The sequence below is a fragment of the Chiloscyllium plagiosum genome, unplaced genomic scaffold (assembly GCF_037043375.1).
Source record: "Chiloscyllium plagiosum isolate Xiang-an unplaced genomic scaffold, Cpla_swu_hap1 HiC_scaffold_29, whole genome shotgun sequence".
Taxonomy (NCBI): domain Eukaryota; kingdom Metazoa; phylum Chordata; class Chondrichthyes; order Orectolobiformes; family Hemiscylliidae; genus Chiloscyllium; species Chiloscyllium plagiosum.
In genome coordinates, this window is record NW_028270167.1 from 22,153,017 (window position 1) to 23,306,449 (window position 1,153,433).

Genomic DNA, 1,153,433 nt, shown 5'->3' on the forward strand with positions numbered 1-1,153,433 from the left:
GTTCTTCTACATTATCATCCATGCATGTTAACCAATTATTGCATGTTCATTAAATAAGTTCTGTTTGGATCCTAAATCAATAATCGTGCTTATTCAGGAGATTGGTAGATACATATTTTTCATTTAAAACCAGTGATGAGGGATTTTATTGCCCAATTTAGTAACCGCAAAAGTATTTTTATTTAATTGACTGAGCAGTGGAATAGTGTGACTGGAGGAACAATGCAGTACATGGAGGCTTTGGAGAGGACGGAAAAGAGATATACCAGGATGTTGCCTGGATTGGAGAGCATTAGCGAAAAGGAGAAGTCATGCAAACTTAGATTGTTTTTGCTACAGCGTCAGAGGCTGAGAGGGTGACCTGATATTTAAATGATAAACAATTAATGAGAAATGAGAAATAAATAATACAGAAACAATGATATATATTATGTTTAGATTTTTAAAAAAAGTCTGTTGAAACACTGAGTGCATGTCTATCCACAACATTTAATGAGTTTTTCCATGTGACAGTTGAAAGCAGCAACTATTCAGCAGGCATCTTCAGTATGAATCTAATACTTCAAATGTGACAGGTGCTAATAGTAGTCTAAATCTCATCACCTTGACTGAGTATCAAAAGAATCAGTACAGACAGTTGACCTTCCTTCATTTTCCAAAGCAAAATTCATTTATTTCAAAGATGGATTAACAAACTTTTTGACATTTACCGTAGTTAAGTAGCTTGCTGGCTTCTGTTGAAGCATTCAAAAATCGTTATCATGAATGCATTCTGCTTCATTTCCATTTTGTCATTCACAACATTACATTCTTAGAAATCTCATGTTTCACTTTTGGCTATGATTGAAATTATATTAGCTAATTAATTCCAAAGATATAATAACTGGGCAGTGAATGGGATGGGAAGAATGTATTATGAAATATCTGACAAAGGGCTGACATCTAATTTCAGTTACAACCTATGTAACTTTTGATAAGTGAAAATGTTCATTCTTGACATGTTTCTTCCATATCTGGGTAATACACAAAAATGCATGAGACAAATGTGTTTAGGATAACTGCTCCTTTAAGAGATTTTACTCTTTTTGATAAGTGACTTTGGCCTTGTACTGCTCCACATCTAGCCTGGGCTCTTCCTCAGCTCAGACTTAACAATGTGAACAAATATTTAACTTTACTCTGAACCATGACAAGACTTCAGCTGTCTCCCTGAAAATGGCAACACATGTGAATCAAGTGGTAAAGAAGGCCTTCATCAGTTAGGGCATTGAGTATAAAAGTTGGCAAGTCATGTTGCAGCAGTATAAGACTTTATTTAGGTCACATTTGGAAGGTTGCCTGCAGAACTGGTTGCCATGCTATAGAATTGATGTGGAGGCTTTGGAGAGAGTGCAAAAGAGATTTACCAGGATGTTGCTGGATTGGAGTGCATTAGCTATTCGGAGAGGTTGGACAAACTTAGAGTGTTTTCATTGGACCATCAGAGACTGAAGGATGAGCTGATAGAAGGGAGAAAAAAATGATGAGAAGCATGGGTAGGATGGACACTTGGGGTATTTTTCTCTGGGTTAAATGGTTAAATACTCGGTTGGACATAGTTTTAAGATGAGAGAGGAAATGCTTAAGGGAGATGTGTGATGAAGGTTTTTTATACAGAGAGTGGTAGATACATGGCAAGTGGTGCCAGGGGAGGTGTTAAAAGCAGATATGTTAACAAAATTTAAGGAGCATTTAGATAGACACATGAACAGACAGAGAATAGTGGGATGTAGGCCATGTGCAGGCAGATGGAATTGTTAAAGAATGGCATCATGATCGGCACAAACATGGTGGGCCAAAAGACCTGTACCTATACTGTACTATTCTGTATTCTTTGTCCAAATTTTTGGGTTTTGATCGGACACAAATATCTTTGATTACAGGCATTTGTGCATTGAGAATTGAGAGATTCCACACACGGGGATCAAATGTTTGAAGGAGGTAAGCTCCTTGCTGGTCACCTCATTCAATGTTTCCAACTTTCTCACAATGCCCATTTCATTCAGGGACTAGGAAGATTCCACCACTGTGTCTTCAATGAAGAGGTTATGGTAATTTTAAAAAAAATCTTGTAAGGACCCAGCTGAAGTAATATGTCCAGTTCTAGACAAAGCAACTCAGGAAGGATATCAGTACCTTTTAAGGCCTTGCAAAGCATTTATTAGAACTGTATCAAGGATGAGGGAGCTAGTGTGCTTCCAATTAAACCTGTTGAACTATAATCTGGTGTTGTGTGATTTTTAAGGATGAGGGAGATCATTTTCAACAGTTGCTAGGATTGTCCTCCTTTGAGCAAAGCAGGCTAAAGTGGACTGTGAGATTGATACAATTCGTTTGAAATTATGAAGGATTTGATTGAAGAAAAATGGTAGGAAGTTAGTCATTAGAGGAAAAGAAATTTAAAGTAATTGTCCAAAAAACTAGAGGGGAGATGAAATGACATTTTATTTTTTTGCTGGAAATGATCGAGAATTCACTGCCTGAAAAGGCAATTGAAGCAGATTCAGTAACTTTCTAAAAGTAATGGGTGGAAGAACCTCTTTCTGTATTGCTTCATTGTATAATTCTATGACAAGTATTCAGTAATAATTCATGAGTCAAAGATTAAATTACAATTGATTTCAATACATAAATCTACTTTATAGCCTTAAAAGCCCTTCAAAAATGGGAATCCATTCATATGCTGAGTATCCAGGTGAACCATGAGAGTGGCTACTGTAAATTCAGCATTTATAAATATTTGGAAACTGATGCAAAATTTTGGCATGTCTTAAATATTTTTGCATCAAGGCAATACAGCTTATATCACTCACTTAATCCCTTGCACCCAGTTGTAAGGTGCATGCAACTAAAATATGCAAATGTGAGTAAAAAGTTGAGGCTCATTGTTCATGTGAGTACACAATGTCATGGCTACAGTGAGGTTTAACTTAAATCCTGAACATATGCAAAATATGATTATTGGAGCCTGAGAAATGGGCCTACGTAAGCCGGTTGTGCTTGAAATGGCATAAATTTATATGCCACGATTTATGGTTACACAAATTCAGATCATCAGGAAATGGATGGCATAGGATACACACTTTTGTGAAATAAAAGTCCGCTGTACCTTATTTAAGGAATGCCATGCAGCCTTTAGCGCATCTCATTCAATTACTTGAATTCTCCTGTTGTTGTGAAAGAGCTTCATTAATTCATGCTCCTTGATCTCACAAGTTGTACCCTCTCTCACTTGTAATGCAAACTAGAAATTGTTTAAAAGTGATCTGCACTTTAATAACTGCTGTCTCAAAACATTTTATGCTTCCCGATCAAGAGTGCATGAAGGAAAACTTTTTGTGCAAGCTTTTCCTGCTCCATTAACTAATGCAAAGTTGTGTGAAAATTCCTCATCACTCTGTTCCACTAGTTCATTTGGTCTTCATCAGTTTCTAACTCAACTTAAGACCATAAGCCATAAGAGCAGAATTAGGGCATTCAGCTCATCAAATGCTCTGCCATTCAATCATGGTTGATATGTTTTTCAACACCATTCTCTGATTTCTCCCCATAATCCTTGTTCCAATAAAAACACCTATGTCTTAGATGTACTCAATGACTTGACCTCCACAGCCCTCTGTGGTAATGAGTTCCACAGATTCACCATCTTTTGGCTGAAGAAATTCCTCCTCATCTCAGTTCTAAAGGGTTGCCCCTTCACTTTGAGGCTGAATGGTCTGTTCCACCTAACATCAGCTTTCTTAGTCAGCAGTTGCATTATAGCTGCTATAGCTAGTAAAGGTCTGTGTTAGGCAATATATGAATCCACAAAAGGCAGCCTGAGAAATGTCATTATGTTGGACTAAACTGCAGATTATTAATATGTTGTCAATCAACTTGGACCAAATTGACGATGTTCTATCAGCAATTATTGTTTGTTTTAAAATGACCTGAGATTGTACTTTTATGGAGATGTCAGGGCCACATCAATACACTTTTCAATACACAATACACAAAGCAACTGACAGCATCCATCACATAATATGTACATTTCGCTGCCTGCAGTGGGTTGCAAGCAAACCTTGTTCAACCAATCTATCCTTGCAAAACTCAGAGCACAGTGTCCAATATGAGATGTAATTCTGCTATTGGACAACATGTATTAAATAATCCTACATGCATGAAGAAGTAATGAAACCAATATATGATTATATGTTAATTTCACAACGTAATTGATTTGATCATGCTAGAAGCCCCATTTATTCATAAAGGTTCTGCTCTTTAAAGGCAAAAATGAATTTTCATTGAGCTTTTGAGACAGTTAATTCCTTCTACGTTTTCATGGCATTGTTTTGACCAATTACAATTGTCCTGTCTGACTTGAATTTAATCAGTTGACGAAGAGAGTTAACAGTTCCTGCTGTATCTCCCATATCGAACAAAGTTTGGCAGAATACAACAAATTCTCATTGGTGCTTCCTTTCTTAAGTGGGCTTTGTTTTATCTTTTGGAACTGATGAGTGAAAGACAAAACCTTTGACTTCACAGATCTTTTCAGTAATTGATATGTTCAATATATTAGACAGAACAGACTTTATTTTAGTTCATTACCTTGTGATTTCCAAAATGCTGCTCATGTCTGTGCTGATGTTTGGAAAAGTAAGAGAAACATTGCATCTTTTGAAAAGCTCACATTCTTCATCTGTATTGTACAGTTTCAAAACTCAACTCACTTGAGAGCCTAGAACCTGAGCACAAAAACCAATAAAAGCTGACACTCCACTGTAGTACTGTGGACATTGACACTGTTGGTGGTACCACCTTTCTGATGAAATGTTGAACAAAGGTCTTGCTGCTCTCTAAGGTGAATATCAAAGACGACATGATGTCAGGTTCAAGAAGAGTGGGGACTTATCCCCCTTGTCATTGGCAAAATATATTCTTCACTCAAAACCATTAAAAAGTCTAGTTACCTGTCATATTGCTGATATGTCTGGTATGTAGGGAGTCTCACTTTTTGCAAGCAATCTCCCAATCAAGGGTGATTTCTTGTTCTTCCCATTCTACTTTGAGGTGGCTTTTGATTTTTAAGCAGCTTTCCTTGTCTCAACCAAATCTGTAACAGTTCCAACCAGTTGAAATAAAAAAAAAACAAAAACAAACGGATATAAAATCAAGACAGCTTTGGGCAGGTGGGGTAAATGTTTGACTGATGTATTATGTGTACCATTTCCAGGAGTTTGTAGAATAGAATGCCTCTTTTGTGAATATATCTTTGGGAGCAAACACAAAGAACACTGTTGGATTACAGAGTAGAGACAGCATTCCACAATAACCTATCTTTTGCCTTTTTTTTCATTTTTCTTCAATTACCAGTAAATCAAACATAGAGAGCACATAATGGATAGCTACAGTGTGTCACTGAATGCCTTCTTCTTGACACTTTCTGACACTTGCTCCTGCATCATTATAACAACACAATCAGAGAGACACACCTCCTAAAGAGCAGAAAGAAAAATAGTATAAAATACAAACCATCTCACATTTACTGCATTACTGCAGCTTATAGGAATGTTTGATCAGAAAGTATGGGACTTTGCTACTCCCGATATGATATATGGAATTACATAGGAGCTACTTAAGGAAGACAATCAAATAAATTACTGTAGTCCCTTTAACATCCTGAAGTGTTCCATCTGAGGTAAAGTATGAAATAGTTGGTGGCCATGCTTGAAGATAGTGCAGAGGCACATAGTAGATGGTGTTACAGGGTGCAGAAATAATCCAACAGATGGGGACAGCATGGTGGCTCAGTGGTTAGCACTGCTGCCTCACAGTACCAGGGTCCTAGGTTCAATTCCCACCTTGGGTGATTGTATGTGTGGGTTTCCTCCCACAGTCCAAAGATGTGCAGGCCAGGTGAATTGGCCCATGCTAAATTGTCCAGAGTGTTAGCTGCATTAGCTAGAGGAAATGGGTCTGGGTGGGTTGCTCTTCAGAGGGTTGGTTTGGACTTGTTGGGCCAAAGGGCCTGTTTCTACACTGTAGGGAATCTAATCTAATCAAGGTGAATCTCCCAGCAGTAGCACCCAATCAAAGTTTTTCTCCATGAATTCTAAGCCTCATAAGTATATCTATAGTTTAAGGTAATGTGTGTTGATCATTGTTGCGTTTTCTTCCTTATCCTTTCTGTGTCAATTTCTTTCTTATAATAAACCTGAATGGTAATTCAGCCTGTTGACAGTCTGATATTTTTCTGCCTATAGGAATGTGTGATCGGCATCAATTGTGATTGCTACTGAGAAATATTTCCATGAAAAGGAATTCCTGATTTTGAATTACACAAAACACAATCAATCATTGCAATGGTTTACACATGTTATATAGAAAACTCAAGTCATCCAACAGAAACTATCCATTATGAATACAAATAGATCATGTTGGAAAAATGAATTTAAATACGTGTCATTTTGTAATACTATCCTCAGTGTTAATCATCACCTTTAACTGTTTCATCTGCAGAACCTATTTTAACAACATATATTGTGTGACGTGATCAAATGCTTACTAAAAATCAAAGTTAAAAATTAGGTCAACACAACAGATGTCCATCGGCAACTGGAAAGTAGAAGTCAATTAACATTTTTGGCACAGATCCTTCATCAAAACTCATTTATTAAACTGATGTTTTTTTCTCCAGTAACTTCATTTCCTGAAATATTAATGGCTAATTGTGTGATGAAATGATGGCAGAATTTATATTAATTCCTTCATTATTTATAAAAGTGTTTCTGGACTGTTATTAAATCATACATTTTTATGATCCCCAATATTGAAGCTAGTTAAAATAGACACATTAGACAAAGTGTTTCAAATAAACATAGCACATTCACCTTCAGGTAGATTGTCCGCATCATTATTTCCTCCTACTATGATCTAAATGGGCAAAATGGTGTCAGAACATCAATTTATTTTTGCAAGCTAAAAGGGGGATAAATTAAATCTAAGTACAGAAATGCAAACCAGAGGTTTCACTTCCAATCACTATCCAGTAATAATTCGACTGAAACGTATGTTGACATGAATGTTCCACTGACCTCAACTATACTATTCCCCTTTGGACAAGTTGCAAACTGACATTGAATACCAACAAAAAAAGGACTGCTATTGTAAGGTACCAAATGGCCATAGGGAGAGCTCTGAAGAGGGCTCATTTTATTTATTGCAACCCCCTCACCAAGGGGACCAAGGTGAGCCGCAAATTTATCCCTGTTCATCCCCAAAAGACAAACAAAACTTTCTGGCATCCATGCATCACTCAGGTACAGGAAGGACTTTGCCTAATTCTGTAAACTTTAGTAGGGTCAGTGTTTGTGGTTCAGTGCACATCCATCCTATCAGTTATGAGAACATGCAATGCACTCTCGACTCCATTGAATTTTGCTCTTTAAGAACAGACTGCCTTGGGTGAATTTCATTGTTATCCTTACAGATTGTTTAAGCTCATCAGTCACATTTTTGGTATCAATTTTTTAAGTGCCTTGATTAGAAAGACTTCGAGATGGATTTTGTGTAAAAACAGTATCTTCATCCATATATTGCATGTAACTTATCCTTTAGGAACTATGATTGCATATAGTTAAGGGAAATATTGCAAATATTTGAAGCCTTAGAGATAGATTTGTGTTGATAAATCTGTAAGTTTATTGCAATTTCTGTTTAGAAACAAAATGACAAAATGTATTATTCACCTAAACAACAATTTTACCACCAAGCTAGTTAAAATTTGATTGTGAATAAGTATTGTGAATTTGAATTTCAGGTTCTCCACACAGCTAGATTCTCACTCCAATTTAAAAATAATAACATGAAATTATTTTTTAAATTCACAACCACACCATTTATTAAATTGTTTTTTATGCAGTGATTTGCAGAACTGTTATAAGAGTCTATCAACAAAGTGTCCAGTACGCACGGTGGCTCTGTGGTTAGCACTGCAATCTCACAGTGCTAGGGACCTGGGTTTGATTCCAGCCTCGGGCAACTGTTTGTGTGGAGTTTGCACATTCTCCCTCTGTCTGCGTGGGTTTGCTCTGGTTTCCTCCCACAGTCCAAAGATATGCAGGTCTGGTGGATTGGCCATGCTAAATCACCCATAGCGTTAGGTGTATTAGTCAGAGGGAAGTGGGTTACTCTTTGGAGGGTTGGTGTGGACTTGTTTGGCCAAAGGACCTGTTTCCACACTGTAGGGAATCTAATCTAATCATACTTTGATTTAATAACAAGTTTGTTTTGTCTTTGATATGCAGTATATAAATACACAAAGAATTCAGCTATGATTGGTCAGGAATTGTTCAATTAACAACTCAGAAAGCAATTTTGACCCTACATTTGAAAGGTCCTCAACCACTTGCTCAGAAATCACTATGGTCAGAACTCAACAGATTTGTCATTAGATATCTTTTTTCATCCACAGTTTCTTACATTTTCAGGAAATTGTTGAGTTTGCCTAGCAATTCTATTTGCCACCTAGTTATCAATATGGACACTTCTTGGGGATGGTACTTCTGAAGTGTGTGTGAAATTTTGTCCAACTTTCAGAGTTATGTCATTGCTAGTTATAGTAGGTGGGGTTTAGTCAGAATATGGTTGAGGTTGGTGGAATAACTGTGTGCCTTAAAATTTGAAAGGTTCTTAACAACAAACATTTGACATTTGTTCTCATTATCACTTTGATCTAACTGCAGCTTCAGGATTTAAATGAACCTAGATTAATGAGAAAAACTGAAGATGTGATTTTGTCACTCATTGCTCGAGCACAGGCTGTGTAGTATATCCTCAAATGCTGTGGTTCTGTTCGCCGAGCTGGAAGTTTTTGTTGAGGTAAAAACAATGACTGCAGATGCTGGAAACAAGATTCTGGATTAGTGGCGCTGGAAGAGCACAGCAATTCAGGCAGCATCCGAGGACAGGCAAAATCGACGTTTCGGGCAAAAGCCCTTCATCAGGAATAAAGGCAGAGAGCCTGAAGCATGGAGAGATAAGCTAGAGGAGGGTGGGGGTGGGGAGAGAGTAGCATAGAGTACAATAGGTAGGTGGGGAAGGAGATGAAGGTGATAGGTCAGGGAAGAGAGGGTGGAGTGGATAGGTGGAAAAGGAGCTGGGCAGGTCGGACAAGTCCGGACAGGTCGAGTTACTGGAGGTTAGAAACTAGGATGAGGTGGGGGAAGGGGAAATGAGGAAACTGTTGAAATCCACATTGATGCCCTGGGGTTGAAGTGTTCCGAGGCGGAAGAGGAGGCGTTCTTCCTCCAGGCGTCTGGTGGTGAGGGAGCGGCGGTGGAGGAGGCCCAGCACCTCCATATCCTCGGCAGAGTGGGAGGGGGAGTTTTTGTTGCAAACGTTTCGTCCCCTGTCTAGGTGACATCCTCAGTGTTTGAGAGCCTCCTGTGAAGCGCTTCTGTGGTGTTTCCTCCGGCATTTATAGTGGCCTGTCCCTGCCGCTTCCGGTTGTCAGTTTCAGCTGTCCACTATAGTGGCCGGTATATTGGGTCCAGGTCTATGTGTTTGTTGATGGAGTTTGTGGATGAGTGCCAAGCTTCTAGGAATTCCCTGGCTGTTCTTTGTTTCGCTTGCCCTATAATGGTAGTGTTGTCCCAGTCAAATTCATGTTGCTTGTCGTCTGCGTGTGTGGCTACTAGGGATAGCTGGTCGTGTCATTTCGTGGCTAGTTGATGTTCGTGGATGCGGATCATTAGCTGTCTTCCTGTTTGTCCTATATAGTGTTTTGTGCAGTCCTTGCATGGAATTTTGTACACTACGTTAGTTTTGCTCATGCTGGGTATCGGGTCCTTAGTTTTGGTGAGTTGTTGTCTGAGAGTGGCTGTTGGTTTGTGTGCTGTTATAAGTCCTAGTGGTCGCAGTAGTCTGGCTGTCATTTCAGAGATGTTCTTGACGTATGGTGGTGTGGCTAGTCCTTTGGGTTGTGGCATTTCCTCGTTCTGTTGTGTTGACTATATAGGACAAACAGGAAGACAGCTAACGATCCGCATCCACAAACATCAACTAGCTACGAAACAACACGACCAGCTATCCCTAGTAGCCACACACGCAGACGACAAGCAACATGAATTTGACTGGGACAACACTACCATTATAGGGCAAGCGAAACAAAGAACAGCCAGGGAATTCCTAGAAGCTTGGCACTCATCCACAAACTCCATCAACAAACACATTGACCTGGACCCAATATACCGGCCACTACAGCGGACAGCTGAAACTGACAACCGGAAGCGGCAGGGACAGGCCACTATAAATGCCGGAGGAAACACCACAGAAGCGCTTCACAGGAGGCTCCCAAGCACTGAGGATGTCACCTAGACAGGGGACAAAACGTTTGCAACAAAAACTTCCAGCTCAGTGAACAGAACCACAGCAACGAGCACCCGAGCTACAAATCTTCTCACAAACTTTGTATATCCTCAAATCCTAAGCCCTCAGCCAGCAATACATAAAATCAATTGATCTAATGAATACTTCCTTTCTCTATACTCACATCACAGGTAAACACCATATAGAATACTGTCCCTTACTTAATCAGATGTAACAGGGGTTTTAATCATGATAGTAGTAGAAGAAGAAGAAAAAGAAGAAGAAAAAGAAGAAGATCCTTTATTGTTGTGTGTACACAAGTACAGGATACAATGAGAAGTTTTACAATGTCGCCTCTTATGGTGAAATCTTAGGTACAAGTACCTAGGTACAAATCTTAGATACAAAAGAGGAATAAAGGTCCAAAGTAATTGCACTACTTTACAGTGTCTAAAGAATAAATTAGAAATAAGACATTGTTAAAGGATTGACATTACAGTCAGATTAAAAAATAAACTTCAAATAAACATTACATTGCAGTATATGCACACAAGGGTTCCCATCTTATCTGAGTCATACCCACCTCTGAACGACCAACCTGACTGAAAACATTAGCCCTGCTTTCACTTCCTGATTTGCTGTCCGTTAAGGTTCTTTGTTGTCATTGGCTGCTTGGACAGTTTGATGACATCATTGCAGTGCAACAACAGGAATCCCTCATTAAAGAATTCTGCAATCAGTTTCAGAGCAAGGCAGTTTTATCTTTTTGCGACAGAGATTGACAGATCTTCCTATTTCACTTGCTGACTGTCCATCCCTAATTATCCTTGAGGAAGTGGTGGTGTGCTGCCTTCTTGAACCACTGTAGTCCATTTGATGTAGGTGTGTCTGGAGTGCTGTTACAGAGAGTTCCAGTGAGAATGAAGGAGCAGCAATGTAACTCCAAATATGAATGGTGAGTGACTTGTTGGTGAACTTGCAGTTGGTGGTGTTCCTCTGTATCTACTGTCCTTGTCCTTTGAGAAGGTGGCATTTATGGATTTAGAAGCTGCTGACAAAGGAACCTTTGGTGAATACTACAGCTACTGAACATGTATAATGGAGGGATTGAATGTTTGTGGGTGTAGTGTCAATCAAACAGGTTGTTTTGCCCTGCATGGTCTCAAGCTTCTTGAATGTTATTGGAAGAATATTATCCAGGCAAGTAGGAGTATTGTGCCCTTGAGAATGTTGAAGGCTTTGAGGAGGTAGGTGGTGAGTTAAGCATTACAGGATTCCAAGCTTTTATTCTGGTCTTGTAGACAACAAGTTTCTATGGTCAGTAGGGTTCAATTTCTGGTCAATGGTAACCCTCAGCATTTGATAGAAGGGGATGCAGTAATGATAATGCCATTCAATATCAAGGGGTTGATGACTTGTTTTTTCCTTACTGCAGACAGTAATTGCCTGACACTTGTGTAATACTGAAGGTACTTGCCAATGTCAGCCCAAGCCTGAATGTTGTCTCGGCCTTCCTGTATTTGACATGGAGTACTTTAGCATCTGAGGAGTTGCAAAAGGTGCTGAACATACCCACTTCTGACCTTATGGTGGAGGGGGGGGTCATTGATGAAGCAGCTGAAGATGGTTGGGTCTAGGATACGACTATAAGATCCAATGGCTGAGATGACTGATCTGAGCATCTTCCTTTGTACTATGTATGACTCCAAGCTATGGAGAGTTTTCCATCTCATTCTCATTGTCTCATTTGTCAGGTTTCTTCGATGCCACACTGCATTGACAGAGAAAATTAATCATCATCCGTTGGCATTCAATGACATAATCCTAGCTGAATCGCCCACTATGAACATCTTTGCTGTGTTATGAAGTTGAAGGCAAGTACTGTACCTTTGAGAGAGAGAATGCTGTTTTGAACTGAGAGCTTAGAAACAACTGTGTATATGACTAGGTGCAGACTCACAGTATACTGGAAAATTGAAAATATGTAACATTTGGCTGTGAAATGGATAACTGAGTTTTAGTTGCTGTCTTGACAACAATTCAAATATCAACCAATCAGTTTAAATTATGCTCCAGGAAACTAAAACCCAATTGAATTTAAATTTATTGTTTTACCATCAATAAGGTAATACAATACTGGGGGAATAATAATGTAGACATTTTGAAAATTGGCCAGGGGGCAACTGCCATAGAGAGAGAAACTCCTAGAGAGCTAATCACCCATCTAACGTCTTCTCTCAAAGAAATTCGAAAACACCTATCAAAGGTATCTTTTCATGTGAAACATACTTGCAGTAAAAAGAAAAACAATGACCCAGGGAGATCAGCAACTAGAATAGTGAAGACACAGAAGAAGACAGCAGCTGTGTGGTTTTTAAATTAAATTGATGTAGTTTTAGTAAGTGTCTTATTGGAACAGCATATTGTTATCGAGTTGGAGGCAGATAGTAAGCAGTTAAGAGAAAGGGGGGCTGAGATTTGTGAATAGTTTTTGTTTACTTTTCAATTTTAGAGTTAGAAAATAAATTGATGTTATTTTCTTTAAATAGTGGAATTTGAGAGTTTTCTATCACTCACATTTTAACAGGTTATGAGGTGAGGTGAGCTTTTCTGGCTGTTTGGTTTAATTAACAGAAAAGGTTTGCCTCTGTGTCACAACAGCTGGGTCTGCCAGTTGGACAGGACATGTCTAGGGATGGTGTTGGTGGTAGTGGTGCTGGTGGCTTTGGTACTAGGATATTGTTTGTCAGGTATGATTCCATGAATACAACTATATCAGATTGTTACTTGATTAGTCTGTTAGACAGTTCTGCTAATTTTGACTCGAGCCTCCAGTAAGGATCCAGGAAGAAGAAATTTGCAGGGTAAATTGGGCTGAGTTTGTGTTTTCAGGTACCTGGCTCAACACTGGCTGGTTGGTCAGGTTTCATTCCTTTGCTTATATTTGGTAAAATTGAGTGGCAAAATAGATAATTTCAAATGGCATTAAGAGACCACTACAATGCTGTGGGTCTGGAGTCACTTGTAGGACATCAGATAAGGATGACATATTTTCTTCCCTGAAATGCATTAGTGAACAAACGTGTTTTTACAACAATGGTTTCATGTTCATCATTAAATTCCTAATTCCAGATATAAAATTAAAGAAATTCCATCATCACCCAGGTCCCTCGAGCTTGGTTCTGGATTACATATGTGTTACCAAAGCTTTTTCCTCGCAATTATAAACTTTTAAGGCCTAGGCAATTGAAGACAGATGAAGCTTTGGAAGAATATCAAGAATGTAGGACCAGTCTGAAACAAGGAATTAAGCAGGTTAAAAGGGGTCATGAAATACCTATAGCAAACAGGGTTAAGGGAAATCCTAACACCTTTTATTCATATATAAGGAGAAAGAGGGCAGCTAGAGAAAGTGTTGGCCCACTCAAGGAAAAAGGAAGAAAGTTATGCATGGAGTCAGAGAAAATGGGTGAGATTCTTAATGAGTACTTTGCCTCAGTATCCACCGAGGAGAGGGACATGATGGATGTTGAGGTTAGGGATAGATGTTTGATTACTCTAGGTCAAGTCAGCATAAGGAGGGAGGAAGTGTTGAGTACTCTAAAAGGTATTAAGGCGGGCAAATCCTCAGGTCTGATGGGATCTATCCCAGGTTACTGAGAGAAGTGAGAGGGGAAACAGACATCTTTGCAGCATCCTTGATCACAGGTGAGATCCCAGAGGACTGGAAAATTGCTAATGTTGTCTCCTTGTTTAAGAATGTAACAGGGCTCGTCCAGGTGATTATAGACTGGTGAGCCTGATATCATTGGTAGGGAAGCTGCTGGCAAAGATACTGAGGGATAGGAATGATTTACATTTGGAATAAAATGGGTGTATCAGAGATAGGCAACGTGGTTTTGTGAAGGGAACATCATGTCTTACCAACTTAATAGAATTATTTGAAGAAGCGACAAATTGATTAATAAGGGAAGGACTATAAATGTCATATACATGGACTTTAGGAAAGTGTTCAATAAGGTTCCCCATGGCAGGCTGATGGAGAAAGTAGCGTCGCATGGGGTCCAGGGTGTACTAGCTAGATGGATAAAGAACTGGTTGGGCAATAGGAGACAGAGAGTAGTAGTGGAAGGGAGTTTCTCAAATGGAGAACTGTGACCAGTGGTGTCCCACAGGAACCTGTGCTGGGTTCACTGTTGTTTGTGATATACATAAATGATGTGAAGGAAGGGATAGGTGGTCTGATAAGCAAGTTTGCAGATGACACCAATATTGGTGGAGTAGCAGATAGTGAAAGGGACTGGCAGAGGATGTAGCAGAATATAGATAGATTGGAGAGTTGGGCAGAGAATTGGCAGATAGAGTTCAATTCAGGAAAATGCAAGGTAATGCATTTTGGAAGATCCAATTCAAGAGCGAAATATACAGCAAATGGAAATATCCTGGGGAAAATTTATGTACAGAGAAATTAAGGTGTTCAGGTCCATTGTACCCTGAAGGTAGCAATGCAGATCAATAGAGTGGTCAAGAAGGCATACAGCATGCTTTCCTTCATTGGACAGGGTATTGAGTACAAGAGTTGGCAGGTCATGTTACAGTAATATAAAACTTTGGTTCGACCGCATTTGGAATACTGCATACAGTTCTGGTCACCACACTACCAAAAGAATGTCAATGCTTTGGAGGGGGTGCAGAGGAGGGTGCTGCCTGGTATTGAGGGTGCTAGCTATGAAGAGTGGTTGAGTAGATTAAGATTATTTTCATTAGAAAGACAGAGGTTGAAGGGGGACCTGAATGAGATCGACAAAATCATAATGGTATGGACAGGGTGGATTCTATTAGATTTAAACTAGTGATGGAAAAGGATAGACCAGATCTAAAAGTTGAAGTTCGAAATTGGAGAAAGGCCAATTTTGACGGTATTAGGCAAGAATTTTCGAAAGCTGATTGGGGGCAGATGTACGCAGGTAAAGGTACAGCTGGAAAATGGGAAGCCTTCAGAAATGAGATAACGAGAATCCAGAGTAAGTATATTTGTTTGGGTGAAAGGAAAGGCTGGTAGGTAGAGGGAATGCTGGATAACTAAAGAAATTGAGGGTTTGGTTAAGAAAAAGAAGGAAGCATATGTAAGGTATGGACAGGATTGATTGAGTGAATCCTCAGAAGAGAATAAACGCAGTAGGAGTAAACATATGAAGGAAATCAGGAGGCATGAGATAGCTTTGGCAAATCGGATTAAGGAGAATCCAAAGGGTTTTTACAAATACATTAAGGACAAAAGGGTAAATAGGGAGAAAATAGGATCCCTCCAAGGTCAGCAAGGAGGCGGCCTTTGTGTGGAGCCACAGAAAATGGGGGAGATACTAAATGAGTATTTTGCATCAGTATTAACTGTGAAAAAGGATATGGAAGATATAGACTGTAGGGAAATAGATGGTGACACCTTTCAAAATGTCCAAATTACAGAGGAGGAAGTGTTGGATGTCTTGAAACGCATAAAGGTGGATAAATCCCCAGGACCTGATCAGGTGTACCCTAGAACTCTATGAGAAGCTAGAGAAGTGATTGCTGGGCCTCTTGTTAAGATATTTGTATCATCGATAGTCACAGGTGAGGTGCTGGAAGACTGGAGGTTGGCTAACGTGGTGTCACTGTTTAAGAAGGGTGGTAAGGACAAACCAGGGAACTGTAGACCAGTGAGCCTGACGTCAGTGGTGGGCAAGTTGTTGGAGGGTATCCTGAGGGACAGAATGTACAAGTATTTGGAAAGGCAAGGACTGATTAGGGAAAGTCAACATGGCTTTGTGTGTGGGAAATCATGTCTCACAAATTTGATTGAGATTTTTGAGGAAGTAATAAAGAGGATTGATGAGGGCAGAGCGGTAGATGTGATCTATATGGATTTCAGTAAGGCATTTGACAAGGTTCCCCATGGGAGATTGATTAGCAAGGTTAGATCTCATGGAATACAGGGAGAACTAGCCATTTGGATACAGAACTGGCTCAAAGGTAGAAGACAGAGGGTGGTGGTGGAGGGTTGTTTTTCAGATTGGAGGCCTGTGACCAATGGAGTGCCACAAGGATCGGTGCTAGGTCTTCCACTTTTTGTCATTTACATAAATGATTTGGATGCGATCAAAAGAGGTAGAGTTAGTAAGTTTGCAGATAATACCAAAATTGGAGGTGTAGTGAACAGCGAAGAGGGTTACCTCAGATTACAACAGGATCTTGACCAGATGGGCCAATGGGCTGAGAACTGGCAGATGGAGTGAATTCAGATAAATGCGAGGTGCTGCATTTTGGGAAAGCAAATCTTAGCAGGACTTATACACTTAATAGTAAGGTCCGAGGGAGTATTGCTGAACAAAGAGACCTTGGGGTGCAGGTTCATAGCTCCTTGAAAGTGGAGTTGCAGGTAGATAGAATAGTGAAGAAGGTGTTTGGTATGCTTTCCTTTATTGGTCAGAGTATGGAGTACAGAAGTTGGGAGGTCATGTTGCGGCTGACCAGGACATTGGTTAAGCCACTGTTGGAATATTGTGTGCAATTCTGGTCTCCTTCCTATCACAAAGATGTTTTGAAACTTGAAAGGATTCAGAAAAGATTTACAAGAATGTTGCCAGGGTTGGAGGATCTGAGCTACAGGGAGAGGCTGAACAGGCTGCGGCTGTTTTCCTTGGAGCGTCAGAAGCTGAGGGGTGACCTTATAGAGGTTTACAAAATTATGAGGGGCATGGATAGGATAAATAGACAAAGTATTTTCCCTGGAGTTGGGGAGTCCTGAACTAGAGGGCATAGGTTTAGGGTGAGAGGGGAAAGATATAAAAGAGACTTACGGGACAACTTTTTCACACGGAGGGTGGTACATGTATGGAATGAGCTGCCAGAGGAAGTGGTGGAGGCTGTTACAATTGCAATGTTTAAGAGGCATTTGGATGGGTATATGAATAGGAAGGGTTTGGAGGGATATGGGCCGGGTGCTGGCAGGTGGGACTAGATTGGGTTGGGATATCTGGTCGGCATGGACAGGTTGGACCGAAGGGTCTGTTTCCATGCTGTACATCTCTATGACTCTATGACTCTAAGCTTTTTTCCCCAGAGTGGAGGACTCAATTACCAGGGGTCATGAGTCCAAAGTGAGAGGGGTTTAAGGGAGATATGCGTGTAAAGTTGTTTATGCAGAGGGTGGTGGGTGCCTGGAACGTGTTGCCAGTAGCGGTTGGCACGATAGTATCAGTTAAGATGTATCTAGACAGATACATGAATAGGCAGGGAGCAGAGAGATACAGATCCTTAGAAAATAGGCGACAGGTTTAGACAGAGGATTGGCACAGGCTTGGAGGGCCAAAGGACCTGTTCGTGTGCTGTAATTTTCTTTGTTCTTTTGAACGGAACTGTTAAATGTTAATTCTTATCTCTCACTCTGCACCTTCTCTGCAGCTGTTAACATTGTATCCTGCACTCTGTTCTGCTACCCCGATGCACTTTGTATGGTACAATCTGCCTCTATAGCATGCTAAACAGCACTTTTCACTGTATTTCAGTACTTGTACCAACAATAAATCAATCAATCAAAAACACCATTATTTTCCCTTCTCAACAAGGCTTTCTGTGAGGACAACAGCAAATAACCTTTCTTGGTTACTAAGTTAAAAATCATACAACACCAGGTTATAGTCCAACAAGTTTAATTGGAAGCACACTAGCTTTCGGAGCGACGCTCCTTCATCAGGTGATAGTGGAGGGCTCAATCGTAACACAGAATTTATAGCAAAAATTTACAGTGTGATGTAGCTGAAATTATACATTGAAAAATTGATTGTCTGTCAGTTACATCACACTGTAAATTTTTGCTATAAATTCTGTGTTACGATCGAGCCCGTCGCTCCGAAAGCTAGTGTGCTTCCAATTAAACCTGTTGGACTATAACCTGGTGTTGTGTGATTTTTAACTTTGTACACCCCAGTCCAACACCGGCATCTCCAAATCATTTCTTGGTTACTGACTGCAGAATCCAGCTTCTTATGATTTGAGATCTGTCGAAGCATTACGTTAGAACTTCTTGAGTTCTCTATGAATAAATTGTCCACGTCTTCCCATAAAGATGGTGAAGCCCATTCAATCTACTAAAATATAACAGCATAGGAATTAATACAGCCAACAGTCAATTTCTGTGGATGGCAATCTCTTCACGTAAGTAGATTGTCAACTTTCCAAGTATAATAATTTTACTCATTGTAAATACAGACTCACAGAAATGAAATACCCCGGAATATACACTCTCTCCAAAATTATATAAAGTAACAGTTAAGCGAATGGAAAGGTCACATTGAAGGTAATCTCAGAGTGACATGCCATAATCAATTTTAGTCTGCAATGACAGGATATAAAGAATGAGGAAATGGTTCTACTAACCCCAGCTCTGTCGTAGCCCATACAGCACATAAAATAGCATTAAATTCCAGGTCCCTGTTGTGGTGACAATGTGCTTCAGTGCTGATTCATTTTAAACTGTTCAGCAAGTCTGTTTGTTTTGGGAGAGGAAAAGGGTTGAAAACAGCATTGTCACTTTCAGTCACAATGGCCTAAGTATAAATTACTCAGTGAATGGTTTACATTAATGTCTTGTAAATGTTCAGTGTGTAGCAAACTTCAAGATACAACCTCCTTTAATCCTGAGTGGAATACAAGTCTTTATTGTATTCTTTGCACATCATTAAAGTCAGAATGTAGCATACCTCACCATAGTAGTTGTCATGATAGATATTTGAGGGAGAAATATTTAATTGACTGTGGACAGAATAAAAACAACTAGGGAGAGATGCAGAAAACCTCACAAACTTGGGGGCTTACAACACACAGAGTCATAGAGTCAGACAGCACAGAAACAAACCTTTCGGTCCAACCAGTCCATGCCGAACATAATCCCAAATTAAACTACTTCCACCTGCCTGCTCCTGGCCCATATCTCTCCAAACCTTTCTTATTCATGTACTAGTCCAAATGTTAAACATTGAAATTGTGCCCATATCTACCAATTCCTCCAGAAGTCCATTCCACATGTGAACTAACTTCTGTAGAAAAGATTTGCCTCTCATGTCTTTTTTAAAATCTCTCTCCTCACATCTTTAAAATGTGCCCCCTAGTCTTGAAATCCCCCATCCTAGGGAAAAGACAACTTCCATTCACTCTAGCTATACGCCTCATGATTTTATAAACCTCTATAAGGTTACCTCTCAATGTCATATCTCTGCAGTTTTATTTGCCACCTTACTGTCAATATCGACACTTCTGGGGACGGTGCTTCTGAAATGTGTGAAATTATCTTTCCAGGTGATGACATTGCTAGTTATATTAGGTGGGGTTTAGTCACAATATGGTTCAGATTGGCCGTGTATCTGTGGTCCCTAAGATGGCCTATAATCATCAGCTGCTTTTGAAAACCATTCATGATTCTTTGAAGGTAATGTTCACAGTGTGACATAAGGACACAGATATCAGGAAACTGCAATTCATCTCTGATATCTTAGTTGAGAATTTCAGTAGTGTCAGGTTGAAAAGATGAAAATCTAATTGAATTGGTTTTACACTCCATCAACACATCAGTTAAATGCCCCATAAAACACAGCAGCTGAACAATATACCAGCAAGCAGAAGAATCCATTATGTAATGCTGCTTCGCAACTGTTTACAGTCAAAGGGAGTCAGTTTGTTCATCACAGTTAATGACTTTGACCCTCATTCCATCATTAAACTGCTGTATCAGATTTACAGCTTTAGCAGGACAATATGTTTAGCAAATAATTCCTCCCAGGCTACTCCATTAACTTGTATCAAAGGCCACAACCATCATAACAAACAATATCGTAGCTCACAGACAAGGAAACTGAAAGACTTTACGGGTCTTCACTTCCATTTCAAAGCAGATTCCTGTCGACTAATGAATTGGAGCAGGTAGTGAGATTATTTTTTGTTAACTTTAAACAGCAAGGCAAAGGGCCTTGTTGTGGAACATTAGTAGTGTCCAGATACCTGGACCAGGAGATCTAGGTTCAAGTAGCACCTGCTCCAGAGGTGTGCAATAAAATCTCTGGTGAGGTTGAATAGGAAAAATTGGTCAAATAAAAAGAAGGAACAGCAAGACAATTATTTCAAAGTTAAAGATCTCCTGACTTTAAATTGTAGTTGGAAACATGACAGGCGTTTTCTCAGAACATTGTTTTCTACAATTTTGAATACATTTCTCCAATGGAAAAGTATACTGATACGACCAAACATTTAAAGAATGCTGATTGATGTTATGCTCACTGTAGTTAAAATATATTTATATTTCAGGATGTTGTCTAATAGTGAAATTTGACACAGCAAACTGAAAAATTAGTTTATCTGCCAGAATGTTCCTGACTCTTAAGCAGGCTTATAGAGTCATAGAGTTAAACAACATGGAAAAACAACAGTTCAGTCCAACTCATTTGTGCTGATCAGTCATCCCAATCTCACCTAGTCCCATTTGCCAGCATTTGGCCCATATCCCTCTGAACCCTTCCTATTCAGATACCCATCCAGATGCCTCTTTAATGTTGCAATTGTACCTGCCTCCACCACTTCCTCTGATGGTTCATTTAATACATGCGCCACTCTCTGCATGAAAGAAGTTACCTCTCAGATCCTTTTCAAATCTTTGGCCTCTCACCTTAAAACTATGTCCTCTAGATGTAGGTTTGCTCACTGATCTGGAATGTTCATTTCCAGACGTTTCATCACCCTACTAGGTAACATCTTCAGTTTGCCTCTGGGCAAAGAACTGTTGATGATTCCTACTTTCTATTGGGTTGGTTATGTCATTTCCTGTGGTGATGTCATTTCCTGTTCTTTTTCTCAGGGGGTGCTAGATAGGGTCTAACTTGATGTATTTGTTGATAGAGTTCTGGTTGGAATGCCATGCTTCTAGGAATTCTCGTGCATGTCTTTGTTTCGCTTGTCCTAGGGTGGATGTGTTGTCCCAATTGAAGTGGTGTCTTTCCTTATCTGTATGTGAGGATACTAGTGAGAGAGGGTCAAGTCGTTTTGTGGCTAGTTGATGTTCATGTATCCTGGTGGCAAGTTTTCTGCCTGTTTGTCCAATGCAGTGTTTGTTACAGTTCTTGCATGGTATTTTGAAAATGACATTAGTTTTGCTAGTTGTCCATATAGTTTCTGGTTCATTAGCTGCTGTTTTAGTGTGTTGGTGGGTTTGTGGGCTACAGTAGTAGGGACGGCATTTCACTGTAAGATATTCCAGGTCCCGGGAGCAATGGCCTGCCAGCATCATCACATCTGAGCACCAGGAGGTGTTTAGATTCCCTCCAGTAGGGAAACAGGCCATTTGGCCCAACAAGTCTACACCGACTCTCCGAAGAGTAACCGACCAAGACCCATTCCCCCACCCTTTATATATCCCTAACACTATGGGCAATTTAACGGGGCCAATTTGCCTGACCGGCACATCTTTGGACTTTGGGAGGAAACCGAAGCACCCAGAGGAAACCCACGCAAACACGGAGAGAATGTGCAAACTCCACACATCGAACTTGGGTCTCTAGTGCTGTGAGGCAGCAATGCTAACCACTGAGCCACTGTGCTGCCCTTCCTGCCCTATTGGTCAGGAAGAATACCCCATTGCCCTTACCTTATCCTAGGACCATGCAATGCATGGAGAACCCCCCGCCTTGCTGGGCACAGTCAGATATGGCAGGAGTGAGCTAAGTCTCCGTGAAACAGAGCGCACAGCAGTCTCTTAGTTCTCTCTGGAAGGAAAGTCTAGATTTGTTCATCTAGTTTGATTTGGACAACTTGGATATTTGTTGTTTCAGCCTCACCTGCAGGCCAGCATATCTTCCCATTTCCTTGCAGGTTTCTTTCATCTGGACAGTCCTGGGAGTGTGTAGTGTGCGTGTGCTGCTCTAGCAGGTACATGAGACCAGTTCAGACAAGCTGGGCCTCCCCACGGAGTGGGACATTGTGAGGTCAGAGTTCAGGCTGAAGCTGCTCAGGCCTCCCCAGGGTTGCATTGCTGCGGGTCTGGGGTTAGGTCCTGGGCTGGTCAGACTGTCCAGGGGTTGTGTTGCTGCAGGTATGGGTTAGGTCTTGGAGGTCAGGCCTCCCTGTGGTTGCGTGGCTGAGGGTCTGGATTTAGGCTTTGGGTTGGTCAGGCCTCCTGGGGTTGCATTGCTGCAGGTCTGGGGATGATTCCTGAGTTAATCGGGCATCCCTGGGGTTGTGTTGCTGCAGATCTGAGGTTAAGTGTTGGGTTGGTCAGGACTTCTCAGGGTTGAGGTACTGTTGGGGCTGATTCTATTCCGTGTTGGGTCAGGGGTTGGTTCATGGCTCTGGGTGTCCTTCTGGGTCCTATAATAAACTGGCAGCTTTGCCCTGAGCCTGTGAATCCAGCTCCAATAGTACTCAGGTCTGGATATCCATAGAATGCTCAAACCAAGCGCTCTTGTCAGTGAGGAGAAAGTGAGGATTGCAGATGCTGGAGATCAGAGTTGAGAGTGTGTTGCTGGGAAAACACAGCAGGTCAGGCCGCATATGAGGAGCAGGAGAATCAACTTTTCGGACATAAGCCCTTTATCATTACACTCTCGGATCTTGTCAGTGAGGTGGACAATGGGACATTTGCAGTTTGCAGTTCAACTCGATTAGCAAAATATTTCTAATTAAAACCATCATGTCAGCATTTCGTAACTCCCCACAATATTTACTTTCTATCTAGTTCTATCCATCTAAGAATGGATGTTACCCACTATCATCCACATGTTTGAGCTAAGTTAAAAATCACACAACACCAGGTTATAGTCCAACAGGCTTATTTGGAAGTACAAGCTTTCAGAGTGCCGCTCCTTCATCAGGTAGCTGGTGGAATAGGATCATAAGACACAGAATTTATAGTAAAACATCATAGTGGCATACATTGATGCGATATATTGAACAAACTGAGATTGCTGTTAAGTCTTTCATCTTTTACAATGGGTTGCAGGTTTTAATTGATTAATATGAAAATACCAGAACTTCTTTCATGTCACAGTCCTGTGAAAACCTAAGGTTTTATAAGGATGTTCTTAAACTTGAAAAGTTCAGAAAAGATTTCCAAGGATGTTGCCAGGGTTGGAGGATTTGAGCTATAAGGAGAGGTTAAATAGGCTGATATTGTTTTCCCTGGAGAGTCGGAGGCTGAGGGGTGACTTTATAGAGATTTACAAAGTTATGAGCGGCATGGATAGGGTAAATAGGCAAATTCTTTACCCTGGGGTTGAGAGTCCAGAACCAGAGGGCAAAGTTTTAGGGTGAGGGAGGAAAAGATATAAAAGAGACCTAAGGGGCAACTTTATCATGCAGAGGGTGGTACATGTATGGAATATAAAGCCAGAGGATGTGGTGGGGGCTGGTACAATTGCAACATTTAAAAGCCATTTGGATGGGTATATGAATAGGAAGGCTTTGGAGGGATTTGGGCTGGGTGCTGGCAGATGGGACTAGATTGGGTTGGGATATCTGGTCGGCATGGACGAGTTGGACAGAAGGGTCTGTTTCCATGCTATACATCTCTATGACTCTATGACTCTACCTCAGCTCGGACAATGCCTTAAAAATGTGAGGTTAGGTGTGAGGCCCAATCTTGAGTCAGACTGTTTGGATTTGCAAAGTAGGAGTTTATAAAATGTCACATGGATTATGACAAATATTGCCTGTCTGCAAATTGTGTGCTTTTTGACCAAAATAGAATGTATCTGCAAATGCAAATTCACCCCATAGACTTATATGCATGTGTACATGCATGTGAAGGAGTGAGAGAGTGAAAGTGTGTGTGTATGGGAGAGAGGGCGAGTGTGTGTGTGTGTGTGTGTGTGAGAGTGAGATGGAGTATGTGCCTGTGAGAGGGTGTGTGCATGGGTGTAAACATGGGAGGTGTATATGTGTGTGCTTGAGAGAGGAGAGAGTTTGTATGAGAGAGGGTCTGCGTGAGTGTGTGCATATGTAAGAGTGTGTGTGTGCGAAAGTGTATAGTGTAGTGGTGTCACCTGTAGTGTGACACGAACTCAAGGTCCCGGTTGAGGCCATCCTCATGGGTACCAAACTTGGTTATCAGCCTCTGCTCGGCCACTCTGTTGTTGCGTATCCAGAAGTCTGCCTTGGAGGATGGTCACCCAAAGATCTGAGGGCATACTACAACAATCAAACCTTGTCACAGGCATATACTCCATCACACTCATGCACGCACTCTATCAAGCATACACACACAATCACACTCTCTCCCTCTCTCTCTCCCACTCACCCACATACACATGTACACACACACTTAACCTCTCTCTCTCTCTGTCTCTCTCTCTCTCTTTTTCTCTATCTCTCTCTCCCACTCACCTGCATGCACACACCCTTCACTGTTGCTATGTTGAGGAGGTGTAAAATGCATGCCCTCAGGAATTGGCTGGAGTCAAGGTGCCAGGATGTCAGATTGATACTTCTCCAATACACACCTCCAGGCTGGTTATAACTGGTTTCCCCTGAACCGCTCTGACCTCTTTGACCTTGGTCTCTGTAGCCGATAGCTACTGTTTCAATTCGTTTGGCCAATTTTCTGTCAAGCCTGATTTCTCTGGCTGTGGGTCAATTTAAAATGTCCAATGGTGCTTTGAGAAAATGCACATAACTATATTTATCTTTTCTTATATCAAGCTTAATCAATTGTCTCACCGCACTATTAAAAGATGTCCTGCACAATGGACTGCAAGGAAATAGCAAAAGAATATTTAAAAGAAGCTCCTTTTGGTTGAGTCAGGTCATTTTTATACTTTGCAAAGCTGACTGAGTTTAGGGAAATATTCAATCTCATAAAACTCCACCCAATATTTGACTTTATTTCCTGGTCTATTTCTGCGCACTGGGTGGACTCCATTGTAATGCACGTGATTGTAACGTGCACTATAATTAAGCCTGATTCAAATATAAGTTGTCGTAAAATAATTATTTTTCTTATAGTTTTTTGATAATTATACAGATTGTCTACATAGTCTGTGTTTCTGCAGACAGTATTAATGGAATAACGTTGATAATATTACTAATGGTTTAACCACATCACAGATATAAAGCAAACTGTAGAAATTCCTCTGGCCTCCTTGAAGGTTCTGAAGGGGAATATGCCAAAAATAAGACTGCAGATTCTTTAAATTGTCTTTGAATGTTGATGCAACTCTACGTTCTGCTAACTGGAGGTCTACTTACATCAGATGATCATTGTCTACAATTGCATTATAGCCAGTCTTCTTGTGTTGGTTACAGTGCTGAATGTAAAGAGGCACTTGGATTTGCACTCAACCACAAGAATGAGGAATAAATGTTTTCACAGTCCCATAGCTGTATTGATTTAATTTCTCACTCAATGAATTCTAATATAGCAATTAATACAGTAGAGTCAGGATTGGTTGAATTGTGATGTGATTTCCAGGTTTGTTACACAGAACTGACCTGTCTTAGCTCGTGCATGCAGATATGATGAGCTCCACATTCATTATATCTATAATGTCTTGACTTGCAGATGAAATCATTGGAAGATTTGTATCAATCATCCAACATCTGAAGATAATGGAGCATGAAGTAAAATCTATCACATTGTCTCTTCTCAAAACATGCATCTCCAAATTTGGTACTATTTTGCTTCATCACCTTTAGCCAATTGCAAGGTCAAATGATAGGTGCTTCACTCTGAAATGTATTTAGTGTGAATGGTTTCACAGAACTTATCATTCAGTACAAAACTGCAAAAACTGCGGATACTGGAAATCAAAAACAAAAACAGGAGCTGCTGGAAAATCTCAGCAGATCTGTGGAGAGAAAGCAGAGTTAACATTCTGGGTCCAGTAATAATTCTAAAGAATGGTCACTGAACCTGAACCATTATCTCTGATTTCTCTCCACAGATGCTGCCAGATCTGCCGAGATTTTCCAGTAATTCCTGTTTTTGGTTCATAGAATTTACACCTAACTGTTTGCTGCTTCTCAAAAGATACTCATTGTAAATCTGAACTTGTGTACTTATACAAATGGGTTCTTGGAGACTAAGCCTCAACTCCTAACAATCCTATTGAAAGTTCAGGCTGCAACTACAGTATCGCTACCATTCCAATTTTAACTACTGCTGTAGTCTTTAAATGAGGCAATATCAGGTAATAATGAGATTTTAAGGTATTTATTTGAATGAAAATAGACCTCTTGCTACTTAGTCGAGGAGTGTGTTGCTGGAAAAGCACAGCTGGTCAGGCAGCATCTGAGAAGCAGGAGAATTGACATTTCGGGCAGACACCCTGATGAAACATCAATTCTCCTGCTTTTTTTTTAGATTAGATTAGATTACTTACATTGTGGAAACAGGCCCTTCGGCCCAACAAATCCACACCGACCCGCCGAAGCGCAACCCATCCAGACCCATTCCCCTACATTTATCCCTGCACCTAACACTACTGGCAATTTAGCATGGCCAATTCACCTGACCTGCACTTTTTTGGACTGTGGGAGGAAACCTGAGCACCCGGAGGAAACCCACGCAGACACGGGGAGAATGTGCAAACTCCACACAGTCAGTCGCCTGAGGCAGGAATTGAACCCGGGTCTCTGGCGCTGTGAGGCAGCAGTGCTAACCACTGTGCCACCGTCCCGCTACTCGGATGCTGCCTGACAGGCTGTGCTTTTCCAGCACCACACTATTCAACTATGATCTCCAGCATCTGTAGTCCATCCTTTCTCCTTCTTGCTCCTTAACACTTGGTTGGGAAATGAAACTTTTAAATATCAATCAATGTTGAGAACCCCTTTGTGTAATGTGATTGTCATAAAATTTTTTGCCAATATCACGTTATTCAGTGGCTGGAAAGAATCTGTACGGTTACCAGTTGGGCTCGCTTTTAATTCCAGATTTTATCAATTAAAATTTCATCAACTGCAATGGTAGGATTTGAACCTGTGTCCCCAGGACATTCATGTATGGTTCTGAATTGTCATTACACTGATGATATTACCAAAACTACATGGCTTCCCCTCTAGAATAGGGCACTATTATTTTCTGTGGATGAACAAAGAATAATGCTGCATATTGTAAAGCAAAGTTTGATGACAGGAGCATTATGAAAACGCAGGTTTGTGTAAATTGTTTTACTTTGCATCTAAAGAGCAAATAAATGTAAAGGATCAAACTGTGACATGTAGGCAGCCACAACAAATCACATAGGTGACAATATCAACATATAAATTCCTGAGCCTCAACATCAGCTTGACTGTAGTGAAAGAAGTTCCACACGATTGACACATTTTACTGGCGTAATACAACTGTCGATGTGCTTAATTAGCAGCTAACAAGTGAATCTTTGGTTTAAGAACTAAGTGAGTGGAATCATTCATTGGTTTCATTGGAGATTTAGCTCACAGATAAAGTAGCTGTGACATGCAGGGTATAATAACTGGTCAGGGTGATGAATGGTGACACCTTGAACAGCTGTTGAACCTTTGTGAAGTTGTCATTTTGGTGGTAACCTTGTCATATGTTCGATGTACGCCTGGACACCTTAAGAAATGACAGGGACAGATGCAAATGCCTTTGCTGCATTGCTTTAGGCAACAAAATGAGGTAGGGAAAACGTTTATGATGTCAAATGCAATTTGTAAGCAGTAAAGAGCATAAATAATCTATTGAACATTAGCTTTGCCATAAATTGAATCATTCTTGCTGTTATCTATTATTTTAGAATTTACTTTTATTAAATGTAAAATTATAAAACACAGAAACAAGCTGTTTAGTTGAACTGTCCAATGCTTTTCCAGAGCTTCTCTCTCTCTCTCTCTCTTTCTCAAGGTGAATAGCTCAAATCAGAGGATTTCTTGAGTCAACAGACCCACCTTGGTTTAATGGGCCGTATTAGATTCAAATTTTAATTCAAGGAGGTAGGAGTAGGATAAATTCAGGCTTGCCAGACCCAGACATAGAACCGGACTGGAGGCAGCCAGAAGCTTGGATAAGCTGGTTAGAAGGCCTACTTCTGTACTTTGAGACTTCACCCAAATTGCTTTACAATTATTTAAGACCTGTAGTCCTCATCAGTTATGCCCCTCATGATCCCTCAAATCATGATGTCTCATATCTTGCATGCCAGTTCCATAGCCACTCATCCAGTCATCATCAAGAGTAGACTCCAGGGGCGATGTAGAGATAGAAAAAATAAACTTGTAACAATATGTCAGTCATTTCTACATGACAGTGAAAAGCATTCATGAGACTAATTCAATGCTTTCAAATCCCCTCAAATGGCTAATCTCCTATAAAAACAAACAAGCTTTGTTTTAGCATCCACATCCAAAACAACTAATCCTTTCATTGCATCTTTAAACTGTCAGTAAAACTGAGAGCAGAGTCTACTCACTGAGATGAATCTAGCCTTTGAAACTTGGCCAGCCATTCACAATATAATCATCATTAGCATTATCATAATCATAGGGATACATGGATAAATGTTAGCAAATAATTCTATTGAAACTATATGGCCAAATTGGGTTTTTTTTGCATCACCAAATGACCTGTGTAGAAGGCTGAGGGGTGTCACACTGATTCAGCAATTTTTTTTTTAAATCACACTGACAGCTTTTGCATTTTTTTTGTTATGTTTGAGCAGTGGTTGATTTAAAAAGAAAACTCCAAACGTGACACTTAAAACTTAATCCATCCTTTGACAGTATTAAAGTCAACTCTTTAAATGTGTAAATCCTCGACTAGGAGATAGGCCTTTACATTAGGCAAAAAGTGGGTGTGTTTGACCTCAGCAGTAACATCAATGGCCCTGCTCTATTCTGGTTTCTCACCAATGTATATCATGGCTGATCACTTCCCTTGCCAGAAAAATTAGAATTAATGGAAACGAAGTTGGGATACTATGTCTGAGTCCTGCCCATCAATCCTGAAGATCCATAAAGTCATCTTAAGTCTGTGAAAATCAGGGTAAAAGTTTAAAGGATTTCCGATGACAACATGGCCATTTATGGTAAGATTAAGATGATGTCAGAAGCAGAAAGCTTCAAGAATAATGCTTGTTTAATGTAGGGAAGATGGTGGTGTAGTGGTATTATAATTGGACTCATGATCCAGATAACCAGGTGAATGAACTCAAACTCCAACGAAAACAGTGGACAAAATATAGAATGGTGACCATGAAACCATCATAGAGTCATAGAGATGTACAGCACGGAACCAGACCCTTTGGTCCAACTCGTCCATACCGACCAGATATCCCAATCCAATTTAGTCATACCTGCCAGCACCTGACCCGTATCCGTCCAAACCCTTCCTATTCATATACCCAACCAAATGCCTTTTAATTGGTGCAATTGCACGAGCCACCACCATTTCTTCTGTCTGCTCATTCCATACACATACTACCCTTTGCATGAAAAAGTTGCCCCTTAGATCTCTTTTATATCTTTCCCCTCTCACCATAAACCTATGCCCTCTAGTTCTGGACTCCCCCACCCAAATGAAAAGACTTTGTCTATTTATCCTATTCATGCTCCTCATGATTTTATAAACCTCTATAAGGTCACCCCTCAGCCTTCTACACTCCAGGGAAAACAGCCCCAACTTATTCAAACTCTCCCTATAGCTCAAATCCTCCAACCCTGGCAACATCCTTGTAAATCGTTTCTGAACCCTTTCAAGTTTCACAACATCCTTCCGATATAAAGGAGACCAGAACTGCACACAATATTCCAAAAGTGACCTAACCAATGTTCTGTACAATTGTAACATCATTGATTATCATGATTATCCATCTGGTTCACTCGTGCTTTTTAGGGAAGAAAATCTGATATCTTTGCCAACAAAATTTTAATGGCTTGGATGAGAAAAATGAATGTACTGAAGCCAAGTTTCTGGGTGACAAAAGTAATTGGGAAGCCGAGTGGGGAAGTTGACACAAAGAGTCTGCAGAGAGATACAGACAGGCTCAGCAAATGGGCAAAAATTTGGCAGATGAATCATAATGCAGGAAAATGCGAGGTTATGCACTTTATCATGAAAAAATAGAGGAACTGAATATTATTTAAATGGACAAAAGCTGCAGAATGCTAAGCACAAGTGAATTTGAGAGTCCTCATGCATAAAGCTCAAAAAGCTAGTTAAGTTCAGCAGATTCAAGTGAAGGCAAATGGAATATTGGCATTTACTTCAAAAGGAATGGTGTATAAAAATAAGAAAATCTTATCGAAACCATACAAGGCACTAGCTGAAAAATGTGTTGCTGGAAAAACACAGCAGGTCAGGCAGCATCCAAGAAGCAGGAGAATCGACGTTTCGGGCATAAGCCCTTCTTCAGGAAGAAGGGCTTATGCCTGAAACGTCGATTCTCCTGCTCCTTGGATGCTGCCTGACCTCCTGCGCTTTTCCAGCAACACATTTTTCAGCTCTGATCTCCAGCATCTGCAGTCCTCACTTTCTCCTATACAAGGCACTAGTCAGACCACAGCTGGAATACCGTGAACAATTTTGGGCCCTTTATTTAAACCAAGGTATATCGGCATTGGAGGCAGTTCAGAGTACATTCATAGATTCTTATTCTTAGAATCCTTACAGTGTGGAAACAGGCCATTCAGCCTATTGAGTCCTCCGAAGAGTATCCCACCCAAGTCCAGCTCCCTACCCTATCCTTGTAAACCTGCATTTCCTATGGCTAACCCACCCAGCCTATACATCCCTGGACACTATGGGCAATTTAGCATGGCCAATCCACCTAACCCAGACATCTTTGGACTGTGGGAGGACACTGGAGCACTTGGAGGAAACCCATGCAGGTACAGGGGGAACATGCAAACTCCACACAGACAGTTGCCTGAGGCTGGAATTGAACCTGGGTCTCTGGCGCTGTGAGACAGTAGTGCTTTCCTCTGTGGGAGAGCCTCAGACCATAAGGCATGATCTCTGAATAAAGGATGACCATTTGAAGACAGTTGAAAACAAATTTCTTCTTGCAGATGGTAGTGGACTTGTTGAATTCTTCACAACGGGAGCCCATTAGGGCTGCATATTTAAGTCTATTCAAGCTGAGATAGACAGATTTTAATCAGTAAGGAAAATAAGGATTATGGGAAAAAGCAGGAAAGTGCAGTTGAGGATGATCAGATCTGCTATGATTTCATTATGTGATGGAGCACACTTGAAAGGCTGAATGGCCTACTTCTGTTCATTATATCTTATGGTCTTACACAGTCTGGTCCCCACATGTAACTTGAGACCCAAAGCAATGTTTTGGAGTTGTCAGTGTTGGACTGGGGTGGACAAAGTTAAAGATAACACACCAGGTTATAGTCCAACAGGTTTATTTGGAAGCACTAGCTTCCAGGTTTGTTCAATATATCCGTGGGCGGCACGGTGGCACTGCTGCCTCACAGCGCCAGAGACCCGGGTTCAATTCCCCCCACAGGTAACTGTCTGTGTGGAGTTTGCACATTCTCCCCGTGTCTGCGTGGGTTTGCTCCGGTTTCCTCCCACAGTCCAAAAATGTGCAGGTTAGGTGAATTGGCTACAAGCTAAATTGCCTGTAGTGTTAGGCGAAGGGGTAAATGTAGGGGAATGGGTGCGGGTGGGTTGCGCTTCGACGGGTCGGTGTGGACTTGTTGGGCCAAAGGGCTTGTTTCCACACTGTTCGTAATCTAATCTAAAGGTTTGTTCAATACATTATTTCAATTGCATGAATCTTTCACTATAAATTCTGTGTCTTGTGGTCTTGTGCTCCACAACCACCTGATGAAAGAGTAGTGCTCTGAAAGTTAGTGCTTCCAAATAAACCTGTTGGATTATAACGTGGTGTTATGTGATTTTTAACATTGTCAAAGCAACATGGTTGACTCTTCATGTCCTCTGAAATGGTCTACTAAAGCAAAACAATGAGTTCATTGAAATTGCGGATAGGCATCAAAATATCAGTGTTGCCAGTGATGGCTACATGACATGAAAAAAATAGAGAAAAGCACAGAAATAGAGAACCTCAGTGGATCCCCCTAATTTGTCCTGCACTATTTCTAACAGAGGCATTGGCATTATTGGATACTTCCTCCACTGTATTTCTGTGGCATTAACTGTTGGATAAGGATTTCTCTTCTCAGAGAATAAAGCTAACGCATGATTCAGTTGCTGGCTGGTCTGCCCTCTTAGAGAAAACTGTTATTGCCCCCAACTCAGACCCCATTAAATTTGCATATTGAAGCCAGTGATGTGAGTTACGGTCACCCCTCAGCCTCCAACGCTCCAGGGAAAACAGTGCCAGCCTATTCAGCCTCTCCTATAGCTCAAATCCTCCAACACTGGCAACATCCTTGTAAATTTTTTCTGAGTCCTTTAAAATTTCACAACATCCTTCCGATACAGACTGTAAGATAATGTATTATGCATGGGTGCCAACTACAGTGCTGCACAATGAATGTAACTATTCTGATGATTGTGCAAATTTCCTCCTTACCAATTCATATATTTTAAAGGAATGATTTATTAAAGCATTACAAGGAGGAATAACTCTTAAAGGAAGGTAATCAATCAGAGGAGAGATTACCTATGGCATGACTCTAACATCTGTATATTGCTGAAAACAAAGCAAACTGATGATTATCAGCAAAAGCACTCACAAAGTGCTTAAGAAATTCAAACATATTCTGGTTGAATACTGTATGAACTGAAAATTCATTAATGATCAGAATTCTATCTTTGGATGAATAATTACTGCAGTGGAAGGCTCAGGTTGCACTCACTACAATTATTGTAGTGTGTACATTATTCAGCTCAGGCACCTCTGTGTACCTATGGTAAATTACACCAATGTTTCCTCTTCCCGATACAGTACCATTCATTTTCCCTTTAGTCTTACATTCTGTAATGAGCTCAGCATGCTTCCAACATAGTTTCATTCACTGTCAGTTAAAATTATACATACATACTTCCAATATCTTACTGACCTCAGAGGATTCATTCATAAAGCAGCAAAAAAATTATGATTTTGAAGTGCTTCAAGAGGTTGGTCATAGCTCCCATCAACTCCAGCCCACAAAATTGCCTTGACCCTTTGCAATTCACCAACTGGTGCAACAGGCCCACAGCAGACACCATCATCCTGACCCTACATTCATCACTGGAATATCTGATAACAAGGGCACCGACAGTAAGTTCCTGTTTATTGACTACAGTTCCACTTTCAATGTATTAATTCCAAACAAACTCATCTCTAAAGTCCGAGGACTAGATCTAGGCTGTCCTCTCTGTAACTAGATCCTCAGCTTTCTGACCCATAGATCACAATCAGTAATAAAAACTCCATCAACATAATGCTCAACACTGGCAGCCTACAAGGCCACATACTCAGCCCCCTACTATACTCCTTCTACACTCATGAGAGTGTGGCCAAGCTCTGCCCCAAGTCCATTTACAAGTTTGTTGACTACACCACCGTAGGATATATCACAAACAACGATGAGACAAAATACAGGAAAGAGAAGGAATGATAAGCAGCACAGTATAAAATCGATCAATGTCAATGAAATAAAGGACTGGTCATTGACTTCAGGAAGCAGAGTGGAGAGCACACCCATGTCTGCTTCAACAGTGGAGATGGTCAAGAGCGTCAAGTTCCTGATAATGATGATCACCGACAATCTGTCCTGGTCCATGCATGTAGAAGCAATGGTCAAAAAAGCACAACAACATCTCTACTTCCTCAGGACGTTAAGGAAATTCAGCATGTCCACAGGACTCTTACCAATTTTTATAGATGCACCATAGAAAGCATTTCATCTGTGGTTTGTTGACTGCTCTTCCCAAGATTGCAAGAAACTATAGAGAACTGTGAGCATAGCCCAGTCCATCACACAAACCATTGACTCCATCTTCACTTCCTGCTGCCTCAGGAAAGCAAACAACATAAATTAAAGACTCCTCGCACCCTGGTTATACTCTATTCCACCCTCTTCTGTCAGACAGAAGTTATAAAGGTTTGTATACATGTACAAATAGATTCAAGAACAGCCTTTTCCCCGCTGTTATTAGACTTCTAAATGGACCTCTCAAGTTTTAAATTTAATGTTGATCTCGCTCTCTGTGCACCTTTTCTGCAGACGTAACATTTTATTCCTCGCTCTGTTCCATTACTCTGATGCATTTTGTATGGCATTATCTGCCTGCATTGCACGCAAACCAAAACATTTCACTGCACTTAGGTACGTGTGACAATAATAAATAATAAATCAAATCAAAAAAGAAGTTGACTATCACCCTGAAAGTCATTCCAACGTGCATGACTGGAGTTAGGAGGAGGAGACCTTCCTGGCACTACAGGCAAACCCACCTGCTTGGGTTCTGAATAGCTACAGGATTTCTTTTTGAGGGCTACTTTACCTCCTCCACTTCTCCACAAAACACCCACCAACCAAAGTCCCACAATACAAAGTGGTAATCTGGCTGCAAAATGCATTTTTAGCTCATGTTCAAAATGTTGTAGCGCCTTCTCTGTTACCACCAATGGCAAGCTGCTGCTCATTTCAAATTGAAAAATCTCTGGGTGACCTCCCAGTTTGAAAGCCTACCTGCTGAGCTTACTTAGTTTGTGATCCGACCCATTATCCATTAATCAGCGAAAATGGAATGATATTTTGCAGTCCATGTTTCTGACCCACATTTAAACCAGATGGGGGAAACACAATCTGACTACTCCAGTCTGGGCAACAGAATTCACCGAGATTCCTTCACTTTCTTTCAGCTTTACTTGTTAGCATTTCTGCTACCAGGTCCTCTCTCCCTTTCCCCCACCCCAGTGGGACTGCCTTCTCTTTCAAGTCTGCAGTTAGACACACCGTTATTCTGTTGTTCCTACATTCTCATCACTTAATCTGAAGTATTGCATCTTTTCTCCACCAGCACCCAGCACCCTACCACCGCCACACTCCTCACCACCCCCCCGCACCCCCCCCCCCCCCCCCCCCCCAGAAACTGCTTAAATGCTGCCCCTTCCACACCTCACATCAGCTCTGATGAAGACTCATCTAGACTTGAATCATTAGCTTGTTCTCTCTCCATGGATGCTGCCTAACTTGCTGTGATCTCCAGCACTGAGTGTTTTCATTTACTCAGATTGTTTATTTCTTTTCATTTCAATTCCTCTTTAATTCTTTGCTATTGACACAAGTTGTTTGCACATCAATGCTCTCTTTCATTCACTGATTGAGAAGTCATCTTTCCTTCACCTTGAAAGAGTTTTAATCATCTTTAATAGGTAGTTTGCAGTGAAAACAAAAGTAAGTGGCAGACAACTGGCTTTTACTGGTGGCATTCCAATAGCACCACACAGGCGAGAGGCACAGATTTTTCTTGATGTTTTCTCCTTGCAGGCTGTGCAGTTCTTTGCTATACTGCCCCACATAAGTTATGATCACCAGGTTAGGAGTCAAATCAGAAAGTTATGGTCAAGCAGTTTTCCCTCAGTAGGTAAAAACAATGACTTCAGATGCTGGAAACCAGATTCTGGAGTAGAGTGGTGCTGGAAAAGCACAGCAGTTCAGGCAGCATCCGAGGAGCAGGAGAATCAATGTTTCGGGCAAAGTGCCTGAAGGGTGGAGAGATAAATGAGAGGAGGGTGGGGTGGGGAGAAAGTAGCATGGTTGAAGAGCTTCAGGGCAGTGGAAATGACCTGGGAGTTTTTTTTTAGATTACATTACAGCGTGGAAACAGGCCCTTCGGCCCAACAAGTCCACACCGACCCGCCGAAGCGCAACCCACCCATGCCTCTACATTTACCCCTTACCTAACACTACGGGCAATTTAGCATGACCAATTCACCTGACCTGCACATCTTTGGACTGTGGGAGGAAACCAGAGCACCCGGAGGAAACCCACGCAGACACGGGGAGAATGTGCAAACTCCACACAGTCAGTCGCCTGAGGCGGGAATTGAACCCAGGTCTCAGGCGCTGTGAGGCAGCAGTGCTAACCACTGTGCCACCGTGCCGCCCCAGTTGCAGTGGGAGAGGGACTCCCTGAGATTCCTGTAGAGAGAGGAGGAAAACTATTTCAAGGCAGGCATCCTTGCAAGAGGATTCGCAGTAGGGTTAAAATCAACCAGGTAAAAACAATGACTGCAGATGCAGGAAACCAGATTCTGGAGTAGAGTGGTGCTGGAAAAGCACAGCAGTTCAGGCAGCATCCGAGGAATCAATTTTCCCTCAGTTCAGGGCCCATTGGCTCTGCGGTATTTGTTCAAATTGTTCTATGAAAATACTTCATTGAACACAATTCATAATGTATTCCAGCTAACATTAAGATTAAAACTGCAACCATCTCTTTGCACCGTTTAACAAAATAATGAGCTGCAGATGCTGAAAGTTTGAAACAAAAACAGAAATTGCTGAAGAAGCTCAGCAGGTCTGGCATCACCTGCGGAGAAAAGAACAGAGTCAAATATCAAGTCCAGTGAACCTTCTTCAGAACTGCAGTGGTCACTGGTCTCAAAACATTAACTCTGCTTTATGTCCCCAAATGGTAAGTTTCTCCAGCAATTTCTGTTCTTATGTAGATTCCTTTGTTTAAAGCAGTATTTTATTTTTGTAGTCCACAGCCCCCAGAAACAAAAAAGGATGTGGTCTTTCTAAATTTGGTCGTGTAATAAGAGACTAATTCCACTGGTCATCACTTGCATTGTTTAGAGTTGTCTTCAAAATACTGAACACAAGCATTGTCAGTATTGCAACATATAGTGACCTGAGAAATTTTCACTCTGTTGTCCTTTCTGATGAAGTTAGCTGTTGAGGAATTAGCAAAACAAAGAAATATAATACAACATTTGGGGCAACTGAAATGAGCAGTAGTGAATTCCTGATGAAGGGCTTATGCCCGAAATGTTGATTCTCCTGCGCTTTTCCAGTACCACACTCTCGACAGTCGTAAATCAGCGACCACTTGACTTTTCTTTCGGGAAGATTTACTACTCAGTCAATTCACTGCCTTACCTGAATTTCACCCCCAAAGTATCCGTTCCTATGAATTAATTCTAGATGTATTAAATGACATTGCCTTTTTTCTTTGTGGGAAATTTCATCCAGTGCTAATTACCTAAGGGTGTAGCTTATCTAAACAAGAACTGAGTCTGAAAGTAATTTTGTAAAGTTTTAGACATTCTGAATGACCGTTGTGCAGGAGCAACCAGTTCAAAATATGATTTAGCGGTGAAATGTTTCCCCTTAAATGAGGTGCATTATTTATTTATTCATCAAGCTGATACGCTCTTAAGTGTTCACTGGAACACCTACACATCATCTATTAAAACCAACACATCATACCTGCACATATGTAACTGTAAAAAAGTACCAACTGAAGGCAAGAGATTAGATTCATTGTTCACTAGTCTCTTCAGTTTTTATTTCGGAAAAAATCTCTTAAAAGTGAGTCAGTACAAGCATGTGGGGAAACAGAAGGCACAATTACTCAGAAAATAATTATCACCTGAAGAGAACACTTTGGATGATTTGTTTTGGATGAGAAGAATTTGAGTCACTGTGCAATATTCGCAAGAACATTATCCAGAAAAAAAAGTCCCATTGGAACTTAAGTACAAAACACCAGCCTTCTTAAATATCAAATTAGCAACTTTACTGTTCATGAGTTGAACTGCTGATAAACTTGATTTTCCTGGATTGCAAATCATTTTTAGTTAAAAGTACTTCGTGCTGTTTCTAAGAATGATGATTACTGAAGCATTACCACTTTAATTAAACAATCTTGATTATAATCACTCTTTCAGTAATCACAACATTGTCATGATACCACCATTGGAATGGTGCCGGTTGAGCTCAGTACCTAATTATTATGATGAGTGTATGTTCAAATGAGAGACAAGGGGCAACCTCTACTGCTCTCTCTCATAAAGCAATTACAGTTCCCTGCCAAACTGATTGAAGAGTTAAGGATTATAGCAATTCTGTCTTTTGTGAAGTGGAAAACATTGGGCACATCTATTCATAGTTTTTGACAAAGAAACTCGACCTACACACAGCAATGGTAGCTTGTTCATGTGGGACAGTCACATTTGACCAATCTAGCCTGTGCATTCTCCATTTGCAATCAGTGTTGCAAAGTAATTCTGTGTGTAAGCCTTGCAGAGAGTAACAAGTTCATCCTTCAAGTCCACTCTAGTGCTTTGGGCCTGTGATCTAGGTGCAGTCCTTTGACATAGATGTAAGCCATGGACCTGTCTGCTCTCAAAATAACGCAGCACACGTCTGCTTCTGTACAATCCCCTGACTTCCCAAGCACTAATCCAGCGACCTCACCATCCTGGATTCTTCCTCATTGTAAGATTGGGGAAAGGGCTGAAGGGTTATTTGAAAATCAGTCTCTTTAGGCTCTTTCCCTTGCCCGTGGGTGCAATTTGGTCACAGACCTGAAATATTAACATCAAAATTGGAGGTGTAGTGGACAGAAAGAAGGTTACCTCGGATTACCCTCAGATCAGATGGGTCAATGGGCTGAGGAGTGGCAGTTGGAGTTTAATCTAGATAAATGTGAGGTGCTGCACTTTGGGAAAGCGAATCTTAACAGGACTTATACGCTTTATGGTAAGGTCCTAGGGAGTGTTGCTGAACAAAGGGACTTTGGAGTGCAGATTCATAGCTCCTTGAAATTTGAATCACAGCTAGATAGGATAGTGAAGAAGGCATTTGGTATGCTTCCCTCTATTATTCAGAGCACTGAGTATAAGAGTTCAGAAGGTCATGTTGCGGCTGTACAGGACGTTGGTTAGGCAACTTTTGGAAGAGTGCGTGCAATTCTGGTCTCCTTCCTATCGGAAGGATGTTGTGAAACTTGAAAGATTTCAGAAAAGATTTACAAGGATGTTGCCAGGGTTTGAGGGTTTGAACTATAGGGAGAGGCTGAACAGGCTTGGGCTGTTTTCTCTGGAGCACTAAAGCTGAGGGATGACCTCATAGAGATTTATAAAATCATGAGGAGCATGGGTAGGATAAATAGACAAAATGTTTTCCCTGGAGTGGGGGGAGTCCAGAGCTAGGAGGCATAGGTTTAGGGTGAGGGGGAAAGATATAAAAGAGACCAAAGGGGCAACTTTTTCACGGAGAGTATTATGCGTGTATGGAATGAGCTGCTAGAGTAAGTGGTGCAGGCAGGTACAATTGCAACATTTAAAAGGCATCTAGATGGGTATATGAATAGGAATGGTTTGGAGGGATATGGGCCAAGTGCTGGCAAATGGGACTAGATTGGGTTGGGACATCTGGTCGGCATGGACATGTTGGACTGGAGGGTCTGTTTCCATTCTGTACGTCTCTATGACTCTATGACTGCTTCTCTCCACAAATGCTACCCACGCACTGAGTATTTCAGCATTTTCTATATTTATTTTGCTTCTTAAATCTGCAACTGTTGCTTTTTGTTTTAGCAAACACACGGTGTTATTTCTGCAATATGACAAAGTCTAACAATCTTTGGCTTTATCATACAGGGAACATTATAATGGACCATGTATATGTACATTTTGTAAATATTGCAATGAAATCAAAGTCAAGGATAAGAAGTGGGGCAAGAGAGGAGGGGGAGTGGCGTTTTTGAAAAGGGATAGCATCACTGCTATGCTGAGGGAGGATATTCCTGGGAATACATCCAGGGACATTATTCAGGTGGAACTGAGAAATAAGAAAGAGGTGATCACCTTATTGGAATTATATTATAGATCCCTTAATAGTCAGCAGGAAATTGAGAAAGACATTTGTGAGGAGATCTCAGTTATCTGTAACAATGATAGTGTGGTTATGGTAGCCGATTTTAACTTTCTGAACATTGACTGGAACTGTCATAGTGTTAAGGGTTTAGATGGAGGGGAATTTGTTAAGTGTGTACAAGAAAAATTTCTGATTCAGTATTTGAATGTACCGACTAGAGAAGGTGCAAAACTTGACCTACTTTTGGGAAATAAGGCAGGGCAGGTGACTGAGGTGTCAGTGGGGGTGCACTTGGGGGCCAGCGATGATAATTTTATTCGTTTTAAAACAGTGATGGAAAAGGATAGTCTAGAGCTAAAAGTTGAAGTTCTAAATTAGAGAAAGGCTAATTTTGATGGTATTAGGCAAGAACTTTCAAAAACTGATTGGAGCAGATATTCACGGCTGGAACATGGGAAGCCTTTAAAAATGAAATAACGAGAATCCAGAGAAAATATAATCCTGTTAGGGTGAAAGGAAAGGCTGGTAGGTGTAGGGCAAGTTGGAGGACGAGAGAAATTTGAGGTTTTGGTTAAGAAAAAGAAGGAAGCATAGACAGGAGATATCAACTGAATCCTTAGAAGAGTATAAAGGCAGTAGAAGTATACTAAAGAGGGAAATCAGGAGGGCAGAAAAGGACAGGAGATAGCTTTGGCAAATAGAATTAAGGAAAATCTAAAGGGATTTTATGAATACATTTAGGACAAGAGGGTAACTAAGGAGAGAATAGAGCCCCTCAAAGATCAGCAAGGCCGCCTATATGTGGAGCCGCAGGAGATGGTAAAGAATATTTTGCATTAGTGTTTACTGTAGAAAAGTACATGGAAGATATAGATGTGCAGAAATAGATGGTGACATCTTGAAAAATGTCCATATTACAGAGGAAGCAGTGCTGGATGTCTTGAAATGCATAAACGTGGATAAATCCCCAGGACCTTATCGGTTGTACCCTAGAATACTCTGGGAAGCTAGGGAAGTGATTGCTGGGCCTCTTGCTGAAATATTTGTTTCATCGATAGTCACAAGTGAGATGCCGGAAGACTGGAGGTTGGCTAACGTGGTGCCATTGTTTCAGGAAGGTGGTAAGGAAAATCCAGGGAACTATAGACTGGTGAGCCTGACATCGGTTGTGAGTTGTCGGACGGAATCCTGAGGGACAGGATTTACATGTATTTGGAAAGGCAAGGACTGATTATGGATAGTCAACATGGCTTTATGAGTTTTTTGAAGAAGTAAGGACCTGGGTTCCATTCCCCGCTTGGGCGACTGTCTGTGTGGAGTTTGCACATTCTTCCTGTGTCTGCGTGGGTTTCCTCCGGGTGCTCTGGTTTCCTCCCACAGTCCAAAGATGGGCAGGTCAGGTGAATTGGCCACGCTAAATTGCCCTTAGCATTAGGTGCATTAGTCAAAGGTAAATATAGAGTAGGGGATTGGCTCTGGGTGTGGGTTAGTCTTCAGTGGATCAAAGTGGACTTGTTGGGCTGAAAGGCCTGTTTCCATAGTGTAGGGAATCTAATCTAAAAAAGTAGCAAAGAGGATTGAGGAGGGCAGAGCAGTAGACATAATCTATATGGACTTCGGTAACACATTCAGCAAGGTTCCTCATGGGATACTGGTTAACAAGGTTAGATCTCATGGAACACAGGGAGAACTAGACCTTTATACACAGAAATGGCTCAAAGATAGAAAACAGAGGATAATGCTGGATGGTTGCTTTTCAGACGGAGGTCTGTGACCAGTGTGTGTTCCACAAGGATCAGTGCTGGGTCCATTGCTTTTTGTCATTTATATAAATGATTTGGATATAGATATAGGAGGCATAGTTAGTAAGATTGCAGATGAAAACAAAATTGGAGGTGTAGTGGACAGTGAAGAAGGTTACTTCAGAATCCAATGGGATCTTGATCAAATGGGCCAATGGGCTGAAGAGTGGCAGATGGAGTTTAATTTAGATAAATGCGAGGTGCTGCATTTTGGGAAAGCAAATCAGAACAGGACCTTTATACTTAATGGTAAGGTCCTAGGTAGTGTTGCTGAACAAAGAGACCATGGAGTGCAGATTCATAGTTCCTTGAAAGTAGAATCACAGGTAAATAGGATAGTGAAGAAGGTGTTTGGTATGCTTTCCTTTATTGGTCAGAGTATTGAGTACAGGTGTTGGGAGGTCACGTTGCAAATGTACAGGGCATTGGTTATGCCACTTTTGAAATATTGTGTGCAGTTCTGGTCTCCCTCCTATCGGAAGGATGTTGTGAAACTTGAAAGGGTTCAGAAAAGATTTGCAAGAATGTTGCCAGGGTTGGAGGATTTGAGCTATGGAGAAAAGGTTGAATAGGGTGGAGCTGTTTTTCCTGGAGCGTCGGACGGTGAGGGATGACCTTATAGGGATTTATAAAATAATGAAGGGCATGGATTGGATAAACAGACAAGGTGTTTTCCTTGGGGTGGGGGAGTCCAGAACTAGACGACATAGGTTTAGTGCGAGGGAAAGGATATAAAAGGGGCCTAAGGGGCAACTTTTTCACACAGAGGGTGGTGCATATATGGAATGGGCTGCCAGAGGAAGTGATGGAAGCCCGTACAATTACAAGACTTAAAAGGCATCTGAATGAATAGGAAGGGTTTGGAGGGGTGTGGGCCAAGTGCTGGCAGATGGGACTAGATTAGATTAGGATGTCTGGTCGGCATGGGTGACTTGGACCCAAGGGTCTGTTTTTGTGCTTTATATCTCTATGACGCTATGGCTATGAAACAGCCCTTTCTAGGAGAAATGGTATCAAAATCTGCATAGATGCCATGAGACCGAATTCTACTTATTTTTACCGATCAATTTCTCCTTATTTCTTCTAGCTTTTCCTTAGCAAAGTTGCTAATGCTTCTTTCTTTATCTCTTCTGTCTGGTCAGTTTTACCATTTGAGCTGCTGTTAATCATTTGCTTACATTTTGTTTAAATTGCATGTGCAGCCATCAATTCTCATCTGCACTTCTCATCAATGTCTGTCACATCTCCCATGGGAGTCTCTCTTAAATAATGTACATGTTATCTAACCCCACAAAATGTGTCAGGAGCACACATTTTTATCAGGTAGATAGATCTGTTCACTTAATAAAGAACAGAGGTAAGTAGGAGTAAGAATATTTGACTCCTTTAACCTGCTCTGTCCCTTTATTAAAACTGTTGCTGATAAGAGTTAACTGCACCTTACAGTCTGCAGCCACCAATCTCAACCCCCCGCCACTCTACAACCCCACATTACAAATCACATTGATGAGGTAAACATGTCAACTAAGACCAAGGATAATAAAGAGACACATTTTCTCATTGGGCTCTTGAGATAGAATTCCCTTTGCCAAATCCAATTAGGTAGAATTTAATGCAGTCTTGACATTAAACATTTCACAACCACCATCTTCAATTAAAGATTTCTCATGCTTTTTGATATAGTTAAAATATGAACATTCAAATATATAACTGTATCTCCATTTCCCATTAACCATTAATTTGCTCCTCCTCCCCTTCAAGACTATGACTCTTTAAATTCAAAGGAGGTTTCACAATCTTTCCAGTATGTGTTCTTTTCATATTTGGTAGGTCTTTGATTGAAGGAATGTTCACCTTGATTCTGTTCCTGACATTCAATGGTCTTTAGTTAATTTCTCCATTGGATGATCTGGATGTCCTTTGCACATGATGTTATTCCTTCCAAACCCAATAGCTGGTCCACATCTTATCTGGAAGATCTTTATTGCATTGAATTTTCTTCACCAAAGATTTCTACCCTGGTAATTTAGGTAGTCATCTGGGGTGTCTTTAATCTCATAAATGCCCATTGTAGAAGTTGTCAGCTCTGTGAAAACAAGTGCTGGCTTTTTTATTCCAGTATCCTGGATTTCTGAATGAGATATTTTCTTCTTAAATGTGCCCTGAATCCACAGACACTGATTTGGCTTCCATAGAACTATATGCAGCCATTCTTCATTTGGTGCAAGAAAAGTTTCATTCTTAACCTGCTAATACCTGTGTGTTGACGTTTGCAAGCACTGTATTTAAATTTGCTGAGTAGGTTGGACATCTTCATTCACCCTCTGTGAATATCTTCCTGGTGAACCAAAAATTTTCACATTCTTCGTCATATTGCTGGAAGTTTTCTGCTTACTTTATCAGCAATTCTGTTAAATGATACCCATCTGTTTTTGTTTTGGAAGTTCAGGGGTTGAAATGTTGCTTTTGAATTTTTGACATCTCATTACCATACATCAAAGTCAAATATGCTGGAATACATTTGTTCATCATATCGTTTTACTCTAAGAAAAACCTCAGAGTAAAATGTGAATATGCTCCAGTAAGTTGTACTGCCCATTCCTTTTTCTCCTCATCTGAATTTTCTTGTTAACTTTGCTGATTCTGTTATAACACAAATATATGCATTTTAATTCTCTTCTGCTCTTTGGTATACAGTGCCATTTATAACATACTTTTAATGCTGAGAATTATTTCACTTGTTGAACCATTTAGTTTCATCTCTGTAGGCTATAACCTATTTCTTCAGGCATATAGTATATGATCTAATGGAGCAGTGACATGTTCTCCTATGTCAAGCTTACATTCAGATATATATCCAATGATACAAGCAGGCTCTGTTAAAACTTGAAGCAGTCAGTAGTATCAGAAGTTTTTTTTTTCCCAGCAATGCCTTGGGTATCTTTTTTGATGATGGTACTTCTTACTGTTCTAAAGAAAAGTGATATCCGACTCAAGACCCTGTTTTTCTCTCCACAGATGCCACCAAGCCTGCAGAGTATCTCCAGGATTTTGTGTGAGTTTTTGCAGATTTTCAGCATCTGCAGTGTCTTGCTTTTATTTCATCCAAGAGTGTAATAAATGGCAGAACAGGTTTGATAGACTATTTGTGCTTCTATCAATGTGAGTTGATCCTTTACAAGTCTGTGAGACAGTTCTCCCAGTTTTGGCACCAATCTCCAGGAGCTCGTAAGGAGGGTTTTGCAGGGTTAGCAGAGCTGTTCCTGTCATTGTCCTTTGTAATGCCTTAATTAATGACATGTGGTCCATCTGGTTTCATTTCTTTGAGACTTGGCTATTTCAGAGGACAGTTGAGAGTCAACTACACTCTGGACTCACATGAAGGCCAGACCAGGTGAGGATGGAAAATTTCCTTCCTTGAAGGATGTTAGTGAGCCACATGCATTTTTTCTAACAATCGACAATGGCTTACTGGTCATCAGTGGATTCTTAATTCCAGATGGCCTTTTATTGAATTCACATTCCACTATCTTCTATAGTGGAATTCAAATCCAGGTCCCCACAGATTAATTGTCTTGTAACAATACCACTTATTCTATAGGAGGTCATTGCCTCCCTCTTGTAATAGTGAAGGAGCTAAATGTGATTGATGAGATTACAGTAAATCTAACATTATGATTTGTGGGACAATATAAGTAACTTTGTACATGCATGTAAATGCAAATACCATGGAAAAACATTGTACAAATGCATTTGATGGATGTAATGATGCCAATCACATTTCGGTAAGGAAAATATAAAATATACTGTGGTGGATTATGGTGGATTAACTAAAACAACATGTTTAATCTCAAACATAAATAAAAAGAACACTGTGGATGCAGAGAATCTGAAATAAAAAAAATCAGCAGGTCTGGCAGTAATTGTGAGTTAATGTAATGAGTACAATATGTCAGTTTCTCAGAAATGAAGAGGTGATTGAGCTTAATCTATTGTGTTTGAGTTAACAGAAATTGTAATGAGGAATTATAAAAGTCTCAAATTTAATGCAGATTTCTGCAAACTAAATTAAATGGCCATAACTTAATATCTCTGCATCACAGAGTGTTGGAAATAAAGACTTCAATTGAGTTCACAGCAGGTATAAAATACAAGTAAGAATCTGCAAGATAATATAATAAATTTCATTGAGTATATGTTACAAAATAATAAATGTAGGAGGAAGCTTGTCAAGGAGGTGGGGGTGCCGATTTTCCAAATGTAGACCATGTAAGGAAACATTGACAATGTCTGCTTCATCAGAATGTCAAATATATCATGTAAAACAGATGGTAGTTAAAAATGCCTCCCTTGAACTTGTCAATATTGGCTTAATATGAAGAGCAATTAGCTTTTAGGTATACTAGCTTCATGTTATGATGTCAAGCATAAAGTAAAGTCAACAAAATAAAATGGTTAAGGGCAGATTTAAAGTAGTGGAGGCATGGAATGGATAGCCCAAAAACAGGAGAAACAGCAAGACTGTTTTAGGTCATAGTATTTAAGCAAAAATGCTGACTGCTGATAACTACATTGTGTGTACTATGGAACAAACCACCACTAGTAATGGTTGTGTAGAGTGTTGTCACTGATCCTTCTTTCTATACCAGAAATAAGCAACTATTTGGCCAGTAGTGGCAGAGGATGAATTACTGATGAGTCTTAATAAGAAGGGATACTTGTTGAACAAGATGCAATTTGTTGCAATGTCAGCTATGGCTACAAGTTACCTAATTGGTTAAAATATCAGTCTGAAGATTTACAGAATACACTGATGACATATTACCTCCATCACTATCCTGAGCTACACTCCTCTTCATCTCACTTAACTCTGTATGACAATATTAGATTAAGTGGAGCTTAATGCAGACCCATCAATAATCCTTTCAGAACCATTATCTTATGCAGCATTCCTTCCAGAGAGTGTCACTCCCCTTCAATCTGGATTCAAGTCCTTCCTGATTCGGGCTTCAGGGTACATTTACATTATAACTGCAGCCTTAATTACTGCCAATGATCTGCAAGGTGATAGTTTAGAATGTGATGGAGAACTCTCCACTTACCTGGGTAGGTGCAGCCCCAAATACATGCAAAAAGCTTCACACCATCTGAGATGAAACAGCATGGTTGATTGCCACCTCATTCACCATCTTCAACATTCAATTCTGTCGATACTAATGCACTGTAGCAAAGTGTATGACATCTACAAGATGCACTACAGCAACCTATTCAGACTCCTCAGGCTCTTAATCTTTGAATTCTACTGTCTAGAAAGACAGGGGCAGCAGATACATAGGAACGCTACTCCCTGCAAGTTCCTTTTCAAGTCACATACCATCCTGACTTGCAACTATATCACTGGTTTTTCACTGTTGCTTGTTCAGAATCCTGGAGGTGGACCTATGATTCAAGGACATATGCCGCTCAAGAAATCAGCTCACTGGCATCTTCAGAAGGGTGGGCAACGCTGCTGAGCCAGTGACTCCCATGTCTGTGAGCAATTTAAAAAAAATGTAAAGCAAGACTATTTTGTTTTAACAATAGTTGTAGAGTGTGAAGACTGGCAACATTTATTCTATGAACTTCGTAATAACTAAGTGAGAAGAGTTGAATCAGATCCACTCTGTCCAACCTTCTAGTTGGTCATAACAAAAGTTTAAGTTCTTTTTGCATGAGATTCTATCTCTCAACCAATTAAGATTGTAATGAAGTGATTTTGCTTTAATCAAAAAAGTTATCTTGAGTTAAATAAAGAACAAATGTATTAACTTCTTAGACCAAAGAATTTTAAAAAATATATGCCACTGAACATATAACCTTCATGATATTAATGGGTTCACATAAGCACTCATATACAAAATTATCAGGGCATATTCCCATTCAAAGACAAAAAAAAGATGCAGTTTGGAGTCCATTAATTGTCTTTGAGACATAAAATTTTAACCGGAGGTCAATTTTGATAAGCTGTTTTCTTGGAGGGAGTCAGTTATAATTAACATTGCAGTTATTGAGCATTCTCAGTTTTCCTTAATTTTTCTACAAAGATATTTCTGTAGGAACTAGGAGACAACTTCTTCAGGAAGAAGAAATGAAACAATAAATAGGCTTCGCTTCAAATATTTGCCAATTATCTTCAATCATGCTCTCCAAAACTCCACTGAAATACTGCTTCCAGGGTGTAATCCCAAGAGATTCTGTCAGTGGGTCTGTCTGAGACAGTCATTGTACCAATGTGCAGTACTTTGAATTTGTTAGTATCTTCCTGAGAACTCGCTAAACTTCATTGGGTAAAATCTAGCTGTTGGCCCACAGTGCAGAAAATTCATTTTCACAAAGTGTTTTGATGATCCATTGTCAGAGTTTCCCCTTTTTTCCTTTGATAGAGATAAATATAGGGTGTTTAGTTATCCTCTTCGTGTAACAAGTTTTACTTCAAAGTAATACAATTTAATAGGAAGAACATGCAGGGCTCGGTTAACCAACATGTTGAGACTGGTAGTATGAAGTACATTTATTTTAATGCAAGGAGTATAAACAGTTAAGAGGCAGAGCAGATAAGTTTAGAGCCTGAACTAGTATGATATTGTTGCCGTGACATAAACTTGGTTGTGAGAAGGGCAAGTCCAGCAGCTCAGCATTCCAGGATTTAGATGTTTCAGGTGTGATAGAGAACGAAGTAAAAGGGGTGGGGGAATTGCATTATTGATCAAGTAGTATGTAACGACCATCCATTGAGATACATCTCGGTGGACTCATCCAGCAAGGCCACATGGGTAGAACTCGGGAATAAGAAAGGTGCAATGATGGGGTTATACCATAGGCTTCGCAATAGCCTTCAGAAGATAGAGATACGGGTCATGGAAAGATGTAAAAATAACAGGATTGTTGTAGTGGTGATTTCAACTTTCCCAATATTGACTGGGACTCCCTTAGTGCCAGGTGCTTAGACAGGGCAGAATTTGTTAGGTGCATCCGGGAGAGTTTCTTGAAACAAAATATAGGTAGGCAAATTAGTGAAGGTTGTACTAGACCTTGTATTGGGCAATGTGTCTGGCCAATTGAGAAAAGTTAGAATGGGGGATCATTTTGGGAAGAATGACCATAATTCTGTAAGAATTAAGATAGCTATGGATAGGGATAAGACTGGTCCTTGGGTGGAATTGCTAAACTGGCAAAAGGACAATTGTAGCCGGTCAGGCAGCATCTGAGGAGCAGGAGAGTCAATGTTTCTAGCATAAGCTTTTCATGAGGAATGGGGGGTGGGGGTGGCCCAAGAGGGCTGAGAGATAAATGGGAGTGGGATGGGGTTGGGGGGAAGGTAGATTGGAATGCGATAGGTAGATGAAGGTTGGGGTGATGGTGATAGGTCAGAGAGGAGGGTGGAGCAGATAGGAGGGAAGGAAGTTGGACTGGTAGGACAGTTCAGGAGGGCAGTGCCAAGTTGGAAGGTTGGATCTGGGATAAAGTGGGGGGAAGGAGAAATGAGGAAACTGTTGAAATCTACTTTGATCCCGGGTGTTTGGAGGGTCCCAAGATAGAAGATGAGGCATTCTTTCTCCAGCCATCGGGTGACTAAAGTTTGGCAGTGAAGGAGCTTGTCTGTTCTTAGTGGAGTGGGAGGGAGAATTAAAGTGTTTGGCCACAGGGTGGTTCTCTGAAATGTTCCACAAGTTGGCATCCTGCCTCCCCAGTGTAGAGGAGACCACATCAAGAGTAACAGACACAGTAGATGACGTGTGTGGAACTACAGGTGAATCTCTGTTGGATATGCAAGGATCCTTTGGGGCCTTGAACAAAGGTGAGGGGGGATGTGTGGGTGCAGGTTTTGTACTTTTTGTGGGGGTAGGCAGTTAATTTATATAAGATTTTATAAATTTCTATTTTGGAAATAGAACCAATCTGACTCAAGATTAGGATACAGACAGACTCTAACCTCACACCTTTAAAGCATTATCTGAGCTGAGATGTCACTTCTTTAAAAATTAAACCTTAAGTTATCTCGAGAGTGTAACTTGAAAGAAGTTCTAGGATTTACATATTAATGAAGTGAACCTGCAACCCATTCTAAAAGATGAAAGACTTAACAGTTATCTAGGTTTGATCAACATATCATATCAGTTGCATGACTCTGTGATCTTTGCTATAAATTCTGTGTCTTATGATCCTGCTCCACAGCTACCTGATGAAGGAGCAGCGCTCCGCAAACTAGTACTTCCAAATAAACCTGTTGGACTATAACCTCGTGTTGTGTGATTTTTAATTTTGTCCACTCCAGTCCAACATTAGCACCTCCATATCAATGTTTAAGAGACACTGAGACAGACACTTGAACAAGAAAGCAATAGAGGGATATGAACTATAGGTACGTAGATGGGCCTGTTCCTGTGCTGTACTGTTCTAATTTTTATGCTTTATGTAGTCGAGAATTTTCATCCTTTTGCAAATATTTAAAGGTAACAATGTGTGCTCTAATTTCAGATGAGGAATTTTAATTACTAGTAATTTCTGCTTAGATAGCCTTTCCAGGTATGGCAGTCAGTCATAACCATTAGACATTCCTTTGAATATTCCTATGAATTTAGTTACTTTCAGGACTGGTGACTTTGATGGCTATTTTTAACTATTTTTCTCTCAACCCCAAGCTCCAAGTCTTTTTTATCTAGTCACTGAGATTTTAAAGATTAATAATCCCAATTTTGTATCACCATGACAAGCTTCAGCCATCAAAATATAATTTAACGAGTATGACAAGTGCCAGCCTAAGTGTGCTTGAATTCTGTTGACCATACCGATTTGGAATATTAAGCTTGTCATTCTTCTTGTCGGAGTTTGAGGTTAATGACTAATCAACTCTCTAGTTTCGATAGACGGCTTTCATATTTTTAGAATAGATCAATTTGAGACTTGCAACATAAGAATGACAGAGCAGTGATAATTTAATATCAGCATGAAACATTAGTAAGAACATTAAGAACTAAATGATAAACGATTTGGCAGAACATGTTTCAATGAAAGAGTAGTTGCTATGAGAGTAACAATTACAGGTAGACAAACTTTGCCAACATAAATTTGTTTAACGTTCTAAGAAAATGTGTCCTTTGCGGTATTTAAATATACACTGAATTGCAATCAAGGAGCATCTGCAAAATAAAAGTCTGTAAATTAATCAAGTTGCTTGTACTGACTACAGCATGAACACCTTCTGAATCAACGTAAAAGATTCAAAACTTGATTTTGAATGCATGACTCCCACTGCAGACTTAAAAGGTTACTAGGAAACTCAGGCTTAGTCATTTCTCCCTGCTGAGTAAGTGGATAAATTCTATCTTTGGATTACATTGGTTAAATTCTTAAGTCCAAATTTACATGCTAAGTCAGCAAATAAAGGAACAGTTTTCTCTTCATCAGGGTTTTATTCAGAAAATGTTTTAGCCTCCGATAGGTAGCCTAGATGCCATCAATGTTAAAAACCCATTCAACAACCTGATCTACCTCTGTTGCTATAATTACTGCCATGGATGTTTACCATTTGGTACATGATTAAAAAAAGCTTTTAGGTAGTTTTTAGTATGGAATTAACAATATCAATGTCATAGGGAAAAAGGATGTTTTGTCTTTCTACAGATGGAGAGCACATGTCTTTTCCTAAAGAGATCAGGGCGCACAATTCTAAAATTGTCCAAATTGTTACATCCAGAAGTGAATCGGAATATATCTGATTCAGGCTTTTTTCTCTTTCTGGCATTTTATTTATGCTTTTTCCCTAATATTGAACATTAATATGAATCCATATGAAAATATTCTTCAAGTGGTTAAGACCAAAATGTTGTATTAAACATTAAATTACATACTTTATATTTAATCTTTTATCCCTCTTTGCTATTCAGAAGGACAATTAGCTGTCCCATTCCTATCTTTGTCACTCCACGTCAGGCACTAATACAAACAAAACATTAATATGTAGCCATATGAAGATATTCTTCAAGTTATTTAGACAAAAACATCATATTAAACATTCAATTACATTTTTTACATTTAATCTTATACTCCTTATTTGCTATTGTGAAGGACAGTCAGCTCTCCCATTCATGTCATTGTCACTGCACATCAGACACTAATCCAAACAGAGAAAGAGAACAGATTTAGGTTTTTGTATAAAAAATGCTGCAGGGAGATGAGGAAGAACATAGTTTGACTGTGAGTGGTAATGACCTGAAACTCTTTACCCATGAGGGTAAAGAAAATGGAAATGACTAATAGCATCAAAACAGTATTGAACATGTACTTGAGGGAATATAAGCTTTCAGAACTACAGAGCAGGGAAGTATGTCTGATTAGATTGCGCAACAGAGAGCCTGCAAGACCTCAGTGGGCTGAAAGGCCTCTTTCTATGGCATTATGACATTATGTTAAAAATCACACAACACCACATTATAATCCAACAGGTTTATTTGAAAGTACAAGCTTTCGGTGCACTGCTCCTTTATCAGGTAGCTAGTGAGGCAGGATCATAGGACACAGGATACTTGCACCTCCACATCATCATAACAGTATGACTCAACAAAAAATATATTGCTGCAAAAATGTACATAGTATAAAACATTATATAATATGGCCATCCATCAAAGTTTCAAGCTGCTTGTTTTGAATTCAATCAGGTTTACAGATACCTCCACGATATATAACGGTCCTCAGACAGCTGTTCTCACTGCATCCTAGAATCCACACAGGTTTATTTTATACAATGTGGAACTGCAGAAAACTCTAGACTAGCAGGGCGGTTAATTTATGGATACTGGAAGCTGAAACCTGCCTTGTTTAAAATTTAAACAGAGCTTGGCAGTTAATTGAATGTTATCCATTGTCTTGCAGCATAACGACATGGATTACTTCAGATTCTGAAAGATCAGAAATGGTACTGAATACTGCGGTCTCATCGAATATCCCCACTTCTGATCTTATGATGGGAAGTAAGTCATTGATGAAGCAGCTGAAGGTGTTTGAATCTGGGGCACGAGCCAGAGGAACTCATGATGAAATATACTAGTACTTTATCTCTAACAATCAGGCCTAGCTTCAATGAGAGTAAAGCTTTTCCTCTGATTTTCATTGCCTAATTTTACTAGAGTTCCTTCATGCCACTCTCAGTCACAGTGCTGCCATTATATCAGACATAGTTGCTAATCACTCACCTCTTCAGAGCAGCTACTTTCTTTTCCCCATTTGAACCAGGAGCTAAATTAAGTGTCAATGAACATGTTATTGCTGCACTAATGTCACTTGAAAGCTATGTCAATGACGCTTTCCATCACTTTGCTCATAATTAAGATAAGATGATGGGCTAGAGACAATAATTTGGCAGATTGTATTTGTCCTGCCTTTCATGGACAGGACAGACCCTGGTAATTTTTCACTTTGTGGGGTAAATGTCAGTGTTGTATTGATACTAGGAAAAGTTGGCTGGAAGTGCAGTTTGAGCACAAGCTTTGAGCACAACCATCATAGACTTTTCCTTTGCTGTTGCTCAATCATTTCTTGGTATTATGAAATGAATGAATTACTCACTAACTGGCATCTGTGATGGTGGAGAAGGTTGAGATAAATCATCCATTAGGGACTTATGACTGAAGATGGTACAGGATCTTTGGCCTTGACTTTTCCATTCTCATGCTCTACCTTCTATCATTGAGATGATGTGGAGGTGCTGGTGTTGGACCTGGATGGACAAAGTCAGAAGTCACACAATATCAGGTTATAGTCCAACATGTTTATTTGAAATCACAAACTTTCTGAGCGCTGCTCTTTTGTCAGGTGAAGTGAAGTCGTTTGGACTATAAACTGGTGTCATGTGATTTCTGACTAATTCTATCATTGAGGAAAGGGATGTTCATGGAAATTTCACCTCCTAAAGGTTGTTGAATTGTCCACCTCTATTCATGGCTAGATATTATAAGACTTTGATCGATCTGTTCATTGTGATCACTTTGTTAAGCCTATAGAATGTTGCTTCAGTCATTTATCATGATAAACATTGGCCAAGTTGGCCCCATATTTTTAAATACATCAGCTGTTGTTCTTGGCATATTCATTGAGGCAGGGTTAATCACTTGGTTTTGGGTTTTTGGTAGATTAAGGGATATGTCAGACTGTAACATTACAGATTGTGGTGGGACACAATTTTGATAAAACCAATAGACCAGAGCTCTTCATTGTTGCTCAGTTTTCAACTGCGACACCTGAACTGGATTTATCTCATTTAGCATGGTGTGGTGTCACATGACACAATGAAGGATGTCCTCAGTGAGAAGATGGGACTTTCTCGATAGGCACTGAAGAATAAGAAGTGATCCCATTGAAATATGAAATTCTGTTGGTTAAATTCTGGAAAGAACAAAAGCAGTGCTGGAAAAGCAAGTCTTGCAGCATCTTAGAGAAACAGAGTTAAAATTTTGAGGCAAGTATGATCTTTCTTCTTAATCTTTTTATTGGAGAGTGCAGAATGTGGGAATCAGTGGAGTCTTCAATTGCTTTTTGTTCTCACCCCCAGTTTAGTCATCTCTATTTTCCTTTACAATACAGAAATATCACACAGTTTGAATATGCTGTAACATTTGGTTCAGGGTTTAATAACAAAAGATGACAATGAATTTTAGTAATAATTGATCCACATAATTTTAGTCAGCGATATTTGACGTTTGCAATTGCCTTAACAAAGAAGAGCTGAATGAATTGTGGCTGGTATTATTCCAGCTCCCATGGCTATCAAATCTTCCAGCAGAGATTAAAGATGCCCTGAGTGGAGGCATTAATTGAGTCAAAATCTTTGATTTATTGAATGTTGTAACAAGCAATTATCTGAATTATTCTAAGTGTCGTGAAAAATCTGAAACAATAATTTGAAATGCACAGCTGAAATTTATTGCAAGTCAATGTGCTGTGATGCTGTAAGAGAATAAGCCTGATGTGGAAGATAACGTCAAATGTTAAATGCCAGAAAGGTAGGGTATTGCTCTGTAAAGCTGTCAGCAAGATCTAGGCTGACATAAATCATACAAATAGTCATGCAAGCCTAGGCATCAATAAGCTACTCTCCAGTTTTCCACCTCCAGCTACATTACATATTACAACTTGTGTTTGTGGTTCAGGTCATCACTGCATAGAAATAATGGCAGATAATTTCAAGTAGTCACCAATCTTTCTGCAGAATAACAGATATTCTGCTTGGACTTTAAGTGTTTTACGTTTGGAACAGCAAACCATGAAATTTCTTCCAACTTCTGTTTACCTCAAGGCCAGAGCATCCAAATGACAAAGTCACTGCCAAATTAATATTTCATAAGCCCTTCATTGGATAAATTCATCATTGACTCAATGTCCAATGTGTTTTTTTTTAAAATAAATATCCCAGAATTAAGTTCGAAGTTCTTGCCGGAAAAGTAGGATGACATTTCGTGAACGCACCAAGTCCCTAAAACAGCTAATGAGTAAAATGTAAAATACTATGGATGCTGGAAATCTGAAATAAAAATAAGTTAGGAACATTTTGCAGGTCATCTGAGAGAAACAGCAATTATATTTCAGGTGAATGATCCTTCTTCATAATTAGACACCGTTATTGATGTGACTGGTCTTAAGCATGTAGAAACAGAAAGCATCAGGAAGGGGAGAGCACAAAAGGTAAGGTTTGCGATAAGGTGGAATGAATAAGAGATCAAATAAAAATGGATGATAATCTAATGTTAAAGGACATGATAATGGGAGAAGTATAGAAGTATAATATGTAAAAGTGGACTTTTAATGTAACAATCTAAACGCAACATAAACTAAACATTACTTAACACACAGCTAAGAAAAGGTACATTCCCCAAGCTAACACAACCAAAATAATTTGACATATTTTTATTTTATACCATCTTTCCAGCAGTTTTTTAACCTTGAAAATTATATTTCAGAATTCTCCTGACTTGTCAGAAATCTCCCTTCTTCCTCACACTTCCTTTGACACTTGTTCCATTCAGTCCTTTGTGTATCCATGAGCATCTTCCAACAACAAGATCCACTCCAGCAAGCCTTGTTCTTGAAGTTGCCAAAAAGTTTATCTCTTTGAAAAGGCAACAACCTCATCATAATTTTTGCCAACCCCCCAAAAAAACCAACTTTCTTTGCTGCTTTTCATAGAAGCAGCAAATTCTATATCTTAGTCTGTGCATGCCTGTAGTACAATAGTTCCCTGTCTTTTGTAACAGTGTAGAAATCCTGAAACTTGATTTTGAACAAGTTTTGGCCTGAGCTTCTATCCCATGATAACTAGATCACACGGGTGTCTCACCAGTCTAAGGGTTTAGTGTGAGTCCACGATCCTGAGGGAATTTCGTTTTACTTTAAATTGAAAGTGACATATAACTGTCTTCTAAAGTCTTGCATTAGTAACTAATGCTCTATAAAATTTTAAAATAGCAATCTGCTTTTGATTGTATCACACTAGAAAGAAACCTAGTAATTTCTTTATTTTTCTCTGATGTTGCTACTTTTTAATGTTTGTGTATTGGTACATCGAGGGTCAAGAGTGTGGTGCTGGAAAAGCACAGCAATTCAGGCAGCATCTGAGGATCCCTGATGAAAGGCTTATACCCAAAACATCAATTCTCTTGCTCCTCAGATGCTGCCCGACCTGCTGTGCCTTTCGAACACCACACTCTCAACTCTGATCTCAACAGTGGGCGGCACGGTGGCACAGTGGTTAGCACTGCTGCCTCACAACGCCAGAGACCCGGGTTCATTTCCCGCCTCAGGCGACTGACTGTGTGGAGTTTGCACGTTCTCCCCGTGTCTGCGTGGGTTTCCTCCGGGTGCTCCGGTTTCCTCCCACAGTCCAAAGATGTGCAGGGCCAGGTGAATCGGCCATACTAAATTGCCCGTAGTGTTAGGTAAGGGGTAAATGTAGGAGTATGGGTGGGTTTCGCTTCGGCGGGTCGGTGTGGACTTGTTGGGCCGAAGGGCCTGTTTCCACACTGTAATATAATCTACAATCAACATCTGCAGTCCTCAGTTTCTCCTATTGGTACATAAAGATGTATAGCACGGAAACAGACCTTTCGGTCCAACCAGTCCATGCCGACCAGATTTCCCAACCTAATCTCATCCATTCACCAACATCAGGACCATATCCCTTCAAACCCTCCCTATTCATATACCGATCCAGATGCCTTTTAAGTTGTACCAGCCTCCACCACTTCCTTTGGCAGCTCATTCCATACATGTACCAACCTCTGTGTGAATAAATTGTCCCTTAGGTCCCTTCTATATCTTTCCCCTCTTACCCTAAACCTATGCACTCTAGTTCTGGACTCCCCCACCCCAGGGAAAAGACTTTGTCTATTTATCCTATCCATGCCCCTCATGGTTTTATATGTGATTATCAATAAAGAGAGACAGCAACAAAAAGGCACACTCACCTCTCCAAAGACAAACCTGAAGCTGGTAAGAAGAACTGGGGCTGAAGTTTGGAATGACAAAAGAATGGAAAAATGTACCCTTCTACCTCATTAGAACACTCATTTTTCAAGTAGCATGTAAGCTTCTATTTATTTGTGCCAAAACAACCTCACACCTAATCTATTTCAAAGTATAATGATATTTTTAAATGATGGTCAAGTAGTGGCAATGTGATTTTGACTTCAGTTTGAGAGAGCAAGAGCACACATCAGACTAGAAAAAGCATGCAATGAGAGAGATCTTATACACTACGCTAGAGCTTTATTTAGAAACCCATGGTATACCATGAATTCATCAGGAATGGATAAACCTTACAGCCTTAAGCATAATCTTTGCGTAGACACCCACAGCCCAGAGAAACTAATGGGAAACATCTAAATATTCTAGCAATAGGGCGGCACGGTGGCACAGTGGTTAGCACTGCTGCCTCACAACGCCAGAGACCCGGGTTCAATTCCCGGATTCAATTCCCGCCACACTGTCTGTGTGGAGTTTGCATATTCTCCCCGTGTCTGCGTGAGTTTCCTCCGGGTGCTCCGGTTTCCTCCCACAGTCCAAAAATGTGCAGGTTAGGTGAATTGGCCATGCTAAATTGCCCGTAGTGTTAGGTAAGGGGTAAATGTAGGGGAATGGGTGGGTTGCGCTTTGGCGGGTGTGGATTTGTTGGGCCGAATGGCCTGTTTCCACACTGTAAGTAATCTAATCTACTATTAATTTACAGCATTTAATAACGCATATTGGCAACTAGTGAAACCTCCAGAACACAACTTGAACTGTAATCAAAATCCATGGTACACAGTGAAAAATAAAAGCTGTAAATGGTCAGAAAAAGAACCGCAGAAGACATCAAACATTGAGCAAAAGAGCAGGCAGGCTTTGAAGAACAAATGGAAATTCAGAAGAATTCAAAGCCAAAACCTGAGTCGACATTACTCTGAACAGTGAATTAATTTATTCATTTGTCAGATGTGGGCATCACCTACTAGCCAGCCTTTATTCCCTGACCCTAGGTGCTCTTGAAAAGGACATGATGAGCTGCCTTCTTGAACTCCATTATGGTTGTCTCATAATGCTATTAGGGGCAGAAGTTCAGGATTTTGACCTAGCGGCAGTGAAGGAACACAATATATTTCCAAGTCAAGATGGTGATTGGCTTAGAGCGGAACTTACAGAGGATGGTGTTCCCATGTATCTGCAAACCTTTTCCTAGTGGTCATAGGTTTGGAAGGTACTATCTGATTAATTTCTGTACAGAGCACCTTGTAGATAATAACACACTGCTACTATTGAACATCAATGATGGAGAGATTGGAGGTTTGTTGATGTGGTGCCAGTCTAGCAGGTTGTATTGTTCTGGATGTTTTCAAGCTTATTGAATGTTGTTGAATCTCAGCTGAGTAGAGAGTATTCCATCACACTCCTGACTTGTGCCTTGTAGATGATGTACACGCTTTGAGGAGTCAGTAAGTGAGTTACTCCTCACATTATTCCTCACCTCTGACCTGCTGTTTTAGTTCTGTGTTTATATGGTGAGTCCAGTTGAGTTTCTAGTTAATGGTAACCTCAGGATATTGATAATGGGGTATTCAGTGATGGTAACACCATGTGGTTAGATCATTTCTTATTGGAGTTCGTCATTGCCACACACTTGTGTAGCGTGAACATTACTTGCAACTTGTCATCTCTAGAAGACAAGTCTGGATATTGTCCAGATTTTGTTGCATTTGAGCCTGGACAGCTTCAACATTTGTGTCATCATGAACAGTGCTGAACATTGTTCACTGATTCTCAATACTGACCTTATGATGGAGGGAAGATCATTGAAACAGATGTAGATGGTTCAGCCTAGGACATTACGCTGATGAACTCCTGGAGAGATGTCCTGGAGCTGAGATGACTGAATTCCAACAACTACAACTATCTTCCCCTGTGCCAGGTATGAATGACCAGCAGAGATGACCCCTGATATCCATTGATTCCAGTTTAGCCAGATCTCCTGGATGTCACACTTGGTTGAATATGGCCTTGATTTCAAGGACTGACACTCTCACCTGATCTCTGGAATTCAGTTCTTTTGTCCATGTTTGAACCAAGGCAGTAATGAGGCCAGGAGTTGAGTGGATCTGGCAGAACCCAAACTGGGCATCACTGAGCAGGTGCTGCTTGATAGCACATTTTACTGATGATCAAAAGTGATGAGATGGTAATTGGCCAGGTTGGATTTATAGATTAGATGATTAGATTAGATTACATTACAGCGTGGAAACAGGCCCTTCGGCCCAACAAGTCCACACCGACCCGCTGAAGCGCAACCCACCATGCCCCTACATTTACCCCTTACCTAACACTACGGGCAATTTAGCATGGCCAATTCACCTGACCTGCACATCTTTGGACTGTGGGAGGAAACCAGAGCACCCGGAGGAAACCCACGCAGACACGGGGAGAACGTGCAAACTCCACACAGTCAGTCGCCTGAGGCGGGAATTGAACCCGGATCTCAGGCGCTGTGAGGCAGCAGTGCTAACCACTGTGCCACCGTGCCACCCACAACTCATCCAGATCAATAAGGTGACTTCTGGACAGGAAAGGTATACATAACAGAAAGGTAGAAACTAGTGTTCGTGCTAAACCAAAGATTTGCAATGAAACCCTTGTAAATGCCTGAAAGTCATTTGCTGCCAAATTCAACTTATAAAATCATTGAATCCCTACACTGTGGAAGCAGGCCATTCAGCTCATCAAGTCCACACTGACCCTCTGAAGAACATCTCACCCACACCCAGCCATCTGCCCTATCCCTGTAACCCTGCATTTCCCATGGTTAATCTGCCTAGCCTGCACATCCTTGGACACTATGGGCAATTTAGCATGGTCAATCCACTTAGACTGCACATCTTTGGACTACAAACACACAAACCTCAGTGAAGTGTCACATCTCTCTCAAAGCTAAAGCTCCTTGTTTGACTGGAATAACTTTTCTTTTTGACAAAATTCTGCATTCAATCACTGCTATTTTCTTCAGTTAATCCTCTTCCTGAGTCTCCTAAAAGTACAGCCTATTTAATTTACTTATTATTTAACATAGGTTCCTGAACCTCATGCCTTTGACAGACTTCCTCTCTGGCATTTCCACAGACTTCTGTTTCTGACTATTTCCTAAGCAACTCAGGATTTTAATCCTCACCCTGACTGCTTGACCTGCTAATAAAAATAGCACTTCTGCTAAGAAGTCCTTTTCTGTCCAAATCAAATTGCTCTGTCTGAATAAATTTGCTTTCGTGCTCCCTTACCTTTTTCCCCCTCTGAGTCATAAAACTAAAGTCAGTAAACACCACAGCAATTACCTCCCTAGGTAGCTTAAGTTCATTTATATAAAGTCAAATGATTGCTTGGAAATGCTGTTTTTATAACTCAAAGTTCAAAATGTTTTGCTGACCTCTAACGAACTGAAATCTATTTTCCTCCACTTTAGAATCCAAGTTTCCAAATTCAATTAATTTATTAATATTATGAACCTTTATCTAAAAGTTGACTACCCAAGAACTCATCCAGATCAATAAGGTGACTTCTGGACAGGAAAGGTATACATAACAGAAAGGTAGAAACTAGTGTTCGTGCTAAACCAAAGATTTGCAATGAAACCCTTGTAAATGCCTGAAAGTCATTTGCTGCCAAATTCAACATATGGATATCAGTCTGTCAAACGTGATAGTGGAGGACTAACCTTAAACTCTTCAGACATGAAAATAAAGAAATCAGAAGGTAGTCCCTGTTTCCATCAGAGACAAAACTGGAGGATTTTAAAGGAAATGGCTGAGTCATACTGAAAGGTTGTGAATCATGAAGATCGGTCAACATTTTTGGAATTGGATCCATACAAGCAAAGGAAGTATGAGACACAGAAGTGGACTCAGATCACTTTAGCCAAGAAGATCAAGATATGTCTTTGGCTTTATCCTTACCAAGAAGGAGCAAAATAAGGAATAAAGGATTTTTGGAACAAGATATTACTAACTGGGATACTGAAGAGGGATTATAGATTCGAAGATAATATATGAAAAACATTTACTGTTGTTGAGGCATTGTCAATATTTGATAAATTTAAGAATTTATTGAATATTTATCACAGATGGTGGCGGAGTAGGGGAGCTTAGCTCCCATTGCCTGAGTCTATCTTTTTATCTCCTTTTTAGCTTTGGTTTCTTTTCTTTTTTCTTTGCTTTCTTTTCTTTAAAACCTGCAGAGTGGCCAGTGATTTAGGAGACAACAGTAGCAATGCCAAAATGAGCCAGACATGGCTCCACTCCAGCCCAGGGTGTCCCTTCAAATGAGGAGCAAATCCTGGACTAACTCCCCTGGCCCAGATGCACAGGCTGGGTTGAGGGCCTAGGTCCTCAGCTTGACCCCTGGGCATCTGAACGAGTGGAAGCAGCAGTAGAAGGGATAGGCGGCCGATCAGTGGCACATCTGATGGAGTGTTGGATGGGAAACAGAAGGCTTCTGCCAGCCCAGCAACAGGGTGGTTCCCGGTGTGCTGGTGTGGTAGTCTTAGCCTGGAATAGTGGTGTCATCCTGGATAAGTCTTCAGGGTATTCCATTCTTCCTGAAATCAGTTTTTCCCAAGCTCAGGAGCCGTTAACTGAACTGTGATGAACTTTGTCTTAACCTTCCTTTTAAAAATTATTATGTATGACTTCTGTCATTAATATAGGTGCCATGGTGTGGTGACTTATAAAATTTTTCACTGTTCTTTTCATGTAAAAGTACACATGACAATAAATTTCTATTCTATTCTAATTTTCTATTCTAAGATGGACAATTTAAGGGAGGTGAGGGCCAAGAGTTTTTGTCACTATCTTACTCTGCCGAGGCCCAGATAATGTTCTGGGGACCTGGATTGAATCCTGCCATGACAGATGGTGGAATTTGAAATTAATAAAGATCTGGAATTAAGAATCTAATGATGAACCACTCCAAAACCATTGGTGATTGTCAAGTGAAGACCCCACCTGGTCCTTTAGGGAAGGAAACTGCTGGTTTGCCCGACATATTACTCTAGACCCACAGCAATTTGATTGACTCTTAACTGCCCCCTGGGCAATTAGAGATAGGCAATAAATGCTGGCCTAGTCAGCAATACCTAAAATCCCATGAAGAAACAGAAAACAAAAACCAAACCATGAAATAATATATCATGGAGTTTAAGATGTTATATCAAAGATTAAAGAAATGAATTCCGGAAATTCTGGAATTTGTTGACATTTAAACTGTCAGAGTTTCTATCAATAGGCTTTTGGGTTTGATGGTGTTCAATTTAGTGGCAATGACTCTGTTCAAACAAAAGGCAGCTACTTTTAAAAGAAAGGACACAATCTTTTCCAGCTAACTTCACAGAACATGGGGATTCTGTAGTGTTACAAAGCATGAATGACTTTGATTATTGACTCTCAAAGCCAAAGGGTTCTAGTTGCAGGCATGTGTGTAGGGATGGAAGTGCTGATATGTACTGTGATGGTGGCCATACCTTTGTTAGATTTCAGAATGAAGGAAAAAACATGACTGGAGGGACAGCCAGCAATGACAAATCTTAGAACTCCATGATATATATTTAATAGGTGCTTCCAGCTTGACTTGAAATATCACTAAATCCAACATTGTGCAAGGATGAGGATTCAACTATTTGGAGCAACCTCCTGTGAAACTGTTGGTTTTGTAGGTGAATATGATGAGGGTGGCAAGAAGAAAATATTGCATTAGTGACTGACTTATATCTGACCATGGCTATGTTATTTGCTAATTCATTCAATTATGCCATACTATGTATTGGTCGTACTTCAACAATATGTGGTATTAATTGGTCGAATTTAGAAACACTGGACAAAGTAGTCATAACTAAGGCCAAATAATATAATACTCTACCTTCTTTCAATTTGGGATAATAGTTCATTATCATCTTTGAAGAGAATGATTGCCTTTTGTGAAATTGCAGGACTGAGTCACTTTATAAGCGATGATGTCCTCCAGAGTGACAGACCACTATTACTAAGTTAGCCTTCGGTTGAAAAAAATTGTCAATGTGTTTGGACATGGAGAATGAAAAAGCATTTGTATTCAGCAAAGTGGTAAATTTGCAGTCATCAGATCCAGGCATTACTGTAATCTGCTGAGGAAAGCAGGACCCTCTTGTTAAGAAGTGTTATTGAACTTTGCAGATAAGAGGCTGAATGATAAGAGATGGATTATATAAAAATGGCAAAATATTTGCTATTATCACCTTGCAACTGTTAAATCTGCTAATAAAGGATACCTTAATTACAGATAAGGTGTGCAAAACCATTATAGAACAGATCTCACTGCATTAACAATTGAAGGACATCCTAATGTCCAGTTGTAAGTGTTCCTTCAGTCTGGGAATTTGGTGACCGTGGATCTGAATGATGGGACAGAGATCTGAATGTCTATCTATTACATTTGTAGGTATAGTGACCAGGTTTAGTTTATCTATGGTGATAAACGGTGGAACAGATTCACTACAGTGAGCAAAGTTGGAGAAAAGTGGGTTAGCATGAGCCTTGGGCCACCAAGAAAATTCTTAATAAATAATGGAGGTTCATTTACAGATGCTAAATTTCAAGAATTTAAATATTATAGTATTGCATGCTGCTGTGCTAGTTAAGTCCAGCAACGACTTGTGCAAAAGAAATGACGCAATAATTAACAAGATTTGTATAATATCAGCTGGACTGGAAGTTACAAACTGCACTGACAAAAAAAAATCCTAACTGATGGTTGGAGTGTATTGCCAAGCCAATTAGTATATGGTCAGAAAACAAAGTCACCTTCAACAATCCTCAAGAACTAGAAGGAACAATGGTCAGCTCAAAGTTTGCACCAATCCAAAAGCATTGCATGCTGGTGGTAAGGTAATCATTAAAACTGAGACACAGAAAAAATTATCGTGTCAAAGGGTAGTTTATTAGACAGCAGAGTCAGATGACCCAAGAGTGTCCACAACAATGGTAATCATAAGCAAGTCTACAGAAGAGATTAAAAACTGGCTATATGTTCAAAACAAGAAGTGAGGGCCATGGATTGGCAACAGAGGGTTCACAAATTGCAAATGACAAAAATGTAGTTCAAGTATTGTTTCGAGGATCTATTTAGGAAGAAGTGGTCATATATCGTAGGCAGGATTTCTAATTGACCTACTGATAGAAGTAGGTCAGAGAGATCTCAACATGAGAGAATAGACCGTAAGCTGGACACAACAACCAGGAGCTTGGAGAGCCTTCACAGGCACTGGATGAAAGTAGATGGTCCCATGATCTGGAGATGTTTATGACTACTTGTAGAATAGAAGAAAGAAGGACAAAAGAGGCTAAACTAAACATTATAGAATTGGAAAGAAACCAGAATCTATCAGAAGTTGATGATTTAGGCCAACCATCTTTGTCACAGGTCCGACCAGATGGAACCTAAAAGGCCAAAGCTAGGTTGGTAGCTCAAGACTGTGATGAATGTGTGGCAGGTGGGGGGCTGCAGAGTTTAGGGTAGGCTGTCCTATGGCTGGGAAAATAACTTTGAAAATCACTTTTAACCATTTTAACAATCTTTACTTGGAAGTATAACCTTATAGACATTAAAGCAATGTTATTTCAGAGTTATTTGCTTGAAAGGGAAGTACACTCACAGCCCTCAAAATAAGCACCAGGAATAGAAAGTAAGTTCTAGAAATTGCATCAATCTGTTAATGGGTTAAATAATCTTCTCAGGTATGATATTTTTCAGTAAGTGTAGTGCTGTTAATATTGGATATTATTAAATAAAGGCAGACACAACAGTCTTAGTGTCATAGAATTGCAAATGTTTCAAGCATGGAAACAGGCCCTTTGGCCCAACTTGACCATACAGCCCAGTTTTCACAATTAGTCTAGTCCAATTTGTCTGCATTTGGTCCATGTACCTCCACACCTTGGCCATCCATGTACTGTCCCAATCTATTGGCATTATGACATCTTTATGATGTATGTCAGCAATATTTTGGGGGGAAGGTGGTAGGGGCAGCAATTACTTAGAAGAATATACTTTTGGTACTGGCAGGTACCAAAGAATATACTGGCAGTCAAGCTTCTACAAGTTATGAAATATGTGAGTTTGAAAATTAAGCCGGGTGAATCAAATGTAATTGTACTCCAAGAGTCTTACTCAGAAAATGTCAACTCTATTTCAATTAGTCATACTGGATCTAAATATGAGAATGAGGCGCTGCCAACGATGAGCTAGAGTAACTGACAAAGCTTGTCAGGCAACCCAACTAGTTAGGCACACAGTCTAGACCAGCTGCAAATTGATGTGTTGAAACTTTGTCTGACCATAAATATCCAAAGATGGAGGATGTTTTGAGAGCCAATAAAACATTGAAAATAAGGAAGTATATGCTGAAGTTCTCAGCTTTGGGTGGGATATAACATTAATCATTTTTCATGATGTCTCAAATACAAATCTTGGTGATGGATTTTCCAATGCAGGAGCTTTTGTGATATTCTGGGATAGGCATAGAACACAAAGCAAGTAAGAGTAGTGAAAAACATAATAGCCACTGAAACTTGGCTTGAGCTGATGTTGTTGATGTGTCATGTTATTGTCTCAAAACTTGGAGAAAATATTCGATAAAAAGTGACTGAAAGGACAATCTGAGAAGCATGTTATGAGGATAATTGCTGTCTGTGGGATAATGAACATTTTCCAAAAGGTGCTGGTGAGGAAAGGCTTGGGATAGATGCAGCCTATTAAGGCAAATATTGGAGAGGAAAACAATCTGTAAGCTTATGGGCAGATACTAATGATCAACTATTGGATAATTTCATGAAAAGAATGTCTCTACAGAAAAATTGCTGAAAGTTTGAAGCAAATGATATCTTGTTGTGTTGCAACGGAAACCTGAAATTGTATTTTTTTAAAATTCTATATACTCTTTATACGCGTGTGTTTTTTCTCTTAAAAGTGTCAGAAATGTAGATCCTTTCGAATAAAAGCAAAATACTGGAAATCTGAAATAAAAACAGAATATGCCAGAGAAACTCAGAAGATTTTGCAACAGGTGAGGAGAGAGAAAAAGAGTTAATATTTTGAGACCAATATGACTATTCTTCAGAAAGCAGAGCAGAAATACTTCCGTTCATCTGGGTCTCTTTCCATAGCCACCAAAGGTTTAAGCAAATTGAAGCTGGAGCATTGGCTTATCCTATGAGAAGATGCTAAACACTTTGGAAAAAAAATCCTTATCTCTTGATGGGAGAAGTAAATTCTCTGTTAGACACCAAGATTGAAAGCAGGGTTTTGTCACCAGTGACAGATCTACACAAATTGTAGTCAGGACTCGTAACCATTTCCAAGATAAATGGAGAGCTAAGCTAGTGCAAGGATCTCATTCAATTAAAAAAGTTACAATAGAAATCCATCTTATTCTGTCTGTTGATGATAGTTTGGCAAAATTGGCATCAGGCAAGTTTTTCATACAACCGTGACTTCTAGTAGATACCCTAAGTCCAAAGGTTGTGATTGCTGCTTTTTGGGTAGTGCTGCTTCAACTATCGACATTTGGAATCTCTTCAGCAGTTGAGATTTTCCAAACTGCAATGTCTAGAAGCCTGGAAGCAAAATGGGGAATTACTTGTCATATGAATAATGTCATAGTGCATGGTAAAACAAAGATGAAACACAATCAGAGAGACAGAGATGGTTTAAGGACACTAGAAAATGCACGACCTGCACAAACATAAAATGCCAATTCTCAAAAACAATTATGATTTTTCTCAGATGAATAATCTGAGAACAAGGCACCATAGTGGAACCAACCAACCAATCAAAGCCACCAATAAGTTCCTAGCACTGAAGAGTATAAATGATGTACAGTGTTCTCAGGCCTGGTATATTAAGTCAGAACTTTTAACCCTACCTTAGCCATTCTTACTTGAACCTTAAGAAAATGTTTGAAGATAGGAAAGCTATGGTATTGGAGTCAAGGACAACTTGTACCTTTTGAAAATGTAACATGTAAATTACTTTCCATTGATGGTTTCACACCTTCCTACCCTTATTCAATGTGGGAGCCATGGATGTATCATCCACAGGACTAGATGAAGTCATAATGTGGACAGTGGTACAGAGGAATGCAATAATAAAAAGATGAAGCATTGACAATTACATAGGGATGTGAAATGTCCACTGAAATTCATGATGGCAATACGTTTTGGGTAATGTTATTGGGATTGAAGTAAATCTCAAAAATACCTTTATGCGTACAAAAATTCAGGCTTAGACTGATCAGATATGAGCTTGTCATTGTCTATGTTTCAGGCAAGGCACAAATTGATGTACTCTGAAGGGCAGCAGTGGATCAGACAAGAAGATCTTATTCTTGTAGAAGCAGTTTTTCTATGGCAATAACCAACACTTTTCAAGCAACTGAGGAAAGCTCAGAAATTTATTGAGCTCAAAGATCAGATGAGGAGGGCAAAAATGTCAGATAACTCATTCTGTAAGGATGGTTGAAATATAATCGAGCAGACCAAGTGCTGAAAAGGTACCATGAGCAAAGTTAAAAATCACAACACCAGGTTATAGTCCAACAGGTTTAATTGGAAGCACACTAGTTTTCAGAGCACCGCTCCTTCATCAGGTGATTGTGGAGGACACAATTGTAAGACACAGAATTTTTAGCAAAAGTTTACAGTGTGATGTAACTGAAATTATGCATTGAAAAATACCTTGATTGTTTGTTGAGTCCTTCATCTGTTCAAATACCATGATAGTTTCACTTCTTTTATATGTAAATCACAGAACTTTTTTTTAAAAGTAACATTCTCAGGTTAACTGTAACAATTGGTGTTAGCCAGATAATATGTTGAAGGTGTTAGCCCCCTGTGTTCCCTGTCTGTGCCATAATGTTTTGACTGATTCTAATCTAAAAAGTGAGTTACATGAATTCATGCAGTTTTTGAGCAAAGCACAATGTAACTCTGCAGAGTTTTGTGACTTACTATGAAGGAAGTTAAACTATTTGAACAGATGAAAGACTCAACAAACAATCAAGGTATTTTTCAATGTATAATTTCAGTTACATCACACTGTAAACTTTTGCTATAAATTCTGTGTCTTACAATTGTGTGCTCCACAACCACCTGATGAAGGAGCGGCGCTCTGAAAGATAGTGCTTCCAATTAAACCTGTTGGACTATAATCTGGTGATGTGTGATTTTTAACTTTGTACACCCCAGTCCAACACTAGCATCTCCAAACCATGAGCAAAAAGTGGGATATTTATGGTGTATGACCATAGATAGCTTATGCCAAAGTTGTTAACCTGAGAGTTTCTAAAGTGACTCCATGCAAGACTTTGCAAAATGCAGGACAAGGGTTCAAAAATCAGTATGGTGGCTAGGTGATTCAGGTTACATTTTGTCATGCCGTGCAGGCACCACTAACAAACAAATGATGCTTAAGCTTCCTCAAGATTTTCACAAAGGCCATGGGAAAGGCTAGCAATGGATTGTGTTCCAGTCAACCGTTATTCAAGATAGATTAAAGTAGCAAGACTTCATTCAACCACAGCAGCTTCAGTGATTAGAGCAGTGAAAGGAATCTTTACACAGGTATTGGATGAAAGACATGAATTTGATGAATTCAGAATGTTCACTGTAGAAGCAAGCATCAATCAGATGACAAGCTCTCCATCTTGCTCTCAGTCAAATAGAGAAGCAGGGAATGTGGTCAAAAAAGTAATGTCACTGATGCATAGAAGTATAGCAACATCATTGAATAATAGGTACTCACCAGGGGAATTGTCAATGGGAAGAAAGTTAAAAACAGATCTACAGCTTTCAAGCCAAACAAACCTCTCAACCATGAGGAAGTGAAACAGAGAAACACCACAGCAAAAAGCAGCAGAGGTGGTATAACACCACATACACCAGATGAAAGCACAATTAGATTTAAAACCAGTGCAAAATGTCTGGTAAAGGGACAAAAGGTAAGACGCCAGTGAAGCAGGTAATTTCAAGATCTTATACCCTCAGAACACCTGAACTGGAAAAAGAAAGGCATTAATGTTACTTAAGCCAAGAAATGAAATCAAGTAAGCTTATTATAAAATGTTGGAGAAACATACCTATACTATATCAGATTGTATACAGAATAGTACAATAATTCCAGTCTTGGGGCAACACCATCATCCTATAATTGAAATAAAGTGAACCATATTGAGACTTCCAGTCAGAGTTCCACATCGTCTTGAACTGCGAGATTTGGACTTTGATGGGGGAAAAGGTATTGGGATGGTGGCAGGAAGGTGATGAAAATGGTGCTCATGGTCATAGTAGTGATAATGATTTTCATAATGAACATAAGTAACACAAAGTCGATGTAAGTAAGTCAAAGAAAGTTACTCAAGAAATGTAGACCAAGAAGGGAGAAACTCATAAGGGAGATGTATTATAACAACATCAGAAAATTATGATGATGTGACTGAAATCAGGAAGAGATGTCAAGAGATGACATCAGGCTAGAAAGAAGTATATAAATATAGAAGTTCAGACACCATTTGAGCTGTATTTAGCAACTAGCACTTTGCAGGTGTGAATAAAATAGAATTACAGTAAATCAATAACGGAAGAGTCTTACATCAGGATAAGGAACTTTAAGCTTCAAATATAATGATGTGCATGGACACCCACAGCCCAGAGTAAGGAGAATAAGGAGAATATCTAAATATGTAGGTTACAAGTGTTAGCTCAAAGCATAAAATACAGCAATTCTTCTTCTTTACTAACTATATCACGAATTTTAGCTTCATCTATACATTTTGAAATTGTATTTCTGCTTCCTGAACCCTAATGATTTTGACATTCAAAACATTATCGGCTTTAGATAAAGTAAATAAGGGGGACTGTCTCTAGAGGCAGTAAGATTGGTCATGGATTTGAGATAATTTCTTAAAGAACTGGAGGTGACCTGGGGAAAGCTTTGTGCAGTGAGATTTGGAGTGCAGTGCCTGAATGGATGCTGGAAACAGATTGAAAAATAACTTTCAGAAGGGAATTGGGTTAATTTTTTTAAGAGGAATTGCTCGCTAAGCTGAGAAGAAAGGAAAGGTATTGGGATTAATAATTTTTTTTTCTTCTCAAAGGGACAGCAGAGTGTAATAGGTGAAATGATATTCCTATTGCATGATAGGATAGTATGCGGCTGTTAGACACATTCAAATGTAATGCTTTGAACAATGTTTGGAACTTCCAATAATGCAAGAGGGACAAAATGGCAAGCAGACTGGAGGCCAGATGGATGATAATAATGTGACATTTTACATATGTACATCAGGTACTGACACCTTGTGTTAAAGAGTGCTGAGACCTGAGGCCAAGCTGATGTCTATGATCCACACCAATGTTGCTAGGAAGTTGATACATATCATGTGCTGGCCTCAGCAAGGCTGCAACAAATAATAATAATAGGCTATGCTCCCAAGAGTCTGGAAACACATATGCCACTTAAAATTACACTCAAAGTAACAGGTCCTTTCGACCATTTTATAATGTGACGATGCTCTCATTTAACAAGGTTATATTGCCTTTGGGGTTTTTTTGCAGTGAGGTTGTAAAAGACACAGATTCCAAAAAGTCACAGTTGAAGGGTTTTAGGGCCAGTTTGATTATTACTAACAGATACTGCCTCAGGCAATAGGCTATCAAGATTTTGAAAAAAACACTTGTACAATGAAAGGGGAATGGCCAGTTCTCCCAGCTCAGCTTTTCTCTGGTTTGGTTTGGTTTTAGCACAGTAGAGTTGTGAAGCTGCTGAATCCAAGAGAATCTGGTCTATTCTGACCCTCTCTCTCTGACCTCTCTCCTGCAAGACCCTCTGTTTGATTTTAACTTTGTGCCAGTGGGGATTGTGGCAAGTATTTGGAACAGCATCATTAATTTGGTATAGTATGTTGGGTTTTCAAATAGGTTAACCTATTCAGCATTCTGTTCTCTTTTATTTGTGTTTCATTTGGTACTCTTGTAAATAAATTCTGTTTTGTTTAAAACTAAGTGGTTTGATCAACTGCATCCCTCCAGGAATATCTATGTTACACATGCTGAAAACAGCTGGTGAAGTTAGCATCTGGGCTACTTTCTTGAAATAGTTTGAGGAGGTCTGGCCTTGTCCATAACAGATTGGGGCCTCTTTGTGGGATTTGTCTGTAGTTCCAAATTGGGATTAGCCTTGTTGGACTCAAAGGCAGCGAGTGGTAGGTGTGAGTGTCATTTGTTCTGGGTATTGAATTTGGTTGGTTTACCCAGTGCTTGGGATAGCAATGGCTCTTTCAGTCACTAAGAGTTTTCTGGGGGTGGAGATTTTGTAAAAGGTGAATTAAGGCCAAGCTGCTGGAATTAACAGACAAGCTGGAGCTGGACCAGCCTTCTTCCGTGAGGAAAGTAGAGATAATTGCAGCAATAGCTCAGCTTTTAAATTTGCTGGAAATACTGTCAGAATCTTTAAAGTTGGCTAAGACTCAATTGAAACTGAAGCAGCTTAAGTTAGAGGCAAAGAGCAAGGAAAGGGTAACAGAAATGAAACAGTTTGAATTGCAATTAAAAACAGAGGAAAGAGAAAAACAACAAACTGCTTTAGCGGAACAAAAGGAAAAAGAGAGAGAACGAGAGAGTGAAAGAGTTAGAGAAGAGGGAGAAAGAGAGAGGAAAGAGAGAGAGAAAAAGAGAGAGAAGGAAGGGAGAAAGAGAGAGAGTTTGAACTTCAGAAATTGGCACTTAGGTAGGAGTTCAAAAATTCACTTTATGGAGAGCATGTGGAAGAGCAGAGCATTAAAATGGCAAGATTAGCTGATGGTTATGAGTTGGTCCATAAATCAAAGTTTGGCTTCCAAAATCAATTTCAATCCATGAGGGATAGAAATTTGAGAAAAGAGAAATCCTTATGTGGAAAGGGAAAGGTAGATCACGGTGAAGATCAGAATGATAACTTACCATAGGGTAAAAAGGAAACTCTTGAAGGAGAAAGAGAAGTTAAAAAGATCCAACGTTTTCACTGAAATAATATAGGCAACATGAGATTACAAAGTTGGTGGGTTAGGAAAAGCACTGCGAAACCAGATATAGGAAAAAAAAAGGTAAGTCAGTGAATTTTGTTGGAGTGGTAACGGAAACCACAGTGGAGGCTGGAAAGCTGCACCAGGATGTACAAGCTGGTTGGAGGTTGATTAAGGAAGAAGTGCCAAATCTTCTTAAACCGTATACCTGTGAAGGTAAAGTTTACTCACATAGGCCAGGAACAGCAGGTAAAGAGGTTATAAAATTAAGAGATACAGGGATCCATTCAATCTGTGATACTGAAAACTCAGGAGATATGAACTTCTGAAATACTATTGCCAGAAAAGGTACTAGTAATGGGAACTCAAGGTGAGACAAGAAGTGCTCAAGTATGTAAAGTGAGGTTAGAGTGTCCAATGAAGGGTGGAGAATTTGTGATAGGTGTACTGGACAAATTCTCAGCTCCAGGAATACAATTTGTCCTTGCTGATGATATAGCTGGTTCACTGGTAGGAGTGCAGCCTACTGTGGTTGAAAAGCCAGTGGAAACTCAGGCAACTGAACTATTGCAGGACACATATCCTGGAACTTTTCCTGACTGTGTGGTAATGAGGTTACAATGTCCCTAGCTGAAACAAGAGAGGTCAAAGAGTACAGATAAGAAAGTTGATGTGGAATTAGCAGAGACCGTGTTTGATCAAATGGTTGACACAAATCAGGAGCAGATAGATGGCAAAGCAGACATCTTTAGCTCAGATAGTTAACTGAGTTACAGCAGAAAGATGAAAGCTTAAAGCAATTGTATTAAAAAAGCATACACAGAAAAAGAATCCAAAGTATAAATGAATGCTATTCTCTTAAAAATGATGCCTTAATGAGGAAATGGAGACCATCACATATTCAGGCAGATGAGAAGTGGGCAGAAGTTCAGCAAGTCATGTTGCCTGTGGGTTATAGAAAGGAGGGTGTTGAGAGTGGCGCACAAGCTACCTCTATGGGGTCATTTAGGAGCAAGAAAAACACAAGTTAAAACTGGTCTGGACTGCACAAGGATGTAGTTGAATTTTGTCAGGCTTGTCATACATGTCAGGTAATTAGAAAACCATTGGCAGTAATAAAACCTACACCTTTAATGCCTATTCCTGTACTTGAGGAACCTTTTACAAGAATCTTAATTGATTGCATAGGACCCTACCTAAAACAAAAAGTGGGAGTCAGTATTTGTTAACAATGATGGATGCATCCACCAGATTTCCAGAGGCCTTTCCATTACACAAAATCAGAGCTAAAAGGGTTGTAGAGGAGTTATTCAACTATTTCACAGATATGCACTAACCACAGAGATACAATCAGATCAAAGGTCAGACTTCACATCCAATTTATAGACAGTTTGGGAATACAGCAATTCAAATCTACTGCATACCATCCTGAGTCACATGGAGCACAAGAAAGATGACATCAGGCATTAACGACCATATTGAGGGCTTACAGTCAAGACTATCCAGATGATTGGGATAAGGGAATTCTGTTTGTGCTTTTTGCAAGCAGAGATGTACCAAATAAATCAACCAAATTCAGAATTAGATTTTGGGCATGAAGTGAGAGGACTACTGAAATTGATTAAGGAGAAATCGGTAAGTCAGAATTCAGAGATCACAGAGACACTGTGCATCAAATTCTCGGGAGTGACTAAATAGAGTGGTGGAGTTGGCGAGATAACATTTAAAAGTATCACAGCAAACAACGAAACAGGAAGCAGAAATCAAAAACTCACAATTTTGCTAGCAGGGATAAGGTGTTAGTGTTACTTCCAGTGATAAGATTCCCGATGAAGAACTTATGCTAAAAATAGCAACTCTCCTGCTCCTTGGATGCTGCCTGACCAGCTGTGCATTTCCAGCACCACACTCTTCAACCCTGATGTAGCATCTGCAGTCCTCACTTTCTCCTAGTTGATTATAACATTACTGTAAAGCCTCTTCCAAGGATGCCTACCTTGAAGAAGTTCTCCTCCTCCCTCAATATGGATCTCAGTGCGTCTCTCTCTCACTGTTGCTACAGCCATTCAATTTGAAAATTGTGTATGTGGCAGGATGAGAAAATGTGATTGCCAACACATTGTCGAGACTTGAATGAGAATCTGAAGCTTTTGGTGCCTGGCGTACAACAGACTGAAACAGAATGTTGTTGTGGTGTTTGCATGTTTATAGTCAATGTAATATGTATCTGTGTTGTAGAGTTTAAGATTAAGGAGTTTTAAAATTAGCCATCTTGGATATTGATGGTTCATTTTTATTTGGGTTGGGGGTGATGTTGTGATGAAGCTGCTTCTTTAACAATATTATGTTGTCCTTATTTTTTTTAGAAAGGTCACTAAGACACAGACTCCTAAAAATTTAAGTTGAAAGTTTTAGTGTTAATTAGATTGTAGCTAACAGATACTACCTCAGCCAACAGGTTTTCGAGGTCTTGAACAAAAAAAATGTACAATGTAATGGGAGTAGCCAGTTCTCCCAGCTCAGCTTTTCTCTGGTTTGGTTTGGTTTTAGCATAGTAGAGTTATGAAGTTGTTGGACCCAAGAGAATCTGATCTATTCTGACCCTCTCTCTCTGACCTCTCTCCTGTAAGACTCTGTGTTTGATTTTACCTTTTGTGCCAAGGGGTGTTTATGGGGATTGTGGCAAGTATTTGGAACATTAAGTTGGTATAGTCTGTTGGGTTTTCAGATAGGTTAGGTTATTCAGTATTCTGTTGTCTTTTGTTTGTGTTTCATTTGGTAATCTTGTAATTAAGTTCTGTTTTGTTAAAAATTAAATGGTTTGCCCAACTGCATCCCTCCAGGAATTTCAACAGTACACCTGCTCAAAACTTCTAGCAAAGTTAGAGTCTGGGTGATTCTCTTGAAATGTTTTGAGGGGGTCTGGCCTGGTCCATAACAATATGTTCCAAGTGGAGCAGACCCTACCTCCTAAACATTACTGCAATAAGGCATTTAGCAAAGCAGTATCTGAAACAATGATAGGCCAGTCACTTACAAATGTGATGGATCAATTATAAAAATTGTAACAATCATAACAGCTATATTAGGCAGTAGAGAATATATGGAAGGTTATCTAACCTAATATCAAGTTGACAGTCTTTGAGACTGCTTTTGGCTGTTAGACATTGGTGCCCAATATTGGTTCTTGCAGCACCCATTTTATCAATGCAAACTTTGAGCAATAGGTTCAATATTTATCTAAGATCACAAGCATAGAGTCATAGAGATGTAAAGCATGGAAACAGACCCTTTGGTCCAACCCGTCCATGCCGACCACATATCCCAACCCAATCTAGCCCCACCTGCCAGCACCTGGTCCATATCCCTCCAAACCCTTCCTATTCATATACCCATCCAAATGCCTCTTAAATGTTGCAATTGCACCAGCCTCCACCACTTCATCTGGCAGCTCATTTCATACTCACACCACCCTCTGTGTGAAAAAGATGCCCCTTAGGTCTCTTCTATATCTTTCCCCTCTCACCCTAAATACTTGCCCTCTAATTCTGGACTCCCCCACCCCAAGGAAAATACTTTGTCTATTTATCCTATCCATGCCCCTCATAATTTTGTAAACCTCTATAAGGTCACCCCTCAGCCTCCGACGCTCCAGAGAAAACAGACCCAGCTTGTTCAGCCTCTCCCTGTAGCTCAGATCCTCCAAGCCTGGCAACATCCTTGTAGATCTTTTCTGAACCCTTTCAAGTTTCACAACATCTTTCCAATAGGAAGGAGACCAGAATTGTATGCAATATTCCAACAGTGGCCTAATCAATGTCCTGTACAGCCGCAACATGACCTCCCAACTCCAGTACTCAGTACTCTGACAAATAAAGGAAAGCATACCAAACGCCTTCTTCACTATCCTATCTACCTGCGACTCCACTTTCATAGGAGCTATGAACCTGCACTCCAAGGTCTCTTTGTTCAGCAACACTCCCTAGGACCTTACCATTAAGTATATAAGTCCTGCTAAGATTTGCTTTCCCAAAATGCTGCACCTCGCATTTATCTGAATTAAACTCCATCTGCCACTTCTCAGCCCATTGGCCCATCTGGTCCAGATCCTGTTGTAATCTGAGGTAACCCTCTTCGCTGTCTACTACACCTCCAATTTTGGTGTCATCTGCAAACTTACTAACTGTACCTCTTATGCTCATATCCAAATCATTTATGTACATGACAAAAAGTAGAGGAGCCAGCACTGATCCTTGTGGCACTCCACTGGTCACAGGCCTCGAGTCTGAAAAACAACCCTCCACCACCACCCTCTGTCTTCTATCTTTGAGCCAGTTCTGTATCCAAATGGCTAGTTCTCGCTGTATTCCATGAGATCTAAGCTTGCTAATCAGTCTCCCATGGGAAACCTTGTCGAACGCCTTACTGAAGTCCATATAGATCACAGCTACCGCTCTGCCCTCATCAGTCCTCTTTGTTACTTCCTCAAAAAGCTCAATCAAGTTTGTGAGACATGATTTCCCATTCACAAAGCCATGTTGACTATCCCTAATCAGTCCTTGCCTTTCCAAATATATGTAAATCCTGTCCCACAGGATTCCCTCCAACAACTTGCCCACCACTGAGGTCAGGCTTACTGGTCTATAGTTCCCTGGCTTGTCTTTACCACCCTTCTTAATCAGTGGCACCACATTTGCCAACCTTCAGTCTTCTGGCACCTCACCTGTGGCTATTGATGATACAAATATCTCAGCAAGGGACCCAGCCAGCACTTCTGTAGCTTCCCACAGAGTTCTAGGGTACACCTGATCAGGTCCTGGGGACTTATCCACCTTTATGCATTTCAAGACATCCAGAACGTCCTCCTCTGTAATCTGGACATTTTGCAAGATGTCACTATCTATTTCCCTACAGTCTATATCTTCCGTATCCTTTTCCACACTAAATACTGATGCAAAATACTTGATTAATATCTCCCCCATTTTCTGTGGCTCCACACAAAGGCCGCCTTGCTGATCTTTGAGGGGCCCTATTTTCTCCCAAGTTACCCTTTTGTCCTTAACGTATTTGTATAAATCCTTTGGATTCTCCTTAATTCAATTCGCCAAAGCTATCTCATGTCCCCTTTTTGACCTCCTGATTTCCTTCATATGTTTACTCCTACTGCCTTTATACTCTTCTGAGGATTCGCTCAATCAACCTTACATATGCTTCCTTCTTTTTCTCAACCAATATGAGGAGAGAGTAATGGATTTTCAGTGATTATTCAAAATCCATCATTTCCACACTGCTGGAGACGTCAACGTGATATTCTCTGAAGACCTCGAGCACATTTTGAAAACTTATTGGTTTATCAAGAAAGAAATTGATAGACTTTCTCAGGCTGCAATAGAAAATACCTGAAGACTGAGTCATGAAGCAAGCAAGAAGGTAATTTTAGAATGCAGCTGCTCTATGGCAGTGAGGTGGTAATTGCACACTCAGATTGATTCTGTAAAGCAGCCAAGTTTGAATCTTTAAAGAAGGAACAACTTTGCATTTTTGTTTGGTTTTCTGTTAAGTCATAGAGCTAAAAACTGATTTGAGATGCATAGCTAAGATATGACTGGGGCATCCCTCCAAGTGTCAGACTTTGCAGATGGCTTAACACATCCTCTTCAGAAGGCGGAAGGGGAATGTTCAAGGATGCATTTATCTACCTTAGGCAAGTCAGTAGGACCTAGACTCACATTTCCACTCAGGTATTCTGGTCAAGGCAATTGTTTCTAGACTTGTCCACAGAAGCCTGCATATGGAAATTACTATTCTCTAGGCAGGTTGTGCTAAGGCATTGCAGTGGCCACCTGCCTGAACTAGGGAACGCTTCTCAGAAAACAACACCTAAGCATACATCCTTAGGTAACCTTCCTGAGATCTTTCTTCTCTGTCTGTTCCCAATGGCCAGGTGAGATAGCCCTTACTGTTTAATCCACTTGCATCCTTGCTGTCTTGACACTATTCTTTAACAGAAAGGAACCAGCTCCAAGTCAAAGCTTTTTTTTTGCAGGACACCCTTCATCAGCCCCTTAAAATTCCTTCACTACACAGATATTTTTGAAAGCAAGTGTTGCATAGCAGCTTTTTCTGATCTTCAGGAATTTAATAATTCTAACAAGTAGGCAGCAATCCTTTAAAAGCTGCTGGCAAATAAACAGCGCCATTGTATATCCAGTAATTTAATGATATTGTGCCAAGTACATAATAAGTGTATTAAGTTATGCTGCAGGTGCATGTGCGTAGCCATATGCAAACAATTTAAGAACAGAAGTAGACTATTCGACCTGTGGAAGCTTGTTCTGCAATTCATTACAGTCATGGCTAATCTAACACAAATCCAAACTTGAGCCTACCATATCATTCAAATTAATTGGATGAACATCCACCACATAGAACATAGAACATAGAACATAGAACAATACAGCACAGAACAGGCCCTTCGGCCCACGATGATGTGCCAAACATTTGTCCTAGCTTAAGCACCCATGATTCTGACTCTGCCACTCCCACACGCAGTGCATTCCATGCCTCCACCACTCTCTGGGTAAAGAACCTACCCCTGACATCCCCCCTATACCTTCCACCCTTCACCTTAAATTTATGTCCCCTTGTAACACTCTGTTGTAGCCGGGGAAAAGATTTCTGACTGTCTACTCTATCTATTCCTCTGATCATCTTATAAACCTCTATCAAGTCACCCCTCATCAATCACCTTCACAGGTAGCTCGCCCAGTGAAGCTATGAGCATTGACATGCTTCCAGCATTTATCTAAACATTGAGCACTGGGGAAGGACGTGACAATTCAAAGGTTGTATTGCTGATCAGGGAGTTTCTGCTCTGCCCAGCTCCGTAGCAATAGTTTAATGTTTTCATGAATGTGTTATCTTTTAGCAGCAGTCACCTAGCAACAACTTGAGAATCCCAAGATGTTACACTGTAGACTGTCCAGAAATGTAGACTTTAACAGTGATGTCTAAATCAGACCTCTCATTTATATATGTGAAGGACATGACATCCAATTTCAGTGGCCATCAAAGCAATCTTTCAGTTCCAGAACTTAGTACCAAATATTAATGTGCCTATATATTTGTAAAGTAGGCTCAATCAGGAGCAATTTCCAATCGTGCTGAGTAGAGCGAAACAATTATTGAAAATATATACAATTCTGCGCTTCTATACAGCCTAAGTCATCAAAACCAGGTTTACCCAGCATATTGAATATACTTCTTAGAGACAGAGAAAGAAATTGATAAATCTTCTTATTCTGTAAGAGAAAGCACCTTAGCACTGAGTCATGAAGTAAGAAGACAATTTTAGAACCCAGCTGCTCTGCAGCAGTAGTGAGCTAGTTGTAGCACAAATTGATTCTCTACAGTAGCCAAGTTTGAACATTTTTTAAAGAAGTACTTTTACATGTTCTTTGGCATTCTAATGAGTCACAGAACTAATGTGCATCTGTGATGCACAATTCCAATACATTCCATTTTGGAGCAGGTGTGTGTATTTTGTTTCCCCCACAACAATGTTGAAACTGTGGACAGCCTCAGATGCAAATCATTGACTGCACCAATATAGCAATAGATAACAGCTAGAGAATTCAGGAAATAAGTAATTCAAGCAGTTTTTAGATTGAGATTCTGATTGTATAAATTAAGCAAAGAAGAATAACATGTTTACCTTGCAAAATACTGATGAAACTGAAGCACGGTACATTTTTTAAACATGCAAATTGCAGGAACACACGTTAACTTACTGGCAATGGAATATATATTACTGAATTCTGAGGCACCTGCAGTTATGATCCTTTAGTTCAAGGAGCTAATGACCCAGTTAACCAGTACAAATGTTGAAAGGTTCACCATTCCAGCTGTGGAAAGTGTAATTGTCTGAGAACTAATAGAGAGAAAAAAAAGCAAATTTAGCCCCCCGCAAGACCAGCTAAAACACAGCAACGTAAAACCACAAACCCATTTTCGGCATGGAAGGAGAAACATTTTGCATTTGGGGAAGGCACAGAATTTGCAAATTTTTATGTGGAAGGTCAGTGCTGCCTTAAGCACTTGGAGGACCTGGCAGCAGGGCTAATGCAAGGAAGAACATAAGACAAGGACAGAACATTGCTGTGAAGTCAGATAACAGTTATTTTATAAATAGAATGCATACATATGCAAAAAGCAAATCAATGTGAGCAAAGAGGTAGCAGGTAAGCTATTAAATATAAATACGAAGATAGCATGGTTATAAAAATTACATTATACATGACAAGATAAAAGAAAGGTACTTCTGTTGGATGAATCTTGATTCTCACTATTCTTCCACTTAAAAGATAAAATTTACACATAAGGATACAACACTGAAAATTTCATCCTCCAGACATGAAGCATTTGATTCTATATTTAGCAGCTGTGTTATTTTAGTTTAGAGAGACAGTCTGGAAGCTATGGGACTGGGAGAAGTACTGCAGCATTGAGCTGCTGTTATGTACCTTGTTACAGATACATTTTGTGATTTGTAATCTAGAGCAAATTTCACATGCAGATATTTCAGATAGCAAATAGTTATGCAAGATACATTGGTTACCATATCTGAAATCCTGATACGTGCCTCAAAAGTGCATAATGCTACACTTAGGTGTTAATTGATTATTATTTGATCCAGTCCATGTTCCCATTGACATTGGTTATATGCAAGTCCATAATAATATGTAATATTGTGATGGGAAATGCAGGCCCTGAATAGGTAAGTGAGCTTACACATTCACAACAGACCACGTGTTGACCTATTGTTTTAAGAAAAGCATTTGGATCTACTGTCATGCTGTCAAGGGGATGTTATATAAAGCAATGATTGTTATTATTCAAATTGCACTACTTACAAAGGTGGAGAGCACAAATTTGGTTAAATTTTGAAATAACTCCCCATAAGCTGGTATCCCATCACCAAGTCACCTTTTATTTGTACGTGCACAGTACTTGAAACTGGTGTGCCTTACTCAGAGCCAGCTCTCAGAGTGGACAGATCCTCTGTTCATATCTGTCAGCCAGGGCTCCTGGATTGGATCAGATTGACAGCCCCAATCAGGCTGACCTTGTTACAGTTACTACATCCCTCCCCCTCTACATCCAGGGGGTTAGACATGCTCTTTTCCTTGTAGATTCAACTGGGGCCTCTCACACAGTCTTGGTTGTGGGTGGTACAAACCGGCGCATACTTGCACCCATAGTGTCTCGGAAAAAATTCATCCTATTCTTCAGGCAGTAAAAATGTTGAGACTGAGACACCCGCTGTGTCCATCTGGTAGCATGTGGTAGCAAGAGAGATCCTATAAAGTGGCCAAGAGCACTGGGAAATCAGAAGATTGGGAAGGCTACAAAAACAAACAGAGGATAACAAAGAGAGAAATAAGAAAGGAGAGGATAAAATATGAAGGTAGGCTAGCCAGTAATATTAGAAATGATAGTAAAAGTTTCTTTCAATACATAAGAAGCAAACAACAAGCAAAAGTAGACATTGGGCCACTTCAAATTGATGCTGGAAGGCTAGTGATGGGAGATAAGGAAATAGCTGCAGAACTTAATAAGTACTTTGCGTCAGTCTTCACAGTGGAAGACATGTGTAATATCCCAACAATTAAAGGGAGTCAGGGGGCTGAGTTGAGTATGGTTGCCATTACATAAGAGATAGTGCTAGAAAAGCTAAAAGGTCTTAAAATTGACAAATCTCCTGGCCCCTATGGGCTACATCCTAGAGTTCTGAGGGAGGTGGCTAAGGAAATAGCGGAGGCGTTGGTTGAGATCTTTCAAAAGTCACTGGAGTCAGGGAAAGTCCCGGATGATTGGAAGATTGTTGTTGTAACCCCCTTGTTCAAGAAAGGATCAAGACAAAAGATTAAAAATTATAGGCCAATTAGCCTAACCTCGGTTGTTGGTAAAATTCTAGAATCCATCATTAAGGATGAGGTTTCTAAATTCTTGGAAGAGCAGGGTCAGATTAGAACAAGTCAGCATGGATTTAGTAAGGGGAGGTCGTGCCTGACAAACCTGTTAGAACTCTTTGAAGAGGTGGCAAGTAGGTTAGACCTGGGAAACCCAGTGGATGTGGTCTATCTAGACTTCCAAAAGGCTTTTGATAAGGTGCCACACAGGAGGCTGCTGAGTAAGGTGAGGGCCCATGGTGTTCGAGGTGAGCTACTGGCATGGATTGAGGATTGGCTGTCTGACAGAAGGCAGAGAGTTGGGATAAAAGGTTCTTTTTCGGAGTGGCAGCCGGTGACAAGTGGTGTCCCACAGGGTTCAGTGTTGGGGCCACAGCTATTCACGTTGTATATTAATGATCTGGATGAAGGGTCGGGGGGCATTCTAGCGAAGTTTGCCAATGATACGAAGTTAGGTGGACAGGCAGGTAGTACTGAGGAAGTGGGGAGGCTGCAGAAGGATCTAGACAGTTTGGGAGAGTGGTCCAGGAAGTGGCTGATGAAATTCAACATGAGCAAATGTAAGGTCTTGCACTTTGGAAAAAAGAATACAAGCATGGACTACTTTCTAAATGGTGAGAAAATTCATAAAGCCAAAGTACAAAGGGATCTGGGAGTGCTAGTTGAGGATTCTCTAAAGATAAACATGCAGGTTGAATCCGTGATTAAGAAAGCAAATGCAATGTTGTCATTTATCTCAAGAGGGTTGGAATATAAAAGCAGCGATGTGCTACTGAGCCTTTATAAAGCTCTGGTTAGTCCCCATTTGGAGTACTGTGTCCAGTTTTGGGCCCCACAACTCAGGAGGGAAATACTGGCACTGGAGCGTGTCCAGCGGAGATTCACACGGATGAACCCTGAAATGGCAGGTCTAACATACGAAGAACGGCTGAGGATCCTGGGATTGTATTCATTGGAGATCTAATAGAAACTTACAGGATAATACATGGCTTGCAAAGGGTGGACGCTAAGAAATTGTTTCCGTTAGGCGAGGAGACTAGGACCCATGGGCACAGCTTTAGAGTTAGAAGGGGTAAATTCAGAACAGAAATATGGAGCCATTTCTTCAGCCAGAGAGTGGTGGGCCTGTGGAATTAATTGCCGTGGAGTGCAGTGGAGGCCGGGACGCTAAATGGCTTCAAGGCCGAGATTGATAAATTCTTGATGTCACAAGGAATTAAGGGCTACGGGAAGAATGCTGGAGGGTGGAGTTGAAATGCCCATCAGCCATGATTGAATGGCGGAGTGGACTCGATGGGCCGAATGGCCTTACTTCCACTCCTATGTCTTATGGTCTCTTATCTTCGAGATCTCACACTGTGAGGTTTCTTTAATGCTAGATGGAGGCGGAGGCCCACAGTTTACAACAGACTTTATGGTTGTTTTTGTCCTGCCCTGTTAGTGAGTTTGCAGCTTTCATGTGGTCCATGTATTTGTTCAAGACTGCATTACCTAACTTTGTATATCACGGGACCTGACCTTAAGTTGACCATGCCTCTTACCTATGCAGGGCCATTTCCATGGTTTTGGCACCAAACTTCGTCCCCCGAAATAAAATGTCTGTCTTTCTGAGAGACTGACGTGTCTTTGTTCTGACGTTTCACCCTCCATCCAGATCCAGGAAGATCAGATGTTACCTGATGTGAAATCTTGTCCCCAGAAGCACCTCTGTTGGAGCTATCCCTGTGGTAGCATGAGGGGTAATTAATCCAATAATCAAATAGGAACTGGGAGAGGTTGATATAGGCTGTTTCTTCAAGCCTGCCTCCAAAGTTTGGACTGGTCTTTCTATCAGACCATCAGACAATAGATGATATGGAGCTGTCCTTATATGCCAAGTGCTATTTGACTTTGGGAAATATTCAAATTCCCTGCTGGTGCACAATGGCCTGTTGTCAGTGACCAACACTCCCTGGGATCCATGTATTGCAACCAATGCTCACAGCTTTTCAATTGTCATTCCCGTGTTTGATGAGTGAACTTTATGTAGTGTGCATCCACAATGACTATGAACATTGAGCCCATGTAAGAGCTGGCATAGACGATGCCTAGCTGATCACAGGGTTTTCCCAACCAGTCCCACGAATGTGTGGGAGCTGCTGGTGGTCTTTTTTGTCCTTGTTGGCATTCTGGTCACTGTCCCACCAATGCAGCTACATCTGCATCCAATTCTGGCCACCGGACATAACTTCCTGCCAACATCTTCATTTTGGACAAGTGAATGTCTCTGAATAGAGTTCAGCCAATATCTGGCAGCGAGCTTGCTCGGGACAGTCACTCTTGCTCTCCTGTACTGTGACCTGGTCTGGCCGGGTCCAGAAAGGTTTCACCCCTGGTTCTGATGGCCAATTTCTTTCCCCCAATCACCACCGGCTCTTTTAGTTGTGCCAGGATCGGATCTTATTGTGTCCAAAGCCTGATGTTGTGTCAGCAGTGACTGGAAGAGTGTCCAGAAAATGTTGCATCTGTCAACAGGAGGCAGCTCAAAGCATCTACTTTTTCCACTTGGACGGTGTTCCATCCTGTAACTGTACGCACTTAGAATGAGAACCAGCCGCTGAATTTGACATGAAGCTATGAGCAACATGGGCCTGTCTTCTTTGACTAGCCCTAGCAGGGGTTTGTGGTCTGTTACTATTACAAATTTACATCTGTAAAGGTATTAGTGGAACTTTCTCACACCAAAGATGACTACCAAATTTTCCTTCCCTATCTGAGCATATTTGCACTCTGCATCAGCCCAAAACCGGGTAGTATACGCTGTTGGGTGATTTGTGAACCAATACTAACCCGATACCATATGGGAAGGCATTGCATGTCAGCACCAGATTAGATTAGATTAGATTACAGTGTGGAAACAGGCCCTTCGGCCCAACAAGTCCACACCGACCCGCCAAAGCGAAACCACCCATACCCCTACATTTACCCCTTACCTAACACTACGGGCAATTTAGTATGGCCAATTCACCTGACCCTGCACATCTTTGGACTGTGGGAGGAAACCGGAGCACCTGGAGGAAACCCACGCAGACACGGGGAGAACGTGCAAACTCCACACAGTCAGTCGCCTGAGGCGGGAATTGAACCCGGATCTCTGGCGCTGTGAGGCAGCAGTGCTAACTACTGTGCCACTGTGCCGCCCACTTGCTTGGGATCATAGTATGCCAATACCTTAGGCGATGATAGCTGCTTCTTCACTTCCCTTAAGGCTATGTCTTGGATACAAGACCATTTCCAAGGTTGACCATTTTTAAGAGTGGATGCAAAAATGCCAGAATGGGGGCTAGGTTACGTATGAACTTTCCATAATAATCCACTAATCCAAGGAAAGATCTAAGGTCTGGTACAGACAGGAAGCCGGGGCACCTTGATTGCCCTCATTTTATCATCCAATGGGTTTAACCTGGTCTTGTCGACTGTGTAGCCCAAGCAGGTCACTTGGAGTGTCTGGAATGTACATTTTCCCCTTCTAAGGCATACACCCACCTTGGAGAAACAATTAAGGGGTATGTCCAAGTTCTCTAAGTGCTCTCTATTCATATTTCCTGTTATTAATACATCCTCCAGATAAATCTTGTAAAATGTTCTCCATCAATTGTTGAAAGGGAACACAGGCTGATGATACCCAACTGGTAACCTTGTATATTGGGACAAACTATTATGGATGTTTATTGTAGCATACTTTTGGGAATCCTCATCTAATAGCAACTTGCAGGTATGCAAGACTTGTAGTCATGAAGGACATCCCCCACCAACCCTCCTACACCTCCCCCAGCCATTTTTGTTTATAAGACCTCTACACAAGGGATTGGGTAATTATCTAGCTGCAAAAAGCAATTTACCATTTGCTTAAAATTCCCACTAAGGCAAACCAACCCATCCGGCTTCACAATCAGTTCGATTGGTGCTATCCATTCTGCAAAATGTACTGCTTTGATGATTCCTTCTCTTTCCAGCCTCCTGATTTCTGCCTCTACTTTTGCCTGTAAGGCAAATGACACTGGGCAGGCCTTGCAGAATTGTAGAATTGCTTCCTGGTCAACATACAAGGTAGTCTTGCATGTAGTCACTAGACTGTTGTGAAAAACCTTTGGGTATTTAAGTAAGACTTTACTCAGATAGCGGTTTTCTAATCGAAAATGTTGACCCAATCAAGGTGAATCTTTCTCAACCAATTTCACCCTATCTGGCTTGGGCCTGAGTGGTAAATGAACGGAATCTAAGTTGTACCTTTCATGTGTGAATGTTCTCAAGTGAATGTTATCAACTGAGCCAAGGTCATACACAAACTCAATTAGAGTCCAGAGCAAATTTTACTGAAGACTAGTGTTGCAATCACTGATACAGCCATGCTGGTATCAACCTCCATTAGACCATTGGGCGGCCATTTAACCAGACATTTATTTTGATTGGTTCTGATTTGCTTGTTAAGCAATTTAACAGTCCCAAGCCAAATGTAGGCAGCGTTTCCAGGGTGTGCACTCTCCTGGATACCGGCCTATGAGTTCTCTTAATCAACTCCACATACTGACAGCTACTGCAATGACTTGCCGGCCTGGATCCTGGGGCAAATATTAACCTTTTGATCGGGGCTTAGCTTTGTTTTGGGATTTTGCTGTGGGCTGACCCAGAGTCCCTCTGTTCAGGATAGGTCCTGTGTAAAGCTGGACTATTGTCTTCACTCAAGTGGTGTCCCCTGAGCTGAGTCCACTTCCTTCAACATACCCTGTAACTCATATGCTCCACTTGCAGTATCTTCTAATGACAAAGCCGGTTGTAGTGCCCATTTGAAGACCAGTTGGGCTTTAACTGGTAGGTGCTTTTGCATGGTCACATCATTAATCCCACAGACCAAATGGTCTCTCGGCATCTTATTAGTCAAAAGTCACATACCTCTGCTCGTCAGCTTAACCTTGTGAAGAATCTTGGCATGGATTTCTCAAACTGCCAAATAAAATCTTAGTGCCTCAGAATCAGAGGTGGCTTAGGTCATAATATTCCCTAACTAAATCCATCAACTCTTGAAAGGCTTTAGTATCTGGTGCCTCAGGAAACATTAGGCTCCTTATAATGGAAAAAAGCTGTCAGGAAAATTACTTGTTGCCTTTCATATACCCCAATGTCATTTCCCTGGAAATTTTAATGCATTTTCCACATAGTGGGCCCAGGATCGAACAAGTCAAGCTTCCCGATCACTGGCATGATGCCAGAAATATTTATGCCAACTCTAAGAAGACTGGTATGAATAAAGCGCATTTCAAGAGCGCATTTGTTTTTTTTGTCGCCACTGAAACAACTCCACACAGGCTGGTTTCCAGATACCAAGTCACTCTTTATTTACGCATGTATAATGCTTGACACTGGTCCAACTTCCTCAGAGTCAACTCTTAAGAGTGAGCAGAACCTTTGGTGCTCATGTTTATATCTGTCAGCCAGAGCTCCCTGATTGGAGCTGTTAACCTGGTCCAATCAGGGAACTCATGTTCTGTGCGAGGTCCACTTGGCTGACCACATTATAATAATTACAGATTTTTCAGAAGGAGATAAGATATTTATTTGTAAAGGAAAAGTTGACAGAGCTATGCTAGAGAAGAGTGGGACTAATTTGAATATACTTTCAAAGAGTTGACATTTCATTTAACTGTTTTTACTTTAAAAAGGTAATGCACAGCTCAGGATCTGACATAAAACATAAGTGAGGAAAGAGCAAACCTACCTACATCTTCTATCTTGAACATGAAAATGCATCTTAAAACAATAAGTTGCAAGTTAAAATTCTATTATCCTACATTCTATATTACTGCATCACTAGTCTTTGATCTGATAAATTCCACATGTTATCAAGCTCCCCTTTGCAACATAGTATTGGAATAAATTTAGATATAAATATTCAAACTATAGTTGAAGGGTACTGACTTCATTAATGAAAATTGAGTAACACATCCATTTATAAGGCTTTCATTAATAATAATTGATAACTTTAAAATAATTGACATTTCCTCTTCATTTATTGTTAATCTACATCATGAATTTGTGTTATGACTGCATATGGAATGTGGAAGAAATGCTTATTACTGAAAGCCGAATTTTTAAGAAGAATTTTATTTTGTGAATTAAGGTTAGCGAGATAATTTGTGTTTGACATTCTGATTGTGAATAATATTTATGTTTAATGTAGTTTGAATTTTTGAATAAATTTTATTTGGATTATTATAAATGAACTTGAATAGTTAAAATCCAACACCATTTGAATTTCATAGCATTCAATTGTTACACAACATGGATTTTGATTTGCAGCTTTATTATGTTTGTGGTGCTGTCAGAAAAAGGATGCGACTATCAACAAAGGCAAGATTGCACAACTGAAGGTGGAAACCAAAATACATAAGCATCATAATTGGTTTGCTCTTGCCAACAGAGGTAGTCACATCTATTCAATGTTAGGGATCAAAGCAGCTTATGTAGTTTTTATGGGTGAAGCTGCTTGAAACACATACCCACAGAGGCAATGAGTCCAGCAATTTCCCTCTCCCTCATTTGAACAAAGTAACAGTCTAAGTACAATGCCCATAAATTTCAGTAACTTGTTTTAAATCTGTATCAACCAGAGTCCTTGAATAGCAAATAAGTGCCATAAAATGTAACTGGTGCAGGGTTTGAGTGCATTTACACTGATCTAAATAAAATTTATTCAAAAACAACCTGTTGATTGGTTTCTCATTCAGAACAATTGTGTGGATCAGGAATGGTCAACCTGGTGGCACCTGTTTGATTGGGCAGCTGGACAGCCCCTGCGTGTGAATATTACAGAAGCAGAAAGCCTTCAGTCTCAAAAGACTGCATCTTCTCCCTCTCTCTTTGCAGAAAGGTAACGACCAATTCGAAGATAGCAATCTATTCTCACCTACCATTCACCTGTAAGCTGTTGCTTCATGACAAGAGACTGAACAATCAGAGACTGATGTATTTATCTCTCAGCCCCCTTCCACTACCCCCACACCCCTCTCGCCCTATTCTTGATGAAGGCCTTAAGCCCAAAACTCTCCTCCTCCTCGGATGCTATCTGACCTGCTGTGTTTTTCCAGCACCACACCTTTCAACTCTGATCTCCACCATCTGCAGTCATCACTTTATCCTTGTTATAAGAATTAATTAATTAGTAATAAATACCAGATTTTGTTAGGTGCAGAAACCTAGTCAGTGTTTTCTGTTAACTGTGTTCATCAGATGGGGAAATTGGGGCCTTTGATTAATTTGATTTAATCTTTAACTTTTATAATAATATCAGGAGTAGTGGGCTTTGAGTATCAGTGTGCTACTTCAAGTAGGTTATGGCATTAGAATTATTCTTGGTGCGCTGGGTTAGAAAAGTGTAAATCAAACAGGGTTTCTGCTCCATCATGCTGTCGATTGATACTTGATGGAAATTCTTACATTAGGACACAGTCCATCACAGTACCAGATCTACCTGCAGTACCCTATGATTTCTTCATATTACCTTCTGATGCAGTTTAGAATGGCTACATTAATAGGGCACTGGCAGATGACCTTTGCCTATGAAATTGAGCCCAACATTACAAAAACACGGTCAGGAGGAAAGGGAACACCACAGAGGGATAGTGAATGAATATAATGAGAGCAAGTGAATCAAAGTAGATCTGGTTGCTTTAAAACTGCTCTTCAGTATGTATCGAATACATTGTACAGCCAGTATTTTGTACTGGGTATAAATGTCAATATTAAATATGTTCCAGTCAGTGTCATTTCATGGTCAGTCCAGCCAGCAATATTGACATCATTATAAATAGACTGAAAGGTGGGCTTTTGTGGCTTTGATATTAATTGTAATGTTGACTGAGCACATTACAATTTTTCATCTTTTCATCTTTTATGTTAAACCCAAACTCCTGTCAGGAAAAAAATGGCTAAATTTCAAAGTTAATATATTTTGAATCATTGTTATTTTATTCCAACACATGTCTATCAGTGCTATGCAATCTATGGTTAAATCAATCATAAGTACACAAATTAAAACACTCAGATGACTACTTTTGAGCAGAAATAAAAAGGCTCAAAGAAGATAGGAATCAAAAATGTAGTATTGGGAAATTTACATTCCAGAGGCTGCACATTGCAGTTAACTGTACATTAATGTCCATTGCCTACCTCAGGTAGTGCAGTAGCTTAAATTCAGAGCCTCAGAGCAATGCCATTACCTCTAGCAAGACAATAACCATTGCAGTTATCGTAGAAGCTGAACTTGCCCAGTCTTCATCAGATTGCAGTTTCCATCGCAGTAAGGCAACAAATGTAGCTCTTTAAGCTTCTCTGTTAGTTCAGTATCAATTACAGCAGTGCCCCACAGTTCTGAATCATGTCATCACGTAATGTCTCTGTTACAATCATGTTATAGCTTGAAGCCTACCATTATGTGTTCATCATATGAAGGTCACAGCTGTAGTTCCATAAGGCTTATCAAATCCGATGCTGCAATTGTTTGATCCAATGTGACGATCACTGGCAAATCCACCATTTGTTGCTCAGCTCTAAATGCCTTTGAATTGAATGGGTCACTCGATCTCTTCAGAGGGCATTAAAAGCCAACCACATTCTGAGAGTCTGTAGGAACATGTAGAACAGACCAAATAAGGATGGCAGAATTCCTCCCCGAAGGAAATGAGTGAATCAAAGGGTTTTTACGTTAATTAATGATAGTTTCACGGCTACCATTCGATTCCAGATTTATGAATTGAACTGAAGGACCACCAGCTGCTCTGGTGGTATTTCAATGCATGTTAAATAATTAGACTACATTACTAGCCCCAGTGACATCATTATTGTTTAGCCATCTCCCCCAATAATAGCATTAATATTGGATTAATCATTGTGATCACAGCCTAAAAGATTTATTGTGTACTGTGTAATCCCAACGCCAATATCTTTGGCAGCTAATAAGTGAATCTTCAGGTTAACTGCTATATTAGTTGTGTCATTCACTGGTTTCATTAGTTATTTCGCTCACAGACTAAGCAGCTATGACATGTAGCATAGAACAACTGTCCACGGTGACAAATGTGACATCTTGAACAGCTGTTGAACCTTTGTGAAGTTGTCATTCTGCTAGTAACCTTGTCAAATGTTTGGTGTACCCTTGGACCTCACAGAAGAAAGAAACAGGAAATAACAAGGGCCAGTTATTATGAGATTAGATTACCTACCGTGTGGAAACAGGCCCTTCGGCCCAACAAGTCCACACCAACTCTCCATAGAGTAACCCACCCAGACCAATTTCCTTCTGACTATTCCACCAAACAATTTAGCATGGTCAATTCTTTTGACCTACACATCTTTGGATTGTGGGAGGAAACCAGAGCACCTGAAGGAAACACATGCAGACATAGGGATAATGTGCAAACTCCACGCAGACAGTCGCCCGAGGCTGGAACTGAACCTGGGACCCTGGTGCTGTGAGGCAGCAGTGCTAACCACTGAGCCACCGTGCCACCAATACTTAATCAATCCAGGAAATCTGAGGATAGGGGCGGATGCTGAGGCAATCATCAGTGGGGTCACAGTCAAAACCAGGAGGACCAAAGGTAAGAGGGAAGAAGGTGAAGATCAACAGGGGCACAAATGATGGTTTATATGTAATAGATTGTATAAGCATTTAAATAAATTATATTCAGATAAATATTTTTAAATAACATAAATAGTTGGGAAAATGTGGTATTAAAGGCACTACGCACAAGATCATAATGTTTTCTTTATTATTTCATGGGATATGGGTATGGTGGACAAGACCTGTGTAACCTCATTTGTTGCCCATCTCTAATTGCCCTTGACTTTGTCCTTGACATTTCAGAGGATAGAAAAAACACAACCACACTGCTGTGGGTCTGCAGTCACATGGTAAGTATGACAGCACATTTCCTTCCCTAAAAGACCTTAGTGAATCAGTTGGATCTTTACAATAATCAATGATATTTGTCATGATAACTTTACTGAGACTAGTTTTATATTTCAGTTTTTTCATAGAGTCATACAGCTCAGAAACAGACCGGTCATTCCAACTCATCCACGCCGACCAGGCATCCTAATCCGACCTAGTACCATCTGCCAGCACTTGGCTCATATCTCTCTAAACCCTTCCTATTCATGTATCCCACCAGATGCCTTTTAAATGTTGCAGTTGAACCCGCCTCTATCATTTCCTCTGGCCGCTCGCTCCATACATGCACCACCTTCTGCCTGAAAAGTTGCCCCTCAGTTCCTTTTTAAATCTTAAGTCCCTTCTCACTTTAAACCTATGTCCTCCCCCACACCAGAAAAAAAACCTTGGCTCTTCCCCCTATCCATGTTCTTCATGATTTTATAAGGTCACCCCTCAGTCTCCAAAGCTCCAGGGACAAAAAGCACCAGCCTATTCAGCCTCTCCCTGTATCTCAAACTGTCCAGTCCTAGCAACATTCTTGTAAATCTTTTCTGCACCACCTCAAGTTTAACAACATTCTTCCAATAGAAAGGCAACCAGAATTAATTAAATTTGGGCTCTGTATCCACTTCCAAGATGGGATTCCCAGAGCATTAACCTGAGCCTCTGAATTGCCTGTCTGCCACCACTGCCTCTATCCCAGCATTGCTCGCAAATCGATCAATGATTGCAGGACCAAAGATGGGGACCAAAGTTTGGTCCAAAGTTACATCTAGCAGAAACTGTAGACATCAGTCTAAATGATCACTGTCACAGGGGCTATGTCAGGCCATCCAAGGAATGAAAGACAAAGTGAGTCCAATCTGAGAGGTGGGTATTTCAGAATGTTCTCAAGTAAAGGGATGGCAGAAAAATGGGAAGCCTTCAGAAATGAGCTAACAAGAGTCCAGAGACAGTATATTCCCGTTAGAATAAAAGGAAAGGCTGATAGGTATAGAGAATGCTGGATGACGAAAGAAATTGAGGGTTTGGTTAAGAAAAAGAAGGAAACATATGTCAGGTATTGACAGAACAGATCGAGTGAATCCTTAGAAGAGCATGAAGGCAGTAGGAGTATACCTAAGAGGGAAATCAAGAGGGCAAAAAGGGGATATGAGGGTTAAGGAGAATGCAAAGGGATTTTGCAAATATCTTTGTAAAAGGGCAACTAGGGAGAGAATAGGTCCCTTCAAAGATCAGCAAGGCAGCCTTTGTGTGTAGCCGCAGGAGATGGGGGAGATACTAAATAAGTATTTTTCATCAGTAGTTACTGTGAAAAAGGACAAGGAAGATATAGAATGTAAGGAAATTGATGGTGACATCTTGAAAAATGCCCACATTACAGAGGAGGAAGTGCTTGATGTCTTGAAACGCAAAGAAGTGGATAAATCTCCAGGACCTGATCAGGTGTAGCTTGAACTCTGCAGGAAACTAGGGAAGTGATTGCTGGGCCTCTTGCTGAGATACTTGTATCATCGATAGTCATGGGTGAGGTGCTGGAAGACTGGAGGTTGGCTGACAAGGTGCCACTGTTTAAGAAAGGAGAAGCCAGGGAACTATAGACCAGTAAGCCTGACATCGGTGGTGGGCAAGTTGTTGGAAGGAATCCTGATGGACAGAATGTATTTGGAAACGTAAGGACTGATTAGGGATAGTCAACATGGCTTTGTGCATGGGAAATCATGTCTTACAAACTTGATTGAGTTTTTTCAAAAACTAACAAAGAAGATTGATGAGGGCAGAGAGGTGGACATGATCTATATGGATTTCAGTAAGGCGTTCGACAAGTTTCCCCATGGGAGACTGGTTAGCAAGATTAGATCTCATGGAGATCTAGCCGTTTGGAAACAGCACTGGCTCAAAGATAGAAGACAGAGGGTGGTGGTGAAAGGTTGTTTTTCAGATTGGAAGCCTGTGGCCTGTGAAGTGCCACAAGGATTGGTGCTGGGTCCACTACTTTTAGTCATTTATATAAATGATTTGGATGTGAGCATAAGAGGTATAGTTAGTAAGTTTAGAGATGACACCAAAATTGGAGGTGTAGTGGACAGTGAAAAAGATTACCTTGGATTACAACGGGATCTTGATCAGATGAGCCAATGGGCTGAGGAGTGGCAGATGGAGTTTAATTTAGATAAAGGCGAAGTGCTGCATTTTGGGAAAGTAAATCATAGAAGGACTTATACACTTAATGGTACGATCTTAGGGAGTGTTGCTGAACAAAGAGACGGCACGGTGGCACAGTGTTTTGTGGGCGGCACGGTGGCACAGTGGTTAGCACTGCTGCCTCACAGCGCCAAAGACCCGGATTCAATTCCCGCCTCAGGCGACTAACTGTGTGGAGTTTGCACGTTCTCCCCGTGTCTGCGTGGGTTTCCTCCGGGTGCTCCGGTTTCCTCCCACAGTCCAAAAGATGTGCAGGTCAGGTGAATTGGCCATGCTAAATTGCCCGTAGTGTTAGATAAGGGGTAAATGTAGGGGTATGGGTGGGTTACGCTTCGGCGGGTCGGTGTGGACTTGTTGGGCCGAAGGGCCTGTTTCCACACTGTAAATAATCTAATCTAATCTAATCTAAAACCTTGGAGTGCAGGTTCATGGCTCCTTAAACGTAGAGTTGCAAGTAGATAAGATAGTAAAGATGGCGTTTGGAATGCTTTCCTTTATTGGTCAGAGTATTGAGGACAGGTGTTGGGAGGTCATATTGCAGCTGTACAGGACATTGGTTAGGCCACTTTTGGAATATTGCATGCAATTCTGGTCTCCTTCCTATTGGAAGAACGTTGGGATGTTGAAAGTGTTCAGAAAAGATTTACAAGGATGCTGCCAGGGTGGGAGGATTTGAGCTATAGGGAGACATTGAATAGGCTGGGCCTGTTTTCCCTGGAGCATTGGAGGCTGAAGGGTGACCTTATTGAGGTTTATAAAATTATGAGGGGCATGGTCAGGATAAATTGAGAAAGTCTCTTCCCTGGGTTGGGGGAGTCCAGAACTAGAGGGCATGGGTTTAGGATGAGAGGGGAAAGATACAGAAGAGACCTAAGGGGCAACTTTTTCATGCAGAGGGTGGTGCATGTGTGGAATGAGCTGCCAGAGGAATTGGTGGAGGCTAGTACAATTGCAACATTTAAAAGGCATCTGGATGGGTATATGAATAGGAAGGGTTTAGAGGGGTATGGGTTGGGTGCTAGCAGTTAGGACTAAATTGGATTGGGATATCTGATTGGCATGGACGGGTTGGACTGAAGGGTCTGTTTCTGTGCTGTACATCTCTCTATGATTCTCTAACTGGACCTAAATCAAATCACATATATCAGGACTTGACCAGAGCTGAGGGAGGAACAGGGTCAGTGGGCAAAGATTGGGTGGTGGGACACAAAAGTTGATTTAGTTAAATAACTGTAAATAGAGATTTAATTAACCAAAATTTTATTTTTGGATCCTTCCTGAAACTGCTCCTAAAGCTTAAGATATTAATGAACAGGATAGTTGGGCTAGAATCCATACAGCGCCACCTTGTGGTACAAATGGACCTCCTGGAGAGTTAGCTTTATCTTCAGATTAAAATAAAAAAGGCCCACTACTGTATGACAGAATAGTGACAGTAATGGAAGACATTTCAATGTTATCAGTGATGTTTACCTTATCAAACTTCAAAGGAACACCTGAAACATATTAAGATTTTAATATACTTCAAAACCAATGTGTTTAATTGCTGAAGCACTCATGAATGAGTCAGAAAGTTAATATCCTGAATCAGAGAATTCTTTCACTGAGGAGGACCTAGGGTGAGAGGGCAATGAGTAAAGAGCAGCAAGGCCACAAACGCTGATTTATGCATTTTGGATGTCAAGTGTTCACATTTTAACAATTTATTTTCTTTTCTGTAACTAGATGTGGTTTTGCTTTGTGTTAAACTAAGGAATAAGTACCAGATTGTTTCAGGTTTTTTTCTCACTCAAACAGAATCACAAGCCAGCGTGAATGCCCAATGCAAATAGAATATCTATTTGAGTCTTTGTGCTTAACACAGCTTGAGGCTATCAGACTCAGAAGTATATTGGGGAAGAGCCCTGCTGCTCAGACATGGCCATATTTTCTCTCTTCCTTTATAAACAATTTCACTTGAGTCATGAATACGTTGCAAAGCTAGAAAATAGGATTCTAGGACTATAGCTAAAATAAAGACAAGAAGCCAAGGGTTATATTTATTACCCTAAGTGAGACTGGATTAATCAATGGTTTTAACAAGATAAAGTTAAATGCAATTGCTCTTGAAGTGGTGCAACCAGAGCAGGTGACAAGAACTAAACAGAATGTATTAATCTCCTTTGATAAACTAGAAGTTGTAGAAGATTCTTCACTAATATGGAGGGGTGGTGGTGATTTATTTTCCAAGATATTACAGAGTAGTAAATACTGTGCCTAAATCATAGAAATGGACACCAGCCTGACAATAACTTCAGGTTAATTTAGAATATGACCCAAAGCCTTGTCCTATTGTCAGTATTTGCTACCTTACATCTCTTTCTTATCCAATGCAGTTAGTGGTCCACCAACATTATACTATAAACAGTGCGGGAGCAAAACTATATTATTGCAACCATTTTCATCGAACAATCATATGATACTTCGTGAGTTAGAATGGTACCATTGAATCATTTATGAACAACGCTCAGACATAGTTTGGATTGGAGGGTATATCATTTGTCTTTATATATTTTTGTCTGTACAATAATTCCAAGCATTGCAGCTTTAAGTTTATTAATAATGAGTGAACTTTTTGACATAAAGTAAGACAATCCATCAGCCAACTGAGTACTTGAACATTGATGTGTATTTAATATGCTTCATTTTATGTTATAAGATTGTAAAGGACATAAAGGAAATAATGTGTTTTGTTTGATTTCAATGGTCACCTTGAGAAACAACAAGGAATTTTAATAAATCTTAAATCTCATAATGAAATTTAAGAACATCTTGTCTCTTTGCAAATATTATGCTTCCACAGTCAGACAAGTTGGATGTTCTAGCACCTGAGTCATTGTGGACATCAGCAATTATTCTCCTGGGGTCAAGGTAACAAGACTGTGTACATGAGACATACATTATGATGACCCATGACAAGAAAGCAATACACTAAAGAAATTTGCGATTACTTTAAAATATCTGTGTGGAATCTATGGTTATATATAAGAATGTTTTGAATGTGATTTTAACAGTTTATATCAATTGCAAAAGGATCAATTGTAATTACTTTGAATAAGAAGAAATAGCATGTAAAAGCCATGTGGCCAGATACAATGAAGAGCTGCAGACAAAGGAAAGTCCAGTCGAGGGGAAAATAGAGAGCGCACAGTTACGAGGACTTGTGTATAAATAACTGAGTTAAACAGGTCAGAAAGCTAAATGTAGGATTGCATATAAGGTAATTTTCTCCTACTGCTTCAGTTTTGCACGAATTGACTAGACCACTTGAGGTTTGTTTACGGTTCAGATAGTTGACTCTAGGGAATCTGGGTCATTGGGATTGGCAGAGACCTGGCTGAGATACTGCAAGCAGATGCCATGGAGGTGATGAACATCTCCAAGGACATCAGATAGAATACTGTTGCTGGTGAATAAGACTCAAGAGTTGAATCAATTGAGTGTAAAAGTGAGAAATCCTCCATTCCAGAGGCCAAGTAAGAGAATTTTGGAAATGCATGTGGTGCCCCAAGTCTGCAAAGAGTGATAAGGCTGCTCAAGGTTGTATACAAGATATCTTTGTTCTATTGATAGTAAAACATTATTTGAAGGAGTATTGTCCTATCAATTCGTGTTTAATTTACATTGGATTTGATTCATGTTAATGTAAAAGTTACAAAAAGTAAAATCTTGGTAATTTCTTCAGTTGGGTTTTGGTTGATAAATTTGATTACTTTGTTTAACAGTCCTCATGCAGGGATTGTAATGAACACACACACGACACACTTTCGAAATCTAATCCTTCAGTGTAACTCAATAGTCTTGAATTTCCTGCTGGAAGTTTAATATTCCAATACTTACACCACCATGCACGCTGAAGTTTAATTTCCATTTGACCATGTTTACGGTAGTGCTGTGAACCGAATGTCATATAATTAAATCTGCTGAGCTATTCAGTAACAGAACGATTCACCCTTCTTCATTGGGACCCTAAACTGATTGTATTAATCTAACTACAGTTCATCCATTTCCAGGACTGAATTTACATAATAGGATGCAAGTCAATACCGAACACATTACAAATGTGACAAAATTATGACCAATATTTGAGTTTTGCAAGTTTGCTGCTTGTGGATAGATACTACAATATATATGTTTATGTACAAAGGTGAGATGGAGCAGTTATAGGTCTCAGTTACAGTTGCATACATTTCTGATTCTGCGGTTCTTCTATTGTGGCATCTTCCATGATGGGATTATTTGTTTATGTTAGAGAAACATATTTTCCAGCATCACTTACTGGCTCCCTAGATACTGGGAAAACAGCAATTGTTGTAAAGTGCGAGGTAGGCAGAGCCCAAAAAACCAATTCAGTGTTCAATAGAGAGATTAGATCTTCTCAGAGCTATGCAATACTTAATGTTCTGAGGCAGATCCAGGAGTACTCCCCTTGTCGTGACAAAATTCAGAAGGAATATAAAATAAGTTTGTTGAAAAACACAGAGAGAGGGTTATAAATAAGCACCACATTCTTTTGTACTGTGTTGGCCTCAAAACGAAACAGTTCACAAAATACAAATACAAATGGAGGTGAATTAAAGCAGAAAATGCTGATTATGCACAAGTGGTGCATGAGAATATGACAGCACAAAATAGTTTAACATTTATGGCCTGACACATTGCCAGAAAAAGGAAAAATAAAACATTCTGACTGTTTTTCCCTTTTCCCTGTAGTGATCTATTATGATATTCTGCCAACATCAGCAATAGATTATCCAGTGGCCATTACTGTAGTGTTCCAGCATACTATAACAGAAACCTTCGGCCGATTCTTTCCCAGGAGTTGTTAAACTCGTCTGTAGGTAAACTACGGAAAATCCTTACCATTTCTATTCCAGACATTTGGTCACACTTCTGATACATCCAATACAAACGTTTGGCTATATACTTCCCATTGATACTAGTTACTACTGCCCTGGCATTCCATGCTCTATCTGGTAGAAAACGTTATGCCTTCCCCATTTGGCTTTGGGTGGTTCTTTTATCCCTAAGTAGAATAATAGGTTTGACTGACTTTAATTTTGATAAACCATTTTAGTAATAATTGTAATTTATTGAAGGAAAAAGGGTCAAGTATGAAATGTTCAAGCTGTCTTTCATTTGACATTCATTCACATGTGGATGGTTTTCATTAAACACAGGCAGTTGTCACTGGGACCTTTGGAGATACAGATCACTCAGGAAATATAAAGAATTCAAAGGATTTCCAAAAGAACTGCTGAATTAGTTTCAGTTTTCACACTGTACCCTCAAAAGAGTCTTCTTTGATAGACCGAAGATAAGCTTCTTCTTCAGCAAGCTATATCCCAGTTGAAATTCAAGAAATTTTCTAATCAACGTATTCAGAGAAATTATTACATGCCTCTGAAGTAAGTGGGATTTGATCCTCACTTCTGGTTCTAACATAAGGGTGCTCTTATCATGGAATGTTAGCCCTGCCTTAGACATTCAAATGACATCAAAGCAAAATTTGACATCTATTATATTGCAGGTCTATGATTCCTAATAAACAAGTTCAAGCAATTAGCTTAAACCATGTGACTGCCAAGAAGTGTCTTTAAAAGAAGTCCCTGTGTCCTTTTAGTTTGCGCTTTTTAAAAAAAGACAAGTTATCTCTCCAGTTTTATTCAAATTATCCACTGTTCACAATCCTTCAAATAAGAATCCTTAAAAAAAGCATCTTCACAACAAGCTGGAAATTTGATCTATTATATTTTATTAACTCATTGTTATTTTTGCGAGTTCAAATCACTGGCTACATTTTACCACTTTGCAAAAATGAATCCGCCTCAAAACTACTTTATTCTTGGCAAAGCACTGTGGGTTATGAAAGCCACTATAAAAATGTAGTTATTTCTATCCAAAGGTTAGTTTTGTATTTCTTCTTCTTTAGCAGTCTTTCAGGGTTGAGGATGATTAGGTTCCACAGTGGGAGTGGAGTGGGGGCCAGAGGGTTCTGTAGCAGTTGATAGTCTAATCATGGAGACTCTGCCGGAGGTGGGGCAGGTGATATTAGCTGAGACAGGTGAGTATGAGGCTCTGGGTTCTGCATGCTCTTTCTGCTGTTTGCGTTTGACCTCCACATGCTCCACTCAGTGATACTCAAAGTGGTTGGTGCCTTTGCAAATACTTCTTTTTCAGTTTGTGTGTTCAAGAGCAGTAGTTCCCATCTGTCAGCGGGGTTGTTGAATTTATTTAGCAAGGTTTTCATGGTTTTCCTTATAGTATTTCCTCTGCCCTCCAAGTGTTGGCCTGCCATTGTGGAGCTTGGAGGAAAGCACTTGTTTAGGGAAAGTTGTGTCTGGCATATGGACAATGTGGTCTGGCTATTGCAGCTGGGTATACATTTCCAGAGTCTCAATACTGAGGATATTGGCCTGGGAGAGGATGCTCACATTGGTACTTTATCATGCCTGTGGATTTGCAGGATTTTCTAAAGGCAGTTCTTGTGATAACTCTCCAGGGATTTAATGTGTCTGCTATACATTGTCCATGTTCTGATGCACCACAGATGTTCTGTAGACTATAAGCTTGATGCTGGTTTTGTGGATTTTTGATGTAGAATGCCTTGTTCCTCAGTCATTTGAAGACTACTGTGGTGCATTGGAGTCAATATTGGATTTCTTTGTCAATATCTGTTCACACTGAAAGGAGGATTCCAAGCTATGGGAAATTATCCATGTTGTCCAGAGCCTTGCCATGGATTTTGATGGTCATGGGGCAGTAAGGTGTGGCAAGAATGGGCTGATGGGGAACCTTTGTTTTCTGGATGTTGAGTCTGAGTACCATTCTCTGACATGCCTCTGTGAATGTGTTGAGAATAACTTGTAGCTCAGCTGTTCAGTATGCACACACGGGCACACACACACTGGTGTTGTCTGTGCACTTCAGTTCTATAAGATAAGCTGGAGTGGTATTATTTGGGGTCTGGAAGCCAGAACAATATCCTGCTCATCCTGTAGATCAGTGCCACCCTAATTAGGAGATTCATGCTGTTATGGACCAGGCCAGACCCCCTCAAAACATTTTAAGAATGTAGCCCAGACCCTAACTTTTCTAGTTGTTTTACTCAAATGTAAGGTGAATATTTCAGGAGTGATGCTGCTGGTCAAACCATTTGGCTTCAAGTAAAACAGAATTTATTTACACCCCACTGAATGAAACCCAACAAAAGAAGACAGAATTTAGAATAACAACAGTTTGAAACCTCAACTGACATGATATCCCCCGCAACTAAACAAACAGCTGTGCGAATGTCTAGCAACATCCCCATAGACACTCCCCTTGGCAAAAAAGGTAAATTCAAACCCAGGTTCTTACAGGAGGAATGTTAGAGAGAAAGAATCAGCCAGGGATCATTTATTGAAGCATGGAACCTCTTCTCACTGGAGCTGCTTCTCTGTCCCCAGCAGTTCCTAACTGCTAAAGTTAAATCAAACTAGAAAAGTCCCTGAACTGCGAGACCTGGCCCTATGTCTTTCATTATGCATATGGTTAAAAAAAATCTGAAAAGCCTTTTGCACTGAGGCAATATCTGTTAGCCATAATCAAAGTGGCCTAAATGCAGACAAATCAAAACCTCTCCCTTTTACAACCCTTTTTGAAAAAAGCTAAGGATACCATAACCTTGTTAAAGGAGCACTATCGTCACATCTTCCCCCCCCCCTTAAAAAAATGAACCATCATATCCAAAAATGGCTTCATTTTAAAACCCCTTAATCTTACACTGTTAGTACTCTACAACACATATACTTTACAATGACAATAAACATGCAAACATGCACAACTACATCCTGTTTCAGACTGTTTGCCCCTGCCACTGAACGTCTCCATTTCTCATTCGAGTCTCGACCATGCGTCGACAATCACGTTTTCTCATCTTGCTAAGTGCATAATTTTCAATTTATGCTTTAACAACAAACATCTAAACAGTCTGGAATTTTGTCCTTAAATTTCTCCAAAAACTTCAATGGATTATGATCATTATATATTTTTGTCTCAGATACATTGCTGATAACATAAATGTTGAAACGTTGTAATGCCAACACAAGCTCAAAGTCTCCTTCTCAACTGTCAAATATTTCTGTTGATGAATGTTCAATTTCCTGGAGTAATACCTGATAAGTCTTTCTATCTTTTTGTTATCTTCCTGTAAGTGCACCCATATCACTCATATCGATAGCCACCTTGAATGACTTTGCATAATTAGGTGTGGCTAATACTGGGGCAGTGGTTAATACAGTTTTCAGACTGAAAATGCCTTTTGACAATCCACAATCCACTGAAGCTTCTTGCCTTTCTTTAGGAACTCAGTGAGTGGAGCAGCCACATTGTTACAATCTGGCATAATTTTCCAATAAAACCCACTCAATCCCAGGAATTGTAGTGTTTCTCTTTTCATCGATGGCATGGAAAACTCCCCAATTACCTTCGCTTTTGCTTTCCATGGGACCATTTGTCCACGTCCAATACCATGTCCCAGGAAGGTGACTTGGGCTTTGGGAAATTCACTCTTAGCCAGGTTTATCACACCTGCCTCTGAAGTCAATCGAACAATTCTGATAAATGTTCCTTCCATGTGTGACTAAAATTTACCAGATAATCAATATAAAGTACAGAATTGGGTAATCCGAAATCACCTTATTGGTTAGTCTTTGAAATGTGGTTGGTGCATTTTTCATACCAACTGGGTTAGATTAGATAGATTCCCTACAGTATAGAAACAGGCCCTTCAGCCCAACAAGTCCACACCAATCCCCGAAGAGTAACCCACCCAGACCCACTCTCCTACCCTTTTTTTTACCCCTAACACTATGGGCAAGTTAGCATGGCCAATTCACCTGACCTGCACATCCTTGGATTGTGGGAGGAAACCAGAGCATCCGGAGGAAATCCACGGCATGACTTTAAATTGATATAGTCCACTTGCTTTTCCCACTATTTCAACACATTCTTTCAAACGCAGAATCGAGTATGCATCAGTCTTTGTATCTGCATTGACTTTGTGATAGTCCACATATAACCATCTGGTTTTGGCACCATTACTATGGATGAGTTCCAGTCATTACAACTTTGATTATATTGTCTTAGAGCATGCATTCAATCTCCTTTTGAACCTATGCCAACTTTCGGGGGTTATGCCTATAAGGATGTTTCTTAATTGGAACAGCATCTCCTATATCAACAGCATGCACAATTAGGTTAGTACCTCCCAGCTTATTTCCACATATCTTCCCATGAGAAAGTAATAACTCTTCTAGGTCATTTCAATTTACTTTTGGAAGGTAACTCAATAATTTATCCCAATTTTTCACAGCTTCCTCATTGTCCAATTTAATTTGAGGAATGTCCAAATCAAAATCCTCTGAACTCGGTTTCTCCCTCTGCATCGTAACCAATATAACACATTCTCCTCTTGCTTTCCTTCCCTGTCAAAATAACTTTGGAGCAGATTCACATGACCCACTTTGTGAGATTTCTTTCTGTCTGGGGTCCTTATCAAACAATTCACCTCACTCAATCTACTTTTGACTTGATAAGGTCCACTAAACTTTGTAATTAAAGATTCACCTATCACTGGAAGTAACATTAACACCTTATCCCTGATAGCAAAATTGTGAGTTTTTGATTTCTTGTCTGCTTCCTATTTCATTGTATTCTGTGATATTTTTAATTGCTGTTTAGCCAACTCCCCTGCTCTATTTAATTGTTCTCTAAAATCTGATACATAGTCCAAATATATGGTCTCTGAGTTCTGACTCACCAATCTCTTTTTAATTAATTTTAGTGATCCTCTCACTTCATGCCCAAAAACAAATTAAAATGGACAGAATTTGGTTGATTCATTTGGTGCATCTCTGATGGCAAAAAATACAAATGGAATTCCTTTATCCCAACCATCTGAATAGTCTTGACTAAATCCCCATAACACTGTCTTTAACTAAGATTGGGTGAATGGCAGATATTGAGGAAAATTGTCAAAGAATACAGTAGGAAAGAGGTCAGCTAGAGACTTGGGCAGAGAAATAGCAGACAAATGGGAGGTCTAATGTAGGAGGGAATGCATACAGTAAATACAAGAATCCTTAGTAGCCTCAACATACAGAGGGATCTGGATGTATGGGTCCATAGTTCAATGAATGTGGTTGTACAGATGAATAAAGTGGTCAAGAAGGCATGTGGTATGCTTGCTTTCATTGGTATAAAAATTGGCAAGTCACGTTACAGCTGTATAGAACTTTAGTTCGGCCACATTTGGAATTTTGTGTACCATTTGGTCACCACACTACCAGAAGGATGCGGAGGCATTGGAGAGGATACAGAAACAGTTTACCAGAGGTTTTCTTGTTTGGAGGGCATTAGCTATGAGGAGAGACTGGACAAAGCTGATTTGTTTTCACTTGAATGTCAAAGGATAAGGGTAATATTACTTAACAGGGCATATAGTTTTAAGTTAAAAGGGCATAAGTTTAAAGGGAATGTGAGAGGCAGTTTTTTTATACAGAGGATGATAAGTGCCTGGAATGCACTGCTAAAGAGGGTTGTAGAGGCAGATACAATAGCAATGTTTAAAAGGTATCTTGACAGATCCTAAATAGGCAGACAATAGAGGGTTATGTACAGTGTAGACGGTAGATGTTTTTAGTTTAAAAAGATGGGTGGCACGGTGGTTAGCACTGCTGCCTCACAGCGCCAGAGACCCGAGTTCAATTCCCGCCTCAGGAGACTGACTGTGTGGAGTTTGCACATTCTCCCCGTGTCTGCATGGGTTTCCTCCGGGTGCTCCGGTTTCCTCCCACAGTCCAAAGATGTGCAGGTCAGGTGAATTGGCCATGCTAAATTGCCCGTAGTGTTAGGTGAAGGGATAAATGTAGGGGAAAGGGTGGATTGCGCTTTGGTGGGTCGGTGTGGACTTGTTGGGCCGAAGGGCCTGTTTCCACACTGTAAGTAATCGAATCGAATCATGTCATGTGTCAGTGCAGTCTTGGTGGGCCTGTTCCTGTTCTGTGCTTTCTTTTAAGGTCAATTAAAGGCTACTTGCTCTGGGGCAGATCTTTGGGTCAATTAGAAGTCAGAATACAACTAAAAGTAAACATTTTATATATTTGATAAACGTGAGTGCAGATATTGGCATATGACAAAATGTGAATGACATGTCTTAAAACCATATTACATATACACAGATTCAATCATACGGTAGGCAGTTTTAACTTTGAGACAGGTTTGTACAAAAAAGAACTTTGGCCTTCTCTTAAAGGAGAACTTCATTGCAATTGCACCATGTACAAACACTGCAGTTTCATTCCACCAGTCAATATAGGGAAATCAGCACGGTGGGGATAAAGTGTGAAATTCCATGCGAGTGAGATGGCCATACTTTGCACATTACAGAAGGATGCTTTCACAGCAAGAACATTCTTCCTCACTGCAGTCTTAAGGCAGCATTTCTGAACTTAAAATGAAAAAAAAATGAACTAAATAAATGACAGAAGAAATATCAACCACAATGAATAAGATCTTGACTACAAATGTCAGATCAGTTTTCAAATGTTTTTGCCAATACAGAGCAATCCTTTACATAGGTTCTGCTGTCATGCAGGATTGAGTTCAATTATGTCCAAGAGTACAAAGGGGCTGAATATCAGTCCCCTCTCATGATCAAACATCTCCATCATTTCAGTGAGATCCCAAGCCACTATTGCCACAGGCACAACACTTGACAATAATTCACATTACAAATGATGTATAAATATTGCAATAATAAATTACGCCAACCTTATGCTGAGACCAGCTTTGTGGAATGTGTAGGAATGAAGGAGAGAGAGCTGAATTGTAACACTTATTTGCTCAAGTACTGGATACAGGATCTTCTAATTTTTCTAGACAGCTTGTCAGTTGCATCACTTCACATTACTTTGGAGTTAAGCTGGAATTCATCCCTTCTTGGGAGGAGACAGTTGCTGGGAGGGTAGGAACTATTAGAAGATCTAGAAAATATCTGTGTGGGCTGGAGGAGCATCCAAGGATCAACGCACCCTTGCAAAATACCCCAGAAATTTTCCAGATTCTGCATTAATTAGCAATAGGTCCATAAACGCTGACTGAGATATCTAATTGCTGACAGGAAAGAAGAGAATTTATCTGCTGTACATTCTCCCATTGGCACCACCAAATTGCATTGGTGGTCACAAAGACCTTTATTCCCTAATTTACACATTGAAAATGCTCATGGGTATTAATATGCAATGACATTGATAACTAATGATCTTTAGAAATTCTGATATGGTACTTCTGCTAGCTCCCTTGACAAAAATATTAATGAGCTCAGGTAACAAAGTATTGAAGAATTCGATGAATTCGATGGAGACTGAAACCATTATGCCACTCGATCAGATGTCTTAACATGGTGATGATAGCATGAGAATGCCCCTTAAAGGTATATCTCATACATGCTCCCTCCCAGTTCTCTCTACATAACCATATAAGAACATAAGAACTAGGAGCAGGAGTAGGCTGACTGACCCTTTGAGCCTGCTCTGCCATTCAATAATATCATGGCTGATCTTTTCATGGACTCAGTTCTTCGTACCCGTGCTCTCACCATATCCCTTAATTCCTTTATTGTGCAAAATAAAATCTACCTTAGCTTAAAACGTTTTCCGAAGTAAGGCCAACTAATTCACTGGGAGAAAGTGAGGACTGCAGATGCTGGAGATCAGAACTGAAAATGTGTTGCTGGAAAAGCGCAGCAGGTCAGGCAGCATCCAAGGAGCAGGAGAATCGACGTTTCGGGCATGAGCCCTTCTTCAGGAATGAGGCCTCATTCCTGAAGAAGGGCTCATGCCCGAAACGTCGATTCTCCTGCTCCTTGGATGCTGCCTGACCTGCTGTGCTTTTCCAGCAACACATTTTCAGCAATTAATTCACTGGGCAAGGAATTCTATAGACTTACAACCCTCTGGGTGAAGAAGTTCCCTCTCAATTCAGTCCTAAATCTGCTCCCCCCAATTTTGAGGCTATGTCCTCTTGCCCGGGTTTCACCTATCAACAGAATAATCCTCTCTACTTTTTTCTTACCTATTCCCTTCATAATTGTATATATTTCTTTAAGATTCCCCTTCATTCTTCTGAATTCCAATGAATATTATCCCAATCTACTCAGTCTCTCCTCATATACCAGCCCCCTCAACACCAGAATTAACCTAGTGAGCCTTCTTTGCACTCCCTCTCGGGTCGGTATATCATTTCTCAAGTAAGGAGACCAAAAACTGTACACAGTACTCCAGGTGTGGCTTCACCAGCACCTTGTGCAGCTTCAACATTACCTCCCTGTTTTTAAACTCACTCCCTTTAGCAATGAATGACAAAATTCAATTTGCCTTCCTAATTACCTGTTGTACCGGCAGACCAACCCTCTGTGATTCATGCACAAGGACACCCAGGTCCCTCCGCAGAGCAGCATGTTACAACTTTTTTTACCATTCAAGTAATAATTCCTTTTACTGTTACTCCTACCAAAATGGATGAATTCACATTTATTAGCATTGTATTCCAACTGTCAGACCTTTGCCCACTTACTTAAAGTATCTATGTTCCTCTACAAATTTTCACAGTCCTCTGCACACTTTGCTCTGCCACTCATCTTAGTGTCTTCTGCAAACTAAATCTTCAGCATATCATTATACATCATCATTATACATATACTTGATAATAATGGCATTACTCTTCAGTGGGAAAAACAGAATTGCTGTTAAGTCTTTAATCACTTAGAATGCATCCATATTCTAAGTGATTAAATGCATTGCATCAATTGTATGACACTTTGATCTTTTACTATAGGTTCTGTGTCCTATGATCTTGCCTCCCCTAACTACTTGATGAAGGCGCAGCACTCTGAAAGCTTGTACTTCTAAATAAACTTGTTGGACTATAACATCATGTTGTGTGATTTTTAACTTTGTCCACCCCTTGCCTTTGAACTACGCAGATGTTTTGTGCTTGACCTGTCCTGAAAGCCCCAAGTCTGTTCAAAGGTTGCCATTCTGGTTTCGGGCCTAGCTGTTCAGCCTCTGGGTATCTGGTCACAACTGCCTTGCCCATTAATGAACAGAATCTGAACACATTGGACAAGGGGATGATGATGCTACGGTTCTCCAAAAGGGATCTGGAGATCCTTATCGAGGCAGTAATTTAAGGGAGGGGCATCTCCTTCCCAGAGGATTCGCAGGGGAGGCCACAGCACCACATCCTAGCAACACGATCTACCCTTGACTTACTGCGCTGGGACCTCCTGACTAATGGGTGCATTCTTGGACTTAGGTGAGGACTGCACCCCTGAGATTACAACACATGACTATTTGCTTACTGTGCATACAATTTGTCATGTCAGCTGCTGACAAATGGTACAGTTATGAGATTGACAATGCACCCTGCCATATATAACGATATACGACCCAATCTCCTGACTGAGCACTGCTGAAGGGAAGGCCAGCTGCCTGGCTATGACTGCACTAATAGGCATAGCAAGACAAAAGGCAAAAGTAAGTCACTACTGTGAGAGCAAGTGCGCAGCCCTGAGATGCAGCCTCGTCCAATCCATGAACTTAGGTACCTCTTTGTGCACACAGAGTGTCCTTGCACCAGCCTTTGAATGCTAAATGCTATTGTGCCTTGCAATGCAGCTCAGAGCTTCCTAAGTATCCTGCAACTGGTTAAGAGGGGTGTCACAAAAGTCATGAAAGGTTGGCAAATGTGTATGCTGATGTCTGTGGATGAGGGGTGAGTGTAACTGGTAGTCCATGGATCATGCCCTGAGATGCTGTTTGCCGCTGAATAACTTGGAGAATGATAGCGGTCAGTGGCGAGCTGAAGCCACCACATACACGCTCTGACTTCCAAGTTTAGAGATTTTGATGTTTAGTTTGTTCAGTGCATTTGGTAAGATAAGAATCGGAAAGTTGATCTGGCAAGTTACAGTTAATGTAACTTGGTAGTTAACAAGCTATAATCCCCCATTATTTGCAGCTGACTAGAGAGATATGCTTTGTCACTAACTTCATAAAAGATGCAGCTAGTTGCTCCCGACAGTGAGATGGAGATGTAGACATTGAAATCCTACTGGATTTCTCCTCTGATTCTTCCACAAATCTGTCAGAGTTCATGTTGCTCAGGCCCAATAAAATTCTGCCCTTAGAAATTGTAAACATTAAGAGATATGGGGTAAATACAGACAAAAGCCATTGAGACACACAGTTGGGCTATGATGGATGAGCATGCTTGAGGTGCTGAATGATCTACTTCTGCTCCTATGTTTACATGTTTTACTGAAACTATAGGACAGATTTTCTTTCTTTGTGTCCCTGGTAATGTACTTCATCTACTTTGCCCTGGCATAGGGCATGCTATTTTGCCATAGCAGCAGACTTGTAAAATCTGGTTTGGGAGAAGAACAAATATTTATGGTGAGAAGAAGGGGCAGTTCAAGCTGGGGTCAACCAGAAAGGAAGTAGCTTTGTGGGTCTAATGGTTTTTTCTGTTCCTCAGTTTTCCACTGTTTTCCACGTTATGAGTCAAAAAGAAAGTAGCACAGCTTTGTGTGGGAGGTTTGTTCAGACTGGTGTTTCTCATGAACATGTCTGGAATAGTGATAGACTTGTACTACTGCATCGAAAATAATAATCAGAGTTTACTCACATACCAATTTTTCCTCAGCTGATGAGTATTCTGGTCTCTGCTTTTAAATCCAATCAAAATTTAATTGGACGGAAGCTCCCTGTACAATGTAATTTGTACTACAGTAGTATAAAAACCTGTGGCCTGTGAAGGGAACTTTGAAGAATTATAACCACCTGAATTCTGTTTAAAAATAGTTATCATAAATGATTGACTTAAAATAATTTTGCATTGTTCTGTTATTGTCTTAATATTATGTTATGACCATAGCAACTGACTGGGAGAAATTTGACAGGATTGAAGGAGCTGAAATGACAAATGTCACTTCAGTGAGATAGCGTGTTACACTATAATTTTACCACCTATTTACCAGCAACCTTTACCAGATACTAAGACTTTTAGCCAAGTTGGTGCCATTAATAAAGACTACCCACTCAGTCACTGATGACATTGGTTTTGATAATCATACTATATAAACTGTTCATTTAACAATCTTATTACAATAGCTGAGATGATCATATCCTGCTTCTCAGTACTAAAACCTTCAGATGTCTGTGCTGCATGTTTCAATTTCACCAGATTTTATTGCCACTGGAGTGAAAGAGTTCAGTGTATAGTCTTTGCAAAATCTCCATTGTTTTATAGCAGCAGCTATTGCATTGTATTGATGTGAGAGATATGCAAACACAAAGGAACAGGAGTCCAAAGGGTCATATCTGTTTGAAGTGCTTTGCAAGTATGGACTTTCTGAGATAAAACAAAAATATTTTCCTGAGTGATTTGTGATCAGAAATCATAGATGGTCGAGAAAGTAACCTCTACTCGAAACATTACGGTAATAAATGAAATCAGAGTTAGCGTGTTGGGTCGAGTGACTCTTCCACAGAGCAGTTCTGACAAAAGGTCACTCAACCTGAAACATTAAATCTGATTTCTCTCCACAGATGCTGCCAGACCTGCTGAGTTTTTCCAGCAATTTATGTTTTTGATTCTGATTTACAGCATCCGCAAGTCTTTTGGGTTTTATACTGTAACAACTGACTATTGATCAGATGGTCTTTTTGGGCAACAGATATATAAACTTCAGTTGTGCCATGGACTATTCTGGAAAGTAGTTTTATTAACGTCTATTCATTTCACAAAATGTTTTCATGTTTTGAATGATGCTATATAACGTAATAGAGTGGTTACAACACAGAAGGAAGTCAATTGGTTTGCTGAATCCATGTCAGCTCTCCAAAAGAGCAAGTTACTCATCCCACTGTTGTCATTACAAACAAATCCCAATTCAGAGTCAACTGAATTTCTGTGTATAATTAACTGTCCTCATAAGGAAAATACAGGACAATTGGATAAAGCAGTTCTCACCAGATTAAAATTAGGTTCAATTATTACCTAAAAATTCAAGCTATTGACTTGATTGGATTCCCTAAGAGCTTGTTTCTCACAAATAAATATCTATGATTTATATTTGAAACAAAACAGGAAGTGCTGGAGAAACTCAGCAAGTCGAGCAGCATCTGTAGAGAGAGAAAAAAAAGATAAAGGTTTGAGTCCAGTTAAAATAACTCCACAGAGGCCGGTATCCTGTCACCAAGTCACTGATTCAGCTCCCTCAGAATTAACTCCAGAGTGAGAGGAGACCAGGTTATGAATGAACTTTACATAATACTTCACCAGCCCCAGGGAAGACCTAAGTTTTGGTACAGACATGGGAGCCAGTTCCAAACCAGATCAGATGGACTTTCCATGGCGCGCACTCTCCTGGATGTTGGCCTGTGAGTTCTTTTGCTCAATATAGGTCTAGTGTGACTCTTTTGCTGTCTCAAGTTTGCATACTGCCAGCAACTATAAAGGCTTGCTGGCTCATATTCGAAGAAACTTTTAACCATTTGGTTAAGGCTTGGCTTTGTTTTGGTGTTTTGCTCTCGGCTGACCTGTTCAGGATATGTTCTATGTGAGGCTGTGCGATTGTCTTCACTCCAGTGGTGTTTCCAAGCTCAGTCAGGCTGCCATCAGAATATCCTGCAACTCCTATGCTCCAGTTCCCTCATTTTCTAATGACAAAGATAGTTGCAGTGCCTGTTTGAAGTCCAATTGTGCATCAGCTAGTAAATGCTTTTGCATGGTTACATCATTAATCCCACAAACCAAATGATCTCTCAGCATCTCATAAAGGGTTAAACCAAAGTGACATGCCCCTGCCAGTTGACTTGTTAAAAATCCTGATACTGATAGCCCTTGTACTCAAATTGCTGAGTGAAAACAATAGCTTTTCAGAATCAGAGGAGGCCTGGGGTTATAACATTCCTTAACTAAATCAGTCAACTCTTGAAAGGTTTCAATATCTGATGCCATAAGGAATGTTAGGCTCTTAATAAGCGAAAACACTGCGAGTCCACAAGCTGTCAGAAGAATTACTCATTGCTTTTCATCTACCCCAATGCCACTTGCCTGGAAAGAAAAATTACACGTTCTGGTCCCAGTCTTCTACAGCAGGATCAAATGAATCAAGCTTCTCAAATAACAGCATGATACAAATAATGTTTACCCCAACTCAAAGACGATTGTCACAAGCAAGTTCTTTCAGGATGGCACGGTGGCTCAATGGTTAGCACTGCTGCCTCACAGCACCAGGGATCTGGGTTTGATCCTCGCTTCGGGTGACTGTCTGTGCGGAGTTTACACATTCTCTCCGTGTCTCCCTGGGCTTCCTTCGGGTACTCCAGCTTCCCCCCACAATCCAAAGATGTGCAGGTTAAGTGAATTGACCATGCTAAATTGCCCATAGTCAGAGGCAAATGTAGGATAGGGGAATGGGTCTGGGTGGATTACTCTTTGGAGGGTCGGTGTGAACTTGTTGGGCTAAAGGGCCTGTTTCCATACTGTAGGGAATTTAATCTAATCTAATCAGGACGTACTTTACTCTTGTCACCACTGAAATAACTCCATAATGCTGGTATCCTATCACCCTAGATTTATACATGGAAAGTCCTTAACACTGATCTAGCTCCCTCAGAGCCAACTCTTACAGTTAGAGAATGTCTGACAATTTTGTTTTTATCTGTCAGCCAGCGCTCCTGATTAGATCAGATTAACAGTCCCAATCAAGGAACTCAGATTCTATGAAACCCACCTGGCTGACCTTGTTACAATCAATATACCAATGACCTTTTGTCAGAATTGTTTACTCTGTTTCTCTCTCAACAGATGCTGAGATGACCTGCTGAGTTTCTCCAGCACATTCTGTTTTTGTTTCAGATTTCCAGCATCCGTAATTCTTTGTTTTATGCATTTTTGTTTGCTAAACTTGGAAGTATAGGTACTTTGATAAATGTTGATCTGATAAAACTAAAGGCTTAAATAAATGTGATGTTCAATTTAATTGCTTAAGATAATTGCTTCAGCCTGCACATCCTGAACACTATGGGCAATTTAGCATGTCCACCTAACCTGCACATCTTTGTGGGAGGAAACCGGAGCACCAGCAGACATGGGGAGAATGTGCAAACTCCACATAGACAGTCACCCGAGGGTGGAATCAAACCCAGGTTCCTGGTACTTTGAGGCAGCACTGCTAACCATTGAGCAAATGTGCCATTCTAAATGGAAACAGCTACAAATTTGAGAACTTCTCTTGAAGGAGTTTTCCCAATTGCTGCAGTGTATCTTTTAGATGAGATGCACTATAGCCACAGTGCTTGAGGCTGGATGGAGTGACTATTTAAGACTTTTGATGGGTTCCTAGTCAAATGGAATGCAATGTTTTGGATGGTATCCAGTTTCTTGATTGTTCTTAGAGAAGCAATCTGCTGCACTTTTTATTATGTATTCAGCTGGTGTATAGATAAGTATATTCTTCAATCATTTTGCATCAAGTCAAAAGGAATTTTGCTGCAGTGCAATGATATTTTCACAATTTGGCTTATCAGTGTTACAAGTGTACACCTTCCAACAGATCATCTGTATCTTTCTTCTATTTGTAATAAACAAGATAATACTAAAGAAAAAAATCATATCAGGAGTTTTTTTAAAAGCCTAGCATCAGCTTTCCTGATTCTGTTTTAGATATTTCTGTTTATTTTTTCAATTAGACATTCCCGCTGGATTCCGTTGACCGAGAAAACTACCCAACATGCTCTTAGTGAGTGGCACAATGTATGTCACATTGTTTTCTCTGATTTCTTCTTTTCAAAGGATTCAACATTAATATAAGACCAAATATAGGAGCGGAATTAGGCCATTCAGCCCATTGAGTCTGCTCCACCATTCAATCATGGCTGATAAATTTCTCAATGCCATTCTTCTGTCTTCTCCCTCTAACCCTTGATCCTATTACGAATGAAGAACCTATCTATCTCTATCTCAAATGACTTGACTTCCAAAGCCCTCTGTGATAATGAGTTTCACAGATTCACCATCCTCTAGCTGAAGAAATTCCTTCTTATCTTAGTTTTAAAGCATCATCCCTTCACCCTGAATCTGTGACCTGGGTCCTAGCCTCTCCTGCCAGTGGAAATGTTTTCTCTGCGTCCACTCTATCCAGTCCTCTTAATATCCTGTAAGTTTCAATCAGATTGCCCTCATCCTCTAAACTCCATCAAATATCAACCCAGAGTCCTCAAACATCCTTATATGATGTTCCACCCCAGGATCACTTCTGTGAAAATTCTCTGGACCCCCTCCAATGCTAGCACATCTTTCCTTAGATATGGGTTTGAAAACTGCTCACAATATTTGAAATGTGGTCTGATCAAAGGCTTTAACAGTCTCGGCAGTATATCTCTGCTATTGTTTCCTTACACTCTTGAAATGAATGTCAACATTACATTTACCTTCCTAACTGCCGGATGAGAAAGTGAAGACTGCAGATGCTGGAGAGTGAGAGTTAAAAAGTGTGGTGCTTGAAAAGTACAGCTGGTCAGGCAGCATCTGAGGGGCAGGATGCTGCCTGACCTGCTGTACTTTTCCAGCACTGCACCTTTTTACTCTGCCTTCCTGTTATCCATCTTTGTATTATCTACGAACTGAGCAGCAATGCCTTCAGTACCTTCTTCCAGATCATTAATGAATAACAGCACTGATCCATGTGGAACTCCACTAGACTCTGGCTGTAATCTTGCAAAATAATCCTTTATCCCCCATACCTTCTGCCAATCAGCCAATCCTCTAATTAAGCCTCTAACACCATGGGCTCTTATCTTATTTTGAAGCCTCCTCTGTGACACCTTATCAAAAGCCTTCTGGAATTCCAAATAGATCACATGCACTGTCTCTCCTTTGTCTAACTTGCTAGTTAACTCATCAAAAAATTCTCACGCATTTGTCAGGCACGAACTGCCCTTGATGAAGCCATGCTGACTCAGCCCTATTTTACCATGCACTTCCAAGTGCACTTCCAAGTGCTCCGCAATGTCATAATTAATAACGGACTCTAAAACCTTACCAATGGCCAAGGTCAGGCTAACCAGCCTATAGTTTCCTGTCTTCTACCTTCTTCCTTTCTGAAGCAAGGGTGTTACACTAGCCATTTTCCAACCCTCTGCACCCTCCCTGACTCCAGTGGTTTCTGAAAGATCATTACCAATCCCTCCGCAATCTCCTCAGCTATGTCTTTCAGAACTCTGAGTTGTAGTCCATTTGGTGCCAGAGAAGTAATCGTGCCTGTGGGTAGATTTTCTTTTTCATTTGAGCTGGAATAGAGAGTATAAAGCAGATTTGTGCATAAAGCAATTCAGCAGGGCACCAGTATTTGTGTTAAAAGACCACGTTCATGTTGAATTGATTCATTCTGTTAATTGCCCAACATTTCCTCTCAACTTGAAACATTTCAGAGCTGGGCAAAAAATATTTCTACAGACAATAACTGACATATGCACTTGTTGAGATTTTGACAGATGTTTGATTCTGTGGCATTGACTTCCCTCTTTTGATAGTTAGATAGGTTTGGTTCATAAATATTCAGCATGCTGAATCCTAATTTGTGATGGCATTTCTTTTCCATTAACAATGAATCAATAAATAGAACTGGTGAGAGCAATGTGCTCTACATGAATATAGTTATTGGACAAAGCATACATCCCACTGTAACTAACTCACATATAATAATCATGTATGTATTCAATTGCAGATAAACATTCCAAGTAGATTCTGAATCAAGTCTATAATGCCAATGAATCTCCTCTGTTGAACTGAATTACCAATCTGAGCTTTGGATTTCCATACAAAAGTCTTATCTAAGCACAAAACATCATCCGTTTATTTAATAGTCGGCATCAGCATGTAGTCAATCTCCTGTCAAATGTATCTTGGAAAAGCAACACGTTTTAGAAATCTAATCAGTTTTTTTTGTAAAATGATGCTTTCTGTTCAACAATTTTTTGTTGAATTTGTTTTGATTTAACTGCTCATGAACTGTTAATGGGCTAAAATATGATTTTGTAGAATCTACTTCTCTCCCCCTGATTTTCTTCTTCTGCCGATCTTCCCTCCCCTCCTCCCCAGCTGAAGATTTTCACTTTTGCACAGAGAACAAAATATGTCAATCACCTTTTGGTACTTTGTCCAATTTGTCACTGCTTCGAAGTGACAATTGACAATGATTAACAGGAGACTACTTAACTGTGAAGAGCAATACAACTGATGAGAATCTCTGTGCTTAAACATTGTAACAAAATCTTCCAATTCCCTAATGCAGGCAAGTTGTGAGCACTGTAGCCTCCTTACCATTGGCTGACACCATGATGAAGAGAAAGAAAGCAAAAGAAAGACTTGCATTTATTAAGTCTTTCATGATCTCAAGATGTTCCAATGTTCCAATTAGATTGTTTCTAATCAATACAGCACTTTAGAAGAGTAGTCACTGTAGGGAACCCAGTAGCAAGTTTGCACATGCAAACCCCTACAACATTGGTGAGCTAATGTTTAGATATTTATTTTTGTGATGCTTCTGAGTTTAACTCTACTGCCCTTCTTTTGAATTGTGCCATCATTTATGTTCACCAAAGAGGGAAGATGAAGCCATCATTTAACAGCTTGTTCAATGGATAAGACATCATTTTGCTAGACTCCATGACTATACATAGAGCTTCCTTTGCACAAGCTGCATTGAAATTTTAATCTATGCATGACGCTTTGGCAAATTAACAATCATTCAGATGTACTTTGGATTTAGTGTCTAAAATAGTGATTCATTTTATAGGGTTGAATCTTATGATATTTTGGCTAGATGTTGTCAAAATTTATGGAGGGCTTCTTTTCATGCAGCTTAACGTGTTTTCTCATGTTATCATCAGAAACTCACCTCATTTACTACCTCCCCCACTCATAGGGTGCCCTCTTGTTCAATGCTAACTGATTCTACTATCTGACAAAGCTGAAAGATCTTGCCACTCCCAGGATAACCCAGAATGAACCGTCATTCTTGGAGTTGGTGTTACATTTGAAAGGCTTTTGAGGACCCAGAGAAGTGGTGCCAGCTCAGAGCTGCCTTGCAATTCATGACATTTGACCTGGATTAGGCAGAGAAAGAGAAATTGGCACCCGGCTTTGCAAATGGACACCTGAAGGTGCTGCTGGATGGAGTTGTGGAAAAGAGGGCCAAGCTCTTCCCCCTAGACTGATGGAGGAGCTCACCACACCAGATCTTGCCAGCTTGGTCTGAGTTTGCCATCCAGGTCAGTGTGATCTCAACTATCTGGAAAAATGTCCAGCAGTGTAGGAAGAAGATTAATGACTTTCTCTGCTCTGTCAGGGCGAGTGTCACCAGCTTGAAACCAATATTAATGAAGGTAATAATGAGCAATAATTCATATTAAGTGGTATCTTGCCTACCCCTCATCATAATCTCATCTCAACACCTGGAAATCTGTTGGAAAATGTGACTTGTTGCTCCTTGATGTCGAGAAAGATGTCACTGGAATTTTCATGCGATGCTTCCACATTTCCTGCCAGAGTCCATGTCATTCAGAACCTTATAAAATTCCATCCATTATACATAGTAAAAATATAGCAGGAGAAGCTGTTGAGGTACAGCAGTTATGTCCTACCATTGAGCAAGGAGGTTTGGGTTCAAGACCCACTTGCTCAAGAGATAAGTAATAACATCTCTAAACAGATTGATTTGGAAAATATTTAGGAACCTGTTGCACTGACCTTGCACTGACCTTGACATAAAACAGGCAGCATAAGCTCTAACTTTTTTTTTCAGAAGTCATACGTCCAAAGTAAACAGGGTGAAACTGGAAAGTTTGATGATTTTAAAGTTTAGACACTACTCAAATAGTGTTACATCATCACCATTTGCAGTGAGAGGACAATCCTACATCTTCTTAAAATCAACAAAACATACATGCAGTTGAAATTTGGTTATTGATTCTCTATGCATGTATTGAAATACCCACTGCAGTGCTCCATTTTTTCCAAACTGAAAAATTTGCTTTTATAAGTTTTAAGCTTCTTTATTGCAATCATAATCTGGAAACAGCACAAAGTCACAGATAAAGAATTTGGGATTAGAGAAGCTGTTAAATATTTCCAGAACAATTGTTAAGTTGTGGGATCTCAGCTAATTATAGATCGTGAATCTTGTTAAATGCCAGCTGAATTAGTATCTGATTTCTCCATGGGATGCAAACATCATGCCACAATAAGTGGAGCTTCTATAACGTGATGCTTTAGTGAAGCAATGATGTGGAGATGCCAGTGTTGGACTGAAGGACAAGCTTAGATATAGTCGTATTAGAGTATGACTAGCAGACTCATGGTTCCCTGACTATGTATGGAGAGGGGGGATGTGCCCTTTGCAAATCAGAGACTGGACACTGAGGGCAGGCCCAGATATGACATCAGGGATCCCATTGAGACACCGTGACCTTGATATGGAAGATCAATTGGCTGAGGGTCATTGAACATTCTGGAAGGAAGCAGCAAGGAGAGATAAGAAGGGACACCAGCTATCATAATTTCAGTGAAGACTTAATCTGTCCCAGCAGCAGAGGACTGAAGACATGGAGAAGATGACCATGTGCAAGATCAACCTTCACAATGTTCATCAGAATTGACTACATAGACTGGCCAAGTTCAACTACACAGATTATGTATCTAATCCTAATCTGTTAGGCAGTATCAGTAGTGTATTTTGTGAATACAAATGCATTGCATTGCAAGTCGACTGTGACCCTTTTGTTCATCTTACAAATATAGTATCTGGAAAAACAAGTTTATGTGGAAACTGATCCAAATATCCAAAGCACGGTCAACATAGCTTTGGAATACCAGTGCTCCTCTTTGTGCTGAGCAGTCTTTTAGATGTGGCATGGGCACTAGAGATGCTGATCTTTCAGCAAAAATCTAATCAATAATAAGTTGCTCTGGAAATGGGTGTTTGCTAAAATGTGAATAGAATTAGACACGAGGAACACCACAGTGTCAGCAGAAGTGCTGATTGAAATCTTGTCCTCCATGGCCAGGTGCTTCCATGGTTGACTTCTTGGTCATCTGGGGAGCTCCGTATCCTCAAATATGGCTGCTGTCTACCTTTCCCACAGGCACCATCCAGGTGGGTCCTGCTACTAATTAAGCACTGAATTCAACTTCTGGTCAATTAAATCATTTTTATTTAGAAACAGAAACACAAGAGAGATGCAGCTTGGATCCATGATTAAGATGTAGCTTTCAGTCCGTGGCATTGATTTGATCATTCAGCCCTTGATATCTTCTCAGTTCTACACTGTCTCCAGGGTAAGAACATTTTTCCTGTAGTGATAAGTTCTTACTAATACCACAAAATCCCTCACCCCCATCCTCCACAATGACCCCACCCCCATATAAAGATTAACTTTGTTTCATTTTATAAAATTGATGGTAGAGCAATATTGTATTGGAGCAGAGTGATACTAGACAGTGAATAGTGAATACTGAGACATTGTAGATGTATATGCAATATCAATATTTAATCTGATCTATATATTTTTGTGGTGTTGCAAAACAGAACAAAATAGCCATAAATGAGTTGAAAAATGTAGAGAACATGTTAATAGGTTTAGATTAAGAAATAGTTTATATTCTATGTCACCTTCTGTTCCAACAAAGTAATTCAAAAATGTGTCATAGCATGAAGGTGGCTACTTCAGCTCATCATACAAAGGTAATTATGAGATGAATGATTTGCACTAAGTGCTAATAAATGCACAGTGGGTGTTTCTGACACATCAATTTCACCTTCTGCTTAAACCAATGATCATCTCTCTATCAGTGAGTCAGTGGGTTTTTTTTTAAGATTTTACCACCTCACACCGATGACAAGGCCTTTTCATAAGACCAATGCGAATTAATCATCTCCAAACTTCCAATAAGTCTAAAGTAAATTAATTGCTCCTGTATAGCATTCCAGACATAGTTCTAACTGGGGCATAAGACTTTATTGTATTTGCTTTTCAGTTTACTCTAATTATATAAAGGTCTGGTAAGTCATTTAAGATTTATGGTAATGCTTTTGTGGGCTCTTATTATAGGTTTACATCATATCTTCATTATAATTCATGTCATCTATGACTGGATTGAGTTGTCTTTATCAAAGTTGGTTTGCATTAATTGCTTCATTGCTGCAATCACCTATCCTCTGCCCTTACTAAGTTTAGATAAGAAAATGTGTTGCTGGAAAAGCGCAGCAGGTCAGGCAGCATCCAGGGAACAGGAGAATCGACGTTTCAGACATAAGCCCTTCTTCAGGAATGAGGAAAGTTTGTCCAGCAGGCTAAGATAAAAGGTAGGGAGGAGGGACTTGGGGGAGGGGCGTCGGAAATGTGATAGGTGGAAAGAGGTCAAGGTGAGGGTGATAGGTCAGACTGGGGTGGGGGCGGAGAGGTCGGGAAGAAGATTGCAGGTTAGGAAGGCGGTGCTGAATTCGATGGAATTCAGCACCGCCTTCCTAACCTGCAATCTTCTTCCCGACCTCTCCGCCCCCACCCTAGTCTGACCTATCACCCTCACCTTGACCTCTTTCCACCTATCACATTTCCGACGCCCCTCCCCCAAGTCCCTCCTCCCTACCTTTTATCTTAGCCTGCTGGACAAACTTTCCTCATTCCTGAAGAAGGGCTTATGTCTGAAACGTCGATTCTCCTGTTCCCTGGATGCTGCCTGACCTGCTGCGCTTTTCCAGCAACACATTTTCAGCTCTGATCTCCAGCATCTGCAGACCTCACTTTCTCCTCTAAGTTTAGATAAGACCTAAGACACACCTGTAATGGCAATATCAGCAGGTGATTGGCAACATGGAAAACAAGCAGGAGTATTCTATACAGTTCTAAGTGCTACTTTATAGTAAAACTGCAGATGCATTGGACACAGTGCAGAAGTGATTTATTGGAATGATTTCAGGTGTGAGAACCTTCACCTAGAAGGATAGATTGAATAAGGTGTGACTACTGTCCCTGAAGAGAAGAGGGCTGTGAGGAGATCTGAGTGAGGTTTTCAAATCATGAGTGGGCTGGACAGAGTAAATAGGGTAAAGCTGGTTCTGCTTGCAAACTAAACAAGAAAGAACGGGCATTCATTTACAGTGATGTGCAAACGAAGCCTTTTTAAAAAAAAAGGCTTTTACACACACGTGAGTTGGAATGGACTCACGTCCAGAGTGATCTGGGAGTGCTAGTTGAGGATTCTCTAAAGGTAAACATGCAAGTTGAGTCCGTGATTAAGAAAGCGAATGCAATGTTGTCAATTATCTCAAGGGGGTTGGAATATAAAAGCACTGAGACTTTATAAAGCTCTGGTTAGGCCCCATTTGGAGTACTGTGTCCAGTTTTGGTCCCCACACCTCAGGAAGGACATACTGGCACTGGAGTATGTCCAGCGGAGATTCACACGGATGATCCCTGGAATGGTAGGTCTAACATACGAGGAATGGCTGAGGATCCTGGGATTGTATTCATTGGAGTTTAGAAGATTAAGGGGAGATCTAATAGAAACTTACAAGGTAATACATGGCTTGGAAAGGGTGGACGCTAGGAAATTGTTTCCGTTAGGGAGGAGACTAGGACCCGTGGACACAGCCTTAGAATTAGAGGGGGTAAATTCAGAACAGAAATGTGGAGACATTTCTTCAGCCAGAGAGTGGTGGGCCTGTGGAATTCATTGCCACAGAGTGCAGTGGAGGCTGGGACGCTAAATGTCTTCAAGGCAGAAATTGATAAATTCTTGATGTCACAAGGAATTAAGGGCTACGGGGAGAATGCGGGTAAGTGGAGTTGAAATGCCCATCAGCCATGATTGAATGGCGGAGTGGACTCGATGGGCCGAATGGCCTTACTTCCGCTCCTATGTCTTATGGTCTTAAATGCCTTTACCCCCAATCAAAATCAATCAGCACTGTCTTCCCATACAGAGTAAATGTTGGTTTCTGCTTACCTCGGTATTTCTTGCGAATTGTCCTTTTGAATGCTAAAAGAAAAGATTTGACAGAATTATAGAATCCCAACAGTGTGGAAGCAGACCATTCAGTCCATCGAGTCCACACCGACCCTCCAAAGAGCATCCCACCCACTCCCCTACCTTTTCTCTGTAACTCTGCATTTCCCATTGCTAATTCACCTAATCTACACAACCCTGGACATTATGGGCAATTTATCATGGCCAATCCATCTAACCTGCACATCTTTGGATGGTGGGAGGAAACTGGAGCACCCAGAGGAAACCCATGCAGACATGGGGAGATTATGCAAACTCCATACAGCCCAAGGCTCTATTCTTTGCAGACAGGAAAAGAAACATGTACACACACTGCATACATTCCAACTCAACAAAACAGGAAACAGCCATTCTTTGATTCATTCCTCAGGACAATTTTTGACCAATCAGAGTCAATCTGCCAGGCTTAAAATTGAAACAAATATGAGCAATAAATTGTCAGTCATGATCTAAATGGTGCAGTCTCCATAGAAGCCAGAGAGTGGTGGGCCTGTGGAATTCATTGCCACAGAGTGCAGTGGAGGCTGGGACGCTAAATGTCTTCAAGGCAGAAATTGATAAATTCTTAATGTCACAAGGAATTAAGGGCTACGGGGAGAATGCGGGTAAGTGGAGTTGAAATGCCCATCAGCCATGATTGAATGGCGGAGTGGACTCGATGGGCCGAATGGCCTTACTTCCGCTCCTATGTCTTATGGTCTTATGGACTGCCTGGAAATATGGGGGAGGCAGGTTCAATTGAGACATTCAAGGGAGCACTTGATGGTTATTTGGATAGTAATGTGTGCAGGAATATGGGGTGCAGTGGTATGGGGAAAAGGTAGGAGGTTGCCTCTGGATAGTAGAGCTGGTGCAGGCTTATGGGCTGAACGGCCTCCTTCTTCACCATAATAATTATGACATCCTGAGAAAGATAGTCACACAATCAATTGAGCCAGCCTGTAGGATTCCTTTGACCAATTAAGAATGTACTCAGCAGCAGCAAGCTTTAAGCTTCCACAATGTCACAGATCGCTCATTTATATTTTCACAAACCTATACAGAACAGTTTGACCAAGTTAACAAAGGTCATGCTGCTTTAAGTTCAACAAAACCTTGCATTCCTTAGGCTTCTGGCTCTCCCACACACTACTATAAGTATTTTCCTTTGATCCTTGCTTGTTTCTCTGTAAATATCAGTGCTACAGCAGCAAGGAAAGTTTGCAGGTCTGAAGTTCAACCTTGGATTTGGTATAGGTGCATTTGCTAATACCTGTAAGCATTAAGAAATAATATTGGAGATGTTACATTGGAGATGAAGAATTACAAAGCTCACAGAAATCCAGGGTCTTATTTTTTATCAGAAAGTTCAGTATAAACCATTTACCCTCTGGTTAACTGCGCCAATAGTAATTGACAGCAAGGTTGTTTTCATTTATGCTATCATTGTAGTTACAAATCATAGCAAGAATTATTTCTTAAATGAGAGAAAGCAGTTCTAGTTCAATACAGTATCTGAGATGTATAGAAGCTACACTACAGTAGCCAAGGTAGACTAAAACAGACCTATCCACTTTGAGTCACAGAATCATGGAATGATCCAACACAGGAGAAGACCATTTGCCCCATTATGACTCTGCTGAGCCTTGAAAGGAAAAATCCAATTAGTTTACTGCCCACTCTTTCCCGATAACTCTGCAACAATTCCCAATTTCCTTTTGAATGGTATTATTGAATTTGTCTCCACTCCCCTTTCAAGCAACACATTCCAAAATTTAACATCTCACAGTGTAATTTATTCTGTTCATGTTGGCTCTGGTTCCACATGCTTATAACCTTATGTTTTTTTTTCATGAGATATTGATCTTTCTGCCACTGGAAACAACTTCTCTAATTTATGTTATCAAAACTCTCATGGCTTTATCAAATCACACCTTAACCTTCTCTGCACGATGGAAAACAAACCCAATCTCCCTTGCCTCTCTCTCTAACAGAAACTATCGCCCATGTACAATTCCTCATAACTTTATTCTATGTTGTTTCCAAGTGTGCAGTTTTCAGAACTGGTCTCAATGCTGTTGCTGAGGCCGAACCAAAGTATAGGTCTCACATAACTCTTCTGCATTTTTAATGTGTTCCCCGATATATAAACCCAAGGATCTATCATGTTTTTGTCTCGTACATTTTAGATTTGTGTGCATATAACCCCAGTCTTTCTGGATCTGCTTGTTTCACTTAGCTTATATTATCTCTCCTCAAGCTCACTTCACACTTCCCTCTGTTCACTTTTATCTTTAAATGCCTTCCCATTTCACCAGAGTGTCCATGTTTTTCTCACTATTGTGTATCTATCCTACTATTATAGTTCTCAGATTTGCATCATTAACTTCAAAAACATATCCTGTATACCTGTGGCCAGGTATTGATAAATATCAAAAAGGCAGTGGTCCCAACATTAACTGCATTGTTCATCCTCCAATGTGAAATTGTTGTCCACAATCACTGCTTTCTGTCCCTTAACCAATTATGCATCAAATGCAGACATTGGTTCTTAAATGTCATGGATTTTAATTGTGTTAACAGGTTTATTGCATGGTTCTTAATCAAAATCTTTTGGAAAATTCATAAAGATGGAAATTGTCATTAATGCATGGAACACCGTCACCTTCAGGTTCCCCTCCAAGCCTCATGAGACGTAAGCATCACTGGCTGGCCAGTATTTATTGCCCATCTCTAGCTGCCATTGTGAAAGTGATGGTGAGCTGTCACTTTGAACCTCTACAGTTCATGTGCTGTAGGTCGATCCATAATGCCGTTAGCCAGGGCATTCCAGGATTTTGATCCAACCTCAATGAAGGAACAATGATGTATTTCCAAATCAGGATATTAAGTGGCTTGGAGAGGAACTTGCAGATGGTGGTGTTCCCATATATCTGCTGTCCTTGTCCTTCTAGCTGGAAGTGGACATGGGTTTGGAAGTTGCTGTCTAAGGATCTTTGGTGAATATCTGCTGTGCATCTTGTAGATAGTACACACTACTGCTGCTGAGCATTGGTGGTGGAGGGAGTAGATGATTGTGGATATAGTGCCACTCAAGTGTGTTGCTTTGCCTTTGAGCCTTGATTGAACATTTCATTTAAAATATTTCACATCTGATAGCATAATATCCATTTGGCCCTGAGCTGGAGTTTCAGCCTTGATTTTTGAGCTTAGGTTCTTGAGAGGATCTTGAATCCAGAACATTGTATCTCAGAGCTTAGACTGTACTCAACAGAACCACTGCATAGGTCAGGTTTAAAAAAAATCTTAAGCATCTATTCCAGGTGTTCATTGATTATTGGATGCAAAATCACAAAATATTGAGGTATCATAATTTGAATATTTTAATCCCACTGGATTCTGCAGTCCAAAATGGTTTTTTTCAAAGAACTTTAATTATAATATAAAATGAATACAGATCACATTCTAAACTGATTATGCAGGCAGGGGAATTAATGGGTATAATTAATGGGTATAGTATATAGTGGAAGTAACAACCAAAAGGTTAAGACTACAAACTTCATTGCAAACAGCTGTGAAACAGAACTCAACAGAACCAGTCATTTGCAGGATAGCACAACAGGGAAAATGATTAACTAGGTCATCACTGCCCTTCAGAAAAGAGGTTTTGAAATCATTTCTTGCTTTGGCCAATATTTGAATCCCATCCCACACAAGGTGATTAATTCTTCCTGTTGTCCAAATTTCTAGAATGATTACTGTGAGGCATAATATTAATGATGCATCATCAGGAGAACAGAATTAATTCATGTGCCTCCAATGCCCCCCCCCATCAATGCCAATGCCAAATTTAAGGGTACAAAATAGGGGATGGCAGGCTAGTAGACTTGAAATTGCACTAGCCATCTAAAGGACAGAAAATCAAACCCATTAAGGCAGTTTGAGAAGTTAAATTCAAGTTTAATAAAAATGCTGCCATTAAAAGTGATAATGAAACTGTAAGGTTCTTGTAAAAACTCAAGTGGTTCACTGATGGTATTTAGGGTAGAAAGCCTGCTGTTCAGACTTGGTCTAGCCTGCATGTTACAATGCAGTTGGGCCTGAGCCCTAACAAGTGCATCATTCTATTAAATTAATATCAGCAGTTCAAGACGATGGCTCACCACTTTTATTGGGAAATTAGGAACAGCAGTAATACCCAGCCCTGTTAGCCAGGCCTATATCCTTAAGAATTATTAAAAAATGAAAAATACTTGAACAAGATTGATTGAGTATGCTCCTTTAGTAGAGAATGAAGAAAAGACAACCAGCACAGCAAGGCGAATATTGGAGAAGAGGACAAATCTTTTGAACTGATGTTAACACACAGGGCCATTAAAGGTTGTATGGACCCATTGTAAGAATGCTGCAGGACAGATTTGGGAGGACTCCCATGAGATGGTTGAGGTTTTGGTGGCAACTTTGCATTGGTCTTCATTAGGGTTGATGGTGTAATAGAAATCATCAGAGTACATACTGGGAAAAGGCCCTGCTTTGAATGCGAAATTTTAAGATAAGTGAGGTTGCTAGCCCTGAGGACATCCACCCAAAGACCCTGAAAGGGGTGGTTTCTGTACTCTGTGCTCCCCTTACTCATATTTAACTGTTCAGGGAATTAATGTTGTCTACTGCATTGGATATCATTCTGCAGTCCTCACTTTCTCCTATACTGATGTGAATTAACTGAGGAACAATATAAAGAAGCTTGAGTGGAGTATAAATTAGTTGGATAGAATGGCCTGTTTCTGTGTCATATATGCTAAACAATTCTGTGCACTGCATGTATGTGACTGATTAGCTGAAGAAACATCTATTTAAAACTATTCTGTACAGCTGTGAATGAGTGGAAACAATCCATAACTTGTGATAAATCAGGCCACATGTAAGTCATCATTTATATTTGTCAGAAACTCCATTTTCAATCTGTATTTCAGTGCCAAGGACTAAACAAACACTAAGTATCGCTTTGGTGTTCTAAAGAAGTCATATTGAATTCAAAATGTTATCTCTCTCCCTGCATAGATACTACCTGGTCTACTGAGTTTCTCCAGTGCTTTCTGTTTTTATAAGTGCCTTGGCTATGTGGCCCAATTGGGTATCCTTCCATTAGTATGTTCAGGCTTCTGTCACTTCACCAAACCTCCTGGTCCTTTAAGCAGTGCCCAAGCTGTGCCCATTTGCCAGCGACTACTTCTACTCCCAATCCTACTTTGTTCTAGATTAGAGTGGTGCTGGAAAAGCATAGCAGTTCAGGCAGTATCCGAGGAGCAGGAAAATCGACGTTTCGGGCAAAAGCCCTTCATCAGGAATAGAGGAATTGTTTTTCCCAATCCTACTTAGTCCTGTTCCCTGCTGTCCCATTACATAGTTTATTTTGGGCACCATTTTCTGCTGCCTTCCGGTTGGAAAGTTTATCTTTCTTTCTCAGCAACTCCACATACTTTCCCTCACTTGCTCTTCACTGCCCAGTCCTTCTTATTAGAATGCTCCCTCACCTTCCATCTTCACTGACTCCTGTTAGACTGATCCTGTGACCTGGGAAAGGAAGCACTCACTCACTGTCCCCTCAATCTGTCACATATTCAGATGGGCGGCAATCTAACAATAGCTGAATGTTTCCCACCATCCCCAGTCCATGGGCTCGGACCCCATGGACTGATGCAGACAGAGAGACATCCCTGTCGGCACCCGTATACACCTCCTGCCATCTCCCCCACCCCTCACCCCACTCGATATCCCCATCTGCCCCACTCGATATCCCCATCTGTCAGTGTCTGAGCTCCCTGTGGGCAGAAAAGGGACTAGAGAAGATGGTACTTAACCCATCACCCTAAGCCCAGGTATTGTATTTCTCAGTATCACCCCCTCAGCCATCTCTTCACTGTCACTGGGTCAAACGTCCTTCCTAAAGACACTGTGACTGTCCCAAGAACTGTAGAGGCTCAAGAAGGCAGCTCACTGCCACTTTCTCAAGGCAATTAAAAAAGGATAATAAAAATGTCCATAGCCCATAACTAAATAAAACAAAACAATGTCAACTATACCAATCTCATGATCTGCTCCATTATTTTACCAAATACCTCAGTCAAGACAGTTGATCATGACTTCATTCTGTCAAATCTATGCCGTTTATAATTTACTTATCCACACTTTTCTTACTACCAATGAATTTGTTGCTAATTATTATAAAATGGGTCTAATTCAACGCATGGATTTTGAGTAAGTTAAAATCTGACCATTTGGCTGGAATTTTATATGCATCTGAATAATGTGGCTGATGGTGGGAAATGGACAGAATTGATGCACCCTTTTAACTACTTTTGGGGCATTGAGGTGAGATTCTCTTTTGGCAGTAATGAGTTGCCTAATAAGGGAGACCTTTTTTTATTAGCTATCTTACAAATATCAATCATGCAGCTGCCAATCCTATCACCAGCGAGTAAACTGGATGCCAAGAAACCTCAACATGAAAATCAGAGCAGCTACCTGGCAACATCAGCTTGCCTTTCAATCTCAGCAAATTCCATGTTGGAAACTGGGCGCCATCATTTCTTGTCATGTTCTATGGGTACCAGTCACATGCACACTATGTTCATGGACATTGGCATCTGACATGTGTCAGCCTCTAAAAACCCTCTGAGCAACTCTCCAGCCTGGAAACTTCTCTACTTCAATGTTGCATTCCTGGCAACTGTCATTGTAATGTTGGAGCAAGGAGTCTTTGCACTTAGGGACATGCATCCAGCTGATGGTCCAGACCATATCTCATCGCTAGGTTATATGCCTTGCATTCTCTAAGCATTCAGTCATCATGAGCCTACCAAATGCTCACAGCATCCTTGCCATGCCTTGCTTTTTTAACACTTTGCCTGTTAAAACTCTCTTTTTGAATTATATATAAATTTCCAAATTGTGTAAGCAATTGGAATTTCCTTTCTCATAATGAGGGAGTGGCTGGAATTTTGTGAAGCCACAATATAGGTGGGAAGCCAAGTGATGGATCTTCATGCTAGAGAATTAGATCTGTGTTAGAACTGTGGCAAGAGTAGTTGCTTGCAGCAACATACAGTGCTTTGCCAAGGTCCATGTTCCCCAGTTCATGTCGAAAGGAGAAAGTGAAGAAAGTTTCATGCTTGGCTGTCATTGCCAATTCTGGCACCAATTGCTCCCAAAATTTTAAACACTTTGTAAAATATTTTGTCTGTTTAAATTTCCAGCCTATTTGCATGTTACTAAATGCCATAAACTCGTGCTGATCTGGCAACTTTTAAAATGTAAATTCTTAGAAGAAAACTCATCTAAAATTCCTTGATAAATTTAGGATTGATAACTTGTAAAGATTGAAAAAGGCAGCTAAAAATGAGTTTAATATTTAAAAAGAACATTTTAAATTCATGTCAATTCATCTAGGAGTAACCAATAATAAATTGCCAGAAAAAGGCTTTAAACAATGTATTAAACTGTTGAATAGTTTAATTGGAGTAAAGTAGGCAGTTTTTTTAATCAATCCCAAACCTTTTGATTTATACTTATTTGATCTTTGCATCCAGATGACCCCAATGGTCGTCATGTTGGCAATACAGCTAGCCAGTGCTGTGCCGATATTATCAAATCCAGTACAAAGGATAATGGAAACTCAGATTGAGCCTAATGCAATTTTACATTAAAATTCTACAATCTTTTGCAATGTTTACACCAATTACAGGGGATATGCAGCAAAAGAACCAGCCCAACCTAGCAGAGACTTTAGGCCAGTTCCCAATGTACCTACTTGAAAAATATCTTCAAACAGAAATTATTAAAAGGTGAGTTGTGTATCATGTAATCCATTACAAGCCCAAGAGGTAAAATTGAGACAGTAAATGCAGGAAACATCAAAGTTAGTTGAAGGATACTTATCCGGTATTGACACATGCTTGCTGTTGGGGTGGAATGGCTAAATGAATCACTCAACACACAAAGTCCACTTCCGGTATCAAAGAGTTTATTGACATTATACCAGGAGGAAGAAAGCCTCTGGAAGTTCAGAAGCTTCTCCTTTCTAAACAAAAGAAAGACTTAGAATTTTTATGCATTTATTTTCAGCCTATCTTTGACTATTACAAACCAACTGTATTATTATTTGGTTAAGTACATCCAGTTAGGGTAATCATGACATTGCATGGTTATGATAGATAACCCTAGGTCTTCCCATGATCTCACAATGTTGAGCAGACATCCTTTTCACCACCTCATCTTCAGTTTTTGCAAAACATCATGTTCCAATGCATCTGTTATTCAATCCTGCCTACTTAAGCTTACAATTATCTTTGGTCATTTTCATGTCAATTAAAAACCATAGGCTTCCATTTTATGTTAATCAAGAACCATAGGCAGCTCTAAAAGGAAGGTAAGGATAAGAATGTCAATAATGCGGGAAATGTTTATGTCTGGGGAGGGATTTTCAGAATGTCAGTAGTCTCCATATTTATTCCTCACAGTTTTTATTTTGTTTCTTTCCCCTAACAATCTCCCTTTTGGTAACAGCCAATAAGGGAAAAGGCCCTTTAAGTGAACCTACTGTAACTGTTATCAGCACTTTCTATTGCACTCTTACTGCTGTCTGTTTTTCTTTCCTCCAGGATATACAGGCCATTATTCCTCAGGTCAGGGCCAAAACTGGTTGTACTCTTATTACCATATGTGGTGCTATCTTGATCTAGAGGTGTCTTTTAACCATCAGCTTTTTGTTTTCAGTTCCTGAAATTCTTGTTCTACATCCTCTTCAAGAATGTCCAGTTTCTTTACAACTAGTGTTTGAACTTGACTGTCTGACCTACCTTTTGTCAAATTTACCCCAGTTGTTGATTTAGGTATAGGATGGGGGTGTTTCCACTTCCTCATAGTTTATGAGGTGATCATGGAGAGTGTCGAATACCTTGAGCATTTCCAGTTTCTGTTATTGGAAATGTATCATACAAACTCAACCTGTAGTAACCAGCAGGCGCTGGGTGAAGAAGAAATTGGCGAGAGTGTTTTTTATTCACCTTGGGACGTCAGCGTCGCAGGCTGGCCAGCATTTTCATTGCTCATCCTAACTTGCCCTTGAGAAGGTGATAGTGAGCTGTCATCTTGAATCGCTGCAGCCCGTGTGCTGTAGTTGACGCACAACACCCTCAGGAAGGGAATACCCGCACCAGTGACAGAAGAGTGAAATATTTCCAAGTCAGGGTGGTGAGTGGCTTGGAGAGTATTTTGCAATTGGTGATGTTCCCATAAATCTGCTGCCCTTGTCCTTCTAGATGGAAGTGGTTGTGAGTTTAGAAGGTGCTGCTGAAGGATCTTTGGTGAGTTTCTGCAGTTTTTTAGGTAGTACACATTGCTGTTACTGAGCATTGTTGGTGGGGGGAGTGGATGCTTGTGGATGTAGTGCCAATTAACTGTGCTGCTTTGTCTTGAATGGTGTCAAGCTTCTTGAGTGCTGTTGGAGCTGCATCCATCCACACAAGAGGGGAATATGTTCCACTACACACTTGACTTGTGGCTTGTAGATGGTGGACAGACTTTGGGGAGTAAGGAAGTGAGTTATTCATCACAGTATTCCTAGCCACTGACTTGCTCTTGTAGCTGCTGAGTTTATGTGATGAGTTTTTGGTCAAGGATTTTGATAGTGGGGGATTTAGTGTTGTTACCATCATTGAAGATCATGGGGTGATGAGTCGATTGTCTCTTACTGGAGATGGTAATTGCCTGGCATTTTAGTGGTGCAAATGTTACTTGCCACTTGTCAGCCCATGCCTAGTTATTGTCCAGTTCTTGCTGCATTTGAACATCGACTTCTTCAGTATCTATGGAGTTGTGAATGGGGCTGAACATTGTACAGTAATTGACAAACATCTCTTTCTCACCTCGTGATGGAGAGAAGGTCTTTGATGAGGTAGCTGAACATGATTGGATCAAGAACACTATCCTGAGGAACTCCTGCAGAGAAGTCCTGGAGTTGAGATAACTGATCTCCAACAATTACAATCATCTTCCTATGTGCCATGTATGATTCTAACCAGTGGAGAGTTTGCCCTCTGATACCCATTGATTCCAGTTTTCCTGGGGCTCCTTAATGCCACACTCAGTCAAATGCAGTCTTGATGCTGTTACTCTCATATCACCTCTGGATGAAGCAGTGCAAACTTCAATGTCTGTGTGATGTTTCAGTGGATGATGCATGGTACTGTCTCATCCCCCGCTTTATCCTGATTGAGTGAATTGTTGTGGGGGCGTCAGATGAATGATTTATAGATCTTTCAATGGGGTTGAATCTTAGACTTGGTTAGTGGTAGTCAAAAGATCTGTGAGCTTTTAATTATCTCTCCACATATGGTTCCAATGCCTCAGGAATCAAGTTCTGTTCACTAAAACGAAAGACAAGGACACAAATATAACCAAGAGAAAGCTATCAGTTTAGTGTTGCCATCCAAACTTCCCTTTCACTAAAATGCATGGTAATCTCAGTTGCTGTCAGAATTCATTATTCTAATTTCACTATTTCATTATTCTAATTTCACTTGCTAATTATTCTAATTTCACTTGCCGTCAAGCTTCTTCTGCCATCATTCTCTACCCACTTCCACTCATCCAATTTTACAATTCAACTAGTTACCATTCTATCTCATTCCCGAGCCCTGGAGAGATTTGCATATCGATAAAATATATTCTCATAATATGTTTAAGGCAGAAGTAAAGCATTCCTGTTTAATTCCAAGCAGTAACATATTTTATTCTTTCTTTCTCTAAGATGACCGTTTTTTTAAAAAAAGTTACTTGATAACTCACTCTGAATATCTTATATATTCATGTAATTTTGTCCAACTTTGGTATTTCATTTACTTCTTCAAAAGACACTGACAATTTTACTTCCATGCATTCCAAACCACTGAGACTGTGTGCATGCATTCATTATTTTTTAAATTTGAGGTAACTGTTCCTTTTTAATGTTTTATAATGCCAGACCATGTGAGTCTTAATATAGTTTCTTATTATGATATTTTTAAGTGTGCCCGGGCTTTGTGGTTTTGAAATGTCTGACACTCAATATATTTAATGTTTCACAGTAGTTCTCTGATCCTGAGCTCCATAGTTAACAAATGCTTGATGGGTTAAGGATGATTCATCCATCACTGTGTTGCGACACTGAAAGTCTATAGACAAACTCTGAAATTCAAAACTGTTGGAAAAACCTTCCGTACCTGCAGTTATCTGGAAAACAAAATAGTAGCCATTCATCTCAAGCAGAAGGTGTTAATTAGTCCAACTATATCTATTGATAAAAATTATAATAGTGGAACATAAAAATTCTTTTTAGTTTTTCAGATAGTTTAGTGCTGACCTAAAGGAGACAGAGGGAAGACCCTTCGAGATAATTACATCACAGCCTCTTCTCCACCTGTACAGAGATAAGAGTCATGCTGTTTCCATCTTTTCTGAACAAAAGGAGAGCCTGTGTCCTTTGTTAGATTTTACTTTTCTTTTAAACTAATTGATATCGATTTTCTCAGCTTTTAGAACACAGAGTCATATAATTTTGTTCAAACAGGATTACTTTTCAAAAATTACAATTTACCCTACTTCTTAGAGGTCCAATTCACAACAAAGAACATTCAAGATGAACAAATCTTATCATCATAACATCCATGTGTTAATACAATATTTGTGCATTCATTCAGGCCAGAAACTGAAATTCCAAATATGATAATTCAATGAAAAAGGTTCTGAAATTAAACAGTTACCCAGGATTCTTTCTTCAAACTAAGTACAACACAAATTGTACAGTATTTTGAGGAACGAGGAAATAAGTTATGTCATTTGACTTGATTTTTCTTTCTTCAAATGGTTTTATTCAATTGTAGCCAATTCTAAGAGGTGAATTCTTATCAAACCTTTAAGAAACAAATTCTAAATCAACATTTCATAGTCTTTTGCATGACTGATAATTCCTTAAATGGACATCATCATAACCATATATGTTCCAAACTGAGGCACACACATTGCCATACTTTCTCAAAATATAAACTTAACTAAATGAAGGGCTTGAATCCCACCACAACAGATGGTAGAATTAAAATTCAATAAGTATCTGGAATTAAGAGTCCAATAATGACCATGGACCCACTGTCAAATGTTGGAAAAACTCATCTAGTTCATTAATGTCCTTTATGAAAGGAAACTGCCATCCTTACTTGGTCTGGCCTACACGTGACTCCAGATCCACAGCAATGTGCTTCATTCTTAGCTGCCTTCTGGGCAACTGGGAATGGGCAATAAATGCTGGCCCAGTCAATGATGCCCTCATCCCATAAATACATTCTTAAAAACTCAAAGTGTCCCCATTAGATAGGAATGAAAACACATAAATTGTATAAGACAACACTTAACAACCAATGAATGAAGATGTATACAAGCCAAACCACAGTGAGTTCTTATTTAGTTCAGGGACTATGGACACTTGAATTCACATTTAAAAAAAAGTCTTATTACTTCAAACAAACACAGAAAAGCTGCTCTTTCTCTCTCTCTCTCTCCTATAACTTGTGAGCCTTTTTTTCTAATCTCCATATTTAACTTTATGCTTATCCTTTGCAACAGAGATGATACTCAGACCCAATAGGGAAGTTTACCTCCATACATCTTGTCTCTGATAAATATCTGCTGTCCACATAATTTCTCTTTAAATTGTTATGGTTTGGTTCAAGGATGCTAATACCGGCCCAGCCGACATGACTTTGGGCTTTTTTTTTGTTTCAGTTGTTTTCATGCACTTCGTTAGCTCTACATGAGCTTGAAATATGAATATTAAGGCCTTATCTTCTTTGTTTTTCTTTTTTTTAACCATTTCCTTTTGCATACTAGGTGGGTTTGTACGGTTCCAATTAGCCTTAACCATTTGGTTAACCAATTAGTTTCTTAAGTCTGTCTGGCAAGGGATTATGGATTAGATGGGTCCCCAGTTTAGTTCCATCATTCCTATCGTGGCCATCGTCATTCATAAGAATAACAGACCAGCAAATGGCCAGATGTCGGGGGATCCCCACCTCATTCTTGAGGCATGACTTGGACCCAGTCACTGCCCCAAATTCACATTGTGCACTATATCTCAGAGGGAACACCATGCTGCATCACACTAGCCCAGCCATTTTATTTAAGTCCTACTATGCGGGTGACCAAACTCAGAAATCCCTCAGTGACATGGAATGTTGCCCAGTTCACTGAAGTGTCACAGAGGTGTCTACAAGGAGAGGATCCTTGAGTCGCGACACTTGCTATCCCAATACCAAGCTTGCAGACTCTACAGCCTTCTGGACTCTATATTGAGTTCACCAATTTTAGGGCTTGAGGCACCTTCTCCTATGTCCTTGCCCCAAACCCCACACACCAGGCCTTATCACATTGTCAACTATTACACACAATCCATTGTTAGCCATGAATAACCTCGACATATAAGCAGTCATTTATTCTTCTAGGCTGAACATTATCCACTTTTTTGTCTGTCCAACTGTCCTTCTCTCTTTTAAGGCTTTATCTCCACCTATCATTTACTCCTTAGCCCGTCCCAAATTTGTGCAGAAAAACAGCATTTTCCTACCTACAATCAGTTCTGAAGGGTCCCTAGACTCAAAATGATTTCTCTCACAGATGCTCTCTCACAAGATAGAGAAGAAGGCATTTGGTATGCTTTCATTTATTGGTCAGAGTATTGAGTATAGGAGTTGGGAGGTCATATTGAGGCTGTACAGGATGTTGGTTAGGCCACTTTTAGAATATTGCATGCAATTCTGGTCTCCTTCCTACTTGAAGGATGTTGTGAAACTTGAAAAGGTTCAGAAAAGAGTTACAAGGATGTTGCCAGGGTTGGAAGATTTGAGCTATAGGGAAAGGCTGAATAGGCTGACTGTTTTCCCTGGAGCGTTGGAAGGTGAGGGGTGACTTTTTAGAGGTTTGTAAAATCATGAGGTGCATGGATAGGATAAATAGAGAAAGTTTTTTCCCTGGGGTGGATGAGTCCAGAACTAAAGGGCATAGGTTTACAGCAAGAGGGGAAGGATATAAATGGGACGTATGGGGCAACGTTTTTACACAGAGTGTTGTACGTGTTTGGAATGAGCTGCCAGAGGAAGTGGTGGAGGCTAGTACAATTGCAGTATTTAAAAGGCATCTGGGTGGGTATATGAATAGGGAGAGTTGAGAGGGATATGGGCCAAGAGCTGGCAAATGGGACTAGATTAATTTAGGATATCTGTTCTGCATGGAAGATTTAGATTGAAGTGTCTGTTTCCATGCTGTACATCGCTATGTCTCTATGACTCTGTGCTACCTGATGTGCTGACTTTTTTCCAGCAATTTCTATTTTTGTTTGAGTCATATTATTACTTGACTTCATACACATCCAATCATGCATGGTCAATGAAGAACAACTCCAAGTCTTCCCATGATTTCACATTGTTTACAAACATCCTTATCACTTATCCTTGGTCTTTTACAATCCATCATACTCCACCATATTCCATAACCATGTCCGCTGGCAGGTTGGGGGCTTATCCCTATTCTCTCAGGCTGTCTGTCCATCGGAATTCAGTTAAATGCCTTAATGCTAGTTTTTTGGTTCCTTTAGAACTTTGATATACCTATATAAGTGTATATAATATGTAGTGACAATTCCCTAAAGAGTCTTAACTACTGTTAGATCAGCCATTTTCTTCCGATCTTTACAAAATAATAAACTTTAAAGTAGCTACTTAAAGGGACCCCAATCAAGGTTTTGCAAGGGCATTCTTTAGTAAGACAATCTCTGTGTTGAAAGCTGATGCTGGAGGAATCCAATTAAATCCCTTGATGTTGAAGATGCTAAACTACTATTTTATACATTTTATATATATATTATACCCTCCCAAAGGTCTTAACTAATGTCAATCCAGCTTTTCCTCTTCTATCCCATATTAAATTAGAAAACTTTAAATTAGATTACAATAAGGCCTTCGATCAGTGCTTTCCTGATCAAAAGTTTCTGAGCATAAGCAGGGGTTACATTTTTGCTTCTTCTCAATAAGATCCTATTGTGTGAATTCTATGTGACACCTTAGTATCTAAACTGGTTGTTAATCTAATCTGAAGGCCGCAATTCTGACTGCTAAATTACTGCTTCAACCAACAGTCCACTTCAGCCATTTTTGTGCCAACTACAAACCACAGGTAGCCATTTTATGTTCATTAAGAACCATGGGCAACCCTAACACTTGTAAAATAAAGAGAAGAATAAGAGTGTCAGTAATGAGAGAAAGTTTATGTCTGTGGAGGAATGTAAAGTGGCTGTTATAAACTTTCAAATGTCTGCAGTCTCCTTATTTAAATTTATTCCTCAGAGTTTTAATTTCATTTTTGCCCTGACACTTGCTAATCTATTTCAGTTTTCCAGCTAGAGAAGGACAAGGACTAAAGTCTTATTAAGTGAGCTATTTTAATGTGGCTGATCCACTGATGTGAATTGTCTTGGACTATAAGGGCTGCCAATCAGGAAGCGGTTAGCAACTAACTGAGAATTCACGTTATATCACTGAGTAAGCAAGCTCTGTTTGCAAAAATATAGCCTGGTTACTTTTCTGATAGAACTTTGAGATGAACTTTGAAGTCCTTTGTGCAAATCATAATATATCTGATTACATTTGTTCCATGCCCCTTCTGTTGCATAAAGTATTGTGAGAAAAATTTAAATTCTTCTTGTGCTTTCTCTCAAAGAAAAATATTTTTGTTGCAGACATGGACAAAGGGAAATCATTCATCAGAGGGAATTTGCTTTCCCTGGCTCTTTCTGTGATACCAGCAAATATCTTTCTCATTTGGTCCAAGTTCCAATTCTTCTGAGGCTCTGAGTTTTCAGCATTTTGGCAGGCCCAGACCCCCACATGGCTTTGTCCCTATTGGCTGTAATGTCTGATGTTCAGATGTTTTGAAAAATTGACAGCAACTCCACAGTAACTGATGAGAATTTGAATTTTGACCCCAAATGTCATGGCACAGTGGCTCGGTGGTTAGCACTGTTGCCTTCACAGCCCTAGGGACCTGGGTTTGATTCCGACCCTTGGGCGACAGTCTGTACATTCTCCTTATGTCTGCATGGGTTTCCTCCAGGTGTTCTGGTTTCCTATCACAGTCCAAAGATGTACTGGTTAGGTGGATTGGCCATGCTGAAGTGTACAGAGATGTGCAAGCTAGTTTGATTAGCCACAGGAAAGGAAAGGTTTACAGGGGTGGATCTGGGTGGGATGCTCTTTGAATGATCAGTGTGGATTTGATGAGCTGAATGGCCTGTTCAACATTGCAGGGATTCTGTGAAATGTATTTTATTTACCCAATGTATTGAGTTGGAGTGGCCTTGCTCAGCTACATGGTCATTGCCTTTTGAGAGATAAAATATTGAACTTAGTGAACCGGAGCCTAAGAAAGGAAATGGCAGCAAGCAGCTTCTCAAATAATTAAAAGAAGCACTTTGTGAGGAAATCTATTTAACGGTCCACCAGTTAATGAAATATTTCTCTCATATATTTCACACTTAAGAGCGCTGTGACATAATTAAACTGCAAATCGCATTATCGCAAAATATTCATATCTATATCACTGCATGGGCTTCTTAAACATATCATATTTCAAGAGTGAATGCATGACAACATGGCATTTGATACTGCCGGGTGCTCAAGTTTCCTCCCATACTTCAAAGCTGTGTAAGCTAGGTGGATTGGGTCATGCTAAATTGCCATAGTATCCAGGACTGTGCAGGCGAGATGGATTAGCCATGGTAATGTGGGGTTCTGGGAATAGGGTCGGGTATGGGTCTGGGTGGGATGGTCTTTGGCTGGTTTGTGCAGATTTGATAGACCAAATGACCTCTATTTGCTCTGTAAGAATTTTATGAAAGAAGATTTGGAGGGAAATGAGAAACTCTTGACTAATTTGTCAAAGGAACCCAGACTTCATAACATAACAAGGCAAGAATATAAAAGCCAGAGGCCTCCCCAAGCTACAGTCTAGTAGCTTCCAATTTCGGAAACTTGGTCCTTCTCAATCAGTTGCTCTGGCAGATGGATAAACATAATACACATAGGGATTGATATTATCATCACCACAAAGGGCTGGAGAAAATTAGGGGATGTGGAGATTGATGGATCAGATGCTTAAGAAGTGAACATTTAAAATTATGCCCCCAATATTGTGCATGTATACCTCCTGCTACTTATGCAAAGGGGGTTTATAGATTGTGTCTGTGTCCCATCACAGAGAGGTACATCACCCTTGCTACAATGTTTAGATCAGGCTCCCACAGGGAGATATGAGGTTGATTATATTTTGATAGCTGCAAGCCATGCTTCCTCAGCCGCAGGAAATGTGGCTCTAAATGAAGCAATGAGTTCTCGCCTGCAGAAAGTGTTATTTTATAACCACTGCTAATAAAACAAGAAGTACTCCCCCACAAAGGCCCTGTAAATAAATTTCTCACTGTCCACAAATTCTAAGCTGTCCTTTCGGTTGCAATAAACTGACGTTCACCCACCACCCCCCCCCCACCCCAACCTCCATTGAATACCCAATCCCAAAGTGCCCTCATGATTATCTGACTTTACTTCCCTGTTATCCATTCACACTTGTCCCAGGTGATATCTGTCGATATCCCATATTCTCAATGCAAATCTGATTAATCCCCTCATGCTCTGTGATCTTTTCTTACTGTCCTTCCTCCAGTTGATGGTTTAAGCTCTCCACCTCACCTCCCACCACCAGCCCTCCTCACCCCCCCCCCGCCTCACACACACACTCACACACGCACACATATGCACGTGCACACATAAGCGTGTGCGCACACATACATTCTGCTGATCGTTGTCAGATAGCCCCAAGCTCTAGGACATATGGTATTATGGTGCCATCAGACAGTTTCCATTTCTACTTAGGAGTAATAACACAAGGATCATGCTGGGTAATACATCAGATGAAGCCTAATGTGGCCTGGAATATAGAGAAGAAAAAAACCTCATAATGCTGTTGAAGCTTCTCTGAGAAATCTTCACAGATGCTTTTTCTCTTTGTATGTACACCAGTCTCTCAATCAGAATGTGATGGCAAGTAAACATACTTTTGCTAAACTCATCTGCCTGGCATTCATCATTATGTATTTCTCTTCCTAAAGATAACACAAATAGAATAGATTCCCACAGAGAAACCCATTATCAAATTTTCTGGCATCCAATCAAAATACTTGGCAGTGTCAGAACCCATGATGTTAAACTTTTACAGTGTGCCAGGAGAAATACTTCCCAATGTCGTTCCTCAACCTTCAGCATATATTATGAGAATTGTTAACTAAGATCAAATAGAACTAAATTCCATTCAAGTCTCCAATGTTTTGCTTTAAACTTGATATCAACATCTTATTCAGTACAAGTCAGATGATGCGTTGCTATAAGAAAAGTCCTGGGTCTCTAGTCTGAGAAGGCAGAGGTGACACACAATTAATGGGAAGGGAATCAAAGGGTGAACCAAGCTATTCCTTTCCTCACTGTTTCCTAATGATTGTTTCAGGAGCCACCATAGGGTCAGAACAGCCATTCATTCATCCTCTTCGTACTGAGTGTTATATGTGCCAAGTTCTCAGAATAGAATAACTTTAAGAGAAAGTCACTTTGAGTTTTAAATTTTGATGAAAAATCCTGTCATAGTCTTCAAATTACCAAATAGCCAGTGTCCCACAAAATAACAATGCTCAGAAATGTCCATTCAGAAAAATAAAGTTTTTTTTAAATTTAGTTTCCTCTGATTTTTCATTAGGATGATTGAGGCAAAAAGATAATTTCATATTTTGTACGAAATCACAGGTGGAGCTGCAGTTGGCAGCAATGGCTTCATTAGTGAATCTGTGTCAGTGCCAATAATATGTCTTCTGGGTGTTGACCAAAATATGCATTGAACTATGTAGGGAATCGAACGACTTACCAGACCAGGCAAATTCGTGCTGCTATGGAAATAATGCGATTCAAATCATGACAATACGCAGCTCCAAAGTCCAATGTAGTGTGTTTGCAACTTCTTGCTTCAGCTAATTAACACTTTCCTTCCCGGGTGCTTCATCTTTTAGGGTTAGGGTTAGGGTTTAACGGCTGCAGAAAGGCAGTTCGAGGGGGATCTGCCTTTGGAGGTAGTATGGGCTGAAGTCAGAAATAGGAAAGGTGCAGTCACCTTGTTGGGTGTTTACTATAGGCCCCCCAATAGCAGCATAGATGGGGAGAAACAGATTGGGAAACAGATTTATGAAAGGTGCAGAAGCCACAGGGTAGTAGTCATGGGCGATTTCAACTTCCCAAATATTGATTGGAAGCTCTTTAGATCAAGTAGATTGGATGGGGCGGTGTTTGCGCAGTGTGTCCAGGAAGCTTTTCTAAATCAATATGTAGATTGTCCGACCAGAGGGGAGGTCCGATCAAGGACAGTAGTGGGAGACTGTGTATTGAGTTGGAAGAGATAGGAGAGGTCTTGAATGAGTACTTTTCTTCAGTATTTACGAACGAGAGGGACCGTATTGTTGAAGAGGAGAGTGTGAAACGGACTGGTAAGCTAGAGGAGATACTTGTTAGGAAGGAAGATGTGTTGGACATTTTGAACAACTTGAGGATAGACAAGTCCCCCGGGCCTGACGGGATATATCCTAGGATTATGTGGGAAGCAAGAGAGGAAATTGCAGTACCGTTGGCAATGATCTTTTCGTCTTCACTGTCAACGGGGGGGTGGTACCAGGGGACTGGAGAGTGGCGAATGTTGTGCCCCTGTTCAAAAAAGGGAATAGGGATAACCCCGGGAATTACAGGCCAGTTAGTCTTACTTTGGTGGTAGGCAAAGTAATGGAAAGGGTACTGAGGGATAGGATTTATGAGTATCTGGAAAGACACTGCTTGATTAGGGACAGCCAGCACGGATTTGTGAAGGGTAGGTCTTGCCTTACAAGTCTTATTGAATTCTTTGAGGAGGTGACCAAGCATGTGGATGAGGGTAGAGCAGTGGATGTAGTGTACATGGATTTTAGTAAGGCATTTGATAAGGTTCCCCATGGTAGGCTTATGCGGAAAGTCAGGAGGCATGGGATAGAGGGAAATTTGGCCAATTGGATAGAAAACTGGCTAACCGGTCGAAGTCAGAGAGTGGTGGTAGATGGCAAATATTCAGCCTGGAGCCCAGTTACAAGCGGAGTTCCGCAGGGATCAGTTCTGGGTCCTCTGCTGTTTGTAATTTTTATTAATGACTTGGATGAGGGAGTCGAAGGGTGGGTCAGTAAATTTGCAGATGATACGAAGATTGGTGGAGTTGTGGATAGTGAGGAGGGCTGTTGTCGGCTGCAAAGACACTTGGGTATGATGCAGAGTTGGGCTGAGGAGTGGCAGATGGAGTTCAACCCTGCCAAGTGTGAGGTTGTCCATTTTGGAAAGACAAATAAGAATGCGGAATACAGGGTTAACGTTAGGGTTCTTACTGAGGTGGAGGAGCAGAGGGATCTTGGGGTCTATGTTCATAGATCTTTGAAAGTTGCCACTCAGGTGGATAGAGCTTGTAAGAAGGCCTATGGTGTATTAGCGTTCATTAGCAGAGGGTTTGAATTCAAGAGTCGTGAAGTGATGTTGCAACTGTACTGGACTTTGGTTAGGCCACATTTGGAGTACTGTGTGCAGTTCTGGTCACCTCACTTTAGGAAAGATGTGGAAGCTTTGGAGAAGATGCAGAGAAGATTTACCAGGATGTTGCCTGGAATGGAGAACAGGTCGTACGAGGATAGGTTGAGAGTGCTAGGCCTTTTCTCGTTGGAATGGCGAAGGATGAGGGGTGACTTGATCGAGGTTTATAAGATGATCAGAGGAATAGATAGAGTAGACAGTCAGAAACTTTTTCCCCGGGTGCAACAGAGTGTTACAAGGGGACATAAATTTAAGGTGAAGGGTGGAAGGTATAGGGGAGATGTCAGGGGTGGGTTCTTTACCCAGAGAGTGGTGGGGGCATGGAATGCGCTGCCTGTGGGAGTGGTAGAGTCAGAATCTTTGGTGACCTTTAAGCGGCAATTGGATAGGTGCATGGATGGGTGCTTAAGCTAGGACAAATGTCCGGCACAACATCATGGGCCGAAGGGTCTGTTCTGTGCTGTATTGTTCTATGTTCTATGTTCTAATAGATGCATGCAAGATCAGCCAACTTAATGTCCATCGTTCTACATGGCAGGTCACTGATTCTTTCATTGTCAGAACATTTTCATTTATCATCCAAACACATTGCACCACACTCAATGACACACTTTCTTCTCCCTTGTGAGACACATTTGTGCATGTGATGGCAACAGGTTCAGCTGAGGCATTCAAGAGGGAATTGGAGTATTAACTGAAAAGAAAGAATATGCATGGTCACAGGGAAAAAAGTGAACAGCATTGACACGAGATAAATTACTCCTTCGGAGAACCACTACAGACATGAGTGGCCTTCTTCTGCACAGCAGCCAGTCTATGATTACATGAATTGGAGGCAGCAGCACCTCCTACATGGGGACAGTTATGACCTGAGCCCCAGAAGTAGTGGCAATCAATAATGTAGACCAGTAGCAGTGCTGAAACTATACAGGATGTCTCTTTCATATATAATCAACATTCTCACATCCCACTGTATTGCCTCCTGCGATCCATTATGGTTTATAAGCTGCAGATGGTGTGGTCATTTGCTTTCTTCCAGCCTCCCATTGCCTTCATCCCAACCTTTTCCATTGTGTATTTATGCTGTCAGATATCCAAGAACTGCCCCTTGGCCAGGCAGTGGTGTGGGAGGCTGATATTCAAGAGGAAGAAGAAACATCGTCACTCGTTCTGACACTCACAACTCGGTTACTGACACTGTACATAGTTTAGAGAATAGCTTGGGTATGGAATCTGCACATGGTGAATGACCAGGCAAGTCACACCTACACCAGGACAAGTTCAACTTTCCAGAGGGTAAGTGCAGCTGCAGGGGGCACCGGTGAGAACTTCAGTGAGATGATGGAATGAAGAAGGCTGATGTCCGAATATACATGCAGCACAATGGTAGGCCTTTCCCTTGTTACTGTCAAGAAGTATGGAGGAGTCCAAAATCAAGGTGGCACTTGAGTGCTGGAATGGCTTCTCAGAGTGAGTTTATGTAATCTCATCTTGTTGTCATGCAGGTTCAGACAGCTGCCACCATGGCCCCAGAGACCTGCACAAACAGGGATTAGCAGGACACAAGCTGCTGTCCTCTCTCTCAATTAAAGCTTTCATCCTTGCCCCCACTGGTCTTATTGATGACTGTTAACTAGGCAGCCAAACTGCTGCCACCCATACGAAATGCTGCAGACATGTAATGCTCAGAATTGTTGTGGATAACCCAAACAGGCATTGGCAGTCATCCTCACTATGATTCAGTAAACTTCTGCAAACTAAGCTTGGATGAAGAGATTAAATTTGCGGATGAAACCAAGGTAGGAAGGTCAAGGAAAGGTAAATAATCTGCAAAAAGACGAAGATAGGTTTTAAGTGAGCAGGTAAAAAATTGGCAGATGAAGTATAATATGGGAAAATGCAAAGTTGTCAACTTTAGCAGAAATGATAGAAAGGCAAGATATTATTTCCAGAAAGACAGAGACAGATTGCAGGAGTCTATGGTAGAAAGGAATCATGGTGTCCTGGTCCATGAATTGCAAAATATTAGTCTACAGATATAGCAAGTGATTAGCAAGGCAAATAGAAAGTTGGGATTTCTTGCACAAGGAATGAAATATAAAAGTATGAAAGTTTTACTGTAGTTGTAAAGGGCCTTGATGAGACCACATCTGAAACACTGTGCACAGTCTCTTTATTTGTAAAAGGATATAATTACATCAGATGTAGTTCCTGCGATGAAACAATTATCTTATGTAAAAAGGTTGAATGGGTTGGTTTTCTCACTGTTGATGTTTGAACAAAGGAGGCTACTTAGCTCAGTTGGCTGGATGGCTGGTTTGTGATACATTGTAACACCAACAGCAAGGTCCAATTGCTGTATCAGTTGAGGTTATCATCAAGAGCTTTCCTTCTCAACGGCCCCCCTCACTGTGGTATGGTACCCTTCATGTTAAAAAACCACCAGTTCTCTCTTTCTAATGAGAGTGCAGCCCTATGGTTTGGTAAGACTATGTTGACTTTAACTATTCGAAGAATGAGTACAGATCTTCCAGAATTATCTAAGATCATGAGGAAACTTTATTGGGTGGATATAAGTTTTATATATAGGAGAAAATGAGGACTGCAGATGCTGGAGATCAGAGTCGAGAGTGTGGTGCTGGAAAAACACAGCAGGTCAGGCAGTATCCGAGGAGCTGGAGAATTGACATTTCAGGCATAAACACTTCACCCTGAATATAGCAGTGGAAGGATGATGGCTCATTGAATTCTTGAATGGCTTATGCCCGAAACATCAATTCTCCTGCCCCTCAGATGCTGCCTAACTGCTGTGCTTTTCCAGCACCACACTCTCGACAATGTTTTATATATGTACTGTTACTGAAGATACTATTGAAAAGTTGTTTTGTTTTGTTGGGGAGACTACAGCTGTGGGACACTGTTTATAAATAAGATATCTCCCTTTTTTAGATGGGGACAAGGACAATATCTTCATAATCAACATTATTAGTCTGTGGAATTCTCTTCCTGAATAAGACAGTGGAAGGTTGGTGGGTCACTGTCTTTATATGTGTGTGTGTGTGTGTGTACGTGCGCAGCCTGGAAGGGGCTACAGTCTACTCCTACTCCTACACTCTATGTTCCAGCTAGAATAGCACTGTATCAAGTAATAAAAAACTGCAAACGTGATGAATTGAGCTTTGTGTAGATTTCTATTGTGTGTAACCTCAATCATCTACCATGGTCTGGAATGTTTGTTTTGAGTGCCCTTTGGTTCATGATTGTAACCAAGAGGCCATGGTCCTGGTCTGTAAGTGAGAGATGTTTAGGTGTCCTGGCTGCTGAACCACAGCAGTATGGGATCGTATTCATGGGAACTAGTTTGGAATGAGGTGTGCACCAATAGCCAGCTGAAACATGAGTGTGCTATTTGCCTCCGCCTGGCTCCAGCTCTTCTTCCACCTCCTTCTCGGAAGGTGCTCAGGCTGTGCCCTCGAGAGAGTGAAGTGCACAGATGATAACTACAATCAGGCACAGACTCTGGTGAGTGCAGGAGATCTCCTCCAGAGTAATCATGACAACAGAATAATTGCTTCAATGTATCAATCATCTGCTCGGTTATTTTCCTAGCAGAGATATGACTCTCATTACTCACAAGCTATCCAAGCGTGGTTGAGTTACAGAGGAGGGTATTGAGCCATGGACAGAGTGGATTAAACTTGTTACCCAGCAGAACACCCTCCTATTTAACATGGTAACTAAAATATTGAATGGACTGGCAGAGAATGAATGTATCATGACCATTGCCAGGGTATCGACATTCAACAACATGATGTGCTGACCATGGTTGCACACCAGCTGCACACTACATTCTATTCCACTGCTGAGGTATGGCATATGGATAGCTACATTTATGCAGTCAGTGGCAAGCTGCACCATTGGGTTGACTATTCCTCTGGTGAAACTATGCACTTGCTCCACCTATTTCTCTGTTCAGAGTGTACTGCACAATCCCATTACCTCTCCTGGCACCACCTTTCTGACAGAGCAATGTCCTGTGAACTGGAAGATATTTGAGGTGTAGCCTCTTCTAGCCTGGATGGTTCAAGGCATGTGATGGTCACAATAACCCTCGCAGCCACTGGCAGTGCAGTCCTTTGGCTCCAAGTCATGGCAGAATTTTATGACCATCTCTGTGCATCGCAAGTGATGTAGACACCCACTACTCCTGTCTTACAATGCAGCAAGAAAAACATTCCTGAAAAGCCCTAGATGGATAAAGCCTTCTGTTCAGTGCCATTCTCCTACACTTTTATAGAATTTTATTGTTTACAGAATCCCTACAATGTGGAAACACAGTATCCAACCCGGGTCCCTGACACTGTGAGGCAGCTAACCACTGAGCCACCGTGCTGTCTATCTGTGTCTGCTACTTTTCCTCTACGTCTGTCAGCATCTCGACATTTTATTTGTTGGCCCTGCACAATCTTCCTCTCTTGCTGCAGCTACCATTGCACCGATGGTAGGAAGAGCAATATGCCGACATCCTACCAGCCACAATCAATGAGCCACTCACTGACTGTAAACAATTCCTCAAAACACCCAACAAATGAGCAAATACAAACAGAACCAATAGAAATGCAACAAAAGCCAACTAACCTGCATATTGTTGATAATCCCTATAAATAGTGTAGGTGGTAGTGGTGGGAGTGTGGCCGAGATGGGGTCGTGGAAGTGAAGTTTAGCGGGGTCCTCCCTGTTGTAGAACTTAGCCAATGGCTTTAGCCCCTTTGCTGTATTGGCCTCAACCTCCCTCTAAATAGGGAAGTTGTCTTTTTTTATTCTGCACCATTCCCATATTTTCTATGACATGGTGTTGCCAGTGTTAGACTGGGGTGGACAAAATCACACCAGGTTATAGTCCTACCAGTTTATTTGGAGGTACAAACTTTCAGAGCATTGCGCCTTTGTCAGGTAGCTAGGCTATTTCAGCCTAATGCCATTGACAGGACTTGTGCCCTGTACTCTTGGGTTATGTCTTACAGCTAGTATGCAGTGTACATTTAAGAAACATGCTTGCCATCAATGGCAGTTCCCCAGGATAGAAGATGATGTCTGACAGACAAATGACTCTTCAGATGACTGAGAAGCCCAGTCTTAGTCGTGCTTGTGATGTTATCACTGTGTCACAGCATGTGATTTAGCAGGGAGGTGGCATCTTAATGTATTATTGCTATAGTATTAATCCAGGGACCCTGACAATATTCTGGGAACCTGGGTTCAAATCCTGCCATAGCAGATGATCGAGGTTCCACACAACAAAAATCTGGAATTAAGATTCTAATAATGACTGTTGCTGATTGTCGGGAAAAGACCCGTCTGGGTCATTAGTGTCCAATTAGGGAAGAAACTGCTGCCCTTACATGGTTGGCGTACGTGTGACTCCAGACTCACAATAATGTTGTTGACTTTTATGTGCCCTCTGGGCAATTGGGCAATAAATATTGGCCTGACCAGAGACACCTACATCCTGAGAATGATTTTAAAAAGTGCAAAAATCTCTAACTCCATCTTAACAGAGACCACTTGAAGGAGAACATGTTGATGGATTGTAACCAAATAGCTTATATCTACTGATATCACAGATACTGAATCATTTGTTAATGTAATGTATTAGATTTGAACATATATACACACCAAGAGATGCAAGAAAAGTCTATTAAAACTTTAAGTATTGTATTACCTGCATCTAATTCTTATGTTAAAGGAACTAATAGAAGCATTGCCTCATTAGGTACATATAACCTCGTGGAGGCAAAAGCCCACACCACTACAGTAGATCATTTACCACCAGAATTATTCAGAAGAATTAAGCCGGCAGCTCCTGATAGAGTTTGTCTATTCCAGTTTTGGCAAGTGTAAGTCCCACTTTTCTGCAGTTGCACTGACTGACTGGGGCTCTTAGAAATATTCTGGCCTTGACGACACACACTGACAGAAATTATACAATATCAAATCATTTATGATTCGGAGATGCCGGTGTTGGACTGGGATGTACAAAGTTAAAAATCATACAACAACAGGTTATAGTCCAACAGGTTTAATTGGAAGCACACTAACTTTCGGAGCGACGCTCCTTCATCAGGTGATTGTGGAGGGCTTGATCGTAACGATCGAGCCCTCCACAATCACCTGATGAAGGAGCGTCGCTCCGAAAGTTAGTGTGCTTCCAATTAAACCTTTTGGACTATAACCTGGTGTTGTGTGATTTTTAAAATCATTTATAATCAACCTGTTTGAACATGTTCTGACACACCTTCAGGAGAGCTAGATATTCTGGCCGAGAGGCGGGGTCCCAACCACTGCAGCACATATATCTGTTGCAGTTTATGTGTAGATATACATATATATTAATAAATATATTTCTATATATAAATGTATAGCATTTATATTTTTGTCTCAGACTCTTTTTGAAATATCACTTAGCTGCACTGTAATATTTCAGGGCTTTGTACCATTGGTCTGATTTATCACAGCAGAACTACAGCACCATCAGAAACACTCATTTTTATTCATAAGTACTTTATTGGAAAGGAGGGATTTGATTTGGTAGCAATGAATTATGCGTGTACGGCCAGCTGCCTGCAGAACAAACATGGCAGGTCAAAGCTGCAACATACAACATTTTAAACTATCACAACTGTCTGATGTCTGCTTTCCGTCATCTTCTCTGCATGATAACTGATGAGGCACACACCCTGCAATTCTAACCTCAAAATAAGACATGCTGACATATTCCACAAAGTGGATTTTGTCATCCAGTTATAAGAGACAGGAGATGTGTCACATGCCTCTGTATCATCCTAGCTGATAAGACTATTTGCCCAGTATATGACTCAGACGTGGTAGAAGAGCTGCAGCTGTTTATGAATAAGTTTCAAATGCCATCAAGTCCAGAAGCACTGTCATTTTTTTTCAGTGCTCCTACTGAACACCAGCTGACCTGCCATTACACCCAATGTGCACTGAAGCATCCAACTGCAATGTTCACTTCAGATTTATTAGCAAAGCATTCAAGGTCAGCTCTGTTGCAAAAATTAAAGGAGGCTTCAGAGAATATGCAGCAAAATAAACAAATGCATATTAGTACTTTTAGAAATATTCTAATAATTTGTTAATCATTTTGGTCTTATTTAAATGAAAATAACATGGTAATGTTTTGTTAATGTACCATTATATTGTAATATCCTGATGTGCATTCTTGTTTTCCTGCTCTTTTCAAATTCTCTTACCTTGAGACATAGAGATGCAACCATAAGATATAGGAACAAAATTAGACCATTCGGCCCATCGTATCTGTTCAGCCTTTCAATCGCAGCTGATATATTCTAACCCAATTCTCCTGCCTTCTCCACATAACCCTTGATCCCCTTACTAATAAAGAACCTATCTATCTCTGTCTTAAATACACTCAATGATTTGGCCTCCACAGCTTCTTGCAGCAATGTGTTCCATGGATTCTTGCACAAGAAATTCCTCTTCATCTTGTTCCTTTACTTTGATGCTATTCCCTCAGGTCCACATAATGGAAACATCTCGTCCATGTACACCCTATCCAGACCTTTCAATATTCTGTAAGTTTCGATGAGATCAGCACTCATCCTTCTAAACTCTGAGTACAGACCCAGACTCCTCAACTGTTCCTCATAGGATAAGGCCTTTATTCCTGGAATCATTCTTGTAAATCTCCTCTGGACCCCATCCAATGCCAGCACATTCTTCCGTAGGTACAGGTCCCAAACCTGCTCACAATATTCCAACTACAGACTGACCTGAGCCTTATACATCCCTGTTCTTGTATTCTATCCCTCCTTGAAATGAGTGCTAACATTGCATTTGTCTTCCTAACTGACAACTGATGCTGCATGTTAACTTTAAGAGAATCCTGAACTGGGATTCCCAAATCCTTTTGTGCTTCAGATTTCTGAAGCTCTTCCCTATTTAGAAAATAGTCTACACCTCTTTTCTTCCAACCAAAGTGCATAACCTCACACTTTCCCAAATTATATTCCATTGGCCATTTCTTTGCCTACTCTCCTAACCTGTTCAAGTCCTTCTGCAGCCTCACCACTTCCTCAACACTACTTGTCACTCGACTTACTTTTGTACCATTTCCAAACTTAGCAACAATGCCCTCAGTTCCTTCATCCAGGTTGTTAATGAGTAATATGAATAGTTGTGGTCCCAGCACTCACCCCTGTGAACACTATTAGTCACTAGCTGCCATTCTGAAGAATACCTCTTTATCCCCACCTTCTGCTGTCAGTCAATCTTCTATTTATGTTAGTACCTTGCCCCTAATACCATGGGTTTTTATCTTGTTTAGCAGCCTTCTCTGCAACACCTTGTCAAAGGCTGTGTCGATATCTAACTCACATGCACTGCCTCTCCTTTGTCTAATTTGCATACCTCCTCCTCAAATAATTCTATCAGATTTGTTAGACATGACTTCTTATTGGAAAAGCCATGCTGACGCAGCCCTATTTTACCATGGGCTTCCAAGTAATCTGCAATCTCATTTTCAATAATGGACTCAAGGACCTTACTAATGACTAAGGTCAGGCTAACCGCCCTATAGTTTCCTATCTTCTGCCTCCCTACCTTCTTAAACACAGATGTTATATTAGCCATTTTACAGTCCTTTGGCACCCTCCCTGACTCCAATGATTCCTGAAAAATCACCAGCTTTATCCTTCAAACCCTGGATACATCAGCCTATCCTTGGGATTTATCCATTTTCTGTCCTTTCAGCTTCCCCAGAATCTTCTTCTTTATGATGGCTATGATATTCACTTCTGTTTCCTGACTTCCTTGAAGTTCTGGTATGCTGCTGATGGCTTCACTGTGAAAATTGATGCTAAGTACCTGTTCGTTTCCTTGCCATTTCTTTGTTCCGCATTACTACTTCTCCAACCTTATTTTCCAAGGGTCTTATGTTTTATATATTTAAAATAATCCCTTGCAATCTTTTTTATATTACAAGCTAGCTCACCCTCATATTCCATCTTCTGACCCTCTATTGCTTTTGTCATTATCCTCTGTTCGTTTTTTAAATGTTTCCCAATCCTTTGGTCTCCCACTATCTTCACCACATTGTATGGTTTTTCTTTTGCTTTTGTGCTGTTCCTGACTTCCCTTGTCAGCTATGGTTGCCTCATCCTCCCCTTAGTATGTTTCTTCTATCTTTGGATAAATTTCTGCTGCACCTTCTGAATTACCCCCATAAACTCCTGTCATTGTTGCTTCACTGTCTTCCCTGCTAGGTTCCCCTTCCAATCAGTTCTGGCCACCTTCTCCCTCATGTATTTGCAGTAACCTTTACTGAATTGTAATATCCACTTCCAACCTTTCCCTCTCAGACTGCAAGGTGAATTCTATTATATAATGGCCATTGCTCCTGAAGTGTTCCTTCGCTTTAAGCTCCATAATCAAGTCTACCTCATTACACATAACTAAATTCAGAACAAAAACCAAAATTCCTGGGCAATCTCAGCAGGTCTGGCAGCATCTGTGGAGAGAAAGCAGGGTTAATGTCTTAGGTCCAGTGACTCTTCCTCAGAACTAATAGTAGCTCGATAAAGGATGCTTTTTATGTAGAATATAGGATAGGGGGAGGAGTAAGCAATAGGTGGAATTAGAACCCAAAAAAAGAGAAACACAGTGGGACAGACAAGGAGTGGATAAAGACCAATCCAGGAGAATGAATAGCTGCTAATGGGGACTATTGATAACTGACAAAGGGTAGTGTATGATAAAAGCCCATGTGATGACAAAGTCTGGTGTGTGGGAATACGGAAAGCATGGGGAAATGTGTTCAAGCCCTAAACTTCTTGATCTTGATATTAAGTTGAGAAGGCTTTAGAGTTTGCAAAGTGAATAATGAGGTGTTCTTCCAGCTTGTTCTGAGTTTCACTGGAGCACTGCAGCAAACCCGAGACAGAGATATTGGCCAGGGAACATGGTGGTGTATTCAAGTGGCAAGTAATTGGAAGCTCAGTTCTTTTTTGTGGCCAGAATGTAGGTGTTCTGCAAAGCAGTCACCAGTCTGCACTTCACTTCCCCAGTGGACAGGAGACTACATTTTAAGCAGTGAATACAGTAGACTACATTGAGTGAAGTGCAGGTAAAATGCTGTTTCACCTGGAAGGTGTGTTTGGAGCTTTGAATCCCGAATTGCCTGTTCTTCAGTGGACTGTACCACATGTTGCTCCAAAAATAACTTTCAGGATTCTGCAACTTCTTTGTCTTGAGTTCCATGACTAACCTGATTTTTCCAGTCCACCTGTATGCTGAAGTTGCCCATGATTGTCGTAACAGTGTCTTTCTTGCATGACTTTTCTATCTCCTGATTTATTTTTTCCCTCTACATCCTGATTACTGCGAGGAAATCTGGACAGAAATCCCATTCGAGTCTTTTCCTATTGTGGTTCCTTAACTCTTCCCACACAGATTCTATACCTCTGTCTCAATATCACTTCATGATTTAACTTCATTCGAAGGCTTGTGTTTCCAAATAAACCTGTTAGACTATAACCTGGTTGTGTGTGATTTTCAACTCTTTCATATACTGCATGCGTTAAAGTACAACATTCTCAGTTCTGCGTTGGCTGCCCCCTTTCTCATAGTTGTCTGCTTATCTGCTGTGCTTGAAGTTAGATTCTGGCCCCTTTCTTACTCACTGTCCTATTACTTGTTCTGGAAACTCTCAAAAATTACTGCTTAGCACTCCCCTTTTAAATTTGTCCATACAACTGAACCCACTATCTAGTTTAAAGTCCTATCCACAGCTTCAGTTATACAATTTGCCAGAACTCTGGTCCCAGCATGGATCAGGTGGAGCCCATCCCATCAGATGGTACAAATCTGTTGAAAGTGCAACAAAACTTCATTTAATTCTTGATTATTGCAACTTTAGAGAACCAACTCCATGAGCAGACAATTAAGAATTTTCAATTCCCGGGCACAGGAATTATTCTGAATCATCTATTCTCCTGATGCCCAACTCATGCTTTTAAAAATGCAGTGCTGCAGATGATAGGATTTATATGGAGCCAAAATTTCCTGTCAAAATAAGGAAATATTGAAAATTGTTCTCATTAGTTCCCATGCTTAGATGGTACAGCAACCTCACATGAGAGGCAGACATGGCAAAACACAAGCATATAACAAGTTCATGTGTGATTGTGGTCCAACTTGTACCACTCCGCCATTTGCTTTTTCAAAAGAGATTTTACTGTCAGTCTCACCATCAAAAATTGTCGAACAGCATAAAATGGCTGTATTGGAACATGTTTGCAAATTGAACCTCAGCATAGAAAATTGAGTGATTTGAGCATAGGATCATTACTCCCTTTTTGTCCACAGATCCTTGTCATGTCAAAAATAGTACATAGCTGGCAATTTGACCAATGTTAATTACTAAGATCCAATCACTCTGTCATTGAAGATGATCTTTTAAAGTACAGAGTTTCATTCCTCCGGAGGTTGACTGGTGGAGTTATTAGAAATTTAAAATTAAATGTTTTTCCTTCCTTTGTATCTCTTCGTTCTTTGTCCAATCTTTATTCTCTTTGCCATTCTTCCTGAACCTGACATAGTATTGAATTAAATCTCTCTAAATTACATTTCCTTCTTCAGCCCTTGACTGTTTGGATTCTATTTTATTCACCCTTGCCAGTGAGTTTGAAGCATTTGGAAGCTTGGCACCATCTACATATTTGCCCCTGCCCCCACCACAATTATACTATTAGTGTGGTTGACTTTTAACCGACCATTTGACAATTAAGCATAAGCAATAAATGTCAGTGTCATCCACATGCCATGAACAAATAAAATAAAATTGGTCTCAAATTAATTGCAGGATTGCAGCTACATCAAGGGTCTTTCTGAGTATTTTTTTTAAAAAGCTGTCCCTCCTTTCACTTTTGTTGGTCATTATACAATGACAGTCTAAAGTTTATTGATAATTAATAAACAGTTCTGTGAAACCAGTCATTCCAAAGTGAGCATCTGGTTCATCTATACACTGTTCAAAATGTATTGACAGCTACTTCTAGTTCAATCTCCATAATGTGGAGTCTGATGCTGGGAAGGAGACAAGTGGTTCTCCAGGTACTTGCTGGCAATGCAAGAAGGGAAATTAAGGGAAAAACATTTCATCCTTTAGACCTGCAACTCACACTGGTCCATCCAGAATTGGCATTGACAGAGCAAATTATCTGCTTGTTACTGTGACTGAATGCCATTCAGAGGACACCAGCTCCAAGGAAATGAGAGAAAGTCATCCATCTCTTCTGTAAAAAATGGTTAACCTCACTATACCTACTGTCATAAAGCTGGTCTTTTTTTTCTAAAAGCTGTTCTTTTTCTCAAGGATACTTTGTTCTTGGTCTTTTTCAGATGGGTCATAAACCACTCATGCTCTGAATCAACTGGTTTGGTACAGAGATGAAAGACTGTTTTTGTTTAGCTGAGCAGTTCAGTTCAGAACTTTAGTTAGGAGTTCAGCAGTGGAGCTGTGTGCAAACAGGCTGCTAAACTGTTTCCCCTTCTGCCCTTCTTGACCTGTAAGCCTTTGTTTCAATTTTACTGCATTTAGGGGGTTTGTTTATTGGGGCTATTGTGCAATATTTGGAACAGTATAATTAAGTCTAGTTTGGATAGACTGAGTTGTTAGGTGTTTTTTTATTCTCTTCTTTGCATTTCATTCTGTAATTTTGTGAGTAATATTTTGTCTGTTTTAAAACCTGGTAATCAACCCAGCTAACTTACTCCAGATAATTTTTACTGTACACTTACCAAAACAAATTGCAAAGTTATGATGAGATGAGATTGCCTACAGTATAGAAACAGGCCCTTTAACCCAAACAAGTCCACACTGTTCCTCTGCAGAGTAACCCACCTAGACCCATTTCCCTGCCCAATGTACCTAAAACTAAGGGCAATTTAGCATGGCCAGTTCACCTGACCTGCACATCTTTCGATTGTGGGTGGAAATTGGAACACCCAGAGGAAACCCACACAGACACAGAGGGAATGTGTAAACTCCACACAGACAGCTGCCTAAGGCAGAAATTGAATCTGGGTCCCTGGTGCTGTGGGGGATTAATCATTGAGCATGGTCTGGGCTGCCTGCTTAAGAATGTTCTGAGTGGTCTGGCCTAGTCCATAACACTACAACCACATTGCAATCATTAAAGTACTAAAATACTAAGATCTTCTTTTAAAAAAATTAGTAATACATTTCAACCCTACAGTATTTATTGATGGTTTTGTTTTACGAAATTTGAGCTGCCACAGCCTATCAAAGTTACATTACTCACATCATTATGCTTTTCTATAAAATATAATACACCAACATATCTAACTGTATTTATTATTTTTAATGCCCTTTGCTTGCTGCTCACAATATGGCCTCCTTTTCGTCAGGGAGATTAAGTGAAGATTAGATGTCTGCTTTGTGGATCACCTCCATTCAGTCTGCAAGCATAACTCAGAGCCTCTCCACTACACTCCAGCTCTGACATTTATTTCTCAGCCTCCTGTGCTATTCAATTGGAACTCGACATAAACCCAAAGAGCAGCAGCTTTCCAGCTCTTTACTATATGTTCTGGACTAAGCATTAAGGTCAACCATTTCAGATTGTAAACATGGTCACCATTTCTTTTTCAAAGTGTCTATGTTTTAAGAAAACAGCTGGATGAAAATCTTGCCTTTCAATTAATAGTTCCTCAAAACACATTTATTTCTCATTATTTGTCCATTCGCATATTTTCCGATGTATTATCGCTTTGTCGACATTTCATTATTCTTGTCTTTTCCCATCACAGACGTTTCATTTTGTTTTTTTTCCTCTCTCCCTTTCAATATTTTTTCTTAAAACTGCTTCATCCCTTAGTACCATTTTTAATGATGAGTCATTGACATCAAAGTTCTTTTCCATTCCACTTCTCCCATTTTACTTGGGATCACCACAATATTGGTTGATCACTAATCTCCATCTCCTCCTGTGAGTCACCATTCCTCCTTAAATCCTGAAAAGTTTATGTCTCTCAGCACTGCATCCTTCCATCTGGTCTTAGGCCATCAACTTTTCCTCCTTCTTGGCAGTCCCTTCTCATCTCACCACATACAGATTGTTGTACTATTTTGATCTTGTATTGACTGCTTACTATGAGGTGCTCACAGGTTTTGCTGACTCCTTGACATACTGGTTCCTGAAATTGTCTCAACCTTGAGCATTGGTCTGAGTATTCCAGCCTGGTGGGGTTAGGCTGGGAGGAATGAGGGTGCTTTATATGGAGCTGTAAGGTTTGGGAAGGGAGGGCTTGAGTCTTACCTCTATGATGACAGGTTACAGACAGCAGAAAACCTAGCACAGCTTCTCATTTAGCAGCCAATTTATCTAAGTATCCAATGAAGAACCACTCAACCGGCACCCCCCACTACACACACACACACATACACAAGCATGCGCGCGCACACACACACACACATACAAATATTCCCACATCAGTAGGCCTTGCCTTGAGCAGAGGTAGCCAGAAAAGCTTCAGCAAATTCACCAACAGGAGATGTCCTCCTTTAGAGCTTGATCTTGGCCCACCAAGGAGACACCCAGCAATATTGATTATCTCCATGACAATGGTCCTGCCTGCTGGTGTTGCACAACACCCCTTTCCCTCAATGTTTGAAGATTACTGGGAGTTTCTTGCATGCCCCAGTTTCTTCCCAAAATTCCATTTGCTCTTCCAGGATGCTTAAACATTGAGATGCAATCTTATTGAAATTGCAACCGCTGCAAAGGCTATTGCTTGCAGGTTGTGACAGGTCTACTGATTGGACTTACATCTAGGGAGAGGTTCACCATACAATTAGACAGGGGACTGTCAATGACTTGAAGAGTGCTGCTGAATGTAAGCCTCTCCATGTCAGATCACCAGTCAAAATGCTGTTGGACCCTGATTTTGGCCATAGAGGCAGGTCTTAAACCTCCACCCAAAAAGTGAGCCCATTAACTATGCTTCTCTCATCAGATGCAGCCAAGCCTGTGAATATTTCCAGCATTTCTGTTTTTCTTGCAGCTCACAGTCATGTGAGGTATGGTCTAGTATGAAATTCAATACCTTTCTGTGAACATCACAATTGACTGTTTCAAGTTCAGAGAGAAGAAGCAGCAATATAGCCAAATTCCATTATTCCTGTAGCATTTTGAAATTGGCTGATATTAAGGAAACAGTGGAACAGAAAGTAGGAAGAAGTCAATGTCTAAGAAGCCTTGTATTTTCTGTCAATAATTTTCTGTCATTTTTCTGTAAAGATTTCCATCGAGAAATAATTGTTAATCCAATGTGCTCTATTCTCACCATTCAAATGTCATCTGTAAGTCATATCAGCCACAATCCTATTGAATGGCAGAGCAAGCTGGAGGGGCCGAATGGCTCAATTCTGTTCCTATTTCTTATTCCGCTGTCTAAAGTGCTTCTACTGTAGAGTCCCTGATAGAATCGTGACTTGAGAACTGTCCGTGGTCCTGAACAGCTCAGCATTGAATTCAATGCAATAGTTGGAACTTCATGAACTTTGTGTCCTGCTTCATGTCAAAAGCCCTGTTAATGGTATTGCTAGAAAATCTGCCTGTTGTGTTAATCACTGAAGTGATTATGAATAAATAATGTGCCAAACAAACTATATTGTCTCCCCCTTCCACTGTTGCCCTGCCAAAACAGACACAGCTTATAATACTAGGAGAAAGTGAGGACGGCAGATGATGGTGATCAGAGTTGAAAGTGTGTTGCTGAAAAAGCATAGCCGGTCAGGCAGCATCCAAGGAGCAGGAGAATCGATATTTTGGGCATAAGTCTGATGAAGGGCTTATGCCCGAAACGTCAACTCTCCTGCTTATCAGATGCTGCCTGACCATCTGTGCTTTTCCAGCACAACACTCTTGACATAGCTTATAATATCACTTTGCAAGTATACACATGGATGTGATACAATGTAAAATGTGACATTTCTGTGTATCTGGTAACGCTTCAAGATTTAGATGCGTTGAGAGATAACATTCTCACTAACATAACCAAGGCAGAGGAAATTATATTGTCTGTAAGAATCGAAAAAATTATGCTAAGCAGAGCACTAACCTTCATACTACCAAAAATAGAAGCTATGCAGTTTCCATCAACTGTTATTTCATTGGCTTACAAAATAAATAAGTTCTATGCAACAAAAAGAATATAAACACAAGCAAAAAATGACAGAAATGAAATGTGTGCAGCCTCCTCACCTCACAGTTTCCTTAACTCAGAAAACATTGTCACATCACGTAGATTTGTCACCTTCATATGACTTCTCTTAAAAGCCAATGATCAAAAGTGTCAACTTATAACAAGGTTGAAGAGATAGAAGACAAAGCAATCCTTGAAAAAAAAACATGCGCTCAGTTTGAAAGGATTTGATTTCAACAGACCATTCATGAACATGAAGAATATTAATTTAATAGAATTTCCTCAGAGTTGATACTGCTATAACATTGTAAATATGCAGGAGGTGCAGTGGAACTATGTTTACACATATATGTAAGCATTCTGCAATGCCTCAGGTGAAAGGAGGGTTAGAACAAATGCAGAAATGAGGATGTTTCAAAGCTTTTCTTAATAGAAAGCATATGATTTCAAGTTTGTAATCTAATCTAATCTGATGTCTTAGATAATATCAAAATCAACCTGTTGCCCTTGGTGTTTTTGATCTCATTATCTGAACCCTTGCATTAAGTTATAATCCAACATGGGCACAGTGCTGCACATTAATCTATGGTGTATCCACCTTCGAAGCTCACTTTCTTCCAATCCAGATTTCAACAAGATATCTCCTGCGGAGAATAAACTTCAAACTAGGTTTACTCTTTTCTTTTGAACTATTTTTCAATCAAGAATACATCTCATTTAAGTGACATTCTGTAAAAGAGAGATTGCTCAATGTAATTGAAAACTGAGGCATATTTATTTATAAAAGAAATGTTCTTGTTTCCTGCAGCAGAATTGCATGCATCAAAATATTAACAAGTTCACACTGAGCTTTTGCTAAGTCCTCATCCCCAATATTAAATTAGGCCACCTCTTATGCCTGCAGGATAAGCTTGCCTATAATGATGGCACTTAATGCTTGGTTCTGAAATCTGAAATGTCACTGCACAGAAGCGGATAACTCTGATTCAGTAATGGTGCTTTGAGCTTTGTTTGCATCTGGTACACTCAGCTTGTGGGGTCTACTTCATCCAACCACACACACATGGAAGATAAGTTACCAAAATAATTATGCCAGTCTTGAAGGGTTTTGGAAATGCTAGGGAAGATTGAAGGCCTAATTTTGTTAAGAAACTTCACTGTCACCTATGCAAATTCAGGCATTCAAACTCTAATATTCCTTATTTGTCGTTATGACCACCTACAATGGATTTGAAGTGAAGGGTGTTCTTTGTAACCAATTTTCCTGATTTAAATTCTAATGTATGCCCAGGTTTATGTTCAGCTGCAAATACAGTTGAGACTAGTGACAAGAGAGGAAATTGTATGTAAATCAATTTTAAGTGTTGATGCAATTTCAGAGTAGTGTCCAAGAGAGCAGAAATTCTGAAGGCCTCAAAATGCCTGTTGGTTGAGAGGACACACTGGAAAGAAATGGTTTCCACATGTCTTCCCCATGCTGCAAAGTATCAGCTAACACCTTTTAAGGGATCTCATAACACTTTATTTGCTGATCCAGAACTTGTGGACAGAAATGCCAAAGCCTGCAAGAATGGGTCAAAACTTACAATGGTTAATGAGATTAGAATCACCCTGACACATCCTCTTCCTACTGTTTGAAGCAGGACACACTGGAATTGGAGTATGTTGAGGAAAAGTTGATCATTCATCTTTCCTATTAATGCTATTCCTTCATGATAGAAGCTTCCTCTACACAACATTTCTGTCCTCTGTCACTTTTGTCTACTGTGCAGGCTCTGCTATATAAAAAAGAAGGGCAGGAATGGAATATCTCCTCGTCTTCAAAGGTCTTTCACCTTGTACTTTGATATCAATAAAACAAAGCACAATGATCAATGCAATTTTCATTAAGTATGGTTAACCTTTATTAACACATGAACCAACAGCATAGGTTTTTATTCTTTCATGGGATATAGGCATCTTGGGCAAGACTGGCTATTTTTGCCCATCCTCAATTACTCTTGAACTGAGTCACCTGCAAGGTCAATCCAGTAGGGAATAAGGTGTCAACACCATTTTCATGATGATGCAAGTATGGCAGATTTTCTTCCCTAAAGGACATTAGTGAAACAAATAGGTTTTTACAGCAATAAATAATAGTTTAATGGTCACAGTTATTGAGACAAGCTTTCGTATTAATTTTAATTAATTCAGCTTAAAGTCACCAACTACCATGCTGAGATTCAAAATTGTACCTAGCCCAGCCTCTGGATTTCTGGACTAGAGATATAACCATTATACTTGACAGCGGTGCCTGCTTGCTGTATCAAAACGTTCGCTGTTTCATCCCTATTCCTGATGAAGGGCTTTTGCCTGAAAAATCAATTTTCCTGCTCCTTGAATGCTGCCTGACCTGCTGTGCTTTTCCAGCACCACTCTAATCTATATAACCATTATGCAACCATCTCCCCAATAAATTAGTGAAGGGTTCCTACATACAAGGGGGTCACTCCACTAATTAATTCATATGTGACTTCCCACGATTTTTTTTCTCCTCTTATCCTATTCTTTCCTGTTTACATCCACAATTCCTCTGACGTCCTATGCCAGTTTTGGAATTTCCCGTTTGCGGTTTCAGCCACCTCTTCTTCACCATGGACATGCAATCCCTTTACACATCCATCCCCCACTGGGATAGTCTCAGGGCTGTCTGCTTCTTCCTTGAGCAAAGGCCTGAACCGTCTCATCAACCACCACCCTCCTCCGCCTGGCCAAGCTCATCTGCACACTGAGCGACTTCTCTTTTAACTCCTCTCATTTTCTTCAGGATGAAGTGTTGGCCATGGATACTCACACATGGTCCCCAGTTATGCCTGTCTCTTCATGGGATATGTGGAACATTCCTTGTTCCAGTCCTATTCTGATCCCATCTAAAACTCTTTCCCAAATGTATCAATGATATCACTGGTGTTGCTTCCCTCTCTTGTCTGGAATTAGAAAAGTTAATCAATCTTGCTTCCAATGCCCACCCCACCGTCACTTTCACCTGGTCTACCTCTGACTCCTTTCCTTTCCTTGACATCTCTGGTTCCATTTCTGGAGATAGACTGGCCACTAATATCCACTAGAAACCCACCAACTTCCACGTCTAACTGGACTATATATCCCTGCTTCCTGTAAAGACTCCATTCCATTCTCCCAGTTCCTCCTTCCCCATCACATATGTTTCAATGAGGCCAGCTTCGACAAGGAAGCCTCTGACATGTCCACCTCCTTCCTCAACCGAAGATTCCTCAGCACCGTTGTTGACAGGGCCCTCAACCATGTCCAACCCATCTTCCTCACTTTGGCCCTGGCCGTCTCTACATGGGTTCCCCTTGTCCTTACCAACCATCCCACTAACATTCATATCCAGAAGATCATCAGCTGCCATTTCTGCCACCTCCAGCAATATGCCACCACCAGGCACATATTCCCCTCCCCCTCCCTTCTCCGCCTTCCACAGGGACCATTCCCTCTGGGACACCCTGGTCCACTCTTCCTTTATTCCCAACACCCACCCAGAGCCCTATGACGCCTTCCCCTGCAACCACCGAAGGTGTAACACTTGCCCATTTACCTCCTCCCTCCTCAATATTCCAAGGTGATGCAATACTTTACCTGCACTTCACACAATCTAGTCTCCTGCATTCGCTGCTCACAATATAGTCTCTTCTGCATTGGGGAAACAAAGCTTTGGAGAACATCTTCATTCTGTTATTAAAAAAGACCCTGATCTTCCAGTTGCCTGCCACTTTAACACACCACCTTGTTCCCTGGCCAACATCTCTGTCTCAGGCTTGCTGCAGTGTTCCATGATGCACAGTGTAAGTTGGAAGAACAGCATCTCATTCTCCACTTGGGGACCATCCAGCCCTCCAGACTCAATATTGACTTCAATCATTTTAAAGCCAGAACGTTCGCACATCCTAGCCCTCAAACCTATACATCAGGCCTTCTTATCACAAAGTCTGCCATTGTTAGCCACTAAACGTGTCCGTTAACAGTTATTCACTCTCCTAGCCAGGTCGCTATCCATTACTTCATCTGCCCAACTGTTCTTCACTTCCTTTGGGCTCTCTCCCCACCAATCATTTATTCGTTACCACATCTCCCATCCACCCCATCCCCATCCTCACATTCTGCATACAATCCGACAATTTCCTAGCTACCATCAGTTCTGAGGAAGGGTCACTGGACCTGATTTCTCTTCACAGATGCTGCCAGACCTGCTGAGCTTTTCCAGCAACTTCTGTTTTTTTTGTATAAGCTCTGGCTGCTGGTGCAACTCATTACTGTTTACAACTTAACATTAATACAAATACAAGACAAATTGGAGAGAGCTAAAACATAGAAGTGCTTTAAACCATAACATACAGAAATGCATAGAAAATAAAATGCCTTACACTGTCTTACATCATGGAAATAAGATCAGAATGACAAAATGTATTGCAGGTCGATAAGCCTGAACTTTTCCCATGTTTGAATGCTCTAGAATCTCACCATAATACTTCTTCCTCTTGCACATATATGAGATAAATGGAACCTCATTGGTGTCAGCAGGATACTGGGAGCACAATTAATGTCATTTGGTTCTACTACCAGAAACTGTACTGAAACACAGACTTCCAGAACGTCTCACACTCAGGTACCCAATTACCACCTAACAGCTGCCTGACATTGGATGGGAAATCCAGTCTTTTGTGACACAGGCCAAATCCACACTGTGATGTCAATTTTTTTTTGTAATTAACAAACACAATTTAAATGAAGGGTCCGGGTAGAATTTTTCAAGGACCTAACTGCTGCCAATACAACAGTATCATCTTAAAACATAAAAATTAAAACAGTGCAGTGCTGAAATGACATTGCCATCACTACTAATTTAGAATAAACTTGAGATGGTCACAAATTAAATGTAAATGAACTTTGAATTTTACAATGCACAGGTGTAAAAGTAAACAATTTATGTGTGAACATAAATAAGGATTTGTGTTTGATTTGTACTAATTATGCAATCATTATGCAAGAGTTTCTTGGTGTGTGGAGGAGCATACATAGGAGACTGGATTTCCACCTGCTTGCTATTCTTAGCTATTCTTCTGGGACATACTGACTCATTGCCCTCAAGCATTTTTTGTCTCGCAACTGGATTCCAATCATATGCCTGATTTAGTTATCTGTTTAACAATCTCTTGGTGTGCATTAGCACTCATGAGTTCTCAACTGTACTTTTCCATGGTGATACCTGGTTATATTATGATGGAATATGGAATACTCCTCTCAAATGAGTTTTTATCTAGGATCAATGTATATCATTGTCAAACATCTTGGCTTGTTACTGGAAGCATATTTGATTTCAACCTATAACCCTTTACTTTAGTTTCTTCTCTATCTTCCTGCAAGAAATGTTGTTTTGCTTTACGTGTTTTAATTTAGATAAATTTCAATAGAGAGTTTGTGTATTTCAGCAGGTGATTTACAGGAAACTTAATCCATTGTTGGTATCAGCATCTTTGCATTGTGACTTTGCTTTGTCTTTGAAAAGGTCCCACATGGGAGACTGATAAAGAAGATAAAAGGACATGAGAACTAGGGTAGCTTGGCAAAATTGACTAAGTTGTAGGAGACAGAGGGTGGTGATGGAAGGCTGTGTAACCAGAGGCTTGTCTAGTAGTGTGCCACAGGAATTGGTGATGGGTCCCTTATTATTCGTGGGCAGCATGGTGATTCAGTGGTTAGCACTACTGCCTCACAGCGCCAGGGACTCACATTTGATTCCCACCTTGGGTGACTGTCTGTGTGGAGTTTGCACATTCTCCCCGTGTCTGTGTGGGTTTCCTCCGGGTGTTCCGGTTTCCTCCCACAGTCCAAAGATGTGCAGGTTAGGTGAATTGGTCATGCTAAATTGCCCGTAGAGTTAGGTGCATTAGTCAGGGGTAAATATGGGGGATGGGTCTGTGTGGGTTACTCTTTGGAGTGTCGGTGTGGACTAGTTGGGCGGAAGGGCCTGTTTCCACACTGTAGGCAATCTAAATGGTGTAGGTGAGAATGATAAGTATGTTTGCAGATGGCACCAAGACTGGCTGTTAATAGCAAAGAAGTAGATCGTAGATTAGAGGAGTATAAAGAGAGGTTGGTCAGATGAGTGGTAGATGGAATTTAATCCTGAAAAGTGTGATGTGGTGCATTTTAGGAGAAGCAATAAGACAAGGGAATACTCAATGAATGACAAGATGCTAAGAAGCTCAGAGGAACAGAGAAAAATTGGGGTGCTTCTCCACAGATCCCTGAAGGCAGCAGAAAAATTTAATAAGATGACTAAGAATGTTTACGAGACACATGTTTTTATCAACTGTGGCATAGATTATAAGAGCAGGCTCCTTATCTTTGAATTGCACAAAACTTTGGTAGGCCTTGTAGCACACTGTAGGAAGGATGTTATTGCACTGGAAATGGTGCAGAGGAGATTCAGCAGAATGATATTGGAGCATTTTACCTATGAGGAGAAGCTAGATAGTCTCAGTTTGTTTTCTTCAGAGCAGTGAAGGCTGAGGGGTGACCTAATTGGGGTGTGTGAGGTTTGGAGAGACATGGGCAACGTAGATAGGTGTCAGTCGTTCTCCTTCATTGAAAGGTCAATAACAAAGGGGCATAATTTAAAGGGGAAAGGCAAGAAATTAAGACAGGATTTGAGGAGAAGAAAAATCACCTATAGGGTGATGGGAACCTGGAATGCATTGCCTAAGAGGGTAGTACAGGTAGGATAAGCTCTTGGAATTCAAGGCTATGGGTGAGTGCTAGAAAGTGGATTAATGTAGATAGATCAGTGCAGTTAAATTGAAAGGCCTCTCTTGTGCTATATGTCTCTGTGATCTATGGCATTGTCAATATCTGTAAATTTCCCATTTATTTCACTTTTTAGCTGGTGGTCGACATACAATAAGGTGAGACTCTTTATCAAATAAACGAAGGCAATTTCCCATGCAGAAGCATCTGACTGATAACTGCTGGATGCATTTTGCAGACATAGGAATGAAAGGGTGACATCCCATCCTTATATTACATCACTAAAATTGGAAGTTAGGAATACCTAGTATACTGTGGGTCTTCAGGAATTGAGGAGTCAGAGACAGAGAGAGAGAGAGAGGGACAGAGTGCATGGGTCAAAAATCCTCTTGCTGAAACACTTTGCCTCATCATTTCTCTCTTTTCCTTCATACCATCCTCTTCGACCAAGTTTTCAGTCACCTGTTCTAATATATTTGTATATAGCCATGTTGTATTTAATTTTGAAGTACCAATGACTGGCTCTTATGGTTAAGTAGTTAAATGCCACCAATTCAGTGAGAAAATGTTCTTACCTTAAACAAGATGTGGTTTATTGCAAGCTAGCTGTCATATACAAATAAAATTAATTTATCTTCAATCTAGGCAATAACAAGACACTCTGTCTTATCCCCAGGTGATGTAAACTGGGACTTTTTATATCACATCATGCATTACAAGTTTGGGCTCTGTTTTTTTTTTGAGATAATAACTTGTGTGTTTTCTGTGTCTGAAGTAAATAACTTGTAAGCATTTCTGTAGCCATGGTGATGTCTGTTAAAATAGTTTTTATAACCTGGATTTAAAGTGAACAGGTTTGTGTGACCATTAATGGATATTTTCTGTTTAACTTAGATTATCCTGCAACCCAGCAAGGTAAATAATGGGACCTCAAAATTTGTAAGAAATTTCTAATTTTTTTAAGCATAAGGGATACACCCATATCTCAGACCGGGAGACTTTTGATTTCGATTTTACTTGGAGTTTTGGAACAGTCCTATAAATTCCTTGGAAATAGGATGGCTGAATAAATCTGTGCTTCTGCGAAGGGAAAGTATAATTAACTAGATTGTCTAAGATTAAAGAGATAGTGTTGATCATACATCAAAAGCATTGAGATAAAACTCAGGAGTACGATAGTTCCAGCGAGAAGCTCTCTGCAATTTCAGACTAAAGGTTGAAGGCATGAGTGACCTAAACCTTCAAAGATGTTTGGACTCTGATGTGAGTATTGTATAGTTGGTGTTTTGGATGCTTTACCAGGGGTACTTTTTGAGGTACCGACAGATCTGTTTTAGGATTAATGGGATTATACTTTTCTTGTGTACTTGAGTATCTTTAAATTTGTGTTATAAGTAAATGGCTTGATCTGTTTCGATTTATTTTCATTTCTGTTGTTAATAAACTTCAGTTTTATTGTTAAAGCAAAATTTGTAGCATTGCGCATTTATGCTTGAGTCAGAGCCCACATTAATATAAGCAAAAGGAATAAAAATATGATTTATCAAGCCATGATTTAATCTGACTGTTGAAAAATAACATCATCAGGGATCATAACAACTGAATCACCTAATGAGACTGGGTGTTGCTAAATACAGTCTCCAACATTTCAGAACAACTACCTTTGTCAAAAACTTGGTGTCAATTTTGTTTGATAATGTTTCTGTGAAATACCTTGTTTTGTAACATCAAATTCTACATTTAAATATAAGTTGTTGTTGTAAATAGGCAGGCCAGATCATGGTAGAAAATCAAAATTGCCAGAGGAAGCACTTTATTGTGATGAAGGACCATCAATTGATATTTCCACATTATTTGTTCTATAGTTGACAAAATTTTCTTGTACTTGCATTGCTTAGACTTACATTGAGGTGAATCAGATAAGGCAGGAGATGTTTTCAACAGGATTGAGTTGGGTTGAAAATTGCCTATCACTGAATTGAAGCTGCCAAAGAGCCGAACATGGTTGGATATCAAGGGAACTGCCCCAAACAAGGGGACACCATTAATCAAAATGCTGGAAGAATTCCAGTTACAGTAAATGAGGTTAGCTCTGCATTAAAATAGATCACAAATTTATAAATTTTTTTGTAGTTGAGCTGTAGAGCTTCTAGCATCAGCAGAGTTCAGGCAAGTTCAATCATATCCATGCTCTCAATCAGGGGTTAATCCATCTCATCAAGCAGAGAGAAGTACAGAGTTAAAATGCCCTCAAAGGAGAAAACAGCCATGGTGATTTCTAGTCACATGAAGAAGAGGGTGGGAAGTTAAATTCCTGTTGATTCTTTTTGTCAAAGACAGGCAATGTGCCCAGAATGCTATTATGTGAAATGTGGATGGTTGAATTGGATGCGAAGTGTAAACACAGGGATATACTATTGATGAGAAATCTCCTTAAGATATCAGTGCAATTGGTCAAAGAACTCTGGATCTAAGCCAGAAAGGAACTAAAAAAACCTTCTGTCAGTCACAGCTAAAAGGCTGGAAAATACCAGAATAGATTACCAGTATACTTTGGAACAAGTTTATAATTTTATTAGGTTGGGTGATCTGTACATTTGATCAAAATGCAAGGGCTGTATGACGGTGCTTCTTGAAACCAGTAACATTTTTTAATGTACCCATCCTTTTAGATTAGCTGCACAAGACCAGCATTACTGCAGACAAACCAAGGACTCTCAATAACATTAGACATCACATTTGACAAGCAGTTGCACAGCTAAATGAAATCAGGAGAATATAGATGGTGAGTTTGAGGAATGAGTGCATAATGAGTTACAGTTCGTGACTGAAAAGGAATAAATAACACTGATAGCTAATTCCCAGAAACAACTGTTCTGGAGGCCCAAGCCAATGCATATCGCTATTTAAAAAAAGTAAGAAGATAAGAATAAGAAGCGGGATTAGGCAATTTAGCCCCAACAGCCTGCTCTGCCATTTAATACACTCATGGCTGATCTCATCTTGGCCTCAACCCCACTTTCCTGTCCACTCCATAACCCTTCAACCCATTACGAGTTAAAAATCCATCTCCTTGCTAAAAGTTACTCAATGTCCCAAAAGTTACTCAATGTCCCAGCACTCACCAAAGTTTGGGTAATGAATTCCACAGATTCAGGACTCTTTGAGAAAAGCAATTTATTCTCATCTCTATTTTGAATCTGTTACCTCTTATCCTATGCTTACCCCTCATTCCAGAGTGTTAGGCGTTAGAAAGTATCTTTTCTACATCTACTTTGTCAATCCTCTCTAAATCAATTTCTCACAAGGTTCAAACTATTGCCTGATTATCAGATGGCAACTCTTCACATATGGCAAGGTGAGCAGAGTACCAAAAGGTCATGAGTACATGGCACTCTGCCTCTATTAAACATGTTCATGTTGATTGGGTCATTGGCTGCAATCACATTGTGATCTTCTCTTTAAAATAGAGTCAAAAGCAATGCTCAACAATTGACATACATGGTACATATAATTCAAACAGTAGTCCCAACCATCAGAGGTTTGGATCTTCAGCAGGTAATTTCTCTTCTGGAGCTTAAATGTAGAAGACACTAAAATAAAGATATATAGTTATGTCACCTCAGTCACAACCTGGTGGAGCAGATCAACTGTAGAATGAGCAATCCACATGGTTTTCATCTTCTTGGAATCACTTTCATGGGCACAAGTGCTATCAAATAGCAGAGTTGAGAATTGGTTCAGATAGTGCCTTGATTGAACTTCATATGACTCTTTGACAGATTAATACCGTGAAAGAATCTTGTTGGGGTCTGAGCAAGATGAGCTATGTCAGGTTTTGTAGTAGAATCAAGTCAGGCAAGGTCTATCTTGACATTGGAAGCATCTCACAGTCAGTTTTACGTTATTGCCAAGTGCCAAGGCAGGTTTTTGTACTATACAGCCGCAAGTTGCTAATTAAGGGGACTGTGGTTTGTTAAACACTGTATTAGTATTACAACTCACATCATTACAATTCAGATTCCTATCTTACTAAACATGACATAGAACTTCAACATCAAAAAATCTTGACGCGAAATGCAGAGGATTTCGACAATATCTGTCAAATTCAGTTTATTGCTGACTGCAACCAGTCTCCATGTTGCTCAGCACCAAACCCTATTTCACAGCATGGTCCATGAGCTCAAGCCACATGCATTCCTCATCTGTGGATACTGACATCAAATATTTGTCATCTTCTCCTGACCATCATGGCACCCTTCCAATACATTGGTACTAACTTGTATTGTGGGGTGCCCCGGTAAGATACAGTGGGAGATCTTGTTGGGCCTCAGGGGAAGAATCCCTCCAAACAAAACTCAAGGCAACTGGCCCTTAGCCAATAAAAGTAAGATTCAGCCAAAACTTCCAAATTTTAAAGCTGGCTCATCAGATTTGTGCTAGACACTGGTGTTCAATCATTGGAAACATCCTACACAGAGCAATGTGCAATTTGCCCTCACATAGGAATCGCGTGTTTAAAACGTCAAATGCTGCAAGGCTCAATTGCAAACTTTGTTTCACTGCGTTTCCTATTTTAGTAAAATTATACATTAAATTAAAAGAAGAATTTCTTAATATTATGTGCCAGGATCTAATGACCATGGAAAAGTAATCAATGATAATAAAAAAATCAGTAGTCTCTCCAATTATGGTTTGTTGCAATTTTATACACATTACGCAGCCAAGAGTGAAGAAACACAGTAAAATGACTCCCCAAGATACTTGTTATGGCTACGTATTGATTGCTAAATTGTTTAATGCACTAATAGTGACTTGCTTCATAAGTTATTTCAAACAGTGACTTTGGTTTATCTTTATCCTGCTGGCTACATAATGATTCTCTTCTGATTATGATAAATTTGATGCCACATTATAAATTGTACTAAATCAACTCAAAAACAGTATTTAACACAAATCTAAAAAAAAATCCAGAATAATATGCAGCTTATTATGCTGTGCTCAAGCTAAATATTATTCTTTACTTTTGGAAGAGTCTGATGGTGAGGTGCTAAAAGTTAACTATCACTGCAATTTTGCTGTCATACCTGGATGAGAAAGTACTGTATAAGTGCAAGTATGTTACTGCTGTTAAGTAATAAAAATGTCCTTTCGTATTATTTTATATGACCGTTGCATCTCCTGAGAGTTCTTCCACAATCCTAGAAGAGAAAGTCAGAGAAATGATAGGCCTATAATTTGTAGATTTGAGGTATTTCACTAAATTCTCAATTTCAGTGCTTCATTCATCCATGGGTTTGAGAAAAAGATTGATGTAACTTTCAAACAGATAGTATGGCATCCAGGACCTTGGTGAATGTTGTGTCTAACTCTTTGTTTCCTTAACAAATTAGATGTAAGGATTCAGCAAAGAAGCAGAATTATGATGAAGAAAGAATTAGGGTGAATTAGACCTCACCTTGTGCCAAAATTTAAAGCCTTTACCTAACCTCATGGCCTTTTTGTAAACCCATGCCAGCTTTTGGCTAACTTATTCCAATTCATGACCCCGCATATCACTCTTAACTATTTGTGACAATGTTGTGGCTTTAAGAGATTGTTTTGTCCTGGTTTCTTTCAACAGAGGGATTGAATGAGAGATACAGAGCTGGGTGGTGAAGACCACTTGAGTAAATGGCTTGGAGTTTTTTTTTTACAGCCTGAATGGGTGTGGCTAGCTCTCACAGATTAGGATTTCTGGGTTTTGGTTCCTTGGTAACATCAGAAGCTATTGGGGTCTTCAAAAAATAACTCCTGGCTGCTACTCTCTCCAGATTTTCTTCTGATTTTCTTTTGCTTGTGGGTTGGAGAATGCAAGAATCTGTGTCTGAATTTTCCTTTTTTGCTAAGGAGTATGTTTATGGATGCTATTGTATTGGAACAGTTCATTAGTAATAGCTACTGTATCTATTATTCCTCTTAGTTTTCCAATAGAGATAAGTTATTCTAAATTCCTCCTTCTTTGGTTGTATTTTAATTATAGTTTTGAAATAAATTCTGTTTTGCTTAAAATCAACTAGTTTGACTAATTCAATTTCATCTGGAACACAACCCTTCACATTTGCCTTTAAAATAAGAAAATGTTCGGGTCTAGGCTAACTTTTTAAAATATTTGGAAGGGATTTGGTCTAGTCCATAACACCTCCATATCAACTGATCCAGTACATACCATAGGCACCTTAAGACTCATACAAAGATGAAATAAAATGAAGTTCTAAGTGTCAATACAAATTTCACAATACTGAAAAAAGACTCAATCAGATAAGCATTTACTGCATTTAAATTATTTCAATGGCATAATGCCTTATAGCAATGAGTGTTTAAGTCAATGGCATAATCCCTCATAACAACATACTTCGGAAATCATAGTCCCAGTTCTGAAAGTTATGTGGCTGGCGAGTTCAATGATTAAGCTCAAGAAGGAAAATGGAAGTCAAGGAAGGTATAAGCTAAAAGAGAAAGACATGTCAAGAAGCTAAAACTTCAATTTTGTTTTCCTCTTTCACAGATACTGTCAGATCTCCTTATTATTTTAAGTACTTAATGCTTTTATTTCTTTTCAAAGAATAATACTTAATTGTCTAGAGGTTAGCTCTTTCAGACAATTGAACATCAAAGTGTGAAGATGCAGCAAAATAACTGATCAATATTTGAAGGTAGTAAAAATGCTAAAAGCAACATGAAAGTCCACTGGGCCAAATATTTTAACCTTTCAAACCGAATCATGCCCAGAAGCATTAACATCTGTGTCCCAGAAAGAATGAAAATTTCACACATCCATTCATTCAAAAATCTATTACTTTTTGTTTGTTAATTTCATGCATAAATATATGATAGTGTACATAACTAAACTATGATTTCATGAATTTTCAAGCCATTGATGTAGGCTGATGGACTTACTTGCATATTAGGAAGAGGTAACTACATTTTATACTTGTAAATGTTGAAATATCAGGAGGATCATTTCCACTCCAGTAAAATTTCATAATATTATTGACTAAATTACTTACCTACAATCTCTCCTACATATTTTTCTAATCTATCAGAAGCTTATGCCTTTTTTTCAAAGATTTGAGAACAAAATCAAGACTCTTAAATCCAAGATCGAGGGAGTACTGCACAGTCAAAGGCATTGTCTTTTTAAATGTCATTAACCTGAGATCCTATCTGCCTGTATACAATGATGTAAATTATACCATATCAGTATTTTAGGATGAGAGCTTGGCATCTTGGTCAACAATGATCCCTCAAGCTACATCGCTAAAAAAGATTATCTGGCCATGATCACACTGCTGTTTGTGGGAGTCTGTTGAATGCAAATATCTGCCATATTTCTCCTTATTCACTCATGGGATGTGGGCATAGCTATCTGGGCTAGCATTCATTGCTCATCCCTATTTCTGTTGAAAAGGTGGTGGTGAGCTGCTTTCTTGAACTGCTGCAGTGTATGTACACCTTCAATGCCAGTAGAGAGTGAGTTTCTGTGTTATAATAATGACTACACTTCAAAAATACTTTATTGTCTTTAAAAAACTTTGAAATGGCCTGAGGTTATGGAAGCCACTATATAAATACACTTCTTTTAAAATGCTACAAACATTGTTTTTCTTTATTGGTTAGTCCATTGAGTAGAGGAGTTGGGAAGTCATGTTGTTGCTGTGTAGGGCATTGCTTAGGCAATTTTGGAATACTGTATGCAATTCTAGTCTCACTGCTCTAAGAAGGATGTAGTGAAACTTTAAAGGGTTCAGAAAAGATTTACAAGGATGTTGCCTAGGTTGGAGGGTTTGAACCATAGGGAGAAGCTGAATATGCTGGGGTTACTTTCCCAGGAGTATCGGAGACTGAGAGGTGACCTTATAGAAGTTTATAAAATCATGAGAGACATGGATAGGATAAATAGATTAAGTCTTTTCCCTGGGGTGGAGGAGTCCAAAACTGGAGGGCGTAGGTTTATGGTGAGAGGGGAAAGATTTAAAAGAGTCCTAAGGGGCAACGTTTTCATGCAGAGGGTGGTGCGTGTATGGAATAAGCTGCCAGAGGAAGTGGTGGAGTTCGGTATAATTACAACATTCAAAAGGCATCTGGATAGGTACGTGAATAGGAAGGGTTTAGACGGGTATGGGCCAAATGTTGACAACTGGGATTAGATTAATTAGGATATCTGGTTCACATGGATGAATTGGACTGAAGGGTCTGTTTCTGTGCTGTACATCTCTATGACTCAATGAGTTTATATATTACAAAGCAATGATGGACAGGACTCCTCATACAGCTGTAAGTCTTGGGCATCACAAAGTATTCTTTTGAGCTCTATCTGAAAGCCTTGTGATCTCCATTCTAAGGCACCATTCCAATTTTCTGTTTAAATTGAAAGTATTAAAAATGGTGTCATGTTCCATTTTCTTTGGTGTAGCTTTTTCTGTTTCTCAAATCTCTCATTCCCAAACCTGTTTGAATGCATTGATTGTCCTTTCTGTAACTGATTAACCTTAGCAATAACTCAAATTCTGGATCCAAATGGTTGGATTATACCTGCAGTCAATTCAGTGTGGAACACTAGAGGGCACATTTTTGGGAGCAGAGTCACACTGAAGAATGAGAACTACTGAATATATCTAGGTCAAAATTTGATAATTATCCTTATCATCTACAGAATTAATTTCAAATGGGGCACTTATTTTTAGCTTTCAGTGGTGTTAGTGCAAGATTTTCAATACTTAATGCCAACAAGACTAAAACTAGGCGAAATTGTGTCTATCTCTGTCCAGTTTTTGATTAATTATGTTGAAACAGTGAATGCAATGGTATTGGGAACATTCTCTGAGAGGCATGTGTGACTCTGATGGTGTGAGCAATAAATTAATCTCAGTCAATACTATTACTATCTCAAGATATTTCAGCAATTATGTCCTCTCAATTATGAGTCAATTAAAATAAACTGTCTTCACACTGCTGTTTGGAATTTTCGAAGAATTATATTTTAAACTTGTTAGCACTTCAAGTTCACACAAAATATTTAGAAGAATAAATTAGTAGAAAAGAGGAAATGGGACAACAAACTGAGAAATTGATTCTGTTCTTACTAAATGGGTGCATAACTGATGGGAAATCTCACATTTGCTGGGACTTTATTGAGTTTTTTATTGTTAGAAGGAAAGGAAAACCATCGATGAGATATGCAAGTGACTGGACTGCCCTGCCCAATCTGAAAGTTAATAGCTTCACAGAAACAACAATGGAGATGATGGAATTTGGAAAGTGTTGGGATAAAGCACACTGAGTTTGTATGAATCATAGAATCCTTAGAGTTGGAAGCTGTTAACCCATCAAGTCCACACCAATGCTCTGAAGGGCATTCCATCAGACCTACCCCTTAACCTATCCCTGCATTTCCCATGGCCAATCCACCTCACCTGCACATCTTTGGATTGTGGAAGGAAACCAGAGCAGTTGACGGAAACTCACACAGACAGACGGAGAATGTGCAAACTCTACGCAGGCAGTCGCATGAGGTCCCTGGTGCTGTGAGATAGCAATGCTAACCACTGAGCCACCGTGCTGCCCTAAAGGCAGGCAAGAGAATGAACTAAACTGATGAAGCTACTCAAAGTTTTTGATGGCAGCATTATTGTGGAGTATCATTATTTTCATTTGATATGATTAACCTGAAGTTGTGATACCTTCACTCTAAAAGGAAGCAGCCCTAAAGGATCACATCCTCAAATTTCAAAGAGAATTTTTTTTTGAAAGTTAGTGTGATTAATTTCAAGTGACAGCTTTTTTTATAATGTTTTCACTTTGGATTGGTTTTGTTGTACTTAGTCAGCTGCTCTATCACTCCATTAGGGGATTTTGCTTCAACTGACTGTCCAATATTCTACAAGGCGTACAAGATTTGCCACATGAATGATATATTGATACATGGGAAAATGGTCAAGGAGCGTGAACTGAGGGCACATGCAATATTAAAATGCCTACAGGCTGAAAGGCTTTCCCTTAGTGACGTGTGAATTTTCCAAGCAATTTATATACTTCCACTGTTGACAAAGATGGGATAACGTCAGATCCACAGTGAAAAATAGCTGTTCTGGAATTTCCCTTTCTGAAATTGGTTGATGATCAGCAAAGATTTCTAAATATGAGAAATTTGTTGGCACAACCTTCACCTAACTTGTCAACTCTGACTGACTTCATGAAAATGTAAGGTTGTTTTTCAGACTGGAGGCCTCTGACCAGTCGAGTGCCACAAGGATTGGTGCTGGCCCCTCTACTTTTTGTCATTTACATAAATGATTTGGATATGAGCATAAGAGGTACAGTTAGTAAGTTTGCAGATGACACCAAAATTGGAGGTGTAGTGGACAGCGAAGAGGGTTACCTCAGATTACAATAGGATCTGGACCAGATGAGCCAATGGGCAGAGAGGCGGCAGAAGGAGTTTAATTCAGATAAATGCGAGGTGCTGCATTTTGGGAAAGCAAAGCTTAGCAGGACTTATACACTTAATGGTAAGGTCCAGGGGAATGTTGCTGAACAAAGAAACCTTGGAGTGCAGGTTCATAGCTCCTTGAAAGTGGAGTCGCAGGTAGATAGGATAGTGAAGAAGGCGTTTTATATGCTTTCCTTTATTGGGCAGATTATTGAGTACAGGAGTTGAGAGGTCATGTTGTGGCTGTACAGGACATTGGTTAGGCCACTGTTGGAATACGCGTGCAATTCTGGTCTCCTTCCTATCAGAAATATATTGTGAAACTTGAAAGGGTTCAGAAAAGATTTACAAGGATATTGCCAGGGTTGGAGAATCTGAGCTACAGGGAGAGGCTGAACAGGCTGGGGCTGTTTTCCCTGGAGCGTCGGAGGCTGAGGGGTGACCTTATAGAGGTTTACAAAATTATGAGGGGCATGGATAGGATAAATAGACAAAGTCTTTTCCCTGGCGCCAGGGAGTCCAGAACTAGAAGGCATAGGTTTAGGGTGAGAGGGGAAAGATATAAAAGAGACCTAAGGGGCAACTTTTTCATGTAGAGGGTGGTACCTGTATGGAATGAGCTGCCAGAGGAAGTGGTGGAGGCTGGTACAATTGCAACATTTAAGAGGCATTTAGATGGGTATATGAATAGGAAGGGTTTGGAGAGATATGGGCCAGATTGGGTTGGGATATCTGGTTGGCATGGATTATCACTCTATGACTCTAAATACAAGAATGATGCTGTCAGTCACATCAGGAGGATGCTTTCCAAAAGATCAAGGGCACACTGACATCTGCAGATATCCAGGTCCACAACAATCCATCCTTTCCAATCATCATAACTGTGGGTGAACAAAGATGTAGGTGTTGGAAATTACATCTTCGTAACATTGTCAGACATAGAGACATGTCATGCAGTTATAGAAAGGAATGATCTCTCAGTTACAGAGATATAGAAGATGTTTTCAGACTGTACCATGAGACTGAAGTTTCTCATAGAAGCATACCATAAATCATTGGTCTTTCTATTTAATGAGGAGTAAGTAAGGTTAGGTGGTGAGGCATGAAGACCGATTTCGAACATTGACAACATTTCATACATAAAACATATAATATAGAACATTACAGTGCACTACAGGCCCTTCAGCCTTCGATGATGCACCGTCCTGTGAAACCAATCTGAAGCCCATCTAATCTACACTATTTCATTTTCATCCATATGTTTATCCAATGATGATTTAAATGCCCTTAAAGTTGGTGAGTCTACTACTGTTGCAGGCAGGTCATTCCATACCCTACAACTCTCTGAGTAAATAAATTACCTCATCTGTAAATAAATTACCTCATCTGTCCTATATCTATCACCCCTCAATTAGTGTTTGTTGAAAAGCTGGTCATTTCCAGATTCACTGTGGCAGTATCTTGATAAGGTACATCAGGAACACTGGACATTTGAAGGACATAGTGAGGTAAAGTTATCTGTGTAGTAACCAGGGATCTCAAAGGAAGTTGAGGATCTGATAACTGATTGTGAAACATGTTACTCACAGGCCTGAGGAGTGATGGCAACTGATTCCCACTACTTTCCCCAAAAGACCAAGGAAATGAATGTGAACTGATCTATTTATGCTTGAGGGTCAACCTTACCTGACTGTATTGATTATTTTTCTTGATGAATTGAGACAAATGAGTTACATACAACCACCATAGATGCAGCTGTCAGGACATGACATGTAATAGTCAGGACACGTGGGAATCTGATGTGGTTTTGTCAGCTCATGGACCAGTTTTCTAATGTGCCTTTTAATCAGTTTGCAACCAGTTCTGGATCTGAACCTGTAATAAGCTCACCGAGGTACATGCAGTCGAAGCGGAGTGTGTCGGACAGTCGGGGATGGACAAGCAGGTCCGATGCTGGACGACAACTTGAGTTTGATGGGGGGTTGGAGGCACTGGTGTTGGATCTAGGGCACAACAGAATGGTGTCATTTCCAGTGACTGGGGCAGATGTCGAGCCCAGAAAGTGTTGAGTCAGATTCAAGGGAATGCTAGGAGTCTGCAGGAGTTGGTGGTGGATGTGGTAAATTGTGGGGTTAGTTTAACAGTAACTCAGGGTTTAGAGTATATAATTAACAGTCTAACATTTTCTGAGTAACTGCCTCCTTATCTCTGAATTTTCCAATTAAATTGGATACTTTCAGACGGTTCAGATGTACGGGAATTATCCAATGAGATCTTTTTTGATGATGTTAAAAATCACACAACAGCAGGTTAGAGTCCAACAGATTTATTTAGAAGCAATAGTTTTCGGAGTGTTGCTCAGTTCCAAATAAGCATGTTGGACTATAACCTGGTGTTGCATGATTTTTAACTTTGTCCACCCCAGTCCAACACCAGTCCTCCACATCACTTTTTGATGATAATTTTCTTTAATTTGGAATGTCATTGTCAACTGTGACTTAGCTAGTAAGTGACTTCCCAATTCAGAGGTTGTGGGTTCAAGCCCCTGTCCAGAACCTGAGTACGAACACTTAGGCTGCCACTCTAGTGAGTAGTAAGGGACTATGGTACTGCTAGAGATGTCTTCTTTTAGATGAGTGTTAAACTGAGGCCCTGTCTGCTCTTTTTGTAGATAAAAGCATTATTTTGTAGGCGATCTGGAGCTTTCCCTCGTATCCTGGACAATGCTTCTTCAATCAACTTCTTCAAAAATTGATTAACTGGTCATTATCATGTTACTGATTGTGATAATGTGGGACAGAAATTGGCTACTGTCTTTGCAACATTACAATAGTGATTAAACTTCAAAAATATTTCATTTGGTGCAAAATACTTCAGAATGACCTGAAACCATTAAAGGCCATATGTGAATGCAAGTTTTTTTGTATTAAGGTTCCCTTTTTTTCTTTCAAAAATAAGAAACCATAAGAAACCATGATACTACTTGTTTATATCCTGGGAAAATTCCTGATAGTGTAAAGTTCCTGTGTTAATTAGCTCTATGATCTCCTCTTATGTAGCAGCTTTGCAGCAGTAAATTCTATGCCCACGCCCCTCACTATACAGTAATGAAAACCATCCTTTGTTCTGCTTCACCTGGAGCTCTTTTTATATGAATGAAGCAGACCTTCTGTATAATGAATTCCACTGTAAACTGCACGTCATAAATGAACTGCTGTGCTGTTGATATCCTACACTGATCTGCACTATACCTGATTTTGACAGCAATCTGTTTGAGCAAGCTTCTGCAATAGGGCCCAAACATATAGTTTCATATTTCTTTTAAATATTCCTGCATATTAAACACAGCTCTGACTCACCAACTTGATGAGGGTCATTCTCATCTTCAAAGCCTGGTGGGGATAGGGAGGGAGTAACCTGATGGAGTGAATTGCCCAATTGTTGGGTAACTCATCCAATTTACATCTGATTGGGTCGGTTTACTCTACCAGGTAATAACGCTGAAGAGATACCTGCACCACCTCTTAGCCAAGCTTAACATGTAATTCAATGAATGAGTAACTCTTGGTAGTGAAAACAATGTTGAATTTTATGATGTCCACCACATGGAGCTGTGCTTTAGATCATTGGTCAAGTGTAGCTAAGTAAACCTGTATTCTGATTGCAATGGCATTACACTTATACTGCTCTTTCAATATGGAAAACAGCGTAAGTCAGAGAGTTGAAAATAAATAGCAGTAAATGGAAGAAAAAAGTAGCTGTCAAGCCACAGAGCGACAGTTAGGAAAAGTTACCTGAAGGCTTGATTGAAAAGATAGATTTTGCTGAGAAAAGATATATTTTCTCAAAGCTTTTCATCTTACAGTCATCAGGACAATTCACAAGAAATACCAGAGTAAAGCAAAAACAACTGTTAAGTGCTGATTGGTTGGCAAGTGGTGATACATCGTCATGGAAATGCTCCAGTTAATGATAACTATAGCTAGTTGGTTGGCTTTCTTTAAATTTTAAATAAGCCAAGTTGACTGTGATTTTGTAAGGAATTGTTCTGACAAATGAACCAGGAAATGGTTATCACCTGTTTATGCTCCAATAGCTGTTCATCTTTTCTCATATGCATCAGAAAAATATTTGCCAAACAAATATTCCCTTAGCAAACATACAGTCACTATAGAATAGAAGACCTAAATTAATCAATTACACTATTTTGTACAGTACAGTCAGGGTACCGACACACCCACACTCATACTGTTTAGAGAAAATGTCCTATTTTGTGATGTTATGCTTTGCCACATAACCTAAATTTGCTGGAACTCTGCCCCACTTTTACTTGTAGTCGCTGACCTATTCTAAACCACAACTTTTAGTATAAAACCATGAGATGAAAGCTGCAAGGTTGTTGGTGAGTGTAAAAGAGGATTTTATTTTTTAATTTAAAAAATTCAAATAGCATTTACATTCATCCTTTAACTGGTGAATGTTGTTGACTTTCTCACAGGGCTCTTCTCCTTGATGGATTTCTTTCAAAAGTAACTCCACTTGAAAATCAGATTTTTGTTGGACTGTATGATACAGACTTTTCCCATCAGAGAGAACATTGAGAAGGAGCACTGTGCATGATGAAGGATGTCCCCCATTCAGCTGAGGTTGTCACCAGTTCTCACATTTATTGACCTGATTGTACTTGTTGATCTTGCACACTTGCTCACTGCATCAGCAAAAAAAAAAGACTCGGTCCTGATCCCTTTGGAAAAATTGCCTCCTGTCACTTTTCCTGAAAGTCCAACTCCCACCTTTTCTACTTATTGGGAATCTCCCCCATTTTGAGTCAGGCCTTGCTCAGTGATGTCAAATGTCTGTGTTGTGATTGATTGTTGCTGCCTTCACATCCAGTAATCTAATTTCTGAGAAGACTGACATTTCCTAGTCTCACCAGATCAGAAAGGGAGCTCAGGTAATAAGGAAAACCATCCTATTGCAGCACCGTGCGCCTATATTATTCACAGGAATGTAGTTCAAGTAGGCCAATCAGTCCTCAAGCTAATACCACCATTCACTCTGTGGGGTGGTGCTCTGCAGTAGCAACCTTACAATGCTAACTCGCACTCATAGTACATAAACATGGAGCAGACAATATTATAGTCCTTGACGGAGCACAGCCAATCATTCATCCTCCTATAACACTGGTTAACTTCTATCAAGGCTGCTTTTCTCAGTCAGGTTAACCTCCTGCTGCCAAGTCTTGGGAAAAGCCCTTTATCAGTTCGATCATGATTGATTTGTACCTCAAATCCATTTAACTGATTGTATTTTGTCGGTCAGTTGGTTAGATGGCTGGTTTGTGATGCAAAGTATCACAAACAGCATGAGTTCAGTTTCCACACCGGCTGCAGTTGCCATGAAGGACTCTCCTTTGCCATCTTTTCCCTGACCTGAGATGTGATGATCCTCTGATTAAATCACCACAGTCATCTCTCTCCATCCTTCTCTGTAATGAGAAAGCAGCCCTATGTTTCTGGTAAGACTATGGTGTCTTTATCTGACTTTGATCCCTATGCAAAATGAAAATCTGTTGATCACAGTCTGGAAAATATCAATTGATTGAGCATTCCTAACTTGCTCAAAAAAATGTTCCAAACTATGTGTGGAACAGATTCTTTCAAATTTCAGTCCGAACTTATTTCTTGAAAAGAACCTATTCTTGTTCTGTTTTCACTCACTAATCTTTATCTAACCTATTTATTTCTTTTATCATGTTAAGTAACTGCCACTACACCATCCTTCAACTCCCTAAATACATTTCTGCAATCTGGCCTCATAAACACAACCTCAAAGTGCTGATATGATTCTGGTTCATTACTGAACGCACTCCATCTTATTCCTGAGGAATGAAACCTGAAGCTGTGAGCAGCATTCTAAGGCTTTATTTCATACTAAAGATATGAAATAAAGCCTTAGAATTCTCCCATTGAATACCAGCCCCTTGTGGATATCTGAGATACCAGTGAGGTGTTCAAGCTCAAGCCATCTTTTGTGATTGTGCCCTCGTCCCATGCAATCCTTGGTGAAAACCAATCAGAAGTATACATTCTCCGAGTTGTGTAAAAAGGTCAATGAGCTGATGGTGTATGTGTTGCTGACTGTTGTTGATATTGAAAGCACAGGAGTCTTCTGATACAGCTACCTGTGTGTGATGGCATGCTCCAGTGGCAACCTTACAATGCTAACTCGCACTGATCGTGGCTAAACATTAAGTAAAACATTGATACAATCCTTGCTGGCGCACAGCCAATCATTCATCCTCCTGTGGCACCCTATGGTTCAGTTCTATCAAGGCTGGTTATGTCAGTCAGGTTAACCTCCTGCTGACATATCTCAGGAAAACGTGTTCCCTTCTCATCTGGGCAGCATTCAGGAAAATCTCTAGGGAGGCATTGCTCAAATGTGGCAATGCTTTTCTTCTGGCCTCTGGTATCTCCAGGGGTGAGACCGCTTGATAAATCCAGGTTGAGGGAAGTTCCTGCCTTGCAGAGTGAGAGAAGGCATCTTTTAAACTTAGTGCCAGGATGTTGAAAACTGGATGGCCCTGGGCTGGAGGATCAGCTGGTACTCTCTACCTGCCCATAAAACTTGGCATTTTAACTGTGCATGCTTTTGCAATGAGCTGAGAAGAACATAGTTGTGTAAGAAAACCCAACATACCCTCAAGTGGACATACCTTATTTTTGACAAGCTCCCATACTTGGTCTTAAAATGGCAGAACATTACCCACTGAATCTCAAAGACAACTCTGATTAAACTCTCACCATGGGAACAATATTTCCCAGGGTAGGAATATCACTCCAGAAAAGAGCAGATAACAGAAAAAACTGACCATAACGATATGCATATATGTTATTAATAACTTTAACTTTACACATAATGGATGTGCAGAGACTGATGAACATGGAACTGACTAGAATTGACATGCATTTTTGTTAATGGATGATATTTTTATTTTTGTTCTGGATCACTGTTGTAACTACCTATGATATCGAATGCACTTGTTACTTCTGTATAAAAAAAAAGAATGTGATCTCTACTTCTGGTATAAGTTGCTTTCACTTTTGTTGCAGTCTTTAAACATTTGGTTGAAACATTCTTCATGATATCTTGCAGCTAGCAATTATTCTGTCAATTGATGCTCTGGGGCCTCAATAGATTCTTTATTGTTTCTTACTTTGGTTGTTCCCTGTAGTTTGTCCCACTCCACCCTGATCCTCAAGTTTAAGAAGCTTAAATCTGAGTGGATCACCAACACAACTGGCTTGGTCCAGTATAATCGGGTTTAACTGGATTCTATCAAACATTCCTGAGTCTTACTTTCCTCTTCAGAAAACATTCAATCCTACAAGGTCACCTTAATGTGCAAAAATAACCCCCAACGACTTTTCTCCATTATATTCTCTTAAATCCCTTGCCTTCCATATTATTAATTACAAAAGCAAGGAACCCATGCACTTGCTTGGTATGAAGTTTGAGGTTATAAGATAAGCAGAACCAAACCAAATACATTCCTCGAGCCAAGCGTCTGCTCTGACCCTGATGCTGAACCCTGAACATTTCTCTACGTTCTCTCCTATCTCCTGCTAAGCCTTCCATATTACCACAAACTTACTAGCTGTCCTTCCTCTCGAGACAAACTAAAGATGGCAGCAGAGTAAGGTGCTCCAGCTGGAGCTTCTCTGCTCGCCAGTTCCTTTCCCTTTTTTGTTTCTTTTTTTCCCTTCTTTGCTGCAGTTTTTCTTCACTATCCACCCACCCCCCCCCTCCCCCCCCCTCCACATAAATAACCTTTTAACTATCCTTCCTGGAGGGAATGGAGAAAGGAGCCTATGACCAGCCCAGCAAGAGAGGCGCGTCAGGGACCAGGCCAGGCTGGGAAACAAGTCACAGCTCCAAGTGAGACCAGACCATGCACAGGCAGACCTGGAAGATGGTTCCTTAAAGTGAGTCACAGCCGGAGCCCAAAGTGGGAGCCAAGTGAGCGCAGGCCGAGTTGGAAGCTGAGTCGCAGGCCCGAGGCTGGAGCAGGAGCAGAGTGAGTGCAGGCCGAGTTGGAAGCTGAGTCACAGGCTGGAACCTGGAGCAGGATTAGAGTGAGTGCAGGCTGAGTTGGAAGCTGAGTCACAGGCTGGAGCCTGGAGCAGGAGTAGAGTGAGTGTAGGCTGATCTGGGAGTCACAGGCCAGAGCCCAGAGCAGGAGCAGGGTGAGCACAGACCAAGCTGGGAGCTGAGTCACAGGCCGGAGGCTGGAGCAGGAGCAGAGCGAGTGCAGGCCAAGCTGGGAGCTGAAGCGCAGGCTGAGGCCCAGAGTGGGAGCAGAGTGAGTGTAAGCTGAGTTTGGAACTGAGTCACAGCTGGAGCCCAGAGTAGGAGAAGAGTGAGCGGAGGCTGAGCTGGGAGCTGAGTCGCAGGCCAGAGCCCAGAGTAGCAGTTGAGTGAGTGCAGGCTGAGTTTGGAACTGAGTCACAGGCTGGAGCCCAGTGGGAGCAGAGCGAGTGCAGGCCAAGCTGGGAACTGAGTCACATCTGGAGCACAAAGTGGGAGCAGAGTGAGCGCAGTCTGAGCTGGGAGCTGAGTCGCAGGCTGGAGCCCAGAGTGGGAGCAGACTGAGCTGGGAGTCGAAAAGTCTGGTGCTGGAAAAGAACAGCATGTCAGGCAACATCTGAGGAGAAGAAGAATTGATGTTTCAGGCATAAGCCCTTCATCAGGAATGTTGGGGGTGGGAGAAGGAGCTGAGAGATAAATATGTGGGGTTGGGGCTGGGGTAAGATAGCTAAGAAGGCGATAGGTAGATGAAGGTGGGGGTGATGGTGATAGTTTGGAGTGGAGGGTGGAGCGGATAAGTGGGAAGGAAGATGGACAGTTAGTTCAAGAAGGCAGTGCTGAGTTGGAGGGTTGGATCTGGGATGAGGTGGGGGGAGGGGAGATGAGGAAACTGGAGAAATCGACATTGATGCCGTGTAGTTGAAGGGTCCCAAAGTGGAAGATGAGGTGTTCTTCCTCCAGTCGTTGGGTGGCTAAAATTTGGTGGTGGAGGAGGCCCAGGACTTGCATGTCCTTGGCGGAGTGGGAGGGGGAGTTGAAGTGGGTGGCCACTGAGCGGTGGGGATGTCTGGTGCAAATGTCCCAGAGATGTTCCCTGAAATGTTCTGCGAGTTGGCGTCCTGTCTCCCCAATGTATTGGAGACCACATCGAGAGCAACGGACACAATAGATGAGTTGTCTGGATGAGCAGGAAAATCTCTGTCAGATGTGGAAGGAGCCTTTGGAGCTTTGGATGGGGGTGAGGGGAGAGGTGTGGGCACAAGTTTTACACCTCTTGCGGTGACAAGGGAAGGTGCTGGGTGTTGAGGGTAGGTTGGTGGGGGGCATGAACCTAACAAAGGAGTCATGGAGGGAATGATCTCTGTGGAATGCTGATAGGGGTTGGGAGGGAAATATATCTCTGGTGAGCTATGAGCTAAGTCATGGGCCAAAGCCAGAAGCAGGAGCAGAGTGAGTGCAGGCCGAGCTGGGAGCTGAGTCGTGGGCCGGAGCCCAGAGTGGGAGCAGAGTGAGCACCGACCGGCCAGTGGGATGTCCTTGAGGTGAGTCTGGCACAGAGGGCAGCACGTGAATGCAGCAAAGGCCTCCTGTTCTGAAGCCTGGGGAGTATGGCGTCAGTGAAAAAGGACTATAAATTGAGTACTTTAAGATACTTTTTATTATCAATCTGGACTTTTAAACACCTGTTTCCCCATGGTCATCTTTTTTGTTTACTATTTCAATTCTGTAATAATATTTAAAGTATCTGTACCTGGAGACCCTGTATCTATAACAGCGCTGAGAGGCAACATTATAAATTTTTCACTGCATTCATTTGAGCACATATGATAATTAAGACTATTCTAAATCTACTCCCTTCCTCACCCACATGCTAGCTGATGGTTCTCTCTTCTTAAGTTTTGTCTTCTCACCTTTCAAAACCATCTTCATCAACCTCTGCTGAGAGATTCCCAGCCTGGATCCTTTGTCTTTGTAAACTATCGCTTCATCTCCAAACTGTCTTTCATCTTCTGTGTACTTGAATATGTGCTCCCCTTTCCAATGCATAACTGTCTTTGTCACAACTTCGTGTTTCAATCTCACTGACCAGATTTGCACTGTTTCTCCAACCCTGCCAAAAGGGTAAATTACATCCTCCATCATCAAAGAACATTTTCTCTTCTTAATATCTCTGCAACCTTTTATGGATTTAATTCTATTATCTTTCTCTGGTGAGCTATGAGTTCCTATCAGTTCCTCCTCATCTCAAACTCCAAACACTTTCTATCAACTCAATCTGCCTCCCTGACCAAATCTTCACTATCACAGTGTACTACTTCGCCTCAATCTCAATTCCTCTCCAGTGAAAAGACCACCTTCTTGATATCCCTACCATTTTTGTCCTTTCTCAGTATATTTAGTGCTGAAACCTTCACCTTTGCCAGTGCTATCTATTTGACCAAAATCTTGGTCACCTGACCTCCAAATTTAGGTCAGTGGCAGTTTCTGTCTAAGTAAACTCCCATGAAGTGTGTTTTTTCAAAGAATCCCTACATTGTGGAAATAGGCCCTTCAACCCAACAAGTCCACACTGGCCCTCTGAAGAGTAGTTCTCTTCCCCCACCTCACCCTAGTCCCAAACTTCCAGCTCAGCACTGTCCCCATGACTTGTCCTACTTGTCTATCTTCTTTTCCACCTATCCACTCCACTCTCCTCCCTGACCTATCACCTTCATCCCCTCCCCACTCACCTATTGTACTCTATGCTACTTTCTCCCCACCCCCACCCTCCTCTCATTTATCTCTCCACCCTTCAGGCACTCTGCTTGTATTCCTGATGAAGGGCTTTTGCCCGAAACATTGATTTTACCGCTCCTTGGATGCTGCCTGAACTGCTGTGCTTTTCCAGCACCACTAATCCAGAATCTGGTTTTCAGCATCTACGGTCATTGTTTTTACCTGGTAGCCCACCCAGACCCATTCTCTTACATTTAATACTTGACTAATGCACCCAACCTAAACATCCCTGAACACTGTTGACAATTCAGCACGGCCAATTCACCTAACCCACACATCTTTGGATTGTGGCAGGAAACCAGAGCACCTGAAGGAAACTCACACAGACACGGGGAGAATGTGCAAACTCCACATGGACAGTTGCCTGAGGTTGGAATCGAACCCAGGTCCCTGGTACTGTGAGGCAGCAGTGCTAACCACTGGGCCACCATGCCACCCCTAACTGGGCCACCATGGCGCCCATAACTGGGCCACCCTGCCACCCCTCAAGTGTTTTGTGGTATTTTACTGTGTTTGCATGTTATGTCATGAGTTGACTAGTTCTCACATAAATTTTTTAGAGCAATTTTACTTGCTTAGATTTTGTGGCAGAAATACTGGTGAAGCTGTCATAGTTATTGTTATTAAAAAGTAAATTAAACAGCAGATTGTATTACCAACCTATATGTAGTTTAAAATGACAATCAGGAAATCCCTGTTGTCCTGTTTCTTCAGAAGCTTCATAACAGCAATATCTCATTTCAGCATTTACATAAATTCTTGAAACTTGCGTGACAGACTAAATATACCAGAAAAAAACCAGCATATGTCCACCTGAGTGCAAGTAAATTTTTAATGGTGTGACAGCTTGAATTTCTACCAAACAACCTCACCAGCATGAAAAACTAAAGTGTCTAAGTACACAGTCTTGTTCCTTTGTGTTTCAATTATTGTTTGAGATTTGACTTTTATTTTCTTCTTCTGATTTAGTTGATCTCTTATTCCCATCTTTCCTTTTGTGCTTTGTTTTGCTGAAATTTATTTCTGTTGATGTCTTGACATTTAATTAACCATTCCAATACATGCCAGTTAGGACATGGTAAAAAATCTTCAATCTGCTTGATTGAAAAGATATGCAATTGCTACTGATACTCATTTAGAGGGTCCCCTGCTCTATCTCTTCTCACCCGGAGAAATTCAAATACAAAAATCTTACTATGAACAAATACAAGTCTAATAAGTGACTTGTGCTGACAGTCACTTCCTATAAACCCTGGGCATTGTGTATTTTTATGCATTTATTCTCACAATTAACACATCGTGATGTTAAACTTGGGCTTGGCTGGAAAGTTTGGATGGCTCACTATCATTAGGTGGAATTTAATACTTTACCCAAATTCTAGTGGGTTGGAAGGTGGGCTCCATAATGCAGTGGGAAGGCATAGGGCAGAGAGCACATCACCTATCCAACTCCTCTCATTTAAGTCCAAACAGGAAAAATTGAGGAGACTCACTTAAAGGCCTCTTAAGTACTTCAACCTGCTGTCCAACCAAAGGGAACCATGTGGTCAAGCTGACTTTAAATCCTTGTGGGCATACCTGGAAGTTTGATTGAGCTTTCTTGCACTCAGGCATCTTGTGTCCAGTGGAAAGAATAGCTGCAGTTAGGGCTGACCAAAGAGGAAAACAACATAATGCCTTTTAGAGCAAACTATATCGTCAGTGCCAGCCTTACTGGTCTTGAGCAACTCAGCCGACTTACCTGAGTTTCTCATTTCCTCTTCCGAGGTTCTACTGGCACTGTCGGTACTGGAATGGTATCAATCTCCCACATTGACTGAAAACTGTCAGAGGCAGAACCTTGAATAACTATTTTGTGTCAGTCTTCACAGATGAAGAATGATCTAAAGGATATGATGGGAGGTGAAAACCTCAATTCAATTGTTATCAATAAAGGGGTAGTGTTGTGCAAACTTGAGGGTCCAAAGGTAAATAAGTCCCCTCGTCCTGATGAAATGTATCCCAGGGTGCTAAAAGAAATGGCAGAAGTTATAGTAGATGTGTTATTGGTAATTTACCATAATCCTCGAAACTCCATACAGGTCCTGGTGGACTAGAAGACTGAGAATGTCATGCCACTGTTTAAACATGGGTGTAAGCAAAAGGCAGGTAACTATAGGCCAGTTGGCTTAACATCTATAGTCAGGAAAATGCTGGAGGCTATCGTTAATGAAGAAATAGTGAGACATCTGGATGGAAAGGGTTCCATCAGGTAGGCGCAGCATGGATTCAGGAAGGTAAGGTCATGTTTGACAAACTTATTGGAGTTCTTTGAGGATGTAAAAGCGCAATGGATGGAGGGGAAAAGGGGGATGTTGTATACTTGGATTTCCAGAAGGCATTCGATAAGGTGCCACACAAAAGATTCATCCACAAGATAAGAATGCATGGAGCTTCAGGGAATGTACTATCATGGATAGAGGACTGGTTAACCAATAGAAAGCAGAGAGTTGGGATAAATGGGTGTTTCTCTGGTTGGACATCAGTGGTGAGCAGGGTGTTGTAGAGGTCGGTGTTGGGCCCGCAACTGTTCATGATATGTATAAGAAGAGGAGACTGAGTGTAATTGAGGAATCATTAGTTTGCTGATGACACTAAATTGAGTGGAAAGGCAAACTGTGCAGAGAATGAGCAGGGTCTGCAGAGATTTAGATTGGTTAAGTGAGCGGGTAAGGGTCTGGTAGATGGAGTACAATGTTGGTAAATGTGAGGTTATCCACTGTGGAATTTAAAATATTAGGTCAGAGTATTACTTAAATGGTGAAAGATTGCAGCATGCTGTTGTGCAGAGGGACTTCTGAGTGCTCGTACATGAATCGCTAAAAGTTGATTTGCAGGTGGAACAGGTAATCAGGAAGGCAAATGGATTATTGGCTTTCATTGCTGGGGGGAGAAATTGAATTTAAGAGCAGGGAGGTTCTGCTGTAATTGTACAAGATGTTGGTGAGGCCGTACCTGGAGTATTGTGAGCAGTTATGGTCTCCTTCCTAGAGGAAAGATATAGTGGCTTTGGAGGCGGTGCAAAGGAGGCTCACCAGGTTGATTGCGGAGATGAGAGGGTTACCCTTTGAGGAGAGGTTGAGCCGCCTGGGACTGTACTCACTAGAATTTAGAAGAATGAGAGGGCATCTTATAGAAACATATAAAATTATGAAAGTGATAGGTAAGATAGAGGCAGGCAAGTTGTCTCCGCTGGTGGGTGAGACTAGGACTAGGAGACATAGCCTCAAGATTAGTGGGAGTAGATTGAGGACAGAGATGAGGAGGAACTGCTTTTCCCAGAGAGTAGTAAATCCATGGAATTCTCTACCCAAGGAAGCAGTAGAGACAGCTTTTTAAAAATATATTCAAGACACAGTTGGATGGGCTTTTGCATAATTGGGGAATTAAGGATTATGAGGATAATGCAGGTAGGAGGAGCTGAGAGAATGGATAGATCAGCCATGATCTTAATGAATGGCAGAGTGGGCTAGACAGACCAAATGGCCTATCTTATTATGAAACTATGAAACTATAAAGGAGCTCTGCCATGTAAGATCTGGCAATCTGGATAGTAGCTAAACTAACTGCACAAAGGCTGATATCCCATCACCAACTCACCCTTTATTTACATGTGCACAGTACACTGGCTGTAGCCAGCCAGCTCAGAGTCATTCCCTGAACTGAAGAGATTCTAAAGCCCCTGTTTATATTGGTCAACCAATAAAGTTGCTAATCCCAGACTTTTATCTGTTCTAGTTTGACAGATTATAAATCTCCCATTGCAAATTAAAAAGTGAAATGAGGGAAATAGAGATCAGTCACAATTCAAAATCAACGTTTATAGCTCTGAAATTTATTCATTCATGGAATCTAAGCATCTTTATTGTCAAACCTTAATTGAGGAGGTGATAGTGAGCTGCTTTCTTCAACCACTGCAAATCCGTGAAGCAGATCTATTGACAGTGTTTTTTGGGAGGGGCCGTTGAATTATGCCTTGAAAGAAAAGGCATATAAATGGATTTTGATTTAAATAGCTTCTAGGAAAGTGACACGAAAGCATCATTTTTGATCATACTTAGTTTTAACCTATGAAAAAATTAAAAGCAGAATAAAAGTTAAAAAAACAAATTCAAGATTCCTGAAAGGCGTGTATTGTGTGAGCTAGCAATATTTTCTTCCAAACTTTACAAAGAAATGTTGAATAATGTTATGTGAGAATATGTGTGAGAGAGATTAACTCATCCAAACCTTATCATTCAATGTCCAGACTGACTCTGTGAGTCAAGATAGCACTGGTTGTATTTCAGTCATTATTATAGAGTCAGTTTTACATTGCAGAAGGGATTGTCATGCTCCTGTTAATAAATAAGATTTCAGTCATTCCACAGTTGTTGCCTTGTGAAACTTTGCTTTGAAGATCATCAGTTATATTTATTTCATTGTAAAACTGATGATACACAGAATGTATGGATGTACTCTTGGCTACCTTATTCCACATTTACTTTAGTTACAAAAGGCAAATTATGTTTGTTGTTTGTTGATCACATTATGATTATAAACCTATAGAATCATTTATCATCCATGCTTGAGTCAGCTCAAGGATACAAAGTGGATCACATCTTTTAGAAATGTGGTTTAATTTTGGGAAGCCTTTGAGGAATCATTAATTTGAATAAAATTCAGAAATATATCACTCACACATCTGAAGAGTTATAACAGCGCCTTCCTTATCATTGAGAATTACAATGAATCTTGAAAGCAATTTATATTTACTTTAAAAGGACAGCAACAGATATGGTCAAAATATAGCTAGAAGGGAACATGGGTCAGGAATTGGCCCATGATGTTGTAGCCTGCAGTTTGTTCTTATTTGTGATGGGGATGCACCATAGCAGTTTTCATAATTTTTAGTCACTTACTGTTCATCAAGATACGATGAGAGCATTAGTGAAACACCAATGGGAGTCAGAGAGGGTATTTTGTGGAGTAACAGAGTAACAGAGTCATAGAATCTTGCAGCATGGAAACTTCAGTACAACTCATCCATGCTGACCAAGTTTCCCAAACTAAACTAGTCCCATTTACCTGCATTTGACCTATATCCCTCTAAACCTTTGCTATTCATCTACCTGTCCAATGTTTTTTAACTATTGTAACTGTATCTGCATCTAATACTTCCTCTGGCAGTTCATTCCACATACAAATACCCACTATGTGAAAAAGTTGCCCCTCAGGTCCCTTTGAAATCTTTTTCCTGTCACCTTAAAAGTATGCCTTTTAGTTATGAACTCTCCTACCACAGGGAAAATACCTGTGCTATTTACCTAATGGATACCCCTATAATTTGATAAATCTCTATAACGTCACCCCTCAACCTCCTATACTCCAGTGAAAAAAGTCCCAGCTTTTCCAAACCCTCCAGCCCCAGTACCATCTCCTAAATTTTTTCAGTACCGTTTCCAATTTAATAATATCCTTCCTATAACAGGGTAACCAGAACTGTACACAGTAATCCAAAAGTGGCCTCACCAATGAGCTGTACAACCTCAACATGGCAAGCTCCAACTCCTCCACCCAATGGCCTGAGCAATGAAGGCAAGTGTTCCAAGATCCTTCTTAACCAGCCTGTCTACCCTGTGATGCAAATTTCAAACAACTACGTTCCTGAATCCCTAGGTCTCTCTGTTTGGCAACACTACCCAGGATCCTACCATTAATTGTATAAGCCCTGTCCTTATTCATCTTACCAAAACACAACACTGCGCATTTATCCAAACTAAACTCAATTTGCCACTCCTCAGTCCATTGACCCAATTGATCATGATCCCTTTGTAATCTTAAATAGCCTTCCTCATTTTACACTTTGCCATCAATTTTGGTGTCATCCGCAAACCTAATAACCATGCTTCCTAAATTCTTATCCGAATTGTTTACATAAATGACAAACAACAGTGGACCCAGCACCAATCCCTATGAAATACTGCTGGTCACAGGCTCCAGTCCGAGAAGCAAATCTCCATCACCACCACCCTGTCTCCTACCATCATTCTGTAGCATCACTATTTGGCCTCATTGGCTTGTGTACAGTTGCTATGATAAGAAGTGTGTGTTCAATTGGTCAATTGTTTGTTGTTTGATTATGTGAATCTGTTGATATTTCTCTGCATTGTAAGTGCACACTCACCCCTTGATGTGGGAACTGAAAAAACAAAATTAAACACTAGGCTAGCAAATGTGAGCATGACAGCTAAAGCATAAATGTGTTAAGGTATTGAATAGAATTCTATGCAGGGATATATAACATGCTGTATCATATCTGCATATCTCTGAGGCATTAAAAACAAAGAAGCAGCATGGTATTTTTATTTAAAACACCATATTATGACAAATTATTTCAGCTAGTGTATGGACTCACTCTTGAATCTTGATGAAGTTCTTTTGGAGGCAATTTCTCAAGTTTTCCCTGTTGCATGAGTGGCCTTTGTGCAAGCCTATTATTTGCATGTTGTGGATTTAATTGGGGTGCATCCAGGGTCCTTATTGTTGCTTAATATTTTCATGATATTTGACATAATTTTACATTAACTTCTGTGTTTTTAATGATAGCTCTTCAATTGTAGTTAGTTCAATGTATCTCTTTAACTTGCTGTCTGTAAGCCTTTTTACAAATACCATGGGAGCTGTTGCTGTCTCATTGTCTTCCTAAATCCATTACAACACATTTATGGTGCACAGTTTGTATATGGAGAATAATAGACAAACATAAAGTGGAAATAGATTTTTTTGTATTGGAATAAAAATGACTGCAAAAATGGATTGTGTATTTAAATAAGCAATGATTATTTTTGTCTAATAACTTTTTGTTTTTTGAAAGCATGTGGAAAATAAACACTTTACTTAAAATGAATAAAACCAGGCATTTAACAGAAACATAATTATGGTGCTGCAAACTGCTTAATGATATGTTAACATGACAACTAAATAACATTGAGAGACTGAGGTCCAAATATATAAAGCAATAGGTAGTCATGAGTTGTTACAAAATAGTTACTGATTCCAAGTTTAATGGCACTAATATATGTCATGTTAGCCACAGATGGCAGGTTGCCTTCAACTCTGTCATTACCACATTTTTGACTGTACAGGTAATAGAAAGACTCATCTTTAAAATACTAAAGATAATGTTCCCCAAAATACTGTATTTTTAAACAGCTTTCATCACTGATGTCACATAATTTCACCAACAGATGTTTCATCTCCTTGAGCACAGTCATATGGTTTCTCACTTTTCACATTCAAATTCTAATTTTGGGCTCCTAATTTAGCAAATATAGAACTGAATACTTACTAATTCCATAGTCATATAAATGTGACACATCTTCACAAGTATAGAATTCAGCAGAGTGACTAAAATCATGGTTCCTACCAGTACAAACTGTCGATGTGGTGGGGGCCATTGGTGGTAGAAGGAGAGATATAGAGCAGGACGTTCCATTTTTTGATCCAAATGTGGTAGTGGGCATCAAAATAGGCAGGAAGACAGTCATGATGAGGAAAAAATGTCCACCAGATCTTGTGCCACTCCACCAAAGCAGAGAGTGGGAATCAGTGTGAGCTGCAGTGCCTTATCAGAGGCCATGACTTCTAGTTGCACAGCAAATCAGAAATGCAGGAACAATGAGTGCAGGAGGTAATTTCTCAGGGGCAATCACACAGTGGGTGTTGCATGAGTAGAGAGCAGGTAAGTTAGAAGCACAGGCATGACTTACAGTGGTCCCATTCTTACCCCTATTATCCCCAGACTGAGACCAATTGAGGGTCCTTCCAACCTTCCAAACCCTCTCTCTCCTACCAACAACTATAATGACAGTACACTTTGTTGTATCTGTTGGAAAGGTTACCACTGTTCTTGTCCACCTGGAACAGAGGTAATCACTTCAATGGGTATGAAGGGACACTTTGATTGGCATAATCACTTTAGGATCTCAATTTGTGATAACTTCATTCTTGTGGTGAGAAGACTAGAGGACCTACTCCACATCAACCTGCCCAATCTTTCTCCCAACCTTCCACTTATCCTGCTCTTTTTCAGAGGGAGAAAACTCCCCCATACAGTTCATCAAGTTAGAAAAGTACAGCAGGTCAGACAGCATCTGAGGAGCAGGAGAATTGACCACTCCCTCAGCTCATAGCCTCATTCCTGATGGAGGGATTTTGCTCAAAACATTGATTTTCCTGCTCCTCAGATGCTGCCTGACCAATTGTGTTTTTTCAGCACCACATTCTCGACTTTAATCTCCAGCATCTGGAGTCCTCATTTTCGCCTAGTTCATTAAGTTAGTTGTGTAGGTCAGATAATATAATAACATCTTTACACAAAAGCTAATTCATTTCTTCAAATTGCCAAGTCAATGTTCATTAATTTGCAGCTCTACTGTTTTGAAATTATGGATAAATTAACATTCTGAGATTGAGCCATTCTGTTTGCAACCATGATGTCACATCTGACTCTAAAGTGACCAAATAACTTCAATCCTCTCCACCTCTGTAACATAACCCAACTGCATTCTTGTCTCAGTTGATGTGCTGCTGAGACCCACATTTACCTTTAGCTTTGAATATATATCCTCCTGACTGGTCTCCCTACTCTGTGTTGTGGAAAACTGAGTCATCCAGAACTCTGCTGCTCATGTATTAACCTGCACCAAGTTCTGTTTCCCATCACCCTAACTTGCTGATATAATTAAATAACACCTTGATTTTAAAATTTATATTTTTATTTGCAAATCTCTCTCTCACAATTGCTCTCACCATAATCACCTTCAATCCTAAAATCCCCCAAAATATCTGTGTTCCTTTACTTCTGGACTATTATTGATCTTTGACTTTAATCGCACCTTCAGTTTCCTGGACCCCAAGCCTTGGAGTATGCTCTTTACAACTCTTCACTTCTGTATAACACTTCCTCTTTTAAGGTAGTCCTTAGAACTTACCACTTAAACCAAGCTATTGGTTATCTGACCTAACATATCTATGTGTTTAAATGTGATATTTTGTCTCATAATGCTCCTGTGAAGCAACATGGAATAAATATAGAGAATGATGGAGAAACTCATTTGTGGAGAAAGAAATAGAGTTAAAGTTTTGAGTTCAGTATGACTCTTATTTGGAATTGGTCTGAAGGGTTGGAGTTCTGAAGAAGAGTTATACCAGACTTGAAACTTTAACTCTGTTTTTTTCTTTGCAAATGTTGCCAGATCTCCTAATTTCCAACATTCCCTGTATTTTTACTTTAAGAATTATGGGATGTTTTATTCCTTAAAATATGAATGCATAGATGTAAGTTGTTTCTTAGTATTTGGGACAACTACTTATGCTGTTCAAAGTGAGGCTCCTTATTTCTAATACCTTCTGCTTCTTGTTCCAAGCAGCATAGTATACGATCCAAAGCCAAAATCAGACAAGGGTCGCACTGCTCTAGTTCAATGCTGTAAGACAACCTTACTGTTACATCCCTGTCTGCCAATCAACTCAAATTGCCCCTTGAGCCTCCAGGAATTAAAGATTAATCTCCAGGCATTGTTTTGAGCATCCTGGGTGAGAAAAACAAATCACAGAAGCATTACATCATGTGAATTTTTCAGTTTTGTTTATTAATTATGAAAATATTGAAAAATTAAAAGATGAATTATCTGTGTAGGGTATTTGCAGATCAGATGCCATTTGATGATAATGACCGAAATATGTTCAGCCAAAATTAGTGATCATACTCAATCCTCACCTGCACCAGTGTGAATTTTTGAACTTTGAATTCAAGCATTTTTTTTTGGACTACTGAGTCAGTCTGACAGCTGAACACTCGTTTGTGCCAAAAAAAATGAGTGGTGTATATGGGATTCTTCACCACCTACCAGCTGATTGAAATTTCACACTCATTTTTCAACTGAAGCCTTTACAAGGAGCAGGAAGAGGAGATTTTCATTTCATTATTGTGGGTTTGATTCAAACAAGACTTTAAAAGATATTGATGTAGTATACAAACTACACTCGTGATAGTAATTGAAGACATTCAAAACAAAATAATCTCTAAATGATGTGCTCAGTGATAATCATATTGTAAATTACACAGAAAACATAACTTTTACAAGTTTGGAGTTTCATTCCATCAGGTATTAACTGTTGGCTATTTTTGAAAAAGAATCAATTTTTCTAACCTTTCCTTTATGCCACATTTCCTTTTGCATTTCATAGAATCCCTACAGTGTGGAAGCAGGCTATTCGACCGATAGAGTCCACACTGGCCCTCTGAATACCATCCCTTCCTACCCTATCCCTGTAACCCTGCATTTCCCATGGCCAATCCACCTATCCTGCACATCTTTGGATTGCAAATCTTTGCATTTCTCCTTTATAATCCAGTCTTTCTTTTCTCATCTTAATTTTTCTTCCTCTTGCTGTTTAGACTCAGGACTCACCCACTCTGATTTCTACTTTCTTCTGATTCTGATCTTGCTTATTTCACTAAGCTGATTGATTAAGGAGCTACACAATTGCTTTGCCTATTTCCTCAGGTTGAAGCTTTATGGCTTCCCTCACTGTGTAATAATTAGCTTGCATAGCAAACAATTATTAGCTTATTAGTTTACAAGTTTAAAAAAATCATATAAAGTGATGTCTAACCCAATCGCAGACCTTGTCAGATGCCCTGCACAGACATTTTGTGGCCAGTGTTAAAATTGCAAAGATTAGAAGCCCATGCAAAGATGTTGTTTGCCCATTAAAATTTTTAATGTCACAAAATTACTTTGAATGCTTAGCCTCTTGTAAGTAATTGGAGTTATATTTAGCCTATTTGTTCTGCAATAGGCTAAAATGTGTTGTAACATAGCTGTACATTAATTATGATTAATTTAGTTAATCTAGTTGACTCATATAATTATGCTTTAGTAGCAGTGAAAATAAAATTGAAGGTGGAAAAGATTTGTTTGTTCATTTACTGACCTTTCGGAAGGCTGAATGATCCCGTGCACTTGGATTCAATTATCCAATATAATTTAGAAGTTGGGTTTCACTGCCAAAGAAGTTCAAGATTTGTTTTATTGTAATGGGCCTGACTTGCTAAAGGTCTGCCCCCTCACTCATTCCTTCTTTCCTGTAACTCCCTTAGCTCCTTTCAAAATTAATTATTGTTTCATTATCTTAGACCTTGCATAAGAGCATTTGAAAGTCAAATTTAAAACTGTTTTGAAGAATTCATATGGAGGAACATTGTATTGGCAGCCAGCTCTACTCCCTGCCTCATAGTCAGATCTATTGACTTCAACAGCAAATGGTAAGCAGTGCATATAGCAGGTAGCCAATTGATGTTGCCTGTTAACCCAAGGTTAATCTCTACCTAAATATATGTTTTTCCTCACTCTTTTCTTAAGGCTCCTCTTAACACTTCCCAATTCAAGAGAGCCAAACCTCTCATTTTCATGAAAATATTCTCACTTCTTGTGATGAACTATCAGTTCAAGTGAATCTCAGGATGACTGTGTGAATCAGCACAGCTGTAGGGAATAGATAGCTCTTTGATTGATTCCAGTGTTCCCAATCTTGACATTCTGACACCAATATATCCACTTGCTCTAAAATAATGCAATGGGCAGCATGGAGGTATGTTAAAAATCAGAAAAAAGGCCAAATAAAAACGCATTGATAGGGAACAAATTACCATTACCTTAGACGGGGCAATTAGGACTAGACAATAAATGTTGGCCTAGCTAGTGATGCTTTCATCACATGAACAAATATAAAAAAAATCACCACAAGCAGAAAAGGAGAGGATCAGGAAAGAGGAGGGGAATAGATGTTAAGGGATGTTAGAAAGAACAAGATGCAGCAAGAAGATTTGCAGAAAAACACTTCAGCCAAAGGCTTTACAAAGTCAGAAGCAGGCAGAGGTAACCAGGTAAAGCAGAGACAGAAGTAAATTCATCAAATACATGGACACATCTTCAGCAATGATGCACAGAGTAGCAGCAAACCAAAGATCAAGATAAAAGATCACGGGAGAGACAGATGAGTGAAGATATCTCAGCAAGAGCTAGGGGAAGTGAGTATGCAACTCAGTAGTTATGAGAAATGAACAGGAATCAGTGGAAAAATAAGAAACTGAACAGAGAGGAGAAATGTTATGAACACTAATCACATGGGGGAGAGATGAATTAGAATAGCAGAGAGTAATCATTGGAGAGGAAAAGGGAAAAAAATGTAAAATAAACAAGCATACCAAATTGCAAAGTGAGTGATTAAACTATTAGATAAAATGTGTCTTTCTGTGCCATGTGATTTAACAATTCCCTGTGAGCAACACCAGTGGATATCTATTAATATATTGAAATTATTGCTTGAAAATGTAATTTCTAATAAACATTTTCTGCCTGACTAAATTAACACTGTAATGCAATTTGTATGCAGTGTTGTTATTGAATATATAGTTAAAGTAACTCTATTGTAGTTAAAGTTGATACTGAAGGGGTCAAAGGAGTTAAATCGGGCATTCAATTATTCTCAGGGTTGTGTATTGGTAAAGGAAGGTGGTCACCACACAAGAGGATAATTAAAATCAAATATGATAGATCAACTGCATGGATTTTCTTGGAAAATTTCCATTATCTTGCAAGGAAACTGACTATATGAATTATTTTTAGAATTACCTTTCATTATTTTTCATTGAGTTTCTATCACTTGGTAAAGAATTCCAGGCATACACAACAGCACACCAATACAATGACAAATGACAATTGCTCTGCTGTACTTGAAACCTATCAAAATGCAATCTCTGATTTTCATAAATTGGATTTCATACAAATATTTATTGATACTCGATTTGTCATCATTAGCTACACATCACAGTTATTAATATTCTATTAAACCATTTAATTTAAGTGAGTACTACATTGTTGTCAAAATGTGCCCAGAACTATTAATCAAATAGCATGACAAAGCTCTTTAAAGAATGATTTTATTCACATTTGATTTTTTAAATTATCATTCATTTTCAGTTAAAAAAGTAGAAAAAAGTTTGTCTGGTACTTCTTTATATTTTCTTAATTTTATAAAACTTAGGCATGTATTGTTTTTATGTTAATGCAAGCGTAATTAATATTCTAAATATGTTTGTGAAAGCAACTCCATATATCCATGTCTATTCTTCAGAGAGAAAAGAAAACTTTAAATTCAAAACCTCTATATTGTATAAAAATTGCATATCCTTTGATGGATGCATTTGAAACACTAAAACAACTTATATTGTGCCTTTAATGAATGAAACATCTCAAGCATGTCATGGCAGCACTATAAAGCAATATATCATACTGAGTCATATAAGGCGGCATTGGGTTAGATGATCAAAGGTTTGATCAAAAAGGCAGATTCTGAGGAATATCACATTAGAAAAAGGTGAGGTGTCGAGGTGTAGAGGTATAAGGAATATCAGCGCTTGGGGCATAGGCATTTGAAGGCATGACCAACAATTTTGATATTATCATAATTAGAAATGCACAAGCCAGTGAATTAGAGGGGTATCATGAGGGGTTGTGGGGCTGGAGGAAATAACAGGGATGAGGAGGGGTAAAGGAATGTTGCTTGAGTAGGAGCTGGCATAGAATATGGGTCAGAGGGGAACAGAACCTCCTGCATGGTAAGACACAGGCATTTAAGTTTTGGATGACCTTAAGATTAAGATGCAAACATCTTTGTAAAAAAATGCTTCAAGCTTGGCTTATTGTGAAAGACAGACCTCAAGTGAACTTGGAATACAGGATTTATTTCGATTTTCCAATGAAATTAGCATTATCTTTTACAACATTTCAAATACAGATTGCCTACATGACATGGTCAATAGATTATTGCTATGAAAATATGTTGGTTCTGTAATTGCATTCTTTGAAAGTACATTACAATTAATTGATAAAAAGAAAGCAAATGCTGAAAATCCACAGCACATTTGTCAGCACTTGACTTCGATGGAAATGAAACTCGAGAGAGGTGTAAAGCAGGCAGCTGAATCAATATCCCCTGGTTTACAATATCACCCAAAGTCAAAATTACTCCTGTAGATTATTTTCCGTGTAGACTCTGGCCAAGCTGCAGAATCGGAGAATTGCAGCTCTGTCACTTAGTCCACAGCCAAAGCATTAATCTATCTTGTCTCTTCACAGAGTCGATGAATCTGTTGTATATTTCCAGCTTTTTCGGAATCATTAATACTGCTGTTGGATAGCAATAGATTTTGACTATTTTGAAAAAAACTAAATTAATCTACTGATACATTTATTTTCTTAAAATTCACCATTATCTGATATAAAGCTGACCCAGGCAAAAGAGTTACACGGTCGCTCTATTGCAAAGTGAGATGTTCCAGAAAGATGTTGATGCCTGTTTGAAGAAGGATATTATTAAGCTGGAGAGGGTTCAGAAAAGATTTGCCAGGATGCTGCTGGAAATGGGAGGGTTTGAGTTATAAGGAGAAGATGGATAGGCTGGGACTTTTTTCACTGGAGCTTAGGAGGTTGAGGGGTGATCTAATAGAGATTTATAAAATAATGAGGGGTATAAGTAAGGTGAATGGCAGGTGTCTTTTCCCTAGGGTGGGGGATTTCAAGACTAGAGGCCATATTTGTAAGGTGAGAGGAGAAAGATTTAAAAAAAGACATGAGGAGCAATGTTTTTACACAGAGTGGTTCGTATGGGGAATGAACTTCCACAGGAAGTTGTGGATGTGGGTATAGTTACTATGTTTAAAAGACGTTTGGATAAGGACATGAATAAGAAAGGTTTGGAGGGAGATGGGCCAACTGCAGACAGGTGGGACCAGTTTGAGTTTATGGTCGGCATGGCCTGGTTGAACCAAAGGGTCTGTGATTCTATCACTCTATGATTTCAATATGATGTTTAAAAGGATGCTTACACAAGACGTTAAGGCTTTAAAGGATATGCAGAAAAGGGAACTGGGATAAAATGATATCACAAAAGATTTGACAAATTATTATTTCACTTTCAATGTTTCCTTCTGAAAGTACATTCAAAATTTTGCCTGACTTTCATATAATCAACATGAATTCCAATTAAACCTGACACTCCATCTGCAATTCCACATAGAATGCTGGAGCAACTCAGCAGATCTGATAACATCTACAGAGAAAGAAACAGAGTTAAAGCTTTGAGTCTTGTATGGCTTTTTGTCAGAACTCACACTCTAATTAGACTCAAAATGTTACCTCTGTTTTCCTCTCCAAAGATGCTGCCAGACCAGTTGAGTCCCTGTGTTTGTTTCAGATTTCCAACAATCATGGTATTTTGTTTTCAATCCTCTATGATATTTTCATAGAATCATTGGATCTGCACAGTGTGGAAACAAGCCATTTGGCCCAACAAGTCCACGCCGAATCTCTAAACAGCATCCCACCCAGACTCACCCCTATCCCCTCATCCTTGTAATCCTGCATTTATCATGTCTAATCCACCTAATTTACACATCCCTGGTTACTGTGGGAAAGTTAGCATGGCCAATCCACCTTACCCACACATCTTTGAACTGTAGGAGGAATGTAGAGCACCCAAAGGAAACCCACATAGACACAGGGAGAATGTGCAAACTCCACATATACAGTGGCCCAAGGCTGGAATTGAACCCGGGTCCCTGGTGCTGTGGGGCAGCAATGCTAACCACTGAGCCACTGTGCTACCCTGGATTATGTTAAGAAATGGCTGTTCAAGATTTCTTCAGCCAATCCTTAGACATCGGGTAAGTTAAGCTGAGCAAGAGGTGCCATTGAATATGAGAACTCAAACAAAATACCCAAGATCTGGCAAAAAGAAGCCTCAACATTCAATAGAATAGCCAGTACTGTTAGATTGCCTCTCTGCTCTTGAATTTTTGTGAGGTTGGAGCTCCATATTTCTTGTCATGTCTTCCAATGTCAGCTTCTTCAAGCATGTGGAGCAATTTTAAATAGGACAGCTTTCTCATAGCACTGAATCATTGAAGAAGGCATCTATATCCCCTTGTTATAGCAACAGCTGCTCTATTCTGGGCAGTATTAGTGAATGATGGTAGGTGAGTGCATAAGTGGTACTTGTGTAACAATATATCAGTGTGGACGTGGGAAGGGGAGGATGAAGTTAGTGATAAATGAGTAGGGTGAATACATGGGTAGGGTAGAAGTATGGTAGATGGGCATGACTTCTGGTTGGGATACCAGTGGCAAGTGTGTAGAGTGGCAGCTTGGTAAGAAGCCATGGGGAAGATCATGAAAATGTCACTAGCCTGATAATCCAATGACCCAAATTCTGAAGTATTCAAATCCCACCACAGCAGCTGGTGGAATTTAGAATTAACTAATAAAATCTGAAATTGAAGGCTAGTCTCAGTAATGACCTCATTTCGGGCTTATGCCCGAAACTCCGATTCTCCTGCTCCTTGGATGCTGCCTGACCTGCTGCGCTTTTCCAGCAACACATTTTTCAGCTCTGATCCCCAGCATCTGCAGTCCTCACTTTCTCCTAGCCTCAGTAATGGTGACCATGAAAAAAATATCAATTGTCACAAAAACCCATCTGTTCACTGGTATTCTTTCGGGGAGAAAACCTGCCGCTTTGGTGTTTGCATGTCTCCAGCCTCTTGGCAATGTAGTTGACTCTTACCTGTCTTCTGAAATGGCCTTGCATGCCCCACTCAGTTCAAAGGCAGTAAGGGATGGGTAACAATGTTGGCCTTGCTTTTGATGCCCATATTCCATCTAAGAATGTATTTTTAAGAAAAGGGTGGGTCAGGTGGTAGGGAGGTTGAGTGTCTGAGGTGGGCAGGAGGAAATCATTCTGTCTGGGGCTGACAAAGTTCAAAGACAACTGAGGTGTCAGAAAAGGAGCGCTCAGAAGTGTCAAAGATTGGGAATGGGATGGTCTCTGGAGTTAGGAAGTCAAAGTTGGTTGTTTACCCATGAGTTAGACATGGTTTTGCCAGTCTAATATTTCCTGTGTAATTGTCAAGATAAGCAAGTCAGAACTGTATGAAGCTGTAGTATAAGGTAATGGAAAGAGTTAATGTTGGTAATGCATTAAGCTCCACCATCTAGTCTCCTCATATTCTTAGTAATAATGTTTAGCTTACTAATTTAATTAGTAGGTGATCACTATCATGTAATAAACAAGATCATGATAAAGACAGGAGCCACTTAACATTAATTTGTGGCTTGTCTCAATCACTGGAATTCAAGTAGGTCCTCAGACATAGTCAAGGAAAAAGGATGGTGGAAGAAAAACACCTCAAACACAAGCTGGCAATGATTGGCATCACAGCGCACAGAGTCTAGTGATTAGTAATAAGCATTGGATTTCAATTTATTTACACTTTGTACAGGGTAGCAGCAGTGGCCTTGTTGCTCAAGGCCTTGGCCTTGTCAGTTCTGCTGTAACGTAGTAGTTCTGTTCTCGTGCAACCACGTGTTATAAGAAATTCGTATAATAGCAGCACCATTTAAACTAATGGGGCCGGAATCACTATAACCAAAACAGGCTTTAAAAGTTTGCGTTATAGAAACCGTGTCCTCAATTCATCAATTGTGTTACAGTGAATTTGCATTAACGAAATGCATGTTATAGCTCAACAACCTGTACCACAAAGTAACAGCAGTGAGATTCCAATGGACCCAAGCTCAAAGAATTTAAATGGACCAAGGAGCAATACCAGGCATGCTCAGCTTTAGACTTTACATCTTTAAGAACTACTCATGAAGCGACTTATGAGCTGATCTACCAGAGAGCCAGCCAGCAAGCAAGCACATGGAAAGGTCAACAAAGAAGAAACTGTGGGAGGAACCTTGAGCGCCTAAAGAAAACCAGCACAGATATGGGAGGATGTGCAAACTCACATTCAGACCATGACCCAAGGCTGGCATTGAACCCAGTTTCTTGGCGCTGTGAGGCAGGTAAATAGGAAAATGTTTTACTTCAGACCAGATAAGAAAGGTACAGAGGACCTGTGAGCTATAAGCCAATCAAACCTGGCTGTTAGAAAGTGAGAACCTCAAGGTTCTCAATTAGATGTTCAGCTGGAAAGTGAACAAATAGCAGAACTCCATGAGAATCATTAAAAACCCCTTATTGGACAATGTCTATGATATAGTACCAACCACTGTTGGTTTATGGTTAGGGTACAGTGCTGTCACAATACTTCATTCTACATATTCTTATACACCTGCTGCACCATGTTATGAGACAATTCACAGCTTTCATTGTGGTGGGACTTGAATCTGGATTTTCTGGCATAGAGGCAAGGACACTGACACTTAAAGGGTTGATGTGCGTTAGCAGAGAATTGATACCCAAGCTTCACACACAGTAGGTGAGAATTCTAGCACTGAACCACCAAAACTAAGAATCCTCCTTCCTTTGTTGAGTCTGGGGACCTATCAAATCATCTGTGATAGAGATTAAACAATTATTGCTTCGCACCAAGAGGTCCTGTGAGATTTCTTGCTGTTTCTACCAAACACATCTCATTAACTACCTACCCCATCCTTTTGGAGCCCCTCACATCTGATCCTATTCCTCTTTTACCACACACTAATCCCAGAATAATTCATCACCCAGTGGATACCCACTGAAAGATTGACATTCCTTGCACTCCAGCAATCTTTAAAAGGCCACTGTACACTCAGATGAGCATTGGCAATCTCTTATTGTCCCTTACTGGCACCACAGCCACAAAGTCATGCTGCACACAGCAGGTAGCCAGATTGGCTGACCATCTTCATACACACAACCGCATTCTCTCATCCAAGCTACCACTTAAACTCCATGTCACACAATTTGCCTGTCCTTAGCTCCCCAGTGCCCACCAGAGACCTGCAACTTGTCACTGCCCAGAAGGGGAAGATCACATACAGTTGAATAAATCAAATCAGCTCTTATTGACAGCACAAGGGAACAGAAACAAAACATGTGGAGGCTGCAGTTCACACCCACAATGCAAATCAAATGCTAACATGATGACCAATGACTATTTGATAGCCCATGATGGTCTGCTGCACCCAGCTCTTGTTTATTGGAACCAAGTGTTACTAGGCCCTATCTGCCCTCTAACACCCTGTGCAGTTGAGTTCAGTTGGCTTTAACAAAAGTTTCCTCCAGCTCAACAACCTCATTCCTCTCCTCAGTCAACTGCTTGCTTCTGTTTCTTTGGTTCATCAGCATCTCTTGGCTGCTCTAATTGTACAATATACAGTGACATATGCAGTTGGGGCAATAATGGAGGGTCCCCCTCCCCCCGATCAGTGCAAGCAGAGCATCTTGAGCAGTTCACTTTTTAAAAAAAATCATTCACAAGATGTGGTGTCATTGGCAAGGCCAGCATTTATTCCCCATCCCTAACTGACCAGAGGGTGGTCAAGATTTGATCACATTGCTGTGGGTCTGGAGTCACATGCAGGTCAGACCTGGTAAGGATGGCACTTTCCTTCCCTAAAGGACATGAGTGAGCAGCACTCAACAATGGTCTCATAGTCACTATTTGACTCTTAATTCAAGATTTTTATTGAATTCAAATCTACCTTGGTGAGATGTGAACCCAGTCCCCAGAATATTTCCTGGCTCTCTGGATTAACAGTCTATCAATAATACCACTAAGGCTATCACATGCAATAGATGATGTGTATAGTTTCTCTGTGCTGCAGTGTGTGGTGGCTCATTGAAATAATGTTCTAATTCAGCTTTGTTTGTGGATGTTAGGGTGATTGCTTCTGTAGTTCAATATTTGGCCCGTATGTGTTGGTTTCCTGTAGATGCTGGTTTGATGTTCCCCATAGGCTGTTCGCTCCACTAGGAATGGCAGTTTGTTGTTGTTTTCCTCCTCTTTAGTGAATTTTATGCCAGAAAGGGTATTATTGATGGTCTTGAAGGTTTCCTCTAATTTGTTTTGTTTAGTGATGACAAAGGTGTTATCCACGTAGCGGACCCAAAGTTTGGGTTGGATGGTTGGCAGAGCTGTTTGTTCAAGTCTCTGCATTACTGCCTCTGCTAAGAACCCTGATATCGGAGATCTCCTGGGTGTTCCGTTGGTTTGTCTGTAGGTTTTGTTGTTGAAGGTGAAGTGTGTGGTAAGGCATAGGTCCACTTGCTTGACGATACTGTCTTGCTGGTAAAAACAATGACTGCAGATGCTGGAAACCAGATTCTGGATCAGTGGTGCTGGAAGAGCACAGCAGTTCAGGCAGCATCCGACGAGCAGCAAAATCGACGTTTCGGGCAAAAGCCCTTCATCAGGAATAAAGGCAGAGAGCCTGAAGTGTGGAGAGATAAGCTAGAGGAGGGTGGGGGTGGGGAGAAAGTAGCATAGAGTACAATAGGTGAGTGGGGGAGGAGGTGAAGGTAATAGGTCAGGGAGGAGAGGGTGGAGTGGATAGGTGGAAAAGGAGCTAGGCAGGTTGGACAAGTCCGGACAGGTCAAGGGGACAGTGGCAGGTCAATGTGGACTTCAACAGCTTCCTCATTTCCCCTTCCCCCACCTCATCCTAGTTTCAAACTTCCAGCCCGCACTGTCCCCTTGACTTGTCCGGACTTGTCCGACCTGCCTAGCTCCTTTTCCACCTATCCACTCCACCCTCTCCTCCCTGACCTATCACCTTCATCTCCTCCCCCAATCACCTATTGTACTCAATGCTACTCTCTCCCCACCCCCACCCTCCCCTAGCTTATCTCTCCACGCTTCAGGCTCTCTGCCTTTATTCCTGATGAAGGGCTTTGGCCCGAAACGTCGATTTTGCTGCTCGTCGGATGCTGCCTGAATTGCTGTGCTCTTCCAGCACCACTGATCCAGATACTATCTTGCTGATGAATTTGGTGGTGTTTGGTGTATGTGTCTTTGGTTCTTCTAATAATGTAGTCAGTGTTTCCTTGGCCAGGTTGATGTTGATGGATGTGAATAGGGCTGTTACATCAAAAGAGAAAATTATTTCATCCTCTTCTATCTTGGTGTCTTGGTGTCTTGGGTGGAGTGGATGGAGTAGCGTGAGTCTTCTACTGAGTGTTTTGGTCTTTTGTGCAGTTCCTTGGTCAATCTGTAAGTTGGTGTTCCAGGTAGTGAGACTATGGTCTGAGGGGGGCTCCTGGTTTGTGAATTTTGGGTAATCCATAGAAGTGTGATGTGTTGGATCCATCTGGTTTCATTTTTTTGGAAGTCGTTTTTTTTTATTTCTCCAGATTTCTGAATTGTTTTGAGTAGGGCTGTGATTCATTTCTCTAGTTGTGGGGTCGGGTCTATCACTACTTGGTGGTAAGTGTTGGTGTCTACAAGTAGTGCTTTCTCAATGTAGTCTCTTTGATTTAAGATGACTGTCAAGCATCCTTCATCTGCAGGTAGGAAAACAATGTTTTGTATTTTTTTAGTCTTTTTAGTGCTTTCCTTTCTTGTGTATTGTGTGTATTTCCTTTCTTTTTTCCTGCTTAATGTTGGTGCGACTGCCCGTCTGATGGTTTGCTAGTTGTTTGTCTTTCAGTGTTGATTCTAATGCTGCTAAGAAATCTTTCTTGTCCACATCCTGGAAGTTGTCAATTAAATCTCTTACTAAGATAACTTTTTCAATGTCTATTAAGGGCCAGTCAGTTAAGTATTTTATCCATGCTTCTTTGGTATTCAGTGTTGTTATTTTGTGTAAGTTTGTCTCGTTTTTTTCAGCAGGTCTAGATTTTTTTCATTTTCTGTGTTTGTTGCTGTCTAATATCCAAGGCTTATTGTACTGTATCTGTCGATTCATGGTCTGTTACATTAGTGAGTCGAGATTTTGGCACAAACTTTCCTGGTTGCATTTATAAAGTCTGTTTTTGAGCATGACTAATCATTTCTCTAAGCATTCTGTGCCCATTTTGCTCTGCTATTCTTTTGGCTAGTGGGGTGTTGAGGGGAGGTTTGTATTTAAGACATTTAGGTACTACCTGTTTCCTTAGACATTTGTGCAGGAATACAGCTGTTCACGAGAGGCATTCTGTCGCATAGCATTGGTTTCCCAATTTCAGAAAAAAAAACAGAAAATGACATCACCAACCCAAGGAAACTCAAACATATGAATAGAAAGCAGGCTACACCACCGTTGTTTCATGCAGAGGTTCACTGGAGATGTTAAAAGCAAATTACTGCGGATGCTGGAATCTGAAACCAAAAGAAAAAAATGCTGGAAAATCTCAGCAGGTCTGGCAGCATCTGGAAGGAGAGAAAAGAGCTGACATTTTGAGTCTAACTGACCCTTTTTCAAAGCTGAGATTTTCCGGCATTTTCTCTTTGGGTCAATGAAGATGTTACCTGGTATGGTGACGAAATGTCTGAAAACGAACCCTCCAGCTCAGCAAGCAAGCCTACATCCCGATGTTGTATGGCAAAACCTTTCTTCATTTTTCCTGAAAAAAAGAATTTTTATTGTAGATGTAATTGGCTAAACCTTTTGCGTTAAATTGCTGCTGATCTTATTTGCTTTATCTTAAGATTCAGGGTCAGAATGGCAGAGTAGGCTCAATACGCTAAATGACCTCCTCAAGTTTCTACCTTCTATGGTTCTAAAGCAACCACCATAATTTTTGAATGTAAAATTGACAAGTCTCAACTATGATAGGTGATTGAAGAATTTATTTTCCTCTTATAGTAACGGGCATTTAAAATTTGTCCATTACTGCTGAACTTCAAAGTAATTCATTGTGTATGAAGTATTTTCATCAATGTTTCAGAGAGACATGATGATGAGTCAAGTTGAAATCATTCTTTCTTAAAATCTACTAACAGCTAATCCCTATAAACTATTTGCTTGAAAAGAAGTTGCATTAGTGCCTGAACAAGAGGAGAATTTTTTAAAGCTCAGTAAAGCAATGTGTGATCAAATTATGTGTCAAATTATGAATAAAATGGGCCTGTAATATTGACTTTAGGGAAAAGCAGAAAGGTGAATAAAATGCACAAAACAAAAATAGATTCCAGGAGGTATTCTTTTTGAGAGCTTCAAAGCCCTCTTGAATAAATTGGCAAGATGTGTGAATAAAGAATTACTAGAACACAAGGAAATTGGAAACTTTTTGGGAGAGGAGAATTTTATGGCAATAAGGATAATTTGCTAGTTGGCTGTGTTTTGATGTTTGTGTGGGCGGGTATGTCTGTCGTTGAGAGCTAAAAAGGAAACTCCCACTTATTTTGTTCTGAATTGGCTCAATGTTTTGTCTACATTTTTCCTCTCTTCCTAAGAATTAATTTATGGGTAAATAATACAATTGCCCGCTACATTGACTGTTAAGGATAGGTTTGATGGGACATGTTTTTTCTTTCAGTCTGGGTGATGGTGTTTTATGTAAAACTGTCAACAGATTGCAACAGAGCAGTGTTCAATAAAAAAAAAATGGCAATGTCAAATTGAATTGTTGAAGCAGTTGCTGTATTGACTTCAAAAGCCATGGAGAAAATTCAATTTTACCTTTCTTGGAGGATGTATTTGCAGTTATTCAATAATTTAGCTCAAGTAACTTCAAAACAAGTTGAACGAGATGAATTGGAAGGAGTAGGGTCTTTCAGGGTAGTTCGATGGCCTTCATTGTTCTGTGCATTCTTATATACCACTTTGACATTTTATGATTGTCATTTTAAAAAATATCTCCTACAAATATTACCAATTTATCAATTGCTATTCTATATCTAGAGGAATAAATGAATTATAAAGAGTTTTCATCCAAATTCAAAAGTGGGCATCGCCAAATGACCAGTGATGACCGTATCTATGATTAAAATGAAACTCTCTGAGTTGACGAGTTTGAGATAACATGTTGTACAAAACAGGTGGCAACTCTTCTAGTTTTGTTTGACTTCATCATATGGAACTGTACATTTCCAAGATGTAGCTCAGTCAGCATGAGTTACGTGCAGGAAATGTAAAACACAGGCATTACACATTTCCTGCTATATTGCAATAAATTAGATTTCAAAACAAAAATGTCATGATGCTTAATTAATGCATCATATTGAAAAAGAACATTAAGAATCCTAAACTATTTTCTCACATGCTAGTCACATAATGAAGTTGATATTATATTGAACCTGAACCTGACTCTTCTCACACTAAATGAATATTCCACATTCCTTTGAACTATAGCATGTTTAATTTCTACTGCAGCACTGAAATAAACTGCTGGTTACAGCATTTTATGAAAACTTATGTTGCTTTGAATTCTGATTCTTCCTGGCGTAACTTGCATTCTCTTTCATTACATGACTAGCATGTGGCAGATAATTTATATTTGTTAATATCCTTTTTAAATACAATGCATTAATTAGTCAGAATAACACCCAGCAAGTAAACTTGAAGTGGAATGATGGAATTTATAATTGCTGTCCTCCAACCTCATTTCCTCATGGGTGCTGAAATACAACTTTAAATCTCTCTATGAAATCTAATTGAATGGGTCAAACTTTTCTCTCAGTATCTTCAGAGTCAAGATATAGATAGTATATCCATGGTACTTCATTTGAAGAAGTGAAAAGTTGTCAAAATATATAAATGTGCTGAATTAATTTTACTTAACATAATAACCCCAGGCTCATTCTTGTTCAGAGATGGAAGTTCACATCAGACTTTACTTCTTGCTTTTTTACATTCTGTGTATTATATTAGTAGGTAAAAATATTCCACTTTTCCAAGGTTCAGCATCTGCTATTTTTAGATTTGTGCAACATAAGATGCCTGATGGAACTGTACACTGAGTTAGCTAATGAACACTGATAGTTAGAGCATTAGAAAAGGTCTCAGTGGCCTATGGTTACAATCCAGATTGCTATTCATTGACCCTTCTATGAAATTGTAAAGCTTCAGAAGTCAGGTCAGGTCACCGTTCTGCTATGATGCCCTTCACATTTAAGTAGCCTTCCATCATTCACTGTCCAGGTTCACAAAAGTATAATAGACACAAAGAACAATGCATTAAAATGTTCTCCACATCAATGAATGTCTGGTCCATTAACAATGAGTACTATTAGGAGAAAAGAGGGTAAAAAAACATCTGGCAAGTTAACAGATCCACTGATAGACTATTAGCATTAGGCAAATTAAACTACTCAGTTTTCTAATTCTATTGGCTCTCAAGTAGGTGACACGGTGGCTCAGTGGTTAGCACTGCTGCCTTACAGCACCAGTGTTCTGGGTTTGATTCCCGCCTGTCTGTGTGGAGTTTGTACATTATTTTATGGGTGGCACAATGGTTAGCACTGCTGCCTCACAGTGCCAGAGACCCGGGTTCAGGCGACTGACTGTGTGGAGTTTGCACATTCTCCCCGTGTCTGTGTGGGTTTCCTCCGGGTGCTCCGGTTTCCTCCCACAGTCCAAAAATGTGCAGGTTAGGTGAATTGGCCATGGTAAATTGCCCGTAGTGTTAGGTGAAGGGGTAAATGTAGGGGAATGGGTCTGGGTGGGTTGTGCTTCGGCTGGTCGGTGTGGACTTGTTGGGCTGAAGGGCCTGTTTCCACACCGTAAGTAATCTAAAGTAATGTTCCTCATGGTTAGGTTTTATAGGGAAAATATTGCAATCTCTTCTGCAACTTTCATTTCTTGTATGCTCTGATAAAGAAAGGCAGAGGTCTTGAAGGAGTGGGATTAGTTAGGATTTTCCATGCCTGAGTAGTTTGGCTAGATGTTTTGCCTTCCCAGCCGACTTTCTGTCAGCTGAGCAAACATGACATTTTCAAGCTCTAAGGATCCAGATTCTTCATTAACTTAACCATGTCAGGAAACTGCAGGAGAATTTCGAACAAAGAAAGTGACTGTTCCATAGGAATGTATCTCACAGCAATGTACAACTGGGCAGGACATCTGGGGTTGTTTCTGTTCCTGAGTAATTCATAATTAGCTGAGTTCAGGAGACCAACTTTTGTAATCGTCAGACTAAGAAGCCTCTTAATCCTATCATATGTAACATGTATATCTCCATTAATACAGACAGTTTGGATTGATTGACATAGATTGCTTTTTGTTTTGCGTAGAATCTCTCTGTCCTTTACACAACCATCTTGGCTACTGTTGGGTTTATTTTGTGCTTTGATGACAGGCATCATCTCTGCTGAATAGCTCCCAAACCGGAAAGCAACCACAAAGGTGGCAGCTTACAATAACCACTTCATGGGCAATACTTGTGGCAGAACTGGTTTCTCATGGATTGTTCTCTTCAGTGATCAGAAAAATTGCAACATATGGAGGTGGAAATTGCTGGCACTTGTGTGGTGTGAATGCTACTTGCCACTTATCAACCCAAGCCTGGACGTTGTCCAGATTTCATTCAATTTGTCACAAGCTGTTTCATATCCAAGGAGACATGAATAGTGCTGAATATTTTGCCATTGGATAACATCCCCACTTCTGATTTTACGGTGGAGGAAAAGTTGTTGATAAAGAATTACCATTGTCTGAGGTAACCTTTAACAAGAAGAATGATCAAGGTGGTTATATTGAAGGGGATGTTTTTGAGCTATATTGCATACAAGGGCACTGATGTAAATGCAGGTCCAACAAGGACCGGTATGATAGGTGAGTGAGACTTGGTACGTCACTCTTCATGAAATAAGATGCAGGCAGCAGAGCTGTGGACGAGCTGATGGCTTTGAAGAGCAGAAGCAAACTATTCATCTTAATGAATAATACAACCTATTTTATATGCAAATATGGTTTCTAATTTAATCAGGTGCTTGCACCTTAGTCCAATATAAAACATTTTAGAAGGTTAATTGTCAGCACAATGGGCGTGTTTTGTTGTTTAAGAGATTAATGATCTAATTCAAGTTGTTTGTATGCCTAACCTGAAAGGCTGTTGTTGAAGTGATTTACATATTATTGGCACAAAGAGGGTTTTTGATATTGGAAAAAGAAATCTTTTTTATAACTATCATATATCAGCAAATGTATACATTCACTATCTATCACTCTTTAATTCCTGTTTTTCAATCTATATTATTTCTGTATCTGACACACTTCTGATTCCACACAATAACCAGGTATTTTTGTTGAGCCAATAGCGGTCTTGCCAATGGTCAGAGAACCAAGCAAGAAATCTTGTCAGTTCCCTTCAGGGACTTAAGGGACTTGGCTACTGTAGGATTGAGCAAAAATCCACATCATCTGAAATGCTGGATAATACCCTGAACTTTTCTAATATCTAAGAAAATGGGCAAAATCCTGAGCTCAGGCTGCAACAAACACACACAGAGCCAGAATGATTTCAGACTGGGACTATTGTTCAGCCTGGAATTCCAAATTACACCTTCGCTCTTAAAAAACAAGCAACCAAATCTAACACTCTTGACTCTGAAAGCTTATACTTCCATTTAAACCATTGGACTATAACCTGGTGTTACGTGATTTTTAACTAACTTTTATGCCTTGTGCTAGCCAGCTGCAGATAGTATGGGGCAGTAACAGAGATACTAAACATTCAACTTCAATCAGAATAAATTTACATATACTCTTAACTATCAGGAAGGCAATTGACCTCAAGAGAAACACCAGAAACACAATGGCAACATAGGTTTGAGATGAGATAACGGGGCACACTGTCTGTTTAACTGTTAGTCCCGACCTGTCCTGAGAAGAGAGCCTTTTTGTTTCCAACAACAAGCTTCTACAGAAACAGCTTCCCTACAGGCTTTGGAACCAAGAACCACCGAGGCCAAACAGAGAAGCTGAATTGGGAAGACAAACCGCGGGCATCATTGCAACAAAGGACATCTGAGAGGGGAAATGCCAACCAAGCACCATCTAAATAAAAGCTTCCATACACTGGCCAGTTCCAAACCAAGGGGACCAACAGCAAGAACCTCAGCAACCTGCCGCATTTTAAAACCACATTTTCCTTTGTGGTGAGCTAAAATTCCTGAGACCCCAAAGTTTCCAACCTAGCTAGCAGGGAGGAGAAGACGGCTGGTAACAGTGCATGGGACTCCAAGGGTAAGAAGCTTGATTAAAGTTTCTGTGATTAAAACTGCTGTAGGTGCCAATAGTGTTTAATCTAGCTCATAGCATATTTAATAGGATTACTGTCCTCTGTATAATTGATTGTATTAATTTCACTATTAATTGCATTTACTTTCCTTTCTTGTATTATACTTATCTTTTGTGTTGTAGATAAACAAAGAGATTCTTTTGCCCTGAAATAGCTGTATTTTGCCTTCTTCATTTCATATTCCCTAAATAAGTCCAATGTTTAGAACCAGGGAACTGGGGATGATTTGAACCACCTAAAATCAGCAAATTACTGAGTGCAAACCAGAACCCTACATGACCAGAAGGCATTCCCAATGATTGCAGTCCTCATCATTGGAAATCCTGTCCACTGACAGCTTCAGGCCAAGCGGAGGGAGATCAGAGGCAAAAGATGGAAGACAGCTTCCAGCAGCCAATCCCCTAACCAGTGTTATGTCATTCAATCAACCACCAGTGAGGGATCATGAAGGAATCAGCCAGCAAACTTGACAGGTTTTGCTAGGCTGTCTTTCTCCGGGCATCGGAAAATGCATTAACCACTGGGCACAAGTAAATGGCAATGGGCCTGGGAATGATGGGTGTCAGTTCAGTAGTGAGCCGAATTTGATATCCTATCCCTTTAAAATTACCGTCTGAGTTAATGATCTACCGCTATAACATTGGATGTCAGGTTGCTGGGCAGTTATGTGCAGGTTTTCCACAACATCACCAATAAAGTTCCTGTCTACTTTTGATTGAAGATTCTATTGACCATCTGAACACAACCAGAAATCTTAACTGATATCTGCCTACTAGTGAGTTACAGCTCTGTAATGCCTCACATGTTCACTGTGGGCATGTGTACAGGGGCAGCAAGGCCATCATTTGTTGCCTGTCACTAACAGAAAAGTTAAAAGCCAGCCATATTGGTGTGGGCCTGGAGTCACATCTAAACCAGACCTACCAAATGTCTGCACTGAAATTAACAACAACCGCACTGAAATTAACAAAGACTGCACTGAAACTGACGATGACTGTTTCGAAACTATCAACGATGCTGCAATGATTACCATAAACAAACAATGTTACAAAGACAATAATCTCATCACTGACCTATTGAATCACAAGATGTATAAAAGTATCTTGACATGTGCTCTGTGTCGAGAGAAGAATCACTGCTGACCACTGTGACTTTGGTGTCTTTCTCTCCCGGAGCTCCGGTATTTCCTTGTACAATAAACTCTGTCATTGAACCCTGACTCTGACTCCAAGACTGGTGATTTTCCCCATAATGCAACATTGAATGATGAATATTATAGTCATCATGAAATTAATTCCAGATATATCATATGGTTATCATAAATTGTTTCTGTGGTAGGATTTGAACCCATGTTCACCAAAAGGATTAGACTGGACCTCAGGATCACTTATCCAGTGAAATTACCTCTATACTATCAATATATTCTGCCTGTGCCTTGTTGGAACATAATATAGATTATAATATAAGCAATACACGGTTCTCACTTGTCTCAAAGGGTCATGTCTACATTTATTCACTGATTTGTTCTTTGCTTGTGAAAAATTAATAAATTTCAATTCAGAAGCATTGCAGAATGACCAATAACAAAGTAATTATTTTACACAAGAGCACATCATCAATTATCAGACTACAAGATCTATCTACAAAATAATCAATTTCTCCATCAAAACTGTTGCTGAAAATTGTTTTACTCACCATTTGTTTCTGAGCCTCAGGAGTGTACACAAAGTTTATGACCTGATTAATACATTTTTGCAAATAACAGTCATTAAGTATGCCTCTAAAGTTGTTAGTGAGTAAGAATATTCATATATTATTTCAAACAAGATGGCCTTGGGCTCTCACTACCCTCAGATCAAAGGTGGTATTCTGTTTTAAAGGTATAATATAGACACATAATCATCAGGAGAGAGGCAATGGTTTACTGGTATTATTGTTGGACTGTTGATCCAGAGACCCAAGTAATGTTCTAGGCCATGGTTTAAAGGTAGAATTTGAAATTAATAAAGATCTGGAATTAAGAGTCTAATGACTACCATGAAGTCAATGCTGCTTGTCTGGATAAATCCATCTAGTTCACTAATATCGTTTAGGGAAGGAAAATGCCATCCTTACCTGGTCTGGATTACATGTAAATCCAGATCCACAGCAATGTGGCTGACTCTTTACTGCCCTCTGGGATGGGCAATAAATGTTCGCCTAGCCATGAAACCCTCATCCTGTGAATTAAATTTTAAAAAGAGCAGCTAAATCACTCTTTTATGCCTGCTCTGTCATTTGATAAGTTGATGGCTGATCTTTCTGTTGTTTCAACTCAACGTTCTTGACTTCACCTCTCATTCTTCATACGTAGGCTAAATCTAAGACACAAGACAGTCTTTTCACTTCCAATGGATTTCAAACCAAACTGGTGGTGCAATCTGAGCATGTGCAACATTTCTCACAGTAACCATGGTTACAGCTGTGTAGAAGTATTCAGGAGTCTCTTGAGACTTTTTAGAGATGATTTGATAGCAAACTAACTTTTTTTGGTACAACTTTATCTATTATAACCTTAATGGATAGAGTCATGTCAGAGATGGAACTTTGACCTCCAGGTTGAAGAACCCTTAATGTTTGAGTGAAGTCACTGAGTGACCAGTATTACAGATTTTTCAGACCTGCAACTATACCTGCTATAAATGCATTGCTGGACACACCACCCGTTAAAGTGCTGGACATGTACTTGCTTAATATGTTCACTGATGGGACTTAAACACCACTAATTGGGCCAGCATTTATTCTTCATCCTTAGTTGCCCTTCAGAAGGTGATGGTGAACTGCCTTCTTGAACCATTACAATGTGTGTGTTGTAATTCGATCCTCACGGCTGTAGGAAGGAATGCCAGGACTTTGACCCAACGATTCTGAAGAAATGGCAATGTTTTTCCAAGTCAGCACAGTGAGTGTCTTGTAAGGAAACTTGTACATGGTTTTATTCGCATACATCTGCTACCCTTCACTTTCTCGATGCTAGTTGCCATGAGTTTGGAAGGTGCTGTCTAAAGCTGTTTGGTGAATTTCTGCAGTGCACCATGTAAATGGCATACACTGCTGTTACTGAGCGACTGTGGAGGAGTGACTGAAGGTTTGGAATGCAATGCCAATAAACAAGTTGCTTTGCTCTGAATGGTATCAAGCTTCTTGAGTGTTGTTGGAGCTGCACTCATCTAGGCAAGTGGAGAGTATTCCCATCACACATCTAACATAAGCCTTGTAGATAGCGCACAGGCTTTGGAGAGTCAGTAGGTGAGTTACTCACTGCAGTATTCCTAGCCTCTGGCCTGTTCTTGTAGCCATTGTCTTTATATGGCTAGTCCAGTTCAATTTCTGACAAATGATAACCACAGAATGTTGATAGTGGGAGATTCAGTGAGGGTAATTTCATTGAAGTCAAGGGGTAGTAGTTAGATTGCCTGGCATTTGGGCAGCATTAATGTTACTTGCCACTTTTCAACCCAAACCTTGCCACATTTGGACATGGACTGTTTTAGTGTCTGAAGAGTCATGAATGGTGCTGAACATTGTGCAATCATCAGTAAGCATCCCCACTTCTGACTTCACGATAGAGGGAAGGTCATTGATGAAACAGCTGAAGATAATTGGGGCGAGAACATTATTCTCAAGAACTCTTTCAGTGATGTCCTGGAGCTGAGAAGATTGACCTCCAGCAACTACAACCATCTTCCTCCATGCCAGGTATGACTCCAACCTGTGAAGAGTTTGCCCGTTGATACCCATTGATGCCAGTTTTGCTATGGCTCCTTAATGCCACATTCAGTCAAATTTGGCTTTGATATCAAGGGCAGTTGCCTTTAAGTCATCTCTGGAATTTAACACTTTTATCCATATGTGCATTACAGAACTAATACTGAATTGAGATCAGGAACTGAGTGGCCCTGGCAGAACCCAAACTGGGTGTCACTGAGCAGATTATTACTGAGCAGGTACTGCTTGACATCACTACTAATGACACCTCTCTTCATTTTATTGATGGTCAAAAGTAAATTAATTAGGTGGTTGCTGGCTGGAATAGAAACAAAATTTTCTGAAGAAATTCCGCAGGTCTGGCAGCATCTGCATCTGTGGAGCGAAAATAGAATACTGTTCAGTTCTGACAGATGAGTTTCTCCAACAATTTCTGTTTTTGTTTCAGATCTCCAGCATTGATGGTTATATGCTTTATTTTAGTGGTAATTAGCTGCATTGGATTTATCCTGTTTTTCATGTACAGGACATACCTGGGCAATTTTCCACATTGTTGGGTAGATATTAGCATTATAGCTTGGCTAGGAGTGTGGCACAAATCTTCAGTACTATTGCCAGAATTTTGTCAGGGTTCAAAACCTTGCAGTATCCAGTACATCCAACTATTTCTGATATCATGTGGAATGAATCGAATTGGCTGAAGACTGACATTTGTTGGTGATTATTGGAGGAGGATAAGGTGGATCATCCACTTGACATTTCTGGTGAAGATTTTTGCAAGTTTTTTAGCTTTATCTTTTGCTTGGAATTGCCAGGCTCTTCCATCATTGAAGATCAGGGTATTTGTGCTGCCTCTTCCAGTGAGTTGGTTAATTGCCCACCATTGTTCAAAACTGGATGTGGCAGGGCTACAGATTTTTGATCTGATCTGCTGATTGTGGAATTGCCTAGCTCTGTCTATCACCTGTAGTTTGGCAGGCAAGCAGTCCTGAGGTGTCCAGATTGACACCTCATTTTTAGATATGCCTAGAGCTGTTTCTTGCATGCTCTCCTGTCCTCTTCATTGAACATTGTACTGCTTTTCCAAATGCCATGAAATTAACTTGCCCTGCAAATTCAGCCAATTCAAGTTGTAGACCAATGTGTACACTTCAGGTTTGCTGGATTTATCCATATACCAGGCAAAAAAGGGAGGAATATCCAATCCAGTAGTTTTTGAAGAGTATTTTTCTTAATTTGGGCACTGTCTATTCAGAAAAGACACATACAGCCATTGTTCCGATCGAGGGTCTATTGACAGGCCACACTCAGCCATTGAGTTAGACAATGTAGAAGAGATTTGTTCATGCTGTGTGGATTGAAGGTGGATGCATGGCCCATTTACATTCTGGTCCCTGACGCAGCCTGCCCCAGTGAATCAGTGTTAGAAGCAGTGACGTGCAACCAAATTTCACTGCCTTCCTAAGTCTAAATTACTCAGTGAATGAAAACTATCTGACCACGTGCAAACAGAGTCCTTTATGAGGAGTCTCCACAAAATACAGCAATCTGAAGTCATGATGAAAATTATATCAGATTCTTCTGAATAAGGTAGGATGATTTCTGGAGCTAAATTAAATGGCGGACAGATATGTAATACAAACTGATTATGTTTCCACTGAGAGGAGGAAAATTACACAGCAATTATGTGCATAAAATCAATCTGTCACTGAAGTCTCCAGGCATGATTGATGATGGAACTACCCCATATCTCCTTTATGGCGAGGAATAATGGTTTCGCTGCATTTTTAGAGGTGGTGTAAAGTTCAAGGTTGGTTAAAACACTGCACAGCTAAATGTAGTAATCTGGTTATGGATTGGCATCATTATGAAGTAAGTGAATAACGTGAAATGTATCCATTTCATTGCCTGCTGTGAGACTGGACTCAGAGTCATAGAATCAAAGTGTTGTACAGCACAGAAACAGACTTTGCGTCCATGCCGATCAGATATCCTAAATTAATGTAGTCCCATTTTCCAGCATTTGACCCATATCCCTCTAAACCCTTCCTAGTCAAGTCCATATCCGGCTTCCTTTTAAATTATGTAATTATACCAGCCTCCACCACTTTCTCTGGCAGCTCGTTCCATACACACTCCACCTTCTGCACGAAAAGTTGCCCTGTAGGTCCCTTTTAAATCTTTTCCTTCTCACCTTAAACCTATGCCCTCTCATTTTGGATTCCCCTAACCCAAGGAAACAACTTTTGCTTTTTACCATGTCCATGCCCCTCATGATTTTATAAACCTCGATAAAGTCACCCCTCAGACTCCAATGCTCTGGGGAAAATGCTCCAGCCTATTCAGCCTCTACCTATACCTCAAATGCTTCAAATCCCTATAAGTCTTTTCTGCACCTTTTCAAGTTTAACAACATCTTTCTGATATTAAGGATACCACAAATGAATGCAAAAGTATCTCAGAAATTATCTAACCAATGACTTGTATAGCCGCAATATGACATCCCATCACTTATACTTAGTGCACTGACCAATAAAAGCAAGCATACCAAATGATTTCTTTACTACTCTGTCCACTTGCGATTCCACTTTTAATGACCTCAAAGTCTTTTTGTTTGTCAACACTCCCCAGGACCCTATTATTAAGTGTATAACTCCTGCGCTGGTTTACCTTACCATAATGCAATACTTTATATTTATCTAAATTAAACTCTATCTGCCACTCTTCAGCCCAACTGATCAAGGTTCCATTGTACTCTGGGATAATTTTCTTCACTGTCCACTACATCACTTATTTTAGTGTTGTCTGCAAACTTACTATCCATTCCTTCTACATTCACATCCAAATCATTCACATAAAAGACTAAAAGGAGTAGGACCTAGCATTGTCCTTTGTGGTACACTGCTGGTCACAGGCCTCCAGTCTGAAGAATAACCCTCCATCTCCACCCTCTGTCAGCTACATTCAAGCCAATTTTGTATCCAAATGGCTAACTCTCCCTAGATTCTGTGTGACCTATCCTTGCTAACCATATGGAGCCTTGTCGAATGCCTTGCTCAAGTCCATATACAAAACACCCACCGTTGTTTTGATTTAACGTAAACTGGAAACGGTAATGAGTAAAATAACAACAACGTTTAAAAATATAACATGTTTCTTCATTGCCATGGGTGGTATTTTACCTTCAAAGTGATACCTGTAGTGTCTGTGTACGCTTTTAATTTTGAGCATTCTGTCTGCTATATTTGTGAGTGAGTCACTTGGCCACTTTTTACTTGAAAGGTGTAGGTTTCTTTTCCCCTACAAATGTGCAGCAAATGTCAGGATATTTTACTTTCTTGTTTCTTCAGGTGGGGTGAGCATCAGTGATAATGTTTTAAACCACATAGAACTCTAATTGTTTGATCTGTGCTTTGAAACCTAAATGTAATGTACAACTAGTAGAGACAAAAGATAGATTTACACATTAAAAAAGAGGGGATCTCATTGAAGAGTCTAAAATTCTGAGAGGACTGGGCAGACAGAATGTGGGAATGATGTTTTTCCTGTTTCTAGAACAAGGGCTCCAAGTCTGAAGATCTAGTTTAGCCATTTAAGACTGATAGAAGGAGAAATTTCATCTGGCCGATGCTGCAATTTGAGAAGTTTTGGGGGATTTTCAGAGTTCCCGTAGGTTGGTGAAGCCCATAGTAAATGGTGCAGCACACGCTCAAGGACTTGGTTGCAACTTCAAGGAATCTCCACCAATGATTTATTCCCAGAGGTGGCTGCTGTACCTCGTCTCCCCATTGGCTTACAATGTGACTTGGAGAATAAGCAGAGACAATATGTGGTTAGCACTGCTGCCTCACATCACCAGGGACCCAGGTTCAATTCCACCCTCTGGTGACTGTCTGTGTGGAGTTTCCACATTCTCCCCATGTCTGCGTGGATTTCCTCCCACAGTCCAAAGATGTGCAGATGAGGTGGATTGGCATGCAAAATTTCTCCATAGTCTCCTGGGATGTGCAGGCTACGTGGATTAGCAATGTGAAATGTAGGGTTACAGGGATAGGGTGGGAGAGTAGGTCTGGGTGGGATGCTCTGTGGAGGGTCACTGTGGACTTCAGAGGCTGAATGGCCTGCTTCCACACTCTAGGGATTCTCTGATTCTATGAATATAGAGAAGATCAGGGTGCTTACAGAGGAAGGAAAGAGAGAAAAATGTGATCAACTGTAGGCCTTAACCACCAAAAATGCTCAGGGAACACTTTCCTACCTGAACCTCAGCCAAAAGCAATGGCACATCAGTGCTTCAGTAAGAACAGAGACACTGAAGACTGCTACCTGCTGCAGAGGCACAACATTAGCATCAGAGTAGAGTGAGGACAGCATCGCTATTTACTGTGAATGATCATGATAGATGCCTCCAGACTAGAACAGATGATATTTCCCATATCTTTCACTTTGATGTCAATGTCATCGTTTTAAGTAGGACACCAAGGCTTTGTATTCTAAGAGATGTGGATGTGTGTTATTCTGTCTCTTGTCCGAAGCAGGTGAGGTGAACATACAGCTTTCTGAGCATTACTGGCTCCTCTATGATGAATGATGTCATTGACTATGTGTTTTCAAATAAACACATTGGACTATATCCTGGAGTGTAATTTTTGACCTTGTCCAATCCAGTCCAACTCACTGGCATCTCCCCATCATTGCTAAGATGTAATGTAATCGAAAGGGTTCCACCAAGCGTTGGCAAGACTCAGTGTTAGGGTGACCTATGTTACCTGAGTCGATGAAATTGCACCCCCTACCCCCTTTAAGAGATGTTGACTGCCACTGAGCAGTGCAGATGGGCTTTAACCCAGATTATCAGATCACAACTTTACACCTCTTACTCAGCCACTCAACAGTGTACTTAAAGCTGGCTGTACCAGACAATCATGTCAATAAACAGACAGCATGTCTTCATTGAGGAGCAATGGCACCAGTTGATCACATATGGCAATCACCATGTTCTTTTGTGGGCCTTAATCAATTTTGCAGCCAAAGGATTTTCTTTTAAGTCAATGGGATAAATTACTTTGACTGCGAAAGCACAACAAGATACATTATATTTTAAAGCAATGAATGATACAGTGTGCATTAATGCTGCTGTGATGATAGCACATTTTTTCATTGTTTTAATCCTACGGCTAAATCTGTTACTGTGCATTACTGAATGTGATGTATCATCTACTGAAATTACTAAAACAGAAATATTAACAGAATATATTTTCTTTTCTTCTATGTTCATCAAATATCTTTGATTAAATGCTTTGTGACACTTTGGAACTCAATTTGGAACAACTTCCCATTGTAAATTTAAAGAATTGAAAGCAGCTATGCATTTTGCATGTGGAGAAATGAGATAATATGTAAGGCATAAAACTGAATAAAGTGCCATCTCACTCTGGTGAGAGTATAAGCTTTATGTTGAAGCTGATTTAAAATTAAAGCCACCATCACTGAGTTGTACAGTCCAGGAAGATCCCAATTTTAGTATGTCAGCCTGGGCTGAGTGAGCTGATTTCAACCAATAGAGCAAATGCTAGAGAAGGAAAGTATGCCTCTCATCCTGTATGGTGATTGTGAATGAAAATAGATGAGTAGTTCATGGGTCAGAATAAAATGGACTTAATTGTGAAATTCGCCTTAGTTGGATAATCTGCCAAAATTCAGATTGGATGTCATTGATGATTTCCCCAATTGTTTTCTGTAAGTTCAGAAATGCGAAATATGCCATTCACACCATTTCTGCACAATCTCTAAGAATCCAAGACTCCAAGAACTCCTCCATTCAATTCAATTCCTGACATTAAAACTCACAAATTGTTTAGTGAGTATCCAGGTTTGAGTGCATACGGGATATGCCTCAGTAAGAAAAGCAACACCTTCAAGAGACGATAGGAGGAAGCTAAAGTGAAAATAACTCAAGTAAGGAAAGGGTACATCAGTCCCGTTTACATTTATGTATCTATATGATTACGAGCGATACAAAGCCTAACTCAACAAAACTAATTCATTTTTCCAAACGTTAATGAAATTAAGCAAATGCTTCACCTTGGCCTTCGATATGTCAGGCCAGTCTTTCAATGCCTTTATAAATATGATGTCATGTTTTGCATTTGCATTGCCCTGAAGATTTTAGTGCATCTATTAGATATGTCATCAGTGTTTTAGGCCAATACACCATCGTATTGATCAAAGATCATTTCTCCATATCATTCCCGGCAGCAAAATATTCAGTTCCTGGCTTAAGAATAAAATGCCCACTGGTAGGCTGAGTAAGGAAAAATTAGGATTTAAATAATAGAGAAGGTAACAACAGGCTAGGTAATATTTAACATATAAAGCTATTTCTTCAAAAATGTATTGGATAGTTTGTGCATTGAATCTAGATTTTGAAACATTTTCAAGCCAGTCATTACTTATTTAATAGCTGTAATTATTAAATTTATTTGTTCTTCATACTGAAGTTTGTGAACTTATGCAATTGAGTAATTTGTGACAACAAGCCACTGATTGTGTTTCGTCTCAGTCATGCTGCTTCAGTTCTGGTGCCAAATGCTGGCCTTCTCAGGATGACTGAGATTGTTAATGTCCATGACCCTAGTATATTGCACTTTATGCTGCTATGCCATAGCACAACACTATTGTGTAACAACTCACAACCACACTCCTGTACTGCATGCATTTTAAATCAAGCTTAAAAAATTGACTCTGGTATTTCACTAAGCAATCTCAATTCAAAATATTTCAGTCATGTAAAGAGCCATAACAATGAAGAAAAACAACAAGTAAGGTATATCTCTATGTGTCATAGGAATATACATTCTGTCAGGCAAGGAAGTCAAAGATTATCAAGAGTAGATGTGAATATAAAATTCAAAATACAAACTGAACAGCCATGATCTTATTGGAATGGTAAAGCAGGCTTATGTCCAAAACGTTGACAATCCTGCTCCTCAGATGCTGCCAAACCTGCTGAGATTTTCCAGTGCCATACTTTTCAACCCAGGTTTGAAGGGTTGAATGGTTTACTCATGCTCCTAATTTATATGTTTATCTCACTAATCCAGAGGCTTGTAATCATGTTGTTGAAATATAATTTCAAATCCTACCATCACAACTAGTTAATTTAGATTCAATTAAATCAGTTGCAACAAAATGCTAGCATCAGTATTAGTGACCATGAAACCACCAGATTATTGTAAATGCTTATCTGGTTCACAAATGTCATAGAATCCCTGTAGTGTGGGAGTAGGCCATTTAGCCCAATAAGTTCACACCAATCCTCCCAGACTCATTCCCTTACATTTCCCCTGACTAATGCACCTAACCTACACATCCCTGAACACTATGGGCAATTTAGCATGGCCAATTCACCTAACCTGCACATCTTTGGATTATGGTAGAAAACTAGAGCGAGCCCACACGGACACAGGGAGAACGTGCAAACTCCGCACAGACAGTCACCCAAGGCTAGAATCGAACCTGGGTCCCTGGTACTGCGATGCAGCACTGAGCCACCATGCCACCCATTTGTGAAGGAAATCTGCTATCCATATGCCTTTTAGCCTATATGTGACTCCAGACCAAAATAAAATGTTGTTGACCTCTGAAATAGAACATAGAACATAGAACATAGAAGAATACAGCGCAGTACAGGCCCTTCGGCCCTCGATGTTGCACCGATCCAAGCCCACCTAACCTACACTAGCCCACTATCCTCCATATGCCTATCCAATGCCCGCTTAAATGCCCATAATGAGGGAGAGTCCACCACTGCTACTGGCAGGGCATTCCATGAACTCACGACTCGCTGAGTAAAGAAACTACCCCTAACATCTGTCCTATACCTACCTCCCCTTAATTTAAAGCTATGCCCCCTTGTAATAGCTGACTCCATACGTGGAAAAAGATTCTCACTGTCAACCCTATCTAAACCCCTAATCATCTTATACACCTCTATCAAGTCACCCCTAAACCTTCTTTTCTCCAATGAAAACAACCCCAAGTGCCTCAGCCTTTCCTCATACGATCTTTCTACCATACCAGGCAACATCCTGGTAAACCTCCTCTGCACCCGTTCCAGTGCCTCCACATCCTTCCTATAGTATGGCGACCAAAACTGCACACAATACTCCAGATGCGGCCGCACCAGAGTCTTATACAACTGCAACATGACCTCAGTACTCCGGAACTCAATTCCTCTACCAATAAAAGCCAGTACGCCATATGCCTTCTTCACCACACTATTTACCTGGGTGGCAACTTTCAAAGATTTGTGTACATGGACACCAAGATCCCTCTGCTCATCCACACTACCAAGTATCCGACCGTTAGCCCAGTACCCCATCTTTTTATTACTCTTACCAAAGTGAATCACCTCACACTTAGCTACAATGAACTCCAGAAATGGGTCTGCAAGACATTCAATTAATTCAAGGTGACTTACCAGCACCATCTCAAGGGCAAGATGAGATAACTGTTAAATATTGGTCCTTGCTGATGACATTCAGACACTGAATGTTTTTTTAAAGTTGTTAATATATAAAATATTTTTAGTTTTGGTGGTGCAGGTAATACTCAAATAATTTAAGAAGTGAGAAGGGAGAATATAAAGTAATTTATTTAGACTAGATTGTCCCAATGATCAGACAATGCACAGCACACTAAAAGATGAACATTTTTAAAAGGAAATAATTCTATTTGAATGAACGTATCAATGGCAACTAACCTGTTGCACTATTTTGCTCCCTTGTCTCACTGAAACACTAATTTACACGTCACACTACACAAAAGACATTTTTCAGATGTCAAACTGAATCTACTTAATTGGTCACGTCAAACAACTATGTAAATAGCTTGGCACTGATCATGAAACTAACACAATGTTGTGGGTAAAATAAGAACTGAAGAATGCTTAATTGCATGCAATTGCTGGCTCATTTGTCAACCAGGTTTCTATATCAAATTGTTGCCATTTGAGTTCTTTAGTATGTCATCTTTTGCCACATTTATGGAATGGGGAATATTGTTGAATAATTCATGAAGAATCTATGAACATTCAAGAAGAGACAAAATTAAGTAAGTGGCAACTGATGCAAAAATGTTGTTTCCTGGTTCCCTTTGAAATCCGGCTAATAAAGCTATTAAGAGCTAGCAAGGGCCATTAACTTGTTTGCACTAATGCAGAATATTTCATATTGAAACGTTTGAATGAAAGTCACTATTACTGGTATGCATCTCTGTCAGTAATTTATGCACTCAGGGTCACTTCATCTGCAATAGTTTCCTTCTTAGCTGGTGGGGTTGCCTCAAACAAAGCCAAGAGATTGCTGCATGGGAAATTGCAGATGCCTCGATGATGCAATATTACAGCACATTATGGGCAATTTGAGTAAACCGCATTGAAATATTTATTCCATTACAATTGCGCTTCATTTCCATAGAAGTGTTAAAATCACATTTGCTTAAACTCAAGCTCTAAACCTGTTATTAAAAGCTCACAATAAACTGCAGGGTGCTATTTACACCATTCAAAAAAAAATTGCCAGCTCTGGAGTTGGGATTTCTACTTATTCTGGGAGCCTGTCCTTTTCTGTCAGAGTCGAAAACACAGTGCATGAGCCAGATTGGTAATATAATGCCATTCATGTACAGGAACTGAATGAGGGCAGTTCCAAATATAGCATAAACTCCTGGGAAACAGTGCATTCACATTATCCTGACTCAAACTGAATGTAATCTTTCTGCTGGGATTGCAGTAGAAATGGAGACCTTGTGGAAATATTGACATAATTAGATTCTTTAAAGCATTCCATGCTAATGTGTAAAATTATACATTTTGATTTAAATATGGTATACTGACTTCTTATATTGTTGGATTAAACTACCCACCAAATGCATTAGAAGGACTGGAGGTAATTTCTTCAATCAAGTTTGACATCTCTATGTAGCCAGGTAAAAACAATGACTGCAGATGCTGGAAACCAGATTCTGGATTAGTGGTGCTGGAAGAGCACAGCAGTTCAGGCAGCATCCAAGGAGCAGTAAAATCGACATTTTGGGCAAAAGCCCATCTCTATGTAGCCTGACATGCAACAGCGCACTGACTGAACTTAACATCAGATCTGCAAGCATCAAATCCTCTCAGGAAATGATATCAGCTGTATGTTAACCACTCAATTGCTACCTCATGGAACTCTTACAAGATTGAGACCATTCCTCCTACTAACTGAGAGATTTTTAAATTCAATACTTAAGAATGTGTGACATTTTTATTAATTAATTATACCGACTGTGACTGTAATTCATGTTTCATTTCTAATTATTTACTCATTTCAACATCAATATTTGATAAGATTCACGTGTTTCCCCTTAATACTTTAAATCAATAATCCTAAAGTCCTAGTAGCTATTTTGGTATCTGTTATCTGATCAATGTGAAGCAAGCCATCAATATATTTTGTTTGTATTTTATATGAGTCCACAGTTAGATTTAACACAAGCCAGACACAGCATGGAGCTGATTTCACCCTGTGCTTATTCTATGTATGATCATAGGATTCCTGTCCTTTCAACTTTTTCTAATTTCCCAAAGACTCCAGTCTCTCAAAAGATTTCTGAACTGTGTTAATTAATGCCAATTGAGGTGGAGTTTTGATGAGGATTGTTATGATATTGAAAGCAAATTATATTCACTTTACAGTGGCAAAGGCAGTAAAGAATCATCATCCTCTGTAAAATATTGAACTCAAAAAGCTTGACCTATGCTCTTCCAGAATTATTAGTGGATTAGTTTGAAGATATCTATGGTGGAAGATTTAACTTGATTTGGCAAAACAAGATGGAGCACTGGAGAGGAGAAAAATAGTGAACATGGTGCTGCAGAATCAAACAACGTTAAAGTAGAGAGTTGGAGACAGCAAGGACTGTAGATGCTAGAAGTTAGAGTCAATAGATGTGAAACTGGAGAAGCACAGCAGGTTAGACAGCGTTGGAGTAGGAGGAAAGTCAATGTTTTGGGCCAAGACCCTTCATCAGGAAGACCCTGTCAGACTTGCTGCGCTCTTCCAGCTCCACATCTATTGACTTAAAGTAAAGAGTTGTTTAGAGATGACAGGGATCAAATTGACTTGAAACAGAAGGTAGTCTAGGGTGAACTTGAAGTCAATATGTTTAACCACATGGAGTGTAAGTCAATTTGGAAATCTGGCAGCTCAAAAAGGCTATGTGAAATTAAGAAAAGTGGCAAGAACAGAATTTTGGATCAAAGAAGAGGAAGAATTGGGAATGTAATGTTTTTGGTAAAATGTAATCAGGAAAATAGGGAAAGATAAAGGAATGTCATGAACATGAGTCAGAACCCCCGAAGTACTAATGGCATTTTCATATTTTACTTCCAAAAAGTGTTTTTTAAAAGAGGGCTGATACGACAAAAAATAGCTGGAAATATAGATTGAGTCACTAGCTGGAGAAAGAGATGCACAGAATTTAAAATTGATAAATGTGAAGGAAACTTCAAAAGCCATTTTAAAGGGGACATGAGGCAATTAAAAATAACAAGGGACTAACGACCCTTTACTCAACAACAAGTCACCTCCTGCAGATTATGTCACAAATGGTGAGCATATTTAGTATTTTCACCTTTCAAGAACGCAAAAGGTTAGGGGTCACTTGCAATTCTAGCAGAGTTTACTAATGGGAGTAAATTATCTTGTTTGTAAATGTGGTTTCAAGCATTAACATCCTGTGGAGGTCTCAGTTGAAGAACTATTCCCACCTATCCTTTCATTGCAGGTAAAGATCACCTCTTCTCCCAAGTACTATACCTAAATCAAAAATAAAACAGGTGAACAAAAAATGTTTCTCTCACTCTGAACACTAGAATTCAGTTGCTGTCAAAAAGAATCAGATTCACAGAAACTCAATCAATCTGCAAATCTAAGGATTTTGAAATGGACTGTTTATTTATCAAGTTCAAAGCTACTGATCACCTCCATCACAATGGTCATAACTTTAACAATCTGTTCTTCACAACTAGTTCAATGACAGATCTGTACACCTTTCATTTACTATTATCTTTCTGGATTCACTTCTATTTCTACGTTGTGTTTTATGTCACTAATTCTCCTCATGTTTAATAATTAATAAATTCATGCTGTGTTAATTCAAGAAAGCCTTGTTAAACTGGCTCTTTTACAACATAAATTCATTTGTGTCTTGGTGCAAAGGAAGGAATATCTTTCAAATTAACCATGTAGCAACCCCAACCAAGGAGGTGGCTAATAAAGTAGGGAAGCCAGTTCAGATGTCCTCAACCAACAGCTTTACAGTTTGGGGTATCTCATCTGGACATGCACTGAATTGGGGAACCTTACCTGGTCTGGACACAGCAAGAGCATGATTGGCAGTTTTGTACAACATTGATACAACACAAGATTCAGCTCTGGAAATAGATTATGCCTTACTTAAATCTATTTGATCAAGCTTTAAGAATAGTAAAGGAGTCATTACATTGCTGGCTGAACACTATAGTTAGCCAAATAGTAAGAAGGAGATAATGGAGCATACCTGGGGACAGACAAGTTTCAGAAAAGTATAAGAACTGTACAGTTGTGATTCTGGGAGCTTCAATTACTGTAAATAAATACTGAGAGGTAGAAGTGATTTAAAAAAGGGACAAAACTTCAGCAAAGTTTTTTTGTGCACATTTGGGGATCAGTGTTTTACCCGTCCACCAGTGAAGGAGGCAATGTTGCATTTCTACAATATGAAATGGTTCAATAATTACAGTCTGGTGGGGGGTTAGGTGGGAGAGGTGGTGGAGCAGGGTGGGGGAGGTGGGATAACTTTCAAAGTTGTCATTTGGCACAGGATATTATGGAAATGAAAAAATTAAATATTAAATAAAATGGCAAGCAGGTGAAGGTAATGAATTGCTATTGTAAATAGTAATCATCTGCTTAACATTTTAGTTCCTGAAAAGTGCAACTTGTCATGAAAATGGTAAACATGGACAACTGATTATCAACTTCCGTTATTTGGTTTTAATGTCTGCGTGTTTTTCCCCTGCAAAGTTGAAACTACTATTTCGTCTGAAGACAGTGAAACTCGACAACTAAATCAGCATCACCAAATTTTGTATTCTATTTAATTTCCTTGTGTTACATAATTTCAAATATTGGGAGATAAAAGGCTCATCTGCCAGTCAGCCAAGTTGGGAAACAATGGAACTATACTTCAGAATAAATATTGAATTTTATTTCAAGAGCTGGTAAGCAAGAACTGGAAAACACCCTCTTTGTCTCCCTGTCTGTCTTTCTCAGTAGCCTCAAAAGCCAGCTTCAAATAAATATGTAATTTAGAATAACAAGCATTCACCAAAAACCCAAGAATATCTGCAAATTTTGCCACTGCTGAAGAAACAGGGCATTGGCAAACATTCAGTGACTTTCATAAATCAAGGACTGTACAAACCTTAAACTTTAATTGCTTTTACTTTCTCATCTATACAAGGCACTCTCCCCCCTTCTTTAAAGCCTATTTTCTGAATTTATGGATATGTTTGATGTTGCAGTTTTCTAATCATCTCATAGTTTTTGCAAGATAATAAACAATAAAATTTCTCTTCATTTCACTCAATGAAACTCTGTAATTTTGATCTTAATTTTGATCCAGCTCAGTACTTTTTTAATTGAAGTCTACAGCTGCATTTTCAAAAAATTGGTAAACATGTTCGGTGTGGCCAACCAAGAGGGAGTTAAAAAGAGTGGAGTGATTGGGAAAATTGGACTGAAAATAACTGATGCAACTGAGCCACCATTACATCGCCATCCGCAATCCAGTGGCCATGAGTAGATTTTGTTAGCTTTAAACCATATCCTTCATCTTGTTGGATACTGTATACAAAATGGCCTTTCTGGACCATTTTCTTGGCTTTTTTAGGTGATATAAACAATATGACAATGGTCTAGTCACTGATGACTTGAACATTGTGATACAATTGCAAGTAAAGGACATCATTTGACTGACTGTCAAAGAACAAGTGTTGTCACGCTCAACACAAAAGAGAGTGAGGCCTCCCAGGTCACCATCCAGTGAAATTCTCAGCATTCAGAAAGTACAAACATAAAATATGAACAATATTCATAAAGGAAAAGCCTAGGAAATCTGAGGCAACAAATGAAAAAAAGGACCAAATAGACATCTGAAGGTCATGTGATGTAAAGTGAACAATTGATGGTGACTTTGTGCATGATGCAATGAAAATGGTATTCACAGGAGAAGAAAATAAATAGGGAGTGGCAGTAAGGAAGCAACTAACTGTGAAGGTGAAGTGAAATGTGGGTCAAGTAGATAAATCCTAATATAACCAAAGGCGTAATAGGTGGATATTGCCATCATTCAAGTATATGCCCACAAATAAGCATTGAGATGTGGAGGTTGATGAAATGTGTGATAAAACTGAAGAACTAACCAAATAAGAGAGTGCAAAGAGTTATATGTTTGTTATATGTTTGGACTGCATTGCTGGAGAAGGAAGAGAAGATAAAGAAGTAGGACCATAGAATCACTAACTTTAATAGAAAATAGTAGAAGCTAGAGAGGCTGAATGAAAAATTTGTGAATGCAGTTCTAGTTAAGAAAGATAAGAATATGGAGTTTAATTCAAATAAATGTGAGGTGCTGCATTTTGGGAAAGCAAATCTTAGCCGGACTTATACACTTAATGGTAAGATCCTAAGATGTGTTGCTGAACAAAGAGACCTTGGAGTGCAGGTTCATAGCTTCTTGAAAGTGGAGTCACAGGTAGATAGGATAGTGAAGAAGGTGTTTGGTATGATTTCCTTTATTGGGCAGTGTATTGAGTACAGGAGTTGGGAGGTCATGTTGTGGCTGTACAGGACATTGGTTCAGCCACTGTTGGAATATTGCGTGCAATTCTGGTCTCCTTCCTATCGGAAAGATATTGTGAAACTTGAAAGGGTTCAGAAAAGATTTACAAGGATGTTGCCAGGGTTGGAGGATTTGAGCTATAGGGAGAGACTGAACAGGCTGGTGCTGTTTTCCCTGGAGCGTCGGACACTGAGGGATGACCTTATAGAGGTTTACAAAATTATGAGGGGCATGGATAGGATAAATAGACAAAGTCTTTTCCCTGGGGTGGGGGAGTCCAGAACTAGAGGGCATAGGTTTAGGGTGAGGGGGGAAAGATGTAAAAGAGACCTGAGGGACAACTTTTTCACGCAGAGGGTGGTACATGTATGGAATGAGCTGCCAGAGAATGTGGTGGAGGCTGGTAAAATTGTAACATTTAAGAGGTATTTGGATGGGTATATGAATAGGAAGGGTTTGGAGGGATTTGGGCCGGGTGCTGGCAGGTGGGACTAGATTGGGTTGGGATATCTGGTCAGCATGGACAGGTTGGACCGAATGGTCTGTTTCCATCCTGTACATCTCTATGACTCTATGACTCTAATATGGTCAGTATCAGTGTACAATTGAAACAGATTAAAGTTTCTCAAAAGTCAGAGGTTAATTTGAGGTAAAATGAAAGCAGACTTTTTATGGCCAGTACTCAGTATGAAACTCAATCTCCTGTTCACACTCATGACAGCTCCTAATAGTTACATATTTACAGTTGAGATGAGCAGAACCTTGCAATTTGAGATGAACAAATCCTGTGCTTCAACAAGCCAATGTAAGAGTATTTCAAATCAATCCATTGTATTATTAAAATGTTAATCTAATGCTACCTGTGGCAATGCAATAATCCAAAAAATCCTAATTAGAATATGGTTGTTTAGTCATGAATAGAGGAAATCATTTTGCAGGATTACTGTTTTACACAGTAATATCTCACAATAACTACAAAAGGGGATGATTCTTTATCTTCAAAAACGATACGATGATTAGAAAAATGCACCCAGTTTTGTGTCTTTTCAACCCAATTTCGTTGCCCTTGACATATTTTACCAACTCAGGTAAAAAGAATTATGGAGAATTTCCTAAACTGAAGAACTGTTTTGACTGCAGAGAATTGAGGCATATTCAAAGCTCAGGATCAGTTAGATTCATAGAAAGATAGATACATCTTAGATGGTTCACATTCCGCATGTTTTTTGAGCTTTGTTACATTTCATTCCCGTCAGAATCTTGTCCTGATGGGAATTTAATATGTATCTACACTTCTTAGTTTTGTAACCTTGTCCTAAAACAAGACAACTTGGACAATTGTACAGAAACAATGCAGGAATGAGGATAATTAGTCCTTTGCCTTCTCAGTGTTTTCTGACAAAATCTGGAAGAGAAATTCAACAAAGGGGAGGGGCTGGAACTTAGTTGTCTAACTATTGTGTGCATAATTTCTATTACCAGTCATTTATTAGGATTATTTCTGGAGAGGGGGGAATATATATTTAAAATTTCGCTCTATCTCACACCATTGTCCCTACACCAGATGGACCGCAAGAAGAAAGAAGCTCACAGCCATTTTCATAAAAGTATTTAGGGATGGGAAATAAATCCTGGCTGGGCTAGCAATGCCCACATCCTGTGGATGAAATTTTTAAAAGTGATATACTTATCTAGTCCCACTTGCTTGCATTTAGCCCATATCCCCCCAAAACCTTTCCTATTCGAACATAGGACATAGAACAGTATAGCACAGGACAGTCCCTTTGGCCCTTGAAGTTGTGCCAACATTTTATCCGACTCTAAGAGCAAACCAACCTACATACGCTTTACTTTACAATCATCCATGTGCCTATTCCATAATCACTTAAATATCCCTAATGTATCTGACTCCACCACCACTGCTGGTAGTGTATTCCATGCATCCATCACGCTCTATGTAAAGGACAGACCTCTGACATTTCCCCTAAACCTTCTTCCAATAGGCTTAAAATTATGCACCCTGGTGATAGCCATTTCCACCCTGGGAAAAAATACTCTGACTTTTCACTCTATCTATGGCTCGCATCATCTTGTACACTTGCATCAAGTCACCTCTCATTCTTCTTCGCTCCAATGAGAAAAGCCCTAGCTTCCTCAATCTTTCCTTGTAAGACATGTCCTCTAGTCCAGGCAGCATCCTGGTAAATCTCCTCTGCACCCTCTATAAAGCTTCCACATCTTTTCTATAATGAGTATAATTCTAAACACAGTATTCCAAGTGTGGTCTAATTAGGCTCTATAGAGCTGCATCATGACCTCACAGCTCTTAAACTCAATTCCCCTGCTAATGAAAGCCAACACGCCATATGCCTTCTTAACAATCTTATCAACTTGTGCAGCAACTTTGAGAGATATAAAGACATGGAATGAAGATCCCTCTGTTCCTGAACATTGCCAAAAATCCTGCTGTTAATCCTGTATTCTGCATTCAAATTCAACCTTCCAAAATGAATCACTTCACAGTTTTCCAGGTTGAACTCCATCTGCCACTTCTCAGCCCAGCTGTGCATCCTGTCAATGTCCCGCTGCAACGTACAACAGCCCTCTGCACTATCCATCACTCCCCCAACCTTCATATCATAGGCAAATGTACTAGCCGACCCTTCCACTTCCTCATCCAAGTCACTTATAAAAATCATATCGACCAGAGGTCCCAGAAGTGATCCCTGCGGAGTACCGCTAGTCATCGGGTTCCAGGCTGAATACTTTCCATCTACTAGCACCCTCTGTCTTCTATTGGCCAGCCAATTCTGTATCCAAACAGCCAAATGTTCCTGTATCCCATGCCTCCTTACTTTCTGAATGAGCCTACCATGGGAACCTTATCAAACACCTTGTTAAAATCCATGTACACCAGCTCTACCTTCATCAATATGTTTTGTCACATCCTCAAAGCATCCAGTAAGGCTTGTGAGACATGATCTGTCCCTCACAAAGCCATGCTGACTACCCCTACTCAAGCTATGGTTTTCCAAATAATCATAAATCCTGTCTCTCAGAATCCTCTCCAATAATTTGCCCACCACAGAAGTAAGACTAACTGGTCTATAATTCCCAGGATTATCCCTATTCCCTTTCTTGAATAAAGGAATAACATTTGCCACCCTCCAATCATCTGGCACTACTCCAGTGGACAGTAAGGATGCGAAGATCATAGCCAAAGGCACAGCAGTCTTTTCACTCGCTTCCTGTAGCAACCTAGGGTACATACCATTTGGCCCAGGGGACATATCTATCCTTATCTTTTACAAAGTTTTCAGCATATCCTCCTTCTTAACATTAACTTGTTCGAGCATATCAGCCTGTTTCACACTGTCCTCACAAAGAACAAGGTCTCTCTTTGTAGTGAATACTGAAGCAAAGTATTCATTAAGGACCTCCCCTACCTCCTCTGACTCCAGGCACACGCTCCCTCCACTATCCCTGATTGGCCCTACCCTCACTCTGGCCATCCTCTTGCTCCTCACTTAAGTGTAGATTGCCTTGGGGTTTTCCTTAATCTTACCAGCTAAAGCTTTCTCTTGCCCTCTTCTAGCTCTCCTAAGTCCATTCTTCAGTTCCTTCCTGGCTACCTTGTAACCCTCGAGAGCCCTGTCTGATCCTTGCTTCCTCACCCTTAAGTAAGCTTCCTTCTTCCTCTTGACTAGATGTTCTATATCCCTTGTCACACAAGGTTTGTTCAGCCTACCATCCCTTCCTTGCCTCAGTTGGACAAACCTATCCAGCAGTATCAACAAGTGCTCCTTAAATAACCTCAACATTTTTGTCATGCATTTTCCTGAGACAGTTCCTGCTTAATAGCATTGTAATTCCCCCTCCCTCAATTAACTACTTTCCCATACTGTCTGCTCCTATCCCTTTCCATGACTATAGTAAACATCAGGGAGATGTGATCATTATCACTGAAATGCTCTCCCACCGAGAGATCTGATACCTGGTATGGTTTACCAAGCACCAAATCCAATATGGCCTCCCCTAGAGTCGGCCTATTGAGTCAGGAATCCACCCTGGACACACCTGACAAAAAATGTTCCATCCAAACTATTTGAACTAAAGATGTTCCAATCAATATTAGGGAAGTTAAAGTCACCCATAACAACAGCCCCGTTACTTCTGCACCTTTCCAAAATCTGCCTCCCAATCTGCTCCTTCATGTCTCTGTTGCTATTGGTGGGGTCTGTAGAAAACTCCCAATAAAGTCACAACTCCTTTTCTGTTTCTAACTTGCACCCATACTGAGTCAGTTGACAAACCCTCCTCAATAAGAAAGTGAGGTCTGCAGATGCTGGAGATCAGAGTTGGGAGTGTGTTGCTGGAAATACACAGCAGGTCAGGCAGCATCCAAGGAGCAGGAGAATCGATGCCTCGGGCCAGAGCCCTTCATCAGGAATTCCCTCCTGATGACCTCCCTTTCTGCAGCTGTGATATTATCCCTGATTTAGCAATGCGATTGCCCCACCGTTTTTACCTCCCCTATTCCTTTTGAAACATCTAAACCCTGGAACATCCAACAACCATTCCTACTCCTGTGATATCCAAGTCTCCGCAATAGCCACAACATCATAGTTCCAAATACTGATCCATGCTCTAAGCTCATCATCCTTATTCCTGATAGTCTTGCATTAAAATAGGCACACTTCAACCCATCACACTGACTGCAACTTTGCCCTATCAACTGTCTATCTCTCCTCACACGCTGTATCTAGCTGTTTATTAGCTCCTCCATCGTCAGATCCGTAGCTCTGGTTCCCATATCCTTGCCAAACTAAGCCCTCCCAAAGAGGTCGACCAAACATCTCAGCCAGGACATTGATGCCCCTCCAGTTCAGATGCAACCCGTCCTCCTTGTACAGGTCCCACCTTCCCCAGAAGGTATTCCAGCGATTCACATGTCTGAAGCCCTTCCTCCTACACCATCTCTGCAGCCACGTGTTCATCTGCACTTGTTCCTAGCCTCACTAGCTTGTGACACCAGTAGGAATCCTTAGGTTACTATTCTGTTCATCCTGCCTTTTAGCTTCCAACCTAACTCCCTATATTCACTTTTCAGGTCCTCAGCCCTTTTCCTCGTTATGTCATTGGTACTGATGTGTATCACGACTTCTGTCTACACCCCTCCTCCTTAAGAATCCTGTAGACTTGATCCAAGACATCCCTGATCCTGGCATCCAGGAGGCAATATACCATCCTGGAATCTTTTTTGCAACCACAAATCTCCTATCTGTTCCTCTAACCATTGAATCTCCTATCACTGTCGCACTCCTATTCTCCCCTTCCATTCTGAGCCACAGAGCCAGGCTCAGTGCCAGAGACCTGGCAGCTGTGGCTTTCCCCATTAGATCATCCCTCCCAACAGTATCCAAAATGCTATACTTATTGTTGAGGGGGATGGCCACAGGGGGAGTCCCTTCACTATCTGCCTATTTCCTTTCCCTCTCCTGACGGTCACCCAACTACCTTTACCCTGTAACTACTTCCCTACAGCTTCTCTCTATCACCCTCTTGGCCTCCTGAATGATCCAAAATTCATTCAGCCCCAACGCTAGTTCCCTAATGCGGTCTGTGAGGAGCAGGAGTTGGGTGCACTTCTTGCAGGTGAAGTCAGCAGGGACATTAATAGTGACCCTTACCTCCCACATCCTGCAAGAGGACCATGCAACTACCCTAGCCTCCATCCCCGCTGCTCTAAATTGCCAAAAGAGATTGAATATATAAGAAAAAACACCCTTATCTTACTGACACTCCACACAGGGCCTTTTTTTTTGGTTAGAGGAGGAGGACAGGTGGAAGACACGACATGTGTAGTGTCTCCGGTTTAGCCACAGCCCGAATATATCAGTTCACGTACCCAGCAGACCATGTATCTGTGTCAATTCCTGTTGAGCCTTCACTCCGCCTATTCACAAGGTAAATATTTAAGAGGAAAATTTAACTTCTTGGCAGACCCTGGTGCAGGCTCTCACCACTCCGGCTGCTGTAATCAGGTCCATACCCAAATGTCTTTTAATCATTGTAACTGCACCTGCATCCACCATTTCTTCTGACAGTTCATTCCACATATGAACTCCGCTCTGTGTAAACATGTTGCCCCTCATGTCCTTTTTAAAACTTTTTCCTCTCACTATAAACTTGCCTACTGATTTTGAACTCCCTCGCTCTGGGGAAAAAACCCTTGCTATTCACCTTATCAAAGCACCTCATGATTTTTAAACTTTTGTAAGGTCAGCCCTCAACCTTTTATGCTCCAGTGAAAAAAGTCCCAGGAGGTCGAGTCTATATTTATAACACAAACCCTCCATTCCCTGCAACATCCAGGTAAATCTTTTCTGAACCCTCTCCAATGTAGTAACATCCTTCCTAAAATAGGGAGACCAGAACTGCACACAGAACTCCAGAAAAGGCCTCACCAACATTCTGTACAACCTCAACATGACATCCCAACTCCTATACTCAAAGATCTGAGCAATGAAGGCAAGTGTGCTAAACACCTTCTTAACCACCCTGTGTATCCATATCACAAATTTCAAGGAATTTTGTATCTGAATCTGTAGGTCTCTCTCTGTTCTATAATACTACCCAGGGCCCTACCATTAATTGTATGAGTCCTGCCCTTGTTTGTTTAATCAAAATACAATACCTCACATTTGTCCAAATTAAGCCCCATCTTCTACTCCTCAACTCATTGACCCAGTTGATCAAGATCTCCCTACACTCTAAGATAGCCTTCTTCATTGTTCACTATAACACCAATTTGGGTGTCATCCACAAACTTACTAACCACGCCTCCCAAATTCTCATTCAAATTGTTTGTATAAATGACAAACAAAAGTAGACCCAATCCGGTCTCTGTCGAACACTACTAGTCACAGGCCTCCAGTTCAAAACATAACCCTCCACACCTCTCTACCTCTTACCGTCCAGTCAATTTTATATCCAATTGTCAGGCTCACCCTGAATTCCATATGATTTAACCTTACAAATCTGCGGAACCTTGTCAAAGGCTTTACTAGAGTCCATGTAAACAACATCTACCACTTGGGAACATTGTTGGTGCTGACTAGTTGGACTGGAGGTTCTGCTTCTATGCTGTATAACTATATGACATACTGAGTGCCAACATGTTATTGCACTTCATTAAATATATACTTTTAGAAGTATGAAATCTTGTCATTTTAAAGGAAAATATACTGTGTAAAATGCTGTGAGAGTTTCAATTTTCATAAATAGGTGTTATATGACAACAATACAAAAAACAATCTATTTTGATGATATTTTCATCTCAAGAATGATGCTTTCTATATTCATAAACATGATCAAGTTAATTCATTACCGAAACTAAAGCAGTGATCATTTTTAATATGCACCAATTCCTGTCCTGCTACATAGTAATTAATAAAAGCAATAAAGGAGTTAATTTTTATTGCACCATATATGACCTACTTTTAGCTTAAAGAAAGATGATCTTCAAGGTAGACCTAGCACTGTTCTACCCAAGGGTATAGGCCTGGATAAATGCCAAAATCTGAAAGTACATGCTGGCCAGTAATGCAATAATTTATAGATCCACAGATACTGCCTTTTGAAATAAAACAATGATTCTAAGCACAAAACAGATGATTTAATTTAAGTGCTCCTATCTCTGCAAAATTGAGATCAGTGCAGTTGATCAGGTCAACTGAAAAATTGACGGTATGTTTGCCTTCAATCACCACTTTATGTTAGTAGGATGTATTTGCTGTAAGTAAACAAAAGAAATGTTAAAACCTGCTCTGATAGTAAACTAGTTATTTCTTTTATTTTCAGTTTAAGTTAATTATAGCTCACAATTTAAAGAGTCCAGGTAAATAATTACGGTCTTCCTGAGTCTGACAATGGCATAATTAACACACAGGCAGGGGATCATTCCACAATGCTGCAACTGGCCAGAATTAAAGAATGGAGCAACATACAGCAATTCAAACAGCATACCACAACTGGTGGGAACCGGTCCTTCGTCATTATAATTGGTGAGTTTTACAAAGCTTTGTGCAGAAATAAAGAGAAACTGAACAAAAAAAGCAGAAATCCTTTGATAGCTGTGTATCAGAGAAAGAGTGAGACTAGATATTGCTTGAGAATATTTGGAAAGAGTGTTCACAACTTCACAGAATTGTTTGAATGAGTGTTGATTATACATGCTTCCAAATGCTGCAATTTAACTTCATCCAAATTATGGTATTGTTAGCCTGTGGAGTGTGTGCATGTGGAAGAATGTTCTGCTGAAATTCTTGAAGCTACAACTGTGATCTAAAATGATTATTATATTAACAAAGATATTCTGCTTTGATTAATCTTGTGATGTAGATAGAAGGACTTTGTTTCGAGTCTTCTGAATAAGAACCAAACTTGAAACTTGGATGAACTGCAGTATAAGTTGGCACTTCACTATTGTTTGTTTTTGTCCAGCAATACCCTTTGTTTCTTTTTATTACTTTATTGCTTTATTCTCTTCATTTGTTTGTATTTTTAACAAAGACACTCAATACTATTTATCCTCCTTAAACTGCCAGAATGGATGCATCAATTTTGATCCAGGATCCAGCAACAAGTATTGGAATAGAAATCATTAGGCTCCTCCACTACTGAAGGGAAAAATGCTTGTGGGCATTAAGCACAAGAAATTAAGTGCAGAATTTTTTTTCCCTGTAGAATTCCCTCCAGAACAAGCAATCTGCAATGAATCCATTTTGTGGTCATTTGTAGTAATAAGACAGTTTTGTTTTAGCTGTCTCATTTATTACTATAATTTCTCTTTATTTCTCTTTCTCATACCCTCATAATATATTTCTTTCCTCCCTTCTGTTTCACTTTCAGCTTGTGATTTTGCATTAAATTCAATATTCCAATGTACACTTCCCAGACCAGTCTTTTTGCTGCTCAATACCAATTCTACAATCTGATTAGTTAAGTAAATATACAGTTGCTTGCTGTTCATACAGATCCCAAATCGCCTGTAGAGGGCACTGCATTAAAATGGCTTGCTAATCACGAGTATAAAGCCCCATAGAAAGTCGAAGATTTCACTTCAGTAAAATGATTCATCACTGACCACAAAGTTTAAACTTTTCACCTGTCTTTTCTTCTTTCAGGTGCAGTTAGTAATTGTACTTCCAATATTTTTTGTTTGTATTTTAGATTTTCTATATTCATAGATTTTATTTCAAGCTTTCCAAAGTATTTTGTATAAATAACCAGTCTCATATTTGGGTGTCCTAACTTTTAAGCTTATAGGTGTTTCAGTGGTTAGCAATGCTGCCTCACAGCACTAGGGACCCGGGTTTGATTCCACTCTCGGGTGACTGTTTGTGTAAAATTTGCATGTTCTTCCCGTGTCTGTGTGAGCTTCCTCTGGGTGCTCCAGTTTTCTCCCACAGTCCAAAGATATGCAGGTTGGATGGATTGGCCATGGGGAATGCAGGGTTATGGGGTGAGTCTGGGAGAGATGCTGTTCGGTGTGGACGAGATGGACCAAATGGCCTCTTTCCACACTCTGTGATTCTATGATGATTCAAACATTTTACAATAAATAGCCATTATACCAAATATACTTTTACTCATATTTACAACTATAACAAATAAACTAATTGTCTCCAAACATGCTTAAAATTTAATATAGCTTTTGTTTGCAGTAATAATCTTCTTGATTTGGAATGATGTTCTATACTTCCACTTCAATGAGTAGAATTACCTTTTGATAAAACAGTACTTTATTCACCTTCAAACAGCATGACTGAATAGCTTTTCAGTGGGTTTGATGAGTTTAGGTAGCACTTTCTACATCTAACTTGCGTACTTTTCTAACCATTCAGCTGGCTCAGAAATGTTTTAAGTTTTGGACCTATTGCTCATCATGCACTTCCAACATTTCTGGCATTTTAGATTAGATTAGATTACTTACATTAGATTAGATTAGATTACTTACAGTGTGGAAACAGGCCCTTCGGCTCAACAAGTCCACACCGCCCCGCCGAAGCGCAACCCACCCATACCCCTACATACCCCTAACACTACGGACAATTTAGCATGGCCAATTCACCTGACCTGCACATCTTTGGACTGTGGGAGGAAACCGGAGCACCCGGAGGAAACCCACGCAGACACGGGGAGAACGTGCAAACTCCACACAGTCAGTCGCCTGAGGTGGGAATTGAACCCGGGTCTCTGGCGCTGTGAGGCAGCAGTGCTAACCACTGTGCCACTGTGCCACCGTGCCGCCCACAAAAATTTTAATATTTTGTTCACCTCTACTTATTCATTGTATATACATTTCTCTTAGTTATTCATGAGATGTGGGTGTAGCTTCCTGGGGCAGCGTTTATTGCACATGCCTAATTGCCACTTGAACCAACTGGATTTCTAGGCCCATTTTGGTTGGCAGTTAAGAGTTAACAACACTCTGTGGATCTGGAATCACATATAGGTCAAACCAGTTTAGGGTGACAGATCTTCTTCTCTAAAGCTCATTACTGAACTAGGTGTTTTTTTTACAACAGTCAGCAATGTTTATATTAAAATAAATAAAGAACTGTGGTTGCTGGAAATTTGAAACAAAAACAGAAATTTCTGTAGAAGCTCAGCAGGTCTGGCAGCATCTTTGGGGGGAAAAAAACAGTTAACGTTTCAAGTCCAGTGCCTCAAATCAAAACATTAACACTGCTTTCTTCCCACAGATGCTGCCAGCCCTATTGAGCTTCTCCAGAAATTTCTGTTTTTGTTTCCAATGATGTTTACATGATTACCATTTGGCTCGTCTTTTATTCCAGATTTTTACTGATTCATATTTCACCATCTGCCATAGTGATTTGAACCCATATCCCTAGGGCATTAGCTTGGGCTTTTAAATTATTAGTTAAGTGAAACATCACTACAGCATCACCTCTCCCTAACTGTGGTTTAATTATGTTTAATTGGGAATTAACCTGAGTATGGGTAAAGGGGTATATTGAAACTGTACTGTAGTTGAGTTAGAAGTTGTATGTTTATAATATATCACTTTGTGAATAAATATATCATTAAGTAAAGTTGATTCCAGTACTAACTTATTTCTAGAATAGAATATAATTGCTTAAAAAATCTGGCTGGAAACACATCGATTGTCTGAATTTCATAAGAGCTGGATCATTCCCAATTTAAATTTTAACTTGTGGAAAACACTATTTTGTTTCCTCCCACAGATAGTGACAGATAGCAATCTGTCACCTAACATTTTGTGCACAAGTCTTAAAAAGGAAGCAATGGTTTATGATACTGAATTGCAAATAATAGTGACTAAGATACTGGAGACCATGAGTTCAGATCTCATGATGGTAATTTATGGTATTTAATAAATCGAATCTATCAATTTATAGTTTGGTTGTATAAAAACCATGAGAGATGCTGAATTTTTGCCAAGACTCAACTGGTTCTGTAATCACCAAAAGGGAACACACAAGCCTTACCTGCTCTGGCTAACATTTATATATTATTTCACACTGATTAGCTGGATCGAGAGGAGGCAATAGAGAATAGAAGGGCATTAGGTCATTGTGTGGACCATTAATAATGGCATCTTCTATTTGGGTTGAATGTCCTATTCCCTTAGAAATGACCCACCAAGATGCCAGTCAAACATAGATGTAAAAGTAGTTGTTTAAACAGACACTTGGGAAGGGCAATAAGTGGGATCTTATCAAATTGTCCAAAATCCCAAATCAATTTTTAAAAAATTTTCTTACCTTTAAATAGGAAAGTTTGTTCTACACAAAGGCAAAATATGTGCTTAAGAAATCACATCTGGTTTGTAAGTTGCAGCTTAAGCAGTACTTCATCAACAAGTCTGTTTATGTTCTCTCTGCACCAAAATGCTATTTGTGCCAGCTGGGAGTGCTGAACTCTCATCTACAATTCCTCCCAATTGGAATCTGAACTTGTTTCTCACATTCTAGCTCCCAGTTCTATGTCTGCAAGCTGCTGTCTGCCTACACAATCACTGCCCTGAATCAGCGTAAGATGATCACAAACACTAAACTTGGAAGAAAAGTGAGATTAGAGGAAAATACTTTGCAAGAGGATGTTCTAAAGTTTCAAGGAAGTTATAGCATTAGTAATATTTGGGGAGTCCAAATGAGGAGGCAAGTGCATTTTATTCCATTTTATAACCAGCACATCTAATTGATTAGCTTTAATATATTTTGTTTCATGTTGTATGTTTACACAATCAGCGGCACAAATTCACCAAGAGAAAAGCACACATTTGAACGAGTATAATACTGAACAAATTGTCCTTTTTGTAATCACTGCTCTTGTCAAATCTTCATATTCTGAACCCATACTTCTCAATCTGTCTCAAGTCTCCCTTGTGCAGTTTTGTTCTGATAATCAGTACTAACTGAATGTAATGTCAGCAGATCTGGAGCCTGGATTATGCGTCAATGAGAGTGTACTACAACATATTGTTAAGTGTTTGTAGCAATTACTACAAGCAAATTGTTTGCATTGTACCAGGTAGCATGTTCTGTAATACAATTTTGTACACTTAGATCATGTTCTTGCTTTTAATAAAGTGCAATTGTCATTATTTTATTTTTTTGCAAAGAAAGCCAGAGATGATTTATGCTGAATACAAAATCTCAGTGTGTGAAGTAAGGCCACAGCTGTCAGCACACCTTGTTTTAATTTCTACATGTGATACAGCATCCATGGAGAAGTGCACAGAGCTATTCCTGATGAAGGGCTTTTGCCCGAAACGTCGATTTTCCTGCTCCTCGGATGCTGCCTGGCTTGCTGTGCTTTTCCAGCACCACTCTGATCTGGACTCTGGTTTCCAGCATCTGCAGTCCTCACTTTTGCCCAATTCTTAAATAAGCAGTGTACTGGATAGATTTGGAACAGGCCAACTCCCAGAACATGTGGATACTTTTCTTCAAAACCACAACTAAAACTTCCTTCCTTTAGACAATTACTACAAAATTACACCAATTATTCATTCAGCCTTCTTCTCAAAAGAGAATATACTTTTAAACAAGACTACTTTAACAACAATAGCAATAAACTTCAACCAGCAATAGCAATAAAATCAACTTCAATTATCAAGTCCAACATTTTTATTATTAATAATTCATACTTAGTCGCTGATAGATAAAATTATTGCTTGTGGTGTTCACATTTTTCAAGTAAGTTTTAGTGTTTATGGTAACTGATTTATTAATCAGATGGTTGACATGCAACGTTATTCATTGAACGTCATTCATTGGCATCCTCTTCGTTCAAGATGCCAATCATTTTGCCAGCCCTAAAATTTGTTTATTGAGAAAGGATGCATAGCTCAATGTGCACCTGGATTGTTACATTGATCTTGTCCATCAATATTTCTGATTTTCTCCTATTGTCTTCCACTCCTCCCAAACATAATTGTTCTTCAAATAAGACCCTAAGACCAAATGACATAGGAGCAGAAATTAGCCCATTCAGCTCATTGAGTCTGCTCTGACATTGAGAATGGATGCATAGCTCCATGTGTACCTGGATTGTTACATTGATTGTTACATCTGACATTCAAGTCCTCTCAAAATAAATCCCATAATTGCATTTGCCTTCCTAACTGCCAACTCAACCTGCAAGTTTACCTTGAGAGAATCCTGGACGAGAACTCCCAAGTCTCTTTGCACTTCAGACTTCTGAATTTTCTCTCCATTTATGAAACATTCCATGCCTCTATTCTTCCTACCAAATGCATGATCTCACATTTTCCCACGTTGTACTCCACCTGCCATTTCTCTGCCTACACTCCTAATCTGTCCAAAACATTCTGCAGCCTCCTCCACCTCCTCAATGCTATCTGTCCCCCTACCTATCTTTGTATCATTTGCAAACTTATCCAGAATGCCCTCAGTTCCTTCATCTAGATTATTAATGTATGAAGTGAAAAGTTGTGGTCCTAACACTGAACCTTGCACAACACATCTTGTCACCAGCTACCATCCTGAGAAGGATGCTTTTATCCCCATTCTCTGCTTTCTGTCAGACAGTCAGGCTTCTATCCTAAAAGCTCAGCACTAACACCTCCATTATCTCTTCAGCTATCTCCCTTAGAACTCTGGGGTGTGATCCATCTGGTCCAGGTGATTTATTCATCTTCAGGCCATTCAGTTTTTCTCGCACGTTCTCCTTGGTGATGGCCACAATACTCAGCTCCGCCCCCTCACTCTTGTTAATTTTTGGGATATTACTTATGCCTTCCACTGTGAAGTTTGATGAGAAGTAATTATTCAGTTCCTCAGCCATTTCCTTGTTCCCCACTATTTTGTCTCCAGCATCATTTTTCAGTAGCCCGATGTCCAATTTTGCCTCTACTTTGCCCTTTATACATCTACAGTCTTCCTTTATATTACTTGCTAACTTACCCTCATATTTAATCTTCTCCCTCCTTATTTCTTTTTTTGTTGCCCTCTGTTGGTCTTTGTAAGCTTCCTAATCCTCTGGTTTCCCACTGCCCTTGTCACACTATATGCCACATCATAACCATAGCTTTCTGTTTTGCTTTTATGCTCTTCTGACTTCCTTCGTCAGTCATTATTGCCTCATCCTTCCTGTACCATACTTCTTTTTTCTCAAGATGAATCTCTGCTGTCTCTCCTGAATTACTCCCAGAAACTCCTGCCATTGCTATTCCACTGTCTCTCCTGCTGGGCTCCTCTCCCAGTCAATTCTAACCAGTTACTCTCTCATGCCTCTATAGTTGCCTTTATTCAGGTGTAATACTGTTACCTCTGATTCTATCTTCTCCCTCTCTATAATATGCAATCATATTATGATCACTGCCTCCGAACGGTTCCTTCACCTTAAGCTCCCGCTTCACATCTGCCTCATTGCACAACACTAAATCCAGTATTGCCTCTTCCCTAGTGGGCTCCACCACAAGCTATTCCAAAAAGCCAACTCAGAGACATTCCACAAATTCCTTTTCTTGCAATCCACTGCAAACCTGATTTTCCCAGTCCACCTGCAAATTGAATTCCCCCATGATCACAGTAATTTTGCCTTTCCTACACATCTTTTCTATTTTGCACCCCAGCTCATGACCACTGTTCGGAGGCCTGTACATAACTCCAACTAGTGGTTTTTCCCTTCCCATATAAATTTAATCTTAAAATGGACTTTGACTCAACTCTGTTCTGCCAAAACAAATGTTGTCTGGCAACCCAAATACATCCTGGCTAGGGCTGCACTTCTGACGGATGTGCAGAACATCTTTTGCTCCAAACTTTTTCCAATCCCTGATCTTTTCATTTTCATTTACAATCACCAGACCCATTCCCTTCTCTTCTGCTCTCACCACTTTTCCTTACATCAAGACTAATAGTGTCCACCCTGCCACTCATCAGCTACCACACTGAACAGTCTATCCATTTCTGTCACCTCCTCAATGATGCCACCACCAAGTGCATCTTCTCTCCCCGATGCTTTCAGCATTTAGAAAACGTTATACCTATCAATGTCACTCTGTTCTACTTGTCAAATAACTTCAACTTGCACTCCCCTTCTCACCACACATTCCCATGCAAGAACAGATTTTTTTTATCTTCTCCTTTTCTATTGTCCAGGTTTCCAAACACACCAGTCACATGAAACAATGACTAAATATGCATCTTTCAATTCATTATACTATATTTAATATTCACAACCTGCTGGTCCTCCACACTGCAGAGACTGAAAGGTCATTGCGTACAGAACACATTCATTTGATCTTCTAGAACCTGGACATTTTAATGTGCCTTTCTTCCTCTCTGTGCTCAGCTTCATGTAATGTTTCAATGAAGCTCTATGAAGCTCCAGAAGCATCACCTCATGTCTTGATTAAGCATTTTACAGTCTCCTGGACTCAACTTTATGCTCAACTTCAGATCATATCCTCTTTTCTTAATTTTTTAGTTAGCTCAGTTAATGCTTCTGCAATTTATTGCCATTCTAGATCCATCTTTTTTCCCAGTCCCAACTCCTACACTTCCCCTATGATTCAATCCTTCCTTCCAAGGTGATTTGTTTGCTTTTTCTCCGACGTCTCCCATCTCATTTCCTCTGCCGCAGTACATGTCTAAAACCTGAGAAATCTCTAACTACTTCCCTATTCTGGTGAAAGATCTTCAACCCAGAGCATGCTGCATAATTTGAATCTTTTTTTTGAACTTCAGATTTCCAACATCTGCAAAGTCTTCCATTTTGTCAAGAATGAAGTAATTTTCTGAGCTGACTTTGTGTCTTTTATCTAAGAATGGTTCTGTAATTGTGATTCTGGAGACTTTAATGAGCTGGTGGCAAATCCAAATCTATACCGTTGTGTAGAATTATTGGAAAGCCATTGAGCTCAATGATTCATCAATTGATTTGACATCCTTTAGAGTACGATAGCATTGCAAATGACCTTTCAAATTAGTTAAAGTGGGCTTGATCTTTCACGAAGCAGTTGTTCAAAGAAATCAGAGTGATCAGAGCACACACAGCCGAACCTTCATCCAAATGCTTCAAACAGATGACAATCTATTTTGTTCCAAGATCATTCCTATGCTTTTTGGCTAAGAATGATACATTTTGCTGTTTTTTTAAAAAAATTGCTGTTAAAATCATATGCAGTGATGTCTCATCAAAGTAGTGCATTCACAATCTACTGCAGTTACCAATGCCCTGCCAGCCCAATGAAGAAAAGCTTAGAGAAATTCATGCATTGATAAGTGTGATGGAGGTAAGTTCAATCAACACATTGCAGAGGGAATTGGTATATTATCTGAAAAAGAAAAATGTGCAAGTGAGAAAGCTGGGATGTTATGGCCTTAAGTGAAGTATCCCTCAAAGACACAACATAGATACAACCAGCTGAATGGACTTCTCTGCGCTGTAACCATTCTGTGATTATGTGATATGCAGTTGAAGTTGTTGCACAAGGTGTGCTACAGTACTTTTACATTGCACTGTAAGCATATCTTGTATTGATGTGAAAACAACGCTTGATTGGTAATTCTCTTAATCTAATCCAAACATTTCTCATGGTGACAGTCTCGTGTGAGATGACCTTGAACATGACATCCTTGTAAGGCACTTCCAAAAATGACAACCTGTGGCTCAAACCTGAAAACATGGGTCAAATCTTATAGGGGTCTGAGCAAAGTATGTTATGGTAAGATTTATGACAGAATCGGACAAGAAGTACAGAAAGGCTCATTTTAATGATGGACATGATTTGGAGACGGCAGTGTTGTACTGGAGTGTACAAAGTTAAAAATCACACAACACCAGGTTATAGTCCAACAGGTTTAACTGGAAGCACTCGCTTTCGGAGCGTCGCTCCTTCATCAGGTCCTTGTGTCATACAACCACCTGATGTCACACAACCACCTGATGAAGGAGTGGCGCTCCGAAAGCTAGTTCTTCCAATTAAACCTGTTGGACCATAGGCTGGTGTTGTGTGATTTTTAACTTTGATGATGGAAGCATTCTCACTCCATTTTTTATGCTTTTCACAAGCAACATGGTGAGATTCTCATTGATCAGAACCAAGTCACCAAATGGCAATGGTTAAAGCTTGCTGCATGTCTTATTGATGGACCACTCACCTCATTAAAAAGCAGCCCTCTATCTCTCTCATCAGACAAGCTAGACATTGAGAAAACTCAATATGGAAACCAGAGAGTGCTTAACTGGTGTATTTATCTCACCTCTTGTTCTAAAGGATATTCATGTAGTATAGGGGTCATCAATATTTCAAAGCGTGCTCCATGGCACCAGCCACACACTGCCATGCCGATATCCATGGACATTGGCATCTGACATGTACCAGCCTCTACAAACTCTCAAAGTACATCTCTGACCCACTTACAGAATGTGTCTGCACTTTAATACTGCAGCACAGGACACTTTGGCAATTATCATTTTAATGCTGCAGCAAAACATTATGTGCATAAGGACATACACCAGCTCATGGTCTGGACCAGGCAGCATCTCTGGGCTTTCTTTGCTGTCATAGTGCATAATCGCTCTGAAACTACTTGGATGCTCATAGTATTCCTGCTTTGTATTGTTTTCTTTGTGTTTTGCCTGGTAGCAGAGAGATATCAGGTTCATGTTATTTCTATTTTGCCGTTCCGCTTAACACTGACACAAAGGAAGGAAGTTTGTCACGATTATCAGCACACCCCAGTCACGTCAGGGGGTCGGTAGCCTTTGGTCAGGGGTTCTCTGTACAGTGAGTCAATGCCAGCCCAGCCTCTTGGAAATTGTCATCTAGCCACTGGTTTGTTGCCAGAGACACATGCTAGCAAGGCGAGGAATAGGAAGAGAATAGGTGGCTACAGGGAAGGTGCAGGAGGGAGGGTTTTGGATTCCTGGATAATTGGGAGTCTTTCTGGAGTAGGAAGACTATCCTGGTCTACAAACAGGATAGTCTTCACTTGAACCAGAGGGAGACCAATATCCTTTGGGGGAAATTTGCTAATGCTCTCCAGGTGGGTTTAAACTAATTCGGTAGGGGGATGGGAACCAAAATTGTTATTCGATTTTACGGGAGGTTCGGAGTAGTGAGGTCAGAAGTAAAGTATCAAGGTCACAAGAGGGCAGTGGCAAACAAGAAGTTGCTTTGAAGTGTGTCTACTTCAACACCAGGAGCATCCAGAATAAAGTGGGTGGACTTGCAGCATGGCTTGTTACCTGGGATTTTGATGTTGTAGCCATTTCAAAGACATGGATAGAACAGAGACAGGAATGGTTGTTGCAAGTTCCGGGATTTAGATGTTTCAGTAAGAACAGAGAAGATGATAAAAAAGGGGGAGGTGTGGCATTGTTAGTCAAGGACAGAAATACAGTGGCGGAAAGGACATTTGAAGACTCGTCTACTGTGGTAATATGGGCTGAGGTTAGAAACAGGAAATGAGAGGTCACCCTGTCGGGAGTTTTCTATAAGCCTCCGAATTGTTACGGAGATGTAGAGGAAAGGATCGCAAAGATAATTCGCGATAGAATGAGAGTGAAATGGTAGTTGCTATGGGGGACTTTAACTTTCCAAATATTGATTGGGAATACCATAGTTCAAGTACGTTTGGTGGGTCAGTTTTTGTCCAATGTGCGCAGGAGGGTTTTCTGACACAGTATGTAGATAGGACAAACAAGGGGCAAGGCCACATTGGATTTGGTACTGGGTAATGAACCCAGCCAGGTATAAGATTTGGAGGTAGGTGAGCACTTTGATGATGGTGACCACAATTTAGTTACGTTTATTTTAGCAATGAAAACGAATAGGTATATACCGCAGGGCAAGAGTTATAGCTGGGGTAAAGGCAAATACAATGAGATTAGGCATGATTTAGGATGTATAGGATGGGAAGGAAAACTACAAGGGATGGTCACAATTGAAATGTGGAGCTTATTTCAAGGAACAGCTACTGTGGGTCCTTGGTAAGTATGTACCTATCAGGCAGGGAGGCAGTTGTCGAGCCCAGGACCCGTGGTTTACTAAGGAAGCTGAATCTCTTATCAAGCGAAAGAAGATTTATGTTAGGATGAGGTGTGAAGGCTCAGTTAGGGAGCTTGAGAGTTACAAGTTAGCCGGGAAAGACCTAAAGGAAAAGTTAAGAAGAGCCAGGAGGGGACATGAGAAGTTGTTGGTGGATAGGATCAAGGAAAACCCTAAGGCTTTCTATAGTTATATCAGGAATAAAATAATGATTAGAGTAAGATTAAGGCCAATTAAGGATACATGTGGGAAGTCGTGTGTAAAGTCAGAGGAGATAGGGGAAGCGCTAAATGAATATTTTTCATCAGTATTCACACTGGAAAAAGACAATTTTGTTGGAAAATACTGAGAGACAGACTACTATATTAGATGGGATTGAGGTTCACAAGGAGGAGGTGTTAGCAATTCTGGAAAGTGTAAAAATAGATCAGTCCTCTGGGCCAGATGGGATTTATCCAAGAATTCTCTGGGAAGCCAGGAAGGAGATTGTTGAGGCATTGGCTTTGATCTTTATGACATCATTGCCTATAGGAATTGTGCCAGAAGACTGGAGGATAGCAAATGTTGTTCCTTTGTTCAAGAGAGGGAGTAGAGACAACTCTGGTAATTATAGACCAGTGAGCCTTATGATGATTGTGAGTAAAGTATTGGAAAAGGTTATAAGAGATAGGATTTAAAATCATCTAGAAAGGAATAAGTTGATTTGGGAGAGTCAACATGGTTTTGTGATGGGTAGGTCGTACCTCACAAATCTTACTGAGTTCTCTGAAGTGGTGACAAAACTGGTGGCTGAGGGTAAAGCGGTTGATGTGATGCATATGGATTTCAATAAAGTGTTTGAAAAGCTTCCCCACGGTAGGCTATTGCACAAAATATGGAGACATGGGATTGAGGGTAATTTGATGGTATGGATCAGAAATTGGCCAGTTGAAAGAAGACAGAGGGTGATAATTGATGCAAAATGTTCATCTTGGAGTTCAGTTACGAGTGGTGTACCACAAGGATCTCCTTTGCGGCCATTGCTATTTGTCATTTTTATAAATGACCTGGATGAGGACATAGAAGGTTGCATTACTAAATTTGTGGATGACACTAAGATTGGTGAAGTTATGGGGTATAGTGCTGAAGGATGTTGCAGGTTACAGAGGGACATAGATAAGCTGCAGAGCTGGGCTGAGAAGTGGCAAATGGAGTTTAATGCAGGAAATTGTGACGTGATTCACTTTGGAAGGAGCAACAGGAATAAAGAATACTGGGCTGATGGTAAGATTCTTGGTAGTGTTGAGGAGCAGAGAGATTTCATGTCCTTGCACATAGACCCCTGAAAGTTGCCACCCAGGTTGATAGGGTTGTTAAGAAGGCATATAGTTGGTTAGCTTTTATTGGTAGAGAGATTGAATTTCGGAACCACAAGATCATGCTGCAACTATACAAAACTCTGGTGCGACTGCACTTGGGGTATTGGGTACAGGTCTGGTCACCACATTATAGGAAGGATGTGGAAGCTTTGGAAAGGGTTCAGAGGAGATTTACTCGGATGTTGCCTGGTATGGAGGGAAGGTCTTATTAGGAAATGTTGAGAGATTTGAGGCTGTTTTTGTTCGAGAGAAGAAGGTTGAGAGGTGACTTAATTGAGTCATATAAGATAATCAGAGAGTTGGAGAGGGTGGACTGTGAGAGCCTTTTTCCAAAGATGGTGATAGCTATCACAAGGGGACATAGCTTTAAATTGAGGGGTGATAGATATAGGACAGATGTCAGAGATAGTTTCTTTACTCAGGGAGTAGTAGGGGCATGGAATGCATTGCCTGTAACAGTAATAGACTCGCCAAGTTTAAGGGCATTTAAATGGTCATTGGATAACCATATAGATGAAAATGGAATAGTGTAGGATAGATTGGCTTCAGATTGGTCCCGCATGTCAGCGCAACATCGAGGGCCGAAGGGCCTGTACTGCGCTGTAATATTGTTTGTTCTATGTTCTAAGTTGTCTTTGAGTTTGGGTAAGCATTTCTGACATCATGCTGTTATTTGGGAAGCTTTACTCATTTGATCCTACCATTAAAGACTGGGTCCAGTCTGTGGAAAGGCTGTTATTTTTTCTGGGCAGATGGCATTGGGGCAGATGAAAAGCAACAAGTAATACTCTTCGCAACTTGTGGGCATGCAGCTTTTTCTATCATGAGGAGCCTAACATTTTCTGAGACAGCAGATACTACAAATATTCAAGAGTTGATGGATTGAGTGAAAGCACATTACCACTCTAAAGCCTCCTAAAATAGTTCGACACTGTTGGTTTTACTCAACAGTTCAAGAACTAAGGGAATCTGTGCAGAGATTTTTATCAGGTTAAGATGATTGGCAGAGACATATGACTTTGATTTAACACTTATTTAGATGCTGAGAGACCATTTGGTATATTGCATTAATGATGTAACCATGCAAAAGTTCCAACTAGACTTCAAAGAGGCACTGCAACTGGCTTTGTCATTAGAAAATGTGGCAAGTGGAGCATATCTGTTATAGATTATTCCAATACAAGTGGACATCTTCAGCAGGCCAACTGAGCTTGTGAACACCACTTGAATGAAGGCAACTGCATTGCCTCACTCAGGAAATATCCTGAACAGAGGGAATATAGGTCAGTCTACAGAGAAACCTCAAAACAAAGCCAAGCCTTGGCCAAACAATTAACCTTTTCTTCAAGATCCTAGCCAGCAACCCATTGGTCGTTGCAGCAGTATGCAGTCTCTAGACTCTAAAAGAGGCCCACTGGACCTAAATTGAATAAGATAACGCATAGACCGGCACCCAGGAGAGTACACACTCTGTAAAGCCCACCTACATCTGGTTTTGAACAGTTAAATTGCTTTGCAGCATCCAAATCAGAACCAATCAAAACAAATGTCTTGTTAAGCGGTTACCCATTCTAATGGAGGTTGATACTGGTGTAGCTGTATTAGTGATTGCAAAACCAGTCTCGAACAAAATTTGCTTTGGATCCCAACCCTTAAGTTTTCACAAGACCTTGGTTTGACTGAGAACCTATACTGGGAAACCTCTACAGATTAAGAGTACAACTTCAGTTCCAGTCTCATATGAGAAGCAGTTGAATCACTTACCACTGACTGTAGTGAAGGGCTTGGGCTCAAGTCTGATGGTATGAAATTTATTCAGAAAGATTTACCTTGATTGGCTCAACAGTATTCCATGGTTTTGCAAGGCCCACACAGTGCCATTTGCCTTACAGGCACAAGTAGAGGCAGAAATCAAGAGGCTGGAAAGAAAGAGTATCATCAAAACAGTACAGTTTGTAGATTAGCCCATAGACATTTCCCCCAGGCAGGAATAAGTCTTAGAAGGGAAAAATGTGTTCCAGGCACCCCAAGTGACCTACTTAAGCTACAGAGTTTACAAGATTGGATTACAGCCATTGGAAGATAAAATGAGGGTGAGCAAAGTTGTCCTGGCTCCCACATCGTACTGGAGCTTAAGGCTTTCATTGGATTGGTGAATTATTACTGAAAGTTCATTTGTAACTTTCATCCTGGATCCTTACATCTGACATTGAAAAGGATCATCCTTAGAAATGGTCTTGCAGCAAAGATGTATCCTTTAGCGAAGAGAAGCAGCTATCATCGTCGACAGTGTTGGCATACTATGATCCCAAGTGAGATCTGGTGCTGATATACAATGCCTCCCATTTGGTATTGGGGTAGTGTTAGCGTTCAGATGGCCTAATAGAGAGAAACACCCAATAGCATATACTTCCCGGACCTTGGCAGATGCAGAGCACATTTACGCCCAGATAGAGAAGGAAGGTTTGTGGTCATTTTTGGTGTGAGAAAATTCCACCAATACCTTTTTGGGGTAAATGTGTAACAATAACAGATCACATAACCCTACTACAGCTACTCAAAGAGGACAAGGCCTTGCCACCAATAGCTTCAGGTCAAATTCAGTTGGGGGATCTCATGCTAAGTGTAAATAATTACAAGTTGGAGTACCATCTGGGAGGCCAAGTAGCAAATATGGATGCCTTGAGCTGCCTTCAGTGGGCGGATACATCACCGGTGGTGTCACCACTGGAAGAGACCATCCTGTTTTAAACTTTCCGACAACCTTCTGGTCACCGCTGATAATATCAGACCGTTGGCTGTTGCCAGTCCTGGCAACACCAAAACCACTGGTGATGATGAGGGAAACAAAAGGACCATTGCAACCAGAATTAAAGCCTTTTTGGGACCCGGTGAGACCAGGTCACCATAGAAGGCAGCATTTTGTTATGGAGAGCAAGAGTGATTGTTCCGAACAAAGGTCACAATCAGATACTGGCTGAGTTCCACCAGGGTCATTCATGGGTGTCCAAAATGAATGATATTGGTGAGAAGTTATATCTAGTGGCCAGGATTGGATGCAGACAGCCATGTTATTGGGGCAGCGCCCATAGTGCCAACAAGAACAAACATTACCGCCAGCAGCTCCCCGACATTCTTGAGAATGGCTGAGTAAACTCTGGACTCAGTTACATGTTGACTATGCAGATCCTTTCATGGGCTCAACATTCTTAGTCATTGTGGATGCTCTCTCAAAGTAGTTACACATGAATAGAGTTTGTTTGACAAACACAGTGACAATGATAGAAAAGCTGCAAGTGTTTTTTGCAATACACAGGATCCTGGAAGAGTTGGTCACAGACAACAGGCCATCATCTACCAGCGGGGAACTTGAATATTTCCTAAAATTGAATGGTATTTGACATGTAAGGACAGCTCCATACCATCTATTGTCCAATGGTGTGGTCAAAAAAGCAGTCAAAACTTTGAAGCAGGCTTAAAGAAACAGCCTACAGCTTCCCTTAGTACTAAATTGTCCCCATCTCTATGTGATTATTGGACCACTTCTCGTACAATTACAAGGATTACTCCAGTGGAGTTGCTAATGGGAATGAGATTCTACACCATGTTAAATGTGATTTTCCCAGAGCTAGGGACATGGGTGTCAGAGCAGAAAGAGGCAGAGGATGAAACAGTATCAAGAATGCTAAGCAAGAGAGACAGTTTACTTACAGGGACGAAGTTTGTTGCCAAAACCATGGACATGGCTCTGCATGGGGAAGAGGTATGGTTGATGTGAGATCAGATTCTGTGATATAAAACTTTTGGATCGGTGAGGCAGTCTGGAACAAGCATGTGGACTACATGAAAACTGCAACCTTGCAAAGGGGCAGGAGCAAAACGTCCATCAATGCTATCAGAACCCATGGGTTCTCCCCCTCTGACTCACATCGAAAAAATCTTAGAGTCTGAGATGGGCATGACACACGTCACAGCTTCAATGCCTTTACCACCTGAAGAACAGAATGAATTTCTTCTGAGATGCTCCAGGCACAAGAGGTAGGTTACGATCCACTCAGCACATATTTGAGGCTGAGTTGGAGGAACCTGACTTAGTGCTAATATGCCCTGGGAGAGGCTACAAGAAAAAGAACAGGCCCATGTTCCAGACTTAAAGGAGGAGGAATGTAGTGACTGAAGTGAAGTCAGTCAACTTGACCACGAGGAATATGAGTTCCTTGATTGGAGCTGTTAACCTGATCCAATCAGGGATCCCTGGCTGACAGTTAAGAATAGAAGTGTCCCCCTCCAACTCTATTTTGATTTAGTCCCTACCCTCCCCTTCACTGTTTTGATCACACAGCATTGCCCTTCGATGTGAAGGGCAGTGTTTGTCACTGGCCACTCGGGTGTTTTCCTATTTTCCTGGTGGTGGAAATTGAATAAAGATTCGTGCACTTTGTGTCTTTCACTGTGTCTCACATCTGCACACACACCATGGGTGCTGGGGAAAAAAATAAGCACTACCGCAGTTAGGTGGTAGAGTGGGGGTTAATAAAAAAAAAACAGGAGTTAAAGATTTGTGCACTTTGTGTAGAAAAAAAAAGAATAGAAGTGTCAGAGATTCGTTTTACTCTGAGAACTGACTCTGAGGTGTTTGTTGGACCAGTGTCAAGTACTATGCATGTGTAAATAAAGGGTGACTTCGTGATGGGATACTGGCCTCTGTAGAGTTATTTTATTATCTCTAATATCTTTGTCACAAACTGATGCAAATAACAATTCCAAAAATGACAAATAAGATTTTTTTTGACAAGGAGAAAGTCATCTTGTGCATTTAACAGGAACTCATTTCTATTTGATCCTCAGAAAATATATGAATCTTTCTTGTTCTTTGAACTGAATTTTATCTTTATTTGGTTTTATGCTTTTTGATAAACATTATTTTAACAGAACTTCCAGCTTTATCTTTCGTGACAACAGCAGTTTTCAGATTTTTCACAATCTCATGAAATCTCCTTTGAAATTATTTAGGAGCTGGAGAGATTCCAAAAGACATATGTAACCATCTGTGTCTTCCAAATGGTATAAATAATTAGTCAGCAGACTTGATTTTTCAGCATTTCCAACACAAAATAAAGTTCATAATTTTTAACCCAAAATCATGAACAGTTTTGCTTCTGCTACTTAAGACAGTACCTTAACTTGGTTTAAGTGGGTTGTAAAAATAGATAAATACTTTAAGTAGCTGTGAAAACAAGGGAAGACCTATATTTGTAAAGTGCCTTTCACAGTCACCAAGCAGCCAAAAGCACGCAACAGCTGATAAAATAGTTTTAAAAGTGAAGACACTCCTGTAACATAGGCAACGTAAGAACTAATTTTCACACAGCTGGTTTCACAAATAGTAATATGAAAATGATCAGATAATCTTTATTTTATTGTTAGCGAGTTTTGAGCTTTATTTTATTATGTTGATCATGAAATAAGTAATGGACAGGGTACCCGGGAGTAACACACTGCTCTTCCTTGAAGAGGAAATCCCATGGGATCTTTCATATTCACTATCCAAAAGTTAGATCGATGGGCACGTTACCATTTCTTTCATTGCCATAACTATTGATAAGGGCAGGTCATGAGCAAGACATGCTTCTTGACAAATTAATCCCTACCCAGAGTAAGTTTCCTGGCTATAAATTGTGTCAATGGTATCTCATTTTCAAATTAAGTTTGGAAGATACCTTTGAAGACACCTAGTGTTTAACAATCAGATCTTGTTAACGAAAATTATAAAAGTGGAACTCTGAGATGAATTTGAGGCTCCTGTTTGCCTACTAAATTTAGCTCTTCTTTGCAGGCATTCTGTTATTTCCATATTCATCCTGCATTTTTGAACTTTTGTGAATCCCCATCTTCATAATACTTTCATGATTCACTGTTACAAGCTGTATATGCTGTTTGACTCCACAACAGCAGGAGGTCTACTTCAATTTGGCACTTGTTCAAAATCAATGCTGTCTTCCTTATTGTTTGCAACTCCCACTGTTACCTAATGATTTCATTTTTGTTTTGTTTAATCTGAATAGATAACTGTTAGAATTCTGCTTTTTCTGCCACTTGGCTCATCAAACCATCTGTTATACTTTTCCAGATACATTATTGATTTAAAAAACACAGTGTTGTATTTAGTCAGTGCCTTTTATGCACTAGAGTGCTTTGTAGTTGATGCACCTACTTTTGCGCATCTATTTTTCATTTTTGCGGAAGTGCACAGCCAGTTTGTACACAGCAAATTTTCACAAACAGCAACCTCCATCCAGGGCTTTGAACATTCACCCATCTGTTTTGATGCTGCTCGTTGAGTAATGAATGTTGACCAAGAGAAGTCTCCAGCCATTCTTCCAAAAATGCAAGGGACCTTTTTGTGTGGCCCTGAGCATGACGACTGGGGTCTTAGTTTAACATCTCACCTGAAAGTCAGTGTCTTCAACAACGCAACCCTTTTTCAGAACTGTTATCAATTCCATGAGTGGGACAGGATACAACAACATCCAAATTCAGAAGTGACAGTTGTACCACTGAGAAAAGACATTTGCATCACAGTCTAGCTAAAACCTGACTTTCATGTTGCTTCTGAATATTTTGGCATTTAATACATTAGCATATTGGTAAGTCACAAATAATTACTGCTTCAGTCTGCAGCTGCTTTTATCTGCACTCCAGTACTAAAATTTGGAAGTATGAGAGCTTGAGGCACTAATAGAGGTCAAGTCAGGAGGCAAGTAAATGTGAAACTCCATGCTATTGGCTAGAAAGTCAGTTTCCTTCATCATCCTATACCCTGACCATTCTCTTGGACATGTTGACAGAGGTACCTACCCTCAAACAGTCAGTAACCAATAAGGACACTTAAAACTTATTTAAGCCTTTAGTTCGCAATCAACTTAAACTTTACAGTCAGCCTGCAGTTCACCAACAGTTATATTCCCATGTATTTGCGTAGAACTATTCAAAGCCTTCAGTGCCATGGCAACCCATTTATTGTTCACCTGTTTCTGGAAAGGCTTAACTTCCCACCAGACAATATTCAACTCCACTCCTAAGCAACATTCACCCCTCCCCCAACTCACCAATACTCATCGGCCTTCCCAAACAATGCTTAAGCTCCCTACTAATCTCACTCACCCATTAATGTTCACCACTCTCCCACTGACTCCTGACAATGTTCTCTTCCCAGCCACTGACATCCTCTGCAATCCCTGATTCATGTTCGAATGATAATGGAAAACTCGGTGTTGTAGACGGTATGGTAATGGGTGGTGGGGAAAGAGAGAAAATGAGCATTGTTCAGGTTGAACATGGGAGAGTGACCCTGTATGGGGGTGCAACGGTAAAAATAATTGTTAGGAAGTGAGGAGAAAGGGTGAGCGCTGGAAAAAGGAAGGAGGCTAGCACTGTCAGATGGTGAGTTTGTCCACAACAAATTCTCACAAACAACAATGAAGTATGCCCTGAGTTGGGTGAGCATTGTCGGGTTGTGAGTAAGGGTTTAGTATTGTCAGGAATGACAGAAGGGAGTGAACATTGGAAGGGGAAAGAAACCTCTGTGTTTTTGAGATTGACAACTCTATTTAAAAACAGTATAAGACAATGAATTGAAGATAGAACTTAAGGGGCATGTGTTGTAGTTTGTGACGAGGCAAAATAATATGGCTTTGTGGGAATAGAATGGGCATATCGCCTTGCAACTCTGGTCATTACTGGAATCAAGCAGGAATAGAAGGTGCACAGGTCCAATGTAAAATGAAGCATTTAAAGCACAGTCCATGGTGGGGGCACCCTGTCTTCCACTGACCAGCTGATCATGGCCACAGACATTATCAGCCATTGCAACTACATGCACAAAAGCACTTCTAGGTCAGAGACAGCAGTAAGAAAACTTACTGGACTTGACATCCACTCCTAATGACTTGCAGACTGCAAATCTTCTCCATTTACGGTCATATATGAAGAGTGATCATAAAGTATTGTTAGGTGATTGGAAATATTGTGGCAACCAACAGCTGTCAGTACTTTCTGAAAGGAGAGATGAATGGGGGATTTACCTGGTGATGATATGTTTGTATGTCTTCTAAAATCTTTGACCTGTACTCACTAATATGGCAAATGTTCACTGACAACAATCAAAAGAATGTTTGTACCATTGCAAAAGTTATAAAACCAAAGTTTTCAGCGTTTCATGCCATTAAAACTTCACCAGTGAAATTTACAGCATTTTTAAGTTGGATTCTATAGTCTAAAGCTATGGTGAAAATAGTGATAGACTTAAAACTGAATTAATTAACTTTTATTTCTCCTTTAAACTTTACCTCACCCAGCGGTATTGAAGGAAAGAATCATTGTGACACAATATGCTTTTTTGCTTTTACTTTTGAACTCAATCCAAGTCCAAAAAGCATCTTGATTAATTATTGATTGCATCAAGCTTGAGGTTTCTTGCTTTGTTCTCTTTTGGATTCTGCACTTTCTACAGTTTCTTTCCTAAGATATCCGGTCAGGACTGTTACACCACATTTCTCACATTTGACCTTGTATTTGCCATGCCATCTTACATTAATAATTAATTCATAGAATAATGTTCTACTACCTCAATGACTCACTATTTTGAAAATATGTTTGCTAAAAATGATGATTCCAATTTGTTGTTTTGATTTTGAGATCAATAGTATTGATTGGACTAAGGTCAGGGATAAATTCTAATTTATTCTGAAAAATGTTGCTGGAATGTATTACTAGGTATTAGTCGAAGCATGACTGGGTAAATCTCTCCATTAGAGGACTGATGAATTAATACTATAGTCACAGGAAAAGTCTGCCTCAAAATAACTGATAACATTTGCTGTGTAATCAGAACTGTTGTAACATTATCACAGCTTCCTGAAGTACTCTGTCAAATAACTTTTCATTGACCAGCCGTCTAATAACAAATGTATCTTTCCTGCACTTTGTGCTCTTGGTTGCTTTGGGCTAAATCTGTACAACATCACATTGAATAGGCTGCCGCCTGTTATTAACTCCCATTCAGTTTTCTTCTCTGATACTGATCCTTATAAATCACAATGCAGTAAAACAAAATGCCAAATTTCAATCCTCCCATTAAAGTGATCCTTCGGCAGATAAGTAAGACAGTCTTCAGAAGAAGGGAAACATTAGGCAATGCCGAGGTGATCATTTATAAACTGGGATGGACAAGGAAAGAGTCAGCATGAGGAGGAAACATAGGTGATTAAAGAATGGTTAATGATTAAGGAAGGAGGTCTGTGATGAGGAGGGGAAATTTATTATAAGAGATTATCAGATTATAAGAGGAAATCAGTTTGAGGGGAAATTCACCTTGAATTAGATGTGTGGCAAGAAGTGTGGGGAGCCTGAAATAATTGCACACTTCAATCTTATACATAATGAATTTTATACTTCTCTCATTGTTTGCTATTGAGAATGCTCTTTATTTGTTAATCATTTGGCCTTTTGTTTCATGTAACATCATCAGAGTCACTACTCAATGTTCAATGATGCTATGCTATTCTGTCACAGCAAGTAGCAGAGGCAAGTTCCAAGCTCTACCACAATTGAATACAGTCAGTACACATCAAGCACTGAAATCAAAAGCATCTGAAATAACCAGTCACTGCTCCTCAAACATGAGTAAAATTATGTTGTAAACACAAGTAGCCGCATTCCGAGAGCCGTATGCATGCTCTCAACCTTGATCGCCAACAGCACCACCAATGTTGGCTCCTTTACACGTACAATTCCTTTACACATCCATTCCCCCATCAGGATGGCCTCAGGGCCCTCTGCTTCTTCCTGGAACAAAATCTTGAACCATCCTGATCCACCACCACCTTCCTCCACCTGGCCGAGCTCGTCCTCATCCAAAACAACTTCTCTCACTTTCTTCGGGTCAGATCCGAATTCTTTGAGAAAGTGATTAAGGACATGGACGAGGGTAAAGCGGTAGATGTGGTGTATTTGGATTTTAGTAAGGCATTTGATAAGGCTCCCCATGGTAGGCTACTGCATAAAATACGGAGGTATGGCATTGAGGGTGAGTTGGAGGTTTGGATTAGGAATTGGCTGGCTGGAAGAAGACAGAGGGTAGTAGTTGATGGTAAAGGTTCATCTTGGAGTGCAGTTACTAGCGGTGTTCCACAAGGATCTGTTTTGGGACCATTGCTGTTTGTCATTTTTATAAATGACCTGGAGGAGGGGCCAGAAGGTTGGGTGAGCAAGTTTGCTTATGATACGAAAGTCGGTGGAGTTGTTGACAGTGAGGAAGGATGTGTCAGGTTACAGCGGGATATAGATAAGCTGCAGAGCTGGGCAGAAAGGTGGCAAATGGAGTTCAATGGTAAGTGTGAGGTGATTCACTTTGGTAAGAGTAACAAAAAGATGGGGTACTGGGCTAATGGTCGGATACTTGGTAGTGTGGATGAGCAGAGGGATCTTGGTGTCCATGTACACAGATCTCTGAAAGTTGCCACCCAGGTAAATAGTGCGGTGTAGAAGGCATATGGCGTACTGGCTTTTATTGGTAGAGGAATTGAGTTCCGGAGTCCTGAGGTCATGTTGCAATTGTATAAGACTCGGGTGCGGCCGCATCTGGAGTATTGTGTGCAGTTTTGGTCGCCATACTATAGGAAGGATGTGGAGGCACTGGAAGGGGTGCAGAGGAGGTTTACCAGGATGTTGCCTGGTATGGTAGGAAGATCGTATGAGGAAAGGCTGAGGCACTTGGGGCTGTTTTCATTGGAGAAAAGAAGGTTTAGGGGTGACTTGATAGAGGTGTACAAGATGATTAGGGGTTTAGATAGGGTTGACCATGAGAACCTTTTTCCACATATGGAGTCAGCTATTACGAGGGGGCATAGCTTTAAATTAAGGGGTGGTAGGTATAGGACAGATGTTAGGCGTAGATTTTTTACTCAGCGAGTCGTGAGTTCATGGAATGCCCTGCCAGTAGCAGTGGTGGACTCTCCCTCTTTATGGGCATTTAAACGGACATTGGATAGGCATATGGAGGATAGTGGGCTAGTGTAGGTTAGGTGGGCTTGGATCGGCGCAACATCGAGGGCCAAAGGGCCTACACTGCGCTGTATTTTTCTATGTTCTATGTTCTATGTTCTAGATCCATGTGTCACTGTCTGGGCCCTAGTTATGCCTGTCTCTGTGTGGGGTAGATGGAACATTCATGCTCCATTCGTATTTAGGCCCTCACCCACAACTCTTTCTCTGCTACATCGATTACATCATCGATACTGCTTCCGTCTCTTATCTAGCACTGAAAAAGTTTATCAATTTCATTTCCAACTTCCATTGCTCACTCACCTTCACCTGGTCCATCTCTGACTCCTCCCTTCAATTCTGCATCATCTCTTTTTCCATTGTGGGGATATCCATGTAAACCCACTGTCTCCACAGTTACCTTGACTATGTATCTTCACACCTTGCTTCCTGTAAAGACTCTATTCCATTCTCCTGGTTCCTTTGTCTCTGTCCCATCTGTTCTGATGATGCCACCTTGGACAAGGAAGCTTTCAAACTTACACCTTCTTCCTCAAATGAAGAATCTTCAACACTAGTTGACAGGGCCCTTAGCTGGGTGCAATCTGTTGCTCGTACTTTGGCACTCACCCCTTCTCTTCTCTCCCACGACAGCTATAGGGTTCCCTTTGTCCCCACCTAACATTCCACCAACAAAAGCATCCACAGATCATTAGCTACCATCTCTGGCACCTCCAGTGGGATATCAGACACATTTTTTCTTCCACCCTCTTGTCAGACTTCCACAGGGATTGTTCCCTCTGGAACACTCTGGTCCATTCCTCTTCACTCCCAACAGACCTCGACAGCCTCACGGCACATTTCCGGTAATCACCGAAGGTGTAACACCCGCCCATTTACTTCCTCCCTCCTCAGCAACCAAAGGCCCAAACACACCATCTGGTGAGGCAGTATTTATCTGCACTTCACTCAATCTAGTCTACTGCATTCACTGAGTCACAGAGTCATAGAGATGTACAGCATGGAAACAGACCCTTCGGTCTAACCCGTCCATGCCGACCAGATATCCCAACCCAATCTAGTCCCACCTGCCAGCACCCGGCCCATATCCCTCCAAACCCTTCCTATCCATATACCCATCCAAATGCCTCTTAAATGTTGCAATTGTACCAGCCTCCACCATTTCCTCTGGCAGCTCATTCCATACACGTACCACCCTCTGTGTGAAAAAATTGCCCCTTAGGTCTTTTTTATATCTTTCTCCTCTCACCCTAAACCTATGCCCTCTAGTTCTGGACTCCCCTACCCCAGGGAAAAGATTTTGCCTATTTACCCTATCCATGCCCCTCATAATTTTGTAAACCTCTATAAGGTCACCCCTCAGCCTCCAACGCTCCAGGGAAAACCGCCCCAGCCTGTTCAGCCCCTCCCTATAGCTCAAATCCTCCAACCCTGGCAACAAATTTTTAAATCTTTTCTGAACCCTTTCAAGTTTCACAACATTTTTCCGATAGGAAGGAGACCAGAATTGCACACAATATTCCAACAGTGGCCTAACCAATGTCCTGTACAGCCGTAACAAGACCTCTCAACTCTTGTACTCAATACTCTGACCAATAAAGGAAAGCATATCAAACTCCTCCTTCACTATCCTATCTACCTGCGACTCCACTTTCAAGCAGCTATGAACCTGCACTCCAAGGTCTCTTTGTTCAGCAACACTTCCGACCTTACAATTAAGTATATAAGTCCTGCTAAGATTTGCTTTCCCAAAATGTAGCACCTCGCATTTATCTGAACTAAACTCCATCTGCCACTTCTCAGCCCATTGGCCCATCTGGTCAAGATCCTGTTGTAATCTGAGGTAACCCTCTTTGCTGACCAGTACATCTCCAATTTTCATGTCATCTGCAAACTTACTAACTGTATCTCTTATGCTCGAATTCAAATCATTTATGTAAATGACAAAAAGTAGAGGGCCCAGCACCGATCCTTGTGGCACTCCATTGGTCACAGACCTCCAGTCTAAAAAACAACCCTCCACCACCACTCTCTGTCTTCTACCTTTGAGCCAGTTCTGTATCCAAATGGCTAGTTCTCCCTGTATTTTGTGAGATCTAACCTTGCTAATCAGTCTCCCATGGGGAACCTTGTCGAAAACCTTACTGAAGTCCATATAGATCACATCTATCACTCTGGCCTCATCAATCCTCTTTGTTACTTCCTCAAAAAACTCAATCAAGTTTAAGACATGATTTCCCACACACAAAGCCATGTTGACTATCCCTAATCAGTCCTTGCCTTTCCAAATATATGTACATCCTGTCCCTCAGGATTCCCTCCAACAACTTGCCACCACTGACATCAGGCTCACCGGTCTATAGTTCCCTGGCTTGTCCTTACCACCCTTCTTAAACAGTGGCACCACGTTAGCCAACCTCTAGTCTTCCGGCACCTCACCTGTGGCTATCGATGATACAAATATCTCAGCAAGAGGCCCAGCAATCACTTCTCTAGCTTCCCACAAAGTTCTCGGGTACACCTGATCAGATCCTGGGGATTTATCCACCTTTACCCATTTCAAGACATCTATCACTTCCTCCTCTCTAATATGGACATTTTGCAAGATGTCACCATCTATTTCCCTACAGTCTATATCTTCCGTATACTTTTCCACAGTAAATACTGATGCAATATACTCATTTAGTATCTCCCCCATTTTCTGTGGCTCCACACAAAGGTCACCTTGCTGATCTTTGAGGGGTCCTATTCTCTCCCTAGTTACCCTTTTGTCCTTAATATATTTGTAAAAACACTTTGGATTCTCCTTAATTCGATTTCCTAAAGCTGTCTCATGTCCCCTTTTTGCCCTCCTGATTTCCCTCTTAAGTATACTTCTACTTCCTTTATACTCTTCTAAGGATTCATTCGATCTATCCTGTCTATACCTTACATATGCTTCCTTCTTTTTCTTAACCAAACCCTCAATGTCTTTCGTCATCCAGCATTCCCTGTACCTACCAGCCTTTCCTTTCACCCTGACAGGAATATACTTTCTCTGGATTCTTGTTATCTCATTTCTGAAGGCTTCCCATTTTCCAGCCGTCCCTTTACCTGTGAACATCTGCCTCCAATCAGCTTTTGAAAGTTCTTTCCTAATACCTCCAAAATTGGCCTTGCTCCAATTTAGAACTTCAACTTTTCGATCTGGTCTATCCTTTTCCATCACTATTTTAAATCTAATAGAATTATGGTCACTGGATCCAAAGTGCTCCCCCACTGACACCTCAGTCACCTGCATTATTTCCCAAGAGTAGGTCAAGTTTTGCACCTTCTCTGATAGGTACATCCACATACTGAATCAGAAAATTGTCTTGTACACATTTAATAAATTCCTCTCCATCTAAACCCTTAACACTATGGCAGTCCCAGTCTATGTTTGGAAAGTTAAAATCCCCTACCATAACCACCCTACTATCCCTACAAATAGCTGAGATCTCCTTACAAGTTTGTTTCTCAATTTCCCTCTGACTATTAGGGGGTCTATAATACAATCCCAATAAGGTTATCATCCCTTTCTTATTTCTGAGTCCCACCCAAGTAACTTCTCTGGATGTATTTCCGGGAATATCCACTGCTCACAATGTAATATCGACAACATTGGGGAAACAAAGCATAGACTAGATGACTGCTTTGAAGAACACCTACATTCTGTCCACTAAAAAGTCCTCAAGCTTCCAGTAGCCTGGACTTTTACACACCACTCTGTTCCCTGGTTAACATCTGTGTCCCAGGCTTCAGTGAAGTTCAGCACAAACTGCAAGAACAACCTTCACTTTCCACTAGGGAACTCTACGTCCTTCTGGACTCACCATCAAGTGCAACAATGTTAGGGCTTGAAGCACCTTCACCCATGTGCTTCCCCCTATCCCCACATACCAGGCCTTGTTATCACAAGGTCTGCTATTACACACAACCCAGTGTTAGCCATTAATAGTCCCCATTAGCAGCTATTCACTCTCCTAGGCTGACCATTATCAAGTCCTTTGTCTGTCGGGAGTTTTTTCTTCTCTCTCTTTGGGCTCTATCTCCACTTATTATTTAGTCTTAATTTACTCCCTCCATCCTATCTTCTGCATTAAAAAAATTTTCTGAGCTACCATCAGTTCTGAGCAAAGGTCAATAGACTAAAATGATGCTGTCAGACCTGTTGAGATTTTCCAGCAATTTTTGTTTTTGTGTAAAACTATATTGTGAGAGTTTACAAGAGATAGTATGTAACTGAAGAATGTATAAGTCACATAATTAGTGATGTTAATGGATTTCATCAAAATGACGACGTGGAAAGAGTTGTTTGGTCCAACCAGCCGACGTTCATGTTTATCATCCACAGAAGCCCCTGGTATGACAACTCCCTTCCCTTCCCAGTTTCTTTCCCTTTTACTCAATTATCATCAAACATATTTTTAAACATTGGCATGATTTCTGTTTCAAGCAAAACTCCAGTAGTGGTTTCCACAGTCTCAAAGATTTCAGCCGAAACATATTGCCTCAGTCTAAAGCTGTTATATTAAATATTATATCTATTCCCTTTGACATGGATCTCCAACTATTAAAAAGAGTTCTTATATCATAGTTAATCTGGATTGTTATTTCATTGCAAGGTTTGATGTGATGGTCAGACAAAAATTTATTCTTGTGGATTAGTAGTTTGTTTTCAGTATTTATATTGATGTTGCTATTATATTGCAAAGTAGTTACACTATTTTGTATTAGTTTTGTAATTTTGTAAAAAAAAACCAAAAACCTTTTACTTTTCAATCAAAATATTTATAAAAAAGTTGTTCTTACTTGCTAGCACTGGGTACCTGTTGTTCACATGATTCTCAAGTTTAAACTCATTTTTACATTACATGAAATGGAAATAAGCTTAACAGGGTTATAGTTTAATTGAATATTAGTTGTTTATTCCTGTTTTCTCATCATTTTGGAACATGGATCCTTCTGGTACTTTTCTAATGTCCAATTGTTTTAAATCTATTATCAATGTTTCACAAATCACTTCACTACTTTGTCAGAAATATGACATCAATACTGTCCCCACTAGGATTAACAACTTTAATCTCATTTAATGCACAATAATCAGCTTTACCTGGAATATCTTTGCAGAAGACAGACTGTGTTGAATATGCCAAAATAAGACACAAATGCGGTAAAAATGAATGGCACAGTGATGTACTGAGAAAAAAGACACAGGCAGTTGAAGATAAACGTAACATTAAAAATTGCTTTAGTACCACAAGAAACGTCAGTAAATAGTTGAAAGCCAAGAACTATGTTAATAGACATAAAACGGAGGTCTAGTGCAAAGTAGTAAATATTCTGAATGACTTCATGATTCTTCAGCCTGTGTGAATTCTCCAAAGAAAGATATTCCAGGTAAAGTTGATTGTCTTGTACGGGATTGAAGTTGTTAATCCCTGCGAACTAGTTTTTTTTTCATGTTTAGCTTGCTTGTACTCTTCTTAAGTTATATATTTATATCCTTCTTAATTGAGATTCCCTTAGTTGGGCATCTTTGACAGTGGTATTTACAACTACCACTCTCTTGGCTCCAGCACCTTCTTACTCACTCTTATGCTCCTTCTTTTTCCTTCCTCCTCTGAAGCTGCAAAATGTTCATCAGTATTCCCTTCCTGGAGCTCCAGTTCTCATTGATACACAAGTTTTGTTGGGCTATGCAGACATAGACAGACCTCTCCGTCTCCTGTGGATCTACATGCTAAGACCTGGCATCTCTCCAGTGTCTCCTCCTCTGCAGCTGCCAAGGTGGAAATGACTGGAAAGTCGTCACCAGTTCTCTATCTCACCACTGGTTCTCCGGCTCACTATTGGTTCTCTGGCTCATCACTGGTTCTCTATATTCTCCTAAAAGGAGAGAAAGACACAACCTGGGCATGAGAAGCGGAATGCTTTTTGAGAGGATAGAAGAACAAAATTGTGGTGTATTACTGTGAGGAATGGGTATGATAGTGCACTGACATAAAGATGATTGTCTACAGGTGGCATGTCAGATAGAGTTATTAGGAGGTGCCTCAGAAATGGTTATACCCGCAAGAAATGTTAATCTGTGGATTGATGAACCAGATAAAGGGAAGGCAAAGTGAGTGGCTTTGTACCTAAAAGTGGCATGGCACTCACCTTTCCTGACATGGATTAGGTTGTTGAGCTCCTTTGCATCTTAAAACCAGCAGCAAGGCACTACACATCTGTAACTCACTTCCTCAGCCATCTCTGACTGTGTCTGCTTGTTATTAGTAGCAACCTCAATTCCTCCTGTCTGTTCGGAAAATGATCTTGCTGTGTGCTTACACAGGCTACATCACTTCCAGAGTTGTACCAGTGAAGTTTGGCTGCTTACCACATCGACCTCTGATGAATTGCATTCTGTCAAAGCACCTGTGTGTTTATTCAAGTCTGACCCCTGCAAGGTTCTTTGAAATAGAGTAACTGAAAGGGACTGAAGCAGATTGCCATCAAACCAACTGTTCAGGAAACCCAGATAGGCAATGCAAATGCAATGGTTGAGATAAAATGCATCTGCCAAATAGGCTGTTGATTCTTTTGTATTTCCAGCATGCTGCCTTTTGGCTTGACAATTAAAAGAGGGTGGGACAGTGGTTAGCACTGCTGCCTTGCAGCGGCAGAGACCCAGGTTCAGTTCCCACCTCAGACAATTGTCTGTGTGGAGTTTGCACATTCCCCCCATGTCTGTGTGGGTTTGCTCTGGTTTCCTCCCACAGTCCAAAAACGTGCAGGTTAGGTGAATTGGCCATGCTAAATTGCCTGTAGTGTTAGGTGAAGGTGTAAATGTAGGAGAATGGGTCTGGGTGGGTTACTCTTCAGAGGGTCGGTGTGGACTTGTTGGGCTGAAGGGCCTGTTTTCATACTGTAAGTAATCTAGTCTTTGAATTTTCAAATTCAAAGAACCTTTTATTTCTCTTTCAACATCTGGCTTCATTTCAATTTGTCAATTTTTCTTTTCTATTGTTTGCTCTGTTTCTTTATCCGTATGTTATGGAGATATACCATAATGTTCATGAGGACAGAAGCTGTTAACCTGACTTTGCATGACCTTTCACAATGGTGCAAACCGAAGGTTGAGTTGCATCAATCTCCCCATTTCTGAGCCATCAATAGATTCGACAAAAGTGGAGGAACATAAAAAATAGGATCAGAAGTCAGCTATTCAGCCCTTTGAGCCTGTGACACCATTCAGTGAGATCATGACTGATCTTCTACTCCAACATTATTTTCCTGCACAATCCCTGAATACCAGATGTTTTTGGTAAGTAGAAAATATGTTTATTCTGATAAAAAGGCAAGAGAAAAGTATGTTTTCCATTTTGGTTCACATGAACACACAATTTTTATCATTTGATTTTGTTATTAGGAGGTAAAACAAAATGAAAAAGCATTTGTAATAATGTTTAATGTTTCTCAAGTAGCTAATGAGCTACTTAACTAATATGAATTTTGAAACTCATTTAGTCAGCCATGGAGGCTCACTATTCCTGTTAATCAGCTCAAAGCATACCCTAAAACTCCCCAGGTTACCTATAAGACTAACTATGAGCATATTTACAACAGGAAGTGCAACAGCAGAAATTTCTCACATCTACTTTTTTACTTTTCTACTTTTTTAACAGAGTACACAACATCGACTGACAACTTAAGGGAGTTCCTAATGGAATCCATAATGATCAAGCATTAAAATAGTTTATTCTTTATCCGTACTAACTATTAATCAAATACATGAATTATTTGCACCTCTGCACCTTTTATGAGAGCAACACGTTGTATGATAGAATCTTTCTCAGTATATCTGGCTATTATACCAGCTTTAAGGGGTACAATTTAATCTTGTGCTCCACCTCCCTCTTCTGGAAAGCAAGAAAATTTGGTACATTGCAAGGAAGTCTCATTTCTGCAATGGCATAATTGTGACTGCATGGTGCCTATTGAATATCAACCTCTGCGAGCATTTTACCAATCATAAAAGATGTTCATGTCATGTGTCATGCATATAATGCCTAATGAAGGTTACCACCACATATCCCAAAAAGCTCCGTCACATATTCACCTTCTCTTGCTCTCCCAAAGCCATTCCTCCACTCCTTTTAACTGGAGCATTCTCAATATAAGATCCCAACTGACCTTCACGTCCAGTTCCGTCAATAATCATTATCACAACTGCCTGCAGTCCAAGCAATGACCACTCTGCCTGATGGAACTGCTGGAAATAAAAACCTGCCAGCCCAATGCCAGCCAAAAGGAGGAATACTCACCTGCAACTTTACAGGCAAGGCAGGGCTCCACCTCAACAACAAAAAAATAAATTCCGAAGTTATCAAACAATTATTGTTTGTCTTCATTTGCAAACTAACCATCATGTTAATTATTTCACTGTCAACTTTCAGGCAATAATGTATTAATACATGTATATACAATATATTGGATGAGACTGTATTTACTGTGTTATATGAAGCAAATGGAATCAAACTTGACAGATCAGGTGAAAATTTACAATTTCTTGCATTTGTCACTGCTATAGGCATGATATTTCATTGAGATATGGACCTAAAATAGTACAGACATAATTATTTTATGGACAGTCCATAAGTCTAGCTTAAATTCACCTGCCTATTGTTTTATTGAATGTTCTTTCGCATTTATTTTAAATTTCATATTATAATTTCCAGCTCGTGCCTATTCTACAACTTATTTCAATCTATTTGCAATCATCTCTTCAACCAGTCATAAATTTCTTGATACATAAACAAAAATTGCTGGAAAAGCTCAACTGGTCTGTCAGTATCTGTGGAGAGAAATCAGAGTTATTGCTTCAGGTCCGGTGACCCTTCCCCAAAACTGATAAATTTGTTGATGGCACTTGTAAACAAAATAAGTGGTATGATCAGCATCTCACTCCATTTTGATTTCTTTGTGATAAAGGTTTATAGAGTCATAGAGTCATAGAGATGTATAGTACAGAAACAGACCTTTCGATCCAACTTGTCCATGCTGACCAGATATCCCAACCCAATCTAGTCCCACCTGCCAGCAACCGGCCCATATCCCTCCAAACCCTTCCGATTCATATACCCATCCAAATGCCTCTTAAATGTTGCAATTGCACCAGCCTCCACCACTTCCTCTGGCAGCTCATTCCATACATGTACCATCCTCTGAGTGATCTTACCATTAAGTGCATAAGTCCTGTTAAGATTTGCTTTCCCAAAATGCAGCACTCACATTTATCTAAATTAAACTCCATCTGTCACTTCTCAGTCCGTTGGTGCACACGGTCAAGATCCCGTTGTAATCTGAGGTAACCTTCTTCACTATCCACTACACCTCCAATTTTGGTGTCATCTGCAAACTTACTAACTATACCTGTTTTGCTCACATCCAAATTATTTATATAAATCACGAAAAGTAGTGGTCACAGGCCTCCAGTCTGAAAAACAACCCTCCACCACCACCCTCTGTCTTCTGCCTTCAAGCCAGTTCTCTATCCAAATGGCTAGTTCTCCCTGTAGTCCATGAGATCTAACCTTGCTAAACATTCTCCCATGGGGAACTTTGTCGAACGCCTCACTGAAATCCATTGAGATCACGTCCACTGCTCTGCTCTCATCAATCCCCTTTGTTACTTTTTCAAAAAACTCAATCAAGTTTGTGAGACATGATTTCCCATGCACAAAGCCATGTTGACTATCCCCAATCAGTCCTTGCCTTTCCAAATATGTGTAAATCCTGTCCGTCAGGATTCCCTCCAACTACTTGCCCACCATGACGTCAGGCTCACTGGTCTATAGTTCCCTGGCTTGTCCTTATCACCCTTCTTAAACAGTGGCACCACATTAGCCAACCTCCAGTCTTCTGGCACCTCACCTGTGATTATTGATGATATTGATGATACAAATATCTCAGTAAGAGGCCCAGCAATCACTTCCCTATCTTCCCACAGAGTTCTAGGGTACACCTGATCAGGTCCTGGGGATTTATCCACTTTTATGAACTTTAAGACTGATGGAAGTTCAGCATGTTGAGCCAAAAAAGGGGAAACATAACTTTTTAGCCAAACATTCAGGGGGTTTAAGAATTAGCTTCATGTCAGACTTTTGTATTAACCGAGTGACAGTGAAGTCTGCTTTAATTTTCAGTGAATAAAATATGTATTTAATGTCATGAAGAACATCTAGACATTTTAATATGGAAAACAAAGTTCATTAACTAAGTGCATCTATCTTGTGAAGAAGTGATTGAGTTATTGACCTTTGACTTGTGCAAGAAAGGAGGCTATATGGAATTGTGAATTAGGCATGCATTCAATTTTCATAGCTCATTGCACTCGAAGACTGGTTAATACACAAATGGTTTCTAGAACCTCTATGATAATACAATTTATTTATTGCTTCTGTCATTGCAGAAAACAAATGTAAAGTGTCCACTTCTATTTTGTTTCCATGCTTAAAGGCTATGACTGGCATGTATGTTAATGTTGAGAGAATCTTCAGATTATCTGAATTTTTAGCCTTGCTTCTGATGACTTTTTTCTATATTGGACAGCACAGGAATGAGATATAGTTTACGCTAGCCTTGTCTTACATTTGAAGGTGCAAAAACAGTAAAATACACTCTCTATTGCCTGTTGACATAGCAGTTTCATACTGGAGATATCTTCCAATCTTCCCAACTACTCTGAGGCACCTAACAGCCAAACTACTCCCCAGAAGTGGGATTTCTTTTTAAATATTATAAAGGATAAAAGTCTCCTGGGTTTCAGGTCATATGGAGTATAGTGTGCAGCATACACATCATTATTATGCTGGGTTGGAATATTTCCTATGATTCTATGACCTCTGGAAGACCACTTGTCAAAGGCTCTAACTTTATTATGACTTTGTTAAAGTTACGAGAAGAGTCACTTACTTTCATGCTCTTTCCTTTCTCTTAGACTTTCTGATTGTATGCTACTCCCTTCTCTGACATCACAGACTATTACAGTTAACCCCATCAATATCGTCCCCTCAACCCAAAATCCCACCTTCCCAAAATGGATTTCTGAGATACTGAGATTGCTGCTTCTTGTGCTTTAATCACTGTTGTGTCCTACTCCTGAATGTCCTCTACCTAACGACTTCCAGATAATAGCTTCTGGTGCTTTAATCACTGTTGTACCCTACTCCTGAATGTCCTCTGCCTAACGACTTCCAGATAGGGTCCTCTTTTTAAAAAAGCCACAATGAAATAAAAATTTCACTGCCCATGGCAATCAGTTCTATAACTTTATCGCCATTCCAGCTCAGAAAATCTGACCCTGCCATCACTGGAGCTCAAGTGATGAATTAGAAAATATATAACAAATATTACGGTCTTTTGCTGAAATTGGCACGACATGGTTAAAAATTAAATAACATGAGATACAGCTGAGATACAGCTTGGCAAGGTTGGTCCGGATCTGTCACCATGGAAATAATTGCTGGCTATCCAAAATAAAATTGGTGAACATAAATATACATTTACAAGATCCACATAATCATGCTGATTTTATGTTATTTTGTCCTCTTGACGTTCAGTCCAAGGAACTGGTCATTGCTTCATCATAATATTGCTCATCTGCTAAATGTCACATAACTTACACTGTATGAAAATCTAAACTTTGCATAATTTCAGGGGTGACTCTCCACATTTAAATACTCACAGATTAGCTGCAGTTTTTCAATCAAAGATGGTTCATACATTTTAATATTATCTTCAATAAGATAATATTGCTTCCATTTTGAAAAGCTGTTGTTGGTAGTGTAGTATTATTGTAACAGATACATTTTGTTTAACTACAACATTCATCTACTCAGTCAATTAGCAATAGTTTTAAAGGTCATCAATCAAACTGAAAATGAATCACTTCTGAGTCAGATTTGTACTTGGAGACACAAAACAACCGACACCTTCAAAACCTGGGTTATGGCCATGAAGACAGTCAACATGATTGTGCAATGAAGTCACTATTTTTGCATACAGGGCAATCTAACAGTTTTGGAAGGACAAGAATTCATCAAAGACTTTTCAGGACATTTTCTAATTTCTCTCCCTTGTGAAAAAGTTACAGTAGAATATACAGCACAGGAACAGGCTATTTGGCCCAACTAGTCCAGGGAGACAGACACAGTTGCCAAGAAAACTGGCTCATTTATAATTCCATACTACTAGTCCTCCCAAAATGCTCAGCAAATTATAATATTACAGCTTCTGTGTTAAAAGGAGAATTTGGGATTAAATAATACCCTCAATGAATAACCTTGAGAACGTTTTAAGAAAAAGTTAACTCATCAACATTTGGAGCAGTTTAAAGTTTGGCAATCATCGCAAGCTCACTCCAGTTAAATTTCTATAGATTTCAGTAATTACATCCAGAAATATATTTTTAAAATTTCTTTTTGTTTCTTTATGTTTCAAAACAATTATAATGTAAGCTGACGGTAACACCATACAAGTCAAACTCCAGAGTGACACCTGGCTTAATAGACCATAGGTTTTACATTTCTAAGTTGATTAGCATGGTGGTCAGTCACTGAACATACAAGAGGCTATCAATGTGCTTTTAGCACAAGAACATAAAAATATATCACATACAAAAAAAACACAAGCGATTTCACACTAAATAAGAGCCAGTTGACACAGTTTTATAGCATAAATAAGGACTCAACTATTTTCTCTCACTAACAATGTGACAGATACCCAAACTTCAATAAAGAGTCAGCATCTTTCCACATGAAGTTTTATTTTTCAGTGGGCATAGCTCTATCTGGCTTCTTTCTGTCAACATTTGTTGTCGTCTTTTTTTCATTATGTTCATAAAGCTCATGAAACCTTAAACAAGCTCCTAACTCAGCTCACTTACTCCCTAACACGTGGGCTTATATTCATGCATTCCACATCTTTGTTGGTTAGCTTTCTCTCTGAAATTTTAAAATTATTTACTTCTGGTGTTTTTTTCTTATTAATTTCTCAGACAATCAGGATTTTCTTTCCTTTGTCCTGATTAATTTGGTGTCTAGGAACTGTACTTCTGGTGTTACCGGTCCCTTTTCCCTGAATGACCTGCTCATCACGAAAAAGGAACCTATATACTCATTACTCACTATCATTCTAGATGATTTTTTTTGACAAGAAATTTTTGTCTCTTTCTCTCTATGTCATATGATGTGTTGTTGCTTGGCGCCAACCATTTTTTCTCTCATCCATTCTGTTCTTTTTCTCTATTTACCTTAATATTTTTAAAAACCAAGCAAAGTTCTAGCCAACCAATGACCACAGAGAAGATCTAATCTAAGATGAAACTAAAACTATGTGCTTTTCTTCTTGATCTACACAATATAGAAACACAACCAAACTTAAACCTATACACTGGCTATAGAGTCATAGAGTCATACACCATGGAAACAGACCTTTCAGTCCAATCAGCCCATGCTAATCATAATGCCACCTGAACTAATCCCTCCTGCATGGGCTTGGCACACTTCCCTCCAAATACTTATTATTCATGTACTTATTCAAATGTCTTTTAAATGTCGTAACTGTACCGTATCCACCACTTCCTCTAGAAGTTCATTTCACACACAAAACACCTTCTGTGTACAAAAACTGCTCCTCATGTCTTTTTTAGTTCTTTCTCTGCTCACCTTAAAAATATGCCCCTAGTTTTGAAATCTCCATCATTCATGATTTTATAAAACTCCATAAGGTCACCCCTCAAACCCTTACATTCCAGTGAAAAGTGTTTCAGCCTATCCAGTCTCTCGTTATAACTCAAACTCTCCATTCCTCGCAACATCCTGGTATCCTCAATTTAATAACACCCTTCCTATAACAGGGTGACCAAAACAGCACACAGCACCAACATCCTGTAAAACCTCAATATGACATCCTAACTCCTATACTCAGAGGTCTGAGCAATGAAGGCAAACATGCTAAATGCCTTCTTAACCATCCTGTCTATCTGTGATGCAAATTTAAAAGAATTATGGACCTGAACCCATAGTCCTCCCTATTCAACAGCACTACCCAGGGTCCTACCATTAATTGTCTATTTTACTAAAATGCAATTCTTTGCATTTATTGCTATTAAACTCCATTTGTTACTTCTTATCCCATTGACCCAATTGGTCAAGACCTCTTTGTAATCTAAGATGAAACTAAATAATATTAATCTTAGATAACCTTCTTCCCTGCCCACTATACCATCAATTTTGGTGTTATTAGATTAGATTCCCTACAGTGTAGAAACAGGCCCTTCGGCCCAACCAGTCCACACCGACCCTCCAAAGAGTAACCCTCCCATACCTCTCTGACTAATGCACCTAACACTATGGGCAATTTAGCATGGTCAATTCACCTAACCTGCACATCTTTAGACTGTGGGAGGAAACCAGAGCACCCAGAGGAAACCCATGCAGACACAGGGAGAATGTGCAAACTCCACACAGACAGTTGCCCAAGGCTGGAATTGAACCTGGGACCCTGGTGCTGTGAGGCAGCAGTGCTAACCACTGAGCCACCGTGCCACCCCTACAAACAAACTAACCAGGCCTTCTATAATTTCACCTAAATTTATATAAATGAAAAACAAAACAGGACCCAGCACTGATGCCCTTGGAACACCCCTGGTAACAAGCTCTCAGTGCGAAAAAGGACCCTCCACCACCATCCTCTATCTCCTGCCATTAAGTCAATTTTGTATCCAATTGGCAAACTCACCCTCAATCTCATGTAATCTAACTCAATTAATCTACCACATGGAACCTTGTCAAAGGCTTGGCTAAAGTCCAAATAAACAATGACTACCACTCTACCCTCATCAACCTTCTTGGTTACTTACTCAAAAATCGCAATCATGTTCATAAGAAATGAGTTCACTCGCACAAAACTATGCTGACTATCCCTAATCAATCCTTGCCTCTCCAAATGCATGTAAATTCTAACTTTCAAAATCACCAGCCAACAACTTACCCATCAACAAAGACAAATTCACAGGTTTATAGTTCCTAGATTTTTTTCTTACTTTCCTTCTTCAACAAAGGCACAACATTAGCCCTCTCCAGTCAGCTGGTACCTTACCCATAGATATAGATGATACAAATATCACTTTAGAACCCAAGTTTTAAAATAATGACAATAATATCTATTAATTGTAAGGTCCGAGGGAGTGTTGCTGAACAAAGAGACCTTGGAGTGCAGGTTCATAGCTCCTTGAAAGTGGAGTCACAGGTAGATAGGATAGTGAAGAAGGCATTTGGTATGCTTTCTTTTATTAGTCAGAGTATTGAGTACTGGAGTTGGGAGGTCATGGTGTAGCTGTACAGACATTGGTTAGGCCACTGTTGGAATATTGTGTGCAATTCTGGTCTCCTTCCTATTGGAAAAATGTTGTGAAACTTGAAAGGGTTCAGAAAAGATTTACAAGGATGTTGCCAGGGTTGGAGGATTTGAGCTATAGGGAGAGGCTGAATAGAATCAGACCATTGAGTGTCAGAGACTGAGGTGTGACCTTACAGAGATTTACAAAATAAGCAGGGCATGGATAGGATAAATGGACAAGGTCTTTTCCCTGGAGTGGAAAAGTCCAGAACTTGAGGGCATACGTTTAGGGTGAGAGGGGAAAGATATAAAAGAGACCGAAAGGGCAACTTCTTCACTCAGAGGGTGGTACATGTATGGAATGAGCTGCCAGAGGAAGTGGTAGGGGCTAGGAGAATTGCAACATTTAAAAGGCATTTGGATGGGTATATGAATCAGAAGGGTTTGGAGGGATATGGGCAGGGTGCTGGTAGGTGGGACTAGATTGGGCTGGGATATCTGATCGGCACCTCTCCCTTTCCTTTCTGTCCTTTAAACTATTATTTGCTGGCTTTTGGTTTCATTCAACGTTTTGTTGTTCTTTATCAGCCTTCATTTCACTTAACTAAACATTACTAATGTTCTGCAACATGGATGTTGGATGTCCAAATGTCTTCTCAATAAATGAAAATTAAAGTAGTAATTTTTTATGAAATAGTTACAGCATGGGCACATGTAATATCTTGTGTTTGCATCTCTAACACACAGTAAGATAGTTGTTCTTTTTGGAGTACATCCAATCACCTAATATTGTGACAATAGATCCACACCTATGCTAAATAGAAATTAGAAAAGAAATGACATTGAACAAGAACTTATTGGTGACTTAAGAATGGTCTTTTGACAGCTCTGGGAGCTTCTATTCCAATCCAAGACAACATCTACCATGTGTCAATCATTAAAAGTGACCGTAACCTGATTTTTAAATGCCTACTCTGACATTTGCTACCGTTAACATGAAACATCACTAAAGATTTAAGCAAGTTTGTACATTGTGCCATCCTTCTTCACTAAATTTGTCCATCTTCATATTTACACATTGTTGAGATTTCTGTGGCCAGACTCAAGAATTGAAATTTTCCTTTTTTTCAAATAACTAAAATACAAAGTTCTGAGAGTAATTTTACCCTTCAATCTGAGTATGGATTGGCTCTCTCAACCCAACAGCATGTGGTTATAAATGTACAACACAAAGATAGCAATAAACCAAAAGTGAAGCACTTCAGATTTGAAGAGAAGTTGGAAAAGACAAGACTGTAGTCTTTGGGTCAGGGAAGGTTATGAAGTGACCTTCAACATTATGAGAAGTTTTGAAAGATGTGACACAGAAAAATTGCTCTATCTGGCTAGTGGGTAAATACCCAAAGGCTATAGATATAAAATCATGGTATAAGATCCAGGAGAAAATGGGAATATGCTTTACTCATATATTTGCCAGGATCTGGAATGCTCAACCTGTAAAGGTAATGGAAGCCAATTCCAGTAATAATTTCAAAGGGATTTGGACAGGTACTTCAGGAAGAGAAATTTATAAGGCTACAGACTAAAAAGTGCAACTACAGTTTGAAGCAAAGTTATGATAAGCAAAATGAGGCGAACGGGCCTTCTTTCATTCTATAAATTTCTTTGATTCTCTGATTCTACTGCAGCACCAATGTGACAATCTTAGTCAAAAAGATTACTGATACAAATACAAAGAATATGGAAAAGTCTGATTGAAAGTAAAATGGCTGGTGGATTATTGGGGTTAAATTATGAATCTTATCTTTCAGTACCTGAGTGAATTTTTTTTTCAGTATTGCTTTGATTTTACTGAACAAAACAAACACACTAAATCGAAAAAAAAAAAATTCTGGTGTGATCTTTTTAAGTTAGAAACCATGAATTGTTTTTCCCCTTCTCCTTCTTCTAAGAAGTTGCTGATAAAATCAGAATCAGTGGAAGGTGATAAAATGTGAGTGCCTTTAGAAGGTCATGTCCAAATGAACAGAGAGAGTGGGAAGACTCTACTCCACATAGAACAGGATTAACTAATGGTAACATTCATTTTATATCCACAAAACTACTTAATGTTTAAAAAGCTGAACAATGTAAATTAGCTGGCAATATAATCAGTGTGACTAAGCTGACATAGCTCACTTGGGAGTAAAAACAGTGAGCTGGTAAATAGGTGTCCATTATATTTCTGAGCAATGGCAATTAACTTCCAAAAGACAGATTGACTGTCATAACCAGATACTAATGATTCTGGCACTAATTGAGGAGACAGACCTAATGCAGAACAGATCATTGATGACACACACACTGTATATAGTCCTCAAATGGAAGAGAACGGACTGTACATTGCTGTAAAGGAACTTAGACATGAGGAAAATTTACATGATTGAATATTGCCTCATTTACTTACCATTGAGATTCAATATAGAAAAATGGTTGTTTACTCCTACATTAGTGATAAATATGGACCTTTCAATTTTAATACAACAACAGAATTTTCTGGAGAAACTCAGCAAGTCTGGCATCATCTGTGGGAAGAAAGCAGAGTTAATGTTTCTGGTCAAGTGACCCTTCTTCAGAGCGGACCCGAAACATTGATTCTGATTTCTCTCCACAGCTGCTGCCAGACCTGCTGAGGTTCTTCAGTAATTTGTACTTTTGTTTCAGATTTCCAGCATCTGCAGTTCTTTCTTTGATTGAATTTTAATGTTCATCATCTGCTTGTTATACCTGAGATATTTCATGAACTAAAATGATTTTTAGAAAGGAAAAATACTGACATAAAATGGCTCTCATGGTCACCTGACTGCAGATTGCATCAAGTCCGGGAGGTGTATGTGAAATAACTTCACAATTGTCTGCTGTGAAGTTAACATTTATACACAAACTTTGCAACGGGACAATTCAAGAAATTTGCATCTCCTTCAATCCGCACTTATATGACAATTTCACATAATTCAGAGACGGTAATATAGAAAATAGAAAAAGGAACATGAGGAGGCCATTTGACCCATTAAGACTGTTCCACCATTCACTATGATCATGGATGCTTATTCAATTCAGCCCCCTGTTCTATCTTTCTCCCATACCCTTTGATCCCTTTAGCGTAAGACCTATATTGAATTCCTTCTTGAAAACATTCAATATTTTGGTCTCAGCTGCTTTCAGTTGCAGAGAATTTGACAGACTCAGCACTCTCTGGGTGAAGAAATCTCTTCTAATTTCAGTCCTAAATGGCCTATCCTTTGACTGTTACCCCTGATTCTGGACTCCACAGTCATTAGCAGCACCTTTACTGTGTTTATTCTGTCTAGCTTGTTGGAATTGTATAGGTTTCTGTAAGATCAACCCTTATTTTTCTGAACTCCAGTGAACATCATCTTAGCCAATCAAGTGTCTCTCCATGTGTCAGTCCTGCTAACCTTGGAATCAGTCTGGTAAATCTTTATTGCACTTTATCCATAGCGAAAACACTCTTGCTCAGATAAGAAGATGAAAACTGCACACAATACTCCATGTATGGTCTTTCCAAAGCCCTGTACAACTGCAGGAAGACATTCCTGCTCTATATGCAAATTGTCATGTTCTGAAGGCCAACAAACCATTTTTTCTTCTTCTCCACCTGCTGCGCCTGCATGCCTGCTTTCAGCTACTGCTGTATGAAGACCCTCAAGTTTCATTGAACTTCCTTATTTTCCAGCCTATCACCATTCTGATAATAATTTGTCTGTCCAAGTAGAAAACCTCATATTTATCCTCATTAAGCCAGTCAGCCAGCTCGAAAAGACTTTGGAATGAGAATCAAGAATATACACTGAAATATGTTTCAAGTAGCTTCTGGTAGAGCGACAGACAAAAAGAAACAAGAATTCATGATAATAAGGACTAAAAGACTCTCCATCTACCTGGTTCCTCCCCTGCATTTCAGATCATCACATCCTGAAGGAAAGCCAACTGGGAAACAGTGATTCACTGAAAACTCAAAGGCATGTACCACTGCTGAGGGTATAGATCAACAATTAAATAAGTGTGGTTGCTGGTTAAACATTTGACAGGGAAGGACTGTAACAACTTTGCTTGTACCACATAACATCCTTTTAAACCTATGACGTGTGTGTGTGTGTGTGCGTGTGCACGTGTGTGTGTGTGTGTGTGTGTGTGTGTGTGTTTGATGTTGCATTTCTCTTTTCTCTCACTGTTGGTATACAATAAAGCACCTGCACATTTTATTCAAGGAAACTTTTCAGTTGGCTCCATCATTTTGATTTTTTTATGGATAGCTGCCTGGTAAAAAAAAATGCTGCGAACAATTGACTGGGTTTTAAAAAGAGGGAAGCCAAGCTGCCCATCAACAGCTGGTCATAACAGTTGCATTCTGTCACGAAAATAAGCATTGATTCATTACAAAATATCTGTTCATAGATGAAAGGCCACCAACCTGAAATGTTAACTCACTTCTTTCCCAACAAGTCCTGTGTGGCACACAGCTTATTTGCAGCATTCTTTGTTTTAATTTCAGATACCATGCATCACAGCATATTTCTTTAGTCTATTCATAAGTTGTCCCCATGCCATTAGCTACATGAAAGAGGGAAAGGAAGCATGAACTGACTGTTGTCAGATGAAATCTTCTCATTCTACCCATTTCTGTAGCTGAGCAAATCAGTCATCAATGATTGATAAAATTTATGGACCAAGCTAAAATCACACAGCACCAGGTTGTAGTCCAACAGGTTTATTTGGAAATCAAATAGTTATAAAAGTTGGTTGGAGCCACCATTCAATTCTGCCTGGTGAAAGGGACAGAACCTTTTGCCAGGTTTTCAATAAATCACCAAAGTGGAATTCAAAGAAGACATAGACTGAAGGTCAATGAATTGTGAAACAGAGAGAGAAAGAGATACTCTTCACCTTAGGAGTGTGAACATTTAGCTATACAGCTGGATTATAGAAATCATTTTTTATTACCTTTAGAAATACTTTGAAATTCAGTTCAATACAGTTCCAACTTTCAATTAATTTAACTTTGTATTGGTGGTCAGTTACTCATAAAATTACCTATAAATATACAATTCATAGAAAAATGAGAGAGGATTTCACTGAAACATAAAATTGTAGAGAGCTGAATGGGCTACATGTAGGAAGGATGTTTTCTGTGGTTGGGAGTCAAGAAACAGGGCTCTTAGTCTCAAGATATGGGGTAGACCATTTAGGGTTGAGATGAAGCAATATTGCTTAGAGAGTGACCAGTCTGTGGGTTTTGCCCGTACAGAAGACTGGAAAATGGATCACTGAGTATATTCGATAAAGAGATTAATTGTTTTTAGCTGTTACAGACATCCAGGGGAATGAAGAGAAAACAGAAATATGGCATTGAGATTGTGGATTAGCTGTGATGACATGGAATAACAGAGCAGGCTGCCTGAAGGTCTTTTCCTGCTCCTAAATTCTATTCTATAATTGCTTGTAATTTTACTGAAATGTTTGTTTCAATTGTTCCACTAATTTCAAGTTCTGTCAAGAGTACCCATTAGAAAAGATATATAAGGATGTTGCCGGGATTGAAGTGTTTAAGCTGCAGGGAGAGCCTGAATAGGCTGGGGTTTTTTTCCCTGGAGTGTCAGAGACTGATAGGGTGATCTTATAGATGTTTATAAAATCATGAGGCGTATGGATAGGGTGAACAGACAAGATCTTTGTCGCAGGGGAACTAGAGGACATAGGTTAAGGATAAGAGGGTAAAGATGTAAAAGGGACCTGAGGGGCAACTTTTTCACAAGAGGATGGTGTGTGTATGGAACGAGCTGCCAGAACAGCAGCGGGAGCGGTGAAAGCAAGGACCGGGGGGCTGCCGGGAAAGTAAATTAATCCTATAAAAAGTTACCTCGTGTATCGTCAGAGTGCACACTGAGCAGGAGCGGACACTGGACTGCTGAGTAAGTAAGGTATTACATTTGGGTGGTTGCTTTACCCAAAACAGTATTTGGAAAGCGTCCCCCACCATCCTCCTCCTCCAAACCAAAGAAAAACAGTTCTGTGCGCCAGATTGGTAAGGTTACTAGATTTTGTTTCAGTAGTCTCTTTGGGAATTCAGAACAGTGGAAATGGAGGTTAGTGCAGTTGAATGCTCTTGCTGTAGAACGTGGGAGGTAAGTGTCACCATTAGTGTTCCCATTGACATTATATACAGGAAGTGCATCCAACACCAGCTCCTCAGAAACTGCGATAGGGAGCTGAAGCTGGAGCTGGAGCTGGATGAACTTCAGATCATTCAGGAGGCTGAGGGGTTAATTGAGGGAAGTTGCAGGGAGATAGTCACCCATCAGATAGAGGAGAAAAGGTAGAGGGGTTACAGTCAGGAGATGGAAAGGGAACAGGCAAACAGTGCAGAGATCCCTTGTGACCATTACCTTCAATAGCAAGTATAGTGTTTTGGATACTGTTGTGGGGGACAACTTAAAGGGGTAAGCCAGGGGGCACATTGAAGTCCCAGGTACCAACCCATGCTGCAGGTTCACCTACCTTATTCCAGATGCTCCTGGCAATGAAGTAGACACACTTAAAACTACCTTCCTTCCTGCCGGTACACTGTTGCAACCCTGCAACCTTATTTATGACCTCACTACACTCAACCTCTTGAACACTGGAGCTACAATTCTGTTTCCCATCCCCCTGCTGAATTAATTTAAATCTTTGCAAGGTTTGTGAAGGTTTGTAGCTCAGGTTGAGGTTTAGGGTGTAGGATGGGGTTCCTGGGGTTTGTGGTGATGTCATTTCCTGTTCGTTTTCTGAGGGGTTGATAGATGGCATCTAGATCTATGTGTTTGTTTATGGCATTGTGGTTGGAGTGCCAGGCCTCTAGGAATTCTCTGGCATGTCTTTGCAAAGAGGCCTGGCACTCCAGCCACAACACCATAAACAAATACAAAGATCTAGATGCCATCTATCAACCTCTCAAACTATAGTATTTCCAGTCAATATTTGGAAAGTTAAAATCCCCCATAACAACGACCCTGTTACATTCACTCCTACCCAGAATCATCTTTGCAATCCTTTCCTCTTTGCAAAGACATGCCAGAGAATTCCTCGAGGCCTGGCACTCCAACCACAATGCCATAAACAAACACATAGATTTAGATGCCATCTATCAACCCCTCAGAAAACGAAGAGGAAAGGATTGCAAAGATGATTCTGGGTAGGAGTGAATGAGCAGGGTCGTTGGTATGGGGGATTTTAACTTTCCAAATATTGACTTAAAATACTATAGTTTGAGTGATTTAGATGAGTCAGTTTTTGTCCAATGCATGCAGATGATTTCCTGACACAGTATGTAGACAGACCAACAAGAGGTGAAGCCACATTGCATTTGATACTGGGTAATGAACCCGGCCAGATGTTAGATTTGGAGATAGGTGAGCACTTTGCTGATAGTGACCACAATTCAGTTACGTTTATTTTAGTGATGGAAAGGGATAGGTATATACTGCAGGGTAAGAGTTACAGCTGGTCGAAGGGCAATTATGATGCGATTAAGCAATATTCAGGATGCATAGGATGAGGAAGGAAACTGCAGGGGATGGGCATAATTGAAATGTTGAGCTTGTTCAAGGAACAGCAACTGCGTGTCCTTGTCAAGTATGTACCTGTCAAGTGAGGGAACCATGGTGTACTAAAGAAGTTGAATCTCTTGTCAAGAGGAAGAAGAAGGCTTATGTAAGGATAAGATGTGAAGGCTCAGTTAGGGAGCTTGAAAGTTACCAGGTAGCCAGGAAAGACTGAAGAGAGAGCTAAGGAGAGCCAAGAGGGGACATAAGAAGTCTTTGGCAGGTAGGAACAAGGAAAACCCTAAAGCTTTGTTTTGTTATGTCAGGATTAAAGAATGACTAGAGTAAGATTAGGGCCAGTAGTAGGAAGTTGTGCATGGAGTCTGAAGAGATAGAGAGGTGCTAAATTAATATTTTTCATCAGTATTCATACAGGAAAAAGACAATGTTGCCGAGGAGAGTACTGAGATACAGGCTATTAGAATGGACAGGATTGAGGTTCATAAGGAGGAAGGTGTTAGCAATTCTGGAAAGTGTGAAAATATTTAAGACACCTGGGGTGGATGGGATTTATCCTAAGATTCTCTGGAAATCTGGGGAGGAGATTGCAGACCCTTTGGCTTTGATCTTTATGTCATCATTGTCTACAGGAATAGTGCCAGAAGACTGGTGGATAGCAAGTGTTGTCCCCTTGTTCAAGAAAGGGAGTAGAGACAGCCCTGGTCATTATAGACCAGTGAGCCTTACTTCTGTTGTGGGTAAAGTGTTGGAAAGGATTATAAGAGATAAGATTTACAATCATCTAGAAAGGAATAATTTGATGAGGGATCGTCAACATGGTTTTGTGAAGGGTAGGTCATGCCTCACAAATCTTATTGAGTTCTTTGAGAAGGTGACCAAACAGGTGGATGAGGTTAAAATAGTTGATGTGGTGTATATGGATTTTAGTAAAGCGTTTGATAAGGTTCCCCACTGTGGGCTATTGCACAAAATACGGATTGAGGGTGATTTAACAGTTTAGATCAGAAATTGGCTAGTTGTAAGAAGCCAGAGGGTGGTGGTCAAAGGGAAATGTTCATCCTGGAGTTCAGTCACTAATGGTATAAATTTGCAGATCACACTAAGGTCAGTGGAGTTGTGGACAGTGCAGAAGGATGTTGCAGGTTAGAGAGGGACATAGATAAGCTGCAGAGCTGGGCTGAGAAGCGGCAAATGCAGTTTAATGTGGAAAAGTGTGAGGTGATTCACTTTGGAAGGAGTAACAGAAATCCAGAGTATTGGGTTAATGTACTTGGTAGTGTGGATGAGCAGAGAGATCTCGGCGTCCATGTGCATAGATCCCTGAAAATTGCCACCCAGGTTGATCAGGTTGTTAAGGCGTATAGTGTCTTAGCTTTTATTTTTAGAGGGATTGAGTTTCAGAACCACAAGGGCATGTTGCAGTTGTACAAAACGCTGGTGCGACCGCACTTGGTGTATTGTGTACAGTTCTGGTCGCTGCATTATAGGAAAGATGTGGAAGCATTGGAAAGGGTGCAGAGGAAATTTACCAGGATATTGCCTGGTATGGAGGGAAGGTCTTATGAGGAAAGGTTGGGAGACTTGAGGCTGTTTTTCTTAGAGAGAAAAAGGTTGAGAGATGACTTAATAGAGACATACAAGATGATCTGAGGATTAGATAGGGTGGACAGTGAGAGCCTTTTTCCTTGGATATTTATGGCTAGCACGAGGGGATATAGCTTTGAATTAAGGGGTGATAGATGTAGTACAGATGTAAAAAGTAATTTCTTTACTCAGAGAGTAGTAAGGGCGTGGAACACCCTGCCTCCAACAGTAGTAGACTTGCCAGCTTTAAGGGTATCGAAATGGTAATTGGATAGACATTTGGATGATAATGGAATAGTATAGGTTAGATGGGCTTCAGACTGATTTCACAAGTCGGCAACATCGAGGGCCAAAGAGCCTTTTCTGCACTTTAATGTTCGATATTCTATGGGGTGGTGGAGGCTGATACAAGTACAACATTTAAAAGGCATCTGGATGGGTACGTGAGTAAGAAGGGTTTAGAAGGATGTGAGCCAAATGCTGGCAAATGGAATCAGATCAGTTTAGGATATCTGTTTGGCATGGATAAGTTGGACTAAAGGGTTTGTTTCTGTGCTGTATGACTCTATGTGGTGACATTTTCTTAAATATTCCTTACATTGGAAACCAACCACTTTTTAATGGCACTAGAGGAGACATGTTCATTAAAGAGTGAAGATACACTATATCGCTAGTTTCTTCCTTCAGAGACAAGATGGTGTAATTGGATGCTAAAAAGGGAGTATGCTAGATCAAAATTCTGGAACCTTCTTTCAAGCAGCATAGTGGGCATAAGCACAATAAATAGACTGCAGTGTTTTAAAAGCAGTTTATCACCATCTCAAGGGCAATTAGAGATGAACAATAAATGTTGGCCTTGCCTGCAATGCCCACACTGCGTGAAAAAATTTGAAACAAAATTTGCCATTTAGCATCCCAACTGGTATTTCAGTCAGGAATTTGTAATCAAGAAGGTGGCAAGCTCCAAAGCATTAAAAATCTTAGGTTAACCATAAGATCATAAGATGGAGAAGTGGAAGTAGGCCATTCAGTCTAACAAGTCTTCTGGATTATCCGGTACTCTTAAACTCCATTTTCCTACCTTTCCCTTACTGATTAAAAATTTGTTTATCTCAGCCTTGAATATGCTTAATGGCTCAACCTCTACAATTAAGGAGGCTACAGATTCTCTACTCTCTGAGAGAAGGAAATTCCTCCTCATCTCTGTCTAAAATATTCAGTCCCTTTTTCTGAGATTATGTCTACTGGTCTAGACTCTCCTGCAAGAGGAAACAACATTTCCACATCTATCTTGTCAAATCCCCTCAGATTCTTGTATGTTTCAATAAGGTCACCTCTCATTACACTATATTTCAATGAATATAGGCCCAATCTACTCAACTTTGCCATATAGGACAGTCCCTCCAAATTCAGGATCAACTTAATGCATCTTCTCTGGACTGATTCAATACCAATATATCTTTTCCTTGATTAGAAGTCCAAACTGTTCACAGAATTCCAGGAGTGGTCTGACTAGTGCCTTATGTAGATGTAGCAAACTCTCTGTATTTTTTGCTCTATTTTATTCGAAATAAGGGCCTATATTCCATTTGCCTTCCCTATTGCCTGCTGAACCTGGAATTTTGGAATTCATGGATGAGGACACACAAATTCCTCTGTTCTGTCACTTCCTGAATTCTTTCTCCAACTCAGTAATATTCACCTCCTCTATTATCACACAGCATGGAAATGGATCCTTCAGTCCATCTCATCCATCATGATAAGGTTTCCCAAACTAAACCATGTTTGGCCATATCCCTCTAAATCTTTCTTATTCATGTACCTATCCAAATGTCTTTTAAATGTTGTACCTGTACCTGCATCTACCACTTCAAATCCATTTTAAATCTTTCCCCTCTCACTTTAAAGTTATACTTTCTAGTTTTGACCTCCCCTACCTGAGGAAAAAGATGTTTGCTATTCACCTATGTATACCCCTCATGATAACCTCACATCTCCCACATCATATTCCATCTGCCTAGTGTTGTCCATATACTTAAACTGTCAAGATCCCTCTGCAGACCTTTTGTGTCATCCTTGCCACCTGCCTTCCCATTTATTTTTGTTTCGTTCACATTCACTTTCCTCACCCAAGTCATTAATATATATTGTAAATAATTGTGATCTCTGCGCTGATCCCTTGGCTCTCTATCAATTACAGGTTATCATCCTGAAAATATTTCCCTTATCGAAACATTCTATCTTCTATTAGTTAGCCAATCATCTATCCATGTTAATATACTAACTTCAACACCATAGGCTCTTATTTTAGAAAGTAGCCTAATGTCTGGTAACTAACCAAATGCCTTCTCAAAGTCCAAACTCTGCAGTGTTATCCAGAGAGCAACAAGCAATGTGTATTCACACACACACACTCACTCTACACAGTGAGATGTTCTGACGCTAGACGCTCGTGCTTTAACTAGAAATACTTGCAACAGCTTTCGAAACATTTATATGCAAAATGTCCCTATGGCATCTTTATCTGTAATCAGGAAAATGCCCTCTACTGTACCAGTTTGGTATTTCCACTTTTCACACAATTTATCCCAAAAAGGACTTTGGAATTATCCGTTTTTGGAACACAGTTTCAAATGGAAGTAGAATTCTACGTTGGATTGTTATGCACAAATTTTCATAATCACATGTGTTGTTATTCTTTCAAATGTCCTGACCATTTCATCAAAAATATACAGTGACAAAATAGTCAAAATGTTATTCTAGCAGCCATTTTTAAAAGATTTAATTCAGCAATTCCGTCTCCATGTTTCTCGTTTCCAGTGAAATAGTCAAGAGTTTCTAATACATAAGTATTTCCAATTTTAATTTCTGCTAGGCATTGTTCCATTTTATAATTTTTGTCTTTGGCTAATAGGGGATTTTATAATATAATGCCACCATGAGGTTACATTTGGGTCCTCATGGAGTTAAGTCGAGGGAACAGACACGTTATAAGTGTTAATTAGGTTCATTAACTGGAATGTGCCATAATGTAGAATTGCATGCAGTCCCAATGTCTTCTCCATTTGAAACAACATAGAGGGATTTTAGTATTTCTAAAGAGATTCATACTTACAGTGTAGGGTATGCTAATTTGCTGAGACTAACAGACTGAACAAACTATATGCTTTTGGGCTTTTCTTTTTACAAAAGTGGGGCTTTCTTATTTAAACTGATTGCTAATATGGTCAATGAATCCTCATCACAAAGAAGCAAAGAGTCACAATGATTAAGGTTTTGGCTTTTAGCTCCAAAGGTGGGAAAAGACTATCTGCAGCATTTTTCTGTTTGGAACAGAGAACAATATTGAAGTGTCCCTCTTCCTCTTTAGTAACAAACGGTCCTTCTTTTTTTCTTATTGATGGAGGGCTGTGAGAAATTTAGTCTGGATCATAAATATGTGTAACCAGTAATGGGAAAATATAAGTGCCAGTTCCTGAACAATAATGACTTGTAAACTGAAGTAAGCTCCTATGAAGTAATAAGTAATTTTTGATATTAATGGAATAATAGGAAACGATATCCTAATCATTCATACATTACATGTACAACCTACCATTTTATTAATTAAAAATGATCTCACCATCCTACATTTTTTAAACTGTCTTTTGAATGAAGAAGCATTTATGCTCTTACACATAATATCACAGGATTCAGGATATACTGTGAGAGATGTTGAAATGCCCTGGGTCATGCTATTATTATGCAAGCTGTCAGGCGATGAGGATGCTCTCCAGATCATAAGAAATGCAAGGCCAACTTCTGGGAATTATTGATGATGCTGAAAATTACATCATATATAAAGTGCAGATTGCAGACCTGAAATGTGTAGCATGTTAACCTCTTTGTTACTTTAATGGTTTGACAGAAAGGATCTTGTGTCTGGCGTTCCACCATCTGATTATCTTTCAACATGTACTGTCCTTTCTCCAGATGCTTAAAGTAAGTTTTCTCAGGAGATATGCAGAGATCTTGCACAGGAGTGTAAAATGGCTGATTCCTGAAAGTTTAATGAGCTAGTGTCATGTAAAGAGATTGTTCTCTGGAGATATAAGAACGTGATTTCCTAAAGACATGAGAAAGCTGTTCTCTTGAAGTTTAAGGGAGCTGCCCTCTAAGTGTAAATAAGCAACTCTTTGATCATGTAAAGAGCTTTTCCCTGGAGAAGCAAGATGATTTTTCCACAGAGATTTTCTGCAGGTTGTTTTCCTTTATCCTATGTTGTCAGACTGTCAGGCTAACGTTAAGTCATAAACATGTTCAGCAATGAAACATTCAAACGACCAGTCATTGTTTGAAATGATGCTGTAAGTTCTGTTTCCTTTTTAATGTAGCTGAGCAGGCTGCATGAAACATTGGCATCCAGTTGATCCAGATCCGAACTTCAATTTTAAATCTATGTTGTTACTAGATAACTATTTCCACCATGTCAATGTAACACAACTCTACTCCTACCCCACCCGAAATAAGGAGGACATCCCTAGAGTTATAACAAGATGATTTTGTAAATATACAGATATAAGATGTCCGATGTTTTTATTGCCAGCTGCCCATCCTTATGTCTTCTTTAGTTCAAACCTGTTGAAAATATAGCTCCTCCTAGACTATAAGATATAGAAGGAGAAAGTGGGGACTGCAGGTGCTGGAGATCAGAGTCGAGAGTGTGGTGCTGGAAAAGCGCAGCAGGTCAGGCAGCATCCGAGGAGCAGGAAGAAGTTCCCAGAGCTTTTGCCTGAAATGTCGATTTTCCTGCTCCTCAGATGCTGCCTGGTCTGCTGTGCTTTTCCAGCAATACACTCTCAACTCTAAGAGAAAGAAACAGAATTCGGCTACTCACTCAATCCAGTCTGCTCTGCTATTCGATCATGGTTGATATGATTCTCAAAGCGATTCTCCTGCCTTCTCCTTGTAACCTTTGATCCCTTTCTTCTCAAGAACCTATCTATCTCTGTCTTAAATATGCACAGTGACTTGGCCCCCATAGTCTTTGGTGGTAAAGAGTTTTTCTTAATCTATCTAACTCACTCATCATCCCACCAATGCTAAATGGTGCTGTTTCTCTGCTCCCCAATGTATTCAAGTCAAATGCCCTATCTTCACCTTCACAACTTTCATGGCCTTACTCTGGTAGTCTCACTGTACAATCTTGTAACCTGCCATTCCCGAGCGAAGCAATGTGCTTTTTCCCCAGATGTTTATCGATTTGTTTTCCTGCATCTAATGTTAACTGGAGAAAATTTTTACTTTTCCTACAACTATGCTCACTTTGAGCAGAATTTTGGCAGAGATAACACCTATTCCGACAAATCCTGATGAACCTATCCCAACAATCACTGCATCAGAGGTCAGATCAGTTTTCCTTCGTGTGAAGCCAAGGAAAGCAATGGGATCAGACGGAGTACCAGACCATGCACGTAGATCATGCGCAGATCAACTGGCAGAGGTCTTTTCAGGCATCTTCAACCTCTCCCTGCAGCAGGCCACTTTCCTTGCCTGTTTGAAGAGGGCTAATACCATCCCTGTGACTAAGAAGGCTCGTTCAGCATGTCTCAATGACTACCGCCCAGTGGCCCTAATTTCAGTGGTCATGAAGTGCTTTGAAAGGCCGGTCATGGCATTCATCAACTCTAGCCTCTCCACTACTCTTGACCCATTCCAATTTGCCTATTGGACCAACAGATCCATGTCAGATGCCATAACACTTGCCCTTCACTCCTCCTGGGAACATCTTGACACCAAGAAAATCTACATAAGAATCCTACTCATTGACTACAGTTCAGCCTTCAACACTATTGTCCCCTCAAGACTGATTGCTAAACTTAGTGATCTCAGACTAAGCCCCACTCTCTGTACTGGATCCTCAGCTTCCTGACCCACAGGCCACAATCAGTGAAGATTGGGGACAATATTTCATCGTCACTAACACTCAACACTGGAGCCCTGTCCGGGTGCATACTCAGCCCCCTACGTACTCACTGTATACCCATGACTGCATCGCCAAATACCAGACTAATGCCATTTACAGTTGCGCTGACGATACGACTATAGTCGGTCGAATCTCAGATGGAGATGAAACAGACTACAGACTGGAGGTGGAAGACCTGGAAAAATTATGCACTGAGAACAACCTAGCTCTCATTGCCAGCAAAACCAAGGAACTCATTATTGACTTTCAGCAGGATGTTTCTCATGCCCCCCTACACCTTAACAGCACAGAGGTGGAACAAGTAGAGAGTGTCAAGCTCCTGGGAGTGGTCATCAACAACAAGCTTTCTTGGACTCTTCATGTGGACACACTGGTTACAAAGGCCCAACAGCATCTTTTCTTCCTCAGGCAGCTGAGAAAATTTGGCATGACGGCAAATTTGGCATGACGATCCTTGCCAACTTTTATAGGTGCGCCATCGAGAGCATTCTGTCTGGATGCATAATTACCTGGTATGGCAACTGAACTCGGCCTGGACAATCACAAAGGCCAACATCCCATCTATAGAATCCATCTATAGAATCCATCTATAGAATGCAGTTTAATGTGGATAAATGTATGGTTATCCACTTTGGTGGCAAGAACAGGAAGGCAGATTACTACCTCAATGGAATCAATTTAGGTAAAGGGGCAATACAGAGAGATCTGGGTGTTCTTGTACACCAGTCAATGAAGGCAAGCATGCAGGTACAGCAGGTAGTGAAGAAGGCTAATAGCATGCTGGCCTTCATAACAAGAGGAATTGAATATAGAAGCAAAGAGGTGCTTCTGCAGCTGTACAGGGCCCTGGTGAGACCACACCTGGAGTACTGTGTGCAGTTCTGGTCTCCAAATTTGAGAAAAGACATTCTGGCTATTGAGAGAGTGCAGCGTAGGTTCACGAGGTCAATTCCTGGAATGGCGGGATTACCTTACACTGAAAGCCTGAAGCGACTGGGCTTGTATACCCTTGAGTTTAGAAGACTGAGAGGGGATCTGATTGAGACATATAAGATTATGAAAGGATTGGACACTCTGGCAGCAGGAAACATGTTTCCGCTGATGGGTGAGTGCCGAACCAGAGGACACAGCTTAAAAATATGGGGTAGACCATTTAGGACAGAGATGAGGAGAAACTTCTTCACCCAGAGAGTGGTAGCTTTGTGGAATGTTCTGCCCCAGAAGGCAGTGGAGGCCCACTCTCTGGATTCATTTAAGAAAGAGTTGGATAGAGCTCTCAAAGATAGTGGAATCAGGGTTATGGAGATAAGGCAGGAAGAGGATACTGATTAGGAATGATCAGCCATGATCATATTGAATGGCAGTGCAGGCTCGAAGGGCTGAATGGCCTACTCCTGCACCTATTGTCTATTGTCTATTGTCTATTATCTACCGGGCCCGGTGTCAAGGAAAGGCTGCCAGCATTCTCAAAGATCCATCCTACCCTGTCAATGTTTTTCTACAGCACGCACCAGCTGAATGTTAGAATACTGAATGGACTCACAAACTCTTAACATTCGCCTATACCTGTGTTTTTGTTTTGCCGCTGCTTACCTATTATTTACTATCAATGCTATTTAACTCTGTAATATGCCTCTATTGCTCACAAGACAAAGCTTTTCACTGTGCCTCAGTATATGTGACAATAAATTCAATTCAACATTTCTCTTCTGTGCATTTTTTCCCTCAGTATTTCACCGACTTCATCAATGGTGACAAAGTTTTTCATCATCTTGGCTGCAAAGTGTGAGGTCATGCACGTAGGAAGAATAAAGGCATGGACTATCTTCTAACTAGGGAGAAAATTCAGAAGTCTGAACTGCAAAGAGACTTGGGAGTTCTAGTCCAGAATTCTCTCAATGTAAATTTGCAGTTTGAGTCAGTAGTCAGGAAGGCAAATGCAAAGGTGGCGTTTATTTTGAGAGGACTTGAATATAAAAGTAGGGATGTACTTCTGAGGCTCTATAAGGTGCTGATCAGACCATATTTGGAATATAGTTCACAGTTTTGGGCCCCATATCTCAGGAAGGATGTGCTGGCCCTGGTGCATGTCCAGAGGAGGTTCACGAGAATGGTCCCAGAAATGAAAAGCTTAAAATATGAGGAAAATTGAGGACTGTGGACTTATACTCGATAGAGTTTACAATGATCTAATTGAAACATACAGAATACTGAATGGCATGGGCAGAATACATGTTGCGAAGATGTTTCCATTGGTAGGAGAGACTAGGACCCGAGGCCATAGCTTTAGAATAAAGGGAAGACCTTTTAGAACAGAAATAAGGAGAAACTTCTTCAGCCACAGAGTGGTCAGTTTATGGAATTCATTGCCACAGAAGGCTGTGGAGGCCAGGTCATTAAATATATTTAAGACTAAGATAGATATGTCCTTGATTATCAAGGGGATCAAGGATTACTAAGAGAAAGCAGAAGAATAGCATTAATAAACTAATCAGCCATAATTGAATGGCAGAGCAGACTTGATGGGCTGATTGACCTAATTTCTGCTCCGAAGTCTTATGTTTTTGTTTTCTAACTCCTGAACTGAACCTCTCTATTCCTGTTTCTATCTTTACAATCATTCTCAGAACCCAAAGTAAAAGATCTGTTTCTCTGGTACTGTAAATTGTCCACGATAGGTCAATGAGATTATTTCTAAAACATTTAAAGGAATTGTTCTTGAAAGTTATAATGAAGCTGTTCTCTGGATAAGACATTTGGTTGTTGTCTGATTCATAACGAGGCTGTTCTCTGCTTGTGTAAGTGTATCTTTTCCTACTTTTGTTTAAGAGGGTGTTTTCCGGCATTGGAATAAGTCTGCTTTGAAACTAATTCTTCAAGAATGAAATGGTTTTAAAAGATATGTTTCTTCATAAATGTTGATTTTTCTTTTTCCTTCCATTTTCACAGCTAACATTCAATCAATTAAAATTAACAATTGAAAATGGAGGACAGGAATTCTGAAAATCAGAAAATTATTTTTTATATTTTTTGCAGTGAGACACTTTCCAATTGGAAACCAGAATTTATTGCACTTCAAAACTTCAAGTGTATTGTTGGATTCAAAGCAGCAGATTTCATTCCCAAAATAAAATGAATGAACCTAAAGAATTTGTATCGCTATCCAGTAGTGTCAGGGTCACCATTACATACAAAACTATTTATTCCAGATTTATTTAATGAACTATGTTCAAAGTCCCTGCTGCTTTGGTGAAATTAGAATTCACATCCTGGGTTATTAGAATGATTCTCTGAATTAGGAGTGGAGTAACATAACCACAATGTGACTATACACTTGACAGGGTTTCAAGAGTGTTTATGAAAAAAGAAAATTCCTCAAGCAGACTTCAGAAGGCATAGAACTAAGACCGTTGGCAAAAAAAGAAACATGATGGAGACAATTATTTTTTACACAGTGAACTATCAAAATGTGGAACATACTTTTATAGTAGTGGAAGCTAATTTTTGGGACCTTTCAGGAGGGAATTTGATAAATTATGAAGTGGCCAATTTTCAGGACTTGGGGATAAAGGGCAAGTGAGTGTGACTAATTGAGCAGTTCTTCCAAAGAGCTGGCATTGACACAACAGGCCAAATAGCCTCCTTCTGCTCTGAATAATTCTATGATTCAATGGATAGAGCTGAAAGAATAGGATGGATGCTGCAAGGGAATGAAATGGAGTCTTTGCAATAAGTAGACGTGAAAATGTTTAAATGTATTTATGTGTGAAACATAATTCCATTATTTTGAGAAACGTATATGTCAGGCGAAGAACATTTACTGCCGGGTTGACAACCATTAAACAAAAATTATGGTTTGACTTTTGTGACTATGATCTAGTGAGTATTGCTCATTTGCAGGCTGAATGGAAAATTTGAGGCTAGTTTTTTAAGCCAAAGATCTGCTACTTTTCAAATGTTTAATTCCTCTTTGTATGCATCAGTGAATAGTATATATAATGTGGTCTTAAATGGGCAACCCCTTATTTTTAACTTTGTCCCCTAGTTCTAGACTCTTCCACAAAGAGAAAACATCCTGTCACATCCACCTGGTCAAGACTTCTTAGGATCTTATAAGTTTCAACTAATTCTCCTATGACTCTTCTAAACAACAGAGGATCGAGGTCTTGTCTGTCTACACTTCCTTCCTAAGACAATTCTTTTAGTGGAATTCAATATGGTTCCCATTGACTGCCATTTTGCTTGGGCTCTGTAATGCAATACTTAATCAAATGCTGCCTTGGTGTCAAGAATAATCACTCTCACCTCTGTGTTCGACTCACCCCTGAATTCAGCTGTCTTGTCCATGTTTTGACTGAGGTTGTATTGTGATCTGTAGTTGAGTCATCCTAGTAGAACCCAAACTGACTTTGGGTGAAACGGATATTGCCATATAGGTGTCACTTGATAGCACTAACGATGATATCTTCCATCACTTTGCTGATGATTGCCAGTAGACTGACAGGGCAGTAATTGGCTGTACTGAATTTGTCCTATATCTGTATGGACAAGACATACCTGGCAATGTTCCACAATGCTGGATAGATGCCAGTGTTGTAGCTGAACTGGAACAGCATGGCTAGAGGTACAGCTAGTTCTGGAGCACAAGTCTGCACAACCTATTGTGATCTTACAATAATTAACATCACTACTACTACATTGCTGCTTTAAGTAGGTTTTAAATTTATTACATTTACTCAAGTTTGGAAAGGGGTGAAAGCTGCCAAAATCAATAGCAGGATATTTTCCACTAAAGTACATTTACAAGCAAATTCTTTACTTAGGTGAGCTATTCCAAATTATAACTGACACTGATACAGGGACTGTTGGTACTAAGTCCTTCAAAGCTAATTAAAAAGTGAGACATAACTTCTCTCCAACCTTATAGTCACAAACTGAAATGTTACTGTCCTTGAAAATGAGGAGCTTTTTTGTCCATAATGCAATGAAATTAACTTATAGATCTCACCAGTGTGTTCAATTAGGAAATATATCTTCTATTACTTGCAACATTACTTATTTTATTTATCGATCTCAAATCACTTAACTAATCTCATCTCAGTTCACTGATACAATTTCTTCCATGAATTGAAAGGTAATGGATGAACCAATTACCTCTCCTTTGCATGATATTGTTTATAATAATTAGGTAAATACAGTAGAAAGAATAACAATAAATTAAAAAAAGACAAAATTACTCTTAAATCTCAAAGAGGCCAAGGAATTTTCATGCACAAGATTTATTGCTTCCCTGCTTTTTAATTTACATTTCCACTGTAAAGCCTTTGTCTGTGTTTTTTTTTCCTCTGCGTGGTATTAGATTGGTAAATGACCTTGTTGTAAGCATGGTTTATAGCAAAACCTGATTCTATATTGATGCTTGAAGCTGGAAAACGAGAAACCAAATATGGCAAAATTAGGCAGATGCCTCACTTTGTGGTGGGATTGTCTGTCCCAGAACTGTCCATATAAGGAGAAAGACTTTTCAAAAGGAAGCCTTTGTTTGCTATTTCACATTGACATTTACCATCAAGCTGACAGAGAGAAGATTTCTGGCAGCAGGATCCTGGACATGTTAACAGAGCATATTGTCAAACTGAACATGTACTTGCTACTGAAATAGAAATGGTTGCAAACCAATTCTTCCTTGCATGAGGTCAGAGAAAAGCTGGATCCATGCCAGGCAGCAATGAAGACTATTTGTTGCTACAAGAAGCTCTCAAACAGTGGTTTATTCTCACATGCAGGCTGCAGAATGAAGTTTTACCTGCACAGTCATACAGTGTCATACAATGACACAATTTCAGTTTACTTCATGTGCATCTTGCAGGTTATGGTGTTGTTATGCATTATCACCATGCCAACTATTGGTAGTTATTTTTAATATTACATCTGGATCTGTTAGTTTTGGTATTTCTACATGTAGCTGTCAGATATCACTTGATTTGAAGATGACATCTACTCAGGGTGACTAGTTTCTACCAGGAATCTACATGGGCCTGTGAAAGCCAAATCTAGACCTGCAAAACTTTGCATTTGATGTCCCGTGAGGTAATGGGATCTGGAGTTGCTTTGTGTTTGCTGCAGGATTAATAGAGCAACTCTCACTATGGGAGAGGGCACACATTTCTGACTGAGGACATTTGGCTGTAACTTGTGCGTTCTGATAGAATCTTGATCCTTTTAATTAAACAAACTCAGTCACTTTATACCTTCTGACATGGAGCACACACACATACACATCCACTGCTAGCAGGTGTGACACTTTCTCAGATGACCATTCCTTGTACCTTGTGGCATTTGCCGCCTCTACCAAGGTACAATATAAGAGTTGTTTAAGATAGCTCACTCTCACCAATCTTTCTTTATCTTTGCTTTGTTTTGGAACTAGGTAGAGGATATACAACCAGAGAGTACACACACAAAAGGCACTATGCTTCGGTAAAAAAGAAATATAATGTATGATAGCGATAAGCACTGTGCATGCATCCTGTTCTTCTGAAGCTCAGGTAGAACTCGTTGTCTCCAGCCATGCATTATATTTAACATCAGTTGCTTCGATGGAGACAATGAAATATGAGCATTAACTCTTTCAAAACCCATACCTTATATAATGTTAAGTTTCAAGGGGTATCAAATCATTATGGCATTGAAAGGAAGCATCTGAGAGATGACTTAATGAAGGTATGTAAGACATCAAAGATATCTGACTGTAGAATATAAGTTGAGAGATGCTGACCCAAATTAGGAAAATAAAAATTTCTCACCAAGGCCAGTTCTTCACAAAGAATTATTAGCACATGTGATGAATTTCAAAGAACTATAAAGTATGTTTGCTTCTAGACAACTGGCTATCTGACAGACATGCAAACCCATTATCATAGTTAAGAAATTACACTAAAACCTATAAAGGAATTAATTTAAGTTTCCATTCATTTGATTCAGTGTGCACACTCTATCCTTTGGGACACACCCATTAAACCAAGACCAGAGAATTTAAATACAGACTACAAAGTGGGAAGGCTTAGAGAATTCTAGGTGTATGATGTTCCCCAACGTCAAGTATCATTTCCTAGATGGCATTTATTGTCCATCCCTAACTGCTTTTGAGAGGGTGGTGGTGAACTTAGCAATGTAGGTTAAAAAAAAATACTACTAAGAGAAGAAACTCAAGGCTTTGGCTCAGCAGAAGTGAAAGAATGGGCAATCCATTTCCAGGTCATAGAGAATTTGCCAGTGATGATTTCCCATGTGTTAACTAGCTTTGTTCTCCTAGGTCAGGGGTCAGCAGCCTGCAACTCTTGAGCCATTTGAGGCCCATTAAGGACTCATGAGGTTCCTAAGGTTGATTGATAGAGTCTATTTTGACAGTAATTAAATAGCTCTTTTCTTTTGAACATCCATTAACATAGCACTTGTCAGAAAGTATTCTTCAATTAGCAATGTTTTGTAAATGCCTTTAAATATTGTTGAACTGTGTCTCTCACTGGCTTTTCATTATTACTGGCATTTTAATAATAGTTTTATAGTTCTTAAAATGTTGCATTTTAGACTAAATTCAAATAAAAGACATGGCTTTTCTTGCTATTCAGGTTTCCAATCTTTATTCCAGGTGGTGGAGAATGCGGTTTAGAAGGTGCTATCAATTGGCAATTTGCGGCATTGCCTTTTGTATTTGGTGCACACTGCTGTTCTTGTGCATTGATGTTGGAAGGAGAAAGTAATTAAGTTGGTAAATAGGGTGCCAATAAATTTGGCTACTTAGTTCGAGGAATTGTTATTTTCCAAAGCACTTTTCAAGCTGCATTCACATAGACAAGTGAAGAGTATTCCATTACACACCTGAATTGAGCCTTGTAGATAGTGGATAGGTTTTAGGCATTATAATGGTGAGATACTTGCTGCAGAGTTTCCAGTGACCCACCCGATTCTTATGGCTGATTCAATTAAGTTTCTGGCTAATGGTAACCCCAAAATGTTGATACTGGTGGATGCAGTGATAACAATATCACTGAACATTAAGGGGAGGTGGTTAGCTTTTCTTTTGCTGGGGTTGACCTGCGGTGCTTTTCGAGTGCCGCACATTTTGACTCTGATCTCCAGCATCTGCAATCCTCACTCTCTCCTTTGTCATTGTTGTAACAACTGTGCAGTGTGAACGTTACCCGCCATTATTAGCCTGAACCTGAGGATTGTCCACACCTTGTTACATGTAGTCACAGTGTGCTTCATTACCTGAGAAGTTGTGAATGCAATTAGACAATGCAATCATCAGTAAACATACCCACTTCTGAAATTATCATCGAGAAAAGGCTACTGGTTGAAGATGATTGCTCCTAAAACCTTCCTTTGAGGAACTTTAGCAGCATTGTTGTAGGGCTGGGATGATTCACTTCAAATATCATCAAGCAATTCCTTTCTGTTAGGTATGACTTTAAACAGTGGAAAGTTTTCCCTGATTTACACTGAATTTGGATTTTTCTAAGAACTTAATGCCACACTCAGCTTATGCTACCTAGATGTCAAGGGAAGTCACACTCACTTCACCTCTGGATCGAGTCTGCAATGAAGTTTGAAGCTGAAGACACCGGCAAAACACAAACTGCACATTGCTGAGCAGGTTATTTCTATGTGTAGGTGCTTCATGACATAGTAGATGAATCTTTCAATAATTTGAATGATACCTGAGTGTGGACTGGTCGTACAGTACTTGACTAGATTGTATTTGTCCTTTTTCTTATTGACAGCAAATACCTGGGTAATTTTCCACATTGTCAGACCAATGCTAAAGTTTAGTTTGTAATGCAATAGGGTGACAGGAGATATTGCTTAGTCAGAATCTTTTGTTCGAGTTCATAAACTTTCAGGATTCCATACTTTCAACTATTTATTGATATGTGACTTGAATCAAATTAGCTGAAAACCGACCTCAATGATCTTTGGATCTTAAGAGGAGGTCAAGATGGACCATTCACTCTGCACTTCAGATGAAGATACTTGCAAATGTTTCAGTGCCACAGATCTGCTGGAGAATATCCTTAGTGTGAAGATATTGTTGCCACAGGAATTAAGAAGTTATCACTTCTATCAAGCAGGGGTAAGTAGGTTTTCCCTCTTGTTATTTCCCTCACAACATGCCATAGGTCCAATCTGGCAGATACCTTTCTAACTAAGCCAGCTCAGTCAGTACCAATGGTACCAAGCCACCCATGGTGCTGGCCATTGACGTTCACCATTCAGAATATACTTTCTCCTGTTGCTATCCTAATTGCTTTTTCAAAGTGATGTTCAATATGCAGGCAGACTGATTTATCAAGTGAAGTACAGTGATAAGTGGTTATTATCAGATTGCTTCCTTGGCCATGCTTGACGTGATACCATTAGACTTCATGGAATCCAATTAATCTTGATCACTGCCAGTGACACTTACTTCCATCTGCCGACAATTGTGCCATCACCTGCCAATGGAACAGGACATGAAAGGAAATGGTGATGGTGAAAACTGAGAATTGTTTATAGATATCTAATTTTCTCTACTTCCTAAATTACTGTCTCAGTTACATGAGCAGTACTACATTGCCACTCCCGATATTGCATACCATGACAGAAACTTCTATATCATCCTGATTACAAGATATGCTTCTGCAATGGCATGATGAGCCTTTATAACACTGCAGCATCAGACTCCATTCCTAGATTCCAGCTGGCAATGCTCTGTGCCCTCAGAAGCAAATACACAAACTAACAGTTTAATTAAAGTTATGATATGAACATATTCAGAGGAACAACGTGTTTATCGAACAGATGCCAGTGACATTTCTAAAGACTTTCCCTGGTTTGACATTGGAAGGAATTACATATTTTTCATTTGAAAAGCAATGTTAATACTACATGGAGCCAATATTGTGCCAAGGGCTAACCTGAGCTGCTCCCAAAAATACAATATAAATTAAATGTAGAAGTCCACATCTCATTCCTCCATGTGACTGGAAAGACAATGAACACTTCAAAGAGTTATATCAGTAGATTTTTGCTGGGGAAGAATATGAGGGGTAAGGAGCTAATGCAAATGAATGGAGTTATGCATCAGAGCTGAAATGATGGGCGGCACGGTGGCACAGTGGTTAGCACTGCTGCCTCACAGCGCCAGAGACCGGGGTTCAATTCCCGCCTCAGGCGACTGACTGTGTGGAGTTTGCACTTTCTCCCCGTGTCTGCGTGGGTTTCCTCCAGGTGCTCCGGTTTCCTCCCACCATCCAAAGATGTGCAGGGTCAGGTGAATTGGCCATACTAAATTGCCTGTAGTGTTAGGTTAGGGGTATGGGTGGGTTTCGCTTCGGCGGGTCGGTGTGGACTTGTTGGGCCGAAGGGCCTGTTTCCACACTGTAATCTAATCTAATCTAATCTAATCTGATTGAACTAAAGTCAGAGCAGACTCAATGGACTGAGTGATCAACTAGTGTTACTATATAATGTGGAGCTCATGGTGCCAATATGGTGTCTTGATAGTAGCTATTTTGACAAACCTACTCTTAAATTCCAAGTTGAAGCCAACTTTGTTCTAATGATGATTGCATTTTAACAGGTGCTAGGATAATATCTCTGCATTTGTTTTCCAGGCTTTAAAACCTATACAAATGCATTTTGATGGGATTAATAGGGTTTTTTTGGGGATGGATGCTGGAAATGGCAATAATCATGGTCTACATGCACCTGTATTATAACACAAATGTGGACAAAGTTCTAAATAGCATTAATCCAGCCTTAACAAAGGAGGACAAAAGACTAAGAAGAGTGTGACTCTTATGTTTTTATTTACAACGGTGATGCTATGGAGTATTGGCATGATTTATAAGAGTATGCATTAACACTTAATCAGATTTCTATATTCCTATTGAGCCATGAAGGCTCTCATCCTTTCAACAGATCAGCTTTGATTCATTTCTTTTCAGCACAATTGCACAGTTACAGTCTGTCATTATTTATATATACACACTTTTCATAATATCCAGACTACACATTAGTGTCTATGATGCAGAAAGATGGTGAACAAATCTCATAAAGGAGCCTCAGGTAACTTAGGGATTGATTTTGGCAACCGTAATGAGTTAACTATGTAAGCTGCTGTGACTGCCTGTTGTATCTATGCCCACTGGGCTTCTAGCTCTGTCAGTTTATTCTACCTGCTGGGCAGGCATGTGTCCATTTTTCATGGTGACTGGGTCATATGGTAAATATTATTGGTCTGGCAGCAATAACAACTCATTTTGGAATATTGTCCATATTTATAAATTTGAGTTTAACAAGCTTGAAGTAAAATCAATGTGAGTCACTGGATGGCTATGGAACACAATCTCGATTTCACAAAATTGTTGACAAAATTACATTTTAAAACAATAATTTTCATTGACTGTAATACAAGCCCTGATGTACTGAAAGAGTGTATATGTGGGCTGCGTAGTGTGTAACCTTCCCTCTTGGTAACAGAATGAGCAGGCACCCAGATCGATCTCAACATCTGGTTTCAAACAGCCACATGATGTCACTGACTGTACCTTTATGGCAATCTGAGCACCACCAGGTCAAGCAGGAATATTCCACAACTGCCTGCTCACTACAGCAATGTTCGAGTAACCAACATGTTTGGAATTGGAAATACAGTAGTGTAAGCAAAGTCAACTTATTCTACTGTTCCTTCACTGTTGGTAGAGTAGCCATTGGTTTATATACTTTTCTTTTGGTAACTCATGGCTGTTGATTGTAAACAATCCCTTTCACTCAGTTTTCTGAAATAACGCTCAGTTTGTCAGAATAATCTGTTTAGAATCAGCATTGATTTATATATTCAAATAAAAAGGAATGATTAACCAAAATCTAGTTATGATGAATTGTAACTTTGTTCAGTTAATTAGATCATAAATTTCCGAAAGGGTTAATATTGGAAATTACATTAAACTATTATGTCATACAATCACAGCTTGGAAATCAAAATACATCTCTGGATCTCAAAGTGGATGGATCTGTCATTTTTCTCAAGAACGTTTTAGCAATAATCTCTAATTAGCTCATGTAACTTGTACCTAATTGCTATCACGTAATAAACTACATTCAGTCATTAAGTTATGAGGAGAGATTATAAAAATTAGTCCTGCTTCCTCTCGAAGTTAGAAGGTTAAGGGATGATCTGATCAAAGTCTTCAAGGTATTAATTGGAAAAGACAGGAAAGATAAACTATTTCCACGAGTTAGGGATTTTAGAACTAGGTGAATAGACTAAAGATTCGGGTCAGTTTGTTCAGGAGAGATGTTGGAAGCACTTCTACATACGAAGGGTGTGTCTACCTACTCTCTTCTAAAAATGGCAGTGAATGCAAGATCAAAGATAGATGTGATATATCTGAGATAAGTAATTTTTTTTGTTAAACAAAGTTATTAAAGGATATAGGCCATAAACAGGTATCTGGTGCTAGGCCACAGGCAAGCCATGGTTTCAGACTCGAGGGGCTGAATGGCCTAATCCTGTTCCTATGTTCCTGCATTGTTATGCTCATATCTTGTTAAACCACAACAAGATATTAATACCTTGAAGACTTTGATCACATCATCCCTTAACCTTCTAAGTTCTAGCTAAGACTCACTGGTGGCTGTTGTTCTACTGCTAAACTAAACAGGCCCACAAACAAAGTGAAGGAAAGAAGAAACATAGAAACAAAGAAGATAGGAGCAGGAGAAGGCCATTTGACCCTTTGAGCCTGCTCCGCATTCATCATGATCATGGCTGATCATCCAACTCGATCACCTAATCCTGCTTTCTCCCCATAACTTTTGATCCCATTCATCCCAAGTGCTATATCTAGCTGCCTCTTGAATACATTAATGTTTTGGCATCAACTACATCCTGTGATATTGAATTCCACTGGCTCACCACTCTTTGGGTGAAGAAATATCCTCTCATCTCCTTCCTAAATAGTCTTCCCTGAATCCGTAGACTGTGACCCTTGGTTCTGGATGCACCCACCAAGAGGAATATCCTTTCTGCATCTATCCTGTCTTGTACTGTTAGAATTTTATAAGTTTCTATGAGATTCTCCCTTTTTTTTCTGTGAAGCACAGATAGAGCATAATCATTACAACATCCTTCAATGCACAAAACTTCATACTGCAGTCAGAAATGGACATTGATGCTTCATAGCCTAAAACAGTGGTGAAGAATATCCACCAGATCTAGGAAAATAAATCCAAGAACAAGTGAGTTTATGGATTTAAAGACGTTACCACTTTAACAACAACTCATATTGACAGTCAGCAGCTACAAGCACTTAACCAGACAAACAGGAACTTGTGGTGAGACTTAAAAGGAAAAAAAAATACAGGTAAAAATCTTTTACTTCAGCTTGATAAAGAAACACAGAAGAAGCAGTGCAGACTAGAACGAGCTTAAAGATCAGTCACACTGGCCATTTATAGATTCTATTTGAAAATGAAGATCTGTAGAACCATTCCCAATTAGAGGTGCAACTGGGCAGCAAATTGTTTCAGAAATTCCTGAGCAAAGCTGAAAATCCCTGTTGAGCCAAATAACTTCTATAGCAGCATATCAATCTGAGAGGGCTAGAAGTAAAACAAAAGACTACTTACAGCTCACAATGAATGTTGCTACACATGAAGTGGATACCATGAGGCACAGCTAGATTAAGGAAATCAAGGACAATAAAAATACTTCATAGTGAGGCTGCAGCACTGAAACCATGATGTAAAAGAGGCAATAAAAGAGCGACGCCGACAGAGCTTAGCAGAAATTGGTAGTTAGAAAACTTTTGAGGCTGCAATAAAAACTTCAGATCCATAATAAAAACGCCAGTGCATCCAGGAAGAAATTCTTCAGGTCATAAACACAAAGCTTTATTCAGGGAAATTATGAGAGAAGGTATGCTTTCCATATTAGATTGTGAAAAGTGGGAAATTTTCCTTTTTGCTTGTAAGAGGACAGAAACCTCCATTTTGATGACAAAAACTTGAGAAAATGCCCAGTAAGCAGTGCAGATATACAAAACTACTAGTTGACATAAATAAAAGCTTCAAAAGAAGGAAAATAATACACCATTACTATTGGCATAAAAATAAGTCCTCAAAGGAAATGTATTACAGCAGTATTGAGATAGGACAGAATTGTAAAACTTTAAAATAGGAGGAATAGATAATCATTTTAAGAAGACATGAAAGTGTAAATGATGATACATAGAAGATTTTATATCAGAGATGGTCTAACTGGAACATATGATTGGACATCTTGAAGAAAATAGTTATTGTGATGCAAAATTTGCTTCAAACTTATATACTAAATGACAAGCCAAGTAAGTAAATACACAATGGTATGAAAGAATAACAACAAATGATTGTAGAAATCATCAAAACTTTTGACAAAGTTGTGAAAGCTTTAATACGAGGACAAATATCATTCTTAAAAAAGCAATGTTCAACAGAAAGTTCAGGATCCAAGGCAACCTGTGGAAAATTTCATTAATGATCTATAGATTAGAGACTAACTGGCCCATAGGGATTTGAGATCATAATTCACAAGAGTGGAATTAACATTTCAGATCCAGTGACCTTTTTTCAATTCAGTTTTCTTTCCACAGATGCTGCCAGACCTGTTGAGTTTTTACAGTAATTCCTGTTCCTGTTTCTGATTTCCAGCATCCAAAATTCTTTTATTTTCTACAAAAATGAAAGCAAGTAAGAAGTTTCTTATTCTGAAATTAGTCATCGCCTGTGAACATTTCTGTGCATGTTAGACCAGTTGGCTAAATTTTTGCCTCATTTGGCAGCCATGACTGAACACTTGAGGCAACTCCTCATGAAGGTGCAAAGATTGTGCAAGGAGGTCCATCAGAAGAATGCTCTCCAAAAGATCAAGAAGATGGGGAAGGTGGTGATGTCCATGAATTTCCTGGCCATTGCAATTCATCCATTTGAAATGTCAATGCCCCATCCAAAAGCATTGGAAACAGTGTCCTTTTAGTGGCAACAAGTTGGGTGTTGTACAGTCTTATATTGTGCCTTTAGAGCATTGTTAGATATGGAGACACATTACACTGTTATAGAATCACAGAATTATTAAGGTACAGAAGGAGGCCATGAGACCTATCATGTACGTACCAGCCCTCTGAGCATTTTGACACAGTGCCAATTTTCTGCCTATTCCCTACAATCTTGCATGTTGTTTCCATTTAATTAATCACTCAAATCTGTCTTCAATGCCTCAATTAATCTTGCCTGCACACACTTGCAGGCAACACAAACACGCACCACTTTCAATGTGTGAAAGTTTTTCTTACCTCACATTTACTTCTTTTGAAAAAACACTGTGCTGTCTTGATCATTTTATGAGTGGGAACCGATTCTCCAGGCACCTCATGATTTTGAAAATATAGCCTTCAGCCTTCTCCTCTCCAAAGAAAGGAATCACAAATTCTCTAACCTCTCCTTATGACAGAACCACTATCATAAACCTCTTCTGCACTTTCTCTAATGCATTCACAACTGTCATAAATTATAGCACCCAGAACTATACACAATATTCCAGCTGAGGTTTAATATAAGTCCTTTTTTGGTGCAACATAAACTCACTGCTCTTGTATTTTCTTCCCCTATTAATGAAGCCTAGAATATTTTGTTTTATTTACAGCTCTCTCTATTTGTCCTGTTACCTTTAATGATCTCTCTGCTCCTGCACATCCCTTAGCATATTATCTTTTATGCTATCACTTTATGTTCTTTACCTCGCAGCACCAGGGACCCAGGTTCCATTCTAACCTTGGGTGACTGCCTATGTGGCGTTTGCATATTCTCAGCTTTTGTCTACATGGGTTTCTGCTGAGTGCTCCTATTTCCTCCCACAGTCCAAACATGGTCAGATTAGGTGAATCAGCCGTGGTAAATTGCCCTGTAGTGTCCACGGATGTGCCGGTTAGGTGGTTTAGCCATGGTAAATGTCAGGATAGTGGAGGGAGATGCGGATTTGATTGAGATGCTCTTTGGAGGGTCAGTGCAGACTCAATGGACTGAATGGCCTCTATCTGCACTGTAGAGATTCTATGAACTCTGTTGAAAACCTCAGACTTCTCTGTATTGAATTTTATCTGCTGCCCAACCACCCACTTCATCAATTTGTCAATGTCTTCAGGAAGCTTTATGCTGTCCTCCTTTTAAAATCTAAGGCCTAGGAGCAGAAGAAGACCATTCAGCCCATTGATGCTGCCATACCATTCAGTGAGCTCATGGCTGATCTGATAAACCTCATCTCTACTTTCCTGCTTAATTCCCATAACCATTGATCCCATACTGATGAAACATGTGTCGATCTCAACCAGGCTTAAATATACTAAATGACCCTGTCTTGACAGCCCTTTGCAATGAAGAATTCCACAGATTCAGCAAAGAAATTCCTCCAATCCCTGTTTTAAATGGGTGACCCCCTACTCTGATATGATGCACTATAGATCTAGACTCTCCCATTAAGGGAAACAACCTCTCCACATCTACCTTGTCAAGTCCCAGAATAATCTTAGACATTTCAATGATGTCACCTCTCATTCTTTTAAACTCCAATGAATACAAGCCCAACCTACTCAACCTCTCCTCAGAAGAAAATTCCTCTATACCTGGAATTAACCCAGCAAACCTTCTCTGCACTACCTTCAATGTCAGTATATCTTTCCTTAGACAACAGTACCAACCTGCTCATAGTTTTCCAAGAGTGAGCTTATCATTGCCTTGCATAGTTTTAGCAAGACCTCCCCATTTTATACTCCATTCATTTTGAAATAAAGGCCAACATTCCATTTTCCTTCCCTATTATCCATTGAATGTGGATGCTAGTCTTTTGGATTTTGTGCATGAGGAACCCTAATCCCTGTGTTGTAACTTTCTTCGTCATTCACAATTCAAATGAAATGTACCTCTTCTATTCTTCCTGCCAAAGTAAATAATCTCACATTTTACCTCATTATATTCTGACTGTTGGATTTTGCCTATCTATATCCCTCTACAAACTCTCTGTGTCATCCTCATTGCTTATCTGCCTACCTATTATTGTGTCATCCACAAACGTGTACATTCACTTCCCTCATCCAAATTATTAACATATATTGTAAGTAACTGTGGTCCCAGCACTGATTTCTGCAGCAGTTCCACCTGGTTACAGGTTCCACCTTGAAAATGCTCCCCTTATCATAACTCTCTGTCTTCTATTAGTTAGTCAATCCTCTATCCAGGCTAATATATACTCCCAGCAACATGGGTTGCTGTCTTATTAAGTAGCCTTATATGTGGTACCTATTTAATGCCATTTGGAAATCCAATTATATTAGATCTACTAGTTCCTATTTATCTATCCTGTTTGTTACCTCCACCATGAACAATAATAATTTTGTCAAGTTTGATTTTGCTTTCATGAAGTCTCATTGACTGTGCTTGATTATATTATTAAATGCTCTGCTATCATATTCTTTACAATGGACTCTATAACTTTCCCAATAACAGGCATTCATTAATTGGTCGATAGTTGTCATTTTTTTGTCTCTGCTCTATGTTGGATAAACAATCCAAGGATTCTTGTAAATTGTTCAGGCTGCATCCACTATCACCAGACCATTCTTCCATTAAGGTCCAAGGATGCAGCCCTTTAGGTCCAGGGGCCTTATGAGCCTTTAGCCCTATTTGTTTCCCAGTAATTTTCCTCTGGTACTGGTTATTATGTTTATTTCCACCCTGGTTTAGCCTTTTGATTATTTAATATTTTTGTCATAATATTAGTGTCTTCTACTGTGGAGACTTATGCAAAATATCTATTTAACTCCTTTGCCATTTCCATGTTATTATTTACCTTATCCTCTAGGGGCCTATATTCAGTTGGCCATTTCTTTTTATATATATTTAAATAAGATGTTATTGTCTGTTTTACTAGATTGCTCTCATAGTTTGATTTTTGGACACCTTTTATTGGCTTTTTCTTCTTTCCCAATCCTCTGTTATAACAATAATCTTTGTCACACTATATTTTTTTTCTTTCAATTTGATTTTATTCTTAAATTCCTTCTGTAATCATAGGAACTTCCTTCCTTCTGTCTGTTTATCCCCTTCTAAGAATGTTCTTCATTGTTGGGATATATTCTTGCCAAGACTCATGAACTATTTTGTTAAATGTTTGACATTGTTCCTTTTCTGTCTGTACTGTTAGCCTTATTCCTGTCCTCTCCAACCAACTGTGCCCTCACACCTATGTAATTGTACTCTTTTCAGTTTAATTTAGTTGCTTCTGATCCAAGTTACTCACAGTCAAACTGAATGCGAAGTTCTAAAATATTAGGACCATATTTCCCCAGGGAATCTTTTAATCGCAGATCATTTATTAAATTTCCTGAATACGCATTGCCAGATCTAAAATAGCTTGATTCCTGGTTAGATCCACAACAAGTTGGTCTAGGAAAATGTCCCAAATATACTCCATGAAGCCTTTGCTAATTTGATTTTCCCAAACTACATCAAGATTAAAGTCACCCATGATTAATGCACATTAATGCACATTAATTGCATGCCCTGATTATCTTATGAATTACTCTCTATCCTATAAAACAGCTACCTTTAAGGGGTCTTTGGATTACTCCCACCAGTGTCTTCTTTCTCTTGTTAGTATTTACCTCTACCCATATGGATTGTATATCATCTGATATTAGATCATTTCTTGCTGTCCTTCTTACTTCATTGTGTACTAACAAAACTATACTACTACTCTTTTCTTTCTGCATGTTCTTTCAAAATGATACATACCTCTAAATACTTAGTTCCTAGCTTTGATCTTGTAACATGTCTTCATAAAGGCTAAACAACCATACCCATTAACTTTCTATTTTTAGCATTAATTCAGTTAAAAAAATCACACTACACCAGGTCATAGTCGAACAGATTTATTTGGAGGCACTAGCTTTTGGAGAACTGCTCCTTCATCAGGTAGCTGTGGAGCAGGGAACAGGGAAATTTGTTAATGTTCTTCGGGTGAGTTTAAACTATTTCAGGAGTGGGGTGGGAACCTAAATTGTAATTCGAGTGTCCAGGTGGTTGAGAGTAGTGAGGTCAGAAATAAGGTTTCAAGATTGCAAGAGGGCACCAGCAAGCAAGAATTTGGTTTGAAGTGTTTCTACTTCAACACCAGGAGCATCTGGAATAAGGTGGGTGAACTTGCAGCTTGGATTGGTACCTAATTTCGATGTTGTGACATGGGTAGAGCAGGGACAGGAATCTCTGTCTAGATGTTTTGGTAAGAATAGAGAAGATGGTAAAAGGGGAAGGGTGAGGTGGGTGGCACTGTTAGTCATGGACAGTATTACAGTGGCAGAAAGGATGTTTGAGGACTCGTGTACTGAGGTAAAATGGGTTGAAGTTAGAAACAGGAAAGGTCACCCTGTTGGGTGTTAGATGTGGAGGTATGTGATTACATTGATGATAGTGACCACAATTTGGTAATCCTTACTTTAGCGATGAAAAGGGATAAGTATGTACCGCAGGGCAAGAATTATCACTGGGAGAAAGGGAATTACAATGCATTTAGGCAAGATTTAGGATGCATAGGATTGGGAAGGAAACTGCACAATGGAAATGTGGAGCTTATTCAAGGAATGGCTACTGCAGGTCCTTGATAAGTATGCAACTATCAAAGTTATTGAGTGTGTGAGCCATGGTTTAATAAGGTAGTTGGATCTCTTATCAAGAGGAAGGAGAAGGCTTATGTTAGGATGAGATGTGAAACCTCAGTTAGAGAGCTTGAGAGTTATAAGCTAGCCAAGAAAGACATAAAGAGGGAGCTAAGAAGAGCCAGGAGAGGACATGAGCAGTATTTGGCAGATAGGATCAAGGAAAAGCCTAAGGCTTTCCATAGGTATATCAGGAATAAAAGAATGACTAGAGTAAGATTAGGGCCAATCAAGGATAGTAGTGGGAAGTTGTGCAGGGAGTCAGAGGAGATAGGGGAAGTGCGAAATGAATATTTTGTTGTCGAGGAGAATACTGAGATACAGGCTGGATGGGATTGAGGTTCACAAGGGGGAGATGTTAACAATTCTGGAAAGTATCAAAATAGATAAGTCCCTGGGCCTGACTGGATTTATCCTTGGATTCTCCGGGAAACCAGAGAGGATATTGCCGAGGTTTTGGCTTCGATCTTTCTATCGTCATTGTCTAGAGGAATAGTGAGAGAAGACTGGAGGCTGGCAAATGTTATTCCCTTGTTCAAGAAGGGGAGAAGAGACAACCCTGGTAATTATAAACCTGTGACCCTTACTTTGTTTGTGGGTAAAGTGTTGGAAAAGATTATAAGAGATAGAATTTATAATTGTCTTGAAAGGAATAAGTTGATTAAGAATAGTCAACACAGTTTTGTGAAGGGTAGGTCGTGCATCACAAATCTCATTGAGTTCTTTGAGGAGGTGACAAACAGGTGGATGAGGGTAAAGTGGTTGATGTTGTGAAAATGGATTTAAATAAGGCATTTGATAAGGTTCCCTAAGGCAGGCTATTGCATAAAATACAGTGGCATGGGATTGAGGGTGATTTAGTGGTTTGGATCAGAAATTGGCTAGCTGAAAGAAGACAGTGAGTGGTGGTTGATGGGAAATGTTCATCCTGAAGTTCAGTTACTAGTGGCATACTGCAAGGATCTGTTTTGGGTCCACTGCTGTTTGTCATTTTTATAAATGACCTGGATGAGGATGTAGAAGGATGGGTTAGCAAATTTGCGGATGACACTTGTTATTCTTAAAACCTAACAATTTGACTAATATTGTACCCATCATTTTCAATTCCATGCATCTTTGACTCGACAATGACTTTTTTGACTGATAAAACTTCTGACATGCCTTGAGACTTTTTTTCAAACTACTATCGATAAATGCAGGTTGTTGTAGCTGATTTCTGGTTTCTATTGGTTCTCCATTCTGCTCAGATGAAACAAGGCTTTCCCATGCGTGTAACAGAAATGTTGGTCGCACGAACATAGTGAAACATTGATTGGGAAAGCTCTTTATTGCCATAGTATGGAAGTTGTGAACAGCAAGGAGCACCTCTGATTATGATCGTGAATTCAATAAAGTAGGTAGCTTGATCCTTTTCTTTGCAATGTAGCTAGCAGAATATAATTTGACATAATCAGATTTTTGCAGGTCTACGCTTCACATTAGGCTGCAATTTGTACAGCAATGAACTCGAAATAATTTCTTCTCGAACGTAACTTGTAACTTCTAGGATTTAAGAATTGGTTTCCTTGCAGATTCTGAGTAGTAGAATTCCTGCAAGTGCATAAGAGAAAGAAACACCAATTTGATAAAATAACACAGGATGACTTTAAGCCACAGATTTTTGGGTCCCGCGATGAGAATTAGATGCAATTGATTGCAGTCTTGTAAGCCTTTTTAGATGAATTGTGGATCTGGGAGTTAGTGGTGGGCAAACGTGACCTTCTTGATTCACCAGCTCCACGAAACCGGCTGAACTTGGCCGCGAAAATGCCCAGGCAGGATTTCGCGTGGTGCTGGTTCACCTTTAGACGTGTGGAAGGCTGGAGAAGGAAGGGGCTGGAGCGGCCGCTGGAAGCTGGAAGCTGGAAACGCTCCTTGCTATTGCGCATGATACTGCGGCGCTCCAGCCTCTCTCCAGCTCAACCCACCTTGAAGCAGGCACCTAGCCCCGCCCCCTGCCCCGCCGGCCGCCTGAGCGGCAGCGCCCGCCGCCAATCGCCAGTGCCGGCGCCGGGGCCGCAGCAAATGGCCGGGCGGCGGGGGACAGAGGAGGGCGGGGCACTGGGGCAGGCCGCCATCAGGTTCGGTTGGCAGCGCAGTGGTGTCAATGTTGGAGGGGAGGGGATGGGGGACGGGGGAGGGAGGGAGGGGGAGAGAGGGGGTTGGTTCAGAGTTGGTGAGGAGGAGGAGGAGGAAAGGGGGATTCCAGTCTGAATCTGCGCTGGCACAGAGCTAGGAGCTGGGAGAGAGCGAGTGTGCTACCCAGAGGGATGTAACCGAATGAGAGAGGCTCCAACAGGCAGAGAGAGGAGAGACAGAGAGAGCAAGAGGCAGGGGAAGAGGAGGAAGAAGAAAAAAAAAGCAGAATGAAGAGGGCACCATCGGAAGGATTGCTTTTCCAGGGAACATCTAGAAGTGGAGAGCTCTAAGATATGATCCAGCCAGATCTCACAGTGGGTTAATAGTACTATGATTTGGTATGTGGCCACTTTGCTAGCGGGTGTAATCAGCACTGGAGGATCGGCAGCTCAAGGTGAGTTGAAGTTCAATATCATTATCCCTAAGTTTATTCATTGATGCTGCTGACAGAGGCGGCTGTCGCTGCTCTGGTAAAGGGGGGATGTCAGCCGTTTTCAGTGTGTGGTAGACATTTAAAGGCCACGTTTAATTCCTTCTGCATTGAACTGGCGAATGATCCAAATGCAAAGGGTTCGGTGCAACGCTAACCCCCACCCAGCTCTCTGTGTGAATAGTGTTACCGGTTTATTGACGTGCGCACTGCAAAAGTTACACGCTTTAGAAAGACGGAAAGCAAACTTTGATCGGCGGTTCTGTTGAAGTTGCCCCCCCACCACGACTCCCGGCCGTCCTGTGTCAGTCTTGCCTGCACCTTGCAGGTGCCTGGCTCAACCACAATCACCGCCATCTCCCCCAAGACCCTGGCCCCGTTGCTGGGGCTGGTGTGACGGGAATGGGGCATGATGGAGAGCGGGGCGGGGGCTAGGTAGCTACCAAAATGCAGCAGTTTCAGCAACTTTTGGCGAAGCCAGTTGTACGCGGAGAGGCAGGAGGCTCTCGCTGCAGTGTGCCAGAGAAACTGGCTCAAATTGTGAGCACTTGGTGCTGAAAGGGGGAGGAGGGTCAATGCACCGATAGAAGTGAAAGTTTCTCCGGGGTACAGTGAAACCGGCGACTTCTCTCTCACATCTCAAACACTCAGCTGAGCGAAGTTGTCTGATTTATTTCAGATGAGCGTTCACTGGATCCACATTTATTTTTGTCTGAGGATGAAAGGGCCACAGTTTCTCCTGCAGGGTCGGCTGGACCCGTAAATCAAAATTGTAACGAGAATTGCCGAGGTTTAGCGGACTCTGGGGCTGTCCTCAGTGTTTGTGCCTCCTAACACCCCTCCCTTATTGAGGAAGGGAATGCGGATTGGAATGTGACCTGTGTGTTTGTGTGTGTGTGTGTGTGTATTTTTGCCTTGACAAACGGCCGGGAGTGCTCCCAGGAATGGGCTTGACGAATCTCCAGACCTGAAACAAGGGGCTGTGTCCGCAGCAGGGAGCTGTCTCTCGGTTGTGGCAGTCCCTGAGCAGAGGCAGGTCGGCGCACTGCAGCCGCGCCACACGGACTTGCAAGTTGTTTTGTTTTTTGACTCGATTGCAAGCTCCTGCTCCCTGTCCACCGTCCACATCTGTATTGTAACGGGGGTGGGAGGATCATTGCTAATCAGTATCATCAAATAAACAGTTTATAACTCAGTCTCGCAGCATGACCCCGATGCAATTCCTTAAAAAAAACAAGTTTCGAAAGCTCACGGGAATTAGCCTTAACGGCGGTACGAAATCTCCTTAAACCCAGGTCAGTGTTTGTGGTACCAAAGCACCGCAATTGACCACTGAACGGTGCCCTGTTTTGCATTCGTGATTTTAATGCAATTATTATCACACCGCATTTCGGGAAGCCGGATGTCACACATTCAGACTGACAGGGTAAAGGCAGCATGCGAGTGATGTTTCAGCAGTCCCTGAATGAGGAAATCCCCGGGGCCATTGTCAGATATTGGGTCGCTCACGGCTGCTATACCAACTCATCTCCCCCCCCCCCCCCCTCCCCGATTTCACCGCGTCCTTTCAATCCTCTCCCCCGGCATCATGCAAGCTGAATGCGGGGCTGGCGAGAGTGATATCATCCTTGCTCACTCCAGTATGCCATAGCATCGTCATGTACTTGCGAGAGGTGGTGGTGAGTAACTGGTGTGAATACCAAGTACAGAACGTCCCACTTAAATGATGATTAACCGCACGACAAATGAGCACGCTTTTAAATGCCCTCAATGATGCCCCCCACTGTTCTTTGAATCATTGTACTGTTTGAGCTATGATTCCACAAAGAAAGTAACAAGTATATGTCGTAGCGAAGTGAAAAAGTTTCACATAATTGTTTTCCAATGTCAATCATGTCGCTTTCCTTCATACCACGTTGAGTGGCTTCGCTGCACTAATTGGACTTTACATCTATGAGTTTGGTTAGAATCAATTCTTCAAACAAAGACGTGCAGACAAACATCCCAAAATTAACAGGGAAAGGACTGAATCTCATGCTAATTGCTTATCTCAATTTTTAGTCATAGTTGGATTTATATCAGAATCCATGCTGTCTGTGTGAGGACTGGGGAAGTCTGGTACACAGCAGGTTGGAGAACAGTGGTGCTACCGAACAGATGGATTTGTTTTGTTTTCTAACTCACAAGATGCCACTGTTGTAAAAGCTGGTTCTGTAAGGCCTGTTCCTCTCAGGGTTTTCTGTGCACTTGTTGCTAGCTAGTTCAGAATGGCAGGTTTTGATGTCTACTTTATTAGGAGGGTTAGATGCTGATTTTTTTAGAATCAATCACCTTTCTGCAGCATGTCTGGTAACAACCCATTTTGAGTTTAACAACTTTTGGAGACAGATAGAGATATTCTTCCAGGATTACCAACTATGTTGTCTCTAGTAAAGATTCAGACCATCTCCTCAAGTGAGCTTTTGCATGGAGGCTCAAATATGTGAGTTCCTCACTGCTTCAGTGGGTTAACGTCATATAGTGGGGCACATGTCAATCCAAAAGCTTACTCTTTTCACCTGGTCTGTTGTTGACTTAGAACTTCCATCTAGGCTGGGAACAAGGTACTTCCTTAACATCCATGATTTTAGACAGAAACTCAAAAAATGAGCATGGGTTATTGATTTCTTGGCATCTGTAGTGAATGAGGATTATATCTGTCAAATCATTTTGACATTCACTGACAATCATACAATTAGAATAATTTGTAATTGAAGGAAATCCTGGTCATTATTGTTGACTGAACTTGTACCCTAACTCAATGGTTTTGAGATTCCAGGGAAGAGAAATTAGGTGAGAGAATTGACAAAACCACTTTTACATTTTTTTAAAATCAGAGAGCTCTGCTATTATCTGATTTTTAAAAAGTTCTAACTGCAAAGACACTGGAACAATTGCCTATCAAATATAATATTCTAAGTTACCTGTTGTTGGTAGAACTTCTACTGATCTATCTTTAATTGTATAAAAAAGCTTAGGTAGCTTCCCTGGTTAGTAATTACAATGTGCAAAGTTGACAGAAAGAGTGAAAAGGTCAGGATATCTCAACCCAGGATACATACTTCAACTGAGGACCATTTTAAAAAGCTGCTGCTGGAACATTTATACGTTGAATCACTTCTGTCGACTTGAACAGACATATTATCATAACTCATCTGCTGTTAACAGCTTGGAATGTTACTCACTTGAATGCCTAAGATACTAGTACATAAAAAGAGAGAATGATTTTGAATTTATGTAGTGAGTTCCATGACCCAAGGAAATTCATATGCATTTCACAAGCAAAAAACAATTTAAACTGTAGTCACGATTGTAATGTGAAGAAATGCAGAGATAATGATGGCAGAGATAATAGGTGATAATAATATGTAAATATATGAATTAGGAGCAAGAGTAGACCATTCAGTCCCTCGAGCCTGCTCCACCTTTAAATAAGATCATATTTAATTTAATTTAATCTCAAACTCACAATTCGTGCCTATCCTGGAATGTTTCATCCTGTTATCTAACACAAATCTATCTATGTTTGTCTTAAAAATATTGAAGGATTCTGGCTCAACCACCTTTTCAAGAAGAGATTTCCACTGATTTACCTCTCTGTATGAGAGAAAATGTTTGTCTCAATCTCTGATTTAAATGGGAGATTACCATTTTTCAAATAGTGACTCTTGGTTCTAGATTGTCCTATAAGGGGAAACATCCTGTCCACATCCAGCATCTAAAATTCCCTCTGGAAATTTTATGTTTCAATCAATAGGGTAAACAAGCAGGAGGCTGGAAGAACACAGCAAGCCAGGCAGCATCAGGAGGTGGAGAAGTCGACGTTTCGGGTGTAACCCTTCTTCAGGATTGGGGTTGGGCGTTCGGGGAAGTGCAGATAAAGGGGTTGGCGGGGGCAGGGTGTTGAAGTGGGGGTAGGTGAAGACAGGTAGGGGGTATGACCTGGTTGCTCAATGGGAGGTATGAATCCAGTGGGTAGTTGGGGGGAGTGGAAGAGAGGGGCAGGGGCTGGGAAAGGAGTCGGGGGAAGGGAAGGGAGGTTATTTGAAATTGGAGAACTCAATGTTGTGTCCTCCAGGTTGTAGGCTGCCCAGGCAGAAGATGAAGTGTTGTTCCTCCAGTTTGTGGTTTGGTTCATTGTAGCAATGGAGGAGGCCAAGGATGGTCAGCAGGAGGCTGGAAGAACACCACAAGCCAGGCAGCATCAGGAGTGAAGAAGTCAAAGTTTCAGGTGTAACCAAAGGGTTGGTGTGGACTCATGGCTTGCTTCCATGCTATCAGGATTCTTCTCATCTCCAGTGAATACAAGCCTACCCTGTCAATCCTCCTTCATAAGCCAGTGCACCATTCCAGGTATTAGTCCAAGAAGCCTTCTCTGAACTCTAGTCCATGTATACTATTACATCATCAAGATAACTCGAATAATGTGCTCAGTACTTGAGGTGTGGTCTCGTTGGAGCCCTATATAACTGAAGCATTGTCTCCCGACTTTATATTAAATTCCTCTTGTGTGAAATGATAACATTCTAATAGTTTTCCTCATTACTTGCTGTACCTGCATGCTAATCTTTTGTGATTCATGCACAATTAAATCAGATCCTTCTGCATCTCAGAGCTCTGCAATCTCTCACCATTTAGATAGCATGCATTTTTTAGCTTCACTGTCAAATGACATTTTCTCACATTCTACTCCATTGTCCACATCTTTGTCCACTCACTAATTTTATGGTTTTGGCAGTCTTGGCCAGGGAATGCACCTTGGAATGATGCCATGGTTTAGCATGTCATCCGAGAGACTTCACTGTTGTATCCAGCATTCTATAATGGAAGAATAGCATTTTTTGAAAAAAAATAGAATTTTGTCTCATTCTCAGTGTGTTCCAAGTTGATTTAAATGCTTCCTTTATATCATTCTGCAATACATTTCTTCTTTCTGAAAGTGTATATAGTAACTAACTTTCACAAACAATAAAAGAACAAATAATCAGATACGTATTTTTACAAAACATATGAAAAATCTGAGTCTGGGACAGAGTAGCTGGTCTGTCTCATCTGTCCCATATATGTTATGCATTGCTTTAAGAATCTCCTTATCCTAAAGCGTACATATCTTGACATTTATTGGCACTGGGTATTGGGATTTTAGTCCTGTCCAACTCTTTGTGAAGTCTCATGATGGTTAGGTTGCTTCTTAACATTCGCACATCAAGGTGTCCTAGAGTCTGAGGATGTTTCATTTCAGATTGACAGTCACAATCATTTGGTTGGTTCATGATTAGTGCTGGAGTAGGGTGGTGCTGGAAAAGCACAGCAGTTCAGGCAGCATCCGAGGAACACGAAAATCAGACGTTTCGGGCAAAAGCCCTTCATCAGGAATACCTCATGATTAGTGTTTGCTATCTCAGTAACCCTTTAGAGGAGATATTGCTGAATATTTGCAATTACAAAATGCAACAATGCAAGTTATCATATTCAGCACATACCACATGCATTTACTGTTCTCTTTGCCCAAATGTAGTCTTGAATGACTGATCATAATACATTGGCTGAGGACATATAGTACAGCACACCAAATAACATTTCCTTGCTTCATCAAATAATTACTAGTTAAAATTTTGGAAATCTAATAATACATGAAATCTCAAAGGTAGGTCTACTTGTTAGGAAAGTATTGTGATGTTTTAATCAAAAACTACTGGCTATAGTAGTTTAGCTCTTCCGTAAAACTGAACATAAACATATTTTGTTTTATAATCAGCATTGCCTGAGTTATTCTTGTACATGGAACAGTTAATGCCTAAGCTGTGGAAGTTTCCCCAGCTCAAACGCCTGAAAATAGTGATTCACAAAGATGAAAATCACAAAGGAAATCCCAGAGATAGCAAATGATTTGAATAAATTAGTGAACTACTTTAGGTGGCAAAGCAATGATGCTGAGATGGCATTCGTTAACATGATTGTAATATGAATGTCATCTCCTGGGATAGGCTAGCTGGCATGAAAAATGGTGATACACTTCAGATGACTGTGCTTAATAATGTGTTGCACAATTATTTCTACAATTATTGCCAAAACAATGCAGTGCTCAATGAGCCTCTGGCAGTTGTCACATGCTGACAAGTCAATTAACCCTTTTAAGGAGTGTTTTGCAGCTGTCAAGAAAGCCATGTGATTTCTGTCATATAATAACAATCAGAAACATTTATCCAGCTACTTGACCTAATTGACTCAATTGTTTTGTAAAATACAAGCCAAAGTGCGGTAAATGTTGCAGGATCATTAAGGCACATTTTAAATTCAGAACCATTTGGTTGCAAAACAATTGGAAAATAAAACATGGAAAATAAAAATTCAGGATTATGAATTAGAATTAATTCAGGATTACTCTGAACTTGTTACATAATTTTCTGATGAATCCAATAAAATCTACGTTCTCTGGCTTGTTAGTTCATCAATGGAAACAGTACACTACCATATCCTGCCTGCCATCCTAGAGTTGAAGTTTGGTATACAGGAAAATAACTTTGCATTTTGATTTTATTTATTGCATAGATGGAAATGAAGACAAACATTGCCTGATTTTTCCTTGGCCCAAAAATACTTTTGCCATGTGAGCAGCCAGCAACCCAGCAACCCAACTGCTCGGCCTTGCAACTTGTTTTGCATTATGAACACTTCAGTAGCTTGACAATGATTGGCAAGCATTCTTCTTGCCTGAATATCGAACATGTCCTGCAAAATAATTGCTACATTGTGGGACAGATATAAGATTTGGCTCCTGCTGCTTATAAATCCCACATAAAAAAAAGAAAGACTTGTATTCGTATCGTGGTTTTTCACAATCACTGGGCATCTCAAAGAACTATACAGGCAACTAAGTACTTTTTGATGAGAAGTCATTGTTGAAATGAAGGCAGCATTGCAGTCAATTTGTATCCAACAAACTGCAATCTGACAATGGTCAGATAATGAGTTTCTTTACGAATTTGATTGAGAGATAGACTTTGGACAGGATACCAGGGAAAACTCCCCTACTCTTCTTCAGACTAGTGGTATAGGATCTTTTAAATCCATTAAAGCAGACAGATGAGCTCTTGGTTTGGCATTTACTCAGAAAGACAGCACTTGTGACAGTGAAATGCTCCCTCAGTACTGCATTGTTGTGGAGGAAGTGAGGACTGCAGATACTGGAGATCAGAGTCGTGAGTGTGGTGCTGGAAAAGCACAACAGGTTAGGCAGCATCCGAGGACCAGGAAAATTGCTATTTCGGGCAAGGGCCTTCATCAGACATTCCTGATGAAGGTCTCTTGCCTGAAACATTGATTCTCCTGCTCCTTGAATGCTGCCTAACCCGCTGTGCTTTTCCAGCACCACACTCTCGACTCTGCACCACTGTGTCAGTCATGATTTTTGTGCTCAGGTTTTACATTGGGACCTAGACTCAGAGCCTGGTGATTTAGAGGGGACTGTGTTCCAGTCCAATTGACAGATAGGAGTAATACTGCTATCATTTGGAATGAGTATGAAGTGAAAAATATGGGTTTGCTGTGAGGTAATAATTGTTGTATGGAAATCCAGAAAGAAAAGAAAAAGGATTAATGTTTGTTTCATAAACCAAATGAAACTTTTCTATTTCTGAATTTTTCGTTATCTGCACTTATTAACATAATACTAAACATCAGTGTGTCCATACATGATTTTATTTTAAATTTGTTTGGGTTTGCATTTCCATTGTTATTATTAGATCCGTGGAATGGTCAGTTTGGCAGCAGTGTCCCTTTGAATGCTGCTGTCTTGCAAGACGAGTTAAGTAAAGTCTGCTTTTTTTTGATGTTGTGTGAAATGAGCATTCTAGAGGAGAAATCAATCAAATCCACATCAGATACATTGAATGATCAGACCTTAAAGACATAGAATTTTTAAGTGGCTCAGCCAGATTTTGGCTGAGATGAAGTAGCATTTAGTGGCACTGCTATAATTTTTGGCATTCAGGCTTTTTGGCACTGATATGGTACACAACACATGGTTTACATTTCAAGGCATTTGAGAATTTTCCTGAGATGGTCTGTCAGATATTGTATGAGTTTGTTAGTAGTGAAATGAATAGAAATGCAATTGTTCTCAATTAATTTGAAGAATGTTCTTGAGAAATAGAGCGTATGTTCATTCAATTCTCCAATCATATTATTTCCCTCTTGCTCTATCCTAATTCAGAACTTATTTAGATTCTTGAAGCGCATGCTGTCCAATGTTGCTTAATAGTAGGTAGTCCTATATTGGGTGGGATAATTCCCATTCTGTCATTCTTACTATGAGTATGTCCTTGAGCCACTAAAGCATGGTCTTCATGGCACTCATGAAATCATAGTTGGAACACCAAATTCACATGAATACCTTTCATTTGAACACACCCAAATTTGTGTGGTAACTTAACAGTACATAGATATCTTTGGAGAAAGAGAAACTCTTCTCACTTCCCAAATGAGAATTAAAATTGATGACACAAATACACTCCAAGATCTTGAGTGAGACTTGTGTACCTGTGAGAGTTTTTTTTAACCTGTGTATCTTCTCATTATATTTTGATGGCCCAGTTTAGATTGAGTAATCCCCATGTTTTAAATTTAGGAGTGTAATTCATGACAAATCACTTGCAGCACCAATTCTGCAGGTAGTATCCTTATATTTGTAACTACTTCTTACTCTAGTGTTTGAATGCACAATTCGCTGACACATCAGTATAGCACTGAAAATGTGCTACATTAAGGTTTCTCAGGCTGAGAACTTATAAAGATGCAGTGGGCAGATGAAAAAAAGTCCCATGGTATTGTTCAAAGAATAGTCCTTTTGGTGGTCCAGTCAATCGTAATGGAAATGATTAGTTTGGTATTTATGTTTTTTTGCAGTTTGCTGGCTATTGTGCTTCCCTGCAAAACATCATTGATTACACTTTAAAAGTAATTGACTTTGAAGTGTTTCAGGATATCCCAAGATCGTGAGCATTGTTATTAAATGCTGGTTCTGTTTCTTTCCTGGTTTATTTCTCCTATTTTTAAGATATCTCCTGATGTCAGAATGACCAGTGTTAGTCTTATTTCGTGGCATGATATCAATAATCCAGCAACTAAACTAAGATTTTTTTAAAAAAGGTAAGCTACCCAGTTTTGGATGCACAATTAGAAGTTATACCAATGGTGATTATAATCAGTGTTGGAAGCTGAGCATATGGCTTGATCTTGTATTACAACCTAGAAACTTCTGCTATGAGTTTGTAGTGCCCAGTTTATGTACTTGTGAATAACGACTGCAATACTGTGAATCTACTTTGAATTAATTCTATTTGCAAAATCTCAATCTAACAGCACTCCCAGTTAATTATTTTGCTTTAGAACATTTGCTTCCTAAAATAAGTTTGTTTTTAAAACTCTAATAAAGCTGGAGGCAAACCATATGGAACATCACAGGTCACTGTGACTCAGCAAACTGATGATGAATAAATTAGCATGTTCAACAGACAACTCAAAGTTAGGCAAGTTGATGACTCAAATTTAGCCTACACAACAAACTAGTAGCAAATTGGTGGTTTACCATAAGGATAGTGGGATATAATGGACTCGATGATGAAAGGACTGGATGAAGAAAGTTTCCCTGATTATTGATCATATATAACTCCAGAATACCAATCCAACTGTTCTCCAAGTGTATCAGTTATCCTTTTCACAACAAGTTTCTGTTTACCCTCAGCCAACCTTCTCTGAACAAATTCCAGCTCCGAACTGTGGAGAGAAATATTTCTCAATCCAAATAGCAGAATGTTGGGCAATTTATAAAATCTCAATGTCGTATAATTTTCTTGTGAGTCTTGAGTTTGAATAGGAGCTAAATTAGATGTAATCAGATAATCACTTCTTTTGGTGAAGTGATGAACACCAAGATCTGCTAAGAGATAGTCTTTGTTTCAGGAGAAGAGAGCCAGACTCCTCAAAATGTTTAGAATTTCCTATTTTTACGGGCTAATAGTATTAGCAGTTCGCTAATTTTCGGAGAATATGCATGTGAGCTTAATGCTAAGCTATCTAGTAGGGATCAGCCAACAAATGTAAATTAAATGTCAGTGATGGTCAAAACCTTTTAAGTACTGGAAGCATTGAGGTACTTGCCTCTTGGGTGAAGTTGTCTGCATGTCCAGTTTGACAAGACTACTTTGCTTGAGATATCAAAAGTCTCCTTAGAATAGTAAATGTGTTGCTGCAATTCCTTATTCTGCTGCTACAGTTCAATAGTGAGTCAGACTAGGGAGAAAAGAAGCAACTGCATCATGTTCATCAAATATTAAAGGGTCCAAATTCATTTTTGTCCATTAATTTTGGAATAGTCTAAAACATTGCCAAACGTTATCTAACCAAAACTTGTGATGTTTAATTTCAGTCTATGCAAAGTTTGGCTATTGATTTTGAAGTAAATGTATTTATGGCCTTTTGGCATATTCAGGAACACACTGGGAGGAGTTGAGGCAATCATTGATGCAGAAAAATAACTGGTGCGACAACTAGTAACTGTTAACTCTACAGGATGTTACTCAATTTTCCTCCATACGGTAAACGTCACATCAAAGGACATTTGGATCTGCTTACAGAAACTCTAACCCTAGATAATGAAACTTGGCAAACATATTGAATTGTAACACTGATGTCTGTCCAAAACTTAACCTTCATAACTGTGAATATTGTTTTTCCCGTGTCGCTCAACTGAGATCTGAAATGATTTGGTTTGTTCTCTCTGTCCCAGGAATTACTTTTTTAACAACTGGAAAAAAAATCTCGAGGTTGCCCCATTTTAATGCGGAAGAGCATTTTCTGTTGTTCTAAATGGATGATTTGGGGTGAGGGTGATATTGTGACCTAACCTGCTGGATAGTAAACAGGGGATTGAATATAATGCTTTATTTTTAACATTGAACTTGAAACTGTGTATAGAAGTCAACAGAGAGGGTAAAGTGATGAGTGGTGTAAGACCAGTGATATGGTGATTTCATCAGTTTTACAATTGATTCTGGTTGCATTAAAATGTAGGATTCAATCTCGATGTTTTCCCTCCAAATTCATAGACCAGGAATCTGTTAGGCCAGTGGAGGTTTCATCGAGCAGTTGGAGATTAGTGAGGAGTGCCCAACAGAGCCATGTTTCTATTAGATCATAATTCTATTAGTTTTAAAATAGTGATGGAAAAGGATAGACCAGACCTAAAAGTTGAAGTTCTAAATTGGAGGAAGGCCAATTTTGATGGTATTAGGCAAGAACTTTCAAAAGCTGATTGGATGCAGATGTTGGCAGGTAAAGGGACAGCTGGAAAATGGGAAGCCTTCAGAAATGAGATAACGAGAGTCCAGAGATCGTATATTCCTGTTAGGGTGAAAGAAAAGGTTGGTAGGTATAGGGAATGCTGGATGACTAAAGAAATTGACGGTTTGGTTAAGAAAAAGAAGGAGGCATATGGCAGGTGTAGACAGGATAGATCGAGTGAATCTTTAGAAGAGTATAAAGGCCATAGGAGTACACTTAAGAGGGACATGAGGAGGGCAAAAAGGGGACATGAGATAGCTTTGGCAAATAGAATTAAGGAGAATCCAAAAAGTTTTTACAAATACATTAAGGACAAAAGGGTAACTGGAGCCGCAGGAGATGGGGGAGATACTAAACCAGTATTTTGCATCAGTATTAACTGTGGAAAAGGATATGGAAGATATAGAATGTAGGGAAATAGATGGTAACATTTTGAAAAATATCCATATTACAGAGGAGGAGGTGCTGGATGTCTTGAAACGCATAAAAGTGGATACATCTCCAGGACCTGGTCAGGTGTACCTCAGAACTCTGTGGGAAGCTAGAGAAGTGATTGCTGGGCCTCTTACTGAAATATTTGTATCATTGATAGTCACAGGTGAGATGCCGGAAGACTGGAGGTTGGCTAACCTGGTGCCACTGTTTAAGAAAGGTGGTAAGGACAAGCCAGGGAACTATAGACCAGTGAGCCTAACATTAGTGGTGGGTAAGTTGTTGGAGGGAATCCTGAGGGACAGGATGTACATGTATTTGGAAAGACAAGGACTGATTAGGGATAGTCAACATGAATATATGCATAGGAAGTCATGTCTCACAAACTTGATTGAGTTTTTTGAAGAAGTTACAAAGAGGATTGCTAAGGGCAGAGCAGTAGATGTGATCTATATGGACTTCAGTAAGATGTTCGACAAGGTTACCCATGGGAGACTGATGGGCAAGGTTAGATCTCTTGGAATACAGGGATAGCTCGCCATTTGGATACAGAACTGGCTCAAAGGTAGAAGACAGAGGTGGTGGTGAAGGGTTGTTTTTCAGACTGGAAGCCTGTGACCAGTAGAGTGCCACAAGGATCGGTGCTGGGTCCGCTAATTTTCATCATTTACATAAATGATTTGGATGTGAGCACAAGAGGTACAGTTAGTAAGTTTGCTGATGACACCAAAATTGGAGGTGTAGTGGACAGCGAAGAGGGTTACCTCAGATTACAATGGGATCTTGATCAGATGAGCCAATGGACTAAGAAGTGGCAGATGGAGTTTAATTTAGATAAATGTGAGGTGCTGCATTTTGGGAAAGCAAATCTTAGCAGTACTTATACACTTAATGGTAAAGTCCTAGGGCGTGTTGCTGAGACCTTGGAGTGCAGATTCATAGCTCCTTGAAAGTGGAATCGCAGGTGGATAGGATAGTGAAGAAGGTGTTTGGTGTGCTTTCTTTTATTGGTCAGAGTATTGAGTACAGGAGTTGGGAGGTCATGTTGCGGCTGTACAGGACATTGGTTAGGCCACTTTTGGAATATTGTGTGCAGTTCTGGTCTCATTCCTATCGGAAAGATGTTGTGAAACTTGAAAGGGTTCAGAAAAGATTTACAAGAATAGTGCCAAGGTTTGAGGATTTGAGCTATTAGGGAGAGATTGAATAGGCTGGGGCTGTTTTACCTGGATCGTTGGAGGCTGAGGGATGACCTTATAGAGGTTTATAAAAGCATGAGGGGCATGGATAGGATAAATGGACAAAGTATCTTCCCAAGGGGTGAGGGAGTCCAGAACTAGAGGACGTAGTTTTAGGGTGAGAGGGGAAAGATATGAGATTTAAGGGGCAACGTTTTCACTCAGAGGGTGGTGCATGTATAGAATGGACTGCCAGAGGGAGTGGTGGAGACTAGTATAATTGCAACATTTAAAAGGCATCTGGTTGGGTATATGAATAGGAAGGGTTTCGAGGGATATGTGCCAGGTGCTGGCAAGTGGGACTAGATTGGGTTGGGATATCTGGTCGGCATGGATGAGTTGGATTAAAGGGTCTGTTTCCGTGCTGTACATCTCTATGATTCTCTGACTCTATGGTGGGGAGGTAGGGAAGGTCTGATGTAATTAATAGCAGTTCAGACATATAGATGGCCACCTATAATTGAAGACCCTGGTGGCAAAAATCTTGCCCACATAGAGAAGCTGTTCACTCAGGCATAGCAATTTTGATTGCTGCCGAAAGCCGTTGGCAGTGGTGGCTGCGGTGTTTAGTGCACCCATTTGAGGCCTGTAAAGATCCTGGGATCACAGGCCAAAAACGTGCAGATGGGATGTGGACTGCCAGCTTAGGGTCATAGGAAAATAGATGTAGGGATGCCAGAAGCAGGGATATGGGGATGAATTTCTTCAGTCTGTATTGCTGATGGCAGAGCCCTTGATCAGGCTGCCCGATTATAAAGAAGGTGAAAGCCCATCCTTCACCCCTTTGAAGCCTGAGCCAGCAATGATTTGTTATGGGCTTAGGGATAAGAGAGATCAATTGTTCCCGTGATGAACATAATTCACATCCCATTGACTATGACTGGGAATCCTACTTCAGTCCCTCTCCCTCTCACTCTTAATCTGAGGATAATTTGCCTGGATCAATTACTGGGGAGACTAACAGAGGGCTGCTTCCACAATTAAGTGGTCCCGAGCCACCATTCCAAACATCTACATTAAATCCAACCCATCATTTCAATAGTTGTTAATAAAGTCCACATTTTTTTTTGATTAAAACAACTCTTGAGCAACTGACTCTGAACTTTCAACAGATTGCAAAAGGCTTAAAATATATTTTTGCTCAAAGCTTGCAAAGTATTAATATACTTCATTCCATCTCTCAATTTCATTGTTTAACTCTTGTAACGTTTCTACTTCAAAGCAGGAGGTGGTGAGTGAGTTGTAGCTTTCCTATTTTAGTCTTGGGAGGGAATATGCAGATAAATTAAAAGTAGCCCAGAGGTGTTTGACAATCTGCATTCATCCGCTCTATTTAGGGAAACAGTACGTATTTTGTAGTTCACAAATAACAAAGAACTGCATTGTCAGTAACTCCAGTCATTTAATTGGATTTCTGTAAAATACTTGTAGATACAATTAGGTTCTAATAAATGCATAACTGATTCACAAATACATTTATACTTGGGTCAGGATTTCTATAACATAGAGATTAAAATAGCAAACTTGCAAATCTTTCTTCCTCGTTCTGTTTAATCATTGCAATTTAATGCAAACAAAGGAAGTAATAATAAATAAGAGGCTTCTTTTGCACAAAAATGCTTAGAAATCGAAATATATTGTATGGGAAATTCAGCAGGCTGTCTGCCAATTTAATGTGGTAAAAACAATGACTGCAGATGCTGGAAACCAGATTCTGGATTAGTGGTGCTGGAAGAGCACAGCAATTCAGGCAGCATCCGAGGACAGGCAAAATTGACGTTTCGGGCAAAAGCCCTTCATCAGGAATAAAGGCAGAGAGCCTGAAGCATGGAGAGATAAGCTAGAGGAGGGTGGGGGTGGGGAGAGAGTAGCATAGAGTACAATAGGTAGGTGGGGAAGGAGATGAAGGTGATAGGTCAGGGAAGAGCGGGTGGAGTGGATAGGTGGAAAAGGAGCTGGGCAGGTCGGACAAGTCCGGACAGGTCGAGTTACTGGAGGTTAGAAACTAGGATGAGGTGGGGGAAGGGGAAATGAGGAAACTGTTGAAATTTAATGAGTTATAAAAATATACCTTTGAAATTTGTTTGCTGGAATTCTGTGGTTAGTATCGTGCAGTGATTGTAACGAGATCAGCCAGCTGGACCTCATAGATCATGAATTCCCTGATTGGGGTTCTTAATCAGGTCCAATCAGGGAGCCCTGGCTGATAGATAAAAAGAGGAGTGTCAGAGCCCGGGTGTCCCTGGAGAAGGAGCACGCAGTGTCCACCAACACCCTTCAGATTGTTAGGGAGAGGTGGGTGCCGCACGGAGTGGAGTGCATTATTTCCCCCTCCATCTCTATTTTGATTTAATCCCTGCCCTCCCCTTCACTGTTTGATCACACAGCATTGCCCTTTGATGTGAAGGGCACTGTTTGTCACTGGCCACTCGGGTGTTTTCCTATCTTCCTGGTGGTGGAATTTGAATAAAGATTCGTGCACTTTGTGTCTTTCACTGTGTCTCACACGTATACACACACACACCATGGGTGCTGGGGGAAAAAAAATAAGCACTACCGCACTTAGGTGGTAGTGTGGGGGTTAAAAAAAAAGAAGAGAGAAAAAAAAGAAAAAAAAATATAAACAGGGACTAAGGGCAGAAAAAAGATTAAATAAAAAGAAAAAAAAAGAGGAGTGTCAGAGCCCGGGTGTCCCTGGAGAAGGAGCACGCAGTGTCCACCAACACCCTTCAGATTGTTAGGGAGAGTGGGTGCCGCAGGGAGTGGAGTGCATTATTTCCCCCTACATCTCTATTTTGATTTAATCCCTGCCCTCCCCTTCACTGTTTGATCACACAGCATTGCCCGTTGATGTGAAGGGCACTGCTTGTCACTGGCCACTCGGGTGTTTCTTTTCTTCCTGATGGTGGAAACTGAATAAAGATTTGTGCACCTTGTGTCTCTCACTGTGTCTCACACCTGCACACACACATGGGTGCTGGGGAAAATTAGCACTACCACAGTTAGGCGGTAGTGTGGGAGTAAAAAAAGAACAAGCGTTAAAAAAAAGAAAAAAAAACAAAAAAAGAGGAGTGTTAGAGCCCAGGTGTTCCTGGAGAAGGAGCACACGGTGTCCACCAACACCCTTCAGATTTTTAGGGAGAGGTGGGCACCGCAGGGAGTGGTGTGTCTTATTTCCCCCTCCAACTCTATTTTGATTTAATCCCTGCCCCCCTTCACTTTTTGATCATGCTACATTGCCCTCTGTCGAGAAGGGCACTGCTTGTCACTGGCCACTCTGGTGTTTCCTTTCTTCCTGGTGGTGGAATATTAAAAAAAAATTTACACATTTGTTCTTTACTGTGTCTGACACCTGCATACACATGATTTGGGTGCTGGGGAAAAATAAGCACTACTGCTGTTAGGCGGTCGTGTGGGGAAAAGAAAAAAAGAACAGAAATGAAAGAGTGTTAGAGATGTTGACACTCTGGGTGCTGACTCTGATGAAGCTGTACCAGAGTTAAGAACTTTCCACTTGTACTTAAAGGGTGACTTGGTGATGGGATACTGGCCTCTGTGGAGTTATTTCATATCTATATTGTGTTTCTGTTATAAAATGTGTGGAAAGGGAATCTGTGAGCATTGGTTTGGTGTACTGAAATTCATTGCTTGTGATTTAGTTTGACATGCATGATTCCTGTATGCTGACAGTTAAGTGACAAGGATTTGGTGTGCCTGACAGCTGTATAACAGAAAAGAAAGCCTGAAAAGTATTACTGGCTGGAAGTGGAGGTTTTTATTCTTTAACAATTGCACGATAGGCAGTGCTATGTATTGGAAAATGTACACTCTGGATCTTTGACCTCCATTTAAAAATGAAGGGACAGAGAGCGCTGGAGGGGGTGTCTTTTGTTTTTGGCTGAGAATTCTGCTTTTGTTAGAGGTTTGAATTTGTCTGGGATCTACTGTATTGAAGTTATCATCCTTTGGAAAAAGGCATTTAACATTAGCAGATTGTTTTGAATAATTTGCAGCATGTGATTCATTACTTGTTACTTGGAAGTCTGGATAGTTAATAAAGACTGAACAATGATGCGACTTGACAGCGTTGGTAGACACAGAGAAGTTTTAGTCTTTGGATTGAGAAGCTTTGTTTATGAAATAAGTATAAATGAATACAAGTGATAATGTTTTCATTGCGATTTGGTCATTAGTCCTCTTTTGTTAAAACTGGCACCTTGCAGGTTTACATCTTGTATTTTGTTTATTGACGTGAAGTAGCAATTTGCTTGAAATCAATTGCTATTATACCTCAACATCAACTACACACATCAGCAACAAAGAGTTTTTAAAACTGAGATTGCCCTTTGCCAGCAAGCAAGCTGTCACAAGAGAATGTTCTGTGATCTTGTGTAAAATTATCTTTTATGGGGGATAATATTGCCACTTGTTCAATAAATTATATTTTTTAATAGGACATCCGTTTGCTTCATTGGCTGGTTGGAACTGCTTAACACATTCTGAAAAAGCTGATGAAACTCTTTCCAATTAGTTAAGGGATTTTCATGTGGCGGTTAGCCCAGTTTCATATGGACATGCATTATTTATCAACAACTTCACACTTCCTGTTTGATGTGGCCTAATTCTTGGTGGTTTTTTTTGCAGTTTAACAAATATATTACACCATTTTATGGTGAAAAGCTCACTATAGAAATAAGTACAAGTAAAATTGAGATTCCTCTCTGACAAGAAACTTTACGTATTGGGAAAGCATCGGAATAGCAATTTGGAATTCTGTGATGAGATAAGAATCAGACTTTGATGAACGATGGGTTTCCTCAGCTTGGGATGGAAAATTACACACTTGAAAATGCCGGGCCTTGATCATCAGAAATGGTTCATCATCGAACTTTCTTTCCTATTGCAGAGAAATTGATCAATGTTATGCTTATTTGTGAACGAACGTATATGTCTGCAGTAATTCAAATGGTAGTGGATTACGTTTGTGGCATTCAATGGTCTGTTATTAGTAATTGATCCTCCACTACTTTGTGGAAATATTTTCTGTTAAAGTTGGATCATTGCAGGGTGTTTGGGGGGACAATAAAAGCAAACTAACAACTTTCTGTGGACAGGCTCACTGAGGGAAGGACATTGGTATCATTGAGACAACCTTCCGAAATAGATCAGTTTGTTCTAGTACATGAATTACTATGTTAACTTATGGAAGTGAACAAGAAAATAATTAATGAAGTGCAGAACTGATTTGATCATGATTCAGAAATAGAGTATTGCAAGCTTATGTTGCACAAATTTATACCAGAAATTTTAGTGCATTCCAATTCTACACAATTATTAAAAACTTGAAGGATTAACATCAGGCCAGAATAGAAAGATGGCATGTGGTGATGTTAGCTACCGCTCTTTGCTTGATGAGAGTGGCACAGAGAGAAACCATCTCTTTAGTTGGATCTCTGAGTTGCTGCATCTGGTATCCTTCTTTCAGTGATATTTCTGGCCCAAGATCAGCAACAGAGCACCTTCCAAACAAAGTTCAAAGGAAGGGTTTCACTGTCTGTAGTAGTTACCAAACTTTACTCTCTCTTTTCAAGCAAAACATCCCAGTGGAGTGTGGAATTGGCGCATTTACTCTGAAACTTCACACGGATTCTCCTCTGGCTTAGAGAAGTTGATCATAGCCAGTAGGCCACAGTGATTTCAAAAATGCATCGTCCATCCAAACTTATATTTCTGACTCATGTATACCTTTAGATATTTTCCCCTGATGCTTTGCTCAGACTTCAGTGGAGAAATAATGAGCCTGGGGACAAAGTTACTAATTAAGGGCGCACTCACTTAAAACTGAGACGTGAAGGAATTTCATCTCCCAGAGGGCAATGAAGGTCTGGAATTTTTTACCCCATCGAGTGGTGAAGGCTAGATTGCTGTAAGAACTTTGAGACAGAATTCTCAATTACGAGGGAGTTAACAGCAGCATTCCACCAACTTATTTTGTCTTCTGCGCAGACCACAGCATCGATTTTTGCAACCGGGTGCCAACCTATGTTGGCACACCAATGGCCATGCATGGAATGTCAGAGCAGCCGTGTGTGCACATAGCTTATGCAGGTTAGAGAGAGTGTTGCTCGATGGTTATGCTGAGCTGGCACAAAGTTCAGGCTTGGGGCAGATCAGCCATGATCTTGCTGGGTGGCAGGGCAGGCTTCAGGGCCAAATGGCCTATTCATGCTCCTATTTCTTATGTTCTTATGTTGTTATTCTGAACTTCACCGTTGCACGGTGTCATTGCTGGAGATTTGTTAATAAAATCAAATAAATCAAAGATAGTCAAAGTGTGTATTTTTGTTTGACTTGCCAGATTCATTTTGGATTTTGTTAAGCAACGATGAGGTAACAATTTCAAAAAGAAATCAGTCTAATAGAACCTGATGGGCCTATTTAGAAAATAAGTTTTCAGCACCCACAGAGTGCATGTAAATTATAAATATAAAGTAACATTTAACTGCTGTTAATGGCACATCAAGCATGCAGTTCATTTAAAAGATGTGTTGGCTGACTAATACTAAAAACTGACAACTTCAAATTAGCTGCCTCATCTTCAGAAGGCAAAGCAGAATGGTGCTTAGTACACACATAAGCTTGTGTATTTTGTGTACTTCTGAGTGATTCGATGTGTACATTGACACTGTGGGTACTTGGGCACTTTGCCAATTATATTTGCGTGAGTTCATGCTGCATTTTGCAGTGAATAAAAATAAACTTTTAGTTTCAAAAGAGTATGCAATCTGTGCAGACTGCATTAGATGTGCAGTAATATTCATGTTTAATGCTGCTTGATAAGGAATCTTCATCAAAATAAATGAGAACAAACCTGAGTGCTAATGAATGAACTATCCCCTGTTGGCAGAAAAGCCATTTCACAGTAGGCTGAGGGAGAACTGTTTGGCAAAGGTTTTATCACTGCTGTCAGAAAGAATGATACTTCATATTGTGGAAGTATTTGTTTCTGGCATTGTGAAACCAACCAAAAGCTTTTTCAGGGAGGAATTCAGCCAGTAGCGAGATTGCTTTTTCTTCCAGTAGGTATGAGTGATGTTGTAATGTGTGCTTAACTTGGCCCATCAACCTTGCAACAAAACATTTTTCAATATATTGGTCTTTATGACATAACTGTCTGTAAACACATTCTCCAAGGTTTTGTGTGATTATCCACCATCGCGTTAATTTTGAAGAAATAATTCTGGTATTCTGGTATTTATTTATTGAGAAATAAAATACAACCATTTCCTTCACAAAATGAAACATCCACAAGCTGTTTCACTCATATAAAAGCAGAAATGTTGAAAATACTCTCAGGTCAGATAGCATCTGTGGTGCAAGAAATAGACTTACAGTTTCATGTCAATGCCCTTTCATCAGAACAACAATTTTACTTTTTTTTAAAGCCATTGCTTGTTTTTGTACTCTTCCCAACAGTGTGGGACAAGTAGGCTGTTGAATTTTCTTGACCGCAGCTTCAAGATTAGCAGCCCGTGAAATCAATTGCTTAACCAGAGGTTTGCTTGAGGAGCTGCTGTTAACAGGACCGAAATGAACTGATTAAGTGCAGATCAGGAGAGTTAATGGAATGAAATTACCAGCGATTATGTAACTTGAACTATTAGGGTGGACTGCTGAATCAGTTCCATATATTTACATTTCACAATTTCTCTTGGTTTATGAACTGTTTGTTCTCTTAGATTCACTTTGCACACTTTCATTAGTGATGCCAATGATGGAACAAAGAGATAGCTGCTTTATGGCACTGGTACTCCAGAACTGTCTTGGGCTTAGATCTTCTTGAAGTGGTGCTAAAGCAATAACAATTGGCCACTTACACTCAGTTGAGTCCCACCAAGACCTCTCAGCTCCTAACCTCTTTACAACCTTGGTCAATACATGGACAGAAGAGCTGAGCTCCAAAGGTAAGGAGAGAGTAACGACCCTTGACATCAAGGTCACATTTGACTGAATGTAGCATCAAGGAGCTGAGTATAACTGGGTTAATGGGAATCAGGGAAAAACTCTTAGTTGAAGTTATATCTAGAATAACAGAAGCTGGTTGGGGATGTTGGAGGCCAACTACCTAAGCCCCTGAATGTCACTGCAGTAACTCCTTTGCATAGTATCCTAGGTTCAACCATCTTCAGCTGCTTCATCGATGATCTTCCCTCCATCATGGGGTCAGAAGGGGAGAGGTCTGCAAGGTAAGGGGATTTGCTGATGAATGCGCAATGGTCAGAATGATGTGTAACTCTTCAGATATGGAAACAATTTAAGTCCATATGCAGCAAGACCTGGACAACTTCCATTTTTGGGGCCAATAAGTGACAAGTGAAATTCATGCCACGTAAGTGCAAGGTATGACCATTTCCAACAAAATAGAATCCAATTATCATTCCTTGATTTTTCAAAGGGATCATCATTGGCAAGTTCCCCACTACCAATATCCTGGTGTTTACCATTGATCATAAATTGAACTGGACCAGCCATATTAATATTATGGCTAGAAAAAAAACAAATCAAAATGTGGTGATTCTGCAGTGGCACATTGACCTCCTGACTTCCCAGTGCTTCTTCAATATTTGCAAGGCAGAAGTCAAGAGTCTGCTGGAATACTGTCCTCTTGCTGGGATGAGTATATTCAAGGAGCACAACATCACCCAGGATAAGACACTCCATTTGATGGCATCAATCCACTATCTTTAAAATCTTCCCTGACACCATTGACACACGTGCCGGCAGTGTGTACCATCAATAGATCTGCTGCAGAACTTAGCCAAGATACATTCAATGATACTGTCCAAACCTGTGGTTTCTATCAGCTGCAAAGACAGGGGCTGCAGATACATGGGAATGTCACCATCTTGAAGCTGCCCTCCAACCTGACTTAGAACTGAGTCAAAATCATGGAACTTAGTTCCTGACAACATTGTGAATGCACCTACATCAGATGAGCTGCAGAAATTCAAGAAGGCTGTTCACCGTCACCTTCCCAAGACCAATTAGGGATGGGCAATAAATGGTGACTGCATCAGTGATGCCTACTGAAATAATTGAAAGAAAATCTACATTGTTTGTGCAGGGGTGATGGACTCTGTTTTTTTAAATAGCTCTACATGTACGATAATGGACATGAGTCAGTGGTTATCGTAGCGGGGTGCTGCTCTTGAAGGCGTAGACTGATGGCACTTGTTGGTGACACTCACTGTCTTGTTCACGTTGACGCCAACCACTGAGTTTGCATCAGCAGCAAACGACCAGAAGAAGGAAGCATTTGTGTCTGTGATTGCTCCGGAGTTTCCAGCAGTGATGCAGTGCATCAGACCAGCACAGAGTCTATTTTAATCAGTTGAGCACAGCAGCAATATTTCTTCACAAAATTCAGTAAGTTAACAAGTTCATTTTTTAAAAAAATTCATCTCAAGATTTAACTAAACTATGCCTTTATGGCTTCTACACGCTGCTGCAACTCAGCTTGATAATACTCATCTAGAAACATGCAAGATTTTAAAAAAATTAGATGGAAAGCAAGAACTTGATTCTAGAAAATGGTTAAAAAGAAGCTCCCCACATTTTAAGGACTCTATTTACATAAATGTCAGTGTTTGTCTAATTAGTAATTTTTGAAACATTTCAATTGGTAAATGGTATTTGTGAACTTATTGTGTTTAATGTATCACTTTATTTGCAGGGAGGTTTGTGAGTAGCTTTTTTTCAATAGAAGCTGTGGCCTTAACCCATTCATTTATGAGCCATTCCTTTCTCCATCTTCACCAAGCTGCAGTACATTTTACTCTGGATCAGTGGTGCTGGAAGAGCACAGCAATTCAGGCAGCATCCAATGAGCAGCGAAATCGATGTTTCGGGCAAATGCCCTTCATCAGGAATAAAGGCAGAGAGCCTGAAGCGTGGAGAGATAAGCTAGGGGAGGGTGGGGGTGGGGAGAGAGTACTCGGAACACTTTAACCCCAGGGCATCAATGTGGACTTCAACAGCTTCCTCATTTCCCCTTCCCCCACCTCATCCTAGTTTCAAACTTCCAGCTCAGCACTGTCCCCTTGACTTGTCCGGACTTGTCCGACCTGCCTCGCTCCTTTTCCACCTATCCACTCCATCCTCTCCTCCCTGACCTATCACCTTCATCTCCTCCCCCACTCACCCATTGTACTCTATGCTACTCTCTCCCCATCCCCACCCTCCTCTCGCTTATCTCTCCACACTTCAGGCTTTCTGCCTTTATTCCTGATGAAACGTCGATTTCGCTGCTCGTCGGATGCTGCCTGAATTGCTGTGCTCTTCCAGCACCCCTGATCCAGAATCTGGTTTCCAGCAGTTATTGTTTTTACCTTGCAGTACATTTTATGTTTGTTCCCCGGTTCTTGTGGCTCCTGCAGAGTTTTGGAGCAATCACAGTCAGTGTATCAAGATTCTGTCAATGACATTCTTACCTATCTAGCAGGTTAATGTGAGGATGGCTGTTCATCCTCACTGCAATTCGACACAGTAAGGCTTCACTTTGTGCTCAGCTGCTGCAAAATCTTGGCATGGAGAAAAATCAAGATTGGCCAAATATGTAATCCAACATTCTTTGCATGATAAGTAAATTGAAGGAATAATGTTGGTGCTGTGTTGGTTGACATCTAATTCGGCTTTCCAGTAAATAATCCAATGCATTCGCATTCACAGCTTGAGGTTTGAAACAAAATTATGTTCTAATTTATTGTCTTTTAAACAGATTAGATTTCCATTGATTTTATGCTCTCACCGTAGCCATCTCCTCTTTAATATTCCTAAGTGGCTTTTTGTCCTTTTCCCCTTTGCCTGATTGTGTGATCCCACCCTCCTTTTCCTGATCCAGTGGCCAAAGGGATGAAACTGGCCCATCCGATAGCTGCTGGTTGTCTAATGGTGAATGTGTACGGGGAAAATCCCTGCAACCTTAATGGAAATATTGTCTTTCTTGCACTAATTAGTGTCATGAACTGAAGAAATACCAAGATGTTGGATTTGATTTTCTTGCAAATTGTGTAGCAAGGATGCGATTTTCCACCACATAAGCTTTATCATTGATCAGAAACTGTGCCCAAGCTAAGCGAAAACATACAAGAGCCAACGCAAACCAATTCAATTTGTTAATGGATAGTCAGCACAACTTTAGCAACCACTTTAGCAGATGGTCATTAGTTGCAAGGCGCTCAAGTCTCCAGGAATCCCTGTTCACAGAATGTTTCTTCTTTCCCCTTGGCGAAAGAGTTACGGGATTGTTTAGCATAAATACAGAGTAAAAAGCCAGGAGGAATTGTAGGAATACATTAGCACAATAAACAACAGCATTGTTACTGCTCATCTGTCACCTGAGGGTATGCACAATTCTACTTTGCCAAAGTGGATCACTCTTTGATTAACATTATTGAGTTTTAGTGTTTAATATTCTAACAAAAATAAAAAAAAGCAAAAGTAAATAAGAGAAACATATTGTTGATACTTAACTTAAACAGATTCCAGCCTACATGTATAGCAGCTGTGTTGGATGCTCCAACACCTTAAAGTTAAATTACTCTAATCTTAGCTTTGGAATGGCATGCAAGCACAGTGGTGCTGAAGCTGCAACTTTGTCTTGTCAAGGGAGATTTCTATTTTTATTTGATGTGTCACACCTGCACATTGGTCATTCATATTGTTGCTGGGTATCACGAGAGAAAATAGTCCAATGTCTTTTTATGTCGATGCTTTGCTAGAATTAGAATCTCACCATACAGGTGTCAACTCACAAGTGTTAAAGTTGTGAGTAAAATGCAAGCCTGATATAAATTACATCCTGTTGTTCTTAATACATATTATATCTCAAATAATTTGATTCAGAAATTATTAGAAAGGGTGAATGATTCATTCCAGGGAATGACAGTATTTAAACTTTAAGTATGATAAGATGGTTCAATGGTAACTTCCAAAGCAGAATTGAAAAGTAGCCAAGTCAGGGCTGCTGGAAAATGTGCAGGGCACTGGAAATAATTGGACAGCTCTTTCAAAGAGTCATGCGCGCATGATGGGATGTATGGTCTTCGTTTCTGTGATTTATTGGTTTATTTACTGAATAGGATGTAAACACTGGAAGTGTTATTGTTATATACGGTATCCTGCCTGCACTCTGGTACCCAAGTATCTGGAATTTTCATGCAGTCAGCAAAAATCTCATTCAAATTTACCATTTTTATTGTTTTCTTCAGAAACATCTGTTTGAACTGCTGTTGTTCACCTGCCACATGGTAATTCTCCCAGCTTCTACCAGCAACACTACTCGCTGTTCTCCTTCACACAGGTGCTACTCCAGTGGTGGCTAGTTGAATTTGTGTTTGCGTTGTATGCAAAATCTTTCACCCCTCAATCTGCAATGATACCTAAGAAGGCTCCCATTCCCTGGACACCTTGATCGCCCCACATGTAGCTACTGGATTGTGAGCAGCTGCTGCCCTTGTCTGATTTGTACTGGGACTCCTTTGCTGACCTAGTGCCCCTTGACTTGACTGTGAACCAGTTCCCGTAGACATTTGGCTGATGCACTTGCTGTGTATTTGCCTGTGTATGTGGTGTGAAAGTGACATAGCACAGTGTCACGCAGAGACATGTCTATCCCCTTGACTGCTGACAGATGACAATCATGACAAGCTTCCAGGCTTTGTGTCTGCACTAAGCATCACTGCCAAATAGATAAGATTAGAATCCCTACAGTGTCGAAACAGGCTCTTCGGCCCAACAAGTCCACACCGACCCTCCAAAGAGTAACCCACTGAGACCCATTCCCTCTGACTAATGCACCTAACACTCTGGACAATTTAGCATTTTTAGACTGTGGGAGGAAACCGGATAACCCGGAGGAAACCCATGCAGACACAAGGAGAATGTGCAAACTCCACACAGGCAGTCACCCTAGACTGCAATTGAACCTGGGACCCTGGTGCTGTAAGGCAGCAGTGCTAACCACTGAGCTACCCTGCCACCCATTAATAGAACTAAAAATAGAGTTTTTAAGGTGTGACTGTGGGGCCAAATTGCTAAAAGGCAGGGATACTGTGAGCATTAGTGTTTAGTGAGCACTAATAGAGCAAGTAACCCTGAGGTCCAGTCTATTCCCATGGAATGGTGCCCTCCTGTGTGCAGAGTCCATGCAGCAGCATTTCAATAAAAAGTATATTCAACATATCGTAAAACTCTGCACTTCAATGCAAGTAGATCAAAGATGTGCCATGATGCTGCGGTGAATCTGATGTATGCCAAATGCCATGGTCTATCGACAGTGTGTGTGTGTGTGCGTGCGTGCGTGTGTGATCGCATCCCGTGGAGCGTGCCCTAATATATTGTGCTGGATATGCAAGATGAAGATGAGCAAGTGGTGAGCTGGAGTTGAGTAGTAGCTGCTTTGACTTTCATGTTGGGAATTCTTAGGCATCTAGTGGAAGGCGAGAAATAGAATGGGAAGCTGCATATTAATGAGGTGAGATTAAGTTATGATGAGATTACTACATGTGATATTCTACATTATGAAATGAGAAGCTTGGCTTAAGATCCGACATTTGGTTGGAAAATTGCTGTCAACATAGAGGAAGCCCTTGGTGCACATCTCATCCAGTCTTACCAGATTTGCCATAGCCTACGTTGTTTCAGGGCTGGGATGTTCCACTCACTGTGATCAAACAAAAGTTCTAAAAAATTAGAATGTGATATTTGATTCATACATTTCAGCATTTTAAATATTATCTGTTTGGCAAAAAAGGAGCAATTTCTCAGACCATGGATACTGCATGGGAAGCAAATGGAAAATCCATGCAGTGGGACAGAAGTGGATTTGAAGGCACTGCCTTTTCCCTTACCTGAACTTGGAGCTCGGAGTTCAATTCCATGACAGGGAAAAATGGAGAAACTCCAGCACATAACTGCTCACCTTGAATTACCCATAAAAAAAGTAAAAAAATCTTGATTTCTATTTTGACCTGAGTCCAATGGCCTTTCAATGCATTGGAATAAAAGAACTGGGGCAAACTAAATGACCATGCATTTCTCATCATTACACAGAGCCATTGCAAATAATGCGACATGTTTCAAAACCAAAAAAAATGGATCTTTTTCTCAAAAAACAATATAAGTGCATTCAATTTTGAGTGGCACGCATTAAATAGTCTTATCAATGCCTAGTGCATGGGGAATCACAGGCTACTACTCCACCTGTGACCATTCTGGTTGGTTCCTGTTGAAATTTGAAATATATTGCATTAGTTGAAACCAGAATCCCATATCTCAACGACCCAGCAAGCTGTTGCACTCCTAGTCTGTTTAAGCAACTTGCACTCAGTAACAAAGGAAACCCTGTGTGATCTCCTAAAATGTTAACCTGTAATATATGTATCTGACAAAGCAGAAATGTTTTAGTAGTCATGTAGGAGTTTAAAGTTGACTGATTGGTTTCTTCTTTCAATCAAAAAAAACTATCCTCTTACTGTTGTACTTGTCTTACTGTTAATTTGTGTTGTACCATAGTTACTGGCATTCAGTTTGTCACTGCCAAGGACAAGGTCTTCCACGTCATTATGTGTAATGTAAGAAATGCCTGATTGCTTCAGTGAATAAAATGATTTTCAAACATTTCCATTTCTTGGTGCAGTTGCTGCTGTCAGCTATCATGTGTTGGACATGACTATATTGGAAGTCAGACTGCTAGCAGAATATGTAATTTGAATCTGTTTCATTAAAAAAGGTGCAGAAAAGAGATAAGATGCCATAAAAGATTTAAAGTTTTATATGCAAGGACACCTTCTTGATTATTGGTTATGAGCCTGTGAATAGATCATTTCCAGTTAAGAAGCAACTATTGATATTAAGTTATCGGTTGAGTTTATTTAATTACTGAGATCTTGGTCAGATTACATAGATAGACATTCACCTATATTTGTGAGGTTTGTAAGGACGTCCTGGACTGAAAACAAAACAATAGGTTCCTGAGATGTTTCAATATACATGAGAAATTCCATGTTCATCTTTTATCTTATGTTGAAGTTGGACAATATGTTAGTGAGGCATCTTCTGGAAGACAATGTCCAATTCTGGCCTCCCTGTTATAGGAAAGATATCATTAAGCTGGAGAGGGTTCAGACAAAATTTACCAGGATGTTGGCAGGAATTGTGCGTCTGATTTATAAGAAAGGGTGGTTAGGCTGGGACTGTTTTTCACTGGAGCATAGGAGGTTGAGAGGTGACCTTACTGAGTTTATAAAATAAAAAGGCACATATTCAAGGGGTCTTTTCTCTAGGATGGAGAAAGATTTAAAAAAGACACGAGGGGAATCTTTTTACACAGGGAGTAGTTTGTGTGTGGGACAAACTTCCAGAGGAAGTGATGGATGTGGCAACAGTTGCAATGTTGAAAAGACATTTGATTGTACATGAATAAAAATTGTTTGGAGGGATATAGACCAAATTCAAGCAGGTGATACTAGTTTAGTTTGGGATTATGTTCAGCCAGGAATGGTTGGACTGAAGGGTCTGTTTCCATGTTGTACGACTCTGACTCTACCTATCACAGAATGACATAGGCAGTTCTGAATTGCAGGGTAAATGGAAGGATATCATGGTCTTAGAGAGGGGGACATTAGAGATTTACTAGAACTGTACCAATGGATTAAGGATTTCAGTTCTGTGGAGAAAAGCTAGAATTGTTAGCCCTATCTCAGAGAGGTTTAAAGGGAGAAGAAATAGACATATTCAAAGCTCTGATGCAATAAATAAGAAGAAACCCTCTCAGTGGCTGGAGAATAAGTAAACATTGGACACAGAAGTAAAGTAAGTGAAGCAGAAAGGAGTTGAGAAATGTTTTAATGCAGAAAGATGCTCCAATGTGTAAGAATGCTGTATGGAACATTTGTGGGGACCAGATTCAATAGTATCTTTGAAAGGATAATTGGATAAATAGTTTTACAGGGCTGTGGGGAAAGAGCAGGTCAGTGGGGCTAATTGAATGGTGCTTTCAAAGAACTGGCAGAGGGATGACAGTACTTTATAGTCCAGAAACAAGTCTTCTTAGTAATGGCTACAGAGAAAATAAAATGGATCCTCGGGCCCAGTTTTCATCTTAAAGCTCTGTATCTTCTCTCTGCGTTTCAACTACTTATCTCCTCTTCACATGTTAGTTGCATTGGTAACAGCTTTGTGTATTTTATATGACAAAGCATACTCGGCTTCACACCAATTTGAAGTTGGTAAAATAATTGCATAATTTTTTGCCTTAGATTGTTCCAGGAATTTTAAACCTTTTGCAACCTGGAATTGAGTAAAATGTGAATGTCATCTTCATAGAAAGAAAGATCAGACAGCAACTAAAATTATGGTTTTCCAAGATGAGAATTTGTCAGGCATCATGTCTGCATGGGTTTTCTCTAGGTGCTCCTGTTTACTCCCAAAGTCCAAAAATGTGCAGGTTAGGTGGATTGACTATGCTAAAAATTGCCCTATAATGTCCAGGGATATGCAGGTTTGGTGGGTTAGTCATGGTTAAAAACTCCATGCAGGGTTACAAGGATGGGATTGGGGTGGGTTTGAGTGGGATGCTCTTTGGAAGATTGGTGCAAACTTAATAAACTAAATGGTCTCTGCACTGTAACAATTCTGGGATTTGTCACATATTCCTATTGAACATACAATTGGAATTTACAACAAATAAATAGATTAATTGCCACAGTTTATGCGCATACAATTTCTCTTTTTATCCTCCTTCATTTAATCTTATCACAATAGCTCGCTATGCCTTTTCTCTCATAGCTTAGCAGTTTACCACTGAATGTGCCGATGCTGTTCAGTACAATTATTCAAAGTGGTCAAGAGCTCCACATTCTCACCAGTTTTGAGTGAAGAAGCTTCTAAGTATTGCTGAATAAATATACATTTTGTTAGAAGTTTTTCGCCTTGCAACTCATCAGACTAGTTTGCAAGAAATACCAAAGCAGAGAAAAAACACTTTACTATATAAGAGGAGAGTGCTGATTGGTTGACAAGAGGGCTATTATTGATAAGTACATTACCATGGAGGATGCATAACTTAATGATCACTGATAATTAACTGCCAACCAACACTTTGAACATTCAAAATGTGGAGTCCAGCATTAGATGCAATTCAGTGATTGCACAGCACCTGCTAAGTAATTCCAAATGTGTGAGGAATTATGTTGATGATTAATTTTGGGTTGCTAGTTGGGCCTGCAAGTGTGCAGACTTGTTTATACTGGGAGCTACATATTTTAATGCATAGGGCCCTGTTCTTTGCCATTAGAAAAAAATCATGTACACAAACTAAAGTTTTAGTCTTACCCACAGTCAAAATATCAAAGCCTACCCCATCAAATCCTTTCATAATTTTGAGCATAAATATACTTGTAGGAAAGTAAAGTCAATTTCTGGGGCCATGTGGAATATTAGTTTTGAGTGATGAACAATTTGATCTCAGTCGTTCGTTTTAAGAATATTTTTGATTGAATAACAACCACTAGTGGCTGAATGACTGTGTCCTAGATTGAGGACTCTCCATTGACATGTAAACTGATGAAGTTGTATAATTATTGAAGCACTTTGAGTTTGGTGATTGTCTCTACTAAATTTAATCGAGCTCCTTCACAGTTATATTCAGTAACAACCAGGTCAAGTGAAAATGTTGACATCAGTGGCTGTTCAAATAAAATATTCCACATGAAAAACTGACAGGATTTTAATTTAACTTCAATAGATTTTCTTTACAAAGGCACCTGTTTACTGGAGCCATCAAGGGTGGCCACCTCAGTGGATTGGTGATTTTGCAGGGTTTGATAATCATTCATTTGGGCTTTTGGAAGTTTTATACCCCATTCAGTTAACATTTTCCTTTTGGAATTCTGATCTACAAGAGGGATTCTAAGATTGTACAGACCTTATTAAAGGTGACCCATCCTGTTTGGCACTTAGAGATACAAATGGAAATTTCACGTTACATATTATGCTAGCATTTGCTGAATCCCCAGTATTTGCATTGAGTAGTTTGCACAGTGGAAAGCACAGTGGCTCAGTGGTTTGTACTGCTGCCTGACAGTGCAAGAACTCAAGTTTGATTTCAGTCTTGTGTGAATGTCTGTGTAGACTTTGCATGCCCATTCCTCCATGGGTTTTCATCGGGTGCTCCGGTTTCCTTCAACAGTGCAAAGATAAGCAGATTATGTGGATTAGCCATGCCAAGTTGCCCATAGTGACAAGAGATGTGTAGGCTAGGTGGATTAGCCATGGTAAGTGTGGGGTGATGGGATTGGATGAAGTGGAGGGTCAGCACAGACTTAATGGGCTGAATGGCCTCTTTTTGCACTGTAGTGATTCTCATCTGTTTCCTAAACAATACACTATTGCCAGCATGCAAATATCCTACTGACAAAACCCACACAGATCTGTGGGACCTCTTTCTGTTTCTTGGAGGATAAGGAATTGATACCTCTTCATTAGAAAAAGAGACTTTTGTAAAACATGAAATCAATATACACACTGTTGTGAATATTGTTTACAGGTGAAACCAGCAGGTCAAAGCTAGCGTAATTCAGTCCTTCACAAAGTGGCCATTTATAGATCAGCAGGGTTTAGTGGATAGCACTGAGATGCTAATGGGTCTGTGCCCAGCAGGCCCATTCCTTAACTTAATTTACATGTTAAGCAGAAATTGCTTAATTTTTTCTTTGTATTTTGTAAAATACATAGCAAAATAAGATAACGTCTTTAAAGGCAAGAGTCAAGGGGTCAATGCTGATTCGACCGTTGCTGTCTTTTCTCAGTAGAATCACACTGTTTTACTCAGGGCTTCAGCAGACAAAACCTTTGACTAAGTCACTGAGCAATCTTCAGTCCAATAAACATATGCACAATGTAGTTTCAATGCCATCACTATATCTACTATCTGCATTATCTCAAATAGCTCAGATCGCCAGCCTTTGATCTGCTGATATTTTTGCGCAGACAATTGGAAGTGAACTGTCTGTCTGAAGTTGAAATTGAATACAATTTTGAATTCCTAAAGTTTCCAAAGCAGAGTCATATTGGATTTGAAATGTTCTCTGTCCACAGATGCTGCCAGACCTACTGAGTTTCTTCAGAATTTTCTATTTTTATTTCAAATCTCCAACATCCATGGAACAATATTTTGCTTTTATACTAATTCCATAAAAGCATCTTTAGCAAACTTATAATATATGATGAGCCTTCTGGAACATAGATCAGTGCTCATTCTAGATGGGCATAGACATGCTGATTATGATGGATGGTGATGCTTCATGAGAGCCTCCGGGCTATACTTATTTGTTCTGGGTGACAAAGGATCCTACCTAGTCTAACACTCTGGCAGTTACATGTCTTTAATTGCTGCGTGGCTCTTGTCTCTAAAATGTGTCCTGAAAATGTGTTGCTGGAAAAGCGCAGCAGGTCAGGCAGCATCCAAGGAGCAGGAGAATCGACGTTTCGGGCATGAGCCCTTCTTCAGGAATGAGGAGAGTGTGCCAAGCAGGCTAAGATAAAAGGTAGGGAGGAGGGACTTGGGGGAGGGGCATTGGAAATGTGATAGGTGGAAGGAGGTTAAGGTGAGGGTGATAGGGTGATAGTGGAGGTGGGAGGAGAGGTCAGGAAGAAGATTGCAGGTTAGGAAGGTGGTGCTGAGTTCAAGGGTTGGGACTGAGACAAGGTGGGGGGAGGGGAAATGGAAGGGATCCTTCCATATCCGCCACAAATTCACCTGCACCTTCACACACATAATTTACTGCATCTGCTGCACCTCTATATTGGGGAGACAGGCCGCCTACTTGCAGAACGTTTCAGAGAACTCCTCTGGGACACCCGGACCAACCAAACCAACCACCCCGTGGCTCAACACTTCAACACCCCCTCCCACTCCACCAAGGACATGCAGGTCCTTGGACTCCTCCATCGCCAGACCATAGCAACACGACGGCTGGAGGAAGAGCGCCTCATCTTCCGCCTAGGAAATCTCCAACCACAAGGGATGAACCCAGATTTCTCCAGTTTCCTCATTTCTCCTCCCTCCACCTTGTCTCAGTCCCAACCCTCGAACTCAGCACCGCCTTCCTAACCTGCAATCTTCTTCCTGGCCTCTCCGCCCCCAACCCCACTCCGGCCTATCACCCTCACCTTAACCTCCTTCCACCTATCGCATTTCCAATGCCCCTCCCCCAAGTCCCTCCTCCTTACCTTTTATCTTAGCCTACTTGGCACATTCTCCTCATTCCTGAAGAAGGACTCATGCCCAAAACGTCAATTCTCCTGCTCCTTGGATGCTGCCTGACCTGCTGCGCTTTTCCAGCAACACATTTTCAGCTCTGATCTCCAGCATTTGCAGTCCTCACGTTCTCCTCTAAAATGTGTCCATAAGCTGCAACTCAGGCTGCATCTTGAAAACAGCAACTGCATCTACATTTATTCCAGCCAAGGCCCTGTTGCTGGACACTGTCTCATTATAGTTGCTGATCAGTGTTGGACCAGACCTCTCAGCAACCTCATAATTCATGTGGGTCTCATCAAATGGTGCTGCAGTTTGAAGCTAGACAAGAAAACCTCCTGCAGAATGAACTTAACGGTTCCCTGTCAGGAACATGAGCATTAACAAAAGATAGCCTGACAGAGACATCTGCTTCCAGATCTTTGCTGCTTCCTGCTGGTAGAATATATTCCATACAGTGCACAATTCTAATAAATGGTCAGACATGCTATGCACTGGTTTATGTTCTAGAAGGCTCATCATATATTACAAAGATGCTAAAGAGACTTATGGAATTAATATAAAAGCAAAATATTGTTCTGTGGATGCTGGAGATTTGAAATAAAAATTCAAACATCTGGAGAAACTCAGCAGGTCTGGCAGCATCTGTGGACAGAGAATGTTTCAAGTCTAATATGACACTTCTTTGGAAACTTTCGGAATTCAAAATTGGTTGTATTCAATTTCAATTTCAGACTCTCTCACCGGTTTTCCACAAGGATTTTCAGATTGTTCCAAGTCCAATTTAGTTTCTGGTCAATTTCCTTTTAAATTCACTCACAGGATGTGGGCTTCTCTGGCTAGGCCAGCATTTATTACCCATCCCTAATTGCCCAGAGGGCACTTCAGTGTCAACCACATTGCTGGGGGTCTGGAATCAAATGTCAGCCAGACCAGGTAATGATGGCAGACTTCCTTCCCTAAAGGACATTAGTGAACCAGATGGGTTTTTCCGACAATTGACAATGGTTTCATGGTCATTGGTAGACCCTTAGTTCCAGGTTCTTTATTGAATTCAAATTCCACCATGTGCTGTGGTGGGTCCCCAGAACATTAACAGAGTTTCTGGATTAATAGTCTAGTGACAATACTACTAGGCCATTGCCTCTCCTAGAATTTTATTTTTTTTGTTGATACTAGGGGATTCAGCAATGGTAATGCCATTCAATGTCAAGGGGTGATGGTTGGATTCTCTCTTCCTGGAGATGGAGATTGCCTGGTGCTCATGTGATGAAAATCTTATTTGCCATTTCTCAGCCCAAGTCTTGTCCAGGTCTTGCTGCATACGGACACATACTGCTTCACTTCTTGGGATCATATGACCGTAAAATATTGGAGTGGAAGTATGCCATTCAGATCATCAAGTCTGTTCCCCTACTTAATGAGATAATGGCTGGTCTGATTATCCTCAACCCCACTTTCTTGCCTTCTCCACATAACAGTTTCACTTACTGATTAAAAATCGATAGCAACCTTGCATGTACTTAACAACACATCCTCTACACCTCTCTGTGACAAACAATTCACTGAGTCACTGTATTACGAGAGAAAAGAAAATGTGCTCTCACTTCTGTCCTAACTGGGCAACTCCTTTCATTTAAATTATGCCTCTGGTCCCAGAATTTCCCACAAAGGGAAACAACCTCTCTACATTTATTCTTTTAGGCCCTTAAGAATCATATATGTTTTAAAAGATCAACTTTAATTCTTATAAACTCTAGTGAGTGCAGGCCCAATCTATTCAATCTGTCTGCATAAGAAAATCCCTCCATACCTAGGATTAACCTAACGAATGAACCTTCTCTGGATAGTCTCCATCGATTTTACGCATATTTTTAGATAATGGGACCAAAACTGTTTACGGTATTAGAGCTGTGGTCTGACTAAAGCTTTGCACTGTTTTAGCAAGGTTTCACTATTTTTAAATTCCATTCTGTTTGAAGTAAAGACCAAAATTCTATTTGTCTGCCCTATTAACTGCTGAATTTGGATGCTGGCTTTTTGTGATTCATGCACAAAAGTCCACAAATCCCTCTGTGCTGCAGGAAGTGCATAAATCAAACATGGATAACAAGAAAGTTAAAGTTAGCACCAAATTGAAAGAAAAAGAAAGCATAAAATGTGACTGGTCAGTGGTGAGTGAGATGATTGGAAGGGTTTTTAAAGCCAACTAAAAGCTCACTAAAAAATAAACTTTGAAGGCAAACTAGCAAGCAATAGAAAACCAGACAGTAAGAGCTTCTTTACATATATGAAAAGAAGACAGACATCAAAGATAACATCAGCTTCCTAGTGAACAGAGGCCTCTTAGAGAATGACACTGGGGAATAATAATGGGGAATGAGGAAATGGTCAAGAAGTTGAATAAATGCTTTGCTTTAGATTTCATGGTAGAGGACAGAAATAGCATTCCTAAACTACTAAATAATTAAGGGACAAAGGTAGGACAGGAAATTAATACAATAACTATCGCTAGAGAAAAAGAATGCGAGGGAAGCTCATGGGGCTAAAAGCCAATAGGTCCGATGGACCTTTTGGGTCACCTTCTTGGGCATTAAAGGAAGTATCTACAGAGAAAATGGATGCACTGTTAGCAGTCTTCCAGAATCTTAAAGTCTGTAAAAATCCTAGAGGAATTTTATAGTATTGAAGATGACAATATTTGTGGAAGCTCTTTTTCTGGTATAATGTTTTATTGTCTACAACTAATCATGGCTTGATATAGCAGGACTGGAGAGCTTAGATCTCATCTGTTGGTTGTAGAATTTTTCAGCCCTGTCTCTCACTTAGTCATAATGTTATTCACCATCCAAGTAGTCTTGTGTTATAGCCAGATTTACTCCTAATTTTTTGGTATATCTCATGCTGTTCAGTCATACCCTACTGAAAACTTCATTGAACCAGGATCTTCTCTCCTGATGGCATTGGTAAACTGGTGCCTATGCTGGATGATGGGGTTTCAGATTGTGTTGGAGTACAATTCTCCTGCTTTTGATTGCCGATAGCCTATCATGAATGACCAGTCTTTGAGTTACTAGATGTTTCGCAGTCTGTCCAAATTAGCATGATGATTCAGCCACACACCGTGATGGAGGGCATGCTCAGTGTGAAGATGGGATCTCGTCTCTTGAAGGACTGTGTTATGGTCACTCTTAATGACAGTATTATGGGCAGATGTATCTGCAGCAGGTAGATTAACCACGAGAATGTCAAGTATGGTTTTCTCTCTTGTTCACTTCTTGGCCAGATTTTTATTGAGTTCAAATTCAACCATCCACCATGATGTGATGCAAGCCCATGTCCAATGAACATGACCTACAGTAGGAGTCCAGAGGCAGAGGAATGTGATGTTTGTAATTAAGAATCCAACAAATGTCTGTTGGATTCTTCAGTGTCATAATCATGCCTGGTTATTGATCACGGGAGTTAACATAAGCATTGTTGTATCAGATTATACCATTCTGTTGGAGACAAATGCACACCAAAATGTGTCTGCGCCAGTATGGGACATGGTACTGTAAGATTACACCCACGTTTTACTGCGAGTTTGTGCTTGTTGCTGAGGAAGCAACAAAGAGCCATTTTTAAGAATGCTGATTGCAGGGCACTCTTGACACAGTACAATGAACTCTGAGTCATGTTCTGTTAATGGAAATGAACGCTTGAGTTGTAAGAGAGAAAATTAATGGGAAAACTGATATTCGCCCTTTGCTTTCTACACTGCTGTATTACTTAGTCACTTGATTTTAAAAATACACCCAGTCAGAGAAACTTCAGAGTGTGAAAAGAGTGAACTTAATGCTGCTGCAGTTTTCTCCTTCCTGTTCACTTTTTCAGGAAGCAGAGGAGTTTGAAGAGCACGTCCAATGATACTTGTTAACTTATCATGCATCTAGAATTGATTGGACATCTTTGGATACAATAGTTCCAATTTAACGTGTGATGCTGCCACATTGAGAAATAAGTGCAAGACACTATAAGGCTGTCAAACTCTTTGTAAGATGTCGTATTGTCAAGGAATGGAAAGAGTGGACACTGAGATGTCTGACTTTATCTATTTCCTTTGTGTAGACAGTTCTGGGTAACACTCCCATGGTAGATTTTCTCGGAGTGTTCCATATAGCATCCACATGTAAGCCTTTTTTTTACGCTGTTCACTGAACTATTGCCCATTTGGGCCATGTTCTCCAATGAAATGTCCATTGATAACATGCCAAGAAAGTGACCTGAAATACTGAGGAGTGAAAACCTCCTTTCACTGTCTCACTATGCAGCATGGAGCTCTTGTTCAGTGCTGTAGGAAGGTACCATGTATTTTGGATTAGATTAAATTACTTACAGTGTGGAATCAGGCCCTTCGGCCCAACAAGTCCACACCGACCCTCCGAAGAGCAAATCACCAGGATCCATTCCCCTACATTTACCCATTCACCTAACACTACGGGCAATTTAGCATGACCAATTCACCTAACCTGCACATCTTTGGACTGTCGGAGGAAACCGGAGCACCCGGAGGAAACCCATGCAGACACAGGGAGAATGTGCAAACTCCAAACAGACAGTTGCCCAAGGCAGGAATTGAACTCAGGTCTCTGGCGCTGTGAGGCAGCAGTGCTGACCACTGTGCCACCATGCCGCCCATCTTTTGTCTCTGCCGAAAAGGGGCTGCAGTCACTACACCATGAGCGGCAGTAACAATAGAAACCTCACCTTCTTTCGAGTGAATTCCCCAGTGAGACCCTTTCCAGGCCAGGCGCTTGACATGAATATCAAATGGAAGAGGCAGTACATTGGTGTTCATACACTGCTGTTTACTAGCTACATGTAAAAAGCTGGCACATAAATATCTAACCTTAGTTGTGGTAACACTTTTTGGTAGCATTCATTGAATAGCGTTATTATTGGAAAGTTAATCTTGTATTAGGGAAACGTATTTTAGAAATAAATTGCAGAGATCATGCATGCCCATAAGCCAGATGTGGATGCATGAATATTGCTTTTCCTTACTAATTCATTTCAAGTAAGATATTAAATTGAATTGAATTAGAATGAGAATTTGCTTTATTGTCACATGCACTCAAATGAGTACAGTGAAAAGTTTATAAGTTGCCACTTACGGTGCCATCTTGGGTACAAGGTACCTTCCTGAAGAAGGGCTTATGCCCGAAACGTCGATTCTCCTGTTCCCTGGATGCTGCCTGACCTGCTGCGCTTTTCCAGCAACACATTTCCAGTACAAGGTACCTAGGTACAGATTATTCAGTACAAGTTCTTAAGAAGAAATAAGTCAGAAAAATAAAGAAATGAAAAGCCCTATTTAGCTTCTGGTAAAATTAACTATAGTTTAATAAGTTAATTAAGTTTAATAAGTCCAGGAATCCAGGAATGCATTTCATCAGAGGATTGTTTCCTGGTGATATAGCAGTTGGAGAATGTTTGGTTGCTATATGGCCTGTATTGAAAATTGATGAGTTGAAAAGAGAGTTTTTGTGGATGATTAAAGTTGAGAATCATCTCTTTATTACCTTACATACACACATTGGTTTGTTAACAGCAATAGAATAATAACCAGAGGATAAACCTGTCTGATTTGACCAAATGAAGTCCATTGAAGGATGTTACATTTGTGTGACCAAACATCTAATTTTCTAATTAAAGACAAATATTTGATACTGTGGGGATAAAATCTGTAGGAGCAAAGACATGAATGGAGATGAAAGCTAACTTAAATTAGGTTGGAAATTATTCAAGTTTCACCCTTGAAGTTGAGGTGATTAAAGTTTATTTATTGTACAGCCAAGAGAAAAAGACTTTATAAATCCATGATTTATTTTGAAGTTATTTCCTTATCTTTGCAGCCTCTATAACTCCAATGAGTAGAAGAGGCTAATAGTGTGGATCTTACAGAATGCATTGAGTCACCAGGGCCACAGTATTGACTGTTTGTTCATTCAGGCTTCACTGGTTCATGTATCAACCAAGATGGTTCAAATGTAACAATGATCATTCTTTGTTAAAAGTCTTTATGCTGCTTCTATCACATTTGTGGAATTGAGAGACAAAAGGCCAGCAATCATGATGTCTGTGTCCATGGAAAAGAATGACAACAGTGATATTTAACAAGTGAAGCAGAACAAGATTGCAGACTATGGCTGTAAAAGGAAATTAAGATAGCTTAAAGCAAGCAATATGTAGTTACGGCAAATAAATTGTCTAAATTGCTTACCCTTCTGAGGAGCTGCTATGTGGTCATCCAAATGCAATTGAATGTGCAGAAAAAACATGAATATTGAGCTCTTTAGGGTTGGGTGTACAATAATAGTTGGACATTATTATTTTTAAGGAAATGAATATACATAGCAAAAGTAGTAGTTAATTTAATTGACACAGCAGGAAAAGAAACCTTTCCCTGTTATAAGATGAACAATTACAATTGGCTTTTTTGGAGGTTGTTCAACAAACTAACACATCAGAATGCAATTTTCTGCAGTTCGTGTCTGTCTACCTGCTGCTCAGTACATTGATGTGAGGTACACAAAGAAATAAGTTGATGACTCTAAATGACTGCTGCTATACAAGCCTGAAAGGAAAACCAAAATGCAACCCCACCCTGATAGCCATAGGCATACATGATAACACAAACAACACACCAGCAAATCCACACCATCACCCAAAAATGTGTCACCTCTAGCTTAGCAATGAAATGACCTATAGACTTTTGCTTTTAATTTTTTGCTTTTCAGGATGAAAGCTGCAGACTCTATTCGGGAGTTAATATGAGCATTTGTAACTCATGGCTCCCTGATCTTTTAATCCTGTAACTAAGTAGCTGACAGATTCCCACCTCCCCATCTCCAATGGTCAGAATTCTCCTGATTTCCAGCACTTGTAGCTGGGCAGATGTTGATTGAGACATGGCTGGATGGTTGCCTTTTGCTCTGGTATTCTCTGTTCTCTGCCACTGTAAGAAAAGAGTGAGAGTAATGAGATGTATTCAACGGATGAATGAAGAACATTTTCTATGAAGGCAGAGTAAGGAGTTGAAGGCCATACAAATATAAGGATGTAGGGAAAGGCATTATGGTTCTCATGTTTCCAGAATGTGGTGCATCTGCTCTACACTTTCACAGCAACATCCAAATGTAATATATATATCTCAGGTGCCAGCTTTTTCCTCCTGTGATGTGATGAGGGAGGAACATCCTTCTGGATCTGTGGCCAATATCAAGGAAGGCATGGATGAAGCAAGGTGTGGCCTTTTCCCATTCTGGCTAGCATCTTTACCTTTCCATGACAACTTTAAACCTTAACATATATGTTTGGAATGTCCAATTAAATTACTTGAATTAAAATTGGGTCAGATACTCTGTCATTAGGCTGCTGCTGTGGACTGAAAAGGAATCCATAATTAAAGTAATAATTTTTTTAAAAATTGGTGGCAGTTTTTTTCCATGTTTGCCAAGTCCTACAATCATCCTTGCCCTCGTTTGTGCTTCAAAATCCCACTCATCGTTTGTGTTTGCTTGAAGGACCATGAGCCCTTATGAATTTCACAACCAGCCTCCAGCAGATTACATTCTAAGCCCACTTTTAAAAATTATTTGTGGGATGTGGGTGTCACCAGCCAGCATTTAGCACCCTATCCTAATGTCCCTGAAAGTGGTAGTGGGGAGCAGTCTTCTTGAATTGCTGCAGTCATTGGGGTGTACAGATTCCCACAATGCCCTTAGGGAGGGGTCCAGCATTTTGAATCAGCAACAGTGAAGGAGTGACAATATATTTCCAGGTCAGGGTGGTATGTGGTTTGGAGGGGAAGTTGCAGATGGTATTTGTTGCTTTGGTCCTTCTAGCTGGCAGTGGGTGTGTGTTTGCAAGGTGTGTCAAAGTAGTCCTAATGAGTTCTGTAATGCATTGGAGAAAATAGTGTAAACGGCTGCTACTGTTTAGTGTTGAAAGGACTGAATGGTGAAGGTGATGGATGGGGTGCTGATCAAATGGGCTGCTTCATGTTGGATGGTGTCAAGCTTCTTGAGTTCTGTTGGAGGTGCATTTGTCCAGACAATTGGGGAGTATTTTATCACACTCCTAACTTATGCCTTTTCAATGCCAGGCTCTGAGGAGACAAGAAGTGAATTACTTGTCACTGAATTCCCAGCGTTATCCAGATTGGTACTGTGTGTTTAATGGGTGGAAGTGCAGCGTAATTCAGTGATAGAAATGTCATTGGATGTCAAGAGGTGATGGTTACATTCACTCTCTTTGGAGATGTTCATTTCCTGGATTGTTACTTGACACTATCAGCCCAATCCTGGACGTTGTCCAGGTCTTGCTATGTACAGAGGGATTGTGAATAGTGCTGAAGTTTGTGCAGTCAAGCGAACATCCCCACTTCTCATCTTATGATGGAAGCAAAATCATTGATGAAGCAGCTGAAGATGCTGGGCCCAGAACACTACCCGGAGGGACTCCTGCAGCGAAGTCCTGGAGCTGAGATGACTGACCTCCAATAACCACAGCCATTTTCCTCAGTGCCAGATGTGACTCGAGCCAGTGGAGAGTTAGCTCCCTGATTGCCGTTTTGCTATGGCTCCTTGAGTGGGCCTGGCCGAATATAAACTGAACATCAGTGAGCAGATCATTAATTTGCAAGTGTCACTGATAGCACTGTCAGCAACACTTTCCATCACTTTACTGACATTTGTGAGTGGAATGGTAATGTTTCAACTCTAGGAGAACAGTTTCTTAGGAGTTCTGCTAACTGTAAAGCATAAGTCTTTTAGTATTATTGCTGTAATGTTGTCATTTTGGTATCAAATACCCTCCACTGTTTCTTGTTCTCACGTGGAGTGAATAAATTGGTTGAAGACTGACATCTGTAATACTGGAGACCTCGAGGCAAAGATGGGTCATCTACTTCACACTTCTGGCAGAAGATTATTGCAAATACTTTGGACTTATCTTTTGCATTGACGTGGTAGGCTCTCCCCTCATTGTGGCTGCCAATATTTGTATGCCTACACTTCCTCTTGTTTTTTTAATTGTCCTCCATCATTCATGACTGAAATGGCAGGGCTGCTGAGTTTAGCATTGATCTGCAGAACTTAGATTGACTGATATTCTAAGTGATAATATATTAAGCCTCTTTTAAGTGAAGTTGGAAATATCCTAATGATATTAATCATTCAGTTGACTCAATATATGAATTCCTCTTAAGGTGAAAATTTTGTGTGGCAAATTACAGTCAAATTCATGGCAATGAAATGCAATGAAAGTGAGGGTTCCAGTTTTGGATGTATGTTGTTTTTCCTAGTGCCAGGTATCATGCAGAGATGTTTGGCATACTTGTTTATCCTTGAGACTGACTCATCATCTGTTTCCTTATTCTGTTAGCAGGCAGTTTTGAAACACACTGTTGTGGTGTACTACAAAGCTGTGTCTTCAGCTTTGTTAAATATTTATAAAGTATTTGAGCACAGGCTTCTGTAAGGTCAAGCGAAGTGGATTTGTTTTTATGAAGCTCAGTATTGGATCTAATATGTTTGAAATTGTGGGGTTTTATTTGAGATTCTTTATTTGATCACTAAACAACTTCACAAAGATTTGAACATCACAACTTAACAGTGCATTTCCTGCTCTGATGACTGTGTTGCAGTTCCTCTTGAAGGATAAAACACTCTCAGTGTGTTGGGGGGGGGGGGGGGGGGGTAAAATCTCTCCTTGATAATTTTAGATAAAAAGTTCATTTCATTGCAAAATTGAATTTCCTGTTGTGTAATCCAATTAGTTATTAACGAGACCTCCTTCCCCTTGCCACTTCTTTTCCAATACAATCTTGTTGGGAATTCTGCAATCATGTGTTTCTTAGATATAGAGGAACCTACCCGTGCCTATCACTGTTGATTCAAGCACCCAATGGATCAGCTTAGTTCTAAGGAGCAGTTTAAATGCCTTGTGTCCAATTACTGCTGACCACAGTTAGACGGCAAAGTAATTTGGTTCTCATATAACTTCTCATCAATGGTTGCTGCCTCACAATTTTCAGGATTCTTTAGTGTTTGCAAAACAAGGCTTTATAAATTGTAAGGAAAAACTCATTTCTAACTCAAGTTGAAAAAAGTCAGTCGGTGTTGTGAGGTAATGAAGGAGTCAGTCAAGGTTAATAAGTTATTGGGATATGCTTTTCAATGTAAAAGTAAGAACACACAAAGAGTTGGTCTCAGTGAAGGACAGAAAGGATATTCTGATCACAAGGGTTATTTTTTACTGTCTCAAGATCATAATTCATCCTGATGTCAGGCATGTTCATATGAGAATTTTAAGAGTATACAATTCACCAAATGCAATGTGTCGTTGGATTAGAGATAGGTACAGTCTCAAGTCGCTATGCCTCTGAACCTGGAAAATTTATTTTACCTTAAAAATGTATTTTAGTTTCGAGTTATTAGATTTAGATTAGATTACTTAGATTACTTACAGTGTGGAAACATGCCCTTCAGCCCATGCAATGGGGCTCATCATCAATATCCATAGTAAGAAAGGAGATATTTGAACCAGAAAATCATACACTTGTGGAGAATGTTTGAAAGAATCACCACTGTGGATGGGGAGATTGTACAAGGAGGAAAAATAAGAGTTGTGAAAGAGAGAAATTAGTTCCCTGGGCCAATTTGCTCTGCTTTAGGAAGGATATTATGAAATTGAAGAAGGTTCTGAAAAGATTTACCAGGATGTTGCCGGGAATGGAAGGTTTGACTTATAAGGAGAGGCTGAAAAAGGTTGGGACTTCTTTCACTGGAGCATAGGAGGTTGAGGGGTGACATTATAGAAGTTTATAAAATGATGAGGAGCATGGATAGGGTGAATAGAAAGGGTCTTTTCTCTAGGGTGGGGGAATCTAAACCTAGGGTCCATATTTTTATAGTGAGAAGAGAAAGGTTTAAAAAGGGTATAAGAGGCAACCTTTTCACACAGAGTAGTCTGTATGTGGATTGAACTGCCAGGGGAAGTGATCGATGCAGGTACAGTTCCAACATTTAAAAGAAATTTGGATAAGTACATGAATAGGAAAAGTTGAAGGGATATAGGCCAAACAGGCAAGTGGGACTGGTTTGGGGTGGGAATATGGTTGCCATGAACAAGTTGGACTGAAGGATTTGTTTCCATGTTGCATGACTCTATGACTCTTAGAACTGGATGAAGTGGTTGACCTATCAGGGCTTGCTTGTTAATGGATTTTGGATTGTTCTTTGTTGCGGATGTATGAAGCTGGGGGTTGCAAAGAGAAGATCTCCAAAGATGAGGCCAGGGTAAGCCGTACAATGGCTATTGGGAACCGTTTGCTGAACAATTGATCAAGGTGGTTTCAATTGCTGTGTGAATTCTAGTTCTTTTAGAATTACCTTCATTATTCAGCAATCGCTTGTAAAATCATAATGGCACTGAATCAATTTCATTGCATCATTTAAAAGTGGAGCCAATTCATCATGAATATTAGTTCAGAAAGGAACAGTAAACTGACTCATGATATTAGCTTCAGACTTAAAGTGAATGCTGTTGACAGGGATAGTGCAGTAAGAAACTGTGAGAAGAAGACACTGACTGTGGGAGGATAGTGTAATGTGTGTTAGAATGGGAGGATGGGGTGTTTGAGCATTCCAGGGGAACAAAAGCATTTTTTTGTATTTTTTCCTGGCTGCATGAGATGGTTAAGTATGACAGGCAAACCTAATAACAAATGAATCATGACATTTCTGGTCCTTATATTTATATCCAAAATCATCATTACATAGTTTTACATAAAAATATCACTCCATTGACTGGGTCACCACAGTTGTTAGTTTTTAGTTTCAGTCACAGGAATATGAAAACTGACTTAAATGTGGGAGAATAGTGATCTTTGATAATGGTATCGGGAATTGTCACCACTTTGGGTGAATGGAATAGTGCAAACACCCCAGAAATGTGTGGAATGACAGTTATTGGTGCAAGTTAGGTATTCACTAACTTTCACCGTTTTTTGAGCTTGGCTGTGGTCACTCTGCAATAAATGCACCATTATAAATCACAACGTTCCAGGGAATATCTGAGTCATTATCCAATATGTTAAGTGTGTACAGTATACCCTGTACATTTTGGGATAATGTCACTTGACTGCAATTAAGTGACTTATAAATTGATGGTCAGTATGCTTAAATAGTTTGATACAGTGAGAACATTATTACTGTTTGTTTAAATTAATTTTGATCATTGAGACAACAGTTTGCATTCTTGAGTGCAGTTTGAAATTTGAAGATGTTTCTTGACTTGCTCATGTAGCTAAAGATAAATTTCCTTACTTATTCCTGGGGTGTGAATGATGCTGACAAGGGTAAGTATCTATTGACCATCCCTGATTACCCTTGAGAAAGTGGTGATAAGCAGTCTTCTTTAACTATTGCAGTGTTTAGGGTGCTGCTAGGAAGGGAGTTCCGGGATGTTGATTCATCGACAGTGAAGGAACAGTGATATAGTTCCAAGTCAGTTTTGTATGTACCTTGGAATCAAACTTGCAGATTTTGGTGTTGCCATGCATCTGCTCCCAATGTCCTACTTGGAGTTTGAAAGCTGGCGTTGGAGCCTGGATGAATTGTTTCAGCACATTTTGTAAATTTTATTTTAATTCATGGGGCGGCACGGTGGCTCAGTGATTAGTACTGCTGCCTCACAGCGCCAGGGACCCAGGTTCAATTCCCGCCTTGGGCAACATTCTCCCTGTGTCTGTGTGGGTTTACTCTGGGTGCTCCAGTTTCCTCCCACAGTCCAAAGAAGTGCAGGTTAGGTGAATTGGCCATGCTAAATTTCCTGTACTGTTAGGTGCATTAGTCAGGGGTGAATGTAGGGGAATGGATCCGGGTGGGTTGCTCTTCGGAGGGTCGGTGTGGACTTGTTGGGCTGAAGGGCCTGTTTCCACACTGTAGTGAATCTAATCAAAATCTAATCATTCATGGGATGAGGGTGTCACTGGCTAGGCAGCAGTTATTACCCATCCCTAATTTCCCAGAAGGCAGTTAAGACTCAACCACACTGCTATGGGTCTGGAGTCACATGTGGGTCAGATCAAGTAAAGATGGCAGTTTCCTTCCCTAAAGGATGTTCGTGAACCATATAGGTTTTTCCAACAATCCACAATGGATTCATGGTCATCATTAGATGCTTAATTTCGTATTTTTTATTGAATTTAGATTCCAGTGAATTCTTAGCCTGAGATCTGTTCTGATGCTAAGGTATTTATAACACTGCTCCAGTTTATCCACAAACCCATTGTCTGCACAACAGCTTCAGATTCTTCATCAACAATCTGAACCAAATGAGGAAAAATGTATGTGCTACATTTATTGCCAATCTCTGAAGCTCTTCTTGCAAATAAACTCAGATGAAACAGATTGTGTGTTGCTTGACATTGTGTATCCTCACAAACGTATACTTTCTTTCTTTACAGTCACCTGATAATGCTCCAAGCAAGTAGCCAGACTTTCTACAAAGGATCTTTTCCTTTTCCCTCCTCTTCTTATGGTTACCACAAGGAGGGAGTTTGTTTTTTCCTGGGAACATCCAAGCTATCTCTAAATCAGTAATGGTTAGGTGTTATTAAAATTTCCTTTGCCCTTTGCCTAACTTAGTCTCAGAAGAAACCCTCTGTACACCACCGCTATTCGCCCTCTCCAGACTGTGCACTACCTGTAAAACTTGGCTGTTTGAGTTTACCCATTTGTGTCAGGACAGTGGACAGCTTTGTTCAATTGCCTAGACAATAACAATTGGAATTAGAATGACATCTGTCAGTTTCATTTGACATAGGAAATTCCCAGCCAGAAACATCAGAAAAGTCTACATGTCAGAGATGAAAAGTTAAAGGCCACTAGCCTATCCTCAATTTCTAGAGGAAGCTCATAAGCTAAACAACTTGCACGTGGCTTTGGCAAACATAGTTTATTTGAAAGTTTTGTTAGTAGGATAAATTCCATCATATAATTTATTGCAGATTAACTGCATGGACTTGAGAAATCCAGAAAATTTGAATGTGTGCATTCACAGAATAGTTTTAAAGAAGTTCCATGTTCATCAGATCGAGCAGAACATTTCAATTCTCACTGAATGGCTGTCTTTTTTGAGGATGTAAGTCTTTAAATGAAATTTTTAACATGGGGAAACTGCTGTGGTGTAACTGACGATAAACAGGAAACTCCCCTTCTTACCCTCGGCACATTAAAGGAACTTGCAGATCAATAGTCAACTTGTTTGGCCATGTAAATGCACGCCTTTGGAGGCTATTAAGTCTGGTAGCCTGCTTTAACTGTGTAAGGAATAGAGCATTAAATGAGGCATCTCAGTCTAACAGTCTAACATCTCAGTTTCCAACAGATCTATTCCTTTCACTTTGCTGGGTGATATTGCCTATTTAAGATTAAATTGTGAGTGTCACATGATTTGGGTCAGCATTTACTGAAGTTGGATTCAAAATACTGAAACTAATTTTAATTGGATTTTCACATACCAGGCTGTCTGAATTTTAAACCAAATCTGAGGCAAAAGAACACTCTGATGTACAGTGCCACCTCCGCACACAAAAGTCATTGATGAACTACATTATTGTAAGAAACTTTTATAAATCATACATCCTTCAGAGTTTTATGCTGACATACTAAGAATACAGCTGGTTCTTTGGTATAAGCTATAGTTTCTTGAGGATGTAACTGATTAATATCTTAGTAATGTTCTTTAAATATTGAAGTGTTTTTCAAAAAAGGTACCCTCCTTTACTGATTGCTTATTTGCTACTTGGTCAGAATCAGTTTGCAAAGTTGAATCTAGTGGAAAGCAATTCTGACAAACATTGGAAAAGAAAATTATACAAGGTGTGTATGTCTGACACAAACCTAAAATATGAGGCAATTTTGGAATTTTAATTTTAATTGGATTTATAAATGCTGTTTGGAAGAAAATGGTGATTGTAAGACAGCATTTTGAATACTTCTCTAATTTCACTGCTGTCATGGCTTACAATGTGGGTATTCATATTTTAGTGCCATAAAGGCTCAGCTAAAATGTTTGAAAGAGATATGTGTATTTATGAAGCGGAAATAAGCTGCATCCAAAAGAAGTAGTAAGCTTGGGAATTAACTCAGTAAATTTTGATTTCGAAATAAATGGATCCTATGAATTGTGAAAAAAGCTGTGTTTAATCTCATTAAGCCTGCATAGATTAATTAGACCTCAATCAGGTAGTGTGCAAATGTGAACTCCAATACCATGGCACTTTTTCAAAGTTTCAGAACCAAACATATAAGTTAGTTTGCCATATAGGCACTAATACTCAGGAACGTTGTCTGTTGCTATGAATAGCAATGGATCATCACAGATATGTGCACCATTTGTTTCTATGTACTGGTGCTGGGCACTCTAGTTTTCTTACTTACTCTGATTGTTTGATGTAAAGCTGTATTTTTATAAACTGATGAGAAAATTAGATGAAAAAGTAAGTCCATGAACTAGGACCTCTACTAACTGTGCTGATCAGGGTGCAGTTGAGGGAAATTAAAAGCAGTTAGTGAAGTGATTGTAACTTTCACTGTCAAATGCATTTAGAGTTTAACAGGGATAGGACATAGGGTGGGTAAGGAGCTGGTGAGTAAAAGGTAAATGTAGATGAAAGGCTTTGAGAAATAATTTTTCTATAAAGTTACTGTGTCCTGTAGTTACACCTTGCTTAGAAACTTCACTAATTGTGTCGTCCATGAGGCAGACCAACAGAAGGGGACTCACATACTGGCAGGGAGATTTGCGAGAGCTGCTTGGGAGGATTTTTTTTAGATTACTTACAGTGTGGAAACAGGCCGTTCGGCCCAACAAGTCCACACCGATCCGCCCGAAGCGCAACCCCCCCATGCCCCTACATTTACCCCTTACCTAACAGTACGGGCAATTTAGCATGGCCAATTCACCTGGCCTGCGCATTTTTGGACTGTGGGAGGAAACCGGAGAACCCGGAGGAAACCCACGCAGACACGGGGAGAACGTGCAAACTCCACACAGTCAGTCGCCTGAGGCGGGAATTGAACCCGGGTCTCTAGCGCTGCGAGGCAGCAGTGCTAACCACTGTGCCACCGTGCCGCCCACCGTGCCGATTTAAACTAGTAAGGTTGGTGGAGGGTGTTGGGGGAGGGTTGGGGGGGGGGGTAGGGCGTGGTTTGTGGAGAGGGTACTGTGACCCAGGGATATAGTGAGGAAAGAGGTCAATGTGAGACTGGTAAAGTTGAGAACAGAAGCGAGTCAAACAGGGCAGGCAGGAACAAAGCAGAGAACAAGGTAGGACTGATGAATTAAACTGCATTTATTTCAATGCAAGGGGCCCAGCAGGGAAGGCAGATGAACTCAGGGCATGGTTAGGAACATGGGACTGGGATATCATAGTAATTACAGAAACATGGCTCAGGGATGGGCAGGACTGGCAGCCTAATGTTCCAGGATACAAATGCTACAGGAAGCTTAGAAAGGGAGGCAAGAGAGGAGGGGGAGTGGCGTTTTTGATAAGGGATAGCATTACATGCTGAGGGAGGATATTCCCGGAAATACATCCAGGGAAGTTATTTGGGTGGAACTGAGAAATAAGAAAGGGATGATCACGTTATTGGGACTGTATTATAGAGCCCCCAATAGTCAGAGGGAAATTGAGAAACAAATTTGTAAGGAGATCTCAGTTATCTGTAAGAATAATCGTGTGGTTACGGTAAGGGATTTTAACTTTCCAAACATAGACTGGGACTGCCATAGAGTTAAGAGTTTAGATGGAGATGAATTTGTTAAGTGTGTTAAGGAAAATTTCCGATTCAGTGTGTAAATGTACGTATGAGAGAAGGTGCAAAACTTGACCTACTCCTGGGAAATAAGGCAGGGCAGGTGACTGAGGTGTCAGTGGGGGAGCACTTTGGGACCAGCAACCATAATTCTATTAGTTTTAAAATAGTGATGGAAAAAGATAAGCCAGATCTAAAAGTTGAAGTTCTAAACTGGGAGAAAGGCCAATTTTGACGGTATTAGACAAGAACTTTCAAAAGCTGATTGGCGGCAGATGTTCGCAGGTAAAGGGACGTCTGGAAAATGGGAAACTTTCAGAAATGAGATAACGAGAGTCCAGAGAAAGTATATTTCTGTTTGGGTGAAAGGAAAGGCTGGTAGATATAGGGAATGCTGGATGACTAAAGAAATTGAGGGTTTGGTTCAGAAAAAGAAGGAAGCATATGTCAAGTACAGGCAGGATAGATCGAGTGAATCCTCAGATGAGTATAAAGACTGTCGGAGCGTACTTAAGAGGGAAATCAGGAGGACAAAAAGGGAACATGAGATAACTTTGGCAAATACAGTTAAGGAGAATCCAAAGGGGCTTTACAAATACATTAAGGACAAAAGGGTAACTGGGAGAGAATAGGGCTCCTCAAAGATCAACTAGGTAAAAACAATGACTGCAGATGCTGGAAACCAGAGTTTAAATTAGAGTGGTGCTGGAAAAGCACAGCAATTCAGGCAGCATCCGAGGAAGATCACCAAGGTAGCCTGTGTGTGAAGCCGCAGGAGATGGGAGAGATACTAAACAAGTATTTTGCATCAGTAATTACTGTGGAAAAGGATATGGAAGATATAGAATGTAGGGAAATGGATGGTGACATTTTGAAAAATGTCCATATTACAGAGGAGGAAGTGCTGGATGTCTTGAAACACATAAAAATGGATAAATCCCCAGGACCTGATCAGGTGTGGGAAGCTAGGGAAGTGATTGCTGGCCCTCTTGCTGAGATATGCGTGTCATCGATAGTCACAGGTGAGGTGCCGGAAGACTGGAGGTTGGTTAACGTGGTGCCACTGTTTAAGAAAGGTGGTAAGGACAAGCCAGGGAACTATAGACCAGTGAGCGTGATGTCGGCAGTGGGCAAAGTTTTGGAGGGAATCCTGAGGGACAGGATATACATGTATTTGGAAAGGCAAGGACTGATTCAGGATAATCAACATGGCTTTGTGTGTTGGAAATCATGTCTCACAAACTTGATGGAGTTTTTTGAAGAGGTAACAAGGAGGATTGAGGAGGGCAGAATGGTAGACGTAATCTATATGGACTTCAGTAAGGCGTTCAACAAAGTTCCCCATGGGAGATTGGTTAGCAAGATTAGATTTCATGGATTATAGGGAGAACCAGCCATTTGGATACAGAATTGGCTCACATGTAAAAGACAGAGGGTTGTTTTTCAGACAGGAGGCCTGTGATCAGTGGAGTGCCACAAGGATTGATGCTGGGTCCACTACCTTTCATCATTTATATAAATGGTTTGAATGTGAGCATAAGAGGTATAGTTAGTAAGTTTGCAGATGACACCAAAATTGGAGGTGTAGTGGACAGTGAAGAAGGTTACCTCAGATTACAACGGGATCTTGATCAAATGGGCTAATGAGCTGAGAAATGGCAGATGGAGTTTAATTTAGACAAATGCAAGGTGCTGCATTTTGAGAAAGCAAATCTTAGCAGGACTTATACACTTAATGCTGGAAATGTGTTGCTGGAAAAGCGCAGCAGGTCAGGCAGCATCCAGGGAACAGGAGAATCGACGTTTCGGGCATAAGCCCTTCTTCCCGAAACTTATGCCCGAAACGTCGATTCTCCTGTTCCCTGGATGCTGCCTGACCTGCTGCGCTTTTCCAGCAACACATTTCCAGCTCTGATCTCCAGCATCTGCAGACCTCACTTTCTCCTTATACACTTAATGGTAAGGTCCTAGGGAATGTTGCTGAACAAAGAGAACTTGGAGTGCAGGTTCATAGATCCTTGAAATTGGAGTCACAGGTAGATAGGATAGTGAAGAAGGTGTTTGGTATGCTTTTGTTTATTGGTCAGAGTATTGAGTACAGGAACTGGAACGTCACGTTGCGGCTGTACAATACATTGGTTAGGCCACTGTTGGAATATTGCATTGAATTCTGGTCTCCTTCCTATCATAAAGATGTTGTGAAACTTGAAAGCGTTCAGAAAAGATTTACAAGGATGTTGCCAGGGTTGGAGAATTTGAGCTATAGGGAGATGTTGAATAGGCTAGGGCTGTTTTCCCTGGAGCGTCAGAGGTTGAGGGATGACCTCATAGAGGTTTATAAAATCATGAGGGGCATGGATAGGATAAGTAGATGAAGTTTTTTCCCTTGGGTGGGGGAGTCCAGAACTAGAAGGCATAGGTTTAGGGTGAGAGGGGAAAGATATAAAAGAGACCTAAGGGGCAACTTTTTCATGCAGAGGGTCGTATGTGTATGGAATGAGCTGCCAGAGGAAGTGGTGGAGGCTAGTACAATTGCAACTTTTAAAAGGCATCTGGATGGGTATATGAATAGGAAGGGTTTGGAGGGATATGGGCCGGGTTCTGGCAGGTGGGACTAGATTGTCTTGAGATATCTAGTCAGCATAGACGGGTTGGACCGAAGGGTCTGTTTCCATGCTGTACATCTCTATGATTCTATGACTGTATAACAGAAAACCAAAACTATTGTGCATAAACCTATTTACTGTCTCAATGCTGTTAAGCTTTTAATTTAGTTTTTGTTGTCATTAATTCAATAGAATGACTATTGGCCTGTATTTCACTGTTAGCAGCAAAGCGATGGCCTCACTGCTGACCTCAAGAATAAAAACACCCAGAAAGGTCTCGTCATCCCATTTTCCCTGTCATTAATTTGAATTTGGTGCTGATTCAAGGAAATCTCAAGGCGCCTGTCATTGAACAGGACAAACAACAATTTGCATTGAAGTATTCTCACAGATACCTTGATTGGAAGAGAACTATCCTTAGTTTTTTATTACATTTTATATGAATCATTGGTATGTACACATGGTCTTAAGGGAGGAGCTGTCATATCGTAAACATTTTTTTTCAAAAACTATCAGACAGTCCACAGATATAAGTCAGTAAAACTTAGGCCACAGAAGGTTTTCAACGATAATTATGAATTTAGTAAGTTATTATAAAAAACCAACATACCTCATTCAAAAACTTTTAACTTTTTAAAAAGGTTTTTAAGTCAAGACTAATAGCATACAATCAGTTCATCTCATTAGTTCAGTAATTTCTATTTAATTGCAGACTGAACACACTTCTGTAGTGTATCCTGTTGAACAGAATTAGGTCTCTGACAACAACTTCTGTGTATCTTATATTCAAGTGCACATCTTGCTATCAGCTGCAAATGACCTCAGACACTGACAGTTTTGCTGTCATCACTACTACAATATCTGATTCACTATGAGCAAAACAAGAGAAGGAAATCCCTATTGCCAGTCAACAATCATTAAGGGCAGTTATCTTCCCTACTGTTGATGGCCTAGTGGTGTTACTGCTTGACGATTAATCCAGAAATTCAGTGAATATTCTGGGGACAAATTTTGAAACCTGCCACAGTAGATGATGGAATTTGAATTCAACAAAACAAATTGGGAATGAAGAATCCACTGATGACCATGAAACCAGTGTCAATTGTCAGAAAACTCCACCTGGCTCACCACTGTCCTCCAATGAAGGAAATCTGTCATCCTCACCTGGTCTGGCCAACATGTGACTCTAGGCCTAGAGCAATTGGGTTGACTCTCAGCTGTTCTGTGAAATTGCCTAGCGAGCCACTTGGTTCTATCAATCGCTACAAAGTCTCAAAAAGGAAATGAAACCACATGGATTAACCGGCATTGACCTGGGCACCGGAAATGACAATAGTAAAATATCTCTGTTGACCTGGTAAAGTTTTCCTTAATAACATCAGTGAGTTAGTTCAAAATTGGAAGAGCTGACTCACAGACTAGTCATGCAACAGCCTGATATAGTCATACTCATGGAATTGTACCCTACAGACAATGCCTTAGCCAACACTCTGTCTCATTGGCAGGACAGACCGAGCAGAAATGGCAGCGCAGTGGTATAAACTCAGGAAGGAGTTTCATTGGGAGACTTCAATATTGATTCTAGACCTCATGAAGTCTCATGGCTTCAGGTTACGTATGGGCAATGGAGTCTCCTGATGATTGCCATGTACCTTGATTGATGAATTAATACAGCTCCATGTTGAACAAAACTTGGAGGAAGCACTGAGAATGGCAAGGGTGCAACTGTGCTTTGGATGGGTATCTCAATATCTGCCACAGAGACTGGCTTGGCAGCAGCTGGTCTGGTCCTAAATCACATAGCTGCTGGATTGGGTCTGCAGCAGGTGGTGAGCGAACCAACAGAGAGAAAAACATACTTCATCTCACCCTTACCAATCTGCCAGCTGCAGATGCATCTGTCCATAACAGTATTGGTAAAGTGACCATCACATACTCCTTGTGGAGATGAAGTCACACCTTCACATTGAGAATAACCTCCATCGTGTTGTGTGGCACTATTAAATGAGACAGACTTCGAGCAGATTAAGCAACTCAAGACTGTGCACCTATGGGATACTGTAAGCCATTAACAGCAGCAGAATCATACTCCAACTCAAGCTGCAACCTTCTGACCTTTCATATCTTCCAGTTAACCATTAGCATCAGGCCACGCTTAATGTACAGTGCAGCAAAGCATGCCAAGAGCAGCTCCAGGCATACCTAAGGATGAAATGGCAAGCTGTTAAAGCAACCAAACAGGACTACTTTCATGCCAAACTGCATAAGCAGCAAGTGATAGCAGAGCTAAGCGATCTTACAACCAATGGATCAGGTCTAAGTTCTGTAGTCCTGCCACATCCAGTCATGAACAGAGGACAATTAATTAACTCACTGGAGGAGGAGGGTCCACAAATATCCCCATTCTCAATGATGGAAGAGCCCAACAAATCACGTTCAAGGAACTATCATCCTGCAATCCAAGGTCTCTTTGTTTAGCAACACTGAACACTTTCCATTAAGTGTATAAGTCCTGCCCTGATTTGCCTTACCAAAATGCAACACTCCACATTTATCTAAATTAAACTCCATCTGCCGCTCCTTCGCCCATTGACCCATTTCATCAAGGTCCTATTATACTCTGAAGTAACCTTCTTTGCTGCCCACTACGCCTCCAATTTTGGTGTTCGGCAACACTCCCCAGGACCTTACTGTTATGCGTATAAGCCCACCTCTGATTTGTCTTACCAAAATGCAGCACCTCACATTTATCTAAATTAATCTCAAACTGCCACTTCCCACTCCATCTAATCAAGGTCCCATTGTACCCTTCTTCTCTGTCCACTACATCAGACCTCCAGTCTGAAAGTCAACCTTCTACCACCACCCTCTCCTTTCGAGCCAGTTATTTATCCAAATGGCTTGTAATTCCTCTGTTCCATGTGATCTAACCCTATTAACCTTGGTAATCTGTGGAGAGAAAGAAGAGTTAATGTTTTAGATTTAGTGACACTTCTTCAGAACTGCTAGCTACAGAATGACCAATTATTGCCCCTTCCATCTACTCTCAATCCTCAATAAAGTAATGGACATGAGTTAGCAAGAGCATCTGCTCAGCAACAGCCTGCTCAGTGGCACTCAGTTTGGCTTTTGCTGGGGCCACTCAACTCCTGACCTCATTACTGCCTTGGTTCGAACATGGAGAAAAGAGTTGAAATAAAGAGGTGAGTTGAGAATGATGGCCCTTGACATCAAGGCCACATTCAACTGAGTGTGACATCAAGGAGTCATAGCAAAACTGGAATCAATGGGAATCAGGGGACAAACTCTCCACTGCTTGGAGTCAAAACTGGAACATCGGAAGATAGCTGTGACTGTTGGAGTTGAAAAGTGTGGTGCTGGAAAAGCGCAGCAGGCCAGGCAGCATCCGAGGAGCAAGAGAAACGACGTTTTGGGCATAAGCCCTTCTTCAGGAATCGTGCAGTGAGAGAGCGACTCACTGAGATCCTTGTAGAGGGAGGAGGAGAGCTTCTTCAAGGTAGGCATCCTTGCAAGAGGATTCGCAGTAGGTTAAGATCAACTAGGAGAAAGTGAGGACTGCAGATGCTGGAGACCAGAGTTGAAAAGTGTGATGCTGGAAAAGTGCAGCAGGCCAGGCAGCATCCGAGGAGCAGGATTCCTGAAGAAGAGCTTATGCCCAAAACGTCGATTCCACTGTGATTGTTGGAGGCCAGTCATCTGCAGGAGTTCCTCAGGGTAGTGTCCTAGACCCAACCATCTTCAGTTCCTTCATCATAAGGTCAGAGGTAGAATGTTCGCCAATGATTGCACAATGATCATCATCATCCATGACTCTTAAGATACAGAAGCAGTCCATTTTCAAGTACAAGAAGATCTGGACGATATCCAGGCTTGGGCTGAAAATTGGCCAGTAATTACATTCGCACCACAGAAATGCTAGGCAATGACCATCTCCAATAACAGTCAATCTAATCACCATCCCTTGACATTCAATAGTGTTAATATCACTACATCCCCCACTATCAACATTCTGGGGGTTACGTTTGACCAGAAACACAACTGGAATCACTATAAAACACTATCACGACAAGAGCAGTCAGAGGCTAGGAATATTGCAGCGTGTAACACATCTCCTGACTCCCCAAAGTTGTCCACTATCTACAAGACACAAGTCAGAATGCATCACAAGTTGTGCTGGAATACTCCCACTTGTCTGATGGGTGCAGCTCCAACAAAACTCAAGAAGCTTAACACTCTCCAGGAAAAAACAACCGAATTGAGTGGCACCCCATCCACGAGCACCATTCCCTCCACCACCGACGCTCAGTGCAGCAGTGTGTATTATCTACAAGATGCACTGCAGAAATTCATGAAAGATTCTTTGACAGCACCTTCCAAACCCACAATCACTAGAAGGACGAGGGCAGCAGATACATGGAACACTACCACCTGCAAATTCCCCTCACCATCCTGACTTGGAAATATATCACCATTCCTTACTGTTGCTGGGTCAGTATCCCGGAATTCCCTCCCTAAGGACATTGTGGGTCAACATGCATCACATGGACTGCAGAAATTTCAGAAGGTATCTCACACCACCCTCTCAAGGGCAACTAGGGATGGGTAATAAATGCTGGTCAGCCAGCAATGCCAACTTTCCACTAGTAACTAAAAAAAACAAATATTTATAGAATGTTTTGAGGAGAATAAAAGAAAATTTTAATGTTACAAAGTTTGAAAAAGCAAGAGAGTAGCACAAACTGATGGAAACCTACAACATCATTGGTCTATTGAATAAACGTTACTAAAATATGATTTAATATTTATGCTATATACTTCAAAGGTTGTAAATGAGTGTGATGAATACTGAGAAAAGTGGTACATCATAATCTGTAATTCAGTCTGATTTCCTGTTGTTTTTTTAAAAGTTGGGCTATTTTTATTAAATTACATTGTGAACTCACAGAAAGGAAAAGCACTAATAATTAACATCTTGTAAGCACTACCCTGCATTTGGAACTAATTGTCCCTAATGCTTTCAGTACCTGAGCAACCATTGCAGCCACAGAAATGGCAGGCTGTGTGCCACATGAAGCTGCTCCTGCTCTTAAAGTACTGAACTGACAGTTTCCAATATTGCTTTTATCAAGTGGAACAGCCTGCCTTACAGATTCTCAGCTGCCTCCTGTTATTGACTCTGACCTTCAAGGCTTCATATAAACCACTCAATTACATTAAGGTCAAGGTTGTGCAGGGATGAAGAACATTAACCTTTTTCTGATGAAATATCTGCTCCAGCCTGGGTGGCTCTATTGAATTATCACTGCGTGAGGTGCTCTCCAGATGCAGTTATAATTTGTTTATTTGCAAATTGTTAAGTCAGTTTTAAAACTTGCTGCATGTTGAGGTCATTTAGTCTGTTCTGTGGCAATTGTCTGGCTCACAGTCTCATAGAAAGTGAACTTTTTTTTACCATTGACTTTTCAATCTTGGAAGACATTATCGCCATGGCTAAAAAGGACACTGATCCAGAATGTCTTTGATTAAATTTTTCATGTGACTAAACAGATGGGTCAATCATTTGCGCTTGCAATTTTAATTTTTCTTCCTACCCTTTATCCCAACAGTGACAACTATTAGATTTTATTACAAATTAAAATGATGTTATGAGAACACTGCATAGTTTCTGTCTGTCCTTACAGTGGTATTGTCCTGTGCTGCTCACATTATGGTATACAAACATGAAATCTTAGAAAGTGCTCAGCAAGGCAAGCAGCATCTTCGTAGGCCACGTACAATGAAGGCTAACAGCTCTTAGCTTTGTTTCATTTTCTTGCTGCATTACTGGTCAGTGAATTTTCAGTTAGGATGTCTCAGAGATTTTCAGTTAATAATTCCCACTATTCTTAGGACTGAATAAACAAAACCAATTCAGGCTCTACATATCTGGTAAGTTCAATTCTTAACCAACACCTGACCCAAAAGGTCATTAAAAGAGGAATTATCCAAAGTATTACCTGTTGTGTGCGTTGCTGCTCTACAGTATTAATGGGTGGTGATTAACTTCCTCTTTATTCTGGTGGCAGAGCTGCACAAGGCTTGTTTAATTTGACTGAACTCCATGTTTCACTGCGAACCATAGACCCAGCCCTGTGGCAGTACAGCAAAACTTACGCCACTCTCCAAACAAGATGAAGAAGGATAAAGCTGGTAGTTTCAGGTTGGTCTGTCACCAGTGATAGGGAAGCTGTTAGAAAAATTGTGTGATAGGAAATTAATTCCTACTTGGACAAGCTCAAGGGTAATACAGAAGAACCAACATGGAATTTTAAATTTCTGTTTGTATTACTTGATAGAGTTTGTTTTGATGAGATAACAGAGAGGTAAAAAGGCAAAAAGATACAAATGTTCCTGATGAAGGGTTTTTGCCCGAAACGTCGATTTTGCTGCTGCTCGGATGCTGCCTGAACTGCTGTGCTTTTCCAGCACCACTAATCCAGAATGGGATAACAGAGAGGATGGACTTATTGTGTGAATGGACTTTATGGAAGTGTTTGATAAAGTACCACGTGTTAGACTTGCTGGGAAAATTGAAAACAGTTGAGCAGAAGGGAGGTAGTAGCTGCTTACAGACTTGGTTAAGGACAGAGAATAGGGTTGTAATGAATGGCAGTCAAAAAGTGTGGTGCTGGAAAAGCACAGCTAGTCAGGCAGGATCTGAGGAGCAGGAGAGTCGATGTTTCAAGCATAAGCTCTTCATCAGGATTCTTGACGAAAGGTCGACTTTCCTGCTCCTCGGATGCTGCCTCACTGGCTGTGCTTTTCCAGCACCACATTTTTTGACTCTGATCTCCAGCATCTGCAGTCCTCACTTTCTCCTTGTACTGAACGGCAGTCTTCCAGACTGAACAGGGGACACAATGGAGCTCCCCAGAGTTCAGAAATGAAAATCATACCGGATGATACAAACCTTGAAGTGTAGAAAGTAATGAGGAAGATAATCAAAGATTTCAAGAGAACCCATGCAGGTGGGTGGAACAGACAATGCAGTTAAAACTCTGTAGAAAACTGTGTGACGATGCGTTGAAATGGAAGGTGGAGCAGGTAGAAAGTATGCCACTTTAAAGTTGGTGCAAGAAGACCAAGACTAAGTGGTTTTATGCACAACACTGATAGGGTAATAAAACAGAGAACAAAACCGATGGGGTCCTGGCATTTATACATGGTGGCACAGAGTACAGAATTAGAATTAGAATTAGAATCCCTATAGTGTGGGAAGAAGCCCTTGGGACCAACAAGTCTACACTGACCCTTTGAAGAGTAACCCACTCAGACCCGTTCTCCTGTTCTATGTTTACCCCTGACAAATGCACCTGCCCTACACATCCCTGAACACTATGGGCAATTTAGCATGGCCAATTCACCTAACCTGCACATCTTTGGACTGTGGGAGGAAACTGGAGCACCTGGAGGAAACCCAGGCAGACACAGGGAGAATGTGCAAACTCCACACAGACAGTTACCTGAGGCTGGAATCGATCCCAGGAACAAGTTGTGAGAACTTTCTGTTCATTCAGTACTGCTTGTTTGATAAATGGTATGATCATTTAACACAGTGGAGGGTCAAAAGAGATGGTGGTGAGACAAAGCTAGATATCATCAGTGTCCGTGTTTACTGGAGCAGACTGCAGATGGAAAACACCCTCAAACAGTTCTAGATTTATAATGCTTGGGTGTAGATTGTATCATCATGGTATGTGTTGGCTCGCTGACAAGCAACAGGGACTTTGTGGTGTGGTTGCAGTAGGAAGTTGAATGTTGTCATCCCGAGAGAGGGTAGCAGGTTCAATTCCATGGAACAATCTGGAAGTGGGGAAAAAACAGGAACAAGGTATTGAGTTGGATGTTCAGCCATAATCATATTGAATGGCAGAGCAGGCTTGAAGGGTTGAAATGGCCGATTCCTGTTCCTATTTTCTGCATTTCTAATCCCCACTCCCCAGGAGGTGGCACCTCAGCATCCCTGGTGATCTGTTGGAAGGTGGATTGCTGTACTGCTGTGATACAGTGTAAGCCTCTTTGCTCATTATAATTTGGAGCAATGATGACAGCAAGGTGAGCTGCATATCTTCAGGTGTGAATTGACTGTATATAACCTTTGAGTGGAAGCTGATCATCAGGAAATAGAATTAACTATCCAACAATACCACATGGTCAAGTTCACTGTGTGCTGTTGGTGTTGGCCACCTCTCCCATGCTAAAATAGCTAGCTCCAAAGTCTGAGCAAAGCACTGTACCAAGCTCATGACTGCTTATCAGTGCTATTGAACTTTAAACACAGGCTTTCTGGCAGGCTTTTCAAAGCACTGCATGTGTTTGAAGAGAGAGTTTTAGTTCAGGGCAATGACCTTCCATCAGAGCATGTCTCATAAAGGGTTGTTGAACTGAAATGTTAATTCTGTTTCTTTCCAGAGATGTTGCTACACCTAAAAGGCTATAGTGCACCCTGTGAAGCACTGACAGTATGGAGCTGCACATCATGCCTCATGACATTGACCCCTACATGATAGGTGAGGGCTTGGAGACTTGCAGGGCCCCCTGGCTGGGATGGTGTAGAGGAGGCATCCCTCTTCCTTCAGGAACCACACAGGAAGCCACAATGGCTGACCCTGCCAGGCGGGTCTCAGGTTGCCAACTGGGTCAGTGCAATTTCAAATATCTGAAGAATTGACCAGCAGTGTATGAGGAAGGTCGATGACCTTCTCTGCTCTGTCAAAATAAGTGCCACCATCTTCAGTCTGCTACCACAAACTGACTCGATCTCTGCTACTGCACCCATCTCCCACCAAGGCCGATACCACACCACTCTCACTATTGCCTGCAACATCTCATCCACTTGCTTTCACGCATCTCACTCCCACAAATTATGAATGCTGCACGGCCTCTGCACTGCCTACTCACTTTTGCTTGGGACACCTCACCATCTTTTTCCCATTGGGACCAGCACCAAGAGCCATGCCACTCACTTTCATCTCATCTAATTCCTCTGTTTCTGATATTCCATGAAGAAAACAGTCTACAATAGATCAGAAATAGCCAAGACAGATGATGAGGTGACCAATATTCAGCTCCTCACACCCTTCTCGGAGAGGATCAGTCCCTGACTGCACCAAGCAGCTGATTGACTGTGCCCAAGTCCCTGGATTGGCATCCCAGGCTGCCATAGATGTATTGTTCTGGGACTCTTTGACTGAAATGTATTTTCCTTGTCTTGATAGAGGACTACTTTCCTTAGACTTTGAGACATGGACATTGGGCTGAAACACAGGCAGTGTGTTTTCCACATAAGCAGCTGACATGTGGACCAAATGTGAAATCAACAAAGCAGTGTACTATGCAGCAACATGCCCATCCCCTTGACTGATCAGTGTGGACAATCATGACAAGCTTCCTGGCTTTGTGTCTGCAATAAAAGGCAAGGTAGGATGAGTATGTTAGCTCTTGCTGAAAGAGCGAAGAACAGAAAAGGCTGGGAAGAGCCAGTCTTGAATAACCAGGGAAATAAAGGAAGGCATCCAATTAAAATCTCAAGCTAACAAAGTTGCCAAGAGTACTGGGAAACAGGAAGATTGGGAAAACTTTAAAAAGCAGCAAACAACCATGAAGCAAGCAATAAGGAAAGGGAAGATAGATTATGAATGCAAACTAGCACAGAATATAAAAACAGGGAGGAAAAGTTTTTATAAAATACAGAAAATGGAAAATGTTGGCTAAAGTGGATGAGGTCCCTTGCAGGATGAGAATGGGGAACTTATATTGGGTAATGCTGAAATGGCCGAGGCCTTGAATAGCTATTTGTGTCAATCTTCACAGGGGAAGATGTGTCTAACATGTGAAAGAATGATGTTCAGAATACAGTGGGAGGTGAGGACCTCAATTCAATTTTTATCACTAAAGGGGTAGAGTTGAGCAAACTTGAGGATCTAAAGGTAGGTAGATAAGTCCCCGAGTCCTGATGGAATACATCCCAGGGTGCTGAAAGAAATGGTAGAAGTTATAGTAGGTGCATTAGTGGTAATTTACCAAAATTCACAGAACTCCGGACAGGTCCTGGTGGACTGGAAGACTGTGAATGTCACGTTCACTGTTTAAAAAAGTGTGTAGGCAAAAGGCATGTAACTTTAGGCCAAGGAACCTAACAACTGTAGTCGGGAAAATGCTGGAGGCTATCATTAAAGAAGAAATAGTGAGACAACTGCATGGAAAAGGTTTCATCAGGCAGATGCAGCATGGATTCAGGAAGGGAAGGTTCATGATTGATAAACTTCTTGGAGTTCTTTGAGGATGTAACAAGTGCGGTAGATGGAGTGTAACACTGGATGCTGTATACTTGGATTTCCAGAAGGCGTTCAATAAGGTACCACATAAAAGACTCATCCATAAGATAAGAATGCATGGAGTTGCGGGGCATGTACCAACATGGATAGATGACTGGTTAACCAACAGAAAACAAGGAGTTGGCATAAATGGGTGTTTCTCTGGTTGGAGATCGGTGGTGAGCGGGGTACTGCAGGGGTCAGTGTTGGGCCCGCAACTGTTCATGATATATATAAATGATTTGGAAGAGGAAACCAGGTGTAATGTATCCACATTTGCTGATGACACTAAGTTGAGTGGAAAGGCAAACTATGCAGAGGATGTGGAGGGTCTGTAGAGAGATATAGATGGAGTACAATGTTGGTAAATATGATCCACTTTGGAAGTAAAAATAGTCGGTCAGAGTATTACTTAAATGGTGAAAGATTGCAGCATGCTATTGTGCAGAGGGACTTTTGAATGCTCATAGATTAATCGCTAAAAGTTCATTTGCAGGTGCAACAGGTAATTGGGATGGCAAACGGAATATTGGTTTTCATTGCTAGAAGAATTGATTTTAAGAGCTTGGAGGTTCTGCTGTAATTGTACAAGATGTTGGTGAGGCCGTACCTGGAATATTGTGCGCAGTTATGGTCTCCTTACTAGAGGAAAGATATAGTGGCTTTGGAGGCAGTGCAGAGGAGGTTCACCAGGTTGATTCCAGAGATGAGGGGTTCACCCTATCAGAAGAGTTTGAGCCGCCTGGGACTGTACTCACTAAAATTTAGAAGAATGAAAGGGGATCTTATAGAGACATATAAAATTATGAAAGAGAAGGATAAGATAGAGGCAGGCAAGTTGTTTCACTGGTGGGTGAGACTAGGACTAGGGGACATGGCCTCAAGATTAAGGGGAGTAGATTTAGGATAGAGATGAAGAAGAACTGCTTTTCCCAGAGAGTAGTGAATCCATGGAATTCTCTGCCCAAGGAAGCAGTAGAGGCAGCTTCATTAAATATATTCAAGACACATTTGGATGACTTTTTGCATGATAGGGGAATTAAGGATTATGAGGATAATGCAGGTAGGAGGAGCTGAGATGATGGATAAATCAGTCATGATATTAATGAATGACAGAGCAGGCCTACACCTATTTCTATTATTATAAAACTATGAAATGTCTTTGGAGAGTCAGTACTGTGTAAGCTCTGTGCCATCAGAGGGTCAGTACTGAGGAACTGCCACATTGTCAGAGAGTCAGTACTGAGTGAGCGCTGCAATATCAGAGGGTCAGTACTATGGGACTGTGACGCTGTCAGAGTGACAGTACTGTGGGAGTGTCACATTGTCAGAGGGTCAATACTGAGGGACCACTGCACCATCAGAGGGTCAGTGCTGAGGGAATGCCACACTGTTGGAGGGTCAGTGAGGGTGCACTCGTACTGTCAGAGGGTCAGTACTAAGTGAGTCCTGCACCATCAGAGAGTCAGTACTGAGGGACCACTGCACTGTCAGAGAGTCAGTACTGTGGGAGTGCCACACTATCAGAGGTTTAGTACTGAGGGAGCGCCGCATGGTCGAGAGGGTCAGTGCTGAGAGAATGCCACACAGTCGGAGGGTCAGTACTGAGGGAGCACCTGTAGCATCAGAGGGTCAGTACTGCACCGTCAGCAGGTCAGTATTAAGGGAGTGCTGCACTAGCAGAGGCTCAGTACTGAAGGAATATTGCATCATTAAAGGGTCAGTACTGAGGGAGTGCCAGACTATCAAAAGGTCAGTACTGAGGGAGTGCTACACTGTCAGAAGGTCAGTAATGGGGGAGTGCTGCACTGTCAGAAGGTCAGTACTGAAATAATGCTGCACTATTGGAAGGTCAGTAATGAGGGAATGCTGCACTGTCAGAGGGAATGCTGCACTGTTGGAAAGTCAGTAATGAGGGAATGCTGCACTGTCAGAGGGTCAGTACTGAGGGAGTGCTGCATCATCAGAGGGTCAGTGCTGTTGGAGTGCCACACTATCAGAGAACATTCCAGAACATAAACACAGAGAGGGTACTTGTAGCCCTGTTGTACTCTTCTACAATTCTGCTGGAGTACTTTTAAGTTAAAGTTTCCATTTCCAACCCTTTTGTATGTTTCACTCAAATTAATGGCTCACTTTATAAATTTTGTCAACTAACCTCCTAAAGGTGAGTCTGCACAAATGTTGAACAAAATTGTTACAAATAAAACTAAAAGGGATCCCTGCCCCAGTTACGTTAATGACTCTTTTGTATTAACTCCCAGACCATCGTGAGAAAAACTCAACTTAAAATGTCATCAGAATGACACTTCACTCAGAACCAGAAGAACGTAAAACTTGGTAGAGGGAATTAAATGAAATACTCCAAAATTTAAACCTTTACACATGATTTGAGTAAGAGTTTCAGTCAGCAGTTTAACAGGTTTCAGTGCTAATGTGAGTGTAAATTCTGTTCTATTTCATTAGCATTATTATATCTCAGCTATGAGTAATGAGCACTGTGACATTAAAGTATTGAACCAAACTGCACATCTTATCTTGTGGCCTAAACGACTAGCAAACTTGCAAAAAAAAAATCACCTCTTGTGTAAAACATAACGACGCATGATCAATTCCCATTATAAAGCCTCTCCAGTCAGCAAAACTCTCCGGATGTACATCTGTTAAAAAGGACCGCACCAATCAATGATTTCAGTAATTGAATCCAGGGTTTTTCCTTGGACTAATGAGCGTTGGATGTGATCACAGTCCTTGCACATCCGTTGACTGCTCACTCTGTTCGAACTTTGAAAATGAACCACACAATAACAGCGCAGTCGGATGCTATTTCTTCATTACTTTAAAGAGGTCTTGGCTGATTGGTGGGATGGAGGAAGAGAAATGCAACCCTGATTGCGATGAAAACAGGAATTTTGAGTCAGATCAACATTGATTTTGTCTCTGCTCCAACTCAGAAGTGTTAACGTAGAGCACACACTCTCTGTTTGTCCCAAGAATTTCTGGTCTCTTAGGCAGAATCAAATCAATATTGCAGTCAAAACTGCTTGACAGCCACATTGCCTGATGAAAATGTTATCCATGCCGTGTCGATCCTTATGTTCTGTAGGAGGTTCCTTGATCCAAACCATTGTGCTAAAATTTTGAATGTTTTAAAGAAAGATTTATATATCATTCTTAGGGCTAAAGGGATCAAAGGATATGGGGTGAAAGTGAGAACAAGGTACTGAGCTGAATAATCACCCATAGTCATATTGAATGGCAGAGCAGGCTTGAACAGCTGAGTGGCGCAAGTGAGGACTGCAGATGCTGGAGATCAGAGTCAAGATTAGAGTGATGCTGGAAAAGCACAGCAGGATCAGGCAGCATCCAAAGAGCAGGAAAATCGACATTTTGGGCAAAAGCCATTCATTTCTGATGAAGAGTTCTTGCCTGACCTGCTGTGCTTTTCCAGCACCACTCTAATCTTGAAGGACTGAATGGCTTATTTCTGCTTCTGTTTTATATGTTTCAATGAACTGAACCTGGAGCTTCTCGCCCAGAGGTGTGATTACACCATGAGACCTCCTTTTCAGGAAGTGAAGCTGTTAAGTTTGAATCTTTTGAGGAATGGCTTACTAGACAATCTCTGGACTGAATCTTCTAAGGAGTAGCAATCACAATTGGATTGACTCTGTGTCCCTTTTTACTTTCCCTGCCCCAGAGCTCTGCATTTCTGGTCTGAATGGCCATTATTGAGAATCAATGAACTTAACTGATCAGGGAGCATTCGAATGTAGCACAGTATTGCACCATAGCAGAGTACAGTTGCAGACTAAGAGAGAAGCTTCAGAACAACATGATTGAAACAGTCCGAACTACAACCTTAAGTTGTATCTGTTACTTTATGCTACTTGTGTCAAGAATTCTTCATTTCTGCTTTCTCTGCTGTAATCTTGTTGAGGAAATAAACTGAACAAACATTGATTGTGAGGTTTAAGGCAATGGTGTTATTTTCCATGACTGTCAGCAGGGCACATGGTGTGAACAGGAACAAGGTGAACAACGTCCTCTTTCCCTCCTGTGTAAGGGAGTAGCTCAGAACTCAGTGTGGTGCTCCCTCTAATGGGCTGCCTGAGAACTGAAGAATTTATCAATCTGACAGAAGCAAGTTGTTCTGGATGACCTTTGGACTCAAACTGACAGCTTTTCAATCCCGAGTCAAAGAAGTCAGCTGTTGTAATAATTGAATCATTGTCTAGAACGTGGTTTGGGCTTTACAGAATCATGAAATCACATTTATTCTTAAAATACAGAACAAACAATTTTCTGTTTCAGTTTACGCATACATCATTGTGTATTAATGAAATGTGCTTCATATGCCTGTTTAATGTAACATTATAGTAAGCTGAGTAAGAGGCCAATATATTCATGAAAATTTTTGTAAGTGGATACCAGGAATTTTTATTTCCTTTAACATTGTTGGAAGACAGCTTCATCCTTACTATATTTTCTCCTCCCACTACCATAGCTGACTCCTGGAGGTACCCGGAACCCATAATGTTGAATGTTTCCTGATTCAGTAGGTTTATTTAATCCAGTGAAGAATCCTTGGTTTTACCTTGTCATAAAATATGACCAAGAGATACCTTGGGAAATTGAGCATTACAAACCTTGGAGAGTTCAGTAACTTTGAAAAAGGCCAGATTTGCCCAGCAACCAATGTGAAGAATCAGATAACTAAATTTCACCTTGTAAGACTTTTACTGTAAGAAACAACCTAAAATTAACAGACGAAACATTACCAGGCAACTAATGCACCAGACTACAGAAAAAGTATTTGCCCATAAGTTAGTTAATTCAATCAAAAATATTTACAACACACTGTACATTGCACATGCTTTCAGCTGATATATAGTTCTAAGTTTCAATTTTCTCCCAGCTATTCAGTAGGTTCATTCTTCCTGTCATACCATTCAATAAAGATGGGAATTACAAAGAATTTTCCAATGCCCTTTGTAAGTCCTTTTGTCCTAGTCTTCTGAGTATTTCCAAAGTGACTTCCAGCAACAAGGTCCAACCTAGTGAGGCCCTGAACCTTAAATCTTCATGAGTCCTATCTCTTCAAACTGAAAATCACTTCTTGTCAATATACTACATCATGGCCTAACAAAAAAGAGCCTTTACCTCTCTTCACACAAGAGCATCTGTTTCATCTATCCATCTGCTAGTGTTGAGGTCTGGGAGTGAATGTTCAGAAAGTACAGATACCTCTCTTTTGTATCAAGTTGTGTAAATTGATGCTTGATTACGTGTAGGTTTTGGCCTGGACCTCTTCCTCCATGAGAACCTAAAATAACATGGCTCACTCTATAAGTAGAGCTTAGTACAATTTCATGATCTCCCATTCCAGGACATTCTGCTTTATCTTAAAAAAAGAAAGTTAGAAATAACTTCCTTGTAAAGTGCCACATTTATAATAATAAAGAAGAAAATATTTCTGCAGTGACAGGTAATGACCTAGAACTCCCTGTCTCCAAGGGTGATAGAAGTGATGACCAAATCAACGATTTTGAAAGAGATTTGTGTAAGTACTTAAGGGAAATAAAGTTGCAAAACAATGAAGATGAAATGGGGAGTTGGAACTAAATAGGATGCTGTACAGAGATCCAGAATGGTCTGTGAGGCTGAATGGTCTCCTCCTCTGTGCCTTGAATTTTACCAGCGATTTGGTAATGGGCTGGGGAACAAGAAGGCTGGGAAAATGGCGCCTGAAGACTTGGGGTGGTATATTTGACAACATGCTGTCATCAGCTTCTTGCCCCAGCAAATGTCCCCCTTTCCTTGCCTGTTGCCTGCCAACCACCCAATCTGGACCTATATGTCTATTTCTACCAACCCCACACTCCATTTGTTGGGGCAGCACAACCCATTAACCACTTAATTGGCCACCTCTGAGAATGTACCTCCCGTGGTTCTGCCATCAGTTGAAATGGGTTCACTTCCCACTTTAAATGTCAATGGTGGAACTTCAAGCTCCTTCACATCATTCAGTCCTATAGCCATCTAATCCCCTAAATGTAAATAGTCAGAGGCATGTGATTCATCAGGTCTTAATCTAATTAATTTAGAACATAGAACATAGAACATAGAAGAATACAGCGCAGTACAGGCCCTTGGGCCCTCGATGTTGCACCGATCCAAGCCCACCTAAACTACACTAACCCACTATCCTCCATATACCTATCCAATGCCCTCTTAAATGCCCATAAAGAGGGAGAGTCCACCACTGTTACTGGCAGGGCATTCCATGAACTAACGACTCGCTGAGTGAAGAACCTACCCCTAACATCAGTCCTATATCTACCCCCCCTTAATTTAAAGCTATGCCCCCTTGTAATACCCGACTCAATTTCTCCAGTACTTTTTCTTTACGAATTACTCTTAATTTCCTCACCTTCACAAGATCCTAGGTTCACTACAATTTCTATGATATTTCTCTGTGTCATCAGCATTGGCTTCTTCCTGAAATGATTGTTCTCCTCATGCTCCTGTCAAGGATTGCTGGGCAGCAAGTTTCTGTTCTAGACTGCAATTTGTAGGTAGGCTTGTCAAATTGTAGTTTAAATGGAATGGATCCAGCAATCCAATACAAGCAGAAATGTTCCAGTTGAATAGTGAGACAGACAAGTTGACAAGCACCAAAACAATTTTAAGCAGATGTGACAATTGGTGGAGTGGAGCTATGTTTTTTATCAGCTCCTTACTGACACACTTGCAGAGGTATTTCCACTCAGTATAGTTTCCTGAACCACCAATTTGGCGAGCTGTCATCAGCGCATTAGCTACTATGCATGCGAGTCATTGTGTCTGCCTTTACCCATTGCACATCTAGAATTTGCCTGTCAGAGTAAATAAAGGACTCATTTGTACATGGTAATTGACATTCAAGTTTGTAAACAAGCTGGTTCAGCAGGTTTTAGATACTCGGTTTACTAATGGAGTGTGTAAGTTACCAATCAGATAATTGTAAGGGTTTCAAATCTCCAAACCATTTCAAGCCTTTTACTTTAGACTGTCTCATAGAATTGCAAACCACATTTTTGTATAGCTTAATATGCTTTTTCAACCTTGAGGTTAATAAATTCCAAAAGATACAGTGGGTCTACTATTTATACAGATAAAAATAGGAAACCTAATGACAAGCGTTAGAATAGATTTGAGACTGATACACCTAGTCAGGGGTGTTTTTTCGCTATGGCCTGCAGGATTGGCATCAAGTTAATTAGTTTTGACTTTGAGATTTCCAAGTTGCTTGCACTCCAGAGATGATGTCAACTATGTCAAAGAGCCATTTTTAGTCGTCTATGTTGGTTTAACCAGGGATAGGAAGAAACAGTTAGCAATCAGTCTGTGTTGCTTGTTTTCCTTATCAACCTGTTTGGAGCAGATGGGACATGAATCCAGGCTTCACAGTCCAGGAATAATGACACTACCACTCACTGTGTGATGTATTTGCTATCTGATCATGGTGAGAAGTGAGGTATTACTGAGCGTTAGGGTGACAGGTTACAACCTTGCTAAGAAATAACTCTGGGTCGGCACTTTTTTCTTTAATTTGATAACTTTAACTATTTCAAGCAATTACACTTACTGTCTATTCCAATATCCCAGGGGCTTTCCAAATGATTTCTGCCCTTGATGTATGTCTTTAATTCATTGTGAGCCATCAGCTCTGGAATTAATATGATGAATGTCCATTCCTGGGTCATTTCTGAGTGAATCCATAGCTCTGTCAAGTGTATTTGACATTCTCAATTGACTCACATTGATCTCAATCATCTTGTATCCCATGCTTTAATCATGCTGCTCGTTTGCATTATGATCACCATTTATCTCTGCTACTTTTAACGTGAAAGGTCTATGTTAATAACCTCTCAATTTTACCTTTTAAATGGTGAACATTTATGTCTGTCTCTAACCTATTTTGAAGTTTTTGACTTAATGTAAAAAGATAAATACATGACATGCTTTTTTTGTAATGGAATTTCCAGATAATGGACCTCCTGATAACTGGCTAAATTGGCTGAATTGATATCTGCCATCAGAAAAAATGACACTCATTCTCTTCAATCTGATTTCCCCATGCTCCTAACTTATATGCTGAATGGGTATTTTAGATTGGTGTATGTACTGTCAAAAATGAATTTCATCCAACTTGAAAATTACTTCTTAGGTTTCGAAAATTAAATGAAACAACACCAAGTAGAAAAAAGCCTCCCATTAAGAAAGCATTTTCAAACTATTTATCAAACAAACCACTGATCATTACCAGTTTTAGTGTATCACAATACTCTGTAAATGCAACTAGGAGGGAAGGGGTGATGAGTAAAGAAAGATTAGGTATCTCTCCTGATTGTATAAAGCTGCACATACACATATATATTGAGGGAAGTTGGTCCTTGGAATCTGGGTGACTCATTACTAGCAATAATTACTGTCTAATTCTGCTGAGTGTGATGATACTATGACTTTAAGAGGTGTATTTTGTTCTTTATTTTAAGAGAGTTTGAGAGGTGACGAGTGATCTGTTCCAAGCCAATATTGTCAACAGCTTTTGAGGCCTTGGTGATTTTTTAGAAGTTGGAACGTAGAAACAGGATGAATGGGTGGGGTCAAGCTCCCACAGAACTAGGATTTAGTTTAACTTTCAGTAGCTGTTCAGGTTTGGAAGCTGCTATACATCTTTCCCTGCTCCAGGAAAATGCTTGAGTTCTTTCTCTTTTTCAAGTGTTTTCTCTTGATGTTCTTTCCTCTTGGACTAGAGAATTACATGTGAGAAAATTTATTTTAATGAATTTATCTTTGCCAAGGATATGTTTTTGGTATGTTACTGTATTGGAATAGTTGCTGTTCAGTAATTAAATAGTCTATTACTCTGTTAAGTTTTCTGGTAGAGTTAAGTTATTCCATTTTTTAAAATTTGCATTTTAACTATAGTGTAAGAATAAAGTGTGTTTTGCTTCAAGCTGAGTCGTTTGACCAATGGAATTGCATCCAGAACATACCTTACACTTGCCTTTAAAAATTAGAAAACATTGGAGTTTCAGCCAAAATCTTAATATATTTTGAAGGGTTTGGTCTGGTCCATAACACTGAGGCATTTGTATTCCACCTTCTTATTATGTATGACAGTTCTGGTAATCATTATATCTTAATACCGTAGGTGTTCCTGCCTTAAACACCTTCCAATCAAAAGGAAGAGACTTTTACTGCAGTCAGGCCTATTTGTCAAATATATAAGCAACAATTATAATTACTTTAGGCAAAACGATGCCAAACCAAATGAAAGGGCAATGTATGATCTGAATCTAGCTCATTTTTCTTTGAATAAGAAAGCCTTAATCATGTCATAGTCATATGTAGATGATAGCTTTTAGACATCTTCCTGATTTGTGATCATTCTACAGTGACTGTAGAGTCATGCAGTAACCTATTAGCTATTTTCTCTGTCCTCTCCAATGTTTGTCTACAAAGTTGTTCTGCTTAATTAATGGGCCAGCTGGTTGCTTTGTTTCTTCAGGACTGCTACTTGTTCCATTTTTCCCCTTGAGATGTGAATTCTTGGAACATGTTCTTGTTGAGTGGAGCTAATGGAAGATAGGAGCTAAGGCATACATTTAGTTCCTAAACCAGTGTGTTGTGGGTGAATCACAAGTTACCTTTAATTCGGCTACATATTAAGAAATCTTGCAGACATTCAAATGCTGAAACAATGATTTAAAGTTTCTTACATGCAACAGCCAAAATAAGACCCCTCAAGTAAGCAAGTTAAACCTCACAATCAACTTGGTGATTACCCGATTATTGATGGAATTCAACTATGATTCCAACGAACAGTGTCTGTCTCTGGATGTGACCAGGATTCAATCCTTGTGTACTGTTGTTCTTCAAAGTTCTGCTGCTGATTTTTTCTTGTATTAGATCCTTATATGGATTTTTGTTCTTCAGGTCCATGATGTGATGTTTTTGATGCTTCTTTAGATTCTTTCATCCAAATTACTGACTACTCCTCTAAAACCATCAAGTCTGCAGCTCACCTTCTTATGAAATGGAGCTTCCTTGTTCCTTGTTACACTTGACATTGACTGTCTGTTTGAAAATACAGCTTTCCTGTGATTAACTATTTAAATTCCTCTGCAGAACAGTCATGTGTTTTGTGGCGTGAAGCATCCAGTTATCAAGCAGGAGTCAAACAGTTTTGTAGGCTCAACGTTTTCTTTTCAATTCCTATGTATGTTTGTCCTTGTCCCGTTATAGTATGTTCCAGATAGAGTTATTGCTGCTTCTTTTCATGTGTATCAGTTTATCTTTGATTCTTTCAATCATCCTTCATCATTCCTGAAGAAGGGCTTATGCCCGAAACGTCGATTCTCCTGCTCCTTGGATGCTGCCTGACCTGCTGCGCTTTTCCAGCAACACGTTTTCAGCTCTTTCAATCCATGAAAGTCCTGAAGTTTGTAATAACACAGTCCCTTCTCTTTGTTCATTGAACCTCAAGGGAAATGCAATAAAACATGTTTGATATAACTGCTGAGTTAGCTGCAGCAGCAGTGTCTCTATGTGATACAGTTTACATCGTTAAATCTCATTTGTTTTTATTTCTTAACTTCACTGGTGGCATTTGAGTGAATATTAAAAAATCCTGTGTTAATTAACTGCAGTTAGTCCAGCTGGATTGATTTTAATCTGCTCTTCTGAGCAAACAGCACATGTTTAGCTAGAATCCAGCAGTGTTCTTCTGTAAATATTCAGACTGGGGTCCAAAGATATCAGTCATAATCTGACTGCTTTCCTACCAGACTGGGATGAATCATGAAAGTGTTTAGACATAAAAACTAAAGTTACCACAATCTTGCCAGACCATAAGACTACTGTCTCATTCAAGAAAGATAACAGGTGGCTGTTTAACCTGAGGGTCATGGTTCCTCAGGCAAACAGATAGGCTGAGAAAGAGAATCCTTCATGGTAGCTTCAGCCAGTGTAGGACTTGAACCCACACAGTTGGCATTATTCTGATCTAACCAAAGGAGGCCCTGTGCGGTAGATATTTAGCTCTATGTATCAGAGCCGTATTCTTCATGATGTGGATCTTTTGGTCTCAGCATAGCAGACAGAAGCTGGAGTAGGTCACTGGGGCTATCAAGTCTGCTGTGCTATTCAGCGAGGTCATCTATCTCAAAACCATTAACTTGCTTTATAAACACACATACACAAGCAAACGTATAAATTAGGAGCAGGTAGGTCACTCTACCCTTTGTACCATTTCCACCATCAATAAGATCATGGCTAATCTCACTTTAAACTTAATTCCATATTTCTGCCAATATCCAATAACGTTTTACCCCTTGCTTATCAAGAATCAATTGATGGCTTCTTCAAAGAAACTCTATCACTATACTCCATTATGCCTTTATGATCTAGAAATCTATTGATCTCTGTCTTGTGTTGCTTCAATAACTGACCCACTCTGCCCCTATCAGACTGAGAATTCCAAAGATTCTCTATCCTGAGTAATGAGAATTCTTTTTTCATTTTAGTGCTCAATGATCTACTCCTTCATCTAAGATTGCGTCTCTTGACCTTATACTTTCTATCCAGGCAAAACACCATTTCTGCATCTATCCCCTCAAGCCCTGTCAGAAGTTTGGATGTTTCAATGTGTCTTCTTTCATTTTTCTATAGCCTATAGAGTAGAAGGCCAGTCTCCTCACATCTCCCTGTATTTGCTCCAATTTTACACCGGGCTTTCCATACTTTACATTTCTAGTTTCTCTTTCTGCTTTCCTTTAGGTGGGAGACAACGTTTGCACCAGGATCAATCGGACATTATAAACACCTTCTCATGTTTGGAGCTAATATACGAAACCAACCCAACCATAAACCACACTAGCAGGTGGACAGAGTTAGCATCTGAAGTGATTCTGTTAGAGAGACAAAAATAAAAACCTACCTTCTACCAAGGTGATGGAATGAAGGTCTCTCACTGCTGCCCCTGCAAGCTCAAGTTAAGTGCATCTGGGCAGTTTTAATCTGATTCTTACTGAATATAGAGCAACCTGGAAGCAAATAGACAATTGCATTCAGATAGACCAGCAGGTTTTCTGAGGTTAACTTGGATGCATCAGTACTAGAAAATTAAGGTTGAATTTGCCAAGGTTAGGCTTCATTTTCAAACTTATAAGTGCACTTGACAGTCTTGATAAGGGCAGGTTATTTGCTATGGGCAAGGATTTAAATAGCAGGCGAAGCAAGGTAAAAATAAAAAAAAAGCATAAGAGATGTCGATCTGAATTTTATCATATAAATCATAGTATAATTGTAAAATGCTGTTGAAGCAGACATTGTAAACAAGTTGATGGCTAGATGTACTTTTGAAAAGAAGGAACTGAAAGATACAGTGAGTGGGTGGGTAGGCACAATTTATCTATTAAATAGAGATTACTTGCTGTGTCTTTTATTTCCTGAGTGTGTAGGAATGCCCACACTGTTGTTGAGAGGGGAGTTCCAGGACTTTGATCTGGTGATTATGAAGGAGTAGCAATATAATTCTAAATCAAGACTGGAGAGATCTTGCAGGAAAGGATATATTGGTCTTGGAGGGAGAGCAGTACGTAAGGGCAGCACGGTGGCTTGGTGGTTAGCACTGCTGCCTCACAGTGCCAGGGACCTGGGTTTTATTCCAGCCTTAGGCGATAGTGTGGAGTTTGCACATTCTTCCTGTGTCTGTGTGGGTTTGCTCCAGTTTCCTTCCATAATCCAAAGATGTCAGGTTTGATGAATTGACCATGCTAAATTGCCCATCATTTCAGGGATGTGTAAGTTAGGTACATTAGCTAGGGTTAAATGTAGACTAATGGGTCTAGGTGGGCTACTCCTCAGAGGGGCGGTGTGGACTTGTTGTTCCGAAGGACCTATTTCCACACTGTAGGAATGCTATGATTTACCAGAATGATACTGAAAATAAAATAGATAAATTGTAAGGTTGGCTTCCATAAGCGTGTCTTGTCTATATTAAAGAAGACTGACTATTATCTAACTAAGTCATTTAATGGTATAAAAGAACTTGACAGAGTCAACCAAGTGAAACCATTTTGTTCATTGAGGAGTCCAGTATATGTGAGCTCAAACCTAAAATCAGAGTTACACTAATCAAGTGAAATCAGGATCCTGTAATTATTTCTCACTCAGTGTAGTTAAAATGTGGAATTTGCTTTGCATGGGACTGTAAATACTGTATCAGTTGAAACTTCCAAGAGTTGATTTTAATTTGGTAAGTGTCCCATGAGAAATGGAGCAAAGTCAGGCAAATGGGGTTCTCTACAGGACTGTCAGGGTCGAATTGAATAAACAGACACAGGGCATTAATGTCAAATACTTTTATTCTGTGTTTTAGTTTGGGACAGACTTACAGGGATTATTTACTGGAACCTTGCTGTAGCTGACTTGGAAATGTTTGATGCTGACAATATAGTATCAAAAGAGTCAAAAGTATCAGTTGTTCATTGCACAATATAGACATGCTTCCCATACATTGTAGAATTCCCCTTTGCTCTGTTTGTATACTGGCTTGCTATAAATATGTTTGAACAGTGCTGCCTCATCCTTCATGAGGAATTTACATTCTATTGAAGGGGTTATGATTATGGGGTTAGTCTTCCTGACTCCAGGAACCTTTGAAAATACTGGGTAGAAAGTTCTCCCTTCAGGTCCAGCAGATGCAATTCTTTCAGTCCAGAAAGTGGATTAAGCTAGGCTCAGAGAGATGAGAAATCCAACTCAACAAAGCCAGGTGAGCTTGCTGCTGATGTTCAAAGGACCTCCTTATTAGCTGTTACCAGGGGCTTAACCCACAGTGTTGGAGTCACAAATCAATGGGGTTGACAGAAATACTTTTAACAGACAGATAAGATCTGTTTAAGCATCATATTCTGATGTTGTTTTTGAATCCCCACTCCTTAATAATGAAAATAATTTAAGCAAAAGTTAAAAGAAACTCTGCTGTACTGTTTCGGTGGCAGGCCATCTGGTGTCAATTAGACAAAAAAAAATCTGAAAAGTACAATTTCAGTGGAGTTATGTCCTTGAGAGCTATTGTTATTTTGTGATGAATGCTTGCCTGAATTTCAAAAACCAGCATTATCACAGTAAGCAATACTGAACTCTTATAGTGATTGACTAAATAAAAGAAACTGTTAAAGGGTTCGTTGTCCTTCCTGTGGAATCTAAATAGAAGTTTTATTTTCATGAGAGATTAAACAATTGAGATTTGAAAGGTTTCAGGGATTTCTTAAATAGAAGCATTTCATGTGCATGACTAAGAGCTGTATTGTATTGTTAGAAGTTTATTTTATTTTCATCTCCACATGGCTCCAAAGGTATGCCCTAGGTAGATACTGGGAGAATGGTTATGACGATGGCTTGAGGGGTTATGAGGTGATGTGGATGAAGAAGGGGAATAAAGGTGAGGGTTGAGTCCTGAATTTGCTATTCAGATTGCAAGGTGCCATGGGATTAAGTTGGGGGAGGGACTTAAGTCACCTTGGCAATATGAGGGAGCAAGCGGGATGGTGGAGACATGGATTGGCACGTTGGTGGCATGGGACTATGATGGAATTGGGTGTGGTTAGGAAGTGAAGAGGTGTGATGGGCAAGGGCTGGAAGGCCTTTCAGCAAAGAAACAACTGCAATAAAGTCTCGGGATCTGAGGTGGGCTTCTATTTAGCCCACTTGGGTCTCACCCATTCCAGTGACCATCTAGAATCTGTTTCCAGGGTTAGTGGACCCAACCTGATCCTGCTCCCACATTCCCAGTGTGAAAATGGGTCTAACAAGGCCATTTAAACTGAAGTGGTTATGTGAAGTCTGGAAATAGCTCAATGCCAGCTACCTGCCTTGATAGTGAAAATCTGCACCATGGTTCAAAGCAGTGAATTTGGAAGTGTTCATTATTCAAGAGAAGCACATTGATTGCATGTCTGTCAAATATGCATTTTGATATTTGCCGATATATTAGAATGTATTAATGACCATTTTAAAGCCCATTCATGTGGAGTTGTTGTGTCAGATTCCAAATGTTTGCTTCCTGTCAAACTTAGATACCAAACTCAAACGTTGCCCCTTAAAACATTGCAGACGTGAAGAAAATGACCAGAGTGAAGAATTTAATCACAGAGTAGATATTAGAAAACTCATATACTTTGCATTGTATTAAGAGAGACTGATATTTAACAAATAATTCATTGTTTGTCTCATGCATATTTTATAAATATCCTTGAAGCAGCAAAGTGCACCAGCATTGAGGCCAAGATCATCCGAACCCAACTCTGCTGGGTCAGCCACATGTTTAGGCTGCCTGAATTCTGACTGCCAAGGCAAATCTTATTTGCTCAGCTCAAAGAAATGCACTCAAACAAGAACAGGACAAAGGAAACATTTCAGAGACTGTCTTAAGGTTTCCCTCAATAAATACAACAGAGAAGTCAACACATGGGATACCCTTGCTCGAATGAAACTGACTTAAGGAAACTCCTGTATGAAGGGAGAGGGAGTGTGGAAAAGAACTAGGGAAAAGACTACTGTGATCTCAAGGCCAAGACCAAGGACCAGTTTCATTTCCCAGAAACACCTGCCAGTTGTGTGGTTGGAGATCAGTTGCACAGTGACCTGCAGAACCCAGAACCAGTAACATGGAATTTCCTAAGTGATATTCAGTAGTGAGTTCTGACAATCTTATGAAGAATTCTTTGATTCACTGACTGTTACTATGAGAGGCCAGTATAGCCTATTACATTTTCAGCAAATCTGATGTGCAAATGGTGAAGCAATTTCAGTTGAGGAGCAAATGCCTTGTCAAACATGAATATTCAGAAGTTACTGTCCAAGCTGCTCAATTGCTGGCTCCACTAAATGGCAACAGACCTTCAGTCTCACATTGAGAAGCATTTAATAGTGTGAATTTGGTGGATTTGTGCAGAAGGTACAAAGTAATCACATAAAGTTAATCTCATCATTTCAAGTGTAATTCATTTCCTAATGATGTGTTAATTGTTAATTATTGCCTGACAGTCAGAATGGCAAACTTAACTATTAAGAGTGTAGAGTCTCAGTCCATCAGACGTAGTCACTAATGAAGATTATGATTTCTTTTTAACATTTTCTTTTTCTCTCTTAATCCAATCTTTCTTTCGCTCTGTCTCTCTATTTCTTTCTCTGTACCTGATTTGCCATTGAGTTCATCCACTGTAACATTGTCTTCTCAGTCCTTGTAATGCTAATTTCAAAGACCTTCAAACTGATTTCTTAAAGAGATACATCGTTCATCAAGTACACTTAGATCCCAGAGGCTTGGTTGCCTTTTCTGTAATGTTATCAGCTTGCTCTTTTAATAACTTTAAAAAGAAAATTGTTTTGAACTGAAGGTAACGGGGAGAGACAGTGCAGTACAGTCTGGCCTAATATTGAGCCCAAGGTTGGAAACAGGTAATTTCTTTTTCAATTGTAGGGTTATCACCCGGTAGGATCCTTTTTCAATTGAAGCTCGTCATCGGTTGCATCTTACAGCCAGTAGTGCAAAGAGATTTTTAAGTTGAGTGAATGGAACTTTCCAATTTGTTCAACAGTACAAATTGCATTTTTAAAAGTAACATTCAAAATTTCCTTTCAGCCAAAAATTAAATCCTGTACAATGAACCGAGCTTTTCCTCTCTCGCTGACATGATTAAGAGCTACTGTTGTATCAGTTGTACCACTGCATGTTACTCTTTTACATCTTGAACATTCTGAACCCTGGGAGGACATGCATCAAGCCTTTAGCCTAGAAACTGGGGTGGTTTTGACTTCAGGCTGATTATACTGGACACTGGGGAAGCATGAGTTACTTCGACGCTTGGGCATATCTCTAGCCTCAGTGGATATGGCATTGCAACTTAGAAGCTGAGTAGTGCAGTCATCCTGGCCACTTGGCAGGCAAGTGCTTCTTCTGGGTATGGGTACAGACCAGTAGTAGGACAGGGCAAGATTGTGGTGATAGCAGCCTACACTTTACTTATGCAACCAGGAGGAGCAATACTCTGGGCTCCACCATAATGAAATCAAATAAGATTTCTGGATGTTTCTCAAAATAAACTCTTCTCCTGGGACAAACAGATGCAGCATTCATCAGTGCATGGCATCAGCACTGTTTAGGCTGGGTGGACCGATATTGGAGATGGCAGCAACGTGATAATGTTATTCAAATTATATTCCAGAGGCCCAGGCGAATGCTCTGGGACATGGTTTTAAATCAGGTCACAGCAACTTATGGAATCTAAACGAAGTCTGGAATTAAAGCTGCTCTCAGTAATGGTGATCATGGAACTGTCATTGATAGTCATCTGGCTAACATGTATCTGCAGCCCTTAGCGATGCTGGTGACATTTAAATGCTCTCAAGAGTAGCTCATAGAATACCTAGAATCATAGGACCCCTACAGTGTGGAAACAGACCCTTTGGCCCAACAAGTCCATACTGCCCCTGCAAAGAGTAACCCAGCCAGACCCATTCCCCTACCCTATTATCCTACACTTACCCTGTCTAATGCACCTGACCTACACATCCCTGAACACTTAGGGCAATTTAGCATGGCCAAATCAACTGACCTGCACATCTTTGGGGATGTTAGGGAAGGGCAGTAAATGCTAGTCTTGCTAGCTATGCCCATATCCCACAAATAAAATTAACAAAATCAATGTCAGTGACTCCTGGGAGCTTGGGATACCATTCAAGCCAAATCCTGCATGCACCAGACATAAAACTCACATTGACTTCCAGTAGGGATCATCAGATTATAGTCATCACCAAGAGATGTGGCTTTAATCCTCCTGAACCCTGCATTGTGTGATCACACCAACTTTATTTATTGCTACTATGTTGTGCACAGTTGTGGAAGAAATATTCTATTGCCAGATTGTGCACTTTGCAGCTAATTCTGCATATGTAACTGAAATGATTCTTGCATGCTTGTCTACAGAGATACACGTAGTAGAGATGGATTACAACAAGTCATTTGACTGGTTTCACAAGACCTTCCTAACCTCAAGGGAATCTTGTGTTAAAAGAAGTTGTGGTTCTCTCACTCTGTGTGGCAATAGGTATGGATTGCAGTAGTAACAGTCCATAGAAAATCTTTCATTATTGCAGTTGGGAAATCTTATCAGGATCCCTGCAGTGACAGAATGAAATGTGCCACAGTGATACAGCAGTATAGAGAAGCTTTTCAGATTCCCAGTCCTACTTCACTATGCTACTTAGGTTGGTTAATCAAAGATAGTCAGTAAGAAATTAAATGGAATCTGACACTGAATTAGAAAATCAAGCACTTCCTCCCTGCAAAGCTCCCTGTTATAATGCTTTGGATAAGAGTTTTATAATTGTAATTACTGCCTGTGCGAATAAACTGAAAGGAGTTGGAAAGAAAAGAGAACTGAACGGAGTGACTAGGCTGTTACAGCATGTCATTGTCTGTGATTGATGGCCAGTCTTATAGATCTATGGAAACAAACGGTCAGTAATGTTGTGAGGAAACACTGATATCCCTCCACACATACCACCATGCTGTTAGCCTGCAAGTCTGAAATTATTGCATTTTCATCGAGGCTACCTGCCACCCATTATCTATGGTTACCCTTTATGTGTAACCAGACATAGTGAGTATCAGAAAGCTATTTTACCTGTTGGCAGGATTGATTTGAGTGCACATATAAATGAAGCAGTGGGTGCATTGTACATCTGCCCCAGCTGATATCAAACAGCTTCCAAGTCCTGTGGCTTTTATCCACTGAGACACTCTTTAAAACCTACTTCTTTGATCAAGATTTTGGTCATCCTTACATGACTCGGAGTCAAATTTTGTTTGAAAGCATTCCTGTGGAGTGGTCTGGGAGGTTTTGCTATGTTAAATGCAAGTCGTTGACATTGGATAGCTTTTTGAGAATGAGTTAATTTTCCTTTCAGTTTGTAATTTGGCTGGTCATGTCAGTTTGGAGATAATTGAGTGGTTTATATTCAGAAAGGCACCCTGGTTGCTGGGCCATTCAGTACATGCACTGGAACTACTGTTCAAAGTCTGCTATTACAGAAGCCTGTAGACATTGTTCAGCAACAAAGTAAATGCTTGATTGGAGTCAAAACAAGCTGAGGCCTTGTTCAGCACAGTGTCAGCATGTTACACTGACAGTTGCTGAAGGCATATTGAAGCAGTACTGCTGGCCCTTGTCAATGGTTTAATATGTCTGAGTGAAGTAACAAGAGATGGCAGTGGGAGTACGAGATGAGGAGTCAAAAGAAATTGTTTATGAGACAGACAAAAGTATTGCTGGAGTGAGTGCTCTGATACAGACGGAAATAAATGGATTTTAAAAGGGGATAATGTTAAAAAGAAAAAGATACTTAATCATTCCATTTCTTATGTCATCTTTAGAATAAGGAAGATGCATAGTATGACTTTTTTTGTCAAATATATGAAAATCTAGATTTAACATGTATGAACAATGGCATTACTAAGGTACCTAACATTATCTTGTTAATGCTGTTTTTGAGTAATAAACGGAAGACATATTTGGCCAAATGTTATCTCATTGCCTTAACCTTGTCTGGTGGTATGCACCTGGGTACCAATAATTAAATATTTCCAATAAATTAGAAATAATCAAAAGTCTTGTTGTTACAATTGTTGATTCACAAGGTCCATTGCTCTGGGCTGGATCTAACCCACATGAGCAAAGAAAGTTCAATCCAAAAAAGTTCAATCCCTAATCCAGGCTGTTACCTTATTCCAGCCAGGTATTGGAGCACTAACAAAAGGAAGCAATTATTTGGAGATGCTGATGTTAGACTGGGGTACAAAGTTGGGCAGCACGGTGGCACAGTGGTTAGCACTGATGCCTCACAGCGCCAGAGACCCAGGTTCAATTCCTGCTTCAGGCAACTGTCTGTGTGGAGTTTGCACATTCTCCCCGTGTCTGCGTGGGTTTCCTCTGGGTGCTTCGGTTTCCTCCCACAGTCCAAAAATGTGCAGGTTAGGTGAATTGGCCATGCTAAATCGCCCGTAGTGTCTGGGTGGGTTGCTCTTCGGAGGGTCAATGTGGACTTGTTGGGCCGAAGGGCCTGTTTCCACACTGTAAGCAATCTAAGGTTAAAAATTACACAACACCAGGTTATAGTCCAACAGGTCTCACAGCTGTGTCTTACAATCTTATTCTCTACAACCACCTGATGAAGGAGTAGTGCTTCCAAATAAATCTGTCGGACTATAACCTGGTGTTGTGTGATCTTTAAAAAGGAAGGAAATCAGTGAATGTACTTAATTCTTGTTGTTATCAGGTTAATCCGTTCAAAGACTACTGTATTGGGATAAAATGTGGCGGTTAGAACTCGGCTGATTGAGGATTTTTTCTACAGTCACAGGTAATCTCAATCAAGGCCAACACACAAAGAATAGCCATTTGAGTGATATACTGGAGAGTGACAAATTCATTTTGTTCTCTGTTTTGAGTCAGTGCCTGTTCAGGAAAAGAGATTAAGGGAGTAGGAAGGGAAAAAGGAAGGGACAAGTGGTGCAAAATAGACTGGCTTAAGTTGCTAAAGTAAAGGGGCAGTACGGTGGCTAGTATTTAGCACTGCTGCCTCACCATGCCAGGGAGCCAGGTTCGATTCCAGCCTTGGGTGACTGTCTCTGTGGAGTTTGAACTTTCTCCCCGCGTATGCATGGATTTGTGTTGGGTGCTGTGTTTTCCTCCCAGACTCCAGAGACGTGCAGACTAGGTGGATAGGCCACGCTAACTTTCCCTGTAATATCCAGGGGTGTGTGGGATTTGCCATGGTAAATGTGGAGTTATATGGATGGAGGTGGGTCTAGGTGGGATCCTCTTCAGAGGGTTAGTACAGGCCCAATTGGCCAAATTGTCTCTTTCTGATTCTATGAAATTGTTGAACTATTTGTAACAAAATAATATCTCTGAACATGCATTGCATCAAACTTGTTACTAGTACTTTGATCGGATGCTTAAATGGCAATCAATTCTCACTCTTGTATCATTGCATTTGAAGTTCGTATCAGTTCTTACAAAATAAATGTTACTGCAATCTCTTTGCTCGAAGATTTTATTGAACATCAACGAATCAAAGGAACCTTAATTCATTAATTGCTATGTAGCAATGAAAATATGTTGAAGATATAAGAGGCAAAAGTACACTAATGATTAAGTGATCATGCCCATCAAGCATTCTTATCCTTGATGAGTACTGTCTAGGAATGCCTTGACTGAAAGCCTTTTATAAGAGGGAGTTCAATAGAGGTTTACCAGATTAATCCCTGGCTTGGCTGGATTGTGTTATGAGTAGAGATTGAGGAAACTGTAGCTGTATTCTCTCGAGTTTAAAGTAATGGAAGACAATCTAATTGAAGCGTATACAAATCTTGGAGTGTAACAGGATGAATATAGCTGGGATGTTGTCAATCTATGGTTCATAATCTCAGGTTGAGGGGCAGGCTACTTAAGACTGTGATAAGAAAGAATTTTTTCGCTGATGAGTCAATGGTGCGATAGACTCAGTCGGTGAATGGCCTACTCCAATTCCTTTGTTTCTGTAATCAGAGTGTGACTGAATCTGAGTCATTGTTATACACATTTATTACTTAATTCCTGACCATTTCATAGTTTTCCAATCCTCTGGGACTTCTCTGGGATCAAAGGGTTCTTGAAACATTACCGCAGGGAATTTCCTTTCTGTATCTACTTTCTTTAAAATCTTAGGATGCAGCCTGTCATGTTCAGGGGATTTATCAGCTTTAGTCACAATATTTTCCCTTGTATACTTTCTCTGATGATAGTTATTGTGTTTATTTCTTCCCCCATTTAGTCCCATGATAATTTAGTATTTTTGAAATGTTATTGCTGTCCTCTGTCTTGTGGACTGATTTGTATTCCATTTTTATTTCATTCTCTCAGAGGCCTATTATCATTTTGACTTTTCTTTTCATTTTGATATATTTAAAGAAGCTCTTTCTGTTCATTTTGTATTGCATGCTAGTATGCCCTCATAGTTTATTTTATCCCTCTTTATTATATTTTGGTGATAGTTTGGCATTTAAAATTTTCCCAGTCCTCCAACTTAACACAGTGAATGTTCTTTTTCTTACAAATTGATGCTATTCTTAACATGCTTGTTTATCCATCATGATGTTTATTCTGTTCCTGGAATCCTTCTTCCTCACTGAGATGTATCTGTGGTGTGAGTGATGAACTATCTTAACCATCTACCGTTGTTCCTCAACTGTCTTTTCTGCTAAACCCCTTTCCACGTCCACTCCAGTCAACTCTGCCCAGTCCCAATGTAATTATCCTTATTTAGTTTTAACACAGTTGTTTCTGAACAAGTTCCTCACCCACAAACTGAATGTCAAATTCTGCCATGTTATGTTAATTGTTCCTGAGAGAATTTGTTCCTCTGAAACCTGCCTCATTACACAATACAAGATGAAAAAAGCCCAATTCCCATTTGGACCCCATACATATTGTTCTAGGAAACTGTCCCACACACACTGTATGAATTCTTTTTTGTGGCTACCTTTGGCAATTTGATTTTCTGTTCCTGCAATTAAGATTAAAGTCTCTCATGATTAATATATTGCTTTTTTTATATGCCTCGTTATCTCTTGATTTATTCTTTGCCCTCCACAACAGTTACTGTTCTGGGATCTATAGACTGCTCCCACTAGTTTCTTCTCCCTATTAATATTCCTTACATTGACTGACATAGGTTCTACATCATCTGATCAAAGATAATTTCTTGCTGTCATAATTATTCCTGTTTGTTTTAACGAAGCTACCCCAGCAACCTTCTCATCCTGCCTGACCTTTTAAAAAGTCAAATAGCCCTGAAAATTCAGTTCCCAGCTTTGATCTCTTCTTGTAACCATCTCCATAATGGCTGTGAGATCGTACCTATTTATCTCCATTTGTGATATTGCTTCATTTGTTTTGAATACTAAGCACATTTAAGTAAAGAGCCATTAATTTTGCCTTTTTTTTACAATTTTTCCCTTCTTTGACTCGATGTGCTGCTGTTTGTTTTATGCTAGTACACATTGTTCTTTCCTGTACCACACTGGGATTCATTATCAAGTTTGATGCCCTGTAATGCTGTCATATCCTTATGTGTTTACCCTCCCCAAACCACCACCTCCCCCACCCCATTACTTTCCCAATGGGTATAAAAAAAAAACAAGTATAAAGTTCTAACATCTCCTGAATAGTGAAAATATATATTTGAAATGAAAAGAAAAATATGTAACAATAATACTCAATCAGTTAATTCTATTGAATCTGTTTGCTCAAGACATGTTGCAATAAGAGGTAGATTTGTGATTCAGTAATTTAGAATGTGGAGCATTGCATTATTGTGATGACAAGACAAGCATAGAAACAATTATGTATGTAAATATATAATATCACAAAGCACTGCTAATACTGGAGATCTTAAACAAACTAAAACAGAAATGGCTGGAGAAACTCAGCTGGTCTGGCAACATCTGTGGACAGAAAACAGAGTTAAAATTTTGAACCAGTGACCCTTGGGAATGTAATTCAGTTAACTCTCTTTTTCTGTCCACAGATGCTGCCACACTTGCTGAATTTCTCCAGCAATGTATTATTTTGTTTGTTTGTGGAAGTAATTTTAATTATTAAATTTTAAATTGATGAATCTCACAAGATATGGAATAATTGACGTCTTTGAGTTATGAAGCTGAAATCTTGTGGAAAGGCAGAAGCCAAGGTTAAGCCGTAACCTTGAATTTATTTGGTATAACATGCACTGAATCATTTAACTAAATGTATTTTTTTTTAATGTCTGTAATAGGCATACTGAGCACCTTTGCATAGCTGAAGGAACATGAAGTATCTGAGATGATAATAAAGCTAATTGTGACATTTAGCCTTCCCCCCTATAGATTTACTTTGTTGGCACAAAATTTGTCAGAGGAGGCTATCTTAAAAATTGGATTTTTTTCTTTAAATCCTTCAACTCTCTTTTTATAGCATAGATTGCTGGAGGTACAAAATGATAACCCGAGGCAAGGCAGATGAAGCATTTGGGACCTTAATGAACAATCAAACTGTGATTTGACTTCTCAGGCAAAGAAATATGAAGATATAAAAAGGAAAAGAGTGTGGAAGAAATATGGTGAATTTGAGATAAATTCAGTGTGGAATTAGGTGGTCTAACAGAGATAAAATAAAGGGAAAGTAGGAAAAAATTAGAAATATAAAATTTATGAACAATTTACTACCTGCAGGAGTGAGACTTCACAATTTCAAATGTTCCTTTTCTGGGAGCATAAGAATAAAGAAATAGGACGGAAATATGCCATTCTGGCACTTGAGCCTACTCCAAAAGCCAATAAGATCATAGCTGACCCAAAGTGGTTTTAGCTCCACTTTCTTGCCTGTCCCCCATAAACCTTGACTTCCTGGTCAATCTGGAAACTGTCTAAGTCAGTCTTAAATATATTCCATGAACAAACCTCCACTGGTTTCTGGATGAAAATAAATCCCAATCAGTGGTGTCCCCCCCAGAGAAGATTCCTATGCATCTCTATTTAAATGAGAGACACTATGTGTCCTATTTCTAGATTACCTCATAAAGAGAAACAGCCTCTTGGTATCTAAGTTTAAGATAGATGACTATAAGTCATTAACAGGATATGTATACCTTGAAATACTAAACATAACTTTGTGTACTGAGTTTATTTCACATTTGGCAAATCTGGCAGTTTCTTGACCCCCCTTAAGGAGGTTGATTGCCAGTCTCTACTTTTGTATGGCAAAATTCACAATATGTCCCTTCCTTGACACAGATTAATGTTTTTGCATTGTAATAATGATCTGTGCTAATCCAGCCTCCCCACTATGCCATCTGAGTATATTTTCAACACATTCTGATTAATTTATGTACAATTATATCTATGATCACAAGAAAAGCAACACGATGTCTGACTAATTTGTGGTTAATTGATCAGACTGGCCATTTTGAAATTGCCAAAGCTGCAGTTTTGGGACCAATCGTTTTACAAAGCTGCTATATTACAACAGTTCAGAAGTATGTTTTTGACACAGAGACTTTAAGATAACCTGAAGCCATACAAGGTGCTATGTAAATTTAAATTTTTTGCTATAGGGGATGTGGATATGGTCACGCAACACAATGGAGAGGCTGTATGCCTTTTTGGGCGGCACGGTGGCCCAGTGGTTAGCACTGCTGCCTCACAGTGCCAGAGTCCGGGGTTCAATTCCCACCTCAGGCGACTGACTGTGTGGAGTTTGCACGTTCTCCCCGTGTCTGCGTGGGTTTCCTCCGGGTGCTCCGGTTTCCTCCCACAGTCCAAAGATGTGCAGGTCAGGTGAATTGGCCATGCTAAATTGCCCGTAGTGTTAGGTTAGGGATATGGGTGGGTTGCGCTTCGGTGGGTCGGTGTGGACTTGTTGGGCCGAAGGGCCTGTTTCCACACTGTAATGTAATGTTATGTAATCTTAATAGTTGAGCAAAATTGGCCTTTCACCCTCTACAAGGTAAGTTCTACAAGATCCTGTTTCAATACGTATAAGAAAGCATCAGCAATTTTCTGTCAATTGATTTCAGTTAGAACGTCACATACAGTCCACCCATGGATTTTCATTATATGAGGCTCAATCAGTAGCCTGGAGCCATGCCAACTGTGTCTTTTAAGCATAGTTTTAATGAGAGCTGTAGGCCATTTGAGTAGCATTATGCTTGATAAATGTTAATGCAGCATGTGTTTTATTTAAAAATATAGAGTGTACAAATGTGGACCTTCTTGGAGACTAGGATTAGTTGAGTTTGCTGCTCCCCTTCAATTTGTTCTCTCTAGAATTACAGGAATAATTACCATGAAGTAATGCATGGGTTGCTAATAGTGATTAATCCTCCGCTGTGTCATTCTTTTGAGCTTGAACCATAGGAGGATAAACTATTGCTATGGAGCTCTTATAAGCAAGTGGGTGAATACAAATTATGGATTTGGGTGTGGCTTTGATTTATTGAATCAGCCATTCATTGAAGAATAGTCCAGTCTTCACAAGTGTTTCACTACAACTCATTTCATTGTAAACACAAGAGCTTATTTTCTAAATCCTTTTGCTTAACTATTATGTGTAGGCGTTACCTCCCCAAGCTTTTTCTTACAAAATGATTACATTCAAAAAACACTTTAAGCTGAAATTATGAAGTTGATGATTTCAAAACATGTGGTTATTTTTTAAAAGGAGTACTGTATATAATGAAAAGCTGTACTTCAGAATTCAGATTTAATCAGATGAATAGTACAGACAATTGTACCATTTAGATAGAAGATAGTTACAGGTGTTTTAAATAGCAGTTTCTCTGCATTTTAATTGTTTATCTACAATTTTTTACTTTTACTGCAGACAGAGCAGGCAAAGGATTTGAGCGTACCATAGATTATATGGTGTCTGAAGATCTTTTTCCTGTTTGGTAGGTTTCCAGTAGTGTTCGCTGCGCTGGCCATTTCCTATGTGTGAACAAACCTTGCAATTGAAGGAGTAATTGAACACTGAATGTGAAGCAGTTAGGAGATGCGTCGCTGCTAGCAGAACATTCGAGTTGATGATTAGCATTCTGAAAACTGCATCATGTTGTATTTGGTGCAGCCTTTTCCAAATGGGACAACTTGGTCTGCATAGGGGACCATTTCTAAAGCAACAGATTAAATGTTTTAAAAACAGCCCATTAAACTGTACTGTGGTGACTTCGTTCTGGGTAGTTTATCTTTCTCCTCCTCCCTTAAGTGATTGAATAACTTGTGAAAGCTTTTAATAATGGTGAAAGGTATCTACTTCTACTTTGAACTTCCTATACTTTGTTGAACTGAGAGGAATCCCCGCATATGAATTCTCAACAGTACATTATATGAAATGACGGTATGTTGGACATTATTTATTTATAGAAACAGCCTGCAACTCACTTGGCTCTTCATTCAAGGAATGGAATTAATATTTTACCAATGATTGTTATTGTGGAGTAGCAGAAAAGATCATAGAGACTTTGATATCCATTTTAGACATGTCTGTGTCGGCTCAATCTTTACAACTATTGAAATACCAAGTTATTACTTTAAAAACCAAATGGAATTGAATGAAAAGTGAATATATTTATGAGACAGTCAGTCACTGAGAAAAACTCTGAACTTTATTTTGATGAATTCTGAGAAATCATGGAAGGCCTATAGGTCATTGAGCCCATCAAATCCCCAGTGACCCTCCGAAGAGCATCCCACCCAGATCCGCCTCCCATGGCTAATCCACATCGCCTACACATCCCTGGACACAGTAGGCAATTTAGCGTGGTCAATCCGCCTAACCTGCACATCTTTGGATTGTGGGAGGAAACTGGAGCACCTGGAGGAAACTCATACAGATACAGGGAGAATGTGAAAACTACACAGACAGCCTGAGTGTGGAACCCTGTTCCCACACCATTGATCCACTGTGCCACCCCTAATGTTAACCATTTTCTCTTCAGGGTGCTGTTTAACATGCTGCAGGCTTCTGGCATTTTCTAATTAGAACTTCAACCTCTCTGCTTTTGAGTTGGATATTATTTTTCCTTTCAATCACTTTTCAACAACAATAGTTTGCAGTTTTAAAATCAGAATTATAGACACATTCTAATGTGGTTAAATTGCTCACGACCATGTTATGTTGTAAAGTGCAACTCATCCACAGAAATGCTTAATTAGTCTGAAATAAATTTATAAATGAAGTGGAAACTTTCCTCACTGTACTATATATAGTGATGTTTAAATATGGCATGAAGGTGTGTTAGATGCAATTAATTTTTTATGAGGAACATGTCATGAAACAAAAAAAACTGACTTAAAACTATTGCCAATTTGCATCTGTGTAGCTAAATTTCATGTCATGGAGGTAGGTGTTCTATGGACCTCCCAAATAGAGACCTTAACACTCTTGGAGACATGACCACCTGCTTCCTATCTGATCAAGAGGGAGGGCAGATCATTCAGGATTTTATAGCTGGAACATTAAAAAAGAAATCACTTGAGTTATCACAACGGCAAACAGGGAGCTGTGATTTAGAATGTGCAACCAACCTAGAGAGGTCATTGTAATAGATCCTTGTGCAAAAGCTGGAACTTGATTCTAGCAGTTGCTCTGAGGTTGCTGCTCACTTGCCCTTTCTCTTTTTCTATCTCAGTTTTCTCTCTCTACAAGAGAACAATCTAAACTTTAAGCCCTGTTTTGATGAGAGAGCAAAGCATGTCTGCATTTCTATAGCAGGCAGGGACACTAGAGTTCTGCAGCAGTGTTTTGTAAGATAAAAGGGACACAGCAGCTAGCTGATGTGGTGGCTCAGTGGCTAGCACTGCTGTCTCACAGCACCAGGAACCCAGGTTCAATTCCAGACTGTCTTAATAGAGTTTCTCAAATTCTCCCTGTATTGATATGGGTTTCCACTGGGTGCTGTAGTTTCCTCCCATAATCCAAAGGTATGCAGGTTGAGCGATTGGTCATGCTAACTTGTCTGTAGCAACTAGGGATTTGCAGGTGAGGTGAATTAGCCATGGGAAATGTGGGGGTAGGGGATTAGGTCAGGATGGATGCTCTTTGGAGGGTTGGTGCAGACTCAGTGGTGGATTCTTGACTTCATATCAACTTCTTTAGCTGGAAGACAGCATCCATAGATGCAATCAATACATTTTATTGACTTTACTGTTCTTGAAAATATATGTTTAGCTCAGCCAAATTTAATGAATGACAATCTATAAAGTAGTATCTCTCTGCATGCTTGTGGTTTGAACATTTTTTTGATGATAGCAGTGGACAAGTATTATTAGCTTCTAATTACAACACCTTTCTATTCTTGCATGGCATATGGACACTGCTGATAGGGCCAGTATTTGATACCCGTGCTTAATTGCCCTTGAACTATCAGAAACTTTCAGAGGGCAGTTAAGAGTCAATTAAACTGCTGCCAATGTGGAGTCACATCTGTCAAGATAAAGACAGAAGACTTCCTTTCCTGAAGGACATTAGTGAACCATATGGATTTTTACATCAATCAACGATAATTGTCACCATGCCAGAATTTAGCATCCCAGATTTACTGGATTAACTTCCACCAAGTGCTATGGGTAAATTTGAACCTGTATCCCCTGAATAATAGCTAGGGCCTCTGGAGTGTTAGTCCACTGATTACCACTACACCACTATCTCACAATCACATCAGCATTCCAAGTTTAATTTACTACCACAATAGCATTTGAATGAGAGAAAGATTGGGCATTCCAGATGGTTTTAGATTTGACAAGTGTTGCATTGTTGACAATCGGGATGTAGGTAGAATCAGCTTCAATAGTTATTGCCAGGTTTTAATTATAAAGAGTTATCATGGAGATGTACAGAAGTGCCAGTCTGAAGCAGATGGCCATGGAATAGACTCTCAGTGTTGCCCGTCAGTCAAATGTGCTCCTGCCAGTCCGCCAAGCCTGTTTGTGTTAATTTGTCTGTCGTTTGTCAAGCCTTTAGGCCTTGGACTTCAGACTGTGGAGCTCTGCACTTTGTGCTTGGTTGAACACATATTTACATTTTATCTGCCGTAGTCCAGTTGAGCTTTGTACACACTCCAGCTTGCCCAGCCCCTGCATGATGGTTACTTTTGCAGACCTTCTCAGAAACAGATTGTTGGGTGGCAATCTCATTCTGGGGAGGTTCAGGTGGAAGACTTGATTGAACGTAAATTTTACAGAATGTTTTGGGAAAAACCAAACAATTAATAACTGAAGTGAGTTATTGTAAAGTACTTGCAATGTGATAAGGTGACCATGAAAAAATGATGGCTATTCCAGCTTTTAATATAAAATAGCACCTTTTTGGCACTGAACAAGTTCATTTGGTTTTGAAAGAGATAGAGACTGTTTCTCCTGATTCCAGAAAGAAACATTCCAATGATTTATTATAGTCTCTCTGTAAGAAAAACAAATATTGCAGCCACAAAATGATGGTATTAATTTATGTTTAATCAGAAGAAGAGAGAAAAATGAGCACAGATGCTAGAAAATATTTCTTTACACAGAGAATATTAAACAACTGCAGTGTGAATCATCAGGAAACACTGAAGAGTTTGATGTCCTGGTATCAACAGGGTACAGTACATGGAAGGATGAGCTCAGATGAGGCTGAATGGGCTTATGCATTTGACCCTTCATGTGAATGGTCATTTGAGAGGTTAAGTTTGGCTGGGTACTTCATGCTTATTTTAGTACATAGTTGTTTAAAGATTGTCATGTCTGAGATGCCGATGTTCACTATTGATGGGATGTGCACTATTGATGGGATGTTGACTATTGATGGAATATGCACTATTGCTGGAATGTTCACTATTGATGGGATATGCGTTGCACACTGTTCTGTCAAAAAGCATTTCTATGCACACTCGGATATAATTACTGTGAGTAGCCTGCCGAACAGCCAGATGATGTTGCAATGCTGACTGATACCAATATTTTCACTTTTTTACTCACCATTGTTTCACATAGCTAAGTGCCCTCACCTAAGAAGTCTATTCATTTCTGTTTTGAAATTTACTGTTGACTTAGCGTCAATTTTTTTTCTGGTGAAGAGATTTTCACTACCCTTTAGTGTGAAGAAGAGCTTCCTGAAAGCATCTTTGAATGCCCCAGCTCTAATTTTAAGGCTGTGGCCCCTTGTTCTGTACATTTGGGCAGAATAATTAGTCTCTTACTCCTTCTCCCTTCTTTCACTCACTCTCTCTATCTTCCCCACCACCTCGTCATCTTGTATGCAGAATTCCAGATGTAGTTTGGCTATGTAACTGCAGCAGAACTTCCACGCATTTGATCTTGCAACCCCCACTCTATGTAATAATGGCTAGCATTCCACTAGCTTTTCTACTTATTCCCAGCTGCCTAGTTGCTTATGGCATCTCTGTACAAGGACTTCTGAATGTCTCAGTTCTAAGTTTTTTTCACTACTTCAACAAATGTTGGATCAATCAACAAGCAGAAACTAGGCTTACTTCTTCACTGCGATGGGTGAGAGCAAGCCTGTCCAAACACTCAGTAATGTTAACCACTAAAATTGCTAAAATATCCTGCATTTGGGAATCCATTGCTGCCAAGGTCATTTTTTTTTTGTCTTGCTGAAGAAGAATTGATTTTTCTCATCAGCAATCCATAGGTGGCCACATTCACGGAATAAGAAGAGAACATTTATTGGCCTACTCACTTTAGGTTAATGCTGCAGACATAGAAAAACAAATCAGTGATGACCTGTGCATTCATATTGCAAATCACCACCAGCGGCTGCTCAGAAAGAACACTTGGATGAATTGTTCATATTCAGCAGCCTGCATTTCCATTCTGGAAATAAAAATAAACATCCACAGGTTCTATCCCCTGGAGGATTTTTTTTTGCTTCATTAAACCAGTAGAAATTGTAGAAATAAGAAAAATTACATTTCCTGGCGTCAACCAGCAAGTACTCGAACTGAAGTACATCAGCGCGTTCACTCCCATCACTGGTAGCCTGAGTAACTGGACCCGAACCCTCACTAAAGTTCAAGTCAGCACTTGCCTCATTTCCCCTCTACACTGGAAAGTCAATTATCCCCTCCTGTTCATCTTCAAGATTGAAGATTCCTAGTCTTCAATAGACAGACCTTTAAATCAATACTAAGGTCAGAGTTTTCAGCTAAGGTGTACATGTTATTAATCAAACTTTCTGTGTACTCCAACAGCAAGAGCAATGCTGCAACATGGCAATTGATATGGTGCCCAATCAAAGCTTACTTCATAAGGTAGTATATTAACATGCATTAAGGATTGGCTAACAGGGAACAGAAAGTCAGGAAAAATGAATCTTTTTCGGTGTAACATGCTGTAACTGGTGAAGTATCACGAGGAACAATGCTGGGACCTGACTATTTACAATCCACATCAATGATTGTGATGCAGGGAATGAATAAATGGTAGCCAAACTTGCTGATGATACCGAGAGAAGTACGAAATTAAATTGTCAACAAGAAGTAGATAGTCTACAAAGAGATATAGACAGGTCAAGTGAGTGGTCACATATTTGGAGATGGAATATAGTATGTGAATTTGTTCACTTTGGCAGGAAGAATTTGCAGAACTTAGAGGTACAGGCAGATTTAGGTTTCGTGGTGCAAATTTGCAACTTCTGCAAATGATTAAAAGGCAAATGCAATGTTGGCATTGATTCCAAGGGAATGAAATCGAAACATAAGCAACAAAAAGAAATTGCTAGTAAAGCCCAGCAGGTCTGGCAGCATCTGTGGAGAGAAACCACAGTTCTGAGGAAGGTCACCGGACCTAAGACATTAACTCTGGTTTCTCTCTACAGATGCTGCTAGACCTGCTGAGCTTCTCCAGCACTTTCTGTTTTTGTTTCTGATTTTCAGCATCTGCAGTTCTTTCGGGTTTTTATAAATATAAGCAAGGTCCACCAAAGCTCTTTAGAGACTTGATGACACAGCACCTAGAATATTGTTTTGGTCTCTTTATTTGGAAAAGGGTATAACTTCATAAGCAGCAATTCCGGGAAAGGTTCAGTTAGCTCATTCCTGGTTGGAAAGGCTTTACTAATGAAAAAGATTGAATAGGTTGTGCCTATATGCATCAAAATTTAGAGAATGAGAGGTGATTTAATTGAAATATGTAAGATCTTGAGCAGACTGAATTGGGTGAATGAGGGAGAATGTTATCTCTTGTAAGGAACCTCGAACCAGGGGACACAATTTAAGAATGAGACTTCCTCCTTTTAAATGGGGATGAAATTGTTTTTCTCCCAGAGGGTCAACAGGCTGTGGAGTTATCTTCCCCAGAAAGTAGTGGCAGCTGGGTTGTTGAAAGATTTCAAGGCTTAGTTGGATTGACAAAGCAGTCGGGACCTATGGGTGCAAATAGGAAAGTGGCTTCTGGGTCTGCCTTGATCTTATCAAATGATGGAGCAGATTTGAATTGGTGAATATGACCTAATGCTGCTACATGAGCCTTGTATCCCAGTGTTAAAAAAGACTACTTCCCAGTCAATCAATCAAGATTAGTCAACCCTCTAAGAAGATTTTTGCTGGTTCAGTTCAGCTGATTGTGCCATAAACTTGCTGATTAAGCAGAAGCCTTCTACAAAAGAAAACAGTTCTGTTGCATGTGGATAAGGTGGGGCTGGTGAAAATAGCAGATAGCCAAATCGGGGATGGCTTCTATTAAAACATTATGCTCCATGTTATGGTCAATTTAAATGGTCCATTGGCATTCTATAATCAGTGGACCATTTTTCCCCTGACAGGGGGCTGCTAGCAGCTTAATAGGTGCCTTCCCTATGGGAGACTTGTGAGCTAAAGGAACCAGAGAACTAAGCCTCAGACAAGGCCGCAGGCAACAACAGATGTCTTCATGGCCACAGCACTTCAAGCAGAGGGATTTCCACCTCCAATTTGAGGGATCCACCACTTCTCCCTCCCCCCCCCCCTTAAATATCTATTGTATGACTGCATTTTGAGGCACCCTTACAGTCTCCTACCTGCTTTCACAGAGGTCGCCTATCCTGGTAGAATGCTGATTCTCCCAAGCTTCCAACCCCATGATTGAGAGCCTCCCATTGGATGATGATGTTGGAGGTGGGCAATAATCTCTCCTGGTATCGCAACAGAAGTGTAGGGATTGTGACCCCCATTTACACCTCATATCAGTGAGAATTGCTGGCCTCAGAGTTGGAAAACTGGGAAATATTTTATTTTCAAGAGTTTGTGCAGTTCAGCATTCTGAAATCTATATGTCCCAATATTTTATATCGATGGATAAATATGGAAGAAGAATCGTCATTGCTGCTATTTGAAGTAAATAAAACAATTTAAATTAATTTTAAGTATTGCATTCTTTTCCTTATTTCTGTTTTTTTTTGCTGTATATCCTTGGAAAGGTGCTTGCTGTGATGAATTACTCAGCAAGCAAGCTGAATTAACACATTTTACATAGGATGAAAATCGGTTAAGTGCTTCCTTGGCTAATGGCTTTTTTTGTACTGATATTAGTTCAGCTGTCTTGCCTGGCCAAGCTCAGTGACTCCCATCAGTTTGGCTGATTGTGCCATAAACTCGCTGATTAAACAGAAGCCTTCTACAAAAGAAAACTGTTCTTTTGTATGTGGATAAGTGGGGCAGAGGCAGCTGACAGAGGAAAATACTTAATGCACTATCCTTAGTGTACGACCTCTGCTCCTATGTCTTTGAGACTTACAGGAAAATGGAGTGAGGATTATCAGGCCAGCCATGATCTCATTGACTGGTGGAGTGGATTCAAAAGGCTGAATCATCTATTCCTGCTCCTGCATCTTTTGGACTTATGATGTAGTGCCTGTACTTCTTGTTCAGCTTTGATGTTGGGTGTGACAGCTGGTGGAAGAAAGAGAGGGGGGAGAAATTAAATACAGAAACAGAAAGAGACCAGTTGCTGAATACGCTGATGAAGCCTTCATTCTGAATCTTCACTGTGGTAATACGTCCTGATGGAAATCTGTTTTACATAATGCAAAGTAAGTATATATTCTCACAGTAATACCTTTGCAGGGCCATTATGTATGTATCTACTGTTTGTTGTCATTGTTTAAAAGAGCATATGACTACCATATGGATAGCTAAGTGACAAAAGAAATATTGGGCACACCTTATAGGGCCTGAGTAATTTGGGTCATGGTGAGATTCGGGGCAGGATCATGTGGAAGGTCTGCCAAGGCCTATTGACATCAGGAGAATCTTGTGCCACCTTTTAGTCTCTTATAAGTGGTAAGGTGAGTTTCTTGCTAGGTAATGGAGTGTTGTCAATTAAGGGTGATTATTGCTTGGTATTGGCTTGTTAACAGCCAGATTTTCCTCAATATTTGGATTCCTGTCTCAACAAATTTGCCAAACAAGCTAGATATTGAGAACACATGAAATGAAAATCAGAGCACATTCCTGGCAAATTCTGCTCACCACTTGCTCTGAAGGTTCTCCATATTGTACACCGGACATCAATATCTCAGGCAAGGCTCCATAGGCACCAGCCATATGCATCCCGTGGACATTGGCATTCAATATTTACTAGCCTTTAAGAACCCTGAAGGCACACCTTCTGTGCCTCACTTTGGGCTGCACCAGCAACTATCATTGTAATGCTGCACCAAGGACACCGTGTGCTAGGGGCATATGCATTGCCTTGGTTTGCCTTTGCGCGCTCTGCCCCCTGAGCTAGAGCTAGCAGGCCCATAGTACTTCTGTATTGCCATGCCATTTATGGCAGACACAGGCAGTTCCTCCTGGTTGTCAGCAGGCCTCAGTCAAGTCAAGTGGGAATCACCTTAACCCAGGGTCCCAGCATAGTTAAGTAAAGGGTAGCCTCCAGTGCCAGTCAAGGGGTTTGGACACAGTTGCTTAGTCACTTCGGTCAGCCACGGTCAGGATTCTTTCCACATGAGGGTGACAAGTCAAATATCAGGCAGCCCATCTCCCGTGTCAATGCTTTCAGCCCTATTGTGGGCTGTTTGGCTCTCTGAATTAGAGAGAGGGTGAAGCTGGATGGTCGCAGCTGTTAACACTCCATTCAGTTGGGGACACGTCCCAAATGAGTGAGCAGACAGCGCAGAATATGCAGGGTTAGCTGTGTTTCAGGTTGGAGTGGGTGAGAGTGAATGAGGAGAGACATTGTGGGCAATCATGAGCCTTGCTGGGAGCTGTGTACAGTATGAGAGAGAGAGTGAGAATGTGATTTTGAAGAGATGATGATGATGTTTAGACTGGCAGGGTGGAAAAGATCACTGACCTCCTTCTTACAGTGCTGGTCATTCATCTAGATGGCTGAGACTACAATGACCCAGGCAGCAACCTCAGACCTGCCTGGTATGCTTTGGTGTCATCTATCACTGCCAGCCCTGGAGAAGGTGGATGTCCTGCCTCTGCAGAATCCCATCTGGCAAAACCTTCAAGTCTCTATCCATAACGTAGGATGCTAAGTCCTCCCTATTTGCCAGGGAAAATGTCAGGAAATGGGCAGGTCCAGGTTGACAGGGCTTATAACATTTTTCACTTGAATATCTCTATTTTGGGAACATGAACAAAAAATGATCAGCCTATGAGTGAAGAATTTTGTCCATTGACCCACAATGAACGGAACCTTATGAAGCATCATGGACAAACAAAAACAACCCAAGACATTTTGCAAAGCAACAGAAAAACTAGACACAGAAGGATGATGAGTTAAGGAAGGCATCAACAGATACTGAGAGGTGAATAAGTTTTCAGCACTGTTTTCACACTTCAGAATGAATATATAACCCAGCCACAGGCAGTTACAGTTCCAGGGTCCTTGTGACATTTACAATGCATTTTACTTTTATTTTTCAGTTTGACATATTACCAAAACACTTTGCATCATTTTTAACAGTCCTTTAAAACAGTTTACTTTGTGTATAATATGTGCAGGATGTGCGAACTTGCTGTGATGCCGGTGAGAGAACGCTCAATAACTATGCAGTGTGAGTCATGTAAACTACAATCTGGATCCTTTGAGATAGGATCGAAGTGCTGCTTTGCGAGAAACACTGTTTTATTTTCAGGTAATTTTATGTGGCACCACTTCACTAAGGAAGCCAAGAAAGGAATACTGAGGGTAGAATTCTACAGCATCCTTCATGGTGTACCTGGAGGTGCAAAGCATATTTAATGAAACATGATGGTGGTCTGCCTGAACTCCACCGCTTTCCCACCTCCACCAGAATTTGTTTGGGGCTGGTCTGACGTCCCATGCTGCTGCCACTAGGTGAATCACTTTAGTCGGCAATTAATGATCATTTGAAGGCCTTGTCACATCGTCGCTGGGATTAACCCAGTGCAGGGCAGCATGCATGACAAGTAAAACCGTGTGTCCAACTTATGTTCTCCCCTATGGTTTCCCTCATTCCATGCCTGGCTGAGGCATATGACACCCAGTGAGATGCACTCCATTGCCTTGTAGTCAATAATTATCCACCACTCTCGTCCTGACCGCCAACCTGCGATCAGCTTCTCCCATTACTCCTCTGTATGCACGGTCAACCCCAGGATCCTGAGCCTCAAGGGAGTGTCATTCCATTAGCAACCATGACCTCTCCAGTTGCACTGAAAGAGCTTCACTTTGGCCGGGAGCTTTTGGTAGTTAGGTTTTCTGGTCCTGAGGTTCTTATTTCCTAGAAACTCAGTGGGCTTCCCCTGAGGAGGCAATGTAGCTCCCCCACTGGCTCTCCATCCAGCATTCAAGACACCTGACAGCTTCATAAAAGCCAGTCCTGTAAGTCATTGTAAAATTGACACATTCTGTGGAAGACAGCTCAAGAAGATGGCTCACCCCCAAATTGCACAAACATTTAAGAACAGGCAACAAATGCTGGCCTAACCAGCGATGCCTGCATATCTGAAAAAAATAGAAGAATTGTGGAATACATTGCCCAAAACTGTCAGTGTGAAATTCATTCCAAATTGGATCTCATGCCTTACTTCCATAAAACCAGTGAGCTCTGGCCAGCAGTGATCCAGAGATCCAAATCTTCCAGTGAATTGCTTGGAAAGTTTCAACTTCTGATTCCCCTGTTCCATACGGCCCCTGCATAAATCTCCAACACTGAGCTAAAGTCCCAGAATTCAGGCGGTTCCAATGTATGTAATTCAATGGTTACTCAAGAGATGTTGGACAGAAAACACCAAGTCGTGGGTACGTGCAGAAGAGATCCACCAATTACGTTGATCCCAAACCGTTGCGTCACTGACTACCGCCACATCGTCCTCCACCCCCACCCCAACCCCCCGCCTATCTATTTGAACATTCCAACAATCTCTCTCGTAGGTCAATAACCCCTCCAGTATACTGATCCCCTCCAAATCATCCAAACCAACCTGGTACTCCCAAACACTACCCCCGACAACCACCCCCAAACCTGCCCCCTCACACCCGACTTGATTCAGCTATGTTTTCACAAACAAAAAAAAAACAAACTAATCATCTTGACACAGACTGACCAGCTCTTAATTAGCTGACCCTGTCAATGCCACACAAGAAACTATTAATAATGATGCAGAAATTAAAGTATGAGAGAAAACTAGGCATAAATATAATATAAATACAGATATTCAGAGTTTCTATAAATATTTAAAGAAGAAGAGTTCACAAAATGAGCATTGATCCAATAGAAAGTGAGACTGGAGAATGAATTTTGGAAAATAAGGAAATGGTAGATGAATTGAACATATGCTTTATTTCAGTCTTCACTATAAAGAATAGATGTAACATCCCAGAAGCAGAGATACATCAGGAATTGGAAGGGAGGGAGAGCTCAGGAATATTACAATCACCAGAGAAATGATAGAGTAATTGTTGGAGCTGTGGGTTGATGATGTCCAGCATCTGATGGACAGCTTAAAGGAAATGGTTAGTGAAATAGTTGCTCATTGATTTAATTTTCTAAAACCCCCTTGGTTCAGGCATGGTACCAATACATTTGGAGCTCTTGAATGTAACTCCTTTATTCAAATGCTATTTAAATGGTAGAGTAGGCTTGAGAGGATGAATAACCTTTTCCTGTTTCTAATTAAAATGTTTGACTGTCCATTGATCCACCTGTTCCTACAGAAACCTGCCACCTTACCCAACTACTGCCTAACCCATCTACCAACTCATTCATGTACCAGGTCACTGCGCAGCCACCTGGGATGGTCCACCTGCCACCTTTCACCCCAGTTCCTGCTGCTTTACCTACCTTATACCACACCCACCTCTTCACACTACCTATGCGCTGACATTTACACCAGACCTGTAAATGTAACCATATGGCAGCTAGTGCCATAAAGACGTGCCATATCCCATCTTCACCCTGATACAGTCAAAAAGTGTGGTGCTGGAAAAGTACAGCAGGTCAGGCAGCATCTGAGGAGCAGAAGAGTCAATGTTTTGGGCTTAAGCCCTTCATCGGGATTGGGGGGGTAGGGCAAAGAGATAAATAGGAGGGTGAGGCTGGTGTTGGGGTGGAGAAAGGTAGCTGAGAAGGTAATAGGTAGATACAGGAGGGGGGGTGATTGTGATAGGTCGGTGGGGAGAGTGGAGCAGATAGATGGGAAGGAAGATGAAAGGTCAAGAGGGCGGTGCCAAGTTGGATGGTGGATTTGGGATGAAGTGGGGGGAGGGGAGATTTGGAAACTAATGAAGTTGATTTTGATGCCGTGTGGTTGTAGGATCCCAAGGCGGAAGATGAGGCATTCCTTCCTAGCTATCCACTCTACTCTCCCCACCGACCGAGTACAATAATCCCCAACTGCATCAACCTATTGACTTCCCAGCTACCTTCCCCCACTCCCACCCCACACTCCTATTTATCTCTCAGCCCCCTCCCCCTCCCCTCCCACCACCACCACCACCACCACCTCAAATTCCTGATGAAGGGCTTATGTCTGAAACGTCGATTCTCCTGCTCCTTGCACTCTGCCTTACCTTACCTGCTTTTCTTTTCGAGTGCCACAACTTTCGAATCTGACTCCCCAGCATCTGCAGTCCTCACGTTCTCCTTCACCATGACACTGCTGAGCTGTGACAGAGCTCACCAACGGACACTGCCCTTCACATTTCTGGAGGAGCCAGCCTTGGGATACCTGGCAGGGAATGTGGAAGTTCAAGCAGAGCAGCAATCTGATAAAAATTGCCGCTCTTCAGAAGGTCTGAGCTGCAACATTCCTGTTGCCTGATTCCAGTGATATCTTTATTCACCAGGGTAGTTTCAGAAAAAGCTGAACATGACAAGAACAGCATTTATGCTGTTCAACTTATGCCACATTTGGCAAAAGCATCTGCTCATTAGCTTTCTCCAGTATCTTGACACCCAGATCCACTGATACTTCAAGTTGCTACCTTCCATTTTGTGACTTGTATACCTGCTTATGTTTTCTCTTGTGCCATGACTGTACAGTTGATTAAAGATTGCAGGATTATGCTCCAGTTAGTGTCTTACACACATTAGGTATGTGAGGTTTTATTGGTGCAATAAACTGCTGATGATTTGGCACAAAGCCCAGTAGTGGCTGTTAGGGGACTGCTTCTGTTGTCTCATAGCCAATTGTACAGTTGGCTTTTGCAAATGTAACTATCCCGCAGTGCAACTTTGCAGCTTTATGATCATAGAAAAAGTATTTATCAGTAAATCAGTGAAGACTTGTTGTCCACTGACCAAGGAAGAAGGAAAACTTCTGTGACATCACTGTCAAACAAAGGGTTCCAAGACATTTCACAACAATGCAGAATAATCAAACACAAGAAGGATTTTGATGGAGAGTTACAGAAGGCAGTGGAGGTAAAGTATGGTTTTGAGGAGGCCTTTAAAGAGAAGGAAGAAATCAATGGAAGAGTTTCACAAGAGAATTCCTGAAGGCAGGACCAAGATATCATGATAGCTGCTAGCTGTGCTGCTGGTGGGCTAATGGTGGAAAGGCGGGACATGGACACAAGAAAAGGAGGTACTATAACCAGGAATTAGAGTTCGAGAAGCCTTCTGAGTGAAAATACAGTGGATTGCAGCAAAGGGCAACTGGATGATGAGGATTTTAAAATCAATGCAATTGCAAGTGAAGTACCAATGGAGGACAGCAAGAAAGCAAATGATGAACAAGATGTATTTAGATAGTAGCTTTGTTAATTCATTGGAATTTGAGTGGGGTCACTGCGTACATTGACAAGGTGAGTGTCAGAGATATAAAGTTGTGGCAATCAAAAGAAATGTGATCTGAAAGGGATGGGGTCAATTGTATTGTAATGGAGGACAGAGATACTCTTGGTGATTGACCAGATCTATGCTGTGAAGCTTATAGAGTCATAAGCAAAATGAGCATTAACGTTTAGCCTGAGTCAGTACTTAGGAAGGGGAATCAAAATGATTACTGGCATCCAGATTTTCTGTTAAGGTCCAATTATAATGACTTCAATTTTGCCTCATGAATGACTTGATATCAGACAAGTCTTCTTTCTCACAGCTTGTGTACAGCAGCTATTGTGATGTTATATTTTGGTGGGTCAGCTACAGACAAAGCTGGTCATTGTCAGCAAACATATGGTATGTGATCCAATGGCTACGGATGCAGTTGCGTTATTGCATTGCTTCCAGATGATCAGGCTTGTATCTTAAAGAGTTATACAACATCACAATATGTGACATTTCAGAGTAGGTTTTCCTGCTCACCTTCAGTCACTCTCCTGATGTAATGGGGAAATTTTAGTTAAACAGGTGCGTGTAATGTACAGTAACATCATGAAGCATAGAAACAAACTATGCGTGCAAGTCTGTGATATTGTAGCTTTGTAAATAGTTTTGTACATTACTTCAAGATATTGACTCACAGAGCCCAATTATCTGTGAAATATGTTATATGGACTATTTTATATGGAAAACCGTAAACTTTATCAGATTCTACCTCAAAGGAGGAATAAGCATGACTACCTTTTGCAAACATTTTCAAGGGCTTATGGCATTCAAAATCATGAGGGGTTTGGACAGAATAAATCAGGAACAACTGAAAGGGCACGGATTTAAGATGATCAGCAAAAGGAACAATGGAGACTTGAGAAGAAACCTTTCCACTCAGCAAGTCATTAAGACCTGAAATGAACTGCCTGAGGGAATGGTGGAGGCAGGTTCAACTACAGCACTCCAGGAGATTTGAATTATCTGAAAAGGAAGAGCGTGTAGAATTCAAGGGAGAAGGCAGGGTAGTAGCACATGGTAAATTTGCTCATTTGGAAAGCCAGCACCGATATGACAGGCTGAATTACTTTCCTTTTACCCTTTAACAATTCTGAGATTCTGAGAATTGGAGGAGCAGTTCTCTCATTGGCACCTCATATATTATAACCATTATATTAATCTACTTAATGTGTGAACCAATTACAAGACCAAATCCAGGCCACAATTTTACACGGAAGTCACTTCCATCTAGTTGTAGGATTCTGGGGGGCTATTTAGTATGACAGGTGATGGATGGGGTAAAACGTCCATCAATCTGAAGCTCGATGCCAAGTTATTTGTTTCTGAAGGTGGGTCACGGAGCAGATAGCCTACAGAGGCTGGCAACTTGGTTAATTTTAGATTGAGTAGGTCTTGATCTTGCAAAAAGTGTTAGCTGAAGTGAGGCAGAGGCAGCACTGTTTCTAGGCCAGCACACATGCACACATGCTTTCTCACCTTTAGCATTGGAGAGTCAGACCGACCATGTCCTCTGCCTGTCCTGAGGTGTGACTTGCCTGAGTAGAATCCGGTGCTGTCAGTCAGGCTGATTTCCCATCTGGGAACCTGTCAAGGCTAAAAATGCATTCTAACCTGGCTCGCATCCAGTCATTAAAGCATCTTTTATGCCTTTGTTCACTTGATTTGCTTTTGTGCAGCTTTATTTATCTCAGTGGATTTCCTGAAGGCAACAATTTCTGTGAGAAGTTTTAAGATTGGGAAATCTTTCAATTAAGGAGGTGGAAATATTGCTCCTTTTGGAGAAGTTAATTACTCAAGTTGATTTTTCTGGACAGCATTTTCCTGTTACACATCAAGAAGAGTCAAAGATCAGGCTCAATGATAGACGGTGTTGAAAGTTAATCTTGTAATCTGCTGGACGCAGTCCGTTGAGCATCAGTGTATTTGAGTATTAGCCAAGGATGTTCACTGAAGTCACCCCTCAGCAAGTGGGAGTTTAAGACTTTTCCAGTCAAGCTAAAGTGGTGTGTGTGTGGGAGGGGAGGGGGAGAGGGTAATGATTTCATTTGATATTTATTTCACAGAGAATTTAGAATAGTGGGACTATTGATCAATCCTAGATTGTGATTGTTTGTTAGATTTAGACCATATAATGTCTTGAGATTAATGCCTGATATTTAAAACATTCATATCACATTCCTGCTATTTTAAAGTACTGTTTTAAAGTTGGTATCAAATCCCTTATTTTAATCTCATCAAAGCTTGCAGACTTTAGAAATGAGCATTTTGGGCCTTGTGTCCAGAGTCACTTTGTTGAATCATTTGTGGACAGAAGCAGATTGTGCTTATGTCCTGGAAAGCTTCCCGGGCTCAGGTCCAATTTTTAAGAGCCAGGCTGAGTCTGGGGCAGTGGAAGGGTGGGGGGATCAGATCCTGAATGAGTGAAGGTGGTTCAACACTGGGGGAGAGGTTCATCTAGCAGTGGGGAGAAGGGGAAGCAGTCCAGAATGGAGAAAGTCTTCAGGAGCTGAAAAGGGTCAGGTAGAGAGTGGGAGAAGAGAGGAGCAAGAAAATGGGTCTGAAGTAGAGGAAGGGGAATCAGGTCTGGAGCATGTTTGGAGAGGGGAAGAGGTATCTGGTTGTAAAACAAGGGAAGGAGGCTCAGGTCCAGAGGGGGTGAAGAGGGTGTCAGGTCCAGTGTGAGTGAAAGGGGTTTGGATCTGGATCGAGTGAAGGGGATTTTGAAGAGCTTTCAGATCCAGCTTTCCATCCTATTCTAAAATGTTCTTTGAAACCTACCTTTTTCTTGAGCAAACATTTGACTGTTTGCCTTAGTATCTCTTAGGTGATTCATGTCAAATTTTATTTGAAAATGCTGTTGCAAACACTTTGGAGAGTTGCAGTTCTCTAAATATGTTGTCTGAAGCAAATTGTTTCTGGTAAAGTATTCTTGAAGTGTAGTCACGGTTATGCTCAGTTGACTGGGTAGCTGATGCATGGTATCAACAATGTGCATTAGATTCCTGCACTAGCTGAGGTTCCTATAAAGGTCCCTCCTTCTCAACCTTTTCCCTTGCCTCAGGCATGGAAACTCTCAGGTTAAACCACCACCAGTTGTCGCTCTATAGTGAGAGATCAGTCCTCTGGGACTTCAGTGTTCCTTGGGAGGAAATACAGAAGCCAGTTTCCACACAGCAAGCTCCGACACACAGCAATGGAGCTTTGACCAAATAACCCATTGTTGTGATTTTAATTCAGGGACAAATATTGGTCAGCAGACTGGGGAGAAATCCTATTCCTCAATGAAGAGCTGTGGGATCATTACACCTACTTGAAAAGAACAAGGCCTGGTTATAACATTTCCCTGGAAGGGCAATGCTGCACTGGAGTGTCAGCTTAGGTTACCTTATCCCAAGTGTGTGCTGAACCCATAATCTCACGAGTCAAAGCGAAGATTACAATTGTTCAGCTGCAACTTAATGTTGCAGAAAAGTAGCAGCCTTCGCATTGCACAAGAAAGTCTATAATTTCATACAAATGAAAGGTAGCAGACAGGAACCCTGATGCCAGATACATTAGGGAGAATGAATAAAACAATAGATGTGATGGGTGAAAGACTTCGCCGCCAATAAAATATTGGCAGCAGAGTGAGTTTTGTCACTCAGAGTAATTTGCCACAGTGAGGCAGCCACAGCCAAATAAAAGATAAAAGCCAGAAATGCTGCAGATGTGAAATTAAAACTGAAAACGCTTAAAATGCACAGCAGGCTAGACAGAATTTGAAAGAGCAAAGTAGGTTGTTTCGGAGCAGGCATAATGAGAACAAATTAAATGAATGCAACGTTACAAAAATAAACCACAGCCAAAATAAATAAAAACAAGATATTGAAAACAAAAAATAAAGACAGCCAGTACTAGGATGCTGCCAAGTCACTGAGTTTGATGTCAAGAAGTGGAACTGCATAATGCAAATGGTGATTATGCTCCACAGAGCTAAGCGCCTACTTACAGTATAATGACTGGCAAATAACATGGCGTTTAATGTTGAAGGCGTGTTAGGTATACTGTGAGCCCTCTTCACTGTATCACACTGCATAACCATCTGCAAAGCAATGAAACCTCCAGCCACGTGTGAAATAAAGGAGAGACAACAGCTTGTCATCAGAGGCTTTTTGTTTCATAATGAGGTGGGTCAACTGCCTGATGATATTTCCCTGCTGAGGCTTTGTAGTTCAGAGATTCTCCACTGGAAAATCATTACCGAGAGACGTAGAAATGGTTCTGTAGTTGTTCTTCACCAGTAATTGATTTGGATTAATCTGCTGGGCTGGTGCCCTGGTACGGGGAAGGTCTCACTGGAAAATCTGTCAAAGGAACGCTGGAACAAGTGGTTCAGTGTTTTGCAGCGTCTTAGCGATGTTTCATGTTGCTTGAATAGTTGAAATGCGTTATGTAGACACATATGTTGTCTAATGGGAGAAGGCACAAAATGGACTTATGGCGTTAAAATGCAACACAGCTGTTGACAGTATCAGGCTGTTATGAGTCTGCAACTTGCATGGCCTGATGCCTACAGCATGGCTTGGCAACCAGATGATGTCCTTGTGCTATTATTGATGAGACCTGCAGAGCCGTGTACGGGAAAGGCAGATAAGATAAATATCAGCAACAGAGAGCTTGGTGTATACATCTCCCACAGTGTAGGTGAGGACTATTTTGACAGCTCGATTTTGAGTTTTAATTGGTCTTGTCACAGCGCTGAGACATTAATCCTCCCTTATTCCAGCTAGGAGCAGAGCTGAGAATCCTTTGAGAATTGTAATATTGTTTTGATGCACAATTTCATCTTTCTCCTGGAACACTGCAAATTTCAAAATAACAACCAGATTTTGAGTTATATGCAGGGATAGAAGCTGACAAAAAATGATTCTCAAATATCAGATGAGAAGCATAACAGTGCTGATTGGGAACTGTGCTGCAGTGAGTGGTGTATCACAGAGAAGCAGTGTTTATGCAGATTCTGTATTAATGAAAGGAGAGGAAACCACTTGTATTATATTCGAAACTTATCTCTTATTCTAATGTACTTTTGCTTTGCTCAATATGACTCTTGCCTTAGGAAATGTTTGATTGCATCTCATTACTGGGTGTCTAGCTTCGTTTCTTCAGTTTGGTTGACTTTTGTAGTACCAATTCTTAGTTTTAAAATTCATGTAGACTTTCATGAATTCTACCTCATGACCAATACTTGTGGAACTTGACTGTACTATTTAAGAACATTAGATGAACTCGAAATATAGGAAGCTTTTCCCCAACCTACACTAACAGATTTATTTGACTTGCTGGAAGGCATCTTGATACCTTGTCTATGCTTGATGTTTCCAGTTCCTCTTCTATGTGTTGCACACCATCATTACAAGTCACACTAATAGCCAATTTCAAGAAAGGCTGACTCATAGCCAAGACAGATGATTAAGAGGAAGCTTCTCTGTTATTAGAGATATTCCAGAAGTTTCTTTTTTTGACACACTAACTTTGCTATGTCTAAGACATGGCATGTAGATCAAAGGCTTCTGTTACACAGTGTGCAGGGATCCTGTTGATTGCCTTAAAGTTCCATTCAGGGTGTAAAGGGTGTAAGAACAAAATGAGGCTAATATGAAGTGAGTGCTGGGTTGTCAGAGGTGCATTCGGAAAAGGACATTGAATTCTCTGCCTGCTCAGGTTGATGTAGCTGATTCAGGGTATTGTTTTGAAGTTGAGCATGCATGTCTTCCTTAGAGTCTGGTCCAATGTTTACCCCCATAGTCAATGGCCCCAGACTGGTTTATCTGGAATTTGTCATATTGTTATAGTTTGAGTTTGCTGTGCACAATTTGGCTGCCACGTTTCCAGTGTTAAAAATGCTCTGTGTTTCAAAGTACAGATAGTTCTGGGCAGCGTGATCTGGCTATAACGTCACTGAAGAATTAGGAAACAGTATTTTGGAGAACGCTTACCTTCATTGGCAAAGCGCGATTCCAGTGGAGATTGGTTTGCACGTTTTGTTCTGCACATGCTCCAAAATCTCCACACAGTTCTGCACATTTGCCGATGTTTTTATCATTCTGCGTATTCGCCGGTGTCTGCACACATGCGATGTTGGTGCTGGTCTTCATGTCATTCTGCGCATGCACTGATGTCAGCTGCCAACAGAGCAGCTTTCTGTGAGAGGTACTGTACAGAGGTAGTGTACTGTATTTTTAAAAATGTATTGTGTTAAATTTGCTTATACTCATTAATAAACATGACTTCAACCTTCATTCAGGCTGTGCTATACTTTGTGTTAGACTTTTGGGTAATTTTTGAACGATCGTGAGTGATATTTTTTGCTGGTCTGCCCCTAATCCCACTTTTCCAGCAGCAAAAAAAGGTCAAAAATTGCTGCATTAGTAGTTGAGAAAGAATAAAAGAATATTAAAAGAAAATGAGGTTTGGAGAGAAGACAGAGGGGTTAAAGTAGAGGGAGGAATAAAGAGAACTGAAGCCAGAGAAGTGGCTAAAAGTGGACTGGATTGAGTCTGTGTGCTTAACTTGGTAAAAAAAGTGCCTGAAACTTCATTTTGTGCAATCTCAATTTAGCCCAATTTACACGGTATTTTGCTTATGACATTGAAGTAAAATCTGTAGTTTAAATTTACAGGTATATTTTCAAGGAGTGCATTAAAAGAGTATCCAAATTAAGAACCAGTTGAAATTGCATCCACATATTTTCTTTCTTTTGGGAGCATATATAAGTGGTCGTCTTAGTAAGACTTAAATAGGATTTGAGTACAATACAATAGAAATTGAGTACAAATTACAATAGTATGCTGGAATTGAGCATCTCAAAGAGTTGAGTTACCGAAGTAGAGAGCTATTTTGTTTTTCTTAAACATAGCAGCTTGACAAGTAAGATTGGTGAGCATTTTGAACCTTTAAACAAAAAGTGATAGCTTTAGTTTGTGTTTAGGTCTATTGTCATTTATCTCTTTTTTTTCTTAGAGATAGCTTGTAAGTAGAAGATTGATACTAGTGCCTAAAAAAGGGAATAAAGACTCTATAAAGTGTGATAGAATGGGGAGTCTTCTAATGTAAAGAGCACAAATCCTGAAGTGGTGGAATTAAAAACTGAAATAAAGCATTATAGTGTTGGCAGGTAGGGTGATGAATTACAACTGCAACATGAGAGAGCTGCAGAGTAGACATCCATAGCAAGTAATTGCAGCGCAAGCAACTCCAAGTTAAGGAGCTGGAGTCTGAGCTGTGGACATTGCATCATGTCAGGGAGGGGAAAGGTTACCTGAGACTCTTTGCTCCAGCTGATGGTCATACTCTTGAGTATAGCTAATTCACACTTGGTCAGTGATCAAGGACAAGAGGGAGTAGTTAGAGGTAAGCAAGGTATAGAAACCCAGTGGACAGCTGGCCCTGCAATTGTCCAGTAATTACCACTGTGCTGTGATCAGATCACTTAGCCTACATCCACTCTCATCCACACTGCTTGCAAGAATGTTGTAAGTATTGGGTCATTGCAGAGACAGGTTGAGATTAGATTAGATTCCCTACAGTGGGGAAACAGGCCCTTCAGCCCAACAAATCCACACCGACCCTCTGAAGGAGTAACCCACCCCCCTCTGACTAATGCACCTACAACAATGGACAATATAGCACGGCCAATTCATCTGACTGCACATCTTTGGAATGTGGGAAGAACCCGGAGCACCCAGAGGAAACCCACGCAGACACGGGGAGAATGTGCAAACTCCACACAGACAGTCGCCCGAGGCTGGAATCGAACCTGGAACCTTGGTGCTGATTTTTACTGCAGAGCAAAAACAGCTGTTTCTGTTCCTGAAGTCTGATGACTTCTGCCTAAATGTTCTAAAACACTGAAAGAACTGCAGATGCTGGAAGTCAGAAACAAAAAACACAGAAATTGCTGCACAAACTCAGTAGGTCTGGCAGCATCTGTGAAGAGAAAGCAGAATTAACCTTTTAAGTTCAGGGATGCTTCTTCAGAACTTCAATTTGAAGTTCTAGACAGTCCTGAGAAAGAGTCACAGGACCTGAAACATTAAGTCCGCCTTCTCTCCTAGATGCTGCTAGACTTGCTGAATCTCTCCATCAATTTCTGTTTTCGTTCACATCCATAAGCAGTTCAACTACCTCAGAGCCAATCACATTGTTGTTGGCAGGTAGAAGGCCTTTGTCATCAATAATTGGTCACTAGTTCACAGAATAATGAGCAACCTGTTGTCAACAAATCTTAATCCGTAGAAATTCAACTCATCTACAAGCCAGGTTTCCACGACAGCTTGAACAAGCAACAGTGTAAACAGTACTGACAATGAATGCCAGTTTAGCTGATTTTATAAAATGCAGCAATCGTTTAACAAGGATGACAAAGGGTGAAAACCGGGAATATAATGCAGGAAGACATGAGGTTGGCAGAATTAACACAAGAGCTGAATACTACCTAAATGGGGAAAGATTGCAGCAACACAGAGATTTTGGGGAACTTGTGCAAGAATCATGAAATGCCAGCATCCAAGTTCAGCAGATAATAGGGAAGGCAAATGCCCTGTTGGACCTCCTTTCAAAGGGAATGAAATCTAAAAATAGGAAGATCTTGCTAAAACTGTGCAAAGCACAAGTCAGACTACATAGAACATAGAACATTACAGCGCAGTACAGGCCCTTCGGCCCTCGATGTTGCGCCGACCTGTCAGACCAATCTGAAGCCCATCTAACCTACACTATTTCATGTCCGTCCATATGCTTGTCCAATGACGACTTAAATGTACTTAAAGTTAGCGAATCTACTACCGTTGCAGGCAAGGCATTCCATACCCTTACTACTCTCTGAGTAAAGAAACTACTTCTGACATCTGTCCTACATCTATCACCCCTCAATTTAAAGCTATGCCCCCTTGTGCTCACTGTCATCATTCTTGGAAAAAGGCTCTCTCTGTCCACCCTATCTAACCCTTTGATTATCTTATATGTCTCTATTAAGTCACCTCTCAACCTTCTTCTCTCTTACGAAAACAACCTCAAGTCCTTCAGCCTTTCCTCATAAGACCTTCCCTCCATACCAGGCAACGTCCTAGTAAATCTCTCTGCATCCTTTCCAAAGCTTCCACATCCTTCTTAGAATGCGGTGACCAGAACTGTACACAATACTCCAAGTGCGGCCGCACTAGAGTTTTGTACAGCTGTAGCATAACCTCATGGTTCCGGAACTCGATCCCTCTGTTAATAAAAGCTAAAACATTGTATGCCTTCTTAACAACCCTGTCAACCTGGGTGGCAACTTTCAAGGATCTGTGTACCTGGTCACCATGATCTCTCTGCTCATCTACACTACCAAGAATCTTACCATTAGCCCAGTACTTTGCATTCTGGTTACTCCGACCAAAGTGAATCACCTCACACTTGTCCACATTAAATTCCATTTGCCACCTCTCAGCCTAGCTCTGCAGCTTATTTATGTCTCTCTGTAACCTACAACATCCTTCATCACTACCCACAACTCCACTGACCTTAGTGTCATCTGCAAATTTACTAACCCACCCTTCTACACCCTCATCCAGGTCGTTTATAAAAATGACTAACAGCAGTGGACCCAATACCGACCCTTGCGGTACACCACTGGTAACTGGACTCCAGGATGAACATTTCCCATCAACCACCACCCTCTGTCTTTGTTCAGCAAGCCAATTACTGATCCAAACTGCTATATCCCTCACAATCCCATTCTTCCGCATTTTGTACAATAGCCTACTGTGGGGAACCTTATCGAACGCCTTGCTGAAATCCATATACACCACATCAACCGGTTTACTCTTATCTGCCTGTTTGGTCACCTTCTCAAAGAACTAAATAAGGTTTGTGATCTACCCTTCACAAAACCATGCTGACTATCCCTAATCAGATTATTTATAAATCCTATCTCTTATAACCTTTTCCAACACTTTACCAACAACTGAAGTAAGGCTCACTGGTCTATAATAACCAGGATTGTCTCTACTCCCGTTCTTGAACAGGGGAACCACATTTGCTATCCTCCAGTCTTCTGGCACTATTCATGTAGACAATGATGATTTAAAGATCAATGCCAAAGGCTCGGCAATCTCCTCCTTGGCTTCCCAGAGGATCTGAGAATAAATCCCATCCGGCCCAGTGGACTTATCTATTTTCACACTCTGCAGGATTTCTAAAACCTCCTCCTTGTGAATCTCAATCACACCTAGCCTAGTAGCCTGTATCTCAGTAATCTCCTCGACAACATTGTTGTTTTCTAGAGGGAATACTGTTGAAAAGTATTCATTTAGTGCTTCCCCTTTCCCCACTGACTCCACACACAACTTTCCACTACTATCCTTGGTTGGCCCTAATCTTACTCTTGTCATTCTTTTATTCCTTAAATACCTATAGAAAGCCTTAGGGTTTACCCTGATCCTATTTGCCAACAATTTCTCATGTCTCCTCCTGGCTCTTCTGAGCTCTCTCCTTAGGTCTTTCCTGGCTACCTTGTAACCCTCAAGCGCCCTAACTGAGCCTTCACATCTCATCCTAACATAAGCCTGTTTCTTCCTCTTGACCAGAGATTCCACTTCCTTCATAAACCCCGGCTCCCGTGCTGTACAGCTTCCTCCCTGCCTGACAGGTACATTCTTATCTAGGACACACAGTAGCTTTTCCTTGAATAAGCTCCACATTTCTAATGTGCCTATCCCCTGCAGTTTCCTTCCCCATACTATGCTTCCTAAATCTTGCCTAATTGCATCGTAATTGCCTTTCCCCGAGCTGTAACTCTTGCCCAGTGGTATATACCTATCCCTTTCTATCACTAAAGTAAACATAACAGAATTGTGATCGCTATCACCAAAGTGCTCACCCTTCCAAGTCTAACACCTGGCCAGGCTCATTACCCAATTCCAAATCTAATGTAGCCTCGCCCCTTGTTGGTCTGTCTACATACTGTGTCAGGAAGCCGTCCTGCACACACTGGACAAAAACTGACCCATCTATATTACTCGTACTATAGTGTTCCCAGTCAATATTTGGAAAGTTGAAGTCCCACATGACAACTACCCTGTCTCTCTCACTCCTATCAAGAATCATCTTTGCTATCCTTCCCTCTACATCTCTGGAACTATTTGGAGGTCTATAGAAAACTCCCAACAGGGTGACTTCTCCTTTCCTGTTTCTAACTTCAGCCCATACTACCTCAGTTGACGAGTCCCCAAACATTCTTTCTGCAACTGTAATACTGTCCTTGACCAACAATCCCACACCTTCCCCTCTTTTACCATCTTCTCTGTTCTTACTGAAACATCTAAATCCTGGAACCTGCAACAATCATTCCTGTCCCTGCTCTAACCATGCCTCCGAAATGGCCACAACATCGAAGTCCCAGGTCCCAACCCATGCTGCAAGTTCACCCACCTTATTCCAGATGCTCCTGGTGTTGAAGTAGACACATTTCAAATGAACTTCTTGCTTGCCGGTGCCATCTTGCATCCCTGAAACTTGATTTTGGACCTCCCTACTCTCAACTACAATTTTGGTTCCCATCCCCCTGCTGGATTAGTTTAAACCCACCCCAATAGCCTTAGCGAATCTCCCCCGCCAGGATATTGGTACCCCTCTGGTTCAGATGAAGACCATCCTGCTTGTAGAGGTCCCACCTACTCCAGAAAGAGCCCCAATTATCCAAGAATCCAAAACCCTCCCTCCTGCACCATCCCTGTAGCCATGTGTTCAACTCCTCTCTCTCCCTATTCCTTGCCTCACTCGAACCTGGCATGGGCAACAAGCCAGAGACAACAACTCTGTTCGTCCTAGCTCTAAGCTTCCATCCTAGATCCCTGAATTTCTGCCTTACATTCCCATCTCTCTTCCTACCTATGTCGTTGGTGCCGATGTGGATCACGACTTGGGGCTGCTCCCCCTCCCCCTTAAGGATCCCAAAAACATGATCAGAGGTATCACAAACCCTGGCATCTGGGAGGCAACACACTAACCGTGAGTCTCTCTTGTCCCTACAAAACCTCCTATCTGTCCCCCTAACTATGGAGTCTCCAATGACTACTGCTCTGCTCCTCTTCCCCTTTCCCTTCCAAGCAGCAGGGACAGACTCTGTGCCAGAGCCCTGTACCACACTGCTTTCCCCTGGTAAGTCATCCCCCCCAACAGTATCCAAAATGGTATACTTATTATTGAGGGGAATGGCCACAGGGGACCCCTGCACTGCCTGCCGTTTCCCTTTCCGTCCCCTGACTATAACCCATTTGCCTTTTTCTTGTACCTGGGGAGTGACTACCTCCCTGTAACTCCTCTCAATAACCCCCTCTGCCTCCCGAATGATCCGAAGTTCATCCAGCTCCAGCTGCAGTTTTTGAGGAGCTGGAGTTGGGTGCACTTCCCGCAGATGTACATCTGGAATTCAGTGAATTATTTTGGTCTCTTATGGAAGGAAAGATATCTTGGCACTGGAGGCAGTTCAAAATAGGTTCATTTGGTTGATTCTGGGTATAGAGGAGAGATTGAGAAAGTTGGATGCCTCCTCATTGAAGTTTAGAAGAATGACAGGAGACATTATTGAAACATAAAAGATTTTTGGGGTTTGACAGGGTTATACCTGTCAATATACCTGCTCAAAACTCACAACAATAAACATTTAAATTACAGATTTTACTTCAATGCCATTAGCAAACTACCATGCAATTTGGGCTTAATTGAGTTCGCACAAGTTTTATTTTTCTATTATGGGAGAATTTAGGACCAGAGGGCATAATCTCAGATTAAGATATCACTCATTTAAAACAGAGATGAGGAGGATTTTTTATTTCTATCAGGGAGCAGTAAATGTCTGGAATTCTTTACTCGGAGAAAGTGAGGACTGCAGATATTGGAGATTAGAGTCGAGAGTGTGGTGCTGGAAAAGCACAGCAATTCAGGCAGTATCTGATGAGCAGGAGGATCGACGTTTCGGGCAAGAGTCCTTCATCAAGAATGAGGCTTGTGAGCGGTGGGGGTAGAGAGACAAATGGGAGGCGGTTGGGGCTGGGGGGAAGGTAGCTGAGAGTGCAATAGTTCAATGGAGGTAGGACAAATCATGACGGCGGTACCGAGTTGGAAGATTGGAACTGGGATAAGCTGGGGGGAGGGGAAATGAGGAAACCAGTGAAGTCCACATTAATACCGTGTGGTTGGAGGGTCCCAAGGCGGAAGATGAGGTGTTCTTCCTCCAGCTTTGGTTGGTTAGGGTGTGGCAATTGAGGCCCAGGACCTGCATGTCCATGGCAGAGTGGATGGGGGAGTTGAAGTGCTTGGCCACTGGGTGGTGGGGTTGGTTGATGTGGGCATCCAGGAAATGTTCTCTGAAGCGCTCTGCAAGTAGGCGTCCTGTCTCCCTAATGTAGAGGAGATCACATGGTCATGTCGGAAAAGGAGTAGGAAGAGGAATTAAAATGGGCGGCGACTAGGAGGTCTGGTCAGCCTCTGTGGGCCCGGCTGAGATACTCGACAAAATGTTCCCCAAATTTACGTTTGATCTCCCTGATGCAGAAAAGACCATATCGGGTGCACCTGATGCAATAAACTAGGTTTGGAGGAGAGGAAGGTGAATACCTGTCTCACCTGCAAGGACTGTTTGGGGGCCTTATATGGAGGTGAGGAGGGTGCTGTATGGCAGGTTTTGCAGCTTTTCCAGTTGCAGGGGAAGGTACCTAACAGTTGTTCCAGGTGAGACAGTGGTTCATCTGCCTCTCTTCCAATCTAGTTTACTGCATCAGGTGCTCCCGATGTGGTTTCTCTACATTGGGGAAACCAAACATAAATTTTGGGAACGTTTCACTGAGCATCTCAGCCAGGTCAACCCATTTTACCACCCAGTTACCACCCATTTTAATTCCCCTTCCCACACCCTTTCAATCATGACCATCCTTGGCCTCCTCCATTGCCACAATGAACCAAACCACAAATTGGAAGAACAACAATTCATATTCCGCCTGGGCAGCCTACAGCCCAGAGGACACAACATTGAACTCTACAATTTCAAATAACCTCCCTTCCCATCTCCCGACTTCATTCCCAGCACCTCCCTACCACCCCTCCCTGCCACATACTGGATTCATTCCTCCCATTGACCAACCAGGTCGTACCCTCTACCTGTCTTCACCTTTCATCACTTCATCACCCTGCCCTCAGCCACCCCCCTTTATCTGCATCTCCCCCTTCACCCATCCCCAGTCCTGAAGAAGAATTACACCCAAAACATCGACTTCTCCACCTCCTGATGCTGCCTGGCTTGCTGTGTTCTTCCAGCCTCCTGCTTGCCCAGGGAGAGAAAGCAAGCTAACGTTTTGAGTCTAGATGACTCTTCATCAGAGCTGAAGTGTGGAGGGGGCAGCATTAATGTTCATGAGGTGGGGGGAGTGGAGAAGGATGGAGTGCTGGGGAGAAAGAATGTTGATAGTTCAGATTAAGTGATAGGAATGTGAGAATGGCAGAAGAATAGTATGTCTACTTGTTACATTCTCTGTCACCGTATCCTGCCTCCACTCCCCTCACTCCAATGGGACCGTCTGTTCTTTCCAGTCTGACAGTTCAGACTATTGTTCTGCCATTCTCACATGCTGATCCCATCTGAACTATCAACATTCTTTCTCCACACCACTCTCCCCGCTCTCAACTATTCCATAAATGCTGTCCCCTCCACAATTCACGTCAGCTCTGATGAAGAATCATCTAGACTCGAAACATTAGCTTGCTGTCTCTCCATGGATGCTGCCTGGCCCGCTGTGATCTCCAAACATTTTTGTTTTCAATACAGATTTCAGCATCTGCAGTAATTTGCCCTTATCTTCATTAACAGTTTGTGCATTTTTGTCCTTGAGAATTAGAATCATCTTTAATTGTGTTTTAAATTTATTAATTCATGGGATGAGGGCATCGCTGGCTGGACAACATTTATTGCCCAGAATGTAGTTAAGAGTCACCCACATAGCTGTGGATCTGGAATCACACATAGGCACATACAGGATGGCAGTTTCCTTGCCTAAAGGGCAGTAGTGAACCAGATAGGTTTTGCCAACAATTGACAATGGATTCAAAGTCATCATTCGACTCTTAGTTCCAGATATTTATTTTATTGAATTCAAATTCCGTCACCTACCATGGCAGGATTTGAACCCTGGGTTGGGGTTCCCAGAACATTACTTGGACCTGTGGACTTACAGTCCAGCGATAGTACCACTGGGCCATTGCCCCACCTCATAATAGTAACTTGCATGTATCCAACTTTCAGTGTTAGAAAGTTACACATACCTGCATGAGGTGTGTCAGTGGGGAGCACTTTGAGGCAAGCGATCATATTCTATTAGTTTTAAAATAGTGATGGAAAAGGATAGACTGGATCCAAAAGTTGAAACTCTAAATTGTAGGAAGGCCAATTTCGATAAAATCAGGCAAGATCTTTCAAAAGCTGATTGGAGGCAGATGTTCGCAGGTAAAAGGATGGCTGGAAATGGGAAGTCTTCAAAAGTGAGATAATGAGAGTCCAGAGACAGTATATTCCTGTTAGGGTGAAAGGAAAGGCTGGTTGGTGTAGGGAATGCTAGATGACTGGAGAAATTGAGGGCTTGGTTAAGAAAAAGAAGGAAGCATATTCTAGGTATAGATAGGAGAGATCAAATTAATCCTTTGAAGAATATAAAGGCAGTAGGAGTATACTTAAGACGGAAATCAGGAGGGGAAAAAAGGGACATCAGATAGCTTTGGCAACTAGGGTTAAAGAGAATTCAAACAGATTTTATAAATTCATTAAGGACAAGAGGGTAACTAGGGAGAGAATAGGGCCCCTCAAAAATCAGCAAGGCGGCCTTTGTGTGGAGCCACAGAAAATGAGGGAGATACTAAATGAGTATTTTGCATTAGTGTTTACTGTGGAGAAGGACATGAAAGATATGGGATGTGGGGAAATAGATTCTGATATCTTGAAAAATGTCTATATTACAGCGGAGGAAGTTCTGGATGTCTCGAAATGCATAAAAGTGGATAAATCTCCAGGACCTGATCAGGTGTACCCTAGAACTCTGTGGGAAGCTAGGAAGGTGATTGCTAGGCCCCATGCTAAGATACTTGTATCATCAATAGTCACAGGTGAGGTGCTGGAAGACTGGAGGTAGGATAACGTCATGCCACTATTTAAGAAAGATGGTAAGGAAAAGCCAGGGAAGTATAGACCAGTGAGCCTGATGTTAGTGGTGGGCAAGTTGTTGGAAGGAATCCTGAGGGACAGGATGTACATGAATTTGGAAAGGCAAGGACTGATTAGGGATAGTCAGCATGGCTTTGTGTGTGGGAAGTCATGTATCACACACCTGATTGAGTTTTTTGAAGAAATAACAAAGAGGATTGAAGAGGGCAAAGCTATTGACGTGATCTATATGGACTTCAGTAAGTCATTCGACAAGGTTCCTCATGGGAGATTGGTTAGCAAGGTTAGATCTCATGGAATACAGGGACAACTAGCCATTTAGATACAGAACTGGCTCAAAGGTAGAAGACAAAGGGTGGTGGTGGCGGGTTGCTTTACAGACTGGAGGCCTGTGACCAGTGGAGTGCCACAAGGATCAGTGCTGGGTCCATTGCTTTTCATCATTTATGCAAATGGTTTGGATGTGAACATTGGAGGTATAGTTAGTAAGTTTGCGGAAGACAGCAAAATTGGAGGTGTAGTGGACAGCGAAGAAGGTTACCTCAGAGTACAATGGGATCTTACTCAGATGGGACAACAGGCTGAGGAGTGGCAGATGGGGTTTAATTTAGATAAATGTGAGGTGCGGCATTTTGGAAAGGCAAATCAGAGCAGGACTTACACACTTAATGATAAGTGTGTTGCTGAAGAAAGTGATATTGGAGTGCAGGTCATGGTTCCTTGAAAGTAGAGTCACAAGTAGATAGGATAGTGAAGAAGGCATTTGGCATGCTTTCCTGTATTGGTTAGAGCATTGAGTATATGAGTTGGGAGGTCATGTTACGGCTGTACAGGACATTGGTTAGACCACTTTTGGAATATTGCGTGCAATTCTAGTCTCCCTCCTATCGGAAGGATGTTGTGAAACTTGAAAGGGTTCAGAAAATATTTACAAGGATGTTGCCAGGGTTGGAGGATTTGAACTGCAAGGAGAGGCTGAATAGGCTGGGGCTGTTTTCTCTAGAGCGTTGGAGGCTGAGGGGTGACCTTATAGAGGTTTATAAAATCATGAGAGGCATGGATAGGATAAATAGACAAGGTGTCTTCACTGGGGTGGGGGAGTCCAGAACTGGAGGGCATAGGTTTACGGTGAGAAGGAAAGGATTTAAAAGAGACCTAAGGGTCAACTTTTTCACATAGAAGGTGATACATGTATGGAATGAGCTGCCAGAGGAAGCAGTGGAGGCTGGTACAATTACGACATTTAAAAGGTACTTGGATGGGTATATGAATAGGAAGGATTGAACAGCATAAGGGCCAAGTGCTGGCAAACGGGACTAGATTAGGTTAAGATATCTGGTCGGCATGGACCGAAGGGTCTGTTTCCATCCTGTACATCCCGATGTCTCTGTGACACTGTGATGTTTCTGTATGAAATTGGCATAAACAGGATGGAAGCCTTGGTCTTAGGTTTTGTAACTTTAACTAAGAAGTGTTCAATGTGATTCTCTGACATTACTTAATTCTAAAATCCTGCAGAAGAGTCATACAAGCCTTGAAATGTTACCTCTGCTTCTCTCTTCATGGATTCTGCTAGACTTGCTGAGTTTCTCCAGCATTCTCTGTACTTGTTGTTAACCTGTTTGTTACAATAAGATGATGCTGCTATGCTTGACTTTATGGAAGAGTGCTTGACTATTTCTTGTGACAAAATCCAGCATGCTCTTTGCTTCCAAAAAGCATTCTCTATGTCTCATTTATCCCTGGATAAATAAACTGCATCAGCTACTTCTTTTAAGATAGACATGACATGGAAAGTAGCATTGTTTTCCATTTCTTATTTACCTCTTGACAACTGACACCTCTTTAAATTGTTTGAACTACATTGCTAGTTGTTATGATTGCCAATGTGAGTGTGATGAGGGATTTTGTGACCATTGTGGATGGGAACTATCAAGAGATGCTGTGCCTCCGATAGCCTATTCAGCACCGCCCTCTTGACCTGCAGTCTTCTTCCCAACTCTCCGCCCTCACCCCTTCTCCGTCCTATCACCCTCACCCTCACGTCTTTCCACCTATCGTATTCCCAGCGCCCCTCTCCCAAATTCCCCCCCCCTACCTTTTATCTCAGCCCGCTTGGCACACCAACCTCATTCCTGAAGGAGGGCTTATGCCCGAAACGTGGATTCTCCTGCTCCTCTGATGCTGCCTGGCCTGGGCTGCGCTTTTCCAGAACCACACTTTTCAACTCTGGTCTCCAGCATCTGCAGTCCTCACTTTCTCCTCTGATAGCATAGCTGTACATTTGCTCTGTGGGATAGTATCAATGATATTATACGATAGCCAGCTCCTGGAAGTTCAAACTGCCAATTGTCTCCATTGAAACCTGTGTCGTTGATGATGGGTCAGCATTGCACAACTACTTCCAGTGTAAGTTCTTTCTATGTAAAATAAATTAATGACATTTCTCACCTAGATTTGGTTGTCGTGGTATGTAGTCAGCAGGATTCTCCCAGCCAAAACTGTGATTAATTACTGTGCTATAAGCCTAAAAGGGCAGGTGTCAAAGCAGATCTACTTTGCTCTATGTATCTAAAAATAATCCATCACTGCTTGGAAAGGAATCGAAAGGAGGACATGCTCATATTTGTCCTCTCATTTGTAGATGCTGAATCTGCTTAAAAGCAAATACTGTTGCTGTTGGAAATTCAGAGTAAGCACAGGGATATTGGAGAAACTCAGCAAATATGTTCAAGACCATAGATTGATGTATTGAAGGTTCAGATACCTTCAAATGGGACTACATGAGTTTAGGATATCTGGTCAGCATAAACGAGTTGGACCAAAGGATTCATTTTCATGCAGCACAACTCTGTGGCTCCATGATATTGCTTATGACAATAATCTGCAAGTCTTGGGTATGTAAGTAAATGCTTAGTTGTACAGAACCTAAACATAGTTAGAGCTTGAAACTTTTCGTCTTACACATAGCAAAACTAGAAGTGAAGAAACAGAATTGAAAAAAAAAAATGTGACCTACACATCTGCATTGCTGCCTGCCCTTTTAGGCTGATGGCATGATAATGAATTGTAGTCCTGGATGGGGGAGTTTTGCAGATTACATGTTAATACAAACAGATCCAGATGCTGCCACAAGTCAGTGAGCTGAGAAGTTCATTCATTTGCTTCTACACACCAGTGTCGATGTTATGTTAGGTACATAGGCCATTTGTCACAGTGATTGGTGAACCGTATTGAAAAACAGCCTGTTGACCATTCGCAGCTGGAAGCATGCCCCTCATGCTCAACTAGCCCGTACTTCCAAGCCTTAGAAAGTATATCCACCACTAGATATGATTCTGCTATTCAAATTTATTTGTTAAATAATCCAGATTGTGCTAAGGGTTACACTGAGGGCCAATTTAAGATCATCCGCTGAGACCTGAGTATGATGCATTTGAGCAAACTACAAATTACATACATAAATACTCAGGACCCTGTTCCATGTAGATAAAAGAAATCTATGCATACGTTACTCTTTATTTGTGAAAAAAGGACTCATAAAGACTGCTAAGCTCATTATATCCCAATCACAATGCCATTATTAATCAAAATCTATATGCCTCGTCTGAGAATTAAGATTGACAGTTGCCTATTTCTGCAGCAACGCCATGCCAATTATGGTCCAAATAACCAGCATCCTCTTCTCATGCTCAATAAAGTGGTCTCCATTACTTCTCTGATCCTGATATTATCTTGGCATACAGAGTCCTAAATTATGGGTGATGGAATTACACATTTGAACTTCAGGTTATGTAAAGGGCTCTGCTGCTGCCCAAATGGTTTTTCCAGATCAATCCTTGAGGCTTTGGATTGAGAACACAATGGTCATTTTTACCTACACAAACACCCCTGCCTGCTTTGTGGAGGTACTTTATAAATATTTTAAGATTTTTAAATAGAATTTCACACCATTAATCTCCTAAACCATTGGAGTTAAGTATCAGAAATTGCTCTTCTGTTTTGCACATGGTTTTCATACACCTAAGTTAACAATGTGAAATTAATGAATAAGGCAAGAACATTTCTTTTAAATGTAATATCATATGGGAATTGTGCACTTGTATGTTTGGTGTAGTTACCCCATTCTTCTGGAGTGAAAGTGTTTTTTAAAGTCACTTTCTTTTAAAACATTTTCAGGCATGTCTTCCCTGTGTTTTAATTCTATTCATTGGATTGTGTGTAGATGTGTATATTCCTGAAGAAGGGCTAATGCCCGAAACGTCGATTCTCCTGTTCCCTAGATGCTGCCTGACCTGCTGCGCTTTTCCAGCAACACATTTCCATCTCTATATTTTCATCATCCCCACTAGCCTCAGCTGGGTATCGTCACATTTGCTCTGATAGTGGTATTCATGGGGTTGAAGACCATCAACAAAATGCCGATGGTTTCACTGACTTTGCAAAACAGATTGTCAAAACGTGACAAAGGCAATGAGAATTTTGAATCACTTGCTTCAGAGCATAGCAGATATGTTACACCAGTGCTCTTAGTTCCCATCAAAACCATAAAGATTACTTCATTCTGCTGATGTTTAGAGGCATAGTTTGAATTGAAAGCTTCCTTCTGACTCCAACCAGCTCTCTCTGACCCTGATTAATATTTTTTGCCTATTCTTAGAGGCTCTTTTATAGATTTGTTTGTCAAAACTTAAGTGTGTAAGTAGGGCTTGAATACAACCAAACATTTCCCATCATAAATAAACAATCCACTGCAACCTAGGGACCGATTAGAAGATGGCATTTATGGTCAGATATTCAGCTATCTGCCCAGCATAAGCAATAATTTGTGTTGCATTCTCTTGCAAAACCAGTTGGTATGTGCTCCTGCGCATTTTCCATATTCATATGGTTGTTTTTGATCTGTTCATTAAATGATACTAAGTTGAAAAAGAGAGCTATAGAAATTAAGTAAATCATCATATGATAACACAGAACTTGAGGATTTTGTCAATATTTTTCATCTTGTGCTCATCAGGACAATTTATAAGAAATACCAATGTACAGGGGAAATAACAATTTTATACCAAATGAGAAGAGAATGCTGATCAAATGCAGACCAATCAGAGACAATCTGCCTAATTTAAATGTAAATGACAATTGGTAGTTAACTGTCAGTTATCATCTAACTGGTGCATTTTTGAAAGTGACACTTTTACCAATCAGAATCCACTTACATCTAATCAGCATTTTTTTTCTTTTGCAATATTTCAAAAAACTTATATTTCCTTTACGTTTCATTTCTTACAAATGTTTCCCAATGAGCGCAAGACAAATAACTTAACTGGAAACCAAAACAGAAATTGCTAGAAAGGCTCAGCTGGTAGCATATGTGTCAAGTCCAGTCACCCTTCCTCAGAACTGATGGTAGCTAGGAAAACATTCATTTATATGCAAAGATAGGGTGGGGGGAACAGGATAAGGAGTAAACGATAATGGGGGTAGAGCCCAAAGAGAGCCCATAGAGCCCAAAGTCAGTTGGACAGACAAAGTAGTGGACCAAATCAAGCTAGGAGGCTACTGATGGCAACTGTTAGTGGCTAATAATGTTGTGTGTTATAGCTGACTATGTGATAACAAGCTCTGGAGAGTGGGGGTAAGGGTGGGGACATGGGAGAAGCTCAAGCTCTAAAGTTGTTGAGCTCGATATTGAGTCCATAAGGTTGTAATATTCAAGCGGAAAATGAGGTGCTGTTCTTCCAGCTTGTACTGAGCTTTGCTGGAGCACTGCAGCAAGCCTGAGACAGAGATGTTGGCCAGGAGAAATGGTGGTGTGTTGAAATGACAGGCAGCTAGAAGCTTAGGGTCTTTTTTTTAACAGAATGTAGGTGTTTTTGAAGCAGTCACCAGTCTATGCTTCGTTTCCCCAGTGTCGAGGAAACCACATTGTGAGCAGCGAATACAGCAGACAAGATCAGGTGAAGTGCAGGTAAAACCCTGCTTTACCTGGAAAGTGTGTTTAGGCCGTTGGGTATTGAGGAGGGAGGAAGTAAATGAGCAGGTGTTACACCTTCTGTGGTTGCAGGGGAAGCTGTCATGGTGCTGTGGTGTGTGTTGGGAGTGAAGGGAGAGTGGACCAGTGTGTTCTGGAGGGAACAGTCCCTGTGAAAATGAGTGTGTTTGAAAGAATGTCTTTTTTCAGCAATGCTCAAGAAATTAAATATTAATGGATCACCAACTTCATGGGTTAGGGAGGGAGCTTTAATTTAAAATGCAACTGAACAGAATTGCAGGAAGAAGTCAATACCTTATTTTAGGTCATTTCAGATGAAATTCAAATTTTGTGATTAAAACAGTTGAAAGTTCAGATTTGGTCTGCAGATTCAATTGAGATTGAATCCAAGTAGCATGAATTAAGTAGAATTAAACCAAGGAAATTAATTCAGCTCTGTGTTTATTACAATTGTACAATCCCGAATGATAGTAAAGTAATTGTTTCTTCATATGCCAACTGAGTTTGGCTGATGGGTGGAAAAGGCATCTTTTCTCTGTTCCATTAATACTATAAGGAGTTATACACGATGACTGTGACATTTCTCAAGTTCCCCCACCATGCCAAATTGAGTCAGTAGGGCAATTTAAGATCTCTTCAGAAAGAAAGAGCTTACATTTACATAGCACCCTTCACATCATTTTAACAAAAGATGTTAAGCATCCAGCACCTTAACAAAAATGTCATCATTGTAGTAATATGGACATGATCGCAATTTGTGAATGACACAGTCCCATAACCAGAACAGAGAAAATAATTTGTTTGGGTAATGTTATTTGAGAGATAGATATTGACTCTGTGGTAGTATTCCTACTTTTTGAAGTTCAGCTTTCAGAGCATCTGAATGATGTAACCTTCCTCATTGCTGCAATGAAGTGTCAGTTTGATCCATGTGTTTAAATCTCTGGAGTAAAACTTGAACACACAGCCTACTGACTACTAACTGAAATGCTATCACTGAACCAACCAAAACACAACATAAAAATGCACAGCCTCTTGTGTCACCAATAACTTCATCTTCATGATGGTAGGAAAGTTGTTGTAGTCTTGTCAGACCACAGGGCTACTCTTTCATTAAAGAATCACTTGCTTCAGAGCATAGCAGATATGTTACACCAGTGCTCTTAGTTCCCATCAAAACCATAAAGATTACTTCATTCTGCTGATGTTTAGAGGCATAGTTTGAGCGTTACCATGCCTTGGGTAATGGGGGCTGTGGTTGAAAAGGAAAATCATTCATGCCATTACAGAAATTGAACCCATACTGTTGACATCATTCTGCATTGCAAACCAGTCATCCAGACAACTGAAGACAAACCAGAGCATCCCTTACTCAGTTACTTAAATCTTAGACAAGTGCTCTCGTAATCTTGGATGATGTGCCCGAAACGTCGATTCTCCTGCTCCTTGGATGCTGCCTGACCTGCTGCGCTTTTCCAGCAACACATTTTCAGCTCTGATCTCCAGCATCTGCAGTCCTCACTTTCTCCTCGAAGATTTTAACCTACTGCGAATCCTCTTGCAAGGATGCCTTCCTTGAAGAAGCTCTCTTCCTCCCTCTACAAGGATTTCAGTGAGTCCCTCTCTCACTGCACACCCCAGGTCATCTCCTCTGCCCAGAAGCCTAACCTGCAATCTTCTTCCTGACCTCTCCGCCCCCACCCTCACTCCGGCCTATCACCCTCACCTTAACCTCCTATTGCATTTCCAATGCCCCTCCCCCAAGCTCCTCCTCCGTACCTTTTATCTTATCCTGCTGGACACACTTTCCTCATTCCTGAAGAAGAGCTCATGCCCGAATCGTCGATTCTCCTGCTCCTTCAATGCTGCCTGACCTGCTGCGCTTTTCCAGCAACACATTTTCAGCTTCGATGTGTCAGTATATCAAGAATCAATTTCAGTTGACACTGATGAACACAGTGGAAAATGTTCTGCGGAGTGGCCATGTTGTTTCAGAAGGAAGTAGCCTCTAATTACATAGCATCATTTAAAATGTTTCATATAAAGTGTATAAGTTATTTAAAATGGTTTGAGATTCAACTATCTTCTATTCAAGGCAGATCACCATCATTAATTAAAGAAAGTTTGTAAGTCTTGAAATATTGCCTATTATAAAGATTATTTTACTGCTTAATGACCCTGGGAGAATGGCAGTCAGGTTCTGGATCTCCTCATCGTTCATAGTAAGACAGGTTTGCAATGGCAGTAGTGTTATACCACATCACAAATCTAATCTGTAATGCATTGTGTACGCTGATACTAAAGTAGAATTGTCTGCCTGGAGGACAACAAAATCCAGTAGTTGAAAATCTGACTTTGGTTGCTTTTTTGTCAGGGACTTCTGCACATTTAAAATTACTGATGAATTTCAAGTTCTAGCCAGTTTTATCTTACTTTTCACATCTATGACAACGTGAGGCATGTGACAAATGTACACTAGGTGTAAAGAGTCCACCTATCTTATTTAAATGTATACACGTGTATTTAGATTTGACCAGATTGACCTGAATAGTTTTATCTGCTTCCACTACATTCCCATGTGATAAACTTGAAATATTAACTCTGTTTCTCTGAAGATCTTGCTTCACCTTCTGGCTATTACCAGAATTTCCTGTTTTTATTTTGTGTTCCTTTGTATCTCTTTTACTGTTGGAAAATGACGAGTAAAACTTCGCAGTGTAAAATAGAGGTTAATTTTATAAGGGTGTAAAGTGCCACTTAGTCTAAAATCAGTTGGCTCAATTTATCTGCAATGGTTGGTCACTCTCTAAAATGTCAATCATCTATTCCAAACTACTCCACCTTTTTCTTGCTTTTATTACTATAATGTGCGGCAGTGAGCAGAGCAGAGCAGAGAATCAGGCTTTGGCAGGAGTGGGATAAAAAGGATGACTGAATGGCTTTCTTCTGTGCTGTGAATGTTCTGTGTTTCTAAAAGTGAGAGTGTAGGATTAGAAGGGGAATAAAAGGTTATCATGAGAAGAAAGGAAGGAGAGGGCTTTCCTTCTGTCCAAATAAGTAAAGCCTGTGCAGCCAGTGCTTGACTTAACCACCAGCAACGGTTCCCCTTCAGGATCCTCTGCTCTACGCTCACAGCAATGTGCCAGCACCTAACCTCTCTACACTCAGCCCTTTAATCAGCTTCCCAATACTGATTTCAATATGTTAATGAAGTGTTCTTCCACTCAAGAGTTGCCTCTCACACAACACACAAGGATGTCCGTGCAAGAAGTGAAGCATGCTCTGTTTACTTTTAATTATTAGCCAAACTCCACAACTATTTTCCTCCTCTTATGGAAAGATGATTACTGAGGCCCATGTGTAATGTATTTCGTCATTTTTGGAAAGAAGCCATATAGAAGAGGTAAGACATAAATCAGAGAAATGGAATTAGATACCTTCTTCTGGTGATTCAACAACCTGTATTGTCACAAACACCATTGAACTTGTCCAACTACCTGACAGAGACACAACAACAGCTAATATTGCTGGGAATAAAAAACAGTGCTCATAATGATTTTTCCTTGGCTTACCTCCACTAATTGAGTGAAAACTTCAGAGCAAATTGAGAGCTGCAAATGGTATTACCTGAGTGTTTTCCAATATGATTTTTTCACAGAGGAAGACTGCATTCATTGTGATCCTGTTATGTATCTTCTATGTAGATCAAGGAGAAGTGGCTTGTTTCAAGTGCTTTGCTTGCAAATGGCCATATATTCACCTGAATGAAGTATAACGATCAATAAAATATGTCAATGGATGACTCAGAGGTAACTATAGAGATGTAAGCTACAGTTTCACACTGCAGAAGAAATTAATATCACATGGAAAAATCAATAGTATAACATTTCACACACCACCAACCCCAATTCTACTATTAATGAACTGCAACATTCCAAAATGACAAAGAAAGCTAACAGTAGCTTCATCAGCTCGAATGAACTTTACAGGAATGATAGATTTGTCCACTACAAGACAAGGGCAATGGAAGACAGTTCTTTTCAGTAAAGCCCTCCTGGAACATTCATGTTTGGAAAAACAGGAACTTGTTGCTTGTAGCCTTAGGAAATTGAAGTGAGAGGTCTGGTGGAGAATGTAAGTTTAATAATCAAAGTGAACATGAGCCTCCCATTCAGACCATTTGTATAGAATTTCCAATTCCAGATCGAGGAATCCAAACATTGACAGTTATTGACTTTACTAAATGAATGAATGAATAGATTAATAAACAAATGAATGAATCAATCAAGAAAGTTGTTGACAACATTTGAAGGTACTAGCACATTGTAAAGACTTGGCTTTTTTCTGTATTTCTGATTTTTGTGCATTCAATTGTAGATTAAGTGAGATATTTAAAATAAATTACCACTTTGCAGAAAGAACTGTTTTGATAGTTTATAGTGGAACAACAATACATTTGTGAAATTCTCATTTAGTATTTTTTTCCCAGGAAGGCCATAAATATTCAGTTAAAAATACCATCATCTTCATGAATGCACTTCTGCTATTACTACTAAATAAGTAAATCAACATGTCATCATAGCTATTCTTAACTGATCTTTGGCCAGAATAATTATGATTGAATCTTGAATTTAACAAGGAAAGTACCAAAGAACTTTTATTTATATTGCACCATATCATATGCTTAGGATATCCCAAAGCACTTGCTTTTTGAAGTAGGTTCATTGAAACAAACAATTAGTGATCAGATCATGTTATTTTGAGCTGGATATTGCAGGGGAATTTTGGCCAAGACAGTGAAAATTCATTGACCTTCAGTGGTATAAGATCGCTTCATGGAAAGCAAGATACTGGTCTCATTATAATACAGGTGGTGAAGGATGGAAGTGGTAAGAAACTTTACATAATCTCACGAGCCTGTATTTGCAAAGATGTACATTACAAGCATGCACCTATTGATCCAACAGTGATTATTTAGCATGTTTCTGGGCATGCCAGTCACCCAAATATAATTAATATGTAACTAACAAGTTTTCTGTCCATCCCTCAAAAGGCAGTACCTCATAAAATTTACATTTCCACAAGTATGGTGGAATGTCAGGTTGGATTGTCTGCATCTGTCTCTAGAGAGTTAGATCCAACAAGTTTCTGATGTGTGCAAAAGTGCACCCATTTAGGTTAAATTGACCATTATATGCTCAAGGATCATAAATGTTAACAGAGACAAGTAGGATTAGCTGATCAAGAGCTTCATAAACATTTGACATGGCCCCTCAAAATAACTACCAATAACCATTTCAATTAAGCTGTGACATATAAAAGCAACTGTTTGTAGGGAGATTAATATCTCATTTACAACTCTTCAGCCTGTATCCTATCCCACATTAAGTTCTACTCACCCATAACTCCATTGTTGCTGGCCCTCACTTCCCTAGTATTTGTTTCCCCCAGTGAACATTGTATATTTCGATCCATTCTCAGCCCTTCCCTTCACTATCTCAGTGACCTCCTCAAGAACCATTGAATGAATGCCTTGGTTTCCAATTTTTAACTTTGCTCCTATGCCTCAGCACTGAGAGTTCAGGATTTCAGCTGTCTAGGCCTCATCCACTTCTCTCTTTTTCTCACTCTGTCTTCTTTTCTCACTCCACCATCTTTAAACCTTCCTCAAAATCAATCAGACTTTTGGTCAACTTGCTTAAAATTTTGTTTTTTGGCTTTGCAATTTTTTTAACTTTCTGATAATTCTTCTGTGAAGCACCTTGGAATTTTTATCAAATTCTCAGAATAGAATTAGCCACATCACACAGCCATTTTCCATCAGGATGAAGGGCTTATGCCCAAAACGTCGATTCTCCTGCTCCTCGGATGCTGCCTGACCTGCTGTGTTTCCCAGCAACACACTCTCGACTCTGATGTCCAGCATCTGCAGTCTTCACTTTCTCCTCATTCCTGATTTTGCCATACCTTGTAAGATTACTGTTTATACAACTATTAACAAAAATGTTTACTTTCATATAAGTCAACCTTGACATTCTTCAATAAGAATGTCTCACTGTTGACACCCATCATTCTCAAGCTAATTCATTTGCAAGGGCTTTTATGTTCTGTTCAATGCATCCTTTCTTAAAATAAGGGAAACAGTTAAGAGGTTGATTCATATCTTGTCAAAACTTGAACATTTTCACCATTTAATACAAGATATTTGAAAATTACACCTACGCAGGTGTGTGCAAGATGATCTTTCCTCACCTAGAGTGTAATTTCAGTGAAGTGTGTTGTCAGGTGTTTTTATGTTGTAAAGATAAAAATTGCTGCTCTACAATGCAGTAACACCATAATTAGGGATGATGTTCACTCTCATTGCCTAGGCGGCACTCAATTAGAGTGGGAAACATGTCTGGGAATTTCCACAACCGTCAGTCAATTTACTTTACCAGGCAATGGCAGAGGTAGCAAAGTTGGGAACACTAAATTGTAATGCTCTACTACAGAATATGGCCACCCTTCAGTTGATTTCTCCATTATCCTGCCTAATAACTTGTTCCAGGTGATAGTCACTTTTCACGTGAAGGAGAACTTTCCGAAATCTGGTCATATTGCCTTTGAATCATAGTCAATTTCAATGCTTCTTCCATAGCCTCAGCTGTGATCCTTTAATTTAGCTATTACTTAGCAGCCATTCTCCGATGTTGCTACTCTGTATGACTCAATCTTCAATCTCTTGTTGCCTTATCCAGCCAAGCCATCATCTTTATGATTAGATTAGATTAGCTAATGTGGAAACAGGCCCTTCGTCCCAACAAGTCCACACCGACGCGCAACCCAGCCAGACCCATTCCCCTACACTAACCCTTTCACCTAACACTATGGGCAATTTAGCATGGCCAATTCACCTAACCTGCACATTTTTGGATTGTGGGAGGAAACCAGAGCACCCGGAGGAAACCCACGCAGACACAGGGAGAATGTGCAAACTCCACACAGTCAGTCGCCTGAGGCGGGAATTGAACCTGGGTCTCTGGTGCTGTGAGGCAGCAGTGCTAACCACTGTGCCACCATGCCACCCATCTTTTGTTTCTGCTGAAAAGGGACTGCAGTCACCCACGGTTTATTATCTTATCAAAATATATCTAAATGAAATTAACATATTTCAGGCTGTATCAGTAAATTTCCCTTCATTAATTGTGTCACCATCCACATACGATTTAACTACAATTAATTCCACGAAAGAGAAGTCAAGTGGCTTCTGTTCTCTCAGCTGGTTGTCTTTTACACGAAAACCCTGTATAGCTAAGTCACCTTGACAGTACCTTGCTGTCACATAGTTACAACTGTTATGATCCAGCTGATACTTTTCCTGAACTGAAAATGTGTTGCTGGAAAAGCGCAGCAGGTCAGGCAGCATCCAAGGAACAGGAGAATCGACCTGAAGAAGGGCTTATGCCCGAAACGTCAATTCTCCTGTTCCTTGGATGCTGCCTGACATGCTGCGCTTTTCCAGCAACACATTTTCAGCTCTGATCGCCAGCATCTGCAGCCCTCACTTTCTCTCTGATATTTTTCCTGGACTAGTCAGATCCCAGGCTGAAATTTGGCTTGATAGATCACATTTTGTTTTTTGTTTGGTTTTCGTAGTTGTGGGTATGTTTTGGTTTTAACGAGAAGGTCTTTCACTAAAGCTGCAGATTCAGCTTTAACAATAAAACAGAAGATTATTACACAAAAGGATTGAAGATAAAGTACAATAAACCATGTTATTTACATTTAACACAAATTTAAAGATTTTGAAATGCATCTTAAAATGTCAAATGGTTAATCCCAACAGCATTCCTTTACAATACACTGGAGTTCAACTGGTCTAGTCTATTATACTGTTTAATTTTTTAGTTGTAAAAGTTTTCCATTACAAATAAACTCCCATGACTCTCCAGGAAGTCTTTCTCTTTTATTTTGTGTTTCAAAGAAAATCACCATGGCTACAGAACCATTTGCCATTTAATCATTAAACATCTTCACATGTAACAGACCAAATCCACATGCTACTGTTGCAAAATCCAAACTATAAAATAGATTATATTAAAATATATATCAATCACATGCCTAATTTTATGTGCTAAAACCATTTCAGTTCCATGAATGTAACCAACTCAGTACAGCCTTGACAATAATTGTGTCTGTGAACTTGTTAGCTATTTCCAGTCCCAGTTAATAGAATTAAAGTGCAAGGTGATGAGAAAGAAGCACAACATTACTATGGTGCAAACAATTCCTAAGAGGGAATCATTAAATAAAACTTTACCCTCACACTGACTATAATGAAGTGTGACACAAGGGTCTTGCACCATTTTTGTTCAGTCAATGTTTAATGTTTTCAGTTTGGAGTATTCCTGCTTGAGAAGAACAAAACAGAATTTCCCAAGAATGGTAACTTCCAAATGCACTGTGTTATCAGTCTGAAGTTCATCACATGTCAAAAGGAAGGTTATTTCTGTTTCATTAGCAGATAATTTCTGCTGACTGTGGTTTTAGGTCATGAAATATAGCCTGATTCTGTCCCCAACTTTTTGAAGGAGTTCACATATTTAACACTTTTTAGGGATAGGTATGGGTGTTGTTGAGATCAGAAAAGTGAACATCAAATGAAGATTGAACATCCTTAAATAATTTTCCTTATGGAAGCTTCCCTCATTATTCTGACCATTATTTATTCCTCAATATCTCTAAAACAAAAACAGCCTCTAAAACAAAACAGATGATTGGATCACTGTTGTTTGTGGGATTTTATGGCATTTAAATTAATAGCCACATCTGTGACAATGGTGACTACACTTCAAAGGTACGTAATTGATTTTAAGATACTTAGGGATATTCTGAGCTCATGAATTGTACTAAAAAGTGCAAGTCTTTAATTTTTCTTCAGTGTATTAGAGCCTATTATAAATGGAATGCTGTCATTTCATATTATTAGTTATTCAAAGTCTAAACATTGTAGGTGAGTCTTTACAATATCGACTTGTGAAGAGGGATTTGATTTATAAGAGATTGCAAGGGAATCACAAGTAAATCTATCATGTCTTTAGCTTCCTATTCAACTTGAAACATGAGCACTGTGTATCAATAACTCTTTTCTATTCTTGTTTGCTGGAATGAGCATCAAAAGAATTGCTGCAAGGTTGTATTATCTTTCTCAGTGGTAAAGGTTGAGGAAGTTTAATAATATATTATGTCCAGTACAATCAGACTTGCCCCAGTCTTTTTCTAGAAGATGCCTCAGTCCAGAAAAAATATTCCAATTCCATTGATGTTCCTGATATAGTAAAGTAGTCCATGTCCATACGCAGTGAGACAGTGCGAGACTGATAAGTGGCAAGTAGCATGCATGCCACATAAGTTCCAGGCAATTGCCAGCCCCAAAAGGACAGAATCCAACTCTCTTCCCATGATGTTCAATAGCATTAGCATCACAGGAATTCCCCATATCCTGAGCAGGACTTACACAATCAATGTTAAGGCCATGGGGAGTGCTATAGAACAAAGAAATCTAGGGCTACAGGTTCATAGCTCCTTGAAAGTGGAGTCAAAGGTAGACAGTGTGGTGAAGAAGGCTTTCAGCATGCTTAATTTCATTGGTTAGAGCATTGAGTGTAGAAGTTGGGACCTCTTGTTGTGGCTGTACAAGGCATTGGTGGGGCCGCATTTGGAGTACTGTGTGCAGTTCTGATTGTCCTACCAAAGAATGGGTATTATTAAACTGGAAGGAGTGTAGAAAAGATTTGCTGGGATACTACCTGGTCTGAAAGTTTTGAGTTATAAGGAGAGGTTGGACAGGTGGGACTGTTTTCCCTGGAGCGTAGACTAAAAGGTGACCTTATAGACGTTTATGAAATTATGAGAGGCATAGAAAAGATAGGCAGCCAACAGCTTGGTTTGGAAGACTAAATCTAGAGAGCATTGATTTAAGGTAAGAGTCGAAAATGGTAATTTTTTCCACACAGAGTACATCGAATGTCTGGAATGGGCTGCCAGAGGTACTGGTGGGAGCAAGTACAATTTTGTCATTTAAGAAACATTTAGACAGGTACATGGATGGGATAGATATGGAGGGATATGGACAAATGCAAATAGGATCAGTTTAATTGTGAAAACTTAGAGGTATGGATAAGTTGGGTCATAGGGCCTGTTTGCATGCTGTAGACCTCTAAGACTCTGACCACCTGGGTCCTACTATTGACTAAACCTGAACTGGAGCAGCCAAATAATATTGTGACGACAAAAACAGACTATGAATCCTGATTTTCCAACGCCTGTGCACTATCTACAAGGCACACACTAGGATTGAGTGAGATGGAAACTTTCCAGTTATCTGAATGAGTCCAGATCCAATAATGCTCAAGAAGCTTGACACCATCCAGCATAAAGCAGCTCATTTGGTTTACACCATATCAAATGCTTGCAACATTCACTGCCTTCACCACCAATGAATAGTGGTAGCAGTGTGTACCATTTACAAGATGCACTAGAGCAAAGCTCCTTCAACAGCAACTTGCAAACCCGTGACCTCTATTACCTGGAAGGACAAGGGCAGCAGATGCATACAATTGGAGCCTGTACCACAGCTCAAGGCTACGACATGCCTGCAAAAGTAAACAATGCCAATAAAACTTGGACGTTTTGAGAGCTGGTTGGACAGTTGGTATGGATCAGATTGCTGCTAACAGCACAAGGTTAATTATCCATTCCAGCTGGATGGATTTGGGATTTGCCCCATTTCCCTCCCCTCGTTGGAGGTCATGGTGCTGTTGATCAGACCTGCCTTCAGGCAGAAAACACAAGAGAAAGGCAATGATTTTGAGTTCCAAGGTCATTAATAGGCATGCTTTAAAAGATTTGGAACATTATTTAATTTCAGATTTACTAAAACACTGTGACAGCGAAAGTGATAAATGGTTTTGTTTTATAATGTAATATTAAGATAGGTAAAATCAATTTTTTAATTAAATGTAAAACCTCATGTGATAACCAGACACAAAAATACTTGTATTGTGTAATGGACCTAATTTCATCCATATTAATGTGTTCCTGGTTAACACTATTTAAATATAGCAAGGAATATTTTACAGTTGAACTAAACCTGAAGTAGTTTGTAGAGGGTTTTATGAAGGGTGATGTACAATTACACTTGAACGAAAACTAAAAAACACACTTGTAAAACGAATGCAATTTTGGATGCAATTGGAACATTGTTTGTCAGTAAACCAATGGGGAAAAAAAACCTCTTGCCTATAAATTCTGTTGCTGTATACTAATGAGAGAAATGTTTTCTGCAATGATTCTGTTGTTTTCCTTTGGAAGCCTATCAGTTTTATTCGTCAGGATAGCAGATTGTTTGGTGCTTGACGTCTGTACAAATTTTCTCTTAGGTCCTGCCAGATTTTAAACTAGGTTCTGGATAATGAGGAATTATAAGAAAGTTTACCAGACTGGTTCTTGGGATGGTGTGACTGACGGGAAGTGAGAGATGGCTTCAAATAGGACTATGTTCACTTGAGTTTAGAAGAATGAAGAGGATCTTATAGAACCCTATAAAATTTGAACAGGATTAGACAATAGACGCAGGCAAATCCAGAACTGGGGTTGGCAGTCTAAGGATACAAGATAACCCTTTCAGGACGGAAATGGAAATAAATTTGTTCACCCAGAGAGTGGTGAGCCTATGGAATTCTCTACCACGGAAACTGGTTGAGGCCAAAACAATGAATGCTTTCAAGAAGTGGATAGGTGTATTTCTTAGGGTGAAAGAAATCAGAGGATTTGGGAAGAAAGCTGGAACAAGGTACTGAGTTTGATCATCAGTCATAATCATTTTGGATTGGGGAGCAGGGTCAAGTGGCTTAGTCCAACTCCTGCTTTAATATTCTATGTTTCTATCTTGATATCTTAAGGATGGAGCTGTGTGATGATGTGGGTATAGTCTCTGCCTCTGAACCAGAGTTCTGGGTTCTCACTCTAAGATGGCCATGGAAGGTGTATTCAGAACATGGCCAAGCAAGTTGTCAGTTTGTAAATTATATAATAATCGCAGGTGGCAAGAGCAAGACAATCTCCTGGTCAACCATGCTTGACGTGAAATGGCACCATTTCAGCTACAGCCTCTGGTGAGTAGCTTAAACAAATGTAAACAAATGCTTCCTCTTCCTCATATGACTGTGGCAATATCTGGAAAGGTGGCATGATTTGTATTTTTAAAGGTCTTCAGTCACTTGGATCTGTCTTCCAAGTAATTCTACAATGTAATCTCCAGGTCAAGGTGTGAGATAGACAGCCCATATCGAGGTTTTAGCACATTGGCATTTTTTTTCTTGGCAGTTTGGGAAAGACATGACAGAATAATGTGAGTGTGTCACTCACATTTTTACATATGTTAAGTTAGTAGAAGCTTCCTCTATACAAATTGGCAGCTGCACCATCTTTTTTGAATAGTGACTGAACTTCCAAAGTCCTTTTTTCATTGAAATGTGTTTTGGAATGTCTTGATATCATATGGGACCCCATGTCTTTCTTGGGTTGATAGCTTCTAACTTTCCTCCTTTTGTCATGAATACTGTCTTTCAGAACAAAAGCATACATGAGTAACCTTCTGAGCCAAAACAAGGGATTGACTTGACTCATTTTGAATCTGATTGGTTTGAGGGTATTCAGGTAAAGCTCTCATTTTCCTTTCTTGACTAAAGCACCTGGATTAACACAGCCATGCTTTTCCATTTGGATGTCAGAATTTCTGTTTGGTACTTGGTTATATCTTCCAATGGGAACCCAGACTACTTCATGAAACCAATAGAAGCATTACTCTAAATCAGATCTCAGAAGGGGTCACTTATGTTTTTTAACATGGTAATTAGTTATATCCAGTTTAGTTACTTCATCAACTTTTGCTGCTCAACGCTGTACCTCCTGAACTCTAAATTGTTCAATATCGTTGTTTTATGTGGGAATTAGTCGGGAAGGCATCTTTAATGTAAAATAGTCCGTTTGTACAGATGGGCCAAATGATCTACTCCTGCTCCTATTTCTTATGTTCTTATGTTCTGTCATAACTTGTTTCCCTTTAAAAATAGTTACAAAGCAATTCCATACTTTGTACTCTATTGATTATATTTAAGCAAGAAAAAAACCTATTAAAAAGTGTACTTTCTTTAAGTTATAGCAGCTGAGCACCTTTTTAGTTGCCATATGTAGCTGCTTCTTGCATCCTCAGTGCAAAACAAATCAAGTGTGTCTAAAGCAACTAACCTTCAAAAAGCGGCTACATGCTACAGCTAGCAGAGAGTCAGTGAAGATCTTGTCTTGGTTACAGTGGGGAATTCATCTGCTGCCAGTGTGGTCTGTCTGCCAAAAAAAGCGTTTGCAGGCTCCCGTGAATAGCTGCCAGCTCCATAGTGGCTCTACTGGTCCATGTGAACAGTCAATTGTTGAAGCTACCCAGCCAGACTGTCCTGTAACCTGGCAACTAGAAACTCCTATTCAGGGAATCTACTTGAAACATTATGCTTCGTGTTGGAGATTCTTTCCTCAAGCTGATCTGAGTCCCCTAATGGAATGCAATGTCATGCCAGTACTCGGTTGCCTTTTGTTCCATTGACGAAGATATAAAGAACTGTCAGAGGAAGCTTAGCTTGGACAATACTGAACAAGACTTTTGTTCTTGATGTTTTTAAAGTAAATAATGCTTATAACAATTCTTCCTGCTGTAGTATGGTCTATAGTTATTCAGTGAGGTGATTCAATTTCCACAGCTTTCAGCATTTTTTAATGTGATAAAAGCATTGCTATCCTTGCTTGACTGGCTATCACTGGTTCCAGTGTAAACCATTAAAATTTCCTTGGTGTCCTAACCACAGATTTCTCTTTCTTGAAGATTTTGAGGAAATTTGTTCATTCACCAAAGGTGAGTATCATGGGCGGGGCTATCTCTAATTGTGTTGTCTTGAAGGTTCTGAATACACAGTGAGGGCTGAAACTGGGGTCCAGAAGGCACATTTAGGTATCTTCTGCCTTAAAAATACAACCCCCCCCCCAATCTGTTGGCTCTCCCTAGCCAAGAATGACATCTACCAAGTAAAATACAACGCTCAATTTACTGAAATGACCAGAAATTAAACTTGCTGTTTATCATGCTGCCAAGGTTCAAGCTTTGGTGCTCGTTCATTTCCCCTGAATTCTCTCCAATTTCAACTCCAGAATCAAATAGGTTAAAGGAACTTAACATTCAAGGGATACATGATGTTTCAGAGAGACAGAAGGGTTGGAAGTTGTGATGGTGTAGCACTGTTAAAAAGAAATGAAACAAGGACAGTTGCGAGAGATGATCTTGACCCTATATAGCAACATTATTTTACATTAATGATGCCTTCCTGGCTAATTCCCACATTCAACAATGATATTAAACAATTCAGAGTTCAAGTGGTAGAGACTGGAGCAGCAGAAGTTCACTAAATAGCTTAAATAGACATTAGTAAGAGTAGTGTTAAGACCTCGAAATAGTAACTAAAATGTGGGAAAGACAATAAATTAATAAAATAATAGGAGCATGTAAAAAGAATAGACCAATAATTATGGGTGACTTTCATCTTCATAAGTATTGGGTTGAACAAATTGGAAAAGATAGCTATGACAGCAAATTCACAGAGTACATTACTCCAGAGCAATATATCATGGAGTCAACCAGGGGTCCAGTAATGGATGATGAGGCAAGTTTAGATTAGAATCCCTACTGTGTGGAAACAGGCCCTTCGGCCCAACAAGTCCACACCGACTGAAGAGTTACCCACCCAGATCCATTTCCCTCTTACTAATGCATCTAACACTATGGGCAATTTAGCGTGGCCAGTTCACCTGACCTGCACGTTTTTGGATGGTGGGAGGAAACCGGAGCACCCGGAGGAAACCCACGCAGACACGGGGAGAATGTGCAGACTCCACACAGACAGTCGCCTAAGGCTGGAATTGAACCTGGGACCCTGGTGCTGTGAGGCAGCAGTGCTCACCACTGAGCAACCATGCTCATGTAAAAATTTAGTAAAAGACCGCTGAGTAAAAGATCCCCTAGGAAGTAGCAATTGTAACATTCTGGGTAATCCAAGATGGAGGACGGGAAAAATTTCTGGCTGTAAGAGCTGCTCTTTTTTTTGAGGTATTTTAGGTGTTGGAGGTGATTTCCTCGAATTCCAGGAGCAGCAATTACTGTTTTATATGCTGTTGCATTGTTTTGGAACTTTGGAAAGAAAAAGTCAAAACAACAGCAGTTTTAAAAGGGAGAAGAACAGACAAAGGAAGCACATGGTGAGGACAGTGCAGGAGAGAGAGAGAGAACCTGCACAGTTACTGCCTTTGCTGTTTGAATTCATGTATCACTGGACATCGGAGTGCATCTGGGAAAATTAACAAACAGTGAAATTCACAACTAATCTTGGAGGAACTGTTGGGCGAAGTTCACAGCACAGAATCAGGTAAGTTAATTGTTGTTTTAAGTCTGTCCAAGAGAAAGGCTGCAGTAGTGAGTGTAGTGGATTCTTTCTTGATTATATGTTTTTGGAGCTAAGTCTCTTGATTAAACTTGAAGTATAAGCCACAGCTATTAATTTAACCTGGGGCAGTGTTTGCAATGGAATAAGATGGTGTTATTTTCTGGGTCTGTAGATTGTGAAGGAGCAAAAATGGCCTTTGCAGTGATATGTACTTCTTGTCAGATGTGGGAGTTTAAAGAGAGTTTAAGGGTTACTGCAGATTATATCTGCCATAAATGCTGTTGGATGCGAATCTTATCAGATGGAGTGGATCAGTTGGAGAGACAGATAGAAGCGATGAGGAATTTGCAACAGCAACAGTATGTGATGGATGGCAGTTATAGGAAAGGGGGAAAGTCTCAGATACAGTCACATTGATGGGTTAACTCCAGGAAGGGTAAGAGAGGTAGGCAGCTAGTGCAGGAGTCTTTTCTGGATATACCTATTTCAAACAGGTATGCTGATTTGGAAAATGTAGGGGGTGATTGATTCTCAAGTGAACATAGCACGAACAGCCAAGTTTCTGGTATTGAGACTGGCTCTAATGCAACGAAGGATATGCCGGCTTCCAAGAGATCAATTGTATTAGGGGATTCTGTAGTCAGAGGTACAGACAGACGTTTCGGTGGCCAGCAGAGAAAAATCAGAATGGTGTGTTGTTTCCCTGGTGCCAGGATCAAGGATGTCTCAGAGAGGGTGCAGAATGTTCTCACAGGGGAGAGGGGCCAGCAGGAGGTCATTGTCCACATTAGAACCAATGATATAGGAAGGGAAAAGGTTGAGACTCTGAAGGGAGATTACAGAGAGTTAGGCAGAAATTTAAAAAGGAGGTCCTCAAGGGTAGTAATACCTGGATTACTCCCAGTGCTATGAGCTAGTGAGGGCAGGAATAGGGGGATAGAGCAGATGAATGCATGGCTGAGGAGCTGGTGTAATTAGATTAGATTTTAATTTAGATTACATTACAGTGTGGAAACAGGCCCTTCGGCCCAACAAGTCCACACCGACCTGCCAAAGCGCAACCCACCCATACCCCTACATTTACCCCTTACCTAATACTACGGGCAATTTAGCATGGCCAATTCACCTGACCTGCACATCTTTGGACTGTGGGAGGAAACCGGAGCACCCAGAGGAAACCCACGCAGACACGGGGAGAATGTGCAAACACCACACAGTCAGTTGCCTGAGGCGGGAATTGAACCCGGGTCTCTGGCGCTGTGAGGCAGCAGTGCTAGCCACCGTGCCGCCCACAAAGGCTGTTTACAAACCACAACACTACGATGGCCGGCAATCGAACCCGGGTCAACTGCTTGGGAGGCAGCTATACTCACCACTATACCACCATCACCCTAAATGTATGTAAGTGTATGGGAGAAGGATTCACATTTTGGACCATTGGAATCTTTTTTGGGGTAGAAGTGGCCTGTACAAGAAGGAGGGATTACACCTAAATTGGAAGGGGACTAATATACTGGCAGAGAAATGTGCGAGAATTGCTTGGAAGGATTTAAACTAGTAAGGTGGCAGGGGGGGTGCCCAGGGAGATAATGAGGAAAGAGATCGATCTGAGACTGGTACAGCTGAGAACAGAAGTGAGTCAAACAGTCAGGGCAGGCAGGGACAAGGTAGGACTAATAAATTAAACTGCATTTATTTCAATGCAAGGGGCCTAACAGGGAAGGCAGATTAACTCAGGGCATGGTTAGGAAAATGGGACACAGAGACATTGCTCAGGGATGGGCAGGACTGGCAGCTTAATGTTCCAGGATACAAATGCTACAGGAATGATAGAAAGGGAGGCAAGAGAGGAGGGGGAGTGGTATCTTTGATAAGGGATAGCATTACAGCTGTGCTGAGGGAGGATATTCCTGCAAATACATCGAAGGCAGTTATTTGGGTGGAATAGAGAAATAAGAAAGGGATGATCACCTTATTGGGATTGTATTATAGACCCCCCAATAGTCAGAGGGAAATTGAGAAACAAACTTGTAAGGAGATCTCAGCTATCTGTAAGAATAATAGGGTAGTTATGGCAGGGGATTTTAACTTTCCAAACATCGACTGGGACTGCCATAGTGTTAAAGGTTTAGATGGAGAGGAATTTCTTAAGTGTGTACAAGATAATTTTCTGATTCAGTACGTGGATGTACCCATTAGAGAAGGTGCAAAACTTAACCTACTCTTGGGAAATAAGACAGGGCAGGTGACTGAGGTGTCAGTGCGGGAGCACTTTGGGGCCAGTGACCATAATTCTATTCATTTTTAAATAGTGATGGAAAAGGATAGACCAGATCTAAAAGTTGAAGTTCTAAATTGGAGAAAGGCCTATTTTTAAGGTATTAGGCAAGAACTTTCGAAAGCTGATTGGAGGCAGATGTTTGCAGGTAAAGGGACGGCTGGAAAATGGGAAGCCTTCAGAAATGAGATAACAAGAATCCAGAGAAAGTACATTCCTGTCAGGATGAAAGGGAAGGCTGGTAGGTATAGGGAATGCTGGATGACTAAAGAAATTGAGGATTTGGTTAAGAAAAAGAAAGAAGCATATGTCAGGTATAGACAGGATAGACCGAGTGAATCCTTAGAAGAGTATACTTAAGAGGGAAATCAGGAGGGCAAAAAGGGGACATGAGATAGCTTTGGTAAATAGAATTAAGGAGAATCCAAAGGGTTTTTACAAATATATTAAGGACAAAAGGGTAACTAGGGAGAGAATAGGGCCCCTCAAAGATCAGCAAGGTGGCCTTCGTGTGGAGCCACAGAAAATGGGGGAGATACTAAATGAATATTTTACATCAGTATTTACTGTGGAAAAGGATATGGAAGATATAGACTGTAGGGAAATAGATGGTGACATCTTGAAAAATGTCCAGATTACAGAGGAGGAAGTGCTGGGTGTCTTGAAATGGTTAAAGGTGGATAAATCCCCAGGACCTGATCAGCTGTACCCGAGAACTCTGTGGGAAGCTAGAGAAGTGATTGCTGGGCCTCTTGCTGAGATATTTGTATCATCGATAATCACAGGTGAGGTGCCGGAAGACTGGAAGTTGGCAAATGTGGTGCCATTGTTTAAGAAGGGCGGTAAAGACAAGCTAGGGAACTATAGACCGTGAGCCTGACTTCGGTGGTGGGCAAGTTGTTGGTGGGAATCCTGAGGAACAGGATGTACCTGTATTTGGAAAGGCAAGGACCGATTCGGGATAGTCAACATTGCTTTATGCATGGGAAATCATGTCTCACAAACTTGATTGAGTTTTTTGTAGAAGTAACAAAGAAGATTGATGAGGACAAAGCAGTAGATGTGATCTATATGGACTTCAGTAAGGCGTTCGACAAGGTTCCCCATGGGAGACTGATTAGCAAGGTTAGATCTCATGGAATACAGGGAGAACTAGCCATTTGGAACAGCCTCAAAGATAGAAGACAGAGAGTGGTGGTGGAGGGTTGTTTTTCAGACTGGAGACCTGTAACCAGTGGAGTGCCACAAGGATCGGTGCTGGCTCCTCTACCTTTTGTCATTTACATAAATGATTTGGATGCGAGCATAAGAGATACAGTTAGTAAGTTTGCAGATGACAACAAAATTGGAGGTGTAGTGGACAGCGAAGAGGGTTACCTCAGATTACAACAGGATCTGGACCAGATGGGCCAATGGGCTGAGAAGTGGCAGATGGAGTTTAATTCAGATAAATGTGAGGTGCTGCATTTTGGGAAAGCAAATCTTAGCAGGACTTATACACTTAATGGTAAGGTCCTAGGGAGTGTTGCTGAACAAAGAGACCTTGGAGTGCAGGTTCATAGCTCCTTGAAAGTGGAGTCGCAGGTAGATAGGATAGTGAAGAAGACATTTGGTATGCTTTCCTTTATTGTCAGAGTATTGAGTATAGGAGTTGAGAGGTCATGTTGCGGCTGTACAGGACATTGGTCAGGCCACTGTTGGAATATTGCGTGCAGTTCTGGTCTCCTTCCTATTGGAAAGATGTTGTGAAACTTGAAAGGGTTCAGAAAAGATTCACAAGGATGTTGCCAGGGTTGGAGGACCTGAGCTACAGGGAGAGGTTGAACAGGTTGGGGCTGTTTTCCCTGGAGCGTCGGAGGCTGAGGGGTGACCTTATAGAGGTTTATAAAATTATGAGGGGCATGGATAGGATAAATAGACAAAATCTTTTCCCTGGGATCGGGGAGTCCAGAACTAGAGGGCATAGGTTTAGGGTGAGAGGGGAAAGATATAAAAGAGACCTAAGGGGCAACGTTTTTACGCAGAGGGTGGTACGTGTATGGAATGAGCTGCCAGAGGATGTGGTGGAGGCTGGTACAATTGCAACATTTAAGAGGCATTTGGATGGGTATATGAATAGGAAGGGTTTGGAGGGATATGGGCCAGATGCTGGCAGGTAGGACTGGATTGGGTTGGGATGTCTGGTCGGCATGGAGGGGTTGGACCAAAGAGTCTGTTTCCATGCTGTACATCTCTATGACTCTATGACTCTATGATAGAATTTAACATTCAATCAAAAGTGAGAAATGTGGATCAGAAACTACTATCTTAAACTGAATTACAATGAAGCGAGGATTAGATTAGATTACTTACAGCCTGGGAACAGGCCTTTCGGCCCAACAAGTCCACACTGACCTGCTGAAGCGCAACCCACCCAGACCCATTCCTCTACATTTACCCCTTCACCGAACACTACAGACAATTTAGCATGGCCAATTCACCTAACATGCACATTTTTGGATTGTGGGAGGAAACCAGAGCACCTGGAGGAAACCCACGCAGACAGGGGGAGAATGTGCAAACTCCACACAGACAGTTGCCAGAGGCGGGAATAGAACCTTGGTCTCTGGCAGTGTGAGGCAACAGTGCTAACCACTGTGCCACTGTGCTGCCCACTTAAAGTGAACTGGACAGATAGATTATCAGGAATGACAGTAAGCAAACAGTGACAAACATTTAAGGAGGTAATTCATGACCTCAGTAAAAAATATATCCCATAAGGAGGCAACATTATAAGAGAGGGATAAACCAACAATGGCTAACCAAGGAAGTTAAGGAGAGTATTAATTTGATAGAAAATAAAACTTATTAGGCCAAAGTCAGTGAGAGCCCTGAAGACTGGGACAAATTACTAAAAGATAATAACGTTAGAGAAAATAATCTACATAGGCACATTAGTGAAAAATGAAAAAAGATAAGAGTTTCTATAAGAAAGATCCTAGGAGGAGGCATGGGTGGCTGTGGCTGACGAGGGAAGTTAAAAACATATAAAGTTAAAAGAGAAAAAGTATAACATAGCAAAGATGAGTGGGAAAACGGAGGACTGGGAAGCTTTTAAAGAACAACAGAGGATTACTAAGAAGAAAATACGCCGAGAAAAAATGAGGTACGAAGGTAAACTGGCCAAAAATATAAAGGAGGATAGTAAAAGCTTTTTTAGGTATGTGAAAGGCAAAAAAATGGTTAAGACTAAAATTGGGCCCTTGAAGACAGAAACAGGGGAATATATTACGGGGAACAAAGAAATGGCAGAAGAGTTGAATTGGTACTTCACATCTATGTTCACTGGGGAAGACACAAGCAATCTCCCTGAGGTAACAGTGGCTGAAGGGAATTTATATTTGCCAGGAATTGGTGTTGGAGAGACTGTTAGATCTGAAGGTTGATAAATCCCCGGGGCCTGATGGTCTACATCCCAGGGTACTGAAGGAGGTTGCTCGAGAAATTGTGGATGCGTTGGTGATTATTTTCCAGAGTTCGATAGATTCGGGATCAGTTCCTGGGGATTGGACCATGGCTAATGTTGTACCACTTTTTAAGAAAGGTGGGAGAGAGAAAGCAGGAAATTATAGACCAGTTAGTCTGACCTCAATGGTGGGAAAGATGCTGGAGTCTATTATAAAGGATGAAATTACGATACATCTGGATAGTAGTATCAGGATAGGTCAGAGTCAGCATGGATTTATGAAGGGGAAATCATGCTTGACTAATCTTCTGAAATTTTTTGAGGATGTAACTCTGAAGATGGATGAGGGAGATCCAGTAGATGCAGTGGACCTGGACTTTCAGAAAGCCTTTGATAAAGTCCCACATAGGAGGTTAGTGAGCAAAATTAGGGCGCATGGTATTGGGGGCAATTACTAACTTGGATTGAAAGTTGGTTGGCTGACAGGAAACAAAGAATAGTGATAAACGGCTCCATTTCGGAATGGCAGGCAGTGACCAGTGGGGTACCGCAGGGATCAGTGCTGGGACCGCAGCTTTTTACAATATATATTAATGGTATAGAAGATGGTATTAGTAATAACATTAGCAAACTTGCTGATGATACAAAGCTGGGTGGCAGAGTGGAATGTGAGAGGATGTTAGGAGATTACAGGGTGATCTGGACAGGTTAGGTGAGATGGCAGATGCAGTTTAATGTGGATAAATGTATGAATATCCACTTTGGTGGCAAGAACAGGAAGGCAGATTACTATCGAAATGGAATCAATTTAGGTAAAGGGACATACAAAGAGATCTGAGTGTTCTTGTACCAGTCAATGAAGATAAGCATGCAGGTACAGCAGGTAGTGAAGAAGGCTAATAGCATGCTGGCCTTCATAACAAGAGGGATTGAGTATAGAAGCAAAGAGGTTCTTCTGCAGCTGTACAGGGCCCTGGTGAGACCACACCTGGAGTATTGTGTGCAGTTCTGGTCTCCAAATTTGAGGAAAGACATTCTGACTATTGAGGGAGTGCAGCGTAGGTTCACAAGGTCAATTCCTGGAATGGGGGGACTACCTTACGTTGAAAGACTGGAGTGACAAGGGGTTGTATACCCTTGAGAAGACTGAGAGGGGATCTGATTGAGACATATAAGATTATTAAAGGATTGGAAACTCTGGAGGCAGGAAACATGTTTCCACTGATGGGTGAGTGCCGAACCAGAGGACACAGCTTAAAAATACGTGGTAGACCATTTAGGACAGAGATGAGGAGAAACTTCTTCACCCAGAGAGTGGTGGCTGTGTGGAATGCTCTGACCCAGAGGGCAGTAGAGGCCCAGTCTCTGGACTCATTTAAGAAAGAGTTGGATAGAGCTTCAAAGGAAAGATATCATTCCATTGGAGGTAGCTCAGAGAATGTTCACGAGGATGACCCCTGGTATGGAGGAATTGTCTTATGAACAAAGGCTAGATATGTTGGGCCTCTACTCACTGGAGTTTAGAAGAATGAGTGGTGATCTCATTGAAATGTTGTGGTTTCTTAAGGGGATAGACAGGATAAGTGCTGCAAGGATGTTACCACTCATGGGTGAGTCTCGAACCAGTGAGCATCGTCTCAGAATAAAGCAGTGCCAATTTAAGACTGAGATAATGAGGAAATCCTTCTGTCAGAGGGTTGTGAGTCTTTGCAAAACCTTGCCACAGAGAGCTGTGGGGGTGGAGCCCTTGTGTATATTTAAGGCTGAAATAGATTCTTGATCAGATGGGGAATCTAGGGGGAAAGGGCAGGAAAGTGGAATGAGGAAGTGTTGGATCAGTCATAATCCTACTGAATGGGGGAGCAGGCTTGAAGGGCCAAATGGCGTATTCCTGTTCTTCCTTCTTATCGTCTTACAGCCTTATGATCTAAAGCTTTGATTTGGGTCTGTTTTTGCAACAACATTATTATTTGGGTCTGTTGGCTTTAGTAGATGTCTTATCTGTTACATCTGAGTTCCCACATACCCAATTAACCAAGAGCTGCCATCTGATGTTTCAGTTTTCCAGGTTGGATTTTAATTGGAACAGAAGCTAGCTCTCAACATGGGTATTTTCATTTTTATTAACTACTGTGCCTTAGGGCTGTAATCTCCTAACATCCTCTCACATTGGAGCATGGTGTTGATGGAATCTCAATCCTTGCTTTCTGGTCTTTGACTTCAACAGAAGTTGAAACCCCTACAACTTTTGAATCCACAGAAGCTGCTCCTACTGAAGTTGATGGTGGTCTCAGTCAAGGAAGATTTTCAAGAGGTGAAGAGCAAACAGGTATTGCTGTGTGCCTCAGAGTACTCCAAGTCCATTTTCTAGTTCAAAATTCATTCTGTGGAGGAAAATGATATTTGTTTATGTTTCTTCTTGCAAATGATGCATGGAGCGAGCTCTGATCCTTAAGGAGACAAAAACTCAATAATGCCATTCCAGTCAGATTTAATATGGATCAACAATCCTTTAATGCCAGGCTGTATGAGGTGAAGTCGACAGACACAGTGCAGCCTCCTGGTTTTAGCTATCCTCTATCATAGAGGTTTTAGATGACAGCATGGGGAGCGTCTAGATCACCCACTAACACTGACAAAAGGCCACCAGTCTTTTAGAACAGCATAAACTGGCCAGCTGTATTTGACTCTGTGGGACCCGAATGACCCAGATCTGCTAGAAGTGTTTGACAGGACGCTTTTAGATGGCAGCCTATCAGAATCCATGGAAAAGAGAATTATTACCACCATCTAAAAGCAGTTGGGAATGTGGTTGGAAATTAGGAGCCGCTTTTACAGCCTTGTGTATGAGCTACAAAATGCCTTCCTTACCAATCAGGTTAAGTCGGTTCTGGAGTTGGTGATCCACTCTACTCACTCTCAGGAATATGCTTAAGTGGCTTGGACCAAGAGAAAGTCTTTGACAAAATGTATGCCATCAGATGGTGAATGGGCTCTCCAAAATGGGGTTTGGGTTTGAGGGAATTCACAATTGAGCTCAACAACTCTATAAGAGTATCCAGCATGCAATTTCCATCAACAAATGGGAGTCAAAAAAAGCTTTATGATAAAATATGGAGTCAGAGAAGCTTATATCCTGTCTTTAACAGCAACACCAGCTCTCTTGTCTCGTTTATGTAATGTATTGAGCCCTTATGCTAAGTCCATCAAGAAGGATATTAGCTTAAAGGCAGATATGATTCTAGGCAGCTTGGGTCAAAGAATCTTTGTACGTGGATGACAAAACCATGATCTTTTTGGATCCACTGTCGGTCTGCAGAGTGATGAAAACCTGTGATAGTTCAAGTTGTCCTTGGGCCAGAGTAAATTATAATGAAAGGAAGATTTTATTCTTTGAGAACTGGATTGGCCTGACTGGATTGCCTGTAGGTATGAGAATATTGTTTGAGGAGGTTGGGATGTGCATCAAGCACAGAGAGGTATGGACAGCTTGGGTGAAAAAAAATGGATGTATGTGCTGCTTACACTGAATTGCTGGCAAGCAGGTGTACACTCTCAGTCATTGTACACAATGCAGTTCTAGCCTATATCACACTCCTGCATTACAACAGTCTCCTAAGCTGACTTGAAGATGGAAAATGAACAGAGATAAAGAGGTGAAAAATATAGAGTTTTTGAGATGTGAAGCCCTGTGGTATGCAAACACCAAGTGTCACTACATGCTAAGGTCTCACCTGTCCAACCGAAGAATCCTGGCAAGGTTGACATGAAGCATTTTATTCAGTCAGACAATGTCATGTTAGCTGCCCCTTTCTGATGGGAAAGACCTTTGACCACAAGTCCATCAAGCCGTGGCTGATATATGATGTCTGCAAAGTTTAATGGAAAAGTGGTTGGTGGAACATAGTGAATGCCTTTTAGCAGAGACAGAGCTTAGCTGATGCTGAGCAGTGCCTTCCTTAATAGACTGAATGATTGTTGCAGATGGGCACATTCCAAAATGTAGGGCACTATGCTGAGGGACGTTCCAAAGCTTGGGGTAATGGCTCAGTGTCGAAAGGCTGTAGTTTATGACCCTCTTGTATAATGAGAGGCTGAAACTGGTGTAAAACACTCAGGCTGGATGTATTAGGAAATATTTAATGGAATGTAAATGTGGATACAATCTGCACTGTAAATGGACTGAAGCATTCTGGAGTGCTCTGACCTGTACTTAACCTAATTGATAGGAATTGTACTATGAGAACTGCAGCATTTGTACAATATTGAACTGTTCCTCTACAATTTTATACATTAAGTATACTTTTGGGGGAAAACAGATGTGTTCTAGAACTGCTGGGTAGATGAGGGCTCAGAGAATATATTTTATGTAAACCACCCCTTGTGTAGTGAAAGTGCACTCTTATGAAGTCTTTACCTTTTTAGTGTTCATCAGAGACTTTAGTTAAAAGCTTCTCGAAAGAACCATGAAGCTAACTACAGCTATGGACTTTGTGCTGACCTGCACTATAACCCCTCATTTCCCAACAGCCTCACTACTGAACCTGGTAGACGCCAAAGGAATTGAGACTGCATTAGTCAATCAATTTCTTCATTATTTTAATTATGAAGAATTATATCTGCACCTTACCAATGAATGAGAGTAAACTGAATTTCCCTTTTAGAAGCAATAACTGTATGTTTACAGTGCTTTTTCAAAATGCCTTTTTAAAAACATCATTCTTATAAATTAGACTCCTGGGTAAAATACGTCTGAAGGTTGCACATGTATTTTCTTGCTATTTTAAATGTCCCTCAGTTGCAGATGAAAATGTTTGAGTCCACTGTGGTGCAGCAGCTGAGGGATCCAAACATCTAGCTGATGATGCTGGGCAGTGCTAAGTTTTATTAGATAATAGAATGTGTTTGCCTGCTTGAGATCTGCATTGCGCAGTGCTATGTGTGCAGACAGCAGGAGCTGCTTTATTGAGCAGGTCTGTCTCACTTTGCTGCTTCCCCTTCTCCATAAAGCTTCATTTGAAGCAGTGTCTTCTCACTGCAGGCTTTTTAGGAAAGCACTTGTTCAGTTGAATCACAATGCACCTTGAGGTAAAATTGCAAACTGTGCAGTGTAGCATAATACCAAATGGCCTATTATCATTGTGTCTAATGTCTGTAGATAACAGCACCTCAGACTCCATTTAGAACAACTGAGGGGTTGAAAATGTTTGCAGTTGACAGCTGACACAATTCTATGATTGTAATTTCCTCTGTCATTTTCAGTAATATTGAAAACATCCGAACAGATACAGATTAAATATGGCCTCACTTCATTGCACAAAGACACATTAAGATTACCGTTTCAATTGACAGAGGAAGAATTTCTGTAATAATGCCAAAGTAGCACACTTCCCTTACATGGGCCAACAATTACTGTTGCTTCAGCATCTACAATGTTTGTTTCAATGTGACCTTCTACAGGAGGTCAATATAATTTGAAAAAGTGGAGTACCTGGAAATATGCACATAGTATCACATACTTAGAGATTAGCTGTTACCTACATATATCAGGCATATTCACTGTAGGATGCAAGGTTTTTACAAATATTTATTTTATACTAAAACTTCCAATTGCTGATAAGTGCATGGGATTTTTAAAGGCAAGGATAACCATAATGAAATAGACTAGAAATCATGAAGGTTGAGCTTATATTCTGAGAACAAATAATACAAAATGTAAGGACAGGATTCTTAGTGCAAGTGTTAGCATGATCATATTGCAGTTGCTGATCATCGTACCTTTGATGTCACAGTCCCATTTAAAGCCAATATACTGTAATATCTTAGTTATTCCCCTGACATAGGACATTAACATCAAAAGATGCAAACTTGAACAAATATGGCAGAGTACAGGTTCACCCATTTGCCGTCAGGTCAGAATAGTTAATACATAAAGCATTGATGAAGAGTCATCTAGACTCAGTACATTAGCTTGCTTTCTCTCCATGGATGCTACCTGATCTGCTGTCATCTCCAGCATTTTTTGTCTTAAGTAAAGCATTATTGACCCCTGCTCTAATTTACCAGAACAGCTCACTACTCTAAGTTCATCCAAAGTGCTAATAGCTGACATTCAAATTCAATTAACACAAAAGCAAATAAGTCACTCCTTGAAGACCAACGCTTGTTTGCTTATAATGTTGTTTAAATGAAAGTTTAACTCATTTTAAGCAGAGCTATATTTGCGAAAAATGTTGTCCAGTGCAAACAAACTCTTTCATAGTCTCGCAATTATTCACTGTATGAAACAACAGTTACATTTTATATATGTATTCCCAATTCCTCGAAAGACCATTCTTAAGTTGCACTTAGACATGCTTCTCAATGATTTCAAATTGTCCATCTTTTAGTCCATTCACCTCTTATTCTCTCTGATCTGTGATAAATTAGTCTCCCTTGCTGCATTCAATGGCTTAACAAATCATTCATTTTGATGGACAGTGAAGCTCAAACTGATACAAGCTGATAGTTGAATTGCTCAAATCCTGATGAAGGGTTATGCCCGAAACATTGACTCTCGTGCTCCTCAGATGCTGCCTGACCTGCTGTGCTCTTTCCAGCGTCACACTTTGTCGACACTGACTGTCAGCCCATGTGAACAAAGCCTTCTCGGTATAGAACCCTCCCTGGATATGTGCTGTTTACAGCATGTGTTGGATTATGCAAGCTGAGGTTGTGACTATCTGTGATTCTCTTGCAAAAGGAACATTGTTGGTGTAAAAAGACTGCTCACCCAGCAGGACCTGAGAAAGCGCATGTTTAAGCAATCTGGGGTAATGCTGTGCATGTTGCACCACTGCATAGGTTATCACAGGGAGATACCAGAACCTGCACACAAGAGATTAAAGCACATGCTTAACGCTCTGCATGTGGGGTTATATTTAATAACCAGGCTAAAAAAAATTACCTAGTGCTACACCGACGTGTCCTTCAGGATTTATTGCTTATTGTAAAATAGGCTGAGATATTGAAGCTTTCAAGATTCACGTGGAGTGAAAACAGAGCTAACTTTAATGTTTATTTTAAATGGAGTTGAAGGATTTTTGTTTAGATATTTGTTTTCCTTTCGAATGAGATCTATTAGATTAGCACTACTGAATTAATGTTTCTGAGGTGGTTATTTGATGGGAGGTAGAGTAGCCGAGACTGTTAAATGATTCAGCCAGTGTTGACGAGTCGTACTACTGTGAGATGTCCTGAATGTAAGGGATTAAATTCAGCAATAACCCAGCACAGGAATCACAGGGAATGGGGGTGGGAAGGAGGTGAGATGGTGGAGCGTGGAGTAGGGTTAGTTAGGACACTATTCGGTGGTGAATCTTCCAGCCCTTCCGAATGAGTCTGGAGATGGGGCTCAGGAGCTATATCAGCTAACTGCTGAGGATCCACAGAAATAATCCCTGGTGCAGGATTTTGGAGGTGACATTTAAGTTGGCAAATTTGTGGTGAGCAATCCCTGGAGGAAAGAGAGAACCAAGATTGAGACCAAGAACAGCACACCTCATGTGGAGACCAGGGGGTCCTTCGTCAAGCTCACAATGAGAATGTCGCACTAATTCTCCCAGCATAATTGAGACATGATTCTGCCATTCAAATTCAATGTTAGCCGCTCTTGTACCTGAATTTAAGAAAACAAAAAATTGGAAAGCTGGGAATGCGAAGACCTCATCTTTTCTGCCAATGGCGGCTGGGGTGGGGGTGGGTCACAGGAGGTGGGGGCAGGGAGGCTGGGACAGGGTGGGTGAGGGGTGACATAAGGGACTAAAACCATTCCTAAAGAATGCCAACAAGCAGTCAACAATCAGAACTGATAGAGAGGAGCGCAGGACGGCAAGTCTGTGGCACTTATATTATTGATAAATTGACTGAAGGAGGTGTTGAAGATGAGTTCTTTATATTTCCCTGGTGACTGAATGAATGATGCACAATTTAAATCACAGGCCAGAAAGGTTACTTACTTGCTGAGTTAGCAGATCTTTGCTGAGACAGATGTATTAGTTTCTGTGATTCTGGAAAAACAGATGGAAGAGGCACCATGACTGCATTTTTCAGAACAAAGATTAGTGCTTAAATATAATTAGGCCTCAGCAAAAACAGTGAATAGGAATGTACTTTACGGATCACAAAATTGTCTGCATAAATATCTAACTTAGGTACAGATATGGACTTAGAAGAATATTGGTGCAAAATGTACTGACACACTTAACACCCAGGCAGGTTAAGGGGAGGAAAGATATTTGGAGGATAAGAGGGGGTGAAAGACACACAATATGAAAGATAGAGAAGACATGGAATAAGAGAGAGAAGGGAAAAAGCGTGCACAAAAGGAGGGAAGAAAATGAGGGAATGTCAAAAGTGTACAATCTTAGGGTTTGTGATGTCAAGAATTTAATATGGAACTTAGTGGAAAGGGGAGACACTGAGATTATCTATCAAGTGATTGGCACAGCCAAATAAAATACATTGCAGGCTGGAATAGACTGATCTTTGATCTGCCAGAGTCCCAAAAATCATCTTCTAGTGGGAATATGTTCTATCTGCCGTCAGAGAAGCCGAAGAGTTCTGTCTGTGGTGAAGATGTTCTCTTTTTGACAGGGCCTAGGATAGGAGCCAGTCAGGAAATGTGAGAAATTAACATGTGCTGGTACTGGTCACTTTTAAGTTGCATTGAGTTTATGGGAAGACTTATTCAGATGTCGCTGGCTGCAGATTAGGATAGACTGGGGAGGTACCACAAGAGGGAAGGCACGGTAACAGAGTCACTGATACCAGCTGGCCCATAGGTTATCAGAGAGATCATTGGAGTGAGATTGGAGGTTGGGGGGGTGGGGGTTGGGGGGCAGTGGGGTGGGGGCATGCACTGGTGGGGGGCTTACCTAATCAGCAAATTTGTCAAGGAGGGGTATGGAATGCCAGACAGGTTAATTTATGATCTGAACACAGAGAGGGTGAGATAAGCTTGCCAGCAGAATAAGGAACGCAGCTTAAGGCAACTAATAAAAGTTGGCATAAGTATTGTTAATACTCATATGCAGTGTCCTTGTAAATATTTTCAACAGTAGAGTTAGAAAGTTCAGATCTATTATGATCCATGGCTGCACTGCAACTTTGGTTTTAAAGATTGCTTTGACATTAAAAATTGTTTGGTATTAGAACTAATTTAAGAGTATATCCTACATTCAGATATTGTGGTTATAGCATGCATATTGCTGCAGAGCCATCCAGTGGGCACTATTTAGAAAGCCATGGAGAGAGACACCCAGGTTACAGTGACAACTGTTCACCAAATGATATGGAGTTGGTTGCAAAGTTATACGTGCCTATCAGAGCACTAACTACAGATATAACTAGTATTTATTGATTAAATATTGATACAAATGGAATTCTATTAACAAATGCCAAACAGAAGCTTTAACATTGTTTTGAGATGAAATGTGATAACCCAATGAGAGTGTTCAGTCTGTATATTAGATATACGCCTTGCATGCTGTTAGGTTAACCTTTACATCAGGTTTCAACTCACAACAAGTCCTGTTTCCCTATCACCCTTGAGCCTCCTAACCTACACTGGTCAAGCAATATATTGATATTAGAATTCTCGACTTTTGTTTTCAGATCCTTCTATCGCCACCTCCATATCCCTGTGACATCCTCCAAAGCCACAATTCTGAAATATCTGTATTCTTCCAATTTTGGCCTAATGTGCATTCCCAATCTTAATTGCTGCATCATTGGTTGCCATGTTTTCAGTTACCTAGGATCAAAATTCTGGGTTACATCCTCTAAACCTCTCTGCCTCTGTACCTCACTTTCCGTTTTTAAGTTGTATTCTAAAACCTAACTCTTTGATGATAGCTTTAGTCATCTGACCTCATCTGTCGTTATGTTGTTCAGTGTCATAAGTTCATTTTACAATGTCTCTGTGGAACACCTCAGGACATATTTAACGTCACTTATTAAATTTTAATATGCTTTTGCATTAAAGGCTTTTACTACTTCTCCTCGTTCTGTGAGAAAGTATTCCCAAAATGGCAAAATTAATCCATTGCAGGTGAGAATGGGATCCAAGAAATGAAGTTCCATTGTTAGAAATTGTTCCAGTCAGGGTTACTAAAGGGTTAACTTTGCTGGAAATTGTTGTAAGATTGAATGTGCGAATTTCTTGGAGAATATGGATGATTCTCACACGCCGATCATTGCTGACTTGTGAAGAAAGCCAAGCTGAAATAGACACCTAGCTCCTGAGCACTATGATAATCCTTAGGGCAGAGAAGGTTAAGAGGTGACCTTAGTGAGGTGTTCAAAATTATGAACAACTGTGAACAACTTTGGCAGGATAAAGGATATTCTGTTTCCGCTAGTTGGTATGTCAGTAATTAGCGGTCACAGTTTCAAGTTTGTAGAAAGTAAGGACTGCAGATGCTGGAGATCAGAGTCGAAAAGCACAACCATCAGGAATGTTAGCTGATGAAGAGCTTATGCTCAAAATGTCGACTCTCCTCCTCAGATGCTGCCTGATCGGCTGTACTTTTTCAATACCAGGCTTTTTGACAGTTTCAAGTTTGTCAGCAAGAGAGCTGGGAGTACAATGAGGAGAAGCTTCTTTACTCAGAGAGTTAGTTAGCATTTGGAATGTGCTGTCTGGGAGAGTGGTGGAGTCAGATTCCATAAGAGGCTTCAAAAGAGAGCTGTATATATATTTGAAAGGGATGGTTACTTTCATAAGTAACCTTACACCTGGAGCAAGAAGGCATTAAGATTGGTGAATGAGGCAAGGACCTACATTATAAATAAATTAGGTAAGTCATTGGAGGAATCAATGGCAGATAAACTGTAGCATTGTTAAGATCTTAATATTATAGAAGAATAAAGGATGTCAGAAATATATTATGGGATAGAGTATAGTTAAGGATGAAACAAAATGCTCTCTATTTATGATAGTAGATTCAGCCCTTTGCATGTCAAATTGTTGTGGGAAACAAGAAACAAAGTGAGTAGTAACCTGAATTATGTTCATTAGTCAGTAGTTTGCAAGTCAAAAGAAATCTAGAATTGTAAATGCATGATTGTCCTGGTCAGACCTGGCATTGCATGTTACATTTGGTTTGGTCACCAAAATACATGGGGGAGCACTCATATCATAACAGTGTTGCAGGGACTATCCCTAATGGTAATGGAATGTATTTCTAACTTTTAGTTTACATGCCCCATTCTTAAGGGATTGAGTTACCAGAACAGGACAGACACTCTATGGCCATCAGCAGGGTTGAGGGCACAGAGGGTAAGGAGCATTGAATAGGTTAGACTGGATTTTTGTACAAAGAGCTGGCATTGACCTCTAGGGCTAAATGACCCCCACTCTGCCACAATCATTCAATGACTCTATGAACTTATAGAAGTAATTAAGATATTGAAGTTTAAGCTTACTATAGAATTCTAGTTCAACATATACTGAAAATGTGTTGCTGGAAAAGCACAGCAGGCCAGGCAGCATCCAAGGAGCAGGAGAATCGACGTTTCGGGCATGAGCCCTTCTTCAGGAATGAGGAAAGTGTCGAGGAAGAGAGCTTCTTCAAGGAAGGCATCCTTGCAAAAGGATTCACAGTAGGTTAAGATCTTCGAGGAGAAAGTCAGGACTGCAGATGCTGGAGATCAGAGCTGAAAATGTGTTGCTGGAAAAGCACAGCAGGCCAGGCAGCATCCAAGGAGCAGGAGAATCAACATTTCGGGCATGAGCCCTTCTTCAGGAATGAGGAAAGTGTCCTCATTCCTCACTTTCCTCATTGCTGAAGAAGGGCTCATGCCCGAAACATCGATTCTCCTGCTCCTTGGATGCTGCCTGGCCTGCTGTGCTTTTCCAGCAACACATTTTCAGCTCTGATCTCCAGCATCTGCAGTTCTCACTTTCTCCTAGTTCAACATATACCAGAGTACCAGAAATACTTAAAGAAAAATGTAGCATAGAAGTCAGAAAGGAAAGCAAAGAGTGATTAATATTTGGTATGGTTATCTGTGGGAGGTTGGCTGATTGGTTGGTTAGAAAGCAAGTCATCGGACAACTCCTACAACATAGGGTTACATTCCCATCTGGGCCCTACCCCCTCACCCTCATAAATCATTGCAAACACTGTGGTTTGCTGATACTGAAACCGAGGATGATACTGAGAAGTAGATAGTCATCTAGATAGAATAGTGAAGGCAAAAATGCCAAATAAAAAGTCACTCAGATGGGTTGTGGAGATTATCATTTGAAGTGCATCAGTGAAATGGATTGAATAGCTTTATTCATCTATCAGTATCGTGAGATTTATTTGAGGTACTTCAAAATAAAATTTGTTTGCTGTGGGTTACACTTCATTTAGGTGATGTTCTTTGAGAGCAACAATGCAATTTTGTTATTCAATGTAATTATCATCAATTCATAATAATTGTCATTTAATGGAAGCAAGTGAACCATGTTTCACAGCTGTAAAAGATTCTTTAAGAATGTATACTGGGTCAGAATTCATGCTGGAAAACAAGTGGCATTCATTTGTTAGATTTGCCTTTTATCCATTTATTTTTCATGAAGTTCTGTGTGATAAGTATTTATTTGAGTGATATGATAATACCACCTGAGGGTACCTAAGACCTGTGTGGAGAGGGCATGCAAAATTGTATTTCACTAACTAATCAAATTGAAACATCATTGATGAATAGCGCAAATTATGAACAAGGAAACAAGTTAAACGTATGAACCAATGGCAAGGTAATGGGCGACAAGGGAAATTTACCTCAGTGCATCATTCTTCAGCCAGAAATGTCAAATGGATGATCCACCTTGGCCTCCCCCAGTGGTCCCCAGCATTACAGATACCAGTCTTAAGCCAATTCAATTTACTCCACATGACATCAAGAAATGATTGGAGGCACTGGATACTGCAAATGCCTTAACAACGCTCAGGAAATAATACAGAAAGACTTGTGCTGTAAAATTTGCCTCTCCCCTAACCAAGCTGTTCTAATACAGTTACTCCACAGTGTGGCAAATTGCCCAGGTATGTCTTGCATATAAAAAGCAGAACAAATCCAACTCAGCTAGTTACCAACCCATCAAACTACTTTCAATCGTCAGTAAAGTGATGAAAGGTGTCATCAAAAATACTATCAAGCACCAATTTCTCTGAACCAACTAGCTCGGTAATGTCGAGTTTGTGCTCCACTAGGACCACTCAGTTCCTGACATCATTACAGCCTTGGTTCAAACATGGACAAAAGAGCTGAATTCCTGAGGCCAGGTGAGAGTGACAGCCCTTCACGTAAAGGCCAGACTGAAATCAATGGTTTTCAGAGGATAAACTCTCCACTGGTTGGAGTCTAACCTGACAAATAGGAAAATGGCTGTGGATGTTGGAGATCAATTATCTCAGCTCCAGGACATCTCTGTGGGAATTCTTCAGGATAGTGTCCTAGGCCCAAATATCTTCAGCTGCTTCATCAATGACCTTCCCTCCATCATAAGGTTGGAAGTGGGGCTGTTCGCCAATGATTGTGCAATATTCAGCACCATTCATAACTCAACTAATACTGAAGCAGTTCATGATCAAATGCAACAAGATCTAGACAATATCCAGGCTTTGGCCTACAAATAGCAAGTAACATTCATTCCACACATAGAGTATGCCAAGCAATCACTACCTTCAATAACAGACAATCTAACCATCATCCCTTGACATTCAATGGTGTTACCATCACTGAATCCTCCATTATCAATATCTTTGGGGATGCCATTGACCAGAAACTCAATTGGACACACAACATAACATCACATGAGCACAGTGGCTACAAGAGCAGGTCAGAGGCTAGGAGTACTGTGGGCAAGTAACTCACCTCATGCCTGTCCACCATCTACAGGTCAGGAGTGTGATGCAATACTGCCCACTTGCCTGGAGGGTTACAGTTCCAATAACACTCAAGAAACTTGACACCATCCAGGGCAAAACAGCCCTCTTGATTGGTACCAAATCCACAGGCATCCTTGCCATCCACCACTGACACTCAGTTGTAGCAGTGTGCAATATCTACAAGATATACTGATGAAATTCACCAAAGATCCTTAGACAGCACCTTCCAAATCCATGACCACTTCCAACTGTAAAGACAAGGACAGCAATACATACAAACACCATCACCTTCAAGTTCCACTCCAAGCCACTCACCATACTGACTCGGAAATATATCACAATTCCTTCAACGTTGCTTCCCTCCCTTGTGACAGTGTGGGTCAAATTACAGCATGTGGACCGCAGCGGATCAAGAAGGCAGCTCACCACAATCTTCTCACGTGCAATTAGGACAGGCAATAAAATGCTGGCTGATTATTTTAGCGACACCCGCATTCTGCGAGTGAATATATTAAAAAAAAGTCCAGGTATCACTTCCTCACAAGAAGCTCAGACAGTACTACAAGACATCTACGTAGAAGAGGAATCACATATAGGTGCCTCCGAAAACTTCTCTCAGGACACCCAGACGTGGGCAGGCTTTTCAACCTACTTGACTCCTACATCCCTGTGCTTGAGGAGGGTGTACCTGCCTCTGGGTAGGCGACACTGAGAATGTTTTAGCTTTATGGCCACAATTGCCCTGGGGATGGTCTGACCAATGTTCTAAGGCCAACAAGCTCCACTGTGGAATAGGCTCCCTTCACCCTGTCTGTGTACCCTGTGAGTACATCTAGATATAGTGGGATGGAAAAGAAAAAGACAATCTTTGAAGGACACATAGGTGGCATGAGTGATAATTCATTGTAAGTACATTATCCCATTGGTAAAATATACACAATTTTCATCAACAGCTGTGTGAGTGAATATTACTCCAGTTGCAGCATTGAGAATAAAGATGCATAGGCTCAGCCTATTCTTGGCACCACATAATGTTCTAATCCTGTCTGAGTAACAGCTCTTCTTTCAATAGCACGCAGCCCAGCATGAAACTTTGTTAGGATTGAATGAAGGAACATTGGACGTTGTGGCAGTATGCATCTATTTGTAACCTTCATTTTTATTAAGCAGCATAAGCCACTTGGAAAGATCAAAGCATTAAGCTGCAATTGCAGCTGCCATTATACAGGAGATGCTTCGTTGTGTAACATTCACAGTCAGTGAAAGATGACTTCACTTAACTCCGTTCCATTGAACAATGTTCACAAAGAAGTCCTTCCTGGATTGCTGTCATGTACACGTCTGTGTTGTAGCATGCAGTTCTGTCTGAAGAACATCCTCATCATTGCAATATTATGCTTTCACAGATCCTCGTTGTCTATCCCATAGCCTCAGTGCAGCCTCTGGTTGTCTGAAACAGATATTCTGGGGATTCAAGCAGCATCCTCTGTCTGGATGGTGCTGGTATAGTACCCCAGATATGATCTGTATTGAAACCTGATATTGAAGAGGCCTTCCTATTTGTCTCCCTTTGGCCCCAGTTGGTGTTCTATCCACCAAGTGCCCACCTATCATCTGCACAGCATTCCATAAAATATGATTGAATGTTGCTCTCCTGCACCTATCCCACCCTGAAGACATCTCTGGCTGCAAGCTCAACATGGGGGTCAGCTCCACATTCCCTACAAGTTGATGCTGGCCCTGGTCTTGTGGACATGCACCCTCATCCTTTCATGGAGCAATTATTAGTGCAAGAGACCCACCGAGACAATCACAGCTTCTGTTCCTGGATTTGTTGGGAATATTTCCAATGGACATATGTAGGGCAATATCAGAAATAAAACAGCTTCTCAATAACTGATCATTCACATAAATAACATTTGAAAAGCATCCTCCAAACTTTGGAATGTGGGAGTCCCTGATCAGGAGGCCAAGGATGGCATGACATGGACTTTGTACATTGTTGCTGATTCCAATGAATGTTGCTCAAGCATTTTGGTGCCCCATACAGGAGCATATTTTATATTGGCAGCAACATGGAGGACATCTCCCCCATCACCAACTGCCATAATATACGAGAAAGGTAGCATTATATGTAGGAAACTGGTGCAAACACTTTAAGGTTCAGTGTGTGAAATTATCATTTCCTGCAACTTGGGCAAAATGTAGCACCTTTTAAGGTGATTGCTGTTTTCGTAATAGGGTGAATCTCTCCAAGTCACAAAGTATTGCTTGTCTTCACAACCATTGTAATGTTGAATGATGTGGTCAAGAGTATTTGGGGCCAGCACCTTTACTGGACACCATAGCTCAATGTGTGAGGTTCACATAAAGTATTTAGTGATCACAGAGGTCATTCACTTATGTGGGTGTCTGTTTAATGCCATTTTTGTTTGAAAGGTTTCACAGTGCAATAAACTGGACCTGCCACCCCTCACTTTCAGGCAATTTACTCTGCCCTGTTCGAGTGTGTTGGCAGCTATTTCCATTTCCTTTGCATACTTGCACTTTGAATGATGATGGGACATTACGTCAGTTATATTTCAAGGAGTAACTCACACGCACAGCCTTTCAGTTTAGATGACCCTCCCAAATGTTCATATTCATTTCTTTGTTGCCATCGCTATCATCCTCATCAGCTTTTCTCTTCCCCATTTTCCAAACAATTCATTTATTTAACTGTCACTGAACCCTAGGCATATTGAGCTGTCAGCTAGACATAGTCATACACTGACCTTTCATCAAAACCAGTGGTGCTTACTCTCAATAATACCCCTTCTGTAAGATGCTTCTCTCTGCCTTGCTCTAACATCTGCCTTCCCCTTAAATGATGGGTTCCTCCCCACTTTGGCAACTTTATTTCCCTTCTGCCTCCAGTCCCACACAATAGAGTTTTCCATCTTCCCTATTACAGCAGTGACTCCGAATAAACCCCTTAATCTTTCAGTGCACAGGCCCCCCAGCACTGATCATAGCCAACCTCCTCTGGCCACCTCCGTGGACTGGTTGCACTGAACTTGCAGGTTTGACAGTGACCATTCTCTGGATTGTAGTGAAACAGCCCCACTGATCCTGACTGCCCAGAACTGTTTGGCCATATCCAAGCTCCCTGGGCTGATATCGTACAATGCTCTTAAATTACTGAACCAGGAGTGCCTGACTAAAGGCTGTCTCCCTTGACCTGGCAGAGGACTGCTCCCCTTAGACGTTGAGACATGGCCATTTGTTTGAAGGATATGGTACACATTTTCTGCATAAGCTTCTGCTACATGGTGTCGGTGTAACATTGATCTAGTTCAGTGGCATAAAGCAACATGCCCACCCCTTGACTGATCACTGCTGACAACCATGACAAGCTACCTGGTCTATGTCTCTGCTCAAAGGCAAGACATGACAGAAATACTGTGAGCAAAGCACAAAAAGGCAATGCATGGAAAAGTTGTAAGCATCCAAGTAGGTGCAGTGTGAGTGGGTACTAGGAGTCTAAGTGAGGAGCCCCAAGATGTGGTCTGATCAAACCCATAAGATGGGAACTCCCTTTTGCTGAATAAGTCCTGGCAGCAGTATTCCAATGAGAAGTGCTAGTGTGTTCCAAAGCACAGCATTGAAGATCAGGAGTGTATTGTAAGATGTTGGCGATGTACCACGATAATGTGGTGAGTCTGATATGTGTCTGTCAATGGTTGTGAATGTGGTATACTGTGTGATTGCTGTGCATAGAGAGTAACCTGAAATCTTGGTGACTGCGGAGCAAGATGGAGGTGCAGAGGAGCAAGCAGTGAGCTGGAGTTACCAGATATCTGCTCTGACCTTCATGGTTGTTGCCATCTACTTTCTATTTGGCACTTGGGAGAATTGGAAAATATTTATCAATAAGATGGGGTCATGTACTAAAGCATGCAAATAGGCCTTTGCAACTCATAAATAAGAATCTTGAATCATTATTCAAAATTGGCTCTCAGTGTTGCAAATCCCATTTCTGCTGATACCATCATATTTTCCCGAACTGGCTCACTATTGCTGATGATGTCCAAGATCTGGGAAGACACTGTCATAATTATTAAACAGGGAGGATTTGGATTGAATGAGCATCTGTGTTTAGGCCTCAGTTCCTAGCTATAGAGTCCCTTGTATCTAAGATGCAAAATTCATTCTCCATTGGTAGTCTTCTGTGCTTACTTCTGTCTCCTGGACTGGCTGTGGACATTGAAACTCAAGATGTGCATATTGAAGGCCTCTGAAGGTTGATGCACTACAAATATATAAAAATATACTTGTTGGCAAAACATTTAATTAGAAGCTGGCATCAATTTGTCATGCTGTGGTAGAACTGTACAGGTGGCTACAGGAGGCCAGAGATTTGTGTTTGATCCTTTGCAGCTATGGAAAGAAGCCAAAGCAGATTTTAAATGTGCTCAGAATAACGATACCTTACTGAACCAACCTTTACCTTGAAGCTGCTGCTATTCCATTATCTTTCAAACTGCATTCGATTATTTGTAAAGGTGATGAACTAAATCAGAGCAGATATTTATCTTTGACAAGGATGATGCAGTGCTTTTACACTACCTCTGTGGTGATCTTTGAAAAACCCATCCCAGTCCTGTCCCTCTGCTTTGTTGTTTAATGGCTCATTTCAGACAGTAAATAGAACTAGCACCCAGGTTAAGTCATCAGCTTCTAAACATAGTTAGAATACAACCTTCAGAGATTGCCTTTGTGCTTGGGTGTAGATTGTAATATTTCACAATTTGTCATTTAGATTGTACAGGTAAATTGCCTCAAACCTGCCTGTGCGTTTTATGTGATTGTGCCCCTGGTAAAGAGCAACGTCACACCAGACATGTCAAAAATAATTCAAAATGTTCCTTCACATTTCTGTACAGCATAGGTGCATGACAGTAATCAGCCATGCAACAGTGCAGTCATACAGCAAATATCATTTGTTTAGTCTTGTAAAGGATTCCAGAAAGTGTGAGACATTAAAACTTTGGAGTAGGGAAATATTGGCGGCAACCTGATTGACTCCTCAAATGTTGAGACCTCATCGAGGTTTAAAAAATCATGAGGGTCATGGATTGGGTGAATAGGCAAGGTCTTTTCTGCAGGGTAGGGGAGCCCAAAACTAAGGGGCATAGGTTTAAGGTGAGAGGGAAAAGATTTAAAAGGAACCTAAGGGGTAGTTTTTTCATGCAGAGGGTGGTGCATGTATGGAATGAGCTGCCAGAGGAGTTGGTGGAGGCTGGTAGAATTACAACATCTAAATGGCATTTGGATGGGTATATGATTAGGAAAGGTTTTGAGGGATATGGGTCAAACGCTGGTGAATGGAATTAGATTAATTTAGGATATCTGGTCATCATAGAACAAGTTGGACCAAAGGGTCAGCTTCTGTACTGTATATCTCTATGACTCTATAAATATAGATGGGTATGGAGGTATGCAGAAGCAGAAGTTTTGCTGTAGGTTAATGTGCCATTTTCCAGGCTCCAACCTATTTTAGAGGCAGGATGGGACTGCGATAGCAGCAGAAAGACAAGCAGAGCTCGAGGGACAGCTAGAGAAAGTATATCAGTAGAAATGCAAGCAAACATAGTTAGCTCTTACCCCATCACACCCAGTATATTTGCTTCACTATTAAGCATGTCCATTTTTCCAAGGATCAGATGGACATGCAGGTTATCTGGGCACTTTCTGTATCTGAGTTGGCAACATTGGCCATATCCTCATGTTCTCTGTGTAGGACTTCAACCCACAATTAGTTGTCCATCGGTGAGAAGACAAATCTGTGAGCCAGCTTCGCCTTTGTATAATTGACTTGGGGTCTTTTGCAGCAAATGTCACAAGTAACGTTTCATCAGGAGGAAGTTTTTGTACAAAATAATTGGGGAGGAATTGGGGTTGGAATAGAGAGTTAGGAATTGTTTGCGGATACTGAAACCACCTTGGGGTTTCACTCATCAGAATAGTCAATGGGGGAGCACCTTAATTCGCAATGATACAGGCACCCTGTTAGACTCTCATGGTGTAGTGGTAGTGTCCCTAGCTGTGAAGTAGGAGGCCTGGCTTGAAGTCCTGCTTACTCCTGAGGTGTGCACTTCTAAACAGGTTAATGAAAATTATCAACAAGTTTCCTATTCAACTAAGGGTAATGGCTGGGCTGTTGAAGTTGATTAGGCAGGTGGGTGCAGGTGAATCTGTGGCGGATATGGAAGTTTCCTTTAGGGCCTTGGAGGGAGGTGAGGGGGGAGGTGTGGGCGCAAGTCTTGCACCTCCTGCGGTTGCAGGGGAAGGTGCCGGGAGTGGAGGTTGGGTTGGTGGGGGGTGTGGATCTGACGAGGGAGTCACGGAGGGAGTGGTCTTTACGGAATGCTGATAGGGGAGGGGAGGGAAATATATCCTTGGTGGTGAGGTCCGTTTGGAGGTGGGGTGCAGGTGAATCTGTGGCGGATATGGAAGTTTCCTTTAGGGCCTCGACCTTTCTATTTCTATCTCAGACGACCGAATCAACACGGACATCTACTACAAACCGACCGACTCCCACAGCTACCTGGACTACACCTCCTCCCACCCTGCCCCCTTAAAAACGCTATCCAATTCTCCCAATTCCTTCGACTCCGCCGCATCTGCTCCCAGGAGGACCAGTTCCAAAAATGTACAACCCAGATGGCCTCCTTCTTCAAGGACCGCAATTTCCCCCCCGACGTGGTCGACGATGCCCTCCATCGCATCTCTTCCACTTCCCGCTCCTCCGCCCTTGAGCCCCGCCCCTCCAACCGCCACCAGGACAGAACCCCACTGGTCCTCACCTACCACCCCATCAATCTCCATGTACAGCGCATCATCTACCATCATTTCCGCCACCTCCAAACGGACCCCACCACCAAGGATATATTTCCCTCCCCTCCCCTATCAGCATTCCGTAAAGACCACTCCCTCCGTGACTCCCTCGTCAGATCCATACCCCCCACCAACCCAACCTCCACTCCCGGCACCTTCCCCTGCAACCGCAGGAGGTGAAAGACTTGCGCCCACACCTCCCCCCTCACCTCCCTCCAAGGCCCTAAAGGAAACTTCCATATCCGCCACAGATTCACCTGCACCTCCACACACATCAAAAATTCCTGATATAGAGTTCCTCCCAGGGTGTTTTCTTTGCAAAAAAACTGAAAGAACTGTGGATGCTGTAAAGCAGAAACAACAACAGAAATTGCTGCAAAAAGATAGCAGGTCTGGCAGCATCTGTGGAGCGAAAGCAGAGTTAATGTGTTAGGTCCCAGTGACACTTCTTCAGACGGTTCTTCTGATTTCTATCTCCAGTATCTATGCCCCTTGAAGGCTACTTGCATTTCCTGGCAGAATAAAACACTTCAATTGTTTCTTCTCCACGCGTATCCTGCTAGAGCAGGGACTCCCAAAACAGACAGTTTCCCCAAATGGTGCCAGAAAATAAATAGCGACATATTGAAAAATGTCCATATTACAGAGGAAAAGGTGCTGGAACTCTATGGGAAGCTAGGGAAGTGATTGCTGGGCCCCATGTCGAGAAATTTGTATCATCGATAGCCACAGGAGAGGTGCCAGAAGACTGAAGGTTGGCTAACGTGGTGCCACTATTTAAGAAAGGTGATAAGGAAAGGCCAGGGAATTATAGACTGGTGAGCCTGACATCAGTGGTGGGGAAGTTGTTGGAAGGAATCCTGAGGGACAGGACTTGCACGTATTTGGAAAGGCAAGGACTGATTAGGGGCAGTCAATATGGCTTTGTGCATGGGAAATCACGTCTCACAAACTTGATTGAGTTTTTTGAAGAAGTAACGAAGAGGAATGATGAGAGCAGAGCACTGGACGTGATCTCTATGGACTTCAGTAAGGCATTTGACAAGGTTCCTCATGGTGGCAAGGTTTGATCACATGGAATTCAGGGAGAACTAGCCATACAGAACTGGCTCGTAGATGGAAGAAATAGGGTGGTGATGGAGGGTTGCTTTTCAGATTGGAGAGCTGTGACCAGCAGTGTGCGGCAACGATCGGTGTTGGGTCCACTGCTTTTCATCATTTATATAATTGGTATGGATGCGAACATAGGAGGTATAGTTCGTAAATTTGCAGGTGACACCAAAATTGGAGGTATAGTGGACAGCAAGGGTTTCCTCAGAGTACAACGGGATCTTGATCAAATGGGTCAATGGCCCGAGGAGTGGCAGATGGAGTTTAATTTAGATAAATGTAAGGTGCTGCACTTTCGAAAGGCAAATCAGGGCAGAACTTATACACTTGATGGTAAGATCCTGGGGAGTGTGGCTGAACCACAAGACCTTGGAGTGCAAGTTCACAGTTCCTTGAAAGTGGAGCCAGGTAGATAGAATAGTGAAGAAGACATTTGGTATGCTTGCCTTTATTGATCAGTGAATTGATTATCGGAGTTGGGAGATCATGTCACAGCTGTACAGGACATTGATTAGGCCACTTTTGGAACACTGTGTGCAATTCTGGTCTCCCTCCAATTGGAAGGATGTTGTGAAACTTGAAAGGATTCAGAAAAGATTTATAAGGATGTTGCCAGGGTTGGAGGGTTTGAGCTACAGGGAGAGGCTGAATAGGCTGGGTCTGTTTTCCCTGGAGCACTGAAGACTGAGGGGTGACCTTCAAGAGGCTTATAAAATCATGAGAGGCATGGATAGGGTAAATGAACATGATATTTTCCCTGGGGTCGGGCAGTTCAAAACTAGAGGGCATAGGATTAAGATGAGAGGGGAAAAATATAAAAGGGGCACCTTTTCTCACACACAGAGTGATGCATGTATGGAATGAGGTGCCAGAAGAAATGGTAGAGGCTGGTACAGTTACAACATTTAAATTACAACATTACTTGGATGGGTATATGAATAGGAAGGATTTTGAGTGATATGGGCCAAATTCTGGTAAATGTGACTAGATTTATTTCGAATATCTGATCAGCATGAACGAGTTGGACTGAAGTGTCTGTTTCTATGCTGTATATCTCTATGACTTTACGACTCTAAGCTGAAACTTTGGGGTTCTGAGCCGCAAAGCAGCAATGGTTACCAAAGAGCTCTGATGGAATTACCACTGTGTTCCTACACTCACAAACATCTGCACATAGCCACCTTCCCCACTTAAAGAAGGATCGAAAATGAGAGGGTATAGATTTAAAGTAATTTGCAGAAGAGGCAAATGTGATGTCAAAAGAACCATTTTCACACAATGGGATGTTGGTGTCTGGAATACACTGCCTGGAAGTGTGATGGAGACAGCTTCAATTCTGGCATTCGAGAGGGCATTAGTTGAATAGAAACATTGGGCAGGGTTGGGATTGGGAAAAGGCAGAAGAATGGAACTCAGTCATGATAGCCATTCAGAGAGGTGATGCAGACATACTGAATAGCCTCTTTCTGCACTGTAACAATTCTGTGTTTCTAGGTATACCTGATTGTGCTGCATGGAACTCTCTGCACAATATTTTTGCTATATTACTGTCATTCCCAACATTAACATATATTATGCTTTTGTAATTCTTACAGTTCTTAAGATGTGGAATTTTCTTTAAAGGGAGTATATACTTCCTATTTATCATTTCCCTTAGAGTTTTAAGAATTTACCATATTGTGTATGGCAGGAGTCAATTATAAGCAGGACCAGGTAGTGGTGGTAGCTTCTGTTCTCTGAACAATAGCCACAAACCATTTGTGTTATGTAGTCTGATTTTTGATCCAAGCTTATTTTCTCAATATGTTTTGACAAATCACCAAATTAATTGTACGGTGAGATATGTACTCCCAATCCTTGTTTGCTAATCCACGATCAAAATCATCAGCTACATCAGCTCATGTACATTATGATATAATGCATGTTCTCAATGCTTCTGGGTTTTAAACAGGAATAAATTAATTTGGTTTTAGTGTGTTCCTCGCAGCCTGTTTTTGTAGCCTCAGTGGTATTTGAAGTAATTGGATTTGCCTCTCCATCACTGTTTTATTTGCTTTAAGTCCATCAGAGTAACCCATTTGCTGCGAATGTTAAACCTACATGAAAATTACAATATGGCATTTATATGATCCAGGGTTGCTTTAATAATGCACCATCAGTTTTAGCATAGCTGTTGGTGACCATAAAAATTACATTGTTAGAATTGTGTCCTCAATCGTTTCTTATTGCTTCAATAGACACTGATCAGTGGTGGGGTGTTAAGGTCTTATGGATGCCCTGTCAATTGAGGCATGTTTTGTCACCAACACAGCTGACTCCTGTTTCCATAACAATCATAGCATGACTTGGGATGGCACTGTGGCTCAGTGGTTGGCTTTGCTGTCTCCCTCAGGCGACTGTCTCTGTGGAATTAGCACATTCTCCCTGTGTCTGCGTGGGTTTCCTCCGAGTGCTCCGGTTTCTTCTCACAATCCAAAGATGTGCAGTTTAGATGGATTGGCCATGCTAAATGGCCCATTGTGTGCAGGCTAGGTGGATTAGGTGGGAAATGCAGTGTTACATGAATAGGGTGGGTGGATGGGATGCTCTTTGGAGGGTTGGTGTGGACTCGATGGGCTGAATGCCTGCTTTCACACTATAGGGGTTCCATGATTCTATGACTTCGGCATGAACTGGGCATTTCCATGTGTCACATATGCTGAGGTCAGCCCTTTCAGTTCATTTGCTGGTGCTCTAAGCATTTGAATCCAGAGCACCAAGTCTGCATTATTGTCCACTAACAGTCAGCAACTGATTACTGGCTTCTTAGCATGGGCTGAAGACATTCTGGGTGTGAGGAGAGTGGACTAGACATGACGTAGGAAGCAAAGGAGGGTCTTAATATTGGGCACAAATGGTGCAGCTTGGTGGGCTGGTATGAAGAGGTCCTCAAAGCTTTCTGGATACCGATGTGAAAACCATTTCCTCTTCACAGGTCCACTAAATCTGTAATGAACCTGGTTCACAATGTGTAAACCGGCTGCTGGTGATTCTGTATTCCTCAACCAATTGCAGACTCAGACGTACGTGCCTGCTTTGTCAGTCACCAGTCATCACAATATCAGTGTCAATGTTCAGAATGTAACCATTTTTGTAGAATTATCTAAATCAACATTATGTTTACATAGACACTGATAGTCTAACTGTTCGGTCTTTACATACTGTGCCCTTATAATATACATACACAATGCAGCTCATATAAAATATCACTCCCCTGTTAATTGTAGATGGCCCCATGTTTACTAATCTTTAATCCCAGAGGTCTCATTTCAGTCCTCTTGCATTTTGGTAGGACAGGAATATATCACCGTTCCTTCACTGTTGCTGGGACAAAATCATGAAATTCCCTCCTTAATGGAACTGCAGGTCTACTTAAAGGACATGGACTGCAGTGGTTCAGGAAGGCAGACACCACCACCTTCTCAAGGGCAACTAAGGACAGGCAATAAATGCTGGCCAGCCAGGGACACCTGCATCCCACGAGTGAATTTTTAAAAAAAGACTTTTTGTGCAACTGCTCACCAATAAAGCAACAGGCACATTACACAGGATTTGAACCCACTTTAAGCACTTTTTTTCCTTTCAAATTTGCCTTTCTGCTTCAGAATAACCTTTTCAGACAAATGGAGCATTAAAAAAAATGTAATCTTTGTTGCTGTCTACATTGAAATAAAGGATGGTTTTGGAAATGGGGAAACTGAAAAGCCTCCCAAAAGCTAACAGAAAGCATACAAGCTATGGCACTGTGGTAATCTCCATCTGAGATATGAGGTCAGTGAACTTGCTTACAAAGACCTTTTCTCTATTTGAATGCATCTCATTCCTCTACAGCAGTGACTGAAAGAGATTGTGTGTGAGAAGGAAGGCAGCTGGGGATTGATGACACAGGACTGTTTATTAGTGCGTTCTAAAATTCAACAGTCGAGCATGAAATCCTTTCAGATTCGAATAAGAAGAAAAAAATTCATTGCATAATGAGAAGTTGGGGAGATGCCAGTTTCTAACAAACTTACATTTCAAACTGCTGGCTGCAAAACAATAAATAGCTGCCTTTTGTAACTTTTCTTGTAACTGACTGGAGTGAGATTTTCTTTAAATTCGGTGTTAATTGATCTTCTCTTCACATATGGCAGTATGTGGAGAGTGAATGTGATTGGATACAGATGTGTATTTCTTTTTAAACAGTATTAGGGATTTACATCTGGCTGTATCAGAAGCAGAGTCATTAATACAATCCAGAGAGGAGTTGTTTGGTGCACCTGTTTTATCTAAAACTTGTTTTCAAATATGTCAGATCTTTGACTGCGATCAGCATATTATTTTTAATGGCATAGTGAGGCAGTATACTCCTGTCTTCCTGTTTATCCTCTGTCATGTACTATCTCTTTTATTTCCCATTCTTTTGTCCCGTTCAGCAACATACCTTTCTTGGAAAAAGAGCAGCAAGATAACCTTCTCTGAAGGCATGAACAAAGCCATTCATTAGTCAAATAAGCATTAGTGAAGGCTTTTGCTGTGGGCCATGTCCAGAGGAACTGGGTTAAGCTTGTTCATAAACTTATGGTGATATTTCAAATCAGTATCAAGGAATCCAGTGATCTACGCCCAACTGTGATGACTGTGCAAACTTAGATGGGAAAGTAGATTGTGAGGTAGTGTCAAGAAGATAGAGCTAGGTTAAGGCCCTGGAAAAGGTAGTGAACAATTGAACTTAACATGTGAAAATGTGAAATTATCTATTTTTGTGAAAAAATAGAAATGAAAAGGTGAGAGATAAGAAAATATTGGCTTGTAAAGTGATTTGAGTGTACTTTGACATGAATCGCAGGTTTACAACAATTGCAGCAAATAAGTAGGAAGGCAAAATAAAATATTAGGCACTCTAGCAAAAATGTTGGAATTTGAGCAATACGGTTTTGCTGCAGTTATGTAGAGTTTTGGTGAGACCACACCATGAATATATTTTGGTCTGCTTATCTAAGGTAGGATATTTGTGTTTCAGAAGTGCAAAGAATATCTGTTGAGGAAAGGTTTGTAAATTTTCAAAACTTGTTTCTTGGGACACAATCATTGCAGGCAAGCTGAGAATGGTAGCCCTTACTAAATTACTCTTGAGAAGGTAATGGTGAGTTCTTGAACCATTGCAGTCCATATGATGTAGGTACACCTAGAGTGCCCTTAGCCATCGAGTTTAAGTGGCAGTGCGATGGAATTATAGAATTTTAGAGACATACAGCATGGAAACAGATGCTTCGGTCAAACTTGTCCATGCGAACCAAATATCCTAAATTAATCTACTCCCATTTGCCAGTATTTAGCCCATATTCCTCTAAACCCCTTCCACTCATGTAAACATTCGGATGCCCTTTAAATGTTGCAGTCTTACCAGCCTCCACCACTTCCTCTGGCAACTCATTCCACACACACACACCAGCTTCTGCATGAACAGGTTGTCCCTTAGGTTACTTTTAAATCTTTCTTAAATCTTTCACCTTAAAGCTATGCCCTCTGGTTTTGGATTCCCCTATCCTGGGAAAAAGACCTTGGCTATCCACCTTATTCCAGCCCCTCATGATTTTATAAACTTCTAGAATGTCACCCATCAGCCATCGTCACTCCAGGGAAAATAGCCACAGCCCATTCAGTCTCTCCCTAAGTCTCAAGCCCTGCAATCCTGGCAACATCCTTGTGAATATTTCCTGCACCCTTTCAAGTTTAACAATGTGTAATTCCAAATCCGAATGTTGTGTGACTTAGACTGTCCAAAATGCTATGGAATCACTTTGATTCTTTTAAGCTTGGGAAAATATCAGCTTTATTGAGTTCGCAAAGTCAAACCACCTTCATCTGTTTCATTAATGACATAGCTCAACCATAAGGTCAAAGCTGAGTATATTTGCCAATGGCTCCACACTGTTTCATATCATTGACAACACCTCAAGTACTGAAGCAGCCTTTATTCATATACAATAAGATCCAGACAACATTTTGACTTGGGTTGATACATGGCAAGTATCATTCTTACTACAAAAGTGCCTGACAGTAAACATCTCCAATATGATGGAGCCGTGGGCGGCACGGTGGCACAGTGGTTAGCACTGCTGCCTCACAGCGCCTGAGACCCGGGTTCAATTCCCGCCTCAGGCGACTGACTGTGTGGAGTTTGCACGTTCTCCCCGTGTCTGCGTGGGTTTCCTCCGGGTGCTCCGGTTTCCTCCCACAGTCCAAAGATGTGCAGGTCAGGTAAATTGGCCATGCTAAATTGCCCGTAGTGTTAGGTAAGGGGTAAATGCAGGGGTATGGGTGGGTTGCGCTTCGGCGGGGTGGTGTGGACTTGTTGGGCCGAAGGGCCTGTTTCCACACTGTAAGTAATCTAATCTAATCTAATCTAATCTAATGAGAAATACCTGAACATTTTCCTATGAGATTCAATAGTGTTACAATGCTAAATCCCCCATCATCAATTTATTCTAAGGAATAAATTAGATCAGAAACTTAATTGACTAATCATATAAATATTTTCATTCAAGAGAATAACAGAGGCTGGGAATTCTGCAGGTAGTAGCCTACATCCAGATTTTCTAGGGCCTGTCCATCATTTATACGGCAGGTCAGAAATGTGATGGAATGATCTCCACTTTCCCAGATGAGTGCAGCTGCAACAAGCCAAGAAAGTTGATACCATCCAGCACAAATTTTACTGGTATCACTGACACCCCAATGTTCACTCCCTACACCACTGACACTGTGGCAGCAGTGCATCAAATCCACTATCTAGAAGGACAAGAACAGCAGATGCCTGGGAGCAGCACCATCTTTACGTTCCTCTCCAAGCCACACATTATCCTTTCATGGAATTATACCATGAGGTAAAAATCTTGGAACTCTCCTCTTAATAGCAGTGAAGATGTGCTTGTTGTAAAAGGACCTACACCACATGAACTGCAATTGTTTGACAAGATGGCTCACCACTACCTTCCCGAGGGCAAGTGTCAATGGACAACAAATGCTGGGTCTGGATAGTTACACCCACATCTTGTGAATGAATAAATATTTAAAATGGTGCTTTGACAAGGTTTGACAGCAAGAGTAAATACATTAGAGTGATATATCATCATGGGCGGATCGTTTCAGATGTTAAATGTATTTAGACTGGTTGAACAGCTGTAAAATATGAGAGTGCAAATGCTGAGGTGTGGTAACTGGGTCCTTCAGTATAATATTAATAATTTGGCTGCAGTAGCGATCAGTATCAGTACCACATCATTAGAAATCCACAAAAGATATTGAGCTGTGCATAGAGATGGTTCAGTGAAAGTTTAAGCAATATTTATACTTATAATTACATGATTACAATCATTACTCACTGAATACAAAATACATTTGAGCAGAATGACTAAAGACCAATTATTTCCTTTCTTTCTATATATCATGAAACAATTTTTCCTTGATTCAAAAATAATAAATGGATAAAGAATACAAAACATCTAATTAGGATACATTTATTTAAAATAATTAAAACAAATATATTGTCTTTAAGTTTCAACATCTAAATTTCTTCTGGTTCATAGCAAATCCCTGTTGGTTTCTGATTGCAATATTAGCAATTTCTCTAAGGTGTAAGATTCCCATATAGTTAGGGCTATGTATTTTATAGTTTGGAAGTATCAGTGAAAGAAAGATTTGCATTTATATAGCATGTTTCACAACCACCAGATGTCTCAAAGCACTTTACAGTCAATGTGCATTTGTTATAATGTTGTTGCAGTTGTAGTTAATATGAAAGCTAATTTGCAGTTGGCAAACTCTCACAAACAAAAATGTGATAATAACCAGATAATATTTTCTTTCTAAGTTTTGAATTATTAGTGGCCAGGATACAAGTTGGATTAATAGACCTTTTATATCCACCCAAGTGTCCAGATATGAGATCAGCTTATTGTCTCATCAAAAAAAATGCCTTGAATTTTGACCTCATTTCCTAGACTCTTGCAATTCAGACACTAGTATGCTATAAATAGAGCCATAAATGAAAGCTCACTGTTTCATGGCAACTGACAGCAAGAAACCATAACATATTTGTTCTCAGGCCTCCACCCTTGTAAATGCAATTTACTTCATAAAATGGAGGCACTCATCATGATAACATCAACCTACAAGTAAAATTTGTTATGCACAATAATATGTTGATTTGTATTAGATTATAAATGGATATGAAACTCTTTTCAGAGATCCATTTCCTCATATTGCAATAAAATAAGACATGCCATTGAAGCTCTTGTCTTGCACTCATCTGGACAAAATCACAAGAATACCAAATTTCAAAGGGAACGACAATTAATAATGCATGATAAAATAATGCAGATTGCTTGACAAGTGTACTCTGATTGGTTGAGGTATTGCCATTGAACCATTGAGCCCAATCTATCCTGATGAGTGCAAGACAGAAAGCTACAATAGCATGCTTCATTTTACAACTGTACTCAAGTTCTACACAACCCAGTTTCCATGTCCTACTCCTAGTGAAAGATTAGTTCCTCTTAGCAAACAGTGGATATTCAGTCATCCTCCAGCAAGTTCCATGTTCTGGTTTTTGTTTCTCATTTGTCTCTATTTTGTGATTAACTCCTTCTATAGCATTGCAAAGGTTCACATTTGGCTAGTAACTATAATCATTTTCGATGATTGAACTATTATGCTCAACAAGTAAAGAGTGAGTGTATCTGGTTATTTGAACAAAATAACATCCTAGGGTTCCTGCAAAAATTGTCACAATGTAGGGCTCAACATACCTGAAGTAGGAATCATTTCATGCCTGGTTCAAATTGAGTTTAATTTGAATCTTATGCAGAATGTCAAGAGCTTGCTTTGTACTTAATATCTTAATTAGATTAGATTAGATTCCCTATAGTGTGGAAACAGGCCCTTTGGCCCAACAGGTCTACACCGATCTCCGAAGAGTAACCCACTCAAACCCCTTTTTCCCTCTGACTAATGCACCTAATTGACAATTTAAGCATGGCCAATTCACCGAACCTGCACATCTTTGGAACGCGGGAGGAAACTGGAGCACCCAGAGGAAACCCACCCAGACACAGGGAGAATGTGCAAACTCCACACAGTCACCCACAGTTGGAATCGAACCCGGGACCCTGGTGCTGTGAGGCAACAGTACTAACCACTTAGCCACCCATTGAAATAGAGCTGCTTTTGTTAAAAAATAAAGTGAAATGTATTATTTTTGCCTCTTAGACTTCACCTTATTCTACATGTAACGTCATGAAACCTCTGTGCTATCATGTACATGTAAACTTACATGTTATTATGTACATAATACATGTTCTAGTTTGTGCTATCCTGTACATATTGCATGCTTCCATCTATTAATTACTGTGTAATTGTGTTGAACTCAATTTATGAGGTAACTTATTATATCCTTTGCGTATCAGATGCTTTATTCAAAGTGTTATTGCCATCGATAACACATGCTGCAGCCAAAGTTATTCACCATTTAACATATTATTCTACAGGTATACAGTATGTAATTGCACACATTCTATATTATTCTCCCCTTGTGTTACCTTGTACTTATCACATATTTTCCAAAAATATACCTCATTCATAGCATTCGTAAAATATATTGCAAAACACTTCAGCTTGAATATTACAAGCTTTGTGGAAGACTTTGACCTATTTGTTATTTGACCAGTAGCACGTACCCCAACCTCGGTGTTATATCCTGAGTTGATTGGTGCATGGCACACATTTCACTCTTTGTGTAGCCAATATTGTTGACAATGCTATGGATCATTAAGCAGCACCGATAAAAGCTGAGGTGATACTCATTGGAGTACTGAGGCAGTAACACACCTTGAATAGACGTTAGCATGCACTTGCAATAAAAGCTGTAATATCATGAAAAATGCAAGAGATTGACTTCAATTTAAGTTTTTAAAAAGCCTCTTCAGACACATAAAAGTCTCCTGAGGAATCAACACAAAATAAAAGAAACCTCATATGACCCCTTGTGTGATCTTCATTCAAGTGAATTTCCTGAAAGAAACATTTTTCAAAGCCCTTCTCCAAGACAAACATTGGACATAATTTAAATTTCACAGTAATTTAAAATAATATTTTTAAGTCCATTAGCAATGTGTTAATTACATTAAAATGTGCGAGGTCCATTCAGCTGCTGGCATATACACCTTTAAAAGTTTTGTCATGCATTACTGGAGTGCATCCATATAAATCAATTCAGTGCCTCGAGCAAAGTTATTTTGTCAGCTTTTTAATGAAAATAAAGTTGTACCACTTTGATCTACACATTTAGACTTCACGCAACTTCATTTTATAATTTATTGGATTTAAATTCAATCAGCTCACAGCAGGTAATTAGCTTGAATTAAATGGCATTATGTAAAAACATGTTCATGTTCTTAAGTAACAGATAGTAGACATGCTCTTTATTGATTATTAATCTCTAAACTGAGACAAGAAGTCAGAATTGTAGACCTGTTCCAGCATTGTCAGTGTTTCATTGCTATTATCAAAAACATCATACTTGACTTGAAAGGAGGATAGAGTGAAGGGAGAGTAATGGAGGCAAAAATACCAACTTATAACTTTGCACTTTGAATCTTCAGTTCTCCAGAAGTTGGAGAGAGCAGGTTATGTTGTTACTCTGGCTGCACATTTGTCTGTCTATGTGTTGAACTGCATCATCTGAATTTTACACTTTCACAAGCTTCTGATATGGTCTGTTGGTATCATGGAATTAGACAGAAAGACATCATTCAGCCCCTTGTGTCTCTGCGAACTCTTTGAAAGAGCTTGCCAATTGGTATCAGGCAGATAACACATTGTGAACATAATATTATACCTGAAGTGATAGTCATTACAGGAGAAGTAATAATAACCTGCCTTAATCTTGAGGTAAAAACATTAATTGTATGTTGCATAATCAATTTGATTATATAAGGTAGACTAATACTAGTTTAAGAATGGAACTAGGATTTCACATTTTCCCAGGGCATAATGAGCACCAAGATTAAGGATTACTGCTTTATATTTGAAGTGGAATCCACTAAAAGGGCTCCACATTAGTTCTGGACCTTTCTCTGTAATCTCCAAAACAAAGTCAGTGGCATAAGAGATGTCATAGGTGGGCACAAGAGTTCTTCGGATGGGTGGATTGAACCACTTAATTATATCATTTCAGACATATTTGCAAGCCAATAGGTTCACTGGGATCACTTCAAGCTTGGCCCAAATCTGAACCCTCCTAGCATCCTAAAAATATCAAAGGGAAACAAAACAAAGGATATTATTAAGTGGAGGGGATTTTTCAGCCCACAGGTTTCATGCAATGCATTTTCTGTATTGCTGGGACAGTCATCTGTGGGGAGTAATTAGTTAGTTTGGTTTATGAAGTTGGATTAAATTACCGCAGTTTTATTATCTTTAGGAATCATCAAAATATTCCATAGAACCTTACTTTTTGGGAGGTTACATGCAATTAATTATAGTTTCAGGAGACTGATTGATTGCACTGAATTATTGACTGATTCAGGGAATTGCATGTGATCTGCTGATTGAGTGGGTTTAATGGCTGGCTTTTTGTTGTTAATGCCCTATTTCATTCACTGCACAGGAGATACAGAGACGTGACAGACACAAAGTCACTTAGGTACTAATGCACACTGTGTGTGGCAATTGTGGAACAATCTCATAGGAATGTGGAATTCAGCCCTTCACATCTGTACTTTACCAAATAAGTCAGTCTGAGTTTTGTCAATTTTGATCAGAAACAAGAAGTTCTGACATGCACAACCGTTTCAATGAGAATCTATTTATAGTGTCATACAGCACGGAAACAGACCCTTCAGTCCGACCTGTCCGTACCGACCAGGAACTCAATCAGACCTAGTCCCATTTGCCAGCATTTGACCCGTATCCCTTTAAACCCTTGTATTCACATACTCATCCAGATGCCTTTCAGATGTAATAGTATCTGCCTCTACCACTTCCTCTGGCAACTCATTCCATACATGCACCACCCTCTACATAAAAAGAAGTTAAACCTCAGGTCCTTTTTAAATCTTTCCCCTCTCACTTAAACCTGTGCTCTCCAGTTTTGGATTCCCCCACTCTAGGAAGAAGACCTTGGCTATTCACCCTATCCATGCCTGATATTACTCCTTGTTGGTCCATTTCATATTTTGCAGCATCCAAGGAGCAGGAGAATCGACATTTCGGGCATGAGCCCTTCTTCAGGAATGAAGAAGGGCTCATGCCTGAAACGTCGATTCTCCTGCTCCTTGGATGCTGCCTGACCCACTGCGCTTTTCCAGCAACACATTTTCAGCTCTGATCTCCAGCATCTGCAGTCCTCACTTTCTCCATTTCATATTTTAACAATATGTATCCATTCCCCACCAGAAGAAATAGGGTAGATATGCAAATCAATTAAACTACTGCTCAACTTTCTGAACTTCAGGGAATATAAACCAAGTTATCACCAAATGAGCTCATAATCAAACTTTTTATCCCTGGTATCATTCTGGTGAATCGACCCCCATGTTTCTCCTAATTCCAATATTTCTTCTCGAAGGTGTAGTCATCAAGACCAAAGACATACTCTAGATGTGTTCTTACTCAGACTTATGATTTCAAATAAACCTGTTGGACTATAATCCGTGTCGTGTGAATTTTGTCCACCCTATTCCAACACTGGCACCTCTACATCCTCACTAAGATCGTCATTGAAGCATCTTTATATTCCAAATCATTTGTCACAAAGGGAAACATTTCATTTAGGTTTTTTTTGTACTTGTTCAACAACTTATTGTCCCAGGGATTTTTAAAGCCCTTCACTCATCCATATCACTGAGTCTCACGATATTAGGAAGACATTTGCTCTTTCTTACATACAAACTATATAACCTCACACTTCCCTATCTTGATCTCATGCTAGTTTTGCCACTCACTTAATCTATGAATGTTGCTACTGTACTTCCTTTCTTTGTCACTGTTCTTTAAACAAGTAAAGCTAGTATTTGTTCTCTATCCTTAGTTGCCATGAGTTGGCATTTATTAGTGAAAATTTAAGAATCGGCCACAGTACTGAAGGACCGGAGTCATAAGTAGACCAGACCAACTAAGGTTGACAGGTTCTTTTCTCCAGGGTTCATTAGAGAATTGAACTTTATAACATTCTGAAGTTTCTTGGTGCTTTTTTCAAATCATGCCAACTTTCATTTCCAGATGTTTTAAACATTGTTCAACTTATTGCCATAGTAAGATTTTAATTGATATTGTCTGGATTATTAATTATGCCTCCATGCTACCAACCTTGTAGTATAACCATTTATATCCCATCTACAAAAATTATTTTGTGTTCTAACAAGTACCACCATAAACTTGAATGTACAGTCTTTTATTTGATCATCTATGTCATCAATATATGAAGGAATAAAACAAATTACATTTATATAATTTTGATCATAACTACAGGATATCCTCAAGTGCTTTGTAATTAATAAAGTATTTTTGAAGTATGATCTCTTATAATGTAGGAAATACCAGCAGCTAATTTGCACATGACAAATCCTAGAAGGCATCAATGTGATAGTGAACAGATAATCTCTTTTGTGATGTCACTTAAAAGATAGATTTTGCCCAGCATACTGGGGATGACTCCTCTGTTCTTCTTAAAACAGTGCTATGGGATCCAGTATCCCCCACCCTGCCCAATGAGAAGGAAAACTGGGTCTTGATTAACATCTTATTAGAAGACTGCACCTCTGACTGTGCAACACTCCATCGACACTACATTGAAGTTCAACGTACATTGAAGTATTCAAATCCTTTGCGTAGTGTTTGAATGCATAACTGTCTTTCTCTGAAGCAAAAGAATCCTTGTTTGTGTTGTGGAACCAGGTAATGGTTAGGGCAATGTGTTGCCACCCACCCTCCTTCCTTTATAGGCCTTATAATCTAGTTGATTAACAGTAGTGGAGGATGAATCACGAATGAGTCTTGACAAGAGGGGACATTGGTGTTAACAACAAGATATAATTTATTACATGATAACAATAGGTACAGGCTATTACTATGACTATTAGGAACCCATTAGGAGTTCTAGGCTTCTGATTTTCTCACCAAGCACATATGATATCACCAGATGAATGAAGCTTAATGCAATCTCTGACACCAACTTTTTCAAAACCATTATACAGCAAGAACTGAGTCACAGCTGACTTCTGGTCACAACACTAAGAACCCATTACAGATTGTTGAAGAATTTCACTTAATACCGTCCACCAATTATCATTTATCCTGATATTTTATTGCCTGCCTTCCAACTAAACCACATGCCATGCCACAAGTTTACCAACAGTTCTGTGTACTTCCATGTTTGAAGTTGATCTTACCTAAAGCCTTACCTAAATAACCGCCCAAACCAAGCATCTTCAAAGAAGTCTGGGCGGACTGGTTGGGGTCTGTGTCAGTGCAGACAGTACTTTTTCTGGAATGGATTATGTCTCTCTCTCTCTGGTCCTCGCACTGAATCCTCAAATTGCCTCTATTTTTGCTATTCCCATTCTTTTATACATTGTTGTGTATTCCTACTTGTATGTGTCCTCTATTGTGTTATTATCAAGGATACTGGGTTAATTCCAGTGAGTTAATTCCAGTGCTGTTTTCCTTGCAGGGACATGTTTAAGCAATTTTGTGATGAGTTTTGCAAGAATTTGTGAATGAAGTGGAGTGGGGTGGTTCTCATATTGAATGGCAGTGGGACATTGAAGGAGAGCACCAGGAGCCACTCAGGGTAAATGAACTGAAGTGTCCCTGACACCATTCGAAACGCAGTGTTCAGCTGCACATCTGTGATCTTTCTATGGGAGCTCAAGTAACATGAAGCAGAGGAGTTTTACTGCAGGACGGTTAATTAGGGTCAGTATTGCAGTACACAGCAAGCTGAGTGTGTTTGCACCATTATGTTGCAGTGAGTTTCTGCATGGGAGTTCATCCTGATTTTTACTATAAACCAGTGTAGATGTGATGAGTTCAGTGGATGATTTTCCAGTCCAAGGTGACATCCACGCATTTTGGGTACAAAAGAGGAGTAAGTCACTTTCCACAGAAGGCAATATTAATAACTTTCCTGGTGACAGTGTTGTTCGGACAGTCTGAATCAATTAACAGTTCTGTGTCCTTCCATATGGTATTTACTGAGATACATTAACGTAAGCTTTCTGAATACAAGTCCAGTTCCTATTAGCTGGAGTTTATGTATGTTGAAGGAACAATCCAATAAGTACTGGTTTAATGTTGTTAGTAATGAATATGGTATTTTGTGCTTACCCCTCAAACACATTATTTCATTTCTCTTCTGCTAGCACTTCCTTCCAAGCCAGCAATTTTATCTGAAATGTTAAAACAGGTATTTAGATAAAATCTTTTAGAGATAGAGTTGTTATTTTGCTCACAAAATGTCATAACTAGAGCTCCTCCAGCCTTCCTTATTAATGCTATGAACCTGCTGCTTTCAGGTATTTTGTGGTGTACCATATGACCTAAGTACTGGGTAATATCACACTGCCACCGAGCAGACCACTACCACATTAACAATGTGTTGGATGCCACAATATTATTTAATGTTTTGGGTGATGCCCCATTACAAAAAGCATAGTATTTTATTCCAGAGAGTGCAAAATACCATTGCAGTGTTTGTAATGTATTATATTTACATATTATCTAATGTGCACAGACTGTACACCAGTTTAATCCATTTTTCTCATGTACTTTTTCTGAAAGACTGCTCAAAGCACAACTGGAGTCAAAGTAAATATGGTGGAGCATGAAATATATTGACATTCCAAATCCTTCCATAGAGTATTGGAATATGCATTGAGTAAATCTGTAACACTTTCGAATGTTAGCCTAGTTTTTGGTGACAGTGACTCATATGCTTTTAAGCATCAGATGGATAAGAGCAGCTTACTGCCATACTACTTATAATGTGTGGTGCACCCTTATTAGCCAATGCAAATATAATGTGCTCATGAAGAAAATATTCCATGTGGTATGTGGTATGGTACCATACCTGGCAATATCTTTGCTCTCTTGCCAGGGAGTCTTGTCTTCTGGAGGTTCAGATCAGAAACATGGACGTCCATTGCACGACCAAATTTGTAGGATATTTTTCCAACAGCTATGGGAAAATGGAAAGTTATAAAGTAATGAATGCAGGGATGATCAAATTGCAGTCACAAAGCTGGTCCTTTTTCTAAAAGTTGTTCCTTTTCTCAAGGATATTGTGTCCTTAATATTTTTCAAAGAGGTTGTAAAACAGTCCGGGCTCCAAATCAGTTGGGTTGGTACAGAGATGTAAAGGGTATTGGGAAGCCTTTTTGTTTATATATAAACAGATGAGACTTTTTAGAAGTAACCTGTATAATGAAAGGGGAGTGGTCAGTCATGAAAACTGAAGTCTTCATCCCTTCAGAAGTGCAATGTTTTTGTATCACAATTGCATGGCTAATATAGACGATGCTCTCCATGCATTGAGGCTTCCAACTAGGGCCAGGCATAAGCCATTCAGTCTCTTGAGCCTGCTTCTCAATACAACAGGATCATGGCTGGTCTGACCATGGCTCTAATTCCACATTCCTGCTAACCCTTGATAACCATTGACACCATCATTAGTCAATAATCTAACTGTCTCTGCCTTAAAATATTTGATAAACATTATTGTAGTGTTGCTCATATCCTGTTTCATTAGGAGTATGACTTATGAGAAGAATGCAACACAACAATAAACAATTCTAGTACTCCGTGCTCTAAGCAATGCTGCACTTGGAGTAATGGCAAGAAATCGACCTCACCCATGTTGAAGAGCTGATCTTTGTTTGTTTTTTACAGGTGCCCACAGTGTAAGGGAGGAGCCTCAGTTTGTGACTGCCCGTGCTGGTGACAGTGTGATTCTGGGATGTGATGTGGTGCACCCAGTGACAGGACAACAACCCCCTTATGTGGTAGAGTGGTTTAAGTTTGGAGTTCCCATCCCGATATTCATCAAATTTGGCTTCTATCCTCCTCATGTGGACCCTGAATATGCAGGTAGGACATACAGAGTTAACACATTGCAGACCAACTCAATGTACAAAGAGATGTCAAATAAATAGTAGAGAATGGCACGGTGCCATATGGTGTAACAAATACTCCTACACAACATGAGTGTATAGTTAGAGTTAAACTGCAATTTTTTGAAATTCTGACAAGCGTTTTGTTTGAGTATCTGGCCCACATGACAATGCTGTTGATGTATCATTGTTTTCGCTGTCAATTGTCTTCAGCAACTAAAATGGAAGGTAATTGTTTTTACAGTTAAATCTAGTAGCTGAGTCCTCCCCATCAGAACTAAATCTTGATCCACAGTTCACATTCTATAAAGTCTGATGTGGAAGCCACAGCAATTCTATTCAACTGGAAAGAACAGTCAAACATAAAACTCTTCTGAGTATTGTCAGCATTCAAAACCTCTCCAAAACCTTTCAATCTTGTGACAGGGGGCTGAAGGTCATTCGGCTCCTTCAATCAGTTTGACTGATTTTCAGTTCCTGTCTGGTTAAATAAAGCTAGACTTTCCAGAAAGCAAGTTTCTTTAAGAAAAGCAAATCAAGCATAAAATAAAACGTGTTTATTTTTCAGGTATTGTGGGAGTACCACAAAATTAATTTTCTGGCTTTTAATTTCAAAACCATATATTTGTGTCTGACCTCCAATATCTCCAATAGCTCTGTTATATTAGCATGAATATCTATTATAAAATCACTGTGTCTGCTATTTTACTGAAGACATTAGCTTTGAGTCATGTTGTACAAATTAGGCCTGTACATTTCTTTTACTCAATCACTCTTCCGTTTCCAATCTGCCATTCTCTTTCTCTCTTTTGCACTCACTTTCTCTCATTCTCAGTCACTCTCTCATTTTCTCACTGGATCTTGCTCTTCCATTTACATTCTCACTCTCATATGCTTTCCCTCTCTCACTTCCTGTCAGTAGCTATTCTCACAGCAAACAAACTCAATAACAAATGGTGGCTCTTTCCATGACAATAAAAAATTCAGCCTTCAGGCAAACAAACCTTTGAGCATCAGAACATTTATTTAGAAAGATGTATTAAAAAATCATTTGTACAAGAGAATAATCTCAAAATATGGTCAGCTTTGATAAGCTTTTAATTACTGTCAGGAAAGGTTGTTACTGTCCACCAGGAGGTAATTGTCCCGACTCTGAGAAAAATATTAAAAGCTAACTTGTAACACACAGTTTCTAGCTATGGCTTAGTCAATGACCAGCTGCACTGTCCAGCAGGTTTGTTGGCCTTTTCATTCTCTGATGCCACTGGGAGCTGGCATTTATCGTCCAGTCGAGAAACAGCTGTATGCTGAACAACTATGTGAATCCTACCTACTGACTCACATTTTACATTTCTGGATGTTTCTGCATTCAGCCGATTCCTGTATTTCTAAGCAAACATTTAGTCCTATCACCCTTCACTTAACCCTTGCTCCTCTGATTCACAGGGGTGAATTTTACTTCAGGCTCTGCGTCTGAGGCCATAAGCAGATCCAGAGCTGGCTTTTGCCAGCAGCAGGACTAGCTCAGTGATTTTACCACAGACAGTCTCTTAATAGTTTGCTTCCAGACTCATGATACAATTCAGATGATGGACAGGCTTTTAATGCAGCCATTGGCTCTGAAAAGAGAGCTACTAATCAGGAGAGGTAGGCATTGCCAAGGCAAGCAGGAGATCTGAAGCTTCTTTTTCATTCATTCATGAGATGTGGCATTATTGGCTGGCCAACACTTATTATCCATCACTAGTTGCCCTTGAGATATGATAGTGAGCTGCTTTCTTGTGCCTCTTCTGGCCATTTGATGTAGGTATACCTGCAATGAGAGAGGGAGTGAGTTCCAGTATATTGATCCATGAAGGAACGATAGTATATTTCCAAGCCAGAATGGTGTGTGGCTTGGAGGGGAGCTTGCAGGTGGCAGTGTTCCCAAATCTGTTGCCTTTCTCCTTCTGGATGATAGTGGTTCTGGTTTTGGATGGTACTGTCTTAGAAGCTTTTGCCTGACCAAGGTTAAAGGTTAAACATTTAATTAAGGATACATAAGGGATGGCAGCTGATAAGTTGTGGGCAGCACGGTGGCCCTGCTGCCTCACAGTGCCAGAGACCCGGGTTCAATTCCCGCCTCAGGCGACTGACTGTGTGGAGTTTGCACATTCTCCCCGTGTCTGCGTGGGTTTCCTCCGGGTGCTCCGGTTTCCTCCCACTGTCCAAAAATGTGCAGGTTAGGTGAATTGGCCATGCTAAATTGCCCATAGTGTTAGGTGCAGGGGTAAATGTAGGGGAATGGGTCTGGGTGGGTTGCGCTTCGTCGGGTCGGTGTGGACTTGTTGGGCCGAAGGGCCTGTTTCCACACTAAGTAATCTAAAGTTTAAAGAAGAGCTAACTGAATGATGTGATATTTGTAAAAATAAAACCAAAGGAAAAGTTTTCCCTTTTCAAGAAATTTCAACAAACTAATGGCTAAGGATTAAAAAGTATGGGATAAAGGAAATAAAAATTACAGTTGGTTGATGTCCCGAAAAAGATCACAGACCACTGACAGGAATCCACTTAATAGGGGGGAGATGTCAAACAGTAGTAGTGAGAATAGGCAAGATAGAGTGGCATAGTTTAACAAGATCACTGGGAAATCAGAAGTATCTCTGGGAGATGCCTGGAAAATGAAACCTGTTATTTATAGTGCAACTTCTTATGCAAATTTATGTGATGGGTTCTGATGTTCAGGAAAGTTTATGTCTTTTTTTCTTGTGGAAAGAAAAGGTAAATGTTTTTACAGTTAAAACAGCAGCTGAGTCTTCCCCATCAGAAATAAACCTTGATCAACAGTTCACATTCTATAAAGTCGGTTGTGGAAACCACAACAATGCCCTTTAGCTTGGGAAGCTAAAACAATGTGAAGAACAGTAGGAATACATTAGCAACAGCAACACTCACTCTTAGTGAAGTGATAAATATGGCAATTATCTTGGTGAAAATATTGAAAGAAATTTTAATAGGACTTTCAGCAGCAATTCCCAATGAGTGCTATGTTAATAATAAGTCACTGTGGGATGACATTCACTCAACAAAATGTGTGAATGACAAAAGACTGAGGATTGATATTACAGTTTTAAACCAAATGGTGGTAAATGGAGAAATCTCCAAATTGAAATTGATGGACAGCAGCAGTCAATTATCATAGACAGTGTGGGAGCAGGCATTGAGTCCACATTGACCTTATGAAGAGAGTCCCATGCAGACCTACCCATCCCATTCCCGTAACATGCATTTTCTATGGCCAGCCCACCTAGACTGCACGTCCCTGGACACCATAGGTGATTTAGCATGGCCAATCCATCGAGCCCACACATCTTTGGACTGTGGAAGGAAACCAGATCAACTGGAGAAAGCACGTGCAGACACAGGAAGAATATGCAAACTCCACACAGATAGTCACCCGAGTTTGGAATCAAATGACAAAAGCATACTGAAATCTATCAACCTTGCGAAGCACTTTTTATCACTATCTGGGGTCTTGTGCCAAACTGGAGAGCTGTCTCACAGACTAAACGAGTAACGGCCTGACATAGTAATACACACAGGATCACATCTTACACAGAATATCCTTGGCAGCAGCCTGACTGACTAAACTAGTCAAGTCTTAAAGGACATTGCTGCTTCTCTGGGTTTGCTGCAAGCAGTGAGGCACAAACAAGTGTCTATCTGATGCAGATCCATCTGACATTGACAGTATCAGTCAAAGCGGCCACCACACTGTCACTGCGGAGACATAGTCCTTTCTTTACATTGTGAGTATCCTCTATCATGTTGTGTGGACACTATGACTATGCTAAATAAGATGGACTTTGAACAGATCTGGCAATTCAAAACTAGACATCCATGGGCTACTAGCAGCAGCAGAATTGCACTTCAACACAATCTGTAGTGTCATGGCCAGGCATATTCCTCACTCTACCATTAACATCAAACGAGGGACCAACCATGGTTCAATGAGGAGTACAAGATTGCATGGAAGGAACAGCACCAGGCATATCTAAGACTGAAGTGTCAACATGGCAAAATACAGAATAGGAGTTCTTGTGTGCCAAAGAGCATTAGCAGCAACTGATAGAGCTAAGCAATGCCATAACCAATGGATCAGACCTAAGCTCTGCACTCCTGCCACATCCAACTGGAACTCCACAAATACCCTTATCCTCAGGGAAATCAGAGCCCAATACATCAATGCAAGAGGGAAGGCTAAAGTATTTGCAGTGAACTTCAGTGAGAAATACCATGTAATGATCCATCTCTGCCTCCTCCAGAGATTCCCAGCATCACAGATGCTAGTCTTATTCAATTCACACCATATGGGATCATGCAATGGCTGGAATCACTGGATACTGCAAAGGCTGTAGATGCTGATAATATTCCAACAATGATACTGAAGATATGTGCTCCAGCACTTGCCATTTCCTAGCCAAGCTGTTGTAGTTCAGCTACAGCATTGGCATCCACCCAACAGTGTACATGTCCTGTACACAAAAAGCAGGACAAATCCAACCCAGCCAATTACCACCCCATCAGTCTACTCATGTTCATCTATAAAGTAAAGAAAAGTGTCATCACTAGTGCTTCAATCATCCCCTACGAGGCAATAACTTGAGTTCTGCCAGGGTTACTCAGCTACTGACCTTACAGCCTTGGTTCAAACATGGTCAAAAGAGCTGAATTCCAGAGGTGAGGTGAGAGTGACAACCTTGTCATCAAGGTCGCATTTGGTTGAGTTTGGTTTTAAGGAATCCTAGCAAGTTACAGTCAATGGCAACCAAAGGGGAATCTCTTTGCTGAGTGCAATCATATTTGGCACTAAGGGAGATAATTGTGGTTATTGGTGATCAGTCTTGGATTTTCCTGAAGATGGTCCTCAGTGTGGTGTATTCAGCCCATCATGTTTCATCATGATCTTCCCTCCATCATAAGGTCACATTTGAGGATGTTTGCTGACAATTGCAAAACTTTCAGTACCCTTGTGATTCCTCAGATACTTGAGCAGTTCATATCTGAATGCAGCAATACATGGACAAGATCCAGTCTTGGGCTGAAAAGTGGCAAGTAACATTTGTGATTGCATTGCCCATCTCCAAGAAAAGAGAATCTCACCATTGTCCCATAACACTCAATAGTGTTATCATCATCAATTCCCCACTATCAACACCCTGGGTTACCATTGACCAGAATTTCAACTGGATTGGGTCATATCAATACTGTAAATGCAAGAACAAGGTTAGAAGGTTGGAATCCTGCAACCTCCTGGATCCCCACGCCTGTCCATCGCCTACAAGGAACAAGTCAGGAATGTGATAAAATGCTTCAACTTGCCGAGGGGAGTGGAGCTCCAACAGCACTCAAGAAACCTTGACAGTATCCAAGATGAGCTGAAAATGTGTTGCTGGAAAAGCGCAGCAGGTCAGGCAGCATCCAAGGAACAGGAGAATCGACGTTTCGGGCATAAGCCCTTTTTCAGTATCCAAGATGAAGCAGTCCATTTGATTGGCAGCACATCCACATCTAACACTGGCACTCAGTAGTAGCAGCAGTGTATCCCATATACAAGATGCTGTGCAGAAATTTATTGAGGCTTCTTCCAAATCCATTACCACTGCTGTCAAAAAGGAGAGGGGATGCAGATATGTGTGAACATCACTAACTGCAAAAACCCCTCTGAACCAGTCATCATCCTGACTTGGAAATATATTGCTGTCTCTTCAGTGTCACTTGGTCAAGATCCTGCAACTTGCTCCCTAAGGGCATTGTGGACCTACCTACATCAATCAATGTAATGGTTCACAAAAACAGCTCATCACCACCTCCCCAAGAGCAGCTAGGGATGAGCATTAAAAGATGGCCCAGCCAGTGACATCTACATTCCATGAATGGATAAGAAAGAAAGGCAACAACCTCACATTAAATTGAGTGAGACCTCAGATTGTCCAGGTTTGGTGAGGATATTACTAAGTGAAATGATTGAGGATATTTGGGCAAAAAGCTTAATGTCTCAGTTCCCCTTGCAAATCATCCTGTCAACTGTTCAAGATGAATAGCAATATTGATTCTTATTGTGTATTTCGAATTATCATAATGATAAATATAATGAAGACAGCTTTCCTAAAGTAGAACCTTTTTGAAGAAATCATTGCATCACAAAAAACGAGGCACCAAGGCAACAAAAGATAATGATTATGTCCCACTAAGTTGGAACTTGAATGGAGTTGAAACTTTATTGCTGGAACAGCACAGCAGGTCAGGCAGCATCCAGGGAACAGGAGATTCGACGTTTCGGGCACAGGCCCTTCTTCAGGTTTCCTGAAGAAGGGCCTGTGCCCGAAACGTCGAATCTCCTGTTCCCTGGATGCTGCCTGACCTGCTGTGCTGTTCCAGCAATAAAGTTTCAACTTTGATCTCCAGCATCTGCAGACCTCACTTTCTACTTGAATGGAGTTGACTCAGGAGAAAAATGAGACGAACACTCTGTCTTGACTTGCCAGATTTGCAAAGAGCCACACAGTACAAGAGAAAAGTCATAGTTTGGTAATATCATGTAATACCCTTTCTGCTTTCTTTCACTTCAATATCTGACAAAAAGCCATAAGTTGCCAAGAAATATTAGCAAAGAGTGAGTGATCAAAGCACAGTTCTTTTGAATTTCCTCCTGTTGTATTTGTTATGAAAGCTCATTAAAAGATTTTCTCAATGTATATATAGATACATTACAGTTGTATTTATAATTGCAGTTACAGTTATGCTACAGCCATGAGCAGATGGCTTCCTACTCCCTTTGGAAATACCGAGTCCGGATACCATGAGAAATCTATTGCATGCTCCATCGATCATGATTTAGCACAATCTTCACTCTGGACAATTCTGTTGTTTAAAGTAATTGCATTTCCACATGATGAAAGGTGGATGCTTTGATCCCAACCCTGCTACCAGTTACAACTTGTTTTTGGTGCCACTTCATTACAATTTACTTCATTACAAATGCGGAACCACATTTCGGTCATTGTTTTTAAGTATTTTCAGGAATTGTGGATGATCCCAATCCTGATGAAAATTGATTCAATTGCTTTACTCTACATTAGTTAAGATAGAAAGATAGCTTTTGTTAGACATATTATTGTCCTGTCAGATGGCTTTATTGCATCCCCTGTCTACAGTACATTGAGAATATGAACATTATCCAGCACTAAGCAGAATAAAAGCTGAAACATTAACAGGGAAATCATCATTCCTGAAGAATGGGATTTTTTTTTCACGTTTTATTGAAATAGTTTCAAATTGAATTGGTGGGAAAGTGAATGATGCATTATAAATGTGCTCATCACATGTGTTAAACAGTGTATTTAATTTGCAAAAGAAGAACAAATGGGAAAGATTCTTCAAGCAAGCATAGGTAATTGCAATCAATAACTGGCCGTAAATTAAATGAAAATCCAACTTGATCCATTCAGGACTGTATTATCACTTCATCCTTTCCTCTGTTTTGAATGTGGAGGTGCTGGTGTTGGACTGGGGTGGACAAGATCAGAAGTCACAGGACACCAGGTTATAGTCCAACAGGTTTATTTGAAATCCCAAGCTTTCAGAGTGTTGTCCCTTCAGGTGAAATGATGAAGGGGCAATGCTGCGAAAGCTTGTGATTTCAAACAAACCTGTTGGACTATAATTTTAGAATCAGAATTAGAATCAGAATCTCAGGAATAAGCGTTGCAGGTAGCAAACAACAGCAATTAGGAAGTTAAAATAAGCTAAGTATAATGCCATTGCGGTTACTCTGTTTCTGGGATTCATATATCTGTTTTATTTGAATATGGCCATCAGCAAAGCATGTATTATGAAATTGATCTCTCCGTATGTGCACATTGGTGAGGTGCCCACAAGGTTTAACTGCTGAAATCCAGCAAAACCTTCAGAAACATGAGCAAAAGTATAACAGCAATGCAAAAAGACAGAAATGAAATAAAAACCCCCACCCAACTGAGAGATTGGTGGAATTGCTGAATTGCCAAGGTCTGACTCCATTTATACCATTTTTCTTACGTTTTCTCTGAACTTCAAAACAAATACCCCGTTAAAGTTACTGGAGGAGCGTTTTGCTTCCATGGCTTTCTTAACCATATTATATCCCAACCCTGCTACCTTCAGGGATGTGTGGAAATGCATGTCAAGGTTCCTTTGATTTCAATACTTTTCAGGGTTCTGCCATTCAGAGTATAATCCCTTGCCTCGTTAGCCCACCCAAGTGTATAATCTCATACTTTCCCAAATTCAGTTTGATTTGCTAACAGTGTGCTGAGCTGAGCAGAGAGGTCTGTTGATAACTTCCTCTTGCAGTTTATTACTATCCTCCTTGCTAATGACCATCCTACCAATTTTCTTGTCACTTGCAAACCTTTTCATCACACCCTCCATATTTTACATCCAAATCATCATGTCCACTACAAACCACAAAGGACTCAACTCCAAGATCTGCAGAACCCCACTGGAAATAAACTTTCAGTCACATAAACATCCTTCTACCATCACTCTCTGCTTCCTATCTCTCAGCTAGTTTTGTACACAACATGCCATATTGTCATCAGTCCCATGTACTCCTACTTCCTTCAGCAGTCCACAATGAGGGACCTTATCAAAAACCTTGCTAAACTCCATGAAAACCACATCCAATACATTATCCATTTTAGCACTCCTAGTTACTGCCTCAAGCAATCCAATCAAATATATCAAGCATGACCTACCTTTCACAAATCCATGCTAACTAACCCTGATTAATCCATATCTCTCCAAGTGCAGATATATTCTGTCCCACAGAATTCTTTCTAATATTTTCCATACCTGCAATTAGACTGACGGGCCTATAATTTCCTAGTCTATCCCCTCCTCCCTTGATTAATAATGGGACAATGTTAACAGTTAATTACTGCCAATGCCCCTGATTTCTCCTCCTTGAACTCCCTCAGTAACTTGGAATACATCTCACTTAGGCCTTAAGATTTATCTACTTTCAAGGCTGCTAAACCCTCTAGTACCTCCTATCTTTTTGGTTTAATTTATTCTAATATTACACAGTCATCCATCCTGTGCATTCCTTTTCCATTTCCATTGTGAACACAGTGCATAATATTCATGACAGTTGTACCCATGTCTTCTTGATCAATATGCTGATTATCTTCATGCTCTCTATGCTTTCTCTAGCAGGGCTGCAATAACTAATCTCATTGGATGGTATTTGTCAGCGATTCAGGTTATGGGAAGGGTGCAGAACAGGCTTTATTCAGTGACAAATAACACACAAATGTATTTAAACAGACCATGAATTGATCATAATAGGCTGTGCACTGCTAAACTTTAAAGAGTACATTCCAATGGAGATAAAGCACAATACTGCAGATGCAGGAAATCTGAAACAAATACAGCAAATGCTGAGAAACACAGCAAGTCTGGCAGTGTTAATGATTATTGGATGTGAGAAGTTGTTGTGGATAGAGCAGAGAGGCAGACAGTAGCTCAACCTTGAATGGAATTCTTTTACATAAGGTGGTACGCATATGGAATGAGCTGCCAGCGGAAGTTATTCAGGCTCCTACATTAATAACATTAATAACAGCATTTGGACAAATACATGGAGAGGAAAGGATTAGAAGGGTGTGGGTCATGTGCAGGGAAATGGGGTTAGTGTGGACAGACATTTTGGTCAGCATGGACCAGTTTGAGCCAAAGGGCCTGTCTCTGCGCTGTAGGACAGTATGATTCCATGATCACAGAATCAAGCGTACGGTGCAGAAAATGGCTATTTAACCCATCATCAAATATTGCTAGAAAAGCTCAACAGGTTTGGCATCATCTGTGCAGAGAATGGCCACTCAACCTGAAGCGTTAATTGGTTTCTCTCCACAGATATTGCCAGACCTGTTGAGCTTTTTTTTTTATCAATTTCTGCTTTTGCTTTTGGTTTACAGCATCCTCATTTCTTTTGGTTTTTATTTAACCCATCATGTTGCACCCGTTCTCGGAAAGAATGTTATGATTTCAGTGCCATTCTGCTGCCTTTTTACCTGCAACCCTGAGTATTGTTTCTATTCAAATAAGCATGCAATACAGTCTTGAATGCCTTGATTGAACCTGCCTCCACCATACTTTGAGGCAGTGCATTCCAGACTCGAAATGAGTGAAAATGTTTGCTCTGACATTGCCATTTGCATTTTTTGCAACTTAACTTAAATCTGTGCCTCTCTTTCTCAATCCATTTATGAGGAGGAACAGTTTCCCTGATCAAAAAATGTCAAATGCTAAAATTGACATTAGTACCTCTTTGCTGCTTTATAACTTTGAACATTAAGTTGAAAACCCAAGGCCTATTCTTGCTTTGTAGAACTTGATTTCTGATTTGACAGCATCAGGCTTCTAAATTAACATTTGGAATATAAACTATTCCTCCCCTAATTATCATTATTTCAATTAAGGATTTCCACTGACGGAAAATGACGAGGATCTCATTATCCAAGAAATACATTCAAATGTCCTCCCCTGCTAGGCCCTCAGTAACTTTCTAGTAGCTGCCTGGAATGTAATTACCTGATGAGAGATTGAAAAATATAGGAACTGAAAGCAAAATCAAAGCCCATGGGTATGTAACTAATTAAAGAAAATGCTTCAGAATGCGTGAAACACAACACATCATAGGATTTTACAGTCTAACTGACAGCAGTGCTGTGATGTGAGACTTGCACTTGAATTATTGCTGTTATGTGGATAAATAACCAGATTTCACTGCATGCTGAGAGTTTGTGTTTTCATAACGAGGCCTTTCCTTACTTTTGTTTACGTTGTATTTACAATTAGCAACAAAAAAATTTGAGATTTACAAATTCCATATGGTCCCCAAACATGAATATCTAGAGTTTATATATAGAAGTTATTGAAATTGAGTGTATTTAGTTTATTAGTTCTGAAGGGACAGCGGACATTAAAAAAATCTCTGCATGTTAATTTAGTGAGAGATGACAGTACATTGACAATTTGTTTCTGGGTATTCTGCATTCACACCACTCTGTACAACTCTCTATGAATTATAAGTATTCTTGCAATATCAAGAGGAAACATTTACTTGCACCCATAACTCCATGTGGGAAAATGCTTCTGAATTTACTGAGAGGATATCTAGAAAATTCTAGGTGGTAAATCAACCCATTTCCATGGTGGAGGGGAGAAAAAGAGGGATTTGCATTTATATAGCACCTTTTATGATCACTGAACATCTATGAAATCCCTTTGAAGTGTTGATATTGTTGTATTCTAAGAAATGGGATAATCAATTTGCACTCATCAAGCTCCCAAATACAGCAATATACTAGTGAGCAGACAATTGGTATTTAATGATGTTGATTTAATTACAAATATTGGCCAGAACATCTTTGCATCCTGAGGAGACCGTCAGCTGTGACCATTTCAAGGGGAGTTGTTCAGGAGCTGCTGGAAGTTGCTTCTGATCCTGGTCTTGTTTGCACATCTGTTTCTCCTCCATTTCTCTGTGGCTTTCTGGCATTGTAGCAGCAGCCACAATAACCTCAGCCACGGTTGATACTTGTAATGAACTTCTGTGGAAAACATAAGAAACAGATCAGGTCCTTATAATGTGACCAGTCAGCAATCACATCAGTCACACAAGGCAGTTTAGCATACTCTCCAATACAGTGGGACATGGAGGACTCTGACAATGCAGGACATGAAATGACTCCATATGAAGCTCTGACATAGGGATCTTATTCCAGTTAATGCAGCACAAGCCACAAATAGAGCTGTAGATTGTAAGTATGATTACGGATACCTTGTCCTCCCAACCCCATTTCACCCAAGGAAAGTCGAATTGCCAATAACAGCATGTTAGCAAATGCACTAGCTGTGTGCTTCTGTCCTTGTGGCACATGTCCCACTCAACTATGGAGTTTAATGGATACTTTACTGTAAAACAATATAGAAAACAGATACTTTAAAAACAAAATGTGGTTGAGACATGAGGTGATCTTTTTTTTCCTGTCAACTTACATGATACCAAACAAGCTCCTGGAGCTAAACTCCAGGGCAAGATGTCAAAACGCAAATGAATCTTTGGGACATGTGCTTGAGAAGTCATTTGAAAAAACAGATTTTTACCTTGGTAAATTAATAGCCTTATCCAAATAATTAAAGAAACTGATTGACAATGTTGCTTCTGACTTTGGAATGAATTCCAAAACATGAATGTGAAATGAAAGCTTATTCTATCACATTGATGTTTGAAATAACTGCACAGGGGCCGGCGTCCCATCACCAAGTCACTCTTTATTTACATGTACATAGCACACTGGCTGTAGCAAGCCAAGTCAGAGTCAAGCCTTGAAGTCATGAGACTCTCTGAATCCCCTGTTTATATCTGTCAGCCAGGGCTTGCTCTCTGGCCCGGTTAATAAACCCAATCAAGGATCTCATAGTCAATAAGATTCACCTGGTTCCAATCACTACAATGTTCCAGAAATTATGCACATCATGGAGCAACATGGATTGGCTGTTGATGTTTGGCAAGCTCAGTCATTGGGAAGATTCTAACTGTTATTTCTTGAACCTGAGCATTTCTATCTGTTATCACTTCATCTGAGCAAATTTGAAGGCGAGTAGGCAGCACCAACTCCCTTCCCTTTAGCTGCATGCCCGTCCTCCAGGACAGTGTGGTTGGACACAGATTTCTAACTACAAGCATATGACACCTGTCAACACGTGTGAGTATCAATGCCTCAGAAGATACAGGATTTCACAGAGGGTCAGTGTTAAATAGGTTATTTTCCCAATGTGAAGGTCAAGTGTGAATACATTAGCATTGTGCTTCAAGGTTCCTGTCACTGGAGACTGTGTCTTTCCTGAAGGTGATGTGGCCCCTTCTCCTACAGAAAGAGCAAGTCAAATGTAAGGCAAAGCTTAATGTGGAAAGCATGGAAAGCCAGTAATTAGGCAGCATGAGTCTGAGGCATGGTGAAATGGAGCAATATAATGGAGTGAATTTGGCTGCTCAGAGGTGAGATGTCTGGAGAGAGAGGAACGGGAGTTGCTGCAAAGTATGTTGTAAGGATTATTAAGTAGGAGAATCGTGGGAAAGTCACAAGATTAGGGTTAATGTGACGTAATGGAGAATGAGAAGTCTCATCCAGCAAAGGTTATTAAAGAGGTCAGGAAGTTCCCCACTTGCAGATGATTCAGCCTTTTCACCAGGGAATAAGATATGAAAATTGCACTCTGTAAATCAATTGGCTTCATGGAATTTAGGGGACAGAAAACATGTGGAGAAACAAATGAATTACTGTTTGTCAGCCATATTACATGCTTGTGTCATCCCATGCTCATAAAGTTGACATAAAAAAATTCATTACAAATTTAACAAACTGAAATTGCTTCTGGTGTGGACTTTGCAACAAAGAGGTTTGGGCACCCCAGTGAACAATTTTCTCACTGATGAATAATGACCTGAGAACTGGGAGCCATCTCAGTGAGTGCTGGTGACTCGCTGCATAGGGTGTTTGCTGATCCATATACTCAGGAAAGTGGAAGACAACATCGATGATGATAAGTGAAAATAGATCCCCTCTATAATTATAATCGTAATGTCAAATACAGGCATACAGAAGCACACCAGCTGCAGATCCTGATTATCATGCTAATCACATCATTGCAGAGAGGATCACATTTGGACATTTCCTCACAGGGTGTTCAGGAAAGATCTGGATGAAATCTACCCAGTGATGGTAGGAAGAAACTATAATTTCATGAATGTACAGATATGTGGTGCCCACAGACAGAGTAATGAGTGTAGCTGCAAAGTATGCTGTTCTAAGGAAAGCTATGTAGGAGAATCTTGGGCAAGCCACAGGGTAGAAAAAATGGAGGAAACAGCAACGGCTGGAGAGCTGGTGAGAGTCCTTCATCTCCCACTTTCAAGCGGGCTTATTGAATTGTGCCAATTCAGGGTTTTACAGTAAGGGTAGGAGGTGGCTTCCAATGTTAGGTCTCTCCATCACTATGTGTCTGACAACAAGGGACCACCACATCACAGAAGACTGCATGCAATTATAGCAAGGTTTCCTTCTCAGGTTTCCTGTATAGTGAGTTAGCAGGATGAGGTCCTAAATTGGGTAATAATTACCCACTTAAGTGCATCAATTGGTGGCAGGACAGGAAGGCTGTCCACATGTCCATGATTAGCAAACATAGGATAAAATCTCTTGGCGTACAACATGTTTTTGACCCAAGATCACCAACAGCTATTTACAGGGTAATATCAGCACTAAATTTGAGTCCAGGGTGAAAGAATTTGAGCATGTTTCTAGCTTCCTACATTTCAAAATGTGAAAAGTCATTGTGGCTTTCTAGTTTGCACATGCTATCTGCATAGATCAGCTTTTTTAAATAGTAGATTGTCTGTAGTTTTCACTGTTTCTGATGTACTGGATGGTGAGATGACCAGTCGAGGAGCCATACAGTTGAGCTTGTTACAATTATTACTGTGGTAGCAAGGCCCTGCAGTCTTCCCACTTCACAATGATGTTATTTCTGAAGATTTGAAACATTGCAAACCTTCAGATGAAAAGGTTAAAGTCAGAAGTATTGATGTTCATAACATCCAAAGATAAATTATCCAGAAAATCCTAAAGAGATCCATTCACCTGCAAGTTTGGATTCAACAGAGGAGACAGCCTGTTATGGAAAGTAATTCTTGAGTTTTTTTTAACATAGTATGCTGTTAATTAACATTATGAAGGAAGCTAGTGCTGGGCATTGAACATTTACCACTTTAAGCACCAAATCTCTGAACTCCCAGTTTTGACATTTCTCATGTTATATTCATGATCCAACTCTCACTATCCCCAAACAATGAGTTTTTTTTAGCTTCGTTCTCCTGTTGCATTGGTGCAATAATTTCATTTTATGCTGCAGATATTCTCAAGCTGTTGGAGAGACTGCCAATTAATATTAAATTATAGCAATTGTGATACCATGTAATCACACCCACTTCAATTCTGAATACAAGTGTCCAAATTCATTTCCCTTAAAGACCTTACAGCTGGTAACAAACAGAGCCTTTCATGTCATTTGGACTGAATTTGATTGCAAATTGCAATGATGAAATAATGAGAATTTTCTCGATCTCACAATTTCTGGAACTCCAACATGGTATCATTGTTCTGGAAGATCCTCACTTTAGTGAATGTTTCCATCTTTTGAAAATACCAGAACAAACCTTTCACTCAGTAAAAGCTCTTTGAGTTACAGAGTGTGAGTTTCAAATCTTGTAGTTAAATGCTCCTTGCAAATGGAGCATGAAATTCAAACTGTGATCTTTATGCTGATCTAGGGTGTGAAACTTGTGGTCTGTCAAGTTTGGGTACTTTCCATGATTGTGGTATGAGTTCAAAAAATCCTCTCATCTTATAGGGTGAGACATTCTATTGCCTGCCGTACAGATAGTTATTGCAAAGCAAAAAGCCTACAAATCCTCCAATCCTGTAGACTCTCCCACCCAGAGGATATGAGGAGTAGATGAATGGGAGCACCGCCATCTAACTGTTCCCCTCCAAGTCACACACCATCCCAACCTGGAACTGTATCACCATTTCTTCACTGTTGCTGGCAAAGAATCCTGTAATTCCATTCTTAACAGTATTGTAAATGTCCTTAAATACCAAGAGCTGTAGTGGCTCAAGAAGCCAGTGCATCATCAGCTTCTCCAGGGTAATTACAATTGAACAATAAATGCTGTCCACCAATGATGTCCACACTCCTTGTAAAAAAAAACACTTCTTTTACTTACAATATTCTCCAAGGAAGAGCCAAAGATCTAAGGCAGAGCCTCTTATTTTCAGTTATAAGTCAGTTAGGTGGAGTTGCTGTAAAATGACTTATGCAATGTTTAAATGGTATTGGATAGGTTGAAAGGAAATGGGTGCAGATACATTGAAAAGATGTTTTAAAGGCTGATCAGGTCTTAATACTACAAACTATAGTCCACAGTTATACATTAACTCAGAAAATGTATTTTGCATAAACTATTTCCGTTCCAATTACTTTTCCTTGTGCTTGCACTTGTCACTATTGACGGTTTGAAACTTAGGATATGGCGTGGATGCCAACCCTACCAAAATTATTCTAATATTAGTTGTTTGAATCTTGTTCCCTAGTCATTGACCTTCTAACTCCTGCCTTGTGTGAATGGTACTGCCATTCACTGCTGGCAGATCTAAAATTGTGAACACATCTTGTGAAGGCCACTGGTATTTTTGTCATAAGGTACGCTTTTCAATGTTAATCATTGGTTAGTTCAGTTGGCTGGACAGCTGGCTTGCAGTACAGAGTGTTACCAACAGTGTATCTGCATGTGCTAAGGTTATTCACGAAGGCCCTTAAACTCACTCTCTCACCTGAAGTTATACTCACTGTTGGATCATCTCTCCATATTGAAAGAGTGGGACTATGGTGACTTTTCATGCCATTGAGTTATAAGAAAAAAATAAGGATAAGGATTAGTTTCAAAGTATTTCAGCTATTCAACCTTTTTTTAATCTCCCACTCTTTAAACATATCCCAGATGACCTGCGAAAACGGAACTCAAACAAATTGTATTAATCTCTTATCAGCAGATGGCTGGCCATAGGTAATACAAGACAAATGTTCTAGCCTCCCATAAGCTGTTAGGTGTGTGCTCATTGCTACTCTTTTCTTTACATCTCCCTATAGTTCTTTCCATTTAAACAAACAGACATGTTTGTTTCTATGATAAGAGATTAACACAGTTTGGTTTGAGCTCCGTTTACACAGGTCCTCTGGGATATGATGGGAAAGGAGATGGCCCAACGGTATTACCACTAGACTATTAATCTAGAGACCCAGATAATGTTCTGGAGACCTGGGTTCCAGTCCCACCATGGCAGATGGTAGAATTTGACTCTGGACCCCATGAAGTTTTATGACTTCAGATTAAACATGGGCAGGGAAACCTCTTGCTGATTACTATGTACCATCCTCCCTCAGCTGATGAATTGGTACTCCTCCATGTTGAACAATACTTGGAAGAAGTACTGAGGATGGCAAGGGCACAAAATGTACTCTGGGTGGAGGACTTCAATGTCGACCAACAGGAAGGACTCAACAGCAATACTACTGATCGATCTGGTCGGGTCCTAAAAGACATAGCTGTGAGACTGGATCTGCAGTAGGTGGTGAGTAAACCAACAAGAGAGAAAAATATACTTGACCTCATCCTTACAACCTGCCAGCTGCAGATGTATCTGTCCATGACCGTATCAGTTAGAGCGACCACCGCACAGTCCTAGTGGAGACAAAGTCCCACCTTCACTTTGAGAATAATCTCCATTGTATTGGGTGACGTTATCACTGTGCTAAATTGAACAGATCTAGCAAATAAAGGCTGTGCAGCCATGAATTACTGTGGGCCATCAACAGCAGCAAATTTGTACGCTACAATCTGTAACCTCATGGCCTGGCATATCCCCCACTCAGCCATTACCATGAAGTCAGTGATCAACCCTGATTCAATGGAGAGTGCAGGAGGGCATGCCAGGAGCAGCACTAGGCATATCTGAAGAGGAGGTGTCGACCTGATGAAACTACCAAACAGGACTACTTGCACACCAAACAGTATAAGCAGCAAGTGATAGATAGAGCTTAGCGATCCAATAACCAATGGATCACATCTGAACTCTGTAGTCCTGCCACATCCAGTTGTGAATGGTGGTGGATGATTAAACAACTCACTGGAGGAGGAAGCTCCACAAATATCCCCATCCTTAATGATGCAAAAACCCAATATATCAGTGCAAATGATAAGGCTGAAGCTTTCGCAGCAATCCTCAGCCAGGAATGCTGAGTGGATGATCCATCTCAGCCTTCTTCAGTGGTCTCTAGCATTACAGATACCAGTCATCAGCCATTTTGATTCATTCCTTGTGATATCAAGAAACGATTGGAGACACTGGTTATGGGCTCTAATGGCATCGTGGCAATAGTACTGAAGACTTATGCTCCAGGTCTAGTTGCACCCCTAGTCAAGTTGCTCCAGTACAGTTACAACACTGGCCTCTACCCGACAATGTGGAAAATTGCCCAAGTATGTCCTGTACATAAAAAGCAGGACAAATACAACCTGACCAAATACCGGTCCATCAGAGTACTCTCAGTCATCAGTAAAGTGATGGTAGGTGTCATTAACAGTGCTATTAAGCAACATCTGCTCAGCAACACCCTGCTCAGTGACGCACAGTTTAAGTTTTGCCAAGGCCATTCATCTCTAGACCTCATTACTGCTTTGGTTCAAACATGGACAAAAGAGCTGAATTCCAAAGATTGAAAGCCCTTCTCATCAAGGCAGCGTTAGACCGACTGTGGCATCACGGAGCCATAGCAAAACTGGAATCAGTGGATATTGAGGGAAAACTCTCCAGTGGTTAGATTCACACCTGACATATAGGAAGATGGTTGTGATTATTGGAGGTCAGTCATCACAGCTCCAGAACTTCTCTGCTGGAGTCGCTCAGGGTAGTCACCTAGGCCCGACCATCTTCAGCTGCTTCATCAATGACCTTCCCTCCATTATAAGGTCAGAAGTGGGGTTGTTTGCTGATGTTTGCACAATATTGAGTGCTATTCACAACTTCTCAGATACTAAAGCAGTCCGTGTCCAAATGAACAAGATCTGGACAATATCCAGGCTTGGGCTGACAAGTGGCAAGTAACGTTTGCATTACATAAATGTCAGGTTATGACCATCACCAACAAAAGATAATCTAACCACTGCCTATTGACATTCAATGGTGTTACATTCACTGAAACCCCTGGTATCAACATTCTGGGAATTAACTCAACTGAACTCATCACATAAATGCAGTAGCTACAAGAGCAGATCAGGGGCTAGAAATACTGTGACAACTATCTCACCTCCTAACTCCTCAAAGCCTGTATACCATCAAAAGAAACAAGTTAAGGGTGTGATGGAATACTGCCCACTTGTCTAGATGAGTTTTAGTTCCAAAAATACTCAAGAAGCTTGACACCATCTAGGATAAAGCAGCCCACTTGATTGGCATTGCATCCACAAGAATCCACTCCTTCTTCCACCGATCCTCAGTAGCAGCAGTGAGTACTATCTACAAGATGCACTGCAGAAATTCATTCAAAATCCTTAGACATCACCTTCCAAACCCACGACCACTTCCATCTAGGAGGACAAGGGCTGCAGATATATGGGAACACCTTCAAGTTCCCGTCCAAGCCACTCACCATCCTGACCTGGAAATATATAGCTGTTTCTTCACTGTTGCATGGTCAAAATCGTAGAATTCCATCCCTCATGGCATTGTGGATCAACCTAGAGCAGGTGGATCTTTTGAGTAAAGACCTGACAAATGATCAAGCAATTACACATCCTTTCTTATGTAATTAAGTTTAAAGGATGCAGCTCACCACCATTTTCTCAAGGGCAACTAGGAACGGGGAATAAATGCTGGCCAGCCAGCAACGCCCACATCCCACAGAATGAGTTAAAAAAAAAGGCCTTCCTCAATATATTAGTTGGGAAATGTGTTCACTTTTTAAGAAACCTTTCCAACTAAATGTTCCAATTAAATTAAATATTTGAGATATTACAATTGAAACAATCGTTCAACTAGAAATCAACCAGTCAAGATTTTGCATCTGTTAGAATCATCACTGACTTTCCAGTATTTTATTTTTAAAAAAATTAGCTTGGAGCTATGTACTATGAGCTGAGAGCTGAAGATGGCTTTTGAATTGTGAGCAGCAGCCTGTCTTTAAAACAAAAGAGAACAAACAAATGGATATTTGTTTGTGAAGTTAGGCCTAGAAGTTACTTGCAGGTTGTTTCTTGTTGAAAAGTGCACTATTGACATTTTGACTCTGAAGTAGTCTTATGCTCAAGCAAATGGCAGATGCTGAATGGCTATTGGGGCCTCGTGGGGAATTGGTCAGTCTGACAGGGAGAGATCCGAGTTTGAACTGGTTTTGGACTGTGATTGGGTCAAAAGGATTTTGCCTGTGCAAGCTACAGGATTGAGGTTGGATTGTTCCCAGGTTGTCCTCTCGTCATTAACTTCTCCAAATTTTGGAGAATAAAACCTCAGTTATAAAAGCTAAATGAATATTCCTTGGAGTTTTCAAAGCTATCTTCATGCATTGATTGGTGTCATCAGAAACCAAACAAGATGTAATGCCATATGCTAGTGATGTGACAAATTGTGGAGAGTACCTAAGTGAACTAGCCAATTACATCTCATTTAATTTTCCCTTTTGATTTATCCCATAATTGTGTCTGTCTATTTGACTTTGTGCGAGAGTGGGGGCTATTTTTAAAGAGGATTGGGTTTCAGTTTTAGACATTAATTAGGTTACCTTGTTGCTTAACATTGCTCTGCTAATGTTATTGTATTATTAATAAATTGTTAAGTCTTTTATATGAGTTATAAACCTGATGTCTAGAATCAATTATTCATAAAGTCTGGTATTGGTTCTTCAAAATGTCTGGCTAGAAACTGTTGAGGTCAATCTTGAGAGCCATTAAATATTTTAATGTAACTGTTTTGTGAATACAGGGGCAGGGAGGCTGACTTGATTTTTCTGTTGTCACTGTGACCTAACACACCCCAAACAGGAGTAGCAATAGCGTGCTGCAGAATAATTCTTTCTCTACCCTGCCTCAGTGTCTTAGTCCCAACCTCAAAATGACATCCTGTTGTACACCAGTGTGTCATTTCTATTTCCCAAATGTCCACCCTCATGGACTTGCCGAGTGTGACTCTAACACGATTCCAAACTGCGAGTCATTTCTTTCTCCTGATGGATTGAGCTAAATATGTTCAAATTAATTTTACTTGATCTTTATAAATAATGCAGAATAAGAAGCTTTTCATCCCATCCATCTGCATTGCTTTCAAACCCAAGCCAGAGATGAAGTGATAATGTGCACCACCTTCCATTGTCAGCCACAATGTGCTGTCAGTTTTAAACTTAATTACATAGGAAAGGTGTATAATTGCTTGACCATTTGTCAGGTCTTTACTCAAAAACCTAGGTTTATCCTGATGAAGTATTAAGCCCTTGAGGACTGTGATTGTATTTTGTAGGAAAATAGCTGAGTAGCTGTTATTTCAGAGTAGTCTAGGTAAGAAAATATTAGAATCAAAGAATAATACGGCATAAATGAAGACCATTTAGATTTATGTCGGCTGTGGGCGGCATGGTGGCACAGTGGTTAGCACTGCTGCCTCACAGCGCCTGAGACCCGGGTTCAATTCCCGCCTCAGGCAACTGACTGTATGGAGTTTGCACGTTCTCCCCGTGTCTGCGTGGGTTTCCTTCGGGTGCTCTGGTTTCCTCCCACAGTCCAAAGATGTGCAGGTCAGGTGAATTGGCCATGCTAAATTGCCCGTAGTGTTAGGTAAGGGGTAAATGTAGGGGTATGGGTGGGTTGTGCTTCGGCGGGTCGGTGTGGACTTGTTGGGCCAAAGGGCCTGTTTCCACACTGTAATGTAATCTACTCTAATCTAAAGTTTGATAGGAGTTGTCTAATTTAGCTCTACCAACCAGCTCAATCCCCATGAGCCTACAAATGAGCCCTCTTCAACTGCATCTCTGATTGCTGTTTGAAGATCCTGTAGAATCTGATTCCACCAGCTTTTCAAGTAGCATATTCCAGATCATAACCAGTCCATGCATGAAAAAATAATTCTTCTCATTTCCACTTTTCTTTGCCAATTATTTTAAAGCTGTGACATCTAGTTACTGGCCCATTCACTTGCCAGAGAGATCAGTTTCTCGTTGCTCATTCTGAAACAAAGAATCTCATCATATTAAATAAACTTGTTGGGTCACCCCTTAACCTTTTCTATTGTAATGAGTATGATATCAATTTCTCCATCCTCTGTGCAAAAATTACATCCCTCATCAATGTTAGCATCCTGTAGTAACAAAGTGCTAATGAAGGATCATCAACTTTGAAACACCTGTTTCTGTTCAAATTGACCTGCTACTATTTTTAGAAGTTTCTGAATCTTTGTTTAATTAAAACCTCCACTGACCCCCCTCAAAATCCTTGAACTCCTTAATTGTGGTGCCCAGAATTGCCCACAATACTCAAGCTCTTGTTGCAATTGCACTTTTTTATTATATACAAAGACACAGCAAGATTGAAACATCTTGGGAGTTGCAATCTCAGTGGTAACAGATGGCTTTGATCCCACTTGACTTTGTGAATTCAGTGAGAGAGTGACTAATTTCCATGAAACAGGCTGATGCGAGGCTAAAGCTCAACTACCATCATTCTGAGAATTTCACGTCAACCTCCTGGTGTAAGTAGCTATGTATCCAGGCCCAGCTACAGCCTGTATGAGAGATAGGAGGATGCTAATTTTAGCTCATAGATTCAAATTGCTTCCCTGGTCTGGATTCCAGCAACAGAGATCACATTCGCCCACCTGGATCTTAGCATGTCCCATGCTCCTCACTGCACTGCCATCTGTAGGGACACCGGATCTCAAGTGAGCCAGCTTACTGGAACTCCCTGTAGATAGTTCTCTGGTGGAGTTGTGTTTCAATGTCATTTTCCCTGAGAAGGGTCAAGATTCTGCAGCCTTTTTAAAAATTCCCAAATATCATAGAGATCTAACCTGATCTGGACTTGCCATCTCATGGAAGTTTCCTTTGGAATTACAGCAGGGAGTCTGATGGAATCTGGGATTACATCTTCCTGTGTACTCTTTGAAAACTATACCCCTGCAAACACATCAGCTTTGTGTCTAATTTCATCAATTTGCACCTTGGATGTTAGTGGTTGCAATCACACAGCATCATTTGACATTATCAAGTGTTGCCTGTTCTTGCAAACTCTTCTCACTGAATTGCATTGCAGTCTCACAGAACAAAAAAGTAGCTGCTTCCAGATTGAGGGAATGAATAACTAGTTAAGGAGGAGAACTTATGTGTGAATTTATATTCATCTGTATATTTTGATTTAAATTGTTTGACCTGAACCACCTTGGGACAGTGCACAAACAATATTCACTCAGATGAAGTAGAAGGCATTTCAGAATCTCAAAGATAGTTTAGGTTTCAGATGCTCCAGTTTGTGAACAAACAAAACTAAAAACAATACACCCATTCTTTCTCGAAGAAGTTCTATCTCTCAATCAATGAAGTAATAAGAAGAATTTTAAAAACTGCACTTCAAGCTGTTCTTTCAAGTTGTTCCATTTCATGATCATTGAACAATTGTAAAATGCTAATTAAGTAGTTTGTGATCTTCATTGGTCAACAAGTCATGAACTTGAAAGGGCTAACTTAACATTTTCTGTCATGTAATTTATAATGAGCTCTCCAGGTCATTTTCACCATATCCAGTGTTTTTTCTATTCATTTGTAGCACAGGGGTATGATCCTTCAGAAGGTGGCGGTGAACTGCCTTTTAGAACCACTGCAGTCCATGTCCCGTAGGAATGCTGTTAGGGAGGAAATACCAGAATTTTGGTCCAAAGACAGTAAAAGAATGGAGATATATTTCCAAGTCAGAATGTGCATGGATTGGAAGGGAACTTAAAGGTGGTGGTGTTTCCATGTGTCTACTGCCCTTGTCCTTCCAGATGGAAGTGCACATAGGTTTGGAAGCTGATACCTTCCATAGCTCTGATACTGCTCAGCTCATCTCAATATGAATAGATTTTCAAAAAAAAAAATTCCTCGACCTTTTCAAATGGGCTATGAAATGAATTATTGCAGATGATGATGTCGTGGATGTCTATTCAAAAGAAAACTTGTTTGACATTGTGATATGTGATAAATTTACTGACACCCAGGCCCATATTCATGGTGCCAGTCAGCAGCTCAATTATGAAGAATTTTGAACAGTGAAAGAAGCTTGATTGGTCTGTTTTCTAAATCATCCTTCAGGCACGTTAGAAAGTATTTGCATTTTGTGCTAGAGCACACAATATTTGTTTTAACTGAGGGGAAAAATCCTGACTTTCTTCAAAAACAATAACAACTTAAATTTGTATAGCACCTTTATTTAACTGGATGTCCCAAGTGCTTCAAAGGAGTTTTAGATAATGAAATACCGAGACACATCAGGACAGATGATTAGTGCTGACGGGTTTGAAGGATTTTCTTAAAGGAGGAAAGCAAGATAGAGAAGCAGAGGATATTGAACAGGATATTCACTTTATGAATTAGTTCTGTGTTTTTCCTGAATAATTATGCAGAGGACAACTTCCTGACAGCTGACATTAGTAAACCTTGAATGCTCTGCATAAAACACACAGTGAACTTTTTGTCTGGGTCCTCCAATTTCCTCCCACAGTCCAACGATGTGCAGATTAGATGAATTGGCCACGCTGGATTGCTCATAGTGTTCAAGGATGCGTAGGTTAGCTGCATTAGACAGGGGTGATGTAGAGTAATAGGATAGGGGAATGGGTCTGGGTGGGTTACTCTTCGGAGGGTCGGTGTGGACTTGTTGGGCCAAATGACCTGTTTCCACACTGTAGGGTTCTTTGATTCTATGATTTCTGAGGTGTTTGCTTTTCCATTACTGATGGCTCAGTGAAAAAGACTGTCACCATGTTTCTCAAAGGATCTATTTGGAAAGCTTCAGTGGGACATGACAGAGTTGATGATAGAAACCTTTGAACTTTTAAACAATATAGACTATATCTCAAGATTCATTTTCAGAAATTGGGATCCAAAGCTGGCCTGGCAGGAGCACCGCAGGAATTTGAGGAAGCTTTGTCCATGATTTTGTGTCAGTTTATTATGAGAGGAAAGTAGGGCATTAAATAGAGCCAGCTCAAATTTCCATATTGCTGCCAGCAGCTCAGGTTCTGTGAAAGGTATCCCTCAACAAAGCTACATTAAGCACAAGAAGTTACAGTTCTCAGTGAGGATGTTTTCGATTTAGCGTATAGAAACATGTCCTCTTCCTAATCTGCAATTTGCCTCAGTATTGGCGATAAAAATACTGCAAACAACCTTCAAAGGATGAAGGCAATACTGGTACACAGTTTTTTTTTGATCCAATTTAGCCAGTATTCACTAATAGCCAGTTCTAGCCTTGCTTCACCCTGAACCCATTCACCAATGCCAATTTCTTTAAACCGAGTGTCTCTATGTTGCCTTGAGTGGAGAATTTCAATTATGTGGAGATACAGTCAGTGTTGCTACAACCCGGTAGTTCCGTTCTTTGCAATCCCATTTTATAAGACAATCACGTAATAGCAGCACCATTTAAACAAATGAGGCTAGAATTGCATTATATCCAATACATACTTTAAAACTTCATGCGTTACACACAGTGTCCCCAATTCATCCATCGTTTTATAGTGAATTTTTGTTAATGAAATGCGCATAATAGCAGAGCGACCTGTAGACTATTGTTATTTCCTTGGGAACAGAAAAAGGTCAGGAGACATACCTAATTGAAATACCAAATTCTGAGTTCTAGGCAGAGTAGATAGAGAGGCTTTGTTTTGCTTCGTGAGGGTTCAGAACAAAGGGAATTAATATAGAAAAAGTGGAAGGAGGTTTAGAGAGGATTTAAAATTTTCTTCACTCAGCAGGTTGCAGGGGTCCTAATTTTTTTAAAATGGGTATGTAATATAATACTAGTAAAAATAGACTCAATTTTCAATTTACATTGTTTGGTTTTAATACCTAGGACCTTTTAATGGACTAAACGGTATTAAGAAAGGGAAAACACTGAATTAATATGACCACAGTGGTCACCTGACCAGGTTGAACCAATCTCGTGAAGGCATCAATGAACAAGAATCAGTCTGAATAGAAATGACCTTGTTATAAAAAGGCATTGCAACCCCAAATTGTATCTCCTGGTTGATTCACAACATCCTGGAAGTTTCCCATATTGGGATGTAAGTCACCTGTTAATTATCCAGCTTGGGAAAAAGTGAAGCCAGACATGGGAATACATTAAAGAACAATATTTTAGACAACAGCTTTCAAGGTATGGCAGAGAGAAGAGGAATTGATAACAATGGAACTAGAAGACACTCACTTTCTTTCCTTGTTCTTCTTGGCTTCTCAAAAGAAGATGCCCAAACATTTTTAGACTTTGGGAGGAAACCAGAGCACTGATGTGGGAGAATGTGCAAACTCCACACTGACAGTCACGCAAAGTTGCAATCAAAGCCAAGTGGCTGCTGCTGTGAGACAGCAGTGCTAACCATTGAACCACCGTGCTGCCTAATGCATCAATGATTTTATTTTCATTGGAAAACGTTAAGATGCAGAATTTGAAATCACTGCTGAGCACATGATAGCCATGCAGGCAAGCAACTTAATTTTGACGAGAAACAGAAAACCAAACTGTAGGAGATATTTTTATTATGAAAATGAGTATTTGCAGCACTCTGTCCCAATAATAGCAGAAAAAGGATTTGTAGGTAGAGTTGTAAATCAAGTCAAATAATTCATCGAATGCCTTAATAGTTAATATTCTGCTTATGTTAGGCATCGACTTTGGGAATCAGGGATTGATGCACAGTGTTCCTTTGGGAGATAACTTAATTTAATTAGAGTCAAAGACAAGGTAGATTATGCATGGTTGGAGCAGATGGGTTGATTTTTAAAAACTAATTTCATGCTTTCTTATATGGCATGCTTTTGTGGTAGAAATTGAATTATATCCTTTTACCTGTTAGGTGGCTGATTTGACAATTAGAATATACCATGTAAATAATTGGCTACATTTACCAATATTATCTTGCTGCTAATTAAGAGTGCTTCTTCCTTGCTTTGATATTTGTACAAGTTTATGAGATTGGTATGCTTTCCTTTATTGTTCAGAATATTGACTATAGGAATTGGGAGGACATTTGCGGCTGTACAGGACGTTGGTTAGGACAAGTTTGGAATATTCCATGCAATTCTGGTCTCCTTCCTATTGGAAGGATGTTGTGAAACTTGAAAAGGTTCAGAAAAGATTTACAAGGACGTGTTGCCAGGGTTGGAGGATTTGAGCTACAGGGAGAGACTGAATGGGCTGGGGCTGTTTTCCCTGGAGCGTTGGAGGCTGAGGGGTGACCTTATAAGAGGTTTATAAAATTATGAAGGGCATGGGTAGGATAAATAGACAAAGTCTTTTCCCTGGGGTCGCGGAGTCCAGAACTGGAGGGCATAGGTTTAGGGTGAGAGGGAAAAGATATAAAAGAGACCTAAGGGGCAACCTTTTCATGCAGAAGGTAGTGCGTGTTTGGAATGAGCTGCCAGAGGAAGTGGTGGAGACTGGTACAATTGCAACATTTAAAAGGCATCTGGATGAGTATATGAATAGGAAAGGTTGAGAGGAATGTGGGCCAGGTGCTGGCAAGTTGAACTAGATTAGGTTGGGTTATCTGGTCGGTATGGATGAGTTCGACCGAAGGATCTGTTTCCGTGCTGTACATCTCTATGACTCTATTATGTTTTATTGATCCTTCAATTGAATTTCAATAAAATATTATGCATCTGGTGCCATAGAGATTTTGGAAAGCTATTAACTTTTTTTGCCTAGATAAGGAGCAAAGGTCCAGAAACTCTGAAGATTGGAGGAGGTGAGGGCCTTTTGAAAGTAAATTTGAAGTGATGTAGAACTTGCACAATACAAATGAGGGGCCCCTGACTGCACAACAAATTCAGGGATCAAGGACGTTTACACATTTCTGTCTGTGTTTGTCATTCAGCTATGTCCAATACTGGGGTTTGGACAGACTGCATGAGGCCAGGCTGTCAGTAATATAACACTTACTGAACATTGTCTTCGAACTATATATTGGATAAGATATTACATATATTTACTGGATAAATCAATAGCTTTGGTTATCATACGATCTTACATCTCTGATCATGTAAATTATCTTATTTACATAATAATATGAACCATTTTGACTATAATTGCAGGCAGAGCTGGACCATTCTCAGCAAGTTAAAGGTTTACCAGATTCATTGTCCCTAGTTGGCGCATAAGTGGACTAGTGTGGCTGGCAATAAAGAATCACAAAACAAAGAATTCGCATTGTCTACATTGCAGGCTGGTTTGAGATCACACACTTCGTAACGTTTGAACAGAAAGTAATAGAGATGTGAAAAGAACCTTCCAAACCATGTCAATTGCCCTGTTCAAATCCAGGAATATGAGCTGTGCAGATTATTTTTGTTTCATTAGTGAGTAAAAACCCATACACTTATTCAGTTCTAATTATACACTATTCCTTATGTCTTAAATGTCTTAATGAGTCCCCAGTATACTTCTGTGCTTTGAGGGGCTTGTAACAAATTGGCATTTGAAGCCAAGCTGATTCATAGAGAGAACATTTGTAATAGTGAAGTAACTCAACTCAGTTTCATTATTGACTATTAACTATTCAACTGATGAATAGTATACTGAGGCTACACTTACACATTGTCACCAAAGTGCTATGTTTGCATGAGGATCAATCTCCTTCCCTTTGAGTGCAGCTTCATTGCAAGGATTGGGCAATTAGCTCTTTTGGTTCCAGCAATACAATGTAGCCTTGATCTGACAGAATTGATTAGGAGAGATAGATTTCTTCCATCCAGTTGAGCATATAGAATTTTGTTTACAATCAGGAATGATATCAGAGTTCTTAAATGCCTGGACTTAGTGAGAATAATTGGCACTGATAGTCCCATTGCTCCTTTTGAGAATGTAATGCAGCCCCAGTGCAGTGATTTGAACAGGCTGGCAGTTTAGACAGCCTTATGTCTGTTGTACCTTCATAGTAACTGTACAGATGCAGTCTCGTCAATACTGATTTCTGCAGTAGTGGAATATATTGAGTAACTGCTTGAGCAGAGAGATGGAAGAGAAGAATCATATTCTTCAGAGCTAGTGAATCCTCTATGGTTTTGCAAGTCAAGGAATATGTTTCAGTAATTAAATATGAATATGAGCTCTGGGAGTGAGAGTATATCATGTTCCCTTAATAAATCAACAATTTTATTCACAAGCTTCATAAACCATTTTAAAATTTCTTCTCACATTCAGCACTTGTAAGTTTGACAGTATGAATGACCACCTTCTCTATTCTCAGGTGTGCAATTGAGATATTTGTCTTTGAACATTCTACTTTCCATAACTTGAGGAATTCTTAATGTTCACCCCAAATGACTGTGGCCTATGCGCAGAGCAATTTCTCTCAGAAGCAGATTTGGGTGTGCTAGGTTAATCATGTAGAACTTGACTCTCAGCACCATTCGCACCATGTATTTTTGTCCTTCTCCAAGTGTGCACGGAATTTATCAAACTGCTGACTGCCCCAGTCTTAATGATCAAAATGCCGCTTTCAACATTTCTTTTTCACACAAACCTTTCTTGCAAATTTCTGTACCGTCACCATTTTTGTTACCGTCCACTCACAATCTTATTAGACAAAGGAATAAATGGATGCATAAACTCCCTACTGTGTGTAGAGAGGCCATAGAACATAGAACAATACAGCGCCTCAGGCGACTGACTGTGTGGAGTTTGCACGTTCTCCCCGTGTCTGCGTGGGGTTCCTCCGGGTGCTCCGGTTTCCTCCCACAGTCCAAAGATGTGCAGGGTCAGGTGAATTGGCCATACTAAACTGCCTGTAGTGTTAGGTAAGGGGTAAATGTAGGGGTATGGGTGGGTTTCGCTTCGGCGGGTCGGTGTGGACTTGTTGGGCCGAACGGCCTGTTTCCACACTGTAATCTAATCTAATCTAGAAAAAGCGCAGAATAGGCCCTTCAGTCCTCGATGTTGCTCTGACTTGTGAACTAATCTAAGCCTACCCCCCACACTATCCCAATATCATCCACGTGCTTATCCAAAGTTTGTTTAAATCTCCCAAATGTGGCTGAGTTAACTACATTGGCAGGTAGGGCATTCCACACCCTTACCACTCTCTGAGTAAAGAACCTGCCTTTGACATCTGTCTTAAATCTATCACCCCTCAATCTGTAGCTATGCCCCCCTTGTACAACCTGACATCATCATCCTTGGAAAAAGACTTTCACTGTCTACCCTATCTAATCCTCTGATCATCTTGTATGTCTCTATCAAATCCCTGCTTAACCTTCTTTTCAATGAAAACAGACCCAGGTTTCTCAGCCTTTCCTCTTAAGACCTTCCCTCCCGACCAGGTAATATTCTAGTAAATCTCCTCTGCACTTTTCCCAATACTTCCACATCCTTCCTGTAATGGGATGACCAGAACTGTACACAATATTCAAAGTGCGGCTGCATTAGTGTTTTGTATAGTTGTGGCATGACATTACAGCTCCGGAACTCAATCACTCTACCAAGAAAACTTAACACACTATATGCCTTCTTAACAGCACTATCAACCTGGATGGCAACTTCATGGTTATAAATCTATGCACATGGACTCCCAAGATCCCTCTGCACATCCACAATACCAAGAATCTTTCCATTGACCCAATATTTTGCCTTCCTGTTATTCTTCCCAAAGTGAATCCCAAAACGGATACCCGCGCAATTTCATCAACAGATGCCTAAGGGAAAGACAACGGAACGAGGACATGCCGCAACCCAAAGGACTAGCCACACTACCATACATCAAGAACATCTCTGAAATGACAGCCAGATTACTGCGACTACTAGGACTTATAACAGCACACAAACCAACAGCCACACTCAGACAACAACTCACCAGAACGAAGGACCCGATACCCAGCATGAGCAAAACTAATGTAGTGTACAAAATCCCATGCAAGGACTGCACAAAACACTATATAGGACAAACAGGAAAGACAGCTAACGATCCGCATCCACGAACATCAACTAGTCACGAAACGACACGACCAGCTATCCCTAGTAGCCACACACACAGACGACAAGCAACATGAATTTGACTGGGACAACACTACCATTATAGGGCAAGCCAAACAAAGAACAGCCAGGGAATCCCGAGAAGCATGGCACTCATCCACAAACTCCATCAACAAACACATCGACCTGGACCCAATATACCGGCCACTACAGCGGACAGCTGAAACTGACAACCGGAAGCGGCAGGGACAGGCCACTATAAATGCCGGAGGAAGCACCACAGAAGTGCTTCACAGGAGGCTCCCAATCACTGAGGAGGTCACCTAGACAGGGGACGAAACGTTTGCAACAAAAACTTCCAGTTCGGTGAACAGAACCACAGCAACGAGCACCCGAGCTACAAATCTTCTTACAAACTTTGAATCACCTCACATTTATCTGCATTGAACTCCACTTGCCATCTCTCAGCCCAATTCTGCAGTTTATCCAAGTCCCCCTCCAACCTGCAACATTCTTCCCCACTGTCCTCTACTCCACCGACTTTAGTGTCATCTGCAAACTTACTAACCCATCCATCTATGCCTGTGTCTAAGTCATTTATAAAAATGACAAACAGCAGTGGTCCCAAAACAGATCCTTGTGGCACACCACTAGCAACCAGACTCCAGTCTGAATATTTTTCATCAACCACCACTTGCTGCCTTCTTACAGAAAGCCAGTTTCTAATCCAAACTGCTAAATCTCCCTCAATCCCATGCCTCTGCATTTTCTCCAACAGCCAACCATGTGGAACCTTATCAAAGGCTTTACTGAAGTCCATGTATACCACATCAACTGCCCTATCCTCATCCACCTGCTTGGTCACCTTCTCAAAAAGCTCAATTAAGTTTGTGAGACATGACGTGTCCTTGACAAAACCATGTTGACTATCTGCAATCAAATTGCTTGCTTCATGGTTATAAATCCTATCTCTTATAATCGTTGCCAAAACTTTTCCTACAAGAGACGTAAGGCTCACTGGTCTGTAATTACCTGGGTCATCTCTACTGCCCTTCTTGAGCAAGAGCACAACATTTGCAATCCTCCAGTCCTCTAGTACTAAACCTGTAGACAATGACGACTCAAAGATCAAAGCCAAAGGCTCCAACATTCCTCCCTAGCTTCCCAGAGAGTCCTTGGATAAATCCCATCCGGCCCAGGGGACATGTCTACTTTCACTCCTTCTAGAATTGATATCACCTCTTCCTTACTAACCTCAATCTTTTCTAGTGTAATATCTCATATCTCATTCTTCTCCTCAACAATGTTCTCCTTTCCCTGAGTGAAAACTGATGAGAAATATGCATTTAGAACCTCTCCGATCTCCACAGAGTCCACACACAACTTCTCATTTCTGGCCCTATTCCTACCCTAGTCATCCTTTTATTCCTCACATACCTATAGAAAGTTTTAGGGTTCTGCTTTACTCTCCCTGCTAAAGACTGCTCATGTCCTCTCATTGCTCTTCTTAACTCTCTTTAAATCCTTTCTCGCCAATCTGTAACTCTCTATCGCCTCATCTGAACCATCTCATCTCATCGTTACATAAGCCTCCTTCTCCTGCTTAACAAGAGATGCAATTTCTGTAATAAACCATGGTTCCCTTATCTTATCACTTCCTCCCTGCCTGACAGGGACATACCTAGCAAGGACACGCAATATCTATTCCTTAAACCAGCTCAACATTTCGATTGTCCCCAGCCCTGCATTTTGCTACACAACTCTATGCATTTTAAGTCTTGCCTAATCGTATTATATTTGCCCTTTCCCCGTTGATAACTCTTGCCCTGAGGCAGGTACCTATTCCTTTCTATCGCTAAACTAAACATAACCGAATTATGGTCACTCTCTCCATAGTGCTAACCGTCCAGCAAATCAAACACCTGACCTGGTTCATTAACAAGTACCCTATCCAGTACAGCCTCTCCTCGTGTCAGCCCTTTGGCATACTGTGTCAGGAAACCTTCCTGCACCATTGAACAAAAACTGATCCATCCGACGTACTGGAGTTACAACATTTCCAGTCAAGGCCCATCAAGTCCTGCACCGACCCTCTGAAGAGCATCCCACTCAATCCCTGTAACCTTGAAGTTACCATGGTTAATCCACCTAGCCTGCACATCCCTAGACACTACAGGGGAACTTAGCATAGCCAATCCACCTAACCTGCACACCTTTGGACTGTGGCAGGAAACCCACAGTTCAAAGAGGAGCACTTGGCAGCAACTCACACATACATGGGGAAAACATGCAAAATCCACACAGACAATCACCAAACGCTGTGCTCAAACCTGTGTTCATGGCACTGTGAGACAGCAGTACTACCAATGAACCACCATGTCACCATGTCCAAATCGTTCCACATTGCCGTTCTCTTTTCTAGACAGATTTTGTCTTGATGTTGTCAGTTTTCAACAATGTTCTGAATTTCTCTGACTTGTTTCAGATGTTACATTGTATCATCCCAAATTTACAGTATTTTAGACTTTCTGTCTTGTTTTGTTTCAAAGATGCAAGAAATTAAACAACTTTGATGTCAAATCCACCATTATGGCAGGCAGTAATACCTGATAACTGAGTTCATTCATTTGTAAGCAAGGAAGTGAGGATAATTAGTTCTGCTTCCTTGCACTGTTTCCACAAGTACATGATATAATTATTTGTGATTTTTGAGAAGATATTTGCTCAGGTTGAGGTTCTGGATGTAAGTTTGCTCGCTGAGCTGGAAGGTTTGTTTTCGAATGTTTTGTCACCACACTAGGTAACATCATCAGTGAGCCTCAGTGAAGCACCAGTACTATGTCCCGTTTTCTATGTAAGTGTCTTAGTTTCATAAGGTGGGTAATATCATTTCCGATTCTTTTTCCTAGAGGATGGTAGATGGGATCCAAATCGATATGTTTTTTGATGGATTTCCTGTTAGAGTGCCAGGCCTCTAAGAATTCCCATGCATGTCTCTGTTTAGCTTGTCCTACAATGAATGTGTTGTCCCAGTCAAAGTGGTATCCTTTTTCGTCTGTATGTAAGGATACTACCGATAGTGAGTTATGTCTTTTGATGGCTAGTTGGTGTTCATGGATCCTGATGGCTAGTTTTCTGCCTGTTTGTTCAATGTAGTGTTTGTTACAGTCCTTGCATGGTAGTTTGTAAGTGACATTCGTTTTGCTAGTTGTTTGTATAGGGTCCATTAGGTTTCATTAACTGCTGTTTAAGTGTGTTGATAGGTTTGTGAGCTACCATAATGCCAAGGGGTCTGAGTAGTCTGGAAGACATTTCAGAGATGTCTTTGATGTAAGGTAACATGGCTAGTGGTTCTGGGTGCATTGTGACTCCTTATTTGAGTTAGTTGTTGAGAAATCAGCGGACTGTGTTTATTTGGTACATATTCTTCCTGAATTCGCTGCATAGGTATTTTTCATCTGCTGTCCATAGTTCCTAGGTGCTGCAATGTGTTGTGGGCCATTGAAATAATCTCCTGATGCAGCTGCTTTTGTGGGTTTGATATGATCGCTTCTATAGTTCGGTATTTGGTCTGTGTGTTTGTTTTCCTGTAGACATTGGTTTGAAGTTCTCCATTAACTCTTCATTCTACTGTGAAATCTCAGAATGGGAGTCTGTTGGCATTCTCCTTTTTTATGAATTTTACGCCAGCAAGGATATTGTTGATGATGTTGTAGGCTTCCTCAATTTGTTCTGTTTTGTGATGATGAAGGTGTCATCCACGTAGCAGACCCAAAGTTTGGGTTGGATAGTTGGGAGGGCTGTTTGTTCAACTCTCTGCATTACTGCTTCTGCTAGGAACCCTGATATTGGCGATCCCATGGGTGTTCTGTTGAGTTGCTTGTAGGTCTTGTTATTGAATGTGAAGTGGGTGATGAGGCACAGTTCTACTATCTTGCAGATGTTGTCATTGCTGATGACATTGGTGCTGTCTGGTATTTGTGTTCTTGCATCAAAGACATCTCTGGAATGACTTCCAGGCTATTCAGACCCCTTGGCATCAAACCTCTCACAAACCTACCAACACACTTAAACAGCAGCTAACATGCCTAAAGGACCCGATACAAACAAACAGCAAAACAAATTTCATTTACAAAATACCATGCAAGGACTGTAACAAACACTACATTGGACAAATAGGCAGAAAACTAGCCACCAGGATACATGAACTCCAATAAGCTACCAAAAGACATGATCCATTATCAATGGTATCCATACATGCAGACGAAGAAGGACACCACTTTGACTGGGAGAACACATCCATCATACGATAAGCTAAACAGGGACATGCAAGGGAATTCTTAGAGGCTTGGCATTCTAACCAGAACTCCATCAGCAAACACATCGATTTGGACCCCATCTACCATCCTCTGAGAAAAAGAAACAGAAATGATATTACCCCCCTTAGGAAATCAAGACACATATATCAAAAGCAGGACATAACACCAGCGCTTCACCGGAGGCTCACAGATGATGTTACCTAGTATGGTGACGAAATGTTTGAAATGCAAACCTTCCGGCTCAGTGAGCAAACTTACAACCATGATGTAATTATTGCATGAAGATAAAAACCTTATGGCAGTGAGTACTGTGTTACTGATCCTGGGTAGAAGTTTAATGTAATTTGAAAAACCAGGTGGAGAGGTTAACATGCCTGGTGACCTTCCAAGTTTTTTGGTTAAGAATATAATGGCTGAAAATTAATTGAGATCTTTGATCTCTATAACTGAGTGTATTCCCGATGGGAAATGCTGGGACGTACGATAAGTACGAACAGCTAGATTTCGGCTGCTCTTTGATTTTCACAGCACGGTGGCTCAGTGGTTAGCACTGCAGTTCAGTTCCCACCTCTAGCAACTGTCTATGTGGAGTTTGCACATTCTCCCTGTGTCTGTGTAGGTTTCCTCCCACAATCCAAAAAATGTGCAGGTCCGGTGAATTGGCTATGCTAAATTGCCCATAGTATTAGGTGCATTAGTCAGGGGTAAATATAGGGTAGTGAAATGGGTCTGGGTGGGTTACTCTTCGGAGGGTCGGTGTGGACCTGTTGGGCCAAATGGCCTGTTTCCATACTGTATGGAATCTAATCTTCTCTTCAAATGGATTAATGTTTAGTTTTCCTACAGTATTTCAGTTCAGTAAACCTCTGATGAATGTGATTGAATGGATTAGTGTTGTTTTCCACTCTCATCAAAGACCATCACATAGGCAAACACCAGAACTGAAAAGTGATAGATCAGAAAGAAACAATTCGGATAATGTGAACTTTAGGTTTTCAAGCGGAGTAGACTATCACAGGAGGGGTTAGTGTGGCAAGGAATTGATTTAAGGAGATCCACAGCTTTGAAGCAAATAGAACAAATGAGCTGGAGGAGAAGATTGTGTAATGGAGCTTGATCCTCACAGAGTAATGTTGAAAGGAGTGACTAGTAGCATGTTTTCATCTTGGGAGGAACAAGAAAGAAATATTCAGAATTACTTATTACTGAAAGTAAAAAAGAAGGAAGGGGAGGTTAAGGAGTATTTGAAAGGAGAGTCGTTGCAACTAGAAGAGTTGTCCAATTGAACAAAAAGCTTATTTTTTCTATCCCATCCAGAAATACAAAAGGGTCATTAAAGGAATCATCCCAGATGCAGGATTATTCCAGTACTGGCTAGGTTGTGGAGAGTTGAAAATATTTAGTGTGAAACTGGAAGCCAAGCTACCAAGACACAAGAGTTGAAGAGTGTGGAGCTGGAAAAGCACATGTGTGGCGCTGATTACTAAACTTAGTGATCTCGGACTAAGCCACACTCTCTGCAACTGGATCTTCAGCTTCCTGACCCACAGGCCACAATCAGTGAAGATTGGGGACAGTATTTCATCCTCACGAACACGCAGCACTGGAGCCCCCCAGTGGTGCCTACTCAGCCCCCTACAGTACTCACTGTATATTCATGACTGCATCGCTAAATACCAGACTAATGCCATTTACATGTTCACTGATTACACCACCATAGTTGGTCGAATCACAGATGGAGATGAAATAGACTGCAGACAAGAGGTAGAAACCTGGAAAAACTGAGAACAACCTAGCTGTCAACACTGGCAAAACCAAGGAACTCATTATTGACGTTTGGTGGGATGTTACTCATGCCTCTCTACACATTAACAGCACAGAGGTGGAATGAGTGGAGAGTGTCAAGCTCCTGGGAGTGTTCATCCATAACACGTTTTCTTGGACTCTTCATGTGGATGCACTGGTTACAAAGGCTCAACAATGTCTTTTCTTCCTCAGGCAGCTGAGAAAATTTGGCATGATGGTGAATACCCTTGCCAACTTTTATAGGGGTGCTTTCGAGAGCAATATGTCCGAATGTATCATTACCTGGTATGGCAACTGTATCATTTAGGATTGGAGATGGTTACAGAGAGTGGTGAATTCGGCCCAGACAATCACAAAGGCCAACCTCCAATCTATAGAATCCATCTACTAGGCCCGCTGTCAAGGAAAGGCCACCAGCATTCTCAAAGATCCATCCCACCCTGGCAATATTTTTCTACAACCTTTACCATTGGGGAGAAGGTACAGAAGCCTGAACACATGCACCAGCAGGTTTCAAAACAGTTTCTACCCTACTGTTGTTAGAATACTAAATGGACTCACAAACACTTAACATTTTCCTGTACCTGTGTTTTTGTTTTTGCTGCTTTTTACCTATTATTTACTTATCTATGCTATTTAACTCTGATCTGTCTGTATTGCTCATGAGACAAAGCTTTTCATTGCGCCTCGGTACACATGACAATAAATTCAATTCAATTCAATTCAAAAGCACAGCGATCAGGCAGCATCCGAGGTGCAGGAGGATTGACGTTTCGAGCATAAGCCCTTTCGAGTAAGATACAAGAGTTACCTAGTGAAAAAATATGGTAGTTTCACTTGAAATCAATTTTGAAAATCTGGATCTGTATTCAAGAGAGCATATGATTATAGGTAATCGGCAGATGCTTATATCCTTTACCTGATCGTGCATTGATAGTCATCACAATAGAGTTAAAAATCACACAACACCAGGTTATAGCCCAACAGGTTTAATTGGAAGCACATTAGCTTTCGGAGCGTCACTCCTTCATCAGGTGATAGTGGAGGGCTCAATCCTAACACAGAATTTATAGCAAAAATTTACAGTGCGATGTGACTGAAATTATACACTGAAAAATACCTTGATTGTCTGTTGAGTCCTTCATCTGTTTGAATACCATGATAGTTTCACTTCTTTCATGTGTAAATCATAAAACCTTTTTTTTAAAAGTTGCATTCTCAGGTTAGCTGTAACAATGGGTGATAGCTAGACACTATGTTGAAGGTGTTAGCCTCCTGTGTTCTCTGTCTATGCCATGATGTTTAGATTGATTCTAATCTAAAATGTGAGGTAACAGAGTTTTACATGAATTCATGCAGTTTTTGGAGCTCAGTGTTTTACATGAATTCATGCAGTTTTTGAGCAAAGTACAATGCTACTCTGCAAATACAAATTCACCCCACAAAATATATGTGTGCATGTGGGTTCTTTGTCTGTGTGTGTGTGTCTGTCTGGGTTGGGGGTTGTGAGTGTGATAGAGAATGTATGTGTTTGTGTCTTGTGAGTGTATAGTGTCTTAAGTCTGTGAGGGGGTGCATGTGTGAGTGTGGGAGTGTATGTGCGTGTCTGGGGTGGGGGTTGTGAGTGTCTGTGAGACAGAGTGTATGTGTGTGTGCATGAGTGTGGAGTGGTCTAAGTCGTTGTGGTTCTGTTCGCCGAGCTGGGAATTTGTGTTGCAGATGTTTCGTCACCTGTCTAGGTGACATCCTCAGTGCTTGGGAGCCTCCTGTGAAGCACTTCTGTGATGTTTCCTCCGGCATTTGTAGTGGTTTGTATCTGCCGCTCCCGGTTGTCAGTTCCAGCTGTCCGTTGCAGTGGTCGGTATATTGGGTCCAGGTCGATGTGCTTATTGATTGAATCTGTGGATGTGTGCCATGCCTCTAGAAATTCCCTGGCTGTTCTCTGTTTGGCTTGTCCTATAATAGTAGTGTTGTCCCAGTTGAACTCATGTTGCTTGTCATCTGCGTGTGTGGCTGGTCGTGTCGTTTCGTGGCTAGTTGGTGTTCATGGATGCGGATCGTTAGCTGTCTTCCTGTTTGTCCTATGTAGTGTTTTGTGCAGTCCTTGCATGGGATTTTGTACACTGCATTGGTTTTGCTCATGCTGGGTATCGGGTCCTTTGTCCTGGTGAGTTGTTGTCTGAGAGTGGCTGTTGGTTTGTGTGCTGTTATGAGTCCTAGTGGTCGCAGTAGTCTGGCTGTCAGTTCGGAAATGTTCTTGATGTATGGTAGTGTGGCTAGTCCTTTGGGTTGCGGCATGTCCTTGATCTGTTGTCTTTCCCTTAGACATCTGATGATGAAATTGCGCGGGTATCCATTTTTGGCGAATACATTGTAGAGGTGTTCTTCTTCCTCTTTTTGCAGTTCTGGTGTGCTGTAGTGTGTTGTGGCCCTTTTGAACAGTGTCTTGATGCAACTTCTTTTGTGTGTGTTGGGGTGGTTGCTTTCGTAGTTCAGGACTTGATCTGTGTGTGAGGCTTTCCTGTATACCTTTGTGGTGAATTCTCTGTTAGATGTTCTCTGTAGCATCACGTCTAGGAATGGGAGTTGGATGCCCTTTTCTTCTTCTCTAGTGAATCTGATTCCTGTGAGTGTGGCGTTGATGATCCGGTGTGTGTTCTCTATTTCTGTGTTTTTAATGATTACAAAGGTATCATCTACATATTTGACCCAGAGTTTTAGTTGAATTTGCGGTAAGACTGTTTGTTCTAACCTTTGCATTACCGCTGAGTCCAGAGATGGGTGAGCCCATGGGTGTGCCGTTGATTTGTTCATATATTTAGTTGTTGAATGTGAAGTGTGTTGTGAGGCACAGGTCCAGTAGTTCGAGTATGCCGTCTTTGTTGATAGGTTCACCGTCCTGTTGTCTGTTCTGTATGTCCAGCAGGTTGACTATTGTTTCTCTGGCTAGAGTTTTGTCGATAGAGGTGAACAGTGCCATTACATCGAATGAGACCATAGTTTCTTCCTTGTCTATGTGTATATTTCTGATGATGTCCAAGAATTCCTGTGTTGATTGTATAGAGTGTCCAGTTTGTGTGATGGTGTCCCTGATAGTGATACTATTGGTCTCTGCGGGATGTCTGGTTTGTGCACTTTAGGTAGTCCATAGAATCTGGGGGTGTTGTTGCTTTCAGGTTTCATTCTTTGTAGGTCCGACCTGGTTATCTGTCTGTTTTTTTTGTAGGTTCCTCAGTGTGTTGTTTATCCTATTGGTGAGCTGTGGGGTGGGGTCAAACTCCCTCTTTTGGTAGGTGTTGGTATCTGCAAGTAGTTGTTGCGCTTTTTGGATGTATTCTGCTTTGTCCAGGATGACCGTCATTCTGCCTTTGTCTGCTGGTAGTATGGTTATGTTCTTATCTTTTCTTAGTGATTTTAGTGCTTTCCTCTCCTTGGTGTTGAGGTTATGTGTTTGTCTTTTCCTTGTTATCAGAGGTACGATACTTTGTCTCACTGTTTGTTGTGTCTCTTCTGTCAGTCCATTGTTTCTGAGTGTGCATTCTAGTGCTGATAGGAAATCTGCTGTCTTGGTGTCCCTGTGGTTGTAATTGAGTCCCTTGGCAAGTATTGTTCTTTCCGTGTCTGTGAACTGTCTGTGGGAGAGGTTTCTAACCCAGGTGTGTGTTGTGGTGTCCTCTCTGTTGTGTGTTCGTTTGGCCATTTTTTCTTTTAGTGCCGTTTTTTTGCGGTGTATGGTCCTGTTCTATCCAATGGTGACGGCCTGTTCTATGGTCCGGGTCCATTCCTGATTGGTGGTTTTTGAAATTAACGAATTTTGGCGCGCAATTTCTTGTCTGTATTTGTGAAGTCTGTTGTGAGCGTCAGTAATCATTACCTGGATCATCCTGAATCCGTTCTGTCTGTCTGTGTCCCTGGCTTGTGGGTTGTTGACTGGTGGCCTGTATCTGACACATGGTGGAAGGATTCGATTCTTTCGGCATTCATGCAGGAACCGGAGTTGTTTGTATGTGGCGCTTAGGCGGTTGGCACAGGATTCCCATTTCCTGGCTTGTCTTAGCGTCTCTTGCCCGTAAGTGTTCAAAGGGGACGAAACGTCTGCAACACAAATTCCCAGCTCGGCAAACAGGACCACAACAACGAGGACCCGAGCTACAAATCTTCTCACAAAGGGATGCCTGTTTGAGTGTCGGAGTGTGTGTGTCTGTGTGCGTGTCTGTGTGTCCATGTGTATAGGAGTGCCTCTGTGTGTGTGTGTGTGTGTGTGTGTGTAGAAGTGTGTGTGTGTGTGTGTGTATAGTGCAATGGTGGTCATCTGTAATGTGACATGAACCCAAGGTCCCGGTTGAGGCCCTCCCTATGGGTACCGAACTTAGCTATCAGCCTCTGCTCGGCCACTTTCCGCTGCTGCCTGTCCCGAAGTCCACCTTGGAGAATGGCCACCCAAAGGTACGAGGTTGAATGTCCTGGACCACTGAAGTGTTCCCCAACTGGGAGGCAACACTCCTGTCTGTTGATTGTTGTGCGGTGCCCATTCATCCGTTGCCACAGCCTTTGCTCAGTTTCCCCAATGTACCATGCCTCTGGGCATCCTTGCCTGCAACATATAAGATAGACAACGTTGGCTGAGTCACATGAGTACCTGCCATGTACAAGGTGGGAGGTGTCCCCACTTGTAATGGTGGTATCTATGTCCACACTCTGACGCATCTTGCAGCGTCCACTGTGACAGGGTTATATGGAGTTTTCCTGAGAGCCGGGCAGCTTGCTATGAACAATGATCTGTTTGAGGTTTGGCGGTTGTTTTAAGGCAAGTAGTGGAGGTGTGGGGAAGGTCTTGGTGAGGTGCTCATCCTCATTGATAATGTGTTGCAGGTCACGAAGAACATGAAGTAGTTTTTCAGCTCCTGGGAAATACTGAACAACAAAGAGTACCCTGTCAGTTGCAGCACGTGTCTGTCTCCTGAGGAGGTCAATACAATTCCTTGCTGTGGCACGTCGGAACTGGCGGTCGATGAGTTGGGCATCATACCCCGTTTTTGCGAGGGCATCCCTGAGTACTTCCAGGTGCCCGTCATGTTCCTCCTCATCTGAGCAGATCCGGTGTATGCGTGCGTAGGGCTTGTCCATAGGGGATGGCTGTTTTAATGTGTTTTGGGTGGAAGCTGGAGAAGTGTAACATTGTGAGGTTGTCTGTGGGTTTGTGGTAGAGTGTGGTGCTGACGTGTCCATCCTTGATGGAGATGCATGTGTCCAAGAATGAGACAAATAGTCGAGAGTAGTCCATGGTGAGTTTGATGGTGGGATGAAACTTGTTGATGTCACTGTGTAATTTTATCAGTGACTCCTTGCTATGGGTCCAGAGGAAGAAAATGTCGACAATGTACCTGGTGTACAATGTTGGTTGGAGGTCCTGCATAGAGAAGAAATCTAGTTCGAACCTGTGCATAAAAATGTTGGCATATTGGGGTGTAAATTTGGTCCCCATGGCTGTTCCATGTGCCTGGATGAAGAACTGGTTGTCAAAGGTGAAGACATTGTGATCAAGGATAAAGCGGATGAGTTGTAGAATGGTGTTCGGTGATTGGCAGTTGTTGGTGTTAAGTACTGAGGCTGTTGTCGCGATGCTATCATTGTGAGGGATGCTGGTGTAGAGTGCTGAAACATCCATTGTGATGACGAATGTTCCCGGTTCAACTGGTCCGTGGGTGCTGAGTTTCTGTAAGAAATCCGTAGTGTCACGACAGAAGCTGGGGAATCCCCTGTCCAATAGGTTTCAAGATGCCTTCAACATAGCTGGACAGATTCTCACACAGGGTCCCATTGCTCGACACGATGCGACGTCCTAGTGTATTGGCTTTGTGTACCTTTGGAAGGCGGTAGAAGTTGCCTACACGAGAAGTACGTGACATGAGGGCACGTAGGGAACTCTGAAGGACTGGATCCAAAGTTCTGATCAGTGTGTTTAATTCACGGGTGTGTTCTTTGGTCGGATCAGCTGGTAGTTGCCTGTAATGTTCCTGGTTGTTCAGGAGTCGGTACACTTCCTTGCAGTAATCTGTTCTATTCTGAATGACAGTGGCTCCTCCTTTATCTGCTGGTTTGATGACAATGTTGTGATTGGTTTTGAGAGCCTGGATGGCATCGCATTGTGAACGGGTGATGTTTTGCTCTACCTTGTGATACGGCTGATGAATCTGACATTTATATATTTCCTGACGGTTTGAGCGTACATGTCAAGCCCAGGGCAGTGGCCCTCCCGTGAGGTCCAAGTTGACACCTTCTTTGGTCACTCCTCTACAGATCCCTGTGATGACGGTTCCAGTTCATCAGTGGGCTCATTGGGATCACTGCGGCACCTTGAAAGAATTCCCGGAGTCTCATTTGTCTGATGAACTCCTCCATGTCTGTTGCAAGAACCAATGGGTCCATTTTGGTGGTGGGGCAGAAGTTGAGACCCCTACTCAGGACTTCAATCTCTTCCAGTCGAAAGGTGTGGTCCGAAAAGTTGATAATAGACTTCCCCGCAGTGGTAATGTGGTTCCAGTGTGGGCTTTGTTATTACTGATGAGAATGCCAAGTTTCTCCAGTTTTTTGTTCTTGGTTTGCATATATGTGGTGTAGTTTTGTCGCCTTGTCTGTTTGGCAATGTCGCGTAACCATCCTCCAAGGCGGACTTCGGGACAGATAGCAGTGAAAAGTGGCCGAGCAGAGGCTGATAGCTAAGTTCGGTGCCCATAGGGAGGGCCTCAACTGGGACCTTGGGTTCATGTCACATTACAGGTGACCACCATTGCACTATGCACACACACACACAGACACTCCTACACACACGCGCAGTCCCATACTCACACATGCACCCCCTCACAGACTTAAGACACTCTACACTCACTAGACACAAACACATACACTCTCTATCGCACTCACAACCCCCAACCCAGACAGACGCACACACAGACAAAGACCCACATGCACACATATATTTTGTGGGGTGAATTTGTACTTGCAGAGTTACATTGTACTTTGCTCAAAAACTGCACAAATTCATGTAAAACTCTGAGGTCAAAATCTGCATGAATTCATGTAAAACTCTGTTATCTCACCTTTTAGATTAGAATCAATCTGAACATCATGGCATAGACAGAGAACATAGGGGGCTAACACCTTCAACATATTGTCTAGCTATCATCCATTGTTACAGCTAACCTGAGAATGCAACTTTTAAAAAAAAATTGTGATTTACACATGAAAGAAGTGAAACTATCATGGTATTCAAACAGATGAAAGACTCAACAGACAATCAAGGTATTTTTCAATGTATAATTTCAGTTACATCACATTTTAAATTTTTGCTATAAATTCTGTGTGTTAGGATTGAGCCCTCCATTATCATCTGATGAAGGAGTGATGCTCCGAAAGCTAATGTGCTTCCAATTAAACCTATTGGACTGTAACCTGGTGTTGTGTGATTGGTAACTTTGTACACCCCAGTCCAACACCGACATCTCCAAATTATCACAATTGAAATAGTACAGTGGTTCAGTAAAGATGCTCAGGTGATGTCTGAGTTCATTTGAGGTAAAGTAAATGGAGTATTATTCTGAACTGGCTTATACCTGGCCTGGGAATGCTTCCTGCTATCTTGCTACAGAGGTGGAATAATTTTCTATTCTTTATCACCAGCATCTCTGCATCCTTAGTGAGTGTAAATATGCATTTGCACACTACGTTCTTTCCATATTCGGTGCAAGTTTTCATCTTGCTGCTTTTCCCTAAGCAAAGCAGCATTTCATGTCCTCCAGATAGACAAATGACAAGTCCTTTTTATCTCTTTGCTCAGCAAAATTGGATTTCAATCTGCCCACGTAATGTATATGCAGCAAGTAGATCCCTGTTCCCATGAGACAGAACTGTTTCTGATTGATTTAACATGAGTCCAGATTTGGATAAGTAAAGCCTGATGTAATTTCTTTGCTTACCTTTCTCATTAGGATGTCTCATATTCCAAGTCATTTCAGACACCAAAATGGTATCCATTGCAGAGTTAAAAACTCTGGACTGAATTTTTCTGAAGGTATTTACAAGCACAACATCAGGACTAAATGGAGTTCCCATGCACAATCTCTGCTGCAAGAGAGACTAGCAAAGCAATCTGATTGAAGGTGACCTCCTATTTGTTCACTTCCATCTCAGATGAAGTCAATCAGTCACTTAGACCTGAGGGGTATTCCATCTAGATGAAGGGTTTGCGCCAAAGGTGTTGGAGTGACTTGCCCACCAGCTCAATAAAAGGGGCATAGAACCTTTACCTCCATTATCTCTCCACTCGCTCACCCTTCCTAATCCAAGAGGTCACTTCTGTTAAGCTTACAGCCTTTATACAGTCAGGATGGGCCCATATTATTTGCCGAAGAGTCTGCTAAATTACCCCTAGTGGGTTCTCAGCTACCTTAACTGGCTACCCACCTTCATGGAATGGGCAAAGGATCTGAAACCTTCTAACATATCCTAGTGGCAGGGAATGCAATGGGAAGTCACCCTAATGTGACAGCTCGTGTTTTCACTGCCCTTCCTGCTCAACCTCTCAAGTCTGCCACCATGCGGTTCAGGTCATTTAATTCTCTGATTCTATAATCCAAAATTTATCAGCACTTAAGACAATTGTTTCTGTGTTGGTGGTACCATGGAGTTGCCAAGTTTGAAAAGGAACTGGCAAAACTTGAAAAGTGAAGATTGGAAGGCTGGCCAATAATCTGGAGATCTTCACTGCCATGTTTTGAGGCTAGAGGAAATTTTAATAAAACACTTAGTAGATTACATACTTTGAGTACAGTCAGTGATGGACAAAGTATCGAAGACTTATATAAAGTCTGGAGGAGCACTTTCTGTCTTCAAATTGTCCCAGAATGGTTGGTTCAACTTTTTGAATTTGTGGCAAAGCATGAACTCTTGTGTTATCTTTATATCAAAAACAATATCAGCAGCAGAAAATACCAAAGTTACATATTGGACTACTCAAATATAGTAACGAGTCACTCATTGAGATTGTAGTGACTGAGTGAAGCAAGTCTCTGGTTTATGACAGAATTTAGATTGTCTTCATTGCTGATGCCACAATCATGAGATAGTATTGTGACGTCATGAGTCAACACATTGTTAAAGAGGCAAGTTATGAAATATGAAATTATATGCTTGTGACTGAACAGAAATAATTGTGAATGGGATGAATGATTAGGCTTGATCTTCATTTTCAATTATTAATCGTAGCTTCCATTTTCTCAAGCAGTACAAGCGTAATCCATTATTCTATAATCCTCCTTCTAAAGATCTATAGCTGCACTGTTAATGTAGAGTGTGACCATTACTTGATTAGCACCCATTCATCCTTAATCTTAACATTGCTTGAATGGATTGGAATTCTGCTCCAATAGGTAGAATTAAAGGGATAGGTTTATTTCAAAAAATTACACAGCTCTAGTCAACTAACATGACAGTTAAGCAATCTCCAGAAATAATTGTGATCCATTTTCCTGTGAAATAGCACATCTGAACAACTGATCCATTATATTAAGAACTTATCACATTGTGACTATACTTGCAAGCTTCAGAATTATACAAATAGGAATTGTGAATGGCAGTTAAATTGATGGGAAAGGGTAAGAGCTCATTATCGTTCTATAGATGTGTAACCATTCACTCAGCTCATGTGATAATGTTGAGAAGACTCAATACTGCATTGTCAGTACCAATTTTTCTCAATGCCCACATGGTGCATGGCCTCACGACGATTATTAGTGTTATGCTTTCCTATTGTAGATCTATGCATTGCACTGTAATCCTATCATGCTTTCAATAAAAGCACTGTAAAAAAAAAGAGCAAAAACAGGAATCAGGCAGCTGATAAATGACCAGTATAACCAGAATTCAGTACCTTCCGAAAGGTTACCTACAGAAATTCTATCTCGAAATTATGGCACTGTTACATCAGTTAATATATTTATTTCACAGCTCTTTGCTCGGGGTTTTAATCAAAAGAAGCAGCTGATACTTTAATTTACGAATAGCAGCTTTGCCTCCTCTTAGGCTGAATCATTGAGTTGCTCCTTGGCTCATGATGGCATCTCCACGAGAGAGAGCAGACTGACATTAGCTTATCTTATCCTCTAGAGCACAGGAGCACATCTCAATTGCTTACTGGTTGAGAAGTTTTCTTTATATCCCGTAGTGTGCATCCGTTGATGCATTATGAAAGTGCTCCACTTTTAACCTTTCTATCCTTAATAATTTTCAGGGGAATGTGATTGGTATGTCACTAACATCAAATGAAAATTTGGAGAGAATGTATAATGGTTGGTGATGTGCTCTTATATAATTATGTTAGGTCTTGACATGTGAACTTTGAGGTGGGATTCTTAGAACAAATATTCACAAAACATCAAAATACTTTATATCTCTATCACACTCATCTATATCATCTGGGTTGTATCCCTGAACATACTAATTGGTTGACTGACTTCCCTGAAAGACATCTGGAAGTAATTCAAGACAGAGCTAGTAGCTTTATACAAGGAAGTTACATGGCATGATGTCACAATATCACATGATTTGATGTCACTTGGATGTCATCACTGAGCTGTTTTAAAGGTAAATGCTTGCCTGGTCCTAAAAGATACATGAAATATTTCAACAGGTGGCATGTACAATTACACCCATTTTATATTATTGTCAAACATCACAGTGACACTAGAAGACCTGAATTTATCCTTCTTGTTTTTTTCAGCTCTTTTTGAAACATTTTGTGGATTAAGCCCAGATTATGAAAATGTGTTGCACTCTCGAGATGCTAATCTCTGCTGCCTCTCTGTAAGCCTAGGGTATGCTTATCTTTGTAACCTTTGCATCCCCACCCCTCCCACCTCATCCACCCTGTTCCCCACTCTTCATCTCTCCTGAGTCAGGCCTCAGAGAGTCTAAAACTTTTCTCTGGAAACACGGATACAAAAAAAACCAAACAATTTGAAACAAATTACATTGGGCTGTCCAAAATATGCATTTAGTCAACAAGCACTTGCCCTGCTTTCAACTGACCTGGTTGTATGTACTACAGTATAAAAGTTGGCAAAGTGAAAAGACTGAGCAAATTGAGTATTTTTGTGACATTACAAACAAAAATGTGGAATAACTCAGGTAACTTCAACAAACTATGAAACTGCAGTCATTCATTTTAAGAATTACAGTCAAAGATAGTTGGCTAAGCCACTCAAAATATGATGATTTATGAGTGTTAATTAATGTGAGAAGGCTTTTAAATCAATCATTTGAAACCAAACAATCTTTCTGAGGATATACAAATTAACCAAATCTGGAAAAATAGTTCATTGAAAAGGTTAATATCATTATGCTGATTAGGAGCCATGCAACAGGTAAGATACAAAGGCCATAGTTCTGTAGCTGCTGTTCAGAATTAATCTGTAATTTAGTTGAGAAAACGTTAAAAATGTAATGTGTGAAGTGGGTGTCTATAACACTGAGCATTGGTGCTCACTGTTGCTATTGCTTTAATATTCCTTGCTTACTTTGCTATCTGAGAATATATATTATTTTAAACATTCACCAGTGAGACATGCAAAAGTAGAAGTCAATGTTACTGCTCACATCATTAGTAACCTCATAGATTGTAACAAACATGGTTTCAGTTTAATTAACAGTGTTGTAGGGTTAAGATAGCAAACAAAAGTAAATCAGGTGATCTGTTCCATGATTTAGGTTGAAATATATTCTTAGGAAAGAAACAGGTGAAGGTTAGGGGGTAGATTTTTCATAGAAAGAGATAGTACAAATGGATGTAATTCAGCCCATCTTTGATGGGCCAGCTGTTTTGAAATGGTCATAAAATTAGATGCCTACCTTTGCCTGGTGCCTTGCTCATGACTGAGGAGTATTTAACATTACAGGAAGAACCTCAATACCCTATGAAGAGTACAGAGAAAATTTACAAGAACGTTGCCTGAGCTTGAAAATTGCAGATTTTCTAACTCAGGTTAGTTAGATTGAGGTTGTTTTCCTTCGAACAGAGGAGACTGACAGGTAACTTAGTCAAGGTAAGAGGTACTTGGTTACAGTGGAGAGAGAAAGCTTGTTTCCCCTCGTAGAGAAGTAATTTACAAAGAGGCGCAGAAAGAAGGATAAAAGGGGACGTGAGGATTTCTCACCCAGTGAGAAATGGTGGTTGTCTGGAATTGCAGCCCCGTTTGGTGGATGGGCACAAACCATGAACTCACTTAAAAGAGACCTGGATCTTCACCTGACTTACTGCAAGGCTATGGACAGGAGCTGGTCAGTGGATTATAAAGAGTGTCTAGTTTATTCAGGTGGCACAGACATGCTGTTAATTACATGATGGGTGCGACAATGTTCGAGAGGTGATTTTGCAGAACTTCCCAGGAGTCGAGACATGTAGTGATGGAGAATGATTGAATAGGCGGAGGTGTTTCCATTCCATGAGGAGACATTTAATTGAAATGTATGAAACAGCATTGTGGCTGCACCTATACCCCAGTCCAGTTCACGAAGGCAGTTCCTGAAACACCTTCCCCAAGACAATAAGAGTTGAGTGACAAATGCTGGCATAACCGGCAACACCCTCACCCCATGAATAAATACGTAACACATGAGAAACTGAGATCAAGATTGGGCAAAGTGGAGAGCCAGGACATCGTGGGGTCACAAGTTGAGATTTAGGGATGGCAGCCCTGAGACAGTAATGGCCAAGTCCACTCTGCCCCTGCTCTTATAATTTTCTCTTCCCCATGACACCCTTACAACCATCATTCTCTGTGGGGTCCTGACAATGTTTAAGTCTTTAGGAAGCACTGGACTGGATGGAGTGAACATACGAACAAGGACCAAGAGTAGAGTACTTGTGCTTTCCAGTCTGTGCTTCCATTCAATAAGATCATGGCTGAGAGGGTTTTAACCTCAACACAATGTTCCTGCACACCTAGTAGAATCTATTTATCTTTGCTTTAAAAAAAATCCACTGCCTTTTACAGAAGCGAATTCCAAAGACGTTTAACCCTCAGAGAAAATAAATTCCTCATCACTGATTTAGAAATATGCTCCTTATTTTAAATTATGACCCCAAAATTATGAATCTGATTCCAGATTCTTCCACTCAAGTCTCCTATGGAGCTTATATGTTTCAATTAATTTGCTTTTAACTCTTCAAAACTCAAGAGGGTATGGGTTTAGCCCATCTAACCTTTTCTGATATGGCAGTCCAGTCATTCCAAGTATTAGGGCAATAGACTTTCTCTGAGCTGCTTCCAATGCATTAACATCCTTGCATAATTACAGGAATCAGTACACTCTTAGAGTGTGAACAGTAGTCTAAGTCTTGCAGTGAGAACAGAGATCCAAAGCCAGAACACATAGAATTAAACCCAGGATGTGATGAAAATCCATGGATATTGACCAAGAGCTGGAAAGTGGATTTCGGCTGACCACATGCAGACACAATCAGTTGGATGGTTTCCTTCTGTGCAATAAGATTTCTATATTTTAAGATCTGACATGTTTGGACCCACAAGTGTAGGTTTCAACCAGTCATACCAGTTGATGAATAAATCATGAAAAGACGTAAACCATCGAAGATGGACACAAGACCTGTCTATTGCATGTAATCTATATATTTACAAACTTGCAGATCAATAACTTTGCTTGCAGGGCGTCAGAGCATTTGTTGACACAAAAATGTTGGTGTTCTTGACAGCGTTTTGGAAAGACTGGAACTGAATGTTCGTGTGACATTTACAGGAAATATGTGAAAGGTTAGAGTGCAAACATCACACCATAGACATCTCAAGATGCCGCTGCCTCTGAGGCAGGGTTTGAAACTAATCACTGCAAAATTCCTTGAATAAACTATTAACTTCTGATTGAACTGCTTGTTTTAAAACAACACAATGCTAGTTTAGCCAAATGTGGTTTTGGGCGTTTATATGATACATATCTCCTGTTCTTACGTAATAATGTATTCCTTTAATTGCTATGAACTATATCCTGGGAAATCCTCATGTAAGTTGAGAGGTGTACCATCAGTGCAATAATACAGTGCACTGTTCCTGGCTGAAATGTATCAGTTTCTTGGCATCTGTAAAGAGATTTAAGATGAACCATGTTTGGCTCTGAGAGTTAATGTAGCAGCCACAAATAACCAGGTCATCGCAAACTAGATATACAGCTGAGCTAGTGTCTTTTTAAAACAAAAATGGACTGAAAAAAGAATCCCACTTACCTTTGAAATGAACTTGAAAAAATCATGAACCATATTGTCCACAGTTGAGGATTCTTCCAGGTGTCTGCAGACTGATTGAAGAGTTGCGGCTGTATTTGTTTGGAATGAATCAATAATGAAGTCAGTGATATCTCCTTGTGTGGTTGAGATTTTGAATGCCTGGAAGCAACAATTTACTTCATATATTTTAGCCAAAGGAGAGTATGTTTCTTTGTGTGAGAGGTATGTATCCAAGACTCCAAGAATACCCCCTTTCGCGTGTTATTTGAAACAGGACCCAACGATTCTTTAAAGCCATTGCTGGCTTCTTACTAACGCAGTGAATGCCATTTTAATCTGAATATGATCATTCCTGAGTAAGATGTAGCATCTAATTAAATTGAAGCTGATTCAGGTAGTTGACACAAGTGAAGCTAATCTTGCTTGAGAGGCAGTGTTACACATTACACATTAATTGAGTTTAGCAGTAAGGGTATAAGCCAACAGAACCAAAGTAGACAGGCAGGAGGCTGGAAGAACATAGCAAGCCAGGCAGTATCAGGAGGTGGAGAAGTCGACTCCTCCTCCTAATGCTGCCTGGCTTGCTGTGTTTTTCCAGTCTCCTGCCTGTCTACTTTGGATTCCAGCATCTGCAGTTTTTTTTTGTCTCTAACAGAACCAATCTCGACAGAGAAATTTAATGGGAACGAAATACTATTATTCTTTGAAAAATGATCTGATTGAATAGGAGTAACTGACTTCCACGTAGACTGTGCTGGGAAATCAAAGACATGCAGATCAATTGAATGCCCTGACCTTGTCTTATCTGAATATTGCTGAATATACTGAATTTACTGCCTACAGTTATGCTTGCATTCCAATTTTGGGTCATTGAGTGGAACAGTTAAATATTCAGAGCATAGTATATTTTTGTTATTGTTCTAAGCTTCCCTCAGCAAAAATAAATGTTGCATTGCAGGTCATTCAGCCTAAAGGGGTGCTTGTATTCAGTATTCCTTCTCGTTCTCTCTTTTTGATGCCTCTGTCTGATGTTTCAGTAAGGTTATGACTTTAACATCCACTATGTGCAGTGGTGCCCTGCTGATATATTCTTTTAGTAATCAGCTTGCTACTTCATGGAAAGGGTTGGAAAGTCAAAGGGATCAGATCCATATTCTTAATTCCTATTGTTCTTATTTGCTTTTCTAGATCTAGATTCAAGCATTGAGAATAAGGCAACATGGAGTAGGCTGGAAATTTTGTTTTGTTACTTTCTGAATGCAAATTTCTGTGATTTATCATTTGTAATTTCAGCAAATCACAGCTGTTTTTTTCTTGAAAACCAGGTTAACCTAAATCTCAGATGCATTCTTGTTATTTTATTAGAATCTGTGATGGTTGTTAAAGAACATTTTATCTGACTTACCTCGCTCTTTTATCTAGGTGCAACTGGAGTTTGCATTGTAGTTTTTGTGAACTGACAGACATTGTTTCCTTTGATTGGAGAGCCTGAAGGTTTTATGATTTCACACTATGGTGCTTCCTTCTTCATTGGAATGTCATAGGATTGTCATCATGTTAGCTATAGAAAAAAATATGCCAAGCATATAAATCCTGATCTGCTGACTGTCTCAAGTACTTTCTGTTTTAATTTGCAATTGGTCATACCTTTATTATTGAATATTACAAATAGAAGGAAAGATAGCCATTTGAAATAATAAAATACACAGCTGACTAATTTTTGGCTGCCTCTCCTGTTTTCTCTAGTTAAACTAGCTTCTTCTACATCTAACAATCTATCAAAGTATAAAATAAATGACAACTGTTTCTGTATAAATTCCAATACAAATTCTCTATCTGCTTCATCATATTCTATTTGAAATAATACAGATTTGAGTAACTTTGTAGGGAGGTTTTTCTTTGAGCTCACTATTGCAAATGTCTTTCATTGCCTGATTCTTTTCATTATTTACTTGACATTCAAGAATACAACTGCCAAATGCAAATTTAACATGTGAAAGCTAATATTAGTTCAGATTGTAATAACTCAACAGCTTTAGCCTTCATGTGAAGTGGAGTTCCTTTATATTGATTCAACAGTTGCAGTGTTAATGAATCTCAAATCTGGAATCTGGGTCTGAACAGATTTCAAACTGATGCTAGTGACTACTTCATAGAAGATGGTCTTGAGTTGACTCTACTAAAGTGTGTCAGCTGTCCATTGGGCCTTAATTTCAGATCTGCGTACCTCACAATTGGTGCCGCTAACATTGCAGTGCAAAAGAAGTATTGAATTGGTGAAGACATTCCATTTCTTTGTCCAAATAAATGAAATACCTCTCTTCCATAGATAATCGATAGATAAATTAGCCAGTAAGGTAGCATTTAATCCTAAAGAAAGTAACTAATTGAATGATTTTTTTTAAAAGGTCTCGTCAACATTGAATCATTAGTCTGGTTTCCTTGTATTTTGGCTCAAACTACTTGATTTTACTAAGGGTGACTTTGTTTACAGAACTATTGGATATTTTTCACAATTGACATATAAAAAAACTGAATTAACGTATCTGCTGTTTTCACTTTTGAGTGTTGCACCATGGGCTGCCATTGGATTGGTCCACATATGTGGCCAAAGTACTGCTATGATGTGCCTTTGCTTTCTGCAGGAGGCTGACCACAAGATTCTCCCACACTAACCTCCAACAATAAGGCATTTTGGAAGGATTTACAATCTGACCATTAGCCTGTTTGACCATGTTACAACCACACCTTTCATGGCCAGCAAGTCTTGGCCCAGCATTCAAACCTAGGGCTCCAGACTAGACCTAGGAATGCTATAAAGCAAAGTCCCACTCTCATTAGAGGAAAATCAGATATGACTTTAAGGGGAGGATCACCATGCCTCAGGCAGGGAGTAAGGTTGAGAGGTCAGTGACTTTCATAGTGATCTCAGCCAGTACAGGAGTGAACCCATGCTCTTGGGGTTACTCTGGTTTATGACCACCCATCCAGCCAACTGAGCTAACCAACCCCAACCAGAAGGGCTGCTACCGTTCTGTCAAACAGCCTCCTTGCATTAACATGTACACTGTTAAAATGACATCATGATCTTGAGACTCTGACTGTAACCTCAGTAATACTTATTCAGATTTGCCCAGGTTGTGGTTGAATAATTATTTTAATTAAAAATAAACAAGTAAGCCACATTCAAAATAATATTAAAGATAACTGTATTCCTTCATATTTCCTTGATTTTCACAGGAGTTGCATGAGTTAGACTTTTAGTTCACAGCTGTAAAACCGTGGGTTACATAGTGTGTCTACCGGATTATGAACCTGGATGATATTATGACTGGATGAGTTAGATCCCAGAGTGAAATGTGGCTTGGAGTTTTATTTTACTTTTCTTTTACGTTTTTTTTTCACTGGAAAGTAGCAGATTTGGTTCTAACAGTAATGAAAAGTTATTCCAAAAGAGAGATATAAAAAATAAGCAATCTCAACATAGCAGTTTGAAAACAAGCGGGCAAATAAAATTCCTCCTATTCTCCCAAATTATCACTTAATAGTTAATCAAAAATCTAGAGAAATTTTATTCCATCTTAAATCTGTACATTTGACTTAACTGCTTCTTCTTAGTTCTGCTCCTGTAAAGTGCAAAGCCTTTTCTTTGTATACTCACGCAACTAAAATGCTAGACTTTCTCAGTCTTTTAAAAATCTGCAGAGTTTTAGCCAACAGTCCTGGTCTGGAAGGTTCACAAACTGCACTCTTTCACTTATTCCCCACAATCACTTGGCACATGCTGGTTTAACATAATTGTTTCAGAAAGACAGACCAAACTGATTTCTAAACCTCTTCATAAAAGCAAAACGCCATTAGTTTGAAACCCAAGTTTATTAAAAATATATATTAATATTTATGAATACATGGACTGCAATGGTTCAAGAAGACAGCCCACCACCACCTTCTCAAGGGCAACTAAGGATGCGAAATAAATGCTGATAGCTACCAATGCCCACATCCCACGTCTCACAAGTGATTTAAAAAACACACACTCCTTTCACTGCAACTTTTCGTAAGTCCCAAGTGACAGAGATGCTAGTGTGAATTCAGTTCTGGATCATCATTTTATTATACAAATGAGGCAACTATGGCAATATCACTGTGAGTAGCCTAAAACAATGCTAAATTATCTCTCTGCATGTACAAAATTGAGTTCATCTTAAGCCTCCATTAAAAGAACCTGAAACTCTCTGAGATACTTCCTCGCATTTTCATATAACAGATGTATTTCTGCATTCAGGGGTCAAACTCTTCAAACTCCCTTCCTAACAAAATGGTGTGCGTTCCTACACTCCGAGGAATGGAGCTGTTCACGAAGGCAGCTCACTTTCATTTCCTGCTCGGCAGTAAGATGTCAGCAACAAATACTGGCCTAGCCAGCAAGCCCATATCCCATGAACAAAGAAACAAAACCTATGCTATATGTCTGTTTATTTATTTATTGAATTACACGGCTACAACAAGTTTAAAAAATGGTAATTACTTGTTAACCAGGGACAATTTAAAAAATATTTGCTCATTTCTACCCTGTGCTGACGTGTGATTTTCAATTTGGGATTTCAACAATTGTAGTCCTTATGCATGTATTTAAAACATTTTCCATCAGCATGGCTCTCTGTTTAGGAACTTGCAAAACATTTTGCAGGTTTTCTTTGCAAATTTGTTCAGCTACGTTATGCCTCTTTCACCCCATCTATACCACTACTTCTCTGCTATTTGGAATCTCCTGTATGTTATGAACAAAATTTAAGTTTGAAAAGCTGAACTGTTTCTTCATGCATCATGAGGCACCAAATAATCATGGAAAATGTCCTCTGCACCCACCCCAGTGCAATCACGTGCTTCTTACAATGTGGCAACTAGTGCTGCACACAGTACTCTAGAAATGACCAAAATAAAGTCTTATACAGCCTCACCATAATGTCCCTGTTCTTGTACTCAGTGCCTCGATTAAAATAGACCAGAATCCTAAATGACTTTTTAACCCTTTTATCCACCTGTCTTGTTGCCTTCAAGGATCTGTGGTTCTACACATCAAGGTCCCTCCAATCCCCTGTACTTCGTAGGTTTCTACTTTACTTCGTTTAATCTCTTGCCTTGTTAGTCTACCCAAAAAGGATCACCTCACACTTTTCAGGATTACGTTGCATTTGCCATTGTTCTGCACATCGGTCAAGCCTGTCTATATTAACCGTCCTCCTCATTACCTAGCACTTCACCAATTTGGTTCCAAGGTAACGGTGGCTGCTGCAGAACTGACTGAGTTACAATAGCTGTGCCCTCACTCTAACAGGCATGCACCCATTTTTCCAGTCCTCCCATTTTCCCCACTCTCACACATCCTCTCCACACCAGCACCACCAACCACCGCGCCACATCCCAACACCACCACCCCCCCCACTCCCCAACTCCCCACTATGGCTCACAGGACAAAAGATTTCAAGCCTTGAAATGTGGTCACAGTGGGAATTTGTTTGGAAAGGACTGTCCTGAATACTGATTTGCTACAAAATAATTTTCTAACACATTAAGCCAGCCACATCCTTCATAATTAGTTGATTATTCTTTAATACTTATCAATGTGCAGGGTGAATATTGTGAATGGGTCATATCTACAAATCACATTGAAAAAAGGATTGTTGTTTGATATTTTGGTTTATTTGGAGACTTGGTTTAAATACATGTTTTTTCTGTTGTTGCATACTTTTTATTTTTTGTTGAAACCTGACATTTTGGGAGATCTGACACAGTCAGATCATCTGTGTGGCAGAGTTTAGAAATGACGCCTGGTGAAGTCTGAGATACAAGGGGTGACACCAAAATTTTCCAAACTCATGCAATGGATCCCATTCACCAAGAGGGAGAACAAGAGAGGAGTCTGTCCCAGTTCGCTATCATGTACATCCTGTGCTGTAATCTCTCCTGAGAGTGTGAGACATATGAGTCACTGCTATGATATTTAACTGGATGATTTTTGAATCAATATGGCATTCAAAGATTAGTTTAGTGGCAATATGGTTACACATCTCAGGCAGCTTCTTCTGAGAATTTAACACTGGTTAAAAAACAACTAAAACCAGAAGTAAAATAAAAATAATTCTAGTGTATTTTACTATTTCAGGAGAAGAGGAAAGAGAGAGAAAAAACAAGAAAAATGTAAAAAAAAAGTCTTTAGCTGGTAATGACAGGGGAGCATTGCATGACTGTCACTGTCACAAGTTAGTAAAGCAAGAGAATAAAGTGGGATTTGTCAGTCAAAAGCAGCTTAATGGATAAATATATCATCCTTTTATTGAATAGCTGATCTCATTGTCAGTTTCATGTTACTGGCATATGGTCTCTACTTTTTTGGGCTGATCTTTTACAAACCAAGCAGTACGAGGGGAACTAAATTGGTCATTGTTTATCAAAGCAAGCAAAAATCTTTCCACTTGCAGCAAGTATAGCTTCTTAGAATTATCAGTCTCTTTCCTTCAAGGAATCCTTTGCATTATCTGTGCAGATCATCCTGTACTCACCAATTTTGAAAATAGTATATCCAAACAGTCCTGGATGCCATTTCTAGAAATCAGATTTGATGAATATGTCGATAAGCCCCTGAGGTAAGCTACAATGTCACAGCAGTCTGAGTAGTTCTATGTTCGTACTCTGTTAGGTGGTCAGAACATGTACAGCACACTTATTAGTACAGTAATGAAAGTAATGCTTAAAAGTGACCTAGAAACCTGGCCTCCACATGTATGACTTGTATATGAACCTGAAAAAATTAATATTAGTTGAGTGCTATAAGCACCATCCAATGTGAAAAAGTCATGCAGATTATTAGGGAGAATAACTAAGGGTCTTGAAGGAGACATGCCTCAGACCAAATCCTTCTAACAGATTCTGTAATAATGCATACTATATATAGCCTTAGAGATCTACAGCACAGAAAAAGGCCCTTCAGTCTGTGGAGTCTCAAATGAAATCATCTATTCTAATCCTATTTTCAGCACATAGCCCATATTCCTGATAAAAGGCTTATGCCTGAAACATCGATTCTCCTGATCTTTGGATGCTGCCTGACCTGCTGTGCTTTTCCAACTCCACACTTTTCAACTCTGATCTCCAGCATCTGCAGTCCTCACTTTCTCCATTGCTTTGTTTGCCTTGGTTTTGGAATTGCACATCTAAATATGTTTTAAATATTATGAGGATCTCTGCCTCTATTACTCTTACAGCCAGTGAGTTCTGAATTCCCACCACCTTCTCAGTGAAAGAATATTTTCCTCTCATCCCTGCTAAACCTCCTGCTCCTTACCTTAAATTTAGATCCTCTGACCACTGATCCCTCCAGCGAGGCAAGAAGTTCCTTTCTGTCTTTCCTATCTATATCCCTCATCATTTTATACACCCCAATCATGTCCTCCCTCAGTTTCCTCTTCTCCAAGGGAAACGATCCCAGTCTACCTCGTCTGAAGTGACTCTGCAGGCTCAGACAAAATCCTGGTCAATCTCCTTTGCACCCTCTCCAACGCAATTACCTCACTCCTATAATGTGGATTCCAGAACTGCCCACAGTACTCAAGCTTGTAACATGTAAATAGTTGGGGAGATGCAATAAACAATATCTTGAGTTTCTTTGGAATTTGCTTTCTTCATGCATACAGTGGCCTGGAGAAATACGTAAAGATATTAGGGACAGCACATTTAACATGGTAGTTAGCCTCATGGTACAACAGTATGAAGAAACAAAGAATCTATGACAGAACATGATTAAGAGACTATTGTAACCCATCTCTTATGATGCTGAAATCATTCCTTGTCCTCCATTTGGAAAAGGTGACTGCTGAACCCAGCAACATTGTTTCTTTCGAAGTCACTCGGTCAAACTGTTTTTCACTTCATAGAGATTCCTGAGTACCTGAGGAGTGATTGTGAAGCAGTAATACCATTGAGCTGGTTCAGCGATGTCAGAAAGTATGGATGAGATTGTGCTGACACCGATGAATTCCTGATATCAAGGTGTCCAGCAGTGGCTGAAATGGGAAAACAGTGTTGTCAGGGCTGTCTAGTTAACTAATGGCAGGCAGTCACGTGGCTAATGAAGAAAAGTGAGCAAGACCTTCTGTGCTGCTGACCCAACCAGGAACCTAACATCATTGATTGGAGAATTTGGGACAATTCTCCTTGGAGAAGAGAAGGCTGAGGGGGGATTTGTTCGAGTTGCTCAAATCTTGAGAGGGCCAAACTAAATGTATAGAGAGAAGCTGGTGCCATTGGCAGAACAGTCGAGAACTAGCGAGCACTGATTTAAAGTGATTGGCAAAAAAAAACAAAGGAGGATACATATTTAGGCAGCAAATAATTAAGATTTGTAACGTTCTGCTTGAGACCACGGTGAAGCAGATCAGTTAATGGTTTTTGAAAGAGAATTGGATAAGTGGCTGAAGAAAATAACAATTCAAGGTTAGGCTTAATGAGTAGAGTGGGGGCATTTTGCGGTGCAGTGATAGTGTCCCTACCTCTGGACTAAGAGACCTGAGTGAAATAACATCATAGAAACCAGTATCCTGTCATCAAGTCGCCCCTTATTTATACATAGATTATCCTTGACACTGATCCAGCTCCCTTAGAGCCAGCAGATAGTCCTGTTCTCTTATTTTATTTCCTCTCACATTATTGCCTAACAGCGGTAGCGCTTATTTTTCCCAGCACCCATGTCATGTGTGTGCAGGTGTGGGGAACCGTGAAGAACAACAAGTACGTAAATCTTTATTTATATTCAACCACGAGGACGAAAGGAAACACCAGAGTGGCCAGTGACAAGCAGTGCCCTTCTCGTCAAAGGGCAATGCTGCATGGTCAAAACAAAAGTGAAGGGGAGGGCAGGAATTAAATCAAAATAGAAGTGGAGGGGGAAATAAAACACTCCACTCCCTGTGGTGCCCACCTCTTCCTGAACAGCTCAAGGCGGTGGTAGACAGCCACGGCTCGCTGCCTGGATCTGTTTATGGCTAGTTTGGTCAGGCCCAGAAGCAGACCCCCGAGGAGGTCTTCAGACCTGCCCTCCCTCCTCTGTACCGGGTGCCCAAAGATCAGGAGCATGGGACTGAACTGCAACCAAAAAACAGAGGAGAAGGTTTTTTAAAAAATCAAAACGTGAGTGCAAACACCCACACCCAATAGAGGCACTCCTGTTCTTATCTGTCAGCCAGGGCTCCCTGATTGGACAAGATTAACAGCCCCAGTCAGAGAAATCATATTCCACGAGCTCCACCTGACTGACCTCGTGACAGTCAGTACAACGACTTCAAGTCCCACGGGCTCCAGAGGTGTTAATAACATCTCTGAACAGGTTGCTTGGAAAAAAGGTTAAAAATCAGATGCTGTTTTATTTTTATATTAGATTAGATTACTTACAGTGAGGAAACAGGCCCTTCAGCCCAACAAGTCCACACCGACTCGCTGAAGCGCAACCCACCCAGACCCCTTCACCTAACACTTCGGGCAATTTAGCATGGCCAATTCACCAAACCCGCACATTTTTGGACTGTGGGAGGAAACCGGAGCACCCGGAGGAAACCCACACAGACACGAGGAGAATGTGCAAATTCCACACAGACAGTCAACTGAGGCTGTCATTTAACAGATGCCGTCATTTCTTCTACACCAGGACGGTTCTGTTCCTGTGCAGCCTCACGCTATACAAAAATCACACAATACAAATGACACTTAAAGTGTTGGCGATTTAATTATATTATCGTCAACACACGTTTTACAAGTTCACATTTTAGAAACAGCATTCCCTATTACCAATCATATTATAGCCAATTTGTGTTAACGAAAGACGCATTATAGTAGAATTGACTGTATCTTGTTTCTTTATATTTTGGATTAAATTTATTTTCCGATTGTTGAGGTCAGATTCATGAATCTGCAGTTGTCAGGTGTGGCTGTGTTACTCTTTTGAAAATATGACCTATCTTCGCTGTGAGACTTCCCCAGAATTTCATTAGCCTCTTTAAATGAATATCAGTATTTCATGAATCTTCATTATTGCCGTTCTCACTACCCTGTGACATAGTTATGCATCCTCAGGGTTTATTGGCTTTTATCTGTTCAAGACTGTCAAGAACTTTTAACTGAATCATATGAAAGTTTCAGGTGCTGAATGGCATATTGCTAATGCTCTCAATATAAAAGCTTCAAGAGATCGTCATTTATCATGATAATGATCTCTTTAGTTGCCTTTGATTTTATTTTTCTCCATGACTGCCTTCTTGCTATATCTTTTGATGCTACGTTTTTCATCAGCTGTTATGTCTCATTCCGGCTTTTCCATGGCACATCTAATATCTCTGCATGCACGTGCGTGTTGCAACCTAAGCATGCAAACAACATACCAACACAGTGCACCATCTGTCAGCATGTGAAAGACAATGGGCCAGACCCCCTTGATCTTGGTCAGATCTACCAAAGAGTTGAGCCTGTGCCAAGAGCTGAGCAGCTGTCACACACTTCCTGCCCTATGCTTGAATATCAGCAAATAAAGGAATTATTTTTCTCTGCATTCCCAAGGAACAGTCCACTGTTACTAAAGAAGATAACTTGAAGAGAATTGCTTTATTTGGCCCCTTCACAGTTTAATTCCTGTTGGCAGATGGTACAGCAGTGCCCAGGTCCATTGGATGGATTTTCTTGCTGTCCTGGTGTACAAAAATTTCATGAAGGGAAATAATTGGATCACCATTGAAAGGGTGTAAAAGAGTAATTAATAATTGTATACTTTCTCCCACCTTCCCTTCTAAATTACACCTGTTGAATATTGAAAGGGAAAAATCAAATTGATCTTCATTGTTATCCTTAAACTATTGCAGCTAGTTGTCCATATGAACCATGTAGAGCAATTTAAAAGCATAATGGGGGTGAACTGAATATTGAAGTACTTTTGAGCATTTAGAGTCTCGCTAAGTACTTTTCTGAATGAATCAGTTTTGAACCATGTAATTTATATTCGAAGTTGTCAGTAATTCATTTGTTAGAAGTTTCAAATTGACAATGCGAAAGCTAGTGTTTAGAGCTGGTATCACTGTCTTAATCAATAGTGCATTTGTTACATTTCTATTCCCAATTTTATTTTTATGGCTAAATGCACATTCATATCCAGTTAAACTGGCTGATTTTTCCATTCTTCATGGAGTGAAACAAAGGTATTAAAGCTATTAAACAAAACACAAGTGCTGTAAGTCTAAAATAAAAACAAGAAGTGCTCAAGAAATTCAGCAGGGTTATGCAGCATCTGTGGAGAGAAAAACAGTTAATGTTTCTAGTCTGATATGACGTTTCCTCAGACCAACTGTAAATTTGTTATTGATCGTAAGATAAGCAGCACTTGCCTTTTACAGATGCAAATGTAGCTTTTATTTTCGTTTTCTTCTTCACTTCTGCTACTGCTGAATAAAAGTGAGCATTTACAAAAGTTTCAAGTATTTCCATTCTGTGATGCCTCCGCATTGAACAATGAGAAGATGCTGAACTACACTGGGCATTAAGGAAAGAGTAGCACTCCCTTAGACAGGGTACTGAGCTGGGATACTTCTAAAGGCAGGTAATCTGTGTTGGTCACTATAACTATAGTTACTATAGTGGCTGTCAATGAGACAGGTGATGGTGCAAAATAACAATATATCTACAGTTTGAGTTTGTACTTGCAACGAAACAGCAGTTGTGCCACCCAAGTACTGTCTGATTCATGCTCCCACCTTCTAAATGCACTAAATGCACATCTCTTGGCTGTGTGTGCTGTACAGCTGGACTTTAAAATTGATGCTAAGGCTGGGAATCCTGAGAGGCCCCTGCAATGGCAATTACTTCCATAATTGCTGAATGCATAAGAGTGAGCTAGATATGAAAGAGGTGAAGTGCAGAGAGAAACCGTCCATGATATTCCCCAAAACTAATACTTATCGGATTTTGGGAAAAATTAAGACCCATTTCTTTATTTTGATTTTCCAGCAGACAGTTTAGAGCAGATTCGAGCAGTATCAGAGTGGGCTTTGCACATGATAAGTACAGTAATCACATTGGTTACTAATGTATAGAATTCTGCATGGTAATATGAATATATTTCCCTTTATGATATTCAGTTTCAGCATGCATCTCCCATGCACTTACATGGTCAGTTCCCTTGACATTTTCTTGTGTGGACCCATGAGAAGTTCAAAATATGAAAGCATGAAAAATATTGCTTGGTGGGAGTGCTGTGTCAGTGCTGGCTCACAGATAACCCTTTCACCTCTGCATTGGAAGATTCTGGCTTTGAATCCCACTTGAGTGATACCTAAGTACAGAAGTCAATGCTGACATGTTAGTGCAATACTGAGCGAGTGCTGTACTGTGTGAGATTGTGTGTCTCAGATGAGATGTTAACGTAGGACCCATCTGCCCTTGTAGGTGTACATAAATGATCCCATGATAGTACTATATTCAAAGCAAGTGTACCGGGGTTTTAACTACTCTGTTCTGGCATATTTTTACTCCTTGATTAGAATTTCCAAAAACGAAACAAAATTATCTGTTCATTATCAGATTGCTATTGCTGTTTTGCATTGCTCTGCACGAATTTGCAGTCATGTTTTGCAACATTTCATATCAGTATTTCATTAGCTCTACATCATTTGAGATGTCTGGTCACTGCAACCGCATCATAACATGTACATTTTTCTTTCCTTAAAGGAATGTCAGATGTGCAGCTCCGTATTTTATAAGTGGCATTTAATTAGACTCAATCAGGAAAGATATGTGTGCTTGAGGATGTGAAAAATCAACCACAGACACGTGTTTATAAAGGATTTCAGGAACAGACTGTGTGTAGAATCTTTTGGGTATTTTTATGGACTTAAATAGTAATTGGTGCACTTTGAATACTTTTATGTTCATATACATGTCAAAAGTTCAGTTAAGACTTGGACAATGTCCCAGTCGCATTGATCTTCGACATGCATTTAAACTCTGCCTGGCAGTTATAGAGTCATAGAGTCATAGAGATGTACAGTATGGAAACAGACCCTTCAGTCCAACCCGTCCATGCTGACCAGATGTCCCAACCCAATCTAGTCCCACCTGCCAGCACCCGGCTCATATCTCTCCAAACCCTTCCTATTCATATACCCATCCAAATGCCTCTTAAATGTTGCAATTGTACCAGCCACCACCACTTCCTCTGGCAGCTCATTCCACCTTCTGCGTGAAAATATTGCCCCTTAGGTCTCTTTTATATTTTTCCCCTGTCACCCTAAACCTATGCCCTCTAGTTCTGGACTCCCCGACCCCAGGGAAAAGACTTTGTCTATTTATCCTATCCATGTCCCTCATAATTTTGTAAACCTCGATAAGGTCATCCCCAGCCTCCGACGTTCCAGGGAAAACAGCCCCAGACTGTTCATCCTCTCCCTGTAGCTCAGATCCTCCAACCCTGGCAACATCCTTGTAAATCTTTTCTGAACCCTTTCAAGTTTCACAACATCTTTCCGAAAGGAAGGAGACCAGAATTGCACGCAAAATTCCAACAGTGGCCTAACTAATGTCCTGTACAGCCGTAACATGACCTTCCAACTCCTGTACTCAATATTCTGATCAATAAAGGAAAGCATACCAAACACCTTCTTCACTATCCTATCTACCTGCAACTCCACTTTCAAGGAACTATGAACGTGCACTCCAAGGTCTCTTTGTTCAGCAACACTCCCTAGGACCTTACCATTAAGTGTATAAGTCCTGCTAAGATTTGCTTTCCCAAAATGCAGCACCTCGCATTTATCTGAATTAAGTTCCATCTGCCACTTCTCAGCCCATTGGCCCATCTGGTCCAGAACCTGTTGTAATCTGAGGTAACCCTCTTCGCTGTCCACTACACCTCCAATTTTGTTGTCATCTGCAAACTTACTAACTGTACCTCTTATGCTTGCATCCAAATCATTTATGTAAATGACAAAAAGCAGAGGGCCCAGGACCGATCCTTGTGGCACTCCACTGGTCACAGGCCTCCAGTCTGAAAAACAACCCTCCACCACCACTCTCTGTCTTCTACCTATGAGCCAGTTCTGTATCCAAATGGCTAGCTCTCCCTGTATTCTAACCTTGCTAATCAGTCTCCCATGGGGAACCTTGTCGAACGCCTTACTGAAGTCCATATAGATCACATCTACTGCTCTGCCCTCATCAATCTTCTTTGTTATGTCTTCAAAAAACTCAATCAAGTTTGTAAGACATGATTTCCCATGCACAAAGCCATGTTGACTATCCCGAATCAGTCCTTGCCTTTCCAATACATGTATATCCTGTGCCTCAGGATTTCCTCCAACAACTTGCCCACCACTGAGGTCAGGCTCACTGATCTATAGTTCCCTGGCTTGTCTTTACCGCCCTTCTTAAACAGTGGCACCATGTTTGCCAACCTCCAGTCTTCTGGCACCTCACCTGCGACTATCGATGATACAAATATCTCAGCAGGAGGCCCAGCAATCACTTCTCTAGCTTTCTACAGAATTCTTGGGTACACTGATCAGGTCCTGGGGATTTATCCACTTTTAACATCCAGCACTTCTCTGTAATCTGGCCATTTTCCAAGATGTCACCATCTATTTCCCTACAGTCTATATCTTCCATATCCTTTTCCACAGTAAATACTGATGCAAAATATTCATTTTGTATCTCCCACATTTTCTGTGGCTCCCCACAAAGGCCACCTTCCTGATCTTTGAGGGGCCCTATTTTCTCCCTAGTTCCCCTTTTGTCAGGTTTGTGAAGGTTTGTAGCTCAGGTTGAGGTTTAGGGTGTAGGTTTGCTCGCTGAGCTGTAGGTTTGATATCCAGACGTTTCATTACCTGGCTTGGTAACATCATCCGTGGCGACCTCTAAGTGAAGCGAAGCTGTTGTCTCCTGCTTTCTATTTATATGTTTGTCCTGGATGGGGTTCCTGAGGTTTGTGGTGATGTCATTTCCTGTTCGTTTTCTGAGGGGTTGATAGATGGTATCTAGATTTATGTGTTTGTTTATGGCGTTGTGGTTGGAGTGCCAAGCCTCTAGGAATTCTCTGGCATGTCTTTGCTTAGCCTGCCCCAGTCGATGTGGTGGCTTTTTTCCTCGTGCGTAGGGCTACGAGGGAGAGAGGGTCGTGTCTTTTTGTGGCTAGCTGGTGTTCGTGTATCCTGGTGGTTAACTTGCTTCCTGTTTGTTCGACATAGTGTTTGTGGCAGTTCTTGCATGGAATTTTGTAGAGGACGTTGGTTTTGTCCATGGGTTGTACTGGGTCTTTTAAGTTTGTTAGTTTTTGTTTGAGAGTGTTGTTGGGTTTGTGTGCTACTAGAATTCCGAGGGGCCTTAGTAGTCTGGCTGTCATTTCTGAAACTTCTTTGATGTATGGTAAGGTGGTTAGGGTTTCTGGCTGTGTTTGGTCTGCTTGTCGTGGTTTGTTCTTGAGGAATCTGCAGACTGTATTTTTTGAGTATCCGTTCTTTTTGAATACATTGTATAGGTGGTTCTCCTCTGTTTTCCGAAGTTCATCTGTGCTGCAGTGTGAGGTGGCTCATTGGAATAGTGTTCTGATACAACTTCGTTTGTGTGTGTTGGGATGGTTGCTGGTGTAGTTAAGTATTTGGTCAGTGTTTGACGGTTTTCTGTTTACGCAGGTTTGTAGTTCTCCGTTGTCCGTTCTTTCGACTGTGACGTCCAGGAATGCGAGTTTGTTGTCGGTTTCTTCCCCCTTGGTGAACTTTATGCCTGTGAGGGTGTTGTTGATGATGTTAAATGCCTCTTCTATCTTGTTTCATTTTGTAATGACAAAGGTGTCATCTACATAGCGGACCCAGATTTTTGGTTTGATGGTTGGTAGGGCTGTTTGTTCTAGTCTTTGCATTACCGCCTCTGCTATGAATCCTGATAGCGGAGATGCCATGGGTGCGCCATTGGTTTGTTTGTAGATTATGTTGTTGAAGGTGAAGTGGGTGGTGAGGCACAGGTCCACTAGCATCATGATGTTTTCGTTGGTAATGTGATTGATGGTGGTTGGGGTGTGTGTGATGGTCTCTTCTAAAAGTGTGGTAAGTGTTTCCTTTACATATTACATATTACATATCTCCGAAGAAAATTACACAATTCCGGACAATTAAACAAGACAGAATTCCAAAAAATGAAACCAGGTGGGATCAACACCCCACGATTCTACCAAAAATCCATGAACCAGGAGCCCCCCCTCAGACCAATAGTCTCATTACCCGGAACACCAACTTACAGACTGGCCAAAGAACTACACGCAAGACTGAAATACCTAGTAGAAGAGTCACAGCACTCCATCCACTCCATCATCAGTCTTTCATCTTATTTCTATTTGCTATGCATAAAATAGCTGCTGTATTTGTTAAAACAATTACTGCATTTCAAAGTAACTCATTGTGTACAAAACCCTTTCAGACATTTCTGAAGAAAGAAATGAGATTCTCTGTCAATCCATTCCTGAAATTGAGTTTTGCACTCTATTTTCGTGATTATAATGCAAATGAGAGAGACAGATTTGGAGTTTAACAGAAGAGGGATTGAAAAATACACAGTAAAGATTCAATTTTAAAATACAGGATATGCACCAGAGTTATCAATGTGCACGTGTCAACTTTGCAGTAGCTGATTTTTGACCTTTGAGAAACTGAATAATAAACTAAAAATGCTCAGTGAAAATCTGCAGTTTCAGGTGGAATGTGTACTGTCAATTGTGGATGGGGATACCTATCTTCAAGTACAAGCCAGTTGTCTACAGGGAAAAAAAGATGCTACTGTCTGCTCAAATTAAGGTCAACCTTTCCCTGAGAGATTTTCTCAACCGCACATCCATTGCATGTGCCGTATAAAAGAGAGCAGCTGATGATATAAAGAATAGAATGGCACTAAGGTACAGAAACCGTAATATTTAATGCTCTGGCTCATTTATTCCCTTTCCATTAAATTATTTTCCAAATCACAGATTCAACATAAATGCTACTGCTCAGCATTGGCAGGAGTCTTGTTAAATATTATCCTACATTCATATTCAGAATTGTTCAAGGATATTAGAACCAATGCATTAGAATATACTGTCAGCACCATTATAAGAAATGTTTAAGTAAGCAATATAAAATACTGAAATACTTGTTTGGACCATATCCTATTGGTGGTAGTGATGTATTCACATTATTTAACAGAGATTGAACCCACATCTAGAGTGTTAGGGGCAAGAGTGGATTGGAGTCTCAGAATTTAAAATAACACTTAATGAACTGTATGCTTTCAAATACGGGAGCAACACTTTGGATATGGGTTTCCACTTTCAGTAACATCGCAGCAGACACCAGGAAAAAAAAAGCATAATTTATCAATATCAGATCACCTTTCAGAGCCAGAGTATTTTCTTTCTTCCTTTCTTTCTCATGGATCAATAAATAGGATTTTGCTCATGGTCGGTAGAAGGAATGGCTTTAATTTTTCATTACTTTGCAATAACTAAATCAAGTAATTTTGTTTCAAGAAGTGACTTCTCTATTGCTGAAATCTGGTCAGATGATATTACCTTCATGTTTTTTCTTATGCAAAATGGCAGTGTTGGGTAACTAAAATTAATATCTTCAAGCAAGTGGAAAAGTTTTAGATATGCCATATATTAACACATTCTACAACATTATTTGTGTAACAAGAATGCCTTCTCATAAAATCAACGCAATGTTGAATTGTCTAGCTGTATAAATCATTGATACTTTGACCAAGTTATATTCCATATGGAGTGTTTTTTGTGTGTTTACAGCAATTATATTTCACAAACATATTTCCTTGTTTGTTTTTGGCTACTTATTCTTTCCATTGGATCAGTTGATTTTCTTCCATTGCTACCATTAGGTTCCTCTAATCACTACAACCATTTAAGGTGAGAAGAGATAAAATTTTCATGCACATTAGTCATCTGTCTGCAAATAATATATTTCAAATACAAATAGATGAATTTCAATGGAATCTGTACACGATATGGCCTAAGGAAGGATTGATTAGATTTTTGGTCAATATGAAGATCTGGATTCTAGATTTTCTTTAATGGCCTTCAAAATTGAGAAATAGTATGAAGTGTCTTGTTTTTCAAGATTTTTATTTACTTAAAAAGTGTTGTGGATTATCTCAGGTTGAAGATTTGTGGGCGGCACAGTGGCACAGTGGTTAGCACTGCTGCCTCACAGCACCAGAGATCTGGGTTCAATTCCCACCTCAGGCGACTGTGTGAAGTTTGCACATTCTCCCCGTGTCTGCGTGGGTTTGCTCCGGTTTCCTCCCACAGGCCAAAAATGTGCAGGTTAGGTGAATTGGCCATACTAAATTGCCTGTAGTGTTAGGTGAATGGGTAAATGTAGGGGAATGGGTCTGGGTGGGTTGCTCTTCAGAAGGTTGGTATGGACTTGTTGGGCCAAAGGGCCTGTTTCCACACTGTAAGTAATCTAATCTGTAAAAAAAGATTTCTGTCATAGTCATAAAACCTTGAGCAGAGTTTTCAAACACTCTGTTGGATATGGATCAGCCTGAAGATTTTTCAGGATGTTGGAATCTCTGACTAAAAGGTTTTTTTTGGTTTTGCAGTTATGGAGCATCAAACAAACAAAGAAAAGTTTCAAGGAAGAGCTGCATAATTAAAATATTGTTTCATTAAAAGTGTGATGAAGGGAAGCAATCAACAGAGTGCCTTCCTCAATTATTGACTCTGTTGCCCTTGCTCCAAACTTGCTCCAAACTTACCATCATTTTAGAGCTAGAATCACTCAATACCTAGATTAAAACTGCTGTGTAACTACATATAAATTATTGTCTGCAGGTTTGCAATATTGATCTCAAATACCAGGTTCTCAGTAGCCCATGGTGCACTTTCCTTTCTTTTTAATTAAATTGTTTTCCTTTCTTCACTGAATGATATTGTAGTTTTAATCACCTTACAAATGTATTCCTAGTTTTGTCGAGCTTCACTTTTATTCATAATTTTACTCAGTTCCCTGTCTCAGCTTATGCCTTCTTTGAGACTGAATAGTTTCTAAGTGTGAGCCTTTATGAACTTTATGAAGTCACCTATATCTTTGATTATGTACAAACCATAAATGGTATGGTCCCGAGAAGTGTTCTTGAATTTATCCAGTTCAGAACATTTGTTTCATACCAGTTAACCAGTCTGATGTTGAAAAGCAAATTCTGGTGGGCTCATTTAAAACTTAAATCCCATAGCAAGAAAAACGTGCATGATTCAAAGCAGTGTTCTTTGAATCCTTCATTGTCACTGGATCAATGTTCTGGAATCCCCTACTAACAACATTGTGAGTACACCTATAGCACACAGACTGCCACTGTTGAAAAAGGCAGATCGCAATCACCTTCTCAAGGGCAACTAGGGACGAGCAATAAATAATGGACCAGCCAACAATATCCACATCCCACGAGTGAACAAAAAAATGCTTACTTTCATTATTCTCTTGAAATATTTTTAAAGCTGCCAAATACAATAAATTTCAAGGTCTTTTCCCTCTTTCCTAAAGGTGAATGAAATTTCAGTGAAATACTAATGCATTTCTTTGACCTTTTGATCACATTCAAATCCTCCTGTTGATAATGGACTTTTGACAATGACAAACTGATCAAGGATTGATGGTGTCACATTTTCTCTTTGCTAGCTTTATCACATGAAACTCTGCTTCAGAGACTTAAGGACCAAATCTGGATTTGTACTTTAGTGCAGTACTAGGGGAGTACTGTATTGCCAAGGGTACTTTTTTTGAAATGTCTTTGAACATCTGCCTTCCTGGAAGCATGGAGATGTTCACATGGCAATAAAGAAGAACAGAGGAGTTCTGCCAGTGTCCTGGACAATTTGTATGACTCAATTAACACTAATAAATAAATGATCTGGCTATTTGTTGCTAATAATAGGAGAAATTACCCACATCATCTCATCCTGGCAATTGTGACTAGACTTCAAAATTACTTTCGTCCTGATTAGAGAAAGGTGCTATATAATTGCATACCTTGTGATCATTGGCTTTCCAAATCTTGAACACATTCCAAAACTGCATTAACGAAAATTAGTTTTAAATAGAAAATTGTTGAATATTTCCAAATTAATATGTGTGTTTGACTCCTCCAATGATGCTTTCAAAAGGAGTATGTTTAGGATAAAATATAAGCTGCAGAGGGTGGTAGTAGAGAACACAATAAGGGGCTACAATTACATCATAATTCATAATGTCCAATCAAAATGTAGTAATCATTTAATATAGAGTGAGCCATGTCTTTCTGCTCATTGGTAAAATGATCTGCAACTTTGCTGGAGTAAATTGTCAAACCATTGTGAATGCACATATACAGAATTAAATAGAATGTTACATTCCAATAAATCAACTCACTTGGAATAAAAATATTGATAGTTACCTGATTTTACTTGAATAATTCCTATGCACTGTATAACTCAGCAGTGTATGAGGAAATGTATTTTGAACTATTATACAGCACAATAGAAATAAATTCTAGCAAGAACAGTTGTCTGAAATCGGATCAAAGGTTAAGGAGAGAAACCAGGAGAATGGGGTTGAGAAATGTAGCAGCCATGCTCAGATGGTGTTGAAGACTCAATAGGTCAAATAGCCTAATCATGCTCCTAAATCTAATGGTCTAATGCTTCTGTTTGAGTGATGCTGTGCAATGAAGACCTTATAATACAGAATAATAAAGAGAAAACACGGAGTTTTCATGTAATTGCACCAATGGCCAAATAAATTGCTTGTTAAAATTATATTCCTCTCCATTTTGAAACTCAGCATGTACCCCTGAAACCTTTGCTATTTACTTGATGTTGAACAAATTGCTTCCCTAGCTTCGCCCCCATAATACAATTTTTCTTTTAAAATTGAAAATGTTACATTTTCACTGGAATGCCAGTAAAAATATGAAAAGGCGATTGTTTCACTGGCTGTTTTCTCCATTCTTTCATGATTGAGTACAGCTGAAGTTCACTAGGTTGGTACCAAGGATGGTCAGACTGTCATATGAGGGGAGTTAGGTTTAACCAGGCCTGTATAAACTAGAGCTGAAAATGTGTTGCTGGAAAAGAGCAGCAGGTCAGGCAGCATCCAAGGAGCAGGAGAATCGACGTTTCGGGCATGAGCCCTTCTTCAGGAATGAGGAAAGTGTGCCAAACAGGTTAAGATAAAAGGTAGGGAGGAAGGACTTGGGGGAGGGGCATGAGAAATGCGATAGGTGGAAGGAGGTTAAGGTGAGGGTGATAGGCTGGAGTGGGGGTGGGGGCAGAGAGGTCAGGAAGAAGATTGCAGGTTAGGAAGGTAGTGCTGAGTTCGAGGGTTGGGACTGAGACAAGGTGGGGGGAGGGAAATGAGGAAACTGGAGAAATCTGAGTTCATCCCTTGTGGTTGGAGGGTTCCTAGGCGGAAGATGAGGCGCTCTTCCTCCAGCCGTCGTGTTGCTATGGTCTGGCAATGGAGGAGTCCAAGGACCTGCATGTCCTTGGTGGAGTGGGAGGGGGAGTTGAAGTGTTGAGCCACGGGGTGGTTGGGATGGTTGGTCCGGGTGTCCCAGAGGTGTTCTCTGAAACATTCCGCAAGTAGGCGGCCTGTCTCCCCAATATAGAGGAGGCCACATTGGGTGCAGCGGATGCAGTAACTGATGTGTGTGGAGGTGCAGGTGAATTTGTGGCGGATATGGAAGGATCCCTTGGGGCCTTGGAGGGAAGAGAGGGGGGAGGTGTGGGCGCAAGTTTTGCATTTCTTGCGGTTGCAGTGGAAGGTGCCGGGAGTGGAGGTTGGGTTGGTGGGGGGTGTGGACCTGACGAGGGAATCACGGAGGGAGTGGTCTTTTCGGAACGCTGATAGGGGAGGGGAGGGAAATACATCCTTGGTGATGGGGTCCGTTTGGAGGTGGCGGAAATGACGACGGATGATACGATGTTTCTGGAGGTTAGTGGGGTGGTAGGTGAGGTATATGGAGGTTGGTGGGGTGGTAGGTGAAGTATATGGAAGTTGGTGGGGTGGTAGGTGACCTACCACCTACAACCCCATCAACCTCCATATACATCGTATCATCCGTCGACATTTCCACCACCTCCAAACGGACCTCACCACCAGGTCCACACCTCTCCGCCCCCACCCCCACTCCGACCTATCACCCTCACCTTAACCTCCTTCCACCTATCGCATTTCCAACACCCCTCCCCCAAGTCCCTCCTCCCTACCTTTTATCTTAGCCTGCTTGGCATACTTTTCTCATTCCTGAAGAAGGGCTCATGCCCGAAACGTCGATTCTCCTGCTCCTTGGATGCTGCCTGACCTGCTGCGCTTTTCCAGCAAACATGTTCAGCTCTGACCTCCAGCATCTGCAGACCTCACTTTCTCCTGTATAAACTAGAGTTCAGAAGAATGCGAGTTAATCTGCTTGAAATGGATAAAATTCTAACAGGGCTGGGCAGACTAGATGCAGGGAGGATGTTTTCCCTGGGTGGGGAGTCTAGAAACAGGAGTCATAGTCTCAGGATATAGGATAGGTAATTTAATACTGAGATTTAAAAAGATTTCTTCACTCAAAGGGTAGTGAACCTGTAGAATTTTCTACCACAAAACGCTCAGTGGCTTGGCCCCCAAGAAGGTCTTAAAAAGCACAAAGGTGCATAAATCTCTGAGATCTGATCAAGTGTATCCCAGGACGCTGTGGAGGTCAGGGAAGAAATTGCAGGGCCCGCAGCAAAAAATTTGGGTGACACAGATATTCAGCATGGAAAGAGACCCTTCGGTCCATCTTGTCTATGCCAACCAGATATCCTAAATTAATCTAGTCCCATGTGCCAGCATTTAGCCCATATCCCACTGAACCCTTCCAATTCATATACTGTACCCATCGAGACACCTTTCATCTACAGCCATGGATGTGGTGCCAGAGGACTGGAAGCTGGTTATTATATAGCAAAGGCTACAGGAGAAGCCTGGGAACTATAGACCAGTGAATCTGACATCAGTAGTGGGTAAGTTGTTTGAGGTGTTTTACCTGCATTTGGAGGAGTAGGGACTGATTAGGAGTAGTGAGCATGGCTTTGTGCATGGGAAATCAAGTCCCAAAAACTTGATTGAGTTTTTTGAGGACACAACCAAAAACATTAAATTAGAGAATTAGATTTTATTGTCATGTGTACTCAAGTGCAGAGATACAGGAGTGCAGTGAAAAGTGTACAAAGTCGCCATTACTGATGCCATCTTGGATACAAATTCTGAGGTATAAAGTAGAAAATAAAGAAATAAATTAAAAGTTCAACTTTGCAGTTCATCATAAATACTTAGCCATAAGCTCGGATCCAGGCCCTTCCACCCCAACGCAGAGCCCAACATCAACATGAAGCAGTCAGCCAACGTCGTGTCACATAATCATGCAGCCCATGGACATCTTGCCTCCACAAATGCCGCCATGAGTCCATGCAGGCCTGATCTCAGCAATGCAGCTGCTGCTGAAGCTGCCGGGTCCCGCCCGGAGCCCAGACACGCCACTATCCTCTACTACCAGGAACACACAATCAGCCCCACCATTAGGGACACACACATGCCTCCCTGCTCCACCACCAGGAACACACACTCGCCACCCTCCTCCAGCACCAAGAGCACACTCTTGCCTCCCTCCCCACCACCAAGAACACACACTCACCACCCACCTCCCACCACCAGGAACACACACTCGCCTCCCTCCTCCACCACCAGGAACACACACTCACCACCCACCTCCCACCACCAGGAACACACACTCGCCTCCCTCCTCCACCACCAGGAACACACACTTATCACCACCCCCACACCAAGAACACACACTTGCCTCCGTCCGGCACCACCAGGAACACTCACTCGCCTCCCTCCTCCACCACCAGGAACACACACTTACCTCCCTCCTCACCACCAGGAACACACACTCACCACCACCCGCACTACCAAGAACCCACACTCACCTTCCCCCCATCACCAGGAACACACACTCACCGCCCTCCCCCACCACCAGGCTCACACACTCACTACTCCCCCCACCACCAAGAACACACACTTGCCTCTCTCCTCCACCACCAGGAACACACACTCACCGCTCTCCCCCACCACCAAGGACACACACTCGCCTCCCTCCTCCACCACCAGGAACACACACTTACCACCACCCCCACCACCAAGAACACACACTCACCTCCGTCCTTCACCACCAGGAACACACACTCGCCTCCCTCCCCCACCACCAGGAACACACACTCACCTCCCTCCTTCACCACCAAGAACACACACTCGCCTCCGTCCTTCACCACCAAGGAGACACACTCGTCTCCCTCCTCCACCACCTGTAACACACACTCGCCACCCTCCTCCGCCACCAAGAACACACACTTGCCTCCCTCCCCCAACACCAGGAACACACACTCACCTCCCTCCTTCACCACCAGGAACACACACGCCGCCCTCCCCCACCACCAGGAACACCACCAGCACCACACACTCACCACCCCCCCCACCACCAGGAACACACACTTGCCTCCCTCCTTCAACACCAGGAACACTCGCCGCCCTCCCCCACCACCAGGAACACCACCAGCACCACACACTCACCACCCCCCCCACCACCAGGAACACACACTTGCCTCCCTCCTTCAACACCAGGAACACTCGCCTCCCTCCTCCACCACCTGTAACACACACTCGCCACCCTCCTCCGCCACCAAGAACACACACTTGCCTCCCTCCCCCACCACCAGGAACACACACTCACCTCCCTCCTTCACCACCAGGAACACACACGCCGCCCTCCCCCACCACCAGGAACACCACCAGCACCACACATTCACCACCCCCTCACCACCAAGAACACACACTTACCTCCCTCCCCCACCACCAGGAACACACACTCCTATTCCTCCTCCACCACCTGTAACACCCACTCACCACCCTTCTCCACCACCAGGAACACACACTTACCACCCTCCTCCACCGCCAGGAACAAACACTCGCCTCCCTCCCCCACCACCAGGAACACACACTCTCCTCCCTCCTAACCACTAGGAACACACACTCACCGCCCTCCCCCACCACCAGGAACACACACTCACCCCCATCACCAATAACATAAACTCGCCTCCCTCCTCCACCACCAGGAACCCACACTCACCTCCATCCTCACCACCAAGAACACACACTCACCACCCTCCCCCACCACCAGGAACACACATTTGCCTACCTATCCCCAACCAGGAACACAAACTCACTACCTCCCCCCCACCAAGAACACAGACTTGCCTCTCTCCTCCACCACCAGGAACACACACTTGCCTCCCTCCCCCACCACCAGGAACATACACTCACCACCCCCCCACCACCAAGAACACACACTCGCCTCCCTCCTCCATCACCAGGTACACACACTCACCACCCCCCCACCACTAAGAACGCACTCTTGCCTTCCTCCCCCACCACCAGCAACACACTCACCACCCCCACCACCACCAAGAACACACACTTGCCTCCCTCCCGTACCACCAGGAACACACACTCACCAACCTCCTCACCACCAGGAACACACACTTGCCTCCCTCCCCCACCACCAGGAACACACACTCACCACCCACCTCCCACCACCAGGAACACACACTCGTCTCCCTCTTCCACCACCAGGAACACACACTCACCACCCACCTCCCACCACCAAGAACACACACTTGCCTTCCCTCCTCCACCAATAGGAACACACACTCACCCCACCCCCCCACCCCAACCTGGAATGCACAATCACAGCCCTCCCCCCTCCACCACCAGGGACACACGCTAGCATCCCTCACCATCACCAGGAACACACACTCGCATCCCTCACCATCACCAGGAGCACACACATGCCCTGCCTCTCCTCCACACCAGGAACACACACTTGTGCCCCCACCCCCTCCAGGAGGAATGCAGACCTGTCCCCCTCCTCCACCAGCAGGAACACACACTTCACCACCCCCCCAACATTGATGTTGGAGGGTTGATTTTTGTACTGAAGGTCTGTGACCAGCAGTGTACCGCAGAGCATGTTGCTGGGTTCACTTTTGTATGTTATTTATATAAATGATTTGGATGAAAATTTAGCAGGCTTGGTTAGTAAGTTTTTGCACCAGTCGAGTTTGGTAAACTTGGTCCGTATGTTCAAGTTGAACTGAAGAGTTTGTTTCTGTTGAGCATGACTCTATGACTTCATAACGTGTTTTTTTTAATTTAATGGCCTCAAGGGATGTGAAGAGGAAATGAAAATATGGCACTGAGATAGAGGATTAGCCCTGATCAGATTGAATGGTGGCACAGGTTCCTAGTTTCTATGTTTTCTAGATGAACACAGATATCTTAATGCGTTGTGGAATTGGTGGAGGCTGCAGAGATAGAGGTAACCAGGATGTCTAATTTCTGGAAATGTTAACTGGCATCGAACATTTGGAATCAACTTTGGAACAGGTTGCTTTATTACATCAGTGACACAGTGTCATAGCAGATGAGACCTTGCTACTAACTCTAAGTCATGATGTTGTTTTGTTTTACTTTACATGTAAAATCACTTGTTCACTAGGTGTCTGCAAAGCTCCCTCTGTGAGTAACAACACTCTCATTGATCGCACATTACACCTTTCTATGCTACCATTGAGTGTACCATTTCTACATTGTGATGATTCATGCTTCACACTGTCAATCTGTTTCTATGATCTGTTTTTCCATACTAACAGAACAACTTACACAACCAGAAATCTCTTGGAAAGTAGTGTCTTGCAGCACCATTAACAAGGTGCCTTTCCAATGTTACAAGGATTAATTTATGTTCACCCATCTCCAAATTCAAGTTGTTGCTTTACATTTCTAATCAAGAATCAATGTTAAGTAAATTCACATTGGCTAAAATATCTCTGGACAGTCCTGACCCCTTAGTGTGGCTAAACCTATAGCTGTGATTTATCGAGATCCTATATAGCAGAGTCAGATAATCCATTGCACTTCCAGTATCCTTTATTCGATACTGAATTTGGAGTTATATTTCATACTTTTGATGGAATCTATGTGTGATCAGTTGATAAGATTGATAATATCCTTGCGTTAAAAAAGGTCTGAAACTGAAAGTCTCTATGGAGTCAAATGGTAGGCCCATCTGCGCACTAAGGGTTGATGTACATAACACCCTGATTGTCACTTTAAGAGTGTGATCGTGACAGTTATGTGACAAGATTATGTCACCCAGTTTGTTTCCTGTTAACATGGCGGCAGTAGGAACTTTTGAATCTAAAGACCTAGAGTACACTATGTACTCAGAGAGTTAGGTCTTTCTGATTGTTCAGACTATAATGGAATTGGGCCACATATTTAAAAAATCCAAATGTATCCACGAATCACAAAGATGCCAGCTACACCACACTGGCATTTGAGAGCTGTTGTATATATTTTACTATCATCCAACTCGGAGGACTTCCTAATGTGGATAATGTTTTTGTTCTGATCCCTATAAAACCAGCTGGGACCAATGGGAGTTTGTCAGCATTTTGCCAATGTGGAAAGTTCCATTTGCTGCTTCATTTATCAATAAATGTGCACAATTCCTGAATATTTGCCTCATTTAGGGACTGTGTGCCATATTGAATGTCCAATGATAGGCCTTCTCTGAAATCAAGGAATTTGGGGATGAAAGTTATGTCTACCAAGAGCTGTTATACAATCAAAACCTTGCAGCTTCAGCTACACCACTGGGGAAGCTGTAACTGTTGCTGGTATGAACCCTGTCCAAGGTTCAGGGTTGCTCTAGGATCCCAGCCCCAGGTGATTGATGGAGAGGATGGTGGTTGTCGGGGAAGGGAGTTGACATCAGGAGCGGGGAGATGTCTCTCCGTGGGCTCACACTTAATCCTATTGCCATGTCATTGGATCAGGCTAACACTCTTCCCTCAGAGATTAACAAGCAATTCCATAGTGACTGCTTGTTATGCTTCCCACATGGTGAGCCACGTCAATAAGCCTTGATCATTGTGTCAATACCAGTGTTGGTGGATCTTAATCGTCAACTCAAGAAACTCAGTTGGTGACAGAGTGAGAAGGCCATCCAAGGGCCTATATGCTGGAGACTTTTTCAAAACAAAGACACAAAGGTGGCAAAGACCCAACTTATTAAATGCCCCATTGTCAAACTCTCCACATGGAAGACCATTAAATACCACTATATGTGTCTTTTGTCAATGTCAGTGGGCCTCCATTAAATATTTGAACAGCATAGTAATCATCTTAAATCTCTATAATATTCCTAGTTATCTCTCTTTGGATTGCCAGCTATCCCCAGCTCATCAACCTGTGGTGGCTCACCGAGTCTCTCTAGTTAGCCCACTCTCTTTGCCTCACTGTCTCTCTCCAGCTCCACCAATAGGGCAGCACAGTGGCTCAGTGGTTAGCAGGATCCCATGTTCAATTCCAGCCTTGAGCGACTGTATGTGTGCAGTTTACCCGTGTCTGCGTGGGTTTCCTCCCGGTACTCCGGTTTCCTCCCACGTTCCAAAGATGTGGAAGCCAGGTGAATTGGTCATGCTAAATTGTCCATAGTTGTAAGGAACATTAGTCAGAGGAGGGTGGGTTACTCTTCGGAGGTCGGTGTGGACTTGTTGGGCCGAAGGGCCTGTTTCCACACTGTAGGGAATCTAATCTAATCAACTCTCTCCATCTGATTGACTTTCACAGGGTCGCCTGTTCTCTCTGACTCACTGATTCTCTTTGGTTTAACAACTCTTTCCTGCTTACTGGCTATCTCACTTCCTCCTATGTGGTTCTCTCCATGACCCTCCAACCGTCCATTTCTGTGCTCAACCCTTCCATGTTGTTACTCTGTGCCTCTTAGTCTTGCTCAGACGGAAGGAGGGAAGTGGTGAGTGAGAAAGATGATGTGTATAAAGGATGGCCAGTAGGAGAGGGAAATGACCAATTGGAGAGAATCAGGAAGTGGGAGAGGAAGCAATCAGGAGATAAGTAGGAAGAGTCAGTTTTTTTAAACTTTCAGAGTTATTTTACTTAAGAAGTCATTTAGTTTCTTTAGTTTATGAGTAATTTAGGAACATATAGTATTTCAACTTTGAAGGTATACATTTTAATTTATAGTTATCATAGTTTTTAAAACTTTTAAAATGAAATGTTCCACAGAATCAAACAATAGTTTTTATTTCGAATGTAAGGGGAAAACCTGATTTCTTGAAAGTTGTTTCATTTAAAGTTACACATTTCAGAAATTTAGCAACAATGCTAAGTGAGGAATTACTGTACTACAAATAACAATGTGTGTCTGTCATAATTGTTGTCTGTAGAAATGAAGATGACTTGACCTTTACTCTTTAGCGTTGTTGATATAGAACATAGAACATTACAACGCAGTACAGGTCCTTCGGCCCTCAATGTTGCACCTGACCTGATATTACCTTATTAAACTTGTTTAAGCTATATATTTGCAATCTTTTGCTTATATTTTGTGTATTAGTTACTCAAACCTGAATTGAACCTTTGATTCCATATTTCACTCAGACTTCTCAAACTAAGTTCTGATTCTCCCCTGATCAGCCTCCTAAGTTCTATAACAGTTCATCCAAAATCTGCCACCCATATCCTATCGATACATTGTGTCCGTCCTCCCTGAAATTTCGGCTCCAATTCCTCTCATTGAAATTCTCCTCTTATTTAAAGTAATTCATAAACTTGTATTTCCATTTCACTGTACCACTTGCATTTCACACTTCTCAGTCATTGGTGGTCATATGTTTACCTCTGAGTGCTATGTTCTGGAATTAACCTACTTTAAACTCTCCACATCTCCACTTTCTTATGTGATCCTACTTTAAGATTCTCTTTGAAACTTCCTTCTTTAACGATGCTTTCAGCTATTAAACTTTGAATTCCCTTTCCAGCAATTTGCAAGGAACTCTTTGATGTTCTTTGGGGCATACTTAATAAACAACACCAGTTTGATACAAATTGTCCTTACTTGTACAGAGATACAGAAAAATACAGATATTTATTAAAAAAGATTACTAAATATAGTCAATGGTTATGAAGTTCTGGATGTTTGAATAAGGAGACAAAGATAATATTGTTATTATATGGTTAACACTGTGCAGAATTTGATTAGCATAAGTTGTTTTCCCACTAAATTCTATTGTATAGGAATTTTGAGCCAAACCTATCATTTCCTGATTAACTGTCACAACCCAGATTCCATCATCTCTAAGCAAACAGAATTCTCGCTATGTTTCAATGAATTAAAATTTCTTAGATTAAAAGATGGGTCAAAGGCATCTAATGTTTTTAAGCTCTTTTAGTTGACCTTTTGGTACCCCAGGAAGTCTTGGAATACTACCATGAATGGGTTTGCAAAGTGTATGCTGATATTCAAGATGAACAGTTTAAGATGTTCAAATCTTTTTAACTAAGCAGCCTTGGAATAGAACGAGGTATAGAGCAGAGAAAAGACATTATTTTGTTGCAAAGTTAATTTCTGTATAATTGCTGCCGTTCATGTCATTTTCAATTTTTAATCACTCCATATTATTCAGTGACTTGACACTTCCAGTAGGAATCTGGCTGCTTGTAGAAGTGTGAGAACTGTCAGCACTATCTGGCTCTGTGAGATACTGAATAATTAAGTTCCTTACTTTTCAAAAACAACCATGGCTTTTTCATGAACCTTGCTGCGAAAGATTTAGAAAATTAACTGAAGTTCTCTCTTCCCTTTAATATGTAATTTTATTTTGAGTTCTCTACTTACATAGTGAAGCTAAGGTGATCCTGATTATGAAGGGATGCTCAAGAGAAATATAAAAGCAAAGAGTGAACATTATAGTGTATTGAGCTGATGGCTTTAAAAAAGGACCTGCATTTATTTGGTGCTTTACATATCACCAGATATCTCAAAACACTTTGCCCCTTTATAAGGGCAGCCGTTTTGTGGGCATCATTGGCTGTGCCAACATTTATTGCCCATCCCTAAATCCCTTGGAGAAGATTGTGGTGAGCTGTTTTCTTGAACTGCTGTAGTCCACATGGTGGTCTTAGGTAGGGAGCTGCAGGAGTTTGTCCCAGCAAAAATAAAGAAACAGAAATCTAACTCAAAGGCTTGGAGGGGAACGTGCAGGTCCTAGAGTTTCCATTTATATGCTGCCCTTATAATTCTTAATGGTAAAAGTAATGAATTTGAAAGGTGCTGCTTAAAGAGTCTGGTGATTGTCATGGTGCATCTTGTAGGTAGTTCACACTGTTGAGGCAGTGTGTTAGTGCTGGCGGGAGTGAATGCTGAAAAGGTTTGATGGCCACTGTCAATCAAGTGGGCTGCTATGACCTGGATAGTGCCGAACTTCTTGAGTATTATTGGAGCTGCAACAAGGAAGTGTAGAGTATTCCATTCCACTCACTCCTGACTTGTACCTGGTAAATGAGGAACTATCTCCAAAGAATCAGGAGATGAGTTACTTAGAGTCATGGAGATGTACAGCAGGGAAACAGACTCTTCGGAGGTTTATAAAATCATGAGGGCCATAGATAGGGTAAATAGAGAAGGTCTTTTACCTGGAGTGGGGGAGTCCAGAACTAGAGGGCATAGGTTTATGGTGAGAGGGGAACGATATAAAAGAGACCTAAAGGGCAACCTTTTCACGCAGAGGGTGGTACGTGTATGGAATGAGCTGCCAGAGGAAGTGGTGGAGGCTGGTACAATTACAACATTTAAAAGGCATCTGGATGGGTGTATGAATAGGAAGGGTTTAGAGGGATATGAGCCAAGTGCTGGTAAATAGGACTACATTAGGTTAGGATATAGGCATGAATTCTTAGCCTCTGACCAGCTCTTGTAAACATAGTATTTATACAGCTGGTCGGGTTGTTAGTGGTAACTGCAACACCCAGTAGGTTGATAGTGAGGGATTCAACAATGATAATACCATTGGATGTCAAAGAGTGTATTCTGTATTCTAGAAAATGGTCAATGCCTGGCACTTGTGTGACACAAATGTTACTTGCCAGTTATCAGCCTAAGCCTGAATATTTTTCAGGTCTTGTGCATTTAGACACTTCAGTATCTAAGGAGTCACTAATGATGCTGAACATTGTGCAATTATCAGCAAACAGCTCCACCTCAGGCATTATGATAAAGGGTAGTTCATTGATGAAACAGCTGAAGATAGTTTATCTGAAGACAGTACCCTGAGGAACTTCAATAGTGGTGTCCTATGGCTGAAATGACAACCTATTAATCACAACAATCTTTCTTGTGCTGGGAACAACTGTAACTAGTTGAGTACTTTCCCCAGTTCCCACTGATTCCAGTTTTTCTGCCACAATCGGTCAAATATGACCATGATGTCAAAGACAGTCACTTTCACATCCCCTTTTAAAATCAGCTCTTTGTTCTATGATTGGACTAGTGTTGTAATGATGTCAGCAGCCAACTGCCCCTCATAGAACCTAAACCGAGTATCAGTAGCTAGTTATTGTTGAGTAGGTGCCACTTAACAGTCAATGTGACAGGATCCCCATCTTTGAGGTTAGTGATATTTGTGGAGACCTCTCCTCCAGTGAGCTGCTTAATTGTCCCCTACTCTTCCTAACTGGATGTGGAAGGTGTGTTTGTTTAGATCTGATCCATTGTTGTGAAATTGTTTGGCTCTGTTTCTAGCTTGGTACTAATGATGCTTGGTATATAAGTACTTCTGTGTTATAGAATTATGAAGCGCAAATCTGAAAAACTGATTTCTGCTTATTTGGAACCAAGTGACTGACAGAAGAGGTTGGAAAAGATTTCATGATGCAGATAGTATTTTGTCAAATATATATATTTTTAAAAAATCATTTTCTGATGTTCTTCATTATCCTTATGATGTGCCCATTTAAACTATTTTCACACTGAAAATCTTTGAACAGTGGATGTAAAGGGGTCGGCAAAGTTGATCACAGCTCCATATTCACTTCTAAGGTATATCTCTGAACTGAAGTTTCCCACAGGCTCCTCTGACATGCAAGTCCAATTTCACTTGGTCAATGTTTGACTTTTTCTCAATATGATTTTGGAGTTTCTATTTTGAGTAAAGCTTTCTATTGATGTGTTCTCCTTGTTGATACCTCCCTGATGCTCCTGTACTGCTGAAATAAACCTGACATGGTATTAATACTCCTGGGGTCACGGGTTACTTCATGAAGTAACTTGCACTCGACCATTGCTTGAAGCACAGTCCCGACCGGGGAAATCAGCAGCAGTTGTCTCTCTGCACAAATTATTGCAGACCACTATTTATATTCCACTTAAACTCTCAGTCACCTTTTAGAAGCCAGGGACATGCCCATGGTGCTGGGTAAAGCCTCTGCCAGAAAACACTGAGCACTTGTTTCTCCACTGTTGTGAGAACTCCAAATCCAAGCCTTCAGCATAAATGAATGTTTAGTGCAGTAGTAGGAGCCCCTGTGCATTTCTGTCAGGAGCAATTCAGCTTTATATGGAGTGAATGCAAGCAGAATCTTTTCCTGGAACAGCTTCGGATAGTGAAAATTGACCTTGACTTTACCCTACTGGTCCTGTAGATGGTATCATTAATCATGCACTAACAGTTCAGTGCTCCATGCTGAATATATCAGAATGTGTTATTGACCTAGTTATAGCAGCTGAAAATATGATGTGCACTCATTGTTTCATGTGAAATGCTTGTCATTAACCAATTATTATTTGCCTTGGGTTACACACATTAACTATGTTCCAGTTTATATCTCAGAGAAAAACAAATGGTTTACAAGCAAGTGTAATTAACCATATAGTGAGAATACTGGGAGAAATTCCAGTCAATCACCACTCTAGCTTTCTGAAAGTGATTACTTTATAATTGCACAATATTCCAGAGATAGGGTCAATAGATAGTATCAGATCCATGGTCATCTTGGGATACATATGAGCTTGCTTTTGCGCCATATATTTGGAGTCACCCAATGCCCGTTAATATAAGATGGAATATTGTCATCTGTGAGAACTGTTTTGTCCCTGTGATTTAATCAGTGCCACAACAGAGTTGATTGCATCATCCAAATCAATGTCACAATTTTGGTTGAAAATGCTAGAGTCACTCTCCAGAAGATGTGTGGTAACTGTTAAGATCGGGATCTTGAAAACTTGCATCCTTGACTATTAGGTATTCTTTCATACACAGTTATTGTCAGGTGCCAGAACTGATACAAAATGTGTGCAGGAGGCTGTGCACTGAATCTGACAGCATTTTTAACTTGACTCAAACTGAATTGATTTTGAAAGTCAGGGCTTTTATGAAGCTACTTGAAAAGCAGAGGGCATCCACCACAAGAATTTGGGCAAAATTAACATTTACTGCATTGAAAACATTTCTGTCACTTATCAGCTTTGCAGTCTTCAGTTGTGATTCGAAAGCAGTTTTCTAATCATTACTAGCATTATTGTTTTTGTCTATCACGATTGTGAATGCAATCTAATTTTGTATGTTGAATTGCCAGTAATAGTGCAGGAAGAAATATGCCCCCTAATTCTTATGGGATAACCTATTGCTGCAGGTTAATAAGCAAATATCAGACCTTACATCAACTTATATATGGCACTGTTGCTATGGAAAAGATATAAGTTCAGCTTAAGATATTTAATAATAGACCTTGAGAATTACATTTCAAGTCAGAACACTACATGAATAAACAGAAACTCTGCATGCCAAAATATTATTTATGTGTATTATTTCCGTTACTTTCAACAGATTATAAGAACAAAATGGTTGGCTTGCTACAATATGAAGTACTGTCAGCTTTCTTTATTGAATGCTAGTTAACACATGAGTGAATCTAAATCAACTTGTTTAATTAGCTCCTATTGCTGCTTATTTAATGAGGGACTACTGTAATGGAAATCTGTTCTAATACAGCTTCAATAAAAATGGAAATTGTTGTGTAGATGTGAAAATAACTAACAGCGACTTCTGGTTGTCAAGGAATCCTTCACATACCGTGCCAACACTTCCATTTTGAATGGCATAATCTCACAGTCATGCTGATTATAAATTCCACGCAATTTTACACTGTTAAAAAATTCATACTCTGAGTGCCATATTAAACAGTTGTGCACTGCGGAAATTAAACATAGGAGGAGTGTCAATTCCTTCTCTCATTATTAATAAACCAATTGATAATATTTAGCATTGAAGTTAAAATAAAGCATACAGCCTGATACATTAGTCAAAATGCCTTATGACCTGATATCTTCAAAATAACTTTTATTTCCTTTTGGTTTGAGGATAACTGTTGGCAAGATGCTATTGGTCTCTCTGTCATTGCTTTTCCTTGTTTTCTTGATTTGTTATTCTGTTTTACTGATGTACTGTTCAAATTTGTCTTCAGGCTACTGTATTAAGTATATAAATTAGAAGTAAGAAATTAATTCTGTTTCATATATCTTTGACATAATCATGATTTCTTGATGCATAACATTTCGAAAATGTATAAAAGTTACATTGTTGAAAGTTGCATAAGGTGCAAACCAAATCAGTTTCTTACAACATTCTCTGTTATTCACTACATTTTCATTCAGTTAATATATAATGTTCATTGCATGTCAAACATATAGCCCCAGAGGTAAACAATGAGTGACAGTTTTTCCCCAAAATATACTTTATTCATAAAATTTGTAAAAGTCAGTTATAAAATATTTCTACTTGAAAATTATAGAATATTCAACTTGTCTCCATATATCGTAATTCAGTCGTATGTTTCTCAATGCAATAATAGAATTATTGTTTGCAATATACATTTCAAGCATACAATCTGAGGGCAACATATTTCAAATTGAAAATTTTAGGAAGGGCAGTAGTAATAAACTTTTTTTTCCTATACATAACCTTCCATTCCATGGTGATTCAATACAAGTTCAATACACTTGATATTCACAATCTACTTTCAGCCAGGGGTTCTCTACAGTTTCCAGGCCTTTAGTGTATTATAAGTGAAAAGCCTTAGCCAGCAATCTTTCCCCACAGTGTCTCTGTGGCAGCTGTCCCAATCTTTAGTGCATCATCAACACATATTCCTGAACTTTGGAATGTGTCAGTGAAAGAAACTTTTTGCACTGGAACATCAACAAGTTCTGAGCAGACCAAAGGCCATCATTCACTGAGTTGATTATCCTCCAATTACAATTGATTTTGTTTTCTTGGCCTTGGAGCAACTCCTAGACACTCGAGTCCCGTGTCTCAGATCTGCTCAGGCAGAGCCTTAACAAAAAGCACTGGATTTCTCCAGATCTTCTTTGCAAAGGTACCTTCCATAAGTTGCTGGCCCAGTCTCGTCCCCACCACAGCCACCTCAAGGGCAACTTGTAGAGATGGTGCAACTCCAGGTGTATAGGAAGGACCCCTGACAGGAAGGGCCAATCTCACTCCCAGCCAAGCTATATCTTAGTGCACTTGTAAATTCTGGTGAGGTATTCTGCCAAATAACCTTGACAATCTGCCCATAAAATCAACCAACATGATCTACGCTTTGCTTTACCTGCAGGACTTCTGAGACATTACGTGCTGACCACTGCCTGATGGACTTGGGGTCTGGCATCAACTTCTCTACAAAGGACAGCTGGTACGGCACTTTCCAACAACTCGGAGCATTCCGTGGAAATGTGGCCAGACCCATCCTTTGGAATATCGGGGACAGGTAGAACCTCAGCATGTAGAGTCAATTGGTGTTTGCATACTGAGGGTCTATGTGCAGTTTGATGTAGCAGTACGCGAAGGTGGCCATTAAGTTGAGGGCAGTGTTGTGTATGCTTCTTCCCCCTCTATCTAGAATATTGTGCTGCATGTCACTGTAAACGTGATTCATTTCCAACAAAAAGATAATGCTGAAAATGGTTTGGAATATCATTACAGTGCAGGAGTGAGGAATGAGCTAGACTTGTGCCATATACAGAACACTGAGTAACACTACCTCACATCTAATAACCATGTTCCTATCCACAAAGGAGAGGGAGCATCGTTCTTATATGCCCAAACTTTGCATTATCATAGCTACTGGCTCCTTCTTTGTTTATTGCATGTCTTTGCCCCTCTGAACCATGTCCCAAACAGTTTAAGACCACAAGATGTAGAGCAGAAGTAGGCCATTCAGATAATCAAGTCCATTCAGCCATTTAATGAAATCATAGCTGATCTGACAACTCTCAACTCCATTTGCTTGTCTTTCCTCATAACTCTCAATTTCCTTACTGATTAAATATCTGTCTATCTCATCCTTGAATATACTTAATGACATGATTCCATAAATTCACTGCTCTCTGAGAGAAGAAATTTCTGCTCGTCTCTCTCTTAAATGGACAACCCTGAAATTATGGCCTTCAATCCTCTTCCACAAGGGAATACAACCTCTCAGCCTCTACCCTTTCAAATTCATGAAGAATCTTGTGTGTTTTAATAAGGTCACCTCTCATTCTCTAATGAGTAGAAGCCTCACCTTCTCACTTTCTCCTCATAAGCAAATCCCTTCATGTCCAGGATCAAACCTAGTTAACATTTCAGGCCCAGTGACCCTTCTTCAGACCCTTTTTTCTCCCCACGGATACTGACAGATCTGCAGAGCTTTTCCAGCAAATTTTGTTTTTGTTTTCAACTTTCAGCATCCGCAGTCCTTTTTTTTCAAACTTAGTTCTCTGGGCTGACCTTAATGTTAGTATATTTTTATTCAGATTAGAGAACCAAAACTGGTCAGGTACTCCAGCTGTGTTCTAACTAGTTATACAGGTTTAGCAAAAATAGCCTCTTCCTATTTTTAGAGCCATTCCATTTACCGTAAAGTCCAACATTCTTTCTGCCTTCCCTATTATCCACTGAGCTTGTATGGTAGCTTTTCTGATTTAAGTCCGAGGGCTCCCAAATCCCTTTATGCTGCATCTTATTGAAGTCTTTATCCATACAAATGTCAGCACATCTATTCTTCTTGCCAAAGTGCATAGCCTCTCATTTGCCACATATTCCATCTGTCAAGGTCTTGCCCACTTGCTTAGTCTATCTATATTTCTCTGCAGAGTCTTTTTGCTATCTCTTGCCTTTGTGCCTATTTTTGTTTCATCTGCAAACTTGGCGATTATGCAGTCATTTTCATTTTTCAGGTCATCAATCTAATTGTGGCCCCAGCACCGATCCCTGTGGCATACTACAAGTTACAGGTTGTTATCTTGATAATGTCCCCCTTATCCCAACTGTTTTCCCTTTGTTTGTCAAACCTCTATCCATGTTAATACTATGTCCCTCAATACAATCTTATTAAGCAGCCTTATGTGCAACACAACATCACAATGAAGAGCACAATGGATTGATTAACCCAGTTTTCAAAGAATATGGCCTCACTCTTGCCATGATTCATTTTGTCTCTCAAGGTCTATTTGAACTGGTTGCAGGTAAGTGACTGTTCACTGCAGTCACTGCTGTTTTGTAGACACATAGTGAGATCCCACAAAAAAAGACAAATGAACTGGATAATCAGATATTCTGTTGTGATAACGACACTCGATGGCAAGATATTTTTACTTTGAAAGTGCCACGAAATCTTTTGTGCCTGTTTGAGGTATGATCTGCTCTGGATCCAATAATTTGGCATCTCATTTTACATCTTTCCTGCTGCATCTCCAAAATGTTACTTCATGACGTTTTGGATGACTTTAATAAAAAGAAATTGTTGTGAACTTCTGTGAGCATTTTGCAAGCTACTTAAAGGGAAGACATAATTGAATAATTTAGCACTTGGTTGTTGTGTGTCATTGCTAGTCACACCCTCTTGGAAAATAAATGGTTTTACATTGAGTCTTAGAATTAATGACACAGTCTGTCACCAACAACCAACAATAATTGCCGTTTTAAAAATAAATTAGATGACAGCAACAGCTGAAAAGAGCCCGACTAGGTTCATTTACAACTAATTCTCCCAGAAACCAACTATATCACTGAATGCAAGACATTAAGTTGAGTTATGTTCAGTTACAGGGATTAGTGCCAAGGTCAGTGATTAAAGCCAAGTGTTGCTATCATGAGTCTATTTAGTGTGTAAGATAACATTTTTAAACTGTCTGCCTGCTTCCAAATCGAAAGATAAAGTGTTTTTATGGTAATTGTTTGGGAGGTCGAATACAGTAAGTATGAGATAAAGCAATGTGGTGGGATATGACAAGTGGTACGCCCCAGGCATGTGTGTTAATGACCTGGATAAGTGAACAGAGAGATCTATACACAACTCAACCTTTCAAAGTGGGATGCACAGAAAGCTGTGCAGGCAGGAAATTGGAAATGGATATTAAGTGAGTTGGCAAAATCGCAGCAGATAGAGTTCAATACGGGGAGGAGCAAGATCATCCACTTTGGAATCAAGGAAAATTAATCATTTATAAACCACCAAGAGATCAAGATCAGAATGTCCATGTACACAAATAACTTAAAGCTTGCAAACAGGTACAGCAAGTAATTGAAAAGGATAACAGAGTGTAGCCCATGTATCAGCAGAGCTGGAATTGTGAGAGCTTTGCTTCAGTCATACAAACCTTGGTTGGACTCCACTGAGACTTTATGTTCACATATCACAATGTAAAAGTGAACATTTGACTGACTGTTGCAACACAGGGACCTGCCAACATTGTAGTGAAATGAATGGGAATGGAGATGGAGAAAGGTGGAGAGTTTTGGAGAGAGCTTTCCACTGCTTGGAGTCATATCCAGCATGAAGCAAGATTGTTTTTGTGGTTGACGGTTCATCATCTCAATCCCAGAAAGTCACTTAAGCAGTTCCTCAGTGTAAGGTCCGAGGCCCAGTGACCTTCAGCTGTTCCATCAATCATAAAGTCAGAAGTGATGCTGCTTGCTGATGAATGCATAGTCTTCGGTAAAATTCATAACTCTTTACATGATGAAACAGCCTCTGTCTGCATGCAACAAGATCTGAATATTATTTACTCTTGTGTTTTAAATGGCAAAAAATTCATATCTTGCTAGTGCAAGGCAATGACCATTGCAGGTAACAAGAAAATATAATAATCTGCCCTTGACATATAATGCTATTACCAATGTTGAATCTTCAACTATCAACATCCTGGAGGTCAGCATTGACTAGAAATTTAATTGAAATAGCTACATAACTATTGTGGCTGAAAGAGGTGGTCGAAGCAGGGATTAATCACTGCTTGTCTCACCAAAATCTATCCATTTTCTGCAAGGCAGAAGTCAGGATTACATACTGACGACAATCTCCAAGATTCCTTCAACACTGCATTCCAAACCCATGATTTTTAAACCCCTATGTTACAAGGGCAGGGGCAGCAGATGCTTAAGAGCATCACCATTTGGAAATTCTTCATAGTCACACACCATCCCTGATGTGAAAGTAAAGTGCTGTTCCTTCATTATCGCTGGTTGAAAATTCTGGAGTGTCCAACTATTGTTATTGAGAAGTCTGCCTAAGGAGCCTTAACCCTTGGTGGAGGACGTCACCAAAGCTGAAATGATTAGGAGAGAAGATGGAGTGAATTTCCGTGTAAGATTGTGTGACAGGTTTTAAAATCTTGCAGACTGTATGGAGTGAAAAGACTGAGGGAATTAAGGGAGTCTGTAGCTTTAAGTTCTTGATAAAGAATGAGCTTGCATTGAATTTACATGATTGATATTTGCAACTACCCTAACATTGACTGGTGCAATGATATTAGGGCCAGTGACCGGGTAGAAAGACGATGAGTTAGCATTAGTCAGGTATATTTGGATGATGTCATTTTCATGTCACCTCTCCTGCTGTCCTTCCTGGGATAATGATCTTAGAACAGTGAAGGTAACTTTAGTGAATTGGCTTAGTTTCAATACTCCCTCCTAGACCTCACAGTTCAAAGGCAAACAGACTATCCTATTTGAATGATCCATTTTCTTTTCAGTACAAGTCAAGACTATTTCTTATTCTGTAACTAGAGTTTAATTTAGAATTTAATTTATAGACATTCACGCCTAATACACTAGGGAAATCCTGTAAGTAACTATGAATATTATTAGGCCTAAGGTATTTTATTTTCTTCTAGAGACAGAATTAGACAAGGTTGGCAGCCACAAGGATAATATTTTGGCATAGAGGATGCAGTTTATCTAAGTGAAAATGTATGATGCAGCTGCCAGATACAATTAGCATAGCTGAAAGAGCCATTTGATTTCTGTTTTTGATACTGCTGGCACCATTAGTTGGCACTGATTGCTGGCATTAATGGCACAGGGAGTACAGTGACACAATACAGTTGGTGCATTTGTCATTGTTTGTAATGATTATGTATCTGGCAAAATTGAGAAAAATGTTGGTACTTGACTGGTTTGCACTGGTTGGGTTGAAGTAGGAGAAAGGAAATGTGCTTTCGGTCAGAAAGAAGATGGCCTTCCATCTCAAAGCAATCTGTTACAAAAGCTGGTCCAGTAATTACAAACAATAGTTGAGAAGAAAATAATTAAGTGCTAATTACATGTCCTGCAGGTACCACTATGATTTAGTGTTGAAGGAAACGGTTACCACAGAAACATAATGTTCGTTTGGTGGATGTTCTAATTTTCTTGTGTGCCACATGCTGCTGGAGTTCATCTCAGCTTAAATGAATCAAAGACCCTCTTTGACAAATGTAATGGTTATTACAGAGCTGGATTTTTCACACTCAATAAATGACCATCTGTAGAACAACTTTTCAGTAATAATTGGCAGTCTTAGGGCTGATATGGTGAATGGAAATAACACTTTTGAGCACAGATGGGTTTACAACTGAAAAGACTTTACTGCGCATCTGACCTAATCATGAATTACCACAATAGAAACAGAAAGTACTGGAGGAACTCTAGAAGTCTAGTGGCATCTATGGGGAGAGAAAGAGAGTTAAACTTTAAAAAAGAGACTTATCAGACTCGAAACTTGGGTGCTTGTGGTTGATAAGACCAATTCAAGTGAAAATACCTGTTTGCATCAAATTTTACCTGCCTATTAATATGTGGCTTGTCTTAGGTCTTATTTCTAAATGTAATATTGTTGATAAACCTTTCATTTGGATCCACTTGGTAAATTTATCTAATTTACTTTATGGTTTTCCCATAGAGATCTTACCACCACAGTTACACAGAGATCTCCATATCTTTCTCCTCGTTTTACTAAGTTGGACCAGAACCTCTGATTTTTGCACCATGTTTACTCCCATGCCTTTTCTCAGGAATTAATCACACTACGTCAGCATCTCAGTGAATCTGTTTCTCACACCTGATGTTTACTCATTAGAGACAGAAAATATTGGGTCTGCCAGCACTTAACATGGAGAGACAGCTTGCATTCTAGAAAGGAAGCTTTTGAAAAGATACTGTTCAAAACTTTAACGCCCCTGTTTTTAACCTATGCCATCTCATGGGAATGAGTGGGATAAGGTTGGATGTTGGTTTTACTCACCTTCCTGAGCTGATTCTGAAATGGGGAAATGGTGGACAATAGTCAGAAAGTATAGAGCATCCTTTCCTCCTGGGCTGGTTATGGTAATATATGAGCTTAGCTTTTTCTTTTTACAGATAGTGAATCCATCAGTGTAAATAGGAATGAAATTGCTGATTGTCAGAACTATTTTGTTTGTAGAGTATAGAGTAGGAAGGTGCATTCAAGGATTCTTTGGATCAGGATTATGTAGAAGTGGTGAAGGCTACCTCAATAGGTAGCTCACAGAAGAAACAGCAATGTAAGATTTGACTATTATGATAATGTTCATTGAATCAAATCTATTGTGCACAGAGCTGACCAAAACTTTTTAAAATTTATTCATACATGGTACATGGGTATCACTGGCCGGGCCTACATTTATTGCCCATTCCTAGTTGCCCTTGAGAAGATGATGGTGAGTTGCCTTCTTGAACATCACGATCAATGTATGTAGGTAGACCCAAAATGCCCTTAGCAGTGGAATTTCAGGATTTTGACCCAGGAACACTGATATTTTTCCAAGTCAGCATAATGAGTGCTTTGAAGGAAAAATTGAAGATGCGTTGTTCCCATGAATTTGTTTCCCTTGTCCTTCTATCAGAAGTAGTCATGGGTTTGGTAGGTGCTGTCTAAGGACCCTTAGTGAATTTTTGCAGTGCACTGTAGATAAAGTCAAAAATCTCACAACACCAGGTTATAGTCCAACATGTTTATTTGAAAGTATAAGCTTTTGGAGTGCTGTTCCTTCATCAGGTAATTAGTGGGACAAAATCATAGGACACAAAATTTATTGCAAAAGATCATAGTGTCATACAACTGATGCGATATATTGAACAAACCTGGATATCTGTTAAGTATTTCATCTTTTAGAATGGGTTGCAGGTTTCAATTCATTAGTATGTAAATCCCAGAACTTCTTTCAAGTCAAATTCCTGAGAAAATAAAACTTCAGGATTTATTAAAAAAAGGTGACATCTCAGCCCAGACAATGCATTAAAGGTGTGAGGTTAGAGTCTGTTTGTATTCCAATCTTGAGTCAGGCTGGTTCTATTTCCAAAGTAGGAATTTATAAAATTGACTGCCTACAGATTGTGTGCTTTTTGAACAAAATAGAATGTATCTGCAAATACAATCTGCAAATGGAAATTCACACCGCAGCTTGTATGTGTGCGTGTATGCATGTCAGGGAGATAAAGTGAGAGAGTGTGTGTGTGTGTCCGTGTCCGTGTGTGTGTCCGCTTGATAGGGTGTGTGCATGAATGTGTCGGAGTATATGTGTGTCAGGGGGTGTGCGTGAAACTGTGTGTGTCTTAGAGAGAGACCATGTGTTTGAGAGTCTGCATGGGTATGTAAGAGTGTGTGTGTGTGTGAGAGAGAGTGTAGAGTGTAATAGGGGACACCTGTAGTGTGACATGAACCCAAGCTCCTGGTTGACACCATCCTCATGGCTACCAAACTTGGCTATCAGCCTCTGCTCGGCTACTCTGCATTGTTAAATATCCCAAAGTCCACCTTGAAGGACAGTCACTTGACGGTCATCTTGTAGATAGTATATACTGCTTCTACTGAGCGTCAGTGGTGGATAGAATGGTTGTCTGTGGATGTGGTGCCAATCAAGTGGTCTGCTTTGCCCTGGACACTGTCAAGCTTGTTGACTGTTGTTGGAGCTGCACCCATTCAACCAGGTGGGGAATATTCCATCACACTCCTGACTTATGCTTTGTAGATGGTGGACAGGCTTTGGGGAGTCAGGAGGTCAGTTACTCACTGTTGTAGCCACTGTGTTTATGTTACAACTTCAGTTGAGTTCCTGGTCAATAGTAATCCCAAGGATGTTGATAATGGGAGATTCAGTGATGGTAACACCATTGAATGTCAGTGGGGAATTGGTTAGATTATCTTCAATTGGAGATGCACTTTGTCTGGCATTTGTGTGGCACAAATGTTACTTGCCATTTGTCAACCCAAGCCTGGATCTTGTTCCATTTTGACAAGGATAGCTTCAGTGTCGGAGGAGTCATGAAAGGTCCTGAATATTGTGCAATCATCGATGAACGTCCCCATTTCTGAACTTCTGATGGAGAGTAGGTCATTGATGAAGCAGTTGTATTGTTTAATACGGTAAAAATACATTGAAAAAGGAGTATTCAGAATTGAATATTAGTTTTGTGCACTCTGGAGTGCCCTTTTATGTTTGGGCAGGAATCACGTGTCAGTGCTACATTATAGAGTAAAAACAGAAAATGAGGGACAAATTCAGCAGGTCTAGCAGCATCATGGAGAATGAAGCAGTGTTAACATTTCACGTCCAGTATGATTTTCTTTTGGAACTGAAGAATTCCTAAGACTGGTATTTGAACTTGAAGTGTTAACTTTGTTCCTCTCTCTCTGCAGATGTTGCCAGACTTAGACTACCTCACTAACATTTTATGTTTTTATTGCTGATCTCTAGTCTCCACATTCTTTGCTTTCAATATAATGTAGAGTTTTCTACTAGATTTCTGAACCACTGTGATTGACCTTCAGTGCCTACCATTACACTATGGTTAGTTTCACAGAAATAATATTGACATGCTGTGTTTGTGACATTCATTTAGATTTATTCTGTGCCATCCGCTGCCACTTGAGATTCCTGAAATTTTAACATTAATAAATGTTTTCTTGTTTTGTTTCTGAAGGCCGTGCCAGTCTGTATGACAAGGCTTCTTTGCGAATTGACCAGCTCCACTCGGAGGACCAAGGATGGTATGAATGCAAAGTGCTCATGTTGGATCAGCAATATGACACATTTCATAATGGCAGCTGGGTGTATGTCACAGTAAATGGTGAGTAATGCTATCGAACACATGTCAGAATGTACTATAAAAGACTTTAGCCATGACAGAGAATTCCATTGTAGCCTGAATTAGATGAATCACCTCAAGTTGGTACCTAACAATGATGCTTTCAGTCATGAGTAAACTTTTTATATGCTGTCAGTACAGTGTACCTTCATTTACACTTGATGCTTTTAATCATTAGTACAATTGAAGCTGCATTTAGATTGAGTGAGATTAATCAATAATTGACCTCAGCAATAGGTTTATTTTAAGTTATCTTGGCCTATGTATCAAGGCTATTGCAGTGCACTTAACGTTAAGAGCAATGCTATCACGATTTTAGAGCTCAGTGTTTTAAAGTTATCAGCCGCAGATAAGTTGTCAGAATGTCACATGGCAACTTCCCTTGTGTGAATGAAATCATTGATGAAGTCTGTGAAGTGCCAGTGAACCAACAAAACTCCTCCATTTCCACCATTCAGCGTTCGCTATCACACCTCTTATCACATTACATCAATCTTGTGCACTCAGTAAATCCATATTCATATGTCTGGTGTCAGGAATTCACCAGAGCGGGAATCAATTTCATGTTATCCAATCTCTGGTGTCATATGTTGATGTTTCATTGTGTTCTCAGCAGCAACTTTAGCAAATGGCTTTTGATCCAACTTGAAAACAAGAAGTCTGTTTCCCAGTGTTCCTAAACAGATTATAGTATAGCACGCAACTTTTGAATTAAAATAAAAATAACATACGTTTTCAGAATAGTACTGGAAATGCTGCGTGTATTTCAAATTGGTATTTTTGCTTTCAACCTCGTTGGGCAAAAACACATTTCCATGCACTGAAAAACAGTTCAGTTTATACTTCTGTTCTGTTGATAGTACTCTTTTTAGGTATTACAGATGATTTTATAATATTTAGCTCCTGGCAGTATATAAAAATGCTCATTTATTCTCATCTTTTGAGGATGAAACCTTTGAGGATAAAAAGCCTCTGATGTTTGCCTTGACTGCTTCCTACCAGGTTTCACAGTTTTTCAGTCTTTGTAAATCCTTTTGAGTTCCTTGATCTTTCCTGGCGTCAAAAGTTTCACATTCTGCTTGCTTGTTTCCCCTGACACCCCTCTGGTCTTTCTGCATGTGACTGTAAGTCAGTAGGAGGCAGTGGTCAGAGAAGAACACTGGCTTGATGTTAGTGGCTCTGATCATGGATTTTTGTGACACAAGCTGGAAGTCTCCTGGAGTAGACAGACCAGTCCAGCCGCAGCCAGTGTATTTTCACTGTGCTGCATCTGCTGGGTTGCTGAAGACATCATACTGCTTGATATAGAGTCATAGGGATGTGCAGCATGGAAACAGACCCTTCGATCCAACCCGTCCATGCCGACCAGATATCCCAACACAATCTATGCTCATGTACATGTCAAAAGTTCAGTTAAGACTGGGACAGTGTCCCAGTCGCATTGATCTTTGACATGCATTTAAACTCTGCCTGGCAGTTATAGAGTCATAGAGATGTACAGTATGGAAATAGACCCTTCGGTCCAACCCATCCATGCCGACCAGATGTCCCACCTGCCAGCACCTGGCCCATATCCCTCCAAACCCTTCCTATTCATTTACCCATCCAAATACCTTTTAAAAGTTGCAATTGTACCAGCCTCCACACTTTCTCTCGCAGCTCATTCCATACACGTGAAATTGTTGCCCCTTAGGTCCCATTTATGTCTTTCCCCTCTCACCCTAAACTTATGCCCTCTAGTTCTGGATTCCCCCAACCCAGGAAAAAGACTTTCTCTATTTATCCTATCCATGCCCCTCATAATTTTGTAAACCACTATAAGGTCACCCCTCAGCCTTCCATGCTCCAGGGAAAACAGCCCCAGCCTGTTCAGCCTCTCCCTATAGCTCAAATCCTCAACCCTGGCAACATCCTTGTAAATCTTCTCTGAACCCTTTCAAGTTTCTCAACATCTTTCTGATAGGAAGAAGACCAGAATTGCACGCAATATTCTAACAGTGGCCTAACCAATGTCCTGGGGAGAAAGTGAGGTCTGCAGATGCTGGAGATCAGAGCTGGAAATGTGTTGCTGGAAAAGCGCAGCAGGTCAGGCAGCATCCAGGGAACAGGAGAATCGACGTTTCGGGCATAAGCCTGAAGAAGGGCTTATGCCCGAAACGTCGATTCTCCTGTTCCCTGGATGCTGCCTGACCTGCTGCGCTTTTCCAGCAACACATTTCCAGCAGTAACCAATGACCTGTACAGCCACAACATGACCTCCCAACTCCTGTACTCAGAGCAGAGGAAAATCACCTATATCATGTATTCAAAAAGATTGGGTACTCAATGAACACAGTCCACCGATTTCTCAGCAACAAACCCAAACAAGCAGACAAAACATGTCCAGAAACCCTAGCCACTCACCTCTACATCAAAGACATCTCAGAAATGACTGTCTGACTACTCAAACCCTTTGTCATCATGGTAGCCCACAAACCCACCAACACACTAAAACAATAGCTAATGAACTTGAAAGATCCGATACAGGCAACAAGTAAAACTAATGGAATTTATAAAATACCATGCAAGAACTGTAACAAACACTACATTGGACAAACTGGCAGAAAACTAGCCACCAGGATACATGAACACCAACTAGCCACAAAATGACATGACTCTCTTTCACTAGTATCCTCACATACAGATAAGGAAGGACACCACTTCGACTGGGACAACACATCCATCTTAGGACAAGCCAAACAAAGACACGGATGAGAATTCCTAGAAGCATGGCATGCTAACCGAAATTCTACCAATAAACACATCGAGTTAGATCCATCTACCACCCCTGAGAAAAAGAACAGGAAATGACATTACCACAGGAAATGACATCACCAACCCAAAGAAACCCAAACATATAAATAGAAAGCAGGAATCATGTACACTGCTTCGCCTGAGGCCCACTGAAGATGTTACCCAGTAGGGTGACGAAATGTCTGGAAATGAACCTCCCAGCTCAGCGAGCAAATCTACATCTATTATCTTATATGTCTCAATTAAGTCACCTCTCAACCTTCTTCTCTCTAAGGAATACAGCCTCAAGTCCCTCAGTCTTTCCTTGTAAGACCTTCCCTCCATACCAGGCAACATCCTAGTAAATCTCCTCTGACCCCTTTCCAAAGTTTCCACATCCTTCCTATAATACGGTGACCAGAACTGTATGCAATACTCCAAGTGCAGCTGCACCAGAGTTTTGTACAGCTACAGCACAACCTCATGGCTCCGAAACTCAATCCCTCTACTAAGAAAAGCTAACGCACCATATGCCTTCTTAACAACCCTATCAACCTGGGTGGCAACTTTCAGGGAGCTATGTATATGGACATTGAGATCTCTCTCTGTTCATCTACACTACTAAGAATCTTACCATTAGCCCAGTACTCTTTATTCCTGTTGCTCCTTCCAAAGTGAATCACCTCACACTTCTCCACATTAAACTTCAATTGCCACCTCTTAGCCCAGCTTTGCAGTTTATTTATCTCCCTCGGTAACCCACAACATCCTTCAGCACTATCCACAAGTCTATTGACCTTAGTGTCATCTGCAAAATTACTAACCCATCCTTCTAAGCCCTCATCTCGGTCATCTATAAAAATGACAAACATCAGTGGCCCCAAAACCGATCCTTGCAGTACATCACTAGTAACTGATCTCCACAATGAACTTTTCCCATCAACCACCACCACCCTCTGTCTTCTTTCAACTAGCCAATTTCTGATCCAAACTGCTAAATCACCCTCAATCCCATGCCTCTGTATTTTGTGCAATAGCCTACCACAGGGAACTTTATCAGGCGCCTTACTAAAATCCATATACACCACATCAACCACTTTACTGTCATCTACCTGTTTGGTCACTATCTCAAATAAGGTTTGTGAGGCACGACCTACCCGTCACAAAACCATGTTGACATCCCTAATCAACTTATTCCTTTCTAGATGATTATAAATCTATCTCTTATAACCTTTTCCAACGCTTTACCCACAACTAAAGTAAGGCTCATGGGTCTATAATTACCAGGTTGTCTCTACTCCCCTTCTTGAGCAAGGGAACATTTGCTATTCTCCAGCCTTCTCTCACTATTCCTGTGCACAATGACGACATAAACATCAAAGCCAAAGGCTCAGCAGTCTCTTCCCTGGCTTCCCAGAGAATCTGAGGATAAATCCCATCTGGTCCAGGGAACCTATCTATTTTCACCCTTTCCAGAATTGCTAGCACCTCTTCCTTGTGAACCTCAATCCCATCTATTCTGGTAGCCTGTATCTCAGTATTCTCCTCGACAACATCTAACAACATTTTACTATTTATATTCATACAGAAGACTTTCCAATTCCCTTGTACGAGATGATCACACTCTTTTCATATTTCTCTATTTGCTCCCATCATTTTCCTTTTCACCTTCTCTATTAACCTTTTACATTCAGCTGGGTTCTCAATTATATTTTCTAGTCTCCATTCTAAGTGGACTGGAAACATGATGCTGTGCAAACTTTTACTGAACAAGTTCTTCTCCCGTCCTCCCTTTCCACTAATATTGTCCCAGTCTAATGTTGGGATAATTGAAGCTACCCTATAATTTCTACAACTTTTTGTAATTTTGTTCAAAATTTGTTCCTCTCCGTCCTTCCCATTATTTGGTGGCCTTTAGACTACACCGAACCATGTAATTGCACTTTGTTCCTTCGCTAAAGCCAGATAGATTATGTCCTTGGCAGCTGTGGAACATCTTGTTTCCCCATCACTGCAGTGCTTTTCTTAGTCAATTCACCATCACTGTCCCTTCAGAGAAAAATAGTCATTAAAATACTCAAGATTAATAGACAATTTTGTGGTTGATTGTTGCATCCATCCTGTTTGTGAATCCCTTTCGGATTATTGGAAATGCTATTTTAGATTTAGGTTTTATTGTCATGTATTCCCAGATATGAGGTACAAGAAAACAGAGAGAAGCATACAATGTCACCACACATGGCACCATCTTAGACATGAAGTACCTCATTGCAAAACCTTGTTTCTTTATTTTTTCAACTTCTATATCTAAATTTAAAAGTTCATCATTACAATGTTCTCAGAATACAAATGAAAAAAATATAGATATAAAGTTAAAAATCAACCAATCCAGTCCTTCTTTAAGCCATGGCCTGCAGGTGCTCCAAGCTGGGCTTTCCCTAAGGGGGCTTGCTCTCCCATGTGTGGGTGTGTACCTGCCTGTTTGTACCAGCTGGTCTTGCTGCTGTCTGCTGCTGCTGATATTTATCAGGCACCAGATCTCACCGCTGCTCCCAAGGCCTTGGCCATGACCACCACTACTGCCATCCTGGCCCATGCTGGGCCTCATCCACTGCCATGCTCCATTGCCATGTCAACCATCTCACTGCAGAGTCCAGCTCCGGTATCACTCTGGACATTGACATCGCCAATCATGACCTTTCTCCTCGTGGCTGACTGACAAAGTTCCCTCGCTGCTGTTGTCTCCACGACCAGACTCCAAAGACCAAAGAGTTCAAAGAAAGAAAGATAAAGTGAGAAAAGTGGCCATAATTGTCTCTCTGTTGCTATGCCAAGCTCCTAATTCGCGAACTTCCAATGCCAGCCATCTTGGATACACTGCTAATGTAGAGTTGGGATATTCAGAGAGGATGAGCTTTGGTGAAGAGCCCCTCTCCCTGCTGTCTTGGTTGGAGGGTTGACTTGCCGACTGTGGTGTGACCAGGATTAGAAGCCACTATGTGTACTCCCAACCGTCACTCTGGTAATAAGTGCTTCTGATGGTTTCATTATTGCTGATACTGCCATTAGATGAAAATATGGAGAAAGAGCGCCATGAAGCCAGGGCCAATGCAATGTAGTCTCTTTAACATAAACATTTATTTTCTAGTATTGCTCTGAAGAAGAAATTTGCACTCCTGTATACTTAATACAGGGCACCATTATCTCTTGCTGACTTCTTCAGGCATCTCATACTCTTTGGTGATGGAATTATGACTTTGACTGACCCCATCTTTTGTACCACAGTCACCAATTATGCCATGCATTGTAAGAGTGAAGGCTAATCATTTCTGTTTTGTCCAGTTGAACAATGTATGGTTAATAGTTCAATATTTTCTGGGACCTAAAGTGCATTCATGGACAGGAAGCTGGGCAGCTTGCAGTATTGAACCCTTTAAGACTGCCACTGTGAATTTTGTGATGCACCTCCAAACTTTCCTTCACCTGTTAAATTTCCACAATTTCATTCAATTTCCTCATCGCTCCTGCTATAACCATTTTAAAATGACAGATTGAAATCACGCTTCTCCCTGTAAATTTATTGTTTTCTCACAATGTAACAGCTGGAAATTACTTTAAAGTAAAGAACTGTTAGTGGCATGTAATAACTGTTTCACGGCCACCCATCAGACAATGCATCAGTGTCTGTTACTCTGTCTGTTCATTGCAAATATTTGGTGCTTGGTATTTAAGCCAGTATTAAATGTGGGTGATAGCCAGTATTTTTGGTGTAAGCATTTGTCAAATTGGTTAACAGTTTACTGTTTTGACTATATTGTAAAACTGACAAAATGACACCAGAATCTGTTCTGCACGTTGAGATTCAGAGGATCCAAAAAGCAAGAGCATTTCCACTGTTTCAGGTACATCCATCAGAAGAAAATATTGGCTGGTGTTGAAAATGCTAATCAGGTTATAAAATCTCATTTTAGAAGCAGCAAGTGGTGATGCTTCATGTAAAAATTTTAATGGGAATTTTCAAGCTGCGCAGTGTGTCTTCCTTTGTTTTACCATTTAGGAGCTTGACCTGAGAAATGCTGATTTTTAATGACATTTTCTTGTGCTGTGCAGGCTTCTAGATCAATGAGCAGAAAGCCATTTTTGTAAGCAGTAATTTTACAACCTGAGTTCAAGAGGGGAAAAAAATCAGCATGACACCAGAAGCAATTGTGAAAGGGGCTTGCTAGGCATTACACTGTGGCAATGACTGCTAGACATTGAAGCATATCATGCTTTCATAAAGCAGTTTATCTATGGAATGAATATATGCTCATAAAATTGCCTCAGAAGATGTATCCATTGAATTAATGGAATGTAGGGAAGGTATACCCCTTTCTTATGGATTTTATGAAAGCTGAGCTCCTACATAAATCCATCTTAAAAGTGGAAATTTTCACACTGATGATAAAAAGCTGCATGATTTTGCTTTTCGTTATACTATAAGGTTAAGTGCTTGCTTGTTACTATTTCTGGCTCGCCATTAATGGACACCCTCTGAGAATTCAAAAGGAATGTTTAGACCTCTCCTGCCTGGGTACATTCTCCTTCCCACTGGACCATCCTAAAGCATTCTCAGCACATCATACCTTATGGCCATAATTGTCTCTCTGTTGCTATGTCAAGCTCCTAATTCGCGAACTTCCAATGCCAGCCATCTTGGATACACTGCTAATGTAGAGTTGGGATATACAGATTAAACCTGGGAATAAAAATTACCAGGATCTTTACAGGGCCCTGCCTCTTTCCTGGGACCATTGAAACCCCACTCCCAGCAAAAATCCCAAAGTTTTAGTAAAACAAAGAATGGATACTGGAGATCTGAAACAAAAACAGAAATTGCTGGAGAAACTCAGCAGCTGAGAGCAGATGTGGATTGACTGGCCAGAGAACTGAGGCAAATAAACAATTTAAATAATTAAGTTTCCGAGTGGAGGTGGTGTAGAGGGCTTTCTGGCATTTTGCTGGTGACAACGTGGTCTCCCTAACCTTTGCCACTTAAGGAGGCTGCCAGCTTCATGAAGGAATGCTCCCAAGTGGTTCCACAAAGCATGACAGTCTAACAATTGGAGCACATGAAGGAAAAATACCTTCAATGTCCCAAACACTGCTCCCCACCCTGCCCCAGAATATTTTTCTCCATTCCATGGGGCGTACAACCCTCAGTTGGATAATATTTTTAACTTATCCTTGCTCCTCTAAGAAAGCCTCCTCTTTAAGGTGCCCTCACCCTCTCTAAGCTCTCTTAGCAATGGACACTTCTCCAGTGGAGGTGCCACAACTTCAGAGCAGCTGGCATGCTGAGTGAAATGGCAGCATCAGATCCTGCTCACCATCCACTTGGTAGGATAACAAATCCAGAAGTGGCCAATTTGTTTACCACCTCCATGAAAACTGCTGTGCCAGTCTCGATCCCAGACAGTGCAAACTCAGGACCCACACATGGTTCCAATGTCAGAGTCACACAGTCAGCAGGAAAATATTGCTCACTTTGTCTTCTCCTAACTTATGCATTTTCAAATACTTCCCAGCAGAGGTCACCAGGCTGAGAATATGAATGAAAACTCTGCCTCGGTTTTATTAGTTATGCCACCAACTGAGATCAACTATGTCAGCACAGACCATGGACTAAACCTGAGAAGTATTTTTTTGATCAGTATGGAATACATCACAGACAGCTACCTCTTCACTGTTGCACTCCCATAGATATGTATTGATGTGCCTACTCAATGGATGATTCAGATTTTATAGCATCCTCCATTAATTAAGTGTTTATAGGGTGGATAAAACATACTGGCATGCTCCTGCACCCTGTTCGACATTTAACATTTATTACCTCTTCCAAATCTTCTTCTATACTGACCTGGGCTTCACCTTGTACTGTCTGTTATCATTACTGAGTTATGGCTATTTTGACATTGATCCAGGTTTACGGGCTTCCCGGATTTGCCAGCAGACTGTGAGGATTATATGGTTAAATCAATAACATAGATTTTCTGAGTTTTGCACTTTAATTGATTAAAAGTTTTGCATGCTTCACACCTGGATCAATGAAATACTTTCCATTTAAGCATGAGGAGAACCTTTTTCAATAAATAGATGAGCACTGATGCTGTCATTATCACTGCTATAGATGTTGTGATTAACCAGTATCTGAAGCACTAATTTTCTGTTCATTCAGTTGAACTGTCAATAAAAAAACTGGAGATAGGGGTTGGAACCTATAACTCTCCACCAGTGTTCATCAAGATGCCTAATAGTTAATGGAATTGTAGCATTAGCATGGACAGAACTAGTTTTAAACTGAGGTGTCTATAAAACCAGTATAATTAAATGAATATTCACTAATTCATAGCCCTTCATTTAATGGGAGCATTGGAACAGGAGCAGACCATTCTGCCTCTGAAGTCTGTTCCACCATTCAGTTAGATCATTACTGATATAAATCCTATCTCCTTCTATTAATCTCAATATCTTTGCCTATCAATATCAGGTTTGAACATTCCAATTGACCCCAAACTAAATGTTCTTTCAGAGGAAAGCTTCTATAATTTTGGTACCTTTTTTTATGTTGAAGAGCTCCTGGCATCAGCCCTGAATTGGTTAGCTCCAATTTTAATGTTCTGCCTCCTTGTTCTGGACTCCTCCAAAAGAAGAATTAGGCTTGCACCCTCTACTGAATTAACTCTTTAAATCATAAATATTTCATCTAGATCACCTTTCACCTTCTCAGCTCAAGAGAATGAAGCCTAGTCTGTGCAAGCTTTTCTCTTAATATAACATGTCAGCTTCGATATCATTCATCCACCCCCATGTACAATGATACTCATATTATGGGGAACATAGCTGACTGATCCTAAGGAGGTACTAACACAAGAAATGTGTAGGATTCTTCAGTCGTTTGATATGATTGCTCAACCGAGAATGAAGAAAATAAAAAATGATGAATATATCAAGTAATATCAAGACCTTTGCTTGTGGGTTAAATAATAGACTTTTCAACCCCACAGTAAGTTGATGAGTAAATTGTAGAATATAACCATTGCTGTTATTTTCAACAGAAATATATGGTCTATTTCACTACCAAGACTAGTTGTTTCACTGTATTGTAAATTGCTTTCTGCAACATCTGAAGCACTACAATCCTATTAACATAAGCTGTACTGTATTAATCTCCAGCAATGTATAATTTTCTCATTTTCAGTTGATGGCATTGTAGGGGAATCCAGTTAATATAAGCTCTACTCTGTAATCTTACCTACAGACAATGTCTGCCTCAGGGGCTGGTGAACAATGCAAAGTCAAACAGGAGTGTGGGCAGACAACACAATGCACCGTGAAGGACAGCACCACAAACTCTTTCATGTTTAAAACACAGACATTAGCAGGGTTTAGGCTGGTGCAGAATTGTGAAGTCTAATGGATTTTGTCATACAAACAATTACCACATTTGCCACAAAATGAAATAAAAAGCAGTATCGAAGTAAGTGATGTTCACAAAGAATCTGTTTCACAGTATTACAAGTGTTTACGTTGAGACCCATTAAAAAGGCCAAGGTAAATAGAAAGTACATTTATTAATCTGGTGACAGTAACAAACTCCATGCCATCTGATCATGAGTTAGTGTCCAATGTGTCAACAGAACATCATGATGGACCAAAAACTATTATAAGCAGCCGTGTAACAGTGTCTATCATCAGCTAAACAATTGGGTTTTAGTTTTTTTGTTTTGCCAACTTGCTGACAGTACAGTCTGATAATGGAACTTGGAGGGAAATTCACCTGGGACTTAACAACTAGAGCAAGTAATTTTGTATCGTCTTAACCAAACAGATTATAGGATTGTGCAATGAATAACAGTGAGTGAGGAGGGAGAGTAGGGTAGAATGGGTAAATTTAATGTCAGATTAGATACAGAAAGGAATAAATAGGCTAAAAGGAAGTTTGGATTAAGTGTTGGTGGGGGGAGAAGACAAAGGAAAAGTTTAAAATAATGATTTTCTATCTTTAAAATCACTATCAACAATTCAAATCTTAAATAATGACATTGCACGCTTGTAAGCATTTCCTTAAATGTGAAATGTTGGCTAGCCATCATGAACATTCACCACATTTTTAAAAGTAACAACTGTCTGTTGTTAATTTACCCTGCAAATGCAGCAATTTCACACTGTTCGATGGCACGACAGATAGTGAGATATCACTTTTACAAAACTAATGATGAAGTGGCCCAAACCAGACAGTAGCCTTTACATGTCTAAGATTAACTGCACATCTTGCCCTCATCTGAAATTGCTGCACTATTTACACAGCAAACTCTATTAGCCTTGTTTTACTTTAAACAGAAAAATCTGGGCCATTGCAATAGAGAGCTATTTCTGCAATGCGGAACACTAAGTTGTTGAATGATTACATCCTTATTAACACCTTAATTTGGGAACAGCTCCCCACTTATATCGAATCTCAGTTTCACAGCTCATTTTGTTATAGTGTCCGAAACCAACAACCTCATCTTTCCCTACTTGCCCTTTGTTGCAGGTGCGCAGTCATCCTAAAGACACATTTGTTTCCAATATATAAAGCCTCTACTGAGTGAAGAAATATAGTTCTTGTTGCACTGGTGATGCACGTGCTTGACATTGTAGGCAATCCATAGCAACGTGTCTCCTTATGTTGCACCAGCAAAAGGAAAGTGGATCCTTATCATACATCAATAACCTTTTCTGCTAAGATATTGCACCTTACTGTTATGGGTTAATTAAATCTCATTTAGCTATCTGTCTTGAATTACATATTGTGTCAACAGCCTGTTATAAAATTATTTGATGTCATTCATCCACGTCCTCATTTGCATTATGCTCCTCAGCAACATTTTCTGATTACTGTAATGAATTCTGATGGTTGTAACTCGGTGGGATTTGGGTCACTTCAATTCGTTTATGAAATCAGGCTGATTATCGCTGTCATATGTTGCATGTGCCTATTTATAGATGTTTGCTGTCTCCTTGTAATATTCATTGCTGTCCAGTGTTTATTCATGAGCTTCCAAACCTATCTTGATGCGTTGTCAATAGAAAAGGGAAAATCAGATTCAAACAATTTACTGCAGAGAAGGAAGCCAGGTTTTTTTTTATTATTCCTTGATGAGATGTGAGCATCCCTGGCAAGGCAAACATGAATGATGAACAAATCTGTTGCTCATCCCTATAGCCCTTTAAAAAAGTGATCATGAGCCACCTTCTCCAATTGAATGGACTGTTAGAATATTTCATAACGTAATTAAGAGTCAACCACATTTTAGTGAATTGTGGATCAGTTTTTTTTTACAAAAATCAATGAGAGTTTCAAGGTCGCTATTGCATAGAATAGATACAAATTCCAGATTATTATTTAATTGAATTGATATTTCTGCAGCTACAGTAGCTCACACTCTAGGTCGTCAGTTTGAGCCTCTGAACTACTGACTATCGTGATAGTCAGCCAACCATGTCTGTGCAACCAAGAATGAACTATTTGTAACTGTTCCTATCAATTGTACAGTAATATTATTATTATGAAGTGTAATGTTCATGAAGTTGAGATGGATGACATGAAATAATTTAAAAAAAGCTATTGACACATAGCCGAATAAGACTTAATTAACCAACAATAAGATACAATGTCTTGGCAGAAAAGGTTGTTAATGTATAATCATGCATCCAATTTCTGATTGCTTCATAGCATGTGACAGTTGACATTGATTAATAAATGCACAGATGAAAAAAATGTTATAATAATATCAATGCATTTCTGATGAAGTGCATTCTGATGGGCATTGCTCCTTTTGGTTTGCATTTCTTACAGCATTTCAATTAGCAAGTTTTGAGAAGATTTGTAGCTCAGGTTGAGGTTCTGAGTGTAGGTTTGCTGTCTGAGCTGGAATGTTTGTTTTCAGATGTTTCGTCACCATACTAGGTAACATCTTCAGTGAGCCTCCAGATGAAGCACTGGTGGTGTATCCTGCTTTCTGTTTATATGTTTGGGTTTACTTGTGTTGGTTATGCCATTTCCTGTGGTGATATCATTTCCTATTATAATGTAATTTCGTGGTTTTTTTCTCAGGGGGTGGTAAATGGAATCCAAGTCAATGTGGTTGTTGATAGAATTCTGGTTGGAATGCCATACTTCTAGGAATTCTCATGCATGTCTTTGTTTGGCTTGTCCTAGAATGGATGTGTTGTCCCAGTCAAAGTGGTGTCTTTCCTCATCCGTATGTAAGCATACTAATGAGAGTGGGTCATGTCATTTTGTGGCTAGTTGCTGTTCATGTATCCTAGTAGCTAGTTTTCTGCCCGTTTGTCCAATGTAGTGTTTGTTACAGTTCTTGTAAAGTATTTTGTAAATTACATTAGTTTTGCTTGTTGTCTGTCTGGGGTCTTTCAAGTTCATTAGCTGCTGTTTTAGTGTGTTGGTGGGTTTGTGGGCTACCATGATGCCAAGGGGTCTGAGTAGTCCAATCAGTCCATGCTGACTACAAACCCAAACTAAACTAGTCCCTACCTGTGTTAGCTTGCCAAAATGGAGCACAAAATGGAACACTGCAAATAACAATTTTAATTGTGCATATTGATAACATGCAATAAACCTTCTTGTCTAAAAACAGTGAATGTTTTGTAGATACTCTATGATGTTGTATCTTCTACTACTAATCATTGGATAAGCTTAAGACAAAGCAAAGTCCAAATATCTAGTGCTGGAAAAGCACAGCAGGCCAGGCAGCATCCGGGGAGCAGATGTTCAGGCATTAGCCTGTCTGACCTGCTGCGCTTTTCCAGCACCACACTTTTCAACTCTGAGTCTCCAGTATCTACAGTCCTCACTTTCATAGAATCCCTACAGTGTGGAAACAGGGCATTTGGCCCGACAAGTCCACACCAATCCATTCCCCTACCTTATTATCCTACATTTACCCCTGCCTAATGCACCTAACCTACACACCCCTGAACACTATAGGCAATTTAGCATGGCCAATCTACCTAACCTGTGCATCTTTGGATTGTGGGAGAGAACTGGAGCACCCAGACAAAACCCACACAGATACAGGGAGTTTGTGCAAACTCCTCACAGACTGGAATTGCTCGAGGCTGGAATTGAACCCGAATCCCTGATGCTGTGAGGCAATAGTGCTAACCACTGAGCCACCATGCCACCTAAGACCGCATTGTGTCTCCTAAGACAAAGCAAAGTCAAAGGAAGTTTGAGGCAGCAAACTACCTTGAACAGCCCTTCCCCAGTAACACATACCTGTAGAGGTGGCACAGTATCAAAAGGTACCAAGAGTGGTTATCGAGGAAAATACCACATGCATCTCTGAATAGATCCTTGGATAAATGCAGTTTAGATTGAGTGAATAAATTACTTTTTGATGTTGTTTGGTTTGAATGGGCTTCCTGGATTTTCAATAATGTTCAGGGGATTATATTTTGCACTTGGTCTCTCTTTTTGTCACTTGTAATGTCATTAATGATGATGAGTGACAGTGGACAACCCTACCTCTGAGCATTTTAGCAGGTCTCTCATTTATCTCAGAACAAAATCTTGCATTTCTGTGAAAACTTTCAAAAGCAGCCCAGGAATTATGTTTTGAAATATTGTCATTGTTGTAACATAAGGAAATCTAGCAGCTGACCTGTACTGAGGAATGTGCTTCACACAAAACACGAGATACCTGCTCAGTTCATTTACATTCATGATTATGTCAAGGGAATAGTTGTTGATCTGGCACTGTTTTTGGAGCTTCAGTCTTTTCTTCTATTCTTAGGCAGTCCATTGGGATCAAGAATGCCTTGGACCTAAGTTCATACCTGATCAAATCTAAGATTACCGCATATAAATCTTAAAGCTTCTTGTTGAGAGCTGTATGAAGCTTGTGTTGAAAGCCGTAGTAAAATAGATGAAAATAATTTAAGAAAGGCTTTCCCTCGCGCTTGACAATGCTCCACAATCCAGTACAGAGTCACCAGCCCTCCTTTCATCCTCCTTTCACATTCCTCCTAGGAATCTGACTTATTCTGTACTATCCAAAGTCTTGGATGCCTGAGGAAGCATCTGAAATGCCACTAATCACAGTGAGATTTATTGATTGTTTTTGATCAATAATTATCCGTGCAATCTAGCTTGAGTACTGAAGCTGTTACAACTTACCCCTGAATTGATTTTCCTTAGAGAATGTAGTTCCCACGTTGTTTCCCTGCAGCTCTCTGTTATCGTTGTAATTCCACCTTGTTTGCTTCAACATTATACCTACAATTCTATATTATCATCACTCTGCATATTTTTAGTCGGTGTGTCTGCAATTTGTTTACCCTGCAATTCTTGTTGGTGCCTCTACATCCTGTAACTGGAGATTGTATGTAATTGCATGAATCCTATGATATCTCCCACTCCCTGTTGAGGTCAGCCTGAAATGGGCTGAAGTTCTCTTTTGTGGCCCTGATCACACTCGATCTCATGTGGGCTGCTGCTTGTACTGTCCTGTGATGAAGTTATGCCTGGGAACACTACCAGTCTTTCAAACCTTCAGAGGGAGATACACTGCACCAACCAACCATGTATATTGTACCAGAGAGACAGTCATCACATAGAGTCATAGAGATGTACAGCATGGAAACAGACCCTTCGGTCCAACCCGTCCATGCCGACCAGATATCCCAACCCAATCTAGTCCCACCTGCCAGCACCCGGCCCATATCCCTCCTAACCCTTCCTATTCATATACCCATCCAAATGCCTCTTATATGTTGCAATTGTACCAGCCTCCACTACATCCTCTGGCAGCTCATTCCATACACGTACCACCCTCTACGTGAAAACGTTGCCCCTTAGGTCTCTTTTATATCTTTCCCCTCTCACCCTAAACCTATGTCCTCTAGTTCTGGATTCCCCACCCCAGGGAAAAGACTTTGCCTATTTATCCTATCCATGCCCCTCATAACTTTGTAAACCTCTATAAGGTCACCCCTCAGCCTCCAACGCTCCAGGGAAAACAGCCCCAGCCTGTTCAGCCTCTCCCTGTAGCTCAGATCCTCCAACCCTGGCAACATCCTTGTAACTCTTTTCTGAACCATTTCAAGTTTCACAACATCTTTCCAATGGGAAGGAGACCAGAATTGCACGCAGTATTCTAACAGTGGCCTAACTAATGTCCTGTACAGCCGCAACATGACCTCCCAACTCCTGTACTCAATACTCTGACCAATAAGGGAAAGCATACCAAATGCCTTCTTCACTATCCTATCTACCTGTTACTCCACTTTCAAGGAGCTATGAACCTGCACTCCAAGGTCTCTTTGTTCAGCAACACTGTACAATATACATGGTTGGTTGGTGCAGTATATCTCCCTCTGAAGGTTTGAATGACTGGTAGCGTTCCCAGGCATAACTTCATCACAGGACAGTACAAAGCCAGGCCCCAAATCCTATTGTTCAACCAGTCTTTAGGGAAATGAGGACAAACTTTCAATCACACTTTCAGTCATCACCCTGGGACCTTACCACCAAGTGTATAAGTCCAGCTTCAGAACTGTATGCCTCATCTATTCATCAGCGTAAACAACCTGATACGTCATGAAGTTCTCCTGTCTCCTCACCCTTCATGACACAACTCTCTCCTTACAAGTTGTCATTTTGAAAAGGAAGTGAGGTAGAATTGTCCACTTGCATTCTTCAGTGCATAGTGAGTCGGGGAGTGTTCTGTAACAGCTTCAGTACACATGCTCGGCTACATTGACAGTTGTCAACAAATTCCAACAGCAAGTTCAGTGCTCACTGCTCAGCCAGCACCGTCAACCTGAAATGTTAATGATTAATGTGAATCACTGGGTCAGTTTCATTGATATAAAGAATTCTGGAAGATAATTTGATAGCCTGTTCCATTTGGTGTTCTATTAAATTCCAGGAAGAATCATTTCCCAATGCAAATTTAAATGAACTCCCTTCATGAATAAAAATAGTAAATGCTGGTAATATACAACAGGATTGGCTGCATCTCTGGAAAGAGGTAGAAAGTTAATGTTTTAGGTCTGTGACCCGCCATCAAATCTGTGGAAAGTTAGAAATGTAATAGATTTTTGAGCAGATGGGAGGGAGCAGCGTGAGAAGAAAGCATGTGCGGTGCAGTAGACGGCAGGAAGGATTAAGTGAGAGAAAGTTTCATGGTGCAAGAATGAAGAGATTGGTAATGGTACAAGTAAAGAAGCAAGAGTTACACTGCTAAGTTACCCTTTAGACAGTTGCAGTGAGCTGCCTTCTTGAACCACTTGTAGTCCATTTGGTGTAGGTTGACCCACAATCCATCAGTGAGGGAGCTCAACGATTTTGATCTAGTAACACTAAAAAAATAGCAATGTATTTCCAACCCAGGAGGCTGAGTGCTTTGGAGGGGAACTTGAAGGGGATGGTTGAAATAGTTCCACAGAGGTCAGTATCCCACCACCAAGTCATCCTTCCTGTATATGTGCATAATACTTGACAATCATCCAGCTTCCTCAGAGCCAGCTGTCAGAGTGAACAGAACCTTTCACATTCCTGTTTATTTTTTATTTTAGTGAACAGTACAGTTTACAAACAATGAACATCAATAGTTGTATACAGAGAAGCAGCAATTTACAGGGGAGAGGGACGGCAAAGCCAGGCCCGAAATCCTACTGTTCAACCAGTCTTTAGGGAAATGAGGACAAACTTTCAATCACACTTTCAGTCATCACAAAAGTAGCAGTAACAAATACATACAAGACAGTCAAATTAGATAAGAAACAGTGCATAGAATACAGACCCCAACCCCCACCTCTCCCAACAAGACACCCATCCTTCCCACCTCTGGCCACTCTAAGGCAGCCTGCCCCTACGCCCCTTCCGGTTCTTGGTCTGCACTATGCCCCTTCTGGCTCTCGGTCCACCCTGACACACCTTCCGTCCACCTCTAGGACAACCCGTCCTATTCCCCACCCCCTAGGACGACAGCGATCACTACGCCCTTTCTGGCTTCCTTAACCACCCTTCACACCTTCTGGCCACCTCTAAGACAGCCCGCCTTGTACCTGCCCAGGGTGACAATGCTGAGGATAGCCTACCCTTGGCTCTCGGTCTACCCCTACGTACCATCGGGCTCTTGTCCACTCTGACGCACCATCCGGTCTGTGGACTGCCCTGACACACCATTCGGCCACCTTTCGGACAGCACATACCGTTCCCTGGGACAACAGCGCACAGGGCAGCCCACAAGCCTTTCCAATTTCAGGCTGCCAACATTCCTGTTTATTTTTTTCTTTCTTTCTTTCCTTTTTTAAAAATTTCTTCCCCCTTTTTTCTCCTTCTTGTTTTTTGTTTTATCCCCACACTAGCACCTAACTTATATTTTCCCCAGCACCCATGATGTTTGTGTGCAGGTGTGAGATACAGTGAAAGATAACAAATCTTCGTTCATTTTCCACCACCAGGAAGAAAGGAAACACCTGAGTAGCCAGTGACAAGCCGTGTCTTTCTCAAAAAGGGACAATGCTGCGTGAACATTCCTTTATTTTCTGAGGAGATTCTACATTTCCTGGGATCTTTTCTTTATTTTCCCCACACACTACCTGTGTTAGTTAGTAGTGCTGATAGTTTTCCCAGCACCCATGTTGAGCATGTACAGGAGTCAGACACAGTGAAGAACTGAAGAACAACAAGTATGTAAATCTTTATTCATTTTCCACTACCAGGAAGAAAGGAAACACCCGAGTGGCCAGTGACAAGCAGTACCCCTCTCATCAAAGAACAATGCTGTGCGAACATTCCCGTTGTTTTTTTACTTTATCTCCACACTACTGCTTAAGTGCAGTAGTGCTTATATTTACCCCAGCATCCACGTGTGTGTGCAGGTGTGAGACGCAGTGAAAGACACAAGGTGTACAAATCTTTATTCAATTTCCATCACCAGGAAGAAAGGAAACACCCGAGTGGCCAGTGACAAGCAGTGCCCTTCACATCAAAGGGCAAAGTTGCGTGAACATTCCTGGTTTATTTTTCTTTTTTTTTCTTTTGGGAAATACTGACTGATGTTTGAGCTCAATGTATCTTAATTCTGAGAGTCCATCTGTTCGAATCCAGAGAGCCAGTTGGTAACATTCCTGTTTGTATCTGTCAGTCAGGGTTTCCTGATCGGGAGTATTAACCTGGTCCAAGCAGGGAATTCATGTTCTGTGAGGTCCAAGTGGCTTACCTTGTTACAGTAACTACAGTGGTGCTCCCATGTATCCACTGCCCTGGTCATTCTAGACGATAGTGATTGTGGATTTGGAAGGTGAAGTCTTTGGTGAATTTCTGCCATTCATCTTGAAGGTGGAACATATTGCTGCTACAGAACATCAGTGTGTATAGAGGAGGTGTGAATAGCAGGATAGGCACGTCTGATCAAAGTAAAGGAATGAGGAAAGAAATAAGAGGAAAGAAGCAAACCAGCAAAAAAAATCAAAGAAGTGTTGGGTGAACTTTACCAGAAATTGACCCTCCGCAAGTCTGAGTACATTTTCTAATGCAGACTTCGTAGAATCTCTACAGTGTGGAAAGAGGCCATTTGGCCCATTGAGTCACCACCAACCCTCTGAAGAGTGTCCCACCCTACCCATGTAAGACTGCACTGACCATGGCTAATCCACCTAGCATGCATATCCTTGGACACTACAGGACAATTTAACATGGCCAATCCACCTAACCTGCACATCTTTAAACTGTGGGAGGAAACTGGAGCACCTGGCAGAAACCCACACAGACACACTGAGAGAATATGCAAATTCTACACAGCCAGTCACCCAAGGCTGGAGTGGAACCTAGGTCCCTGGCAGCAGTAATAACCACTGAGCCATTGTGCTACCTTCAAACTTCTCAAACTCTCCTAATTATCTATGCTCCACACCCTGATCTCATCTGGCTTGCCATACTCTCCCACTCATTACAGATTTAAGTACTGGCCACTGCTGAGACCTGCTCAGATTCCTAGTTCTATCACTGTCTTTGAAGCCCAGCTGTGCACCCGCTCAAGCACTGTAGTGCACAGCTGTTCCTGCACGGTTCCTGTAAATTGGTCCAGACATGTCAGACAGATGGAATTTTACACAACCCTTTTTAGAGATTCTGGTATACAGGGGTGGTGTGCATGTCAACTGATATCAATGATGTGAGATGACTGAATAATAAGGATGGTAATGCATGCAAATAGGCCTCTTGCTGTTCACTGGAAGAATCTCATCTCACTGTTCAACACTTGATTATAAAATAGGACCTTTTGCTTTCAACGTCAGAAATTTCCTTACTGCTGAGGGCCTAGGAGAATTCCACGCATTGATCTAAAATTGTTCAACTCAATATTGAGTCCAGAAGGCTGTAAATTTACCAATTGGAAAAGCATGAATTATTCAATTCATAGGTAACTGCTAACTGATCTGCATGAGACATGAAACATATTCGTAAAAGACTACAGAGAAGAGAAAAGCTAATCCTGTCCTTGATGGTAGAACACCTGTCATTCCTCCAGTTTGATTTCAGGACACCACCCTGTATAATTAACACAGAAAGAGCGAAGCTGATCCTGCTGCCAAGTGCCTGCTTTATCCTGAACTAGCATGTGATCCAGGGTACAGGCATGTGCTCAGGCCCCTGTGCATCATATATAGCAGAGACTGAGAGAGGAATCTCAGAAAAACTGATGCCATAAGCCTTGAGACATGTAACTACAATTGGCAAGTAAGCAAGATATATTTTAATAGGTGGTGCTGCATTTAGTGCACAGACAACAAAGACTGGCATGTATTAAACAGATTTCGGTAAACTGGGCAAAAGCTGACAACTAATGTTACTTTGAGAAAGTGAGGACTGCAGATGCTGGAGATCAGAGCTGAAAAATGTGTTGCTGGAAAAGCGCAGCAGGTCAGGCAGCATCTAAGGAGCAGGAGAATCGACGTTTCGGGCATAAGCACTTCTTCAGGAATGAGGAAGGTGTGCCACTGGTCCTCACTATGAACAACTTCTGTTTCCAATCCTCCCACTTCCTCCAAACCAAAGGAATAACCATGGGCACCCGCATGGGCCCCAGCTATGCCTGTCTCTTCATCAGATATGTGGAACAGTCCATCTTCTACAGCTACACTGGCACCACCCCCCATCTTTTCCTCCACTACATCGATGACTGTATCGGCACTGCCTCGTGTTCCCATGAGGAGGTTGAACAGTTCATCCACTTTACTAACACCTTCCACCCCGACCTCAAATTTACCTGGACCGTCTCAGACTCCTCCCTCTCCTTCCTAGACCTCTCCATTTCTATCTCGGACGACCGACTCAACACGGACATTTACTATAAACCGAACAACGCCCACAGCTACCTCGATTACACCTCCTCCCACCCTGCCCCCTGTAAAAATGCCATCCCATATTCCCAATTCCTTCGCCTCCACCCATCTGCTCCCAGGAGGACCAATTACAATACCGAACAACCCAGATGGCCTCCTTCTTCAAAGACCGCAATTTCCCCTCACACGTGATTGACGATGCTCTCCACCGCATCTCCTCCACTTCCCGCTCCTCTGCCCTTGAACCCCGCCCCTCCAATCGCCACCAGGACAGAACCCCACTGGTGCTCACCTACCACCCCGCCAACCTCCAGATACATCGTATCATCCTTCGTCATTTCCGGCACCTCCAAACAGACCCCACCACCAAGGATATATTTCCCTCCCCTCCCCTCCCCTCCCCTATCAGCGTTCCGGAAAGACCACTCCCTCCGCGACTCCCTTGTCAGATCCACACCCCCCACCAACCCAACCTCCACTCCCGGCACCTTCTCCTGCAACCGCAAGAAATGCAAAACTTGTGCCCACACCTCCCCCCTCTCTTCCCTCTAAGGCCCCAAGGGATCCTTCCATATCCATCACAAATTCACCTGCACCTCCACACACATCATTTACTGCATCTACTGCACCCGATGTGGCCTCCTCTACATTGGGGAGACAGGCCGCCTACTTGCGGAACGTTTCAGAGAACTCCTCTGGGACACCCAACCCAACCGCCCTGTGGCTGAACACTTTAATTCCCCCTCCCACTCCGCCAAGGACATGCAGGTCCTTGGCCTCCTCCATCGCCAGACCATGGCAACACGACAGCTGGAAGAAGAGCGCCTCATCTTCCGCCTGGGAACCCTCCAACCACAAGGGATGAATGCAGATTTCTCCAGCTTTCTCATTTCCCCTCCCCCCACCTTATCTCAGTCCCTACCTTCGGACTCAGCACCGCCTTCTTGACCTGCAATCTTCTTCCCGACCTCTCCGCCCCCACCCCCTCTCCGGCCTATCACCCTCACCTTAACCTCCTTCCACCTATCGCATTCCCAACGCCCCTCCCCCAAGTCCCTCCTCCCTACCTTTTATCTTAGCCCGCTTGGCACACTTTCCTCATTCCTGAAGAAGGGCCTATGCCTGAAACGTCAATTCTCCCGCTCCTTGGATGCTGCCTGACCTGCTGCACTTTTCCAGCAACACATTTTTCAACAACTAATGTTACTTTCCTTTGTTCTTGATATGCTTGGTTCATGATGAAGGTCAGCTGCACTTCCAGGTCAACGCAACCATGAGACCTGACCTTGCTGAACTGATTATTTTCCTTTTGAACTATTAGACAGAAGTTAGCCAATCTATGAAACTATCACTGAAAAATAATACAATTTTATAGCATTTACCGGTGAGTAGCCCAGTGTGGGGAATGCTGTGATAATAAAATGAGTCAGTTGATATCATTTCAGGTCTTTAAAAGTGAATGCTCAATATTCATTTGGCACAGTGGCTCAGTGGTTAGCAATGCTGCCTCATAGCACCAGGGACCCGGGTTCGATTCCCGGCTTGGACAATTGTCTGTGTGGAGTTTGCATGTTCTCCCCGTGTCTGCGTGGGTTTCCTCTGGGTGCTCTGGTTTCCTCCCACAGTCCAAAGGTGTGCAAGTCAGGTGAATTGGCCATGCTAAATTGTCCATAGAGTTAAGTGGATCAGTCATGGGTAAATGTAGGGGAATGGGTGGGTTGCTCTTTGGAGGATCAGTGTGGACTTGTTGGGCCAAAGGGCCTATTTCCACACTGTAGGGAATCTAATCTAATCTAGTCATGTCTAAACAAATACACATCAGATGCTGTAACAGTGAGGTGGAGTTGGAAACATAATAGTGAATGGATGTATCTTCTATCCAGCCCCTCTTGAAACCAGTAAAGTATAGCACAGAATACCTGATCAAGCTGAATGATGGGCACTGGGGGCGAAAAGCCTTTTAGCTACTCAGTAATGGACCTGGACAATCATTGATTTGTGTCCTCTATCTAAAGCCTCTTTTGCTGACTGACACCATTAATACAGAAGGTGGAACCAGTTGCAGGTGCATTGTTTAGAAGAAAAGGAGGGAGGAAATATCCATATCCTAGCATTCATTCACTGCAGCAAGAGCTCACTTTCTAGTATATTAAATCCATAGAGAATACTTGGTGCTGTAGTCTGAAATATACCCGGTGCCTTCGTCATTACACACTACAGACTTACTGCAGTTTTCAGTTGGATGCCCAGTCTTTACACATAATCAGTGGTGCTGAAAAACTATTAAGTATTTAGCATTTATAATAGTTATAATATAAATGGTGATGTTGCATTATCTGAATGTACAATGTCTGCTGTTTGTGTGCACAAAATCTAGATTGACATTCCAATTTAGTACACGATTCTCTGAAGAGCGTCCCACCCAGACCAAACCCCACCACCCACCCACTCCATAACTCAGCATGGGGCTTTTAAGATGGCTAACCCACCTAACCTGCCAAAATGGTCTCTATCCGTTTCCATTCCCAACCATGGTGGGGCTGAAAGTTTTTGTCACTGATCTATGCTTTGCACTGAATAAACTGATCTTAGATAATGAAGTGACAAGTCCAATTAGTCCCTCTCTGTCAGGGGAGGGGGGGGGCAGTGGGGGTGGGGGGGGGTGAAAATTAACACCTGAAACCATTGCTATTTGGGGCCATGTGAACTGTTTTGCAATGTCCACAAGTATGGACTTGGTGTGAGATGATTATCATTTGTGATTCCTTCTAGTGGTTTGTATGAATTGTCAGTGTTCTCAGTCGTGCTCACACAAGAAGAAGAGTACTTATTTGAGCACCAAGAGTATTTTATACTCTTGAGACAATTATTATTGTAGTACCAATGAAGAAGAGGAGAGAAACCAGGGCAATACAAATGTTACACAATTCAAATGTGTGTTGTTGTTAGAACAGAGAAGGGTATCAAAGGACATGGCAATCAGGTGGGAAGGTGAAATTGATGTGGGAGTTCAGTCATGATCTTGTTGAATGTTGGAGCAGGCTTGAGGTAATATATTGGCCCACTCCTGCTTCTATTTCTCATTTTCCAATGTTCATAATACTCTAAATACCTGCAAAATGCTCCTGTATTAGCAAACAAGGCTTTGAGGGATTGTCCATCACATAATATCACTGTCTTGCCATCTGCTGTAGCTTTAATCACTTTTACATAGCTGGAATAGAGATACTGTCTGGGGGTTTCCTGGATTAAGAACTGCAGCTAGAATAGTATCAAATGATAATTTCTACTGTAAATGAGTTAACTCATTGATGTGCTCCACAGGAATGTTCCCGTCCTTTGTTAGAGCTATAATATACAAAAACATTCCACCAGGAGTACAGTACAGGGAGGTAATCACAAGAGTAAGATTAAAATTACTCTAAAAATAAAGCAATCTTTTTGCTATAGTAAATATGACATGAATCTTAACATTTTACAATTGAATAGTAGCAACAAGAGTATTCTTTCAATTAGATAGTCTCTGAAATTAAGCAACACAAGAGAGACTGAAATAAGGCAACATGAGACACACTAGGTAAATTGGATACTGGATTTATTGAGTTATTCATTGGCCTTGCTCCTCTGGGACCCAGGTTTGAATTAACATCATTCACACTGGTTGAATTTGTGCCTTCCCTGCTGTCAGGTATTGAGCTGAAACAGATCCGGGTAATCCCGGCCCAGTGCTTAAAAAGCAGCAACCCACAACAACAGTACCTTCCTCTGAGGTTTTCTGATGCATGCAATGGAAAATGGAGCATGTTAATGTGGTGCAATATCGGATGTAAAAATTGAGTTTGGGAGATAACTGAGTCGTTTGTCTTTATTCAAATATACTGCACGAGAGCAAAAAAGATGCCTGATGTTGATAACATCATCCTAAAATACAAAACTGTCTTATTTCACCTTGTTAACATGCTATCATGTTGTGCCTCAAGGCTCAGTTATAGATAGCCTTGTTTTCTGATGTTAACGTGGAAACAGGGAATTCTATCTTCATTTGTATTTTTAACATTCATTGATTTTAAAATTAGGAAACAATATTTTAGTAAGTGATATATTGCAACAATATGGAAAACATCTGGGTACATAAGGTGAAATATAAATGGGAAGGAAATAAATTAATTCTCAAACACTAAGTGACCTTGAAACTCTCATGAACAACGTTACTGGGAGTACATCAAACTGAAACTGGAATCACAGATCCTAAAAGCAGCATATTTTCAGGACTCTTAAGAAAGTTTTATCCAGTTCCATCTTGTCTTGTCCTCCATGACAACTGGTCATTCCTCCAAAGGATTCTTGATTTCTGTAAAATCCAGGTGGAGAAGGGGCATCAGAGTCTAGACCACTGTTTCACAATGTTTGCAATCTTTGGAACCCTTAGGAAGGGCCAGAAGCTCCACAAAACCAACTAATGTTTCTACCCCACCTGTTTTTGTTTGTCATCATCAAAGATCTCATTGGAATTAATGGGAAGAATGGCACTTTTTCTGATTAGATCCTGATGAGGTGATATCTGGCTCCAAGCTTCAGTGTCACGTTGAGTTCTTTGCTCAACGAGGCGATTGTGAGGACTGCAAATGCTGAAGAATGGAGTCAAGAGTGTAGTGCTAGAAAAACACAGAAAAACATTGGAGGAGCAGGAGAATCACTTAACATTTTACGATTGAATACTAGCAACAAGAATATTCTTTCAATTAGACAGTCTCTGAAATTAAGCAACATGAGAGAGACTGAGAGAGACTGAAATTAGGCAACATGAGATGGACTATGTAAATTGGATACTGGATTTATTGAGTTGTTCATTGGCCTTGCTCCTCTGGGACCCAGGTTTGAATTGAATTCATTCTCACTGGTTGAATTTGTGCCTTCCCTGCTGTCAGGAACTGAGCTGAAACAGATCTGGGTAATCCCGGCCCAGTGCTTAAAAAGCAGCAACCCTGCAATTCCTGATGAAGGGCTTTTCCCTGAAACATTAATTCTCACGCTCCTCAGATGCAGCCTGACATGCTGTGCTTTTCCAGTGCCACACTCTCGACTCTTTCTTCAATGCTTCACATTCTTTCTTTTGAGCTCCACAAGTGTTGAAAAGTATCTCGCAACTGTATTTTGTAACAGTAGCATAAATATTGCTTATAAAACCATGTTTTATAACGATGGATGCCCTCTAGTTGGGAGCCAGTTTAGTTGTGGAGTATTATGTGAGTGGTGGGATTGGAACCTCTGGCCCCACCGTTGTCAGTTGGGTGTCAGTTACCTGCATTTTGGACCATTCCATGATCATTTGGAGGACCCTCATAGACCATCTGTGATTTGCGGACATTGAGAATACTGAGCTGGATCTGTTTGTCTTGAACAAACACAGAAAATGCTGGAGAAACTCAACAGCATCGGTGGAGAGAAACAGAGTTAATGTTTGAGTCCAGTTTGACTCTTCCTCACTATGGGCAATTTAGCATGGCCAATTCATCTGACATGCACATCTTTGGACTGTGGGAGGAAACCGGAACACCTGCGCAGACACGGGGAGAATGTGTAAACTCCACACAGACAGTCGCCCGAGGCTGGAATCGAACCTGGGACCTGATGCTATGAGGCAGCAGTGCTAACCACTGAGCCACCGTGCTGCTCATTTTTTCTTTTTTGCATTACGCCTTAGTATGACGTCCACAAATGTACATTTTCCAGTTGTAAGTAATAACAAACAATGGGAGCCTTGCATTTTGCTCTCACTCAGCTAGAAACAAGGATCAAATCTCGGTCATAATTTGTTGATGTGACTTCTTTTGTACATCAGATGCTATATTAGCACCAGTGCTGAAATAGTTTCACTGTTAGAGTGTTTTCTTTATTCAATAGTTGTTACAGAAGCCATCATTTAAGTGATATCATTGGATGATGAAGGAGATAACATATATCTGCCACCACAAACATATTTTTCTGATCATGGTGACACCCTGAATCATGTCTTTGTTACCTCTGCAATTCCAATCTATTTCTGACCAACCTATCATCTTCCATCAATTTAAGGCAAAACAAAATCTTGCTGCCTGTATCCTAACACAGATTAGATTTCATTCATTAATTTACATACTGACAAACATTTGCATCTGGCAAAGCAATTTTAGTCAGTTTTAAAAGACTTCATTTTTGTTGTCACCAGAACCTCAACTTTCCCTATCTCAGTAACCTCTGTTTGCCCTACAACTCTCTGCAGCATGAACACTATTCTCGTTCTGTTTGTTCATTCTTGATAATAATCACTTCACTGTTAGCAGCTGAACCTTCAATTGTCTAGTACTTATGTTTTGGAACTACCCCCCCAAAATCTCTCCGATTCTTGACTCTCTTTCCTCCTTCAAGAAATGCCTTGAATCCATTTCCTTTTTTCTGTTCTTCATGTGATTTAGCCACAAGTTATATTTGATGAGGCTCCTGTGAAACACTTTGGTACATTCACTATGTTAAATGTGCTGTTGCAGTTATTGAGTTGAAGTTAGCAGAAGACTCTGGTCTGTCAGGTTGATGCCAATCATGTTGCCTAACTGCTGCTTTCAACTTGCATCTCGTAATGGCCTGGGGCTTTACAGGAATGCTTCCTATTACAAAGTTAATAACTAATTATTAACTTTGCTAATAGAAAGCATAGAATCTAGCATTTTATAGTACAGAAGGAAGCCATTCAACCCATCAAATCTGTACCGGCTCCTGAAAGAGCCATAGAGTCACAGAGGTTTACAGCTTGGAAACAGGCCCTTCTGCCTAACCTGTCCATGCTGCCCAGTTTTCACAATTAAGCTGGTCCCATTTGCCTGCTTTTGGTCTGTATCTCTCCATACCTAGCCCATCCATGTAGCTGTCCAAATGTTTCTTAAATGACACAATTGTACTCGCTGCCGGCACTACCTCTGGATGTAGGTTTGCTTGCTGAGTTGGAAGATTTATTTTTAGGCGTTTTATCCCCATACTAGGTAACATCATCCTCTGGATGAAGCACTGGTGGTATGGCCCACTTTCTGTTTATATGTTTAGGTTTCCTTGGGCCACACCAAGAATAGAAAGCGGACCATACCACCAGCTCAGCGAGCAACCTGAGCTACAAATCTTCTCAAAACTCACTCTGGCAGCCTTTTCCAGACATTCACCACCCTCTGTGTGAAATATTTGCCCCTCTGGACCTTTTTGTATCTCTCTGTCTCACCTTAAAGAGCTACCCAGCTCATCCCATTCTCAAGCGCTTTCTTTGTAGTCCTCTAAATTCATCACTTTCAAATATATACTCTTTCAAGTGCATTATATATTTAATCCCAACCACTCACATCGCCCATGTTGGAAACATTTTATTGACTATTGTTCATCATTGATAGTGACAGTTCCAAAGGCACTGCTTGAAACCTGTTGAGGTCAAATATTTGTGCGGTTCAGTTCTAGAGTGGTGGAATAGCTGTGTTGATTTAAGGTAGCTCCAATACTCTCAGTCAAAAAAAAAGTGCAATTTCATTCCTTTAGAGTCATAGAGTCATAGAGATGTACAGCATGGAAACAGACCCTTCGGTCCAACCCATCCATGCCGACTAGATATCCCAAGACAATCTAGTCCCACTGCCAGCACCCGCCCATATCCCTCCAAACCCTTCCTATTCATATACCCATCCAAATGCCTCTTAAATATTGCAATTGTACCAGCCTCCACCACATCCTCTGGCAGCTCATTCCATACACGTACCACCCTCTGCATGAAAAAGTTGCCCCTTAGGTCTCTTTTATATCTTTACCCTCTCACCCTAAACCTATGCCCTCTAGTTCTGGACTCCCCCAACCCAGGGAAAAGACTTTGCCTATTTATCCTATCCATGCCCCTCATAATTTTGTAAACCTCTATAAGGTCACCCCTCAGCCTCCGATGTTCCAGGGAAAATAGCCCCAGCCTGTTCATCCTCTCCCTGTAGCTCAGATCCTCCAACCCTGGCAACATCCTTGTAAATCTTTTCTGAACCCTTTCAAGTTTCACAACATCTTTCAGAAAGGCAAGAGACCAGAATTGCATGCAATATTCCAACAGTGGCCTAACCAATGTCCTGTACAGCCGCAATATGACCTCCCAACCCTTGTACTCAATACTCTGACCAATAAACGAAAGCATACCAAACGCTGCCTTCACTATCCTATCTACCTGCGACTCCACTTTCAAGGAGCTATGAACCTGCACTCCAAGGTCTCTTTGTTCAGCAACACTCCCTAGGATCTTACCATTAAGTGTATAAGTCCTGCTAAGATTTGCTTTCCCAAAATGCTGCACCTCGCATTTATCTGAATTAAACTCCATCTGCCACTTCTCAGCCCATTGGCCCATCTGGTCCAGATCCTGTTGTAATCTGAGGTAACCCTCTTCGCTGTCCACTACACCTCCAATTTTGTTGTCATCTGCAAACTTACTAACTGTACCTCTTATGCTCGCATCCAAATCATTTATGTAAATGACAAAAAGTAGAGGGCCCAGCACCGATCCTTGTAGCATTCCCCTGGTCACAGGCCTGCAGTCTGAAAAACAACCCTCCACCACCACCCTCTGCCTTCTACCTTTGAGCCAGTTCTGTATCCAAATAGCTAGTTCTCCCTGTATTCCATGAGATCTAACCTTGCTAATCAGTCTCCCATGGGGAACCTTGTCGAATGCCTTACTGAAGTCCATATAGATCACATCTACTGCTCTGCCCTCATCAATCTTCTTTGTTACTTCATCAAAAAACTCAATCAAGTTTGTGAGACATGATTTCCCACGCACAAAGCCATGTTGACTATCCTGAATCAGCCCTTGCCTTTCCAAATATATGTACATCCTGTCCCTCAGGATTCCCTCCAACAACTTGCCCACCACCGAGGTCAAGCTCACTGGTCTATAGTTCCTGGCTTGCCCTTACCACAATCAACATAGTTTTATGGTCCACTACATAACAGCAAGCAAAGTTCATTAGCAAAAATACACCCTCTGTGTGTGATGGAACAATATTGTTATTTAAAACTGGCTGCTGCGGAATGGAAGATAGGCAATGATCGTAGTGGCAACATCTGATACAGTATCTAGGAATAAATTTCTTGATAACTCAGCTTCAGTTAATCTGCTTCTTAACATAGAAGTTATTGGAAAACAAATCAACGCAGCCAGCATTCTATTCTGTGCTGTTTCAAATAGGTTTACAGCTTACATTGTCTTTCATCGATTTTGGAAGGTTGCTTTGGCTGGGTCTAACATAAACAGATGAAAGACAAAAGAATGGATTAAGTTTGATATTTGAAGGTAGCAGTGCGTTTCATTAAAAGACTAATGGAGAGAAAAGTGGATGTAATAACACGAGTGATTATGTTATGGTTTGCAATTCCAAATGCTTTAAATCCTTCAGTGTTGTTTAGCAACTACAAGCAGCTGCCATGAATACCATGGAGAATTCCTAACCCATTTGTTGGGAGATGCCCACTTACCTCACTGCAAAGGCCAGAGTAAGAGGTCTGTTTTTTGTTGAGTTTTATCACTTTGTGAGATGTTCAGTGCTTGCCTGATAGAGGGATGTGTCCCTGTGTCAACACGAGGCACATGCTCAATATAATCTTGTAAATGAAGTGGGACGGGTGTTCCATTCATTTCCCCTTCATTATCCCGGGGCAGTTTATTAAACAGTAAAACTCAACGTTGGGACTTTGAACCAATCTCCTGCCAGAGGGACAGCAGTGATCCAAATGACAGGAAGACCAAAGGAAGGCCTGAACAACTGTTCCAAGTCTCTGCTCCTGTTACTTGTGCTAGGCCTTGTCAGGGGTTAGCCCAGTGAAAGAAACAATTGAGTCATGATAATAACTCAGGATAGAAAGACCTGGCACTCTCCTTCAGTAAAAGGAATATGGAAGTTGCACTTCCAGCTTAATCCTTAAAAGTTATTTTTCCCATTCTCCGGACTTTGTCTTCTGTGCTGTCATTTTGCAGAGTGGGGAATGGTGCCAAGTAAAGACTCTGAGATTGGCTTCCACAAAAGGCAAAAGAATAGTTGCTGATATCCCCTTGCTCCTCCATAATAAATGACTCTGCTCCCACTTGTCTGCATTCTGCATCCATCCCAGCTGAAACCACAAACACATTTACATAGAGTGCAACTTTGAGCCTTCACAAAGTCGATCCCACATTCCAAAGCAAAATAACACCAGACACTCCTTTCTGCACTTGGACACTGTTGAATGATCTTAGAGAGAGATAATGCAATGTTCAACAGTATGCATGAAGCAGAATAGACACGGCTGGTTGTTTTCTGTGTCATCTGGAAAATCTAGTTGTAATATGTATTGGTATTGGTTCTGAACAGACAATTGGCTAAGCTTTCATCTTATGTGGGCTGTAGTACATCAGGTGCCTACTCTGCACCCTGCCCAATTTTAAATGTATCCCAATTGAGTACAAAATTTGGAGGCTTCATCCAGTACATGATTGTGTGTCCTTGGAGTGACACCTTTGAGAACATGTCACTGTCTAGGCAATCTTGGGCCAGCAGTGTCACCTGATAGGGTATTTCAGAAACATGAAACTGTCATCTCATGTCATTATTATCATTCTTAATATTGCTGATACACTTGAAAGCTGGCAACTGCAATTTTTACCACTTCCCTGTGAACCCACCACACCCAGTCCTGACTGAAGTTCCATGAAGAGAATGGTGTGCAATTGCACTATATAAACTTAATATCAAACACATTCATCCTCCATGTTCTCAGTACATAGGAAATTAGCTTAAACCCAGTATGAAGAATTACATTACAGGAATCTTTGTAGATTGTGTAGCAATGAAAATTTTTAGCCAGTTTGTTTTCTACTTCTAGAGTTGCTGACTTAAGCTGAGCTTACAGTGTCAACAATTCTTTGCTGGCTCTCCACACGTGACCTTTATTCTTGTGAAAGCCTGGATATCGTTAACAGCCTATTTGCCTTCCCATAGAGAACATCATTGGTCCCAAGCCTGATCTTGTCCACATCATATATCTGTTCAACTGCACTTCCAGTAATGTTCACTGGATAACAGGCAGAAGGCTGAATTCTGGCTGGTTTTATACATTCTCAGCCAAAGATGTGTTGCCGGAAAAGCGCAGCAGGTCAGGCAGCATCCAAGGAGCATAAAACATAGAACATAGAACATAGAAGAATACAGCGCAGTACAGGCCCTTTGGCCCTCGATGTTGCGCCGATCCAAGCCCACCTAACCTATACTAACCCACTATCCTCCATATACCTATCCAATGCCCGCTTAAATGCCCATAAAGAGGGAGAGTCCACCACTGCTGCTGGCAGGGCATTCCATGAACTTACGACTCGCTGAGTGAAGAACCTACCCCTAACTTCAGTCCTATATCTACCCCCCCTTAATTTAAAGCTATGCCCCCTTGTAATACCCGACTCCATACGCGGGAAAAGGTTCACACTGTCAACCCTATCTAACCCCCTAATCATCTTGTACACCTCAATCAAGTCACCCCTAAACCTTCTTTTCTCCAATGAAAACAGCCCCAAGTGTCTCAGTCTATCCTCATACGATCTTCCTTCCATACCAGGCAACATCCTGGTAAACCTCCTCTGCACCCGTTCCAGTGCCTCCACATCTTTCCTATAGTATGGCGACCAAAACTGCACACAATATTCCAGATGCGGCCGCACCAGAGTTTTATACAACTGCATCATGACCTCAGGACTCCAGAACTCAATTCCTCTACCAATAAAAGCCAGTACGCCATATGCCTTCCTCACCGCACTATTTACCTGGGTGGCAACTTTCAGAGATCTGTGTACATGGACACCAAGATCCCTCTGCTCATCCACACTACCAAGTATCCGACCATTAGCCCAGTACCCCATCTTTTTGTTATTCTTCCCAAAGTGAATCACCTCACATTTAGCTACATTGAATTCCATTTGCCACCTTTCTGCCCAGCTCTGCAGCTTCTCTATATCCTGCTGTAACCTGCCACATCCTTCCTCACTGTCAACAACTCCTCCGACTTTCGTATCATCCGCAAACTTGCTCACCCAACCTTCTAACCCCTCTTCCAGGTCATTTATAAAAATGACAAACAGCAATGGTCCCAAAACAGATCCTTGCGGAACACCGCTAGTGACGGCACTCCATGAAGAAACTTTGCCATCAACTACTACCCTCTGTCTTCTTCCATCCAGCCAATTCCTAATCCAAACCTCCAACTCACCCTCAATGCCATATCTCCGTATTTTCTGCAGTAGCCTACCATGGGGAACCTTATCAAACGCCTTACTAAAATCCATATATACCACATCTACCGCTTTCCCCTCATCAACCTCCTTCGTCACCTTTTCAAAGAATTCAATAAGGTTTGTGAGGCACGACCTGCCCTTCACAAAACCATGCTGACTATCCTTGATCACATTATTCCTATCCAGATGTGCATAAATCCTATCCCTTACAATTCTCTCTAAGACTTTGCCCACAACAGAAGTGAGACTCACCGGCCTATAGTTACTAGGGTTATCCCTACTCCCCTTTTTGAACAAGGGAACCACATTTGCTATCCTCCAGTCTTCTGGCACTACTCCTGTAGACAAAGAGGACATAAAAATCAAGGCCAATGGCTCTGCAATCTCCTCCCTTGCTTCCTAGAGAATCCTAGGATAAATGCCATCAGGCCCAGGGGACTTATCTATTTTCACCTTTTCCAGGATTTCCAACACCTCTTCTCTACATACCTCAAAGCCATCCATTCTACTTATTTGTGACTCAGGCTCACGCCCGAAACGTCGATTCTCCTGCTCCTTGGATGCTGCCTGACCTGCTGCGCTTTTCCAGCAACACATTTTCGGGTCTGATCTCCAGCATCGGCAGTCCTCACTTTCTCTTTTATACATTCTCAGCCAAGGAGGCATTGATGTTCTTTGTTGCATCCTTCTTTCCCCTGAACAGCACAGTCCAGGAACTCAGTCTGATACTGCTTTAATGTGGAGAGCAAGCAACACACAAAACTAGATTTGGAAGTGAGATTTTATAAAGCAATCATTAAAAAAGGAAGGTGACTTTGATAAAAAGGAACACTTACATTCAGGTAGCACCTTTTGTAACCACCAAACATGACATGAAGAATTTTAGAAGTGTTGTCACTTTGCAATAGAGGAATATGACAAAAGTTTTGCACACAATAATTTACTAATAACTGCAGTGTGACAATGATAAGGTAATCTGTTTTTGTGATTCTGATTGAAGGATAAATATTGGTCAGGACATTTGTTATGCTATAGTTGAGTGCCTTGGGATCTCTTACAGCCACCTGAGAGAGCAGACAGGAGCCTCAGTTTAACCTTCTTCATTCAGACCTTTGAGTATAGGAGTTGGGAGATTATGTTGAGTTTGTACAGTACGTTGGTGAGGCCTTTCCTGGAGTACCGTCAGCGGTTCTGGTCGCCCAGTTATGGGAAGGATATTATCAAGCTGGAGAGGGTTCTGAAGAGATTTCCCAGGATGTTGCCAAGTATGGAAGATTTGAGTTATAAAGAAAGCTGGGTGGACTGGGACTTTTTTTCACTGGAGCGTAAGTGATTGAGAGGTGACCTGATAGAAGTTTATAAAATAATGAGAAGTATAGATAGAGTTGATAGTAGTTGTCTTTTCTCTAAAATGGGGCAATCAAATCTAGGGGACACATTTTTAAGGTGAGAGGAGAGAGATTTAAAAAAGACAAAAGAGTCAAGTTTTTTATACAGAATGTGGTTCGCTTTGGAATGCACTTTCTGAGGAAGTGGTGCTTGTGGGTACAATTACAACATTTAAAAGACATTTGGATGGATACATGAATTCAAAAGGTTTGGAGGAATATGGGCCAGGAGCAGACAGGTGGGACTAGTTTAATTTGGGTTTATGTTCGGCATGGACTGGTTGGACAAAGGTTCTGTTTCTGTGCTGCATGACTCTACGGTTCTATGACTCTGTGACACTTCTGACAGTAGAGCATTTTTTCATACTACAGTGGGGCACAGCCCAGATCTTTTGGCTCAAGTTTCTTGGAAGTTGAAAGCACAATGTTCTAACTCAGTGCTACCAACTGAGCAGCCGGTGACATCTTGACGAGAAAATCCACATGAAGAGTGAATCAGAGGTTGGCTGAAGATTTTACAATCCAGGTCCCACAGTCACATTTATGTTTAATATGTTAATTTTTTCCTTGACAGCTGTACAAAAATGGAGCATGCTACTTGAGAGTTTCTGAGGAGTATCATATCATGAAAATGTTCATGAGAATGCAGCAAGACTTCATTTTGTTTAGCATTTCCTGCACAGCTTGCTTTCCCCATGGCACAGCACTGCACTTTATTAATAAACAACATGGAAGCAAAAAATTCTTGATGAAGAATGAGACAGATGTCTAAATATCAATATGCACCATTTTTGCTGCTTTTACCATGAGAAAGACACCACAGGGATATCCAGAGTAGAATGCTTTGCTATTTCAAGCAAAAATATATAGTGATCAAAATGTGCGCACTGACAATTGGTTATCCTAGCAGTTATGATCTTGGTTAAAACATAATCTTGTCTTTTGTTTTACAGTAAATGAGAACAAAATGTTTTGCTCTGATATCTCCATGGCTTGTTAAATAATTGCAATATATAAGTAGGGAAATGATAGCAATAAGCAGATTTAGTTGCCTCTGTAGTGATGTGGGCAATTTGTCCCAGCATTGGTAGGAAATTTTATCATTTCCCTCTGCATATTGTGCTATTACTTAAGAAAACCAGAGAATGAATTATAGGTGAGCTAGTGCTTTGTTGAATAGTCCTGTACAATTTTCAGATTGAAATTGTAATACTCATTATGAAAATATGAACAGCAAAGTAATGGTATGTATTGAATTTGTCTCCCAATGGTATCTGGCTCTTGAATGGCCAAATGCAAAAATATTCATATGAGAACTCACATGTGAGGCTGACATGGAGAATACATTGTAAAATTCAAAAATCATTGCCTAACTCGAATCCATCATTTTTCACGTCTTTTTAAACAATAATGTAATAACAAAATATGGATGAATTTTCCCAGCCACATTGGCAAATGGTGGGAAAGATGGGCGAATGCAGCAAGAGTGAAAATAATTAGAAAATAACAACACTTGGAAACAAAACTGCAATTTTCGTCTGAAGATTTTAATAGTTAGATGGGGATCACACTAGTCAGTGGTGAGAGGCTTATTTGCATTCATTAATATCTTGTTACTATTTAATTTTCACTTATTGATATGTAGGTTACTGTAATTTCCCAGCTACTGGAGCAAAACTAGATGGCACTAATTACTAGTGTGAAAGTCAGAGTGGTTACCTAGCGATGGCATCTCACCACTATATTCTCCAGGCAGCTATCTTGGCCAGCAGCTTAGGGCATTTCCATGGGCAATGATCACACATATTCTCAGTCCAGAGGTTAGCATTGGTGAAGCATCTCTGATTTATTTACAATACAGTTCAGAACTTCAGTACAGTATTTTGGAGATTACCAACATCTTACTTTGCAGTGCTTCTGCCAGATCGTTTTGCAAGCAGGGACAGGCTTTCTTATTGATCACTCACTTTGTGCTTACTTTGATGCTAACAGCATCCCTCCCTGGCCTGGCCTGGCCTAGCCTTTTAGTGCAGACAGATAAATTTTCATGCTTGCCAACAATGAACAGTCAAGAGCATGTGCTTGTGGCACGTGCTGCTTCAATGTCGTGCCTGCAGTGTCAAGCAGCAGTTTATGTAGCAAATACATTATATGTGCTTTAAGCAAACTGCCTTGTCAGAAAGTCCATAAGACCATAAGATATAGGAGCAGAATTGGGCCATTCGACCAAATGAATCTGCTCCACCTGATGGCTGATATGTTTCTCAACCTCATTCTCCTGTCTTCTCCCAAACACCTTTGACCCCTTTACTAATCAAGAATCTATCAGTGTCTTAAGTAAACTCAATGACTTGACCTTCTGGACAGTGAGTTCCACAGATTCACCAATGTCTGGCTGAAGAAATTCCTCCTTTTTTCAGTTCTTAAGGGTTATCCCTTCGCTCTGACGCTGTGCACTCAGGCTCTAGTCTTTCCTACCAGTGGAAACATCTTCTCCATTTCCACTCTATTCCAGGCCTCTCAGTATTCTGTAAGTTTCTTCTGAACTCCATCAAGTTCATACTTTCTTGTGGCACTGCTGTACACTCCTTCAGACCATGGACATCCTCACGCTGACCTCAATAGCTACTTCATATCAGGCTTCTAGCATTTGAAATGATACAAGGCTAAGGTTTATTTATGGTGCCCATTGGCATAAATACCATAAGGTCCCAGCACCACCAAGCAATTCCACCATTGCCGAGTGCAATATAGTACAAGAGCAAGGAAACCATCCATAAAATTCCCACAAGAAAATCTTTTGATAACTTCGGTCCAATGTTTTCCTAGTCAGGGAAACTGTTCACACTAAAATATGAAACATTTAGCCTGTTGAAAACATTGGGACTATTACATTAAGCTTAAATAACATAAAGTTAAAGATTAATGAAAAACATCCAAAAATATTATCTGTTAGCTTTGGAGGATCATACACGAAGGCAATTAAGATGGTGATTTAATTCCATGTGGAATATTTTAAAAACGCATGCCGAATTCTAAGTATATGAGGTTTCCACTTGAGATTAGCAGCACACCATGTTATACTTGGGCCTTTGTCTAAAACCTCTATTTTCCACTTAACAGCGTTTCTGCAGATGAGGCACAATCCTTGAGCATGGGGCGAGCTAGTAATGGCCTCAGGATAATTGTGTCTCAAATTTATGAAGCTTTATTGCACGGTTACTTAATTTTCACCTTCTGGCAGCAGTAAAGACCAAAAGAACTGTTATGCTGATGCTGTAAAATCAAATTCTGAATAACTCTTTCATGTTCACCATTCTGAATGACAAAAGTCAGGCTGCTTTTACCTGCTTTTTGTTTAAATCAGGGATTTTGTTTAATAGTGGGTCACTTCCTTTGGATAGACTGTCGGTTCACTATTCTGATTTTATTGTTTAAAACTTCCATAAAGTGCATGCACTATGTAAGCAACTTCTATTTATGAGATTAAAAAAAAAATCCATGGAGAGGTGGCAATGTGGTAGTTATCACCAAACAATGTTTTGTTACTCTGGAACAAATGTATAATGGTCAAGATGCTGCAGCCTTGATGGTGAGGTTGGTATATGTAGTCATCCTCGCAGGCATCTGTAGCTTCAAGTGTCTGTCTCTCTTTACTGAGCTGGCTGCTCTTTGGAGAAGAGATGCTGCAATTGGTTTTTTTAATCACTGTTTTTGGGAATAAAGGGAACGTTCATCCAGGACTCATGCTTCTGGTCTCTATCTAGTCACTTTCACTCTTTTGTCATGTCAGGATTGAATTGGGCTTGGGTTGTGGGATCCCCAAATTTGCAAGTGTTAAATGTTTGTCGTTATTACATTGGCAATTTGAAGAAGCAAATGCCAGCTAGTGATAGAACTTGCTAGCATTGCTAGAAATTTCAGTGCAGGGATTCACTGAAGAATTGACAGGAAAGACTCTTCACGTTCAAAGATTTGGGAGAAGAAAGCGAGATTGAAACTGGGACATTAGTTTTCAGTTACAAATGAGTTGAAGCTTTTTTTTAATAACAGGCAACTATGATGGCAACATTGAAGGAGGCTTTGTCAGTAACTAAGGAGAGGAAACTATATATAACTATAAATAACGCCACAATGGCTGGTTCCCCATCACCTAGTCACCCATTTTTTGCATAGTATTTGACATTGATCCAGCTTTCTCAGAGCCAGCTCTCATGGTGAGCAGAAGCTTTGACACTTTTTTTTTCTTTTTTCTTTTTTTCTGTTTTTTATTTTACCCCCACACTACTGCCTAACTTCAGTAGTGCTTATTTTTTTCCCCAGCACCCATGTGTGTGCGTGGGTGTGAGACACAGTGAAAGACACAAGGTGCACAAATCTTTATTCGGTTTCCACGACACTCTAGTTTATATCTGTCAGCCAGAATTTTCTGATTAGACCAAGTTAACAGCCCCAATCAGAGAACTCTCATTCTATTGTATCCACACACCACTTTAGGAGGACTAAGGTGCAAAGGAGCTTGGTGACAATATCATGGGCAAATGTGGTTGCATGGCATAAAGGGAGAACGGATAGATACTAGCGAGAGTGATGATTCCAAGGCTATTTCCAAGAGATCTCAGAACCTGACTTGGTTGGCAAGAGAATTAGTTGGATGCAGATAAACTCATGGTGTCAATCTGAGTCACATTATTATGAGCCCCTGACACAAATTGTTGGCGGTTATGGGGAGTATAGTGGGAACGAGTCCACAGACATAGTTGGTAATTGAAAAAAAGAAGCCATGGCCATGGTTCATATACACTATCATCCTGGAGTGGTGAATAATCTTGGCAGCAGAGTAAAACAGGAACTCCCCCAGCTCTGCCGCAGCATCCATTAATTTTTATAATGAGTTACTCAGGCCATTGACATGGGAGCACTCTTGTTGGATTTCAATCACTGAACTGCTGTGTTTTGCCATTTTGCTGCATCTTCGCCACTGTTCATTAACTCTTATGGTCAAAAGGACTCATAAAAAATTAACTTCTTAGAATAAACCCCTGATGTAGTGTATAGGGAAGGCAGTGAGTCTCTTTGTTTCCTATATTTCAATTCCTTAGCTGTGTTCCCGGAGGGCAGAATTTGCCAAAAGAAACAGCTAAAAAATGTATTTAAATATATTGTATCCACACTCTGAAATGGCCTGTAACAGCCTGGTTAAAGCTACATTTCAGTGAACATCCTTCCATCCATCTCCATCAGTTAATAGAGCGCTCTTATTTTTCTTTCAGCTCAGATCCATGACTGTTATAAGCTCTGAACCTTTCATTGTCCTTCATTATGCTTTTACTTCACTGTTTCTGCCATCTTCCTACCCCACAATTTCAAATATATATGTTTGTTGTTCAGGTATGCCTTTTGGGCCCTGACTTTAAAAGACAATATTCATTGCTAAAGTAAAATAAAATTATAGCACAATAAGTCTGTATGTTAGCTCGCTGAGCTTGAAGGTTTGTTTTCAGATGTTTTGTCACCATACTAGCCACGTCATCAGTGAGAGTCTCTGGTGAAGCGCTGGTGGTATGTCCCACCTCTCTATTTATAAGTCTTGGTTTCTTAATGTCATCTCTGGCTCTTTTTTTCAAGGGAAGTCGATAGGATTTAAGTCGATGTATTTATTGATGGAGTTCTGGTTAGAATGTGATGTCTCTAAGAATTCTCATGTGTGCCTTTGTTTCGCCTGTCCCCAGATGTGTGTGCTATCTCAGTCAAAGTGGTGTCCTTCTTTGTCTGTATGTATGGAGACTAGTTGAGAGTGGGTTGTGTCTTTTGGTGGCTAGTTGGTATTCATGTATCCTCGTGGCCAGTGTCCTGCTAGTTTGTCTGATGTAGTGTTTTTTTTTACAGTTCTTGCATGGTATCTTGTAAATGACGTTAGTTTTGCTGGTGGTATCTAATGGATCCTTTTGGTTAATTAGTCGTTGTATAATTGTGTCGGTAGGTTTGTGGGCTACCATGAGTAGTCTGGAAGTCATTTCTGATATGTCTTTGATGTGAGGTAATGTGGCTATAGTTTTTGGTTGCATTGTGTCTGTTTGTTTGGGTTTGTTTCTGAGGAATTGACGGATTGTGTTTATTGGGTGCCTGTTTTTCTTGATAATGTTGAATAGATATTTTTCTTATGCGTTTTGTAATTCTTGGGTGATGCAGAGTGATGCAGCTTATTGAAATAATGTCTTAATGCAGCTCTCCAACATCCACAAACAGAGCTGTAATACCTTAGATCAAAGACATATAGAAATGACTTCCAGATTACTCAGACCCCTTGGCATCATGGTAGCCCACAAACCTATCAACACACTTAAACAGTGACTAATGAACTTAAAGGATTCATTAGATAGCACCAGCAAAACTAATGTCATTGACAAGATATCATGCAAGAACTGTAAAAAACACTACATCGGACAAATTAGCAGGAAACCTGCCACCAGGATACATGAACACCAACTGGCCACCAAAAGGCATGACCCACTCTCACTAGTTTCCATACATACAGACAAAGAAGGACACCATTTTGACTGGGACAACACATGTCCTAGGACAGGTGAAACAAAGACACACATGAGAATTCTTAGAGGCATGGCGTTCTAACCAGAACTCCATCAATAAGCACATCGACTTAGATCCTACTTACCTTCCCTTGAAACAAAAAAGAACCGGAAATGACATCACCCACCTTAAGAAACCAAAAGACCTATACATAGAAAGGCAAGCCATACACCAGCGCTTCACCAGAGACTCTCACTAATGACGTTGCCTAGTATGGCGACAAAACATCTGAAAACAAACCTTCTCACTCAGCGAGCTAACTTATCGACTTATCATGCTATCTGAGCTGCAAGCCTTCTCAAAAATCACTAATTATAGCACATTAGCAGGTTGACTTCAGTGCATTAAATACATTTTGCCAATCTACATCGTAACTGAGTGAATCCACACACCTCTTCATTACATAATAGCACTTTTCTTGAAGGATGTAATGCCACATTTTAGTTCTGGTTTCACATGTTAAGAAATATTGTATTATCAAACCTGAGCTTGTAATCAATACTGGCGCTGCGTCACGTTTTCAGAATGTGCAGTATATTTACATTGGGGTAACTTGGGATCTTACTTTGTTTCCTGTTTCTTAGTCGTTTGTCTTAAAGTTCATAGTCGTTTTGCCAGTTTCAGATCACTTGCCAACACAATCCTCATTTAACTGTTGTGCAAATTCACCTTAATCAGTCCTTGAAAAAATTTAATCTAGTTTACCAGTACAAATCTTGTTTCTGCTTGTTTTTAATAGTACAGTCATAGGGTCACAGAGATATACAGCACAGCAACAGACCTTTGGTTTAACTCGTCCATACTGACCAGAATGTTCTAAATAAATCTAGTCCTATTTGCCAGCACTTGGCCCATATCTCTCTAAAACTTTACTATTCATTCACCCATTCAGATGCCTTTCAAATATTGCAATTGCACCAGCCTCCACCACTTCCTCAGGCAGATCATTCTATACACACACCACCCTCTCCGTGAAAAGGTTGCCCTGAGATCCCTTTAAAATTTTACCCTCATACGTTAAACTGATGCCCTCTAGTTTTAGCTGTCTCACACCAGAGAAAAGACCTTGTCTATTTACCCTATCTATGCCCCTCATGGTTTTAAAAATCTCTATAAGGTCACCCCTCCGCCTCTAACACTCCAGGGAAAATAGCCTCAGTCTATTCAGTCTCTCCCTATAGCTCAAACCCTCAAACCCTGGCAAGATTCTTGTAAATCTTTTTTGAATCTTTCATGTTTCACAATATCCTTCCGAGATCAGAATTGCATGCAATATTCCAACAGTGGCCTGACCAATGCCCTGTACAGCTACAACATGACTTCCCAAGTCCTATATTCAATGCACTGACCAATAAAGGCAAGCATACCAAATGCCACCTTCACTACCCTATCTACCTGCGATTCTACTTTCAAGGAACTATGAAACTGCACCCCAAGGTCTCTTTGTTTAGCAACACTCCCCAGAGCCTTACCATTAAGTATATAAGTCCTGCCATGATTTATCTTTTGAAAATGCAGCATCTCACATTTATCTAAATTAAACACCATTTGCCACTCCTCAGCCCATTGGCCCATCTGATCAAGATCCCCTTGTAGTCAAATGTAATCTTTTTTGCTGTCAACTGCACCTCCAATTTAGGCGTCATCCACAAGCTTACTAACTGCGTTTACATCCAAATCATTTATATAGATGGTGAAAAGCAATGGACCCAGAACCTATCCTTGTGGCACACAGCTGACCACAAGATTCACTCAAAAAGTAACTCTCCACCACTACTCTTCTCTATGTTTGAGCCAGTTCCATATCTAAATGGCTAGTTCTACCTGTATTCTGTGTGATCAAATTTTGCTAACCAGTCTACCACGAGGAACCTTGTTGGATGATCACGTCCACTGCTCTCCCTTCTTCAATTCTCTTCATTACTTCTTCAAAAATGCATTCAAGTTAGTGACACATGATTTCCCATGCACAAAGCCATGTTGACTGTCCCTAATCAGTCCTGGCCTTTCCAAATGCATGTAAATGTTGTCCCTCAGGATTCCCTCCAACAACTTGCCCAGCAGTGATGTTAGGCTCACCAGTATATAGGCTTTTCCTTGGCTTTTCCTTACTATCTTTCTTAAATAGCAGCACCACATTAGCCAACCTCCAGTCTTCCAGCACCTCACCCATACAAATATCTCAGCAAGGGGCTGAGCAATCACTTCCCTAGCTTCCCACAGAGTTCTAGGCTATGCCTGATCAAGTCCCAGGGAATTATCCATCTTTATACATTTTAAGACATCCAGCACCTGCTTCTCTGTAATATGGACATTTTTCAAGAGGTCACTATTTATTTCCCTATGTTCTGTATCTTCCATATCCTTCTCTGATGCAAAATACTTGTGCTAGTGAGACATTTTGCAAAGGTGTCAAGGGATGAATGGCTTATTATTGTCATATGTTGCTGTACATTAATGCTCGACTATGTGCAGACAATATATGAAATGACTATAATTTTTCACCTGAGACACATATTTACTTGTGACATTGTACTTGGCCTCAGCATTTTTAGCATCTTCTCATAGGTTTTGGCTTCTCCTGCCAGCTTCAGTTTCTTTTCATTTCTTGTTACATTATTTCATTTTTACATCTGACCTATTCCCAAAATACAGCTTCTTGACTCACCGTGCGTAGTCTGTGCTTCAGAAATCAATGTATTGGCAGATGATGGAGAGAGGTTATGAAAGTTCAAGGAGAAAGAAAAATGTGACAGCAACACTAAAATGAGATGTTTCCTTGGAAACATGATGAAGTTATAATTTGCTGCTCGATTGCCTATGTCAATGTAATACTTCTATCTCACTGCACAGAAGATGCAATGATAATTGGTCAGTCTGGATAAATGTGAGGTGATGCACTTGGGCTGGTCAAACAAGGCAAGGCAGTGCATGATGGATGGTGAGAAATGCCAAGGATCAAAGAGATGTGCATGTAAACCAGTCCCTTAAGGTATCAAGATAGTTAGTTAAAGGGGTTAATAATGCATATGGTATCCTTGCCTTTATTAGTTGAAGCATCATATTTAAGAGTAGGGATGTTATGTTGGAACTCTTTAGGGCATTAGTTAGGCCACAGCTAGAGTACTGTGTGCAGTTCTGGAATTCACATTATAGGAAGGATGTGATGGCACTGGAGAAAGTGCAAAAGAGAGGGACCAGGATGATGCATGGGCTGGGGAGTTTCAGTTAACAGACTGGGTTTGTTTTCTGTTAAACAGAGGAGAGGAAGAGTGGACATGATGAGATGTATGAAATTATGGGGGGCATCATCAGGGTAGACAGGATAAGATTTTTCCCCTTGATGGAGGGATCAGTAACCAGGGAGCATAGATGGCCGATAGCTAAGAGGCAGAAGGTTTAGAAGAGATAGGAGGAACATCTTTTTCACCCAGACAGTGATGGGAATCTGGACTTCACTGCTTGTAAGGGGAGTAGAGGCAGAAGCCCTCATAGCATTTAAGAATTATTTTGATGTGCACTTGCGATGCCATGGTATGCAGGGCAATGGACAAAGTTTTGGAAATTAAGTTAGAATAGTCAGGCGGTTATTTTTTGAGAGTGTGGTGCTGGAAATGCATAGCAGGTCAGGCAGCATCCGAGGTTGGCTTTTGCCTGAAACATCAATTTTCCTGCTTCTCGGATGCTGCCTGATCTGCTGTACTTTTCCAGCACCACACTCTCAACTCTAAACTCCAGCATCTGCAGTCCTCACTTTCGCCTAAGTGGTTATTTTTGACTGTCGCTGATGTGATGGAACAAAGTTCCTTTTTCTATGCTGTAGATTTCTATAACTATGGTGTAAAATTATGGACACAGTCATACAGGAGTTAAAGCAATGGTCAAAATAATATTTATTTTCTTAGGACTCAAATTGAGATACCTTGGAGGCTACCTTTCATTATCATGAACTTATTTATTACTTGACACATCAGGTATTATTAGTACCATCTATATTTCTGTTGAAGGATAGGGTTTTGGACTCTCACAGAAGCTGAATTAGAAAACAAAAATCTTCAATATCCTCAATAATTATCAACTCTCCATTAAACATAAAGGCACAAGACATAAAGAAAGCAATAATTTTCTGAACTAGACATGCCACATTGCTCTGCAAATAATGCATTGCCTGAGTGACTTTTGGATCCCAGTTAGCTGAATATTCATTTGACAGGTTTAAAACTGTTCTTTCTCTTTATATTCTCCCTCTCTTCTCATGCAAGCTCCTCCTCCCCACATCCCCCTTGCAGCCTTTTCTTCCCCATGTCACACATTGCAGTCTTCTTCTCCCCTTTGTACCTTTTGCAGCTTCCTTATTCCCCAACTTAGTTTACAGACTCATTCTCTGCCCTCACACCTCATACAGAGACAAAAGAAAACTGCAGATGCTGGAATCCAAAGTGGACAGGCAGGAAGTTGGAAGAACACAGCAAGCCAGTCAGCATCAGGAGGTGGAGAAGTAAACGTTTCAGGTATAACCCTTCTTCAGAACCGAAGAAGGATTACAGTCCTGAAGAAGGGCTACACAGCTGACCACAAGATTCACTCAAAAAGTAACTCTCCACCACTACTCTTCTCTATGTTTGAGCCATAGAGAATGTTAACTTCTCCATCCTGTGATGCTGCCTGGCTTGCTGTGTTCTTCCAGCCTCTTGCCTGTACACTCACACCTCATACAGCCTTTCTCCTCCCTCTTCATCTTTTGTAACCTTTGCCTCCTCAAACATTTGCTGTCTTCTGTTTGACACTGTCACCCTGCATTTAGCAAATGGAACTCCTAGATCTGGCAAAAGGCCACATCAACAGAAGCACCCCGGCCTTCACAGACTCAGTACTTGAACCCCAATCCCTGGCTCCCAAGTCCCACCACTTGACACATTCTCAAGTGAATATTATCAGGAGCAAGACAAAAAAGAACTGATTTGCAATTGAGAAGCAGCTCATCATCAATCCTATATAAAGGGTTTACATTTCTCAGATTGCTCACACCTAGGAGTGAATACTTCCAGGTGATTTGGAGACATTCAAGGGTGGATCTATTCATCGCCCATTTCCATTTTGTGTGTTGAGCTCTTGTAGAGTGGTTATTCTCTGTTGAGTGCCAATCTTTAACGCTAGAACAAAGCAGAGGATTCTAAGTCAAAGCGACACAATACATTATTCTGGGACAATGCAGTACAATCAACATGGCCAAAAATTGAAAAACTAGCTGCATTTCTTAATGCTAATGTTTCTCACACTCAGACACAAAATTAAAACATAGCAACTGCATAAAGATATATTTTCAAGAGCAATTAGGGACGGACAGTAGATGCTGACCTTGCCAGTGATGCAATGAACTTTGGAAAATAAAACTGTTACTTCTTTTGCATGTTTCATTTTTAATGTTTCCTTGCCACAAGTGGACTCCCAAATTAATAATAATAGGGAATCACACTTTAAGAAAAGTATTTTTTCACTTTCTCTACTGCCCCTGCAATCACCTTTTTCAGCTTCAGTTCCATGCAAGGCACTAAGGCAGCTAAGTTAATTTCAACAACATCATACTCATTATTCAAAATAAGGTTAAACAGCACTCATTGCACTTTTTACAGGCAATAACAGGAACAGAGTTGTCTCCTTTATTTTCTGCTGCATTTATAACTTCATGAACTTGCTGAAGGTTAAACTCAGGATAATCAGTCTCTCAGGCTGCCTTAATATGTATAATGATTTTATTCCAGTTTGAATTCTGAACAAAATTGATTTTCTAAAAGCCATGAAAATCCCTTGATCTCTGAACTCCTGAAAGAATGTGCACATTTATAGAATAAACACTGATGTGTTTGTGCAGGCAGGAATTTTTGCACTCCAGAGATGCACGAGTTCTTCAATCCTGTTGCCATTATGTATTAACTGATTTGCATCTTCCAACTAATAGAGATATTGAGTGACGTTCAGTTGGCATGTTTGATCCTTATTTCAATGTCAAAAATTGCTTAATCTTTATGAGAAATAAATTGCTTTATTTTCTCAGTAACTCACGTGTTACGATGCTAAGCCACACTGACTGAAATCGTCTCAGGATGTAAAGATGATCTGTGCGGAGATTATTGATGCCACTCAGCCTGGCGCTGCATGGGACAGGTTTCCGTGTGTTGTTATTAAGTGAGCACTTTGGTTGACATTGCATTTTCTCATGGCCATTTTATGTATGATTTCAGACCATTTAATCGAAAAGAAAGGGGATACTTCTGTAGAAGGGGCTAATGTCTTGCCTGTGAGGAGTTGCAACATCATGTTTGAATTTATAATTTGTCTGACAACAGTAACTGTATAAATTTATACATGGTAAATGTGAACATGAGTAAGGTGATCTGAGAGCAATTGGTGGCAGTATAACCACACTATGGTGTAATTTAAGTTCTTCAGAGAAAATCTGAGACAATCGCGTGATATACCAAAATATAGTAATCTTAAAAAGCACTTGGAAAAGGTTTGATTTCCTAGCACAATTTTCCTCTCGAGAGTGAGACAGATAAACCAGTTAAACTGAAAAGTGAGGGAATAATATCTCCTAAATTCGAATTTGATTTCTGTTTCAAACACAGATGAAGTAGGTGCTCTTTGCTCTGTTCGCTGGATCCCAGTGAATGATAAACAGTGAACTGCTGACATTAAAAGTACACAGACCGGTGGCATAATTTGTTATGATCCAGCTGATGTTCTTTCTGGATAAGTCAGGTCTCACTCTGAAATCTAGCTGAATAGATCATGTTTTGTTTTGTTTTAGCTTTGAAAAATGATCTCTCACTGAAATATAGCTCACAAAGTTGTAAAGTTTGTTTCAACAATAAAACAGATGGCTATTAACTAAAATAAATGAAGATAAAAAACAATAAACCAAGCTATATACTTCTTACACAAAGTGAAAGAATTTTTAAATGCACAGCAAAGGTATAATACCAATATTCCCAAACATTTCCTTCAAAAGTTCCAAACAAACCCTGGAGAGTACTCACCAGGGGAAAAAAAAACTTCTTCCTGGAGCTATCATACACCTACTTTTAAAATGATTTGAGACTATTACTAACTCCTTACTCTAAGGTAATCTGTATGATCTTCTCCATCCAAAAGCTTCATTGGACTGACCAAAACAAAGCATAACTAAATAAAGCTCTCTCTCCCTCCCCTATGGACGTTTTGCCTAAGTTTAAAGAAAACAGAAGTCTAGAAAATTCCAACAGACGTTATAATGTAATGGTTTACCTTGCTAATTATATGCTGAGGTAGACAAAAGCCTATTTAGTGTTGGCAAAGTAACTCTCACAAACTGTTGAAACCACCACGGCTACAGAAATTCTTTCACTTTGTGTTTTAACACACAGAAAGCCCATATATCTCCAATGCAGAATTCTAATAAACTATATTAATCAGAGTTCTATCTCAACTGTGTTAAGGTAAAGATCCTCCACAGAGCCAACACAAACATGGTAAATGAACAAAGGTGAGGGAAGGTTGATATTTTAATGTTCCACTGTGTCCCAATAAAACAAAACTATTTTCAATATTTTTAACAACCTCTCATGCTGATTTGGCACAGAATGTGAACTTCAGAATTATATCTTTGTTCTCTTGACATCATAGGACGCTAATTATATAGGCTGATGAAGCTCCCATTCATTTTGGTGCCCTTTTCAAAGTTTCCATCAAAATAACAACAGCCAGGGCAACAGCGAGATTAAGATGTTAATTATTGTTTTGCAGCACTCATTATATTCCTGTCTTGTTCTTGTGAGTGTAGAAGATAGGAATTGGTGCAAGAGTTTCCTCAAATAAACAAAACACTCAATTTCTAAAAACAAGCTCCACCAACACTAACTCCATCTGACTAAACACCATTTGAAAATGTTCCACCCATGTTAAAGTAGCTCTTACCATCCACAGGTTTATCTCAGGAAGTCTGAATGCCAAATCATTGCTTTTCTAATGCTCATTCTCTTGTCTACTAAGTAGTTATTTCACGATTTAGCAATGATTAATACTTTAATTGCTGAAATGCAATATATTTGGCAAATAATATATATATATCGCAGTGCCATATTTGGAATGTTCATTCTGAAGCTCACAAATGGACTATGCTTACTACAGTTAGGAAGACAGTCCATGCTGAGATAAATATGCTGACTAAATTGCTGATGATTTGATGGAAACTTCAAGTATCTTTAATGGATCACCATTGACTTTGAAGGGAGCTAGAATAACATTATCTCCAGAGATTGCATTTTGTCTTGTTCCAACTGACCTGAAGACCCAAGTTCCTCTTTGTCAAATATTGTTGGGCTTTGATGAGGATGTTCATAATTTCAGCCAAGGATTGTATATTTTCAGCCAAGTTCAGATAGTAACTCAAACCAATGAAAGCTTATTCAGTTCTGAAGAAGAGACACGTCAGACTCAAAACATCAACTCTGTTTCACAATCCACAGATGCTACTAGACCTGTTTAGTTTCTCTACCATATTTGTTTTTTTTTTAATTTAAGATTTCCAACATCTACAGTATTTTGCTTTTAGGATATTTTAAACACCTGTTCAGAGGTGTTATTACTCACCACTGGAGAAGGTCAGACTTAAATGCAAGTCTGCTGGTTCAGAGGTAGGAACACTACCACTGCTCGACAAGAGTCCCTCATATTTTGCTTTTACTTGAGGAATCACTCAGGTCTATTAATTGAGGCAAAGATATTCCAATCATTGTCCAGGTTGGCAGAGGTAATGGACAACAATTTAGGTGTGGCTTCCCAGCAACACATCACAGAAGTTAGTTCTCCAGGAAGACTTAAGGGTTTCAGAGCAGCCACCAATTTCCCAGTCGAAGGATTCAGGGCCTCTTGTATGATGATTTGTCTGCAAAGGTCATTTGTGATTTTATGTTGTAAACAGATCGAGAGATGGTACCTCCAAGTGGAAACAACCTCCCCCTGTACCTAGTTTAATACAGACTGCTGCTTTCAAGTTGAAAGGGCTCTCATTGGAACTCCAACCTTCCATTTGTTCACACTCTGGTATTCTCAGGCAAAATCTCAGTGTTGAGAAAGAGAGGACTGCAGATGCTGGAGATCAAAGTCGAAATGTGTGGCGCTGGAAAAGCACCGCAGGTCAGGCAGCATCCAAGGAGCACTAGAGTCGACATTTCGGGCATAAGCCCTTCTTCAGGAATGTGGGGGGGGGTGGTTTGATGTAGGGGGCTGAGAGATAGATAGAGGGGGAGGTGCTGAAGCTGGGGAGAAGTTAGCTTGGAAGTCGATGGGTTGATGCAGGTGGGAGTGAAGGTGATTAGTCAGAGTGGAGGGTAGAATGGATAGGTGGGAAGGAAGATGGACATGTGGGGCAATTCAAGAAGGTGGTGCCGAGTTGGAGGGTTGGATCTGGGATGACATGGAGGGAAGGGAGATGAAGAAACTGGTGAAATTGACATTAATGCTATGTACTGGAGGGTCGCAAGGCGGAAGATGAGACATTTTTCCTCCTGGCGTCAGGTGGCTAGGATTTGGCACTGGAGTAGGCCCAAGACTTGCATGTCCTTGACGGAGTAGGAAGGGATGTTAAGTTTTCAGCCACAGGACGGTGTGGTTGTTTGGTGCCTGTTTCCTAGCGATCTTCTCTAAAACATTCCGCAAGTTGGTGTCCTGTCTCCACAATGTAGAGGAGACCACATTGAGTGCAACGGACACAGTAGGTGAGATGTTTGGAAGTACATAAAATCTCTGCTGGATGTGGAAGGATCCTTTGTGGTCTTGGATGGAGGTGAGGGGGAAGGTGCAGGCACAGGTTTTACACCTCTTGCAATGGCAGGGGAAGGAGACGGGAGTAGAGGGTGGGTTGGTGGGGTAGGATGGGCTGTGCACTTAATGAGGGAGTCACGGAGGGAATGATCTCTGTGAACTCTGTTGGGGTGGGGAGGAACTATATCTCTGGTGGTAGGGCCTGATTGTAGGTGGTGGAAATGGCCAAGGATGAGGCATTGTATCCAGAAATTGTTGGGGTGGAAGGTGAGGGCCAGGGGAGGTTCTATCCTTGTTGCAGTTGGAGGGATGGGGTTCAAGGGCAGAGGTGCGGGAAGTGGAGGAGATGCTTTGGAGCGCATTGTTGACCACATGGGAGGGGAAATTGCAGTCCTTGGAGTAGGAGGACATCTGGGATGTTCAAGTACTGTGTGTGCTTGCAACACAGCTCTAGCTTCGGAACCACATTTAAGTCAGATGGCAGAATTCAAAATCCTACAGGGAAAATTGTACATTACACACATTGCCCAAACTGGTCCCATAATTGAACAGTGATAAACATTTACCTTTTTCTTATTATTATTTATGACTTCTGCCATGAATTCATGTGCCATGGTATGGCGACTTATAAACTTTTCACTTTTTTTGTGAAAATACATGCGGCAATAAATTGCTAAAGAGAAAAATATAATAGAAATTAGGATCAATGTGTTCCTATTGCCTTATTGTCTATCTTTGATTGACAAAAAGGGCTAGAGAGAGCAAATTTCCAGATTTTTATTCCTGAATCGGCCAAGGCACTTTTGTTATCCATTGCCTAGACAGTGACGTGGATTTGGATGTTTTGGAAGTGCATGCAATATGATTCAAGAGAGATCATCATTACACGGCAGAGATAAGGTAACTTTTATGTTTCTTCCCTTTATTTATTTAGAAACCAAAAGGGATTTTTAAAAAATAGATGTACAAGTTAAGCCTTTGTATAAACAGTGTTTGAATTAAATTAGCTGAGAAGATCATGAGATTTTGTACAACTCTAGTCTAATTTAAGGACCTTTATAAATCAGCACAAAGGTGCTGTTTAATAGATCACAAGGCCAACTGGCATAGGAAGTGAAAATGTCACACTTGTAGAGTAAGGGATATATTTCTAAGGTGGTAATTAAGACACAAAACTTGAAAAGGTGTAAAAGAAGCTGCCCTTTCAATTAACCAATTAAAGCTGACCAAGATTGTGTCCTTTAAGCTTAAGCTAAAAAGAAGTCAAATTGAATCTTGATTTCATTTTCCAACATAATCATGGTTTCCCTTCTTATGAATACTGAATGCACCAAATAATTTATTTTTAAAAGTTCACCCCAGATTTGCAGCCCAAAAATTCCTAATTTTTCATTTATCTCATGCGAGTTTTGGGAGCTGGTTTGGCAGAAATTGTCTTGTGCATCTTTTTACAATTGCTCTTTTCTGATTTCAAATGACAAGAATGATAGGCCTAGGATTGCAGTGCCCTGCTTACTTCAGAAGCATGGCTACCAGTTGGCAGTCCCCAGGAACAGGCATGTACTTTAATCCATTGAAAATATTACATCTGCATAAGTCGACTCCTCGGTTGATAAACTCGATATCACAAAACACAACTTTTACACAGGTATATGTGACATGAAATGCATGGATTGCAAATGTTGTGCCCTTGTTCAAGAAGGGCAGTAGAGATTACCCAAGTAATTATAGACCAGTGAGCCTTACTTCTGTTGTAGGAAAAGTTTTGGAAAAGATTATAAGAGATAAGATTTATAATAATCTAGTAAACAACAATTTGATTTCAGATAGCCAACATGGTTTTGTCAAGGGCAGGTCGTGTCTCACAAACCTCATTGAGTTTTTTGAGAAGGTGACCAAGCATGTAGATGAGGGTAGGGCAGTTGACGTGGTATACATGGATTTCAGTAAAGCCTTTGATAAGGTTCCACATGGTAAGCTGTTGGAGAAAATGCAGAGGCATGGGATTGAGGGTGATTTAGCAGTTTGGATTAGAAACTGGCTTTCTGAGAGAAGGCAGCAAGTGGTGCTTGATGGAAAATATTCAGCCTGGAGTCTGATTACAAGTGGTGTGCCACAAGGATCTGTTTTGGGACCGCTGCTGTTTGTCATTTTTATAAATGACTTAGACACAGGCATAGGTGAATGGATCAGTAAGTTTGCAGATGACACGAAAGTTGGTGGAGTAGTGGACAATTTGGAAGAATGTTACAGGTTGGAGGGGGACTTGGATAAACTGCAAAATTGGGCTGAGAGATGGCAAATGGAGTTCAATACAGCTAAATATGAGGTGATGCACTTTGGGAAGAATAACAGGAAGGCAGAATACTGGGTCAATGGAAAGATTCTTGGTATTGTGGATGTGCAGAGGGATCTTGGAGTTCATGTATATAGATCCCTGAAAGTTGCCACCCAGGTTGATAGTGCTGTTAAGAAGGCATACGGTGTGTTAGGTTTCATTTGTAGAGGATTGAGTTCCAGAGCCTCAGTATCATGCTGCAACTATACAAAATGCTAGTGCTGCCACACTTGGAATATTGTATGCAGTTCTGGTTGCCATATTTCAGGAAGGATGTGGAAGCATTGGAAAAGGTACAGAGGAGATTTACCAGGATGTTGCCTGGTCTTATGAGGAAAGGCTGAGAGACTTGGGTGTATTCTCATTGGAAAGAAGAAGGCTAAGAGGGATTTGATAGAGACATACAAGATGATCAGAGGATTAGCTAGGGTAGGCAGCGAACGTCTTTTCCCAAGAATGATAACGTTAGCTTGTACGAGGGGACATAACTACAAATTGAGGTGGGAAAGATTTAAGACAGATGTCAGCGGCAGGTTCTTTACTCAGAGAGTGGTAAGGGCATGGAATGCCCTATCTGCCAATGTAGTTAACTCAGCCACATTAGGGAGATTTAAACAATCCTTGGATAAGCACATGGATGATGATGGGATAGTGTAGGGGGACAGGCTGAGAATAGTTCACAGGTCGGTGCAACATCGAGGGCCAAAGGGCCTGTTTTGCGCTGTATTGTTCTCTGTTCTATGTTCTAAAGTTTAATATGCACAAATATAATGAAAAGCCTTGGAAAATGCTGTCCAAATTTACATTTTTAATGTTTTAATTAGCCCTGTACATTTTAGCAAGAATGGATTTTGTTTCTTGATTTTTACAGGCTAAATATAGCCAAGTGACATTTGTCAAATTAATCAGTTTATCAAGTATTTAATAAGGTGAAAAAACATTAAACTTTTAATTAAGAAGCTGATATGATCCTCTGCACACCAGGCATGTGACAGTGAGTGCTCCTGATTGCTGGGAAATTTGACATGAATATTCATAAAGCAACTTAACATCCTCATGGCTGAAATGGATGAATATAAATGATATTTTAACTTTATCTCTGAAGACATATACACGCCAGGAATACTGGTCTCTCTTGGTTTTTCAATGCAAGTTGATGCTTTGGGAGATATAAGGTAATGCATCGTATAAAGTTAACCTGTGTTACAATTGATATAGTGTAGATATGCACATGGTGTAACTGTGTTCTTATACATGTTAGTTGAGATTGCAACTTCTATCTAAGGTTGAGCAGTCTCTTTTTTTGATGTCCACTCAAGTGTTCATTTAGCGTACTATGGAGTGGATTTGCAGGTGATCTGCCCACAAATTCATGTTCAGTGGAGCATCAAATTAGCCAAGAAAGCCACTATGGAACCCAATAAACTTACAAATGCGCTCTGTGCAGAGGCAATGAAAAGACAGTGTAGCAGTGAATGCTTGAGAAATGTATGTACTTTGCCAACTTGACTCCATGCAATGGCCTGACCTTGTGAAAGTGAAAGGCACTAATCAATGTTGAGTTATCTCTGGAAGAACTCAGTAATCGTTTTTTTCTGGCCAACGTGCTGTCTTCAGATGAGTGTGATGCAGTCTGTCCACCTTGGTGTCAATGCATTCATACTCGGAGGATGGCTGAACACCATGCTCTGAATGTTTAAGGCTCCAATCTGCCTGTGATGAGCAGCTCAGTTTCTCCAGGAGGTTAAATAACAGACGGCCAAGTCATGTTAACTAGCCCTACACCATGCTTCCTGGACAAGCATTGTCAAATTGGGAGACCATATTTCACTTGTCTTTCTTTACCCCTCAAATAATCATTCTTGACATGGCTTGACCATTGCTTCCCAGTCAGCATCTGTGGAGAGAGAAACAATAGAAACATTTTCAGTCTCAAGCTTGTTCACAACTTCATGGATGGGAATGTCTGCAGTCATGGGAGGACAGGAATCTAATGCAAAGTAGACATAATTGACGCATCCTTCTGGGACCAGCGAGACCAAACCTACCCTTATGTGACACAGGAAACCCCCACTGCTACGGCCAGGATTCATGCTGGTGGGTTTGAAATAGTGGATTAATGAGACCAAGAGTTAAAATGGTGTGAGTAAACTCAACATCATCAGAATGTGACTCGATAATTTAAATGATGTCCCCGCTGGTCTGAATAATCCAGCCTTCAATGTTCCTGAGTTAAGCACGCGGAAAAGGGAATACTCTACCATCTTAACCTCCCCAAATACCCCATTTCAGCTGAACAGAAAGGTTAAAAGCATGACCATAAATTTAGCAAGGTTCATGAATATCAACTGTGCACCATGACTGCTTGCTTCTGTTGGCTAGATTGTCTAACTTTATTCTAACTTTATCCTTTCCCTGTGGAAGTAAATAAGTCATAATTAACATGATAATATTAAATGGAAAATCTACCTTGTCCTCACAGGAAAAACACCTCCACATGTACATAAATAACATGTTTCCACTCACTTTTCCAAGATTGAGATGCTCATGGTGTAGGCCTCAGCCTACTTCAAAATAGGCCTGATTAATATTTGTAAAGACGGCATCTTTCTTGTCTTACTTTATTTTTTGATTTTGGGCTAAATTGGAAAAAAAGGATGCTTTAATACCGTAGTGATTAGAGCCACGTTGACCTCATTAACTATGATATCTTTGATTGGGATTGTTAACCTGGGCCAGTCAGGAAAGCCCTGGCTGACCAATATAACCAGAACATTAGAATCTCTTCAGTTGAGTGGACTGACTCTGAGCTGGCTGGCCACAGAGTGTACTTCCACTAATAAGTACAGGGTAACTTGGTAATGCAATACCGGCCTCTGTGCAGTTATTTCAAATACAAAGGACTAAGGAAGGAATTTCTATACTTTTGAACAGCAAGTTGCTGAATCTCATTGAGTGTGGTTTTGTACTTTTTTTTAGGTAATTGAGCAATGTGTAAATAGATGACAAGGTATCGGGATATGTGGGCAAAGTGAAATTTGGCTGTGGATGCTAAAGGTCATCAGCTAACGACAATGCTGTGTTTGGTTTCTGTACAGCTATTGGCTTCTGGGTGGGAATGATACCATGAGAAGCCATCAGATCTCTGGAGATGATGTCCCTCTCTCTCTTCTTCCAGTAAAAATTCTTGAAACTCAAAGAGAGCCATTTTCTCCCACCAGTAGCTATGGCTTTTAACCAATATGTCAGAGATGTTATGATTTGTAAATCAGCTGCCCTGTATGTTCTGTGAAGAAGGAAAATAACCCAAATTAAATGCTTGGAGAACCAAAAGAATTTGGGAAACAAAAGAAACCCCTTCATCAAATCCTGAAGACTGGTCTCCCCACTACTTGTTTTCTCTTCAATCCAAAAGACCAATATTTTTGCTTGTCTCTCTGTCTGTGTGTGTAGTGGGGTTAGATTTTTAACCAGTGAAATTTTATGTTGTCAGTTCATAGTTGTTTACTTGTGGTTAGAATCTATTTATAGTTATTATATTTATTTTTATTAAAATACTGAAATCTGCTCCTCATTTTCTGTTAATGTGAGGCTGGCTGTCAGACAGATAAACAGGAAACTGTGTCTACTTTGATAAGATTTTACTTTTTTTTTACCAACTTCAAAACAGTGGAGTTTGATTTCCAGCTCCTTCCCAGTGAGACATAATGATTTCCCACTTGCATCTGCGAGAACAATGTCAGTTTGCTTAGTTGGCCACGTGATTAGAACGTGGTGCAAAATGAAACCAAAACAACAGTTTCAATCTTCATATATGTTCCAAGGCACCCTGCACCCTCACCTTATTCGTTGCTTGTAGAGTGTTTTGCTTCAAGATGTGCATAACCAATTGTTTTTTCCTAAAGGAGATAGATGCCTATAGACGTCAGCGGATTAATGTTCCACACCTTATCACATGAGCAAGGGCAGATGATGCAGCACTTGTTTTACCTGGTATTTGTAATTTTATTTCCAGGTCATTAAGTTCAGGAAAGTTGGCTAATTATTCAAAGGCACTGTATCAGATGTTACATTCTATGTGCTTAAGCTGTGACACTTTGTCTCTGATATCTGACAAGTTCACCTATTTCTGTGTCAGCTTCTTAAGAATCCTCTTCATCTCATACGGCACAAACTATTGTCTTTTTTATTAATCTGTGCTGATGGACACTGCTTTTATTCCAACTTCCTTATACATCAGTGCTTTTAGCATCTTTGTTTTAATCACAGCAACATCATGAAGGACAGATAGCACTGAAATCTAATCTGTCAGTCTTCACTCCATCATCTTTCAAGTTTCACCAGGAGATGACATGGTGAAGTGCACTTTTACATGACCTGTGGGTTTTCTTTATTGAAAAGACATCAGCATGCTCTGACAGAGTGTGCCTCCCTGCTTGATGAAAATGAACAGACCCTCTGCCCCAATGGTTTTGCATTTCCTGCTCCAATTCCCTTCACTGATTTGAAGACACTGATTGATTTTTGAGTCCCAATCCATAGGTTACTCTCTTATCTCAGCCAAGGGTTAGCTTATATACAGATTACTGGCAGGTTATAGACAGTGAGGACTACATACCCAATCTCTGAATTCTATTTTGACCAATTATTAGGATATGCATACTCATTAGATAAAGATCTAATAATCCAATGCACAGCCTCATTACTTTGCTGCCTCCTTCCTTTCTTTACAAAAATTAGTCTCTTCAACCAAACTATTGGCTGCTCAGAGTGCTTATCTCCATGTTGTGGTTCTGTTCGCCGAGCTGGGAATTTGTGTTTCGGCCCCTGTCTACGTGACATCCTCAGTGCTTTGGAGCCTCCTGTGAAGCGCTTTTGTGATGTTTCCTCCGGCATTTGTAGTGATTTGTATCTGCCGCATCCGGTTGTCAGTTCCAGCTGTCCGCTGCAGTGGCCGGTATGTTGGGTCCAGGTCGATGTGCTTATTGATTGAATCCGTGGATGAGTGCCATGCCTCTACGAATTCCCTGGCTGTTCTCTGTTTGGCTTGTCCTATAATAATAGTGTTGTCCCAGTCGAATTCATGTTGCTTGTTATCTGCGTGTGTGGCTACTAAGGATAGCTGGTCGTGTCATTTCGTGGCTAGTTGGTGTTCTTCCTGTTTGTCCTATATAGTGTTTTGTGCAGTCCTTGCATGGGATTTTGTACACTACCTTGGTTTTGCTCATGCTAGGCATTTATCCACAGATAAGCACCACAACAACGAGCACCCGAGCTACAAATCTTCTCACAAACTTTGCTTATCTCCATTTCACACAAAAGGCTTTGATTATTCATCCACATAAAGGCTGCTCTGGGAGCCCACATTGTTGCTGCTGCAGCTGATTCCTTTGATCAAATAACAGTAATTGTAGCTAACTGTGATATTCCAGAACATTCCTTACTGATTTTTTTTATATATAGACAGTGCTATTCACTTATTGTGTGATGGGATTTACGATTGTAGAGAGATGAGAATTTTGAAAGCAGAATATAATAGGATATGAAATTGGACAATTTTTGTTCACAGCGTGGTTCGAAGGAACTAAATTGTTATGTTTTCTAAGTGCTCAACCAATCACGGTTTCTACAATTGCGTTGAAAAAGTAGCTTTATCTACATCAGTAAAATGCGAGTTTTTTAAAATTTCTGTTTTAGCTGCTCCTTAAGTAGCAAATACTTTAGTTAATGTTAAGCTAATTACTATTTCCATGAACACTAACATGAAAGAACAAGAAGATTTGCACAGATTTAATTCATGTGTTGCCTTTGACCACTGTAAATTCCCCAATTGTATCCCTACTGTGACCGTTGGCAGTGCTTTCAATTCTGTGTTCACTCTTTCCAGGTTCAAGGCCCACTTTAGCACTTCAACACGTAGCTGAGGCTTGCAATTCAGTGTAGTATTGAGGATATGTTGTAGATATTAAACCAAGGCCCTATCTGAACATAGGCCCTATCTCTATGTTCAGAAAAATTTAAAAGATCCCAAGATATTAATCTGAAGATGAAGAAGAAAGTTTGGCACTGGCCTAGCCAAAACATATCTCGCAATCAGCAGCCCCAAGAAATTATTGTTCTATTTTTTTAAATCATTTATTATTCATCTTTAATCATTAACTGTTATTTATTGTTGTGAGTGTATTTCATAAATACTTTGTTGCTATTCAGAGATGAAAAGCACAATGTCAATTCATGTTTACTCCTACTATCCCAGGAATGAGCAGGCCAATGAGGTTGACATTGTCAGCTCCCAAGTACAATGACATTGGACTGATTAATCAGTTGAAAATATATTTGCCCAATCTTTCGCTGGTGTAATCAAATTTAAATTCTAGGATCTGAAACACAGTCCATCTGCTTTTGGGTTGTAGTTGAATCCCAAAATAACTTCTGAGTTTTTAGGATGCCATTTTGTAAAAGTTCTTGTGTTCATTTTTAAAGACATTAGCTTTTCTTTTGCACATTATATATCATAGCTCCATTAAAGGAGTTAAAATCATGGCCAGGTTAGCCACAATTTTATGCAATGACAGAACAGACTCGAAGAACTAAAAGACCTAATGCTGCCTCATACTTTATGCAGCCTGGAAGATTAAAAATTGAGTTTATTTTCAAAGATTGCACTTCTGACTATCATGATTCAAGCCTTAAAGCTGTACCATTTTTATTCAGTCTTAAATCCTAAACAATTCTAATTTTAGATCAGATTGGTATATCACTGCAGTTACTGTGTTTTCTGTCAGTTTTATATGATACTACTCCAGTGTGAATAGCCTGAAATCCGTTTTATGTGAGCTCAGTAAACAGCATGGGATGCATAGAGTGTGGTACTGGAAAAGCACAGCAGGTCAGGGAGTATCCAAGAGCAGGAGAGTCGACATTTTGGATGAAAGTCCTTCAGCATGGGAAGTCTGTCCATTAAACTATTTCATGCCATCTTTAAGATGGGGAGTTTATTATTGCTTGTACTATTTAAAGTCTTATCACAGTCAACATCATTTTCAGAACCAGTGCAATAGATAAAGGAAAGGAAAGCTTATTTTAATCTCCTTCAAGAGGCTTTGTTAAGGACTGTAACCCGCCTCCCTCTCTCCAACCTGGCCACCTTTTTACTGGTTAAATGCAGTGTATAATAACTGACTTGAAATAATCAGTTTAGAGAATGACAAGGAAGATTACACTTGAGTTCAAGATAAATTGTGATGAGAATATTCCAGTTATTGTATCAGGGATAACTGGGTTAAACAAAAATCTATTATTTCAATAGAAAATTAGATTTCTCTTTTCCTAAACCAAGGGACCAATTCTTTTGTTAAATATCTTATGCAGTTTTCAATCATTTGGGATTGCAAAAATTAAACTACAGGGACTCTCAAGAATATCAAGAGAAAAGGTTTTAGAACTCAATCAAAGATCAGTACAAATTAGATAAAATTGTGAAAAGCTGGAAGAAACATTATTCTGTAAATTCCCAAGATAAATCTTTCTCTGTAGTTTACAGGTATAAGCTTTAGCCAGTAGAAATTCAAACAGTTTAAATATGTTTTTACATAGGTGTGTAGTGAAATGAGCATATTGTTGCCTTTCAGATTTTGCACTGTCAATATCAAAGTGTCAGAGGTACATTAAAACTGTGTACGAAATGTGTTACTTTTGTTTCCTGACCAGGAGACTGAAATTCATCAAGACTATTAACATATTTAATAAGGTCATGGCAAAACTGAGTTTAGTTATCAGTCTACTTTCCCTGCTTGCTTCACCCCATAATCTTTAACTTCCTTGTCTATTAAAAAGCTGTCAAATTCAGCCTTGACTATATGTAATGACCCAGTCAACATTGCATTCTGGGGAAGACATTTCCCAAGATTAATGACCCTTAGAGAAGAAATTCCATCCTCATCACTACTTTAAATTGGAGAACCCTTATTTTGAAATTGTGCTGCCAGTTCAAGGTTCCCTGATGCTATGAACCTCAACCTAGGTATCCTGGCCTTAGCACACACTTGAACAAGTTCACAACATAAAATACCTGAGCCGTAAAAGTATAGATAGGTTGAACGATACTAAATATTTGGGGTAGAATTTTCTCTTTGGACACAATTGATAGGTAAATCAGGAATGAATTACACTTCTTTTCATAAGTGCTTTCCTTTTATTGAGTCTCCATTCTAACTCTGTAATAGCTGCTTCTTACTCCTGGCACTGCTGAGACTATAAGAGTTATTGGCTAATCAGGTCAGCTGGCAGCGCCCAAGTGGGAACCAAAGTCACGATTACCCTCTCAGCTAAATATACAGGATTCCATCACACAATTTAAAGAAACACAGGAGGTCACCAATATTGTAGTAAATATTGTGCTCTCAAATAAAAGGAGCACCTGATTATTTGAAGTAAATTTTCAATTCTAATCTTAGCATTGTCTGAGATGTTTGTGGAATTTGAGGATGCAAACACACATATAAGATCATGAAATTCTGCCTATTGAGCCTGATGGAAAAAAGATTGTGGATTTTGTTACAATCACCACGGAAACTGATATTGTTTAAAAAGAAACTCAAACGCCAGGTTGATACTGGAAAAGATTAATGAGATTTGAAATTTTAAGGGTTTCACAGTATCAAAAGACGAAAAACATTACAAACTAAGTCCATGTTGTTTTTGTTGGCAGCCTTAACTTAAAACTACAGAAAGGAATGTTCCTCTATTACAATTACTTACAATGCAATCTCATTAATTACTATTCTTTTTGCAAACAGTCCGTAGTTGCTTCTAAATGGTTCATGTTTTCCCATTTAACCAAGTAGTAATTTCAAGTGACTATTTCCATGTGCTTCCCTCAGTTTTCAGAGAGTTTCCCAAAACCAGTAGCAGCATTGCAGTCAGCTCCAATGATTCTGATTCCTGCCACCTTACTCCACCCTCCCTACCCACCCCCTCCCTGCCTCCACCTCACCCACCCCTACCACATCAGGACACATCTTCTTAAATGACTCTAGAATGCACCACGACTTGAGACTGTCTCCATCTCACATCCAGTTTCAGGAGCTTTCCAAAAACCTGCAGCCTCTATCCTCACCAAACGCTATTCTATTCTTCAATCTCTTTTCTCTTCCCTGGGAGTATACGTTCAGGTGGATATAGTACATTTATTGTTCGCAAAGTTGGTGTTTTTGTTTATTGTCAGTATGAGAACTTCATACAGGCCCCTTGACTCAGCCAGGCTTATTGTCAAGCTGCATTTGGAACAATTACATGACCCCACCTTCATTTTAACCTAAGTTTAAAGGTACAGTCCAAAACATAATCTTGTAAATCCCTTAATAGTAATGGATTATTAATTGGATACCTGACTCCAGTTCATGATATGCACTGTCAGCCTGCAAAGCTCTGGGCCAGGAATGCTGGAGAGAAACATTTATCTTACGGTTGGATGTTTGTAACTTATGACTTAAAAATAAGTGCAACCAAAGCATTGGAATAAAAGTGCCATGAATTACACTTTGAAAGACCTGGGGATGTTATTCTGAGAGATCAATAGGAAATATTAGATATCCATTTTATATGAGCTTGTGGACAAAAAACAATATTGGTAGTGCACGTTTCTGCAGTGCTTTCAACATCTTGGTGTTTAGCACATCCTAGTATGTTTCTTGCTGCACTGAAATTAGCAATATGTTCTTTACCATTCAACCTTGCTTTCCTTTTAAACAGCAATATTTATTTATTTATTTCTCAACAACAAATGCCATCATCTGTGCAACATGTCTGATTAATTAGTATTCTCTTTGAATACATTCTTTCTCCTTGAAGCATGATGTTACTTCATGTAATTCAGCAATTAAAATCCTGGTATCAATACATTTATAACCAAGCCTTGGTAAGTTTTAACAGCAGACAGCTACAGACCAATCTGTGAACAATGGCAGCATCATTAGATCTATTACCTTCTGTTCCCTGCTATCTTGCCAACCTATTAACAAATTTTCAATTTTTAACTTGGCCCTGTAGGCTTTCAGTTGTATCACCAACTTTTTTTCAGGAATCTTATGAAATATGCAACATGTCTGAATAAAGCAGACAAAGCCAGGGATTTCTGTCGGAATACAAAGTAATGCTTTTAACACTTCCACGCTCTATTCTGCTGGTAAAATCTATTGTATCATACAATAGTCAGTTTCCACTTGTTAGTTTCAGGGTTAATCCATTGTGTTTTCATTTGGTGAGTGGTGCCTGGTGAAGGCAGAAACACACAAGGGAGTCTGCAAGAGTAACTGCCAATGGTTGGTGATGGTGGTGTCAGTAGGCTGTGAGCAAGGGAGAAAAAGAGAGAAGGGTAAGATATGTTCTGGTATGATAACATACATCTTTAAGAGACAGGAGATATGTTGAGCTGCTGTCAATTATTATATATTTAAATAGGATATGATGTATTCATCTCATGATTTGTTGGGTTGTCTGAAGTAGCAATGATTGGAGTAAGATGTACTATAGTTAACTTACTGAGGACATTATCTGCATATAGTCTTATCATCAAGTAAAGGAACCAACATTGTCATTTCACCAGTCTTTGTGTGTGATTGGTAACTTTATGTCGATAAAAAGAACATAAAGATGGGAGCCGAACAATGAGTGTACCCGAGATTGTTTCCATGAGAGTCTGGGATTGTAGGGAGGGATATATTATATAAGGCTATGGTTCTCCAAGTGTTAATGTTCATGTTACATTGGTTCCATCATTTCTGAAGATGTCACACGTACTCTGTGAAAGAAGACGACGAGTTCTACTCTAGCTTTTGAAGGGAGTAGATGTGTCTGTACCAGCCTCCTCTGGTCCTAGTCATAATGCCTGACCAATGTGATTGTACGTATTGCTATCATGCAATAATTATCCAAGAACAAGCCACTCTTATAGATACTCAACAGTGGCACTCTATCGCCAGTCATTAGATAGACCCAAGACAAAGGAAAGACAAAGCAAGGACTGGTAGCTGCAAACTACTTCAAACAATCCTTACCCAATATACATACTGGTAGAGTTGGCAAGTACTACAAGGTGCCAGGACTGGCCATCAAAGAAAATACCATGCTATGGGCATGGCTAAAATGATGTAAAGGTGGGTTGGGAAAGGCAACCAAAATTGAATCAAGTTAATACAGAAAGGATAGGTTTACGAAAGCATTGTGTTGGGAAAGCAGCAAGTCATAGACAGAACTAAGTGATCTTACAATTAACAGATCAGACCTAAGCTCTGCAGTCCTGCCACATTTAGTCATGAATGGTGGTAGACAATTAAACAACTCACTTGAGGAGGAGGCTCCACAAACATCCCCATCATCAATGACGGAAGAGCCCAGCACATCTGTGCAACAGATAAGGCTGGAGCATTCGCAAAAATCTTCAGCCAGAAGTGCTGAGTGAATGATCCATCTTGACCTCCACCAGTGGTCCCCTGTTTCAGAGATACCAATTCAACTCACTCAACGTGATATCAAGAAGTGGTTGGAGCCACTGGAAAGTGCTAGGGCTACGGGCCCTGACAACATTCTGCATTGATACTGAAGACATTTGCATGGGAACGTGCCACAAACCCTGGTCAAGCTCTCCCAGTATTACTACAACACTTGCATCAACCTAGCATTGTGGAAAATGTCCTGTACACAGAAACTAGGACAAATCCAAACCAGCCAATACTGCCCCATCAGTCTATTCTCAATCATTGGTAAAGTGATCAAAATTGTTATCAACAGTGCTATCAAAGAGCACTTGTTCAGCAATAACCTGCTCACTGATGCCCAGCCCTTGACATCAAGGCTGCATTCGACCAAGTGTGACATTAGGGACCCCAAGCAAAACTGAAATCAATGGATGACAGGAGGCAAACTCTCTGTTGCTTGGAGTCATACTGGCACAATTAAATATTGGATATCTTTTTATTGTCACTTGTACTCCTGTACAGAAGTATAGGAGTACAATGAAAAGTTTTACAATGGCTGCCTTTTAATGGCACCATCTTACGTACAAGACCAAAGGAGGAAAATGGTTGTAGTTGTTGTAAGTCTGTCATCTTGGCTCCAGGACATCTCTCAGGAGTTCCTCGATAGTGTCCTAGACCCAACCATCTTCAGCTGCTTCATCAACGACCTTTCCTCAATTACAAGGTCAGAAGTGGGGAAATTGGCCAAAGATCCTTGAATATCACCTTCCAAATCCACAACCATTTCTACCTAGAAGGACATGGACAACAGATACATGAGGACACCACTACCTGCAAATTACCCTCCAACATATCACTGCTTTTTCACTGTTGCTGGGTCAAAATCCTGGAATTCACTCCCTAACGGTATTATGGTCGACCTACAGCATATGGATTGCAGTGATTCAAGAAAGCAGCTCACCACCACCACCACCACCACCTTCTCAAGGACAACTAGAGATGGGCAATACATGGTGACCAGCCAGTGACAGCCACATCCCATATGTAAATTAGAAACTAGTATGACTTCAGATAGGGATGGCATGGGAGGGTTGGATTAAGAGGAATATATGAAATGGAGGCACTCATTTGTGACAAAGGGGGGGCAATTATTTGTTTCAACTCATGATGTAAAAGCAATTATTTTATTTTTTTAAATACAGGATTTTAAACATAGCTTCATATAAATGATTGCAGGGAGGGAGTTTGGGCGAAAGAGTAAGTAGAATTCCTAGATTTGCAATAAACATACTGATCTAACCACAAATTTTGGGTCTCAGCTAGTAACCATTTAATTAGTGAATAGTGTATTATTTGGATTTTGTGTTTCACTCTTTTAAAGATATGTCATTGAGCAGGTTATTTTCTTTAGTGTTTCCATAAATACAGAACAGTGCTGTCAAGTAGGAGGATTTCCCAAATTTAACCTATTTATGATGATTTTTTTACTTGAGAGGAATAGGATGCTTGTTGGGTGTAGTGTTGCCCAATCAAGTTCTGTGACCCAGAAGCATACTCAACATCGAGTCCCACTTCTCTGCTTTCAAGATATCACAAAATGATTTTAAATGTCCAGTGATGAACAGAAGCAATAGTAACAGGCAGTTGATCCTAAAGAAATTGCTGTAAGTAGTTGCTTAATCATAAAATACTTGAATATTGCTGAGAAATTGGGCATGTTGTTGACATTTTTCATCTTGCACTCATCAGTATGAAAATAAGAATGCCAATTCTCAGGATGATAACAAATTACTGTATGAGGGAGAAAAGAGATTGATTCGCTGCAGTATTGCTATTGAAAAATAAGTAGGGAACCATAGGTTTTCAAAGTTCCGAGACAGTTCACTAAAGGGATGCATCTTGAACATGTTTTGTTGTTTGCAAAGACTGGGATCATGTGAGCCACATCATTAACTCAACTCGTTACTTTAAATTGGTTGTTTGTGAAGCTGTTAACACACTCAGGGTTGTTATTCAGTGCTGCCCGTTCCTTTCTCAATGGCAACAGCACAGCCAACCAGAGTTGTCATGTCAAGCAACTTTTCAGTACATTTTTGTGATTGTTTGAAGTTTGACATTCATGCATTTATTCAAATGTATGCAATACAAAAGCCTTCAGTGACATGTTTTCCTTTTCAGCACTATTCAAATTGTTGAAAATAAATTACATTTGCAAATAACAGCAAGTTATAGAGAGGCCAAGAGTTCGGAATTGTAAATCATGATCCAAATATATCTAAAGATATCAAACAGCTACACACATGAAGGGCAATTGCTGTGAAATGTGTGACAAAGAATATTGGTACCAAACAATATACAAGGTGTTGACAGCATAAGAAGCAGTTCTTGAAAAAGATTTTGAAAGTGATCTGAAGTTGTATTGGAACAAGAAACAAAACTGATGAAAAGATCTTGTGAATACATAGTTGTGTGAGAGTTCAATCGAAACCAAAAAGAGTGACTTTGAGAACTCCCTTGAAAATTTCCATCACTGCACGTAGAAAAATTCATACTTAATCGAGACAATTTAAACTCAGGATCAAAAATTAAATATTGCATTAAATATCTAGAACATTGTACAACTCTGTCTAGGCCGCATCAGAGAGCGTTGTTAAAATTTCTGAGCACCACACTTCAGAAAAAAAAGTAGGTCTTGGAATCACTTCAGAGGAGGTTATCAATGGTGTTACAGTGGAAAAGAGACTTGAATAATAGCTTGGAAAAGTTTGGACTGTTCACCTTAACAGTGAAGGTAAGAGGTGACCCAATGATGGTTGTCAAGAAGCTATGTGGTTGAGATAGATTAGAAAACTAAATTATTTAAAATTGTGAGCACAAAACGTAAATGGAAGATAAATACAGAGAGCCAGCATGGGCATGATAGGCCAAGTCGAAGTGTGGTCCTGGAGAAGCACAGCTGGTCTGCCAGCATCCAAGGAGCAGGAGAATTGACATTTCAGGCATAAGCCCTTCATCAGGAATGAGACTGGGAGCCTAGGAGTTGGAGAGATAAATTGGAGGGGTTGGGGCTGGGGGGAAGGTAGCTGAGAGTGCGATAAGTAGATGGAGGTTGGGGGTAATGGTGATAGGTTGGAGAGGAGGGCGGAGCAGATAGATGGGAAGGAAGTGGACAGGTAGGACAGGCCATGAGGGCGATGCTGAGTTGGAAGTTTGAAACTGGGATAAGTTAGGCAGAGGGGAAATGAGGAAACTGGTGAAATCCACATTGATGCCATGGAGTTGGAGGGTCCCGAGGCAGAAGAAGAGGCATTCTTACTCCAGGCTTCAGGTGGTAAGGGAATGGCAATGGAGGAGGCCCAGGACCTGCATGTCCTTGGTGGAGTGGGAGGGGGAGTTGAAGTGTTTGGCCACAGGGCAGTGGAGTTGGTTGCTGTGGGTGTCTGGAGATGTTCTCTGGATCTTTATGCGAGTAGGTATCCTGTCTCCCCAGTGTAGACAAGACTGCATTAGGAGCAACGGATACAGTAAATTACATGTGTGGAAGTGCAGGTGAAACTTTGATGGATGTGGAAGACTCCTTTGGGGCCTTGGACAGATGAGGTGTGGGCACAGGTTTTGTAATTCCTGTGGTGGCAGGGAAAGGTGCAGGGAGGGGAGGGGGGTATCGACCTGATGGGAGAGTCACAGAGGGAATGGTCTTTACGTGAAGCGGATGGGGTGGGGAGGAAAATATATCTCTGGTGGTGTTGTCTCCCCACTGTAGAGGAGACCATTTTGTCTCCCCAATGTAGAGGAGACCGTTTTGTCTCCCCAGTGAAGAGGAGACCATTTTGGAAGGAGGCCAAGTTACCACCTCCCATAGCATTATGACAATAAGACCCTAAAAAGAGATTTTTATTCAATAAGTTGTCCGGATCTGGAATACTGTACCAGAAAAGATGGTAGAAACCGATTCAATAACTAATTTAAAAGACAGTTGGTCTGATACTTGAGGATGACGTTAAGTGGGGAAGGACATGTTCCTTTCGTTTTTCAAACTTTTCCTTAATAACTTCTGAATTCTGACCTAAACCAAATAGAAATGGGAAAATCGTATTAGAGCAATGAATGTTTGGCTCAAAGACTGGTGCAAAGTGGGGCCCGGGCACCTGTATTTGGAAGAGCTGGGGCTGTACTGTTGGGACAGTATACTCCAGAACCATGGTGGCAACAGTGTTCTAGCAAACAGCATAAGTAGGAAGTAGAGAGAGTTTTAACATAAATAATGAAAGCAAGGGATCAAATTTGGAAATGCTATGAACCAGACCCGAACCCTCAAAACATTTTTAAGACAGTAACTTTGCTACTTGTTTCAGCTAAGAGTACAGTGGATATTCCCGGAGTGAATTAGCTGGTCTGACTTCTAAATTTTAAACAATACAAATTACAGAATGAAGCGCAATGACCCGAAAGTAGAATTCCCGAATAACCTATCTGAACCCAAAAGACTATCCCCACTTAATGATGCTATTCCAAAATACTTGCAACAGTCCCAATAAACAGACCTCTTAGCACAGAGTAAAAATGGCACAAAACGCTTATAAGGTACAAAGCCAGAAAGGCAGAAAGAGGGGGAGAGCTTTCAGTTTCAACCGTGACCATGACTCAACTCACCCCGAACTAAACTGAACTGCGCAGCTAGAGTACTGGCCACGCCCCCTTGATTATACTTTTTTGAAGACATGAAAACCTTAGACATCTGCTCAGGGTAAACAAAAAAAACCCCAATAAGCCTTTCAAACCCAAGATAGTTGGAGCCTGGCCAATCACCCCCATCTGAAAAAGATACTCATGGGAAAAGTAACTTTGAGAAAGGACCAGCTTTGTGACACCTTCCCCTTAAAAAATGAACAATCAACATCGAAAGATGGCTTCATTTTTCAAAACCCCCAAAAATAGTGGTTTGTACCTTAAAACACATATATACATTCACTATAAACATGCAAAGATGCACAACTACATTCAGATTCAGTCTGTCACACTCCCACCTCCATACGCCTCCATTTCTCATTCGAGTCTCTCAAGTCTCACATTTTCTCATCCTGCTAAATGCACAATTTTCAAATTACCATCGAAACAGTTTGGCATTTTTGACTTTAAATTTCTCAAATTTCAATGGGTGTCTCAGATGTGTTGCCAGTAATGTAAACACTAAAATGCTGTAATGCCAACACCAAGTTCAAATATTTTGAATATTTCTGCTGATGAACGTTCAACTTCCTGGAGAAATACCCGATAGGTCTTTCTATCTTCTCGTTATCTTCCTGTAAGAGCACAACACTGACATCCATATCACTGGCATCGATAGCTACCTTGAAAGGCCTTGTGTAATGAGGTTTGGCTAATAATGGAACAGTGGTTAACACAGTTTTCAGGCTGTCAAATGCCTTCTGACAGTCCACTGTCCAGTGAAACTTCTTGCTTTTTTTTAGCAATTCAGTGAATGGAGCAGCCACGCTGCTAAAATTCGGCAGACTTTCAATAAAAAAACACTCAATCCCAGGAACTGCAATACTGCTCTTTTTGTTGATGATGTGGGAAATTCCCCAATTACTTTCATTTCCACATCCTGTGGGGCCATTTGTCCATGTCCAATAACATGTCCCAGGAAGGTGGCTTGCAAATTACTTTTAGCCAGGTTCATCACCAAGCCTGCCTTCCGAAATCAGTTGAACAAGTCCAATAAATGCTGTAGATGTTCCTTCCATGAGTGACTAAAAATCGCCAGGTCACCAATGTGAACAATGCATTTGGGTAATCCAGCAAGGACCTTATTGGTTAGTCTCTGAAATGCGGCCGGAGAATTTTTCATACCAAATGGCATGACTTTAAACTGATACAGTCCATTTGGCGTTACGAAAGCCGAAATTGCCTTGCTCTTTCTGACAAAGGTACCTGCCAGTAGCCTCTGAGCAAGTCCAAATTAGAAATGTAAGTTGCTCGTCTCACCTTTTCAATACAGTCTTCCAACCTTGGAATTGGATATGCATCAGTCCTTTTAACTGCATTGACTTTGCAATTATCCACACAAAACCATTGGGTACCATCTGGCTTTGGCACCATTACTATAGGTGAGCTCCAGTCACTGTAACTCACTTCAATTATGTCATCTTGGAGCATATGTTCAATCTCCTTCTCAGCCTGTGACAACTTTAGAGGGTTCTGTCTATCAGGATGTTGCTTAAATGGCACTGCATCTCCTATATCTTTATAATGCACAATTAGGTTCATACTTGCCAGTCTATTTCTGCATAGCCCCCATCCCCCCACCCCCATTTCATAGTAATAACTCTTTCAGGTCATTTTGATTTTTTTTCAGGAAGGTAACTCAATAATTTATCCCAGTTTTTGACAACTTCCTCATTGTCCAAATTAATTTGAGGAATGTCCAATTCAGAATTCTCTGAACTTGTTTCTTCCCTTTGTGTTGTAATCATTAACACCTTCTCCTCTTGCTTTTCTTCTCTGCCAAAATACCTTTTGAGCATATTCACATGACCCACTCCGTGAGATTTCTTTCTGACTGAAGTTCCTATCAAGTAGTTCACCTCACTCAATTTCCTTTCAATTTGATAAGATCCACTGAACCTTGCTTTTAAAGGTTCACCTATTACTGGAAGCAACAATCTCCGATTGCGAAATTGTGAAATTTTGATTTCTTGCCTGCTTCCTCTTTCATTGCATATTGCAATACTTTTAAATGCTGTCTAGCCAACAACCCAGCTCTATATAATCATTCCCAAAAATTTGACTCATAGTCTCTGAACTCTGATTTACTAATTTCTCCTTAATCAATTTTGACGGTCTTCTTATGTCATGCCCAAAAACTAATTCATTTGGTCTGAATTTAATCAATTTATTTAGTGCATCTCTGATTGCAAAAAGCACAACTGGAATTCCCTTTTCCCAATTATCTGGATGATCCTGACTATAAGCCCTCAACATGGTCTTTTGTGTTTGATGCCACCTTTCTATCGCTCCCTGCGATTCTGCAATAGATTTGAATGTTTCATTCCTAACCTGTCCATAACTTCCTTGAATAGTTTGGATATGAAGTTTGACCTTTGATCTGACTGTATCTCTATTGGTAGTCCATATCTAGTAAAAAAATTTAAGTAATTTCTCTACAATCCTTTTAGCTGTGATATTGTATAATGAGATGGCCTCTGGAAATTAGGTTGATACATCTAGTATTGTCAACAAATACTGATTTCCACTTTTTGTTTGAGGTAGGAGACTAACGCAATCAATTAAGACTCTTGTAAAAGGTTCCTGAAATCCTGGAATAGGTATTAAATGTGCTGGTTTTATTACTGCCTATAGTTTACCAACTACCTGACATGTATAACACATTTGGCTACATCCTTGTGTAATCGAGGCCAGTAAAAATGTCTTTGTATTTTAGCCTGTGTTTTCCTCGCTCCTAAATGACCTCCAAGTGGTAGCTCAGGTGCCAATCACAACACCTCCTTTCCGTACCCCACTGGCAAAACAATCTGATGAACTTCTGCCATTTCTCATCTGCTTGAATGTGTGATGGTCTCCGTTTCCTCATCACGACATCATTTTTCAGGTAATAACACTCAGGGATACATTCAGGTTCCAACTCTGTATATGCCTTATGATACAACTGCTTTAGATTTTCATCTTCCTGCTGTAACTCAGAGCTGAAAATATTTGCATGATTATTTATTTGCTCCTGTTTTGTCTCAAATGTCTCATCGAACACAGTCTCTGCTAATGCCATCTCAGCTTCCTCATCTGTACCCTTTAATTTTTTCTATGTCAACTGGTGACTCTGTGACCTCATTACTACACAATCAGTGAAGATTCCAGGATAAGACTCCTGCATTGCTTCAGTTGCCTGAGTTTCCACTGCCTCTTCAACCACAGTAGGCAGTATGCCTATCGGTAAATCAGTTATATCATTCACAAGGACAAATTGTTTTCCTGGAGTTGAGAGTTTGTCCAGTACTCCTACCACAAATTCTTCACTCTTCTCTGGGCACTCTAACCTCACTTTACATAATTGAGTGCTTTTTGTCTCACAATGTCCCATCGTGAATTCCTGTTACCAGTACTTTTTCTGGCAATAGTCTTTCAGGAGTACATATCTACTCATCCTTCAGCATCACAGACTGAGGATCCTGTTTCCCTTAATATTGTAACCTCACCACCTGCTACTCCTGGCTTATGTGAATAAACTTTATCTTTACAGGTATATTTTCTAAGCAGATCTAGCACTTCCTCCTTAACCAACCTCTGATCAGCTTGTAGACTATGATGCAGCTTTCTAGCCTCCATTGTGCTTTCTGTTACTATTCCAACAAAACTCCCAGGCTTATCCTGTTTTCCTCTGTCTTGACTTTTTCCTAGCCTACCAACACTGTGATTTCATGTGGCCTACTTTGTTGCAATGAAAACACCAAAGCTTGTTAACTTATTTGTCACCCTCAAGGATTTCTTTTTTACACAGTGATAAGTTATCCTTACGATCTTCACTAAGATCTACCTTTCCCTTTCCATGTGAGGATTTCTTTTTGCCCCAATTTTTATCCCTCATGGACTGAAATTGATTTTGGAAGCCAAACCAAGTTTTATTGACCAGCTCATAATCATCAGCCACTTCAGCTGCTAACCTTGCTGTTTTAACTCTTTCCACTTCCACATGAGTTTGCACTACTTCAGGAAGTTAAATTTTGAACTCCTCCAAAATAATTGTCTCTCTAAGAGCATCATAGGTTTGCTCTGTTTTTAAAGCTGTTATCCACATGTCAAAATTACTTTGATCCTTTCAAACTCAGTATAGCTTTGACCATGGTCCCTCCTTAAATTCCTGAAACGTTGTCCATAGGCTTCTGGTACAAGCTCATATGCACTTAAGATGGCTTTTTTCACCTCCTTATGCTCCCCAGGTATCTCCTCTGATAGTGCTTCACTCGCCCTACCTACAAGTTTGGTTTGGATCAACAAAACCCACATGATCGCTGGCCACTGCATTTGTTTAGCCACCTTTCCAAATGAATTGCAAAAGGCTTCCACATCCTTCTCATCAAATTTAAGCAATGCTTGAACATACTTAAACAGTTTCTCACTGGGCTTCTGACTACCATTGGTTTGCTCACCCCCACTCTCTTCTTCACTAAGCCTACCTTCAGCCTTCATCTCCATTCTTTTAAGCTGACTTTCCTGTCTAAGTATCATTTTCTGAAGTAAAAACTCTCTCTCCTTTTCCTTCTCTTCTGCTAAAACCCTTTGTTTGTTTCCTTTCTCTTCTCCTTTTAATCATAATTCAAACTGCTTCAGTTCTGCTGCACGGTGTCCATTCATCCATTGTTGTAGTGTCAGCTCGCTCTCGCCAATGTACCATGACTCAGGGAATCCTTGCCTGCACCGTATGAGATAGACAGTGTTGGCCGAGTCTCATGAGCACTCACCATGTACATGGTGGGAGGTGTCCCCACATGTGATGGTGGTGTCCGTGTCAATACCCTGACACATCTTGCCGCGGATGCCATGAAGGGTTTGTACGATGTTGTCCTGAAGGCTGGGCAGTTTGCTGCAAACAATGATCTGTTTAAGATTTGGTGGTTGTTTAAAGGCAAGAAGTGGAGGTGTGGGGAAGGTCTTGGTAAAGTACTCATCCTCATCGATAATGTGTTGAAGGCTGTAAAGAAAATGCATAGTCGTTCAGCTCCTGGGAAGTACTTGACAACAAAGGGTACCCTGTCTGTTACAGCCCTTGTCTGTCTCCAGAGGAGGTCATGACGGTTTCTCACTGTGGCATGTCGCAACTAGCGATTGATGAGTTGAGCATCGTACCCTGTTCTTATGAGTGCATCCTTGAGCACTCTCAAATGTCCGTCACGTTCCTCCTCATCTGAACAGATCCTGTGTACGTGCAGCGCTTGTCCATAGGGGATAGCTGTTTTAATATATTTCAGGTGAAAGCAAGAGAAGTGTAGCATTGTGAGGTTATCCATGGGTTTGCAGTACAGTGAGGTGCTGAGCTACCGATCGTTGATGGAGATGCATGTGTCCAAGAGTGAGACAGGTACTAAAGAACAGTCCATGGTAAGTCTGATGGTGAGATGAAATTTGTTAATATCACTGTGTAATTGTTTCATTGACTCCTCCCATGGGTCCAGAGGAAGAAAATGTCATTAAAATATCTGGTGTATAGTGTTTGTCAGAGGTCCTGTGCAGAAAAGAAGTCTTGATGGAACCTGTGCATGAAAATGTTGACATGTTGGCCTGCAAATTTGGTCCCCATGGCCGTTCCATGTGTTTGGCTAGATTAGATTACTTACAGTGTGGAAGCAGGCCCTTCGGCCCAACAAGTCCACACCGACCCGCCGAAGCGCACCCACCCAGACCCATACCCCTACATTTACCCCTGCACCTAATACTACAGGCAATTTAGCATGGCCAATTCACCTAACCTGCACATTTTTGGACTGTGGGAGGAAACCGGAGCACCCGGAGGAAACCCACGCAGACACGGGGAGAATGTGCAAACTCCACACAGTCAGTCGCCTGAGGCGGGAATTGAACCTGGGTCTCTGGCACTGTGAGGCAGCAATGCTAACCACTGAGCCACCGTGCCAACACTGATTGGATGAAGAACTGGTTGTCAAAGGTGAAAACATTGTGGTTGAGGATGAAGCAGATGAGTTGTAACATGGTGCTTGGAGATTCACAGTTGTTGGTATTGAGTACTGAGGCTTTTTTAAGACATGAACGCCTTAGGTCGGAGGTATTATCTGTTACAGGTAAACAAAAAAGGCCCCAATAAGCCTTTCAAAACCAGGCTAGTTGGACCCTGGCCAATTACCCCGTCTCTGAAAAAAAAACTCAACAGCACAGTAACTTTGAGAAAGGACCAGAAAGATGCGGTAAATTGAAGAATAGAGACAAGAGGGAAAAATATTAATATGGGTAATGATAGACCAAAAGACAGCTGTGGGTAAAGAGAAGCTGGTAGATCTTATTTCTCATTTTTTCCAGAAGGCCTTTGATAAGGTGCCACATCAAAGATTCCTTGTGGAAAATAAAAACGTATGGTTTGGGGTAACATATTGGAATGGATGGATGGTTGGCTGATTAACAGGAAGTAGAGAGTAAACTTAAATTGGTCAATTTCTGGCTGGCAAGATGTGAAGAGTGGTGTGCCACAGGGATCAGTGTTGGCTCTCAATATTTTATAATTTACATTTATGACTTTGATAAAGGGATGGAAGATGCATTTTGTTTGGTATGGGTCAGTTTGGACCAAAAGGCCTGTCTCCATGGTTTAGGACTCTATGACTATGCGTTTGCTAAATCGTTTGATGACAAAAAAGGATCAGCAAGAAAGTAAATTGTGAAGAGGACATAAGGAGGCTACAAGGGATTAGAGATAGGTTACGTGAGTGGGCAAAGATCCAGCAAAAGGAGTCTTATATGAGAAGATGTGAACTTGTTCATTTTTGCAGAATAAAAATGTTTTTATCTAAATGGCGATAAATTGCAGAACTCTGAGATACAGAGGGATCTGGTCGTCCTTTTGCATGTGTTACAAAAGTCTAGTAGGGTTGTACAGCAAATAGTTTGGAAAGTGAATAACATTTTATCATTGAGAGAAGTTGAATATAAAAGAAATGAGGCTATTCTTCATTATAGGGCATTGGTGAAACCATATCAGGCATTTGTCTCCTTATTTAATAAAAAGTACAAAGGGAACTCTCATTTTCATTATCACCTAGAATGTTCTTTCCACTTTCAAATTATTTCACTTTTGTTATTTCACCCTCATTTGAACGGCTTTTACCTGTTTTGATATCCTTTACTTCCTGATTGTTTTCCATACCAAGCACCTCTCATATCATCAGAGAGGTCCCCTGATTATTTTGCTGCCATACTACCCCCTGCAATCAAAGGTCAGTGTTTTATTTTTAAACTGTTCATGCTCAGATATTGAAGTGAACTTTGGTTGAAGTGTTTGTGTCATTTTAACCAATTCTCTGTTTGTACATGTACAAACTGACAAACTGTTGTAAACTTAGGTTCTTTTTAAATTATCTGCTGTATTTTATACTACTTCACCTGCACAGGTACAATAGTTGAGGAATTATTGTTGTACCTTTACTGTTCTGTAAATTTATATAAAGATTTCCTTAAAAGTAAAAAGTCTGCTTTATTCACTGAAGCTGGACTGGTATTGTTTGCAAGTAACTCAGCTGGAAATGCATGGTGCTGCTTACATATGGCACTGGTATTTCAACTTTTATCTTAGTTTTGTTGGGCATAAATTGCCCTCCAGAACCTCACTCTGGTTTTATCATTGATTCCTGTGGAAAAAAATATGTTTCAGTTCAAGTCATTTCCCTTAAAAGTTATCGCTTTCAGGAATGCCACCCACACTTTAAGTGAGGAAACCATGGAAATGCACTGGAAGCAGTTCAGAGAAGGTTTATCCAACTAGTACCTGGAATGGGCTAGATATCTCATGGGAAAAGGTTGGACACTGTTTTGTATCTACTGGTGTTTGGAAGAATAAGAGGCAATTTAATTGAAACAAATAAGAATGTGAGTGGTCTCAACAGATTGAATTCAGATAAGATATTTCTTCTTGTCGTGAAGCTAGAAATAGGAATCACTTTTTAAATATAAAGTGTTGTCCATTTAAGATGAAGAAGAGAAGTGATTTTTAACATAGAAAGTTGTGAATCTTTGGAATTCTTTTCCTCATAAGGTGATGGAGGTACTTTTTTGAAAGTTTTTGAAGGCTGGTATAAATAGATCCTTAATAGTTGAGGAAGGAAAATGTCAGTTGAGGAAGTGTGAATTAAGCAGTTTGTCCATGATCATATTGAGTGGCAAAGCAAGCTCCTGATCCAAATTCATATTCATATACATAATGTAATGGAAAAAAAAGACAGCAGGGATATGGAACTCTGCATAACAGTTCTTTCAAAGATCCAGTACAGACACTTCTACGGTGTAAGTTTTTGTGATTGTGATTGAAAATGATTGAATTAATCAGCTACACAGAGGCACAAATGAAGCAAAATCTATTCTAATTAATGCTAGTATGTGAATTAATTTTTGAAAGCCATGGAAGGAATCCATGGATTACATGTGAAAGAATCCTTCAGAGATTTTAAAGAAGTAAACAGTCTTGACAATTCAATTAGTAAACACAATGGGCCATGATAACAGTGATGCTGAACTGGGAGAACTAAATCATAATATTTACCTGTATGTCTTGAAAACGCAATATAGGAACAACCCTGGGCCAGTATAAACTGTTAAATGGGTATAATACATTTGAAGCTTTGCAAACACGTGGGCAAATTTATGAAACTGCACCAAATGAGGTTTGATGTTTAGGCTTCTGTCAGGACTGGCATCAGAGGCAGCGAGGCATCGAATATAGTGCCAGCAGCTGAGGTGCTGGTGTGCCCACCTTCATCCCATGCATGGGCAATCTTCATGGAACAAGATGGCAGGCTAGAGTGGAGGGGAAGAGGCAGGCCTACCCATTTGTGGCAGTTACGCTTTTCAACTTGTTAAGGGCCACAAAGGGACCAGCAAAGGAGGTAAAGTGGGATTTTCCACAAGCCATTCCCATTGAGGGATGCCAGTCCACTTGTTGACTGTGAGATCCCTGATTGGGGCTGTTAACCTGAGCAATCAAGAAAGCCTTGGTTGACAATATAACCAGGAGATTTATAATCTCCTCAGTTCAGGGCACTGACGCCGAGCTGGTTGACCACAAGTAAATAAGGGGTGACTTGGTGATGGGATACTGGCATCTGTGCAGTTATTTCGACCTCCAAAATAAAAATATTCAATGACTCTATCTCCACTGCCTTCTGAAGCAGACAGTTCCAAAGTTGGAGAGAAGAAAATTAACAGTTAGTAAGTTTGCAGATGACACCAAAATTGGAGGTGTAGTGGACAGCGAAGAGCGTTAACTCAGATTACAACAGGATCTTGACCATTTGGGCGAATGGGCTGAGAAGTGGCAGATGGAGTTTAATTATGAGGTGCTGCATTTTGGGAAAGCAAATCTTAGCAGGACTTATACACTTAATGGTAAGGTCCTAGGGAGTGTTGCTGAACAAAGAGGACTTGTAATGCAGGTTCATAGCTCCTTGAAAGTAGAGTTGCAAGTAGATAGAATAGTGAAGAAGGCGTTTGGTATGCTTTCCTTTATTGGCCAGAGTATTGAGTACAGGAGTTGGGAGGTCATGTTGCGGCTGTACAGGACATTGGTGGCCACTATTGGAATATTGCGTGCAATTCTGATCTCCTTCCTATCGGAAAGATGTTGTGAAACTTAAAAGGGTTTAGAAAGGATTTACAAGGATGTTGCCAGGGTTTGAGGATTTGAGCTGCAGGGAGAGGCTGAGCAAGCTGGGGCTGTTTTCCCTGGAGTGTCGGAGGTTGAGGGGTGACCTTATAGAGGTTTCCAAAATTATGAGGGGCATAGATAGGGTAAATAGACAAAGTCTTTTCCCTGGGGTCGGGGAGTCCAGAACTAGAGGGCTTAGGTTTAGGGTGAGAGGGGAAAGATATAAAAGAGACCTCAGGGGCAACTTTTTCACGCAGAGGGTGGTACGTGTATGGAATGAGCTGCCAGAGGAAGTAGTGGAGGCTGGTACAATTGCAACATTTAAGAGGCATTTAGATGGGTATATGAATAGGAAGGGTTTGGAGGGATATGAGCTGGGTGCTGGCAGGTGGGACTAGATTGGGTTGGGATATCTGGTTGGCATGGACAGGTTGGACCGAAAGGTCTGTTTCCATGCTGTACATCTCTATGACTCTAACCTCATCTCAGTCCAAAAAGACTGATCCCTAATATTAAAATTTTGCTCCCTGGTTAAGGATCCGACAACAGAGGCAACATCCATTCTATATCTGCCTTTCCAAGACCATTCAGGATCTTATAAACTTAAAACTAATCATTCCTTACTTTTCTAAAGTGAAAACAAGCTTGCCCAATCTTTGCTCATGACAAGTTGCTCTTTCCGTGCATCAATCCAGTAAACTTGTTCTAAATTGCCTCCAGTTAATAGATCCTTTTATAAATAAGAAAACTAAAACTGTACACTGTATTCAAGACGTGGTCTCATCTAAATCCTGCATAACTGAAGTAGAACATTTTTTTTCTGTTGACTGCTGCTAAGTAAGTAATAATGTCTAAAAATACCCTTTCCAAATCAACATTGAGACACCATTAATTCTTTGCTGAGAGGTATTCTGTCAGGTGAAATGAATTGCTGTTAGCTGCAAACTCATCACGTTTGTGAGGCTAAGGGCCTTTCTGAAGCATGCCGCTTTTAAAGTAACCTTTTAAAATAACAACAATGGTATCTTTTCACCAAACCATTGAATTAATATTAGCTTTATTTTTCCATTTCTACTCATACAAATAAAGTGATTAAAAGAGCACAGAGATTACTCTCATATAAAAACAAGGTACTGCAAAAGCTGAAAATGTGAAATGTGAAACAAACTGGGTAAGTTCAGCAAGTCAGAAAGCATCTGTGGAGATTCATTGATTGTTTGACACAATCAACCTCGGGATGTAATTTCCATAAATCCTTGCTCTTTGCAAATTATTTATTAGGGGCATTAGCTGGAATTAGTTTAAGAGACTCTGGATGTTTTCTGAAATTGATTACTGAGGAACAGAGGTTGTAACTAATACTAAATGCTACTATGGAGCTGAACCAGCAGGCTGTCAGCATTACCAGACGTTTCAACTACCTTAGTACCAAATTAATTATGTTGCTATCTGTTTTATAGCTATATTAGTAACTAGCTCAGGTTTTTGTTTCTAAAAAAAAATTAGCTCAATTCCATTGCATCTGCATTACCTCAGTATAGTTTATGCTTAAGGAGTGAACAAAGGCTGAGATTTTGAAGTTTATTCGTGTGATCCCCAGATCTCCCATGGATCCTCTGGGGGATGGTAACTTTGTGGCAATATTGCTAGATTACGAATCCAAAGAACCAGGTTAACACACTGGAATTATTGGATCAAATCCTATCAGGACCATTCAAATGAGAAATCTGGAATTCAAAACTAACCTCAGTATTAACACCACAAAGCTATTATCGATTATCCAAAGAACTTATCGTGTTCGCTAATATCCTTCAGGAATGGAAATCTGCCATTTTTAACAGGGCTGACTGACACATGACTTCAGATGCATACTTCTTAATGACACTCTGAAATGCAAAACCAGGTAATTGTACAAATTGCTTCACCACCCCAAGGCATTTAAGAACAGGGATTTTTGAGGCAGTGAAGGTTTGCTGTGCCTCTGGGCTAAAAGGTCCAGATTTAAGTCCAGGGTGGACTGGAGATTTGTTATAATACAGCCTAACAGGCTACATCTAATCCTGAAGAGTTGAAACATAATGTCAGACTTTCCAGGGTTGCCCACCATTGTTAAATACTGGGGAATAGTTAAAGAAGCCACATCTTCAGTGGAGATGCTGCATTGGGGAGAAGAGAGGAAGGAGCCAGGTTCTGCATTAAAGTAACCACACTAGGACAAGGTCAAATCCATGCTCAAGGATCTGTGCAGGGACAAAGACAAGATTTAGGGCAGAGGTGAGTTTTTACTGAAGAGTAATTCTCATCAAGCAGACCTGGAGGTAGTAGTCAGATAGTTCTCACCAGGCATGTGGAAGACATACTAGAAGGAGGGGAGGAAGGCAAAGGGAAAAGCTCCCTAACACTTCAGCTGGAGAAAAACCATTTTACCAAGACTGAAATATTCTATTAGTCTATTTGTCCACTGGTATCAATGAGCCATCCCCAATTATCACGGTTGTAACTTCCTTTATCTAACTAACTAATGTATTGTATCATATTTAAACTACTGCTTATTCACAAACTCAATAAATGCTGAGAAAATCATTTACAAATCATACATTAGGTAACTATGAACATGAATCCCGAAAATCAACACCATCAAAGACTCATGAACTTGGAGGTGATTTGCAATCTGGAATGCTCCTGACTTGAGCTGTCTCTATACAGCTTCCCTTTCACATCTCTTGCAGGAATCCAGATCATTGTTGTTCCTTGGAAGTTGCTGACTTCAATCAGAGTTCAGTCAGTTTATTAGATTTTGGAAACCCTACCTTTCTTTCTACAGGTACACAATCTTTTACCCAAAATTCCAAAATCCAAAAAGCTCCCAAATCCGAATTTTTTTCATGGAGTGTGGAGCATCATCTTGGCACGCGAACAGGTGACGCAACTCCACAGTGTGGCCCAATATTGGCAGGCGTCAGTTGTGTCTCAGCGCTCGTACTATTCACACGTGTTTCTGCTGTTAGGTTTTGTTTTACTTCACTGTGAAATGTCATTTATTCCGAATTCCAAAAAACAACTGGCCCCAAGGATTTCGGATAAAGGATTGTGTACCTGTATTAAAGTTCCTTTGTGACTGGAACAGCATGCAATATTCATCACGTTACAGCAGCATAATATGCCCAGTTGTTTACCAAATTGTTTGAAAAAAATGGTGTGAAATACATTTCAAAAGGTTTTTCAGGCAAAGAATGCATTTTTTATAAATGAATCCAGTGTGTGTGAGAGAGAAGTAACTTTTTTTGACTCACTCTTGGGACATGGGCATTGTTGACTGGGCAAGCATTTATAGCCTGTTCTTGGTTGCCCTTGAAGGGTGGTGGTGAGCTGCCACTTTGAAGCATTGCAATCCATGTGCTAAATGTAGAGCTACAATGCCATTAGGAAGGAAATTGTAGGATTTTGACCCATGACAGTGAAGGAACGGCAACATATTTCCAAGTCAGGACTGTGAATGACTTGGAGGGGAACTTGCAGTTAGTCGTATTCCCATATATCTGCTGCCTTCTCCTTCTCAGTGGAAGTTGTCCTGTGTTTGGAAGGTGCTTTCTAAGGATCTTTGGTGAATATTTGCAGTGCATCTTGCAGATAGTTCACACTGCTGCTGCTACTGAGCATTGGTGGTGCAGGGAGTGCATGCTTGTGGATGTGGTTGCAATCAAGCGGGCTGCTTTATCCTGGATGGTGTCAAGTTTCTTGAGTGTTGCTGGAGCTGCCCTCATCCAGGCAAGTGGGAAGTCCTGACTTGAACCTTTGTGATGGACAAGCTTTGGAGACTCAGGGGGTGAGTTACTTGTTACAGTATTCCTAGCCTCTGAAATGTTCTTTTATCCACTGTCGAGAGTAGGGTGCTGGAAAAGTACAGCAGGTCAGGCAGCATCCAAGGAACAGGAGAATCGACGTTTCATCTTTTAGCCTCTGTATTTATTGCAAGACTACTTGAGTTTCTGGTCAAGGATGTTGATAATGGGGGATTCGGTGATGGTAATATCATTGAATGTCAAATGCCAGTGGTTAGATTGTCTCTTAGATGGTCATTGTCTGGCATTTGTGTATTGCGAATGCTACTGGCCACTTGCCAGCCCAAGCCTGGTTATTGTCCAGGTTGTGTTGCATTGGAAATGGACTACTTCAGTATCTGAGGAGTCATAATAGGTGCTGAATATTGTACAACCATCAATGAATACCCCAACTTCTGACCTTAGGGAAGGCCATTGATAAAACAGTAAATGTGATTAGGCCTAGGACACAACCTTGAGCAACTCCTACAGTGATGTCCTGGAGCCGAGATGGCTGACCTCCAATAACCACAACCATCTTCTCTGTGCCAGGTATAACTCTAACCTGCACAGAGTTTGCACCTGATTCCCATTGATTCAAGTTTTGCTGGACTCATTGATGCCACACTTGGTCCAATGCTGCCTTGAGTTAGGCACTAGCTTTCAGAGTGCTGTTCCTTCATCAGGTGGTGGAGCAGCGCTCCAAAAGCTAGTGCTTCCAAATAAACCTATTGGACTATAACCTGGTGTTATGTGATTTTTAACTTTGTACACCCAGACCAACACCGGCATCTCCAAATCAATTGATGTTTGGGGCTATCACTCTCATCTGACCTCTGGAATTCAGCAATTTTGTCAATGTTTGAATCAAAGCTGTAATGAGGTCAGGAGCTGAGTGGCCATGTCAGAACCAAACTCGACATCACTGAGCAGATTATTGCTAAGCAAGTCCTGTTTGAATTGCACTGATACTAACACCTTTCATCATTCATGGTGGCTCAGTGGTTAGCACTGCTGCCTCACAGCGACAGAGACCCGGGTTCAATTCCCGCCTTGGGCAACTGTCCGTGTGGTGTTTGCACATTCTCCCCGTGTCTGCCTGGGTTTCGGGTGCTCCAGTTTCCTCCCACAGTCCAATGATGTGCAGGTTAGGTGAATTGGCCATGCTAAATTGCCCTAGTGTTAGGTGGATTAGTCAGCAGTAAATGTAGGGGTTGGGTTGCTTTTCGGAGGGTCGGTGTGGACTTGTTGGGCCAAATGGGCCTGTTTGCACACTGTAGGGGATCTAATCTAATCTTTACTGATGGTTGAGAGTTGAATGATAGAGGGGTAGTTGGCCAGATTGGATTTCTCCTGCCTTACATGTACAGGACATACCTGGGTGATTTTCCACATTGCTGAAAATGTGTTGCTGGAAAAGCGCAGCAGGTCAGGCAGCATCCAAGAGCAGGAGAATTGACGTTTCGGGCATGAGCCCTTCTTCAGGAATGAGGAAAGGCTAAAATAAAATAAAAGGTTAAAATAAAAGGTAGGGAGGAGGGACTTGGGGGAGGGGCGTTGGAAATGCGATAGGTGGAAGGACGTCAAGGTGAGGGTGACAGGCCAGAGTGGGGTGGGGGCGGAGAGGTCAGGAAGAAGATTGCAGGTTTAGAAGGCGGTGCTGAGTTCGAGGGATTTGACTGAGACAAGGTGGGGGGAGGGGAAATGAGGAAACTGGAGAAATCGGAGTTCATCCCTTGTGGTTGGAGGGTTCCTAGGCGGAAAATGAGGCGCTCTTCCTCCAACCGTCATGTTGCTATGGTCTGGCGATGGAGGAGTCCAAGGACCTGCATGTCCTTGTTGGAGTGGGAGGGGGAGTTGAAGTGTTGAGCCACGGGGTGGTTAGGTTGGTTGGTCCAGGTGTCCCAGAGGTGTTCTCTGAAACGTTCCGCAAGTAGGCGGCCTGTCTCCCCAATATAGAGGAGGCCACATCGGGTGCAGCGACCGACTCCCACAGCTACCTCGACTACACCTCCTTCCACCCTGCCCCCTGTAACTCCTCGATGATTTTCCACATTGTCAGGTTGATGCCAGTCTTGCAATTGTACTGGAATAGCTAGGCTATGGGTGTGGTAAGTTCTGAAGTGTCAAGTCTTCTGTACTATTGTTAGGGCCCATAGGCTTTGAATATCTAGTGCCTCCAAACATTCTCTTGATATCAAATATCGAATTAACTTTAACCCAGAATCTGAGATGTTGGGGAGCATTTGAGGAGACCAAGATGGATCATTCACTCAGTACTTCATAGAATCATAGAATCCCTACAGTGTGGAAATAGGCCATTTGGCCCAAAATGTCCACACATTCCCCTCCAAAGAGTACCTCACCCATACACATTCCCTTACCCTACATTCTGACTAATGCACCTAACCTACATGTGCCTGAACACTATGGGCAATTTAGCATGGCCAATTCATCTAATCTGTTCATTTTTTGGACAGTGTGAGGAAACTGGAGCACCCAGAGGAAACCCACAGAAATATGGGGAGAGCGTGCAAGCTCTGCACAGACAATCACCCGAGGTTGGAATTGAACCCAGGTCTCTGGTGCTGTAAGACAGTAGTGCTAACCATGGAGCCACCCCAAAGTATTTTACGCTGAAGTTTGTGGCAAATACTTCAGCTGTACCTTATTTTGCTGAGGCTTCAACTAAATTTTTAAATAAAGTATTTTTTATTTTGCTTCAAGATGCTTACTTAAGGGTTAACAGGAAGACACTGGTATGTTAATGGATTAGCATTACAGAGGACTGGATAATTCCAGTGATAGAGTTCCAATCCCACCATAGGATCAAGGATTTAAGTTCAGTTAATGAATTATTTTTGAATAAAAGCAACTAGTGTCATGGTGCAAAAACCATCTGGTTCAATCATATTCTTTGAGGAAGGAATGACAGTATGGTGGTTCAGTGACTAGCACTGCTGCCTCAGAGTGCCAAGAAACTGGCTTCGAGTCCAGCCTTGGGTGACTATTTGTGTGGAGTTTGCACATCGCCCCATGTCTGCATGGGTTTGCTCTGGGTTCCTCTCATAGTCCAAAGATGTGCAGGTTAGGGTAATTGGTCATGCGAAAATTGCTTATAGTGTTCAGGGATGTTTAGGTTAGGTGCATTAGTCAGAGGAAAATGTAGGGGAATGGGTCTGGGTGGATTACTTTTTGGAGGGTTGGTGCAGAATTGTTGGGCCGAATGGCCTGTTTCCACACTGTATGGATTCTATGATGAAATTCACTGTTGTTACTTATTTTGATAACTCCAGATCCCTGTGTTTGACTCACAATTACACGCTGAAATGGTTGAGCAGGCATCTCATCTCAGATGGGCGAAAATGCTGGGCCTTCTAAGCACTGCCCAGAGATCAAATTAGCTTCAAATTGCTCTAAAGTGGAGCTGGTAGCCCTGAAATTCTATAGGGATTTCTCTTGGTCAACATCCATGATTTTGTAAAACGTTCTTGGAATACTCACCACCTCTTTCTTGAGGGCAAGCAGGAATGTGAGATCTAAGAAATATACACCACAAGAAATATTTTTTATCGGGTTGCCCTTTTTTTGAGAGTTGTATCAGCCAACTTCTGAACATGCAGTGATAACATTTCAAAGCCATCCCCATCTGAATTGATTTTGTTCGAAAGGATGAGTTGAATTTTATAACTCTCTTAAGCAAATCAGCTGTGAAGAGCAACAGATGCATTCTGTTGAGGTTAAAAAAATGTAGATACTTGGCTTGAGTACGAATTGTGAAATGCATCTACATACACACACCACACACACACACAAAACATTGAACTCAGATGTTTACCAACATCCCTTAGGAATTTCTAAACCATTACTGTCACTCATAGAAGCATAGAAAATGGGAACAGTTTAGGCCATTTAACCCATTGAGCCTGTTTCACCATCATCATATGATCATGGCCAATCATCCATTTTAATACTCTGTTTCCACTTTCACTCAATACCCTTTGATCTCTTTAGCCCCAAGAACTATATCCCTCTCCTTGTTGAAATCATTCAACATTTTACAACGACTTTCTGTGGTAGATAATTCCATTGGCTTACCACTCTTTGGGTGAAGAAATTTATCTTCATCTCAGTCCTAAATGGCTGACCCCATATCCTTAGAATGTGACCCCTTGTTTCTGGACACTCTTCCCCCATTTCATCAGGAATGTCCTTCTTATGTTTGCCCTGTCTAGTCCTTTTAGAATTTTTTTTTAAGTCTCTCTGAGTTCTGCCCTCATTCTTCTCAAGTCCAGTGACTATGACACTAAATGATCTAATCTGTTTTCGTACGTCAGTCCTGCGATCCTCGGAATCGTCTGGCAAACCTTTGTTGGAGTTCTTCCATAGATAGAACATCGTTCCTCAAATAAGAAATCTAAAACTGCACACAATACTCCAGGTGCGTTCTCAACAAGACTCTATACAATTGCAGCAAGACATCTCTGCTTCTGTGCTCGAATCCCCTCACCACAAAGGCTAGCACATCATTTGTCTTCTTCACTGCATGCTCCTGAATGCTCACTTTCACAAACTGATGTACAAGGAAGCCCAGGTCTCATTGCTTCTCCCCCTTTTCCAATCTGTCACCATTCTGATAATAATCACCTTCCTATTTTTACAACCAAAGTGGATAACCTCATCTGCATGGCATTTGCCACTAACTCAACTTGCTTCAACTCATGCTGAAGCATCTCTGTATGCTCTTCTCAGTTCACCCTCTCACCCAGCTTTGCATCATTGCAATCCAGTAGATATGACATTGAGTTCCCTCATCTAAATCATTAATCTACATATTATGAATAGCTGGGGTCCAAACACCGATCCATTGGTCATCGGCTGCCACACAGAAAATGACCAGGTTACTCCTCCTCTCTGTTTCTGTCTGCCAATGAATTCTCAATACACTTCAGTACACAATCTCAAAACCATGGCCATTATGTTTGCATGCTCATCTCTCATGTGGGACCTTATCAAATTACATCCTTTGGTTCCCCTTTATCAATTGTACTAGTTATGTCCACAAAATGTTCCAGTAGATTTTTCAGGCATATGTCCCTTTTGTAAATCCATGCTGACTCTATTCAGTTCTGTTCACTGTTTTCCAAAAGATTTGCTATTAAATCTTTATAATGGCCTCCAGCATTTTGGGAAGTACCAATGTAATCGTGGTTCTGTTCGCCGAGCTGGGAATTTGTGTTGCAGATGTTTCGTCCCCTGTCTATGTGACATCCTCAGTGCTTGGAAGCCTCCTGTGAAGTGCTTCTGTGATGTTTCCTCCGGCATTTATAGTGGTTGGAATCTGCCGCTTCCGGTTGTCAGTTCCAGTTGTCCGTTGCAGTGGTCGGTATATTGGGTCCAGGTCGATGTGCTTATTGATTGAATCCGTGGATGAGTGCCATGCCTGTAGGAATTCCCTGGCTGTTCTCTGTTTGGCTTGTCCTATAATAGTAGTGTTGTCCCAGTCGAACTCATGTTGCTTGTCATCTGCGTGTGTGGCTACTAAAGATAGCTGGTTGTGTCATTTCGTGGCTAGTTGGTGTTTATGGATACGGATTGTTAGCTGTCTTCCTGTTTGTCCTATGTAGTGTTTTGTGCAGTCCTTGCATGGGATTTTGTATACTACATTGGTTTTGCTCATGCTGGGTATCGGGTCCTTCGTTCTGGTGAGTTGTTGTCTGAGAGTGGCTGTTGGTTTGTGTGCTGTTAGGAGTCCTAGTGGTCGCAGTAGTCTGGCTGTCAGTTCAGAAATGTTCTTGATGTATGGTAGTGTGGCTAGTCCTTTGGGTTGCGGCATGTCCTCATTCCATTGTCTTTCCCTTAGGCATCTGTTGATAAAATTGCGCGGGGTAAAAATAATAACTGCAGATGCTGGAAACCAGATTCTGGATCAGTGGTGCTGAAAGAGCACAGCAATTCAGGCAGCATCCAATGAGCAGCAAAATCGACGTTTCGGGCAAAAGCCCTTCATCAGGAAATTGCACGGGTATCCGTTTTTGGCGAATACATTGTATAGGTGTTCTTCTTCCTCATTTTGCAGTTCTGGTATGTTGTAGTGTGTTGTGGCCCTTTTGAACAGTGTCTTGATGCAACTTCTTTTGTGTGTATTGGGGTGGTTGCTTTCGTAGTTCAGGACTTGGTCTGTGTGTGAGGCTTTCCTGTATACCTTTGTGGTGAATTCTCCGTTCAGTGTTCTCTGTACCATCACGTCTAGGGATGGGAGTTGGATGTCCTTTTCTTCTTCCATAGTGAATCGGATTCCTGAGTGTGGCGTTAATGATCCGGTGTGTGTTTTCTATTTCTGTGTTTTAATGATTATAAAGGTGTCATCTATATATCTGATCCAGAGTTTGGGTTGAATTTGCGGTAAGACTGTTTGTTCTAATCTTTGCATTACCGCTTTTGCTATGAGTCCAGAGATGGGTGAGCCCATGGGTGTGCTGTTGATTTGTTCATATATTTGGTTGTTGAATGTGAAGTGTGTTGTGAGGCACAGGTCCAGTAGTTTGAGTATGCCGTCTTTGTTGATAGGTTCAACATCCTGTTGTCTGTTCTGTATGTCCAGCACGTTGGCTATTGTGTCTCTGGCTAGAGTTTTGTCGATAGAGGTGAACAGTGCCGTTACATCGAATGAGACCATGGTTTCTTCCCTGCCTATGTGTATATTTCTGATGATGTCCAAGTATTCCTGTGTTGATTGTATAGAGTGTCTGGATCTGCTGATCAGGTGTTTCAGTTTCTGCTGTAGTTCTTTAGCCAGTTTGTGTGATGGTGTCCCTGGTAGCGATACAATGGGTCTGAGTGGGATGTCTGGTTTGTGCATTTTAGGTAGTCCATAGAATCTGGGGGTGTTGTTGCTTTCAGGTTTCATTCTCTGTAGGTCAAACCTGGTTATCTGTCCATTTTTTTGTAGGTTCCTCAGTATGTAGTTTATCCTATTGGTGAGCTGTGTGGTGGGGTCAAACTCCCTCTTTTGGTAGGTGTTGGTATCTGCAAGTAGTTGTTGCGTTTCTGGATGTAGTCCGCTTTGTCCAGGATGACCGTCATTCTGCCTTTGTCTGCTGGTAGTATGATTATGTTCTTATCGTTTCTTAGTGATTTTAGTGCTTCCCTTTCCTTGGTGTTGAGGTTATGTGTTTGTCTTTTCCTTGTTATCAGGGGTACGATACTTTGTCTCAATGTTTGTTGTGTCTCTTCTGTCAGTCCATTGTTTCTGAGTGTGCATTCTAGTGCTGCTAGGAAATCTGCTGTCTTGGTGTCCCTGTGGTTGTAGTTGAGTCCCTTGGCCAGTATTGTTCTTTCCGTGTCTGTGAGCTGTCTGTGGGAGAGGTTTCTAACCCAGGTATGTGTTGTGGTGTCCTCTCTGTTGTGTGTTAGTTTGGCCATTTTTTCTTTCAGTGCCATTTTTTTGTGGTGTGTGGTCCTGTTCTGTCCTATGGTGACGGCTTGTTTATGGTCCGGGTCCATTCCTGATTGGTGGTTTTTGAAATTAACGAATTTTGGCGCGCAATTTCTTGTCTGTATTTGTGAAGTCTGTTGTGAGCGTCTGTAATCATTACCTGGATCATCCAGAATCCGTTCTGTCTGGCTGTGTCCCTGGCTTGTGGTTTGTTGACTGGTGGTCTGTATCTGACACATGGTGGAAGGATTCGATTCTTTCGGCATTCATACAGGAACCGGAGTTGTTCGTATGTGGTGCTTAGGCGGTTGGCAGAGGATTCCCATTTCCTTGCTTGTCTTAGCATCTCTCTCCCGTAGGTGTTCAAAGTTTGTGAGAAGATTTGTAGCTCGGGTGCTCGTTGGTGTGGTTCTGTTCGCTGAGCTGGGAATTTGTGTTGCAGACGTTTTGTCCCCTGTCTAGGTGATATCCAATATACCGACCACTGCAACGGACAGCTGGAACTGACAACTGGAAGCGGCAGATTCAAACCACTATAAATGCCGGAGGAAACATCACAGAAGCGCTTCACAGGAGGCTCCCAAGCACTGAGGATGTCACCTAGACAGGGGACGAAACGTCTGCAACACAAATTCCCAGCTCGGCGAACAGAACAACAACAACGAGCACCCGAGCTACAAATCTTCTCCCAAACTTTGAGTACCAATGTAACCAGTCTCTAATCTCTATTTTCTCTCCACCTCCTTTTTAACATAGTTACATTAACAACACTGCAATATTAGGAACCATTTCAGAGACTATACAATCTTGAAAGATGACCAACAGTGCATCCATTATTTCTAGGGCCACTTCCTTATGTTGACTATTGGGCCCTGGGGACCTGTCAGCATTTAATCCCCTCAATTTCCCCAACACCATTTCTCTAATAGTACAGAATTCCTTCAGCTGTTCTCTCTCATTCGAACATGTGTCCTGCAACATTTTTGGGACCTCATTTGTGAGGTCTGAACCAAAATATATATTTAATTGGCCGGCCATTTCTTTGTTTCTCGTTCTAACTTTTCCTGTTTCAGGTTATAAGCAATCTACACTTGTTGTCCTCAGTCTTTTTCTCTTCACATACTGATAGAAACTTAGAGTATGTTTGCCATTACTTATCCTTTAAGTAAAGCTTCCTAACATCATAGCAATCCTGTACCTCACACCATCATAGTTTCCTATATTTAGATTCAGGACCCTCGTTTCAGAATAAACTATGTCAGCCACTATCTTATATCTAGAGGATTGGAGTACAAGGATATACAAGCTATACCATTCCTGGTTAGGCGCCACTAGGAGTGCTTAGAGCACACCTGGGTACCAGACTTAAGGAATGATTATATTGGTCTTGAAGGAAAAACAATGTAGGTTTACAAGAATGATACCTGGACTTCATGGAGTTAAATTATGAGGAGATATTATACAAATTAGTCCAGTTTTCTCTAGAATTTTGAAGTCTAAGGGATGATCTGATCAAAGTCTTCAGGACAGGATAAATAATAGTGCTGATCAAGATAAATGATTCCCACTGGTTGGGGAGTCTGTTAACTAGGGAGCATGGTCTGAGAATTAGAGCCAGATCATTCAGCAGAGATTTAGGCAACACTACACACAATGAGTGGTTGATATTTGGAACTCTCTTCCTCAATGGATGCTGCATCAGTTGTTAATTCTATCTATATTGGATTTAAAATTTGGTTCAGCAAAGTTATTAAGAGACTTGGGTGTGCTAATGACAGATATTTGGAGTTCAGCCACAATCGCATTGAATAGTTGAACTAGCTCAAGGAGGCTGAATGGCCTACTCCTGTTCCTATGATCCTGTATTAATAAAAAATTCTATATTATGGTCACTCTTTCCCAATGATCTGTGCCCAGCTAGATTGTCAATTATTTCATTACCTTTCACTCATTCCATTGTTATAAGCATCTTTGCAGTAGTGCTTAACGTGATGTAAGTGTTTGATGTTACATTTCGAAAATAGCAACTCCAATTACATTCACTGCTTCTAACACTGGTTTATCACAGAATCCCTACAGTATGGAAGCATGGCATTGAACCTATCAAGTCCACACCAACCTTCTGAAGCGCATTCAACCCAGACCCACCTCCATAACCCTGCATTTCCCATGGCTAATCCACCTAGTCTACACATCTCTGGACACTATGGACAACATGGTAAAAACAATGACTGCAGATGCTGGAAACCAGATTCTGGATCAGTGGTGCTGGAAGAGCACAGCAATTCAGGCAGCATCCGAAAAGCTTCGAAATCGACGTTTTCGGCAAAAGCCCTTCATCAGGAATAAAGGCAGAGAGCCTGAAGCGTGGAGAGATAAGCTAGAGGAGGGTGGGGGTGGGGACAGAGTAGCATAGAGTACAATAGGTCAGTGGGGGAGGAGATGAAGGTGATAGGTCAGGGAGGAGAGGGTGGAGTGGATAGGTGGAAAAGGAGCTGGGCAGGTCGGACAAGTCCGGACAAGTCAAGGGGATCGTGTTGCTGGAGGTTAGAAACTAGGATGAGGTGGGGGAAGGGGAAATGAGGAAGCTGTTGAAATCCACATTGATGCCCTGGGGTTGAAGTGTTCCGAGGCGGAAGATGAGGCATTCTTCCTCCAGGCGTTGACCTCCATCCAAGGCCCTAAAGGAGCCTTCCACATCCATCTCACCTCCATCTAAGGCCCTAAAGTAGCCTTCCACATCCATCAAAGTTTTACCTGCACATCCACTCATATCATTTATTGTATCCGTTGCTCCCGATGCGGTCTCCTCTACATTGGGGAGACTGGACGCCTCCTAGCAGAGCGCTTTAGGGAACATCTCCGAGACACCCGCACCAATCAACCAAATCGCCCCGTGGCTCAACATTTCAACTCCCCCTCCCACTCTGCCGAGGATATGGAGGTGCTGGGCCTCCTTCACCGCCGCTCCCTCACCACCAGACGCCTGGAGGAAGAACGCCTCATCTTCTGCCTCGGAACACTTCAACCCCAGGGCATCAATATGGATTTCAACAGCTTCCTCATTTCCCCTTCCCCCACCTCATCCTAGTTTCTAACCTCCAGCAACATGATCCCCTTGACTTGTCCGGACTTGTCCGACCTGCCCAGCTCCTTTTCCACCTATCCACTCCACCCTCTCCTCCCTGACCTATCACCTTCATCTCCTCCCCCACTGACCTATTGTACTCTATGCTACTGTATCCCCACCCCCACCCTCCTCTAGCTTATCTCTCCACGTTCAGGCTCTCTGCCTTTATTCCTGATGAAGGGCTTTTGCCCGAAACATCGATTTCGAAGCTTTTCGGATGCTGCCTGAATTGCTGTGCTCTTCCAGCACCACTGATCCAGACTATGGACAACATAGTGACCAACCCACCTAACTTGCAAATCTTTGAACTGTGGGGGAAACCAGAGCAAACCCATGCAGACACAGTGAGAATGTGCAAAATGTATTTGGAATAAGTTGCTTTAGAGTCTTTCACTCTTTATTTGTCGAAATGAGTCAATTCCCTTATGCTTAGCTCATCATTTTCATATGCCTTTGTTGTTTTTCATTTCGATTTTCTGCCTGCTATACAACTTCCTGATCTGTACAACACAGTGTCTGTTTTGTTATGATGTATTGTTCTTGTGAATTCATAGAAATAGGAGAAAACATAGATACTTCATTGACCTTGTTCTGTCTCTCAGTTAGATCTCAGCTAATATGGATTTAAACTCAATTTGCCTCTCTTGGCTCCTTCCGAACAAAAATCTATCAGTTTCTGTTTTTGGTCACCCAGCCTCAGTGGTGGAGATTTGGGGATAGGGTTTTGAATTTTCCTCTACCCATTGTGTGGAGAACTGTTTCCTGACATCATCTTTGACCAGCCTGATTTGATATTTCAGATGATTCCCTTTTGTTAAGAACTCCCCAGCAGAGAAAAGAGTGTTCTGCTAATTTTGAAACACCTTAAACATCTCAGTTAGGTCACACTTTAACATTCCACAGGGAATATAAATCTAGTCTACACAATCATCATAATTCAAACATTTTAACCCCATAATCAGTCTGCTTATTCTTTTCACAAGTTTCACAATTTCCAATAGTAAAGTATTCTTCCTGATAAATAATGTCCCAACTAAATATAATAGTCTCAATCAAAACGTTATATAACTGTTAAAACATTTCCATTCCTATATATTCCAACCTGTTTAAGCTATAGTTCAGCCTTTATTTCAAAGACCAATCTGTTCTCAGAGCTAATATGCAATAGATCCAGTATTGTTGTGGTTCTGTTCGCCAAGCTGGGAATTTGTGTTCCAGACGTTTCGTCCCCTGTCTAGGTGACATTCTCAATGCTTTGGAGCCTCCTGTGAAGCGCTTCTGTGATGTTTCCTCCGGCATTTATAGTGGTTTGTCTCTGCCGCTTCCAGTTGTCCAGCTGGAACTGACAACCGGAAGCGGCAGAGACAAACCACTACAAATGCCAGTGGAAACATCACAGAAGCGCTTCACAGGAGGCTCCCAAGCACTGAGGATATCACCTAAACAGGGGACGAAATGTCTGCAACACAAATTCCCAGCTCGGCGAACAGAACCACAACAACGAGCACGCGAGCTACAAATCTTCTCAGAAACTTTGAAGATCCAGTATTATTTTGGTTAAAAACTACTATTCCTGGGTATGCTGGACCAGCTTATCTCAACTAAATGATGGTTGTAGTGCTAATGTGTTTGTGCTACTGTGTGCACATGTACAAATGTGTGTGTGTGTGTCTGTGGATTGGGGCTACACTGGATTAGGTTGACTGTTGGTATCATTGTCCAGAGTCAGTGTAGATGTTTGAGAGCTCCTATTGTATAACTTTATTCAATTTTCAGCATAGACGAAGAAAATTGGATGGTGACAGAAAAGCAAAATAGGAGAAACCTGGTGGCCCTTGTCTGTTTTCTTTTGATGGATTCTGCTGACTGAAACTCAGATGGAGTTTCCAGCAAAAGATGTGAAAGAAACATAAAGAAAAAGCATTAAGAAAAACTGTACAGAAAGAAAATGTGTTGCAATTTTAATAGACTTAGAATTTTTTTTAATTGTTGGTAGGAGTCACAGAAGTGGAAAATATTACTTTATTTGTGATTACAATGTTTGTTCATGTGAGTGATGTAAAGAAAGACTTTGCATGCCATATTGGCAAAAGCAGTTGTAAGTATACTAGCACAGCCATGTAAAGTGGCAAATGAACTAGGTTTCCCACAGTATTTATTAATTTATGTGTGATATTTCCATGTTTGACGTCAAACCTATGTTTGCTAACAGGCCAATATTCAACAAGAAATCTTGGCTATGTCCCAAAGCATATTTGTTTGAACACTGATAAAATGCTTGATGAGGAAAAATTGCTGTTGAATTCTGTAAATTACCTAACATAAGGTCCTTACTGCTTAAAAGAGTCGACTGCTTAAAAGAGTCGATGTAAATCAGTGATCCTCCTAGGAGCATATGCCTGTACATCTGTGGTTTTGTGCACCTGTATTTGGCAGAGACAATACTGTTCTGCACAATTCAAAATATATTTGTGCGTTGAAAGTGACAAAAAATTGAAGTACAGTGGCACAGTTGTATTTGATTGTGAAATCCTTGAGTTGAAATCAGTTGATCTTGTTCATTCTTGATATAATGTCAAAAGAAAGATGAAAAAAACTGACATTATATAGTACTCTTTATGACCTCTTTGTATCTCAAAGCCAATGGCATAGTCTTGAAGCATAGTTATGGTAATAAAGTAGGGAATCTTTACATTTTTACATGGCAAAGTCCAACAAACATTAATGAGTTATTGACAAATTAATCTTTTTTGGTGATCGTTGACAGATAAATGTTGGTCAAAATGCCCTTTGCTGAGAAGGTAGAAATAGCCTCAGTTTAACATCTCACCTGAGAGATAGGATGGCTAACAGTGCAGCACTCCCTGAACTAGTCAGTTTTGATTTTTTTGATAATCCTGTCCCTTCCAATTGAAGTTCACCATATCCTCTGATATGTCTATTGTTACTGCTTCTAAAATCTTTTTGATTACTAAAGTTAAAAAAAAATGTGCAAAAGATATCCTGCTGACTATTTATTGGACACTTGCCCTTCACTATGTAGGGGTCCACATGCAGGCATCACTTTATTGTGGAAACTGTCAAATGGTTAACATTGACTCAAGACCAAGAAAACAGTGCTGAGTGTTGCCTCCACGGGATAGTAAAATGATCAAAGTCCAACCATCTGTGAAGTCCTTACCCATTACAGTCTTTGACTGCAAATTATACTGTTGGCAGTGATGCAGGTTTAATGGTGAGTAAGCTAGAATAATGATGTTAAGATTAGTTATGTCCATTCAACATGATGTAAAATAGTGTGAGGTTGTGGGCAAGACCATATTTTTTAGAAGCACATCATGAAGGAAATCTTTCGTATTTAAATTTCACTATAACACTAGCACTGAGTAGCACTGTTGGATCAGGTATTCTGCCAATTGCTCTGATCAAATCAGTGGAGCAGTGCCTTTTGACCCCTAGCACTGGCAAAATAGTGATGCTCTGGCGAGTGTGGACAGTGGCAGCAGTTTTGACAGCAAGGATGTTGCTGGAATGACAGTACAGAGTCCTGGAAATGTCACAAAGAATGTAGTATAATAAATAGGAAGTGGGAAAGTCTATTTAGCTCATCTAGGCTATTCTGTCATTCAGTAAGATTGTGATCAAACTTCTGCAAAAACGCCACTTTGCCAGCCTGTAGATTTCCCTACTACTTCCAACTTATCAATATCAATCATTAATATTCCACGCTGAGCATTTACAGCTTCCTGAGATGGAGAACCCCAAAAACTCCTCACCATCTGTGTGCAGAAATCTTTCTCATTGCAGTCCTAAATGGCCAACCCCTTATTCTAAGACTGTGATTCCTGGTTCTACACTCTCCATCCAGAGGAAACAGTCTGCTTTGGTTCAGTCTGCACCTGTATCAGGAATTCACAATACGGCGGATATTGTTGGATGGAACAAAGGTATCACTCTGGCAAGTGAGAGGTACTTGTTGATTAGCTATACAATGACAAAGGTACTGCCTGATATAATGCTGCTTAACATTTCTATAGCACTGTATTTACCAATGTTGGAAATTGGAGTCCTCTTTAAAACAGAATTATTTTAGTATTGCGTATTTAGTATTTCCTGTGTAGCATGAGATCTCATCTAACTGTTTTGCAGTAATAACTAGCCTCCAACAAATATCAACAAAAAAATTATCAGCTGCCACACTACCTATTATCAATGCAATGTTTGGGAAAACAGTATGCTATAGTCCAAGGCAGGATGACAACAAGCCTTAAAACAGAGATGAGCAAAGGGAAATGGTCACCCTGACATCATGAGTAGCTGTGTAATGTCATTGGCCAAAATAGCTCAGACAGGGGATTAACACAGCAGAGATTGTCAGTACCCATAATCATGTATATTAACATAGGTAAGATCAGATGAGAGAGAGAGGGACAGAGAGATGGGGTTGGTGGGGGGTGTGGTGGTGGTGGTGGGGGAGGGGGTTGCAGGGAAATAAGCCAGCACCTACTTTGGAGAAGACCAGGCGTTTTCCTACATTAGCCCAAGAGAAGAACAAAAACTGCTATGACTGAAGACTAGCACCAAAGATCCCAGACGTCAAGGACCAGCATTCCACCATTCCAAAACTGCAAGGGTCTGCCCCCACCCGACCCCTCCAGTCTACATAATGCCTTCCAGATCACTATAGTATTCTCATTTGTCACAGGTTATATATTTTCTTTCTTTGTATATTTAAATAATGCATCAAATACATGAAATGCTGTTTCTTAACAAACTGATGAACTAACTGAAAATTGCTTACAAATGGATGATTGCACATATATTGGGTAACTGTGGTCATGAACCTCCAGACTTTAACATCAGCCTCAGAGGTGAGCTTCTTGTTATGATTCCAGCTGATGCTATTGCTGGCTAAATCAGATCCTGAACTGAAATCTGGCTCAATTGCTTATATTCTTTTCATTTAACGTACCAAAATTCAGTCCAGCCCTGAAATACAAGTACACAACACTGAATATTTGGTTCTCACAATAAAACAATTTTATTACACAAAATAACTTAAGATCAAATAGAATTAGCAAGTTACTTACGTCTAACAAATCTGAAAGATTTCAAAATGCGTGATAAGAATACAGTCCAATCTATTCTGAACACTATCACTTTACAGTACTCATAATACCATGACGAATTAGTTCCCTTCTCTATTACATGTGTTAATTTGCTTTAACTGTGTCTTCCAACTCCCAATCTTGAGAATTTTTTTTTTGTGATTATTTGTACATTGAGTTTAGACTTTTTCAGCTACAAATAGCGTTTCAGGGGTCAAACTAAAACCCTCACATTGAAGTAAACTATTTCATAACTGTTCCAAACTATCTCCTTTCTTCAAAAGAAACTGTGTTTTTATTATTTAGCTCCAACCAGGACTTCTGTGTACTGGAAACCAAAAGCTTTCCAAGCTATGACTTTTTCCTCTAAGTAAAAGGATAATGCCTGATTCTTCTAAACTAAAAGCTAACTAAGTTTTTAAACTGTTTGCTATGTCCAATTGTCAATGTCTCACAATGTAAACAAATTTCTACTGTCACTCCAGGGCCCCTATCTGTCTGCCTGTCTCTCACTCACTCTTTTTCCCTCTCCTTCCCTTCTTCCTTCTCCCTCTGCCTTTCCTCTTTCCTTCTCCCCCTCACTTTCACACATAGTGATTTAAAAGAAAAAAAATGGCTAAAGATATACTGTCAAGTTAACCATTAAACTCATAAATACATATGCTCTTGTTCAAAATACATACTCTAAAATAAATGTTTTGAATTTTTATAAAAAACAGACTTACATTACACCATCCCTTTGATAGTACTCAAAACGTGACAATCATTTCTAGCCCTGTAGTGCATGTGGGAACAAGAAATATTAATTTAAGCATTAACTCCCAAAAAGTTGAGTCTGGTCAGGGATTAAAGTTTATGAGTAGCTAAGTAGCCAGAGATGAGCCACCAATACATTCATAAACTATATATTGATCATATAAATATTATAGTGAAGCTGTGTGCCTTCATTGTAGTAAGCATTCAAGTTTTACCTATAATTAGCCAGGGTTTCCCTGAAACCAGGAAAGATGAAAGGAAGCTTATTCCATAAGTTAATTTCTGTACCTTTACAGTACTACATGGGGCCCAAGAGGAGCTGGCATCTTTAGATTGCTTCTTCCAGACAAACTAAAGCTACATATCACCAATTCTCCGTAAGCCTCCCTCCACCATCTGATTGTCAAACACCATCTACTTCCTCTGACCATCACTGCACCCTCATTGTGTCAACATTGCACCTTCCTACCATGATTACCTGAAATGCCCTACAAAAGGCTCTTGGCCCAAGTTGAGCCTTTCAATCTCATTTAGCATCTTTCAAAGCAAGATATCCATCCTTTAGGGGCACTGTGTTGGATTTGTGAAGCAACCTGAGTATACAGTACCTGAACAAGGGTGTATTTAATCTATCACCTTACAATGTGGAGACTGCTTTGTTCCAAATATAAAATGATACTGTCAAAGAATTCCTCTTTCTCCATCTCTTGGGTTTGTTTTCTCACTGCTGATATGTTGCATTTCCTTAACTTCACTGTTCCAAATATATTTACATCTCAAAGTTTGTGAGAGGATTTGTAGCTCGGGTGCTTGTTGCTGTGGTTCTGTTCGCCGAGCTGGAAGTTTTTGTTGCAAACGTTTCGTCCCCTGTCTAGGTGACATCCTCAGTGTGTTGGGAGCCTCCTGTGAAGCGCTTCTGTGGTGTTTCCTCCGGCATTTATAGTGGCCTTCCCTGCCGCTTCCGGTTGTCAGTTTCAGCTGTCCGCTGTAGTGGCCGGTATATTGGGTCCAGGTCTATGTGTTTATTGATGGAGTTTGTGGATGAGTGCCAAGTTTCTAGGAATTCCCTGGCTGTTCTTTGTTTCGCTTGCCCTTCAATTAGCCACGAAATGACACGACCAGCTATCCCTAGTAGCCACACACGCAGACGACAAGCAACATGAATTTGACTGGGACAACACTACCATTGTAGGGCAAGCAAAACAAAGAACAGCCAGGGAATTCCTAGAAGCTTGGCACTCATCCACAAACTCCATCAACAAACACATAGACCTGGACCCAATATACCGGCCACTACAGCGGACAGCTGAAACTGACAACCGGAAGCGGCAGGGACAGGCCACTATAAATGCCGGAGGAAACACCACAGAAGTGCTTCACAGGAGGCTCCCAAGCATTGAGGATGTCACCTAGACAGGGGACGAAACGTTTGCAACAAAAACTTCCAGCTCGGCGAACAGAACCACAGCATATTTACATCACTTTTCTACACCTTATTTACTCTCCCAATGTTATTATATTTTTGCTCTTATCCTTTGTTACTTTTGAATTTTAAAGTTTTTATCTTCAGTTCAACAACTGAGAATTCTGAAATGGGAATTGCAGTAGCAGTTGAGTTACAGCTGGTACCAGCCTGAGTGCCAGGCAGTGAGTCAAAACAGCAGAAAACTTGACATTTGTGCCAACACTGAGATTAGAAGTTGCAGAGTAACCGTATCTGGAATATTGTACAAATGTGTGCTGAGACGCAGGTGTTTGCTGAACTGGGGGCTAAAGTCAGTCATATCGGAGGTAGATGTTTTGACATTTTTATGTTCAGCTTCGTCAGCAGGTAGCGTCACTGGCCAATGCTTTAGCCTGGGGACTGCTGACAAGTCAATAGCACTCTGCTGCATGAGGCTTCAGAGCAGAGGTATTGCCAGTGATACAATATCTTCTGCTGCTGCATTATTCCATCATTATCAAATACAGGTGCATAGCTAACGTTGTAGGTGCAGCAGCTGCAGAGCTCTGTTGAACATAATCTGATGGCCACAATTGGAAGGAGTTTGAATTGAATTCCCAGAGGATTGTATTGCAGGATTTTTTTTGCTGCCTGAAAACTAACAACCCTTGAAACTCTCACAGAATTGTATTATGTACAGATCCCAGTAGACTGCTGGCTCTCCACCACATTAAACAGTTCAGTCACTATCAATAACAGCCTTGGGCTATACTGTGGTGAGCTGTCACTATTAATGATCATCTTCCTGCCCTAGACAGGGAATGCCAAAGGTCCTTTGAGCTATCGGGATGGCCTCAGCAAACAAAATTTAAGTTAAACAGCTGTGTTGGAACAGTGGCATCTCCAGCCTTAACATAAGCATTTTTTTTAGTGGAAGAACGTTTCCTAATTGATCTTAAATTTTGGAGTTTTAACTCTCGCCTCTTGGGTTTGGGCTCTTAACGCTTCTTCGACAGGTGACTCCTCATCCCTGTTTGCTGGGAATTCTCTGCATTTAATCAGAAAGTTCTTGAAGCAGTCAGCAGACATGGAGAGGCAAACAAAGTTAACAGGCTGGATTTTTATCTTTGAGGTGGGCAGCAAAAGTGAGGACAGTTCTAGGTGGGTGGCCATATTCAGTGTTGAGGTTGAGGTGTTCACGTGCGGACTGCAGTCAAGCCAGACCACCTTAAAAAGAGTTTTAGGGAGCCACAGGCATTGTTGAGTGTGAAGGTAAGTTGTCTAACACAGCACCTTGTTGCTCTGGAACTTCATTGAGTTGTAATAAGAACAGTAAGGCCCTAGAGCCCACATGCCTCTTATTCCTTACCTTACACTTTTCCCCTGCCTCATCTATGCTACCTCATGGCCCTCCTACTCTCCATGCCAAACTGTGCTTCCACCCGCCCTAACTTTTGGAAATCTGGGCTCTAAGCCAAGCTTCATTGTGCATCAGAATGTTGAAACAGCTGAATGCCAGAGAAAACATCTCTTCATGCACAGCTCTGGCTATCTGATTTCTGCAGTGTTTATTTACCAAAGATAAAGGGGTTGCAGTGCTTGCAGTTTTCATTATTGATACTTTAAAGGGTCTGTATGATTGACAATTTTACTGGCCTGCAGTGAATGGAATTATTTTTGAAAGGAAGTGTAAAGTTATGAATGAAAGCTTTATTTTTTAGCACAATCTATTGTCACATTAAGGTTAATTATTTCCAAACAGTGGGTGAACAGGCATTCAAGTACCAGAGTTTCACCTAAGCACACATAAGGAACCATGGGGGAGTGAGTGTTTGGGAGAATAGTTTGGTGTCAGAGGTTGAAGGCGACACACTATGATTCATGTTATCTCTGAGGAGACCTGAACCATATGCCCCTTAAAGGTTGTCCCAACTCCATGAAGATGGCAGAGGATTAAAATGTGCCTATCACTATAATGAAGGTCGAGAATGCAGTGCATGGACCTTCAACCCAAACCAACCTGCATGCTGAAGTGGCACTGGAAAAGATTGTAAACCCAGGGAATGGAATTAGAAATCCTGGAACTAGGTCATGGCTGCCATTTTCACACCTCCATGGAACCTCCCCAGGTCCATTAAATCTCAGCCCAATGTTTCAAACTGAGCACAAGTTTGCTTCAGAGTATAAGTGATATTTAAGTTATTTACAGTGATCAGAGGAAATAAGTAGAAAACTCTCACGAACAATATTGCTGTTTTTCAGTTGCATCAATTGCCCTCACATGTTCTTCCTCAACATTGGCAATGCTAGAATAAACAAATCACTGCAGCATGGTTTAGCCAAACTGATTTATTAAGCAGTAAATATATAGGTAAACAGAAATAATAACACTCTGCAGATTTCAAATTGTTGCAGACTTAAATAAATGCCACAGATGCCAAGGGAAAATACCAAACAGATGCTTCTGCTGTACAAACTTGGACTAAAAACAAGATGCATGAATATAAACTATCATCTGGTGGTTTAATGTTGATTACCACAGGCCATTCTCCCTAATGGTTTCACACAAGACAGAAATGGCTGTAGCAAATGATATTTCACTGTTAAGTAAAAAGCGATATGGCCACATAACATACGTACAGACCCACAGACAAGACATTCAGGATTAAAATGGGCAGTTTATTGATGCAAAAATAGTAATCTTTATTTATATGGACAAACACCAGTTTCAGAGTTGCTGGTTATGGTGCTCGATTTGTTTTGAAAATAAACCTCTGTGTTTCACTATCATATGGTGTGACTGAAGTACAGATGGAAATATATATTTCAATTTTCTCCAGTATTATGTACACATATATAACACAGTCAGGGAACTACGCTAGGGATAAATCCTTTGCATTATCCTTTCGGCTGGAATACACTGTTGAGGTCCAATGTGGTTACATTATTCAGTGCTTGCCCTAGTAGTACCGGGTGTAGAATGACCACCGTCATGCCCTCTACTGCCATGTGATTCCTTGCTTGATGCCTTGATCAGACATTTGGCAGCTATTTTGGGTGGACGTGGTGGCATAGTAGTAATGCTCTTTGGACTCTGGATGTTTAGACTAATGACTCCAGAACTGTGCAGCTGGTGGAATTTAAATTCAATTAATAACATCTGGATTTGAAAATTGGTCTCAAAAATGATGACCATGATACAATTTTTGAATGTCATAAAAAGCAATACTTAAAGAAAATCAACCTGCCATCCTTATCTGGTCTGGCCTATGTGTGACTCCAGACCCACAGTGATGTGATTGACATTTAATCATAGACACACAGACAATCAAAGCTGGGACATCGCTGATCTGTATGGCTCAGTTCCATCCCAGAGAGTACAATTATCAAAATATGCCGGGGATATATTTTAAAACTTCAATGTAGTCTCCTGATCAACTAATTAAATTGCTGATACCTTGATTTACAATGAGTTTTCGGAATGCGATGGAAGTGAATCAGCAAATTGTAATGATAGTATACATTCAATTCTGACGAAAAATTGATTTTCTTAAGTTAAACATAATCCTTTGGCTTTTCCAGATTGCAGAAAGAAAACCAGCCTGACAAAGAGCTAAGCTAAGTGTTAAAAATACTCTTCTTTCCAGAGTTCATGACCTTAATTGGGCAGAAAATTACACTTTACACAAAAGAACGTGATATTAATAACAAAGCATATTATATATTCAGCTACATTCAATTGCACTGAATTACACAACCATATGTACAGTTATATATCTGTTAACAGATAGCAGAGAAACAACCATGAAATGAATGCAACTGGTGTGGACTTGTTGGGCTGAAGGGACTGTATTCACACTGTCGGGATCCTATGATTCTATCAGTTCAAGGACAGATGAGTTCAAGGACAACTTTAAAATGTAAGGTTCCTCAGCCCTTTAAGGTTTGAAAAGTTGAGCCCTGATAGAAGGCATATAATGGTACCAATGATTATATATGATGGAAGTGAATACAAGAGCAGTTAGCCATCAGATATGACAAGGAGAACTGTTGAATTGTCTCTATTGAGTGAGGTCAGGAAGGATTAGTAATTTTGGAGAATGAGGTGGGTGTGAGCCCTTGAATAGACAGAATGCATGCAGAAGTGAGATTTGTAGTTTTTGAGCCTTGCTGAGAGGTGTGTGCAGTGGCAGAGTTGGAGTGAGCGTGAGGAAGCAGAGAGAAAGTGGTGGCACTTATCCAAGTGAAGCATAGAAGATCATTGAACTTCCTGCAACCCCTTCTGATTCAACACTGACCCATTCTGCGGTTGCTGTCAATGCTGCCTAGGTCTGTGGTGTAGACAGGCAGGAGACTGGAAAAACACAGCATTGACAGGAAGTGGAGAAGTCGATGTTTCGGGTGTAACCCTTCTTCAGGACTGGGGATGGGTGTAGGGGGTGCTGTAGATAAAGGGGGTGGCGGGGGCAGGGTGATGAAGTGGTGATAGGTGAAGACTGGTAGAGGGTACGACCTGGTTGGTCAATGGGAGGAATGAATCTGAAATATAGGGCTGGAATATGCCAAGGTTCCAGAAATGGGCGGGGGGGGGGGGGACAAGAGGTGACTCGCAAATTGTAAGCAAAAGATGTTGTGAAGGGTATTTGATGTCATCCTAACAACACAGATATTCTGAGGGGCCTAATCCTCTGATTGGCGTCTGGCATTTTCCCAGTGTCAGGAGGGTCTGCTACCAGTTGGAAAACTGTATGTTCGTGAGTTCCAAGCAGACAACACTCCGATATGATTCCTCAATGATCAGAGGAGAGACCCTACAGTGACAATAGATGCTGCTCAGCTATAGCACTGTTGGCATAGGATATGGCCTACAATTGCTTCCTGTTGCTACCCCTACCAAAATAAATAAAAATGCTTGTTACCATGGAGACATCCTTGTTTTCCTCAGTACTGGGCACATCTTCCACTGTCTGACGAGTCTGAGAGGTAGCCTGTAACCTCTGTTGGACAGTGGTCCAGGAGATGGCCTCTTAATTGGCCACCGCCACTAAAATACTGCCCTGCATCCTACTGTTCAGCCACAGGATCGCAGGTCTGTATTTCAGTCCTAGCAGCAGCAATACTAAGCTTATTCAGAACTTCCAGTTATTCTTACTTCTTACAATATTTTATTTCCACTGGGGTGTAGCTGGTGCATGTTTAATTCTCTTGGAAGTTAATTATCTTAAAATATTAATTACCTAAATAAGTAACAAAAACCTCCCATGTGTTTTTTCATTGGAATCTTTTCAATATGCAATATCTCAAATAACAAGTAGCTCTACTGTTGTGTTTTGATTAGTCTGTGGTGATAGTGCAGCAACTGTACATGCATATTTGTCTTTAATTGATGGTCTGTACCTGTATATTTCAAATCAAGCTCACATTCTTTAGCACAAAAAATCCAGATGGCTATAAAGGCGTCCAGCTGAATTTTTTGTGGTAACAATTCTTTGATGTGTGTGCGTAGTTTTCAACAGATACAAAGCAAGGGTCATTCATCTGTTTCCATATTAGTTGAAAACTATTTACAAAATCTGTTTTAATGTTCTCTATCTATCCATTGTATCACAAATTAAGGAAGTAAATGCAAAATGCATACTTGTTCCGAGACAAGTGACTTAGCCCTAAATGATCTAAGCAATAATGCTGATGTGTCTCATTTGGAAAACAGTTTGCTAATGGTCTTATGTCAGATGGAGAGTTTGATACATGGCACTTCAGATATTTCTTTTTTTTGCTGCCATGTTTATGCATTCAAGTCCAGGTTGAGATACTATTTTGTGAGATTCCTAGATTGGCCAATGAGCGAGTGTTAAATCAGGATCAGTAAAGGACCAAACTCTGTGAAGAGGAAACTCTGAGTAGAATTTGCTGCATTCTTCCATGGTGAGTTTGAGGATCGGGGTGGTGTCAGTTAATTACTTGGGAGGAAATTAGATGAGAATCCTACCATCTTACCACTTCTACCCCAATTAAATCTGTGGCCCATTGCCAATTGTGATCCTTAAATAGTGCCCACCATGCATTCAGTGATTGATTGAAGGATCCAGTATCCTGAAGGTGTACCAACTGTGAGTTATCTCTGCCTTTGCTCCTGCCCCTACTTTATGATCCTTATCCCACGACTCCCACCATCAAGAAACTGTAACGAAGAATCCAGTGACACTACAGTGTTATACCAGAAGCAGCCACTGCCTTCCAGTGACATTACTGTTCAATTGGCTGGCAGCTCTCAAAAAGCAAGACTTTTATGCTAGAGTCTTTAGTTCTGTGGAAGGCTGATTGTTGTCCAGTCAAGTACCTAAGTTGCACTTCAATGGCCTTCCTTAAAGTCATGATCATGGGTTATCACTAGCTAGCCAATTTATAGGCGAGGTCCTTTCACCTCCATTAAATACCACTTTCTATGTCTTTTGCCAGAATTTAATCAGTCTGTATCAGATTTCTCAAATATTATTTAGTGACAAATGAAGATCTATTACTAAATTTGAGAGTTTTTCAATAAGTTTCTTAGCAAGAGAGAATTTAAAATGACTTCTTCTGTTTGCAGAGCAAGTGTCTGTTTTTAATAGGAGTTGAGCTATCATGACAAAGGTGAAAATTGAACTAATGAGAACATGTGTGATCTTTGATGAGTACAATTGTTCTAAATATACATTTTCTTTCACAGTGAATTGCTGAATTGACTCAGCTATAATGCTCCCATTTCTGAGATAAAAGTGCTATGACTTAAAGTCCTACCTCAAGGCTTGAGCAGGAAATCTAGCATGCACTTCAGTGTAATATTGAGTGCTGTATTATCTGCAGTGCAGTTTTTCAAATGAGGTACTAAAGTATAGCTCCATCTGATCTCACAGATGGATAGAGAAGAACAGACAGGCTTTTATGGTTATCTCTCGATCAGTTCTGCTAAGACAGCTGATCATTTTTTTCACAAATCAGCTGTTATGTTTGTCTAAACTTTAAAAACAGTTTGCTGGCAGTAAAGCAATTTGTTATACCTGTGAACATGGAAGAGAGGATAATATCGTGAAGATACTCTGGCCTACAGAGGTGTACTTAATATTTTTTTTGAAGAGGGGTTTTGAGATAGAAGTTTCAAGTTGTCTCTTCCAAGCCAATAAATAGCTTGTGAGGCAGTGGCATTTTTTAAAGTTAGAACAATAGAAGCAACATGAATGGGTAGAGTCAGGCTCACACTGAGCCAGAATATAATTAAGCTTTCAGTAGTTGGAGATTTGAAGTTGGCTGTGCAAGCTGCTTTATCTCTATCTGCCAAAGCAAAACAAAACTGGAATTCTCTCTCTCTCTGTCTGGATTTTTTCTTGATATTCTTTTCTCCTGGACTAGAGAAACACTGCATGTGAGATAATCTATTTTACTGAATTTACCTTTGCCAAGGGTGTATTTGTGGGATGATATATATATTGAAACAGTTGCTGTTAGGTAGTTAAATAATCTATTATTCAGTTAAGTTATCCAGTAGAGTTAAAGTTATACTAATTCCTCTTTCTTTTATTTGTACTTTAACTGTAGAGTAGGAATAAAGTGTGCTTTGTTTAAAGCCGACAAGTAACCAATTGAATTACATCAGGAACACATCACCTTGCACTTGCCTTTAAATAAGATAAAAGTTAGGATCCATTATATATTTGAAAGGAGTTTGACCTGGCCCATAACAGTATTAATTATTTTTCTTTCTTTTGTGTTGAATCTTTCATTATCCACAATTCTTATTCAGGTTCCACAGTATCTTCACGATATTGTTGTTGTCTCTCCCATAACAAACTGCTTTACAGCCAGCAAGCTCTTCTTAAAGTTGAGACAAACATAACAGTTGATTTGTGAAAAAACTGATCAGCTGTCTTATCAGAACTGATTGAGGGATAACCATAAAAGCCTGCCTGTTCTTCTCTATCATCTGTGAGATCGAATGGAGCAATACTTTTAACTCTTATGCAGAAGAAACCAAATTTGCAGGTGTAGTGGACAGCGAAGAAGGTTGCAACAGGATCTTGATCAGGTGGAGCAATGGGGCAGATAGAGTTTAATTTAGATAAATGTGAGGTGCCATATTTTGGAAAAGCAAATCAGAGTAGAACTTATACATTTAATGGGAAGATCCTGGAGAGTGTTGCTGGAAAAGAAATCTTTGAGTGCAGGTTTATAGTTCCTTGGAGGTCGAGTCACAGGTAGATAGGATAATGAAGAAGACAATTGGTATGCTTTCCTTTATTGGTCAGAGCACTGAGTATCGGATTGGAAGGTCATGTTGTGGCTATGCAGGACATTGGTTAAGCCACTTTTGGAATATTGTTTGCAGTTCTGGTCTCCCACCTATCAGAAGGATGTTATGAAACTTGAAAAGGTTCAGAAAAGGTTTACAAGGAGGTTGCCAGGGCTGAAGGTTGACCTTATAGAGGTTTATAAAATCATGAGGGGCATGGATAGGGTAAGTAGACAAGGTATTTTCCCTGGGATGGGGGAGCCCAGAAATAGGTTTAGGGTGAGGGGGAAAAGTTTAAAAGGGACCTAAAGGGCAACATTTCCATGCAGAGGGTGATGCATGTATGGAATAAGCTGCCAGATGAAGTGGTGGAGGCTGGTACAGTTATAGCATTTAAAAGGCATCTGGATGGATATATGAATAGGACGGGTTTAGAGTGATATGGGCCTAGCAAATGGGATTAGATTAGGCTAGGATGGGTTGAGTTGGACAGAGTGATCTGTTTTTGTGCTGTACATCTCTATGACTATTATTTTAGATGCTACTTGTTTTTCCCCTTTTTTTGTTCATTTATAGGACTTGGGCATCACTGGCCAGGTTAGTATTTATTGCCCAACTCTAATTGCCCAGAGGGCAACTAAGAGTCAACCACATTACTGTGAGTCTGGAATCATATAGAATGTAGAACATGCCTTTCGGTCCTCAATATTGTGCCAGCCTTTTATCTATCCAAAATCAGACTAACCTATATATCCTTCATTGTACAGAGGAACTTCGATAATCCGAAGGACACGGGTGAGGAGTATTTCATTTGGTTAATTGAATTCCGGATAATTTAATGCCGGATAACATAGTTTAGCTGAGCATCGAGACCTTGGGATCTTGTTGGATTATCAGATTTTCAGATAATCGAATGCCAGATAATTGAGTTTCCTCTGTACTAACTTTCTTGTGCCTGTCCAAAGAGTTGCTTAAATGTCCCTAATGTGTCTGACTCTACTACCACTGCAGGCAGTGCATTCCACACATGCACCACTCTCGGTGTAAAGAGCCTATTTCTGACATCTCCCCTGGGCCGTGCTCTGTTAACCTTAAAATTATATCCCCTCATGATAGACATTTCCGCCCTGGGAAAAAGTCTCTGGCTGTCCATTCTATCTTTGCCTGTCATAATCTTGTACACCTTTTATCAAGTCACCTCTCATTCTTCTTCGCTCCAATGAGTAAAGCCCGAGCTCTCTCAACTTTTCTTCATAAGACATGCCCTCCTAGCATCCTGGTAAATCTCCTGTGCATCATCTCTAAAGAATCCATATCTTTCCTATAATGAGGTGACCAGAACATATCACACTATTCCAAGTGTTGCCTAACCAGGGCTCTACAGAGCTGCAGCATAACCATGCAGCCCTTAAACTCAATCCCCCTGCTAATGAAAGCCTTCTTAACAACCTTATCAACCTGGGTGGCAACTTTCAGGGATCTATGGACATGGACCCCAAGATCCCTGTTACTCCACACTGCAAAGAATCCTGCCTTTAACCTTGTATTCTGCATTCAAAATTTGACCTTCCAAAGTGAATGACTTCACACTTTTCCAGGTTGAACTCCATTTGCCACTTATCAGCCCAGTTCTGCATCCTGTCAATGTCCCACTATAACCTACACCAGCCCACCACACTTATCCTTGTGGGCGGCACGGTGGCACAGTGGTTAGCACTGCTGCCTCGCAGCGCCAGAGACCCGGGTTCAATTCCCGACTCAGGCGACTGACTGTGTGGAGTTTGCACGTTCTCCCCGTGTCTGCGTGGGTTTCCTCCGGGTGCTCCGGTTTCCTCCCACAGTCCAAAGATGTGCAGGGTCAGGTGAATTGGCCATACTAAATTGCCCGTAGTGTTAGATAAGGGGTAAATGTAGGGGTATGGGTGGGTTTCGCTTCGGCGGGTCGGTGTGGACTTGTTGGGCCGAAGGGCCTGTTTCCACACTGTAATCTAATCTAAAATCTAAAATCTAAATCCACAACTCCACCAACCTTGGTGTCATTGCTAACTTACTAACCCATCCTTCCCACTTCCTCATCCAAGTCATTATAAAAATCACAAAGAGCAGAGCTGCGGAACATCACTGGTTACTGAGCTCCAGGCTAAATACGTTCGATCTACCACCACCCTCTATCTTCTATCGGTCAGCCAATTCTGTATTCAAACAGACAGGTTTCTCTGTATCCCATGCCTCCTTGCTTTCTGAATGAGTCTACCATGTGGAACCTTATCAATCTCCTTGCTAAAATCCACGTACAGTACATCACATCCACTGTTCTACCTTCATCAATGTGTTTTGTCACATTTCTCAAAGAATTTAGTAAGGTTTGTGAGGCATGCCCTGCCCCTCACAAAGCCATGATGACTACCTCGGATCAAACTGTGGTTTTCCAACTGTAAAGTCCAAAGGACATCAATTAGACACACACACCTACCCAATCCTGTAACTCTGCATTCCCCATGGCAAATTCAACTAACCTACGGGCAATTTAGGTGGTAAAAACAATGACTGCAGATGCTGGAAACCAGATTCTGGATCAGTGGTGCTGGAAGAGCACAGCAATTCAGGCAGCATCCGAGGACAGGCAAAATCGACGTTTCGGGCAAAAGCCCTTCATCAGGAATAAAGGCAGAGAGCCTGAAGCGTGGAGAGATAAGCTAGAGGAGGGTGGGGGTGGGGAGAGAGTGGATACCGAGTTTGTTTCAGGACATGGTTGAAGAGCTTCAGGGCTGAGGAAATGACCTGGGAGTTGCAGTGAGAGAGAGACTCCCTGAGATTCTTGTAGAGAGAGGAGGAAAACTTCTTCAAGGCAGGCATCCTTGCAAGAGGATTCGCAGTAGGGTTAAAATCAACGAGGTAAAAACAATGACTGCAGATGCTGGAAACCAGATTCTGGATCAGTGGTGCTGGAAGAGCACAGCAATTCAGGCAGCATCCGAGGACAGGCAAAATCAACGTTTCGGGCAAAAGCCCTTCATCAGGAATAAAGGCAGAGAGCCTGAAGCGTGGAGAGATAAGCTAGAGGAGGGTGGGGGTGGGGAGAGAGTGGATACCGAGTTTGTTTCAGGACATGGTTGAAGAGCTTCAGGGCTGAGGAAATGACCTGGGAGTTGCAGTGAGAGAGAGACTCCCTGAGATTCTTGTAGAGAGAGGAGGAAAACTTCTTCAAGGCAGGCATCCTTGCAAGAGGATTCGCAGTAGGGTTAAAATCAACGAGGTAAAAACAATACCTCGTTGATTTTAACCCTACTGCGAATCCTCTTGCAAGGATGCCTGCCTTGAAGAAGTTTTCCTCCTCTCTCTACAAGAATCTCAGGGAGTCTCTCTCTCACTGCAACTCCCAGGTCATTTCCTCAGCCCTGAAGCTCTTCAACCATGTCCTGAAACAAACTCGGTATCCACTCTCTCCCCACCCCCACCCTCCTCTAGCTTATCTCTCCACGCTTCAGGCTCTCTGCCTTTATTCCTGATGAAGGGCTTTTGCCCGAAACGTCGATTTTGCCTGTCCTCGGATGCTGCCTGAATTGCTGTGCTCTACGGGCAATTTAGCATGGCCAAGTCACCTAACCTGCACATCTTTGGACCGTGGGAGGAAACCAAAGCACCCGGAGGAAACCCATGCAGACACAGGGAGAGTGTGCAAACTTCACACAGACAGTAGCCTGTGGGTGACATCAAAGCTGGGTCCTGGCACTGTGGGACAGCAGTGCTGACCACTGAGCCACTGTGTTGCCCCCTGGGATTCTGGATTACTGGATACTCTGCCACTGCCTCCTTATATATATTATATATAACTATCCGTAATCATATTTATTCAAACAGTGTAAACCTTTCAAAGATCAAATACCAATTACAGGTCATTATGCTATATTGCGAATGTGCTGCAATGCGATTGACAAATTGGGGATGCTGTTTCTAAAGCACAAACTTGTGAAACAAGTGCTGGCTGTAACGCAATTACATTGCCAACACTTTAAGGGTTGTTTCTAAAGTGCGATTTTTCTATAATGTGGGGTTGCACAAGAACACAGCCATCGCATTATGGAAGAACTGACTGTATACCAAATTGAAAAATGGCTAAAACTTATAAAATGATCAGAGACATTTCTATATAATCAGCATTAACCCATTTATCTTTAACTGGTTCATGCTACTCACAAGATACAGACTCTAATGTTCTATGTTACCACTGATATTCTTACTATAAATCCTATTGTACTTCATTCCAGTTGTAAGAATTGTTCAAATCTGTTTCCAACTATATTCCCCATCATTTACAATACCAGTCTATTTGCCATTACTACAAGCATCAAATAGAAATGCATCAGTTGCCAAAGACACTGATGAAATGGTAATGTCACTTTTGTTTGGGAGATGGGCGTTGCTGGCTGGCCAGCATTTATTGCTTCTCCCCAGTTGCCCTTGGAGAAGGTGGTAATGAACCACCTTCTTGAACTGCTGCAGCTCAATTGTCTCTTCTGGTGCCTCAGTTGATGCTGTTTGATCCATCTGGTTTCATTTCTTTATTGAGATCCGTAGAGATTGATGTAACTAAGTAGCTTGCTAGACCATTTCAGAGGACATTTGAGAGTCAACCATATTGTTTAGTAGTGCAACTCAGTCCTTACAATCTTAAGAAGTTAACTGATTTCAAACAAATTCAGGTCCACAAGCAGCGTCATTCAGCTGGTCACATTGTTAATAACCATGAGGGGTAAAGAGAAAATGGAGAGCCAGACTATTTTATTTAAATGGTCTTATCTTGCATTACAAAGAGTGAATAAATTGTGAAGCAGAGTTCTCACTCTATTTACTTCAAACTTGTTTTGCTCTTTCTCAGTTTCTCTACCTCTCACATTAGGAAGGTAGGTGGCTCTCTGCAGCCATAAGTGTGAATCAAGAAGTCTGTGTTGCCTGCCCCGTTCCAGGGTTAAGCACATTTCCTTGGGGCTGGGGAGGGAGGAACTTTGCATTCGGGCTGTCGGGGATTTTCTCTCCATTCTTTTTCTCTCCACTTCATGTTTTTCCCAATGATCACATTCCATTTCTTACAACCTCTCTTATATTACTTGTCATTCACTATAATGTTGTCCCGTACATTCACTCCTCAGATTTGTTCTTTCCTGTCTCTCTCGCTGTCATTTCTTTCCTTCATTCCGAACTCATCCCTTTTGATTTTTTCCAAACAATCCAAATTTTGTCATTCTCTTTTCACTGTTTGTGGCTCTTTCTCAATTTCCTCCCACCATTCTTTCTTGCTTTTATATTTCCCATTTGCTCTTTACTGATCTGAACTCGAAGATTTTTTGTCAAGTGAACTTTGTCTAAACTTCATATACTGGCAATGATGCCAAGTACAATAATTAGGAAGCATAGTTTTGCGTTGATCCTTAATGAGCACTTGGTGGTCCAGTAATCGTAATATCCAGAGCAAGATTGCAGCAGTGTACCAGCACCCTGAAGCAATCGCAATGCAGCTAACGCTACACAAATTGCGTGGGACATTGAAATTTCCTTACCACAAATGCCCAGTGTCTGGAACGATCCAAACGAAGTCCCCTACACTGAGTTACAATCTGAGATTTCAGAGCATTCTGACTCATTTAACCTTAATAGTTACCCAGGAAATGTTAGAAGATTAAAAAGTTACTCCAGATCTTGGGTAACTATTAAACTGACCCCCAATTCACCTCTTATCCCTGACACCTACTAACCACTGCCCCCCACCCCCCTGCCATTTGGACCCCTTACCTGTTGAGCTGGTACCTTCTCCATTCAACAACCTGACCCTGCCAAACCCACAAACCTGACAGCCCTTAACCCAAAGAAGACCCCTTCATACTCCCCTGATGCAAAACACATGGCCAACTGGACATTTTTTTCTTCCCCCCAAACCTGACCCCGCAACCTACCCAAGACGCTCACCTGCCAACTGAATATCTGCCACCCTACACTATCACTCACCTGACAGTCTAGCCCACAATTGCCTTAAAGACTGATCTTCTCTCAGTAGCTGTCCAGGTGGCTGCAGGACATTTACATTGCAGAAGATGGTACTCTTACTGTGGCAACAGGGCCTAGTTTTCATGCTGACCTACTCTGCTGCTGGTTACAATGTTTCCTGGATTGGTCTCAAAACAGGAACTCGCTGGCTTTGAAATTCAAGGGCAGAATTCTTCAAAATGTATCTTTCTTTGGAATCACCAGCATTGAAACAGGTTTTAGTAAGGATCATTCTTCCTTCCTCTCTAAAAGCGATACTCTGCAGGTTTTATTTCCCATTTTTACTGAATTAAGCATTACTTTATTTCACATGTTTTGCAAGCTGCAATCCATTGTCAGCAGCATTTAAGCTTTAAAAAGCTTTCAGGCATGATTGTACAGAAAACAGAATTGAAAGTACATTGTATATTTTTTTAACAAAAGGAGCACCACAAGATTGTGCTAACTTAATTACTCTTTGGATCAAGAATGGAAGTTTCTTAAATAAATGCTGCAAGCATTGAGCAACTTTGTAAGACTTTATAAAAGATAGTTCCAGGTCAATAACAAAGCAATGTTCAACTGTGAATTCCCTCCTTCCTCAATTTAAACTCCTGTACCAATTTCCTCACATTCTACCCCCAATCTCATTATGTGCAATGATTGAATTTGACTTCTCCATTAAAATCACAAAGTAAATAAAAACCTTTATTGTTATTTTTAAATGGAAAGATTATTCCCTATGTTGGTATAAAAATAATTTGAAAAATGTCTTCATGCACGAAAACACTTTTGAAGGAGGAGACAATGAGCATAGCAATTTACAATGAAAGATGCTGAGAAATAGAAGCCTCTCCAAAGCTCAGTTAATTGGACAAGATTTTAAATGGCGGTGAGAAGTGTGGTATTTGCGATTACTAGCTAGATGTGATAACCAACCTGAATCATCAAAGATATCAAATGATGTTAGAGTACATCGAACTGGACTTGTGGTGCTGGAAAAGCGCAGGTGGTCAGGCAACATCCGAGGACCAGGAGATTCAACGTTTCGGGCATAAGCCCTTTATCATGAATGAGGCTTGTGGGCCAAGGGGACTGAGATATAAATGGGAGGGGATGGGACTGGTGGAAGGTACCCCCACCTTTATCGATTTCCCAGCTACCTTCCATTTAGCCTTACCCCCCCTCCCCTTTTCCTCTCTGCCCCCTTGGCCCACAATCCTCATTCCTGATGAAGGGCTTATACCCGTGTCACAAAGCTGGTCCTTTTTCCTAAAAGCTGTTCCTTTTCTCAAGGACACTGTGCACTTGATTTTTTTCAGAGGTATCATAAAACACTCCAGGCTCTGAAATAGCTGGGTTTGGTACAGAGATGAAAGGACTTTCTGTTATCCATAAACAGATGAGACTTTAGGTCAAAGTCTTTATGTTTTTAGAAGTTACCTGTATAAGTCAAGGGGACATGGCCAGCTTTCGAGCTGAGCAGTTAAGAGTTCAGAACTTTTAAGTAGAGAGTTCAGCTATGGAGCTGTGTGGAAGCAGGCTGCTAAACTCTCTCTCCTTCTGCCCTGCTAATTTCAACCTGTAAGTCTTCATTTCAATTTTGCTCTGTGTTTAAGGGGTTTCTTTATTGGGACTATTGTGTACATTCGGAACGGCATAATTCAGTCTAGTTTGGGATAGTCTGAGTTTTGTGGGTATTTGATATTCTGTTCTTTGTGTTCATTCCATAATTTTGTGAATAAATTTTGTCTGTTTTAACACCTGGTAGTTAACCCACCTAACTTACTCCGGGTAATTTTCACTGTGCACTTACCGAAACAAATTGCAAACTTATGGTCTGGGCTGCCTGCTTAAGAGTGTTTTGAATTGTCTGGCCTAGTTCATGACATCCAAAACATCGATTCTCCTGCTCCTTGGATGCTGCCTGACCTGCTGTGCTTTTCCAGCACCACATTCCTCAACTCTGATCTCCAGTATCTGCAGTCCTCCTAATCGAACTAGGTCCTGTGAAGAAAGATCTAGTGGAGTCCTGTTGAATCACACTTCGGCATCTCGTGAAAATTCTAATTATTATTGATTAATTTATACTCATACAATTCACAGTCCTCAATCTGTGACACATCCAAAACCCATTTGTGTTATTTATACATTGTGACAGTACTGGTAAGTGACCTGTGAGCCATTTATGAAAAATCTTAGCCAATGATTACAAAGACAGGAAGTGAAAACCCATCAGCCCATCAGAATACAGTGGAGAAAACAGCCACAGCAATAATTTGAGCACTCATTGCTGGAGTTTGATGGCAACTGACTGGAAACCCACAAAACACTGACAAAAGCCTTAGCCCCAGACAAACTGGGGATGGAGCTGCCTCCTTCTGTGAGGAAAGGAGAGATAATTACAGCAGGAGCTTAGCATTTAAACTTGCTCAAAACACCATCAGGATCTATAAAGATGGCAAGAATTCAATTGCAAAAGAAATGGATTGAGTTAGAGGCGAGAGATAAGAAAAGGGCAGCAGCATTGAAACAGTTTGAGTTATGATTAAAAGCAAAGAAAGAAAAACAGAGAGCAACAGAGGAGAGAGAAACAAAGAGGATTTGAACTTCAGAAATTGGCACTGAAAAAGAAAGGTCTGCTTAAAAGGCTGGAGATAAAGGCTGAAGGTAGGCTGAGTGAGGGAGAGAGTGAGGTTGAGCAAGCCCCTGGTAGTCAGAAACCCAGTGAGAAACTGTTCAAGTATGTTCAAGCATTGCCTAAATTTGATGAGAAGGATGTGGAAGCCTTTTTCATCTAATTTGAAGAAGTGGCTAAACAAATGCAGTGGCCAGTGGCAATGTGGGTTTTGTTGATCCAAACAAAACTTGTAGGTAGGGCAAGTGAGGTCTTTGCATCCCTATCAGAGGAGCTATCTCCTGAAAAAATCCATTTTAAGTGGATATGAGTTTGTACGAGAAGCTGATAGATAACGTTTCAAGAATCGAAAGAGGGAGCCTGGTCAAACCTGTATTCAGTTTGAAAGGATCAAACCGAGTAATTTTGATAGAGGGATAAAATTAGAGCAAACCTATGATGCTCTTAGACAGACAATTATTTTGGACCAATTCAAAGATTCACTGCCTGAAGCAGCATGAACTCATGTGGAAGAGCAGAGAGTTAAAACGACAAGGTTAGCAACTGAAGTGGCTGGTGATTATGAGCTGGTCCATAAAACACGGTTTAGCTTCCAGAATCAATTTCAGTCCATGAGGGATAGAAATTGGGGCAAAGAGAAATCGTCACGTGGAAAACAAAAGGTAGATCTCAGTGAAGATCATAAGAAGAACTTACCACAGGATAAAACCAAAACCCTCGAGGGGGATAAAGAAGTTTAAAAGCTCCAGTGTTTTCATTGTAATAAAGTGGGCCACATTAAGTCAGTGTTGGTGGGCTAGGAGAAAGCCAGGATAAGCCTGGAAGTTTTGTTGGCATAGTAACAGAAACGAGCTGAAAATGTGTTGCTGGAAAAGCGCAGGAGGTCAGGCAGCATCCAAGGAACAGGAGAATCGACGTTTCGGGCATAAGCCCAGGATAGTAACAGAAAGCCCAATGAAAGCTCGAAAGCTGAATCAGAGGTTGATTAAGGAGGAAGTGCCAGATCCGCTAAAAAACACCTGCAAGGGTAAAGTTTATTCACATAGACCAGAGGTAGCAGGTAAAGAGGTTACAATATTAAGGGACACAGGATCCTTTCAGTCTGTAATGCTGAAGGATGAGGAGATATGTGCTCCTGAAAAACTATTACCAGAAAAGGTACTGATATTAGGAATCCATGGTGAGACAAAAAGTGCTCAATTATATAAAGTGAGGCTGGAGAGTCTAGAGAAGAGTGGAGAATTTGTGGTGGGAGTATTGGACAAACTCTCAGCTCCGGGAATACAATTTGCCCTTGCAACTTAAATAGCTGATTCATCGGTAGGTGTGCTGCCTACCCTAGTTGAAAAGCCAGTGGAGACTCGGGCAACTGAAGCATGGCAGGAGTCTTATTTGGAAATTTTCCCAGATTGATTCTTAACGAGGTCACAGAGGCACAAGCTGAAGCAGGAGAGATCAAAAGGTACAGATAAAGAAACTGAATAAGTATTATCAGAGGCTCTTTTTGAACAGATAAGTGGGACAGAACAGGAGCAAATAGGTAAACATGCAAGTAACTTTAGCTCTACTATGCTTATTGAGTAGAAAGATGAAAACTGAAAACAGTTGTATCAAACCAAGTATCATTATATACGAAGAAGAAGAGTGAATGCATTCCTGTGTGTTATTACTTAACAAATGATGTCCTAATGAGGAAATGGAGACCATCTTACATTGAAGCAGATGAGAAATGGGCAGAAGTTTATCAGATTGTTTTGCCAGTAGGGCATGGAAAGGAGGTGCTGTGAGCAGTGCATGGGCAACCACTTGGAGGAAAACACACTCTAAAATACAAAGACGTTTTTACTGGCCTGGACTACACAAGGATGTAGTTGAGTTTTGCCAGACGTGTCATACATGTCAGCTAATCAGAAAACCACAGGCAGTAATAAAACCTGCACCTATTCCAATATTTGAGGGGCCTTTCACAAGAGTTTTGATGGAAGGTACGTAAAAGGCCTGGATAAGTTCGCTGATGACACTGTCACTGTCGGCCAGATCTCAAACAATGACCATACAGAAGCCAGGAAAGTAATAGAGTGCTTAGTGGTGTGGTGTTAAGGTAACAATCTCTTACTTAATGGCAGCAAAACAATAGCATTGGTCATTGATTTCAGGAAGTAAGGTGGAAGGCACGCCCCTGCCTACATCAATGTAGTTGAGGTGCAAATGGTTGAGAATGTCAAGCTCCTAAGAGCGGCAATCACCAACAATCTGTCTGATCCATCCACATTGATATGATGGTTAAGAAAGGACAACAATGTCTCTACTTCCTCAAAAGACGAAGGAAATCCAGCATGTCGGTTCAGACTCTTAACATTTTTTAAAGATTCACCACAGAAAGCATTCTGTCCATATGCATCACGGCTTGGTACAACAACTGCTCTGGCCCGGACCATAAGAAACTACGGACAGCTGTGAACACTGTGAACACAGCCCAGTCCATCACCCAAGCCAACCTTCTATCTCTTGAGTCCATCTACACTTCTCACTGCCTCAGAAAGGTAACCAACATAATCAAAGATCTCTTCATCCCAGTAATAATCTCTTCCGACTTATTCTGTCAGGCAGCAAATACAAAAGCTTAAACACACATGCCAACAGGTTCGAGAACGGCTTATTCTCTACTGTTATTAGACTTATGAATGGACCTCTCAAATTTTGAATTTAATGTTGACTTCACTCATTGTGCATCTTTTCTGCAGCCATAACATTGTATTCCTCCCTCTGTTCTATTACCGTAATGCACTTTGTATGTATGATCTGCCTGTATTGCATGGAAAACAAAACTTTTCACTCTACCTCAGTGCATGCGACAATAATAAATCAAATCAAATCAAAAGACAAAGCCATGCATTGGATTAATTGGCAATGCCATATCAATCATTGGCAGGCCACCTCTGGACTCTCACAGCGGCCTGAGAAGGAGTAGATTAGTTATTGCTGTGTGCAATCAGACCTCATTCCAGTTAAACATGAGATCACAGAAAACTCCATCAAATATGAAGAAGACAGTGAAGCTTTTGATTCTCATTTTAGTTTAAATGCTAAATCTGGTAAAGTTAATTTGGTGCAGTCAGGAGCTTAGGGGAGAGTTTTGATTTTTTTATAAATTTCCTTTTCTGCCTCACTAATACTTTGAATGGGGAACATTGAGAAATGAACTCATAAAAGACCGTACTGTACCAGGGGTGCTAGATAGAGCTGAATCAGATTTTTCGCAGTCAAAATAAGACCATACATTTACAAAATCAGTACAATGCAATTCACGAGACAGGCTGAAGCTTACAGGCAAAACCATTTTATTTCTTATCTGAGGAGACATATAAGTCTGTTGTTGCCAATCCATCGATTCTGACTCAATCTAGCTCACCAGAGTGCTGCTAATGTGCTACAGATAGATGAAGATTTTCTGTTCAGATTAAAATCATCTGATAGTGATGAAACAGTTTCATACCTTCCAGTTTTCTCATGGTCCATAAATATAAATAGATATTTTCTATATTTCTCAGGACAAGAGAATGCAACCCTCACTTCTTAAAAATAAATGAGAGCACTGTTAGAAATTGATGACTTTAGTGAAAAAAAACTTTGGGCAAGGGAGTTGGAAGAAGATCTAAATAGTTTATGGGGTATATTGAAAGATTTCAGATGAGGTGTCATACATGAGATTAATAGCTACATGCTAATAACTAGACTGCATCATCTGGTGGGCGGCACAGTGGTTAGCACTGCTGCCTCACAGCGCCAGAGACCCGGGTTCAATTCCCGCCTCTGGCGACTCTCTGTGTGGAGTTTGCACATTCTCCCCATGTCTGCGTGGGTTTCCGGTTTCCTCTCACAATCCAAAAATGTGCAGGTTAGGTGAATTGGCCATGCTAAATTGCCCGTAGTGTTAGGTGAAGAGGTAAATGTAGGGGAATGGGTCTGTGTGGGTTGTGCTTCGGCGGGTCAGTGTGGACTTGTTGGGCCGAAGGGCCTGTTTCCACACTGTAAGTAATCTAATCTAATCTAATCTGACATCCCCAAGGCATAACCTGGAACTAGGAGCTGAAGCCATAAGATTTGAATGGAATCTTGCTGAACAATGCCTCTGTAAATCATTTAAATAGTTAATAAATGTTCATTCATCTACACTACTCTAGTTTCCAATCCTCATCTGTCAAAAGCAACAAGAACCTGGCCATGATATTTATACAAGAAGTGGCTGGGCAGTGTGATTTAAAAGGGGATTGAAATGGTGAGGAAACATCCATCAGTCTGCACAGCAGGAGAAACAAGTGGAAGACATCATTTAGAGAGAGACACAGAACATGGAATTTAAAAATGAGAACCAGTTCCATGAAATCAATGAGCTGGGTTTGAATTGTCTTTGCAATTATTTCTCTTATTGTAACAATACTGTGTTTCCATTCCTGTTTGAAAATGCTTGTGACATATGACCTGAAACTATATTGATCTTATGACAAAGAGTCTGAAGGAATATTGGATTTGTAATGTAACACAATAACATTATCTGGTTATTTTTGGAAGGAATTACAGGAAAATCCGCTGCTCTATCCATATTATGATTGTCCCATGTAGTTTGTAATTTTACTCTATGTGACGACAGTCTCTGCGTTTCAGAGTAATTCATCATATACAATGCACTTTGGGACATCTCAAAGCAATTGAATACACTGCTACATTAAAGCAAGAGTGTAGTTTGTGGAAATAGTGAGGTTTGACAATAATACAAAGGCAGTATTGCCTAAAAATAGCTTGCCCCTTTTCTTTTCCTAATCAATCCTGGGAAATGTTCAAAATGTTTAGATACCTCATGTCAGACAATTGCTTGGATGCTTGTTTTAAAAATATACACGTTTACTTAAAACCTAAAAGGGAAGATTTAGATATTCTATAAAGAGTCTGCATTTTGATCCACACCCTTCCCACATTATTAAGACTATGGAAATAAAATTGATGCAAAATGCCAAGCGAGCTGCTGACTTGCTTTCACCAACTTAACCTGCTGAGTTTTAACCTGAGAGATTCATGTTGCAGCTATACAAAACTCTGGTGTGGCCACATTTGGATTATTGTGTACAGCTCTGGTCACCGCATTATAGGGAGGACTTGGAAGCTTTGGAAAGGATTCAGTGGAGCTTTACTGGGATGTTGCCTGGTATGGAGGGAAGGTCTTACAAGGAAAGGCTGAGGGACTTGGGGCTGTTTTTGTGAGAGAGAAGAAGATTGGGAAGTGACTTAATTGAGACATATAAGATAATCAGAGGGGTAGATAGGGTGGACAAGAGAACCTTTTTCCTTGAATGGCGATGGCAAGCATGAGGGAACATAGCTTTAAATTGAGGGGTGATAGATATAGAACAGACGTCAGAGGTAGTTTCTTTACTCAGAGAGTAGTAGGGGCGTGAAACATCCTGCCTGCAACAGTAGTAGACTCGCCAACTTTAAGGGCATTTAAACGGTCATTGGATAGGCATATGGACGAGAATGGAATAGTGCAGGTTAGGTGGATTTCAGATTGGTTTCACAGGTTGGCACAACATCTAGGGCTGAAGGGCCTGTACTGCACTGTAATGTTCTATGTTCTATGTTCTAATGCTCAAAAGAAGGCTTAAATTCTCTTATTGAGAAGGTAATTATCCTCAGAAAAAGTGGCAGCAGTCTCCATTTACCATGCGTCGACTTTCAGTCTCCTGATGTCCCAGAAAGATGTAACTGATATCAGTATATTAAACGATTCATGTACTTCTAGGATGAACGGGGTTAGGATCGAGGTTAGCCAATTAAAATTTATACATGGAGTAAAGTTAATGCCTTTTTTATGCTGTAATTGGGAAGAGGGCAGAGGAAGCCATTTTTGAGATTGGATTACAGGCTTCATTGCAAACCGTTCAATGTTATCATGTATTGTAAGGTAATATTAGTATCATTATTTCAGTAGTTGGATTTTGAACTAGTGACACATAGGTTTTGGTCCATTTGTAGGAAATGTTTTAATAATTAACTTGTCGGTATTTGTGGATTCATGATTTTAAATCACAGATGTCAAAGAGCATCGGACTGATTCTGACAGCGGGAATGTGTATATATTTTATGAATTCTACGATGAGAGACAACAGACAGTGAAAGTAAATATCTTCCTTTTGGTTTAGAGGAATCAAAAAATCCTTTTGGCATAGGGAAAATACACAGTTTTGGGGCAGTTGGCAGAAAACTGGGCTGGGATGTAAGAACTGTATATCCTGGCGAAGTTAGTTAATCCAGAACAATAAGGGAGTGGGTTACCTGAGTGTAAGGGTTTTAAATTGAAAATTCCAGACCAGAAGTGATTGGCTAGGAACACAAAGAATGTATGTGAAACTAGGAATGTTTAAGATCAGTTGTGTGAATAATGAAGGAAAAGGCTATCAAGTTCTAAAGACTAGGATTAGAAAGAAGTAGTTACATTAAACTATAGATGTAATACAGAAGGGAAGTCTCTGTCTGGTGTTTGAGTACTGTGAATAGATGGTGTTGAGTTAGACAGGAATCTATTTTGCTATGTTTTTGAAATATTTCATGAATTATTTGCAAATAATTTGGTTTGTTCCATTTTATCTTCATTTAATTTATGTTAAATGCCTCTGTTTCAGTGTGGTAACCAAATCTTCAGCATGATGTGCTTATGTTCAATTTTTTAAAAAACTGTGAAGCCAGTCTGCAATCGGACTTGTTCAGCTGTAACATTTGCTGGGATCACAACAAATGGGGGTTCTTGTGAGATTCAAATTCAATGCATTTAAGGTAGATCTGTGTCTTTCTTTTGAAAGTAACTGGTACATGGATCTTCTGGATGTAAAACAGCTGTGTTTCAGTCATGTTCATTGCACAAAATTTGAAGATGGCTTTGAATGTTGCTACGAGTTTTCTGGGAGTTGAAGATATAACAATGGATTATTTGAAATATTTGACTCAAGTTAATTGAAAGAATTAAGGGATACATTGAAGGTCAAAATAAATTTAGGATTTCTTAATGAGGAGATGTTTCATGTAATTATCCAAAATTTAGAGTTGAAGAAGGGAAACTTGAAATTGAAATGCTGTAGCTGGAATTAGGTCAGATATTGTTTGAAGTTAAAAGACTTGAGGCAGAAGAGAAATGAAGAAAGATGGAAATGACACAAAGAAATACATGGAGTAAGAATGGAAAAGGAAATTGAAGTAAGAAATAAACTTGAACTCCCAAAGTGATATGGAATCTAGACAACATTAGTTGACCATATAAAACCTTAAAAATAAAGATGGAAAGAAAAGGTAATACCTCAGAGCATGATTCTGATTCCAATGTGGAATTTGACTGATCAAAAGCCCTACTTAGTGGTCTGGGAGGGAGGTGATGTGAAGTAAGAAGAGGTGAGGGAATGTTGAAGTCTGCTTAATAGTTATCATTAATTAGTCTACATATTGAATCATCTATTTTTTTCTGAGCAACTACTTTACTTGAATTTTATCAGAACCATCCAACGTCTTTAATTTAAATAGTGACTTTCAGAGGGTTCAACATGTAAGGGAATTCCCTGGTGGAAAATACAATTTCCCAAACAATTCCTTCTGAGTCTGCTATATTGGGAATTCCAAAGGATCCCTGTGGGCAATCTCCCTGTGTTTGTGTGGGTTTCTGTCAAGTTCTGCATGTCCAAAGATGTGCAGGTTAGATGGATTACCCATGGTAAATACAAGATTATGTGGATAGGGTGGGGGAGCTGGATCTGACCTCAATGATCTGCAGAGGGTCACAGCAGACTTGATGGGCTGAGGGACCTCTTTCCACACTGTAGGGATCCTATGATTCTATATGTATGCTGAAATAGTGACAATGAAGACTTTGCCTCCCAATTTCTGTCCGTATTGGCACAAGACATCCCATGATCCTATGCAGACTGGACATTCACTCAAATATCTTAACTGTTCATGGAAATTTCCTGTAATGGACTCTTTCAGTAAAAGTAGCTCAAATCAAATATTTAACAGCATTTGGCAATAAACAATGTAAGGATTTTTTTTCAAGAATTTCTTTCAGTAATTTAAGTTGAACCACAAATTACTATTCTGATGGGAGAAAAGTGCAGCTTTTTTTCTCTTCATGTTCTTAGAGAACAATGTTAACAATGCAAATACCGACACCTAGAGATTTAAACTATAACATTTTATTTCATTATAGCATTGGTAAATTGATATTTTACTTACGAACAGGTATTGTTGTTAATTAATTTTCATGATTTTAGACACTATGACAAAAATGCCAATTATTTTCTGTAGATTTAAGATTTCTGTTTATTTAAGAGTTAGTGATAATATGTGAACTTCCACCTGCAGGTTTAATTTCCATTCCTTTTTACTTGTAATAGATTTGAGAAAAACATTATTCACATTGATTGGAACAGTTCATAATTTTCTAAGCACGTGCTGTTAAAATTAGAAATTGTGAATTTGAGATTAGGAAACAAGTAGGAACATTATTACAGCAGATATTCTTCCCATGTAACATCAATCTTTTTAAATTTACATTATGCAGCTAAGTATGTACAAAACTTTAATTATTCATATTAAATTGCATTGACATTATTATCAGAAGGATTGACCAATTTATTTTAACTAGATTAGGCAATTGATGTAAGTATTTGATTGTAATATCAACTTCTCATTAATTTTCCGATTTGAAGGTGTTAGATGCAAAATTCAACATTGGTTTTGACTTTCAGTTGGTTACAAAACTAATAATATAGCTTGGGATAAAATCAAGCAGACATTTCCACAGTCAGTTGTCGAAGCAAGATCGCAAAAGGCGAAACAGATTTCAGATTAATTAGAATCCAAAGATTAAATGATCAGAATAAACCTGAACTGCAAATTAAGTGTGTCAAAGACAAATAGCAAATGCTCAAAATTAATATTGCAAGAGGAACTACTCATAGAACATAGAACATAAAACAATACAGCGTAGAACAGGCCCTTCGGCTCTCGATATTGCACCGACCTGTGTACTATTCTTAGCTCGTCCCCCTACACAATCCCAAAATCAACCATGTGCTTATCTAAGGATTGTTTAAATCTCCCTAATGTGGCTGAGTTGACTACATTGGCAGGTAGGGCATTCCACGCCCTTACCACTCTCTGCGTAAAGAACCTGCCTCTGACATCTGTCTTAAATCTATCACCCCTCAATTTGTAATTATGCCCCCTCGCACAAGCTGATGTCATCATCCTAGGAAAAAGACTTTCACTGTTTACCCTATCTAATCCTCTGATCATCTTGTATGTCTCTATCAAATCCCCTCCTAGCCTTCTTCTTTCCAAGCCTTCTTCTTTCCAATGAGAACAGACCCAAGTCTCTCAGCCTTTCCTCATAAGACCTTCCCTCCAGACCAGGCAGCAAGCTGGTAAATCTCCTCTACACCTTTTCCAATGCTTCCACATTCTTCCTGAAATATGGGGACCAGAACTGTACACAATATTCCAAGTGTGGCCACACCAGCGTTTTGTATAGTTGCAACATGATATTGCGGCTCCGGAACTCAATCCTTCTACAAATGAAACCTAACACACCGTATGCCACCTGGGTGGCAACTTTCAGGGATCTATGTACCTGGACTCCAAGATCCCTCTGCACATCCACACTACTCTGGATACTCAATAGGGTGTAAGACAACATAACAGCAATGCTTTGCTAAATTTGTGTGTAGTGGCTTTATCTCAATGCTGTTTCACCCTCAGCTAAGCTTTCTCCACTATCAAGACTGCCTAGATCTGCCTCCTTAAAATCATGTTTTGTCTCAGCAAATCAGTTACTGGAGCCCTCTTACAGGCCTTTGTTATCTGAAGATTTGACAATTTTAAAGCCTTTCAAATTGTCTTCCCACTTACCTGGGTTCAATTCTACCCTCAGGTGAATGTGTGGATTTTGCACATTCTCCCAGTGTCTATGTGAGTTTCCTCTGCATGCTCCATTTTCTTCCCACAGTCCAAAGATGTGCAGGTTAGGTTGATTGGCCATGCTAATTTGCCCACAGTGTCCAGGGATGTGTAGGCTAGGTGGATTAGCCATTGGAAAAGCAGCATTATAGGGATGGAGTGGGTCTGGATGGCTTGCTGTTTGGAAGGACTCGATAGGCCAAATGCCCTGCCTTCAGACTGCAGGGATTCTATGAAAATTATTTTTGTTTTTTTGACAAAACTAAAGTTTATAATATAAATCACCTGTTTGTCTGGACTAAACAAAGAATCATGACTCTGGATCAAATTACCTCAGATAAGAACAAGGTACTTGACAGTCTTATGGCTGGGAGTCCTACTGATAGTAAGCTATTTTACTGAAGCTCAATTAGACTGACAGTTGCACCTAAGACATGTTAGGTTACTGGAGTGGCAGTCTGGAAAGGTATGTTTGGCCTTTGATTAAGTCAATTGAAGCAGAATTCTTCACATTGCGGCTTAAGGTCAGATACTGCTAACCTGGAGGCCAAAGGACAGACCAGGAAGATTCAGTAAAGGCTGTCAAAGAGATTTCATGAAGTTGAGAGTGAATTTATTAATGTAGCATGTTAGCTGTACAATTTTTCAAGCATCAAGGGAAGTGTAACAATCAACAGAGAAATGTGCAGTACATGCCAGAGAAATGTAGAAGGCTGCTGAAGAAAGATGTCAACCATTCATTGCATAGACATCTTAGAACTCACCAAAGAACACCTCAAGAGTATGATTCGGTGCCATTATAATCCATACTTAAGAAAGAACAGCAAAACTCCTATTAAATAGCATATTTAACCAAATAAAATGTTCAAAGCACTTCACAATAAAATATGATGCCGAACCACATACCTTGGAAGACTGAGTGGAGTTTGCACATTCTCCCCTTTGTCTGCTTAGACATCCTTCAGATGTTCTAGTTTCTCCAACAATCTTATGATATTCAGGTTAGGTGAATGGCTAAGGTAAATACAAGGTTAGGGGTCTGGGTGAAATGCTCTTTATAGGGTTGGTGCAGACTTGATGGGCTGATTGGCCTCTTTCTGCACTGGTAGGAGTTGTATGATTGTCTGATTTTCTGAGGTAAACGTTCAGGCACATAACTCATAACTTGGTCAAAGATGTATACTTTAGTCAGTCTCTTCATAGGAGAAAAGTAAAATGAGAGGTTTATGGAATCAATTCTGGAGGTTAGGGCCCAGGCAGCTGAAGACATGGTAGTCAATAGAGTCAATGAATTATGTCAGTTATGATCAGGAATGTTCAAAAGATCAGAATTAGAGATTAGAGTCTTGACAGCTTGTAGAGTTGGAGTTGCAGAAAAGAGGCCAGGCTGTGGAGGCATCTGAACGCAAAGATATATGAATAAAAATATACATCACCTAATCATCCTTTAACTTACACTTGCCAGAACTAAATCTTAGTTACTAATTATAACAGCTATTCATGTTACTGAGGGAAGACCCTCACTGTTGATGAGAAGAAATGACAATTGAATTAATGTAGTAGTCATGATGAATTATGTTATGTCAAGTTCCATTAAGAATCCTCCTACTTTTGTGATAATCAGTTTAACTTCACTTAACCTTTGATGGCAATGACTGTATCTGACCAGTTCCAGTTTAATAAAGTAATACATAGTAATACACCACTGTGCCCATCTCAGTCTTTGATGTCTCTGTGAAGAATAAGCTTGAATTCTACATAGTTCTAACTTGTTAGCTCTGCTGTTGATTCATTTGCTTTGGTTAACAATCATTACCAGTTAGACAGGACTGTGGGAGACAATCCTGAAGTGAAGCAAGTAAGGCACCAAATTCATGTATTTGAATCTGGAGCTCAATCCAGCGCATACAGATCACAGCAGAAGACTACTAGAAGACTAGCAAAAATGTTTTAAAGGCGTCATCCAAAACAACTAATCTATCCATCAGTTCACGCAGTGCAGAATCAACATGTTGCATTTATTGGCCATCTCAAAACTCATTGCACCAGTGTGGAAGCAAATCATCCTTGATGCCAAATGATTGGCTGAGAAGAAGATCCTGAAGAATTGGGGAAAAGATTGGATCAATATAAATGACATTGGAATATCCAATACTTTATTTCTCATGCATTTTCTATGATTTAGTATTTATTTACGACGATAACTTGATAGGATTGAGAGAAATTTTGTTCAAGTGAATTGTGTTAAATTTGACTGTCCAACCATTACAGAATTTTCACATCATGTTCATAGTTGTACATGGGAAAATGAACGTTATAGAGGTGCTACCTAATCACAGGGGTTTATGGAAGATTGTACACCATGAGAATATTTATTTCAACATGGCCTTAGATTATAGATTACATATTCACAGTTGACAGTATAACCTTAACATCATATCTGCATCAGTGCTCAACAGTTGAAGTAATTAGCTCCACCAAACCCTATCACTGGAACAGTTTGTTAAATATTCAGTTGGATCAATTTATTGAGATTTACTCAATTTATTGAGTTGTTGCTCCTATCATTCCCCTTACTTACCATGGACAGTCATTCCTTATTTTATTCTGTTATTTCTATCATTGTGAGTTTTTTTTTGGCTGAACTATTGGATTTAAGGTATAGAAAAGTTCTTTGCTTCTCATGCCTCCCATTGGCAAAAGGTTGTACCAGTGTAGAAATTAAGTTGATATTACCAAAGGACTTGTGATCCCTCTATGGACACCTATACAAACTGATACAATGGGCGAAAGATTACACACTGGTATTTGTAAGCATTTAAAGATACTGGTTCTAAATGTTGAATCTATTTTAAGAGGATTTTTGTTTTGTTTAGCTCCCCCTACTTTCACGGAAACTCCTTCACCCTATGTGGAAGCAAAGGAAGGAAGTAGCATCACTCTCACATGCACAGCATTTGGAAACCCGAAACCTGTTGTTAGTTGGCTGCGGGACAAAGTATTGCTGGAGAACTCTCGGAAATACACGGTAAGACATTAAAAGGAACATGTTTAAAATATGATATCACTGCAAAGAGCACCATTGATCTGCTGCCATGTTGTGGTCTTTTGCCTCCAGCAGGGTAATTGTACCTGATAAGACTACAGATGCTGAAAGATTCAATAGATTTTTTTTCTCTTTAGCATTCGCTATCAATGTACATTACAGTCTCTGGCAGTTCAGAATTTTCATGAACATTGAGCTAATTAGTTACAAAAAGAGGTATCATCAGCACCTCATGGTGCAAGTGGGCCCCAGTTTAAAATGAGACTGAGACCTTAATAATCTCTGATCATATGCTGTAACAGGCATGATATAATAAGCATATCTCTTATGTAGAATGTAAGACATACCTAACAACCATCACTGAAATATGTTTCCCAGCCATACCCTTCCTGACCTCTCATTATTTGCAGCAGTTTTTAAAATTTCAGTCACCTTAACTAATAGCCTTGTTTTACTTTAACATAGCAGATTCAATCCAAATTAAATGAACAGGTTCACCTTTTACTATTCTCATATGGAACAATAATCAGTTTCTTTCCCTTTCTTGTTTTTCTTTTGAGGAAACTAACTGATTTTCCTCATCTCTGCACAATCCTCCCATAAGCTGAGATTGCCATTTTACCACATGGAAGACAGTGGATGTCATCCCACAACATGACACTCGGTAGCAAAATGCATCATGGCTCAAATATCCATTCCTACACAGTTTGACATTAAGGAGAACTCACAAGAAAGAAGTCAATGTGCATCAAGTAGAAAATTCCCCACAGGCTTGATCCAAATGTAACACAATGTTTGATCCCCAATAACTACAATCATCTCAGTTCTGATTGCTGATGATTGCAATGTTCAATAATATTCACAACTGTTTCGGTATTGAAACAGCCATTGCAACATGCTGCAAAACCAAGACAATATTTAGGCTTGGACTGATAAATTTTCAAATCTTTGCACACAGGCTTCAGCAAGTGACAACCATCTCCAAGAAGAGAATACCTAACCATTTTCCCTTGACCTTCAAGCTATCATTCAATTGGTCACCTTCAACATCTTGAGTGTTATTGTTAATCAGAAATTTAACTGTAATAGCACAGTGAGTACTGTGGCTTCAGGAGCAGGTCTGACATTGGTGTTCTACAGCGAGTAATTCGCCTCTTGATCCCCCACAAAGCCAGTCCACAGTATACAAGGCAGAGGCCAGAGGTGTGATGGAATCTCCTCCCATTAGCTGGAAACTCCCACAATACCCAAGAATCTCCACATTCATAGGAAAGCAGTCCAGCTTAGTATCTTAACCAACACAATCAACATTCACTTTGTCTGCATACAGTGGCTGCCGAATATATCATCTCTAAGATGTACTACAGCAACTTGACAAAAAATTGTTTTCAGTGCCAATCAAACGCACAGACTCAAATAGAACAAAGGCAGCAGATGCCTGGAAACATGCGCAGCTAGTCGCTCTGTTACTTGCACATCACACTGATTTGGAAAGAAATAAAAGTACAACAAACCTAAACCTTCTGGTGCATGTGAATACACAGCTGTCCTTTGCCATGCAAGAAGGCACCAAGCTACATTGATGGCAAAAAAAAATGTTTTGGCAACAAAGAGTGTTGTGTTGGAGAGGCTCTTATTTTGGTCATTTGCCATTTCTCTGCAATATAAGTGTGCTAGATTTGATGTCATGCCTCCACTATGTTGCACAAGAGTAGCAGGTCCAATCATGGCTGCTGTTTGCATTTGGATTTTGTACTTAGGAGCCAGATCCTGGACATGCTTAACGTCACTACCTGTGCATCAAGCTCACTTTCAACACAATTGACTGAGCTTGAAGATAGCATCACGTCAGCAGTGCAGATATTGGCATGGTCAGGACCCAGAAATGGCCTGGAGATCAGGTTCCTGACCCTGAATTGAAAATCAAGCTCATAACATCTGTGTTATTGTATGGGACCATGACTTTGTTGGTTGGCTGAAATAGAAAATGTCTAATCTAAAGGTGGTTATTTCAGCTGACATCCTCCTACATCAAGAGTGATTCTGGAAACAAGATTGCATAAGCACTAAGCTTTAACAAGACAATGGCAAGCGATTGGCATAGCCAGGTGACCTTGTTTAGCCACTTACAAACTACCCTAGGGATCTGAAAGCTTGAAGTTATTCCCAGCTGTAAAGAAATGAACTGCACGGTGGAACAGAAGCAGATATTTGTCATTGTGCAGGAGCTGACAATGTCAAATGATAATGCATGCACTGATGTTCTTAAGGGATCAGACTTGTCCCATTAACTGTAACATGACACATAGCATGCTAAAAAATCTCTCTGTTCAGAGAAATGGGAGAAAGGACAGAAAGGCTTGATAAAGAAAGTCAAGCAATCTTTAACAACAGATTTTTACCATCATAAATCATACGGCATTTTGAATTTACGTAACTGAATATGGATTTTTAAAATTTGTTTTATTAGATAGGATTGAAGAATAGAAATGAAATTTAAATGGATTTTCGTGAAGGCAGGACATAAGTAATTATTCAATAAGCTTTGTGTATCTTAACAACTCTATTTTCCACAAGTGTTAGACTTTTATATGTAATACAGAATCCGAACATCAATTATCCGAATTTCGGATTATCTGGACAAGACCTCAAAGTCCCGTAAAAACGTTATTCATTATCCGAATAATCCGTTATCCAAACAAATTACTCCTTGCCTGTCTCATCCAGGTAATCGAGGTTGTTTTGTAGTTTTAAAGATACTACATTCTCATGGCTCAGAATCTCAGTTAAACATTAGAAGGATCTTCATATGTTGGTGTGCTGCTTGTTAGTTGTTATGTTAGGATGAATATTGCAGCTCTGGAAAAGTAGTGAAGAGATTGCTGTTCTTTAGTTAGAGCTCATATCTGTAGCATATGAAGCCAACCTCACAAGATCTGGTCATTAATGTAGAAGCAAGCCCAGTGTGTGTCTGTTTTTTTGCGAAAGCAAACAGGCCATAGCATTCTTATTTTTTAGGTTGCTCTTAAGGTCTCTTTGTTGGTTTTCAGGATCTTCTCTTTGGCTCTGAAGAGCGACCTTACACAAACACCTTTTAAAAGGTTGCAGTCATCTGAGGATGTTACCTTTTGTACTTGTGTTGACATATGGATTATTTGGACTCTCAGTGGATTGAGATCAGAAGAATTAATCAATATTTTATTTTATTACCAACCCTCCATTAATGACATAACACACAAAGAAAGCATTGATTTTCAACACAATATTATTTAAATTGCCATAAGCCAGCAGGTATAAGTTAACAACAAAAGTTTTTTCAAAATAACTGGCACATACACCTACACACAAATAGTCATGACCCTCAACACAGCTTCCAGCTTGGTGAGTTCACGTTTAATGCATGTCCATTCTATGTTCACAAAGCTAAAAGATCTTAAACAGATGGGTACTACCCTTTTACATCATTTAAAATCTAAAACTCAAATGGAAATTTAGCAATTAACATAGTGTTCATTGCAGTAGCATCCACTGCATTTTCCCACATAGTAACACTGCACATATGCTTCTTTAAATCAGAGATTCCACATTTATTTGCAAACAACTCATTACCTTCGCAATTTCAAGGTTTCCAGCTCCGAGTTTTTGGAGTGGTCCTTTGTTGACAGGTTTTAAACTATTCTCTCTTTCTCGTAACCTTCCCCACCCTGTCCATTCCCCCCATACAGCCTCCTATTTCACCTCTTTTGTAGCCTCCTTCAGCCTCCCACACTGCTCTTCTCCTGTGTCACTGTTTTGCACAGTCCAATTGCAGACTCACCTCCCTTGCAGCCTCACTCCTCCCCACAGAACTTTATCACAATCCCAATTCCCCACAGTCCTTGCAGCTACCCCATCTCTCCTAAACCCTCTTGAAGCGTCCTGGCCTCCTCCCATTCTCCCTTCTCAGCCAATTGACCTCAGTTTCAAGCTGCTAGCTCTCAGCCACTGCACTCCCTGACCCCATTCTCCCTGCTGTCAATCTTTCCTAGACACTTTCACAGTGTTCCTTCATTTTGAACATTCACCTAACAGCCTGACTCCTAAATTTATTGCAGATAGGAAACACAAGAGAAACCTAGCTTGTGACTACAAGAGGAGCTGCTAACTGGTTCCTTCCATTCAATTTATGTGGTAAAATTTCCTCTGATAGGACACCCCCATGAAGGAATATTCCAGGAGGCCTTGGCAACTTTAGAATTGGATGCCTACTATTATTGTGTATTCTGAAAATTAACTCAGCCCGAAGTTTATCCCATTTACCCAATGCTCACTATGACGCTGTATTTAACATTTCTTCATATACGTCTAATCAGTTTTCCCTTACAAGAGGCAATAATCTATATATTAAGCATTTCCTGGGATAAAGCCTACGATGTTATTTTTCATTGTTGGCATGAGACAGAGAGCAGTGAGAGCAGGGATCCTTTTGCAGGATCGTGGCTACACATTCAGATGACTTAGGCATTCAACGGCAGAGACTCTCCATGTTATTGCTTAAATACAGTCTGCTTTACGATTCCTTGTGAGGGAACAGATGTTCTACATCTGTTTGGCACTGGTTGAAATTGGCTCTCCTTCACTGACTTTCCAGATTAACGCTCATTTGCGAGGAAGACTATTCTGGCTGAACCAGAAAACTATTCCTGATGTTTTGAGAGATCTGAGTCCCACGCCCCCAGTCGGTGTAATTTAGGTGATGCATTATGAAAAATAGGTCAAGTGGCAGACTCAAAGCCTTCCTAAACACCCTCAGCGCACCCAGAGGGAAAAATAGGAAAAACCCATGGATACTTGGAAAGGTAGCCAAAGGTCCTCTTTTTTGACATATATGGATCAGTATGTCTCTCAGATCAGTTTTGCTGTTCTTTCCTTCTGAGTAACCCCTTATCAATGTTCCTTGTATTTTTTTTAATTAATGAGTGGACATCCACAGTGCATGCACAGTATCAACTTTCAAAACAACTTGTCAGTGTGGCTGCTGCTGCCAATCAGTATGTGAGGAACCTCAGAGCAGCTTAGATGGAACATTGCCCAAATTATGCGAGGATTGGCAAGTGCTGAGTCTGCTCACCATAAATAAGCAAATAATTAAGAGTGAATTGAACTTATTAGAAGTGCTCTTGGTCCCAATAATGCTCTGCCTGCACAATGGTATAGTTAGAGTGTGAAAGCTAGTGGAAGTGGACAGCTTCTTTTCACTAAGCTGGTAAAACGCCAGGAACAAAAATGGGGCACAATCTTTGAAGGGTGCACCTTGTTCATCAGAGACATTCCTGTCCACCGTCCACTCACAAACACCCCCTCTGACGATCGTACCCCTCAGTCTTCCTTGACGCACGTCCTTTACCATCCACTTCTCCAATCTGCTCTCTAAGGTGTCAAATCCACCTGCACCCTCCCTACACACAGCCTTGCTCCCTGCTCCAAGCCCTCAATTCACCTGTGCGTCGTATCCATTGGCCATTTCACATGGGACTGATTCCAATCTCATTAACATCCACTACTCAAATCTGGCACTACTGGGATTGTCCGAGCTGCTGGAGGAACAGAAGTCACACTCTACATTAGTTTAGCATATCTACAATAATTTATGGCTCCAACGCAGGCTTATTCTTCATCTGTTATCCTTCCCCCACTAACCCTGTTTGTTTCAGCATCCTAACTGTCTGGTCCATCAAGAAACTTTGTACATGTGTCATTGTATCTCATTTTCAGATCCAGGCTTTTGATGTCACAAAAGGGTCAGTGACCATGATGCCAATAGAGTGCCTTAATAGTAATTCATAGGAAAAGGAATAGAAACCTCTATCCTCGAAAAATGATTCATATATCTGTGTGGTGCACTATAGATTGGAAGATACCAACTTTATCTTTTCCTATTGCTTGGAATGACCCAATGGAGTAAAACCCTACTGGATTGGTCTGCAAAACCCCGCTCTCCAGCATCCATTTTAGCTGGACACTGAGTATCTACATAGTTTTTTAGTTGCTGAGTTCACATTATCATGGCATTATCCTATTCATTTAGTTTTAGGGATCTTTTTAGGGACATTTAATATGCAGAGCATTAGCATCACAGATGCCTCCACACTGCAAAAAAGCCACGTAATGAGCAAATGCCCCCTATTGGGATGAGTTTTGTATTATCAACCCCATTATTTCTTAATCTAAAATGTTTGTTTACTTTTCTGACCTTTAACTCTCAGTACACACGTGTATTCCTTAACCCATGGCTTCCCAGAGTCGGGGTCAGGTCAAAAACTGAAGCTTTGGAGTTCTCCTCCCTTTGATTACATGAAGTTTCTCATCACCACATGTCCTTCCCTCCCTTCCAAGGGTTTAGGGGAGAAGCCTCAAAATAAGATCACAGTTGGGAGGGATGTTTGGAAAGCAGGTTATACACATTCGAAGTTTCTGTTTCTGCCAAGCTTAATTTGCTCATTGTCTTGAATACTCAATGTAAATTTTAACCATGTAAGAGTACTTTGTTTGCTATTCTGAAATTTACTATCAATTTTTAATATTCTTTATGGTTTATTTTTTAAAATCGCTATTTTCTTGAATGAATTCCTGTACATCTCTGCACTGCCACAATCAAAATCTAACATACACCCATAGATATAGAGACTTAAATGCACATGCAAGTGTATAAACTTGACAGTGAATCGATGATGAAATAAAACAATGGATCCAAGCAACACAACCAGTACAATATGAAGTCGAAACTTTACACAGGATTGCCTGGCACCCACCATTACAACATTTTGTTTGTTTATCAGAAGAATTCAAACAGTACTTGAAGATATCTATGAATTCACACATACAAGTAATCTTTCCTAACTCAACAGTCATCATAATTACTTCAAACAGCCCTCAAATTAGATCCTAGATGCAAGAAGATGTGGCATTTTGAAATCCCTCTCCTGAAGCAGCAACGCATTCATTAGCAATCATAAGACTCTGTTATTTCTTAATTTTTAAACTAAAGATATAAATTGTACAATCATGTGGTGAAATTGCTCCTTTAATTAAAGATTGCAAAGCACTGATTCTATAATTAATGACCTGGCAACAAAATCACATTCTCAAAAACTTACTGTTTTAAAGTCACATTTTCTGCTACATTTGGTTTGTTATGCATTAGTTATTGAACTAACAGCACAGAGGCCAGTATCCAATCACCAAGTCACCCTTTATTTACTAGTGCACAGTACACTAGATGTGGCCAGCCAGCTCAGAGACGTGAGGAGATTCCAAATCCCCTGCTTAAATATACTTTTTCTTTTTCTTTTTTTTTCTGTCCTGAAGGCAGAGTCTACTCCCAAAGGCAGAAGCTGCTCCTGAAGGCAGTGAATGCACATCTCACAGTACAGACACAAGTGTTCAGTCCCCACAGAAGCCTGGTCCACCACAGAGACCCAGGCCCACTCACAGAGGTTAAAAACAATGACTGCAGATGCTGGAAACCAGATTCTGGATCAGTGGTGCTGGAAGAGCACAGCAATTCAGGCAGCATCCGAGGACAGGCAAAATCAAAACGTCGATTTTGCCTGTCCTCGGATGCTGTCTGAATTGCTGTGCTCTTCCAGCACCACTGATCCAGGCCCACTCACAGTCCATTTCTATACTTGCAGCTGACCCACAGGGGCTCAGTTCAATCAAAAAAGTGAAAACACATGCAAAAATAAAGTGCAAGCTCTAAAATTAATAGTGCAAGGGCCAAGCCCTGCCACAAATCATCATTGTCCTTGCTCAAAAAACAAAAAGAGTAATGCACAGGCTACACCCAGCTATCTCCTGGTTATTTTTTTCTTCTTTTTTCTTTACAATAAATCGGTCTACTCAAAGAGGTCAGGCCCACCATGGAGTTTCAGTCCATGCACAGGAATCGAAGCAGGGGTAGATCAGAAATTCAGTCCAAACAGCTGACCATGGAACAAAGAATCAGTCCCACCACCAAATTTCCTCTTCTACTTCCATATCTTCTCCAAAATAACAATACCGCTGATTGCAATGTGGCAGCTGAAAAGCCAGTTCCCCTGGGAAAGGGAATAAAATCAGTAGTGCCACTGGCTGTAGCCAGCCAGATTAAAGTCAATTCCTCAGGAAGGAAAATGATACAACTCTGTTAAAAGAGAAAAGGCCCACAATACCACTGGCTGTGGCCAGCCAGCTCAAGAGCCAATGCCCATCACCTGCTGCTGTTTCACCCCCCTCCCCAGTCTGGAAATATCAGGTTTGACCTAGTACCAAGTCTTTTCCCCATCATCAACTCTACTGGAGCTATCCCTGTTGTTGCATGAAGGGTCATCCTATAAATTGAACAGGAACCTGGATAGTTTGATGTCAAACGACAGTGTAGGCTGCTACTTTAAACCTACCTTCAACGTTTGGACTGCTCTTTCCACCAGACCATTGGATGATGAATCGTATGGAGGTGTCCATTCAACTTTAGGAAATACTCAGATTCCTGCTGGTAAATGACATTCTGTTGTCCATAACCAACACATCTGGGAGTCCATGTATCATGAACAATGTTCGCAGTTTCTCAATCGTTATCCCTGAACTTGTCAAATGAACTTTATGCACATCTAACCACTTTGAATGGGTGTCTATAATGACCAGGAACATTGAGCCCATGAAAGGACTGTCATAGTCAACATGTAACCAAGTCCAGGGTTTCCTCGGCCATTCCAATGATTGTGGGGACACCGCTGGTGGCAATGTTTCTTCTTGTTGGTTTGCTGGACACTGCAGCTATGATGGCATTCCAACCCTGGCCACGAAACACAGGTTCTTGCTTGCATCTTCATCTTGGAAACCCTGGGTGACCCTGCTGGAGTTCAGCCAATATCTGGTGGCAAGGGTGGTTGTCCCTGAACTTGGGACAACCACCCTTGCTCCCCACAGTAATATGCTGTCCTCTACAGTAGTCTGGTCTCGCTAGGTCCAGAAAGGTTTCAATTCTGGTTGTGATGGCCCTTCTGATTCCTCCATTACCACCAGTTGTTACAGTTTCACTAGGACCAGATCTTTTTGTGCCTACAGTCAAATCTTGTCAGCAGTGACTGGAAGGATGTCCAGGAAGTTTAAAACCAAAACTGACTCTTCAAGGGGAGGCGCCACTGATGGAGTATCTGGCAATGTGAGGCAGACCAAGGTAAAGCATTAGCCACTTAGCTTCCTGGACAGTGTTCTAACTTGTATGCACTGAGAGTAAGGGCTAATGCTGAATTCTACTGGAATTTCTGAGCGGCACCTGCAGTAGCCCTAACAAGAGTATTTAATCTGTTGCTAGGACAAATTCCCATCCATAAAGGTACTAGTTGAACTTCCTCACGCTAAAGATGACCACCAAACCTTCCTTCTCTATCTGGATGTATTTGCATCAGCCAAAGTCCAGGGGCATGTGCTATTGGCCGTTCCTCTCCATTGAGCCACTGGTGAGCCAACACTAACTCGATACCATATCGGGAGGCATTGCATGTCATTACTACATCTTGCTTGGGATCGTAGTGACCCAACACCTTAGATGACAATAGCTTTTTTTTAAATTTCCCTCAAGGCTACTTCTTGGCTATATGACCATTTCCAAGGCTGACCATTTTTCAATAGGAGGTGTAAGGGTGCCAAGATGCAGGCTAGCTTACATAAAAATTTTCTACAATAACTCACTAACCCAAGGAAAGACCCAAGCTCCGGAACAGACCTGAGAGCTGGGGGTCCTTTGATTGCCCTCACTTTATCTTCCAATGGGTGTTGGAACCCAAGTAACCCAAGTAAGTCATTCGGACTGCCTAGAACATACCTTTTTCCTATCTAAGGTGCACGCTTGCCTGGAAGAAATGTTTAAGCACTATGTCCAAGTTCTTCAAGTGCTTTTTATTGGTCTTTTCTGTTATTACCATATCATCCAGATAAATAGCACCTGGTGTAGCCCTTGTAAAATGATCAGCCAGTAAAAGATTGGTTGACTGACAGGAAGCAAAGAGTGCGGTTAAAGGAGTGCTATTCTGACTGGCAATCAATGACTAGTGGTGTGCTTCAGGAATTGATGTTGGGACCACAATTATTTACAATTTATATAGATGATTTGGAGTTGGGGACTACTTATACAATGTCAAACTTTGCCAATAACACTAAGATGAGTGGCAGAGCAAAGTGTGCAGAGGACTGTGAAACTTTGCAGAGGAACATAGATACATTGAGTGAGTGGGCAAAGGTCTGGCAGATGGAATACAATGTTAAGAAATGGGAAGTCATACATTTTGGTAGGAGTAATAGCAAAATAGATTATTACTTGAATGGTTAAAAACTTACAGCATGCTGATTTGCTGAGGGACCTGGGTGTCATTGTGCATGAATCGCAGAAAGTTGGTCTGCAGGTACAGCAAGTAATTAGGAAGGCAAATTGAATTTTGTCCTTTATTGCTAAAGGGGCTGAGTGTAAAAACAGAGACGTTATGTTACAGCTGTACAATGTGCTGGTAAGGTCACACCTGGAGTACTGTGTGCAGATTTAGTCTCCGTACTTGAGAAAGGATGTACTAGCACTGAAGAGGGTGCAGAGGAGTTTCACTAGGTTGATTCCAGAGTTGAGGGGGTTGGCTTATGAGCAGAGGCTGAGTACATTGGGATTATATTCATTGGAATTCAGAAGAATGAGGAGGGATCTTATAAAAACGTATAAAATTATGAAGGTAATCGATAAAATAGAAATAGACAGGATGTTTCCACTAGTAGGTGAGACTAGGGCAAGAGGGCATGGCCTCAAGATTAGAGGAAGCAGGTTTAGAACTGAACTGAGAAGGAACCTCTTCACCCATAGGGGTGTTAATCTATGGAATTCCCTGCCCAGGGAAGTAGTTGATGCTACTTCAGTAAACGCTTTTAAAGCTAAGGTAGATACTTCTTTGAAAAATCAAGGAATTAAGGAATATGGTGAAAACGCGGGTAAGTGGACCTGAGTCCATGAAAAGATTAGCCATTATCTTATTGAGTGATGGAGAAGGCTCGAAGGGCCGGATGGCCTACTCCTGGTCCTAGTTCTTATGTTCTTATACCAAATGGTCTCTGAGCGTCTCATGTAGTGTTAACCCAAAAATCACACACCTCTGCTAGTCATCTTAACCTCATCAAAATCCTGATACAGACTCCCCTGGTTCTCTAACAGCCAAATAAAATGAACAGCGTCTCAAAATCACAAGAGATGTGGATTCGTTAATCAACTCATTCAACTCTTAGAAGGTTTTAGTGTCTGGTGCCCCGGAAAGTTAAGGCCCTTATAACCAAAAATACTGCAGCTCCACAAGCAGTCAGAAGGATAACTCATTGTTTTTCATCTGCCCCTGTATCAGTTGCCCAGAAAAAAATCTAAAAAGATTCTAAATCCCTTGTTTACATTTTTTAAAATTTTATAAAACTGTACAAAATTCAGACAGTTAACAGTTAACAATAAACAGCAATTTACAATAAACAGCAATTTACAGGGGAAAGGGACGGCAAGGCCAAACCCCAAACCCCACCATACAACCAATTATCCCTTCTTTTCTTGAGGAGATTCTAATCTGCTGTTTTTTTTTTAAATATAACCCCCCCCCCCACACTACTACCAGGTAGCGGTAGTACTTATTTCTCCCCAGCACCCATGTTGTATGCCTGCAGGTGTAGGAAGCAATGAAGAAACAATGAGTGCAGAAATCTTTATTCATATTCCACCACCAGAGAGAAAAAAATACCTGAGTGGCCAGTAACAAGCAGTGCCCTTCTCTTTAGGGACAATACGTACTTGAATGGAAAGGTGAAGGGGAAGGGAGGGATTAAATATAGAATGAGAAGGGGAAATAAAACACGCCATACCCCACGGTGCCAACCTCTCCCTGAAGACCTTGAGAGTGTCAGTAGATGTTGGTCAGCCAGGGCTTCCTGGTTAACAAGCCCAATTAATGATTTTGTAGTCAACAAGATCCACCTGATTCCAATCACGACAGTTATGAATAAAAATATACTCATTCTCACACTTCCTTTAAGGGAAATTTTCAGCATTGTAGCATCCTGTTTAGTGCTAACTCCCCTTATTAATGAGTCAAACTATCTCACAACTCAGTATCAAGTTTACTTTAAATGAAGTAAAACCTTTCAAAAACATATACTTAATAACATCAAATACTATTCACTGATGTGCTTCTTGTCTTGTATCTGACTGTCTCAAAGATTGGGACAAGTTCATGGGACAGTACAGTAAGTGCCAAAAAAGTAATATAATTGACGTTGTGGAAACAACTAAATCTTGAAAACACAGAAAATGCTGGAAATACTCCAGAAATCTGGCCGTATCTGTGAAATCAGAAACCGTGTTAGTATTTCTACTCAATGACCTTTTATCAGAACTGGAGCATGTGAGAGATGTAACCATTTTTGGAAAAGAATCGGAGGATGAAAGACAAACCAGATTAAAAAACAAAAGGAATGATGGTGCAAACTGAAGGGGATTAGGCAGGTCAAGTGAAACATGGTCGAGAGGAGGTGTAAATGGCGCAGATTAATTATCAGCACTTCCTTCTGAAAAATGGAAATGTCACATGATTTGAAATTATTGAACTCTTTTGTTGAATCTGGAAGGCTGCAACAGTGTTAATGAGGAGACAAGGTATTGTTCCTTCAGTATACATTGAGCATCATGGGCACAATATATGGTGACATGGGAAAAGAGGTCATTGTGGGTAAGGGGCAGAGAATTCGAATAACAGATGACCAAAAGTTCACAGTAATGACTGTGGACTATAATATGTTGAATGAACTGGATAACCAAATAGCCAAACTTTTTCCAAGCTGATTGCCATGTTGAAGTATTTCATGCACTTCCAGTCACTACTTTAAAATTTTGAAAGCAGACAATTAAAATAACTGCTGCAGATCATGTTACTTTTGGCATTTTGAGCTTCAGACAGCCTCAAGTCTCAAGCAAATATATAATTAAATATGGACGTTCCCAGCCATCCAGGAATTTCCATGTTTCTTTGTTTAAGAGTGGATCATCAACACACAGTCTGTAGCATTCCATTCAGATCCAAATCATCTTCACAAATGTGTCTTTAATCTCTGATGGAATATGGGTGTGACCACGCCAGCAGTTATTAAAATGTATTTATCAACCTGTTATTACAGACCTCAAGAGCAGTTGGGATTTGAACTCAGGCCTCCTAGTCCAGTGTTAAGGACACTATTCTCATAGGCCACTAATTATTGCCTATTCCTAATTAGGACTTGAACTAAGTGGACATTTCATAGAGCAGTTAAGCGTAAACTTCATTTCTGGAGGTGAGACGCAGGCCTCACAGGTTAGGGAAGAGATTCCCTTCTTTATACGACATTAATGAACCTGGTGGATTTTTGTGACACTCAATGATATGTCTCCTGGTCACCGTTGCTGGTATCTTCAGTCAAAATTCCTTCAATTTACCAGTGCATTAGCATAGACCTCTGCTTTCCTAGGAGAAAATGGAGACTGCAGATGCTGATCTATATCAACCAAATTGACATTCCTGATGAAGGGCTAATGCCTGAAACATCAATTCTCCTGTTTCTCAGATGCTGACTGATCTGCCGTGCTTTTCCAGCGCCACACATTTTCCCCTGCGTTTTCCTAGGCTGGTGACATTACTACGACGCCATTGCCTTTTTTTTATTCATTCACAGAATGTGGGTGTCACTGGGTAGGTCAGTGCCCAGTGGGTCTGGAATCACAAGTAGGAAAGCCTAAAAGAAATTGTTTTTTCAACTATTGACAATTGATTCATGGTCATCATGAGACTCTTTAGTTCCAGATTTTTGTTTTATTGAATTCAAATTCCACCATTTGCAGGATTTAAGCCCAGATCCCCAGAACATTACCAGATTCTCTGGATTAACAGTTCAGTGATAATATAGCTAGGCCATTGACTCCCATTAAGTGAATGTGAATGGACACCATCTTTCACATTGTTATGGTTTCCCTCATTTAAATTGGGCAAGGTACATCTTAAGGTGTCAAATTACAATAATGTGTGTTGAGCACACGACCATTCTTTGGAAAATGACTTTAAGCTTGTACAAATACATGAAAGGATGCCACTTAGCTGTATACTTTTAAGCAGAAGCTGTTCAGTAGAGTCAAAGTTCTATTGGGAAGTCTTTGAACTATTTGCCCATAATCTAAGCAAGCAAGGTAATGAACCTTAAAATTGCGAGAAGGGAACCCTCTAATCTGTTCCAACCTTCAATTCACATGAGAAACAGCCTCTTTGGAAATTTAACTGTATGAGTGTGTGTGTGTGTGTGTTCACATTTTAAGCATCCACTGCAAGTCTGTGACAGTCTTTACATTAAAACTCACTAAGAAGCATGTTGGTAGAATTATCAAATTAGGACAATCACTCAGAAACAATGAAAACACCTTGCTTGCAAATATCTTGATCATATGCAATAATAAAGGAATAAACTCATTGTGTCCCTGACATTCATGGTGGCTCTGTGGTTAGCACTGCTCTCTCACAGTGTCAAGGGCCTGGGTTCAATTCTAGCCTCAGGCAACTGTCTGTGTGGAGTTTGCACATTGTCCCCATGTCTACATGGGTTTCCTCTGAATGCTCTGGTTTTCTCCAACAATCCAAAGATGTGCAGGTTAGGTGAATTGACCATGCTAAATTGCCCATAGTGTTCAGGGATGTGTAAAATTAGATGCATTAATCAGGAGTAAATGTAGAGCACTTGGGTGGGTTACTCTTCAGAGGGTCGGTGTGGATATGTTGGGCCAAATGGCCTGTTTTCACACTGTAGTGATTTGATGACATGATGTTCATTATTGAAATTCGAAGTATTGTCATCTATAATGTAACCAGATCTGTCTTTATTGCCTGGTCTTTGTAATGAATATTCCTTTAATCATGGACCAAATTCCAGCAATTTGGATCACAGTTTAGGAATGGAGCTCTAGTCCTTGAATATCTATTTAAAGTTATGACAAGTTTGACTGGGTAGATTCTAAAAGACAGTTTCACTAACGATCATCATTTTTCCAGTATAAGGCATCAGCCATTTAGAACAGAGAAGATATTTCCGCTCTTGAAGCATTGCAAATCTTTGGAATTCTGCACCCCAATGGGATGTGGATTCTCAGTAGATGAATGTATTAATTCTAAGATTGGTAAGCCTTTGGACACATGGTGAATTAATTGATACAGGAAGAGGTTTGGAATGTGTAGTGGATGTAGAATATCAGCCGTAATCTGTAGATTAGCAAAGCAGAAGTCTGTGCAACTTGCTCCAACTCCCATATCTTATGTTCCTTTATTCTAATTAAAGAATAAAATAATTCAACCTGAAAGCTAAAGTTATGAAAATACAGAGAAAGCTCAAGGAAATGAAAAGAATAATTGAGAAAAGAGATAAGATGCAGAAGGAAATTTCTATTTGAAATTATTTATTTTGGGTAATATAACATAAATAATACTTTGATCAATCTGATCCTGATATCTGAATGGTCTTAAAGTAATATATGGGGAGTTTCAGTGTTACACTGTGAGCTGGTACTTAAAAAATAATATCTTGGCCAGCGAGCAGAGCATTCCTTCGAGATTTAGTACCATAAGAGGTAATGAACTGTGACAGTAGCACAATAATTTATATGTCATCGTACCTTTTAAACAGTTATACTACCAGTTATTAATATCTCCATGACATCTTTCCATATATGTGGTAATAATATTCTTTCTCAGCGAAAGCTGTTGCCCACGGCATTTCTTTGCCTGGGGAAATGTTTCTACTTCACAATCAGCATCAAGCAGTGTAGAAAAGTTTCACAGATCTCATACAGAGCTTGCATACATATTGCAGTTTTGTTTTTCCTTTGATCAAAGGTTATAGCTGCCTGCACTGATTCATAGTTGAGAACTTTATTGACAAATACTTCCGCTTGTATGAAATGAACAAAGTTACTTCAAAGCTTGCTTTAAAGTGCTTCCTTATATTTGACCAATCTCACTTTAGAATTCCCTTGGAGAGCTGTCACCATTAAAATTGCAAGAAACTCAGTGAATAAGAATTAAAGATGTAACTGACCTTTGGAATAAAAACACGGGTCAACATTTTATTCTGCATGTGATTTGCAACAAAATTGAAGACTAATTTATGAAGAATAGATTTCTGAATTCATTGCTGTTATACAGGCCATACGAACAGGGTCATTCATGAGGTACACATTCAGTCCATTCAGTGAACTAATATAAGTCCACTTATTATGCTCAGTAAGTTTTGCAAAGTGTGGTGAAAGCAATGCTTCCCTGTTTGTTGAGTATTTCTGTGATATTTTTAAGTTTGCATTTACTTAGAAACTCAGAATTCCACAAAGTACTTCACAATTATTTACATTCTTATTAGAATCTCGGACATGTAGTACAGGAAATCTGTTGACAGCAAACAACAATGTGGCAACATCAAGACAATCTGTATTTAATGCAAATGGGTGAGAGAAATTGATTGTGCAGGACACCAAAAGAACTCTTCTGCACTTCTCCAAAGTAATACCATGTAATACTTAACATTTATCTGAGAGGCCCAAGATTTAATACTTACCAAAAGAAATGTTGTATAATATTCCTTCAAGAATGCAAGGGCTTTGACAAAGGGTCAGTTAGACTCGAAACGTCAGCTCTTTTCTCTCCTTACAGATGCTGCCAGACCTGCTGAGATTTTCCAGCATTTTCTATTTTGGGTAGAGTTAAAAGCAAATGGACATAAAACTGATCCTATTAAATGAGATGCAATGTTTTGCTATAATCTAGCCATGTTTACTAGCCTTGCCATGAGGAAATTATTCGCAATCTATATCTGTAATCTCAGTCCACTGCTATAGAGAACTGTAGAGTTTTTAAGCAAACAAAACAGTTCTGGGCCTTCACCTACATGTGCTATAATTGCTATGATCTAATTAATTTCTCTGGATGTCTTTGTTCTCTTAAGATGTAAAATCTTGCAAAAATTCCTGAACATTCATATTTTGTAAAATGTTTTGCCTGCATTAGATGGCAACATCATTAAAATGTAAGATGTTAAAAGCAAAAAAGAATTAGAAATGGTTTCTATTTCTTACAATATGTCACATTCCATCAGGATATGAGCTCCTGAAGGTATGAAATGTTATGCCATTGATTGTATTCATGTATCTGAAGAAGTAACTTACTTCCAGTGGTAATTCATAATATATTTTACTTCCACAAGACTGCCTCAAATTTTCTAGCCAGCTGCATATTAACAAGCATTGAAATACATACTTTCTCCTTTGAACGAGTTAGCTGGGAAGGAAAAGATACTTATGAAACTCACTGGTATGTTTTGTTTTTATTTCATATTATGTAGTAATAAACAAACAGAACTGCATCTAACAACCCTGTGATTCATTGACTATCAGTAAACATTTACTCTTGCTGCCATTCTCTCAGTAGAGCACAAAAATATTTGTTATGGTTAGAAATTGTATTAATTTAGCATGAGAGTATGGAAAAAGAAAGAAAGAAAGATTTGTACTGCTCATAATCACCAAACATCTGAATTCACTTTATGGTCAAAAACATGGTCATTGTTATAATGTCGGAAACAAGACACCAATTTGTATACAGTTAAGCTCCCACAAACAGCAATTTGATAATGACCAGAAAATCAGATTTTTTGTGATGTCGATTGATGGATATTGGTTAGCTAATTGGTCATAACTCTTCTGGTCTTCTTCAAAATCATATAACAAAACTCTACATCCATCCGGACGGAGGGGGCTTTAGTTTACCATGTAATTTTAAACGTAGCACTGAAATAACTCCACAGAGGCTGGTACCTTGTTACCAAGTCACCCTTTATTTACACTGGCATTGTACTTGATGTTGGTCTGGCATCCTCAGAGCCAGCTCTCAGAGTGAGAGAAAGTCTGACAATCTGTCAACTAGAACTCCCCAATTGGACCAGGTTAACAGCCCCAATCAACAAACTGTAGTCTATGAGGTCCACCTGGCTGACCTTGTTAAAATTACTACAAGCACCTCCGGCAGTGCAGCACGCCATCGGCACTGCACTGGAATGTCAGCCTTGTTTTTCATTTGCTCAAGTCCAAAAGAGGGAATTGAACCTCGAATTTACTCAATAATTCACACAAAAAAAACATTATTTTAGATCTAATAAATTTTCTCTTAGAATTTTAATAAAATAATAAGTTCCTGCCAGGGAGAATCTGAGAGTTACAATAAAAGACCCCTAAAGGGCTCTAGAAGACGAGTACAACAGGTTATCAGTCAATAACCCTGTTCAACTTACAGATTGAAACCTAGCAGGAAATATTCAACCAGAATACAAATGATGACATCCCTGCATTTAGAAGCTTCAAGTGTATATACCTCTTCAAGTGCAACTTAGAGGATAAGGGCAGCTGGGTTACAGTCAGAGGGAGGAAAGTGAGCCGATGTTCAGAGCAGGGATCCCCTGTGGCCGTTCCCCTCAGCAATAAGTATGCCGTTCTGGATACTGCTGGTGGGTTCGGCCTACCAGGGGAAAGCCATAGTTGTCAGATCTCTAGCACTGAGCCTGGCACTGTGGCTCAGAAAGGAAGGCGGGAGGGGGGGAGAATAGAAAAGCGCTAGCCATTGCGCTAGTTAGAAGGATCGACAGGAGATTTTGTGGTCAGGAACGGAACTCCTGGAAGGTATGTTACCTCCCCAGTGCCAGGGTCCGGGATGTTGCTGATTGGGTTTACAGGATTCTGAAGGGGGAGGGGAAGCAGCCATATTGGCACCAATGATATAGCCAGGAAAGGGATTGAGGATATGAAAAGTGACTACAGCGAGTTAGATTGGAAGCTGAAGAGCAGGACGAGTAGAGTGATCTTAGGTTTGCTACTAGTGCCACGAGATAGTGAGGTGAGGAACAGTAAGTGAATGCAGCTTAACACGTGGCTGCGAGACTGGTTCAGGAGGAGGGCTTCAGATGCCTAGACCATTGTGATACCTTCTGGCGAAGGTGTGACCTGTACATGAAGGATGGGTTGCATTTGAACTGGAGGGGCACAAATGTCCTGGGTGAGAGATTTGCTCGTGTGATTTGGAAAGGCTTAAACTGGTTTGGCAAGGGGGTGAGAATCAGAGTCACATATCTGAGAGGGGTCAGGTGCAGATGGGGCAGTGACATGATGTAGTGAATCTATCGGGAATGGCTCTCACGCGATGAAACAAAGTGATCGGTTAAAATGTGTCTGCTTTAACGCAAGGAGTGTCGATACAAGAGTGACAAACTTAGAGCATGGATCAGTTCCTGGGACTACGATATTGTGGCCATAACAGAGACGTGGGTTTCACAGGGGAAGGAATGGTTGCTTGATGTTCCAAGGTTTAGAACATTTAAAAAGAACAGGGAGGGTGGAAAAAGAGGAGGAGGTGTAGCATTGCTAATCAGAGAGTGAATCTCAGCTACAAAACAAATGTTGATGAGGAAGGTTTATCTACTGAGTCAGTATGGGTGGAAGTTAGGAACAGCAAGGGAACAGCTATCTCATTGAGGGTTTTCTACAGACCGTCTAATAGCAGTAGAGAGATTGAAGAACTCATAGGTGGGCAGATTCTGGAAAAATGTAGATGTAGCAGGGTTGTTGTTATGAGTGATTTCTACTTTCCCAATATCGACTGTAACCTCCTAAGTACAGATGGATTGGATGGAGCCGTTTTTGACCGGGAGGGTTTGTGTTCAGGAGGGTTTCCTTACTCAGTATGTGGACAGACCGACGAGGGGAGAGGCCATTTTGGATTTGGTGCTCAGCAATGAGCCAGAACGGGTATCAGATCTCGGGGTAGGAGAACACTTTGGTGACAGTGATCACAACTGCCTCACATTTAGCATAGCCTTGGAGACGGAAAGGGACAGTTATCAACAGAAGATATTTAATTGGGGAAAAGGAAATTATGACGCTATCAGACAGGAATTGATTGTTCCACAGAAACGGCACAGCAGACATGTGGAGACTATTTAAGGAGCAGTTGTTGCGAGTGATGGACAAATTTGTTCCTCTGAGACAGGTAAGAAAGGATAAGATGAAGGAACCTTGGATGATGAGAACAGAGGAGCATCTCGTCAAAAGGAAGAAGGCAAAAGGTGGAGGAAGCAAGGCTGTAGCACAGCTGCACGGGATTACAGGCTTGCTAGAAAGGAGTTCAGAAATGGACTGAGGAGAACCAGGAGGGAGCATGAAAAAGGCTTGGCAGGAAGGATTAGGGGAGAACTCAAAGGCATTTTACTCATACATGAGGAATAAGAGAATGACCAGGGAGAAGGTAGGGCTGATCAGGGATAGTGGAGGGAACTTGTGCGTGGAGTCTGAGCAGATAGGGGAAGCCCTAAATGAGTTTTTTGCTTCAGTTTTCACGAAGGAAAGGGATCTTGTTGTAAATGAAAACATTGAGGAGCTGGGATACAGGCTTGACCAGATCAAGATTGATGAGATTGATGTGCTGGAAATTTTGGAAAACATTAAGATTGATAAGACCCCAGGGCCAGACCAGATTTATCCTGAGCTGTTCCGGGAAGTGAGAAAGGAGGTTGCTAAGCCATTGGTGATGATATTTGTCTCCTCATTCTCCACAGGAGTCATACCAGAGGATTGGAAGGAGACAAATGCTCCTCTTTTCAAGAAGGGCAATAGGAAAATCCCTGGTAATTACAGACCAGTCAGTCTTATGTCTGTGGTCAGCAAAGTTTTGGAAAGAATTCTGAGGGATAGGATTTATGACTATTTGGCAAAGCATAGTGTGATTAAAGGCAGTCAGCATGGCTTTGTGAGGGGCAGGTCATGCCTCACAAACCTTATTGAGTTCTTTGAGGAGGTGACAAGACAGGTCGACGATGGTCGAGCAGTGGATGTGTGTATATGGACTTCAGCAAGGCATTTGATAAGGTTCCCCATGGTAGGCTCATTCATAAAGTCAGGAAGTATGGGATACAGGGAGATTTGGCTATCTGGATTCAGAATTAGTTGGCTGACAAAAGGCAGAGAGTGGTGGTAGATGGAAACTATTCTGCCTGGAGGTCAGTGATGAGTGGGATCCCACAGGGCTCTGTTCTCAGGCATCTGCTCTTTGAAGTTTTTATAAATGACTTGGATGAGGAGGTTGAGAGGTGGGTTAGTAAATTTGCAGATGACACAAAGGTTGGAGTTGCCATTGTTAGTATCGAGGCTATTGCAGGCTGCAGCGCGACATAGACAGGATGCAGAGCTGGGCTGAGTAATGGCATATGGATTCAACCTGGATAAATGCAAAGTGATGCATTTTGGAAGGTCGATCTCAAATGCTGAATATAGCATTAAAGACAGGATTCTTGGCAGTGTGGAGGAACAGAGGGATCTGGGTGTGCAATACATAGATCCCTCAAGGTTGCCACCCAAGTGGATACTGTTGTTAAGAAAGCATATGGTGTTTTGGCTTTCATTAACAGGGGTATCGAGCTTAAGAGCTGTGAGGTTTTGCTACAGCTCTATAAGTCCCTGGTGAGACCACACTTGGAATATTGTGTCCAGTTCTGGTCGCCTTACTATAGGAAAGATACAGAGGCTTTGGAGAGGGTGCAAAGAAGGTTTACCAGCATGCTGCCTGGACTGGAGGGCTTGCCTTATGAAGAAAGGTTGAATAAGCTTGGACTTTTCTCTCTGGAGAGAAGGAGTATACCTGAATGAGGTATACAGGAAAATGAGAGGAATAGATAGAGTCAATAGCCAGAGACTTTTCCCCAGGGCAGGATTGAGTTGTACGAGGGGTCATTGTTTTAAGGTATTAGGAGGAAGGCGTAGAGGAGATGTCAGGAGTAGGTTCTTTACACAGAGAGCTGTGAATGCAATGCCAGTGATGGTGGTGGAGGCAGAGTCATTAGGGACATTTACGTGACTGCTGGACATGCACATGGATAGCAGTGAGTTGAGGGGTGCGTGGGTTAAGTTATTATATTTTACATTAGGATTAAACCTCAGCACAACATTGTGGGCCTAAGAGATGAGATATTTACACTGGGAATAGTCATTACTCAAGGAATAAATATAGGTCAGCAATCTCATCAAGATTACTAATGTTACCACATAGGGAAAAGTAGACTAACATCCAACAGTAACCTGAACTCTGACAGAAGAGCTGCCTACATATCATTTTCCATGTACCTTACTAAGCAGGTTAGCTAATGTATTCTAGTTGCTATATTATTTATTGTTTCTGAGATGGTAGATTTGTGAATATGCACCAGAATTGTTTTTAAATTCTTGAAATATGGGTGTTGCTGATAAGGTGAACACCAGTGAATAGAAAATATCGTGTCCCTTCTTGAAAAACTGTGTGGTGGTATCATCAGAGCCACTTGATGGTCACTTTAGAGAACAGCTGAGAAGCAACAATATTGATGGCCCACATATAAGCCAAATTGCTTAAGTAAGGAAGTAAGCATGATCTTTTAAGAGTAGTGTGGCAACATTCAAGCTTAGAGTCAAAATTTAATTTCAGTTTAAACAGAAGTCATAGTTTTGAAACAAATTACATTTTGCAAATTTGAACTGTTGACCAGCAATTGTTGCAAATCCAGGACTTTCTGTTCAACATTGGCAATTGCTTATGAATTGATTCTCCACCAAAAGCTTGTATAAGAATAGATAAAATCAAGAATGAAAAGAACCTAATTTGATCCATCAAAACTTATTCTTCTGATTTGTTAACACTCCCATATTACAGGGTTATGGAGAAAAACCAGACAGTGGGACATTGACTTTTAAAGAACCACTGCAGGCATAATGGGCTGAATGGCCTCTTTCTGTGCTCTAAATATTCTAGATAGCAGCCAGCCTCAATTTCATCCCATTAATGTTCTTAGGTTTAATTCCCTACTTGACAAGTGTTACAGACACTTAGCATTCAAAGTAAGATCGTCCTAAATGAAGAGCTAGTGAAAACAAACAGCACTTGTACAAGCATCAAGCTCAACAAATAAACCCAATTTCATTTGACAACTCTGGAATGATACAGAATTCACACAAAACCACAGTATTACACAAACCTGTCCGCTTGCTGTAATGATCAACATAAACTATTTGCTTTTCCATTAAATGGAACAAACAATTCAAACAATGTGACTAAAAACAAAGAATATGCCAAAAACATAATGATTGGAGAATTGATATTGATCTCTTTAAAGCTGTCCCTGTAAAAAATCAGTAAATGAGCTCAGAGTTTGAAAGGAACTAAATGGTCTAGATTCTGAAATCCTGAAGTTGCTGTAAATAATAGTGCTCTTTCATGAAACACACCGTTGAAATCCTGGCCTGTAGCATCTTTAAACAACACTTCACTGCCTGGAAGTTTCTTTTCGTGGTGTGATATCATAGCAAAAACCCCACAAGAAGTTATGCCATATTAATAAATATGCCATATTAATAAAGTGAAACCAGGTTCCTGATGGTGTTGCAAGAGGCTATTGAATAACCTCTATGGCTACCTAGAAAATTAAACTTATATATGCATGATACCTATTTTTCAATGATTGTTCTGCATAGAATTTTATAAAGGTTATTTCTAACATTTCTGACTGTAACATGTGTGTTCTGATCTTTGTTTTACAATCTGTAAAATTTCTGAAAAGGTTTCATAAGGTTTTTTTAGGCAGCTTTCGTAATATCATCAGTACGTTTATTTAAACATGACTAAAAGAAACATTCAGATTTGTTTTCAGCAATCTTTCAAGTTCTGTGTCACCGAGAAATTATTGTTTTTTTTATTTTCTGCTCTTCTATCTGTAGGAGTTCTTCAAACTGATTATTACATATTATTTGATGGCACCTAAGTTGCTGAATGCCTGGCATATCCTTGATGTGGCAATAGACTCGAAGGCAAAGGTGAAATCCATGCATAAAGCTTGTGAGACCATTATAAACAGCCTTCTTCATGTTAGCATGAGTGCCATCACTTTGCTGCTGACTGCTGAGATCCCAAACCAGTGTGTCCAAAGGATATTTATAGTACATCCTTTCACTCTCTAAATCATTGTTCATTTTTTCTTGTTCAGAAACATGCAGAAATGTTCCAATTATATACTCAACCATAATTTGGAATATTTGACTAATGAGTTAGACTGTTAATAAGGTCATAAGACATAGGAGCAGGAATTAGGCCATTCAGCCCATCAAGTCTGTTCTGCCATTCAATCATGGCTGATAAGTTTCTCGAACCCATTCTCTCGCTTTCTACCTGTAACCCTTGATCCCTTTGATAATCAAGAACCTATCTTTTTCAGTCTTAAATATACTCAATAACCTGGCCTCCACAGCCTTCTGTGGCAATGAATTCCATAGATTCACCACAATCTGGCAGAAGAAGTTTCTCCTTATCTCCGTTCTAAAAGGTCTTCCCTTTACTCTAGGACTGTGCTCTTGGGTCTTTGTCTCTCCTACCAATGGAAACATCTTCCCAAAATACACTTTGTCCAGGCTATTCAGTATTCTGTAAGTTTCAATTAGATCCCCCCTCATCCTTCTAAACTCCATCAAGTATAAATCCAGAGTTCTCAAATATTCCGATATGTTAAGCATTTCATTCCTCGAATTATTCTCATGAACCTCCTCTGAACATGCTCCAAGGCTGGTACATCCTTCCTTAGAGATGGGGCCCAAAACTACACACAATACTCCAAATGTGGTCTGACCAGAGCCTTATAGAGCCTCAGAAGTACATCCCTGTTTTATAATTAAGTCCTCTCAAAATAAATCACATCATTGCATTTGCCTTCCTAACTACTGACTCAACCTGCAAGTTTACCTTGAGAGAATCCAGGACTGGAACTCCCAAGTCTCTTTGCATTTCACACTTCTGAATTTTCTCCTCATTTAGAAAATAAAAGTATTTAATCTCAGAACAGTGAAGTCAAAGGAATAGTGCTAGAAATTACATATGCAGAAATATAAATAAAGTTCTGGAAGAATTGTATGAGAACTATAAATTATAAATGTTATTATTATCAGACAGTGGCAGTAATTGTATTAAAGTGATTCTACAATGTCTGACAAGCACAGCCAATAAAAATGATTGCTCACAAATCTCAACAATACAGCAATCAAGAGGCAAAATCATGGTCATTTCATGAAGTCTCTGTTCATTTTTCACAAATGTAAGCAACAAATATCTCAGAAGGGATGTTTTAAAGATATAAAATAACCATTAGAGTTACACACTGCACAACGGAAGATGATTCTAGTTGTTAGAGGTTACTCTAAGCTCCAGGATATTCCTGCAGGTGTTCCTCAGGGTCACGCCCGAGGCTCATCCAAGTTCAGCCTGTTTCATCAATGACCTTGTTCTCCATCATAAGATCAGAAGTTGATGATTTTTGCTGATGTTTGCAAACATTTAGCACCATTTGTGACAACCGAGCTGCTGAAGCTGCCTATGTCCATATGTAGCAAGTCATAGCCAACATCCAGGCTTGGGCTGATAAGTGGCAAGTTACATTCATACCAGGAATGAGTGCTAGGAAATGATTATCTCTAACAAAAGAGAATTTCCCCTTGATGTTCAGTGACTATAAGACAAAGGAGAAGTAGTGGGCCAATCTGTCCACCGAGTAAAAACCAAAAGAACTGTGGATGTTGTAAATCAGAAACAACAACAGAAGCTTCTGGCAAAACTCAGCAGGTCTGGCAGCATCTGTGAAGAGAAATCAAAGTTAATCTTTCCTGCCTTTTCCCTAAAACCCTTGATTCCCTCAAAGAGTATACATAACAAACAAGCTTTGACAGCTTTCTGCAATAAAAAATTCTACAGATGTATTACCCTCTGACAGAAGAAATTCCACCTCATCTCTGTCTTAAATGGGCAAATCCTTACTCTGAGATTCTGCCCTCTGGTTCTAGACTCTCTCACAAGGAGAAACAAGCTCTCTCTATCTACCTATAACGCCTGCTAACAATCTTGCAAGTTTCAATAAGGTCACCTCTCATTCTTCTAAACTTCAAAATGTACAAGCCAATGCGGACAACCTTTCCTCATAAGAAAATCCCTCTTTGTTTGTTTTCAGCTGAGTGAACCTTCTTTGGAGTATCTCCAATGCCAATTTACCTTTCCTTTGATAAGGGTCTCAGAACTGTTCATAGTATTCAGCTGTGGTCTGACTGGGACATTGTACAGTTTTAGCAAAATCACCCTACATTTATAACCATTCCTTTGAAATAAGAGCCAACATTTCATTGGCCTTCCAACTCTTTTGTGATTTCTGCCAAATCATTCTGTCTGTAGCTTTCTGCAGTCTTTCTCTTTTTAATTAATATTCAGCTCCTCTGTTTTCCCTGCCAAAGTACATAATCTTATATTTCCTACATTATACTCCATCAGCTAAATTTTGATCTGTCTCAATCTGACTCTATCATTCTCACCACCAGTTATTTTTCAGTCAACTGCGTACCAAAACATAGGACATTAATTTCTGTATTCCAAGTTATTAATATGTATTGTAAGTAATTGTGACCCCAGTACTGATCCCTGTGGCACTTCAGTACTTCCAGATTGCAATCCGGCAATTGCCTGTCCTAATCCAACTGTCAGTTTTTTGTTAGTTAATACACTACCTCCAAAACCTTGTCAAAGATACTTATTCCAGTTAAAATATTTCCATGGGAAGGGTGAGACTTTTACCAAAATTTGTGGGGATATGCCATCATAATTACTTTTTGACACATAACAATCTGCTTACCGTACAGGAAATAGTGACTGAATGAGAATTATTCAGAGCACATCCTTATACTTTTCTTTCTCTCAATCTACTCCATCTATTTCAAAAAGGAAATAAATCTGAGAAGGATTTCAATTCAGCCATTGAAAAGTATTCAAATCTGTTTCACCTTGAGTTGTAACACTCATGGAGTAATGGATTTCAAATACCAGAAAGTGACATTTTGGCTCATGTAAAATTAACTTCAAGCGTCTGGTGCCTAATATTTGATATATTTGACATTTTCCATTTTTAGGTTGTAATCTATTATTGTGTCATTAATTTTTTTTATCACTTCCAGTGCGGTACTGGAAGCACTTACTGACAAACTTCACGTTTTGCAATCAGTGTTAATCAGCAGTGCTGTTACGTCAGAAGATCACCCGTGGTTATCACAGAGTTCTTCAGCATTTTAGTATTTCTACTGAGCACCTTATATTTTCCATCTCCCTCATATAGTCCTACTGAAAATCAGTGAGCACAATTCTTCACAGAATGTCATAAATACCTTAACAATGGCATTTGAAATACAGCAAAGAGACAGGGATAAGTCTATTTTACAGGAAATCAGAAACCTAATTTTTCAGTGTTGATGTCAGCAGTCCCATCACAATTAATATGTAGGAACAGGATAAACTGTAGGTCAGAGTAAGCCGGACAGTGTTCTGCGTATTTCTCTAAGTTTTGAAACATCATTCACATTGTCCAAAAAAAAATGAACAACAGAAACTTGAATCAATTTATTAATCATGGATATTTTTCATAACCAAAAGTATATATTAGCACAGTGTGGTGCAGTAGTAGTGTCCTGACCCCTGAGCCAGAGGGCCTGGGTTCAAACCTCACCTGCTCCAAAGGTGTGTGCTAACACATTCAAGAAAGTTATTTGATCATACCTATTAAACACTAGAATATTAACAGTGCACGGCAGGGATTGTCAACTTCTGTCTGCACTCAGCATTCAAGATTCTGTTGATCAAAGTGAAACGGTGGAAAATTGCCAGCTGGCGAGTGCAGGGAAGGAAACCCCTAGCCATGTGTTTGCAAAGACAAATTACAACTTCTTTAATTTGACTTATAATGAATCAGGATAATAGAATTTGATCATTGTAGTGAAATGTTACAGGAAGGGTATTTCAATAAGGATATGGGAAAGAGTTCACTATTTGACATGCAGCCAGATTAATGATAACATACATATTTCTGAATTACTGAGGTAAGAGTCAGAGTTCACATACCAAATCTAAGATGACTCTGATAGTATAATGCTGCAATTTCAAAATAAGAAGACCTTCCTGGAAATTATCAGGAATTTCCCATCTTTCTCATAGGAAACAGTCACAGAGGTAGAGACAGATGGGTCACTTTGCAAATGCAAAATTTAATTTTTCTGTTATTGCATGGGGACCATGCGAAGGCCACAACCCATCTGAGGGAATAAAGCTGTGACTCAGCAATAGGCAGGTGGGAAGCAGGGAGTTGGGGAGAAGCTTGTCAAGTTGGTGTTCCATCACTAACATCAAGTCCTCACAGTCTCAAGAACCAAATTGCCATAGATGTGGCAGGCAAGTCTCACTGAGGTCTTGAAGAAGGGTTGCATTTGAAATGTGGACTTCTCCACCTCCAGACGCTACCTGGTTTGCTGTGTTCTTCAAGCCTCACTGGGAAGCCTTCCATATAAATTGGCTGGGGCCTACTTTGTGTTTTGAAAATGTTTTCAGAGAATGTATCCATTCTGAGAGGCACTCTGTTACCGTTATCACATCGGCATCTCCTGATTGGTGCTGACCTTTAATTGCTCAAGGGCCTCAAGCTTCAGGAGGCTGCCCACATCCTTAACTGGAGGATCTGCCCCAGGCCTAGTACTTAGTCACCATCTCACATAATATCTTGTTGGTTCCACACAGGCATTTATGGTTTCTGAAATTCTGGATCAGTACCCTTGGTGAAAAATTGAGCTCCACCTACTTGGGACAGCATTGATGTCAATTCCTTCAAGCATTAAAACCAAGAGCGGAGCACAGACACAACAACTAAAATTTCCCAACTCCATGCAACTGAGATTCAGTCATAAATGACCGAACTAGGTCATTTTATTTGTATTTATTGAGTGCATGCATTTTAATTTGTATTCCGATTTTAGTAATTTTTCCACAAAGAATATTCACATTTCTGTCTGTGCTCTATTACAAAGAGGGACATTAATTAAATTCACTTATTTATCTTTTCTAATAGCACCATGACACACAACTCTACTGCTCCGATTGCTGTCTAAAGGATGAATAATAATAAGCCAAACCCTATCCTAGAGCCAAGGGTCCATTTGTTATTTGATGTATTCTAGACAGGAGATGAAAAGGAGAGAGATACCATTTAATTAGCACTAATAGTTGTCTCCAGTACTGTAGGAAGAGCATTTTCAGAAGTTTTAGATGAGCTTGTGATTCATGTCGGTTCACTCCTTGCTCGTTTCTAAAAGATATTAACCTAAGAGACCCAGTTTTTCTGAAAAAAATATCAGTCACTCCAACCCTAACAGTTAAATATTTGATCACTTCCTTTTTAGAATCACCAAGGAATATGATTCCTATCTCTGTCCAGTAAATGAAATATAGTTATCCTACTTTTGCAGCTATTTATTTGCTCTTTAAGGGTGCTTTTAGTAATCCATTTTATTCCCAATAATTTACTTGAGTTTTAAGTTCATTTGAGTTTTAATGCTCAAATGGATTTTTTTACAGTGAGTAGCTTATGAAGCAAGGCACTACTACATTAGCTACAGTTGATTCCTCAGACAACTGCCTAAATTATACCTAGTGATTAATGGATAAGCTACGGGATGAGCTGCATAAGAAGTAGATTCAGCACAATGGCCTATACCTCAGCCAATCTAATGTTGCAATGGTGAAGAGATAAGCTAGTCCGTAACAGCAGAAGAGATACAAGATAACCATTGATGTGTTGAATAGATAGCAGATGGATTCTCAGCAAGAATCATCTGTTAATCTACTCTAATGATAAACCAGATCCCTCACAATAATTTCTGAGTGCCTTCCCTTTCTCTGTGGTAAATGCATTAACCACTTCACTGCAACATTTGCGTTCATTCCTGCAAATGTCCTTTTTTATTTTGCTTGAAGATTTACAATGAAGTCAACAAACTGTATCCATCTTTGACTTATTGATTCAGCATTTGTGTCACTTTTCAGTGCTATTTATTTTTGCCTTTTGCAGTGAAGTTGATCCCTGAAATACATATCATAACCCTTTCCTTATCATGATTATGTACTCTCTTAACAATTCTGTATGCCTTTGCAGTCTTAAATGCCTGTGAACAAGAGTTTATCACACTGACAGTTACATGGCAACCCTTTTCCAAAGCAGTGCATGTGCCAGATTATATTGTATCTCAGTTTGACCCTATTTTAACTTGACTTGCTCGAGAGACCATTCTGAGCTGGTGCTCAGCGTATAAGAAAATCTGCTCATTCACATCATTTGAACACTTTTGTTCATTGTAATTTAGGTTGATTTTGATTATTATATTAATAATACGATGTAAGCTTCCCATTAAATTTACTGCTACCATGGAGTTTGATCCCCATCTTGGCACAATGAGCCTGGTTAGGTTTGACCTTATTGCCCTTGTTAGAAAAACCTGCATAAGAAAGCTCAACATGCCTTATTTCTAAGGCATAACCTCTTCCTTATGGCACATACATGTTGGCCCTATATCCCACAAGCAGAAAATTAATTAGGTAAGGATATACTGTACACATGTGTTCTGACTTCAGGCATGTTGCAGAACATTTCATGGTTGGCTTGTGATGTTAAAGTAAGCTTTGATTGACCCTGTACTTTCTAAAGATTTATTTTTGCTTCTCTGAGCTTTGCTTTACTGGCGCTTTTTAGATTAGATTACTGACAGTGTGGAAACAGGTCCTTCGGCCCAACAAGTCCACACCGACCCTCTGAAGAGCAACCCACTCAGACCCATTCCCCTACATTTACCCCTTCACCTAACACTACAGGCAATTTAGCATGGCCAATTCACCTAACCTGCACATTTTTGGACTGTGGGAGGAAACCGGAGCACCCGGAGGAAATCCACGCAGACACAGGGAGAATGTGCAAACTCAACACAGACAGTTGCCTGAGGTGGGAATTGAACCCGGGTCCCTGGCACTGTGAGGCAGCAGTGCTTACCACTGTGCCACCATGCCACCCATGTATTTTGTCAATTGCATATTGAGCCTAACCACAACCCTCATATTATTGTGGAGCTAAAACCATAATCATTTCTGGTTTTAACAATCATTGGATAATGTTTTTTGCTTGAATACTATTTTCACTTCAGAGAGTGGAATCCTTTCAATGCACAGGGGAAGATCCAGAAGCATTATGTTTGGAGTTATAGAAAGCAGCATGGACTACTGGCAATCTAAATCTCAAGTGCTCTGTTAATTGACAGTTACTAATTCCTGAAGAATATTACCTTATCCTCCAGGTTCTCTGTTTTAACTCTCTCTTTGTTTTCTTCATTCCTCTTTGCCTATGTTAACAACGAGAGGAATTTGCTTCCAAGGGAAAAGGTGTCAGAATGCATTTTTCAATGGGTCTCAACTTCCTACATTACAACAATGATTTACACTTCAAACATGGCTGCAAAGTATCACATGATATTCTGAGATTGAGAACGGCACCATAAAAATGTAAGACTTCATTTTTTTAACACCACCATTCATTTCAAACTGTACACAAGCTTGCATTTGTACAAGCACTCACAATCCTGCAATAAAGTGCTGATTTCTTAATAAGAGTAGTTGGTTGATTTATGTCTTTGGTATTGAGAGATCTGCAGAGCCAATTGTGTTGTTATCACTAGATGAACCAATACTATAATCAAATAAGACATGTTATTTATGCGCTTAATGTCAGATCATCACATAAATCTAGCATTTTGATAGAACGAAAGCAAATGAACTTCTTTATATGCAAGAAATGTCTTTTTAACATTTTCTGCCATAAAAATCCAATGATCTCACGCAGCGAAGTGATTGTAATTGTTAATAAAAGCACTGCTCTTCTACATGAAACTGGGGTCTCATTATTTATTCACATAAGATTAAGGGGATAAAAGAACTAAAATTAACTTGCCTTGACCTTATCATAATGCACTGTCAGAACAGTGAACATTTCAGTTGTTCAGTACAGTGCCAGACACTCGCATAATGAACACAGGAGGCTGCTGATGACCAGGTATACTGGCGAACTATTAATATAAAGGGTGGTTTGTGTAAGCAGCCATACTGTGCAGAGTGTTGCAGCCCAATTAGTGTCAGATTCCAAAAGCATCCACAGAATGAAGTTCTAGACCTTAATGGGCACATGCAAACCATTAATAAGCAACTGCAATAAAAGCATCTTTTTGCATTCTACAGATCATTGCTTTGAATAGAGTTTGACCATTAACTTGCAATTTGACCTATTGTCCACTGTAACTTAGTGTTAGTGTCTTTTCACCTGTGAACACCCAGTGGGAATAAGTTTTTTTTAATCTTTTCATGTTGAGGTATATTTCCCATTGTATTCATGGTTGACTATCAAAATTGCCTTTTTCTGAATTCCCCTCCACCATTTTATGATTTTTCTTCCACTCTTTTAAGCTGTTCACACCCATGAAATTCCCGGAGATGAGTCACACAGCCTTCTTTATTGAAATGAAATGACTTTTCTTCACTCATTGTCACTCCTGAAGACCCTGCCAGAGCTGGCAGTATCAGGAATGTTGGGTGCAGATTGTTTAACTTATCAACACTTCACAGTTTTTAACTTGGTCATAACAGATCACTGGAAATTTAGCATTGTGTATCACACAATGTAAAAAATAAATATCTGCCAGTACAAAATAAGCTTTGCTCTCCTTTGTTATTTAAGTCTCTGAAATGCTGCTATCTTAGCATGAGTTACCAATACATGCCTTCCTTCTGAGATGGTATTATATATTTTTGCTGAAAAACCAAATTGAATAGTCAAAGCCAATAATATTTTCAAAAGAGAAAAGAACAGAATGTGGGATAAAACAAATAACAAAGTTTGGATTACACAATATCAAGTTTAGAGAATCTGAGATAACACAAAAAAAGTCAAGTTCTAAAGCCGAGGAAAAAGAGGAATTCAGTTCAAACAGTGACATGAGCCTTGATTTCAACAAAAGGCACTTCAAAAGTGCTTACAAAGTGGTAGAATATTTCAATGTTGTATTTGGAGCTCAAAGTCAGCAGAAAAATGTAGTCATGATGGAACAATGATAAGAATGGGTTGAGACTTTGCAAAGTAAATATAGGAAGTTAGATAGGAAGTTAAAAAGCAAACCCTCAAAAGGTAGTAACCTCTGGATTACTCCCAGTGCCATGTGCTCTTGAGATTAGGAATAAAAATATAGGGAGGATACATCAATGGCTGAGGAGAAGGTGCAGTGGACAAGGATTCAGATCTTTGGATCATTGCAGTTTCTTCTGGAGCAGAAAAGACCTGTTCAAAGGGACAGGTTTCACCTGAACTGGAAGTGGAACAATATCTTGGCAGGGAGATATGCTCATGTTATTCGGGACCCTTTAAGCTAGTGGGGGTGGGAGGGGAATCCTATGTAGTAGTGAGAATAGCAAAACAGATGAGGATGGTTATGAATTTAAAAAGATCAAGTTAATTAGAAATAGTAGGCAAGAGCAACTCAGAGAATGAGGTAATTCTGAAGAATTAAACTGCATTTATTTCAGTGCAAGGGGTCTTACAGGTAAGGCAGATGAACTCAGGGCATGTATGGGAATATGTATGGGAACTGGTACATCATAGCTGTTACAGAAGCATGCCTGAGGGAGGGACAGGGCTGGCAGCTCAATGTTCCAGGGTTTAGATATTATAGGAAGGATAGAAAGGGAGATTGTGAGGACTGCAGGTGCTGGAAAGCCAGAGTCGATAAAGCATGGAGCTGGAAATAGCACAGCAGGTCAAGCAACATATGAGGAGCAGTGGAGTCAGGGACTCGCTGTCCTTTTTCTAGCTCCACACTTTAAGGATAGAAGGGGAGGCAAGAAAGAATGGGAAGTGGTGTTTTTGATTAAAGAGGACATTATTGCTGCTCTTAAATAGGATATTTCTGAGGGGTCATCCAGTGAATCCAAAGAAGGATGGAACTCAGAAATAAGAAAGGGATGATCACCTTGATGGGACAGTACTATATGCTCCCCAGTAGTCAGAGGTAAATTGAGGGGCAAATATGTTGAGAGATCTCAGATGAATGAAAAAAATAACATGGTTGTAATACTGGGGGAATTTAACTTTCCAAATATAGACTAGAACTGCCAGGTTGTTAAACGTGAAGAACACTTCTACTATTGAAGAAGCAAAACCTGACTTTCTCTTGGGAAATAAGACAGGGTAAGTGACTGAGCTGTCAGTAGGTGAGCATTTTGTGACCAGAGAACATAATTCTATTAGTTTTAAAATAGTTTTGGAAAATGATAGGCCTTCTATAAAAGTTAAAGTTCCTTGAAGCTCTGGTCAAGAATAAGAAGGCATCATATATTAGCAGCTGACAACTGGGATCAAGTAAATTTCTCAACAAGTACGAGGAGTATAGGGCATTCTTAAGAGAGATAGAAGGACAAAAAAAAGGGGAAATGGGATAGCCTTGGCAGATAAGGTTAAGAATAATCCAAAGAGATTCGGCAAGTACATGAAAAGCAAAAGAGCAAGAAGGGAGAGAATAGGGCCCCTTAAATGTCAATGAGGTAATCCATGTGTGGAACTTCAGGAGATGGGAGAATGAATATTTTGCATCACTTTTTACTGTAAAGAAAGAAATGGAAGGAACTTGGGGAAATAGATATTGACGTCTTGAAAAATGTAAAGATAGATACATCTGATCAAGTGTATCGAAGGATATTGTGGGAAATTAGCGAAGAAATTGCAGGGCCTCTCGCAGAGATATTTTGTATCATCTACAGCCACAATAAGCAACCAGAGGACTGGAGGGTGCCTATTGCTGTGTCTTTATTTTAAAAAGGTTGTGTGGAGAAGCTTAGGAATTATAGACCAGTGACTCTGACATCAGTGATAGGTAAGTTGTTGGAGGGGATTCTGAGAGGTCGGATTTACATGCATCTGGAGGAGCAAGGACTGATTAGGGATAGTCAGCATGGCTTTGCTCTTGGGAAATCATGTCTCACAATCTTGAGTGAGTTTTTTGAGGATGTAATCAATAAGATTGATGAGGACAGAGTGGTAAACATTGTCAGCGTGGACTTTAGTAAAGCCTTTAACAAAGTTTCTCACAGTAGACTAATTCGTAAAGATAGATCACATGGGATTGGAGAGAGCTCACCAATTGGGTGCAAAATTGATTTGATGGTAGGAGACAAAGGTTTTGGTGGAGATTGTTCTTCAGACTGGAGGCCTATGGCCATCGGTCTTCTGCAGGGATTGGTGCTGGGTCCACTTTTGTTTTTTATATAAATGATTTGGGTGAGAATTTAGGAGGCATGATTAGTAAGTTTGTGGATGACATCAAAATTGGTGGTATGGTCGATGGTGAAGAAGATTAGTTAAGATTACAAAGAGATCTTGATCAATTGGACGAATGGACTGAGGAGTGACAGATGGAGTTTAATTTGGATCAGTGCAAAGTATTGCATTTTGGTAAAACAAACAAGAGCAGGATTTATATAATTAATGATAGGGCCCTAGCAGTGTTATTGAACAGAGATACCTAGGGGTTCAGGTACATAGTTATTTGAAAGTTACATCGCAGATAGATAGAGTAGCTTAGCAGGTGTTTAGCACACTTGTCTTCATTCCTCAGACTGTTGATATAGGAATTGAAATGTCGTATTGAGGTAGTACAGGACATTGGTGAGGCCACTTTTGGAGTACTGACTACATTTCTGGTTGCTTTGCTATAGGAAGGATATTATTAAATTGGAGAGGGTTCAGAGAAGATTTACCAGGATCTTGCCTAGACTGGACATTTTGAGTTATAAGAAGAGTCTGGATAGACTGGAGCATAGGAGGTTGAGAGGTGACCTTATAGAGGTTTATAAAATCATGAGGAGCATATATTAGATGAATAGCAAAGGCCTTTTCCCTAGGGTGAGGGAGTTCAAAACTAAGGGGCATATTTTTAAGTTTAGAGAAGAAAGATTTAAAAGGGAACTTTTTACACAGGGGGTGATTCGTATGTGGAATAAATTGCCAAAGGAAGTTGTAGATGCAAGTACAGTTACAATATTTAAAATACTTTTGGATAAGTACATGAATGGAAAATGTTTAGAGGGCTATGGGCCAAACACAGGCAAATGGGACTAGTTTAGTTTGGGAAACTTGGTCAGCATAGACGTGTTGGACTGACGGGTCTGTTTCTGTGCTACAAGACTCTATTTCTCTAAATTATAAAGATTGCAATAGGGAGAGTGAGAAAGGGCGTTACAAGTGAGATAGTGATCATATATCAAATGAAGAAAACATTTTCAAAAGTCTTCCAATTGTTTAGTGACCTTAAAGAGCCAAGGTGTTACACACCAATTGAATTATATTTTGAAATGTTTCTTCAGTTGCTACATAGGCAAAAGTGACAGCTGTTTTTACTCAGCAAGATCCCATAAACACCAGTAAGAAAATGTTTCATGCAACCAGTGCAGATATATGAATAGAATATGAGAAGAGTCACTCTTGATTGGAAGCAGAACTCAAACTTTGTATGAACTATTAATTTATAGAAAAATTAAAACATTGTTCAGGAAATCAAGATATTTGTTCTGAGAAAAGAAACCTCCTGTAGGCAAAGGAAAAATGGAAGAGTTTTGTTTGAGGTCCATGCTCATAATGAGTGCAAGATTATGTAAACATGATAGAAATTAGAGCCGTTCAAGGAGGCAGTGTGGTCCAGTGAGTGAAAGAGACATTTGATATGAAAAAGGAAGAAGTTTGCAAGATTACATCAATCTGGCCATCTGCTGAATTACTGGGAAGGTACATAGTGTAGAAGGTAAGCCATAAACTAAAACACAGTTAGCAATTTTAAACTGGATATCACGAGAAAATTAAAGTGAAATATATTTATTGACACAGTGCCTTTCAATGCTCAGAATGCCCCAAATATCCAATGAAGTATTCTTGAAGTGTAATTACTGTTGTTTTGTGGTTTCTCAACAAGACTTCACAAATAGCAACAAAGTAAATAACCTGTTAATCTCCTTTCATGGTTTTTGTTGACAAATGAGCATCAGTCTCGATGCTGCAGAAACTTTCCTCCGAACTGAAAAATCACACAACACCAGGTTATAGCCCCAATAGTTTTATTTGGAAGTACAAACTTTCGGAGTAGTGCTCCTTCATCAGGTAGCGTAGGATCTTTGACATCCAACTGAACATGATGACAGTGCTTCAGTTTATCACCTCAGCTGAAAGGTGCCACTCCTGACAATGCAATATGCCCTCAGGACTGATATATCATCGGAAATGAATTGCTGAACTCCCTGAAGTGGGTTTTAATGTCAGTAGCCTTAATCTCAGGGGGAACATGATGTCTCTCCTTTCTGCTTTTAAATCTATGACAGACACATTGGGTAAAAGTCTTAACTTCCTGATGGTAATTAAAGATATCAGACAAAATGAATTCAAGTAGTCTGAGCAGGCACAAACAAAACTGCCCAGTAATTTGGCGGTAATTGGTCCTAATTTATCTCTTTAGTTAAGTGAAGCGACAAAGATCAAGATTTCATCAAATAAAAATGTCATATGATATATGAGCAAAATATAAAGCAACTTCCTTCTAAGTTGACTGTCTTGAGAGATTTCTATATCAACCCATTAAGCAAACCGCCATTTGGCACATCCTACCATGTACATCAGCCTACTTGAGAAACTGACATTGCAAAAACTCGCTAGGAAAACTCTCCTGACACTGTCAAGAAACCTTTGTCTGCCCAAGAATTCTTTACCATTTACTTCTGTCTGAAGAACCATCTGCTGTTTAACATTCACAAATTTTCTCCCTTGCTATAAAAGCCCTTTGTCAAGTTTATGTCTTGCCACAACCTTTACAACTTTATTTTATTTTAGTTTTCTCTGCCATATATTTATCAAATTGATTTGCCTATAAGTTCCTCACCTCCATCCCCTACTCCCACAAGCACACAAGCTTTGATAAATCCCCCCACCCCTTCAATACCCATTTCATTTTGTTCCTATGAAAAAACTAGTCTATTTGTCCTCTTTATTTTACTCACAGATTTACTCAATTTGAATTTCTCTCCCAGATTACTCTTCTTGCTGTCCATGAAGCCCATGTTACTATATTTAGAATCTACTCCCCAGTTGATGCTACTTGTATTTAGGAGCAATGACAGTAGATTATTCAGCCTCCTTCAATCAGTTTTGCCAATCACTTGATTGGTACCCATTCGGCACTTTCAGTTTTCACTCATTTCACCACCAACGCACAGTGGCAACATTGTGTACCATCCATAAAATACCCTGCATCAACTCACCACAGCTTTTTTCATTGTGTCTTCCAAAATCACAATCTCTACCACTCGAAGGACAACGGTACTAGAAGCATGGGAACACCATCACTTGTAACTGCCTCTCCAAGGTACACACCATCTTCACTTGTAGACATACTCTTTTGTTCCTTCACTGTCACTGGGTAAAAATTGTACAAGCGTAATCCTAACTAGCTGTCCCTACACCGCAAGAACTGTTACAGTTCAAGAAGGCAGCTCACAACCATCTTCTTTAGGCAATGAGGAATGGTGAACAAATACTGGCTTAGTCAACGACAGCCCAATCTCATGTATGAATAAAAGAAATTTCTATCAAAGCATAAGAAAGTAGGGAAAACCTCCCAAATTAAATGGCTGAACCAATTACTTCTACTTTTATTTCAGTAACTTGCTTAGAGGGTCTATTTCCATTTAAGAAGGAGTGAATAGGAAATTCTGTTACCTCAGGGCCATCGTGACAGACAATCTGTCCCTTAATGCAAGACTTGATACATGCCTTGGGAAAGCAGTTAACACATTTGGCAGACTAATGAAATAACAAGGAATGACACCAATCTGGCCCTGAGGACCAAGCTGATAGTTTATTAGGCGAGTGTTCTCAGCTCCTTGTTGTATGGCTGTGAAACTTAGACAAGCTACATCTATGTAGAAAAGAAGCTCAACAATTTATATTTTCATGGTCTGTGATGCATTATGGGCTTACCTGAGGAGAACAAAATCACAGCAGTCCTTTCAAAGATGACTCTCCCAAGTTTATGAGTATTCAGCAAACAAAGGAAGATTTGTTTGGCACAGGCACTTCTGTAGGATGGAAAACAATTGCATACGAAAGACTAAACCATGCCGTGAGGTAGACAGAACCCAAAGAAGAGTATGAGGCTCAATGTTCAGTTATAAGGATGCAAGTAAACGTGACATGAAGACCCTGGACAAAGATCTTTACACCTGGAAGTCACTAGCCAAGAAGAAAGGAAAATGGTAACATCTCCTGTGAGCTAGGTGCACACTATGGTGATTAGTGGTTACAGCAGCTCAATGACAGATGACAATTCTGAAATCAGCTATCCACAATGCCACTTGGACTTTGCACAGATGGGAGAACCTGCGTGACAAAGAGTGGCGTCTTCAACCACTCACGAACATACATTATATGGCGACATCCATCTCAAATGGATGTGTTGTTGCATCTTATCATCTTTTGTAGAAGGAAGGATTCCAGAAGTAGTTGCTTTAAAGAAAACACTGTCATGCCAAAGAGTAATTGTTTGTTATCTTAGAAAATCTCCATGCACATATGCACTTCACATAAGACCATTGCCTTCAAGTTGCCTTCCAAATCACTCACCAAGCTGACTTGGAAATATATCACCATTCTTTCATTGTCTCTGGTCAAATCCTGGAATTCTCTCCCTAATGGCATTGTGGGTCAACCAACAGCAGGTGGACTTCAGCGGTTCAAGAAGGCAGCTCACCATCTCCTTCACAAGGACAGCTAGGGATGGGCAATAAATGCTGCCCAGACAGCCAGTGACACTCACATCCCACAAAATGAATAAATTTAAAAATGCATCATAATTTAGTTGGCTGCCAGACTTCAAGAATTACACAATGTTCAATCAAAATCTATGTCGCAGTTGGAAAAACTAAATATGAAGAAAGAAATGCAACATTTGGAATCTACACCAAGTATCCACAAGGACATACTTTACTAAAAAGAGATAAGAATGTTAAGTTGTAAAATGTCTTTCACAGCCAATGACATCTCATAGAGCAGAGCCAGAATATGTTCCTCCTCATAATTTCCCACGTAAGATCTGAGGTTGTCACTTTAAGTCTAAATAACAACAAACTTATCAATTACCTAATTCCAATGTGTTATTTAAATTCAATCATATTTTATGTGGCCTTAATGGAGCAGGTACCAATGATTTGGCTGAATATGTTGCTGCCATAGATCTAGTGGGATGTGGTAGAGTCCACAGACAAAGGATGTAGGAGAAAGTGAGGACCGCGGATGCTGGAGATCAGAGTCGAAAAGTATAGCGCTGGAAAAGCACAGCAGGTCAGGCAGTATCCAAGGAGTAGGGGAATCAACGTTGCGGGCATAGCCTTATGTAGACAGTCATTTCGGGAGCAACCCCAAGAATTTTGGTACCATTGTGTTTTACACAGTAAGATGTTCTAGCTAATAGAGAAAAGAACGTTCTCTGACTGGAACAGCATATGGAAGATTCACTGGTTTGGTATTGGCCCACTTCTTCTAAGGAGTGAAAGGCATTCACAAAGCTGCTTCACTGGAACTTTGCCCCACTCAACATTCCTTATGGATTCTTCTGAGCCTGGTATTCCCAGAAATACAGACCATGGCATCTCTTGAAGAGCTCTATTCAAGTGGAGTAAAGTTGGGTGGATGACTGGACAAATCCCTTAGTTTTTTGGGAAACCTGCATGGAGGTCAACACATCAGGACTTCCACAGGGTTCTTGCACATGGCTCTGGTCATACAACCAGACTCAGATGATATCTAGAGACTAGAAGATTTGGGTTAAGAAAACCATTGAGATCATATTCATTTATTTTCTCTCCACCAGACTTTTGTTGTTACACTTATTGTCACATTACTTCATAAGCAAGTTTTTTTTAACTGATTGGATCAAATGCAGACTTATTTCAGCACAATAAATTCCTCATTATAAAACAACAAGAAAATTGAGTTTAGTAACATCTATGAATATTAAGATGCAGAGGAGAGGCCACTGAAATTGCTCCATTTTATTTCATAAATCCTCTGACTGGAATTGTAGATGCTTCAAGCATTACTCTAACTGCTGGAATTGTCCATTCTAATATCTTTACAGTTATAGTGTAAAAAATGTATTTTAAAGATTCAAGAAAACTGTTCATTTTCAGCTGCCAATACCCCAAAAGAGTTGAGACCAATTATAGTCTTCAGGTAAATGGCGGTTAAAAGATAAGGGAAAATTAGACTAATACATGAAGATATTTTTGGAACAATAGTAAATTTATTTTCTTAAATGATTTTTCTTCACTACCTTAGCAGAACAGCATGTCCGTCAACTCATCCTGAGCACAGCCACAGGGCATGTACTATTTCTTATAACAATACCTTTATTTGTGCATATAATAGCAAAATCCTTTGTTCTCATTGCTCTTGACCTTCATTTTTGGAAGAACTAGACATGGAAACATATTTGATTTTAAAAGAACCATCCTTAATTTAGTTTGGAGACACAGCAGTTAAAGAGAAATGGATAACTGAAAACATAGTGTGTATCCCTTAATGTGCATTTTCTTTGCATAGACATGCACAGGTCTCTCCCAACCTGGCCATTATCGCACCCAATTAATTTTCTGAAGGGAATTTGTTCATTCCCTTCATTCGTATGTTCACTGATGCTGAAAATTAATCCAGAAAACCCCAGGATAACTGCACTCACATGTTAATTTTATCTAAAGTAAATTCCCATAGCTTCACGAATTATGTATCATCTCTGTTTAAGTTCATCCTCATAACATTTAATCCTGGTCCCTTCCAGGTGTCTGTCCAGCTATTTTGTTCAATTAACCAATGCCATATCAGTCATTTCTCTTATATATATATATATATATATATATATTCACTGTGTTAAATCAGTGAGAGGTGAAGACTCTTCAGGATTGCTTGAAGCTTATTTATTTAAATTTGGGATCCTCTATCTCTGCAGTGTTACAACCAAGGCTTGAGGAATGCACCATCACTCTGATACCACTAATCCATGGGTCACAATGAATGATGAAAATACTTTTCCAGTAACAAACGTGACCAATTAAATCCTTTATCTACTTCAGATCTTAAACAATGAAATTGATCTCCCAGTTTTTGTAATAAACACAAGTATTGGTTTGTTTTCAAAACAAAATGTATACATTGAAAACGCAATTATTTGTTAAGATACGGAGCCAGTATAGAAATATAAATGCTTATTGTTAACATATGCACATACAAACAATCTTCAGAAGAATAATAGATTTCTTTGAAGAGATTGACTTTATGAAAATAAAGCTGTTTGGCGAATAAGTTATTCTTGTAGGCAAAAAGATAATGCATAGAATGGTCCAGAGTCTGTTCCCTAGATGTTCTGGCATGTGTTTCATCCTGAACTCAATAATGTTTTGTTTTCTTCACAAGAATGAGAGAAGTCAGTTTGTTCTTGACAAACATACCTCCAACTTAGCTTCTTCATAGCACATTTGCCTCCAACTGAATTAGCTAAAACAATACCTCTCTCAGCCTGTCACTGTTTAAACAGCCCTGACAATGGTCTACAACAAAGAAAGCAGTTATTACCAATCATGTGACCTCATTAAATAAATCTCCAGTATCCACAATGAATTTTCAATGATCTCTTTCAAACAAACCACTCCAGATATTTCCATAAATAAATTCCTTTTTCTGAATCTTTCAAACTGTAAGTCCTCCAAACAGTGTTAGCAATGAAGTGTCACTATAACAACAATGGAACTCCAATGCAAATCTATTTCCATCTTTACGACCCCACAGATTTTTCAAGAACTCCGTTGAAAGCTGCAGGTTTCATCCAGTGTTATGGTGGCACTTAACCATTTAGTGATTATTTCTGGTAATAACATAAATAGTGTGTGTGTTTGTAAATCACTGAGAAGCCATATCTTCGGTTAAATATCTACCCTCATTTCATTTCATGTCTTCAGAAATTTATGTCTGCCCATTTTTTGTGAATTGATTCAGTTGCGAACATTTCAATGACCTTGCTGCCCAGGAACAGCAAAGTGCAGATTCAGCCTTTCTCCTGTATCTGCTGCAGATCCCTGCCATTGCTGTGTTGAATGCAGATTAATCACTACCCTCAGTCTTTTCTCACGTTGCCAGTCAATCCAATCAAATTCCATGAGTATGTTGAATTGTTTCATCAGTTTTGTCATATTTTACATGAAAGTTGGTCATAAAATGTTTGCAGTGCTGAAGGAGGCCATTCTATCCTAGCCCACGCCAGCTGTCTATAACAGCTAATTACGCTAGCCCACCCTCTCCAAAAAAGCAAGAAAATACATTTTTCTCTTTAGTTGGTTATTCTTTTTGAAAGCAACTGTTGAATCTGCCTGCAGAGTCATTCTGGGCGGTGCCTTCCAGTAATCTGTCACTAAATTAAAAAAAGCTCTCATATCATCTTGATTCTTTTGACAATCACCTTAAATCAGATTTCTAGCCCGAGACCTTTCCATCAAAGGGAGCAGTTTTTGTCTATTCAGACTCTCTAGATCCTATGTGGTTTTGTACAGCATTATTCCCAACTTTCACTTCTCTCAGGAAAACAATGCCACGTTCTCCAAATTTACCTCTTAACTAATGCTCCTCATTTCTATAAACATTTTCATAAAATCCTTTCTGCACCTTGTCTAAATTTTTCACGTCCTTCCGAAACTGTGGTGCTCAGTTTTGGACACACTAATCCAGCTAAAGCCAAGCCAGTTTTTTATAAAGGTTTGTTATAACTTAATTGCTTTTATAATCCATGCTCTAAATTATAAATCACAGCATCCCAAAATGCCTTTCCATACACCTTATAGCTTTCACAATAATTAACAAATGATCCATAGAAGAGATAACCTTTTTTTAATCTACTTGAGGCATGTTGTTACAATCTGCAATGTAATACCTAAAAGAATGGCAGAAGCAGAAAATACCAAAATTTTCAAAAAAAGAATTGAACCCATTACTATAAAAAATGCAGGACAATTGGGAATGAGTGGAGAATTGGTACTAACATGATTACCTTCTCAAAGAGGGAGCACAAACATGATGGGAGCTCAATTGCTTTCCTTTTGCAATATAAGAGATTCTGTGAACTGTACAATTCACTGCTACTGGACTATATCCAAATTTATATCCATCAGTATTTAAGCTTCCTATACAAAATCCAACATAAAAGTTGCTAATAAACATAGGTTCAATTAGAATTAATAAATACTAGACCACCTTTGAATGCAGGTAAGAAAGTAAAGGTTCACTTGTCCATCTGTAACCTCAAAAACAAATAGATTTTTCTCTTGCAGGTGAGCGATGGAAGTCTTACCATTTCATCGGTGGGCCGGAATGACAGAGGGCCCTATACGTGTCGGGCCTACAGTATTCAGGGAGAAGCTGTTCACACCACTCGATTATTGGTTCAAGGTAATATTTTAGCTCATAAGTCTCTGGCCAGACTAAATTATGTTAGCTGCAGACTGCTGTTTCACTGTTTATATGATTCATTTCAGCACTTTAGTGAGTACTGCAGGAACCTTCGTATGAGATTTATCCTAGAAAGAGCTGTGAACTCGGTACAGTGTATATTTTCAATTCTATCTTATTATTCTGTGTTAGAAATCATTAGTTATTAGGCATTAGAAAACAGTTGCAGCACCCAATCCCAAAGTCGAGAATTAAATATTTGAAGAAATTGAAATTGGACTGAAAATTAACTTGAGTATATCACTAGCTTGTGAGATTTGTTCATATTTTCACATTTGACAGTTAAAAGCCCTGCGCTAAATATAATTTTGTATGAGGCATCAATTAAAACTAGAGACCTTTCCTATTATATTTTTAAGCTGAATACCATTATGCAGAACTTGCTCAAGTTGTCAGCCTCAGTTGGAGGTGTGTGATTGCCTCCAGGCAGCAACCTGAAAGTTGTGTGTTGATTAGGTCTCCAAGATATTTTGTGTAAGCCAGAGAAATATGTAAGTACTCAAATCCAGAATACTTTTTGTTGCATTGTAGTACAGAATTTGATTATTGCTAGAATTGGAGACATGTTGTCAAAGCTTTTCATATTGCATTCATCAGGACTGATGCAAGAACACCAGTCATTTTGACCCAATTACTGTTCTGATTCAGAGGAGACTTTTTGCATATAAATCAGCCCCAAATTGGTTTTACTTGATTTATATGCAAAACTACTTTTAGAATATTGAGACTCCAAACAGAAATGCATGCATTTGAAATACAGATGTTTTCTGATCAACCTGTTCAAAGATATAATGATATAAACATGGCACAGGTAAGGTTTGAGCTCAGGCCTCTTTGTTTAGAGGTAGAGACATTACCACTCTATCATAAGAGCCCTTCCTTTTTGTTTTCTAAAAGATATTCTAATCAACCTGTTCAGATATGTTACGGTACATGTCTGGGGCATGTGTAACTTGAGCTCAGACTTGCTGGCCCAGAGGTGGAGACATTACTACTGTGACACAAGACCCTAATACATACTTTAGTTTATCTCTCCTGTGTATTATTTCCCAATCTTTTAACGAACAATAAACTATTGAAATAAAGATTTATTTAACTTCTAAAATTCATAAATTTGTAGCCATGATTATATCAGAGTTATAACTGAAAATGTTGAAGATACACAGCAAGTCTGGCACACCTGCAAAAAGAGTAACAGAATTAACATTTCATTCTGAAGAAGAGTCATATTGGCCATAAACCATTACACTGTTCCTGCCTTCATAGATGCTGTCAGACCTGCTGAGTTTCTCTAACATTTCCTATTATTATTTCACTTCTGGCATCCTCCACAGTGTTTTTACTTTTATTTGAGTGATCATATCAGATTGTCAGGTATTTACACAAATGCCGAGCACTTGTTCAGGATTAGAGTGCTAGGGATAGGGCATAGTTACAATACTACCTTTTCTAATTCCTGCAAGCACTCCAAAGGGTCAGATGCAATTTTGACTGATTATTAAGTAGTGTTCTCTGCTACTTCCTGCTTATATAGTGAGTTTCCTTTGAGTCCATTCCATCAACTTGTCTATATCCTTTTGAAGCCCGCGCAACCTCCTTATAGTTTGCAATGCTTCCAAGTTTTGAAATCAACAAATTTTGAAAGTGTGCCCACTATATCAAGAGTTAAGTCATTAATATATATCAGGAAAAGCCAGTGTCCCAACACTAACCCTTATGGACCTCAACAGCAAACATTCATTTAGCCCAAAGAACAGCCATTAGCCTGTACTCCTTGTTTCCTATTCCTCAGCCAATTTTGTATCTATATTGCTGCCATCCTAACGTTGCTCACAAGTCTGTTATGTTCCTTTACCAAATGCCATTTGAAAGCCAGTATGCACCACATCAGCAGTATCATTCCCATCAACACTCCCTGCTACATCTTCAAAATTCGAGCACATTAGTTAAACATGACTTTTCCTTGCGGATTCCTTGGTGGTTTCCCACAATTAATACACATTTATCCCTGTGGCAATTAACCTTGTTTCAAATGATTGTTCCTAGAGGTGTCCCCTTATCATTGAAGTTAAATTGATTGGCCTGGGCTTACCTTTGCACTTTTTTTAAAACAAGGGTGTAACTTTTGCAATTCTGCAGTCCTCTGGCACCTCCCTGTATCAAAGGAAGACTCAAAGATTATGGCCAGTGTGTCTCCAATTTTCCAATCTCATTTCCTTCATGATCCTTGGATGTGTCTTGTCTGGTGCTGGTGCCTGAGTCACTTTGAGCACGGGCAGCCTATCCAATACCATTGCCTTAACAATGGAAAGCCAAACAAAAATTGAATTAACTGTTTTCTGTTTATGTTCTGCATAACCTCTTCTTTGTAGAGGCAGATTCAATATGTCAGGTATACCCCCCGCTTCCATGTGTAAATGCTCCATTTTGGTAATTAATTGGCCTTATTGTTTTTAAAACAATTTCACCACTTACCTGACTATTGAGAATTTTGGGGCTCTCTGTTATGTTAGCTGCCAGATTCTTGCCCTACTCCCTCTTCACTTTTCTGGTTTGCTTTTTCACATCCTCTCTGAATATTCGATACTCAGTTTGCTTCTCAATTGTATTTTCTACTTGACATCAATCATATGCACATGTTTTCTTCTTTACCTTAATTTCTACCTTTCTTCATCTGGGAACTATGGATTTGTTTGCTCTTGTGCTCTCTTTCAAGGGAATACTCTTTGACTCTGCCCAGTAACTTTTCTTTATACGTGGCCCATTGTACATCTACCACTTTTCCTGCAAACATTTGGCTCCCATTTATTCATCTCTGATGCATTCTTACTCCACTGAAATTCCCCAGATTCTTATCCTTCCTTTAAATTAGACAATTTTCCTTTTCTGCTGTTACCATAAACCTGATGATACAATGATTACTGTCTCCTAAATATTCTTGTATAGATAGCTGATCTCCTTGGCCTATTTCATTTCCAAAAGCAAGGTCTAGCAAAGTCTTCTTTCTTCTTGGATTGGAAATGTAACACGGCAGAAAATTTTCCTGAACATAGTATCTGATCTTTTGCATCTCTCTGCCTGTCACACTATTTCCATCTCAGTCTCTATTTAGATAATGAAAGTCTCTTACTATAACTAGTCTATAATTTTTAAACAATTTCCTGCAACTTACTTGCAAATTTGTTTCTCTACTTCCCTCCGATAGACCATGCCAAGCAGTGTCATTGTACTTTGCTTGTTCCTTATATTATGGACCAGACCAAACCTCCTCAATATATGTAAGAAGATAGTCTAGACCCTAGCTTTTTCTTATTTTATAGGTAAGTGTAAGGTGTTGTGTTCTGGATGCAATTTGATTGGTCAAACTAACAGGCTTGAAACAAAACACACTTTATTCATATACTATAATTAAAATACAGACAAAATAAAAATAAAAGAAAAAATTGGTGTAACTGTAATTTTGTTGAAATGCTTAATGAAATAATAGATGCATTAACTACAATTAAGTAACCATTCTAATGTAGTAACATCCCATAAGCACACCCTTGGCAAAGGCAAATTCAGTAAAATAAATTCTATCAGCAGGAAGAGAACCCCAGCTTTTAGCTGTTCCAAAGAGAGATGCAAGAGCAATCATATCGCGCTTCAAGACCCCAGCAACTGCTTAAAGCTAACACTAAAAATCCTGGTTCTCTGGGAGCTTGACCCCACCCATTCAGGCTGCTTCTGTTGTTCCATTGTTTAAAAAAAAAGTAAAGCGTCACAAGCTGTTAATTTTATTGCCTTTGGAGCAGATTGCTCGGCATCTCTGTCACAACCTTACTTAAATAAAAAAAAATCCAGGACAAAATGTGCCTTTTAAAGCCATAGTATCATCACACTTAGCTCAAGTCAAATTATTTCTGACATTGATCCTTCTGGGACATCCTGTTTCTCCAGTACTGCAATGGTCTTCCTAGTCAATATCACCAACCCTCCCCTTGTTCCTTTCCTATATTTCCCGAACATCTTGTACCCAGGAATATCTATCACCCAATTCTGCCAAATTAAGCCAATTTTTTGTTATAGCCATAGCATTATATTCCTTCTAGGCAATATTGATGTGTAACACATGAATTTATTTACTTCATGCCGTGCATTCACGTGAGTACACAGTAATCCTGATTTAGAGTCCATTATTTTCTCTAAGTTCATGTTTTTATTTGCTGTTTCATGTTGTTGTCCTGTCTATCTCTCCCAGCAATCTGTGCAGCTTGGAATTCCTCTCTGAAATTATCTCCTGGCTTCTATACCCCTGTCGAGTCAACTTAAACCTCCCCCAGTAGATTCAGCAAAACCTCAGAAAGGACCTCAGTCCCAACTCTGTTTAAGCGCAACTTGCCTTAATGGCACAAAGTACATCTTCCCAGAGTCAAGCCCAGTGTCTCTCAAACCTGGAGTCCCCCTCCTGCACCATCGTGCCAGGCAGGCATTCATCCGCCTTATCTTTCTATTTCTCTCCTCATTTGAGCAAAACTGTTGAACTTGCATGAAAGAAAAACTCTTCAAGTATCCCACTCATAGAACTTAAGAACTTCCAGTTCAAAAAGAATAAATTATCAGCACTATTTCAGTTTGCATCCTTCGGGTCAAGGGATATTGAGAAGATAAGACTGAACATAGTGGCTCAGTGGTTAGTACTGTTGCCTTACAGCTCCAGCGATCTGAGATCGATTTCCCCCCTCAACACCTTTCTCTCCATATCTGCATGGGTTTCCTCCGACAATCCAAAGATGTGCAGGTCAGGTGAATTGACCATGCTAAATTGCCCATAGTATTAGGTGCATTAATCAGGGGTAAATATAGGGTAGGGGATTGGGGCTGGGTGGGTTGCTCTTCGGAGGGTCAGTGTGGACTTGTTGGGCCAAATGGCCTGTTTCCACACTGTAGGTGATATAATTTAAACAAATTTGACTAACCAAAAAAGCTCCAAGCACTTGAAATATTGAGTGGCAAATTACAATCTATATTATAATGAAGCAACTAATATGTGCTGTAAAAGAGGTTATGAGCATGGTGCAGAATCTTCACAAGGGTTGCTGTCACCACTATAATACTGTGCTATCGTAACAAATGTGTTCCATATTTCTCTTTGAGAAAGGCAAGATTTATGTATCAGGAGATTCTGCTCATGAAATCAGATAAATACATTATGCATTGAAAATGTGATGAAAACTGCACTTTAGTGATTGTATCCTGAAGCCAATGCCATTAAAACGTGTACCTCTCAAAAGATGTTGCACTTTATGCCCTCAATCCACACATTATCCAGGTTTAATGAGATAATACAAGCTGATACTTCATATGGGCTTGAGCCATGCTCCCATGAGTTGGAAAGACATTGATTCTGAAGACATTGAGCCAAATTTCCTCTGAGTTTGCTCAGTTTCTAGCCAATGCTCTGGGGATCAGCGGGAGAGCTGACACTATGAGATTGAATATTGGACTGTTATTTCATATACAATTAGTCAAAAGCTAAAACAGCTCTTAGAGTTGATTAAAATTTCCTGATGCTAAGCATTGTTTGGCAATGAGAAGTCAAATCAAACATTCCTAAAGAAAGAAAACAAGCAAATCCGCATTAGAATGTCATTGTGAAGCTTTGTTTTGTTGCAGACCGCTGCACATACTGACAGATAAAGTTGAAAATCACACAACACCAGGTTATAGTCCAACAGGTTTAATTGGAAGCACTAGCTTTCGGAGTGTCACCACTTAAGGAGTGGCACTCCGAAAGCTAGTGCTTCCTATTAAACCTTTTGGACTCTAACCTGGTGTTGTATGATTTTTAACTTTGTACACCCTAGCCCAACACCGGCATCTCCAAATCATGACTAAGATAAGGTTAAGTCTCCTCTCTCCATCGTTAATGACTGTGTTTCAAGGACAAGTGACAATCATCTCCATGCAAAACTACCTTGTTTGTCACTCAGTCTTAGCTTGATGCTATTGTTTTAAAGTATATATTTTTTAAAATGCACATTCTTGAAAGGGTTATATCCTTTTGCAATGTGCTTGTACTGGTTGATTAGAACTATAAGTTAAAATATAAAATGCTTTAGAATACAGGCCTGGTGTGATTATAAACCCAAAAAATTGACTCATGACAATATTAAATAAAGCTAGTCCCACATCCCAAAAATTGAGTGCAAGGGGATATTAAATGAACCCCCAAAAAAATCTGCTTCCTCATATCATGAGCTTTCTCTTCCCTCACTCAGTGTTTAGTATATTGGGAGGTTTAACACATGTGACAAATGAATTATCTATGTTGTTTAATGAGAAATGGCATGGAAACAATTGCTGTCAATAAATGTGATGTGAGATTATTGGACCATCAGATATAGGGGAAGAAGTAGGAGTGTCAAAAACAAGAGTGATGAATTTAAAGCATGGATCACTAATTGGGGCTACAATGTTGTGGCCATAACAGAGATGTGGGTTTCACAGGGGCAGGAATAGTTGCTTAATGTTCTTGCGTTTAGAATGTTTAAAAAGAACAGGGAGGGTGGAAAAAGAGGAGGCGGTGTAGCATTGCTAATCAGAGAGTGCATCACAGCTACAGGAACGAAGGTGGTTGAGGAAGGTTTGTCTACTGAGTCAGTATAGGTAAAGTTAGGAACAACAGAGGGACAGCCACTGCATTGGGGGTTTTCTACAGACCACCTAATAGCAATAGAGTGATTGAACAACACGTAGGTGGGCAGATTCTGGAAAAATCAGATGTAGCAGGGTTGTTGTTATGGGTGCTTTCTACTTTCCCAATATCAACTGGAACCTCTTAAGTACAGATGGATTGGATGGAGCTGTTTTTGTCTGGTGTGTTCAGGAGGGTTTCCTTACATGCCAATGAGGGGAGAGGCCATTTTGGATTTGGTGCTCGGCAACGAGCCAGGACAGGTGTCAGATCTTACGGTGGAAGAACACTTTGGTGACAGTGATCACAACTGCCTCACGTTTTCCATAGCCTTGGAGAGGGAAAGGAGCAGTTACCAAGGGAAGATATTTAACTGGGGAAAAGGAAATTATGACGCTATCAGAAAGGAGTTGGGAAGTACAGACTGGGAGCAATTGTTCCACAGAAAGGGCACAGCAGATATGTGGAGACTATTTAAGGATCAGTTGTTGCGAGTGATGCATGAATTGTTCCTCTGAGACAGGTAAGGAAGGGTAAGATTAAGCAACCTTGGATGACGAGAACAGAGAAGCTTCTTGTCAAAAGGAAGAAGGCAGCTTATGTAAGGTAAAGGAAGCAAGGATCTAGCACAGCTTTAGAGGATTATAGGCTTGCTAGAAAGGAGTTCAGAATTGGATTGAGCAGAGCCTGAAGGGAGCATGAAAAAGGCTTGGCAAAAAGGATTATGGAGAACCCAAAGGCATTTTACTCATACGTGAGGAATAAGAGAATGACCAGGGAGAAGGTAGGGCTGATCAGGGATTAGATTAGATCAGGGTTGGGCGGCATGGTAGCACAGTGGTTAGCACTGCTGCTTCACAGCGCCAGAGACCCGGGTTCAATTCCCGCCTCAGGCGACTCTCTGTGTGGAGTTTGCACATTCTCCCCGTGTCTGCGTGGGTTTCCTCCGGATGCTCCGGTTTCCTCCCACAATCCAAAAAAAAAGGTGCAGGTTAGGTGAATTGGCCACGCTAAATTGCCCGTAGTGTTAGGTGAAGGGGTAAATGTAGGGGAATGGGTCTGGGTGGGTTACGCTTCGGCGGGTCGGTGTGGACTTGTAGGGCCGAAGGGCCTGTTTCCACACTGTGAGTAATCTAATCTAATCTAAAAAAAGGGATAGTGGAGGGAACTTGTGATTGGAGTCTGAGTTTTTTGCTTTGGTGTTCACTAAGGAAAGGGATCCTGTTGTGAATGAAAACTTTGAGGAGCTTGACCAGATCAAGATTGATGAAGTTGATGTGCTGGAAATTTTGGAAAACATTAAGATTAATAAGTCCCCAGGGCCAGACCAGATTTATCCTGGGCTGCTCTGGGAAGCGAGAAAGGAGGTTGCTAAGCCGCCTCCTCACTCTCCACGGGAGTGGTACCGGAGGATTGGAAGGAGGCAAATGTTGCTCCTCTTTTCCAGAAGGGCTATAGGAAAATCCCTGGCAATTACAGACCAGTCAGTCTTACATCTGTGGTCAGCAAAGTTTTGGAAAGAATTCTGAGGGATAGGATTTTGGCAAAGCATAGTGTGATTAAAGGCAGCTGAAAAACGTGTTGCTGGAAAAGTGCAGCAGGTCAGGCACCATCCAAGGAGCAGGAGAATCGATGTTTCAGGCATAAGCCCTTCTTCAGGAAGCCAAGTGATTAAAGGCAGTCAGCATGGCTTTGTGAGGTGCAGGTCATGCCTCACAAACCTTATTGAGTTCTTTGAGGAGGTGACAAGACAGGTCGAGCAGTGGATGTGGTGTATATGGACTTTAGCAAGGCATTTGATAAGGTTCCCTATGGTAGGCTCATTCATAAAGTAAGGAAGTATGGGATACAGGGAGATTTGGCTATCTGGATTCAGAATTGGTTGGCTGACAGAAGGCAGAGAGTGGTTGTAGATGGAAAGTATTCTGCCTGGAGGTCAGTGATGAGTGGGATCCCGCAGGGGTCTGTTCTTGGGCCTCTGCCCTTTGTAGTTTTTATAAATGACTTGGATGTGGAGGTTGAGGGGTGGGTTAGTATATTTGCAGATAACACAAAGGTTGGAGTTGCCATTGTTAGTATCGCGGGCTACTGCAGGCTGCAACGCAACATAGACAGAATGCAGAACTGGGCTGAGTAATAGCATATGGAGTTCAACCTGGATAAATGCAAAGTGATGCACTTTGGAAGGTCGAACTCGAATGCTGAATATAGGATTAAAGACAGGATTCTTGGCAGTGTGGAGGAACAGAGGGATCTGGGTGTACAAGTACATAGATCCCTCAAAGTTGCCACCCAAGTGGATAGGGCTGTTAAGAAAGCATATGGTGTTTTGGCTTTCATTAACAGGGGTATCGAGTGTAAGAGCTGTGAGGTTTTGCTACAGCTCTATAAGTCCCTGGTTAGACCACACTTGGAATCTTGTGTCCAGTTCTAGTCGCTCTACTATAGGAAAGATACAGAGGTTTTGGAGAGGGTGCAAAGAAGGTTTATCAGGATGCTGCCTGGACTGGAGGGTTTGCCTTATGAAGAAAGGTTGAATAAGCTCGGACTTTTCTCTCTGGAGAGACGGAGAAAGAGAGGATACCTGCTCGAGGTATACAAGATAATGAGAGGAATAGATAGAGTCAATAGCCAGAGACTTTTCCCCAGGGCAGGATTGACTAGTACGAGAGGTCATAGTTTTAAAGTATTAGGAGAAAGGTATAGAGGAGACGTCAGAGGTAGGTTCTTTATGCAGAGAGTTGTGAATGCATTGCCAGCTGTGGTGGTGGAAGCAGAGTCATTAGGGACATTTAAGCGACTGCTGGATATGCACATGGATAGCAGTGAGTTGAGGGATGTGTAGGTAGTTATTATATTTTACATTAGGTTTAAACCTCGGTACAACGTCATGGGCCTAAGGGCTTGTTCTGTGCTGTACTTTTCTATGTTCTAAGTAGGCCATTCAGTCTATTGGGTCTGTTCTACCAACAAGATCATGGCTGAAGATCATCCTCAACTTCACCTTCCTGCCTTATCCCCACTAACCATAGATTTTTAATCAGGAAAAGAATCAATCTCAGGCTTGAATATACTTAATGACAAAGTCTGAACAGTCCCCTGTAATAAAAAAAATCCACAGATTCACTACCTGCAGAGAGAAGTAATTCTTCCTCATTTTTGTCTTAACTGATCAATGCTTTATGAGATTATGCCATCTAGTCCAAGACTCTCTCACAAGGGGAAACAACTTCCATGCAACAATACTGTTAATTCCCATAAGACTTTTCAATGTTTCAATAAGGTCCCTCTCATTTTACGAAACTCCATTGAGTACAGTCCCAACCTACTCAATCTCACCTCAAAAGAACACACACACCCCTTTTCTGGGCTTCCTCCAATGCCAGTATATCCTTCCTTAGATAAGGGGATCAAAACATTTCACTGTGCAACCTTTGAAGTTGTGAAAACATGATCCATTTTTGGCTTGGCTCTGACCTACAGAGGAACTAATTGTTCAAAATGTCTCTCAAATTCTGAAGGCAAAGGTTTTGATGGAACCATATCTTAATATCGCTGCTGATATTTATTCAATCTATTTTCTGCCTGTAACTCTTGTGCAATAGTTGGTTATATATTTTAGCTAATCCTTTGTTAGTATACTTGTCCCTCCCAAATCTTTTTCTCTTAAACACTTCAAATATAAAATCAGCTCTATATTAATCTCCTGCCCTATGGGTTTGTTTTACCACACAACTGTACACTCCATTTTATAACAAACTGTAGTCCGGCCACTCATTTGCCCAACTCGAATTTTCGTCCACGTGAGCTTTAAGAAAAGTAAATTGATAGCAGCTCCACTATAGGTTATCAGCCAGTCAGGACTTTTTTTTATTGAAGTTAGATTACATTGGTGAACTTTAACTTTGATTGTCAGACAGAGGCCAGATCTCCAAATTGATCAATAGTGTACACGCAGCATAAGCAGAAATAAAAAACACTCATTCATCTTCTTACTCCTTTATTCTTATTCTGTTGTAAGATACCCTTTCCCCTGAGCATTCGTGGAACCTGTAATCCTGCTGAGTGCTGTCAGTGGAGGCAAATATATATCTGTAAGATGTTTGAAGCCAGTGTTTGAATCCCATTTTGCTCAGTGGAATTCGTGCCATGTGTTAAGTAGTTCTGTTAGCTCTTTGTAGATTTCCATTAGGTAAAACGTTATAAGGGATTGTAACTGTGCTTTCAGTGAGGGCTAAGAATACACATGAAATCTACTTCAACTTAGCTTGAATAATGCTTACACTTCCCTTAATGCTGAATGCATTCAATTCACTTAAAAACACTTACTACTGAACAATTCAACTAACTTGTTCTGGAGTGACAGCAGTCAATAGGAAAGAGAAACTCTGAGTGCAACATGTCAGCCTCAGTACTCTATTTATCTTGTTTTTGTGCTTAAGGCTCCAGGGGGAAAAAAAAAGAGAAGGAGGAGAGTAAGAAGATTATAGTGACTGAGACTACTTAAACTGTTAGTTGACACTTGCCTTCATTAGAACTGAGAGTCAGTGTTGTGGACCAAGCCAGATTCCCTCAAAACATTTCAAGAAGATAGGTAGACCCTAACATTTCTAGTTGTTTTAAACAGGTGACTAGTGTATGTACCAGGAGTGATGCAGCTGGCCCAACCACTTGGTTTTAAACAAAACAGAGTTTTTGTTTGTGGATAAATAAAGAGCAGAATATAGAATAACATAACTTATCTGAAAACCCAATTGACAGTTTAATGATTTCAGGTGCCGGTGTTGGACTGGGGTGTACAAAGTTAAAGATCATACAGCACCAGGTTATAGTCCAACGGGTTTATTTGGATGCACTAGCTTTCAGAGCTCTGAAAGTTTTTGTTGCAAACGTTTCGTCCCCTGGCTAGGCAACATCATCAGTGCTTGGGAGCCTCCTGCGAAGTGCTTCTTTGATGTTTCCTCCGGTGTTTATAGTGGTCTGTCCCTGCCGCTTCTGGTTGTCAGTTTCAGCTGTCCACTGTAGTGGTTGGTATATTGGGTCCAGGTCGATGTGTTTGTTGATGGAGTTTGTGGATGAATGCCATGCCTCTAGGAATTCCCTGGCTGTCCTCTGTCTGGCTTGCCCTATGATAGTAGTGTTGCCCCGGTCGAATTCATGTTGCTTGTTGTCTGCGTGTGTGGCTACTAAGGATAGCTGGTCGTGTCGTTTCGTGGCTAGTTAATGTTCATGTATGCGGATTGTTAGCTGTCTTCCTGTTTGTCCTATATAGTGTTTTGTGCAGTCCTTGCATGGTATTTTGTACACTACATTAGTTTTGCTCATGTTGGGTATCGGATCCTTCGTTCTGGATCTTCGTTTTTGGATACCCGTGCAACTTCATCAACAGATGCCTAAGAGAAAGACCACGGAACGAGGACATACCACAACCAAAAGGACTAGCCACACTACCATACAACAGGAGCATCTCAGAACTGATAGCCAGACTACTGCGACCCCTAGGACTCATAACGGCACACAAACCAACAGCCACGCTCAGACAACAACTCACCAGAACGAAGGATCCGATACCCAACATGAGCAAAACTAATGTAGTGTACAAAATACCATGCAAGGACTGCACAAAACACTATATAGGACAAACAGGAAGACAGCTAACAATCCGCATACATGAACATTAACTAGCCACGAAACGACACGACCAGCTATCCTTAGTAGCCACACACGCAGACAGCAAGCAGCATGAATTCGACCGGGACAACACTACTATCATAGGGCAAGCCAGACAGAGGACAGCCAGGGAATTCCTAGAGGCATGGCATTCATCCACAAACTCCATCAACAAACACATCGACCTGGACCCAATATACCAACCACTACAGCGGACAGCTGAAACTGACAACCGGAAGCGGCAGGGACAGACCACTATAAACACCGGAGGAAACATCAAAGAAGCACTTCGCAGGAGGCTCCCAAGCACTGATGATGTCGCCTAGCCAGGGGACGAAACGTTTGCAACAAAAACTTCCAGCTCGGCGAACAGAACCACAACAACGAGCACCCAAGCTACAAATCTTCGCACAAACTTTGAGTGCTCTGAAAGCCTGTGCATCCAAATAAACCTGTTGGACTATAACCTGGTGTTGTATGATCTTTAACTTTGTACAATTTAATGATGCTGTTCCAAATATTTGCAACATCCCCTTGGCAAAAAAAAAGGGGAAAATCAAACATCGGTTCTTATAGGAGAAATATCAGACAGAGAGGATCAGCATTGAAGTCTTTCTTTGACCAGCAGCATCACAAAACAGCCAGACTGCTAAAACCAAAACAAACCTGTGAAAAGCTGAGTTGGGAGAACTGGCCACTCCCATTTCATTGTGCAAGTGTTTTTATTTTAACTTAAAGGCTTCTTCAAGTAGATGAACCCAGACAGATCGGAACCTGTGCCTTTACGACCCCTCTGAAAAAAAAAACCAAAGACAACATAACATTGTTAGTTAAAGGAGCAGCATCGCCATAACAGTGACTTTACCAGTCATACCAAACGAAGGCCAAGTTGGATTGCCAGTGCAGAAAAGGATCCATTTACATGTTCTCAGTAATAGTTTAGAGTTTTGAATTTCCACATGGATCCCAAATCTTCTGTTGTAGCTGCAATAGAAGATTGGCAGATACCTGTGAAATTGCTGCTTACATGAAATCTCCACTGTAGCTAACACTGGGCAATCAGCTGAATGCCTACAGAAGAAACTGGCATTAAGTTTGTTTTGCTATATGTTTTAAGTTTGTTGCTGCCAGAAATATTGGTGCTGATTCAATGAAGTACCTTTGATTCTTGAGTCAGCAACAAGTGACCCCAGGTGACATAAAGCCATTTTAAATAAAGTAGAAAATATTAGCTTGTTCTTTATACTTTGTCTTAGCTCAATCTTAGAAGAATAATTCAGTGCACAAATGTAATACTTTTAGTGCACATCTCTCCTCAGACATGCTTCTGGCATTGTCATGTCAATGTGCTTAATAGCACTTTATATTGCAATTGTCACAACTTTCCACAATGGCCTTCAAACATGATACAATAATTTTGATCTCCTCAACTCAATTTATGTCATATCCACAGCCAATGGGAAGACTTGCATCCCATTCATCCAGAATGGATTTGAACTCAGACCTCATTGGTGATGCTGTAAACAATAAATTTTTGTAAAACAAAAATCAGACTCTAACTGGACTCAAGAAGCTGTTAAATAATGAATGCTACAAACCACCTGACTATATAACTGCAAGCTTGAAGTAACTTACAGCGAAGACTTGCCCAGACATAGAGTCATAGAGATGTACAGCATGGAAACAGACCGTTTGGTCCAACCCGTCAATGCCGACCAGATATCCCAACCCAATCTAGTCCCACCTGCCAGCACCTGGCCCATACCCCTCCAAACCCTTCCTATTCATATACCCACCCAAATGCCTCTTAAATGTTGCAATTGTACCAGACTCTACCACATCCTCTGGCAGCTCATTCCATACACGTACCACCCCCTGCGTGAAAAAATTGCCCCTTAGGTCTCTTTTATATCTTTCCCCCCTCACCCTAAACCTATGCCCTCTAGTTCTGGACTCCACCCACCCCAGGGAAAAGACTCTGTCTATTTATCCTATCCAGGCCTCTCAATTTTGTAACTTCTTTAAGGTCACCCCTCAGCCTCTGACACTCCAGGGAAAACAGCCCCAGCCTGTTCAGCCTTTCCCTGTAGCTCAGATCCTCCAACCCTGGCAACATCCTTGTAAATCTTTTCTGAACTCTTTCAAGTTTCAAAACATCTTTCCGATAGGAAGGAGACCAGAATTACACACAATATTCCAACAGTGGCCTAACCAATGTCCTGTACAGCCGCAACATGACCTCCCAACTCCTGTACTCAATACTCTGTCCAATAAAGGAAAGCATGCCAAATGCCTTCTTCACTATCCTATCTACCTGCGACTCCACTTTCAAGGAACTATGAACCTGCACTCGAAAGTCTTTGTTCAGCAACACTCCCTAGAACCTTACCATTAAATGTATAAGTCCTGCTAAGATTTGTTTTCCCAAAATGCAGCACCTCGCATTTATCTCAATTAAACTCCATCTGCCACTTCTCAGCCCGTTGGCCCATCTGGTCCAGATCCTGTTGTAATCTGAGGTAACCCTCTTCGCTGTCCACTACACCTCCAATTTTGTTGTCATCTGCAAACTTACTAACTGTACCTCTTATGCTCGCATCCAAATCATTTGTAAAGACTTTTGAAATACTGTGGGTTTGGAAGCAGACATGAAGGTGTGTGAAATTTAAGCTTCAATGATAAAGGCAGATAGAAAGAAGAACTTCAGAGGGACCCTGCATAATTGTTACCTTTGCTTGATTGCATAATTGTTACCCTGGAGTCCTCAAAATTAAGATAATTAAAATTTAACTCCTCACAGTTGCCCAAAGAACGTATCAGAAGTAGAGATTCTGCAAATATTTTTACACAACTTCATATGGAGGCCCAAGTTATCTCAACCTCCAGCCTTGGATTTGTTAATTTCCACGGTAACTCAACCACCTTACCTGACCTTCAGTTTCACTTATCACTCTGTGCTGCCACAATACTTTTTCGAATGAAATTGAGCATCATTACATGTACTATAATTTTCAAGCTGATAATAACCCTTCTTCAGTGGTGAATGTGCAGAAGTTTACATAACACAGGGCATGTAGACAATCTATGGAGACACTAGTTTATCTTGTAGGTTTCCTATTTGCTTATCAGTAAAATTTGCTTTAAGAAAATTATAGCTACAGCACCAGTAATGCTGACAGTGCTATTCTAATTTTTATTCATTGCCTCAATCTCATTGTTTGTGATTATAAAAGCTTTAAGTGCAAACATCAGAGGAGATCCTATCTATAATTGAAAACCAAAGGAAATGGGGACAGTGAAATACAACATTGTCAGTATTGCCGCACTGAACCTTCCAACAGGTCATCTATAGTTCCTGCAGCCCGACAGTATTGACATTAGAGTGCTTGTTTTATGAGTTCTGCTCAGTTCAAGGCTTAGCTTTTGAGTGTCACACTGCACTATCAGCTGCTCCTGTCACTCCTTTTACTGAGAGCCTTGGTCAATGTGAGCCAGGTTGACTGCAAAGGAAAATATCTATTGTGTCTAATCCCTGAACACAACTACCCATTCTTGATGCCAGACAATAGCTGAAAATGTCCCTCAGGTCAATCAGCATCCACAAGCTCGCTCACAAAATCCAACTGGTAATTGCAAAAACTGACATGAATTGAGCTCAATGTCTTGAACTCACAAATGAATATCCAGGCCTTTGCACCGATAGGAGACTGTAATGTCATAGGTATTATTCTTGAGCATTTTATATTCCTTCATGGGATGTAGACATCACTGATTAGGTCAACATTTAAAGCCCATCCCTATTTGTTCTTGAGAGGTGGTGAATTGCCTTCTTGCCTTTGGAGTTCCCTTCCTCAAAAGGCAATGGATGCAGAATCTTTAAAGTAAAACAAATAACTGTGGATGCTGAAGATCTAAAACAGAAACATAAGTTGTGGGAGAAACCCAGCAGGCACAGGAAATAACATCACCACAGGAAATGACATCACCAACCCAAAAAACCCAAACATATAAATAGAAAGCAGGAATTTTCAGCATTGCTTTGCCTGAGGCCCACTGAAGATGTTACCTAGTAGGGTAACGGAATGTCTGGAAATGAACCTTTCAGCTCAGCGAGCAAACTCACATCCAAAACCTCAACCTGAGCTACAAATCTTCTCAAAACTGGCCATCTATATGCTAGTCCAATTTAGTTTCTGGTCAGTGGTGACCCTACCCAAAAGTTGTCAGTGGGGACTTCAGAAATGGTAACACCATTGAATGTCAAGAGAAGATGGTCAGATACTTGTGTAGTAGGAATGTTCCTTGACATTTACCTACCAAGTCTAAGAGCTGTCTAAGCCAAACTACCTTTGGACAATGATTGGCATGAGTAGAGAATTGGTTTATGGGCAGGAAATAATGAGTTGGGGATTAAGGATATTTTTCAAGTTGGTGACTCAAGGCCTGTAGGGTTCCAAGGGATCAATGCTGGGACCACAACTGTACATAATATACATTAGTGACTTGAATGAAGCAAATTTCAAGACAATACTAAAATAGATGGAAAGGAAGGTTGTGAGAGGGAAACAAATAGTTTACAGAGAGATATTGACTGGTTAAGTAAATGTGCAAGAAGTTGGCAAATGAAGTATAATGTGGGAAAATACAAAGCTGTTCATTTTTGGGAAGAAAAACAAAAGAAAATTATTTAAATGGCAAGAAATTGCAGAAATCTGCAACACAAAGACATTTAGGAGGGTACTTGTGCATAAAACACAGAAAGTTAGCACAGAGTTTCTGCAAGTAATCAGGAAGGTTAGTGGAATTTTGGCCCTTATTTCAATGGAGTTGGAATGTAAAAGAAGGGAAGTCTTGCTGCAACAGTATAAGGTACTATTGAGACTAGGTGTGGAGTAGTAGGAGCAGTTGTGATACCCTTTAAGGAAATATCACATTTCATTGAAGGCAATTCAGAGAATGTTCACTTGAATGACCCTGATATGGAAAGATTGTGTTATGAGCAAGACTCAACAGGTTGGGACTGTTCACACTGGAGTTTAGGAGAATGAGAGATTTGGATTCTTAAGGGGCTTGACAAGGTGCATGATGAAACGATGTTTCCCCGCATGGAAGAGTCTAGGTCTGGAGGGTATAGACTCACCATAAAGGGGTACCTATTTAAGACGGAGATGAGGAAGGATTTCTTCTTTCAAAGGGTCTTCTAGTCTTTGGAACTCCTTGCCAGCTGTGACAGCAGAGTGCTTGTGTACATTTAAGGCTGAGCTAAGAAGATTCTTGATAAATAGGGGAATCTAGGGTTCTGGTGAAAGGATAGGAAGTGGATGTAAAAAATGTTGGATCAACCATGATCAAATCAATCATATCGATTAGTGAAGCCAGATTGAGGAGCTGAACAGTCCTGTTCTTGTTTCTTTATGGTCTTTTATGATCCTCTATGGGTCAGGGCAGTGCTGAACATTGTGGAATAATCAGCAAACAGCTTTCTTTTGATATTGAGGGAAAGTCATTGAAACAGTTGAAGATGATTAGGCATAGGACACTACCCTGAGGAACACCTTTAAGCAATGTCCTAAGACTAGGGTGATTGACCTCCAACAACCAGAACCATCTTCATGCTATGATTCCAATCAGTGAACTATCTACCTCTCTCTTGCAATAGAACCACATACATGTATTGAATTTTAAAAAAAAAACAGATCAACCAATCATCCTCAGACCTGATACTCAACCCTGCTCTACCATGTCTACAATTGAAATTCCTGAATACTGGCCCCAAAGTTTCTAATGTTATTTGGAATTTACAGATCAAGCTGTCTGTTGGGCTTCAAGATTATCAAGGGCACTATTTAGTCAAATATGTGAGTGCTGTGCTAATGAGACATTCTTGTTTTACTGACTGGTTTCAAAATACAATGCTGGTCCTATGGGCTGATTCCCATACTTTAAACTTTCCTGGATGCATCTTGTAGAGGTCATGAGGAGGGAATCGACCTAACCCACATAGTCTTGCTCTGAAACAGCAGAAACAATGGTCGTTCCCCTTATGGGGAAGTCTAGGGCCAGAGGGCCTAATCTCAGAACAAGGTGGTCACCCATTTAAGATAGTGGGGAGAAGGAATTTCTTCTCTTGCAGTGCAGCGAATTTATGTAATTCTTTACCACAAAAAGCTGTAGAGACTGGGACACTTAGTCTATTCAAAGCTGCAATAGCAGATTTTTGACAAGTGAGGGAATCAAGGAGCAAATGCATAAAAAGCTGGAAAAACTCAGCAATTCTGGCGGCATTTGTGGAGAAAAAAGTGAATTAGAATTAGCTTTATTTTCACATGTACTCACATGAATTAATTTTTTTAAGTCAGGTATGACTCTTCTTCAGAATAAGGAAATCAAGTCAAATGATGAGGTCAAGCAGAGCTTAAAACCATAATATATAGGAGCAGAAGTACGTCATTTAGGCTTTTGAATGTGTTTTCCATTCAATGAGAGCATGGCTGATTTGATAATCCTCAACTCCACTTTTCTGCCCTGTCCCTTCTTCCAGTTTTCTTGCAGACCAAGGGAGATTTCTGACAAGCTGCTGATGATCAAGATCTCCCATTTTCCTGGTGACACCAATAAGGTGTCCAACTAGGTTGAATAGTACAGACCTTACCATTTACAGGTGAAACTCTCAAAAAAAAAATTCTGGAACAAGTATTAGTGAAAGTATTCTAAATAGTTTCCTGACATGTTTCAAAAGGCATCTTCAAACCTCCAGCAGCAAGTAGACAGTAAAAGTTGATATACTCCAAATATTATTTAAAAAGTATTTCAATTACTAATTTACTCCCAATTAGCTGCTCGCTGTGGGGCAACATTGTTAGGTCAAGCAGTTGTCACCACAAAATTGTTATTAAGTTGCAATTGGCTGCTCCACAATCCTCCAAGTGGCTGTTCCACATGCAAATTCCAAATCTGTTTACAACTCTCTAACAATGTTTTTGTACTAAAGACAGGAAGAATCAGTGTCTCATTTCAAAATGCCACCTTGCACCCCTCAGAGGGTCTTTGTGCCTAAAATTCCATCCCCTAACTATTTTATTTATCATCTCAAATCTTTGTTAAAGCTTTTCTATGATGGCTGACTTAATTTACACCAGTTATCTCTCATTGAAATGAATTGATAACCCCAATATATTCCATTCCTGTCCCATCAGACAAAATTCAGCTTTGTCAGCTGCATATATCTAAAGCCAGTTTTCAATTTGTATATAGTTGTTCCTCGAGTGTTCAACAGTAGAAAGTGTACCTCAGAAACCTTTTTCCAAATGGTGACGGATTTCAACTCAAGTCCATCACAGCTTTATCTGTTTGAATTTCAGAATTCCAGCACATGTGCATTTTCTTTATGCTGCCCACGAAGCATGGAATGTGTCGCAGACTGCACTGCACCTTGATCATAAACCAGACAACACCAGGTTGTAGTCCAGCAGGCCTATTTGAAATCATAAGCCTTCGGAGCATTGCCCCTCCATTGGGTGAAGTCCCTGAAGAACAATAGTTTCTTTGCCCACTCATTTCTTGCAAACAGAAAACATTTTATCAAATTTCCTCAAATTGAAAAGCTATACAATCCTAGGGAATGTAGGTGTTATCCAGATAAATGAAAGGGCATTGTGTTTTGGCAAGCACCTTGATCAGAATTAGTGCTCAGCCTGGGTTATGTAGTGGAGCTGGAACTGGAACTAGTTCTGAGACAAGGAGTATGAGTTATTTAGGATTTGATAAAGGGCTGGTGATAATTCTAACTTATTAATGATGCTCACTGCAGCATGAAAATGTGGCCGTTAGTATTTGAGTTTATGTCACATACAAGTGTCACTGGCACAGTGCCCACTCAAAAAAAAATTAAGTAGTGAGATGGACTTAAACTATTTAACAGAAAGAGAAACAGAATTGCTGTTAACAATGTCTATTTGTCCATTTAACAACAATTCCAAGACAAAATTGAATGGCTGTTGCTGTTTGTAATCTTTCATTCTTGCGCCAAGTCGAGAATATATACTTTGATATTTGAAGAAAAATTTTAAAAAATGATGCGCCCACAGCGAGAAGCACTGATGTATTGGCAAAGAATGTGCACTGTGGAAAGTCCTCATAATAGATTCATGTCATTTGTTTAAGATGCCATGTGAGATAAAGCATAGTTTGAAGGCAAGACGAAAGAGATAACAACTGTTGTTTAAATGAATTGTTTTGACATAGATGCATCAAGCAGTCTTGTATTTTATGCGAGACAGCAAATGCCAAAACACCAATAACAAGAGATACCTGTGTGTCTTGCATACAAGTCACCCAAAGTTAAAATCCCAGTACTGCAAATAATTAAGAAAGCATTTTCCTTGTTCAACTGTATTTTGAAAGCAATTAAACTGTATACATAAAGATATCTTACTCCAATTAAATTTAGGGCTTGCGTGAGTACTGTGTACAGTTCAATGATGATATAACTACCTGACTGGAAGAACAATGAAGATTCTCCAGACTGACCGCTGGGATGAAAAAATTTTCATGTGAGGAAAGCTTGAGTAGAGTAGGCCTATATTTTGCAGAAACAGAATGAGAGATGATCTCATAGATATAAATATCTTTCGGGGCTTGACAGACACGTAGTCAGTGAGGGAAAGGTTTCCTGCTCAGGAAGTCAAGAACTAGCAATCACAGAATAATGAGGAGAAATTCTTCCCTAAAAGGATTGTAAATATTTACAATTCTTCTGCCCAGAAAACTTTGAGTGCTTAGTTCTTTAGTATACTTGAGATAAAAATTAACATACTTTTGGATTGTAAAGGAATCAACACTTGCTTGTTTCCAGACAACCAGGAGATCAAGCAACAGTTTTATTAAGGACCTGTTCACTTTGCAAGCAGAAATTTTACACTAAGTTATTTCCCACCCAAAATGGCTGAGGATGTCATCATAATGGCACGTGATCAGAATCTTAAAGTAACAGCCCATCATACTTAACAAATACACAACATACAAAGTTAAGGTGGGAAATACTTAGTTCAGGTAGAAGATCAGTGGCAGGGCAAGCTTTAAGCATCAAACCACTAAGCTCTTATGTTTGGTTGGCAAATATAGAAATTATAGATACTCAGAAGATAAATGTCTGCCTTGATCTGTCCATTTCCATTTTCTCTTATAGAATTTTAGAGTCTTACAGCCCAGAAACAGACCCTTCAGTCCAACTCATCCATGGCAACTAAGTTTCCCAAACTAAACTAGACCCACTAGCCTGCATTATTTTTGTTTTGCTTTTTAATTAAGGATCTGATGATGCGTACTGTTACTACAGTAGAGACTTGGTTTCATTGTCTCAACATTGAGTTTGTCTTTTGCACTATTCCGGGCAATAGCCCAATCCAAAAAAACCCAATAAGCACATTGCTTAAGCTCTATTTAGAGTTTAGCTAAGGCTCTTAGAGGCTGATGCCATGTGCTGTCCTTAGTTTTATCAGTATCCACATCTCTTTAAATACACACAACCTTTTAAGAGCTGCTAATGTGTGAGAAATGCCATCTTTGCCCTCTGCAAGCTCTCATTGCTAGTCCACTGTTCACAGGGAGATTTGCATGAACTGGCCTTGGGAGTTCCAGCCAGGTCACCATCTGTTGAGCAGATGCATGCACTGAAATACTCTTAACTTTCTATCAGGTACAGAATCCATGCTCTCAATTCTAAACAATAGCCAAAACATTTACTTACATCACATTTTCAAAATGTAAAGCATATGGTACTTAAAGTGACACAAAGAATTGGAGACTTCACAGTATGGTGCATGCCTGCTGTCCTAAACATCTCTCTTTTAAAGGATTCTGGTAGCAGCTTCAGCAAATGTGAAAAGCTGCACCTACATGCTTCATGTTCAATCTGATAAATTAACCTTTTTAGGTCAGAATTAGAGCAGCATTTAAAGTGTGAAAGTAGATTAATTGTAATGATAGCCAGAGGTTAGTTACAATTTATAGCATTGAAGTCATTGCCAGAAGCTCACGTAGCTTAGAGATTGCTAACAAGATTGCTTTGCATGTGGTCGTGGGAGTGCACAGATTTAATTGTTATGAGTGGCTTAAATAGCTGCAGCCATTTTGTTGACTAGCTCATTTAACTGTGCTTGTCTTTTTCCCAGATAAGCAGGAATATACTTGTGTCAAAGTAAAATTTAACAAGATTGCAGTATTTTTGTTTATAAAAATAATCCTGTCTGCTGTAGTATTTTTAGATTTCACACAGTCTGTTTATTCCAGAAATTCAGTCCTGGATTTCTTGTGAAGCATGTGCATTTTGAAGGTTCTGAGGAACCCACTTTCTATTTATCCTTTCCTCTAGCAACTATCTCATCTCTACTTCTAAAGTGCTTGAAGTTCCATCCCACTGATAGTACCAAAGTCACAGAAGTATCCTTCATGGCTGTAGCTATAGAGCATGATTCTTCTTCTGCCTTTCTGAAGCTGTCAATAAAACTAATCAATCCCTTTCCTACTTTCTGGCTGTGTGGAGATACCTTGTGGAATTTCATTTATTTTCCAAATTCCTAGTTAATAAATCCAACTAAGACATTGCTTTGTGGGTGAGAATGAAGACTTGTGACTGAAAGCTTATATAATATTGATCTTGTGAATGGGAAGGGTTATCAGCTCAGGGTTCCTTTACAACAATGCACCTAGAGTACAAAAACTGATACAAAAAAGGGTCAGATGAGCAAGGGTCATGGCACCCAAAACTTTAACTCTGATTTCTCTTCATAGATGCTGCCAGACCTGCTGAGCTTTTCCAGCAACTTCTGTTTTTGTTTCTGATACAAAACAGGATTGGGCTGTGAGATAAGCTGCTTGAATATTGCAGACGCAGTTATGATTTTTCAATAAATTCCTGGCACAGTGTCAATCAGGAGAAGTGGGACAGTTTCTTCTATTAACTTGCAATGTTTTTTGTCAGTGTTGAATGGTGTAGCAGACAGGGACTAATCTTAATCAAATCATGTGACTTACCCACTGGCAGTACATGTAGTGATTTCTCTGCATGTCTCAGGGCAATGTCATCCTCCAAAATCATTCAATACTGGCTGCATTCAATATGCATTGATTTTTCCACCAGTGAGTTGCTTGTGGGTCACCGAGGTGCAGTTGCACCCCGCTGGACAATCATGTTGCCAAGAAAAGATAACGCATGACTACCCTTAAAGTAATAATTTGATTAGGCCAAAACAGGATTAATTTTATTGATGCAGAGAGATCCAAGCAACTGTATCTATCAAAGTTATTCTTCATAGAAACACTTTGATTTAACAAGAGTGAAAATCATCAGAAGTTAGTAAAGATATGAAATATGAAAGATTTATTTCACGACACTTTTTATATAGAAATGTTTTAATGCATTTAAAATGAATAACTTATATTGAACAGACCAGTAAAGAGTTATTGAATTAATCTGTTTCTGGATCTGGTATATATTACAACTTGATATTCCTGTCACCATTGTCAGTCAGCCTGAGTAACAGCACACATGACATGTACAATATTGAAAGCACTATGTTACATAATGGATGTTTAGTGTTGTTGATCCAGTCCAGATATCTCTTTGATATCTAGTAAGATCTGGAGCACACTTTGGACAATTTCCATAAACACAAACTGACAAAGCAAAACTACCCTTAATGTGACGTTATCAAGTAAACAGCTTGGATGCCATCAAATGAAATCTTTACTCAGTCTATTTATTCAATTTCAAGAGGAATAAAATCACTGAAATATTTGGATATGAAATTGAAAAGTCATGACGCCTTCAGCTTCATGTGGTAGCCATTCAGCATATTTATGGTGTGATTTTAATTATCTCAAGATAAAGAAGGATGAGGAAGATCTTTTGATCAATCATGGAGATTACCATTGACCAAAAGTGGAACTGGACTGGAAGTACTAAGTCAGACGCTAGAAATCCTGCAACTCATAACTCACCTCCTGATTCCCCAGAGCCTTTCCACAATCTACAAGGCAAAAGTCAAGACTGTGATGGAATACTCAGCACTTCCTTGGATGAGTGCAGCATGAAGAACACTCCAGAAGCTTGACCTTTTCCAAGATAAAGCAACCCATTTGCTTGGCACCACAATCATTCATTCACTCCATCACTGATACTCAGTAGCAACAATGTGTACTATCTGCAAGATCCACTTCAGAAATTTACCAAAACTCCTTAGACAGCACCTTCCAACCCACAATCAATGCGATCTAGTAGGACAAGGACAGCAGGCACATCGCACCATGGTTATCTGTCAGTTCCCCTTCAAGCAACTCACCATCCTGACTTGGAAGTACATTGCAGTTCTTTCAGGGTAATTGGATCAGAATACTGCAAGTCCCTTCTTAATGGCATAGTGGATCTGCCTAAATCAAATGGACTGCAGCAGTTCAAGAATGCAGTTCACCACCACCTTCTCAAAGGTAGCGAGTAATGGGTAACAATTGCTGGCCCAGTCAGTGAAGTCCACATCCCAGAAGCACCATACAACCCCTCACTGCTATATTAAAATAGTTCCAGCATTTTCGCCCATTTGATCTGGAAATGTTTTATAAATGGTGTCACAAAGCTAGTCCCTTTTTTTCTAAAAGCTGTTCCTTGGCTCAAGGAGACTCTCTCCTTGATTTTTTTCAGAGGGGCAATAAACCGAACCAGACTCCGATCAATCTGGTTTAGTACAGAGCTGTAAAGGATCTTGAGAGGCCTTTTGTTTATATGTAAACAGCTGCGACTTCAGGCCAAAGTGGTCATGCTTTAGAAGTGACCTGTATAAAGAGAGGGGTGTGGTCAGCTCTTTTGCTAGCTGAGCTGAGCTAAGCAGTTTTGGCTCATTTCTGAACTGGCAAGTTCAATCGGGAGCTGTGTAGAAACTCTCTCTCTTTTCTGCCCTCCAACTCCAACCTGTAAGCATGTGTTCCATTTATACTGGTTTTTTTAAAGGGAGTTTGCTTATTGGGACAGTTGTGTAAATTCAGAACAGCATAATTAAGTCTAGCTGGATAGGCTGAGTTCTGTAGGGGTACTTTATTCTGTTCTTTGTATTTCATTATGTAATTTTGTGAATACATTTTTGTCTGTTTTAAAATCTAGTAGTCAACCTAGCTATCATGATGAAGGGCTTTTGCCCGAAACGTCGATTTCGTGCTCTTTGGATGCTGCCTGAACTGCTGTGCTCTTCAGCACCACTATTCCAGAACCTAGCTATCTTACTCTGGGTAATTTTCACTGTATACTTACTAACACAAATTGCAAGGTTAGGTCTAGGGCTGCCCGCTTAAGAATGTTTTGAGTGGTCTGGCCTAGTCCATAACAATGATGGTCACTTTGTGTGAGAGGTAGAATGTACAGTTATTAGTCTGGAAATTGGTTTCCACTAATTTAAACTGATGTTTCTGTCTCTTACATAAAGTTTTATATAAAGATTAAGTTTGTCCATTACAGTGATCCGTGAGTCTAATCATCTCTTGAGCAAATTTTCAACAATGCTTACTTTTTTGTGAAGGAAAGAGTTTGGAATGTATTTTACAAATAATTTTCTTTCAATCAAGTTCCATCTCACCTGATCAATGCCTGATTTATGAGAAGCTCTTGTCCAGACTCCACTCCCAATTGGCCAGAAGAGGTGGCTGCTTCAGTTACTGATTTTCCCCTTATCCTCTATTTCCGCTACTATTTCACTTATGTGTGTAGTGGTCCAGGCCTCCCAAGTTCCCATGCTTTGAATCATGTATGTTCTTACAGGTAAAGACAACATTAATACTTTCAAACAGCAATCCAACAGATCCAAATTCCAACAATATTCATCAGTGCCTCTCCACAATATTATTTTTACTGTTTCATTTATTTATTAGTGCTTATGTGCAAAACTTGTTGGAAGTCGTAGGACAGGTTGAGAGAACAGTTAATAAAGCATACAGCATCTTTCACTCTATTAATAAGGAACTGCAATGCAAGAGCAAGGAATTTATACTAAACTGTTGAAGAAACTTGTTCAACTTCAACTCGGATGTTGTATTCCAGGTGCTACACTTTCGGATGGCTGTAGGATTATTTTATTCTTTATTCGTGAATGGAATGTGGGCACTGTTGGCTAGGCATCTGTTGCCCACCCGTAGTCTCCCTTCAGTTGAGTGGTTCTCGTGGCCATTTCACACGCAGTTAAGAATGGTCTGGAGTCACAAGTGGGCAGACCACATAAGGGAGAAGGTGACGACTGCAGATGCTGGAGAGTCAGAGTCAAAAAGTGTGGCGCTGGAAAAAGCACAGCAGATCAGACAGCATCTGAGGAGCAAGAGAATTGATGTTTTGGGACTTAGCCCTTCGTCAGGAATGTAGAAGGGGAAGGGGGCTGAGAGATAAATAATGGGGTGGGGCTGGGTGGAAGGTAGTTGGGAAGGCGATAGGTGGATGCAGGTGAGGCATGATTGTGATAAATCAGTGGGGACAGTGGAGTGGATAGTTGGGAAGCAAGATGGACAGGTCAAGAGGGTGGTGCCAAGTTGGAGGATTGGATCTGGGATGAGGTGGCGGGAGGGTAGATTTGGAAACTAGTGAATCAATTTTACGCTGTGTGGTTGGAGGGTCCCAAGGCAGAAGATGAGACGTTCTTCCTCCAGTTGGCACTGTGTTTGGTTTGGCGGTGGAGGAAGCCCAGGACTTGCATGTTTTTGGGGAAGTGAGGGGGGTGTTGAAGCAGTCGGCCACAGGGATTGTTGTGTTTGTGCATCCCAGAGATGTTCCCTGAACCACTCTGCGAGTTGACGTCCTGTCCCATTGATGTGAAGGAGACCACATTGAGAGCAACCGACACAGTAGATGAGGTGGATTGATGTGCAGGAAAATCTCAGCCAGATTTCAAATGATCCTTTAGGGCTTTGGATGGAGGTTAGAGAGGAGGTGTGGGTGCGGGTTTTTACACGTTTTGCGGCGACAAGGGAAGGTGTCAAGTGTGGAGGGTAGGTTGGTGGAGAGACTTGAACCTAACGAGAGAGTCACGAAGGGAATGGTCGCTGTGGAACATAGATAGGTTTGGGGAGGGAAATACATCTTTGGTGGTGGAATCTGATTGCAGATGGCAGAAATGGTGGAGGATAAGGCACTGTATCCAGAGACTCGTGTGGGTGAAAGATGAGGACCAGGGGGTTCTATCGTTGTGCGGTTGGAGGGGTGTGTTTCGAGGGTGGAGGTGCAGGGAGTGGAGGAGATGTGCTGGAGGGCATTGTTGATATGTGGGAGGGGAAATTGTGATCCTTGAAATACGTGACATGTGGGATGTCCTGGAATGGAATTGCTCCTCCTGGGAGGAGATACAACGGAATTGGAGGAATTGGGAGTAAGGGATCATGTTTTTATGGGATTAGATGTAGTCGAGATAGCTGTGGGGTTGGTGGGTTTGAAACAGATCTCTCTGTTGAGTTGATCACCAAAGACAGACAAAGTGGTCCAGGAAGGGGAGAGAGGTGTTGGAGATGATCCATGTGAATGTAGGTCAGGATGGAAGTTGTTGGTGAAGTTGATCAGGAATAGTCAATACGGTTTCTTGAAGGGTAGGTTGTGCCTCACAAACCTGATTGAGTCCTTTGAGAATGTGACCAAACAGATCGATGAGGGTAAAGCCGTTGATGTGGTATATATGCATTTCAGTAAAGCATTTGTTAAGGTTCCCCACAGTATGTTACAGCACAAAATATGGAGGCATGGGATTGAGGGCGATTTAGAGGTTTGGATAAGCAATTGGCTGGCTGAAAGAAGACAGAGGGTGGTGGTTGATGGGACATGTTCATTCTGGAGTTCAGTTACTAGTGATGTACTGCAAGGATCTGTTTTAAGTCCACTGCTGTTTGTCATTTTTATAATGACCTGAATGAGGGCGTAATAGGATGTGTAAGTAAATTTGCGAATGACACTAATGTCGGTACAGTTGTGCATAGTGGCGAAGAATGTTGTAGGTTACAGAGGGACATAGATAAGCTGCAGAGCTGGGCTGAGAGGTGGCAAATGGAGTTTAATAAAGAAAAGTGTGAGGTGAGTCACTTTGGAAGGAGTAACAGGAATGCAGAGTACTGGGTGAATGGTAAGATTCTTGGTAGTGTAAACAAGCAGAGAGATTTCAGTGTCCATGTACGATAGGGCTGATTAAAAGGCATACCATGTGTTAGCTTTTATTAGTAAAGGGATCGGGTTTCGGAACCATGAGGTCACGCTGCAGCTGTACAAAACTATGGTGAAGCCATACTTGGAGTATTGTGTGCAGTTCTGGTCACTGCATTATGGAAGGATGTGGAAGCTTTGGAAAAGGTTCAGAGGAGATTTACTAGGATGTTGCCTGGTATGGAGGGAAGGTCTTATCAGGAAAGGTTGAGGGACTCAAGGCTGTTTTTATTAGAAGGAAGTTGAGAGGTGACTTAATTGAGACATATAAGCATTTTTCCAAGGATGGTGATGGATAGCATGAGAGGGCATAGCTTCAAATTGATGGGTGATAGATAATTGAACAGATGTCAGAAATAGTTTCTTTACTCAGAGAGTAGTAGGGGCATGGAATGCACTGCCTGCAACAGTTGTGGACTTGCCAACTTCATGTGCATTTAAATGGTCATTGGGTAGACATATGGATGAGAACGGAATAATGCAGGTTCAATGGGCTTCAGATTGGTTTCACAGGGTGGCACAACATCAAAGGATCTGCACTGCGCTGTAATGTTCTATGTTCTATGTTCTATGGGTACCCATAGCTACCCCTCTGGCCTGTAGGAAGTGCGAGGATTTGAAGGAGAAGTTGTTGAGGGTGAGAACCAGTCCTGCCAATTGAATGAGTGCGTTGGTGAAAGAGGACTGGTTGGGTCGGTGAGAGAGGAAGAAACAGAGGGCTTGTAGGCCTTGGTCATGAGGGATGGATGTGTATAGGGACTGAGTTCATGGTGAAGATGGGGTGTTGGGGGTCAGGGAATTGAAATTGCTGGTGGAGGTGAAGGGCGTGGGTAATGTACTGAATGCATGTGGCTAGTTCAGGTATCAAGGTGGAACAGCATAGAGTAGAGATATGAGGAGATAAGTTTGGTGGGGCATGAGGAAGCAGAGATGATTGGTTGACTGGGAGAGTCAGGATTTTGTGCAAGAGGTTGAACCAGATGGAAGGGATTCTGGGACAATGAGGTTGGGGGCTGTGGATAGGAGATCCCCTGAGGTGTTGAAGCTGTGGATAGTTTGGGAGATAGTGGTTTGGTGATGAAGGGTGGGGTCGTGATTGAGGGGATGATAGGAGGAGGTGTCAGTAAATTGACATCTGTCCTTGGCAAGATAGAGGTCGGTGTGCCATACTAAGACTGCACTCGCCACCACCCCCCCCCTCGCCCCCCACCACCTTGTCTGCTGGTTTAACGGTGAGGTTGGGGTTGAACCAGAGGGAATGGAGGTCTGCACTTTGTGAGGCTGAAAGGTTGGAGTGGGTGAGAGTGATGGACATGTTGAGGTGGCCAATGTCATGGTGGCAGTTGGAGATAAAGAGATTGATGGAATGTGTTGGAGGTTGGAGAAAGGGTTTTCGGAGAATCGTGGTAGAAAAAGTAAGCACGGAGGCAGAGCTGGCAGAAGAAAAGTTCAATATTGCAACGCATACCAGGTAAGTAAAACAGATTTCCTTCCCTAAAAGATATTAGTGAACCAAATCGTTTTTTATGGCAATTAGCAATGGTTACATGGTCATCGTTAGTGAAGCTTTTAATTAAAGATTATTAGTTAATTCAAATTTCACCATCACCCAACAGAAGTGGTTCCTGCTTCCTGACTGTATTTCACCCTCGACTGTACCCTTGAAAACATCTGTCTTATAAAGACTCAGAAAATCCCAGATTCAGTTGAGACCCATTGAACTGTATACATTTTGGTACATTTGCTCAGTTTCCCGTCGGGGACTTAAATTGTAAACTAACTGAATTCTTTCACAATTGGAGCCACTGCCTGAACATCCGTGAGCAACAATTGACCAAAATTTCCAGAAAATATTTCAAATCTGCAGTGCTTTAATGTGTTATTTTTCATCCTTTCCTGTATTTCCTAATTGTCTGAGAGAATGTGGTGATGACCCACTTTCTTGAAACTCTGCAAATCCATCTGGTGAGCACTTTACTCTCTGGGTGGCATAGGTCAGGGTTTTGGCAAGATGCTTCTGTGCATTTTGTAAATTGTACACATTGTCATAATGCCAAAGGTGGAGGGTTTAAATATTTAAGGTGCTGGTTTGTTCTAATCAAGCGGTCTGCTATCTCCTGGATGGAGTAGACCTTTGAGTGTACTGTTTTCGACAGTCAGATGGTAAATCATTTCCAAAGAAGTTCTAGCTCCTAACCTTCTCAGAACTATAAGTGCATATGTGGCCAACCCAGCTCAGTTTCTTGTTAGTGGTGATACCTATAATGTGAGTGACGGAGAATTCAGTGATGGCAATGGCCTGCAATATCAAGGCCAGGTAATTAAACATTCACTTGTGGAGATTGTCATTGTTTGGCACATAGATACTGAGAACATGACTTGCCATGTTTCAGCCCAAATATAAATATTACTCTTGTCTAACTGCTTCATTATCTGAGGAATTGCGAATGGTACTTAAAATTGTGCAGTGGTCAGTGAATGTCTCTACTTCTGATCTTATGCTGGAGGGAAGATTGTTGACGAAATTCATGACTCCAGTTGGATCTGGACACTGCCTGAGAAATAAGGGCAGCTTCTGAGAGGCAGCATATTGATGGTTAAGAGGAGACTGATGGGACAGTAATTGGCTGATTTAGATTTGATAGTGATTTCAGTGCTGATGGTCTCCTGTAATTTTTGTAAGGAGTCGTTGCATAGAAGCAATGAACAAAGTAATTGTGCCAGATCAGCCAGTGCAATGTAAATTTTATTACTCAATGGAAAGTAAAACTGGATATCTTCCTCATGAGCACCAACCACAAATGGTTGCCTTTGTGGTAAGTATGATTTCAATTAGCACAGAGATTTCCCAACAATTCCCATTTATTTCAGTATTACTGGGGTACATTAATGTCACACAGATTCAAATGCTGATTATAACAGTCAGGGTGTGATGGGTCTACAGGAGTCCCAGGATGTCTGAGATGAGGGGGAATCATTGATAACTTGGAGACAAATCCATGTTTTCCTTTTTAATTTATAATACACCAAGGCTGCAGCTATTGAGCATCCACTCCCAAGGGAGGATTTTTTTCTTTAATGGGTTTAATCCAGATTCATAATCAGGATCCTGAGACTTTTCCTGGGACTTGGAGATGCAGTTCCACAGTTCTGACTGTTTTTTTTCAGTGGAAACTGTATATTATTGGCCTTAATTATTGTGTGTAGGCATATGATAATCATAGAGTGATAGTCATCTATTGGCTAATGAGTATCCTTGTAAAAGAATCAGGTGAGCTTTATGCTGCAATCAGATAATGCAAAAATAAAAATGCTGAACCAAATTACGGAAGGAATCTCAAAATAACTTACAATTACTTGATCATAAGGTGATCATAAGAGTCACTCTGCTCTATTAAGATCCTGTCATTTTATACAAAGCCCTTTGTGTCAATCATTGTCGTTTATTACTTGTTTGGGGGGAAATAGATCCCGTCTCACAATTTCCCAATATCAATGCTGTTATCCATTAAGGAAATGTATGATTGTCTGATATTGTCTTGGACAGAGTATTTCATCAAATTGAAGCTTGTAATTGACCAGTTAACGGCTGCAATATTTGCAGAGTGAAGAATAACCTGAATCCATTAAGCCTTCACCCTGCAATCCCACATTAATGCTTCAATCCACATTATAGAGCTGTACTGCCATGTTCTCCCCTCAAGGATCTCACTTTATATCAAGCCCAGGCAGCAGACATTCCTATTCCTGCACTAGGTCCAAGGAGCTTGAGTAGAAGTGAGTCCTGGTGAAGAGCCAGAGAAAAATACAAATTTTGGCCTTTGAAGTGAAACTACCAGGAAAAAGGCAAGTGTGGGAAATGTTCTACAATTAATGTACTAGAATGATGACATTGCTGCATCAAAGTAGAAGCATGTATAGTTTGCTGTTGACTAACTGGTTGCTATTTCCCACCATTTCATGTTATCATAAACTCTTTAATTGCTCAATACCCCTGTTCTATTATTTACAGGACAATTTTTGCAAACTCATATTTGTGGATACGTTATCCTGTTCAATATTTATTTCTGAGAATAAGATTTTAGTTGCCACTTTAATTGATTTGAGAACCTGACTTTAACAATGCTGCATTAAAGAACATAAATCCAATCCTAGTTTGCGAGCAGTTTATATACAATACACGATATATACTTACAGACAGGCAATTTGACCACTGGCATCTTCAGTCAATCATTGCCTACATCGAACCAGGATGCACTAGTTTTTATATTCTACTCCTCTATCAGGTCACTGTCTGCCTGACTCTTTCAAGGTATAAAACTGGGAAAATAGTTGAAGCTCTGTTCTTATTTTGATTTTTCAAGATTGCCTTGATCCTCTTGGACTGATTTTATTCCCTTTCCCTTAGGACTTTCCCATTACCTTTAAACATCCTTTTCTTTTGTTAATCATGTTAGCTCAGTAAAGTCATACTTTGACAGCTTAACTTAGATCTTTTTATTGTTCATTCTTAACTGAGTTTGCATTCTAGCTAACCATAAGCTGCTACAGCTGTCTGGCTCTGCATTTTGTCTCCCCCTACACAAGGATGTATTCTGTCTCAGCAGGAATCTGTTATGTTGAATGTGTTTAGCTGCATATATTCATTTTGGCTAACTTTATGCACATAATGCATATGATAGCTAATCTATCAAGATGCCTAAAATCCATAATAGAGACTGAAAACTTTGATCAGATTTGAAATTCTGAGTCGTATTATCTCCTTTGTGATGATATTTCTTTTCCAACACTGAATGGTAAATACCATTTGTTTACATTTTCTAACTGACTATTTGATAGTATGGTAATTGTGCACATGGTGTATTACAAATGACTCCTTGTGTAACCTCACACCACTTCACACTATGTTGAAAACCTGTCTTTGAACATTTTCAAATGTGCACAATTACCACACTATCAAATATTCAATTAGAAAATGCAAACAAATATTACTTACCATTTAGTGTTGGAAAAGAAATATCAATGATCAACAGCAGTGGATGCTTATTGTACTCTCAGAACATGCAAAGATTTCAACTAATAGATATGGTAAAAACAAATGTGAAGATAAGGGATTTTTTGCAATCTCAGATTGCAAACATAAAAACCTATGAACAAAAACTGAACATTTCTAAAGAAAAGGTTATGAAACCTTGTCTGCAGGCTGACTGGGAGACTTTGAATGAGTATGTATCTGAGAGGGCAAGAGAAAGAAGATTTCATGTATATCATATATTTCATGAAGTCAGGGTCTCACTAAGTGCTTTACAGCCAAATATTCTTTTGAAACACACTATTGTAATCCAGGAAACACAGCAGCCAATTTGTTTACAGTCATATGATATTGACAAGATGATCAGTTTTACTGTTGCTGGAGAACCATAAATACTGGTCAGAATAGTGCAAATAATTCCCCTGTTGTACTAAAAACAAAGCTTCAAAGGATTATTTATATCTGCTCAAGACACCTACAACACTGTAGCACTCAAGTTCTGAACTAAAGGTGTCAACTTGGGTTTGGTAGAACTTGAACATGTAAGGTAAGAGTTTTCAGATATTAATGATGGAGACTGAAATTGTCTACGTTGAAGCTGATGATATCTTGGGTTGAGACTCAAGAAGTCCAGCTTCGTTCCTAATGGTGTCAAACATCTCATGTCTGATTCTCGATAGACTCAGTAGTAATGTCTAACAAACCAATTTAAGATGGCCTGATTCCTGTCATGCAATAACTACATTCTGTTGTAAGCGTCTCTTCTTGTTAAGAATCACTAATGTTCACCCAGTGCCTTATCCCAACTATTATCTGCTGGTTCTGCAAAATTATGACATGGTGAGCAAAATGGGATCGTTACTTAAATAGCTCAAAGTACAATGGAAAAATTCCATTCCATCCGGGAGAAAGCATTTCCAGAAGACAACTGCGTTTACTGCTTTAAGAATGTCATTACTTTAAGAATACTCACACAGTCAATCACCAGCTAAAAGCACTTGAATTGAGAAACAGGAACATTATGGGAAAGGCAGCACTCTGCTTAAAACCTTCAACGTAGAACTGAGATGAGATAGTAAAAGAATTTTTAAAAAGTGATTGCAGTTGACTCTTAAAGTCTCCTTAGAGAAGAAGGTTCCACAGGAGTAGTCCCAATTTGAGGCTTGGCTGAGAAGCAATGAGAAGCAGGAATACAGTTAAATATTCCTGTCAGCAAGGCAGCAAAGCTTTAAATTACTAACACAAAGAACTGGGCTGGGAAGGATAGCAGTAAAAAGGGGTACTTAACATTCACAGCTTGCATTGCAACCATAACATGCCCATTCTACAGGCAAGCTATAGTAGTGAAGTTGAGAGTCATGATGTTAATTTATACAAAGGCCACAGGATCAAGAATGTTGCGGAGCACATTTAAGACATCAGAGAGCAAATCAAAAAATTTAGAAGACAGAGCCTGAAAAGAAATGATCCTTTCAAACATTTTAAGAGTGATAACATTGGGAACTATATGATTAATGTGGTAGTTTTGGCAGAAAGGTTTACTAAGTCTGTCTGAAAATCCAATAAAGGATGTGCAATGTGTATTAAGCCATAAAAGCAGGAAAACATCTATTTTATCCACAAAATAGGCTGTAGAAGGTAGAAAACCTCCATTTTATCCTCAAAAAGGCAGGGCACTACTATTTTAATTGAAAAAGGACTGGAAAAGCCCAGGAAATAGCACAAAGATATAATACTGCTATTTAACAGAATTTTATTGGAAAAAAAATTACAATGTTGTAGTCATTCAGAGTTTAACATTTCTTAAGCAAGGTCAAGAATACAGTACTGCGATAATGATGTTTAAAAGCTTGAAGTGACTTTCAAACTAAGGCATTAAAACAGCTTTGAGATGCCACAAGTTTAAAATCTTAAAAAGCAACAGGCTACAAATGACATTGAGATGCTGCAAATTTAAAGCAACCTTATAATATTAAGAAGATACAGCCATATTAAGAACCATTGGCATGGTAAGTAATAGTATATCAAAGATTTTATGTCAGAGATGGGCCAAATACAATTAGAACTGAACACTTTAGAGAAACCAGTTCTTAAAATACTGGATTGATTGGAAATGAAATACTAAATCTCAAGTTGAACAAATAAATATACTATTGTGCTCAGTAGGGCCTACAGTTGATGACATGATAAGTTACCAAAATTCAAAGTAAGGTACAAATACTTTTGAAGTTCTTACAGCTTTCAATAATTATTTAGATTAGATTAGATTAGATTTCTTACAGTGTGGAAACAGGTCCTTCGGCCCAACAAGTCCACACTGACCCACCGAAGCGCAACCCACCCAGACCCATTCTCCTACATTTACCCCTGCACCTAACACTACGGGCAATTTAGCATGGCCAATTCACCTGACCTGCACATTTTTGGACTGTGGGAGGAAACCGGAGCACCCGGAGGAAACCCACGCAGACACGGGGAGAACGTGCAAAACCTGAGAACAAACAATATTCTTGAAATATTTTGCTACTTTTAACATGAGATTTCAGCAGATAAATTCATTAATGGCATTGGCGTATTATGTTGCCATAGTCTTAATAGACCAAAGGGATGTTCTCTCATTAAAGAGAATCAACTGCTGGTGATGTAATCTGAGGGTCACCATACCTTAGATGAGAGGAGTGGTTGAGAAGAAGAATCCTTCAGGGTAACCTCAGTTGGTGATGGGAATTGGACCCACACTGTTGACATCACATTGATTTGCAAATGAACCATCCAGCAAACTGAGCCAAATAGATTCCGCACTTCCACCTCCACACCCCAGCCCCACCCTACAGATTAACAGAAAACTGACTATGGTGTTTTGAAATCAGAGTTCATCAGGACAGGATTGTTGTTGAGATTATTGATGAGTCCTTGTCAGATTTATTACAGACTAAAGAATAAATGAATTTGGCAAGTTCACCAATTTATTCTAAAAGCAGGAATTCAGAAAACATATGGATAATTCTTGGGATAAGAAGAATCTTACCACAAGAAAGCGATATGACTTACTTACCTTATAACATAAAAACACTTTACTAGTCCTCATGACAAGCCATCATAAGGAGGAAGGAAAACACCAGACACTAAGACACAGTAGTGCCTTGGAACAAAAAAAACCTCACAGACACACGTGGCACCCAACTATAACAAAATAATGTTCCACCTATGAAACTATAGGCATCTTCTAGAAGTTGTGCAAAATGAGGAAATTGTTTCTGAGCAGCTAAAAGATAATATTTACTCTTTAAGAAATGTCAATGCAATAGAACTTTCACCATTGGAAAACACACTCAAGGCATTCCTAAGGCAAATGGTGCTTCAACCTGTTTGAATTTGACAGAACCTGCTACATTGATTGGCATCTCATTAGTCTTACAAAGGAATGAGTGTCACATCCTATTCAGATCAAATTCCAGAGCTAATGTGACAATGCTTTGGCTTTCAAGAGCTTATTTTGCTTTCTTTTGAAGAGAGCTTGAAAGGCAAATGTACCAAGCTAACTAATGGAAGACCACTTGACTATCAGCTTATGAAGCCTTGTTTTTTTTTGAAGTTGGAACAATGGAAGCAGCCTGGGTATGGACAGGTCTCACAGACCAGGATTCCTAGATTTTTTGTTTAGTTTTTAGGTTTAGCTTAAAGCAGAAGCTATTGGGGTCTAAGATTTGAAAGCTTCAGTGAATGTCTCCTTGTTGCTACTCTCTCTGAATTTTCTCTTGATTTTTTTACCTCCTGGATTGGTGAACCTCATGTGAGAATCTGTTTCTAAATTTACCTATTTTGCCAAAGTCTGTGTTTATGGGATGTTACTATATTGGAACAGTTAATTAGTAATAGTTACTATATATCTATTATTCTGTTAAGTTTTCCAATAGAGTTAAGCTTTTTTTCCTAAATTTCACTTTGTTTGGTTGTATTTTAACTACAGTGTTGAAACAAATTGTGTTTTGCTTAACGTCAAGTAGTTTGACCAGTTTCATTGCATGAGGAACAGACACTTTACATTTGCCTTTAAAATAAGAAAAGTTAATGTCTAGACTACTTTTTGAGGGGGTCAGATCTGGCCCATAACATGAAAAAAAACAGTAGTTACAGCTTCCAGAAATAATGCTACATCCTCCAGATGGAATAACTGTCAAGAGTAAACAGATGCTACAAGTGACATTGTAACACAAAGAAAGTAAGAATTGAAAATATGCAATTAATACACAACCAATTCTTTTTCACTTTTGAGTCTGCAGTCATGTCTTGGTCTCAATATCCTGAAGGTAACAGATGGAGTAAACTCCATGAGATCAAATGGTCCAGAAGCAAACTGTTACCATCCATCTGGTCAGGGGTAAACAAGTAGAAGATTTCATTGGGATCCCTGGCAGTTCCCAAAAGGAAGGAAGAACCTATGATGTTACCTACATTGAGATAAGAGAATTGTTTCACGCTGTAAGCACGAAGGAATTTTGTGAACTAAATGCAACTAGAACTTGCTTAAGAAACACAGCAGTTCCAAGAACATCTATGGAGAAAAGTCTGTTATCCTGCCCACTAGACAATAGAGGAGCTACAAATAGAGGTAGAGCTCCATGGTCACGCCCATTTTGTTGAATGACCTGTGATAGGAGGCATAGCAATGTGGCTCCATCCATTGGGCAGTGGAGGAGTTGCATAAGAGGTAACACACATTGCCTCGCCCAGTGATTAATTGAGAACATCTGAAGGAAACTAGGATTTTGTGGTTGCACCTACTGAGTAATGGGTGAGTGGTGAAAGGAGGTAGGGCTTTGCGATCTCATCAGATAGTTAATGGAGGACCTGTGAAAGTAGGCAGGGCACTGTGTTCCTGCCAACTGCGCTGAAAAAGTAGGCATAGCTCCTCCCACTGAGCTGTAAAATGTGTCATTTCTCCATGTTTGGGACTTTGAGAGTGATGGAAATATTTTCCCTTCCTATTATCACTGAAGATTTTCAGTTGGCAAAAATCACAAAAGTTTCCCAGAAGAAACAGCCCCTAAGAATAAGGATAAGCAATACAACCCACTTGAATTAATTGGTGAATCGTCACCTGAAGTTGGTCAGAAAATAGAACAGCCCACCAAAAAACATGGTGCAGCAAATTTAACTTTGTTGCCAGATGATGAGCTGACACAAGTTCAAGATCAACCTTTGGTCTTTCAAAGAAGGATTATCAATGCCTGTGACAGAGATAATGGTAAAAAAAAAACTGCATTCTTCTGGTACCACAATTGAGGATGTGAAACTGACCAGTTAACCAGGAAGACATCCAAAAAGAGTGAATTCAGGTGTCCAACCTACTAAGCAAGTAAAAGTGAAGTGCTTACATAATTCAAAACAGATGTTTCAAGACAAATTGAAACTGAAGATTTGTTGAACAAAATGGAAATGAGCTACATGTGGTTCCATAACAATACAGACCAACAAGCATAGACTCTGGACGCTGCCAAGAAGAAGAAACTGCCTGATCTGAAAATACAGGAAACTGCAAAGAAAGAAGCACTTGTTTCAACAGTGCAACTGTCTTTCATAAAACCATAAGAAATAGGAACAGGAGGAGGCAGTTCAGACCCTCAAGCCTGCCCTACACATCAGTACGATTGTGGTTATCCAATATTCCTCATGTCCACTTTTGTACATTTTTCCTGTACTTTTGATTCCCCAGCTGATCAATAACCCATCTATCCCAGTCTTAAATGTACACAAGTTGATGTTGGTCATATGCCTGATGTTGGCCATATACCCGAAATGTTAATTCTCCTGCTCCTCAGATGCTGCCTGGTCTGCGGTGCTTTTCCAGCACCACACTCTCAACTCTGATCTCCAGCATTTGCAGTCCTCACTTTGTCCTCCTTAAATGTATACAAGGTTGCTGACCCCACAGCTGTCTGCTGCAATGAGTTCCAAAGACTCTCAAATCTCTGAGAGAAAAAAGCATCCTCATCTCAGTCTTAAATTGGCACCCTTTATTCTGAGACTATGCCTACTGGTTCATGAGGGGAAACATGCTCTCAACATTGATCCTGTCAAGCCATTTAAGAGTCCTATATGTCTCAATGAGATCACTTCTCATTCTTCTAAACTCCAGTGAGTAGAGTCCTGACCTGTTTAGCCTTTGCTAAACAGGTCAGTACTCCAGGTATGGCCTCACCAGCACCTTATATATTTTCAGGAAGATTTCTCTTCCCTTATACTCCAACTCTCTTGAACTAAGGGCTAGCATAACATTAGTCTTCCTGATTACTTCATACAACATATTGAGGAATATCCTGGTGAAACTGGTGGACATTCATGAGATTAAAGGTCTTCCAAAGGATGTTATGAGGTAGTTATTTGACTTAGCAGAGAGGAAATCCTCTATGAGATGAATTCAGAAGATTACAAAGTTCACCAGAGAAAGTAATGGATCAACTACCAGATTCAGCAAGAAGAAAGTCCTCTCTGAAGGGCATCCTAGAGATAAAAGATCCTTTAGTGGAGAAATAATCCATAAATAATCAGATTCAAGGTCAACAACCCACAGGCAAAAGGTCTACAAGTCTTCCTTTTCCAAAAAGGATGTGGTCTAGAAGAAGGTTATACAGGACATTGGTGAGGCCTCTTCTGAAACATTGTGTCCAGTTCTAGTTGCCCAGTTATAAGGAGAATATTACTAAGCTCAGAGGATCCAGAGGAGATTTACCAGGATGTTGCCGGGTATGGAACGTTTAACTTATAAAGAAAAGTTGGATAGGTTGAGACTTTTTTTCGCTGGAGTGTAGAGGGTTGAAAGGTGACCTTATAGTGTTCATAAAAATAAAGAGGGGTACATATAGGGTTAATGGGAGGAGTCTGTTCCCCAGGATGGCAAATTTCAAGAACTAGGGGCATATTTTTAAGATAAGAGGAGAGATTTATAAAAGACATGTGGGGCAAATTGATTACTCAGAGAGTAGTTTGCATGTGGAATGAACTTCCTGAGGAAGTTGTGGATTTGGGCACAGTTACAGCGTTTAGAACACACTTGGATAAGTACATGAATAGGAAAGGTGCGGAGGGATTTGGGCCAGGAGCAGGCAGGTGGTGATAGTTTAATTTAGTATTATGTTTGGCATAGGCTGTTTGGACCACAGGGTCTGTTTCCGTGCTTTATGACTATAAGAGTGAAACCTCCAGACTGCTTCAACTTACGAAATTAGAGACATGGTGGGGAGTGGGCGTGGGTGGGTGGTGGGAGAGGGGTTCCGTTAAATGTAAAAGTAGTAAAGAAAGGACAACCATTGGCAGCACTCTATCTCAACCATTTCCTGTTCATAATTAGTTTCACAAGTATTCAACTCAACCCTCAACTTTGGACCCAGTGCTGAAAACACCACCATTGAGCTGACATCATGGACAGAGTATTCTTCAAATTAGGACATCCCTTACCCTATCTTAGTACCAGATCTCAATCAACATTGAAATATTTCTTGTCCCTGATCAAATGTCTTAATGGTAAAACAGATTGAAATATATCAAAATTTTCTGAAGATTCTCTGAAAATTATCCCTTTTTAATGAATGTGTGAATCTGCATTTTGTTGACTGAATAATTCTTGAAAAGCAGATGAGTGGATGAATATAATGGCTCACGTTTCTATTCGTTATTTGCCCTCCTTCATAATGAGGGGGATGATGCTTAACTTTCCCACCACAAATACACAACAAACAAAATAATACAAAAACATCCAATTTTCACATGTTTCTGGTATTTGTGATAGAACACATGGCTTTCAAATAAACTCAGTAGGCACAAAGAAAGGCTTACACTTATAATAAGCTTTTCATGAATTCAAAGTAATCATGCAGGCAGTGAAGTATTTTTGAAGTGTGGTATTCGCTGTAATATAGAAAACAAGGCTGTCTGTTTACATATAGAAACTGGGATAACTCCATAGAATCCAGTATCCTGACCCCAAGTCACCTTTCACTTAAATGTACATCATACTTGACACTGGCCCATTTTCCTCAGAACCAGCTCTCAGAGTCAACACTCTGCGCTCCTTGGATGCTGCCTGAACTGTTGTGCTCTTCCAGCACCACTAATCCAGACTCCTGTTTCTATCTGTCAGCCAGACCTCCTGATTGGACCAGGGAACTCATATTCTACGAGGTCCACATGGCTGACCTAGTTTCAATCACTATGCAAACTAAATGGTTGGATTGTCAGGGAGCTGGGTTAGCCAGGAAACTGGGAGAACTCTGCTGTTGTTTGAATAGGAACTTTTACATTTTCTGAAGAAAGAAAGTTAAAGCCTCATAGAAACAAAACAGTGTCACAGGCAGAGCAGCCCGTGTTCAGTGCTGCACCAGGGATTGAGGCTTAATTTTGCCTACTAAAGTCTCTGGCGTAAGCCTTGAACACATATTCCTCTGACCCAAGATGAGAATATCATCACTGATTGTTGGCAGTAAGATTCAAAGGAAGCCTGTACAAACAAGGGATTCTGATAAGAGGAACACAGGGCTCATGGGTCACTTGCTATTCCTGTGTTAGTTAGTAGCCTATCAATATGATAGACCTGACAACTCATCAGCCTGACAACAGACATCCACTGTCACTTACGTAAGAGAAGGCAGTGGGGTATCCTAAGGGATTTAAGTGGAGGCTTTAATAAAATGGTCTTCATTTTACTGCTGAGAGGTCATCAATTCATTTTGTTCTCTAATGGAACAGTCTGGTTCTTATCCATGAACACTATGTCAGTAAATAGAACCCAGTGTCACGTGTTATTACAACTTCTGGATTCACTTGTACTGAAAGCTGTTGCTAGAGAGAATGAATTTATGACTAGTCATGAGCCTGCGTGTTATTTACTGAGGAAAGGATTTATCTTTAACAGAGTGAGTGGGAGGAATGAATCAGCTACTGTTGGGATCTTGAGTTGAACAGATTTTTGAAGTTTTATGAAAACAGATACACTAACATACTCACAAATATACACTTACATACAAAGACATACAGGTGCATGCATGCAAACATTTCTACACACACACCTCTTCCAGCCATGGAATCAGTATTAAAGTGTACACATTCTCAGACTGTTATCCATGAGCAGTAGTATTGTGGAGCTGAATTCCAGTAGCATTCTAGAACTTTAGAAATCTGACCTCTGATACAAATCCTGTGATTAACTGAAATGGAATAAGGGTTGGATGATACCATGCCGAGGAGGGAAATTGGCAATTGAAATACTTTAATGACATTGATCACCCCTATTTTATCTTGCTTCAAGATTTTTTTTTGTGAATGGTTGGATTTTCTGGGCCTTAGGAAGCTGAGTGGTTGGAGATATCTTATGTGATCACTAATGAATGTAATATATAACTGATGATTGAAGGGCAGGTTTTGGTATGCTGTAAGTTTTGTCATCTTCTGGCAATTATCTTCGATAAAAAAAAATGTTTGTGTGGAGAGCCTGTATTCAACAAACACAGCAAAGAGAAAACTGTGTTAATTTTAACACCATCCCTCCTCCTCCACCCAAATATTCAAATAGGCTGGATTTGAGTTAGAAGAGCACAGAACATTACAGCGCAGTACATGTCATTAGGCCCTTGATGTTGCGCCGGTTTGTGGAACCATTCTGAAGCCTACCTATCCTACACTATTCCATTTTCATCCATATGTTTATCCAATGACCATTTAATTGCCCTTAAAGTTGGCAAGTGTATTACTATTGCAGGCAGTGCATTTCACGCCTCTACTACTCTGCGAGTAAAGAAATTACCTCTGACATCTGTCCTATATCTAGCACCCCTCAATTTAAAGCTATGTCCCCTCATGCTAACCATCACCATCCAAGGGAAAAAGGCTCTCATAGCTCTCATAGTCCACCCTATTTACTCTCTGATTATCTTACATGTCTCAATTAAATCCCCTCTTCTCTCTAATTAAAACAGCCTAAAGTCCATCATAAGACCTCCCCTTCATACCAAGCAATATCCCAGTAAATCTCCTCTGAACTTTTTCCAAAGCTTCCACATCCTTCCTATATTGTGGTGACCAGAACTGTATGCAATATTCCAAGTGCAGCCACACCAGAGTTTTATACAGCTGCAGCATGACCTCATAGCTCTGAAACTGTATCCCTCTACAAATAAAAGCTAACACACCGTATGCCTTCTTCACAACCCTATCAATCTGGATGGCAACTTTCAGGGATGTAAATGGACACGAGATCTTTCTGCCATCTACACGACCAAGAATCTTACCATTAACCCAGTACTCTGCATTCCTGTTGCTCCTTCCAATGTGAATCACTCACACTTTTGTGAAATGTTAAGGCTTTTAAAGCATTTTGAACCCACTGTTAGAGGAAGTTGGAGTACAAACAATCCATTCTCATGGGAAGTGACCACCACTAAAATATTTGGAAGGAGATCGCAAGCCTAAAATTTACCTATGTTCCAGCTTTCACACAGCAGTTGGAGGGAGAAAAGAATGGAGGCATCAGACAAGTAAGTGCTTTTCTAGCACTGCTTCTGGGTGAGGAAGAACAGGTATGTTTATTCCTTGGACAGGTCCTCCTAACTGATCAGACTACACCTCACCTGCGATTTGACGTTCACACCACCCCATCTTTCCTGGCCTGCGATCTCCTCCCTGGTGAAAGTAATGTCTGGCTCCTGTACAGATAGAAGATTTTAGATTTTTCTCCAAAATGGTGATCTCCAATCTTTAAGAGTCTTTCTCCATGTACACCTTGAATTGGAGTAAGTCCTAGCCAAAGCAAATAGGTTCACTGAGAGACAAATCACTCTTTTCAGTACAATCTGTGATAGCAAGGAAATTCAATCCACTTGAGGGAGATGCTGCATTGCCTATCTGTCTAATGGGTATTGACACACATTTTGAACATAGTTGTAGTGTGAATTGTCAGATTCTCCAGTAAAAGCACACAGTTTCAATGTAATGAATCTCTATATACCAGCTCTGAGGCTAATCCATTATCATGAAAACGGTAAGTTAAGGGCAGGATTGGGTTTCTTTTGTCAATTGAACTTCCTCTTGTATGGGCTATTTATTACCCACTATAAGGCTTCAAAAGTATCACACTGGTCTGCAATTCAAGAATGTAAAAATACCATTTGAAGCACTTGAAATCCTCAACAATTGTGGTTTTACAGCTTTCTGTAATCTTCTGTTCCAGTAGTTTGTTGCTTGGCTCTTTTGTCCTGGCTTTTGTCCAATTGTATCTGGAATTACTAACCAATTGATCTTTCTGTTGTCTCCTAGGGCCACCCTTCATCATCTCTCCGCCTGAAAATATCACAGTAAATATATCCCAAGATGCCCTCTTCACCTGTCAGGCAGAAGCTTATCCTGGCAACTTGACGTACACTTGGTTCTGGGAGGAAGAGAACGTCTTCTTCAAAAAGTAAAGTCAAAATTTCCTTATGTGTTAATTCACATTTGTGTTCCAACCAGGTGACTTTCTTGTGTAGCTCCTAATCTATTGGCAAACATGAGAATCCCTTTTATTGCATCATTTTATTTCAGTAAGCTATCTTTCTTCATTTTTTTTAGGTACAAATATTTTATTTCCTTTGATTTTTTTTTCTTCTCTTCCTTTCCAGACTGTACTGACCTGTCCAGTTTGCATGGTGAGAGCCACTGCAGTGTGTCAGCCAATTTGATATCATTTGTGACCACATGTCCACAGACTTGTTTGTCTTGTGACGTATCAGAAACCAGCCTGATCCAGCCCTCAAACAGCATACACGTACACCCACTTTGCAGAGGGGCTTTTTGGAGAGCCCAAGAACTCAGGATTAACTTTCTTGCATTGAGACTTTCTGCTTGTACTTTATGAACTCTTCATTAATATGGAACTTGATATTAATGTAACTATGCATGGTTTAGCCTAGAATGCGATCAGTGATATGAGCCATAAATCCATCACTGGTTCTTTGATAAGTTATTTTAAACTGCACTCCCACCCTAATATAGATACTCACTAATTGAGAGCGTAGATCTGTGCTTTTTGACCTCCCTAGCACAAACTTAAAATTGGGATTCTCTTCGTGAGCATTATAAACACAAGGGAAAGTTTCCTCTTATGTGCAAATGTACAAGGCCAGTTCACAACCTAAGAAAAGTGTTGCAAATGGATGAACTTTCTTTCCTGCAGCTAAGGATTGAATCAATCCATTTAGCTTTCACTGGGCATTTCTGCTTCTGCATTTATCCATTCACTCCTTGAGTGAGGTATTACTGACTGTCAAATACAGAAGTGAAAAGGCTAGTTTTCTAGATCTCTGGCTGGTTCTGACCCACAAACAAAAAGACGTGCATTAACAACACTGCTCAATGCTCGAACATCAACAAGTGGACGCAAAATGACACCAACCACATCTCAGTGACTGGAAAATTTGATTACGTTTATGTGCATATTCTGTACTGTTATACATCTTGCTGATCATAAACTGCTGGCAGCCTTTTTCACAAACTTTGCATTAATTATTTCAATCATTGTTTTAGAAAACCAGCACAAAATATCAAAAAGGATAGCAGAAGTTTCCAAAGATATACAAAAGGGAAAAGAGTCGCTAATGTGACTTGGTCCCTTGGAAGCTGAAACCAGAGAGTTAATAGTGGGGAACACTAAGATGGCAGAGATGCTGTATTAATACTTTGCCTCAGTTTTCATGGTGGAAGACAATAAGCGATCGGAGGCAATAGATAAGGTAGAACTTAGAACAATCAACATCGATAAGGAAAAGCTACGAAGCAAACTATCAGGATTGAGGGCAGACAAGTCCCTCAGGCCTCATGACTTAATCCTAGGATTTTCAAGGAAGTGGCAGCAGAGACACTAGATCCATTGGATACAGTATTCCAAAATTCACTAGACACATGAAATGTTCCAGTAATTAGAAATGTCCTTATTCAAAAAGGGAGGGAGGCACAAAGTGGGAAATTCAGAGTCAGCATGGTTTTATGAAGGATAAATAATGTTTGGCTAATTTGCTAGAGTTCTTCGAAAATGTAACAAGCAGCATGGATAATGGAGATGCTATAGATGTAACTTATTTAGACTTCTGTAAGGCATTTGATAAGGTGCTGTTCAAAAGGTTAATTCACAAGGTTGGATCGAAAGGGATTAGGGGTCATTTTTTAGCCTGGATAGATGACTGGCTGATGGACAGAATTCATAGAATTGGGATAAATGTTTCTTTTTCCTTGGTGGCATGATGTAACTAGTGGGGTACCACAGAGCTCAGTCCTTGAATCCCATTTATTTACTAACTACATTAATTTCTTGGATACAGGCATAGAAGACTCTATGGCCAAATTTGAGGATGACACAAAAATAGGTGGGATGTAAATTGCAATAAGGAAATAAAAACCTTACAAATGGATATAGATAGGTTAGGAGAGTGGGCCAAAATGAGGCAGATGGAGTTTAATGTGGATAACTGCAAAATCATGCACGTGGGTCAAAAAAAATTTGAAGGCGACCTATTATCTCAGTGCGGAAAGACTTTGGGATGCTCTGGTTCAGAGCGATCTAGGTATACTTGTTCATGTGACACAGAAAACTAGCAGGTACAGCAGATAATAAAAAAAGTGAATCAAATGTTGGCTTTGATTTATAAAGAAGTAGAATATAAAGGTAAGGAAATCCTGTTGCAACTGTACAAGGTATTGCTGAGACCGCACCTGGAGTACTGTGCACAGTTTTAGTCCGCTTATTTGAGGAAAGAAGTAGTGACATTGAAGGCAATTCAAAGTGGGGGTTCACTAGATTGATCCCAGAGATGAGGGATTGAAGAGAGATTGAACAGTTTAGACCTATACTCTCTGGAACTTAGAAGAATGAGGGGAGATCAAATTGAGGTGTTCAAGATGATAAAAGATGTGGATGAAATAGACATGGAGCAGATGCTTCCTCTTGTGGTGCATTCTAGACGAGAGGTCAGAGTCTGAGAATAGGGAAATAACAAATTTAAAACAGAGTTGAGAAGAAACTACTTCTCCCAAGGGGTTGTGAATCTGTGGAATTTACTACCCCAAAGTGCAGTGGACACTGGGGACAGTGAGTAAATTTAAGGAGGAGTTAGACATTTTTAATTGGTAATGGGTTGAAGGGAAATGGAGAAAAGGCAGGAAAAAGGGGGTGAGGAGGGTATCAACCATGATCGAATGGTGGAGTAAACTCGATGGGCCAAATGGCCTAATTCTGCTCCTATATCTTATGAACAAATGAACTTATGAACTTTATGTTGTGTGATGTTCATGCATCATAAACGAAGGGTGTCAGTACCAATGGGTTTTGAGAACACAGGTCTGATAGAAAACCTGCACATGGAGTGGAAGTTAGACATAAAGGAATGGTTTAATTTTTTTTAATGTGTAGAGTGGAGGAAAAGGCCATCTGGCTTGAGCAATATTCCCATCTTTGCACCATGCTCTGCATTTTTATATTCTTGAGGGGGCAATTAATTGCAATAAAACTGCAAGTTTTCACCAGATAACATTCTGATGGTGAAATCCAGTCCCTTTTTGTGGCTTCTTGATTACCTTGCTGGTCTGTACAAAATGTATTAATCACTCATAATTTACAAACTGTATTTATATATCTGTGTGAAACAAATCATGTTTCCTACTCAATTCTGCTCTCTAATTTAGATCTATTGATCAGACCTATACCATCTACTCTGTATCCTGTTCTGGTCTGAACTTCACTGTGTCAATTTGAATTGAATGTGTGCCAACTCACTAAAGTTTGATTGCAGAGCAGGCTGGGTGAGGGCCATGATATCATAAAAGAACACGAACCAATGCTGACCTCTGAACCACTTCAAGACAAGAGTACTCTTTGATAATGTACCAGTCATGAAACATGGACATTCTGCCACCTCGTGGTTGTATTCAGGGGGTGCGTTTATGAAGGTTTTCTTTTTCAGCTGCCAACACTGACCAGGCCATTTTAAAAGAGTTTCTGTAATTACAGTGGAAGGCACTTACTTAGTGGCATTAATGGATTCAAGTTATAAAAAAAAATCCCCATTGGTCCCTTTGAATCGAAACACTAATGTGTAATTTTTTTCTTAGTTTCTGAGCATGAGGTAATAATACAATTATTACAAACTTGTGCTATGATTCTTTTTATATAGCAGCGATTGTACTGAATTGAGCAGGACAAACGAGAGGCAAATTAGGAACTGATATGTTTAAATTGGTATGTAGACACCAGTTTCTTGTATATTTACAGGAAAGTATTTGTATCTTTACACCAATTTTTTATCATAATTTTTGTCTGTTGGTTGCTAAATTGTCTGTATATTCTTAATTTCAGGAGAACTGAATTCAGAACAATAATAAGTGGGCAGAGTTAAAACTGTGGTGCTGGAAAAGCGCAGCAGGTCAGGCACCATCTGAGGAGCTGGAGAACCGACGTTTCATGCAAATCCTCAATCTTGATGAAGGGATTTTGCCCAAAACATCGATTACCCTGCTCCTCAGATGCTGCCTGACTTGCTGTGCTTTTCCAGCATTACACTCTCGACTTTGATTTCCAGCATCTGTAGTCCTCACTTTCTCCCAGTAACAAGTGGGCTGGCTACTTGAGACTGATGCTTCAGGTTCCGTATAACTTTTCCTCCTGCTGCGTGGACCTCTGAGCTCCATATGGAACTGAAGGTCAATGTGTCCAGAGGCCAATTACATAGAAACATAGAACATAAGAACAAGAGTAGGCCATTCGGCCCTTCAAGCCTGCTTCACTATTCAATATGATCAGGGCTGATTATCTAACTCAATACCCTGTTCCCGCTTTCTCCCCATATCCTTTGATTCTGTTAGCTCTAAGATATACAGCTATCTTGTTAAAACATCAACTGCTTTAACCTCAGCTACTTCCTGTAGCAGAAAATTCCACAGGCTCATCACTCTCTGAGTGAAAAAATGTCTCCTCATCTGGTGCCCACTGGTTCTGGGCTCCCCAGTCATCAAGAACATCCTTCCTGCATCTACCCTTTGTAATCCTGTTAGAATTTTATAAATGTTTATGAGATTCTCCCTCATTCTTCTCAACTCAGTATGAAAACGTTCTCTCTGCCAATCCAGCCTCTCACTGTACGGCAGCCCTGTCATCCCAGTAATCAGTCGGGAAATCTCCTTTGCACTCTTTCCACAGACAGAACATCTTTCCTCAAATAAGGAGACCAAAGCTGCACACAATACTCCAGGTGTTATCTTATCAATTCCCCATACGATTACAGCAAGACATCCCTGCTCCTGTACTTGAATCCTCTGTCTATGAAGACCAACATATCACTTGCCTTCTTCAGTGCCTGCTGCAGTTGCATAATTATTTCCTGTTAGTTTTCTCAATACCATTTCTCTACTAATACCAATTTTGTTGAATTCCTCCTTCCCATTAGGCCCTGTACGAAGAATGTTATCGGTCTGTCATCTTTTTGTTCATTATTATAAATTGCCCTGTCTCTGACTGTAGGGCTCTGACTGTACATTCCTTTTCTCTTCACACACCTACAGAAGTTTTTATAGTCAGTTTGTATATTCCCTGCAAGCTTAATCTCAGACTTTATTTTCCCCTCTTAATCAGTCTCTCTGTCTTCCTTTGATGGAATCTAAACTGTTTCCAATTCTCATGTCTTTTGCATTTTTGACAGATTTGTATAACTCTTCCTGAGTTTTAAAACTATCCCTAACTTCTCTTGTTAGCCATGGTCTGACCATGTTTCCTGTTTTATTTTTATGCCTGACTGAGATGTATAACTTTTGAAGTTCGTCCATTTAATTGCTTGTCATTATCTATGTGCTGTCATCCCTTTAAGTAACAATCCCTAATTTATCATAGGAAGCCCTTGCCCCATGCCATCATAATTTCCTTTAATTAGGTTCAGGATCCAAGCCTCAAAAATGACTACATCACTCTCCATCTTAATGAAGAATTCTATCCTGTTGTGGTCACTCGTCCCTATGGGCCCATACAACTAGATGGTCAGTTATTCTTGCTTCATTACATAATACTTAGTCAAAGATGGCCTTTCTTTCATTAGCTCCTCAATATACTGATTCACAAAACTATCCTGTATATTCCACATGTACAGACCCTCTGAGCAGCCGTGTGGCCACACAGCTTAGAGTGATGCTGCTTGATTCTTGCCTGTTTTACTGAGTGCTAAAATCCAGGAAGAGATAAAGAACAGTGATGAGTAAGACAAGCTGAGGGTCAAGACAAAACTACAATGCAGATAAAAGCAGATTTGAGGAAAAAAAAAGAAAAATGGAAAGTAGGTGAAATTTGACTTGAAAGAGGAAAAGAAAAGGCTTGATTCTGTTGAAAGATTTTGCACTGAACTGAAATGCCTTCTCTGCTGCTGATGGAGTTGCTGTTTATTTCTCTAGGATATCTGATACCCTTTGAGTGAAGATCATTCCTGAGGTCATCTTTGAATGGCCTAGCTTTCAATTTCAGGTTGTATGCCTAGTTCTGGAATTTATGTTCCCCCCCAGGGGAACTATTTTCTCTCTGTCTACTATATCAACTCCTTAAACATCTTTGATGCTTCAATTGGATCACCCAATAATCTTCTTTGTTTCATGAGTCCAAGTCTTGAATGGAATTTGAAAACTCACTTCATAACTGGGGCAAAAGATCCAGAAATTGAGCTTGTGCTCCAAATTCAGTTGTTGGTCAAGGGGTAACCAAGCACTGAGGAGCAATTTAATAAGCAAACAGCAGCCATGCTTGAACTTGCAGTTGTGTTTGAAAGTAGATTTGCGTAGGGAGCGGTGAGGGTCATAGTACTTGAGACCATTTTTCGGGCAATCCATGATTTTGCAGATGGCCCTTCAAGGTCCTGAGTGAGGCTGTGCTGGACCGGAAAGCTACATTTTTCCCTCCATCCAAAAGAAGAGCTACAGTAAGTGAGACTGAGCACGCCTGATGAGAAACCTTTCGATTTTGCATGTGAACAACTGAGTTTAAATCTCCCTTTAACATGCTGCTGTCATGAACACTGTTGGCTCCTCGCAATGTTCCTGTCAGCTTTACACAAATATGGCTTTGACCCTCCACGTTCCTTCCTCATGCTAGTCTTCTGAAAACTTCTAACTTTTGCTATTCAGATTCCCAAGAAGCTTCACTACAAGTTCATCAAGTAATTAATTGAAAGTGTGCAAATTGTTGTCACTCACCATGTGGCTGTCCTTTGTAAATGTCATGTCATTACTGAAGTATTGGGAATCAGTGATGTCTTTTGTATGCATGAGTTTACTGAGCCAATTCCCACAGGCAGTTGAGCATTCAGCAGCTAGGGAACGGCAAAGAAGTGCTGGCTTTTCCAGCAATGCTTCCTGAAAAACATTTTTTTTTATTTTGAGAGTTCGGACTTAATGCTGGGGAAGGTTGGTTCCATTTGAAATTGAAGAATTAATGTGTCATCTTCTTGAAACTCAATTAGCTAAAATAGAAAAAGGCAGAAAACCTGTATTCCAATGTTCCCAAGTCAAGGGTATTTAAGTGAGATCTTTTTAAATTTCATTTATTTTTAGCAATTGTATTGTGTAAAGATACTTCTGTTTTTAAGGTGGTGATAAACTGGGTTTAAACATATTGGAATTCCTTCCCTAACAGCATTATGGATCTACCTACAGCACATGGACTGCAGTGGTGCAAGATGGCAGCCCAACACCACATTCTCAAAGACAACTAGGGATGGGCTATAAATGCTGGCCAGCCCCTTGAGTCTGTGGCAAGCCTCCAAAGAGCATCCCACCCAAACCCATCGCAACCCTGTCACCCCACATATACCATGTCTAATCGACCTAGCCTGCACATCCCTAGACACTTTGGGGAATTTAGTGCAGCCCATCCACCTAGCCTACACATCTTTGGACTGTGTGAGGAAATAAGAGCACCCAGAGGAATCCCACATTAGGCATGGGGAGAATGTGCAAACTCCATATGGACAGTCACCCGAGGCTGCAATTGAACCGAGGTTTCTGGTGCTGTGAGGCAGCAGTGCTAACCACTGAGCCATAGTGCCACAATTAGAGAGTGTTTGTCTCCAATAGATAGATTTTCCTGCATCTCCATAATGACACATTACAACATCACAGGGAGATTGAAAAGACAGCATGTGAACACAAGCTGGGCTGTTAAGTGACATCCACAGTTTTACCTTAGAAATCATACAATCTGGCACTCAAGCTGAAACCAATCAAGCTGCTGTAACCTCCATAATTATTTTTGATCAGCTTCAAAGATCCTATTGAAAATCAGAGATGACAGCAGCTTGAAATTTGGATGCGCCCAAATTGGATGCATCTGCAATTTCTGTCCAGGGAGAATATTATTATTGCACAATAATAAATTCCTTAATGAAGAAATATGTTGATAAACAGACATTAATTAATTGGTTTTATTTTAAAATGTTTTCATTCACAATAGTTAGCCACTGACTTGGTAAACTTTCTATAAAATGTCACTTCCAAAATTAAGTTAGCCCAACAAATAAAATTGTACCTCAAGTCACTTGCTACATTAAAAGTATTAATGCTGATAATTTGTGTCTTAACATAGAGTAGCAGATGTCTGGGAATGTGCAGCACATGCAATGGTCCTAAATTATGTAATCAGCTGTGAGAGCAAATAGTATCTGAATCTCAAGAGTGTGTTACAGCATTAAATACACTCAAGATAGCACTATTTTTTCCTCTAACCATGCAGCTGTTCTTCCATGATTGAGTGTTCTCATTCAAGCTTTACTTCTTAGCATCTTTCCATGTAGTATCAGGTTTGTTTAATCACTTCAAATCTGGAGTCTCTCTCTATCTCTTTCTGTAGCTCATTAGCTGTTTCTCACTCTCTAGCCCCCTCTCTCCTGCTTTCGCTCTTCCTTCTCTAATACCATTTTGGCCATTGTTCCATGAAAGTTTTGCACTTGCTCTTCTAACCATCCAAATGCTTTTCATATTTGTAAACATGCTAAATGGTTAAAGATAAAATCACCTCAGTTGCACATTCTCCCCGTGTCTGCATAGGTTTCCTCCAGGTGCTCTGGTTTCCTCCCACAGCCCAAAGATGTGCAGGTCAGGTGAATTGGCCAGGTTACATTGCCCATAGTGTTAGGTGCATTAGTCAGAGGGAAATGGGTCTGGGTGGGTTACTCTTTGGAGGGTCGGTGTTGACTTGTTGGGCCAAAGGGCCTGTTTCCACCCTGCAGGGAATCTAATCTCAGCTTCTCCTTCTTTCTTTAGCCGTACTGCAAAGCTGTGGAACTCTTACTGTTTTTCAGTTTGCATGAGTGAGTTCAATTCCTGCACCAGTTAAGGTTACAGTAAAGCAACCTCTCCCCTCAACCTGACATCTGTTGACCATTAAGTAAATCAACACCAATCTTCACTTTGTCCAGTGAGAGAACAGCCTTTGTTCTGGCAGGACTATGGCAGCTTTAATTTTGTGTCTCCCACACCTTCCATGTTATATCTTCCAATTTTGTATTCCTTACAATTAACTCACAGTGAGTTCTGGATTTATCTTCTCTACTCTTTCGACTTTTCTCCTGTTCTGTGCTTTTAGCCTTGGTCCTTCTCCTAGATTTTTCAATAATAAAGTTATAAGGCCCAAGTTATTTTAATAACATTCATCAATCAGTAGCTAATGTTTTACAGGGAAGCACTAGAAAGTGAATTATAATACACTTGGATATCAATATAGCATCAGACTTCTCTTCTAATCCATTTATCATAACCTAGGATATTATTTGGTACAGTTAAGCTATGATAGGGTTCAGTATTGAATCGTATATATTGCATATGTTTAAATAACCAAACTGATACCTTCATTATGTGGAAGTGCTGATTTAACTTCAAGTTTCTGCATTAATTGCAGTGGCACAGTATTGTGGCCACTGATTATTTTATTACAATTAAATTTATGGGTCTCAAATCTTGTCCTCTTCGATGACAGATTAGTGTCAGTCCATGAAGTGCTGATGACAGTACTTTAGAATCTATAAGCCGCATGAAGTACTGACCAATTCTTTCCTTAACTCATTTTTAGTTTGCATTTCACTGAACAATCTTGACAAAGATTTCTGTGCTGCTAGTTGGCTCCTTGTTCGAAATTACAAGGAGACAATTCTGATCAAATTTAAGCAAAAGTATACCTGTCTTCAGTTCATGTGTCCAATTTGTACTGGAGGTCTATTTTAATTGACTAAATGGAACAGTGAGCTAGCACAATGATCCCTTACAACCTGGATTGAAATTAGATGTACTTTGATGAGGAAGTAGTCTTGTACCCTGTACTGGCGCAGGTGTTTTATTAACTGCATTTTGGGAAAGTATATTCAGTTTTCGATGGTCACAATTTTGCAGTACAAACCTTCCTTAATGTGCAGCATTTACTTGCTCTAAATTGGCAATCTTGATCAAAGGTTCCAATTTTCATTTAGTGGCGTGGACCCCAACAAATGGGTACAGAGACCCGAATCATTTTTCACCATTCTTCAGCAGCTCACTCTGTCTGGATTGATGCAATGTCAGGCTGCCCACTGGCATATGCCAGCCAGTAGAGGATAGTGAAAGGCGATGGCTGACAGGGTGAGTGGATTCATGATACAATTATAGACCCAGGAGGAACCCTCTTACTTCACAAGAACCTTAACCAGAAATCTTTCTGAACTGTTTTTGGAGCAGCAAGCAGAAGTCTCATTGCAGACCACAGGTTAGGCCCCTCATTACCACAACACAGACCTAGTATGTGCCCCTGACTGTCTGTCCATAAGAACTACAATCAGAATCATGTGCATTTTGTAGAATCCCACTTTATACAATGAAGAAGCCAATTAGTCAGAGTTAATAGATGCTGCAGCACCCCAATGAAACTCCCATAAGAAAAGGAGGACAGAACATCAATGTTAATGAGGTGGTTAGTTGAACCATTTCTTATTTGTTATAAAAACAGAAATTGCTGAAATAGCTCTTCAGTTCTGGCAGTATCTGTGAAGAGAAATCAGAGCTAACGTTTCGGGTCCAGTGACCTTTCCTTAGAACCATTCCATTTGGTGCACAGGCTGCCATTTAAACAGCAATTTGCCTGAGTGTAAGTTGCACCCCAGAGAGGCCCCAAAAAGTTGCTGGCATCTAAAATTGGCAGATCTCTCTGACGACAATGGGCAATGCCGTTTAGAGCTAAGGCACAATTTTGAAAGGAGGATCAGGGTAATTAGTATGTGCTGTATCTGACTTTAAATTCCTTGAAGCCTTGGAGGGCGACAGGTCCACATTTCCTAATAAATGTCAGTTAGAGTAGCACCAAATCTGCCTGAATAAAAAAATGCAAACCCATCTGTTGGAAATTGAATTTGATCCGCTGGCAGTGCTCTACTCTAGTTAATGTCAGAGTGCTTTGTATTACAGTCCCTGTGATGTGATGAGCAATATCCTGTGGGGCTGGAGTAGAGCAAAGATTCAAGTGAAGCTTGAGGCAGTGTTAATGTCTCTTGGAGCAGTGAAGAATTTTGTTTTGTGCACATGATAAATATTAATAGGAGAGAGCTGCAAATTTGGAATAATTCCCGACTCACAGTGTATTGGAAAGCTGATGCCTGATCATTACAGTGCAGCCATTTTGGGATTTAAAACACATCAATGCCACCTGGCTGAAAATGTGGACCGTCACCTCATGGATAGTAAATCCCACAGGCTTCTTCTGCCACTGGAGACTGTATCAGCTAGATTGCCGTTGTGCTCCTTAAAATCATCTCAGTAAATTTGAAATGTCTTCCACAAATCTTCAATTACATGGGTCCTTCCATTAAATACACCATGAATTAGTGTAACAGTTTTTTTGTATATCATTTAACACAATTGGTTTCCATTAGAGTAGAAATCTGGAAGTTATGCAATAGAATGGAAAGGGTTTAAAGAACCAGGTTGATGTCTTAATTAACAGAAATAAGTTAATGAATTAAAAATTAGCTCAACTGAGAGAATGAGACTGGATGTCCTCCTGACACTTTAATCATAAACATTTTAAACGACCACAGAGCAGAAGAAAATAGCACTGCAGTTGGAGTTAAATGACCTGTGGACTTTAGAGTCTTTGATCATAAAAAACATAATCTTTGTCAGCGTGCTAATTATGTTTCTTAATTATGCTGTAGAGAAGCGTACTTGATCCAGTTCAGCAATGTCAAGAATGAAAATGCTTGTTGAAGAGCTCTATGTTTGTGTCTGTTGCATTAAAACATTGACTGTTTCCTACGGCTAAACTTGAACCAGCTATTTGTCTTATTTTACGGAATCAAAAAACGTTACAGGGGCAGACCATTTGTTTTGTCAGTTCATTCTATTGCTTGTGCTCTAGAGGAGCTTTCCATCTGTTCTCACTATCCTGGTCATTCCTATTGATAGGCCTCTTTTTCAAGCTATTAACTATTATGAAATTTGCTTTATCACTCGCCAGGGCACAGCCCCACATTCTAATGTTTTTTCTAACTTTTGCGGTGTCTTAATTTTGTGCCTTCTTATTAGCATGAGAGAAAACAATCAAAGATTATTTACTCTATGATAATCTTTCCTTTATTTCAGAACTTTTAGCAGGTTGCAAGTTATCAATTGCATTGAAAAAGCTTGAACTTCTTGCTCTTCTTCTGTTTACTGCAACTCCTCATCTTTGGTAGCATTCCAGTAAAATTGTGCTTCATTATATATCAAATCTCAATTGTCAGAGAGCGTAACTGTGTATTAATGTTTATAACATACTCGTAAGTCCTGATATCTTATGCATATGTTTTTTATGACACAGTTGAGGAGAAATGTATCAGCACCCTCCCCCCGCCAAACCAGTTTGTTCAGCCGCAGCAAAGACTTTTATTTTTCTTTAGCTTTATAATTAAATCAAAGATTAATTAAAACATTGTCTCTCAATCAGCAATTAGAAGCCAATTGCAAGTTTTCTTTAAGTGAAAGAAAGGAATTGTAATTTCTACTAACCTCAAGAAGAAACATCCAAAAACACACACAACTTTTTTTTTGAGGGAAAGAATCTGGTACAACAGGAAAACAAAGAATAAGCAGTTTAAAAAGTTAGAATCCTTGACATGTTATAGTTGAGACTTAGGCCACAGCCATTTCGTTGATGTCGTGTATCCTCAGCAGTCGTGCAATTTGTTGAATCCTTGATTTATTAGTGAATGGATGTTTCTCTGATTTCCTGTATTACCAGTGTGGCTTTCAAGATTACGAGAATGAAAAAGGGGGAGAGTCCTCCTGTCTTTGATTTTAGCAATCCATTTTCTTTCTTTTTGATCAAAGTTTTGATAAGCAGCTACTGAAATATACTTCATTTGTATATTCCCAAGTCTTTGTCTTTGTTGTCTTTTCAAGCTAGATAGTTAGAGATAATCTTTTATGTCACAACTTACATGACTATGCACAAGTGTGAATTAAAACAGGAGATGCAAGCTTCTTAATTCCTGACCCAGGTAATTTATTTCAATGTCTTTTGATAAAATGATTTGGAGATGCCAGTGTTGGACTGGGACAAAGTTAAAAATCACACAACACCAGGTTATAGTCCAACAGGTTTATTTGGAAGCACTAGCTTTCGGAGCGCTGTCCCACTGATGAAGGAGCAGTGCTCTAAAAGCTAGTGCTTCCAAATAAACCTGTTGGACTATAATCTGGTGTTGTGTGATTTTTAACTTTCAATAAAATGGTAACTTCAGTTCAGATGATATTGTTTCCATTGCATTGTTCTCTTGAATCTGTAGTCAAATGACCACTGTAACTATTTTAGGTCCATGTTTCTTCCTCTTTTTAAAATTAATGGTCTGCTTTTGCCAGCACATAGGCAAAAAGAATTCCAACACAAAGGATTCAAAATTTTTATGCAGTCTAGAAGCTTCCAGTTCCCCTTGCTTTTTCAATTTCATGTGCCATTATCTTTGTCATATGTTTCTTCTGTGGTATCTTATTAAGTATGTTTGAAAGTCTGTATAAATTAATTATTGCTGCATTTTCTTTGCTCCTTCTTCAACAAATAATTCTACAAAGCTGCTCAAGCACAACATACTGTTTAGCAATGTAAGCTGACTGGCACTGATTAACTTATGAATCTCTGTGTGCTCAGTAATTTAATTTTCTGTTATAGAATGATAATCTACTGACAACTAAAATAACGTGATGCCTACTCATTGCTTCCTTTATTTGCTGATAAAAAGAGAATTTTCCAATTCCCAGCCCTTGAGAAAATTAACCAATTCCAAAGAATTTTGGGCAAGTTCAGTTGAAAATTTCCCAATTGTTTTTTTCTTAGTCTCCCTGATGATGGTTAGTTTTCAACAGTTAAACAGGTGGTTTGAGTCATCTCATTCCAAATAATAAGCTTCGCGAATGCTTTATTTTCTGCAAACTCTGCATTTGTCTCACTAACCCACCTCTCAGCAGCAAACAAAGGAGAGAAATGACCTTGTGATCGGAGGACCAACAAGCAGTTAGGAAAGTCAGTGCTGGCATTGAGGGAGTGCCTTTTGATGAGAGCACGGTCCAAGAGCTAACAGACAGGAGAGAGAGAGGATGAGGTCAAGGAGCTAAGTCCTTGGAGTGAGATCAAGAAATGGAGGTGGTGGAGAAATTAGGAGGGATTGCGTAGATCACTGAGTGTCACCTTTGCCCAGGATGGGTAGTCTGTTGCCAGCATGGCCTTTTGCCAAGACCTGCTGGATCTGGAAGTTCCGACTGCTATGCACCGGTTTGTGGAGGGCTAGGATTTGTGTGTAGAAGCATCTGCTGGAAGCTTCAGGAAGTGAGACGGAGGCTACACGGAGGGGTGGGGTGGATAAAAGGACGGCAAGATGGGTTTGGAAGGAGGTGGTTTCGAGAGAGATTTAAGAACAGGAGGCTGCAAGAAGCTTGTAGGTTTACAAAAAGAAGGTGCAACAGGTATCAGGTAGATGAAAGGGCTGCAAGAGGATTGTGTGAGGAGATGGTGGCTGCGAGGGAAAAAGAATAGTTTTAAACCTGTCAACAAAGAAATCCTCCAGTGAGATCCAAGAGAACATGAAATCACTGAGGTAATGAATTCCTTGCAAATAAATATAGAATGCCTAGTTCAGACCTGTATAATTTCAGGAGCTACTATACTTGGAAACAATGTGATGGATCCTATTGCAATGAACACTAACAAATGTTAAATTTAAATCCGCTTGAGATCCGCAATACCCTAAATAATGTTGTAATGACCTGGTTAAAATGTCACAGTTTTGTGAATGTGTGATAGAAATCTATTATCTGCTACCTCCTGAACCTGAGAAAGTTGTGTTTAGTGTGATAGCCTTTTGAGGTATGGAAGTGGCTGTCAGTTATTTTGAATAAAAACTCTTGTTAACTTATGCCTTTTGTCTTTTACCAATTTAAATCCATTGGAGTCCAGGAAATTAATGATTTCTTTGTGTACTTGGCTATTCAAGGATATGAATTAGCTTCTGTGTGAGTCCAAACATCCTATACATCAACAGAAACATAGAAAATACTACTTGATGCTTTCCCCTAATAAATGTGTTTGTGAGAATAAAAAGATATGGCCAAAAATCAAACAGTAGCCCTTGAGAAAATTCTAAGAGGAACCTTCAAAACATAAAAATTATTTTGTCCCCTGGAGTTCAAGCTGAAGAAGAGAATATTCCACTTCTTTCTTGGTACAGGATACTCCTCAGTTCAGTAATGTGGCATGGATTCAAGTAGTATAATGGATCAGTCACTGTGGCATCAAACTGCTTGAAGAAAGCAAATGGGCAAATAGGTTTCCATTAATACTTAGAAGATGAGTCACAATATAATGGCAAAGAGAAACTATTTAAAATGAATACCTGATTTGGTTCAACACATTTCTTCCTGAGCTAAAACGAAGGTATAGGCTTGGGCAGAATAAATCTTTTTGATTTGTGATTCCTTACTTTCCTTACTTCATACCTCTCTCTGTTGACAATGAGTGCACCATGTGACTGTGATAGTTGAAAGGCAAATTGCATAGATCTTCATCTTTTCTGGCAATTCTTGGCTTCTTATGAATATTGCTACGTTCCTATCTTCATGACTTACACACCCACACAGAGCATAGTGGATGAAATGGTGAGAGGTAAATATGATCATGAAAATTGCAGTCAATCAAATTGCAAATTAAATTGTTTTCCTATCACATAAATGCTAGTTAACCTTACTGAGCTATTTATAAGTGCACTAGTAACTCTAGAAAGTCTGTATAACTGTACTTTCAGTAGAAATTCTCTGTTTGGGCAAAATTCATGCGCTTTACAAAGATCTGATTAGAGGCAGGCAATACTTCCTACATGATAGATTTTTACAAGTTTTCTGAATTCCGTGAAGAATTTGTGATAACATCTGTCTTTTCCCAACTGGATTGAGTTGGCCAAATAATTTATTTTAGGTTTATAACATCTGTTAAAGAGGAGGATAAAATCCTCACATTTATCTGGAAACTGTTGAACCAAATTCCTGAAATAATAAGAGAAGTTCAAGATAACTATTTTTCACATTTTCTTATGATTTTAAGATTATGACTTTCTGTCAGTTTGATAACATGAGATATAGAGAACAGAAATAGGCCATTCAACCCAACTAGTCTATGCCAGGGCTTATACTTTATTCAAACTTCCTCCCTCATATTGCTCATCAAAAATTATCATTGCCATGATCTATTCCCTCAAATTCTTATTTGCCCTCCCGTTAAATGTGCCTGGATATTTAGCCAATCAATCCATTGCAGACACTGCACAATCTCACGATTTTTCATGTGATTTTTTTTTCAATCTTTAAATTCCCTATGGATTTCATGTTGATTATTGTACACAGTTTGTAGAACATTACTCTGATATCCACTCTATAAAAACTTTTATAATTTTAAAAACCTGTGTTAGGTCAATCCTCAGCCATCTTTTTTGTATCAAGAGAAGAGTCGACCTGTCAATTTTCGCCATTCCCAGACCTGAAGATTCTTTGTACAACATGATGACCAGCACCCATGACTCAATTTGCTCTAACTGTGGTTTAATACAAGTTTATCATAATTCCTTACTTAAAATTCTGTTGTTCTAGAAATAAAGTCTCGTTTTTTTTAAGTTTTCATGCTAACTCGTGGCACAATTTTCAATGATTAGTATATTTGTACTCTGAAATCCCTTTGTTCCTCTATACATCTCAAATGTGCCTTGCAAATAATAAATTACTTCTGACTTCGACTTGCCAAGGTGTACCACTTCCTATGTTTATTTATGCTGAATTTCATTTGCCTATTAATTGCCCATCCTGCAAGTTTATTAATGTTATCCTGTAATTTGTTGCAGTTCTCCACATTGACTGTTTCCTCTCCCAATTTGAATTCATCCTCTAATTTGGATATTGTGTTTTTGATTCCAAAATTCAAATTGTTAATGTAATTTGTGAACAACAGTGGTCACAGCACTGTTCCTTGTGGAAGGTTATTAGCTACTTTCTGTGCTCACACTACTTTTAATTTCTTAAATATTATTTCACCAGATGTGCTTGTTACTGATGTGACGATATTATGCTTTGAAGAGGTGTATTTTGTTCTTTTTTTTGTGAAGAGAGGTTGAGACAGAGGTGTCCAGCAGTATGTTCCAGGTCAATAAAGTAAACACCTTGAGCTTTAAAGTTGGAAAAATAGAAGCAGCATAAACGGTGGATAGGTTTGGGGTGTTGTCAAGCTACCACAGAAACAGGATTTTTGTATAACGTTCAGTAGTTGCTGGGGTCTTGAAAGTGGATATGGAGGCTGTTATTCCTCTGTTACAGCTAAAACCTACCGTCCTTTTCCTGCTGCTAGACTTGCGTGTGAGAAAATCAATTTTACTGAATTTGCCTTTGCCAGGGATGTGTTTATGGGATGTTACTACATTAAACAGTTGCTGATTAGTAGTTTAATGTATCATTCTGTTAAGTTTTCCAGTAGACTTTAAGTTATTCCAATTCTTCTTTCATTTGTTTGTATTGTAACTATAGTGTAAAAATAAAGGGTGATTTGCTTCAAGTCTTTAAGATGATTTAGAGCTGAAAATATATTGCTGGAAAAGCGCAGCAGGTCAGGCAGCATCCAAGGAACAGGAGAATCGACGTTTCGGGCATAAGCCCTTCTTCAGGAATGAGGAACATCACAGACTATCTGGCAATTGGCTTCACTATTGTTTGTAGGACCTTGATGTGCATTCACTTAGTTGCCACAGTTTCTACAACAGTGATTTTTCTTCTCCTAATTAGATAACAGTATAACAGTTTAGCATATTCTGAGATCATGAAAAGTTACGTAGAACTTTCCTCATTCCTGAAGAAGGGCTTGTGCCCGAAACGTCGATTCTCCTGTTCCTTGGATGCTGCCTGACCTGCTGCGTTTTTCCAGCAACACATTTTCAGCTCTGATCTCCAGCATCTGCAGTGCTCACTTTCTCCTTTAAGGTAGTTTAACCAATCAAATTGTACCTGGAACATAAAACCTTACTCGTACCTTAAAAAAAGAAAAGTTAGGGTCTAGGCTAGCTTAGTAATGTATTTTGAGGGGTTTATTCTGGTCCATTACTAGCTAACTTCTGTTGTCCATTACTATTTACCCATGCGTAAATGGCTGCTTTCCTGAATCACTGATGTTGAGCTTGTTGAGTGTTTTGGAGCTGCACTGGGGAGCATTCTAGGAATTCGAGGATTTTGACCTAGTGACAGTGAAGGAAAGTCGATATATTTCCAAGTCAGGACGGTGAGTGGCTTGGAGTGTGGTGGTCCCGTCATTTGTAGTGATGTTCTTGTCATTTTAGCTGTGTGCTGGAATTCTCCTTTCTGAATCAGAATGTTGTGGGGTGAAATCACATTCCTGAGACTTGAGCATTAAACTATGCTGGAGAGCTACATAGTTGGAGCTGCTGAATTTTAGATCAATGTCAAATTGAAGGACCATGTGGCCTCTTGGGTGTGCACAAAATATCCCATAGTACTAATGAAAGAAATGCACTTGAATTCTTCGAATATACAGATAGTCTATGATGTTCATTGAAAGCTCATTTATTATCTGGCAATTGGCTTCACTATTGTTTGTAGGACCTTGCTGTGCATTCACTTAGTTGCCACAGTTTCTACAACAGTGATTTTTCTTCTCCTAATTAGTCAACAGTGTAACACTTTAGCATATTCTGAGATCATGAAAAGTTACGTAGAAACCCTTTCTGACACAAAACAAAATGTGGCTAAACTAGTGATGGCTGTGGACATTTCCTCCCTTCTGACCACAGCTGTTACCTTACTTTCAGGCCATCCTCCAGTTCAGTCACAGAGTCATACGCAAGAATCAGTAATAGGAATTTTAACAGTATAAAGTAGGAAGCATGGAACCTTATTACTGCAGCTCCAGCACTAGGCGTACAAGTTCATCTAACTGAGTGTAGTTTGCAATTCATGGACATTTTTGTGTCAGGCTGTTCTTGTGGTTTGATTTGGTTGAGGAATCACAAATTCCTTTGAGACACTTTTGCAGAATTTTACTGACATCACTGTTAATTTGACAATATTTTGTGAATTGTTACCTGCTTAAGAAGAGTTAAACTGCAATTCTTCAAGAAGTACAATGAATCTTCACTCATGATTTAGCTATATTGAACTATCTTGCATGAACTCAGCAGGAAGAAAATAGTCATTATCCTCGTTCTCATCACCAGATCAGTTGTGTTTGGCTGACTGTCAATCGCCTCTCTGTGATGTGGATTGATTATGTCTGAATGTTGCTGGTACCCTCTCTGTGATGTGGATCAATCATGTTTGATTGACTGCCGATTCCCTCTATTCAAGGTGGATTGTTCATTTACCCACTGAGCAATTCCTGGCTATGATGTAGCTGTATAGTACACTGTATGTGAGGAAGATGATATTCTAACAAAATTAACTAATCTGAAGAAGTTAGTAATTCACTCATTGAATAGAGTAAACTTGAAATGACACAAATTGCAGGTAATGCATTTATGCCACTGGAGGAATTAAGCTTGCAGAGTTGAAGTATTTTGCGTCAAGGCATGGCTTTGAGAACCTGACAAACTGCAACAGTAACCAAGTATGTGGACCTAAACTGGCATGAGCTGAATGATAACAGATTGAATCCTCAACTGAAGTAGGGCATCACTGAGGTTACTACATGTATGCTAAAACTAATTGAACATCTTCAAAAATGAATGAGAAAAGTTGAGCCTTTCAAGAAGAAGTTTGATTCTAGACATTCCAGATGGTGCACATTAATAATTCAGGAGCATGAATCAATCATTGGAGCCTGTCTTCCCTTTAATATCTTCCATTCTCAGATCGTGTGGGAAGGACCTAAGCGTGTGTGAGAAGTACTCTTAGAAAGATTGATTTTACAAACACGTGTAAGTATGAATTTGACCTTATAGTATCTCAAGACAGTAATAGTCAAAATGAATATCAGGAACACACTTAAAAATACAAGTCAAGGGGAATAAATGGGCACAGAGTTGCAATGGGACAGTAGTGGGATATCCTATAGATATTCAACCTGGGAGAGTACATCCCTGGCACAGTAATTAGGTGGTCAATACAGCCAAGCATAAAGATGTGAAGTTAAAGACTAAGGAATGAATAAGCAATTTGTGTTGAAGCTACATCACCTCCAATTACTTTTGTAAAGAAGATGAGTAATAATTGCTGTCTGTTTATGCCTGACTCTTGGGAGGAGAGAGGCTGCAGCATATTGAATTCAAGACAAGCTGTGGAAAAGGTTGTTGGAAAAATGTGCATTGTAATTCTAAAATATGGATTCCAAGTTGTGTTTTGCCATTTCTCTTTCGACAGTATTAGACTTAGTAGCCAATGGAAGGAAACCAGCAATCTGAACTTTTTTTTAACAGCAGTTTGGTTTTTGTTTTCTTAATGTTTTATTGCCGGTGATTATAAATCACTGCTGGTGTTGTGCGTTGTATCAGTGACTATTGGATTGCAGTGTTATTCAATGTTGTTTTAATTTCAACTGGATAAACTAGAAGAAAATGAAAATAATTTCACGTTGAGATTTCCTTTTTATGTGCCACAGTCTGGTTAGTATCTGATATGGTGTTTTAAGTGAAACTTTGGGGTATTGGAAAGCAACATCGAGAGCTCTATCATGCACCGGAAAGGCTGCTTTCACTGACACCCAGGAGCATGCATAGTAGTGGTGAAATCTCTCAAATAAACAGAAGTAAAGAATGATTAAAACCCTAACACATCCTTAAAAGCGATAGAAAAATAATGAAAAGTATACAAGTGAGGAGAAAAAAATCTGTTAAAAGAGTTTTTAAAAAAATTTTTAGTAATCAGCTTTACATTGCACATTTTTAGAATAGTTAGTGGTGACCATGTGTAGTTGGAATGTATCACCAGATGTCTGGTGTCAACAGATACTTTCCACAAGAAATTATGTGCAGCAGCCTCAAGCAAGAATCCAGTTTGCTTCTATCAGGAATCAGAACAAAATTCAAGAAACCTTTATAATGTTGATATCAATGGATTTGAAAAATGTTGTGCTGGAAAAACACAGCAGGCCAGGCAGCATCCGAGGAGCAGGAGAATCGACATTTCAGGCATAAGCCCTTCTTCAGGAATCAGGCTGGTGTGCCAAGCGGGCTGAGATAAAAGGTAGGGGGGGAGGGAATTTGGGGGAGGGGCGCTGGGAATACAGTAGGTGGAAGGAGATGAGGGTGAGGGTGATAGGCCGGAGAGGAGGTGGGGGCGGAGAGATCGGGAAGAAGATTGCAGGTCAAGAGGGCGGTGCTGAATCGGGGGTTGGGACTGAGATAAGGTGGGGGGAGGGGAAATGAGGAATCTGGAGAAATCTCCATTCATTCCGTGTGGTTGGAGGGTTCCTCGGCGGAAGATGAGGCGCTCTTCCTCCAGGCGTCATGTGGCCAGGGTCTGGCGATGGAGGAGGCCAAGGACCTGCATGTCATTGGCAGAGTGGGAGGGGGGTTTTAAAGTGTTCAGCCACGGGGCGATTGAGTTGGTTGGTGCGGATGTCCCAGAGGTGTTCCCTGAAACGTTCCGCAAGTAGGCGGCCTGTCTCCCCAATGTAGTGGAGACCACATCGGGTGCAGTGGATACAGTAAATGATGTGTGTGGAGGTGCAGGTGAATTTGTGACAGATATGGAAGGATCCATTGGGGAGGTGAGGGGGGAGGTGTGGGCGCAAGTTTTGCACTTCTTGCGGTTGCAGGGGAAGGTGCCGGGAGTAGAGGTTGGGTTGGTAGGGTTGTGGACCTGACGAGGGAGTCGCAGTGGTCTCTCCGGAACACTGATAGGGGTGGGGAGGGAAATATATTCCTGGTGGTGGGGTATGTTCGGAGGTGGCGGAAATGACGGAGGATGATACAATGTATCCGGAGGTTGGTGGGGTGGAAGGTGAGGACCAGTGGGGTTCTATCCTGGTGGGGATTGGAGGGGCGGGGTTCAAGGGCGGAGGTGCGGAAAGTGGAGGAGATGCGGTAGAGAGCATCGTCGACCACGTCGGAGGGGAAATTACGGTCTTTGAAGAAGGAGGCCATTTGGGTTGTTCGGTATTGGAATTGTTTCTCCTGGGAGCAGTTGCAGAGGAGGCGAAGGAATTGGGAATATGGGATGGCATTTTTACAGGGGGCAGGGTGGGAGGAGGTGTAATCTAGGTAGCTGTGGGAGTCGGTCGGTTTGTAGTAAATGTCTGTGTTGAGTCGGAGGAAGAGCGCCTCATCTTCCGCCTAGGAACCCTCCAACCACACGGGATGAATGTAGATTTCTCCAGATTCCTCATTTCTCCTCCCTCCACCTTATCTCAGTCCCAACCCCTGGATTCAGCACCGCCCTCTTGACCTGCAATCTTCTTCCCGACCTCTCCGCCCCCACCCCCTCTCCGGCCTATCACACTCACCCTCACCTCCTTCACCTATTGTATTCCCAGCACCCCTCCCCCAAATTCCCTCCCCCCCTACCTTTTATCTCAGCCCGCTTGGCACACCAGCCTGATTCCTGAAGAAGGGCTTATGCCTGAAACGTCAATTCTCCTGCTCCTTGGATGCTGCCTGGCCTGCTGTGTTTTTCCAGCACGACATTTTTCAACACTGGTACTCCAGCATCTGCAGTCCTCACTTACTCCTGATATCAATGGATGTCTGGCTGTCTAACATGACAATCTATAGTACTTCTACAGGGACTTGTATCTCAGATTCTGCTACAGGAACCTTGCTGGTTTAAAGCATAAAAGGAGATGAGATTTAACTGTTGACTGAATGCTAGAAATTAATGGTGGCTCAGTGGTCAGCATTGCTACCTCACAGTACTAGGGTCCTAGGATTTATTTCACATATGGGTGATTGTCTTTTGTGGTGTTTACATGTTCTACCTGTGTCTGCTTAGGATTCCAGCAGGTGCTGTAGTTTCGTCCCAAAGTCCAACGCTGTGCAGGTTAGTTGGAATGTCCATACTAAGTTATCCCATAGTATCCAGGGATGTGCAGGCTCAGTGAATTAGCCATGATTAATGCAGGATTATTGGGATAAGCTGGACCTGGGTGGGATGATCTTTGGAGGGTCAGCACAGACCCAGTAGGCTGAGTGGCATCTACCTGCATTGCAGGGATTCTACAATTCTTTTGAATCCTAGTATCAGATAACTGTTCTGAAATCACTCTTGGCTTATATGATTTCACAAGAATGGGTATTTAATTCAATGAAATGTATAAAACTAGTTTCGCACAGGACCAGAGGGCAAAATCTCACAATAAATGCGTGCCAATTTAAGACTGCGATGAGATGGATTTCTTCTCTGAGAGGGTTGCCGGCCTTTGGAACTTCTTGCCATGGAGAGCTGTGGGTACAGAGTCCCTGCATATAATTAAGGCTGAGACAGAGTCTTAATCAATCATGGAATCAAGAGCTATGGGGAAAATGCAGGACAGTGAATGTGAAGCATGCCAAATTAGCCATGATCCTATTGAAGGGCAAAACAAGCTTGAGAGGCTGAATGGCTGACTCCTGTTCCTGTTTCTTACCTGTTTTATTGTCTTCTGGCCGTGATTACTGGCAAATGATGTATCAGTGGAGTTGATTTACTGTCACTTTTGCAAATGAGAATAATGACTTTGATGTCAAATGTTTAAAAAGATATAATTAGTTGATTTTCAGAAACTGCTAAAGGTGATATATATTACAAAGCTCTCATTTTCAAATACAGTCGGTTTTGCTATAACACATTAGTTCTGGTTTCGTGCAATCTAGCGTTATAAGAAAACCGCGCAATGGCCACGCCATTTAAACTAATGGAGCCAGAATCACATTATAGCCAATACACATTTTAAAATTATGCTTTAGAAACAATGTCCCCCAATTCGTCAATAGCGTTGCATCAAATTTGTGTTAACCAAATGTGCGTTATAGAAGAATGACCTGTAAGTGTTGCAAGGAAAATAGCTCTGGTGATTTTGTTACTAATCTTTTCTTTTTTTGGATAAAATTATTGAAATTTTATCTGCATTCATTTAGCCAGAGCTTGACAATTCTCTTTGTAAAGCATTAAATTGATGATGGTACATGATGACTAAATTAATCCCTGTGGTTTTGTTGGCAAATGTGCCAACTCATGAGGCACTAAATAAAATAAAGCACAGGATTCAAATTTGATTCTAAAATTGATTAGAGCTAGGACAAGTTTCAACAATACAACTGCCTGTCATTTGAAGAGACTTGACACAATATACTACCCATGGCACTTCCTCCTGATAGGTTTCTCCTTCTTTGGAAACTTTTTTGGACATTGAGTACAAACTGACCCAGGTTCAGCTTGACTCCACTAGACAAAAAAAAGCAAAGAACTGCAGATACTAGAAATTACAAACATGAACAGATATTTCTGGAATTTCTTAGCAGGTCTGGCAGCATCTATGGAAAGAAGGGTCACTGGACCCAAAATGTTCACTCTGTTTTCTCTCCACAGGTGCTACCAGACTTGCTGAGGTTTTCCAGAAATTTCTGTGGGGTCACCTTGACACTGTGTGTTAATGAGATAATGACAATTTAATACATGATGTCATAGTTTTATGTATTCAGTTGCAATTTACAGGAATCAAAATGAGGAAATACTTTCCTGAGTTGCATTTGACACACCTCACTGGCAAGTTTGAGGACAGGAATGTGTGTAAAATGGAAAAAGTGACTTTCCCATTGCCTATTAACCTGCCCCTAAATGGTGTGAAGCTTTATGAGGGGGCAATAGAGGTGCCAGTGGCCTGATATTGTTACTCTTATGGCCAATTAATAGCCACTTTTTGACCCTGTCCTGTCCATTACAGGCGCTGCACAGGAGGCTCCAAAATAAGATAAGAAGAATGATGGTAGGAGCAAGGTACTGGTCTGAATAGAGCGTTCGCTGACTCACAGAAGATAGAGAGTGGGGCTAAAAAAATCTTTTTCAGGATGGGAGTGAGGGTGTGGTCAATTTCCACAGGGCTGAAAATGTGTTGCTGAAAAAGCGCAGCAGGTCAGGCAGCATCCAAGGAACAGGAGAATCGACGTTTCGGGCATAAGCCCTTCTTCAGGACTGAAGAAATTCCTCCTTCACTCTGAGGCTTCAGAGTGCCTGACTCAGGAGGGATATTATTGAATTTCCACAGGGGTCAGTGTTGAAATGATAAGTATACACATTTTTATCAACAAACTGGATGAAGGAACTGAGGGTATTTTGGCTAAGTTTGCAAATGATCGAAAAATAAGTGAAGCGACAAGTAGTGATGAGGAAAGGGTGAGACAGTGGAAGGACTTGGACAGGCTAAAAGAGTAGACAAAGAAGTGGCAGATAGAATAGAATCTGGGAAAATGTGAAGTTATACTCTTTGGTAGGAAGAATAGATGTTTTGATTGATTTATTGTTGTTTTGCATGCAGATCAATGAGGAAAGGCTTCAGAAATCTGAAGCACTAAGTGACTTAGGAGTACTAGTTGAGGATTCTCTTAAGGTTAATGGGCAGGTTCAGTTGCAGTAATGAAGGTAAATACAATGTTAGTATTAATTTTGAGTATTTCAGAATACAAGAGCATTGATGTACTGCTGAGGCCCTGTATATGAGGAAGGATGTGCTGGTATTAGATGATCTTGGGGATGAAAGGCTAGTCATATGGAGAGTGGTTCAGGACTCTGGACCTGTAGTTGATATAGGTTAGAAGGATGAGGAGGAGGGATATTATTGAAGCTTGCAGAATGCTGAAAGGCCTAGATATGGAGATGTTTCCACTAGTAGGAGAGACTAAGACCCAAGGGCACAGCCTCAGAGTGAAGGAGGAATTTCTTCAGTCAGAGGATGGTAAATCTGTGAAACTCATTGCCCCTGGAAATTGACACTGGTAGCAGTGGGGAACAAGGAAATGGTTAAGGAACTGAACAATTACTTTGTGTCAGTCTTGACAGTGGAAGACACGAGTAATATTCCAAAACTTCAAGAGAATGAGGGAGCAGAGCTGAGTATGGTGGCCATCACCAAGGAGAGGTGCTAGAAAAACTGAATGGCGTGAAGGTGGATAAATCACCTGGACCAGATGGAATATACCCAGAGTTCTAAAGGTGATAGCTGAGGAGATAATGGAGATATTAGTGGTGATCTTTCAGGAATCGTTAGAATCGGGGGGGTCCCAAAGGACTGGAAAATCACTAACGTGACACCCCTTTTAAAAAGGAAGTAAGGCAAAAGAGGTAAAATTATAGACCAATTAGCCTAACCTCGGTGTTGGGTAAAACTCTGGAATCTATTGTGAAGGATCAGATTTCTGAATACTTGGAAGTGTATGGTAATACAGGGTACAGTCAGAATGGTTTCATCAAAGGGAGGTCATGCCTGACAAATCCGGTAGAATTCTTTGAGGAAATAGCAAGTAGGTTAGACCAAAGAGAGCCAATGGATGTTATCGACCTGGACTTCAAAAGGGCCTTTGACAAGGTGCCAAACAGGAGGCTACTGAGTAAGATCAGGGCCTATGGTGTTAGAGGCAAGATGCTAGTATCGATAGAAGCTTCGCAGTCTGGCAGAAAGCAGGATGGCAGCCAGTGGTGTTCCACAAGGCTCACTGTTAGGGCCACAATTTTCCACTTTAGATATTAATGATTTAAGTGAAGGAACTGAGGGCATTCTGGCTAGGCTTGCAGATGATACAAAGATAGGTAGAGGGACAGGTCGCATTGAGGAGGCAGGGAGACTGCAGAAGATTTGGTCAAGTTAGAAGAGTGGGCAAAGCAGTGGCAGATATAGTATAATATGGGAAAGTGTGAGGTCATGCACTTTGATAGGGAGAATAAAGACATGGACTATTTTATAAATGGGGAGAAAATTCACAAGTCTGAAGTGCAAAGAGACTTGGTAGTTCTAGTCCAGGATTCTCTCAAGGTAAGCTTGCAGGTTGAGTCAGTAGTTAGGAAGGCAAATGCAAGGTTGGCATTTATTTTGAGAGGACTTAAATATAAAAGCAGAGATGTACTTCTGAGCCTCTATAAGGCTCTGGTCAGACCACATTTGGAGTATTGTGCACAGTTTTGGGCCCCATATCTCAGGAAGAATGTACTGGCCCTGAAGCATAATCAGACAAGGTTCACAAGAATGGTCCTCAGAATAAAGTGCTTAACATATGAGGAAGATTTGAGGACTCTGTGTTTATACTCGATGGAGTTTAGAAGGATAACGGGGATCTAATTGAAACATACAGAATACTGAATGGCCTGGACAGAGAAGATGTTGGAAAGATGTTTCCATTGGTAGGAGAGACTAGAATCTAAGGGTACAACCTTGGAGAAAAAGGAAGATCTTTTAGAACAGAGATAAGGAGAAACATTTCAGCCAAAGAGCGGTGAATCTATGGAATTTATTGCCACTGATGTCTGTGGAGGCCAGGTCATTAAGTACAATTAAGACTAAGATAGATAGGTTCTTGAGTATCAAAGGGGTCAAGGGTTACAGGGGGAAACTGGGAGAATGGGTTTAATAAACTTATCAGCCACGATTGAATAGCCTAATTTCTGCTCCTATGTCTTGTCTTATAGAAGGCTGTGGAGACCAAGCCATTGAGTGCATTGAAGACAGAGATACTCAGAGTTTTAATTAACAAGGAGGTCAAAGTTTATGGGGAAAAGGCAGGAGAATGGAGTTAAAAAATATGTCAATCACGATTGAATGGCAAAGCAGACTTGATGGACTGAATGGCCTAATTCTGCCCCTGTATTTTATGGTCGTATGGTGTAAACATATAGCATCCTTAGATGGGACAGTAGAGTAATATCTGGAGCTATATATTGCAGTTGACAGGCAGTACACTAAAGGAAGCTAAAAGCTGACATTCGGGTGCAGCAGGCAATGACATTTCTCTCTCGCCTGCCCTGGCATTGCAACTTTTAACACTTAGCAGCTGAACCAGTTTGAGGATTATTTTCAAGTAGAATTCCATAACTCAAAAGACATGGTTGCAGCTCAGTATCAAATTTGTTCTCTTTCTGCTTCAAAATCATCATTGTCTGGCAGAGTTGAAAATATGTTTTTTTAGATTACTTACAGAGTGGAAACAGGCCCTTTGGCCCAAAAAGTCCACACCAACCCAAACTATGGGCAATTTAGCATGGCCAATTCACCTAACCTGCACATTGTTGGACTGTGGGAGGAAACCCGGGGAGAATGTGCAAACTCTTTACAGGCAGTTGCCCAAGGTGGGAATTGAACCCAGGTCTCTAGCACCGTGAGGCAGCAGTGCTAACCACTGTGCCGCCCAGTTGAATGCACTTAAATGACCAGTTGTCAGACTCTCCTGATAGTTTGGTTACATGGCAGCCCAACCTCTGTTCCAGTTTCCTTCCTCAAAAAGAAAACATATCTGGTCTCTTTCATGCCTTCACTTTTAATGAGATTAAACACCAGTTTTAGATGCATTTCATCACCAGGTAAAAAACAGCAGAACAAAATAAAATTACATTTAGCCTCCATCACTCATTCTTCATGCAAAATTGACACAATTTCTTATGATTTCCCCACCCAAATTCTTAACCATTCCAGTACAACCACATTTTTGTTAGTGTGTCATCTATTACATTATCTTTTCTCAGCAAAGTGAGCAATTTTACATTAACATACAGCCAGCTACAGTTGTGTGGCACTTGAATTTCCAGTTGCATTACTCTCCTGGTATTTTCTTTCAGTTTATGGTCCAAAAAAGGGAAAATATGTGGTCTCTTACACATTGCTTTGTAAATCAGAGTTTCATTTTGTCTGAGATCAAACGCTCAAACAAGTTCTATTAATTAACATGAAATCCCCATTTCAAAAACATCTGCATGCAATTTCCTGGTGGTCAGCAACATATCATTGATTGACCATGTTTGTACTTCTAATTTTCCTTCAGCTGTATGTTTCATGCACATTTGATTAAAATTAAGGTGCACAAATGCTCACGTACCATTGACTGCTATAGTGACCCGTATTGCAACTCCATCAATCTGGTTGACTCACAGTCAAGATGGGAGGACTCTCTACCTCAGTGTGACTAAGATTTCAGTCATTACCTTTCAACAGAACAGTCGTTTTGAGGACAGTCATGGATTATGGAGGACTAGATTGTGGTTTGGATTTTATTTGAATACAGTTTTGTTTGATTGGGTCTTATTTTGTTTCACACATGTCTCTGAATTCATTTTTAGGTTTTAAATGTAGTATTAGCTGTTTTGAAGTAAGATGTTCAACATTCTGCATACTGTGTACCTGATGCTTACTGTACATACTCCATATTTTTATTTCTATTGATTCAGATAGTATGCAAGCCAGGCAGGATCTATAATCAATCCACAATATTAATTTTATCTCTAAGAACAATTATAAACCTACTTTTATGTGTTCCATCTGGATTCCCCTTTAACTAATTAAGTAAAAGGGTTTTGATTCATTGGGTCTGGTTTCTAATCTCTCGGTAGCATTTTCAATGTATCATACTAGTTTCAAATTCACCAGCATGGTCTCAGGAAAATCTCCAGTTCATCAGTACAGTTTCTGAAGATTCAGAGTAACACATTTACCCATCCTGCTTTGACTGCTCTGCTGTCAATGAAATCTGAAGCAGACCATATTTATCATTTCATTGTGACAGCTTTATCTTTAATAACTGTCAAAATGGTCTTGTGCAAATTGAAACAAAATCTAGTGGCTACAAACCTGTAGTTTAAACCTACCTGCAGTGTAATGCAAATTTGTGCTGAATTTGCAATTTCTTTCAGAGGGTTGTCTGAAAAGATAGTTGGTACTATACATGAAATGGATATGTTACACTATTAGAGACATAGTGTGGTTTTTTTACCAGTTGTGGCAAAGGCACTTTGTTACTATTGAAAAGACAGACTTTTACAATGTATCGATCCATTCTGTAAACTTGATCTAGGTACATTCAATACTGACAGACTGTTCTGAACATGTAAAATGCTACAGATGAAGGCAAAATACTGTAGATGCTGGAAATCTGAAATAAAACCAGAAAATGCTGACACATTTAACATTTACACCTTTTCTACATCTCAATCCCTCGTTTTCCATTAGCACTCCCCTTGACTGGTCCATGTGCTCCTTCTCTCACATCATTAAAAATACACCATTTTCCAGCCCCTACCTGAAGAAATCTTTTCAAACTCAATGTTAACTCTCCTCCTCTCTTCATAGATGTTGCCCGATCCGATGAGTTTCTCCAGCGTTTTTTTATTTTGGTTTTGCTGTGGGGAAATACTACTTCGTCAGCATGAACTTTCTTACTTTTGATAACTGCAAAAAGGCCTTTTAGCATGATTAGTTATCACGCATACCATGGAGTGTGTTTTGTTTACAATCTAATTTGGAACTTGAAATGCAAATTGCCATTCTTGGTTTTTTACAAACATACAGATATATGAACATGATGGGCAGTTAAACGACAGATTATTCAAGTCAGCCCCACACTCATAATACTTGAAATACTTTTTGAAACTCTCCAATAGATTACAGACCAGCTCCCTTCTTTGTAGGTATCTATTTTTAGTTCTAACACTTCCATAAGATCTTCCACCTCCTAAAGGAGCAGGTTCATTTGGATTTACACGTTTCTATGAATATTGTTTGTGTCAACCAATGATAGGTTTCTAGAAGACTATCAGTATCTAAATAATACATAAAGAATAAACCTTGGAACATTTTAAAGTTGACTAAAAAAGTTTCTGTTCCTGTTTTTGTTTCTAACAGCGATCTGAAGCTGAGGGTACGAATTTTGATTGATGGAACTTTGATCATCTTCCGAGTCAAGCCTGAGGATGCTGGAAAATACACCTGTGTACCTAGTAACAGCCTTGGGCGTTCTCCTTCAGCCTCGTCCTACTTGACAGTCCAGTGTGAGTGTGGCCTTTGCGGGGAGGGATAGGAGGGCAAAGCCCCAGAGGTTTAACCTGCAATTATCTCAGCATTTGTCTACCTCAAACACTTTATTTTTCAAGTGCCACCAGTGAAAACGGTGTATCTTCCCAACCCATTGAAGTCTTGGACTTCAGACTCTAATATCTTGTTCATACTTGTAGCTTCACACCACCATTAAACAAAGTGAAGAAGACAATGCAATTGGCAATGAGCTGCAAATGTCATTTATCTCGTGGTAAAATGTACTGAAATTATGCAAATCAATGTTAAATGAAACACTGACTATTCTTTATTTGTTTTACACTGTCATGCAATATTAAAGTTACCCCAGATGTGTTTGCATCATAATGTGCAATAAGGTCCAATTATCTAACCACATGGAATCAGTAGTGAATCTGTAAACTATCGTGTTCAGACAACAATGACAGAGTTGAGGATATCACAGGTCATAACTCATTGGAATAATTTTAAGTCCATTCTAGGAATAGAAGATACACTGATGAGCTCTCTTGTTGCTAATTTGCCATTCCTCTCATAATGACAATGTTGAAATATCTTCCATAATTTCTATTTCACACACTCCACGTTATTGCAACTGGAAACATATTTTCAATGTGCTTTTCAGCACTGTGATCATGCACTATATTTATCAGATTTCATATCAGTTATTTTCTGAAAGGGAGAGAGAATCTTTTAAAAATGCAGGTAATTTAGGCCAGTTAGCTTAATATTGGTCATTGGGAAAATAGTGAAGAATTTTGTTATGAATGAACTAACCGAAGTTATCAGTTAACAGAAGTCCAAACAGCTACTCAGAGTATATTCAATGTCGACACCAATTACTCCATATTCAAAAGACATTAACATAGTAAACCCCACTGTGTCTGCTGTGATGAACAATGTAATCAGGTAAAGGTTTGGCTTATTTTCATATTGTTATCTTTTAAACAGTTACTTTCCTTTTCCTCCAAGAATCATTAAACAAAATGTTTAGCTTCTAAGTGTTGATCATTGATAAAATAAACAGCAACCATTTGCCAGGCTCTTTGCTCATGTTCTATGCCTAATATAGTGCTTTAGCACATGTTGTGTTCTTTGCATTCTCATTCTTGATTTCTTAATCTATGCATATTGAAAATGGTTTACCATGGTGCCAATAAGTTAATTATGAACATTTGAGAAAAGCAAAATGGTAATGTTGTTCGAGCTCCTTCCAAACAAGCCCATAATGTAATCAGTATTATAATTTATCAAAAATCACCATTTGTTTAAAACAATTTAAATGTTTGCCAGATGTTTTGTGAGAGTGTGGGTAATGAGGCACTGTCATTGTGTGTTTCAAAGAAATTTCACATTTATGCAAAGCATCAATTCCTGGGATTTCCAATTTGCTCTTCCTCTGCAGCGCATGAATTAGGAATGATAACCTGGTGATTATGGTAATGACTAGTAAAGACAAATGTTATGAGTTCAGATCCCACCATGGCAAAGTGTGAAATGTAATAAAGATTGTGAATTGTGGATGGCAACAGGAATGACCTTGAATGACCTTTGCCATAAAAATCAATTTGTCTTTTGGACAAATCTCCTAATTTTGCCTCAAGGCCCCACATGACAGTGAGGAGCAATTTGTAAAATTGACTGAGCAGATATATGACCAAGAGGTTACTCAACATAGGAAGAAATTCTTCTAATTAAGAATGCTGCACCATTCAAGCAGATCTTGGCAGACCTGCTGATCGTCAACTCCATTTTCCTGCATTTACTCTACAGCCCTTGATTCCCTCAATGATTAAAAGTCTGTCCATCTCAGCTGCAAATATACAAAATGATCCAATCTTCACTGCCCTCTGCAGTAACAAATTCCACAGATTCACTAACCGCTGAGAGAATAAATTCCTCCTCTGTTTTAATTGGGTAGCTTCTTAGGCTGAGACTTTACCCAATAGTTCTCAACACACCCACAAGGGGAACAACATCTCAGCACCTAACTTGTTCAACCCTTAATAATCTTCTATGTTTCAATAAAGTTGTCTCTGATTTATCTAAACTCCAACCATCCTCATGAGTTAATCCTTCCATTCCTTGGTTCAAACTATTGAACGTTCTTGGGACTGCCTCCATTGTTTTGTTTTCGGTGCTTAATTCGTTATCACTGTGGTCCTTCAGATCTTGTTCTTATTAGACTTATTCATAGTGGTTAGATATAACTAAGTCACTACATCATTTCAACGGGGAGTCAGGAGTCAACCATATTGTGTTGCACTGAGGTTACATGTAGGCCAGCTCATGGAAAGATAGAAGTTTTCCTTCCCTGATGGACATTGGTGAAAGATGGATTTGTCTCATGATGACTGTTACTGATGATGTTTTTCATTCAAATTTGTTACAGAACATGAGTCCAGGTTGACCTTCAGTTTAAGTGTGACCTGTTACTTTGATTGTTTCACTGGGTTTTAATAAATTGCTAGGTCACTATTCAAACAAGTTGTATTGCTTGCTTGTGATTTAGTTAGAGACTGCTTTTCTAGCTGATACAAACAAGCCAGAGGTGACTGTTATGGACAAAACCATAACAGATATCGATCTAATGCCCATCTGAGTGAAACAAAAAATCTTACATTCAGAATCTGGAACAGTCAATCCAAGATAATGTACTAGGCTGTGACTGGAATAAATCCTGTCTCCAAAAGCATGCTGTTATTGCGTTGCATCTAGTAATTGATAGTTGTTCATTGGAGAAAAGTCAAAACTAACACAACCAATAATTGGCACTGTCCTAGATAAAGGATTTAACCACTCAGTGCCCATATTCTAGGAAATGGCACATCCAACCTCTGATTGTCTATCGGGATGACGATACATTTAATTTTGGCAATCTCCATCAGTGATTTGAAAATTCAGCTAATTACTGAGATGTCATTGGTTAGATCAGAAATTGGACAATCTGCTTGGAAGGGCAAAAATTAGAACCATTTTACAGTCATCCATTTAGGGAAGCATTAGCACCAGGTCCCCCTGCTCTACCTCTTAAATCAACTCAAGTTGCCTGGTCCAACTTTTCAGCACTTGACTTTGTTATGGACCAGGCCAAACCCCTTCAAAACATTTCAAGAAGGCAGCCCAGACCCTAACTTTTCTCGTTGTTTTAAGCAGGTGTAGACTGGATATTCCAGGAGGGATGCAGCTGGCCCAACCACTTCATTTCAAACAAAACAGAATTTATTTGCAAGATTACCAAATGAAACACAAACAAAAGAAAACAGAATACAGAGAAACTTAACTATTTAAAAACCCAATTGACTCTAACTCAACTTAATGATGTTATTCCAAATACTTGCAACATCCCGATAAATATCCCCTTGGCAAAAAAGGTAAAATCAAACATAGGTTCCTACAGGAGAGATGTCAGAGAGAGAGGATCAGTATGGAACGGTTTCTTTGACCAGCAGCCTCAAAAACTGACCAGCAGCTGCAAAACAGCCAGACTACTAAAACCAAAACAAACCAGAGAAAATCTGAGCTGGGAGAACTGGCCATTCCCTTTTCATTGTACAAGTGTTTTATTTTAAACTCAAAAGCCTTTTTTCTGAGGCAGTACCTGTTAGCTATAATCAGATTGGCTCAAAACCCATCCAAACCAGACACATTGGAATCGATGCATTTATGACCACTTTGAAAACAAAACACAGACAACCTAACCTTGTTAAAGTAGTAGCATCTTCACATCCTTAGCTGAGCCTTGTTTCCTCCACACTGGAACAGTTTACCACATTTGAGAATTTGTAGCCATGCAGATTTTTAGCCTTTTGTTTTTAACTTACAGGTTACCTTTAAAATGACATTACTGTCTTTTTTCCAAATCTTCCAAATCCTTCACTGTCCAGATTGTTTTTGATGTTGTTAAGGCAGGATTATATCAGGCAGAATCCATAGGTGCTTATGTGATAGACGTTAGCAGGATTGGTCAATAATGAGGAGGATTGAAACAAGTTACGGGGGAAATTTGTAAACTTGCTGAATGAACTAATTGGCAAATAAAGTTCAACATGGGTAAATATGAAGTCCAATATCCTTGATCCACAGATAGAAGACTTGCATTCATATAGCTCTTCATACAGATTCAGCAATGCAAGATCTGTTTACAGCCATGAAGCTATATTTAAAGCAACTGTGGGATATGTGGCAGCTAATTTACACACAAGCTCACATAATCAGCAATGTGCTATTGACTATACGATCTGTTTTGGTAATCTTTTATATCAACTTAAGAGGGCAGTCAGAGCTTCAGTTTAACACCTTATCCAAGAGACATTAGCTCCAACAGTACAGCATTCCATCAGCACTTCACTGGAGAGCCAATTTGTGGCCAAGTCCTGGAGAGGGTTTGAATTTATAACTTTCTGAGTCAGAGGTAGAAATGCAAATAACTGAGCCACAACTAACATCCAGAATTAATGACAATCTACTGAGTGTGTTTAATCTAATATAGTTTATGTTTAGCAATCAGGGATGAAATTTTTTCAAGGGCTGTCCTGAGACTTTCATATAAGCTACTTCTTTGATTTTAACGACAGTCTATTAGTTTTCAGGGATGGAGTATAAGAAGGTAATGCATTTTGGCAAGAAAAATAGAGGAGCTGAATACTATTTAAAACAACAAAGACTGCAGAAAGCAGTAAGGAAACAAAGAATTTCAGAATCTATGCAAAGTCTCTAAAAGCAAGCATACAAGTTCAGCAGGCAACGCAGTAGGCAAATGGAACATTAGCCTTTCCAGCTCTAATCACATGTTCCACAGACTGATAAGATCACGTGAATGTGCTTCTATCAAGTATGCACAAACCTGGAAGATTTTAAGCAGACAGCTATTATTTTTAATACTACATCTCAGATCTAAACCTCAATTTAAATTTAACAATTGATGCATTTGCTATTTATTTATGTTTTAGTAGCTCCTGAACTTATTCAACCATAAGATTGATATTCCAGACTCCTTTGCAAGAAATTTCAAGTGTTACTGACTCTCAGTTAGTGGAGTCTTCCTTCATCATCAGGTTTAAAATTACTCTGTCCTTCAGAGCCTCCCTCCTCACTCTTCAAAGCTTCAGTCTCCCCCTTCCGCACCACTGCAGCTTTTTCCGCACCCCTGCTCCCTGTGGTATCCTTCTCCCATCCTTGCAGACTTTTTCCTCTCCCTAATCCTCCTGCTGGTACCTCCTCCGCAAGGCCTATAGATGCCCTTCTGCCCTGGCACTAGGCCCTACCCTGGGAAAAGCACACCCCTCCATTCTCAGAAGAAGGTCTTTCCTGGCTCAGCAACCTTTTCACTGGCATGGCCAACTATCTCAAGTGCTCAAAGGTCCTCTAGTGACAGCTAATTCTCTCCTGAGGTTGCTGTTGATAGGTTCACTAGTGAGAACCAGCCTGTCATTGTGCAAACACCTCTTTACCAATTCGGTTCCTCCTACACCTGAGACAACTTTTCCCTGATTGGTCACCTCGATAGTTGAAATTCCACAGATCTTTGAGAGCAAGTTCACCTATGGCCTGCATGTATCTTGAACACTGGTTTACTGTGGATTTATGCTCCATTAATGAAACAATACTGGACACAGTGTGAGGAGAGGAAAAGGAATAGGATTAGACATGCAAACCTTTGCAGTATATTACAGTATATTTTGCAGTATTTATCTCCTCCTCTTGTACAGGGCAGGCGTTCTATGTAAGGGCATTTTTTTGATCACTTGAAGACAACTAGGCTGCCCTATATTAAACTTGTTGACATTTACGAATTTTCCTTCTTTGGGAAACATAGACTGCTTCATTTTGTGAATGCAGACTTGAATTTCAAACTCCTGAAAATAAGGTATGATTATTCCACCAGGTTTTAATGTACAAGATAAATCATTTTTGCCATGGCCTCATTTATAAACTGGGCAATTGCTAGACCTGTTTATATCATTCTCTATATCTTTTTGTCCCATTATGTCTTCTCTAATGCTGTTGACCACTTCCTCTTTGCATTAGCCACCATACTGTATTTCAGATGGGGGACTGGGGCAGGGTAGTGGTGTATTGGTAATGTCACAGGGTTAATAATCCAGAACATCAGGTTCATCTTCACATCATGGTAAATAGTGAAATCTGACTTCAATAAAGATCTAGAATTTAAAAATTACCCTAATGACAACCAAGTAAGCATTGTTATAAAAGCACATTTGGTTCATTAACATTGTTTAGGGAAGGAAATCTTCCAGTCTTACCTGACTCCAGACCATCAGTAGTGTGGTTGACTCATAACTGTCCTCTGGACAATTAGGGATGGACATCAAATGCTGGCCTAGTCAAATAATCAACATTTCTTTTGCCTAGAACCAGTTATTAGTAAGTCACAAATTGCACTGTGCCTTAACTGTTAGCCTTTAATTAATTGAGTCAAGTAGCAGTGGCCCAATTGATGTTTGAGACCCTCTTGAAGCCTTGTTTTCCTTGCTAATACATATAGTACACACATACAAGCATTAAGATAACGTGCATACCATCGCTGTTCAGAACAGTGAGAAGGTAATTTCAATTTGAAAATAAGATTGCTTTGATTATTAGTTTTTGAATATTTAGAGTTAAGTATCATTGTCTGGCTGAAGAATGTAATTGCATTTCTTGGTAGAGCAGAATATAAATACGTCTCATTAGCATTAACATTTGCTCTAAATTGGATAGATATGAGGTGGAGAGACAGAGTACTGCCTGTTACATTTACTATAATCTCATTATTTCCTTGCAGCAGGGAACTAAATAAAATTAAAGAGTAGTTTGGCTTTCATCCAAGCTAGAGACCTGGAGTATTGGCCCCCTCCAAAGTCTGTGCTTCCTTGATTAAATATCTCTATTTGTCCTCATCGGAAGCTCTACATTGTGACCTGATATTTCAGTTTTGCTGCAGTCCCAGGTTTCTGTGTTTTGCCTAATTTTCAGTAATGGATAAAAATATCAGAAAGGAAATCTGCAGTTTTCTGTATGTCATGAACTTCTGATCTGTTTGAGTAATGTTTTCTGCTTTGAATCAGACCAGTCACTTGAACTCACCTAAAATTAGATGTATGACAATGAAGTATCTCATTACTTACTGGGAGGAGAGCATTTTGAACTCTTTGTGATTTATCTTCAAAATATCATGTATTAATCCAGGTGTTAACATAATGGTTATGATTGTACAGTGAGGTTTACAGTCATTCAGTTAGTCAGACCTGAACCCTAGTTGCTTAATTAATTTATCATATGGTTTACTCCCTGCACATCAGTGAGCCCCCGACATCTAATCCTTGCTGCTGGCAACATCAATGAGGCAATAGGGGAAACTGTGTGAGAAACCATCAGACCCATCCATTTGCAATCTGTTCAATGTTGCTGGTTCATACACCTCCCTCTCCAGTTACTAGTTATTGTAAATCTTAGAAAAGAAATCATGATTAACGTTGTAATGAAAGACTTGTTGCCAAAGTTTTTCATCCTGTATTTTTATGACTGAAGTGAAAGGAGTGCGCTGCTTCTCTAGTCCCATTACTACATGGCTCACATCATAAAATGACATATTTTACCCAGTTCCAATATCTGCACTTATGTACTTTTTCTAAACTCAGGTTAGAATAAAACGACCCATTAACCAGAGCTCTTTCATAAACAATAACATTGTTGACTTATTGTGAAAATAAAACTTAGTCAGCAACAATGTAAGATAATTAACACTAAATTTTAAATACAAAAGCATAAATATCAAACCCTCCAAATAATCCTACACACACAAACACCATATCCAAGCAGATATTGCTGCAGATACACTTTTCAAAAGAAATTTGCTTTGCCAGTAATTGTTAGTTAATGAAGGCGAAAATAATACGGTGTGGAATGTCAGTTTGACACATCTGTAAGACCTTTGCCAATACAGAGATTCTGGAAATATGAAGACAAAATCCCTCAAGGCTTCTCATCAGAGCAGCTCAATCCATGTTCCAGATAACATGCTGGATACACAAGATGTTTTGAAGAGGGCTGAAGTGAGAAGTTTCTATCCTTCAACAGGTTGGGAATCAATTCAACTGCTCACAAAACACTTTTCATTTAGAAACTAACTGTCCGTCATAAAAGTCAGACAAGTGACCTCCAGCAAACAAGTCCAGTAATTAGCTGAAATAAAATAAAGTGTTTTTTTTTAAAGTTCCAGTGTCCAATGTGACCACTTAAAAAAATGAGGTATCTCCAGAACTTGAAATAAATCAATTTATCCACAGTCATTCAGAATTCAAGTCATCATAAAAAGTTATATATGAAGACTTCATTACACACTTATCAGGACAAATGCAAGAATGCCAAATATCAAATGATCATAACTATTCATACAATAGGAGGAAAGGATGCTCTTTCATTTGGAAGTCAACTTTGGAGATGCCGGTATTGGATTGGGGTGTACAAAGTTAAAAATCATACAACAGCAGGTTATAGTCCAACAGGTTTATATGGAAGCACTAGCTTTCGGAGCGCTGCTCCTTCATGAGGTATCACCCACTTGATGAAGGAGCAGTGCTCCAAAAGCTAGTGCTTCCAAATAAACCTGTTGGACTATAACCTGATGTTGTATGATTTTTAACTTTGATTACCTAACACATCGTCATGGAAGAAAGCAATAGGGAACTATCAACTCCCCAAGCTTGTGGGTAATTCAAGAGCCCCACATAGCTTGAGTGTATTTCTTTTGTTTACGGAGAACAGGTCACTGTGTGTGAACGTATGTCATTTCTAGCAAATGTAACTGAGCTACAAGCTGAACTGATTATCACAAATTGGTTGTAGCTATTAGTACATTTAGGATTGTACAGCCATTACTTCACAGTTGAGGACTCATGTCTAACAGACATGTTGATTTGTCTTTAGCAAATGCAGATTGGTTGAGTCTGGTATTTGCCTACCTATTACAAACAACCAAAGGAACATGCTGATTGATATGATTAGCCCATTTTTGGAAGGTACAGCCCAGCAAAAAAAGATCCGTGGTCAGTTTTGGCAAGGCTTCATATCCAAGTCCCCTCAGTGAGAGGGTACCAGCATTACAGCAATGAATCACCAGATATATATTATAGACAACCCAAGAAATTAACTGTAGATTTACCAGGATTTGAACACCTAGCCCCCTGGTTCATTTTACATGAGGAACACAAGCCCAATGTGATAACTTCATTGATGGAGATGCTGTTCCTGTGGGAAGCAATCTCCACCCAAAATGTTTATGGAAGTGTGTTTGGTAGACATTTTTTATTTAATACACAAAACTAAACAGAGTGGCAGATCAACATGCAATGCACATCACATTATTTCGGCAAAATGTCTTAATATAACTCGTGTTTTCTCTGGAAAGAACAAAAAATACTAATTCCTGTTCTCAGGCATTGGGCTGGATTTTACATGAATCTGCCAGGTTTGTTTTTAGCAGGTGAGCAGCTAAAATATGGTGTGCATTCATTTGCCACTTTCCCACCCATCACTGATTTCACTCCCACAATGCCAACAGTAGGTTGGTGTCAAAATCAGCAACCCACTCACTATATGTAAGTAATTAATTAAGGGACAATTGCACTCCCTAAAAGCTCAGCTGATTCCCAATATTACCCTACCCATGCCATAGTACAGTTGGCATGGGTAGCTCAGTTTCTTTTTTTGGTTTTTAGGTAGGTAGGGGGATATTATTTTTGAAGGGTACCCCATGTGCATCAGGACACACTCCAAAAGGGATTATAACCCCTGTCTACTTTCCAAGTTCCACTTTCCTACCCACCCCCTGAACTAGTAATATTCTGCCTTCCCAGTGCTTACCTTGGTTGAGGATGATTGGTTTCTTTCCTCATGTACTGTCTGCAGTGTAGGACAAGCTGTTGGAGCTGCCAGAACAACTGGTGCCAGTCAATTTGATTAGACTTCAGCTTCCAAGCGTGAGGCTTCCTCCCTTGAGAGGGTCAAAAGTCTCATTGTGTCTTCATTATCACCATTCCTTGGCTTCCAAATGAATTTTGGAGAGTTTCAGGAGATGCAACCAGTCTGTAACATGCAACCCAGTGAAGGTAATTCTCACCTCACTGACATTTTTAGGAAACTGGCAGGATTGGGGTCAATGATTGTTTTAATTTTCACTCAATTTAATTCTCCATTTAATTCACAGGAATGTACCTTTACCTAAGAAGTTGAAACAATGTTGAACCTGATCCGGTCAGTTCCACAACCTGTTAGGATTTATTTGTTCTAATACAGTTACCACTTACACAGTTTAATCAGACATCACTAAGCCGACAGATTCTGAAGCATAAGAGCTTCAAAAAAATAGCTATTATATTTGAATCACAGTGATATATTTGCAATTTCAATTTGTGACAGTAGTTTGATTGAATAATTTGACCTAATTTGCAAACCTTTGCTACAACTGAATCTACTCCCACACATTCATAACTCCTGAATATGCGCTTTTACCTCTTGTTTATCAGTTCTCGGTATGATTTACAAATGTAATTGGAGAGCTCTACAGGCAAATGGCTTTAAAATGGCAGTTGAAGAAAGATAAAAGAGCATCTCTGTGACATATCAGTGAGGTCTACCATTTTCCTGTAATTGTACCACAAAAACAAAAAAAAAACATAATTGGATGTAATTTCCTCTGTCCCCATCAAAGAACAGCCACAATGGAGACAATCTGATCATAACAAAGCAAGGCTCAGATTTGTCCTTCACTTACTCCTTTGACCCCAGCTTGTTCATTATTTGTTAGATCCGGCACGAGTTGTCAACATGCCTCCCATCATTTACCTGCCAGTTGGGATGCCTGGATATATCAAGTGCCCAGTGGATGCAGATCCACCAGCAACACAAGTCAAGTGGACCAAAGATGGACGACCACTACGGATTGAAAAGGTAAAATGTAGAATATAGAGTCATGAGATCCAGGTTGTACTGAGAACAAGACTGTGAGATCTAGTGACTGGATATCTCACATAAAATTTACTCAAGACCTGACCTGAGGAAATTTATGAGAGGATAGGATTTTCTCAACTTCTTTATAACAGACCTTTTGATTGCATTATTCTTTTCTTCTGTCTTCCAGTGAGGAAGTATTTGACTGCTCCATGGATACAACCCAATGTCAAATTCAAAATTAAAGGGAGAGAATTGTGGGTCATCCTAACCAGACAGTTGCAATGCCTAATCTCTGCTTATCCCAGTTTGCAAATAAATGGGTCTGCTGCAGTTGGTCAGGAGAAGTTATTAACAGTTTCCACAACAAAGGACAAAGAGTACCGAAAGAGCCAGGAATATAACTTCGGGCACAATAGATAGGGGGACAACTATGAGAAGGGGGGCACTCAACGCAGGGCTGGAGGTGTTGTAATTAAATGTGCTCAGCATATGAAACAAGGCCAATGACCTTGTAGTGCAGATTAAAGTTAGCAGGTACCATATTGTGGGCATCATAGAGATGCGAGAGGATCCAGGCTGGGAACTAAATATCCAAGGATATGTGTCCTATTGAAAGGACAGGCAGCTGGGCAGAGGGGTTGCTTTGTTAGTAAGAAACTAAATTAAATCGATGGCAAGAAGTGATGGATGGTCAGAAGGCATAGAATCTGTGTGGGTAGAGTTGAGGAACTACAATGAAAAACCAACTTTAATGACAGTTGTTTACAAGCCTCTTCGCAGTAGTTAGGATGTGGAGCAGAAAATTAATCAGGAGATAGAAAAGGCATGTAAGAAAGACAATATTAGAGTAATTATGAGGGACTTCAAAGTGCAGGTGAACTGGGAAAATGGACTTGGTAGTGGATCCTAAGAAAAGGAATTTGTGGAATGTCTATGACATTGTTTTGGATCAACTTGTGGTAGAGCCAACTGGGGAACAGGCAATTCTGGATGTAGTGATGTGCAATGAGACAGTCATAATTAGGAAGCTTAAGGTGAAGGTACCCCTGGTGGGCAGTAACCACAATATGATAGAATTCACCCTACAGCTTGAGAGGGAGATGCTGGAATCATATGTATTGGTGTTACAGTTCTGAAAAGATAACTACAAAGACATAAGGCAGAAGCTGCCAGAGCTGATTAGAAGGAAAGCATAGCAGGGAAGCTAGTTGAGCAGCAATGGCAGGGGCTTCTGAGGCTAATTTGGGACGCACAGCAGAGATTCATCCCAAGGCAGGAGAATCGTACAGGTAACCATGGCTGACAAGGGAAGTTAAGGACAGCATAAAAGCAAAAATAAAAGCATGCAATGCGGTGAAGATTGATGGGAAGCCAGAGGATTATGAAGCCTTTAAAAACCAGCAGAGGACAATTTTAAAATCCATAAGAAGAAATATGAGCGTAAGCTATCTAGTAATATAAAGAAGATTGCAAGAACTTTTTTAGACATATGTAAGGTAAGTGAGAGAGGCAAGAGTGGACATTGGAACACTGGAAGATGAGGCTGGAGATGTAGTAATGGGGAGCAAAGAGATGGCTGAGAACCTGAATAAGTCATCTGCATCAGTCTTCATGGTAAAAGACATCAGAAACATACCAGAAACTTCAAGAGAGTGAGAGGCAGATATGAGTGAAGTGACCTTCACTAAGGCGAAGGTGCTGGGAATCTGGAGGGTCTGATGATGGATATATCACCCAGATCAGATGGATAAGTTACCGAAAGTTTCTGAAGGAGATAGCTGAAGAGGTTGTGGAATCATTGGTAGTGATCTTTCAGGAATCACTGGAGTCAAGGAGTTTCCTAGAGGACTGGAAAATAACTAGTGTAACATTCTGTTTAAGAAGTGAGGGAGGCTGAAGACAGGAAGTTGTAGGGCTGTTTGGCTGACCTCAGTTTTAGTACGACATTAGAGTCCATTATTAAGGATGAAATTGCGGAGCACTTGCAAGTGCATGGTAAAATAGGGCTCAGTCAGTACGGCTTCCTCAAGGAAAGATCATGCCTGACAAATCTGTTAAAATTCTTGGAGAAGGTAACAAGCAAGTTAGACAAAGGAGAGCCAGTGGACATGATCTATTTGGATTTCCAGGAGGCTTTTCACAAGATGCCATACAGGAAGCTGCTAAATGAACTAAGAATGATGGTGTTAGAAGCAAAGTACTGTCATGATAGAGCATTGGCTCTCTGGCAGATGGCAGAGTGGGGATAAAAGAGTCTTTTTCAGGGCAGCAGCCACTGCCTTGTCAATTTCCACAGGGGTCAGCATTGTGACCACAACCATCCACAATATATATTAATGATCTGGATGAAGGAACTGAAGGCATCGTTGCTAAGTTTGCAGAGTATATAAAGGTAGATGGAGAGACAGGTAGTATTGAGAAAATGATGAAACTGCAGAAGGACTTGGACAGTTTAGGAGAGTGGGTGAAAAAGTGGCAGGTGGAATATAATGTGGGAAAGTGCGAGGTTATGCACTTTTGTAAAAAGAATAGAGGTATAGATTATTTTCTAAATGGGGAATCTGAAGCACAAAGGGACTTAGGATTCTTCGTTCAGGACTCTCTTAAGGTTAACATGCAGGTTCAGTTGGCAGTGATGAAGGCAAATGCAATGTTAGCATTCATTTCAAGAGCTCGAACACAAGAGCATGGATGTACTGCTGAAGCTATATAAGATTCTGGTCAAGCTGCGTTTGGAATATTATGAGCCATTTTGAGTCCCTTATCTTGGCCTTTGAGGATGTCCAAAGGAGCTTCACAAGAATGATCCCAGGGATGAAGGGCTTGACATATGAGAATCAGTTGAGGACTCTGGCTCTGTACTTGATGGATTTTAGAAGAATGAGCGAGTCAATCTCATTTAAATTTTACAGAGTATTAAGTGGCCTGAAGACAGTGTATATGGAAAAGATGTTTCAACTAGTAAGAGAGACTAGAACCCAAGGGCACAGCCACAGTGTGAAGGGGTGATCCTTTAGAACTCAGTTAAGTAACAGTTCTTCAGTCAGAAGATAGTGAATCTGTGTAAGTCATTGCCTCAAGGGCTGTGGAGGCCAAGTCATCCAGAGTATTGAAGGCAGAGATAGATTGGTTCTTGATTACAAGGGGATCAAAGGTTATGGGGAGAAGGCAGGAGAATGGAGTTAAGAAACATATCAGTTACGATCGAATAGCGGAGCAAACCTGAAAGGCCGAATAGCCTAATTCTGCTCCTTTATCTTGTGGTCTTATAGTCTTTGTGCTCCTGGGCTAGTAAGAGGAATAACTAACCCAGAATAGCAGCTTCAGCTACAAAGTCTGGGGGCAGGAATTTCTGGTTGTGGCTTGGACTTATGTCAGCTGTGATGCCCTCCAGGTGTGACTAGCTTGTAGACACCCTCTGCCCAAAATTTACACTGAAGAGTATTGACTTCAGCCATGCACTAGAAGTTCAAGGTTTGGGAGAAGATTTGTAGCTCGGGTGCTCGTTGTTGTGGTTCTGTTCGCCAAGCTGGGAATTTGTGTTGCAGACGTTTCGGCCCCTGTCTAGGTGGCATCCTCAGTGCTTGGGAGCCTCCTGTGAAGCGTTTCTGTGATGTTTCCTCCGGCATTTATAGTGATTTGTATCTGCCGCATCCGGTTGTCAGTTCCAGCAGACCGCTGCAGTGGCCGGTATATTGGGTCCAGGTCAATGAGCTTATTGATTGAATCTGTGGATGAGTGCCATGCCTCCAGGAATTCCCTGGCTGTTCTCTGTTTGGCTTGTCCTATAATAGTAGTGTTGTCCCAGTCGAACTCATGTTGCTTGTCATCTGAGTGTGTGGCTACTAAGGATAGCTGGTCATGTCATTTCGTGGCTAGTTGGTGTTCATGGATGCGGATGCAAAAGAAGTTGCATCAAGACACTGTTCAAAAGGAAAGCCGCTTTACATGTCGGCTTTCCTGACCATCCCATTGACTGCTTCCCTGGTCAACCCTGTCTTGAACCTTGACGTGCCAGTTCCCTCTCCCGAGTCTGTCACTTCCTGTTTGTTGCCTATCTCCCTACCTCCTGCTGTGAATGAGCACTCAGGAGAGGGGCAATGAGTGAAAGAGAACAAGGTGAACAGTATAAGATGGGAGGAGGAGGGAAACAGCCAGTGGCAGGGTCAGGAGAGGGAATAACAAACACTTGTTGTGGCAAGCTGGAGGGTTGGGAGTCAGGATGTAGGGAATAGAACTAGCAAGAGGTAAAAACAGTAAGTAGGAAGTCAGAATTACAGCTTAGAAATGTAAGCCACCCTCATTATTTGTTTTACCATGGCAAAGTGATTCATGTTTAGCACATTTAAGCTTTAGACTTCTGCACAGAGTAGCTTCCTCTCCAAGATTTTCTACTATAAGGCATCTGATATGCCAGTCCAACTGAGAAAGTGACGGCTCTTGTGCCAAGTATTACTGGCTGGTACTCCAGTACATGAATGCAAAGTTAAAAGCTTAGCTTTTCTGCTGGCAGATTCTCAGCTCTCAGCTGAAGGTTTAAATTTTATGTTTAACTAACAAATGCATCATTACAGCATTGCTCAAAACTATTGAAAAACCATTTTGTAAATAGTTAAATTTATTACAAAGGTATGAGGCAAATGAAGAGCAAGCACATCAGGTAGTATTGATAGTTATCTACTCTACTCAGGTCAGCTGTATACTTCATGTTTACTCACCCAATTCAGTCATGTATAATTTATAAACCATAAAATATTCATTGACTCTTCAGAGCTTTTATAATCTACTCAGAATTTAAACTAATCAGTTCATTTCATAAGTCTCACTTTATTGAGTACAGGTGAACACCAGTGGAATGATCTAGCAGTTTATCTTTGTCATGTACATTATATTAGTTTTAGCTGGTTGTGAAAGGAAATCAGAATTGGCCTTTTGCCAGTAATTAAAGCTATCAAAGGCCTTATTTTTCTCTTTTTTTTATTACACTGAAACTAAGTAAAGTAGTCAGCACAAATAAAGATTTAGAATTGTGTGTAAGGAGACTTTTCCACTGAGTGCATTTGTGATTAGTGCCCTGGCAACGGTCCAATTGGTTTTCAGGCAATCATACTGCATCAGTGGTCATGTTGCAAAGTGCATTGACTGGAAAAAATGGTTGCAGGCTTCAATCCAGCATAAAAAAAGGGCAGTGTTTATTTTTATTTTGATTTTGATTGTTGTTTTTTTTTCTATGTTTAAGCCTCATTCTAGGGTGGCACAGTGGCTCAGTGGTTAGCAGTATTGCCTCATTGTACAAGGGACCAAGGTTTGATCCCACCCTCAGGCGACTGTCTGTGTGGAGTTTGCACATTCTCCCCGTGTCTGTGTGGGTTTCTTCTGGGTGCTCCAGTTTCCTCTCACAGTCCTACACATTTAGTGTAGGATAGATAGGCTTCAGATTGATTCCACAGGTCATCGCAACATCGAGGGCCAAAGAGCCTGTACTGTCCTGTAATATTCTATGTTCTATGTTTTAAATTCCCCATAGTATCCAGGGATGTGCAGGCTAGGTGGATTAGCCATGGGAAATGCAGGGTTACAGATAGGGAGGGTGGGTCTGATAGGCCAAATAGCCCGCTTGCATGCTGTACGGATTCATGCCCATAATGCTGGCAAAATGAAAGCTTTACTTTCTATTGCTGGATCTCAAGGAAGGAATATCAATCTGAATTGTATTTTTGTAATCTTGAAGCAAACAGATTGCTGGTTTTCAATGTTTACTGAAATACCTTTTGCCTTCATAATGGTTCACTAGAAATTTGAGCGCAGCTCCATCTTGTTTTCTTGGTCCCCTGTCATGGGACCAAAGAAGCACATTCAAGCTTGAGTTTTTGATGCACTCAACCCACCAAATAATCAGCAGGCTTACTCAAGCCTAACTAATACCATAAATCTTTATTCATTCAAACTGGCTTTGGACTGGGGGATTGTTGAGTTACAGTGGAAGTAAGAAAATGTTTTTTTATAAAGCACCTCAGACCATCTCCGAATGTTCAATGGCAAATACTTACTTTTAAAGTATCGTCACTGGTGTTTTCCAGGCAAGTGTGCATCCCGTTGTCCACAGCAAGGTCCATCAAACAACATTGAGATGAATGGATACTTCGTCTGCTTATCTCATATTGAATGATGGATAACCCTTGACCAGGAGATCTCAAGAACTCCCTGCTCTTCAAAAGTGTCATGTGATCTTCCATGTCCACCCAATCAAAGAGAAGGTGCTTCCATTTAATGTGTCAGCCCAGATTATGTGCTCAGGTCCTGCAGTGAAGTTTGAACCATAAGCTTATGACCCAAAAGTGAAAGTGCTGCCAACCAAACCAAACTGATACTTGTCAGGATTGACACCTACAGTGAGCAGAGCCTAATATGGAAATCCTATCTTTAAACTGAAAGAACTGTGTTATTGCCACATTAGGATGTTTATCTGCCACTAAGTCTGTGTGGCACATTACTAAGAGACTTAATAAAATACTGCTTTACAAGGATGTTCTGATTGTGTCCAAATTGATTGGATGTCATCATTTACAGTAACTTTTTCTGGCAGTTTCAAGGTTGGAATTTGCTAAGTGATGGGACCATTACACTGGAAGAAGCTACAGAAGAAGCTCTTGGCACTTACGCCTGTGTGCCTTACAATACTCTAGGTACTATGGGACAGTCTACCCCTGCTCGACTGGTGCTTAAGGTAAGCTGAAATTGATTAATCCATCCTTGTGTGTACCTTCATGAAATAAGGGACATCCTGTCAACCACTTATAGTGTCCATTAATTCAATTCAATTATTTTAAAATGGTATATTATTCAGAAGCCAGGCTGTTGAAATCAGTTACCAGCCGCAGTTGTTAAAGATTAAAGGACTCTCTATCAACATCTTAATGCTCATTGTTTGAAATACTTTGTTTTCCTTCCTATTTCTCAGTGGTCTGTTTGCAAATCATAAAAATCTAAATGAAAAGTTCTGCATTGGAAACTCACCACATTTGGTATTTCTTCTTCAAGTTTAGCTGAGCATGAACTTCTGCAAACAGCATAGTGGCATCCATTTGTGCCTCGGTCGTGCTGTGTGGCTCAGTGATGTCTTTGGTGCTTTATCTATATATATACAACACAACAAGCTGTATTATATGCCTCAAAACACAGAGAGTAGGACTGTCCCAATCAAGTAAACGGCATCATTTTGTACAACAATCATCACAATGCAAAGACAGCCATTGATTAGCAGTGAAAACTGCTACTAGATTTTGCTGTCATTAATATGAATTTGGTCATTGTTCTCAGCTACCCTTCAAAATTGAATGCAGTTCCAATATGATATATGCAAGGGTGGCACGGTGGCTCAGTGGCTAGCACTGCTGCCTCACAGTGCCAGGGACTCAAGTTCAATTCCTGCCTTAGTCGACTGTCTGTTTGGAGTTGCACATTCTCCCTGTGTTTGCATGGGTTTCCTACCAAATTCCAAAAGATATGTAGGTCAGGTGAATTAGCCATGCTAAATTGCCCATAGTGCCAGGTGCATTTGTCAGGGGGAAATTAATCTGGGTGGGTTACTCTTTAGAGGGTCGGTGTGGACTTGTTGGGCCGAAGGGCTTGCTCCCACACTGTAGGGAATCTAATCTAATGTCAGAGATATCTGTAACCATCACTGTTGGCATTGATGAAATGATAAAATTCCTTGTTTTTCTCATTACAACCCAATGCTGGTCAAAATATATCAATTGATTCCTTTGCGTCACACCTTGAACTGGTTTACTAAAATATAAGCAATTGTTTTAGAGTTAAAATGTTTTAATATTAAAAGAAAGCAAAATAGAAAATTTGCATTTATATAGCATTTTTTGCAACCACCAAACTTCTGAAGAAACACGCACAGATCATGTATGGTGAGCATATGCCACTCCTCTCAGTCTGGAACATATCCTAGAGGAGTACAATGGTGCGTTTAAAGGGTTAGGATATCTTGCAGGAGAATATGATCTCAAAGTAGATGAGAATGCAAGACCAATTCAGCATCTGCCAAGGAAAGTTCAATTTGCTCTCAAGACCAACCCGAAAGACAAGGTGGTAGAGCTGCTGAAAAAGAGGATATCAAGAAAGTGACAACGCCTACAGGATGGATTACCAACATGATAATCAACAGGAAATGACTATCTTGTTTCTGACGATGGCTACTCTGACTACTGGGAGATAGATCAGTTAATTTCAATGATTACCAGTGAGATTGTCAAATGTTTAAAAGCACACATTAACTGTTATGTCATTCTTGATATGGTCATGAGTGACAATGACCTTCTGTTCATGAGTAAATCAAACACATTCCACACAGATGAATACAAGGCAATTCTTGATTGCACAAACACGTCTGTTGACGGAATTGAATGTAATCCACTATAAAGACTAATATCACACCGCGTCCAAAACACTGTTCCAATATTTAGTAAAGCTAGAACTAGTAGCAGGTGTAATGAAAAAAAAATCAAGGTATGACAACAGAAAACCAGATTTCATTTCAGCAAGCCCATTGCTAGATTTGAGCATTGGAGTACAAAGAACTCAAAGTACAATTCTTCAATGCCCTCAATAAAGCTAGCCCAAGTAGCAACCTAGCACATGCATAGATCAGTTGTTGCATGAATTGTATGTGGTGGAAGTGAACAATCACATATACTGTTGCAACCACAGATCCATTCACCCATTTGGGGAAGCTGTTCCTCAACTGCAGGTAGCTGAACAGGAAAAGATAAATGCATCACCTACACAGAACACTCATCAACCACACTATCCAGAGGTCTCATTAACAGAAATGGAACTGTATGTACCACAGAACAAGAAATGATTTAAGAATGATGCTCCCTGGTGCAACAACATGATCCAGATGAACAGCCAACGACAACATGTACTGTTAAGAGACCAACATTTTAAGGACTATGTGTGCAATTCATGTGTAGATAGTGGTAGGATTATCAAACTGTTAATGAAAGAGAACAGTTGTTTGTGTGTTTGGTAACTGGAATAACTGAAAATGTGCACAATAATGCATGAAAATTCACTTCTTGTATAAAAAGGGGATTGGGTGGATTGAAATACAATCGTACAAATTTCTATTCTATGCTATCTGACTTCTACCAAGACACACACATGCAAACTGCAGGTAAACTAAGTTCACTTCAATAAAGCCTTTGTATTGAACACACACAGCTGCATTGTATCTATAAAAAAACAGGACAAAGGATGAGGTTAAGCGAGACTTGTTGAAGCTTAGAAAAATTAATTACTGTACTTTCCATATACTTGTACTGACATTTATCATATTAGTATATGTGTGCTCAAAAATGTCAGAAGAATGCCACAAGAAAAGATGTAAGCTTTTAAAAGCATAATATGTTTTTAAACAAACTGAATACTATATTTGATGTGGAATGGCTTATTCATTGCCATCCTAGCACTCAGCTTTGATGTTTGCCTGTAGCAGGTAGACTGGGTGGGGGATGGTCTAATATAATAGAATGCTGGGTTTTAACCACCAAGCAGTTCGAATCAATTAGTGTTACAAGTTCCTTCAGGCTTTTTCCTTCAAAGCCTTGCTTGCAGCCTTTCATTCAGCAGTGGCTGGAACCCTTCGTGAAAAACATTATTTTGTAATTGTTAATGAGTTTGAAAACGCCTTAACCAATCGCCATAACATAACAAGACCTATAAGACCATAATATGTATCGCAGGTCACAAGAGGGACCAGTGAGCAGACTGAATAAACTGAGATGCTTTGTGATTTTAAAAAGCATTTTTCTGGAAAATAAAAGAATCACTTGCTCAATTTATAAACTGATTGATGTTTACTCAAATTATAAATATCTTTTCTACACAGTTCACGTCGAAGGCTATCAATAATTAATTTTTATAAAGCACTAACTTCCTTCTGTCATATTCTGTTTTCCAGTGTTATCTGATCTGTTGCTATGACCTGTAGTTCTAATATTATCAATTTACAATGCTAGTTATTGTTACTGGGCTCATGAGATTCCCTTTGTAAGGCTGTATCTTGAAGATAAACACAAAATGCAAGGTTGGTGTAAAAGCTATTTACAGAAAGGGAATGACATGACCTTAGACCACATTGCAGTCTGCTGCTAACTCAGTTGTAATTAAACCTTCTTGCAACATTCCTTCCCAGATTCAAATATCCTTAAAAGCTATTTCATCAGTTTCACCATTGGTCACCCTTCACGATTCTTTGGCTTGAATTTACGCTCAAGGTCAAATTGTGAAGTCGTTTAGGGATGTTCTGAGTTTGAAGGAATAATGTAAATGTAACTTTGTTGTAATTCTCAGATGGATAGATGATATTTAACTGAATATCACAATAAATGGGGGCTGAAGGGAAAGCTCATGATTGATGAGGTCACTACTAAAGCGGATCATGTGAGAGGAAATGGTTTGTCAAATCCATTATGGTTGATATTTGAATCTGGAGACCAAACATTTGCAAGGCTTTTTGACCATAGCATATTAAAGAAGGAAGTACTGTACTTTACTTATAATAATTTCCCATGCTGTTCTAATTACAGTTCAAGATCTAATGTGATAGTGAGGTTTGAGGGCTGCATTTTCCATTTTAAGGTTGTTTATCTTATCTTCGTATTTCATTATAAGTTTTCATGTCAATAAATGTAATATAAAATACCTGTATAAATGTACAATTAAACCTCGGAGTAGAGGCAGAATTCTTCAGAAAGAGTTTAAGGCAAGTCTGGGCTGAAAATTGAAGAATTTACAATAATTTGTAAGCCAATTTATACATTTGCTCTTACTTGCTAAGATCAGCAATGAAGCTTAAAACAATACTCTGGGAAAATAACTTTTATAATAGTAATGAAAAAGAACTTGGAAAAATATAATTTCTGTTTCCCAGGATCCTCCTTACTTTACGGTGCTACCAGGCTGGGAGTATCGGCAGGAAGTAGGCCGAGAACTGGTCATTCCATGTGCTGCTGCAGGTGATCCATTCCCAATAATCTCCTGGAGGAAGGTATCTGAATCTATTTTAGTTTATGCTATCTAACTTTAATGAAGCTGCCAGAGTGATATTGGCTTAGCAAACTTGTAAAAGGGATCGGAAGGGGAGTCGGCCATTCAGTCATTTGAGCTTGTTTCACCATTCAATGAGATCACAGCTAATCTGTGGCCCATCTCCATACACCTTCCCTGAATACCTTTGCTTGACAAAAATCTATCGATGTCAGGTTTAAAATTAACAAGAGATCCTGCATCCACTGCATCAACATGTGTGGGAAGCATGTGGGAACAGAGTACTGAGTTGGATGATCAGCCATGATCATAATGACTGATGGAGCAGGCTTGAGGGGCCAAATAGCCCAGACATGCTCCTATTTCCTATGTTTCCATGCTTGTGATTCTTTCAGGAGGAAGTGAGGTCTGCAGATGCTGGAGATCAGAGCTGAAAATGTGTTGCTGGAACAGCACAGCAGGTCAGGCAGCATCCAGGGAACAGGAGAATCGACGTTTCGGGCATAAGCCCTTCTTCAGGAATCAGGAGTGATTCTTTCACTCTATTGTAGTTACTGAAGAGATGAGAAAAGCTGTAGGTCATGTAACTGAATAAGCAAATTTTGTTTTAATTGCATCAGATTCTGAATTGATAAACGTTGTTTGTCCATATCTCATCATCACCTTCTCAAGAACGGTTAAGGAAGGGCAATAAATGCTGTCCAAAGCATCAATATCTAATTGAAAGAAAAAGTATCAATGTATTTGAACTTTTAAAAAATAACGTTAAAAATCACACAACACCAGTTTATAGTCCTGAAATGATATACTGTGGTACAGACAGTCTTACACAGGGCAGCTCACACCTTAATTACATTATCTGGGCTGACATGACACCAATTGTTAAAGTTCACTTGAGAGTGTAACTTTTAAAAAAGTTCTGCGATTTACTATGAAAGAACTGAAACCAACACGTTCATTCTAAAAGATGAGAGACTTAACAAACAATCCAGGTCTTTTTAAATATATAATTTCAGTTACATCACACTGTAAACGTTTGCTATAAGTTCTGTGTCTTACGATCTTATACTCCATAACCACCACAAGGCACAGTGCTCCGAAAGCTAGTGCTTCCAAATAAACCTGTTGGACTATAACCTGGTGTTGTGTGATTTTTAACTTTGTACATCCCTGTCCAAACCCGGCATCTCCAAATCATTTTTAAAAATGGAATGGAAAGTAATCGCTCATAACTTGACCAAGCAGACATTATTTTAAAGGTAGCATTGGAACCTCAATCTCATGAATTTGCATCCTGTTCATGAATTTAAAATAGATGCCTCAAACTACTGTGAATTTGGTGTAGAAATTGCAGAGAAAGAAGATGTGTTGCATGAAAGTGTTTGCGAAAGCATGGACTTTATTTGCAGAGCAAAGGTGAAGAGAATTCGGGGAGGAAGAAGAATGCAAGCAAGATGTGTTCACTGGCAAAATCTCTTTGGTAATGTCTACACATTACACAGGATATTTCTTCTGGTGTTTCACCCAAAACCTATTGAACTTTTCTTTTGTCATTGCTTTTAGATTTAAATGCTGCCGGATTTTTGAGCTTTTAAAACCACCTGCTCCAAAATAGCCTGACCTGTTGAGGAAGTTCTTCCAAGTGTTATCTGTTCAGAGAATATTTTCTAGCAGCAGTTGGTTTCATGTATTTGTGTATCTTAGAAGTGGATCTCTGTTTGAAACTCCGAATGTGTGACTGTTCTGAAGTTGAGTACACAGCCCAAATCCCAATGGAAACAGCAATTTCATATGAGATAGCACAGGGAGGAAGACCAGTCCCCACCTCTCCAAATTTAAATCCTTCATCTGTGCAGTGGTAAAGTCAATCTGCAGCCATTGTGGAGCTCACCAGCTCACCAAAAACCCTTAATGATGATGTTAAAATTTAGAACACAAGTGATATTCAGAAGATATATTTCTAATAAAAGTAGTTTGATAACTACATAGCTTTATTAGATAATCGAATGTATATGATTCTGGTTTTTAAAAGATCTATCGTAATTGGAATGTTACAATAAGTTCCAAAGCTCCTGGGTAGAATTAGAAAGTCAATGCAATTTCCCCTAATGACTGTCCTGTGAAAATCATTGCAAATGATAGGGGTATACATGTCAAACAAGAATTTGATCAAGCTAGACTTTATGGCTTGCCATAATTGAAAATCCCATGAAGTAAAAGAAAGATTTGCATTTACATAGCACTTCTCAAGACAGGCAGATATCCTAAAGTATTGTACAAACAAAAGAGTGTAGTTGGTATTGTGATGTAGGAAATGCAGTAGCCTAAGTCCCACAAATAGTGATGGAATAAATGATGAGATCGTCTGTTTCAGGTGGTAGTTGGAGACATTTATTGGTTGTTCATCAAATGGTATCCTGGGCTCTATTATGTTTATCAGCAAGGAAGGTTTAATATTTCATCTGAATGACAGCATTTCTGATTGTTCAGTACTCTCATTGCTGCATATATGCGCAAGCTTGGATTATACATGAAAACTCGCCATTTCAAAAAGGTAGATGAGGATAGACAGCAACTCTGGAACCACAGAACAATACAAGGCAGCACTTTCAGCAAAGAAATGAAAAAAAATCACTATGTAATATACTTTTCGCACATAAACCAGCCATTCAGGCAGTCCAGTCCAAGTTTATGTTCAACGTGAGCCTCCTCCTACCCCTCTTCTCCTAACATCACCAAAGTATTCACACAGTTTTTGATTCCTTTGAACCTCATGCTTCCCTAAGTTCCATGGTTAAGGGGATTGTCAAATGAGGAGAGATTGAATAGACTAGGTTAGTATTCTTGAGTTTAGAAGAAAAGTAGGTCATCTTCTTGAAATATATGAGTGTCCTTAAGAGGTTGTGAGAATGTTTTATTTGGCTGCAGAATCCAGAATGTGGGGTGCCCTAGTCTCAGAAAATGGCTTGCCCACTTTGGACTGAGTGAAGAAGAAATTTCTTCCCTGAAAGGTTTGTGAATCGTTGGATTCAGAGAGTTATGGATGCTCAGCTTTGACTATATTCATGATATAGATAGATAGACATTTGGATAGTGAGTGAATTAAGAGACCTGGATAGTGCAGGGAAGGTGGAGTTGAGATAGATCAGGCATGATTTATTTAAATGGTGGAGCAGGCTAGAAGATCTGTGTGAATCACTCCAATTCATATTTCTTATTTTCCTGTGTTTGCCTTGAAACTATCCTTATAATTTACCTGAATGCCACAGAATACAGGAAGTATGTTTCACAAATTCAGTTTGGGGGCTGGATTTTTCATGTTTACATGATGGAAATTTTCCACTAATGCATTGCATTGATAGATAAGATATTAACTATTGCGTTCAATGATCCTAATATTCCTGACAAACATTTATGAAAATTAAGCTTAATAAGCAGGAAAATTGTATATTCAATACCATGGAAAAGAGAGTATAAATGTTCACCTAGGGGAGGGATCATTTTTCCAATTCATTAAAACCATTTCTCAATCAAATAAAACAGGCTTCAGGGAGTACAGGCAGATTAAAATTTCTTGTACTACGAATTGAAATGTTCTCTGGTTGTTTATACAATTACACGAATGTGTCTTGACTGTAAATTACCTAAAAAGAATGTGTGATATTGTTTTCTACATTCCCAGGAGGACAGAACATAATTGCACGCCACAAGGTAGTTTGTTTTTATGTCCTGATTTTTCCCTCTTCCCTTGGGTGATTTCCCAATCTGGTTTCGGATTCCAAGTGAGCTCAAAGCAGCTGCAAATCACTGTCTATTTAATGAAAATAAAACCTACCTGAATGGTTGTTTTATGTGGTACAGGGGAGTGCCACATTCTGAAATGGAAACTGCTTCGTAATCCGTTCTAACATTTTGACAGCACAGTCAACATATCTACCTGAGCACATCTGCCTATTCATCTGCTTCAGGGAGCAAAAAGACATTCAGGATTCGATGTTTGTGAGAGCTAAGATGCTTACCGGTTCTGCTTGGGATGCACATTTGATTCTCACTGGTGTTGGTGGGTTCAGGTCTCTTTTGGCACTTCCTACTTCTTCAACTGAGTTATCAGTGCACATAACTAGGATGAAATCACAGCTATCTATTATTTGTCCTGCACCCTCTTTATACTGGCCAATTTGTTGTGGGGCGCCATCAACTCTTACAAACTTATCCAAAACTTTCTCCCTTCACTCTTCATGTTTTGGATCCAATCATGCTTACAGCTCTTACTGTATTATGGGATCCACCGAAAGTCTCATGCACTGTCACATGTATTTTCACAACCTCTCTCTTCTCCAGCACTGGTTCACCCTATCTCAAAGCTACACTAGTCCACAGATTCATTTTGTCAATTGTCCTGGATAGCACTTTAGCTAAAACATTTCCTTCTTCCTTCCAGCAGTCAAGTATTCCCTTAACCTTTATTTCTCCTCTAACCCACCTCTTATCATTTGCAGCATTTTTGACTTTATCTCTCTAACCCAAATGATTGATCATCAGAAAAAGCCTTAGTTTAATCCCTTTGCACTCCTACCTTAACAAGTTATGAGCATGGCACAATGCTGAGCTTTTCTTCTGTCACCTTCACCTCTATGCCTGCTTTTCTCAACAGTAAACATTTGCTTACAGAGCAGACTTTTTTTCTATTTTCAAAGACTTTGATAAACCTGGATTGCTCCCTCTGACATTTTACCTTTCTTAAATATTGCCATTAGGAACTGCCATTGTTGTCTACATTCGTCTATTCCACTTCCTCACTCTAACTAAAGTTAGCAGCTACATGGCACATTTTTTATTACATTCAGGTCATCTCCTTTACCTCTTATTTTTTGGACATCAGCTGCTCACAATGGTTCTGTCATTGTTACTTAAAATCTTTTTTTCTCCTACTACCATCCGTGTTTGTTGTCTATGTCACCAATTTTGTAATTTAATTTCTCCTGCTTTATACGCTGTCTCAGACCTCTAACTTGTCCCATGACAATGAAAAGCTATTAACCCGAAACATTAACATTGTTTCTGTCTCCACAGATGCTGTCAGAGACACTGAGTATTTCAAGAACCTTCCATTCTTATTTCAGGCCAGTTTTCCTCTCTTTCCCCTCAGGCAGACAGAGAAGATGTCATGACATACTTTGAAGAAGAATCTCACCTAGTTTCATGACCAACATTTATCCCTCAATCAAAAAGATGATCTGGTTAATTGTCTCATTACTGTTTGTGGAATCTCAGAGTGCATAAATTGGCAGCTGTTCTTGACAACAGCACTGACTGTTCTTCAATATTTAATTTACTGGGGAAGCACTTCTGGATTTTGTTTTCTTTCTAATATGTATTATATAATATTTCTAACATGAACCATGAGGAAATTTTACTGGAACTGGAATTTACCAGCTTGACCTGATACATGTATTTGGTTTGTTAATCCTTTAAAGGTCGGAAAGCCCAGTAAAAGCAAGCACAACATCCTTCCAAGCGGCAGCTTGCAATTCAAAGCACTCAGCAAAGAAGACCATGGACAATGGGAATGTGTCGCCACTAATGTTGTCACAAACATCACTGCCAGCACACATCTGACTGTAATCGGTGAGTACAGCAGGTTATAAACTGACTGCAGTCTGCATGATCATTTCACATATGTCATGAAGAGTAGAGTTATTGTACTTGATTTCCTATGTTTCAGATTTCTCACTATATGAATAACTGTGTATATAATTAGTCATTGCAAAAACACTAATTAAATACTGGTTCCAGAGCCAATTTATAGTAGACCCTGTTAGTAAACTGGATTGTACTCTAATTTATTGCTACTAACATTTTTGATGTGTACCTTTCCTGAAACTGCTTATTACACCTGGAAACCAAGCTGCTTCAGTAATGTAAAGTTCGCTGTTTTATTTCACAACTTTGGAGACCTCTGACACAAAGTGCAGCTGCTATTTTGATTTTTCTTCAAGCATTTCATTGTTGAAGGATCTTTTCCTTCGACCTGCATGTTGCGTCTTTCCATTGCCTCTCAGCTGTCTCAGTTTTCGAATGCTTACAATTTAACAACAATTTACATTTATATAGTATCTTTAACATAATAAACAGTGCCAAGGCACGTCATAGGAGTTCATTCAGGCATCGACTCAAGGCTGGAAATGTTAGGATAAGTGACCGGCAGCTTGGTCGAAGAAATAAGTTTTGAAGAGAACCTTTAATGATGAGAATATGAGGAGAAGAGGATTAAAAAGGGAATTCCAGTGCCTTCCTCAGCAAAGCAATGTTAATAATTTTTTTTAATATTGCACAATGACTACCTTTGCCATCTCGGAGTGAAAAATGTGTCAATTTGGTGCAATTCTGAACAATTTTGTGCCATTGATCCACCTGCCTAACTGATCTCTCCAACTTAATGCATTTAGAAAGAAAGATTCTGAATCCTTTCCCAGCCCACACCCAGGCAGCCCCTCCAACTTATCCCCTCCCACTGCAGTATTGACATGGTTCGTAATCAATCAGACTATGTTTGCCTCCATTACTATATCACAAGTGAATTCCACGTAACTGTGACTTTTCCCTTGTGAAAATCAATCATAAATTTTCCTTTTACTGGTCTGATGTCTATTAGTATTAAAAAATGTGCACCCAGAACTAACTTTGACAAAGCTTAACAACTGCTGTTCAATAAATTGAATAACTAGATATAAAGGGTTAGATTTTTTTAAATTCCTGCACATTTTAAGGAAATAATGGAAAAGTAACCCCGAATGTGATGAATAGTATTGAGCACAAAAATCTAGGTACCCTGGAATAATAGGTATATGGATAACCTGGGCCATGGATTTGTTTGAGAATGACATTCAGCCCAATTACAACATTAGAAAGATATCCCACTACAAATACTTGTGTTCAAATTTAAAACAATCTTATTAAAAAAAATTACTGATTTGAGCAAGAATATTTTTGATAATCATACTCAACAATGGTGTCTCACTGTAATTTCTTTAAACATCAAGAAAATGCTGTGATTTAGAATTTTACATGATAAGTGTTAAATGCATAAACGGTGTTCAATTTGTAAACTAATTTTAATCAAATTTTTATTGTGTTTCAATTATTGTAACATATAAATTTGAAACCATTTATAAATCAGTGGATTGATTTTAAATGCCTTGTTGAGCAAAATTATTGAACTTATTATGACTTTATTTAGTATCTTTGCAAAATTGTTTTCAGGTATCTGATAAATCTATATTCAAAGTTAAAGGTGTCTGCCAACTCTTTTGGATTATTTTCCTATATTTTTAATGCATATGTAACTGTGACTATTTTTCAAATATTTTGTATTAATTAATTCTCTATGTCTCTTCACATTTAATGTGGGTAGATACGTTACTCGTGATGAATCCTTGACCTACAGACAGACACAGCATTCTCCCAAACAGAAAAGTTAAATAAAGATAGGCATTTTAGGGATGAGTTAAAGAGACATTCTAAAGTTTAAATAAGAGCATAAGATCATAAGACATAGAAGCAGAAATTAGGCCATTCAGCCCATCAAGTCTGCTCTGCTGTTTGGTTTTTCAACACCATTTTCCTGCTCTCTCGCCATTTGATCCCCTTGACAATCAAGAACTTATCTATCTCTGGTTTAAATATGCTTAATGACCTGACCTCCACAGCCTTCTGTGGCAATGAATTCCACAGATTCACCAATGTCTGGCTGAAGATGTTTCTCCTTATCTCTGTTCGAAAAGGTCTTCCCTTTATCCTTAGTCAGTACAAGGAAAGTAGTACAAAATCAGTAATTAGAAAATTAGTTCTCAATTTAAATGGTCTGATTAGGCAAGCATTTGTCTGATTGTCAAATATCAAAATATTACTGTGCTTAAACCCATCTTTGAAAATATAAGCACTGCAATCCATAGTCTTTACAGGACCCAGAGGATAAATTGAGATCTGATCAATATTTTGTTAAGTCACATACCATAAAATAAATGGTTTTTGCCATTTACAAGATTAAATGGTATGCTGGTGATTTTTGCTGGTGATATCAAGGAGTGTTGTTACAGGTGCATTTGTTCTTCCTATGAGATGGAATGTACTGTACCCAAATTTGCAGATGACAATAAAATAGCATACAGTTTACAGAGAGATATTCATAGGTTAAGTAAGTGGACAAAATGTGGCAAATGAAGGATAGTGCGAAATGTGAACTTGTTCATTTTGGAAGGGAGTATTGTTTAACTGGGAAAAAAAAACTGCAAAAACTGCAACACATAGATAGTTGTGCAAAAAATGCAGAAATCTAGCATTTAACCAGGAAGGCTAATGGAATGTTGACTCTTATTTTAAGGGGCTTGGAATATAAGAGTCATGAAGCCAAACTGTAACTGCATAAGGTGCTGGTGAGACCATATCTGTTGTACTGTGAGCAGTTTTTGTCCCGTTATTAAAGGAAAGATAGCATTCCATCAGTACTAGGATAGTCCCTAGTATGGAGTGACTGTCTTCTGAGCAAAAGCTAAACAGGTTGGGACTCACTGAAGCTTAGAAGAGTGAAGGTCGATTTCATTGAAACATATAGGATTCTTAAGGGGTTTGACAGGGTAACTGTTGAGAGAATGTTTCCCCTTATGGGAGAGTCTAAGACTAGAAAGCATAATCTCAAAATTGAGGAGCACCAATTTATGACTGAAATGAGAGGAATTTCTTCTCTCAGAGGGTCGTGTGTCTTCGGAATTGCTTGCCACAGAGAGCTGAGGGGCAGAGACCTTGTGTATATGTAAGGCTGAGATGGATAGATTCTTGATCAGCCAGGGAAGCAAGAGTTACGCAGAAAGGGCAGGAAAGTGGATGTGAGGAAAGTCAGATCAGCCATGATCCTATTAAATAGCAGAGTAGGCTCGAGGGGCCGGATTAGCTAAGTCCAAATTGCGTTGAGTCTTTTTGGAGGGGCTTTTGCTATGTGGCCTAGCCGGTTCTCTCATAGTATGTTACTAGACTTGTCTCGTTAATCACCAGCCCTGTCCCTGTGGGGTCCATCCATCATAACTGATTCTAGCCACATCTTACCATGTACTATACACGGAACAACTCTTCACTCTATGGATATCTGCCAAAAGATATCCATTTTCCCTTGCGCCTTGCCCTCTTCAAACGTATGCTGTGCTCCTCAATTAGTTCCAGCATTCTGAAGCTGGTCATTGACGGATAGAATCAGATCATGCCAGAGAAATGGATGGTGGCACCACACTTTTCTAACAGGAACCTGGGGTGGTACAAACAAGAGTCTTCTTCTTCCCGGAGGAGTGGCAGAAGAGGCCATGCCGTTAGACCCTGACAGTTTGGTCTGAGGTAACACCTCGGTCACTGCTGTCCGAGCATGCTGAGGAATGGTCAACAATGTCGAAAGAAGGTCAGCTACCTTCTCTACTGTGCCAGGATAAATGCCACACACTTTTCTTAGCTTCCTCACACTCATTATGTCTCTGTTATGGCTTACTTTTCCCATCCAGACTCCTGCTGTGCCACTTACACTGTTGCCTACAATATCTTCCTTCACTTGTTCTTGTGCCCCACAGCGCAATTACTGCACGCCCTTTGTACCTCTTCCTCACTGTCTTGGAACACGTCACCACCATTTGGCCTGCACCAACACTGACAGCCACCATTTTCATCTCACTCAATCTCTCTCTTTTCCCTCATTCCAGAAGAAGGCAAACTATTACAGGGTACAGGGAGACTGTATAGGTGGGGGAAACACTCAACATTTCACTTACCCTCTGTGAGGAGATAATCTTGACCCCAGAAAAAGACTGGAAGCACTCCTGCAGGGATGCAGACACATCCATGCCCCATCCACTGCAATTCTCACATTAACCCCACTGTCAGTCTCTTTGGTCATGCACCACATCAAACTACTCACCTCAGTGACCTCTCTCTCTCCTGAATGCAGTTGCAGCCAGCATCTCCATGACCTCTGTGATGACATGCCTGGCTTCTCCAGAGCCCACTTCTTGATCTCTGAAGAAGACAGTGTCAAAACCCCAGAAGAAGCATTGGCAAGGCTTCCTCCTGCAATTCCACCAATGCAGATACTGACACCTCATTGGGCTTGGAAAGTATGGGAACAACAAGCTGGTGAGCACATCACTACAACAGCTTCAATGCTGGTGATGAAGATATGCTCCAGTCCACTGGCATTCCGATGCTGCCAGAAACAGGCAGGAGAGAACCCTGTGGTGTCATTTATTAGAGACATCACTGACATTGAAGGGAAAGAACAGGAACAGCAGACAGGCATGTGGGACACAGTAGCCCTCATTGTCCAGAAGCTACATCAATGCAGCGAGTCATGCAATTGTCTAGCTGGTTTCATGGGCAGGTTGGCAGCTTCCATGGATGGTCAGGGCCAGCACCCTCCAGGTCTGCTAGAGAGACACAAACATACCTGCACTCCATTCACCTACCCATTGGTCCTCAGGATAGATGACATGGTGACGGGAGACAGGCAACGCTCAAGCCAAGAAGGGTCAACTTGCCTCTGGCAAGCCTGTCTAGACACAAGTGCCCTTGGGAATTCCCAATGAATATTCCCAGGGCCAAAAGGCTCCCCTGGAAAGCAGGGTCCCACTAGCTCAGCTGTGGAATCAGGGACTACACTGAGACATGGTGGAAGGGGGAGGAAGAAGAAAAACATTTTCAGAACACTTTGGTGGGACAGATGACAATGGTTTGTAAAAGTAATTTTGTATAAATGTATCTGTTATAACCATACATCTGGTTGTTAGTCTCTCTGTATCAGTCCAAAAGGCAAATGGCATCATTTCATAGCAACAAAAAAGGTTCTATGGAGGCGTGAGCTGAGAGCTGACTGCATCATCTGGAAACAAAATTAACAAATACGTATACTAACACCTCAGATCCTCCTCATGCAACATTTCTATAGTGTCACAGCCTCTGTGCTCCTCTGTGTACTGTAGGCTGGCCAGGGAGTAGAGGTCCTGCAGGTCTGAGTCCTATATACCACATAGGTCTGTATACATTGTTCTTTCCCATTAAAAACATTGTTATCAGCGGCTGCTGCAGTCTCTTGATTAACAGGTCGAGTCACGTACCCTGCCCACTCCAAATGTGTTCACAGCCATTATCTTCCCATTGCCCAATTCCAAATGGAAGGTGATAGTGAGTGCCCCTCACACACTCTCTGCCTAAACATGTCAGTAAGACCCTGAACTTTCACATCCCTTTTCCAGTAGCCCAGCCTGGATACCCCATGAGCTCTACACCTCCCCAGAACTGGCTGCTATGCAACCACATGGCTATCTATGACCTAGTCCCAGACTACAAAGGCACAAGACCACCACGAGCAGATGCCTGACCCATGACCAATACAGGTCAATCCATGTTGACTAGTATTGGAGCCTCCCCCTCATTTCCTATACCAAGACCTCTGACTGACAGGTCCCTCCATAGATTTCGGTGAGGACATCTCTCCTAAAAGTTTGAGACATAGTTACTTCATTGTTGCACACACAGTGTGTTTGGTTTGAAAGCTGCTGGCACATGTTGCAGGATTGATGTAGCACACTGCCACACAGTAGGATGTACATCCTTGAGATTGAGGACTACTAAAAAGGAAGACAAACTGCCTCATCCTCTGACTGAGCTAAGGGGCAGTGCAAGACAAGATAGTGACGTTATGAGCTTCCAAGTAGGCAGTAAGTGAGCGAGTGCTAAGAATGCAAGTTAGTAGCCCTGAGATGCAGCCTGGTCCAATCCGTGAGCTGGCTGCCTGTCTGTACCTGCAAAATGTCCCTGCTGCAAGCTTTGAATGCTAATTGGCAGTGTGCTTTGCAATACACGTCCTGTGTTTCCAGAGAGCACTGCCAATGTATCTGAGAGGTGCCATGATGGTTGTGAGGAGTTGGCAGATGTCAGATGCTAATGTCTGTGGACTAGGGATACATGCGGCAGGTGCCTATGGATTGCACCCTGGGCTGCAATTGGTCATAGGCATCACGTTCCTTGGCGGAACACTTGTTCAGAGCAAACACTGAGCTGAACCTGTCAGATACTCGTTCTAGTTTCCATGAGTTTTCTCATGTTTGGTGAGTTTGGCATTAATATTAATGAGGCTGTCGACAAGGTGTTTAGCAAGCTACAATTCCCCTTATTTGGCATTTTACTAGTGTCTAGCGAGAATCCCTCCACACTGCTTCTGAAAAACATGAAAGATGGAGTGAGCGCATTCGACACTGGGAAAAGCCTCGCTGGACTTCCCATTCAATTCTGCTGCACATCTCACCTAACCCGAACCCATTGTTGCTCAAATTCCTATAAGATTCCACACTGTATTGTGAGATGAGATAGCTATTTTTCATTTTTTTTAACTGGAACAAAATTTACATGGACAAACTGCTTCATCAAAGCGGTAGACTTGAAATATTCTTTCAATCCATTTAGTATTTGCAAAGTAGCATACGGTATTTTAATTATGCAATTAAATATTACACAGTATTAAACTAACAAATCAAGTGTTTTACAGTCTCAATTGTACAACAGTGAAGAATGCCAGTTTTATACAATACAAAGGCACGAGTTAATAAATTAAAATTGACTATTCGTTAGCTAGTAGCATGTGGGTAAAATGAAGATCTTTGGCGTGTTTAATGGAAGTTGAGCTTAATGAGGTTTAAGTGAGATGATTTGTAAATCTATTGCTTTCAAATACCATCACTTTGTGAGGAATCTTCCTCTAATACCTCATTAACACTGTCATGTGTATGCCAGGGTAACAGTGTCAGAGCTAATATTCACCATGTATATAACAGACCTCCTAGGCCCTCTTGTGGCGCATGGATAGTATCCCTAACTCTAGATCAAGAGGCCTGGGCTCAAGTCCGACCTCAGTGCGCCCCCAAGGCACTATAAACAGGGGATTGCGAAGACTGATGTACTGAATGGTCTTCTTCTGTGCTGTCTTATTCCGTGAAATGGAGTCACATGACTGTTTTGCCAGTGAAAAAGCAGAACTTGAACATGTAATTATGTACAAAAGGAAATCGGAGTAATTCCAAAGGGATTTTAGATGAAAGAATTCTGCAAAATATTGAAATATATTTTTGATTGTGCAGGTTGCGAGTGTCAAGGTAAACTGTTAGAAGATTATTACTGAAGTGATTTAATTCTTCTGTACAGTGCTTTTACTGCAATGGTTAATTTGATCACGTCAATTTCTTATCTGCATTCATTTAACATACTGAATATTGTGTATGGAAAATAGCACAAGCATATTAAGTATTTCACTAAAAATAGAATGCAAAAGAAATGACAAACCAATATGTCTGATGTTTCCCAGTGCTGCAGGTCTGCAGCAATAAAACCCAACCATGAATACTTCAATTGAACAATCAAGAATATCTTGTTGTTTTGTGCTGATGTAAACCTACCTTTCATTCACTACAAAAAATGTAAGTGTCAGTCATGGCTGAGTTGGTCGTACCCTGGTATGTGACTCAGAGGTCATGGATTCAGCTGCGAGTCCAGAGACACAGTTCATGATTCCAGGATCTGACTCCAGTGCAATAATGCAGCAATGTACACTTTTGGAACTTTACTGACCTTCAGATGTTAAACTGTGACCCTGTCTGCTTTTTCAAATGGATGTAAACACCTCAAATGCTATTTCAAAAATGATCAGGGCAGTTATCTTGTTGGCTGCACTTCAAAATTTCTTAATAGATTAAAAGCACTTCAGGTTGTGATTAGCAGTACATAAATCAGAGTCTTTCTTTTCTTTAGTAAGTATTTAAGGCCTCTCAAAATCAACATTTTACAAGTTGTTTTTAAAGTTGTACTGTTCATAAGTGCTTTCCCCTCTAAAGCTTCCATTGTTCATACCCAATAATGGAAATAATACTTAGTTTCACTGTAATTCAGTCAGAAGCCTTGTTTGTCCTTTATAACTTTGCTACTTGGACCACAGAGGAAATCACCCCCTATCCCATCAGTAGTGTTGACTGATGGCATTATTAAATCAATATGTTTACAAAGGGAAAATTTAATTTTGCAAGAAGGTAAGTCCCGATTCAATGTAGAGACAGCCTTCAATATCTTTGAATTAGAATCCCTGATGTGTGTCAGTCACAATAGATTAAATGTCCTTCACATTCTCCTTGATCTGCTGGCAAGCAGAGGGTCTGAGTGAGATATCTGAGCATAAATCCCTGTTGGTTTCTTCATCTCTGTGGAAGACATATTTGTGTTTACATATGTTTTCTTTCAAATTACTGTCCTTTTTGCTACCTTTCAGATTTTAATTATCGTAGTCCTGTTAGCATTGGTATGTTAAGGCATAATTAACTCTCTCTTCCCTTCTAAATGTATGATGCTTGCTGGAGAAGTGGCCAGTTAATTTTTACCCATCTAATCACATAAACTTTCAGAATCAGACCAATGTGGATTTTAGGAGAACAGTGACTTCCATTGCAAATGCTTTCAGTTTAATTTCATGCTTGACTGAATGTTGCCGCCACACTTCCTCTCATTTGTCAAGGTTATATTCTCTTACCATTTCTTCACTTGGCTACTGGAATTTAGATGAGGGTTTCTGCCTATCATGAATTATATTTTCCTTTTGTTATTCTGTTCCCATGGAGTTCAAAATGCACACTGATGTAGCAATGTGAAATATTAAGACTTATCTTGCACATTGACGAGTGCAATTAACTAATAAACATGCTAAGCTATAGTCTTCTTCTTGAGTTTACAGTCAGCAGGGTTTTGTATTTAAAGAAATCACACCACCAATGATAACAAAATCTCTCCAAACGAGATTGTGTACTCAAGACCAGGGGGTCACACAAAATGTTTTTGACTAGAAAACTGTGGCTGCAAACATATTCAAAGCTCAGCCACAATGACCATTTACTCTTTATTTCTGTTTGGTTTTGATGTTGAAAGTTCTCAGCAAATCAGTGCAGCATCAAACATGAAGAAAGTTATTTAAGGTCATTACCTGTTTGTTAGTTGAGATTTTTATTGAGTGTCCTTACTGGTGAATTGCTATATTTGCAGTAATACTTTGTGGCTTGTTTCAAGATCTTTTATGAATGACAGGAACAATTGGTTTGACAGCTATCAAAAGTCATGATTGTCTCTACCTACTTGATTACCTATTCTTCTCCAACTTTGGTCAGATTTTTACACAGTTTAGTTCTGCAACTTCAGTAGCATTTTCAACAGTAGAGTACATCCAATAAATATTACACTATACAGTCTCTGTGTTTTCATGTTATCTACAATGCCGCAAAAAACTTTTTTCTCACCATATTCAGGGCAAATCATTGATAGTAACTCACTCAACATCCTTCCATCCAATCACTTTCCATTGAGCATTGGCTTATGTCTCAAGTAGCACAGTAAAATCATCCCCCACATCTCCCAATTATGTGACAAATCCCATGCCTTAATGTAACTCTGGCCCAAGTTCCATGTTGTATCCTGTTAATATTCTAAGTCCCAACTCGTAACTTCTTTCCTGTACAAGCTCAACTGCCTGTGCAAACTTACATTAGATTAGAAGATTTAATAGTCTTCCATTTTAATTTCATAAGTTAATTTTGCCAATATGGACAATAATTGCTGGCCCAGACAATAACGCCCTCACATAATGTAAAACAAAATCAGTTAGATTCATGCTGGATTTATACTTCAGACGTACGGTATCTGAGACATCCTTAAAACCTCAACTGAATAATGTTGAATGATAAATCACTCCAACCTTAATGAGAATGCTGTGTTGAGAAAGAACTTGGTTCAGTATTTCTGCAAATATGGAAATATTGTAAGATTCACTATGCAAACAATGCTCCCACAAGTGCTATTGATAGTACCATGCTAAATAGTAGATCACAGTTATCACCATTACTAAATGTAATCCTCAGGGAATGAAATCTTCCAGTGCAGTGCTATAGTCACAAAGACTTTGGGCTACATATAATGGCTGTGGCTGGACAGCTGGTGACAACCCTATCACAGTTATTTCTGGGAACCCGTGTATTTTAAATCACAGTTAGACAGTCCACTGCCTGTTATCAGAGTTCCCAGTACCTTCATCACACATTGATTGGCAGTGCCTGGAGACAGGGCAATCAAAAACCTGGGGACTCTTCAGACTCAGTAGCACCACCTTGAAGTGGCCATGGCTGGAACTGCAAGATACCTGGAAAACAATATATCGCTGGAATTCAAAAAAGTGGTGCACGTTTCCACAGATAGTCAGGCAAGGTAATTTTAAAGGACAGGGATCTGTAGGCCTTCCTGCAGTGTCCTTCCATTGGTCACAGGGTGTCTAAGCAAGAAGAGATTCTACATCCAGGCCGCAGACAGGTGTGCCAGGGTATACTTAGATGGGTTGTCCACGTGGTATAGCTTCTTCCAACTCCCACTGCTGGTGGAATACCAGTGGCTGCAGGATGAAGTCCTTAGGTGACCTTAATTGGTCAATAGGAAACAGAAGGTCAAACTCAACCAAGGGAAGTCAATACAGTAACAAGTTCTGTATCTCATGCCTTTACTCAATTCAATGCCCCCCCAACCCCTTTCCATCATTTCCCAAGTCTCTATTCCCTGATTAGTGATATATAACAGAGAGGGAGGGAGGAAGTAAAAGATGCACCATCTCGGCAGGTAGTCCTCCAGCTGTCATTGCTTCAGGAGCCACAGACAGGAAAGAGAGGAAAATGTGAAACAAATAGGTAAACAAAGAAAAAGGAAAAGTTCATTTAAAGTTATCCTGTTAAAGAAAGTGATTTGCTATCATTTTTTGGATATTATAGTGGCTCTTCTCCACTTGGTGCATTACATTTTATTTAATTTCATCCATTAAGACAGAGTTGAGAAGAAACCTTTATTTCAGAGGTTGAGAGATTTTGAAATTCTCTTCCTCAAAGGGAGTGGAAGGTTGACTTTGGATATATTCAAGGCAGAGTTGGATAGGCTCTTCATAAGTAAGAGGGTGATGAAACGGTTATCAAGATAGGCAAGAATATGTAGTAACCAGATCAGCCATGATCTTTTTGAATTATCTTATTCAAGAGGCTGTTTAGCTTTCTGCTCTTCTTAATGTATGTTAGTACACATCCTCTAAACCCTTACAAAATACATCCCAGTTCCTTATAACCAATGTTATAATCATTTGTAGAATCCCTTCAGTGCAGAAACAGAGCATTTGGCCCATCACGTCCACACCGACCCTCTGAAGAGCATCCCACTCAGGTTCAACCCCCCCCGCCCAACCTATCCCTGGATTTCCATGACTAATCTACCTAGCTTGCATATCTTTGGACAGTGGGAGGAAACTGACACAGGCACAGGGAGAGCATGCAGACTCCACACAGACAGTCGCCCAAGGCTGAGATTGAACCTGGATCCCTGGAACTGTGAGGTAGCAGTGGTAACTACTGAACCATCAGGCTGCCCCAGGTTTGAATTGGTGCTTGAAGTGGATGTATATTGGAGTATCATGTAGCTGTGTGGACACATGATGCTTGGATGCAGCTGCTAATGAATACACATCCTGATCACAAATTGATCTAAAATTACAAACCCACACACCTATCTGCATTGTCTTGAAGGCAACTTCGTTGCTTAATTGGTATTGTCAGTAGAACAATGTTCCTAATGTTCAAACAATTGAAATAATTGATTTTCTTTCAAATCAAAGTCTAACAATTCTGCTATTGTATCTAAGTTTATAAATGAATAGACAGAATCTATTGCAACTCTAAACTATTCCCATGTTGAGTCCAACAATTTCTCCCAAGCTCTGTGTAATGTGAGAACGAATAGGATTATGAATCTTTGAAATAGATATAGGAAGAATAACTAGATAAAAAAATATGGGGGCAGAAAAGTAGGGACTCAGAATCAGAGGAGGTGACTAAAATAACTGTCAATTAGGTTTTGAGAAGGTTCTTGAAGATGTGGAGGACATTTTAAGGCAAAGATTCTGTCATTCATGATGAGGTGAAGGAAACATCTGCTGAACAAAACATCCGATTTGGAGGTCCAATGGGTGTCAGAAAGGACAAAACACTGGAAAGAGTTGAATGATATTTGGAGAGGAGGCTGTGAATGCATTTGAGTATGAAGATGTTGGACTCCACGCATTGGGTGAGCTATGTTAAATATTGCGTAAATCTTCATGAGTCAGAGTGTGGTGTTTGTTGAGCCACATTGTGTAATGTTCCCTAGAACTGCTGGTTCCCTTTCAACTGTGCTCAGTGAGAAGATGCAGAACTTTAGTAACAGGTTTTTTTTAATAATTATAATGGCTTGCAAACGCATTGGGCAGCATCACTGCTTCTGAGCAAGTCCCACTCCAAGACTCAATGGCCAAGGAACTTGCATTCACAGCATTACCAAATAGGTTGCTTGTCAATCTGTAAATCCTTCTGTCACACCTAAGATAGGCAATTAGAAGGGGATGGATTCCTCATCAAGCTATGTTGCAGATCCCAGCCCCAAATAGATGGAGAAGGTTAGTGACTGACAGAGCTGTAAAACCACCTGCTAAACCCAAAACCCACAATGATGAATATCAATGTGGTCAACCAATATTGCAGTGACCCCCAGCAACACTGGAAAAGCCAAAGGTCAGAGATAACTGGCTCATTCTGTGATGTGCACAGCTCCTGCATAAATGCTAACATGTCAACAAATTGGTTGGATTTGCTGACTGAGGTACTGCAGGACATGAGAAATACTGAGAACTTCCCGAGTATGGAATTTTAGAGATCAATCTTGAATCCACAGTGCTTCTTAGTAAGTCATTAAGAATGAGTGTTTGTCTGCTCGATTTGACCATTGCTTATCTTTGTTTAATTACTGATGTGTGAGTTTGTTGAGAATCCTTTTGAATACCATCTGTCCTGTGTGTATTTCAAACACACACTAATGTGAGGACATGTTTTAATGAGTGAACACAAACAAAAATTAAATGACAAAGTCACACCAATCGAGATTGATTCACCAATCTAAGTATAGCTTTGTGCTGGTGGAGGGATGAATAATGGGCAAAGAAATACTCCATGGTGGGACAGGTCAGGCTCATTACATCAAAGGTGACATTTGTCATGTGGATTTAATGGCAAAGCACCCCCACACAATCCAGTTGCTAAGGCGCATTGCTGTGTTATGTTTGCAAATTCTAATCACTGCCACTCACAAGTCTTGTCCCTGTACTCTATTCATTTGTTTCAGTGCTTACATTTTTAATAAAAATAGCACACTACATGCATCTAGTTTGAACATCACAAGCTATGGTTGCAGTCTCACACTGGCACTACTATTTGAAATGTACACAGCCTAAGAGAATAGAGAACAGAACTAATTTGAGCCCCAGGTCTAAGTCCATTGCGGTTAAATGTCCAAAATATTCCCAAGCGTCATTGTACCATTATGGAAATTTACAAGACAGAGTTATATCCCCAAAGAAATTAAATGTTAGACAGACATCTCAGGCTGTTCTCAAACAGGTGCACAGTTCAGGTGGAGAAAATGGTTCACTTTCTATTTCAACTGATTGTATGTGATGCAATGGGAGTTTTGAGGTAACGTTGATCAGGGTGGGATGCAAAAGAGAGGGAATTCTATTTTCTATCTATTATATGGCATCCTCGAGGAATAGTTCTCATGATGTCAACAGGGATAAAATTGGAAGGAACAAATGACAAGCAGTTTTAGTTGCTTTGTGACCCCTTCTACATTCAATTCCCACTATCTTTAAAAAGAATTGAATTGGGTTTATTATCATGTGTATTGACATCTCCAACAATTGAAAATGGTTTCATAGTCACCATTAGACTCTTAATTCCAGATTTTCTTTTTTTTAAATTAAATTCAGGTACCACTATCTGCCATAGCAGGATTCAAAATTGGGTCCCAGAACATTACTTGGGTGTCTGGGTTTACAGTTCAACAATAATATCATGATGCCATTGCCTTTCCTATAACTCACCACCACCAGTTTTAGACTCACCACCAGTTTTTTCTCAATTGAGATAGCAGGACTATGGCAACACTCTTACATGCCCTTCTAGAATAATCGGGATGCAGTTGCTGGTTTTTCTTGCAATTTACCTTTTCTCTGCATGCTATTTTCTGGAGGAAGTGGTGGTATAGTGATAATGTTACTGGGCTAATACTCCAGAGGCATCCGAGACAACTCTCTGTCAAACAGGAGAGGTAACATTTCAGACAGAAGCCCTTCATCAGGAATGTGGGGTGGGGGAAAAGGGGGTTGAGAGATAAATAGGCAGGGGGGTGGGGCTGGGGGGAAGGTAGCTGGGAAAGTGATAGGAAAATGCAGGTGGGGGTTGATAGTGATTGGTTGGAGGGGAGGGTGGAGTGGTTAGGTGGGAAGGAAGACGGACAGTTAGGACAGTTCAAGAGGGCAGTGCCAAGTTGGATCTGAGATGAGGTTGGGGGAGGGGAGATTAGGAAACTAGTCAAGTCGATGTTGATGGTGTGTGGTTGAAGGGTCCCAAGGCAGAAGATGAGTTGTTCTTCCTCCAGTCATCAGGTGGTTTTGATTTGACGGTGGAGGAGGCCCAGGACTTACACGTCCTTGGTGGAATGGGAGGGAGAGTCAAAGTGGTCGGCTGTGGACAGCAACAATTCAAGTATGTGGTTTCCTAACACCTTCTCAAGGGCAATTGGAGATAGGCAATAAATGCTGGCCTTGTCAGCGACGCCCAAATCCTATAAATGAATAAAAATAAAAGGTTTTGAATCATAGCAGAATTATACATGATATCTTGATCAATATTTAGTCCTCCATAAATATCACTAAAACAGATTATCTGATCATTATATGATGAAGAGTCATCTAGCCACAAAACATTAGCTTGCTCTCTCTGTATGGATGCTGTCTGACCCACTGCTGTATCTGCAGCAATTTGTTCCCCTATTATCTGATCATTTATGTATTTCCAGTTGTGAAAGCTTGTTGTGCATAAATTGGCTGCCACATTTCTGATGTTAAAAGCCTTTCATTGACTGTAAAATACTTTGGGACATCTTGTAGTCACATAAGAAACCAAGGCCTTTAACTGCCATCTTTTGTATGAATTGAAATCCAATTAAGTGAGCCCAAGACTAGAGAAAGATCATTAGGTCCAAAATGCACATCCACATTTTTGTATCATTTTCAATGAGTGCTTTTCTCCATTCAGTGGCTATTTGTCTTCTAAACACAAATGACTTGGGCTGGATATTCCAAGGAGTGGCAATCACACACTTTTTTTAATGAAATGTGAGAGCTCCCCATTTCTGACAGGAGATTCCAGTCAGGTCTCCTTCAGAAATGTGGAACCATACTTCAATTCTGACAGTTCTGGGGAAGGCAAGCCACACCCCTTTTCACAGCGGTCCTTATTCTGAAATTTAGAAGTCCTGAATCACAGACACCCACTTTAACAGGCAGTACATGAGAAAAGTGTAAAGTTAGGATGTCATGAAGGTGGGGTGGAGGCATTGTAGTGTGCCAGTTGGGTAGGATGCCAGGTAAGTAAGGAACCAGCTAGGGAGGGTACCAGGATGGTGTGATGTAGGTGTTGGTGACCTGTCTGAGTAAATACCAGGAAGGTAGGAAGCCTGCAAGGTAACAGGCCAGGTTGGCAAGTAGGTAGGGTTCCAGCTGTTTAGGATAGGATACTAGGTAGGTAGGACACCAACTGATGTCAATCACCAGCTGGGTAAGGGATAGAGTACCAGGTGAGTGGGATGCAAAGAGTTCAAGTAAGTAATGCAATAATGTGGTGGGTGGAAGAAGTCATGTCCAGTACAGGTGGGGATTTGGAGAGTGGGTATCAGTTCAGGAGTGAGATTAGGTCCTGGGGGTGGGTGACTGTGGAGGTAGATCATGTCCAGAGCATGGAAATGAGCACTGGGTCCTGGACAACATTCAGACTGATTGAGTCCAAAGTACGGCAGGAAAAAGGGGAGAGGGTTATCCAGAGTGGGAGAAAGGGGCATCAGGGCAGTGGGAGTGACTCTGGAGTAGGTGAGGGGGTTTTGTTTCTGGGGGTGAAGGATGTGGGGTTAGGTCCAGAAGAGGGGAAGGGAGGTTGGCTCCAAAGCAGGTCATCTCTGGAGCGGTGCAAAAGGGTTTGGATTGAGGAGCAGGTGGTAGGCTCGTCGGGTCTGGAGTGAATGAAGGGGAGTCAGGTCCTGGATGTCTGTCATAGTCTGGGCATAGGCTTTAATCCTAGAATCATAGAATCCCTATAGTGTGGAAGCAGGCTATTTGATCTATAAAGTCCACACTAACCCTATGGGGAGCATCCTAAACAGACCCACCACATCCCCATAACCCTGCATTTCCCATGGCTAATCCATCTACCCTGCACATCCCTGGACACTATGGGCATGTTACCATGATCAATTCACCTAACCTGCACATCTTTGGACTGTGAGAGGAAACCGTAGCACCTGGAGGAAACCCACGCAAACACAGAGAGAATGTTCAAACACCACACAGTTAGCCAAGGCTGAGTCCCTGGTGCTGTGAGGTAGTGATATTAACCACTGAGCCACCATCAGAAAATCTAAATCTTTATCACAAAGGCTTGCTCTGGTACGTTATTCCAAAAGTTATTTATTCTCAGTGCAAAGATTCTTCTGAACTTCCCTTTTAATTCTTAACCTTCTGCTTTATTTCCTTTTAATGAAATGTATCCTTCATTTCTCAATTAGAGGTCTAGAAAAGAGTGAGCTCTGTACTGGAATCATGTATTATTCATGTTACGCCGATGGATTTTGCAGACAAAATTCTATAACTATGTAACAACTAAGCTGTAATTTTTTTTCTCCTTTTTGCAGGCACAAGTCCACATGCTCCAACCAATGTTAGAGTCACAGCCACGATGACCTCTGCTAATGCCTCCTGGGACCCAGGTTATGATGGTGGATATGAGCAGACATTCACAGTCTGGTATGGCCCTGTGTGAGTCATCCTAGCATGCTTTGCTTCCGCTCGTTCCTTCTCAATTCTTTGCTTAAATGAATGTTTTGTATGCATTAGGCTTCCTATAATGATTTGCTCTGCTGTTATCGCTTGGCAGTTGTTTGGCTGCAGGCTGTTGCTTTAGAGCAACCAGGCTGTGCTGGTTCAATAGTTTTTTGGGCTGACTAACTGTCTTGACATTTCATTTGTTCTTTATCATTCCTTTCTGGTTGAGTCAGGTTATGCTCATAGTAGAGTAGAGGTTTTTAAAACTTGTTACAATGAAACTATACACACTCATTGTGACTTGAGAACAGTCAACAGCTTGTATCCCCATTGCATAGGCTAGATTCAAACCTTGATCTTGGAGATAAAAGGACAGTGCTTTGCCACTTAATTATTATTACCGCCTGTTTCATGCACAATTGATCCTTGATATGCCATTACAAAAGATCTAGACGCCCTGTGACAAACATAGGGCCACTCCATTGTTGCAAGTTTTTTTCTAACAATAATATCTTGCAATGTACCATGAGTCAGTGGACAGATGTATGAGCAACATAAAGAAAATGCCAGTCATGAGAAGAGATTGTCTGAGCTGAAGCTCACATTACTCATGTCACTCCATAGCTGTATCATAATCATATGTCCACAGTGCTATTGAATGTAAGTGCGAAAGAAAATATTCCCTCCACCGAAATTCCTGATTTGTTTGTTCCCGTACAAGAAAACAACTGACATAGGGTCTTTGTTTTAAAAAACGTCCATGCTGACCAGGGTAAATTACATTTATGTAGCCTGACATGGTGTATACTCAACCCAGACAGACCATATTGCAGTCTGTTAGAAATAAAAACTTGCTAAATGTCTGGGTAACATGAATTCTAAACATTCCATGAGATCCAAAAATGTTTGATATTTAACAAAAGATGGGAATCCGGTTTTTGCTTTGTATGGTCCCAGTTAGAATGAGCAACAAACAATTCACCTCATACTGAAGACAGCACTTTCTATTCTGTCTTTGTCTTTGTAAAAGAGCTTTGATAACAAGATATGTTGTGCTCAGCAACAAAGGACTGTGAATGTCAGCAAGCCACCAATAGAGAAGCTTAAAGGTATCAGAATACAATCAGTTGAAGCATCCAGATTTTAAGCAACGGAAAATACTGGAAGTGCTGAGCAGGTCAGGCAGCATCTGTGGAAAAATGGGAGATTGGGTTAACATTTCAGGTATGAACTGCTGATTTTAACTTTGTCCTGTTTTAAATTAGCACCGTGTTTCACACATATACAGTAACAATGTCAAAGAATCTGCAAGGAGTACTGAGGAGGTCATTTTGTTGGCCACTACTGGTGGATATCAACATCTATGTATTGTTCAAAGTATTAAAACATATTAAATAATGACCACAGAGTAGAAAGTATTCACCATCTCCTTTAAGAAAGAACTTTCAGGATCAAACGTTTTCCTAAAACAAATTATCAATATTTTGGGGCAGCTTGATAGTCTTTTCATATCTGTCAATTTTTAATGCTCATCAACTAATTTAGCAAATACAATTAACTTTTTAGACTCAGCACTGCCAATGAAATAGTACTTTTCTTCCTCTTTTGGCTATTACATGTACAGTACACCCACTGCCTATAGTTTCAGCTACTAATGTGAATCTAATAGTTTGTAAATTCGCAACACGAGTAATAAAGAAAGTGGGTTAATTCCATGGAGAAAGTTCAAGTGAAGTAATGGGACCATTGTTCAGATAATGTAAGGATAATTCTGCACTCCATTCATCATGCATCTTGCCAGACTTGAGGTCAGTGATGGCTAACATTTCAGTTTCATAATTATCCTGTTCTGCTTAACATAAAGCACGTGGCTATGCATACCTTAAATTGCTATGTTTAACATTGCCACAAAGCAGTTACTTCAGTGTAAGCTTGAGATTTCTTAGGTTAATAATAATTGGATATCACACTGATCACTTTAACATATTAATGATCAAGATTTATGTAAAGTTCACTTGACTGCCATTTTAAACCTGTCTTTTTCCTTTTAGTTATTTTCTGAGTGCTGTACAACATTTTACACTGAACGCATGTTAAAAATGCAACTTCCTTTAGCTGGCCAGGACTTTTTTAGGGGGATGGTGGGGTCCGGTGGAAGCATATCCCAATTACAACAAGGGCATAGTCTTCCAATCTAACCCAGATCTTTGGGGTGAACATCTCCCGTCAGCTATAATGTTTAAATTGAAGAGGATTTGGTTACTTTCAACATTGTATTGCATGGGCAGCAAATGATAATGATTTGATGTGCTGCCTACAATGTTGGTGAAAACCAATTTAACAGTAACTTAAAAAGGGAATTGGGTAAATGCTTGAAGTGGAAACATTTGCAAGATTACTGGGAAAAAGCAGGGAAAATGAAATTAATTGGAAAACAAGTTCCAAGAACGAGCACAGAAATGGTGGGCTGAAGCCCTTCATTCAATACTATAGTATGCTCTGATTCCACATATACTTCACAAGAAAGGCATTGTAATTTTTTTTTCCGTGAAGAACCCATTTGATGTTTAATGAAATGTTAACCTGTTAACCGGCGATAGGACACTTAGAGGAGGCAATGGCTTTGTGGTATTATTGCTGGACTCCAGTGACCTAGTAATGTTCTGGTTACCTGGGTTCAAGTCTTGCTATGGCCATTGGTGGAATTTGAATTCAATGTAAGAAAATCTGAAATTAACAGTCAAATGACCAGGAAATTGTTGTTGATTGTCAGAAAGACCAATCTGATTCACTAATCCCCTTAAGAGAAGAAAATCCATCATCCTTACCTGATCTGGTCTACATGTGACTCCAGACCCACAGCGATATGATTGCATTTTTACTGCCCCCTGGCCAGTTAGGATGGGCAATAAATGTTGGCCTGACGAGCAATGTCCACTTTCTATGAATGAACAAAAGAATAGAAACTCTTTGTTGTTCAGAATAGATATTAATAAAGGGTTGGCTATGTATTCTAGATTTTATGAGTCAAATCTGTGGCAAAGGATTATGCAATTTGATGATGTGTTGAAATTACCCAAATATCTGTCAATTTGGATCATTATGTTGGTTTGCACTTTGAGCTGGAGTTGAAAGCAATTAAACCTAATTCACTAGACAGCACATCAGGGCCATCAACTATGTTAGTGGAAGAACACCCAAGTGTCTTGAGAACTCTGGAATTGGGTTTAACTTGCGATCCTTGGAAGATCCTGGTTGAAATCATGACAAATTCTTCCTTAATCGGTGGATTCCTGTTGACAAGGGAATTAGGGATTACAGAAACAAGACTAATAATTTGGGTGGCATGGTGGCACAGTGGTTCGCACTGCTACCTCACAGTGCTAGAGACTTGGGTTCAATTTTCGCCTTAGGTGACTGACTGTGTGGAGTTTGCACATTCTCCCTGTGTCTGTGTGGGTGTGCTCTGGTTTCCTCCCACAGTCCAAAGATGTGCAGGTCAGGAAAACTGGCCATGGTAAAATTGCCCGTAGTGTTAGGTTAAGGGGTAAATGGGTGGGTTGTGCTTCAGTGGGTTAGTGTGGACTTGTTGGGCCGAAGGACCTGTTTCCACACTGTAAGTAATCTAATCTAATCAAAATAGAATTAAAACGTCAATTAGCCTTTGAAAGTGGGACCTGGAATCAGCCATTTTACCACGTGAGCCTGTTCTGGCCTTTCAATGAGATCATGGCTGATCTACAAAGTAACTCCACATGCCTGGCTTTTCTCCATATCCTTTAAATTGACCGAGCATCAGTTGCACTTTTCAGGAAAGTGTTTAAAATTTCAATCATGCTTGGTGATGGGAAGCCTTCAGAAATGAGATAATGAGAATCCAGAGTCAGTATTTCCTGTTAGGGTGAAAGGAAAGGCTGGTAGATGTAAGGAATGCTGGATGACTGGAGACATTGAGGGTTTGGTTAAGAAAAAGAAGGAAGCATATGTCAGGTATAGACAGGATAGATCGAGTGAATCCGTAGAAGAGTATAAAGGCAGTAGGAGTATATTTAAGAGGGAAATCAGGAAGGCAAAAAGGGGACTTGAGATACCTTTGGCAAATAGGGTTAAGGCGAAGCCTATAGGTTTTTACAAATACAATAAGGACAAAAGGGTAACTAGGGAGAGAATAGAGCCCCTCAAAGATCAGCAAGGCAGCCTTTGTGTGGTGCCGCAAGAGATGGGTGAGATACTAAACTAGTATTTTGCATCAGTATTTACTGTGGAGAAGGACATGGAAGATATACAAGGAAGAGAAATAGGTGGTGACATCTTGAAAATTGTTCATATTACAGAAGAGGAAGTGCTGAATGTCTTGAAATGCATAAGGATGGATAAATCCCCAGGACCTGGTCAGGTGTACCCTAGAACTCTGTGGGAAGCTAGGGGAGTGATTGCTGGGCCCCGTGCTGAGATATTTGTGTCATCGATAGTCACAGGTGAGGTGCCGGAAGACTGGAGATTGGCAAACATGGTGCCATATTTAAGAAAGTGGTAAGGATAAGCCAGGGAACTTTAGACCGATGAGTATGACGTTAGTGGTGGGCAAGTTGTTGGAGAGAATCCTGAGGGATAGGATTTACATGTATTTGGAAAGGCAAGGACGAGTCATCATGGTCGAGTTGGACCGATGGGTCTGTTTCTGTGCTGTACATTTCTATGACTCTATGACCATATAATCAAATCACTAAACAAAACTTAAGGGGAGGCATTTAACTTACTACATAGGGATGGTCACCTTTTAAAACAGAGACCAAGTGTTTGAGTACAAAAGCAGATTGATTCATAGAGATAACTGGGTCACACTAGGAGAGAAGACATTTTAGCACAGGTAAAATTCTTGAGCCTTGAGATGTGTCAGAACCTCACCCCAACAGTAATGAGGCATGACAGCCTAAAGTTGATGATGTCCCTGTGTGCCAACACAGATACTGTATATAGATTGCATTTGAAAAATAGTGCTAGTCAAACCTACACAAATCAGTGTCGTAACATATGTTGGTCCTGTCATGATGGAGTACCCACGTAGTCAGATGATAACAGTGGTAAGTTTTCACTCGTGAGTCAGCAGAAGATTATATTCTGGATCAAATTGCAGAAAGCTCCGGAATACTAAGTGTTTTGTGAAACTGTCTCACTTTGAGTAACGACAAGAAGGCAGTAGGTCAGGGTAAAGGGGTGTGTTAGTTTGTTACTTTCATCTTACGGTGCAATCATCTTTCCTTTAAGTGGAGTTTATTAACCATCGGACAATCTATAAAGGAAACCAAAAAAAAGTAATAAAACTGAATAGAGAATGATTTACACTGGATTAAGGGACTTGGGAAAAGATTTAATATCAAATGCTACTACTAGCATTAAAATCAATGGAGGAACATCAAAATAGGAGGCCAATCAGCACCTCATACTGCTGTGCTAATCTATGTCTCAACTCCATTTACTTATTAATTCTACGTACTAATTTAGCCTCCTGATTTCCCTACTAACAAAAATCTATCGAGCGACAACTTGAACGTTTTATTATTCCCGGTGTTCACAGCTCTTACGGGAATGGATGGCAGATTTCTACATCTATTTATGTGAAAAAACTTCCTGATATACTGTCTAATGATCTGGCTTATCTTTAAAACCTGTGACCCCCTCATTCTTGAAACCCCACAAGAAGAAATGGATTCTCTTCAGCTACCCATTCAAATACCTTTAGCATTGGAAACTCCTTGATCATATCAATGCGCAATCTTCTATTAGAAAGAGACGATGAACTATGTTTATGTGCCCATAATTAGGAACATAAGACTTAAGAATGGAAATAGGCCATTTGAGCCTTCTCCATCATTCAATACAATGATGCCTGATCAGATTGATATCTGATCGCCACTATCTAATCTGTTCCTCACAATCTTGGTCTCCCTTGTCTATTGAAAATTTATCAAACTCAGCCATGGATAAGTTCAAAGATCCAGTTTCCACTGTTCTCTGAAGAAGAGAGTTCCAGAGATTTAAGATCCTCTCAGTGAAAAATGTTCTCATCTTTTCTGTCATTAAAGGGAAAAGTCATTTTAAACCGTGTCCCCAACAAAGGGAAACATCCTCCCTTTATCCAAGGCATCATAGCAAATTTATGACACAGGAAGAAGCCATTCAACTGAATGTATCTGCATTGATCTGCAGGCTTGCAGCTGACAGAGCTTCAGGTTCAGATCCAGATACCTTTGAAATGAATTGGGATTTCTGCCTCCACCACTAAACCAGGCTGTGAAGTTGAAATACCCATCACCATCCAGGTGAAGACGATTTTCCTCTTGATTCCTGTAATCCTTCTACCAATCACCTTAAATCTGTGCTCTCTAATAACTGACCTTACAGCTAGAGAGAACAAGTCTTTCTTGTCCACTCTATCTAGCCCCCATGTAATTTTATACATCCCAAATAAGTCACTGCTCAGTCTCCTCTGTACTAAGGAAAACTCTCTCTCTCTTAGTATTTCTTTGTGGAATAAGATTTTAGGAATATTTTATTCATCAGTTGCAAGCCCACTGCTGGTGGGTCAGGCCTATCCATGACCAGCAGATTCTCCCACAGTCAGTGCAAGTGAAACCGTACTCACTGCTGGGGACATTTGGATCTATTGTTCTTGTTCCATTTCTAATTTATGCTGATTCTATGCTCAGTCTCAAAGATGTCTGTAGTACTCCCAGTGTAACATCTCCAGGAATCAGAATCCATGGCCTTCATTTCCCACTGACATTGGTCCATGAAGTTTTGTTGTAGCTTTGTATGAACCTGAGGTTGAAAGGACTCCCATCAGTCAGAAGCATTTGTAAACTCCCACCTTAAGATCGTCAATTGCCTGCTGTTGCATCAGGCTAAAAATGATGGTGAATAAAGTCAGGACCAATACACATCCCTGTTTCATGCCATTGGAGATTCTAAAAGGATTCAAGGTTTGCTGTTGTGTTTGACTGGTTCACATTGATTTTCATGAAACTGCTTCAACATGACCAAGAACATGGGTGAGCGTCCAAGGTTTCCAAGTATTTCAGAAGTCCTCTGAGGAGAAACACCTCGAGTCTATCAAAAATTTTCTCATAACTACAGTTTACAAACCCTGGCAATATTCTTGAAAAACAAAAACAGAAATTGCTGAACAGGTCTGATAGCATTTGTGGAGAGAAAGCAGAGTCCATGTTTCTGTTTTTGTTTCAGATTTCCAACATCCACAGTTATAAAGTCATAGAGTCATAGAGATGTTCAGCAGGGATACAGACCCTTCGGTCCAACCCATCCATGCTGACCAGATATTCCAACCCAATCTAGTCCCACCTGCCAGTACCCAGCCCATATCCTCCAAACCCTTCCTATTCATACACCCATCCTGATACCTTTTAAATGTTGCAATTATACTAGTCTCCACCACTTCCTCTGGCAACTCATTCTGTACATGTACCACCCTCTGCTTGAAAAGGTTACCCCTTAGGTCCCTTTTATATCTTACTCCTCTCACCCTAAACCTATTCCCTCTAGTTCTGGACTCTCCCACCCCAGGGAAGAGTCCTATTTATCCTATCCATGCCTGTCATGATTTCATAAACCTCTATATGGTCACCCCTCAGCCTCCAACACTCCAGGGAAAACAGCCCCAGTCTATTCAACCTCACCTTATAGCTCAAATCCTCCAACCCTGGCAACATCCTTGTAAATTGTTTCTGAACCCTTTTAAGTTTCACAACATCTTTCCAATAGGAAGGAGAGCAGAATCGCACGCAGTATTCCAAATGTGGCCTAACAAATGTCCTGTACAGCCGCAACATGACCTCCCAACTCCTGCATTCAATACTCTGACCAATAAAGGAAAGTATACCAAATGCCTTCTTCACTATCTTATCTATCTGTGACTCCAATTTCAAGGAGCTATGAACCTGCATTCCAAGTCTCTTTGTTCAGCAACACTCACTAGGCCCTTACCATTAAGTGTATAAGTCCTACTAAGATTTGCTTTCCCAAAATGCAGCACCTTGCATTTATCTAAATTAAATTCTATCTGCTACTTCTCAGTCCATTGGCCCATCTGATCAAGATTCCATTGTAATCTGAGGTAACCTTCTTCACTGTCCAGAGCAGCCAGAGGAAACCCACACAAACACAGGGAGAATGTGCAAACTCCACACAGACAGTCTCCCAAGTGTGGAATTGAACCTGGGACCCTGGTGCTGTGAAGCAGCAGTGTTAACCACTGAGCCACTGTACCACCTCAATTGCTAAAATCCAAAACAAACCAGAAAAAGTCTCCTGAACTGGGAGGATTGGCCACTACCTTTTCATTGTACAGAGGATTTTAAAAAATCCTAGAAACCTTTTCCCTGATTGTTGCCTTGGGCAGTATCTGTTAGCCATTAGCAAAATCCCTTATTGCGGCCAAATTGGAACTTTTGACTTTTACAATCCTTCTTTAAAAAAACCAAGGAAAACATAACCTTGTTAAAGGAGCAGTATCATCATACACGTGCTTTCTCTACCACTTCATCTACCTGTACTGCCATTTCCAAGGGCGTGTAGACATGCACCCCAGGGGTTCTCACTTCCACTCATATTCATTATCCTCCTGTTTATTGTGTATTCCTTCACTTTTTCACTCTCCCCAAATGCATCTTCTCACATTTCTCTGAAGTGAATTCTATTTGCTACTTTTCCTTCCACTGAACCAAAATATTGGTGTCAGGAGTCGACAGGTATCCTCTTCATTGTCAACTCTATGGCCAGCATTTGTGTCATCTGCAAATTTCCCAACAATACCTCCCATACATAAATTCAAATCATTAATGCATGCAATACACAGCAAAGGACCCAACAATGAGTCCCATAGAACACCACTAGAAGATGTTTTCCAGATGCAGAAACAGACATCAACCATTATCCTTTGTTTCTTGTCACTGAACCAATTTTGGTTCCAATTCACTATAAGTACCTCATGGGCTTTTACTTTTCTGACCAGTCTGCTATGTGAGACCTTGTCAAATGCCTTAGTAAAATCCATGTAGACAACATCAACTGTATTACCCTTATCTTCGCTTCTTGTTACTGCCTCAAAAATTCCATCAAGTTAATGATACGTAATATTCCCCGATTGGTCCCCAACTTTCCAAGTGACAGTTTATCATGTCTCTCAGAATTGATTCTATTTCCCTACCACTGACATCAAATTGACGAGATTGTAACTAATTGGCCTAACTCTTTTGAACAATGATACAACATTTAACAATCCCCAATCCTTTTATCCCACACCAATATGTAGTGATGATCAAAACAGTTATTATTTCCCATTGTTAGCCACTAACAGTCCCCATTAACAGCTCTTCACCCTCCCATCCAAGTCGTTATCCACTCCTTTGTCTGTCCAATTGTTATTCTCTTTTTTTGGGCTCCATCCCTACTTATTGTTTATTTCTTACCCCTCCCCCCACCCTATCTTCTGCATGAAAACTGACACTTTCCTCGCTACCATCAGTTCTGAGGAAGGGTCATTAGACTCAAAACATGAAGTCTGATATCTCTTCACAGAGCTGTCAGACCTGCTGAACTTTTCCAGCTATTTCTATTTTAATTTCCAGTTATTACTTCCTGCCTGGCTTCTTCAACAGCTTGGAATACAAGCTATCCATATTATCAAGACCCCCCACCCCCCACAGCATTTCTACAGTGAAAACAGATCCTAATTAAGTATTCAATTGTTTTGCTTATTTCCCTGTTTTCATTATTATTTCTCTAGGTTCACTCTTGAGAAGACTAACACTCACTTTAGTTACTCTTGTCATTTTAATTACTGGTTGAAACTCTCACTGTCTATTTTCATAATTCTACCTAGCTTTCTCTCGTACTCAAATTTCTCCTTTTATATTCAGTCATTGCTGATCGGCCCACTTTTCTGGCCTGCCTCTAACCTTTGTAGATTTGTAAGCTGAATGATATCTGTCAACTGATGTGGACCTGATTATATTCTGTGGTTTTCTCAGGCAGAGTTGGCATGGGCTTAAGAAAGAAAAATCATGTTTGATAGATTTATTAGAATTTTCGGGGATCCAACTTGTAAGGTTGATAAAAAGGAACTTATAGATAGATGTGCAGAAAACATTTAATAAAGTAGCTCACAAAATGTTAATATACAAGTTAACAGTTTGAGTTAGATCAATATATTTGTATGGACAAAGGAATGGTTAATGGACAGGAAGAAAAGAATAGGGAGAAGTGAGACATGGCAAGCAGGCAGGCTGTGACTAGTGGAGTGCTGGAAGGATCAGTGCTGGGGTCACCAATCAATATTAATGACTTGGACAAGGAGACTAACAGCAGTAATGTAACTGTGTTTGTTCATAATGCAAAACTAGGTGGGAACACAAGCTGTGCAAAGCTCACAAGGTGAAGTATAATATGAGCAAGTGTGAGGCTTTCCACTTTGACAGCAAGAATAGAACATTTTCTTGTCTTCCCTTTACCAGTTCCTAACATGAGTGGCAGGTGGCCTTGACCCGTCTGAAACCTACTCAGTTAAAGTGGCAGTAGGCGTGAAATGCTCTGGGAATGCAGCAGGAAATGCCTGAGTGTCATTTTCGTGACCTGATCTTCTGCGAGTAGAATTAAAATCTTGTCAATGAAGTTTGCTCAGCTATACAAAGTGGTAATCTTGATCTACCTAAATGCACATCCAAATCAAAACTCAATTTTTCCTTCCATATTTTGCATGAAAGTAAATATGGGATATTTTTACTGTTTCAGCGCTGGGTTTAAGTAAGAGTCAGTCCCTGCTTTGGTCAAATTCTCATTTATATGCATCAGATTTATTGACTTCCAGATGTAGATGAATAATAAGATATCTTGGGGCTGTTAGTGCTTAGACAGTTTACTATTACAGCTGAAAGTTGAGCACAAGGCAATGTTGCGCTCAACCAGGCTGTGTTTAATATGCAGAGAAGTAGGTCAGAGAAGTGAATACAATGAAAACTGGCTGGTTTGACAGAATTGGGCTCTAAGGAAATGGCTACTGAAACACGCATTTAAATTTATGGCATTGTACTCAGACTGTCCAATATCTGAAGGTGAGCTGTGCCTGTCAAAATGCACAGTACTATGGACATATTAATTGCTAACAGACAGTGCATGAAGGTGAAATCAGATGAAAAGCTGCAGGATTATTGAGGGCACACAACCACTGATGAGGAAAGTCTTTTTATAGTGTCCTTTAATATAATGTTGTCACAGGAACACTGACTCCAGTTGTACCATAACAAACGCAGCACAGATATCTTCAGTGACATGGAGTGCCACCCGAAATATTTTTTTTCTTATACTACTTAAGGCAGAATGCAGATAAACATAAATAATCATGTCCCAAAATATGAACTAATACATGCCATCGTGCTACTGGCTATGGTACAAATTGACACTGCCCTTTCTGAACTACAGCTCTGTGCACATTACATTCTGACATTGGAAAAGATTCATTGCACCTTTTTTCAGCTCTATGTCCACTGTTATTCAGATGATATGCTGATGCTTTGAACTGTACCTGCCTCTGTAAATGGGAGGTGACTGGTCAGGGTCATGGTGTTGAAAGGGAGGAAGAGAGTGGGTGTTAGGCCAGGTGACAAAACATTGAAGAGTCCATTTGTGCACTCATCACTGCAAACCACTGTTAAAACAGTCCCTGATTTTCCTTGGAAAAAGTCCAAAAAATCATGAGACAGGAGCCACTTTCTGACAATAGCATTTTCCATTGAAAAGGTGAAAATGCCAAATACATTCACAACCTATATAAATGCATCAATACCTTTCAGAGGATAATTTTCTCATTATCTTTCAGGTGACATCAGATCAGCCACCCATAAGCCTCTGCCAAGTTCTCTGTCTACGAACAGGCAGAGGGTGTAATGGTCTAATAACCCAATCCCTCAGGTTTTCCATTGAAGGAAGAAGGAGTTAGGTTAAGATTAAACCATTGTTCTACCTCTATTATGAGAATGACTTAACTTGCAAATATTCTTCATTGATTATGAGGTGGAAATAGTGCGATATAAATGCACATTTCTTTTCACATAATCACTCAATGCAAAAGGTAAGTGGAGCTTTTATATCTTGTATGGATCATAAAATCAATTGGCACAAAAGAGGCCATTCAATGTACATGCTAGTTGTTTCAAAGTGCTAACCAACTAGTCCCATTCATGCCTGCTCTTTTCCCATAGCTTTGCATATTCCTTTCTCGAGTATATTTCCAATTCTCTTTTATGCTACGTACTTGAATCAACTCCAGTTTCTTTCAACTGAAGTACAGTCATCCAACTTCAAAACCAACATGCCTCAATCATTCAATTTAGCACACAGCAGCTTTTCTAACCTGTACTTACAGATCCCCGTGGTTTGCTCAATACACTGTTAAAAGAGGCTGCTGGAAGTGTAACATTTGCAGGGCAGGAGAACTGTAAATTGAAGGGAAAATTATGAGCCCTTGCAGACAGATCATAATTGTAGATTAGACAAAGTGCCAGTAAATGAGTACCTTCTGCAACACAAAATAGGTTTGTAGAGTCTGACTTCGAACTACTCTGTTTGAAATAAAAGAAAGTGCATGTAAATATTTTCTGGAGTGCAAGCATTATTTTAGTTAATCAAATATCTACCTTCAAGCATTAATTGTCATTTATCAGAATAACTAACTGTGGATCAGTAACAAGTCCTTGTCGTTCATGGTGTCACTGTATTAATGATGTAGTTTATCGACCAAGGCCTTGCTCAAAGGTTGAAGAAACCTACTACATCTTTTCTCAATCTAATTTAGCTAAAATAGAAATTGCCAAAGCTGCCGCTGATTGGGAGGCTATTCACGTAATGACTTTCACAGCAGTCAGTACAAAGGACAGGGTTTGTCTGCAGTGAGAGTGCTTTCCACTGAATTTGAAAATATACTGTAATTTCAAAAAATCCTTGAACAGCAGATTTGAAAGGCAGCCTCATAAAAATGGAGGAGTTCAGGGAGATACAAAAGATTTTACTGTAGTTATTTCTAAGCACTGTTTCAAATGGAAAATGTATTAAAATGGAAACACCACTTCTAGTTAATATCCTTATAGTTTTAATTTGCTTTTCTTCTGCACTTATTAAACACTGTTTCCTGAGTGTTAACATCATTCTGCTTATCAGGAACCATTAATATAAATCATTCCAGCTCAAAATGCAAAGAAATTTGCATTTTCCTGTAATCAGAATTTCATAAATACTTCAGGGAAACATTTCTCAGTGCACTTGTAACTAAACCTTGACCCAAGATTTATAAAGAATAAATGAACAGTGTTGCTGAAGTGAACATACAGAAGAGACCTTTTGCCAAGGTTTTTTTGTACAATTGTTAGTCACTGGGAGGATCCTACACACTGGTTACATTTAATGCCATACACTCATTTATTTTGCCTGAGTACTAGAATTGCACTCCAGTTTGAGATCTTGGGAATTTTGGTCAAGTGATCATAACAGAAGAACAAAAGTATTTTTGAGGCCAAGCGGGTGAATAAGTGCAGCTTAGTCCACAAAAATATCTGCCATGATTTTATTGAATGGCAGAACAGTCTTGATGGGTCAGAAAGTCTACTCCTGCTCCTATTTCTTGTGTTCTTATGTTCTGAGAACATGCCTCCTGCTTCTCCATCTCCCTCCTTAAAACAATGTCCTTCTTTTATTTTACTAAGTGTCCCAATAAATTTCATGCAATTAAACCAGGTTAGCAAATAATCACCAAGGACCTGCCTTCAGATAGAGGAGACAAGAAGAAGAACAAAATACACAGCACTTCAGGATCATGAGTGCTGTATGAATGTGAGCTACCTCCTGCCATTGTGCAGAGCTCATTCAACATGCTGCACTGCCTAACCTCTGGAGAATATGGTCTTAAAGTCAAGGCAAACCAGGTTCCTTCAAACTGGCAAACAAACTTAGCTTGATGAGATAATATAATTTGTATTTATATAGCATCTCTGTGTCCTCACTGTATTTGAAAGTATCCCATAGGCAATGAAATATTTTTAAAAATATATTCATTGAAAAGTAAATAAATGCACAAGAACAACCTAAATCTGTTTATTTTCATAAATGATTAGCAGAACAATTCACTAGACATGCTCAAATTTGCTGCATAGGGTCACTTCTATAGGGTCACCTGAGTAGGCAATGTAAAATGTTATCCAAACACAGCCCCTTCAACAGTGCAGGAACTCCACCATAACATCACTGAGGTAAAGTTTAGATAGCATGCTTGATTCCATTAGAGTGGGATTTAAACCTATGGCTGACTGACAAAGAGGTAAGAGTACTATTAACAAGCCAAGCTGCTGCATCAGTAGCTAGCACTGCAGCAGACAGAGGGGCTATTGTTTTGGAACAGCACGCTTTAAAAATCTAACATTTGGTGCTGCCGCACTGCAAATTAGTGTACAATCAGCTCCAACTTAAACCATTAAAATGTAGATGTTATATGTGATATAGGTCCGAAAAGGGGATAAGAAGTAAACGTGAAAGCTGTCAACATCAAGTATTGTGTGCCAACACAGCACACCTCAGTTGGCAAACATCCATATGTCACTAGCAAAATAATGATAACCCTTTAGCTTAGTCATGTGTGAAATCCTATTACTAGTCAAATTAACTAAATTACTGATGGATGGGCCATGTCTTTCTAATTTACACAAATTGACAATCCAATACATTTTAATATATTGAAGTCCAGCGATTTCAGCAGGACAACAGCAATTTTCTAAAACTCTGCAGTGCTTCCTATATATCCTCCATTTCTGCATTGCACGTGGTATCCAGATTTCAGTTGCATTACTAATTTTTATCATTGGCACTAATCTTTAGTATACACTGTGTAAAAGTCAGCTCTGATGTGGGGATCATCCACATACCAATAGATCTGCAAGATGAACTGACTCAGCCCTCTTTGTCGCAGATATGAATTGCTCTGCACTGGTAGGTATAAAGGGACCCAGTTTGCAAACTGAGGAAATTGAACATGTAAGTGAACTGCATGCTTTCACCCAGTGTGTACTGTACATGCCAGCTTGATTCAAGCACCTTCATCAAAACCAAACATTGATCTGGTATGCCAGATTTGTAACAGTGCCTACTGTGGGCCATCATTAAGTGTTGGTGCTTTAGCAGGATTCTGTCACAAAGTGTGCAAAATGGAGGCATCAGAAAATATTACACCATAAATACCTGATAATGACAAGATTGTTACCTTTAGCATTTTCAAATGACCAGATCCATAATTCTCAACATCTGAAGTAAAACAATAATCATTTTACATGCAATGAATTAGCTTAGAAGTTTGTGTCCTGATTCAAAAGTGTCACTTATGGTTAAATTATTTTAGGAGCATACATAAATTACAAAGTAAAAGAAGCTATTTGGTCCAATAAACCGAAATGTATAGAGAGTTTATCATGGAATTAGGATCTTGTCAACCATTTCATGCCATTGATCATTAAACTTGCTGAATGCTTTCACTTCTTTCCTTACAGAGTTGTAAAATTTTAGAGCAGCAGGTGAGGCAATTTGACCAATTGTACCTGTGATGACTCTTTCAAAGAACCCTCTTAACTTTTCCGATTGCGCTGTTACTTTCTGGTAGATCTACAATAATACCCCCTTCTAGTTTTTGCCTAATTTCAATGAGCTAAAGTGGGTGAAGAATTGCTAAGATCACTCGCTGGTGTGCATCATAATCCATTCAGAAAGATAATTATGGTTTTGCTGCAAGTTGCTTCCCCTTGCATATTTGCAAATAGGCTGGTTATTCAACCAAAAGCTGGATGTTAGTAAATGTATAGAGCCATAGTCAATAAAGGACTCTCTCTTCAATAGACAGTGACCATTGATTATGTATAACCTGAGAATAACTATTCCATAAGCATGGACTAAGGTGCAGAAAGTTCCATAGCCAATATGGACACAGAATCCATGCTGTTTTTTTCTGCTGTAGATTATATAGCCTTCTAGCCAACCGAACTAACCAAACTCCCACGTTAATAAGCAAGGATTTTAATTATGGCATATAGCTCTTTTTCTCACATTGATAGAACCATACAGTACAAAAGCGGCCATTTAGCCATCAAGTCTATTTCACCAAAAATATACTTCGCGCCACATGAATCTTACTTTTCTGCACTAGGCCCATGGTTTTGGATGTTATGACACTTCAAGTGATCATTCAAGGAGTACTATGAAAGGTTGTGATGTTTCTCTCCCAACTACCTTTCCAGACCTCCACCTTCGTCTGGATGAAAGGTTTTCCTCAAATCCTTTCTAAACCTCTTGGCTTTAATTTTTAAATTAAGCCCCTTTGTCATTGACCCTTTGACTAAGCTATTTTCTAATCATCCTGTCCATGCCCCTCATAATCTTATACTTTAGAGGAGCCGGTGTTGGACTGGGATGTACCATGTTAAAAATCACACAACACCAGGTTATAGTCCAACAGGCTTATTTGGAAGCACTAACTTTCGGAGGGCAACTCCTTCATCAGGTGGCCGTGGAGTATAAGATCATAAGACACAGAATTCATAGCAAAGGTTTACAGTGTGATGCAACTGAAATTATATATTGTTAAAGTTCACTTAAGAATGTAAATTTTAAAAAAAATCTGGGATTTACATATGAAAAAACTAAAACTAACACGGTAATTCTAAAAGATGTGAGACTTTACAAACAATCCAAGTCTTTTTCAACGTATAATTTCAGTTGCGTCACACTGTACACTTTTGCTATAAATTCGGTGTCTTACAACCTTCTACTCCACAACCACCTGATGAAGAAGCAGCGCTCAGAAAGCTTGTGCTTCCAAATAAACCTGTTAGACTATAATCTGGTGTTGTGTGATTTTTAACATAATCTTTTACACCTGTTTCAGGTCCCCCACTCAATATTCTGTGCTTTTGCAGACTCACTTCAAAGCTAAACTCCTTCATCCCTGGCAACATTTTGGTAAATCTTCTTTGCTCCCCCAGTGCATCACATCACAGCGTGGTGACCAAAACTGCACATAGTACTCCAACAATGACGTAACTAAAGTTCCGTGCAAATCCAGCTGACCTCCCTCCTCTTATAATCTATGCCATAACCAACAAAAGGCAGTCTAAAGCAACCTTTATGCCTAAAGCTGAATTAATTGACCAAGATTTGCATTTAATAAACATTAATAGTAAATGTTTCCACTGCAGCAACTAATATTAATCTTTTCATTCCAAAAAGATTGCCTTAAGACTCACAGGGAGTAGGCAGGAAATTGATGCTGACATAATGCTCAGTCAGAGATCTGGTGCGAAATGGCCTTCTTCAGCAATGTAACAATTCTGTGAGAAGATCAAGGATCAGAAGCTATTGGTAGATCAGTGCAGAAGGGAAATTATCTTTGCAAGTTGGAATTAGGCAATGTAAGAAAGTTCAATATTTGCAATTATGTGTCATTTTTGAGCTGGGAAGTATTAATAGTGCCACTAGATGCGGAAAATGTGTTGGGCACACATTTACAGCTTAGGAGAGGTTTGAGGGAAGAGTATTCTTATTAATGACATGGATTGATGGGTAAACCACATTTCTTCATGGATTATATTATGATTTCAGTGCTGTTTCACTCCACAAGATTTGGTTCACCCTCAAACTGCAAGCTGGCCCGAACATTTACTTCACTGGAATGCAAATGCTAACTATCTAGTTCTGTATTTGGCACAGGGTAAAGAGGGCTATGCTGGGACCCCATGACTGGTTATCGCTGCCTGTATCCACAGGCCTTACCTGGCTGCTGGTGGAGGGCCTGGAGCCTGAGACCGCATACCAGTTCAGTGTGCTAGCACAGAACAAACTGGGCACTGGGCCCTTCAGTGAAGTCATCACTGTGAACACACTGGGTGAGTAAAGTTCTTTTCAGTGTAAGACTCTACTAATTCAGTTCTGGAATGTTTTAATTCTGTGTCAAGAAATTTTCTAAGATTTTTGTTCTATTCATAAATGCTCATAAGCCTTTCAATACACGTTGATTTTAAGCCACCATGGATGGCCATATTGCCATTAATGTCTACTGTAACTGCTGGTGTTGGAACTTGGCATCCTGGCTCCTACAATATTGAAAACGAGGCAACCGCACATGCTGCAAATCTGAAACAATAACAGAAAGTGCTAGATTAAGTGCTAGAGAAACAGAGTTAACACTTTAGGTTGATGACCTTCAATCAACATTGTTCTGATGCCACCTCATTGACCTGAAATGCTGATTTAAGGTGATTAGCAAAAGAACCGGACCACACATAAGGAAAATTATTTTTGCTCAGTGAGTTGTTTGGGTCCAGGTTTGCAATGCCTGACAGGGTAATGGAGAGAGATACATCATTTCTTTCAAAAGAAAAGAAAACTGCAGGGCTTCAAGAAAAGGACAGAGGAGTTGGGATTGTAAATTACTCCTATTGAGGTCAGGGACAAGCTTGATGGGCCAAGTGGCCTGCTGTTATGCAGTCTCTATTCTCGGACTATATCCCTGTGATAACCATAGAATAAAGGGGAAATTTGAAAATGATGTTTTCACACAGAGAATTATTCCAAATGAAATGCTTCACCAGAGGCGATTATTGATGCAGGCACGGTAACATTATTTAAGAGGGTTTGCAAAATAAGCAAAAGGAAATGGGGAAAGGGTCGGGAAATAGCAATTAGTACAGATACCAGCAGAGATACAAAGGCTGAATGGTTTTCTTCTGTTCTGTAAGTTCTATGATAAAGTCTGTTTCTATTGTTTTTATTGAAAGATTAACTATTTCCAAGGCTCTAAGTCTGAATCATGTAAGAGCTGCTGACTGAAAATGAAAAATTAAAATGAATTTATCAAAGTAAATCTGCAAAATAATGAATATGTTAGTTAAAAAGCATAAGCTGGGATGGTTATTACTTTGACTAACACTAATAATAAAAAAGACCTTTGCATGAATTACCCCTCAGAAAATTGTAGCACAGAAGATGAAGTAATTGAACTTACATTTAAGGTCAGTGAAGATGTCAGAAAACTGAGCGCTCACAATGATAAGGATATAATAATAAAGCTCAAGGTATGAGTACAGATAGTTCTGACTCAGCAGTTCAACTGTTGTTACAACTTTGTGCATTCAATTTGCAAACTCACCTTAATTGGCAACATGTGCCAATGGCCCCCATGGAAATAAATACATTATAATGTCCCTCCAAATTCTGTATTAATGTTAGTTTAGGATTGTATGTTTAATAGGGAATATCAACATGAGATTTCCCAGAATAATACACTTAACATTTAATAATATGAAGTGCATTGACGTAATGCTTATTAAGTAGGTTTTGCGATATTTTCTTAAATCGTAATTAAACCAAATACGTTATAAACAAGGCTTCAGGAAAGATTAAATGTTATAATTTCAACAAGAGCTTAATGTGTTCTCTCGTGGCCAGGAAATTATGTTAGGCTCGGTTCCGTTCGTCTGCTTGAGAAATTGAGTTTACCTTGTCGTTCTTTCCCAAAGCATTACACCATCTATCCCATTCCCCAAACCAAAAAAGTAAGTAGTGCACATTTAAAGTACATTGCTCTTTGCTGTGCTCACAAACTTAGTTTTTATCACAATGCTCTCAACTTATTTCAACAGCTTTCTGTACAAATTTAAAGACCTTGCAATTATAAATTCTACAGCATCTGTCACACATTAAGGATGTTCCAATGTGTTACACAGACAGTGAACATTTTTGAAATGGGGTGACAATTGTAATATATGAAATTCAGCAACCAACTTTTCCAAGGCAAAGTCCCACATAGCAAAAAGAAATATCTGACCAGACAATCTCCTTTAATGATGTTGCAAGAGAGATAAATATTGTCCAAGACTTCAGGTGGCTTCCTTTACTCATCTGCAAATAGTGCCATAGGATATTTAATATCCTCCTGAGAGAGCAGACATGCATTCAGTTTAATATCTGAAAGCTAGAATGTCCAGCAATGCAGCCTGCATTACATGGTCAAGTCATAAATTAACCCCATAATTTTCTGAGTCTGAGAGTTAAGTGATACCAGTGAGCCAAGTGAAACTAAATATCTGAGGATTCTCTGTCAGTTACTATGCAGAGTTTTGTTCTGTGTTTGCACAGACTTTAGAAAAGCTTGCTATAACCCAGGAAATAAAAGATTCCTCCATTACTACTGTGTTTCGACTTAGAAGAGTCACTTTGGCAGTTCTCCATGCATGACACTAGAATACAGTTTTCTCGAACAAATAGCCATGAGGTTCAGTTTTAGGACTGTCACCCAACTGGCTGCTACCAGAAACTAGAACTCTTACAATAGCAGGAGCTGGAGATCTGGGGGAAATAAAGAATGTGTTAGAAAGACTCAAGAAGTTGGACAGCATTTGTGCTGAGAGAAAGTTTCATGTCAATGGTTTTTCAGCTGGAATGCCTAGTCATTTTCAGCATAATGGCCAGTATCAAGGCTCACTACAGAATGACACATTATTGAGCATATTGAGAAAATTATCATGCCTCATAATTTGCACTGCACTTGAATTGACCTATGGTGAAAATCACCATAGCCCTATAGGACTGTTCTCTCATTAGTTAGAGACATGACTGGTGGTAAGTTTGACCTGAGGTGAGGGGTCGGTTTGAACTTTTACGGTGACCCCATCTGGCATAGGAACTGAACCCATGTTTTTGACATTGTTGCATATTGTTTTCCAGTCAACTAACCTCAACAAGAGTCCCAGGTATCTCATGACACTGACAATAGATTTGCTTTTGTGCTTCCTGCTGTGAACAATTTGGAAGAAGGGAGCAGAAAGATCAGACTAGCAGCCCAAAGTTTAACCAACAATGTTCCAAAAAAAAATATATGTTAAAAACTATTGGGTAAATCTTTCCCTTCACTATGACTCTATGATTATCTAGGTGGTAATCTAGCAGTGTGGGTTACCCATTGGTTCCAGAATGTATTCACTTTTCTTTCAGTTAGAAAGTGATTAATTTGTATGGAATGATGTTATAATTAGAGCATTGAAAGAGGCCAGTCAATCCATCGTGTCTATCTGGCCATTTGATGGAATAAATTCATCTAGTTACACTCTCCCACCTTTACCCAGAGCCCAGCAAATCTTTTCTTTTCAGAAAATCATCTACTTCCCTTTTGAATGATGTTATTGACCCAGCCCCAACTATATTCTCAATCAGTTCATTCCAGGTCCTAAACATTCACTGCATTACATGATTTTTTCCTCATGTCTCCATTCTTTCTTTTGCCAATTACCTTAAATTCATGGCCTTCTTCATACTTCCACCACTGGGAACAGTTTCCCCTCTCTCCTATGTCCAATCATCTCATGATTTTGAATCTCTTTCAAACTCTCTCTCAAATGAAAATGGCCAATTAAATGCTAGTCTAATCAATTATGCCCATATCCTGTAAACAAATAATAATGTAACAACAACATAAAGACAAATTCAGTTAGATTGGGGAAACGGACTGAGGATTCTGATCAGAGCTGATTCTTTGCAATCCACGTGACTCAGAACTCTATTTCATTATAGATTTAAAGCACTAAAATCTTGAGAGATCTGCTAGATTTTGTAATTCTCATTTTCATTTGAAAGCTTTTGTGAAAGGAAAGTCATTTACCGCTTCTCAAGCTGTGAAAAGCATTTTTAAAATGAAATTAAAGTCAAGAATACAATTGTAAACACAACAGCCATCAAACACCAGTGTGAGGAGAAAAATAATTAATTTGAACATTCATAGTCAGTTACCAGTAAATGTTGTTGAATCATCACCGATTTAATTCCCAACTTCCAATGACAATGACTCTGTATGAATAGAGACCAATGAAGAATAGAGAGGCAAATATATGATTGAAATATGTGAAACACGATGAATTTCTAAGTGGTGAAATTACTAATGTAAGATGTTAGGGGATACGTACTGACCATCAGCTGCGGGAGGTGCTTCATGATGTTTACAACAGAAGGTTTTACAATTGTAATTGTTTTTGCAGCGTTTCCTGTTACAACCCGAGAACCACCGGTGCTGCTTTCTCCACCAAGGTGCCTAACAGCCAATCGAACACACCAAGGAGTGTTACTGTCTTGGCTCTCACCGGCCAACCACAGCTATCCTATCGATCATTATATCATGGAATTCCGTCTGGGAGAAAGGTGGGAGATTCTAGATGAAGCAATACCAGGGACTGAAACTGAACTGTTAACCAAGGAGTTATCTCTGGTAAGTCATTGCAACCCTGCTTCCAAAATGATCCTGATGGTATTCCTAGTTAATAGATGATTGGAGTGAAAATTTTGATTATTTTAAAATTAAGAAGACAGCCTCATAAGTTAATATTACCCGCAATCGTTCTACAATTATTTTCATTTAACAAGCAAAGCTGGACATACGTGTTTGTTGCTACATGCAACCAGTTAATGTGTTAGAATCAGTGCAGAAATTTAGCCTGTTGTAATTTTAGCCTCCTTGGGTTGTCTCTGAGCTCAAAGAAGATAGACCAGTGTATGGAGAACCAGAGAGACAGTGGAATAGGCCTAGTTTCTGTAGTAATGTGCAATTGACACTCTTGGGAGTCAACAACCTCAAACCTTGTTGAGTTTAACAACCTGCAAGAATACTTAGAAAAGATATTTACTTTGAGCCCCACTCACCCAGACCTAGTCCTATGTGATCTGAGATCACAATAAGATAGCTTCTTTCTCATATGCTGAGTACTGTAGCAAGAGCGAAACTACAATTCATTAGAACCCAGAAAAATGCTGCTCTCCCCTTCATGACCTCACAAAAATAATCAGAAATTGACCTGTCAGCTCCTCTTTGTCTTGATTGGCAACTGATGTTTGGCAGATCATCTACCCTGTCTTCTCTTAATATGATAAACAGGATATTATGCACACCATTTTCAAAGATTCACCCACCTGACAGAGGTGAGCATCCCAGATAGTTAATCTGAAGAAAGATTGGCGCACCCCCAGCAATTCCAGTAAGAGGTCAGTCATTCTTTATCATGTGCAGAGAGACTACCATGCTTGTTTCTATGCAGAAAGGTCTCAGATTCTATCTCTGTGAGTCTACCAGGAATAATCTGCTGAAAATGTGGAAGTAAAATTGTCCAGTTGAGCGGGTCTTGCATCCACTTGCAGACTGACCACATTTCCATATTGACACATGACAAAGTCTAATGTGCCTGAAGCACCATGTGCAATTCAGAACCAGAGTGGAACATGAGAACTGCTTGACAATAGTAGACCAAGGTAGATAAGCAGGAGGCTGGAAGAACACAGCAAGCCAGGCAACATCAGGAGGTGGAGAAGTCAATGTTTTGGGTGTAGCCCTTCTTCTGAAGAAGGACTGAAGAAGGGTTACACCTGAAACATTGACTTCTCCGCCTCCTGATGCTGCCTGGTTTGGTGTGTTCTTCCAGCCTTCTGCTTGTCTACCGTGGATTCCAGCATCTGCAGTGTCTTTTTTGTCTTTAACCAATAATAGACCAATGTCCACTTAATTTGTCGTCAAGCAACCTGATAAACATTTAATATAATGATAGTGGAGTAATAGACTAATCCTAGCATTAATCTTCAAAGAGGTCAAGGCTATGCGCAGTATCTTGGACTAACTACGCTAACAAAAAATAAATATTTGTTACAAACCAGAATTTGTTTCATCTTCATTGGTTAGATAGTAATCCAGAGAACATTTAGTCCTCAAGTGCATTTTACCATTAAGCTCATGGCTAATCTGTAGTGTTTGCCCAATGATACATTTATTTGACTATCAACTATCAATCTCAGATTTAAAAGTAACAACTGATCTTTGAGGATTACAGTTCCAAACTTCCACCCCGATTGTATTTGAAATTGTTTTATGATTTTGTTCCTGAAAGATCTGTAATTTTTAGGCTATACCCTGAGTCTACGATGCCCCAACCAGTGGAAGAGTTTGCCTCTATCTACGTTATTTGTCTTCCATAATATCTTAACCATTGTGATCAAGTCACCCCTTTGCTTTCTTAAATCCAGGGAATGTAAACCTAGTTTGCATAACCTTGCCTTGTAATGTAATCTTTGTAGTCCAGGTATCATTTTGGTAAAGCTAAGATGCATTCCATCTAAGGCCAATGTTCCGTTCCTATGGTGTGGTGCCCAGAACTTGTCTCACTGTGGACTAACTGGGGTTTTGAAGAACTGAAACATGATTTCTCTTGTATTCTCATTCTCAACAAATCAAAGTCAGCATTCTGTAGATCTTCTCAATTATTTTTTTTCTGCCTGATGATGCCATTTTAATAATGTTTGCACCTAAATCCCCCGAGTCCCTTTGGAGCTTCACTATTTCAGTATTTCACCATTTAGGAAGAACATTGTTCCATCTTACCATTTCAAAGTGATGATCTTATTTTGCTTACTCTGAAATCTATTTACTTAATTTATTAATATCCCTTGTAATGTTATGCTTTCATCTACACTGCTTAAAATGTCACCTATTATTGTGTTATTGTCATTTGTGGTTAAATGCTTTAATTATCTAAGATGTGGAGGTGCCGGGGTTGGACTGGGGTGGACAAAGTTAAAAATCACACAATACCAGGTTAGAGTCCAACAGGTTCATTTGGAAGCACAAGCTTTCGGAGCAGTTACATGAGGTAGCTGTATCAGTGTGAGTTTTATTTCATTATCTAAGTTATTAATAAATTTCATGAATATTTGAGGGTCCGACCCAGAGGTTTGTGGGACACAGCTAATCACATCTTGCCAGTTAGAATTACTTGCTATTATCCCTGCTGTGTCTTGAAAAGAATGACTGTTTTCAGCTGATTTCCTAAACAGGTCAATGATTTATCTTAACGTCATGATCTTAACTTTAGTTAACAGTCTCTCCTCAGGGACTTAATCAATTGCCTCCTTGAATTCCAAGTTAGATAATATTCTTAGACATTCCCTATTAGGTGCTTTAGTCACCACTTCAAAAGTATTCAGACACTTTGTCAGGCATGGTTAACCGAGTATGTTGAAGTTGTTCAGTCACTTTCTTAATTACAGATTATAGGAATTTTCTCACGTCACATGGGAATTGATTTAAAACTACCTCACTTCCTCTCTCTTAACTAGCAGAATAGTTTGCACAATTTTCAAATTGAAAGGAATTTGAACAAACTTTGAAGAATTATAGTTATACCTTCTGCAATATCCTCACATCCTTTAAAGTGTTCGAATGCAAACTCTCCGCTTCCAGGAACTTTTCACTTTCTACTGCCATTGCTTCCTTCTTTGCTGGTATTTTGCTTAATTAACATTGGTAAGGTCCATTCCTTTAATTCAAGCTTGGTCTTCTAGGGATGTCCAGTATCCTAACATTTATTATAAGTGCTGCCTGAACATAGTTGTCCAGGCTGTCTGCCATCTCCTTATTTTCATTGACAATAAGACTGTTATCATTTTTCAAGAGGCTCACAATGCTCCTAATCACCGTTATTTTTCTGAATATAATTGTAAAACTTTTATGTTGATCTTGCAATGTCTTACAAGTTTAATTTCCTCCACTCTTACAGTTTTGTCATGCTGCACTGTTCCTTTCATCTTTCCCATTCAATTAGATCTGTGCTACTTTATACATGTCTGAATGCATTTTAGTGCGTTGCAAATAACAAAAATGAAGTGCTAATTTTTTTTTTCTTTCTATCAGGACTCCTGGTATGAATTTCGTGTAATGGCTGTCATGCAGGACCTGATCAGTGAGCCAAGTAATGTAGTCGGGGTTTCTAGTTCAGGTGAGATGCATTTACCTTCTCTATGGTGGAAACTCTGTTGGCCTAAGTGTTATTCGAAATTGTGCAAATGTAAGGCCAGTAAATTCATTGTTGCTTGTTGTTTGCATGTTTTCTGATTTTGTAGATATCTTTCCACCACCTGAAGTGCCCGAGGAAGGCCTGGCCCGTCCAGTTGTGGCTGGGATTGTCGCCACTATCTGCTTCTTAGCGGCAGCTATTTTATTCAGTACCTTGGCTGCTTGCTTTGTTAACAGGCAGCGGAAGCGGAAGAATAAGAGAAAGAGGGGTAAGTAGGAGCTGCCTTATAAAATGACTCTTATTTGGAGAAATACAAAAGTCACACACAAAGGAAAGATACTCTGGAAACCATAATTTAAATGAAATCTGTACAGATCACTGGTGATGCTGAAACACTGGTGTGCAGTACGAGTGCAGAGAGGGAAAAACCAATGTCCACAACGTACTTGCAAGGACCCCCAATCCAATCTAAGCATGAGAACGTCATCTTCATCCGCCATCTGCTCCACCATGGCCCCATTGGAAAATTGAACTGCATTGTATCTAAGCCTCGCCTCAGTCAGAGGATCGTGAACCAGAGTCATTAGCCATGGTTGCAGAGGGTAGCCCTTGTCTCCCGTAACTATCATTATAAGGCATTTGGCCCTTGAAGTAAAGCAGAACAGGACAGTTCTCAAGGATGTAGACATCTTGGCAGCTCTCAGAATACCTGGCACAGACCTCCTACCATGTGGTACCCATGATCACAATGACTTGCACATTGTCGGAATAGAACCTTGTCTATTGATGATTATGACATGGATGTCTCAATGCAGTGTGTGTTTAGTATATCATGTCTTCAAGCTACAGAAACCATCTAGGTTGCCAATGCTTATTGCCCAGGCTGCAGCACTGATCTCATCCTGGGAAAATAAGACAAAGCAGAATGCACTGGTAACAGCCATAGTGTATTTTTGGATTAAAGATTGAGAGGTTCCACACAGGTGCCCAGGTGGCCTTTTGGAAGAAGTTAGTTGCATAAAATGTTTAGAGCTGTTGTCACCTTGATAGGCAACTATTCCTTCATGTCACAGGTTCTACAGCTTAAATAGGTCTGTGACACTGTGAGGGACATCTGCATTGGCACTGGCCCTACGCATATGCAAAAAATAACTTTGTGAATGATAAGCACTGGTCCTCCTATGCATTAACCTCTTCATGTGGAGACTATTCAGCATCTGCTGGAGGTTGCTACTCAGCCTGGACTTGTGGAACATCTGTTCTTTCTCCATTTCTCTGCACTTTGGTTTAGCAGAGCAACAGAGAGTATAACCCCAGCTGTAGCTAGATCCATTAGTCACACTACCAAAGAACATGTGTGGGATATATCAGAAACAGAACAGGTCATAGTGATATGAACAGTCAGCATTCTTATCATGCAAAAATGACAAGTTAGCATAGACCTCTATACAGTGAGACAAAGAGCACTCTGACAAGGACACTCATAGAATTTGGCCTCGGGATCTTATACTGATGAATGGAGCGCAAGCCACAATGCAGAAATAGAGTTGGAGATTCTAAGTGCGGTATGCACACTGATACCTTATCCTCCCGTCCCAAATCACCTTAGGAAGTCAGGATGGCATCTCAGAATATTTACCAAATACTCACTGTTCAAGGTAAGGGGAGATCAGTTCCACACCCATGTGGGGCCTCTGGGATTTTGCACACCATTTGTGGATTTTGGTACACAACAGTCATTTCTATGGTCACCAGTTATTACTTCTGTTTCACAGAGATGACCATGATCGATCTGCAATAATCAATAAAATCAATATCACTTGTGAAAATGATTTGCATCCTTCACAGTTGGATACTGCTTGTATTTCACATGCATGATGCCATGATTTTTGCTAACTCCAAGCTGTATTGTGAAAGTGTCTGATTAATGCAATTGCCCTGTGAAGGGCCTCGTGTCACTTACAAATAGAGACCACACACTGAGATCGAAAAAATACTTGCTCTGCTCATTCTGGATGTGGTCACAGCCATTTTCCATTTCCATTGTGCATTTAGGAGTCACATGAGTATGGAATGCAACGCAGGTTGCAGTTGGTACAGTGAGTCACAGGTTCAGGCTGGTAATTAAGGGACCCCACCTTGCATCAGATCTCCATGTCCCTTTTGCTTTAGAGTATGCTATTAGACCCATCAATACTGAGGTATCAAACATTCAAACACGCCACTTTGACTTCCGATTTCATCTCCCAACCAGACATCATGATGGGAAAGGAAGTTTCCAGCTCTATTGTTTAGTCAGGCTAGTCATTGTGTTGCACTGTTCCCTCCATCAAGTCTAGTGTGGTTATAACCATTGATAATCTCTTCCTCTTACAGTATCCAATGGCCTCTAGTACAGTATTATCTCCCACACTGTGTTGTGCTCTCCCCCATCACGATTATTGTCACCTCTGTGTCCCAGCATGCAGCCTCCAATTTGCAGAATTGATTTCTCCAATTTCTCCACAATGGCAGTCGCCCCAGATAAGCCCCTTTGCCTTTCATTGTGCTGAACCTCAGGACTGACCATGGCCTACCAGCTTGACCAATTTGGACAGACCACCTCAACTGATGCATGTCCAAACCCCTGACTGATAACTGTGCAGATCCCCAGCTGATTTATCACAACCCCTTGGACTGGTTGCTCTGCACCAGCAGAACTGACTATGGCCCATTCCCGGAACATGAAACCCCTGAGCTGGACTGCCCAAGAAGCTGACAGGCAGGTTTCTAAGCCCCTGGACTATCAGACACTGCCTTGATCCCCTGACTGTAGGACATCTCCCATGACTTGACCGAGGAATTATAATTTGAGACATGGCCATTTAGTCATGCAGTGTGTTTGCCATGGTGGAGACGTGACATTGTAGCACAGTGCTGTTCAGTAGCATGACCACTGCTTGGCTGATCACTGCTGATAACCATGACAAACTGCATGGCCTACTGTCCGCACTAAAACTCAATACGTGACAGAAATATTGTGAGCATTTAGGATCTGGCTAAGAGGGCACAGCACAAAAAGACAATGGAGGACAGAGCGTGCAAATAGGTACAACATAAATGAGCATTAATCAAGCCAGCAAGGATCCTTGCTCCCTGCTATTATCTATGTGATGGCTACCTGTCCCTGGGAACATTCCAATGAATTCTCCTCATGTCGTCCACAGTGCAGTATTGAAGTGCACAACTGTATTGTATGTGCCATAAGAGTGTGATGAAGCTAGTACATGTCAAATGCCAAAGTCTGTGAACATAGGGGCAGCATGAGGTCACTCCTCATGGACCGTTCTTTGAGGTGCTGGACCAAATGGTAAGCTGGAGTTGACAGGAAACTGCTCCAACTTTCATGTCGAGAATTGCCTCCATTCAGTTTCTGTCCTGTGGGTGGGAGAATGGAAACTGCATATAAAGGGGACAAGATTAGCTGATAATTAGATGCTCAAGCAAATAGACCTCTAGCTCTGTGTTAGTGAGAATCTCATCTCACCATGCAAGACTAGGACTCTCTTGTTCTCAATTTCGAGAAGATCCTCACCACTGACTTCACCTGATTCCCCAGTTTCTCACCAATGCCCATGTCATTCAGTGTCTGGGAAGATTCCATCGTATAAATGCATTTGTAGATGCTCAGCTTTACTGTATTTTCTTCAAAACATGAACCATACTTAATAAAGCGGACTGCTGAGTAATGGTGTAAATTGCAAATAAATTGTAGCTCACATTTCAATCACAATCCATTCAGTTCGTATCGAACAAAAAGTAAAAATATTTATTTTCGGTTAGACCTTGACATATTTAACATGTTATTTATGAACTAAAGGTTCCTTTTTAACAAAGAATTTTGTATACCTGACCTTTGTAAATGGAAGGCTCTTACTATCTAGGAAATTAACCACTTGTTCACAGATGCAGAGTCGAGAGTGTGGTGCTGGAAAAGCATAACAGGTCAGGCAGTATCCAAGCAGTAGGAGCATTGACATTTCGGGCATAAGCCCTTCATTAGGAATGAAGCTTGTGGGTCGGGGCTCAGAGATAAGTGGGAGGGCGGTGGTGTTTGGTGGGATTGCTAGGAAAGTGATAGCTGGATGAAGGTGAGGGGGAAGGTGATAGGTCAGAGGGGGCAGATGATGGACGGTCCGGAGGCCGGTGCCAAGTTGGAAGCTTGGGACTGGGATAATGTGGGGGGAGGGGAAATGAGGAAGCTGTTGAAATCCACATTTATCCCGTGTGGTTGCAGGATCCCAAGGAGGAATATGAGGCGTTCCTCCTCCAGGCGTCAGGTGGTAACAGTTTGGCGGTGGAGGAGGCCCAGGACCTGCATGACCTTGACGGAGTGGGAGGGGGAGTTGAAGTGTTTAGCTATGGGGTTTGGCACTGCCTTGTGCTCCCATGAGGAGGTTGAACAGTTCATCAACTTTACCAACATCTTCCACCCCGACCTCAAATTCACCTGGACCATCTCGGCAACCTCCCTCCCTTCCTGGACCTCTCCATCACCATCTCCGGCAACTAAATAACAACAGACATATACTACAAGCCTACAGATTCCTACAGCTACCTAGACAACACCTCCTCCCGCTCAATCTCCGATAAAATGTCATCCCTTATTCCCAATTCCTCCGCCTCTGCCACATCTGTTCTCAGGATGACCAATTCCACCCTACAAAGTCCCAGATGGCCTCCTTTTTCCACGATCACAACTTCCTTTCCCATGTGGTTGACAATGTCCTCCAGCGTATCTCCTCCACTTTACACATCACTGCCCTTGAACCCCACCCCTCCCAACGCAACAACAGAAGCCCCCTGGTCCTCACCTTCCTCCCCACCAACCTCCGCATACAAAACATCATCCTTCGCCACTTCCGCCACCTCCAAATGGACCCCACCACCAGAGATATATTTCCCTCCCCACTCCTATCAGCGTCTGAAAAGACCATTCCCTCCGCGACTCCCTCATCAGGTCCACATCCCCCACCAACCACCACAGGAAGTGCAAAACCTGCACCCACACCACTCCCCTCACCTCCGTCCAAGGCCCCAAGGGATCCTTCCACCTCCGTCAGAAATTCACCTGTGCCTCTACCAATGTCATCTACTGCATCTATTGCACCTGGTGTGGTCTCCTGTACATTGGGGAGACAGGACACCTTCTTGCGGGTCATTTCAGAGAACATCTGTGGGATATCCGCACCCACCAACCCCACCACCCCATAGCTGAACCCTTCAACTCCCACTCCCACTCAGTCAAGGACATGCAGGTCCTGGGCCTCCTCCACTGCCAAACCTTAACCACCTGATGCCTGGAGGAGGAATGCCTCAACCCTGCAATCACACGGGATAAATGTCGATTTCAACAGCTTCCTCATTTCCCCTCTCCCCACATTATCCCAGTCCCAAGCCTCGGTACCACCCTCCGGACCCATCCATCACTGCCCCCTATAATCTATCACCTTCTCCCTCACCTTCATCCACCTATCACTTTCCCAGTTACCTCCCCCCAACCCCAACCCCAACCCCCTCCCATTTATCTCTCAGCCCCGAACCACAAGCCTCATTCCTAATGAAGGGCTTATGCCCGAAACGCTGATTCTCCTGCTCCTCGAATGCTGCCTGACCAGTTGTGCTTTTCCAGCACCACACTCTCGACTCTGATCTCCAGCATCTGCAGTTCTCAATTTCTCCTACTCCATTCACAGATGATGCCTTTATCCTACTCTTGCAGCCTTTATCCTACTCTTGTCCTACAAGTTGACAACCTGCTCTGTATCACCACAATGGAAATAAAAGCTTCAGTGGATGTAATATAGAATGATGGTACATTGGCACCCAAATGTTCACTCCCACACAAGGTCAGGATCTACCTATTGACCTACCATGTGGTTTTCTTTAGTTTTGCACTGAAGTATGATGATTTGCATATCTAAACCATGGTCACATCTTTTGTACAAATCATCTTTTTATAATGCTAAAAGGTTTTACTGCATTCTGGCTCTTTAATGTGCAATGCTTGTTCTCCTCCAGATCCTCCGCTGTCTATAACACACTGCCGAAAGAGTGTGGAATCACCGTAAGTAGCCAACCCCTTTTTATAGTTCTGTCCATGCTTATTCACATGTAATAAATTGAGGTGGTTGATTTGATTCATTTTCTCTGAGATGATAGCCAGACTCTGACATTAAACCCATGTCAAGCTAACAACAGCCTTTTATGTACAACTAGTAAAAGGGTGTAATGAAATGGTCATTCCATAATGATACCTCTGATTGTGCCGGTTGCAAGAGAACTGAAGTCTGGCTGCTTTAGTTATATTAATCCTTAGATCCTATTAAATTTTACAAAACAGGGAATAAGCCCCTGTATAATTTACAGTCTTCCTGCAGGATACTGAAGGTTTTGATCTTAATGTTTTTAAAAAACACTACAGTAATTTAGTTATGTTACCATGTTAGTTAGTTTGGTACAAATCAATATGCAACAGAAGAGAGCCATTAATTCAACACTGAATGGCTCCACTATCCTCTTGCCAACTCATGCATTAGTTGCCAGTATTAATCAAACTATTAACACCCTACTATTCTAAATGCTATTGTTATGGATTTGTTACTTAACTGATGAGAAAACAGTTTCCAAATGAAGGCTAAAAGTGTTGTGGAATTTATTAGAACTATCACAACTTTATAACTGATGTCTCGCTAAATTCATAGACAAAATCACTGTTAATAATGAATAATGTTAGTTACGGCAGCAACAGCGATAAATTAATGGGTTACTTCACTGGACAATGACAAATTTATAAACGTGAAAATATACAGGATTACTGTTCCCTCTGATTTTGGTCTCTCAGATCTTCCTCAGGAAAGGTGAGTCCTGAAAGCATCAGAACACTGCGAGCTCCATCAGACTCCTCTGAAGATGCCCAAGCCATACATGCCAAGATGATGAGTCCTGGCAGAGAAAGGGAAATGTCCCTGTACAAAAAGACAAAGCGAGCAATAACCAGCAGGAAATACAGTGTCTCCAAGCATGAGGCTGAGGCTGATGTATCTACACCCATCGAACTTATCAGCAGAGGCCCTGATGGACGCTTCATCATGGATCCCACAGAGATGGAGACATCATTGAAGACGAGGAGGATTGAGGGCTTTCCTTTTGCAGAAGAGACTGACACCTACCCTGAGTTCCGGCAATCGGACGAAGAAAACAATGAGACTCTAACTCCAACTGCCATAATGGGCTTGAAGTCTCAGCTCTCCCCTCTCTCATCAAGTCAAGAGTCATACTTACAGCCACCAGCATATAGCCCATCATTCCAGAAAACAGACGAAAGCATGGGAGGCTTAGATGCAAGGCTGCAGGCCACCGGTCAGATCAGGCGACCTGCTAAAGGTTACCCTCCAAGCCAGTTTTATGGTTATCTCAGCAGTAGCTCTGCAGACCAAGACAGTCAGCCATTTTACATGCCAGATATCAGTCCCCTTAGTTCAGTGATGTCTTCACCTCTATTACTTACTGAAGGACCCTTTGGTCACCCCACCCTCCCTGCAGATCAAGGAGATACTGAAATACAGCACTTGGTTGCTTCCAGTAGCACTCTGCCTTTGACTCACACGCCAACTACTATGCGGTCTCCTGAACCATGGAGAAGGAAGGAATTGTCAATCAGCAGCATTGAAAGCTCTCCAGTTATCTTTTCACACCAACAAGATACACCTGAGAGTACACTGCCAAAGGCTGGTCTTCCAAGGGGTGGCCCCCCTTCCTCACTCCAGGTCCCAGCACCATACCACAGTGTGCTGCAACTGGAGGCACCAAAGAGTCGGACTGGCAAACCTCCCAGCAAAACAAGCGGATCAGTCTCCCTCTCTCAAAAACATCCACATCAACCTATGCAACAGAGTCATGGGCAGCTAAAGCATACCAGCCATGGTATAAGTGCACCTACATTGCCTTACACTGAATCAGCCAAACAGGCTGGTCCTAGTGGCACAAGCACATTCAGCCTGGACACCAGGTGGTACGAACCTAGACCCAGGCCCAGACCCAGCCCTAGACAAGGCAGAAGGACTGAGGCCAGTTTACACCAGGTGGTTCTACAGCCTTCCCGGCTCTCCCCTTTGACTCAGAGTCCTATGAGTTCCCATCATGCCTCCCCAGAGATTTCATCCCGTCCACGGCCTCGGCCCAGTTTGCAGCCCTCCCGTGGCATCTTTCCTGCAGGTATCTCTATGGAGATGTCTGAAATTACCCTGCAGCCTCCTGCTGTTGTTAGCTTATCCAGAAGGTCCTCTCCGTCCTCCTCACCAGCACAAAGCAGCACTGCTGGCCAGGGCAGCAGACGAGGAAGCCCCAGTTATAGACCTCACATGGCACTGACACCTTCTACAGGCAGCTACACAGGATCACCTTCTCCTGCAGCAGAACGCAGCGAGTTTTATAGTCAGATCCCTAGCCAAAGGAGGAGAGGTGAAGAAATTCCTCCTTTTGAACACCCACCTTCACACTTATCTACTTCAGGGTAGGTATTTTTTTAAGAAAAAAAGAATGTTGAACCAGATGAGTTGGAAAGCAATTTTGATTTCTTCCCTATGTCTAAGTATTGTTGAGTTATAATGGAATTCCTGTGTTCTAAGATAGGCAACTACTTTATCTTTACTGTACATAGTCCTTTTTTGAATTATCCACCATTTAGTTAGCATCTATTTGCATTCAGTTGAGCAAAACTGCTGGTGTCAGAAATTGAATCCAGCTCATCCAGTTTTCAAATAGTGTTTTTGCTTTCCCAGAATTGTGCTGAAATTGTGTATTAATATTGTGATTGTAATGAAGTTTGCTAGACAGGGAATTCCAATGCAAAATTTCCTTCAATTTCTAATTATCTTCATTGTGCCCAATGTGTGAGCTAACATTTACACACTTTTATTACAAATTCTAACAGAAATGTTGAGACCATTCACATCTCTGAGTCAGCACCTTGTAGGTTCAGGGCACAGTCTTGGTCTTCATCACAAAAAATAGCTCGAGTGCAGAATTTATTAGAGGTGCAGTGAGTAAGCCAAAACATTTGAATTAGGGCCAATGTTGGTTTATTCTGGTTTGAAGAAAATATGAATGTCCATGTGGCGTCTTGGCCAACCTCCATCTCTCAAATTTCGGTCTCACTAAAATGAGGTAAATTAGTTGGTCATTGTTTGGTAATTGAATTAATTAAATATATACGAACATGATAAGATGCTACATAAATGTAGAATACAAATATACATAATCTTCATTCTGCTGAAATGAGTGATTCTCACATTACAGGTATTATAAGGTGAAACTAGCCATGAAAGCATCAGTTCATGTAGAACAATTGTTCTACCCCTCCAATGATGTGAATGATGTCTCAGAGCAGTGGTACCTGCAATAGAACAGCCATACTCCTGAGGGGATAGAAGATGTCTTTAATTATGTCTTTGTTAATTATGTAAGGTCAGATTTTAAGGGAACAGAATTTATTTCAGTTTCTGCCTCGGTCTTTCCACAGTCCAGGGGGTCCCAAAGGCAAGTGATTCTGGGGAATCTGCCTAATGTGGCACTGCTTGCCTTCCTGCTACTCACTGCTCCTCCAGTCTCAAGTTGTTTTCCTCTCACATTCACTGCATATTCGTCAGGTGCAGTTGTGTCTAGTAACAATAAGCACAGAAGAGAAGCTGTGAGTGCAGGAGCAGTAAGAAGGTGAGCAGCAGTGAATGAGCTCTCAGACTGATCAGACAGTAATTTATGATCAGCAGCTGTTGGCTAAAACACTGCCAGATTGGGAGAGGTCAGCAGACTGCTGGGTGCGCATGGTCTGCTTAGCCAAGACCATCATCCTGGTATAGTCATCTCACAAAACTACAAAGCAGTGCATTGGGTTAGGGGATTAGGAGGAGGGACTGCTTAGTGAATGATTCAGGAGAGGAGATTTGGGAAAAGAGGCTTCAAATGGTTGTGTTCCAACAAGTAATTACAATGTTGGTAAGTAATACATTATTATAGACATACATTTACCTGTAATGTGTAATTATAATAGTTTATGAGACACATGGTCACTAAATCAGTAGTTTGTATGGCGTATGCAGAAAATTAATGGATCTGAACAGAGGTATAAGAAAATTGAAGTTTGAGAACCACTGTTCTAGAACACAGCTTTGGGAGCAAAAACACATAATGATCTAACCTTAGTTTCCCAGAGTGCAGTCAGCTGAAGCTGACCTTTTAACTTTACCTTCTTTTGATTAGGGTGGAAGAACCTTTGAAACTCCGATGGTTGAAACTTATGCTCTGCAGCTTTCACAGGAAGCTTATGGTTGCTGTTTGCTGCAGGACCTTGTTACATAGGTTGGTCTGCTCTATAGAGGATTCTACATGCACAGTGCTGGTGGCAGAGCCCCAGCTGCATCCTGTCCATGATTCTCTCTCTCTCTCTTCATTTTAATGGGCAGGATAACCACTACAGTGAGCAGGTTAGGCTCCTTGCTAATAGTATGCATTCATATATTGGTCCTTAATGTCCAGAAAGTAGACTATTGAATAGTGTAATGGCTATAACATTCTAAATTTGGATAATATATTACAACAGTAAATCATCAGGAAATTATTTGCTGTTAAACCCTTGTTTAAGTGCCACTTACGCAATAAATGCTGGACTTTGTTGGGTGATTTTAATGGAAGAAATAGCTTTCAAATAGTTAGGCAGGTGATAACATCTCCAATTTAGAACAGTGCTCAGTCATTATATGGACAAGCACATCCCCTGATGTCATAATGGCAATTATACATGGCTCCCTTGCATTGTCTGTTATCACAAGTGACGAGTTATCGTTGAAATTGCTGACAGCATTCAGATTCTAATCTACATTGTAGTCTACTCACAAATGCTAATGATGCTAAAATTACTGTCTGCCGCATAAGTCTCAGAACACCATATACACTCCTAAGATATTCTTCTGTCTTCTACTTTAATGAAAGCATTAATCCATTTGTTTAAATTAATTGGCTCATCTTTTACAATAATGGTTTTAGAACTCTCAGGCAAATGCTTTAAGCGCTTTTGCACTAATACTACAAATGGTCATTCTAATCCATTGTGATCATTAGCAAACCTCAACTAAACCAAAACAAATCAGTTATAAAACCTGATATGAGTGCTTGATAAAGGCTAAATCAATCTGTTTTATGATCATATTTGTTTTTGTAAATCAAAGTGTACAGACCAGGATAACCAATCACAAAGTTGCATTCAAGAGCCAATCCAATGCTGTATGCCTCTTCACGGGATAAGTAGAGGTGACCAAAAATGCTACTCCATTCCATCACAGTGATAGATATTTTGATCAGCCTTTTTGAAGAAAAATTAACTTTCTTTAGCAAATCTGGAGGTTATTTAGAAGGTGTACTTTTAAATACATATTTCCAAATTAACTGTATCCTCTATTCTGAACTTAGAAGAGTTCAGAACTTGTGGTAAGAATATAAGAACCAGGAACACATCAGTTTCCCCTTCAAAAATGCTTTACGTTTAATACAGCCATGGTCAATCTTCTACTTACAATTTCATCTTCTCAAACCATCCAATATCCTTTAACTTCCTTAGTATCTAAAATTCTTATTAATCTCTTTTCAATATATTCAATGCCTGAGCATCCTCAGCCTTCTAGGATAGTGAACTTTGAACAAAGTGATTTCTCCTCCTCTCAGTTGTAAATATTCATTCTCTTAGGTGAGGCTGTTACCCGAGTTCTCAACTCCCCAGCCAGGGACAAAAGTTCTCAGCTTGTACCCTATAAAGCCTGTGAAAAATTGTAGTTTTGATTTCACTTCTCATTTTACTAAATTCCAGGGAATATAGGCCTAGTTTACTTGATCTCTCCTCATTTCCTCATCTCAAGATACTGTCCAGTGAATAATTATTCCACCAAAACTAATACATCTTTTCTTAGCTAAAGGCACTAAAACTTTGTATTTTTCTTGAAAAAAAACGAAGGGAGTGTAAAATTATAATAAGATCTCTTCAATGTTATATATTAATCCCTTTTTAATAGAAACTAACATTCCATTGCTATTCAATTGTCTGCCATATTTGCATGTTGTCTTTCTGCATTTCATGTACTAAGGCACCCAGATCCCTCTAAACTGCAACTAGAGTTTTTGAATTCCTAAATTTATACAAGTGCTGCTAGTGGCTTTGGAACAAATCAGATGGTCCCATATATGATTTGAATGCAAGTCATTCCAGCTCTTCTGCCGACTGAGAACTATTGTCTGTTTAGCCATGTATTTCATTTGAAAAAGAGGAAGAAAGTTGGCATAATCCAAATGAACAGAGTAAATATTCTGCTAAATAATTTTTGCATGTAATTTCTGTGTCAAGATTTCTCCCTTACAAATCAAGTTTTAGGTTATCTGAGAATGTTCAGATTCCAATATCTAATCAAAGGAAATTGTTGTCAATCCATATATTCAACCCTGATAAGCAAGAAGCATTACAAATCAACTGCAACAATACAAATTATTTCTGAAATTTAGAATTACCGCTATTCACAGGATGAATCAACAGATTAATTCTTTCCCGAAGCCTCCTCCACATGTTGAATGAGAAACTATAAAATGGCCTTGAAAATAATTTTGAATGGTTATTAACTGTTCATTTCTTTATTAATTACTGCTGCTAACATTCTTTAATGCTTCATAATGACATTTTAGGGATGAGCTAACTACTCAGCAATCAAATAATGTATTAATGTTCTGCTCAGGCTCATGCCAAGAATAGTACATAAAGTAGGTCCAAACTGCCAATGTTACTGTGACAGTAATTGGATATTCAGAAGTTGTGTTCTAGAAACTTAAAGTGTGAGTCTGAGTTTTGACACCAAGGCAAATTTATGCTATCTCCAATTTCCAGTCAGTTTTTTCCTCATCCCAGGTATGTTTAGTGATCTCTAACATATTTGCATCTTATTAAGGTACCATCCATTCACCATTGTACATGCATACGTAATTTCATATTGACCATTTTTAAAATGGTGGCGTTCACCTTACACATTGCTTTGAAATTTCCATTTTTGGGTAAATCAGAATTGGCCGCAGGCTTGCGAGCAATTCAAAGAACTGAATATTTCTACTAAGATGACCAATTCATTCCTTTTTTAACCTGCTACATTTCTGTCAATCCCGAGACTCAAAGGCATTGTGTTTTATTTACGTAGACAAGGTGTAAAAGTTTCGTTCAGTTTTGTTGAAAGAAGAAAGCCTACTTTTATATCACTGGGTATGTTTTCTTGTTACTTAATTATGGTTATACACCATTCAGTCAACCTGTTCCACAGGCTTTTGACATGCTCAAGGTTTAAGTACAGTGAAAAGAATGATAGTATTGAAAATGCTGCTTCAGCTCAGGCTGCAAATAGGTTACTATATTTGTGTGTAATATAATCCAAAGATAATGTTTTAAACAGAAAATGAGTTTCTAGAGAATTATAAGGAGTTCATATACTTTGGCTTTGATTTGGGAGTTGGATTTGGCAGTCTGTAGCTGAATTGTTCAGAATTTCCCACAATGCTGTGTTTTTTAAAATTGTTTGAATCCCACATTGAGCGACAGAAGCTGCTAGTCTTTGGTAATCGAAAGAGTTTGTGTGAAAATTAACTTTTGTGAATCTCAGATCAGTTTAAAGGACAAAGGAGGCCCAATCCTGGACGTCAACAGCTCTGTGGTTTATCTTGATCTTGGATTGATGTTGCAGTTAATAATATTCCACATCCACGAATCATCCCTGTAGTGTCAGATCAATGTTAAGTGCTAGTGATGTGAAAGAAGAGTAATTCTGTGTAACACGCATCAATTTTCTATGAAGATACACATTTTGAAAAAATATTGAACTTCTGGAAAAAAGCAAACATTTAAAAGTCAACTGGAAAAAGTAATATTCATATATTCGGTATTATAGTCAGCTAGATGACTGAAGCACTTGGGAATCTATTATCATGCATATGTATCAAAACTTAACTGGCAAATCTACAAAAGTGGAGCTTTTATTTGCCTTACACAAAGTCTATCCTCCTTCCTATCAGCATCATTGACATCTTGCCTAGCTCTAGAGTCAAGGCTTAGAAACCCTTGCCCCTGATTATGTGTGGGACTACTGCTTATATTCAAATAACATTATGTCAGTCACCAAATAAATCACTGGCAAACTTGCCATTCTTGATTCTGCCAAACCCCCCTTAGAACATTGAGTGACAGAAGTGTGGCTGAATGAGAAAGGTACAACCCCAATATGAATGGCTTAAATTTACATGCTCTAGCAGTAAGTCAAGGTGTCTGGTGAATCCTGCTTCAGGCATCAGTTAGCCAAGAATACAAAAGCATACCAACTCAGATCCAATTTTCCTTCACAGGATTATTATTTTGAATGTAAGCCCATCCGAAAGGCACTCTGATTACCTCCCTTTCACATAATAAGTATAAGGCTGGGCTATCTCTGTCATTTCAGTAATGATGTTCCCCTCACCTTCCATTTCTTTTTAACTGAAGTTTTAACTGATGCCAGGATAACCTTGAATGAATGAGGCTGAATGTATATATAGCCAGGGAAGGTTGGTAATTACTAATTAGCAATAACTACTTGTTTTCCAGCTACCAGACAACGTATGCAATAATCTTACAAGCATTTAAACAATGATGGGCAGGCAATGTCTTTCTGACCCATCTGGTATATCTTTCAGAGTTGTGATACTTTGTTTATCACAGTAAGTGCACTTTCTACTCCATCTGAAAACACAATCTCCTGGGAAAGACAAACCATCAGATCAAATCCAGGCTAATTCCAGGGGAACAAAAACAGGAAATTCCATTCTTAGGTAATTAAAAATAGTCTAGCAGGTCACTCTGGCCCTGAATTTCCCGCCAATGCTATTTCTTGGAGAAGTTGCTGTCCATCCAGCCAGGATCCGCTTTGGCTCTCATTTGTAGAAGACAGAGATGTGCTCAATCTCCAGTAAAGATTCTTCGATATTAGAAAACATAACTGTTAAATCTCATTATGTTTCTTAACAAAGAAAGTTGCTGACTGTACATTCAAATGTGTTATATATAAAGATGGGACAATGAGGGGCATCCATCACAGTTTCTTGTCCTATATGTATATCACATTTATATTTCTTATGCGCAGAACATTTACCTTCATCTTTAGATCAGACATAGCAACATGATCACTATTTTGGATGAAACTGATTTGCCTCCTTTTTTCACTGTCAAAGCAAAAGAAACTAGATTCTCAGTCATCTTCACTGTGATTGTGTGAAAAACTGCGCCAACACTGCATTGAACTTATTCTATATGTGCAATGGATTTGTCATTATTCCCAGAATAGCTACTTGATGTGAAGTCACCTGTTAGTGAATGGTAAGGCTAGCTGCTCTGAGGCCTACAGCAGTGATGAGAACACCTATTGTTGCTGGTTTCTGTGAGTATTTGTCATGCATACAAGTCTACAGTCTGATAACTTGCTTTTCCAAGAATTAGGAAAAAGAAATTTACAACTGTATACAGAGATCATCAAAAATTCCTCTTTAGTTTTAAGTCATAGCATAAATAAATAAATGGCCTCACCAGGAGAGGAGCAACATATTCTATTTTTAATGGGTCATAGCTATATCTTGTAAGATATCTGAGAAGGGGCCAAAATATTTACACCTACTGTGAATTACCAATCCTAATGTAGATAAAGTGGACCAGCAGTACAGTCAGAAAGTATTGCAATCTGGAACATTCAGCACAGGTCACCAGGGCTCCTCTCACACAGTTTGGAAGACTTGTATTTCATTGACAGCCAAATGAGAATGTTAGGCTGGCTTTTAGTTTTCCAGTGAAGCCACCAAGGTCTGTGGCCCAATTATTCATATACACAGATACCTTATGTGGTTTAGCAACCTTAAATAGACAGGATAATAGTTGCCTTATGCACTCAATTCTCAGCTGTATTTATTGGAATATTATTAATGTCACCTTAAGTTGCCCTGAAAAAGCTCTAAGTATTTATCTTCAGAGATAGGTCCCATTAGCAGCTATTGTTTGTTCATAGCAGGGATTCTATTATTACTGCTATGGTAATTCATTACACTTGGTAAAATATTTAGATTTGTTTCCATTACTACATAGGTATTACATTGGTAACTGCTATACCTGTCCACTTGCCCTTACCATGAAGATCATTCCGATGCTAAACCATTTGGAGAGTGAACTTAACTGTAGACATCAAAACCTTAGTATCAAAGGAAAAACATGCATGGGCTTGACGTCCTGAAATATACCCACTAATTGTAAAATATATTCATATGAGTCTATGCTAATAATACTTTTGCTCTAAATAATGTGCATTCAGAAATGGCTAGAATAATGAAACACAAAGTCAGGAGAGATGAGTAACTGTCTCCTGTTTCTTACATCTACTAGAAACTATAAGTGAAGTAAATTCTGGTAATACTGTGTTCATTTCTTAATGGACTCTATCCCAAATGGAAAAGCTTCCCATAACATTTTCCTAATTTCTTTAACCAGATAATGCATAAGCATACACAGTGTGAAGCCTGGAATATTCACACTAATTCCAGTTGGCAAGGCAACTACTATGGAATATCAGCATTTTTAGACTGACATGGGAAATGGTGCTGCTTCTGTATGTCGATATGACCAAGAATTTTTTTTTAACTCCTAAAATGCACAAAGAGAATTAAATTGCATTGGTAATCAGATGCCAATTATCAACAATTTTGTAAGTCAGAATTCATTATGAAGCCTATCTGAAGATGCACAATATGTAAATGAAAAATAAACCAATAAGGACACTTGAAACTTTAATCGAGGTCACTGTAAAATAAACAAGCTATGTATGGTATTGAATATAATTGGGAAGGGACTACAGAAGGACACTGTGCTTATAAGTTTGTGACTGCACTTAGAGGCTGTTGATATATCTTCTGTCCTTTCGATGAGAAGTAAATGTCAGCCAAAATGCTTTGGTTTATTATTGCTGAGTTGAGTTGGTCCTTTGCCACAATATGAACTCGAGGGCTCATAGCTCAGGTCTCCATTCAACCGGATACAATCGATCAGGGTGTGATAATATGAGTTTGAAGGTTGACATTAATCAATCTTGAAACGTTCTAACCCAAGGCTGCCTGAAATTCTCAATCACTGCTTAAGTGTTCCATTTTTCTCTTCTCTCTGTGAACTCTTTTTCAAGTGAGTTGCAGGTAAAATTATCATGTCTTGTCATTGTGCTTGAAAACTCCGTATTGTTTTCTTAAAAATGACGTGAAAGTGTCTTTTTGTTTTGTTTAAGATCCTGTTCCATTCTCATTGATGTCAGGTGCAGTGTACACAGAACCCACTGGCATTATTGAGCATCCTGCTCTTGTATCTGAATGTCTTCATTCGTTTAATGAATATTCTTCAAATTAAATGGATCATTCAGAGTCTTAACTGCTTTGTTTTTGATTAATCTCAGCTATCACGGCAGTGTTGTTGTGACCAGGTCCTCAACACCTCAATAGGTAAGGGTTGAATCCATGTCTGAAAGGTGGGGGGGGGCAGCAGGTGGGGCTTTTAAACTCATTTTTCCTTTAAAGGGGAATACAATACTTGGAACGTTCTTTGCCTGCCATTGCTTTCCACTTTTACATTCAATTTTACGTCATTTTCTTTGTTTCTGTCTGATTTTTCCTTCATTACCAACTGTTAAATTCTCTGCCTTATTCAGCATCCAGACAAGTGGGCTTAGAGTTCACATCATGAGCTTCCTCACAGGCCCAACCATGTTGCTACAGGCTCCTCTGTTCAAAATGGGTGTCAAATTGGTTAATGTTTTTTCTTGTTTTATTTTCCTCTTCCATGTTTAACCATTTCACCTTTTCTGGTGATAAGGTATTTCATTAAAAGAAGAAAGCCTTCCTTCTGGGACCTGGGTAACATCAAATAAAAGCCACTATAGATGTTTTTAGCAGATTGGAATGCCAGAACCAACCAGGCAGAAAATAAATGCCCGTGACCATTGTTTTGTGGTCTTTTCTACCTTTACTGTTGAGTAAAAAGAGCCAGGGTGGCTCTTTTCTGCTTGAGTACTACAATGTTCAGTGGACAGGATAAAACTGTAAGCCAATGTTGGCAATGAAATTTTACCATGAATGACATTTGGAAAGCCAGTAATATTTTCAAGAAAACGATGCAAAATCTACCAACAGTCAGTTACCAAGGAAAATGGAAATATTTTCCCAATCAGAACCTTTTTTAAAATCATGCTGCCATTTACATGCTACAATATAATGTGTTTAAGATAACTCTTTATTCTGATGTTCAAAGTGACAGATTTTTAGTGAATATGTCATCATGAAGATGCAAATACTTTAAAATGGGGATTTCCACCAAGTATAAATTGCACATTCTTCAGACATGCTGCAATTCAGATATGACTTTTGAACAAATCAGTCTTAAATTCCTGATGGCACAGATTGGTGGTATTTCTCAGGACTGTATCTGCACCAATCATGTGCCAAGCGCATGTTGGAAAAGCTCTTTACTTTTTTATCATTCTGACCAGAAATGTTTCCGATGATAATATGTTGTCCTCTATTTATATTGCTGTTTCAAAGTGCCTCTATTTTTCATGACATAACTCACTTTTGATCCACTTGAACTGTCATCTTTATGGTTACTTCTAGAGAGGAAACAAAAATCACTCAAATCTTTTGCGTTGTTGAAAATTCAAGTATTCCCCTTTAAAGTCACATCTGCTCAGGCAATGCATGCTTCCGCTAGTTTAACATTGTTGCATTTGTCTTCTGAGTTGCTCAATGTGATTGTTCCTAAGCATTTCCCCCTAATCCTGCCATTTCTCCCCCTTCTGTCAGCATGGTGAAGCCCATTGTAGATAAATATTTATGTTCTTAGATGCAGTGTAATCATTTACTAACTGTCATTAATTTCACATTGCAGCAATTTGTTAGGAACTGTCAAAGAAATTCAGTGAAATTATTTTGAACTGATGAGGTGATATTGCATAAACTGAATAAGCTGTCTGTGATTGATGGGTCTGCTGAAAGTAAAGAGGTTTTGTCTTTCTAAGTCATAAAAATAATGCACTGTACCTTATGGAAGCAGCATAGATTTCAAATAAGCAAATAAAATGGCACCTAAAATCATTACTCAAACAAATTTGGCAATCCAATCCACATCACAGTGTATGATGTTACCTTTCTATTCCATCTTGTGTGAGAGCCATTTTTCAATCCTGCCGAAAGACGGGACACTCCTGTGAAAGCATGACCAATCTATCCTTCAGACTAACTAACAAGTTTTCCACATGATGTAATGAAATAAATATTAAAGGGACTGGACAGCACAGATTATTGGAACACTGTTATTTCACCTCAGTGATGAGATTTGAATCAAGGCCAAACAAATGAATGCTTCCTTCTCTGATAATCATTCAAGGAGTCAAAATAATGCTGTAAATGCCTTGCAGAAATGTGTTGTAAAGTGTCCCTTAAAATTTACTTCCTACAGTGACGTGACTTGTTTGTAGCAAGGGAGGTTGTTTAACACTAAAACTACACATGTGTGATTATTAATAGCTGTATACTTTATGTCCAGTGAATTTTATCTATTCAATTTTAATCTTTACTATAGGAGTTTGATACAGAGTAGTAACTGTGTCTGAATGTTATTTAAAAAGAAAAGGTTAACACTGTAAACAAATTTACATTTTTTTTCTTTGGGCAATATCAATGAGTCCTGGTTGGTTTGTATCCAGCATTCCCTGTCATGATGAACCTTTAGCTTCCTTACACATCTGTAGATTTGACTTTCCATTTGTACTCACAATTCCCTGACAAAAAGAATGTTCACACCAAATTGGGCATCAAAATAAATGTTACACAAACAATCTAAGGTTTATTATTTTTCTTAATTTACAATTTTAAAATAGAATAGTGTGATTGACATGACGGATCACATTATCAGTAAAACTGATGTTATATGATTGACATACCTCTTTCAAACAAATAATTTTTTTAGTAATTTTATAATTATATTTCTTCCTATCTTTTGCGAGGATTTACTTCATGGTGGGGTACATTTGACAGCTGATGAACACGATCCCGTGGTCTTTCTTCATATAAGCTGAGTAGTGAATGTCAAGGAGCATCTTGGTTATGTGGCATCACAACCAAATTGAAATTATTTTCCAACAGACTTGATCATTATACACTTTCATCCCATTTACATTAGCAATTGGGGTGGATTCAATTTTGAAAGTGGATGCGTGCTGAATATCCAAAGTACGCACCTATAATAGGTGCTAGGCCCTTCGTTTTTGGAAATCAGGGTCCTAAGCCTATCCTGTGAAGTCAATTCCACTCAGTAGTCCTTAATTTATAGCTATCTTCTGACTGCACACTAAGTTTCATCATTCCTGTTGTCTGCAGAATGGCTAAGGCGTTAGTTTAACTTCAATCAGGCTGGTTCCTAAGCCACCTTATCTCTCTTCCCATAAGCGTGCATTTGTACTGGCTAAATATCCTTGTAAAATCCTATCTAGTCTGCCCTCTAAACTACAGAGTGTACCACCCTCTGTGCTACCATTTGATATAGTGAAGCCAATTGGCATTGTGACTTCATAAATACTGCCTTCTTCCAGGTGCTGCATCTAGAATTGAGAAAGAAAGGTCAACATTTAGCGTCAAGAATAAGCAGAGATTAGTGCTAAAAGAATGCATGTATCCCAAGCATGCCCTAACCTTAAGAACATGTGCATCATGATGGAATAGTAATGTTGGTATGTGAAGGATATCAAAGAAGTTGAAGCAAGTGATAGGAGAATGAAAAGTTGTGGCATTCTGATCAGAAAGCGTTCTGCAGTGATTGAAGAACAGGGCTTGGTAATCAAGTGATAAGAAATAGGGGTTGAGTACCAGAGCAGCTAGTACATGATTAAGCAGAGAACAGTGAGAGGTATGAGATAGGAACGTTACATTAGCAACTCTTGTTAAGTCATTGCAGTTTTTTTCTCAATTACAATTAAACATACAGGGATAAGCTCCTAGTACTGGCACACTGCCAACTCTGTCCATTTTTCACTTAATCATTATTGTAACCTTTAGGAAGCAAATGACACCCTTCTTGCACAATTCCTCTGCCAACACAGTTGTCAACATTTTCACTGAAGCCCAAAGTCTATGGCGTCTTCCTGCCTCTCCTCCAACTGCCATCTCAGCCAGTTGAATTAAATGCCTTTGGCCACAATCCAGCTCACCTTCAAGAGTTATCATTTGCCTTTTAATAGCAGAGAAGCCTGATTTTTCTACTCATCGTTAGCTAAATTATCAACGAATAGCATTAGCTGTGCTGTTAACCTCAACATTTTTTATGATGCGAGGAGCTAAGACCAGATACAGCACTGCCTCTGACTCACCATGAGCTATGCTTTAATTATTGTATATGGTGATCATTTTGTCCATCAGATGTTATATGTTGTTGTCCTAAATGTAGATTCCTGCATCGAAGTATTAAAAGATTCAGCACATTGGGCTATCTGCTCTGTCCATTCAGCCTCTACTTAGATTAGATTCCCTACAGTGTGGAAACAGGACATTCGGCCCAACCAGTCCACACCAACCCTCCGAAGAGTAACCCACACAGACCCAATTTCCCCCTGACTAATGTACTTAACACTATGGGCAATTTAGTATGGCCCATTCATCTGACCCACACATCTTTGGACTGTGGGATGAAACCGGAGCACCCGGAGGAAACCCACACAGACACAGGGCGAATGTGCAAACTCCACACAGACAGTCGTACCGTACCGGACCGGACAGTACCACCCCATTACCAGCCTTATGGCCCTTGAATGGCGATACAATAGCCACCATAGCAGTATAATATATGCGACATGTCTTCTGTTTGAAAACAATGACTTACATTCTTTAGATTAGATTCCCTACAGTGTGAAAGCCGGCCATTTGGCTCAACAAGTCCACACCGACCCTCCAAAGAAAAACCCACCCAGACCCATTTCCCCATAATAGCAAATTCACTAGTCTGAAATTTATGTTTTAAGAAGTCATGAGATCTGTAGTAGTTTTTGATAATTAAGATCACTTTCCCAATTAAAAAATGGGATTGGGACCCTTGTTCTTGGACACTGATACTGCTACAATGCATCACTACGAATGTAGTAGAGTGGTTTCATTTTTACAAACAACATAGTTATTTGTAATTTGATATAAACTTTTTTGTTTGATATAAACATTTTTGTTTGATAGTATGCTTGAACAAGTTGCATTGGAGTTACAATGGAGTAATTCACCTCCTGACTTCCCAAAGCCTGCCCGTCATCTACAAGATACAAGTCAGGAGTGTCATGAAATATTCCCCACTTGCCTTGAAGTGGGCAGCTCCAACAACACTCAAGAGAGCTTGACACATTGCTGATGAAGGGCTTATGCTCGAAACATCGATTCTGCTGCTCCACAGATGCTGCCTGACCTGCTGTGCTTTTCCAGTACCACACTTTTTGACTCTGATCTCCAGCATCTGCAGTCCTCACTTTCTCCCACTATCCAAGATAAAGCAGCTCATTTGATTGACACCATATTTACAAACATCCACTCCCTCCACCATTGGCAGCCAGAACTCGTAATATGTACTATCTACAACATACACTGCAGACATTCACCAAAGATCCTTAGGCAGCACCTGCCAAACCCACAACCACTCCCATCTAGAAGGAGAAAGGCAGCAGATATATGAGAACACCATCATCTTCAAGTTCTCCTCCAAGCCACTCACTGTCCCAAGTTGGAAATATATTGCTGCTCCTTCACTGTCACTGGGTCAAAATCCTGGAATACCCTCCCTAATGGCATTGTTGGTCAACCCACAGCACATGGACTGCAACAGTTCAAGAAGGCAGCTAACCACCACCTTCCCAAGGGCAAATATGGACAGGCAATAAATGCAAGCCAGCCAGTAATGCCCACATTCTACAAATGAATATAAAAAAATTCTTGTGCTCACCAAGTTAAACACTGGACCAGTTTGGGCTGTCTTGAAATTTGGTGGAGCAGGCTATGGTAAACAGTTTGAGTCAGAATTCATGGGGTTTGCATGAGAATTTAAAATTTGCAGTCATGTTAGATAATTAAAAAAGCAGATTGTGAACGTATCCTGTACATGAAATTGGAGGCATAATCCTGAGGTTTAGCTACATAAGCAATCGCCGTAGGAGGATCCCTGTATTCACTTCTGATTCAATCACTGTTAATGTGGAAAATGATTTTTTTTTCCTCCAGCATTATGTCCCTCACTTTGATGAGTGCATACAAGCAACTAAAAAGAATGTTGGCTTCGTTTGAGAGTGTTCCGGCAATTAACAGTGTTGTAAAATTAATAACTTTTAGATATAGTCAGGAAAAATGGTCCAACAGTCAAAAGATTCATTGAGAAGTTCGTATGAAGCATGAAGTAGCAATTTTCAGTCAATCATCTCATCTTTTTAAACCTCTCTTTGCAGGTCCATGGACGCCCATTGTTTTATCTGCCATCACTTTGTGACATTGAAGTGACCCTGAGTAATGATAATAAAAGTAGACATTCTGGCCAATTCTATTACTAGCAGAGTATTGCAGAATAAACTTTGGCAAATAGGGTGCAGAACTGTGTACTCTTAGAATTTAATTATGAGCCAGGATCACTTCAAGACTCCATTCTGATTATAAGAGAGCCTTATTTTAAGATCTTCTCAGTCATAGCCAATAATGAGGTCCATTATCCCATGGAGGGTGGTGGAAATAATGGAAGCCCCAGGTGGGCTCTGTCAATGTCATAGAGGAAATGTGATGCAGTCTCTGAAGAGGTTAGAGTCTATGGGACAACCAAGAGTGTGTACCCCATTGAGGCCCACAGCTCCAGGTTGTGTTGCCAGTGAAAGGTCCAGGTTTCCTGGATGGCATGTCCACTCAGCCCATCGGGCACTTCAGTGCAAAGATGATGTACCTACCTTTGTCAGATGGATGACCACTGCTGTTGGCGAGCTGCCACTGGAAAGATTATTGAAGTAGGTTAGGCTGCTGAACTAACACTTTTCTTCAAAATTCCTCAGTGCCCAAGCTTAAAAACCACTCCCATAAGAAGAGCATTAAGAGCCATTGGAGTTAGAGTTTGCCTCTTTAAATCATTTGAGTTGCTCTCATTAGTTACAAGGCATGAAACTGAAAATAATAAACTTACCTTCTTTTAAAAATAGTGACATGCATCAGGCAAGCATTTCCTTTGATGTAATATTTAGCCAAATGTGTAGTGCTGGAAAAGCGCAGCCGGTCAGACAGTATCCGAGGAGCAGGAGAGTCGATGTTTCAAGCGTAAGCTCTTCATCACATTCCTGACGAAGAGTTTATGGTTGAAACGTTGACTCTCCTGCTCCCCGGATGCTACTTGACCGGCTGTGCTTTTCCAGCGCCACACGTTTTGACTCTGATCTCCAATATCTGCAGTCCTCACGTTCTCATAATATTTAGCCAGTTGGTGGACCAAGAGTCTTAATGCGATTGTAATTCTGTCATTACAGTTTTACTTGAATCAGCAAATGCAATACCTAATACAGAATCATTGCAAATACATTCAGGTATAATGACAAGAGAAATGGAAGAAGTAACTAAAGAAGCTTAATTGGCACATTTGATGGTTTGGTCTGTTCAGCAAGGTGATAGTTTGGTTTCAAGAAATGAAATTCTTTTTCAATTCTTGCAGCCAATGGAAGCATTAAATGACCCAAACTAGGAATTGCACAGATCAGGAGCAAAGCAGAACTACCTCTTCCTTGCCTTCACCTCAAATCAAAAGGACAGGCTGCAGGAACAAAGTTATTTTTTAAATGTCTTTGTATCACTGTAAGTGTATAAATGAGATCACTGAAATGCCCTTTCACAGATGCATCCCACAATAAAGCAACAAAACAATAATCACTGACAGAGATTTCTACTATTTAGTGGGATTATGCACAAGTTTTCATCTTGGTATGTTTATGTTCATATTTCAGGCTTTCATTACAGGGAAGTGTCTTTCAACTCATTAACCTTGATCAGATTCAAAACAAGGTCCTGTGGATGAAAACTGCAATGGGCTTTTTCCCTACACATCCGTCCTGTATATGTGTTCATTAAGCAAGAAATCACATATGTTTTACTGGATGAAAGTTCATCACACCATTTCAAAAGAGTTGTGTTGAATGAGAGTTTTCATGTGTCTTTTAACTATTGAGTGCATACTTGTGAAAAAAGTCCTGTAAATAATTTGTACAAAATGTACATTTTAGTTCAGTGTGCTGTGCAGAAAAAAAGATAACATGGATGCGTTTTGGAAGAACTCTGTGGCCCATATACATAGATTATGTTGAAATATTCATAAACAATTTGAATATGCATACAGCTGCAATGTTTCACAAAGTAGCTAAATTCTTTACCCATTAATTATTGTATTTACTATTACCAGATCAGTATTTCAAGACACTTAGTTTTATACATTTAGATATTAAGTAGTTTTATATTCTACTTGAGGAAGACCTCCTCAATGTTTTTTAAAAAGATGCAACTGAGATACTGACCAGTATTAAGTCATATGCAATCACCAAGTTCAATTTGCAAAGTGATATCCATGATAAATGTTGTCTAAGGGTGTTGTACTTCATTGACCTTCCTTAAGTAATGTGTACAGCATTGGGGAATTGCCACTGGAGATTGATAATATGGCAATTTAACACCAAACGTGTCGCACTGAATTGCTTTACTCTGGGCACTGACATTACCAACCTTGTTTAGATTATCAGGTGATAAAAAAAACATAGCACCTGGGATGAAGCAAATATTGGACTGAACAATGTCATGGCAATTTTAAAACCAATTCACCTGTCAGGAAAGAAGCAGTTTTGGATATAACGCTGAGTAGAGCCCATTCTATCTTGTTTTAGTGTTTGTTTAGAAATGGAGTCCAATTATCAGGTGATGTACAAAGCAAATATTCCAAATAATCCCTTTGGCTTATCGAACAAGTAAGTTAGATGAAAATTATTCCCAAAAATCCAGATTTACGGCAAATAGAACAACAAGGTTTACATTTATTTTAACACCACTGTGCACTCCTGAATATGATAACTTAGTGCAGTTGGTTTCTGTTTACAGTCTGGTTTAAGTGGTTACCCTTCTAATAAAACCTGACTATGGAGAGGGAGGATCACAGATATACCTGATCCTATCCTCATCTGTCATGTATGCACCCATATGTTTTGAGAAGTCATTGCTCTGTAATCAGGTGTTAATTATTTTCTTCCATAATCCAGTGGCACTAAAGCTAATTGTAAGGCAAGTGAGATACTAACTCATGTAAACCGTGGACCAAATTTGAGATCTTATTGATTTGTATGTACTTATTGACATCGCATACAATTTGCTTTCAGAATGTTATAATTATGCGACAATAATATATTGAGTTTCTGGTACTATGATGCTACTATATTGAAGGTGGAGTAGAAAATTATATGTTCATATAATTTTGAGTAGTTCAGACCTTGAATATTGTTGAAAAACAGACAAATGTTGTCAAGGCTTTTCATCTTGCACTCATCAGGACAATTTACAAGAAATAATAAGGTAAAAGGAAAAAGTATTTTCTACTAAGAAGAGATTGCTGATTGATTGACAAGTGGAATGTAGTAGAGGTGGGTGCCATGGTGGCACAGTAGCTAGCACTGCTGCTTCACAGCACCAGAGACCTGGGTTCAATTCCCACCTCAGGCAACTGTCAGTGTGGAGTTTGCATGTTCTCCCCGTGTCTGCGTGGGTTTCCTCTGGGTGCTCCATTTTCCTCCCACAGTCCAAAAATGTGCAGATTAGGTGAATTGGCTATGCTAAATTGCCCGTCGTGTTAGGTGAAGGGGTAAATGTAGGGGAATGGATCTGGGTGGGTTGCTTTTCGGAGGGTCGGTGTGGACTTGTTGGGACGAAGAGCCTGTTTCCACACTGTAAGTAATCTAATCTAATTCACCAGAGGTGTTACGATAGAGAATGCACCAATTAGCTAATGTGTGACAATTAATTATCAAACCTTGTTTAAATCGGATCCAGGCAGGTTCACTCTGATTGGTAAAAATGAACCAGAGAATAACTATCACCTGTTGAGTTGAAACAAGTGTATTGTGTACACATTTTTTTCCAGACTGCAACAAACAGGGTCTTATTTATTAATAAATATATATCTTGTGTGTAGCCTCTAGTACAGATAAGTGCACCATGCTGCGAGCCCAACTGACAATCTTATATAGATTTAAGTATCATTTTTAGCACACTCAAGATTATTTAGCAAATGTTTTTCAATCACAGAATCATACCTAATATTGGACACTATGTTTTGCGTTTTGCAGTCACAGGCCAGTACCTTACATGTTGTGAACAACCCAATCTTACATGCTGTTTGATGTGAGCTGCCAGTCTTTGGTACTTTATCAAATTAAAATGTAAAATTTTGTTAAAATGTTACTTAACAATTAATTAAAATGTTGTTTCAGTTTTATACTGATATTTCTTGTAATTTAACTTGATGAGTATAAATGCAAAGCTGCGATAAAATCTGTCTTTTTTTTCCAGTAATTATGAGGCATTGATAAAGATGCTGCTGTAAAAATGATGTTTTACAAGCTGAGGTTTCTCACATTAAAATAATGTATAAGTCATTTTTAATTATCTTATTTATGTTTTCCTCATATTTAATTTCAATAATAATGTCATAATCATCATTGATTACCATGACATCATCAGTGGGACAGTCCACTAAGCAGGGGATTGGAGATATTTATTCAAAATGTATAACTTGTTCATTTTAAGGCCGTTAATAGGAGGTTCACTTTCAATGCAAGGATTTAAGTAAAGTAATGCAGATTCGGTTTAGCTCTGACATTGGCCCAACATTTGTGTCAGCAATGAATGTATGATTCCCACAGTCAAATTGTCCCATAAATTTCTTAATCTGTGCACCTTTGAACAAAAGTTCAAAAGCAGCTGTCAAGAATATGGGAGAGAAATTTAAGTGACCCTCATTTTTGGGCCACATTTAGGACTGTGCAGTCTGTTTGCGCTTCAGCCTTGAGGTCCAAGGCCATCCTGGATTATGTCCTCAGATATTGTTTTTAATAAATTAGTCAAGCTGCCATCACAGAGCACACCTTCACACACTGTGTGCCTGTTAGGAGAAATTCATCTTGAGCTTTATGTCTTTCAGTCAGCCAAGGTGATATTTCACAAACTGTGTGTTGTAAATGATCTCCATTCACTTGCCATTTATTGCTTCACAATATTTTTTTCCTCCTCTTTAGGTCCTTCCACAGCACTCAGCATTGCCTGCTGAGAGGCAGGGCTAGCAAACTGCATCCAGGTATCTGGCCATGTTACTCTCTAACTACCCACTAGGTGAGGTGTTCACAATTGTCTAGTATGACACCCTACCTGTAAAAAAACATTTCAGAGATACCCAAACCTCATTTGCCATCTCTGTGCTCCCCCCACACTACCAACCACACTCCAAAAGCAAATCATTTAATTACCTGATGCCAAATATTGTTACAGAACACCCACATCCAAACACTCAATCACTCAGTTTGTTGGTAGATCAGTCTCTGAGCCTGAAGATCCTTGATAATTGATATAGACATCTGTATAGGCTAAATGGTGTTCCCTAATGAACTGTCACTTCTCATATTGATGTGACAAAAGCAACAGGAAGTTGTATCATAAATTTTGAACTAAACTTAGAAGTGTGTATGGTGTTCCAATACAAATATCACATTGTAAAAAAAAAATGAAAAGATCCATTCACAGTTCTCAATTTCTCATCAGTTTCTAAGATGTATGTATAACTAAATTTAATATTGCAACAGTGTACATTACACCTTTCCTAGTTCTTCCTTTTGAAGAACCAATGTTTCCAATGAGGTCATCCACATTTCTTTTAGCATCTCAATCAGTAGACTGTTGGGCCTTCTTTGCTAAGAATGTATTTGAAGCAAGTATACCCTTGCAATGAAATAAACATTCTCAAGAATTCTATTTCTATTTCAGCTGACCCTCTGACTAAGAAAGAGATAAGATTTTCTTTATGGTAATCCACACTTCCATGTTCTGAAGCCAGTGTCGGTGCTGCTGGAATGATTAGAAACAATGGGTAAAATTCATCAGAAACGATAACCCTGAGTCAATTACACTCCATGCAATTTTTTTGCTATTAACTTCATATTCCATATCTAATACAAAACATTACAAACTGTAAATTTAAAGAAAATATTTGGTTCCATTAACACAAAACTGGCTTTGTTTAAGAATTGGCCATTTTCTGAAAGTCTTTTTGCACTTTGTAGTATTTATTGAGTCTATTTACATTACACAACTTCATACAGAGTAATCTGCATTCCTAACACTGTTCTGAGGCCAGTCTCTAAGAGAAACTGAGATATTACGGTGAGGTAATCTCTGACTTTTATTTCAGGGTTGAGTGTCAAAATCTTTGCTTGTTTTTAATAGGGGTTAACAAATGCATGGTGTAATTGGTAGCTTTACCATTATACTGAGTCTGATTTGCAATATGAAAGGGAACTCACAAAGTGCCCACCTGCTTCAGATGTTGTCCCCGTTTGATAAGGAATTTATGGACATTTGACTTAAGTAGGTCACCACCAACCTATCCTTCATGATAGAGAACCTATGCCCTCATGACAAGTTTATCTTGCAGCTTCCTGCTATTAAGGTTTCAATCCATCAAGCTGCCTTGCTATGAACCTAGCTGACTTTATAACTGGTCAAGTCAGATCTCAGATAGGAACTTGGCTTGATAGATCATCATTGTATTTCTTTTCATTTTAGCGATGGTCTCTCACTGAAATGTAAGCATACAATGCTGCAGAGTTTGCTTTAACAATAAAAACAAAAGTTATTACAAAAGAAATAATGATAACATTGAATAATCCAAACTATCTACTAGTAATCCAAATCAAAATGTTTTAAACACACAATAGTGTTAATCCCAACACGTTCCTTTATCAATTCAAAAGCAGCTTTGGTTTAGTACTCAAAGTACCACTCCTGGTACACTTCTCAAAACACCCCTCCTACTTCAATATCCAAGAACAGCTCTCATATAATTCTAACACCAGGATCCCTGTATCTAACATCTATTGGTAAGTTTAAGTCACTTGGAACTGCAATTTTTAGACTGGAGCTGTGATAGCTTCTTTTTGGAGCTGCCATACATCTGAGTTTCAATGCATTCAGCTTAAATAAACACTTGCAGGTTTTTATCCCAACAGTCCCAGTCTGGACCAAAACTAACTTTGACCAAGGTAACCTAATTTGGTAAATCTGTTATTCCATTTTTGGGAGCTCTGCTGTGTTCAGCCATCCTGTTCCAAGGTCTTATGGGACTAAAACACAATCCAAGTTAAAAGTGCAATGAAATGATTCTAAGCTATACGCTTTCCACTTAAGCTTATACAATGCCAGATTCCGAAGTGCTGTGACTAACCTTTGAGGCCCCATTATTTACAGTGCTGAGCCACAGATAATAAAATAAAACAAACTTACAGCCATGTTCAAAATTGTTCTTAAAATAAATCATTGTGGTTATAGAAAAACTTACAATTTAGCTATTGACTTCAAACACACTGAAGAAAAGCCCATCAGTCACTAAGTCAAAGACAAGACCCAAATTCATCCAAAAAATCATTAAAAATTAAATAGATAATTCCAACAGTTTACATCACAATTAGGACATTTATTCGGTGGCTCACGACTCTCCCACTATATGAGGGTAGGAACACAACACTGTGGAGGTGGCACGGGGGCAGAGGTCTGTATGTTACTAGAACTACTGGCTGGTAATAACGTTCCCTACAATCAGTTATCTGCAATAAATGTATGATAGTCAGAAATAAATCCAGTAGGAAATTCAGGAGACACATTTTCGTTCAGAGAATGTTTTGAATATGGAGTACTTCACGTGACTCACACACGCACATACAATTAAAAGAGGAACTAGAAAAATGCATAATAGAGAAAGAAACAAGATCATCCTGATAGGGTTATATGTAGCCAGATGGGAGGAGGCTTATCTGCAACATTGCAATGGATCAATTGTAACAGTGTGGTGACTCCTTGCAATTCAATGCAATTGGAGTTGCACAGTGTTGAGGGTCTTGAGAAGGAACTCACACTTTGGTACTCCACAATATCACACAATTGTTTGATTTTGATCCTACCTTCAGTACTTTTGCACCATAGCATGAATTATAAATGCAGTTTTCTTTTTACAGTAACACTGTGGTTGAGCAGAAAACATAAAGAAAAATATTTAACAAAGTCACCAGTTAATCACCCATAGTGTAACAGATTGAGTAAAGAACTGGCCTAACATTCAGGTCAAGTAGAACGAAATGATTTAGGGATAAATGCACCAAGTTTGGGGTGCACGGTGGCTCAGTGGTTAGCATTGTTGCCTCACAGTGCCAGTGACCCAGGTTCAATTCCTGCCTCGGGCAACTATCTGTGTGGAGTTTGCACATTCTCCCCGTGTCTGTGTGGGTTTCCTCCGTGTGCTCCAGTTTCCTCCCATGGTCCAAAAATGTGCAGGTTAGGTGAATTGGCCATGCTAAATTGCCCGTAGTGTTAGGTGAAGGGGTAAATGTAGGGGAATGGGTCTGGGTGGGTTGCTCTTCGGAGGGTTGGTGTGGACTTGTTGGGCCGAAGGGCCTGTTTCCACACTGTAAGTAATCTAAAAATAAAGTTATGGACAGAAGAAGGGGAAGAGCCATATAGCAAGGTCAATGTGTGAAGGAGAGTGGAGAGCCAAGAAATTGTTTCATGGGGTATGGTATAGGTGACCACAAAGGTGCAAAATGTCAATTATATTTGAATTTGAATCAAAAACATTGTGGATAGATAGAAGCAGAGAATGCTGAGGAATGTTAAAAATCCAAAATGATGTTATGTGTTGTGAGGAAATAGTATGCTATGAGTCATCATATGAGCACCTTATTGAGGAAATGAAATAATGCTTTATCACACATTAGTTTTATAGATGAACTAACAACTGTGATTGCTGTGGGCGCAAAACCACATTAGTTTTTGTAAGTTTAACTTTTGGTGTCAGCATCATTTACAATCATAGAATTAATGGCAGATATGCAATAAGCTAATACAAATGGAATGTTGCAGCCTACCTATTGCTTTAATCTATGTTTAACTGATGAACGCTAATTGGCTGCAGTGTTCCCTTAGAAACTGACACCTTTCTCAAGTTAATGAGTATAATAAAGTAGAGGAAATACTTTCAGAAAATATAGAATCCGATTTGATGGTAATGTTGGATCTTCCAGCATTGTATATTATCTTCCGTTCCAATCCCTCTGAGGTAGACTCACTCATCGATTTGCTGCTTCCAATAATGCCATTGTGCCCAGCATTTCATTTATAGTCTTAACGTTGGCTTGCTCTAGTACTTCTCAAGACTGAAACTACAAGAACTTAATTAGCTTGATCAATTTCCCCTGCTTTCTTCAATGCTAATTGCTTAAAATATGTTTACCCAGTTTGTGACCTCTTATGTCCATTGAGTTGTAGAATTTGGGCTTACACCAATGTTTGCTACCTGGCCTCAGCAAGAGGAAAGGCAAGATAAAGTTTAGGAAAAGCCCGAGGATTCCTCACACCTAACTCAAGAACAATAAAGGCAGAGGAAAAGCAGCCAGACATCAAACGGCCTTCATTTGAGAATGTGGTTTCTGGCAAAGGAATAGTTTTAAAACAGAAAACAACAAATATTGAAAGAAAATAGACAACTGATGAATTGAGTCTCAAAGGAGACTCTGAGTTGATTTATAGCGCTCAATCACCAGTGTCTTCTCAGATTCTGTTTCAATTGATTTTATATGCATCATAAAAAGAATTTCCAGAATGCAAGGCTACAAAAAAGGTAAAAAAATTGGACACTACGGCACACTTTGTGGGGAGCAAAACTGTGCGGCCAGATCCAATCTCAGGAACCAGTGCCTTCAACTCAAAGACATGTGACCCTTTTACAGTATCTGCTTGAGGTGCCTAAAATCCATAAATTATATATGTAAGGCACCTATTGCCTGTTTTCAGTCATTAGGCAGGAATTGGTTGCTGATGAACACAGGAGGTCTGTCACATTTGAGTTGCACATGATTTGTGGTTTCCCTTCCCTCTTTATCGCTAGCATGCTCCCCTTATTTTAGGACTTGCCTTCAAAGCCATGCTGAATGTGGAGACACAACAAGTGCTGGCAGCTCAACCAAATTAAACAAACATGGCTGAGGTTCAATCTCAGGTAAGCCTGAGGCCTCAATAATGCATGCATCTGAAAATGAGCCATAATGATTTTCTATCCAATGTTCTTTTCTATTTACAGAGAACCAGCTTCAGACAGGGTGACACAGTGAGTTGGTCGTCACTTTCCATGTTTGCTTTCACAGTTCCTGACATGGTGACTCCTAGATCTCAATTTTGTTTTCTTTTGGTGGCGAAATACTCATCACAAAGCGAGCATTTTTCCATGAGAATGGAATAATGATGCCCAGATCACAGTCCCTGTCCTGCAATATCAAACAGTTGATCAGCAAGTGGCATTTCCCTAGATCGGGAGGTGCATCATTCAATGCATTCCTTTTGGGTAGGCTGAATAACCTAGTCAAAGGAGGTAAAGAGGGAAGAAAGTGAGAAATGACAAAAAGCATTTTAAAAACCTGGTTAAGTTTGCATAACATGACAGTGTGGGATACATTTTAAAATTGGTTCTACTTGATCGAATATCTTAGACCCAGTCTATCCAACCAGTTGGTTGAGGTTTAGTTCAGATACTGGAGCTATAACATTGCAAAGAGTTAATGCTTTACTTTATCATGTTATCATCAGTGATTGTAGACAGTTTTAAGTGAGATTGCCCAAGTGTTGAAGTTGAATTCTTCCCCATTCTCTTCTCTCTTGATCCCACAGGAGGCCTCCAGATACACATGGTGCGGCTGCTGTACCTGAGAGTTTCGAAGTACTGAGATACCCACGAGTGCGAAAGCCCAAGAAAGCACTGCAGCTCACTTCAAAGGCACGACAAAAAAACAGTGAGTGACATGCTGAGCAGAATTAGGGCTTAACATTCAATACCTTTGAAGAAGATCTGAGAATGAATGAGTAATGCATGGAGACCCTGCCAACAAGTACTTCCTCAAATAGGCTGGGTTTTGCTTTATTTATTTAGGTCAGCACAGATTACAAAACATATTCATTTAGCATTCTCTTATTCACTACCATGACCAATCAACTGACACAATTATTGTTAAATAGGTTATTATCGCAATTGAAAAAGAAGGCAGAAGATTGTCTTGCAAATGTACTGGGGCTGTGCATATATTATCTCAAATCAGCAACCCCAAGTTCTGATTGTTTAAACTACTATCACACCCAAAGTACAAGGACAGCATTTATGAAAGATTTTATAATTCAGATTTTTTAAAACTAAAATATAGCATTTGTATTCAGTTTTATAGATTCTATGTAGATCTGACTTGCCTTCATCTGATGTAAAGATCTGTTGAAAGATCATTGTGAAATAAGACTTTTCAAAAGCATGATCTCAAAAAATAGTTTCTTTTAAGTAAAAAGGTATTGTTTTGGATTTGGTTCACTGTCATAGGATGACTTGTGAGCAAAGTTGAATAGAAAAGCTTTATACTTCTATCCAATCTGTACATCAAACTCTCTTATGTAGCTTGAATAAATTCTAGTACGAATTGAATGGATTTGATACTTCTCGAACAGTGAAAGTAAATGTCCACCAACACCAGACAGGTAGGGAAAGCTTGAATGCTGAAAATGTTGCACACCATTGTCCTATCTCCTGAATTCTTGATGCAATCCTTGATATCACTATCTTATGCATTTATGAGACACAGGTGGAAGCTTCATTAATAGCTGGAATTCATTGATATCAGTGGATCTTGGCACTCAGCACCTAAACCAATGATTTATGTGGGGACACTGGAATGTGCTCAGGAAAAGTTCATAATAAAAACTTTGTCATTTATTTCTGTGGGGTCATGGTGACGAATATTGACCTAGATTTTCCAGTCTCCAGATATTTGGAGAGCATACCTATGATCATAGGACCACAGTGTGCTGAGTTCATGCGAACTATCTGCTAAGTTTAAACTTCTGTTGAGTAATTTCCCCTCTTCCCATGGCTCACCAGAAGTCTCCAATCTCTAAGAGCAAAAGATTACATGGAGACAGACTGCTCATCACCCTGGAAGAAAAATCACTGGCGAGCCAATGGATTAGGAAGAAGTTCGCACCACAGCTAGAGTAAACTGCACATGGGCTGAACTTCTGGAGAGTTGGACTTCTGTCCCTCACCAGGGAGCAGGTCCCACCCTCTAGAGTTTCTGGCCAATCCAGCAGTCCCAACAGTACCAGAGTTCGGTAGTGGGCACTACCAGTTCGACAGGCAGATCCACAAAGGAGGACTGATGGATTCCAGATTGAGGTAAGTCAGAATGTTTGGGTGGGGAGCATTTGCTCATCTTAGAGAGGGGCAAGGAGGTTGAGAACATGGTTTTTGCAGAGACAGGAAAGAAGGAGCTGTACTATCTTTGTGGGGATAAGAACAAAGAACAAAGAAAATTTACAGCCCAGGAACAGGCCCTTCGACCCTCCAAGCCTGAGCCAATCCAAATGTACTGTCTAAACCTGTCAGTCAATTCCTAAGCATCTGTATCCCTCTGCTCCCCACCTACTCATGCACCTGTCCAGACGCATCTTAAATGAATCTACCATGCCTGCCTCTACCACCTCTGCTGGCAACGTGTTCCAAATGCCCACCACCCTCTGTGTGAAGTACTTGCAGTGTGTATCCCCCTTAAACTTTCCACCTCTCACTTTGAAAGCATGACCTTGAAGCATGAACAAGAAGTCCCTCCAAAGTTGGAGCCCCCATATTTCCCACCATATTTAAGTTGTATGAAGAAAGGGCCAGCCTGTCTATGCCATGTAGTTACCTGTTAGTTCATCCATGACTTGGGTGAAACATTAGACAGATCAAAATCATGTGTAACTTCTGGTTTATAATGCAGCTGACCTTAAGGGCATGGTGGTAGTCTCCCTACCTTTGGGTCAGAAGGCAAAGGTTCAAGCCCCACCTGCAGTGTTTTATAACATGCTTGAACAGGTTGATTAAAAACATGTACAATTGACCAGCAGTCCTCTCAATCACCCAATGAACTCTCCACACTGAACCAACCGCCCACCCTGACTATCTAACTGCATCCTTGGTCCTGCAAACAACACCCTCCCTGACCCACCTACCTTTCCACTTCACTGACCTAATTTACCTACCTACCACCGAAAACATTTGCCATCCTACAGACTAACCAGCCTTGTCATCTTGTCATCCTTCCCACATGGCTCTTGACCTTCTTACCCACTTAGCTTTTGTAAAGGGTATAACAGCCTATAATGAGTCAGAAATAGATGCTTGAAAATGGGGGGAAACAAGTAAATATACATTGCATGCATGTGCATTGGGTGAATAATAATTGTGAAAACTTCCAGTAAATGTCCACAGTAATGTATTCACCCTTATTAGGGACACTTTCCAACATCTAGCTTCATACAGGCCAATTATTGTTCAGTCTCCGGCAGCAGTTATATTGTCAATTGTGGGTCTATCTGAAGCAGTTTTGGATGCACAGGTAACATCACTGCCAGGTCTTGCCATGATACCTGAAAGGACTAACGTCTAACAGTGTAAGAACCTTGTAGGAAGCTATCTCTCACTGATTCAGGGTTCAGTGTCATTGTACTCAAGTGAAAGGCCAGATTAAATGCCCTGGTGATTTGTTGTACTACATATGGTCTTTGAAAACTTTCAGAACAGTTGCTCTGCTGAGGTACCCTTTTATTAACAATTAGTGACTGAGAAAACAGAGCTCTAGATCACATCCACTCACAGATGTGCAGGGCTACTTGTTAGCTGATTTTAATTTGACATAGGTGAATAAGCAGCTCGCAGTATAATTCTGGTCTGCCAAACATGCAAGGTACTTCATAAAACAAGCCTCAGGCTCTGAATTCCAGTCTAAATGTCAAATGTCAAAAATCAGGCTTGCATGAAATAATTCAACCTGTCAATTGATATGTAACCTTATTTTATGTAATTCAATAGTTCTGCCTGCTTAGCAACTTTTATGAAATTCAGTCCTTGTAATACCCTCAGTTCAGACAGGCTACTCCCAGAGGTATTTTTTGACATGTCAAAAATCCAACGCATTGCAGCATACTTTCTGTCGTGGATTGATTGAACAGAATGCTCAGTTGACTAGACCTGGACAAGTGGAATATTTTAAGGGGGTTCCCTGCTCTTATGCCACAACTTTGGCATCTTTTCCCTAGCATTCTGAAGATTTTCCACCAGTAGTAACATCGGGAGCCATGAAGAATTCTGGGGAACCTACTGAGAAACAACCCTGCATTCCCTTAAAATGTGCCTACATTTTAAATGGGTTTATTTGGACACGCTAGCTCTTGGAGTGCTGCTTCTTCATCAGGTGGTTGTGTTCCTTCATCAGTGACAACCACCAGATGAAGGAGCAGCACTCCGAAAGCTAGTGCTTCCAACCAAATCTGTTGGACTATAACCTGATATTGTGTGATTTTTAACTTTGTATACCCCAGTCCAACACTAGCACCTCCAAATCATAAATTTTAAATGTAATGGGTTTATCACTACTTTGGCAAACTGAGAGTGTTTGGCATGAAACAGGAATTCAGTTTTCAAATCGTAATGCAGAAAGTATGCCCCGATTTTAATTCTTTACACCTTATGCAATTTGTTTGTAGAATCCTGTGGTCAGGAAAGTGTAAGTTATTGTCAAATAAATTGTATGTTTTCATCTACTTTGTCACTGCTTCCCTCCACAATGCAGCTTTCAGCATTTCATCCAACTGTCGGCTTCATTTTGATTGTTTAGTTCTATTTATTTAATTCTGTGAGAAAATATATTCCTCAGAGGCAGTACTTACCTTTAGTTGTCCTCTCTGACAAAGTACTTTCCTAAAAACGGCAACTCATGCTCAAGTCTGGCTTCACAAGCAATGGCAATCTTTCAATACTTCACCCAACTGACTGTTTACAGCTATGAACTTTGACAGTGAACATCAAGAGGTCATTTATCTGTGTGAGTCATCACAAACCTATCCTCACCTATTACGTTATACAAAATTAAAATACAGACAGGTGCATTTCCCGGCACTTTGCTACAGAAATTCAAAACTAATCCCAAAGCTCTGTTTTTTCCCCTTAGTCATCTGAAGCAAATGTTTGTCTATACTTCCTTTAAAAGATGTCATTGGTTCTGCCTCAGTTATTCCCTGTGGCAAAGGATTCCATGCTCTAACAACTGTTGTAAAAATAATCCATCGAATCACTTGTTATTCTCTGTTGTCGTTTTTAAATTGATGATGCATCTTTTACTGACACTCCAGTCAAAGGAAATAATTTGTCCTAGTCACTTTATCAAAATCTGTTCTTGGATTCTTGCGCTGTCATGGCAATAATTCCTGGAGTCAAAGTTCCTCCTCATAACTGGAATTTCTCATCCCTAGTATCACGCTGGTAAATTTATTCTCCCAGCACAAACTTCCAGAAAACATCCTTGGACACTGATGATCAGATGAACTATGGCCATTTTCCCCATCCTAAAGTGACAATGTTGAAACGTCTCTCACTAATTTCATTGACTGAAGTCAGAAGCTCTTGCCATACAGTTCTTAGAGCCTTTGATCTCAAACAGTCACTGAGCATGATTCCACAAATGCGAAAATAGATTTCAAAGGGGAATAAGATCATTTTTGGGAAGGTAAGAAATGGAACAATTGGAATGTTGCGCAAAACTTATTGTTGTTGGAAAGTAAGAAGATTGGCTTTTAAGATCTTTTTTTAATTGAAATCATTGAGCTGCCAGAATTAACTGGAATAAATAATCTCAAATTAGAATTTGCATAGTCAACTATAAATACATGTAAATACAATAAAAACAACAAATATATGCCGATTCAAAGAACTTTGCTTGACTTTGTACTCATCAACCACAAGAGCCGATGTTGCTAAGGGAATTTTCTTAGTCGGCTGCCATTAAAGCCATTCTGAAAAATGTAACATCCTGTAAGAATGCTTATTCCTGATATGTTTGGTTCCTCTTTGTAACCAATGGTAACAATTTTCCCTCTGACATCAGTTGCCACCACTGTCATAGGAAGCACAGCACTTCTTCTAAAGTCCCATTTGAATCTGCTTCACTGTTCAAATTGAGCCAAGCATAACATTCTTCACCTTACAACCCATGAGAAGTTCATTGTTTATATTGTCTACCCTCCGACATTTCTGGATGAATATCTCCAAGTAATATTGAGCTACAAGCAAAGTTCTGCTGTGGATCCATGTCCATGAGGAATTACTTTAAATTCTGCAAACTCATCTCATTTCAGGCCTTTAATCACCATCAAAAATAAATTTTCACTCCTTCCATTGGTCTGATACAAGATTTTACAATTAGTAATACTGTGCTTGACCTTGATATTCATGTATATACTCTACTCCAATGGTATCTACATCTTAATATCAAATGTTTGCTTGCAACAAGTGGCTAGTAACACTTATGCTGAAAGGTTACCAATTTATATAGCCTTAAAAACCACAACTTTGCTTAAATTATGGCAAATTTGCTGGTCCTAATTGATTAGAGCTAATTGTTACATCTTTCCAGTAGAATTGGCTTATTTCACTAAGCAAAAAAGATCTAGAAAGTAATGCATGGCTTAATGAAATAATCAAAACACAAAGGATGAGAGAGTGCTCAAAGTTAACTTCTGGAGCATATTCTCTCCTACAGCAGGTCAGATAGGCATGATTTCTATCTGAGGAAAGTCTGTGCCATTAAGTGCACAATTCATGTTTTGCAGGCCAAGGTCACATCGCGTGTAAGCACCAAGTTATACTGCAAACCTTTGGCGATGCGACCAAGGTCTAGAAAATAAGGTATTGCACAATAATCTCTAGACCATTTCATCCTTGCATGCTTGCTGGCATTATGATTTTTGCCTCACAACTTCCACTGTTCCAGGGTTCAAAGCCACTGGAAATATAAATCAAGTCATTTCAAACTTGGAACTCAATCTTCAAATAAGAACAGAAGTATTTAATCAATTAACCTAAGAGCAGACAAGCAAGATTCAACTAGGTTTCTATAGCTCATGTATGTTGATTTACTTTCGCTTGCAAATCTACTTCTACTCTCCTCTAATTTTCCTGAGATCAAAGTTCATCCATTTGACTGAACATTGAGGTAAGCGTATTAAGATGAATCAATTTTTCCTTGTTCTCATCTTACACCATTGATGGCATTGCAGTTTTCCTATTTCTAGTCTCCATTGATTAGTGACATTGCCTTCTATCTAATACCTTGGACCACTCACTGATATAGTACATTTTTGAGTAGACTTTTTTCTAACTGATATTGTATACATATTTTGTGGTATGCACTTGGGGATGTAACCAATATAAATACTCAGTCATATCATGCTTCATGTGCTGAAGGGATTAAATAATTATTGAGGATGTATTCCAATACTTTTCTCATCAATCAAGTTAATTTTTCAATGATGGCAAATCATCAGTTGCTATCTACATTTTCTGACTTAACCCTTCCATCATGTCTTTATTGTAAGCCTGGTAATGGAAAGCTTATATGGTTAAGTCACAGGGTTGTCTGGTCCCACAAAGGTTGATGTATAGATGTAGGGTCCTGTTGCTATATTTTATTCTCAAACTTAGTGAAAGATGTTTGTAGATAATATTAAGTAAAATCAAGGTTTATCTGTTCAAAGCTCAACTTTGTACAAGTCATCTGAAGGTAATGATTCCATTGTCAGTCTTGCTGTCCAGTGGATTTGTAAGATACTCTAATATATGCATAACCGTGAGTTCTCTATATCTGCTGACTGCTCTAGGGAACTGTTGAAAGAAGGGTAAGAAGGAAGGTTGATGGTTCTTTAAAACTGAACAATTGTTATTCCTTCCTTTCTAGCAGGCAGAATGTTTGCAACAGAACGGCAACAATGTATGCAGAAATGAGGGAAACAAACAAATAAAGGATGATACAGCATTAATAAAGAATTTAAACATTACTTTTAAGCAAAATGTCTTCCCAGGAATATTATGACTTATCAGTATGTCCCAAAACATTGTATAATTATTGTTCTAAGACATTTTTCTTGTTGTTCCAATTGATATCCACACGATAAGTCCACCAGTTGGTCTTTGTATTTTCTACTATAATCTTACAATGATGTTTTAGTCTTCACTGTGATGAGCAGTTAATACCTCTTGGCTCCCCAATATGCAGTTGCTCAAGTCAGCACTTTACTGAACATTCATAAGCAAGGATGTTTATAATCTGTATGCAAAGTCAAATAATCTCTACTATGGCAGCAGTTGAGTTTCAACAATTGTCTATGTGACCCCAGAGGTAAGGAGAGATACTTAATTAGGATTCCCAATTATTACTCATCAATGCGACTGTATAAACATTTGGTGAGAATTGGATTAGCAGCCCTTATGATGTCCCACAAATGAATAATCTCCCAATGTTTATATTGGTTGATATATGAAAAATGTCCTTTTTGGGGAAGTTGGTAGAAAGTATCTAATGCCACGGAATTGTAACCCACCAGGATTCCACATCTTCACAAGAGAAGGGAGAACATTAGCAAAAGAGTCATAGAGTCATAGCGGTGTACAGCATGGAAACAGACCCTTCAGTCCAACCCGTTCATGCCGATCAGATATCCCAACCCAATCTAGTCCCACCTGCCAGCACCCAGCCCATATCCCTCCAAACCCTTCCTATTCATATACCCATCCAAATGCCTCTTAAATGTTGCAATTGTACCAGCCTCCACCACTTCCTCTGGCAGCACATTCCGTACACGTACCACCCTCTGCGTGAAAAAGTTGCCCCTTAGGTCTCTTTTATATCTTGCCCCTCTCACCCTCAACCTATGCCCTCTAGTTCTGGACTCCCCGATCCCAGGGAAAAGATTTTACCTATTTACCCTATCCATGCCCCTCATAATTTTGTAAACCTCCATAGGTCACCTCTCAGCCTCCAACGCTCCAGCGAAAACAGCCCCAGTCTGTTCAGCCTCTCCCTACAGCTCAAATCCTCCAACCCTGGCAACATCCTTGTAAATCTTTTCTGAAACCTTTCAAGTTGCACATCATTTTTCTGATAGGAAGGAGACCAGAATTGCATGCAATATTCCAACAGTGGCCTAACCAATGTCCTGTACAGCCGCAACATGACCTCCCAACTCCTGTAAGATTGATTAATATCAAACTTGTGGGCATTTAATAATTTAAATCATGCTAGAAATAGGAAATTCATTTATTGGGGGTGAATCCAATAGTTATGGGAATTCCAATATCATATTTATGTAAAGGTTCTGAGACTACATATATTATCAGTTTTTCCACTGGTGCCTTCATCCAAGCAGCAGCCTCCTAAGTGGCCCCCTCCGTGCTTATCATTCTATTAAGATGGTAGGCAGCAGGACCAAACAGAAGGCACACAGCAATGTCAACAGCCCCCACCAGGAGAGACTGGATGCTGCCGGAGTAGGCAGACAAAAATGATGGCACCTCAAAATGGAGTCTCCTCAACTTCCTGCATTAAAGTAAGATCAAAGTCTGTAGGGACATTGGTAGTAGCTAATAAAGAATTTTAAATGTAATTCCCATCTCAACAAGGGGAGTGATAGCCTAGTGGTATTACTCCTGGAGTATTAATCAAGAGAACCATGTAATGTTTTTGGATCTAAATTTGAATCCTGCCTTGGCAGATGGTGAAGTTTGAATCAATAAAACAAGAGTCTAATTAGGAATGTGAAACCATTGCCAGTTGTTGGGATGGGGGGGAACAGACTGGTTCACTAATGTCCTTCAAGGAAGGAAACTGCCATCCTTACTTGGTCTATCCTACATGTGACTCCAAACCCAGTGCAATGTGGTTGACTCATAACTGCCCTCAGGGAAATTGGGAACGGGCCTAGTCAGTGACGCATAGATCCTGTGCATGAGGGTTTTTTTAATGTTTAAGGGCTACCACATATACACTAACATTGTTGTGTAGTTGGCATCTAATTAAATTCTCCTTTCTTCGGTTAGGTTTTCCAATCTCACAGGTCCAGCAGCCCGGTGAATCTCAGGTTCTCCAGCCCCAAGGCATTCTCTACCTCCAGAAGAAGAAGAGACACTCCCGTCAGGACCCTTATGCTTATTTTTCTGCCATGAAAGAAGAGTTTCACAAGTACAGACACCAGCCTGAGGACGAAATGGCCATTCTAAATCACGTAGATCATGAAGAACACCAGGGGCAGGCAACGCAGCTCTAGTTATAATTATTAGTTGTGACAAGATACTTGACAAGATTTGTAAATCTGTGTACAGAATGTGTTTCCTGCTCAAAAAGGTCAAGTACAGACTCTGTGGTAGAAATTAGCTTTGTGGTCTCAGTTGTGCAAACAGCAGTGCGACAGTGCTATATTCTTAGCTACCTACCCCACAACTAAAAGTAACCACCCCATATTCGTATATATCCCTCGAAAGGATTACTTAAAGGGTGGCAATGTTTTGTTTCACCAATCTACTTCGTTTAACTGCTTGAAAAAGAAATGGTGTGAAGAAACATGTAGTTTGTAATAATTTTGTTTTGCCAAGTCTATAATAACACTTCTAACTGGGGAACATTTATCTGTCCATCAGTGTCCCCTCCAAAATAATTTCTTAACAGCAAAGTGACAGAGCAGTCAATAATGACTTATAAATTAAGCTGAGATGATAAACTTGTTTCGACAGATTTTCCTGCTCTATGATGTCTCAGTTTCTGACAGGTATATATGCTCCATCTCCATCTGCCACTTAAGATGGCACCATGTCAGATGCTGAATTTATTGCTTTTGTACAGCGTATGAGAACAATGAGTAATGCTTCATTTGTAGTAAGATTTGGAATGAAAGTTGAGAGTACTGAATGGCACATGCCTGCTATGGTTTATAATGCTCTTTTCCCCCCTTATATGTTTTCTGCTGAAAAGCCCAAGGACCTATTTTGTTAGTCTCCATTCATTATCGTGGGTTTGCGAAAATTGTCATTGAACTGCTCCAAAGTGGCTTCAACTTTGAGATTTTAAGCTTTCTTTTGCTCTGTTGATCAACAACATAGTTTTTGTTCTTGCATATCGGGTGGATGAATCAAACTTATTTTACAAGATGTCTACCCAAGTACTGGAAATTCATTCAAGGAGCATTCAGTTATGTGTAGGTAAGCTGATGAATGGAATGATTTGGTTACCTTGTTCAAGATGGTGTTAAGACTATTACACCAACTAAAACAAGACTAACAATCATATCTGTTAAAGTATTCTTCTGGTTTTTCCTTGCTTTCAGCAATGGATTAACCCATTGGCTTTCTCTGTTATGTCAGTCAATTTCCTTTTTCATATCTGGTAGTTTTTACCAGAAATGTTTGTTGTCAGAGTCAAATGATCATAAATGGGTGAATTCAATCTTTTCACTTATTCATGCACTTACAAAGCTCTGTAAACATTCTTCACACATTCATACTGGCAATAAAGTAGTTTTTTTTTTATCCATGCATCTGAGTATATCACTGGGATAGTAGATCCCTGCATAGATCCTGTGTCAGGTTCATCACATGATGGTATTCCTTGAGAGAGCTAATTTCTGTGTATTAGGAACTGGTAATCAATCTGACTATTTATGTTCAGTTTTTATTAGCCTTGCTAATAATCTGTCCTTAAGACTATTGTCATTATCAGTGCCTGTTCATCAGAAAGACATAATCCAATGGGTTATTTGTCTTTCAATATCCAATCAGAAGATTGATTTATTTGAAAGAAATTGATTGAAAATAGCAAATCAAAAATGATTCAATGTTGCAAGACTGAATCTCCTTAAACTGACTAGACTTTGCATGTTTGATAGCTGATTGGATATTCCAAAAGCAAAATTAACCTAGTATTCAGGCATAAATTAGTAAAATATGAATGTAATATCGTTATTGTCATGGTTAATTAGGCATTTTATAAACTAACAGGAAGTAAACTGTACTACATTAATAGATCTTATCCTTAAATATTGAGGAGAAAATGAAGTGAGGAAAGATGTAGAGGCAGTAAAATGAAATATTACAATGGCCAAAATTCATTTTTACTTGCCTTCTACCAGATTTTAGTAATACGTATACTTATTAATGCATAATGACCTCTAAACCTTTGTAAATTTTTACTGATGGGCAGCTTTGGCTAGCTGCAACCTTACCTTCTTCATTACACTGCCTTTCCCTTTTTGGGCATTTCATAATGTGAATAAAATTAGCATCAAACTGATGCAATCCAACAGAATTTCAGCAAAATCCAAAAACAGTAAAAAGGAATTTTCAGTCTGTAACTTGATGTTATATTAGGATTCATGCCTAATAAGCATCACCCGATATTTTAGAACCTTTTAATATCAAATTACATCATTTTCTCTAAACAATTCTCACCAAATCTTGTGATTTGTGTAATCACTGCAAAAACCCACTTGACGTGAAATTAAGTAGCTTTGGAATAATAGTTAGTGTGACATTGGTATCCTTGTAATCGAGGACAGATTTTAATGACATGTTCATGAGTTCATGGGAGTGGTCCATTTATTAAAGCACTGCCATAACTCAATGTTTCAGGTGGGATATCAGATAAGTGGTCTGCAGTGATTTATATGTTTAGGAATATGACTCTCATCTTTCTCTTGATTCATTCTGCGTTAGATAGTGCCATCAGAGTATATTTTAACATCAACATATATGGTACGAATGAAATGCTTGTCAGTGACTACACAATTACAAGACTATTCCACTCATAACATTCTGCAATACTTTTCAAAGAAATCTTTGAATAAGTTAAACTGAGAGGGAAGACCTTTCTGTATATCATTTAAATGTCATCAGTACATCAAAAGACAAGTGCAATGTACTTGAATCATGACTTCCTGCTCTGTATTTAATTTTTTTTCTTGGCTTGATGTGGAAACATTTTTACAGAAAAATGTTTATTCAGAAAAAGTATTGAAATGGATAAATATATTTATAACAATATGTAATTAGTGTGTGGCATCTGCCTCACCAATGTTGGATAAGGACATTTTCTCTTAGCAAAAGTCTTTATGTACTGAGATGTTCATTTTTACGGATGCTTTATTAATGATGCATGCAGCTCAGAAGCCAAGTATACTTTGAAGAAAAGTAGAGGAAAAGGAAAATGAAATTAGCCTAGAAAAATGTATAGAGGAAATAAACTGTAGGATATTAAGATAGTTCTTGTTTATCAGGATGATTCTGCTGCATGGTAAAACTTCAGGATGTATTTGTTGATGTGGCATTAGGGAATGAAGTGAAGAAGGCTGTGAATGCTTCAATTTTGAAGACCTAGATCATGTAGTTTTTTTTAGAAAAAGATATTGAAGGTAATGGGGCAAAAAATGAATAACATGAGTTGAGACAGATGAGCTACAGTCTAAATGAATGGTGAAACAGGCACAACAGATGACAAAATATATTTCTGTTCCTGTTGGAATCCTGTCACATTTTGAATATTTTATTCCCAGATATGACATACTGTTGCTTTTGTCTAATCAAAGTAGGATCATGGATGGACAAGCATGTATAAGCCTACAGAATATCTTGGAGGATATACCTTCGCGATATACTGGTGTGAGCTCAGTTTGATGCATAGTGCAAAACGTCATTGCATGCTGATTAGCCGTACACAATTAACTTTTTTTACAGAGTGAGGACCATGTACTACTTGCAAAGTACAAAAGACAGGGTTCAATCATGATAAATAGCACACTACCTTCTTAAGCTAAGACTAATTTGGAGATAGTTTGTTACAGTTCACTCAGGTAATCTGAGTTGCTGCAGCAACATGTATTTTTCTATGCATGTCATAGTCTGGAACAATGGAAAGTGATGATAGAAGCTCTAACTTACTTTATATTACATGTCTGGCCAGGAGTCTCTTCCATTCTAATACTTGTTATTGACATTGCTGGAATGATTTACGGATTGGTGCTTAAACTGAAAACAACAAATGCAAGAGATTACAGCAGGTCAGGCAGCATCCATGGAGAGAGAGCAAGCTAATGTTTCAAGTCCAGATGATTCTTCATTAGAGCTCATCTAGACTCGAAATGTTAGCTTGCTCTCTATCCATGGATGCTACCCCATCCCTTCTGATCTCCAGCATTTATTGTGTTCAGTACAGATTCCAGCATCTGCAGTAATTTGTTCCTATACTTGGTGCTCAAATTGTTTGGCCATGATCATAACACACCATCAGGTCCTGGAGTAGGTCTTAAACTAGGAACTTCTGGCTCAGAGAGAAGGACATTTTCAGCTGTGCCACAACAGCGTGAAGCACTAAAGTAAGGAAAGTAAAACATGTTAAAGCAGCAGCATTGTTCATAGCTTTTAAGTATGAGATGATCCAAGCGTTCCATGAATAGGAAGAACTCATTAGACAACAAATTTAAAAATCTTTTGGAAGGCCAGAGCTTCCCTTCCTTTACCAGAGAGTCACCCATTTAATCTGTTTCAATTCATTCCTTTTCCATCCAGAATTACACTTAATTATCAGCCTCACTTATACTTTGCCAACATTAATAGCTTCACTTGTAATTCACAAATCCATATGATTCTGAATGAATTATTTCTAAAGTCATAGCATTATGTGATTTTTCAGAACAAAGCCAGGTTATTTTCTTGTGACAGGTAGTGAAGAATCTTGGGCCAGGGAGAATATTCAGGGAAAAAGTATCAGGCAATAATGTTATGATGAATACGTGACCAGGAAATATGAATGGACAAGGCCCAACCACACAGTGATTATTTGCTTTGAGCAATTTTGGTCCCGTTATCTAAGGAAAGATAATTAGGAATTTGGAGGCAGTCCAGAGAAGCTTCACTAGGTTATTCCTGGTTATGGAGCAATTTTCTTATGAAGGGAGTTGAGTAGGTCAACTTATTTGAGCTTAAAGGAGTGAGAGGACACCTTACTGAAACATGTATGTTTCTCAGAAGGTTTGACAGGGTAGACATGGAGAGGTTGTACAGACTTCAAAAATTGGTGTCTACTTCACCTCATAATAGCTGCAAATGTTGTTATCCTCACCTTTTTGCTTCATGCAAAATCTGGCCCATTGCTCTTGAATTTCTTCAGTGTATTTCAGCTCAATCACTAAATTCTAGATTCTCCTTTACCTCTATCTACTATATTATGGCTGTACCATAATTTAAGATTGGATGCAGATTAGCCTCCGACTCAATAAGTTGTTCCACAAGTATCCCCATATAAGTCCCTCAAAGTAAGTATTGCACTGCCCCTAATCTTTTCTGCTCTTTGGCTAGTCAATACCCAGTAATTGAAAACCTCAAGATTAATGTCTGGCTGTTTTAATAGATCTCTCTGATCTGCGAGACATTACTTGCTTACGTGCTCCCACTGTCCAGAAAATCTATAAAAGTAACAAATACTTTTACTACCCTTGACCTCAATGCACAATGTCTCCTCAGTATATGTCAAGACACATTTCATCTGAATCTCTTAGCAGTACCACTTTTCTCAAATCACTGCTTTCCATTTTGTGTCCTTTTTAATTTCATCTTCCTCCCCACACTAGTCAACCCTCTGGTTTGCCCAGATCTCAGCTCACTACTTTCTTCCTGAGAGCAACAACAGGTGAGAAATAAATGGTGGCTTTTCCAACTCCACCCTTATCAAATGAAAAATAACTTAAAAATCTCAGTTTCTATTCCCGCTCAATATTCTGTATCTGGTTCATAAATTTTCTGTATCTGGTTCATAAATTTTCACATCAGTTTCACTGATCTATGAATATCGTTTAGCAAATAATTATTGACACCAACTATTAAAATTACATTCTCTCATTTTATAAGGTTTTAATTTCCATTACTTTATTACTGGGTCATTAATTACAATTCATGTTTTTCTTTAGAAAAGGAAATTCACCTTCCTCCACCCACCACACCAACCCATTTTCCATTACAGAGTGATATTGGGTAGATTTGCAATGCTACATGACTGTAAAAATGCCATCGTAGACTGGGCCTTATTTATAGATATTATGCAGTCTTTAACTTTCTGTTAAAGTTGCTTACTGCCTTCTACTCATTTAAGATTTGAGCTTATAAACCATAAAAGGTCATAACTAACATTTCTTACATCATGCTGCATGTCATGGCATTTTGCCCTTGAATTCCACTTGTTTCCTCAACAACAGTTTTAACTACTTGAGTATCATTGTATCAGAATCATTGTTATTCAGAAAGGGCTGCAGTTGAATATCTTCGAGGAGAAAGTGAGGTCTGCAGATGCTGGAGATCAAAGTTGAAACTTTATTGCTGGAACAGCACAGCAGGTCAGGCAGCATCCAGGGAACAGGAGATTCGACGTTTCGGGCACAGGCCCTTCTTCCTGAAGAAGGGCCTGTGCCCGAAACGTCGAATCTCCTGTTCCCTGGATGCTGCCTGACCTGCTGTGCTGTTCCAGCAATAAAGTTTCAACTGCAGTTGAATATAACATGCTCTTCGATAACATATTCAGAACTCTTTTAAATTCAATATGAATTGTGTGTGGACATTGCTAGATGAATTGGTAATGTTTGCTTTACATTATTAAAGAAAATTGTCTAAGATGATAAATCTGAAGGGTAGGTTGTGCTGTCGAATTTTTATCCCTTGAGATGTTTTCTGTAGAAGCTGCCCTTTGCTCAGCAAGTGCCCCTTGTTTTCCACCTCACCTCGTGTGTCAGGTTTACACTTCTATAAAAATATATTTAATGTGTACAGACCTTTCTGTGTAGAGTCAGTGATTCACTCAGTAGCAGCATGCTAGTGATGTTGTCTTGACAACATCATGCTGAAACTTATGAGATGTCATTTCTGGAGGACAACAGAGGTAGTATCTGATTGTTACCTTACATAATTTGAAAATGCTGCAGGGTACAGAACATTGTTAAATGGATGGGGAGGGTGTGGAATTAACTGTCACGTTCTGATGTTCTAAGACGTGAAAGAATAGTGTTCTATCGAGGCTTAGGAATAGTTAACTCAATTTTCAAATTAACAGCTTATCTAAAAAGGCACAGAGAGTGAGGGCAGCTTAGGATAGGTGGTGAAGGAAATAATTTTAAAAATGGGGAACTACCAATTGAAATATAAAGCCACCAGCAGAAAATAATATGTTCATATCATTTAGATTTACAGGGATCCCTGATTTACAAACGACTTACCAACACTCATACTTACAAAGTACCACACATGGCTCAAATTGTAAAGATCTGACATATGAATATTTCTTGTCCTGACAAATAGCTACCTTTATATTGTCCTGCATTATGTTCCAACTTGCGTACAAGTCAACTTGTGCACGGACTCTGGAACAGAACCTGTTTGCAACCCAGGGACTGCCTATATAGTTCATCTCTTCAAGGTAATGACAGAGAGGCTAATTGAGATCCCAGTTGGCACTATCTACTTCCGTCCCCCTTTGAAAACGATAAATTGAGGACTTAGGATGCTGGTGACAAACATGTGAAATTAGTGGCAAAGCTACTATCATAAGCTATTTTTCCAGCCATTTGACAGTGTTTTGTGGAGAATCCATTATGCTGCATGGTGACCAAAGAACAAAATTTATTTTATTTTTCTATTTGTTCCTAAAGGTGCTGATCGAAAACATTGTCATATAGCAGAAAATGAATATTCATTCACATTTTGATTTTGGCTTTTATTCAATGTGTTGGACTCTTTGTTTATTTTGTGATAATCATATGGCATGATCAAAGATTTGGATTCAAAACTAATCCATGTTATTATGAATAAACTTATTTCTAAAATCATAATATTAGGTAGATTGGTCATGCTAAATTGTCCATAGTGTCTGGGAATGTGTAGCCATGGGAAATGCAAGGTATTCAACTTGGAACATAATGCAGGACAATATAACTTAGCTGTTGTCTGGACAAGAATTACTCATATGTCAGAGCCCTGTATTGCAGTTTCTGAGTAGGAGGGTAGGGGACTGAGGCTAGGTAGTATGCTTTTCAGAGGGTCAGGCTTTCTAGGCTGATTGACCTCTTTCCACACTGTAGGGCCTCTGTGATTCTATGATTGTGTCATGTTTCAAAGCAAAACTAAGTTATTTGTATTGGATCAGATAGTGAGGAGTATTGGTTCAGGAAGAATATTCAGGGAGAATGTATAGGCAATAATAATATAATGAATGAGTAACCAGGAAGCATGAATGGACCAGACCTAACCACAGTATTCTACAGTCTTGGGTTATGGGTTAACAAACAAGCTTTCTGCATGTCTTCAGCAACTCTGATTGGTCATTTACACCACAACTGTAGTCTTTGTCCAACTTGTTTGTTCCTTCAAAAGTGACTTTCTGAAGTTAGTGTAGTCTGTTAGGTCCCCGTCCTTTTGTCTGTGGGGCCTGAATTTCAATTCAGTTGAAAGTTAAGGTGATTATCTGACAGTCATCAAGCTCTTCAGTAAAAACATTTTTAACTGACACAGTCCCAGAAGATACAAATTTACAGCTAATATTGTAGTTTTATTCCCAGAATACTTCTGCATATGGCCCGATCTTGTTAAAGGAGTTTAAAACAATTGACTGCAATGTAGCTCATATAATCAGTAACACACCCATGAGATCAATGGATTGGAAATGGTAACAATTTATTCTGTGATTCTTTGTTCAGCGAACCTGTACCTTTGAGTTTGTCATCCATCATCAATTTGAGTCCATCAAGGCAAAGCATTTAGAGGGCAAATATAACTGCACTCACAGGAAGTGGGGAGGTTTTATAACTGAACCTGAAGGGAGTAGAGTTTTATAACTGAGCCCATAGGAAGTAGGGAGACTTTATAAGTGGGCCCACAGGAAGTGGGGATACTTTATAACTGAGCCCACAGGAAGTGGGGAGTCTTTATAAGGGGGCCCACAGGAAGTGGGGATACTTTATAACTGAGCCCACAGGAAGTGGGGAGTCTTTATAACTGAACCTGTAGAAAGTGAGGTTTTATAACTGAGCCTGCAGGAAGTGGGGTGACTTTATAAGTAAACCTCCAGCAAGTGGGGAGACTTTATCACTGAACCCACAGGAAGTGGAGAGTTTGCTGTGCATCTTATATCTTTTCCTTGGAAAATGAAAATCGACAGGGTGTAAAGTAGCCACCAAATGTCCTCTTGAGTTCTCTGAACAACGGCAGATTTAACCCACAACACTCTGACCTCCACCACAGGGAGAGGGCAAGGATGGAGTTCCCAAATGTACCCCAGCTGCAATGGAGCTTGAACCCTGTGCACTGCTGGTATCAATCTAATATACACTACCTATCCAGCCGACCATACCTTCATTACCAACTCACTGCCATTGGAGCCTGGGTTGCTATAACAACATGACACCACACATTTTCACATGTGTATTGTAGCCTGTTGTTATAAATATTGAAGGTGGAGGTTCTAAAGTTTATTTTCCATCACATGGCTGACCAGGAATCATTCTCCCTCTTACCATGCGCTATTGTGGAGTGTTGCGGAATAATCATCCTGTTAGGTTGATTTTGAATGCAACCTTCTCCAACTCGTCCAGAGTGGTACTTGAACCCAGAGCTTGTGATTCTGAGGCAGGGGCACTACCCATTGTGCTGCAAGAGCTCCTCCACCAAAATCACCCCACCTTTTCCCACCAGACTCATCAAGTTATAGTTCCGTCCTTAGTTTTGTGAGCCTCCCATTCGTATTAAAACTAATAAAAGTTGATGCTTGCCATATACAACTGACAGTCAAATATCAAGCAGCACTGGAAGTCACCACAGGGGAGCATGTTAACAGCTGTATCATCAGAGTATTAGATGTATCTTCCAAAATTAAAATTAGCTTTAGCTGCTTCATCCCTGCTCCAGGTAAGCCTGAGCTCTCAGCAGAGAATTACTTATCATTTGATGTTAAACCTGTCCCAGTAATATTTTATGGTTGGCTTGTGTTAAAAATTGAGCCATCACAGATCAGCACCTCACTTTATTTGTACTTTATTTATAATGTGTTAGAATATTTGGTCAGCAAATTATTTTGTTGATTTTGCGGATAGATGCTTATTGGCTTAACATGAAGGACTTCAGATACCTGGATGGACTGGTGAAGCTGGGCTTGGTTTTCTTAAAAAAAGGTTGAGAAGAGATTTGGTAAAGTTATTTTTTGAAATCATGGAAGTTCTAGACAGTGTAGATAGAGAGAAATGGTTCCCATTGGTGAAAGGTTGGAGAAGCAACGGGCATCAATATAAGGTGATCGGTAAAAACCAACAGTAACTTGAGGATTTTTTTTGTGAACTCAGTGAAGTAACTAGGATCTGGAATATATGCTCTGAGAGAGTAGTGGAGACAGATTCAGTCATGCCTTTCAAAACGGAAATGGATAACCACCTCAGGAGAATGAAAGTTGCAGACCGACAGAAAAAGAGCATGTGAGTTGGGCTAGTTAAATCGCTCTTATGGAGAATCAACTTGGACATGTGTTGAATGACCTCTAGCTTCACTGTAATACAAATAAATTGAAGTTTCTGTCAGCCAACCATGTGAGTAGTGCAGTGACCTTCATCAGAGCTTTCTGGGATGGAATGTGAACAGGTCAGGTGGCTGTGTATTTCATTAGCCAATTGGAATGGAGAAATGTTGATGAACAGCACAGAGTCTGAACCCGGAACTGTCAGAATATTGAAGTCAATTACATATCTCATACAGAAAGAGAAAAGGGAGGGTACAATTGGATAGAGAGATAAAAGGGACAAAGAAAAAGTAACAAAAGCTTTGTTTTCTAAATCTCCAATAGTAACTAAAAGCTGAAGAAGTAAGATTCAGCACTGATATTAGTTAATTTTCTGTGCTCAAGCGGTTGTTTGTTAATAATGAAGACTTATTATACTGCTTAAAAAAATCAAGAGGAATGATCTAACCCTATTTTTCTAGTGAGTTTAATTTTCATCCATTAGGACTGTGTTCCATGTGCTCAATGCCTGGTCTCTCATGCTTCCAGTATTACCCAGATTCTTGTGGAGTAGGACATTTCAGGTCAGTGGAAATTATCGTCCAATTTCCACATAAATATCAGTGAGCATCGATAGGGCCTCTGTTACTTCCACTGAACAATACAACCCCAACTTTATTCAATACATAGAGTTTTCCCAAATGTGTTCTGTTTGTAGTTTTATGGTTGTCGTATTATTATCTGAGTTCCATAAGAATTCTACATGGAATGGCATGGAAAGAATGGTGAAAGAGACAGATTAACTCAATGGTCTGAGCTGCTGTCTGAAATGTTCATAGGGATTTGACATATAATGTACAGATATTAAAGTGTAACTTTTATGATTATATATGTAAATTTAAAATTTAATGTACTTATCGTTCCGGCAGTTGATGATGTCAGTCTATTTTGCCACATAGATTAGGTCTTCCTGTTGTAGAATGTTAAAAGAACAGGAGTGGCTTGCCTTGTGTAATCTCCTTACTGAGAGGAAAGCTGAGCCCCAGTCTGTGTTTCTTATTGAGTTGCACATTGGAGAGACACTTCCCAGCTTTTCATCATTATGAGGAGTTACTTTGAAGATGATGTATGAAACATGTTAGAGTGTGCCCACCATCTCAAGTGGGTGGGGGGAGGTGGGAGGTTGTGGTTCTTTGATGGTTATGCATGACAGGATTTCCTGATGCTTTCATTTTTAAGATAATTATGACCGATCACTCCCACCAGAGAAGTGAAAGACCAGTTAAAATGGAAATAATATTAAGATAAGCCCTTGAGACATTCTTGTACAATGTCTGAGCTGATGTGTCATTCTGAAGGGACAGTGTGGTGGGCTTTATTCACAATGAGATTGCTGTATTCTCATTGGTCAAATCATGGCTGAAGAAATGTAATTTCTTGCAATTGGTATCCTTTTGGCACAGCACAAAGAGGTCATAGTTCAGCCACTTGCATTTTCCTGCTTTCACTGTCTCTTCTAATAAATATATTTTGTGCTGGATGCTATTGTAGGTGTCCAAAGACATCTCAATCCTCATGCATGGGGTTATTCTCTACAGCAGAGTTTCAACAGTTATGGTCAGTAAGCAATGTAATTGGTGAGGGATATGCAACCATGATTGTGATATCTGCCTTGATGTCTGGACACACCCATTTCTTACAAGAATAGACTTGAGGAGCAGCCTCTTCTCTTATCTACCACACTCCATCCTCTAAACCACTGAATGCTGAGGCCAAATATAGTGCCCCCTCCCCACTGCCAATCTGGCTGAGATGAGCTAACTGCTTAGCACAGACCAAAGGTTAAATATGAACATTTTCTGGTCTGCATGGTTAGTTTCCAACTCCAGCACTGAGAAACAAAGGGGTACGGAGAACCATATCTGATGGGTTTGTACAGTCATTGCTCTTAAATAGTTTTCTCATACTGATTATAAATACTAGTAATTGATAAAACAATGTTGAAAATGTGAAATTGTTCAGCCCGTGATAGTTTTGAACTTGAATTCACTCACTTCACAGCTGTTGTCAGTAAATTGTTGCATAAAATGTTACTTACTGAGATTGATTTTGCAAAGCTTTATGGTTTTCAACTGAATTTGACTAATTAGTTAATCTTCTTGGTGCTTGCTGTTATTCAAATTAGTCATGTTGGACTTTTTTTTTAAAAAAAAGTGTCACCTTTTCCAGGCCATTGAAACTGCATTTCACTATTTGCATAAAATCTACAGAATTTGACAACTGACTGTTTTAGGAAACCATCCAGCATCTTTTCAACAGCCAGGATCACTTTGTTGGTTTGTGAGGCCTTCACTTCAAATCTGTTCCAGGTCAGAATGTGCTAAACTATTTTGCAAAGTTCTCCAGCCTTCCCTAACTCTCTCGAGTGTATCTTTAAGGAAGTCAATTTCAACACTGACTGGACATCGACTTTTTCAACCCTTTAAAGTGGTGATATACTTCTGCAATACAAAGAACCTTCAAAATAATTAAAGCATCTGAGTCCTGATGAAGAACAATGTCACTGGCTCAATTTAGTTTTAGGGCTTTTAAAGACTGAAGAATCTATGGAATAAATATAGCACCTAATTTCTGGTTTCGTTCATTTATAAACAATATTGCTGAGATAAGCATACAATTTGTGAATTGTATCCATTTTCGTGTCATGCAGCGCACTGAGGAAATTGGATGGATGTTATATTTATTCTTTGTGATGTCAGATATAATTTGGTGCAAAACTTTATCATCGTCTTCAAAAGCTTTAAAATTCACTTGTTTGAGGTCAGGAGAGACCTTGCAAAGATACCCTGAATGTAAATTAGTGTAATCACTGTTCTAAAATGTTTCTAACAAGTCTGTATAAAAAGCTGTGGTAGAGATATCCAATTATAAATTTTGCTGATAAATGAACTTTTGTTTAGAGGCTTACACGTTGTTCTTAATGCAATTATGTTTTTGATACACAGCCTGCATAAACCAGAAAAGGATGTGCTGTCTTTTTAACGTAACTGTGGATGTTAATTTTAATTTAATTTTGATAATATTCAGCATTGTAATTGGTCTCTTTGAAAAGCTAACTTGATTTGTTCAGGTGCAGTTGGTAACGGGTTACTGAAGGTCTTACTGGTTCATATTGATCCACAGAGAGATAGAGTTTGGTTAAAGTAACACCATCTGGACAACATCCAAACCACATTTTACAGTAAGTTATTGAAATAAAAGACCAACATTGTTCTTTTGTGTTGATTGCGCACTGATGGTGATTTTCACTGCAGCCTTATCACAACTCAACCACTTTCAAATCTTAAATGAACGCACTTTCTCAATTTCCATTAAGTGAATAAAATGTTTGTTGTTTATCTCTCTAAAGCAAAGCTTCTTTATGGGGTTGAAATGAATAGGTTAGTATCCTCATTAAAATAGCAATCCACATGAATGTTTTGAGTCAATGTTTGCACAGTATAATTTTCAAGACCTCCTTTGTACTCATGTATTGTTCAGATAGTATTATTGCAATTTGAATGCTATTGATGCACAATGCACACATCTTGGTGCTGCAGCTAAGGTATTGTACTGCAATACTGGACCCCTCCGAAATAAAATGTGGTCTTTAGGCTTTAATGATTTTCTTTATCAAAGCCTCACTCAGAATATTTTCATCTTGTACATTACCACAGCAAACTTTTCTAGAGATCATTGGAAGCACAGTTTTGCAGTGACATTAACCCTCTTGATGCTAAAGCTTCAGCCCCTCATATAGCAAACTGTATCATTGCTGAAAATGTCAAAGTAAACTGATCAGCTATATTCTCCCAATTCTTTTTTGGGGAAGTTGATTGGTTAATTATAAAGCAGATATATTGGTTTCAAATAATTTTATAATTTTCTCTCTGATTTATAAACTTAAGCAATGTGATGCACACATTTTGTACATTTTAGAGCAAAAGTGGAATACTGCTTATTGTATCACTGCATGTGCTAACTACCAGAAGGCTTCATAATGATCTTAAGGAGGGATTCCTCTTTCTGGTATCAGCATTGTGCATGTAATAATCTATAAAATGGCAACTGGAGGGTTAATTTAATCAACTTCAGGTATTACTGTTGTGATTATTCTTTCAATAAATGCAGAAAGTTAATGTGTATAACTAAAACTAAATGGTGCTGTACCAAAGCCTTATCTGTAGAATATTTAATACAATATATCCTACTTGGGCTCTTGGCCTCCCTCTCCTTCCCCAACAATATGAAATCGAAATACATTGGGAATGATACAGTGGACTGCTGGATTACCTGGTTTGTGTGCAGGACATATAAGGGATAGCCAAACAAAAGAATCATAACCAATTTGTCAGAATTAATAGTTACTCTGGATAGAGATAGATACAATGGGAAGTAAGGATACTGGTGTAGGGTTTAAAGACCATCATAGAACAGGTTGGCCAAATGGCCCATTTCTGTGCAATGATTTAATGTAATTAGAGAACTACTATCAGAGAAAACACTTCATACACAAAAGATATGTAAAGAAATGATATATCCAAATTTGAAGAATCATTAATGCCCAGTGTCTACATTTAATGTTGGATTTCTGTTTTTAAAACAACACAAAATAATTAAGTCATAAATACATTTATTGCTGAAAAGTGAAATGTTGTTATGGTTTAATTTAAAACACAGAACTGATATTCCCAATGTCTTGATATTTTCTGTCAATTGATATTGATTTGGTATGAGGCCTGTTGCTTTAATGTGGTATAGACTTATTTTGGTTTCCTTTTAGTCCATAGATTCTTTAATTTTTGGGGTGATGCTTTAGTGCAGATGGCACTTGTTAGTAGATTAATCTGTCAGTCAGTGCCACATTATGCGTTCTGCCAGGTCAAAGATGGAAATTTCCTGTCCTCCGTTTTCTTCAATTGCCATTCAACAATAACCCTACACTGGATACCATTATAATAGTGGATATTGAATGATGGACAGTATGATTTCTTACTTGATATTCTGGTTGATTTAAAAGTTTTGTTTGGTTTTTGGGATATTTACTTAAAAGTAATTTGTTTCCCTATTTCTGCTATCAGTAACCATGTCTGTACCTTCACTCAAGAAGGCGAGGTGGCTGCCTTTAACCTTGTTGTTGAATCACATATGACCTGTCTATCATTATTAGTCCACCAGCACAGGTATTGATTTCTGCAGAGTATTCTGCCTGCTAACCCAACAGTGGCTAGATTGCTTCTAAATGCAACTGGATTTTCATGGTAAAATTACACTAACTCAAACTCTATGTCTGGAATGCCAGCCCCAGTAAAGAACACAGTAAATTATTTAATTTAAATACTTCTAGTATAATACAAGAAAACAGAATCAAAATGTGATCTGTATGCTGAGATTGAGAAAAACCTGATGAAGATGTATGATTTAATCTTTAGTTCCATTTACAATGTTGGATGCAATTGCCGAAATATAACATGTCTCTATAATTGTTATGCATATTTCAACTTACCTTGGTATATTTCATTTCATTTTTGATACCAACATTTCTAGTGATATTTCAAATGCACTCAGTCAGTAAAATGATTAAATATTTCCATCCAGAACAATTTTTAAAAATAATATTTTAATACTTAGACATGTAGACATTATTTTCAAATGTCTGCATACTTAATGAAATACATGTGTATATGCACTAAGCACAGATATAAATATATCATTTTATTTCATTTACATAATATTGCAGAATCTAATGAGAATAAAGACCAACAGCAGAAGTGGGTGATTTATTAGTTGAGATTATTTATTTATTGAAGATAATTTATTTATTACATGAGATTAGGACTGTCCGCTGTGAACATAGTGAATTTTATTAAGTAGATATCCTGAGTTAGTAACTCGTGATTAGCCCAAGTGAGCACATATTTCAAATGCTTTTTACATGGATCTGACAGACCATTTTTATATGCCATCTGTTGTTACACCGTATTTTATATTTCAAATATGTTGTGATGGGTTTGGGTTTGCTTCCTATTTTGGTAATATTCAGAAACTCATCCTTTCTTGTTGTACGGTACTTCCTTCTCCAGAAGTCTTGAAATTGTAGATTCAGACTCACCAGTAATTAGAATGTCACTGTAGGCTTAATTGCACACATTGTATCTTTCATTTATACAGTAGAAATTTATATTTATTTCTCCAAGCCCCACAGCTCCTTATTGCACACAAGTGTAAACATTACCCCAAGCCAACACATCAGAATTTAACTTGAGCCTTATCTCTCACTAAATAAATGTGTTTTCATATTTTGCAGAACTTTAACAGACAATGCCCATTATTTTTAATCTCTTGGTGATAGTTAATTTTTATGACATCACCCATTCAGAATTTAAACTGACTGAATTGTCACTTGCCAAGCAAGGCCAGAATGATCCTTCTAAATTATTTATTTTTAAATAGCAAATTCAATGGTGTTTATGTGCCTGCTTTCCAAAGTAACAATAAAATGTTAGTCTACAACAGGCAACCTTCCTAAAGTAGGACTACAAAGCGTGGGGTGATTTCTTTATTTATATCAATTCAATGTGAAAACGGTCAATGTTAAAAAAAAGATATTGCTTCAGAACAAAATCAAGTATTAATATAGGTCAGTCCATAGATAGAATGATATTGTAACACAGTAACCACAAGTGGATTCAGATGAGATCTAACTGGAAGAGGATCAGTGGAGTAGCTTATCGAACCCATTCTGCACCTAAAAGATAATACAACTTAGGTAGAGCAGGCTCAATGGCGCTGTCTTGTTCTTATGTCTTGAGAGTGATGGATATCAGAAAACCTAGTATAGAGAGAATATTTATCAATGCAGACATAATTTCTCAGTACCACATGAATAAAATTTCACTGCTAAAGACTTTAATTCTCCTTTTAGGCTTAAAAGTATACCAATGTATAATCTTCAATAACTCACTATTTAATGTGAGTTCTAAATAAGCTTTTCAATTCACATTCAAATCTTTTGGCAGTGATATCATGCACTTACAATAGCAGGTGATACCGGCAGTCCAGCTAATATTTTTATTTAATATTTTCTAAAAGGATGGGAGGAGTCCTGGTACCCAACCATTTCCAAATATTTCAAACCTGCTGTGTAATCAATCAGAGTAAAGTTGGTGCATGTTCATGAAGAAATGTGTGTGCTTGGCTCAGAACATGTCAAAGAAACAATAGAGGACATTTAACTGCAAGGTAGTGCGGGAACTACTGTGTGGACATTTTCAGCTGCTTAATTCCCATGTAACATTAATCTGCTTCAAAAAATGTTTTGTATTTTGATATAATAAATCTTTCCAAAAAATAGCCTGCATGTATCTGAAAATTCCTTTGTTCTGGTATATTTGATACTTTCTGATAAGAAAAACTTGGTCTCACAAAGGGAATGCATGTTTTTCATAGAATCTTAGAATCCCTACAATGTGGAGGTAGGCCATTTGGCCCATCGAGTCACACCAACTCTCCAAAGAGCATCCCACCCCCCATCCTATAACCCTGCATTTCTTACGGCTAATCCATCCAGCCTGCACATTCCTGGACACTATGAGCAATTTAACATGGCCAATCCACCTAACCTGGACATCTTTAGACTGTGGGAGGAAACCAGAATACCCGAAGGAAACCCAAGCAGACACAGGGTGAATTAACAAACTCCATACAGGCAGTCACCTGACGATGGAATCAAACCTGGTTCCCTAGTATTGTGAGGCAGCATTGCTAACCACTGAGCCACCATGCTGCTGCAAACAAATAAATATAATGGCTTGAACTGGTCTTGTGATATGATGGAAGCCAGACCGAATATAACAATTGTTTGTAAATGTCAAACGGTTTGGTTTTAGAGTACATTCACTCAATGAATTTCCTGATTTTTCTATGATCCTTTGATGATTCAAAGCTGGCATGAACAAATGGGAAATAAATTCACACAATATATCAATTTAACCGATTGATAGATTTGAATTTATACAGCACAATTCATCCAGAATTACCTGCATGTTTTACAATTAATGAAATGGCTGAAATGGTGCAGCCAATTTGCAAACAGCAATTTCCAACAAACAGCAACGTGATAAATACCAGATGGCCTGTTTTAGCAACATTGCTTAAGGAACAACAATTGATCAGATATCAGGGAGATCACCCCATTGACTTTCAATCACGGACAAGGTATCCTTCACGCCCATTTAACGTATCATTAGAAAGAATGACATTTCCAAGAGTGCAGCATTCCCCTCACATTAGCATTAGAATATTGTCCTAGATAACAAACTTGAGGTACCACTTTATCACTCTGTTGAGCATGGCCCACTGAACCACAGCTAAGAATTCCACTCAAAACACTTCACTTTGACCACTGAATAGTCGCCGTTATAATTGTCAAATTGTTGCAATTCAAAACTTTGGCACAATATGTGTACTTTCCTTTTTTTAAATTAATATTCAAAATGTACAAAGACAAGTAAATATTACTTGAGAAGCATTTTAGCAGAATAACCTGCAAAATGTTAGACCTGAAAATAAGCTGTTATGTAAGAGAATCTTACAGGAAAGAAATGTGAATACTTGCCACTCATTTGGTTTAGAAATGCAAATGGAAAATATGTCAAATAAAAGTGAAACTCAAGAGATCAATATTTCCCGTGCAAATGGAAATTTTAAATTCTACAATAACAGGAAACTATTACCAGCACTTAATTTTCCAGCTCAAGGTCTTTTGCATCAAAAGTCATAGATATAATTGTACACATGCATGGTGTAAGGAACCTGTTTGTGGGTCAGCTACGATTTTGTTATCAATATGATTTTTGGTTGAGAACTAGACTATAGTGAGAACCAAAACTACTGTAATATGGACTGTCCCAATTGTTGTCTGATAACTCTATAGGTCCATCTTTACTGACAGCAGATTCAAGCATTGATGAACAATCTGGGATATTTGATAGCATTTTGCACTATTTCTACCTAAAACTTGTGATGAAAGATATCTGAATTAAATATGTATACATTAATATCATTTTTACAGTTTGGGTTTTAAATGGTGACATATGGGTTAGTTACTTTTCTGAAGAGTTTTACTAAAATAATAACTAGGTCAGATAGTCTCTCCAGAATTGTAACCTAATCTAGTCTGTTTAGACAACAGAGATGTTTTGGAGTGTTGATGGGAGATTGTTATTACTGTAGTTGCTTACAACAGATGGGGTAAACCTTGAAGACCACTGGTTCATTTTTGGTTCAGAATAATGAAAGGTTGATTTTGTTTTGGAAGCTTAGAGCAGACCTGACTGAAGTGAGAAGCAAACAATATTGCTCGTCCTGAAAAGGAACACATAGTTCAAGCCAGTACAGTTACCTTGGTAGAAAAGTTTAGTTTGTGTAACTGCCGGACCAGGAGTGTTTGATTTGAAGTTTACTGTGTATTAAAAGCTGAGAAAGTTTATTAAAAGTTGAGAAAGATCTCAGATTTGTGAGCACTCATTTAAGAAGATTTCATAGTTCTCAGGAAAGACTTGGGGAGAATCACTTATGTCAAACTGAAAGATTTGATGTATAGGGATTTTTGTTTCTAGATTTGAGTATGTGAAGAAAAGGGATGAGACTTCATTTTGTTGTGTATTTTAAAACTTTAAAACTGTGTTCTATACTTAGATAGCTCTTTCTTATGCAAGGTTTGTGAAGGTTTGTGGCTCAGGTTGAGGTTTAGGGTATAGGTTTGCTCACTGAGCTGTAGGTTTGATATCCAGACGTTTCATTACCTGGCTAGGTAACATCATCAGTGGTGACCTCCAAGTGAAGCGAAGCTGTTGTCTCCTGCTTTCTATTTATATGTTTGTCCTGGATGGGGTTCCTGGGGTTTGTGGTGATGTCATTTCCCGTTCCTGACATCACCACAAACCCCAGGAACCCCATCCAGGACACAAAAATAAATAGAAAGCAGGAAACAACAGCTTCGCTTCACTTGGAGGTCACCACTGATGATGTTACCTAGCCAGGTAATGAAACGTCTGGATATCAAACCTACAGCTCAGCAAGCAAACCTACACCCCTCTTCTTTTTATTTCTAATGTCAAAAAAATCTACAGTTTCATGTGACTATGTTTCAGTGAATTAACTAAAAACAAAATGACTTTTCAAGCCAGATTTTATTCAGAGCATCTGGCATGCCCAGTAGTACCATTAGTGGGGTCATAACAACCAGTATTTGGAAATTGCTCATTTGTATATTTGTTCATGATTACTCCGAGATTAACAGCTAGTTGTAATGTTGATCAGTTAACATAGTGGCAACCAAAATTTAATGGGCTTTGTTTAAGGTGAGTTCATAACCAATATCCTCTGGTGCTGACACTACTGGATTTGACGAATCAATAGGGGGTTGCTTCATTTGTATGAATTAGACAACCACAGGCATAATTGGGGTTTGTTTCTTGTGCTCACTCAATCACATCTGGTAGAATTTTTTGTGTCCATCTGTCTATGTAGAGAAGTGGTGTCACCTCTGACTCTAAATACAGTTCCATGGATCATTTGGAAAAAAGGACCAATCAGTCAAAATTTTAGAACCAGTAAAATGCCTTATAGTTCAGTTTGTTTGCCTCGCATGAGTTCCACCTGAGAAGGATCATGTATATACTTCTACGCCACTCACCTGATGTAATAATAGCCATCACCTTTACATTACTATGCCCTTCTGATGAATTCCTGTCTAACTATTGGGCACAGAATTAAAGCAAATAACAGCACAGATCTGATGTATCAAAGCATTTGTTTATCCAGTAGCTTGTTGTGACCTACAGCACACTATCTGAATGAGTGATAAGCAGAATTCAGTAATATTAGGAAGAAAATTCTATAGTGCAGGCAAAATCCAGTTGGTTCATTGCATCTGTTCTGACTGTCTGATCATATTGACCTAATAGTAAACTCTTACCTTTTCCCATTAACCCTGCACATTGTTTCTATTTAAACAATCATCCAAAGCCCTTTCAAATGCCTCAATTGAACTTTCCTCAATCTTCCAGACAGGGAATTCCAAACCAAGGCTATTCACTGTGTGGAAATGTTTTACCTCACCTCATCTTTTGCTCTGGCCATGGAATTATAGAGTTGTACAGCATGGAAACAGAAACTTCAGTCCAACCCGTTCATGCCGGCTATAATCCCAAACGAAAACTAGTCCACTGCTTGTACTTACCCCAGAACACTCCAAAAGGTTTTTATTCATGTACTTATGCAAATGTCTTTTAAACATTATAACTGCATTCATCATTTCCTCTGGAAGTTTATTCTATGCATGAACCACTCTCTGTAAATAAGATTGCCCCACATGTTTTATTTAAATCTTTCTCCTCTCGGCTTAAAAATCCTCGTTCCTTTTAAAAAGAAGAACAATTACTCGCTATTTACTCTGTCCAGACCCCTCATGATTTTGAAAACTGTGTCAAATCCTTGCTCAACCTTTTCCTGTCCTAGCAAGTGGACTCAACCTCTCCACTTTACTCCTGTCACTAAAGATTCCCATCCCTGGAACCATGTTGTAAACCTTTTCTGCAATTTCTCCATTGGATTCAAATCCTTCCTACAGTATGGCACCCTGAACTGTACATGATATTCCAGCTAAGATCTGACCAGTGTCCTTTAAATGTTCAGCATAACCTCCCTGGCCTTGTATTCTACGTCCCTATTAATGAAACCTCAAATTCTCTGCCTGTCCTACCAGATTTAATTACTTATTCGTATTCACGGTCTCTCTGTTCACATACATCTTTAGGATAATACACTTTATTTCAGATATTTTCCAGTCAACCTATTTAGAAATGTCATGAAACCCGCTGAATTCAGGCCTCCTGGCCCACAGATAGGAACATTACTACTGCAGTCTTTTAGGTTATACTGTCTTTCTATGTTCTGCATACCAAAATGTACCACATCTTGGCATTGAACTTCATCGGCTTCCTATTGCCCACTCCACCAACTTGCCAATGTTGCTTTGAAGTTCTTCACTGTCCTATTCACAGTTTACAAATGCATAAGGGAAAGTTAGGCTCCCTAAACTGAAACAAAAACAGAAGTTGTTGGAAAAGTTCAGTAGGTCTGGCAGCATCTGTGAAGAGAAATCAGAGCTAATGTTTCTGGTCCAGTGACCCTTCCTCAGAACTGGAACAGGGTGGTGTGTTAAACGAGCAGGCAACTGGAAGCTCAGGATCTATTTTGCGGGCAGAATATGGGTGTTCTGCAAAGTGGCCCACTCATCTACACTTCATTTCCTCTATGCAGAGGAGACCACATTATGAGCTGTAAATGTGTTAGACTGAATCCTTGGGAACTCCACAACAAGCCTTCCTCATAGCTGAAAAATATGCATTGACCATTGTTCTCTGTCTCCTATCACTCAGCCAATTTTGTATCCTCTTTTACTTCATGACCTATCACTTTTTCTCATGTATATTGTATTAAACCCCTTTTGAAAACTCCTTAACAAATGTACGCTGACTGTTTTGAATTGACCCACATTATTTCACATGACTGTTAATTCTATCCTGAATAACCTTTTCACTGCTGAGGTTAAACTGACTGGTCTGTAATTACTGGGCCTATGTATAACAACCTTTGAACAGGAGCATAATGTTTGCAATTCTAGCACCTTCCCAAATCAAAGGAAATTTAAATGTTTGTTGTAGTGCCTGTGCAGTTTTGACTCTCACTTTCTTCAATGTCCTTGGATACATTTCATCTGGCCCCAGTGCCTTATCAACTTTAAGTACTGACAGATTATCCAATACCTCCTCATCCATTTTAAACTGTACCAGTGGCTACATTTCCTCCCCTGTCATCATGCCTCAGCAGCATTTCTCTCATGCATAAAGACAGATGCAAGGTATTCATCTAACACCTCAGCCAAGGCTCTTGCCTCCATGTGTAAATCCCCTCTTGGATCCCTCAACCACACTCTTCATCAGTGTGTTCTTATAAAAGACATGTTTTCCCTTTACGTTAGCCTTTATTCATAATTTCTCTTCTTTACTTTTTCACCTCCCTTTTGTACTCAGCTTGATTTTCAATTATATTCACAACCTAACACCTGTCATATGCACAAGATTTCTTTGTCATCCAAGGAGGCCTGAATTTATTTGTCCAACTTTACCTATTGAGGAAATCTATGTTGACTTCCTCCATTTACAGAGTTTACAAGATTACATCATAGAATCCCTACTATGTGGAAACAGGCCATTTGGCCCAACAAGCCCACACCAACCCTCTGAAGAATAACCCACCCAGACCCATTCCCCTACCCTACACTATTACTCTACATTTCCCTTGACAATTCCCCATAACTTAAACATTCCTGGACACTATGGGCAATTTAGCATGGCCAATTCACCTAATCTGCGCACCTTTGGACTGTTGGAGGAAACCACAGCACCCAGAGGAAACCCATGCAGACATGGAGAGAATGTGCAAACTCCACACAAACAGACAGTCACCCGAGGCTGGAATCAAACCTGGGTCCCTGCCGCTGTGAGGCAGCAGTGCTAACCACTGAGCCACTGTGCTGCGCATCATTCATTATTCACAACCATCTCTACAAAGCACAGGATCAATCAGGAGGCTGCAGGTCAGGATGGGGGCAACACTGGTTTTGAATTTAGTGGAAGTGGCAAGCAGGCAAGGACAAATCAAAGATCAAATTGTAGCTGATAAAGTAAAGTAAAAGTTAAATAAAGTCTCACTGATCATAGGGCTCATTAGGGAAAGATGACTGGTGATGGTTTAATCAGAGGGTCACCACAGCTGAGGCAAGGGTAGAGGTTGAGAAAAAGGTTCTTTCATAGTAACTGTGGCTAATGCAAAAATTGAAGCCATGCTGTTGGCATTACAGACCAACCAACTATCCAACTGAGCCACGAGCTAATTGACATAGGATCAATAAGATTAAGCAGGTAAATGTGTGGCTTAAAGAATGGTGTGGGAGAAATGGATTTTAATTCATGAGACATTGGCACCAGTGCTAGGGAAGAAGGGACCTGTTCCAATGGGCGGTCTTCATCTGAACCGTGCTGGGACCAGAGTCCTAGTGAATCGCATAACTAGACCTGGAGATGGGGCTTTACACTAAATGGGTTGGGGGGGGGGGTGGGAATGGGTTCGGTTATAGGGGAAATTAGAAAACCTGAATTCAAGGAGGTGGTAAGAGTGCAGAACTCAGGAGAGGTTGTTCAAGTCTCCAGCACAGACACAAATAAGACAGAATGTATGGAAAGAGTTAGCAATCAAACTTCAAGCACACTGGACAAATGAATGACAATGAGAAGAGGGACAGTTAATAAAGGACTGGAGATAAGATTGCAGATGTGAGAGTGGGATGCTGGAAAGACTCAGCAGGTCAGGCAGCATCCGAGGAGCAGGAGAATCGATGTTTCAGACATTAGCCCTTCATCAGGAATGAGGCTTGTGGGCCGAGGGGTTGAGAAATAAATTGGAGGGGGGTACGTTTGGGAGGTAGATAGCTGAGAATGTGATAGGTAGCTGAAAGTGGGGGAGAAGGTGTTAGGTCGGAGAGAAGGATGGAGCAGATAGATGGGAAAGGTGATGGACAGGTCAAGAAGGCGGTGCCGAGTTGGAGGCTTAGGACTGGAATAATGTGGAGGGGAGGGAAATGAGGAAACTAGTAAAATCCACATTGATTCCGCATGGCTGCAGGATTTCGCCAGTTTCTCTTAACCTGTCCATTGTCTTTCCCATCTATCTGCTCCACCCTTCTCTCCAACCTATCACCTTCTCCCCCACATTCATCTAACTATCACATTCCCAGCTCCCTTACCCCCAACCCCAACCCCTCTCCCACTTATCTCTCAACCCCAGGCCCACAAGCCTCTTTCCTGATGAAGGGCTTATGCCTGAAACTGTCTGACTTGCTGTGTCTTTCCAGCACCACACTCTCAACACAGGACTGGAGATGTTATATCTAAATGCATGTGGTATAAAGAATAAGGAAAATGAGCTTGTGGTGCAGTTTGAAATTGGTAGGTATGATGTGGTGGGCATCACAGAGATGTGGCTGCAGGGGGATCAGGATTGGGAGCTGAATATTCAAGGGTATATATCCTATCTAAAAGATAGGCAAGTGGGCAGAGTGGTGGGGTTGCCTTATTAGTAAGAAGTTAAATTAAATCAATAGTAAGAAACAAAGTAGGGTCAAATGGTGTAGAATCCTTGTGGGTAGAATTGAGAAACTGCAAAGGTAAAAAAATATATGGTTGGAGTTATGTACAGGCCTCCAAAGTAGTCAAGAGTCAAGATGCAAGATACACCAGGAGATAGAAAAGATGTGCAGGAAAAGCAAAGTTACAGTGATCATGGGGGATTTCAATATGAAGGCGGACTGGGAAAATCAGGTTGGCAGTGATTGCAAGAAAAAGAATTTTTGGAATGTCTACAAGATGGCTCTTTGGAGCTGTTTGTGTTGGAGCCCACTAGGGAAGAGGCAATATTGGATTTATTGTTGTGCAATCAGGCAGACTTGATAAGTCAACTTAAGATGAAGGAACCCTTAGGAGGCAGTGATCATAATATGATTGAATTTATTCTGCAATTTGAGAGGGAGAAGATAGAATCAGAGGTAACAGTATTACAGCTGAATAAAGGCATGAGGGAGGAGCTGGGTAGAATTAACTGGGAAAGGAGCCTAGCAGGAAAGACAGTGGAGTTTCTGAGAATGATTCAGGAGACACAGCAGAGATTCATCCTGAGGAAAAAGAAACATGGTACAGGGTGGATGAGGCAACCATGTCTGACTAGGAAAGTCAGTGATAGAATAAAAGCAAGAGAGAAAGCAAATAATGTGGTAAGGATCAATGGAAAACCAGAGGATTGGGAAGCTTACAAAGACCAACAGAGGACAACAAAAGAAGAAATAAGGAGGGTGAAGATTAAACATAAGGGTTAACTCGCCAGTAATGTAAAGGAAGACTGTAAGAGTTTCTTTAGATTTATAAAGGGCAAAAGAGAGGCAAAAGTGGAAATTGGGCTGGTAGAAAATGATACTGGAGAGATAGAAGTGGGGAATAAGGAAATGGCTGAGGAACTGAATAATTACTTCGCATCAATCTTCACGGTGGAAGAAACAAGTAATATCCCAAAAATTCAACAGAGTGAGGGGGCAGAGCTGAGAATGGTGACCATCACCAAGGAGAAGGTGCTAGAAAATGTTAATGGCCTCAAAGTCAATAAATCACCTGGACCAGATGGACTACCAGAGTTCTAATGGAAATAGCTGAGGAGATAGTGGAGGCATTAGTGGTGATCTTTCAGGAATTGCTAGAATCAGGGAGGGTCCCAGAGGACTGGAAAATCGCTAACATGTCACCCCTATTTAAAAGGGGGCTAAGGCAAACGATGGAAAATTAGAGACTGATTAATCTAACCTCAGTGTGGGTAAGATCCTAGAATCCTTGAAGGATAAGAGTTCTGAATACTAGAGGTATATGGTAAAGAAAAGGGGAAAGTCAGCATGGTTTCATCAAAGGGAGGTCTTGCATGACAAATGTGGTGGAATTCTTTGAGGAAGTAATGAGCAGGTTAGACTAAGGGGAGCCAATGGATGTTATCTATGTGGACTTCAAGAAAATCTTTGACAAGGTGCTGCTCAGGAGACTGATGAATAAGATAAGGGCCCATGGTGTTAGAGGTAAGGTGCTAGCATGGATTAAAGCTTGACTGTCTGGCAGAATGCAGAGAGTGGGGGTGAAAAGGTCCTTCTCAGGATAGTAGACAGTGACAAGTGGTATTCCGCAAGGTTGTGTTGAGAATCACAACTTTTCACTTAATACATTAATGATCTAGATGAAGAACGGAGGGCATTCTGGCAACAATGCAAAGATAGGTAGAGGGACAGGGAGCATTGAGGAGGCAGAGATGCTACAGAAACATTTGGACAAGTTAAGAGAGTGGGCAAAGAAGTGGCAGATGGAGTTCAACGTGGAAACTTTGGTAGGAAAAATAGAGGCATGAACTATTTTCTAAATGGGGAGAAAATTCGTAAGTCTGAAATGCAAAGAGACTTGGGAGTTCTAGCCCAGGGTTCTTCCAAGGTAAACTTGTAGGTTGAGTCAGTAATTACTTTACTGTGTCCCTTGCTCTCGATGTGGTCTTCTCTACATCGGGGAGACTGGATGCCAACTCATGGAATGTTTTAGGGAACATCTCTGGGACACATGAACCAAACGACCCCACCGCCCTGTAACCAGCCACTTCAACTCCCCCTCCCACTCCACCAAGGACATGCAAGTCCTGGGCCTCCTCCACCCCCAAATCCTAGCCACCTGATGCCTGGAGGAAAAATGCCTCATCTTCTACTTTGAGATCCTCCAGCCACATGGCATCAACGTCAATTTCAACAGTTTTCTCATCTCCCCTCCCCCACTCAGCCCAGATGCAACTTTCCAACTCAGCACCACCGTATTGAACTGTCCTACCGGTTCATCGTCCTTCCCACCCATCTGCTTCACCCTCCACTCCAATCTATCACCATCAGCCCCCCACCTTCATCTACGTATCACCTTCCTAGCTACTTACCCCCACATTCCTGATGAAGGGCTTATGCCCAAAACACCAATTCTCCTGCTCCTTGAACGTTGCCTGACCTGCTGTGCTTTTCCAGCACCACACATTTTGACTCTGATATCCAGCATCTGCAGTCCTCACTTTCTCCTCAGTGTTTAGGAAGGCAAATGCAATGATGGCATTTGTTTTGAGATGATTTGAATATAAAATCAGGGATGTATTTGTGAGGTTCTATAAGGCCCTGATCAGGCCACATTTGGAGTATTGTGTGCAGTTTTGAGCCCCACAACTCAGGAAGGATGTATTGGCCTTAGAGCGTATACAGAGGAATTCATGGGAATGGTGCCAGGAATGAAAAACTTAACATATGAGCAACATTTGAGGATTTTTGGTCTATATTCGATGGACTTTAGAAGGATGAGGGGGGAATCTAAGGAAATAATACAGAGTGCTGAATGGCCTGGACAATGTAGATGTTGGGAAGGTTGGTAGGAGAGACTGGGACCTGAGGGCACATCCTTAGAGTAAAGGGAAGACCTTTAAGAATGGGGAGATAAGGAGAAGCTTCTTCATTCAGAGAGTGGTGAATCTATAGAATTCATTACTACATTAGGTTGTGGAGGCCAGGTCATTAAGTATATTTAAGACTGAGATAGACAAGTTCTTGAGTGTCAAGGGGATCAAGAGTTATGGGAGAAAGTGGGAAAATGAGTTTGAGAAACTGATCAGCTATGATTGAATGGTGGAACAGACTCTTTGGGCTGAATTGTCTAATTTCTGCTCCTCTGTTTTATGATCTTATTGACTCAGTAACAGTAAACTCCTGATACTCGATTTCAAACACAAAGCTTTTTTTGGATTTCTGCCATTTTTCTGTTTTTTATTCATAAATCAAAGGTGCAATCATATTTGGCTTATGTATTCTCGGTACCTTATAAGGCACTAATTATGTATGCATTATACAGAGATCTAATTTAATCACATTTCTATCCTTCTATCTTAAATGAGGAACATTTGTTACTCAAGCCATTTCCAGCATCTATTTCTGCTTGCGCTTTACTGCCACCACATTGCCAGCTTTTTTGTGTCTCATCTTTTCAATATATACTTTGATAACTTGAGGCAATTTCCTGTGGGGATAACAGGTGGTAGTATAATCTTCAAAATGTTATTTGCATTGATTTTTTTTTTTATTAATGCTTGCCAGCAGTGAGAATTACTGCTGATATCACAGAAACTGAAAATCCACACAGTCAGCTAAGGGAATACTCCTTCTCAACGGTGTAGGATAATCTTGCTTGTATAGACACAGCAGAAAATGATTCCACATCTGACCCTCATCCTCCCACAGAGATCAGATATTTTGTTGCAGTCAAGCGAGGGCCAACCCAATGGCATTGTGGGTCTACCTACATCACATGGACTGCAGCAAGAAGGCAGCTAACAACCACCACCTTCTCAAGGGCAGGCAATAAATGTTGGACAGATAGCGATGCTTAAGTCCCACAAGTGAATGAAAACAAAATCCTATCTTTTGCTCAGCACATGGATTTTACAGGAAATGTCAAATGTTGACCAAGAATGAGAGTTCAAACTGATTCCACCCTTTGCCCCCACCACCACTGGTCTAATTGTAATGGCACCAAATTGCAGTTTCCCTACTATCATTTTTGGTGAAATCAACTCACTCGGCATTGACCAGAAAGCGAGCAGGAACTGTCTATTTCAGTTGGACAACAGACAATGATTTGCAAAGCTGAACCAGGACACCTTCCTGGAGTTTCTGACAATTCCAGGTTTCTCTAATGAGAAGTTATTTCCTGTGATGACTTCTTTTTTAACTTGTCAGATAATTTGGTGACGACTGCAAACATTGTTTTGTCTATTAATTGGAAAGAAATTCCACAAAATTTTATTTCCCAGGATTTCTGAGTCTTACTTTGCTGAGCCTCTCCCAGGGGCTTGTGCATTTGCAGAGGTTAATTGTAATGTTAAAGTGAATACAATTGTGTAAGTATTTTGCAAAATGTCAGGACAAGATATATACATCTTTCCATATGTTACTGTTCGGTGGAACATTTAGGATGGCCTTTATTTTTCTTCATATTTTCCCAAACAATCATGTAACCCCTCTAATGAGATTTTTTTTCCTAATTTGTAGGTAGTATTAATTGTATATTCAAATGAATTAGATTAGAATTAACAAATTGTCTTATTTTACTGAGTATAATCATAGAATCCATACAGTGTGGAAGCATCTCATTTGGTGCATCGACTCTATACTGACCCTCTAAAAAGCATCCCACCCCATCTCTGTATTTCCCATTGCTCAGCTTGTATATCCCTGGACACTACGGGCAATTTGGCATGGCCAATCCACCTTACCTGCATATCTTTGGCCTGGAGGAGGAAATCCACATAGACCCAAGAAGAATGTGCAAACTCCACATAGACAGTCACCCAAGGGTGGAACTGAAGCAGCAGTGCTACCCATTGAGCCACCATGCCACCATTACTAAGTGAAAATTGACCAATAAATGACAACAACACTGACACTTATGTGGCAAAAGGAAAAGCAGATATTTAGACAAAAAGGAACTCACAGGTGACAGGATAAAGATTTAAGCAGAATGGTGAATTTTGAGGTAACACTTTAATGGTGAGATGGTGGTGAGAGAACATGAGTTTCAGTGAAGGAATTCCACAGAATGAGGTCTAAATTGTCAAACATGGCTACCAGAAGCAATTGGAGAGAAAGGATATAAAAGAGGAAGATTGAAGGTTGATTTCTCATAGGGGTGGAAAGGCTGCAGGAAATCATAAAGATAGGAAAAGGTGAGCCTATGGAAGACATGAACACAAGAACAGAATCTTAAGTTGACATATTGGATGAATAGGTGTCAATGTAGGTCAGTGAAGAATGATATAATAGAAGAAGTTGGACTTGAATTAGAATACAATATGAGCAGCAGAATTTTGAATGAGCTGAAGTCTCTCTACGGTAGAAGATATGAGGGCACCTGGTAGACCAATGGATTCTGGAGGAATCAAGGGAAATAGGGATTTCAAAGACAATGGTTTGACATGGGGATGAAACCAGTCTTTGTGATGGGTATTACATGGGCTACAAGCTTGGCTTAAGGTTGAAGAAGAACTTGGTGAATAATCTGCTGCAACCCAATACAGTAGTTGAAAAGTGAAATGGAATGAATTATGACTCACTGGAGACTGGATGACAGAGCAGGAGACTGAAGGAGTTAGGAGAAGTTATGGAGAAGTAGAGCTTGATATCATTTATGTGCATGTAAGCCTAAGCTGTTTCATGGCAGCAAGTGAGCCCCTACTTACTTTTCTTGGGCAAGCATGGGACCTGGCATCGGAATCAGTGGCTGCTACATTGGCAAGGTAGGCCCAGCAATGAAAGATGATGCCTGAGAATTGGGGATTTCATGGTCGATTGGGTCTGGTGCTGGCAGCGGTGAAGTGGTGGCAGAAGGTCATCATAACAACATCCACAAGGTAGGTCCAGCAGCGAGAGTTGCAAATCTGACATTGATGGGTCCTGAGCATCGGTGCAAGGTGGTGGTGGAGGAGAATTGGCCCAGTGGCAAAAGATGGTGCTTTTTGAAGAATGGCAACTTCAACAATAGTTGGGTCTGTTGGAGATGACAGTGAGGCACTAGAGGAGGGATGGTGGTGTAAGCATGGTTGATAATGAGCTGGCTCAAGACTGAAGGACTCACTTTAAGCTATATCTTTCCGTTTTGTCTTACTTAAAACTATTCAAAATGGCACCAGATCGTGGCGACAATGAAAAAGCTTTTCACTGTATCTTACTGTTTTACTCACTGTAAAATACACACGACAATACAAATCATTCATTCATTCATTCATTCTTTCATTCACACCCCTTGTTGGACAAGATCTGAAGCAAGAGCTGAAAATGTGTTGCTGGAAAAGCGCAGCAGGTCAGACAGCATCCAAGGAGCAGGAGAATTGACGTTTCGGGCATAAGCCCTTCTTCAGGAATCCCGAAACGTCGATTCTCCTGTTCCTTGGATGCTGCATGACCCGCTGCGCTTTTCCAGCAACACATTTTCAGCTCTGATCTCCAGCATCTGCAGCCCTCACTTTCTCCTCCAAGATCTGAAGCAACACTGATTTAACACCCTCACTAATATTCAGTCAAAGATAAGTAATATCGATTGAGACAGAAGTTAATCATTTCACTGTATCCCATGTGATTACTACCTGGCAGGTTTAAATTGCCTGCTTGCAACATTTTTGGATGATCTGACCAAGAGGAAGAACATAGAGGGGACCAAGAGGAATCCTGGCAGCACTCTCAAAATGATGTTCTTGGGGAAAGGTAATATCATGATTACAATAAAAAAGAAAGATGTAATCAATTGTTTGGATGGTTAGAATACATACAAAGCAACCTAATCACAATCTCTGAGAGTACAATTTGTGCCTTTAGTTGGGGCTGTACAGACCTTTAAGAAAAATTGGAACTTGACCATAATGTTTCAAACAGGGAGTTGCAGGAGAGAAAAGGTGTAAGAAAAGAAGCAAAAGTTAATAAGTAATTGTAGATAATAAGTACATAAGGGTGACTTTTCTTGTCTTCTGAACTGCAGCAATGAAATTAGAAAATGTATTTGATAAACTGTTTTTAAGGTAACTTCAAAGTATAAATTAATAGATTAGACTTAATTGATGCTAGACTCACATGTAGTGATCATTAATGGTAAGCTGTGGTAAAACTATGCCGTGGCAACAGATTGGATAATCTTGTACATCCATTTGCAGTACACATATCAACCATTGATCCTATTCTATACTTCCTAAAATCTCCCTAAAGTTCATGTTCCATCTTATTCACCGCATTCTCCTGTGCTTCCTTAAACCAAACTACTACAATATTCCTCTCAAATAAAAAGACAAATCAATATAGAATCTTTAAAATTGCCAATCTGTTCTTTGGAGAATATATAAATGTTTACAATTTCTACAAATATGTTGAATTTTACAACTTCCCCACCCCCATACCAAGCGGTAGGTTGCCAGTTGGCTTTGGGAGCTGCAAATTGGGGATCATGCCATGGGCACCATTTATTTTACCTATGCACTTGTCCCACTGCAATTTTAGTAGCCGTGCAGGAAGGTTGCAAAAGCTGATGGGACTTAATATATACTGTTAGATTGCCCATAGTGTCCAGGGATGTGTTAATGAGGTGGATTTGCCCTGGGGAATGCAGTAGATGAGAGGGTGGGTCTGGTGGGGATGCTGTTCAGAGGGTCAGTGTGGACTTGATGGTTGGAATGGCCTGTAGCCGCACTATGAGAATTCTATGATTTTACTGTTTGAAGAGCAACATATGGACTTTTAAAGTTTGCACAGAACTCTTGAAAAATTGAAATAATTCTGTGACCTTTGTTTACCTGGTTGGTAATATGGTTTTATCGCTGTAATGTTCAAACAATGGATTTGCATCACAGCTCTAATTTTTTTTTATTTCAGAGCCTTTCATCCTTAGCCAAACTCTCAACAATCTTCAGAGATATTATTCAATAAATATTACTAATGTTGGATTTTTATCAAGCTGCTGAGGAAGAAAGGTCCAACCTAGGTTCAAATCTAACCTACTGGTAATTTGTCACATTAAACATCACAAATGCTCAAAAAAGTAATCATCAAGCCATTTGTGTTCAGTCTTCCAGAATAATAGTTATGCCATCCCACCATTATAACAACAATTTCTTTCTTAAAGACTTTGAGGATAAATCTCAATCATATTCCTCGATAATGCATTAATGCAGTTGAATGTGAGGCTGACTCTTCCTGACATTTAGAATCATAATTCCATGTTTGTTTGCTCTTGACATATTGTCCACTGATTGTTTACAGAGTCTCAGCTGTAAAATAAGCATAATGCTTAAGTTAATTGACTGTTGTTAATGGCCTAAATCCATTGGTTCTCAACCAAAATCAGACAACCAGGAGCAAGCAATAATTAGCACTGATGTTTACTTAAAAGCCTTTGTACCATAGTGGTTCACTATTTTATCATTGTAAATCAGACATCTATTCTTTAAGATTAGATTCCCTACAGTGTGGAAACAGGCCCTTCGGCCCAACAAGTCCACACCGACCCTCCGAAGAGTAACCCACCCAGTCCCATTTCCCTCTGACTAATGCACCTAATGCTACAGGCAATTTTAACATGGCCAATTCACCTGACCTGCATGTCTTTGGACTGTGGGAGGAAACCGGAGCACCCGGAGGAAACCCATGGAGACAAGGGGAGAACGTACAAACACCACACAGACAGTAGCCCAAGGCTGGAATCGAACCTGTGACCCTAGCGTTGTGAGGCACCAGTGCTAACTACTGGGCCACCGTGCAAGCAAAGAGAAAATATGTTAGGATAGTTGCAAATTTTGCACAGGACATACCTCTTGCATATTTTTCTTTTTTGTTCATGAGATGTGGAAATCACTGCAATGCCAGCACTTTTCCCCGCCCTTATTTGCCTTTGAGAAGGTAGCAAACTGCTTTCTTGAACAATTGCAATTTGTGTGACATTAAACCCAAATAGCTATTAGGTGGGGAGTTCCAGGAATTTGAAAGGAATAGTGCTATATTTCTAAATTTCCATAGATTGGAGCTTGGAAAGTGGTTGTGTTCCTTCTACTATATGTGCACTGTCCTTATTTTTCTAGCTTGAGGACTTTAGAAGACTTTGCGAAAGGAGCCTTGTTGAATTGTTTCCAATCATATGCTTCTTTTCAATGTGATATGCAATCTCTGCTCATACATATATCCTGCACAAATATTTCATATTAAATGTGGCAGTTGATGAGAGCAAGCTTCTTGTCCTTAAGTTAATGGTCATTTCCGTACAATGGATTTATCATAGAAAATATGACAAATGAACAAGCAACTACCTGCACACTCCTCATTTTCTGTTTAATTAGATTAGATTAGATTAGATTACAGTGTGGAAACAGGCCCTTCGGCCCAACAAGTCCACACCGACCCGCCGAAGCGAAACCCACCCATACCCCTACATTTACCCCTTACCTAACACTATGGGCAATTTAGTATGGCCAATTCACCTGACCCTGCACATCTTTGGACTGTGGGAGGAAACCGGAGCACCCGGAGGAAACCCACGCAGACACGGGGAGAACGTGCAAACTCCACACAGTCAGTCGCCTGAGGCGGGAATTGAACCCGGGTCTCTGGCGCTGTGAGGCAGCAGTGCTAACCACTGTGCACCGTGCCGCCCACAATTAAAATCCTCCCCAACAAAACTCCAAAACACCTTAAAACAAGAGAATGTCAATGAATCAAGAAATGTATGTGTGCAATTTCCTACTCACTGGTTATATTTCCAGCAGTGAGGCTGCATTTCCAGAGTGCAGAATTTCCCTCTTTAGCACACATCAGGTCACAGCGCATTATGGAAGAACAGGTCACTAATGTCAACAAAAATTGACATTACCTGAAGTGTTTATAAATATATGGCAAACAGAGTTCAGTTTACTGTCTGTAAATAACTAATTTTATTCCTAATCACATTCATATACATGTATATATCTTTCGAAAGAGAGCATCTCAGAAGGGCAGGTGTCAGGGGTAATGCTTTAACAGTAAACAAATTGTGAATTAGGACACCAAGATCTGTTGGGACAAGCAATTTGAGATACGGGTAAATTAATATAAAGATGAATTGATACTTTATCTAGCTCCTGAAGTTCCATTAAATGTACTCTGTGACCCATAAAGACATCATGCTCAGACAACCATGTGAAATAGAACTGCAGATTTAGACACAGATCATTGAACAACCTTATCAATCATTTGGAAAGTGCAATGGATCAATCATTTCTATATGTTTTCATTTATTTTCAATTGTTTCCAGGAATCAAGATGTTACAAAAACATTTTCATGGCTTCATTTCATATGAACAACAATAAGAATGCAGAACTGAGTAATTTTGTTAACACATCATTCAGATTTTGATTCTCATTTTAGGTTTTCACAAACTACATTCAATTACTGACGGCGTGTATTAACTGGTTAGTTTACACTCATTCAGTTTCAGGAATCTACTTTTCATATCTGAAGCAGTAACAGTGAAATTCGACTAGGGCAATTTGGTGGATAATTGGTATTGCATGGGTGTCCTGTTATACATCTGATTGCTATTCCATTCCATTAAAGTCCAAGGAACTGAATTTTGGGTGATGGCTCATAATGAATTTTATGGTTTCCCAAAAGCAAGGAAGGAGACATTCACATTTATAACATCACATAAATTAATTTGCACTACGACTTTGTCATGAGCAGATGAGACTTTAGAAAAACATTTCTGCTTCAGAGCTTCCAGGAGCATTTTAAATGTCATTTTTCCATAATCAGAATTGCTAAGCAGTGCTCATTTGTCACATGAAGTAGAAGAAAAAAATGCATGACAGAGATACCAGCAGTGACATGTTAAGTCTATAATTATCTAGCCTTGTCCTTTCCGCAGAGATGCCTGATTTGAATATCCTCTTTCCTCTTGACATTTTAATGGGGTAATATCAAAGCTGGTTTGACTCCTCTAAATAAGTTTATCATCAATCAGTATTCTTCAACAGATTAACTTCTCCACACAGTTCATCAATAGAAGAATTAATTCAGCCTTCTGAAAAATTGAACTTTGAATCATCAAAGAAACTCATCATGTAACCACTGTTCTGTAGCAATGAAGGATTTAGATCTCTAAACAGGAGGACTTATAAAAGAGCTAACTTGTTGCTCACAATTCTTTCCATGTTCCCCTCAGGTTTTTCCTCTAGCAAGACTGCAGGGTACATTTGAAACAACTACTGATATAATTTAAGAACATAACATGGTGCAATGTGATAAGAATCATCAAATCTTTCCACATATCATATACAACCCAACCTATAAATCTATCCTTCGCACCCACCCCTTCCTGCCCCACAACAATAGTACATGAAGCTTTTTGGATCTCAAAGCGTTGTTTCAATATATTCTTATCATTTTCGAAACCAAATGTTTACCTAGATATAAAAATATGAATAAGTAGGCAGAAATTAAGAGTAGAATTTATGAAGAACTGATTGACATGAACTAAGGTGAATTGGGTGACAGCAAGATCTTTTTGACATTGAGATCATCTTGTTCTATCTTACAGGCTTTTTGCAAGTACTGTAGCATGGCAAGATTCTCACTCGGCAGTTGCAAAATGTCAATCAATGTAGAGTAACACTTGTTAAATGCCTTTTTTAACCACACAGCTCATCTTAATAATATTCAGCCTCCCATCAAGCAAGCTAGACACTGAGAAAACTTGACAAGAAAAGGAAACTGGAGAAGGTACTTGGCAGACTCAGTTTGCTGCTTCCTCACAAAGAGGCAGGAGCTGAAAGACTGTCAGCCCACCACCCAAACTGACTTCTTATGTCGTCTATGGGCTGGAAAGAGAGAATTGTGTGGGCATTACATAAAATGAAAGTGGCTGGCAGAGTTGTTACTTTTGTATATGTGTCCTGATCAAGTGTTGAGGCAACACCGAGGGGATTCAGGGTTAATGATATCAGGGGATTGGAATGAATGGAAAAGATGTTGCAAGCAATAGTGAGTGAGAAAAGCATAGGCCTTGTCGGGAGGTGGGACAGTTGCAGAGATAGAGTGAGTATGAGGTATCACAGAGAAATAGAAACGTGCTGGTGGAATGTGAAAGAACATTGGCCTTCTTCATACAATGCTGTGCATTCATTCTGATGGCTGAGACTGCTTTACCCAGATAGTGACCTTGGACCAGGTTGGCATGGTCTGGTGTCATGTCCTCTACTGTAGGTGCTGCATGAAGGAAGCCTAGCATCAGCACCACGCTGTCAAGCAGGGCCTTCAGGTCACTATCCACAAAATGGAGAACCAATTTTGTCCTCTCTGTTGTTATGATACTATGGTTATAGAGGTTATTTTGTTCTGTTCTATCTTAAAGAGAGGTTTGAAGAGAGAGGTAGAGAGCTGTCTAGTTAGAAAGCCAGTAAAGTAAGGAGTTTGTAAGGCCAAGGGTTTTGTTTAAGGTTGAAATAGTAGAAGCAGACTGAATAGGTGTGGTCAAGCTCTCACAGAACCTCAATATATCATGTTAGCTTTCAGAAGCTATTGGGTTCTGAAAAGCTAACAGCTCTCTCTTTGTTACAGATGAAAGCTAGAGTTCTCTCTCTCTCAAAATTGTCTTTTGATGTTCTTTCCTCCTGGATTGGAGAGCTGCCTGTGAAGCAATCTGTTTTCTGAATTTGCCTTTTGCCAAAGGGTGTGTTATGGGATGTCATTATATTGAACAGTTATTATTATTCTGTTAAGTTATTCTATTATTCTGTTAAGTTTTCCAATCAAGTTAAGTTATTCCAAGTTCCTCTTTCTTTTGCATATTTTAATTATAATGTTTGAATAAATCATGTTTTGGTTAACATTGAGTAGTTTGACCAACGAAATTGAATCTGGAACATAGCATTTCACATTTATCTTTAAAATAAGAAAAAGTTAAGGTCTAGGCTACCTTCTTAATATATTTTGTGGGGATCTGGTCTGGTCCACAGTATTGCCTGTCTGGAACACATGTCCGGAACCAAGCACAGCAGCACCATATTGACAATGTGTGACTAGCTGCATAACAGATTTTTGAAGATGATAAAGGGGCAGAAGACATCGGTGTTTCAGCGGATATCTGCTGAGTAGCAAGTTGTTCCAGGAACAGCAGGTGGTAAAGTGGGCAGAAATCTGACATGAGAGGTGCCATGCAGTGGGGTAGAGGTGAAGTTGGTAAGATAATGCCAGAGAATTTGTTAGGCCTCGAGGCGAAAAGCTCTCCAAAAAACTCAATGCAACTCGGGCTTAGCCAACAAACATAACATTCAGCCCTGAGAGACAGAGAACAATATTTGAACATCTGCAAGCAAGTTCCAGAGCAGGTGAGAAATCCATCCCACCATTGACAACAGAAGTTTGTTCCATGAAATAGCTAGAATAAGAGCTCATTCTCAATAAAGTCAGAATTAAAGTAAGCTTTGTTATTTACAAGGAAATGCAGCTAAATTCCAGACAATAATTGACAATGCATGTGGCCCGGATATAAAGTTATGACCAATAACTTTCCAGAATTGGAAGTGATTTTTTTTCCTAGATAACTGAGAAGTTGGCTTTGAATGTACTTCCAGGTTGGTGTGTTGGGGTGGCTGAATTCTTCAATGTCATTCGATAGGTATGGTTAAAGAGACATCACTCATTGTACACCTAAATGCACGCAGCACCATGTAAAAAAAAGGCATGCTGTGGTGAAGGAACTTCACAAGAACCTTCCCAGTGACAGTTAGTGAGGTACTCGCATTATATAGTGATGACCCTGGGCTAACTGGAAGCGTGCCATTTGGGAAGAGCAACTTCTTCCAGAGAAATAGTTGCCAAAACATGTGACAGATCTGTCAAAGTGAGGTAATGTCACCTCTGACAGAAAGAGCAGCAACACCTGCCGGGTAACCTAGCCTCCCTGCCATTCTAATGAAAGTCCTCCCTGCTCATGCAAATCTGAAATCAGAAACAAAAACAAAAATTGCTGGAGAAATTCAACAGGTCTAGCAACATCTGTAGAGAGAAAGCAGAATTAATATTTTGGGTCCAGTGATCCTTTTTGAGAACACTGTGTTTCATTACTATTGTCTGAAGAAGGGCCACTGGTCCCAAAATGTTAATTCTCCTTTCTCTTTTCAGATGCTACTAGACCTGCTGAGTTCTCCCATTAATTTCTGTTTTTGTCTCTGATTTCCAATATTCACAATTCTTTGGTTTTTCTTTGTTTAGTGAAAACTCAGAGAACTTTTCCCCTTCATCGAAGAAAGCTGAGGAGAAAATAAAACAGCTTTCACAAAGTCTTGTGCAAATCTGAGTGATCATGAAAATAAATTGCAAGAGATTACCCTTAAATGTGTTAGAAATTGAGAATCAATATTATTTAGTTTGCAAGGTTTTTAAATTTTCCAAATTCTTAAAAGAGCTATCCAAAGTCTCTTTTCCAAAACTTTTACAGGAATATGAAGTAACATCACTCCCATTCCTGACTCCTTTTGGGTAGACTAACTATTCTAACTGATTCACTTAGAGTCATAGAGTCAGAGTCATACAGCATGGACACAGACCCTTTGGTCCAACTCATTCACATTGACCAAGTTTCCCAAATTAAACTAATCTTTCATTGAAATTTGATCCAACATGTTAAACATTCATTCCCTTCACCTCTACTGTGCAGTGTTACTGCAGTATATATACTTTATCTTATGATTTAAAGCAAAACTGCTGCCTGCACATTGAGATTAGTTATCTGTTCATGCATTGTACCTGAGGCTATTTACTCCTTATCAACCCCTTGTGTCCTGTAACACTCCTTTACTTACATATGTATTTAGTAGATTATCAAACACAGCTCTCCAGTGCAGTGTTTAAGATCTGTCTCTTCATATTGTTATGGACTAGGCCAGACCACTCAAAACATTCTTAAGCAGGCAGCCCTTGACCTAACCTTGCAATTTGTTTCAGTAAATCTGCAGTGACAATTACCTGGAGTAGGATAGCTAGATTGACTACAGATTTTAAAATAGACAACAAATTTATTCACAAAACTACACAATGAAACACAAAGAACAGAATAAAGAACCTCTACAGAACTCAACCTATCCAGCTAGACATGACTATGCTGTTCCGAATATACTCAACAGTCCTAATAAGCAAACTCCCTTTAAAACCCAGTATACAGTAGATGGAACACATGCTTACAAATTGAAGTTGAAAGGCAGAAAAGAGAGAAAGTTTCCACACAGCTCCCTGCTGAATTTCCCAGTTCAAGACTGAACTAAAACTGCTCAGCTCGATCAGCTCAGCTAGCTGAAGAGCTAACCACTCCCCTCTCTTTATACAGGTCACTTCGAAAGCATGGCCATTTTGGCCTGAAGTCTCATCTGTTTACACACAAACAAAAGGCCTCTCTGAACCAAACCAGACTGATCAGAGTCCAGCCTGGTTTATTGCTTCTCTGAAAAAAATCAAGTTCAGGGTCACATTGAGCCAAGGAACAGCTTTAAGGAAAAAAGGGATTAGCTTTGTGACAATATGTTCATTCTAAACTAGTATTTTCTCTGGTATTACTGATGCAGTGTCATGTCATCAATTACATCATTAATTGATACGAATTTTGTTATTCCACACCTCTCCACATATTCTTCTTAATTCTTGTTTTCCCATTATTCCACTGATAGTTTACTTCCACTGATTTTCTTTTTGGCCTCCAAAGTGGACTGTCTGAAATCTCTATTCACAAATTAAGATCAATTGTCCAATTCTAATTTTTCCAGGAAATTCTCCCTTTGTGGTGCTCAAATCACCAAGTATCCTTTGGTTGAATAAAGTCGTGCCACTTCAACCTACTTTGAATGATAATTGACGAGTACTAAATGCAATATCCCAATATCCGTGGGCGGCACGGTAGCACAGTGGTTAGCACTGCTGCTTCACAGCGCCAGAGACCCGGGTTCAATTCCCGCCTCAGGCGACTCTCTGTGTGGAGTTTGCACATTCTCCCCGTGTCTGCGTGGGTTTCCTCCGGGTGCTCCGGTTTCCTCCCACAATCCAAAAATGTGCAGGGGTTAGGTGAATTGGCCATGCTAAATTGCCCGTAGTGTTAGGTGAAGGGGTAAATGTAGGAGAATGGGTCTGGGTGGGTTACGCTTTGGCGGGTCGGTGTGGACTTGTTGGGCCGAAGGGCCTGTTTCCACACTGTAAGTAATCTAATCTAATCTAATCTAAAATTGAAAAAAAACAACTCCATTGCCAACTTTTCTGGTGGTCTTTCTAGAAACCTTAGAGTTAGAGAGTCATACAGACCCTTTAGTCCAACCAGTCCATGCCAAACATAATCCCAAACTAAACTAGTCCCACCTGCCTGATCCTGGCCCATATCCCTCCAATCTTTCCTGTTCATGTACTTATCAAAATGTTTTTTTAAACATTGTAATTGTGCCCATATCCACCACTTCCTGAGGAAGTTCATTCCACACCTGAACCACTCTCTGTGTAAAAGTTTTGCCCCTCATGTATTTTTTAAATCTCTCTCCTTTCACCTTAGCTGTTTAGATATGTGACTGTATGGCACATGTCTTCCACAGTGAAATGGAATCCTGTAAGTATTTTGAAATGCCTGATGTGCTCTTTCTCTTTTTTTATAATACCTAGGCACAGCTAATGGGGTTTCTGTAGGAGCTCTCCTCATATAGAATTTGATATAACCATTCGGGGGATGTACACCAATAAAACTTCCACTACTGTTAATCTCGTTTCTGTTCATGCTGCTTCTTCGGCACTTGGTCTACAGGATTATTTCTTGACCATACTTGCAAACAAAGTGGCCTGACCTTTTCTACACTCCTTGTCAGATTGTTTTTGTTATGAATAGTTCATGGGATGTGGGCATCAGTGACTGACTTAGAGTTTATTGTCTGTCCCTGATTTCCCTGAAGAGGTGGTGGTGTATTTCTTTCTTAAATCACCGAGGTCTTTGAGATGTAAAAACACCCAAAATGCTGTTAGGAAGGGAGTTCAAGGATTTTGACCCAGCAATAGTGAAGAAACATGGGTAAAGATCCAATTCAGGATGGATTTGGTATATTGGAGGGAAACATGCAGGTGGTGGTAGTACTCCCATCCATGTGCTATCCTTCTGGGCTGCAGAGGTTGTGTCCTTGGAGCCTTTGCATGTTATTGCAGTTCATCTTACAGATGGTACACATGATTGCCACTGTGAATCGGTGAAGGGAGTAAATGCTGAACTTGGTGGATGGCATGCCAATCAAACTGGCTGCTTTTTCCTGATGGAGTCAAGCTTCTTGAGTATTGTTGAAGCCGTACCCATCCAGGCAAGTGGAGACTGTCCCTTCGCATTCCTTACTTGTATCTTGTTGTTAGTGGACAGGAATTGATAAGACAGGACATGAGTGACTTGTCACAGAATTCCTAGCCCTTGACCTGTACTTAAAGCTACAGTATTTAATTGACAGGTCTAGTTCAGATTCTGGTAAATGGTAACCTCCAAGATTTTGATAATGGGAGCTGAAGATGTTCCTGTTTAGCTAAAAGGCAGCCTGAAAGGTACAGTGCACATTTCTTCTGTTATATATAAGAAAAGAAGATATAGTGTCCACACACTAAAAGAACATAAATACAGAAAGTGCTGGAGAAACAAGTGGTCACAATTTTAAGGTGAAAGGCAAGAGGTTTAGAGGGGATATGAGGATGTCTGGTGGGAATCTGGAATGCACTGTCTCAGAAGGGAGTTGAGATAGGAAGCTTCATCATCTTTAAAAAGTACTCAAATCAGCACTTGAAGTGTTATAACATCCAACGCTATGCATCAAGTACTGGAAAGTCAGACTAGAATAGATTTAGAGTAGTATTTTGTTGGAGCAAACTCAGTGGGCCAAAGGACCTTCTCTGTGCTGTAAGATTCTGATTCCATGAAACTCCACAGTCTGATAGCCTCAGTGGAGACAGAAATGGTTAAGTTTTGAGTTCAGTATGACTCTTCTTCAGATCTTTTGTTCTCAGTAAGAAAACAATCTGTGCACAATAAATTCATTAAAGATGACATTGCTCCTTAATTTACAACACTGTAGCAGTTCACCAACAAATTCTCTGAAGTAAGTAGGTTAGCTAACAAATGCTGGTCTTACCAGTCTGTCCAAATCCCACAAATTAATGAAAAAGATCTACCTGCCTGAAATTAATTTATCAATATAACTTCAACATTACAAAATTGGAAATATGACATAGTGCATCCCAACTATCTTCCCATTAATTATTGCAGATCTGGAAGTCAGTCTACTCAATATTTAATAAGGTAACATTCCATGCTTTGTCTTTACACTTTCTCCTATCTTGTGTTAATGGCCATGGTATAATTCTGTGAATAGAAAACATTATGCAAAGTACAGCCATTAAAAAATGTTTCTCACTGATTTACTTCCAAACACCATGTGATAAGATTTTCAGCATTTCATACTTCTTATGGCACTAAACTCAGAAAGCAATTTACAGATAATTATGGAAATCCATTAACAAAGTAACTAAACTTCAACTGCGTATGTTTAAAATGTTCAGGGTCAACAACTGATGCAGATGTCTAAAATAGATTATGCTACAAAAGTAATTGCTACACATGTGTGAATACAAATTGCCCTGCAGCAATGAAGGAACAAATGCAATCTTCCATTAGCATATTTACAGCTACAAACAATAGTCGAATTACTTGGTTCCAATTTAGACATTTAAAAGATACAGTTTTCCAGATCTAAGATTTTATACGTGATTTTCATTACATCACTCCAATTTATTTTGAAGCAACGTACAAATATTCTAATGTGTGGATTACATTAATAGGCCCCTCAAGCCTGCTCTGTCATTCAATGAAATGTGGCTGACTTGATTGTGTCTTCAACTGTATCTTCCTGGCTACCCTCGATAACTAATGACTCACTTCTTAGTTAAGTATCTATCTAAATCTGCCTTAATTTTACATCATGATTCCATCTCAACTATGCTATGGGGAAGAGACTTCTCAAGTTTCAGAGCTCACAACCCTCTGAGAAGTAAAACCCCCTCCTCAATACTGTCTTAAATATGGAGGTGCCAACGTCAGACTGGGATGGACAAAATCAGAAGTCACGTGACACCAGGTTACTGTCCAACAGGATTAAATGGAATCACAAGCTTTCTGAGTGCTGCTGTCTTGTCAGGTTACTGTCTCAAATGTAAGACCACTTATTTTTAAACTGTTGCCTAGTTTTAGTTTCTTTCTCAAGAGGAACAATCTTTCAAGCTTCCATTATTCCAAATTCCCTCAGCCTACTATATGTTTCATTCTTCTAGACTTCAGTGATACTGACCCAGCCCATCCAACCCCTCCTCATGAGCTACACTTTTGCATAATTTCACCACCTCCTATCCCTCGTATCAGCTGAGTGAACCTTCACTGAACTACTTTTGATACATTTATTCACATGCTTTTGTAAATAAGGACATGAAAATTGTTTACTGTATTCGAGGTTTGACCTCTGAAAATGCTTTGTACTACTAGAACAAAACATCCCAACATTTATAGCATAAACAGGAAGTGGTGCAGTTATGGATAGAGAAGCAGAGTTAACATTGTTAGTACAGTATGATGCTTCTTGGTCCAAAGACGTCATCGGACATGAAACACTGACTCTGTTTTCATCTCCACTGATGCTATTAGGTCTACTGAGTTTCTCCAACTGTGTCCATTTCAGGTCTCCACCATTTTAAGTATCTTGCTTGTAACCCTACTTTTATATTCCATTCCCCTTGACATAAACAAAAATATTTCATCTACCTTCCTCATTATTTGTCGTACCTGCAAACTAATTTTTTAAGATTTGTGTTTCAGGGCACCCAGATCCTTCTGTACCTCAGAGTTCTGCAGTCTTCTTTTTTAAATAATATGCTGCTGTTCTATTCTTCCTGCCAAAACGGGCAAGTTCACATTTAGGGGCAAAAGCCCTTCATCAGGAAGGGCTTTTGCCCGAAATGTTGATTTTCCTGCTGCCTGACCTGCTGTGCTTTTCCAGCACCACACTCTCGACTCTAAATCTCTAGCATCTGCAGTACTCACTTTCACCAAGTTCACATTTACTCACATTTTATTCAATCTGCCAAATGTTTATTCTCTCTCCATGTTAATATACCATACACCATGGGCTTTTATTTTGCATAGGAACCTTTGATACTGCATCTTGTCAATTGTCTTCTGAAAATCAAAGTACAGTGTTTCTATCAGTTCACATTTACTTTTGTTGCTGTATTGCATGCATATGAACTAGACAACAAACATTTTTTTAAATAAATGTCTTGTCTTAAAGTGCTTTCTTTGGACCTACAATATGAAGGCATCAAGGATTAAGTTGTGATATAAGGCCATTATCAGAGCAAGGGAATTGACGTTTCGGGCATAAGCCCTTCTTCAGGGCTCCTGTTCCTTGGATGCTGCCTGACCTGCTGCGCTTTTCCAGCAACACATTTTCAGCTCTGATCTCCAGCATCTGCAGTCCTCACTTTCTCCCCATTATCAGAACAAACAATAGAACTCAAACAGGATCCCACTTTTTGATCTTGTCTTAATCCAGGGTTAGGAATTCCAGTGGGTGTTTCTTGACACTGAAATCACACACATAAAGTCATTAAGATTCCAGAAGATGGTCATTTATTCAACCCCTCCACTCAATGCCAGTTCTCTGCATAGCAATCCAGTCAGTGTCATTACCTCACTCCTTCGCCACAACCTTTGCGGCCCTAATATTTGAGGAGGAAGCTTTCACTGCTGTCATTTATTCTGCAATAACTCCACAATCTCAATGGAAATGCTCAAAAATCTAATGACTATGGAAACTGCAAACACTGAAGGAGAAAGGACACAAAAAGATCAGAATGACACAGAAAAATAAAGAAGGAAAGCAAAATGCCTACACAACTGATTTATACAGCCTGCAACTCTGCAAATGGTTCAGCTAATTAAGACAGTGAATAGCTGAGCGATGTCTTCCTGCCAGCATCTTAATTTGAGTTATAGCCAGCTGTATGCAATTTGGGCATCAGGAGCTTACATAGTGCAGCAGAGGTCTCGGCACAATATAGGAATAGCATCAGCTGAATTGGCTGATATTAGACAGAGTAATGGTTGGAGTGCTGTGTTTATTGTCAGTATTCCCTACTTTTAGGATGTAGAATGGTGCTTGCCCTCCTGTTCACCCTCCTGGTGTTTGTGTTTCTGTTTGAGTTTTTTTAATGTTGTCCCTTTTATGCTCCATACCACAGCACATATTATCCAACTGGAAATTTACTTGTCAGAAGTAGTCTGCATGTTGTGAACCATTGGGGTTTGGAAAATGGTTGAGAAAACTGAAAGTCTATGGTTTCCAGCTGTCAAGCTCACCCGTAGGACTTCTCAAAATACTGATGGGCTGAATGCTTGCAGAACAGATGAGTAGAATTAATAATGAGTAGAAAGTGAGGAGTTTATCAAGGGGAATGCAGCTCATGAAGAATGCACGGCTATTTTAATTGCCTTACTTTGCCATCATTAAGTTCTGGCATATATTAGAGCCCGAAGAGCTAACACAGTCTTTCCATGACTAGTAATAGCTCTTTATTTCTAAAACAAATAGCAGGATTTCCTTTCTATGCCCATAATGTTTATTGAAATTTTTATAAAATTTTAACAGTACATTAAGTGTTTCTTGTGTTACAGTTGTTAGCATTTTTGACTCTGTATTACAAGGTTCCATGTTCACGTCCCATTCTAGGACTTAAGAACACAAATCTACACAGACACTCTGAGGGTGTACTGTGCTGTTGGAGGTACTGTCTGTTGCCTGAGACTATATACTGTGGTGAAAAATGTGTTGCTGGAAAAGCGCAGCAGGTCAGGCAGCATCCAAGGAGCAGGAGAATCAACGTTTCGGGCATAAGCCCTTCTTCAGGCCCCATTCTCCAGCCCTCAAATGGGTATAAAATATTCCCATTGCACTATTTCAGAGAAACATATAACAGTTTTTTCCAGTGTCAAAATATGCTGGAGAAAATCAGCAGGTCTCACAACAACTCAGAGTTAATGTTTCAAGTCCGATATAACTTTTTGAGAAATCCCCAAACTTGAATCAATCAAAAAGCCAATTAACTGGCCATTATCACAATGGTGTTTGCAGGAGCTTGTCACATACAAACTGACTACAGCACTTCCTATATTAGAACAATGACTACACTCCAAAGTATGTCATTAGCTGCATGCTCTGGTGAAATAACTCCACAAAAACTTGCATTTTGTTACCAAGACACCCTTTATCTATACATACATAGTACATGACACTGACCCAGATAGCACTGTGCCAGCTCCTAGAGTGAGCAGAACCATTGACATTACTGTTTATATTTTTTCTTTTTTTTTTTCCTTTTTTTCTTTTTTTTTAATCTTTTTTTTGTGGTAGTGCTTATTTTTTCTCCAGCACCCATGTTGTGTGTGTGCAGGTGTGAGACACAGTGAGAGACACAAAGTGTATGAATCTTTATTCGATTTCTACCACCAGGAAGATAGGAAAACATCCGAGTGGCCAGTGACAAGCAGTGCCCTTCACAAAAGGGCAATGCTGTGTGATCAAACAGTGAAGGGAAGGGCAGGGATTAAATCAAAATAGAGTTGGAGGGGGAAATAATGCACTCTATTCACTGCGGCGCCCACCTGTCCCTGAACAACTCCAGGGTGTTGGTGGACACTGCGTGCTCCTTCTCCAAGGACACCTGTGCCCTAACGTAACCGCAGAAGAGGGGCAGGCAGTCAACCCTAACGACTCCCTCCACGGCACGCTGCCTGGACCTGTTTATGGCCAGTTTGGCCAGGCCCAGGAGCAGACCCACGAGGAGGCCTTCAGACCTGCCCTCCCTCCTCCGTACCGGGTGCCCAAAGCGTGGGACTGAAGTGCAACCAAAAGCAGGGGAGAAGGTTTTTAAGAAAATCAAAAAGGGGGTGCAAATGCCCACACCCAATATACACGTAATCCACGGATTCAACAGCGCCCAGAACAGGCAGTTGGGCTAGGAGTCCGTGAACCACTGCAATCTGCGGTTGCAGGGGACCGCTGCGTGCAGCACCCTCCACCCCAGATCCAGAAGAGAAAGGGGGAGGACTCCCACGTAGAGAGCCCTCCACTGGGGATCCTCACCGTCCAGTGGCAAATGGGCATGCCAAGGCGTGTCCAGACATTGGATGAGGGAGAAGAGGTGGACGGTGTGCAGCAGTAGTCTATACAGGGCCCACCTTTTTACCCCCTGAAAGGGAACAAAATTAAAATTTCGGAGGCGGCTCAGGTTGTGGGGCACAGGCTCCCGCGGGAAGTAATGTGGCCAATGTGAAATGTCTTGGGGCCAATGTGAAATTCCGTCCGGGCTGGAGTGAGCACAGACGGGATCCCACCACACACCTGAGCATCCTCCACCTGGTGCATTACGTCGGGTCCGAGCACCGCCGTTTAAGGCGTCGGATGGCGGTGGCCACGTACCGGACGTCTACCGCTGCCCTGCTCGCTATGTCCTGCGGCAGCGTCCAACATTACTGTTTATATCTGTCTGCCTGGTTAACAGCCCCAATCTGGAAATCTATATTCTCTGAGATCCACCTGGTCGACATCATTCCCATTCCTCATCCCTCCCTCTCTAAATGCTGGGACATAGGCCCATTGTTCTTCCTGTAGCTTCTCCTGGTGCATCTTCACAACAGCTCCAATTCTTCTGACACTGCCTCAAATTCTGGTAGCATGTACTGGACTGTATCTCGCCTCTTGCGACTGGAGTATCTCAGCCGAAACTCATTTTCTTTGGGCAGTAATGGTGTCAAGGCTGCAAGTGTCCATCTCATCCTCAGAGGTTCCTTTGACGCGAGGTGGATGGGGAGAACCCGTGAGTTCTTACAGACCTGCTGGAAGTTCCTGCTCCATTTGTGAGGTTACAGCTTTCATGTGGTCCACATGCTTACTCAGGATGATCTCATATACTGAATGTTGAACTTCACAGGACCTGACCTCACATTGATCATGCCTCTCACCTATGCAGGGCCATTCCATAGTTTAACACCAAACACTGAAGTAAACAGTCTCTCTTGCTTAAAGGGGTCTTGTGTCAGGTATTGGCATTTCTGATGCCACATTACCCTCCCCATCAGGTCCAGGAAGATCAGATTTAATCTGGTGCAGAGTCTTCACCCTATTAGTAACTCTGTTGGAATTGTCCCTGTAGTTGTATGGGGGATGTTCCTATAATCAAACAGGAATCAGGACAGTTTGGTATCTGGTGAAGCAGTAGGCTGTTTCTTCAAAGTTTGGACTGCTCTTTCCACCTGACCATTATATAATGGATGGTATGGAGCTGTCCTTGCATGCTGAATGCCATTCAACTTGAGGAAATTCTCAAATTCTCTGCTGGTAAATGGTGGCCCATAGTCTGTGACCACCACCTCCAGGAGTCTGTGTATTGCAAAAGATGCTCCACAACATTTCAGTGGTCGATCCCCCATGTTTGACAAATGAACTCTATGCATGTCCAACCATTTTATTGGGCCTCCTCAATGACTAAAATCATAGAGCTCATAGAAGGTCGGCACAGTCAACTTGTAACTGAGTCCAGGCTTTACCCGATCATTCCCACGAATGTGGGAGAGCTGCTGACAGTAGTTTTTGTCCTTGTAGTCATTCTGGGCACTGCTCCACCAACACGTCTACGTCTGCATTCAGTCCTGGCCACCAGAAATAACTTATTGCCAGCATCTTCACTTTGGATGATCCTGGTCGAATTCCGCCAGTATCTGGCAATGACCTTTGCTAAGGATAGGAACAGGCTGCAAGGAGACGGAAGCAGGCAGCCTGGGACAGTGGGGAGGGGGGAGTGGTCGAGCCCTTGTGAGGAGTGCGAGCTCAGCATGGTCAGGCGCTTACGGATTGTGGTGTCGAACTGTTAACTGTATTCCACTTTTCACAAAGAAGGAATATAATGTTTAACTGTTTTCCTTATTTTTCTGCTTTATGCCTAAGATGGTGTCATTACTTGTGACTTGTAAATTTTTCACTACTTTTTGGGTACATGTGACAATAAACCTAAATCAGTCAGTGTGCAGAGTCAGGCAAGCATGAAGATTGACACCACCAGAAAGCATGCCTCGAAGCTGGCTCCATCCCACCTCTGAACATTTTCCCAGAGGCCAGATTGATGGTGGGGGTGGAGTTAGGGATGGAGTGTGTGGGGGAGCTGCCAGTGCTTTAATAGTATTACCTTCTTAAAAGCAGTTAGTAGCTAATTCAATGAGTTATTGGCCTATTAAAACTATTGTTTAAGCCAACTGGAATTATTCAGTTGCCTCTGGATCTCCATAGGTTTTGGGAAAATGCCTGGAAGTGGCATCCAGGCAGCCTTTGGGACTATTTCTGTTGCTTGGTGTCTGCTACAGACATGGGCTGGCTGCTGGAGGGGATTCTCCATCCTCTACAGGACACCTGCGAAGATCATCTTTTATTTTAAATTTCAGAGCATTGGAGGGAGAGTGCTTTAGTACTGGGGAGCCCTTTATTGTTCTCATCCACCCAGCCCTTTATTGCCCTCTGGTCACTAATTGCCAATTTGGAGAAAGTCACAAGTGAGAATTTATAGTTCACACTGTGCAAGCTTTGAACTCTGAGATCAGATCCTGAAATACACAGGTAAAGTGCTACCCCAAATGACTGAACCTTTAGTCAGATTTGCTGAATCAAAGGGTCTTTATGTGTTTGTGAGGAGTAGCTCATAACCTTATTTTGGTTTTCTGAAGAGTTCATTATCATGGTAGACATGGAGACAAAGACAGAACATGTTGGAAATGCTTACTTAATTTTCCAGAAGGAAATAAATTCTTCTTATCCACTCTAGCTAAGCACTTTAAAAATTTATTAACCTCATTTTAGTATCCCCTGAATCTATTCTGACTTAAAGACAAGCACCTCAGCCTGTCCTAATGTCTTATAACTAAAATTGTCAAGTCATGCCAATATCCTTATAAACCTCTCCCATACTATCTCTGGTGCACCTACACAGCTATACATAAGTATACCTAAGTGTTTTCAAAAGAAGATGTGAGAACAGGAAAGAAAATTAGAGATAAGAAGTGGAAATTAATATAGCATAGCAAATCTCTGTTGTAGATCGGCTAAATGGTGCACTCTTATGTATTCTGTAGTAAGGTCACAGAGATAAATAACCTAGCTGACTTTTCAAGGTAATCATTATTCAGCCTATTGATTTTTAGTCAGGACTTCACATGTTTATATAAATGAAAACAGACTAAAGTTGATTCTTTGCTGAGATAATAGGATAACAACTTAATCAAAAATTATCTCTGTAATGAATTACTGATCTGCATTTCCTATTTGAATGCAATCATGATGTCTGTAAACCATCCTTGTGCTATTTTGTTGAACAGAGATTTACTTAACTAAAGTTTTAATAGGAACTAATACACGTCTAAACTTTAGACAATTTCCTCACTTAGATACGGGTTCACACAAGATCTGGCGTTTTGCAATTGGGAGTTCTCTTTGATTTATGATCCACCAGTACAAATATAAATTCAGGCATATTTGCCACATAACAGCTGAGCTAAGTATTTTGTGACTGAGAGGTTATAGCCCTAAAGGCCACTGCTTGAGACTGTTACGCTTCTTGATACTCAATGTTATTGAGTCGGTTGGAATCGGCAACGTTTCAGCATTGCATGGGATCTCAAAAAGAACTGAAAGCTAGTTCCTCAAGTCATTATGATGAACAAAGTTATAAGGGCATTACAAACATATTATGAGCATTTTCTTACCTTTCATTTGTTATTTATAAAAAAGATTAGCAATTGTGGAATGGATTTTCTGTCTGCAGTTGTACAGGAGTACATTCTTATGAAAAAGTATCTTGATAAGCAAGAGGGTGAAAGGTTATCAGAGGTAGCAGGAATACCGATTAGATCAGTTCAGCCATGATTTTAGTGAATGGGAGAGCAGATTCAAGGGGCAGAGTGGCCTACTCCTTCTCCTAATTTGCATATTTATATCATAAATATTTATGATGAAACTGTCAGAGTCTGTATCCATCTAGGTTTGCGAACACATGTGAGAGCACCCTGTCACAGTGTTATCTTCTAAGTTAATTTAATTTTTGATTCATTTCCAAATTATGGCTGTCCATTTCTGATTTATTATACCCAAAGGTCAAAATACAGGGTAAGTGTATCGTTATAAACTTTCATTCAAAACGCTCATCCTGTCAGATTGCATATTTCAGACTGGTATTCTGTCATTGTAGGTTTTGTTCCCTTGGTGTTTATCTACTTAACTCTAAGTGCAATGTGATGTAAGGCAATATCCAATAAAGACTTGCCTTACGCCACATTGCTTTGTGGAATATAGGCGTAACACCTCTCAGTTAGAACTGGGAAAAAGGGCGGTAAATGGGATTGTGCTTTAAGTTTTGTTTTGCTTTGCTAATGGTGAAAATTCATTGACAAATTAATATCTTTTAATTAGTAATGTCTGCACATGACAGGACACAGAAATTATGAGAATAATTAACTTGCACTCTAAAATCAATCTGTATTTTAGAAATGGCCAGCCCACTGCAGTTGCCAGCTGTCTGGTCAAAGTTAATTTGGGATATGTTTGCTGTCTGTTAGTTCAACAGTCTCATTGTTATGCTAGCTCAGAGCAGAAAATGAAATGTGTCCAATACAGCAATTGTATGAATAGCTGGTTCAACAGGTCAAACCGAGAATTATAAGAGTATACCTAAGAATAGTCATCATTATATGTACTTGTTGAATACTGAAATGTATCAATCTAAGCTTGAGAGTATTGAAACTATTCAATTATCAGTGCTTTACATGGTGTTCAAAGATTCTTAACATCCAATCTTTGTCTTCATTGCAATACAGGATAAATAACGAAGCTACATTGAAACAATCCTTTTACTGCAGCTGTTCCCCTCCAAATTAAGAAGCAATTAACTTATTTGGGCTCGATTTGGCAGGAGGATCTCCAATACATGACAAATGTTGGCAAGGTCATCAGCAAGTGGACAGATCAGAGATCAAGAACTTAGAACACTAAGATCAAAAATTGAAAAGCTGAAAGGATTGTGCACCTTGTCTTCGATTCTAAGACTGGTACTGCAGATTTTGATCATGCCAACTGTCCTCCACAGGTTTCTATTGATATTCCAGGAGTACACAAGAAGAAACAGCAAGCCAGCTTAGCTTTTGGAGATATAAGGAACACTCAGCATTGGATTTTACAATGGTCAAGATGTAAACATATGAAAATGCTATCAATTTCAAAATTGTGTCTCAAATTGTGCCAGTCACTGGCTGAAATTACATTGTTTTAAATTTTCATTTTTTTTGCCACCAAACATTTCCAAAAGCATTGAAGCAAAAGGGACAGTGAATTCTGTCATGCATATACATATATATCTATATAGTGTGTGTGTGTGTGTGTGTGTGTGTGTGTGTTCAGAACTATTATTTGATAGCAGATAAAACTGTTATTAGTTTTGGTTTAGAAAACATTCTTTAATAAAAGTTGTCTCTGACAGAGTTAGCTCTGTGTAACACTATTCTAATTCTGACCAGTTAGAAAGAATCAGTTTCCCAGAAAGGGACTAAACTAAGCCTCTCACAACATACCCAGCTAAAACCATCAGGCAAACCAAGGCTTTGCCTACAGAATTATTTGGAGACAAATGGAAAGAATTTAGGTTACTTGGGTTCTTCAATCTTCAACATTACTTGGATTAGCTTAAACCTGACAAAATATTGGTTTTGTTTTAGGGGTGAGATTTGTTGCTGTCAACATATCTTTTCTTCTATAACTCTGTTTAAGTCTCCCACCTCCTCCACACCTTTAGGGGGAGGTATATAATAATGTCACTGCATTAGTAATTCCACAATTTAGGTTAGGAACATTTGGTTCAAATCCCCTCACTGCTGATGGTGAAATCCAAATTCAATAAACAAATCCTGGAATTTAAAGAAAACCTAGGTTTTTGGCAACCATTAACTACCATTAGTTGTTGTAAAAACCAATTTGGTTTAATAATGCACTGAAGGGAAGGAAATCTATAATCCTTACCTACAAATGATCCCAGATTCACAGCAAAATGACTGATTCTTCCTTTGGGAAATTAGGGATTGGAAACAACTACTCATGTGGTGTCCACATTCTATAAACAAATTTTTAAAAGAGAGATTCTCCTCTTTCCAAACCTGTGTTAATGATGTTTCTAAACTTTTCAAGCTACCAATAAAGTGTCTAACCAAAATCCCCAAAATTTGTGTTTCTTTCAAACGTTGAATGAAGTGCAACACATTTCATTAGGCCATTGAAAATGTCAATCTCACTGAGGCCCTTTTATTAATGGTGACACTGGATCAAATCCAGATCTGTATTCTCTTTAAGTATATAGCTCTGCATTTCAAAATGTTAGATAGAAGTAATTTCACTTTCCAGTCAGCTTCATGTTTTATTTACGTAATTGAGATTCACACTCAATAATACCTAATTTGTTTTTATTATGAAATGAGTTTTATGCTTAAGCACTAATAGATGGCCCTGAAACAATTGTACTGTACAATAGTGTAGACCTTAGACAAGCTCCATAATAAACTTCGTGTGTCGCATCAAACATATTTATGCAACGCTGCTCTAGGTATGCTGCAGGACTGTAATGCTTGCAAAATTTCAATCAGGACTGCAGATGTCGACATGCCATGAAGACCTATGCTGCATCTTTGTGGGTTCAACCGTATTTGAGAAATAAATTGATTTTTTAAGCTTTACAGCACATGGTTGTCTCCTGAGCTTCTAGTCCTTGAGAATTTTAGCTGTTATAACCCTCAGGAATAATAAAAGACATTTACTGAGCATTATTCTAAATGACAGAATGTTAATTGGTTTCTATATGTTAATTGCAACAGAATTATAAATATATCTCCAGAATACTTCTAGGTTTCTGAAGTGATATAAATTAATCTGTTTGTCTTCTCTTTCCAATTATGTATGATAATTATATCATGTTTCTATAGCATTCTATTTTGAAAATAATTGCATTAAAATATATGTTCATACATTCAGTAAAGTGATTAAATTATACAATAGTTAATTAACTTTATAAATCAGCAATACAAAATTTATTTCGCTTTCTCTTACTGTTCTTGTGTCGACAAAAATTCACAAACTTACAAAAGTTCAGGGTAAGTAGGTGTTCTGTGTTCTTCATTCCCATATCTGTGTGCCTTGAACAATTTAAAACAGCACAGATAAGAAGGAAGTCCTCAGTGTGAGAGGTTTGTTCAAGCCAGATTGACAAAAACCAATTGTAGCAAACTGACTTCAATCATTTCACTATAATATTTGAATTTAGTGAGGTCATGCATTATCATATTGTAAATTGAGAATATTTCTAAACCATGTAATGTTTCAATTTCAATATTTATGCTAAGGCAAGTAAATTAAATTAATATTTGGACAGTTAGAAGTCTCATGGGAGAATGAATTTCAGAATTAGAAGGATAACCAAAAAGCACAGACACTCCCATATCAAGCTGAACATAAGGAGATCTATTCACCACACCATTTGAAAAGAAAACCGATAGCTATTTTTAAAATATTTATTCTTTCATGAAACATGGGTATCACTGCAAAGCCAGCATTTATTCCCATGTCTAATTGTTCTTGTATCCATAGCTTGCTAGGCCATTCCAAAGGGTAGTTAACGATTAACTTCATTGCTGTGGATCTGTTATGAGTGACCCAAATGGGGTTTTACTACAACTCTTAATATATTATTGAGCTTAACCTTCAACTAAAGATTTTGTTCAGTGAATTTAAATTCACTTAATGGTCATGATAACATTTGAACCCATGGCCTGTGGGCATTCGCCTGGCCTGCTGGATTATAAGCCTAGTGACTCCTCATCACACCACAGCTTTCAAAATAGTTGAATTACATTTTATCCTTATTCAAACTATGTCAGACCCCTGAATCTGATTCCTGTAAGATTCATGTTAGCAATGTTTTATGCTGACTAAGGGTTATTGTAGTGATTGGAATGAGGTTGTCCAGGTGGATCTCATTGAATATAATTTCCCTGATTGTGGCTGTTAACCTGGTCTGGGCAGGGAGTGCTGGCTGATGGGTATTATCAGGAGTGTGAAGGTTTTTCCTCATTCTAAGGACTGACTCTGAGCTAGCTATCATGTGAACTTGTCAATAAAGGGTGACCTGGTGATGGAATGCCAGCATCCATGGAGTTATTTCAATTAAAACAACTGTTAGTTTCAAAACTATAAGAAATATATTGATGACTTAGCTGAAACTTGTTCTTGTGAATAAACAATTGGGAATAAAATATAAGCAATCCATAATTTTGTTTTGATACTCATAAGGATCATCTGGATCAATGTAACAGTTTGTTGGACTTAAGCATGGAATCAATGATACCATTGTTCTATTCAAATCTTTCTTCTGCCACAGGTGGGCATTGGGAATGGTAACACCTCTCTCAAGTCCATTTCCTAAAAGGTTAGTAGAAAAATAGTGACTCACAAAGTAGGCCTCAGGCCTGAACTGGTTGTTATGTGTACTTGTCCTGATTTGATGAATAAGCCCAAAGAAAAATCACACTAATGCACTCAAATTCTGACCCTCAAGGAGGAAATTGTAGCTCTCGGTTGAATTATTTTACTTGCCAGTATTGTTAATTTTTTTTTTAAATGTTGTTACAAAAACCGAGGTAGCCTAACTATCAAAATGACCAGTCAGAGAAATCAAAGAAAACTGGGACACATTCCTACTAACTGTACAAATGTAATAAAGGGAATGACTTATCAAATAAAGATTAGAAAGAGAGAACTTATGTTCATAAATCACTTTCAAGACCACAAGCCAAACCAAAATTCTTTGGAGATAGCGAGATATTTTTGATGTGTAATCACCTCAGCAAGAAGCAACAGATCATAATGACATGACTGACATAATAACCTATTTAATGGTGTTGTTGATTGTGAGATACATAAGAAGTATGATTTACATATATTTTAATATCACTCACTTCAGTGTTTGGATTTTGAATAATGACATGTGGGTTTTAGTCCATGTGAATGAGTGTGTTTAATGATCAACTTGTCAATATTTCTGAAACTATGACATTTTTGTTTAAATTGCATAAGCAAGAGAGTTGCTGGGGTAATCATGGAAGGTAGATTTCTTTAGGAGAGTTTTAAGATTGGACAGAGTAAATATTGAGTAGCATTAGCCAGCTTTCAGTTTAAAAGGATAAGAAATTGTTATTTTTGTTTTGGCAAAAAACCTGCAACTTAGTAAGCTTTTGTTTTCAGTTTGCAGATATCCTAATTGAATTAGGTACATGAAATGTTTTCTCTCAAAGAAAGATATTAGAATTAATTAGAAAGAGGGTATCTCTTTTAGTGTAAAACTTCCAGGTCATAAGTATTTGGTTAAAACTCTGAGAAGGTTATTTGAAGTTGAGAAAGTCTAAGCTCAGTTATGTGAGTCATCAAAAAAGGGTCTACCAAACTTTCAACACCAGGAATTGAAAGATAAAATTAAGTTGAACTTATAGCTTTGATAGAGAAACAACTCTCTCTAGTATTTGAGTACTGTAAAATAATTGCTTTTGGAAATGGATGGGATTATAGTTTCTCATGTGTTTTGAAATTATTTAAATCATGTCATGTGTAAATAGTTTGGTTTATTCTTTTGTACTTCCTTTTCTTTTATATTATAATAATAAATGTCAATCTATTATTAAAATCATTGCATGCTTCTAGTTCAGGAAAAGACCAATTTATTAAATAAACAATGCATGATCTATCACGCCAGATTTCAATTTGGGATCTGTCATAGAATATAGAACATAGAGAAAATACAGCGCAGTACAGGCCCTTTGGCCCTCGAAGTTGCGCTGATCCAAGCCCACCTAACCTACACTAGCCCACTATCCTCCATATGCCTACCCGTTTAAATGCCCATAAAGAGGGAGAGTCCACCACTGCTACTGGAAGGGCATTCCATGAACTCATGACTCGCTGAGTAAAGAATCTACCCCTAACATCTGTCCTATACTTACCACCCCTTAATTTAAAGCTATGCCCCCTCGTAATAGCTGACTCCATACGTGGAAAAAGGTTCTCATGGTCAACCCTATCTAAACCCCTAATCATCTTGTACACCTCTATCAAGTCACCCCTAAACCTTCTTTTCTCCAATGAAAACAGCCCCAAGTGCCTCAGCCTTTCCTCATACGATCTTCCTACCATACCAGGCAACATCCTGGTAAACCTCCTCGGCACCGTTCCAGTGCCTCCACATCCTTCCTATAGTATGGCGACCAAAACTGCATACAATACTCCAGATGCGGCCGCACCAGAGTCTTATACAACTGCAACATGACCTCAGGACTCCGGAACTCAATTCCTCTACCAATAAAAGCCAGTACACCATATGCCTTCTTCACCGCACTATTTACCTGGGTGGCAACTTTCAGAGATCTGTTTACATGGACACCAAGATCCCTCTGCTCATCCACACTACCAAGTATCCGACCATTAGCCCAGTACCCCATCTTTTTGTTACTCTTACCAAAGTGAATCACCTCACACTTACCTACATTGAACTCCATTTGCCACCTTTCTGCACAGCTCTGCAGCTTACCTATATCCCGCTGTAACCTGACACATCCTTCCTCACTGTCAACAACTCCACCGACTTTCGTATCATCCGCAAACTTGCTCATCCAACCTTCTAGCCCCTCCTCCAACCTTCTAGCCCCTCCTCCAGGTCATTTATAAAAATGACAAACAGCAATGGTCCCAAAATAGATCCTTGCGGAACACCACTAGTAACTGCACTCCAAGATGAACCTTTACCATCAACTACTAACCTCTGTCTTCTTCCAGCCAGCCAATTCCTAATCCAAACCTCCAACTCACCCTCAATGCCATACCTCCGTATTTTTTGCAGTAGTCTACCATGGGGAACCTTATCAAATGCCTTACTAAAATCCATATACACCACATCTACCGCTTTACCCTCATCCACCTCCTTAGTCACCTTCTCAAAGAATTCAATAAGGTTTGTGAGGCACGACCTGCCCTTCACAAAACCATGCTGACTATCCTTGATCACATTATTCTTATCCAGATGTTCATAAATCCTATTCCTTACAATTCTCTCTAAGACTTTGCCCACAACAGAAGTGAGACTCACCTGCCTATAGTTACTAGGGTTATCCCTACTCCCCTTCTTGAACAAGGGAACCACATTTGCTATCCTCCAGTCTTCTGGCACTATTCCTGTAGACAACGAGGACATAAAAATCAAGGCCAATGGCTCTGCAATCTTCTCCCTTGCTTCCCAGAGAATCCTAGGATAAATGCCATCAGGCCCAGGGGACTTATCTATTTTCACCCTTTCCAGAATTTCCAACACCTCTTCCCTACATACCTCAAAGCCATCCATTCTAATTAATTGTGACTCAGTATTCACATCGGCAACAATGTCCTGTTCCTGAGTGAATACTGACGAAAAGTATTCATTCAGTGTCTCCCTAATCACTTCAGCCTCCACACGCAACTTCCCACTACTATCCTTGACTGGACCTATTCCTACCCTAGTCATTCTTTTATTCCTGACATACCTCTGGAAAGCCTTTGGGTTTTCCCTAATCCTACCAACTAAGGACTTTTCATGTCCCCTCCTTGCTGCTCTTAGCTCTCTCTTCAGATCCTTCCTGGCTACCTTATAACTCTCAATCACCCCAATTGAACCTTCACACCTCATCTTTACATAGGCCGCCCTCTTCCCTTTAACAAGGGATTCCAATTCCTTATTAAACCTCGGCTCCCTCACAAGACCCTTTCCTCCCTGCCTGACAGGTACATACTTATCAAGGACACTCAATAGTTGCTCCTTGAACATGCTCCACATATCAATTGCGCCCTTCCCTTGAAGCCTACTTTTCCAAGCCATGCATCCTAAGTCGTGCCTCACTGCATCAGAATTTCCCTGCCCCCAGCTATAACTCTTGCCCTGCAGTGCACACTTATCCCTCTCCATCACTAGAGTAAAAGTCACCGAATTGTGGTCACTGTCCCCAAAGTGCTCACCTACCTCCAATTCTAACACCTGGCCTGGTTCGTTACCCAGAACCAAATCCAGTATGGCCTCACCTCTTGTTGGCCTGTCTACATATTGTGTCAGGAAACCCTCCTGCACACATTGGACAAACACAGACCCATCTAACGAACTCGAGCTATAGCTTTCCCAGTCAATATCTGGAAAGTTAAAGTCCCCCATAACAACCATCCTATTACTTTCACTCTCCTCCTGAATCATCCTCGCAATCCTTTCTTCTACGTCTCTAGGACTATTAGGAGGCCTGTAGAAAACTCCTAACAGGATGACCTCACCTTTCCTATTCCTAACCTCAGCCCAAACTACCTCAGATGGCGAGTCTTCATCCATCGTCCTTTCCACCGCTGTAATACTATCTTTGACAAGCAATGCCACACCTCCCCCTCTTTTACCCCCATCTCTGACCCTACTAAAACATTTAAACCCTGGAACCTGCAACAGCCAATCCTGTCCCTGTTCTACCCATGTCTCCGTAATAGCCACAACATTGAAATCCCAGGTACTAATCCACGCTGCAAGTTCACCTACCTTATTTCGTATACTTCTTGCATTGAAGTATACACACTTTAAGCCACTTTCCTGATTACAGGCACCTTCCTTTGAGATTGATGCCATGTTCCTAACCTCCCTACACTCCAGGTCCTGCACCTTAAAGCTACAGTCTAGGTTCCCATGCCCCTGCAGAGTTAGTTTAAACCCCCCCCCCCCCCCCAAGAGCACTAGCAAACCTCTCCCCAAGGATACTGGTGCCCCTCAGGTTCATGTGTAGACCATCCTGTTTATAGAGGTCCCACTTTCCCCAGAAAGAACCCCAGTTATCCAGATACCGGAATCCCTCCCTCCTGCACCATCCCTGTAGCCACGCATTTCACTGTTCTCTCTCCCTATTCCTCGACTCTCTATCATGTGGCACGGGTAACAAACCAGAGACAACAACTCTGTTTGTTCTAACTCTGAGCTTCCAACCTCGCTCCCTAAAAGCCTGCCTAATATCCTCAGCCCTCTTCCTACCTATGTCATTGGTACCAATGTGGACCACGACTTCGGGCTGCTCCCCCTCCCCCTTAAGGACCAGGAAAACACGATCAGAGATGTCACGTACCCTTGCACCTGGGAGGCAACATACCAAACGTGAGTCTCTCTCACCCCCACAAAACCGCCTATCTGTGCCCTGAACTATTGAGTCCCCAATAACTATTGCTCTGCTCTTCTCCACCCTTCCCTTCTGACCAACGGGGACAGGCTCCGTGCCAGAGGCCTGAACCCCACTGCTTACCCCTGGTAAGTCGTCCCCCCCACAAGTATCCAAAATGGTATACTTGTTCTTGAGGGGAACGGCCACAGGGGGTCCCTGCACTGGCTGCTTCCTCCCAGTCGCCCTCACTGTCACCCATCTGTCTGCAATCTTTGGAGTTACTACTTCCCTTTCATGTCCAGTAATAACATCAGCTGGGATCATAACAATACATTTTGTCCAGGTATCATGCCCAGTTAAGGGTATTATATACTTGATTTTCAACAGACATACTTCAACCTCCAACCTTGCCACTTAGAGATTACCACTGGGCGAACACTGACACATTACTATCCGGAACAAACTGACTTAATGTAACTGCTTCAATTGCAAAAAGTTAACATGGTTAAGGCATTATAATAATTTGAACAGGTGTCAACAGCAATAGGATGACTCAATAGTAAGTATTATAATTGAATTTTAAAAACATTTGAAGTCTATTGAAGAGGTCTTATGGTGCAAGAGGAATGTCCCTATATCTAGGCAAGAATCCCCAGCTTCAGGTCCCATGTCTAAACTTGTTAGCCATGCAAGGTGTTATGGACCAAGCAGACCCCTCCAAAACATTCCACGAAAGTGGCCCAGATCCTACCTTTGCTCGTTGTATTAAGCAGGTGTAGAGTGGATATGCCAGGAATTGTGCAGTTGGCCCAACCGCTTAGTTTTAAACAAAACAGAATTTAATTTGCAAGATTACTGAATGAAACACAAAAGAGAACTGAACATTGAATAATTGAACCCATTTGAAAACCCAACAGATTATCCCAACTTAATGATGCTATTCCAATTACTTGCCACAATTCCCATAAATACCACTTTGTAAAAAAAGGAAAAATCCAACACCAGGTTCTTACAGATGTCAGAGAGAGGGAGGATCAGTATGGGCCTGTTTCTTTGGGTCCAGAAGCTTCACAACTGACTGCCTGCTAAAATGAAACAAACCAATCCAGAGAAAATCTGAACTGGGAGAACAGGCCACTCCCCTTTCATTGTACAATTTTTTTTAAACTTGAAAGCTTTTTTGCCTGAGGCAGTATCTGTTAGCTATAATCAAATATGCCCTAAAACCCTTCAAACCTAGACTTATTGGAGTCTCTGTGTTTCAATCCCTCTGAAAAAAACAAGGTGACACAACCTTGTTAACAGAGCAGCATCACCACAAAGGTGTGCTCATAACATCGCCTAGGAAGTTGATTGTCACCTTATAAATTCTTCTGAACATGACAGGTGGTATGTGTGGGAGAATCTCCCAATCATCTATTCTCAATGTCAAATTACGGCTAAATTATATGCATAGCATGGACCAAACCAATGCAAACCCATAGCCTCCCTTCAAGAATGGAGTAGACACAGAAGTCTGAGAGCCTGATATTTATTTCCATCTTTGAAACATTTGCAAAGACCTGCAGAACAATGCAAAACTGATATTGAGTTTAATTAAAGGGCTGTTTGAGTGTACAATGATAAGAATTAGATTAATATACAGAGGATCTATGTCAAACATGAATATATATTGAAATGCATATTTTTTCAAAGATGCTGTGGTTATTTGACAATTTAATGTCAGTTTATATAATGATTTAATGATCATTGTGAAATCCACAGAGCTTTTTAAATGGTTTATTGTTTTCTGAGTTGTTGCATAGGGCAAACTGTTTCATGTCCTTGGGAGTGTGAATGTCAGTTACTTCACAGAGTACCCTCTGCATGCTGCTAGCCAGATTTGTTCAGCAGCCATCTGGATATTAGGTTCCTTTATCACCTTCTTTGACACTACTGATTGCCTTATACTGCGAAGAAACAAAGGAACAGTTGTGTTTTCTTTCTAAAGTCTTTCCATTACTTATTGTCTGAAAAATGTAATGTGAGTAATTTTGGAATCTTGATTCAACCACATTGGCTTTAAAATGTATTCCCTAAAATTAAATGATTTTCCATTCCCAAAATGAAAGAAATATAAAATATAAAGGCATTGGAAGTCAGAAATATAAACAGAGAACGCTGGAAATATTCAACAGATCTACTAGCATCTCTGGAGAGAGAATTAACAAGTCAATGTTCTTCCATTTAAAGGAAATCCCTGCATCCTACCAAGTTAATGAATGGCTAAGGAACAGAAAATGCTGGAGAAACCTAGCAGGTCTGACAGCATCTGTGGGGAGAGATAAAGTTGACATTTTAAGTCAATATGAGCATTCTGCAGGTGAGTCCTGAGTTCAGAGTACTGAAGAAGAGTAATATCGAAGTTAAAATACCAACTCTGATTCTCTCTCCTAAGATTCTGACAGGCCTGCTGAGTTTCGCTAGAATTTTATGTTTTAATTTCAGACTTCCAGCAACCACAGTAATTTGCTTTTAATTACGGTGTCAAAAGAGTTGTGCACGTAGTTGGTTTGCAATGCGACCATTGTTGGATGCATAATTTTTACAGATGTATTTTCACTCAGCAGGCAACACGAGATGGTGATTTTTAAATATTTAAGAGTGGTCACTTGTGGAACTGTCTTTAAACCCAGTGCCACCTTGACTATTTCATTGAAAGGCTATCTTTACTTGTGGATAAATTGGACAAGGACAAAGACTTGCTGCACAGTCTGACTAGCTCATTTACAAATTAAGGGCAAAAGAAGCTGTAAAAATACAGCAAGGTCAGGCATAGTTTGTGGAGATAAACAGAGTTTATTTCAGGTAAGTAACCTTTGCAGTCATCAAGCTGTTTTGTGCTCTTATTTCAGATTCCAGCACTGTAATATTTTATTTTTGACCGTGATCATTTGGAATGTTATATGATGTTCAATCCCAGGTTGGGGTTTAGAGCACTTTATTGAGTTATTTTCCTTTTAATATTTAGGATGTTTTTTATTTTTCTTGCGTTTTTATTGATCACTGGAAAAATAAATATCGACCTATCACTCCCAGGTATATTCTATTTGACACTGAAATAACCATTCAAAGAACAGACTTTTTTATTTAATAATTTGAAAGTCTTTTAATTAATAAAGCTCTTTGTTATAAACAAAGGTCCAAAGCAAGGTCCAGTATAATCAGTCAAGTATGTTAGTACAATGTACAATTGCTAAGGAAACTTATTCAACTGCCTTCACTAAAGGTAAACTCACAGCAATTCATAACTGGGAGGGGCAAGTATTAAATGCCAGGAGTATTGGTTATTATGCATAAGTAAATAAAAACAGGAGAAAGCCATTTAGACCCTTGAGCATGTTCTAATATTTAATGAAAACATGGACAATCTGTAGTCTAACTCCATTAACACAATATCTTTTAGTACCTTTGATTAGCAAAAATCTATCTAGCTCAGATTTAAACCAATTGCCAATTGCAGAGATTTTGAAACCTCTACTATTTTTAATCATAGATGTTTTTCATAATTCTTTTAATCTTTTGTGGGATGAGGGTGTCGTTGGCAAGTCCAGCATTTGTTGCTTATACTGAATTGCCATTGAACTGAGTGGTTTACTGGACCATTTCCGAGGGCAGGTAAGAGCTGTGGGTCTGGAGTCTTATATAGACAAGACTGATTAGGAATGGCAGATTTACTTCACTAAAGGGGCACTGATTAAACAGATAGGTGTTTAGAATAATTAGCAAGGTTATGTTTAAGATCAATTAATTGAATTTAAATTCCAGCAACTGCTGACTGGAATTCCAAACCATTTCCTCAGCATATCAGCTTGGACCTCCATATTACTGGTCCAGCAATATTTCCATATGTCATTGTCTGCCCCTATTTCATGTACTTTTCTTTTAAACAATGCCTTCTTTGAAATTGCTTCTATTAGGAGCAATTATCTCTGGTATCCTTGATTGGCCTTGGTTAGAATGCTTACCATTGTCAAGCATTCGTTCAGATATTTGAAAAAATGAAGTACTGGAGACGTTGGAAGTCTCTAGGGTGGCACAGTGGCTAGCACTGCTACCTCACAGTACCAGAGACCTCAGGCAACAGTCTGTGTGGACTTTGCACATTCTCCCTGTGTCTGAGTGGGTTTTGTCTAAGTGTTCTGGTTTCTTCCCACAGTTCATAAATGTGTAGGTTGGGTGGATTGTGTCCAGGGGTCTGCAAGCTGGGTGGGTTTGCCATGGGAAATGCAGGGATAGGGTAGAGGGAGTGGATCTGGATGGAATGCTCTTCCGAGGGGCAGTGTGGACTTGATGGGTCAAATGGCCTGATTCCAGCTCTTCCGAGGGGCAGTGTGGACTTGATGGGTCAAATGGCCTGATTCCAAACTCTAAGGATTTTATGAAAAGAGGACATAGTGAAAATATTCATGACATCCAATAACACCTTTTGAGAGAAAGACAAATTTAACATTTCAAGTTGATGCCCTTTCGTCAAAAGTGGAAAAAGCTAAAAATGGAACAGTGTTTAAAAAGCACAGAGACACAGAAAGAGAACGATGGGGTGGGGAAAGTACAACATTGAAGGTCTATGATCAGATGGCAGGCCCAGGAGAGTTTAAATGAGAAAAAGGATGGTGGTACAAGGTTTTTAAAAAAAGGGATAGGAATGAGACAAGAAACAAAAGGTGGGTCTGGAGATGTAAATGCAATCAGCAGAATAATGAACAGCTGTGCTCTCATAATGCTGACTCTGCCTAAAATAGTTCAACTCAATGTTAAGTCCTGAAGGCCGTATATCATCTAATCAAAAAGTGAACTGCTGTTCCCTGGATTTCATTAAACAGATGTCCATGTAAGAATGCTCCAGCGAATTATGCCTAGCAGCATCAGACGTGTGGACTAAAACTATCACCCCATATTAAGAAAATTCTGTTGCATCTCGAATACTTGTCAGCTCTGACGGACGTCTATTGACTGAAATATTAATTTTATTTCTCTCTCTCTCTCTCTCTATACTAGCTGCCTGACCACTGAATAGATTCAAGATTTTTAATTTTTGCTGTGTATATATAAATTTGTGTTTTGAAAAGAGAAACATGATTTCCTCAGTTTCAACGCTTTTCAAATTAAAACTGTCACCTAAGAGAAGTTGGGAAAAGTGTCTTTACAGAAAGGCTTGATGGAGCTTGAAATCAGTGGGGAGTTGTACAAGTATTTGAAGCAGAGAAAAATACAGGATATTCAATAATAGAAATTAAGATTATCTTCAATTTGTTCCAGCAAAGAGTGAAGATGACATAGTGTGCTAAATTCTACCTTCTGTTGTGTAAAAGCCTATGTTACTGTTACAACTGAGGCTCAAATTAAAGAAGCTGACTGAGGTTTAAGTACTAATTCTCTGAGTCCACACATAAAGGCAGCCTAATTGGACAGTTGTTAGTGCCTTCTTTAGAAGAAACAACTATAAATATGATCATCTTGTGTTAAAGGCTTAATCTTATCTACTCATGTTTAGATCTTTTTCATGTTAATAACACAAGTTCTTAGTTTTCTTTCTTTGCCGGTACAAAGAACTGCACTCTTTTATCTTTTACTTCAGAACCTTCAAGACCCAATTCCCACTGCAACTTCAGCATTTCTTCTTCAAACATTCCTAAACCAATCTCTCAGAGCTGTGTCTAATGACAATGATCAAAATCTATAGCATATCTTTGTTGTTCTTTGCACCCTCTCTAATACATCAATGTCTTTCTTGAACCATGGTAATCAGGGGTGGTTAACATATTCTGAATGTCAACTTAGGTATTACACAACTGTAATTAAACAAAGAAACTGCAAATAAAGGAAGTATGAAATAAAAATAACAGAAAATGCTGCAAGTACAAAGAGTAGTTAACATCTAAGGTGTAATTCTTGATCAGAACAGCTAGTGGTATGGAGATACTAGCAAATCTCCTGTGCAATTGCTCATACATTATGATACATGATTTTTAATGATGGCAGAATTTCATAAAGTAATAGAATACAGAACATAAAAATTGAACATAAATGGAAGCAGGAGAAAATATAAAATAAAAGTCAATTTATGAAGAAAAGAATGATCAAAATATGATATTGGGAGATCTCCAATCGTGGATTAGTGGTGCTGGAAGAGCACAGCAGTTCAGGCAGCATCCAAGGAGCTTTGAAATCAACGTTTCGGGCAAAAGCCCTCTCCAGTCGTGTTGATTGTGAGTTAGAGGATATGTTGTTCTATAATAAGAGATGGTGAATTGTGTAATATAATGTATTATCTGACATATAGTGACAGAATAAAATAATTTCTGTTTATGCTACTTTGTATTCCAGAATTTCTGTCAGCATTTTCTGAATTAGATTACGCAACTCTTCATTTTTGTGTTAAATCTATAAACGTTTAGATTCAGGCCTCAAAATGAACTCACTGATAACAGCTGCAGAAGTTTATGGGTTCAATTCTGAGAGCAGACCCTATAATCAAGATAATGTTTCACTGTTGGATGCTCTTTCTTTCGAATGAAATGTTAAACTGTAAAATGTTAAAATGTAAGATGAAATGTTACTCTCAGATGTAATGGTGCTATTTGAAGAAAAGTAGAATCCTTCCAATTCGAAACAGTAATTAGTTTATTATGGGGCATCCTAAAATCATGAAATGTGATATTTATCTATAAAAATATTTTGATCATTCTTTTCTTCATAAATTGACTTTTATTTGATATTTACTCCTGCTTCCATTTATGTTCATTTTTTATGCAATGCCTTTTTAAAGCTGAAGCAATATACAATGAAGATGATACTCTGTCTACGACAGATTGGGATCCGAGACTGAAAATGCTATGGCAATAAATGGACTGGTGTTATGGCCTGGAAGTGAGACTCCTGTCTGCCAGTCATTTGCAGCAATGTCCTTATTGCATCTCTTAAGGGTTAATTCATTTAAATATCTAATGGAATTCTTGTGGTACAACCATTCTAAAACAAGAGAATTGAATCGGGGAACTCACAACTACTGGGACATCCTTCAAATAAAGTGAAAATGGCTTGGGACAGTAGTAACAAGCTGGAGAGAAGCAGATACAGAGTGAACCAATTACAAGACTGAGTTGACAAGATACAAGTAGGCAAGAAAGACACCCATGGAAAACATTAGTTTTTTTTCAGATCACTTCAATTTTTCTACTTTGTAATGATTGATGGTTGTCCATAGGTAGTTTCACCTTAATAGTTAATTAAAGGAAATTTTTTGTATTATAGTGAATGAGGTAGTTAAATTGAAAGGTATCATTCACTTAATATATGATAATTTATGATTTATTGTTAATAAATGTAGATAATCTATCAGGTTGGTGTTCTCGGTCAGGTTGTTGTTGTTCCACACTCTCTTACTCAGCTTGGACCTATTCGCTTCAATGCTTATGGTGGATGTTGATCCCAGTATCCAATGGTGGACTGTTAGTGATTGGAGAGCGCAGGTATGTGAAGCTATCAACAACATCATATTATTAATTCAGGTAGATAGTAGTATGGCAACATCCTGGGCCAAGACATTGGTCTCCTTGATGCTGATGGTTAAACTAAGCTCTTTACAGGCATCCATTTGTTCATTTACCACAGAAGGTGTTCATCAGTGTGAAGCAACTCTTTGGATTACAGATGAGCAGAGCTTTCCAATCTGAAGGAATATTACAACAGGAACGATGAGAATATACAAAAGGACACAGTCCTGGTGTACCCCACTGTAGATCTCAGAGTTCTGATGTTTCCCCATCAGGGTGGATTTAACCCATTAGGTTGTCTTGGTGGAGATCACAATGAGCAAATTCGGAGAGCTGCCAATATTCTATAGCTTCAGTAAACCACTTCTGCTCCTATGATAAAATATCCTGCTGATATCAATGAAGCCAATATAATCATTGTATCATTTGTTCACACATTTTACTTGTAGATACTGAACTGAGAAGATTAGAATAATTATAGGCTTTTGGTTCTGGTACTGCACAAGGATTTGGGATGTAACCATTTAAGCAAGATCTGGTAAATGATAGCCCAGGTAAGTAGTTTCTCATGATGCTCAGCAGAGAGATGTTTTAATAAAGATTGCATTCATAGCAACCACCTTTGTTCTTGCAAAGTGTCCTAAATCTTTGCTTCATGTATATCTTGGAACCCTACCTCCAACAGAGAAGAAATACCTGTTTCCTGTGCTTGATGAATTCAAATGGTTTATCATCAGCACCTGAAGTCTATGGCAAACTTGAGTCAACAGCTTTGGTAAGCTCCTCCACTGCATATTCGATATCCAAATTCACCTTGAATGTTTTTAACAAAGATGGTGCTCTCCATAGAGTGCAATCCAAAGTTCCACCCATTTCCCAACAGCTTACTGATTCAATTATGGTCTCTTGCCTTTATTTTCAAGGGAGCTGTTTACTTTGCTGACTGATCTTTTGATCCCTTCACATGCACCCCGTCATTTCCTGTGTCAAAGGACAGCTGGATAATCTGGCAGAATAGTCATCAGCTCCCTCTCTTGTAATCTGTTAGATTTTGATTTGAGCAGCTCTTAGTGTATTAAAAACTTTCTATTTAGTGTTTTGTTTCAGTTAATTAATGATTTCTACATTTCCCTCCTAAATTTTAAGGTAAGCTGAAGGAAGCTGTGGATGGACAGCTGGAAGGTTAGTCCATTTGGGCCTCATGCAGGAAAGGAGAGGTTCCTCTCTCACTGGCTTCTTTTTCCAGTCAGAGCCTATGCACAACATCTCCACCTGGACGACTCTGATCTTACAAACACAATATCTCTCTGGCCTCTCCACTCTCGTACCCCAGGATCTCCTTCTCTGTCCTTTTCTTGTCTCACCATTATCCTGCAATTAGTGAGAGTTGACTGCTTGACCTCAGTAACAGGTTGAATTGCAGTCATTTTAACCTTGAAACAGAGCATTTTTCTGCTTTTGCTTCCCATATTTTGAGGGTGGATTATTGGAGATGGTGTCCTGAATATGTTCCATTTTGCTTCTGCACTCTGTATGGGAATGCTAGGAAATACTTGCTCAATCATGTCATAGAACTGTTGGATTTTATCTGCCGAGGAAACATGGTTGATGTAAATATTTGTGCTTTCAATGCAAGAGCATCAAGGGTTGCATCTCCCTTTTAACGTGCTTCAGGCAGTGATTTGTATCAAAGCCAACACATGGTAATTGTCTGTGTTGAGAATGCTGTTCAGCGAATTATGTCTGGTGACAATCAGATCCAGCTGATGTCAATGTCTTGATGTTAGAAGTTTCCAGGACACCTCATGGCTCACTTGGCTTGTTCTCAAAGAAAGTGTCAATTATGCAAAGCTCTGTTAACGCAAATACATTGTCAAAAAAGTTTAATTAATATTATTAGCCATTAAAACAACTATTATTAACCAAGGTAGGTGGTTAAAGCCTTAAAAGTCAGACTCTCAATAAAAACCTGCCTGCACCTAGCTGCCTCTGTCTGTAGCTAAGGTAGGAAAGTGGACAGATGACAAATCCACTTCAAAGAGGAATGTTAAATTTTAATATGATTGAAGTTTCAAGCCTGATTGCCATTAAGGTTTTCAATTTCCACTGATATCAATCAGATTCCTTCAAGCCTCAGAAAACTCAACAGTGACATTCAAGCAAGGATTTCAAATCCAGGAGATGAATGTAAATCCATTCACTTTTGCATTAAGCAATCCTTGTAAAACTTTATTTACAGACCTTCAGAAAGGTGCGGATTAGGAAGTTATGCTCTTCACTCTCCTAGACCACCACTAAAGGTCTGAACTCACACTTGTGCCTTGAACCTTCCTCCATTTCCAGTCTACAATGTACATACACTGAAACCTCTGATTCTACATCAGCATTGCCAGGTCCCCAACCACTCGTATTGTTTCTCCACCAGCATGTCCTCCAGATCTTCAGTCTCTCCCTTAGTCTCCATGCTTTGAATTCCCATCCATGAGGCCTTGAGATCACTAGCTCTTACTCAGCCAACAATCAACCACCCCTCCCCCTCAAACCAGCAGGGAATGGTTACCTTCCATTCGTTCAAAGATGAGTTATTTTCATTTCCACCTCCAAGGCTGCTTCCTCCCAGCCACATATTTACATGACTCTGTGCCTTTGTTTCCATATCTGGAAAAAAACCTGTCAATTAATGTGTAAAGAATGCCCACTTCCAGTTTCCCCATAACCTCTAATCCACCTCTTTACCCTGCAACCCCCCGAAGATATAAGTAAATTTACACCACTATTGTCCATCTCCCAAAAGCAGTTTTGAATCTACACAATTTTTTTCACATATTTTTCTTATGATTTACAATCATATGAACTGCCCAAAGAGAACGTTGTTTTGATATTGGACGGAATACAGAAACATGGATTTAAAGGCTTGTAGATTAAAGCTTGCAAGAACACTGGGATCAAGGCCTCAATAAGAACATTTATTAAGGGTAACAGACAGATTACTGCATTCCCATAATTCCTTGTCATTATGCATCTAAATCAGAGAAGAAGTGACACCTATATTAAGGTCAACAAGCTACTTCGCATAAACCATTTTGGATTATATTGGCATTTACAAATATAGCATGAAATATCTGCACACATATAGCATATGAACCAACCTTGTTAAAAGATCAACAAAAGCCACCAATTTACAACTACTTTTTTATCTTCAAATGATTGTTAATATAATTCAAACTTAAACATTGAGAATGCAAATAATTCATAGAATAAGTTGACAAAATATATGTTAAGTTAGAAAGAGCATTCAAGTACCTCAAAGTAACTGCTTGTTACTTATCAATTTGATAATTTTGAATTTGCTTCCTCAGATAATAATCAAACAATATTAGTTAATCAATCTATTGAACACATCAAAGTAAACATACTTGTAGGAGAAAGTGAGGACTGCAGATGCTGGAGATCAGAGCTGAAAATGTGTTGCTGGAAAAGCGCAGCAGGTCAGGCAGCATCCAAGGAGCAGGAGAATCGACGTTTCGGGCATGAGCCCTTCTTCATTCCTGAAGAAGGGATCATGCCCAAAACATCGATTCTCCTGCTCCTTGGATGCTGCCTGACCTGCTGCGCTTTTCCAGCAACACATTTTCAGCTCTTAAACATACTTGTCGTCAGTGTTTCCAAAATGTATTCAATTCATCCTATGAGATGACATGAATGTATTGGTTACCTTATCTCCTTCAGAGGATAGTATGAACTTTTTGAGACACTAGAATGAGGAACTATTGCCTAAAGAGGTCAGACTCATTTCTGTTGCTCCTGCTGAAATGCATTTTCCGTGGTGGTGGCAGCCTCAAAACTAGTTAGCTTAAATATAATTTCCCTTTATGTTCAGTGATAAACTTGTATCTGCTGAATGGGATTGTTTTGCAATCTTAAATTTCGTAATCTTTCTCATTCATTGTTGAAGATGTACTCTGATCTTACATAGTCCCTCTTTTATACATACTAGTCAAAGAGTTCCTTTGTTTTCTACATTAAAACTTACGATAAGAACTACTAAAAAAACTCCAGCTAAAATATAAAGACCAATGAAGTAACTAAAACATTATTATTTTCTTTGGAGCATCAACTTTAATGATCAATCTGCTGAACACTTTTAGAATAGATCAATCCTTTTGGTGTAAATTACCTCCTAAACATGCTTTTTTCAATTCATTCTTGGGATGTAGACATCGCTGGCTGGACCAGTATTTATTGCCCATCACTAGTTGCCCTGAGAAAGAAGTGGCAAGGTGTCATCTTGAGCTATAGCAATCTATTTGGTGCTGATACACTCAAAATGCCATTAGGAAGGGAGATCCAAGACTTTGATATGTATGTATTCCTGATAGACTAGTTCAATAAAAGAACTGACACCCAAATGCTCCAGGTCTCTTCTTTAACCCTTACTCTCCAATTTCTTTGCTCACACAATGTCTAGGACAGGTCAAGAGAGCTATGTGACCTTGAATTTCATCCTGAGTAAGCAACATTTTTATGTAAAAGCTTTCATGGTTGAATTAGCATCAGCCCTTATTTATGGTTAGATGTATTTCAAACTTCTAACAGTGCAATGCAAGGTATTACTTCCAATGCTCAGTGATCCACAAAGCAGAGAAAGTGAGGTATTGTTTTGATAAAGACATTTTGCAAATGTTTCAAACTGACTAACAGAGAACTGAGTAACAAAGTGTTTAATTGCACACACCGAACTAATGCAGTTTCTTTTCATGGTCACACAATTCTAGACATGGGATAGCATGACGCTTGCAACGTAATAAGGCCTCTCATTTAAGATTAATCAACTCTTCATTCGGTCCTGTTAAGATCCTCACTGCTTTTGACTTGATTTCCAAAATTCCAGCTATATGTGTTTGACAAATTTTAATGGCTTAAGAGTTGATAATAGAAAGCATAGATTTTTTTTAAAAAACAGTAAAAGAACCAAAGGCAACATGGGTAAGACATTAAGCGATTAGGATTTGGAACACGTTGCTTGATAGAGTGGAGGACACAGATTCAGTAGTGGTCTTCAAAAGGAAACAGGATAAATACTTGAAAGGAAAAACAATTGCAGGGAATTAGGAAAGAACAGAAAAGTATAACCAACTGGAATATTTGGATCATTCTTCAAAAGCGATAGCACATTTTCGAAAGGATGAATGGCACCCTTCTCTGTATTTTCTATGGTTTTAAAAACTGTTTCAGTTTTAATACTGACTTCATTTTGGGGCATTTTTTGGGCATTTCATCTGTAAGTTCTAGCCAACAATTCTATTTAATACTTGAGCTTTTAAATGCAATAATAAAACATCTTCATCATCTTGTCAGCAACATATATTAGTACTACCTGTGCAGTACACTGCCTGACACCATATATTACACCAACAGTTCTCCATTACAATATTAACCTTACTTACTATCATAAAGCTTAGTAAATTCACTTATTCAATTATATACTGCTTTACAAACTAACATCTGCTAACAAATTACAGAAATGCTTGATTCTTCATATTATATCACCTCTGTTACAAATCAAACACAGCTGGAATTTTGGATAACAAGTCAAAATCGCCAGCAGCAATGAGGATTTCAGCAGGACTGAATGAAAAGTTGAGTTATCTAAGACAAGAGGCCTTATTACATTGCAATCATGACTTTATCCCCAAATATAGAATTGTGTAACCACAAACGGGAACTGCATTAATTGTGTGGGTGCAACTAAACATTTTATTAGTCTGTGTTTTCCAAGATCTGCAACAGCATCAATTGATTAAACTTGCTCTTAGCAACATTTGTTCTTTAAAAGTACTTTATGATTTCTTAGATTTCAAGTTTACTAAAAAGAAATAAGTAATTCAGTTTAAGAAATATGTGAATTGTTAAAAGTTAGGTACTGAAATAACTCAGTAGAGGTCACAATCCCATTACCAAGTCACTCTTTATTTATACATGAACAGTCTTTGACTATAGTACTGCTTCTTCAGAGTCAGGCACCAGAGTGGCAGCATCTCTAACACACAACACTTTTATATCAGCCAGGAATCCCTGATTGGACCAGATTAACAGCCACAATCAGTGAACTCATTTTCTATGAGGTTCAGCTGGCCAACTTCATGGCAATCATGATAGGTACAGTAGCTAATCGATGGAAACTCATGACATAACAGAAAAAGTTGGGACTTGGCTATTTACATTTGTTGATCTTTTAATCACATAGTAAGTCTTAATTAGCCATTTATTACTTCAGAGTTAAATTATTGTTGGAGATTGTGTGAAAAAAATAAACATTTTTAAAAGTTTTTTCCTGAAGAACCTCCATTTACTCCCATCTTGCTTTCTGTTGATTTCACTTTCTGCACATGAATTTACATTGAATTAAATATTCAAACTTACACTTCCTGGTTTAGACTTTGCATGTCTTAGTATGGATTCATCAATTTGATTGGCATGCAGATATACTGTTACTTGCCCAGACGATATAGGTATCACAGTCATCAGATACTTTACTGTAGAAGGAGCCATGTGAAATGGAACTGAAATTGGCACAATTACCAATGTAAAAGGCCTCTGAAAGGCTATGAACCAATACAGATTAATGAATAGTTAATGTGTTTCATTCACCGCTGATTAGAAGATCAAGTCATTATGTAACCCAGGAAGAACATTGAAAAGTTCAAGACCCTGCTAACAATTTATTATTCAGTCTCTCTGTTTGACGTTGACTTCATCAAACCAGTCAACAAGGTGTTGATTGCTAAGAGAATCAGCTGTCTGATTCATCTGACTTGTTCAAATTATATGAAATATCAGTATTCAAAAAAAAAGTATAAAAGCTCAGGGAGTTCACTTTTATGCTCACAATATCTTTCTGCCCATCCAAAACATCCAAAAAATATGTCCCTTTGTTGAATTTTATGACCTGTCTATAAGGTGACAGAAAGAATGATCTCAATTAATACAATTGCCCTAAATTTGTGTTCTAAAGCTGTAACAATAGGATCAAAAATATCATTGAAGAGAAAGAGATTTAACAGATGTCCCATCAGCCTGTTGTCTCAAAATAACAAGGTAAGCCCTAAATCCAAGTACCATTGGCTGCACAGTAATTCATTTACAAAATTAAACAATATTCTTTATTCCACAGTATCACTGGTCACATCTCAAAATCAGCAATTTTCAATTTCCTACAAGAACAGGTAATAGCATACATTCTCCTCTATGACTATGTGTTACTGTTCTTTCAATACGAAGATTTGGTGATGTTTTTAGAAAATGCAATGTTTCATGGATTATTCCACAAGTAATGATTTTATTCCACACTTTGGCTATGAAGTGAGCAAGACAACAACAAATGGAAATTATTATGTATTCAGTGAAGATCATCTGTACTAGGATTAGAGGTATTAAGGTGATACAGTCATTTCAAGGACTTACCATGAAACTAATCAGCCTTCTATTAGTATTCAAATTGCAAAATGCTGAATGCAATGGCTTTGGGAATATTGCCAGCTTTTTGTGAACATTCAAGCTAAACCTGGCAAAGATAGTCTTTATTCAATGTTACAATATTACCTTCAATTCCCTTATGTGTAATTGCAATTAATATTATCAGAGGATTAAGAAAGTGTTTGTCTACTTTATTGATAAATATTTAAGCAGGACACTTCAGGAGAATGAAATCTGTTTTTGAAGAGCCTGATTATTTAAAGCACCTACTTTGTGTTTTAGGTCTTTTATTGTATAATTCAAAAACAGATCAGATTTCTTTTAGACCAAAGATGCAGTATGAATGTCAATCTAGGATCAATATCAAGAGTGGGCAAATTCAAGGTGTAGTGCTAGCTCCATTCAGGCGTTGTTGCATGGAATTCATCCAGTATAAAAACACAATTTATTTTTATGGATTGCCTTCTAAATGTTCAAAACCCTGAGATTTCTCTCTGCACTGAGTTATCTTTGCTACTCATGACACATGGACAGTCCTGGAATGTTTATACTATGGCCCATGCAAGAAGTACTTAATACTACAGCATGGAAAAAGGCTATTCAGCCTATCATGCCCAAACTAGTCATCAAGCATCTAGCAACTCTAATCCCATTACCCAGAGCTTTCTCATAGTGTTCACGTATCCATCTAAATTCTTTTTTCAGGCAGAGAGTTCCAGATACCCAGCACGTTCTGGATGAAAATGTTTTTCCTTAAGTCCCCTCCAAAACTTCTGCTTCTTACCTTAAATATCTTTTACTAAGTGGGAACATTCCTTATATCCATCCTATCAATGTCTCTCATATTTTTAAAATGTCAGTCAGGTCCCCTCCCAGCCTCCCTGCTCTAAGGAAAACAACTCCAGCCTCTCTAGTCTCTCCCCATAATTGAATCCTCCAGACTGAGCAACATTCTGGAGAGTCTCTTCTGCACCTTCTCTGATTCAGTCACATCCTTCCTATAATATGGCAACAAGAACAGCATACTCCAGCAGTGGCCTCATTCACATCTTATCTAGCTCCATTATAACCTCTTTACTCGAGGCATTGAATAAAAGAGTAATGAAGTATCCCATATGTCTTCTTAACTTGCCAAAACAGCTACCCCTGTTGCTTTCAAAGATCTATGGGAAAAAGTGAGGACTGCAGATGCTGGAGATCAGAGCTGAAAAATGTGTTGCTGGAAAAGCGCAGCAGGTCAGGCAGCATCCAAGGAGCAGGAGAATCGATGTTTCGGGCATAAGCCCTTCTTCAGGAATCAAAGATCTATGAACAAGTACACCAAGTTCTCTCTGATTTGCTGATCTTCTCAGGATCCTCACGTTGTGTACTCCCTTGCCTTGTTGGTTCTCCCAAAATGTATTCCTTCATACTTATAAGGATTAAACTTCACCTGCCACTGTTTAGCCATTCTGACTAGCCAAAGTATATCACCCATCACCTAAAGATTTCACCTCATTATTTACCAGATCACTAATTCTGTATTATCCGTGAACTTACTAATCATACCATTTACATTTATGACAAGCCAAAGGGACCCAGCACTGAACCTTATGATACATCATTGGACACAGGTTCTAATTAAAGAACAATCTTTGACCAGCATTTCTACATCCTGCCACTACGTCAATTTTATAACCGATTTGCCAAAATAAAGAGGATTTTACCTTCTTGGTCAGGTTCCGATGTGACACCTTGTCAAATGTCTTACCAAAATCCATGTGAACAGCATCAGCACACCACCCTTATTGAGCAAATCCAAGAATTTAATTAACATCATTACACTTGATCATCCTATCTCCAATAAAGTCATGCTGACTATTCTTGCCTAATCCTTGCTTTTCCAAGTGGAGATTAATGTTGCTTCTCAGAATGTTTCCAAAGGTTTCCTCTACTGCTTGACACTGGCATTTAGTTCTCTGATTTATCACTATCACCCTTCTCAAATAATAAGGCTATATTAGCTATCTTCCTGTCCTCTAACACATCTCCTGTGACCATAAAGTCAATAATAGGGCCCTTGAAATCTCCTTCTTTGACTCTCATTGGATAAATCAAGGCCTGGGGATTTATCCAATTTTAAGTCAGCTAAAACCACTAATACCTCCTCCCTCTCGATCTTAATTTCTTCAGCTATATCACTGTTTCCCTCGCTGATTTCTATACCTACAACATTCTTCTCTATAGTGAATACAGTACTCACTCAAAACCTCAACCATGTCTTCCGGCCACATACACAGATTGCCATTTGATCCTTAATGTGCCCTACTCTTTCCCTGGTTATCCCCTTGCCCCTATTATACTTATAAAACACCTTTTGATCTGATTTAATTTATTATTGTCATGTACTGAAATACAGTGAAAAGTACTGTATTGCGTGCTAACCAGCCAAATCATACCTTACATAAATACATCAGGGTATTAAAACAGAATACTGAATATAGTGTTACAGCTACAGAGAAGGTGCAAAGAAAGATCAACTCCAATGTATGAGAGGACATTCATAAGTCTGATAACAGCAGGGAAGAAGGTGTTCTTAAATCTGTTGGTAATTGTTTTCAAACTTATGCATCTTCTGCCCAATGGAAGACGGTGGAAGAGAGTATAACCAGCGTGGAAGGGGTCTTTGGTTATATTAGCTACTTAGGGTTATGCCCAAAACGTCGACTCTCCTGCTCCTTGGATGCTGCCTGACCTGCTGTGCTTTTTCAAATACCACACTTTATCAACTGCTTTCTTGACACAGCAGGAAGTGTAGATGGAGTCAGTGGAGGGAAGGCTGGTTTGTGTGATGGATTAGGCTGCACTCATTACTCTCTCTAATTTCTGGCAGTCTTAGGCAGACCAATTTCTAAACCAAGCTGTGATGTATCCGGATACGATGCTTTCTATGGTGCATCAATAAAAGTTGATAAGAGTCATTGTGGACATGCCAAATTTTCTTAGTCTTTCGAGTTACCTTTACTTATAACCACCATTGTTATAATGTACCCTCTCTTTGCTTTCCTCATTTATATTTTAAATAAACCTCTGCACTTCTCATACTCTTTTGTTTTGGACCCTGGGTGTCTGCAATAAGTTTCCCTTTCTTTCCTTATTCAAACCTGTGCATTCCTCGACACCCTGGACTTGTTGTTCCCACTTTTCACCTTTACTGGAACATGATAGCCCTGCACTCTTATTACTTCTTTTTTAAATGAGTCCCACAGTTCTAGTGTAGAATTTATGACAAATAGTTGTTCCCAGATCCTGACTTATTATAAACAAATCAGCCTTACCCCAATTTAGAACCTTTATCCTTTCCTATAACTACTGTAAATCTTACTGAGTCATGGTAACTGTCATCAAAATGCTTACCCACGCACCTTTCTACCAGTTGCCCAACTTTATTATCTAATTATTTTTTCTCTTCTATTCTTTCATATGATGCAGGAGTCATTGGATAAGCCAGAATTCATTGTCCATCTTAATTACCCAGAGGGAATTTAAAAGTCAACCGCATTATTATGGGTCCAGAGTCACATTGAGACCAGACCAGATAAGATCGTAAGACTATAAGATATAGGAGCAAGATTAGGTCATTCTGCCCATAGACCCTGCTCCTCTATTCAATCATGGTTGATGCATTTCTCAACTCCTTTCTCTTGCCTTATCTGGTGAGCCCTCCCCCTTTAACCTTTTCCATAATTTTCCATGCAATCAAACCTCATCCTGCCCACCCACCACTATTTAGTTAAAAATCCTATCCACAGCCCTAATCATGTGATTGGCCAGCACACTGGTCCTAGCTTGATTCAGGTTGACACTGTCCCATTAAACAGTTCCTTCCTTCCTCAGTACTGGTGCCAATCTCTCATGGATTTGAACCCATTTCTTCCACACCAATCTTTGAGTCACGTGCTTACCTCTTTAATCTCGTTGACCTTAATAAAAGATATCATTGCCTTTTTAGTTCTGCTTTATAATTTAGCCCCTAACTGCTCATATTCCCTCAGCAGAACCGCTTTCTACCTATCTTGTTGATACTTATAAGGACTACAACAATTGGATATTTCCCCTCCCACTCCAAGTTCTTCTGCAGCTCAGAAGAGAGATCCTCAACCAGGCACCATGGAGGCAACATAGTCTTCGAGACTCTCGATCCTGGCCAAAAAGAATCTTGGCCACTATTCCCCTGACTATACAATCCCCAATTATAACTATATTTCTCTTTTTTTTCCCCCTCTTGAATAGCTGCCTCTACTACCATGCTATGGTCAGTGTGCTTATCCTGCCTACAGACTCCATTCTCATTCACACAGGGAGCAAGAATCTCAAAACCTGCTAGGCATGCTCGGTGGCTGCAAACTTGCGATTTACAATTCAATTCAAGTTTCATCATCTGCTATTGTCAGATTCAAGGCCATGTCCCCAGAATATTAGCTTGGTGTACTGGATTAGTAGTCCAGTGATTTTAACTCTACACCACTCCCAGCCCTTAAGCATTACCCCATCTCTTGCAGGGCTTTCTACATGTTGCCTTAAAAGCTCTCCTGGATACGCTTTTAAAATTCTGTTCTGTCTAAGCCCTTCACACTTCATCTATCCTTAGTATCCCTAATGCTTAATATTTGGAAGGTGAAACCTCCTAATACTATCCTACTCATTGTACACTTTCCTGAGATTTGCCTACATACCTGCTCTTGTATCTCTTGCTGTCAGGTTGGGAGTCCATTGAACACATTCAATAATAGGATTGCTCCCTTCTTGTTTTGAAGTTCTAACTCTATTGAGGAATCTTCTAAAACATCATCCCTCCTTATTACAATAATTGACTCTTTAATTAATACTGCAAAACATCATTTCCTTTTACACATTCCTCCCTGTCATGTCTAAAATATTCTATACCCCAGAATATTGACCTGCCCTTCCCTCAACTATGTATCTATGATAGTAATGATATAACTCCCCATATGTTAGTCCACACTACCAACTCACCTGCCTTACCTGTAATACTCCATTCATTTAAATAATGCCATCCAGCTTTGCCATTCTTCCATGTATTGTAACATGAGTATGTTCTGTCTCCCCCACAGTTTTGATGTTTCCTCCATATTTGTCTGTGCACCACCTTTCACTATCCCTATTCCCATTCCAAATTAGTTTAAAATCCCATTAATTGCACTAGCAAACACCCCATAAGGACGCCAGACTGGTTTCTCTCTCTGATGGGGAAACCTATTAGACTTACACAGGTCCCACCTTTCCCAAAAATGGACCCAGTCATCCAGGAATCTAAAGCTTCCTTCCAGCAACAACTTCTTAGCTGCGCATTCAGGCCACTTACTAAAATACAAGATGCTGACAGTTCAAAATTTCAAGGCCTCTGCTCTGCGCATTGGTGTAAAATGTTCCCAGTTGCAAAAGACTTGTCTTCGTATTCACGTTTTAGTTTTCAAGGTTACAGCACCTGCACTCCTAAATACTGTTCCTAACAAGCCGAATTAAGAGTCTTCCAGGTTAATATTTTATTTCTCATCTCTTGGAGCATAAGCAAAGTTACACTGTAGTTCAAATATCTTTTCATCAATTCCTCGTTTGTTGTACATTTTGTAAAACCACTTATTTGTCAGATGTTTCTATTTTCAGTCTTCAATTTCCCTTCTTTTTTTTATTGCAATTCATTGTAATCGCTGTGCAGAAATAATGATATTTTTGCCAAACCATTAATTCTCTATTTTAATGTTCAATTTTAAAAGCATAACATAGAAGTATTTCAGTGTTAATGCTTTAACATGACATGATACTATTACATACTTAAATATTTTAGCAATTTTCTCTCTTCCATGGTTTTATTGAGCTCTCAGCTGATGATACAATCGTTAGAGGAAACAACTAATGCCCTGTACATCACCTTTAATTACCCCTTTACTCACTGACCTATTGGCACCTTGTCCAACAATTCCTCAGGTTTTAACATTCTTATTCTGTTTTCAAATGCCTTCATAGCTTCGCACCTCTGTTTCTTTGCAATCTCTTTTAGCCTCTTAACCTTCCTCCATGGCTAGCCTCTTGCGTTTTTCTAATTTTCAACATTCCACTATTGGTAACCCCTTTTTCAGCTGTAAACGCTGTGGGATTTTCTCCCCAAGCCTCTCTCTTCTCCTTTTTGATTCTTTTTTCTAACTCAGTTTAAATGGTAATGCTCCAGTGAAGCCCATTCGTTGAAGAGGGAGGAGGGAGGGTTACCAACATTGAAGGGATTACATTAATGCAAGTTGTTATCACTCATGAAAAGGAATGTTCATTAATTATTTGATTGTGATCATCATCACAGGCAAATCCTATCCTTATATACAGTTTATAGCTGGTTCCAATGGCATGAGCAGCTCAAGTCTGAATGACTCAATGGGTTGCAATCTGACCTTTGAGCTGAAAACCCTGGTTTCAAGTCCCACTCCAGGACTCACTGTTTGCCAAAAATAGAATTTGCACCACAGCAAAAAAAAAGACCATTTGGCCCATTGTGCTTGTGCTGGCTCCCCGATTATCTCACCTAGTACTATTCTCTTTCATAACCCCGCACTTAGTTGCTTAAAAAAGAACAATCCAATTCACTTTTGAATGGCTCAATTGTAACTTGCCCTCTCTATGTCGCTCAGCACTTGCTGCATGACAAAGCTTTCTCCTATATCACTTCCACTTCTTTTAACAATCACTCTAAATCTGTTTCTCTCATTCTTGACCCGATCATGAGTGGCTTCAAATAGGTTGTTAATTAATCTGCAAACTCCTGCCAGCACTCTACACCATTCTCCATTGGAGGAATGTGAAAAGAAATGAAGAAAAACTGGTATAGAAGTTAAGAGTGAAGATCATGCTGATTTGTTTTTGCCCCCTTTGTTTTCAGGTGTTTTGCTAAGATATGGTGCCTCTCTCCACAAACATGAACAGAACCAAACCAGTGAGCCTAGGTATATCAGAGTCAAGACAGTGGCAGAAAATGGTGAAAAAGTTTTAGGGATCAGGCAGCTTCTGTGGAGAGAAAAATAGAGTTAATACTTTGTGTTGATGGCCTTCTGTTCGAACGGGAAAGAAATCTTGGCATCTGGCACCTACCTGCTATCTTTTGTTCATTTTTAATTTTAATTTAGATGTTAATGAGGAATCGATTGCAAAGGGCAGGAGATAGCATATGCAATGGTACTCATCAGTTATATATCCACTCAACTGTTAGTCCATTAAAATGGTAAGTTTGCTATGAATATATAGTTAATAAAACATTTCAAGGAGTTAAGGTTAGGAATGACTGGGATGCTCATAAAACATACACTATGTATTAAACAAGCAATTCTGCTACACGTTTATGATTGTGGTCCTCAAGTCTCCTTCCTATTTCACATCTACCTTTAAAAATGTTTGAAAATCATCCAAGAAAGTTATGGAATCACACGCAGAGGTTGCCCTCTGAGTATGCAATCTTTTAGCAAATGTGTTCTGATGTCAAGGATAGGAGTTGCTGAGCAGAAAAAGTCGTGGATCTAGAGTAGAAAACATTTTGAGAAGAGGAAAGTTAATATCACATTATAGGTACAGGTAGTTGTAGCATAGGATTAAAGGTCACATCAAAAGCAACTGTAAAATTAGAAACTCTGGCAACTGTTCCCCTCAGCTCTACTTATACTAAAATTTTTAGAAGGCATTGTGATTTGGAAGTTTTACCACAGCTCAGTTGCAACAGTTTACTCTTAGCTATTTATTTGGTTTCAGTCTAAAATCTAGTAATCTTCCAATTGCAATGCTTTTGATAAGAATATGACATATGGACAACACTAAAATGTTTATAAAAAAGCAAAACACTGAAAATGTTGGAAATCTGGAATAGGAATAGAAATTTTGAAAATACGCAGCAGATCATGCAGCATCTGTGAAGAGAAAAATTGGGTCAACATTTCATTTTGATGGCCTTATATCAGATGTCTAGTTTTGAAAAATGATTTTGGAACAGGAATATTACTTCCTTTTTAAAGATTTTCAAGCAATTATCTCATTCCAAAGCCAGTCTTTGGAGGTCTATCCAATGTGCTCAGTGAAAGCACAGATTGATAAAAAATGATTGCAACACTTCATGATCTAGTAAGTAAGTATTCTTTGCCACATGCATATCCTTTCTTTTCTCATCCTCACCAATCTGATGGGTCCCACCAAATGTTGATGACATACAGTGGTTAGCTGCCTATCTGAAAGCATGAGACAGTACATGGATGGTGGATGGGTATGTGTGTCATCTTCACCACTAACTAGATAAGTCCGTAGTATGGTCAAGAGGACTCTCCTTCAGTTGTCTGGAAATATATTCCCTACCTAGGTACCAATCTCTTCTCATGTGCACACAGCCTGGTTCATTGTCTGCTGATCCTGAGCCTTCTTCCATGGCAGCTTTTGTTTGTGGTGGTTTGCCATTGCCTTCCACTCTCTGAGGCAAGATGTGGAGGTGCCGGTGTTGGACTGGGGTGGACAAAGTTGAAAATCACATGGCACTGGGTTATAGTCCAGCAGGTTTATTTGTAAATACAAGTTTTTGGGGCACTGCTTCTTCAACAGGCTTTTGTCAGATAGCTACTTGACAAAGGAACAGTGCTCTGAAAGCTTAAATTTTCAAACAAACCTGTTGGGCTATAACCTGGTGTTGTGTGATTTTCATCTTTGAGGCAAGACACGGAGATAGGTCCCAAATCTTCTTCAGTTGGAAAAGGAATCAAACCCATGCTGTTAGGGTTAATCTAAACCACACACTAACACTAACCAAATGAGCTATGTAGCCCTCTTCCTTGGTCTACACCAAGGCAAACAACTGATAATGGTGCTGTAAAAGCTTGTTGAAGAGATAGCTCAGTCCAAAAACCAGCATTGTCATGGTCTACAAAGCCTCTATTCAATCAATGGTGAGCAGTTATAATTATGTTTGGCAGACTGTAAAGAAAACTTATGTTTTTACCCTGAACTAAAGATCACAATAAGAACCCAAAGTCCCACATGCCATCAGCAACACTGAAGGGTTATGGCCAATATATCATTCTTTCAAAACATCGTGACAGCAGCAACAAAACAAGAACCGTTAGTAATTAAACCTGAAGTCCCTTTTTGAACCAGGAACCTAACAGCTGCTCTCAGCACACTTCACCAATCTGCAAACAGTCTGAAACAGGCACCATTGAAGACACACAAAAATATTTCACGTATTTCCTTTGCATGCAGAGTCTCAAAACAGACATGATTTTCAGTTGCATCATGTGTCTTGAATGCAAGTGTTCAAAGGTAAAGTTTATAATTATTGAATAAGCTATTATTGTCAAGGTACATATGACTTAATGAACAGATGCTTACGAGACCAGTGAAATTTCTTCATGTGAATCCTGATTTCTGGAGGCCTCTATGAGACATTAACTTTCTCAAATATAATTTCAATATTCAAAAAGTGAAAAGTGATGTTGTGGTTACCATATTACATTATTTATTAACATCTTTAGAATTGATAGGATGGGTTTATTATTTTGGTTTAGTTGTGTGCATTTTCTGTAAGTAACAGTTGGTAGCATGGTGGATGCCAATGGGTGGCTGGGGATTCCGAACCTTGGGACACAATTCAAACTAAACCAATATCAGACAAGTTGCTGTGCACATCAAAGTTAGACAAGCCATTCCATCATCATCCCCGCCACCGCGGGGATGTAAAGGTTGTTCATGCCTTCAAGATCAACTTCCAATACAGAAGGCACATGAAATAAAGTAAGTTACACTATTATGCACCATGATTTTCTGGGGTTTTTGTGTCACTCTACTAAAATTTTGATAAGTTGATCACAGTTCTACAAACCTGCCCATCCAGTCACGTCAGTGACAGAGGCAAGTTTCCTGGATTTACAACAGCTTCTGTGCTGCAACCACTCATGTTGAAAAATAATGGCCCAACTGAATTATTTAAATTCATGAACTCAAAATAATGTGTCATTTTGGCTATAAACTATGAAAAAAATCCACTTCTTCATTGTTTTATGCTTTGTGTATGTTATGTGTGCAACAGAATAGGACTAAGAATCGACTCATCCCATTGATGGAAGGGCAAAATGCAAGGAATTCAATTTCAGGTCTGCAGCTTCTCAGAAATTGGCCTTGGAATGCATAGAACAATTCAGCTAAACTGTGGATGTATGTGGATCCTTATGAAGCAACTCTCTGATATGTTCAGAACCAATTTTGGTACAGAATGGCATTTTTCATTTAAAGTGATATTTTTGAAGCGATAAAAGAACAGCAAAACATGTTCACAACAATTCTCAAGTTTGATACTCCTTCCTACATGAGCTACATCAGGAGCAATGAATGACATTACTGATAGAAATTCAAACTAATTAACAAATATAGAATCTTCATCAGAAACTGCCAAACTGTTGAATTCAATATCCTTTTGTGCTTTATTTATAATTTAATAAGTTGAATATTTTAATATCTTCTTTAAGGAAATTGAGCTATATTTCACAAACTATCTTCATTCATTATCAAGGTTTCACCTTGTGAAATATTATTTGAGAATCTTTTCACAAATATCACAAAGAGATTCTTCTGGTTATCATTAATACAAAATTATTTGGTCGTCTTGAACTAAAATTATGTTTGGTGCAATTTGAAGATTTTGATAGTCAGCACCACCTCCTAGTGGCTGTTTGTAGAAATGTGGCTTATTCTGATTTCTGTTCTATTTGAGAATACATTCTATAACAATAATCTGAAAATGGATTCAATATTCAAAGGTAAGCAAATTAGATTACTTACAGTGTGGAAACAGGCCCTTCGGCCCAACAAGTCCACACTGACCCGCCGAAGCGTAACCCACCCATTCCCCTACATTTACCCCTTTTACCTTACACTACAGGCAATTTAGCATGGCCAATTCACCTGACCTGCACATCTTTGGACTGTGGGAGGAAACCGGAGCACCCGGAGGAAACCCACGCAGACACGGGGAGAATGTGCAAACTCCACACAGTCAGTCACCTGAGTCAGGAATTGAACCCAGGTCTCTGGCGCTGTGAGGCAGCAGTGCTAACCACTGTGCCACCATCTAAACTTGTAAATTTGTACATATTTCTATCTTGCATTTCTGCAATCTATTTGACAAAAAAAAACAGAAAAAGGCAACACCGTATTATTCAGTTACAATGAAAGTTTACCCAAGTGGCAAATTGGATTAAAATAGATGATTGGTGACCAGCACAAACACTATGAATCAAAGGGGCATTTTCTGTGCTGCAGAAACTCTATCTATCTATGGGATCAAGAGCCCTTGCTCAAACTTCATCCCTCAGAATGTGAGTAGCATTCACTCTCTCGCCAAAAACTCAGATACATTCACTAAATCTTGAGCTGTTTGAGTTACCTCTAATTAAGCAAATTTCCCCCTTTGTGGCCTGGAGGGAGATTTGTTCATTTTCATCCGACCACCATCCTCTCTGTAAAGAGTCCATGGCTGGATGAATGTACTGCATCCAGGTTGTAATTTCTAAACCTCCCAAACTAATTAACCTTCAATCATTTCACATCATGAGGCACATAACCATGAAGAATGCATGTGGACAGATCATGATGTCTCAGGATGTCCTACAGTACATCACAGAGATACCCAATTTTCCTCTTCACAGAGGCACTCTCCTCTTACAAATGACTCCTCAGAAAAATCATTTGACCTCTGTTGCTTGCATTATCTGAGGTAAGAAATATAATTGAGATTCTATCACCTTTAAAAAGCTATCTGACATGTCAGTTTCATAGGAGCATTGTTCTTCTTCCTCCTCTTATGAAAATAGGATACCCAAGAAATATTTGGGATGAGGGGTCTAAAGAAATGCTTTAAATCGTCATAAGGAAGGACAGGTGTTTGTAGTCAGAGATAAAAAGGAAGATTTTAAATTCAAAGTTTGTGAGAAGATTTGTAGCTCGGGTGTTCGTTGTTGTGGTTCTGTTCGCTGAGCTGGGAATTTGTGTTGCAGACGTTTCGTCCCCTGTCTAGGTGACATCCTCAGTGCTTGGGAGCCTCCTGAGAAGCGCTTCTGTGATGTTTCCTCCGGCATTTATAATGGTTTGAATCTGCCGCTTCCGGTTGTCGGTTCCAGCTGTCCGTTGCAGTGGTCGGCATATTGGGTCCAGGTCGATGTGCTTATTGATTGAATCTGTGGATGAGTGCCATGCCTCTACGAATTCCCTGGCTGTTCTCTGTTTGGCTTGTCCTATAATAGTAGTGTTGTCCCAGTCGAATTCATGTTGCTTGTTATCTGCGTGTGTGGCTACTAAGGATAGCTGGTCGTGTCGTTTCGTGGCTAGTTGGTGTTCATGGATGCGGATCGTTAGCTGTCTTCCTGTTTGTCCTATGTAGTGTTTTGGGACTACATAGGATGCCAAGACACCACAGGAACGCCAAGACAACAGACTTCCTAGCAGCACTAGAATGCACACTCAGGAACAATGGACTGACAGAAGAGACACAACAAACAGTGAGACAAAGTATCGTACCTCTGATAACAAGGAAAAGACAAACACATAACCTCAACACCAAGGAGAGGGAAGCACTAAAATCACTAAGAAATGATAAGAACATAATCATACTACCAGCAGATAAAGGCAGAATGACAGTCATCCTGCACAAAGCAGACTACATCCAAAAAGCACAACACAAATTCCCAGCTCGGCGAACAGAACCACAACGAAGATTTTAAATACCAATTCCAACTCTCCATACTCAAAATTATGATAAACCACACACTTCACATTTCAGTGTCTTGTATACTATCAGTGCAAACACAGAAAATTTGCATCTGCTGCACCACTTACCGTCACTCTGATCGTCTCAGATGTATGCACTTGAAGCTCAACAAGCAGATAAACTTGAAAAAACATTCACAAGTCACTAGAAATATGTCAATAATAAACATTATAAACAACTCTCAAACCATTTTCTGGTATGAAAAATGTGTACTGTTCATAGATCACTAAATCTCAAAAAATCCACCATTAGTTGTTGATATACCTCTGTGGCATATTTTCCAACGCCTCCTAGTTTTATAACTTGAGAATGTTTACATTTTCTTTACCCTAGGATTGCAATAACAAACTGAATTCAGCCACTCTTTATAAATCCCACTTATAATTTGCTTGTTCCAAAATGTTCATAAATTACATTATGTTACAGATTCTAAAGGTTTACCCAAAAATAAAATAAACAAACCAGTATGTAATATTAATGTATTCCTACTCCCTTGTTCTCAAATGAATCTCCATCAATAAAGATTTCATAATGAGTCATTTTATTGTCAGAGGAACAAAATAACGGGGATGGGGACAATTGAAATGTGGAACTGGTTTAAGGTACAGATATCGCGTGTCCTTGATAGGTATTTCCCTGTCAGGCAGGGAGGAAGTGATAAGGTAAGGGAACCATGGTTGACTAAAGAAATTGCATCTTTTGTTAAGAGCAGGAAGGAGGCTTATGTGAAGTTGAGACGAGATGAAGCGATGGAGTTACAGATTAGCTGGGAAGGATTTAAAGAGAGTTAAGAAGAGCAAGGAGAGGACATGAGCAGTCTTTAGCAGGTAGAATAAAGGATAACCCTAAAGCTTTCTATAGGTATGTGAGGAAAAAAAGGATGACTAGGGTAGGAATAGGGCTAGTCAAAGACAGAAGTGGGAAGTTGAGTGTGGACCCTGTGGCGATTAGAGAGGTTCTAAATGAATATTTCTGTTTCAACTCATGAGAAGGAGAATATTGTAGAGGAGAAGAATGAGATACAATACATTAACTAGAAAGGATCGAGGTTCGTAAGGAAGAGGTGTTACCAATTCTAGAAGGAGTGAAAGTAGACAAGTCCCCCGGGCCGGATGGGATTTATCCGAGGATTCTCTGGGAAGCTAGGGAGGAGTGTTGGAGCCTTTGGCCTTGATCTTTGAGTCGTCATTGTCTACACGTTTAGTACCAGAGGCCTGGAGGATTGCAAATATTGTGCCCTTGTTCAAGAAGAGCAATAGAGATGACCCAGGTAATTATAGACCAGTGAGCCCTACATCTGTTGTGGGAAAAGTTTTGCAAAGGATTGTAAGAGATAGGATTTGGAATCATCTAGCAAGCAACAATTTGATTACAGATAGTCAACATGGTTTCGTCAAGGGTAGGTCATGTCTCACAAGCCTCATTGAATTTTTTGAGAAGGTGACCAAGCATGTGGATGAGGGTAGGGCAGTTGATGTGGTGTACATGGACTTCAGTAAAGCCTTTGAAAAGGTTCCATATGGTAGGCTGTTGGAGAAAATGCAGAGACGTAGGATTGAGGGTGATTTAGCAGTTTGGATTAGGAACTGGTTTTCTGTAAGAAGGCAATGAATGGTGGTTGATAGAAAATATTCAGCCTGGAGTCCAATGTGCCACAAGAATTTGTTTTCGGACCACTGCTATTGTCATTTTTATAAATGACTTGGACGCAGGCATAGGTGATGGGTCAGTAAGTTTGCAGATGACACTAAAGTGTGTGGAGTAGTGGACACTGTGGAAGAATCTAGCAGGTTGCAGGGGGACTTGGATAAACTGCAGAATTAGGCAGAGAGCTGGCAAATGGAATTCAATACAGGTAAATGTGAGGTGATTCACTTTGGGAAGAATAACAGAAAGGCAGAATATTGGGTCAATGGAAAGATTCTTGGTTGTGTGGATGTGCAGAGGGATCTTGGAATCCATGTACATAGATCCCTGAAAGTTGCCACCCAGGTTGATAATGCTGTTAAGAAGGCATATGGTGTGTTAGGTTTATTGGTAGAGGGATAGAGTTCCAGAGCCGTAATGCAACTATACAAAATGCTAGTGTGGCCGCACTTGGAATATTGTGTATAGTTCTGGTCGCCCCATTACAGGAAGAATGTGGAAGTATTGGAAAAGGTACAGAGGAGATTTACCAGGATGTTGCCTCAGCTGGAAGGAAGGTCTTATGAGGAAAGGCTTGGGTCTGTTCTCATTGGAGTGAAGAATGTTATGAGGGGATTTGATAGAGACATACAAGATGATCAGAGGATTAGATAAGGTGGACAGTGAAAGTCTTTTTTTTAGGATGATGATGTCAACTTGTACAAGGGGGCAAAGCTGCAAATTGAGGTCTGATAGATTTAAGACAGATGTCAGAGGCAGGTTCTTTACTCATTTAAACAATCCTTGGATAAGCTCTTGGATGATGATGGGATAGTGTAGGGGGATGGGCTTAGCTTTGTTCATAGGTCGGTGCAACATCGAGGGCCGAAAGACCTGTTCTGTATTGTATTGTTCTATCTTCTAAACATTCTGTGTTCTAATCTGTGACAAAGGATTTACAATTGAAGTATAAAATGTATCACCAATATAAATGCTTGCATATTAAATATGCAGGACTAATACTAATCCACTAACCTGTCTTATTTTGCTAAAACTGTACCTCCTGATTTAGCAAGCATAGCATTGTATTAAAAGTGTTGTTTCAATTAAAGTGGCAGCATTGTTTCAAGATTTAAAATGTAGCAATGATCTCAGTATTGCACATTAAGTAATAAATGACATGAATTAAATGGTGCTGCATTCCAAGTTGGATGTCTTGCTAAGTTAAGCATATGTGCTTAGCTTACTAGCACATCAAATTTGGAAATGCAGCAGCCTTACTTCAAAGATACAAAGCATAAAAGCTGCCATGTTCTTCACAATGACATTATAATTTGTAAGTATTTTACATTTTGTATACTTAAATCAAAGTTTCTGCAGTCACTTGATTGAGCAACTGAGATTAATTGATTTACCTTCATAGATAAAATATGCAAAGTGTGAAATACATAGGAGTATGCAAATATAATTCAATAAGGATTAAAATATTGGTGAGAGATGACATCATTTAGATTTGGAACTGTGGTTCGTATAATGGGGAAAAACAAGAAAAATGATTGTAAAGAAATACTACACTTGAAAACAGTTCTTGAGCATAACCACTTGAATGCCAGCACTGAGATTGCTCCTGTCCTGCATTTACGGAATTGTAAAACACTCACAATTTTAACAATAATAGGATTCAGGCAGCGCAGAAAGAACTACACTCCTTTCATTTCAAGGATGTCAGTTGTTAAGTATGAAGGATATCCTGGAAGGGGCAAAACTGTCACAATTGCAGATTCCCAAACTTAATTCCCAACAAGATTTAGATGTAGACTTACAATAGTTCTTCCCCCACATCTACAATATCTAAACAGACTAAAAGTTGAAGACAAATTGGATAACACAAAGGCAAAAAAAGTCAACTTTTGTCAGCCCCCAGTGATCTACTTAATTAAAATATTGAACACTAATTATATCTAGGATTGTCTATTGTGGGAGATTAGAAATGTAGTTTCTGCAGGTGGGGGGAGGGGTGTTGTGGGGGTGGAACATTATACAAACGGTTGCGGAATTCTGTAGCCTGTAGCATACTTAAGGCGAAGACTTTAATGAATATAGAGGGTCTTTTAAAGAAAATAGTTTTAAGCTCGCAAATAACTTTGAAGGGTTGTAGCTGACCACAAAAAGAAGCAGCAGGGGTATTTCACAATAAAGCTTATAGTATGATAAGAGAAACTGGATAAAAGAACAAGCTGTAACAAACAAGGAACAAAGAATGCAGACATACAAGGACAGCAGGATGGTCAGATAAGAAAATAATTAGAGAGAAAAAAACAAGTGAGGTAATCGGCTTATGATAGGATGGGAAAAGGCAGGCGTGATTCCGCAACTTGTAAATGAATAAGATTGCTTACATGCTCTGTTTGCGCGCGCATTTCTGTTTGATTACAGAAGTGTCCAGTGCTTGCAAGGCTGTAATAAATTGTTCTTGTTTCCAAGGCTTTGTCTCAGGCTGATTTATGAGTGAATTCTGTTTCTCACAATTGGGGGCCTCGTTCCGGGATCCAAAACTCCGACCGCTTGACACTCTTGGGACGACGGAGGAGGTGCACCTCGCCGATTTCGGTGATCTCCGATTCCCTTGCTTGTCGTTCATGGTTTGGGCGAGTACGATCCGGACTGGGAGACCATTGAAACAAGGCGGGCAGACGCGGCGGGTTCAGTCGGGCAACTCTTGTGCACAAGACCAAGGTAGGGAAAAGTCTTAAAGGATATATCCGGGGGCAGCGGTATTTGCTGCAGGAATTGCCGGGGGACGGGGCGCACCAAAACGGCCAGGTAACTCTGTGCACAGACCAAGGTAAGAAAAGAGACCTTTAAGTATTGCCTTGGTGGTCGGAGCGTATGAAAGTACGGGGAATTGGCGATATATAAAATAAAGCATATGTCAATGGAAAACAGCCCGTGTCAGAAGGGCTAGTAGCTGAAGGGCTACTGAGGGTGCACTTCGTAACTAAGTTATGGCCAGACGTCCAGAAGAATATTCAAAAGCTAGAGGAGTCGTTGCGGGAAGCTCAAAGTGTCTGTGAGATATGGTGTCTGTGTGTGTGTGTGTGTGTGAGAGAGAGAAAGAGCTGTACAGCTAGTAGAAAGTTTAACCCATTGTGATTCGGTTGCACATTTGTTTGTTGGTGATTGAATGTTTGTGCTTTGTTCCCTGGAGCTTAAGATCCGGGACTGTTTTGAATCTGATTTCTACTATGGAAAGTTTACCATGATTTCTTTTAAGGTTAAGGATTTTACAGATTATGAAATAAAATGTTAACTCCTGTTCTTTTTACAGGTCATGACTGCTTTACTATCAGTTTCTAACTAATCTCTTTTATCCTTACATAAACATGATTTATGGGGAACAGTTGAAGTCTCATAAAAAAAGCATATAATTGGTCAGATTAATCGGACGAGTAAGGTGTCTAGTCAGGACCCTGAAAGGGGGTGTGGAAGAAGGTGACACCGGACCTCGTTAAGATTAATTAAATAAACAACAATGGGAGGCACGGGGAGTGCCTGTGTAACGATCGATCTGTAAATAACGTTAAAGGGGAATATATTCCGCCCAACAGTCCTTTGGGGAAAATGTTGGGTAATTGGGAACACAACTGCCGGACCCGGGAGAAAGATAAAGCTACAATGATAAACTATTGTTGTTTCGTTTGGACTAGAGAAAGTATTAAGGAGTCTGGTATTTTTTTGGCCCAAATATGGGTCCGATGAGGATTGGCTGTGTCAAGATCTTAATATATATGTCAATTGAAAAGAACCATACAGTCACAAAGAGTCCGATTATGCGACTTGTTGGATAGGAGCGCGGCAGTAAACTCCTATGAATACGGAGGAATCAGGGAAAGAACAGAAAAAGAATGAACAAGGGGAAGCCACAATGGGATCCCTTAACGTGTTTGCCGCCACCATATACTACACCCCGGAACGAGCCTACAGCTCCCGAAGTAGAACCAAGTCCAGACACAGAAAGGGGAACAGACTTTGAACTAAAAGAAGCAGAACCTGGGGGGGGGGGCAAAGTCACTCGAGCCACCACATGTAAAGGAGGGGCAGAGATAATGGAAAATATAAAATTACGTCCCTTAAGAGAGGTTCCGATTGGGGAAGGTACAATCTGATATGTAAACACTCCCTTAACTAGCAGTGAAGTTAGGGTCTTTAAAAAGGAAATGAAAAGTTTAATATAGGATCCGGTTGGACTAGACGAACAATTATATCAATTTATATACCTGGGGAGAACTGATGGCAATTTTAGGAACGTTATTTTCCTAAAGAACGAGGTATGATTAGGAGAGTGGCTTTATAGGAATGGGAAAAGAAGCACCCAGTTGGGGAGAATGGGGCCCAGCAGACCAGAAATTCCCAAATGTTGACCCTCATTGGGAAAATAATGACAGAGAAGATAGGGAGTCAATGCGGGATCTATGAGAAATGGTAATATTAGGAATTAAAGAGGCGGCACCTAGATCATAAAACTTTGTTAAGGCCTTTGAAGTACGACATGAGAAGAATGAAATCTCTTCTGCATTTCTTTAAAGGCTCAAGGAGGTATTCGGGAATGGATCCCGATAATCCGATAGCACAGGGACTCTTAAAGGTCCAGTTTGTAACTAAATCATGGCTGGACATACAAAAGAAATTACAGAAATTAGATGGATGGAGTGAAAGACAGATGGAAGAACTGTTATGTGAGGCACAGAAAGTGTATGTGAAAAGGGAAGACGAGAAGCAGAAACAGAAAGCCAAAATGATGGTGGCGGCAGTAGAAGAAATAACAAAAAGGAGGCTGGGATCAGGGGATAACAGGAAGGGTAGGGGAGGACACAAAAGACAAAGGTTGGACATCCAGGAAAGGAGGCAACAGGCAGGGTGTTACCATTGCGGGAAAGTGGGGCATTTTAAACGGGAATGCCCGGAATTAGCACGAGAAAGGGAAGCCATTTCCCTAATGACTTTAGATGGAGATTAGGGGAGTCAGGGGCTCCTTCCTCCTGAGACCCACCGGGAACCCTTGATAAATTTAAAGGTGGGACCTGAAGGGGAGGAGGTAGTATTTTTGGTGGACTCAGGAGTGGCCCGATTGTTTGGAGTGGCTGCTGCTACCTTGCCTATATAATTCCCCACTTGAGGCTGTTAAAGAGAGCCCCAAAAATACCTCGGAATAAACAGGGAGGAAGGCGAGTAACCCAGCAAGTAACCGAAGGAGATCGCCTCCTCTGGACTTTGATACCTATGCATGGGACCACATGAACAGGAGTAGAAATACAAAGGTTGGCGGCGTCCCTGGAAGAGATGGCCAACAATACTGCTGATGCGTTGGCTGAAACCCAATCTCAAGTAGCAGCCATAACGACCGAAATGATTGCCACTAGGCTAACGAATCTTCAGAACAGGATGGCTCTGGATTATATTCTGGCAGAGAAAGGTGGTACCTGTGCACTAACTGGGGAAGGTGGTTAGTCAATCTGGCTATCTATGGATTATTGATATTAGTGGGTCTGGTGGTAGGGTTCAATGTCCTAAAATGGGTAATGAGCGGACTGATGACATCCCTTGGGGAAGGAACCCAAATAAATCATCAGATGCTTTTACAATCAGCAGGTGGTATGCAATAAAGAGAAAGTCAAAGAATGCTTTTAGAGTTTGAGGGACGAACAACACAAACGTAAAATGTAAGATTGTGAACCTCATCGCCAAAAGGCGTAAGAGGGCAGAACATAAGAAAATGGATTAAAGGAGACTTAATAAGTGCAGAAACAACAGTTTTTAAAAAAAAGAAAAAGGGGGAATTGTGGAAGATTAGAAATATAGTTTCTGCAGGTAGGGGGAGGGGTGTTGCGGGAGTGGGACATTATACAAACGGTCGCGGAATTCTTGTAGCATGTAGCATACTTAAGGCTAAGACTTTAATGAATATAGAGGGTCTTTTAAAGAAAATAGTTTTAAGCTAGGAAATAACTATGAAGAGTTGTAGCTGACCACAAAAAGAAGCAGCAGGGGTATTTCACAAGAAAGCTTATAGTATGATAAGAGAAACTGGATAAAAGAACAAGCTGTAACAAACAAGGAACAAAGAATGCAGACATACAAGGACAGCAGGATGGCCAGATAAGAAAATAATTAGAGAGAAAAAAACAAGTGAGGTAATCGGCTTATGATAGGATAGGAAAAGGAAGGCGTGATTCCACAACTTGTAAATGAATAAGATTGCTTACATGCTCTGTTTGCGCGTGCATTTCTGCTTGATTGCAGAAGCGTCCAATACTTGCAAGGCTGTAATAAATTGTTCTTGTTTCCAAGGCTTTGTCTCAGGCTGATTTGTGAGTGAGTTCTGTTTCTCATACTATCAAACTATTATAAAAGACCAACATTATATGTGATAACTATCATCAGTTCCCAAATCATCAAAAGTTACCACAGGTTCCCTGCTTACCGTAAACAAAGTTACAGGTTGACCTTGCATATAAAACATCGTTCTAGCACAGCAACAAAACTTAACCAGAGGCCAAAAGTTGCAGCACAAGCCTATGTGAAGCAGAGCCATTCTACAGGACACAGCTACATAGGTATAAGCCACCTAACATAGTGATTTTTCTCCTCATATCTATGTCAGCTTGCCATTTTGACGATCACCACATAAAAGTATTTTATTTTAAGTTACAGGTATTCCTATGTGAACAATGCACAAATCTAATCTAGGAATTCAACTGACATTCATCAAGGACCATGATGCATACTGATCAGAACAGTTCAAATAAATTATGATGCTGGAGCTGATTCCAATAAAATGTGTCAGCTGTATTGATAGCTAATTTTTCAGAAATAATGGCATCCAAATGCAACACTACTATACATGAAACAAGAAGCCATTCTGCCACTCATTCTGTCATTTTGCTCCATCATCGAATGAGAATTACTGCTATTTATCTCAGCTGCAGATTCCTTGGATAGTTAAAATGTAAAGACATTTTGAGGTCATTTAGCACACAGCAAGTTTTAACAGCATAGTGAGGGGTTGGGGGGGTTAGTGGAAAGAAGACAGAAGGTTATTCAATCCATCATTTCCATCATTAAAAGACACTTGAATATATACTTGAAATGCAATATGCAATAGGGTGACAGACCAACAGCGTGTGGAATCAGGCTGACTAGCACAAATTTGGTGGATTGAATGTATCTTTCTTGGCCTGTTAAGTTTTCTGTTTTTGCTAGATCAAGTTAAAAGCTGCAAATGCAAAAGGCACACTCTCAGGCCATATAGTTGCAGTGTCTTGACATCACTGCCACAGTTTTTGAAGTCTTGCTAACTAATGTAATAATGGGAAGATTAGATTAGATTACATTACAGTGTGGAAACAGGCCCTTCAGCCCAACAAGTCCACACCGACCCGCCGAAGCATAACCCACCCATACCCCTACATTTACCCCTTACCTAACACTACGGGCAATTTAGCATGGCCAATTCACCTGACCTGCACATCTTTGGACTGTGGGAGGAAACCGGAGCACCCGGAGGAAACCCACGCAGACACGGGGAGAACGTGCAAACTCCACACAGTCAGTCGCCTGAGGCGGGAATTGAATCTGGGTATCTGGCGCTGTGAGGCAGGAGTGCTAACCACTGTGCCACCGTGCCGCCCACAAAGTTCTATCCACATAGCAGTCCAATTTAGTCTTAACCCTGAAATCTGTCCTCAAGAAGATGTCAAATCGCCTTTGGCACATTACTTGGATTTTGCAGTTATGAGATGGCAAGAAGGTAGTTAGCAGTGGGTACTACAACAATGGTGAGGAGAGCAGCCAGTGGGACAATGAAAAAGGCAGCAATAACTGGTGTTGAGAGTGTGGTGCTGGAAAAGCACAGCAGGTCAAGCAGCATCCAAGGAGCAGGAGAATCGATGTCTCGGGCATAAGCCCTTCATCAGAAATGAGACTTGTGGGCTGGAGAGGCTGAGAGATAAATGGGAGGGGGGTGAGGTTGGGGGGAAGGTAGTTGAGAATGCGTTAGTTAGATGAAGATGGGGGAGAAGATGATAAGTCGGAGAGGTGGGTGAAGCAGATAGACAGGAAAGGTGATGGACAGGTCAGGAGGGCGGTGCCAATTTGGAGGCTTGGGACTGGGAAAATGTGGGAGGGGAAGGGAAATTAGGAAACTGGCAAAATCCACATTGATCCCATTTGGTTGCAGGGTTCCAAGGCAGATTTTGAGGCTTTCTTCCTCCAGGTGTCGGGTGGTAAGGGTTTGGCGATGGAGGAGGCCAGGACCTGTATGTCCTTGGCAGAGTGGGAGGAGGTGTTTAAGTGTTTAGCCACAGGGCAGTAGGGTTGGTTGGTGCGAGTGTCCCAGCGGTGTTCTCTGAAATGATCTGCAAGTTGGCGTCCTGTCTCCCCGATGTAGACAACAGTAGATGACATTAGTGGAGGTACAGATAAATTTCTGTTGGATGTGGAAGGATCCTTTGGGGCCTTGGGCAGAGGTGAGAGGGAAGGTTGGGCGCAGATTTTGTACTTCCTGCAGTGGCAGGTGAAGGTGTCGAGAGTAGGGTATTGGCTGGTGGGGGGCATAGACCTGCCGAGGGTGTCACAGAGGGAATGGTCTCTCCGGAACGCCATTGGGATGTGGAGGGAAATATATCTCTGGTGGTGGGGTCTATTTGTAGGTGGCAGAACTGGTGGAGGATGATGTGATGATGCCCCAAATAAGCCTTGTACATGCGACTGAAATTTACCTATACCTGCACCAATGTCAGCTACTGTATCCGTTGCACTCGATGTGGTCTCCTCTACATCGGGGCGGCGGGACGCCAACTTGCGAATCGTTTCAGAGAAATTCTCTGGAACACCCACACCAACCAACCCCACCGCCCCGTGGCTGAACATTTCAATTCACCCGCCCACTCTGCCAAGGACATGCAGGTGCTGGGCTTCTTCCATCGCCAAACCCTTACCACCCGACATCTGGAGGAAGAATGCCTCATATTCTGATTATCTCTCAGCCCCCCTGGCCTACAAGCCTTATTCCTGATGAAAGGCTTATGCCCGAAACATCAATTCTCCTGCTCCTTGGATGTTACCTGACCTGCTGTGCTTTTCCAGCACCACATTCTCAACTCTGATCACCAATATCTGCAGTTCTCACTTTCTCCCAGCATTAATGGATATACTACTTCCATCTCCAGTGCAGTGCAGTGCAGGTTTTCAGAAGATTTGTAGCTCAGGTTCTGGAGCTTCTAGTTCAATGAGCAAACCTAATCCAGTGCAGGTAACATGATACTGATTAAGGGAACCACTGTAGAAGTGCATTAGTAGGAGATACAAAGATGTTTTAAATGAAGTTCTCTGTATCTTTAGCACTCTCACAGGCACTGAATTCCAGACATCCTCCATACCCAACTACCTTTGATAGTCATGATTTGGAGGTGCTGGTGTTGGACTGGGGTGTACCAAGTTAAAAAACACACACCAGGCTATAGTCTAACAGGTTTATTTGGAAGCACTAAGAAGCAGTGCTCCGCAAGCTAGTGCTTCCAAATAAACCTGTGGGATCAAATCCTGGTGTTATGTGATTTTTAACTTTGTACCTCCGATAGCAAACATTTCTTACTGTCCCTAGGCTCCTACTGCTAAATACTTTAAACCTATGATTCTATTTAATAACCTCTCTAATAAAGAAAATAATTCTTATCCACTCTACCGTTACTATCTAATTTTGTATACCTATTTTAAAAGCATTTTTGGGAGCTCCACAACTCCTTGAGTAATTCATTTTTTCATTTATTCAATCTCTCTTGGCAATTTAGAGCAGAGGGGATTGAAGCTAGGGCAGTTGCATGCTCCTCTTGTATGACGTGGGAGGTAGGGCCACTATGGATGTCCCTGCTGACTTCACCAGCGAGAAGTGCGCTCAACTCCAGCTCCTCTACATTAGGAACGTAGAGCTGGATGAACTTCAGTTCATTTAAGAGGCTGAGGAGGTGATGGAGAGGAGTTATAGGAAGGTAGTCATGCCTAAGTTATAGGATAAAGGTAGCTGGGTGACTGTCAGGAGAGGGAAAGGGAAAAGGCAGACAGTGCAGTGACCTCCTGTTACCATTCCCCTCAATAATAAGTATAGCATTTTGGATACTGTTGGAGCAGATGTCCTACCAGGGGACAGCCAGAGTAGCCAGGTTTCTGGCACTGAGACTGGCTCTGTGACTCAGAAAGGGAAGGGGAGAATAGGAGATCCAATTGTGAGAGGAACAGATAGGAGATTCTGTCGTCACAAGCAAGACTCCCGGATGGTGTTGCCTCCTGGGTCCAGGGTCAGTCATGTCTCAGATTGAGTCTACAGGAGAGAGAGAGAGCAGCCAGAAGTCACAGTGCACATCGGTACCAGTGACATAGGTAGGAAAAGAGATGAGGACCTGAATAGAAGATATAGCTAGTTAGGTTTGATGTTAGAAGACAGAATGAGCAGAGTAGTAATCTCATGATTGCTATCGGTGCCATGAGTTAGTGAGGCTCGGAATAGAGAACAAGTGCAAATGAACACGTGACTGCAGGACTGGTGTAGAAGGAAGGGCTTCATATATGTGGATCATTGGGATACCTCCTGGGGAAGGTGGGACTTGTAGAAGGAGGAAGGGTTGCACCTGAACTGGAGAAGCACCAATATTCTGGGTGGGAAGATTGCGAGAGCTCTTTGGGAGGGTTGGAAAACTGAGCTGCAGATCAGATGATGGAGTAGGTGGTGAACGGCCAGATAAAGTGTACAGAGAGTCTGTGAGGAAGGACAGGTACTAGATAAGACAAAGGTGCAGTCAGTGTGATGGGTCGAAGTGTGTCTATTTTAATGCAAGTAGTATCAGGAATAAGGGTGATGAACTGAGAGCATGGATCAGTACCTGAAACTATGATGTTGTGGCCATTACGGAGACTTGGATATCACAGGGGCAGAAACAGTTGTTCAACGTTCCAGGGATTAGATGTCTCAAAAGGAATAGTGGGGGAGGCAAAAGAGGTGGAAGAGTGGCATTGCTAATCAGGAACAGTATCACAGCTGCAGAAAGGGAGATTGTCAAGGAGGGTTTGTCTACAGAGTCAGTGTCAGCATGGGTGGAAGTCAGAAACAGGAAAGGTGCTGTCACTTTATTGGGAGTTATCTACAGGCCCCCCATTAGCAGCAGATTAGGAGGCAGATTTTGGAAAAATGCAGAAGTAACAGGGTTCTTGTCATGGGTGACTTGAACCTCCCTAATATTGATTGGAACCTATTTAGTTCAAATAGTTTGGATGGAGCAGCTTTTGTTAGGCGTGTCCAGGAAGGGTTCCTGACTTAATATATAGATAGGCTGACTAGAGGAAAGGCCATATTGGATTTGGTACTTGGCAATGAATCACATCAGGTGTCACATCTTTCAATGAGAGAACATTTCACTAATAGTGATCACAACTCCCTGACCTTTACTATAGTCATGGAGAGGGATAGGTGCAGACTGTATGGGCAAGTATTTAATTGGGGGAAGGGGAATCACAATGTTATCAGGCAGGAACTGGGTTGCCTGAATTGGGAACAAACATTTTCAGGCAAATGCATGACAAATATGGAATTTGTTCAGGAAGCACTTTATAGTGCTGGACAGGTTTGTCCCACTGAGGCAAGAAAAGGATGGCAGGTTGAAATAACCTTGGGTGACAGGGATGAGGAATATCTAGTTACGAGGAAGAAGGAAACTTACTTAAGGTTGAAGCAAGGATTATACAGGGCTGTAGAGGGTTACAAGGTTGCTAGGAAGGAACTGAAGAATGGACTTCAGAGAGTTACAAGGGGACATGAAAGAGCTTTAGCGAGTAGCATTAAGGAAAACCCTAAGGCATTCTACACTTGTGTGATGAACAAGAGGATGGCCAGAGTGAAGATAGAGCAGATCAGTGATAGTGGATGGAACTTGTGCCTGGAGTCAGAGGAAGTAAGGAAGGTAATTAGTGAATACTGAGGCAAAGTATTCATTACTGTGGGGGACCTTGACACATCTGAGGATAGCGTGAAACAGACTGATATGCTAGAACAGGGAGAAAGGTGAGGACTGCAGATCAGAGCTGAAAAATGTGTTGCTGGAAAAGCGCAGCAGGTCAGGCAGCATCCAAGGAGCAGGAGAATCGACGTTAGAAGGGCTTATGCCCGAAACGTCGATTCTCCTGCTCCTTGGATGCTGCCTGACCTGCTGCACTTTTCCAGCAACACATTTTTCAGCTCTGATATGCTAGAACAGGTTGTTACAAAAGAGAATGTGCTGAAAATTTTGAAAAACATAAGGCTAGATAAATCCCCTGTGCCAGATAGGATATGCCAAGGTTACTATGGAAGCAAGGGTAGAGATTGCCGCGTCTTTGGCGATGATCTTTGCATCCTCACAGTCCACTGGAGTAGTGTCAGATGAGTGGCGAGTGGCAAATGTTATTCCTTTGTTCAAGAAAGGGAGTAGGGATAATCCTGGGAATTACAGACCAGCCAGTCTTACATCAGTGGTGGGCAAATTATTGGAGATGATTCTGAGAGACAGGATTTGATTACTTGGAAAACCATAGTTTGATTACTCAGCGTGGCTTTGTGAGGGGCAGGTCATGCCTCGCAATATTAGGGTCCATGGCCATAGATCTCAAAAAGTTGCTTCCCAGGTTGACAAGGTTGTTAAGAAGACGTAGAATGTATTGACTTGCATCAGCAGGGGGAATTGAGTTTAAGAGCTGTGAGATCATGCTGCAGCTCACGAGTGACCGGTTTAGAACACACTTGGAATTTTGTGTTTAGTTCTGGTCACCTCATAGGAAAGATGTGGACATTTTAGAGAGGATGCAGAGGACATTTACCAGAATGCCTGGACTACAGGGTATGTCTTTTGAAGAAAGGTTGAGGGAGCTCAGGCTTTTCTCATTGGAGCTCAGGAGGATGAGATGCAACTTGATAGAGGTATACAAGATGTTGAGAGGCAGAGAGTAGCTGACCAGAAATTTCTCTCTATGGCAGAAATGTCTATCACAAGGGGGCATCATTTTAAGGTAATTGGAGGATGGTTTAGGGGAGATGTCAGAGGTAGGTTCTTTATACAAAGTGGTGGGTACGTGGAATGCACTGTCGGCAGTGGTAGTAGAGTCAGATACATTAGGGACATTTAAGCGACTTGTGGATATGCACATGGAAGGCAATACAAAGAATAGGATAAAAGGCAAGCACAACATTGAGGGCCATACTGTTGTGTTCTGATTCCTAGCTTGTCTATTAAATCAACCAACTCGGATTTTAAATTTCTGTTCCCTTTTCCTCAACTCTCACCCCAACCAGCCAAAGTTTTATTTTTCATAATCTTAAAAATAACTTTCAAAATCACTCAACATTCTAAATTCCATGGTATCCATGACCAATTTATGCAATCCTCTCATCTTAAGATTCTAGAGAATTTATACTGCACTTCTTCCAACGTACTCTATAAAAAGTGCACTGCTCAGATAGATACATTACTCCAGATGTAGGGCTGTCTAATACCAACTTCATCTATATTCTAGCTGTGGAAATACAAAAGCTAGTACTCCATGAATCAGAGTGTTGTTTGTACTTGATCAAGACCTTTTAGTTATGCATAGACAGACTATTAACCTTATATGGAGCTTTACTGTTCCAAACTTCTCACTACTTTAGAATTCAAATCTATTCTTTCCATTTGGTCCAAAATGGATGACTTTTCATGAAATCAATTTGATCTACTCTCATCCCTTGTTTTATACTCAAACCTGTATGATTTATTATGGCTCCAAACTTGTATATCAGCAAAGAAAACTTGGACATGTGTCTAATTATCTCATGATCAATGGGCTAAATTAACTTAGTTGTACAAGGACGTTATGAAGACTGAAATTTACAAAAAAATTGAATAAACATCTTGTACAAGTCCATGAAGAATGAAGACAAAAAACATTTTACTTGCAAAATGTTTTTAAGTGTGGATGCATGTCCTTCACAACAACGAGAATATCAGAAAAAGAATGACGAAAACTAGTAGTTTGCAAAATTCATTAGACAAAAACAGATTACAATTCAAAACCTGAAATGGATTTTCATTTAAAATCAAACTTTTCTGGTACATGAACAATACCAATTACAATCACATAACAGTGCATATGCCAAACTTATTAGGAATTAATAAAGTCTGACCTAAGCAGGTCCTCCTACAAAAACATTTAAAAATATTGCACATTTATAAACTAATTACAAGCTGTACAACAGCTAAATAGCAGTACAAATTTAGATAGCAGTGCAAATTTCCTAATATTTAAGATTCCTCTTCCTTAGCTGGCTACAGCTAACTTCCTCATGTCAAACACAGGGAAACAAAATCAAAAGACCTTGCAATAATGGACTTCAAGTTAAAAAAAACCAAATTTTGGATTCACACATTTGGAAGTACGCAAGGGTAAAGTAGCTACAAGTTTCCATGACACAAAATTCAGTTCTTTAAAAAGGTGGTTACAAGAGGGACATTACATCAAAGCTTAAAAATCTTGAACTCATCAGGATAAAGGACAGAAGAAATTGAAGGCGGAAGGGGAATATCAATTTATACAGCATGAAAAAAATTGTCAACTGGTTGGTTTAGAGCAGCAGCAATAGGAAACATTAACTGTCCATCTTAATTAGCTGGTTAACCTCAAAAATCAGGAAGGTAAACGGACTGGTCAGGACATTTCACATCTTTGCTACAATCCTCATGATGGTCTCCAAAACCTTTTGTCAAATGAAGCAGGTGTAAAGTTATGTACAACCCAGTTTCACCTAAATAAAACAAGGCTTTACGTTAAAAAATAACAGTAATATTAAAAAACTGTACAAATTTCTTTTAAATTCTGAAGGGTTGCCTTTTTTTGCTACTGAACACCAGAAAATACATTATTCTACTTTTACAACTATAAAAAGGTATGTTTTCTTGGGTACATTCGTTTCAGAGGACCAAAAACCAGTAAATTTTGGTTAGGTACAATTGCAACACAATGAGAAAATTAAAGACAATAATTAGTAACTAGTAATATTTATCAATAGGAAATACCTGCACTCTAAATTTATTCTAACTAGAATGTTCCTGTTATACAGCACTATTCCTCAAAGGCTGACACTGCTTCATGGCAGCAATATGGTGATAAATAACTTTCACTTACCTTGTGGGTATCAGTACAAGGAGAAACAAGTTCAAATTGAAGGAAAACAGCAATAACTTTTGTAAATTAGCACTAACAACTGGGCATATGCCATTTGCACTTGAGTAAAAGGTGCAAGAAACTTAATCACCTACTAGTTCCCTACATTTATGCATCCCAATTATAGTCTTAGAAGTCTGTCACCAAGACCAAAATTGGTTTACAGGGCACATGGTGATCTCTTCCGCACTAAACAAGTGGAAATGCACTCAACTTCTACAAGGAGAATGCTACTTTTCAGCTTAATATGAGCTGTTCCTCAGCTTCATTCTATGTATGATCAGCAGATTCAGATTCTTGTCTACCATTCTTGAAATTCCTTGCTGCATCAGATTCCTTTATTGGAGTTTGACTCACACCAATTTTTTTATTTTAAAAGAAACAAGGATGAGCGTTTATTGTATGATTACTGTATGAAGGATAGCCAAATCTTTAAGCAATGTTTGCATTAACACTGGCTAAGGCTCTGAGTTAACTACACACTATTTAAAAATTAGCATATCAGATGTACATGTAAATTAATTTTGTGGATCCAGTTTACTAAGTGATTTTGTCAGTAGCCCTATTGCTCCTCACAGAAGTTTCATCAGCAGACAATCCCTCCCAGCTGAGCAGAGCGCTACATCTGTGCTTGCCAGTTATTTGACAATTTAAAAAAAACTAATTGGAAGAGCAGTGACATCGGAGGCAGGCTAAGGATAAGATTATAATCAATTGTTCACTGTACTAGCAACTTTGAACCAACACTGCTCAACAAAGAACAGTCAGTGCCTCAAATGAACTATCAACAGAATGGGAAGGAAGATATAGTACACCACTAGTCTGCAAAACATTCTTTTTTTTAAATCCAGAGCTCACTTTGGCTTTGACACTCAATTTAAATATTGAACCTGCATTATAACTTTGCAGATTTCACATATGTAATTTGGATAAGACAAAATCATGGTCCTGACATGTTGCTCCTCTGCTGCGTACTTAATATTCAGAAAACATTTTCATTTTACTGGCACATCACACTGCAATTACCACTAAGGCAGACCACATAGTTAAAGGTCACCAGAATCAAAGCAACTGATGAAAGTTGCTCAACTCCATCTCCCTCCAGATAAAGCACCATTAGAACTTTTAAAAAACAAAATCACAAATAGTGAGGCAGAGATTCACTTTAAGGAGTCAGATATGTTTACAAGTGGGAAAGGAACAAGATTAGACAGACAATTGGCTAGGGGACTTGGTGTTTTATATTGTACAAACAGGGAACTTTTGTGCAGACATCCCAAACTGCTCAGAAAATTACAATTAGGTATATCATCTTTTTAACATCAGGAAGTATTCCAGCTTAGTTCACTGAACATTCCCTCAAGTTCCAAATGTTCAGAAAGAAGGGGATTAACTCATCCCCAATCTGGCAGTAAGTTTATTGCCAATTTCGACGTCTGCTTCCTCGAGAGTGATCCCTCCGATAATCGTACTCCCAACCTCTGTTGTGTTGAGAGCTTTGGTCATGTTGGAACTCTGGTTCACGGTTTCCTCTATAATACTGCTCTGAACTGGGATCCTGGAAGTGAGCATCTCGAGCGAAATAACCATTATCTGATCGGTAGGATGAATAGGATTGCTGCCTCTGGGTGCCTGACGTTGATTTTTCAGAATGCCACATCATTCGTGAATTTGGACTGGATGACCGTGGCTGTGCAGTGGTGCTATAATTCTGAGATGTGGCATGCTGGTTAGATGTACCTTGATAGGATTGCGGCAGAGTGGATCGATTGTTAGCATTCGGCTGCTGCAGTGAGGGACTGTAATTCTGCTGCCCTCCCCTGGCCTGTTGCTGCCACATGTTGTTCACCTGCAAGTTAAAAATCAAATTGTTCACATATCTGCACAATTCAGTCAGACAGAAGAAAGAACACCCTGATCCATCTGAAAAAGAATCGAACTAGAGGATACAGTTTCAACTGGAAAGCAAGAGAAGTTGAAGCATTTTCATTAAAATCCTGCATGAACTACCTGAACACTGGTGAAAAGAATACTGGAATTGGATATACCTTTGGCAAAGAAAAAGACTGGCAGGCTTCTACAGACAGACAGCATGGTAAGGTTAATTGGATAGCCCTTTGAAATGAGAGAGAGGATGGACAAGGAGGAAACAGCCTCATCTTTAAATCATGACGGGGTGCAACCTGACAAAAAATTATAAATTGAACAAAATAGTACATCAATACTTACACTGGAGATGAGGGAGTAATGGTAATGAGGACTAGTAATCCAGATTGAGACTAACGTTCTGGGGACGTGGTTTCAAATCCCACTATGATAGTTGGTGAAATTTTAATGACAAAAACTGGCTCAATAGCAACTGTGTAACCAATGACGATGGTCTCAAAAACCCATTTGCTGCGTGGATGCCCTCAAGGGAGGAAAAATCGGTAATTCTTATCTGGCTTAGTTGACATGTGACCACAGACCCACAGCAATTGATCAACTACTTAATGTACTCACAAGCGACCCAATTCAAGGGTATTTGGGATGTGCAATTAATGCTGACCTAGATAGCAACACCACACCCCATGTACAAAACATATGCAAACTTATGAATTAGGTTCAAGCATAGTCATTCAGTCCCACAAGCAAGTTCTGCCATTTGATAAGATCATGACTCATCTAGAAACTCCATTTCCTTTCACACAAAATCATGTTAATACTACCATCTTTTATTTGTGATTTCCCAGTTTAAAACTTTTTAATAATGGTCTAACAATTTCCACATGATGATGTTAGATGAATTAATCTATTGTTTTCTGCCTTCCTTTCTTGAACAAAAGGTGTTACATCAGTAATTTTCCAATCTGTCAGGAATTTTCCAGATTCTAATGCTAATAGTGTTTTGTCATGGAAAGAATTCCAGAATTAGTGGGCGGCACGGTGGCAAGCACTGCTGCCTCACAGCGCCAGAGACCCAGATTCAATTCCCGCCTCAGGCGACTGACTGTGTGGAGTTTGCACGTTCTCCCCGTGTCTGCGTGGGTTTCCTCTGGGTGCTCCGGTTTCCTCCCATAGTCCAAAGATGTGCAGGTCAGGTGAATTGGCCATGCTAAATTGCCCGTAGTGTTAGGTAAGGGGTAATACGTAGGGGTATGGGTGAGTTGCGCTTCGGCGGGTCGGTGTGGACTTGTTGGGCCGAAGGACCTGTTTCCACACTGTAATGTAATGTAATCTAATCTAATGGGAACACAAAAACACTTCAAATTAACATTTATTTTCAAAAAAAAAAAGAGGATTTGAATGGAGAAGAACATGCATCTTCTGATGAATTCATTATTTTTTGTTTCTACAAGTTAGAATCCGAGGGGAGCAACAAATTATAAAAAGGAGAGGAGGCAATGGCGTAATGGTATTATGATTGTGCCTTAACAATCAATCCAGAGATCCTGGTAATGCTCATGGCAGATGATGTAATTTGAGTTCAATAAAAATCTAGAATGCAGATTAACAATGACCATGAAATCATTATCCACTGTAGAGGAAAACCAATTTGGTTTGGGCAGCACGGTGGCTCAGTTGTTAGCACTGCTGACTCTTAGCACCAGGGATCCGGGTTTGGTTCCTGCCTCAGGTGACTGTATGTGGAGTGTGCACATTCTCCCTGTGTCAGCGTGGGATTCCTCTGGCTGCTCCGGTTTCCTCCCACAGTCCAAGGATGTGCAGGTCAGGTGAATTGTTCATGCTAAACTGCCCACAGTGTTAGGTGCATTAGTCAGAGGGAAATGAGTCTGGGTAGGTTGCTCTTCAGAGGGTCTGTATGGACTTGTTGGGCTGAAGGGCCTGTTTCCACACTGTAGGGAATCTAGTCTAATCTAGTTCACTAATATCCTTTACAGAAGAAAACTGCCATTCTTACCTGGTCACATTCTTACACATGACTCCAGACCAGCATGGCTGACTCTTAACTGCCCTCTGGGCAATAAATGCTGGTTGAGCCAGTAAAACTCTCATCCCACTAATTAATATATTAAAAAAATTCTAAGGTTGATATATTTGATCCTGCCACTAACATGGGTGGGACTTTGCTGGAAGGTTTTAATAGACTACTGGACTGTCTGTATGACCTAAGTGTTAAATCAGAAGTAGGGCAAAATATGCTACTACAGAGGAACGTCCATTATCTGAAAGACATGGGTGGAGGGTATTTCATCCAGTTAATCGATTTCCAGATAAATCAAACACCGGATAACATAATTTAGCATAGAATCGGGACCTTGCAATCTTGCCGGATAATCTGTTATTCGGATAAGTGAATGCCGGATAATTGAGGTTCCTCTGTACTTGGATCTGTGCAGTTGGAGTTCAGAAGCCAGCAGCAAGCTGAGAAGGCCACAGATGATCACCAATTCTGCTACTGATAGTTTGATCTCTGGGAAGCCTCACTTACTAGCCAAAGTTTAAATGAAGATGTTTGCAAGAGCTTGCAGTTAGCCAAAAAGAAAATCACATAACAAGGTTCTGCTCAGGACACCAAGGGAGGTGTAATTGTGATGATACTAAAATGCTATAGTGCAGTCTACTGAATCCAATCAAACAGTCTCAGGAGAAGAGATTAAATAACTGGGAGGCAAGCAGTCATTAAGGCAGTCTAGGTTGGAGTGATTTGAGAGAAATCAGAAACTAAAATCTTTGGAGAGAAAAACAAAGAAAGCAGACAATCCCTTGAGAAAAACAAAAAAACTTTATGGCTCAGTGATAACTCTTGACTGTGCAAGCGGGCATCAGAGCCGCCCCGCATTTGCCACGGGACTATGCCTACATCGGTAAAACTATAGGAATTCATTTTGTGTTTTAAAAACGGCAGCCGCAGCTTAAACCCACAGAACTCAGCAGCTGCCGGTCCGCCCACATGACCGGGAGATGGGAGCCAGAGGACAGATCAAATCCACACTAGGCCAGACACTAACCATGACTCATAGACCGAAACTCCGGAGCTAATTAATATGGAAGCCCATCTCCTAATCAAATCAAGAGACTGACTGAAACACACCCATATTCGTCAATACAGAACCATCCTAACACAAAGGACAGGCATCCACCAGACAGGAACGAACAGACTAATACACACCAGCACCCCAAGGGAACAAAGGGGGGTGCTAGCCCCAGCCCTCACAGAGAGAGACAAGCAGATAGTACCCGGACCCGTTTACATAATCCAATTAGCACCCTATTGTGTGTACACTGCAACTCTCCTGGGACGGCAGGAAACCCACCATTTGCACCTACTCCGGCGATGATGGGGAACTATCATCCCATTCATACTCAAAATCCTCACATCCTGACAAAGCAAGGTATATAATGTGTAGCATCACGCGGGAACAGCAGAACAGCCGAGATTCGGACCTCGGTTGGTCTCCGCCGGTGTTACTGTATCAATAAACGTTACCGATTGTTGAACCGCACTCTGGGCTTGGACTGATATCATTTCATCCGCGCTAACAACTGGCTGGTTGCTGGTCATAGCCATTAATGTGCAGTTTGTAGTGTGTTCCACCATAATCAGTCTATTATTACCCCTCTTATAAGATAGATATATTGTTCAATGTGTTGCATTGACTTTTGTACAGTAAAATTTTTAATATTTGTTTACAAACTGAATTCTGAGTTATTCCCTAAATATCAGAATTCAAATTATTTATTAAAAACATTACCAATTCTTAACCAAATCATAACCAAATCATAACCAAATTTGGACATCTGGTCTGGCATTGTAACAGTTCTTAAAGTAACCATATTTCCACAACAAATATTACATGGAGCAATTGATAGAGTACAACTGGCAGAGTAGAAATTTCTATTAAAAACTCAGAATAATTTTCACAATGTTTTTACTTACCACAACCTGCCTCTGAAGACTATCAGGTGAAGAAAATGATTTCTGTACTGGCTGTGGGGTCGCAAAGATTGGAGACCCTGTATTATCCATACCACGGCCAAACCTGTCAGAGCAAACAAGAACTTTCAATAAGATCACACAAAAAAAATCATTATGACACTTCTCCATCCCCAAAATCATGTTGCAGCTGTACAGGACATTGATTAGGCCACTTTTGGAATACTGTGTGCAACTCTGGTCTCCTTCCTATCGAAAGGATGATGTGAAACTTGAAAGAGTTCAGAAAAGATTGACAAGAATGATGCCAGGATTGGAGGATTTGAGCTATAGGGAGAGGCTGAATAAGTTGGAACGGTTTGCCCTAGAGTTTCGAAGGCTGAGGGGTGACCTTATAGAGGTTTATCAAATCATGAGGGGCATGGATAGGATAAATAAACAAAGTCCTTTCCCTGGGGTCGGGGAGTCCAGAACTAGAGGGCATAGGTTTTGAGTGAGAGGGGAAAGATATAAAAGAAACCTAAGGGGCAACTTTTTCACACAGAGAGTGGTACGTGTATGGAATGAGCTGCCAGAGGAAGTGGTGGAGGCTGGAATAATTGCAACATTTAAAATGATCTGGATGGGTATATGAATAGGAAGGGTTTAGAGGAATATGGGCCAAGTGCTGGCAAATAGGACTAGATTAGGTTGGGATATCTGATCAGCATAGACAAGTTGGACCAAAGGGTCTGTTTCCATGCTGTACATCTATGACTCTATGACTTGAAGAAAGCCTTTGACAATGTGCCACACAGGAGTCTGCCGAGTAAGATTAGGGCCCATGGTGTTAGAGGAGAAAGTGAGGACTGCAGATGCTGGAGATCAGAGCTGAAAATGTGTTGCTGGAAAAGCGCAGCAGGCCAGGCAGCATCCAAGGAACAGGAGAATCGACGTTTCGGGCATAAGCCCTTCTTCAGGTACCTTCCTGAAGAAGGGCTTATGCCTGAAACGTCGATTCTCCTGTTCCTTGGATGCTGCCTGACCTGCTGCGCTTTTCCATGGTGTTAGAGGCAAGGTGCCAGCATGGATAGAAGATTGGCTTTCTGGCAGAAAGCAGACCATGGGAATAAAAAAGTCTTTCTCAGGATGGCAGCTGGTGACAAGTGCTGTTGTGCAAGACTCAGCATTGGGACTACAACTTTTCACTTTACAATTAACAATCTAGATGAAAGAACTGAGGGCATTCTGGCTACTTTTGGAGACTATTCAAAGATAGAGGGTCAGGTAGTATTGAGGAGGCAGGGTGGCTGCAGAAGAATTTGGACAGGTTAGGAGAGTGGGCAAAGAAGTGACAGATGGAGTACAACGTGGGAAAGTGTGAGGTCATGCACTTTGTTAGTAAGAATAGAAACATGGACTATTTTCTAAATAGGGAGAAAATTCAGAAGTCTGAACTGCAAAGCGACTTGGGAGTTTTCGTCAAAGATTCACTCAATGTAAACTTTTGGGTTAACTCAGTAGTTAGAAGGCAAATGCAATTATGGCATTAAGGCAGAGAGGACTTGAATATAAAAGCACGGATGTACTTCTTAGGCTGCATAATCTTCTGGTCAGACCACATCTGGAGTATTGTGCACAATTTTGGGCCCCAAATCTCAGGAAGGATATACTGGCCCTGCAGCGTGTTCAGAGGAGGTTCATGAGAATGGTACCAGGAATGAAAAGCTTATCATATCAGCAACATTTGATGACTCTGGGTTTATACTTGATGGAGTTTGGAAGGACGAGGAGGGATCTAATTAAAACTTACAGAATACTGAACAGCTTTGACAGAGTGGATGTTGGGATGGCATTTCCATTGGTGGGGGAGACTAGGACCTAAGGGCACAGCCTTCGAGTACAGGGAAGACCTTTTAGAACAGAGGTGTGAAGACATTTCTTAAAACAGAAAGTGGTGAATTTATGGAATTCACTGCCACAGTAGGCTGGAGGCCTGGTCATTGAGTATTTTTAAGACGGAGATTGATATTTCTTGATTATGGGGGGAAAACAGGAGAATGGAGTTGAGAAACTTATCAGCCATGATTGAATGGCAGAGCAGACTTGATGGGCTGAATGGCATAATTCCTGCTCTTATGTCCTATGGTCTCTTATAGTGTAAGCTCCTTAAGACAACGTTTAGCATCGCAATGTTTCTTGTCACCACTAACCTATACTTAATATCGAAGTTGCAATGTAATGTAACCTTGAAAGTGATCTACTAAGAGACCATCTTGCAGGAATAATTTTACATTAGATTTTTTGCACAACTACAAATCTACACATTAACATGTACACAGAAAGCACAACTGCCAAAATTTCCCAAGTATAAATGAATGCTGTCAATATTCAGTATGGGCTTTCACTTCCTGCCCTGAAAGACTTAGTCTCAGCAATTCTAAACTCATCAAAAAGCCTCCTTTAATATTCAGAATCTATAAAGCAACTTTTGAGCTCTTGCAAGTTCTGCCTACTTGAAGTGCATTGCAATTTCTTTTTAAGAGTCTAAAGCAGCAAACAGACTACATCCTTAGTTAGCAACATGCAGAACAGTAAACAAAAATAGCTAAACAATTACAGAACAATGTTTATACCGATTATTGCTGAACTGGTTAGAATGGTAGAGAGAAGTGAAAGAAGAAGTTGAATTCTGAGACTGGTTTCCTTCCCGAGATTCATGAACACTCCCTAGAAACAGAAGGCAGAAAATAGAAAATTACTGTCAAGTTTAAATTTAACACTGTTTTGACTTTCTTGCGTCTGGAATGACATCTTAAATCAATAGCAGTTTGCTTTCTATTAAGATTAATATCCATCATGCAGTTTGCCTCTCCCCATTCATAACCAAGTGAATTCTCTTCAATCACCTTTTTTCTCTGCAACTGCTTAAAAAGCATTGACACTGCAATTAACCCATCTAAAATTATCTTCAGCATTAACCTGTATCCACTGAAAGTTAACAGTGACAGCGATATCACAGAACAATTGACAGGCACCAGATCAAGCAACTGTTTCTACCAGAATGAAAGCTCAAAAACTATTCTCTGCATTTAAAAAGTTTAGCGTGTGCATGCTGAAATACGATTTTTCATCTGACTTAAAGTCAAAATTGGTTCCAAAACAGATACACGGAATTCAACCTTTTTTCAGATTGAGCCTTTAGTAAAATGAAGTTTAGTATTTGCAAAATCTGTGTCAAAAGTGTCCTGGCTACTGAAGAACATAAGAAATAGGAGTAGTAGGTCATCTGGCCCATCAAGCCTATTCCATCATTCAATAAAATCAAAACTCATCTTTTTGTGGACTCAGCTCCACTTATCTGCCTGCTCACCACAACCCGCAATTCCTTTACTGTTCAAAAATCTATCTTTGCCTTAAAAACATTTCAACAAGTCAGACTCAACTGCTTCACTGTGCAGGGAATTCTGCAAATTCACAATCCTTTGGGTGAAGAAGTTCATCCTCAACTCAGTCCTCAATCTGCTCCTCCTTATTTTGAGGCTATGTCCCCCAGTTCTACTTTCACCCAGCAGTGAAAATAACCCACCTGCTTCTATCTTATCTAACATCTTCATAAGTTAGTGTTTTTCCTACTAGGTGCTACCAGAGATACCAATTATCTCCCTTTCTTGCAACAAGTTCAAATATCAAACTTGGAACAGATTTACATTCTCCCTGACTGGGAAAAACATAGTGACAAATTAAAAACATATGACATGAAAGCAAGCAGACTTGAAATGAAAAATGTCTATTGGAATTCAAGTTATCACCCGACAAGGTAGGAAATAAACTGCTGCAGTTCAAGTTTTCTGAACTTACCTGATCTGAACTGTATCTTAATAGCCTTCCCGTAGAGTTGTATTCCATTCAGTAAGTTTTTCCCATAATGGACGGACTCCACATGTTTAAAATGCACGAACGCGTACTGCTTTGATTTTCCATCCTTGTCCTTGGGGATCTTTACGGCGAGGAGTGGGCCAGACTGGCAAAGCAGAAAAAGGAAATGAGGGAGGATACTTACATTTCCAATTAAGTAGCGAAAAAGGAGAAAAACATGCATTTTGAAAAAGTGCCTGGGGAATTACATTAGAACCAAAGAGTGAAGTTGGGGAATTTTGAACAAACCGGGCTGCTAAAAATTACGCAAACTATAAACAGAAAGTTTGCTCTGAAGTATCTCATAAATGAAAGTAATCGAAGTTGTAGAGCATGAATGAAACACGCGGCTGTTCAATTCAATGTCAGATTCACTTTCTGCTGATGGCTGCACAAAAGCTGCTTAACCACTTTATTAAACGACAATGACTTCAAACTGACCCAGTAAAAGCTGAGACAAAAAAAAAACGGGGTTGAAAATCGAAAGGAACAGCTTCTGAGGAAAGAGCGGAGACAAGTTCAATCCCGCCCAAGGCCTCACTAGGCCAAGACCCACCTGCAGGAATAATTCAAACAGAAGCTCCTCCGTTACTCTCTGATCCAGATTCCCGATGAACAGCGTTGTATCCGCATCATTCGATATCCCCATGGTAGTTTCAAATTAACATCCACCCGTTTACCCCTTCCCCCTAAACTAAACTCGGCCCCGGATTACACTTCAAGCGCCTTCAGTCCCTCTCATTCCACTGCGGACTTCACTTCCGCCCCGCTACCATCTCCTTGAGGATTCACTTCCGCTCCGCCAACGTCCTTCTCGGGCCTTAGTTCCACCCTTTACAACCATCGTCGGTGTACACTTCCGCCCCTTTAGTCTACCGTAGAGGTGCCGCGCCATTCCAGCCGTCTTCGGAGCTCAATTCCGCCCCGCCACCGTCCCTCTCCACCTTCACTTTGGCCTCGCAAATTTAGATTTCAGATTCCGGCCTATGTCATAGTTAATATTTGATATGAAAAGAATGCCAACACTTCTTTTTAGTGTGACCCATCACCAGTTTAAAGCATTGTAATTTTAAATTAAATAGATTACCTACAATGTGGAAATAGGCCCCTCAGCCCAACATACACCCACCAAAGAATACCCCACCCAGACCCATTCCCCTACAGGCAATTTAGAATGGCCAATTCACCTAGCCTGCACATCTTTGCATTGTGGGAGGAAACCACACACAGAGAACGTGCAAACTCCTCACATAGGACCGTCTGAGGTGAGACTCGAACCCAGATCCCTGGCACTGTGAAGCAGCAGTGGGAACCACTGAACAACTGTGCCACAATCAAGTTCAAAAATCAAGTCCTTGCATTCAATAGTTTATAGGTAATTCTATCTGCAGTTCATTAATACCAACCTAGAAAACTAACATAAATTGATGAACAGCTTTGGAAAACTGATAATTTAGGAAATGATTATTAGTCCCGAAAAGAAATATAAACAGGAATGGTTTAGCCGTTCAAGCTTGCTCCATTATTCTCATCAACCTGTGATGTTATCACACCCTCTGGAGCAGATTAGTCTTGAACTCAACCCTGAGAAAGTGAGAGCTGCAGGTGCTGGAGGTTAGAGTAAAAAATTGCGGTGCTGGGAAAGCAGCATCCATGGAACAGGAAAATTGACATCTCAAGCATAAACTCTTCATCAGGAATGAGGCTTGTGGTCCAGGAGGTCTGAGAGAAAAATGGGAGGGGGTGGGTGGAAAACGTAGCTGGGAATGCAATAGATGAAGATGGGGAAGATGATAGGTTGGAGAAGCGAGTGAGGCGAATAGGTGGAAAGGAAGATGGACAGGTAGGGCAGTTCAAGAGGGCAGTGTCAAGTTGGAAGTTTGGATCTGGCATAACTCTCACTCTGCCAAGGACATGCAATTCCTGGGCTGCCTCCCTAATCACCTGATTCTGGAGGAAGAATGCTTCCTCATCTGCCTTGGGACCCTCGAACCACGTGGGTATGTGGAACAGTCCATCTTCCACAGCGACACAAGCATCATTACCCACATATTCCTCTGTTACATCATTGACTGTATCGGTGCCACCTCATGCTTCTACAAGGTTGACCAGTTCATCAACTTCACGAATGTCTTCCATCCTGACCTCAAGTTCACCTGGACCTCTCCATCTCCATTTCTGGCGAACGACTCAACATGGACATCTACTACAAACCCATCAACTCCCATAGCTACCTGGACTATAACTCCTCCCACCCTGCCTCCTGTAAGAATGCTATTCCTTTTTCCCAAATCCTCCACCACTTCTGCTCCAAGGAGAACCAATTCCATTAGAGAACATTCCTCATGGCCTCCTTCTTCAAACTCCACAATTTCCCCTCCCATGTAGTCGTCAATGCCCCCCTGCACATCTCCTCCACTTCCGCCCTTGAACCCCATATGTCCAATCGCAACAATGACAGACCACCCCCCACCCTGGTCTTCATCTTCCACCCCACCAATCTCCGGATACATCACATCATCATCCTCTGCCTTTTCTGCCACTTACAGACTCCACTACCAGGGATGTGTTTCCTTCCCCAACCCTATCTGCATTCTGGAAAGACCATTCCATCCACAATTCCCTTGTGCAATCTACACCCCCCACCAACCTGACCTCCACTCCCAGGCACCTGCCCCTGCCACCGCAAGAAGTGCAAAACCTGCACCCACATCCCCCCTACCCCGACATCTGTTCCAAGGCCCTAAAGGATCCTTCCACATTTGAGAGATATACCTGTACTTCCACTCACGTCATCTACTGTGTCCATGACTCCTGATGTGGTCTCCTCTACATTGGGGAGACATGATGCCAACTTGCAGAACATTTCAGAGAAACATCTCTGGGATACATGCACTAAATGACCCCACCTCCCTGTGGCCGAACACTTTAACTCTCCCTCCCATTCCACCAAATACATGCCAGTCTTGGACCTCCTCCACTGGCAACCCTAACCATCCAACACCTGAAGGAAGAATGCCTCATCTTCCGCCCTGGCCTCCTCCAATCACAGGAGCAATGTGGATTTCACCTGTTTCCTCATTTCCCCTCTCCCCACCTTATCCCTGATCCAACCTTGTAACTCAGCACCACCCTCTTGAACTGTCCATCTTCCTTCCCACCCACACACTCCACCCTCCTCTCCGACCTGTCACCTTCATCTACCTACTGCATTCACAGCTACCTTCCCCCAACCCCACCCCTCTCCCATATATCTCTCAGCCCCCTTGGGCCACAACCCTCATTCCTGATGCAGGGCTTATGCTCGAAATGCGGGTTCTCCTGCTCCTCAGAAGCTGCCTGACCAGCTGTGCTTTTTCCGGCACCACACTTTTCAACTTTGAACTCAGCCCTCTGGTTCAGAGAAAGGGACGTTACCACTGAGCCACTATCGCCCTAAATAATCACAATTACTGCCAAATTCTATTTTTTTTAACTTACTACCGCCTACAGTAGTACTTATATTTTCCCCAATATCCATGTTGTGTGTGTGCAGACGTGAGACACAGTGAAAGACAACAGATGGACAAAACTTTATTCAATTTCCACCACCAGGAAGGAAACACACAAGTGGCCAGTGACAAGTCATGCCCTTCACATCAAAGGGCAATGTTGGGTAATCAAACAGTGAAGGGGAGGGCAGAGATTAAATCAAAATAGAGTTGGATGGGAAAATAATACACTCCACTCCCTGCGGTACCCACCTCTCCCTGGACAGCTCAAGGGTATTAGTGGACACCGCGTGCTACCTCTCCAAAGACACGCGGACTCTTAACATAACCGTGGAAGAGGGGAGGGCCAAATTCTAAATTTAAACTGGGGCAATCTTCTCTTCATTCTAAGGCACACCCAAATATGTTACTTCAAGTCAAACTGTACTATTATTCAGATCGCAGCTGATCTGTCTTGCACTGATTGCCAAATAAAGCCTCTTATTACAAGTGGTTAATAAAAATCTATTAAGCTCGGACTTCAAATTAAAAATTGACAACTACATTTATTGTACAGACAGGTATTCTCAAATTTCAGACCTGAGATGCTAATTTTATGATTCCTTGTCAGCGGTTCATCCTACCTACCCTATCTAATCTCTTTAATATTGAGTAAATTTTGACCAAATTACTCTCATTAAGTCAACTGCATAACAGTTACATTTCTTGAACCCCAGTTATTTTTGAGCTTTTGCACTTTATGTTACTGCATTTCCAATGTTTTGGAATCTACAGTTAACAATCATTACAACTTCCTGTCTTTTAGAAGATACATCCCTCAACTTTATTGGAAATGACTCCATTACAAGCTTTGAAAAAATTAAAAATCAAACCAATTTATTTCTGAAAATAATTCTGAGAGGAGTTTTTAATCTTGTCTTATTCACCATGGGATTATCATGCAAGGGCAAAGGCAGCAAATTCAGAATTGTGCAAAATAACTTAGCTTTCAACAACCTAATTCAAGGTGATCTTCTTCCATTTCTAGTTAAGCTCACACACATTAGAATCATATCACAGAATCTCTACAGTGGATGCAGGCCATTTGGCTCATTGAGTCCACACCACCCTTCCACACAGCATGCCACCAAGATCCACCCCCTTACCCGTAACCTAGATTTTCCATGGCTAATCCACCTAGGCTACACATCCTTGGACACTAATTGAACATTTTTCTACTTATCCCCCAACAATTAATCCAATATCAATCCAATCCCACAAAGATCACTGATGTTATTCAAGCATTCCTTTCTACCCTTTCCCCAACAGATCCATCGCTCAATTATTGCTCAAAATACTGCTCCCCATTTCTCTCCTGTTCCAAAGTGTTTCCTCTGTACTTTCCACCCCTCCCAATTACTCTTCTAATTTGTTCCCTATTTGTTTTCCTTTGACATTACTCCAACTGCATTCCTACTTCTGCTTGAAGTTATTCCGACAGCAGTAGGAATGAAGGGTCACAACCTGAAATAATAACTGTTTTTCTCTCTCCACAGCGACAGCCTGCACTGTATTTTCAGTATTTTGTGTTTATTTTTGAAATTTCAACTGTAGTGTACTGGAGGGGCTGGAAATTCTTTAGTCAGCAACAAACATTAAACACTGAACAGCATGGCAAACCTTGATAATTTGTACATGGGTTGTCATATTAATGGCACAGTATGTTCTACTGTGATTTAAATTCCAAGGATTCTACCAAAAATGAGCCTGAAGTCTTGTGAAATGTGTGCAGATTGGACCTTGTTATGAAGTTAAAGGTGTGTACCATACCTTTAAGAGAAAGTGAATGCTGTTTTGAACTGAGAGATTACAAGCATCTGTATATATGACAAGATAGCAGTCTGAGTGTGTACTGGAAAATTGAAAATATGTAAAATTTGGCTGTGAAATGGATACTAGAGTTTTGCTTGCTGTTTTGACAACAATCCAAATTTAACCAGTTTAAATTATGCCCCAGGATACTAAAACTCACTTTGGTATCAATTTACTAAAAAACGAGTTTGAATTTATTGTTTTGCCAACATTGAACCAATGAGATGACCTGATGTTGGGAGTATAAAATGCATTTTAAAAATTAAGAGAGGGAGCAACTGTCATTGAGAGGGACCCAATAAATTAGGAAACACTATCAAAGGTATCTGTTCATGTGAAACATATTTGCAGTAAAAAGAAAGATGACCATCCAGGGAGATCTTTAGTCAGAAAAAGAAAGATACCGAAGATGACAGCAGCTTTGCGGTTTGAAAATTAGGTTGATGTAATTTTAATAAATTTCTTTTTGGAACATCACATTGTTATAGAGTTGGAGGCAGGTAATAAGCAGTTAAGAGAAAGGGGCTTACAGTTGTGGATAGTTGTTGTTTAATGTTCACTTTTAAAGTTAAAAAAATTACTATTTTCTTTAAGTAGTGGAATTTGGGAGTTCTCTGGTACTCATATTTTAACAGATTATAAGGCGAGGTAAGCTTTTCTGGGTGTTTGGTTTAGCAGGGTTCACCACCGTGTCATAACAAACTGAACACAAATCTGCCCTGGCAATTTGGCAAGCCAATAGAGCATAACTTGAGCAAAGCTACACTGGTGTAATAGGCTCTGTGAGCTGCACAGTTGCTCAGTGGTTCATATTGCTGCCTCACAGCACCCGGATTTGTGTTTGATTGCAGCCCTGGGTGTCTATGTAGAGTTTGCATGTTCTCCCGATGTGTGAGTTTTCTTCAGTGCCTTGGTTTCCTCCTACAGTCCAAAGATACACAGATTAGGTGGATTGGTCATGCTGAATGTGAGTTACGGTAGATGGTTAAGGGTCCAGGTGAGATGTTCTTCAGACCAAATGGCCTCCTTCCATACTGTGGGATTTCTATGATAAAATGCAGGTGGGTCAAAGAAAGGAAAGCATGTCCATCATGTTATACTGACAGAGAATGTGCAGAATTTCAGGTCCAGAATATTCCAGTCCATGGACTGACATTTTTCATTCTCCTGGGCAAACAAAACAAAACCTAGATCTGAACAGATAAAACGCATACTTAGTAACATTTTCTCACCTTTAGTAAGTTTGGTTAAGAATCTACACACACGTAATCCATCCTTGCTCCTCTTCCAGTGTAGGTACAATGGACCATTTCTGTCCACGATGTACTGTTTTATAATTATCTTGTTAATCAAATAATTTGACTGTAAACTCACAAATGCAGAACCAATGTTCACAATTACCAACATACAAACTCTGCTGACTTCAGTGCTTCAATCCTGACCGAGCTATGCACTAATCATAGTGTTTTCCCAAGAGACATCTGCAGTGCAGCAGTCTGCAAGTTTTTTGAGGAGGCCTTGGTTGATTTGTGATAATCACCTAAATGCTGTTTGGTCTGAGACAACATTCAATATTAATCTGCTTGGGGACCCAGCAGTAATCTATGCAAGAGACCATGGCATTTTCTGAAGGATGGTGTCCGTGCTTTTGAGCTCAGTGCAATGACAAATTTCACTGATTTTGTTTTTTTTCTTGCCATCAGATTCACATGATGGACCTCAGATGTCTTTGGGAAAAGCAATGTAGAGCTTTAACGGTGCCTATAATAGAGCAGGGTTCTGCATCAAACAACTGGCAGTTAAGAACAGTCTGTTCCAATTTGAGTTTAATCTTTATCTAAGTGCCATGCTGTTTCCAGACATGATCATGGAGTCGGCCAGAGGGAAAACCTGCTTTCCTGATGTAAGGATAGTGGCATTCCTTGAGGGCACATTTCCAAAGTATGAGAATTTTTCCCAAGTCTTACTAACCAATTTGTTGAAAAGCAGAAAAACTTCATCTTAACATTAGTTAATCCACAGATCTTAGGTCCCTCCAACTAGAAGAGCCTTCCCTATGACCACAATCTCAGTAACCTTCTGAACCCTTAGCTTACTTCTTTCCTCTTAGATTTTCTGCTAAAAAGACTCCATCATTTTTGAAACTCACTCTGTGTATTCCAGTGCTTCCATTGTCTGTGCTGAGACCTTAACTAACATCACTACCTATAGAACTGAAAATACTCTCTCATTTTACAACCTCCACTGTTCAATTTTCTCTCCCATACCAAGTTCCGTATTCCAACAGTTCCTACTGTTTTAACAAGTTCACCTATATTCCAGTCACTCCAAAGTATCAAAATCAAGTCTGCATCCTTATTTTCATCTTTTCCCTTATTTTAAATGTGCAGCCTTTTCTCAAACCAAGCAAATCAAATTTACCTTAATCATGATTCTGCACCAACAGTCCAGTATCAGATAACATTTACTTCACAACTGCATTGCAGCTCTTTAAAACTGGCCCAAAATATATCATCTTGTTAGTCCAATCACTATTATTGAAAGGGCTCTGAAAAACCACCCTGAAGTTTTAGAACAAAACTCTTGTCTTTTCTCGCTCTTCAAAATCTGACTTCAATGTTAACCATTCAGTTTTCACATCTACTGAATATATACCCAAATAATGGTTTGGTATTTAAACAGTTGGCTAAACTGGTGTGTTCATGATTGATTTTTATTCTAAACGTAAAATAATGCAGAGGCTTGAAATCTGTAATGAAAACAAACATACTGGAAAACAGTGGACTCAGCATCCTCCTCTTACCCCTTCTTGCATTATCTTGCTCTCCCTCTTCACTCAATGTCTCACGCTCCCCCTTCACTCAGCATCTCACTCACTCCTTTTAATTGACATGTTAATCTCCTTCACTCGGCAACTCACGCCCTCTATCTTCTTCCCTTGGTGTCCCATTTTCCCCTTTCCTTTGGTATCTTGCTCTCCTTTAATCAGCATCTAATTTCCTCCTTGCCATAAATCGCCCTCTTTATTCACTTGATATCTTGCTGTCCATTCAGCATGTCACTCTCTCCTTCATTTGGTGTCTCACTTTCTTTCACCGGGTTATTCACTCCTCTTCACTGAGGATCTCACTTCACACGTTCACTCATCATTTTGTTTTCTTTCACTTCATGTCTTGCTCTCCCACTTTACTCAGTATCTCGCTCTTACTCTTCATTTGGTGTTTTGCTCTCCTTCACTCAGCACCTCACTCCCTCCTTTCCTTTGGCATCTTGCTCTCCTCCTTCACGCAGTGTTTTGCTCTGCCCTTTCACTCAGTGTTTCACTTACACATTTATTTGAAGTGTCACCCTCCTTCAATTGATGTATCAATTTCCCCATCTCACAGCACCTTGCTCTCCCTGTTCACTCAGCATCTCTTTCCCTTCACTTGGCATAACATTTCGTCCTTCACTCATGGCCTTGCTAGATCTCTTCATTAAGCGTCTGACTCTTATCTTTCCGTTACCACCTCTTTCACTCTGAATCTCACTCTCTCCTTCAGTCAAAGTATTTACAGGAATTGGGAGGTCATATTGCGGCTGTACAGGATATTGATTCAGCAACTTCTGGAATATTGTGTGCAAGGGTTCAGGGAGAGGCTGAACAGGCCAGGGCTGCTTTCCCTGGAGAGTTGGAGGCTGAGGGGTGACCTGTATAAAGGTTTGTAAAATTATGAGAGGCATGAATAGGATAAACAGGTGTGTTACCTGGGGTGGATGAGTCCAGAACTAGAGGGCATAGGTTTAGGGTGAGAGGTGCAAGATATAAACGGGACCTAAGGTGCAACGTTTTCACACAGAGGGTGGTGCATCTAAGAGCTGCCAGAGGAAGTGGTAGAGATTGGCAATTAAAAGGCATCTGGATGCGTTTCCGAATAGGAAGGGTTTAGAGGGATATAGGCCAAGTGCTGGCAAATGGGATTAGATTAGATTAGGATATCTGGTTAACATGGACGAGTTGGACTGAGGATCTGATTCCGTACTGTACATCTCTCTGACTCTATTGCTATCTCTCTTCACTCGGTATTTCAAAGTTCGCTTCACTTGGTATCTTGCTTTCTCTTTAAAATGGGACTCTCATTCCTCTTCACTCATCTTCTCACTCTCCTTCACATGCTGTCTTGGTCTTCATCACTCAGCATATGACTTTCCCCCTTCTCTTGGCACTTTGCTCTGCTTAACTTCACATTTTGTTCTCCTACTTCACTCAGTATCTTGCTCTGCTTCAATTGGCATATCATTCTCACTTTCTCACCGTATCTTGCTAGCCCTTTACTCATGGTCTTTCTCAACCTCTTCACTCAATGTCTTCTCAAGATGACTCACTTTCCTTTTGACTTTCTTCTCACTCTCCTTTGCTCAGCATCTAACTTTGCCCCTTCACTTGGCGATTTGTTCTTCTTCACTTGACATCCTCTGCTTTTAGTTTTAGCTCAAACTGATTCATTTTAATTTCATTTTCAAGCTGATTTCATTCTTTTGCTCTTTGTTCTGCTGCAATTATCTCTCTCTTTTGGTTTTGCCTCGCTTTCTTTCTCCTTTGCCATTTCCTCCAATTCAAGCTGCGTCATTTGCTTTTGGAACTTTATATATTTCTAATAATTGCAATTCTATTCTGGCAATTGGAAATACTGAGTTTTTGCAACAATTATCTCCCTTTTCCTCACAAACACAGGCAACTCCAACATCAGCTTGCCTGCCAAATCCAAAACTTTAGTCTTATTCACCTTCTGTAAACCAACCTAAGTGACTTCCTCCACACCCAGGAATTCTCAGCCACTGTAAGAGCCATTATTACACAAAGCACACCCCAGTTTCACCAACTGATTGCAACATTTGTTGCGATCAACTGTCACTACTCGCTATCTTTCGGTCCAATATTCCTAAACCAAAACTGGAATCAGAGATTTCCATTTGGACAAATCACCAATTTTGCTGTGGACCAGACAAGACACCCCCACCTTCATACAAAGAAATGTAGTAAGGAGACAGAACTAGACCCTAACTTTTATATTTATTTAAAGGCAAGTGGAAGTCACTGTGTTTATGGAATTCAAATGATCCACCACTAAGCTTAAAACAAAATACATTTTTTTTTACAACAATAACTAACTGTATTGAATTACATCATAATATAATGTCTTATTTCACTATGACTCCTCAGCAGTTCTAATATCCGCAACATCCTATAAACACACTATTGTGGCAACGTCCCTCTGCAGGCGAAACAGGATGGAACACATTTCATATAAAAGCACAGTACTGTTACACTCTCCCCTTTAACTTGATATCTCACTCTCCACATTCAGTCAACCCTCCTGCTATTCTCCTTAACAAAGAACAAAGAGAACTCAGGATTTCAATCTCCCCTTCACTTGGCATGTCAAGCTCTCTATTCACTTGGTGACTTAAATTCCTTTTATCTTGTCTCCTTACTCTCCTAATTCATATGGCATCTCACTCCACTTCACTTGGTATTTCACTCCATCCTTCAGTCGGGATCTCACTCTCCATTACTTGGCACCTCACTTCCTCCTTCATTCAGTATCTTTCTCTCCTTTACTTGGTATATCACTCCCTCCTTCACTCGGTAACTCATTCGCCTTCACTCAGGAGGTCACTCTCTGCTTCACATGGTCTCTGTCTCCCCATCACTCAGTACCTCAATCTCCACTTTCTCTCAATATCTTGCTCACCTCTTTTCACTTGGCGCCTTGCTCTCCTTCATTCAGCATCTCACTTACTCCTTCTCATGGCATCCTACTCTCCCTCTTCACTCAGTGTCACACTCCCCCCTTCACTCATGTCTTGCTATTCCATTTCACTTGATATCTCAGTCTCCATTTCACTCAGTATCTTACTCTCCCTATTCACTTATTTTTCTCTTGATTTTTTTTCTCACTCTCATCCAACATGTATCTCATACTCCTTCACTTGACATCTCACTTCCTCTTTCACTCCATGTCTTGCTCTTTTCCTTCACTTGATACCTTGCTCTCTTTCTCGCTGCATCTCACTCCCTCCTTCACCCGCTATCTCATGTTCCTTTACTCTGTTAATTTCCGTCACTCAGCATCTCAAGTAACTTACTTTCAACATTTTGCTCTCCTGCACTTCACCTCTTGCTTTTCCACTTGGTATCTTGTTATCCCTTTTCACTCAATGTCTTGCTCTCCTTCAATTGACATCTCACATTCTCTTCTTATGGCATCCTGGACTCCTTGCTCATTCAGTGTCATACTATCCACTTCACTCAACATCTCACTATCATCGCTTCACTCGGTATCTCAGTATCCCCTACACTCGGCATCTCATGCTCTCTATTCACTTGCCAACTCACTTTCCTCTTGACTCATTTTCTCACTCTTATCCTACACTTACTTCATTCTTCTTCACTCAGCAACTCATTCCCTCCTTCACTCCATGTCTTACTCTCACCCATCATTTGATGCCTTGCTCTCCTTTATTTGGAATCTCACTCCTTCCTTCACTCAGTGTCTTACTGTTCTTCACCTGATTACTCAGTATCCATCACTCAATATCTCACATAAACTCTTCATTCAGCATTTTGCTCTCCTTCACTTCAGGTCTTGCTCGCCCACTTCATTCGGTATCTCGATCTCCCTCTTCACTTGGTGTTTCACTCTCCTTCAATCGGCAACACTTCCCTCTTGTTATGGCATCTCACTTTCCTCCATCACTCAACATCTCACATCTTCCTCTCAGTCTCTTGCAGTGCCGTTTCTCTCAGTGTGTTGCCCTGCCCTTTCACTTGTTGTTTCATTCTCCTCCATTCCTCAGTTTCTCCGTCTCCCTTTTCACATGGCATTTCACTCTCCATTTTTCCTATCTCACAGCATTTTGCTCTGCCTGTTCACACAGAGTCACTCTCTCTCCGTTCACTCAGTGTCACATTTTATCCATCACTTGTGGTCTTGCTCTACCTCTTCACTCAGCATCTCACTCTTCTTTTCTTAATGCCTCTCTCTCCTCCTTCACTCTTCCCCTTCACTCAAAGTCTTGCTATCCTCCTTCATTCTGTGCTTCCATCACCAATTCACTCAGCAAAAAGCTCTCTCTTCACTTGGTGACTCCCATTCCTCTTGACTCATCTTCTTCCTCTTCTCCTTTGCATGTTGTCTTGCTCTCCTTGGCTCAGTATTTCAATCTCCACTTCACACAGCATTTGCTTGCTCTATTCAACAAGCAACTCACTTCAATCCTTGGCTCAGTGTTTGGCTCCCATTTAATCGGTATCTCATTTACCTCTTCTTATGGCAACTTGCTCGCCTTGTTCACTCATGTCATACTCTCCCCTTCACTCAACGTCTTATTATACTCCTTTACTCAGTATCTAAATTTCCCATTCACATGGCATCTCGCACACACTATTCATTTGGTTACTCTGTTTCCTCTTCACTCGTCCTCTCACCGGCATCCTACACATCGTGTTCGCTTTCGCTCGGCATCTCATTCCCTCCATCACTTTGTGTCTCACTTTCTTTCACCTGGTTAGAGTACAGTAGAGTGGCTTTTTATTTGTCATTTCCACCATATACAAATGATACAGTAAAAAAAACAAGGCAGGACATGGCTTAAAGTGCAGAAGTGAAAACATGCAAGTTACAGTGCAATAGAAGAATGACAAATAATAAATGTTTTTCTAGCAGCAATTTGAAGTCGTGTAAAGAATGTCAGATGGGAAGGAGTCCAATCTTACTGTGTTAAGGAGGCTAATGGCTTGGGGGAAGAAACTGTTGCACAGTCTGACCGCGAAAGACCGAATGCTCCAGTATCTTCTGCCAGATGGTAGGAGGCAGAAAAGTTTGAGTGAGGGGTGTGTGGGGTCTTTCACAATGCTCTTAGTCTTTCGGATGCAGTGTGTGGTGTAAACTTCTGTATAGAGGGAAGAGAGACCTCAATGATCTTCTCAGCTCTCCTCACTATTCGTTGTGGGGTCTTACAAACCGAAATGGTGCAATTCCCGAATGAGGCAGTAACGCACACTGAATGAACCCTCTGCAGAATGTGGTGAGGATGGGGAGTGGGAGATGGGCTTTCCTCAGCCTGTGCCAAAAGTAGAGACATTACTGGGCTTTCTTTGCGATGGAACTGGTGTTGAGGGTGCAAGTGAGATTCTCCGCCAGGTGTACGCCAAGAAATCAGGTGCTCCGCAATCTCCACAGGGAAGTCATTGACTCTCCTTCACTCAGTACCTCATGTAGCCCCTTCATTCAGCATTTTCCTCTCCTTCATGTTATGTCTTGCTGTCCCACTTCACTCAGTCTCTTGCTCTCCCTCTTTACTCCATATTTCGCTCTCCTTCAATCATCAATGAACTTCATCCTTTCATTTGGCATCTCGCTCTCCTCCGTAGCTCAACATCTTATCCTCTTCTGTGTCTCACTGTACCCTTTCACTGTGCCTTTCATATTTCTCCTTCTCAGTGTCTTGCCCTGCCCTTTCACTTCTCGTTTCATTCTCCTCCTTTCCTCAGTGTCTCGCTCTCACATTTCACATGACACCTCACTCTCCTTCAATCAGTGTCTCATTTATCCCTCCTCATGGCATCTTACCATCCGTGTTCACTCAGAGTTATTCTCTCTCCTTTCTCCTGGTGTCACACTTCACTGAGACTTGTGGTCTTGCTCTACCTCTTCACTCGGCATCTTGCGCTTTTTCTCGTAATGCCTCGCTCTTCTCCTTCAGACTGAGACTCATTCTTCTCCATCAATTAAAGTGGTGCTATCCTCCTTCACTCTGTATCTCAATCACCATCTGACTCGGCATCTCGTGCTCTCTCTATACACTTGGCGAATCACTTTCCTCTTCAATCGTCTTCTCACTCTCTTCCTTTGCATGTTGTCTCACTGTCCTTGACTCAATATTTACATCTCCACTTCACCCAGCATCTTGCTTTCTCTATTCAACAAGCAACTCAATTTCCTCTTGACTTGAGTTCTCATTCTTCTCCTTTGTATGGCGTATTCACTCTCATAAAGTCAGCATCTTATTTTCATCCTTAATCATTTTCCTTTCCTTTGATCGAAGCTTTGTTCCGCTATTTCACTTGGAATCTCAATCTCCCACCTCACTCGGCATCTCATTTTCCCTATCTCACAGCATCTTGCTCACCCTGTTCACTTGCCACCTCTCTTTCCCCATTCACTCATGGCCTTGTCCAGCCTCTTCAATCAACATCTTCTCTCGATGACCCACTTTCTTCTTAACTTGTCTTCTCACTCTCTTCCTTTGCATGGTGTCTCACTGTCCTTCACTCAGATTTAATTCTCCCCCTTCACGCGAAGATTTGTCCTTCGTCATGTGACATGGTCTGCTTTTAATCTGAACTCAAATTGTTCCATTACTTTTTTATTTTCAAGCTGAATTGATTCTGTTGCTCATTGTTCTGCTGCAATTATCTCTCTTTCTTTTCGTTTTGCCTCTCCTTCTTTCTCTAATTCAAGCTGCTTCATTTGCTATTACATTTTAGATATTTCTAATTATTTCAATTCCATTCCTGGCAAGTGGAAATATGAGCTCTTGTTACAATTATCTCCCGTTTCCTCACGGACACAGGCAATTTCAATGTCAGCCTGCCTGCCAATTTCAAAACCTTTGCCTTACTCACCTTCTGTAAAACAACTGAAGTGACTTCTTCCATACCCAGGAACTCTTAACCACTGAAAGAACCTTTATTACACAAGCCACACCCTATTTTCACCATCTGGTTGCAACACTTGAAAAGAGAGCACCAACTTTCACTGCTCACTAACTTCTGGTACAATATTCCTAAACCCAAACTGGAATGGGAGATTTCCATCCTGGACAAATCACCAATTTTATTGTGGACCAGACAAGACACCCCCAGCTTCACAAAAAAATGTATTGAGGAGATAAGCTAGACCCAAACTTTTATATACAGAGGTATCCCGATTAGCTGGCAATCAATAAACCGAGTTTCAGATTATCCGAACAGATCACAAGATCCCGATGCTTGGCTAACAATGTTATCCGGTATTTGATTAACCAAACAAAATACTCCCCGCCCGTGTCCTTCGGACAATCAAGGTTCCTCTGTATATTTAAAGGCAAGTGGAAGGCACGGTGTTTCAGATGGAATTCAATTGGTCTACTACAAGGCTTAAAGCAAAACACATTTTATTCTTACAACATAGTTAAAATACAACTTTTTTAAAAAAGAATTAGCATAACTAACTCTATTGAAATATATATCAAGATAATATCTTAGTTAACTATTAATCCTCAGCTGTTCTAATATGCACAGCATTCTATAAACACAGCCTTTGACAAAAATGCATTTAGCAAAACAATTCTGGATCTCATGTGCAACCTCTCTCCGGTCTATAAGAAAGCAACATGCCCTTTTGGATTTTTAAGAGGAAACCTCTCCTCTAAGACTTCACTCTAGCAGCTTGGAACTCAAACATTCAGCTCAGTAGCAGCAGAAACCTTCTCACTAATCAACTGAAAGCAAAACTAAAAACCTTTCTGGGCCTGTGAAATCCCTGACCCTGCCCACTCATGCTTCTTCTGTCATATTAGCAAAAAACACTCAAGGAGAGTTCAAAAGCTGTTCATCAACCCCATCACTGCCTCCTGCCCCCAACACCGCTCCCGACCGTGTGCAACACCTTCCCTGCCCCTCAAACCCATCCAATACCGCACCCTGCCCCCAACACCATGCAACACCACCCTCCCACCCCAAACTCTGTCCAACACCATCGCCCCCCTGCCCCCAACCCCGTGTCCCACCAGAACCCCAACCTCGTACACACCCGCTCCCTCTCCGGGCAGCTGGACTGGACATCAACAAGACTACTGCAGTTGCCTTTGTGGGGTAAGTCTCCAAATAGCGCAAAAAAACACACACACAACATTTTACTCCAACTTTCTGACAGGTTCCACCTTTGCCCTGTACAGGACAATGTTGGAGAGATTATGTGGGGAAGAACAGTTTAGGGTACAGAACTCCAGAGAAAGTATGTGGGGAAAGGCAGAGGATGAGCAGACAGTCATTTGAAGATGGTTCCCGTTTAATTACTGGAAACAAAAGATGTGATCACTGTTGGAAACACGTCCTTGATGTAATGTTTCCATCGGGACCTTGAGATCTCCTTTGGATAATCCAATTTTTGCTTAATTGGTATTCGGATAATCGAGGTTCCGCCTTCACTCGGTATTTCAATCTGCCCTTCATTTGGCATCTTGCGCTCTCTATTCAATTGGCAACTCACTTTCGATTTGAATTGTTTTCCCATTTTCCTATTTCGCATGTTGTTTCACTTGTCTGCACTTGCTATTTCACTCCATCCTGCACTCAAAATTTCACTCTTCGTTACTTGGCACCTCACTCCCCCCTTCACTTGGTACTTTGCTTTCCTTCACTCTGCTTCTCACTCCCTCCTTCACTCAGTGTCTCTTTCTCCTTCACTTGGCGTCTTACTCTCTCTATTCACTTGGTGACTCATGCTCCTCTTGACTCTTCTCACTCTCATCCAACATATATCTCATTCCCTCCTTCACTCCATGTTTCACTGTCTTCCTTCACTCAGTACCTTGCTCTCCTTCACTCTGCATCTCATTCCCTCCTTCACCCGGTTAATCACTGCCCGTCACTCAACGTCTCACCTAACCCCTTCATTCATCAGTTTCCTCTCCTGCACTTCACATCTTGCTCTCTCACTTCATTCAGTGCTTCGCTCTCCCTCCAAACTCGGCATTACACTCACCTTCAATTGGCATCTCACTTTCCTCTTCTTATGGCATCATGTTCTCTGTGTTCCCTTGGTGGCATACGGTCTCCTTCCCTCAACATCTTGCTATCCTCCTTCACACAGAATCTCAATCACTTCACTCAACAACTCACGGTCACAATTCACATGGCGACCCACTTTCCTCTTGATTCATCTTCTCACTTTCATCTTACATTTATCTCATTCTCTTTCACTCAGCACTCTCTTTCACCCAACTTCCCTCCATATTTATCTCTCTTCCTTCACTTGGTATCTTGCTATCCTTCACTCTGCATATTACTCCCTCCTTCACTCTGCATATTACTCCCTCTTTCACTCAGCGTCCGTCTTACTGTCTGTTCACTTTGTGACTTATTTTCCTCTTGACTCTTCTTATCCTCATCAGTTATTTCCTTCTCTGGCAGTCGGCATCTCACTAACTCCTTCACTCTGTGCCTTGCATTCTTCCTTCAATCAGAACCTTGGTCTCTTTGACTCCTCACTTCTTCCTTCACTCTGTGTCTCACTTTATTTCACCTAGTTAGTCACTTTCCGTCACTCAGCATCTCATGTAACCCCTTCAATCAAAGTTTTGCTCTCTTGCACTTCACATTTTGCTCTTCCACTTCATAAATTTTATATCACTTTCTGTCCTTCAATTGGCATCCCACTGTCCTCTTATGGGATCTTGCGCTTCTTGTTCAGTCAGTGTCATAGTCTCCCTTTAACTCAACATCTTGCTATGCTCCTTCATTTGGTGTCTTGCCCTCTCTATTCACTTGGTGACTCACTTTCTTCTAGACTCACTCTCCCACTTAGAATGTGTCTCACTGTCCACTGCTCAGTACTTCAATCATTTGGTATCTTGCTCTCTCCATTCAACCAGCCACTCACTTCCCTCTTGTCTTGAGTTCTCACTCTCCTCCTTCACTTAGCATCTCAAACTCCTACAGTCAGCCCTTCTCACTTCCCTCAGCATTATGGTTTCCTTCAATTGAATCTCTGTCCTGTTACTTCACTTGGTATCTCACTCTCCCACTTCATTCCGCATCTCGTTCTTCAATTGGTGCCTTGTTCTTCCCTTTTCATGGCATCTTGCTCACCCTGTTCCCTTTGTGTCAAAATCCTCTTTACTAGCCACCTTGCTCTCCCCATTCACTCATAGTCTTGCACAATATCTTCTCTCGACATTTTCTTTCGGCGACTGACTGTCCTCTTGATTGGGCTGATCAATTACCCACTCTTTTGCTTTTGCCTCTTTTTTTTCTCCTTTGCCATTCCCTCTAATTCAAGCTGTTTCATTTACTATTGCATTTTAGGCATTTCTAATAATTGCAATCCCATTCCTGGCAATTGGAAATACTGAGCTCTTGCTACAATTATCTCTCTTTTACTCATGGACATAGGCAACTCCAACGTCAGCTTGCCTCCCAATTCCAAAACCTTCGTCTTATTCACCTTCTGTAAACCACCAACGCTGCCTATTCCAAAACCTTTGCATTACTCACCTTCTATAAACAACCCAAGTGACTCCTTCCATACCCAGGAACTCTGGGCCACTGAAAGAGTCTTCATCACACAAGGCACACCCTAGTTTCACCAACTGATTGCAACACTTGAAAAGAGATCACCAACTCTCACTACCCACTACCTTTCGGCCCAACATTCTTAAATCCAAACTGGAATCAGAGATTTAAATCCTGGACAAATCACCGATTTTATTATGGAACAGATACGACCTCCCCCATCGTCACAAAAATAATATAGTGAGGAGATAGGCTAGACCCCTAACAATTCCACTTATTTAGAGGCAAGTAAAGGCTCTTTGTTTCAGGTGGAATTCAACTGGTCCACCACTAAGCTTAAAGCAAAACATACTTTATTCTTACAACATAGTTAAAATACAAATGAAAAGAATTAGCATAACTAACTCAATTGAAATACAGAGCAAGATGATGGCTTATTTAATCACTAATGCTCAGCTGTTCTAATATCTGCTGCACCCTAATATACACTCAATGTCTTACTTTTCTCCTTCCTTCTGTATTTCAATCTCCCCTTCCTCTCGGTATCTTGTGCTTTCTATTCAGTTGGTGACTAACTTTCTTTTTGACTTGTCTCCTCACTCTCCTATTTCACATAGCATCTCATTCTCTTTCACTTGGTATTTCACTCCGTCCTCCACTCGGGTCTCATTCTCCTTCACTCAGTAGCTCACTCCCTGGTTCACATGGTGTTTTACTCTCCATCACTCAGTACCTCAATCTCCACTTTCTCTCAACATCTCACCCTACTCCCTTGCTTGGTGTCTCACTTTCCCCTTTCCTTTGGCATCCTGCTGTCTTTCATTCGGATTCACATTTAGTTCTTCGCTTGCTCTCTCTCTTCACTTAGTGTCTCACTCTCCCCTTTAATCTTCGTCTTTCTATCCTCTTTCACTTAGTATCTTAGTCTTCCCTTCACTCGGTGACTTACTTTCTCTCCGCATAGTGACTCATTTTCCTCGACTCTTCTCACTCTCACCCTACATATATCTCATTCTCCATCATGAGGCACCTCACTACCTTCATGCCATGCAAAATAGAAAAGTGAGGAGACAAGTCAAAAGAAAAGTAAGAAACCAAGTGAATAGAGAGCGCAAGACACTGAGAGATGGGGAGATTGAAATACCAAGTGAACGAGAATTGTGGGATATTGAGTGAAAGCGGAGAGTGCAACAGTTCTGTGCTTTAAAGAGAGATATATTTTCTCCTGTTTCCCTTGCAAAGAAATATTGCCACAATGGTGTAACACTCTCTTCCTTCATTTGGCATCTTGCTCTCCTTCACTCTGCATCTCACTCTGTCACTCACTCAGTGTCTCACTTTCCTTCACTCGGTATCTCACATAATCAGCATTTTGCTCTCCTGCATTTCATATATTGCACCCCCACTTCTTTCCATATATGGTTTCCTTTCCTCACTCGGTGCATCATTCTCCTTCAATCGGCATCTCCACTTCCTCTTCTTATGACATCTTGCTCTCCTGTTCAGTCAGTGTCACACTCTACCCTTCAGTGAATGCCTTGCTATCCTCCTTCACTCGGTATCTCACTCTAACTCTTTGCTCCACCTTTCTTCTTGGATTGACATTTCATTTCCACTTCTTATGACACTTTTCTCTCTTTGTTCACTCACTGTCATACTCTCTACTTCAGTCAATGTCTTGCTATCCTCCTTCACTTCGTTTCTTAGTCTCTCCTTCACTTCTCATGTTGCGCTCTAGTCACATTGAAACTCACTTTTCTCTTGACTCATCTCACTCTCATCCAACACATATCTCATACTCTTTCACTCGGAATTTCACTCCCTCCTCACTCTGTTCCTCACTCTCTTCTTTCACTCAGTGTCTTGCCATGCTTCATTCACGATCTCTCTCCTTCACTGTGTCTTGCTTTCCCTTACCCGGTTAGTCACTCTTCTTCACACAGCATCTCACGTGCTCCTTTATTCAATATTTTGCTTTTACTTCACGGCTTGCTCTCCCACATCACTCGGTATCTCGCTCACCCTTGTCGCTTGGTGTTTCGCTCTCCTTACATCGGCAACTCACTTGTTACTTTCTTTTTGCATCTCACTCTCCTCCATCACTCAACATCTCACCCGCTTCCTACTCTCAATGTCTCGCTGTGCCCTTTCGTGCTTTCATTTTCATCCTTCTCTGTGTCTTTCCCTGCCCTTTCACTTCTTTTTTCAGTATCTCACTCTCCCCTTTCACATGCTGTATCGCACACCATCAATCAGCATCTCATTTTTTCCAGCTCATGGCATCTTGCTCTCCCTGTTATCTCGAGTCACTCTCTCCATTCTCTCGGTGTCACAATTCACCATCACCTGTGGTCTTGCTCCACCGCTTCACTCAGTATCTCACTCTTCTTCTCTGAATACCTGCCTCTGCTCATTCAATCTGAGCCTCACTCATCGCCTTCACTTCAAAGTCGTGCTATTCTCCTTCACTCCATATCTCAATCTCCACTACACTCGGCATCTATTCACTTCACGACTCACTTTCTTCTTGATTCATCCTCTCACTCTCCTCCTTTGGATGTTGTCTCAATCTTCTTTACACAGACACTTCACCCAGTGTTTTGTGCTCTCTATTTGAGTTCTCACTCTCCTCCTTCGCATAGCATCTCAATCTCCTAAAGTCAGCATCTTATTATCCCCCTTCATTCAGTATTGTACTATCCTTCACTTGAAGATTTCTTCTGCTACTTCACTCATATCACACTCTCCTATTCCACTCCACATCATGCTCTCCTTTAATTGGCATCTCATTTTCCCTTTCTCATGGCATATTGCTCGCCTGTTCCCTGTGCGTCACATTTTTCTTTGCTTGCCATCTCTCTCCACCAGTTTTTTTGCACAACCTCGTCAGTCGACATCTTCTCACGGTAACTCACTTTCCTCTTTAATTGTCTTCTCACTTTCCTCCTTCGCATGGCATCTCACTATCACTCAGCATTTTAATTTCCTTCTTCACTTCACAATTTATTCTCCTTCACTTGATAAGCTCCGCTTTTAAACTTACTTCAAACTGTTTCATTTCCTTTTAATTTTGAATCTAATTATCTTGCTCTTTGTTCTGCGGCAAATATCTCTCTCTTGCTCTCTCTTTCTCCTCCGCCATTCACTGTATTTCAGGCTACTTCATTTACGATTGAATTTTAGACATTTCTGATAATTGTAATTCCATTCCTTCATTTTCTCTGTGTCTCGCTCTCTTCCATCACGTGATATCTTCCTCACCTTCATTCTGCATCTCACTCCCTCCTTCACTCAGTGTCACACTTTCCTTCACCTGGTTGGTCACTTTCTGTCACTAAGCATCTCACGTAACTTCTTAATTCAGTAGTTTCCTCTCCTACACTTCACAACCTTCTCTCCCACTTCACTCGGTATCTATTTCTCCCTCCTCTCTTGGTGTTTCGCTCTCCTTATTACATCTTGGTCTTCTTCTACGTTCATTCTCACACTCCCCACTTCACTCAACATCTTGCTATCTTCATTTACTCCATTTCTCAGACCCACCTTCATTCAGCATCTTGCAGTCTCTATTCACCTGGCAACTCACTTTCCTCTTCACTCAGAATCTCACTCCCTCCATCACTCACTTTCTTCCTTCACTCGGCTTCTTGCTATCATTCACTTGGCATCTCACTCTCTCCTTCATTGTCTCGCTTTCCTTCACCTGGTTAGTCAGTCTCCATCCATCACCATCTCACGTAGTCCCTGCATTCAATGTTTTCCTCTCCTTCACTTTATGTCTTCTTCTTTCATTTCACTCGGTATCTTGCTCTCCCACTTTGCTGTATTTTGCTCTCCTACAATCAACTCACTGTTTCCTTTCCTTCTGCATCTCGCTCTCCTCCATCTGTCAAAATCTCACCCTCTTCCTTCTCTGTGTCTTGCTGTGCACTATCACTCATCCTTTCCTTTTCCTCTTTCAGTCAGTATCTTGACCTGTTATTTCACTTTTCATTTCGTTCTCTTCCTTCACTCAGTGTCTCGCTCTCGCCTTTCACATGGTGTCTCGTTCTCCTTCAATCAGCGTCTCATTGTTTCGTCCTCATGGCATCTTGCTCGACCTGTTCCCATCATGTCACATTCTCTTTACTTTCGACCTCTGTCTCCCTATTCACTCATGGGCTTGCTCGACCTCTTCACTCGACGTCTTCTCTTGCCAACTCACTTCCCTCTTGACTTGTCTTAGCACTCTCTTCCTTTGCATGGTGTCTCACTAAACTTCATTATTACACAAGACACACCCTACTTTCACCAATTTGTTGCAACAGTTGAAAAGAGAACACCAACTTTCACTACACATTATCTTTTGGTCCAATATTCCTAAACTCAAACTGGAATCTGCCTCTCTCTAGACCAGAAGAAACAACACACCTCTTTGGATTTTAAAAAGAAACCTCTCATCTAAGACATCAATCTAGCAGATTGAAACTCAATCATTTACTTCAATAGCAGCAGAAGCCTTCTCACTAACCAAACAAAATCAAAATTAAACACCTTGATGCAGCATTTCATAACCTTATTCACTCCATAAATGAAGGCTCTCTTACTTCACTCAGTATCTTGCTCTCCTTCACTCTGCACCTCACTTCATCCTTCACTCAGAGACTCATTCTCCTTCACTCAGTAGCTCAATCCCTGCTTCGCATGGTGTGTCATTCTCCATCTGTCACGACCTCAATCCCCACTTTACCTCATTATTTGCCCTTCTCTGTCCCTTGGTATCTTGTTCTCCCTTTTCCCTTGGCGTCTCGTTCTCCTTTATTCAGCACCTCATCTACTCCTTCTAATGGCAATGTGCTCTCCCTGGTTAGCACTGCTGCCTCACAGCGCCAGAGACCCAGGTTCAATTCCCGCCTCAGGCGACTGCCTGTATGGAGTGTGCACATTCTCCCCGTGTCTGCGTGGGTTTCCTCCGGGTGCTCCGGTTTCCTCCCACAGTCCAAAGATGTGCAGGTCAGGTGAATTGGCCATGCTAAATTGTCCGTAGTGTTAGGTAAGGGGTAAATGTAGGGGTATGGGTGGTTTGCACTTCGGCGGGTCGGTGTGGACTTGTTGGGCCGAAGGGCCTGTTTCCACACTGTAATCTCTCCGTGTCACACTCTGCCCTTCACTCATCATCTTGCTCTCGGCTTTCACTCAGTATCTCAGTCTCCCCTACACTTGGAGACTTACTCTCTTCACTTGGTGATGCATTTTCCTCTTGATTCTTCTTCTCACTCTCATCCTACATATACCTCGTCTCTTCAGTTCACATCTCACAACCTCTTCGCTGTGTCTCCCTCTCTTCCTTCACTCATTATCTTCCTCGCCTTCACTCTGCATCTCACTTCCTCCTTCACTGTGTCTCACTTTCCTTCACCCAGTTGGTCACGTTCCGTCACTCAGCATCTCACGTAACCCCTTCATTCAGCATTTTGATCTCCTTCACGTCTCGTTCTCCAACTTCACTCAGTACCTCACACTCCCTCCTCACTCAGCATTTCTCTCTCCTTCAATCAGCATTTCACTTTCCTCTTCTTATGCCATCTTGGTCACCTTGGTCACTCAGTGTCATAATCTCCACTTCATTCCATTACTCAATCTTGGCACTCCGGATCTCAGTAACCCCATTACTTAGCGTCTTACTCTCTCTGTTCACTTGGTGACTTATTTTCCTCTTGACTCTCCTTCTCAATCACAACCACATATATCTCAATTTTGTTGACTCGGCACTTCACTGCCTAATTCATTCCATATCTCGGTCTTCTCCTTCACTTGGTAACTTGCAATCCATCACCGTGTGTCTTATTTGGTTTCTTGTTATCCTTCACCCAGTGAGTCACTTTTCGTCACACAGCATCTCACGTAACCTCTTCATTCAGTGGTTTCCTCTCTTACAGTTCATCGCCTTTGCTTCCACTTCACTCACTATATCATTCTCCCTCCTCTCTCGGTGCTTCACTCTCCTTCTGACATCTTGTTCTCCTTCATCCCTCAGTATCATACTAGCCACTTCACTCAACGTCTTGCTATCTTCATTCACTCAGTTTCTCAGTCTCCCCTTCACTCCGCATCTCATGCTCTCTATTCACTTGGCAACTCACTTTCCTGTTGACTCGGCATCCCATTCCCTCCTTCACTCCGTATTTCACTCTCTTCCTTCAGTCAGAGTCTTCCTATCCTTCATTCAGCAACTCACTCTGTCCTTCACTCGGTGTCTCAGTTTCCCTCACCTGGTTAGTCACTCTCCATCAGTCAGTATCTCAAGTAACCCCTCATTCAACGTTTTCCTCTCCATCATTTCACATCTTCCTCTCCCACTTGACTCGATACCTCACTCTTCCTCTTCATTCACCTTCAATCAGCAACTCACTCCTTCCTTTCCTTTGGCATCTCACTCTCCTCTGTCACTCAACATCTCACCCTATTCTTTGCTCAGTGTCTCACTGTGCTCCTTCACTCGGCCTGTCCCTTTCCTCCTTCCGTCAGTGTCTTGTCCTGCCCTTTCATTTCTCATTTCATTCTCCTTTCTCAGTGTCTCACCTTTCACATTGCGTCTCGCCCTCCTTCAATTGGCATCTGATTTTTCCCTCATCACATGTTGCTCACCCTGTTTCCTCTTTACTTCCCATCTCTCCCCATTCACTCATTGGCTTGCTTGACATCTTCACTCAATATCTTCTCTCGCCAACCCACTTTCCTCTTGACTTGTCTTACCACTCTCTTCCTTCGCATGGCATCACACTCTCCTTCACTCAGCATTTCATTTTCCTTCGTCACTCAGCGATTTCTTCTTTTTCACTTGACATCTTCTGTTTTTAATCTGAACCAAAACTCTTTCATTTCCTTTTCATTTTCAAGCAGATTTTCATTCTTTTGCTCTTTGTTTTGCTGCAATTATCTTTCTTTGTTTTGCTTTTGTCATTCCTTCTACTACTTTGCCATTCCCTACAATTCAATTTGTTTTGATTGCTATTGACATTTAGACATTTCTAATAATTGCAATTGCATTCCTGGCAATTGGAACTACTGAGCTCTTGCTACAATTATCTTCCTTTAACTCACAGATATAAGTAACTCCAACATAAGCTTTCTTGCCAATTCTAAATCGTTCACCTTACTCACGTTCTGTAAACCAACCCAAGTTACTTCATCCACATCCAGGAACTCTCAGCCACTGAAAGAGCCATTAGTACATATGGCACACCTTATTTTCACCAACTGATTGCAACACTTGAAAAGAGAACATCAACTCTCACTACTCACTATCTTTCGGTCCAATATTCCGAAACCCAAACTGGAATCCGAGATTTCCATCCTCGACAAAACATCGATTTTGTTGTGGACCAGACAAGACACCACCATCTTCACAAAAAAATGCAGTGCAGAGATAAGTAGACCCTAACTTTTATATTTATTCAAAGGCAAGTGGAAAGCACTGTATTTCAGATAAAATTTGTTTGGTCAACACTAAGTTTAAAGCAGAACTTTATTCTTACAACATAGTTAAAATACAAATGAAAAGAAGAACTGGCATAACTAACTCTGTTGAAATACATTCCAAGATAACGTCTTATTTAACAACAAATCCTCAGCTGTTCTAATATCCGCACCATCCTATAAACACAGCCTTTAACAAAGATGAATTTACCTATAAGATTCTGGATCTCTAATGCTGCCTCTCTCCATTCCAGAAGAAAGCAACAACATGCCCCTCTGGATTTTTAAGAAGAAACTTCACATCTAAGACCTCACTCTCACGGCTTTGAACTCAACCATTTAGCTCAGTATCAGCCCAAACCTTCTCATTAACTAACTGAAAGCAAAATTAAACACCAGTGTGTCTGAGAAAGCCTGACATTACCTATTCATGCTCCTTTTGTCTCAATAACAAAATACACCAAATGAGATTTCAAAGGTTGATATTAAGTGCCCATCTGAGGCACACATTCTAACACCATTGTGGCTAAATCTCTCTGCAAGAGAAAAACGTACAGAACACGTTTCACTCAAAAGCATGGAACTTTTATACTAACAACATTCACTTGAAATCGAACTCTCCACATTCACTCAACACCCCACTGTTCTCCTTCACTTGCTATTTCAATCAAGAACATTTCTGAACTGACAGCCAGACTACTACGACCACTAGGACTCATAACAGCACACAAACCAACAGCCACTCTCAGACAACAACTCACCAGGACAAAGGACCCAATACCCAGCATCAGCAAAACCAACGTAGTGTACAAAGTCTCATGCAAGGACTGCACAAAACACTACATAGGACAAACAGGAAGAGAGCTAACAATCCATATCCACCAACACCAACTAGCCACGAAACGACACGACCAGCTATCCTTAGTAGCCACACACGCAGATGACAAGCAACATGAGTTCAACTGGGACAACACTACTATTATAGGACAAGCCAAACAGAGAACAGCCAGGGAATTCCTAGAGGCATGGCACTCATCCACAGATTCTCTCAACAAACACATCAACCTGGACCCAATATACCGGCCACTGCAGCCGACAGCTGGAACTGACAACCAGAAGCGGCAGAGACAAATCACTATAAATGCTGGAGGAAACATCACAGAAGCGCTTCACAGGAGGCTCCCAACCACTTAGGATGTCACCTAGACAGGAGACGAAACGTCTGCAACACAAATTCCCAGCTCAGCGAACAGAACCACAACAATTTCAATCTCCCCTTCACTTGGTGCCTTGTGCCCTCTTGGTAACTCATTTTCCTTTTGACTTGACTCTTATTACAGAGAGAGAGAGCGCAACTCTTGTCATTCCACACACAACTGATACAGTAAAAACGAGACAGTGTTCCTCCAGGACCGTGGGTGCCACATGGACAGCAAAAACTACACAGCATAAAGTGCATAAGATGTGCAAAATGTGCAAGTTATAGTGTAATAAAAGAATGATAAATAATAAACATTTTTTCAGCACTTTGAAGTCATGTAAAGAATTTCAGATGGGAAAGAGTCCGATCATACTGTGTAAAGGAGCCTAATGGCTTGTAATCTGGCCATGAGAGATCGAATGCTCCAGTATCTTCTGCCAGATGGCAGGAAGGAGAAGAGTTTAAATGAGGGGTGTGTGGGTCTTGCACAATGCTCTTAGCTTTTCGGATGCAACGTGAGGTGTAAATGCCTATAATAGAGGGAAGAAAGACCCGATGATCTTCTCAGCTGCCCTCACCATCCATTGTAGGGTGCAATTCCTGAAACAAGGCAGTGATGCAGCAGCTCAGGGTACTCCGAATGAACCCTCTGTAGAATGTGGTGAGGATTTGAGGTTTCCTCAGCCTGCACAGAAAGTAGAGAAGCTGCTGGGCTTCCTTGGCTATGGAGCTGGTGTTTGCAGTCCAGGTGAGATTCTCCAGCTGGTGTACTCCAAGAAATTTGGTGTTCTTCATGATCTCCACTGGGGAGCCGTCAATGTCTAGCGGAGAGGGGTCAGTCCATGCCTCCTTAAGTCAACAACCATTTCTCTGGTCTTGTCCATGTTCAAAGACAGTTTATTGGCTCTGCACCAGTCTATTAGCCATTGCACCACCTCTTTGTATGCTGACATGTCGTTCCTGCTGATGAGACCGACTATAGTCGCATCATCAGCGAACTTGATGATGTGATTTGATCTCTGCATCGCTGCACAGTGTTAGTAGGGTGAACAGCAATGGAATGAGCACACAGCCCTGTGGGGCCCAGTGCTCATTGTGATGGTAGAACACAGAACATAGAATAGTACAGCACAGAACAGGCCTTTCAGCCCACGATGTTGTGCCAAGGATTATTCCTCATCTAAAATAAAATAACCTAACCTATGCACCACCCCTCAATTCACTGCTGTCCATGTGCATGTCCAGCAGTCGCTTAAATGTCCCCCATAACTCTGCTTCCACCACCACCACTGGCAATGCATTCCATGCATTCACAATTCTTTGTGTAAAGAACATACCTCTGGCATCTCCTCTATACCTTCGTCCTAACACCATAAAACTATGACCCCTCATGCCAGTCAAGCCTGCCCTGGGGAAAAGTCTCTGGTTATCAATTATCTGTGCCGCTCATTACCTTGTACACCTTGATCAGGTCACCTCTCTTCCTCCTCCTTTCCAGAGAGAAAAGTTCGAGCTTCGTCAACCTCTGTTCATAAGACAACCTTTCCAGTCCAGCCAGCATCCTGGTAAACCTTCTTTGCATCCTCTCCAAAGCCTCCGAATCCTTCCTATAATAGGGTGACTAGAACTGGACACAATATTCCAAGTGTGGTCTCACCAGGGTTTTGTAGAGCTGCAGCAAAACCTCGTGGCTCTTAAACTCGATCCCTCTGTTAATGAAAGCCATATGCTTTCTTAACAACCCTATTCACTTGGGTGGCAACTTTGAGGGGTCTATGCACTTGAACACCAAGATCCCTCTGTTCTTCCACACTGCCAAGAATTCTGTCTTTAATCCTGTATTCAGCATTCAAATTCGACGTTCCAAAATGCATCACTTCACATCTATCCAGGTTGAACTCCATCTATCAATGGTACCTCCAACCTTTGTGTCATTGGCAAATTCACTAACCCAACCCTCAACCTCCTCATCCAAGTCATTTATAAAACTACAAAGAGCAGAGGCCCAAGAACAGGACCCTACGGGACACCACTTATCACTGATGTCCAGGCAGAATACCTTCCATCTACAACCACTCTCTGCCTTCTATATAAAAGCAAATTGTCAAAGGGTCAGTTAGACTTGAAACGTCAGTTCTTTTCTCTCCTTACAGATGCTGCCAGACCTGCTGAGATTTTCCAGCATTTTCTCTTTTGGTTTCAGATTCCAGTATCTGCAGTAATTTGCCTTTATCCAGTGTTTAACCCACTGCCACCTCTCTTCCAGGAATGCCTACCGTGAAGAAGCACTGCTCTTCTCTCTGACAGGATTTTCGTTTGTCTCTCTCCCCCTGTCCACCTTCACTGCTTTCCTTCTCTCTCTTAGTGGTAGACAAGGTATTTACTAAGACTCGCTTCCACACACTCTGCCTTCTGTCAGCCAACCAATTCTGAATCCAGACAGCCAAATCTCCCTGTATCCTATACCTCCTGACTTTATGAATGAGCCTACAGGGAAGGGCTTATGCCTGAAACATTGATTCTCCTGCTCCTTGGATGCTGCCTGACCTGCTGCGCTTTTCCAGCAACACATTTTTCAGCAGGTACCTTATCAAATGCCTTGTTGAAGTCCATATACACCACATCCACTGCTCGACCTTCATCGACCTGTCTCATCACCTCCTCAAAGAACTCAATAAGATTTGGGGCATGACAAAGCCATGCTGATTGCTTTTAATCACGCGATGCTTTTCCAAATAGTCATAAATCCTATCCCTCAGAAATCTTTCCAAAACCTTACTGGCAACAGACGTAAGACTGACCAGTCTGTAGCTGACAGGGATTTCCCTATTACCCTTCTTGAAAAGAGGAACAACAGTCATCTCCCTCCAATCCTCTGGTATCACTGCCGTGGAAAGTGATGAAGCAAAGTTCTTTGCCAACGGCTTAGCAACCTCCTTTCTCGCTTCCCAGAGCAACCTAGGATAAATCTGGTCTGGCCCTCGGGACTTATCAATAATGTTTGCCAAGATTTCCAGCACATCAATTTCATCAATCTGGAACTGTTCAAGCCTATTTCCCAGATCTTCAAAGTTCTCATTCACAACAAGATCCCTTTCCTGAGTGAAAACAAAAGCAAGAAAAAAACTCATTTAGGACTTCACCTACCTGCTCAGACTCCACGCAGAAGTTCCCTGCGCTCTGCCTAACCAGCCCTAACTTCTCCCTGATCATTCTCTTATTACTCACGTATGAGTAAAATGCCTTTGGGTTCTCCCTGATCCTTCCCGCCAAGGCTTTTTCGTGCCCCCTCCTGTCTCTTCTCAGTCTATTTCTGAGCTCCTTTCTAGTAATCCGCTAAACTAGGCAAAAGTGAGGACTGCAGATGCTGGAAACCAGAGTTTAGATCAGAGTGGTGCTGGAAAAGCACAGCAGGTCAGGCAGCATCTGAGAAGCAGGAAAATCGACATTTCACACAAAAGCCCTTCATCAGGAATAGAGGCAGGAAGCCTCCAGGGTGAAGAGGAAAATGGGGAGGGGGGGGCTACCTTCTCCCCAGCACCCCCCCCCCCCCCCATCTCTCCACCCTGGAGGCTTCCTGCCTCTATTCCTGATGAAGGGCTTTTGCCCAAAACGTTGATTTTCCTGCTCCTCAGATGTTGCCTGACCTACTGTGCTTTTCCAGCACCACTCTGATCTAAAAACTGTCATTCTCTAAAGCTGTGCTAGACCTTTGCTTCCTCCACCTTATGTAACCTGCCTTCTTCCTTTTGATGAGAGGCTCCTCTGTTCTTGTCCTCCAAGGCTCCTTAATCTTATCCCTTCTTGCCTTTCTCAGAGGAACAAATTTGTGCATCACTTGCAACAACTGCTCATTAAACTGTCTCCAAATGTCTGTTCTGCCCTGTGGAACAACTGTTCCCAATCGACACTTCCCAACTACTGTGTGATACCGTCATAATTTCCTTTTTCCCCAATAAAATATCTTTCCATGGTAACTGCTCCTTTCCTTCTCCATGGCTATGGTAAATGTGAGGCATCTATGGTCACTGTCACCAAAGTGTTCCCCTGCTGCGAGATGTGACACCTGTCCTGGTTCATTGCCGAGCACCAAGTCCAAAATGGGCTCACCCCTCATTGGGCTGTCTACATACTGTCTATGTACTACATGGTGTTGGAGATGCTGTCCCAATCTGGATTGACTGAGGTCTTCCAGTCAGGAAGTCCAGGATCTAGTTATAAAGGGAGGTATTGAAGCACAGCAGACTCAGTTTGTCAATCAAATGCTGAGGAATGATAGTGTTAAATGCAGAATTAAAATCTATTAACAATAATCTGACATAGGTGTGCTTCTTCTCCAGGTGGGTGAGGTCCTGATGGAGGGTGGTGGAGCGGTTGGGCCAATATGTGAACTGCAGTGTGTTCACTGAGGGGGGCAGCAGGGTCTTAGTATGCCTCATCACAAGTCTCTCGAAGCACTTCATGATGTTGCATGTAACCGCAAGAGGGTGGTAGTCGTTGAGACAGGATGAAGACTTCTTTGGCACAGGAACAATGGTATCGGCCTGTAAGCACTTTGGAACTATGGTGCAGTTCAGGGATGTCTGTGAGAACATCAACCATTACGTCAGAGCATCCTCTGAGCACTCTGCCAGGAATGTTATCTGGTCCACCAGCCTTACGTGGACTGACACTGCATAGAGCATTCCTCATGTCAACCTCGGTAAGACAGAGCACCTGGTCATTGGGGGAATGGGTGGTGGACATTCTCGCTGCCACATCATTTCATGCCTCAAGCCATGCATAAATGTTGTTCAACTCATCTGGGAGGAAGGCATCACCAGCACAAGCGATGCTGTTCTGTGGTTGGCGATGGCCTGGATGACCTTCCACATGCTCCACGTATCGCCACTGTCTTGAGAGTGGCTGTGTATTCTCCACGTGTGTGCACGTTTTGTCTCTTTGATGGCGCATGTCAGGTTGGCCCTCGCTGTTGTTAGGGCTGCCTTGTCATCTGCTCTGAAGGCGGAATCACAGGTTTCAGCAGTACACACATCTTTGCAGCTTCTGGTTGGGGCAAGTCATGAAGTTCTTGGATATAATTATGTCATCAATACAGTTGCCTTTGCAGCAAATTACTGATGCCATGTACTCCACTATGTTGATGGAATCACGATCAGTTGTAGCCTCCCTGAAGATGAGTTAGTTATGTGCTCAAAATAGTCACAAAGAACAGAAATGGCTCTGCCGGCCAGATATTCATCTGCTGCAGACCCAGTTCTTCATTCAGTAGCTCATACCCTGCTTCACGTGGTGTACCAGTCCCCTTCACTCAGTATCTCAATCTCCACATTCTCCTGACACCTCCTCCTTTGTTCAGTGTCTTGCTCTCACCTTTCACTTGGTGCCTTGCTCTGCTTCATTCGGCAACCCACTTGCTCCTTCTCATGGTATCGTGTTCTTCAAGTTCACTCAGTGTCGCACTCTCCCCTTCACTCATCTTGCTCTCTTCCTTCACTTGGTATCCTGTTCTCCTTCACTCTGCATCTCACTCTACCCTTCACTCGGTTTTCATTCTCCTTCACTCAGTAGCTCACTCCCTGCTTCATGTGGTGTGTCACTCCCCTTCAGGCAGGACCTCAAGCGTTACCTTCTGTCATCATTTCACACTCCTCCATCCCTCAGTGACTTGCTCTCCTTCATTCAGCATCTCACGTATTCCTTCTCATGGCATCATACTCTCCCTCTGACAGTGTCACACTCTCCCCTTCACTCCTCGTCCTGTTATCCTTTTTCACTTGGTATTTCAATATCCCCATTACTTGGCGTCTTACTCTCTTGGTTCTCTTGCCGACTTATTTTTCTGTTGACTCTCCTTCTCACTCTCATCTTACATGGATCTCGTTTTTGTTCACTGGACATCTTACACCCTCCTTCACTCCATGCCTCGCTCTTCTCCTTCACTCGGTACCTTGCTCTCCATCACTGTGCGTCTTATTCCCTCCTCTACTTGGTCTCTCATTTTCCTTTACCCAGTTAGTCACTTTCTGTCACTCAGCATCTCACATAACCTCTTCATTCAGCGGTTTCCTCTCCTGCATTTCAGAATGTTCTCTCCCACTTCACTCGGTATCTTATTCTCCCTCCTCGCTTGGCATTTCACTCTCCATATGACAGCTTGCTTTCCTTCTTCACTTAATGTCATGCTCTCCACTTCACTCAACTTCTTGCTATCTTCATTCACTCCATTTCTCAGTCTCCCCTTTAATGAGCATCTCACACTCTATTCATTGGACGACTCAATTTCATCGTGTGTCAGTTTGAGCCTTTGATAAGGTGCCTCACGAGAGGCTGCTGAGTAAGGTGAGGGCCCATGGTGCTCAAGGTGAGCTACTTGCATGGATTGAGGATTGGCTGTCTGACAGAAGGCAAAGAGTTGGGATAAAAGGTTCTTTTTCAGAATGGCAGCTAGTGACAAATGGACTGGGGGCATTCTGGCGAAGTTTGCCGATGTTACCATGTTAGGTGGACAGGCAGGAAGTTCTGAGGAGGTGGGGAGGCTGCAGAAAGATTTAGACAGTTTAGCAGAGTGGTCCAAGAAATGGCTGATAAAATTCAATGTGAGCAAATGCGAGGTCTTGCACTTCGGAAAAAAGAATACAGGCATGGACTATTTTTTAAATGGTGAGAAAATTCATAAAGCCAAAGTACAAAGGGATCTGGGAGTGCTAGTCCGGGATTCTCTAAAGGTTGACTTTCAGGTTGAGTCTGTGGTTAAGAAAGCAAACGTAACGTTATCATTAATCTCAAGAGGATTGGAATGTAAAAGCAGCAATGTGCTACTGAGACTTTATAAAGCTGTGGTTACATCCCATTTAGAATACTGTGTCCAGTTTTGGGACCCACACGTTCAGGAAGGACATACTGCACTGGAGTGTATCCAGCAGAGATTCACATGGATGATCCCTAGAATGGTAGGCCTAACATATGAACAGCTGAGGATCCTGAGACCGGATTCATTAGCGTTTAGAAGGTTGAAGGGAGATCTAATAGAAACTTACAATATAATGCATTTAGAAAGGATGGACGCTGGGAATTTGCATCCATCAGGCAAGGATACTAGGACCCATGGGCACAGCCTTAGACTTAGAGAGGGTCAATTTAAAACAGAAATGAGAATTCATTTCTGCAGCCAGAGTGGTGTGGCCTGTGGAATTCATTGCCATGGAACGCAATGGACGCCAGGACGTTAAATGTATTTAAGGCAGACATTGATAAATTCTTAATCTTGCAAGGAATTAAGTGATACGTGGAGAGTGCGGGTAAGTGGCGTTGAAATGCCCATCAGCCATGATTGAATGGCAGAATAGATGAGATGGGCCGAATGGCCTTACTTCCACTCCTATGTCTTATGATCTTATGGTCTTATCTTGACTTGACATCTCACTCCACCTTTGATCCGTGTCTCAGTCACTTTCTTCAATCGGGGTCTTCCTATCCTTCATTCGGCACTTCACCCCGTCCTGTACTCAGTGTCTCCATTTTCTTCACCTGGTTAGTCACTCTCCATACATCAGCATCTCATGTAACTCGTCATTCAATGTTTTCCTCTCTATCACTTTATGTCTTCCTCTCTCACTTGTCTCAGCATCTCACTCTCCCTCTTTGCTCGGCTTCAATCAGCAACTCAATCCTTCCTTTCTTTCTGCATCTCGCTCTCCTCTATCACTCAACATCACAGCCTCTTTCTTCTCTCAGTGTCTCACTGTGCTCTTTCACTCGGCCTTTCCTTTCCTCCTCTCAGTGTCTTGTCCTGCCCTTTCACTTCTCATTTCATTCTCCTCCTTTGCTCAGTGTCTCGTTCTCCCGTTTACATGGCGTCTCGCTCTCCTTCAATCGACGTCTGATTTTTCTCTCCTCACGACATCTTCTCCACCCAATTCCCATCGCATCACATGCCTCTTTACTTGCCACCTCTCTCTCCCCATTCACTCATGGACTTGCTCAACCTCTTCACTCAACATCTTCCCTCGCCGACTCACTTTGCTCTTGATTCCTCTCATCAGTCTCTTCCTTCGCATGGCATCTCACACTGTTTCACTCGGCATTTCACTTTCCTTCTTCACTCAGCAATTTCTTCTTCGCGTGATGTCCTCTGCATTTAATCTGAACTCGAACTCATTCATTTCCTTTTTATTCTCAAGCTGATTTCATTCTCTTGCTCATTGTTTTGCTGCAACTATCTATGTTTCTTTTGCTTTTGCATCTCCTTCTTTCTCTTTTGCCATTCCCTCTAATTCAATTTGTTTCATTTGCTATTGAAATTTACACATTTCTAATAATTGCAATTCCATTCCTGGCAAGTGGAATTACTGAACTGTTGCTACAATTATCTCCCTTTTACTCACAGACACAGGAAACTCCAACACCAACTTTCCTGCCAATACAAAATTCTTCACCTTACTCACCTTCTGTAAACCAACCCAAGTTACATGTTCCACATCCAAGATCTTGAGGCCACTAAAAGAGTCTTTATTCAACACTGTTCACTCTATTTTCACCAACTGATTGCAACAGTTGAAAAGAGAACACCAACTTTCATCGCTCACCATCTTTCCATTCAATATTCCTGAACCCGAACTAGAATCAGAGATTTCTGTCCTGGATAAATCTTCAATTTTGTTGTCGACTAGACAAGACACCACCATCTCCACAAAAAAACTGTAGTGCAGAGATAGACGAGACCCAAACTTGCATATTTACTTAAAGGCACATGGAAGGCACTGTATTTCAGATGAAATTCCATTGGTCCACCATTAGGATTAAAGCAAACCACACTTCATTCTTAGAACAGAGTTAAAATACAAATGAAAAGCAGAACTGGAATACTAATTCTATTGAAATACATATCAAGATAACATCTTATTTCACCATTAATCCTCACCTATTCTAATATCTGCAGCATCCTATACATGCAGCCTTTGACAAAAATGCATTTTGCAAAACACTTATGGATCTCATGTGCAGCCTGTCTCCAGCCCAGAAGAAATCAACATTTCCATTTGGATTTTACGAAGAAACCTAACATCCGAGACTTGTCTCTTGCAGCTTGGAACTCAATCATTTCGTTCAGTAGCAGCAGAAACCTTCTCACTAACCAACTGAAAACAAAATTAAACACCATTCTGTGCCTGTGAGACCCCTGACACTACCTACTCATGCTTCTTTTGTCTCATGCACAAAATACACCCAAGGAGACTTCAAAGGCTGATACCAAGTACTAATCTGAGGCACACATTCTCACACCATTGTAGCAAAATCTCTGTATGAGAAACAAGACAGAACACATTTCACTCAAAAACACAGAACTGTTACACTTACCCTGTTCACTTGACATCTAACTCTCCACATTCTCTCAACATCTCATCCTCCTCATCAGTGACTTTGTCTCCCCTCTCACTTGGCATCTTGCTCTCCTTCATTTGGCAACTCAATTGTTACTTCTCATGGTTTTGTGTTCTCCCAGTTAAGCCAGTGTCACACTCTACCCTTCACTCGTCTTGCTATTCTCATTCACTCGGTATCTCAGTCTGCTCTTCACACAGCATCTACCCCTCTCTCCCTCTTCACTTGGCAACTCAATTTTCTCTTGACTCTTCTTCTCACTCTGATCCAACATGCATCTCGATCTCCTTCACTCGACATCTCACGACCTCCTTCACTCGGTGACTCATTCTCCTTCAATCGGTAGCTCACTCCCTGCTTCACGTGGTGTTATCCCCCTCCCCCATCAGTCAAGACCTAAATCTCCACCTTCTCTCATCATTTCACCATCGTCCTTTCCTCAGTGTTTTGTTCTGCCCTTTCATTTGGCATCTTGCTCACCTTCATTCAGCATCACACCTACTCCTTCTCATAAAATCATGCTCTTCCTCTCACTCAGTGTCATACTCTCCACATCATTCATCGCATTGCTATCCTCTTTCACTCGGTATCTCAGTCACCCCTTCACTCGGTATCTTACTCTCTCTTCACTCGGTGACTCATTTTACTCTTGAATATTCTTCTCACTTTCATCCTACATATACCTTGTTCCCCTTCACTTCACATTTCACGACCTCTTTGCTCCATGTCTCCCTCTCTTCCTTCACTCATTATCTTCCTCGCCTTCACTTTGCATCTCACTCCCTCCTTCATTTAGTGTCTCTCTTTCCTTCACCCAGGTGGTCAGTTTCCATCACTCAGCATGTCACATAACCCCTTCATTCAGCAATTTGCTCTCCTGCATGTTTTGTTCTTCAACTTCACTCAGTCCCTCGCTCTCCCTCCTCACTTGGTGTTTTGGTCTAATTCAATCAGCATCTCACTTTCCTCCTCTTATGCCATCTTGCTCTCCTTGGTCACTCTGTCATAACCTCCACTTCATTCCATGTCTCACTCTCGTCACTCGGTATCTCAGTATCCCCAATACTCAGCATCTTATTCTCTGTTCAATTGGCAACTTATTTTCCTCTTGACTCTTCTTCTCAATCAGTATCATACTCTCCACTTCACTCAACATCGCCCTATCTTCATTCACTCCGTTTCTCATGGTCTCTTCTTCGCTCAGCATCATGCAGTCTCTATTCACTTGGCCACTCACTTTCCCATTGATTTGGCATTTAACTCCCTCCTTCAGTCCATATCTCACTGTCTTCCTTCACTCAGCATCTTGCTGCCCTTCATTTGGCATCTCATTCCCTCTTTCACTTGGTGTCTCATTTTCCTTCATCTGATTAGTCACTTTCCATTAATCAGCACCTCACGTAACCCCTTAAATCAATGTTTTCCTCTCCTTACTTCATATTTTGCTCTCCCACTTCTCTGTATCTCTCTCCCTCTTCACTGGCATTTCACTCTCCTTCAATTAGCAACTCACTCCTTCCTTTCCTTCTGCAACTCGTTCTCCTACTTCACACATCTCACTTTTTTCCTTCTCTCGGTGTCTCACTGCGCTCTTTCAGTTGGCCTTTCCTTTTCCTCCTCCTCCTCAGTGTCTTTATCCTGCCCTTTCATTTCACATTTCATTCTCCTCCTTTGCTCAGTGTCTCGCTCGCCCCTTTCACATGACGTCTCGCTCTCCTTCAATCGGCGTCTCATTTTTCCCGCTTCATAGCATCTAGCTCACCCTGTTCCCATCGCGTCACATTCCTCTTTACTTGCCACCACTCTCTCCCCATTCACTCATAGGCTTGCTCGTCCTCTTCACCTGACATCCTCTCTCATCAACTCACTTTGCTCTTGACTTGTCTTATCACTCTCTTCCTTCTCATGACATCTCAATCTCCTTCACTCAGCTTTTTATTTCTTTCTTCACTCAGCGATTTCTTCTTCTTCATTAGACGGCCTCTGCTTTTAATCTGAACTCAAACTCTTCCGTTTCCTTTTCATTTTCAAGTTGATTTCATTCTCTTGCTCTTTGTTTTGCTGCAACAATATATCTTTCTTTTGCTGTTGCCTCCCCTTCTTTTTCCTTTGCCATTCCCTTTAATTTAATTTGTTTCATTTGCTAGTGAAATTTAGATATTTCTAACAATTGCAATTCCATTCATAGCAATTGGAAATACTGAGCTCTTGCTACAATTATCTTTTACTCACACAGGCAACTCCAACATGAGCTTTCCTGCAAATTCCAAGTCCTTCACCTTACATACATCTGTAATCCAACCCAAGATACTACTTCCACATCCGGGAACTTGCGGCCACTGAAGGAGCCATTATTATACATGGCACACCCGATTTTCACCAACTCATTGCAACAATTAAAAAGAGAACAACTCTCACTACTCACTATCTTGCAGTCCAATATTCCTAAATCCAAACTGGAAATTGAGATTTTCATCCTGGACAAATCATCAATTTTGTTATGGACCAGAAACTACACTCCCACTTTCACACCAAAATGTAGTGCGGACATAGGCAAGATCCTAATGTTTATACTTATTTAAAGGCAAGTGAAAGGCACTGTATTTCAGACAAAATGCTATTTGTTCATAACTGAGCTTAAAGCAAAACACACTTTATTCTTACAATATAGTTAAAATACAAATGAAAAGAAGAACAGACATAATTAACTCTTCTGAAATACATTCCAAGATAAAGCCTTATTTAACGACTAATCCTCAGCTTTTCTAAGATCTGCAGCATCCTATAAACACAGCCTTTGACAAAGATTCATTTACCAAAATAGTTCTGGATCTCACATGCTGCCTCGCTCCAGTCCAGAAGAAAGGGACAACATGCCCCTCTGGATTTTTAAGAGGGGACCTCTCATTCAAGACTTCACACTAGCAGTCTGGAACTCAATCATTCGGTTCTGGAGCAGCAGTAAGCTTCTCACTAAACAACTGAAAACAAAATTAAACACTATTCTGTGTCTGTGAGATGTAACTCTCCATGTTCATTTAACATCCTGCTGTTCTCGTTCACTCGCTATTTCAATCTCCCCTTCACTTGGTGTCAGGTGCTCTCTGTTCACTTGGTGACTCACTTTCCTTTTCATTTGTCTTTTCACTCTCCCATTTCGCATGGTGGGTCACTCTCCTTCACTTATTATATCACATCATCCTTCACACAGGATCTTGCTCTCCACTACTTAACATCTCATTCTCTCCATCACATAGTATCTTCCTCCCCATAACTCGGTATCTCACTCCCTCCTTCACGCAATGCCTTATTCTCCTTCACTCAGTACTTCACTCTCTGCTTCACATGGTGTATCACTCCCCTTCACTCAGCATCTCAATCTCCACCTTCTCTCGGTACCTCATCTCCACATTCTCTCAACAGCTCGTCATTCTCCATTGCTCAGTGTCTTGTTCATCCCTTTCACTTGGTGTGTTACTCTTGGCAAATCACTTGTTCCTTCTCTTGGCATTGTATTATCCCAGTCCAGCCAGTGTCACACTTTCCCCTTCACTCATCTTGCTATCACTTTTCACTCGGTACCTCTCTCTCCCCTTCACTCAGCATCTACGTTTCTCTCTGCACTTGACAATTCATTTTGCTATTGACCCTTCTTCTCTCTCTCATCCAACATGCATCTCATTCTACTTCACTTGGAATATCACAAACTCCTTCACTCCGTAACTTGCTCTCTTCCTTCACTCGGTAATTCTGCTCTCCTTAATTCTATATCTCGCTCCATCCTTACCTCAGTGTTTCATTCTCATTGACACAGTAGCTCACTCCCCGCTTCATGTGCTGTGACACTCCCCTTCAGTCAGGACCTCAATCTCCACCTTCTATCATCATTTCACCCTCCTCTGTCCCTCAGTATCATGATTTCCTTCATTTGACATCTCACTTACTTTGACTCATGGCATTTTGCTCTCCCTCTACTCCATGTCACACTCTCCCCTTCACTCATCGTATTGCTATCCTCTTTCACTCAGCATCTCAGTATCCCCATTACTTGGCATCTTACTCTTTCTGTTCACTTGACGACTTATTATCCTCTTGACTCTCCTTCTCACTCTCAACCCACATGGACCTAGTTTTCGTTCACTCGGCATCTCACTCCCTCCTTCACTCCGTGTCTCACTCTTCTTCAGTCGGTATCTCGCTCACCATCACTGTGTGTCTTATTCCCTCCTTCACTCGGACTCTCCCTTTCCATAACCCAGTTACTCACTTTCCGTCACCCAGTTATTCTCTTTCCGTCACTCAGCATCTCAGACAACCTCTTCATTCAGTGATTTCCTCTCCTGCACTTCACAAGCTTCTCTGTCACATCACTCGGTATCTTGTTCTCCCTCCTCTCTTGATGTTTCGCTCTCCTTATGACATCTTCCCCTGCTTCTTCCCTCAGTGCCATACTATCCAGTTCACTCAACGTCTTGCTATCTTCATTCACTGGGTTTCTCAGTCTTCCCTTTACTAGGAATCTCGCACTGTCTATTTACTTGGCAAATCAATTTCATCTTGTCTCGGCATCTCATTCCCTCTTTCACACCGTGTCTCACTCTCTTCCTTCAGTCAGGGTCTTGCTATCATCCATTCTGCAACTCACTCCCTCCTTCTGTCAGTGTCTCAGTTTCCTTCTCCTGCTGAGTCACTCTCCATCAGTCAGCATCACATATAACACCTTCATTCAACATTTTTCTCTCCATCAATTTACATGTTCTGCTTACACTTGACTCGGAATCTCACTCTGCCTCGATGCTCACATTCAATCAGTTACTCACACCTTCTTTTCCTTCTAGATCTCGCTCTCCTCCATCACACATCTCACTCTTTTCCTTTTCTCAGTGTATCAGTGTGCCCTTTCACTCAGCCTTTCCTTTTCCTTCATCTGTGTCTTGTCCTGCCCTTTCACTTCTCATTTCATTCTCCTCCTTTGCTCAGTGTCTGATTCTCACATTTCACATGGGATCTCGCTCGCCATCAACCAGCATCTTATTTAACCCTCCTCACAGCATCTTCGATGCCCTGTTCCCATCGCGTCACATTCCTCTTGCCACCTCTCTCTCCCCATTCACTCAAGGGCTTGTTCATTCTCTTCACTCAACATCTTCTCTCACCGACTCAATCTCCTCGACTTGTCTTCTCACTCTCTTCCTTCGTATGGCATCTCACTCTCCTTCACTCAACATTTTATTTTCCATCTCCACTCGATGATTTATTCTTCTTCACTTGATGTCCTCTGCTTTTAATTTTAATTCAAACTCTTCCACTTTGTTTTCATTTTCAAGCTGATTTCATTTTTTTGCTCTTTGTTTTGCTGCAACTATCTCTCTTGCTTTTGCATCTCAGTAACTGGTATCTCAGTAACCCCAATGCTGAGCGTCTTATTCTCTCTGTTCTTGAAGACTTATTTTACACTTGACTCTTCTTCTCACATTCTAAAGGTATCTCATTTTTGTTCACTTCGCATCTCACTCTCACCTTCACTTCGTGTCTCCCTCTTCCGCTTCACTCAGTATCTTGCTCTCCGTCACTATACATCTAGTTCCCTCCTTACTCGGTGTCTCGCTTTCCTTCAACTGGTTAGTCACTTTCTGTCACTCAGCATCTCATGTAACCTCTTCATTCAGCGGTTTCCTTTCCGACACTTCACAACTTTCTCTTCTGCTTCACTCTGTATCTCGTTCTCCCTCCACTCTCAGCATTTCACTCTCCTTCTGACATATTGCTCTCCTCCTTCACTCAGTGTCACTAGCTCCACTTCACTCAATGCCTTGCTATCCTCATTCACTTGGAATCTCAGACTCCCCTTCACTCTGCAAGACACACTTTCCATTCATTTGGCTACTCACTTTCCTCTTCACTCGGCATCTCATTCCATCCTTCACTCCATGTCTCACTCTCTTCCTTCATTCAGGGTCTTGCTATCCTTCATTCGGCATCACAGCCTCCTTCACACTGTGCCTCGCTTTCCTTCACCTGGTTAGTCACTCTTCGTCAGTCAACATCTCATGTAATCTCTTTATTCAACGTTTTCCTCTCCTTCACTTCACCTCTTGCTCTCCATCTTCGTTCAGCGTTATGCTCTCCTTCAATCAGCAACTCACTCCTTCCTTTTCTTCTATATCTCGCTCTTCTCCATCTCTCAACATCTCATCCTCTTCCTTCTCTGTGTCTCGCTGTACCCTTTCACTCAGCCTTTCCTTTTCTTCCACCTGTGTCTTGTCCTGCCCCCTCATTTCTCATTTCATTCTCCTCCTTTGCTCAGTGTCTCATTCTCACATTTCACATGGCATCTCATTCTCCTTCAATCACTGTCTCATTTATCCCTCCTCACGGCATCTTCGAAGCACTGTTCCCATCGTGTCACATTCCTCTTTACTTGCCACCTCTCTCTCCCCCATTCACAAGGGCTTGCTCGACCTCTTCACTCAACATCTTCTCTCACCGATTCATTTTCCTCTTGACTTGTCTTCTCATTCTCTTCCTTTGTATGGCATCTCACTCTCCTTCACTCGGCATTTTATTTTCCATCTCCACTCGGTGATTTATTCTTCTTCACCTGATGTCCTCTACTTTTAATTTTAATTCAAACTCTTTCATTTCATTTCAAGCTGATTTCATTCTCTTGCTCTTTGTTTTGCTGCAACTCTCTCTCTTTCTTTTGCATCTCCTTCTTTTTCCTTTCCCAATCCCTCTAATTCAATTTGTTTCATTTGCTAGTGAAATTTAAATATTTCTAATAATTGTAATTCCATTCCTGGCAAGTGGAAATACTGAGCTCTTGCTATAATTATCTCCATTTTACTCACAAACACAGGCAACTCCAACATCAGCTTTCTTGCCAATTCTAAATTTTTCACCTTACTCATCCTCTGTGACTGCTTCCGTATCCAGGAACTTGCAGCCACTGAAAGAGTCATTATTACCCAAGGTACACCCTATTTTCACCAACTGATTGCAACATTTGAAAAGAGAACACCAACTCTCACAACTCACTATCTTTCAGCCCAATATTCAGAAACCCAAACTGGAATCAATCCTGAACAAATCTTCAATTTTGTTGTGGGCCAGATAAGACATCCCCATTTCACCAAAAATTGTAGTGCGGAGATAGGCTAGATTCTAACTTTTATACTTATTTAAAGGCAAGTGGAAGGCACTGTGTTTCAAATGAAAGTTGATTAGTCCACCACGAAGCTTAGAGCAAAACACACTTTATTCTTACAACACAATTAGAATGCAGCTGTTCTAATATCTGCAGCATCCTATGCACACAGCCTTTGACAAAGATGCATTTTGCAAAACAGTTCTGGATCTCACATGCTGCCTCTCTCCAGTCCAAAAGAAAGCAACATGACCCTCTGGATTTTTAAGAAGAAAACTCTCATCTAAGACTTCACTCTCGCAGCTTGGAACTTAATCATTTAGTTCAGAAGCAGCACAAATCTTCTCACTAACCAACTGAAAGCAAATTTAAACACCATCACTACCTACTCATGCTACTTTTGTCTCATTCACAAAATATACCCAAAGAGACTTCAAAGGCTAATATCAAGTGCCAATCTGAGGGAGACATTCTAACACCATTGTGGCAATCTCTCTGCAAGAGAAACAGGACAAAACACATTTTGCTCAAAAGCACAGAACCGTTACACTCACCATGTTCACTCAACATACCGCTGTTCTCCTTTACTTGCTTTTTCAATCTCCCCTTCACTCGGCATCTCGTACTTTCTATTGATTTGGTGACTCACCTTCCTTTTGACCTATCTCTTCACTCACCCATTTCTCACCACTCTCCTTCATTTATTAATTCACACTGTCCTTCACCCAGGATCTCGCATTCCACTAATCGACACTGCACTCTCTCCATCACTCGGTATCATGCATTCCTTTACTTGGTATCTCACGGTTTCCTTCACTCGGTGTCTCATTCTTCTTCGCTCAGTAGCTCACACCCTGCTTCACATGGTGTGTTACTCTGCTTCACTCATTACCTCAATCTCCACATGTTCTCAACATCTTATCCTCCTCCTTGCTCAGTGTCATGCTCCTTTGCTCAGTGTCTTGCTCTCCCCTTTCTCCAGTCTCCTTCACTTGTTGCTTAACATGGCACCGTGTTCTCCCAGGTCACTCAGTGTCACACTCTCCCCTTCACTTGGTATTTCAGTCTCCCCTTCACTTCGCATCTACCTGTCTTCACTTGGCAATTCATTTTCCTCTTGACTCTTCTTCTCACTCTCATCCAACATGCATCTCGTTCTCCTTCAGTCGGCATCTCACGACCTTCACTCCGTAACTCGTTCTCTTCCTTCACTTGGTATCCTGTTCTCCTTAACTGTGCATCTCACATCATCCTTCACTCTGCGTCTCATTTTTCTTCACTCAGAAGCTCAATCCAGGCTTCATGTGACTCCCCTTCTGTCAGGACCTCAATCTCCAACTTCTCTCATCATTTCACAATTCTCTATCCCTCAGTGTCTTGCTCTCCTTCATTCGGCATCTCACTTACTCCTTCACATGGCATTGTGCTCTCCCTCTGACACAGTGTCACACTCTCCCCTTCACTCACCGTCTTGCTATCCTCTTTCACTTGGTCTCTCAGTATCCTCATTACTCAGTGTCATACTCTCTCTGTTCACCTGGCGCCTTATTCTCCACTTGACTCTTCTTCTCACTCTCATCCTACATGGATCTCATTTTCCTTCACTTGGCATCTAACTCCTTCCTTCACTCGTTTCTTGCTCTTCTCCTTCACTTGGTATCTTGCTCTCCATCACTACGCATCTTATTCCCTCCTTCTCTTCATCTACCGCTTTCTGTCACCCAGTTTGTCACAATATTCCTGAACCCAAACTGGAATCAGAGATCTCCACCCTGGACAAATCATCAATTTTATTGTGATCCAGACAGGACACCACCATCTTCAAACAAAAATGTAGTGAGGAGGTAGGCAAGACCCAATCTTATATATTTAGTTAAAGGTAAGTGTAGGGCATTGTGTTTCAGATGAAATTCGAATGGTCCACCACTAGGCTTAAAGCAAAACACACCTTATTCTTACAACATAGTTCAAATACAAATGAAAAGAAGAACTGGCATAACTAACTCTATTGAAATACATTCCAAGATGACATCTTATTTAACCGCTAATCTTCAGCTGTTCTAGTATCCGAAGCATCCTATAAACACAGCCTTGGTCAAAAATGCATTTAGCAAAACAGTTCTGGATCACACCTCCTGCCTGTCTCCAGTCCAGAAGAAAGCAACACATGCCCCTTGGATTTTTAAGAGGAAATCTCTTGTCTAAGATTTCATTCTAGCAGTTTGGAACTCAAACACTTAGTGCAGTGTCTGCGGAAACCTTCTTACTAACCAACTAAAAGCAAAAGTAAATACCACTCTGTCTGTGACAGCCCTGATGCTAACCACTTCATTTGCTGCATTCACAAAATAAACCCAAAGAGACTTCAAAGGCTGATATCAACTGCCTGTCTGAAGAAGACATTCTAACACCATCACGGCAAAATCTCTCTGCAACAGAAACAGAACACATCTCGCTTTAAAGCATAGAACTGTTATACTGACCATGTTCACTTGACATCTCACTCTCCACGTTCATTAAACGTCCCGCTGTTCTCCTTCACTCACTATTTCAATCTCCCCTTCACTCAGCGTATTGTGCTCTCTATACACTTGACTTATTTTCCTTGTGACTGGTGTCTTCTGTCTCCTATTTCACATGGCATCTCACGCTCCTTCACTTGTTATTACACACTATCCTCCACTCAGGATCTCACTCGCTATTTCTTGGCACTTCATTCTCTCCTTCACTTGGTGTCTTTCTCTTCTTTACTCAGCGTCTCACTCTCTCCTTCACTCGGTGTCTCGTTACCCTTCACTCAGTAGCTCACTCCCCTTCAGTCAGCATCTCAATATCCATCTCTCGGTACCTCAATTTCCCCCTTCAACATCTCATCTTCCTCCTTTGCTCAATGTCTTGTTCTCCCCAGTCACTTTGTGCCCTGCTCTCCTTCACTAAACAACACACTTGTTCCTTCTCATGGCCTTGTGTTCTCTCAGTTCACTCAGTGTCACACTCTCCCCTTCACTCGGTATCTCAGTCCACTTTCACTCGGTGTCGACCTCTCACTTGGTGACACATTTTCCATTTGATTCTTCTCACTCTGATCCTACATGTATCACATTCTCCTTCACTCAGCATCTCATTATCTCTTTGCTCCATGTCTTGCTCTCTTCCTTCACTCGATATCCTGCTCTCTTTCACTCTGCATCTCCCTCCCTCCTTCACTTGGTGTCTCGCTTTCCTTCACCCACTTAGTTACTTTCCGTCACTCAGCATCTCATGTAACACCTTCATTCAGCATGCTGCTCTCCTTCACATCTTGCTCTCCCACTTCACTTGGTATCACACTCTCCCTCCTCACTCAGCATTTTGCACTCCTTCAATCAATACCTCACTTTCCTCTTCTTATGCCCTTTTGCTCATCTTGGTCACTCAATGTCATACTTTCCACTTCATTCCATGTCTCACTCTCATCACTTGCTACCTCAGTATCCCCATTTGCTTGGCATCTTAATCTCTCTGTTTACTTGGCGAATTATTTTCCTCTTGACTCTTCTTCTCACTCTCATCCAACGTGTTTCTCATTTTCCTTCAATCGGGATCTCACTCACTCCTTCACTCCATGTCTCGCACTTCTCCTTGAACTGGCATCTTGCTCTCCTTCACTCTGTATCCTACCTCCCTCCTTCACTATGTGTTTCACTTTCCTTCACCCAGTTAATGACTTTCCGTCACTCAGCATTTCACATAATCCCTTCGTTCAGTGTTGCCTCACTTGTATTTCAAATCTTGCTCTCCTAGTTCACTCAGTATCTCATCCTCCCTCCTCTCTTGGCATTTTTCTCTCCTTATAACATCTTGTTCTCCTTCTTTACTCAGTGCCATACTCTCCATTTTACTCAATGTCTTGCTCTCCTCATTCAATCAGTTTCTCCTTCACTTGGCACCTCGTGCTCTCTGTCCACTTGGCGACTCATTCCCCTCTTCACTCGGCATCTCACTCCCTCCTTTATCCATGTCTCACGCCCTTCCTTCAGTCGGGGTCTTGCTATACTTTATTCGTCATCTCAGTCCATCCTTCACTGTGTTTTGCTTTCCTTCACCTGATTAGTCACTTTCCATTAGTCAACGTCTCACATAACATCTTCCATCAACATTTTGATCTCCTTCACTTAACGTCTTGCTCTTCTACTTCACTCAGTATCTCACGCTCCCTCTTCACTCTGCATTTCACTCTCCTTGAGTAAGCAACACTCTTTCCTTTCCTTCTCCATCTCGCTCTTCTCCATCACTTTACATCTCACCCTCTTCCTTTGTGCCTCGCTGTGCCCTTTCACTAGGCCTTTCCCTTCCTCTTTCTCTCAGTGTTTTCTCCTGTCCTTTCACTTGTTTCATTCTCCTCCTTTGCTCAGTGTGTCTCACATGTCACATGGCATCTCGCTCTCCTCCAAGCAGTGTCTCATTTTTCTCTCCTCACAGCATCTTGCTCGCCCTGTTCCCACTGTGTCACATTCTCTTTACTTGCCAGCTCTCTCTTCCCCATTCATGCATGGGCTTGCTCAACCTCTTCACTCGATAACCTCTCTCGCCGGCTCACTTTCCTCTTGAATTGTCTTATCACTCTGTTCCTTTGCATGATGTCTCAGACTCCTTCACTCAGCATTTAGATTTGTTCTCCACTCAGCAATTTATTCTTCTTCACTTGACGTCCTCTGCTTTTAATCTTAACTCAAACTCTTTCATTTCCTTTTCATTCTCAAGCTAATAAGTTACTTTGCTCTTTGTTCCCCTGCAATTATCTTTCTTTTGCTTCTCCTTCTTTCCCCTTTGTCATTCCCTCTAATTCAATTTGCTTCATTTGCTAGTGAATTTTGGAGATCTCTAATAATTGCAATTCCATTTTTGGCTACTGGAAATATTGAGGTCTTGCTACAATTATCTTTTTACTCACAGACACAGGCAACTCCATCATCAGCTGGCCTGCCAATTCCAAAACTGGGTCCTTATTCACCTTCTGTAAACCATCCTAAGTGATGCCTTCCACTTCCAGGGACTCTTAGACACCGAAAGAGCCATTATTACACAAGGCACACCTTATTTTCACCAACTGATTGCAACACTTGAAAAGAGAACACCAACTCCCAGCTACTCACTATCTTTTGGTCCAATATTCCAAAACCCAAACTAGAATCAGAGAATTCTATCCTGGACAAATCATCAATATTGTTGTGGACCAGACAAGCACCCCTATCTTTGCAAAAGCTAACTTTTATATCTATTTGAAGGCAAGTAGTTTCAGATGAAATTCAACTGGTCCACTACAAGGCTTAAATCAAAACACATTTTATTCTTACAACATAGTTAAAATACAAATGAAAAGAACTGACATAACTAACTCTATTGAAATACAAACTAGGATAACATCTTTTTTAACCACTAATCCTCAGCTGCTCTGATATCCACAGCATTCTATAAACACAGCATATGACAAAAATGCCTTTAGCAAAACAGTTTTGGATCTCACCTGCTGCCTCTGACCAGTCCAGAAAAAAGCAACAATATACCCCGTTGGATTTTTGAGGAAACTTCTCCTCTAAGACTTCACTATAGCAGCGTAGAACTCAATCATTTAGTTCAGTCACAGCACTGTCTCTGCTATTTCCTCAGCCACCTCCCTCAGAACTTCAGAGGTAGCCTATCTGGGCTAGGAGATCTTCCAATTTTTAGATCTTTAGCTTTTCTAGCACTTTCTCTTTCGTAATGGCTACCATACTCAACTCTGCCCCTGACTCTCCTTAATTGTTGGGATATTACTAATGTCTTCCACTTTGAAGATGTTCCTAAGTGTTCCCTTACTTTAAGATCCCTTATGAAGTCTGGCTCATTACATAGCACTAAGTCCAGAATAGCCTTAGTGGGCTCCATCACAAGCTGTTCCAAAAGGCCATCCTGAATGCATTCCATGAATCGCCTTTCCTTGGATCCACCAGCAACATTATTTACCTAGTCCAGCTGCATATTGAAGTCCCCATGATCACCTTGTCCTTGCCTTTCTGTCATGCCCTATCTATTTACCACTACATCTTGTGCCCCTTGTCCTGACCACTGTTAGGAGGCCTGTACGTAACTCCCACTATGGTTTTTTTTTGCCTTTGTAGTTCCTCAACTCGACCCACATAGATGCTACATCATCTGACTCTCTGTCATTCAGTGCCATAGACTTAATTTCATGAACAAGGTAACCCCGCCCCCTCTGCCCACCTCCCTGTCTTTTCGATAAGTTGTAAATTCTTGGATGGTTAACTGCCAGTCCTGAACCCCCTGCAACCACATCTCAGTGATGCCTACCACATCATAATCATTCACGAAGATTTGTGCCATAAGTTCATCTACTTCGTTACGAATACTACAAGCATTCAGGCAAAACGACTTAACGCTAAATTTATCATTCTTAAAGATATTGGAAATTGCAAGATGTCCAAAGTTATTCTTCCTTTTTGCTGCATTCCCAGTCTCCCTCAAGCTTAACCCACCTGTGCAAATACTATCCTGATGCTTATTTTTCCACTTAGCTCCATATTCCCCGTCGCTTTCATTTTCCCTTCCCCCCAACTCAGAAGTTTAAAGTCCTACTGATCATGCTATTTATCCTTTTCGCTAGAACACTGGTTCCAGATCAGTTCAGATGGAGACCGTCCCAATGGTACAGATCCCCTGGTTCCAAAACTGATGCCAATGCCCCATGAAATGGAATCCCTCTTCCTCACACAAATCCCTTAGCCACGTGTTTACCTCTCTAACTTTCATATCCCTATGCCAATTGGCACATGGCTCAGGCAGTAATCCGGAGATTATGACCCTTGAGGACTTGTACTTCAATTTCCTTACGAGTGCTTGATAATTCCCAAACAGGTCCTCCCACCCTAGTTTTGCCTATGTTGCTAGTCCCAACGTGGACCACAACTGGATCCCCCCTCTCGCTCCAATATCCTTTCAAGCCGGTCGATGTCCTGTACTCTGGCACGGGGCAGGCAACACACCATACGGGATTCCTGATCCAGCTTGCATAGGATACTATCTGTCCCCCTAATTATAGAATCCCCTCTCACAACTACTTATCTTTTTGCTCTCCCCTCTTGAATGGCCTTCTGCACCATGGTGCCATGATTAGCTGCCTCATCCTGTCAATAGCCCTTTCCCTCATCCTTCTAGGGAGCAAGAATCTCATACCTGTTGGACCTATCTGCCTCACTTACAGTCACACCCTGTTGTCCCTGAACACTTACTGAATTTGAATTACTTAATTTACCAGGTGTGACTGCCTCCTGAAACAAAGTGTCCAGGTTACTCTCCCCCTCTAAGATGTGCCGCAGAGTTTGAAGCTCAGATTCCAAATCATCAATTCTGATCCCACGTTCTTCCAGCAAACAACACTTGCTGCAGATGCGGTCACTGCCATTCACAATGGGATCAACCAGCTCCCTATCATACAGCTACAACACATCACCTGTCCAGCCAAAACTACTTAATTAACTTTTAGCATCATTCACCCTATTATTCAGTGTCTCACTTATTTTCTCTCAACCTTCTTGGTCTCTTTCCCCAGTAGTGTCACACTCTCCCTTTCCCATTTACTCAGCATCTTGGTCAGCCCTTCACTCTTAAACTCACATTCATCACCCCCTCCCAGTGTTTTGCAATTCTACACTCACGCCTTTCATCTGGCATCTCACTTACTCTAATGTCTTATTCTCCCTCTTAACTCTGAATCTCATTTTTCCTGCTTCTCACAGCTCTCTCTGAGTCCACCTTCACTCTGCATCGCACTCTAACCCTTTACTCCAGGTCTTGCTCTCCTTCACTCTGACTCAAGCTCTCTCCATCATATGACACCTCGCTCTAGCCTTCAACCGGGTGTTTCACTCAACTTCTTTGCTCCATGCCTTGCTTTCCCTTCCACCTGGGAAGGGCTTATTCCCAAAATGAGGTCTGGACTATAAATGTCTTCAAGGCAGAGATTGATAAATTCTTGATCTCGCAAGGAATTACGGGCTACGGTGAGAGTGCGGGAAGTGCCGTTGAAATGCCCATCAGTCATGCCTAGGTGGCGGAATGGTCTCAATGGGCCCAATGGCCTTATTTCCACTCCTGTCTTATGTCGATTCTCCTGCTGCTCGGATGTTGCCTGACCTGCTGGGCTTTTCCAGCCCCACACTCCTTCACTCAGCGCCCGCCCCTCATTCACTCTCTCTTCCCCCTTCACGCACTCTCCTTCATCGGCGTCTCACATTTCCCTGTAATTAGCATCTCAATCGCCCCCCATCACTCCAGAATCTCACAACTCAGCCGTGATCTTTTTTGTTCTCTCTCGGTAGTGGGAGAAGCCAAAACCCCGTGACGCACAGAGGAGCGAGGGGCAAGAGAGCCTCGGGCCTTCAGGGGAGCAGGATCCCCCTTCATCCACATCCCAGTAAGTGCGGCTGGGTGTGGGGAATGTGTAGAGTGTCAACACCACTGAATGTTTTGGCGGTCACCACTTGGCGACATTAACCGTCACTCTCTGTGGAACCGCGCGCGCACACTGACGACAGCTGTCCGCCTTCCCGCTCAGCTGCAGCCTCCCGCTCGAGACACCCGCCCATTTGCGACAGTGCTGCCGCGAGGTGGGCGGGGCGTCGTCGCCAAGCTGCCGTCGGTCAGATTGGCCGTGCCGGCCGCCGGCCATCGATGCTGCGACTGCGCGCTCTCGGTGCCGGCTTTAAAGTCGCCGGCGTGTCCGTACCCTGTAGCCGGCCGTTCTGGGACTTTGCTTCGTGTCCCGGCTGCCTCTGCTCGGCCTACCCCTGTTTCCAGTCCCCGCTCAGTCGCAGCGAGCGGGAGCCGCTTTCACCCCGTTCCGACTCGCTCCTCTTAGCCCGGTCACACGTCACCATGGCAGCCCAGAGCATGGCCAAGAGGATGGTCTGGGTGGATCTGGAGGTAACTTTTACCCCAACCCTCACCCCTTTCCCTTCCAACCTGCTAGAGCCATCTGATGGCAAATTAATGTATCCCTGGGGACTAGGAGAGAACTGCCGCTTTGCATCAGCCTCTCCTCACTTTAAACAGCATTTGCAAAATGTTTTCTACAAATGAGGATTTCATTTTAGCCCAGTTGTCAATAATCGTGCACCTTTTAATTCGTCCAGCTTTTCACTTTGTTTGCTTTTTCTGCATTTTGACCTCACCTAAAGTAGCCCGAATATGGTTGTTTCCAGAGACTACTTTACTACTTTAAATTATTTTTTTAACGTCCCGCAATGATCTCGTGACAGGCATGATTTGACAAGGAAACCTAGTTTATGGTTTTAATAGATCCGACCCTAAAGTAAGAAATGCTTTGTGCTATGGCATATGCGGCGTTTGTACTGTGCCAGAGAGAGATGATGCAAGTTTACCTAATGGTTTTTCTGCAGTGAGCTGCATTATATCTGGCATGGTACTTGCTATTGGATGGTGCACTTTTTGCACAAAAAGTCAGTAATTTGACCATGCAAACTGATCAACTCTTCTTAGTTTAAAGTGTTGGTACTCAGGACCTATACAGGTTTTCTACCTGGATGGGAAATGACGTGTACAGCTAAGAAGCTAGAATTGATGGAATGGAATGAAAAGGGATAGAATTAAATTTCAGTTTGATGGCCTGGGTTCTAGATTATTGTCTCCTTTGGTAGCCCTTTAAGATTATGAATGATTTGTTCCACTCCAGCTAGCTGTGTATGATTGGCAGACTCTGCTGTCTGTAAAGTAGGTGGTGTGTGAAGGAAGGAAGAGTTGGGTCCATGACTTGTGCACCCCTTCATCACTGAGCTTCACTTCTGAGTGTTCCTGATGAAGTCTTTTGTTATGCTTGGTGCCTTCCTGAAAGAGCCACCTTCATTTTAGGTCACTTAAAAGTCAGGATCTCCCATGAGCTGGAGGTTTGATCTCCTTCTTAGAAGCTTTCAGGATATGTGCTTGGAGTATACCCATCTTGTGCAGTCAGTACTGTAGTCATCAGATTGACTATAACTTTAATAGTTGATGTGAAGGCACAAGTCACTTAAGTTTTATGTGGGATGGTGATTTTGGAAACAGGTTCACTTGGGGTTTGTTGATGTGACCAGTTTTAAGTTCCTCAACTAGCCTGTTCTGTGCAGAGCTGTGTCTCCTAACTTGTATAGAAGTGAAGTAACTGATGTATAGAAAACCAGAATAATGTTCTGCCTATTGTAATATGGGGTGTAGCTTTTACAGAAGCTGGCTATTTGCAAATAATATGTTGCAATTAATACTTAACCTCTTTATTGTGGAAGTGCCAGAAAAGTGGGAAAGGTATGTAATAAAACTACAATGTGGTCTGACATTTTGCTTTTATCCCTAAATAGATGACTGGATTGGATATAGAAAAAGATAAAATCATAGAAATGGCATGCATTATAACTGATGCAGATTTGAATATTTTAGCTGAGGTAAGGTTTCTTAAAATTCTGGAAAAGACTATTTTAAATGGTGTATTTTGTATATGTTTTGAAACACTGTCCCTGTTACTTTCTATTAGGGTCCACACTTGATTGTTAACCAACCAAATGAGCTATTGGATGGCATGTCGGAGTGGTGTACAGAACATCATGGAAAGGTATGTGGTTGTTTACTATTTGTTAGACTGTATGCCCACAAAAGCATGAATTACATTTTAGTTAATTTATGTAGAGAAAACAAAGATGAGAAAATAAGGGTGAATGATTAAGACACCTTTGTTTTGAATCTGTACCTGAGTTCACGACATAACATACACAAATTGGTGCCAGAGAAATTATTCGCTGATTACTTTTCCTCTGTTCTAAAACTCCCTTTTCACGCAGTAGCACCTTTCTTTTATTTCAACTGATTTCAGTAAATAAAATAAGATTTTTACCTTTTTTTTTGTTTTCTAGTATAATTTCAGTTCCATGTATATCAGATTGTAACAACTTGCCCTGTGGCAAAACAGATCTGACAGCAGTTTCTAGATTGGCATCTGTAACAGTGCCAGAGGTTACTGTCAAATTTACCCTATAGTAATGTCAGTTGCCAGTGGCCTTGCTGTTTATTGTTACAGCAAACAGTGATGCTGAAGTATCCATATAATTGCTATTATTATTGTAAGGGCAGAATTTGCTATTTTCAATTTGGCCAGTTGTTCTGAATTGCATCTACACTGCTCGTAATCTTTACTCACTGGCATCAATTTTTTTTTTCCCTGAGAACTTCACTTTTTTTTTAATTCTTTCTGGGGATGAAGGTGTCTCTGGCTAGGCATTTATTGCCCATCTGTAATTGCCCAGTGGGCAATTGAGTCAAACATGTTGTGGATCTGGAGTCATATGTAGGCCTGACCAGGTGAAGATGGCAGTTCCCTTCTCTGAGGGACATTAGTGAATTGGATGAGTTTTTTTGACAATGGATTCGCTGTCATTACACTCTTAATCCTAAAGATTTTTTGAATTCAAATTTGAATTTTCCAAAATATTGTTTGGGTCTGTGCGTTAATAGTCCTACATTATAATACTACAAGGCCATTGACTCTTGCGCACTACAGGAGATATTGATCATGCCTCCATATATTATTCAAATTAGTGGAAGAAAGAGTAAAGGATGTACTATTTAATGGGCAAAAGAGTCACATGTACAGCATGGAAACAGACCCTTTGGTTCAACTCGTCAATGCCGACCAGATTTCCCAACTCAATCTCGTCCCATCTGCCAGCACCTGGCCCATATCCCTCCAAACGGTTCCTATTCGTATACCCGTCCAGATGCCTTTTAAATGTTACAATTGTACTGTTGAGTTGAATTTGAAAGTGTGACTCGGTTTAAATTTCTGTGATGCATGTGATTACCACGTTAACAATGTGAAACATATTTTGATCTTCCTTGCAGTCAGGCCTCACACAGGCAGTGCGTGATAGTAAGATCAGCCTGCAGCAAGCAGAATATGAATTTCTGTCTTTTGTACGTCAGCATACGCCACCAGGTCTCTGTCCTCTTGCAGGTATGGAAGATTCAAATAAGATATTGTCTTGTCGTCTTAATGCTTAGTGTATAATTACTTGGCGCAGCACAGGTGGATAGGGTGGTGAAGAAGGCACATATTATACTTGCCTTCATTAGCTAGGGCGTAGAATGTAGCAGCAAGGAAGTCTTGTTATAGTTGTAAAACGTGGGAACACAGATGGCATACCGTATGCAGTCCTGGTTGTCACGTTTTTTACTTTTTGGAAAGAAGTGGGTGCAGTGAAAAATCAACAAGATGTTGCCTGTGGCCAGAAGTCTCGGTTATGCGAAGAGACTGGATAGGCTGGGTTTATTTTCCTTGGAGCAAAGGTGGCTGAGGCAGGGGTCTGATATATGATGTACAAAATTGAGAGGTGTAGACAGAGTATCTCTTCCCCATGGCAGACAATTTCTAAAACTAGAGGGCATACATGAAGGTAAGGAGCAAGTAGTTTCAGAGGAGGTATGAATGAGATTTTCTTCACCCAGAGTGTGGCAGATATATGAAATATGTTGCCTGAGAGTGGTGGAGGCAGATATTCTAGCCACACTTAAGCCTCTAGATCAGCAATTAAAATGCCCAGGCAATATGGGTCATGGACCAAGTGCAAATAAATCAGTGTAGTTATTGGTTGACATAGAGACCATAGGCCAAAGGAACTGTTTTCCGTGCTCGAAAGACTTTAAATATTTTAAGGAAATTTAATGATTATAGCAAATATTCACTCTTTTTTTTTTTTTAAATTTGATACCTAAAGAAGCAAAGAATCACTGAGAATGGACAAATAAACCAAAAAATGTCACAAATAAGGATTTTTCTTTGGACAAAATTGTACTGGGGAAATGTTTATAACCACCAGCCTGGTCCTAATTGGGTGATCCATATATACTTCTGATGTGTAAACACTAAATATACAATTGCAAGAGCTTACAACCTTCAAGATGAGTGAAGACCATTCAGAAGGGGTGAGTATAACAAAATTCATATTCCAAATGCTTATTTCTAGGAAATTCAGTCCATGCTGATAAAAAATTTCTGGACAAGTATATGCCACAGTTCATGAAGCACTTGCATTACCGAATAATTGATGTTAGCACTATTAAAGAATTGTGCAGGTAAGAAGTTTGCTGTTTTAGTCAAATTTTGACTATTACTGAACAGTAATGATATTGAAATACAATGTGAAAATGAATGAACTTGAGTGCACTGCACTTTTGTATGCTTCTGACTTTTGTTTTGTTGGAGCCCATGGTATCACCACAGCACAGGAGTAAGTTTACTTGACGCATATATCTGCATCTAGGTTGCTATTGTAGGAGACAGACTACTGACAGCCATGGTAATGATAAAATAAACTCCTGTCCATAATTAATATCTATAGGAAAGATGCCGTTAAATTTCAGAGGGTGCAGAAAAGATTTTAAAGGACATTGGCAGGACTGGGAGGTTTGAATTGCAGGGAAAAGCTGAATAGGGTGGGCCTGTTTTCCGTGGAGTGTGAGAGGTTAAGGCATGACCTTTTGTAGAGAATTATAAAACCATGAGGGACATGGATAGGGGAATAACGAAGACCTTTTCTCCTTGAATGGGAGAGTCCAAATGAAGAGGGCAGATTTTTGAGGTGAGGGGAAAAATCATAAAGGGTCTGAGGCATGACTTTCATGCAGAGGGTGGTGCATGTATGGAATGAGCTGCCAGAGGAGATGAAGGTGGGTACAATTATAACATTTAAAAGGCATCTGGATGGGTATATGAATTGGAAAGGCTAGAGGAATATGGGCCAAATGTTGGCAAATGGGACTAAGTCAGATTGGAATGTTTGGTCGGCATGGACAAGTTGGACCAAAGGATCTGTTTCCATGCTGTGTGACTTGATAATATGAAGGCTTGATCTTGGTTTCTTGCAGTTTCTATTATCATTTAGCCATTTCACTTGCAATTTTCTAAGCTCAATGAGAAGCTTAACTACTGAGAAAAATCCTCTATCCCATTCTATTGTGACATCAAAAATAATCCTTGCTAACTGATCTCAATTTTCAGAGTAGTGTTGATACTTAAGCCTTTTTGTTTTCCCCCAAGCTATCAATTTCTAAGAGCTATAGTTTGGTTCCAAAATGTACTTTCATCATTGATGCTGTCCATTATATTAAATTCCACCCCCCACCCCCCCAATCTGTCAGCCTAATAAGTCATAAGAGTAAATGTTCTTTGTTTTGGTGTTTTTAGACGCTGGTATCCAGATGAATATGAAGACGCACCAAAGAAGAAGGCATCACATCGGTGAGTAATGCCTGCTATTGCTAACTATATTTTTGAACATTCAAAATGAGCTGTTTATTAAATCCTTTTTATCATGGAACTTTTTAAAATATAGATTATAGATATGGGATTCTGTAAATGCTTTTTTTCAACCCCTTGAAGCTATCTACTCTTGATTCTTAACCGCTGTAAATATAACATCTGGGCAGTATTTTTTCCAATGTAAGTGAAATTTTGCCAATGCCAGAAATCCAACTAGCACTGAAAATGCTTGAAAAACTCAGCAGGTCTCATTGCAGCAACTGTGGAGCTCTCTGAAGGAGAGTCACATCAGACTCAACATTAATTCTGTTTCTCTCTCCACAGATGCTGTTGAAGTTTTGTCAGCATTTGCTATAATGCTCATCCTTTTTCAGTTTCTTGACTTTCTACATAACTGTTTCTATTTGGCTGTATCTTTACCTGTCCAGAAGAAGGCTGCACAAATTTCTTGTATGAAAAGATCTTTGTGGTGTTATTGATCTGGTCCCTCAGAACTTTTTTTAAATGTAGTTGAAATTGGGCAAACTTGGACAGTGTAGAAGTAGAACACCGAATGAATGTCTTTTGAACAGATAAAGACAACATCAAACTTTGCTGCCATGTCCACAATCATGATCTAGACTACTCAATCAAGGAACAAATTTGTCTTTTGTTGACCATCATCTTTGAGAATTGTACTGACATCTCCGAAAGTATGATCCAACAGAACCGTTTTACCTTTTTGCTGAGAACACTATCCAAGTGCATAATTTTGCAAGTTTTTGTCATTTTTGTTACACAAGCTAACTGTAATCCTTAAATTGTATCATCTTTCAGAGCACTAAATGACATCCGTGAGAGCATCAAAGAACTACGGTTTTACAGGACACATATATTTAAAGAAACTAAAGCAGATGAGAAGAAAAGAAAAACTCATCTAGAAAATGGTGACAATAACCAGCAAGAGAGCTAGAACTAAAGGATTGGCTGACATCTGGAAAGCTCATCCAGAAAATTCTATGCCTGTTTACATTTTTTTGCTTCCAGTCAAGTGTTGGACACTTGAAAATGAGCTCTTTTGTGACATGTAGTGGTTAAAAGCAGTATCTAAATTTCTTTGTTGTGTTTAGCCCTTTTTAGTTGGACTTCAATCAAATTTGTAATAAAGCCAGTCAAGGCTTCATTTTGTTTCTTGCAGTTGGAGTCTTTGGCCTATGGATCAACACAACAGCATTATTTTAGAACCCCGCTGCTTTTTTTTATTTCACATTTTTCCCATTTAAATGCATAATAATAAATCTGACCATTTTCTGCTTCAATTTCTAATTCGGATTTCAATTTCAATATCTTTGGAGTGGTTGATTTACAATTATTTGCAATTTAGAATTTATTACTGCATATGATGTGACTACCTTGTTTCTCTGTTGCTGATTTCAACTTGCCAGAAACTAGTTTAACATTTAATCATGTGTTGAAATAGTGTACATAGCATTTATGAATTGAGCAGTTCTGATTTGACTAACAAATACTGTAAACACTCTGTAAACCCCTTCATTATCCTCAACTTTGTTAGCACATTGCATGGAATTTAAAAATTAAACCTTGAGAATGCACTATTTTTATTCAAAATAAACCCTGCCTGTTACAGCAAAAGGTCATGTCTGTTTTAACTTTGAAGAGTGGAGTAAAGGAGATTTGAGATAAAATGGTTCTTCAACCAGCAATAACCTTTTTTTAAAAAAAAAAAAAAAAATCTTTTTAAAGACATTTCCAGGGTGCTTTGGAGGCAATTTGTAGCTTGATGTTGAGTATAAGGAGCTAAGTGATTTGAACCTTGCTAATAAGTTTCATGAAGTGGAGTGGACAAACGGCAAAGGTTTAGAGGGAAATCAAACTCTGGACTTAAATTGAACTGACAGAGAATATTCGGCTATTTACTAAGACCAGTTTCTCAATTATATTAGTTGTTTTGTGCAGATTTGTAACGCTACCTCCAATTGCTTTACACTTTAAGGCATTGAGGTTAAAGGTGAGACAGAGCAGCAAAGAAGGAAAGGAAGCAAATTCTGCATTCCGTACCCCACTGCCTGATCCATATGGGGAAAGGATACCTGAGTGAGAATCAGCCAGTTCAAGAGCATGACCCATGGCAAAAAATCGTGGAAATGACCAGCTGCTGGTTATCAAGAGGTCCTTTTTAAATTAGAATGAAGAGATTTAAGGTTAAGTTATGAGCAACAGGGAACTTTGAGCTGCTGAGCACCAGAGTTAATTCAGGGTGTGAATATCCTGCAGGCTTGTGAAGCTGTACATTTCAAAGGGACAGGCCATAGAGCAATTTGAGAAATTTTGAGACTTGAGGCCTTTTTGTTTCCCTGGTTAAGTGATCAGTATAGGGATTACCAACAGAAGTTGGGACACTGGCAAAAGTGTTTAGGATGACCTTAAATCCCCTGTGTGTAGAATGGAACAAACAGGGTGAGATTATAATAATTAGTTTCTGTTCCCTTCTATAAGTTTCCATTCATCATGGTTTGCTTGTCTTTTTGTTACAATGGGAACTATTTAATCTGATTTTGATTATTTGAGTACGTGGCTTGCTAAGCCTGCTCTGTGATTATGGGCAGAGCTAATCTTGGGTGTCAACCTCACTTTCCTGCAGTTTTGCAATAATCCCTTAATTCCATGTGAGACCTAAGAATCTGTCCATTCAAAGCATAAATGTACTCACTGGTGATTCCATGACCTTCTGGCACTGAGAATTCCAAAGACTCAAATTTAACTGCATTTTTAAATGTTCTGTTCCACTAAGCCCTAAGACTGAAAAATGTGCCACTTCTGTCCACAATGTAGACTCACCAAAAGTGTCCTGGAAACTTGCCTGCTCAGAAGTGTATTGGGTTGGTCAAGTCTAATATAAAGTCAATGTGAATGAAATTTGTGGCAGCAGTTGACTTTAGGTAGGGACAGCATTAGGTACTGTTAGAGGTGGTAGCTTATGGGTGCACAAGGTGCTTAAACTCATCTTTACACCAAAAGCAATCCAAACTAGCCTCAGTCAGTTCATGAAGAGACAGGAATCAGTCATGGAGGAGCAAGCTACCCATGGTCTCAAAATCTTGCTTTAGAACTTCATAATATTTAATTGGGGGAGGTGATGGCCTATTGGGAATATGACTGGACTGTTCGCCAGGAACCTAGGTAATGATCTGGGGACCCATATCTGAATGCCACCAGGGTAGATAGTGGAATTTGAATTCAAAATTTTTTTAAAAATCTGGAATTAAGAGCCTAATGATATGTATGAAATTGTGGATGCTTGTTGTAAAAATCCACCTCTTTCACTAATACCTTTGGGGGGGCTAAGCTGCCATCCTTACCTGGTCTAACCTACATGTGACTCCAGACCCACAGCAATGTGGCTGAATCTTAACTGCCCGATGGGCAATAAATGCTGGCTTGGCCAGCGTTGCCCTCATTCTGTGAATGAATTTATCTGCATTTTAAAAATATTCAGTTTATGCAGCATTGGGTGTGGAAGAGATGTGATGAGAGATGCTGCTGGGTTGAAAGGGGAGGGTGAATGAATGGGCTTGCGATGGAAGTATTTTGCGAGATGTTACTATGACAACGGTGGGTGTGGTTCTGAGGACAAGGGGCTGGTCTCCAGAAATCTGAGCTTCACCCTCGGCTGTCGGGAGGTGAGTGCAGGGAGGGAGTTTTCAAGTTGCTGCTGATGGCGAGTTCGTCCCCGGCCGAGAGGGAGGGTGCTGCCGGACCGTGTGAGCCTCTTCCCCTGGCCTGAGGTTCGGGTGGGAGGGATAGGTCGCTGAGCTTCTCTCGGTGTCCTCCAGTGCCCCGGGACCACCTCTAGCTTCACCAAAAACACCAGTACATGTACAAACTCGCTTGTCAGCTCAGCTGATAGGAGAAATCACATTCGACATGAAACATTACTGCAGGGATCAGTTGCCACGTTGGCAACTTTCTGGATTCATTTCCAGAAACAGAAGTAAAACTGCACCAGTTCTGGCAGCTTGCCAAGTCCTAATGTTGCATAAATTTCCACGTCTGCAACGCCTTTTTTTCCCCAGTGACTTTGTCGTCGTCTTTACTGGGTTATTTAGGATACGGTATTACTATTTAAATGGACGACTTTCAGGTGCATTTTACAAATATGAAGACTTCTATTTATTATTCATGCCAATTAATTACTTTTTTTGAATGGAATGGGAATCTCAGGTGAACTCCCTACTGCTATTAAAATAATTCTACATTAACTCTACTTGTGGACTTGGAAATATTTAAACGTTGCTTGTGTCATTTTGTACGATTATCTCAAGTTTCTCTTCTGTGTCTTTCTTGACATTTTCCTGTTATCTGATACGAATTCATGTGAAATCGAAATTTCGGGAAACGTTCAGCAGGACTGGCATTTTCTGTGACCAGCAAAACGAAAACTCAACTTGACTTCAATGGTGAGGAAATTTCTAACAATAATTAGGCATTTGATAAGGTTCCCCATGGTAGGCTCATTCATAAAGTTAGGAAGTATGGGATACAGGGAGATTTGGCTATCTGGATTCAGAATTGGTTGGCTGACAGAAGGCTGAGAGTGGTTGTAGATGGGAAGTATTCTACCTGGAGGTGAGTGTTGAGTGAGGTACAACAGGGCTCTGTTCTTGGGCCTCTGCTCTTTGTAGTTTTTATAAATGACTTGGATGCGGAGGTTGAGGGGTGGGTTAGTAAATTTGCAGATGACACTGAGGTTGGAGGTTCGTCGATAGTATAGGGGGCTACTGCAGGCTGCAACGCGACATAGACAGGATGCAGAGCTGGGCTGAGAAATGACAAATGGAGTTCAACCTGGATAAATGCGAAGTGATGCATTTTGGAAGGTTGAACTCGAATGCTGAATATAGGATTAAAGACAAGATTCTTGGCAGTGTGGAGGAACAGAGGGATTTGGGTGTGCAGTACACAGATCCCTCAAAGTTGCCACCCAACTGGATAAGGTTGTTAAGAAAGCATATGGTGTTTTGGCTTTCATTAACAGAGGGATCGAGTTTAAGAGTCGCAAGGTTTTGCTGCAGCTCTACAAGTCCCTGGTGAGACCACACTTGGAATATTGTATCCAGTTCTGGTCGCCCTACTATAGGAAAGATGCAGAGGCTTTGGAGAGGGTGCAAAGAAGGTTTACTAGGATGCTGCCTTGGCTGGAGGGCTTGCCTTATGAAGAAAGGTTGAATAAGCTCAGACTTTTCTCTCTGGAGAGAAGGAGGAAGAGAGGAGACCTGATTGAGGTGTACAAAATAAAGAGAGGAATAGATAGAATCAATAGCTAAAGACTTTTCCCCAGGGCAGGATTGACTGGTACGAGAAGTCATAGTTTGAAGATATTAGGAGGAAGGTATAAAGGAAACGTCAGAGGTAGGTTCTTTATGCAGAGAGTTGTGAATGCATGGAATGCATTGCCAGCTGTGGTGGTGGAAGCAGAGTCATTGGGGACATTCAAGCGACTGCTGGACATGCACATGGATAGCAGTAAGTTGAAGGGTGTGCAAGTTAAGTTACTATATTTGACATGAGGATTAAATCTCGGCACAACATTGTGGGCCAAAGGGCCTGTTCTGTGCTGTACTTTTCTATGTTCTATAATTGGGGACAAAATTAATATATAAATGGAGAAAAACAGGTTAATTAAGGAAAGTCAGCAGGAATTTCTTAAGGGAAAATTATGTTTAACTTTCTTTTTTGAAGAGATCAGAAAGAATTACAAGGAAGTAATGCTGCTATTGTGTGTATCGTCTTTCAAAAGGCATTTGATATAGTGCTAAATGACAAGTGCTTGAGCAAAGTTGTAGCCATGAAATAAAATAGGCAGCAGCAAGATGGCTGAGTGATAGGAATTAGAGACTAGTACTTAATGGATATTCTTCGGGTTAGAGGGAAGCTTTTAGTGGAATTCACGCAAAGGGCCAGTGTTGGAAACAACATTCCCTCTTGGCTGTGCAACTGCTGGGAAGCTCTATGGATGTCGATCAACTTGCTAAAGCATGGTTTCAGCGTCCATAAGCTTCAGCTGTGCATGAACCTTGAAGGACTGCGCAGCAGCAAGAAAAGTTGCAGGAACAGCGATTGGAACCCTTGATTTTCCTGATTTATACTCGTGGCCTAGATCTCAGTACAGTTCCAACAATTGCAAAATGTGAGGAGATTGTTTAGAAATCGAAAACAGCATAGACATGGAATTGGTGAACAAGTGGCAGTTAAAGTCATGAGAAATGTGAAGTGATTAATTTTGATAGGAAAAATGTTGTGAGACAATAAATTAAAGTATGCGAGAGGTGTGGTGAAAAGGTTGTGAAGGTATTGTAATGGTGTAGAAGAGATTCACAAAAACCATTCAGGGATGAAGAACTTCAGCTAAAGTTGAAAAAGCCAAGACTATGATCCTTAGAGAAGAGATGATTTGAGCTGAGGTATTCTAAATCGTGAGGGGTCAACAGAGATGATGGGGATAAATTGTCTCAACTCATGAAAGGATGAAGAACAACAGGACACAGATTTAAAGCAATTGGCAAAGGAAGTAAAAGCAATATGAGAAAAAGCTTTTTCATGCAGTGAGTGGATAAAGTCTGGAATGCAATGTCTAAAAGTGTAATGGAGACAAGTTCAATCAAGGCTCAATTAGAGACCTGTTGCAAACACAATGGGCCAAATGACCTTTTTGTGCACTTGTAACAATAATGTGATTCTAAAAGTTAATATACTGACTTTTCAGTGAAGCTTTTGGTCAGCTGCTGTGAACTTTCACTTTAGCTCAGTGTCAAAAGTATTTGTTGATGACTAGTTAAGCATCCAGAGATGTTTTACTGTGGTAAAATTACTAGTTAATACAAGTAGTTGTTCTGAAACAAATAGTGAAAGAATGAGACAATAGTCACTGACAAAGACCGTCGAAATATACCAATCACAAGATATCCTAAGCTGGAGAGATGTACTGAGTAAGGTGCTACAGGAATCAGCGCTGGACCTTCATTATTAATTTGTGGAAATAACTTGATTCAGAAAAAGGAAATGGTATTCATTAAAATTCACAGAAGACACTCAGCTGGAGCAGGTGGACAACTGAGGCATCCATTGAATGAAAGAAGCACATAGATAACATTGACAAGTAAGCAGAGCAATCATAGATAAAATTTGGTGAACTATTTCATCTTGGCTGAAAGAATGGGAGACACATTCAAATGATAATGAACATAAAAGGAGAAAGTCTGAAAGAGATCTGGAAGCAATGCCCTATTTGACATGTGTAGTTATTTGCAGAACCACAACAAATACAAATAATGATGAGCAATACTATCAAATTAGTAAATTTATGTAAGGAGCAAAGATTAATAGTTGAATCGCATGGAAAAGTAAAGACAAGGGAGGTCACCATTCCATTTTGTTTATTCTCTCATAACTGAATTACAAAAATTGTAAGGTAGATAAGTGTAGATGGTAGGGAGATGAGGCCATATAAACTCGTTTAAGAATGAAGGGAACATCAAAAATATAAATGCATTAATTTTAGTCAAATATTTGTTGAACACAAGGGTTCATGGGCACAAAAGCAAAAGGCAAGATCAAGACTTTGTATCTGGAACCACTTTATCACACGAAGCATGATTCACACCTGTGCCGGCATTCAGGCTAGTGTGTGCAGAAGAAAACTCAAGAATTAATCAAGATTTATTTTGATGATGTGACTTCAGTAGTCATAGGTTTACATGAAAGATTTGATGTGTTTGGATAAAATGGCTTCACACCTATGTAGTATCTGTTCAGCTGTAACTATTATTATTTCCATTATGATTTTCTTCCTCTTCTTTTGGGAGAGAATGGCTCCAGTTCAAGCCAGTTGATGCCAGTACTGCTTCAGTGTCTCACCCAAGTGACTTATTCAAATGTGAACATAGTGAGCAGGCAAACTAGTAAGCCATCAGGATGATCACAGCCTGATCCTATTGTTATCCAATGTTCAAACTTCCCTCATTAAGAGTCCAAAATATTTAAGCCTCTCTATTGAACAATTGCTTTAAGAGACATTATTGCTTAGAGAACTAAGAGCTCCTGTTGCTTAGATCGTATACATAGTTATCTGTAAATGCAAGTTGTGATCTGAGTTGTTAAATCTGAATGAGATATTAAAATAAACCGAACCAATGCCACCTAATTTACTTATTACAATTAAGCGGAAATATGATAATATGCAACCATGTAATTGGTTTATTTTTTGAAGTAATCTAATATTATAAAGAGAAAGCACATGATTGACTTGAAAGTTCAACACAATCTGGTGCCTTACAGTCTGGAAACCTTTGAGGTTCAACATAGGTTGCTGACCTTCCTTAATGCAGATGTATTGACACTTAAAAAAACAGCAATGGTTTAAGAAAACAGCACACCTTCTAAAGGCAATCATTGATCGAGGTTAAATGCTGGCTTGGTCAGTGAAGCCCACATTCCCAAATTAATTTATTAAAAAATGGACCAAAGCGGGTTAATCAAGTTCAGAAAGAGCAGTGGCAAGGGTGCCTCACTATCCTGCGACAGGAAAAGGAACAACTGTGAGATTTCTGTTGATGTTCTCTTTATCTTTTTCTGATCAAACAATTGACGAACATTCGCTGTCTGGGCCTACACAAGTAGAGTAGTTTCTTTGGAGGTCTACATCTGTTGATCCATACCCGGGCATGAGAAGAAAGCCATCCAAGAAAAAACAAGATAAACAAATCTCTGTAATAATTAATCCCTCTGCTGAAAGTGCTAATTCCAAACATTCCAGTGATTCATTTAGTCAAAAGCTTCGAGCTGTATTTCAGACCAAATTGTAACTTTCCAAAATCT

At 40.4% G+C, this 1,153,433-nt stretch overlaps 4 protein-coding genes, 1 long non-coding RNA gene and 1 other non-coding gene across 10 annotated transcripts in view; 3 read left to right on the forward strand and 3 right to left on the reverse strand.

Annotated features, from left to right (window-relative positions):
• The first annotated feature begins 319,481 nt into the window (after positions 1 to 319,481).
• Positions 319,482 to 971,160, forward strand: igsf9bb (immunoglobulin superfamily, member 9Bb). Of its 2 annotated transcripts, none has more exons than XM_043676763.2 (20): positions 319,482 to 319,791; positions 506,324 to 506,521; positions 603,168 to 603,314; positions 734,280 to 734,431; positions 778,942 to 779,059; positions 824,018 to 824,159; positions 855,075 to 855,220; positions 866,053 to 866,195; positions 872,785 to 872,925; positions 877,147 to 877,263; positions 882,740 to 882,890; positions 900,180 to 900,303; positions 918,121 to 918,296; positions 922,440 to 922,666; positions 926,129 to 926,213; positions 926,338 to 926,499; positions 932,292 to 932,337; positions 933,115 to 934,785; positions 960,396 to 960,517; positions 969,673 to 971,160. In XM_043676763.2, the coding sequence occupies exons 1-20, from the start codon at positions 319,728 to 319,730 to the stop codon at positions 969,897 to 969,899; spliced, it is 4,359 nt and encodes a 1,452-aa protein (XP_043532698.1). In that variant the 5' UTR covers positions 319,482 to 319,727; the 3' UTR covers positions 969,900 to 971,160. The 2 variants fall into 2 exon arrangements, with proteins under 2 accessions (XP_043532698.1, XP_043532699.1); XM_043676764.2 differs by having other exon boundaries at positions 900,180 to 900,291.
• trnag-ccc (transfer RNA glycine (anticodon CCC)) lies at positions 463,040 to 463,111 on the reverse strand. Its single transcript has one exon. It is a non-coding gene; the product is annotated as a tRNA-Gly (tRNA).
• LOC148142269 (uncharacterized) lies at positions 894,643 to 945,583 on the reverse strand. Its single transcript, XR_015751996.1, has 3 exons — positions 945,540 to 945,583; positions 927,882 to 928,023; positions 894,643 to 898,058 (listed from the first exon to the last, which is right to left on the reverse strand). It is a non-coding gene; the product is annotated as an uncharacterized LOC148142269 (long non-coding RNA).
• A 104,139-nt stretch (positions 971,161 to 1,075,299) lies between the features above and the next one.
• On the reverse strand, positions 1,075,300 to 1,087,375 carry LOC122540687 (RNA-binding protein 7-like). Its single transcript, XM_043676768.2, has 5 exons — positions 1,086,925 to 1,087,375; positions 1,086,312 to 1,086,474; positions 1,085,087 to 1,085,180; positions 1,082,475 to 1,082,577; positions 1,075,300 to 1,078,442 (listed from the first exon to the last, which is right to left on the reverse strand). The coding sequence occupies exons 1-5, from the start codon at positions 1,087,015 to 1,087,017 to the stop codon at positions 1,078,011 to 1,078,013; spliced, it is 885 nt and encodes a 294-aa protein (XP_043532703.1). The 5' UTR covers positions 1,087,018 to 1,087,375; the 3' UTR covers positions 1,075,300 to 1,078,010.
• A 51,529-nt stretch (positions 1,087,376 to 1,138,904) lies between these two features.
• Positions 1,138,905 to 1,146,191, forward strand: rexo2 (RNA exonuclease 2). Its single transcript, XM_043676769.2, has 7 exons — positions 1,138,905 to 1,139,182; positions 1,140,610 to 1,140,693; positions 1,140,783 to 1,140,860; positions 1,142,144 to 1,142,255; positions 1,143,265 to 1,143,373; positions 1,144,485 to 1,144,538; positions 1,145,376 to 1,146,191. Exons 1-7 carry the CDS (start codon positions 1,138,931 to 1,138,933, stop codon positions 1,145,509 to 1,145,511), a joined length of 825 nt encoding a protein of 274 aa, XP_043532704.2. The 5' UTR covers positions 1,138,905 to 1,138,930; the 3' UTR covers positions 1,145,512 to 1,146,191.
• A 1,997-nt stretch (positions 1,146,192 to 1,148,188) lies between these two features.
• The window catches only part of LOC122540690 (mth938 domain-containing protein-like), a 9,730-nt gene continuing 4,485 nt past the window's right edge, over positions 1,148,189 to 1,153,433 (forward strand). The window contains exons 1-2 of one of the 4 annotated variants that reach the window (XM_043676774.2): positions 1,148,195 to 1,148,239; positions 1,148,966 to 1,149,016. The gene's annotated coding sequence lies outside the window, so the exon portion shown is untranslated. Of the gene's footprint in view, positions 1,148,240 to 1,148,850; positions 1,149,017 to 1,153,433 lie in introns of those variants that run through there. The other 3 variants (XM_043676772.2, XM_043676775.2, XM_087976606.1) reach the window with 3 other exon arrangements.

Excerpts from the sequence above, each read along its gene's own strand:
- igsf9bb (XM_043676763.2), top strand. The coding sequence starts at position 319,728 with ATGATTTGGTATGTGGCCACTTTGCTAGCGGGTGTAATCAGCACTGGA. Across the intron at positions 918,297-922,439 it reads CATCACTGTGAACACACTGG|CGTTTCCTGTTACAACCCGA; the intron begins GTGAGTAAAGTT and ends TTGTTTTTGCAG. Across the intron at positions 934,786-960,395 it reads TCACACTTATCTACTTCAGG|GAGGCCTCCAGATACACATG; the intron begins GTAGGTATTTTT and ends TTGATCCCACAG.
- LOC122540687 (XM_043676768.2), bottom strand. The coding sequence starts at position 1,087,017 with ATGGGGATATCGAATGATGCGGATACAACGCTGTTCATCGGGAATCTG. Across the intron at positions 1,086,475-1,086,924 it reads TGTTTGAATTATTCCTGCAG|TCTGGCCCACTCCTCGCCGT; the intron begins GTGGGTCTTGGC and ends CTGCTTTGCCAG. Across the intron at positions 1,082,578-1,085,086 it reads AACCAGTTCAGCAATAATCG|GTTTGGCCGTGGTATGGATA; the intron begins GTATAAACATTG and ends TTGCTCTGACAG.
- rexo2 (XM_043676769.2), top strand. The coding sequence starts at position 1,138,931 with ATGCTGCGACTGCGCGCTCTCGGTGCCGGCTTTAAAGTCGCCGGCGTG. Across the intron at positions 1,140,861-1,142,143 it reads GTACAGAACATCATGGAAAG|TCAGGCCTCACACAGGCAGT; the intron begins GTATGTGGTTGT and ends TCTTCCTTGCAG. Across the intron at positions 1,142,256-1,143,264 it reads AGGTCTCTGTCCTCTTGCAG|GAAATTCAGTCCATGCTGAT; the intron begins GTATGGAAGATT and ends GCTTATTTCTAG.